The 1,153,433-nt window shown below is 35.5% G+C and overlaps 1 protein-coding gene and 1 non-coding gene across 8 annotated transcripts; both read right to left on the bottom strand.

The window, feature by feature from the left end:
* Positions 1–164,422: 164,422 nt before the first annotated feature.
* Positions 164,423–914,071, bottom strand: DGKB (diacylglycerol kinase beta). 7 transcript variants are annotated; one of them, XM_036894560.2, is made up of 26 exons: positions 913,947–914,069; positions 843,220–843,480; positions 760,793–760,869; positions 757,091–757,111; positions 747,249–747,402; positions 733,443–733,583; positions 712,927–712,976; positions 709,473–709,547; positions 705,901–706,020; positions 698,112–698,229; positions 695,674–695,762; positions 695,475–695,591; positions 679,962–680,060; positions 646,869–646,904; positions 638,125–638,241; positions 623,101–623,174; positions 620,857–620,931; positions 605,171–605,256; positions 603,048–603,137; positions 593,709–593,869; positions 507,842–507,906; positions 346,841–346,931; positions 337,247–337,442; positions 198,173–198,293; positions 197,199–197,259; positions 167,918–168,126 (listed from the first exon to the last, which is right to left on the bottom strand). In XM_036894560.2, exons 2-26 carry the CDS (start codon positions 843,287–843,289, stop codon positions 168,019–168,021), a joined length of 2,412 nt encoding a protein of 803 aa, XP_036750455.1. In that variant the 5' UTR covers positions 843,290–843,480; positions 913,947–914,069; the 3' UTR covers positions 167,918–168,018. The 7 variants fall into 7 exon arrangements, with proteins under 7 accessions (XP_057360540.1, XP_036750455.1, XP_036750459.1 ...); XM_036894564.2 differs by having other exon boundaries at positions 646,869–646,901; positions 913,947–914,068; XM_036894565.2 differs by lacking the exon at positions 757,091–757,111.
* LOC118917114 (U6 spliceosomal RNA) lies at positions 736,066–736,172 on the bottom strand. The gene has a single exon (XR_005026682.2). It is a non-coding gene; the product is annotated as a U6 spliceosomal RNA (small nuclear RNA).
* Positions 914,072–1,153,433: the final 239,362 nt, after the last annotated feature.

The raw sequence follows: 1,153,433 nt of genomic DNA on the forward strand, positions 1-1,153,433 counted from the left end.
CATGTATTTTAACGGTCATCCTCAAAGCAAGATCCTATCGTCCATGGGACTGTAAAATAGTCTATGTGGAAGGCACCTGGGAGAGGCAGAGGAATTGCTAGTTAGGAGGGGGTGCGTTGGGAGAAAGAACAGGAGGACTACGGAGCAATCTAGGTGAGGAAAAGTATAAAAAACAAATTTGTCCCACGTGTGCGCTGAGAAGAGGTGCTTACAATCCATTGTGGAGATGAGGAGAAGCAGGGAGGGGATGGGGTGGCTCGGATATCCTAGGAACCCGCACGTTTCCTGAGCTTTTGTTATGTATACACGGAGGCGGAGAGTGTCACTTACTGTACTTGTCGCTTTCACTTCCTCTCCAGCTTTTAAACAGCCAGAGACTGGAATTGGGGGCGAGCGGTGAGGCGGCTCGGGTTTCAAAGACAATGACCAGGACGTTAAAAAGTGGGGGCTGCGACTCTGAAACCACTTGCCCTGATACTCCTGTGGGGCTTGGAGCTAAAGAGTCAATCACTAAGAAGTCTCTGCCCAACGGGTTGGGAAGCCGCGGGATGGGACTAGGCACGGTATTGAAATTCACTTGAGAGCCTGGTGGCTATCAGAGCTACAGACCAAAGGACGTTTCCGGCAGCTGTTCCGCCCCTTGGGGAACGTGCTGCAGTTCTCAATTTCTATTTGAAAGTTTCGTTCCTTAAATGGAATGTTATGGAGACACATTAAAAGGTAGGGTGAGCGCGTACCCACGGAGGGACCAGGAGGGAGAAAAATCTATTTTTAAAGAAAAATTTAATAAATTAAAAAAAAACCTTATTACTGGGACGATAACCAATAACTATGAACAGCAAGGATAAACACCGTGTATTCCTTGAAACTAGTAAATCAGAGCAGTCGGTGCAAATGCGCGCACCGAAAGCTTTTTGAGCTAGTACTGCACTGTAATCCCGGCCAGGGAGGGTTTCGGGGCGCAGCCTGGGTTTCGTGGCTGGAACAGAGACTCTTGGGTACTATAAGAGTGCAATCAGGAGGCGAGCCAATAGCAAGTGTGTTCCGCCGCCCAGTACTCCTGGGACAACCCAGACCCAGTAACGTGAGCAACAGTTTCCAAAGACCAGAGCCCGGCGGGTATCCAGGGTAACCGGGAGGGGGCGGAGCTTCGGGTTGGGCACCCGGTTCTCCCCACAGCCAATAACGAACCGTTTGCTGCCAGCCCTTTGTTGTTTACTGCTGACCCTGCAGCGCTCCGCTAGGAGATTGGTCGCTTTAGGAAAGGGCGGAGCGTCTTCCCGCCCCCGCAGACCCTTTTAGGCTCCATTCACAAAATTCCGGCCTTTCTGGGTCACGTGTTTGGGGGCGTGGAAGGGCAAGGGAAATGACACCACAAAGGCCCAAGTTCCCAAACCACAAAACTTTCTTGTGCCTCTCTCCCTCTTGTATGTCCCATCCTGAATACATACATACTAGATGCGGAAAAGGAGCCTTTAAGGGTCTGGGAGCAGTAAAGGGAGGAGGAGTTCGAAATTAAAGGAAGGCTCACAGGGGGATAATTCCAGGTTGCACTGCATAGGAGAAAAGCTGCCAAAGAGAAAGAGTGAGGGGAAAGCCTCAAGGACATACTAGCAGCTTTTGCTTGCACTTCTGAAAGAAAACTGTTCGCTTGTAGATAGATTCAGTTTTCTCACTTACATTCTGTAATTTTCATTTCTCCCTTTAATTTATCCCACCGTTTTTCGTTAACTTTTTAAAGCTTCTTTGAGGGATATTGCAGGTTTTCGCTGGCTGACAGTTTTACTTTCCATTTCTCAAGTCCTCACTCTCACAAGCTCCCAAAAGCATCCCCTTTCACCCCACCAAATTTGAACTGGCAAACAAGCAACCCGCTTATCGTCTGATTTTCCTGCATAGGGCAGGGACCCCCTATTTCCCTTTTGGATTCCTTAAAAGAACTCAGCTTCTAACTATTTGATCCTAACAGTAATTGAAAATGATGTTATGTGAATAAGCAGACAGTCTCACTACATCGCAGTTTTGTTGAGATAAATGTGCCACCTAGCAAGGGAACTACTGGGCCATGCTCCTTTTCTCCCTCCCATTTTCTTTTCTTTCTCTTTCTGTGCTTTTGTGCCATGATACTTAGTGAAATACTAAGTTTATCTGCTGTTTTTCTTCTATGCTTGGTACTGGGTAAAGCCAGTAGACTAGTGGCTAGACAATAGAAAGGCTAAAAATCCTTTTTTAAGAAATGTTACCACTGTGGAAATTGTCCACAGAGGCAGCTCTTCTATCCACAGAAAGGAACATCAAAAGTTGCACAAAGTTTCCACTATTTTTGAAAGTTAAGTCTTAAAAAAAAAATCAACTTAGTAAATGCCAGTCCTTCTTGAATGGAAAATTTCATTTTGGCAGGATTTCAGGCATAGACTGGCAGAGCAGAGGCCAAGAGGCTTGGACATTTGTTCACTTGAATTTTGAAATCCCATTTGGGTTTTGAAATAAGAGCTCTTGAGGGAAAGTTAGCCCCTCCTCCCCCCATAATCCATTTCTGAGTTTGGAAAGTTTTTAACTTGTAATAAAGTTATTTAAATCTTTATAGTTACTTTGCAGTTATTTAATAAAGTAAAATAATAGTCATTAGTGGTTTTTCAGCAATTAAGGTATAACATACTGAAAATGCGTTATGTTTCTAAATGCAAATTTCTAAAAGCAGCAAAAAAATGGGAACTAAGTAAAATGATCCTGCTTGTTTTAAGTAATTCATATGATTACAATTAAGTGAAATTTGTTCAAGTTGGGCTGATTATTAAGTAAAATAGTAACTTGTGATTTGCTTTTTAAAAATACTATTTAAAGCAAATTGTTGCAGGTCTAGTTTACATAAAACTATATCAAACAGATAAGGAAATGACAGACTACTAAATAGTCAAATGAGCAAAGGAAATGAACAGGTGAATATAATTCCAAAGGTATCCTTAGAAGCTTGCCAGAATGGTGAGAGATAATTAGTGGCTTCAGTGGACTCTGTGGGGAGGTAAGCAGGAATTTGAGAGGAGGGTGGAGCCTAGGGAGAAGGGTCTCAGGGAAACTGACACTGTAGAAGATGTTGGCTCCCACTCTCCACCCTACCTTTGTCAGCTGGGGGAATATCTGCAAACTCCCGAAGTAGAGGAGATGCAAACGTGATAAAGTAAATAAATAAATAAATTCTTAGCTGCACTACAAGTCAGTACATTATACATTATACATTTTTAAAGTAAAGAATATTTTTACCCCATCAAAATGTAAAATTTTTTTCTAGTATCCAGGGATGTCAGTGTTGTGATAAAGGCATGCACATATATTGCTGGTTGTAATGTGACTTTCTACAACCTTTCTAAAGTAAGTTGATAACACCTACTAGACACTAAAATGTACAATCTATTAGACCCTGCAATTAGACCCAATAATCATTTGGGAAATTCATCCTATTAATACAAAAGCAATGTTCATAAGGACATTAATTTAAGTATTATTTGTAGAGGGAAAACCTTAGAAGCAACTTCTAAGGCAATGGTTTTAACAAAGTATGATAGTTTCATACTTTGGAATTCAATTATGGCGATATAGTTGTTAAAAAATACTCTGTGTCCTAGATTCTCAAACTGTAGATGACAAAAAAAAAAAAAAAAAAAAAAAAAAAAAACTCCTTGTTAAAAATTCAGTTTCCTGGGTGGATCCATAGAATCCCTGATTCAATAGGCCTGACTGGGGCCCAGAAAGCACATCACATGGAAATTCTGTTGCAGGAGATATTGTTGTAGTTGGTTTCTTAATATTCCTTGAGAAACCCTGGGTTGGACTTCTATCATAAATTCAAAGGAAGGTCTGCTGTGTTTACTACTGGGAATAGGTTTTGCTTGACTCACACAATGTTTACCCTCTTGGGGAACTCACTGTCAACATTTAAAATTTAGATGTCCGATACTGCTTGAGAATCAGAGAACATGATAACACTAAGCCAAATTCCCACATGGCAACCATCGTTTAGATCTGAATACTACTATTGCTTGTAAAGTTACACAGCATCACAATTTTTCAATAGTGCACACTCTTCCCCAATCCGTTTTCTTGTATATGTTATCCACCTGGCCCCTGTAAGCATTTGCATGTGTCAACCCTGATGTACATGTGACATAGCATGTTAAGTGAAAAAAGCAAGAGACATAATACAGATTATCGTATATATCTTGTTTTTGTTCAAAAGAAAAAGTAGTGTAAATGAAGGTGTGTGTATATACACGTATACAGATATAAGTATATATACATACATATGCACCAATGCTTCTCAAATTTTTTCATTATTGCTCCCTAAGGAGCCCTTTTGGAGATTTTTTTATTTCTAATTATCCTCTTCCCATTAAATTTTAATGCCATAGATATACCATATATCTGTTTATATCCTGTAATTCTTTGGAGGGTCACAAACCACTATAATGCCCATCATCCATCCCACCAAGAAACAATTTTCAGCACTTGGGGGCAATATCACCCCCACTGCAAATGTATAATGTATACCTACACTTTTCTTCTTTTTATAGATACCATATTTACCTATAAATATTGATTTATCATCAAAAACTATAAACATCCATCTTTTATTATTAGTTACATGTAACTCTCCATTAGAGATGTGAAATACAAGACACATTACTCTTCTAGTACTTAGAATAGTTTGTCCACATGCATGCACCATAGTAATATTTGTTAATCCATTAAAGGGGTGAACAAATTAATAGTTAAATTAGAGTTAGTTTTGTAAGAACCACACAAAAAAATGCAAGAATATATCTTGTAGTCATGCATCCTAATTCTTAATTGATACATGAAGTTTGAAATAACTAATAAGCAAGACATAAAATACATATCTTTACCTTCCTTTAGAAAGAGAGCCACTTGCATTTCTTTTAGAAGTGGAGGCATGGCCTTGAACTTTGAAATAAACTGCAGAACCTCAGCAGAGTTCACCACTCTCTGCTCTTGTAGTTGTCTTCTGGATCATAATGAGGGATGCAGGTATGGTCACTGTGTTTTTCCTCAGTTGTGAAAGTCAGGCTAATAAAGAAGGCAAAAGGGATTCAAAAAGTCTGTTTTAGGAATGGAATTTTATTCTCCTGGAACACAACTTTATTTATAACAATGTAAATCACTAGCAGTAAAATTAACCTTTTATGTGTATTAGACATTGGAAGGAGTAAATTTCCAGGCCAGTTTCCCAAAGCACTTCCTCTAGGAGGTCTTCCTAGAGATACAGTGGACCCTTAAACAACAGGGGTTTGAACTGCACAGGTCCCCTTATACATGGGTGTTGTTCAATAAGTATATCGAAAATTGAAAAAACATCTCCTTTTCTCTAGCTTACTTTAAGAATACATTATATACTACGTGTAACATACAAAATATGTGTTAATCAACTGTTTATATTATCAGTAAGGCTTCTGGTCAAGATAGGCTATGATTACTTAAGTTTTGGGGGGAGTCAAAAGTTTACACAGATTTTCAACTGTGTGGGGCTTGGTGGCCCTAACCCCCATGTTGTTCAAGGGTCATCTATAGCTTGTTTTCCCTAGTTTCAAATGCCAAAGTAGCATTAGGGGGACTCCTCATGGGCTTTCAAAGCTGACATTTTTTCATAGCTCTTAATTCTGCATAAATGTTTATTACTGTCCTTTATTCAATAAATTCCTTAGGAACTTGATTACGGTTGTGTTCTTAGCTACTGGCATATAGGTGTTTAATGCTTATTATAGGATGAACAAACCAGTGAATGGATACATACTCCTGAACTGCCTTGCCTGACAAATATAAACAAATTTTAAATATTAACTAAGCAATGCTGTAGCCATGACTGTTCTAAAAACAAAAATTCACTAGACAAATGAAAAGGGCTGGCTAATTACCTGAGTACAAAGGACTTTTAGATAGAAGTTTACTCTTAAAATCATTGTGGAAAAGAAAATTAAAATCTGCACTGATCAAAATATGTTTCTTGCATATATAGGTTTATTTCCTTTTTTTGACACAGAAAAACTTTCTGTGTGATTTATAAGGATGTCATATTTATGTTACGAGAGCAAAGTAACTGAAGTATATAATTCAGAATCATAGCTAGTACTAATATGACCTTTGTAAAAAAAATTTATTAAGTGAAAGTTTTGTACTAGATGCCCTCGATATCCCTTTTGAAAGAAATCCCCTAATTTTCTTATTTTTAATCAATGGCTTAATCAGTATTTGAAATAACTTGTAGAAAAGAAAACAGTGTATGGGAAGAGGATTTGACATCAGACAGTCATGGATTTGAGTGCTGACTCTAACAAAGACCAAATTATTTCTTTTCTCTTGAGTCTCAGTTTTCCCCAGTTTCAAATGCCAAAGTTTCAAATCCACATATAATGGATATAAAACCTATTTTTTAAACTTGCTTGAAGAAGAAACAAGCTAATATATTTAAACTTCCTAGCAGGGTTGGTTCCCCATAAAAGTCACCTTTCTTTTCTGCTAGAACTTTTCTCTACCATAACAACAAGTGATCTCTCCTCTCTGGGTCTCATTGGCTTGAAACTATACATCTATCCCAAGACCTTCTAGATGACTTTTAGAACTGTCCTTGACACCTGGGAATAGTCAGCCTGACTTCCAGCCCATATGTAAAACAATTTTCTAGTTTCCCATCTTTTGGGGCCAGGGTGTGGGGGAGTGGGCAGGAGGGGAAAACTGCTGGTTTCCAATTCTTATCCTGCTCAGGCAGGGGACTGACACATCCTATCCCTGGCTTCCAGTGGTCAGCTGACTTGATGCCTGCCACAGCATACCAATTTTCTCTACAGTTAAGATCTCCTTACTGAGTTAAAAAAAAAAAAAGTTGTCCAGCATAGTAGTTGAAGAAGAGAGAAAATGTTGCCTGACAAGAATGCACAACAGAGGATTAGTGTCAAGAAACTAAAACAGAATTAGTGGTCCAAAACAGAGCAGTTTCTAAAAGGTGGGGGCAAAAGAATGGCCACCTGTCCATCACTTCTTTAAAATCCAGAACGTCTTCCTTGAATAAGGGTTACCAATAAAACTTAAGTCAGCTTCTTGGTATTTGAAGAACAATGTGTCTTTGAACTTTGTAATAGTGATTTCACTTCTCTGTGATCTTCCCGAATTCCCTTTTATATTTAAAATGTTCCTTTTGTCCTGAACTTCTCTCAAGTTTAAAAATAACCATTTGACTACAGCATTTCATGTGAGCCCATCAAAGAAGGCTACAAATCTTCTTTGGATCTGTATAACACTCTCTAAATAAAACTCAGGTTTTTATTCTTGGTTCACTTTTACACTCTAAATTGAAATGACTCCTTGTTTCTATTGCATGAAATCATATCAATGCTTATTGGCTTATCAAATATATTTGAGGCAACATAGTTTACCCAGAAAATAAGTTATTTATGAATAATAGTATAACCTTTATTAGCAAAGATTTGTATCTGACACTCTTGACATCATTTGAATCAATAAAGAAGGCATTATCAGAGAGGCATTTAGGAAGCAGAACCCCACTGCATCGGGTATGTGTATGGGTAAGAACTAAAAATAATCCTTGAATTTAGAGTTAAAACATAGATATTCTTTCCTATACATACACACATTCTCACACACTCCTACTGAAATCTACTCAGAATTCTTAAAATAATAAGTGTTATCAGTTAAAACAGGAAAAGGCCATGACATTCATTATAAATAGCTCTTGTTATTTGACTCACTTGTGATGTAACAAGTGATATCAGTGCTTGGATTCTGGATAATTCAATTTTATAGCAGGAGGAGGCATCAAAAGCTCACAAAACTTTGTTTTTAATGCCAAAAATACTCTTACTTTCCACCACAGAGTCATGGTTAATAAGAGCTTGTCAAATCTTACTTTAGCCTTCAATATCTAATAGATATTGATATAGATAATAGACATCAAGAAAGTTCTAGGTCATTGATTCTCAAACTATCTGCACTGAAAGATGCATATTAGTTATCTATCACTGAGTAACAAATTACCCACAAATTTAGGAGCTTACATTTATTATCTTACAGTTTTTGTGAATCAAGAATCTAGGAACAACTTGCATGTCTCTGGCTCAAGGTCCCTCTTGAGGTCGTCATCAAACTGTAGGCTAGAGCTAGTCGTCTGGAGGGAAATCTGCTTCGAAACTCACTCACATGGTTGTTGACAGTCTCATTTCCTTGTGACTATTGGCCAGATGGCATATTTTTCCAGTATGTGGGTTTCTGTAGAGCTGCTGATGACATTGCTTCCCGTGCAAATAATTCAAAAGAAAGAAAGCTCAAGATGGAGGCCACAGTCTTTCACAACCTAATCTTGAAAATGGGTAACCATCAGTTCTGCCATAAGCTATTTAGTCACAGAGACCAATAAAATGTGAGAGAGGGATGGCACAAAGGTGTGCTTAGCAGGAGGCTGTGATTGCTGGGGGCCATCTTAGGGGCTGACGATAAGAACTTTTTCTTTTTAAAATGTCCAGTCTATCACAGATGGAATGGATTTATTTGCCATTCTAATAAATGCAAGGTGGCTTCCACAACTAGACCTAAATCTCCAGGAGAACATGGACTTTTATCTTATTCATGTTTTTATTTCTGTCACCTAGCTGAGTGATTTGAAAGAACTAGGAAACACACCCTATTTTTAAAACTGCTGAAACAAAGTATTATGGACTGAATGCGTCTCCCCAAAAATCCATATGAAGCCTAACCCCAGTGTAGTCACACTGGGAGACAAGGCCTTTGGGGGGTAATTAAGGTCAGATAGGTTGTCATCAGGGCGGGGCGTCTGTGATGGGCTCAGTGACCTTACAAGAAAGGGAAGAAAGGGGCATCTCTGGCTTTCTCTCTCTAGCTCCTCCTCTTTCTCTCTCTATGGGTGTGCCTTTTGGGCCAAACTAGGAAGAGAGATCTCATCAGAACAGGACCATGTTGGCACCTTGGTCTTAGATTTCCTTTCTTTGGAACAGTGAGAAAATAAATTTTGGTTGTTCAAACTATCCAGTCTGTATTGTTATGGCAGCCTGAGCTGATTAAGACACAGAGGGAATCCAGTATTTCAATTTACAATAACATTTGCAGATTTAACACTTCAGGATTGGGGTATGTGTAGTTATAACTAAACTAAATCCCTTATGCTGAAGTTCACACTTATTTCCTCATATCAAATTCTCTATTCAGCATTCATCTCAGTGTCCCAGGCATTGTGTTTTATTAGGAATACACAGATAATACAGCACCTCCACCACATGAAAAGCATAAACTAGAAGAAGAAATATACCGACTGCAGAACACTGCTCTAGAGGGGCTTCTGTGACCTCACCTATTTCCCCCAACTTGCTTACTCACTAGCGTATTAATCTATTTTATTTTCATCGTAGGATTTAGCTTGCTTAAAATTTTTATGTTTGTTTAGCTATATGTCCCCAGTTTTTGTTTCCTGACCCGTCCTCACTCCTCCTTCCCCACTACAAAATGTAAACTCCGCAAAGTAGGGTGGATCCTAGTGGTCTTAGTTATTATTTTATTTGTAAGCCTGCCTAGAAGGGGACTTGGCCCAGCCTAAGCATTCACCAAGTAAACTTTGAAAGAAAACGTAACTAGAGGTATGCACAAGGCAAAATGGAATATATTACTCCTTTCTTTAAATCCTGTCGCAGACTGCCCATGCTAAGGACTTAAATATTACTTTTTTCATTTATGTTTTCTTGCCTTTCAATATTTTGATCATTGTCTTGTTTCCTCCACTGAGTCCTCTTCTCCCAGCTTTTTAAGTTGTGGAGCCACAACACAAACACAATGTTCTTGTGTCTCTTCAGGGATTCTGCTTTTATCATTTACATTACCAAACTTAGTTTGGAACTAAGTGATGTCAATGGGAGTTTTGCATGAATAAAGACTGCAAATGAATCTGTTCAAATTAAATGGAAATTAAGGAGACATTTTCAAGGACATTTGCTCTAAAACTGATCTGCTTTGCAATTAGTCTCATGTAAAATTATTTTTCAGTAGTCATGGAAATAGCAGGTAGCCCGCTAACCCAAGATGAGTAAAGTACACCATATCCTTAGAATTTATAAAATCTTGGATGGTAAAAGTTTTGTTTTAATTAGATTCTTAGAAATTTTTTTAACTATTCATTTATGAAATGTAGGAGGTGAAGGGTAACTGGGGGAAGACAGTGAGTTCTGCTCTGTGCTAAGCTGTGCCCTGGGCCCTCCCTTTACACATTGCATGAATTCTCTCACTGGATCTTTATAGCAATACTGCAACAGCAGTTTTAGTGCCCCATTTTATAGTAGAGGAAACCAACATTCAAAAAAATGAAAGGATTCACACAAGTTATAGAGCTAGTAAGTGGAGGAACTGAGATGCAGAACTCAGCTCAGTTTACTGCCTTGTATTTCAAGACTATGAATAATTGGTTACAGATTAATTGCTCAAGTCTGATTTTAAGCACTTTCTAGGGGTAGCCTGGACAACTGTGGTTACACAATAAAAAGAATAGAGTTTCCCAAAGTTTGTTTTGCAGGAAGGACATTATCTTAGAATACTAATAGATGTTATCTGGAAAAGAAAAGTCCGCCAGGGTAGTTGTAAAAGTTTGAGAAATACTGAGTGCACATGATTACATCAGTTTAAAAGGAAACAAATAACCCTTTGACACTTATCAGAGTCCTTAATATGCTAATATTCCCAGGAATTAAATCTCCATTGCAGTGATTTAGTTCCTCCTAGGGATGGTGGGAGAATGGTGTTAAGACAGAGTACACTAAACTTCCAAGTATGTGATCATCTTACATTTTCCCCTAATACAATTTGTAGGAAGGAAGATTGATAGGTATAGCTTATGAAAGCTTATTTCATATTTGTGTAAATTATGAGAACAAAAACAAAGCAGCAATTTTGAAAGAGTTTGCCACTAGGGCTGCTTATTATACTGATTCAATATCACCATGTGGACATAAAAGATGCTCTTTTCTAAGAAAAGTTAATAATAAGGATAGTAGAAAATTGGTATCAATATTGATGAAACGATATTTAGAGGTCTTTCTCTCTCTCTCTCTGCCTTTGTTCCCTCCATTTTTGTTTTGTTTTCCGGGGTGCCCTAAATCTACCAGTCTAATCGCTTCTTACTTATAATACCAGAGAGTGTCCTTTGTAGAAATTTGAGTGTTCTTGAGTTAGCGCATCAATTTGCTCAGATTCTGGACTGAAAAAACTTCCCAAAAAACCTATTTAAGGTTCAACTAAAGCTACAGCTCTTTATTTCTGCCAGACAAAAACACAGAAACAACAAACGCAAGGTTGGGGGGGGCGGTGGATATTAAAGGGGTGGGGAACTAATCTTTGTCAAATTATTTTATTAAAAAAAAAGAATACATTTTAACAAAAAAATTAAGAAGGTGCCAAGATCATGTATTTAGAGTAAGCCCCATAAAGTAAACGTTATAACCTCACACACCTATGGTTATGTATGTATAAATGGGTGTATATAAGGCATTTCATTTTGACCTTCACTTATTTGTGCCTTATTTTGCTCAGGCTACTATAACAAACTACCAAAGTCTAGGTAGTTGATAAACAACAGAAAATTATTTCTCACAGTTGTGGTGGCTAGGAGCCCAGATCAAGGCACCAACAAGATCATGTTCTGGTGAGAGCCCTCTTCCAAATGACAGGTTTCCTATGCTTTTTTGTGTCCTCATGCAGCTCAGAGGAGAGAATGGAAGCAAGCATTCTTGTGACCTTATATAAAGGCATTAATCCTATTTGTAGGGGCCTCACCCTCAGGACCTCATCTAATCCTGATCACCTCCCAAAGGCTCTACCTTCCAATATCATCGCATTGCAACGTATAAATTTGGGATGTGGGGGTGGGGCATAAATATTTAGTCCATAATAACTTGCAAAAAGATTTTTCTCTATAAGCACTTGACTGTGGTCCAGGAATGAGAAATTGAGATTCTAACCTGAATTCCCAAATTAAAGTATGGGCTCACAATCCCTTATTTGGAACCCTTGTTATGTTTCAGCATATACAAAAGAAATACATCATACCTCAATACATGGCATATTGTGTAATATTCAAAGGGTATGAAACTCTGGAATCTAATATAGTAATATTTTTGCAGCAAACATGGATATTTGCACACAGGAAAATCAAGTAAATGTAGACTATAACAAGGCCTGATGTCGTGGTAGATCAAGATGAAATATCTAAACTACCTTTTAGTTTTCAGAAAATTTCAGACCTATATGTTCCATTTCACCCCCACACCCCACAAAATCTGGCTCTTCACTAAAATTAATGAGGTCTAGTGAAATAATTAGTGTGACTTCAGCCCTTTGCTTTGTGAAAATTGACCTCAACTACATGGTATTGTGTCTGTAAATACTTTCCCTTTTGCTTCTGAATATGGGGTCTAGCAGTAATGACTGATAATTACACATGATTCCTATTTCTTAATTCCTTTAGACTGGTAAGAGATAATGGAATGCTATTACTCAGAGAATAGGAAGGTTACCAAATAATAGGCAAGTAGCTATTGGGGAAAATTATTTCCACAACTAAAGAACGTTTAACTGTGAACTTCATTTATTAATGAGAGGAAGCATAGAACAATGGTTAAGAACAGGGCTGTAGTTTGACCTCTCTGGGCCCTGATTACATCACTTTCAAGGACTCCTTCTTCCAGTGACAGATTAAAAGTAATAAAGAAATATACTTATATTTTAAGAATGTGGCAACATGAGTAATCATTGTTCTGTATTCACTATTATTACAGTAATCACATTGATTATTTATTCAATATTGTACTGTTATATATTCAATACTATTATATTCATTTTTTGCTTCTGATTTAAAAAGAAACTCTGACACATTTTTGTGTTCCCCTAAAATATGGTACCTTTGGCACGTGTCTGTGAAGTCAGCCCTGGTTAAGAAAGAACACAGACTTCAGGAGCCAGACTGGCTTGGTGCAAATCCTAGCTTCTCTACCGAATGGCTGTGTGACCTTGGGTAAGTCATTCCACATTTCTGTGCATATCATTTGTTGTTCTAGATAATGGGGATAATAAAATACCTACATCATAGTGTTGATAAAAAGGTAAAAGGGATTATTTTTTGTCAAGCATTTAGATCAAAACCTGGCACATCACTTTCTCCCAGATTGTACAAATTAATATCATCATTTGAAAAATATGTATTTGGAATTGCAGCTGAAGTTTTTACAACAGAAATAAGCTTCTCCTCCTAGGAAGACAAATAATAATAAATAAAATAGGTTACCTTCAGCTAAGAGAAGGTGAGAGGTTGGGGGGGGACATTGAGTAGGATGAATTCCAAAGGCTAGACTGTTTCTTCCGCTACTTCATAGCTTGTGTAGGTTGTTTAAGCTCTCTAAGCTCTGTTTCCACATTTTTGAAATGTAGATAATAATAGTATATAGTTTACAAGGTTACTGTTGATTTAATGGTCACTTAATAATAAACAATATTAGAGGCCACATATTATCAATTAATATTTTTATTTCTTCTTAACTTCCTAAAAGCTGTTTTGCACATTTTCTCCCTTATTTCTACCACCTTTTTCTGGAATCCAACTCACAGTTCCAGCTCTATGAATTAACAGCTGTTGCTGAGATGGCAGTGGTCTCCTGTTGCCTGTATCCAAATTGTATAAGGCAATATGAAACCAGAACACAAAGGATATCCTACAATATAAACACAAACTTTTTATCATTTGTGGGTAAAATTGCAATATTTCCAGAATCTCTTGCCAGGCCTTAGTACATCTCCATATCAATAGGTGTTTCCAAGGGGGTGGAGAGAAGTAGCCATTTCCACATCTGTAGGTGATTACAAAGGGGAAGGAGGGCACATCTGGATCAGAAAGGCGGGTGGGGCCCTTTCTGTGCAGCCTGGTTGCAAGAGACACAGGTCAACAGAAGTGGATGACTGCTTGTACACAGTAAGTGGGTTTCACCCACTTTATTTCTCCCTTTGACTGATTTCAGGTTTCAAAGGTATTTTGCCACGGGCTGGGAAAATATTTCCCCCACTGGAGTTACATCATTAAAAAACTATCTTTCCGTTTTCTCATTAATCTTCACAAACACAATTGTATTAATGAATTATCCATTACAAAAAAAGAGAAAAAAAAAAGTAGTGAGAAAAATGAGTATGTGGGAGAGAAATGTTAAGGTAACTTCCAATGGCATTTGTTGAATAGATGATTGTTTCTAAAGAAGAATCTCAGATAAATGACCGTTACCAAGCATGGCTGAAATGACACTTACATGCAAGTCAATCTTTAATATTTTCAAGACAAAATAATATTTTGTTGGGATAAGAATGCAAGTGAAGGCCCATTTAAGTGTGGGGCCCTGTAAATTGATGAGCCCCCTCTTGTGTGAGTCTCAGGCCAGGACTGTTAAGAGGCTTCATAATTCTCCCCATTCCCTTCCATTCTCCCACACTTTAATGAAAGGACATAGGATACATATATATATATACACACACTTGGTATTCATAATCTCATTCTAATGGTTGGCTTGGGTTCAACAAAAGTCTCTAATTCAATGAAGTGACATCTTTAATGGAAGAATAAGAAGGGAAATTTGCATTTCCTGTTTGGGAAAGTGAATACAATATATAGAATTTAGGAAGTGGCTGCTAATACTGTCAGGACATGGTTTATATACATTACAAGAGATTTATTTTCCAACTGAAGTCATATAAATGGCATAATTTTTAGGGTTATAAAGGAAGGAGTTCAGATTTTGTATCAGGGATTGAAAACATGGGCACTTTAGGGGAAGTCTTTGTGTGTATATATAAATATAGAAAACATTTTTTTAAATATGGAGGATAGAAAAATATTTTTGACATATTTGTCCATTCATATAAGGTTTTCTTTCCTACAATCTGACTGCTTAGCTTATTTTCTGTGGGTTGAGGAAATCAAAGATGTGATTTCTTTGGTATTTGGAAATAGAAATTTCGCAGACACTTCATAAGAGGCTATTTTTGCCCTTGGTATTATCTATTTCGTGTTATTTGTATTTAGTTATTTGTATTATCGTTTCTTTAGGGATTGGGCAAAATTTGCTTTATTGGGAGTAATGTTTTTTGCCACTATTCTTGCACTTCAGTAAGTACAAAATTTAGCCAGGAAGTTTTACTGAGAGAATTAATCAATCTGACTTTATCTATTTTCACTGAATGAAAGATAAATGGCATAAAATTCTTTATGTTCTACACTTAACATTGCCTACTTTGTGGAGCTCCCTTAATGAAGTCTCTGCTTTCATTTTCCTAACAGCAAAAGCAATTATTACCTTTCTCTGCTTTCTTTCCTGCTCTCAAATTCTGTGGGCAAATCTGAGTATTCAGAGTTCAGATGACTGCCTTTGTTTTAGTCTCATTAACGTATTACAAACAATTTCAATTGATAAAGGCCAAATATATGCATGCATATTGTAATTGTACAATTATTGAACTGATTTCCAGCAAACATTCCAGATCCATAAATTCAAATGAATTCTGACACTTTGATATTCTGTGCCTTTGGTTAGAACGTGTCTAACAGATGCTTCTAGAAAAGGGCATTTCTTTAAGAAAATCATAAAAAAAGGCAAACATATATTCGTTATATTTAGTGAATTAAATTCAATATATAGACTAAAGGATAATGCTTATTTCAAAGATACTAACGTTGCCTAAAATACTTACAGACCTCATCCTTTGTAGCTAGCATTGATGCTGGCAGCATATTCCTACTGAAGAATTTTAATGTAAGAGAATCTTCAAGTGTTTTAATATAAGAGAATCTTTGGGGACTTAAACCCATGGGAGGGCATATTGTGAATAAAATGAAGTAGGTAATGCTGTCTTTTTTCAAATATTGGTGTGAGTTTAATGTCACAGTATTGAGATTTACCTTGCTGCATAACCCAGAATAATAAGAAAAGGGATTCTTAAATTGTTGCTGATGAGAGAATCTCTAGAGCGTCTCCTTTAACTCCAAGTTCAAGGACACGTGACTTGCAATGAAGATCACAGTTCTTAGGACATTTGGCTAAAGCCCAGGGAAACAAAGCATCTGAAAAAACTATCATTGTCAGAGAAAATTCAAGTTGGCTGACTCTTTGGAGTCTCTCATTATAACCTTACTAATTTATAAATGCCGCCACTGAGAATCAGAGAAGTTAAGCAGTTTAACCAAGTCCACAGACAGAGTTAAGGTCAGAAACTGAGAGGAGAGTCAGGACCCTTGACACACAGTAGAACTGTCCCCAACACTGAATCATGAATGGCAACAAGTTCACCAGGCCATCTCTCAAAATAACTAGGCTCTGTAGAAGCAAATCACTTGACTATGTAGAGATATACAAGGGCAAGTGCTAAAGAATGCTATTTTAATTTTTTATTATTCATGTTTTTTATTTTAGGATCATTTGGGTTTGTAGAAACAAATTTGAGAACTTTAAATTTTTCTGTGCATTGAAAAATTCTAGAGAATTTTAACCTACAATAATCCACTCTAACACACTGTGACACTATTTTCACTCTACTGGAACATATATGTATATTTGATATGTGTTGCTTGAACTTGGCCTTTTGATGTTTATAGCAGAGGAAAATAATTCTAATTTAATTATTCAGAGTTAAGTTTATTGTTCAGCTTCAAAGCAATTTTTATTGCTTAATACTTGCTGCCACTATAAGTTTCAGTTCCTAAACTCATGAGCAAGAAATGTCACATTACCTTTCTTTTCATTAAATCAGATTGACTCTGACTCCAAGCGTCTTTTTTGCTTGGCTGGTAAGAAATACAGCTTGAGTCATTTTAGGAATATCCATCTGCTTCTAGGACCACACAGGAACCCAGTTTTACAGGATAACAGGAAAATGGGCAAAGGCCTCAGTTCTTCAGTCAAGCATGACATGTTCAATACCTAGCCTGCTGCTTCTTGAAAGTAGGTAATAACCAGGCAAAGGAGTCTTTGTCAAGTCCTTCAAGATCAGCCTCCCTCAAAGGTCCATGCACTCAGTCACCCTCCCCCAGGCATCCACACTCCTGGGGTCTCAGCGAGGACTGAGGCTTGGATCCCTGCTGATCATGGGTCTGGTAGCCGCCCAGCCACTTCCTAGTCAGGAAAATATTCTCTCTATCCTTTGGCACTTCTGCTTCCTGCATTTGCCCCCATTTCTTGGCCTCTATGTCCAGCCTCCAGCATCAACCCTCCATAAACTCAAGCTTTTGAAAACAAAAGCTGGGAAGGAAGTTGAACTTCAGGTAACAAAAGGAACATCAATTCTGGCTACTTTTTGGAGCAAGGGGGTGGAAAGGAGATATCAAAGTAAAAACAGCTCTTATTCTTTCTGATCCTTTCATAGCAATGTAAACAAAACACAGATTAATATCTCAGCAAATTACCCTGCCTCATCCTCTATCCTTAGGATCATCAGGGTTACACTCTGCATTTCAATCGCTATGAATATTGATATATAAAAATAATGGCTAACCACAATTCTTTATTGCTATGACATCTGATTATCAGAGGGGACCCTGGAATGATGCAATGCCAGTTCCTCATTTCACAGGAAATGAAATTAAGAACCAGAGTAGGACAACTTCATTCTTGCCATCACATACTTTGGTAAAATTAGTATTGATTACCAGTCCAGCATTCTTTGTATTCGAAAAATTCAAGCACTTTTCATTATGAATAGGAACAAATGATTCTAACAAAACCAAAGAGCTTTTTAAAGCACCAACATTGCCAAAGTTGACAATAGTTTCAGAGTAATTTGCACATAGCTCTTGCCTGATGTAGACCTGAACCCAAGTAAAAAATCAATAAAATATTGAGTAGTTATATAGAAATAAGCTTTTCATTACAGATTACCTCAGATTAAAACATTCTTCCTGCTTCTCCACCCCACTGTATAAAGATAGCAGAAAGTAAAAATTTTTAGATAATAAGAAATATATTTATGTTTTCATCTTTAATGATGCAATGATAGTTTGGGGACTCATTTTCCTGTGAGATATCCCTTACCTATTCTCTACCCCTGGCAACTGGGGGCAAAAAACACATCTGATGTGTCAATCTCTTCAGAACTCCTGCAAAAAAATAAATAAATAAAGAGAAAGCAAGAACCAGCAATTATTAAGTGGTATGTGGCAAAAGAAAGACAAAGTCAGAATTGTTAGGTCCATTTTGACATGAAATTTATAACAAAACTAGTCTAAGGATTTGTTATAGGGAATCCAAACAGATATAAATAACTAAGAAATAATTCAGTATTGAATCTGCAAATATGCTTCAATAATACACTTTAAACAAATCTTTATCTTGTATTTTCAGATCAAGATCTAAAGTATAAACACTGTACAGCAATTTCCAATATTAATTTCCAAAAAGAAAAAAATGAAACAAGTCTTTCATCTTTCTTATTATTTTGAGCTTTCTAAAACTGCACATAGGGGGCTTGAAAGGAATTCAAGATTTTAGCCATCTCAGTGTTTTGAACAAAAAGTATAACTAAATGTGTAGTTATAGATCTTATTAAGTATCATGGTAAAGTAGTAAACTTTTTGAAATAAGATTGCATAATATAGCCCAAAGTGTTCTTATATAATATTTTGCTTAGCTTATAGATATTCACTGGCAATCCCTCAGGGAGGCAAAGATTTGGTAAAATTAATATACATTGAACATTTTATTTAATGATACCATTTTTATATGGAAGTCAATTTAAATGTGTGAAATATTCTGCAGTGTATTTATATAAACCTAGTCCATGAAGTTTCCTTTAAAAAAGGGTTTACTGAAACTGACTTTGAGCAACATACATTAGAGTCAACAAAGGTAATTTTTAAAAATTCAGATCTTAAGCAAATTTCTCATAAATTTTATCGCTATAGATTAAGAATTGTACCTTTCCATTCTTCCATTTGGGGCTACAAACAGAAAATAAAATCCAGATCTCTTAATATTTTCAAACAGTTTTACTCATTTAAATTGCTAGCTTGAGTAGAAGTCATTGTAATTTATCATACTAGTAGAACTATGAGTAATAAAGAAAAATTAGTATAGGCTAGTCATATAAACATTTTGTCAAGTATGAAGACAAAATTGAATCTATATTTTTGAATCTATATTTTCAGTTTCATAATGGACATATAGAAACTAAATTTCTATATTGGTTAATTTTCACTTATTTTTTTACAAGGTGCATTTGTTACCAAAAATATAATTTTATCTTTAGAAATGGACTATTTGAATCTATTCATATTTTGGGTATCATATACATGTAGACATTATAAAGAGACATGTAGTAAGTAGATCATTATTTTATATTTTTCACATGCACACACATACATCCTCCTATCTATGCATTTTGCCACCCATGACTTTGGAGATGCTGTCAATAGATGCATTGCTATTGGGCTTGGCCAAGTTAGTTTGGCCAACAAAATGTGAGTAGAAATAGTGTGGCTGTTTAGTCTATTTCTTGAGGTCCAGTGACATACCATTACAAAAAGCAAGCCCCAGTAGCTGCTGGCTGTTACCTTGGCCGACAGAAAGAAGACAAATGAGGAAAACCTGAGGCCAGCTCTCAGTGAGGCTGAGCCCAGCGGGGCCACAGTCTAAAGCAGAATTCAGCGTCATTTAGGTGAAGCCCGGCTGATGACAGTCTCTAAGGCACGAGAATCAGTGCCTCATGTTGTATGCCAGTGGAGCTCTGTGATTATTGATTATACAGCATTGTTGAAGCAATGGAATCAGCTTACAAATATGCTTATACAAAAGTGAAAAATATATAGATTCATTATAAAATAAATGCATAAATCATTGAGACAGAATTAATCCAACATACTTTGGACTCAGTGTCATTTTTTTTTTATTAAGGTATCATTGATATATAATTTTATGAAGGTTTCACATGAGCAACACTGTGGTTACTACATTCACACTTAACAAGTCCCCCCACATACGCCATTACAGTCACTATGAGCATATAACATGCTATAGAGTCAGTACTTTTCTCCTCTGTGCTATACTGCCTTCCCTGTGCCCCCTCATTATGTGAGATAATCATAATGCCCCTTAATCACCTTCTCCCTCCCTCCCTGCCCAACCCTCCCCTTTGGTAATTGCTAGTAACTTCTTGGAATCTGTGAGTCTTGGAATCTGCTGTTTTGTTCCTTCAGTTTTTGCTTTGTTCTTATACTCCACAAATGAGTGAAATCGTTTGGTACTTGTCTTTCTCCACCAGGCTTATTTCACCGAGCATAATACCCTCTAGCTCCATCCATGTTGTTGCAAATGGTAGGATTTGTTTTCTTTTTATGGCTGAATGATACTCCATTGTGTTCAGTGTCATTCTTAACAGTGTGATTTGGGCAAGTCATTGTGGTTCCCGGATTTCACAGCTGTAGTGCTAGTGTTGGATAGGATGATTCCTAAGGCCCGTATATATGCAATAAAGCAAGGATGTCTTGGCATTCTAAGAGTAATTAAAAATTGCCAAAAGACAAATATTTTATAAGTTGAGGGTAACTAGAAAACTATTATTTTTAATTACATATTCCTATCATTTAGTCATTCAGTGGTTACTTTAGAATAACCATCTTGAGTCCAGAATTTATGCTAAGCACTGTGAGGAATGAAGAGGAAGAGAAGATGTGCTTTTGTCTGTAAGAAATGAAAAGCCTAACAGGGGACATAATACAAAAAAGAAAAATCTAAGTGTTTTAAGAGTGTTATAAACCAAGGGCTTTAAGAAAGTAATTTCTTCCAGCTGGAGAGCTTTGGTAAAACTCTTGGGAGGAAGTGGCGTTCAAACTGGATCTTGGTGGACATGATTTCAACAGAAAGAAATTTAAAGTCATTTGTTGACTGAAGAAAGGGCAGGCATTGAAGCAGGGCAGAACTACTTATTTGAAATGTGAGTTTTTCTCTTCTAGTGTAGGATGCTGTGCCAAGGAAAGGATGGAGATATGGCTAAAACGAGAGGTAGGGAACATATTTTTGAGGAATTATATTTCTATGTTCAGGAGCTTAGAATTTATCATGTAGAGAATGACTAACGACTAAAAGATTTTGAAAGAAAGAGTGCCTTATGAGCACTTTAGAAAGATCCAGCTGGTAATGTACAGGGAGAAAAGAGATGAGAAAGATTCAAGGGAAGTTGGAAGAAGTTTTGAATGGGTCAGAGCTTGGCTGGGTGGAGCAGGAGTGGCCATTTTAGATGCAAATACCAGCAATGTGCAGTTATTTTCTTCCAAGAAGAGCATATTGAGAAGGTAAAATGATGGACTTACCAAAGAGGACTTTAAACTACTGCTAGATGATAAGAAAACAGCATTTTAAAAAGGCAATTCAAGTATTTAAGTAATGCTTTTCAAATTTTAATGGGCATAAGAATCACCTGAGTTTCTTGTGAAAAATACAGATTTCTGGGCCTCAACCCTTGATATAGTTGGTGTTGAGTGAGACTCAGACTAAGTACTTCAAGCAATAATGATGCAAGTGCTCTGCAATCATTCTTTGACTCTGGTTGGAAAATACAATAATAACAATAAAAGCAAACATTTATTGCCCACTTCCCTTGTGCTGACACTTGGCTACATGCATGGATGCAGTATCTAATTTTACACTCATGGTAAGCATAAAATGCACCTTTTAATGTGAATCCCCAGTTTGTAGAAAACTGAGAGTTAGAGGAGTTTGACAGCATTTTGAAACTCATAGAGCCAGTAAGTGATAAATTCAGGATATGAATCCAACTTCAGAACTCACATTGGAGATGTTCATGATATTCAAGACTGTAGCTTTTGTCTTTCTTCTTGTACTTTCTCTTTTCAACACTTTCAACTGATTGGGACCAGTGCCACATTTAACAAGATTGTCTGATTAAATTTACTCCAGTAAAAAAATTTTATTCCTAAGTAGAGAAAGACCAGCTGGAACATAATCAGTCATCATAGTGGGATGCCCTAGATATGAAGATGCCCATCCTACCAAGAATAATACATATGCACATAGCAGTAATTCTAAAATAAATATAGAAAATTTCTACAGCATGTGCTATTATAACCATTTAAACAGAAACACAAGGACTTTAAAGTGGGACATTATCATTGCCTTGAACAGTTTCCCCTCACTGTCTTAAAATTGACATCTCAAAATAAATCCATGATTGCAAAGCCTAAGCATTAGTGATCTAACTGAATGGTCCACAATAAAACATGCTAAAAGTCAGATTTAATTTTATTCTTAATTATCTCTTGGCTCAAACTACCTTTTTTTTAGGCTGAAGGGCCAGTCATTTAGATACATTTCCTATGATAATGGAAGTAGTCATAGCTTATGTTGCTTCAAGAAAAGAAAATGAATTAAATATGTTATGGACCATATTCAAAATCCAATGAGTCCAGTACAACGTTAATTCTTCCCACTTTGAGAAACAAGTCTGAAGAGGAAACTGTTAATAGATTTTTTTTCCTCCTAAAACTTAAGGAGAGATGAACACAACAATTGTTCAGTGTTGGAGCAACAACTGATATCTGTCATCGGTTGAACTTTTCCAATTTTAAATCCAACAACTGTTCATTGTTACATTATTTATCCTTGAAGATGGTGACTGAGCAAAAGGTGGTGATAGCATGTTATCACTTTAAACTGCTAATGGAGTTTTTTGCTTTTCTTAATAGTGATATTTTTTCAGGCAGTATTTTTCTCCCTTGCTCCAGGAAGTGAAGATGATGGTGTTGAAAGAGTTTCTTTTAATTTCAGATTTAGTAATCAAAGTCAACTTATGAAGTTTTTATTGTTTTTTCTAGGCCTTTTAGCGATGGCTTTTATCTGAAGTGTATTCAGAACCAACTGTGTCCCAGACATTATGCTAACCTATATGCAGGGTGCTGGTGGGTATCCAGCTTGCTGCGATTCTTACATCCTCAAGGAATTTATTAACCCTTAAAAAGTAAGGGAAAAAATTAAAAGCTTTCTCAATGCCATGAGCAGAAAGTTTGATTTGAAAAATATGTTAAATGAGAGTCACAGAATTCCTTTCATTCTTTTAAAAGAATCATTTGTCACAGGAGCTGGATGCTTGGCCCTGAAAGATGCGCTGGATAACCCTTCCAGGTCCCACCTACATATTTCCTCCAATCTGCACTTCAGTATAAACTTTTTGATTGCTTGATAGTGTGGAGAGAGCCTGGCAGCTGCTTATAGAAGTGAGAAACTGAGACCAGGGTGCCAATGTTATTTATTTAGGATATGATTGTTCATTGTGAAACAAAAGAGAATCACCTGAAACTGTTTAAAATGAAAGTATAAGTCTAAAATGTGGCTGTTCAATAAATACATTTAAATCAATAATATTCTTATATTTCATCAAAAAATACTTTAAGAAAAGAATATCCTAATTAAAACAAAACAAAATACCCAGGAATAAGCCTAAAAAATGGAGAAAACTTACATGAAAATCTATAGAAAATTACTACCTTTTTATATAAGTTTGCATAAATGGAGAGATGACAGATGTGAATACTCAGTATTGCAAAGGTGTAGATACATTTCAAGTAAATCAGTAAGTTGAGCACAGTTCTACTCAACATCCAGTGGTATTTTTCTTACAATAATAAAAAAGTGTTTAGACATATTCTTATTTAAGAAGAGTATTTGAGGTAAAATTTAAAATACATTATATACTATTATTACTTAAGACAATGTGGTATGAGCACAAGAATTAACAAAAAGATACCTAGAATGTAGAAGAGAAAAACTAGAAATACAACTTAACATACATAATAACTCAGAATATAATGCAATTAGTGCTTGAATTGGGAGAAAACAGAATTAAATACTTGGTTTGAGATAATCATTTAGAAAAACACACATCAATAGTTCCCAATCTAAAAACTAACATCCAAAGAAATTTAAAATGGATTTTAAAAAATCAATGTGATACCATTTTTCTATTAACCAGATTTGACAAAAAGTAAAAATGATGACGGCAAATATGAATTGGTTGAGAAATTTGAACAAGGAAGTTGGCAACATGTACCAAAAGGTTTAAAACATACATATAAACAAATAATTCAAATGTTTAAGAAGTTATTTAAAAAAAAAAAACAAGTATAAAAATATTTATGTCTAGGAATTTATTATCTTTTTAATAGGAGAAAATTCAGACTAAACAATCAATGGTTGAGGACTTACTTGATTAATGATGACACAACCATGTCATGGAATATTATGCAATGACTTAGAGTGATGATTACAGTGTTTATTCAGTTCTGTTTATTCAATGTACCAACATTTTCATGTGAGTGTAAATATAAATTTAAAAATATCTACAAACGCAAATATCTTGAAGAAATACATAGAAAATTCAACAGTGGTTACCCCTTGGTTTTAAGAGCACTACTCATTTTCTTACTTTTTTATTCTGCTTCTCTGAATTTTCTTATTTTCAGAATAAATATACTCTATTTTTTAAATTAAAAGGGAACAAACATATTCATTATTTCCTCTGTCTTGGAAAATTAAATGGATGAAATTTTTTAAAAATAAGTAAACTTTCATAGAAGCTAAAATTTCATTGCCTGACAGCCTTGTCACCCATACCAGTCTTACAGGAATGAGTTCCCAAATTACGGGTACCAAGAATAGTCTTGAGTTGTAAAAACCATTTGGTATCTCAGGGTAACACAGAGAAAGTGGAGGCCATTTGGCTTGAAGAATCTTAGGGAAATGTATTAACTGTATTATATCCATTGGCCATGGAAATTGGGAAATACCTCTGTACAAGATAAATTTAGAAGGAACATTCAAAAAGATCTTTAAAGTCTCAGGGTGCAATATCCTCTCAAGGATCTTCTAAATATAACTTTCTATAAGCAAAGCCCATAGAGCAAAAGGGCAAGTAGAAATTTTTCTGATGTTTTTACACTACAGGCACTAACTTCCCTTTGATATGCCATGGCCAGTCACTTGGACCTCTTATGCCTTGCTTTAAAAATCCTAAATATCTTGATCATAAGATGAAATCATCATACACAAAATCTCCATAGCCAGTATACCTGGATTAAAATTCTGGCTTTGCCTTTTGACCAGCTGTACAAGCTTGGATACACAAGTGCAGCAATTTTTTCATTGGCAGTATGAGGAACTGGACTCAACATGAATTTTTCTGATTTTTAATACTAACTGAAGTTTCTTTTGTAAACACTGCATTATTTAAACCTAGTATATATGCTAGTGGGTCCAGTCCATAGGTTTCACTTTATTTACCTACTGGGATTTTCAGAATAAACTTTAAACTCTTTGATTTGGCAAAAGAGTCCCATCTTTGATCTGACTCTGTCTTTCTTCGTCTGCTTCAACTTCCTAGGCTGTTTTTAGTTCTTCGTACACAGTACATACCTCAATGCCTATGCACGTTATGTTCTTCCTTATATAATTCCATTCTAACTCTGCTTCCTTCCTGAACAACTCATACAGAAACCAGGAAACATTTTCAACCCTTATGTTGTAAGTTAGATGTTCCTGGATTTTCCCAGAGAACCATGTGTATTACTCAATCATAACACTTACCAAATTATGTAGTAGTTGCAAATTTGCCTTTCTACACTAAACTGCAAACTCTTTGAAGATAGGCACTGTGTCTAATATTTAATGTTTCTAGCACAGTTCCTTGCCCCATATGTCAGGGAATTCCTTGTCTTTCTGTCCCTTCACACCTGCAGCAATGAACAAATTCACCCAAGTGTTAATTTCTCATGATTCTTGAGTGTTGCTCATTTTCTGGTATTTCTATTTGTTGTAGGTCCCCTGTTTTTTTTATCACTAGTGGCCAAATTCCTGTCATTTTGTTGCATTATTTCTTCAAGGCCAACTATTCCCTACTCTATGTATTTTATTACCTTAAAGACACACAAAAGGCATTTTGTTTTCATGTTTGCCTTTTTCCTCTTTCTGCTCTCTGCTAGGCTGTTAAAATGTATGGAACTTAAGTAACTGCACTAGTGGGGGTGAGGATTTAATAATGCAACCGTTGAACCTCTGTGCTGTGTACTTGAAACCAATATAATACTGTATATCAACTATGCTTCAATTTAAAAAACATATAAAATAATAAATATTGAATGTTTTAATCTAAGAAAAAGTACAAAACCTAAGTGAAAAGGATAGAAGGGGAACCACTTGTAAAAAATATGGGTAATTTATAAATTGTATAAATTGCTTTGACTATTTGAGAATTGACTACTTAACACTACTAAATGAAGAGCAAGTACTTGTGTGTTAAGAACGGATGTAAGCTTCTATTGGTAAAGACAATGCCCAGCCATTTAGGCATAAACTCCAAAAGGAAGACCTATAAACAATCCTGTAATCTCAGTTAAGACTAAATTAATTGTTCTTTTGCTGTTGTTCACAGGAGATACATACTGGATCAAATGAACAAATAACTAAAATGTTAAATAGGCTAATACTTTAATACAGGAGCAGCCTGTGTCTGGAGAGCCTGGACACCTTCTGTTTCACTGTACTCTGCTTCCTCGATGTCTGCAGCAGCAGCAAGCCTTTCCCACCATCTCATCATCATCACAAAGACATGTGAGTAGATTTCCTCAGTATATGGTCCAGACTATATAATCAGAACCACCTAGATTTGTATATTAAAATTGCAGATTGTAGGGGAGGAGCCAAGGTGGCGGCGTGAATAGAGCAGCAGAAATCTCCTCCCAAAAATATATATGTTTTTGAAAATACAACAAATACAACTATTCCAAAAAGAGAGACCAGAAGATACAGGAGAACAGCCAGACTACATCTACACCTGCAAGAACCCAGCACCTCACGAAGGGGTAAGATACAAGCCGCAGCCTGGCGGGACCCGAGTGCCCCTCACCCCAGTTCCCAGTGGGAGGAGAGGAGTTGGAGTGGGGGAGGGAGAGGGAGCCCAGGACTGCTAAACACCCAGCCCCAGCCATCTGCACCGGGAGCACAGACACAAAGTGCATGGTGTGCTGGGTACTAGGGGATTGGGACAGTAAAACATAGAAGTGGGTCCCTGCAGCCAGCACCCTTGGGACAAAGAAAAGGGAGTGCTTTTTGAAAGTGTTAAAGGGACAGGGACCCCACAGCTGGACGGAGGCATCCCGGCACAATCAGCTCAGCAGCTGGGAACCCAGGGAACTCTGGGTGCCCTAACCCCCAGGGCAGCAGCACAGCTCCAAGGCCCCTCATGGCAATGAACAGCCTCCTCCCCATTCCTGATCCGGCAGGGCTCCGGCATAATAACTGCGCGTGGAGCTTCCTTCGCAGAAGCTGGACAAGAATCAGAGACCCTGTCTGTGAGCAACTGCCCAGCACAAGCCGCTAGAGGTCGCCATTCTGCCAGGAGAGGAAGGCCACAAAGTAGCAAGAAGGGACATTCTCCCAGCTGACACATGCCAACTACCCGAGTCTATCTCTATCACCATGAAAAGGCAGAAGAATTTGATACAGACCAGATTAACCCAGACAGTCTCCCCTGAAAAGGAAACTGGGGAGATAGACCTAACCAATCTTCCTGAAAAAGAATTTAAAACTAAGGTCATAACCATGCTGATGGACTTGAAGAGAAATATGCAAGAACTAAGGAGGGAGAATACAGAAATAAAATAATCTCAGGAAGGATTTAAAAGCAGAATGGATGAGATGCAAGAGGCCATTGATGGATTAGAAACCAGAGAACAGGAACACATAGAAGCTGATGCAGAGAGAGAGATAAAAGGATCTCCAGGATTGAAACAATACTAAGAGAACTGTGTGACCAATCCAAAAGGAACAGTATCCACATTATAGGGGTACCAGAAGAAGAAGAGAGAGAAAAAGGGATATAAAGTGTATTTGAAGAAATAATTGCTGAAAACTTCCTCAAACTGGGGGAGGAAATAGTCGCTTAGACTACAGAAGTACACAGAACCCCAACAGAAGGGACCCAAAGAGGACAACACCAAGACACATAATAATTCAAATGGCAAAGATCAAGGACAAGGACAGAATTTTAAAGGCAGCTAGAGAGAGGAAAAAGGTCACCTACAAAGAAAAACCCATCAGGCTATCATCAGACTTCTCAACAGAAACCTTACAGGCCAGAAGAGAATGGCATGATATATTTAAAGCAATGAAACAGAAGGGCCATGAACCAAGGATACTGTATCCAGCACGATTATCATTTAAATAAGAAGGAGGGATTAAACAATTCCCAGACAAGCAATAGTTGAGGGAATTTGCCTCGCACAAACCACCTCTACAGGGTATTTTAGAGGGACTGCTCTAGATGGGAGCATTCCTAAGGCTAAATAGATGTCACTAGAGAAAATAAAATCACAGCAAAGAAAGCAGACCAACCAAATACTAACTAAAGGCAAAAAATAAAATCAACTACCCACAAAAGCAGTCAAAGGAAACACAAAAGAGCACAGAATAAAACACGCAACATATAAAGAATGGAGGAGGAGGAATAAGAAGGGAGAGAAATAAAGAATCATCAGACAGTGTTTATAATAGCTCAATAAGCAGGTTAAGTTAGACAGAAAGATACTAAAGAAGCTGACCTTGAACCTTTGGTAAACATGAATCAAAAGCCCGCAATGGCAATAAGTACATATCTTTCAATAATCACCCTAAATGTAAAGGGACTGAATGCACCAATCAAAAGACACAGAGTAATAGAATGGATAAAAAAGCAAGACCCATCTAAATGCTGCTTACAAGAGACTCACTTCAAACCCAAAGACATGCACAGACTAAAAGTCAAGGGATGGAAAAAGATATTTCATGCAAACAACAAGGTGAAAAAAGCAGGTGTTGCAGTACTAGTATGAGACAAAATAGACTTCAAAACAAAGAAAGTAACAAGAGATAAAGAAGGACATTACATAATGATAAAGGGGTCAGTCCAACAAGAAGATATAACCACTATAAACATCTATGCTCCCAACACAGGAGCACCCACATATGTGAAACAAATACAAACAGAATTAAAAGGGGAAATAGAATGCAATGAATTCATTCTAGGAGACTTCAACACTCCACTCACCTCTGAAGGACAGATCAACCAGACATAAGATAAGTAAGGACACAGAGGCACTGAACAACACAATGGAACAGATGGACCTAATAGACATCTATAGAACTCTACATTCAAAAGCAACAGGATACACATTCTTCTCAAGTGCACATGGAACATTCTCCACAATAGACCACATACTTGGCCACAAAAAGAGCCCCAGGAAATTTAAAAAGATTGAAATTCTACCAACCAACTTTTCAGACCACAAAGGTATAAAACTAGAAATAAATTGTAAAAAGAAAGTAAAAAGGCCCACAAACCCATGGAGGCTTAAAAACATGCTCCTAAATTATCAATGGATCAATGACCAAATCAAAACAGAGATCAAGCAATATATGGAAACAAATGACAAGAACAACATAAAACCCCAACTTACGTGGGATTCAGTGAAAGGAGTCTTAAGAGGAAAGTATATAGCAATTCAGGCATATTTAAAGAAGGAAGAACAATTCCAAATGAATAGTCTAACGTCACAATTACTGAAATTGGAAAAAGAAGAACAAATGAGGCCTAAAGTCAGCAGAAGGAGGGACATAATAAAGATCAGAGAAGAAATAAACAAAATTGAGAAGAATAAAACAATAGAAAAAAATCAATGAAATCAAGAGCTGGTTCTTTGAGAAAATAAAATAGATAAGCCTCTAGCCAGACTTATTGAGAGAAAAAGAGAATCAACACATATCAACAGAATCAGAAATGAGAAAGGAAAAATCACGACGGACCCCACAGAAATACAAAGGATTATTAGAGAATACTAGAAAACCTGTATGCTAACAAACTGGAAAACCTAAAAAATGGACAATTTCTTAGAAAAATACAACCTTCCAAGACTGACCAAGGAAGAAACACAAAACCTAAACAAACCAATTACCAACAAAGAAATTGAATCGATAATCAAAAAACTACACAAGAAAGAAAGCCCTGGGCCAGATGGATTTACCTCGGAATTTTATCAGACATACAGAGAAGATATAATACCCATTCTCCTCAAAGTTTTCCAAAAAACTGAAGAGGAGGGAATACTCCCAAACTCATTCAATGAAGCCAACATCACCCTAATACCAAAACCAGGCAAAGACCCCACCAAAAAAGAATATTACAGACCAATATCCCTGATGAACGTAGATGCAAAAATACTCAACAAAATATTAGCAAACCGAATTCAAAAATACATCAAAAGGATCATACACCATGACAAAAGTGGGATTCATCCCAGAGATGCAAGGATGGTACAACATTTGAAAATCCATCAACATCATCCACCACATAAATAAAAAGAAGGATAAAAAACCACACGATCATCTCCATAGATGCTGAAAAAGCATTTGACAAAATTCAACATCCATTCATGATAAAAACTCTCTACAAAATGGGTATAGAGGGCAAGTACCTCAACATAATAATGGCCATATATGATAAACCCACAGTCAACTTCATACTGAACAGTGAGAAGCTGAAAGCTTTTCCTCTGAAATCGGGTACAAGACAGGGACATAAACATGAGTGACTTCTTCATGAACATATCTCCCTGGCAAGGGAAACAAAAGCAAAAATGAACAAGTGGGACTATATCAAGCTGAAAAGCTTCTGTACAGCAAAGGACACCATCAATAGAACAAAAACATACCCTATAGTATGGGAGAATATGTTCATAAATAACAGATCTTATAAAGGGTTGACATCCAAAATATATAAAGAGCTCACACCTCAACAAACAAAAAGCAAATAATCCAATTTAAAGATGGGCAGAGGAGCTGAATAGACAGTTCTCCAAAGAAGAAATTCAAATGGCCAACAGACAAGTGTAAAGATGCTCCACATCTCTGGTCATCAGAGAAATGCAAATTAAAGCCACAATGAGATATCACCTCACACCAGTAAGGATCGCCAGCATCCAAAAGAGAAACGACAAATGTTGGCGACGTTGTGGAGAAAGGGGAACCCTTCTACACTGTTGGTGGGAATGTAAATTAGTTCAATCATTGTGGAAAGCAGTATGGAGGTTCCTCAAAAAGCTCAAAATAGAAATACCATTTGACCCAGGAATTCCACTTCTAGGAATTTACCCTAAGAATGCAGCACTCCAGTTTGAAAAAGACAGATGCACCCCTCTGTTTATTGCAGCACTATTTACAATAGCCAAGAAATGGAAGCAACCTAAATGTCCACCAGCAGATGAATGGATAAAGAAGATGTGGTACATATAAACAATGGAATATTATTCAGCTATAAGAATAAAACAAATCCTACCATTTGCAACAACATGGATGGAGCCAGAGGGTATTATGCTCAGTGAAATATGCCAGGTGGAGAAAGGCAAGTACCAAATGATTTCACTCATACGTGGAGTATAAGAACAAAGAAAAACTGAAGAAACAAAACGGCAGCAGAATCCCATTTAAACCAGCTACCCAGGGGATTCTCGCTTATAGGAGAGTCTGAGAATGACTGTTAGAGATGAGGAAAGAAAAATGCTATGCGGAGCTACATAACTGTTGCAAAGATGATAGAAAATAAAACATAACTTGAGTTTCACAAACTGATCATTCTCAGACTCTCCTATAAGTGAGAATCCCCTGGGTAGCTGGTATAATATTATTTGTTCCTCAACAGCAAAATAATCACAAATATTTCATTAAAAGATTTAAAAATATGTGCAGAAAGTTTTTTAATAAAGAGCTTTATCATTTCACCAGATTGTGATCCTTTTTTATTTCATTTTCACCCAATACTCAGGTTAGAATTTTAAAAATCTGTTCTTTTAGCTTAAATAATAATTATGACAAACTAGTTACTTCCTTGAAATTACATGCTTTTTTTTATGGAATGACTTTGTCTCCAATTTTAGCTTCATTTTCTGGCCACTATTTATGTTCTTTAAATGAATTATCAGCATGTAATAAATTTTGCCTGGTTTAAAAGTCTCTCTTGACCTCATTTATTCTTCAAGCTACCACTGGTTGCCATCCTCCTTATAGCAATACTCTGTCAAAGATTTGTTCATATTTAAAAGGAATCCCTCTACCTATTCTTTTTTCAGTTCACCCTAACTTTCCACCAGAATGTTCTTATCAAGGTTGCCAAGCAACATAACTCCCTCAACCTGCTAAAATGAATGGTCCATTCCCAGTCCTTATTGTCAGCACCTTTTGACAGACGGAGTTAAACACAATGTGCTGAAACACTTTTTTATCTTGACTTCCAGGATAGCACACTCTCCCGGTCCTCCCATTCCCTTACAGTCTCCTTACACTCAACTTCCTTTGTATGGATCCTCCTCAGTTCCCTAATCTCTATTTTGGGGTGATTCCCAGTTTGGTCCTTAGATCTTTTTTCCTTTCTGCTCATACTCTAGATGGTCTTAACCAATCTCAAGGCTTTAAATACCATGTGTAGGTATACTGAATACTCCCAAATTCATATTTGCAACTGATCCCTTTCTCTTGATCAACTAACTCATTCATTCATTGATGACTGGATATCTATTAGGCATATTCAATGAACAGTCCTCAGACTGAGCTTCTTAATCTGTCACCTCCAAACATACTTCTTTTATAGCTTTTCCCCATCTCTGTAGGTAGCAGATCCACCTTGACAGACAGTTTGGAGACATTCTTGACTTTTTTTTTCTTCTTTCTCACACCTTATTTCTTTTCCATCAGAAAATCCTCTTGGTTCTTTCATCAAATGTGTGAGATTCTGACCGTTTATCACTTCCACTGTTTCTTCCCTAGTTCAGGCCTCCATACTCTCACTTGAAGCACAGCAAGAGCCTCTTAATTCTTTGCTATGGACTGAATGCTTGTGTTCCCCTAAAATCATATGTTGAAGCCTAGTGCTCAGCACAATGGTATTAGAAAGTGGGGTCTTTGGGAGGTACTTAGGTCATGAGAGTGGGGCCCTCATGAATGGGATCATATAAAAGAGATCTTATTAAAGAGACCCTGCAAAGCTCCCTAGCTCCTTCCACCACGTGAGCAATTTGATAAGGTGGAGTCTGCAACCCAAAAGAGGACTCTCACCATTACCTGACTATGCTGGCACCCTGATCTTAGATTTCCAGCCTCCAGCACTCTGAGCAATACATTTCTGCTGTTTATAAGCTACTCAGTCTATGATATTTTGCTTTAGCAGCCTGAAAGTACTAAGACACTCTTCTTCCTGCTTATGAGCTTATTCCTCTAAAACCATTCCCAATGCAGCAGAAAGAGTAATTTTTTAAAAATATAAGTCATCACTCCTTTGCTCAAACTTTTTCAAGAGCTTTCCATCTTACCCAGAAAGATGAAAAGTCATCCGAATGGCCTATTAAGATCTTAATGATATATTAGTCATCCATGGCTATATAATAATTTACCCCCAGATTTAGCAGTTTAACACAACAATCATTTACATATATCACAGTTTTTGTAGGTCAGGAATTTGGGTGTAACTTAGTTGGTTACTCTGGCTCAGGGTCCCTTAGGAAGCAGTAATCAAGGTGTTGGCTGCACCTGCTATCTCATAGGAAGGGCCCACTGTGGAAGATCCACTCATAATCTCACTCACATGGATGTTGGCAGGTTTCAGTTTCTTGCTAACTGTTGGATGGAGGCCTCCCTCTGTTCCTGCCATGGGCTCCTCCTAGGTCAGTTCACAACATGGCAGCTGGCTTCCATCAGATAGAACTAGTGAGAAAGTAAGCAAATTTGGAACCAGAGTCTTTTGTAATCTAATCTTGGAAGTGATATCCCATGATTTTTGCTGTATTGTCTTTAACAGGTGCAAATTCCTATATCCAGCTCATGCTAAAGTGTTGGTGTTCGACGAGAGCATTAACACCAGGAGATGAGCAACACTGGAGTCAACTTGGCAGCTGTCTACCACAAGCAAGCCACAACTCTTCCATTACACAGTTTACTTTCTGTCTTGCCATTTTCCCTTTGGTCACTCTGCTTCAATTACATTAGCTCTTTTGCTAGTCCTTATATAAACTATACCCTCTTAAGCCATTTGGGCTAGATATGTGACAAGATTTTTTATTTTTAAAGGGTGCATCCAAGTTCTAAGAAGTTTCTGGAACAACAAGGATGGTCATAAACTCATGTCAACATCACAGGAATCCATTGTTGTCATGTAATCATTAGCATGTTCAGAGTCTTGCTGCTGAGAGTGAGTGAACTAGTATTACTGTGTATTTGTATGGTAAATATCTCAAGATACTTGAGATACAAGATTCATGATGGAAAGTATCTCAAGAGTCATAGGGAGCTGGCTTTGTGAACTACAGGATTCTCATGGCCAGTTACAGTTTTATCAGCAGATAGGAAGTGAGTCTCAAATTATCCCAGAGCTTTTTCATTAGCTAAGATAAGAATGTTATGGTGGCTGAAATGCTCAGAATGATCAGAAGGGAAATACATATAAATCAAAGTACAAATTTGGATGGAAAATGAAAAACATAGTCTGGACATTAAAAAATAAAATTAAATCAAAAACAAGAGGAGAACAAAACTACTATAAAAGTAACCAGATTGAGCTTCATAGGAACTTGAAGTGAAGACTGTAGCCGACCTAGGAAGTCTTTATAAATGAAGTGAAAAGTTAGTTATAAATGAAGTGAAAAGTAAAATACACCATTATTGTAGAAACAGGCCAGAGAGGAGGATGTAAAAGTGCAACTGCAAAGCAATATATATCATTAATCTGTTTTGATGGGACAGTGATAAAAGTGAGAAAATTGAGAGGATAAAACTATTATCAGGAGAACTCCATTTTGATAAAAGATTTGCCTTAATTCTACAAGATCTTTCATTAGTAACTTGTTATAAAGATTGGCTATGTTAGTATATACTCCTTCAGACAAAGATCCGGCTTTGCGGGTTTCCAGTGAACTTTGTAGATACTCCATAAATATTAAATAATTTCAACTCAGTAGACAATGACAGGATCTTTAACAGCAACATTACATTTTCCTGACCATTTCATTATCCACAGATAGACAGATGTTTATTTAATGACTGGATAGTATGTTTATTTAGAGTATTTCTTTTTCATTAGTTTACTATCTCTCACAGAACATTTATAGCTCATTTAATATTAGATCATATTTTCCATGTAAATATCAAGATAATGTTTGAGTATTATAATTAGCAATGTAAGTATCAAACACAAGAAAGAATATTTAAAGAGAAGTAAGTTTACAATATCACTAAAAGGTCTAAACCTTTAAAATTCTTACTCTGTAAAAAGTTTATTAAAAGTTGGATTACTAAAGCAAATATTCCCATTTGCTATATAGTGAATAAACAGTTAGGCTTTTAATGTATTATATTTATAGTAAGGGGTCATGGTTTTGGTTAAATGTATCTAATACTAACTAATCATATTTGGAGTTCTCTTTACCTGACATTGTTTACCTGACATTTCAAAATTAAATAGGAAGGAATGCATCTAAATCTATGCTACACATTTGAAATTGATAGCTTGTATTTAGTATAAAAGGGATAACATTTATAGTCCTGAGTGACAATTTTATGTAACAAGGCATGAGAATGTAAAATTCCATTCAAATTCCTTTCTTATCACTATTCATGAAAACAGCATTTCTCAGATGGGAAAGCTAACAGTGATATTACATGGTGACATTATTTCAGAAGAGTTGTCTATGATACAGAATATCTAATTTTTTCACACATGAATAAGGACTATGTAAAATTTAGCATTTAATTTGCATTCTATATGCAGTATTTTAAAGGGCAAGGTTAAGTATTTTTTGAAATATTGTAATAACCTAAAATTAATTTAAAAACAAGAATTTAATATTTATGCACCTTTTTGCTTCCAAGTCTTTTCAGATAGCTTTTCCAAAAGCATAGTGTATCTTGATATACTGAAGATACAAACACTATTATTGCTGCTTTAGTAAAAGGGAAACTGGAGCATGGAATTGCATAAATGATTTTTCTAAGGCAACCCAAATAAAGTATAGGAGTAGAGGAATCATAATATAGCCTCAGCTTCAGTATTCCTCATTTTATTGCTTGATACTTTTCTTTTGAATATTAAAACTGGTGAAACAGCCCAATAACATCATGTGCAAAGGACAAAGCTGTTAACTGCACCATTTTCACAAACTTAACAGAATAACAGTCGATGCAAAACTATACAACTTAATTCCCAATCTTTACGGACAAGGAAATGGAAATCCAGAGGGACCGTGACTTGCCCCAAACCATGGAGTATATTAATAGCACAGAGGACTTAACTCCAGTGTCATTTATTCCCTGTTTAGTGTTGTGCCCACCATGATTAAAGTGAAATAATTTGATCAGATTCCCAGATACTTTGATCCTTTATGGAATGAATGAATGAATGATATAAAGACTTTCATTACAATATATTTGATATTAATGTGATTCAAATATAATCTGTAGATGACATATTGTTTTCATGTGCCTTTTACACTTAAAAGGCAATATTATTTAATACTCCTTTTTTTACTTATTTCGGGAATAAAGATAAATTGTTTGTTACTTTTCACTTCCGGGTCTCCACTTGCTCATTTATTTTTTAACAAAATAGCCACTAGCTCTTTGTAGTCCTGCTGCTTAGCCATCTAAAGCAGGTATCAGCATACTTTTTCTATAAAGGGCCAGGTGGTGAATATTTTTGTAACTATGCTATTCTGGTGTTAACTACCAGTGTTTGTAGCATCACAGCAGCCACAGACAACATGTGCCTAAATAGTGGCTGTGTTCCAATAAAACTTTATTTACAAACACAGTCAATTGGCCCATGGGCTGCAGTTTGTCCACTCCAATCTAAAGCATGGTTATTCCAGAAGGAAGGACCAAGATGATATGCTGCAGCCCTGTAGTTCAGGGTTATTTCAGTTCTGTCATAAAATCACCATCAAAGTCTGAGAGTTCTAGTTTTTCTAAGTGATATCTATAGACCAACTGAGTTGCATATTTAAAAAATAAATAAAACTTATTTTAACCTTTCTCAGATTTCTCTTTTTTAAAGTTACTTTGTGTTATATGTTTTTAGGAAAGAACTGAAGATTTAGACAACCTATAGGACTAATACAGTACATTATATGCTTTCTTTTTTTAAAATTTTTAAATTTTGGTATCATTAATCTACAATTACATGAAGAACATTATGTTTACTAGGCTCCCCCCTTCACCAAGTCCCCCCCACATACCCCTTCACAGTCACTGTCCACCAGCATAGTAAGATGCTGTAAAATCACTACTTGTCTGCTCTGTGTTGCACAGCCCTCCTCGTACCCCTCCACACTATACATGCTAATTGTAATGCCCCCCTTCTTCTTCCCCACCCTTGTCCCTCCCTTCCCACCCATCCTCCCCAGTCCCTTTCCCTTTGGCAACTATTAGTCCATTCGTGGGTTCTGTGATTCTGCTGCTATTTTGTTCCTCCAGTTTTCTTAATTTAAACATAAATACTTCCAAAACTTTGACCCTTCCACCCAATTGTCTCATTGCTCATCTCTGCTTCTTGAGAACCCCAGTGAAATGCAAATAAAATAATATAGACAGGTATAAAATCACTAGGTTGCAGAGAACTGAAGAGGAGAAAATTATGGACCAGATTTTGGAATGTGGGAAGCAGAAAGAGTGCTGGTGACTCACTTCAATTAGTGAAAAGGGCTAAGCATAAAGTGCCTATAGAGGAGGGCATAGATGCAAAATGGGTCAATCCAAACTTCAGATTGCAAACTTTGCACTTGAAGGTGCCAGTTATCAAGGAAGCTGAGAAGTGAGGCATGGGAGTGAAGGTAGGAATATTGGTTTAAAGTTTGCACATCTGTGTAGTTGCGACCTTCTTACTTCTGGGTCCCCAGCTCTCTCACAGCCCCATGTCCTTGCAACTCTTCTATAATCGTAGGGACTGGAAGTTTACTCTAAAGGAACTGAGCCACAGAAGCTCAGGACTCCAGGACACCAAGTCCAATGGGGAGCTGGAGAGAGGAATGAAGCAGAAAGCAAAGAGATCAAGTGATTCTGCACAATGAACTCAAGATCCTCTAGGCTTCTATTCTTACCTTGCTCCTCCCATAAGACCAGCCATAAAGCCCAAGGAGGTGCCTTTGAGAAACTAATACTCTTGGAGAAAAAATAAAAATAATATATATTGACTTATGAGAGTCCCTATTACCCAATTTAGGTACTCAAACCTAATTCCCCATCTCTCCTCTCCAATCTGTGGTCTCATATCCCACGGCTCCTATCAGCTTTCAGCATCTCATTATTGGATGTGATTTGTCAGCTAAGGATCACCAATTATTGTACATCTCTGGCAGAAAAGAAAAATATATAAAAAAAAAATTAAAAACAAAATCCCCAAAACAGAATCCTTGAGGAAACAGACCCCGTGGAAGAAATAGAAGGAAACTTATATTTAATATTATCAGAGATAAGAATATTTATTATACCTTCTAAAATGGGAATGGAATGCCATTATTAAAGAACAATGGTGAGGAATTTTTAAATATTAAAATTTGACAGTGAGAATAAATAGAGAGTAGGAAGATAGAAAGAGAAAAATCTCATAAATTAGAGGAAACAAAGAAGTAAAAAGTAAAGAAAAAATAAACTTAGAGGAATCTGTGACCAAGGTCCAACCAAAAGAGTTTCCAAAAAGAGACCCAAGAAAAGAGAAGGGAGTAAATTATCAAAGAAGCAATAAAATAACACTTTTGGAGAAATTGTTGATATTTTTAAAGATACTTCCATCAAGTGTCTAAGGATATTTTAGCATCTTCTAGTCTATAGCATAGACATAAAGAACGGTTATAATAGAGACCAGATGTGTGATATTATAAAATTCAGAGCAACTCTAAAACTTTGAAAATAGAAGTGAATTTTTCATAATGTGAGAGAGGCAGATTTTGATCTATGCTGCTTAAGTCAGATTGTAAATGGGAATACTGTATTCTGCAGTGGGTGTCATATTTGTGAAGGGTAGATACTCCAAGGGATGGAGTAATGACATGAGTAATGGACAATTTCCTACATCAGTTATTTTTTGCTGGGTAATAAACTGTATCAAAACTATGGTTTCAACGACAGTCATTTTACGTGCTCTTGATTCTAGAGGTCAGCAATTTGAGCTGGGTTCAGCTGGGCAGTTTTTCTGCTGGTCTTATCTGGGGTCATTGATGTGCCTACAGTGATCTGGTAGCTAAACTGAAACTGAATACCTGCATTACATTCTGAAGATTGGTGGCGGCTGGCAGGTGAGCCAGTCTCATCCTCAGGGAGACTAGCTCAGGCTTCGTCACATGGATGTCGCAGATTCTGAGAAAGTGACATTGGAAGCAACAAGGCCTCTTGAGGGTCATACTCAAAACTTTCCTAACACCACTGCTGTCATGTTCTGTTGGTCAAAGCAGGCTGCAAGACCAACCCAGATCCCAAGTAGTGAAGAAACTATACCCGTCTCTTTTGACAAGCTGCCAAAGCATGTGCAGAGCGAGATGGGAAGAATCTGTAACCATTATTTTACAGTCTACTGTATTTACCCTAAACCATGTCACAATGATGAATAGTTAAGAAAATCCAACATGATTAGCCCGCAGTATAGTAGGATGCTATGGTGATTATTTTTGGACATTTGAAGTGCTGTAATGTTGGGGGGATGTTACATTCCTCTTATATGGGCCCTCTGGGTCAAATAAAATTTGTGTACAGAGTATCAGAGAGTTCGTTTCTGTCCAATACAAGAACTTTTTAAATATTGTGAAAGGTGCTGTCATAGGAGGGTGTTAGGTGTAGGTCGAACCACTGTCTATTTAGGATGTGGCAGCAGGGATTTGTACAGAATGACACAGGCCACATGGCTCTTGAGGTCTTTCTTCCAATACTGGACCCTTATCAGTCTTTGCAATCTGTGGGGAGTATACCAGAGCAGTTAGAACCAGATGATTTGAGAGGTGCCTGTGATTAAATGCTTCACCTCAGTAACGTACATTTACAAGCAGAAGGAAAAACTAAAGAGCAGGAACAGAACCTTGGGTGCTACTGAAACCCTCAGGGAGGAGAAGGCAGTAGTGCCAAAGGAGTAGCAGAGGAAAACAAAAAATAAACACCCGAATCCCTGATGTACACAGTATGTCACCTCTGCATTTATCTCCGCATGTAAAGTTCTGTACTGTAGATTCAGAATATCTATTTCACCTTATTCCTCTCAGGTACATAAATCTTTTCCACCTGAAATTCCTATTTCTGAAGTTATTAGTTGGTTTCAGAGTTACTCAGACACAAATGGCTCCCTGCCCTCAGAGTTTTCCATTTATAATAGCATCCTAACTAGTATATCTCTCCTAAGAGGATAAATTACCACAGCTGTGGGTTTAAAATCTATGGTTACCTTTCAGCCTCCTGCATTTTTAACTGAGTTTATATTCAGTCTCTTCAGAGAGAAATATGACTGAATAACCAGGAGAAGTTTGCATTACCTAATCCAATTGTACATTAGTGGCAGGATAAAGACACATTCTAGGCCCAATAAGCAAGGTAGGCAATTTCCTGGAGACTCTTAGGTCTCCTACTTCTCTTTTTAGATTTTCCTTGGGACTGACCCTAGTATGATAATGGTGAATGTGATTGGTAGAGAGAGATCCACATTTCTATGAATCCCTCCCTACTCATACTGTAATAAGACCTTTGTATTATAAATTTAGTAGATGGAAGACCACAGAAAGAATAAAACTAAAACTGTCAATAAAAGATGAATTATAAGAAAGCATTTTTAAATGAAATCATGAAGACTGAAAGTAAATCAGGTCAATCTAAAAGATGAACTTGGTATAAGCAGGAAGCACTATGAGCAAGCAAGGTCTGAATGGGGTTCCTTCCACAGTCAGATTTGGCACTGGATGTAATTTGATATGGGTGTGTAACATTTGAGAAGGGAATTCCTGGGGCTTGAGAAGAATCCTTGGCTTCGTCCCATGCATTCTTCCAGCTTTGCTGAAGACTAGATCATGACCTAGGAATGTGCATGTGTGCCTGCCAACCTGGGTTTCCTACCTGAAAATCCCCTGGCTGTACACTTAGTACTTATTTCCTTGAGGATTTCTAGTAATGAAGATGCATGGCCTTATACACCCATAACTAATATTTTTCTATATTCTCCAAATTGGACGATCTGTCAAAGGAATTCACATTCTTACTACCAAATTCTTCTGGATTTTTATTATGGCAATCTTTTGACTCAAGGTAACCCATGCAGTGCTCTTTTCCTCTAGCTTTCTAAGTGAATCTCTAATTTTGGCGGGGGGGAATATATATATGTGTGTGTGTATGTGTAAAATAAGTGTTATCTGTATGTATTATATAACTATGTATAATGCACTTACATATGAATATATTCTATGCATAAAAATTAATACAGAGACATAAATATTTGCCTATGTATTTCCAAATATATATATATACATTCATTTGTAATTTTTTTTTCCTGCATTTTATGAGGTTTTGAAAAAATCAAAACAGGGTTTTTTGGGATTCTTTAAATGGAGCTTCCTTCCTGGCTACTGTTAGCTATGGTATTTGTTCCCAGTTACTAATATTCAAAACGCCTAGCATTTTATTTATATTCACAGCACAAAAAAAAATACTGGAAATAAAGATAACATTTCAGTAATTCCAGTCCTTAACGTGTTTATATTTTTCAAACACTTAAGCAATCCATGCTTCAAATACTTATTGCATATTCCTCAGAATCAGTGAGTACTTATCTGAGACATCACTAGGCAATTTTTTTGTTGGTCCATGTTTTTACATATTATTACTAGTGAACAGCTGCCCGTATTCACAACAAATCTGGGGGGAATATATCAGGTAAAAAGTGAAAATTCCCTACACTCTTCTTTTAACCTCAAGCCTTACAATCACTATTAAGTATTTCATGTCTACCAGAATCTCCAACTCCCACTACTATGTTCTTTTATTCACCACATTAACTGGCATCATGCCATATATTTTGATATTGATAACACTATGTCATGACATTGTTCCAGATCAACATAAACAGTTGTATCTCATTATTTTTAATAGCTTGCAGAATATGCCTCTATTTTATTTAATGATTTCTTTATTGATAGACATGTAGGATGCTTTCCTTTTTTTCTGTTACAATCAATAGTGTAATGAACATTCATACATACATAGAGGCACAAATTTATACTATTTTTGCTATGGAACATAATTCTCTAAGTGGAATTGTTGAGTGATAAGATAAAAATTTGCCTGCCAAAAATGACTGTATTAATATGTACTTTCCCCAACAGTTCTTCAGAGTATTTTTTCTCCAATAATTCATCAGATAAAAATATTTTTAAATTTTATAACTCTGATGGGCAAAAATGTTTAATTGGTGTTTATTTAATTTTTAGTGGGAATAACCATTGCTAAAGGAACTTTGCCTATTTTTGAGTTGGGTTCTTTGTTTTTTGTGTGTGTTGATTTTGTATCTATTGCTTTGTCAGATTTTATATCTATATTTATATTTATGTCTCAACAGTACATCTGTTATATTTCTGGCAAATAGTTTCTACCTGACTATTATTTTTCTTACGAAGGGGCTCTGTGTGATACTCCCTGACCATACCCTACTCCCACTCTACAGAGATAATCATTATCTTGAAATTTCTTTTCTTGCTACTTGTTTTTTGTAAATTATAGTTTCACCACATATGTATATATTCCCAGACAATAGAGTGCTGAATTCTGCTTGTTTTTGAACTCTATAAAGATGGAATTATACTGTTTGTATTCTTCTATATTTTGTTTTTTCACTCAGATACATATTTCTAAAATTCATGTTGAAATTTGTAACTGCAGTTCATTTTTTTCAGTAATTACTCATGTTCAAAAACATGGTAAACCCTATTTTAAATTATAATAGATGGTCCATGTATTTTATTGTGTTTTCTATGTTGGCAATAGCAACGTTAATAAGCAATGATTCTTTATTTCTTATATCCCAACTGCTGTCTTATTTCTTTTTTCCTTAATTGTTCTAATTTGACCCTCTACTCTGACTAACCAGCTCCCTCCTGGTCAGCCCCTCTTTTATGCCCCATCACCAAATTGTTGATTTGTAGTATTTGACAACATCCATAAGGTAAATAATCCTACCATGGCCAATTTCAAGTTAGCAATAGTATCCAGGAGTTGGGAGGGTGTGATGATGGACTCCGAGCCTGTAGGAGCAGGCTCCACCAGGTTTAGGCATTCCTGTTCAGTTCCTAACTTCTTAATGAATCAGATGACTGCTGTAAGTTTTTTTCAGAGGCATCTTTGATAGATTAGAGAGTGCTCTTCTATTTCAAGTTTGCTACAAGTTCTCACCAAGGTGTTTGAATGTTCCAGCAGCTTTTCTGCACTTAATGAGATTATTATTTTTTTCCTTCTCTTTACTCCTTCATCTGTTAACGTGTAAATGAAATTTAGAAGTTTTCTAGTGCTCATACTCTTTTATCCTAGGGGTAACCTAACTTGGTAATTATCTATTATCTTCTTCACATAATGTGAGACTTAGTTTGCTAATATTTTGTTTGGGATATTGTACCGGTACCTGCGTAGCAGTTTTTCTTTCTACATTTGTCATTTAGCAATGTAATAACCGTAGTCAGTCTTAACATAATTTGGGGAATTTTTAAAAAATCTGGGTGAGTCTGTATATATGTTCTCAATGATCTATTTCAGGAATATTTGGTAAAATTTGCCTAAAAATTGGTCGAGCCTAGTATCCTCTTTGAGAATATTTTAATTAACAGATAAAGGAAAATTCAGTGTTTTTTCATGCTTTTTGAATCAGTTTTGTTAAGATATCTTTTACTAGGAATTTCCATATTTTGTATATTTAATTATTAATTATTTCCTTGTATTTGTTTACTATTATCTTTTATTATAGCCATAATTATGTTCTGTTCTGAAATTGTTTTTTCTTTTTTTCTTCATCAGTTTGATGGAAGATTGTCTATTTCATCAGTTTTTTCAAAGAGCAAATTTTTGTTATTCTAGGTTGAGCCTCTTTTGTACCTGTTTTTATTTTGTTAAGTTCTACTAGTATCTTTATTATTTCTTCCACATTCTTTAGTTTTCATCTGTGTTTTTAATAAATTTACCTATGGTATATTTTATCATACAGATTGTTTAATTTTTATTATTATTTCTGTCAGTCTTTCACTTTAGGATTTCTGAGGTTTAGGTCATTCACAGGAAACTGTTTCATACACCAAATAAACACCATAATTAGAGTGGTAACATAGTTCCTTTAGTACTTTTATTGTTATTGATACTATTGGATTCAATCCACTTGGAATTTATTTTAGTTGTGGTATCTGTTATTTCCTTTCAAACCGATAGTTAAATTTCCTCAACAAAGTTTAGTTAATGCTTTCAAAATTTGATACCCTATTTTGAAAATCATATATTAAATTCCCATCTCCATTTATTTCTGAATCCTTCATCTCATTCTACCTTGCTAGCTGTATACTTATTTTATGATAATATGCTGTTTTAATCAGAGTAACTTTATAGATTAACAGTTAGTAGTATAATTCCCCTCTCATTGTTCTTGTCATTTTTCTACAATTTTGTTAGGCATTTTACAGTTTCCTTGGAGTTTTTTATTTCCTTTAAAATTTGTTAGTATGCATTTGGAGCATGTATAATAAAATTTACAAGAGGAAATTTTTTTAAAAAGTCTCTTTTTACACCTCTCTCCCAGCTCCTCAAATCTCTCATGGCATACAACTCCACTTGTTGATAGTCTATGCAATAACAAAACATGTTATTTTCTGTTTATATTTTTTGTGTGTATATTTTGAATATATATTTCCTTTTATTCTCATTAAATAATAGCATTTATGATGTCCTTTGCCTTTTTTTCATCCATTAACTTGTCCATTTTGTCAATATCAGACGTAAGGGGCTATGCGTGATGAACTTCAGAACAACACGGCAAATTTTCAACAAAGTCTAAACCACTGAAAACTCAAATATATGATACCAAATGTCATTTTCAAATGCTATTTCTAGTAATCAAATCAAGGCAGTAATGTTTCATCATGTCATATGAGGTCAACTTTTCAATTCAAGCAAGCAAATTAAGTCAATTGTGGCTAATAATCTTTAAAAGATTAAGTATACCAGCTTTTATGTCCACACTGAGGGAATGCTTACTTAAAATATATATTTCATAAACTTGTGGAAAGTACTAATTCTCTCAGTTTCCTTGTTTTAAAGGCAAATTTGAATGAAATAACTGATATTACTTTCATCTCTAAAAGTCCACTATTTTACTAGATTCTCAAAGCAATTACTTCTTGTTAACTCAAACACTGAAGACAATATATTGAAGAATAATATAATATATCTTTGACTTCCTAGAAGGAATAAACAATTGACATTTAAAAAGCTTTGTGATCATGGCAGCTTCAGTGGTTTCAGAAGCAGCCAGCATGGGCTGCTTAACAGTGTTACCATTGATATGATTCAATCCTCTATACTTCTTTTTTCAAGCCTCTGGGTTCAAACTTGCATGTTTTTAGGGTAGAGTGTCTGGATTGGCTTGACTTAAATCTCCAGCCACTTCTCAAACAAGAGGCAGAAGTAGCAACATGTGTAGAATAGATCTCATTGCTGGAGCACTTGCACTGTGAATTGAACCTTTTCTGGAAAGAAGACACTATTATTCTGAGCACAGCGGCTAAACTAAGAGGTATTGATTCATCCAATAGGAAGGGTACTCTGAGTATAATGTTTATATTAGACATACTCTAGTTTTTGTATTACAGTAGGGGAGAAAGTCCTGGACACTATTACTAAGTAAATATTCCAAACTCACAAAGGCAATTCAATTGTAAACACTAAATTTGCAGCACTTATTTCTACATACACTGGATTCTTAATTTTCTTTTGAGTTTACATCCTTCTTGTTTTGGTGTGGGATTACTGCCAAATATAAGTTTGATTCCTTAAAAAGATATTGCAATCTAACAGAAAATAGAATAAGCAGTATTGATTTCACTAGGAAGTCAAAAATATAATTTTTAAGATAATGCATTCATCTTTGTCATTATATAGTTATTTGTTTAATGGATATGGCAGTAGATTGACAATTAAGGCATGTTACTTTACATATCTGTGAATGGGGACTAATAATTTTGAGCTATGAAAAGAGACTATGAGGATTAAGTAATGTATTCAGAGGAATTTAGAAATTAAAAAAGTTGAAAATGCAATTTTGTGAAGGTTTATTCACAGTCTAGTTTTTCCTTAATAGTTTTACCAGATGATTGCAAGGTTGTGAGTTCTCTAAGACAAGAATCAAATTCTTACCACTTATTATCCCTAGAAATTATGACAACTGATCAATGCAAGAGTATGTGACAGAAGGAAATTCATCTTGGGGGAAAAGAGAAATGGACTTGCAATACAAAAAATACTTAAAAGGAGAATAATAAAACCATAATTGTAAAGATGAACTAGCATAGAACTTGAGCAAGAATGTACACATAGAGGAAACAGAATTGGAAAAAATGGGGGTCATAGCCAGGCTGGGCCAGGAAATAGGCACACACAGGGGGTCTTGACCAGCCCTCAAACTCTGCCACTCGAAGCAACTGACTAGCTTCCTCTTATACTTTTGCCAGCCTGTCACTCTCTGATTCTTTGAAATCGTGTAGATTCTACAACAGTCCAAGGAATATTTCCTTTTTATGGCTTCGAATTCTTAAATCATATTCAGTTGATATTTGACATACTTGTTGACAGCCTAAATGGATTTTTTAATAGTGGATCTTAGATAAATCTTTCTTCTATTGTACAGGAGCCAAAAATGTTTTTATGGCTAACTCTAGCTTAATAAGCAGCCAGAGTTTTTAAAAAAATGCAACCATTTAATTTTTTAATATGGATTGGTTCCTTTTGGTAATTAAAAACAAACATTTGTAAAACTGCCAACATATTAATCAAAATAATATAGGGTTATGCATGTCAGGCATTTAAATATGTTTTAAACTTTTCTAAGATGGAATTGTGAAATAAAATTAAAAGAGATTGAAACAAGGACCTTTATTGCCTATGCTTGGTGTAGACCAAAGATCATATGTAAAGCTCAGCTAGGGCCATATTAAATTTCAGTGGATTCTAAGTTTTACCTGGGGTAATATATATCTAAATGTATATGAAACTATACTTGCATGGAGCCCCAGAAAATAAAAGAAGCATATATTACCTTGATTATATAGACCTCAAACTTTTTGCCACTGGTCAAATTTGACTGATAATGATCTAAAATCTCTCCTACTTTTCTTGCTGTAGCAATGCTAATATGCTGCTCTTAAGTCAGGATAAGAATGTTACTGGAACTTTCTTGGCAACTTAAAACTAGACACTCTCTGTTTTAAACAGAGACCAAATAAAAGAAACAAAAAGAAGAGTTTTTTTTTCTTGTCTTTTTTTGTGCCTAGAAGGCTAGGCCATTATAAGCTCCCAGACAAGGATTATCAACTACCATCCTTTCAAGACCCTTGAAATGGTTATGCAATGTGCAGTTCCAGGCAGTGTGCTGGCATTGCACTCACTTCTGTATTTCTGTACTGCCAGGTGTATTTCAGAATTTTGTTTGCCATTTTAGCCATTATATCAGTAAAATAGAAATCAAATACTAGTTATCTTATGTTGGTTTGTAATAAAAATCAACATACCAACATTTTAGTCCTACTATTAAGTATCATGTGTCTTACTCTTTACTAATACCATACTAGTTTCCTAAAATTAAGTCCTGATATATATTTATATCTGTCTATATCTCCTGTCATGCTGCCCTGATAGTTCTTGTGGTTTAATGAAACTTAGATCATTAGGATAATGAGCATGTCAGACATTGTATGGAATGACCAAAGATCCCAAATTGCCAAAATGATCTTGAGAAAAAAAGAACAAAGCTGGAGGCATCACACTTCCTGATTTCAAAATATATTCAAAGATACAGTGATCAAAATAGGATGGTCTTATCATAAAAAGAGACACACAGTGGGAGAGAACAGAGAGCCCAGAAGTAAATCCATGCATACATGATCAATTAGTTTTCAACAAATGAGCCAAGAACATAGGGGAAAGGACAGTTTCTTCATTATATGGCACTGTGAAAATGGGATAGCCATATTCAAAAGAATGAAATTGGACTCCTAGTTACACTATACACAAAAAGTAATTAAAATAGTTAAAGATTTGAACATAAGTCCTAAAACCATAAAACTCCTAGAGGAAAACTGTGGGTAAGCTCTTTGCATTGGACTTGGCAATGATTTTTTGGACTTGATACCAAAACTGAAGCAAAAATAAACAAGTAAAAACTACCTCAAATTAAAAAGCTTCCACACAGCAAGGAAAACCATCAGAAAAATGGAAATACAACCTATGGAAAGGAAAATATTTGCAAAACATATACCTGATGGGTTAGACATGGTTAATCTCTAAAAAATACAAGGAATTCATACAGTTCAGTAGCAAAAAAATCCTATTGATACAATTTAAAAATGGGCAAAGGACCTGAATAGATTATTTTCCAAAGAAGACATACAAATGGCCAATAGATACAAATCTCATTATCACTAATTATCAGGAAAATGCAAATCAAAATCACAATGAAATATCATCTCACACCAGTCAGAATGGCTACTATCCAAAAGACAAGAAATAACAAATGCTGGTGAAAATATAGAGAGAAGGGAACCCTGGCATATGTTGATGGGAATATAAACTGGTACAGCTATTATGGAAAAGAGTATGGAGGTTTCTCAAGAAATTAAAAAAGAACCACCATCTAATCCAGTAATCCCACTTCTGGGTATATATGCAAGGAAACAAAATCACTATCTTGAAGAGACATCTGTGTTCTCATGTTCATTGCAACATTATTCACAATAGCCAAGATATGGAAACAATCTAACCATCCAACAATGAATGAATGGATGAGGATAATGTCACACACACACACACACACACACACACACACACACACACACACACACACAGAGGAATATTAGCCTCAAAAAAAGGAAATCTTGCCATTTGACACAACATGGATGAAATTGGAAGGCATTATGCTAAGTGAAATAAACCAGGCAGATAAATAATACTGCATGGTATTACTTATATGTGGAATGGAAAACAAACAAACAAAAATAAGTCAAACTCACAGAAACAGAGAGTAGAATGATGGTTGTCAGTGACTGAGGTGGGGGGAATAGGGAGATGTTAGGAAATGGGTAAAAACTTTCAGGTATAAAATGAATAAGGTCTGAGTATCTAATGTACAGCACAGTGACTATAGTTGATAACACTATATTGTGTAATTGAAATTTGCTAAGAAAGTAAAACTTAAGGGTTCTTCCAAGGAGAAAAAGAGGTAAAAATGTGAAGTAATGGATGTGTTAATTTACTTAATGGTGGGGATCCCATCACAATGTACATGTCTACAAATCATCACACTGTACACTTTAAGTACAGAATCATTTTGTGAATTATACCTTAAAGCTGAAAAACTAGAATGACCAGACATATATGACTGTCAATCCCATTCTTTCAAAAGGTTGAGCTGAGAATGTGATAAAGTTCTTAATTCTGAATATAATTTTCCTCAATAAATAAAGCTTGTTTAATAATATTAAATAATTATCACTTAAATAATGAACTCAGTGACCTTAATTTAACAATTTGAATTCAGTGACCTTAATTTAGCAATTTGAATTCAAAAGAACATTCCTCTGCTCAAAGACAATGCAGCATCATTCAGTTTTAGAGAACTAACAGGTTCCAAGGGCTAATACTTTGGCTAAGGCAACATTTAGAACTTTTAAGCACTTAGAAATAATGTGAAAGCATATGTGGAGATGCAGTTTGGACCGAAACTTGAATTGCCATATAGATCTGTCCATTTCCTCCTGATTGTCAGTTTTTCCACATATTTTTGCAGTGTATGAAGGTGAAGACCACTAGACTCTAATTTTCTTTATGTTGATGGAGCCACTGAAAGCCCCAAACCACCACAAAGTCAGGAAATGCAAAATGTGGTCACTTTCCACAACCTATTATGAAATAAAATTGCTTAGTATTCTTGTGTTATGTGAGGTTTCAGTTATCGATCTGGAGCATACATCATCAAGAAGCAGATAAGTGAACCAGTCCCTCTTTCTCCCCTGCAGTCTCCATAAAGAATAAGCCTGATATTGCAACCAGCCACCAACTTCTCTCTGTCCCTGAATAGATTAGTGTAGGTGCATGATAAAAACCAACAATGTTCTTTTTATTACTGTATATTATTAATGTGTAGTTTATCTTTATGATGAGTTTCTAAAATAACATTTTTTAAAGGGTTTCCTCTAGTTCTGTTTGGGAAATACAAGTATCAACATCAAGAAATATGTCAATTGAAATATGAACTTCTAAATTTTGACCTTTGGTGTATCAAGACATTTTACAGATGCCATTGACTTGAAATGATTTTTAGTTATTCACTAGCCAAAATAGATTTGCATTTTATCAACACCAACTAATGCAGCTCTACAAGTAAAATTGGATAGGCTAAGACAAGCTTACGTTTTAAAAAAATTTCCCCACATCATCAACTGAATATTGTCTTTAAACTTTTGATGTTTTCTTAAGAAATAACTATCAATTTTATTAAATGAGTTGTCTCATTTGCAGCTATGAGCCAAGCTCATTAAGAGACAATTTGAAAATTATTAACAGTTTCTCTATGGCCTTCAAAAATCTGTAATGCAAAAGACTACAGAGTTTAATTTGTTCTTTGTTATAGCATCACTCCCCACATTTCCAAACAAATCCTGTAATTACTATTTATTGTTGAGCATGCAGACTTTGTAACTAGATAAACTTGGGTTTGAATTGCAGCTTTCCTGTATCATCTTGGACAAAATATTATCTTTTATAAACTTTAATTTCACATGTAACATTTCAGGCAAATATTATGTCAACTTCATAAGAATCTTGAGAAGATTACATGATAAAGTCCTCTTAGCAGAGCACCTGCCACACAAGAGACAGTGGTTATCAGACAAAAGTTTGTTGACTCTTAGCAGACTTAATCTACTGTTATGGGCTGAATTATGTTCCCCCACTAGTCATTTGTTGGAGTCCTAACCACCTGTACCTCAGAATGTGACTGTATTTGGAGATAGGACCTTTAGAGAAGTGATTAAAAATGAGGTCACATGGGTAGACCCTAATCCAATATGACTGATGTCCTCATAAGAGAAGATTTGGACAGATATGTGGACACACAAAGGAAAGAACAAGAATGGAGCCATCCCCAAGCAAAGAGAGAGGCCTCAGAAGAAATCAACCTGATAGCATCTGATCTTGACTTTTAGCTTGCAGATCTCTGGGAAAATAAGTGTCTGTTGTTTAAGCCTATGGTATTTTGTCATGGCAATCTTAGAAAACTAATTTATCAAGAGTGGATTAAAGATGGCGGCATGAGAGGTGAGACAGGGACTTCCTCCTAAAACTGCATATAATACGAAAATATAATTAATACAACTAATCCTGAGAGAGCAACAAGAAAGAGTACTGTGCCAGACTTCATAAACCTGGAGAAAAGAGCAGACCTCACAGAACAGGGTAATGTACCAAATCTGTGGCCCGGTGCAACCCAAGCCCTTCCCCACCCAGTCACCAGTGGGAAGAAGAGAAATGGAGTGGGGAGGGAGTAGAGGACTGGGACTGCTAAATACCTAACTCCAGAGACCTGCTCTAGGAGCACAAACCTACATTTCATAGTGCATGCATGGTACTCTCATGATTAGAGGGTTGGAAAGCTAAGACAGGCAGAATTCCTGGAGAGACGGATTCCAGCCACTTGTGGAAAGCAGGGATCCATCTCTGGCTGCTCTGGGACGGAAGAAAGGTGGGCAGTCTAAAAGACGTCCTAACAAGGAAGCTCTTAGCAAGAGGGCTGCTAAAGGGGCATGGATTGCACAGAGCTTACTGCTCAGGAGAAAGGACAGGTAGACAAAATTGTCTGGGTGCACTCTGCCCAGCAGGATGGGAGCTTTCATGATCTTCAGGTGCTCCAGCTCCCTGGCTGGCAACACAGCTCCAAGGACCCCCTCCATGATACACAGCCTACTGCACCTTTCTCATGGCCAGCCCCATGAGGCTCACAAACTGGCAAACCCTACCTTGGCATTAGGCCAGCCAGAGGGAAGATCTGTTTATAGCAACTACAAATGCAAAGCATAGAGGCTTATACCTGTGTGCTTGGACCAGGTAGACAAAATTGTCTGGGTGCACTCTGCCCAGCAGGATGGGAGCTTTCATGATCTTCAGGTGCTCCAGCTCCCTGGCTGGCAACACAGCTCCAAGGACCCCCTCCATGATACACAGCCTACTGCACCTTTCTCATGGCCAGCCCCATGAGGCTCACAAACTGGCAAACCCTACCTTGGCATTAGGCCAGCCAGAGGGAAGATCTGTTTATAGCAACTACAAATGCAAAGCATAGAGGCTTATACCTGTGTGCTCGGACCACTGGTTCAGGCAATGGAGACAGGAATAGTGGTGGGGAAGCGGGAAACAGCTCTTTCCTACCCCCAGACACCAATACCACTCCCCTGTGACCCATGATATTGCTTCAGGGGCTGAACAGTTCCAGAGAGTAGAGCTTCTGGACACTAGAGGGTGCCATATACAAATATGAAATGCCATAGGAACCTGGTCCAGAGTAAAATTAATATAACTCCTGAGAAAGATGACATGGACCTCATGACTCTCCCTGAAAGGAAGTTCAAAATAAAAATCATTAACATGCTCATGGAGGTATGGAAAGATATTCAATAACTCAGGAATGAATTCTGATCAGAGATCCAATCATTGAAGAGCACAATGGACAGTATTAAAAGGAGATTAGCTACAGTGGAGGAGATGGTAAATGAAATAGAACTAGAGAAGAGGAATACAAAGAAGCTGAGGCACAGAGAGAAAAAAGGATCTCTAAGAATAAAAAAATATTGAGAGAACTGTGTGACCAATTCAAACAGAACAATATTTGCATTATAGGGGTAACATAAGAAGAAGAGAGAGAAAAAGGGATAGAAAGTGTCCTTGAGGACATAATTGCTGGAAACGTCCCCAATCTGGGGAAGGAGATAGTCTCTCAGGCCATGGAGATCCGCAGATCTTCCAATACAAGGGACTCAAGGAAGAAAACACCAAGACATATAGTAGTTGAAATGGCAAAGATCAAGGATAAGGACAAACTATTAAAAGCAGCCAGAGACAGAAATAAGATCACATACAAAGGAAAGCCCATCAGGCAATCATCAGACTTCTCAGCAGAAACCTTACAGGCCAGAAGGGAGTGGCATGATGTATTTAATGCCATGAAGCAGAAGGGCCTGGAACCAAGATTACTTTATCCAGCAAGATTATCATTTAAATTTAAAGGAGGGATTAAACAATTTCCAGATAAGCAAAAGCTGAGAGAATTTACTTCCCACAAACCATCTCTACAGAGTATTTTGGAGGGACTGCTATAGATGATAGTATTCCTAAGGTTTAATAGCTGTCACAAGAGGTAATAAAATCACAATAAAGAAAGTAGAACTGATAATTACTAAGCAAATGCAAAATTAAATTAACTGTCCCCAAAGTCAATCAAAGGATAGACAGAGTATAGAATATGATACCTAATATATAAAGAATGGAGGCAGAAGAAAAGGGAGGAGAAAAAAAAGAACCTTTAGATTGTGTTTGTAATAGCATATTAAGTGAGTTAAGTTAGACTCTTAGGCAGTAAGGAAGTTAACCTTGAACCTTTGGTAACCATGAATCTAAAGCCTGCAATGGCAATAAGTATATACCTATCGATAATCACCCTAAGTATAAATGGACTGAATGTACCAATCAAAAGACATAGAGTCACTGAATGGATAAAAAACAAGACCCACCTATATGTCGCCTACAAGAGACTCACTTCAAACATAAAGACATACAAAGATTAAAAGTGAAGGGATGGAAAGAGATACTTCATGCAACTAACAGGGAGAAAAAAGCAGGAGTTGCAATACTTGTATCAGAGAAAATAGACTTTAAAACAAAGAAAGTCACAAGAGACAAAGAAGGACATTACATTATGAATAAAGGGTCCATCCAAGAAGAAGATATAACCATTATAAATATCTATGCACCCAACACAGGAGCACCTACATATGTGAAACAAATACTAACAGAACTAAAAAGAAAAACAGAATGCAATGCATTCATTCTAGGAGATATCAACACTCCACTCACTCTGAAGGACAGATCCACCAAACAGAAAATAAGTAAGGACACAGAGGCCCTGAACAACACACTAGAACAGATGGACCTAACAAACATCTACAGAACTCTACACCCCAAAGCCGCAGAATACACATTCTTCTAAAGTGCACATGGAACATTTTCAAGAATAGATCATATACTAGGCCACAAAAAGAGCCTCAGTAAATTCAAAAAGATTGAAATTGTATCAACCAGTTACTTAGACCACAAAGGTATGAAACTAGAAATAAATTACACAAAGAAAATGAAAAATCTCACAAACACATGGGGGCATCACAACATGCTCCTAAATAACCAACAGATAAATGACCAAATAAAAACAGAGATCAAGCAATATATGGAGACAAATGACAACAATAATTCAACAATGCAAAATCTGTGAGATGTAGTGAAGGCTGTGCTAAGAGGAAAGTATATTGCAATACAGGCCTACTTCAGGAAAGAAGAACAATCCCATATGAACACTCTAAACTCACAATTAACGAAACTAGAAAAGAAGAACAAATGAGGCCCAAAGTCAGTAGAAGAATTGACATAATAAAGATTCGAGCATAAATTTAAAAATCGAGAAGAACAAAACAATGAAAAGAATCAATGAAAGCAAGAGCTGGTTCTTTGACAAAATAAACAAAACAGATAAACCCCTAGCCAGACTTATCAAGAAAAAAAGAGTATCTACTCACATAAACAGAATCAGGAATGAGAAAGGAAAAATCACTGCAGAAACCACAGAAATACAAATAATTATTAGAGAACACTATGAAAAATTGTATGCTAACAAACTGGATAACCTAAAAGAAATGGACAACTTTCTAGAAAAATACAACCTTCCAATGCTGACCCAGAAAGAAACAGAAATCTGAACAGACCAATTACCAGCAACAAAATTGAACTGGTAATCAAAAACCAACCAAAGGACAAAATGCCTATACCAGAAGGCTTCACTGCTGAATTTTATCAAACATTTAGTGAAGACCTAATACCCATCCTTCTTAAAGTTTTCCAAAGAGTAGAAGAAGAGGGAATACTTCCAAACTCATTCTATGAGGCCTGCATCACTCTAATATCAAAACCAGGCAAAGACACCACAAAAAAGAAAATTACAGAACAATATCCCTGATGAATATAGATGCAAAAATACTCAACAAAATATTAGCAAACCGAATTCAAAAATACATCAAAAAGATCATCCATCATGATCAAGTAGGATTTATTACACGGATGCAAGGATGTTACAACATTCGAAAATCCATCAACACCATCCACCACATCAACAAAAAGTACAAAAACCACATGATCATATCCATAGATGCTGAAAAAACATTCGACAAAATTCAACACCCATTCATGATAAAAACTCACAACCAAATGGGTATAGAGGGCAAACACATAATAAAGACCATATATGACAAACCCATAGCCAATATCATACTTAACAGTGAGAAGCTGAAAGCTTTTCCTTTAAGATCGGGAACAAGACAAGGATGCCATCTCTCCTCACTTCTATTCAACATAGTACTGTAGGTCCTAGCCACGGCAATCAGACAACACAAAGAAATAAAAGGCATCTAGACTGGCAACAATGAAGTTAAACAGTCCCTGTTTGCAGATGACATGATACTGTACATAAAAAATCCTAAAGAATCCACTCCAAAACTACTAGATCTAATATCTGAATTCAGCAAAGTTGCAGGATACAAAATTAATACTGTGGCATTCCTATACACTAACAATGAACTAGCAGAGAGAGAAATCAGGAAAACAATTCCATTCACAGTTGCATCAAAAATAATAAAATACCTAGGAATAAACCTAACCAAGGAAGTGAAAGACCTATACTCTGAAAACTACAAGACACTCATGAGAGAAATTAAAGAAGATACCAGTAAATGGAAACACATCCAGTGCTCATGGATAGGAAGAATTAAAATTGTAAAAATGGCCATCCTGCCTAAATCAATGTACAGATTCAATGCAATTCCTGTCAGAATACCAAAAACATTCTTCAACGAACTAGAGAAAATCGTTCTAAAATTCATTTGGAACCACAAAAGACCCTGAATAGCTGAAGCAATTATGAGAAGGAAGAATAAAGTCGGGGTGGGGGGGATATGCTTCCCAACTTCAAGCTCTACTACAAAGTCACAGTAATCAAGACAATTTGGTACTGGCACAAGAACAGACCATTAGACCAATGGAACAGAGTAGAGATCCCAGATATAAACCCCAGCAAATATGGTCAATTAATAAATGATAAAGGAGCCATGGACATCCAATGGGAAAATGACAGCCTCTTCAACAGCTGGTGTTGGCAAAACTGGACAGTTACATGCAGGAGAATGATACTGGATTATTGTTTAACTCCATACACAAAAGTAAACTCAAAATCGATCAAAGACCTGAATGTAAGTCATGAAATCATAAACCTCATAGAAGACAATATAGGCAAAAATCTCCTGGATTTAAGCATGAGCAAGTTCTTCCTGAACACATCTCCTTGAGCAAGGGAAACAAAAGCAAAAATGAACTCAAGGGACTACATTAAACTAAATCTTTCTCCATGGCAAAGGATACCATCAGCAGAACAAAAAGGCATCCTACAGTATGGGAGAATATATTTGTAAATGACATATCCAACAAGGGGTTAACATTCAAAATATATGAAGAACTTCACACCTCAACACCCAAAAACAAGTAACCTGATTAACAAATGGGCAGAGGATATGAAGAGACAGTTCTCCAAAGAAGAAATTCAGATGGCCAACAGACACATGGAAAGATGCTCCACATTACTAATCATCAGGGAAATGCAAATTAAAACCATAATGAGAAATCACCTCACACCAGTAAGGATGGCCAACATCGAAAAGATTAAGAACAACAAATGATGGTGAGGATGTGGAAAAAGGGGAACCCTCCTACACTGCTGGTGGGAATGTAAGGTAGTTCAACCATTGTGGAAAGCAATATGGAGGTTCCTCAAAACACTGAAAATAGAAATACCATTTGACCCAGGAATCCCAATCCTTGGAATTTACCCAAAGAACACAACTTATCAGATTCAAAAATACATATGCACCCCTATGTTTATCACAGCACTTTTTACAACAGCCAAGATATGGAAGCAACCTAAGTGTCCATCAGTAGATGAATGGATAAAGACGAGTGGTACATATGCACAATGGAATACTATTCAGCCATAAGAAAGAAACAAATCCTGACATTTGCAACAACATGGGTGGAGCTGGAGGACATTATGCTCAGTGAAATAAGCCAGGTGGAGAAAGACAAGTGCCAAATGATTTCCCTCATTTGTGGAGTATAACAATGAAGCAAAACTGAAGGAACAAAACTGCAGCAGACTCAGAGAATCCAAGAATGAACTAGTGGTTACCAAAGGGGAGGGGTGTGTGGGAGGGCAGGTGGAGATGGAGGGAGAAGGGGATTGAGGGGTATTATGTTTAGTAAACATGGTGTGGGGGATCACGGGGAAAGCAGTGTAGCACAGAGAAGGCAAATAGTGAATCTGTGGCATCTTACTACACTGATGGACAGTGACTGCCTTGGGGTATTGGTGGAGACTTGATAATATGGGTAAATGTAGTAACCACATTGTTTTTTCATGTGAAACCTTCATATGAGTGTATATCAATAATAACTTAATAAAAAGATTTTTAGAAAAGAGAAAACTAATATATCTACTCAGGACAAATGGCACCTCTTATTTTGGAAACAGACCTACTGCTCTGGACAAAAGGGTTATGCTTATGACCAGGATAAGTCATGATCAGAGCACTTTATAATAGCAATCATCATCCATCCAGGTCCCAAGCAGGGTCACTCAGAGTCCTCCTATAGGCTCTTTCTGCTGAAGGAGATGGGCTGGTTCTCTTAATTCTTCACTTAAGATGGTGCTCCTCAAGCTGCTGGTAACCATTCCGGGTGATACAAGGATAAATCTGAGAGGACATAGGCACCCAGAGAGAAGCATAGAGGGAGGGGTCCAGGGCTGCCCTGTGATTCAGCAACTCTCTTTAATTTTATGAACTTCCCTCCAAAAATGTTTCTTTGTAAGTTGGGTTTAAGTTATTTCGAGCTAAAAGAATCCTGGTTATACTTTTAATTTTTGTTTTAATGTTGAACATAAGGTTCCAAGGAGGAAAAAGACTCAAATCAACAGAGTTGATATATCCTGGGTTGACATGCGTCCACTGCCCAACCCAAAAAGATATGTTGAGATACTAATTCCCAGTATCTCAGAATGTGACCATATTTGCAAATAGGGATTTTACAAATAGTTAAGATCATTTGTGTATATGACATAAGGTCACACTGTGGTAGGGTAGCATCTAATCCAAAATGACTTGCGTTCTTACAAGCAAATAGCCAAATGAAGATACAGAAACATACAAGGAGAATGCCTGTGAAGATGGAGGCAGAAAGAGATTGGAGTAATGCATTTATAACTGAAGGAACGCTAAAGATCCCTGACTAACTATCAGGGAGAGGCAAGAAAGGAGTCCTGTACATCTTTCAGAGGCACAGTCCAGTTGATCACTCACTGGGTTTCAGATTTCTGGCCTCCAGAACTGTGAGCCACCTAGTATGTGATCATTGGTTACAGAAATCCTAGGAAACTAATACAGCCTGTGAGAAAGCAGATGATGATACTCTGAATCTTTCCTACAGATCCCATGTTTAGAGCAAAAAGGCCCTAATCTCATCTCCTTTTGTCCTAATTTGCACTGTTTATTTTTTAAAATCATGATGCAGTGTTATTGCTATTTTAACACATATCCTGTATCACCTAGATGATAAGCCTTCTGGGGTCAGGACATGTATTTTAGATCCTCACAGCCCAGCACAGTGGCTGGAGTCATCTACAATTTGTTGTCACTGTCCTTATCATCACTATCATCATTGTTAATCAACATCATTAAGGCAGCTACCATTTATTGATCAACTACTATATTGTCAGGAACTAAGCAAGGTGTATTCCATACATTATCTCATTTACTCTTCATGAGACCTGTGGCAAAGAAACACTAACCTATTTAAAGAAGGTGAAGCTGCTGATGAAAGAGATGAGTACAGTCCCAAAGTTCCCGTGGTAGGCCACAGAGGAGAATTAAGCACATTCTCACATGTCTCCAAAGGTACAGCCTTGATAATGTGGTCATTCTTTTATAAAGCTTTTCTAATTTTCTATCCTTTTAATAACATCTTTTCACACCTGTGTGTGAGGTTCAGTCTTTTCTTTTCTTTTCTTTTTTTTTTTTTGAGAGGGCATCTCTCATATTTATTGATCAAATGGTTGTTAACAACAATAAAATTCTGTATAGGGGACTCAATGCTCAAAGCACAATCATTAATCCACCCCAGGCCTAATTCTGGTAAGTCTCCAATCTTCTGAGGCATAATAAACAAGTTCTAACATGGTGAACAAATTCTTACATAGTGAATAAGTTCTTACACGGTGAACAGTGCAAGGGCAGTCATCACAGAAACTTTTGGTTTTGATCACACATTATGAACTATAAACAACAAGGTCAAATATGAATATTCGTTTGATTTTTATACTTGATTTATATTTGAACCTCAAATTTCTCCCTTACTATTATATTATTATTTTTAACAAAATGCTGAAGTGGTAGGTAGATGCAAGATAAAGGTAGAAAACATAGTTTAGTGCTGTAAGAGAGCAAATGTAGATGATCAGGTGTGTGCCTGTAGATTATGTGTTAATCCAAGCTAGACAAGGGCAATAAAACATCCACGGATGCAGAAGATTTCTCTCAAAACAGGGGGGGTGAGGTTGTAAGCCTCAGCTCTGTTGATCCCCAATTTCTCACCTGATGGCCCCCCTGCGACTGTGCCTGTCTTAGGTTGTTCCTCCCTTGAGGAATCTTACCCGTCTCTGGCTAACCAGTCATCTTCCGGGGCCATACAGGGAAATGTAAAGTTGGTAAGTGAGAGAGAGGCAATATTGTTTGAAAAGGTTAGGTTTTTACTTCTTTGCAGATTTATGCCCTGTGGCTTTTATGCCCAGTATTTGTCTTGAGGTATCTTTACCACTTGGAAGAATTATGATACTCGGTAAATTCGATTTGAGCATTAGTTCTATTTAAGGGCTGTAAATAGGAAGGAAGAAGAAAAGCTATAGAAGTAGCAGATGGAAGAAAACATGGGGAGATTGATTATTTCTTTGACATATCTTCTTGTAGAGTAACTTAAGCATGTATAGGTTTTAAACTACTAATTAAATTGCGTACACACATTAACATAATAGGAATACAGTTACATAACCAAAGCAGACCTATAATTACCAGCCATCTCCAGTGAAACCAAGAAAACCAGTTAGGCACCCTAGGCATTTGTGAAAACTTATCTATGATATGGTGGATATTGTCCAACTGTACTTGAAGAGTCTGAGAGAAATCAGACAAATTAAAACAACCCATTCCTGGGGACTGTTCACATTCCATATGTTCTTTTAACAGTAGATACTCTGTAGTCGTAAGATTTTGGAGCGCTACAACTTGCACTTCTCCTAATTCTTGGTTGAGTTCCAACAGTATAGATACAGTCAAATTTGTTGTTTTACTGTATGCACAGGCCAGCTTAGATATCTCCTTCTTCATTCCAATGGCAAGTCCAGGAAGCGGTGGGATGAATGCAGCTACAACTGCAGCATCATCTGGATCTTTGCTGAGGTTTTTGATGATCATCTTCTGGTATGAATCTTCCAGAGAGTGCTGATGTTGGAAGTTCTTCTTCATATCGTATCTTAGTTCATTTTCTGGGAAGCCAAATTAGGCTTTGATCCTCTGTATAAACACAAACAGACCCTTTGCCCACACTTTGATATGCCCTTTATACCATTGTGTAGAACTCATTGGAGGTCACCACACAGGAACTGTTTTGTTTTTTTTTTTAAGAGAAAGGAATATTATCAGAAAAATGTACCTCCATAGCCGATCATCTGACACCCTTTAAGTGATCAAAATTAAGGATATTTAAAGCATGCATTAATCATTGATTTACAGTTAGTTTTATCCTATCAGGGGGCAATCCCCCTTTTCTTTCTTTCTTTTCTTTTTTTTTGTTATCATTAATCTATACTTACGTGAAGAATATTATGTTTATTAGGCTCTCCCCTATACTAGGTCCCCACTATAAACCCCATTACAGTCACTGTCCATCAGCATAGCAAAATGTTGTAGAATCACTACTTGTCTTCTCTGTGTTGTACAGCCCTCCCCTTTTTCCCACCCCCCATGCATGCTAATCTTAATACACCCTTCTTCTTCACCCCCTTATCCCTCCCTACCCACCCATCCTCCCCAGTCCCTTTCCCTTTGGTACCTGTTAGTCCATTCTTGGGTTCTGTGATTCCATTGCTGTTTTGTTCCTTCAGTTTTTCCTTTGTTCTTATACTCCATAGATGAGTGAAATCATTTGGTATTTCTCTTTCTCCGCTTGGCTTATTTCACTGAGCATAATACCATCCAGCTCCATCCATGTTCCTGCAAATGGTAGGATTTGCCCACTTCTTATGGCTGAGTAGTATTCCACTATGTATATGTACCACATCTTCTTTATCCATTCATCTATCGATGGACATTTAGGTTGCTTTCAATTCTTGGCTATTGTAAATAGTGCTGCAATAAACATAGGGGTGCATCTGTCTTTCTCAAACTTGATTTCTGCATTCTTAGGGTAAATTCCTAGGAGTGGAATTACTGGGTCAAATGGTCAGTCTGTTTTGAGCATTTTGGTGAACCTCCATACTGCTTTCCACAATGGTTGAACTAATTTACATTCCCACCAGCAGTGTAGGAGGGTTCCCCATTCTCCACAGCCTCGCCAACATTTGTTGTTGTTTGTCTTTTGGATGGCAGCCATCCTTACTGGTGTGAGGTGATACCTCATTGTAGTTTTAATTTGCACTTCTCTGATAATTAGCGATGTGGAGCATCTTTTCATGTGTCTGTTGGCCATCTGTATTTCTTTTTTGGAGAACTGTCTCTTCAGCTCCTCTGCCCATTTTTTAATTGGATTATTTGTTTTTTGTTTGTTGAGGCAGGTGAGCTCTTTATATATTTGGGACGTCAAGCCTTTATCAGATCTGTCATTTACAAATATATTCTCCCATACTGTAGGGTTCCTTTTTGTTCTATTGATGGTGTCTTTTGCTGTACAGAAGCTTTTCAGCTTAATATAGTCCCACTTGTTCATTTTTGCTGTTGTTTTCCTTGCCCGGGGAGATGTGTTCAAGAAGAGGTCACTCATATTTATGTCTAAGAGGTTTTTGCCTATGTTTTTTTCCAAGAGTTTAATGGTTTCATGACTTAAATTCAGGTCTTTTATGCATTTTGAATTTACTTTTGTATATGGGGTTAGACAATGGTCCAGTTTCATTCTCCTACATGTAGCTGTCCAGTTTTGCCAGCACCATCTGTTGAAGAGACTTTCATTTCACCATTGTATGTCCATAGCTCCTTTATCAAATATTAGTTGACCATATATGTTTGGGTTAATGTCTGGAGTCTCTAGTCTTTTCCACTGGTCTGTGGCTCTGTTCTTGGGCCAGTACCAAATTGTCTTGATTACTGTGGCTTCATAGTAGAGCTTGAAGATGGGGAGTGAGATCCCCCCTACTTTATTCTTCTTTCTCAGGATTGCTTTGGCTATTCGGGGTCTTTGGTGTTTCCATATGAATTTTTGAATTATTTGTTCCAGTTCATTGAAGAATGTTGCTGGTAATTTGATAGGGATTGCATCAAATCTGTATTTGATGCAGATGGCCATTTTGACGAAATTAATTCTTCCTAGCCACGAGCATGTGATTAGTTTCCATCTGTTAGTGTCCCCTTTAATTTCTCTTAAGAGTGACTTGTAGTTTTCAGAGTGTAGGTCTTTCACTTCTTTGGTTAGATTTATTCCTAGGTATTTTATTCTTTTTGAAGCAATTGTGAATGGAATTGTTTTCCTGATTTCTCTTTCTATTGGTTCATTGTTAGTGTATAGGAAAGCTACAGATTTCTGTGTGTTAATTTTGTATCCTGCGACTTAGCTGTATAACGATATCAGTTCTAGTAGTTTTGGAGCGGTGTCTTTAGGGTTTTTTATGTACAATATCATGTCATCTGCAAATAGTGACAGTTTAACTTCTATACCAATCTGGATTCCTTGTATTTCTTTTTTTTGTCTGATTGCTGTGGCTAGGACCTCCAGTACTATGTTAAATATCAGTGGGGAGAGTGGGCATTCCTGTCTAGTTCCTGATCTCAGAGGAAAAGCTTTCAGCTTCTCACTGTTCAGTATAATGTTGGCTGTGGGTTTATGATATATGGCCTTTATTATATTGAGGTACTTGCCCTGTATTCCCATTTTGCTGAGAGTTTTTTATCATGAATGGATGATGAATTTTCAGCATCTATGGAGATGATCATGTGGTTTTTGTTTTTCTTTTTGTTGATGTGGTGGATGATGTTGATGGATTTTCGAATGTTGTACCATCCTTGCTTTCCTGGGATGAATCCCACTTGATCATGGTGTATGATCCTTTCGATATACTTATGAATTCGGTTTGCTAATGTTTTATTAAGTATTTTTGCATCTACATTCATCAGGGATATTGGTCTGTAATGTTCTTTTTTCGTGGGGTCTTTGCCTGGTTTTGGTATTAGGGTGATGTTGGCTTCATAGAATGAGTTTGGGAGTATTTCCTCCTCTTCTATTTTTTGGAAAACTTTAAGGAGAATGGGTATTATGTCTTCTCTGTGTGTCTGATAAAATTCTGAGGTAAATTCGTCCGGCCCGGGGGTTTTGTTCTTGGGTAGTTTTTTGATTACCGTTTCAATTTCTTTGCTCGTAATTGGTTTGTTTCACTTTTGTGTTTCTTCCTTGGTCGGTCTTGGAAGGTTGTATTTTTCTAGGAAGTTGTCCATTTCTTCTAGGTTTTCCAGCTTGTTGGCATATAGATTTTCATAGTAGTCTTTAATAATTCTTTGTATTTCTGCGGGGTCCGTCGTGATTTTTCCTTTCTCGTTTCTGATACTGTTGATTTGTGTTGACTCTCTTTTCCTCTTAATAAGTCTGGCTAGAGGCTTGTCTATTTTGTTTATTTTCTCAAAGAACCAGCTCTTGGTTTCATTGATTTTTGCTGTTGTTTTATTCTTCTCAATTTTGTTTGTTTCTTCTCTGATCTTCATTATGTCCCTCCTTCTGCTGATTTTAGGCCTCATTTGTTCTTCTTTTTCCAATTTCGATAATTGTGATGTTAGACTATTCATTTGGGATTGTTCTTCCTTCTTCATGTGTGCCTGGATCGCTATAGACTTTCCTGTTAAGACTGCTTTCGCTGCGTCCCACAGAAGTTGGGGCTTTGTGTTATTGTTGTCATTTGTTTCCATATATTCCTTGATCTCTATTTTAATTTGTTCATTGATCCATTGATTATTTAGGAGCATGTTGTTAAGCCTCCATGTGTTTGTGAGCCTTTTTGTTTTCTTTGTAGAATTTATTTCTAGTTTTATTCCTTTGTGGTCTGAAAAATTGGTTGGTAGAATTTCAATATTTTGGATTTTGCTGAGGCTCTTTTTGTGGGCTAGTATGTGGTCTATTCTGGAGAATGTTCAATGTGCTCTTGAGAAGAATGTATATCCTGTTGGTTTTGGATGTAGAGTTCTATAGATGTCTATTAGGTCCAGCTGTTCTACTGTGTTGTTCAGTGCTTCCGTGTCCTTACTTATTTTCTGCCCAGTGGATCTATCCTTTGGGGTGAGTGGTGTGTTGAAGTCTCCTAAAATGAATGCATTGCAGTCTCTTTCCCCCTTTAGTTCTGTTAGTATTTGTTTCACATATGCTGGTGCTCCTGTGTTGGGTGCATATATATTCAGAATGGTTATATCCTCTTATTGGACTGAGCCCTTTATCATTATGTTGTGTCCTTCTTTATCTCTTGTTACTTTCTTTGTTTTGAAGTCTATTTTGTCTGATATTAGTACTGCAACCCCTGCTTTCTTCTCGCTGTTGTTTGCCTGAAATATGTTTTTCCATCCCTTGACTTTTAGTCTGTACATGTCTTTGGGTTTGAGGTGAGTTTCTTGTAAGCAGCATATAGATGGGTCTTGCTTTTTTATCCATTCTGTTACTCTGTGTCTTTTGATTGGTGCATTCAGTCCATTTACATTTAGGGTGACTATTGAAAGATATATACTTATTGCCATTGCAGGCTTTAAATTCGTGGTTACCAAAGGTTCAAGGTTAGCCTCTTTAGTATCTTACTGCCTAACTTAGCTCGCTTTTTGAGCTGTTATATACACTGTCTGGAGATTCTTTTCTTTTCTCCCTTCTTATTCCTCCTCCTCCATTCTTCGTATGTTGAGTGTTTTTTTCTGTGCTCTTTTTAGGAGTGCTCCCATCTAGAGCATTCCCTGTAATATGCCCTGTAGAGGTAGTTTGTGGGAAGCAAATTCCCTCAGCTTTTGCTTGTCTGGGAATTGTTTAATCCTGCCATCATATTTAAATGGTAGTCGTGTTGGATACAGTATCCTTGGTTCAAGGCCTTTCTGTTTCATTGCATTAAATATATCATGCCATTCTCTTCTGGCCTGTAGTGTTTCTGTCGAGAAGTCTGATGTTAGCCTGATGGTTTTTCCTTTATAGGTGACCTTTTCTCTCTAGCTGCCCTTAAAACTCTTTCCTTTTCCTTGATCCTTGCCATTTTAATTATTATGTGTCTTGGTGTTGTCCTCCTTCTATCCTTTCTGTTGGGGGTTCTGTGTATTTGTGTGATCTGTTCGATTATTTCCTCCCCCAGTTTGGTTAAGTTTTCAGCGATTATTTCTTCCAAGAAACTTTCCATCCCTTTTCCTTTCTCTTCTTCTGGTACCCCTATAATACAGATATTGTTCCTTGTGGATTGGTCACACAGTTCTCTTAATTTTGTTTCATTCCTGGAGATCCTTTTATTTCTCTCTATGTCAGCTTCTATGTGTTCCTGTTCTCTTGTTTCTATTCCATCAATGGCCTCTTGCATCTTATCCATTCTGCTTATAAATCATTCCAGAGTTTGTTTCATTTCTGTAATCTCCTTCCTGGCATCTGTGATCTCCCTCCAGACTTCACCCCATTTCTCTTGCATATTTCTCTGCATCTCTGTCAGCATGTTTATAATTTTTATTTTGAATTCTTTTTTAGGAAGACTGGTTAGGTCTGTCTCCTTCTCTGGTGTTGCCTCTGTGATCTTGGTTTGCCTGTAATTTTGTCTTTTCATGGTGATAGGAATAGTTTGCAGAGCTGGGATGAGTGACGGCTGGAAGAACTTCCCTTCTTGTTCGTTTGTGGCCCTCCTCTCCTGGGAGAACAGCGACCTCTAGTGGCTTGTGCTGGGCAGCTGCTCGCAGACAGGGCTTCTGCTTCCTGCCCAGCTGCTATGGAGTTTATCTCTGCTGTTGTTGTGGGCATGGCCTGGCTCGGGCTTCTGCTCCAAAATGGTGGAGTTGCATTGGAGGGGGAGTGGCCAGGAGGCTATTTATCTCCGTAAGGGGCCTCCATGCTCCCTGCTGCCCAGGGGGTTAGAGTACCCAGAGATCCCCAGATTCCCTGCCTCTGGACTAAGTGTCCCATCCTGCCCCTTTAAGACTTCCAAAAAGCACTCACCAAAACAAAACAACAACAACAACAACTACAAAAAAAAGGCTGCTCGCTTTACTTTTGTTCTCTGGCGCCGGCCTCTGATACCCACTGTCCGGTGTTGCTGCCCTGTTTCCCTAGTGTTGGGGTCCCTGTCCTTTTAAGAGTTCCAAAAAGCACCCGCCAAAACAAAACAAAGACAAAAAAAAAGTGGCTGCTCATTTTTCTTTATTCTCCAGCGCCAGCCTCAGGCACCCGTTCACCAGTCTTGCTGCCCTGTTTCCCTAGTATTGGGGTCCCTGTCCCTTTAAGACTTCCAAAAAGCACTTGCCAAAATAAAACAACAACAACAACAACAAAAAATGGTCGCTCGCTTTTCTTTTGTCCTCTGGCGCCGGCCTCTGGTACCCGCTCACTGGTCCTGCTGCCCTGTTTCCCTAGTATCCAGGGCCCCGTGCATGCACTGTGTCTGCGCTCTGGTCCGGATGGCTGGGGCTGGGTGTTCAGCAGTCCTGGGCTCCGTCTCCCTCTCGGCTCCGACTCCTCTCCTCCCGCCAGGAGCTGGGGGGAGGGGCGCTCGGGTCCTGCCGGGCTGGGGCTTGTATCTTTCCCCCTTTGCGAGGCGCTGGGTTCTCGCAGGTGTGGATGTGGTCTGGATGTTGTCCTGTGTCCTCTGGTATTTATTCTAGGAAGAGTTGTCTTTGTCATATTTTCATAGATATATGTGGTTTTGGGAGGAGATTTCCACTGCTCTACTCATGCCGCCATCTTGGCTCCCCACCGCGGTTCAGCCTTTTCTTAAGCAAAAATTCATGGCAGAAGTAGTCCAGGGAAGTTGTAGTATTTTCTAAAACAAAAAGTTCACTAAAAATGCAAATGGCATGTGGTAGGAAATCCAAGCTACATTTTCCTTACCTAAGCAAGGTATTATGGTCATGCTATGTAAATTGAAAAAATGGGACATTTTTGCTTCCATTCCAACTGGCCAGTCAACTAGCATTCAGAAAGCTTTCTGTTTGAGCCAAACTCATTAATTACTAGCTAAAGGGATGAGAAGAGAGAAAAGAAAATAATCAAAACTGCATCCACTATAAGAGGAACTTAATGATGTAGTGTAAGGTACTCTAAACTGTAGCTATTACATGGAAGGAACTTTTTAATAAAATCCTGCATCAGGGGCTTATAACCTCCCATTCACCAACCCCAGGGCCCAAAAATAGTTTTATCAAGATCTGGGTGAACTTGGATGGGGAAAAAATTACATCTTTATTTTCATTAGCCTCTAGCTGAAATTTAGTATTTCCTTCAATTATGCATGTAGGAAACACTAGTAATAGGACTACATATAATTTAATCATCAATAGAAATCAGAAGTATTTTTAAATCACCTTTCAGTTGTTGATATTCACAAATTATTATCATCACAGCTTTCATAATTATTTTATATATTGCTAGGTCTTATTATTTGATATCTTAATGGAGACACACAATTTTGGATAATATTTAAAGAACCACATTTCAATATAATTGCTTTTTTTATAATCCTATGTGCTTTCTACTACGTATTTCAAGACATCGTTCTGAGCATGTTGGCTTTAATCAACTTACAAAAAGGTCCATAGCACACACACAAAAAAAGGTTAAGATTCTCCAATTGGTTCATAGTTCGTATTAAATTTGTATAATCTGATAAGATTTGTTTTTATACCAATTTAGAAGGCAAATTAAAAATAAGAATTGGGTGAAAATTTTCCTTAAAAAATCATAAAAGTGGTCTAAATGAGGTCCATACAAAAAAGCATATTGAAAAGAATATAAATTTACTTATAAATTTATATCTTATGAAATGTGGGAGGGTAAGTACCTTCCAGTAAGATATACCAATATAATCTTCAACACTGACTCTATGCCACCAAAGGAAAATTTTTGACTTCTCACAATACAGTTTCTGTAGTATGGATATGCCTGCAGGAGGATAGATGGGAAAACTTCCCAATGACTTGACATTGCCTTTAATTTGAAGGTGTAAAACTTCTCTCATGGATGATTAAGTATTTTATGTTTAACATCAACTCCTGTATTATTTGCACATTTTTGTTATGAAATTTCCTAGGTGATATTGCCCTTGTGGTGGAAACATAATGAAAAAAAAAAAATGGTTTTCTTTTATAAGCCTACACAAAGCTTTAAACATAACATTGGATTTGGAGCACTGCAAATATGATTTCCACCAATCTTTACTTTTAAGGGCATCTCTACTTCTAGAAAGAGATAACCCCAAATTTTTTGTGTTCTTTTTTAATTTCTGAGGAATTATTGAGGTTTCTTTCCTTGAGTTTTGTTTTTTTTAAGTAGAGCTAAAATGCATTTTATGTTACTGTTGTATTAAAAAAACTCTACAATGAGAAATTACCATTGTATGTGCATATATAGGCATATATATTTATTCAACTTTTTTACCCATTCGTAAGTTGATGGAAACTTAGTTTGTTTCCATGTCTTAGCTACTGTAAATAATGCTGCTATGAACATAGGGATGCCCATGACTTTTTGAGTTAGTGTTTTCATTACCTTTGGATATATTCTTAGAAGTGGAATTACTGGATTATATGACAATTCCATTTTTATTTTTTTAGGATTCTTCTTACTGTTTTCCATAGTAGTACACAAATTTATAATTCCACCCACAGTTACAAGGTTTCCCCTTTCTCTGTATCCACACCAGCATTGCTATCTCTTACATTTTTGATGGTGGCCATGCTAACATGCATTAAGTGATATTTCACTTTGGTTTTAATTTGCATTTCCCTAATGATTAGGGTTGTTTCACATCTTTTCATGTATCTTGTTAGGGCTTTCATACATCTTCTTTGAAAAAATATCTATTCTGGTCTTTTGTCCATTTGTTAATAGGGTTATTTTTTTGCTATTGAGTTGTATGAGTTCTTTATATATATTTTAGATATTAAGCCCTTATCAAATACATGGCTTGCAAATATTTTGTACCATTCCATAGGTTATCTTTTCGCTTTTGATGGTTTCATTGTTGTGTAGAAGCTTTATAGTTTGATGTAGTGCCACTTGCATATTTTTTATTTTGTTGCTTGTACTTTAGGCATCAAGGCCAAAAAATCTATACCTAGACCAATGTCAAAGAGTTTTATTCTTATGTTTTCTTCTAGAACTTTTATGGTTTCCAGGCTTACCTTTAAGTCTTTAATCCATTTTGAGTTAATTTTGAGTGATTTAAGATAGGGGTTCAGTTTCATTTTTCTATATGTGAATATCCAATTATACTAGCACCCTTAATTATTCCACTGACTATTCTTGACTCCTTTGTCACTATTAGTTGCTGTGTGGGTTTATTTCTAGGCTCACTTAATTTTGTTTCATTGGTCTATTTGTCAGTTTTTATGACAGTGTCATACTGTTTTGGTGACTATAGCTTGAAATTAGGAAGTATGATACCTTATACTTTGTTCTTTGTTCTCAGTATTGCTATGGCCATTTGGGGTCTTTTGTGGTTCCATGTAAACTTTAGAAGTGCTTTTACTACTTCTATAAAAAATGCCATTGTAATCTTGATAGGGATTATACTGAATCTATAGATGGCTTTTGGTAGTATTGACATTTTAATATTAATTCTTCTAATTCAAATATATGGGACATGGGACACCTTTCTATTTATTTGTATCTTTTTCAATATCTTTCATCAATATCTTATAGTTTTCAGCATAGGATCCCCCACCTCTTTATTTGAGTTCATTACTAAATAACTTATTATTTTTGTTGCTAGTGTAAGTAGATCAATTTATTTCTTTTTTAAACAACTCATCGTTAGTGTGTAGGAATGCTGTTGATTTTGGCATGTGAATTTGGTATCCTACAACTTTACTGGATTCATTGATTAGATCTGTCAGGTTTTTGGTTGAGTCTTTAGGATTTTTAATATATAAAATCATGTCATCTTGCAAATAGGGACAGTTTTGCTTCTTCCTTCCCAATCCTGGTATTATTATTTTTTTCTTGTCTGATTGCTCTAACTAGGATTTCCAGTACTGCATTAAGTAGGAGGGGTGAGAGTGGGCATCTTTGTCTTGGTTTTGATCTTAGAGGATAAGCTTTCATCCTTTCACCACTGAGTATGATGTTAGGTGTGGATTTGTCATATGTGGCCTTTATTATGTGGAGATATGCTCCTTAAGTGCCTAATTTGCTAAGAATCTTTTTTAGTCATGAATGGATTTTAAACATTGTCGAATGCTTTTCTGCATCTATCGAGATCATCATATGATTCTTTTCTTCCATTCTATTGATGTGATGTATCACACTGATTGATTTACATATGTTCAACCATCCTTCCATCTCAGGGATAAATCCCACTTGATCATGGTGATTGATCCCTTTAACATGTTTTGTTAATATTTTAATTTGTTTTGCTAATATTTTATTGAGAATTTTTGTATCTATATTCATCTGGGATATTGGCCTATAGTTTTTTTGTTAGTAGTATCATTTTCCAGCTTTGCTATCAGGATAATGCTAGCCTTGTAGAATGAGTTTGGGAGTGTTCCCTCTTCTTCAATTATTTGAAAGAATTTGACAAAGTTTGGTATTAATTCTTTAAATGTTTGGTAAAATACACCAGTTAAACCATCTGGTTCTGTGCTTTTCTTTGTTGGGAGAGTTTTGATTATTAATTCAATCTTACTAGTAATTGGTATATTCATATTATCTATTTGTTCCTGATTCTGTATTGGTAAGTTATGTTTCTAAGAAATTTTCTGTATCTTCTAGGTTGTCCTGTTTGTTTGTGTATAGTCATTCATAGTATTGAGCAGTTCTTACCTCCATACAATGTCTAGGCACCATGCCATGGTGGTAAACAAATAGATAAGGCCCTTGCTTGTATGGTACTTAATGCTGGAGGACAGGAGGACAATAAATAATAAAAAGCAATAATATCTGAATTCATTAAGTGTTAGGTAGAGAATTAAAATAAGTATCAGTTGCTATTTTAGGCTGGGAAGGGTAATCTGAGATAAGTATTAACCTGAGATGTGAATGACAAAATGATACCAGCTATGTGAATATTGGAGGATAACAATTCAGTTCACTGCAATAAACTTGGAAAATTAATGATAGTGTGATTGGAGCATAATGGTCGAGGTGCAAAGACCAGAGAGAAACCTTTTACTCTAGGTGGGATAAAAAATCCTCAGAAAAATCTTAAGAAAGGCAGTAGCATGATCTTACTTCCATTCTTAAAGATCACTTTGGCTCAGTTGTTGTAGGTACACAAGAGTGAAGGATTACAAATTAGTAGACTACTGCAATCAACAATCATCTTGGTGAGAATAATGATGGTCTAGACAAGGAAGCTATCAGTGGAGATGGCAAAAATAGCAAGACAGGATAGTTTTAGAGATTGAGTTGATAGACTTGTTGATGAATTGAGTGTTGAGTTATATATGAAAGAAAGAAATTCAATGCTAAACCCTAGAGTTTGGTTTGTGCAAGTGGATATATTATAAAGTTATTTACCAAATTAGAAAGATGGGAATAAGAACTTTGGTTGCATCCAAATATGGTTTATTGTGTCACAACCATCCACCCTTTTAAACTATCCTCTGTATTGCACTGACTAAAAACATTTACGTTTATCCAACTAACTTGTCAACAGTTACTGGTTTCACTTTTGCCAGTGAGGGAATCTTGTGTGAGATTTGAAAGGTGAATAAAGAAAAGGTTTTATTCTTTAGTGAGAGCTGCAGGCAGCTACATGGGTATCAGAAATGGCAGATATAGGATTTTCCCCAGTGGCTTCTAGATATCCTCCTTCAGTGTTGCACTTCACAGTTTCTGCATATCCTGATTTGTTCCTAGATGGGGCTTCCCCAGACCTGCTTATGGGTATAATTCTTTGGTTCCCCAAATTAAGTAATTTCCTATGTGAAATGCTTAGAGTAGTTAATATTTTTCTAAACAAACTGACTATTATAGGGAGAATAATTAATAGTTCTGCTTTCTGTATTTCAAGAGAGAGAGGTCATTTCTAGAGATTTAAATTTTGGAGTCACTGGTGTTTAGATAATAAACATGGAACAGGGTGAAGTTTTTTATAGATAAAAGAAATGGGGCAGGAAAAATCCTGTGTGTTAAAACCTTTTGAAGTTAAATAAAAGTGAAGGCAGAAAAGAATACCAAGCAGGAAAGATCAACGAATTAGAAGGAACTCCATGTGGGTATGGCCAAGGGAAGAAAGTGTTTCAAAAGAGGGTGGTTATTGAAGTCTAGAATGGTCAGGGAAGTTAATTGGCAATGAAGAGCCTGGAAAGGTGGATATATTTTAAATTAGAAAGGAATGAATGTTTAGTGACTTTCTGAATATAGCAAGAAGAATTTGAGCACAGGAACAGAAATGGTCATCCACATGCAGGTCTTTTGGAGAGAACAGGGTGTAAAAGAGACATGAGAGCCATTAGAGATTTTGGATTTGTGAAAATTTTAAGTGGGTCAGGACATTGGAAAAATTAGGTGATATAAACACAGAGACTTTTCAAGGGAAAACATTTACTAGTCTTGATGACATTGAATATTGACAAAAATTAGACTGTTTTTGGCAGCTTTAAACTGAACTGATTAGGAGGATAACATTATTGATAAAAAGGGAAGTTAGAAGAGGGAACTATTCTGCATTTTCTGTAGAGGGAGTTTTTTTTTAAACCACAAAATAATGGTCACTCAACAGAATCAAACAGTAAAGAGTCATTTAATAAAAATTTTACTTGGAAAGACATTTTTCTTTCTCTTGGTATCTTTTTATTATGTAAAATTGCCAAGCATATACCAAATTAGAGAGAATAATAGGATAAATCTGTGTTTCTAATATTCACTTCAACAATGACCATATGAGCCCAGCCTTGTTTCACCATAGTACCACCTAGATTATATTGAACCAAATCCCAGTCATTTAATCTGTATTTTAGTATGTATCTCTAAAAGGGAACTCTAAAAAGTTAACATAACCATAATACAATGTATATCTAAAAAATTAATAATAATCCCTTAACATAATTCACTATAAAGTTAGAATCAAATTTCCCCAGTCATCTCACAATATTTCTTTCTTGGTTTGTGAAATTTTTTTTTTTTTTGTAGATAATTATTTTTTATTGAAGGGTAGTTGACGCACAGTATTACATTACATTAGTTTCAGGTGTAAAACACAGTGATAAAACATTTATATACATGACAATTCTAGGTTCCAGCTATCACCCTACCACGCTGTTAATATATCTTGACTATATTCCTTATGCTATACATTACATCCCGGTTACTTATTTATTTTACCATTGGAAGTCTGTCCTTTTTTTTTTTTTTTTTTGTGAGGGCATCTCTCATATTTATTGATCAAATGGTTGTTAACAACAATAAAATTCTGTATAGGGGAGTCAATGCTCAATGCACAATCATTAATCCACCCCAAGCCTAATTTTCGTCAGTCTCCAATCTTCTGAGGCATAACAAACAAGTTCTTACATGGAGAACAAATTCTTACATAGTGAATAAGTTCTTACATGGTGAACAGTACAAGGGCAGCTATCACAGAAACCTTCGGTTTTGCTCATGCATTATGAACTATAAACAGTCAGTTCAAATATGAATACTCATTTGGTTTTTATACTTGATTTATATGTGGATACCACATTTCTCTCTTTATTATTATTATTTTTAATAAAATGCTGAAGTGGTAGGTAGACACAAGATAAAGGTAGAAAACATAGTTTAGTGTTGTAAGAGAGCACATGTAGATGATCAGGTGTGTGCCTGTAGACTATGTGTCAATCCAAGCTAGACAAGGGCAATAAAACATCCACGTATGCAGAAGATTTCTCTCAGAACGGGGGGGTGAGGTTCTAAGCCTCACATCTGTTGATCCCCAATTTCTCACCTGATGACCCCCCTGCGACTGTGCCTGTCTTAGGTTGTTCCTCCCTTGAGGAATCTTACCCGTCTCTGGCTAACCAGTCATCTTCTGGGGCCATACAGGGATATGTAAAGTTGGTAAGTGAGAGAGAAGCCTTATTGTTTGAAATGGTTAGCTTTTTATTTCTTTGCATATTTATGCCCTGTAGCTTCTATGCCCAGCATTTGTCTTGAGGTATCTTTACCACTTGGAAGAATTATGATACTCGGTAAATTTGATATGAGGCACGAATTCTATTTAAGGGTTGTAATTAGGAAGGAAGAAGAAAAGCTATAGAAGTAGCTGGCAGAAGAAAACATGGGAAGATTGATTATTTCTTTGACATATCTTCTTGTAGAGTAACTTAAGCATGTATAGGTTTTAAGCTACTACTTAAATTGCGCACACACATTAACATAATAGGAGTATAGTTACATAACCAAACATACCTGTAATTACCAGCCATCTCCAGTGAAACCAAGAAAACCAGTTAGGCACCTTAGGCATTTGTGAAAACTTATCTATGATATGGTGGATATTGTCCAACTGAACTTGAACAGTCTGAGAGAAATCAGACAAATTAAAACAACCCATTCCTGGGGAATGTTCACATCCTTTATGTTCTTTTAACAGTAAATAGTCTGTAGTTGTAAGTTTTTGGAGCGCTACAATTTGCACTTCTCCTAATTCTTGGTTGAGTTCCAACAGTATAGATCCAGTCAAATTTGTTGTTTTACTGTATGCACAGGCCAGCTTAGATATCTCCTTCATTCCCATGGCAAGTCCAGGAGCTGGTGGGATGAGTGCATCTACAGCTGTAGCAGTGCGTGGATCTTTGTTAGGGTTCTTTGATGATCATCTTCTGGCATGAGTCTACCAGAGAGTGCTGATGTTGGAAGTTCTTTTTCATATCGTATCTTAGTTCATTTTCGGGGTAGCCCAATTAGGCTTTGATCCTCTGTATAAACACCAACAGACCCTTTGCGTACACTTTTATATGCCCTTTATGCCCTTGTGTAGAACTCATTGGAGGTTACCGCACAGGAACTGCCCTTTTTTTTTTTGTTTGTTTTGTTTTGTTTTGTTTTTGGTATCACTAATCTACACTTACATGACGAATATTATGTTTACTAGGCTCTCCCCTATACCAGGTCTCCCCTATAAACCCCTTTACAGTCACTGTCCATCAGCATAGCAAAATGTTGTAGAATCACTACTTGCCTTCTCTGTGTTGTACAGCCCTCCCTTTTCTCCTACCCCCCCATGCATGCTAATCTTAATACCCCCCTACTTCTCCCCCCCCTTATCCCTCCCTACCCACCCATCCTCCCCAGTCCCTTTCCCTTTGGTACCTGTTAGTCCATTCTTGAGTTCTGTGATTCTGCTGCTGTTTTGTTCCTTCAGTTTTTCCTTTGTTCTTATATTCCACAGATAAGTGAAAACATTTGGTATTTCTCTTTCTCCACTTGGCTTGTTTCACTGAGCATAATACCCTCCAGCTCCATCCGTGTTGCTGCAAATGGTTGGATTTGCCCTTTTCTTATGGCTGAGTAGTATTCCATTGTGTATATGTACCACATCTTCTTTATCCATTCATCTATCGATGGACATTTAGCTTGCTTCCAATTCTTGGCTATTGTAAATAGTGCTGCGATAAACACAGGGGTGCACTGATCTTTCTCATACTTGATTGCTGCATTCTTAGGGTAAATTCCTAGGAGTGCAATTCCTGGGTCAAATGGTAAGTCTGTTTTGAGCATTTTGATGTACCTCCATACTGCTTTCCACAATGGTTGAACTAACTTACATTCCCACCAGCAGTGTAGGAGGGTTCCCCTTTCTCCACAGCCTTGCGAACATTTGTTGTTGTTTGTCTTTTGGATGGCAGCCATCCTTACTGGTGTGAGGTGATACCTCATTGTAGTTTTAATTTGCATTTCTCTGATAATTAACGATGTGGAGCATCTTTTCATGTGTCTGTTGGCCATCTGTATTTCTTTTTTGGAGAACTGTCTGTTCAGTTCCTCTGCCCATTTTTTAACTGGGTTATTTGTTTTTCGTTTGTTGGTTTGTGAAATTAATATGCAAATTATGTGGGCAATATTCTTTTAAAAAACATTACATACTTTGTTTCCTTTCTTACTAACTTTGGCCTGAAATAATAAAGATCAGAGTGGAAATAAATTAAATAGAGACTAAATAAATGAGAACTAAAAAGGATCAATGAAACTAAGAGCTATCTCTTTAAAAATAAAAACAAAATTGATAAACATTTTGAAAGATTCATTAAGAATAAGGGAGGACTCAAATAAATAAAATTAGATATGAGAGAGGACACCACAGAAATATAAAAGGTTATAAGAGATTGCTATGAAAAATTATACACCAACAAATTGGGCAACCTAGAAGAGATAGATAATTTCCTAGGAACATGCAATCTGCTAAGGTTGAACCAGAACAAAATAGAAAATCACTGATTATGAGTAAAAAAATTGAACTGATAATCAAAAAAATTCCCAACATATATAAATTCAGGACCAGATGGCTTCATAGGTGAATTCTACTGAACATTTGAAGAAGAGTTAGTACCTATCCTCCTCAACCTATTCCAAAAAATTGGGGGAAAAAAGCTACCAAATTCTTTCTATGAGGCCAGCATCACCTTGCAACCAGAACCAGACAAAGACACTACAAAAAATTATAGACCAATAACCCGAGTGAATGTAAATGTAAAAACTCTCAGCAAAATACTAGCAAACTGAATTCACAAATACATTAAAAGATCACTCACCATAATCAAGTGGGATTTATTCCAGGGTTGCAAGGCTAGTACAATATCTGCAAACTAATCAATGTGATATACCACTTAACAAAAAGAAAGATAAAAACTGTATGGTATCATTCCATTTTATTTTACATATATAGACAAAGTATTTGACAAAATTCAATATCTAGTCATGATGAAACAAAAAACACTCAACAGTGTGGGTATAGAGGGACTATACCTTAACATAATAAAGGTCATACAGGATAAACCCATAGCTAACATTATACTCAGTGTTGAAAAGCTAAAAGATTTTCCTCTAAGATTAGGAACAAAACAAGAATACCCACTTTCACCACTTCTATTCAATATAGTACTGGATGTTCTAACTACAGTGATCAGAGAGGAAAAAAATAAAGGTACTCAAATTGGAAAGGAAGAGTAAAATTGTCACTATTCACACATGACATGGTTCTCTATATAGAAAATCCTAAAGACTCCACCAAGAAACTATTATAACTAATGAATGAATTCAGTAAAATTGCAGGATACAACATCAATGTATAGAAGTCTGTTGCTTTTCTATATACTGATAATGAACTAGCAGAAGGAGAAATCAATAATCCCATTTATAATTTCATCAAAAGGAATAAAATATCTAGAAATAAATTTAATCAAGGAGGTAAAAGTACTCTAGTCTCAAAATTATAAGAAACTGATGAAAGAAATTGAAGATGACACAAATAAATGGAAAGATATGCTATGCTTATAGGTTGGAAGAATTAATATTTTTAAAATGGTCATTCTACCCAAGCAATCCACAGATTCAGTACAGTTCCTATCAAAACACCAATTTCATTTTTCACAAAACTAAAGTTCTGTGTCATTCTAACGTTCCAAATCATCCTAAAATGTGATTTGAAACCACAAAAGACTCTGCATGGGCAGAGCAATCTTGAGAAAGAAGAACAAAGCTGAAGGTATTATGTTCCCTGATTTCAAAGTATACTACAAAACTATATTAATCAAAACAGTTTGTACTGCCACAAAAATAGACAAATAGATCAGTGGAACAGAATAGAAAGCCTAGAAACAAATCCACACTAAGATAGTTAATTATTCTATGACAAAGGAGGCAAGAATGTACTATGGGGAGGAGAAAGTATTTCCTACATATGGTGTTGGAAAAACTAGACAGCTACATGCAAAGCAGTGAAACTGGACCGCTGTCTTATACTATACAAAAATAAACTTAATAATTTTAGCATAATTCAACATACTTTCTTCTAGGCTGTAACTTCTATTTTTACTTTTTTAGTGGCATTGCTTAATGAACAAACATTCTTACTTTAAGGTGAACAAAAGAACAAATCAATTTAGTGCTAGTGATTTTGGAATCTTGTAAGAAATCATTCTTACTTCAAGTCCATAAAAATCATCTTATATTTCCTAATAAAAATTATATAGTTTTAACTGTCATGTTTACATTTTAATTTCATCCAACTTTTGTTTAGGTAAGTAAAAATTTGTTTTAATTAAAAGTATTTTCTATAAAACTTATAATAATTATAAATGGAGTCCTGTGGGCTAGACTCCCACAGTGAGTCACTATGGCAATTGCTTGAGGGGCTATAATTTGAACTGCCTCCTTAAACCAAAGGCAATCTTAGAGCCACTTATGCCTAGGCCTCCAGTGCCTAAAAGCCCTGGCAGTTTAGGGAATGATCACCAACTATAATGAATTTACAAAGGAAGGTTAGAGTATTATGTTCACTACTGTATCTCCTGTAACAACATGGTGTTAGAAACATAGTAGGCATCCAATACATATTTTTGAGAGAATGAATACCACATGAAGTAGCCACAATGAGAAAATGATTTTATTTCCCTTAAGTTGCTTTTAGCTTGTATTAAGTATCCAAATGCATTACACTGAATAGACTGTCGAAGTCAGATTTTGATCATCTTAGTTGGTGATTGTATTCAGTAGGATTCTGGTTGCACACAATTGAAGTTCAACTGAAATTAGCTCAAGCAACAGAGCGGAATTTATTTCTATATATAATAATTAAAATAAAAGTCAGCAGACACTTCAGGTATGGTTAGTTTTTAGGGCTCAGTGAGATTAAAATTTCTCTCTTTACCTTTGGTTCTCTCCTTTGTATTGGCTTCTTTATTATTTAGGCTCTCCTCCCATAGTAAAAAGCCATGGTTATCAGCAGCTCATATTAGGACCCTACTATTACAGCAAATGCATAAGAATTTCTCTCCCTGATTACATTAAAGAAGGGCTAAGGAAGATTTGAAGTGATTTTGCTTACATCACATATCAAGCCTTTCATCATTTCCTGTAACTGGTTGAACAGAAAATTCTGACTAGGCCTGACTCATGTGTTTCTCCAGGGAGCCCAGAGAGCAGATATCCACCTCATTGCGATTACATAGAAGAGTACTGTGTCCCCCTTGTATTTCAAATATATGCACTAAACAGCATGGTATCCATCTCCTCCCAACCACTTGGATTGAACACCCCTGTTTCTATCTCACTCTACCCTCTACACACTGAACAGAATTCTTTTATCATGGGGAAGAGATGGTTCCTTAAATTGATGGTAGGAAGATATATATATATAAATATTTAGTACCTATATGTTAACTCAATTTGTAAAAACTTAATTTACCTTGTGTAATAAACATCTTTTCTGTAAAAATAAAAGAATATTATTACTCCCTTGAAGTGTTTTAAAATTGTTGCACATGCTCAAAATAATATATTGTACTTGTTTCAAACTGGGGAATTAATGTTCATACCTGCTCCAAAATAATTCAGTTACATATGTATTTTCCTGTGATAGTTTATCATTTAGTTCATTTTCTATTTTAAACTATGACTCGATTTCTGTTTATTTGAACATATTTAAAAACAAATCTAATAAACATGTCTTCAAATATAAATGAAGGCCCTCTCTGGCAGCATTATTCTATCAAGAAATCTGGCTGGACAAAGCTTTATCAATTTTGAAAGATTTGATCCTTTAGACCAGCCTAGAAATAAGGATCCTTTAGACAATAAGTGTCTCATTCCTAGTTTCTAAATCAAATTTGACAAGTTACCAAGAACTTATATAGGTGATTGCTCACTGTCCCCTGCCAACTTGTTCATTCACCCAAGTCTACTTTATACCATAGGCCCTCTCCTGAACTGACCTGTTACTTTATATTAAACAGTTACTTTATATTAAATTAAGATTTAGGTTTGAGGCTTTTTTCCTTTCTAATGAAATGATAATGATTACCATTAAGATAATTATCATCAAGATAATGATTGAACTTGAAATATTTCACCTTCAATAGTTCCATCAGGTTTAATAGATGCTTATGTCAATTAATGTATATAAAACACAATACTTATCTTAGATGTTATGAGTTCTTTACATGTGAAATTGATACAGTTAGGGCAATTTTTGCATATCATTTTTGATTTTCTCATGTATCAGCCAAGCTTATATCACCCTATATTTTATATTGGGAAGAAGGTTCTTCTATAGTTGCTAATGAAGTTCTGTTTCAGAATTTGTGATAAGTTGGACAAATACAGCCAAACAGAACTTTATTTTTATTCTCCAAAGGGAAAAAGGCTTGATTTGCCAAACAAGTGAGCATTGTGCATTATGTTACAGAGGAAAATACTTAAGAGAACTAGCTGCTTTAAACTCCTCATATATTTCCCAGTAATCTGAATTATACCTTCATTATAAGCCATATAAATTTAGTCATAGATGGGTATTGTTCAGTTTAGGTTGGTGTTTTGCTATATTCATTTCAAATTATTTTATATCCACTAGAGCAAAATATCTGAATTATTTGGTTAAGCTTGTAGTGTGTTAAGAATGATTAAGTGTATTTTTAAAAAGGTCAAATATTCAGGTTTAATAGTAGTTCAAAGAGACTTTCTTCAATTAATGTGAATTTATAGAACTTTTTTACACTACTTAATTCTTTTGGGTGTAGGAGGAGATGGTAGATAAAAGGTAATACACTGAGGAGAGTAATTACCAGAGCTCTGCAGGAAGTATTTTTAACCATAACCATCAGGTAGTTTTTTTCATCAAGTGATATATGGGATCAGGAAACATGTGTGTCATTTATCCAGATGTTTGACTTCCCTCTGCATAACTCTAATGGGCATCTATGAGACTGATGGCCAATACTCCATTCTTTTGAAAATTACCTTGTCCTCTCATACTTATGGTTATAGGGGTGGAGCTGAGCAGTTTTGGGTACCATCTTTCTACCTCTCTTATAGTTTATCAGTCCAAAGATGGGCATCTGATGTAAGTTTATTCAGATTCCTGGTTCAGGATTTCAGAAATGGCCCCCAGAACACCAAGTTCTCCCTTTCTAATGACAACTATGAGATATAAATTGTGACCTGTTTTTGGCTGATCTGACGTGAAGGTGAAGAATAAGGCTGACATGGAGATAGAAGCAGAGCTGAGAGGTGTAGAGGATGTCCTGTGCGGATCTACATCTCTGTATCTAGTAGTTCCTCTTACCCAAGATATTCCTGTTCTTGACTTCCATGAGACACAGTATCTTATGTTAATGACTGATGATATTATAGTTATGAGATATGAAAATACATCTATGTCATTTGTAACTAAAGGAGTCCAGTCTAATATAAGTAAGTACTCTTTCCTCAACCAGCTCTAGATAGCCAATATGTTTCGTTTAAAAAGCCAACTCTAGTCCTCACTGGTACTGGCTGTCTGAAACATTGGGTTGACAATCTAAGGAGCACATAGTCCAGAGAGAGAGGGAAAGGGGGCATGATTATGTAGAACAATGTATCTCAACCTCAGCTCACTTGAAATTTTGAGCTAGAAATTCTGTGCTGTGGGCTTCCGTTCTGGGCATTGTGGGGTGTTTAGAAGAAGTTTTAGCTTGTATTACTAGATATCATTAGCACTCCCCACTCAGTTATGACTACTGAAAATGTCTTCAGCCATTGCTAAATATCCACTGGGTGGCAAAATTACCTTTGGCTGAGAACCACTGGTACAGAGATATCTGCAATGGATGGCAAAGTGGAAGTACATAACTAGACATTTTCCAATCCAATTTAGGTCATATAAATTGTGCATCCAACTTATTGAAAGGTTATACTTAATGGATATTTATTTATTTGTAAATTTGCTGCCCTTTTAGTAAAAAAGATGGTCACTTATCTACATATAAGCTGAAGAGAACCGACGTGAGCAAAAAATGTTTTTATGCTTCTGTCACTTAACACAGGCAACTTGACACTTGTCGCCCTAGGCTTCGGCTCCTCCCTGCCACTCCTGTAGGCAGCAACTGTTGCCTGCAACTGCTCTGACACTAGTCTCAGTCTGGAGCAGTGAGGGCCATCATGTAGAGAGAAACTACAGAGAATGAAGACATCACAGAGGAAAACAGATGAGAAATGGATTAATGCCGTTTGAGTGTGGGAATCCAGCAGTAATTGAAGTCAGTATATTTCAGATACATGAGGTGATGAATTTCCTTTTCTTATCTAAACTGATCTGAGTTGGGCTTCCTTCTGGTATAAAATGTAAAGATCTTGAGCAATGCAGAAAGGTATAACAAAAAAGAATCAGGATATAATCCTCCCATTATAAATTGTATCTCTTAGATCCATTTTGGTGTTGACATAGTGAAAAGAGAATTTATGAAAAAGCTGAAGGTAATTCAGTGCAAATTGAAACTATTTTTGAAACTATTTTAGGAGGTAGACAAATGGGTCTTATGAATATAGTTTAAAACATATCTAGAAGGGACACAACATATAACATTTTAGACACAGTTAATTACTTTCTATGAAAAATTTTGCCTCATACATCTCTCCCAAGTTCAACAGAGACATCTTCAATCTCTGTGCCTCTCAGTCTGTGGTCCCAGCCCTGGCAATGGAGGACTGTGTGTCTATGGCTTCTGCTGAAGAGCCTTTCTGGAAGCCAGGTTTTTAAATCACGTGACCCTACCCTAAGGGACAGAGCCAATTAGACTTAGAAGTGTTCTCACGGACAGTTAGTCTATACATTTAATGATGTTTGGTGCAAAATAATGAACTTTACTTCATTAAAAATAAATGGATTCCCTTTTTCAAGAATTTGGAATATTAAGTCCTAAAAGAATGCACTTGTTAGAATGGAAGTTGAAGCTGAAATATCTAACACAGAGTGCAGTTAGACTATGATGGCCATATGTAAGTTAAAATGAAGAAGGAACCCAAGAATGAGGAGAGAAGGGTAGACTTATTATGAGATAACTTACAGTCAAGAGAGAAACAGGAAAAGAAAAACTGGTCCTTAAATGTAGACCAGATTCCTTATAATTTTCTAGTGTCACTTTCAAGTTCATTATATTCTCATTTGTTACAGCTGTTACTCTATTACCTCTCAGCTTCAAATTCACCCTTCCATACCTGTTCTGCAATAGTGGATTGGACTTTAAATGTCTCCCCATTCTGGTGCATGCTAAATTTATCAGCAGAGGATGCAGGAAAGGCATTAAGGGAGGAAGAAGGCTTTGCATTCAGGATGCTACATTCTATTTTGTGTTTTATTTTTACTCCTGCTGTGTGTTCTGTCAGTGGTGAGTGTGTAGGGACATCCCCTGGTACTCTGTCCCAGTTGTGCCCCACAGAGCATTCAGTCCCTCAGCCACCTTGTGGCTTTGGCTCCTTGGTGACCATCTCACATGGCCCTCCCTCCAGGAAAACCATGCCCCAGGCTCTGTGCCCTTGCCACAGCTTCAGCTCATCTGTGCACATGGAAGGATTGCATCCCAGGGTTCTTTCCAACAGACACCATGGCTCCAGTTCTCCAGTAGAAGCTCTGTCCCTCTGCCTCTGCATACACTGGCTTGCCATCCTTGGCTAGCTACCACCTTAATTTCTGCTTGACCAGCCACACAAACTAGCAAATTTTGCAGGAGTTTACAACCACACCTTGTCTAACAAAATCTGAAGCTCACCTTGGAGTCCTGTCTTCCTACCTTGTCCTTCACTGCATACTCTCCCTCGGTGCTAGGGTAAGCTGTATAGTGCTCTTTATATCCCTATAGGCCCCATCATAACTTATTAATTCTTTATACTGCTGTTCGAGTTGCTGTGACTTCTTCCTCCTTAATGGAATTTGATGGCTACAACCTTTTTAAAATAAATTCTATTTCTCTTGGATTAACATGGATGAATTTCTGTTTCTGTGATCACAATGGCTGGACTCAAATAGCCAGGACAAAAGAGCTGAAGCTTTCTCTTCATTTGAGGTTCAGATCCTGTGGTCTTTGTCCTTTGACTTTCACAGAATTTCATGAAACTGACCTCAAGGCCTAGGTCTGGCCGCACACGCCAAAGTGCAGAACAATCAGATCAATTTGGATGAATACAAAGTTTGATGTATTTGTCAATAGTACCAGGAATAGTTTTGCTTACTATCATATTTAATAGCCAAAGGAGAAGGGCAAACCAATATAATTAAAGTTAAGGATAGTGGAGTAACTGACTCAGAGAAGCTTAATGTGTCCCTATTTCTATTTTAACTCTGTTCAGTTTCCCAAATCAATGAGCCAGAGCAAAGACATGTAAAAAGAGTAAATATCCAAATAGGATTTGCTTGAATTTCCCCAGATGGATTGTTAGTCATGCAGGTTAATTTATCCTTTGAGAAAGCATGTAATTTTTCTGATATACCCATATGTTCTGGGGCTGCAAGTCAATTATTTCATTTAAGGAAAAAATGCACAAAGTATCTTCAGTAGTTTTTAATGATTGATTTCATTAAGATGTGTGCCTAGCAAATTTTTACCAATTAGATTCATAGATGTTGGTCCACTTTGGCATAGAAAACTTAAAAAAAATGGAAGGTCTTAAAAAATCTCAACCCATTCTACATTTGAATGTGTTTTATCATTAATCATGTCACTAACAGGATACAAATTTTCTATGAAATTTACTTGTTTTGATAAGTACCGATATAACAACATTAAAGGGTATTAAGAAAAAAGACAATGGATATAAAGCAATACTTCTTGGGATTTTTAGTAATATAAGTATGTTTCAATGATGTAGTCTATACTAACAAGAGAGAATTAAAAGTAGTCAGACAATCAATAATTATGCAATAATACTGGAAAGAGCAAAGTACAGTGATTTTCAGTATAGCTGACTCTTTAATTACAGATAAAACATCTGACAGAATATGAAGAGATAAAGAGCTTTTCTGGTTAGAAAAGCTGATTAAACATTCTAGTGTGCAATCAATATGGTATTTGCAGAATATCAAAAATTAGTACCTCAACATTAACCTCTATGAGGAAAATTATGGCTAGGTCATGCCACATTAAAGAGTGACATTGAAAGGAGACATTTAAAAAAATGTCTTCCTGAATAATTTACTTTTAAATAGTTGAAAATTATAAGGTCAGATTGTAAATAAAAATATATGACTTAAAGAAAAAAGCTTTTAAAATACTTTAAGATATATAATTAAAACAGCAGTCAATAATTCCAACTCGAGATGAAAAGAATAAAGACATAAGATTTTGATGAGAAGAGGAAAACCAGTTCAGACTACCACAGAAATGATTTCTCCAGAATTAAGTATGCAAATATTACTTACCTATGTACTTTATGAATGCATGGAGTAATGAATTTCTAAAGCAAATATTCTTACTCTAGAACGTGCTTTTAAGCAGTATTTTCTGGGCAATTTCCTTAACTTAAAAACATTATTTATAAGTAGAATTATATGCTTAAATCAACTATGTCTGGAAATTTTAAGAAAGAGCTCAATCAAGTTGAAATAAACAGGAAAGATTGTAAGAAAACTCCTCAAAGAAAGAGGCACATTACTGTTTGTAAGTGAAAAATACCTGGAAGCAGAAAGAAAGAATTATTCAGGGAAGATATTAAATATCTGATTCAGGTTCTAGATGAAAAGAAATTTGTAGAAAAAAACACAATGAAAATATACACAGAAAAGTGAAGTTCTTATACCTAGTTTTTTATAACTGAATTCCTGGAGAATATAGTTCAAGAAGTAAGAGATGACACTTGGGAAAAAAGAGCTCAATTATTCCTTAGAGATGCTGAGCCAAGTTTTGAAATACAAGTGCAAATGCTATCCATACCCACTCTTTTGTAAACTCTAAAACCTTTTTTATTTCCACAGGACTATGGAAGGGTTGCAACGAATTTTGGTTAAGAGCACAGTTCCACTCAACTCCACATCTTATTATTTGGGTAAACTGGGGCAATCTCTTAGCTCTCTGTATCTTAGTTACTGCCTGTAAAATGGGAAAATAATAGCTATCTCATAAGGTTATATGTGCATTACATAAGTACATATGCAGTGCTTAGAAGAGTGTTTAACTTATAATAATCAGACCACTAATACTAGAACACAATCTGGTTTATTTGGTATAGTTTAGACAGCAGTAACTTTTTATACAAATATGACACAGTGATGATTAAAGATTTTATTAATTGAATCAGCCTACTTCTTCTAGAATAGTCTTAAATTCTTTTTCATCATTTTAATTCATTATTGAAGAACTATTAATGCTTCCCTACTGCCTTGGCCATTAGAGGTAAATTCTATCTGGATTTTAAAACTTCGTAATTGAAACCAATTTTACTTACTTAAGCTCCTTTCCTTTTTGCCCCTCTCTTTCCCTTGAGATTGGTCATGTTTCCCTACAAGCTCAGTGCCTTTGTACATCTGTCCTATGGGCGCAAACAACTTTCCTCTCTTCCATTTATTCAGACATTTTAAAAGTATGTTACTGAGGAGTTTTTGTGCTCAGAATTCCCTTTCCTTTCATTCTTCAATCTAAAGTACTTGAGTAAACTTTGCAAGGCCTTGCCAGGTACAGTAGGGAGTTAGCCAGCACAGTCCCCAAGCTTGTATTCTTTGCAGATTTGTATAGGAGATGGACACTGAAATAAGCAACCAGACCATAAGTGGTCTGCAGATTGTTCTTCCCCAAACTCTTACAAGACCAGCCCCTTCTCATCATTAAGGCCTCAGCTCCAATATTACCTTCTCTAAGACACCTTTTCTGATCATCTTGTCTAAGACAGTACCTGAACTACCCACAGTCAGTATTTATTATGTTACCTGTTGAACATTGTTTATAGCATTTACTATTATCTGAAAGTATCTTTTCCACAGATGGTTACTTGTAAAGAGAAGAATTGCATTGTCCTTCCTTCCCTTTCATTATCCAGTGACAATAGCAATATGGCTATGTGGCCCTGATCAGCGCAAATCATCAGAATCATTTCTGAACTCTCGCCAAAGTAAAAGGTTCAGGGAAGGGCAGTAACCCAGGCCTAAACCATTCAGTGCAAGACATCCTCCTGGCCACAACTGTACAACTCAAGTCAAATGGTGGAAGAGCAGGAAAGATTCTTTTCTTCTGTGGAGTACAGCTTACACATGAAGTCAGGAATTGCTGCAGCCATTTTGCTGCAAATGGGATAGTTTTCTTTCTTTCTTTCCAAACTGTAGGCCTTCTATTTCCTCTTCTGGTCCTATTGCAGGAACTAAAACTTCCAGTAATGTTGAATACAAGTGATGAGAGTAGATATTCTTGCCTTCTTCCTGATTTTAAGAGAAAAGGGTCCAATTCTCCACCATTAAGTATGATGATAGCTATAGGTTATTTTATAGATCCTTTTGGGCAAACTGAGGTAATTATCCTCTATTCCAAATTTGCTGAAAGGCTTTATTCTTAAATGGTGTTGGACTTCTGTTAAATTCTTCTTCTGGGCTAATTGATAGGATCATATGATTTCTTTTTTAACCTATTGTTATGATGGATTACACTGATTGATATTTAAATATTTAACTAGCCTTACATACCTGGAATAAATATCACTTATTCATGGCAGATAGTTATTTCAATACATTGTTGGATTGGGTTTATAATAATTTGTTGAGGAGTTTTTATGTGTAAATTCTTAAAAGATATGGTTTGTAATTTTGTTTTGTACTGTCTGACTTTGGGATCAGACCAATTCTGGCATCATAAAATGAGTTGTGAAGTGTCCTTTCCACTTCTATTTCTGAAATAGTGTAAAATTTGTAAAAATTGGTGTTAATTTTTCTTTAAATGTTTGGTACAATTCTCCAATGAAACCAGCTGGAGCTGAATATTTCCATTTTGAGAGCTTTTAGACTATGGATTCAATTTCTTTAACAGTCATAAAGACTATTAAATAGTCATAAGACTATTTAGATAATCTATTTTATGTTGGTTTAGTTTAAGTGGTTTGCAGTTTTCAAGGAATTGGTCCTTTTTTTCTAACTTGTCAAATTTATGAACATAAATTTATTTGTCATATTCCCTTATTATTTTTTGACTACAGAATCTGTTATACCAGTGGTTTGTATCCTCTCTTTTTTTATTGTTCCCAGTATTGCTAGAGACTTGTCAGTTTTATTGATTTCTTCTGAAGAACCAAATTTTGTTTAATTGATTCTTTCTGTTCTATTTTTAATTTCATTGATCTCTGCTCTTATCTTTAGTTTTTCCTTCCTTCTGTCTTTTGGGTTTATTTTGCTCTCTTCTTTTCTCTAGGTTCTTTATGGAGGAACCTAGATGATTGATTTGAGGACTTCCCTCAATCCTAATGTAAATAACATTTAATGCTATATATATTTTTCTCACATGGTTGTAGTTGCATCTCACATATTTTGCTATAATTTAATTTTCACTTAGTTTTATGTAATTTTTAAAAAATTCCCTTGAGTCTTCCTCTTTCATTCATGGATTATTTTTTTAGGCGTTACTTGTTTAATTACCACATGGCTAGAGATTTTTGGGTCATCTGTTATTGATTTACAGCTAACCTCCATTACAGTCAGAGAACACACTCTATGATTACAATTATTTTAAATTTGTTAAGGTTTGTTTTATGGCCCAGGATATGGCCTATCTTGATGAATTTTCCATGGGTGATTGAAAAAAAATGTGTATTATGCTGTTATTGAGTGGGATGTTTTGCATAGGTAAATTTCAACCTCTTGGTTGATTGGGTCATTCAATTCTTTTATATTCCTGTTGATTTTCTGTCTAGTAGTTCTATCAGTTGTTAAGAGGAGATGTTGAAGGAGATGTTGATGTTTATTTCTCCGGTTGGCTTTATTAGTTTTTGCTTCATGCATTTTTGAGGCTTGGTTGCTTGGTGCATATACAGTTAGGATCATATGTCTTCCTGGTTAATTGATTAAAAAAATAATCAACAATATCTTGTCCCTCTTTGTCTTCAGTAATTTTCTTTGTTCTGACCTCTATATTATTGAACACTAATATATCAATTCCTCCATTTTTTAATAAATATTTGTATAGTATATCTTCTTTCATGCTTTTAGTTTCAACCTACCTATGTTACTGAATTTGAAATAAGTTTCTTGTAAATAACATACAGTCAGGCCTTTTTAAAAAATCTTCTGTGGCTAAACTCTTTGATTGACATTTAAGGTAATTATTCACATTTAAGGCAACTATGCATATGTTAGGGCTTACGTGTACAATTCTATTATTTGTTTCCTGGTTCTAATTCCTCTGTTTCTCTTTCCTTCCTTCCTATGGATTACTTGAACATTTTTAGTATTGCATCTTGCTTCAGTTATATGTATGCATGTGTGTATGTGTGTATATATATAATTTTGAGTGTTACCTTTGCATAGTTTTCATGGTAGTTGTTCTGAGTATTATAATACACAAATGGTACTTATAACAGTCTACTGTTATAAAAATTTTACCACATATAGTGAAGTGTGGAATCTACACTTTTTATGTCCCTTTGCTTTCCTTAATTTAAATATCACTATCTATACTATCAGACAGTATTACAAATTTTGTTTTAATAATTACATACAATTTAAAAATTAATGAGGAAAGGATTGTCTATTATATATACCCACATTTCTGCTCTATTGTTTTTTCTTCAGTCTTAATGCCTTAAGATTTTATCTCATCATTTCATTTCTGTTTGAAGGATTTTTTTTAGACAGTCTTTAAGGGTAGGTCTGCTAGTAAAAAGTCCCTTTAAAAAATTTCATCTGAGAATATCCTTTTTTACCTTTATGTATTTATTCCTCAAAGATACTTTTGCTGGATATAGCAATCATAGTTGACAGTTCTTTTCTTTCAGTACTCAAAAAATATTGTTCCACTTAATTCTGGCCTTCAGAGTTACAGATGAGGAATCATTTGAATTTTTGTTCCCCTGAGGCATCATGCTGCTTCTCTCTCTGGTTGTTTACAGAAATTGGTTATGATGTGCCATGGTGTGAATTTGTTTGGGTTTTTCCTGTTGAGATTCATTTGATCTCTTAAATCCGTAGGTTTGTGTCTTTTGCCAAGTTTGGAAATTTTTCAGCCATTACTGCTTTGAATACTCTTTCAGTCTCACTCTTTCCTGTCTGCTGGGTCTACAATAATATTAATGTTGGATATTTGTTATTGTCACACAGGTCCCTGAGGCTCTGTTCATTTTTTTTTTCAGTCTGTTTTTGGTCTGTTACTCATATTAGGCATATTGTGTTGACTGCCCATAAACTCACTGATTCTGTCCTCTGTTGTTTCCAGTCTAGCATTGAACCAATACAGTAAGTGGTGTTTTATTTCTGTTACTGAATCTTTCAGTTATATCTTTCCTATTTGCTTGTATTGGCTCTTTGATTTTGATGTAATGTCAATTGCCTGAGTTTTCTTTTTTTTTAGATAATTATTTTTTATTGAAGGGTAGTTGACACACATTATTACATTACATTAGTTTCAAGTGTACAACACAGTGATAAAACATTTATATACATAATTCTAGGTTCCAGCTATCACCCTACCAAGCTGTTACAATATCTTGACTATATTCCTTATGCTATACATTACATCCCGGTTACTTATTTATTTTACCATTGGAAGTCTGTCCACTTTTTTTTTTTTTTTGTGAGGGCATCTCTCATATTTATTGATCAAATGGTTGTTAATGACAATAAAATTCTGTATAGGGGAGTCAATGCTCAATGCACAATCATTAATCCACCCCAAGCCTAATTTTCGTCAGTCTCCAATCTTCTGAGGCATAACAAACAAGTTCTTACATGGAGAACAAATTCTTACATAATGAATAAGTTACATAGTGAACAGCACAAGGGCAGTCATCACAGAAACTTTCGGTTTTGCTCATGCATTATGAACTATAAACAGTCAGTTCCAATATGAACACTCGTTTGGTTTTTATACTTGATTTATATGTGGATACCACATTTCTCTCTTTATTATTATTATTTTTAATAAAATGCTGAAGTGGTAGGTAGATACGAGATAAAGGTAGAAAACATAGTTTAGTGTTGTAAGAGAGCAAATGTAGATGATCAGGTGTGTGCCTGTAGACTATGTGTTAATCCAAGCTAGACAAGGGCAATAAAACATCCACGTATGCAGAAGATTTCTCTCAGAATGGGGGGGTGAGGTTCTAAGCCTCACATCTGTTGATCCCCAATTTCTCACCTGATGACCCCCCTGCGACTGTGCCTGTCTTAGGTTGTTCCTCCCTTGAGGAATCTTACCCGTCTCTGACTAACCAGTCATCTTCCGGGGCCATACACAGAAATGTAAAGTTGGTAAGTGAGAGAGAAGCCTTATTGTTTGAAATGGTTAGCTTTTTACTTCTTTGCATATTTATGCCCTGTAGCTTCTATGACCAGCATTTGTCTTGAGGTATCTTTACCACTTGGAAGAATTATGATACTCGGTAAATTTGATATGAGGCACGAATTCTATTTAAGGGTTGTAATTAGGAAGGAAGAAGAAAAGCTATAGAAGTAGCAGGCGGAAGAAAACATGGGAAGATTGATTATTTATTTGACATATCTTCTTGTAGAGTAACTTCAGCATGTATAGGTTTTAAGCTACTACTTAAATTGCGCACACACATTAACATAGTAGGAGTATAGTTACATAACCAAACATACCTGTAATTACCAGCCATCTCCAGTGAAACCAAGAAAACCAGTTAGGCACCTTAGGCATTTGTGAAAACTTATCTATGATATGGTGGATATTGTCCAACTGAACTTGAACAGTCTGAGAGAAATCAGACAAATTAAAACAACCCATTCCTGGGGAATGTTCACATCCCTTATGTTCTTTTAACAGTAAATAGTCTGTAGTTGTAAGTTTTTGGAGCGCTACAATTTGCACTTCTCCTAATTCTTGGTTGAGTTCCAACAGTATAGATCCAGTCAAATTTGTTGTTTTACTGTATGCACAGGCCTGCTTAGATATCTCCTTCATTCCCATGGCAAGTCCAGGAGCTGGTGGGATGAGTGCATCTACAGATGTAGCAGTGCGTGGATCTTTGTGGGGTTTTTTGATGATCATCTTCTGGCATGAGTCTTCCAGAGAGTGCTGATGTTGGAAGTTCTCTTTCATATCGTATCTTAGTTCATTTTCGGGGTAGCCCAATTAGGCTTTGATCTTCTGTGTAAACGCAAACAGACCCTTTGCCTACACTTTTATATGCCCTTTATACCCTTGTGTAGAACACATTGGAGGTTACCACACAGGGACTGCCCTTTTGTTTTGTTTTGTTTTGTTTTGGTATCACTAATCTACACTTACATGACGAATATTATATTTACTAGGCTCTCCACTATACCAGGTCTCCCCTATAAACCCCTTTACAGTCACTGTCCATCAGCATAGCAAAATGTTGTAGAATCACTACTTGCCTTCTCTGTGTTGTACAGCCCTCCCTTTTCTCCTACCCCCCCATGCATGTTAATATTAATACCCCCCTACTTCTCCCCCCCTTATCCCTCCCTACCCACCCATCCTCCCCAGTCCCTTTCCCTTTGGTACCTGTTAGTCCACTCTTGAGTTCTGTGATTCTGCTGCTGTTTTGTTCCTTTAGTTTTTCCTTTGTTCTTATATTCCACAGATAAGAGAAATCATTTGGTATTTCTCTTTCTCCGCTTGGCTTGTTTCACTGAGCATAATGCCCTCCAGCTCCATCCATGTTGCTGCAAATGGTTGGATTTGCCCTTTTCTTATGGCTGAGTAGTATTCCATTGTGTATATGTACCACATCTTCTTTATCCATTCATCTATCGATGGACATTTAGCTTGCTTCCAATTCTTGGCTATTGTAAATAGTGCTGCGATAAACACAGGGGTGCACTGATCTTTCTCATACTTGATTGCTGCATTCTTAGGGTAAATTCCTAAGAGTGCAATTCCTGGGTCAAATGGTAAGTCTGTTTTGAGCATTTTGATGTACCTCCATACTGCTTTCCACAATGGTTGAACTAATTTACATTCCCACCAGCAGTGTAGGAGGGTTCCCCTTTCTCCACAGCCTTGCGAACATTTGTTGTTGTTTGTCTTTTGGATGGCAGCCATCGTTACTGGTGTGAGGTGATACCTCATTGTAGTTTTAATTTGCACTTCTCTGATAATTAGCGATGTGGAGCATCTTTTCATGTGTCTGTTGGCCATCTGTATTTCTTTTTTGGAAAACCATCTGTTCTATTCCTCTGCACATTTTTTAATTGGGTTATTTGTTTTTTGTTTGTTGAGGCGTGTGAGCTCTTTATATATTCTGGACGTCAAGCCTTTATCGGATGTGTCATTTTCAAATATATTCTCCCATACTGTAGGGATCCTTTTTGTTCTATTGATGGTGCCTTTTGCTGTACACAAGCTTTTCAGCTTAATATAGTCCCACTTACTCATTTTTGTTGTTGTTTTCCTTGCCTGGGGAGATATGTTCAAGAAGTGGTCGCTCATGTTTATATCTGGGAGGTTTTTGCTTATGTTTTTTTCCAAGAGTTTAATGGTTTTGTGACTTACATTCAGGTCTTTGATCCATTTTGAGTTTACTTTTGTATATGGGGTTAGACAATGGTCCAGTTTCATTCTCCTACATGTAGCTGTCCAGTTTTGCCAGCACCATCTGTTGAAGAGACTGTCATTTCGCCATTGTATGTCCATGGCTCCTTTATCAAATATTAATTGACCATATATGTCTGGGTTAATGTCTGGATTCTCTAGTCTGTTCCATTGGTCTGTGGCTCTGCTCTTGTGCCAGTATCAAATTGTCTTGATTACTATGGCTTTATAGTAGAGTTTGAAGTTGGGAGTGAGATCCCCCCTACTTTATTCTTCTTTCTCAGGATTGCTTTGGCTATTCGGGGTCTTTGGTGTTTCCATATGAATTTTTGAACTATTTGTTCCAGTTCATTGAATAATGTTGCTGGTAGTTTCATAGGGATTGCAACAAATCTGTATATTGCTTTGGGCAGGATGGCCATTTTGACGATATTAATTCTTCCTAGCCACGAGCATGGGATGAGTTTCCATCTGTTAGTGTCCCCTTTAATTTCTCTTAAGAGTGACTTGTAGTTTTCAGAGTATAAGTCTTTCACTTCTTTGGTTAGGTTTATTCCTAGGTATTTTATTTTTTTGGATGCAATTGTGAATGGAGTTGTTTTCCTGATTTCTCTTTCTGTTGGTTCATTGTTAGTATATAGGAAAGCCACAGATTTCTGTGTGTTGATTTTGTATCCTGCAACTTTGCTGTATTCCGATATCAGTTCTAGTAGTTTTGGGGTAGAGGCTTTAGGGTTTTTTATGTACAGTATCATGTCATCTGCAAATAGTGACAGTTTAACTTCTTCTTTACCAATCTGGATTCCTTGTATTTCTTTGTTTTGTCTGATTGCCGTGGCTAGGACCTCCAGTACTATGTTAAATAACAGTGGATAGAGTGGGCATCCCTGTCTAGTTCCCGATCTCAGAGGAAATGCTTTCAGCTTCTCGCTGTTCAATATAATGTTGGCTGTGGGTTTATCATAGATGGCCTTTATTATGTTGAGGTACTTGCCCTCTATTCCCATTTTGCTGAGAGTTTTTAACATGAATGGATGTTGAACTTTGTCAAATGCTTTTTCAGCATCTATGGAGATGATCATGTGGTTTTTGTCTTTCTTTTTATTGATGTGGTGGATGCTGTTGATGGACTTTCGAATGTTGTACCATCCTTGCATCCCTGGGATGAATCCCACTTGGTCATGGTGTATGATCCTTCTGATGTATTTTTGAATTCGGTTTGCTAATATTTTGTTGAGTATTTTTGCATCTACGTTCATCAGGGATATTGGTCTGTAGTTTTCTTTTTTGGTGGGGTCTTTGCCTGGTTTTGTTATTAGGGTGATGTTAGCTTCATAGAATGAGTTTGGGAGTATCCCCTCCTCCTCTATTTTTTTGGAAAACTTTAAGGAGAATGGGTATTATGTCTTTCCTGTATGTCTGATAAAATTCCGAGGTAAATCCATCTGGCCCGGGGGTTTTGTTCTTTGGTAGCTTTTTATTACCGCTTCAATTTCATTGCTGGTAATTGGTCTGTTTAGATTTTCTCTTTCTTTCTGGGTCAATCTTGGAAGGTTGTATTTTTCTAGGAAGTTGTCCATTTCTCCTATGTTTCCCTGCTTGTTATCATATAGGTTTTCATAGTATTCTCTAATAATTCTTTATATTTCTGTGGGGTCCGTCGTGATTTTTCCTTTCTCGTTTCTGATACTGTTGATTTGTGTTGACTCTCTTTTCTTCTTAATAAGTCTGGCTAGAGGCTTATCTATTTTGTTTATTTTCTCGAAGAACCAGCATTGGTTTCATTGATTTTTGCTATTGTTTTATTCTTCTCAATTTTATTTATTTCTTCTCTGATCTTTATTATGTCCCTCCTTCTGCTGACCTTAGGCCTCATCTGTTCTTCTTTTTCCAATTTCGATAATTGTGACAATTGACCATTCATTTGGGATTGCTCTTCCTTTTCTAAATATGCTTGGATTGCTATATACTTTCCTCTTAAGACTGCTTTTGCTGTGTCCCACAGAAGTTGGGGCTTAGTGTTGTTGTTGTCATTTGTTTCCATATATTGCTGGATCTCCATTTTGATTTGGTCATTGATCCATTGATTATTTAGGAGCGTGTTGTTAAGCCTCCATGTGTTTGTGAGCCTCTTTGCTTTCTTTGTACAGTTTATTTCTAGTTTTATGCCTTTGTGGTCTGAAAAGTTGGTTGGTAGGATTTCAATGTTTTGGAATTTTCTGAGGCTCTTTTTGTGGCCTAGTATGTGGTCTATTCTGGAGAATGTTCCATGTGCACTTGAAAAGAATGTATATCCTGTTGCTTTTGGATGCAGAGTTCTATAGATATCTATTAGGTCCATCTGCTCTACCGTGTTGTTCAGTGCTTCCATGTCCTTACTTATTTTCTGCCCAGTGGATCTATCCTTTGGGGTGAGTGGTGCATTGAAGTCTCCTAGAATGAATCCATTGCAGTCTATATCCTCCTTTAGTTCTGTTAGTATTTGTTTCACATATGCTGGTGCTCCTGTGTTGGGTGCATATATATTTAGAATGGTTATATCCTCTTGTTGGACTGAGCCCTTTATCATTATGTAGTGTCCTTCTTTATCTCTTGTTACTTTCTTTGTTTTGAAGTCTATTTTGTCTGATATTAGTACTGCAACCCCTGCTTTCTTCTCACTGTTGTTTGCTTGAAATATATTTTTCCATCCCTTGAATTTTAGTCTGTACATGTCTTTGGGTTTGAGGTGAGTTTCTTGTAAGCAGCATGTAGATGGGTCTTGCTTTTTTATCCATTCTGTTACTCTGTGTCTTTTCATTGGTGCATTCAACCCATTAACATTTAGGGTGACTATTGAAAGATATGTATTTATTGCCATTGCAGGCTTTAAATTCGTGGTTACCAAAGGTTCAAAGTTAGCCTCTTTAGTATCTTACTGCCTAACTTAGCTCGCTTATTGAGCTGTTATATACACTGTCTGGAGATTCTTTTCTTCTTTCCCTTCTTGTTCCTCCTCCTCGATTCTTCATATGTTGGGTGTTTTGTGCTGTGCTCTTTCTAGGAGTGCTCCCATCTAGAGCAGTCCCTGTAAGATGTCCTGTAGAGGTGGTTTGTGGGATGCAAATTCCCTCAACTTTTGCTTGTCTGGGAATTGTTTAATCCCACCGTCATATTTGAATGATAGTCGTGCTGGATACAGTATCCTTGGTTCAAGGCCCTTCTGTTTCATTGTATTAAATATATCATGCCATTCTCTTCTGGCCTGTAGGGTTTCTGTTGAGAAATCTGATGTTAGCCTGATGGGTTTCCCTTTATAGGTGACCTTTTTCTCTCTAGCTGCCTTTAAAACTCTTTCCTTGTCCTTGATCTTTGCCATTTTAATTATTATGTGTCTTGGTGTTGTCCTTCTTGGATCCTTTCTGTTGGTGGTTCTGTGTATTTCCGTGGTCTGTTCAATTATTTCCTCCCCCAGTTTGGGGAAGTTTTCAGCAATTATTTCTTCTAAGATACTTTCCATCTCTTTTCCTCTCTCTTCTTCTTCTGGGACCCCCATAATACAGATATTGTTCCTTTTGGATTGGTCACACAGTTCTCTTAATATTGTTTCATTCCTGGAGATCCTTTTGTCTCTCTCTATGTCAGCTTCTATGCATTCCTGTTCTCTGATTTCAATTCCATCAATGGCCTCTTGCATTCTATCCATTCTGCTTATAAACCCTTCCAGAGTTTGTTTCATTTCTGTGATCTCCTTTCTGGCATCTGTGATCTCCCTCCGGACTTCATCCCATTTCTCTTGCGTATTTCTCTGCATCTCTGTCAGCATGTTTATGATTCTTATTTTGAATTCTTTTTCAGGAAGACTGGTTAGGTCTGTCTCCTCTGGTGTTGTCTCTGTGATCTTTGTCTGCCTGTAGCTTTGCCTTTTCATGGTGATAGGAATAGTTTGCAGAGCTGGGACGAGTGACGGCTGGAAGAACTTCCTTTCTTGTTCGTTTGTGGCCCTCCTCTCCTGGGAGAACAGCGACGTCTAGTGACTTGTGCTGAGCAGCTGCGCGCAGACAGGGTTTCTGCTTCCTGTCCGGCTGCTATGGAGTTAATCTCCGCAGTTGCTGTGGGCGTGGCCTGGCTCAGGCAGCTACTCCAAAGTGGTGGAGTCGCGTTGGAGCAGGAGCTGCTGGGAGGCTATTTATCTCCGTAAGGGGCCTCCCTGCTCCCTGCAGCCCAGGGGTTAGGGTGCCCAGAGGTCCCGGATTCCCTACCTCTGGATTAAGTGTCCCGCCCTGCCCCTTTAAGACTTCCAAAAAGCACCCACCAAAACAAAACAACGACCACCAAAAAAAAAAAAAATAGATTTTTTAAATTAAAAAAAAAGGTGGTCGCTCGTTTTTCTTTATTCTCCGGTGGTAGCCTCAGGCCTCTGCTCACCGGTCTTGCTGCCCTGTTTCCCTAGTATTGGGGTCCCTATCCCTTTAAGACTACCAAAAAGCGCTTGCCAAAACAGCAAAGAAAAAAAACAAAAAAATGTTCGCTTGCTTTTCTGGTGTCCTCCTGCGCCAGGTCACTGGTGCCCGCTCACTGTTCTTGCTGCCCTGTTTCCCTAGTATTGGGGTCCCTATCCCTTTAAGACTTCCAAAAAGCGCTCGCCAAACAAAACAGCAAGAAAGCAAAAAGAAAAAAAAATGGTCGCGCGCTTTTCTTATGTCCTCCGGCACCCGGCCTCCAGTGCCTGCTCACTGTTCTTTCTGCCCTGTTTCCCTAGCATCCAGGGCCCCCTGGGCACGTACTGTGACTGCACTCTGGTCCGGATTGCTGGGGCTGGGTGCTCAGCAGTCCTGGGCTCCGTCTCCCTCCCGCTCTGCCTACTCTTCTCCCGCCGGGAGCTGGGGGGAGGGGCGCTCGGCTCCCGCTGGGCCGGGGCTTGTATCTTACCCCCTTCGCGAGGCGCTGGGTTCTCTCAGGTGCGGATGTGGTCTGGACATTGTCCTGTGTCCTCTGGTCTTTATTCTAGGAAGGGTTGTCTTTGTTATATTTTCATAGATATATGTGGTTTTGGGAGGAGAATTCCGCTGCTCTACTCATGCCGCCATCTTCTGCCCCTCTCTCTGAGTTTTCTATTTTTGATTCAAGAAAATTGATGTTGAAGTGTTTTTATGACAACTGCTTTAAAATTGGATGTCCAACAATTCCAACATATTATTTATCTCAATGTTGGCATCAGTTGATTGTCTTTTTTCAATACAGGTTTTTGTTTTCCTAGTTCATAATATGATGGATGATTTTTTTTTACTGTACTCTGCAAATTTAATCTACTATGTTAGGCAACTCTGGTTTCAACTTAAATCTCTTTTTTTTTTAGCAGTCACCCTGTTTAGCTTTAGCACACAGGTTCTAGCCTAGTTTTATGGGCTATTGCTCCAATGACAGTTTGATTTTGTAGTTTTTTGAGGTTTTATTTTGGTCTGCTTGTTTTATTTTGTGCTACTGGGGCTCTCCTTGCTCCTTGTTGTTACTGTCTGGGGAGATGGGAGGTGTAGGGATATAACCAGGCCAGGGTAACTGGTGTAGTTAAGCAGGGAAGGAAAGTTTTAGGCCTAGAGGTCCATGATTGTGACCCTCGAACCGAAATAAGTTTCCTAAAAGGATGCCTGCCCCCATCCAACTTATGATTATACTGTAATAAAAAGTCCTATTAGTAAGTCATTGCAAGTGATTTTGTATCTCAGGAGGATTTAAAAGTGGTCATAGCTCTTCTATCCCAGCTTACTTAAAGTTGATAAGGGCAACTATTCAGAACCTAATCACATGGAAGTTTGAGACCGTTAATTATAAGTGGTATGCAAAAGGAGAAAATTGACAGTGTGCTTACCAAAAGCTTGCTGGAATTTTATAGAAAATAAAGGAACTTACAACTCTCTCTTCAAACTTTCTAGAATATAAAAGTCACAAGGCAAAATTCAACATCCATTCATGATAAAAACTGTCAACAAAATGGGTATAGAGGGCAAGTACGTCAATTTAATAAAGGCCATATATGACAAACCCACAGCCAACATCATACTAAACAGCAAGAAGCTGAAAGCTTCTACTCTAAGATTGGGAACAAGATAAGGATGCCCACTCTCCCCACTGTTATTCATCATAGTACTGGAGGTCCTAGCCATGGCAATCAGACAAAACAAAGAAATACAAGGAATCCAGATTGGTAAAGAAGAAGTCAAACTGTTACTATTTGCAGATGACATAATATTGTACATAAAAATCCCTAAAGAACCCACTCCAGAACTACTAGAACTAATATCTGAATTCAGCAAAGTTGCAGGATAAAAAATACAAAGAAATCTATTGCTTTCCTATGCACTAATGATGAACTAGCAGGAAATCAGGAAAACAACTCCATTCACAATTGCATCAAAAGAATAAAATACCTAGGAATAAACCTAACCAAGGAAGTGAAAGACCTATACCCTGAAAACTACAAGACACTCTTAAGAGAAATTAAAGAGGACACTAACAAATGGAAACTCATCCCATGATCTTGGCTAGGAAGAATGAACATTGTTAAAATGGCCATCCTGCCTAAAGCAAGCTACAGATTCAATGCAATCCCTATCAAAATACCAACAGCATTCTTTAACAAACTGGAACAAATAGTTCTAAAATTCATATGGAACCACCAAAGACCCCAAATAGCCAAAGCTATCCTGAGAAGGAAGAATAAAGTGGGAGGGATCTCGTTCCCCAACTTTAAGCTCTACTGCAAAGCCACAGTAATCAAGACAATTTGGTACTGGCACAAGAACAGAGCCACAGACCAGTGGAACAAATAGAGAGTCCCGATATTACCCAAACATATATGGTCAATTAATATATGATAAAGGAGGCATGGACATACAATGGGGAAATGACAGCCTCTACAACAGCGGGTGTTGGCAAAACTGGACAACTACATATAAGAGAATGAAACTGGATCACTGTCTAACCCCATACACAAAAGTAAATTCGAAATGGATCAAATACCTGAATGTAAGTCATGAAACCATAAAACTCTTAGAAAAAAATATTGGTAAAAATCTCTTGGACATAAACATGAGTGACCTTTCCATGAACATATCTCCCCAGGCAAGGGAAACAAAAGCAAAAATGAACAAGTGGGACTATATCAAGCTGAAAAGCTTCTGCACAGCAAAGGACACCACCAATAGAACAAAAAGTCATCCTACAGTATGGGAGAATATGTTCATAAATGACAGATCTGATAAAGGGTTGACATCCAAAATATATAAAGAGCTCATGCACCTCAACAAACAAAAAGCAAATAATCCAATTAAAAAATGGGCAGAGGAGCTGAACAGACAGCTCTCCAAAGAAGAAATTCACATGGCCAACAGACACATGAAAAGATGCTCCACATCACTAGTCATCATAGGAATGCAAATTAAAGCCACAATGAGATATCACCTCACACCAGTAAGGATTGCCACCATCCAAAAGACAAACAACAACAAATGTTGGTGAGTTTGTGAAGAAAGGGGAACCCTCATATGCTGCTGGTGGGAATGTAAATTAGTTCAACCATTGTGGAAAGTAGTATGGAGGTTCCTCAAAAAGCTCAAAATAGAAATACCATTTGACCCAGGAATTCCACTTCTAGGAATTTACCCTAAGAATGCAGCAGCCCAGTTTGAAAAAGACAGATGCAGCCCTATGTTTATCACAGTACTATTTATAACAGCCAAGAAATGGAAGCAACCTAAGTGTCCATCAGTAGATGAATGGATAAAGAAGATGTGGTACATATACACAATGGAATATTATTCAGCTATAAGAAGAAAACAAAATCCTACCATTTGCAACAACATGGATGGAGCTTGAGAGTATTATGCTCAGTGAAATAAGCCAGGCAATGAATGACAAGTACCACATGATTTCACTCATATGTGGAGTATAAGAACAAAGAAAAAAAGGAAGGAACAAAACAGCAGCAGAATCACAGAACCCAAGAATGGACTAACGGTTACCAAAGGGAAAAGGACTGGGGAGGATGGGTGGGAAGGGAGGGATAAGGGGGGGGAAAGAAATGGGGCATTACGATTAGCATGTATAATGTGTGGGGGCGTGGGAGGGTTGTGCGACACAGAGAAGACAAGTAGTGAGTCTATAGCATCTTACTATGCTGATGGACAGTGACTGCAATGGGGTTGGTGGGGGGGCCTTAGTGATGGGGGTGGTCTAGTAAACATAATGTTCCTATTGTAATTGTAGATTAATGATACCAAAAAAAAAGTCTCAATGCAAATAGCCTCAATTTATCTGGGCTTAGACGAATTACAAAGAAAAGTTCTAATAACCGTTCAGTTTTAGATGCTAAAATGCTCTGTTTAAACATTATGTTTCTAATATAAGAGGAATATTGATATGGAGGTTAAGGTCTTTTGACCTAAGTTTTCAGTAAGATACCCCAAAATTGGGTGAAATGGCTTGGGAATTGAATAAAAATTCTTTTAGATCTATTGGGTAAAGGGCCACAGCACATAGTAATGCTTAGACCTGCTAATAAGCCTCAAAGAGGTGATAAAATTAATTTACAAGGATATGGAGACAATACTTTAGTAAAAATTACTATCTGGTTAAATTTTGGAATGTATGATTAAAAAATGTATGTCCTGGTGACATCTCTGTTACTTGAACATATAATTGGTATGGATATAATATTTGAATGGAAATTCATGAAAACAAGGTGAATGGTTTCCAGTGGCTGGGCAGGGAGAGGGAAATTGGGACTTGTTTAATAGGTGCAGAGTTTCAGTTTTACAAGATGAAAAAGTTCCAGAGATTTGTTACAAAACAGTTGAATATAGTTAACACTACTGAACAGCACATTTAAAAATGGTTGAGGGTGAATTTTATATTATGTGTTTTTTTTCTACAATTAAAAAGAAAAGAAAAAATTGATATTGATGTCAAATGCACTGGTAAATTAAAACCTCCTCAGTTAATTGTACCTATGGAGGAAAACTGGCCTGAAGATTCACACATGATTACTGATTGATTTGTTTTGCTTATTATAATTCTTAATCACTCAATAGATCTACACCATAAAGTACAGGTAGCTGAAGATCAGAGATGCAAAAGAATTATAAAGTTAGTACAAAAATACAAGAAAGTTTGTGATGTTATTGGATGATCCAGCTGTCAGTTTAAAACCATGCCAACCTGAAGGGGCTATTACAAAGTACAAAATGTAATCTAGTGGGCATCTTAATTGTCTATTTGATTATGCAGTGTTGTAAGACAAGTGAATGGTTAATGACTAATGTAATCATCATCACTTTTGAATTTATCATTTTACCATGATAAATGCACATTTGAGCCCAAGTTGCATACCTTCTTTCTTAATACTGGTAAGTTTTGTGAGATGACATATACACAGAAATAAGTCATTTGTGGCCCATCTTCCTATGCCAAAGAAATTTCTATTTTGTGGTTTATTCTTTTTTTCAAGAACAGTGATTGCTCATGTATTTCCTAAAAATATATCAGATTGTAAGGAATACATGGTAAAGGTCCATTCCTTTATTCACACTAAATGATTAAAACTGGCATGAGAATTATTTTAAAATCTCATACTTCTTTCCATTTATTATGTAATTCTTATGACATCAGAGATAAAATTACAGTAATCAATTATTATTGTCTTTTATGCAGTTTCACTGAAGGACTTGTCTGTTCATATGATTTTGAGACCTTTATCCCAAGTTAGAATAGCTAGAACTATAATGGATAATGAACATTGACATATATCTTTTTAAAGTTTATTTTGGTGAGATACTTATTGAGCACACTGAGAATTTTCAGAATAGTTTTAAGAAAAGATGAATTACAATAAGTTCTGTAAACATTTCTACCAGCTATTCTGCCACGTAATAATTATCTAACCAGTTCTAAGAAAAACACACACATTTCTACAACTAAAGCTATAGTTGTCTATAGTCAACCAATATTTTCTTCAAAAGTGACACATTTTATAAATGCCTCTGCAAATTTTTTATTAATTTAAAAGATATTATATATTTGGTGCTCTCCTTTATTTATTTATATATTTTAATGCTTTTTTTCAGTTCTTTAGTTAACCATTTGAAGGACTATAAAACTTAAAGCTAGGAGAAAATGTCCTAATTCTCTCATAAGTTAGCTATGAATTAGCCTCTGGGAAAGACCCATCATCTCTAGGTCTCCATTTATTTATTTTTAATCTCCAGAGTTAATTACCTAATTTTTTAAATGTCATGAAAAGGTTTATTTAAACCAAGTCTTAAAAAGGAGATTAACATGTAAAAGAAATGAAAGTTTTTCTGATCATGATGGGAAGGCCTACAAGAAGCCTACTGACTTAATATGCATATTCCCCACACCCTTGTTTCTGTCATATTCCCACCCAAAGGGACTCTGAAATTACCAGTGATCTACTTAGCTCAGTTTGAAAACCTGTGGATTCAACTATATCCAATTTCATTTGTTGGACTAAAATTCAAGTACACAAACCCAGTTTGTGTTTAAACGATTCACCTAAAGATCAGTCTTATAATTTAACAAATTTCTAATCATTTAAAGGAATTAAATTAAATGTCATTTATATTCTGTCCCTGCAGGTTTCAGGACAAATTAACATAAAAATATGGCAATGTGTTGTTTTATATTCCTGCACTAAGGGAATCAGAGTTTGAGATACCATAGCCTAGAGTCTCACATACTAAAGTAGATCCTTTTTTTGTATGACATTCAAGAGAAATGCAAGATTCCTAAATTATTGTACTTAGTTCAAGTCAAAATAAGACTATATATACAAAAGAAATGTGTTTTATTAAATTTCAGAACTCATGTTAAGAACCTTGGCTGCATCAAAGCATTTAAATTTTAAGTAACTGTTGGAAGGACATTGGTACTCATGTTGGGTCAGTGGCAATTGGAGAATATGGAGTAAAAAAAGCACTCAGTCCGAGGAAGGCAAAACAAATGCATAGGTGACATAAGGTACAAGGAGGCTTTGGGCAACCCTGCCATGAGTATTCTGATGCTCCGTTTGCATTTCAGTTTCATTAGACCCAGATGGTACAGTTTCTCGTAGAAACATACCTAGTAGAAAGGCAAGAACAAGATGTTCACAGACTTCCATGAGGAAAATGTGACTGTGAATTGCAAAGTTTTATTTCCAGATGTTCACATAGCAGAGTGCTTTACAGAGAGCACACACACACAAAAAAAGTTTGACAGAATAGATTTAACAAAGTAAAGTAAGATAAGAGACCAAAATCCACTAAAGTCTGAGAAATATGAAGCCACCATAAAGGAGTGGATATTCAAAAAATATGAAGCCACCATAAAGGAGTGGATATTCAAAAAATCTTGGTGATGTGAACATCTGGAAGATATGTAGAAAGTGTACTAGGCAACAGAACCACAACTTGAGGCTCATTTTATGGAAGATAAAACTCATGATAATTTATTTAACTTAAATAGTAAAATATACCCTTCACTTACTAGGTAAGCTGTTAGTTGCAAACATCAAGAATTCAACAAGAAGAAAAAATGTTGGTACTTCTTTAATTCAGTGAAATGATTCTCAGGAAAAGGACAACAACTCTTACATTTTTAAGTGCTCCTATAACTTTCAGAAAAGTTTCCTCTAAAGCAGAATATTGCTATGTCTTTATTTAAGGACTACTGCAAATTTCTGTAGATATATATACAAATAGTATTCTATCTATGTGTAAATATTTCTCAGCAAGGGCTATTGAACAGTTTGATTTCATGTTGAGATTTGTGAACATGCTAAGAAATTAAATATGGGTGGCTTTTGGAGCAGTGAAGAAGATAATTTTCATTAACTGTGATTTCCAAACACTGTTGGTCATATAACAATATCTGTGAAACATTTTCAGGTACATAAACCCAGTATATAATAATTCTAGTAATAGAGAATAAACCTGTACTTCTATTCTAACATATAAACTACATTATAAAGTATTTTGAAATATTTTAAAAGTGAAGGAAGCATGGCTTCTATCCTGGATGTAATGGTAGCCCAAAATTCCTGTCATAATAACTAAAAATAAAAAAAAATACAAGTAATATCAAAATACTCTGGACTCGTGAAGGCTAGGTGGAATAAAATTCCAGAAACTAAAGGGTCCTCCTGGAGAGCTTCGGACCTCTAGCTATTCTCTATCCTGGGAGTATTTGCACGAAAGGGTATAAACTGAGGCTATGTAGAGGATGCTTGCTGAGTGAAAAGGAAAGGAGCAGAGTTTTAACAGTTGTACAGTCTTACTGATTTTTGAGGAGACCCAAATGCATGACCAGCTTTCATCTTGAGATATGTGCCGACTTTTGGGATGGTGTGGAAATCTTGAAACTGAGTTGGAAACATTTTAAAGGAAGAGTGAAATATTCTGTAGCTTTGTGGCACTTAAGAAAGTTCTAGAGGGACTGTTTCAAACTCATGTTCATCTCTATCTCATCATCTTAGAACCTCCAGGAGTGAAAAGTTGAAAGCTAAGCTCAAAACCTAATTATGGTGGATTATCAGACCCCCCCTCCCCCAACTGTTTCAGGGACAAGGAAGCAGAGATCTGCCAGGCTCTCAATCAAAACCCAGATGAAGATCTGGGTAAAACTCAAACTCACCCAGACCCACCCTTTCCTTTTCTTTCAACACTTTAAATAATTCAATACACTCTCTTCTTGTTTGTATGGTTTCTGAAGGAATTCTTATCCTGTACCTAAAGAGGTAAGCCATATTTTTCACCTCTGGCTTCTTTTAAGATTTTCTGTTTGCCTTCAGTTTCTGAAGTCTGAATATGATATGCCTGGCTGTAGAGTTTTTGTTTTTTTATCTTGCTTCATATTCTTTAAGTATCCTGGATCTGTGGTTCAGTGTCTGTGGTTAAGTTTTAAAATTTTTCAGCTGTTAGTACTTTAAATACTTCTGCAGCTTCTTCTTTTTTTTTCTTTTCCTTCTGATATTCCCATTATGTGTATGTTACACCTTTTGTAATTGTCCCACAGTTTTTGGATCTTCTATTTTTTTTGTTTTGTTCTTTTTTCTCTTTGCTCTTTAATTTGGGAAATTTCTATTGACATCTTCAAGCTCAGTGATTCATTCTTCTGTTGTGTTCAATCTGCTAATCACACTATCAAAGGCCTTCCTTTCTGTTATGGTAATTTTGATTTCTAACATTACATTTTGATTATTCCTTAGTGTTTCTGTCTCTCTGCTTACATTACCCATCTGTTCTTGCATACTGTCCTTTTTTTTCTGTTAGAGCTTTTAGTGTATTTATCATTAACTTTTAAATTCCTAGTCTGATAATTCCAAAATCTGTCATATCTGCATCTGGTTCTAATGCTTTCTATGTCTCTTCAGACTGTGTTTTCTATAGCTTTTTAGCATTCCTTATAATTTTTTGGTATTGTTTAAAGCCAGACATGATGCAGCAGATAATAGGAAATAAAATAAAATCTCATAGTAAAGGCCTATTTATGTTTATAGGAGTTCGGTTGTATTTAATGCTTGCTGTAGCAGTCAGAAGTTTCTTCTAGTGTTCTTGTATTTGTCTGTGGGTTTCCATAGAAACTCCTTCTTAAATAGAAACTTTGCCTTTTATTTCTCTTAGTTATAACACATTATTATTATATTAGGTTCTGCTGATGTTCTGGTAGGTATTAGAGTGGTAAAAAATTCTATAATATTTTGTTTAAATATCAGGATTTTTTTGGTAGGGCTTTAATTCCTGGGCTCTGACTTTTAGAAGAGTTTTTAGCAGTTTTTTCTCCCCTTGTGTGAGATAGGAAGACTAACATGGCTGAAGCTGTTTAATAGTTCTTTAACTAGGTTAGAAAAGGTTCTGGTAAAGTAGTCTTCTTTAAGGGTAGGCCTTTGATATGGAGACCTGAATTGTCTGGGTATGCTTTGAAATGGTTACCTTCCCCCAGCTATATTTTAAGATCATTATTCTCCCATTCTGGAGCACAAGGTCACTTTTCTTAGGTGTTCATTACCAGGAGAATCTGGTAGGGCTCCTGAAAACTCATGAAAATGAGGGCAACCCCCTGTGTCCTTTTAAAAATTTATTAAATTTTTTCATATTTAGTGATGATTGTATAGTGAAATCATTCATTGTAGAAAATAAACACACCGGTTTGGAATAAAGTATAAAAATCCTCTTTCAGTCTCTACCAATTGCTATATTCTTAGAAGTAACCACATATCAGTGTCTGATGTGCTTTAAATTTCTAAGTATGCAATCAAACATTCTCCAGACAGTGTTAGTTTTACCTGTACCTTCCTAATATTTAGTATCACTTGTATTACACATATCTTACATGCCATTTTAGACCATCTTTTGCTCACCCATCTCCAGGCTTATCTAATGCACTCACTGCTCACCTCTGGTCTCAGACTTCAGTGCTTCCTTATTAATATTAAGGTTTGAAACACCCAAGCATGTGAAGACACAAAGTTTGAGTGTGTTAACTCAAAGTGAGAGACTAATGGAACTTAGGAATCACTGGATAAATCCTTACTCCATTTTCCTCTCAGACCTGTCTTTTTGAAGATAGTTCTTTGAGACAGAACAACCAGTTGTGCTTGACACCAAGTGGTGGACAGCTCAGTAATTCAGCCTTCTATTGGTTGGTTTTTCTTCCCTGCCTCATTCCTGCTTCTCTATGATCATACTCATAAAAATAAATGTTGTAGCACAAGAACTTTTGCGTCAAGATCTGCTTAGGGAACCTAGGTTAACACATCATTTTTTCATTTTATTAAAACATTTATTTACCATATTACATTGACTAGGACCTCCAAACACATACTGAAGAAAAATGGTAATGATATGGATTTTATGTATATCTGAAAATATATTTCTTTCACCTATCCATTCAACTATTTTTTATGTATAGACTTATAAATTCAAAGTATTTTCTATTCCAAAATGTGAAGATTTATTTTTTCATTTTCATCTGATTTCTTGGTTGTGATGAGAAGTTTGATGTCGATTTTCTTTGTCTTGTTATTTGAAGGGATAATATGCTTTTTGTTTTTAAGAAGATTTTAGTAGCAGTAGACTCACAGACACTTAGAAGCGACTGGTGGTTACCATGGGGGAGGGGTCTTTTGGGTGGAGTAAGAAGGGTGAGGGGGATAAAGGGGCACAAAAATTCTCAATCATAAGTTGGTCATGGGATGGTAGTACAATATGGAGAATATAGTCAATGATTCTACAACATCTTCCTATGTTGACAGATAGTAACTACACCAGCGGAAGGTGAGGATTTAATAATGTGGATAACTGTTGAAACACTGTGTTGTATATTTGAAACCAAAATAAGATCTAGAATTCCCTTCTTGTCCTTATGCATTATTTTCCTGAACTTCAATTTTAGGTATCTATATATAATTTTTTCCTTTTACAATTTTGTCCTTGACATTTCCTTTCCATTTTAAGACTTAAGCTTGTGAAAATGTTCTTGTCTTTCTTTTTCTCTTCTTTCTAAATTTCTTTCTTTTTATTCTGTCCCTTTTAATACTTGGGGATGAGATTCTGAAATCTCTGAACACATTCTTTGTCTTTCAACTTGATAGCTCTTTGCGTGTTTTCGCTTTCCATTTTGGAAATTTCTTTGATTTTTTTACTTTCCATAGTACTGATTTATTCTTCATCTATTTATTCTATGCTTTCACTCTAGTAAATCCTTCCTTTGGTAATGATATTTAACTGTACATTAATTCCTATAATACCATCTTCTCTATTTTTATAGTTACAGTAACTTCTCAAATCACTCGGAAAATATTATAATTCTTAAATGATTTTTTATTTCTTGTATTATATCCCTTTCTTTGGGCTCAACTCTTCTATTTATTCATCTTGGCCCTTCTCTTTTCTGCTGTTGATCATTCATACTGACAGATAAATCTTAATCATCTATTTTTGCTTAAGCAATTAATGGAATATCTTGATTTTCATAAATGTAATGTTAAGGAGTGCTGAAACAAGATCTTTCTTTTCCATTTCTAATCTGTATTTTTTTTTTTGTAGATAATTATTTTTTATTGAAGGGTAGTTGACACACAGTATTACATTAGTTTCAGGTGTATAACACAGTGATTCAACATTTATATACATGATAATTCTAGCTACCAGCTATCACCATACAAAGTTGTTACAATATTTTGACTATATTCCTTATGCTATACATTACATCTCGGTTACTTATTTATTTTACCATTGGAAGTCTGTACTTTTTTTTTTTTTTTTGTGAGGGCATCTCTCATATTTATTGATCAAATGGTTGTTAACAACAATAAAATTCTGTATAGGGGAGTCAATGCTCAATGCACAATCATTAATCCACCCCAAGCCTAATTTTCGTCAGTCTCCAATCTTCTGAAGCATAATGAACAAGTTCTTACATGGAGAACAAATTCTTACATAGTGAATAAGTTACATGGTGAACAGTACAAGGGCAGCCATCACAGAAACTTTCGGTTTTGCTCATGCATTATGAGCTATAAACAATCAGTTAAAATATGAATATTCGTTTGATTTTTATACTTGATTTATATGTGGATACCACATTTCTCTGTTATTATTATTTTTAATAAAATGCTGAAGTGATAGGTAGATACAAGATAAAGGTAGAAAACATAGTTTAGTGTTGTAAGAGAGCAAATGTAGATGATCAGTTGTGTGCCTGTAGACTATGTGTTAATCCAAGCTAGACAAGGGCAATAAAACATCCACGGATGAAGAAGATTTCTCTCAAAACAGGGGGGGGGGGGTGAGGTTCTAAGCCTCACCTCTGTTGATCCCCAGTTTCTCACCTGATGGCCCTCTTGTGACTGTGCCTGTCTTAGGTTGTTCCTCCCTTGAGGAATCTTACCCGTCTCTGGCTAACCAGTCATCTTCTGGGGCCATACAGGGAAATGTAAAGTTGGTAAGTGAGAGAGAAGCCTTATTGTTTGAAAAGTTAGCTTTTTACTTCTTTGCATATTTATGTCCTGTGGCTTCTATGCCCAGCATTTGTCTTGAGGTATCTTTACCACTTGGAAGAATTATGATACTCGGTAAATTTGATATGAGACACGAATTCTATTTACAGGTTGTAATTACGAAGGAAGAAGAAAAGCTATAGAAGTAGCAGGCGGAAGAAAACTTGGGAAGATTGATTATTTCTTTGACATATCTTCTTGTAGAGTAACTTAAGCATGTATAGGTTTTAAACTACTAATTAAATTGCGCACACACATTAACATAATAGGAGTACAGTTACATAACCAAAGCAGACCTATAGTTACCAGCCATCTCCAGTGAAACCAAGAAAACCAGTTAGGCACCTTAGGCATTTGTGAAAACTTATCTATGATATGGTGAATATTGTCCAATTGAACTTGAACAGTCTGAGAGAATTCAGACAAATTAAAACAACCCATTCCTGGGGACTGTTCACATCCCATATGTTCTTTTAACAGTAGATAGTCTGTAGTTGTAAGATTTTGGAGCGCTACAATTTGCACTTCTCCTAATTCTTGGTTGAGTTCCAACAGTATAGATACAGTCAAATTTGTTGTTTTACTGTATGCACAGGCCAGCTTAGATATCTCCTTCTTCATTCCCATGGCAAGTCCAGGAGCTGGTGGGATGAATGCATCTACAGCTGTAGCAGCGCATGGATCTTTGTTGGGGTTTTTTGATGATCATCTTCTGGTATGAATCTTCCAGGGAGTGCTGATGTTGGAAGTTCTTTTTCATATCGTATCTTAGTTGATTTTCGGGGTAGCCAAATTAGGCTTTGATCCTCTGTATAAACACAAACAGACCCTTTGCCTACACTTTGATATGCCCTTTATACTCTTGTGTAGAACTCTTTGGAGGTCACCACACAGGAACTGCTTTTTTTGTTGTTGATTTTTTGTTATCATTAATCTACACTTACATGACGAATATTATGTTTACTAGGCTCTCCCCTATACCAGGTCCCCCCTACAAACCCCTTTACAGTCACTGTCCATCAGCATAGCAAAATGTTGTAGAATCACTACTTGTCTTGTCTGTGTTGTACAGACCCTCCCCTTTCTCCCCCCCCCCATGCTTGCTAATCTAATCTGTATATTTTAATAAATTCTTTTTATACTTAGGTAATGACGTTTAAGTAGAGAGATAGTCATAACAATTCTAGGCTAATATATGACCAACTGCAACCCCAAACACTAGATTTGCTTTTGAAAACTTTAACAAATGCTCCAGAAAATGACCTGTTTAGCCTAATTTGGATCATATATCATAAATCCCTTTTTGAAAAATTACCAAGGAAATACATGTTAACTATAACACATTTCTATTTTAAACATAATGTTCTTTTTAAAAATAGACCTCCCACTTTTATTTCCAACTATAAGGTTTTTTCTTACCCCAAAGTTTTGGGTTATATGAAGTCAATTATGTTTTTAGTGAGATTCAAAAAGAGAATTATTTCTCAAATTGCTGTCATTCTTTCCCATGTAACAAAAAGGTTTAAAATTCTGCCTTTTTATATATATGGGATCATAAGGAAGTTTTTCATTCTATTAGAATAAGTACCAAGAGACTAGACAGCTGTCTTGGTAGAACACAAATAAAAGGGTGAGACCTTGTGAAAATACAAAATGGTGCTGTTTACTTACATCTTCTAAATTTGGAAGTTCACTTCTGAATGTATATGGAATATTAGAGCAAATATAGAATGCAAACTGTAAGAAGCAATTATTTTTTGCTATGATTTGTTTATAAGCTAAAATTTACTATAGGCTTTACTTTGAATCCTGTATATTTAAAAGGAATGTATGTAACTTATGGCCTCAAAGAAAGGCTATTCTTCATGATCTAATCCATGTACTACCAAATCTATAAACTATCTAAAGATCAAAACACTAGAACAGTTATAGATTAAATAGTATTGATACAGGATAGTAGGTCTGGCTTATTGGAAAGAGGAATATTTTCAGTACAAAGAGATCAGTACCAACAAGTGAAAAAGTAGAATAAAGAACTTGAAGATCAGCATGAACCTGGGACAATTGCATTGAAGACCGGTAACCTAGAGATAAAAAAGCATTTTCAGAAAAGGATCAAAGCCCTAACAACAGAGAGAAAAACTGCAAAAGGAAAATTGTTGCAGGTGATCATAGAAATAAGCTTTCTCCTCTCGGAATGAACTTGCTGAAATTTTGTTGCATCATTCAAAAAATACTTTGAATACATCATTGAAGGGTTTCTTCAGAGACTCAGTCTCTCTAACAGCTAAAAATTCTTTAGTTGAAAGAGGGAGAAGAAAGGGTTTTGCTATGTAATGTGCTATGCTTGATTTGGAAACCTTTGCAGGTCTTGAAATGCCCGTTGTGTATACATACAGGTTAAGAAAGGTACGCAGGGACACGCTCTATGTACTTAGACTTAATGCCTAATTCACTTTATACCTGTAAAATGGGTCAAACACTGTACTCTCTGAGGTGCGGGCTAGAAGATATGGTATGGTAAGGATTAGTATACTATTATCATGATAGATTTAACACATTGCTTTAGATTATTGTTGAGAGGGTTTGTACATCTATATTACATAGTAATATGCAATTCTGCTAACTGTGAGCATAAGCAACTCACAGCACAAGGCTAATGGCTATGAATAAGCTTTAGCTAGTGAGGCAGATGAGCACTCACATTGCATTGTAACTTGTGTTCTCATCTCACATTTAAAGTATATGAAACTCTAGTGCAGTGCTACAAAACTCTTTCTTTATGAAAAATGACTCTGGAAAGAAATCCAGCTGCTAGTGGTAGAGACTCATTAAATGTATTAATGTTTTTATCCAGAAATTAACATTTTGGACAAATTAAAAATGCATTGTCAAAGTATATGGCAGTTGGAAATCTGAAGTTGCCAAGCCACCCTAAGTTCTAGTTAAAGACAAGAAAAGCTGATTTGTGAATCTGATTCAGCAAATGTTCTAAATAGTCCAACATTTGTTCTTACTGGGAAAGATAAAACTTCAGTAAAATCTGAAAAGGCAATTAACTTATAGTATGAAATATGTAACATAAGAAGGAAATATGCTTTTAGAGACACTTGTTTTAATAGCTGTAGAAACAAACTATAGTCCCATATTATAGATGCATTAGAAGTCTGAAGTTATCATTGGCATTTCTGTTATCCACTATTGCGCTTGATAGACCAAAATATGTGCTTAGAGTTGTACTCTTGAACTGAGGAGGTCTCAGAAAGTATCAAGGGCTACTATATTACACTTACAGTTAACAAAAAGAATTTATGACATAGTGGAAATAAAACATGATTGGAAGCCCAAGAAATCTGGATCATAGCCTTGATTTTGGTACCAGACAGATGTGTGCATTTGCTCAGGGCTTTTGATCTTTCCAGGGTTTGGATCCTTCCTCTGTTAACTGAGGCAATGAGGGGTGGGATTGTAAATCCATGTGTGTTCCTTCTAGTTCTAAACTGTCATGCTTCCTCTGATGTCCTTTGTCCACAAAAGCAATATTAGCATCCCGAAGTATCTGCGGATAATTGTCTAAGTACTGCAGCAGCTCCTCACTTCACACGTTGGCAGCGCTACAACTAAAAAGAGCCTTTCTGCCACGAGATGAGTAAGAGCTTGGGACCCACCTACTCTGTGAGCAGACTGGCTTCTCTTCTCTCTGCCACACACCCACAGAATGCGTGGGATGGGACTGCCAAGCCAAACATGATGGAACTGTGGATTTGAACACTAGCCCAAAACGCAGGAAAAGTGAAATGCTATTACAACTGTCTGTGTTCCATCCATTCTTTAACTACATATTTATTCATTGATAGGATTCTGTCATTTAAATACATTTTGGTATTGAGATATTTTTGTAGTTTTTCCCCTCATTTTTTGCCCTCAAGAATAATGCTTATGCCATGTTATCTGTGAAGAAATGAAGGAAGGAGGAAATAATGGGTTTGATCATACAAACCACTTATGCCCTGCATTCATCAGTGACTTTTTTTACAATTAAAGAGGAGCAAGGTGCACCCCATGCCTCCACGTAAAATCGCAAGAAAGACGGCAAGTTGAAGCTCCATTGTAAATCTTATTTTAAGGGCAGAGATTTTCATAGTGCTCCTTGATAGTTAAGATGTGTAATCATTGAAATGGACTGAAGTTTTCCGTCAGGTTTCAGGTTTGATTCAGATCTCACCCCATCTGTGAACTTGGCCTGCCTGCTGGACTCCATTGTTCTCTGCCCTCTGCTCTCTAGTCTGCAGTTCATGTGGCATACACATCCTGGCACCCATCACGTGTTAATGCTATCTACCTATCATCTGTGTCTGTTGCAAATACGATGAAACAGTCTTTGAGGACAGACTTGCTCATTTTGTCAGTTTTAGAAACTAGGAACCACTTGGGGTATAGTGGGCACTTAATGTTTGTTAAATAAATGTGTGAGGCTTGTTCCCCAGGTTCTGCTTAATCCTCTGGAATTTTGTTTTGCGATAACAATGGTAGAGCTTTGCCCAACCACCTAATTGACAAAATTTAGGAGGAAGTTTGCTGTTTTGAAAATAAGAAAAATTTTATTCTAATACTTACTATAACTAATATTCATGCCAAGTTCTGTCTTAAATTCTTTACATACATTAACTAATTTAGTCCTCACTCAACCATATGTGAAAGATACATTATTCTCATTTTACAGATGAAGAAACCAAGGCACAGAGAGGCTAAGAAATTGCATCAATGTCAGAAGACATTGGCAGAACCAGGATTCAAAGCCATGCAGTCTTGTTGAAATGTCCATGTTCTTAATCATTGTGTTACGGTTTCCTGGAACTATACCCCAGTCAGATGGAACCATATTTTTACAATTAATAAAGCTGATTTAGTTAAATAGACTTGGAATACCTCAGTCAGAGAAATCCTTAATTGGCTATATGGGTTAAAAACATTTCCTTTCATCAAAATGAGATGCCACTTCACAACCGTCAGAGTGACTTGTATCAAAAAGACAAGAAATAACAAGTGTTGGTGAGGATGTGGAAAAAAAGGGAACATTTGCAGACTGTTGGTGGGAATGTAAATTGGTATAACTACTGTGGAAAGCAGTATGGAGATTTCTCAAAAAATTAAACATAGAAATATTGTACAATCCATATGTAATTCCACTTCTGGATATTTAACCAAGGCAGACTAAAACACTAGTTCAAAAAGATATAGGCATCACTTACTACACTAAGTGAAATAAGCTAGGCAGGGAGAGACAAATACCCCATATGATTTCACTTATTTATGGAATATAAAAACAAAAAGACAAAATAAAACAGCAGTAGACTAATAGACAGTGAGAAGTGACTGGTGGTCACCATGGGGGAAGGGTTGGTGGGAGTGGGGTGGGTGAGGGGTATAAACGGGCACAAAAATTCTCAATCGTAATATAAGTTGGTCACGGGAATGGTAGCACAGCATGGAGAATATAGCCAATGATTCTATAACATCTTCCTATGTGAACAGATAGCAAATGCACTAGTGGGGGTGAGGATTTACTAGTGTGGGTAACTGTTGAACCTCTATGTTATTTACTTGAAACTAATATAAGATTGTATATACTTCAATTATAAAAAAGATATATCCGTCCCTATGCTTATTGCAGTATCATCTACAATAGCTAAGATAAGGAAGCCACCTAAGTTTTTGTCAATAGATGAGTGGCTCAAGAAGATGTGGCACAAATAACACAATGGAATATTGCTCAGTCATAAAAATGAATTGAAATCTTGTCATTTGTGACAATATGGATGGATCTAAAGGGTATTATGTTAAGCGAATAAGTCAGACAGAGATGACAACTAACATATGATTTCACTTATATGGGTAGTCTAAGAAAATAAAACAAATGAACAAACAAAATAAAAGCAGACTGCTAAATACAGAGGAAAAAGTGCTGATTGCTCTAGGGGTGGGGAGTTGGGTGAAATAGGTGAAAGGGATAAAAGGGTACAAACTTCCATTCATAAAATAAATAACTCACAGGGATGGAAAGAATGGCATAGAAGGAAATATAGTCAGTAAACTGTAATAGCTTTGTATGGTGAGAGATGGTAACTAGGGTTACTGTGTTAAGCATTTCGTAATATATAAAACTGACAAATTACTATGTCGTACACATGAAACTAATAACATGTTTATATCAACAACACTTCAATAAAAATGATATTAGGGAAAAATAAAAAAAATAATTAGCTCTATAGCATAAATGTTTAGGATTACCCTATTTAGAAAGATGACTGATTTCTCAAAAAATATTTTGCTGCTGACTTCTGTGTATATTTGAGAACGTGTACTATTTAGCTCTCCCACATAGTTCTATTGTAGCTAAGTTTGTTGAACCAGCGAGTAAATTCAAGGAAGCTTTACAAATTCCCCCTGGCTGGCCACTTGTGATTTTTACTTTTTGCATTGCTTCCCTGATCTCCCAATACTGTACTGGCTGCATGATCTTCCTTATCGAACAAGAATAGTAAAAGTAAGATAATGTACATTTCTGTGGTCCAAAAATTGAAAATAATCTGGACAATCTTGAAGAGCTAGTATCTGGGACTTCCCGTAATCCACACAGGCAGATTACTGCATTGCATTTCCAAAGTAGGATAAGTATACGATGAATCTAAGGCTGCCTGAAGAAATGGATAAAACGGGAAAAAAAGACTAAAAGTAGGCACATACTTGGCATCAGGCACTTTATTGTAAAACAGATTTTGAATTTGCTGGGTCCAAGAATCATGACAATACTGAGCAAATAACGAATATGCATCTGTGGTGTAATTTTGTCAGAACAAAAAGGTAGTGTTAATAAATCTGTCAGATTTGAGAGAGGCATTTCCTAAATTGTCATAGGATTCCCTGTTGTTTCAACTTCAGCTTCTCTTTGGTAAACTCTGATTATGGTAAACTAGTATGAAGACCTGACAGGATTGATAGAGTGAATGAATTACATTTTCATTACTTTGAGTGCTGTGCTTGAGCTTTTGAAAAAATATGGTCACTTAAGATATATTTAGTGTATGTTTAATGACTTTTTATTAGAAAATGGAAATGTATATTACTAACAAGAAACTTTTGCACTAAATTCAGATAGATACTGTATTCCATATAGAAGCTGTGCTGCATGAGAACCATCTATCACGGATTATTTCATTTTACAAATATTACTCCACTACTGGTAAGTATTTAGGGTATACTCTAAAAATTTGAACTAATATCTGTACTGAAAACGGCATTTGCAGAGGCTGATGTATTAGTTTTTAAACTACTATCCTCAAATATATCATGTGATAGCAGTGTTATTTAGTATATGTGACACCAATATTTTAAAAATAGATTATGCATACAGTGTGGAATTAAGATATATTTGAATATAATAGAGTGATTTCCAGAAAATCTGAAATCTTGTAGGGTCTTATTGCAGAAAATTCCAGGCAGCTAGAAAAGTAGGAACTATGTGTGTCCCATGCTATACAAATCATTTGACACTTTTGAATCTTTTTGCTTATTTACTTGTGGGCATTTTCTCACTCTATAATTTTATCTCTCCTTGAAATATTTGTATGGCTTTTGAAATACAAGACCTTGGTGGTTTTCTTCTTATCTCTCTGGCTGCTTTTTATAAGTCTTCTTTGCCTTCTCCTTCTACCTAACACATAAATGTTAATATTTGTATCTACAGCCCAGGAATCTCTCCTGAGCCTTCTTTTGCAGATATTTAACTCAACACCTGCATCTCCATTTGAATGACTGATTTATCCTTTTCCTAATAAATAAATGACTATTTATTCCTATGAAATAAAGCCAGATCATAGCGTCTATGCTCTTTAGGTAATGTTTCCTGTAGTTGATGGTTAAACCAATAGCCATTCTATTGCCTAAAAAGAAATGAGGAAGTCATTCTTTTTTATTTCTTGTCTCTTTTAATCAATCACCAGTAACTATTCCATTCTTCAAATAATCTCATACCTGCTCAGTTCTTTTATTTCTTCTGTGTTCTACCTTCATTTTAGGAGCTGCTTCCTTAGAGAAGAATTTAGAATACTACTAAGAACTGCTTCCATACATTCCTATACTTGCATTGTATTTTCAGTGATCACCCCAGTCACCACCAGATGCTGGAGATGATGAGTTGTCCCTTACCATTCTAGTCACATCTCCATACTCCTCTTGATACCCACTCATCTGACCTAAGACCCCACACCATTCCTTAAAACAACTACTGGATCACCAATTCTGTGGTCAGAGAGCCTCCCAGTATCTTTAACCCACCTTCTTTAATACTCTTCTTTCTTGCCCCTTGTAAACCTTGAACATCTCCTGGAGTAACTTCTTCCCCTTAACTTGAGGTTGTTTCATTTCTCATTCCACAGGGTGCAGGTATACTAAGAATTTCTTACTTTTCATTTTACTTAAAATTTATTATGTCAGCCTCAGTTTTTTATTCCTTTGAATGAATTAACTTTTCCTTCTCATTCATACCGTCATCTAACAACCTTCTTTCACCCAGCTCATTCCGTGAAGGCTAGAACTCACAGTTAATAATTTTCCTCCCTACTCATGTCATTTTTCTTTAAAACTTCAGTATGTACAAATCCTATCCCCTGGACTTTGTTTTCTTCTGCTCTCTTTTCCAGTGACCTTTTACTCCATTCTATTGTTGTCATTCACTCTTAAGATAATATGCATAAACTCTGTTATTACCAGAAGCTTTTAAAATACAGATTTAAAGCAATCTACTCTGTGATAAGTAACTTAATTTTTACAGTTTTTGTCAAATATTTGTATTGCCACAAATTTCTGACCCCACTGAGATCCCCCATGTGTTAATACTATTAATTTCTCAATATCCACCTGATTCCTAGACCAGTCTTGCTTCTATGATCCATAAATAACACTTTTCTCTTCTGCAGATATTCTCAACTGATTGTTGAACTCTCCCTCTATTTTATTTACCTAGGAAAACAGTAGGCCTGGATGAGCCATGCCATCCCCCTTTTCTGTATCTAAACTAAACTGTAGATTGATTAACTAGAGAGGACGTCTCCCAACTGAGCCAGAGTTTTTGGTATACATTTTTAATTAAAAATTCAATATTATCAACTTGACATTTTCTTTTTCTTAAACTCAGTGTGGTCCAACAATCATATTACATCTCAAATAGGCTCATTTCCCCACTACCTGACATTATCTCGTACCCCTGTCTTGAGGCAGAAATTGGTTAGCTTCTCTCAAATCATCTCTTCTTTCTCCTAGACTCATGAGCTGACTATATTCCTCAGCCTCCTTTGCAGCTAGAGATAGTCATGTTCCCGAGCCAGCCAACAGAATGTAGACAGAAGATATGTCCGCTATCACTTTCAGATCTGGCCTATGAAAAATATCCTACACACAGTTCTTCTCTTTCCTGATCTGCTGACTGAATGAAAGAGCACTATGAGGAACTCCAAGATGGTGAAGTCACAAGCTGGAAGGAATCTGGATCACAAGTGACTGTGAGGAAGATAACTTTCCTATTAAGAAACCATACAGTGGTTTTGTGTAAACAAATAAATACATGTTTATTGTTTCCAGCTGCTGAGAGTTATAGTTTTATTTTGTTATGACTTGTATTACTTAACTAATACAATATCTTTGCCTCCTATGGTAGTCTTAGGTAATGACTTTGTGACATAATTCACTAAAAATACTGAAACCACCAGGATCAAGGTTCCTCCATTTTCCATCCCTAAATGGGATAACCTGCTTACATTTCTATGCATTTTTTCCCATTTTCTTCTGTTAACAATAGAATGGCTAGCCCTCTTTGTGTCTGAGGTCAGTCACTCTGTGAGTGCTCTGGGTTCCAGCCATTATAACCTCTTCAAGAAACTGTGGTCCTTCACTTAATCATCTCCAGTCTCACCCATAGCATCAGTTTTCCAGATACATAGGATCTTTCATACTGCATAGAGACATGCTCTAGTTTCCTCTATTTTAATATAAACTCTGCTGTAAGTTCACATTTCCTTCCAGTTTTAGTCTTGTGTCTGTCTCACTGGTAACCAAATATTTTCAAATAGTTTTCTACCTTTACTCCTTCTATTTCAATGTACATTTTATAATTTTCTGACAGTAGAGTGGGGTGAGGGAATCAGAACACAGCAGAAAAAGAAAATATAAAGAGGAAAATAATCTTTCACATGTCCAGCACCCTTAATTAATGCTAGTTACTATTATGAAACTTTTGCTTTTGGATTTTACTATTTTGTGTTATTTTTCCTTTTAAAACTCACTTTAGTTTTTGCAAAGGAATAAATATGAATTATGAGTTTTTCTAATTTTTCAGAGGAACTATAAAGATGAAAGTTTTGAAAAAATCACCAAATACCACTTCCATGAAATTATCTTCATTTACACAAAGCACATGCACATATCATTTTATAGATATAAACAAATGATAAAAATACCTTATAAAAATGGAATATTGTATATATTTGAAATAAAATGTTTTGTTATTTGAATTTTACTATTAACCTTTTAATTATAAACTTATAACTTCTATAAAAATAACTTAATATTGTTTACAATTGGTTTTGTTTCATTTGTTTAATGTTTACACTAATCATTTTGTGCTTCTTTTGTGCTCTTTATTTTCATCTTTCTTTTAATTCACTGAATTTCTTTGTCAAATTTTCTTTCTCCCAAGAAGGGTGTGTAGGTTGTGTATTCCTTGATATTTTTCACTTTTGAGAATATATCCCTGGTGCCTTTATACTTGACTGATCATTTGGCTGGGCATAATGTTATTGGGGCAGACTTTTCCAGAACATTGTAGAAGCTACTTCATTTTATTCTGGCTTTGAAAGTTTTGAGAACTTTGATGTGAGTCTGATTGTCCCCTGTTGAACGTGATTTGATTTTTAATTCTAGATGCCCAGAAAAAGATTTCTTTAAAATAATATTTAAATATCTAATTTAAAATAGTTTGGTCTTGAGGTTTCTATATCAAATTATCCTGGAATATGGTTTTCTTTTAGTTTGCAGCTTTATTTATTTCAGATAACTTGCATTAAATTTTAAAATAATCTATTCTATGGTTTGGTTTTTCTACTTTGAGAACAAAAAGTATATGTATGTTGGCTTATCTTGCTGTACAATCTATGTCCATTTGTTTTATTCTGTTTCTTTAAGCTCTTTATCTGCTTTGATTTTTTTTCAGACTTTTTCTCTGTGTCATCAGTTTTATTTTTAATTGGGCTATTTTTGTTCTTGCTTCTAACTAATTTATTAATTCAATTATGGTGATTTAATCCTCATTTCCCCTTACATTTGCAATTATTTTTAAACAATTTGTTATTTTACCATTTTATATTGGTGGTCTTGTTTTACAGAAATAACATTTCATAATTTGTCCTACAATGTGAAACAATTGTAAAGTATTTCCTTTTGTTCCTCAAGTTATGATTTCCTAATGGATGAGTTCCTTTCCTTTCTTTTTCATGCTTACGTTCTTGCCTTAAATTGTGTTGCCATAATTTGTTTGCTAAATTGCCCTACTATATAAGTTTGGAGATCTTCTGTATGTAGTTATTAAAGCCAAGGAATGAATGAATGGAGAAGTCCTTGTTTTCTTTCTCATTCCTGGTTGTCATCCTCTAGGCACCCCATTTGCTTGGATAATCATGAGGGCAAGGGCACTCAGCCATCTCCGTGCAGTATCAAAGCCAGACTTGCTGTATTTTCTCCCTGAGATACAGTGTGGAAGCTGGATAAATTGTGTCTATTCAATTTTTTGTGGTATAGGGAACAGTGATGAGAATGGAGGGGTGATGTATTTCCATCAGGATCTCTGCTTTTTCCTTTATGAATGTTTTATGACTGCCACCAAGGTTTACTCTTCCCAGTTACAGGCAAGGGTAAATTAAGGGTTAGTGAGTTTACATAAATTTTAGGGCCCTTATTAAGGGAAAGAATACAAAGTTAGGGTCAGTGCCTTAGAGAGGACTCAGGTAAGAGAGGAAAGCCTAAGGCTTAAGCTTTCGTACGCATGTGACTCAAGACAATTTGTCTCATGCAATGTACAGTCCTGATACCTTCCTTTCTCTCAGAATCATCATTTTTGTTTCTTTTCCTACTTTCCAGCACTTTTTCCAGATGTTTCCTTTGCTTCATGGTCAAAAGAAGAAAAAGAGAACATGCCACCTTCTGTTGTTTAACTCAAGGTTTTACAATATTGCTCAGGATTGTTTGCGCAAATACCAAGGTGTATTTGTCCAGGATCTTCAGAAAAACAAACAATTAAATATATATTGATATATATGAAAGATATTTATTATAGGAATTGGGCCATGACATTCCGAAGGACGAAAGGGCATAAGGTCTGCCATCTGTAAACTGGAGAATGAGGAAACCCAGTAGTATGATTTAGTCTGAGTACAAAGGCCTGAGAACTGGGGAGGTTGCTGGTGTAAGACCCAGAGTCTGAAAACTTAGAACCAGGATCTCCAGTGTCTACAGGGCAGGAGACCATGGATGCCCCAGCTCAGGGAGACAGACAGTGAGAATTCACCCCTCCTCTGTCCTTTTGTTCTATTCCTGCCTTCAAAGGATTGCACCACATCTGCCCACATTGATGAGGGCATCTTCTTTACACAATCTGAGTCAAATGCTAATTTCTTCCAGAAACAGCCTCACAGACACACTTTGAAACAATGTTTTACTGGTTTCCTGAGCATCCCTTATCCTTTAGCCCAGTCAAGGTGACAGGTAAAATTAACCACCACAGGGAAAGCTAGGAACCTTGTCATACTCCATTTTTATCTGTATAGAGGTCTATACTGTCTCCTTTTCCCAGTCTGATTACTGTGATTATTGCTGGGTTGGCTACTATTCCTAAATTTTATCTTGGGTTTTACTATAGTCAGGGAGACAAGAGATAGGCTTTGTGAGAAATTTCTTAGGGTAAAATTCTCCACTCACTCCTCAGACCTTCCAAACTGCTCCCATCACTTCTCTGCTCCTATCAAGGGTACAGTGACCTCCTTGTGGAAAAAACAAAATACTTCTCTGAACTTGTCTTCCTTGATCTCTCAAAATAATCTCCTCAGATTTTCCATTGGCTTTTTCTTGAAAGATGATTCCTCTGGGCTTCCCTGAAACAATCTTCTCCTAATTCATTGGCAGCAGTTTCGCTGTCTCTTGGCTGGATTTGTCTCCCCTGCTTTTGAAGGAAAGTTTTCCTCAGAGTACAGTTTTGAGCCATCTTTTTCATTTCTCAACACTCATTCCTTCCCTGATTTAAATACCAATTATATGCTGAAGATTTCCAAACTTAACATTTACAAGATGGACTTCTCCTTTGAGCTCTGGCAATGAATATCTATCTGCACTTAAATATTTCACAGCTATCTGCAACTTAAGTGAACAGAACAGAACTTTACTTTTCCCTTCTCAAATCTCTACTTTGCATTATACCATAATTTTGTACTTTTGTATATATGAAGAATTCATATATTTGCTCATCTAGACTAAATTTTAGAAAGTTCAAAGATTAAGAACTTAAGAAGAATAAAACAATACGTAAGGTAAAAAAAATAGTAAACGGAAGGGAGATTTTTGTTTTTAATGTGGAAAGGTTGAGATAAATCTGATACCCAAAGACAAAAGTTGAACATTTTAAAGAATGAGTGTTGGAGTAAAAAGAAGAGTAAGGAAAAAGTTAATAAAAAGCATTTCAAGGAGACAGGAATGCGTGTGATGGAAAGATTTTTGAGGGCTGTTCAGCTCCCACAGGCATATTGTATTCTTCTATATTTTATTGTCTCCACATTGTTTTCAGAGATCTGAGGAACGGAGAATCATTGCCATTCCTTTGGTTGACTTTATATTTTATTCCATAGTAGATCACAGAAATCTTCTTCATTTCTGGCCTTTCCCCATTCTTACATTGCCATTTTACACTTGTTTGTTTTCTTAGAAGAGAAATTTCTTTAGTTTGTCCACTTCAAGTCTCCAATGATTAAAGATTGTGTTTATGTACGAATAAAACCTATGCCATACTACAGCAGGAAATTATTTACAGTGTACTAAGCGTAATTTATGTATTTAAAGGGTAAATATTTGCTCTTCAACTCTCAGGAGCAAGAAATAGCACATCATTATTATTTATACCAAATGAAGGTTGGCTCAGATGCCCAGTTATAAGAGCTCTGGATCCCTGTTGCTCTAAAGCAGAATCTTTGAGGTTTACAAGGTACTTGGGACCAAGGAGAGTTTGATTCTTCGGCCATGGTAAAGCCCATCATTGCTGTTTCTTCTTCCAATGCACAGCCAGTGAATACCTCTTCCTATTTCTGTCAAGCAAGGATGCTTTTGAGAGGCTCAGAGATAAATCTCACTCATAGTAGACTTAGCCACAAAAAACTTGCTGCTGCTCTCAAAGACTCCTGTTTAGCCAGGCTTCACAAGCATCCTGCCTCTACCCCACTCTGCTTCACTGAAAACAAACAGGGGCCTTATATTATCACTGAAGGAACTATAGTAATCTTGCCAAACCTCTTCCCTTCCTAGTCACAGGGAAAATTGGAAGTAATGCCATTCAGTCCACCACCTATGCTTAATAGTATCTATACACTTCTTAAAAAATTAAAGTATCATTGATATATAATATTATGCTGGTTTCAAATATGCAACACAGTGGTTCAACAGTTACCCATATTATTAAATCCTCACTCCATTTAGTGCGGTTACACCTCTACTGCGGTTATCAACGTAGTAAGATGTTACAGAATTATGAACTGTATTCTCCATGCTGTACTACTATCTCTGTGACCAACTTATATTGTGATTGCAAATTATTGTACCCCTTTATCACCTTTACCGCCCACCCCCTTCCCAACCCCTATCCCTTGGTAACCGCTAGTCACTTCTAGGTGTCTGTGAATCTATTGCTATTTTGTTCCTTCTATTTTGCTTTGTTTTTATACTCCACAAATAAGTGAAATCATATGGTATTTACCTTTCTCAACTTGGCTTATTTCAGTATGTATACACTTCTATCCCCTTCTCTCTCTCTCTCTCTCTCTGTCTCTCTCACACACACACACACACACACACACACATAAATATGTATATTTAAATCTATATGTTGGAGAATTGCTGTCTCATAGGTTAAAGATTCCTGTGGATCCCTGAAACACAAAATATTGACTCCTAAGGAAAGAAGATTTAAAAAACCACCACCACACCTCTCATACTTTCAGTCTCTTACTGCAGTGAAACCCAACAGCATAAGGAAGAACTTCTGTGTAAACACAACCAGTTGACTTAACTTAAATTCTTCTTGCATTTGTCCCCTGGTTTTACACTATTGGTCAATCCACTTCTGTGGCTCTCAGTGCCAACATTTCTATGGTTCTTTCTGCTCAGGACACCATTTGAATGAGTGACCCCATCTGCTCCTTATTCATGTATTCTGCTTGAAATTCTCCTGTCTTTTGCTCTTGGAATGTGAAAGTTCCTCTCTCTTTGCCTGCTTGTATCTTTACTTTGAATATTTTCTTTGCTTTTTTCATAGTCTTCACCTTGTAAGAAAGATGATATGGTCTGAACTGTATTTTAGATAAAAGAAAGTTTTCAGGCTGACTTTGACCCCAAGCCTTCTTGTATACTAGATTTGCGATATCAAACAGCATCTTCATTCTCCACTCCCACCTAAAATGCACAAAACTTCACAGCCTAACTACTTTTTGCCCACTTCCCTTTGGGCTACTAGTGTGGATGCTAGTCAGCCAAATCATAAAAAGATGTTAATTAGAAGCTTATATTCATCAAGGAAAGCTTTCATTTTATTACCTGTTGAAAAAAATTGCATTTCTCTTTACAGAAAAAACAAACAAACAAATCATGGCAGTGTATGACTGACCAACAGACTCAGCTCTTAGCAAGTCTGATGAAGCTCAGGTAGGGCTTCTATTGTCAATTGTTTGGCTTATATCACCTAGCCTTAGATTTTTTTTTCATTTTTTCATTAATCCATGTTAGAAAAAAAGATTGAGAAGGAAAAAAAAGCAAGGCACTTTGGCTCCTGGGGTTTTAGGAATTCTCTGAAACTTTGAAATTTTTGTTTCTGTGCCATAATAACTTTCTGGATGACTGAATTATCATTTAATTTAATTCAGGTGTATTTTCTTCCACAGAATTTTACACCGTCTAAAATCTGTCTTCTGGCAAATGCTTAAATTTAGGCTCAGTGATGCATTCCTATCAATAGTCTGCTGCCGCCCTCTGCTCAAAAAGGTTATTATTATTTTATTCTTTAGAAACTTTTAAATGAACCTTTTCAATTTCTCCATAATCCTTTAAAATCTAGAGCCCAAAAGGGAGGATGGGTCTAAAAATCAAATATCAGTGGGTAATTTCCATAAATCACAAAAAACTGTCTATTACATTAACTACCTTATATTGGAATGTACTGCCCTATAATACAAAGTTAGCCATGCTTTCATGATTACAGGCCATTCCTGTTTTTGTAAATTGCATAGAACAAATACTGAGACTCATATTGCTCTTCAGCAATTGGGATTGAATTTATTTTTTGTAAGAAACCACTTAGAAATTCTTTCAATGCCAGTTGGAATGAGAATATATAATTTATAGTTAACTTTTGAGAAAATAACTCAGTTGTCTAGATGTACACTGCACACAGACATTCTTGGATAGCACCTTTCTGTTATTCCTTATTTTATTAGCACTATTTTTGAAGTTTCTGACCTTCAATGTCAGAGAAATTTCTCTTGATGGCTTGTTTGATCCATGCACACTGAAATTCAGAAAGTGCAGCATAAAAGTAGCTTGAAAGTAGCAAAGATTTTGTAAGTCTAAAGAATTTTGTTGGTCTTGGTTAACATTTTAGCTTTCAAAATCTAATTTACTAGAAATTAAATATGAAATATGCAATAGTACGTATAATAATAATTATAAAAAGATGACTATATTTTATACTTCTTTAATATAACAAAGTATGATATTGTATGAAACTTTGAAGTGGTATATTTCTTCACTTTGTTTTCGGACATTCAGAGAATGACTCCCTCAATCTCTGCCTCTACCCACTGTATAACTTTACCCCCTTATCTCAAACAAGACATGACATGACACCATCTCTTTGCATAAGATAACAATGTATCCTTTTGTTGTAGAGAGGTTCAAAAATTAGCCACATATAATAAATATGATTTGGTTTTCATTATATAACAGATGCTACAACCTGTATTGACAGCAGAGTCACCTCTGTACTGTAGACAGAAAATGAGAGAATTGGAACTTGCTGTGCTAAACTGCTGAGATCACCATCATGCATTATTAATTAAAATAAATAAGAAATAAAAGAAAAAAATGACTTTTGCTCCTGCTATTTGAAAGGTCTGTAGTGCACTATCTAGTCATCAATTCAATTTCTTTTAGCACATCATGCATCCCGACTTACACTATGTGGGTAACAAAATTCTCCCTATGACCTTGTCACTTTAAGTTTTCATAAATTCCCCCACCCCAGTATTTGTCTATATGCACTAGAAAATCACTTTCCTGAATCTTATATTCACAATCACAAAGCCTTGGAATAAAAGTAAAGCTGCTGTCATTGATGGGTTATTTCAAGGTAACTCAAAATAATATGAGTGAATCTGTCACTTGGAAAGCTTAGACTGAGTTCCACATTGTGCTGGGTGACCTTGGAAGAGACACTTAAGCTGTATCTACTAGATTCCAAGGCAGAGATTGGAGATGGTCAGTTGAGCAAAACAGAAGACTTGAGGAGGAGAGGGAAGAGAAATAAAGAGAGAAAAGAAGAAAAAAATTCGGTTTACTGGAAAAGTCAATTGTATTTTAGTTTAAGTAAGAAAAATGGGCAAATGTTAACCTCCCATGTAGTCTTTGGTGATTTAAAAATATTTCTCCAAATTCACTGACATTCCTCTCTTCCAAAGGAGGAACTTGCTTTCCCTAGCCTTGAATGTGGGCTGGACTTGAGACCCATTTTTAATGAACAGAATGTAGTGAAAGTCAAGGTTCGGCAATAAAAAAAGTAGCTTCAGCCTGGCCCTCGCCCTTTTATTTCAGTCCTAGGGGAAGCTAATCATTGTACCGTGGGGACACTCAAGCAACCCTGAGAAAGGATGTTGAAGAGATCAGAGGCCTCTCAACAAAAGTCAGCATGAACTTTCCAGTTATCAGCTACCTAGGACTTGGATAATTTTGCCCCAGTCAAGAACTCAGATGAATTGGCTTGACCAACATCTGACTACAACACTGTGAGAAATCTCAGGCCAGAACTGCCCAACCAAGCTGCTCCTGAATTCACAATCGACAGAAACTGTGAGAGAGGAAAAAAAATATGTATTGCTCTTTTGAGAGGATAAAGTTTTGGAGAACCAGATCAGGACACTATGAGAAAGAAACTGTAGGCCAGTATCCCTGATGAACACAGAATGCAAAGATGCTCAACAAAATATTAATGAATGGAATTCAATAGCACACTAAAAGCATCATACATCAAGATCAAATGGGATTTATTCCAAGGATGCAAGGATGGCTCGACAGTCCAAATCAATTAATATGGTCCATCACATTAACAAAAGGAAGGATACAAACCATCTGATCATTGCAAAATATATAAGAAAAAAAAAGTTTGCAAAAAAATCCACATCCTGATAAAAACTCTTAAAAAACTGGATATAGAGGGAATGTACTTCAACCTAATAAAGACCATATGACAAACTCACACCTAATATTATACTCAAAGGTGAAAAGCTAGCTTTTCTTCAAAGATCAGGAACAAAACAAGGATGCCCACTTTCCTTACATTATTCAAGACAGTACTGGAAGCAAGAGCAACAGATAATTAATACTTAGTCATGATACTAATATTTTAATTCCTTAGCATCTACTCTGAGAAAAATATGGAGATAAATGTCTGTTATTTATATATATATCCTACATTATATATATATCCTACTATAAACTTGGTCCTTCTTTTATGTCATCACTTAAATCACAAAAAATGCAATGGAAACAAACATAAATTAAGATTTAAAAATGGTTTTGAGATATGAGTAATCTCAAGAATAGTGCTTGTTTATTTTATACTTGATTTATATTGTTTACATATTAGGAAATGAGTTACAATGCTGATTATTAAATATCTTGAGAATGGCTGGGGGAGCAAAACATCCAGGAAAATGTTGAGATTAGAGAAACATAATAAATGTTTCATCATTTTTGTTTGGCATAGGCATTTATTTTATTCATTCATTTGCTGTCTGAAATAAAAACAATATATATTTAATATTATTTATTGATCATTCTAGTTTTCAACTACATAAAGAAACTTAATTTTCAAACACCTTAATGCAGAGTAAGTATAAAGGAAACTTTTTATATAAAAAGTAGTTTGATTATTTGCTTTGTCAGTAGATTAAGATATTAGAATTTGAGAGCATGGACTTTAAGATTTATCTGGTCTGACCCTGTAAGTTTATATACAGGAAAAACAAAGCCCAACACGGTTGGGCAAATAGTAAAGGAAATAACATTAGACCCCAAGTCTAGTAGAACTTTCTTTTCACTTTATTATCTTTCTGCTGGTTTTGGGTGTATTTTTAATAACTTGTTATATTTACATTTGAAACCAGAGTTACTATCTTGTCAAAATCTTATGCCATTGTTTTACTTCCCATATGACTAGGCTAACGGAGAACACGTTTTCTCTGGCATTAAAACACCCTGGAGTTGTGGAAGTAAAAGCACATTATAAAGTATAGAGACTCTTCTGACTCTGTGCCCTTGTATCCATCACCTAGGTAGCTAGTATACAACAGGTGAGTCAATACCACGAATTGTGCTCTGGTTCAGTATTACCTGCTGCATATGAACAGGTTATTTCTGCTCTATACCAATTATCTGGGATATATAATGAAGTTACTAAAGAATGGAATACAAAAAAGTATTTGATTGTTCTATTCAGAGTTGATTATCAAAACATAAAAACACTCACATTCTTCACTTTCTTGCTGTAAGTTGAAATTTGTCTCTGCCCTGGGGATTCTGCTTCCTCTACAGTCATTTCAAGTGGCACAGGTTAGATTCATCACACACTACATATTCCCCTCCGAGAGGAGCAATAGGCTTCCTTCTTGCTCTTCATAACGTGTGGCACACAGTTCCTGTTCCCTACATTTTCTCTGGTTCACAGTCACACTCCACTGCTTTGCCATCATTCTAAACAATTTCAATTTTTACTTACATGATTCTTTCAAAAATCTTTCCCTAAAGTTCTCAGACCTCATTCCCTCTAGTGCTCATGTTCCCACCTACTCAAAGTCACACCCTAGAATTTGTCATTACCAATAACTGCAGTCCCTCCAAATTTCATTCACAAGCATCTCTTTTTTCCCCCAACAACATCATATCTTTCCAGTTCACTTGGTCTAAAATCCCAACTACAAAAATCTCTTTAACTCCTGGGGTCTATAATTCATCGACTCCACCATCCTCATATTTCTGCTTCCCTCCTCATGCTGCTTGTTTCCATGTTCAGTCATTATAAGCACTCCCTTTCTCCACTCCTATCCCCCTGCCTTTCACTCCCTCTGCTCTTCAATTTTAGCAAAGCTTGTGCGAGTCCTTTTTAGATCCAATTTGTCTCCTTTTTCACTCCTACCTGGACACTGCTGGAGAAAAATGTACCACATCACTTTAAATATGACCACAAACATCAAGTGAGCTTTTAACGATGCCTGGAATTCACGTTGTATTTGCCCAATCCAGTCTCTTCCTGTTTTTCTTGAGGACTATTTCCGATTGCCTTCTCTTCCCTGAAAGCTCGGATACCTACTCCTTTATGCCCACACTTGGTCCAGAACCTAGCATGCTATTTTCCTAAGATGATTGTAGCAATTAGAAGATAAGTTCAAAAAGCCCTGACAAATATATTGATCCACCTATTTGTCCTGATGCCTGTGAGCTGTGACTGTTGCTATAGATAAACTGTTTGCATTCTGAGCAATGGCCAACTCCTCCGCTTGTATGTGTTTCTACTTAACCACTCAAACACATTCCTCCTGCCAAACTTCCCCTAGGGCTCCATCATTTTCCCCCTCACTATTGATACTTTTGCATAAACATAAAAAACATTGTAGTGTATAACACAATTCTCCTTGGGTCTCTCTCCTCTCCCCAGTTATTACATCAGATTTTTTTGTTCCTTTAAAAAGAAACTTCCCCAAACAGATGCCCATGCTAGCATTCGCTAATTTCTCTCCCTTTGCTCCACCTCAGACTCACCACAGTCAGGTTTTGACGCTTCCACCTCCACTGCAGTTACTCGTCCATGTCACCGAGGACCTGTGCAGTCCTCCTCGGAGGGCCCACCTACAGAACTATCAACAGCATTTGACAGTTAATGGCTCTGTCATCCTTAAAACACTGTCTTCACTTGGCTTCTAGGCTGCCTCACTGGCCTGGTTTACCCCCAAAGTAACAGGTTGCTCATTCTCAAGGTTTTTTGCTCATGTCTCCTCTGCTCACGTGTCTCTGAAATTGGAGTGTTCCAAGGCTCAATCTGGGGAGATCTTCTCTCTTTAATCTACACTTTTTTCATAAAATGGCAACTTTAAAGAGCATCAAAATCTTTACAAATTGTAAATGAACATCCTCAACCCAGATCTTATCCCTGAACTCCCAATGTGAGTAGCTTAACTGCCTACTTGATGTTTTCACTGGATCTAATGGGCATCTTAAGCTGACATACTACGAAAAGAACTCCTTATGCTCTAGAAAACACAAATCAGATCAGATCAGCTCTCTGCTCATGATCCCAATTCCTTCCCAAAGCAGATTTCCCTGCCATCTACTTATCACTCAAAGGCAAACCCACCCTTCCAGTTGCTTGTGCCAAAAATCTTTGAATCATCCTCTTCCTCTTCCACTCTGATTCGATCTATCAGTAAATCCTTTTGTCTCTGTCTTTAAAATGTCTCCAGAATCTGTGCATTTCTCACTACCTCCTAATTTTACCACCCTGGCGTAAGCTTCCATCGTTGTTTATTCAAATGATGTTCAAACCTGTCCACGCATCACCCAGCATCTGCAGTGGGCCCCTTCACTCTGGTTTTATCAGAGGGAAGTTTCTTAGAAAACACAGATCATATCATATCAACTCTCTGCTCATGATTCTGATTCCTCAGTGACTTCCCATCTCATTCCGTGTACAGACCAAGTTACTGAAAAGATCTGGACTTCTGTTAAAACTTCTGGCCTCGTCTCTTACAATCCCTCCTTTCTCACTTTGTTTCAGCCATATTAACCTCCTTTCTCTTCCCTAAACAGATCAGACTTGCCCCACAGAGGGCCTTTGTATCGGCAGTTTCCTCTGAGCACAATGCTCTTCCTCTGAAGACACATATCCCACTTTTTATCTACTCCAGATCTTTACTCAAATGTCACCTTCACCATGAAGACTTGGCAACTCTTTTTAAAACTGCACCTTCTATGTGCTCCCTATGAACCTTCCCTCCTTTGTTTTTTTTAAAAATAGCTCCATCTAATATACTATGTAGTTTAAATAGTTTATTTGTGATCCACATTTACTTACTAATAGACTAAAAGCCCTGGGACAGTAGGGAATTTGCTTTGTTTGCAGTTCTCATCCCAGTAGCTAGAACAGAGCCTGATGCAGAGTATAATTATTAGTGGTATTTATACTATTTATTATATTACACAAAGTAAAAAATTAGTTGAATTAATGTTGCAAAGTGTTGTATTTCTTTTACATTTATGATTAAATGAACAATATATGCAAAAAAGCCTATACCTTTTATTTCTTCAGGGGTGTTTAAAATAGCGTGATCATGGCACAGGGCACAGAGATGAATAAGAAGGGGAGATACAGGATCTTCCCAGGCCAGATAGGTATGGCAGGCCAGCACGAAAGCAGTTAAGAGAGGAGACATGAGGATACTTATTATAGGAAAAAGGCATGTCCTTTTTGCAGCCTCAGAGTTAAAACAGATTGAAAAAATTCAGGTACCCACATAGTGGGAAGCATCAAGGTATGGAAGATAATTTTATGAGCTATATGTATGTCCAGTAATTCAGACCAAAAAAAAAAAAAGAAAGAAAAAAGAAAATGGACAGAGTCATCAATATTTATAAACATTTATAAACAAACAAGCAGAAGTTTTCACCTAAAATAGGTGCTCAGGCTAACAACCATTAACATCAGCATAGCCTTTCATGATTTTCAAACATATTGTCACACATGTTCCCTTATTTGACCCTCACAACATTTGGAAAAAGACAATGATTCATTTCAATTTTATAGAAATGTTTGGAAGTTATGTGCCATGTCCAGGGTCTCATGGCTTCACAACAGCAGAGCTAGTGCCTTTGCCAGCCTCTCTGTTCAAAACATTTCCCTTTGCATCATTCTAGGCATTAAGCCAGGCACCCTGATCAGGCTGAATCCACCTCCATCTATGTTGCATGATGTTACTGTAAGGCCTCTGGTATAGGACCTTCTTTTCCAAGGTGTTAACTAGCAAGGATAGATACGTTCAGTAAGGCAGGGCTCCAAAACTGTTCAAAATGGGTATTACTGCTATACTAGTCAGCTACTGTGCATAACATATCACCAAACTTAGTGACTTAAAACAATAATAATCATTTATCTTTTTGTTTCTGTTTTTCATGGTTTTAGGAGCAATATAACTGGGTGGTTCTGACTTGGAGTCTCTTCAGGACATTATAGTCAAGACACCTGCAATCATCTGAAGGCTTGATTGGGGCTGCAGTGCCTCCTCCTAAGGTTGCTCTCTGTGTAGATATAGCTGGCAAGTTTCTGCTGGCTCTCAGCAAGGCACAGAATTTCCTTGCCACATTACTTCTCATAGAGCTGTCTGAATATCTTTCCACAGTAGCAGCTGGCTTGTTCCCAAGTGGCATCCTCCAAGAGAGCAATGTCCTTTATCACCTACCCTTAGACACCACATTCCATCATTTCGGCAGTATCCTGTTAATTACACAAGTCAACCCTACTTAATGCAGAGCGTGTAACACAAGGGTGTGCACACCTGGAGATGTAGATCTTCAGGGCACAGTTTGGAGGTCCGCTCCTGCAGCTGCCCACAGAAGACACAGGTCACACATTTCCAGCAAGAGGATCACTATTTTTCAGGTTCTCATCTTTTATTGAAGAATAGTTGATATACAGTATTATATTCATTTTCAGGTGTACAGCATAGTGATTTAACAATTACACATATTATGAAATGCTCACCAGGACAAGCGTAATTGCCATTGTCACCAAAGTTATTACAATATTATTGATTATATTCCCTATGCTGTACTTTTCATCCCTGTAACTTATTTATTTGCCTTTTTTTATTAAGATATCATTGATATACAATCTTATGAAGGTTTCACATGAGCAACATAGTAGTTACAACATTCACCCATATTATCAAGTCTCCCCCACACCATTTCGTTCACTGTCCATCAGTGTAGTAAGATGGTATAGAGTCACTACTTGTCTTCTCTCCTCTACACTGCCTTCCCCATGACCCCCCTACATTATGCATGCTAATCATAATGTCCCTTAATCCTCTTCTCCCTCCCTTCCCACACACCCTCCCCACTTGCTTCCCTTTGGTATCTGCTAGTCTTTTCCTGAAGTCTGTGAGTCTGCTGCTGTTTTGTTCCTTCAGTTTTGCTTTGTTGTTATACTCCACAAATGAGGGAAATCATTTGGTACTTGTCTTTCTCTGCCTGCCTTATTTCACTGGGCATAATACCCTCTAGCTCCATTCATGTTGTTGAAAATGGTAGGATTTATTTTCTTCTTATGGCTGAATAATATTCCATTGTGTATATGTGTACTATATCTTCTTTATCCATTCATCTATTGATGGACACTTAGGTTGCTTCCATATCTTGACTATTGTAAATAATAGTGCTGTGATAAACATAGGGGTGCATATGTCTTTTTGAATCAGAGATCTTGTTTTCTTTGGGTAAATTCTTAGGAGTGGAATTCCTGGGTCAAATGATATTTCTATTTTTAGTTTTTTGTGGAACTTCCATATTGTTTTCTGCAATGGTTGAACTAATTTACATTCCCACCAGCAGTGGTAGGAGGGTTCCCCTTTCTCCACATCCTCACCAGCATTTGCTGTTCCTTGTCTTTTGGATGTTGACCATTCTAACTGGTATGAGGTTCGGTTTAATTTGCATTTCCCTGATAATTAGTGATGTGGAGCATCTTTTCATGTGCCCGTTGGCCATCTGAATTTCTTCTATGGAGAAGTGTCTGTTCATATCCTCTGCCTCCTTTTTTTCTTTTTATAAGATATCATTGATATACACTCTTATGAAGGTTTCACAAAAAAACAATGTGATAGTTATATTCACCCTTACTATCAAGTCCCCCCCCATACCCCATTGCAGTCACTGTCCATCAGTGTAGTAAGATGCCACATAGTTCCTATTTGACTTCTCTGAGCTTCACTGCCTTCCCCGTTACCCCACACACACCATGTGCACCAATCATGATACCCCACAATCCCCTTTTCCCTCCCTCCCCACCCACCCTCCTTACTCTGCCCATTTTTTAATTGGGTTATTTTCTTTTTGGGTGTTGAGGCATGTGAGTTCTTTATATATTTTGGATGTTAACCCCTTTTTAGATATGTCATTTATGAATATATTCTCCCATACTGTAGAATGCCTTTTTGTTCTACTGATGGTACCCTTTGCTGTAGAGAAGCTTTTTAGCTTGATGCAGTCACACTTGTTCATTTTTGCTTTTGTTTCCCTTACCCAAGGAGATGTGTTCAGGAAAAAGGTGCTCATGTTTATACTGCTGATATTTTTGCCTATGTTTTCTTCTAAGAGTTTTATGGTTTCATGACTTACATTCAGGTTTTTGATCCATTTTGAGTTTACTTTTGTGTATGGGGTTAGACAGTGATCCAGTTTCATTCTCTTACATGTAGCAGTTCACTTTTGCCAACACCATTTGTTGAAGAGGCTGCCATTTCCGTATTGTATGTCCATGACTCTTTATTTTATGTTAATTGACCATGTATATGTGGGTTTATATCTGGGCTCTTTATTCTGTTCCATTGGTCTATGGGTCTGTTCTTGTGCTGGTACCAAATTGTTTTGATTATTGTGGCTTTATAGTAGATCTTGAAGTTGGGGAGCATAATCCCCCCAGCTATATTCTTCCTTCTCAAGATTGCTTTGACTATTCAGGATCTTTTGTGGTTCCATATGAATCTTGGAACTATTTGTTCTAGTTTGTTGAAGAATGTTGTTGCTATTTTGATAGGGATTGCATTGACACTGTAGACTGATTTAGGCAGGATGGCCATTTTGACAATATTAATGCTTCCTGTCCATGAGCACAGGGTGTATTTCCATTTATTTGATCCTTCTTTAATTTATCTCATGAGTGTCTTGCAGTTTTCAGGGTATAGTTCTTTCACCTCCTTGGTTAGATTTATTACTAGGTATTTTACTCTTTTTGATGCAATTTTAAGTGGAATTTGTGACTTATTTATTTTATAACCTCTTTATCCCTATTATCCCCTCACCCTCCTCCCTTATGGCAAACACCACTATTTTCTCTGTGTTTATGTGTCTATTTCTATTTTGTACAGAGAAAGACAAATACCATATGATTTCACTTATATTTGGAATCTAAAAAAAACAATAAACAACATTATACTTTTGAGAAGATATGTATGAATGCTGAGGCATTAATAAAATCCATAAATGGACTTTTCTAATGTTATAAAAATAGATATTTTAACTCAGCTGTTATATTAAAAAAATAGTTTCCAATTCATACTTTCCTCTCTGCATTCAACTCTTCAGGGAGCTTGGCCAGATCAATCAGTATAAGAGCAAAACAGTGAGAAGATGGACTCTCTCTAGTCACATAATAATAAAAGATCTATTCCTGGCACTCCAAGAGTAATGGTTGCACAATTCTCATTAATTTATCATTAAATATCCAGCAAGCATTACATCACCACATAGATCTTGTTGCTATCGTACCATCAGTTCAGTTGTTTTCTCATCTACTTAAATGTATTTTTGAGTGGAAATAGTGGTGGAAGTCAGGTAATACATCAATTTACATTGTAATTTTTAGGTTGAAGAAAAAAGCATCTAAGATTCTATTGAATTGAATTGATTAGAGTGAGAATTTCATCACTCTCAGGAATTGGTAATATGAGAATATAATTATCTACATTAGTAAAGCTATTTGCTCAAGATCAAATAAAAATGCACAATAAGCATCAAATAATCTAGTCCAACATTTCACTCAAGAATCCCCCCTTTTGCATGAGTCACAGGTGGTCCTCTAGACCATTACTCAGCCATTTTTTCCCATAAAGAGACTAATAGCAAATATTTGAGATCCGTGGGCCAGTTTGCCACTACCAAAATTTGTTCTTGTAGTGTAAAAACAACAGGCAATATGTAAATTCCCAAGTATGGCTGTGTTCCAATACAACTTTATTTACAAAAACAGATGGCTAGCTAGATTTGACCCATGGGCCATCATTTTCCAACCTTTGATTTAGACTATGAATCATATTCTGGCAACCTAGGCCTAATATAAACAAGACAGTAGTTTTATTTGATTACTATTGAGTCCATGATTTTTTAGAATGAAATGAATTAAGCAAACATTCTCAGAAATACAACCATTTTGGACTCTCTTGTTTCACAGTCAGCCTTTAAATAGTGTTTATTACACATGTCCAGATGCATTGAGTCCAACTCCTGCTTTGCTCAACTGCCTTCAGTGATTGGGATCTTGGTATACCTCTCAAGATAACTCAGTAACTGACTGAATGTATTTCAATGAATTAATCATCACATCCTCTGTACACCTTATTATATTGTATTACTTTATCATACTTTATTAACTTTATTGTTGCAGACATATATTAGTTACTTCTACCTTATTGAAACTCTTTGAGGACTGATATTATATCTCACATAATTTTGTACCCCAGCATCTAACATACTGTGCAGCACATAATAATGCTTAAGAAAAAAAAAATTCTTTGATTGTTGTTGAATTAAATTTGAACTTTCCTTATCTGCCCCTTTCTAACTTCCTTTCATGGGCCTCTCCTGCCATTGGGAGACTGATCCTAATATCACTTCTATGTCAGTGTCACGTAGCTACAGTATATTATTATGCCACTGTCTTCCTCTTTTCTCTCAGGCTTAATAAATTCAGTTCTTCCAGCAATTCCACATGGCACAGTCTTTAGACTCTTCATTACCTTCCTCATCCCTCACTGGTTGTGTTCCCGGTTGTTGGCATACCTTTAGGAAGCAGCTCCCATGTAGCCACCATATTGTTTAGTACATCTTTATTAAGTACTTACTGCATAGCACTGCACCAGACAAGGCACCTAGGAAGTCCTGTGCTTAACCAGGTACAAGTACTTTTGTTTTCTTCTTTCCTTTATAAGGATACATAGATTATTAAGTATTCTGAAATTTAGGTAGGGATGGATGGATGTTAGGCTCCTTTGTTTTTCTGCATGATTCTCACCTTTTTTCCTCTCTATTGATCTTCATAGTGCCTTAAATATGATGATAGGAATTCTAGGAAACTTATTTTAGAACCTTGGATATTACATTTCTGGACTAGAGATAAAACATTTTTTTCCAGCTTCACTGAGCTATAACTGACATATAACATTGTGTAAGTTTACAGTGTACAACATGTTGACTTTATACATTTGCATATTTCAATATGATACCCCCATATTGTTAGCTAACACCTCTGTCATGTCACATAATTACATCTTTTTTTGTGGTGAGGACATTTAAGATTTACTTGCTTAGCATCTTTCAAGTATATGATACAATAACATTGTTAACCATAATCACCATGCTGTGTATATCTTGAACTTATTCATCTTCTAACTCGAACTTTTTCCCTTTGGCCAACAAGAGATAAAATTTCTTAAAGCAGTCAGTGCCCACTTTTAGGGTCCTTATCTATTTTTGACTTAAATTCTGCCTGGCAAATGAAGAGTTTGTCAGATGTACTGGGACTCTTTTGGAATACTAATGAAGTAAGATTCCTTCATCTGTGACACATATAACTGACAGAAGATTACTTTTTAGAATATGTAAAAATAAATTCTCCAGATCCATGGAAAAGAACTAACTATAAGACTATCACAATAAGACTATAAAATGTATGGCAAGTAAGCTGCCTTAGTAATCAGAGGATACCCATGTGGACATACATGGTTACTTATGATAATATTTCACATTATCATAATGGTAGGGACAGTCAGAGTTTGGCTCCCAGAGGGCAAGTCTTTAAATGTCATTATTTATTTTTAACTTTTTGGCCTCTATTGTTATTATAGTCTTTCCAACTACAGAGTCCCTCTAGATTTCCAGGGAGGGAAAGTCATAGGATTCTAGAGAATGGAATCTGTTGCATTCATTTATGTGTATTTACTGAGGTGGCGCCACAAACATTCAGCTTCTGTTTGATACCAGTGTCACAACACCCCTGTGTGTTCCCACAATTGTGCGCAGCTAATCATCTGAAGTATCTGTTCAGAGCCCATGCCACTGGGAATTAGTTTCCTATGGGACTGCCTTACTTAGGATGCAATTTTCAGAGGGGAAAGATATTTTTACCAATTTTGTTGTTACATTTACTTCACTCTCCTGATGAACTTGCTCTTCCAAATTTTCTCTAAGGACAAGAGAAATTAATAGTAATGAGCTCATTTGGAAAGAAATGGGCTCATGATCATTTTGGCTTTGTACACTCAGCAGTAATGGCTCCTGCTCATTTTATTTTAAGGAATTTTGCTTAGGAAGATGCTGAGTGCAGTAAGGTGGTTTTCACTAAAATAAACGTATTGAATTTTGGTGAGCCTCTGGGACAAAAAAAGAAAGACAATTGCCTATAAAATGTGGAATTGCTATCTTTTGGAGAAGAAGAACAGTAGGTGTATGCAGCTTCTAAGTGATAAACATTACGTTTCCTATCTTCATTTGTACACCTGCCAAATCTCTTCAGCAGCTTGTCTTCATTACAGCCATCTGAGTGCTAATAGAACAATTCCAAAATTTCCCAAACAACATGCATCATAACTCAACCTTAGAAAGGTTTTTATATCATCAGTTGCAAAGTTTCTGACTGCAAGTACAGTAAATTTTAGAGTGTAAAGTTTGGGGAGATTTTCAAGCCTTTTGTTTTACATAAACACTATGGCTTCAAAAGATAGCACATTAAATAAATGAGAATGAAAATGGCAATAGTTTCTTTCATGAAATGAAGTATCTGTTACTGTTCAAAGAGATTTTGGATAGTAAGATTGTCTTGATCTAACAATTTTCAGGAAATAATCATGCCATAAAGATTCCTGTTTTCGATCTATAATATTGTGAGCACCTGATCCTCTGTTTTCTTATTGGGAAAATGTGGAGAACCTGGAAGGGAGAAAAAATTCCCTATATTTCTTATAGAGATTCTCCAAGGGGCTGATCCTAGTAACATGTCTGACCTGCTCAGCAGTTTTCGTATGCAGTGTAAGCACTGTCAGGTAGAATGTGGAAGCATCCTAACTAGTTCTGGTTGTTACCCTGGATCCTGTCCTGCTTACTGTTGCTTTACTTACTCCGAGCTTCTCATTTGAAAAATAGGGATAATGAATAGCTACATATGGTTATTACTGCTAGATAATAAAATGTGTGCAAAGTGTTTAGCATATTACCTGGCACATATTGCTAGAAGAAGGCAATTAATCATCTCATTCATGTGAATACTAAAGAAATTTCTCCATGAATTGATTCTGAACATTTGGAAATTAGGACTTATTTGAGCAGGGTTTATGAAATGCCTGAGAAAGTGTCCTGAAGGATATATGCATTCTGCAGTCATCCTTAAAAGAGGCTTAGTAGGGGGTCAGGCCATGTGCATAGTGAGGCATGATTTGTATCATAGAAGGTTCTAGTCTCTCAAAAAGGGAATGAGGAAGATGGCTGTGTGTGTGTGTGCATTTGGCATCTGATTGGTAGAAAGGGGATACAAAAGCATGTGAAGTAATAGCAGATAAAACCCTGAAGTCCTAATCCTACCTCATAATTTAAGTCCAGTGGAGTTGAGAACAACATTTAGAAATTGGTCCCCACTCTGTTCACTGATGTTGGATGACAGATAGGAATAGAACAGTATGTGATTTAAACAAAATTTGTTTTCACCCAAAGAATAAGTAGTCCCTTTAAAAATTTTTTTTAAGTTGCATGACCTGTTGGGTTTGGGGTTGCCTGAGACTAGAAAATTGATGGACTTCAAAAGCAGACACAGCTAAGTTTGAACTCAGCTTCTCTCATACTGATACTGAGAGTTTTGACTGAGTTTTAGTCAAGTCAGTTTCTTTGAACTGAGTATCCATGCTTAGACAATGGGGGGTCTTAGACAATGTAGGTTTGAATACCTACTTTATGGGCTTCTTGGCAGAATCGAAGTGAATAATACATGAAACACCTATGACAGTGCTTGGCTTATTGTAGGTATTTGAGAGATGTTATGTTAGTCTCTTTCCCTTTTGTAATGGAGTTACTATTGTTAAACTAGGGAGATGGGGTAGCTGAAAAGTTTATGGAATTGAATGGGGAGAGATGTTTCTTGAAAAGAGAGTAAGTGAATCAGGTAATATTAGAAGAAGATGATGTGATTCAGTAAAGCCAATCACTAATAACACTAATTAAAAATTGGTACATCGAGCTCTTATGTGCCAGGCACTGCGGTAACTTCTTACATGTATCACTACAGCGAGCCCACAAAAAAGCCCTACCACCTTAGTCATTAACTCACACTTCATAAATGGGCAAACACGCACAGAGAGATTTTGTACTGGTATTTCTCTCCTTTTATATAGAGGAATTAGAAAAAGCAGATACAACCCCATGTACAGAAATAAGTAAACAAGTATTAGCTCATTTAAAAAAATACTTGATTATTTTCTACTCTGATCAAAGACAAAAGAAAATGTAAGGCTTACTGGTAGTCTGGTTTCAAATACTTAAGAACTTAAATTACTGATGGGAAGTTAGATATTCATTTTAAATATTGTTATTTTGACACCTTACTAATGATATCTTAAACTTATCTGTGATACACATTTTTCAAAGAGTTTTAGAATTTCACAAACCCTTTTGCATAAGAGGCAGAAAAATAAATTGGCCAGAATGCACCACGAGAATTCTGGGATTTTAATCTGAACCTCCTGCAATCTACCTTTGTAACTTTGGGAAAGTGCACATTTATTAAAGCAGTCTTTTCTCAATAATTAAAATGAAAATTTGGTTTAAAATTTCTGTTAGATTTCTTTTCATTCTAAAAATTGTTTCAAGTTCATATAAGTAAATGTAACAAAAAATAATTTGAAATGACTTTTTTGGCATTAGGAAATCGCTCCAATAAAGTAGCAAAGGGTTTCCCATTACTGTGAAGTATCTGCTGTGACATTTTCGGAACTTGGTGAAGTGAATATTCAGAATTATTTCCTAGACATCATTATAAGAGATATTCAATTCATATTGTAACTTACTCTTTCAAGGTTGTAGGCTGGTTATGCTTATGTTGACTCAGAATACATGTAAGTTTAAATTCTCTTGCATTTTAGATGCCACGGTTGAATAACAGATATCAATAAAATGCTTTCCAAATCAATTCATATTGTTTTCATATTCTGATTAGTTTTGGTCATGTTAAATGGAGATTTTCCTATATGAATTGCATTCAGAAGGCAAATTATATTGTCACTAGTAATAATACATGTAAAGTGTTCTATAATCAAGTCATATTGGATATATAGTTTTTACCTCCCTGTGAGCAGAAAGCTTACAGTAGCATATTAAGAAGACTTATGTTTATTAGAGGACAGTGGAATGTTTTTGGAGTTTGATTATATAAGGGAAACACTAACAAATTAAATAAATGTGATTTGGAGCTTTCTAGCACTTAGTGGCATAGTTCTCTGTGAACTCTCAATTATTTGTGGCACAGGAGACACTTGGTAAATAATAGGAAAAGCACAGAAATCAAGTGTGGTATTTGCTAACTTTAACACTTGGGTTTCCAAAACCTGAGACGTGATTATTTATCTGATTTACTTCCCAAAGAATAGGTACATTAAGTGAAGGGGTAGGGGAGGAGGGATAAATTAAACTATTAACAAATAGCTAAAAAAAAACTTCACAAGGAAAAACAGTCTTTCTCTTAAAAATTGTATAACACTGCCAGGAATCTGAAAATATGTTTTGTTCTTAGAACTGAGGAATGCTTGATAAATAGCCAATCTTATTTCAGTATAAATTAATGATGACATGTGTCTATGAAATGCAATATATCATCACCAGGGCACTAAATAAACAAATACTCACAGAAAAGTTGGAAATCTAGGTGTGTATGTGTACATGTGTGTGTAAATGTGCAAATGTACCTATATGTCTGTGTGTGGATATGTTCAAACTTTGAGAAAGCTACTGATTTACCCAAAAAACAAAACAAAAAAATCCCCAACACTGTTGTATGAACTACCATGAATTAGAGTCTACCTATTCCAGACCAAATTAGAGTTACAGAAAAATGGAACTCTTAAATTATCTTTCATTTAATACACTTCAATCTCCTTCATGATATGCAAATAATCATCCTTATTTTTTAACATTTTTCATACTTCTCAAGAGTTTCCTTTCTTATTCAGACCCCATGGGGTTGAAGCCCAAGGATCTGGTTGGCCTCCTTTTTCACAGAAGGAAATGATCATATATAATGTTTCCTTCTGCTGAGCTCAGTAGTGAAATCTTTCACTGGCATCTGCCCCTAATGACATCTGGTTTATTTGTTATGTAACAGATTTTTACTTTTTAAAAAGGTTCAGGTTGTGATGCCTTTTTCCTGGATTTTCCCTTAAAGTTTCACTACGCATACCTTTTAAAAAATTCAGTATTATTTATACTACTCAAGTTCATGGTATACACCCTTTAAATATAAAACCACATCATTCATTTTGGTTTCCAAGTGGTGGAGTCCAAATACAGTGATAACTAGGAACCCAAGGGCAGCTTTTCTTTATTTCATTCATCACTACACACTTATTCTCTTCCTTCTTTTCCTTATCTCATTCTTTTCTTTTCCTCAGGATTTTGGAACTGAGTCAGACTGACTGTAAACTCAGTGTTCTGCTACACAAGCCTGTTTCTCAAAAGAAGCACTCTGTAAATACAAACTAAACCTCTAAATGTAGAAGACCTGGTTATAACGATTCCCTGCAATCATGGATTATATTTCAAATTGCGTGATCCCTAAGATCTGTTTCAGAGGGAAACATTAAGCATTTTTGATAGAATGCAACCATTTATAGTTGGAATTGGCAAGGGGACCCTGAAAGGTGGCTGGATCAGTGTGTATGCATGTATGTGTGGATGTATGTAGCCTCCAAGAGAAGCTGCAGGTGAGTACACACATAAATTATGGAATATGAAGGGAAGGAGCTGAAGAGGGCAAGAAACCTGCAAAAGGGTTGTGATGGGACCTCTTGTGACGTCATGGCTGATTTCCTGGGGTTCTTGCTCATCCTCACTGGTCACAGGAAACTAGAAGGAAGCAACTAGCATAACTGTGGGAGATCCAATAGAAATCTTGATTCTTTGCTCCCTGAGATTTAAAGGCAAAGAGACCAGAATAGAACACAACGTTTTCAGAGAGATTTAATGGCAGGTAAAGGAAACCTGACTCCTAAAATAAAAGAAACTGTGAAGAAAGGTAGAATCTAAGCTAGTCTTTAGGCTTAAGACAAGGACGCAATAATGAAGAAGAATTGGTGTGAGCCTGTTACCTGAAGGAGGAAGCCTATCTCAGCAGAGCAAGCACAGCATAGTGTTATATTTTGGGGGGAAGACAGCCAAACATCATAAGTAAAGAAAAAGAAATGTAACTTTAGAACCTCTGCTTGGGGTGTAGGCATTCCTACAGCACACTCATGAATCTGCGTTTGCATAGACATCATCACCAGAAGTAGTTTGCTGACACCCTTCGGTGGGGTTACTTAGAGGCCACAACAAACAATGGGACAATCATATGTGTCAAGACTCATCTGGCCTCTCTCTGTAGCATCCCCACCCCCCATCCTCATACTACAGAGGCCTGGTGATTTCTGCACCAGGAGTTATGAATTGGTTTCTGTGCTAACAGGAAATGTGAAATTATGAGCAATCAATTGTAAAAGTAAATGGTTTGTGACTGCATTTGAATCCATAATTGATGGAGGTCAAAGATTAAACACATACCCATTTTCCCCCATCTGCCAGAACAGGACACTGATAACCCCCTGATAGCAAGCAGCCCAGACCCCATCGGCAGAAGAGAAGGATGGACTGTGAGAGCATAGGCAATGATGTCAGCAAGAACACACTTCCTATCATTCCCAAACAAAACGAAGGCTGAAAACAATCCTTGTAGATGATGTCTGACCTTAATTTAAAATCCATGTTAAGTTGGTAGAGAAAAACTATAAGTGAGTATATTAAAAAATATATATGACTTATTTACTCTGTTAACTACTGAACTGAGAAACTATTTTATTGGTTAAAATTTCTTCAAAGCAATGTTTAAATAAACTTGGCTCTTAAAATTAAAAGAAGAGAAGTATGCTCTTCTCTGTCTAAAATCGAATGGTGTTACAACTTTAGTCTCACCTTTTCAGACCACTGAGGCTAGATGACGTTATCTGGCTATAGGTATATTAGCCAAGGGTTCTGAACAAGAAAAACCTGAAGGATCTGGGAGCCTACACTTGCAAAATAACAGTATTTCAATAGTTAATGTAAGTATATGCATGATTAGGTTTTCATATTGTTACCTTTTAGTTATTCAGTTATAATTTTCAATTACCTACATGATTTGGAGTTTTGTATTTGCCAAGACATGTATTAAAATTCTGAAAAATCTTGCCAACTCCTGTCAACCCCACTCTTCAATTACCTCTCTTATCAGGCATTTTTTATTCAGGAGAAGCAAAGTGATGTTAATATTTACCTAATAAACCATAATTAAGCAAATTACCTCTAAAAGTAATCAAACAATATTCTCTAAAGCCAAATATTTTGGAAATAACTGTTCTATCTTTTATGTACTTACTTTATTGGATAATTCTGATTTGACTATAATTCTTTTATTGTAAAAGAATTCGAACTATTTGCAGAGATAGAAGTAGTTCTGGAGTACATGGGTGTCCTCTTCATGGTTAACACTGAGAATGTAGCCAAAGAGCTTCAGCTATGCAGACACAATTTAAAAAAATTTTTTTAATTTCATATATATATATATTAGCCCTAAATAATATTTTATTCTAAAATCTACAAACTGTTACTGGGACTAATTTAGAGAAATTTAAAAATGATAGAAAATAAATTAATATACTATTGTCCAGATAATGATAGGGATCATACTCAGATATATGAAATATATATCCACCAGACATAAAAAAAGGAATGCATAATTTAAGGATTAGAATAATGCTGATTTATTTTCCCAAATTTGGAACTGTCAGATTTCAAAATAACTCTAAAGTTAAACTGAAATTCTGATAATTTAAAAATAATTGCAGTATTGAGGCTACTATGCTTTCTAAAAAAATAAATGGACTAGAAACCAATGGAAAATTGATTCCTACAAAAGAGTATTGATTTGATGCCATTGTTTTATATTTTCAGATCCCTCTTCTTCCTTCTCTAAAGTTGACAGGGGTTTTCAGTTTAGAGCCACTTAAACTAGGAGAATAACTAAAATTAATAGAAGATCAAGTCTTAAAGTTATTCTTAAATTTACAAATTTCGTTGCTCTTAAGTGTAAATGCTATGTGTTTGGCAGCAAACATAAAAGCTGTCTGAAACCAAAGGATCATTTAGAAACCTTAACATATGCATTTATTAAGCAACAAAACACTTAGGTCACCACTGTTGCTTGAACAAAAGGGACCCTCTATTTTGCCTATACGTTTTCTTCACGAAAATAAGAAATATAAAGTAACAACTAACTGAGCATTTTCCAACAACAATATTTTAAATTCCTTTTCATAATGTCAATATTAATACCTTGAAATTAGTATAGCCTATACATGATTCTTCTATTCTTCAACTACATTTACTTTGCTTAATTGTATGAGTTGGCGTATGTGTGCGAGAATAAATGTGAGTTAGACAAAACCTGTTTTTCCTTTAAAAAAGTGTCTGAAGGGTAGAATGCACATATTGAGAACAAGAAAAAACATATCTATGATATAACAACTTTAAAAGAAATGCCAGATATTTAGAACTACATATGTTAAGGTAATCTAAAATATTACAAGCCAAAATCCAACTAATTCTTCATGTATGTGAAAATAGAGCTCACGATATGTGGTTACTAGAGAGCAAAGTTAGAAATATGTATAAATATTGTGAAAATATTATTTAGCACATGTGCAAATCTTTATAGATACAAAGTGCTTGAAACTCCTATGTTATCTATTCTTTCTTGTACCAATTCCATTATGAAGTCATGTTTAGTGATTAAATGCAGGGAAATAAACTTTGAATCCATCAACAAGTTCTCTACTATACAATCAGACATTAAAGGCCATGTATTTCCTAAAATTGCAAGGATATTAGACAATAAAAAAACACGAGAGCAGAGGCCATCGAGTTCCTTGGAGAGCTGTGAATTGTGAAGTCTTCTAGGTCAGCTATTATTCAACATATTTCTCTACTGATGTGGTGGTTAGGTGACCAGATAGCTAGGCAGGAAAAGGGCTAATGGGGAATTTTGAGGGACACATTATCATTCTCTGCTGAGTTGTTTGACAGAACAGATGTTCTGAGAAAGGCTGGACTCAGAACGGCACAAGAGTTGCTGTTTGCAACTGTTACCTGCCAGAGCCCCTCTGACTCCCACCTGGAGGCCCATCCTGTAGGGGCCGGCCTACGGCCGAGGCTGAGTCCCACTATGGCTGAACACCGCCCTTCCACTGTAGCTGACCAACGCCCTAAGATGGCGCCCGCTTCCTGGGCGCCACCCTTCCTGGTTTGGTGGCATTAGCATAAGGAAGTTGCTCCTATAGGCTTGCCCCATGCTTCTGCGCTCGTGCTCAACTCATGCAGAAGGCATGCTAACAATCAGCTTAAAGGTCACGCATGATCTTGATCACCATAGGCCAGCTTCCTTTATATAAGGCATAAGCAGGAAAGAGAAGGACTCTCTCTCTCCTCTCATTCTTCCTCTCACTCGCTCCCTCCGGCTGTTGCTTCTTCTCACTCACCTTCTCCCGACCTTCCAAGCAACAATAAAGAACTGAAGTGAACCAGGTCTGTGTACATATCGCTGTCATCACCGCCACAAGGAGCGAACACGATATCTGGTGCCGAAACCCGGGAATTTTTCTCCAGCCACCCAGAGGAGAAACTGGCGGATGCGGACGCCATAGAGCTTCTTACCCTGAAGCAGTACCAGTGGACTCCATTCGGAAGGATCGTTCGGGAGGGCACCTCGAAAGAGGAGGGTGAGTGGATCAAAAAGCAAAACGAAAGTAAGCAGCCGAGGTGGGGATTTCTATTCTGTCTGTTCGTCTTGTTCATCCTTGTGCTTATTATTGTGTTTGTTGTTGCTAAGTATGTTAGATGAAGTAAGGGCACCAGTGAAAGTTCGCGGGATAGTGACAAAGCAAGGAAAGTTCGCGGTATAGCGACGAATGTAAATTAGTGATAAGAGTGCCCCCTACCTATAGACATCAGGAGTATATATTAATCTCTTCACTATTAACATGGGGTCTGAAGGATCTAGACTGAGAGCAGAAGAGCCTTTGAGAGCACTCCTGAGGGCCAACGGAACACCATTAAAAACAAAAACCGCAAGGGCTTTCCTCCACACAGTAGAGAAGCATGCTCCGTGGTTCCTAGATGAAGGAAGAATCACTACGCCCGTGTGGAAAAAGTTAGGTGAGGATCTGCGCAACACAGATCGCAGGGAGCCGCTCCCGGCTGGGACGCTCCCCATATGGGGGCTGGTTAGGAGCTGCCTAAAGGAGAATAAACCTAGTTGTAGAGAGGCCATAAGGGAAGGAGAGGAGGTTCTTGAGGAAGTGAAAGAAGAAAGAGCCTCTGCGAGAGCATCTGAAAGAAGATCTACACAGGGGGCTCCTCTGATGAGGAAGAGGACCAAGAATTATCAGGAGAAGAGTTAGAGGCTAGGGCTGCTCAGAGAGGACATCGGCCCACATTGTACCCCTCACTGAGCCAACTGAGAATAAGCAGAGAGGAAGGAGAGACTAGTTCGGCCCCTCTCCCCAATAAGAGCAGTAAGGTAGAAGAGATTGTGCCAACCACCCCAAATCATCCATTTTGCTCTCCAACATATAGAGCAGAGCCACCCCCTTACCAGAGTTACTCATGTTGTGGTGGCCAGGGGTGCCAAGAACAATTGGGCAAGAATAGATGGAGGAAATGGCTAACCATGGAGGGGAATGCAGCCTTCCCAGTAATAGAAGATCCAAACACCCAGCAAAGATACCATCAAGCCCTAGATTTTAAGCTTGTAAAAAGCCTAAAGGAAGCTGCCACCACCTATGGAGTGCAAGCAGCGTTCACTGTGGCCATAGTGGAGTCATTAGCCACTCAGAATCTAACACCAGATGATTGGGCTAATGTAGCCAGAGCATGCCTTACTGGAGGTCAGTACCTGCTATTCAAAACTGCGTGGGCAGAGCTTTCACAAGACACTGCCCGGCGCAACGCTGCCGCAGGGAACAATCAGTGGAACCTAGAGATGCTAATGGGCACAGGACCTTACTTAGGACAGCATAATCAGATAAATTACCCACCTGCAGTGTATATGCAAATAGCTACAGCAGCTGTCGAGGCCTGGAAAGCACTCCAGGGCTCTGGTGATTTACAGGGTCAACTATCCAGAGTACTCCAAGGATCAAATGAGCCTTACGCAGATTTCTTGGCGAGACTGATGCAAACCGCAGGCCGTATATTTGGAGATGCTGACACAGCCATGCTCCTAGTAAAACAGTTGGCCTATGAGCAAGCAAACAAATGGTGTAAAGAAGCTATCAGGCCTTGGAAAAATAAAGATTTAAATGTGTACCTCAAAGTTTGCCGAGACATCAATGATAGTGTAGTGCAAGGACAAGTGATAGCCACAGCCATAACTCAGGGACTGCAACAGGCATGTAGCAGGGGTACCCCTCCCGGGGTATGCTTCCATTGCAAGCAGATGGGTCATTTAAAACGAGATTGCCCGAAATTAGGCGGAGGAGGAGCCAGTGTGACCAACATCAAACAACAACCGAGATTATGTCCCAGATGTAGAAAAGGAAACCATTGGGCAAGAGAGTGCAGATCAGTAGTAGATGTGGAGGGATGCCCACTACCCCCACAACAGGCAAAAAATGGGAGGCAGGGCCCCCCACCTCAGGGCCCTCAAATGTATGGGGTGATACAGCAAGTCCCCAGGACACATTTTCATCTGACAGATCAGGGAACCAGCCCAGAATTGAGGAACCAAGGAGAGCCACCTCAGGGAGCGCAGGAGTGGACATCCGTGCCACCACCAGACTCGTACTGACTCCCGAGATGGGAGTCCAAGTAGTAGAGTCAGACTTTAAAGGAACATTACAAAAGGAGACAGTGGGACTCCTATTGGGCCAGAGTTCCACAACCAAAGCAGGATTAATAGTACACCCAGGAGTTATTGACCCAGATTATGAGGGAGTAGTAAAGATTATGGTCTCTTCCCCAAGAGGCATCATAGCCATCAACCCTGGAGACCGCATTGCCCAAATACTCATGCTTCCTAGTAAGCATGGCCAATATGGACACAAAAACATTAAGAGAGGTCAATCAGGATTTGGATCATCTGGAGCCCCTCTGACCTGCCTCACATTAGAGCTGGGAGACAGGCCTATGTGCATCCTAAGGATTAGAGATAGGAGCTTTTTAGGACTATTAGACACAGGAGCAGACCGCAGCATTCTAAGAGAAGATGAGTGGCCGAAAGATTGGCCCTTAAACCGAGCAGCACAGACTTTAAGAGGGCTAGGCATAGCCCAAGCCCCATTATGTAGTGCTGCCACACTCCCCTGGAAGGACTCGGAGGGACATGAGCGAGTGGTTCAACCTTACGTGCTGAAAATACCAGTGTCCCTCTGGGGAAGAGACATACTGACCCAAATGAACCTCAAGCTAACAACAGAAACCTTCTATAGTAATCAGGCAAAGTCCATTATGAGGAAGCAGGGCCATACAGGGACCGGAGGCATAGGAAAAAACTTGACTGGCAGAGAGACACCCATCCCGCTCTCAGGAGTGGTACCCAGTAGGATTGGAGGCCCAGGACTGGGTTTTTCCTCGGGGCCATTGAGGACAGACAAGAACTAAAAATACAATGGCGATCAGAGGAGCCCATGTGGGTTCCTCAGTGGCCCCTTACTAAAGAGAAAAGGGAAGCAGCCCACACATTAGTGAAAGAGCAAATTGCCGCAGGGCATCTTCAGAGTTCTACTTCCCCATAGAATACACCCATATTTGTCATAAGAAAGAAATCAGGAAAATGGAGATTGCTGCATGATCTAAGAGCTGTAAATAAACAGATGATTCTCATGGGATCAGTACAATTAGGTTTACCATTGCCTATGGCCCTGCCAAAAGATTGGAAGACCATTTAATAGATATCAAAGATTGTTTCTTTTCCATCCCTCTTCATCCTGAGGATTGTAAAAGGTTCGCCTTCACGGTACCAGCCGTCAATCATGGTCACCCAGACGAGTGGTATGAATGGAAGGTGTTGCCACAAGGCATGGCGAATAGCCCTACTATGTGCCAATTGTTTGTACATAAGGCCCTGGCAGAAGTTAGAAAAAGGTTCCCTGAAGTGATTATCTATCATTATATGGATGATATTCTCTTATGTCATGAAAGGAACAGTGTAGTAGAAGAAGGCCTCTGCTTCTTGCAAGAACATTTTAAACAATGGGGCTTAGAACTAGCACCAGAAAAGGTACAGGTAACTTGTACCAAACAGTATTTAGGAATAAAATTGGAAGATACTATTGTTAGACCATTAAAAGTGATCATAAGAACAGATCATCTAAGCACCCTCAATGATTTTCAAAAACTCCTTGGAGATATAAATTGGGTAAGGCCATTCCTAAAGCTTACAGATGAAGAGCTCAGTCCATTATATGAGACACTGAAGGGCGATTCTGATTTATCATATCCGCGCTCTCTCAGTAAGCAAGCCAAGGAAGCCTTGAGCCTAGTCCAATCCCGCTTGCAGCTTGCCCAGGTAGATAGAATAGACTATGGCAAATTGCTATTCCTTATAGTGATACCCAGTAATAATAGCCCAACAGGGGTACTTTGGCAGGAAGGGCCAATTCTCTGGGTATATCTGGCCCACTCTCCAGGAAAAACATTAAGATGGTATCCTCAGAGTATAGCTGATTTGATCATCAAGGGAATCAGGACAGCTATAAAAACATTTGGGATTCCCCCAAACATAATAACAACACCTTATACTGCTGAGCAGATTGAATGTCTTACTGCATGCTGTGATGCATGGGCTGTTGCTTACACCATCACCAATGCTTCCTTTGACAACCACTACCCAAAACATCCTTGGCTACAGTTCTGCCTCTCTAATCCCGTCATCTTTTCTAAAAACACAAGATGTAATCCCATACCCAAGGCTAAGGTGGTGTTCACTGATGGGTCAAAGAATGGCATCGGGACTGTGGTCACTGGTGACCAATCTTGGACATTCAGTTTTCCAACCACTTCAGCCCAACAAACAGAGCTGTTGGCTGTAGCACAAGCCTTTACACTTTTCTCACAGGAACCTTTTAACCTTTTAGCAGATAGTCAGTATGTAGTGAATGCTGTGTCCATCTTAGAGAATGTAAGTTATATTAGCCAGTCTTCCTCCATTTCCAGTATTTTTAGAAAGCTACAACAACTGATCTGGGATCGATCAACACCTTTCTTTATTGGACATGTAAGAGCCCACACTTCCCTCCCAGGACCCATTGCTGAGGGAAACAGACGTGCCGATGCCCTGACCCATGAATCTAACATCTCAGTGATATTTGACCATGTAGAACAAGCCACACAATTTCACAAACAATTTCATGTGAATTCAAACACCCTTCGCTTAAAATATAATATTACTAGAGACCAAGCGAGAGCCATAGTAGTAAGTTGTAAATGGTGTGTTACACTCTTACCCACCGTTTCAGAGGGAGTCAATCCAAAGGGACTACTACCCAATCACATTTGGCAAATGGATGTCACTCATATTCCAGAGTTTGGCAAGATGAAATATATTCATGTGTCTGTTGACACCTGCTCAGGCATCATTTTTGCCTCTTGCCATACAGGGGAAAAAACTAGAGATGTCATAACTCACTGCCTTCAGGCGTTTTCGGCCTGGGGAAAGCCCAAGCATGTAAAAACTGATAATGGACCAGCATATACATCCCAATCCTTTCTTGGATTTTTAAGAAATTAAATTAATTAAATTTCTTAGATTATCACCCATACCACAGGTATTCCCTACAACCCTCAAGGGCAAGGCGTGGTAGAGCGCACCAACCTGACCCTTAAAAATGCTCTCTATAAACAAAAAGGGGGAATAGGGGCAGACTTCAGATCCCCCAGAGACAAACTTAACATCATATTATTCATTTTAAATTTTTTGACATTGGACAAATATGGCCACAGTGCAGCAGAGCGGCATAATCACCATTCCAGGCCTAAAGACATGCCCGCAGTTATGTGGAAGGATGTATTGGAAGGATCATGGAAAGGCCCGGATCCAGTGTTAATCTGGAACCGAGGCTCTGTTTGTGTTTTCCCACAGGACCGAAACAATCCCATCTGGGTGCCTGAACGCCTGACATGGAGAGTGGCAAGACCAGAACCGGAAGTGCGAGATGCCGACCCCACTGATGCTGATCCTGCTACTGATCCTTCAGCAGGCGATAGCAGAACCCAGAGAACTATGGGGTCTGGTGAAGGCTTGGCCTCTACCACTCCCGGTGACTGAAACTGCACATACCTTTCCCGCCTTTTTCTCTACCAATAGTACACTTAATCTGCCAATCTGTCCAGAGAATTAGGCAAGATGTTATCCACCAATTGGTCCAGTGAGTTTGACGTGCTCACCACTCAGTTACGGCTAGAAATATTGAACATTAGTTCCCAAAAGGTAGAGGCGCTGTCTGTAGCTCAGTTTGCTGAAGCCGTGCTAAATGCCACCAAAGCCTGGTCAGGCATGGGTGTTATGGGCATATTACTCCTTGTAGGTCTTCTCCTACTTGGGAGAAAAGTCTGTTCCATGCAACGGCAACATCGGGAAGTGCGGATGGCTCTGGTGCAGGCCATGGCAGCTATAGAGGAAGGCATCTCCCCTAGGGTGTGGCTCAATATGTTGGACCAGTAGTCAAAGACGGGTAAGATCAGGAGGTACGCATACCAACCTAAGACAGGGTGCAGACCTTAGCTGTCTGTTGCCCTATGACGGGTAAGGATGCTGTGCCTCCCTGACAACTTAAGACAGGCATGGTCCCCGAGCCTCATTGTGTTAAAAAACAAAAAAGGGGGAGATGTAGGGGCCGGCCTACAGCCGAGGCTGAGTCCCACTATGGCTGAACACTGCCCTTCCACTGTAGCTGACCAATGCCCTAAGATGGCGCCCGCTTCCTGGGCGCCACCCTGCCTGGTTTGGTGGCATTAGCATAAGGAAGTTGCTCCTATAGGCTTGCCCCATGCTTCCACGCTCGTGCTCAACTCATGCAGAAGGCATGCTACCAATCAGCTTAAAGGTCACGCATGATCTTGATCACCATAGGCCAGCTTCCTTTATATAAGGCATAAGCAGGAAAGAGAAGGACTCTCTCTCTCCTCTCATTCTTCCTCTCACTCGCTCCCTCCGGCTGTTGCTTCTTCTCACTCACCTTCTCCCAACCTTCCGAGCAACAATAAAGAACTGAAGGGAACCAGGTCTGTGTACATATCGCTGTCATCACCGCCACAAGGAGCGAACGCGATACCATCCCTGTTGCCAAGGACTGAGAGTTTTGGACAACTGCTGCTCTTTTTCTAAACACCAATCAGAATTGTATTGAGTTTTTGCCTCATTTGCATAACTTATGTGCCATTCAGAATTATACTTACTGGTCACACAGCTAAAAACTAGGAATTGAGTACAGGCTTGACTCTCTACGATGAACTTCACTCCTTACTGCCCACATGCCCCTTAAGGTAGCATAGATTGTAATCTGTCAGAGAGTCTCTTCTTGGATTCACACATTTACCCAATACGTGGGGAAAAAATAAATTATGCAAAAACTAATACAAATCTATGTGAATGTTTAAGGCAGAACAATTATTAAAGTGAGACTTCAGGTTTGCAGTAGGTCACCTAAATATTCCAAGCTCCTTGGGTTTGTGCAATCATGGCTTTGGGAGATGCTGTGGGGAAAGCACTGCCTCACATTCAGTTTATTTTTTTAACACCGTCTTGGCCTCTTTAGGTGTTTGATTTCCAATCTTCCTTCAACCTTTGATATAAGGTCTCTTTGAAAGAGCAATAGGCTTAGGTGGAACATTAATACTATCTTTCAGCTCAAACAAAACTCCCTCAAAAGAAGGCTACCTCGAAAGCAGAGCCTGAAACAGGACTTGGGTGTCTGTAGTTTATTTGAGAGATGATGCCAGGAAGTGAAAGTGAGAAATGGGGAAAAGTGAGACAGAGACACAAGACAAGCTAATAAAGGGTAAATTAATGAGTGGGCTACTTCTATGGGCAAGTGGGTCTCAGTTGCGCTGGGAATCCTCCAAGAAACAAAGCTGAGCATACATTTGAATTGTCAGACCTCAAAGAACAAGGGAGGCCGAGATACTTATGAGCAGAATCCTACCCTCACTTGGTTGATTCCTACCCTCACTTGGTTGATGGTTGAGCTGGAGGATATCACTCTGTTGCACTTCAGAGTTGAGCCTAGCTGTGCCCCAGCATGTTTACTCATTTGCAGAAGAGTTTTCTCAAGCAGAGAAATGGCCAGAGTGCAGGGACCTTTCCATAGTTGTGGGGAAACTCAGGTGGGATCTGGGGATGTGGCCCTCTTACAACTGTCTATGTTATGGAATTGCAAGTCAGTTTTTAAAAGCTTTCTGTGGACAATAACACTTCCTTCTATATTCTGATTTTTAAAGATTATTTTGTTTTTAAGCTATATCAACTGCAATATCAGGTGAATTCCCTTAAGGAGATGTTATTTTTAGGACTAGAATTTTGAAACTCTCCTTCAACATTGAAAATATATTATCATTATATCAATTCTCAAATATACTAATGACTAATGTTAAAGAAAAAATTATTCAATGACACTTATTAAAACAGGGTGTCAATTGAGAAAAGGAGGCAAAACTGAAAAAGAGCAAAGGTCTTTTATTTGGGTCTCAGAATTACAATTCGGGAACACAGATTCTGGAATAACCAAAAAAGTGTCCTGCTCATGTGAGGAAAGCAAGAGACTTTTATGAGAAAGAAAAAGGGTTACATGATTTACATAAAGAGAGAAAATAACTTAATTTGGTGCCAACCAGTTGAGCCACTTCTGATTACCCTCTGATCAGTTATATTGGTTGCTATTAAAAATATTCTTGGTATATACTCATGAACTATTCTGTCATCATAAAGTTTATATCAACAGTTTTATGGGAAAAATCCCAGTTCTGTTGGATTTTATGAGCAACTGCTTGTAAAAACAATTACTGATTCTAGCCGTGTTCAAGAGTTCATTAGTTCAAAAGGAAAATGGAATTTCCAAATGGAGTCTCTCACATCCAGAAGTTTTATACAATTCCACAAATGTAAGGAAGGCCTCATTCAAAGGGGAACTATCAGGATAGGGATATAGCCCACTAAAATGGAATTCTGCAGTAGGGGAGAGAGATTGGGCTCAACACCAAACACAGCATGGGCAAGTGGGAATTTATAGCTAAGAAGTGGGATAGGGGTTAGTGGATGGAAAATTAGTAAGAGGAACTATACCAGGTGAGGGAAGATTCTTGCTACAGGCAGGCCAAGGTAAACAGATATCACCTGGGAGATGGTGGAGGATGAGAAGCCTTATTAGATCCTGAGGGTAATCAGATACAGAGGATAGGAGATTCTGGCTAAATTGATTTAGCAGGATTCTTGTTAAAATGATGCCTACAAAGAAGTTCAAAAGTTGGACTGCTAATTGAAAAAGAGTTCAGGGGAACCCTAGTAAAGTCCAAAGAGAGTATTTGTCACTAAACCAGGACCAAAAAGACCACTTAATTGATTGATTTTCTCCCACATGTGTGGATGGCAATAGTGTCTCTAGCAGTTAGAAAAAACTCCCAATACTGAAAGCTCTGGAATAGGAAAAAGATTCATCTAAAGACATGCTAAATTTTCATCTGGCAACCTTCCTTTGACTCGGGAAATTCTGATCTATGAACAAGACAAGAGACCCAGAAAGTCTTTTACATTGTAAAACATTTGCAAAGTACTCTCATTTTCCCCTCCAAACACCTAGTAATTTACACATAAGCCAGTTTAAATTCATTAGCATTTGCCAAGCACACTCCTCTTCAAAAGCTTCAAACTGGGATAACAACCCAAATGCAAAAGTAGGTCTCTGACCCACCACACAGGGAAGGTTCATTAGCAGACTACTGCTCCAGGTGACACTGAACCTATGAAATGGATGTGCAGGAATATGTGGGACAGACAGAACATAAATAATTTAACTTGAGAGGAGTACTCTAAACCTTTCATTTACAGTCACCTTTTATTATTTTCTTATTCCTACAGACAAAAGTAGAAAGTGTCTTATGTGCCCCAAGAAGGGAAAACAAGCATCATTATACTGCAAACTTCCAAATAACTAAAACTAGGATTAAGTATATCATTTAAGAATTTGAGATCATTGTCTTCAGTGAATTAAGCTCATCACAACAGATGATTTTGTTTTTTCCCTTTTTTCTTGTTAGAGTGATACCAATCAAAACCGAATGAAATAGGAAATAAAATCTCTCTCTCTCTTCCCACCCACATCAATTTATCTATATAGGGTCCAAGGTGAAACATGTATAATATATTCTAACAAACCAAATGCTTTTAAGTGAGGATTAAGCAATTCAATTGTATTAAGGATTAAGCAAGAGAACTTTTATTCTATTTTTAAAAGCATCAATGTGTAGCAACAGGTCTGAACATGGATAATCTACTTTCCTACTTCCTTTGATTAGTTTCCTCTTACTGCTATAACAAATTACTGTTAATTTCATGGCTTAAAACAACACAAATTTATCTTACAGTGCTGCAGGTCAGAATGGGTCTCCCTCGGTTAAAATCACAGGGTTTTGTTCCTTCTAGAAGCTCGAGAGGAAAACCCATTTCCTTACCTTTTGTAGCTTAGAGGTCTGTGCATTCCTTGGCTTGTGATCTCCCTTCTGCCAACTTGGAGGGCAGTGGGGTAGCGCCTTTACATCTCTCTGACTCTGACTTCCTCCAATGCTTCCCTCTGCACTTTAAAAGACGCTTGAGATTACATTGGCACCACCTGGTAAGCCAGGACACTCCCTTTATTTTAGCTGATTAACAGTCTTAGTTCTATCTGTAACTTTAATTCCCTGTTGCCATGTAACATATTCACAAATTCCAAAGACCAGGGTGTGGGCATCTTTTCAGGGCTATTATTCTGCCTACCATCTCCTCAGCATTTCTTGGGGAACAGAAGACAGCTGTGCACTATTGCCAGCTCTGTGAGGCACACAGACCCCTGCAGTGGCTCGGCGGACACTGCCTTCCGAATCAGCTGAACACTATATTGCTATTGTCACGGTAATACCGGAAAGGCTGGCAAGGTCCAATCATGAAAGACTTTGTCCGCCTGAGGATTCCGGACTTCTATTATGGAAAAAATGTTGATCCCAGAAGGGTATCCGCTGTTCCTGGGAAAACAGAGTGGGATTGTAGGGAGATGAGTGGGAACACCAGGGCTTTCCTGTTGCTGTCACTGTCACCACTACATTTCCATCATGGCGAACAATTATGGTTTCAATGTTTGCTAATGGAAAATAATTCTGAAAATTATCTCTACTTAATCTTCATAACAACCCTGAAATAGGTCTTATGTTTCTGTTTCGCAGATGAGAAACCTGAGGTTGAGAGAGATTATGTAGCTTATCCCCAAAACATACTCTGTAACAAGCACAGTTAGGTTTAAAGTTTACACCTTTGTCCCCAGAATCTTCTTACAGCTTCTTGAAGGCAGACTTACTGGACATTTTCAAGCTGAATCGTCCACGTATCTTACCTGCATGGTCCCATTCCAGCACTGGATGAATACTAGGAGGTGGCAGCCACCTGCCCAGTCTCAGAGCACTGCCGCTCTCAGGGGGCCACACCACCAGGACTCCAGACAACACCCTGGGGAGCCTGCTGGAGCATCTGCACCCATCTTGACCTCAAGTAGAAGTAACCCAAGGAGATGCAGCTCCGTTCCATGCTTGGTGACCATTTTTCCTGGGGCCTCCTGGCCTTGTAGCGTCCTCCCGAATGAGCTAGACCATGACACGTGAGGATAAAGGGCTAGAATACTCAGAAACACCACCTGGAAAAGGGAATTTGGAGGAATTACTGTTGGCACATTACCAACAAGAGTTGGGAAGCCAAAATAAATCGCTAAAGTACTTTTTAAAAAACTCATTAAACCATCCTAGAGAAAAGACTAAGTTATCTACCTATTCATTCTGTAGAAAAATATTCCAAAACTATTGCCTCCAAAGAAAGAACCAAAGAGGTTGTAGCCAACAAATGTACAGAAAAAATATGGAAGTGGGACAAGAAATTCTTTCTAAATTGTTTTATAACATCATCTTAGTTTTCTGATGCGATATCACTGAACTGTATGAGCTGCAGAACCCAGAAAACCTGGATCCACCCCCAACTACAACTATAATTTAGGTAGGAATTTATGAAGATGTGAACAAAGATAATAGGGATGATGAGTAGAGAATGGATTGATAAATACTAAAATGGTGGAGTGGATGGGACTGATAGGGGTGTTAATTGAGAAGGGATGGTTGAGCCTTTTCCTAGGATTCTGACTTGAGAGACCAGATGGGTACTGGTGCAATTCACTGAAAACATTTTATAGGAGGTGGAGCAGGTTGGTATTGAGAGGCAAGGTGAGTTTTGTTTTGTAGACTTTTATTTTGGAGAATGTGCGGCATTCAAGTAAGGATGTAGAAACAGGCAGCAAAAACACAGGCTGAGTTCAAAAAGGCTTGATTTAGGGATATAGACCTGGAAGTGTGAGGTGTACAGGTATATTTCAAACCATGGATATGGGTGATGTTTATCCAGCAAATGTAGGAAAGGTGTTCAAAGAATCAAATAGGCATGGGGAAAACAAGGAAAAAAGCACTATTTAACTGAAAGGTAGAGAAAGAAAAGCTAATGAGCCAGGGCTAAAATTCAAAATATTCAATACCTATATAAAAGTATAAATGGATCCATTAATCAAAAGTATTTAAAAACACTTTTTAACTTTCCAAAGAAAGTATCTAGTATCTGTTTTCCAAAGAAAATATCCATATATCTATCATCTACCTGTGTCTATCTATCCATCTATCATCATCTATCATCTGTCTATTCTTCAAATGATATACAATTTACTGCAAATAATCTACCAAATTATTCTGATGGTTTTCAGATCCCTTGTGGAGTTTTAAAAGTTGCTGGTGTGACCTTTCACTTGATGTAGTTATTGCTGGCTGAATGACACTTGTCTCTGAGCTGTGTGTTGACATAGGAACACTAAACTCCAAAAACCTCCCCACAAATCTGTAGTCATGAGGTGACCTTGAATTTCACTCATCTGCTCTTGGTATCAGTGGCACTGTTCATGGGCTTGAATCATCTTGGGGCTTCTGCTGTAATAACAACAACTGCATGAATTTTTTTCTATTTATACTATGATATTTTCATTTATTTAATGTTTCTGTTATTAATTAAGTCACGAATAGTTTATCATCATGTCATATTGAACAAGTGTGAACCTAGTCCTTCAAGCCAGGTGAAAAGCAGTATAGCATGGTGATTATGAGATAGGGATCTGTTGTGTACCTGAATTCCATTCTTGACTATCACTAATGTTTTAAGTAACATCTCTGTGCTGCAATTTTGTAATGGGTAAAAAGGGATGTTGATAATTATAGAACTCAAATGAGTTCATTTGTGTAGAATCATGCACAGAACATAGCAAACACTATATAAGCATTAATTCCTGCTTTTATTAATAAAACTAACACTGTTAGTGCCTGTGATGGCTAAGGTTTTTGAGAGTTTTAAACTTGTCCACTTAAATGGAGTAGTAATTCATAGGGAGAGTGAAAGGTAGGGAGTATAGACACCATTATTTTCATACTGCCCATCATCCATTCTATCCTCTGCAGCCACCTTCCCATTGCTTGTTGTCTATGTGGTATAAATACAGGCAAGAAGCTATGAATGTCTCCCATTAATGACCACACACCTATATTTTCCAGCCTCTCTCCTTCTTTCTCACAGCCAAAGCTCCATGTCCATGGATTCTTCATTTTCCACCATAACCTTTGGACTCTAGGGAAGTGCTAGCTGGCAGGTGAGGTCTACTGATCCCTCTGCTGGTATCTGGCCAGACGCAACGAGGGTAGGTGCAGTATGAGAGCCACAGAGGTAGAGGACAGGCAGGTGGATGCTAGCTTTACTTGCAGTGCGTCCCCCCTAGGGCTGGCCAAGCCTGGGTGGATGGTATAGGAGAAACAAGGGGAGTTCACTGGAGTCCCTGTGACTGGGTGACTGGGGGAAGGGGAGGAATGTTAAAGGCAGTGCTTCCTACAGGAGACTTTTAGAATTTGACAGGCATGAGCACCAATCAACCTTTAGAGGCCCTGAGGGTCTCTGAAAAGAGTCCTTCCACTTAAACATCGCAACATACTGGAAAAATGTTCATAGCAGCAACCTGGGGCCAAAGCACCACACAGTAGAATGGTTCAATTCTTAATGACACAGAATTCAGTCCCCAAATACCCAGATGCTTTCCTCCCTGGAAAGACAGACTGGCTAGCTTGGTAGCCCCAGTGAATACTCATCAGGGTAGACTGACCATCAACTGCTTCAAGAGTTTATTTATAGACATAATATGGCCAAAATGGCAGTAAGGAATCACACAATGAGTGGTTAACATTTTTATTTCAAAAAGCAGGATATTGTATATAACACTTTCTGAGAAAATAATTAAGATACTGTAATTAAGTGATTTCTATGCTTTTCAACACAAAAAGGAAGTACAGAATCCTTGAAATGTTAGTTTATTTGAACTTCATAGAATGAAATTTAATTGGGTGATTTAAGGGGTGATTTCTGCCTTTCATAAAATAAAAGCTCTTTTGCAGGTTTTTGTTTATTTAAATTTTATATCCTCAACATCTTTTACATGGGTTTAGTTTTTTAATTTAGAAAACATGTATTGTATTTAAATAATGCTTTGGGGACTACGTGTGCCATGAAAGGTACAGATTCCTTTTTATAACCAATAAACAACTTTGACACAAAAAGTGGTGGAGCCATTTAAAAGTTCCATCTTATTCAAGTAGAATAAAGTTTGATATTCAAAACAGATTCTTTCTTGAAAATTAAAATAGCTTCCCATCCTCCTAAAAATAAAGGAAAAAAAGAACAAAATGCAGAAACATATATGTTATTCATTAATTCCCACTGAATTAAAATTTTTGCCTGCCATGGACTAAACATCAGAGCCTTTTGATTTATTCTGGCTATAATCATATAACCTATTTAAAAATGAAAAGTTTTTAAAAATTTTCTTATCTTCACAAGGTATCTCCTTTGTCCACAATTTATAGACCAGTGATTTTTGCATCAAGTACATATAGTATGCAGATGTAAGTGATAAGATACATATATGTCCTTTAAAGTTTCTGGTCCTACACAGACACTTCGAGTCCTATTAGAAACATGGATATCCAGATTTATTCTGGAATCTCTCTCTGTTCATCAAGCAGTGCATTGCAATGTTTAGCAAATTGCTTATCTCTTTTCCCCTTTTCCTTGGACCCCTGCAAACCCAGTACTGATTTTTACTTATGAGCTTCATCCACTTGTAACTTTATAATACTGTGTCTACTATATTTAAAAGATGTTGACTCAACTCACTCAACCACACACATATAAAAAACTTTCCATTTTGTAAAGCTAACATTCATTATTAAGTATTTTAATATACCATAGAACTTTCAGTTTAGAATTTTACTTATAATATGTATTTTTCACTTAAAGCTATCATAAAAATGGGGACAATATCTTCTCTGATTCCAAAACCATCAAAGGAGGTTTTTAAAAGTACCTCTCTAAACCCCAGGGGTTTAGCGAATGAGTTGGGGAAAATAATATTTGATTCCAATCTTAATATACCAATATATCCCTCTGACTGAAAAAATGTGAGTGACGATATTAGCACTCATATAGTTATATAGCACACTGAAGTAAAGCTGCATTCTATCATGTCAATTATTAAAGTCTTATAGGCAAGTTGCTTGATTTATCTCATCTCACTGTCTATTCAACAGCTTTCCACCGTACCAGTTGTTAAGAAAGATTCACAAAATGTTGCTGCCTTCAGACTATATACTATAAAAGGTAGATGAGAAATAATTATATGTTGTACCGAACATAAAAAATGTGTGGCTTCAGAATATGTTTTTGACATAGAGTCTGCCTGCCCATTGTAGAAAATTTTGTCAATTTATGTGAAAATATTTATTACCTGTAACCATAGATACACAAAATCAATGTGTGTGTTATGTAACATTATGTCAGTAATGCATTTGTTACTGTTTTGAGAATTCTTTCGGTCTAGATTACTCTCTGCCAAATAACTTTTTAAAATTATACTAGGGCAAGTGATTGCTATGCTGCATTTGCAATTGTAATGATAATTTTCCTGGGAATACTAAATTATGCCTTAATTTTATTCAAAAGCTTTTATTTTCAAAGCAATTAAACTTATTGTTGATTGATATTTACCATCCAATGTTCCTAGAACACTACAAGAATATGCTTTATACATAATCTTCCATTATAGCGCATTGCTTGAGAGTAGCTATTTGATATAACAGCATTCAGTTGAGTTTTCAAACCAAAGAACAAAAATTACAGCAATTTCACTTGAAATCCATAAATCCATGCACAGGATTGTATTCAACAGAATCACTAAATGCTATTTGTTATTCAAAGATGAATGAATCAACAGAAAAAAAGACTGATAAATCATTAGTACTTTAATGCAGAATGGAGAGAGAAACTAATAAATCATGCACTTCAAGCACTTGTTCTCCTTATGGCATGTTTGAAAACATAAAACATGCAAGGATGAAATGCAGGTCAATATGAATGAACAATACCAAAACTGCTCAGAATAGCATTTCATTTTGTATCATAAGCTTAATGAAACACTAAGAAAAGTACTATTCCATAATTTCTTTAAACAATCAGAGAATCTAACCATGCCATGAGCACCTTAAATAATGATCTTGGCCATTATTTCCAAATAAATACTTAAAGTGTTATATAGATGGGAGAGGAGCACATGGGGTGGGCGGTCACCGCATGCATGATTTGTTTCGATGAGCTCAACATTATTATAGGTATCAATTTATACTAGAAAGAAACTGACAAAATAATTTACTTTCTCAAGAGTACTTAACTGATTCATTAAAAAATTACAGACACCTATATTTATAAATGACCAAAAAAAGCAAGACATGAGGCTATTGAGCTTTGATTGTGTTGTATGGTTGATCTGTGAAAGGTGAGAATTTTAATTGTAATTAATGGGCAATTCACTCTCTTCTAGAGTTTTAGTCATCACAAATTATTCATAAGAATGATAAATTTTCTCTACAATACTAGTTATATATCAACCCATTTCCCTCAAGCATCTTTTTGTGAATCTTTGGTGGGAAACGTGTCTATTAGGCACATAGTTTAAAATGGCTATTTGGTTACTGGTGTGGTTATAAATTTTCTCTTAGATTCACATGCACAAAGGAATAAGCCTTGTCACATTACTGCACTTCACTGCCAAGTAACACGTTTTCACTAATTTCTGTAATTAAAAAAGACTCAAAACAAAACCACTTTCTATTTTTCAGCACTAGAAAACTTTATACCTGGTATTTTAAATTCCACTCAGAAGCATTAAGATATCAAAGAAAAACTATGTAGATACAGCAAGATATCATAGACAACTATTTAATGAAATCTTCAATTAAAAGTTTCTCTTCAGGTCATAGGTCAAAGATCATTGACACATTGTTGAATTCTAAAAGGGAAAGTATAGTGTTCTGTGAATGTGATCACTGTAGCATTAGTGCTTATTCATAACTGGAACCACCCTGAGACTCACAATTCTCATGGCATTTCCTTCTTCATGTTTCACAGGTTTTTCTCACAGGTTAGTAAATGAAAACTGGGGAGGTATGTGTGGGAGACATAAAAATCTATGGGAATGCATGCAACAAAAATATGCAGTATCACTTCATGTACACTGCCTTCTTCATGCAAAGATGCCTATAAAAACTGAGACAATAAATATCCTAATAGCTGAATTTTACATTAGCCGAGTAACAAAAATTGTTAAACCAATTCCATTTCGCACGAGCAGCAGACTTGACATGGTTCAAAGATGTCCACCATAAGTGTTCCATGGCCCAATTATGCTAATTAGATCTCTAAGGATGAAATGGTAAAGGATTATTCCTTGCTTCGGTTTCTTGTTCTTTTGACGAGGGAGCAGAACAACCCGGTTTTTGGAGGAGGGCCCATCAGTATTGGGGCTTGGTTCTTGTGTGTTATTTTTATCTAGGGGGAAAAAAAAGAGAAAGCGAGTAGAGTAATCTCTAGATATAATACCGACTTCTGAGAATTTCTGTTAAGGTTAATATTCCATGAGTTACTGAAACCCTAAGTATAAAATGTGGTTTCAGGGTCTCTATTATTTCAAAGATGTTTTAAAATGAGATAAAGAATTGCTTTTAAATCATATATCAATGACCAGAGTATTAATAAAAAATAAAAAATAAAATCATATTTTAAATATCATGTTACCTCTAAGGTCACTTGTAATAACACTCCAAGGTGCCTTGTTAGGCTACACGACTTTCTAGTATAACTGACTGACCACTTGAGACAGGAGAGGATGTACCATTACAGTATTCAAAATTCCATTTATAGCCCAACATCAAGATGTACTTGGTGTCAAGGCAAGCCTTATTTATCTTGCTAATCAGATTGTTTCTCTCATTCATCATACAGAACTGCAAGTTTCAATTTCAAAACAATCAAAAGGAATGAAAGTCAAAAGTTAACGCGCACAAAAGGTTAGAAATGATGAACTAGCTTTCTAATTTGTTAATTAATTGGTAATCGAATAGGATCAAATATTGAAAAGCCTGCTTAAAACACTTTGAGAGACTTCTAAAGCTACTCGTTTTGATTTCTTTGATATAAAACTACGAATCACCTTAAATGAGACAACCTTAAAGTAGATTATATCTGCAATTTTCTCTAATTCAAGTCTAAATTAGAGAAGACATTTTATGAATATATGCTATGCTCAAAGCTAATTGAAAGCAATTATCAAAGTGGCATTTGTCTGTGACTTTAAGATACATTGTAAGATAATAAATGATTCTCATTATGTAATAAAAAGGTCACATCTTGCCTTTGGGCTAGTGATACTAAGAGTTTTTCTAAAGCAATCTGAGACATTTTTAGAGAACTGCAACTAAGACAAGAGCCATCGCCTCTTAAATATCAGTTGTCAGCTGCACAGCACCCACGTCGGAGATGAGTATTTCTTTCAAAAAGAAACACTACCTCATTAAAAGCTGCAAAAATATATCTCTTAAAGTGCATACCTGACATTTTCAAGTTAAAATGAATATCCTTCACTTGTCATTCACTAATAGCAATAAAACAAAACAAAAAAATGTGTATCACATGGACAAGATCATTAAAACTGGTACCAGGGCTTTTGGGAAATGGAGATTTACTTCACAGTCTAGAAATATAGAAGTATGTCAAAAACCTGGAAAAGGTTTTTATTTAACTCTGTAGGAATCAGGTTATTCTGAGAAAATTCAGTGTCTTCTCTGTTGCAAAGATAAATTGCACCTGTAAAGGCCACTCGGCTAAACCAGCCCAAAACTCTCTGGATATATGATTTCATTTTATTTTAGTTATCTTATGAACTGAGGAATTGATAGCCAGATAGTAAGATGCCATGATGCACCTATCTATACAGGCTGAAAAAGATCTCTATTACATATTCTCTCTTAATAATTCATCTTTAGATTACACTGTGCTTTATGCCATGGATTTTTAAACTCCTCAGAGTCCTACCTTTGTACAGTATCTAATACAGCATCATTCATTCATGTTTTCATTTCACAAAATTTACTGAGTCCCTAGTGTGCTTCAGACACTGTACCAGGAACTTTTAATAGGCAATGCATGATCTCTGCTCCTAAGAAATTGTAGTTAAGTAAGAGTAATTTAATAAGCCTATTTGATAGTTATAGAGGCGAAATAGGAGATTAAGCAGGAAGGCATTATTATTTTAATGCTGAAAATGAGAGTGAGTGTTTTTATACACAAAATAATTTTAAAATAAGTACCTGGGGTAGCAGTTATCACACTTTACTTAAATGATAACCTTAGATTCAAAGAACATTAGCAGGAGCTAAAGTAAGAAGGTACACATTTCTGATTCATAGTCACTAAACTATATCCTTTAGAGGGTACAACAGTATTAGGACATTTTGGAAAATAAGATCATTACCATCAAATTTTTGTTGGTAAGACTTTGGAACAGAAGTATCATTCTAGTCGCTTAAATCAGGTTAGCATTAATTTATGACAAAGCATAGCCCGAATACCACAAATTATTGTGTATGAGATTTTGTGTGTTCTATGTGCCTTTTAGGTTTTGAAATTTGTTGTTTCATGGCTATCTTTCTATTGGCAATCCTTTTTTGAAAGAAATGTGTTGTTATTTCTTCAAAAAACAGCACAGTTTTTCATTCAGTGCTCTTGAAACAAGGGGATCCGTACTCTACACTATGGACTAACAGGGAATTCTAGTTTTCAGTTTCAAAGAAGGATAATGGCCAATCTTATTTAAAAAATGATCTATAACCTGGCCTTTTGGTTGTTTAATCACTCCTATGGTCTAAGTACAAAACTCTTTAACATCCTTTCCATAAAAAATTAAATCTACATCTTTTAAATCTGTTGTTTGTAGAAATGAGAAACAACTGGCTGTGTTTTCCTCTTATTCAGGGGAGACAGCATGGAGGAAACTAGCATTCATGGAATGTCTATTATGAATCCAGGCTCTGCATACGTTACCTTATTGGATAATTACATGTCTTTGTATATTTATAAAGAAGCAAAAAATTACTCCATTAAGGATGAGAATAATTCCAGTGCATGTGAATTGTTAGTATGGTAGTCAGAGAGAGCCCAGGTGTAGGCTTCAGAAAGCTGTAGAGACTTAATTTCAGGTTCTGATTGCCTGTGTTGGGGAAATGTTAAGGGGCCTCACCAAGACTGGAATTATGACTCAGATGATGATTTTGTCCCACACTTGTGTATTTTTATTTTGTATTTTTTGAGAACCTGTGATCTACTAGAAAAACAATAATGAGCAAGGAACAAATTTTTCCCTCTTAAGACTTAATGTATTAAATATTAGCAATCTGAAGACACAGACCATATCTTAGGCTCTGTTAGAGCACTTCCATCTTTCAAGAGCCAGGTAGTTACTTCTTAGTTGTTCCTCAATACATCAAATATTTATTGAGCACCAGCTATGAGCAGGGCATTCTGTAACTTGATTTTGATTGTTTAGTTTGGAAGAGAATCTGAGATTGTAATTGAGAGAGAATTGAGGGCAATCATAAGCAATGGTAATGGGGTGCCTAGAGGCTGGAATGGCTGCACGAATTTTAAGCACTTAAAGGGCATTGCTTTAAAATGTAAGGTATATATAATGGTTGTCAGCTATATAATGGTGTCTTCCTATAAAAACTCTTCATTTCTACATATCACCTACTCCTTTGGAAAGTAACAGCAGTAGAAAGACAGGCACTTATACTGCCCCATCACTCTTTCTACTTCTATCTTTCTATTTCAAATTAAGATTGGGCACATATAAAAATAGAAACATGAAAAAAGAGACTTCAGTTTCAGTTTTATAATACTGAGCATTATAGTGAAATAAAGATGCATAAGTAGAAACCAAATCAAGGATTACAGGAATAGTTTTCTCATTTCTATCACATTGTTAGGGTTGCATAGTGTGCTCCACAGTATAACGGTAATATTAAGAGTAATAATAAGAAAAATAACAAGAGTTGGACCTTATCGTGTGCTGAGCATTATGCTAAGTGTCTTATAGATGTTATTCAGATACTTCCTGTTTCACCCATGTCCTTTGAGTTGCTCTCCACAAAAGTCTACTCCCATGGAAGTATTATTGAAGAATGCAGTTTTGAAGTATGATTTCATAAAAGGGATATAAGTGCTCCCTGGCTGGGGTAGGTGAGTGTGAACAGTTGCAGAATTCTCCTATGCCCTAATTAAAGTCAGTGAGCACCAGTGGTTGTGACACTCCCCCCAAGTCCCCTCACTCCCTCACTTGGGCTGCCAAGCATGAGTGGTTGTAGCATTCTCTCACTCCCAACCTAAAGCTGGTGTACTTGCACAGACAAGGCCCTCTCCCATTGCATTGCTGAAGCCAGCAAGTGCACACAATCCACACAGGGGATACCCTTTGATTGTCTGGCCCTGGTAGTTAAGATGGCTGCTGTTCCAAAGCTCCAAGTGACTGTAACAATTGTAAAGACAGTACTTGGCAGGACACCACCCCCAGGCCACTGCACATACAGCAGACTGAAACACAACCCTAGTCTTCTTGTGAAAAAAAGCCCATATACTTAGACTGGAGCTTCAGACTATGGGACAGGCTTTAGGTTTCCCACACATCTAGAGAGTAAGGAGGCACTCCCAGGGAACCTAAACAGGAGACACAATTCTGTGTACCCCATTAGTCTCACTACAGTTGAAAAAGACTTCCCAAAAAGGAGTTTCAACGCTTGTCTGGAACCCCAATTATGACAACTGCCACCCAGGAGACACCGCAAGATCTCCTGGCCTGAAAGCCAGCAGGGATTATGATTGTGGCCACACAGGACTGTATTTATGTGCTTACTTTAAAAGCTGCTGCCTGAGGCTCTGCCTTGCAATCAGGCTGAAAATAGATGCTAAAGGAGATTTCTCCCCTTGTATCACTGAGAGATCTTGGCATACTCTTAACAATGGCGGCATGTCAATAATAAATCAGATGGTTTACACAAATAGTTTTGAAACACAATCAAGAGCTAGGGCAAGGGTGAATAAGAAGGTATTATGGCCTAAACAAGGCCACTGCTTCAAGATGGAGAGAGGTATCTCTTTTGCCTAATACAAAGAAACACACAGGGAGCCAAACAACATGAAGGATCAGAAAAAAATATGTTCCAAATGAAAGAAGAGACAAAATCTCAATGAAAGACCTTAAGGATATGAAGATAAGTAACCTACCTGATAAAGAATTCAAAGTAATGGTCATAAAGATGATGACTGAACTTGGGAGAAGAATGGATGAACAAAATATGAACTTCTACAAAGATACAGAAAACAAAAGAGAGTATCAAATAGAAGTCACTAAGCTGAAAAATACAATAACTGAATTGAAAAATATACTAGAGGGGTTCAATAGCTGACTGGATGAGTTAGGAAAATGGATCAGCAAGCTAGAAGATAAGGCAAAGAAATTTACCCAGAAAGAACAACCAAAAGAAAAAAAGAATTGAAAATGAAGGTAACTTAAGGGACCTCTAGGACAACATCAAGTGGAATAACATTTGTATTTAGGGGTTCTGGAAGCTGAAGAGAGAGAGAAAGGGGAAGAAAACATATTTGAAGAAATAATGGCTGAAAGTTCACAAACCTAGGGAAGGAAACAGACATCCAAGAGCCAAGAAGCCCAGAGAGCTCCAAACAAGGTGAACTCAAAGAGAGCCAGACCAAGACATATTACAATGAAAATATTAACAGTTAAACATAAAGAGAGATCTTAAAAGCAAGAGAAAAACAAATTGACACATACAAGGGAAACCACATTAGGCTATCAGCAGATTTCTCAGCAGAGACACTGCAAGCCTGAAGGGCGTGGCATGAATACTCTAAGTGCTGAAAGGAAAAAGTCTTCTGACTAAGAATACTTCAGATTTGAAGGAGAGATAAAATGTTTTCCAGACAAGCAAGCACAAAATGAGTTGATTACTACTTAATCAGCCTTACAAGAAATATTAAAGGGACTTCTTTAAGCTAAAAGGAAATGATAATAGTTAATAACAGGAAAATATACAAAAGTAAAAATCTCACTGGAAAGGTAAATATACAGTAAAGACAGCATATTAATCACTTATAAAGTTACTAAGAAGATTAAAGGACAAAAGTAGTAAAATTAACTAAAAAAACTATAATAGTTAAGGGATACATAAAATGAAAAGATGTAAAAAGTGATATCAAAAACATAAAACATGGAGGTGGGAGTAAAAATGTAGAGATTTGGAACGTGTTAAAATTTAAGTCGCTATCAAAATAGACTGTTATATACAGATATGTGATGATATATGTGAACCTCATGGCGACTATAAGTCAAAAAGTCATAGTAAGTACACACAAAAAATGAGAAAGTAATCTAACATAACACTAAAGAAATTTATCAAATCACAGGAAAGAGAAAAAGAAGAAGGGAATAAAGAACTATAAAAACATCTGGAAAATAATTAACAAAATGGCAATAAGTATATGCCTATGAATAATTACTTTCATTGCAAATCAATTAATGTGATACAGTATATTACAAAATGAAAGATAAAAATTACATGACCATCTCAATAGAAGCATGAAAATTATCTGACAAAATTCAATATCCATTTATGATAAAAATTTTCATCAAAGTGTGCATTAAGGGAATGTACCTCAACATAATAAAGGCCATATATGACAAGCCCACACTCGATGGTGAAGAGCTGAGAGTTTTTTCTTTAAGATTAGGAACAAGACAAGGATACCCACTCTTACCGCTTTCATTAAACATAGCAGTGGAAATCCTAGCCATAGCAATTAAGCAAGAAAACAAAAGCAAGGCATCCAAACTGGAAAGGAGGAAAGTCATTATTTGCAGATGACATGATAATATATATAGAAAACCCAAAGACCCCACCAAAAAACTGTTAGAGCTGAAAAACAAATTCTATTAAGTTGCAGGATATGAAATGAATACACAGAAATCTGTTGTGTTTCTATACACTGATAATGAATTATCAGAGAAAAATATAAAGAAAACAATCTCATTTATAAATCACTTCAAAAAGAATAAAAAAGAATAAATGCCTAGTAGCAGATTTACTCAGGAGGTGAAAGAACTGTACACTGAAAACTGTAAGACACTGATGAAAGAAACTGAAGAAGATACACATAAATGGAAAGATAATCTGTGTTCATGGATTAAAAGAATCAATATTGTTAAAATGTTCATACTATCCCAAAAAACTACAGTTTCAATGCAATCCCAATCAAAATTCCAATGGCATTTTTCACAGAACTATAATAAATAATTCTGAAATTTTTATGGAACCACAGAAGACCCAGAATTGCCAAAACAATCCTGTGAAAGAACTAACCTATACTACACTACAAAGTTATAGTAATCAAAAGAGTATGGTATCAGCACAAAAATAGACAAATGGATCAATGGAACAGAATAGAGAGCCCAGATATAAATTCATACATGTATGGTCAATTAACATATTAAAAAAGTGGCAAGCATACATAATGGAGAAAGGACAGTTTCTTTAATGAATGGTGTTTGGAAAACTGGACATCTACATACAAAAGAATGAAACTGTATCACTACCTTACACCATACACAAAAATCAACTCAAAATGGTTTAAAGACTTGAATTGTAAGACCTAGAAGAAAACATAAGTGGTAACCTTGACATCAGTCTTAGTGATTATTTTTTGAATCTGACACCAAAAGCAAAAACAACAGAAGCAAAAATAAACAAGTGGGACTACATCAAACTATAAAGCTTCTGCACATCAAAGGAAACCATCAATAAAATGAAAAGGCAACCTACTGAATGAGAGAAGTTATTGCAAATGACATATCTAACAAGGGGTTAATGTATAAAATGTATAAAGAACTAATACAACTTAACACCAGAAAAACAAACAATCTGACTAAAATACGAGCAGAGGACCTGAACATTTTTCCAGAAAAGACATACAGATGGCCACCTGGCAAATGAAAAGATGCTCAACATCAAAAGGGAAATGCAAATAAAAACTACAATGAGGTATCTTCTCACACCTGTCAGAATGGCTAGTATCAAAAAGAGAAGAAATAACAAGGCTTGGCAATAATGTGGAGAAATGGGAACCTTTGTGCACTGTGGCGGGAACGTTAACTGGTATAGCCACTATGGAAAACAGCGTGAAGGTTGTTCAGAAAATTAAAAGTAGAGCTACTATATGACCCAGCAATTCTACCTCTGGATATCCATCTAAAGACAAGGAAAGCAGTAATTTGTAGAGATGTAAGCACCCCTATGTTCATCGCAGCATTATTTACAATAGCCAAGGTATGGAAATGACCGAAGTGCCCCTCTATGGATAAATGGACAAAGAAGATTTGGTATATACATATATACAATGCAATTATTCCTTAGCCACAGGAAGGAAATTCTGCCATTTATAACAACATGTGTGAAACCTGGAAGTATTATACTAAGTAAAATAACTCAGAGGGAGTCAGATAAATACCATATGATTTCACTCTATATTGGAATCTAAAAAACAAAACAAATAAACAAGAGGAAACAAAACCCAGACTTACACAGAGAACACACTGGGTTTGCCAGAAGGGAAGATGATTGTGGGGCAAAATAGGTGAAGTGGACTAAGAAATATAAACTTATAGTTGTAAAATAAATAAGTCATAGGGATGTAATGTACAGCCTGAGGGCTACAGTCAATAAAATTGTATTAACTTTGTAAGGCAAAAGATGATAACTAGACATATTGTGGTGACCATTTCACAAGCTTGAATCATTATGTTGTACACCTGAAATTAACATAATATTGTAGATCAATTATACCTCATTTTTTTTAAAAAAAGCATTCTGATGCAATTAAAACAAAAGTGAATCTATTCTCTCTTCAAGGAGTTATTATTCCTGCCACCAGAGGAATATTTCTTTCATAATTTTATTTTTATATTATCTACTTTTATCCCTCCAACAACTCTGGAATTCACAATGTATGACAACATACTTAATTTACAATATGTGACACAAACTTAGGTTTCGTGACCTGTATTACAGAACTCAAGTTGTTAAGTGCAAGAGCTGGGATTGAGAGCTGACTCAGGTTTTCCAAAGTGGTCCTTGTTAGTTCCCACTTCTGCACCTTTGTGCCAGTTATTGCCCTGGAGAACTTTCCTTCTTTCGTCTGCCAATCAAACTGTGATTCCTGTCCTGCTCAAGCTAAATTATTCATTATTGTGAAATTTCAAGGCACAGGGATTTAAAGAAGATTCTGAATTCCCTCTGAGAGGGAAAAAACAGGTTATTTACAAAAAGAATAAAAATCAGCATTGCATCAGGGTTCTCAAAAACATTAATGTTAGACGGGAATGGAAAAACACCTTCAAACCCTAGAGGAAGAGTTAATTTTATCCTAAATTTTATACTTAGGGTATGTATAATACATTGATTATATGCAAGGGTACAGTGAAATATTTTCATCCATAAAAGGATCTAGAGAGTTTAACTTCTATATGATCTTTGAAACATATTTGAGTGTGTTCCCCAGCAAAACAAATGAGTCAGTACAGAATGAGATTCAGAAAAGAGGCTCACACACTGACAACACCAAACTGTGCCGAGGATGTGGAGCAACAGGAACTCTCATACATTGCTGGTGGGAATACAAAATAGTACAGCCACTTTGGAAGGCAGTTCTTCCAAAACTAAACATACTCTTATCATATGACCCAGTGATCACACTCCTTAGTATTCATCCAAAGGAGCTGAAATCTTATGTCTGCATAAAACCCTGTACATAGATGTTTATTCACAATTTCCAAAACTTGGAGGCAATCAAGAGATTCTTCAGTACCTGAATGGATAAATCAATATGGTAGATAGTTCCAGATAGTGGAACATTATTCAGTGCTAAAAAGAAGTAAGATATCAAGCCATGAAAATACATGGAGAGCTCTTAAATACATATTAGTAAATGAAAGAAATTAATCTGGACAGGCAGCAGACTATAATTCCAATATGTTACATGCTGGAAAAGGCCAAACTACGGAGACAGTGAAAAGATCAGTGGTTACCAGGAGTTATAAGAGGAGGAAGGAATGGATAGGCAGAGCACAGAGAGAATTTTTAGAGCAGTGGAAATATTATTCTGTGCAATACTATCATAATGCACATGTGTCACTGTACATTTGTCCAAACCAATAGAATGTACAACATCAAGAGTGAACCCTAAAGTAAACTGGACTTTGGGTGATTATGTTGTGTCAATGCAGATTCATTGACTGCAACAAATGTACCATTCTGGTGGAGGATATTGATATATTGATGGGGGGAGGCTGTGCCAGTGTTGGGGCAGGGGTGTATGGGAAATATATGTACCTTCCCTTCAATTATACTGTGAACTTAAAACTGCCCTAAAAATTAAGTCTATTAAAAAGAACAACAAACTGAGGATCCAACTGAGACCCAGGATGATAGATTTGCTAGGAACTAGAAAGAATTTTGTAGGGAAGACAGTGGGCCATATAAAGGAGGGGAGAGGGGATAATAGATAGTAGACAATGATGTAGCTTTAAAAGAGAGATAATTATAAAGATAATTTTACAGAGAGAAAAAGATTCTAAAACTTTCTAGGAAACAAAATGTAGTTGTGTGTCAGTACTTGGCTCTGCAGTTGCCAACATTTTCATAATCTCAATGATGATACATTTTATATTGATTTAAATAAAATTATTATGTAATTTTTTCAGAAGCAGAACAGCATAATGGTTAAAAGTCAGACTGCCTGGGTTCACCACTTCCTATCTGGAAACTTTAGGCATTTCCCTCATCCCTATGATTAATTTCCCTCATCAATACTATGGAGATTTTAGTACAGTGTCTATTTCATTAGTTTCTTGTTAGGAGTTAATGAATCCATGTACACAAAATGCTTAGAATGTAACCTGGCACATAAAAATCACTCAGAACATATTCACTATATGTGAGATACAGTAAGATGTGTTAGATACAGTATTATGTGTCAAAATCCATTTTTCTATAGCATGAAGTAAATAGAATATTTCCAAAATGAATAGGTCAAAAAAATTATAGCAAAGCACATTGCATACAGATGTGGAGTAAACAGTCAGAAGAGCGAGCCAAAAGATTTAGAAAGCAGACCTGGTAATGCAGAAATGATGGGAGAGAGCAGAGCCTGGCTATTTTTCTTCTAAGTCTATACATTATGCTTTTTCAATGTGCATGTATTATTTTGTTACAAATATTTAAAAAATCAAGAATTAAAAAAAAAGTCCCTCAGAAGGTGATTGTCTTGCACTCTAGTGTTTTGGTTCTCCAAATGCGGTCCACAAATATGGAGCATTGATATCATTGCTAGAAATACAGACTCTCAGGTTCCACTCCTGTATCAGATTGGCTCTGTAACGAGATCCTTAGGTGATTCATATGCAAATTTAAATTTGAGAAGCCCTGGTCTATTAGTCATTTCAATCTGTTGACTGAATAAATGTCCAGCACCTTCTTATACTCATCCCCAAAACATATGGCTGGAGCTAATATTAATGGAACCTAATAACCTAATTTACTCAACTTCAATTAACTTTGTGCTAATCAGCTTACTTCAGTTTAGTGTTGGGGATGCCAAGCTGAATAGACATTTAAAAAATATATAATTAAGGTACTTACAGTCATATGATTTATAGCATATGCAGAAGACAAAGTGATACCTGTTGTTCAACAGAGATATTCTCAGGGTGCAATGAGAGCACAAAACAATGCCATGGAAATCATGGTGGAAAGACAGGACATAATTTAACCCGGGTCTTAGCAATACCACTCTGGAAGCCTGGATTAGGGACTGGGTGCTATACCAGAGGCAGGGATATCAGGTGGGAGATTAATAAAATAATATAGAAAAGAAGTAAAATAGGTTTTAATTACAGCAGTGGCAATGGAAATGGTGTACAAGGCAGATCTGAGCGATATCAAGGAGGCACAGTCTGCAGGACGTGACTGAATATATGGAACGTTGGGAAAGGAAAAGATTCTAGTATGGCTCCCATGCTCTTAGTTTTGTTTGCTATGTGTGTAGTGATTTTTTTTAAGAAAGAGATGCATTCAAAAATCTCAATCATAATATAAGTTGGTCAAGGGGATGGAAGGGCAGCACGGAGAATACAGCCAATGGTTCTGTAACATCTTTCTATGTTGACAGATAGTAACTGCACTAGTTGGGGGGAGGATTTAATAATGTGGGTAACTGGTGAACCACTGTGCTGTATACTTGAAACCAACATACGATTGTGCATCAACTGTACTTCAATAAAAATAATAAAGAAAGATGTATTTTTGTCATGGGTGGGAATCAGGAAGTTGGTGAACTCAGTGTTGAGTGTGACATTCTGAAGGAGGGGCTCAGCGTCTTTTGGTTATGCAGTTCTGGTGTTCCAAAGAAAGAACAGGTCTTGAGACAAACTTGGGTGTGATGAACCTAAAATATCATCCACTGAGAGATTACTGAAGGACCATGTGGCAAATGTGATGATCAGATATTGGACTGTACAACTGGGGAAATTTAAGGGTGGAACAGGAAAATGATATTGTATGTAGGGATATTAGTACAGGTAGCCAGAGACTGTAGGAGAAAAACTGGAAAGAAGCACCATTCTATAAACATTTCCAGTCAGTCTTCAGTGGGGTCTGTTCCTCTATTATGAGGGTGACCCCTCAAACTGCACGTGTCTAGGCTAGGCTGACTCAATCGGTCACCACGGTTTGCATGTAAGAGATGTAAGCTATAAAATTGCTTATCCCAATCCTAAATATGGAAATCATTATATTTGAAAGTTACATATTGTAGGATGTTTAAGTAGCTGTCAGTTAATTTAGGGGTTGATAAGCAGTTTCTGTGAAGGGCTATGTAGCAAATATTTTAGGCTTTGTCAGCTATGGAGTCTGTATAACTACTTAACTCGGCTACTGTAACATGAAAGTATCCATAGACTATGTGCCAATAAATGGGTGTAAAAACTTTATGTATGGAAACTAAAATTTGAATTTCATATAATTTTGACATTATGAAATACTATTCTTCTTTTAATTTTTTTCAACCATTTTAAAATGTAAAAAATCATTCTTAACTCTTCGGCTATACAAAAACAGGCACCTGTCCAGATCTGGCCCAATTCCCATAACTTGCTGACCCCTGATGTAATTACAGTCAAATACTGAAAATTGTACCTATAATAATGAGGAATAAAGTGGAAGAAAGGAATTTTAATTTAAAGTTATGATTTAATGGGTCAATAGCTAAAAGACAGATAAATGTGGAAGTAATTTCATATGGCCTATCGTTGCTATACTAAGTGCCACCGTTTAGAATTCATTCTCTGATAATTCTGAATTAGAATATATACTGACTTTCCCATTTTTGGTAATGTATTAATTAACTGAATTTGTCTTAAATGCACAATCTCTTTATTGCTTTGCACCCGAGTGGGCTTAATAACATTGTGGTTCTTAGAAAGTGCTTCAGCAGGTAGCCTTTGTCTTTTTCAATATTCTGTCTTTATCCAGTCAAAATTTTTCTTTCCCTGCTTCTTTAACAGATTATAATCACTGGATTTATTCAGTGACCTTAAAAATGAATGGGGTTTGCAGAGAAAAATAAATGCCATAAAATATCTGTGGGAAAGCTTAACTTGGCAATTATCTGGAACATTAAAAGTTACCTAGCTTGATTCTGGAGTAAGATTGTCTCCTTCCAATAATGGAAACCATTTTGAATTCATGCATGTAGCTCAGACACATGACAGCAGGAATAAAGAGCATGCTAAATTTTTCAGGTCCATAACTGCCAAAGAAGCAAAGCAATGAAACATAACAATTTTCTAAAATCTCTGTGCCAGCTTCTTTATGATTCGAGCCATTATTTTCTGGAATGATAGTAATTTCCAAGTTTAATGTTAAAGTCTTTGATCTAACATCAAATTCAGAGAAATCACTGTGAAGGTTTACAGTAAAATCTTTAAAAAATGGGTTTAAGAGGTTTACTTGCTGTAAAAATCCATAGGAATTTTAGATACGTATCATAATGAGGAAAGAGATACTTTTTCCTGAAAGTGAAGGGTTCTTTGGCCACACTGCAGGGGAAATACTCATACCTGGATTTGAAATATCTTTTAAGATATAAATTTGGTTCTCCCTTCCAAAATATTTTATGCTTGTAAGTTGGTTGCCAGAGTAGATCAATGACATTTTTTTAAAAACTTTCCATAATTTCCATTGTCTCTGCAGAGAAATTATACCCACAAATTTAACCCAGTAATTGCTTTTCTTTTCCAAGGGCCCCTCTAAATCTTTAGTAATATGGAAAAAATAAATGAATAAAAAAAGAATAACCAATACAAAAAAATTCCCCTCCTTGACTATAACCAGAGAAAAGTCACAATATTCGCTTTTGACCCTACTTTTTTTTAATGAATAATACATCATATACCCTTTTCTATGTGTTTCCTGCACAGAGCATGGGGTTAGCACCATGGACCCGGGCATGAGGCACAGGTTTGAGTACTAGCTTGGCCACTGGCCAAAGGACACCATGTTTTTGAGTCTCAGTCTCTATTTACTAAAGGAGGATAATAATACATCTACTTTATGGGACTATTGCAGGTACCATGTCATGAGGCTATGCATATCATATATGTGCTTAATAAATGTTACCTAGTATTTTTAGTGTAATTATGTGCAGTCCAGTGGAAAACAGATTTTGCTAACCCCTCTCCTATCTCAGACAACAAGGCTTTCAGGATTTCTTGGGTGACATTGGGAGATGGCCTATTATGGCCATCTGCCTTCTCTCTGAGGCCAGAAGCACTTGGTAGGACCCCAGCCACATGCCAGGCTCTACTTCTAATCAAGACAAGACTAGGAAAAAAAAATCCATGTGGGACCTTTACTAACCCATAGAAAGTACAGGTATTTTAAATCAAGGGAGACCAATAAACTTATACTGACATTTTATGAAAAGAAACTTATTTAATGAACCAATTCTTAGACTTAGCTCTATCCTTGGCTATTTGGAGCATCATAGCATTGATCTGAAAGACTTTCTCATCAATGTTAAACTACTTCATAGTAACCCAGCAAAGGTTTAGACATGGTACACATAAAAAATTGGGGAAATAGAGAGGAAATAACCTGGTTATTTTCCAGATTCTCCTATTTCAAGGAGTTATTCTACCATGTAGTCTGTTGTTCAAGCCAGAAATTTAGATTATCCTTGGCACCTTCTCCTTACCTCTCATAACCAATCTATTACTAAGCCTGATCATTCTTACTCCTCAAATATTTTCTGTAACTTTGGGATTTTTTTTTCTTTCTATTTCTACAACCACCACTCCAAGGCCTGAACAACTGGAGAAGTCTCCTAACCGATTATTGCCTTCCCTTCCAATCCATTCCTCACCCGGAATGACCTTACCGCCATGCAAATCTGATCACCTCACTTTCCGGTTTACACTCTCTTTAGCTCCACATGACTCCTAAACTAAAGCTAAAAATCCTTCCTGTGGGATTCCAGGTCCTACAGCTCTAATTCACCTGCCTTAGCCCATACCTCTCTTTCCTCTCTTCCACATCTGTCTTGCTGTTTTTCAGATACTTGTGCACAACATGCTCCCTCCACCCCATGCTCTGCATAGGACACACTTCCCTACTTTTATGCCTAGTTACATGCTCCTCATCCTTTAGTTGCCAGGTCTATTGTGACTATCTTTGGAAGTCTTCTTAGACCCCCTAGGACAAGATCAAGGCCCTCTACTATGGCTTCTCCTATTACCACTGCATCACAGTTCATAGTACCATGAACCTTTTATTCACAGACCTTATATCATTTACTGAAATTTTACATTTGTGTGATTCTTTGAGTAATGTGTATCTGTGCTGAGTTCAGAGATCATGTCCTCTTTGTATTGTTTCATTTGCTTTCCACTACATACTCTAGGAAAAACTGTCAGCACCTTTATAGGGAAGGAATTCAATAAGTCTTTGTTGAAGGAATGAAGAAATGAATCACTGATATTCTTGGCTTGGATGAAATTACTGTATTATTTTCTTAATTTTTACTGATTGATTTGAAAACCATGTTTAACAATATCTGTTTTGTTCATCCTATGGAGGTGTCATGCAGATCAAACAATGTAATTTGTTAGAATTCTTTAAATTTTTTGTCTTTTCAAATGAAACATATGTAACTATGTTCTGAATATTCAAGGAAATAAAAACAGTAACCTTTTAAATTCTATGTAGTGCATTTTTATTATGAGTATTTTTAATTCAATTTTTCCTTTGAAACTGGTAACCCATCCCAAGAATATCTCTATTAAACAGTGGACCCTATTCTTTAGTAGTGAATAGGGAGGCTTACTCTTAAAAGCTTTCAACAATACAATAGGTTGCCTTTTGAGAAAAAGCTTAGAATATGTTAGCCATATTTTCTAATTTTAATACACAAAATCAAAAGAAATCAAGAACTTGATAAGGTATGATCACAAGGCAAATGTCGGAGAAAAAGCAGGCTCAGGCTTTGTGATACTAAAGTTTGTATCCACTGAAAGAGAGACTTCTAACTGCTCTGGGAGGAAAGAAATCAAATCTACATATTAGTCTGGAGATACCCATCAACTAGAAGACTACTAACTTTACCCATTCTAGAAGACTCTATTTAGTTTTGAACTAGATGTAAACATAAATAAAATAACTATTTGTCCTCTTAAGAACTAATGACATAATTCTGCTGAGTGCATACAATTTTATCACTTTTGGCATGTTTAACAGCCCTGAATCACATCAATATAAATGTGTAAGGTATTACATACTTAGTATATTTCTCATTTCAATTTTGCCCTTTTGTGTTTTGGACATTGTGTCTTATTTGGGTTAGGAGTTCCTATCAAAGAATATGACTATGAGAGACACCATCAGCTTTTAGGTGAAATGAAATGAACTTTTCTAAATGGAAACTAATGACTAGATTAATTCAAAATACGGTTTCAAAATGAAGAATAAAAGAACAATTTAGGTTTATTTCACAATATTTAAATAGAGTACATTAAAGAGAACTATACAAGGGTAAGTCTAACTAAAAACATAATATGTTTGAGATAACTTTTAAAAATATGTTATCGTAAGAAAAAATTCTTTAAAATATTTTTGTGCAAAATGCAATCAAATCTAATCAGTTTGGCATTAATTAAGCTCTAATAATGTACTTCAGTATCTTTCCTAAGTAGTGTGATCCGTTTCCCCTTCATTTAGGCCGATTTGTGCACATTATGGTGTCATCATAATTTTAAAACATACTGAGAAAATGACAGAGCTGCAAAATTAAAATAAATGATTAATGGTATTTTTTTTCATGTTTTGTACTAATAGGTATTACTGAGCCTTTAAATTAATAGAGCTGTCAAGCTCACGAGTGTTACAGAACCAGCAATGAACCAAAATGGAAATTATATATTCTACAGACACCTAAAGATGACACTTTGGAATATTTTAAATTTTAATTAGTAGGTGCAATTGTTTTGTTCCCTGTAACCTCTGCAAATTAATTGGAAATTAGTCACAACCAATCCTTTTTTTTTAACAATCTGCAATGAAGAGATTGGTGCTTTACACGTTAACATTCTTGTTTGGGAGCCAGAAAGCACACATGCAGTAAATTGCATTGTCAATTACAAAAACAACAACTGTTGTGGAATTAGGAAAAATTATGCACAGGTAAACAAAACTAATTAATGCATAAGTAACAGGGGAACACAAAACAATGCCCAACTGAACACTAACGTGCCAGTCTTCGAAAAAAATGTAAAGGTTATAAATGCAAATTTATGCAAAAGAATTTACCAATGAAGTCTTAAGTAAAAGGATGCTTTTAGTTTATGTTTTACTTTTCTGCTCTGGTGTCTCATTACCACTCACACCTTAAAAAATAGACCCACCAGAACAGTAGTCTGCTTATTCAAATTGTGTCAAGATGGCAGAAGACTGTTAATTTTCTAGTCCTCAAATTATCAATATTTAGAGTCATTAAATAACAAATGGTGTTATTTCCTTCTTTAAGATTTATCCCTATTCTTTAAAATATTTTTATTTTAGGCAAAATGCAATTTCCAGACACATCAAGAAAATATTCATTATGTAAACCTACCTGTTAAGCATTTTCCTACTGATAAATTATGTGATACTCTGTTTCACCACTAAAAATACGTATGTTCCCTTGTCTGCTTTTTTCTCCCTTCTAAAGTAAGCCATTAGAGAAGCTTAAGATTCCTTAAAAATAGTGTCTACAAAGTCAGACAGTGTCAAGTTACAATAGCTGTGTAACTTTTAATGAGAAAATAAAACAAGACTAATTTTCAGGAAATCAACCTGGTACATTAAATGTTATTTAATATTATTTAAAATTAATCCATTTAATGCAAGGATCTTGGGAAATTCAAGAGTTAGATAAATTGGCAGATAAGTTTCATAGTACTATTATATTCTGGGTGAGTTTTAATAAAATATTTCTTTTAGATAAGTATTAAAGACTTTACATATTATGGTGAAATGCTGTCCTTTTCCAATGAGTTTATCTGTAAAGGAGCATGGGAAAATAAAAGTCACTGTTACATTTTCTGTAACAAATCACAAAAGTTCATGTTTTGACATACCATAAAATAACATGGGTTTAACTTTTTTTTCTGTATGATTCAGGATCACAGAGAAGTTAGTTTAAACAATGAAAAGGAAGAAAATTCATTATTAAATATAATGATACTTAATATATGCCATAGAATAACTAATACTTTCTTAGGGTTGCTAAATATGATGCATAGTAATATTTAACAACCTTTCAATACTCCCTTATGATTTGTAGGTAGAAGGTTTTAGGAATAAGGAAATAGTTTCAAGAAGATTGAGTAGTTCTCTGCAGTCCAGAGGTCACAGATATAACAAATATGAGACCCTGGACTCTATTCTTGTTTTCTATATATTTGGGGATTTTTTTTTGTACAGTAATCTTCCTAAGCACTTCTTCCCCTCCCTCCTTGTGGAAATTCCATAAAACACTGCTTTCAAGAAGTGAAAACTACTTTTAACCTTAGACTATATTGGATTTCTGCTGAAGTGCTAGAAAAGTTGACTACTTCCATTGTAGATGCCAACTTGCTCCAAATAACTTTTAAAATATTAAAACCTAGAATAGGTTTCAATAAAAAGCTGATTCACAGAAATTTCAATAAAATGGTTGAGCTTCTATAATAAGAGTGGTAAGGCTGTATATATTCCAATCTGTTTTCAGTTCCCAGGGCTCTGATCAGTTAAATTAGGTGGCAGGTATAAGGAGATTCACCTACCATAAAGATAAGTAAATTCCAGCTATTTTCCTACTTCTCAAATTCATTCCATTCTCCCTATAAATCTTCCCATGTACTGTTTATATTTAGGTTTTAGAAGCTCCTTGCAAGGGAACATAGCTCTACCTGCAATTTGTCTTTAAAAATATTTATTGTATCTTTAGTAATCAAGAGAAATACAAGCACATAAACTATGGAAAAAGACAACAATCCATCTGAAACCATTATATTTTCTAATATAATATTATGTGTAACACTCATTTAAATGGTATTCCATAACAGAAGGGGTTTTTATGGTATCCTACTTTACAGTTGGGTTGAAAGGGCCATTAGAGCAATCTCTCCTTAGAACTGCTTATTTGCTTCTCAACTCTAAGTGTCCTATGCTGGGTTTGCTGTGGTTAGAGACGCTTGAGAAAGTCAAAGGGCAGGGCGTCTCAGTGTAAAACAGAAGGCTTCACAGACATTGTATATCCTCCTCTTTGAACACTTTATCCTTAGGCAAATAAGCTTAAAGAATTGATGACGGGTTCAGGAGTAGTAGAACAAGTTCAGTAAAGCTTTTCCTTTCCCTGGACATTCACCTAACCTCTCGTCCACACCTTAAGAGCCTCCAGTATAGTCACATAACTTATTTGCAATAGTCTTAAAATATGTTTGCCTACAGACAAAGTAATCTAAAAACATATCTCATGTGATCATCCACATCATTACTGGCTGAAGAAATACCTAAAACTTAACTTTGTCCTTATAAGTAAGTAGACAAAGCTATGCCTTTTTGGTCAATTATTTTCACTCACAGAACAAAGTGCAAATGTCTCAACTGCTTAAGTGCAGGACACAAGAATGGGGAAAAAAAATAATGAGGTTTCTCAAAATGGGTCAGATTTAAGATTCAGGGTTTAAGGCATTTCTTAGACTTATTTACAAATTTTTATAAGGGATACAGAATGGAGATTATACGGTGAAATCTCCAAGTTGGCATATAAGCACTTCTGGCTAATAATATGCCAATCTGATGGGGGACAATTCAGGCAGATCTCAAAGTAGTCACACACAATAAAATCTAAGGAGAATGGTTATGTTTTCAGTTCTAGTCAAGAAGGAGTAAGCACACTCTGTCCTGTCTCTCCCACTGAAGGCCCCTGAGAAGACTCGGAGCAGCTATCTGAGGATGCTGGGAAGCAATGATAGCAGGTGGACTGGGGAAGGAAGCCAGCGCACAGAGTGCTACTGAACTGGTGATGAGCTTCCTGCCTTTTTTCCTAACCTGGACTTGAAGGCAGCCCCAAGCCTGGCACTATACCCCAAGTACAGATGGAGAGCTCCAAGAAAAGCCCTGTATTTCTGGCTCAGGGGGTAGGAAATCAGGGCCTTACAAGTCAGAGGGAGTGGGAGAAAGATCTTGTTTTGCCTTCTTTACCTTTTCTCATCCCAGCCCTGTGGAAATTCCATAGCAGTATCAGGTGCTTACGACTCAAATGCAGGAAAGCCCTTCTCTCTGAAACTGTGGTTCCCAATAAATGAAGAAATACTTGGCTGATTTTTTTCTCTCTTTCTATCCCCTTATCACAGGGCCTTGGAAACAGATGCTACTTTATGAAGTTCATGGCAGAGAGGGAAATTAAAGCCTTGGATTTCTAGTCAGAGGAGCAATATGAGAGCTCTGGGAGTCAAAAAACATCAGGAAGATCCTGGAGTGGAAAGGGCCACAAAAAAGCTACCCCTAAAAGTTATAGATGATCTCTGAGCTGTGTGTGCACAGATTTGTCCTTAAGAAACATACTGACAGCTTAGAGAACTGAATTATGGAGTAGACCACCATCCAGGTTCTAGACAGGTCTATGGATCATATGCACGTAGAGCAAATCTCAATAACATCACAAAGACTCTAAGAATGGAAGTGACATTGGAATCACAGTTCATAGGAAGCAGAGTGGGACTTGTGAATGTTCAGGACACAACAAAAAAGTCTTTCAATATATGACAATCCAGGAATATCTCAAAAACTCTTAAGGGGAAACATAGCTAATGATGCCAACTCTGAAATGATATAAGTGCTAGAATCATCAGCCAAGGACTTTTCAGCAGCTACTATAACCATGCTCCATGAAGTAATGGCAGACACTCTTGAACTAAAAAGAAAGATGAGATCATAGGCTGAGAAATACAGGATATTAAAAAGAAGAACCAACTGGAAATTTTACAACTGAGAAATACAATGACCAAAATAAAAAATTAAGTGGCAGTGCTCAAGAACAGAACGGAGAAAAGAGAAGAAAAAGTCAGTCAACTTGCAATAGATGAATAAATATTATCCAATATGAATATAAGAATGAACAAAGAAGAAAAGAAAAAAAAAGTAACAGGACTCAGAGATCTATGATATAATACATAAAGTATCTAAAACATGCCATCAAAACTTTAGTAGGAAAGAAGAAAGTTTGTGGTGCTTAAATCAATACTTGAAGAAATAATGGCTAAAAATGTCCCCATCTGGCAAAAGACATAGAACCCACAGATTCAAGAAGCTCAGAAAAACCAAAACAGAGCAAACTCGACGAAATCCATATCCAGACACTTGTCAAAATCAAATTGCTGAAAGACCAAGAAAAAAATATTGAAAGCAGCCTGAGAAAAATAATGTATTACATATTGTGGAGCAATGATTCAAAAGACTGTAGATTCCCCACCAGAAACCATATTATGTAAAAAACAGTATGCAAGGTATGAAAGGGAATTAACAGTGAATTTTAAAACAGTTATAATTAAATCAGAAAAGCCAGGTGCATAAATGTATAGCCAAAATACAAGGCTATGCATTGGGATGACACTAAGAAGATATCAGCAGAGAGCCACAGGAGTACAAAGGATCAGGCAAACATTTCAGACAAATGGGTAGTTAAACAGGCTTCATAAGGAAATTGTTGCTAAGCTTGGCATTGAAGGAAGGAATTTTATTTTATTTTTAGTATATATGCATTTATATCTCATTGCCATCCAGGAAGATTTTGTACTGACATAAAAAAACCTATATCCCAACAAGACAGGATAGTTAGTTCAGGCAATTTAAGTAAAAGGGGAGAAAAGTAAATCTATCAAAATAATAAACCAGAAGTAAGATTAGATGAAAGAAATGCAAACCATGGGCCCTAGAGCCCTGCTGGGGGAAGCCATGGATTTGCTGGGAGCCTCCTTGCAGGCCAGAAGAACAAGTCTATTTCTAGACCACGAAGTAGAGAATGAGGATTTTAGGCACAAAATTAAATAGTGTGAGGAGAAAGCCTCTTGCAAGTGGTTCCTATGAAGCACAGCAGGCTGATGGAAGCCTTGGGAGGATAATTTAATGCCATGACAAGGATTCTGAACTTTATTCTGCATGAAATTAGGAGGCATTTCACTTTGGGATCAGGCAGGAAGATGATCTCAGTTGTGTTGTCCAGTAGTAATTCTGGCAGCTTCGGCTATACCGGGAAGAAAAACATAAGGTAGTGAAAAAAAACAATGTAAAGAAGCTGAAAAAGAACTGAATATTGTTGCAAGTGAGAGAGTTGTAACTAATTAGTAATATTAGAGATACATTAAGGCCCTGAGGAGTGACGGGGTGAGGAAGCAAGATGTCATAACCGGAGAAAAGGCACTGGACCCTGCTGGCCTTCTCTGCCTCTTACTGTGTGGCCTTGGGCAAGTTTCTTGATTCATTTCACTTCAGTATTTTGTTTTTTGACTTATGATATGGGGGTTATAGTAACTTTACTGATTTCTTAGGGTTGTTTTGAATAAGTAATAAATATGAACATACAGAACAGAAACCGGTACACAGTAAGCACTTAATAAATGTTAGGCATTGTTACCATGGTTTCCTCCAAACATCTTTAGGACAACCAATGTCTTGAAAATTCAGTCAGCTTTCATCTAGATGATACTAATTTTGGGGGCTGGAAAATTCTGCATTTATATAATTTTGCATTTTCTTTCTTAATGGCCTGAGATTAATTTAGCAAATGATTAAAGATTTTAAAACACTTTAAAGTTATGACTATGTTTAATAATTACATGACAAACACTTAAGTAAAAATTTAATAGGTCCCAGAACAGCATTCCTCTTTCTTTTTAAAAAGTTTGCATTTTAAAGTTGTGCTGGGTATATTCCCTTTGCAAAAACAAATGTCAAAATGAAGATAAACTCTAGGAAACTGCAACATCTAGGGCAATGAGAAAAAGATACAGTCTTCCTAAGAGAGGGTGCAAGGGAAGGTTAGGCAAGTAGCCAATGTCTAAGTCAAGCACATGCTAGTGTGAGAGAAGGAAACTGGCACTGAAGCCAGAAAAATAGCATCTCATAGAATGGCCCACACAGTAGAAATGGGGCAAGAGGAGGCAGTTGTCTTAGGACACTAAAAGACCAAGCATCTGCCCAGACATACTAGGGAACAAGCCTAAGGCAGCAAGACCACCAGGCTTGGCAGGGATTGGCTGAGTACCACGTCAGGGCTGAATTGCATGTTGAAGGAATTTGACACTGGACAAGTGGACTTAGGGTCTTGAGATGTATTATACCAAGAAAAGTATATAAAAAAGGCAAAGGGAGACTTAAACACATACAAATGCTTTCCAAAAGTTGCCTTGACTTCAGTTATCACTTTGACAAGTCTTCATATTTGACCTGTCATCATTTTAACATTTATCTTATGGTCTATTCATGGCTTCCTTTTGCTACCACATAAAAGAAAGTTTAGCAATTCTTTCTGTTTCAATCATAGCTGAAGTACCCAGAGTGATACTCTATTACAAGTTCTTTGGCATTACTTTTCATAGAAGTATCACAAGTAATAACTAATACACAACTATTAATATTTCAAAGTATTAACAGAATGCAACCTACATAATGTGTAAAATGAATACATAATTGATAATGCTGAGTGAAGTAACCCAAGGCAGTTTAATTGTACTGTATCAGGAAACAGAAAGATTAAATCTTTTAAGATTGAGAAAGTATTTCCTCTTTGAAACATTCCAGTTCTTTGCTTTGAGGATGTAATGAATAAAGACAACTCAAAATAACTTTTACATGTATTTATATATAAAAAAATATGTGAATGAATTGCTAGCCAACCTACATTATGTTCAGTGAAAGGAGATTTAGTAGAAAGCATTTTTTAAAATTGTCATACTACCCCAAGAAGTATTTAAATTCAAATATGCACTTGTAATTGGCAGCCTAATTAGGTATGAGTCACAGCGTTATGCTCTGGGGGTACAAAATGACCAAAATCATGGCCCATGACCTCAATAACCTTGTGTCTATCAAAAGAAGCTAGACAGAGAAGATCATAATTTCAATGTATTGTAGCCAGTGCTTCGATGGAGCTATAAAGCACTGAGAATCATCGGCTTTTAGATTAATTGGAGTCAGTGGTAGGGCAGAGTAGTGGAAGAAAAGGTGATGCTCAGGGAAGGTCTCATGGAGAAGCAGCATGAAATGAGTCTCATTTTGGAGAAGAGGCAAGTGCATGAAAAGATGAAAAATATATAAGAGATGATAAAAAAACAGGAAACCCGATTCAAATTATACTTTATCATACAGAAAATGATTAAATTGTTTTATGTAAGACTGTCACGGTGAGATTAGTGTTTTATAGTAATTATGCTGGTAGAAAAGAGAAGGATAGATTTAAATGGAAAAAAAATGGAGGTGGGGAAAGACTGATGTAGCTGTTGCTGGGAGTGAGAGAAATGATGGGGGTCAACTCTAGGACAGTGGTAATAGGGATGGAAAGAAAGGAAAAAATTCCACAACAAAAATCTCATTAGATGGGCATGGTAACTGAATTTGAGGGTATGGAGAGAAGTCTAAGATGACTCTCAGATTTTTAGTTTAGGAAGAACTGGGTACATATGGTTCCTCTGACTCAATATGGTAGAGGGAAGAGCAGGAGTTTGGGAATTTAAGAAGTCGCTATTTGAGGGCAAGGAAGAGATGGAGGGAAACAGATGATGAGTCAACTTTGGTTATACTGAATTTGAGGTTTAGTATAGTCACTCCTCACTTTAACCAAATTTTACTGGGCACCATCAACTTGTAATAAATTGTGTGTGGGGGGAACTTGTAAGACATTGTGAGAGGGAGCTGGGTATGCAGATACCAAATGAAATCTGACCTACTTCATAACCTCCCATTTCTTACTGTTCACTTCCCTTCTTTCCTCCCCAAGCTGTTCTTTTTTATTTCTCCCCATAATAGGAGCAGATTGAGAGTCAGTACATTCGATGGGGGAAGACTGGGAAGAAAGAAGAAAAGGAAAAACAGCTAGGCTCTAGAGTCTAACCTAAAGAAAGATTCTTCTTGAACTATTTCAATAGTTCTTAAATTTAACTGTCTTCTTAAAATTAATTGTCTCTTTAGTTCAATATGCTTATTAATATGGTTAATAGTTATATGGCTAAAATCCATTCTATGTTAATTCAGTGACTATTATAAAACTGTTAACTCAGTAGCACTTAACAAATTTCTGTTGATTGCCATATGGTGATATAATTTAAAATGACATAAAAATAATCACAAAGTACATATTTGAAGGATAAATTTTAAGATTTTTGGTTTTTCCTTTCCCTGATATTTGAAATCAGGATCGGTGAAATCTGTCAGTAATTACCTCAACTTTTTTCAATTACTTTTCTTATTGTGGTAAAACATACGTAATATGAAAGTGATCATTTTAACATTTTTAAGTATATAGTTCAGTGGCCTTGAGTATATTCATACTGTTGTGCGACCACCACTGCCATCCATCTACAGAATTTGTATTACTTTGATCTCTTAAGAAAGCATTAATTGATGTAAGACTTAAGCCTTTCCATTTTATATATTCTACTTAAAGAAAAACAGAACTTCTGCTGTGCTCTAAAATTACATCTAGAGCAATTCCTTCATAAACTGAATATCAGCTTACGGATATTTAAATTCAGCAAAGAATTTTAACATTCTACCAATTCTCATGTTCTGTAAGAAAAACACTATGTTATTCAATTGAAGCAAAGAACTTCAGTTAAAACGTATCAATGCTATGAATACTAAATATTCTCTTCAGTTAAAGTGGAATTTAAAGTTCAGAACTCCATGTGGTTTTAGGAAAAAGTAGAATATGCCAGAGTGAAAATAACAATTATAAGTCTAGTACAGTTCTTGGCTCGCTGTACACTGCAATGAATGTTTTAAGTGAATAAGAGAGTTTACAAGGAAAGCAAATTAGATACTTTTTAGTCAGTTGTATAAAATTATTATTAACTTAACAATTGTGTATAGATCATGATAGTTAATAGGTAAAATGAATGACCAATTACAAATCGAAAGAGAAGTTAACAAATGTATGGTTAGGAGTGCTTGTGTAAAGTAAGGTAAAATTATTCTAAAACACTAACTAGGTTTTCATAGGCAGAGGCTTTTGAAAGCTGGAGAAAGGCAGTAAGTGACTTACCAAAGGTCACACTCCAGAGGTGGTGTGTCCCAAGAATGGCCTGGGGCCTTTTTGGGCTGAGGTCCACAGTGGCAAGGAGCCATTCAGAGTGCAAAGTGGAGCCAGACTACCTGTATCTCAGCTTCTACTCTGCCACTATTATCTTTGTGAAATCAAACTATTTAAACTTTGCTTGTGTCAGTGGCTTTAAACATAAAATGAAGCTAATCAAAGGTTTTTTTGTGAGAATTAAATGTGTCAAATGAGACAGGTCAAATGTCTCAAACTGTACATGGCACAAACTCAAAGCTCAATACATGTTAGCTATTATTAATGCCATTAATTCTTCTTGATTTAAAACATGGCAGAGGGACTAAACTCCCCTTTTCTATGAGAAGAGATACTCTCAGAGAATACAGAATGCTCATGGAATATGTTTGGTTTCATTGTCTTTCATGTATTTTCTTGTGACCCAGGCTGAGGAAAAGTGACCTTTGATTAAAAACAGGAATACTGCTACAAACACCACCACCACCACCGAAGACTCCTCCCCCCAGTTCACCAGAACCACCACCAGCCACCACCACTGTCGTCATCAGCAGGATGACTATCATTCGCGCCAATATAATCTTGTTAGCAACCGCCATCCACTACCATCAGCGTCAGTACATCCCACCACCACCACCTCTCTCAGCCACACCTTTAACATTCATGTGAGTATAAATGTGAACTTGAAGTGTCATCTGGAAAGTGAAGAATAATGGTCAAGATGTAAGTACATACATGCTGGTAAAGAGAAATTTCTTAAAGAATATTCAGAAACAGATAAATAGATAGCAGAAGGCATGGGAAGTAGACAGTCTAGAGGGATTTTTAGAAAAAACTGTTTTTTGTGTTATTAGAGAATTAATAGATTTCACAAACCTGGGGTTTGAGTAGCTAAAAGGAATATATCAGGAATAAACAGAAGGTCACATTTATGTGTTAGACACAAACATTGAGCCAATAGTTTGAGTAAAACTATTAGATAAAATTAAATGCTCCAATATGCTAAGTTGTATTTGAAATCTGTAGGTAAATTTGCTTAAACTAATGGTTAAGAGAATGAGTTTCAGTGAAAGAGTCCAAGGTTTGATTCTGTATCTTTTATAAATATGATGTTGAGTAAATTATTTAACCTTCCAAAGCCTCAGTTTTCTCCATCTGAAAATGGTGATATCCATTATTTAGAGTTTGTGTGACTATTTAATAAATACTAATACAATGTTTTAGGGCAATTATACCTCAATTAAAAAAAACTCACGTGTAAATCCAGCACTTTGCACAATGCTTGTACTAATCTAAGATTAAGACCTCCCCTGTCACTCCCTAATCAGTTTTCCTCTATCTTAATGACTCAGGAAATGGCACCATCATTCACAGGTAAGAACTAACCTAATTCATCTTTTTCCCTCTTCCCCTATTTTCCCTGCCAAGGTACCTCATTAGCAAGTTCTCCCTGTTCGGATTCCAGAATGTAGTTCAAATCCATCCAGCTCCCTGCCACTCTCCCTGCCCAAGCCCAGACTACCCTGACAGACCCTGTCTCCCGGCTACTACTCAGTGCAATCCACTCCCTCCATGGCAGCCAAGGTGAACTTTAAACAGGTAAATCAAATCGTTCAATAGCTTCCTATTGTACTTAGAATCAGATGTTAACTCTTAACCATCATTTTTTCTACATGATCCATCTTCTGCCTATCTTTTCTACTTTATCTATTACTGATCTCCCCCCAACCCCAAGAAGCTTTGGTCATACCATCCTCCTTATTTCTCTAACACATTGAGCTTTTGACTCCTTGAATAGAGACCCCAAGATCCTCTTATCGAAAGTAGTATCCTTTACACTTCACCCAGTTCCTCCTCATCATTTCGCTTTATTTTTTTAACTCTTGTAATCTGGGGTTATATTTGTAAAGTAACGGTTTGTTTATATTTACTGATTCATTTAATCTCCTATTGACAGAATGTAAGTTCCTTGATGACAATTATACTATTGATCATGTTCTATTCCCTGTTCTATTTCTGATCATCGTCTATTCTTTGTGCCAAGAGCAGTGCCTAGCATAGTTTTGAAATGTAATAAAATATTCACTGTACAAATGGAAACTGAAATTTTTTGGATTTAAATGTTGGACTTAAATGATATCTCATTATGGAGAAAATAACTATGGGGAAAGTTTTTCTATATAGAAGAAATCCCCACAAATCCCTAAATGGAGGCAAAAGAACAGATGGGTAATGAATTTGGGTGACTTATAACTGTAGGTCCCATAAATAAATTCACCATAAAGTGCTCTCAAGTAAGAGAACTGTATCAATCTTGTTTGGCTCCAGAGTTTATAACTGACCTATTGTATCCAAAGGTTAGATACTTAGGCTACAACAAACATTCAAAAGCTAAATCATTGTCAAGGGCACATAATGCCTAAAACTTGAATGCAACATCTCTGTCAAAAAAAAAAAAAGTTCTTGGAGATAGGTCCAAAGCTTAGGTATTGTGATTATTTAGTTACAGGGATATATAATTATTTAGTTACAAGAGTATATGATATGAAAGTGACTGAACATTTCAATTACTCTGGACTCACTGTGCATGGGGTCTGCATCCATGGTTCTCCATCGATCTGCATTGGCAGAGACTTGCTAGTCCTGGCAGGAAATATTTCATTGTTAGTATAATACTGCAATACTTTATATAACCGACTATATGTAAGATATAAGATGATGAGACCAGGGAATGCAAATATGGTAATACCTGGGCTCTAAATTTCCCTCTTCTGAAAGACACCTCAACTCTTGACTATTGACAAATAGCCTTACATGTACCTAGGTCACAGGAATGTCAAGAGCCTCTTGGTAAATGTGGTGACATATAAAAAAAAAAATTCTGGATGCCAAAAGAAAAACCTAGGTTTATGTTTAATGACACAGTCAGAATTCTGACAGCCTCCTGTTTTTCATGCAAAACCACATCGCAAATCTGGGGAAAAGGTGTTTGATGTCTCAGATTTTCCAGTATGAACACTTTCATATAAATAACACCAATTATATCTGTGTTACAGCCCACGGTTTCACCTTAGGGTCAAAATAGACCTTTTTCTCTACAGATAGAATTTTGGAAAATGTTTCTTGAAAAGGTTTCAATTTAATACACATACAAAATCTTATTTTATGATAATTCATTATTTAAATTCATAGAAACAATGGCACACTTTAGACCATGAAAGTATTCAAGTTAATGGTGCTTCCACAGTGCTTTCAGTGAATACTCTGATACCTCATTAAACTAATCTGAGTGTAAATCAGATTAGAAGGCTGAAGTTTGTATGTTGTAAGTGTATCCATATTCTCAACAAGACAGAAAAAATTTCAAATGAACCCAGTAAGTAATGCTTAACCAAAATTCTGTAAAATCTGCCAGTATCTATTCTTTTGAAATATGTCACTATTAATCATTGATAATTTGTGGCACAAATAAGAAGATGTCATTATCAGAGTCTTGCCTACTTTCAATTAGTTATGCCATGTCACCCCTCTTTCTCAATTACAGGGATAGAAGTACCTGATGACCACAGAGGCACACTGAGCCAGCCGCCGCCCAGCACTCTTCAGTCCTGTGTATATTTGCCCCATCTCCATGGCTCCTTCCAAGCCAACCACCTCTAGCAGCTGGTCACTTAGATCTGAAAGAAAACAGCAGCCTTGTAAGTTGCAGTACTTATACATATGTGCACAATTTAATGCCAGTAGGTATTACTGTGGAGATGAAAAATGATGACTTCTTCACAAAGAAAGTTTCTTTGTCTGGATACTGAAAGTAATGAAAAGATGGCCTACTTCTGAAACTCTCAGTTTAACTAAACCTTGAGGTGCTGTGGGAAAAGATTTTCTGACAGCTTATTCTAAAACAAAATGGGAAGAATGGATTCTGGGCCAAATAATGCCAAAAAATATACCAGTAGTTTTTAACATCAACAAACTTAATGTTATTCCACATGTATATATGGAACACTTATACATCCCACATTAGACATTTGGCAGCAAATACACATTTCAACACTATAAATAAAGTATGAGGATATGCTGTCAAACATGATTTTGTTAAATTACTTGAACAAAAGACAGAGATCATGGAATTCAAATTTCTCATTTTAGAGGTAAAAAGACTGAGTCTCTAAATCATTGAGTAACTGGTCCACAGTCATAGGTAACTGTATAGAAGTTTAAGACACAATATTAGTTTCTTGAACTGTTTTTCTAATGATAAGGAATATGCTACCAAAATACTATTTAGAAGCAGACTAACAATGAACGTAGTGTGATCATTTCTTTTAACAGAACATAGTAGAAAGAGGCTGATAGTAATAGTGGCTAATTGTTGAGTGTTTACTAAGTGCCTGTTGCTGGGCTAATCAATTTTTGTATATCATCTCATTTGCTCCCCCCTCAAGACAGATAGTTATTCCCATATACAGACAGGGAAGCTGAAAATTAGAGAAGTTAACTCATTAAATTCACATACCCAGAAAGTAACAGAGCCGAAATTTGAACCCAGCCACTTTGATGCACAATCACTATGCTATATTTGATAAATCAACCATATCAAAAAGAGAGACTTAAAAAGAATATAGAAATATTCTGTATGTAGGGAGTTTGGATTGTAGGAGTTTCAAAGTCCCTTTCCCTCCTGAAGATTTTCATTCTACCAGAAAGCAGAGGAGGCACTGACACCAAGAGACCCTCGTGGGGCCCAGCCCCAGCACACACAGCCCATCTGCTTACCGACTGAGCTCAGACAGCATGACCCTTAGAGGCAAAATTCTAGGTGCACATATATGGTCCTTTTCTATTTTAATATTCTCATGTGTTTCACATGTAAACAAAGAGTTTAATATTGTTTTTATAGCAGAAAAAGCAGGCTTAAAGTGAGAGGGCATGAAGGCTTAAAAAGATGGTCACATAACAGCTGATCATAGCTGAGACTGGATTTGAAGAAAAGCAAATGTATTTGATTGGACTCCATTTTGTACAGAAAACCCTCATTCCCCATTAATGAATTCATTTTAGCATGGAGTTCACAGATGTAGATGATACACATTCAGTGTAGTTCTACCGTGTGTGGCAAACAGCCCTTTGAAAACTCAAACTTTGTTAACACTCGTGATGACTGGCAAATTTAGTATAAGCCCCTTAAGACAGAAAGTCTGACCAAGCCACTGTACTTTTATAAGTGAACTGATAAAAAAAAAAGTAGTTTTTAAACTTTAAGCTATATCTGTAGCATGAGATTTCTCCAAGTGAACACAACTTTCTAGCTACAAAATCAAATGTTAACAAGTCATAATAACTTAGAACATTCACCTTGCTGTTCTAAACCCTATTTATACTTATTTCTCATGAAACTTATTCTGTGTTTCTAGTTTAAATTTATGTTGCCAAGAACAGATGGACAAGGAATGGAAACATATTCTTTCAGCTGTAGCCTGCACTAAAATGTGCTTGGCTCTATAGCCTGGGTGTTAATATACGCATTTCTTAGATATATGTCAACCAGAAAACTACACTGTGGCAAGCACTAAAACCCCAGATGTGTGTCTGGTGATATTTATAAAACAACAACAACAGGACTGAAGTTCGTATTTAGTATTATATATTTCATACTGCCTGATTTGGAAAAAGGTGAAATTTTATGCTAATTTTGTAATGTTCTGGTTGATGGGAACTATTCTACAAGAAACGAAACACTTTCTCACGACAGAGTTAATCTGTGAGCCCGAACTTTTCCATGAATCACAGGGATTGTCTACACCCACACCATATTGCTACTGTCTACCACCCTCCTTCTGATTTTTTTCTTTCATTTTTTTCTCTTTGTTTTTTTCTCCCTGCAAAAATGCCCTGAAAATCAGTTCTGCCATTAAAAATCAGTAATGAAGATATTTATTTTGGATTTAGGAGACCTAGGTTTTTCAACTTTCATGTTCTTGTTAAAAAAAGAACTGTAGAGTAATAGTAGAATATTTACTAACTCTGATAAAGGTAAGTAAATACCATATTCCTTTTAATTAGGTGTTCAGGAAAAAAAAACACAAAGAAACTCTAAATTTGTGCCGTACAAATTGGCTCCCATAATTTTTGATACAATAGTCTGTAATGTCTGTGTACAACTGATGCTTGTTGCATATTGTCTTTGAGATGAGGGTCCTGATTGATTTCCAAGAGATTCTATCGACACAGTTTTGAATGGTATTTCTATATGTGTTGTACCCTAAAAACTTCAAAGATCTCCTGTCTTCACATTCTAGCTGAAATTTATTTTAAGTGCAGAGCCCCTTGGGATGTCATAACCAACCAGATTAACCTATTTAATGGGCTTGCTACCTGGCTATTGATTTCATACTTAAAAGTAGGAGTAGCACACTGCAGTCCACAGACCTGCCCTGCTGCCTCTTTCTGCATGGCTTGCAAATTAAGAAAGGTTTTTACACATTTACAAAATAGAAAAAAAACTTTTTTAAAGAGTAATATATTGTGACATCTGAAGATTTTATAATTCGAATTTCAGTCCATACATTAGTTTTATGGGATCACAGACATACTCATTCATTCGGGTTTTGTCTATGGCTGTTCTCACTACAGTGGTAGAGTAGTTGCGAGTATGGTAGAGACCACATGGCCCACAAAGCCTACTATCTGGACCTTTAGAGAAAAAGTGCCAACCTGAGGCTTGAGAGAAACAAGAACACTTTCAGGTCGTTGAGATTTTCATGTTAGTACGACCACTGTAAATGCTAAATGGCCTCACAGTGGCTTGAATGACATAATTTCCGAGCACCTGAGTGTATGGTGCCCTGCTTAAAACAGCTGTTCTCAACCATGGAGTCTTACCACACTTAGTATGTGAGGTTTCTCATAATAAGTTTGTTATTAATCATGAAATCCCAGTTTCCAAATAACTTTATTATGAAAGAAACTAGAGCAGCTTAATGTGCCACATTACGCTCAGTCTTTGTAGCCTGGTTGGCTTTCCTGAGTGTGCAAAGAAAGCAAGAGTCATAGATAGGAATGTAGAAGTTGCAGCCAGACCTGGAGATTTACGTGAGCATCAGTTCCACCTGTGAGAGTCACCAACAAGGAATGAGAAATGCTGACATGACTTCGGAAGTGTGTGTCTATCCTGGGTGAGAGCCTGCTTTTGTTGAGGGGAAGAATAGTCTATTTCTAAAAGAATTAACATGTCTTCCCAAATGGCTCCATGGGGGTAATAGAGGCAAGAGAATCTGCTAAATTTGGTATTTTCAGATTTAAAATAGAAAGTTCAGGAGAGGTGTATCAGAGGGCAGAAACTTAATGAAATAACCAAGATTGGGTCATACAGCGCAAGATTCTTAACACAGGGTCTGTGACTCTGAGTGCAGAAAAACACAAATTTATTTTCACTAACATGTAATTGAAGTTAAGCATTTTTTTCAATTTTCAATTTAGGCAAGAAGGCACATTTGTAGAAGTACTTGGGACTCTGTCACTGATAGATATCACAGATTTCCCTATCACATGATTGTCACAATATTCCAAAATGCTATTTACACTAATACTTTGAAATCCTAATTATTGACTCTGTGCCAGATTTTAGAAGTTAATTTAATAATAAAGAAGCACATACAATACTAAATCAAAATTTTCTATAGTATTTTAATATAATTGGTTTCTTTTGTTAGCCAAAGAGAAGTATCTTATTTTTATGAATTTTTGACACATTGCTCTGAGAAGAGCCAGTAGATTTCACCAGACTAGCAGAGAGGACTATAGCACTACAATGGTAAGAAAGTTTCAAGTTTCATTTGCCTTGCATTGCCAGGTAAATCTTTTCCTGAACATTGTTAGTGCTGCATTATTTTCTTACACAGGTAATCAAGGGTATGGAGGTAAAATCAGAAAGTCAGGGGTAAAGTATAAATTTGAGAACACAGGAGCAGCACAGCTAATAAGTGGGTAATATTTATTCATAGCTTATTCTCTTCATGTTTGACAGTTATGCACTGATAATATGTCTCATTATGTAATTGTTTCAGACTGCCGTATGTGAGGGAACAGAAGAGGATGCATTACAAACACAGACTGAATGTGGGTTGTAGCATTTTAGCATTTCGTGGAATATCTTGTGTACTGAAGTGAGAGGAAGGGGGCAGGGCAGTGTGTCCTTTATGCACAGTGTCCAGCCCCTTGCCATAGCACGGGGGGAGGCCCAGTCCTGGGGCACACTCATGGACTCATGTGCCACATTTTGTAATCACCGTAAATTGCTAATTATATCACCATCTATTAAGTGCTTATTTGGCCAGGGTGAGACCAGACCATTTGTGGAGTTGAACCTTCTATATGTGGGTAGATCATAAGCTTTCCAGTGATGCGTCATTTATCTAACAAACTATTCAAAACATACAATCCAAAATAAACATTTAAAAAGCCAAGGTATGTACGAAATTCACCTACCAAAGTGGATGCTTCAAGGATTCTTCCCTAACATGTCCATCTACTGCCCACTGATTCTTAATTTAGATGACTTCTCACAAGCATAAAAAGTAGTTTTCTCTGACCTCAATAAATTGGAAAAGGGGATGAGTGGACAGTGCTAAAGCAAAAATTTATTAATATGGACTTTGTTTCACAGTGCAAGTATGTCACTATTAAAGCAGACTTCTAGTGCCTTCGGGAACATAGTAAGCAATTATAAGTCTATCAGAGAAATGGGGAGGGATAGTACATATATGCCTACTGTGGGCAGGCTCTCTGCTCAGGGATTTACAGGGATTACAATTTAAAAACTCCCAACATTCCTTTGAAGCTGGTATCATTCTTCTCATTTTATTGCTGAGAAAACTATGCTATACTTGTCTGTCTTCACATACAGCTGAAAATTTGATTTTCCAACTATGTATGCCTGACTTCAAATACCACATTATTGTACATACTGAGGACAGTAAGAACTAACCAATTAAATGTTATCAGTGGTGGAAGAGAAATAAGCACTGCAAATAAGTCATATAACACCTTGAAATCATACCTCTAATAATACTACTATTAAATCACTTCAGATGTTGTTGCCAAATTAAAATATAGTACATAACTCTCATTGACAATGACTATTCCAGGTCATATGTGGATTATACTCTAAAGAAATCTACAAGAAGGCTAAAAAATGCAAAATACTTTTTGGAATGATTTCCATCCAAAATGATTAAAATGTAGACACTAAAAAGATTAGAGTCTGGTATATAAATGGATTAACTGGAGTTATTTGGAAAGTCTAGCTTCATGAAATATCCTATTCCCTGTTGAAACCTGAAAAGTAATGGGTTAAGGCACATATACAGAAATTATTTATACATTAGAATTACATGCCTGCTTTTAAAAATCACTTTTAAAGAATGGATTTGATCATCTCTTTTAAAGCCATCTGGTTTTGAAAACAACTAGCCAGAGCTGACTATAACTATGTATTTTCATTCTAAAATTCTGAATCTCCCTAAATGGATCCAAGAAATGTAAAGACCAGAATCAAAAAGTGGTGTATAGTCAACAATCTCCCTTACTGGGACCAAAGTGGTTCAGGGCCTACAAATCACTTTGTTATGGAGCGCTTGAGAAGTGATCTTCACCCCTGGAAGCACAATCAAGAAATCAGAAGCATTTCATTCATAAGACCCATAGAGAACCAGCTTAAAGACTTCCCACAGCAGTCTACTGGTACAACTGGCAATGTGTATTATTAGTAAATGTAAGTGGAGCATTTATGAGCACAAGCCAGCAGAGAATCTAAATGCTGCTGCTCCTGGGTTCTTGAGTCAGTGTGTTCTTGTTAAGCTTTGTGGAGGGACTGAAGGCTGTCGCTTTTTTTCCTGTGTGAATGAGCCATTAATGTATGTGGGCATGTTTTCACAGCACCAGGCCTCCCCTGTCTTCTCCCATAAACCAGGCTACCTCATGTGTCTCCTCTTATTAGCACTGTCACTAATCAAAGCAAATGCTCCTGAATGACGGCTGATGTCAGCAAATTGTGAACAGCTTCTGGAGGGGCATCCTGCATTCTACCACTGATGCCTGTGGAGGCGGTGAAGTCACCAGGCAGATCATCAACCCTTATTCTTCTCACAACCGAGAAGTCCCAACAACTAAAAAAGAAGCCTCCCAGATGAAAATCCAGCTTATCAGTGTCACTGTTACTTTACATTCAGTTTCCAGAAGCACTATGAAAACTGGTTGTTTTCTTCAATTATATGATAGACTATAACGGCATATTTTACTGTCCCCTTATTGTAGTTCCAATGAAATATGGAAAAACACCTGTGAAAAACAATAAAAATTTTAAAACATGGTAATGCATTTGAACACACTTATCAACCTAATGCTGAAAATTAAAATAAAAAGCCATAATGATGAAGAATAGTAATTGACACTAAAATTGCTCCATTTAACAGAGCTGGCTTTTATATCCAATTTATCCTGATTACATATAAATGTCATACTCCCACAGGAAAATTGAGAGATCCTGTTGTATTGGGGTTAGTGTGCCTTCTTACGACACGTAACAGGAGCACAGCTGGTCAGAAGTCAGTCTTACTCTCCTGGCAGTGTGTCTTCAGAAAACAGGTTACATGACTAAACAAAATTAAATCCTAATAACCTTCATTTAGAACTTTTGTATATTGGTAAAATATAGGATTAAACCCTGAAATCTGGTGTCCTGCCAGAGAATCCTTGAAAACCTCCTGAGTTCAAGGCTCTTCACAACAAGAATGCTAGTTTCTAGTTAGAATACTATGTGTGTTTAAGGGGCTTTGCTGTTATGCAGGACAGAGAAGATTCCTGTCCCACCCTGCAAGTGAGAACAGGACAGGAGAACAGAAACTGAGACAGGAACTGTATTGTCTTAAGCACTAATAACACACTTGATAGCATTATTGCCTCACCATTTAAAGATGAACGGTTCTTCACTCATCAGTAAAGAATCATTCAAGTCAAAGAAGACTGCTTAATTTGGTTTTTCATTTTTTTAAGCTTGCAAGAGATTGTAGACAGATGGGCCATCACATTTAATAGACTACCGGTTAACAGGTTAGTACAGCTTATTGTACACCTGAATTCCTCTATTTTGTATATATCCTTCCTTTTTTTCTTTCTTCTGCAGTAAGATAATTTTATGTTATGATTTTCTGACTACAGGAAAATAATTCTATTATGACTTGGATTACTAAATTGAATTAATGTTGACATAAGTACTTTTATTTGGAAGGGATTTTTAAATTCATCCCATTTGTAAATACTTATAAGAAATACAATATCCTTTATCATGGCAGTTATGAAGTTACTAGCAGAAAATCCTTTCAACACGTGAAATCACATAGAAGAGAGCACTTTCAACCTACTTTCAAACTCAAGGGAGATTTTCAGTATCTATTCACCTCATGAAGTTTATTAATCATGCACTGCCAAGCTTCCAAAGAGCTTGCACTTAAAAAAAAAAAAAGAATGAGCCCTTGTATATAGACATGTTGAGGGATTCAGATAAGTACAAAAGGTCTCTGTGAAAAAGTTTTCCTTTACATTTTAAAAAGGATGTCATTTTATCTCTTTAGAGAACTGTACTGATATTAATCCAGCTTTTAGAAATTTGCTGTAGAAAATACAGCCACATTCATGACTAACAGTAATGTGAAAAGTAGAAATGGAACATTGTAAGTACTTTCGTCCCCAACAACACTTGAGGACATAAGAGAAGTTCAAATGCAAACTTTCAGGTTTCCAACACTGAAAACTAAGGACTTGATCCCCCTTTTCAAGGAGTTGCTTTGCGGGTGGGGGAAGCCAAAACCTCTTTTATAGTACAAACTTCACTATTAATATAATAACTCATTCTTCTTCTACCTCTTCTTTTAAGAGATATATCCTTTTTTTTTTCAACAGTTTAAAATACTTCTGAATTCATATTCTTGGTAAAAAGAAAAATTATTCTGTTTAGTCTTATTCTTTATAAAGTTATTTGTTTAAAAGGGCTTCACTGTATTGGTCTTGTAGCCCTTCATACAAGAGAACAAAAGCAGTTCTATGAAAGAAGTCTAAACTTGGACAAACCGTGAAAAAAAAGCAAAGTTCCTCTCTGTTTTTATCAAATTTGATTGCTGCAGCTGTTCCCAGTTTCTGTATTTTAAAAATAGCCTTATTCAGTGCCTTGTTGGCTAAAGGCCAGAGTGCCATTAGAACATGCTGTACGGAAAACCTCTATTCAGTTACAGATACAGAAATATATTTAAGATCAGTGGGGGTCATCTGCAGCAAACACTTGTAAAGGAAAATAGAATTTTAATGTGTTTGGACTGGTCGCCACTTTTACCAGATAGTTTAAAGCTTGTGTGCAGAATCTTCCTGTATTTCATTTTTTTTCTCATAGGTAAAAATGCAGAATGAGTATGAATTTTATTTGGAAAAGTATTATTAGAAAGATCTGTTTCTCCAGTAGTAGTTATATGGTTGAGATACATATTTCAAAGAATACCTATTAGTGTTTTCTATTTGACAAATTCACAGGATGCATCCAACTAGAGGAAAGGTAGGTAATATTGAGCAAAGGCTAGAAAGGGAATTGCAACTTCTCTCTGATGTAGGTCATCTAACTAAGGTCACCAGGTGTGAAATAGACCAATATGCCTGGGAAAAAAATGACTCTACAGACTCATTTTGGACTGAGAAATTTATACCTCTGGCCTAGAAGTATGAGGGGATAGGGTCAAATAACTGAATTATTCAGTAGAGTCTGAGAGCTGTATTCTCTCTCTTTTCAGATATTTCCTTTTTTCCTCAACAAAGGAAAGAAACTAGCATTTGCAACTAAACAGAATGATAAAAGAATGTTGATTTGAGTTGCAGGTACAAAGAATTTGTTCTGCATGGGTCACCAATAAAAAGAGGAATTTCTAAAGCCAGGGAATAAGAATAGTAAGACTTAGAAAACTGGAGTCTAGGAAGAACATGGGTGAGAAGAACAGCTTTCATTAGGACGATGTACATCATTGTCAAAAAGTGAAGCATCTGAGATTTTTACCTTTTTTGAAAGCTAATATATTAGCTCTCCACAGTTTTGGGAAAGCTAGTAGAAGACACTCGTAGAAGACATGAATTTCTGGAATCAGAGACCCAAGGCTTTATTACTCACAATATTTGTCAGTCCCCTGAACCCCCATTTCTGTAGGGTGAAGCAGAGAGCATTTCCACCATGGAATCAAAGGGGATAGGGAAACTTTAGCACTCTGCAGGCTTCTTGGGACAGGACAGGGCTCAATGTGAACTCAGGGGCAGAAACAAGGCCCAGACTGGTCTTATTTCCACATGAAATGGGGGTGAAGACATGATGCCCAGGTGTTGTGGGTACAAGGCATAGTGGAACTCAAAGCTCAGAGGGATCAAGCTGGTAAGTAGAATAAAGCTGCACTGTAACTGGGCTGGGGGCAGCCCACTGCAATGGAGCTATTTATAAGGCTATTAGATTAATACAGTTAATTTACTAGGTTTTTGCTTTATGATTTCTGAAGTAAAAGTACTAGTCATGACAACGTACATGGTGGCTTAGATCTCTAGATAGAAATATCATAAAACAAGACATTTGCAATTTACCGAGGGCACTTAAATCCTTAAGAGAACTGATATGGAAAGAAACATGGGATATAGCACAACTAGTGCTACAGCAGACACATATCCACTGTATACATTGCCAAAAATGGAGAGTATTTAACGCTGTGGATGGTGGCTGGGGAGTGGGGAGAGTTGGAGTGGGAGGGGTTTGGGGAAAGTCGTTCTGGAACTGATGATATTGAAGGTAAATTTAAGTTTCCTCTTGTTAGTTTGGGTGATGCTCTGAAAAAAGTGCATGGAAATAAAACGCCATTTAAAAAGCACATGATATATTCAGTGGATTGTAAAGACATCCATTTTCTTGGATTATAAATAGCAATGGGAAGAGTGAGGAAGAGGTGATGAGGATTTAGACAAGAAGGACTTTCTGAACCCTGCTTGGGGCCTTGGATTTCCTTGTAGTTGACTGGGGCCAGCTAAGATTTGTAAGCAAAGTAAATAGGCGATTAGATTATATTTTAAAAACAACATTCAGGGAGTCATGAGGAAGATGGATTTGTAAGGAAATGAACTGGGAAACAGGGTAACCATTTAGAGAGAAGCACTGAAATAATGCTGGTGAGATGACAAGGAGCTAAAGTAAGGCTGTGACCATGTGCATGAGCGGGGAAGCTGTTTAGGAGGCAGAAAGGGCAGGACTGTGACCTGGGAGGGGGGAGGGATAGAAGGCACAGTGACAGTGGACCAGCCTCGTGAGACACACCGATGGCAATGCAATCAACCAAGATGGGAAAACTGGGGAAAAAGCAAGTGGGGAAGCCAAAAACATGGTGAGTGTGGTTTAGGGAATGCTGACATCACAGAGCTCTCTGAAACTCAAGAGAGACTGCCTAGAGAAGAATATGTCCGTAGTGTTGGAAACTCTGTTGTCATTATTAAATCTCAATCCTCATTATGACTGAACAATATTGATAATTCCATTACTTTTACTAACTGCTCTAAAGATGACAACGAATTTTCCACATTCTTTGATATCTTTTAAATAGCATAAATAAGTTAGGATTAAATCTGTAACAATGTAATAAAGTGTTATAACTGCCTACTAAATGTTTTGTTTTCAAATATTTCCAAATAGGATTACAATTTGATAGCATTTCTAACGATTAAAATCAGAAACAGATTTTAAAATCTTTCTTCTATCAGAAATAGCCAGGTACTTATTTGTCATTATAACATGTCCATCATTCCATTACATTTTTAGTTGTTAGAGCATTTTGAGTTTTGAACTCTATTAAATGATGATTTATTTTTTCCAGTTAAGTCACTATTCAAGAGGCACTTACTTATTACACATGTTTTTCAGCATATGTTGCAAGTTTATTTTAATGCTGAAGAGGCATATTATGATCAAAGCAGAATTCTGCCCAATTTAAACTGTTCCAAGCTATTTTCATACATTCACTCATGTAATACTGTAAGATTTACATTAAAATGAATGCTCCTCTACAATTAAGTGATTCAGTCAACATTAAAAAAAAAAAAGGTGCAAATGTGTGCAATGTGAAAAAAAATCAACAGATGTGCGAATAATCTCTGCTTGGGGGCCAGTATCAAAAAGAACAGTAGCCCTCCCTCCCCCGACAAAAAAGTTCCAACTTTTACTCTTGTACATTTTAAAGTTTTTCTGAACCATCTTAAAGGACATAAACACAATCACAAGATTTTTCTCTTATGATGACAAGTGGATTAGCCAATAATAAATTGGAGCATTAGCACATTATAAACCTCAGAATCAACAATAGCACTTACAAATTGATCTATACTTTGATTTCACCTCATTCTCATACTCTTCTATTCTGATAATGAATACTCTCCAAGGGCAGCAATGAATCAGCATGTCCAGCAAAAGTTCATATGTATAAACTAGAATATTTGGCATTAAAGCATTTTAAAAGGAATTAGCCAGGTTTTACACAAGAACAAAAAGAAAAGCTTCTGACCCTAGAGGTCACCAGACCTGCAGGCCAGGGCATGCAGTGGTCCAGCCTGAACACCACATTGGGTCTCATCTCCTTTACCATCCTAGTCAGGTGAGTGGCATTTCCTCCAATTTTACAAAGCTCATCCTGGACAATCATACACACTGGGGCCCTGGTAAAGATTATGGAGCTGTAGGAAACGTGAAGGTTTGGTTAGACGGGATAGATGAGACCAAAGTGCTTCATAAAGCTTCACTGCTGTTTCCATCAGGTATATCGTGGTCACCACTGGAAGAATGCCCAATCTTCGTATACTTCAGCAGGTGTGGAAGAAGGAAAAACTGATAGGTCGTTGGTAATCTGAAATATTTAGGGAATCTGAAGCGTCTCATCAGAGATCAACCATCAGAGCTACGTAAGTGCCATCCTTATTCTCTCCTACTCCAGGGACATGCAGGATATTTACCCCTCTTGCCATTTTAAGTGAGTTTCCCAGTACCATCCACTTGAGAAAATATAAAATGGGGAATGGCACTCACTGATGAGCATATTCCTAAGTGGAAGGAAAATGAGTTGATGTTATTGTACTTAAAAATACTGTCCATTAATGTTTTTTCAACTAACATTTATAGAAATCACTGCTACACATTACATACTCTAAAATGAGGGCAGTACTTTTGTTCAGAAATTTCAACATAATGCTCTGCTACAGTAGATAAAAGTTTAACACATGGCAGCTTGTACAGTGAGGCCTAGTATGTGCATCCATGTCAACTCTGATGTTGAAAAAGCTTCAACTGTTCTGATTTATTGCAGCTCTTCTACACAGTTCAACAAGAAGTCTTGGTGAAGTGAACCATCTAAATGTGTCCGTATGTGTGTCTACATATGTGTCTATTAGACAACTGTAAGTGAGGAAATGATTAGCCTGAGGTCCCTGATTAAGTTCAATCCATTACATGAGACTGCCTCTCCACCCACATTTTAAATTGGAAAATATAAAACTGCTGAGAAAACACAGAATTTATGATTTAGTGAGGAGTTAACATGACTTAAATTGTCTCATAAAAATCTTCATTGGCTTTTTGCCCATGAAAACTAAAAGGTTCAAGTTCTTAGTCAACTGGCTAAGAGGAAGTCTAGAGTGTTTTTGGAACATTATGAAATCGCCAAGACCCATGTTGTAACAATAGGACAGCAACTATTTTCCACACAAAAAAGAATGTTAAAAGCAGGGTCATGGGTGTGGGAGGAGAACTTATGCTCAGGTGGATCAATTCAAGGAGAAAAAGAAAGGTATTACTATGAGTTGTTTCTGTTCTTTATCTCTAGTAGTTACACTCATGCAGTTCTTTGAAGTTAGGGAATGTGTCTTTATTCAGAAAAACTTCCAAGCACTGGAATCAGCTTTCAGTGTGTGCATGTGGGTGCATGTGTGTGTATCATCCCACATTAGTTGTTCAAGAAAAATATTGTAATTTTTATTTCTGGTTAATCAACTTAATTCTGCCTCCATGTTCCCATTACTCTGTCTTATAAGTGAATTCCATCTCAGCTATTTTAAAGGCCAATTTCCTCTCTAAAGATTGTATAGTAGCCAGGAAAATTTGAGAAAAGCCTCTCATTTTAAATGTGTCATATGACCACTGTTATTTATGTTATATAAATTCACATTCTTATGCCATACACATGTGGAACAGAGAAAACTTGCTATGATTTGGCCTGGGGCTACTTTACAGTTCCTCCACCTCAGACGGAAGATGTCTCCACAGTTCTTTCATTAGATGACATTTTACCTTCTCAGGGCTCTCCTAGAGAACCGCTGGTGGTTCTACACAGGCCTTGGGACTCACCCGCAGTAACCCTTTTCCCTGCCTTTCCCTGTCTTTACTCCTGAAAGCATCTCTTTCTTTGGAGTATCTCATAACATCTCTTAAGGGAGCAAAAGTCACAAATTTTTGGCCATGCTGCTGAATCTGGCCCTCAGAATTATTGTTTGACTAATACAGGCTATATCATAAAATTTTAAATTGTCATTAACATTATTTCACTGTCAAACTTTTCCTCTAGAAACCACTTTACTGAGGTACGATTGACACATAAAAAGTTGTATATATTTAATGTACAGAAATTGATGAGTTTGAAGATAAATATACGCCCTTGAAACTATCACCACAATTTATGCTCTAAACATATCCATGATCTCCAAAAGTTTCCTCCCTTCTTTTTTTGGTCATAAAAACATTTAGCATAAACTTTATTCTCCTAGCAAATTTTTAAGTTTAAATACAGTGCTTTTAACTATAGGCTGTTTGCTATACACTAGATCTCTAGGAATTACTCTTCTTAGATAACTGAAACTTTGTACCTTTTGAGTAATACTTCCCTGTTTCCCCTTTCCCACCATTTCCTGGTAACCACCATTCTGTTCTCTGTTTCTAGGAGTTTGACTATTTTAGATTCCTCATATAAGGGGGATCATGCAGTATTTATTCTTCTGTGTCTGGCTTATTTAACCTAGCACAATGTCCTCCATGTTGTCACAAATGGCAGGGCTTCCTTTCTTTTAAAGGTTGAATGATATTCCATTATATATTTATACCACATGTTTTTTATCAATTCATGTGTTGGACATTTAAGTTACTTACTTATCTTGGGTATTGTGAATAATGCTGCACTGAACATGGAAATAAAGATATATCTTCAAAATCCTAATTTCACTTCATTTGGATATATGAGGAAGTGGAATTGCTGGATCACATAGTAAGTAGTTTTATTTTTGATTTTCTGAGGAACCTCCATACTGTTTTCCATAATGGCTGTACCAATTTACAGTCCAACCAATAGTTCCCAAAGGTTCCCTTTTCTCCACATTCCTCATGAGCATTTGTTATCTTTGTCTTTTTGATAATGGACATCCTAACAGGTGTGAGGTGATATCTCATTATGGTTTTGACTTGCATTTTTCTGATGATTAGTGATTTTGAGCACCTTTTCACATACCTATTGGTTATTGTATGTTTTCTTTGTAGAAAAATCAAGTTTTGGGCCATTTTAAAATCAAGTTATTTGTTTTTGCTAATGAGTTGTATATATGATTCTTTATATATGTGGATAAAGTAAAGATTCCTGTGGCCAGGATTCTCACCTGGCCCTGGTTGGCTAGCTCACTACACGTGTGTGGGCAATACGTTGTTATTAACTCTATATAAAGAGCCCTGCCCAGTGCTCTGGGAGACACAGTGGCACAGCTGCATGGCTGCAGGAGAGCAGAGGATGGAGTGGTGGCAGAGCCGAGGACAGAGACTGGGACGGCTGTGCAGGCAGAGAGGCACAGAGGACAGCTGTGCGGGCAGAGAATCCCAGAGGCAGAGACTGGCTTGCTGTATGCAGACTTGCTCTAAGGGAACAGGATGCTAGTGATTCACCTGCCACCATGGGAATAAAGTTGGGTATAACCCTTCCACTCCAAGAACATTCCATTGAGCCAACCTGCCCTCCTTGAAAATCTCCTCATCTTTAGACAGGGCATGTCCATTCCAACTCGACCACATCCCTGCCCAGAATGCTTCACCTCTGGCCCACCAGCAATTTATGGTTTTGTTTTCTGAGCTTAGAATACTAACTGCAAAATGTCCCAGGGCCAGAATGTGAAAAGCCTATTATACCCATTAAACTGGAATGGCAGAATACAGGCAGACAAGCCAAATAATAATATAATGTATGTCTACACATTAGATACATGCAAAGAGATGGATAGACAGATAAACATATACAAGACAAACTACAGATGAAATAAGATCATTCTGATACATAACACTAACCAGGTGATAATTTAATAATGCACATATTCAAGAGAAAAACTTGTGTGCCAACTACAAGCTGTCAATTCCTTAAAGAGTTGGCATTACTGAAATTAATTAGAAAGACATGGTATGAGTCCTCATAGGGATTCCAGTCTAATCAAGGCTGTGAAATCTACCCAAACAGCTCATTAAAGCACCAATTTAAAAAGTGAGAGGGGTTATCATAGGGCTAAATTCAAGGTGCTAGGTCATTTGTAGGAAGAGAAATTAACCAACCTTATGGGAAAATTTCTCAGAGAAAGTCATGTGTCAGCAACAGCTTGAGGAATCTGAGCCTCAGACTGGTGAAAAGGTAGGCAATGGTGGTTTTAGGTAGAGGAAACATACATGCAAAGTACAACAGGTGAGATAAATCCTGATGCTTAAAATGATTTAGAAACTGTTCAATATGTCTGTAGCACAGAATTTCAGGGGATAAGAGGGAAAAGACAATCAGGCTCAAAAGTAAGCAAGCGCGTGGGTACATGATTTTACAAACCATGTTCAAAGGTTTGGACTTTTGTGAGGGGCTACTGGTTCCCCCATTGAAACATTTTATGCAGTAGAAAACATAATCATATTTTTAGTGTTAAAAAATTGTATGACCCCTCTGAAATCCAGCTTCTTCCTCATTTCCATATAAGTGGAAATGATGTCACATATTCTGCTTGCTTCCCTGGATTATTGCAAAGATCAAATAATAGATGCTAAAGTTCAGCAAACTCTAAGATACTTCAGCAAACTCTAAGACACAAGTAATCCTTACATTGGATGAAATTCACTGAATGTTTCAACTAATTTTGTAGGAGGTGAGTGAGCAGGATCGCTGATAGGTAAATAAATTTTATTATGTAAGACAATAGTAGTAAAGGATATTGTATTAATTACTAGCAATTATTTAATTAAGAGAAAGACATATACAGAAAACATAATAAGAGGGTAAAAACATATGAGATGGAGGCTATAGTTGTTAAAAATAACTTGTAAATCTTTTCTCTTATTATATTGTTTCTCTCATTGGGTTTTGAAGACATTTGTCATGTTTTCTTGCTGCCCAAAACTTTTTCAGCAACCTTCCTATGTTTCAGAAATATGAATTCTGCCTGGAGCAAGAAGGCAGCAGCTCATTGCCCTGCCTCCTTTGCGCTCAGCATATGATCCATCAGAACGTGACCCATTAATCTGTGATCCATCAGTGTGTGACCCACCAGCATGTGACCTATGCTTTGCCAATCAGGTGCACCAAGGTTATCATAGGGCTTAAGTTTGGAAGGCTGTGATCTGAAGAAGGAGGTGTCAGGCAGAAGTGATCCTGGTCAGGGTGGCATGGAGACATTGTTCTCTGAAGGAGTAGGATCAGAGGTCCAAGTGGCAACATCCTGTTTCCAGCATTTCTGTGGTAAGGTATTGTATTTGTGTCCGGAAGCAATGAGGATAAAGTTCCCTGTAGAAAATACAGGTTGGTGTACTTTGCTTGTAGTTCCTGACTGAGTCGCTTTTGAGCCTTATTCTCTGTCCTTTGAAGAGATTTGGGGGCTACTAATACCACGAAACAAGTTCCTTTTCTCTTGCACAGGTGAGAATGGATGCTGTTGTTTGCAACTAAAAATCCTTACTGATAACATGTGTCAAAGTATAACTATGACTTTTTTATCCTGAGGTGACAACTTTCCAGTTTTACACCTTTATCATACTCATGAACTAGGGCATGAAAAAGTGAGGGCGAGAGCTCAATATGGAACAGAATAGGAGAAAGCAATGGATCTCAATGCTACATCCTCAAAGGAAAAGCACAATCAATTTTTTAAAATTAACCTAAAAACTTAAATATGACTTAACACTATTTCTCATTTGATCCTTGAATACTTCTACAGAATTCTGTAAATTGTGTAAAGCTCTACTCCATGATCTTTTCAGTAAAGTTTTATAATCGTTAACCATGTAAGCTTTATAATAGAAATCTGGGTCCAGATTGTTGCTTCTTAAATTATTGTGTGATCTTGGAAAAATATTTAATTCTGAAAGCACCTGTCTCTTCATCTGTAAAATGAAATAAAAATACCTAGAGAATATATTCAACACAGCACCGTGCTTAGCACAGGACAGGCATTCACGAGTTGCTGTTAACATCATAAACAATAAAAATACTTCTTTGAAATAGAAAAGTATTCCAAGGATGGAACAGAAAGAGTGAAGAGCAAATAGTACTCTGGATTCTTGAACTGTGGTGGGAGTTAGTAGAAGTCCTTAAAAACTCAAAGAGAACAAAGATTAGTCTGGAATAAGAAGTATATTCTATTTAGTCCTCACATTTAGAGGAGGAGGCAGAGAGGATTAATGGGGATTCAAGTTCTACTTCAAACAGCTCCTAGCCACGTTACTGGATGCCAGGGCTTGCCAGACAGTTACAATTTCTTCTTTATAAACCTCTTCTCTTTCTTCTAAGTTACAGACTGATGTTTCTTTGTTTCTGTGTGTACCCATTTATTAGTATTTGTATATTGAAAAAAATTAAAATGAAAACGGTTGCATCAATCTTAGACTATTTAAGGGAACTACAGTTTACTGGGTCCTTTCTTCATTTTCCTGCACTCTAGCTTTATGTATTTAACTTGAGAATATGAGAATATTAGGTGGCCTCTGCAGTTAGCTCCATTCTCTAACTATTCACTAAATGCAATGCTCCTGTTTGTTCAGTAACATCTTCGTGCTCTAATAGTTGTCAGAAAAGGACACAAGGACATTCAGAGCCTCCTGGATAAGGCTGGTTTTAATTTTTTTCATTTATTCTTTTGGCTGCTCCATTCTTCTTATCGGATTCTCCTTTTCTTCCCACTCCATCTCTTTAATTAGTTGGCTTCTTAATAGTTTATAAATTCTACACAATGAATCCCTAAATTACTGGAGTAATAGTGATGTAATGACATATATTGGTTCTCTTTTCTCTGTGGGGCACATGCATAATTTTCCAACAGAATACAACTGTGGCTATATGCAGAGTGGGAAATAAGCAGGACATGAGTATAAACCTGGGAAACTATTACTACTATGAAAAAAAAAGTTAAAAACCATCCCCACTCATCAATTTTTAAAATGTAGCTCATGTTTAAACATTTATTTGTTTCCGATGAATAATGAAAGATAGTTCCATCTCCCCAAAACCAAAATTAAGTAGCAGTGAAATCCCTTTTCATAGAGAGTTATGTTTAAAAATTAGGTATTTGGAAAGATACAGACACTGCTTGCGACTATAAAAACAAGATCAAAATATTTTGATGCCCTTTCCCCACTTCAGTAGGGCAGCATCTACACAAGTCTATTATCTGGAGTAATGATCTCCTTCTTCCAATGTTTTTTTTTTTTATCTCATAGTCAGGAGGTCAGATCCAGTCTTCAGCTGCACAGAGCTCTACTCCTAGTAATTTAAAATGGGAGCTTCAGAGATTCATGTACAGGAAAATCTGCTCGTAAGAGGTAAGCTCTACCAGAATCCCATTTGAAGAAAAAAAGGAGAATGTAATTTTCAGAAAAATAATCAATTTATATAACGTATCTTCTTCAATAATAAGAAATGATGCAAAGCTTAAAACAGAGTAAATTATCTTTTGCTTAAGCATAGTTCAGCCTATCTCCGTGTTTTAGTAACATTGTTTTGGTTTTCTTTTTTGGATCTGGTATTACTTATATCATTGTCACCATCATTTTGTTAGGCTATCTGGCACATACAAAAGGTTATTCACCCTATGGCTGTGTTGTTTTTTAAACAAAGTTGAGCATTCATGGAAAAGAATGAAAGAAATCTGGCTAAAGATGCAGGTGCACTAATAAACAGGAGGTCTTTGGGTTATAGTGTTTATGTGTACCATGGCAAAGCTGAACAGAAACTTAAATGTTATACACACAAAGTGGCACAACAAGAACATCTGTGTTGGGGGGATTGAACTGGCATGGCTAACACCTCCAGTGCCAGGTGCAAAGGAAATTTCAATAGAGCTTGAGTAATCTTGACTGCTAGCATCTGCCTGCATCTGATTATCTCCTATGTTCCTAGTCTACCACTATCCATTAGAGTATTTATATGATACATCTGGTGACGCAATGGCCAAGCAAGAAGTAATGATGCCTCCATTACTGGGGGCAAATGCCTGACTCTGACTCAACACAAAGGCAAACAGGAATTCTGTTCAAGCACACAGGCAGCCAGCCAGTTCTACGAGACTGATTAGCAGCTAGCACTCCAGAAAGACTGTTGCTTTGTCCTTTCAGCTCGGTGAGATACACACCCCTGTGCAAATCTGGAGAAGGTTAACTCTTCAGTTTAAAATTCTATCTATAAATATAGTTGCCAGGAAAAAAACAACACTTCATGTGTTGCAAGAATCATAACAGAGTTTAAATGTGACTTGGCTTGATCCAAAGTCTCAACATTCACCTGACTATCAGGACTAAGCCGGGTGATAAGGTGAGGAGGGTGGGAATCTCCATTCACTAGTGAAAAGCTTCACATAATCAACAACCTGTTCTACATAAAGATTATGTCCATCTCTCCCAATCTTAAAATCTCCCTTACCCTCGATTATTCACCAGGTCACCTACTTCAGAGAAACTAAAAGTCACCAGGTGGGCATGGCTTCAACATTCTACCCTCTTAGAGCCTATACAAACCAGCACTCGCCCTTTGCCCTTTGCCCCTACTTTCTGTTACAATAGATTTGTGGTCTCTTTTTCCTCATAAACAAGCCCATCTCCTCCTGCTTTATGTACTCACCTTCACTACTGTTCACCCAATTGATAAAGCCAGATAATGTAAGTCTTTGACATCTATCTTTCTCCTTTTCAAAATCTATCAGTTGCCAAGATTTGCCAGTTAGCTTTTAGAAATTAAGCAAAAAAAAGATTAGAGTGGGAGGAGCCAAGTACACATACTGTACAAAAAATGGCAAAATGTCGTTTTACCATTATTGCCAATCCTTGTTCATATTTCTCTATCCAGAGGTAAAATTGTGAAATTGGTGTATGTTCATCTAAACCTTTTGCCTATTCTTATATGTACTCATATTTGTACCAATCCAATATAAAATAGATGGATTATTTTACATGTTTACAAAAAATGTTAACATACTAATTTTTGTTTATTGAGACAAAAACATGTCTTTCAGAGCTATTTTTGTATATATATATATTTGTCTCATTTTAATTAATGCACAAATTACCAGAGTACAAATATCCCATTACTAGACTTTCTTCTACTTAAAGACACACATTCTCTTTTTTTCTGTTACAATGCTTCAATGAGTATCTTTATACATGGCCCCTTACATGAGTGTTTCTCAAGGTCAAAGAGTATAGTTTTAAAAGATACCACCAGATTATTCTCCAAGTAGTATCAGGGGACAATTCTCCACAGATTTGTCACATTTTTATATGTCTGGCAAGTAAAGCTTTTTCTGTCTTTGTTATGCACTATTTTTTCAAGAATGACTAGTGAAGCATCCTGGAAGGTAACAAGTCTCCTCCCAGAAAAAGGAAAGCATATTACCTCCAAAGTGTAAAAGCTTCCCCTAAGCTCAGACTTCTTTTCCTATAATACAGCCCATTGTATTAGGCCGGAAGCCACAGATAAGCAGGAGGAGAGGTAGAGGTGACCACAGAGAAGTTGAGACTAGAGAGTTGAGACTACAGATAGCTTTCAACAATGAGAAGAGAAGTAAAACCACCCTAGCAAGAGGAGTCAAACCACAGAGACATTCCACAAGCTAGAGCCAACTGGGCTTGCTCTTGGGGTGTCCTGAGGTGACCTTTTCTCATTATAAAGTCATTAAAATAAATCTGCATTGCAGTTTTGCCCTCTTTGGCAGGCAGAGAGAATTCTGGGAAAGAGCATGCATAGTATTAATTAGCTTATATCATTGCCAGTCTGTCAAACAACATCTGTTTGCAAAATAATACACCTCCAAAAATCCCTTGCAAACCTTATAAAAAAGAACTTTTCCCAAATATTCAGGGCCTTCTGAGACTAGATTGAGGCCTTCTCTATTACAGAGAATAATTAACTGCTGTCTGCTTTCTTGACTTTGGTTTCACTCTGACTTCCCTGCATCACTGAAGCAAACTCCTTTCTAACAACTGCATGTGCAGATGCTATCTTGTCCTGTCTGTGCCGTCCTGTGGGAATTAGAGCTTGAGGAACCGGTGCAAAAAAGGCTGATAGTTTGCTTACTGCTATTGTTATGAGTAATAAACTATACTCCATCCCTAACTCAGCATTCTTGTGTCTTCTGCCAGCATTCATGAAGTGTGTGGCATTTGGCAATTAGGTTTGTGGTTTCACCATAAGAGAACAGAGAATATTATCTTACCCATGTTATAGCCAATAATTGGTAAGATCAAACTTTTCATTTTGTTTCCAATGAAATAGGCAATAAAAGGGTATCTCATTGTTTTCACTTGCATTTTCCTGGTTATTAGTATAGTAGGTTGTGTGTGTTCTTCTCCCTCTCTCTCCATTTGCTCTTTCCCAAGTACTCATTTTCATTATCCTTTTTCCCTTTTGTTCATCTCTGATACCACCATCCTAGTCCAACCTACCTGTAATAGCTTCCTAACTGGTTGCCCCACATCTATGAAGTCTCAAATGCAGATCTGATCAATCACTACCCAGCTTGAAAACTTGTAGTCTTTCTAATTATACTCAGGATAAAACTCTAAACCCTTGGCAGGGTCTATGTGGCCCCTTTTCCTCTTATCCTTGCAAGCCTCTCTAGCTCTATCTGTTGCCCTTCTTGTCTTCATTACTACAGCTTTCTACTTTTTTGAGTATGTCATACTTTTTTTTGGAGATGTTCACCCCTTAATGAAACTGAATTCCATACACTATTCCAAATTCATGTTTTCAAATAAATTTACCATGATTTCATACTTTGGAAATAAATTTTTAAAAACCCATGTATTTTGGTTTCACACTGCAACATAAATAAAAGCACAGGGAGAAAATATATGGACATGTTATATGGCAGTTATTTCTGGGTAGTAGGATAAACACGTATTTCTCATTTCATTTGTTTTAACTTTCCATATTCTTCCCTTTTCTGCAACTAACATATTTTACTATGTAGAAATTTTTTTTGTAAAACAGTTTATTTCTGTTTCTATTCTGCTCTCTTCCATCCCATAATTACAAAACAAATAATGAAGTTTCAAATGCAGTGACTGATACTACCTGCAAGTTATAATGATATAATAATAATGCTGCAAGAAGGTAGCATAATTTTGAAAATACCAAGAGAACATTAAGTGTATGAAGTGCTATTGAGACCTAAGGAAACATGGCACTGACTTGGGAAGAAATTCCGTGAACGGCTTCATGTGTTTTAGAGTCACATGATCTGTCCTGGCTCCCGTGTATGTCTCCTTCCCTCTCACACTCCTTTGCTTCTTCCCCCACTCAGTGTTTAATGAGCATTATCTGAGTGCCAGAATGCTGCTAAGCATGGTGAAATGGTGGAGTTAGTGTATAAAGACGGACCTCATTATGATGGCAAATGATAAGACAAAAACATGAAGGCAGTGATGATGATTGGAGGTAGCATTTGAATGGAGTCTGGAGGAAAATGTGGACACTAGCGTGGTGGCTGGTGGACGCAGTGAGATTTTTCATACAGGTAAAACAAGAAGAGTATTGCAAGCTGGGGCAAATATAAACTATTCCATTAGATAGGAACTTGTCATATAGATATGCACATGTGACAAACGTGGGAGAAAACTAAAGTTTTTGAAACTTTAAGCTTTTCAAAATTAAAATTCAAAAAATTATATTTTTCTTAAGGACAACATAGTGATAATATATTGAAAACACCTCACAAAATGCAGGGCTCCATAGTAAACAGAAACTTTAGTCATTCTTTCTCCTCCATCTTTTCTATGGACATTCTCTTTTTCTCAAATTTTTAAACAGTCTGAGATGTAGATGAGCCTAGAAAAATAATGATAGTAATAACAATAATAGTAACTGCTAATATTTTAAGCACTTAATAAGTATAGTTACTGCACAACTGTGTTACATGTTTAACCTCATTTAATCTTCAAATAGTGCCATAAGTTGTGTACTAGTATTATCTCCATTTTACAGATGAAGAAAGTGAAACACAAAGTTAACTAACTGGCCTAACTAATTAATGGTGGGGCAAGGATTTTCAAGTTGGCACTCTGATTTTGGATCTGAGCTCTTATCTGAAAAGATTACTACTACTGTTACTTCTCTGTACACTGAAATCATATGTGTATGGAAAAAAAAAGGTTTGAAAAGCATCCATTTATTCACAAAAGTCAAACATTTTCAAACATATTTGTTTACATACTGTTAAGCTTACTTCCCTCTATATGTGTGCTACTGTGTACATATGGCCTGGATATTATTTCTTTAAACAGATTGATTTGTAGATTCACTCACAGATACTTACTGAGCTCTTACTGTGTGTCAAGCCTTGTGCTAGGACTTTAAAGGGTTCATAGTAAACAGATACCATTCTTGCCTTCCTGGATTTAACTGTCTAATGAGGATGAAAGATTTTAGAACAAAAACTAAGATGGATAATTGCAAATTATAATGAATACTATGAAGGAAATGAAAAATATGCCATGATGAGTAAGAATAATAAAAGGAGATTATTTTGATTATTTTTTATTTAACTTTTTAAACTGGTTAGAAGCTGGAGGTAAGAAAGGTGTTTAGGAGGAAATAAAATGACACCGTTAACATACAGGTGAATATTATTCAAATCTCAGCAATGCCCAAGTCTTTTTGGACTCCTCAAGGCCACACACGTCTATTGTTATGTCATGAGTAATAAATTTGGTTTTAAATATTATTATAAACTCAAGTTACAGAACGAAAGAGGCAGTTTTGAAAAAATATATAATAAGTTACCAGCTTTGTCAGTAAGAATGTGGAGGAGGGCATCAGGTAGGGCAGTGTGTTCAGAAAAATAACTTGAAGTATTTGTAACATTCTGCTGGTCACTGTTATCTTTGAAAGATGGAATTACAAATGAATATTTCTCCCTTTTTGACAATGCATATTTTCTGTATATTTCACCAGTTTTTATGTATTATATTTAGGAAAATCACATAAGTGTATTGCTTTCAAAAAATTCTTCTGAACCTCTAAACTAACTACTTATTTCATTTTGCCCATTGAATGAAAACGACTGGATTGAGAAAGTCACTTTTCTCTTTACAGTCCAATCTCTACATCAAATGACAAGAGAGAGCTAGGTGTTCTCTATGGTCCTTTACAGATCCAAAGTGCTATTTGGATATTAAATTTTAAAAGGTGGGAATAAATAAAAGTTTTATTTATAAATAATGTTTTCCAGTAATAATTTTAAGAACTGAGCAACCGTCAACCACTTTTCTTTACCTTTAACTGAATTAATGCTTAGATTTTTGTTTGCTTCCCTGACACATGGATATTTTCTAGATGCCACATCTCTGAAGCTAGTACTCCAGTTGCAATCTCCACAATTTCACTTCCTCCATTATCATTAACCTTTAAGAGAATCTATCATCACCAGTATTCTTTTTTGTTAATCTGGACCAGCATTCTAAATTATTACAAAGACTTTGTGAACACCGTCAACTTCTGGAATGATTAATCATACCAGGTTTTGTATAAAAGTCTATGGTAAACAGTCATGTTAGAAATTCTGAAAGACCTATTTGGAACATATATGGAAAACAGCAGAACAGATCTCAAAACAAGCTAAAAGCAAGAGAGATGCAAGTAGAAAAAAAAGTGGCATCATTCCTCCATGTACAGACTTGTATACAACTGCTCCACACAGAGCTCAAGCTCTCTCTTACCTTTTTCACCCTGTGAAGTCCCCACAGTCTTGCAGGGAACTGACCCTTGACAGAAAGTTATGCTCCTCTCAAGGAAGCTGTTTCTCCACCACTCTCTTTTCTTCCCCCCTTTCCTTTCTTCATCTATTGAGGTCTAGACACCTCCACTGCATATTATCCCATGGTCCTGTTCATACCTTTGTAATAAGTCCCTTTGTAAATAAACCTTCCTCAAGTTACCCTAATTTGAGTGTTTAATTTGTTTCCTATTAGGCTTACTAATAAGTAAATGTTAGACTTCACTTGGCTTTGAAATAAACTAAGTTTTATTTGTTTGAATAGATTCATATAAACACAAATATACCTACCAGACACAGCTTTATGTTCACCTAAGACTGCAGTCTTCAAAAAGAATTTGAGCAAAAAGAATAATCATTTTCAACACAAGGTATTCTAATATTAATGTATTTAAAATAGAGAACAGGAAGTGAAATGTACTGGTTTATTCAGAGTAAATGGAGGAAGAATTTGAAATCTTTTCCAAGTAGATAATAAATTTGAGCTCTAGTCTAGCTTAGCCATGACACTTGAAGTTATATTTACAAGGTCACAGTTTTTAAAAAGTTATAAATCTTGATCAAGATTACTTTGTGTGGCTCAAAGCTAAAACCATCTTGCAAAAGCATTCAATAGTTAAATAAAAATATCACTCAATAAAAAAATAGTAAAAACCACAATGTTACTTGCTCAACTTCATAGGTGAATTTGTTGGTGGTCTAAGTTGTCTGCCAACAAAAGATCTTTTTGTGCTGTGAATTGACCAAAGGCCAAGTGCTAATGGGAATGAAGACCTGATCTGCTTTGGAAGTGGCTCTTGCCTGCAATGAATAAGAAATAGCTTGAAGGAAGATAAGGGGAAGCTGATCATACTTTTGTCCATTTACGGACTTTCTAGACTAAAACATTACATTATATCCTTTGAAGAAGAGTCTAAACCACCTTTCCTGGGAAAGAGTTTAAGAGCTTTTCTGAAATATAATTCACATACCATATAACTCCCCCATTTTAATGTGTACAATTTAATGTTTTTCACTATATTCACAGATATGTGCACCATCATCACAGATTTTAGAACATTTTCATTTCCTGAAAAAGATACCCCATACACATACACTTTATATATTGTCCCTTTATTACTGTCTAATTCCCCAATCCCACTATATTTTCAGCAAATACTACTTTCCATATCTATAGATTAGCCTTTTCTGGATTTCCATATAAATGAAATCACGTAATATGCAGTCTTTTGTGAACTGATCCTTTCACTTGGCATAATGGTTTGAAATTCATCTATGTTGTAGTATATATCAATATTTCATTTCTTTTTAAGACTAAATAAAATTTTATTGCATGAATATACTATATTTTGTTTATTCATCTATTAATGGACATTCGGTTGTTTCCAGCTTTGGCAATTATAAATAATATTGCTATAAACATTAATGTACCAGTCTTTGTGTAGAAATATGCTTTCATCTCTCTTGGGTATTTATCTGGGAGTAGGATTGCTGAGTCTTATGCTAAGTCTGTGTGTAACCATTTTAGGGACTGCCAGATTGTTTTCCAAAGTGGCAGCACCATTTTACAACCCAACCAACAAGGTATAAGAGTTAATGGTTATGATTTCTCCACATCTAGACAAACACTTCCTTATCTAACTTTTTGATTCTAGCTAACCTAGTGGGTGTGAAGTGGTATTTTACTATGGTTTCAATTTGCATTTCCCTAATGAGTAATGATGTTGAACACCTCTGCATGTGCTTATTGGCCATTTGTATATTTTCTTTGGAGAAATATCTATTCATATCTTGGCCCATTTTTGATTTGGGCAATTTATCTTTTTATTATTGAAATGTTAGAGTTCTTTATATATTGTAGATACAAATCCTTTATCAGATATATGATTCACAATTATTTTATCTCATCCATGTTCTCTTTTCACTTTCTTGATAGTGTCCTTTGGAGCACAAGTATTTATTTTTGATAAAGTTCAATTTACACATTTTCTTTTGTTGCTCATGCTATTGGTGCCATATATAAGAACCCATCGATGAGTCAAGAAGTCAAGATTTACCCCTATGTTTTCTTCTAAAATTTTATAGTTTTTAATCTTATGTTTAGGTCTTTGACTCAAGTTAATTTTGACATATAGTATGAAGTAAGGGTCGAACTTCATGCTTTGTACACAGATGTCCAGTTGTCTCAGAACTGCTTGTTGAAAAATCTATTATTTTCACATTAAATGGTTGTGGTACCTTTGTCAAAATCAGTTGACCACAGATACATGGGTTTATTTCTTGACTCTCAATTCTATTCCATTTATCTTTAGGTCTATCCTTATCTGAGAGCCACATTGTCTTGATTACTAGTGCTTTATACTGTTTTGAAATTGGGAAGTGTGAATATTCCTGCTATGTTCATCTTTTTCATGATAGCTTTGGCAATCCTGGATTCCATACAATTTCATATGAATTTTAGAATCAGCTTGTCAATTTCTACAAAGGAGTCAGCTGGGATTCTGACAGTGATTACTTTGAGTCAGTAGATCAATTTGGGGAATAGTACTATCTTAACAATTTAAGCTTTCCAATCAATAAACATGAGATGTTTATTTATTTAGAAGTTATTTAATTTCAACAATGTTTTGTAGTTTTCATAGTATGAGTTCTGAATTTTGTCTAATTTATTCCTAGCATTTTATTATTTTTGATGCTATTTATGCATTATTTTCTTAATTTTATTTTTTGAATTAATTGCAAATATGTAGAAATAAAATTGATATCTATATATTGATCTTGTATCTTATAAGCATGCTAAATTCATTGTTAGCTTTAATAATATATTATCATGCCTTAAGATTCCTTTATACAAGATTATGTTATATGAGAATAGAGATAGTTTTACTTCTTCCTTTCCAATCTGGATGCATTTTATTTATTTATTTTTCCTAATTGCTGTATGTGGAGCCTCCAGTAAAATGTTGAACAGAAATGATGAGGAAGGATATTCTTATCATACTTCTGACCTTAAGGGGAAAACACCCAGTTTTTCACCATTACATATGATATTAACTGTGGGTTTTCATAGATGTCCATTCTTATCAATTTGATTTTGGATCCTAGTTTGTTGGGGGTTTTTATGATGAAAAGATATTGTATTTTGTTGAGTGCTTTTTATATGTCTACTGAGATTATGTGATTTTTAAAATTATATCGATATGATTGTATTACTTTGATTTTCAGATGTTAAACCAACTCACATTCTTGTGATAAATACTACTTAGTCATGGTGTATAATTTATTTTTTATGTTGCTGGATTTGGTTTGCTAGTATTTCATTGAGAATTTTTGCATCTCTGTTCATAAAAGATATTGGTCTGTAGTTCTCTTTTCTTGTTGATTTTTTTGTGTCTTTGTGTGATTTCGGTGTCACAGTAATATTGCCCTCACAGAATAAGTTAGAAAGTATTCCCTTTTCTTTTATATTTTGGAAGAGTTTATGAATAACTGATATTAATTTTTCATTAACTTTTGGATAGAATTTACCATTAGAGTCATCTGGGCCTACACTCTTTTTGTGAGTAGATTTTGATTACTACTTCAATTTCTTACCAATTCAGATTGACTATATTCTCCATGCTGTACTATACTATTATCCCTGTGACCAACTTATATTATGACTGAGAACTTTTGTGCCCATTTACCCCCTCCCCTCTCCACCTCCACCCACAATACACCCATCCCATGGTAACAACCATTTACTTTTCAGTGGGTTGTTTAATCTATTCAAATTTAATGTTATTTTCTATACAGTTGGATTTATGTCTGCCATTTTTACTTTTAAAACAATATATGTCTATCTTTTTGTACCTCTTTGCTGCTTTGTTTGCAAGTAAAATGTTTCCTTAAGTAGGAATTTAATTACTTTAATGATTTTTGCTGTAAGGCATACCATATACATCTTAATTTATCAGAACCAGCTTCAAATTTATACTAACTTAATTTTAATAAGATGAAAAATATATACTTCTATAATTTTCTTTTCTACCCTTTTATGATGTTATATATATGTTTGTATCTATAAATGTTAAGAAACTTTGGCATTATATTTATAATTATTATATTATATAATTATGTCTTTAAAAGAAGCTGAGAGAAGAAAGCAGAGTATACAAGTATAGTTTTGTTAATTCACTTTCTTTAGTATTTCTGTATCTTTTCATTTGTTTCTATTCATCAAGTTATTATTTGGAATCTATTTCTTAGCCCGAACAGCTTAGATTTCACTCACCTTCTTTGTGCTATTATCATCAAATGTATTAGATAGCTATATGTTGTAGGCCAAACAATACATTATGTGCATAATTTTTTATATAACAGCTTTTTAAATCAGTTAAGAAAGGAATGTGCATTTATATTATATTGTATATTATTATTTTTACCAATTGCTTTTCATATTTTTGTGTTAATTCAAGTTACTGTCTGGGTTCAACTGCTTTCAGCCTGAAGACTCTCCTTTAGTATTTCATGTAAAGTGGATATGTTAGTAACAAATTCTCATGGTTTTACTTATTTGTATGTTCATTTTGCCTTCATTTATGAAACAAGTTTTGATCAATATAGATTTCTTTGTTGACATTTTTGTTCTCTGAGCATTTTTAACATGTCATCCCACTTTTTTCTAGCCTCCATTTTCTCTTGTGGGAAGTCATCTGTTAATCTTATTGGCCTTCCCTTGTAAATTAGAGTGGTTTTCCTTTTTGCTGCTTGCAAGATTTTCTCCCTGTCTTTGGCTTTCAACATTCTCACTGTGCTGTGCCTGACTGTGTATGTCTTTGTGTTTATCCTACCTGGAATTTATTGAGCTTCCTTGATGTGTAAATTAATGTTTTCAATAAATTTGGCAAGCTTTTAGCTCTCATTTTTAATAGGTTTTCTGTTCATGTTGTTCTCCTTTCTTCTGGTACTCTACCCATACATTGGTGCTCTTGATACTGTCTCAAATTTCTCTGTTTTATAATTTTCTTCATTTTATTTTATTTTTAATTTTCAGACTGTATACTTCTTTGAGGACTGTTGAATCCAACATCTGGTTTCAATTACAGGCACTTACTGTTGTCTGTTTTCCTCTTGTGTATGGACCACACTTTCCTGTTTCTTTGCAGTTCTCATATTTTTCTATTGGTAATTTGACACTTTAGATAATATGTTATAGCAACTCTGGGCATTTCTCCCCACTCTTGGGGATGGTTATTGTTATTTGCTTATTTATTTGTTTGATGGTTATTTCAGTGAAATCTATTTCACTGCTATTACTAACCCTCTACTCCCACTCCATGCAGCATGAAGCCTCTGATGTTGCTCCCCAGAAAACGGCCTTGGATATGCCCATAGACACTCCTTAGCTGACAATGATTGTTGCAGGGCTGTCTGACTGTCTCCTTTTCTTACCATACATAGGCCCACTACCTGTAGGCCTATTGTTCTTATGTTCAACAATGTCCTAGGGTATAAAGTGCTTGATAGACTTACCTAATCAAATCTGGGATCATTTGAAGGGTTTGAAGGGATAATTTCTAAGAACTATGTTTGAGATCTGTTTTGACCCCAGGAGGGTACTTCCCAGTTGTATCTATGCCTGGTTCTCTCCAGCAAGACAGCTGACTTACAGTTTAGCTTATATCTCCAATGGATCTACTAATCTCCTCCTACTTGCCTTTCATCATAATCACCACTGTTTTTGAGAGCATCCTTCACTTTGAACTTCACATTCTATTGGCAATGAAGTCAGTTCCTGTGGGAAGAGATATAGAGCTATTTTATAGCCTACTTTTCCCCACTGCAAAATTTTTTCTGTAGTACAGCTCTGGAGCTAAGAGTGGGGACAACAGCACAATTCTCTTTGAGTAACATCTCCATTTTAGGTGCCGAATGTTTAATTGATGGAAGATGGCACAGTAGTTTTAGCAGATTTTATTGAATGTTAATATATTCACTATATAACTACCTTAAGACCATTTCAGAGACTTTGAATGTTCCCCTAGGGCTATTTCCAGATACTTAAAAATTTTTTAAGCAATTTTTATCAGCTTCCTTAGGTAATGGGTCCACAGAGCTCCTTATCTATCATGCTGAAAATGAAACTTCGACTTTGTTTTTGGCTGAGAGTTGGGGGTTGCTGGATTTACATAATCCAGTCACATGTATTACTTGAAATGTCTCTCCCCTTTTTTAATAGTTTGGATGCAGTCAAGGCCACATGAGCAAATAATTATATTATAGGCATTAAAAAGAGTGATCCATAGAATATTGTGATGAATTTTTTGACCAGGTGAGCTAACCACATAGACCATCACATGCTCTATTAAGAGAAAGCAATAGAAATCAAGACAATAATAAAAATAAATAGATTAATTAAGAGTACAAATTTCTGTTTTCCTTGAAACACAAAGGTCAAAATATATTCTCTAAAGTCAGCCATGTTTATACTTATGAAAAGTGTGTTATACAAACAGAATTTACTTATTTTTAACATAAGAATTCAGACCATTTAATCTTATAATTTCTCTAAAATGAATTAGAAAAATGTTATTCTCCTCTATACTTAATAGACTTTCAATCCCCATAAGTCATTGATTTTCTAGTTTCTAGATTAGTTACTAGATTTCAGTCTGAAAAATCTGAAGATCAAATTATTACTTGGCTACACAGATCCAAGGATTGAAAAAATGTCTAATCATATCATAAATAACCTTTTAGAATCCCAACAAGGTATAATAGAAGTGAAATAAGTAAAAATAAATCCACACTCACAGACAGAAGCATATCAAAAATTATTACAAATGGTTGAATTTCAGGGAAAAATGCTACTACAAATATGTTATCCCTCGTTACTCATTTTTCCCCAGATTCTTAGATTTAAAGTGAGATTCTTTCATTATTTCTGACCTGATATGAAATATCATCTGGCATGTGTATGTTAAGAGGATAATATGTAAGCAAAATAGAGATTTTTTTCACTTTCTGACTCTAAGACTTTTTAAAGGCATGTGAATTATTTAGGTTTGAAATATGAATTAAAATGAAATTGATAAAGAGAAAAGATGGCCTTTAGTACCTATTTTTTACATTAAAGCAATTATACATTTAACTATTTTAAATAGCATTCTGTAATTTATTTTAAATTTAGCCTGAAAGATTTTAAATAGAGATTCCATAGAGCAAATGATAAATATTTTTTGTCATTTTCTTATGATGTATACACATGTCAAACTGAACCACACAGTTTACAAAAACTGCATTGGCCATTTTTTTTAGATAATTAGCAAATACATATTAATATCCAATGTTTTACTTATAATAAATGAAATGAATCACAGGTGAACATTTAATATGGCATTGGAATCAATGTCTATGATTTGTTTTTTAGAAAAGAGGAGGAATTTCCACTATTTTTCACACTTTCTTAGAATCATAAACTTTTGAACCTATGAGCAAATAGATCATGTGGTTAAAAACTTTAATTTTACATATAAAAAAGCTGATGTTCAGAAAGCTTATATACCTCATTATAGGGCCTACAACTCTTTAGTGAGAAGTCCAGAGTAAGAGTACAAATTGCCAGTCTTTGTCCATTTTACTTTGGGACCTACTGGTGCTTCTTTCAAACTCTGATGAACCTCTGTCCACTAAGTCTCACTTTGGAGGGTCTGAGATATATAAATAGGTACCCTGCCCTCATGCACACCACACTGGTAATTAAAACTAGATTTGTACTTTGGAACATTCCCTTTTCTTAAATTTTGATTCAAAGAATGATAGTGGCTAAGTGTTTGAGTTTCAAAATATTTCCCAAATGTGCAAGGTACTAGAGAAATCTATGAGCAAATAACCAAACAAAACTAGCCTATGCAAATAAAAAGAATAGACCCTAATAAAAGTAATCAAAAAGAATTTCCTAAGGTCAGTTCACAAGGAAGTAAGAGTCAACTAAATATCCATTTCAAATATGGAATAACTAAGGTTCAGTGTGTTCTACCTAGATAACATTACACACAAAGGAAGATAGAGAAGGAAGAAGAAGAGAAAGAGAGAGAGATGTCTCATTTATTGGCCTAATCTTTATGCTGAATTATATGAAATAAATATGCATGGAGCAAGGGTATGTAATTATACACACATTTCACATATATCTATGTAACATTTATTCATTATTTCATTACAACAGAAAACAAGGAAAAACCATGGGGCACTTAAAATTTGAAGTTCTGTTACAGTTTGATCTACTTTTTTACCCCTTGCATACAAGATCATGTCTGTCTTCAAAATGCTGGACTTATGTGTGCCACTGGAAAATATGAAATAAAATTGTTTATCAAAGTTCATTTGTTGTTGTTAGGTTGTGTCTGCCAAGAAAATGATCAATTAAGATAGCATCTACTAAGCCACTGTCTATGCTGAACCAGCTACTTGACAGAGTGGTTTAAGCATTCTTATTCTTCAGGCTCAGAGAATTCAATTTCGGCATGATAAAGAATTTCTGGCTTTGAAGACAAAGGTGATGATGTCATCAGCTTCTGTGGCTCACTAATTCCAGTGACAACAGGGTTCTTTATAATTTATTTTTATTTTATTTTACAGCTGATGCCTGTTTGCCTTGTAAACCACAAGATAGAAACAGCTGCAGTGCAGACTATTGATCATTTCCTCAATTTGAAGGGAATAAAGACAGAGGCTGATGATACTGAAAGATGAAGACTAAGCTGTTGCTGGACATACTCTGGCACACAGGCCACCTGCCATTGCAGCACGCTCTGAATTAATGCAGAAAATGTACTCTTTATTATTTTAACACATCACCTTCTGAAGTTGCCTGTCTGTTGTGACTGGGAGTTTCACCTAATTACTGTTTTTGTAAAATCAAAGACTAATTTGAAAAAAAACACTAAATTTAGTATACGTCCTAAAATATCTTTCGGGCTATGTTGATAGCACAAACCTACATGCACAGCATACACACACAGTGCACTACTACACTGGATACACTATGATGATGGCCATCCAGACAGTGCTAACCACACGGGAAAGTTACTGCCCTTAACAGCACCCGTAACAGTGGATGGGATCAAGAGTGAAACAGGTGATTTTGCTCTTTGGGGCAATCGGAGAAATCATAAGAGAAAAACAAGCAGAAAGATTTTCAGAGACACTCAACCTCTGCCATTGCATGGAACACATTAAACATTAAAAAAAAACCCTCTTCAATAGCAAAATTCATTACTTCTGTCACAAAGAGGGTAAAGCCTAAAACTTCCAGGCATTAGGGTTTTTTTGTTTGTTGGTGTGTGTGTGTGTGAGTGTGCATGTGTGTTTTAAAATATTTTCCTGTGAATGATGACAATGAGTTAAGAGAAAAGCATGTGGGATTATTTGTAGTAAACTTGACAATACAAATTTCATTGAGAAAATGATCAGGTGATATTCGAATAACGTACACACACACACATATATTTTCTTTTGTATAATAATGAAGATTTTAAAGAAAACTTAGAGATCATCTAGTCTGATACTTCTATTTTATAAAGGAGAAAATCAAGATATGTGTGTGTAAAAGTATAACTTTATAGTGTATATTATAAAAAACAGGGGCAGAACACATTTTACATTATCATAAACACATTCAATTATCTTCTTTATAAAAATATGATTTGATTATGTACTTATTAAAGCCATTCTCCAATTATCATCTTTCTACATTATTCTACTTGTTTATAAATTTTTTCATCATTAAAGATATATATACATACAAGGATATCTGCATATGTATACACATATTCATGTATATCACATTCTTTTCTTTTATCTTATAAAATTTACACTTTAATAGAAATGTAAGAAAACTAAACCATCTAAGAAGGAGATTCTTTTGGGTTAATTTTTAGGGACTACTGTTTTATCAATAACTACAAAACATATCTATCTTTTGTTCAATGACTGTCACTCATTCCTAAAATGCCTGTCTCTAAATGAGTTGTTAAATACTTTTAAACAATTAATTGTAGTGGGATAAATTATGATGTATTCTATCCCCAGCCCAAGATAACCAAATAATTTTCACTATTAGAAAATAATATATGTGAATAATAGAAAAAGAAGTTTATATATGTGATAATTCAAAATACAGTTTGCACATAAAATGCAATAAAATAAAATTTTATTTTAATTTTTGCCAAGTAAACATAACAACTTTAGAGTGACAGAAAGCTGGTAGAGGAAGTATGAAAGATAGCTGGTTCTTGGAAAGTTGAGTCTTGCTGCACCATTTCTTTTCCACTATATTTTTAACTCCTATGGGCTCATGCTGCTCCTGTACTAAAACTGAACCTACAGTCTTAGAGGTTAGGGATTTGGGGCTCCATATGTAAAGATCTTGGCAGTTGCCACTCTATCCTAACAACAAGCAAAAAACAGAGAAGACTGAAAATCAACAATTCTTCTTGGACCCATAAGAGAAAAGACAACATAGGGCAAACAGTGGTCCCTAAGACTAGCGACAGACAAGCAAATACACGAACCCAGGCTTACCAGGGCAGATACTCAACTCACAACCAAAAACTGTGCAAAGGGAAGGAAAATCTGAGCTGTAAATGATGAACTGCTGCTTTCTCAGTGGGGATAACTCTCGAGAGTTAAAAACTTCAGAGGGATCCAGTCATACGGGATCCCTGAAATATTGTGTGATTCACCTCCAGAAGCTTGACCACATTTCCACAGGAAGTATTAGAGAAAAATCCCCTTAAGTTTCCTGCATGGGAAGGAAGAAGTGAACTGTTTTTAAATATACCTTAGTAATCTGCTCTTTTTAACAAGGCCTGCTTTTAGTGGAAATTAATTAACCACAGCCTATCCTGCTGCAATGTTATCAGAACCTAACTGACCTGGGGATGGGAAATATCCAATTCCAGTCCATTATGGCCATCCTGACCCACCTATAGTGGGAGAAAAAACTGAGAAATACTTGTGAGGCTCACAGTCAAGAGGCAAAGGCTCACTAAAAGACTGAGAACTAATCATAGGACTATAGAATGCTCCTTCCCCTGACACATCACCCTCATATTGCTGATGGCCTATTTCCACCAGTTCCTTTTACATCATGTCTCCATTATAGAGAAAAATTTACAAGGCATCGAAAGAGGCAAAAAAAAAAAAATTGAAAATGACAGAACAAGTGACAGAACCAGATAGGCTGGGATGTTGGAATTAGCAAACCAGGAATTTATGGAATCATATGAAATCTTCAATTAAATCCACAAAAGGAAGAAAAAAAGTAGAAGACAAAGACAGGAAGAAAGAATAAGGGCAACAAATTGAAAACACTAATAAATATGGTAGATGTTAATCCAACTATATTAATAATCACTTTGAATGTCAAGGGTTTAAATGCACTAATTAAAACACAGAGATTGTCAGAGAGGACAAAAATCACAGCCCAACTGTATGTTGTACAAGAAACCCATCTATTAACAGTAAGTGGATGGAGAAACATACCATGCTACCACTAAAGCAAAAGAAAGAAAGAATAGACATTAATATCACACACAGTAGATTTCAAAGCAAGGAACATTTTCAGAGATAAAGAAGTGCATTACACAATGATAAAAGGATCGGTTCTCCATGAAGACATAATTTGTTAATGTGAATGCATCTAACAACGCATGAGGCAAAAACTCATAGAACTGCAAGGAGAAACAGATGAATCTACTATAATAATTGGAGATTTCAGCAACTTTCTCTCATCAATCACTTGATATATTGATATCTATAGACTACTTCATTGAACAACAGCAGAATGTACATTCTTCTCAAGTGTGCATGGAACATTCACCAGGATAGACCACATTCTGTGCAATAAAACATATTTTAAAATTTGTGAGAAATCTTAATCACACAATATCTACTCTCAGATCACAATGGAATTAAACTAGAAATCAATAACAGAAAGATAACTGGAAAAATTCCAAAATATGCGGATATTAAACAATATACTTTTAAATAACACATGGATCAAAGAACTGACTGAAAATTAAAACAACTTATAATTAGTGGGATTCAGTGAAAGTAGTGCTTAAAGGGAAACTTACAGCACCAAATGCATATATTACAAAAGAAAAATGACCTAAAATTAGTAATACAGCTTTCCATGTTAGGAGTCTAGAAAAAGAAAAGCAAATTATATCCAAAGTAAGCAGAAGAAAAGAAGTAAGAATTGGAGCAGAAATCAGTGAAATTGAATACAGGAAATCAACAAAAGAAAAATCAGTGAAACTGAAAGCTGATTCATTGAAAAAGATCAATAAAATAGAAAAGCTTCTAGCCAGGCTGAGTAAGGAAAAAAAGAGGACACAATGTACTAATAGCAAAAATGAAAGAGTGGACATCAGTACAGAGCCACCGAAATTAAAGGATAATAAAGGAATACTATGAACAACTCTGTCATCACAAATTTGATAAGAGATGAAATGGACCAATTCCTTGAGACACAATTTGCCAAAAGTCACACAAGAATAAATAAATAATCTGACAAAGAACATATCTATTAAATACATTAAAATCAACAATTTAATACTGTTTTCAAAACAGAAAAGTACCATCCCAGTTGAACCAAACAGTGAATTCTACCAAACATTTAAGAGAGAAATTATACCAGTTCTGTACAATTTCTTCCAGAGAACAGAAGCAGAGGGAATACTTCCTTACTCACTCCATGTAGCACACATTATTGTAAAATCAAACCTAGACAAGGACAGCATAAGAAAAGAAAACTACAGACCACTATTTCTCATAAACTTAGATGAAAAAAAAATCCTCAACAAAAAATTAGCAAATTGAATCCAAAAATGTATGAAAATAATTATTCACCATGACCAACTGAAATTTTTCTCAGATATGCAAGGCTGGCTTAATATCTGAAAATCAATTAATTAATGTATTTTATCACATCAACAGACAAAAAAAGGAAAATCACATAGTCCCATAAATACAGAAAAAGCATTTGACAAACTCCAACCCCTATTCTTGACAAAAATTCTCAGTATACTAGGAATAGAGGGAAAATGTTCTCAGTGAGTAAGACCATCTACAAAAACATACGGCTAACATCATACTTAATAATAAGACACTCAAAACAGGTACAAGGCAAGAATGTCCCCTTTCATTACTCCTTGTTAACATTATACTAGAAGTTCTTACTAATCCAATAAAACAGAAAAGGAAAAACAAACAGTATACAGGTAAGGAAGGAGACATAACACTGTCTTTGTTTCTTGATGACATGATCATCTGTAGGGAAAATCTGAAAGAACTGACAAAAAGAAAAACTCCTAGAGCTAATAAATAATTACATCAGAGTTGCAAGACACATGTTAATATTCAAAAGTCAGTTGTTTTCCTAGATTCAAACAATGAACCAGTTGAATTTGTAATTTTAAAAAACCCAGTACCATTTACATTAGCACCCCCAAAGTGAAACACTTAGGTATAAATATAACAACATATGTCTGTGATCTACATGAGGAAAGCTACAAACTTCTGATATACAAAATCAAAAAGCAATAAATAAATGGCTATATATTCCATGTTCATGGATAGGAACACTCAGTATTGTCAAGTTGTCAGTACTTTCCAACTTGATCTATAGATTCTGTGTAATTCCAATCAAAATCGCAACAAGTTATTTTATGGATATCAACATATTGACTCCTTTATTTATGGAAAGTTTCAAATATATTTAAAAGTAAAGAGTAAGAGTAAATGTTCCTATAGCCCCCCATGTACTTATCACTGGTTTCCATCATGATTATCTTGGCCAATTATCAACATATGGCCAGTTTTGATTTAGCTATTACCTACCCTCCTCCACTTGTCTTTCCCCACTGGATTATTTTAAAGCAAATTCCTGACATTATATCATTTCCTCCTTAAATGGAATGTCTCTCTAAGAAATAAGGACTCTTTTTATAAGGCAGAATTATAATATTATTATACCAAAAAAATTAACAGCAATTTCTGAATATAATACAGTAACTAGGCAGTATTCAAATATTCTCAGTTGTCCCATAGATGTCTTTGCACTGTTGGTTTATTTCAAATGAGGATCCAAACAAGATCCACACATTATTTTTTTATTGATAGGTCTCAAGACATTTTTCAGCTTGTAAAATTCCTGTCTCTTTTTTCCCTTGCCATTTATTTGTTGAAGAAATGTGGTCATTTGTCTTCTACATTAACATACTGACTCTTACCATTTATATGGAAAGGCAAAAGACTCAGGATACTCCAACACAACACTGAAGGAGAAAAACAAAGTTAGAAGACTGATGTTACTTGAGTTCAGGACTTAGTATAAATCTACAGTAACCAAGACAGTATGATATTAGGGAAAGAACAGACAAATAATCAGTGGAACAGAAGAGAGAACCCAGAAAGAGACCATCATAAATATAGTCAACTGATGTTTGACCAAGGAGCAAAGGCAATACAACAGAGAAAAGAAGGACTTTTTAACAAATGGTGCTGGAATAACAGAACATCTACATGCAAAAAAAAAAAGATGAATCTAGACAAAGGTCTTATACTCTTTGCAAAAATTAATTCAAAATGGATCTTAGGCCTAAATGTAAAACACAAAACTGTAAAATGCTTTGGAGATAATACAGAAGAAATCCTAGATGACCTTGGGAATGGTGATGTCTTTTTTAGACAACACCAACAGCATGACACATGAAAGAAATAACTGATATGGAAGACTTTGTTAAAATTCAAAACTTTTTCTCTGCAAAAGACAATGTCAAGAGAATGAGAAGACAACCACAGACTGGGAGAAAATACTTGCAAAAGACACACCTGATAAAGGACTGATACCCAAAATGTACAAAGAACTCATCAAGGAAAAAAGAACCCCATTAAAAAATGGGCCAAAGACCTTAACAGAACCCCTGGCAAAAAAGACATACAAATGACTTAGAAGCATATGAAAAGATGCTTCACTTCATATGTCATCAGGCAAATGCAAATTAAAACAGCAATGAGATACCAACACCCAACTATTATAAGAGCCCAAATCCTGAACACTGGCAACACCAAATGCTGGGAAGGATGTGGAGCAACAGGAACTCTCAGACAGTGCTGGTAGGAATGCAAAGTTGTATATCCACTTTGGAAGACAGTTTGGCAGTTGCTTACAAAACTAAACATACTCCTGCCATATGATCTAGCAATCTTGTTTCTTGGTATCTATCCAAAAGAGTTGAAAACTTATGTCTGTACAAACACTTGCACATGGATGTTTATAGCTGTTTTATTCATAATTGCCAAAACCTGGAAGCAACCAAGATGTCCTTCAGTAGGTGATGGGATAAACTGTCCTACATTCAGACAATGGAATATTATTCAGCACTAAAAGGAAATGAGCTATCAAGACAGAAAATGATATGGGGAAACCTTAAATGCATATTACTTAGTGAAAGAAGCCAATCTGAAAAGGCTACATACTAGATGTTTCCAACTATATGACATCATGGAAACGGCAAAACTATGAAGGTAATAAAAAGAATAGTGTTTGCTAGAGGCTAGAGGGGGAGGGATGTAAGAATATTAGAACACAAAAGATTTTTAGGGCCATAAAATACCCTGCATGATAATATAATGGTGGATTAGTGCCCTTATACATTTGTTCAAACCCACAGAATGTATAATACCAAGATGAACCCTAATGTAAATTATGGACTCTGGGCAGTCATGGTGTGTCAATGGAGTGTAATCAGTTTATCAAATGGACCACTCTGGTGCAGGATATTTATAATAGGAGAGGCTTGTGTGTGTGTGTGTGTGTGTGTGTGTGTGTGTGTGTGTGTGTGTGATATCTCTGTATCTTCCTCTCAATTTTGTTGTAAACTTAAAACTGCACTTAAAATATGTTTAAAAAATAAAGTTAGAGACCAGGAAGCAGAAAATGTTATTAGGACAAAAATGCTTAATTACCAGATTGCCTCAAACAGGAGGATCAGACTGAAGTGTTGTAAAAGGTGCTTTGTCTTCAATCCTTCACTTTGCAAATTCAAACAATTCAAATTTATTCCATATGATTTATTATATTAGAAATTGTGAGTTCCCAAAAATTGAGTACATTTTTGCCTTAAACACTAATGTCAATATAATACTTCCTATGGTCTACTTATTTAATGTATTTCTGGGGAAAATTACACAGGAAAGAAAGGAAATCTTGTCTGGAAATTGGTATATATTTTCAAAAGCTTTTATGGTGAAAAGTCATCAACTGAAGAATGATTATGTGAGGTAATCTGTAAAGCAAAAATTCCTCTGCCAAGAAAAAGGAGTAGAAATGAATGACATCAGAATAAGACAGAGCAATAACTGAACTATTTCAAGTGAAAAACTAGTATAACCAGCGAATTATTGTAACATTAACAACTTTGCCACATTTTATTATAGTGACACAGATTCACATGTATTTTAAAATGTTCTTTAACTTCAGAACAAACTTGTTAGATCAGTAGATCACCCTCACTAGTTTTATCTCTTCAGTCTCTTTGATGTTTACTTATTTTAGTTCCTATAAAGAACCAACCTCCTCTATGCAGTGCAGCTCTCACACATGCTATTATATCTACCTGCAAAATGACTCAGTATTTCCTGCTAAGTCCAAATACCTCAGGAGAAGTCTTCCTTCCTCTCCTACCAGATGAGCTATATCTCTAACATGCACATCTTCTATAAATATCTCTGCAGCAATTAAATAATTACTATGTATTTATTTGTAACTTCACTATGATTTTGTAATCCTCCTGAAAGACAACTGTCCAGTCATTGTTGTTCATTTTTGCCTGAAAAATTGGATTAGTTTTAATGACTATTCAGGTCATGTTATATTTTATGACAGTTTTCTATAAAAGAAATTTATTTTTTCTTTTGTGAGCCATGGTCTTCACTAGACAAATGACTGCTCAATAAAAAGGTAATTTATTAGCATATTGGAGAACTTACTGTATCAGAAATTCATGAAAGGCCTGAAGATGGTTCGACATATTTGTACAAATAATTAAATTTTGTTCTGTGTGTTTATGTATGTGCATTATTATGTCTACATGTTTTTACACATATATGTGCATATGTGTGCATGTATGTGTTATGTGTATATACACATATGTACATAAATACAGATATATATATATATTCTTGGTATGGAATGGAAGGTATCCAGGAAAGACATTGCTTAAAACGAATTACTATGTTGTATTTTTTGACAATGCCTTAAATTTCACTATATTGGGCTTCTGATTAGAGACAATAATGTTTACTGGTTTAAAGAGGAAAAAGTGTAGTTGATCTGAAAATGTGACATTTCTAAGGCAAAGAACACACAGTTGTTGGAAGTATCTGAACAACATTATTCAATATTATTCAAATAATCCAAGTTTTCAAGTATGTTTTATAATGTTCAATTTAGTCTAGGCTCCCTCCTATGAGTTTGAAAAAGGTTGATGAGTTTTACTGAATTTTTCATTAACACTTCTAAGAATTCCTAGGAATGCTTTCATGCCACACAAATCTGCCAGGTGCCTATCTCCTGTGGATCACCATCCAGATTCCTCTGTTGGATCATGCCAGTTAGCTATGGACACTTTTTCAGATCACTGTTACTCCTTCTGCATCCTTTTGCCTTTCCTTTGATTGCCCTCCCATATACAACAAATTTAAATAAAGGATTAAGAGAAAAGAATTAAATGAAGAAAAGTAAAAGATTGTTAATGGATATTAGGTATCCCCTTCTCTAGAATGCATCAGTCTTGCCTTCCAAGACCCCTACCTACTGACCCTCTTTATCCTCAATCTTTTGGTGCTTTGGAGTTTCAGAAACCATGGTCTTCACTAGACAAATGACTGCTCAAAATCCCTTCCTTCCAAAGTCAAGAGCAAATCTAGGAGACCAAAAGGGAATTCTGCCCCTCAGGAGTCCAGGGTTAACTTCTTGTTTGTGAATTTGAGATGACTGACAGTAAGACCCAGGCATTTGCCATAGAAGAAAATACCCATCCCACCATATTGGGTGATCCAGACCCTGGAGACAAAGTCAAGGTACCTGTAATGTAGACCAAATGCTTCTCAAAATCTCTGCAATTCAGTCATATCCTACACAGCATATAGCATGCAGTAAGACAGGACCAGCTCAAATTCCTAATTCAGAAATAAAAAACTAACTTCTTTAAGGCCATAGTCCTGCTAAGGAGTCACCTAAAATGCATTAAAAAAAACTTAATATTTACTGTAAATTGTCAATTGTCTGATTGTTTTACTAGTTTAAGGTTTATCCCAAAGCCGTGAAGAGGTAAGATTAAAAAGTACTTATTAAAGTGCCAACTCTCAGACTGAGGGGTATGATCACTTTAAAGACCAAGCAAAAAATCTTTACAAGCCTAATGTCAGTTTATAACAATTTTGAGGTCAAGACTAAACCCAGGGCAACAGGAAGAATCTACTGGCCACTTTAAAATAGCATTTTGTCTTTACTACATAAAAACAACTCAGGCTTATTATCCATGCTTGATATTTTGCCTTAACAGTTGCAAAAAGAAGAGTGATTTCTTGAGGTGTCTTGGCTAGAGTTGGATGACAGGGAAATACATGAGGGGACTCGAGACAGTGCAAGCCTATGTATAAAAAAAGGCTGGCCTTAAGCTATGTGCAGGCAAAGAAAGAAGAAACAGGAAGCAGAAAGGAAGTAGTGGGGGAATTATTTTTTCAGACAAGTCTCCACCCTATTCTGGCTAGCCAATGACAAGTGAGACTATCTGAAGTGATTCTGAGTGAAGAGTAATGTAAAAAAAAGTCTGTCTTTCTTTTTCTTTCTACTTTATATCTTAGCCAAGGGAGGATATTCATATTTGCCATTTTGTAAGGCGAGACTTCATGCCAACGTCTTCACTTCTTTCCCATAAATTGAGTCCCAGAATTTCCTTTTTGACTTCCCTCTGACCCTCAGGCGTCTTTTTTCACTACTCTGAGTTGCAAATTTAGTGAGGTAAATGCTGTCACTTGCTCATTTTGTTTTCTTAGTAAGTGCAAGAGGTGTAATTAGGGAACCCCCTTCCACATCAATGTAATGCTGCTCAGTAATAACCATTCTCTTAGTCGAGGTCCTGTGACTGAATCCCTGGGGGAAGGTAATAAAGTAGGAAGGCATTTGTATCCATTGAAATGAAATCTATGCTTCTCAATAAATCAACCAAAGATGATGACCTGTATCTAAGAATACAATGTGCAAGCTATACGGAGGTAGGAGGAGGTGCAGGTAGTCCCAGAGGGAAATTATCTATATAATTAAGAACCATGTAACGAGAAACAGGAACCAAAGTATAAGGAGAGTGAGTGAGGCGCCTCCACAAGCAGTTGGAGAGAAGAGTGCCTCCATTCCTCTTGCTGCCATCCCACTCTGTCCTCAGAAATGGAAAGAAAGCTGTAAATAAAGCTTCTGTTTGTCACTTCCCACATCATAAGTACGCCGAATGAAGCAAAGGCTTGGCAAGGGCAGTCTTAATTGTGAACCTCAGGGTGGAAAGTGCACCTTTTTGGGTTGAAAAAAAAGAAACCCAAAATGTGTAGAATGTATGGCATCTTCACAATACCCCTTGCCAGGGAGGTAACAGCCCTTGTGAGCCACAAACCTTTGCTTATTTACTTTACCTTCTACCTCTCCTTGGGATAAAACTGTCCCATGTGGAGAAAGGGTAGGAAACCTTGGAGTAGACTTTGTAAGGGAGACATGTAACACAGAACCTCAATAGTAAAGAAGAAAAAGTCCTCTACTGCACGCACCTCACAAACACAGTTATATACACTCTATCATGGCTAATTGACTTAAGATTGAAGGATAAGTTAATAAGGTTTAAATGGAAAAGAAATTTCACACAGTATTCTCCAAAAGTAAGTGTGATTTCTGAAACTTGCAAATATGCACATATATTTTTATGGTTCTTAAACTATTTGGCCCTATCCTAGTAGTAGCTACCCAGTATTTCTCTTCTTGAAAACATGAATCACATAATGTTAAGTAGAATACTTACTACAATTTTTTGGTTTAAATGCCCCAAGTGCCAAATAAATTGCTAAGAATAATGATATTATTTTTAAAAATAGTTTTATGTGGATGAATTGTTTATGCAAACATAGATTTAATAATCTGAATCCAAACAATAAAAATGAGTCCAAGGTATCCTCATCACATAATGCCACCTTACCTTGTTTTTAACAACACTTTTGCCTTTGCAAAGTTAATTCTTATTAATACTTTTCTTCTGGCAACAGTAAAATCCCAAGGGACTTAGTAAAGGTGATGGAGGAGATGTATTCTGAATTTTATATCATTGCAGTATTCACTTTAAAGCAATGTAATCCTTTTTTGGTTCTGCCCCAACATTTCATAATTATGTCATTTTACAAGAATTGTGTAATTTACATAACCACCTAAATTGTCATAATTGCTAGAAAGTGCTGAAAAAGCATACGTTAGGCATTTCAGATTTATTTCTCTTCTCTGTTTTAAAGTCATTTGAAATGCCTTTTGCATAAAAATTCTTTTGGTCAACAAAAAAGTAACTTGGGTTTGATTTGGAAGGAAACATCTCTTTTCCCACTCACGCCAACTCCTCCTCTTCCTCCAGAAAGTCTTTGCCAGATAGATGCTGAGGTTCTGCTACCTGAGAACTCAAGGGCTGCTAGGGTAAACAAGCCCCTCCTCTTGACTTTACAGAAGAGTAAACTAACACCCACAGAGGTCAGCTGACCTCATCTGAGTCACACAGATCGAAGTTATAATTTGATTAAGAGTTACAGCAGAGTCAAGGTTATAACTCACTTTTTTTTTTGACTTGGATATCTTGTTTACTGTCCCACACCATTATTCACTACATTTAGGAAGAGGAAAAAAGGAAAGATTACAGAATGGAATGGTCTCTCCACAGTTTTCTCAGCATGCCATTTCCATTATAATTATCTTAACCATCTGTTTTGCTTGGAACAGGCAAAAGAATTTGATATTAACAAGCTACTGTCATTCTGCACAACAGAGAAGGGCTTCAGTAACGGGACCCTATTTCAGGAAGCACGAGTGAATATCAATTTTGTTAGAGGTTTTGTCAGCTTCAGTGAAGTAAAATGCCAATAGCTGATCATTACTCCCTGGAAAACTTGTGGCTCATAATTTTATAAGTAAAATGATTGTATAATTAAAAATCATTACTGCATATCGTATAGGATAGTTGCTAGAAGTGTAATCAGGAAACGTGAAGTAAAGAACCACTAAACAGTTAAGCGTATTTGAAAATGCCAACTAATTTTCTTAAACTCTGCCTCCACTTCTCCTTTATAAAGCTAATCTAATACATCCTTACATACTTAAAAGACATTGTATTAATGTTTAGCTTCCTGAAGCTAATTGGGCTGTTATGTGCAGCCATAAAATTTTGTGGCAATGTAAGTGACATGCATAAATAGCAAACCACATCTCTGGAGTGTTTATCTCATGCATGTGACAACAAATGTGGACACACACTGCACACAACATACAACACACATACAATTTACGATACTACTAATTCAGACTAAGTTTTTAAATGAAGTAAATAAAAAGTGAGCCCATTTACTTGATACTTTTTTTTGTCAAAAGTTACTGCAAAATACACATTTTAATACTGATTTTAAAATAGAATTTAAAGAGTGATGTACCTACTCTGCAGTTATAGGCTTTTCAAATTACAGATATTACTTGAAAGAACCAATAATACTTCATATTTATCACATAAAGTGAGTTAAATTTGTTAAGTTTACTCAATCATCAGAATAAGTAACTATCAACAGAAAGGGCAGCTATCAATTCCTAAATAAGCAGGGAGGGCACTGCAATTTTCTTAGGAGAATGAAGTGAATATTCAATTCAGTTAATGAAAAAAATAAGTAATAAATTAATTTTTCTGCAAAAAAAATTTGAAAAATATTAGCAAAGCTAACAGGAATCAGAGGCCCTTTGAATAATAATATTTTCCAGAATATGTAATTTACCATAATAACGCTGCAGATGAAAAGGGTAAAAAAAAAATTGAAACATGTATTTTAATAAATGGACAGGTGTGGGTGTTCAATAAAAAATCAAACTGAGAATCAAATTTTATATAGCCAATGGACATAACATAGACCTGTACTTTTAGTCAAATAATTTTAGAAATGGTAGAGAATATTCATATGAAAGAAACAAAATGAAGTTCATATAATTTTCCAAAAGTCAAAGCAATTAAACTTTTCTCAACTATGAATTGTATATAAGAAAAAGTAATTTAATTCCAGATTTCTCTTTTCTGACATAGTTACCAAAAACATAAACCAACAACAGCTCCACATACATAAGCAATTCAATCCTTATACCAGTAATACTGACAACTTGATCAAATCTCAGAAACATTGAAATCAAATGGAAAAGACTTTTAAGAAAAATAGGCATGTAAACACTAAACTTTCAGATTTTAATATTAAGGTTTTTTTTACCTCCTGGCCTTTTTCACATTTTTTTCTGAGTTTTAATATAATATTTACCTTCCACTGTCTTAACTTCTGGCACCATGGTAGAAGACCAATAAATCAATTTGGTGTACTAATCCTAATAGTCAGTTTGGAGTATAGAGAAACATCCTCCTGAGATTTCTTACATTTATTCTCTCATAAATAAAGTTCATTTTTAAAGCCACAGGTAACATCCTTCAGTCCAGCATATTTTTACATTAATCACTCATAATAACCTGTTACTCTGTTTAAAAATATATGCAGACATATATATTTATTTAGGTATGCATACATAAATATACATATATATTACTTACTTATAAATGTAAATGAAGTTGAAATCGAATCCACTGGAAAAAGGAATGCGTATATAAATGGTATGCTCTATCTGCTCATGTCTCTCCATCTTCCCTTCCTTCCTTCTCCTTTGCTTCCTACCTTCCTTCTTATTCTCTTTAATTACTTTCTAGTTTGTGTACTGTTTTGTTTCCTAACTTTTTATTGAAATATATCTTATATACAATATTTTATTGGTTTCAGGGGTACAACAGAGTGATTCAACAATTATATACATTACTAAATGTTCACCATGATTAAGTATAGCTACCATCTGCCATCAATTTTATTGAGTATATTCCTTATGCTGTACTTTCATTCTCATGACTAATTTATTTTATAATTGGAAGTTTTTACCTCTTTATTCCCTTCATCTCTTTCTCCTGTCACCTCACCCCACCTATGGCAACCACCTGCTTGTTCCTTCTATTTGTGAGTCTATTCATTGTATTACTGTTTTTAGATTCCTCATACAAATCAAATCATAATGGTATTTGTCTTTCTCTGTATGCCATTTTAATTAACTTAATACCCGCTAAGTCCATCCATGTCATCACAAATGGCAAGATTTCATTCTTTTTTGTGGTTGTAATATTCTATTGTATACACTTACCACATCTTCTTTATCAAGTTGTCTATCAATAGACACAGGTTACTTCCTATCTTAGCTATTATAAATAATGTGATAAACATAGGAGTGCATACAACTTTGGAAATTAGTAATTTTCACTTTTTTTCCTGGTAAATTCCTAGAAGTGAAATTAATGGATCTTATGGTGTTTCTATTTTTGGTTTTTGAGAAACTTCTATACTGTTTCCATAGTGGCTGTACAAAGTTACATTCCAACCAACTGTGTACAAGGGTTCCCTTTTTTCCAATACTTGTTTTCTTTTTTTTCTTTATTCATGCTAGCCATTGTGACTCATGTGATGTTTCATTGTAGTTTTGATTTACATTTCCTTGATGATTAGTGATGTTGAGCATCTTTTCATGAGTCTGTTGGCAATCTGTATGTCTTTGGAAAAATATCTACTCAGGTCCTCCAGCAATTTTTTAAATCAGATTATTTGTTTTTTTCATGTTGAGTTGTATAGTTCTTCATTAATTTTGAATATTAAACCCTTATTGGATACATCATTTGCAAATATCTTCTCCCATTCAGTAGGTTGCCTTTTCATTTTGTTCGTAGTTTCCTTTGATGTGCATATTAGTTTGATGTAGTCCCAATTGTTTATTTTTGCTTTTGTTTCCCCTGACTGGGGAGACATATCCAGAAAAAAAAATTACTAATGCTGATATCCCAGAGTTTACTGCCTATGTTTTCTCCTAGGAATTTTATGGCTTTAGGTTTTGAGATTATTTTTAGGTGTGGTATGAGCAAATGATCCAGTTCCATTCTTTTGCATGTAGCTGCCTACCACCATCTATTGAACAGACTGTCATTTCCCCATTGTATATTCTTGCCTCCTTTGTTGCGTATTAGTTGACCATATAGACATGGGTTTATTTCTGGGAACTCTATTCTGTTCCATTGGTCTATGTGTCTATTTTTGTGCCAGTAACATCCTGTTTTGATTACTGTAGCTTTGTAAAATAATTTGAGACTAGGGAGCATTATACCTCCAGCATTGTTCTTCTTTCTCAAGATTGCTTTGGTTATTTGGGGTCTTCTGTGGTTCCATACAAGTTTTAGGATTATATGTTCTAGTTCAGTGAAAAATGCCATTGGGATTTGATAGGGATTGCACTGAATCTGTGGATTGCTTTCAGTAGTGTGCACATTTTAATAAAATTATTACTTCCTATCCATGGAATGTTTCCATTTATTTGTATCTTCAATTTTTTTCATCAGTAACAGTTTTCAGAGTATAGGTCTTTCATCCCCTTATATTTTATTCTTTCTGATGCAGTTGTAAGTGGGATTATTTTCTTAATTTCTCTGGTATTTCATTATTTGTATATAGAAATGCAACAGATTTCTCTGTATTGTTTTTGTGTCCCATGACTTTACTAAATTTATTCATTAACTTAACAGTTTTTAGTGGTGTCTTTAGTGTTTCATATATAATATCATGTTTTCTGCAAATAGGAAGAATTTTTCTATTTCCTTACTATTTTGGATACCTTTTATTTATTTTTCATGTCTGACTGGTGTGGCTTGGACTTCAAATACAATGTTGAAAAAAGGAGTCAGGATGGGCATCCTTGACTTGTTCCTGATTTTGGGGGAAAAGCTTTCAGCTTTTTACCATTGAAATGATATTATCTTTGGGTTTGTCATATATGGCCCTTTTTTGTTGAGATATATTCTCACTATATCCACTTTGTTGAAAATTTTTATCACGAATGGATGCTGAATTGTGTGAAATGCTTTTTCAGCATCTATTGAGATGTTCATATGATTTTTATCTTTCCTTTTGTTAATGTGATATGTAATATTGATTGATTGTGGATATGGGGCCATCTTTGCATCCATGGAATAAATCCCACTTGGTCATGGTGAATGATCCTTCTAATGTATTTTTAAATTTGTTTTGCTAATAACTTCTTGAGAATTTTTGCATCTATGTTCATCAGGGATATTTCTCTTTAAATTTTTTTTGTAGTGTCTTTGTCTGGTTTTGGTATCAGTTTGATGCTGGTCTCATGGAGTGCATTCAGAAGATTTCCTTTCTCTTAAATATTCTGGAAGAATTTTAGAACTCTTCTTTAAATGTTTGATAGAATGCTCCTGTGAAGCCATCTGGTGCTGGAATTTTGTTTTTTTGGAGTTTTTGGATTACCAGTTCAATTTTGTTACTTGTAATCAGTCTGTTCAGATTTTATCTTTCTTCCTGGTTCAGGCTTGGAAAGTTGTATGTTTCTAGGAATTAATCTTTTTCTGCTAAGTTGTCCAATTTGTTGGCATACAGTTTTTCATATTAATCTTTTATAATGATTTGTATTTCTGTGGTGTCATTGGTAACTTCTTCTCTTTCATTTCTGATTTATTTATTGAGTCCCTTTTTTTTCTTGATGAGTCTAGCAAAAGGTTTATCAATTTTGTTTATCTTTTCAAAGAACCAGCTCGAGGTTCTAGTTTCATAGATTGTTTTACTGTTTCTGTTTTCATTTTTTTTTAGTCTCTATTTATTTCTGATCTGATCTTCATTATTTTCTTCCTTCTACTAATTTTGGACTTTGTGCATCTTTTTTCTAGTTACTTTAGGTGTAGGTTATGTTGTTTATTTGAGGTATTTTTTGTTTACTGAGGTAGGCCTGCATTGCTTTAACCTTCCTCTTAGAACTACTTTTGCTCTGCCCTTTCAAAGACTTTGAACTATTTTGTTTCCATTTTTATTATTCTCCAAGTATTTTTTTATTTCCCCTTTCATTTCTTTATTAACTAATTGGTTGTTTAGTAGCATGTTGTTTAGACTTCATGTGTGTGTGTATTTTTCCAGCCATTTTCTTTTAATTGATTTCCAGTTTCATACTGTTGTGACTGGAAAAGATGCTTGGTATAATTCCAATCTTCTAAATGCACTGAGATTTATTTTGTGGCCTAACATGTGATTTATCCTGGAGGATGTTCCATGTGCACTTGATCTGCTCTCTTCCTTTGTGCATGATAACTTTCTTTAGTGTTATGGCTAAATCCTTTTCTCTTTATTATGCATCTATTATAGGTTTTTGGTTTGCAATTATCACAGCATTCATATATGACATCCTACATATATAGCATCTATGTTAATGGATTTCTTAAGTTTGGATGCATTATAAAGGCACTACCCTTTCAATTCCCCTTCTCCACACTTTTTGTATATGATGTCTTTTTGCACACTACTAGAAACAGTTTTGTTAGGAACCAAATAATGTATATGGAGAAATCAACAGTGTGATCACTAGGCAATAAAGATCAGCAGTTATCATTTTATGCTCATCTTCTTAAGATGATATAAAGAACACACTGTTTTACATGTATATATTTTTCTTGATAATATTTGTAGTGTTCAGTGTTAATTACTCATTCAATATTAAACACAAAATATAAGCAAGAAATATATGATCCCTAGTAGAGCTTTTAATTATTAAAGTCTCTTTTTATTACTATATGTCACTGAATGCTAATAGAATTTTTGAATTAAGATATTTTGAATATATTTATTAAATTGGTTGTTATCCTCTGTACATGCAACTGTATGACAAACTTCTCTTAGAGGCTGGTAAAAGAAAAAAGTTTCTCTTAAATTGATGAACTTCCTTTTATAAGAAATTAGAATTAGGAGATTAAAGATGGCGGCGTGAGAGGAGAGACAGAGGCTTCCTCTTAAAACTGGATACAATTAGAAAATTTAATTGGCGCAACTAATCCTGAGAGAGCAACAGGAAAGAGGACGCATCAGACTGCACACACCTGGAGAAAAGAGCAGACCTCAGTGAACGGGGTAACGTACCGGAGCTGTGGCTCCTTGGGACCTGAGCCCCTCCCCCACCCGAGCTCACCGGCGGGAGGAAGAGAAATGGAGCAAGGAGGGAGTGGAAGGCTTGGGACTGCTGAATACCTCGCTCAGGAGATCTGCTCTGGGAGCATAAACATACATTTCATGGTGTTTTCATGAGACTCGCATGACTACCGGGTTGGAAAGTTAATACAGGCAGAGTTCCTGGGGAGACTGGGATTCCGGCTGCTTGTGGAAAGCAGGGATCCATATCTGGCTGCTCTGTGACAAAAACTTATACCTGTGTGCCCAGCCCACTGGCTCAGGCAATGGAGACAGACACAGGAGCCAGGAGAAGGGGAACAGCTCTTTCCTACCCCCAGTACCGCTCCCCTGTGACTCCTGATATTGCTTCAGGGGCTCAGCAGCTCCAGAGACTAAAGCTTCTGGACACTAGAGGGCGCCATATACAAATATGAGACACCAAGGAACCTTGTCCAGAGTAAAATTGTTAATACAACTACCAAGAAAGATTTAAATGATATGGACCTCATGACTCTTCCAGAAAGGGAGTTCAAAATAAAAATAATCAACATCCTAATGGAGGTAAGGAAAGATATCCAAGAACTCAGGAATGAATTCAGGTCAGAAATCCAGTCGTTAAAGAACATGGTGGAGTGTATTAAAAGCAGGTTGGATACGGTGGAGGAGACAATAAATGAAATAGAAACTAGGGAAGAGGAATACAAAGAAGTTGAGGCACAGTGAGAAAAAAGGATCTCTAAAAATGAAAGAATATTGAGAGAACTGTGTGACCAATCCAAGCGGAACAATATTTGCATTATAGGGATACCAGAAGAAGAGAGAGAGAGAAAGGGATAGAAAGTGTCTTTGAGGAGGTAGTTGCTGAAAACTTCCCCAGTCTGGGGAAGGACATAGTCTGTCAGGCCATGGAGATCCACAGATCCCCGTACACAAGGGACCCAAGGAAGACAACAGCAAGACACATAGTAATTAAAATGGGAAAGATCAAGAATAAGGACAGACTGTTAAAAGCAGCCAGAGGCAGAAATAAGATCACAAACAAAGGAAAGCCCATCAGACTAACATCAGACTTCTCAGCAGAAACCTTACAAGCCAGAAGGGAGTGGCATGATGTATTTAATGCCATGAAGCAGAAGGGCCTGGAATCAAGATTACTTTATCCGGTGAGATTATCATTCAAATTTGAAGGAGGGATTAAACAATTTCCAGATAAGCAAAAGCTGAGAGAGTTTATCTCCCACAAACCATGTCTGCAGTCTATTTTGGAGGGACTTCTATAGATGGAAGTGTTCCTAGGGTTGGATAGCTGTCACCAGAGGTAGTAAAATCATGGTAGGAAGGGTGGAGCAGCTGATTGTGAGGCAAATGCAAAATAAAATTGACTATACCTAAAGCCAATCAAGGGATAGAAAAAAAGTATAGAATCTGATACCTAATATATAAAGAATGAAAGAGGAAGAAAATGGAGGAGAAATAGAAAAGAACCTTTAGATTGTGTTTGTAACAGCATACTAAGTGAGTTAAGTTCGACTCTTAGATAATAAGGAAAGTAACCTGGAACCTTTGGTAAACCCGAATCTAAAGCCTCAAAAGGCAATAAGTACATACCCACCGATAATCACCCTAAATGTAAATGGACTGAATGCACCAATCAAAAGACATAGAGTCACTGAATGGATAAAAAGACAAGACCCATCTATATGCTGCTTACAAGAGACTCACCTCAAACCCAAAGACATGCACAGACTAAAAGTCAAGGGATGGAAAAACATATTTCAGGCAAACAATAGGGAGAAAAAAGCAGGTGTTGCAGTACTAATATCAGACAAAATAGACTTCAAAACAAAGAAAGTAACAAGAGATAAAGAAGGACATTACATAATGATAAAGGGCTCACTCCAACAAGAGGAAATAACCATTATAAATATATATACACCCAACACAGGAGCACCAGCATATGTGAAACAAATACTAACAGAACTAAAGGAGGAAATAGATTAGACTGCAATGCATTCATTTTAGGAGACTTCAACACACCATTCACTCCAAAGGACAGATCCACCAGACAGAAATTAAGTAAGGACACAGAGGCACTGAACAACACACTAGAACAGATAGACCTAATAGACATCTATAGAACTCTACACCCAAAAGCAACAGGATACTCATTCTTCTCAAGTGCACATGGAACATTCTCCAGAATAGACCACATACTAGGCCACAAAAAGAGCCTCAGTAAATTCCAAAAGATTGAAATCCTACCAACCAACTTTTCAGACCACAAAGGTATAAAACTAGAAATGAATTGTTCAAAGAAAGCAAAAAGGCTCACAAACACATTGAGGCTTAACAACATACTTCTAAATAGTCAATGGATCAACGACCAAATTAAAATGGAGATCCAGCAATATATGGAAATAAATGACAACAACAACACAAAGCTCCAACTTCTGTGGGACGCAGCGAAAGCAGTCTTAAGAGGAAATTATATAGCAATCCAGGCATATTTAAAGAAGGAAGAACAAACCCAAATGAATAGTCTAACATCACAGTCATCAAAATTGGAAAAAGAAGAACAAATGAGGCCTAAAGTCAGCAGAAGGAGGGACATAATAAAGATCAGAGAAGATAAACAAAATTGAGAAGAATAAAACAATAGCAAAAATCAGTGAAACCAAGAGCTGGTTCTTTGAGAAAATAAACAAAATAGATAAGCCTCTAGCCAGACTTATTAAGAGAAAAAGAGAATCAACACACATCAACAGAATCAGAAATGAGAAAGGAAACATCATGACAGACCCAACAGTAACACAAAGAATTATTAGAGGCTGCTATGAAAACCTATATGCTAAGAAGCTGGAAAACCTGAAAGAAATGGACAACTTCCCAGAAAAATATAAGAAATTAGAATTAATGAAAGCTATGTCATTTTGTCTTAGTTTACAGGCATCCCAGGGATAAATTTTAGGCTCAACTACAATAACCTTTCTTGGAGTATATTTTATGACTGAAAAAGAATGAAACAGCAATTTTTATAGCAAGTAAGCATTCTCAAAATAGTACAAGACAAAGGAATAAAGTTTTATCTCTGGGGGTAGCAGAGAAGTGGAGGTGAACCTGAACCCAGGCAGGGAAGTCACAAGCAATATTCTCTACTTCGGGTGTCTGAGCAGTGGTGGATTAGTCCTCTTCTCTTCCAGAGCCTCCTGGTCCAATCTCCGCAGATGAGGCTGGTGGGCAGGAACATCCTAGGCATCCCTGCTACTGGCCCGGCATCCCAGTGAACCATAAGACCAGTATCATCCTGCTGATATTTATCAGGAGGAGCCAGTTGTCTCCTCATGCCAAACCCAAGAAGACACAAGAAAATGAAGATGGTGTCCCCACCCCTGAGGTTCTCCCAGATGGGTAGATCAGAAGAACCCAACTTCACAGTGGTGCAATGCTACACTACATGGAATTGGATTCATCACATTGTGGTGGGAGTTCACAGAACTTTTCCTACTTCTCAATTCTCTACACTTCTAACCTTTCACTTTGATTCCTACATTTAAGATTTTAAATTGTACTACATCTGTATTTTTTTACTATAGAACTTGAAAAGCTTACGGAAATAGGTATAGTCTAAATTGATGTATGAAAATAAGCTTAAGAACCCTTTAACTATTATATTAGTCACAGACCTTGTAGGAAATAATTAGGAGAAAATTTGTGTGAAGTGCACATAGTGGACATTCAGCAAATGATAATTATTATAGCTCTTACCACCCTGAATAAAATCAGAGTTACACAGATTTGTGGAACATTAAACACAGAACAGGTGAATTCAGTTAACCAATACAAGTAATTCCTAGTAAGAATATACATCAAAGCAGCAGTTAGGTTCTATTCAAAGAAAATACTAGTTGATATACTATATATAAATATACACAGTAATTCATTTTCAGATGCTTGTTGAAGTATTACAGAAACACAGCCTAAGGAAGCTAACATGCTTTGTCTTAGGTCTTAAATTTGTTTTTATCTTTTTTTTTAAACTTGTCAAAAGAAGCTAGAGATCTATAAAGCAATGATTATATTACAGTGAAGAGGGATTTTGTTTTGTCAGCAATAGAGCATTTTCCAAGGGAGATAGATGAATGCCCACTCCCAATCCTTAACTTTGTAACTGCTTTTGCTGTTTGTTTCCTCTCATTTATTTTGCATCCGTGTTAGGCTTGCATCTGTTTATGTACTTGTCTATTATTCATCTACAGGATAACTGCTCAGCAGTCGTTACTTCCTTTCATATCTTTTCTGCATCTTTTGTTTCCATGGGTTGTTTTGGCAATAAAACCAAGAATAGGGTACAAACCTTATAAAAAGTACAGTGGAACATCTTGTTTTTACAGCTCTAGGAACATTATTGCTGATTTCAAAAAGTTAAATGTCAAAATGTATGCAGCAAAGTTTAAAGCTCATAGGTATGATAAATTTGAAAATTTGAGAGAATGGAATTTAAAAAGGGTTATCTAAAACAGCTCACTACTGCTTGAGCTTTACATGGCAGACTGCCTCGTGCAATTTTCCATAGACAGTACACTTTAACACTAAAATCTCATGCATTGCAGTCACAGTAATTTCTTACATTTATATAGCACTTCATAATTTTATTGTGTGTTTATTCATTCATTATGTCCTATGATCTTCCTAGGTAGATAAGATGCATCTTCATTTTAAGAATAAAACAAAGGAGAGTTACTATGTTAAATGATGGGCTAAGGTCAAAAGGTCAATGAATCTCTGAGCCTAGACTGGAATCTACATTACCTGACATGCATTCAGCCTGACGTGGGCCCGAAGAAACTCCACAACATAGAGTCCGACCAGACTTCCTGCAGGCTGAAATGTACGGGGCTGAAATGTAATTTGGGAATCTCAGATTATGTAAGCATAGCTCTGTGTGTGATTTTAAACTATTATTTTGTTTCCAAAACCAGTAAGATTCTTTTGGAACTTAAGCACCATTACCCCAGAACACAAAAATTTTGTCTTTTATATCATAGGGCTCACGGATTCTCTGAAGCTCTTCTATTCACCCTAAAATAAAAACTTCCTGTCTGTATGATTAATTTGTCTCCTCAAACTGTGTCATTTCTTAAGTTTCTAATTCAACATGCTAGGTTAGGCTCAAAGTATAATTCTTAGATTATTTTTAGCAAAAACATTTTATGCACATAGAGCTAATTCAAAGAATCAAAAGCAAGACATGTGTAATCTCACGTATTTGTGATATGCTTATATCTGTTTCTTTGTGAAATCTTCACATATTTACAGGAAAGGATTTGTAGATTACTAGGGATAATTAGTATTTTCCTTATTCAGACCCTTGTTAATTTGTTCAATAAATTTTCATAACTATAAAAAACATGAAGAACCATTGAAAGGCAACCAAAATATCATTCCTTCAAATGCATTGCTCATTAATCATGAAAATATGAAATTCTTTAAATTTTGATAAACAATAAAAGAAACAATAAAATAATGGTAAAATTCTTGTGCATTATTTAGGTTTGTTTGAGTTCAAAGTGTTGATATATAGCATTGGTTTTGACAAGGACAGGTATTTTATCTGAATGATGCAAAATATCTCATGGTTTGGGAAGCCTAATGGACTTCTCAGATTTAAAGCAAACCAATATTCTCACAGGTGCTAAACACTTCCACTGATACCTTAATATTGGTTATGATTTCTAAAACAGTGCTGACTTAGGGTTATTGTTGATGAGCTCATCTCTCCAGATAGCCTGATTATTATGGGATTGCAGTTCAGTTGGTATAGGGGATTAAAATGGGATTGGGATTTAAAGATGTAACTGTAGAGATATGTATTCATTTTGCCATATTACTATTTATAGACTGTACAGGAACACATGTTAGTTCCAATATTGATTTTTAGGTATAATTTAAAAATAATTTGATCCAGTTACCTTTCCAGCCACTGTATATTAAGTATTGTTTAAAACACTAATGGAAAGGAAATAGTGAGGAAGTGAAGATGACAGCATGGTAGAGGAATACCTGTGTCCTACATATTGCCTCACCAAATATATTACCCACTACATATTGCCATTGACTGGAAAACATTTTTCTGCTGAAGGTTTCATGATTAACTCTCCTTGTTAAATTATTTCAACATCCTACATCCATCTCATAGCTGTAAAAGAGTAACAAAACAATCTTCCAAAGCCTAGGTTCTATTTAAAATACATTTTCTTTGGTGTCTGTGTAGTTACTGTGCAAAATCATAAAATTTTAACAAGCCATTTGTATTGCATCCAAAATAACTAAGAAGTGTCAATGTTTAGAAGTTTGTTTTATTATTTTAAAAGTTATTATCTTTGGAGTACCTAATCTTTCATTAAGTGATAAATGGCAAAACCATTTTATTTTGGCCCACGACACCCAGGGTTCTCCTAGGAATCTACAGTCCTGCTTCGTTATCATTATCAGAGCTCTCACTGTGGCATAAGATGACTCATAAGGAAAAACAAACTACCTCCCTCTTTCAATTCCTTCCATCAGAAATGTCAGGAGGTGCCCCCTTATCTTTTGTTCCCTCCCCAAAAGAAAGCTCTTGGTGAAAGGGCTTAGCTTCTGCCATTTGGGTCGGTTATTTACTTATAGCAATAAAGGGAGGAAAAGCAAGCAGCCAGGAGAAGCTGCCACTCTGCTCTGACATCCTGCTCTTCATTGTTGTCTTTTAGTCACTGAGTAATTAACTCTTAATAAGCTAAGTGACATCTTTAGCAAATGGTAACAGTTCAGAAAGATTAACAAAAGATGCTATTAAAAAGAACAAAAATTAATAAGCCACAGAGTTCTCTGAAAAATTTTATATGTGCCCCTTATTGAATTTGCAGAATCTCTGAGTTCATTATTTCAAAAACCTTTTTGAGAGAGTCTTACCAAGTCTTTTTCAAGGTCATAGACATAGCGTTAATGTCTATGTGACCCTTGTCCTTTTTTGACTGTCACTAATTAATACCTACTAGCAGTTAGAAACTCTAGTGCCATCAAGAAATGGTCTGGAAGTGACTTAGTTTTGTTCTAACTTAGACTTAGTCTTTCCAAGCATTAATTAAATTTATGGAGTTTTCTTCATAAACTTCATGGGCATCTAGTTAAAGTAAATACTCATTATTATAGTTATAAATTATGATATTAATAATTCCTATGCATACTGTATATTAGATAAAAGCTCACAATACAAAAATAGTCAGTAGCCTGATTTTCACTTGCAAAGTTCAAACATGCAATTTCTCCCAAGACTTTTACTTTAACATTTTCTTCTGTGGAGACTCATAATTCTAAAAAGGTTACCACATTTCTCAGTACTTTAACCATGTGAAGAGGTTTTCTAAATAAATCCTAACATATTAAAATTAAATATGTGAGCATTATGTTTATAAATCTAACTCATTTATGTTTCTAAATCCAATTCATCCAACTCAGCTTATAAGTGACATATCAGTATTTTCTTATATCATTTAAGCAACTTAATTCTTAAGATTGTTCTTAAGAAATAAGTTGTCTTTTAAGCAGCTTATACACACTGCCAAGAAATAGTGCATATTCAAGTCTTTTTAAAATTTCATTGAATTTGACAATGTTTTGTTTTAACTGGTTGACTTTTCAGTAAAATGAATGAGTAAAATTGATTTGTCTGAACTCCGGAACTTACAAATACATCATGAGAACTTTCATGTAGGTATAAGAACAGGAAGGAGGACAGCATTAGAGATACTAGTCCAGGGAAAAATTACAACTTGGAACAATTTTACAAATATTATAAAATGACTGCAAATTATTGATTAAGTAATAAAGTATTTAAAAATCCCTGACAAGATAATATTTTTAGAAGCAAAAAATATAATTGGTTGGGATAATAGGACAAATTTCATTAGGTTACTGACCTGAAATAATTTATATATTTTGACACACCTAAATAAAGGCGAATATGAAGCAAACTGACAGACTTTGGTCCTATTTATTAGACAGATGATGTCGGTGAATGAGAAAATCTAAACCGATTTCATCTGATTCTGTTGGTCCTTAGTTGCCTGCAGGCTGACATAATTTTCCTTCACAGACACCTGTCTCCAGTGGTTACCAGTCTTGATCTCATCCAGTATGGGATGAGTTCTCTTTGAATTACTGGAGCAGGGTGGATGATAGAATGGATAAATCCGTCAAACAGGTCACAAGCAGTAGGATAACTGTCCTTGCACTGTCCTGAAAGTACCTCATGAGTGACTTTCCTTGAGGTCAGAGGTAATTCTGTCTCTGCTGTGGCTTAGTTTCAATCACACACAGTAAAGGTCACAAATTGTGACAACTTTCTGTGCTTGAGAATCAGATGACTGTTTGTCTGAGAAGAAGTGGAGAGCTGTGAAGCTGGCTTCTCTTAGGAATCTAGGTCAGAATTCATTCAGTAATACCACCCAGGCCCTTCAAGGCAGTATCTTACATTGTGGAAATACTTTGAGCAAATCCTAAAGGTTGTTCATAAATTACAACCTGAAGGGAGAAAAACTTATTCTGTCCCTTTTTTGACTCCAGCTTTTCATAAGGTAAGTCATAAAATTTAATTGGTGACCACAGAAAAAGGTCAGAGTTCTTAAATTCAACTATACCCTTCATAACTTCCAAGTCAATAATAATAACTGAAGATGATGTTAGTGCTTCTAAATTCAATAGAAGTGTCAGCAGTGGTAAACAGAAAAGAATCACCTCCAAATATATGACAGCTTCCTTTAAAAAAAAAATATTTGAAGCTTTCTGGGTGTTCCTGAATACAACAAATTTTTAGAATTTAGACTTCATGCAAATAGGAAGCATATGTGTATTTCTTGATAGAGATGACAGTATGAAGAATGGAGATGGGAAGAGGATATGATAGAAGGAGAGAATTACAATAATAGAACAATCTTTTTTCTTTTGCAAAAAAGCAGTTTCAGACATAAAAATAATGTCAATAAACAAGAAAGCCTCTAAGCAAATGAATTAAGCTATTTCTTGGTGATTGATATTTTCCTAGACAAAATGAGAGATGGAAAAGTAAAAAGAAATAAAAAAGAAAAGGAGAGACTTTAGGGGAAATTTGCTTATTGCTCTGAAGTTGTATAAATGTTGCCAACAGTATGCCCAATACCCAGTGAGGTGTGGGAAACAGAACTGGCACTCAACAAACTGTTGTGAAAAGTGACTCCAAATTCTGGAAGCCTATTGCCAGTGTAGGTGGAATTGAACATCTATTTCCCTTAAGGGGCAGGAAAATCAAAGAAATTAGTAAGTTATAGAAATTGGTGGTGAGAAACAACAACACAGAGACATTTAAAAATTTCTAGACCCATGTGAATGCCAATATATTAACTTTCAGTATCAAATAACTAACCCAAATACCCCAATCTGTATCTTTAAAAATCAAGGTCATATGCTGAAATCACCAACAAATGTCTGCCTAAGACACTATTCAAAATTGGGGATTTGCACATTCTGGTATGGAATTTCAGGTTCCAAAACAAATATATTCAGGAATGTCTTTTTGAAACAGTAGTATATCAAGGTGTACCACTATTCAAATACTTCATTCAGAGATAAGATATTCAAATAGGATGATATCTTTAGCAGACTTCATTTGATAAATAAAAAGTTCCTCTCTTCATATTACCACTATTCTCCCAATAAAGCTGAACTATAGTCACTTTGTAGCTTCTTTCTCAAATTAATCCACAATATTGTCAGTTCTTCCTTCAAAATGACCCTCATTTTATCCTTTTTATTTCTATAGCCATTGCCATAATTTGAAACTAAACTGAGATTCATAACAACTGATTTTTAATCCAGTCTTTGCTATTTGCTATTGCTTCTATCTTCTAACTTTATTTTTTATTTATTGAATGATGGAGTTAAAGCCTGCTAACTCTAAATTTCTATTGTTAGTATTTTCCTTCTATATGCAGAAGGTATTATGAGAAATCCTCTGTGTATGTGTGTGTGTGTGTGTGTGTGTGTGTGTGTAATGTGGGGGGATGTCAATTTATTTTCCAGGTGCTTATTATCATATAAAGAGAACAAGGTGACTTCTGGCAAAATGAGAAAATCTGGGGGGAAGACATAAAGAGGAGACAGAACGTGGCCCATGCCTTGCAAAATGTGAAGAATGTGAAAAAGCTAGAGAGTAAGAATGAATTTTCCCACCACCATTGTTCTTGTTAATGGTTTTCCCAAGATTAATTCTGCATAAAATCTTCTAGCACAATGTCACTAATTACCAGCCACTCTTATTACCTTTATTTCTCATATATCATCTATGGAGAAAGAGATATGTATGGCACAATTTTTGAATGGAAGGAAGAATGAGGTTCGTGGACATGTCATAGAAGAATCTTCCCAAAATTTGAAACTAATTTAAAACTAATTTAAGCTTCAGATTTACTTGTTTTAGGGAAATACACATTCTCTCTCTCTCTCTCTCTCTCTCTCTCTCTCTCTCTCTCTCTCTCTCTCTCTCTCTCTCTCTCTTCTCTCTCTCTCTCTCTCTCTCTTTCTCCCACATGCCTTGATAACCTTTGGGAACAATAAAATAAAAGGCTATCTGCTACAGTAAATATCTTACTGAAAAGTTTGCTTAAGAGTAATGTCAGATCTCTAAACATCCCGACCTTCCCCCAAAGCAACAGGCCCAGCGGATCCATCACAATAAAAGGTACCATGCTGCTGCCCTCTCTCTCTTTGTCTCTGTGTGTCTGTCTGTCTAGCTGCTCTCTTTGTCTTTGTCTCTCTGTGTGTCTCTCTGTCGCTCTCTCTCACTCTCTCTCTGCTGCCCTCTCTTTGTCTCTCTCTCTCCCTCCCTCTTCCCCCACTCCCTCTGGAGCAGCCACTGTCTTCTTCAGATAATAAAGTCTCTTAGGTGGGAAAAAAAAATAGTAATGTCAGATAAAGAAGATTAGAATTTGACTGGAATTGATTAAGCAGAAACAAAAAACATGACATGTTTAATTTTATGATACCATGTTGGGAAGAAGACCCTAGGAACTAAATGGAGAGATTTGAATAAGCCAGATAAGCATAGGAAAGGGGAATCCTAGAAGAAGGTGCTGCCTAAGAGGTGAGGAGTCTTTGTAAGTGACCTTGAACTTCCAAACACTGTGGTTCCCTTGATAAGACTAATAGTATGAGTAAGAGTACCTCAAGCTATTTTAACTAAGGGACAAGTTAACCAACAAAATTTATAATAATTTCACCCTTCATTTAACATGTCCTCATGAAGAAAAAGTGCTGGCTAGATCAAAGTGAACACATATTTATTTGACAATGGTATCTCACTGTAAGTAAGAACCAGCATTCTGTTTATAAAGTGGATTTCATACAAAAAGAATGAAGATTTCTTAAGGGACACTTCTTACCTAGTTGGTCTGCAATGTTCTCAAAGGCTTCAATCAGCTCAGTGATCTAAATGCAACACTGCGTTAATGGATATTTGTAATATCAGTATATTATAAAAAATTAAATCTAAGTGTAATGGCTAATGTTTATTGGGTAGTGATGATTTGCCAGATGCTGCTTTAAGTGCTTCACATCTAATCTTGACAATGACTTTATGCAAAGCATTTAAAAATCAATCCCATTTTACAGAAGAGGGGACTGAGGGACAGAAGCATTAAGGACCTTGTCCAACATCATGGTTGATAATGGAAGAGCCAGAATTCAAAAGCAGATATTCAAGCTTCTATAGTCACAATCTTAACCACCAAACTTCCTGTCAGACTGTACTGAAAAGACCTAAATCCATCTTCTGTGCTAAGAGTAGCATATACTTTACTATAAAACATGCAATAAACTATAATTCTAAAGAATACATCCAGTGACTTTCAAAATCAAGCTCTATCTTTTTCTTTTTTGGCTATGGAACTGGGAGCAACTTCAGGAAGGGCGGCCCAGAGGCTGGGGTCTGTGTCCTCCCACGCTTCTGCAGCATCTGCCCCTGGGGCTCAGCACTGGACTGTCTAGCATTGCTGAGAGGGTTCATATTACTTAGTTTTAATAACTGATTATTAAATTAACCATTGCAATAGCTACAGCTCCCTATTTCTCTATCCTTCATGCTCTTATGTCTGATGTCACTCTGGCAACCTTTTTTTTTCCCCTCTCCCTGTGGGATTATAGTTTTGAATACTGCAATGAGGATGCAGCTTTTAAACACTTTCAATGAGATCTTTTTCCTGCATGGAGGTGGAAATTAAAATGACTTCTTCCTCTGTTTTCTGCTCGTAAGTATGCACCCATTTTTTGGATGCAATCTCACTTTATCACACTCATGATTCAATTTCTCTGACCTTCTCCTGATGGCCTTTCCTCTTTCTCTCTTTCAAACCCCCCAAGAGAAAAGATCCACTTGGGTCAATTAGTCACCTAAGAAGCAGAAACCTGTTATGCATATTCTTACGTTAGGCTGCTTCCACAGCTCATTATTCTCCCAAATACACTGTGTACAGATATGTGACTTTGGCTTAAGTACTAATGTTTGTTTAGTAAACAGCTATGACCAATTTAACGGGGTCAGATGAAAGAAAATTATCTTATGCTCAGACAATAAAGTGTATCTGAAAAATTCATGAGAGTGTGGATAAAAAGTTCTTGAGTTATTTATGGTTTTCCAATATAACTATTAAACATTTCCCTAACAACAAGCTATTTAGACTCAACAACATGTAGGTTTTACTTTCATTTGTGAAGAAGAGGAAGAAAAGGATAAAGAGAACAGCACTACATTTTATAGATGCAAATTCCAAAATACAGAGGGAATAAGCAAATTTTCTCAGGATACAGGAAGAACCAACATTTGAATTGAAAACATGATACCTGCCCTATGCTATCCTGCTGAATCCTAGAGTGGATTTCAGACTCTTTATCAGAGGTCTTCTCCACACTCTTGTGCTTTTGTATGTTTTATCAACATCCCTACCTTCCCCCTTTCCTCTCTCAATTTCACACACACACACACTCACAGTACTCTATATATTTCAATTATCATTATTTTTAAGCTACTTCTAGATATTTAAAAACCTTTTGTAAATATCCAAAATTGTGCTTGTTTCCCGGCTTTTCCTCCGGGGCAAACATAAGTGCGTTATAAAGTTTATGCTAAAAGTAAGATAATAAATCAAAATTAGAACTCAACAGGGCTTTCCCCCCTTTTTATCCCATCTCAAATCTTTTCTTAATACCTCATAAAGAATTCTTTCTATCGTGGGTATTCGGAAATACTGATGATTTCCATAGAGTGAGCAATGTTCCTTAGCACTGAGAAGTGTAAACAACAGAACTTTTCTCCTCAGCAGGGCAGCCAGCAGAAGCTGAAGGAAGATTCACAATGGATTCATTATATTAACACAAGAAATTCACAAATTATTCAGGTAAAGAATGAGTTATGGCAGTAAAGTGATCACAAAGGAAAAGACAGATGTGGAGGACAATATGATGAAGTCTAAGTGTGGGGTCAACCAATTAAATTAGCTTTCTCTTAAAACTATACGCCATTTCTTGGCCAAGAATTATTTGCTGTCAACAAACTTGAAAAGTATTATTGAAAGACCAATGTAAATGGTGCAATGAAAATGAAAACATCCCCATATTAAGCCTTGGAAAAATAATTTAATTAGAGGTGTTTCAATGATTAAAATATTTTAATATTAATCACCCTCCTATTGCTACTACACATAATGCAATCAGCAGCATCAGTACAGGTATATTCTCATGATGACAAAGACCAAGACATACAATTTAATAAAAGATATTTCACTGAACTCGAAGCATCTCCCATGGCCCCTAATTATGCACAAAGAAAGAAAAAACTATAAAGACTTCTTGAAATATTTTCAAATAAATCTAAAACAGGAAGCACATCCAGAGGTTATCTGGAGACTATGCCATTGCAAGAATAAGAGTGAAAAACAAGGCTAAAATAATGCTCTTGGTTGACTTGCTATCACAAGATAGGTAGGTCACAGGCATAGTAGTATAGCACAGAGAATACAATTAATGACTTCGTAACATCTTACTACGTTGACAGACAGTCACCGCAATGGAGGGGGTGAGGACTTCATAATATGGATGAATGTTGAACCACTGTGTTGTGTATATGAAACCATCATAGACTGTGTGTGTGTATCAATGATAATTTAATAAAAAAATAAAAATGCTTTTGTCAAAGACTTTCATACACACAAAAATAACACTACAGGTACTTACTCCTAGCTCCCTACCTTCTCTCTCTCTACTGATTCCTTCACTGCAGTTCATGAAAAACTCTTCATCTTTAGTATACTCTCCTTCCAGCTATTTTTTCTCCTCTTACGTTCAGTTAAGCTTTTAGTGCAGTTACTTGCACTTTACTTATTACACTGATTCACCTACCATTTACTCTTCTGTAAACTGCATTTGAACTTTGACCTGATGCTCCAATCCCATTGAACCTCTGCCATCAAAGATCACTGAGGTTCTAAGTCTGAGATATAAGACATACATAGTCCCATCTCTCTTCTTTTGACCTTCCAGAGGCTTGTGGAACAACTCTATATTCCAGAAATTCTTTTACTTATCTTTTTCATAATGTTCTCTTATGATTTCCTCATTCTTTATTGGTCATTCCTTTTAAATCTTATTAGTTTGTCCATTTTGTGAGATTTTCCAAGAACCGGTTTATTTGTTTTATTTACTAATCTATTGAATCTTTGTTTTCTATCAATCTTTTTACTCTTATCTTTTACATCATTTCCCCCTTCATATTTTTTTCATTTGCTGTACTATTTCTCTAACTTTCTGAGTTGATTCCTCAGCTCATTAATTTTCAGTTTTTCTTTTTTTCCTGTTATTTATAGCTACATTATTTTCCCTCTAAGTACCACCTGAGCTCACTCTCTTAATCTATAGCATCTTATGTTAAAGTCCATTCTACTGTTTTCTTAATTTCATTTTGATGGTATAACTTTTTCAAATATGTGGATATCTGGAATACAACTACTCTGTATTTCATAAAAATATGCTAAGTGGAAGAATGGAATTATCTGCTTTATGTGTTTTAAAAGATTACCATGGCTTTGTGGTGACCGTAGATGGAATAAGGCCAGGGAAGAAGTTGGGAGGAAAACTGGGGTGATTGCAGTAGTTTGTCTGAGAGAGAACTCTGGTTTTATTAGGTTGTTAATAGTGAAGCGGGAGGAGTGGACAGATACAAAATGTACACTGAAGGTAGAGTGAACACAAGGGTAAGCAGGTAACAACATCAAGAAAAACACTGAGAAAAAGTGAGTGAAAGGTGAGCAAGAGCTAGAAGAAAGTACCTTTTCCCTGTTTTCTCTATATGTGTCCCTTCTAATTAAATAATGAACTTGTATTGGGTTCAGGCTTAAAGCTCTCTGAGCTCTGACTGCATTGATGATTTCCACCTTTAACAACTTAGTGAACAGACTTCAAGTGACATTAATATAAAATAGTGGAATTTTTTATTTGGAAGAGTCTCTGAGTGGGATAACCAAATAATGCAAACTCAATTAAAAGGACTATGATAACTAGAAGTTGACATACATATTAATAAGAAAACTTTCTTTTAACTGTTAAAAGGCTTAATGTAAATCCTGTTAACATTCAGCTTTTTTGTAAACCAATAGAATTTTGTGATACCATTTACTTGATATATTTAGTTGCACTTAATTTTTAATAAGCACCCAGAATAAGTAGACTTTGTGTTAGGGAGAATTGTGGTTGGGGAAGGTACTTTGGAGAAGAAGAGGAACAGATTCTTTTTTGATGGTGCATTAAGTTTTTTTTTGTCACAGTCAAGAATCAATAAATAGTCTGAGTTAAATATATTTTGCATTTGTTGCTTAGAGGATTGATTAAAGGTACATTTTTAAAGAGCACAAATAAAATTTACACACAGCTGAAATTAGGATGAAATGCAATAAGATATTCTCTGCCACTTTGTCCTATAGCTTCCTTGCATAATTCAGGAACATTTAATCAGTTCAAATTTGCCTGAATGGAAGAGAACAAACGTTGCTGGAGGTTGAAAGGAATGGGAGGGAACAACCCAGAGATGGCAACTGCAGCTGTAGTTCTCCAATGGTAACAAGTGTTACGGAAATACACGTAAGCACAATCAGGTCTGTACGGCAGGAACTTGGGCTTTGGTGCAAAGGGGAACAGACTTTTCACAGCTGATTTAATTTGCCAACGTTTCAAAATGGAATAATGACCATATAAAGGAATAAGAAAAGACTCTCTAGCACTAGGGTAAGTGGTATTGCTCCAACTAGGACCCATTATTGTAGAAAGTATGTGATTATCCTTGGTAAAACTGCTGCTTTACAATTATTATTGGAGGCATTTATTTTAAACCAAGAAAATTTTGAATCATAAAGCCTTGTTTAATCCTGCTCTAATCTGTAGTGTAGGTCTCTGATGTTATTATTTGTCATGAAGTTTGTTCAATAGGTTTGAAAGAACTGTCCTATAGCACAACTTTTTTTGTAAAACTCTACATCATTCCCTGTTGGGCATAGTTCAAACAATCCCTTGGACACCCACTTCCTTCTTACCTGGAGTGGAGGACAGATTTACCACTGTGCATTGACTGTCTGTTCTACCTAATGAAATTTTCGTTGAATGACAAAAGTCAAACACAAACTCAAAAGAGGAAAGAACAACTATTTGCAGTAATCACTGGCATATAAGGACCATCTTATATATTTATTAACAAGAATTATTTTTTAGAATGTAATACTAGCAACATAACAACATCTATTAAGTTAACCCCGATAAGATTTTTTGCATTTGTTCAGAATATGAATATATTTGAAATGTTCATTGTCATTGCAGTTACCTTATAACAATGGAACATGTGAGATCATCAACGGATAGGAGTGGATTTCCTTTTTTTGGTAAGTAATAGGAATTGTTATTGCCACTGAGACATTAAATTAAAGAAATTTATCATTATGTTTCCTCCCATTACTCTTTTCACCTTTGATCCACTGTTAAATGATTTTCTTAAATTTGTGAGCATCTTATTATGTAAAATAAACATGATTCAAATTGTTGACCAGTTTTATCTTCTAGGTTTGCAATTATGCATGTCCTGACTTTGAAACTTTATTGCAGATTAAAAACAGATTCACACACACACTCATATACATTCACACATACACACACAACCTTGAATTTGCTTAGGAAAGAAATCCATCAAAATAAATAATTCATGTTGAGATGGACTGAAATCTAGTCTTTTAGGAGGTGCCAACAGATGGTTTACATTTATAGAATGCACACTTGCTGACTTCCAAACAGAAATTAAAATTCATAAAGTATATCATTAGTACTCCTTATAAGCAGCATTATGTTTATGATATGAATTTGGATTTTCCCAGGTGAACAGTTTTCCATCATAATTTTACTAAGAAAAAATTGAAACAAATTGCTTTCCAGTTACTATTTTGTGTTAGCAAGTTTAAAATTAAACCCTGCTGGTCATCATCCAGCAATACAAGCCAATGGGCTCACAGCTAGATGAGGCTGCTGTTTTCATGATAGTCAATATCTTATAAGAACTCTTAGACATTTCTCATCATTAAAGCAATAGACATTATTACAACTAATAAAATAAGGCAGCTTCTCGAGCTTTCATTTCTTACTACATAAGTTAGGTTAGGAACTTTCAACCAATATAATTAAGAGTGAGATTTCAGTTTATTGAAAGGTCAGGTAATTAGGTACTTTAAGTTAATTTTAGCAACACTTTAGCCTAAGTGTGGCCACTTAATACCATGGAATTAGAGTAACATTTCATTTTTAGTGAACCTTGATAATAACCAAAATGTTAACATGTCAGTCGGGTAAGGCTGTGATTAAAACTCGTGTTAAGCCCACCAAAAGAGATGACTTATTGCTCATTAAGATTTTGTCTACGCAGTAGAAAGGGGAATATTGTCAATTATATATTTAATGCAACCCAAAGTCAAGAAAACCATTTAAAAAATAAGCCTGGGACTTCAGTAAATGTAGCTAGTGACTAACTTGATCAAATTAACTAAATAAATGATAGAGTCTCTTCAGAGTGGCTGTATTTACACATGCAGAATATAAGAAAATTAAGTAAATATTCTGGGAAATTGCTGGATATTCTTAACCATGGTTTAACTACTTTAAATTATGCAGGCAATTGTTTTCATTCTTTTCAACATGTTGGGATGCCCAATGACAGAACAATCCAAATAGCACAGTGGCAAAAATCTGTCACTTCAGTACAGCCAAATATAAATGTTTTGGTATCACAGTAATGAAACAACTATGTTTAGGCTGGATTTGTTGCTTCTCAAGCAATACTTATAATAATGTATAGATAGTGCCCTCATATTTTTGTGGAGACATACCTAAGTGCTGACATGGCTCATTCCAAGCAAATGTAATATGCTTTCTTTGTCAACTTTTGATATCACGTGCCCTACAGTGAAGGATGAATGACACGTTTTGAATGCATCTACTCCAAAAGACCCAGAGTTGAGTTGATATTTTTACCTTTTCAGTGATTGACTTGGTGTATTTAATTAGGGATAAAGATAGACATTATATTTAGACTGAAGTAACCCAATATCAATTTAATATGTGTTACACAAATGACCAAATATAAAATAATATTGAGCAAGATCTTTTTCCTTAAAGCAAGTTCAGGAAAGAAACAAAAAATATTTTATACAGCTATATTTTATTCTTAAAATTAATTTTTGATGTTTTAATAGGGATACAGTGATCTGGTGGCATTTTAAAATTATATGTATTGGAATTTAATATTCTTATCTGTCATTATGATTATTTTTCCACTAGACACATAGTATTCCAAAGGCTGACATTCTATACTCTCTTTTGGAAAGCAATGGTCATTAAATGTCCTTTAGAACACAAAACAGAAATACATTCTTCCATGCAAAGTTTCCTAATTAAACAACTTGAGAACAAACTGTGAGAACAAGGTATGCTTATTGAAATGTACTTTATACATTACCCAAGACTGTGAATAAATTGTGAGTTGTGCAGTGAGTAAATGATAGCATGGATTTCTGCTCTCTGTCCTTAGGTTGGGAGACAATGTAGTGAGGGCAAAGGGGGCCCTCTAGAAGTAAGAGCTCCCCAGATGGTAGCACAACAGTTGGATATTCAGCCTGGCAAGGGAAATCTAACAATCCAATGGTACTGAGTAACAAAAGTTTGCATTTTTGAACCCTATCTTTTACCTTGTAGCATGGATACAACCCAGATATACTCTGAGGAATGGCTTGGAAGACTTCTGGGTTCAGAGTCAGAGATCTGATTCAGGTCTGTTACCAAGGACAGTTAGATGGGATGGAAGGTGAAACCCAGATAGGGAGTGGATGTGAGATGCCAGGATCAGAATTCTGGCCAAACCAACTCCTTTTAGATCACATTAAATTGAACAGACTACAGCTTAGAACACAAACTGGGCAAGCAGCAATGAACTAGACAAGGGTTATGACCCTGGGAACCACGGGAGTCAGATGACACCTTATCCATCAAGTCAAATTAACCCTTCCTATCATGAGGTGACTTAGGTCATACTCTCGCCCCAGACATGAAGGTAACATCCTGGAAGAAATCTGAGGAGGAGGACAGGTGGCTGAAAACTCAAAGGGACTGCATGTTTTAACTTAGAATAACTGACCATTACATACAGAGATTCATTAAGTGTCAGAACAAGTGCATTTAAAATAGATAGGACTATACTTTTTTTCCTTTTCTGTGATTCAACATAGTGATAAATTAGACTCAGTTTATTATTGATAAAATAAACTAAATGTTTTCTACATTCCTGAGTAAACTGTGAGTTGCAACCTTACAAAAGCAGTTAGTATTGTTATGATTATTATATTCTTTATTGTACGATGACATTTTCCACATCCAGGTGAAGGAGGAAACCATGAAAAGACCAATTTTTTAGTATTCATTCACTTTATCAGAAATCTCTCTGCAGTAGCCATATCACCGGCTCTCAGGTTGGTGTTGTTTCTACTTAATGGATAAGCCCAAAGATGAATAAAAATATCTTCCCCTAGGGACCTCATGATCAGACATGTAGGAACACTCTGCTTCATTTTCCAAGCAGAGCTCCTAGAAGGATGTTTTTAAGTCCTGACCTTAAATAAGGGTATCACTCACCATAACAGTCTCAACTCTTGTGAGTGGTAGAGATCACCAATGAGCAGGGGCTGAATCTTACAAAAGCCAAGCAGCTACTGTTTTTACACTTTTTGGAACACTGAATCAGCATATAAGGAAACTGGCTATTCTTCTGGAGTGATCTCTAGACAGGTCACCTGGACGGTGAGAATCTCTGAGACTGCAGGGGAAGTGAGGCCAGACAGCCCAAGTGCCCAAGCACAGGTGGAGCCATATGCGTGAGCCACAGTGGATATCAGCTCATTTGTACACCAAGATAATTTAGCCCCAATCAACAACACTAAGAGCAGAAAAACTGCCAAGCTGAGCTCAGTAAATACATAGAATAGTGAGGAAAAAATGGCCATTGCTGTTTTAAGCCATTGAAATTTGAGATGGTAGATCATACAGCAATAAGTTACTAAACCTGAAACCCAGGAGGTGGGTTTTTCTTTAACACACCAAAATATATGGCATTGGCTTTGTGATGCCTGGCAGAATCTGCAAGGACTTTGAGGAGACAGTGAAAGCTGGAAAGACTCCTCCGTTCAGATTTCTACCTCCCCCCTTGAATTTATGCAAAAGCCTCTTGATCTTCAAGCTTCCAATCCATTTTTTTTCCAAGTCAGAGTTGATTCTGAAACCAAATGTGATGATGTCAGGTTTTAAAACCTTCAAAGGTACACTACAAAGCCCTGGATAAGCACCGTCATTTTCATGCTGGATGCTTCATGTTCTGGTTAGTGCTCACCTCTCTGGTCCTAAAGGTTAGCATATGCTTTTTGACTTCACGAATGTTTCTCTACGTTTGGAATGCTTCCCTTTCTCTTGCACTCTCTTTCTAATAATTTCTTGCTTAGTTGTCAGTTTCAATGTTATTCTTCTTACTACTGAAATCTCCATATGCCTCTGCTACCTTCCTGATACTGTGCTAATGGCTCCAGCTAATAACATTTTTTTCTAATGTCCTGACATTTTCATATTCCTTTCTTTGTATTGTGCCTTCCATCTCTCTTCTTGGGCAAACTCATTTCCAAATATCCTTCTGGTACTTCTTTTGGGAAAACTCTCTCCATTTTCCCAAGATTAATAGACATCCCACCCAAGGATCCTGTTGTATCGATCCCACCCTTGCTCCAGGAATTGCATTTTTCAAACTAGTAAAACTTTCTGCTTATGTCTGTCTGTCCCCTTAAACACTCAGGATATTGATGGCAAGAGATATGTCTCTTTCTCTCTATACCCAGGGTTGAGAATAGTATCTGGCACACAGTATGCTCTTTATTAAATACATTATGAATAAATGAATAAAAAATGAATAAATGACTGGACCAAGTACTTTTGTATTTTCTTCCCAAATATCATTTTCATTCTGGCAAAGCAAACATATGTAAATGTCTTCCAATCTGGAACATTTCTGTGAGTTTTAGTTTGCCTTTTGCTTTTACTGAGAGGGTATTATACAGTGGGGGGAATGGTGGCAAAATAGGGGAGCTTGGGTTGCTAGTAAATAAAGTGCCCTCTTGTCCTTGGCACAGACTAAGTAGGTAAATGCTATTGAGTGTATGTTAGCGCTACATAAAAGGCAACCTTTTCTATGGTGTGCTAGGCTCTGTCCTCATTCAATTGTTATTTTTACAAGGCAAATAGCTATCAGTGTATAGAGAAGCCATCAAGCTCTTATAGATGGTTTTAAAATACTGTTCTTAGTTTGTATGCCTTCAAATTGCGCCTAAATAACACAGTTATTTTTGACTGATTGATTCTAAGAATTTTGCTATTACAGCCAAACTATGACATTTTGCATCATATATTTTTAGCATTTTTAAAGAATGAAATGCTTGTCTATTTTTTAAAATGATGTTTTCATGTTGAGTTTCAGCCAAATATCTCAAAAATCCATAGCTCCTAGAACTCAGAGAAAATTAGCAAGACCAAATAAAATACATGTGGCTTGCTGCAGCAGCTGTATATTTTAAAGAAAGCTAATATATTGACTAATTTTTAGAAGAGCATCCATAAATTGCTGTCTTTGAAAAACGTTTATAGCTATAAAGGTTAGAGACTATGTCATTTTGTTGTTAACAGGTAAAGAGGCTCCATGTGTTTGAACTTTTAAGTATTTCTATTGAGATGCTAAATACCAATACAACAAAATATATCTACCATTATTTATTGAACAAAGCTCAAAATAAAATGACAACATTCCACTATGTATCAATTTATATCCTTATATATATTTTATCCTCTGATTACGGTTCAGCTGTCTTTTAATATGTAAGGAAATATATATTGGCTTAATTAAATGGACAATACTCTTCATTTGAGTACAGCCTCATAATTTAAAATGATCAGGTCTTATCAATATCCTTGATATTAATGATCACCACTGGCATTAAAATATATTAATACTTAAGCAAACTGATATTCTTCAGTGTAACTGAAGTTTGCAGTTTCAATTTCCTTGTCATATGAACAGTATCTTATATTTTAAAGCCATTTTCATTTGAAATATAGATGATGAACAAGTTAGTTGCCCTCTGGAGTTTTCTGTGATATATGAGGCATATTTATAAATAAGTGTGAATCTTTCAGAGTGTGTCAGCTTAAAAATGCCACAAATTCTTTGATAGTTTTCTATCTAGTTTTAGAAAGTTCTGTGAATGTTTTAACTGAAAGACAATGGCAAAAGTGATACTGTGTCATTTCTGGGCCAGCCCTTAGGAGAGCCTGGCAGCTCCTACCTCCTGTCTCATTAAACTACATGGAGAAATAGATGGGTTCAGGTTTCCCAGTCTGTCAGCCCTCCATGCTACGGTAACAATCAGAATGCCCCAGATGCCATGGAGCAGAACTATCCACCAAATTACAGACTCACAGAACCATGAGTTGTAATAAATTGCTGTTGTTTTAAACCACTAGGTTTTTATTGGTTTGTTATACAATAACAGATAACAAGAACATAGGGTAAATGGTGTGATTCTCTGAGCTGACACTCTATTTTGTGATTCACTTTCATCAAACTATTTCAGAAACATTTTACTAAATAAGGCACAATAGGACAAACATATAAGTATCAGAAAATGACTCACATGGGTATATAGAAGTATTGAAACTATTAAGTCTGCAATTCCAGAGCTAAAGGAAAAATCATGATTGCCAGTCACATATTACCCAATTTTTATATTTGTTCTGGAGATGTCAGGGCTCTTAGCTTCTAGACAACTGATCTAATACCTGAGTAGAACTATCTGACTTTTAGATTTTAAACATTTGTCTTGAACGTTAAAATAACACATACACAGTCCAAATACTTTCTTCACATCACTAGATTATAAAGTGCTTTATAAGTCATTTTATAGAGATTCTGTGTGATAAGCAGTGAATTTACCCACCACCCACAGGCAGCTGCTTTTGGGGAGGAATTAATCTACAACAGCAATAAATAAATAAATAAAACAAAAATGGAATGAAAAACAACATATGCATTTTAGCATTCATATATATAGACATAAATACAGAGATACTTCAAACATATGCAAGGTTATTGATTTAGAATTCAGCATGAAGAGATGCCCAAAGACTTCTCAGAATAACAATGTAAAACATGTAAGAGATTTTTCTTCCATTTGGTTTCTTTTAAAACTTAAGAAAGAAACTAGTACAATTTAAGAAGTGAAAAAATGAAATATATTAGAGGATGTACAATCTTTGGGGATTCCTAACATTGCTAATCAGTTTTGGAGAAAGTTACTTTTCCTTTTCCTTTAAGAAAAGCATGTAAATCTTCTGTTGAACCATTTAATGTTTAAGCCCTACAGAGCAAAAAATACTTAGAACAAACACTGAAAATTTTGAGAATAATTTACTTTATGTTTCACTTTTGAAAGGAAATTTATTGAAAAATAATTTGAATATTAGAACATTAAGTAATTTTCACTTTGTTGACAGTAGAATATATGGGCAGTGGATTAGTTTTGTACTATGGGAAACAAATTACCTTCAAATTTAGCAGTTTAAAATAGCATACATGCATCACCTCACAGTTTTTGTAGGCTAGGAATTTGGGAGTGGGTTAACAGGATGATTCTGGTTTAGAGTCTCTCATGAGGTTGTGGCTAGTCTTCACAATCACCTGAAAGTTTGCCTGGGGCTGATCTGCTTTTGCTTTTAAGATGGAGCATTCATATGGCTACTGGCTGGAGGCCTCAGTCCCTCACAGACCTTTGGCAGTGGCCTTAGTTCCTTGTCTGTGGCTCTCTCCATAGGGCTACTTGAGTACCCTCACGACATGGCAGAGAGAGGGAGCAGTGATAAAAAAGGCAGCTGCAATCGTTTATTTAGGACCTATTTTCTGCAATCACAAACAACCACTTGCACTTTATTCAATTCCTTAGAAGTGAGCCACTGAATCCACCCCGTGCTTGAGGGGAGGCAAATTAGGGTCCCGCTCTTAATGGGAGCAGTATCAAATAATTGCTGGATGTATTTTAAGACCAACACCGGCAGCCTTGAAGACTAAGAATCAACCTCATTGTTCAGTTTGGTCCTGAATTAAAGATGACAGTCTAACCTATGTACATTTCAGAGCTGTGGGCCATCATTAGTGTATATTTCTGAAGACTAAATTATTTTAGGGACTTTCTCTGAATTTACCATTTCTCCAACTCCACCTCTGAGTCACAGAAAAATCAAATATATCCTCTCAAAATGTAACTTCATGTTCTGGCAGTGTGGAAGCAATCTAGGTCAAGGTGTTAGCTAGATCAGAGTCAAAAGTGTAAGGCTAAAAACAACCAACATTGAACTGTAGTCCACAGATTTAGAAACTTCCTATTCAGATGCAATCAGTTTGTCTTCTTTATTTTATTAGCTAGGGAAACTTTGTTTTCTCTACTGAGAAATATTATAACATGATTTGAATCCAAATTAAATCATAAATAAGATTTTATAACACTTTTTTAAGTAAGTGGCAAATATTTAATTATCTGCACTAAAATCCTACCACACTCCATAAAATAGAGAATAATCAGTAGATAGGCATTGTGGAAACGTGGGAATATACTGACCTTTCTGAATTGGAGATCATGGATTCTTACGCTTTTTTCAGTAAATTTATGCTAAGACTTTTACTGATGTTACAAGAGGAGGGTATTCCTCAATATGCCTCATGGGAAAGGGATTCATTTTCAACATGAATGTGGATAGTAGCAGAAAGAGAAAAAATAAAACTGTCAAAAATGATGCAGCTCAAGTTTCAGGATACTCTCTGTTTCTCTCTCACCTGCTGCACACTCCGTCTATCATAGCATTCCACTTCTCACTGATGGTGCATGCTGCAGCCTCCTTTCTTTTTCACTCCTAACCACTCCTCTGTTTACTCGTAGATTCTACTCCCTCACAACTTGAGCTAGCATTCAGCCTACTGTAGCTTCCCCCACCCCTCCGTATACCATGACTTTTAGCTTCTAAGTAACTAGTCAGTCTATGTTCTTTCCCACATAATTGGAGTACAGCCCCTGGCCATCCTATCAACTAGTTCACATCCGTCTGCAAAACATTACCCCCTCAGGAAGGGATGTGGTAAATTTATTAGAACTAGGTAACTCAGAGATAATGTCTTCCTTAACTACACTTACAGAACTGGTAATATGTTAACTGATTCAATATGGGTAAGAGATTTGAAGGGAAAAACTTGTAGGGACAAGTTTTGAAAAGAATAGAGTCCTATAGGAACCTAGGCTCTCTTAGGAGTAAGCGGTAATTTAGAAATTGATGATGGACCAAAATTTTTAAAAAACTGCCTCAAAGTATTTAAAGTATTTTCATAGAACTCTCATGCTTTTTTTCAAAAAAGTCGGTGGCCAAATTTATTTTCTTTAGTATTTTAATAGATATCAGAAATTCTATTCAAAGAGATATAACATAAGAAACAGTATGCCATGGTCCAAGCTATGCTGCTTGCTGTTTTTGTGTTCTTGTGCTAGTCTTTTAATCTCCAAGGATGAAGAACAAAGAATTTGAAGTTCCTTGCAGCTCTGCGATTCTACTGAGTCTGGTCCAATTAGGCAAACAGTTACCTGTCATTATGAAGGCTGTGGTGTGTATATTTTAGCACCAAACCACAATTTAATAACAGGGCACAGGAGCCACAAAGCCTCCTATTCTGTTCCATTACTAATTTATCAGGGGCTAAAAGCAACTGAACTGAGGAAACCAAGCAGACAGTGGTGCCTTTGAGAGGCAAGGGAAGAACCATTTAAAGGGAAAGCATTACCATTCTAGAATAATGGCACTGCCCATGGCCTGAGTGCTTTGAAAGAGAGCACTACAAAAAAGGTATTCTCAGTTTAAATGGCCCAAACACAAAAGCTTTCAGTTAGGACTTCTAAGAGAAAAAGAAAATAGCTCCCTATAAACTGGTGTCACCCTTTAGTGGGTGTGCTGGTATTGAGGAGACAGGGTAAAACCAAACTACGATTCTCCAAAATTTAACAGTATTATGTTTCTTAATTAGAAAAAAATCCCAACATTTTGCTAATGAGGATAAAGAAAGCAAAAGAGATAGTCTTGTGCTGTGTCTATTTCGGTTATGGAAAGATCACGCATACACCAGACTTTAGTGTGTTAGTTAAACGATGACATATCTTGTTCTTCTGCTCTCCCTGAAACTTTGATTTAAAACAAGTAAATAGGCATATAGTCCTGTATGTGTATATGTGATTTAATTTCATCTGATTTACAGGGCAGCAATGAGACCAAAAACCATCTAACTCTTGCTAGTTAATTATGTCATTTATATATTCTCTCTCATAAGTGATATATGACAGTATGTCTATTTGGAATATTAAATGAATTAATAGTCTACCAATTTAAATTAATATAAAATAGATATATGAAAGTAAACTTTTCATATCCCAATTAGATTGTCAAAGCATTTGTTCACAGATACTCAGTATGTAAGTTCTCTAATTATGAAAAATTCCATACAGATGCCAGGCACTGTTATTACCAGATACATATACATAAAATTATAAGTTGGAAGAAAAATCTCATATGATAAAAAAGAAATGTTTTCTAAATCTGTACAGGTGATCATAAATTATAAGGAAATAAATATTTGGATCAGAGAAACATTTTCCAATCATTTCTGTTGAGACTTATGTCTTTGGAGAAGCTATGCACACAATTACTTGATGATTGCATTGTGAGAAAGTTACCTTTAACTGCCATATCATTAGAATATCCTTAACTATGTCCATTATCACTCTACTTTTGTTGTTTGAACCAGATGCCATCCATAACTGAAAACATATTCTTTCTGACCGATTAATGTCTCCATGTAACAAAATAAATCGTGTAAGATCCAGGAGATGTTCATAGTGTACACTGCTTGATTTTTAACTACTTAACAGTTTTCTTTATCTTATTGAAATAGCTGTTGCTGTACCATCCTTAAATGAAACATAGATTCTAATTGCATATCCCTTCTGGATAAACAAAGATTTTAAAAGGGAAAGAAGAATGTAAAGTTTGTACATTATAATATTGAGTACAGGAAACCTACTTTGGGGGGGTGTAAATGGAATAGCTGAATGAAAGATGTTTCTGATAATACTCAGGATATCTGGTATAGCAGAACAAGGAAATGAAGATAATGTAACCCAATATGTTTGTCCCATTATTAGTTCTAAATTCATAAGAAAGATTTTCAGCAATCTCATTTCAGATATAACAATAAAGACAAGGAAGTGATGTGCATGTGTAGTTTATAGATTCAGGTTGACTGCTTTACACCATAGAAATATATTTATGTCAAGCACCGTGGGCTCTCTGCTTATCACAATGTTATAACAACAGCAAGGTTGGAGTGATGGGTTTAGGGATGGTTTAAAATCTTACTGTTTTGGTTAGGAGAGTTTAATGGTGGGTTTTCATGTGATATAGTTTAGAGAATAGATTTAATGGAACAGCAACTCTATATTCAAATACTATGGATATCTCCACTGGCTAAGGTCACTTTTTTTCTTTTAAAAAGGCATGTTTTAAAACCATACAGATATCATATCACTTAATAAGTGGCTCTAACTTAATCTGTTTCCTGTTATCTCTTTCTCATCCATTCATTCATATTGAAGTGAGTATGTGTGTACTATATATCTGAATATTAGTAATTTACTATTGTACCTATAGATAATATGATAATATATGGAATTATTTAAAAATTTTACTTTCAGAATGAATTTCAGAGGAATTTCAATTATTGAAAGCATATTTATATTTTATTGCTTTGTGAAAGATTGTCCTAGATTTGAGCAGCTACATACTTTTTTGATGGACTTGAGCAATACACTTGGAAGGGCTTTGGATAGTAAGAGTATAGCGGCTTGCATGCTCAGTTGCAAGAACAATCTAGGATTTGTTTTGAGGTACAATGTGATTGCCTGTATGGCCACTGATTGCCTACTTGCTACAGGATAGCTCCTCAAAACAATGTAACAGTCCCATGTTTCACATTCTTCCTTTGGACTTTGGCACTATATCCAGGAGGTTCCCTGCAGGTGATACACAATGATTAGTTCTGTGTTGGCAATAGCCTCCAATGTTTATCTTATTTTTCCTTTTGACAACTAATCCTACCTTCATATACCTAGCCAGAGTTTTCCTACTAAAATACAAACCTTTACAATTCACTTCCTACCAAAATTCTTCAAAGATGCCTACTTATCTAAATTTCACATTTGTTGCATGGCATAAAACACCCTTTATGAACTGACTCCTCTTTATCTGCCATTATATTGTTTTCACCACTGGTACCTTCGTTCATTAACATCAGACTAACACTTTCTCCCTCTATATTGTTTCTATTTATGTGTGTGTATGTGTGTTACACAAATGCAGTTTCTTCTACTTTAAATGGCCTCCATTTGCCCAGACAAATTTCTCTTCATTGTTTAAAATTCAGATTAAACATCACTGCCTCTGAAGCATCCCTCCATCATCTTGAGGCAGAAGTAATCAATCTTTTTTTCTTACCATTACTTTGAATATACTTAATATCTATGTTCATCTATATTGTATTGTAATTTTGCTTGGTTTATTCTGTTTTTAAATGTGTGTATTTTAAATCTTGAGGCAGGGGCTGTACCTCACACATCTTTATAGTCTCAATTCCTACATCTGGCCCTCATACAATATTGCCACTCAATAAAAGGTCTTTGTGTGAAAACCTGTTGAACTAATATTTAATTATGAGCATCTTCCCCCAGCTAGAACACAAGATCCTTGGTTATAATTCAACATGAGCCCATTTCTTCATCTAAACCAGACTTATACTTAAATCTTTCTACCTTTTTTTCCCTCTAATCACTTTTCATTCAGAGAAAGACAAGCAACATTTAGCAAGCATTTAATAATTGCAACATGTGTAGAATGAGTCAAATGGTGTTCATGTGTGGAAATTTGAATAGTTCCAATTCACAGAAGTCTCTGCCTGATGGAACAGCTATGTTTCCTTGGCCTCAGACATTTGACAGGAGACAAGAAACAGCTAAAACAAACAGGGTCTTAACAAAATCAACTAGCAGTTCTTCATAGCCCTTAACAAATCCACAATATCAATGATGTCCTGCCAGTAGCAGATTAGAAGAATTTCAGAAGTTTGGACACACATCTCCAAAGTTAGTTCATAATGTTGATGAGGCTATTCAAATATTAGGATAATGCAAACTGTAAATAACAATTAAATTGTCATTTAGCCATGTCTTTTACAGTATGTGAATATGTATCTTAATTCATAAAAAGGAATTTATTTTTTTATGAATATAAATGCAAGAAGTTCTGAAATATCATTTACAATTTTAGTTGCTAGCCTTATATGCTACAGTGTAGAACTTTCAATATACAGAAATTTTTTTAATATTCAGAAATTATATGGTATTAAGTTTATATTACTGTGATGTTAATAGTTGAAGCTTTATTGTTTCTCAGCATAGCACAGTTGTATGTAATTTACCCCTACTAAGGACTCCAACCTCACTATTTACTGACAGGACATTTTTCATTCAGCAATACCAGGCAGCTCCCTATTTCCTATAACAAAGGCAAATAATCCTATTCAACATTCCTGCTGAATTGTAGAACCAAATATTTTATTATATCCTCTCCATTCCCCTCAAATGAACATCTTTTAGTAGATAAACATTTCTTGACATTCTACTTCTTTATAAAAAGATTTTAAATTAATAAAGATGTGATAAAATATGAGTTATATCAATTACAGTAGATCTGCATGATAGAATATTAAACACCATTCAGATACTATTTTTACACATACATTTGTGGTATGAAGTAAATACCCAGGGCACAATTTAAGTGATAATTTTAGTTTTGCAATATTACATATACAGTACTATTCCAAATTTGTGCTGTATACATATCATATACATATTGGAAACACTACTGGAAAATACACACTAACTTATTAGATATATTATGCCAAAATCATCTACTATCAATTATTTGTATTTTTCCTTTGGTGCTTTTTGGCATAATAAAAATAATAATCATTAACATTTAGAGAATATTATATGCTAGCTAATTTGTTAAGAGCTTTCCTATGGATTATCTCAGTTAATACAACAATCAAAAGATATAGGCACAATTATAAACTCCATTTTACACTTGAAGGAAGAGAATATTTAACATTTCTTAAGTTTTTTTGAAAAAAAAAAATTGGAGAGGTCTACTCATAAACATTACTTAGGCCACACTTTCTCACTCTGAACCTGTAGAGACCATTATTGCTTTACACTGAATCAAAAATAACTTGATTAAATCCTAGCTCCTAACGTATTTGTTTAATTGATTTGACCATATGTATGTACACCCCACCTTAACTGAGCTCCTAAAATGTATTGCTATTGTATGGGTACTACAAAGTTGAACAAAACATGAAACTTACTAGAGCTTGTCTAAAGGAAAGTCATTGATTTATAGTACCACAATTATATAACAGAGGGCTGCAAAGAGCTAATGGAGCAAAGTGGTGGGAGGGATATAGTAAGTAAATGGGTCATAGAGAAGATGCCCTTTCTACTGGGTGTTTAAGCTGCTTATTATTCATCTATTATTTCTTTCTTGAAGGCATCCCATGAAGACTCAATAAGGACAAAGAACTAAAACTAAATATACAGTGGTTTAGTAGAAGCCAGGGAAATGTTATTTTCAGATGAAAGTCTCACAGATCACTTAGTGGATGATGTATCAGCGGTGTGCTGTGATCACTTATGGTTGTACTAAACTGCACTTGATAATTCACATTGTATATTAATTAGATACCAATATGTGCCAAAGGTCAGCTATTAAATACATTTTATTTTTGAAATCAATAATAACAAGTATTCTGGAAGGCACATTTATATGTATGGGATGATGCTGTATAAAAAATTTAGAAAAACAAAAAATACATTTATGTGACAAAGTCACATTTAGCATGTTGTGTTTGAGAAATCCTTGATCTAAACAGTCGCATGGCAGCCAGCATTTCTGGACTACCTTTGAGTACTTAAATACTGCATCTTCTTTGTAAGGAGACCTATTTTGGGAACTGCTTTTTCTGTATTACTAGAAATTCTGTGCATCAATAGTCTAGTACAGGCTTTTATTATTGTTATTGTTAAATTATTTTTTGAAGGTGACAGCAATTATATGCTGGAAACCTCCCTGCCTACTGATCCACAGAAGTTACAACATCAGAAATCATTATTTGTAATTAGTGCCAATGCACAGATGAACATCCTCTAAACCCACGGTGGGAAGCCCTTTGTGAAATCGATCTTACATAACACACAACACCTGTGAGCCAGCTTTCCCCAGATTTGTGCAGTATCACCTCCTATCTACACAAAAAGTGTGCTTCACTGAGCATCTAAGTGGATACTTCAGAAGGGCAGAGTACATGCAAATAGGCAAACTTAAGTTACAATATAGCTTCACATGCTAGCATGGTGTCAATATGAACTTTATGTCATCTAGTATTTGAAAAGTGAAAGAATAACAGCAAAGTATTACTTGAGCACTAATGCTTTACACTAAAGGGCACAGGAATAAATACAATTTAGAATTGGATTTCAGAATCTCTTTTGGTAACTATTGATCTTCAAAAAGGGGGAAGACATCTGAACTGGCAATTGGGTAAATGTACATGTAATGTAAAAGTTTGATGAAACTGACTTAATCACCTATGCATTTCATTGACCTAAATTCTCATCATTTTTTTCAGTCCTTTGAGTATGTTTTAAAACTTTTTTTGCCAGATCTTTCTGGATAAGAAATGTTCATAACTTCATTGAACATTAAATGTCTGAATAATTTTTGAGATTCCATACTGTGTTTCAGTAACTGCAGTTATAAATACATAAGCATATTATAGCTTAACATATTTTAGTTATTATTAGAATTATAAAATATGTGCCAAAAACCTAAAACAATGTTAGAAAAATCTTTCAATGGACAAAAGCACCAATGACATAAAATTTACTTCACCTGCAACCAACATATTAGTCACTGATGGACATGAATTACTTTTCCTATAGTTCACATCTTCATGTACTCAATGATATACACATATGTACATTTAAAACTGTTTGGCAGAAAGATAAGACATGAGCAGCTGGGAGAAGGGGAAGATAAAGTTCAAGGAAAAAATTGCCCAGGTAGGGAGTTCTATGTGAAGACAATAAAGGCCTTGCAGGGAAATAACTTTGGTCTGTCACAACCAGACCAAACTGGTCCCAACCTGATCTCAATGTGGGCATAAATGAAAAAAACTAAGATATGCCCACAACACACTTCATCATAGGAAAGGCCATGTGCACTGAGAGGGATGACGATACCGGTGGACCCATCAATCAAATAACCCCACCTTGTCAATCAAAGAGACACCTCCTAGCCAGAATACCACATATAGGCCTCCTGCCTAACATATCAAGGCCTTTGTCTACATTGACTCTGGCCAGCTCCTCACTTGGAATATATTCAAATAAAACTTTTGCTCTGCTTTGCTATTGTGTCTCTGCCTTTCAATTCTTTGTTGTGGTGGGACAAGAACCAAGGAGATGAACTCAATCTGTAACAGAACCATGTTTACTCTTGGTGTGTGACGGTGGCGGAAAAAGTAGGACCATGTGATCTCTACTACCTCTTTTAGCATTCAATTTCTGTAATCATGATTTAAAAAATATATGTTTTGTTCATTAGAAAAAGAGATTTATGACATTATTATTATTATTCAGAAACTATAGATTCTGAAACTTAAATATGGGGTTGAATAAATGTTAGGTTTTGAGTATGTTGAATGTATCTGACAAAATAAAAGAGTTAGATATAGGTTTTAAGTCTATATTGGTTCCCTACCTGTCCTTGTAAGATGTTTTGTTTCTTGAGTCCACATTTCAGTATTTCTCTTCTGTTAAGGTTAGGTTTAACTCAATAAAGTAGGACTTGTGACAACACTTTTACTTATATTTAATTTTTAATGGAAAAATTATGGAGCCCATAAATTGTTCTAAATGCCTGTCATCATGATTGCATCCAAAAGATGCACAATAAAGATTTGTTGAATTGATACTCATTCATTTACCGACTTTATTTATTTGTTAACCTACCTCTGTTGCATGGCTTAATGACTGATAAAGAAATTGGATCACTGTAGAGGAGATTCTCAAGATGGCGGCATGAGTAGGGTAGAAGAAATATCCTCCCAAAACCATATATACTTTGAAAACACAGTGAATACAAATATTCCTAAAAGAGTGACCAGAAGATACAGTACACCAGGTAGGCTACATCTACATCTGTGAGAACTCAGCATCTCACGAAAAGGGTAAGATAAAAAGACATGACCCTGCAGGACCTGAGCACTCCCACCACCCCAGATCACCGGTGGGAGAAAAAGAATCAGAGTGGTAAATAAGCAGAACTTTAGGTGCCCTAACCCCCTGGGGGCAAGGCAGCACCAAAGCCCCTCATGGTGATAAGCAGCCTGCCATTCATCCCCCCCCACCAGCACTGCAAGCAAACTGGATGATTTGCCATTGCTGTGGCACAACCGGGGAGCAGCCCTGCCCACAGGAACCACACAGAGGCTTCACCCAGTGCGCAGCTAACCAGGCCCGAACCAGAGGCTGCCCCATACCCACAGTCGACTGAAACAGATAGGGGAGACTGGTGCAGAGTCTGGAAAGCACAAAGGGGCTTTATTCTTGTGGCAAACACAGGCTGCTAGCCTGCAACTCCTGCCAATGCCCTAGGCCATCCTGAGGGACACCCTGCCCATGGCAGCTCAGGGGATTAACCCAGAGGCTTCCCCCTGAGTGCCACCAACTGGCACAGGCAGAGAGAGCCAGCATGGAGTCTGGAAAGCATGTAGGAGCTCTGTTTTTGTGGCGAACACATGCAGATCGCCTGTAACCACCGCCAGTGCCCTGGGCCATCCCGAGGGCCGCCCTGCCCACAGCAGCTCAGGGAGTCAACCCAGAGGCAGCCCCTGTGCACAGCTGACTGGCACAGGCAGAGGAAGCCAGTGTGGAGTCCAGAAAGCACATAACAGTTCTGTTCTTGCGCCGAACATGCGCTGATCACCTGCAAACACCACCAGTGCCCTAGGTCATCCCAAGGGCTGCCCCGCCCATGGCAGCTCAGGGGATTAACCCAGAGGCTGCTCCCTCTGTGAGGTTGAATGGCATAAGCAGCAGAGAAGGCCAAGATCACCAGCAATTAGGAAGGGAGCTTGTTATCCCAGCTGACACATGCGTCACTCACTAGTGATCACTTCCATCACCATGAAATGGCAAAAGAATATTCTTCAGTCCAAAATACCTCAAACCCCTGAGAGAGGGTCTGGGGAGACCAAAATAACCAATCTTCCTGAAAAAGAATTCAAAATAAAAGTCATAAGCATGCTGATGGACTTACAGAGAAATATTCAAGAGCTAAGGGATGAATTTCGGAGGGAGATAACAGAAATGAAACAAACAGTAGAAGGATTTAAGAGCAGACTGGATGAGGTGGAAGGGACTGTTAATGGGATAGAAATCAGAGAACAGGAATACAGAGAAGCAGAGGCAGAGAGAGATAAAAGGATCTCTAGGAATGAAAGAATATTAAGAGAACTGTGTAACCAATCCAAACAGAACAATATTCACATTATAGTAGTACCAGAAGAAGAAGAGAGAGAAAAAGGGATGGAAACTGTCTTTGAAGAAATAATTGCTGAAAACTCCAAGCTGGGGAAGGTAATATTCTCTGAGACCATGGAAGCCTACATATCTCCCTACAAAAGGCACCCAAGGAGGACAACACCAAAACATATAATAATTAAAATGGCAAAGATCAAAGACAAGGACAGAGTATTAAAAGTAGCAAGAGAGAGAAAAAAAGATGACCTACAAAGGAAAACCCATTAGGGTATCATCAGACTTCTCAGTAGAAACTTTACAGGCCAGAAAGAATGGCCTGATATATCCCATGCAATGAAACAGAAGGGCCTAGAACCAAGAACACGGTATTCAGTGAGATTATCATTTAAATTTGAAGGAGGGATTAAACAATTCCTAGATCAGTAAAAGTTGAGGGAAGTTACCTCCCACAAACCATCTCTACAGTGTATTTTTAAGGGACTGCTCTAGATGGAAGTGCTCCTAAGGCTAAACAAATGTCACCAGAGACAATAAAATCACAGCAAAGAAAGTAGACCAACCAAATACTGACTAAATGCAAAATAAAATTAGCTTTCCACAAAATCAGTCAAAGGAAACAGAAAAGAGTACAAAGTAAAACACCTAACATATAGAGTGGAGGAGGAAGAAAAAGAAGGGAGAGAAATAAAGAATCATCGAACTGTGTTTATAATAGCATAATAAATGAGTCAAAGTTAGATGGTTAGATAGTAAAGAAGCTACCCTTGAAACTTTGGTGACCATGAATCCAAAGCCTGCAATGGCAGTAAGTATATTTTCTATTGATAATCACCCTAAATATAAATGGAATGAAGGCACCAATCAAAAGACACAGAGTAACAGAATGGATAAAAAAGAAAGATCCATCTATTTGCTGCTTAAAAGAGATTCACCTCAAACCCAAAGATATACACAGGCTAAAAGGGATGGAAAAAGATATTTCATGCAAACAAAAGGGAGAAAAAAAGCAGGTGTGGCAGTACTTGTATCAGACAAAATAGACTTCAAACAATGAAAGTAACAAGAGATAAAGAAGAAAGAAGGACATTATATAATGATAAAGGGGTCAGTCCAACAAGAGGATATAACCATTATAAATATCTATGCACCCACCACAGGAGCACCAACATATATGAAACAAATACTAACAGAATTAAAGGAGGAAATATAATGCAATGCACTCATTTTAGGAGACTTCAACACACCACTCCCTCCAAAGGACAGATCAACCAAACAGAAAACAAGTAAATACATGGAGGTGCTGAACAACACACTAGAAGAGATGGATCTAACAGACATCTACAGAACTCTACACCCAAAAGCGGGCAGGATACACATTCTTCCCAAGTGCACATGGAACATTTTCCAGAATAGACCACATACAAGGCCACAAAAAAGGCCTCAGTAAATTCAAAAAGATTGAAATTCTACCAAACAACTTCTCAGATCACAAAGGTATAAAACTAGAAATAAATTGTACAAGGAAAACAGAAAGGCTCACAAACACATGGAGGCTTAACAACATGCTCCTAAATAATCAGTGGATCAATGACCAAATTAAAACACAGATCAAGCAATATATGGAGACAAATGACAACAACAGCACAATACCCCGACTTCTGTGGGATGCTGCAAAGGCATTTCTAAGAGGAAATTATATAGTAATCCAGGACTATTTAAAGAAGGAAGAAAAATCCCAAATGAATAGTCTAAATTCACAATTATTGAAACTGGAAAAAGAAGAACAAATGAGGACAAAAGTCAGCAGAAGGAGGGTCATAATAAAGACCAGAGAAGAAATAAATAAAATTGAGAAGAAAAAAACAATAGAAAAAAATTAATGAAACCAAGAGCTGGTTCTTTGAGAAAATAAACAAAATAGATAAACCTCAAGCCAGACTTATTAATGGATAAAGAGAATCTATACCATAAACAGAATCAGAAATCAGAAAGGAAAAATCACAATGGACACCACAGAAATACAAGAAATTATTAGAGAATACCATGAAAATCTATATGCTAACAAATTGGATAACCTAGAAGAAATGGACAACTTCCTAGAAAAATACAACCATCCAAGACTGACAAAGGAAGAAACAGAAAATCTGAACAGACCAATTACCAGCAATGAAATTGAATCAGTAATCAAAAAATTACCCAAGAACAAAACCCTGGACCAGATGGATTCACTGCTGAATTTTAACAGACATTGAAAGAAGATATAATGCCCATTCTCACAGGAGGGAATACTCCCAAACTCATTCTATGAAGCCCGCATCATTCTAGACCAAAACCAGGCAAAGACACCACACAAAAAACACTGTAGACCAATATCCCCGATAGACATACATGCAAAAGTACTCAAAAAATATTAGCAAACCTAATTAAAAAATACATCAAGAGGATCATACACCATGATCAAGAGGGATTCATCTCAGGGATGCAAGGATGGCACAACACTCAAAAATCCATCAACATCATCCACCACATCAACAAAAAGGAGGACAAAAACCATATGATCATCTCCATAGATGCTGAAAAAGCATTCAACAAAATTCAACATCCATTCATGAAAAAAACTCCCAGCAAAATGGGTAGAGAGGGCAAATAACTCAACATAATAAAAGCCATATATGACAAACCCACAGCCAACATTATACTTAACAGTGAAAAGCTGAAAACTTTTCCCCTAAGCCTGGGAACAAGACAAGGATGTCCACTCTCCCCGCTTTTATTCAACATAGTAGTGGAGGTCCTAGCCATGGCAATCAGACAACACAAATAAATAAAAGGCATCCATATTGGTAAGGAGGAAGTCAAACTGTCACTGTTTGCAGATGACATAATATGTACAGAACAATCCCTAAAGAATTCACTCCAAAACTATTAGAACTAATATCTGAATTCAGCGACGTTGAAGGATACAAAATTAATACACAGAAATCTGTTGCATTCCTACACATTAATGATGAACTAGCAGAAAGGAAAATCAGGAAAACAATTCCATTCACAATTGCATCAAAAAGAAGAAAACACCTAGGAATAAACCTAACAAAGGAAGTGAAAGACCTATACCCTGAAAACTACAAGACACTCTGAAGAGAAATTAACGAGGACACTAACAAATGGAAATTCATCCCATGCTCTTGGGTAGGAAGAATTAATATTGTCAAAATGGCCACCCTGCCTAAAGCAATCTACAGATTCAATGCAATCCCTACCAAAACACCAACAGCATTCTTCAATGAACTGGAACAAATAGTTCTAAAATTCATATGGAACCATAGAAGACCTGAATACCCAAAGCAATCCTGAGAAGGAAGAATAAAGCAGGGTGGATTTCACTTCCCAAATTTAAGCTCTACTACAAAGCTACAGTAACCAAGAAAATTTGGTACTGGCACAAGAACAGACCCACTGACCAGTGGAAAAGAATAGAGGATCCAGATATTAACCCAAACATATATGGTCAATTAATACTCGATAAAGGAGCCATGGATATACAATGGGGAAATGACAGCTGTTGTTGGCAAAACTGGACAGCTACATGTAAGAGAATGAAACTGGATCACTGTCTAACCCCGTACACAAAAGTAAACTCAAAATGGATCAAATACCTTAATGTAAGTCATGAAACCATAAAACTCTTAGAAAGAAACATAGGCAAAAATCTCTTGGACATAAATATGAGCGACTTCTTCATGAACATATCTCCCCGGGCAAGGGAAACAAAAGCAAAAATGAACAAGTGGGACTATATCAAACTAAAAAGCTTCTGTACAGCAAAGGACTCCATCAGTAGAACAAAAGACATCCTACAGTATGGGAGAATATATTTATAAATGACATATCTGATAAGGGGTTGATATCCAAAATATATGAAGAGCTCATGCACCTCAACAAATAAAAAGGAAATAATCCAATTAAAAAATAGGCTGAGGAGCTGAACAGACACTTCTCCAAAGAAGAAATTCAGATAGCTAACAGGCATACGAAAAGATGCTCCAATCTCTAATCATCAGAGAAATGCCAATTAAAACCACAATGAGATATCACCTCACACCAGTTAGGATGGCCAAAATCCAAAAGACAAACAACAACAAATGTTGGCAAGGATGTGGAGAAAGGGGAACCCTCCTACACTGCTGGTGGGAATGTAAACTAGTTCAACCATTGTGGAAAGCAGTATGGAGGTTCCTCAAAAAACTAAAAATAGAAATACCATTTGATCCAGGAGTTCCACTCTTAGGAATTTACCCTAAGTATGCAGGAGTCCTGTTTGAAAAAGACATATGCACCCCTATGTTTATCGCAGCACTATTTGCAATAGCCAAGAAATGGAATCAACCTAAGTGTTCATCAGTAGATGAATGGATAAGAAGAAGTGGTACATATACACAACAGAATATTATTCAGCTGTAAGAAGAAAACAAATCCTAGCATTTGCAACAACATGGATGAAGCTAGAGGGTATTATGCTCAGTGAAATAAGCCAGGCAGAGAAAGACAAGTACCAAATGATTTCACTCATCTGTGGAGTATAAGAACAAAGCAAAAACTGAAGAAACAAAACAGCAGCAGACTCACAGAACCCAAGAAAGGACTAACAGTTACCAAAGGGAAAGGGCCTGGGGAGGATGGGTGGGAACAGAGGGATAAGGGGGACAAAAAGACATTACAATTAGCACACATAATGTAGTGGGGGGGGTGACATGGGGAAGGCAGTATAACACAGAGAAGACAAGCAGTGACTCTATAGCATCTTACTACACTGATGGACAGTGACAGTAATGGGGTATGTGGTGGGTACTTGATAATAGGGGGAGTCTAGTAACCATAATGTTGCTCATGTAATTGTACATTAATGATACCAAAATAAAAAAAATAAAAGAAATTGGGTCACTGTAAACAATGTTTACTGTCCATGGTTAATGAGGTATTAGATATTCCATGGGAATATGTTAGCAACTGTTAGGCTTCAAAGCTTTTAAGTGAATCACCTTTTAAATTAGAGGTGAAGTCGTGAGAGTAGAACAGGAAAAATTCAGTATAGAGATCTTTTAACACATGGCAGTAGGACCTTCTAGAACTTGGTATCAAATTTCTAATTAATAACTCATTAACATGTTTAAGCCTGAGTCATCTTAACAATTTTAATTGAAGGAAATCCAGACCTCATAGAAGCTACTGTAAAGTATATCTGAAAGGTGAGAATTTTAGACATAATTTTATCCCACAGCAGTGTTTGAAATATCCATGGTTATTTTCTCATTGGTCCAATTGGGGTACCCCAGAGCATATAACAGAAAGGAAATGTCAGAGGCAGACAAAACTATTGATGCTGGCATGCTGCTTCCAGGACCTTAACTGTGCCAAGCTGGCTTTTAAGATTGGTTTCCAATGTCTTCACCATTATTTGTTCTTTTTTAGTTAATAAAGAAAAGAAGTGCAGGATGACAGCAAGGAGGTGCTGAGAAGACAAAACTGGAGACAAGAAAACCCCTGTAAGACATCTGGACCAAATCGGTTCTCCAGCATGTACTGTACCAGGGAACTATGTCCTTAAGATGAACTTGCTCATTAACTCACTGAATTTCTTTCTCAGAGGAGATTTAGCCTCCACTTTCTGTACATGGGTCATATATGTACATAGGTGACTTATATGTAACACTTTGAGCATGCCCTATTCAGCAAGAGCTATGTAATCTAATGCATAATTATATCCTTGTTAAATATTCATAGCTTCCTCATTATACGTTTCTGTAATACAACTTCCCGTAGTCAGAGAGCCAGTTTGAAAGCATCAGCCTCCTGGTTTCCAGTGATCAATCTACTGAAATAATCTTACCGTTTTTTCAAAACTCAGTGTGTATTACTGACTGGCACACATCAAGTGGGAAACCCTCTAGAGGTCCAGTAACAGTATGACACTTGAAAAACAAGGTTTCTTTCCATTTTCTTAAGATTCTCATGTTATTATGATCAGAAATAGAGGACATAGCAAGTACTATGCTTGAGCCAAGAAAATCATGTTTGCAGTCATATAAGAAATCATTACCTTGAAGTTCCTGAACTGGTTGGGAAGAATTTCAGTGTGTTAGAATCCTTGATATTCTATAAGTAAGGCCTAACTCTGAGTTTTTACTATAAAAGCTCTAGACTGCTATGGCCCAGGAAAGAAAGATTGTATTTATTTTGTAGTAAATTTTACTGTCATACTTATGGTATGTTTCATACACTGAGTTCATATACTAAATTCAAATTCCTAATTTGAAAAGAACTCACCTATATACTGGTTGCATGACTATATTTTAGTAGCCAGGCTTAAGTGATAATTGCTGTCACTTACTTCTGACTAAGTACATATTCCCAGGAATAAAGTATCCCTTGTATTTTAACCACTATCCTTTTTTCTTCCTTGTAACTTTTTCCCCTGCCTCTCTGTTTCCCTTTTAGATATCTAAATGGCATAAAAAAAAAAAACCCTTGTTTTACTCTCTTTAGCTTCATCATTGTGTCATTGTAGAGTAGTCAAAGTCAGTCTTTGGTTGTTAGTCAGACTCCATGGGCAATTTCCTCAATGTTTTCATTGTTTACATGAGAGTATCAAAACGTATAGAAAATAGACCAGCTGGAAACCTCCCTACCGACAGAAGCATCCAAACAGGAGGTTCCTGGATGTGTTGTGGTAGGTCAGTCTGGTTCTGCTACTAGAAAGAACAGCCCACACCCATATGCACTGTTGCTCTTGAATGCAAGCCTTGCGATAGCATCCACATGAGCTGGGCCTCAGCCAAAACCTAGCCCCTTGCACATACAGTGATACAGAAAGATGTGACAATGACAGAGTTTTGGAATACTGTTTGTAGCATGCTGTTCTTTGGCATAGTTCTTCAGAACCTAAGAACAGATTTCTCTTAATATTCACAAAACACAGTGTTTGTAATAGAATCAGGCTTTTAAAATGACTATAGATTTGAAGGCATTTGATCAATTTAATATTAAACTCAGTATGTATTATAGGTGTTTTGGAAACTGCTTTGAAATGTTGCAACAGAAACCCATGCTTGAGAAAATAACCTAAATGTTAGTATTTTTTCTCAGAGTTGGGGAAGATGAAGATTAATAATGGCACAAATGCAATGATCCTTGACTCTAATTGGAGAAATGCAGTGGGTATTAATAAATAAAATTAAATGCTCAAAACCTGAAGCAAATACATTTGAGTATGTTTCACAACATAGACAGTTTCTGAAAAAAGTAAAATATTCACATAAGAACACATTTATAATACACACAAAACTAAAATTCTATTTAAAAATTAAACACTTCATGTCATTTATACATTCTGTTTTGAAGATGATAGATATTGGCTAATAACAAATCAGTAAATATTTTTGTTACAAGTGATTTGAAAGGATAATTATTTACAAATTTTCTAAGTTGCAGTAATATGCTATAACAAAGAAGGATAATATCATTAAGGCATCACTGTCCAACTTCTGGTCATTAAAAAAAAATCCCTTCCCTTCTTCTATCACTATGCTTTAAAAATAAAATAAAGCAAAAATAAATAAGAAGATGGCCAACCCCCTCCCCAAGTAATGAAAACAATTTTATAAGGGTAATGTGGTTAGAGAAACATATCTTTAGTCTCTTCTAAGCAAATGCATTGATGAAAGGCAAATGGGATTTGGCAAATCTGTTATGATTACCATCAAGGAAAACACAGCTGTATTTTGCTGTTCTTTCTGTTTGTTACTCTAAGGTGGTCAGTTTGAACTATAAACTCATTAATTAACACTCAAGAGATGCAAAAAATCAAATGTATATTCCAATCCAAACTGTATGCAACGTTTTTATACATTTGGCACACATCACAGCCAACATGGTGTCACCATTGCAGAAAGTTTAAAGTGACCTCCTCGCTCATGCTGCAGGGAAGGGAGGCCCTGGCCCAACACAGGCTCTGAGTGGAAAGTTATGTGCCTTATTCCTACCGGCCCCAGATTTTCAATGCACTGCATTCTGAGAAAGAGTTCTAGAAAATAGAAAAGTGAAAGATTACTTATCCTTCTTTGAGGAAGATGTAAAACTGAATTCCAGAGATTGACTGAATTCAGAGGATGAGTTCTTAGATTTTACTTTGGGCCTCAGAAAACCTATAAACAGTGAGAGATGTATAGTATATTTGTCAAAAAAGGCTAGGTGATCCTGTTGCACAAGGAACCCAATGTCTTGGTGGACTTTTTTGCATTCATGCTACATATCTAAGATGAGTTGCAAGTTGAATGTGTACTTCCTTCAATCTAACTGGATATCTGCTAGTTGTTTGTGATGGGAAAGAAAAGGGAAACACCAACTACACACTGGCTTTTAGAGGTTCCACCCAGAGAAGATGCCAGCAACTTCTGCTCACATACTATTAGGCAAAGAGAGTCTCATGCCACAATGGAGGTCAACAGGTTAAAAGAACAAATGTTAACTTTTCTCCTTTGTGAACAATAGTACAGTTCACCACAGATAGCAGAAGGCAGCATAATTTCAGGAGTAAGGTAGTGAAATTGTCTGCTACTGTGAATTAGAGTGGGAAATGTTAGACTAAAAAGCACTTGGGTGGACAGTGACTTACGGTCAAGCAAAATTACCACAAAAGACAGACTCACTGCGCTACCCCCAAAATATTAGGGGAAAGTGTCAAAATACCATGTTATCTAAAAGTGGACAAATGCTGTTCACTGTTAAGTGGAGGGAGATGAAACAGTAAGCAATTCCCTAACTTGTAAATTCACGGGATTTCTATATTACTGGCCCAGATATAGAAAAGAATATCATTTATGTCTCAAGTAGCTTGAAGTAAAATGGGTCCTAAAATGTGTTGTATTTTGTTCCTTTCCTTGGTAATCCCAAATATTGTTTGGTTCAAGAATCTTAAATCCTCATCAATATGAATTCTCCAATCAGTCTTTTAAGGAATTTATAGTTTGGGGGACCTGAAGACCTAGGCCTATGGAAGCTTTCCCTCTCTGTCATTTTTTTTTTTTGAAAAGGAAATATTTCAGTGTAGCCACTTCCCTGGGATCTGGATAAATGTCCTGACTTTAAAATCTATTCTCAGAAATTTTTTATATTTTTAAATAATAAATACCAGGGGTACATCCAGGTGAATTGTTCAATGTAAGCAGAAAATTCTCCAATTACTAGTGAAAACACAAATCCTCTAAGTAGGCAACAACGATCTTATTGCTGTAAATATTTTGCTTCTCTAAGCAGCAGACCATAATGTCATTTTAGAAAACACTGGCATAGAGAACCAAGAACTAACCTCGGGAGTTTCAGAGAGAGTAACTTCTGGAAATTGTTAGCATCTACTACTATTTCCCTCCTTTTCAATTTACTCACAAAGGAGGCACAATTTATGAGGGACAAATGCTTGCTTTTGAAGTTGGTATGTCACATTTATCAAACCTATGGAAAGTAGTATATGCTATGATAACTTATTTGGCTTGTGAAAAGTCACTTTGATCTAATATTTTTGGTTTTTAAGAAATAGTTGTGAGTACCTTTGTAAAGACGTAAACTATAATATTTGAATTCATGAGTTCCTCTCCATAAGTTCTCTCATTTACTACATTTTCATCTACAGTGGAAAATATGCTGTCTCTTCTCCCTCCTGCTGGGTCTTCCTTTGCAAAATGGCACAGCAGTCAGCACAGACTCAGAGTACGGAGCGTAGGAAGGCTGCCTTTCTCACAGTATTGTAAGTGTATTTACGCTGTGAAAAGTGTTGCAGCAATACTCCCATTCTATGTCAGCTGAACTCTATTTGCTCATTGTCACATTCTGGATTGACTACAATTAAAACCCGTTTTATTTTTTTTATAAATTGTCACAAAATAAAAGGCATACTTCGGCAGTGTTTTGGAACCCCTAAGTAGTCTCTCATTCTACCACCTCTCTGGCTGTCCCTCTTCTTACCTCTTCTAATTATAAGGACTCTTCACATTACAACAGACCCATCTAGATAATCCAATTTTTTAGACAGATTTGTACTATTCTCTCTTTGAGAGTGTCAATCCTTAAACCACAGGTAAAAGTACATTTTATTAAATGACTTATTCTAATTCAGATCCTAGATGTTCTTACCTATGAATGAATTGTGCTGACATCCCAAGAAAACCATTTGACCTACCTACACTTAGTGCCTCTGCGTACCTGTTGATTGCAAACTGTGAAATGAGAGACTTCTGGTTTTAAAATCAGGTTTCTCAGAGGTGCTGACTTTGACAGAGGCTACTACATCATTCAAGAAAGAACAAGATACATATGCAGAGCTTTGACCACTACTGGCTTCAAGTGAGGCCATCTCTACATGATGCAAAATGCCAGATCAAAAATTAATCATCTAGCATCTGAGCTTTCTGGATGGCCAAGTCAGAGCTGAGAAAACTCACATGGATGGCCAAGTCAGAGCTGAGAAAACTCATATGGATGTGTGCAAATCATTCCTAGGATAAGAGAGAGGAAAAGAAGAGAAGGGGAGGGGACGGGAGGGAAAGAAGAAAAAAAAGGAATGGAAAAGGAAAAACTTTCTAGACACCTATTAATATGTCCCTTGAGTATATGTTAAAAAAATAATTTTCTTTATATTTTGATTAGAAATATTTCTATTTGTTGGATAAACATATTATAGTTTAATACATACATACATTATGCTTAGTAAAATAGCAATTATTGAATATTTTGGAAATAGATTCTTTTATTAATTTGCTCACATAAAAAATAGGGAAACTCCTTAGAAATTATGTCAAGAAGACAGTTTACCTGAGCTTACAGGTGTATGATAAAAATACCTCAGTGCCCAGATGCTATTTGTACCTGCCAAGATAAAGGCAAAGAGGTAAAACAGAAATCTTCTCATGGTTTCTGTGTTTCATTTCACTTTGGGTCACCAAAGTCTTCTTTCTTTATAGGACAGGAACTAATATCCTTTACCTGTGTCTTGTTTATTCTTCTATGTGGTAAGCCATTTATTGTTATTTTAAAAAATACCATGTAAAATGTGCTCAATAAATAAACTTGTAAAACTAAGGGAAAAAAATGAAAGTAAACACATAAATCATCTGTCATGTTACCACCCAAAATAGCTAATGGTAACATATGGTTTGGTCTTCTGGTATTTTTCTATGTCTATTCCTGAACTCTTCCTGGGCTCCCCCTTCTCTTTCCTAGCTGCATAATTTTTCTAGGTGGTATCTCCAGGTATGTCTCTAATCTATCCTCCACAGAGCAGACTGATTTACATTTTCAAACTCTTCAGTTTAAAACACTCCATAGCTTCCTACTGCACTCTTCCTAAATTTCAAAGTCCTTATGCTGTTTTTGCTGAATCTTCACAACTTGCTTCTAAACTTTGAATAGTCTGGTTTTTCTTCTCTCCTCTTCATTAGTTTTCTATTGCTGAAACAAATTAGCACAAACTCAGTGACTTAAAACAACACAAACTTTTTATCCTTCAGTTCTAGGGGGCAAAAGTCCAAAACAGATCTCATTGAGCTAAACTCAAATTGTTGGCAGGCTGTGTTCCTTTCTGGAGGCTCTAGGGGAGAATCCATTCCCTTGCCTTTTCCAGTTTCTAGACACCATCTGCATTGCTTGGCTCATGGTCCCCTTCAAAGCCAGCAACACTGGACTGATTCTTTCTCATGCTGTCATCTCTCTGGTTGACCCTCTTCTTTCTCCCTTGTCTACTCATACAGACCCTTGGCATTACACTGGGCCCATCCAGATAACCCAGGATAATCTCTCTAAATGCAGTCTTCATTCCATCTGCAACCTTAAGTCTCCCTTAAGAGATTTAAGAGATGCTATATAACAACATCCTCAGAGATTCCAAAGACAAGGATGTGAACATCTTCAGTATAAGGGGAATAATTCTGTTTATCACACTCCCAAGCACTCCTTGGAGAGCTGAAGATAGCTATCCACTACCTCCAAAAACACCAAGCATGCAGACCCTGTAAGCAGCTCATTTATAGTCACTGTGATGCAAAGAGTCATCCTGCACCTAGTGAATCAATCGAAAAGTTGGAAATGCTGGAATATTGCAAGTGGGGGAGTGTAAGATGTATAAAGGACACAAGGATGGAGTGTGAGTTTATTCAGCCAAAGTTTATAAGGGATAATAAAAATACTTTTTCATTGTACTGACATCCATTTATTGTGATTTACCAAATAGAGGCTGCTTTTTTTAAAAAAATATAATCTCTTTGGAAACAGGCAAATACCTTTTATTGCAACTTGTGAATTGTTCTGGTAGCTGTTATTCAATCGCAAAAGATTATTTAAAATCTGTTATGGGGTGGCCCTGAGGACATAAAATCAAATAGGACCCAGAAATGGCTTTCAAGTGACTCACCAGATTCATGAGAGAATCAGCTGGTGATCACAGAGTAAGAACAACCTTAGCATGGGTTCCAGGGGATCTTATGGGAGGGAGTTCAGAAGAGCCTGATCAGGAGAGTCACCTAACTGTAGACCCGAAATATTTCCCATGAAGATGACCAACTGATAAGGAAGGGAATCTGTCAATGGGTTATCAAATTCCTTTCTTCCTTGTCTTATTCCTCCCCATAGCTTCATCAATCTTCTTTCTCTTGATCATCACTGTTTCCTCAGTGTGCAGACTAGTTCCTAGCAGACAGTAGGTTCTGCATAGATACTATTGAATATAAGAATATTCATATGCATACAAAATATACAGTTTTTCTTTATAAAAGGGCATCATACTGAGAATGAAGTATTTGGTAACATGTTTTGCTTTCAGTTAGCATGTCACCATCATTTCTGATGCCATTTTAACTGAAATTCAATCCCAAATAAATGTCTCTTCAACCAGGCCTCTCTATATTTGTTTCTTTATTTTAATTATGGAATGAAAGATGTGGTTTTCTTTTACTTCTGAAAGATGCTTCAGGGATCACAAGTATGACTGGATTATAATTTTTCAAAGCCTAAAATCTGCATTTCTCTAACATAAGTTAGTTAATAGGCCTTTATACTTTAGATCTTTATTTATCTCTATTTTCTGCCATTTCTATCCCCATTTATGGAACTTCATTTTTCTCCTAGACAAGGTTTTCTGGGATAGTTTATTTTTAATACATTCTCTTAAAACTTAGAGGCTACTCTACATTCTCAGTAAATAAGTTTTTCAGTCTTCAAACCTTCCTCTACCTTGTTTCAAGATCTTTATGTTATTTTCTACAATACTAACCAATCCTTATAACTACTTCATAGCTACCCAACAATAGAGGAGGGATGCTATGAAAGTGGGAGTGTTGGAGGAAAGGCAAGTAGTAGTAGACAGAAAAAGGAAAGGTACACTTCATAGTAGTTTCAGGCTGATGACAATGTATAGTTTCCAGGGAGAAAAGTAAATGAAAAATTGCCTGTGTAGCAAAGCTTGCATAATATGTAGAATTACATTTTTATAACAAGTCATTTCCACCAATGTGTAACAATAACTTTTGATACATTTTAAGAACTTGGTAGTAAATGGGTGAATGAATAAATTATAGAATACATTAAGAGTTTTTGGGGAAAAGCTAGATTTATTACAGTATAGAAAGCTAAATAAAATTAGTAGTACTACTAAGGTGCTTCATTTAGAGCACAACTACAATGTTACCTGCATTTTAGCCTCATAGTTCTCTCTCTCCCCACACAAACACACACCATATATATACCCACCATGGTAACATTTTATGAATCAAAATTGAGTCAAATTGGATAGGAAAATGTATGAGAGGGAGGGTTTTTGGAATGGAGGGCCAGAGGTCACGGGGTACCAAGTTGCGGATGCTTTTAATACCTGCCACTTCCCTTAAATTTTGATACAGGTTTCAGTGGGGCATGCTTTCCATTCCTTGTCACTGAGAAATACTGTGGTCTTTTACAACACAAGGCATGTGGTCACTATAATACTATACCAACTACTTCTCAACATACAAAGAATGGGTAATTGCACTTTTACAATTACTGAAATAAATATAACAAGAATTATAGATCAAGTATAATTTCCAAAGTCCACCACTATTTTAAAATCCTATGTGATATACTTATTTCCTAATAAAAGTAACTCAACAAGTGTTTGCTCTTATTTTAGATGTCCTTATTCTTTTAAATGTTGCCATTAAATAGTAAAGTGAACCTCATTCTTCCTATTTCACTTCTTTCTCCACTAATTATCATTATGGCATTTCTTAAATGGCCATGATATGATTTGTGGATTAAGACATACAATGACATTGTTATAATTACCCAGTATATCATTTACTTTACATTTAAAAGCCCTGTGTGAAAATGATCACTTATCTTTACTAATTAATAATTACAGAGGCGGAGCCAATATGGCGGCGTGAGTAGGACAGTGGGAATCTCCTCCCAAAAACATAGATATTTTTGAAAATACAACAAACACAACTAATCCTAAAAGAGAGACCAGAAGACACAGGACAACAACCTGACTACACCCACACGTGCAAGAGCCCAGAGCCTGGTGAAAGGAGTAATATACAACCCCCGGCCCGGCGGGACCCAAGCACACCTCCCCCCAGCTCCCGGCGGGAGGGAGAGGGAGCCCAGGACTGCTAAACACCCAGCCCCAGCGACCCGCACCAGAGCACAGACACAGTGCATGCATGGAGGGCTGGAAACTAGGGAAATAGGGCAGCAAGACCTCTGAGCAGGTGCCGAAGCTGATGCCCCTGTGACAAAGCAAAGCGAGGGCTTTTTGAAAGTCTTAAAGGGACAGGATTTAACAGCTAGACGGAAACAATACAGGTCACAGCCCAGTGGCTGGAAATTACAGGGAAAACCAGGCGCACTAACCCCCTGGGTAACATCTCTGAGACCCCTCACGGAGGTAAACAGCCAAACAGCGTCCCCCCCCGTCCATTACCCCTCCAGGCGCGGCGAAAGCAGAGAAACAGCCTAAGGCAAAACGCGTACAGAAAGGAAAATTCCTACACTTCGGCCGGTCAAGACAAAAAGACCCAGCCTACACGCAATTACCCAACACAAGCCACTAGGGGTCGCAGTTGTCCCAGTAAAGAAAGGCCAGTAGCAAGTGAAAAGTGTGGCCCTCCCAGCTGACAGTCAATAGCACCTGTCAACATGAAAAGGTAAAAAAATATGATCCAGACAAGACTAACCCAGACAGCTTTGGCATCTGCTACATCTTTCCCTGAGAAGGAACGTGGGGAGATAGATTTAGCCAGTCTTCCTGAAAAAGAATTCAAAACAAAAGTCATAACCATGCTGATGGACTTGCAGAGAAATATGCAAGAACTAAGGAAGGAGAATACAGAGATAAAACAAGCTCTGGAAGGACTTCAAAACAGAATGGACGAGATGCAAGAGACAATTAATGGACTAGAAAACAGAGAACAGGAATGCAGAGAAGCTGATACAGAGAGAGATAAAAGGATCTCCAGGAATGAAAGAATTTTAAGAGAGCTGAGTGACCAACTGAAAAGGAACAATATAGGCATTATAGGGGTACCAGAAGAAGAAGAGAGAGAAAAAGGGATAGAAAGTGTCTTTGAAGAAATAATTGCCGAAAACTTCCCCAAACTAGGGGAAGAAATGGCCTTTCAGACCACAGAGGCACACAGAACTCCCATGACAAGGGATCCAAGGAGGGCAACACCAAGACACATAATAATTAAAATGGCAAAGATCAAAGACAAGGACAAAGTATTACAGGCAGCCAGAGAGGAAAAAAAGGTTACCTACAAAGGAAAACCCATCAGGCTATCATCAGACTTCTCAACAGAAACCCTACAGGCCAGAAGAGAATGGCATGATATACTTAATGCAATGAAACAGAAGGGCTCGAACCAAGACTACTGTATCCAGCACGAATATCATTTAAATACGAAGGAGGGATTAAACAATTCCCAGACAAGCAAAAATTGAGGGAATTTGCCTCCCACAAACCACCTCTTCAGGGCATCCTACAGGGACTGCTCTAAATGGGAGCACTCCTAAAAAGAACACAGAACAAAACACCCAACATACGAAGAAGGGAGGAGAAGAATAAGAAGGGAGAGAAATAAAGAATCATCAGACCGCATTTATAATAGCTCAACAAGCAAGTTAAGTTAGACAGAAAGATAGTAAAGAAGCTAACCCTGAACCTTTGGTAACCACAAACTTAAAGCCTGCAATGGCAATAAGTTCATACCTTTCAATAATCACCCTAAATGTAAATGGACTGAATGCACCAATCAAAAGACACAGAGTAATAGAATGGATAAAAAAGCAAGACCCATCTATATGCTGCTTACAAGAGACTCACCTCAAACCCAAAGACATGCACAGACTTAAAGTCAAGGGATGGAAAAAGGTATTTCATGCAAACAACAAAGAGAAGAAAGCAGGTGTTGCAATTCTGGTATCAGACAAAACAGACTTCAAAATAAAGAAAGTAACAAAAGACAAAGAAGGACATTATATAATGATAAAGGGCTCAGTCCAACAAGAGTATATAACCATTCTAAATATATATGCACCCAATACAGCAGCACCAACATACCTGAAACAAATACTAACAGAACTAAAGGAGGAAATAGAATACAATGCATTCATTCTAGGAGACTTCAACACACCATTCACTCCAAAGGACAGATCCACCACACAGAAAAAAAGTAAGGACACAGAGGCACTGAACAACACACTAGAACAGATGGACCTAATACACATCTATAGAACTCTGCACCCAAAAGCAACTGGATACACATTCTTCTCAAGTGCACATGGAACATTCGCCAGAATAGACCACATACTAGGCCACAAAAAGAGTCTCAGTAAATTCCAAAAGATTGAAATCCTACCAACCAACTTTTCAGACCACAAAGGCATAAAACTAGAAATAAACTGTACAAAGAAAGCAAAAAGGCTCACAAAAACATGGAGGCTTAACAACATGCTCCTAAATAATCAATGGATCAATGACCAAATCAAAATGGAGATCCAGCAATATATGGAAACAAATGATAACAACAACACTAAGCCCCAACTTCTGTGGGACACAGCAAAAGCAGTCTTAAGAGGAAAGTATATAGCAATCCAAGCATATTTAAAAAAGGAAGAACAATCCCAAATGAATGGTCTAATGTCACAATTATCGAAATTGGAAAAAGAAGAACAAATGAGGCCTAAGGTCAGCAGAAGGAGGGACATAATAAAGATTAGAGAAGAAATAAATAAAATTGAGAAGAATAAAACAATAGCAAAAATCAATGAAACCAAGAGCTGGTTCTTCGAGAAAATAAACAAAATAGATAAGCCTCTAGCCAGACTTATTAAGAGGAAAAGAGAGTCAACACAAATCAACAGTATCAGAAACAAGAAAGGAAAAATCACGACGGACCCCACAGAAATACAAAGAATTATTAGAGAATACTATGAAAACTTGTATGCTAACCAGCTTGGAAACCTGGCAGAAATGGACAACTTCCTAGAAAAATAAAACCTTCCAAGACTGACCCAGAGAGAAACAGAAAATTTAAACAGACCAATTACCAGCAATGAAATTGAAGTGGTAATCAAAAAACTACCAAAGAACAAAACCCCCAGGCCAGATGGATTTACCTCGGAATTTTATCAGACATACAGGGAAGACATAATACCTATTCTCCTAAAAGTTTTCCAAAAAATAGAAGAGGAGGGGATACTCCCAAACTCATTCTATGAAGCTAATATCACCCTAATACCAAAACCAGGGAAAGACCCCACCAAAAAAGAAAACTACAGACCAATATCCCTGATGAACGTAGATGCAAAAACACTCAACAAAATATTAGCAAACCGAATTCAAAAATACATCAAAAGGATCGTACACCATGAACAAGTGGGATTCATCCCAGGGATGCAAGGATGGTACAACATTCGAAAGTCCATCAACATCACCCACCACATCAACATAAAGAAAGACAAAAACCACATGATCATCTCCATAGATGTTGAAAAAGCATTTGACAAAGTCCAACATCCATTCATGATAAAAACTCTCAGCAGAATGGGAATAGAGGGCAAATACCTCAAAATAATAAAGGCCATCTATGAAAAACCCACAGCCAACATTATATTGAACAGCGAGAAGCTGAAAGCTTTTCCTCTGAGATCGGTAACTAGACAGGGATGCCCAGTCTCCCCACTGTTATTTAACATAGTACTGGAGGTCCTGGCCATGGCAATCAGACAAAACAAAGAAATACAAGGAATCCAGATTGGTAAAGAAGAAGTTAAACTGTCACTATTTGCAGATGACATGATACTGTACATAAGAAACCCTAAAGACTCCAACCCAAAACTTCTAGAACTGATATCGGAATACAGCAAAGTTGCAGGATACAAAATCAACACACAGAAATCTGTGGCTTTCCTATACACTAACAATGAACCAACAGAAAGAGAAATCAGGAAAACAACTCCATTCATAATTGCATGAAAAAAAAAAAAAACCTAGGAATAAACCTAACCAAAGAAGTGAAAGACTTATACTCTGAAAACTACAAGTCACTCTTAAGAGAAATTAAAGGGGACACTAACAGATGGAAACGCATCCCATGCTCGTGGCTAGGAAGAATTAATATCGTCAAAATGGCCATCCTGCCCAAAGCAATATACAGATTTGATGCAATCCCTATGAAACTACCAGCAACATTCTTCAGTGAACTGGAACAAATAATTCAAAAATTCATATGGAACCACCAAAGAACCCGAACAGCCAAAGCAATCCTGAGAAAGAAGAATAAAGTAGAGGGGATCTCACTCCCCAACTTCAAGCTCTATTATAAAGCCATAGTAATCAAGACAATTTGGTACTGGCACAAGAACAGAGCCACAGACCAATGGAACAGACTAGAGAATCCGGACATTAACTCAGACATATATGGTCAATTAATATTTGATAAAGGAGCCATGGACATACAATGGCGAAATGACAGTCTCTTCAACAGATGGTGCTGGCAAAACTGGACAGTTACATGTAGGAGAATGAAAGTGGACCATTGTCTAACCCCATATACAAAAGTAAACTCAAAATGGATCAAAGACCTGAATGTAAGTCACGAAACCATTAAACTCTTGGAAGAAAACATAGGCAAAAACCTCTTAGACATAAACATGAGTGACCTCTTCTTGAACATATCTCCCCGGGCAAGGAAAACAACAGCAAAAATGAACAAGTGGGACTATATTAAGCTGAAAAGCTTCTGTACAGCAAAAGACACCATCAATAGAACAAAAAAGGAACCCTACAGTATGGGAGAATATATTTGAAAATGACAGATCTGATAAAGGCTTGACGTCCAGAATATATAAAGAGCTCACATGCCTCAACAAACAAAAAACAAATAACCCAATTAAAAAGTGGGCAGAGGAACTGAACAGACGGTTTTCCAAAAAAGAAATACAGATGGCCAACAGACACATGAAAAGATGCTCCACATCGCTAATTATCAGAGAAATGCAAATTAAAACTACAATGAGGTATCACCTCCCACCAGTAAGGATGGCTGCCATCCAAAAGTCAAACAACATCAAATGTTGGCGAGGCTGTGGAGAAAGGGGAACCCTCCTACACTGCTGGTGGGAATGTAAATTAGTTCAACCACTGTGGAAAGCAGTATGGAGGTACATCAAAATGCTCAAAACACACTTACCATTTGACCCAGGAATTGCACTCCTAGAAATTTACCCTAAGAATGCATCAATCAAGTATGAGAAAGACCAATGCACCCCTATGTTTATTGCAGCACTATTTACAGTAGTCACGAATTGGAAACAACCTAAATGTCCATCAATAGATGAATGGATAAAGAAGATGTGGTACATATACACAATGGAATACTACTCAGCCATAAGAAAAGGGCAAATCCTACCATTTGCAGCAACATGGATGGAGCTGGAGGGTATTTTGCTCAGTGAAACAAGCCAAGCGGAGAAAGAGAAATACCAAATGATTTCACTCATCTGTGGAGTATAAGAACAAAGGAAAAACTAAAGGAACAAAACAGCAGCAGAATCACAGAACTCAAGAATGGACTAACAGAGGATCAAAGCCTAATTTGGCTACCCCGAAAATGAACTAAGATATGATATGAAAAAGAACTTCCAATATCAGCCCTCTCGGGAAGACTCATGCCAGAAGATGATCATCAAAAAACCCCAACAAAGATCCACGCACTGCTACAGGTGTAGATGCACTCTTCCCACCAGCTCCTGGACTTGCCATGGGAATGAAGAAAGAGATATCTAAGCTGGCCTTTGCATACAGTAAAACAACAAATTTGATTGGATCTATACTGTTGGAACTCAACCAAGAATTAGGAGAACTGCAAATTGTAGCTCTCCAAAATCTTACAACTACAGACTATTTACTGTTAAAAGAACATATGGGATGTGAACAGTCCCCAGGAATGGACTGTTTTAATTTGTCTGATTTCTCTCAGACTGTTCAAGTTCAGTTGGACAATATCCACCATATCATAGATAAGTTTTCACAAATGCCTAAGGTGCCTAACTGGTTTTCTTGGTTTCACTAGAGATGACTGGTAATTACAGGTATGCTTTGGTTATGTAACTGTACTCCTATTATGTTAATGTGTGTGCGCAATTTAATTAGTAGTTTAAAACCTATACATGCTGAAGTTACTCTATAAGAAGATATGTCAAAGAAATAATCAATCTTCCCATGTTTTCTTCCGCCTGCTACTTCTATAGCTTTTCTTCTTCCGCCAATGTAGGTGGCTTGGTAAACACCCCTGGGTTTGGACCGCAAATGCCAGTGGCCTAGCAATAATAGCCAAACCAAACCAGGCAGACTCCCACAGGGGCTGCAATTCTGTTTCGATCCTCTCCATCTCTGTGATACTACATCACAACAAATATGAACAAACTAAAGACAAAGACAAAAAAATGAGCAAATTTCACAAACATAATAGTGAGTAAGGAAGGCAGATACAAAAGAATGAATACTAACTGATTGTATTAATTTTAACACTAATTATAGTGTTTAGGGATGTATCTTAGGTGTTAAAATCAGATGTAAAATCAAGAGAGCATTTATAATCAAAGTCAGGATAATGGTTCCTACCACAATGGATACAAGCTTCCAACTGAAGAGAGGACATAAGGAATGATAAATCACTTTTTTTTCAGTTTGGATATTTGTGTACATGTGTGCTATATTTTATTCTAAAACTATTAAAGTACTTATTTGATCATGTTGCTCCCTACTGAAAACCTTCAATAACCTGCCATTGTCTGTCTCCTGTCCTTATCTGGAAATAGCCTGCTTTGCACCTGCTCATTTCAATGAGGCACACAGTTCCGTGCTCTTGCTCAGAAAGACAAAAAAATCTTGCCCACTTCATTTTTGCACTTGAACTACCTTCCCTTCCTGCAAGACACTTTTACTGGCTTGTCACAAAACTGTTTCCTCATTCTTCAGCCTCAAATTAATTGTAGCTTTATCAGAGATGCATTCCTTGAACACTTGTTCTAAATTGAGAGCCATTCACCAATTACTCCATATCCCCTTGTTTATTTCTGTCATACTGGAATGTTCCAATGGATGAAAGAGAATTTGTCAGCTTTTGTATGTCCTTTGTCATTTATTTAATTTAAAATCTTTGCTAGAATGTAAACTCTATGAATGTAAACAGGTACACTTTTGCACTGAATGAATCCTTAGCCAAGAAGAATTATTTTCAGAAGGAACTAAAAGACTAATTCTAAAGATTAGTGCATTATACAATGGATGGTAGGAGAAACCTAAGATTCTAATTATATTATTTGGTTAGGATAGCTATGCTTCTGGGCAATAAGGACATTTATTTACCTCAGCTATCTAAAATACCTTAGATAAGTTTTCATATTTATCCAGTGACAATTTTCAAAATGACTTTTTTTCAGTTAAATACGAGTGAAGTATTTCTTTCAGAGACATTGTGAAACAATGAAAGGAAATGCCTTACTTCAGGTAGTAATGACAGGTTTTTTTAATGACAGTTAATTTCTAATAAAATATAATGAAAAACATAATTGCATTTCTTTTTTATTAGAGGAATTGTATATGTCCTTTAAGGAAATTTGCCTTGGTAGTTACAACCATTTTTATCTCCATGTTTAGTTTTTTTTATTTTAGGAAGAATTATTTCAAATAAAAGCATATTCACCTTTCCACAATAACAAACATATTTAGCCTTGAATCGAGAAACTAAGTTTTTCTTATTGATGCTTTTCGAACTGTGCCTCTCTCCTCTTCATTAGATAAATTCACTTACTTGCCATGTTTACCATTTGAACACTGGTTTACTTTCCCATTTAATATTTTTCTTTGCTGTTTGATGTTTCTTTGTTCAGACCAAACCTGGCTTTGATTCAGCTGCACTATGTTTGTGTTCAAGTTCAAGTACATCCACTGAGTCACAGTGGCACTTTCTACTAACTTACAAGCATCAAAGAAAGTCAGCCAGAACAGGGATAGAAATTCCAAAGGTCAACTGCCACTTACAACTGGAACATTGGTTCCAGGTAAACACTTAGTCACTTCTTTAGTTGTGAAGAATGATGCTGCCCAAGAGCTTTCATAGTGCAGGTGGCCTCATGCTTGTTGCAGTTTCCATGCACTTTTCCTGCAAATACTTATTTTGCCACCATGAAAGCTTCCTGAGGACTGAAATATCTTTCAAGTGTTAGAAGGGGAAGCTATCATGAACACAGATAATTTAATGTTCAATGAAACCCTGGATTGGAAAATGGGCTTCCTCACTTACTTTGTTTTATTTTTATATTATTTGACTACTAGTCTACACAAGTTCCTCTTCAAGAACTAACATCTCACACTCTCTCTCTCTCTCTTTCTCTCTTTCTCTCTTTCTCACACACACACACACACACACACACACACACACACACACACACACACACCTGCACACCCTCATATACACATACACCTTAAACAAAGAATGGGACTGTGAATTTTTTTCCAAAATAAATCAACCTGTAATTCATCATGTTGAAGATAAAGTTTATGTATTTGCTTCAAGTTAAAATGACTAGTTTTCAGATGATTTATCTTTTCATTTTCAGTTTCTACTTTTTTTGAGACCTGCCTAGGCTGTCAGGGTTCTACATTGGGCATTATTACACCTACTTAATGTATGACAGCTTATTTTTATAGTGCAATATTTCATAGATTTTTTTTGTCACTCCACTAAGAGCATTTTGATTTCTGCAATATTCCCAGATTTTGTCATAATACACAACATTCCACAGTCTTACTCTATGCGAAGCTTCATAGAATTCACTTATTTCCAGTTTTCCACCTCAGAAGACCAGATAATGAGATGAGCTTTAGAAAAAAAAATTGCTGGTTGGGTTTTTTACATTAGAGCCCAAGCAGATTGTTTTCTCTTCAAGTGCCAGCCAAAGCTCAGGTCACAGGTATTTCCCTGGTAAGTAATCACTGTCAGTTACGTCCAGTAGTGAGCTTACAGTTCATAAATGTCATTTGATTTTCAATGTTTGAACTAATAAAATGTCTATTTCACTATTCTAATTTAATGGGAATTTTGTGGACATTTTCACCTTTTTAAGTGAAAATTTGCCCATTTATGACAGAGTAGGTCTATTTTAAGCTTAATGAACACTATTAAGGGATTTATGTTATTGACATTGATTAGTTTTGGCAATAATACAGAACTATTTCAATGACAGAGGTAGTCTCCAGTTTTGATGTTTACACAGCTTATTACTGTATTATCTGTGACTTTTCACTCACTCAAACTATATACATGCCTCATAAAAATACCATTTGGGAATTCTTAACCTCATTTTTTTGGTTACCCATTTTTATTTATTAGTTAATCTACTTAAGTAGTATGTTTGTTTTATTTTCTTCTTACTTCATTTCTGATGATTTAAAATAGAGGTCTAATATCTGGTAGTCAGGTTTGAAGTAGGTATGTGGTGAATATATCAGTCATGATTAGAATGAACTGATTTTAAAGACAGTGGCCTCACTCATGTACTTGGATATATGTTTGGAATTACTGTTCAAAGGTGTAAATTCAAAGCTTTCTGAATGTGATTAGCACCAGCATTTATTCACAGGCTTAGTGGTTTGTGATAAATTAGATGGTACAACTGGCAGCAGCTCCAGGGACTACAAGGTCTTCTTAGCAGTAATCCAACATATTGCATCCATGATTTCAAGGTCCTGATTTGCCAATGACCTTATAGTAAGAGTAGTAATCACTATAGTCTTTGCAGGTTCTTCATTTTATAAGACAGACATTAGAAGAAGTTTCTATAGTAATTCCCATAGCTTGACCAGTTCTTAACAGACAAGATAACTAGACTGTCAACTGGTTTAACTTTACTTTTCCAGAGGTTTATATTTAAATTTTTACCCAAGTGATTAATGTCAATTTGCAGAGAATGGCAGAGAGCAAAAACAGATGAACTTTCAAAGGGTTAAAAAGGATGGATCAGACCTAATTTAGGACTGAATTTTGAAGATGACATTTACTTATCATCTAGCTGGCCTGAAATCTAAGTGGTATTTCTTTTTTTTTTAATTTTTTCCCTTAGAGCTGATAACCCCAAGTAGGATTTTTAAATTCATTGCAAACAGTTAAATTGTTGAGAAGCTATTTACTTGTAATTGTTCAGTTTTATCCAGTGTCACTGACTCGCTTTCTCTCTAAGTATACCCATATGAATGATGTCAGTAAAGCAAATTAAATAAGTTAAGTAGACTAGAATCAACAAAAGGCTTAGTAATGTAGAGAACTAAAATAAAGTGAGCAAGAAAAGAATAAAATAAAAGATATTAAGAAAGAGCAGAGGAGTTAGTGGAGGGATTAATGATTCTATATTTGATTTCTATGAAGGATCTGTTAGTGCTGCAATAATATGGATGGGTTTTGAACACTGATAATTTTTTGGGGCCAACATTAGTAACAGTAAAATAGACATTGGTAGAATATGAGACATTAAATGGTTTTTCTTACTATAAGGTCATTGGCAAATGAAGTGATACCAGTCTTCCTTCATAATTTTTGGATAGTTCAGTTGATTGATTAGACAACTGAAGTGCGATGTTCCCTGGATCCTCTGTCTCTGTGCTTCAGTACTAGGCCTATGGCTTCTCCTTTCAGAGTCATCATGTATATTGGAAACCACATTGACTCTGGGTAGAAGTGAGTTTTTATCCTCACCTTATATATCCACTTGATGAGTTTGGGTTCTGTTGTAAAACATGAGTCTGTTTCTTCACCTGTAATAGGTTGGTTTTTATAAAGATGAACATTAATGTATTATTGATGTACACAAAGTTTGTCCTCAGCCCATGGTTGGCTTTCCAGTCACCCTCCTTTTTTTTTTTTTTTTTTTTTTTTTACAGATAATCATTAGTTACTATTGTGTGCCAGAAACTGAGCTCAGTCCTGGGAATAGAAGAGGAAATCCAAAACACTTATGTTCCCTGCCATCATGATATTTACAGTTCAGTAGGGGAGAAAGTAATACAGTCCAAGCAATCAGGCCAATGATTAGCTGATTCCATTGTGATTTCACACTGGGATGTCTTTGATTCTTCAAATGTGTCCTCTTATATTACCAAAAACTTGGAATAATATGAACATTGTTCTCCCGTTTGGTGTACCTAATTCATTCTCATTCTTCAAGTCTCAGCTTAATACCATCTATTTTCTAACTTTCCTAATCTCTTCAACAAGATTTGGTGTCCATCTTATTTGTGTATCATCAGTACTTCCCCATTTTAGCACTGACTATGCTTTATTACAATTATTGGTTTAATTTTGTTTTCCAACTTCTTTCTATTTGAATCTACCACATTGCTTGGCACATAATATTAGTACAATAATACTAGGAGGAAAGAATGGATAAACAATTGAGTAATATGTTTAATTCTGTTTCAAGTATAGTAGGAATGCAGTACCTAAAAATTATTATCACTATCTCAAACTATATCTCTCTCTAACTTCTTAAACAGGAGAATTTTAATAATATAAAAAATGCTTGTAGTCATTTAATATTTTCTGACTTCAATTAATTAAAGGCTTCTATGGAAAATGATGTGATATTACAAGCTTTCATCCAAGACATTTAATCCTAGTTTTAACATATTTCTAATGTATGACTGGGCATATTAATTGAATAGTCAAATAACAGTAAAGGTTAAAGACTAGAGGATGTTTGAAATGAAAGATGAGCATTTGGCTGCTATATATGCATACAGAGAACTGCTGGAACTTTCTCAGGATTAAAGAAATGTGGCCATGTGTGTACAAAAAAATGGATGTCTTTACCATTTACAGCACTGAATGTTAACTTATAAATTGAACTAATATCTGGAGAAAAACTCAGTATCAGTAGTCAGTATGAATAGCAGTTAAGTTAGCAGATTTAAAGCGGGGGATTTATTTCACTTACACATTGCTAATTATATCCACTGCTTTTCCCTCAAGATCATATTGCATCATGGACTTAGTTTTTCTTTGCCTTTTAAAATCTTATCTTACTCAAAACTTTATAAAAGATCTTTAGCACTATTCTAAGCCATTCAAATATTCCCATGGTGACATCTTTAAATTATGTTGAAGTTTCCTTCACTTCAGTTCAAATGTATCAAGAAATTTCTATGACCCTACTTGCTTAGGACTTTAGGGACAAATATCAGTAAGATATTTTCTTAATAAATATTTTCTTAATAAAAAGTTTTGAAATAATACATTTTCGTTATTTAAAAAGTATTACAAACTAATTTTGGACAAAAATTATGTAAAAATGATCTGTAATCTCATTTTTTGAGAATCACTTTTTATACAACTCATGTACATGTATATACTAAAATAATAATAATAATATTTATGTAGTTTTATACCAGGCTTTCTTGATGCAATTATACATCATAAACATCCTTAAACATAATTAAAATTCTTCAATCATATTGCAGTAGGTAAATGTATCAAATCAACACATTGTACACCTTAAACTTACACAATATTGTATGTTAATTATATCTCAGTAAATAAAGTGAAACCATAAATGTAAAAACAAAAAACAATATTTCAAACTATGATTTTTTTAATGGCTATGCCATGATTAATTGAATAAATTCCCCTCTATTTGGACACTTACAAAATTTCTCTTTAGGTAATACATCTGTTTAGACATAAATAATTTCTGCATTTACCAACTTTTATTTTTAAAATAATGATTACTAAAGGACTTAAATTTCTTTCTTATAGGGTACTGCTCATAATTTCTTTCTTATAGGGTACTGCTCATATTAATGTACTTTTCAATAGTTAAAAATGTATGTTCAAATGATAGTCAAATTAAAAATGCAATTTTTATCTTAACTACAATTACCTTTGCCAAATCTTACCACCAGAGAAAGTAGTACTGAGGCATAAGCATCTTCTTTAACATGCTGTATGATTATGTACATAGAATTAATTATAAGACCACTAACATTAAACTATAGTTTAAAAGGCCTTAGGTAAACCTAGAAACAAATATGAAATTGCAAGTATTCAGGCAGATAATGGTGAAATGTATGGGCTACCCTAGGGACATGAGAGAGGGAAGGGGACTATGAATCCTGATGGGAAACTAAAGGGTAAGGGAGATTGAGGTATTCAGAATAAGTTCAAAATGTGGATCATATTTTTCTCAGTTCCATGAGTAGGCCTATTAATAGCTTCAGTGCTCTTTGTTCTACTATTTGAGATAAATGGTCGGAGTTTCTTCAGCTTAAAAATTGGTAAAATATTGCTTCTTTTGCAGGACTGTTGTTAGGATTAAATGGGATAATCTGCTAGAGACAGAGCATTCTCCCTCTTGTTCACCACCTATTTTCAGGTGCTAGCACACACAGTAGGTCTTCAACACAATTTGAGGTTTGTTTGTTTTAATAGCTCTTTGTGAAAGTAAATACCTCCTCATTTAATCATCAATTCCAGCCAAAAAATGAAAGCTAGAGGGCTTTTTAAAAAATTTAAGGTGATCTACTCTATTCCATGACTAGAACTTGAGAGATGCAGTAGTGGCACATGGATATCTGGATAGATGCAATTCAGACATTTGATCTAGAGTCTGTCTGAGCCTGTAGAGGGAATCCATTTCCTCCTTCTACAAGATAGAACCCTTCACACCCTCACCTGAAGATCATGAAGAAACCTGAAAAGAGGCAGGTTTCTTATAGCTAATCGTTGCCTACCCTCAGGACTTAGCGCCATCACTCCCGTTTACAGACAGACTTCACAGAAGCTGCAGGTCAGCTTCACAGATAACCAGGAGCCCCTGAATCTTCGACTCTAATAATATCTTTACTGGTGAAACTAGAATCTAATTCCCATGATTAACAACAAACAAAAAAATAAAAATAGATAAAAAAAATTTTTAAAAACCCAAAATAAAAAAAAAGGTCAAATACCAATACAACCAGAGCAGGGATGGTATGGGACTGCTAAGAGAGGAGAGGGGTTATCACTGACTTTGCTGAAGGACCTGCAGGAGCTGGGAGATTTTTCACAGCATGGATCCTCTGGGTCCTTGACAACAGGTAACAGAATACATATTTGGATAAACTAGTTAATTGATATGGGAGCACTCTCCTGTGATGCAGAATTTAAATGCTGGCACATACCCTGGGAGATGGTGGTTACAGATGCTCGGATGGTTCGTGGAAACTTGTAAAAATTTATGACCATGCTAAGTGAGGTAGAAACTTCAGAATGGCTATGGAAGATGAAGGAGAAAGGGATTGAAAGACTCAGTGTACTGGGCATGCCTGAGAAAAAATATATATGTAAGGCTAGAAACCCCTCTGTAACTATATAGGCTAGGCCATCGGACTATTTACCAGCAATAAGGAATGTGCTATGAAGACACATAGCAGTATCAGTGAGAAGCTCAGTAGCAGCTGTCTTCTGCAGGCACTGCAGGAGATACTACAAAACTGGGATTCCTGATAAAAATGGGAATGACAGAATCTCTGAATAATAAGTACCAAGAGATGGCACCTAATAGCCAGCAGAAAGATAAGTGAAGTTATTGCAATGATAAGATAGGAGCAGCAAGCATGGGATTTAACCCTTAGAAGAAAGATAGAGTAATTAAGTAGAGTATGTAGTTTCTACAGGCAAGACAGATGTGCAGCCAACATGTGTTAATTTATACAATAAAAATAAATCAACAATGGGTGATCAGGAAACTAAAAGCAAGTTTCCCTCCTCTCATCTTTTCCCCTGCCCATCTCTTACAACTTCCTAAACAAAAGTCTGACCTGAATCCTGGAGTAGTTGTCCTTTGCTGGGTCAAACTATAGGATGTGATTGGAATAAGTCATTCAATGGGTAGGTTAGATACTCTGTTGCTTCATCTAAATCCACATTTCATAGCTAAAGCACCCAGATCAGCTTCTAGTAATACTGGCTTCTGGTCAATTAATAGCTGCTCCCCTTCCCCCAGCCCTGCCAAATTAGGATTTGTCATTTATACCAGGGAACTGTTTCATCCAGATCTTCATCCAGCAGGCACATATTCAATAAAATAACAGGCTGATGAAAATATTCGAAAGCCCAACCTTGCCATCCAGCTAGAGACTACATTTCTCAGCCTTCTTTGCTATTAGGCAGTCATCAAACTGGATGTGAGTAGAAGACAGAAATGCAACCTCTGCTCCTTTTTGCTCTTCAGTCTTTCTCAGTGGTAGACTATGGGCCCAGTGGATGTGGTCGGGAGCTATATTCAACCAAGCTGAAGAGGGCCACCTTGAAGGGGAGGAGGCATAATGAGAGAGAGGAAACCTGGGTTCCTAACACTATGGAGCCCAGGATCAGCCTTGGACTGTTTGTCATCAGACTGTTGAGAAAGAGAGAAATAAACTTCTATCCTGTTTCACCCACTGTTAATTTGGTATCTATTAAAGCTGCCAAATTAATATTCTATTGTTATTTTACATTGTGTAGCTTTTCTTTCAAGAATTCTAACACTTATGTTTTAAAACTTTATTTAAAAATTCACTTTATGTTTAATATCTTTCAATGTTCACCAATAATCCTGAAATGCCTCAATATCCCTCCTTCAACAAATACTTTATTTTAATCATGCTCAGTGGCCCTGATGATATCTTTTCCTTCCAGAAGTAATATATGAGTGATATATTTCTAGAGTTCTTCATATTTGAATGGCAACTTGATTGTTTATAAAAATTCTTGAGTCAAGCCCTTTCTCCCTATGTCTCTAGGAATGCTTCACATTTTTGTTTTTTTGGTATTTAGGCTGAAGGAAGATTTGAGATCACCCTGATTATTTTATCTCTTCTTTTAAAGTAAGCTGATTATTCCTGTAGGGCACTTGTAGACTATAAACTTTAGGATAACAACTTCACAAAGAGTATAGGGCAGCACTGGTAAATATTTAATCATTTTAAAACAACAATGTAGACTCTTCAATGTATAGATTTCTGGCTTCCATCACTTCATTTTCTTATTATATAACTTTTCTCTTATTCTGTTATTATCTTCAGAAACACCAAATATCTATCTTAACTCACTCATCTATTCAACAAAAAATAAATAAATGTTGGTTACCATTAGATATTACAATGTTCTGGATAGGAATATAACGCACTCCTACCCCTTAAAGATGTCACTCCTGAAACTCTTCTCCAGTAAACGTTCTGCATGAAACTATCTGTCTCACAGCCAGTTTCCAAGGAATCCAATCTAAGACATTAGTACACCTGAATTAAAGGAAATACATTGATAAATGTATAGGGATATTAATAATAATGTTTTATGGAATTGAAAAATATGTATAAATTACATATGAAAAAAATACCACACAAGTCAGTTGGGTGGTAAAAAAAATGCTAATATATTTTAGACTTTTATAAGTCAAGGATACATGTTACCAAATAATATGTAATTAAAAATACAAAAGAGGGAAATGGAATACTTAAGAATACTTTCTTAATCCAAAAATACAAAATAGAAGAGGGAAAGTAATGTAAAACAAATAAGGAAAATAGAAAATAAATACTAAAATATAGCAGGTATATCATTAATGCATTAACTATGAATAGACTAAATAATAATAGTAAAGAAACTCAGTCTTGTTGGAAAAACAAAAAACTGTATGCTGCTTATAAAAGACATAACTTAAAATGATTTAAAAACATTTGAGAATAAATGACAGAAAAGGATTTACTATTCAAGGATAACCAAACAAAGCAAACAAAGCTGGTCTAGTGATACTAATATAGGACTAGTCCTAAGGTAAGAAACATTACTATAGATAAAGAGGTATATACCATAGTAATAAAAGGATGAAACCAAAAACAAATATATATATTCTAGATATGCATGTCCAAAACATATATGCACCTAAAACATGGCATTGTCATGAGTAAAACAAACAAAAATTAACAGAACAGAACTATAAGAAAAATATATCAAGACATCATCATAGTGAAAAAACACTTCAATCCATAACTGATAAGAATAGCAGATCAAATATTAATATGGCTAAAAAAGCTTTGATAAAAACATATACATGAAATATGTGCCAAAGTCAATCATGTGTGGGGTGATAAAACAAGCCTTATCATATTTTGAAAGACTGAAAGCATTCACAGTGCATTCTGACCACAGTGATATTAAGCTAGAAATCAGTAACAAATTGCAAAAAACTCTAAACTACTGGAAATAAAGCAATGTGGTACTTGGTAATCCATGGATCCAAAAAAGAAATCAAATTAGAATTACATACTGCAATGATAATAAAACATTATGTCAAAATCTGTAGGGTATCACTAAAGCCTTGCTTTGAAGGCAATGCAGTGTCCATCAATGCATATATTTGAAAAGGAGAAAAGCTAAAATTAGGGAGCTAAGTGTCCAACTCAAGAGTTAGAAAAAGAACAAATTAAAAACAAAGAAAGTAGTAGGAAGAAATACATATTACAGAAATACATATTACAAATATGAGAAATGAAAATTTGTATCCATAAAGATAATACAGGTATTAGTAAGAAAATAAGAGGAAAACTGAAACAATTTCATGGCAGTAGATCTGAAAATGAGGATGGCATAGACAAATTCCTGGAAAAAAAAAACTTCCTAAAAGTGATATAAGAGGAAATATAGAATAGGTATATAGTGTTAAATATATTTTTAAGATAATTGACTTTTTAAACCTTCCATAAAGAAAAATGTGGGTTCAAATGGCTTCAGAGAATAGAGTAGGATAGTACCGTCCCTGATTTGTAATTTCAGGTCGGCACAATAACCTTACTTAAACTTAGTTAATTTAACCATCTTAGCTAATCCTAATGATAATACCATTAATAAAAATAATTACTGATGATTCTCATGAACACATATGCAAATATTCTGAATCTGTTATTTGTAAATTCAATTCAGTGATGTATAAAGAAAGTAATATATCATCCCAAGTTAGATTTATTTAAATACATGGTTGCCTTAAAATTTGAAAATTAAGCATGATAATTTACCACATTCACAAAATCAAAAAGAATATTTGTATGTTTCTTTCAACAGACATAGAACATGAATTTGATGAAATTAAATGCTCCTTTAAAGAACCCTCCTACACTGTTGGTGGGAATGTAAAGTAATTCAACCATTGTGGAAAGCAATATGGAGGTTCCTCAAGAAACTAAAAATAGAAATACCATTGGACCCAGGAACTCCATCACTAGGAATTTACCTGAAGAAAACAAGATCCCAGATTCAAAAAGACATATGCACCCCTATGTTTATCACAGCACTATTTACAGTAGCCAAGAAATAGAAGCAACCTAAGTGTCCAATAGTAGATAAATGGATAAAGAAGATGTGGTACATATACGTAAGGGAATATTATTCAGCCATAAGAAGAAAACAAATCCTACCATTTGCAACATGGATGGAGCTAGAGGGTATTATGGAATAAGCCAGGAAGATAAAGACAAGTACCAAATGATTTCATTCTTTTGTAGATTATAACAACAAAGCAAAACTGAAGGAACAAAACAGCAGCAGACTCACAGACTCCAAGAAGGGACTAGCAGTTACCAAAAGGAAGGGGTTGGGAAAGACAGATGGGAGGGAGGGAGAAGGGGATTAAGGGGCATTATGATTAGAACACATAATGTAGGTGGTTCATGGGGAAGGCAGTATAGCATGGAGAAGACAAGCAGTGACTCTTTAGCATCTTACTATGCTGGACAGTGACTGCAAAGGGGTGTTTGGGGTGACTTGATAACATGGGTGAATGTTGTAACCACAATGTTGTTCATGTAAAACATTCATAAGATTGTATATCAATGATACCTTAATAAATAAATAAACAAACACCCCTTTATAAAAGAAACAGTAAACTTCAAATAAGGGGGAAATCATTAGTCTTATAAGTGTACCTATAAAGTATATAGCAAACATCAGATAAATGATGAAATACTGATATCTATCTCTCCACACTCCAATATTAATGTTCACTATTACCACTTGCATTCACCATTGTACTGGAAAACTTAACCAGGGAAATAAAAAAGGAAATGATGAAAAGGTATAAAGGTAGAAAAAGAAGAAATAAAACCACCATCACTCATATATGATAATGATTACATATATATAAAATCCAACAGAATCTATAGAAACACTATTAGAACTTAGAGCCTTTAGAAAGTTTTATCTGAATAACAGCAACAAGTAGAAAGCAAATGCTAAAAAAGATGCCACTTTGAATAGCATATGAAAATATAAAAAAATCTAGGCATATTACTACTACCTAAAAAATTATACACTATTACTATAAGAATTAAGAAAGTGCTAAACAAATGCAAAGATACACCATGCTCATGAATTGGAAACACAGATGGTAAACATGTCAATTTTCCCTGAATTCATCAGTGTAATTCCAATAAAAATCCCTGCAGTTATTTATTATTTATTTTGGGGGTGGGGGATTAACAAGATGATTCAAAAATGTGTAAGGAAGATGTAAAGGATATGTTCTTCTTGAAGAATAAACAATTAATTAGCATGGTATAGATCAGTATAAGTATTGACAAATGGACCAATGATAAAGAACGAGGGCCGGCAAACTGTGGCCTCGGGCCAGATCTGTCCTGCTGCCTGTTTTGGTGAGTACACTTTTATTTGCACACAGCCATGCTCATTCATTTAGGTATTGCCTCTGACTGCTTTTCTGTTACTGTGACAGAACTGAGTAGGTGCAATAGAGAGCATATGATCTACAAAGCTTAAAAAATTTATTATCTGATGCTACAGTTTGCCTATCTTTAGTGTGGAATATAGAATCCAGAAATAAATAAAAAATAAACAAATACTTGAACTAAGGTTATGTTACCACTGAGTAGTGGGATAGGAAACTTTCAATAAATAGTGCTGTGTAAATTGAATAATAAGAAAAAAGAAACTACTCATGGCCTCATCTTAAACCATGTACAAAAATAATTTCATCTAAATGTTAAACAAATAAAAGCTTTTCAAAAATAACATATAGGATGCCAAAAAGATTTTTTTTAAACTATGGATTATAAAGCAGTAATCAAAAAGGAATAAATTGATACACTAGACTTGAATAAAATGAATATGTTCTGATTTTCAAGACATCTTGAATAAAGTAAATAGACAGCCACACAGTGAGAAAATATATTTGCAATCCATAGAGCCAAAAAAAGGAGAGCAGTTTTTTCAAATACAAATAAATAAGTAAACACAGAGAGAGGTAAGAAAATAAATAAAACCAACTAAAAATAGGCAAGAGACTTTCAGGCATTTCACAAGATGTTTAAGTAGCCTGTTCACATTAAATAGTGCTCCACTCATTTGTCATCAGTTACATGTATATATAAAACAATAAGCTAGAATGGCTAAATTAAAGACTCATTATACAAAGTGCTGGTGAGGATATGGAGCAACTGGAAGCCTCATATACCACTGGTTGGAGTATAAAATTGTACAACCACTTTTAGCAATATCTACCAAAGCCAAACATACACATGCCCTATGACCTGGCAATTTTCATTCCTCAGTCTATACCAAGAAGAAATACACATATACATCAAGAGATCTATAATGTTCATAGCAGTAGAATATATTATATTCTCATACTGGAAAAATATTGTATACTCATATAATGAATACTACTGGGTAATAATAATATAATATTAAAGAAGTCACACTTAAATGAATATGTGCTATCTGATTCTGTTTTTATAAAATTTAAAAACCATCAAAATGTATTCATAGTAATAGAAGTCAGGATATTGAGTAGGGCATGTTCTGCGATGTTGGTAATATTTTATTTCTTGATCTTGGAGAGTGGTTACATATGCTCATTTTGTCAAAATTCATCAACTGTACATCTATGATAATGCACATTTTACTGTATAAATGTTGGATTATTAAAGTGTTTAGGTCTTTAGTGGGACAGAGACTAGAAGATGGGAGAAGATGAATGATATTTTAGATGCATGGTAAGGGAAAGCCTTTCCTAGAAGAGCATATTTTAAAAGTAACCTGAAAGAAGTGAGGGAGAAGTGATGTGATACTATGTGGATATTTGAGGTAAGAATATTCCAAGAAGAGGAAATATCAGTAAGAAGGCTCTGAGATGATACCATGCTTTGTGTATATGATGAGCATCAAAAATGAAAATTGGGCTTGAGTGGAGTGAATGAGAAGGAGAGAAGTCACAGATCAGATTGGCTGGGCACATCTTAAACTACTGAATGAATGACTTATGTCCATGTCAACATTTCTGGTCTTAACATTCGATTTCTTTGTTACATAGCACATTGTAAAATTGTTTAAAAAACCCTATCTACTAGCCTTAGAAAAAAACAGATTTAAAACTAGGATACCTTGCTTAATTTAATAGCCGAGTCTTGTTTCATTCAATCTTTAAAGTTTGACCATCCTACACAATTTCTAATGAAGACAGAAACCATCAGTTAATCAAGAAAATGGTTAGGTTGAGAAAAAAAAGTGTTAGTAAAAGCATAATCTGTTCATTCACTGAACAGTTATAGAAAAAGAGTTTTATGAACATTCTAAATATACATATGAAAAGTTTATGTAGAAATAATGCTGGATTTAGGACGTGACACCAGTAACAACAGAAACAGAACAATGGAAAGTTATTCTTGAAAGGGACATATTACTCAGTGATAGCATGTACCTTAGGGTTGCCCATGACGAGTGGGCAATGACATCCGAGGCAACTTAAATTTATTTTCAGACAGCAAAAGAATATGAATGATAATTACACTTCCTACATTTTATGAGAACCTAGACCTCCCACACTCTTATTCTGTGAGAATTTTTCATTTTCAATTTAAAAATAGTAGCATAATATCACAATCAACAATAAAAACAACACATACAAGAACAATAAAGATTCAAAGTCTGGAGACCATGCGAAGAGCTTGCCTGAGAATTCTGCAGGGCCGGAATGAGGCGGCATCCTGCTGCCTAGAAGGAGTTTTTCCAAAGCAGGTGGCACTGAACTTTGAACTGATCACAGAACTCCTTCAACTTTCCCAGTCATCCTAAATCTATGTAGAGGGCCATGAATTCTGTGGGCAGTTATTGCCACACCTACTGGCACAGAGTTGTTGCCAGTGTGAAGGGTCCTGCTGTCTGGCAGGGCCCATTACCCATCCCCTGTCCTCACAAGGTGTCTTCACCTCAGCAGCCAGCACCTCACAAGGCCATTTATTTGCAGGCAACTTGTACTTCCCAGCGCAGCCTGCTTTAGGGAGGGCTCTTACGGACATCTCTGAAACACAAGTGCACCCAAGAGGGAAGCAAACATTTAAAAGCAGCGGGTACAAACTGAGCTGGTTGCTGAGGTGACTTGGTCTCCGCTGCAAAATCAGTGGGGGATGGTCATGGGCAATTTGCTTATGTGGCACCCAGTGAATCGGTACTGTGGCCGCTGCAATCTTACACAATCTTTATATGAAAGTGAGAGATGTAAGGTGTGCAACCAAAGGGACCACAGAGAGTAACAACGTAGTCCAGGATTCACCATGAGGAAGAAAGCACCAACTGAGTAGATGAGACACCAAGAAACTGAACGGCATAAGCAAAATATTTCAATCATTCTGACACCTAGAAAGAGTCAACTATATTGACTATATATTTTATTGGTACAAATATCTAATATGAATTATATCTTTGTTGGGAAAAGATGATAAAAACAACTTAATTTAAGGGTGGATCTGAATGTAGTCAGTACCTTATTTCTCTTCAGAATATAAAGATTTCAAGTCTTGAGAAATTCACTACTTAATCATAATACAGTGTTTCAGAAAAGGAAAAATTTGTCATACTCTGAAATAAGAATCTTCTCTATTTTTATAATTCTGTGGTGTCAGGGTTAATTCCTAGAAGGGCTATTGGTTCTATAGCTGGAGGATTATCCCTTAATCTTTGCCTCCTCACTCACAAATGTGGACTAAATGTTAGAAGTGATTCATATATTCTAGAATGATAGTCTTAGGCATACCATTAAGTTGACAGAATAATAATAAGACTATCTTACATTTATATACTACCTTTTTGGAATGTACTGAGATGTACAAATCACCCTCAGGAGATGTACAAATCACCCTCAGCAGAAGAAAACAAGAGATATTATCTCCATTTATATAGATTAGGAAAGAGATTTGGCCAAGTTAATAATTGGTTTGAGGTCACATATTTCTTTCTCTTTTTACCACAAAACATATAGCCCATGCTCTTATAGTCTAAAAAACTAAAAACTGAAGACTGTCTGTAAGAAATTCACTGGCCTTCAATGTCCATGTCAAAAGTCCTTTCCTCTCAGGGGCTGCTAACTTGAAAAAAAAGTAGGAAGACAATAGCCTGGTTTGAGATGAGAATTCTATGTAGGATACTGTGTGATATTAATTTGCTCAATTTTGTTCTTGTCCCTGAATATGATCATTTCTTTTTGCAATATACCTAATAGGAAAACAAAAACCAAACAAGAAACAAAAGTCAATATTATTATATACAGTATTATAATACCATATTATAAACTCAGAGTTGCTGAGACTAGCTCTTCATTGTTCTCACAGTTAAGTAATGATAATTATTTGATGTGATAGAGGTGTTAGCTAACTCTATGGTAGTAATTGAATTGCAATATGTAATAAATGTATCAAATGAATACATTGCACCACTTAAACATGAACAATGTTAGTCTATCCATTATATTGAACCAAAATTGACCTAAAAACTTTCAGAAGCTGCTGTCTTCTGTTCCATAAGTAGGTGTAAATGTCCTACATGGGTCCGTCAAGGGAAAGAGTCCTTCAGCTACTATGACAGAGTCACTCTAGGATGGGCCATCTCATCTGGAGGAGCAAGAGTGTTGAATCTGAATAATGCGTTATTGTCAAAGGATGATGTGTACTGGAGGAAAAGAAAAAGAAGACAAAAAAGAAGGAATTCCCTTCTACCTATTTTCTTCTTTTTTATCCCTGGTATAATGGATAAGATTTGCAGTTTAGAGAGCACTGTGTTCTACCACACTTTCTTCTTCTGCTATTACAACAAAAATAAAATTCTCCTTCCTTCCTCCTAAAGCAATATTTCAGGTTCCATGGTTTTCTGACTGAGATTTCCAAAGTAATTTGTGTTTAAAAGATGTTTTTCTTCTATGCATCATTTTGTAATCTGCATGGCCATTAGTCTTTCCCATAAATGAAGTTGGGTGTATGTACACACACACATGTACTTGCACTCACATACACAAATTCTGTTACAACATATATATGATCAAGGCATTTTATCTGAGTACTCACTAGTAAATACTGTGACTTTAATTGAAGTCTAATAAGTGATTCAAAATGTCAGATTTTTTTAAGTTTAATTCAACTTTCATGCCTAAACAATGCACTTATTTCATTTTTGTTTGCAATGGTTTGAATGACTGATTAATTTCTTATTTTAAATTAAATTTAATTTCATTATCATTATGTTTTTAATTTTATTTTTGTATTCAGGTATCATTTATATATACTCTTGACTGATTAATTTCTTGACCTACTAAAGAAGTTAAATTTCAGTACTTACCATGAACAAAATATTCATCCTCTTTCTCAAGAATGCAAATACTGGTTACAGTTCCTTGTTAATTGCTGACTTTTCTATGAACATTTGGATGAAAACTTACAAAGGTAACATGTATAAAATATTCAGAAACCAGAAGAAATGAAAAACAAAACAAACAGAAAAGTAAGTAGTTGACCTTGACAAAACAAATATGATAGAGACCTTATAGAATTCCCTAGAAGAAAGAGGTTACATTAACAAAAAGGACAGAAATCCAAAAAGATATATGTACCCCTATGTTTATCACTGCATTATTTATAATAGCCAATATATGGAAGCAACTATAGTGCCCATCAACAGATGAGTAGATAAAGATGTGTTACACATACACACACACACACACACACACAATGGGATATTATTCAGCCATAAAAAAGAAAGAAATCCTGCCATTTGCAACAACATGGATGGACCTAGAGGGTATTATGTTAAGTGATATAAGCCAGGCAGAGAAAGACAAGTACCATATGGTTCCACTTATTTGTGGAATATAAAAACATAACAACAGAAAAAAACAACAAAACAGCAGAAGACTGTCATAGACACTGAGAAGAGAATGGTAGTTACTTTGGGGAAGGGGATGGAGTGGGTGGTGATGGAGTATGAGGGGGATACAAGGGCATAAAAGTTCTCAATCATAACCTAAGTTGGTCACAGGGATAGTAGTACAGCCTGGAGAATATAGCCATTGATTCTGTAATGTCTTCCTATGTTGACAAATAGAAACCATACTAGTGGGGGTGAGGATTTAATAATATGTGTAACTGTTTGTAACTTGAAATCAATATAAGATATCAACAATACTTCAGTAAAATAAATAAACAGGACAGGAAATACATCAATGAAAAAATTTTAAATAATATTTAACTACAAAAAAGTACAAAAACCTTATACTCAGCCTCTGCCTTAAAACAGCATTGTTAATATGTCAGTGTATTTTAGTTACATAGTTTAAAAATGGGATATACAGATTACCCCATTTCATATCTCTGAGAGTTCTTCAAATTCTAGACATATTTACAATTGCTATTTAAATTTGATACTACTGTCTTTTAAAAAATCAGATTGTACGTTTCATGCTTTTACACTGAGTAAAAGATATACTGACTCCTTGCTTCCCACGAGGCTCACCAAATATCCTGGTGCTTCAGTCTCAGTGAGCGGGCTAGGGTGATGTTCAAAGACTGAATATATGAACTCCTATGAAAGAAAGTGCTTTCCTCAAGCAGAGAAAGCTTGGCAAAACCATCGGTGATTAATATATTATTTAATTATTGCTCAATTACCTCCAAAGAGAGAGATTTAAGGTAAGAGTTAAGGTACTCACTTGCATGTGAGGGTGCATACCTTATTTCATAGCACCTGTTCAAATGTGAAGCTATGTCTCAGACTTATTTTATGTTCAAGTAACATTTTTATGCATGTGACTATCCTTTTAATTTTGGACATTTAGTCATAAATCCCATGAGCTTTTCTTGCAGTAAATTTAAAAACAGAATGTTCTTTGATATTGGTTGATTCTCTCTTACCCTCTTCTTCTTACAATATACTCTGAAAATTTCAATGCCACATACTTGGTAAGAAAATGTCTTATGTAGTTTTTTGGATGGAGAAGCACATATTCTGAAGCATCAGTAGGGAAAAAGTCAGTATGTTAAGGGCTTTAACAAAAAGAAGAGACATGAATTTAAATCATTGTACAGAAAAAAGATTTTTAAATGATTTTTGTTCAATATTTTATAAAATATTGTTTGTTTCATTCACAGAATTTGAGTTCTTAACTAGCAGCTGATTCTTTCATTAAATAAGAAACAAATTACTAATTTCAGTATTAATGGTTAGCTTTGACATGTTTAAAAAGGGTAAAATGTACTTAATAGACTTGTCTTCAACCCTGAAATGAACAACTGTTCAGGGAAATGGAATTATTCAAAGATACATTTCTTACAGCCAATCTTTGAAATACAATATAATTATTCTCTTTTAATGAATCTCTCCATGAGGAGCAATCTTTCAGAGTTTAAACAGGTAAAATATAATGAGAGTGCTTTGTAAATAAAAGAATGAAATGAGATTGTTATTTTATGCCATATTATGGGATAATTAGAGTAACAGTGCAACGTTCACCAGGCAATTGAACTTCCTTAAGAAAACTCCTTAGGGTTCACTTAAATTAGTCATGTTAATCCCTGGAGGTTTTTAGTCTTATTTCAAGTAACTTGTCATTCAGGCCTCAATCTTTAACTTACTCTGATTCATAGGTGCAGTGTATGCCTAACAGAGACACCAGAAAACCCCCCAGTTTACAAATCCACAGTTTATTGTAGGAAGAGCAATAGAACTATTTTTATTAAAACTGGAGAATAATTATCAGAGTGGGAGGAACAATGACCTATATGAATCTCTATCTATTTCCACAAAAGTAAGTTGGCTGGATACTGTCCAAGGAGCTACCATTTATATGTTAACTAGTTTTATATTAAAAAAAGACTATACTCATGAAAACTAAATTCATGGCAATGGATCACCAGTGGTTAGTAACTTCTGTTAACTCAAATTCTTAGAGTTTAAAGATAATTAAGTAAATGGTGGGATTTGACTCTTAGAAGAGACAGGTCCCTTTGCTCTACTGGACTCCCTGTGGCACCCTTTGGTAGACAGACAAATGTGTGCAAGCAGAACCAGATACTGGGATTGTGGTGGTTTAAAGAAACCAGAACAAAAAATACCTACAAATAAGTAGAGGTAAAATAAAAGTTCAATATCTCTCCTGGTATGCCTTGAAATCTCTAAATAAAGATGTCACTCCACAAGATTGTGCAATTGAAGTTTCATTCTCAATGAGATAATAACTTCTCTTGTATATTATTTTTTATCTTGGTGGAAAAGAAAACATAGTTTTTAATCCCAATAAAGGGGGAGTAAAGAACCATGACTCACGTTTAGTAATTTATGCAGTTGATTTTGTGTCTTTTTGATAGTTCTTTCATGTTTATTACTTTAAAAAAAATCATCCCTAAGTTATTGTCATAATTCCTGATTATAAGAAAAATCATTTTAAGTTTCCAGGATATATCTACTACATGAGATTTAAGTCATCACATTCACATGGCAAGATTACTATAGGGCTTTATATTTTGGAAACATATATGAATGGCCTCCTATTTGGAAATTTCATGTGAATATTATTTGAAAGCATCTCTATAAGTGTTATTTAATTAGTTAAGGTTTACAGAAAGTGTTATTTAACTAGTTGAGGCTTATATAATCAGCCAATACTCATCTGACCTGGAAACATGTTCTTTATTTCCACCACTGCATAAGTTAAATTTACTTAAAATTATAGTGAAGACTTAGCTTGGGTACATGACCTGCCATTATTTTCAACAGACTCATTATTGGACACTATGTCACAGAAACAAGTAAGATGGCCATTTTGTCACTGATACCAGACATCAACATCAAAGAGAAAATGATCCTTTAAAGCATTTATATTTTCCATCTTTCTCTGAAGTTAGAATTAAAATCAATAGAAATGTACAAGGATCTCAGAATAGCATAAGCATTTTGAAAATGAAGATATTCTGCCTCAGAAGTCAGAGAAGGCAATAGCTGAGCCTTAATTTAAGACCTCAAGTAAACAAAATCCTTCCATTCTTGCCTTGTATCTCATTTATTGCCAAACTCATTTATTTTTTAAAATGCAACTGCTACTGAAAACTAATTTTTCTCAAGTTTTCCCAGATTCACTGAGTGAAAGCAAGTTGTTCCTTGTTCTACATACCTACCTTTTCTTTGGATTTGCTTCATTTTCCTAATATCAATTTGTTTTCAAGAATAAACCCTTAATAGTAATACTCTCATTTATGCATTAGAAAACACCACCTTCCTGGCCTAATGAGTACTTAACTGTTATATTACATGCAAAACATGTTGCAGAACTACCAAATTTACTATAAGAAGATGCAGAATTATAACACATGTCTGAATTTGTTTTGCGAAGTATACTGCATATCAGATTTTGTTTCTGGAATACTGCTTGTCAGGTTTAAAAATTTTGTTGAACATGGGGAAAAGGGCAATAATGCTACCCAAAAGAAGTATTTTATAGAGCTCCAGAAAGGATATAATAATATTCTAAAGATTGCCTTCTAATGTTTCAATTGTTCTTAAGTGTATTCGTATTTGTGGTTTCTGTTTTCTAAATTTCTAGGAGGTTAGCAGTTTCCAGGAATTTTTATAAAGTGCCATGACAAATAGAAACTTCAGAAATGCTTCTTCATAATATATTTGTTTTTACAGTACAGTTAGGCCAAAGGTAAGAGTATATATATGGTTGTATATTTTCAAAATATATTTCTATTTTTACACAGAGGAAATATGTCTTATATTCTTTGTTTTTAATACTGTTCTGTAAACTTTATAAGCATGCCTTTTATAAAAAAATAGAGAACCATCACATTAAGCTAGCCAGGTATATGATGCAATCATAACTTGCAAACAAAAAATATTGATACTTAGATCAAAACTTATATTAAGTATGTGCCATTATTTGCATGGTCCATTGCTGAAAGATTTCAAAGGAGGAAGTTTAAAAACACATAATTAAGAACTCATTTTGAGACATCTCCTTAAAGGTTACTAGACAGCAAATGTTTGGATTTATCTATTTTCAATCAATGAAATTATCATGGTATTAGTATATGCATGTATTTTTGTGAAATAGAACATCGGAAATGGCATGATCTTTTTCAACATTTTTTAACATCCAGGTATAATAATGCAGCATGAAATCTTTTCCTTGTTTCTAAATTTAATTGATTTAATCACTGAATTTAAATGCTTGGAAATAGTTCTGCTTGCCAGTGTTTGAATGCCAAATACATCATCTACAGCTCTAAAATGAATGTTGCTGTTATATTTAGACAACTTAAACACTGCCTTCTAAATTACCCTAAGTTATCCAAAGAAATGTTGAGAAAAAATTGATAATGAATGACAAATGTCCATTACCATAAATTTTCAGCTAAGTAAACTTTTACAAGATATAGAAAATGTTTAGAATCTTACTATTTAAATGCTCTTTGTTTAATTAGCCAGGCAATACAATGCACAGCACACATAGGTTATTTCAGCTCTTCCAGAACCTCACCACCACCATTTTAAAGAGAGACAACAAAGCCAGTAATCTTCAGAGGCAGAAGAAATTCAAGTTTTGCCAAGCCTTTACAGACATCAATTCATTTATTCTCTTTGATCAATTTGGTTTGGATTGACTTTTTTTCTTCCTACTTCCTGAGAGTTTTTAAAAAATTTAAATAGAAATAATAAAGTCATTTGATGTAGAGACAGTCCTTAACAGCCAGTGAGATACACAGTCTTTCCCTCTGGCTCCTAAGAAGAATCATGGTTTTAGTCTTCCCTGGCACAGTGCACAGACATCAGATAGGGTGTGGCAGGGAGGGGCATGTGCTGTGTAAAGTACATGCAAAAGCTTTTTCTACAGCAGCTGATGCACAGAAATTCTTTGCAAGATGATAAATAATGTTTATACCAAGTATTCAAAACGTGCTATAGAAATGACAGGAAGTGGCAGAAGCTGCAATATTAGCCTCGAGCACTTTTCTAAATTTTAGTCTTTCTGTCTCACCTTGACAATTTTTGCCATATCCATGTACTTCCTGTATTATTATTTGGTTTTGGTTTTTATTCTACTTAAATAGGTTTATTTCAAAAATAACATTTAGATTACATCATAAATTTTTTTAAAAATGTATATATATATAAAACTTCCCTTACCATAAAGAGACAATAGTAATAGTTAAAAATATTAAATGCTAAAGTATTCATCTGTGTAGTGCTTAAACCATCTCAATTTTCCATCAAGAGGAGTGCATGTTTCACTTTGGGAACTTCTGCCCAAATGAAAAAGTACCATTGCTAAACAGGAATGAAATCATTGAACACTTCACAGACATGCAAATTAATCGGTTTTTAAAATAAACTTTTGTATGACAGGTACCAGGCCAGCTGTATCCCTGTGTAGGGTAGACAGTCATCTAGTTTATCAAGTTTCAAGTGGGAAGTTCAGCAGCTCCCAACAGTACCTCCTATAGATTCTGGCAAATGTATGAAACTATGATTTAAATGTCATTACTTTTGCTCAGTAGTACTCAGTTTTAAAAGTAGTCAACTTTTTTTTTTTTGGCAAATGAAGCAATATTTTAAAAACCAGTTAATAAAAGAAAATTAGAATCATATTTGTCCAATATACAGGTTCAAACTGCTAATACTTTCAGTATAGTTTATCTGTGAGAATAAAGGAGCTATTTTGATGAAGACAATTGCAGTATCAGAGGTATCTTATTTTCATTGATTTCTGCGTTTCGTTTGGTTGTGTGGTATCAGGGATGTCCTGACCTAGATAAATATGCAATTGTAAATGTTATGAAGTTTTACATTTCACATGGCTGTTTTGCACCATTTTGATTTCATTATTGGAAATTGGAATAGTCAGACTTGTATCTTCAAAGCTCAAATCATTAGAATAACTAAAAACTGCTCACATTACTTGCAATGTACCCACTGGTCAAAAGTTACTTTTCAAAGGTGTCTTTTTAATAGAGCTTTTCGACTGTGTCAATACAAATCTATGAATTTACTTGCTACCTGGTTCAAATGTTCACTAGAAGTTTTAATTAGTCAAATTTATCTTATTGGCTTATCTTAGCTAAAACTGTAGGCTTTCTTAGCAGCAGCCATAAGCATGTTTATATCACAAATCATGTATAAAAGTACAGTAGATAAATAAGGTAGTGCAAGCCTATTATTTTGGGAAGCTAGGTAACTAATGCAATTTATGAGTAAAATTTTTTCTAAAAAGTGATTTCCATTTCACTTAAAATATTAGCACTGTTATTTTGTTTTTACTTCCATTGACTGTTATACACTGTCTGTTGTTTGTGCCAAACAAAAGTACCTGAGGTTACCTTTACCTTTTTTTTTTTTTAATTAAGGTATCATTGATACATAATCTTATGAAGGTTTCACATGAGCAACATTGTGGTTACTACATTCACCCATACTATCAAGACCCCCACACCTCATTGTAGTCACTGTCCATCAGCATAGTAAGATACTATAGAGTCACTACTTGACTTCTCCGGGCTATACTGCCTTCCCCACGCTTCCCCTATATTATATGTGCTTATATACATTAAAAGGAATAAAGCCCCTTAATTCCCTTCACCCTCCCCACCCCACACTTTCCAATTAATGTCAATTAATGCCATAGTAATTTGTTTGTTTATACATGCATATGTATATAAATGTGTATGTGTGAGTATGTGTACCTATCATTTTATCTACCTATCATCTATCCCTACCTGTGTATCTAGAAGGAAGAAAAGGAGGAAGGGGAGCCAAAGAAGAGAAAGTTATTTTTGTTTGGTGATACAACTTAATGAATTCAGAATCATTAATATGACGAAAGTTCTTACAGAACACACTCTAGTGTGTTTTTATTATACACGTTTCACTATCCTAAAATATGGCAATAATGAATTTGAACCAAGTTTTTCAGAAACTCTGAAGAATAGCAGTTATAACTCAATGGAACACAGTTTGAAAAATAATGGTTTAGCTGAAGGCCTTTCTTTCTTTTAAAATGCAAATACCTCTAACTTTCATCTGCAATCAGTCATTTACACATTAATGTGAATGGCTTTATCAGATATCTTTTGGAGGCTTGGATTTAATTCAGAAGAACAGAAAGCAAAGATGAACTCAGCAACTGAAAGAAATGGGAAAGAATGAATATTAAGGTTAAGGGCACTAAAGACCACTTGGCCTAGTTTGCTTAAAGACCATGATGTCTACAAATAATCCACTCATTTGTAGTTCAAAAAGCCAAAAAACAAAAATAAAAACAAAAGACAAACCCACAAAGAAAATGTCTAATGAATTAAATGAATGTGAGAGTGAATATGTTTCAGAATTGCATCCAACTGCTTTAGAATATTTTGCTGGAACAATAATGTAACTAATGAATTACTTATAATTTTGAACAACTTAAATCAACCACAAAATTTCCAAACAGTGAGTTTATTAATTGAAGATACTCTGATCTTACACTATAAGTGTCCTCAAAGACTGCAAACTAATTGTGCAAGAGTCCCAGATCATGTATGGCACAATACAAAGGATTTAGTGCTCCACACCTGATCCTGTACTTTTGGTCTATCACATATTTTTAAATTAAAAAAGAAATCTTTAAAACTTTTTTGTTAATTTAAATCCTTCTACTAAATAAAATAATTTACCTTTATTACAAGAATCTAGTTATGTATTCTTTCCACATTGCCTGACCCCACACACACCAAAATCTTTCTCAAAGTTTATGGAAATAAGTCTAGTTTAAACTTCAGATTTTTTGCAGAGGCATATCATAAAAGTTATTAATTAATATTTCAAGAAAGTGTTTTCTGAAAAAGAATAAATTTACATTATTAAATTTTTCATTTCTTTACTTACATATATTTTCTAAAAGTGAGAGATATTAATTTGAATCTGGGTGAAGGAAACATGTTGGAGTAGAATTGTATTTCTCATATTTCATATTTTCTTGTAACTATCTTGTGTAAATTTGAAAGTACATTGAGTTTTAAAATACTGATTGAACTTCATGCTTAATACTATTGTTTTTGTGTCAAGAAACTGAAAACAAAATCAAATGATAGAAATATTTACCATTTAGGAAAGGGGTACATGCAGATATTTTAAGTAGTAAATTTCACTGCTGACTATTAAGTGCAATACTTAAAATTAACAGACAAATTTAAAATAAAAATTTAGAAGCATCCTGAGATACTTCTGACTATTCTGTTGTGAAATATATCAAAATGAAAATACTTTCTTGATTAAAAATAAAAAAGACTGATTTATATACAGTAGTTTATCTTTTTCTATTCATCTGATAAGGTCATTTTTAGCAGTGAAATTATACTTAATTTGAAATAAAACTAAACACAAATAACCATAGTCAGTTAAGAGAGGGAACAAAAAGTTGAGCCATTATTGCTCATACAATGACCTTCAAAAACTGATTTCTACTCTCTTTCCCATCTTTTTACTAAGAAAATGTGTTCATAAGTCACACATCCTATAGGTTTCCACTTTCTTCTTGCCCAGGTTCACAGAAACTTGGTTCCAATAGTTCCACAGTACAAAGCAAGAGACAGAATGGGAAAAGAGAACTTTTCCTACAGTCAAGGGCACTATCTATGATCATACTTCCGGCTGACTTGTCTGTGTATTCCTGAAGAATGCATGCAAAGAGGGATGAATGAGGACAGCAAAAGGCGCGACTACAGTTGCTTTGTGTGGGGTGTACACACGCCTGGCGTGGCGGAGCACACCATGAGAAGTTGGCAGCTGAGTACTGAGAATCAGTTCAGGTATGTATCTGGAATATCTACACGCAAAGGATGTGCCAAGTATTGAAATGTAGACACCAAATAAAACATAAACCTGGAAATTATTGTAGATATAATATATATAAAACTCTTTTTTAATGTTATGGACTATATTACTATGTAGTATATGCACTCATTTCTTCGCTAGGGAGAGAAGCAGATATTTTCAAGTCTGGTCTTAGTATGGTCCTTGAACTAATTTCAGTACTTAGAACTTTTTCACTAATGCTCTTAGAAATCTACTCATTCACATTTAAATAAAAATACTTCAATGTCAATAATTCTAAGAAATTAATATTGATATTTAGTTTCTACTATCTTTAAATCCTATGTATTTTCTCTGTATTTCTCCTTTAAAAATCCATTTTCCTCCATTTCTATATACTTACACTCATTCTGAGTATAAAGCATTTAATTATTTTGGTGTAAACATGCTTATACTAAATTACACTCCTCTTTAGGATTAACTACACATTTAAGAGGCACAAAACTTTCTGCCATTGGCAGGTTGTAATGAGCACTTTCTTAAAGAGGATACCTACCACTTTCTCCATCAATCTTTGTCACTCTTATGGGTCACCAAAATCCACATAACAGATGTTACTGTCCAATACTGAAACCTGAATCAGGTGGCTGAAGATACTGAAGCATAAAGCTATGTCCTATTGCCATCAAGCCTACCAACCATCCTCACATTTTATTTTATTCATTTAAAAGTTATATTTATATATTTTTATTGGGTGCATATGGTTTTAACCTCTTTTTATTTTCTCTTTGCCACACTGAGCTGAGCAAATATGTTTCTTGGCTGTCTAAATACTCTCAACAGTATTAAGTAGATTCTGTAAAGTAAAATAAACACTATGGCTGATATACAAAAATTATTTCTGTACAACCAATTATTTGAATACAAACAGCTTGATACCTTTGTTTTTAAAATCTGTTAACAATAGATAGTTGTCATGTCCCAGTGTGAACTGTAGTACAATGGAGCTGAAAATTCTGATCCACAGCTATTCTATCCTATTTTGTTAGTATTTTGCCCTCTGTTCCCCATGTATCCTACTTGTTTTAAATTTCTGGAAAAATAGCAGCAGATAACCAACATTTCCTGTGGAATATTTAAATTTGCCATTCTATGTGGTACTTAGAACAATAGCTTAATGTGAGATAGTTTTCATATCATAGCCTGACTAAAGAAACCAAACAATAAAAAAATCTTATGACACAATATTAGAAAAACCTTAACTAGGCCCTTGTTACAGCAACTCAAACATCCTGACCAAGCTGACCACATTCCAGGACTGAATGTACAATATATTCTATATTATTATCCACTAAATGCCCACGTGTATTTCATTTTCTGCGGGAAGAGCTATCTCTAAAAAAAAGAATAAAGGAGGCAAAAAATCCATTAAATATATAGCAAGTTTATACATGCTTTTAGAATCTGTGATACAATCACACATGCATATTTGATATTATGAAAAATACTACTGCATATATATTACATAAAACTACAGCACAATGGAAAACTCTTTAAGTTACAGAAGCCTTCAAAAACAGATTAAAATACAGCTTAACAATTAAATACTAGAAAACTTACCTTGACTTGCAAACTTCAACTCTTTGGCATCTGTAAGCGTAGTCCTTTTGTCAGACCCTTTTTTCTCTATTCTGCGATGGCTTCGTCTTTTCTTAGACTCGCCCCAAAGATTGGATCCTCCATGCATACTTGGTATATTCAAAATAGCAATTCCTTCCAGAGAGATGTTGATTAAATCTATCTGTACTCCATCACACTGATGTAAAAAGAACAGAAACAGTAAGATATTTTATCTTTCTTTCCTTGATTTCTTTCTTTGCATCTCATTATTTTAATAAGAGCTTTTAAACCCATAATCTTGTCGTTCGTAAATAAACTTTTCAAGAACACTTAAAAACCAAATGATTATCCTAAAAGTCAATATAAAAGATAAAGCAGCCACTAACATTAATCAGTTTTCATTAAAAGTCTTTAAGAATGATCTCATTAAATCATCAGTGTATCTTTGTTTACAGAAAAACTTCGGGTGGGACACATGGTAGCATCTGCCCATAACCATGTCGCCAGTTGCAAATTTCTAATGTGTCACAAGAGTTTGATTGCAGGAAGTTTGGTCAAATATCTGACAGAAATTTTAATGATTACCTTCTATTCAGAACACACTGCAAGGCACTACTGGGGGCAAATAAACAATCATTCATGGTCTCACTTTTCTGGGCAAAGAAAGAAGTGGCTTAATAGACTTTTGAAAAAAGAAAAATAAAGTACAAAACAGCAATTCAAATAGATCTGAATTACATTAGAGTGGCCAAGCATGGTTTCCTGGACTAGATAAAGTTCTAAGTACAGCATCAAAGGCAGTAAGAGGCACAGTTGTCTGAAGGAATTTGGAGGACCAGGAAGGGTGAGCAAGAGAAAGACCAAGAGTAGCATTAGAAGCCATCTCCAACCCACCATTACTTTATAGCTGCTGTAACAATGATTGAAAAATAAAAATGGTCAGCCAGACCTTTTTGTTTGCCTGAGGAGAAAACACCCTTTTGATTTTTAAAAATAATATGGAACTTGCTAACAGACAATGCTTTGCAATATTCACAGTGGTCAACTTTTGGATTTTTTAAATTTTCTGGCCATTTCCATTGACAGAACCATGTGGAGAGTAACAAGGCCATACTGTATTTTTGGAATTACTAATTATTTTTTCTTGCTTTGCATTTTCTAGAATGGTAGTTATTTACACACATATACCCCAGATATTCTGTCATTTCTAGCTATAAGTTAATGTGAGAAGAGATGTAAATATGTAGTACTTTGTTTTTACAAAGAACTTTGTTGGGGGTATATGCATTTCATAAACTGGAGTATATATGCAGTGGGATTGTTTAGTTGCCATATCTTTTTACAGAAAAAGCACTGAGACTGACTTCATCATTCTCTTTCTCTTGGCAATCATGATTTTTGAACCTCGATGAGACAATGCTCCACCAAAATGATAAGAACAAAAAACAAACAAGAAAGAGCCCTTTCTTTTTCCACATTTGCCTCATCATGCCATCATGCTGAATCTAATACCTCATCTTGCTCACCAAAATATAAAATCTGTGAAATAAAACAACACATCTTGAGCCTACTTGGCAGGGCTGGAATCAGATTCTAGAGAAGGTGCCAAGTTTTCATTCAATTTGTTTCAAGGAAGGTGAAACCGAGGTCTGGAGGATGCCTTATTTCCCCCCCTAGAAACAAATGATTTTTCCCCTCCTTTTCATGTATTAAATTAAGATGATTTCTTTTTACTAAAGAATTCTGCTCATGTGTATACTCACTTATCGCTATATAGTCTAGATAAACAGATATTAATTTCATAATTAAAAGTAATCTTGTGTAAATACCCTGCAGGCCTCAATGAATCAAACACATACTGTGTGTCAGGCCTCCCACTGTCTTCAAGTGGAATGTACTGGCTGGATAATTAGATAGTACATATTTTTTAACCTTATTTGCATGCATATTATATCTTTTGCACACTGACAAGCAGCAGTAACAACAAAAGTCAGATTACCACAGGGAATTCCCACAAAGAAGTCTTCATTCCTTATAATTTGCAGCCTAAATTAAAATAATTTGATCTTTGACAAGGATGAAATGTCAAGCAGAAGGGGGTCCTCTACAAGCCACGGCCTGTGGCTTCTGAAATCTGCCTAATTTATGTCAGTCACTTCTTAATACATATTTAAGTATTACACGAAAAAGATGATAAATATGCAATCTGACACCTTTGGTATTTCCCTGCTGTTAATTTATAAAGGTCTGGCTTTCCCCAAACTGACTAAAATAATTTAAATAACAGAAGAATGGTGCAATAAGCTGGAGTTGGGGGCTGGCTTCCATTTTCACTCAATATCGAACACAGCAGGTAGTACACTAAGACAATTATTTGACTAGGCCTTAGAACCCCACTGTGTCAAGTTACTTTCAGAATTAGTGAAGGAGTATTCCTTTGTTCATCTGCAGAAAAGGAAATCTGTGGCAAATAGGCTTTCTTTTTAATTGAACTAGGGGAGTTACATGTGACAACTGAAAAACATCAGTGTTACTATTATTCATGTTTCACTCTTCAGAGTCTTGTCACGTTCAGTTCTAAGGAAACAGAGTAAGTAGCGCTCTGAAAAGTGAAAAGAAAAAAAAAAAATCCTCAAGGAGTCCTAAAGAAGGACTGATAAAGAACAGTGAGGATCCTATGAGAGCTGGACAATGTACTTACACAAATTGCTATTTATTAATGATCTGTCTCCACCAGTTCTTGACCCCAGGTTACCTTCCTCTGTTTGCTTTAATATTATGTCCATGAGTTTGAAAAACTTCAGTGCTAGTTCTGATGGAGAACAGGAATTGTAGCACACCAGTTGAGTGCAGGCAAATAAAAGCTGAGTGAAGGCTATGAAATATAAACAAGTTTTAATACTGTGTCAGATAATATTTTCATCTGCTTTGAAAATTTATGATTTTTAAAAGGCAGTTGCAGAGCAAAAGAATATAAAAGCTTAAAAGCTAACAGTCTAGGTTAGTCAATAAATCCTGAATATTTTTATTATGTGGGAGAAAGACTGTTAACGTATATGGGAGCCATATGTAAAGTGCAATTCAGTGACACCACTGTCTACTCTGCTCAGTTTTAAAACAGAGGATCTTATTCCAGAGACAAATGTACCTACCAGAAGAGAGGATGGTTTAAAAATTTCTGAGAAAGTATTTTAATCTTCACATATGAATATACACTACATCACATTATAGAGGTGTTAAAGACAAACAAACTTTTCTATGTGAATTTAGTGTTTCAGATTCAGTTAACATATCATTAGATATGAAAATTCAAAACATGAAGAACTTTGGACACATGTCAGTATGGATAATAAATTTGATGGGATACAATTAATGATAAACTGTAAATATTTTTTTCTATAGACAGCCTAATTCTATACCTGGATCAGGTAAAAATTATTCATAATTTTATTCCGTAAAACACAAAAACATTGTTTTGTTCATTAAAGAAAACAGCATGGAGTAAAATGACTCATCTAAGCCTGCTTTGAGAAGAGTTTCTGTAAATTCATGTGTAATTCATCAGACAAATTTATGCTTTTGCAGAAAGCTACAAATTAAAATAGAGACACATTAAGGGCTTATCAGTATCTCTTCTGATATTTAAAGGCTGCAAGACTCTATTTTACCAGTGATTAACCTCCATATTTTCTGAAATGCATTTTACAAGTTTTAGCTACAAAACACCATGTGATATAGAACATGCCTTTTAGGTTATCTCAGTAGTGGCTGGCAGTTCAGTGATGGTGATGCAAGTGTGGATGGCAGATAATCACAGAATACCTTTTAGAGTGGAATGGGAGATAATGGATAAGCAAGAGAAGGATGGAAGTGTACTCAGAAAACGGGAAAATTTGAGACTGCTACAATGTGCATGTACACACACACACAGATGCTGAACACGATCATAATAATAATATTGCTGGTTCAAGATACTAAGCATTAGCCATAAGCATTAGCAAAAACCACTTCAGCTTTACATGCTTTTCTTTTTCTAGCAGATTCTGTGAAAGCTAGAAATTATTGCTGGAATACTAATGAGAATTCTTATCAAAAGTTATCTTATTAAAAATAGCTTCTGGACACACAGAAAAGAATTTTCACCTTTTGGTGGTTCAGTCCTCTTTTGCCTATCTCATTTCCCCTTCATCCTCCTCACTAAGAAATATGGTGATGTATTTATCTTAATGAAGTGATAACATTATGTCACATACTTATCACATTTGTTGTTCTTTTCTGAAATAAGAAGTTATTTTTTGTTTTGAACTTAATGAGTCGAATTTTTGTTTTCTATGACCATCTTTGTTGAGGTCCACCCTGTCTCCCTTCACCATTGCTTCTGGAATTTCAATGCACACACACAAAAATCTCTTGGGGAGCTTTAGAAGAGAGGGCAGATTGTTTAAGTGTTCTTACACATACACATACAAATGTGCACATGCACAGACGAGAGAAGGAAGGAACTTGGAGGTGATGGGTATGTTGATGACACTGATTATGGTGATGGTTTCATAGGTATATTCTCATCTCCACACTGAGTTGTATACATGCATGAAATATGTACAGCTTTTTGTATGTCAACCAAAATGGTTAAATAAAAAATGTCAGTTGTCAAGTTGGATTTCCTCCAACCCAATACAGTGTGTTGGTAGGGCTAAGGCAAGGCTAAGGTCCTGTAAATGCATGTTGAAGGAATATCCAAGATGATTTTGATATCAGAAAAGAAGGACAAAGACTAACCTATGAAACTCTGTCCAATTGCTTTTAAGAGCTCTGTGCTTTCCAGGTTACTGGGCAATAAGAATTTATCTTTTGATTCCTGCTAATTTATTTTGTGTCCCCAACATTCTTCCTGCCTTTTTTAATCCTTGAGATCACTTTGGTTTTCTAGAATTACTTAATCATTAAGACAAAGCTTAGTACCTTGGGATGGAAATTCTTTGCCCTGAAACTTAGACCATCCTTCCCATTCTCACTGACACCCAGAAGATGAAAATACTCTGGAGAATTGGCTACTTTATTCCCTCATGAACTTTGCCTGATACATGGAGCAAATTATAAACCAATGAACCTTTGTAGCTTCAATCCCAGATGTTGACCTTAGATTCTTAGGTGCACATCCATGCCTCAAAGAGTTTAATATAAACTTTGCCTCCAATATATTATCTAGTAATTTTAAAGCTTTTCATTTTATTTATCTTTTGTAAGAAAGACACAGGAAAACTGAAATTTTTAAATTAAAATCTTCAACTTTGTTAAACTCTAACCATATATATTATATATCATGTATGTGTTATATGTACACATATATACTATATACATATATGTATATATAATCTCCAATTGATTTGTTTCCTTAGCCTTAAACGTTTTGGCAGCAATACGATTCTTGTTTCCCTTAAATTACTAAAGAAAATGCTCATCTGTTCATCTCTGAAGTGGAGATATAATAGAATCTCTCTAATTCATAGGATTTTTATGAAGATGTATCAGGAAACATGTACATTGCTTAGCACCAATTATAAAGTACAGTTAATAAGATAAATCTTAGCTATTTTTATTATCAACTTTACCCCATAATATTCATATTATTCCAAACATCAACCGCTTTTGGAAAAAGTGTCCTATATGAAAAAGAAATGGGAAATACAGGGTCACAGAGCAAATTCTTTCTTTTAAAGAAGCTGCTGATAAAATATATGTCCATTACTTGAGGTTCTGTTGTACTGAAGTGGTTTTATTCTGTTATACATTTTCAAACCATAGTTGGTATAATTTTAAGCCAAATAGGAAGCAACAGCAAACAGAATCAAATTTCCAAATTGATGTTTTTGTTAAATTTAATTCTGAAGTAACCTTGAGGGTAGAAAGGCATATTCTGCTAATATGATAGACTGGATTCATTAAAAGTAGGTAGAGAAACAGATTTTGTATTACCATTCATACACATACACATGCACAAACATATCAAGTTTTAGAATTGAGATAAATATATAAAATTATGGCAGTATTTCCAAGATATGAACAACAGAATGGGGAGTATACAGCACTGGTTCTGACTTATTAATGCTCCTACAGTGGTTCCCACAATAAGCCAGTAAATGCAGAGCTGGGAAGGCAGACTTGGAGGGCAAGTAGAAACACGACTCTAAGAAGAATAACTTAAAGTTACCCAGATTTCTTGGGAGAACACTATAAACAGTTTTTCTATAACATGTAAAGTTCTGTGGATCAACTTTTTTACTCAATTTTATCATTTGATTACAATCAATGTTTTCCACATATATTTGCATTCAAATATTTTCACTGTATTTCCTTGAACATTTTTTACTTTGTGACACATATAACAACATACTATAGAGCAATGTGGCTTTTTTAAAATTAAGACTTCATTTTATTTAGAGCAGTTTAAGGTTTATGGTAAAATTAAAGGGAAAGTACAGAGATTTCCCATATACTCCCATCCTCACACATGCACAGCCTCCCCCATTATTCATATTCCCCACCAAACTAGTACATTTGTTCCAACTGGTGAACCTACATTGACACATCATAATCATCTAAAGTTCATAGTTTTTAATTACTGTTCATTCTTGGTGTATATTCCATGGTTTTGAACAAATGTCTACTGACATTTATTCATCATCATTGTGTTGCACAGAGTATTTTCACTGCCCTAAAGAAATCCTCTGTGCACCTGTCCCTCCCTCTCCTCACAACCCTTAGTGACCACTGATCTTTTTACTGTCTTTGTAATTTTGCCTTTTCCAGAATGTAATATGTTAGAAACATACAGTATGTTGATTTTTCAGTATGGCTTCTTTCATTTAGTAACATATATTCAAGGGTTCTCCATGTGTTTTCATGGCTTGATAGCTCACTTCTTTTTAGCACAAATAATAATTCATAGTCTGGATGTGCCACAGTTTATTCATTCACCTACTGCAGGTCCTCTTATTTGCTTCCAAGTTATAAACATCATGTGCAGCTTTTTGAGTTGACATAAGTTTTCAACTTCTTTGGGAAAAAAACAAGGAGTATGATTGCTGGATTATATAGTAAGAGCATGTTTAGTTTTATTAGAAACCATCCAGCTGTCTACAAAAGTGGTCATACCATTTTGCATTACTACCAACAATGAACAAGAATTGCTATTATTCCACAGCCTCACCAGCATTTGGTGTTTTCACTAATCTAATAGGTGTACAGTGGTATATCATTGTTATTTTAATTTGCATTTGGCTGGTGATGTTTGATGTGAAACATCATTTCACATGCTTATTTCCCATCTGTGTATCTTTTTTTGGTGAGATACCCTTTCAAGCCTTTGGGCCATTTTTCAATGGGGTTGTTTATTTTCTTAATTAAGTTCTAAGAATTCTTGGTATATTTTGGATAATAATCCATTATCAGATACGTCTTTTGCAAATATTTTCTGCCAATCTGTGGCTTATTTTCTCACTCTCTTGACATTTTATTTCACAGAGCATTTTTTTAATTTCAATGAAATCCAGCTTATCAATTACTTCTTTCATGGATCCTACCTTTTATATTGTATCTAAACAGGCATTGGCATCCCCAAGACCACCTAGGTTTTCTCTTGTGTTACCTTCTAGAGTTTTGCAGTTTTCCATTTTACATTTAGGTGTACGGTCCATTTTGTTAAAGGTGAAGGTCTGTGTCAAGATCCATTATTTTGCTGTGAATGTCCAGTTATTCCAGCACCATTTCTTAAAACAGACCTTCTTAGCTCCACTTTATTGCCTTTACCTTTTGTCAAAGATCAGTTCACTATGTTTACGTGGGTCCATTTCTGGGATCTCTATTCTGTCCCATTGATTTGTCTGTCTATTCTTTCACCAATATTATACTGTTTTGAGTTTTGTACCTTTATAGTAAATCTTGAAATCAGACAGTGTCATTCCTCCAACATCATTCTTTTCCTTCAATATCGTGTTTTCTACTCTGGGTCTGTTGACTCTCTATATAAACTTTGGATTCAAGGTGTTGATATTCACAAAATAATTTGCTGGGATTCTGACTGAAGTTGTGTTTAATCTGTAGATCAGGTTGGGAAGAACTGTCATCTTGACACTACTGTGTTTTCCTCTCTATGGAATATCTCTTCTAGATGACCTTTTTTTTCACTTTGTGTTCAGTGGTAGGGAAAGGTAAGGAGAGGAGCAAGAGGATCCAGAATATCTACCCTATGTTCAACCTGAAGCTATGCTATTTTTTTGTTATTTGCCTTGTTCTACAGATTTTTTTTAAGTATAGGTGTCTGAAGGTAAAAAATGTTCAAAATATGCATCAGTTTTTAAAAATAATTTTTGAAGGTAAAGGGGAGTTTTAAATGTTTTTTACAAATACATATGTACATATATAACACTATCTAGGTATAAAAAACATATAAACATATATGTCTCCAGGAATTATAATAACAGAAAGTCTTTGTTGAGCCAAATCCTTTACGTTTTGTGATTATATTCCTTTTCAGAGTTATGATCTGATTCAGTCATGAAGGGCTTTTCCTATTCCATGATTACCAATTCTACTTCTAATACTTCAATTTACCCACAAATCATGATGAAAAAAAATCCAAAAAGGTTACATTCTGAAATAGTACCACTTAATGTTGTTATTATCATCATCAATAGTGAATTAGAAAGCTAGGATAATGAAGAACCTAGCCAGGCCATTATGATCCTATTTGGTCCATAACTACAAGTTATGCATTTATTTTTTTAAATTAAACATATTAAAGCTAGCCAGTATTTCTCAATTCATATTAGATAGTGAGTAGGTGTTCTTTTTTCATAATTATGTTCCTTTGGTTTGTCTTTATCATTCATCAAAATGTAAGTTTACCTTTTTCTTTATCCCCTAAAATCTCTGAATAAAACTAAGTCATTTTCTATTATAACCTATTCCTAAAATTTTTAGTTCTACAGTGTCTATATTGTTTGGCAGACCTATTTGCTCCAAATCTTTTCAAAGTGTATCTTTTTTTTGCTATCTTTGCCCTCTTTCTTGGCTTTTCCACTTCCTATAAATATAAGAGAGAAATGGCTACCTCAGGAACTAAGAAAATCTAGTTAATGAATGGGAATGGAATGGAAAAGTGTATTTTTTAAACTTTATTCATGATAGTACAATTTTAGTGAACTGTGTTTTAAAGGTTATAAGATACTAAGACCTGAAAATAATAAGATTCTTTTTAGGTACCTTGCAACTTTTTTCTTTCTCTTCAAGTACTTTATCTTACAATTTTCTATCCATGCTATGTCCAGTACTTCTCCATTGATTTCTAAAGTCATGTTCCCCCTCTCATTCTTTTATACTGTATTAAAACAACTCATAACTAGAGCTAACTTTATAGTATGAGTTTTAGACAGTGCTAGAATCCCAGTGAGTGACAGAAATGGAATTTAGAATCATGGATAAAGTCATGTGGACTGCTCAAAGTATAATTCCTTCCATGGACTACCACAAACATATTAATAATCAAACTCAAGCCATGTCATTGTATTAAAAAGAGAATTCATGTTTTCTTACTTCTATTTCTACAGATTCATGTAGCTTCTTGCAGGTGGCTGAGAAAGTTTCAGATGTGCCAAATTCAAAATACCAAAATTTGTTCTTCATTCTGAAAAAGGAAAGGAAGAAGCAACTTAAGTGATTATCAATAACAGAAGGGAATTTTTTAAATGGAGTAGCCCTGTCTTATAAGTGACAGAAAAGGTTTGAGGACATGCACCATCTATAATGTAACAGAGGGTCACATAATTTTCAAAGCTAAATGTTGGTGTCAAATTGTATGAATGCCCCTGAGGGAATTATAGGAATGTGTTGATCTGACAGATTCAATTATAAGTTTCTATATATTAGTTGCTCAAATTTTAAAATATGATTTTAGTGCTTATGATCATTAGCTCATTCTTAAGACAATTTGATTTAGACCAGCCACTCTGTAATCATAAAGAGAAAAAAATCTGGGCTTTTCATGAGAAAAAAAGAGACTAAACTAAATATGCTAAATTTTTCTAGAAAGCTATGTACTCTTCAGAAACTTGGTATCATTGAATAACACATTAAAAAGAAAAAAAGTAGTGGTTATACATAAAGATAAAATTTAGTAACTTTGGAATAACTATTATTTTATAAAGATAGTGTCCTCTTTTATATGCACAATGGTAGAAATTATGATACAGTATGGAAGAACTGAATAAGTAATAACAAAATTTTATCAATTTACCAAAAGTTAAAGAAAAATATAGTTTAAAATATTTCAGTATTTAATTTGGAAGTAAGATGGTCAAAAAAAATTTTTCTCCCATAACCCAATTAATCATATCTTTGTTTCTTGTGCCAGTTAATTAAATTTATGATCATTTAATGTATTTTTACAAAGGTTGACTAGATTTTTATATTATCCAGTATTTAATTTAGAAATTCATTCTCATGAAAAAATAGTGTTTAATTATATATATTCTAATTAGGTATCATGCCCTCAATTAGAAGAAAATACAGGTAAAATGAGATACATGTTTTCACATATAGGCATAAAGGCAAAACAGGAAAATTTGTTTTATGACATTCAAATATTATTTCTGACATCAAATTATTTGTTTTGAAGTATAAAAATTGACATGTGCTCTTCACATTAAAGTGTCAAACACTTCTACAATTAAAAAGACATTTAGAAAGGATCTTACTATTTGATTCAACCCTATTAGTTATGGAAAATTACATGGAATTCTTATTATTTATTACAGTGTTTATTACTATGTTGTGCTGATTAGTTCTGATATGAAATTACAAATTTTAAAAGTAATCTCATCTGCCTAGACATATTCAATAATATTAGGCTCACTTATGATTTTTACAAAATTTTCTCTAGCCCTTCTTGTATCAATGTCCATAATTAGATCAGATATTTGAAGAACAATATAGGTTACAAATGATTCTAGAACCATGAATCTTTATTCTATTCCAGAGAATATTTTCCTTGGGTTATGGTCTGATTTTATATATCTAAGAAGATAAAAATAGATAATAGCTAGTTGGATAGAACAAGGGCGCAACACTTAACACCAAGATCTGTTGGCCTGAGCCTATATGCAAGTTTATATTTATTAATGTTACAGAATAGATGTACTTTTACACATTTATACACTGGCTGAAGTTAAATAAAATAAAAAATATCTTCCTATTGATTCATCATTCTGATGAAAAATATGTTAATAAATTGGGAGCAAAATATTGGTCTGTATGAGGTGGTCTCAAGACAGCCTCAGAATGATACTTAGTAGATGTTTTATGACTGTTTGGAATTTTTTTCTACATTCAGCAAGTTTTCTGTCCTTTTATCCAGACAGTCCTGGATTCATTAATTCTATCTAGTCATTCATTCAATAAATATTTCCAAAGAATATTTACTTCTATATGTTACTGTATTAAGTTCTAAAGATACAAATAAAAACACAATAATTTTTGTCTCCAAAAAGCTCAGAATATTGTAAGATTATGGGCATATACAATAATTAAAAAGTTAATTCTCCAAATGAAATATGAGCAAAGTATTGTGGGAAACCACTTCAGTGAATTAACTACTTTTACCTCAGGGAGTCCAGAGAGTTTTAGAAGACAAGATGATATTTTAAATAGAGAAGTAGAAGAAGGCAAAGGGAGAAGAAGAGACAAGTTTTGGGCATTTTTTGGAGAGCAGGATGACTTAAAAGAATGCTGAGTGTGGGCTAATAAGGATCTGTTTCAGAATGTGTATTTAAATTAAGGGGTTTGGACTTAAATTATAGATTAATAGGATGATGACAGAAGTTTATTAGCAGTGAAGCAATGTGGCCAGCTTTGTTGTATGGACAAATAAATCTAGCAGGAATAAATAAGAGGGCTGGAATGTTGAAATGCTGGCATTGTGGACAGAAATGTGGCTACTGATATAGGACAAATGCAATGTAATTCAATGCCTAAACAAGTCGCAAGCAAAATGGAGCAGAGTGGATCAATTCAAAAGATACAAATGAGGTAGGTGATAATTAGATTATACTCATTTTAGCCATGCCAAAGTCATCTCTGAATGCATATGTGAGAGTATCAGAGCATTTAGTCCAGCAAAAGAAAGGCTGTGGGTTTATATTTTGACAGATTCTGTAATCTAATAAAAATTATATTATAGTATTATGTGTGTGTATATATATATATATATATATATATATATATATATATATATATATGGCTTCTGATTTCATATAAATGATTATTCCCTATTTTTTCCATTTTGTCCATCAAATCTCTTCAGATAGTTTAATCAGGATGATGAAGAGCTTGAATCAGCTAACCAAGATATACTCACTTTAGCAAACATATCACACACAAAAAGGAAGTTCTGAGAATTTACATTCAGCCTTTATTCACCATATTAGTTAGCATTACTGCTCATGTGCAAAAGCTGCTTTAAATTCTCCATTATTACAACCATTTTATGTTTCACTTAGATAAATATATAGAGGTAATAAAAAGCACATAGAATCAGATTCTACATGACAAATTAAAAGCTGTTAAATTTTATTTTTTCAACCAAACTGGTCTTTAGGTTGTAGAAATGCAAAAAAATACATTTAAACACGTATGCTATTTATTTTTATGGCTCACATTACAATATGATCCAAATAATTCAAACTCAAATTTGTCACAGAAAACATGTAGCTTTGGACTTTTAAGAATATGGTAACTGAACATTTAACCCATTGTAAAATATCTACACCAAAGTCAAATTTATTGTATTTTGAGACAGATTCTGTGATTCCAGATATGATGACAATGTCCACAAAACGTTATTCATACTATTATAATTGTAAGTCATTAATACAGTAAACCCTATTTCAATGAATTTAATTGCAAGTCTACAGGTTTTAGTTTAATATTTAAAGTTCTTAGTTACCAGATGTTCAGGTAAAAATGAACAAATTAGTGTCTGTTTACCAGGTATTTTTTTTCACTAACAGTAATTTTGCTTCTACATATCTTCAGGGAAATGTGCACTATTAGAGATTTTATTCAAGCAAAAAAATCATTCTTGTCATTATAAAATTTAGTTAATATTTAGTTCTCCAAGTTCTGAATTTTCAAATAGGCAATTTAATTTCTAAAGTGTATTTTTCTTCCTGGAATACATAACTTTTGTATTGGCTTTTGTCTGCTAAGTTATGTTAATGAAGCAAACATAAAACCAAACAAACAAAACATGAACTTGCTACTGCCTTTCAAAAAAGATACCAAAGAGCCTAATTAGACATAAACTCATTTCTAACAAAGATGCAACATAAAGAGAGAAGGTGAAATTGCCTTACTAATCTTACTGGAGAAAGTTCAAAAGTCATAAACACAGAAAATTTTATTTCAGTGAAATTACTCTTAAAGGTCAACTTTTTCTCTCATAGATGTGTTTCCTTTATTACTTTCATGTATTTAGTGGTGATATAGAAGATGCAGGAAGACCATTTAATATGTGTAAAACTGAAAAGTCTTCTTTTAGACACTTGAATTACTCCCCAAACATACTTAACAAAGAGATTCTATCTATACTATATGGATAATATGGTCATCAGATAAGAAAATAAAACCCTTTCAATCTTTGCCTTTCAAATGAAAGTAAAAACATAAGGTCCTAAAGTAGTGTAGTTAAAATGAATATAAAAGTAATATTTTTTTTTACTAAGAATGTTTCAAAAACTCACCTTTTTCATTAGCTTTCTTTTACTTTTGTCCTGTTATTAAGGTATTTCAATAGTTATTTCAAATCTGGCGTTAAAATTATTTTCTCATGGAAAACAGTGTTTCTAACAATTGAGTAACTTAATGATAAGACCTGGTTCACAAGTCTGTGGAACACCCTGGGAACCAGCAGGGACTGTGAACGTGGCTAACAGCACTGGTGATGAGAGATGAAGCACTGCTGACTTACATCCACAAAGTAATTACTTACGTGGTACATTTATGTCATAAAATCAATTCAATTTTCTTTGTTTTTCATTGCCGAGACATCACACTGAACACTGGTTATGGAGTTACTCATTTATTCCAAAAAATAGTTAGGTATTACTTTAAAAAATATACCACAAGTCAAATGGCAATGCCCTAGTGGGAACTGATTCCACCAGTGGACAAGCAGGATCTGGAATCTGCAGCTCAAGAAAGGAAAAGCATCCACAGGGAAGCTGCAGCAAGCAGGCCATTGGCAGGGCAGCAATCCTAGGTTAACAAAGAGGTAAAGGCAGGGGACATTTATACTTTATATTGTTTGCTCTGAAATGTCCTGTCAGCTAAATGCCATCTGTATGGACAACAGAAATAGATACGCATTTGACAAGAACTAAGGCCATACCCAACTGACTCAAATTGCCAATTTGATTTTTTGTTTTGATTGGCAACTATAAATTCACCATAAAATGGTTATGAAAAGGTAGTTCAAAGTTTGAGAATGAATGAATGGATTGGAATGAACAGAAAGTTTTACTCTAAATTATAAAATTCATACTATCAGGAGGAGACAAGATGGTGGTGTGAGTAGGACAGTGGGAATCTCCTCCCAAAAACATATATATTTTTGAAAATACAACAAATACAACTATCCCTCAAAGAGACACTATAAGATACAGGACAACAGCCAGACTACATCCACACCTGCGAGAACCCAGCGCCTGGCGAAGGGGGTAAGATACAAGCGGCTCCTGACGGGACCCAAGCACCGCTCACCCCAGCTCCCAGCAGGAGGAGACGAGTCGGAGTGGGGAGGGAGAGGGAGCCCAGGACTACTAATCACCCACCCCTAGCCATCCACACCCAGACAGCAGACACACAGTGTGAGGAGCGCAGGAAACTAGCGAAACAGGACAGTAAAAACCTGTGAGCAGGTCCCTGCAGCTGGCGCCCCTGGGAAAAAGAAAAGCGAGTGCTTTTTGAAAGTCCTAAAGGGACAGGGACCCCACAGCTGGTCAGAAGCATCCCCAGACACTTAACCCAGCAGGTGGGATCCTGGGGAAATCCAGGGGCCCTAATTCTCTGGGCAGCAGCTCTCAGACCCCACATGGCGATAAACAGCCCCCCGCCCATTCCTGCTCCGGCGAGGCCCCATAGCAGAGAAGCAACCTGAGGCTGGCCACACCCACAGCGAGGGAGCTTCCTCCATAGCGGCCCGGCAAGAAACAGAGACCCAGTCCACGCGCCACTGCCCGACACAAGCCGCTAGGGGTCACCATTGTCCCAGTAAAGAAAAGCCAGGAGCAAGTGGAAAGGGTTTGGTTCTTCCAGCTGACAGATGAGTCAACAGCATACCACTGCATCTATCAACATGAAAAGGCAAAAAAATTTGATCCAGACAAGACTAACCCAGACATCTTCCACATCCTCCCCTGAGAAGGAATCTGGGGAGATAGATTTAACCAATCTTCCTGAAAAAGAATTCAAAACAAAAGTCATAACCATGCTGATGGGCTTGCAGAGAAATATGCAAGAACTAAGGAGGGAGAATACAGAAATGAAACAATCTCTGGAAGGACTTCAAAGCAGAATGGACGAGACGCAAGAGACCATTAATGGACTAGAAATCAAAGAACAGGAAAGCAGAGAAGTGGACTCAGAGAGAGATAAAAGGATCTCCAGGAATGAAAGAATATTAAGAGAACTGTGTGACAAATCGAAATGGAACAATATTCGCATCATAAGAGTACCAGAAGAAGAAGAAGAAGAGAGAAAAAGGGATAGAAAGTGTCTTTGAAGAAATAATTGCTGAAAACTTCCCCAAACTGGGGGAAGAAATGGCCTCTCAGACCACAGAAGCAGACAGAACTCCCATGACAAGGGACCCAAGTAGGGCAACACCAAGACACATAATAATTAAAATGGCAAAGATCAAAGACAAGGACAGAGTACTAAAGGCAGCCAGAGAAAAAAAAAGGTCACCTACAAAGGAAAACCCATCAGGCTATCATCAGACTTCTCAACAGAAACCTTACAGGCCAGAAGAGAATGGCATGATATATTTAATGCCATGAAACAGAAGGGCCTTGAACCAACAATACTGTATGTAACAGGATTATCATTTAAATATGAAGGAGGGATTAAACGATTCCCAGACAAGCAAAAGTTGAGGGAATTTGCCTCCCACAAACCACCTCTACAGGGTATTTTAGAGGCACTGCTCTAGATGGGAGCACTCCTAAAAAGAGCACAGAACGAAACACACAACATATGAAGAATGGAGGAGGAGGAATAAGAAGGGAGAGTAATAATCATCAGACTGTGTTTATAATAGCTCAATAATCGAGTTAAGTTAGACAGTAAGGTAGTAAAGAAGCTAACCTTGAACCTTTGGTAATCACAAACTTAAAGCCTGCAGTGGCAATAACTACATATCTTTCAATAATCACCCTAAATGTAAATGAACTGAATAAAAACAATCAAAAGACACAGAATAATAGAATGGATAAGAAAACAAGACCCATCTATATGCTGCTTACAAGAGATTCACCTCAAACCCAAAGACATGCACAGATTAAAAGTGCATTCATCAAGGGATAGAAAAAAATATTTCATGCAAACAATAGGGAGAAAAAAGCAGGTGTTGCAATACTAGTATTAGACAAAATAGACTTCAAAACAAAGAAAGTAACAAGAGATAAAGAAGGACATTACATAATGATAAAAGGCTAAGTCCAACAAGAGGATATAACCATTATAAATATATATGCACCTAATAGAGGAGCACCAACATACATGAAACAAATACTAACATAATTAAAGGAGGAAATAGAAGGCAATGCATTCATTTTGGGAGACTTCAACACACCACTCACTCCAAAGGACAGATGCACCAGACAGAAAATAAGTAAGGACACAGAGGCACTGAACAACACACTAGAAAAGATGGACCTAATAGACATCTATAGAACTCTACATCCAAAAGCAACAGCATACACATTCTTCTCAAGTGCACATGGAACATTCTCCAGAATAGACTACATACTAGGCCACAAAAAGAGCCTTGGTAAATTCCAAAAGATTGAAATCCTACCAACTAACTTTTCAGACCACAAAGGTATAAAACTAGAAACAAATTATACAAAGAAAGCAAGAAGGCTCACAAACACATGGAGGCTTAACAACATGCTCCTAAATAATCAATGGATCAGTGACCAAATCAAAATGGAGATCCAGCAAAATATGGAAACAAATGACAACAACAAAACAAAGCCCCAATTTCTGTGGGACACAGCAAAAGCAGTCTTAAGAGGAAAGTATGTAGCAATCCAGGCATATTTAAAGAAGAAAGAACAATCCCAAACAAATAGTCTAATGTCACAATTATCGAAATTGGAAAAAGAAGAACAAATGAGGCCTAAGGTCAGCAGAAGGGGGTACATAATAAAGATCAGAAAAGAAATAAATAAAATTCAGAAGAATAAAACAATAGAAAAAAATCAATGAAACCAAGAGCTGGTTCTTTGAGAAAATAAACAAAATAGATAAGCCTCTAGCCAGACTTATTAAGAGAAAAAGAGAATCAACACACATCAACAGAATTAGAAACGAAAAAGGAAAAATCACGACAGACCCCACAGAAATACAAAGAATTATTAGAGAATACTATGAAAACCTATATGCTAACAAGCTGGGAAACCTAGGAGAAATGAACAACTTCCTAGAAAAATACAACCTTCCAAGACTGACCCAGAAAGAAACAGAAAATCTAAACAGACCAATTACCAGTAACGAAATTGAAGCAGTAATCAAAAAACTACCCAAGAAGAAAACACCCAGGCCAGATGGATTTACCTTGGAATTTTATCAGACATACAGAGAAGATATAATACCCATTCTCCTTGAAGTTTTCCAAAAAATAGAAGAGGAGGGAATACTCCCAAACTCATTCTTTGAAGCCAAAATCACCCTAATACCAAAACCAGGCAAAGACCCCACCAGAAAAGAAAACTACAGATCAATATCCCTGATGAATGTAGATGCAAAAATACCCAACAAAATATTAGCAAACCGAATTCAAAAATACATCAAAAGGATCAAAGACCATGACCAAGTGGGATTCATCCCAGGGATGTAAGGATGGTACAACATTCGAAAGTCCATCAACATCATCCACCACATCAACAAAAAGAAAGACAAAAACCACACGATCATCTCCACAGATGCTGAAAAAGCATTTGACAAAGTTCAACATCCATTCATGATAAAAACTCTCAGCAAAATGGGAATAGAGGGCAAGTACCTCAACATAATAAAGGCCATCTATGAAAAACCCACAGCCAACATTATATTGAACAGCGAGAAGCTGAAAGCATTTCCTCTGAGATCGGGAACAAGACAGGGATGCCCACTGTCCCCACTGTTGTTCAACATAGTACTGGAGGTCCTAACCACGGCAATTAGATAAAACAAAGAAATACAAGGAATCTAGATTGGTAAAGAAGAAGTTAAACTGTCACTATTTGCAGATGACATGATATTGTACATAAAAAACCCTAAGGACTCCACTCCAAAACTACTAGAACTAATATCAGAATTCAGCAAATTTGCAGGATACAAAACTAACACACAGAAATCTGTGGCTTTCCTATGCACTAACAATGAACTAATAGAAAGAGAAATCAGGAAAACAATTCCATTCACAATAGCATCAAAAAGAATAAAATACCTAGGAGTAAACCTAACCAAGGAAGTGAAAGACCTAGACCCTGAAAACTATAGGACACTCTTAAGAGAAATTAAAGAGGTCACTAATAAATGGAAACTCATCCCATGCTCCTGGTTAGGAAGAATTAATATTGTCAAAATGGCCATCCTGCCCAAAACACTATACAGAGTCGATGAAATCCCTATCAAATTATCAACGCCATTCTTCAATGAACTGGAACAAATAGTTCAAAAATTCATATGGAAACACCAAAGACCCCGAATAGCCAAAGCAATCCTGAGAAGGAAGAATAAAGTGGGGGGGATCTTGTTCCCCAACTTCAAGCTCTACTACAAAGCCATAGTAATCAAGACAATTTGGTACTGGCACAAGAACAGAGCCACAGACCAGTGGAACAGAATAGAGACTCCAGACACTAACCCAAACATATATGGTCAATTAATATATGATAAAGGAGCCATGGACATACAATGGGGAAACGACAGTCTCTTCAACAGATGGTGCTGGTAAAACTGGGCAGCTACATGTAAGAGAATGAAACTGGATCACTGTCTAACCCCATACACAAAAGTAAATTCGAAATGGATCAAAGACTTGAACACAAGTCATGAAACCATAAATCTCTTAGAAAAAAACATAGGCAAAAATCTCTTAGACATAAACATGTGTGACCTCTTCTTGAACATATCTCCCTGGGCAAGGGAAACAAAAGCAAAAATGAACAAGTGGGACTATATCAAGCTGAAAATCTTCTGTACAGCAAAGGACACCATCAATAGAACCAAAAGGTATCCTACAGTATGGGAGAATATGTTCATAAATGACAGATCCAATAATGGGCTGACATCCAAAATATATAAAGAGCTCACACACCTCAACAAACAAAAAGCAAATAATCCAATTAAAAAATGGGCAGAGGAGCTGAATAGACAGTTCTCTAAAGAAGAAATTCAGATGGCCAACAGACACATGAAAAGATGCTCCACATCGCTTGTCATCAGAGAAATGCAAATTAAAACCACAATGAGATATCACTTCATACCAGTAAGGATGGTTACCATCCAAAAGACAAACAATAACAAATGTTGGCGAGGTTGTGGAGAAAGGGGAACCCTCCTACACTGCTGGTGGGAACGTTCAACCATTGTGGAAAGCAGTACGGAGGTTCCTCGAAATGCTCAAAATAGAAATACCATTTGACCCAGTAATTCCACTTCTAGGAATTTACCCTAAGAATGCAGCACTCCAGTTTGAAAAAGACAGATGCACCCCTATGTTTATCACTGCACAATTTACAATAGCCAAGATATGGAAGCAACCTAAACGTCCATCAGTAGATGAATGGATAAAGAAGAAGTGGTACATATACACAATGGAATATTACTCAGCCATAAGAAAAAAATAGATCCTACTATTCGCAACAACATGGATGGAGCTAGAGGGTATTATGCTCAGTGAAATAAGCCAGGCAGAGAAAGACAAGTACCAAACGATTTCACTCATATGTGGAGTATAAGAACAAAGGAAAACTGAAGGAACAAAACAGCAGCAGAATCACAGAACCCAAGAATGGACTAACACGTACCAAAGAGCCTGGTGAAGATGGGTGGGAAGGGAGGGATAAGGGCAGGGAAAAAGAAAGGGGGCATTACAATTAGCATGTATAGTGTGGGGGGGCACAGGGAGGACTGTGCAACACAGAGAAGACAAGTAGTGATTTTACAGCATCTTACTACACTGATGGACAGTGACTGTGAAGGTGTATGTGGGGGGTCTTGGTGAAGGGGGGAGCCTAGTAAACATAATGTCCTTCATGTAATTGTAGATTAATGATACCAAAATAAAAAAAAATTCATACTATCAAACATTTAAGCATAGAGTTATGTATTTGGCTCATAGAAATTTTAAACTATAATTTTATGACAATTGCTATCAATATAAATATACTAGTGGAGAAGTGACCCTATATCCTATGTCATTGTATTTTATAAAAAGAGCATTTTATTGAACCCCTCAAATCCATTTTTTTAAATAGAAATTTATAATTCCTTCATAGCAAGAAAATAATGCTTATAATATTATTTCACCAGGAAGAAGCACAACTTTAATGACTACAGTAGGGATGTTTTATATTCACACCAAAGAGAGCAAATATTTTTCATGTCTCCAAACAACAGGTAGAGATATAATTTTTTTTTAATGACATATAAAAATGATTGTATCTAATACTCATTCATAAGATATGCTTGTTAAGTCCCCAGGAGACAATGAAACAAGCTATAGAAATTTCAGATAGAACCACACAATAGTCTATCCTAGGTGTAAAAGAAAGATGGATATTCTAAAAATACAATTTTTAACCTGAATTACTTTTTACAGAGTAAAGAAAGTCTATTACACATAAGTGTATGAAAACGATGCACCCAAAGACCAAATATTTTTACTATGTTTTTTCAATATTTAAAAAATTCTCTTTAAAAAGAGTGTTGTTATATAACAGTGTGCTTTTGTGTATAAGAACCTTTTATCAAAATACTAATTCATTATTTATTTCCTAAATGTTCTTTTTCTCTGCTTTTTATTGCACATTAGAAATAGATGAGTTAGAATGAAAAAGTATAAAAGCAGTAGTGGTGACACTTTACAGCATCCATGTAATGTACATATTCAAGAAGTACATGTATATTTGCACAGTAAACTCCAAAGGAGCAATGATATAATAATTACATGAAATGTAAAACAAAACTTCTATTTCAACAATGTCCAAGTATATTTAAAATTGAATATATTTCAATAATTCGACATTTATTATTAAAACTTTCATAATCATAAAAATTTCCCTAAGAAAACTGTTAGAAAGAATAAACAAAATCTGTGAGAGCAATAATTGCTATCGTTATTGACCATGGCACTACCACAGGTGAATGCAATGAGGCTGAGAAGTCACTGCACAGCATCCCATGGGAAGGAGCAAAACCTAATTCAAGAAATCCTAGGTTTCCTCTATATTGTTTCTCATTAAATAGAATAATGAATGCAGCAGCACCTGCAACTTTTTTCCTAAGCCATAAGGAAAATATTATAGATCAGATAGGTCATCATTAGATGACTCTTTGGTTCCTATTTCTACTTTAAAAGTGCTTTTATTCCCCTTCCCTGAAATAAACCAACTGAAGATGAGAGCCAATGGGAGCAGAGGGAGGCATACTCTGGGAAAGAGACCCAGACAAGGTGGAAACTCTGCCCCTCCTTTCCTGTTTTCGCCTGTTGTCAAGGAGGGATATTATAACTGGAGAGAGAACACCATGAAGGGAAAGGCAAGGACAGCCGAGGATGCTGACCCGGATCCCTGACGGAGCTGAACTGCCTGACCAGCCAACTCTGGACCACCGTCTCTGGCTTTCTACCTATGCGAAATTTGTAAAGAAACTCAGGATTTATTTCGTGTTCTCTTACTTGCAGCCAAAAGCGCACCAACAACACACCCCTTTATAATTTATAAGACAGTGTTCATATTTTATTATCAAAAAGAAATTTGGAAAATATAAATGAAGTATATATTTGTCATACAAAACTATTTTTCTAGATGTGAAATCCAGTGGTAACTGAAATACAGGAGTTAAGTGGAGAGTTTTGGTTCAGTCAGTGTAATTCCCTGTGCTTATGACTAGATGTGCAAATATCACTGAATATGCTTTCCTCATATGACTTGTCATCCCCCTGAATTTTCTAAACAGCTAGTAAGTTCATACTTCTCACCTTCCCTGTCTCACATCCAATGTCAATGAAAAAGTCAACTGGTGATATCTGAATTAATAAAACATACCATGATATGTGAGATTATGTGCAGAAGTATCTAAGGTATAGTATTTCTTACTAATATAAAAAAGAACATGTAGAACCTAGCCAAAATTGATAAGGAAAAGGTAGTTAATGTATGTATGCCTCAATATAAAAGAAAGCCCAAATTTACTTAAATGGGTTATTGTATTCATAAATAGAAAATGCCCAACACATAAAAACTGTCATCAGTATGTTTAAAAACAGAAAGAGGAAGTCCCTACAAATATAAGAATCAGCATCCCTCCATGCCTACCTCTGGGCATCAGGGGAAGCTAGATTGCACTCCTCTCTGGTGGATAGGAATTCGTCTATTCAGCATTCTGAGCACCTACTCTAGGCATGGGACTGTGACAGGCACTTAAATTATATCTGTACTTAGGATAGAAGTTATCTCTGCTTGCACAACAATTTCTATTCAGAAAAAATATACTACAGTATTTAATATTAACTGTGGTAGTGCTAAAAATGAGGTTTACAGTATGCTGTAAAAGTGTACACAATAAAAGGGACAAGCAAGACTGCCTTAAGGAAAGAAATTGGCCAGGCTTTCCAAACACTCTAGGTTACAAGAGCTCTGCAACCCATCCCCTTTCCTTTGCTCTAATCAGATTTACCAAGCAATCTGGGAGTTAATTTGGCTTTCTATGGATTTTGATACCATAGATATCTTAAATTATGGAATTGGGTATTCCAATCCCAGGAAAGGAATTATCACTACATCCCCTCTATTTTAAATGGTATGTAAATTTTATTTACTTGGTAAACTTGAGCAAGTGAGTAAGTGCCTAATCACTTCAGGGTGCCATGATACAATTATGTTTTTGCATTTATTGAAATGAGGACAAGGCTGGACTATGATCACACACTCAAGATACTGTCTACCGGGAAGACTGCTGGGAAGCCCAAATAGCTTTCACAGGCAGAGGGATGACTAGCTGCAAAATATGAATTGAATATGTTGAGCTAGATAGTGAAAGCATTTCTTGCTGCATGCCACTCCCCACTTTCTACCATTCACCAACTGACATTTTTCCCTCCCTCTCTCCCTCTCTTCTTCTCTCTTTCTCTGCCTTGTGGGTACTCTCCCTCTTTCTTTCTCTACCCTATTTATTCGCATTTACTGAATGTACTAATCCATTCATTTATGTAAACACAAGTTATAAGAATATAAAGATTCTTTAGTGTTAATACAGTTCAACAGATATTTAAGGAGAACCTACTTAGTTTCAGGGAAGTTAATTATATGTAATAGCTTCAGTAGGCTTACACTAAAGACAGCTCTGGTTTTCTGTCCAGACTCATGGACAATTCTACAACTAGAACATAAATTGATTGGTAACTTTGTACATCTAGCAACTATGAGAAGGAGCTAACATTATTCAATTAAGTAATTCTGTTCAATGACATTTGCTTTACGTATTAAAACATGAATGCCATCTGAAATTACTAGACAAAATAGTTTCAAAATAAAACATAAGGAATTCAATATGTGAAAAAAAAGAGTATACATTCTTGAAAAACAGTTACTTTCCATCGTTGAAAGGCCAATTAATACTTTTGCATTACTATCCTCAGAGTCATAGAGCAATTTTAAGTCAATAATTATGTTCATTAGAACATAAACCTTGCTACCTTTTAATATTTAGATGTTGCATTCTGTAAAACTGGCAAAAAGAAAAGAAAAAATTACACTTCTCTAGCTCCTTCACACATTATTCCCCTTACCTATATTTTGTGAAGACTACCACAGCTTCACAACTTTAAAAAAGATACTTCTAATAAAGTTTTTTTCTCTTATCTGAAAATTAGTTAAGTGTTTTACCTTTTGTTTTTCCTCACACATCAGCAGTCCTTTTCCAATTCTGTAACAAGAAGCACAACTTTGCATTTTGAAAATGCTGTTCACCTTTAAACTACTTTCACACTTGAGCTAAAAAATGGGATAATTCTCCTTTTTTCCAATGTTACAGGAGTGGTTTTACAAACACATTAATTATCTTGAATAAAAATGATACATATAGGAATCAGACTATATGAGTTACATTGAAAATATTGATATTTTTAATCAAATTGAAGAATTACATAGTCTAACACATAAATCAGTAAATCTATTATTATTTAGATTGCAGTTTTGTCACTGAATTATATCTTGAGGGACCCAGATGACTCCCTGAAATATCATGATCTGTTTTTGTTTATAGTCAAGATGCTATAATTTATATAAAATATTCAGGCTGACTTGTATATAAACTAATTGACAGATGTATGCATTATCATTTGGGGATTAATCATTGTGCTGGTACGTTTGAGTACATGTTGGATAATTCTAAGGTGGATGTAAGAGAAATATTTCTTCTCTGTTTCTCTCTAGCATTATCTACTGTTTTATTTTAAAAATATGCCTAGCCCATACATGATTTTTTTTCTGTTTGAAATTATGCCCATATAGATAATAAATGGAGATGAATTCTAGTTGGAAATATTTTTTAAGATAAAGCTATTTTCAATGCACATTACCACCGATAAATCAACAAACCACCATTTTTTGCTGTATTCAAATATTTAACATGTTGTATTGGTTTCCACAATTTAAATAAAAAGTGATCTGTATTTTCAGTTGAGGCTGAACAAAATGATACCCTTGTCCATAGAAGTAATACTAGGATCTGAACAGGGATGCAGTACTGAAGTCATCGCAGCTGGAATATTATTGTGTATTTGTGGTCACTCATTTAGTTTAATGACTCATTGAGAGATGTTTCCTATTCTGAAGATTGTAGAGATTGGACAGAATAGTTCATTGTCATTCTGTATCCACCAAAATGAAAAGAAAATCTCTTTGAGATTCTTTTTCCTGAGTGATCAGATACTCACAAAATCATTATGAGATTATTCATAGCTATACAGAAGGTTTCAGTGTTGCTGCATTTTGGAGTTCATTTATTATAGATTCATGGAATCAAATATGTGAGCAGGACCTCTATTTCCCATCCAGCTAACTTTACCTAAAAATTTAGAACCTAATAATTCGAGACAGATTATTGAACAAAAGGCAACTCTGTCAGGAACATGAAAGGGAAGACCCAAGGAAAGAATTATTTTTGCTCACTCATTCATTCAACAAATTTTTATTGAAAACCTCTTTTGTACCAGGCACTGTTGTATATGGTTAGAAATTCATCAACAACTAAAACATGATAAAGTTCCTGCTCTCAACTTGTTCACAGTCATTATTTGTTGAAATGTGATTATTAGACTGACCGTTGTCACTTAGAATTCAAGAGCCACCTTCTCCACCTCTTCTTATTCTTAGAGCACAGTGCATATAAAATAAAAACCCCAAACACAAAATATTTAAATTAGCCAATTCCTGGACTATACTTCAAAATTAAATTGTATTCTTCATTAAGTCAAGCATTAGTGAATACAATGGTAGGTTGCTTAATGGCGCCAAATGTTTCCCTATCCGGTCTGCATGCCCCGTTCAGTGGAACTGTGCCACTTCTCCCTTCCAGAGGTAAATCTTTCGCCACTCCCTTGAGTCTGGGCTAGCCCTAGTGACTTACCTTGACCAATAGAATGTAGCAGAGTGATACTATAAAAGTTCCTAGACTTCAAGGGGCTGCTAAATGCCACTTTCCCTCCTTTTGGAGCACTGTCTTAAGAACTTCATGCTGTGAAGAAGCCCAGAATGGAAAATGACATGAAGAGAAAGATCCAATATCGTGACTGAGGTCAGTCAGGCCCAGCTCATCCACCAGCTTACTGCAGTTGAAGAGCTTCACAGCCAACCCACAGAAATACAAGAAATAATAAACTGCTGTTGAATAAAAGACACAATTGTGTATCACATACCTTAGACTGTGCTAAGTACACCATATACAAAAGTAAGCAAAAGCTTTCATAAATTCTGCCTCTAATCTCTGCCGTCCAGTTTGGTGGGAAAGATACTAATACCTCAAATACACAAATATTGCAAAGTTGCTGTGGTAATGTATGAAAGAAGGAAAAATAAAAATATTTCATGAGGGGTTATAATAAATGGGAGGGAAGCACATTTCTGGCACAGGTGACTGTGCACAAAGCCCCCGTGGCAGAAAGCAGATTCCCCTCAACAACTGAAAGACCAAAGAGCCTAGAACAGAGAGAGGATTAGCTCACAATAACACTGTGCTGGTAGGTTCAGGCCAGATATTTAGCTGTATAGCATTATTTGTCTCATGATGAATACTGTTGGTAGCAGTGCTTATAAGGAATTTATATTTGTGTATGCATTTTATTGTTGCAATTATTGGCTGCATGCAATTACTGGCTGTATGTGCACTCAGGAAATGGCAGCAAAACATGTTCCGAAAAGATAGGCAAAGCGGTGCTTGAATTTCATTGTTAAAACTTCTTACACATCCAAACCCTCTACAGTTGAAACTAAGTAACCTAAATAAATTTAATAATGGAAATGAATTAGAGAGAAAAGAGCTCTGGTAATTGTGGTTGTATTTATCTTTCAATTGGACAATTAGACTTACGCGTAGAAGAAAAGGAATATGATAGGAAAATTAAGTTTAGTAATAACCAGGCACTTCAACCAGCTTCTGTTGTAATGGTTGGCTCTGTACTATGTGGTCACCAACTCTGTTAATTCAGTGTAACAAAGAGCATGTACGCACAATTCTGAAAAGATGATGAAACTTCCCAAACTCTTTCAACGTTCACAAAGAAGTGTCAAATGAAAGAGCACAGTCAATTGTTTCCAACCAGACAAAGCTAGTGAAGTATTTCTGTTGGAAACAAAGTCTTGCTTTCCTCTAAGCTTAAAAAAAATATAGACAGAGCAATTAACAATTCCAGAGGTCCCTTCCTTTGCTATAGCCTTACAATATTGTTATTGCCAGACTACTGGAAAGTGACCAGGATGAGGAGGCTTTTGGGGGAGTATTGACTTAAACAATAACCCTTTAAAGCAAGGAAAGCAAAAAGACAAAGAAAAGAAAACTTCTGAATTCTTTTTGTTACATTTAATCATCACAATAGAGTAATTTTCTTTCATCATCCATAAATCTATCATCTTGCTAATACTCAGGTAAAATCATTTCATTGTAGCACATAATATATATTAATAAGCTACTAGACTTTTTCTAATAATCTACTTTCCTTTCCACTTTAGATTTAACAATCATAGAATAATCACTGTTCTGCTTGCGAATGAATCATACGCAATAGTAAGGAAATAGCTAAAAGGGAGATGCAGCCCATGAGAGATTTAATCATAGGAAATGGCTGACTTTTTATTTCCAATAACCATCTGCACTCATGGTAAATCAGGTGCTAATGAAGCTCAGGCCCAGACTGCACAGAAGCATAAATCTCAAGAACCAAAAGTCATGGAGCAACAGACTTCAGAAAAACAGAATTTTCTAAAGAAAGGCACCAAGATTATCATATAGAAGGTCACCATCTGCAAATGTGTCACATAAATGAATATGTTGGTCGTCCTAATATCACTTTATGACACTGGCTACAAACACCACATATGTATCTTTCTTTTGAAACTTGCCACTTTAAAATATTATGATCATTTGTGGTTACCTCGTAGACAGCAGGCATCCTGAGGGTAGGGGCTCTCTATGCCAGTTTGATTTTAATCTCCTTCACACTGCCTTAGTATTGTGAGTACTCAAAATGTGAAGAATAAGTGATGGGAATAAAATTATTGACTGTGGAATCCTACTTTAAGAGCAGAAAAATACTAAAGATTTTTTTTTCCAGTGGGTAAGGAATCCAAGTCTAAATTGGCCAGAATTTGTGCCAGACATGAGATTAGACTCAAGTCTTCTGAGAATCAGTCTATATGACTATGTCTTTTAAGACTTTTTGTCTCTGTCATCTTAATCCTCAACTTCACACCTTAGGCCATCACTGCTGGAGTGGTATTCACACTATGAATCAGGATACAAAAGAGGGACAAGGGACAGCCCAGAACCTACATTATATTTCAAATTATGTGTCACAAATAAAGGATGCAAGTCTGAGGACTTGACAGAATATTGACTTTTTCCTATATGTTAATAAAACATGGACCATATCCATCCCCATGACTATTAGTGATAGTGTACTTAACCATTTGCAAATAATACAAAAGCAAGGACCTGGAATTACAGGTAGAGATGAGACGTAGGATTTCTGTTAATGCTAGAGTTAACCTGAAATCTCCAGCATCCCCAGTTCAGTGTAGCTTTATTGTTCTCCCCTTGTTACCCTGTATGCAGAAATCCCAGTGAAGTGCTAAAAAGTCTTTTCTCTCACTTTTGTAAAAATAAAATTAGAAAACACTAAAAGCAAATCTAGAAGCTAGAACTAATTAGTTGGTAAATAACTATGAATTACATGAGGTGAGTACTTAGAGTGGTTGTTCTTAATTCTCTGTTGGTCATGGGTACCTCGATTTGATGAGAGTTATGAATCTTCCTACCTGACACAGACACATGACACATACATGCAGGATTATGCCTAAAATTTTAAAGAGTTTTACAACATCCTTGAAATTTATTCATAGTTGCTTTCATTTATTCAACTAGTACCCAGAACTATGTAAATCAAGGTTAAAAGTTCTGACTCTGGACATACTTGCAAACTTGAGGATTAACAAAAATCTTAGGTAGTATCATAATGACAGACCTTGAATGAAAATTACTTTTGATTTTTTATTGTTTTTTTTTATATCAACATTTATCATGCTAGATCACAAATACAAGTTTCAAACTGTCTTCATATATTTACATGAAACCCATGTGATATATAATGATAATTATTTCCATTTAAAATTGAGAAGACAGGCACATCTTACCATTTAATAGATATTTGAGGACATGATATATAGAGCTATGGTCATATACTCTTCTGCTATTCTAACAAGAATTCATAATATTAGAGTTGATTACATTTTATGAGTGGACTATAACCCTCAGACCGTACTCTTGCCTCTGGCAAAATGACACTGTTATATCCTAAATACACTGGCATTCATTGTGTTAGAATCTAATTTACTGTTAGGGAGCAAAGCATTTGTACATATATTGTACAGTGTATTATTCTTACATTAACTGCTTTTTTCTCATTCATCTTCCTATATGGCAGAGAATTGACTAATCTTTGTTTCATAATACCAATTATTATACCTGAAGCCAAATCATAGTCTATCCTCAATTCCATAAGTAATATGAACTGAAAGGGGATTTTTATAGCATCTAATATTGTAATTAGGCATATTTAAAAAAAATGAATTATTAAGATAGATGCTAGTAAAAGCTAAATACTTGATTTGACCTTAAAGTTTCCTTCAAAGATATCCTTTGAGAAGGAATATTCTTTCATAATTATATCCCTTATTGTGTTAAAGATAATAGAAATTCTTTAAAAGTAAACTCTGAAGGAGCATACAGCGGGTGACAGCCTGTGCTGCCAGGGCATCTAACTGGGTAACAAGGAGCAGAAGAGTGGGAGAAACACCCCAGGGCACGGCACCCCTGGTGAGTATCTGAATCCTTGTGATGTGGCTGCTGCTTGTTTTGTGGTCTCTTTGCCATTATGAGAGATGTGGATAATAGGAAGATTTATGATAAAGACAATCTAATATAACCAGCAGGTACAAAATGTGTTATGTTTATATTTACTTATTACTTTCTTAGAAAACACATAACTGGTGTTTTTTAAAATTATGGCTCTAGAATAATTTATTCAAATATATTCTTTGAATCTGCCCATTTAGTTTGTCCATATCTATTTCTACTACTTCAGTCTGAGTTGTTATCATCACTTGCCTTGATTATTGCATTAAGACAATTTAACAAATACTTTCACTTTCTCCCTTTTGGGAACAAGGTGGGATTATCTCTCTTGGGCCCCTAATAGTGCAATGAGGACGTGTAGCTTCTGATGAATGAGATGTTAATGGAACACGATGTGAGTCATTTCAGGACTGGAACATTTAACTGTTAAAGAGCCTCTCTGGAATTCTCACCCATTTTGCACACTGAATGGTTAGATTTAAGTACATGGCTGGTCTATCAACCTGGATCCTTGACTGAATAGAGTAAACAAAGCTCCTGGGCCACCACAAAGTACCTGGAATATGATGGAGAAGAATCTTCTGAAGTCTTCAGTCACCCTTATTTTAGGGTTATTACCATGGAAAAATATTTATCATGTTTAAAACATGCTCTAACATATGTTTTTGAACATTGTTGTTCCACTCCCAAACCATTCTCCAAAAGGGAACTGTATTTTTGTTCATTTGTCTTAATATGTGGCACAGTAACTGCTATATTGAATTAAATTGACTGAATGTAATGTTATCACAAACTAATTTTTTAAATTTGTCTTTAAATATATTCCATAAAGCTAATTAGTTCTTTACTCAAAATAAAGTTTCAGTTCGTTAATTAAAATGCTAGTTCATCGAAACTCCTAACCCAATTTAAAGTTGAAGTTTCTTCCCTGCTTTAGTTATGCACAAAGTCTGTAAGGAAAGGGGGCAAATTCTTCAATCATTTCTCTTCTAGGACTTTTTCCCTCCTGCTGCATCTTACTATCATGTTCTCTGGACCTTCTGATTTGTAGCAAAGTGGGAGAAGAGGTAAACAGGGTAAGAGAGTTCTCAATGATTTGTATTCCAGTGGAAAACTTCCACTAGTGGTTTCTAGTGGTGTCACTAAAAACACTAACACACACCCTGATTTAAACCCTTCACTGACTTCATGTAAATTTAGGATACAGTCTAATTAAGCCTATAAAGTTCTATGTGATCTGGACCCTGCCTGTCTGAACAGTCCTGTGGTAAGAGCTAATCACAGGGGTCTATAACCTTACAAGGAAGTACTCTCTTGCTTGAGACTCAGTCCCTGCACTGGGGCTCAGTGCTATTTCAGAGTCCGATAGCCCTGGCTTGGAGGGACTGTCCTGTGAACTGCAGGATGTTTGGCAGCATTTCTGGCCTCTACCTCCTATAAGCCAGGAGCACTTCCCACTGTTGACAATCAAAAATGTCTCCAGGTATTGTCAAATGTCTCCTCAGGAGAGGACAAACTGTCCACCTAATGCCTTAGAAACTTGACATATGGCACTCCCCATGCCTAGAAGTTTCTCATTCTTCACCTAGAAAATTCTTATTCATCTTTAACCCAGGGTGATCAAAACTAAATCAGCTCTTTTTGTTTTAAAGCATCCATATTTCACTTTTGCTTTGGGAACTGACAGGTCTTTATACCCTCCTCCCCGTCCTCTCCTAAGAGACTTTTTGAGCCCTGGTATGTGGCACATGCCAAACACCAAGGCCAGAACAACAAAATGAGCCCACTGATGATGCAACTGAAGGCTAAAGAAAAGACCTGGCTGAGCCAAGACACTGTTAGGAGAGCCTTCCAGGCAGTGTGAAAGTTTTCGTTTTCTTTGAGATATGCAATTTGCTGCATCCAAAGCGTTCAACGATACTTCCTTTGGAGTGGGAGAGATGAAACCGAATGAGTAATAACAACAACAGACACTTCACACGTTACATAAAATGACACATTCAGTCCTCACAATGAATTTGCTACTGCTATCACTCTCAATGTACAGAAGTCAAAACTGATAAAGAGACAATAAATTATTGGTTCAAGGTCAGGTATTAGCTTCATTGCTGAGCCAGGCACAGACCTGCCTTCAAACCTTATACTTGCTGTTCCCTCTTGCCTAGAATTTTCTTTCCCTGAATAACGACATACCTTTCAGGCTTCTATTTTATAAATACCACTTCTTCAGAGAGGCCTTCTTGACTGCTCTGCCTAAAATTACAACCCTAATTCAGGTGTACATTGTAGTGACTCAATATTCTTATACACTATGAAATTATTCCCATAAGTCTAGTTATACCTGAAACTATAAACTCCAATTTTAGGCATATCTTTTTGACCTATCTGGAGTTCATTTACTATATACTATAAGGAACAAGTTCTATTTTAGATATGTTGACAATATTCCTGACATTACACAATAAAGATTGACTTGTTTCTTTCTGAAAAAGATTAATCAACTAAATTAATTAATTTATTTACTTACCATCCCTGCCCCATCCTGGCATTCCCTACCATACCTTCTTCCACAGAATTTCTGACCTTCTGAAATGCTGATATTTTACTTGTCTATTGTCTCTCTCCCCAAAAGACTAGAGGATATTCCTCAAGGACAATGATTTTGTTTCAGAGCTAAATTCTCAGTGCCTACAACATGTGTAAGAATTGGTAAGCTCTCCATAAATATCTGTTGAATAAATGAATGAATGGATACATTACCAGGTCTTAGTATTTGAACCAGACCAGACAACACAGAGATCTGGCTCAAACTTGTTTCAAGAATGATCTCATATTAGTTTTCTACAAATAAGGTTACCAGCTATGCAAATGTTATACAATGATTCAAAGCAAGGAGACATCTATCTTGCACTTGTGGACGGCTGCCAGCCTGAGGTGGGTCCAGGCTGGCATGGGATGTCCAATACAGCTGTGGCTGCAACCAGAGGTAGACTGAGCAGATTCTACATGACATGAGCACCAAAGTCACCTGGCATGATAATTCACCATAGTAACTTTTTATATTTCTCAAAACTCTCTTTAATTTCATAAGTAACCTAATCATCATAAAATATTTTAAATATTTTTTTATCCTTCTTGTCACAAAGATTATGAAAACTGATGCATACTCTCATCACAAAAATAACCTTACATCAGATGAGGATTTTACTACCCCACCCCTACAAAAAAAAAATTAACAAAGTTACTAACCATGTAATTTTTCATTTTAAATTAAAGCATAGGAATAATTTTCCTCACTCCCTAAACCCATTAAAAGTCCAGGACTTTATAGCAGAGATGACATTGAATGATTCTCAAATTAATGAAACCATTGTTACAGGGCTCAAAACTTTAGGGAATAGAATTATAAAAGCCTTATAAAACCATGACTACTCCCACCCCCCACCCATTCAGCAGCACGTGTGTCACTTATTTAAGAACTAAGCCTATGGAAAGGTATTTTATGAACACATTTGTGCTAAATAATTTTCTAAGGTGATTCAGGATGACTGAGGTATTTTCATGCAGAAAGACTGGTGAGAGGTTGATTACACATTCAATTGGTAATCTTAGTCCTTGAAGCCGAAGTGGGCTTTCTATAGCTGACCACATCTGCAAGAGAAGTTTTGCTTAAGGTATGAGTTTGAGACCCTTTCCTGGCCCCCATGTGCTGCATGTGACTTTTGTAACTTAGGCTAAAATTTAGGAAGCTTAAGTATGATTGTCTCTGCATTTTGCAGTTTCAAGTAATGTTGTTACAGCAGCCAGGTTATGGAACAGGGGGTTCTGGATCATGAGAACCCCTAAATTTGAAACAATTTTGTGGCATGATATTCTGAGCTCTGTCTCAAGGGATTTTATTCTTTGACCCATTGTACAGAATTGTTTCCTGATTAGGCTGCTTTAAAGCCAAAAGGGAAAAACTAGGACTGAGCAGCCAGCCACCTAAATGTACTTTTATAAATCTCTCTCTAAACTTGTAGAGAACTCTAATAATGGTTTCATTAATTTAGCAATAACTCAATGTCATATCTATTATAATGTACTAAGTCCTTAAGAGAGAAAGTAAAAAGAAAATTGTTTTATCTCCATGATTTAATTTAAAATGAAAAATTGTATTGATAGTAGTCTTGTTAAACTTTTTTGATTTGCTTTGTGACTTAAAGTATGGACTTTCTTTTCTTAAGGCCCATGCTTTGGTCATTTCTTTTAAAACTTCTCAGTCAACATTCTTATCTTTCTAGGACAGGTATGAAAACATTTAAGTGATTTTAAAAAAAACTGATAATGTGTACTTAAAACTTGGTAACAAACACAGCCCGAAAGAGATGTGTATTGTAACAGTGTACTACAAAACAATATACCTAGGCGGACCCCAAGTCGTCTGTGTAACAATGAGGCACCCTGCCCCCCATCAGTAATCATGTACCCTATATTGGCTACACCCCTGTCCTGGATCTCTGAGATATGAGGATTCTTACCAAAGCCAGTTCTCAGCTCCCAGTGTGCATTGGCTCTACTTGGCTATGTGACAAGTTGTCCACAGCCTGGGCCTGGGATAGTCCCTCTGAGGGGTCTCTTCAGACAGTACAATACTGTCCCTTGCTCAGGGTGCCCCGTTGATGACAACCTAAAATTTCTGTCTTTCTAATCCATAAAGGGTTTTCCTAGAATGGGAATTTCTTAAATCTGTCAGCCTACTATGCGTTGCCTGTGATTCTGCAGTACAGCTGAAGTATCTGAGTTACTCAGTCAGAGTAGTAACTTTAGACTTGAGATAGTTTAGACTATTTACAAGATGGCCCAGACAAAATTTGCAAATTGTCTGGTGGCACAGGAGAAAGGGCTTCTACTGAAAGCATAAAATAATGGAAGTCAAATGAGTTTAATTCTAGGCTCAGGAGGCCCCTTTTTTTCCCTTCTAATTTCGAAGCTGTCCTTTTGGTGAACACTGATTATCTTTGGAGATTAAGTCATTTATAGCAAAAGAAAATATGACATTCTAATCCATTTGCCCACATGAACAGAGTCAAAAATATAATGATGTTTCTTAATTTTGATTCTTCATTTCTTAGTTTAAAAGCTAGTATTTTTGTTGACCAAAGTATTATTCAACAGGGTGCATGCAATACAGAAGATGTCTCTTTACTCACATACATATACCTTGCTTTTGCATTTCTCATTGTCTATTCCCAATGATTTAGTACTTGCATTCATGTGCACATATGTACTCATGCACATATGCACACACATATACACACATCCCTTTATATTTGTAAAATACAAAGTATAGGTAGCCACATAGAAGGAAAAGGCTTGATTCTGCTTATAAGAGTAATTTCTAAACATCTTACCGATGGGCATGACCTAGGTCAGTGAGGAAAACTTAAGGGATTATTAAAGGCCATAATAGCATTTCAGAGGACCCAACAAAGTGTGTACAGTATGAAAGACCATAAAGTTTACTACCATGGGCTTTCCCCTGTACCTATAGACTGAGAAGAAATAACAGAAGGTACCTGGGGGTTAAAATGAAGACCTGGCTGGGACAATATCTGAGTCTTTGAATGTACAATGGTGGTGAGGCTTAGCCAGGTGGGCTGTGAGGCAGCCACAAGGCCCAGTGGGCACTGACAGAGGAACGCAGGGTGAGCAGGAGCCAAAGGAGTGTCCTTCAGGGAACTGGAAATACGCAAAGTAGGGTAACAATGTGCTGGTCAGGCAAGAAACTGAATAATCTCTTCCTGTTCTGATGGCCAATTTGTATATTTTGATATTTTTGAGCAAGAACTTCCTTCTTCTTTTCTTTTAAGTAGACTGATGAGAAAGATCTGTGGTAAAAACAATATTCAGCAGGAACATTTTTTTTTCCAGTAACAGTTCCTATTTATAATGGCTTGTCTTGCTCTCAAGGAAAAACATCTGAGGAGAACACAGGGTTCCTAAATATAATTTCCTGTCTCCTCACCTCTTTTCTCTTGGGACTGATCCTTGGTAGTTTGAGGTATACCAGTTCCTGAAGCAATATTTAGGAAGTCAGGGTTTTATATATCATCAACTGAGAATTATTTTCAAACTTGAAACTAGTTCAATCAGTTCGAACATATTTTCAGCACAGAACTTAAAACCCAAAGCCATATTAGCTTAAAGAAGAGAGGAGTTTATTAATTTTTCATTTAATATATGTCAGGAGGTATGCAATCATCTATGTTGGCTTCTTAGTGTCATCAGGGACAGAGATTCCTATCTGTCTGCTCTGCAATCCTCAATGAGTAGTTTCTGCATTCATGGTCCAAAAAAGCTTCTCTTGCTCCAGCCCTCATATCAATGTACCAGGCCATAGGAATGAAGAAGCAAAGAACAAAAGGAGGCACCTTCCTGAGATAACTTTTTTCAAGCATCCTTCCTGGATGTCATATAATGTATTTGCATTATGTGTCATAGGCCGTAGTCACACAGCCACATGAAATTGCAGAAGAGGGTGGGAACTGTAGTCTCTTAGCTGAATGCATTATCACCCTGAATTAAACCCAGGGTTCTAACTCTAAGGAAAAAGTGGAGCATGGCTGTGGAGTGGTGTCATTGTACAGCCTGTCTATATAGGATACATTAATTAGCATTCCTACTAATGTCTCAATAAAGAATGTAGTTTGTTTATAAGCACCAAAATTGATTATACTTTGTGGCTGTCTTCGGTCATCATCAATCACGGACTGAGAGGCTTTTAAAGATGAGGTATGCATATGCATGGATGTTTTGTTGCCCTTGTCTAGCTTGGATTAATACTTAGTCTATAGGCACACACCTGATCATCTACATTTGCTCTCTTACAGCACTAAACTATGTTTTCCACCTTTATCTTGCATCTACCTACCACTTCAGCATTTTATTAAAAAAAAAAAATAATAATAATAATAAGGGAGAAATGTGGGATCCACATATAAATCAAGTATAAAAATCAAACGAATATTCATATTTGACCTGATAGTTTATAGTTCATAATGTGTGATCAAAACCAAAAGTTTCTGTGATGACTGCCCTTGCACTGTTCACCATGTAAGAACTTATTCACTATGTAAGAATTTGTTCACCATGTAAGAACTTGTTCATTATGCTTCAGAAGATTGGAGTCTGATGAGAATTAGGCTTGGGGTGGATTAATGATTGTGCACTGAGTCCCCTATACAGAATTTTATTGTTGTTAACAACCATTTGTTCAATAAATATGAGAGATGCCCTCTCAAAAAAAAAAGAAAAAAAAGATGAGGTATGCATAGACTAGTATTTCTGTAACAACCCACTCAGTCATTTCTACCTTAATTTCATGCACAAGATACCAAAATGTTAACAAATCTGTGAGAAACAGGCCAAGCTGATTCATTACTTTATGTAAGCAAACTCTTAGATACGAGGCAATGCCAATTTTGAAAATTAATATGGTTTAATAATTAGTTAAATGTATATCACCTACATAAAATAACATTTTCTTAGAAAGTGTTTTTCCTTATTTCAGACATATAATTAATAAACAGTATTTAAGTCAACAGTTGGCAAATATAGGTTGCTGGCCAAATTTGGATTTCTATATTTTTGTATAAAGAAAGTTTTATTGAAACACAGCCACTCACAAATGTTTACACATTGCCAGCAGCTGCTTGCACCGTATAACAGCAGATTTGAGTAGCTGTGTTAGACAGTCTAGCCTACAAAGCCTAAAATATTTACCAGCTGGATTCATATGAAGAGTTTGCTGATCCTTGATGTAAGGCATAAACAATAATTACAGGACATTAAATTTCCCTCACACTTAGAAGTAACAGCCCATAGAACGCTTGAAAAATTGTTTATATAGCTATATTCTTTAATTATATAGATTAATCGGTTTTTACCTTGACTCTCATTTGTTCCTACAGAATAGCAAATTCTTTCTTCTTATAAACACATAACTCCAGTGGTTCTCAAATGCAGGCAAGTTTTCCTGCCAGGGGACATTTGTCAACATCTGGAGATGTTTTCGCCTGTCGTAACTGGGGCAGGGAGGGGGTAAGTTATTGTTGTTGCCCCTGGCATCTGGTGGGCAGAGGTGGATAGAGGCCAGGGGTGCTGCTGAACATCCTACAATGTACAGGACACCCCCACAGGCCCACCACAAAGTACCACCTGGCCCAAAATCTCAGTGACACTACTGCTGAAAAACCCCGTGGCAAGGTGAGAACTCACTAGGACTGAAGAGGTGGTTGCCAATAACTTCCACTTTTCTTGAAAGGAAAGCATCTTGTGGCATTCTACATCAGTGGTGTAAGTTTTACCACATTCCCTCATCTTCTCTTCTTTTCTCCAAACAATACCACCATTTTAACTGCACTTAGCAACTCAAAGTTTTCCATCAATCACTTAAATTACACTGATACAATGTTTCACATACAGATGTCATGCTAAGTGCTACCCCTGAGTTCTGTTCTGAAAGAGAAAAGGACTCAGGGGCCAAAGAACTAGGGCAAGGACACAGCATATCAACTCCCTGATGTTACTGTACATAAGGATAGTAAAGGCTCTGGTGGTGAAGAAACCATGAAACTTGGGGCATGTTGGTTGATCTTGATGAAGAAGCCAGTTATTGACAGAGTTCTAGGGTAAAAGCAGTGGCTCAGTGGAGCAATGTCAGAATCTTCTAAAACAGTGTTGCCTAGATGACCTTCAAACATGATCATCAGTGGGAAAAATAAAAGAACTAAATAAATAGGTTTGGAGATTAGTAGAGTTTAATTAGTTTATTTATACTAAGGGGTTTTAATCATTTTTTGTGTAACAGACCATTTTGACAGTCACGGATCTCCTCTCAGAATAATGTTATTTAAATACATAAAACAAAATGTTTAGGTTTTCTAAGGAAATTAACTGCATTAAAGTACAATCATAAAAATATAAATTTGTGGCATATTAATGTATGCATTAACAGACTCAAATAGTAAGATCTAGTAGTAGGTCTAATAACGACCATAATTTTTAAATTGTGATGAATATAAATAATGTTTCACATCAGTTGCAACAACTGCAATATGATAGGAAAATATCTGTGATTTTTACTATGGACAAAGTCTCAGGTACTGCTGTTACTAGTGGAGCTTGCCTCCATTCACATAGAAGGAAATACTTACTTTAGTGAGAGGTTAGTTAAAACTAAGGTATAAAACATCACAGAACCCTCAAAATGTTTTATTGATTGTGAATTTCCAAGAGTGAGGGTTATGGGACTTACTTGAACTTGTCTGAATATGGGAACAATTAATTTATTTCAAAACTACAGTTCCACATGACATTGGGGAAATTCTGTGCTGAACTAGTTCTTTAGGCCTGGAAGCTTCTAATGTCATGATTCAGTGCTGCATGTATAATCACTGAGTTTTCTAGCATTTATAATTACTCGAGTTTTCAAATACAGTTGAGCTTCATAATAACAGCTGTTTACTGATGTATTTCACTTTCAGAAACTATTTTTTTAAATTTATTTGCATTTCATATTTGTTCCTCACAAGTATCTACATTTATAGTCCCAGAATGAAAGGAAAAATGGGCTGTCTCACATCTCTACACTTAGGGAGTTTAGGCTGACTGTGACCTTTTGCCCTAACACGTGACTCTGTATTATGATTCTCTTCTAATCAACTAACCTCATTCATCAAGGAAAATCTGTGGTGATAAGGTATTTTTTTTGCCACAGGAATCATGGAACAACTATATGCCAGTTTCTGAAATAGTTGCACAGATTTTAGTGAAAAGAAAGAGGTAAGTGAGAAAGTGTAAATTGTCAGCCCATAAATTACTGCTGCCCTCGGTCTACAGTAATTACAGGAAAGCTGTAGCTAACTGTCCCTCTGGTGAACTCTAGCAAACATGGTTGTTCAAGTTTATCAGCAGATACATGTACAGCTCCTCTCCCAGGAGGCTTGGCCTCTTCTAAATGAGGAAATATTTTGATGGAGGAAATAAAGGACAAAAGGGTGGGGGAGAAACAAAAAGATTAACATTACATTAATTTTTGCATTTATGATATTTAAACGTCTGTCTAATAGGTGCCTTCTATTTATTTTATAGATTCCCTAAGTGGTAGTTGCCATTTCAACGACAATTAATAGATGTGACAGAAAACAGGCAGGGAGCTAAATTTATATTGTGAAAACAAAACATGAGAGACTCATGTAAAACAGTTTTTGAGCTACAAAATCAAATGACTGATCACCATTCTTTTTTTTTTTACATTTTCATCCTCTCAAAAATTTACAGGATAGTATTGTCAACTGGAGAAATGTCCTCGTAAAGCTCCCACTTCTAGGAAATGGTGGCACCATGATTTGAAGATCAACTTTTGCTGATTATATAAAATGCTCCTGAAGTAATTAATATTAAATATAACAATATGCAGTTGTTCTATTTTTTTAAATATTAAGCAAATATATGTAAATACCTAAGCAAAAATACAAGAAGACTCAAAGGAAAAATACTAAGATGACAACAGCACTGTTGCAGGCTGAGGGACTATGGGTAATCTTTTTAATATTTAAATATTAATGTATTATCTAAATTTTCTATGATAGGCAACTATGGTTTTCTTGTCAGGAAAAGAAAATATAAAATAAAAGATGATTGTATATCTTTAAGAAGAAGACTGTAAGAAGTAGACTAAAGATCAAAGTTCCAAATTAATTTTTATCAGTAATAGGATTTCTAAAATTCTTTCTTAAGGTGCAGGAAAAGAAGAACATTGACAAGTTCCCCATTTCAAAAAATTTCCAAGATTGTGGATGTGGTGATGACAACTGAGTAAAGAACACAGAGATGAAATCAGAAGCTTGTTGAACTCCTTCTCTTTCTTCTGCCAACACAGAATAGAGAGCTTTTACACAGAATTTCAAGTGCTGTCCTTCGGCCCCTTTGTTAACTCATTCTGAACACGAAGGCAGGCGCCCTTGGAAAGATCATTGAAAGCAGTAAGTGTCCTTTCGTTATACCTCGTCACACCTTGCCAGCATGAAGAGTAAATCACAAATCATTTTTTGTTGTTACTGTTGAAGCGTATCTTCCAATATTATCACTGATTTAAGAGTTGATATCTTTTTAAAAGTCGCACTAACACTGTAGCATTTGGGATGAGCCTTCCTTTGTGTGTCTGCTTCATTCCTTTGTTGGAGTTCCACATTTTCTGTGTGTGGGATTGAGGAATCATGGAAAATTGCCACTTGTGTGATAAATTACTGTTTTCACCCATCAAACATCAAAAATGCTCCATACGAGCCTTGCACACCATTATGTTGTCCCATCTAGGACCCTTTGAAAGTCAGCAGGGTGCATCTGGCTGAAATTCAGTCAGGCGATTAAATTTATTCAAGCTTGGTGAACTTGAGAGCTTTCAAAAGGAGAGTAGCTGAAGGGATGAGATTATAGTCCTGACAGGGCTCTGGAAAGGTGTCTGACATCTGACTGCTCATAGTGAGGCAGGAGATACCTGTTCCCATTGATTTGCAACAAAGTCTTTCTCAATAAGTATTTCCACTTAACGTTTCCTCTCAGGGAACCTGTACAGTTGAAGATATTTACGAGTTGCTTTCAGCTTAAAAATAAATCACCTCTAATTCCTCTAAGCGAAATCAATCAAAAACCTGTAAAAAATGGACTGGTTGTTTGGTCGATCCTGGCAGAAAAGTAAACAGCACTTCAGCTTTTCTCCACCATTAAGGTCTAAATGGCCTAGAAAGTAAATCAATATTTCTAGTCAGCCTTCTGGCTATTGTTTAGCCAGTAGATATGGATTTGCTCTGGCTTACTGCACTCCTTTGGGACTAACCTATAATCCTCTGAGAGGAATAATAAGTTCGTTATCTAGTCCAGCTCTCTGTTGTACATTTAAATGGACCACATCCATCAGCGGCCCTTGTTAAAGTTAAAAGACGAAGGCATCCCATTCAGCAGCCCCCTTTCACTTCCAACACAGTGAGGGGGACTTTGTACCTCAGAGTTGGACTGGTTGGCAAATGACCTAAAAGCCCTAAGTGGGGGTGCAGACAGTAATATGAATGTGAGGAGGCATATATCATTGCTGTTTCAAGATAGGGAATACTACTTACCCATATCAGAGTAAACCATGATACATTTATAAAGCCACATGCTACAGAATCTTTCCATATGCCCACTAGTCTTTCTCAATATTTCTATTTAAATACTGATGTGGTTTCAAACAGTGAAAGCTAGTCAAGACTTCCTTCTCTTCTGACGCTGCAAACCCTGTTCCATGTCAGAAAATGAAAACCTCTCATATTCTTATTTATTTAATGTTATAATACCTTGAAAATAAAGTTCTTGAGTATTTGGGGAAGAGAATCTTGGAGAAAAGATAATTCCTTGAAGGAACTAGTTTTTGTTTGCCTCTCAACATGATAAACTGAAATTCTCCTTTAAGTGCTGTTCATGTTTCCTGGCTTAATACGAACAAGTTATAATGAAGGAATAATTTATCCTTGAACTATTTGATAACACTTAATCCTTGTGTCATTTTATTGATTTCTTGATAAGAATACCACAAATAAAAAGATAAATTACTATCATTTTAACCTGTCAAATATTGGTATTCATAGTGCACAAGACATTTCTTCAACAAAGTGACAACCACAAGAACAAAAAAAGAAATTTGGGGTCATTTTTCATGCTTCTGAGAACCATAGGTATCTCTCATTAGATATTGGTCTATTTATTTATTAAGTAAAACTTAAATAAAATTTAAGTGGGGAGGAAATATAGAGTAAAACACCATAACAGCATTTAGAAGATGGAATATGTATGCAAAATATACTCATTTAGAAAAGAAGGTGTGTTAATGAACTAATAATGATGTAGAGTAGATAAAATGACTTGTTCCATGGAGAGATTTTTGCTTTTCCTTCTTTAAGGACTCCCCTCTTCAATTTAGGGAATGTTTGTTTCAATTTCAAATAAATTAGATCTTAAATTAGAGAATGTATTTCATTCTTTGGAAGTTCTTTTTGGGAGAAATTAATTAAATTTAAGAATAGTCAACATAAAACCAGGATATATTCAGGTTGATATATTTATTATCTCTAACTGCTAGTTAGAGGTAATGTGTAATGAAAATAATTAACTTAATAACAATATCACATTAATTCACTTTTTAGAATTCAGATAAATATTAATTTTTGTATGGAAACACACACTTTTATCTATTTTGCTTTTTAACGCATTTTGAGTAAGTCCCTGGTCAGAGTCTGACTGCATCAGATCTTGCCAACTGCAGGCCAAGCAGACCTTTCATATTCTCCTTCCTACATGAGAGGTAGGTTCTAAGGACAGACAGGATACTTTGAAAGATAATGAAAAGGGCTAGTTTGTGTCTTTCAGATTTGATACACAGTCACTTGAAATTTGTGTTTCTAGTTCTTTAGTAATGTACATATGCTAAAGATAAAAAAATTACAAAATGCTTATCATATTCTTATTGTAACATTGGATTGGAAATAAATAACACTGAGAGACTTATTACTCATATAATGAGAATAAGACTAATGGATTTATTTAGAAAATTTGTTAATTTATTTTTTATTATATGTGAACATCCCTGTTAGGATTTTACTGAGATATGAAAATTTACCTAACAGCAATAACTCCTGGTACATTTGTAATATAAATTTATGTGTTTCCTGAAAAAATATGGTATGAATAGCCTAATAGTACCACCAAATACCTGATCACATTTTGGTTGTCAAGAAAGTTTTATCTATACTTCTGATATTGACTGATTTGGACATTTTAATGCATATAAATTTCTACTTTATTTGTTTAATTTTATTCTGATGTTTGCAAGAGAGTAATTTATATATAAAACACTGTAAGAGCAATAGGGTTGAATTTGCCAGTCAAAGCTTTTTAAGATTAGAGCCTTTACCTGAGTGAGAATTGTCACTACTAAATGACATCACTAAAAAAAAAGTAGCTAGAGTCTAGTTTAGTTTGTTATCCAGTTAACACCATGATATAATCACCTAAGAAAAATATTCATAACAATAATTCTGTACCCTTATAAATAAATTAGTAAGTAAATGAATGTATATGAATATGAATTAACACTATTATTTTGTTTCTGCAACAGAAGTTTAAGACCATGTATCAGTAGATCCCTCAGCTCTCATAAGGGCATCGAGAAGCACTGTCAGTAACTTCACTGAGTGAAGCAGAACTGGTGCTGTTGCCTGCACTCAGGGAGTGGAGAGTGGTTGGAAATAAATGATTTGGTCAAATCCTGTTGAAAATTCTAACTCCCACTGGCAAAACTGGTTCTCAATCACAACTGTAACTAAAAAAATAATAATTCAAGGATATTTGATCAGTTACATTTAATTGCCTAGAAAATCTTTATTCTATACTTTGGAGGTATAGATCTAGATATTCTAGGTAACTTGGGGTGAGAATATGCCTACTATTTTTAGTTTGATGTAGTCTCACTTGTTTATTCTCCCATATAGGAGATGAATCTTCTATGGACATAGCTCTATCCTAGGTCAAAAGCATTTTAAGAAAGGTTGCAGCAAACTATGGCCTGCAGGCCAAAGCAGGTCTGTTTCTCCACGACCTTTACATATACAATTGATTTGATGACAAGAAACAACATTAAGCAAAGTGTTATTAAGCAAAATGTTATTCCCCCCAAACAGAAACCCATTCTTCTTGTTAATGGGCATGTATTACAAAAAAAAAACCACACTTGATTAATAATATATTTTAATGTTAACAATAAAAATTTGTTTTCTTATTATGTAATAATCCATATATCTTTTATTTTGCATCTTGGACTACAAATCCTAGGTATTTACTATTTGCCTTACAGAAAATGTTTGCCAACCCCTATTCCAGGGTATTGCACTGCTCTCTAAAGATCATAAAATATTTATATTACTAAATTAGCTGATATAATATCTTTGGGCCTTTTATCATTTTTCCCTTCCCCTCACCATAACCAGTCTACAAGTTGCTTATGGAGCAGCCAAGTATAATGTTTTTACAGTTTCCAGTGATTTATTTCTAAATCAGGAAAAGAAACTCTGTGTCTATTATTCTGTTTTAGAAAAACTGTAAGCAAGCTTTCTGAATTGATTTATATAACATGAAGATTTTGCATACTACCTCACAGCCAGGTGTCCCCTGAGGCCAGGGACACAGGCAGAAAGAGGAGACAGGCTAGACACAGCCTTATGATAATTTTTTTTTAATGTAAGCACTTGTAAGTTCAGTTCATGTCTTTTTTACCTTAAGTAGCAAAAAAATTAACCTTTTTTTCCCTTTAATTCATAGTAGCATCCAAAATCAGGGATGGAAAAGAAGATCAATTAGGTCATTTAGTTCCCTTCCAAGGTTCCAATTTTCTCATTCAGCATAATAACTTTGGCCTGTCCAAATTTAAGTGACTGAAGAGATGAGTTTCCACAACTTAACTTGGGAGATATTTCTAAATCAAATTCATCTGTACCAAAGCATCATTAAAGATTTTGCTATTAGAATTATACTAAATTGTTCTCTGCTTAATTGCATCTCATTTGTCCTTTATTCCCCTTGGCTACCCAAAGCAAACTTTTTTTTTCTTTGACTAGATTTATTTTAGATCAGCTAGTCCACATATATTATTGATAAAGAATATATCACTAATGGTTTCTGTTTATTGGATGTGTTGTTGCTTTAATTTTTCAGTTCCTTTGCTCAAGCTACTGTGGAAGGGAGATCACTTTGTATTAAAAATTACTACATTCCATAAGAAAGTTTATTAAATTCAGCAAGGATTCCAGCGGCTATGTACACTTTTTTTTTTTGTATCATTAATCTACAATTACATGAAGAACATTATGTTTACTAGACTTCCCCCCTTCACCAAGTCCCCCCACAAACCCCATTACAGTCGCTGTCCATCAGCATAGAAAGATGCTGTAGAATCACTACTTGTCTTCTCTGTGTTGCACAGCCCTTCCCATGCCCCCCCCAACATTATACATGCTAATCGTAATGCCCCCTTTCTTTTTCCCTGCCCTTATCCTCCCTTCCCACCCATCCACCCCAGTCCCTTTCCCTTTGGTAATTGTTAGTCTATTCTTAGGTTCTGTGATTCTGCTGCTGTTTTGTTCCTTCAGTTTTTCTTTGTTTTTATACTCCACATATGAGTGAGATCATTTGTACATACAGACTTTTTAACTTCACTTTTCAACATAAACACTTGTGGAACTTGCTATTATACATGTACTTTCTTACTGTTATTCAATTCCCCGTCAATGCTCATGTTTTGATTTTCTGAAACTTCAATCACATTAAGGTTTTAGTTTTCTGTAGTAGAACATGGCTCACCTGCCCCTCATTGATTAAGTCTAACTCAAGAAATTCTGAGGATGCTAGGTTCAATTGCATATTTTCTCTTCTTCCTGACCAATTGACAGATTTCCTGTAACATAATCTTGAGTCCAAATATGAGCTGATTAAAGAAGTATTAAGAAAATCTATATATATGACTAAGTCAATCCATCAGTGTTTTGCTCAGCAAGGTCAACTTTTTCTGTATGTAGAAAATCCCACTGCCAGGAGATAGTAATGAACTATGACCTCTGGGAGTGTTCCAACAGGAACTAAGAATAAGGAAACATTTGCTATTACAGCAAATAGACTCCTAATCAACATATTATCGATCTTTCTTTTTTGTCAAGGTCATTTTGGGCTTTAAAAAATGATCCTACAGTAAGGCTTTAATAGGAATAGTGGACTAATTTGATTTAAAGAGTAAATGCTATTAATTATGAAAGACAGTCAATAAAAAGCTTGTTCTTCCAAACATAAACGCAAACCTTACAGTGCCTTTGATTTATGGTAATGAAACAATGATGAAATATTTTCCTTCATCTCTTACTCACTCTCATCCCACCTTTTGCTCTTTTTCTTGCTCACACATTAGAAAAGTCCTTAAAATAATCTTTGTAATTCAAAGCAAGTTTTGGTTAAAAATATTTTCTTCATAATTTTGTTACTATGCTTTTTATTTTCAATAGATAAATCTATTAAGTATTGCAATTATTGCTGGAATAAATGTAAGAAAAATAAAAAATCTGACTTTATAGTTAAAAGATCTAGGTAAAATTTCTAAGGTAGCTTATTATACATTGTTGATGTTCAAACTTTATATTGATGAGGTTTGAACAAGAATTCTAGCATTGTAAAATTCAGATAAGTACAAACATTTTAGAGAACCAACAGACCTAGATAACATCCTACTACATGTACAAATATGTACCTTACCATATGCATATGGACTAATTCCAAATATGTGATATTTTGGATTCTTGGATTTATTAAGATCATTTTAATTTCAATAATATATTATTCACATTACTTTATGTGAAAGAAACCAAAATACAATTTAACTGGTAACAAAATAAACTCAGTGAATTTGATGTAAGTAAGCTTCTTGAACATAAAGGCCTAACCTATTGAATTACTGCAAAAAAGAGAAAATAATTTCCAACAAAGGGTAAATATTTTTCCCCTAAAAATGACTACACTATAAGCAATGAAAGTGCCTCTATATATTACTTCAATAACATGGAATTTCTGGGTTATAAAATATGTATTTGAAAAACTGCCCTCAATATAAGTTTTCCCATTGTAAGTCATCAATATGTGAATTGAAGTTTGCTCTCCTAAACTGTAATCATGTGACTTCATCACCAGAATGGTAGAGCAGTTCAACCTTATTATCTCTAAGAATGCCATTTTTCTTTTTATGAAAGAGTAAGTTTATTGGTTAGGAAATAACACATTTTAAATATGATGACTAAATATAAGTAAATGCAAATTACAAGAGGCTACTTTGCTTGCAAATTTCTTACCTGACAAATCCCAAATGTTATTCTAAATTTTACTGAAGATTTATTTATCTGAAAAAAAATTACTGTGAAGTTGAAAATGCCATAGTATATCTTGTAGGAAGCAAGGGGCACAGAGGTCTAGCTTTGCATTAAATGATCAAAACTTTGTATAGAACAAATATTTTAAGCCATTTATCTGAATTATTAAAATATTATATTTTCTAGAAGAAGAAAGTATGGTGGCTTACCATTAAGAATCACGTGAATTATGGATTCATAGGCATTACTAACCCTTACATATTGGGATTTAATACAAAGACAATACTCAAGTCACCCCAGAACAAGAGGAATTCAATGTGGCCATGGAACAAAAGACTTTCTTGGTTGATGGAGCTTCTTCAAATAGCATAGTTAACAACACTGATGACATGCAGGTCAGAAAAGATAGCATATTTAAACAGAATCAGTAATTTATTTTAAAAATGCTTTAAGCACTGTTTTATAGTGCTTTGGTTGTATTTTATACTAGGGTGACGTACAGTTCAACCCACAGCCAGTTCTCTCATCGCTGAAGCGGCAATGCTGTGCAAACATCTACTGAGTTGATAGAGTAAGAAAACACTGAAGACCAGGGCCAGAATGAAAATGGACATGATTTCATTGAATCAAAGAGGCAGAACATATTGCTCTATTCTCTACATCTGACTGATTCAGAAAAGGAAGAATTCCCAATTCTGAACTGGGTTGAGAAGTCCACTAATTAATTCTCATTTTTTTTATTATATAAATCATGTTATATAGAAATATTGTAGGGGTAAAATATTCTGAATAAGAAAGTTTTCTGAGAGAGTTTTTTTTTTTTAATTTACTTACACAAACTGGGGCATGGAAATCTCCAAAAGGGTTATGTTTTCCTGCAATTTTACATAGACAGGATACGATTTAAACTTTCTTAAGGACAGAAGATCATATTATCAGCATTAACACTTGTATTGTACTACATAAAGAGCAGACATTACAAGTGTCTGTTTATTGGTACAGGACTAAATAGAAATAAGAACAGCCAGTGCTCTGAACTGTGGATGTCTGCTACCCTCAGACTGTTTAACTGTAGCAATTGGCCTTCTAATAACATGCAGACTGTTTGGGGGGTATGGAAGTAGTGCATATTTATAGTTTTCCCCCTTTTCACTAGGCAATCATTAGAAGTATTCTATGAGTGCAATCTTCAGGCCCTATTGTGGTTAGTTAGCTATTTGCTTTTTCTGTCCTTTTAAGGCAATAATGATCATCCCTAATTTATGCTTTCCATGAGTTTTCAGGTCCAGAGCCACTGTGTTCTTCTACCAATAAAGCTGCTTTTCCTATTGTGCTTCTTGTCCATTTCTTCAGCATGACTGTCACCTTCACCACTTTCATCACTGCTGTTGCCCTGTGTCATTACCACCAAGGCACAAAGGACCCTTTCTTGCTCTGTGTTCTCTCTTCACATTATACATTTTCACATTTGTTTGGTTATGTTTTGTTTAATGTTGCTTCTGTTATGTTCTTTAGTTTCATTTGAAAAAGAAGTGACTTGTTCTTTCAGCTAATCAGAGTATCTATTATTTGGCTACCTTCTTATATCAGGTGTAGTTTTGGGGTCTTCTACTTCTTTTAAATAAATTAATTGTTCCTGGGTGCCCAACAATTACACTTTATTTTCAAGGAATTGGGAGCCTTCTTTTCTGTTATGTTCTTTCAAGATGAATGTGGGTAAAAGAAGTCTGATTTCAGATAGCCAACATTTTAGTGCAATCTCTGAACATTTAGCATTGATACAAACATTGGATTCACTTCAAAGAATTCTTTACACATTGAAGAAAATGTGACATAGGCACCATAATTGCTCACCACTGAAACTACCTAAATATCTACTTTGATCTCATCCTCTTGAATGATTTTGATCAATGATAATAACCATTTGAAAAGATTAAAGATGGTAAAAATGAAGAAATGCCAAATCTTATAATACCCATTGTGAAACGCTTTGCTAAATCACATTTACCAATAAATTAATAGTCTCCTATGTTTCCTACGAGCTGAGGCCTTAAAAATGTCCTTGTGAAGAGAGAACGAGTAATTAGGAAAATAGGAAGGCATCTTACAATGGATATCAGTATGATCAGTATATGGTACTAAAGGCACATAATTCACTCAAAGGACTGAGCAACTTAAAATCAGTTCTTTGAGCACAAATTCACATTATGATTTGGACAAATTTACAATATCATTTTGAAGATGAATAGTAAGACAAATCTACAGCTACTTTTATAAAAAGGAAAACTAGGTAGCATGTGTGAAGGCAAAATCTTGAACTCTATTTTTATTATCATTTTTGTTCTTTTTAAAAAGCAAATCATCTACAATAGTAAAGAACTTAGCAGTTATTTATCTCTGATGAGCTAGAATAAGGGTGTTGCCAGGATAGTGGTTAGAAACACATCATAGGAATGGAATTAGAGTAAACAGTGGTTGGTGTTTATTATCTGTAGTCATCGATGAAGTAATGCGTGCTCAGATTTACCCCACAGTCTGACTGAAAAATGCAGGAGCAAAGTAAAGCAAGGTATTGGTCTAAGGAAGCCCATGATTTTGACAGTTATTAAGATTTTCACATTGATTGTCAGGGATGGGCACAGTGTGAGGTTACAGAAGAAGATTTAGGGACTACTTGAGTGCAATTTCAGCAGGTCATCTTAAGATGTGATATACCTGCAAATCCCGCAGAAACCTCCTCACGTTTTCACTTGGTAGACATAGAGGAAAGGTAGGATGAATTATTAAGAAATTCGGAATCAACAGATATGAGTTTATGAGTCTGCCATGTAACTTATAAAACACATGAATCTGAATTTATCTTTTAACTTCCATAGGCCTCATTTCTCACTGGCAAATGGGAGTACCATATTATCATCACCACCATTACTACTCCTAAAATAAGTGGTTTCAAGCTCTTAAGAATATACGGAGAACTTGAAAGCACTTTAATACATAAAATATATTAGCATCTATTGTTATAGATAAAGAAGAAGAATTATACATCCACAGTATTTTGGGATATGGATCCACTTATGGCAGAAATAAAGAATGTACCACTCTACCTGAATGTTCAGTTCTTCAGTAATCATCCATAGCTCTACTTATTGTCAAAAACCAAACACCAATTAGACAAAAGTATTTATCTGATATTAATCCCTTTTAATACAGAGGAAATGCACACATTTTCTAACCTTGCACAAGTTCCAAAATGGAAAGGAAGAAACCTCAGTCTTGAGATTTGGGGTTTTAAAAATCATGACACTGTTTTTCCATGAAATTGAGCAGCTAACTTTTGGTAACACCTTTTATGTATGTGTAGTTCGTAATAATGGACATTTTAAAACACAGGAATGGTTTGGTTTGCACAGACTTTGAAATGTGTGTTAAGAAAAATTCATATTGATTCAAATACAAGAAAAATTCAGAATTGTATTTATTTAAATTTAATTGTAGTTAAATTCAGAAATAACTATTTTATCATCAATAAGATTACTCTTAGTATTATCAATTCTGAAAAAAAAATTTTATAATAAAAACAAAGATGAATATTTAGAATCCATACTGAATCACATTTTAACGTTTAATTAAGTTTTCAGCCAAACACTAGAGTTTCAAAATAAAAAGTGAATTTATTAGCATGTACAGTGAATACCCAATATATTTACTTCTATGAAAAAGTGAGCTTTGATTTTGGGCCAAGAAAAAAGAAAACTTAGAATTAATAGAGACTATGGATGACATCCAAATTATGTGCTTCTAGAATGGCAAAGAGAAAATCTACTTCAACAGGGTGTTCTTTGAAAAAGTCATTTCTCTTGAAGTTCTCAAAAGAAACAGAACAGGGAACAGACTATTCTAAAGCCTTTGAATCTAATAAAATGAACTTTTTTAAAACAATACTCAGACTGCCAGATTTTTTCCTTTTGACACAGATACATGAAGACAATATTAACATTTTAGATTATTACGAAAAACACCATTAATTTTAGCAAAAACAATAATTTCTTTTCAAAGTTTTTTAAAGGTATTTTAAGGAATGTTCTGAAGAAGATTTAATAGACTTTAAAAATGCATTTGCACACTGAAGTGTGTACAAAAATAGTTTTTAAAAATCTGTTTTGAAGTACTATGTAAATCTCTTCACATATATTGTGAGTTTAAGATGAAAACACCCTTTATGATCTGCCTTAGAGTCAGGACCATTTTACTTCCTTCCTATTCTCAGTATTGCTAAATGTAATTCATATTCAGTAAATAGAATAACCCACAGGTTTTCTTGCATTATGCTTAATAATTTGTGACTTTCAGAGAAGTTAAGCAGCAATGCCTTAGAGAAATCACCCAGCTAATCCAATGAGAATTCAAGTGTTTCAGGCCTCTTCTGCTGTTTCTACACTGGCAAAGCACAAGTATATACTCTGGCATTTGGACAAATACTTGTGCCTGTACAGAAAGCACCATATTCTCCAGAGATCTGGCAAGTAATAGACTTCATCTTGCCAGTGTAGAAATAGCATTAGAGCAAGACTAATTGCTGGAAAGCCTGTTGAGAAAGATTTGTCATTCAGAATGGTAAAAATAATCCTACTTTTCAGAGTACATTCAAACTTTTTTTTATTTCCAGTATTTAATAGAGATCAAAACACTTCCACTTCTACAACTGAATGTATTTTATGTAATACAGCTATTTCCTTTGATTTGAGTTCAAGGAGGGAAGCTAAAATGAAAAAAAAATTCTGTCTAGACGTACCATGTTTGTTCCTTGTGAAAGATGAAATTTATTAAGCCTGAAATGTGACTTAAGGAACTATTCACGTGCCCCATAAAAATCTTATTGAAAAGTAGCAGTGCCAAGAGGGAAATACCTCTTAGATATACACTTAAAGTTACAGTAGAGTATAAGAAAGTTGGACTGCAAGATAGGTCTAAAGATTTACTGCGAAGAGAGTTTCGCGGATCCTGTGTGCCAAGCTATCCTTGACTGCTTCTCAGGCCAATTTGCTGCCCTGTATTAGATGTGATGTCTTCTCACTTACAAAAATTACTACCAAATATGCCTGGTAATAGCAGCAGCCAGTAGCTCTCATGTCCTTCATAACCTGATGCTGCCAGTTACAACATCTGCAATAAAATTTATCGCCTCTGATTATTTTAACTTCTGGTTCAAATTGTGATCTTTAATATTTTCTTCTAAAGTTGTAATCTTAATCCAAAATGTCTTCCATTGTGCAGGACCAATCTGACACAGTCTTATCTAAGCAAACTTCAGATTAAGCCAATTTTTCCCCCTCAACTTTTAATGATGATGTGAACATAGTTGCTGGATTTTCGGCATCTAGTTTCCTTATCTAGCAACCCATGAGCCCAAGAAAGCATATCTGTGATTTGTGACATGAGAGAGCCAACATAACCATAGTAAATAGAAGAGAAACATGTTATGATGTTAAGCCATGTGCACTGCTTGGCATTCATTCAGTTCACTGTAGCTGAAAAAATAACTGTGAGGCTCCATACCCCATTAACACAGCGTTAATTATTGTCATTGTCTCATCAGCGGTTTGTTTATGACAGCTCTGGCTGACAGGAATAGTGGGATGTTCTGTCAAGGCCATCACCTGATGAGATTTTTATTGGCAAAGATCTTTCTTTCCTTTACTCAACTACATTAGGAGAATCGGTGCTTCATTAACTCCAAACATCACTGCTTGCATCAGGCCAGTTTTTAAACGTTCCAAATAACTGATGTGATAGTCTTTTTCTAGCATTATAGTTAACCAATTCATTCTCTAGAACGAGACTTTTCAATCTTTCTCAGATCAAAAGAATTCCATTCAATGACAGTGAAAGGGAAATACTGCCTCACGTGGGAAGAATGGCTTAAATACCGATAGGATTTTTAATTCCCTTAGGTATCACATGTGTGCATGAAAGTGATTCCACAGAGGAAAAATCTATGTCAAGAAAAAACTATTTGTATACACACACACACACACACACACACACACACACACACACACACACACACTATTCAACTAATATAAATCAATGCCCTTTTTCTTCTGAGGTGCAGGAAAAGATTTTTAAATCTTCCTCAATGGAAAGAGTACTGCAACTTATTTGGCAGGGACTAATAATTACTGCTTTCTCTTTAATTCTCTCTCTAGATACATATTATCTGAGAGCAGATCTATTTTATTTCTTGAATGATTTTGCTATTTATTTTTAAAAAGGATAAAGGAAGACAGCATCATTCTTACCATGAAAATTGTTTATCAGCTTATTTATTTCTATAAATGAAAATATTTCAAGGTAAAATAAAAGTTGCTATTTCAAATTCACAGATCATAATTTAATGATAAAAAGGACACTCCTAACCACAGAGAATAATGCCTAATTTTAATTCCAAAAATACACTTTCTTACATTGTTTTATTTTCTCATTGGCTGCTAATAAAATTCTTTATGATGCTGGATACGGACTTCAATCTGCAATTCAAGAATCATACATTTTAATGATTTTGTTTCCTCATTTATGTCATTGGAGCCAAATTTGCTGCCCTGCTTAACCCACAGTACTGTGGGAATATGAAATTAATTCATAACTCTGACAGTGTGTAAAAAAGTACTATCAAAATGTTAGAGATTATTATCCATAACACAAACTTGGGCCATAAGAAGGAAAAGTATGGTGGTACATTTTATGGGTCAGTTTGGCTAGTCTATGATGTCCAGTTGTTTGATTAAACACCAGTCTACATGCTGCTGTGAGGGTAGTTTTTAGATGTGCTTAAAATTTTGATCAATAGACTCTGAATAAAGCAGATAACATGCCAAGATGTAGGTGGGCTTCATCTAATCAGTTAAAGACTTTTAAAAAAGAGAAATAAGTCCCTGTAGAAGGATTCTGTTCTACAGATTCCAACAAAGAAATTATGCCTAGTTTCCAGCCTCTTGATTCATGACTACACCACCAACTTTAGCCAAATTTTCCAGTCTACTACTTGTCCTGTGGATTTCAGATATGCCAACCCCACAATCTAATCATATTAGCATAATTCCTTAAAATAAATCTCTCTCTTTATATGTATTTGTGTGTGTGTATGGGTATGTGAATATATATATATATATACACACATATATATTTACACATACATACTTTAATAATATATTATATATATTATATATATCTCCATCCTATTGGTTCTGTTTCTCTGAAGAACCCTAATACTGTGCTTTTTAGAAGAAATTATATACATTCACAGAACCCCACTCATAAACTAAATTCAGACTCTCTCCCTTAACCAAATGCCTGACATTTGCTGTAAGGATACTCATTGTGTCATAACCATTTTCTGCTCCTAGAGAGCAATATATCTCTGCCAGTAGATACCACGTCCTCCTTCCTCTAGCCTTATGCAAGCATGAAAGTAATTAATTCTCATGCTTACTTGAGTTTGGTTTGGCTTTGGCACAGCATGCTTTCCCTAGCAAACCATAATTGATTCTGAATAATTGATCAGCGATGAACATTCAATTTTCTTTATCTTCTCTTCCTCTCATTCTCCTATGATATATGTTTTCATTGGGGAACCATTTTCCACTTAAAAGAAAGCCCCAAATGCAAGGCCTTTTAGTGATCAAATCAATTTATGCTGCTTTCTGCCAGTTCACATCAACTCCAATGTGACTCCTTGGAGAACTCCTAGGAAACACTAATCATCATCCCACAGTGTCCATTAGTTTTCAGTAAGGAAGTAAACTTCTCATGTAAAGACCTCAAACTATTTACATATGACTGCTTTGCATCTATCTAACCACCATACTGACTTGCTCTTTTTAAATATCCTTTGATAAGGATTGTTACTGAAACCACTAAGCCCTAAGTGAATCATGGAATTTCACAGGGTAAAGACACCTAAAATCAGAACCTATGATAATCATAAAAGCTTGGTTAATTTGCTTTTCTCTTATGTAAAAGTAAGACTACATTATAATAGCATCCTACTTATCTAATTTTTACTAAAATTCTTACAATTTCTTAGGACCAGAAAGAATCTTTCCAAAACAGAAGTAAAAGATTCCTTTGAGGAAGGTAGTTTTCACAAAGTCTATACATTTTTCAGAATCCATGCATTTTTCACAAAGTCCATAGTTTTGCAGGAAGTGCATACAGAGAGTAGACAGCTTTTCTGCCAAAGGCATGCTTAGTGTAATATGCAAAGTTGATTTAGAAAGGTTGACTATCTACTTGCCTCTTCCAGCCAGACAGATAGATCAAGAGTGGATTAAGTTAGGAACTGTTGGATGCTAATATTATGAAATGCATCACACATACTCTCAGACATCTCCATTTAATCTATTGTTTTTTACATGCAAATCCTTCCTTCCTTCTCAAACTTCTGAAAACAAAAATGTCATCATTACCCACTGATTACTGAATATTATACGATGTCATCCACACCTTTCCAATCTGTTGAAACCAAATGTTTAAAAGGACAAATCCACAAATGGACTTTTTATCACTGTTTATTCTCCCTGAGAACAAAGAAGGATGTACACTCAACTGTTCACTCTGCTACAAATTATTCTTCAAGTCAAATTATAACTCAATATTCAATTCAATTCTGGTATGTGAACTTAACATTTACTTTGTACCAGAAAGTAAGCACAGTGACTGAAATAGAGCTGTAGTATTCATTTTGTAACAAAACGTTTCAATGCAGTGGTCTTTTTTCACTTTTTCTATCTGATCCCACATTCTTATTCAACTCCATCCCTTCAGTCTTCTCCAATACACCAAAAGTGCTCTCTCTTATCCTGTTATCTTACTCTGCTTTCACCTGAAATTATTTTTCTTGAGTCACTCTATCCTGTTCATTTCTGAGTCTGTACTTCCCTGTTTTTCCTTTTCCTTTGCTGGTTATTTCTTCCTGGTCTTCTTTGCCCACTCGCCCCTTCCCGTCTCAGTCATTAAATTCTGATGTGACTGAAGCTTCAGTTGAGTGCTCTGTGCCTGCATTCTCTGCCTGGAGAACTGCTGGACAATCTCATATAGCCCTGAGGCTGAAAACACCAGCCAGGACTTCTTGTGTCCACACTGACAGCTAAAGCCCCAAACTCTGACAGATTGCTTGTTAGGATACTTGTTAGATCACCATAGATCTCGTATATAATCTAAGCCCAAATTCCTGTCTTCCACATTCTAAATCAAGTCCACCTCCAGTTTCTCAAACTGGTGGTCTTATTCATTACTGCACATCTGGATATCTAAGGCATTATATACACAAGAAAATAAGGGAGAAAAATTCTCCTACATGGCCTTGTATTTTATTTTAGATGGTATTTTTTAAAAATTCTGGTAAAGAGTATGAATTGGAGAATCACAAATTTTATTCCATTTATTAGCTTTTTATTTTTTTATTAATTTCTTTAAATTTTTATTTTTCGTGTGTGCAAACATAACTTATTTTATTTTTTAATTAAAGTATAATTGATATACAAGCTTATGAAGGTTTCACAGGAACAAGATTGTGGTTCCAACATTCACCCATATTATCAAGTCCTCACCTACCCCCAGCCTCGCCCTCCCGCCCTGCCCCATTGAGATCACTGTCTATCAGCATAGTAAGATGCTGTGGAGTCATTACTTGTCTTCTCCGAGCTGTACTGCCTTGCCTGTGACCTAGCTATATTGTGATTGTGAATTACAGTGCCCCTTAATTCCCTTCTCCCTTCCCATCCACGCTTCCCAGCCCCTCCCCTTTGATAATCACTAGTCCCTTTTCAGAGTCTGTGGGTCTGCTGCTGTTTTGTTCCTTCAGTTTTGTTTTGTTTTTATACTCCACAAATGAGTGAAATCATTTGGTACTTGACTTACTCCATCTGGCTTATTTCACAGAGTATAACACCCTTAGCTCCATCCATGTTGTTGCAAATCGTAGGATTTCTTTTCTTTTTATGGCTGAATAATATTTCATTGTGTATATGTACCACCTCTTCTTTATCCATTCATCTACTGATAAACACTTAGTGTGCTTCCATATCTTAGCTATTGTAAATAGTGCTGCAATAAACATATGGGTGCATATGTCTTTTTGAATATGAGAACTGGTTTATTTTGGGTAAATTCATAGGAGTGGAATCCCTGGGTCAAACGGTATTTCAAATTTTAGTTTTTTGAGGAACCTCCATATTGCTTTACCCAATGGTTGAACTTGTTTACATTCCCATCAGCAGTGTTGGAGGGTTCCTCTTTCTCTACATCCTTGCCAGCATTTGTTGTTTCTTGTTTTTTGGCTGTCCTAACTGGTGGGAGATGATGTCTCATTGTGGTTTCAATTTGCATTTCCCTAATGATTAAGGATGTGGAACATCATTTCATGTGTCTGTTGGCCATCTGAATTTCTTTGTTGGAGAACTGTCTGTTTAGATCCTCTGCCCATTTTTTAGTTAGGTTATTTATTTTTGGGTGTTAAGGCATGTGAGTTCTTTGTATATTTTGAATGTTAACCCCTTATCAAATATGCTGTTTCCAAATGTATTCTCCCATACTGTAGGATGCCTTTTTGTTCTTATGATGGTGGCCTTTGCTGTACAGAAGCTTTATAGTTTGATGCAGTCCCAGTTGTTCATTTCTTATTTTTTTCCCATGCCCAAAGGAGATGTGTTCAGGAAAAGTCATTCATGTTTATATTCAAGAGATTTTTGGCTATGTTTTCTTCTATGAGTTTTATGTTCTCATGACTTATATTCAGGTGTTTGATCCATTATGAATTTACTTTTGTGTATTGAGTTAGACAATAATCCAGTTTCATTCTCTTACATATAGCTGTCCAGTTTTGCCAACACCAGCTGTTGAAGAGGCTGTCATTTCCCCATTGTATATCCATGGCTCCTTTATCATATATTAATTGACCATATATGGGAGGGTTTATATCTGGGCTCTCTATTCTGTTCCATTGATCTATGTGTCTGTTTTCGTGCCAGTACCAAATTGTTTTGATTATTGCGGCTTTGTAGTAGAGCTTGAAGTTAGGAAGTGTAATCCCTCCTCATTTTGTTTTTCTTTGTCAGGGTTGCTTGGTTATTTGGGGTCTTTTGTAGTTCCATATGAATTTTAGAACTATTTTCTAGTTCATTGAAGAATGCTACTGGTATTTTGATAGGGACTGCATTGAATCTGTAGATTGCTTTAAGCAGGATGGCCATTTTGACCATCTTAATTCTTCCTATCCATGAGCACAGGATGTATTTCCATTAATTAGTGTCTTTTTAAAATTTCTCTCATGAGTGTCTTGTAGTTTTCAGAATATAGGTCTTCTACTTCCTTGGTTAAGTTTATTCCTAGATATTTTATTCTTTTTTGATGTTAATTGTAAATGGACTTGGTTTCCTGATTTCACTTTCTGTTAATTTGTTGGTAGTACATAGGAATCCAACAGATTTCTGTGTATTAATTTTGTATCCTGCAACTTTGATGAATTCAGTTATTAGTTCTAATAGTTTTTTTGTTGGAGTGTTTAGGGTTTTCTGTGTATAATATCATGTCATCTGCAAACAGTGACAGTTTAACTTCTCCCTTATCTATCTGGATGCCTTCTATTTCTTTGTGTTGTCTGATTGCTGTGGCTAGGACCTCCAGAACTATGTTGAATAAAAGTGGAGAGAGTGGGCATCCTTGTCTTATTCCCAATCTTAAGAGGAAAAGCTTTCAGGTTTTCACTAGTAAGTCTGATGTTGTCCATGGATTTGTCATATATATCCTTTATTATGGAGAGGTACTTGCCCTCTATATCCATTTTGTTGAGAGTTTTTATCATTAATGGATGTTGAATTTTGTTGAATGCTTTTTCAGCATCTATGGAGATGATCATGTGGTTTTTGTCCTTCTTTTTGTTGATGTGGTGGATGATGTTGATGGATTTTCGAATATTGTACCATCCTTGCATCCCTGGAATAAATCTGACTGTGTCATGATGGACTATATTTTTGAATTCTGTTTGTTAACATTTTGTTGAGTATTTTTGCATCTATGTTCATCAAGGATATTGGTCAACAGCTTGGTGTTTTTTTGTATGTGGTTTGTTTGGTTTTGGTATTAGAGTGATGCTGGCCTCATAGAATGAATTTGGAAGTATTCCTTCTTCTTCTACTTTCAGAAAACTTGAAGGAGGATGGGTATTAGCTCTTCTTTAAATGTTTCATAAAATTCAGCAGTGAAGCCATCTGGTCCAGGGGTTTTGTTATTAATTATATCATTAATATACAATCACATGAGCAACATTGTGGTTACTAGATTCCCCCCATTATCAAGTCCCCACCACATACCCCATTACTGGGGTGTCACTGTCTGTCCATCACCATAGTAAGATGCTGTAGAGACACTAATTGTCTTCTCTGTGCTATACAGCATTTATTAGCTTCTTAATAATTTACTTAATCTTAAGACTTCTGAAGTAACTCATGATAAACTATTTGATCTCTATAAATGTCAGGGACCTCACCTGTTAAATCTGGATAATAATGGTAATGAGGACATTGGCTTTTAATAATAATTAAATAAGATAGGCTTTTTAAAGACCATAACCAGATTTTATTCATTAATTTGTTCTTTGACTCATTCAAGAAATACGTATGCTTAAGTATAATATGCCCCCTTCTAAGTGTTGAGGGTAGAGAGATAATCAAGACAGACAAGATTTCATCTATCACTGAGCTATAGAGAAGAAAGTCAACATGCATGTAAAACAGTAATCATGTAAGCTATACAGACTATGACACACAGAATGAAAGGATTCTATGTGACAGAAAATAACAGAAGTCAGGTACAGCTTTGCAAGGAGATGATACTTGGGATAAGACCTAAAGGAGAAGAAAAGAAAAGTGAGAAAAAGCTATTCTACATCAGAGACATTAGAAGGACAAAGGAACTCTTCCAGGAAAGAACTCAGGAATAGATGTGACTCCAAACTGGAGCTGACAAGGCAACACAAGATTCGTGAGAGTGGGAAGCCACAACTACCTCCAACCTGCAGGGACAAAAAGGGGAGGTGGCATGACCAGAGTGCAGGGAAAGGGTCATGCCACCTAAGATAGAGTCTTAGGTGATCTGCCCAAGGGAAGTTGGAGGCAAATTTTAAAACAAAAACAAACCTCTTAGAGTGAATAAATACAGCCATTACAGTCTCTTACAGTGAAGAAAAATACATCTCACACAGCTAGAGATGCTGGCCCAGAAGAGAGACAGCTTTAAAATTCCCCTTCATCCTTTCCTTCACTATCCCATTATCAATAAAAGTCTCCATTATCAATGACTTTCATTGGTTTAACCATATCAGATGCCAGATGACACAACAGCCTGGCAAAGACAGCCTAAGAACTCTACCATTAGAAAAAGGAAAGGACAAAAATTGATCTGAGAGCAAGTTGGCTCAGAACTATAAAATCCTTCATCTTATTAAGGGTTACCTCCTTTAATACTTTGGACAAGGAACCATACTGAAGGGAATGTATTTGAAAATGTTACACTTTTAGGCATATAAAGAAAATATTGCCTGGCCCTGAAACAAATAAATGGTAATTCAGACATAAGATTTGGGTCTATGAGTTGGTATACTCCTGATCAAGACCTCACCTAACAAGCCCTATTGAGGTGACTTCCAGAAAGATGGCTGTGTATGTAAACCAGCAAATTTTGATGGTGATTCATATTTCTTTAGAAAAACAAGCTCTTAGGGTGAAGAGGACTAGCCAACTTTGGTACTGCTTAAACCTAGGGGTCTTGGAAAGTGCAGAGTGAGAGAAACCTCTAGAATACCCCAAACTTCCTGGATTTGACCTAAGTGGCATCTTGAATAATTAATGTGTATATGATCATATTTCATCTCATTTTGTGGAGTTATTTAAGTTACATACAATTTTTCCAAATTCTATATCTAGTCTGGATGAAGAAGTGAAGATAAATTGTGGGCTTCATCAATGTGTGGAGTTTTCAAGGAAGATATAGAGAATGATGGAGGAACAGATTGGTTGCAAATATAATCAAGTGAGAAACTCCTGTTTCTGTATTGAACAGAAAATTTCAAGAAGATGCTGATAGTTATGGGAGGAAATGCAGGAATCAAGTACATGAGGTCTCTATGAAGTTAAAGAATAGTTTAGAAGGACTCAAGGAGTGAGAGAACTAAAAGGATATAAAACAGAAGTCAGAGAATTAGGGCAATGATAAATTCTAGTGTATGAATATAACAAGGAGTTGATTAAAAGGATGGAAATGATAACTTCTAGTTTATGAGTGCCAGAAAGTATAATCTTAGGGAGCTCAACAGTTATCCAAAGGGATTAGAATATATCCTGAATTTACTCATCAAATGTATTAAGTACTTATAATATCTAATAATCAGCTTTACAGATTAACAAATAATCTCAAAAATCTCACTGGTTTGCAATAACAAATATTTTGTCTTATGCCCATGGGTTTTGAGTTTGACTGTATTCAGTTGATCTAGGCTGGTTCACTTGGGCCATTCTGCTCCAAGTTTGCCAGTCTTGGAGGCTTTGCTCCAATATTTAGGTCTCTTCCATGTTTGCTCATTCTAGAGGCCAAGATGAAGAAAAAGAAACTACCTGGACCTGCTTTTCTCATTCTGCATGACAAAAGCACAAGAGGCAAGCCTAACCATACAACTGACAGCCTCAACTCAATTCATACATGCTAACATTCCATGGGCCAAAATAAATGGCATGATTCAAACTGAAATTAATGAGGAAGAGAAAAGCACTCCACCTTTTCTAATGCGTTGTATTACACAAATCTGTTGTTAAAGACTGAGAAAGAAGAATTGGAGTGATGATGCAGTAACAATGAAGACAAATGCTATAAATCAAATGCCTTGATGGTCCTTTGGGACTATTAGGAAATTAATGGGAGGTCAACAGACATTGGTAACAAGGAAAGAGAGAATAAATGTTATTAGGAATTAAACTTCACAGATTTCTGCCCCCCACAACATCCCCCCACTCCCACCTTAGAGAACAGACTAAGAATTTGGATAGGATGGTAAAACAGTTTAAGAATAGAAGCTCCCATCTCTTTAGGGGTATGGGAAGCACAGCTAACTTTGTCCTCTGTATTTTCCTGAGTGGTATATAAACAATAGAAGATCAGTAACATATACTTATTGAAAGTGTGGTATTGACACAGACCCACATTAGAAGCAAGATAATCAACAACTTTAAACTACTTTTGTATGAACACAAAATCCAGCAACTCTGGAATATATTCTTTTTCAATTCTTGGGAGTCCATAATGATAATTATTAATTATCAGGAGCTAACACTTCATAACACATACTCTATTTAAGGAGACAGAATGTATTTTAGCAAATACAATTGTAAAGAAAAAATATGGTGGTTCTTGAAAAAGTTAAGCATATCCCTTTCCCAAAGTAAGTTGAGTGATCAGTCACTTAGTTGAAGTTTTGGTCTCTGAAAGTGTAACAGAGTAGTTGTGATTGAGACTTCATAGAGTCTGGCCTTAATGAGCATCCAGGAATAGGACAATTACCAAAGAAGTACTCAGGATTTTTATCTTGGACAGAGTAGATAAAGAAGTAAAAAACTTTTCAAATCAATAAGCAAACAACTATTTATTTATTATTTATTACTATGTGGTCAGTACAGGGTAGTATGGGGAATTTGGAAGGACTATAAGACAATGCATTCATATTCACAGGGTCTATCAGAGTGAAACCGACCACATGATTAATGTTATCAAGCTTCTGGGTAGACAGGAAATGTCTGAATAATTTATTACATTGAGGTGAGGGCAAAATACCTTTGGGAGGTATATCTAGTAACTTTCCAAATTCATGCAACAATTGCCATTCCTTACTTATTTTATAATCCTATTTTTCTAGTTCACTATTTTTTTTAATTCTTAGTGATTGCATATCTTTATTGTTCATTATTGCAACAGTCATTGGATTTCAACACTTTGATAACACAATTAACAAAAGCCCTATCCATATTCAAATCTTTTAGATATTTTTCCATTACTTTTCCTGACCTTATAACCACACCAAATCTATTTACACTAATAATACGATATTATTTTTAAAAATAATATTCTTCAGCATAAGTTTTTAATATAGTTTATAATTTATAATATAGCTATATATTTGTATAAAGTCTGGTTCTGGGGAACTTCCTCTTCATTTTGCTCCAAATTAATCTCATGTGTACATTCATTCTATTTCCAAAACCTTTTGCTATTCCTATCTCTAAGACATTTTTCTTCAGAAAGACATATCTAAAATAGATTTCATCTACATTCACTTACATAACCAACCATATTTATAATCTATATTTCCAAGCACATTTCTTTAAGAATTATTTAACCTTTATCCATCACTAAAATGTTTTCAAAAGTCAAATCTTGAATATGGTAAAAGCTTATGGCTTTGAATTATTTGGCTATACAAAAGAGCTTAAATGACTGCAACATTAAAAAAAACCACACACAACTGCACATACATAAACCATGAACAAAATTAGAAAGAAATTGACAAGATGGGAAAATATTTGCAATATATGAGTAACAAAGTTAATGTCCTTTATAGAGAAAGAGCTCTAATGAATCAATTTAAAAAGTATACCAACCAAAAATGATAAAAGACAACTCACAGGTAAAAACAAAAGTATTGAAACATTTGCATTCAAACATATTATAATGTATTAAAAATAAGTTCTATGAAGTCTATGTCTTTAAATGGCAAAAATATTTTTCCTTAGTAACAATAAAGTAATAATAATAATCAAAGATACCGAAGTATAGATTAATAAAAAAATCTCTAGAGGACATTTGACAATAAACATCAAGAAATTTAAAATGAGTACAGTTTATTATTAACCAATCTATGTGGATATAATCTATTAACCAATCTTATTGTAATCAGATAGCCCAGGGTTTAACTGTTGGTCTGCCACATGTGTTATATAATCACAGTAACTTTGTGCTATGAGTCTTGGCTTAGCTTTCTGTATAGTGGGGATCATAACAATTATCTTACAGAGTGCTTGTAAAATAAACAATGTAATATACATGAAGCTCTCAGCACATTTTCTGGCAAATGCTAATTGCTCTTCAGATGGAAATTGCTAGTACCTTATCATCCTCCTCTACTTCTTTATTTTCCTCTGGAACTAATTATAGATATAAACAAAACTTAAAATACAAAGATGTTAACCAAGGTATCATCTCTAAAAGTAAATTAAAAGGGCAGTTTTAATACATCTTGTCACATACATATAGTGGAATATTATGGCTACTTAAGCACTATTATAGAAAAAATAATGAAATTATTTAGGAAAAAATATCAGTCCATATTTATATAACAAAATAACCAGATTGTATAAAAAATACATGTTATTATCACAACTTTGTTTATGTATGTGTGTGGGGGGCATGTGTAAGGGCAGGCATTTAAGTGTATAGGCCATGGATGAGCATTATATGATGTGTATGTATGTGTTTGTACGTGTAAACGTAGACAAAGATCAGAAGTGTATAAACATTCATTTATTCAAAAATATGTGATGAATTACTGCTATAAACAGATACCATACTAATTTCTGGTGATAAAATTCTCAGGAAAGACAAATAACACAACACAAATTTGTGGAGTAAACAATAATGCAGGGAGACAGATATTACTAGAATAATCTTAAAATAGATAACAAATTCCAACGGGAATAATGCTACAAAGGGAGGATGTATAGGAAAAGCATGTGATGGGGCACTGACTTCAAAAGGAAGACAGATATGGCTTCCTTACTAAAGACATAATTGAACTAAAATTTGAAGGAAGAGCAAGAGGTACATAGTACAAATTGGAGGAAAGTATCTCAGAAAATGCCCTGAGGTGGACAGGAGCAAAGGAATTCAGTGTGGTTTTAATAGATGATCATGGCACCCAGTGAGGGCTGGTAAGTCAGGCAGGTGACAGGGTTCATAGGGCATTATTAAGGAGATTTAAGGAGATGGTCATATAGGTGAAATGATTAGAGATTTGTTTAAAAAACATCACTCTGGCTACCAATTGAAGGTGAGAAAAAGATAGTGAAGAGAACTGTGAAGTTATTTGAATAAACCAAGTAACAGATTGCAGGATCCTGGATTAGGAAGTTATACAAATGGAATTAAGTGTAATAGATCTGGGAGCTACTTATGAGGCAAAACTAAATTCATACAGTAATAGATTAGATATGGAGACAATAATAATATCTACCTCATGTAGTTATGAGGACTAAAAACACTAGAAGTCATTTAAGCACTCAGTATAGGGCCAGGCACTGAAGGGACTGATACTGACTGAGAAGGAGATAATGGAGGTGGTTTATAGAACTCTAACTTGCATAACGAGATGGATAGTGTTGCCATTCATGAGATGGAAACTCTTGAAACAGCATCAAGTTTGAGGAGGAAAATAATAAATTCAGTTTTATATGTCCTGACCTTCAATTACCTTTAAACTATGCAAGAGGAGATGCCAATGAGGTACCTGGATAAATTAGCCTGGATCTGAGGAGAACTCTGAATTGCATATCAAATTTAAGAGTTACATATGGGATCCATAAAGCTAAAGGTAAAAGGGCCTAGTATTGAGTTTTGAGCTATTCCAGATAAAGGAGAATAAAGGGGAGAAACAGCAGAGTGGCCAGAGATACAGTGTCATAGAATCCAAGTGAGAAAAGTGTCCCAAGGAGTATTTGTAGTGAATCCTGCAGAGCTCAGATAAGATGTAGTTAAGGGAAGTCTCACTGAGGAAAATGAGGTTGAGGTCATTGGTGCCCACACCAAGCAAGACTGATGTGTAGATCAGATTGGATGAGACCTGAGTAGTGAAAATATAGAAAATACCTTCAATATGTTGGCTTCAAAGAGGGGTGCCAATGAAGGTATTAACTAGAAGGGCATGAGCTAGGAAAATGAAAATAGAATCTGTTTTCTTAATGGGAAAGACGAGCACATTAAGAGTAGTGAGTTGCTCTTAGAAGTTGAAGGTTAAATATACATTAAGCCTTTTTATTCAATATTCAGAAAAACCCTCTGTTGTATATTTTCAACCATATTCATAAATTGAATATACTTTAAGTGTACAGGGTTACACTTTGTAACAGGTCATTCAAGAAAAGGAAATAAATAGAGTCTAGTAAAAGATGCGAAGTTTCAGTATACTGCAATAAAAACATGAAGAAGATGCAATAGGTGCAAAAGCCTAAGACTTGGAAAGTGAAAAATCATTATAACAGACTTGGGTGGGACAGGTCAGAGATAAGTGAATTTTAATTATAAGGAAGTTTACTCTCTGAAAACAGAACAGAGGCGGCTTTGGGAAAATTTTAAAACTTACGTGAACAATTCAAAATAAAAGAGAGATGAAAATAATCCCATGATATTAAGAAAGCCATTTCACAATTAGGTGACATGCAAAATGGTCTGGAGATGGTATAGTTGAAAAAGCCCTTCCCTAGAAGTCAGGTACAAGGGGTTTGCTCTTGTCTCTTCCAATAATAAAGAGGTATTTCTTGGATAAGTCATTTAATTAATCCATGCTTTAGTTTCTTAACATGTGCAATTAAAGAATTTCCCTGTATTATCTGTGTTTCTTATAACATGAAAATTCTTTACTTTTGTTACAAGTGGTAAGGTATGCTGGAGAAAATAATATATTGATATAACCTTAAGTACAGGTATAGCATGATATTATCAGAACTCTTTATCATATGTCCTTGTGTAAATGGGGATAAAAGCTCCACACATTCCTTGACTTAATTCTAACTAGGCTGGGAGGCCATGAGATGGCATTCTCCAGCCTTAGGCATGTGGGGAAGGTCACTTCACATTTCTAACAAGCTGAGTCATTTGACATTATTCCCCGTGTAACTGATTCATTAAAATCCCATTTCTTGTGCACATGATTTTCAACTACATAAAATGTAAATACTCTGAATAAGGCAGCTAATCATTTTGAGACTTTTTATGTGATCTATGTTTAAACAGCAACAAAAGCACTATAGTAGAGTATCCGTAGGGAATAAATTCAAAAGTCAACAATGTATGTCTAGAAGTAAACATGTTAAAATAAGCATATAGAATAAGGAATGTATAATATATAAAGTGATTACATGTAAGATAGCTATTCCTTTCTAGAATTTGAACTTCTAGTGAATATTAAAATTGGTTTGGCTTTATGCATCAAATCAATGAATAACTGTGAAATAAATGATATACATATTTATAATTAGGGCTTTGTTTTGGTTGCATTATATGGAAGTGAATACAATTTTATGGTGCTTCAAATCAGAAATAGATTCATGTGCACAGAGAACAGACTGGTGGTTGCCATAGGGGAGAGGGGTGGAGGGATGGGTGAAATAGGTGAAGAGGAAAAAAAAATTAGAATGCTTGCTATCTTGATCTGGATTATAGTTACTTGAGTGTATATACATGCCAAAATTCATCAAGCTGTACAGTAAAATCTGCACACTTTATAGTATGGGCCTCAATAATAAAGGATAAAAAAATTAACAAAATAATACATTATTTGATTGATTTTTTTAAAAATGCTATGGTGTTTCTTATCAGTTGTTTTATAGAATCTGAATAACTCCTGAAATTTTGGAATATAAGAGGCACCCACTTCTGTTCTTAACCACTGCCACTGAATTTCATAAATATATACTATTTTAAAATATATACCTTAAAATTTCTTTATATTTCGGATGAGGGCAAAAATCTCTCTTGACCTCAAAACCCTTCTTGAAGAGTATAAATTAGTTCATTTCTTTAGCTCCAAGCAAATTTATTCAGCATTTCCTTTGTCTGGTGACCCATGCAAAACTTGCTGAAGCTGCAATCCATGCCTTTGATGGAGCACAGTGCACTCTGCTCATTGGACATCGCTCACTGGATCACTGTCTTCCTTTGTGTTAAGTATTCTGACACTACTACATTCTAAGAGTTACAATGGGCATCACTGATTTTAAGGATTCATATATCTAATGGAAAGAACTAGGATCACAGGAACAGGTATTATATTTCAGTTTTTCCAAGACATCACTCTATGATCTTGGGGAAGATATATAAGTTCTCTACTCCCCTGTTGGTGTTAATAAAGACGAAGTCTTTTCAGAAATCCCTTTCATTCTAAAGTTCTAGGGTTCTACATTTTTTACTTTTATTATAATTATGATGATTAGTTCCATGATATAAAAAATTTCAGTGCTTACACTTATTTTAATATTGCTATATGCAGAGACTATTTTAGAATAAAACAAAACCTGTGAACTTAGCAGCAACCTCAACATTCACACAAAACACTGCAAGAAACATAACAAAAGGTAGTTATCTTGTTTCATGAGTTACACTATAAAACTTTTGAATGGCAAGATCTGTTGAAAATATGAGGCTTCCATTAATTCAGAATATAAAATTTGCAATATACTCAGAGCACTTTTTTTACTTTCCTTGGAAACATTATTCTTGAGTATCAATAGAAAGATTTGTAAATAACATTTAAAATGATTAAAAATTGTTCATTCAATTTAAGGAACTTATAAATAATGACATATAGTTCAATTTTAGTTAAGTTTTTCTACTGACATGTGTAAACTGGTAAGTATAATAAACTGTTTCTGGTAATTACTTTATTTTGTTATTTACAAAATATGTATTTATCCTGCTAAGAATTACAGGGACAAATTGAAAAAAAAATAGTAAAGCTACTGTCTCGGGAATTTTGAATGAATAAGATGGCTTGAATATCTATGTCTTCTGGGTATTTGGAGGTTCATAATATTCAACAAAAAAGGAGAAGAAAATTTAAAAACTTTTTACCTAGTTTGGATGGAAATCTGCTTGAATAAATTATGTACTCATTTGGTATTTTTAGAAAAATCAGTGAGTTAGAAACATTAGTAAACTTAGCCTTGCTTATGCCAAGTCATCATTTGCTGCTGAATGAATGCTGCTTCTGCAGCACAGTGGTGTTTGTAGAACTCAGTGCACATCTCTATGTTTCTCCACTAAGTAGCCTCAGATTACAATGATTCCCTGAAATACATCTATATCTGTATAATATATTTATATTACAACAATAGATCTGTATACATATACAGCTTTCCTTTAGGGCATGTTGTATAATATCAGTTCTAACTAATTAAAATAAAAAGCATACAATGCAAATAAAACAAAAGCTGGTACACCCTAAAAAATCCACTCCAAAACTACTACATCTAATATCTGAATACAGCAAAGTCACAGGATATAAAATTAATACACAGAAATCTGTTGAATTCCTATACACTAACAATGAACTAGCAGAAAGAGAAATCAGGAAAATAATTTCATTCACAATTGCATTTAAAAGAATAAAATACTTAGGAATAAATCTAACCAAGGAAGTGAAGGACCTATAACTCTGAAAACTGCAAGACACTCATGAAAGAAATTACAGAAAATACCAATAAATGGAAACACATCCCATGCTCATGGACAGGAAGAATTAATATTGTCAAAATGGACATACTGCCTCAAGCAATCTACAGATTCAATGCAATCCCTATCAAAATAACAACAGCACTCTTCAATGAACTAGAGCAAATAGTTCTAAAATTCATGTGGAATCACAAAAGACCCTGAAGAGACAAAGCAATCCTGAGAAGGAAGAATAAAGTGTGGGGGGGATTACACTCCCCAACTTCAAGCTCTACTACAAAGCCACAGTAATCAAAACAATTTGGTACTGGCACAAGAACAGACCCATAGACCAATGGAACAGACTAGAGAGACCAGATATAAAAACAAGCATATATGGTCAATTAATATATGATAAAGGAGCCATGGATATACATCGGGGAAATGACAGCCTCTTCAACAGCTGGTGTTGGCAAAACTGGACAGCCACGTGCAGGAGAATGAAATTGAATTACTGTCCAACCACATACACATAAACTCAAAATGGATCAAAGGCCTGAAAGTAAGTCATGAAATCATTAAACTCTTAGAAGAAAACATAGGCAAACATCTCCTGAATATAAACACGAGCAACTTTTTCCTGAATGCATCTCCTCGGGCAAGGGAAAAAAAATAAAAAATGAATAAATGGGATTACATCATATGCTAAAAAGCTTCTGCACAGCAAAGGATACCATAGGCAAAACAAAAAGGCATCCTACAGTATGGGAGAATATATTTGTAAATGATATATCCAACAAGGGGTTAACATCCAAAATATATAAAGAATCACATGCCTCAACACCCAAAAAAGCAAATAACCCTATTAAAAAGTGGGTGGATGACATAAACAGACACTTCTCCAAAGAACAAATTCAGATGGCCAACAGGCCATGAAAAGATGCTCCACATCACTAATTATCAGGGAAAATGCAAATTAAAACCACAAAGAGATATCACCTTACACCATAGAAAAGACTAGAAACAACAAATGCTGGTGAGGATGCAGAGAAAGGGAAACTCTCCCACACTGCTGGTGGGAATGTAAGCTAGTTTAACCACTGTGGAAAGCAATATGAAGGTTCCTCAAAAGACTAAATATAGCAATACCATTTGACCCAGGAACTCCACTCATAGCAATTTACCCAAAGAAAACAACTACTCAGATTAAAAAAGACATATGCACCCCTATATTTATCATAGCACTATTTATAATAGCCAAGATATGGAAACAACCTAAATGTCCATCAGTAGATGGATGGATAAAGAAGATGTGGTAAATATATACAATGGAATACTATTCAGCCATAAGAAACAAATCCTACTATTTGCAATGACATGGATGGAGCTAAAGGGTACTACGCTTTGTGAAATAAGTCAAGCAGAGAAAGACAAATACCAAATGATTCCTCTCATTTGTGGAGTATAACAACAAAGCAAAACTGAAGGAACAAAATTGCAGCAGGCTCACAGACTCCAAGACTCCAAGAAGGGACTAGTGGTTACCAAAGGGAAGGGGTGGGGAAGGTGGGTGGGGAGGGAGAGAGAAGGGGATTGTGGGGTATCATGTTTGGTGCAGATCGTGTGTGGGGGGTCACAAGGAAGACAGTGTAGCTCAGAGAAGACAAATAGGGACTGTGTGGCATCTTACTACACTGATGGACAGTGACTGCAATGGGGCACGGGGGGTGACTCGATAATAAGGGTGAATGTAATAACCACATTGTTTTTCTTATGAAACCTTCATAGGAGTGTATATCAATGATACCTTAATAAAAAACATGTAAAAAAAAAAGTAGCTGGTACATAGCAACTACTCTGTAAATGTTAGTTGGCATCACTTCTATTAAATAACTATATAAAGCCTAGCAGTTTATATCCATTGTTCCACTGTAAAAACAAATTAATAATTTTGAAGTATGTTAAAATGATTAGGTTTAGAGTAAAACAAAAATTCTGGTTTTCAATCCTGAATATGTTACTTATTTGCTGTGTTAGTTTTTCAATAGCTGTGTTATCCTTCTGAGCTTGTCTTAACTATCAAGTAGGAACTACAGCACTTACGTAACAGACATGTTACGAAAAATAAATCAGAAATCAATGTGTTAAAAATATGTGACCTGGCATTCATTTAAGAGCTACTTGAACATGAAATCAGAAAATAATGTTGCTTCTTTAAATATAAGCATTTGTAAACATTCATGATATTCCAGGCTATTTTGTTGTGTAAAGCTCATCAGAGATAGGACCCACTTCCATTAAGAAGCCCATCTCTGAATATGACTATTGTAATTGAGAGAGCAGAGGAGTGAGTATATTAGAATCTTTCCTTTGGGGCAGCAGAGTGTCTGTGATGGTAAAGAAAATCCTTTACATAACTATAATAAATTATTTTATTTAAAAATATATATTCACTATATTTAATAAAGTAAACATAAAATAAACTGCAAAACTATCTCTCTTATGGGAAAAGGAAAACAGTGAGAAAGTAGTCTGAGTAAAAATTACAGTTAATATTATATAAACCTATCTCTTAGTTCAGAATCTACTGAAAATAGAAATGTTACATTGCAATCAAACTTTATTAGGAATACACATAAAAAGACACTCCAAAGTACTTTTTTTATCCAATTCTCTCATCAACTATAACCTTTTTGGAGATACAAACTTTGTTTTTGCTAAAAAGGAATCATCATTCCTTTTTAACTTTTAGTTACAATGGAGGAAACTGTAATCATCTATTTGTTGATATTTGTTATATGGCTAAAAACAGTATGAAAAAGGTTACTTCATCAAGTCTTGGTGATCACCACTAAACTTCATGTCTCTTTGAAACTGTGTTGAAATTATTTGAAGTAAAGGAACTTAATTTGAAAAGAAATATACTGCAGTGACACTGATGGTGCTCCAGTGAAGTTTAATGAAACTCGGAGCAGAAAACTTGTTTCACAAAGAGTCATTAGATGTAGCTACTTCTAATTATCTCTAAAAGAGGCCCCCTCCCTGCAGGATATAAAGTATGTGATAAATGAGTGATTAATACCCAATAACAATCCCAAAGGCCCTGTATTTCATACTGTAGCCCATGTGTTGCCAAAGAGAAATATGTCTGGCCAGATCAGAGAGCAAAACAGGCATGTATCTGGTATTTGGGACATGCAGAGAGGGAGAGGAAGGTAGCAAGGAAACCATCCAAATTCTTATATCATGTCAACTGGTACTTTTGTTTGGCAGGTATATTTGACACTTCAAATATATTCCACCTGAAACTGCATCAGTATTTTTGCTTATTTTATGTATTTTAAATATTCAAACTAAAATGCAGCCTGATACATAGAAAACTTGCATTTAAAAATGGTTCATTTGGTAACTGTTAGTCCATTCTTGGGTTCTGTGATTCTGCTGCTGTTTTGTTCCTTCAGTTTTTCCTTGTTCTTATACTTCACAGATGAATGAAATCACTTGGTATTTGCCTTTCTCCACTTGGCTTATTTCACTGAGCAAGCAACCTAAGTGTCCATCAGTAGATGAATGGATAAAGAAGATATGGTACATATACAAAATGGAATATTATTCAGCCATAAGAAGAAAACAAATTCTACTATTTGCAACAACATGGATGTAGGTAGAGGGTATTATGCTTAGTGAAATAAGCCAGGCAGAGAAAGACAAGTACCAAATGATTTCACTCATATGTGGAGTATAAGAACAAAGCAAAAACTGAAGGAACAAAGCAGCAGCAGACTCACAGAACCCAAGAATGGACTAACAGTTGCCAAAGGGAAAGGGACTGGGGAGGGTAGGTGGGAAGGGAGGGAGAAGGGGAATAAGGGGCATTACGATTAGCACACATAGTTGGGGGGGACTTTGGGAAGGCAGTATAGCACAGAGAAGACAAGTAGTGACTCTATAGCATCTTACTATGCTGATGGACAGTGACTGTAATGGGGTATGTGGTGGGGACTTGGTAATGGGGGGAATCTAGTAACCATGATGTTGCTCATGTGATTATATTAATGATACAAAAAAAGTATACAAAATCATATACAATAGGACAATAATTGGGCTGAAATAAAATGACACTTACTAGTAAAAAAAAAGGTTCATATTCTAGACTTGCTGAATGAGAATAAAGTCCCTAAAAATGATTTCACGGGAGAAAAAAAAATTAAATATTACCTAACTTATATTAAAGGAGATTACAGCTAGGGATACTTTCACTATGATATTGCAGAAAAACACATTTTGAGTCTGAGAGATCTTTGGTTCACAGATGTTTGGTCTTTTAAAGATAATCTGCAGGAGGATTTTCAGATTTCAGTATCAATTCATTTGCCAATATAATGTCTAAAAAATCACTGTAGGGAAAATCTACATAAAATATCTCTCCACTTACTGTAAAGTCAGTGGGGACACACTTTTTGGGACTTTCTCTGTCCCATTTATATCAATATAGCTTTCAGAAAATCTGTTTTATTCTCTGTACTTCTGAAGTGTAAAATGAATAATCACAGTAGATTTTAATGTGCAAGCTACAGCACTGTTCTGTAACTTCTACCCCATCTATGATATAAACTCAGAAGCTTTATTTCACTTGGAAGTTCTTAAAGACATCAACTACTGCACTCAGTTATATTTACCTTAAACTTGGAATTTTTAGTTTCAACTACATATGGCTGAATTATTGATTTACTGCAATTCAAGTATTAGGTAACTAAATACTTATCTAGCTGATGAGAAGAAACAAACTGCTCAAGCATCACAAATGCATGTGCTCAATTTTACTTTTAAAATAATTTCTTGGAATTCACTTGTTCAGTCATTGAAAAGTCTAACAGTGTTTTGAAAATTTAATGTTACCTTAAAGAACAGGGACTATGATGCTCCAACAGTTTCAACATATTTCAACATAATAGAAGCGATATACGACAAATCCACAGCTAACATCATACTCACTGGAGAAAAGCTAAAAACTTTTTCTCCAAGAGCAGGATATACAGGATGCCCACTGTCACCACTCTTACTTAACTTAGTCCTGGCCAAAGCAATCAGATAAATAAATACATAAATAAAGGGCACCCAAATTGGTGAAGAAGAACCCAAACTGTCACTATTTGCAGATGGCTTACCACTATATGGAGAAGCCCCAAAAGACTCCATGAAAAAACTATTATAGCTAATAAATGAATTCAGTAAAGTTGCAGGATACAAAATCAATACACAGAACTCTGTTGCTCTTCTATACCGTAAAAATAAACTAGCAGAAAGAGAAACAAGAAAACAATACCACTAACAATTACACTAAAAAGAATAAAATACCTAGGAAAGAACTTAACCAAGGAGGTAAAAGACCTGTATACTGAAAAGCATGAGACACTAATAAAAGAAACTGAAGATGACACAAATAAATGAAAAGATTTATTGTGCTCACGGATTGAAAATATTAGTATTGTTAAAATGTCCATATGACCCAAAGCAATCTAAAGATTCAATGCATTTGCTGCCAAAATATCAAGACATATTTTACAGAACTAGAACAAATATTCAAAAATTTGTGTGGAACCAAGAAAAAACCTGGAATAGCCAAAGCAATATTGAGAAAGAACAAAGTTGGAGGTATCATGCCCCTGATTTCAAATCATATACTACAAAACTACAATAATCAAAATAGTATGGTACTGGCACAAAAATAGACACATAGATCAATGTAACAGAATAGAGAGACTAGAAATAAATACACACGTATATTATCAATTAATCTATGACAAACAAGGCCAGAATACATAATAGGGAAAGAGTCTCTTTAACAAATGGTGGTGGAAAGACTGGACAGCTCCATGCACAAGAATGAGACTGTACCACTGTATTACACCATACACAAAAATAACCTCAAAATGGACCAAAGACCTAAATTTAAGACATGAAATCATAAAACTACAAAAGAAAACATACTAATGAATTCTGGGATATTGACCTTTAACAATTTTTTTCTGGCTACAGGAAACAAAAGCAAAAATAAACAAAAGGGACTACATCAAACTAAAAATCTTCTGTACAGCAGAGCAATCAACAAAATGAAAAAACAAACTACTGAGTAGGAAATATATTTGCAAATGATATTTCCAAAAAACTCATAAAATTCAACACTAAAAAACAAATAATCCAATTAAAAACTGGGCAGAGGACCTGAATACTATTTTTCCAAAGAAGACATACAGATGGCCAACAGACACATGAAAAACGTTCACCATCACTAATCATCAGGGAAATGCACATCAAAACCACAATGAGGTATCAACTCACACCAGTCAGAATAGCTAGTATTAAAATGATAAGAAATAAATGTTGGCAAGGATGTGGAGAAAATGGAACACTCGTGCAGTTGTTGGGAATGTAAACTGATGCAGCCATTATGGAAAAGAGGATGGAGGTTCTTCAAAAAATTAAAAATAGAAGCATATGCAATTTAGTAACTCCACTTTTGGGTATTACCCAAAGAAAACAAAAACACTAATTTGAAAATATATATACACCCCTGTGTTTATTGCAGCATTATTTACAATAGCGAAAATATGGAAGCAATCTAAGGGTCTATCAATAGATGAATGGATAAATACGTGGGATGTGTGTGTGTATATACATACTCCTCAGCCATAAAAAAAGGAAGGAAATCTTGCCACTATATATTTATGACTACATAGATGGATATAGAGGGTATTATGTTATGATAAATAAGTCAGAGAAAGACAATACCATATGATTTCACGTATCTCTGGAGAAAATGAAACAAATAAACAAACCACTCAGACACATAAATATAGAGAACAAGTTGATGATGCCATTAATGGAAGGGAGTGTAGGATAACCAAAATACATAAAGGGAATTAAGAGGTATAAACTTCCAGTTATAAAATAAATTAGTCACTGGGATGAAAGGTACAGCATGGAAAATTCAACACTAAAAAACAAATGGTAACTACATTTATCATGGTGAGCATTTTGTAATGTATATACATGTCAAATCACTATTGTACATTTGAAACTACTGTAATAGTTTCATACCAACTATACTTCAATAAAAATATTTTATGAAAAATTACATATATATCAAAAAACAAATATAAGATACATTTGTTTTAAAATTGAATTGTAGAAGTGTAGTTTATTTGCACGTTAGCCTATGTTAATGACAAACTTTAAAATTGCAATTAAAGCAGAGTATATTTTGAATGCTTCTGATAGTCTAGTTATTTTATTTTAAAAAAAGTCAAACCTTTGATCTGCCATTTACTAGCTATTTGACCATCAACAAGTAACTTTCATCAAATGATCAATCAATGGATAGATAAATAGTGATAATAATAAAAATAACATCTCACAGGATTTTGCTCAGGATTACGAATATAATTTATTTTAAAACTATTTAGTAAACTGTAAACTATTACATAATATATCAACTGTTACTATTAATTTTTTTTTTCCATGATAAAATGGAAAGTTGGTATTTGTTCCAAAGCATTTTTCAAATGGTCTGGGTCAATTGCCTCTAACATTTTTTATTTAAAAAAGTAGAAAACATTTTTCCTTTCAACCTTTATCAATGGAAAACATTTCACTCAATCTCAAAATATAATTTCCACAGATATTTTATTGGATAGAGTACATTTTAAAAGCTCTAAAATAAGCATATGGTGGTAATGGAAAACGATGTTTAATATCAACACTGAAAAGGCAAAAAGAGCACTCCTGTAATTAGGCATACTTAGACATGTAGCTAAAGAAAGTATACCTCTGGGGGAAACTCCAACTGCTGTTACTATTTTCAAATAAATATGGGACTCAAAAGTACCTATTTCAGTCCTGATATTAAATGTCTCACCATGTTTCCATTATAAACCCCTCTTTTAGGAGTTTATAACTAGGCCATAAAAATTCACTTCAGGCACTCCTTAGCATCCAAAAAAGCTATTATAGCCTCCTGGGAAAATAATAAGCATATTTATAGAAAGTATATATAAAAATATTGATATATTGTGTTTACCTATTTTTAACAATGCACTTGCGACAACTAATCTCCTTTATCAATTTGCTGAATCATATTACCTTCTTCAGTTCCATTAACCTAAATGGAAAATTACAATTATATTCCGTGTCATTTCTAAATATGATTAACCTAGTGTCAACAAAGTATCACTATACTTCAGAATTTGCTTGCTGGTTCTAAAAAAGTCAAGAGAAGGGCTAATCCCCTTCAACGGGAGTACATTCATTTACTGTAGCTTATTTTTATGTTATTATGGTTAAAATGGCTGTTGCAAAAATTGTGTGCAACCTGAATCTCAGCTATTATATTAAATAAATGAAGAGACTTAATAAGAAATACATATGCTGTCTTTGGATCATTTCTTTGGAATCAAGAAAGCTGAAATCCATGAACAGTTTATTCAGGCAAAAGACCATCCAATTTTTCCAGTTATTCACATACAGCACAATGGGAACACAATGATCTCCTAGGCATTATTTATTTAAATATCAAAGACCCTTTTGGGAAAAAAAGTCTTCATTTTATTTGGTCATGTCATATTAACATTCTATTACTTTCACAGGATATTTTTAACCTTAACTGCTGAAAAGTCCTCCCTATTAAGACATCTTTAGTGTTTAATCCTGATATTCCTACATGAGCTTGAGTTATTAAAATGCTACAGATAGAATAGATTCTTCAAAACCTAACACCAGGATGATTAAAGAATAACAATACAAAGAATACTAACAGCAACCACCCTTTACTGAGTACTTTCTATACTCTCTGGTATGGTGTTAAGTTCTTTTTATGCATTATCTCATCTCACTAAATTACCAAATACTATGAGGTCAATGTATGTTTTGATGGGAAAATTATGTCCTAAGGATCAAACTGACTGATACAGTATTAAATAATCAATCGGCAATGCTGGGACTCCAATTTTATTCTGAGGATAAAGCCTATGTTTAATGATCATGTTCTACCTATTTCTTTACTCTAGAATGACACCATTAAGATTTGGTAAATTAAGTTTTGCTAAAACAGGGACAGCATAATTGACCCAAGTAATAGACAGATAACAAATGACAAGATAGCCAGAAGGCTATACAGTAAATAAAGTAGAATATCTCTATGATTATCTTTCAAACTCAGATTGACCATGTGAGAACCACTCTTTAAGTTTACTACACAACTTGGTATTCAAGTCTGAAACATAAGATGAAAAAAAGAATGGTCTATATTTAAAATAACTTTCAAAAAGAATAATGCTATTTACCTTTTGAAAGTAGCAATGGAATATTAATTACATGAAAAGTAATAAAATTATCTGACATTTAAGAAGTTTAAATGGCTTTGTAACTCTTACAGTTTCAGTCTTTACCAAATAGGTGCTCAAATATCATCTGGTTCATAATTAGTATATAAAAGCCAATGAATCTAGTTATGCACACATATTTATTTAACTGTGTAATACCTCCTTAGTAGTTCCTGAAATTGGTTTGGGAATATTTTGAAAGGCTTAGCAATAGCTTTGCATCTTTTAACTCATAAAACTGATTCCACCTAAAATGGGACTAAAAGTCAGAATGGAGAATTTCTGAAAAGAGTTAACATTGACTTTTCACACAATATTTATATTAAAACCACTGACATACATTTCACATTTATAACTGCTCCATTCCTTAAATTTAGTACATGGAAATATATTGAAAATAAAACTCTTGATCTCCTCAGCATCAATCTCTTATAATATTCTCCTCTTAACAAGTGGTACCTCTACTCTTCTAGCTGCAGGTCCCAATTTTTTAAATTTACCATTTACTTCTCTTTTATATTCCAAATAAAACCAATCAGTGGATCCCACTAGCATTACCTTCAACATGTATCCAGAATCCAGCTACATCTTATGCCCTTCACTCACCACTATCACCTTAGTCCCCCGAATACCAGCTCCTGTCTGGACTTGGGCAACAGTATCCCAAGGTAAGTCTTGCCACCTACCATGGTCCTTACTACCATTTGGTCAGTCTTCCATGCAAAAATCAGACTTGCCCTGTACAACCTGACAACCCACTTTCAGTAAAACCTAATTGTCTATGAGGTCATGTGCAGTTGGACCCCCTCTTCTGTCCTCATTCTCCCTGCCACATTTTTCCTTTTGCTCTCTGCTCTTCCCACATTGTCCCCCTCTCCTTGAGTACACCAAGCATGGATTTATTCCTGGGCCTTCATGCTAGTTTTCCTCCCTGTTAATATTCTCTTCCTCCAGATTTCTGTATGTCACATCCCCTTCCTTTTTCTATGTTGCACTTCAAAGGTCACTTAGCAAAAAGCCTTCTCTGACCTCCCTTCTGTAAGAGTTAGCTCTACCCTCTTTAGCTGGAACTTTATTTTATTAATATTCAGGCACTCTGCTAAATATATTACATAATCTCATAATCTTTAAAACTTACTTAGGGTTGAGATTTATGATTCCCACAGATTTTTTATTTGCTAATATTCTATTCCTTAACAACATAACTGCTAAATATCCCGTTTTTCAATGTTCATATTGGACCACAGACTTAAAATCTGTCTAAAATAATAACTGGGACATCCTTTAAATATATTTTTAACCACATACTAAAGAATGTATTTTTAGAGTCTTTGTAATGTACCACTGCACTAAGGCCATAATAAAAATTTCCTTTTATTGTTTGTATATTTTGTTAAATAAAGATCAATTGCACCATATGTTTGCTTTATATGTAAATCAGTCTTTACATACTTAATAATTGTCAAAGGTGAAAAATGCCATTTTTCAAAACTAAGCGATTCCAAGCCATGCACACTGCATGTAAGATATATGAAATCAAAACCTGATGTTTTACTGTAATGTAAAATTGGTGAGGAAGTAACATTCATATGTGCCAAGGATACAGTGGGAGATCAATAAATGTTTGTTGAATGAATGCATGAATGGATAGGATGTCTTCATTGCACAAGAAAGGCATACATTACAATAGCTAAGGGTCATGGAAGGAAGTAACAAGCCTTTGCAAAGTGAATGGACTAAAAGATCTTTAACCTCACCCTACTACCTCTCTGCCCTGCCTCAAGGACAGTAATACAGATGGATGACAACTGTGCTGTTTCTAATGATAAAGCTGTCCTTGTAAATAATGTTTGTGCATATTATTATGACCCTTGAACTGCTTCTTGAAAAAAGATTGGTTAAATGAAGCTGGATAAGATACACAAGGGGCTTAGTTCCCCCTTAACTTCTTTATTAGTGGTTTCTCAGAAACACTTATTTGAAACAACCTTCTTGAAGCCACTGTATAGACTTTTCTGACTTGGTTATGATTCCAACTAAAATTTTAACTGAGATAAACTACAACAGTAAACTTATTATAGATGCATTTTATGTACTGAAATTAATAACACATTTTATATATTAAGTATATTTATACCTTTATTATTTTATATGAAATCTATTAACCTTTCAGTTTCTATTTTTTTGTTTTCATTTTGTTCTGTAAACAATGTTTACAGAATTTCATTATTATTTTTTATTCTTAGTCTATAATTATTTGTAAGCAGCATATGGCTCTATTATTGTACCATCTCCAGTAATGTTTTTGGCATGTTTAAAAATATTTGTTTAATACTGCTGTATCTGTGTCCAAATGACATCTTGGCTGGTTATAAATTTGGGAGTTCACCTTTTTGCATATTTAAGAATTTCTTAAGCAATTTTTCCAAGTATCTTCCAGAATTGAATGATGTTTGTAAGAAGTCTGAGAATAAGCAGAAATGTTCTCCTTTAGAGTCAAGGTGAAATTATTTGGACAGACACACTAGAGATAATTTTTAGTATAACTCAAACACATTTAATATAATATGATATATTTAGTATTGGTCATTTTATTTTAATCTGTCTTTCAAAACATTTGGCCCTATAAAACTGTCAATTCACATGTATATTTATTTCTGGAAACTTTTTTTAAACTAAATCTTTGTGTATTTTTTCCATTTGTGTAGTTGTTTTCTTCAAAAACATCAGTTTTGTATAGGTGTATTCATTTGTTCAACCGGCAATAAGCAATGACAGGTCATTACTGAACACTATGAAGGACCTGGCACTGTTCTAAGCTCTATGTTATATAAAATCGCTTTTCTCTATATCATTATTCAGTTCCACTTTTCTTTCAATTTGCTTTCCTTTATGAATTCTGTTCTCTGCATCCTTTGCTCCTTCCTCAGTGTCTTTCTGTGCTGCTCCCATTCTAGCTTCCATTTATGCAACTGTTTTATATTAACCTTCCACTTCCTTCTGAATTTGTTTCTCCAGTTCAGGTTTTAATTTTGTCTCACCATACATCCTGAGGTATTAAAATTTGCCTTGATCTGTTGCACTGAGGCCTTTAGGAGGCCTAGAGAAGTGGTTCGTTCAAGATAAGAGAGTTATGATTACCTTCTGCCCATGGCAATATTTTCCTGGTGAGTTTTCTCTGCCTGCCATTTTTCTCCCTGTTTCTTTTCCCCCCTTTGTTTCTCCATATCATTGTAAAGAGTTTGTGCTGGCTCATTTTTTTTTCATTATTGCTCCTAAATAAGGTAGGTACTTCTTGGACCATGGGAATGAGCTGGGAATGCCAGCTTAGATTTTTCTTGATTTACAGAATGTTAGGATAGAAATAAATGTTTGTGCAAATGTGTGCATGTGTGTGTCTGTGTATTACACGGCCAACCCCTTTCTCCTTTAACCTTGACAGTTACTGGTTCAGCTTAAAGAAAACTCACACTGAATTTTTTAATAGAATTATTATATTTCTGCAAATGCTCAATAAATATTTATTGAAAGAAGTTACATGTTCTAAGGATTTATTGTGAGTCCAGTGTTGACAGGGTGAAGGATGGATAAAACTGAGCTGAATCCAGAAGGGGTGGCAGAAAATTATTATAAAACGAGCTCAAGAAATGGAGCCCAGATTAAGGATAAGGCAGCTGAACAAGAGTTGACTTCAGAAATGAATTTCCTAGCCACTTACCTGGCACCGGCCCCCATTATCTGTTCTATAACATCACCTTTATCACCTTTTCATTAAACCACACAAATTTTATCTACCTCAAGTGTAATGCCACTTTAAACATTATTATTATGGCCTGTAATATTCATTTGAAACAGAAATTTTCTGCTTTTGTAGGTAAAAAAGTAGCTGAATAACAGCAATTTAATTGGATCAATTTAATCTTGAGGGTAGGCATAAATTGTGCTGCTGAAAATGTTTGGACAATGCAAACTCTCTACTTCAAAGATCTTGACACCATTTCATGAACCAAACGAAAATTTGGTAGTTCTCATATAATAGACTTTTAAATAATCATCAAAGAACATTAAGTACTTACTTTCTGTAAGACAATGTTCTAGAGGCTTTAACACTAAGCTTTATCTATAACTAAGTATTAAACAAGTTGTTTGACAGATTTTAAATAGTTTTGCACTTAATTCAATAATTAATTCATTAAATCATATCTATATTACTAAAGGATTGATAAATTCTTGAGATAAAGATGTACATATTGACTTACATGAGATTTCTCATAAAAATTATACTAAGGGAAAAAAATGTTCTTATGTAATCACAGGAAAGCTTCATGAATACATAGTGTAACTAAGGTATAAATGATCATGTCCTTATTATGATATTATGATATTCACTTGCACATTTAATGATTATTTATAAATTTACATTTTGCAATGTCTTGACATTTGTTAGCTGTGAATGGCTATGCCAATATGCTTCAGTGGAAAATGAAAGTGCATGCCCAGAAATATAAAAATGACATCTCTTCTTTAATATTTACATATTTTGTTTCTATTGATAAAAATAGATCTCATGAAAAATAAAAAAATAAAAATAAATTTAAAAAGATCTCAATGTGTTTTCATCTATGCACGCAAAATTCCTGACCTGCAGAATCTTTTACAATTACTGGTTTCCCATTGGTTAGTACATAAATTGGTACCATCAAATCAGAAATATTTCCCTTTGTGACTTCTTGTTCAGGGTGTGGCCCTGTCACCTTATAAATGCTCCTTTGTGTCACTCTAAGAATTGATCCAATCTGTGAAGCAGAATGTAATGAAAAGAAATAGACATCATAACTCTCCCAGAGCTGTGCACTTATGTACCACCACCACCTCTTTCAGTGGAAAAAATGGGCTGCAAACATTACCAATGTCTGCAGCAGTCATTCTGAGGCAGGGCAGGGACATGGGACAAGCATCATGCTTAACTTTTCCTGCCTATGATGAAAAATGCTGAGATATAAACAGTAGAGTAAAAACAGGAGGGACTCCACCTTAAGGTTAAGATTCCAATTCCTAACATACTCTATGGTAATCAGACAATAACCCACCCAGTCTTAAGGCAGGGCAAGTAGTCTTAACCAGTATGTCCCCACTACTTGAGGGTAAAGACTATCTTGGAGAACAGGATCAATAAATCCCTTGTGTTAAGTTTCTTACAGAATTATACAGACTGACTGTGGATGAGGACATAGTGTCCTTCACTAGAGAGACATCATGAGACCACAAGTCAAGCCTACACCCAACAAGCCCCCTCAACCTTAGCCCCTCCTTGAAAGCCTTAAAAAGACAGAATCCCCAGCCTTTCAATGCGCCTCCTCTCTGAGGATGCCCGCGCTTTCTCTGCCTTGTGCGTGTACTTTTAAATAAAGATTTCTCACTGCTCAAATTATTGTGTTTTTCTATTTCAATTTCGTTTTATTTACAAGTCTTCACTCTTGTCTCTGATTTTACTCCTGATAAGTAGGTAGGGGCTGCTAAGAGCGCAGATTTGGGCCTGCAAGTTCCTGTCGCCTGAGTGACCCAGACAGAACTGCAGCAGTGCAGTCTGCTCTTTAGTAGCCTGCCTGAAAATCTCCTTTGGGAAGTTCTCAGAACATAACCTCACTCCATCCCATGTTCCATGGACCCCCTAAGTCCCAGGTAGTATCGGTTAGTCCCCACCTCCTGAAGATCCAAGTGGACACAGGAAGCCAAGTGACATTAAGAGTGAGCAAGGAGATCTGCCCTATGCCAAGAAGGAGTTCAGCGAGCTTCCCCTCCCCGCCTCTGCTTTTTCTTGCTCTCAGCTGCCTGCAAGGCAGCTGCCATTTTCTGCTGCTCTCACATTAATGAATCCCTTCCTTACCTACACTCTTCCGACCTGTTCAAGAATTCGTTCTCGTTCAGAGTCAAGAAACTTCCACTGTCCACACTGACGTTTCACCTGGTGTGCAGGGAGAGACCTCCCCAGACACAGCTGCCTGGCAATAAGATAAGTCAATTTACATTTCGAAATTTTTTTTTTTTCTTATCAGCAATAAACTTTTATTTCTTTTAAGGACAAACAAACCACATCCAAGGTCTTAACTTACAGACACAAACTGAAGGAACTGTTTAAAGCATTAGATATTGAGGTACAAGACATACAATGGGGGAAAATGCTCCACTGTCTAAAGCTTACACCCAACTCTGCTTGATGGACAGCTGAGCTCTGCTAGCGCTTGGGTGTGGGTGAGGGTGAGAGCAGATCAGCAGAACCAAAGGAGAACAACTGAGCTCTGCAAGTACTGAAGCTGTTTACACTCCACAGGACATATTTCACGCTGAAGGGAGGAGGGGAGCAGGCTGTATTTCCCACAGAGCATTAAGCTGCCTTGCAGACGGCCACAGCAGAAAAGCGGACTTCCCCTTGCTCACGCTCCGTGAACTCTCTGCAGACCTAGGTGGCGTCCTACAGCAGCGAGGTCTCTGGGGTAGGGTGGCCTATGCCCCTATAATTACCAGCTCAGACAGGTGCCCATCATCTCTCTCCTCACACCCCTGTGAACTTGTGGAGTCCTCCAGCAAAGGCCCATAAGCTCAGCTCTCGGTAACAGTTTTGGATGCTCTGGTTCCTCCCGTTTTAAAGAAACTCCTTCCTTGAGGAAAGGCCCCAGGTTCCATCCCATTTCCCTGCTCTCTTTCACTCTTCACTTTACTGCAGTAAGGCTTCAGTCCCTCCTCCATGGACACCACTCTTGTCAAGGTCACCGATAGGCTCAATGCTGCCAAATTGAGGGGTCACTTGTCCATGGTCATCTGACCAAGTTTCTCAGCAGGAATCCACAGTTGGGATTACACACTCCTCTCCACACTTCATTCTTTAGCCTCTGTGACTGCTCAAGCTGCACATGTTAATCCTACCTCACTAGCTTCTCCTTTGAGGCATCCTTGGCTGGCTCTTTTTTTTTGCTAGGCTCTAACTCCAAATGTTGGCATGCCTGGGGACTCTCTGCCTACTCCTCTTAGCAGCCTGCCTAAAAATCTCCTTTCATTGGAAAGTTCTCAGAACATAATCTCACTCCATCCCACGATCTGTAGCTCCCCCAAATCCTGAGGCTATAGGGGCTAGCCTCCATGCCATGCAGATCCAAGTGGACACAGGATGCCAGATGACCCTGGCTTTAAGAGTTGGCAAGGGAATCTGCCCTACGCCAAGAACTTTCCCTCTTTCCCTCTGCACTTTCCTGTTCTCTGCTGTCTACAAGGCAGCTGCCATTTCCTGCTGCTCTTGCTTTAATGAATTCCTTCCTCACGTACATGCGTCTGACCCACTCGAAAATTCTTTCTCATTCAGAGTCAAGAAACCTCCCCTGTCCAGGTTAAGGTTTCACCTGGAGCACAGGGAGAGACCTCCCCAGTTGCAGCTACCTGGAAGCATTTTCCAAACATCCTTGCTCTTCCAGGATAGCGTCTTAAACTGACCTGGCCCCATGCTGTTTTTCCAGCTCTTCTGTTTCTTATTCATAATTCTAGTAGAGATTCTACAGATTCACAGTCCCTGGCTCTTACCTTTCTGAATAGTAAGATAAGATAGGTAAATCAAAAAAGATAAACTCTACATAGATAAACTATTTTTCCCTTCATGGCCTCTGGCTTGAATTCTACCCACTAGATTTCAGAACTTAACACTAATTTTTAAAATTTATACACAGAAATTGACCCCTAAGAGTTAATCCATTAACCATAATCACAAGAAAGACATTTGAGGATCGGTCCCCATGAATGTCCACGCCCTCTGCCAGGATTTGGATTTCTTTAGCCTCGCCCAAGTGTTGATTTCATTTCTCCATCTCCCTCACTTCCTGCTTCCTGCTCTCTATCCCTCCTCTTTATTCCTTTACTCAAGCTACTGCAGAGCCATTTCTCTTTCTCAAGTGACACATTCCAGATTGTGTCACCTGGGAAGAATAAAGAAACAAGAAACCCAGAAATCACATCCTGGGGAAGAAAATTAAGTTCAGTGAATAGAAGCAACTCTAATAACCACACATGGAAAGAGTTTAGGTGTAGTGGATGCTTTGGTGATCTTCCCAGATCTCCCTTTATAAACAAAAGTACTCATTCCTTCAGTTGCTGGAAAACAGCTGACAACAGCTGGACAGGGGGCAGCCTCTGTGCCCAAGATCACAGCTTCTCCCAGGGAGCAGCTCATAGCTACTAACTAGTCAATCAAAGGTAAAAGAGTTGGCCCTTTAAGGGCTATTTGAATTCTAGAGCTGGTAATGGGATTAACTGAAGCCTGAGAATTGAGATTTTAATGAAAATTCAATTATCAATCCAATCTCCATTTGTACTTCACTGATGCTGATATCAATAAACTTCCTACAGGCAAATCTCCTCTCAGAATCTTTATTCCAGGGAACTTGAACTTAAACAATAGGCTTTGGGGTCAGACAGATCTGGGTTTAAATCCAAGCACTTTAACTTGCTGTGTGATTTAGGTTCTTTATCCTCAGCATCTGTCAGCAAAAAATGGTAATAAAAGGAAACAGTTTTGTATTTTATGAAAATGACATCACTGAAGTTGTGCAATATGATTCCATGAAAAAAGTTACTTAGGTGAAAGATTAAGATAATGCATTTAAAACACATAATTTTGATATGAGGAAAAGATGGTGGCATGAGTAGGGTGGCAGAAATCTCCCAAAGCATATATGTTTTGAAAATACAGTGAATGCAGCTATTCCTAAAAGAGTAAGCAGAAGATAAAGTACACTAGCTTGGCTACATCTGCGAGAACCCAACATCTCATGAAAAAGGGTAAGATACAAAGCCGTGACCCGGCAGAACCCAAGCATTCCCTCCACCCCAGCTAACAGGCAGGAAGAAAAGAATCAGAGTGGGAAGGGAGTGGAAGTACAGATCTGCTAAATAACCAGCCCTAGTAATCTGCTCCAGGAGCACAGACACACATTGCATGGTAGTCTGGATTTTATACGAGAAGAAAAGCAAAATCCGAGACTAAGACTGTGAAAAGGTTCCCACAGCCGGCTGCCCTGGGACAAAAGAAAAGCAGGCACTTTAAAAGTCTTAAAGGGACAAGGGTTTAACAGGTGGACAAAACTGTCCTGGCACACTCAGCCCAGCAGGCTGGGAATGTTAAGGAACTTCAGATGCCTTATCCCCCTTATTGGCAATGCAACTCCAAGGCCCCTCACAGCAATAAGCACCCTTCCATTCCTTCCTCCCTGCTGGCACCTGCAAGCAAACTGGCTGTCCCCACCATTGCTGCAGACCAGCTCGAGAGCAGCCCCACCTACAGCAACCATACAGCTTAGCACAGAGGCTTCTCCCTGCACATGGCTAACTGTTGCAGATGCAGAGGCTGCTCCCTGCGCATGATTGACTGACACAGACAGAGGAGACGATCACGGAGATGAGGAGGCCTGAAGGGGATTTGTTCTCGTGCCAGAACACACACCGCTCACCTCAAATGTTTTACTAGGGTACCTGACTCCTGCCAGTGCCCTAGGCCATCCCAAGGGTTGTTCTGCCCACAGTAGCATAGTGGATTATCCCAGAGGCTGCTCCCTGCATGCAGTAAACCCACACAGACAGAGGAGATGGGTGCAAACAGCAGGAGGCACAAAGGGGCTTTGCTCTTGTGGCAGAACACGTGCCGCTTGTGTGTGACCCCTGCCAGTGTCCTAGGTCATCCTGAAGGCCTCATCAACCATGGCAGCTTAGAGGATTATCCCAGAGGCTGCTCCCTGTGAGTGGTTGACCAGCACAGACAGAGAAGACAGGTGAGGAGACCGGGAGGCACAAGGTGCCTTGTCCTTGCAGCAGAACAACTGCCGCTGGCCTGTGATCCCTGACAGTGTCCTAGGCCATCCCAAGGGCTGCCTCACCTACGACAGCTTAGGGGATTAATCCAGAGGCTGCTCCCTGCATGCCGTTACCTGGCAAAGACAGCCTAGACAGGCAAGGCAGCTGGAAAGCAGGAACAAACTTTGTTCTCCAGCGGACACACATGCCACTTGCCAGCAACCACTCCCATTCCATCAGAAGAACCTAGTTCAATCCAAAATCCCTCAAACACCAGAAAGAAGGCTTCGTGAAACTGAAATCACTAATCTTTCTGAAAAAGAAAGAATTCAAAAGAAAAGTCATAAGCACGCTGATGGAGCTACAGAGAAATATTCAAGAGATAAGGACTGAATTCAGGAAGGAGATAACAAAAATGAAACAAACAATGGAAGGATATAAGAGCAAAATGGATGAGGTGAAGAGACTGTAAATGGAATAGAAATCAGAGAACAGGAATACAGAGAAGCTGAGGGGGAGAGAGAAAAGGATCTCTAGGAATGCAAGAATATTAAGAGAATTGTGTGACCAATCCAAATATAAAAATATTCACATTATAGGGATACCAGAAAAAGAAGAGAGAGAAAAGGGGTGCAAAGTGTCTTTGAAGAAATAATTGCAGAAAACTTCCCCAATCTGAGGATGGAAATATTCTTTCAGGCCATGGAAGTTGACAAAACTCCCAACACAAGAGGCCCATGGAAGACAGCACCAAGACATATAATAATTAAAATGGCAAAGATCAAAGACAAGGACAGAGTATTAAAGAAGCCAGAGAGAGAAAAAAGATCGCTGACAAAGGAAAACCCATCAGGCTATCATCAGACTTCTCAGCAGAAACCTTACAGGCATGATACATTCAATGCAATGTAACAGAGGACCTCAAACCAAGAATACTCTACCTGGAAAGATTATCATTTAAATTTTAAGGAGAGATTAAACAATTCCCAGATAAGCAAAAGTTGACACAAACCATCTCTATATTGTATTTTAAAGGGACTGCTCTAGATGGAAGTAAGGCTAAATAGCTGTCACCAGAGAAAATAAAACTACAGCAAAGGAAGTGGACTAACTAAATACTAACTAAATGCAAAATAAAATCAGCTATCCACAAAGTCAGTGAAGGGAAACACAGAGAGTACAGAATAAAACACCAAGCATATAAAGAGTGGAGGAAGAAGAAAAAGAAGGGAGATAAATAAAGAATCATCAGAATGTGTTTATAATAGCATAGTAAGTGAATTAAATTAGATGCTTATATAGTAAAGAAATGGCTCTTGAATCCTTGGTAAAAAAGAATCCAAACCCTGCAATGGCAATAAGTACATATCTATTCATAATCACCCTAAATGTAAATGGACTGAATGCACCAATCAAAAGACACAAGTTACAGAATGGATAAAAAACAAGACCCATCTAAATGCTGCCTACAAGATACTCACTCAAAACCAAAGACATACACAGACTAAAAGTGAAGAAATGGAAAAATATATTTCATGCAAACTAAAGGGAGAAAAAAGCAAGAGTTGCAGTACTTGTATTAGACAAAATAGACTTCAAAACAAAGAAAGTCACATGAGACAAAGAAGGACATTACATAATGATAAAGGAGTCAGTCCAACAAGAGGATATAATCATATAAATATTTATGTACCCAAGAAAGGAGCACTTACATATGTGAAACAAATACTAACAAAATTAAAGGAGGAAATAGAAATGCAATGCATTTATTTTAGGAGAATTCAGCACACCACTCACTCCAAAGGAGAGATCAAACAGACAGAAAATAAGGAAGGACACAGAGGCACTGACCAACATACTAGAACAAACAGACCTAACAGACATCTAGAACATTCCACCAAAAAGCAGCCAGATATACATTATTCTCAAATGCCCATGGAGCATTTTCCAGAACAGAACACATACTAGACCACAAAAAGAGCCTCAGTAAATTCAAAATGATTGAAATTCTACCAACCAACTTCTCAGATCACAAAAGTATAAAACTGGAAATAAATTGTACAAAGAAAACAAAAAGGCTGACAAACAAACAAAGGCTTAACATGCTCCTGAATAATCAGAAGATCAATGACCAAATTAAAACAGAGATCAAGCAATATATGCAGATAAATGGAAACAATAGCACAATGCCCCAACTTCTGTGGGATGAGCGAACGCAGTTCTAAGAGGAAAGTATATAGCAATAAAGGAGTATTTAAAGAAGGAAGAACAATCCCAAATGAATAGTCTAAATTTGAAATCATTGAAACTGGAAAAAGAACAACAAATGAGGCCCAAAGTCAGTAGAAGAAGGAACATAATGAAGATCAGAGAAGAAATAAATAAAATTGAGAAGAATAAAACAATAGAAAAAAATAATGAAACCAATAACTGGTTCTTTGAGAAAATACACAAAATAAATAATCCCCAAGCCATCCTTATTATGACAAAAAGAGAGTCTACATAAATAAACAGAACCAGAAATGAGAAAGGAAAAATCACTATGCACACCACAGAAATACAAATAATTATGAGAAAATACTATGAAAAACTATATGTTAACAAACTGGATAACCGAGAAGAAATGGTCTACTTTCTAGAAAAAACAACCTTATAAGACTGACCCAGGAAGAAACAGAAAATCTGAACAGACCAATTATCAGCAATGAAATTGAATCGGTAATCAAAAAAAAAACTACCCAAGAACAAAACCCCCAGAACAGATAGACCCACCGTGGAATCTTATCAGATATTTAGAGAAGATATAAAACACATTATCCTTAAAATTTTCCAAAATATAGAATACTTTCAAACTCTATGAAGCCAGCATCACTCTAATAAGAAAATAAGGCAAAGGTACCACAAAAAAAGAAAACTACAGACCAACATCTCTGCTGAACACAGATGAAAAAATACACAACAAAATATTAGCAAACTGAATTCAAAAATACATCAAGAGGATCATACACCATGATAAAGTGGGATTCATCCCAGGGATGCAGATGGTACAACATTAAAAAACCCATCAAAGTAACCCACCACATAAACAAAAAGAAGGACAAAAACCACATGATCATCTCCATAGATACTGAAAAAGCATTCGACAAAATTTAACACCATTCATGATAAAAACTCTCAGCAAAATGGGTATAGAGGGCAAGTACCTCAACATAATAAAGGCCATATATGATAAACCCACAGCCAACATTATATTGAACAGCGAGAAGCTGAAAACTTTTCCTCTCGGATCGGGAACACGACAGGGATGCCCACTCTCCCCACTGTTATTTAACATAGTACTGGAGGTCTTGGCCACGGCAATTAGAAAAAACAAAGAAATACAAGGAATCCAGATTGGTAAAGAAGTTAAACTGTCACTATTTGCAGATGACATGATATTGTACGTAAAAAACCCTAAAGACTCCACTCCAAAACTATTAGATCTAATATCTGAATTCAGCAATGTTGCAGGATACAAAATTAATACACAGAAATCTGTTACATTCTTATACACTAATGATGAACTAGCAGAAAGAGAAATCAGGAAAACAATTCCATTCAAAATTGCATCAAAAAGAATAAAATACCTAGGAATAAAACTAACCAAGGAAGTGAAAGAGCTATACCCTGAAATCTACAAGACACTCTTAAGAAAAATTAAAGAGGACATTAATAAATGGAAATTCATACCATGCTTTTGGGTAGGAAGAATTAATATTGTCAAAATGGCGATCTGCCTAAAGCAATCTACAGATTCAATGCAATCCCTATCAAAATATCAACAGCAGGGGCAGAGCCAAGACGGCAGCATGAGTAGGACAGTGGGAATCTCCTCCCAAAAACATATATATGTTTTAAAATACAACAAATACAACTAATCCTAAAAGAGCGACCAGAAGACACAGGACAACAATCAGACTACATCCACACCTGCAAGAACCCAGTGCCTGGTTAAAAGGTTAAGATACAAGCCGCAGCCCAGCAGGACCTGAGGCCCCTCACCCCAGCTCCCAGCAGAAGGAGAGGAGTCAGAGCAGGGAGGGAGAGGTAGCCCAGGACAACTAAACACCCAGCCACAGCCATCCGGACCAGAGCGCAGACACACAGTGCATGCGTGGGGTGCTGGAAACTAGGGAAGCAGGACAGTAAGACCTGAGAGCGGGTCCCGCAGCCAGTGCCCCTGGGAAAAAGAAAAGTGAGTGCTTTTTGAAAGTCTTAAAGGGACAGGGACCCCACTGCTGGACGGAAGCATCCTGGGTAACAGTCCAGCAGCTGGGAATTCCAGGGAATTCCAGGCGCACTAACTCCCTGGGCAGCAGGTCTGAGACCCCTCATAGAGGTAAACAGCCAAACAGCCCCCCGTCCATTACCCATCCAGGGCCACGCCATAGCAGAGCGGCAGCCTGAGGCTGGCCACGCCCACAGCAAGGGAGCTTCCTCCATACCGGCCGGGCAAGACTCAGAGACCAAGTCTACACGCAATTGCCCAACACTAGCCACTAGGGGACGCAGTTGTCCCAGTAAAGAAAGGCCAGGAGCAAGTGGAAAGAGTCTTGACTCTCCCAGCTGACAGACGAGTCAATAGCACACCACTGCACCTATCAACAAGAAAAGGCAAAAAAAAATTGATCCAGACAAGACTAACCCAGACAGCTTCGACATCTTCTACATCTTCCCCTGAGAAGGAACCTGGGGAGATAGATTTAACCAATCTTCCTGAAAAAGAATTCAAAACAAAAGTCATAACCATGTTGATGGACTTGCAGAGAAATATGCAAGAATTAAGGAGGGAGAATACAGAAATAAAACAAGTTCTGGAAGGACTTTAAATGGATGACATGCAAGGACTTTAAATGGATGACATGCAAGAGACCATTAATGGAATAGAAAACAGAGAACAGGAACTCAGAGAAGTTGATGCAGAGAGGGAAAAAAGGATCTCTAGGAAAGAAAGAATTTTAAGAGAACTGTGTGACCAAACTACGAAATGGAACAATATCCGCATTATAGGGGTACCAGAAAAAGAAGAGAGAGAAAAAGGGATAGAAAGTGTCTTTGAAGAAATAATCGCTGAAAACTTTCCCAAACAAGGGGAGGAAATGGCCTCTCAGACCACAGAGGTACACAGAACTTCCATGACAAGGGATCCAAGGAGGGCAACACCAAGACACATAATAATTAAAATGGAAAGATCAAAGAAAAACAAAGTATTAAAGGCAGTCAGAGAGAAAAAAAAGATCACCTACAAAGGAAAATCCATCAGGCTATCATCAGACTTCTCAACAGAAACCCTACAGGCCAGAAGATAATGGCATGATATACTTAACGCAATGAAACAGAAGGGCCTCCAACCAAGAATACTGTATCCAGCACGATTATCATTTAAATATGTAGGAGGGATTAAACAATTCCCAGACAAGCAAAAGTTGAGGGAATTTGCCTCCCACAAATCACCTCTACAGGGTATTTTAGAGGGACTGCTCTAGATGGGAGCACTCCTAAGAAGAGCACAGAACAAAACACCCAACATATGAAGAAGGGAGGAGAAGGAATAAGAAGGGAGAGAAATAAAGAATCATCAGACCGTGTTTATAATAGCTCAATAAGCGAGTTAAGTTAGACAGCAAGATAGTAAAGAAGCTAACCTTGAACCTTTGGTACTACAAACTTAAAGCCTGCAATGGCAATAAGTACATACCTTTCAATAATCACCCTAAATGTAAATGGACAGAATGCACCAATCAAAAGACACAGAGTAATAGAATGGATAAAAAAGCAAGACCCATCTATATGCTGCTTACAAGAGACTCACCTCAAACCCCAAAGACATGCATAGACTTAAAGTCAAGGGATGGAAAAAGATATTTCATGCAAACAACAGAGAGAAAAAAGCAGGTGTTGCAATACATCTATCAGACAAAATAGACATCAAAATAAAAAAAGTAACAAATGATAAAGAAGGATATTACATAATGATAAAGGGCTCAGTCCAACAAGAGGATATAACTATTATAAAAATACATGCATCCAATACAGGAGCACCAACATATGTGAAACAAATACTAACAGAATTAAAGGAGGAAATAGAATGCAATGCATTCACTTTGGGAGACTTCAACACACCAATAACTCCAAAGGACAGATCCACCAGACAGAAAATAAGTAAGGACACAGAGGCACTGAACAACACACTAGAACAGATGGACCTAAAACACATCTACAGAACTCTACATCCAAAAGCAACAGGATACACATTCTTCTCAAGTGCACACGGAACATTCTCCAGAATAGACCACATACTAGGCCACAAAAAGAGCCTCAGTAAATTCCAAAAGATTGGAATCCTACCAACCAACTTTTCAGACCACAAAGGCATAAAACCAGAAATAAATTGTAAAAAGAAAGCAAAAAGGCTCACAAACACATGGAGGCTTAACAACATGCTCCTAAATAATCAATGGATCAATGACCAAATTAAAATGGAGATCCAGCAATATACGGAAACAAATGACAACAACAACACTAAGCCTCAACTACTGTGGGATACAGCAAAAGCAGTCTTAAGAGGAAAGTAGATAGCAATTCAGGCATATTTAAAGAAGGAAGAACAGTCCCAAATGAATGGTCTAATGTCACAATTATTGAAATTGGAAAAAGAAGAACAAATGAGGCCTAAGGTCAGCAGAAGGAGGGACATAATAAAGATCAGAGAAGAAATAAATAAAATTGAGAAGAATAAAACACTAGCAAAAATCAATGAAACCAAGAGCTGGTTTTTCGAGAAAATAAACAAAATAGATAAGCTACTAGCCAGACTAAATAAGAGGAAAAGAGAGTCAACACACATCAACAAAATCAGAAATGAGAAAGGAAAAATCACGACGGACCCCACAGAAATACAAAGAATAATTAGAGAGAACTATGAAAACCTATATGCTAACAAGCTGGGAAAACTAGGAGAAATGGACAACTTCCTAGAAAAATACAACCTTCCAAGACTGACCCAGAAAGAAACAAAAAACCTAAACAGACCAATTACCAGCAATGAAATTGAAGCAGTAATCAAAAAACTACCAAAGAACAAAACCCCAGGCCAGATGGATTTACCTCGGAATTTTATCAGACATACAGGGAAGACATAATACCCATTCTCCTTAAAGTTTTCCAAAAAATAGAAGAGGAGGGAATACTCCCAAACTCATTCTATGAATCCAACATCACCCTAAAACCAAAACCAGGCAAAGACCCCACCAAAAAAGAAAACTACAGACCAATATCCTTGATGAACGTAGATGCAAAAATACTCAACAAAATATTAGCAAACCGAATTCAAAAATACATCGAAAGGATCATACACCATGACCAAGTGGGATTCATCCCAGGGATGCAAGGATGGTACAACATTCGAAAATCCATCAACATCATCCACCACATCAACAAAAAGAAAACAAAAACCACACGATCATCTCCATAGATGCTGAAAAAGCATTCGACAAAACTCAACATCCATTCATGATAAAAAGTCTCAACAAGATGGGCATAGTGGGCAAGTACCTCAACATAATAAAGGCCATATATGATAAACCCACAGCCAACATCATACTGAACAGCGAGAAGCTGAAAGCTTTTCCTCTGCGATCGGGAACAAGACAGGGTGCCCACTCTCCCCACTGTTATTCAACATAGTACTGGAGGTCCTAGCCACGGCACTTAGACAAAACAAAGAAATACAAGGAATCCAGATTGGTAAAGAAGAAGTTAAACTGTCACTATTTGCAGATGACATGATATTGTACATAAAAAACCCTAAAGACTCCACTCTGAAACTACTAGAGCTAATATCGGAATTCAGCAAAGTTGCAGGATCTAAAATTAACACACAGAAATCCGTGGCTTTCCTATACACTAACAATAAACTAATAGAAAGAGAAATCAGGAAGATAATTCCATTCGCAATAGTATCAAAAAGAATAAAATACCTAGGAATAAACCTAACCAAGGAAGTGAAAGACCTTTTCCCCATAAAACTATAAGACACTCTTAAGAGAAATTAAAGAGGTCACTAACAAATGGAAAGTCATCCCATGCTCCTGGCTAGGAAGAATTAATATTGTCAAAATGGCCATCCTGCCCAAAGCAATATACAGATTCGATGCAATCCCTATCAAACTACCAACAGCATTCTTCAATGAACTGGAACAAATAGTTCAAAAATTCATACGGAAACACCAAAGACCCCGAATAGCTAAAGCAATCCTGAGAAGGAAGAATAAAGTGGGGGGCAGATCTCACTCCCCAACTTCAAGCTCTACTACAAAGCCACAGTAATCAAGACAATTTGGTACTGGCACAAGAACAGAGCCACAGACCAATGGAACAGAATAGAGACTCCAGACATTAACCAAACATATATGGTCAACTAATATTCAATAAAGGGGCCATGGACATACAATGGGGAAATGACAGTCTCTTCAACAGATGGTGCTGGCAGAACTGGTCAGCTACATGTAAGAGAATGAAACTGGATCACTGTCTAACCCCATACACAAAAGTAAATTCAAAATGGATCAAAGACATGAATGTAAGTCATGAAACCATAAAACTCTTAGAAAAAATCATAGGCAAAAATCTCTTAGACATAACATGAATGACCTCTTCTTGAACATATCTCCCCGGGCAAGGGAAACAAAAGCAAAAATGAACAAGTGGGACTATATCAAGCTCAAAAGCTACTGTACAGCAAAGGACACCATCAATAGAACAAAAAGGTACCCTACAGTATGGGACAATATATTCATAAATGACAGATCTGATAAAGGCTTGACACCCAAAATATATAAAGAGCTCACACACCTCAACAAACAAAAAGCAAATAATCCAATTAAAAAATGGGCAGAGGAGCTGAATAGACAGTTCTCTAAAGAAGAAATTCAGATGGCCAACAGACACATGAAAAGATGCTCCACATCGCTTGTCATTAGAGAAATGCAAATTAAAACCACAATGAGATATGATCTCACACCAGTAAGGATGGCTACCATCCAAAAGACAAACAACAACAAATGTTGGCGAGGCTGTGGAGAAAGGGGAACCCTCCTACACTGCTGGTGGTAATGTAAATTAGTTCAACCATTGTGGAAAGCAGTATGGAGGTTCCTCAAAATGCTAGAAATAGAAATACCATTTGACCCAGGAATTCCACTTCTAGGAATTTACCCCAAGAATGCAGTACTCCAGTTTAAAAAAGACAGATGCACCCCTATGTTTATCGCTGCACTATTTACAATAGCCAAGATACGGAAGCAACCTAAATGTCCATCAGTAGATGAATGAATAAAGAAGATGTGGTACATATACACAATGGAATATTTCTCAGCTATAAGAAAAAAACAGATCCTACCATTTGCAACAACATGGATGGAGCTAGAGGGTATTATGCTCAGTGAAATAAGCCAAGCGGAGAAAGACAAGTACCAAATGATTTCACTCATATGTGGAGAATAAGAACAAAAGAAAACTGAAGGAACAAAACAGCAGCAGAAGCACAGAACCCAAGAATGGACTAACACTTACCAAAGGGAAAGGGACTGGGGAGGACGGGTGGGAAGGGAGGGATAAGGGCGGGAAAAAAGAAAGGGGGCATTACGATTAACATGTATATTGTGGGGGGGGGCATGGGGAGGACTGTGCAGCACAGAGAAGACAAGTAGTGATTTTACAGCATCTTTCTATGTTGATGGACAGTGACTATGAACTGGTATGTTGGGGGGACGTGGTGAAGGGAGGAGCCTAGTAAACAATGTCCTTCATGTAATTGTAGATTAATGATACCAAAATAAAATTAATAAAAAAAAATATCAACAGCATTCTTCAATGAACTGGAACAAATAGTTCTAAATTTCATATGGAACCACAAAAGACCCCTAATAATCAAAGCAATCCTGAGAAGGAAGGATAAAGCAGTGGGCAATCTCAGGTCCCAACTTCAAGCTCTACAGTAAATCAGAACAATTTGGTTTTGAGACTGCAAAGCCACAGTAATCAAAACAATTTGGTACTGGCACAAGAACAGATCCATAGACCAGTGGAACTGACTATAGAGTCCAGATATAAACACAAACAAAGACGGTCAATTAATATATGATAAAGGAGACATAGACATACAATGGGGAAATGACAGCCTCTTCAACAGCTGGTGTTGGCATAACTGGACAGCCACATGTAAGAGAATGACATTGGATTATTGTCTAACCACATACACAAAAGTAAACTCGAAATGGATCAAACACCTGAATGTAAGTCATGAAAGCATAAAACTCTTAGAAGAAAACACAAGCAAAACTCTCTTGAATATGAATATGAGCAACTTCTTCATGAACATATCTCCCTGGGCAAGGGAAACAAAAGCAAAATGAACAAGTGGGACTATATCAAACTAAAAAGACTTTGTACAGCAAAGGACACCATCAGTAGAACAAAAAGGTATCCTACAGTGTGGGAGAATATATTCATAAATGACATATCCAATAAGGGGTTGACATCCAAAGTTTATGAAGAACTCACATGCCTCAACAAAAAAAAGCAAATAACCTGATTAAAAAATGGTCAGAGGAGCTGAACAGCCACTTCTCCAAGGAAGAAATTCAGATGGCCAACAGGCACATGAAAAGATGCTCCACATCTCTAATCATCAGAGAAATGCAAATCAAAACCACAACGACATATCACCTCACACCAGTTAGAATGCCCAACATCCAAAAGACAAACAACAAATGTTGGTGAGGATGTGGAGAAAGGGGAACCCTCCTACACTGCTTGTGGTAATTTAAATTAGTTCAAACATTGTGGAAAGCAGTATGGAGGTTCTGCAAAACACTAAAAATAGAAATATCATTTGACCCAGGAATTCCACTCCTAGGAATTTACCCTAAGAATGCAGCAGTCCAGTTTGAAAAAGACATATGCACTCCTATGTTTATTGCAGCACTATTTACAATAGCCAAGATATGGAAGCAATCTATGTGTCCATTAGTAGATGAATGGATAAATAAGAGGTGGTACATATACACAGTGAAATATTATTCAGCCATAAGAAGAAAACAAATCCTACCATTTGCAACAACATCGATGTAGCTAGAGGGTATTATGCTCAGTGAAATAAGCCAGGTGGAGAAAGACAAGTATCAAATGATTTCACTCATCTATGGAGTATAAGAACAAAGCAATAACTGAAGGAACAAACCAGCAGCAGACTCACAGAACTCAAGAATGGACTAACAGTTATCAAAGGGAAAGGGACTGGGGAGTGTGGGTGGGAAAGGGAGGGATAAGAGAAATAAGGGGCATTACAATTAGCACATATAATGTAGTGGGGGGCATGGGAAAGGCAGTATAGCACAGAGAAGACAAGTAGGGACTGTACAGCATCTTATTACATTGATGGACAGTGACTGTAATGGGTCATGTGGTGAGGACTTGTTAATGGGGGGAATCTAGTAACCACAATGTTGCTCATGTAATTGTATATCAATGATAACAAAATTTTTTAAAAAGACATAATTTTGAAAAGTAGATGCTCAATAATTTTTTTTTATTTTCCTTTTTTTAACTTTGGAGAGATTGAGGAAAATAAGAAGGTAATCAAGAACAGATAATAAAAAAATCCCACATAATTACCATATTTGGAATATAAGATAATCATCTCAGAATGAGATCTTCAGTTACTTTAATTGGACCAAAAAATGAAGGCTGGATGAGCAAACCATTTGACACTGACTAATTATCATTACTATGACCTAGAAATCTTAAACTCTATGTGTTAAGTAGAACAATACCTACCATCCCCAAAGACGTGTCATCTTTTTTGTCCTATCCCCCCAGAACCTGGGAATATGCTACTCTTCACAGCAAAAGGGGCTTTGCAGATGTTATTAAATTTAGATTTTGAGATGGGGAGATTATTCTGGATATCTAGGTGAGTCCAGTGTTGTCATGAGCAGTTTTTTTTAAGTGGGAGGCAGAATAGGATCTGAGGGAAATTTAACTACAAAAAAGGTTTGGGTGATGCGATGTGAGAGGACCTCAGCATCTGCCATTTCTGGCTTTGAAGATGGAGAAAAGAGGCTATGCTGGAAAAGACGTGGAAACTGATTCACTAGCCAGGGAAAAGATCAAAACCCAAAAATAGGGTATCTACTGAATACATATCACTTTCCCACCATTGAAAAGTAAAAAAAAAAAAGAAAGTTGAACCATTGTATATCAGGGATTTTCCATATGTCAATGGTTGGTTGTATGACATCTATGCCATACTTCTCAAATTATCACATGGAGAAACATCAGAAAAGTTTATTTCCCTAATTTTGTATGATTATTGCTCTCTTTTTTTTGCCTAATATTAACACCCAGTTAATTCAAATTAGCTCTTCAGGTTTTTTTTTTTAACTCTTTTGATCTTTACCTAACTTTCCTCTTCCTACTTCTCTAGAAATAAACATTGTTTTCAACTTGCTTTTTGTTGTGTATTTGTATTACAAAGAAAAACTATAATCATGACTGTTGACTCATCAAATAGAGTAAAGGAGATCTCTTTGAGTTTTTATGTGATTTGAACCTCAGACAAAGTTTGAGATAAGGATGCAATATGTATAGGGTTAAATGAAGTCAGACAGATCTCAGTTAAGTTTCTTCTCTCCTATTTTGTCAGTGTCTGATTTCAGGAACAGTATTTAAATGTCTAAATCACTGTTTTCTCCACTGAAAAATGGGATGCACATTCCCAAATGGGTTGGCTGTGAGTATAATAAATGCACATGAAGTACTATGGCAAGTAAAATAAAAATAAACTTTCAGTAAATTTTATTTATTATTTTTATTACAAGAATCAATGATATAAATAAATAATGCCCTGACAAAGCTCTCAGCATCATTCAGTGTCATATTATCTTCAATGGTCTATTTGCTCATGTCAACATACTCTTCTAATTCATGTTCTTTCCATCATGCAAGAAAAAAGTGAAATTAGTTGCCTATACCAATTTGAAATTTTAATTCTTTACAAATATTTAATTTTTTATTGCAAGCCATGATAAAAGCAGTTTTGTGAGTTTATGAATGAATTCTATCTCTAGAAACCTGTTCCCAATGACCATGTATAGTTGTTGAATTATGGCATATATTATACTAATATTTATTTTCTAGAAATATAGGACAAATGGGTACTCTAATAGATTATAATTAAGAAAAATATCAAAGGGTAGATCAACAGAAATCTTCACTGTTCTATAGGGACAAAGTATTTCAAATGGAATTTATTGCCTATTGTTTCTCATTATTTAGCATATTAATTTAGAAATTGCAGAATTTTAAAAATTAATTCCCAATGCCAATGACTATTTCCTACTTATTTTGAAGACTGAGTATTTAGCTCCCTGAACAAAGAGCATTATAAAACAAATGGAAAGCTAAATATTAAATTCTAATTAATTTAACAAACTGATACTACAAGAGTTGGATTCATTTACCAACACTATGGATTGCTCCTCCTGTGGGGCATGACTGAGGACAGAAATCTTGCTTTCTCTCATCAGGAGTGTCTCTGACTCCCTGGACAGTTGTCTTGGCATGCTGCCCACTTGGGGACAGGTTGCTATAGTCCTGGCCATTTACTGGGCTCCTCCCTAAGGGGCCATTCTCCTTCTAAAATGCAGTGTTTTGTTTTTAACTAAATTTAGTAATTAGATACTTGAGTGCTAATAAATATTCTTTTGAATTTTCATTTCATTCTCAGTGACTTTCCAGTAATTAATTTGCAAGTTGCACACCTATTGTTTTCATAAAATTCAGTTGATAGTCTAGCCTTAGCTCAAATTCTAAGAGCCTGACCTTTGTTTTAATTAGAGAGTTTAAAGTATTACACTATTAAAAGCACTGGAACTCCCCAAAACAGTCATTGTCCTTGAAAGTATTTTAATGAGCCTCAGAATAAAATTACTAATATAAACTTTATCATGCTTTCATAGTATTTACTAACACAACTATTTTCACCTTTCTTAATGAACTTAATTCAGTTGGCATTTGGCTTTTTTTTTTTGGTTAATTGTATGTTTTGCAGTAAAGAATTGCAACCTCAGCAAGCAACAGATTTTGTTTTTTTATATACAAAATATTTTTCTGGGAACCAAGACTTAATGACTTATCGAGATGCATTTCATTTTTAAATATATCAAGGAACTGGAACAATGATGACAACAATAGAAAAAAAATCAGACTCAGAAAAAAGTGATTATAATTAAAAATTAAGCTGGACTTGGTTAATTCAGTAACCAAATTCACGAGAGTAGAGATTCATTTTTTAAATTTCCTATTAATGCAGAATTAACATAAAACGACTTTGATAATTCTAAAACTATTCATACTTTTATATTTTGTACTTCCTACACATTTACTTATTACTTTATTTCTGGATTAGAAAAGTAAACTTTGTCTAAACTGAGGAACAGTCCTGACTCTACAGAATATATCCTCTACTCTTAAAGGGACACTAACCATATTCCTTAAAGTTTCTCATTAGAAATTACTTACTTGCCAAATGTGCTTGTACATGCCAGCTTTATTTAACTGATATATTATTTTGATTGCATACCTCCTAAATATGTTTTCAACTAAGATAATTGTGTTAATTTGCATCTTTAAGGGAAACCTTTCAAGACAGAGAATTTTCTTCAACGTTACCTCTGAAGAGTTTAAAAAAACAAAGGTATTTTCAATAATTTATCATGATTTTTTAGAAGTTAATTCCCCACTTATACCATAACCCCCAAATTTTCCCCTAGGGTTTTCTTTTAAGTCCTTCTTAGGATGTAACTGTAATATTGGGCCTTAGAGAATTCTAGGGAAAGCATTTCAAAGACAGATTTACTGGTCATTAAGTAGCTGAAAAATAAGACGAACACAGAACTTAGAGTTTAATATTTCCCCCTTTAGCATAGGAAAGATGAAATTACAGAAACTTAAATATTTTACTGCAAGATTACATAATGACAAAAACCATTAGTATGTCATGAGACCTAGAGGACAGACTTATTATCAAGCCTAAAGTTTGGGAAGTTTCAAAGTTTCCAAACAGGATTTTTTTCCCCATAGGAAAATATTTATAATCAAACAAAAACTCAGGAATAATAGAACAAATTAATTCGATCTTGACATTGAGTGCTGATCCAACTGGTCAGTCTAATGATAGAATAGCCAGGATTACAACAGGGCTCAAGCTCCCTGCCTCGTTAGCAGGCTGCATGTTGTCTCTCCTCCTTAGTGAGGCTGACTGAGTTGCATGAGTAGGTCAAGAGTGCAAAGCTAGTCATTTTCTTAAAACAACCCAACCAAAAGCAACATTTGGAGGAGGACTTAGTAAAGAGACCATCACAGGCATTTTGGTATTTTTGTACTTATGTTCTATAAAGGAAAAAAAAAAGAAGTAAGTGCAGGCTCTCTTATTAAAGGAATTTTGTCAAACTAAAATTTTATTATGTGTTTGAGAACAATTTACTGTCAAGTCCTGTATACAGTTAGCACAGTAATTTACATACAAACATAAGGAACAGTGCAATGAATCTTGCTTCCTGAAATGACAGAGGTTGGAGCATGGGTGAGTTTTCAATGAACTACACTTAGGAGTGGCCATGAATTATAGATGGCAGCATAGTTAGTTGTATTATTTTATCTCAGATTAGAGCAGACATTATGAAGCAAGAATGTCCTTCTGGCAATCTTAGGAAGTGTTGGCATGAAGAATAGATTTTCATCCAGCAATATAATCCTTAAAGAAATAGACAATTAAGTATCTACCTAATTATCTCCTTTGTACCTTTTGAAAGAGTAACACTTCCATGTTTTAAAATCTAATAAAATATATATATATAGTGACCTGACTATACTCTTACCTTTAACAATTTCTAATATATTTTTAACATTTCAAATCCCATAACAATGAAGAAGTAATGGGGAAAGCATTATTATTTATGTATGTATTTATTTTAGTCCAGGTTCTTTCCAAGGCAAGAGTGCACTTGATTTGCTTTGTATTTCATTGGAAACAGAGGAGACATGTCCCACTGAAATGCATGTAAGGAAAACAACAAATATGTAAGGGGTGTGGGTTTCTTAAGGAGGGTTTGCTTTGCTATGTACTTATATACAAACTGCATCTTTACATTTTAATTCTTCACACTCATTCCTCATACAAACTGATGTATTGTCAATATTTTATTTTACTGGAAAAGAAAATGAGGCTTCTTATGTCATTTGTAAATGTTTGCTTAAGCAGAAATTCAATATAAAGGCAATAAAACTTTTATTCCTATTGAAATATTATTACAAAAGATTTTAGATAAACACTGGTGAATAAAAATAGTACAAAAATACCTGTTTTCCCTTCACATATTGAAGAAAAATAAGGTAGCAAATATAAGTGAACCTTTCCATGACCACCTCTTCACTTATTCTCCTCTACTCTCTCCACATTAGATAATCATTTTCTTCAATTTGGCACTTATCATTTCCATGACTTTATAGTTTCCTACTTATGTATGTCTCTCTAAAGCATATAAAAAATTTCCCAAGTTTTAAAGCTTTTTGAAAATGCTCTTGGTAATATGTATTTTTATGAATTTTGCCCTTTTAAAATCCAACATTTAGGTTTGTGACAGATGTAATTCAAATGCCTTCATTATCAGTGCTGAATGATATTCCATTGTTTGAATTTGCTACCAGTTTACTTATTGATCCACTGTTGATGGCACAGTAGGTTGACTCGAATTTATTTTGCAAGTATAAATAATATGAAGTATTTAACATTCTTAAACAAGTCTTATGGTACACATATGTGAGAACTTCTCTAGAATACAGGCCTAGGAATAGAACTGTGGGGTCTTAGCATATGCACACCTTTAATATATCTACTGCTATGTTTTTTTTAAAAGTGCTTCTAACACACACACACACACACACACACACACACACACACACACAGCAGGCACTTTGTTTACAATTTGCCTTTGCTCTTCATGTATGTCAACACTTGGTATTGTCAGACTTAAATATTCTGATAGCAGTGAAATGGCAGCTTTTCATTTGCTTTCCCCTAATTGAAACCAATTCAATAGCTTTTCCTGTGTTTGTTGAAGTTTCATTTTTCCTCTTTCAGAATTCCTTTTTCCACATTTTGTCAGTTTTAATACAAAATGGCTTACTTTCCTCTTTATAATCACCAATGTCCTTTCATAATCTAAATTATAATCTATTGTCAGTTAGACATTACATTTACCTTCTTCCTAGATGCAATTTATTTTATTTGTTTTGCTGTTTTTTGATATACAGAAGTTTCCAAATTTTTAGAAGTCAAATTTTTTAACGTAAAAACATTTTTAAAGTTTTCATATATTACATTTACATCTTCAGCACAGTAAAAATTATGGTGTTTCTGTGTGTGCATGTGTGTGTGTGTGTGTATGATATGAAATCAAGTTCCAATTCCTAATTTTTTTTCTAAGTGGATAACTAATCTCTCAGTACAATTTAAATAATCTCCTCTTTGGTTTGCCATGCTGCCTCTGTTGATACCACAGAAGCATCATTCTTTATATCCTGTTATATATCATGGTTCCTGCTTTTGTGGGCATGTTTAAAGGTAGGCACTCCTTTCTACTGGTATTTTTCTGTATTTGCATTGGTGTCACATTGTCTTAATTACCATAGCTTCATAGTAAATACTGCCATTTGGCAAGGCAAACTCTTCTACTTTGTCTTGTTATTAAACATTTGCCTTCCTTACACATTTTAACATAAGCTTGTCTAATTCCTTAAAAAATACTCTTTGAAGGTTATGAATGGAATGAGAAATTGAGGGGAACTGACATGTTTATGATACTTAGGATTCTTACTAATGTAAAAGGTTTTGCTCTTCATTTTATATATATATATATATATATATTTTTTTTTTTTTTTAATTTTATTATCATTAATCTACAATTACATGAAGAACATTATGTTTACTAGGCTCTCCCCTACCCCAAGTCCCCCCCACAAACCCCATTACGGTCACTGTCCATTAGCATAGTAACATGTTGTAGAATCACTACTTGTCTTCTCTGTGTTGCACAGCCCTCCCCGTGCCCCCCACACACTATTCATGCTAATCGTAATGCCCGCTTTCTTTTTCCCCGCCCTTATCCCTCCCTACCCTACCATTCTCACCAGTCTCTTTCCCTTTGGTAACTGTTAGTCCATTCTTGCATTCTGTGATTCTGCTGGTGTTTTGTTCCTTCAGTTTTTCTTTTGTTCTTATACTCCACAGATGAGTGAAATCATTTGGTATTTGTCTTTATCCGCTTGGCTTATTTCACTGAGCATAATACCCTCTAGCTCCACCCATGTTGTTGCAAATGGTAGGATTTGTTTTCTTCTTATGGCTGAATAATATTCCAATATGAATATGTACCACATTTTCTTAATCCATTCATCTACTGATGGACACTTAGGTTGCTTCCATTTCTTGGCTATTGTAAATAGTGCTGCGATAAACATAGGGGTGCATCTGTCTTTTTCAAACTGGAGTGCTGCATCCTTAGGGTAAATTCCTACAAGTGGAATTCCTGGGTCAAATGGTAAGTCTATTTTGAACATTTTGAGGGACCTCCATATTGCTTTACACAAAGGTTGAACTAATCTACATTCCCACCAGCTGTGTAGGAGGGTTCCCCTTTATCCGCAACCTCACCAACATTTGTTGTTGTTTGTCTTTTGGATGGTGGCCATCCTTACTGGTGTGAGGTGATATCTCATTGTGGTTTTAATTTGCATTTCTCTGATAACTAGCAATGTGGAGCATCTTTTCATGTGTCTGTTGGCCATCTGAATTTCTTCTTTGGAGAACTGTCTGTTCAGCATCTCTGCCCATTTTTTAATTGGATTATTTGCTTTTTGTTTGTTGAGGTGTGTGAGCTCTTTATATATTTTGGGTGTCAAGCCTTTATCAGATCTGTCATTTATGAATATATTGTCCCATACTGTAGGGTACCTTTTTGTTCTATTGATGGTGTCCTTTGCTGTACAGAAGCTTTTCAGCTTGATATAGTCCCACTTGTTCATTTTTGTTTTTGTTTTCCTTGCCCAGGGAGATATATTCATGAAGAAGTCACTCATGTTTATGTCCAAGAGATTTTTGTCTGTTTTTTTCTAAGACTTTTATGGTTTCATGACTTACATTCAAGTCTTTGATCCACTTCAAATTTACTTTTGTGTATGGGGTTAGACAGTGATCCAGTTTCATTCTCTTACATGCAGCTGTCCAGTTCTGCCAGCACCATCTGTTGAAGAGACTGTCATTTCCTCATTGTATGTCCATGGCTCCTTTATCGAATATTAATTGACCATATACATTTGGGTTAATGTCTGGAGTCTCTATTCTGTTCCACTGGTCTGTGGCTCTGATCTTGTGCCAGTAGCAAATTGTCTTGATTACTGTGGCTTTGTAGTAGAGCTTGAAGTTGGGGAGTGTGATCCCCGCCACTTTATTCTTCTTTCTCTGGATTGCTTTGGCTATTCGGGGTCTTTGGTGTGTCCATATGAATTTTTGAACTATTTGTTCCAGTTCGTTGAAGAATGTTGTTGGTAATTTGACAGGGATTGCATCAAATCTGTATATTGCTTTGGGCAGGATGGCCATTTTGACGATATTAATTCTTCCTAACCAAGAGCATGGGATAAGTTTCCATTTGTTAGTATCCTCTTTAATTTTTCTTAAGAGTATCTTATAGTTTTCAGGGTATAGGTCTTTCACTTCTTCGGTTAGGTTTATTCCTAGGTATTTTATTCTTTTTGATGCAATTGTGAATGGAATTGTTTTCCCTTTCTATTGGCTCATTGTTAGTGTATAGGAAAGCCACAGATTTCTGTGTGTTAATTTTGTATCCTGCAACTTTGCTGAATTCCAATATCAGCTCTAGTAGTTTTGGAGTGGATGTTTTTTATGTACAATATCATGTCATCTGCAAATAGTGACAGTTTAACTTCTTCTTTACCAATCTAGATTCCATGTATTTCTTTGTTTTGTCTAAGTGCTGTGGCTAGGACCTCCAGTACTATGTTGAATAACAGTGGGGAGAGTGGGCACCCTGTCTTGTTCCCGATCTCAGAGGAAAAGCTTTCAGCTTCTCACTGTTCATTATGATGTTGGCTGTGGGTTTGTCATATATGGCATTTATTATATTGAGGTACTTGCCCTCTATACCCATTTTGCTGAGAGTTTTTATCATGAATGGATGTTGAATTTTGTCGAATGCTTTTTCAGCATCTATGGAGATGATCATGTGGTTTTGTCTTTCTTTTTGTTGATGTGGTGGATGATGTTGATGGATTTTCGAATGTTGTACCATCCTTGCATCCCTAGGATGAATCCCACTTGGTCATGGTATATGATTCTTTTGATATATTTTTGAATTTGGTTTGCTAATATTTTATTGAGTATTTTTGCATCTATGGTCATCAGGGATATTGGTCTGTAATTTTCTTTTTGTGGTGTCTTTGCCTGGTTTTGTTATTAGGGTGATGTTGGCTTCATAGAATAGAGTTTGGGAGTATTCCCTCCTCTTCTATTTTTTGGACAACTTTAAGGAGAATGGGTATTATAGCTTCTCTGTATGTCTGATAAAATTCTGAGGTAAATCCATCTGGCCCAGGTTTTTTTTTCTTGGGTAGTTTTTTGATTACCACTTCAATTTCTTTGCTGGTAATTGGTTTGTTTAGTTTTTGTGTTTCTTCCTTGGTCAGTTTTGGAAGATTGTATTTTTCTAGCAAGTTGTCCATTTCTTCTAGGTTTCCCAGCTTCTTAGCATATAGATTTTCATAGTATCCTCTAATAATTCTTTGTATTACTGTTGGGTCCGTCATGATGTTTCCTTTCTCATTTCTGATTCTGTTAATGTGTGTTGATTCTCTTTTCCTCTTATTAAGTCTTGCTAGAGGCTTATCTATTTTGTTTATTTTCTCAATGAACCAGCTCTTGGTTTCATTGATTTTTTCAATTGTTTTATTCTTCTCAATTTTATTTATTTCTTCTCTGATCTTTATTATGTCCCTCCTTCTGCTGACCTTAGGCCTCATTTGTTCTTCTTTTTCCAATTTTGATAATTGTGAGATTAGACTATTCATTTGGGTTTGTTCTTCCTTCTTTAAATATGCCTGGATTGCTTTATACTTTCCTCTTAAGACTGCCTTCACTGTGTCCCACAGAAGTTGGGGCTTTGTGTTGATGTTGTCATTTATTTCCATATATTGCTGGATCTCCATTTTAATTTGGTCATTGATCCACTGACTATTTAGAAGAGTGTTGTTAAGCCTCCATGTGTTTGTGAGCCTTTTTGCTTTCTTTGTACAGTTTATTTCTAGTTTTGTACCTTTGTGGTCTGAAAAGTTGGTTGGTATGTTTTCAATCTTTTGGAATTTACTGAGGCTCTTTTTGTGTCCTGTTATGTGGTCTATTCTGGAGAATGTTCCATGTGCACTTGAGAAGAATGTGTATCCTGTTGCTTTTGGGTGTAGAGTTATGTAGATGTCTATTAGGTCCATCTGTTCTAGTGTGTTGTTCAGTGCCTCTGTGTCCTTACTTATTTTCTGTCTGGTGGATCTGTCCTTTGGAGTGAATGGTGTGTTGAAGTCTCCTAAAATGAATGCATTGCAGTCTATTTCCTCCTTTAGTTCTGTTAGTATTTGTTTCATATATGCTGGTGCTCCTGTGTTGGGTGCATATATATTTAGAATGGTTATATTCTCTTGTTGGACTGAGCCCTTTATCATTATGTAATGTCCTTCTTTATCTCTTGTTACTTTCTTTGTTTTGAAGTCTATTTTGTCTGATACTAGTACTGCAACACCTGCTTTTTTCTCCCTGTTGTTTGCATGAAATATCTTTTTCCATCCCTTGACTTTTAGTCTGTGCATGTCTTTGGGTTTGAGGTGAGTCTCTTGTAAGCAGCATATAGATGGGTCTTGTTTTTTTATCCATTCAGTGACTCTATGTCTTTTGATTGGTACATTCAGTCCATTTACATTTAGGGTGATTATCGATAGGTATGTACTTATTGCCATTTCAGGCTTTATATTTGGGGTTACCAAAGGTTTCAGGTTACTTTCCTTACTATCTAAGAGTCGAACTTAACTTACTTAGTATGCTGTTAGAAACACATCTAAGGGTTCTTTTCTATTTCTCCTCCTTTTTCTTCCTCCTTCATTCTTTATATATTAGGTATCAAATTCTATACTTTTTGTCTATCCCTTGATTGACTTTGGGGATAGTCAATTTAATTTTGCATTTGCCTCACAATCAGCTGTTCCACCCTCCCTACCGTGATTTTACTACCTCTGGTGACAGCTATCCAACCCTAGGAACACTTCCATCTATAGCTGTCCCTCCAAAATAGACTGCAGAGATGGTTTGTGGGAGGTAAACTCTCTCAGCTTTTGCTTATCTGGAAATTGTTTAATCCCTCCTTCAATTTTAAATGATAATCTTGCCGGATAAAGTAATCTTGGTTCCAGGCCCTTCTGCTTCATGGCATTAAATACATCATGCCACTCCCTTCTGACCTGTAAGGTTTCTGCTGAGAAGTCTGATGTTAGCCTGATGGGCTTTCCTTTGTATGTTATCTTATTTCTGCCTCTGGCTGCTTTAAACTGTCTGTCCTTATCCTTGATCTTTCCCATTTTAATTACTATGTGTCTTGGTGTTGTCTTCCTTGGATCCCTTGTGTTGGGGGATCTGTGGATCTCCATGGCCTGACAGACTATCTCCTTCTCCAGATTGGGGAAGTTTTCAGCAACTACCTCCTCAAAGACACTTTCTATCCCTTTCTCTCTCTTCTTCTTCTTCTGGTATCCCTATAATGCGAATATTGTTCTGCTTTAATTGGTCACACAGTTCTCTCAATATTCTTTTATTTTTAGAGATCCTTTTTTCTCTTGTGCCTCAGCTTCTTTGTATTCATCTTCTCTAGTTGCTATTTCATTTATTGTCTCCTCCACCGTATCCAACCTGCTTTTAATACCCTCCATTGTGTTCTTTGATGATTGGATCTCTGACCTGAATTCATTCCTGAGTTCTTGGATGTCTTTGCGTACCTCCATTAGGATGTTGATGATTTTCATTTTGAAATCCCTTTCAGGAAGAGTCACGAGGTCCATATCATTGAAATTTTTCTCAGGAGTTGTATTAACAATTTTACTCTGGACAAGGTTCCTTTGGCGTTTCATGTTTGTATATGCCGCCCCCTAGTGTCCAGAAGCTCTATTCTGGAGCTGCTGGGCCCCTGAAGCGATGTTGGGGGTCGCAGGGGAGCGGTACTGGTGCCTGGGTGTAGGAAAGAGCTGTTCCCCACCTCCTGGCTGCTGTGCCTGTCTCGACTGCCTGAGCCAGTGGGCCGGGCACACAGGTATAAGTTTTTGTCCCAGAGCAGCCAGATATGGATTCCTGCTTTCCACAAGCAGCCAGAATCCCAGTCTCCCCAGCAACTCTGCCTGTATTACCTTTTCAACCCCGTAGTCATGTGAGTCTCATGAAAGCAGCATGAAATGTAGGTTTGTGCTCCCAGCGCAGATCTCCGGAGCTAGGTATTCAGCAGTCCCAAGCCTTCCACTCCCTCCCTGCTCCATTTGTCTTCCTCCCGCCTTTGGGGTGGGGGAGGGGTTCGGGTCCCATGGAGCCACAGCCCTGGTACGTTACCCTGTTCGCTGTGGTCTGCTCTTCTCTCCATGTGTGTGCAGTTTGATGCTTCCTCTTTCCTGTTGCTCTCTCATGATTAGTAGCGCCAATTAAATTTTCTAATTGTATCCAGTTTTAGGAGGAAGCGTCTGTCTCTCCTCTCCTGCCACCATCTTTAATCCCTGGTTTTGCTCTTCATTTATTTAATTCTATTTCACTGTCTTTCCATAAACGTATTGTTTTTGGTCCTTGCAGGTCTTGTGCAACTTTGTAAGATTTAATCCAATATAATTTCTATTTTCTGGCATATTTGTAAGTAGTATCTATTCTCTCTTTCTTTTCACTTGCATTTTATAACCACCGTTAAATATCAGATTCATTCATAAGAGATTATTTACTGTTTTCTGTATAATCATGTATATGACAAATAAGGACAATCTAGTTTCTTCTTTCCCAACCACTATTTCTTTATTTCTTATCATGTCTGACTTACTGATCTGGTGATAACTCATTTAAGCACAGTGTTCTGCAGAAATAATGATTATTAACATCTTTGTATCATTCCTGAATCAAAAGGGAATACTTCCAATTTTTTGATACATACGGCATCATATGTACCAGGCTTGTTAAAATTTTTATTACTCATTCTTCGTCTTTTATTTCCAGTACTTAAAAAATTTAATTAGGAGTTGATATTTAATTTTATTTATTACCTATTTTGATTTTAATGAGACATTTAATAAATTAATTTAAACTTGTTCTCTTTTGAAATATTTATTTTATAATAAGTATCTTAATTTTCAGTCATCCTTGTATTCTTAGGATAATCCAACTTGGTCATGCTGTAGTAGGTATTTTTAAATAAGTGTCTCAGGATTTTGTTTCCTAGTACTTGCTTATAATTTTGCATCTATGTTAATATTTGAAATAAGATTTTAGTTTTCCTTTGTCATTCTCTGTTGTACTACCTTCATAAATATGTTCAAACTTCATGAAATGTGTGGGGAAAGATTTCTCTTTTGTACCCTCTACTTGGGAAGTATGATATTTAAATTAACTTCTGCTTAAGCATTTGTTCAAAGTTGTCCTTAAAAATATCAGTGAATGAAGGAGTGCAATAATTTTGAACTTCAGGGTCAATTTCTTTAATAGTTTTAGGTCTAACTTCTTTCTTTTGTTATCAGTTTTATTTAAATTCTTCTTGAAAAGTGTTCTAGTTTTCAAATGTATTAAGTGGAGTTCTTTATAGTACTTATTATTTTGATTTCTACATTTAATTCCCTTATAATATTTCTATTTTTTAATAATTTGTTTTATTGAACTATCTTGCTGGCATTTTGTCTCTTCAATAACCAAATATTTAGCTTTGGTTATCCTCTCAAATTTAGCTTTTCATTGTATTTCTTAATTATCATCTCTATCAAGTATTTTTAAATATCTTTAGATTTCTTTGATATTATTATTTAGTTAAATGATTGGCTCATTAATTTTTTGGCCTTTTTCCCCTAAAATAAATGTTTACAGCCACAAATTTCAGTTCATTATAAACTCTATAATAAAAGTTTTATATATGATGCTTTCATTATACTTCATTTCTAAGTATTTTCTACAATCCATGGCTTTTTTCTTTGATAATTTTTGTTTGAATTTAATATGGATTTTACATGTTTTCTCTCTATTGTTGATAGTGATAATTGATATTGCCACTGATTATTATGCTTATATGAAAGTATCATCTATATGGTATAATTCTTGAAAATATGACTTGACTTACATATTGATCATATATAAAGCTAAGCTGCCATCTATTTTGTATCTGCCAAATTTAATTCAAAATGCTATGTAGGACATGCTTTTATTTTGTGTTTTCTATATTTACTATCTTTTCTATAGGTCTTTACAAATCCTTTCTTTCCTTTCTTTGTTTTACTTGAGATTTGTTTATTTTTTCTTTTACCGGTATGGAAATAGAGTCCTACTATCAAATCATATAAAAGACTTAGAACCTTTAAGTCCTATCATTTCTCAATCAATGAACATGCTTGAATTCCACTTTGCTGTTGATTTATTCAGCAACGATTTTTTTATTAGAAAGGTATGATTAATATACACTCTTATGAAGGGCTCAAATGAAAAAACAATGTGGTTACTACATTTACCCACATTATCAATTCCTCACCCATACCCCAAAGCAGTCACTGTCCATAAGTGCAGCAAGATGCCACAGATCCACTATATGCCTTCTCTGTGCTACACTGTTCTCCCCGTGATCCCTCATATCATGTGATCCCTCACATCTTCCTTCTCAGAATTGCTTTGGCTATTCGAGGTGTTTTGTGGTTCCAAATGAATACCCCTCAATCCCCTTCTCCTTCCTTCCCCAACTGCCCTCCCACACCCCTCCCTTTTGGTAACCACTAGTTCATTCTTGGAGTCTCTGAGTAGAGCTTGAGGTTGGGAAGCATAAAGCCCCAAGCTTTATTCTTCCTTCTCAGAATTGCTTTGGCTATTGGAGGTCTTTTGTGGTTCCAAACGAATACACCTCAATCCCCTTCTCCTTCCTTCCCCAACTGCCCTACCACAGCCCTCCCTTTTGGTAACCACTAGTTCATTCTTGGAGTCTCTGAGTCTGCTGCTATTTTGTTCCTTCAGTTTTGCTTCATTGTTATACTCCACAAATGAGGGAAATCATTTGGCATTTGTCTTTCCCCGCCTGGCTTATTTCACTGAGCATAATGTCCTCCAGCTCCATCTATGTTGTTGCAAATGGTAGGATTTGTTTCTTTCTTATGGCTGAATAGTATTCCATTGTGTATATGTACCACTTCTTCTTTATCCATTCATATACTGATGGACACTTAGGTTGCTTCCATGTCTTGGCTATTGTAAATAGTGCTGCGATAAACATAGGGGTGCATATGTCTTTTTGAATCTGAACAGTTATATTCTTTGGGTAAATTCCAAGGAGTGGGATTCCTTGGGTCAAACGGTATTTCTATTTTTAGTTTCTTGAGGAACCTCCATATTGCTTTCCACAATGGGTGAACTAGCTTACATTTCCACCATCAGTGTAGGAGGGTTCCCCTTTCTCCGCATCCTTGCCAGCATTTGTTATTCTTAGTCTTTTCGATGTTGGTCATCCTTACTGGTGTGAGGTGATATCTCATTGTGGTTTTAATTTGCATTTCCCTGATGATTAGTGATGTGGAGCATCTTCTCATGTGTCTCTTGGCCATCTCAATTTCTTCTTTGGAGAACTGTTTCTTCATATCCTCTGCCCATTTGTTAATCAGGTTATTTGCTTTTGGGCATTGAGGCGTGTAAGTTCTTTATATATTTTGGATGTTAACCCTTTGTCGGATATGTCATTAACAAATATATTCTCCTATACTGTAGGATGCCTTTTTGTTCTGTTGATGGTGTCCTTTGCCATACAGAAACTTTTTAGTTTGATGTAGTCCCTTGAGTTCATTTTAACTTTGGTTTCCCTTGCTCTAGGAGATGCATTCAGGAAGAAGTTGCTCATGCTTATATTCAGGAGATGTTTGCCTGTTGTCTCTAAGAGTTTAATGGTTTCATGACTTACATTCAAGTCTTTAATCCATTTCAAGTTTACTTTTGTGGATGGGGTTAAACAATAATCTAGTTTCATTCTCTTGCATGTAGCTGTTCAGTTTTGCCAACACCAGCTGTTGAAGAGGCTGTCATTTCCCCATCGTATATCCATGGCTCCTTTATCATATATTAATTGACCATATATGTGTGGGTTTATATCAGGGATCTCTAATCTTTTACATTGATCTATGAATCTGTTCTTGTGCCAGTACCAAATTGTCTTGATTACTGTGGCTTTGTAGTAGAGTTTGAGGTTGGGAAGCATAAAGCCCCAAGCTTTATTTTTCCTTCTCAGAATTGCTTTGGCTATTCAAGGTCTTTTGTGGTTCCAAATGAATTTTAGAACAATTTTCTCTAGTTCATTGAAGAATGCTGTTGGTATTTTGATAGGAATTGCATTGAATCTGTAGATTGCTTTAGGCAGGATGGCCATTTTGACAATATTAATTATTCCTATCCATGAGTATGGGATGAGTTTCCATTTATTGGAATCTTCTTTAATTTCTCTTAAGAGTGTCTTGTAGTTTCAGGGTATAGGACTTTCACTTCCTTGGATAAGTTTATTCCTAGGTATTTTATTATTTTTGATGCAACTGTGAATGGAATTGTTTTCCAGCTTTCTGTCTCTGCTAGTTCATTTTAGTGTAGAGGAATGCCTCAGATTTCTGTATATTAATTTTGTATCCCACAACTTTGCTGAATGCAGATATTAGATCTAGTAGTTTTGGAATGGATTGTTTAGGGTTTTTTATGTACAATATCATGTCATGTGCAAACAGTGACAGTTTAACTTCTTCCTTGCCAATCTGGATGCCTTTTATTTCTTTGTGTTGTCTGATTGCTGTGGCTAGGACCTCCAGTACTATGTTGAATACAAGTGGGGAAAGTGGGCATCCTTGTCTTGTTTCCGATCTTAAAGGAAAAGCTTTCAACTTCTTGCTGTTAAGTATGATGTTGGCTGTGGGTTTGTCACATATGGCCTATATTATGTTGAGGTACTTGCCCTGTATACCCATTTTTTTGAGAGTTTTTATCATGAATGGATGTTGAATTTTGTCCAATGCTTTTTTAGCATCTATGGAGATGATCATGTGGTTTTTGTCCTTCTTTTTGTTGATGTGGTAGATGATGTTGATGGATTTTCGAATGTTGTACCATCCTTGCATCCCTGGAATAAATCCTACCTGATCATGATGGATGATCGTTCTGATGTATTTTTGAATTTGGTTTGCTAATATTCTGTTGAGTATTTTTGCATCTATGTTCATCAGGGATATTGATCTGTAATTTTCTTTTTTGTGATGGCTTTTCCTGGTTTTGGTATTAGACTGATGCTGGCCTCATTGAATGAGTTTGGAAGTATTCTCTCTTCTTCTACTCTTTGGAAAACTTGAAGGAGGATGAGTATTAGCTCTTCTTTAAATGTTTCATAAAATTCAGCAGTGAAGCTATCTGGTACAGGCATTTCATCCTTAGGTAGGTTTTTGATTACCAGTTTGATTTCATTGCTGGTAATTGGTCTGTTCAGATTTTCTGTTTCTTCCTTGGTCAACCCTGGAAGGTTGTATTTTTCTAGAAAGCTGTCCATTTTTACTAGGTTAACCAGTTTGTTAGCATATAATTTTTCACAGTATTTTCTAATAATTCTTTGTATTTCTGTAGTGTTTGTAGTGATTTTTCCTTTCTCATTTCTGATTCTCTTTATGTGTGTAGACTCTTTTTCTTGATAAGGCTGGCTAGGTGTTTATCTATTTTGTTTATTTTCTTGAAGATCCAGTTCTTGCTTTCATTGATTCTTTCTATTGTTTTTATTCTTCTTGATTTTATTTATTTCTGCTCTGTTAATTATGTCCCTCCCTCTACTGACTTTGGGCCTAATTTGTTTTTCTTTTTCTAGTTTCATTAATTGTGAGTTTTGACTGCTTATATGAGACAGTTCCTCTTTCCTGAGGTAGGCCTGTATTGCAATATACTTTCCTCTTAGCACGGCCTTGGCTGCATCCCACAGATTTTGTGATGTTGAATTATTGTTGTCATTTGTCTCCATATATTGCTTGATCTCTGTTTTTATTCAGTTTTGATCCATTGGTTATTTAGGAGCATGTTGTGAAGCCTCCATGTGCTTGTGGGATTTTTCATTTTCTTTGCTTAATTTATTTCTAGTTACATACCTTTGTTGTCTGAGAAACTGGTTGGTACAATTTCAATCGTTCTGAATGTACCGAGGCTCTTTTTGTGGCCTAGTATATGATCTATTCTTGAAAATGTTCCATGTGCGCTTGAGAAGAATGTGTATTCTGCTACTTTTGGGTGTAGGGTTCTGTAGATGTCTGTTAGGTCCATCTGTTCTAAAGTGTTGTTCAGTGATTCTGTGTCATTACATATTTTCTGTCTTGTTGATCTGTCCTTCAGAGTGACTGGAGTGTTGAAGTCTCTTAGAATGAATGCATTGCATTCTATTTCTTCTTTCAATTAAGTTAGTATTTGTTTCACATATGTGGGTGCTCCTGTGTTAGGAGCATAGATATTTGGTTATATCTTCCTGTTGGATTGACCCCTTTATCATTATGTAATGTCCTCCTTTGTCTCTTGTGACTTTCTTTGTTTTGAAGTCTATTTTGTCTGATACTAGTACTGCAGGTCCTTTTTTCTCCCTATTAGTTGCATGAAATATCTTTTTCCATCCCTTTACTTTTAGTCTGTGTATCTTTGGGTTTAAAGTGAGTCTCTTGTAGGCAGAATATAGATGGTTATTGTTTTTTTATCCATTCAGTGACTCTATGTCTTTTGATTGGTGCATTCAGTCCATTTACATTTAGGGTGATTATCAATAGGTATGTACTTATTGCCATTGCAGGCTTTACATTCGTGGTTACCAAAGGTTCAAGGGTAACTTCCTTACTATCTAAGAGTCTGACTTAACTCACTTAATGTGCTATTACAAACACAATCTAAGGGTTCTTTTATTTTTCTCCTCCTTTTTCTTCCTCCTCCATTCTTATTATATTAGGTATCATATTCTGTACTCTTTGTCTATCCCTCGATTGACCTTGGGGACAGTTAATTTAATTTTGCATTTGCTTAGTAATTAGCTCTTCTACTTTCTTTACTGCAGTTTTATTACCTCTGGCGACAGCTATTAAACCTTAGAAACACTTCCATCTATAGCAGTCACTCCAAAATAGACTGTAGAGATTGTTTGTGGGAGGTAAATTCTCTCAGCTTTTGCTTATCTGGAAATTGTTTAACCCCTTCTTCAAATTGAAATGATAATCTTGCTGGATAAAGTAACCTTGGTTTCAGGCCCTTCTGCTTCATTGAATTAAATACATCTGCCACTCCCTTCTGGCTGTAAGGTTTCTGTTGAGAAGTCTGATGACAGCCTGATGGGTTTTCCTTTGTATGTGATCTTTTTTCTCTCTCTGGCTGCTTTTAATACTCTGTCCTTATCCTTGATCTTTGCCATTTTAATTACCATATGTCTTGGTGTTGTCTTTCTTGGGTCCCTTGTGTTGGGAGATCTGTGGATCGCCATGGCCTGAGAGACTATCTTCTTCCCCAGATTAGGGAAGCTTTAAGCAATTACCTCCTCAGAGACACTTTCTATCCCTTTTTCTCTCTCTTCTTTTTCTGTTACCACTATAATGCAAATATTGTTCCATTTGGATTGGTCACACAGTTCTCTCAATATTCTTTCATTCTTAGAGATACATTTTTCTCTCTGTGCCTCAGCTTCTTTGAATTCCTCTTCTCTAGTTTCTATTTCATTTATCATCTCCTCCACCATATTCAATCACCTTTTAACACCCTACATTGTACTTTTCAATGATTGGATCTCTGACCAGCATTCCTGAGTTCTTGAATATCTTTCTGTACCTCCATTAGCATGTTAATGGTATTTATTTTGATCTCCCTCTCAGGAAGATTCATGAGGTCCATGTCATCTTTCTCAGGGGTTATATTAATTTTACTTTGTACCAGGTTCCTTTGGTGTTTCATATTTGTGTATGGCGCCCTCTAGTGTTCAGAAGCTCTACTGTCCAGAGCTGCTCAGCCCCTGAAGCAATGTCAGGGGTTGCAGGGGAATGGGACTGGTGCCTGTGGGGAGGAAAAAGCTATTTCCTGCTTCCTAGCTGCTATGCCTGTCTCCACTGCCTGAATCAGTGGGCCGAGCACACAGGTATAAGCTTTTGTTCCAGAGCAGCCAGATATGGATCCCTGCTTTGCATAAGTGGCTGGAATCTCAGTCTCTCCAGGAATTATACTTGTCTTAGCTTTCCAACCCCATAATCATGAGAGTATCATGAAAGCACCCTGAAATGTAGGTTTGTGCTCCCAGAGCAGATCTCTGGCATTAGGTATTCAGCAGTACCAGGCTTCTACTCCCTCCCTGCTCAGTTTCTTTTCCTCCCACTGATGAGCTGGGGTGGGGGAAGGGCTTGGATCCTGCCAGACCACAGCTTTGGTATGCTTCCCTGTTCCATGAGGTCTGCTTTTTTCTCCAGGTGTATGCAGTCTGGCACAGTCCTCTTTCCTGTTGCTGTCTCTGAGGATTAGTTGTATTAATTATATTTTCATATTATATGTGGTTTTAGGATAAAGCCTCTGTCTCACCTCTCACACCACCACCCTTAATCTTATCCCTCTACTTCTTTTTCACCAGTGTTTATTTAGATGTGTCTACTTCTATACAAATTTGTTTCTTCTCCTATGCTAAATCTTTCCTTCTGGGGAGAAATAAATTTTACAACTCCCTGAAGTTAAATTTTATTGCAGCTAAACTCTCTCTTACATTTTGTAGGAATGTGTTTTCTTTTGCCAGTTAGCAGAATTTCAAATTATGATTGACAATTATTTTCTGAGAACTTTCAAAATATTGTAGTACTCTGGCTTCTCCTTTCATATCAAATGATTGGTTCGACCTTTTGATGTGTTCTTTTGAAGATAGTACATCCTTCCTCTCTGACATACTCAAGGTTCTTTGTTCTCTCTCCCTCTCTTCTCCCTTCTCTCTGGCTCTTCCTCCCCAGTACTCTGTAGATTTACTAAGATGAATCTGAAAGTTGTGTTTGTTTCTTTGTTTCTGCACTGTTATTCTGCATAGGATTTATTATGATCCCTATACTTCAGAATTTATGTTCTTCCTTTATTCTCCAAAACTTTTATGCCATATCATTTGCAATATTAGCTCTCTCACCTTCTCTTTATCATCCATTTTGGAATCCAATCACTCATTTCTTAGCATTACTTTTCCTCTCACTTTTTAAATCTCTTTTCCTCATGTGTTGCTTTATCTTCCATCTTACTAATACTCTCTTTAGCTGTGTTCTAATACGTTTATTAATCCACCACTGAGGATTTGTTTTTTCAAATTTTAATAATATTTTGCATTTTTAGACACTGGATTTGGTTTGTTTTCCATATTGAGTAGTATTTTTTAAACTAATTATGTTCCTTTCTTAAGTTTTAAACTCTTTTGTTACCCTTTTAAAAATGCTCATTTTATATCTCTGCTAATTTTAATGTTATAGGCTTTTTTGGTTTAAATCTGCTTTACTCTGTTTTTGCTGCCTCTGGTTCATGGTAACTTACATGCTCATTAATTTTTAAATTTTCCACTGTGACTTCTTATGCCCCAAGCCTTTCTTGATTATATGGATGGGAGTTACACAAGTCCTGGGTTGAGAGTGAATGTCCCCAGGTAGAATTTACTTTTGGTTCTGCCAGGTAAGTGCTGACATCAACTCAAAATTACTTTAAATTCACACCTTGGGTTTTTTCATACCTCCAATATAGTAGAAATTCCAGTCTCATATTTGCATGAGGTTTATAATACCAACTTTGTAACAAGGCTGAAACAGATATCTTTGTCATTTCTTCTTGTTAAGAACAGATTTTTTTTCCCCCACACTGCTTTTCCATTTAGTAAAAAGCATTTCAAACATCTAGCTTTGTGTGATGGCAACCTTCTAACACCAAGCTAAAAGGGTTGAAAATCTTGTCTTATGAACACAGTGGAACAGATATAATGAGCTTAGTAAATCCTGTAGATATGCCCAAGGCAGCTTTGCTTTCAGTTAAACTTAGGTCTTCAGTTTTTCCTCTTCTAGTTTTCTGGACACTGGAAAATTCCGTCTAATTTGCTACATAGGTGTACATTTATATTCTAATTTTAATCATAGCCATGCATTTATATTTTATCTAGCATTCTTAAGTGTTTGGTTTGAGGATTTTCAGTATATCTATCTAGTATGATGGCAAAAAATAAAAGACCACATTTAATTGTTTCCATTTTTGACTTTGAGAAGGTAATTTATAAATATTGATGTTGTATGAAAATAATTATACTTTATACTACTCTTAAAAATTGTCACTTTCATTGTAAATAATCCTGTGCATACAATAATACATGTTGGATATTGTCAACAGTTTTGATATTATATTGCCTGAATTTTACAAATCTCTTTATGTTGACAAATGTAGCCATTTGATAATGTTCTCAACAATAGTGATATTATTAGTTACTTGTAAAATGCAATAAATTCATGAGGATTTTTTATCTTTTCCCCCAAAATTGTAAAATTTTTCTGTCAAATGATATTGTACAAGAATTATTACTTTTAGTATTTATTTGGCATATATTAGCACTATTTTAACTTAATAACTGTATATTATTTTTCTTAGTAAAATTTTAATTTAACATTATAGCAATATATGTGTGACGAAAAGCTATGTGGCTTTAACAAGAGTACACCATGGTTGCCTAATGCATGACTTCGCAGATAAATGGATAAGATTTCAAATGTACTGCCCAACAATTCCAAATTTTACAAGTTATTTGGTCTCTCTTATCTTCAGTTTCCTAATCTGCAAAATTTGGTTACTAAATACTGTAGCACTAAGTGGTAAAACAAAAAATAAGAACAAAATAGATAACATCAGACATTTATTGAACATTGTACTAAGCACTTGATACTAATCAGATATTTTTTTCTTCACGGATTATGAAGGAAGTCCTATTATTATCTCCACTTTACAAATACATGGGATACATACAATGCTCCTAGCATAGTACCCATTACATTGTAAATGCCCCAATAACAGCTGGTGTTTTTTATATTTTTTATTGAAATACAGTTGATATACAATATTATATTGGTTTCAAGCATACAGCATAGTGATTTAATAATTATATACATTATTAAACCCCTCACCCCAACTAGACTGGTTACTATTTGTCAACACATAAAGATGTTAAAGAACTACTGATTATATTCTCAATGCTGTACTTTCATGTCCATGACTAATTTATACTATGATTGAGATTTTGCACCTCTTTATCCCCCCTTCACTTATTTCCCCTATCCACTCCAGCCCCTCCCCCCAGTAACCACCAGTCACTTCTCAGTGGCAATGAATCTATTGCTATTTTGTTTATTTTGTTCAGGTTTATTTTTAGATTCCACAAGTAAGTGAAATCATATGGTATTTGTCTTTCTCTGGTTGGCTTATTTCACTGAGCATTACACCCTCCAATTCCATCCATGTTGTCACAAATGGTGGGATTTCTTTTGTATGGCTAAATACCATTCCAATGGGTATATGTACCACCTCTTCTTTAACCATTGATCTATTGACAGACACTTATGTTGCTTCTGTATCTTGGCTATTGTAAATAATACAGCAGTAAACATAGGGGTGCATATATCTTTTCCAATCAAATTTTGTTTTCTTCAGGTAAATTCCTAGAAGTGGAATTACTGGGTTATATGGTATTTATTTTTAGTTTTTTGAGGAACCACTATACTGCTTTCCATAGTCGTGGCTGTACCAGTTTACAATTGGAGGAGGGTTCCCTCTTGTTCACATCCTTTCCAACATTTCTTATTTCTTCTATTTTGGATAGTGGCTGTTTGACTGGTGTGAGCTGATATCTCATTGTAGTTTTGATTTGCATTTCCCTGATGATTAGAGATGGGGAATATCTTTTCATGGGTCTGTTGTTCAACTGTATGGCTTTTTTGTAAAAATGTCTATTTAGGTCCTGAGCCCAGTTTTTAATTGTTATTTGCTTTTATGGTGTTGATTCATATGAGTTTTTTATATATTTTAGATGTTAACCCCTTATCAGAGATGTCATTTCCAAATACAGTCTCCCATTCTGTAGGTTGCCTTTTTGTTTTGTTGAAGATTTCCTTTTCTGTGCAAAAGTTTTTCAGTTTTATTTAGTCACACTTGTTTATTTTTGTTTTTGTTCCTTTGGCCCAGGGAAACATGTCCAGAAAAAAATTAACTCATGTTTATGTTCAACAGCTAGTAGTAAAATGTTCAAAACCTTACAATTTCAAGATGAACTCATGAGTACTGTTTTCTTAAGCATGGAATAAAAAAGGCATAAGATAAAAAATAATATCATGTCTGAAATGCCCTAGACTACTAAAGTACACATCTGTTTATTTCCTGTAGCAAATTCATTTGAGAAATATCATAAGTATTTGGTTACTAAACTCAAAATGTATTTTTTATAATTTTTGAGCAATAGGAGGATTGGCATTAATTGTAAACATGTTTCAGATTGTCTGTCAGTACTGCTGGCATGTTCGTAACTCTTCTTTCAGTAGCCATCATGAAGGTAAACTAATTTTGCCTATAACATCTAAGACTTAATTTTTTCCTGTTCATTATAGCCATTTTATGCTAAATCCTAACTTTCACTACTCTATTAATAAAAAAAGATTTTTTTAAGGTCAAAATAAAAATCAAGGAGAGAAGTTAGTTCCCTTTTTCTAAATTATAGGTTCTATAAATTATGATGATTTTTATAAAAGATCTTGTCCCATATTTTCTGTGTTATAATGGAAAAGGATTGTATATATCTTTTTTCCTCCACTGAATGACTTTAAAATACTATAAAATATATCAAAATACATACAAATTGGTTGCAAAATGGAGGCACAGAAATTATAAAACATGAAGACAAAGTAATATACAATTTTAATTTGAAAGACTGACTAATATATAGGATCACACATCTGAAGAATTTAAATATTAAAAACTTAATATCATAGAAAACAAAAAATAGCAACTACAATCAATTATTCATAATATCAATTCCTCACTGATTCCTTACTTAAGTTCATACAATCATATAAACTACACTAGATCTTCTTCAAGAAGATTATGTTCAAGGAATTGTTCAAAGATAAATGAGCATTTAAAGGTTATTATGGCCGAGTTAACAACAAAAACTGATTAAATATTCATATGAAAATTTGTAAGGGCAAATTTCAGCAACATCTTTTGGTTAATGACTATTCTGTAAAGACATTTAATGGAAAAAAAAACTTGGGGAAAAGAGCTAATGTCTCAGTTGTACACAAAACTATTTAAGGTCATATCAACTCATTAAATATTTTTTTAATATTTTAGAGAAACAAGTTGCACAAAATTTGAACTATTATTTTCCTTAGCTTGTAACTTTATTCTTGCTGTTTCTTTTCTTTGTGACTCCTTGTAATGATGTACACTTTAAAATATGCATATCTTCTACGGTGACAATACTAAAGGAACCGAAAGACTAAAGACTGATTTGCTGATTTCCTATATTTCCAGTATGTATTTCAGATACATCATCTCAAACACTGCCCACATTCCACTGAGTTATTCTGTGCAAGGTGGAACAGTAATCATTACCAAGATAAAGTTGATCAGCACTGAGAAAATAATTCCAACAGAAATATCCAATAGGCTTTATTCTTAATTTGTCAACTAAATTTCCTCTCATTTTCCCTAATTATTTAAAAATGTTCTAATAGGACATGTAAAATTCAAAAATGTTCTTAAATGAGAAAAACCAGCAAAAAAGAAGATAATGGAGAGGCTGTGACAATGGAGACCAAAATGAAGCTAAATTCATAATGGGAAATTTGGTTTTAACTAACCATCATTGTAAGATTAGTTAAACCATTTTTTGTCTCAACAGGTAGAAACTGTTCCCAAGGACCATAAAGAGAACCCTTCATCTTAAAAGGTAAAGTGTCCCTTATGACATACATACTTCAAACACAGATACAAATTTCATATTTCATATAAACCAGGGCATTTATCAAAATGTTATATTTTTTCTAAAATCATGATTTTCCAAAAGCAAGTCCTAAAGTATAATCTTTTGTGAAGCTCCACTATTTTTTGCTTCAGAAATGGCCCAGAATTCAAAGTCCTATCAGAAGAGGATGTCTATACTGAATTGTTCAGGAGCATCTTTTTGCTTAAAAGTTAAATTTTAATCACTGTAATTTGTAACATGAGGAAAAGGCATGTTTCATTTACTTCCTTGTCCATTTAGTCTCATTTATGTACATTACAACCAAATTTTTCTCTAAACACTTCTTGCAATCACCTGTTTAGTCAATGTATGTATAGGGTCTCCCGTACTTCATGGAAGGAATTCTCTTTCAAGTGAATTTGTTATCTTGAAGGCATGGAGAAAATCCTATCAATAGTGGACTTAAGAGCTATATAAACTTTTTTGCTTTAAAAAGCAGCTATTTAACTTATGTTTCATTCAAACAAAATGTGTTTTCTAGGATCATTATTTGTACATCCTTAAAATCTCTTCTAAGATTCTTATCAAACCTTCCTAAGAACTTAGGTAAATTAATTGGTTTACCTAATTTCTTATCAAATGATTGTTCTATTAACTCCTTAAGAGTGTTATAATAGAGTAGAGAGGTATAGTTTTCTTTAATAGAAACTTGCTTTGTTAGCTTTTACATACTCAGCACATCATTCTAACACAATGGCATGCAGCCAGAAACTGAGGGTTATCATAAAAGGCAAATAATTTTAAAAAACAGTTCAATTAAACACTTGATAAATGACCAAATCTTTGAACAGTAATATTTCCAACAAAATATGATTCATTACCAACTTGTATACCATGTATTCTGAAAGCTCTCTGAATTTCTCTCTTACCCAGTTCAACATTTGCTCAATTTGTACCTAAAGGCATGTTTAAAATAGCTGGTCCAGGATACTGGGTAAGAGTTTTGTCTAAGGACAAAAAAAGGGCTTGTATAAAAACAAGCCCATAAATTTGGCTTTCTTAATGCCATGTGCAATTCTGACAACTTCTAGAATGTGGGTCATTGGTAGAGTACCTCAATATATTACAATGGATCTACAAATTCATATATGTAGAAAGACAACTGTAGAAATACAATTTTGGATTTATATACACTGATAATTTTCAAATATTTGTTTTTGATTAGATTATAAAATGCACTTGAAATCATTGGTATATTTATATTTTTGTATCATTTTATATTTTCTTATTCATTGGGTACTGAAAGTACAACTACCAACATGGCCAGATTTCAGACTTGAACAATGGAAACCCTTCTTCTAGATCCCAACAGACCTGTGCCAAGTCTCACACTGTGGCTTCCACCTCACCTTTGTCACAGTTTACCCACTGGCTACCCAACAGTTATGACCCATCACCTGTTTCTTAGCTTTTAAGTGTATTACATTTCCCTGACTTTGCTGATCTCAGGAAGCACGAATTCTGTACTTTTACTGGTAATTTTACACTATTTTTTTGATTTTTAGAGGGTTCTTGACTAAAGAGATATTACCTAAAATTTGACAAAGTAACATTGAAATTCCAAGAAACTTAGACCTTTCAATCATTTTAAACAATAAACCCCTTTATGGCATACTCCAGCACACATACATTTACTTATCAGCTCACTCATATTTTTCATTCACCATATACTTATTAAGCACCTTTTGTGTGCAAGGCCATATGCTGAGTGCCAGGTGTTATGCTAAGAATTTAGCAACTCAGTTGGAGAGATATTATCAATTACAGAAATAATAACAACACAATGTTACTATATACTAGTTCTGCAGGAATTCGGAAAAGGGTGAAAAAGGAAAACATTATACAGGAGGCAGGATGAGAGGACACTGAAAGTTGAACGTGATCATTAGATACCATATCTATCTATATATTATATCTATATTATATATAGATATATACATTATATATATATATATATTAGATAGATATATTGCTTAAGGGAGGAGAAGGGCTTAGCATTAGAATGATGATCAGCATCTTAGTTTGAGGAAAGCTGGAAACTAAAAGATACAAGCAAGAAAGCACAAAACAAATGTATTACTGACTGAGTAGATTGCTTGCTTCCGGAAACAACATTGGCTAAAACTGGAATAATGGAAGGCAGATGGCAGAAAAGACCTTGAATGCCTAAGAATTCTTAGCTTTCTGAATGCAACATGGAGTCCTGAAGTTTTCTGAACATGATCATGACCTTTAAACACTTACAGTGCATTTGCAATGTACCTGGCATTTGAAAAAATGTTTTGCAAATAATAACTGATTTATTCTTCACAAAATGTTCCAAGGTATGCAATTCAATTATTGAAGTATTTTAAACTCGGAGAGCTAAGAAACTGAGATATTAAGTAGGTTGCCCAAGGTCACGACTAAGAAGTGTCAGGGCTGGTATTCAACCATAGGGAATCTGTTTCCAGATTCTGTGTTCTTACCCATGACACTATCATGTGAATGAGCAAAATCAATTTTCAAGAATCAATTTAAGAACAACATATAGGAGGAGGGAGCAAAGATGGCGGCATGAGTAGAGCAGTGGAAATCTCCTCCCAAAACCACATATATCTATGAAAATATAACAAAGACAACACTTCCTAGAATAAAGACCAGAGGACACAGGACAACATCCAGACCACATCCACACCGGCTAGAACCCAGTGCCTCGCAAAGGGGGTAAGATACAAGCCACGGGGGACCTGAGCGCCCCTCCCCCCAGCTCCCAGCAGGAAAAGAGTAGGCAGAGTAGGAGGGACACGGAACCCAGGACTGCTGAACACCCAGGCCCAGCCATCCAGAAAAGAGCACAGACACAGTGCGTGTGCGGGGCCCTGGATACTAGGGAAACAGGGCAGCAAGAACAGTGAGCGGGTACCAGAGGTCTGGCGCCGGAGGACATAAGAAAAGCGAGTGGCCATTTTTTTTTTTTTCTGTTTTGTTTTGGCGAACGCTTTTTGGAAGTCTTAAAGGGATAGGGAACCAGTACTAGGGAAACAGGGCAGCAAGACCAGTGATCAGATGTCTGAGGCTGGAGCCGGAGAATAAAGAAAAACGAGCAGCTATTATTTATTTATTTATTTATTTTTTAAAATTAAAAAAGAATTTTTTTTTTTGTTTTGGGTCATTGTTTTGTTTTGGCATGTGCTTTTTGGAAGTCTTAAAGGAGCAGGGCAGGACACTTAATCCAGAGGTAGGGTATCTGGGGATCTCTGGGCACCCTAATCCCCTGGGATGCACGGAGCAGGGAGGTCCCTTACAGAGATAAAGAGCCTCCAGGCCGTTCCCCCTCCAACGCGACTCCACCACATTGGAGCAGAGGCCCGAGCCAGGCCACGCCCACAGCAACAGCGGAGATAAACTCCATAGCAGCCGGGCAGGAAGCAGAAGCCCTGTCTGCACGCAGCTGCCCAGCACAAGCCACTAGAGGTCGCTGTTATCCCAGGAGAGGAAGGCCACAAACCAACAAGAAGGGAAGTTCTTCCAGCCGTCACTCGTCCCAGCTCTGCAAACTATTCCTATAACCATGAAAAGGCAAAACTACAGGCAGACAAAGATCACAGAGACAACACCAGAGAAGGAGACAGACCTAACCAGTCTTCCTGAAAAAGAATTCAAAATAAAAATCATAAACATGCTGACAGAGATGCAGAGAAATATGCAAGAGATATGGGATGAAGTCTGGTGGGAGATCACAGATGCCAGAAAGGAGATCACAGAAATGAAACAAACTCTGGAAGGGTTTATAAGCAGAATGGATAGGACGAAAGAGGCCATTGATGGAACTGAAACCAGAGAACAGGAACGCATAGAAGCTGACATAGAGAGAGATAAAAGGATCTACAGGAATGAAACAATATTAAGAGAACTGTGTGACCAATCCAGAAGGAACAATATCCGTATTATAGGGGTTCCAGAAGAAGAAGAGAGAGGAAAAGGGATGGAAAGTATTTTGGAAGAAATAATTGCTGAAAACTTCCCCAAACTGGGGGAGGAAATAATCAAACAGACCACGGAAATACACAGAACCCCCAACAGGAAGGATCCAAGGAGGACAACACCAAGACACATAATAATTAAAATGGCAAAGATCAAGGACAAGGAAAGAGTTTTAAAGGCAGCTAGAGAGAAAAAGGTCACCTATAAAGGAAAACCCATCAAGCTAACATCAGACTTCTCGACAGAAACCCTACAGGCCAGAAGAGAATGGCATGATATATTTAATGCAATGAAACAGAAGGGCTTGCACCAAGGATACTGTATCCAGCACGACTATCATTCAAATATGATGGCGGGATTAAACAATTCCCAGACAAACAAAAGCTGAGGGAATTTGCTTCCCACAAACCACCTCACAGGACATCTTACAGGGACTGCTCTAGATGGGAGCACTCCTAGAAAGAACACAGAACAAAACACCCAACATATGAAGAATGGAGGAGGAGGAATAAGAAGGGAGAGAAGAAAAGAATCTCCAGACAGTGTATATAACAGCTCAATAAGCGAGCTAAGTTAGGCAGTAAGATACTTAAGAGGCTAACATTGAACCTTTGGTAACCACGAATTTAAAGCCTGCAATGGCAATAAGTACATATCTTTCAATAGTCATCCTAAATGTTAATGGACTGAATGCACCAATCAAAAGACACAGAGTAATAGAATGGATAAAAAAGCAAGACCCATCTATATGCTGCTTTCAAGAAATTCACCTCAAATCCAAAGACATGTACAGACTAAAAGTCAAGGGATGGAAAAACATATTTCAGGCAAACAACAGAGAAGAAAGCAGGGGTCGCAGTACTAATATCAGACAAAATAGACTTCAAAACAAAGAAAGTAACAAGAGATAAAGAAGGACAGAACATAATGATAAAGGGCTCAGTACAACAAGAGGATATAACCATTCGAAATATACATATGCACCCAACACAGGAGCACCAGCATATGTGAAACAAATACTAACAGAACTAAAGGGGGAGATAGACTGCAATGCATTCATTCTAGGAGACTTCAACACACCACTCACCCCAAAGGATAGATCCACCAGGCAGAAAATAAGTAAGGACACGGAATCACTGAACAACACAGTAGAGCAGATGGACCTAATAGACATCTACAGAACTCTACATCCAAAAGCAACAAGATACACATTTTTCTCAAGTGCACATGGAACATTCTCCAGAATAGACCACATACCGGGCCACAAAAAGAGCCTCAGTAAATTCCAAAAGATTGAAATGCTACCAACCAACTTTTCAGACTACAAAGGCATAAAACTAGAAATAAACTGTACAAAGAATGCAAAGAGGCTCACAAACACATGGAGGCTTAACAACTGGCTCCTAAATAATCAATGGATGAATGACCAAATCAAAATGGAGATCCAGCAATATACGGAAACAAATGACAACAACAACACTAAGCCCCAACTTCTGTGGGACACAGCAAAAGCAGTCTTAAAAGGAAAGTATATAGCAATCCAAGCATATTTAAAAAAGGAAGAACAATCCCAAATGAATGGTCTAATGTCACAATTATCGAAATTGGAAAAAGAAGAACAAATGAGGCCTAAGGTCAGCAGAAGGAGGGACATAATAAAGATCAGAGAAGAAATAAATAAAATTGAGAAGAATAAAACAATAGCAAAAATCAATGAAACCAAGAGCTGGTTCTTCGAGAAAATGAACAAAATAGATAAGCCTCTAGCCAGACTTATTAAGAGGAAAAGAGAGTCAACACAAATCAACAGTATCAGAAATGAGAAAGGAAAAATCACGACGGACCCCACAGAAATACAAAGAATTATTAGAGACTACTATGAAAACCTATATGCTAACAAGCTGGGAAACCTAGGAGAAATGGACAACTTCCTAGAAAAATACAACCTTCCAAGACTGACCAAGAAAGAAACAGAAAATCTAAACAGACCAATTACCAGCAACAACATTGAAGCGGTAATCAAAAAACTACCAAAGAACAAAACCCCCGGGCCAGATGGATTTACCTCGGAATTTTATCAGACATACAGGGAAGACATAATACCCATTCTCCTTAGAGTTTTCCAAAAAATAGAGGAGGAGGGGATACTCCCAAACTCATTCTATGAAGCTAACATCACCCTAATACCAAAACCAGGCAAAGACCCCACTAAAAAAGAAAACTACAGACCAATATCCCTGATGAACGTAGATGCAAAAATACTCAACAAAATGTTAGCAAACTGAATTCAAAAATACATCAAAAGGATCATACACCATGATCAAGTGGGATTCATCCCAGGGATGCAAGGATGGTAAAACATTCGAAAATCCATCAACATCATCCACCACATCAACAAAAAGAAAGACAAAAACCACACAATCATCTCCATAGATGCTGAAAAAGCATTCGACAAAACTCAACATCCATTCATGATAAAAACTCTCAGCAAAATGGGAATAGAGGGCAAGTACCTCAACATAATAAAGGCCATCTATGAAAAACCCACAGCCAACGTTATATTGAACAGCGAGAAGCTGAAAGCTTTTCTGCTGAGATCGGGAACTAGACAGGGATGCCCACTCTCCCCACTGTTATTTAACATAGTACTGGAGGGCCTAGCCACGGCAATAAGACAAAACAAAAAAATACAAGGAATCCAGATTGGTAAAGAAGAAGTTAAACTGTCACTATGTGCAGATGACATGATAATTTACATAAAAAACCCTAAAGACTCCTCTCCAAAACTACTAGAACTGATATCGGAATACAGCTAAGTTGCAGGATACAAAATCAACACACAGAAATCTTTAGCTTTCCTATACACTAACAATGAACCAACAGAAATAGAAATCCGGAAAACAACTCCATTCACAATTGCATCAAAAAAACTGCAATACCTAGGAATAAACCTAACCAAAGAAGTGAAAGACTTATACTCTGAAAACTACAAGTCACTCTTAAGAGAAATTAAAGAGGACACTAACAGATGGAAACTCATCCCAAGCTCGTGGCCAGGAAGAATTAATATCGTCAAAATGGCCATCCTGCCCAAAGCAATATACAGATTTGATGCAATCCCTATGAAACTACCAGCAACATTCTTCAACGAACTGGAACAAATAATTCAAAAATTCATATGGAAACACCAAAGACCCTGAATACCAAAGCAATCCTGAGAAAGAAGAATAAAGTAGGAAGGATCTCACTCCCCAACTTTAAGCTCTACTATAAAGCCATAGTAATCAAGACAATTTGGTACTGGCCCAAGAACAGAGCCACAGACCAATGGAACAGACTAGAGAATCCAGACATTAATCCAGACATATATGGTCAATTATTATTTGATAAAGGAGCCATGGACATAAAATGGTAAAGTGACAGTCTCTTCAACAGATGGAGCTGGCAAAACTGGACAGGTACATGTAGGAGAATGAAACTGGACCATTGTCTAACCCCATATATAAAAGTAAACTCAAAATGGATCAAAGACCTGAATGTAAGTCATGAAACCATTAAACTCTTGAAAGAAAACATAGGCAAAAACCTCTTAGACATAAACATGAGTGACCTCTTCTTGAACACATCTCCCCGGGCAAGGAAAACAACAACAAAAATGAACAAGTGGGACTATATTAAGCTGGAAAGCTTCTGTATAGCAAAAGACACCATCAATAGAACAAAAAGGATCCCTACAGTATGGAAGAATATATTTGAAAATGACACATCCGATAAAGGCTTGACATTCAGAATATATAAAGAGCTCACACACCTCAACAAACAAAAAACAAATAACCCAATTAAAAAATGGGCAGAGGAACTGAACAGACGGTTCTCCAAAAAAGAAATACAGATGGCCAACAGACACATGAAAAGATGCTCCACATCGCTAATTATCAGAGAAATGCAAATTAAAACTACAATGAGGTATCACCTCACACCAGTAAGGATGGCTGCCATCCAAAAGACAAACAACAACAAATGTTGGCGAGGCTGTGGAGAAAGGGGAACCCTCCTACACTGCTGGTGGGAATGTAAACTTGTTCAACCATTGTGGAAAGCAGTATGGAGGTACATCAAAATGCTCAAAACAGACTTACCATTTGACCCAGGAATTGCACTCCTAGGAATTTACCCTAAGAATGCAGCAATCAATTTTGAGAAAGATCAATGCACCCCTATGTTTATCGCAGCACTATTTACAATAGGCAAGGATTGGAAGCAAACTAAATGTCCATCGATAGATGAATGGATAAAGAAGATGTGGTACATATACACAATGGAATATTACTCAGCCATAAGAAAAGGGCAAATCCTACCATTTGCAGCAACATGGATGGAGCTGGAGGGTATTATGCTCAGTGAAACAAGCCAAGCGGAGAAAGAGAAATACCAATTGATTTCACTCATCTGTGGAATATAAGTACAAAGGAAAAACTGAAGGAACAAAACCGCAGCAGAATCACAGAACTCAAGAATGGACTAACAGGTACCAAAGGGAAAGGGACTGGGGAGGATGGGTGGGTAGGGAGGCATAAGGGGGGGGAGAAGAAGGGGCCTATTAAGATTAGCATACATGGGGGGGTGGGAGAAAGGGGAGGGCTGTACAACACAGAGAAGGCAAGTAGTGATTCTACAACATTTTGCTATACTGATGGACAGTGACTGTAAAGGGGCTTATAGGGGGGCCCTGGAATAGGGGAGAGCCTAGTAAACATAATATTCGTCACGTAAGTATAGATTAATGATACCAAAAAAAGGAAAAAAAAAAGGCAGTTCCTGTTTGGTGACCTCCAATAAGTTCTACATAAGGGTATAAAGGGCATATAAAAGTGTAGCCAAAGGGCCTGTTTGTGTTTATATAGAGGATCAAAGCCTAATTTGGCTACCCCGAAAATCAACTAAGATACGATATGAAAAAGAACTTCAAACATCAGCACTCTCGGGAAGACTCATGCCAGAAGATGATCATCGAAAAACCCCAACAAGGATCCACGCACCGCTACAGGTGTAGATGCACTCATCCCACCAGTTCCTGGACTTGCCATGGGAATGAAGAAGGAGATATTTAAGCTGGCCTGTGCATACAGTAAAACAACAAATTTGACTGGATCTATACTGTTGGAACTCAACCAAGAATTAGGAGAAGTGCAAATTGTAGCGCTCCAAAATCTTACAACTACAGACTATTTACTGTTAAAAGAACATATGGGATGTGAACAGTCCCCAGGAATGGGTTGTTTTAATTTGTCTGATTTCTCTCAGACTGTTCAAGTTCAGTTGGACAATATCCACCATATCATAGATAAGTTTTCACAAATGCCTAAGGTGCCTAACTGGTTTTCTTGGTTTCACTGGAGATGGCTGGTAATTACAGGTATGTTTGTTTATGTAACTATACTCCTATTATGTTAATGTGTGTGCACAATTTAATTAGTAGTTTAAAACCTATACATGCTGAAGTTACTCTACAAGAAGATATGTCAAAGAAATAATCAATCTTCCCATGCTTTCCACCTGCTACTTCTATAGCTTTTCTTCTTCCTTCCTAATTACAACCCTTAAATAGAATTCGTGCCTCATTTCAAATTCACCGAGTATCATAATTCTTCCAAGTGGTAAAGATACCTCAAGACAAATGCTGGGCATAGAAGCCACAGGGCATTAATATGCAAAGAAGTAAAAAGCTAACCTTTTCAAACAATAAGGCTTCTCTCTCACTTACCAAGTTTACATTTCCTGTATGGCCCCGGAAGATGACTGGTTAGCCAGAGACAGGTAAGATTCCTCAAGGTAGGAACAACCTAAGACAGGCACAGTCGCAGGGGGGCCATCAGGTGAGAAATTGGGGATCAACAGAGGTGAGGCTTAGAACCTCACCCCCCCTGTTCTGAGAGAAATCTTCTGCATACGTGGATGTTTTATTGCCCTTGTCTAGCTTGGATTAACACATAGTCTACAGGCACACACCTGATCATCTACATTTGCTCTTACAACACTAAACTATGTTTTCTACCTTAATCTTGTATCTACCTACCACTTCAGCATTTTATTAAAAATAATAATAATAAAGAGAGAAATGAGGTATCCACATATAAATCAAGTATAAAAATCAAATGAGTATTCATATTTGAACTGACTGTTTATAGTTCATAATGCATGAGCAAAACCATAAGTTTCTGTGATGACTGCCCTTGTACTGTTCACCATGTAACTTATTCACTATGTAAGAATTTGTTCTCCATGTAATAACTTGTTCGTTATGCTTCAGAAGATTGCAGACTGATGGAAATTAGGCTTGGGGTGGATTAATGATTGTGCATTGAGCATTGACTCCCGTATACAGAATTTTATTGTTGTTAGCAACCATTTGATCAATAAATATGAGAGATGCCCTCACAAAAAAAAAAAGAAAAAAGAAAAGTACACGCTTCCAATTGTAAAATAAATAAGTAACCGGGATGTAATGTATAGCATAAGGAATATCGTCAAAATATTCTAACAACTTGGTATGGTGATAGCTGGTACCTAGAATTATCATGTATATAAATGTTGAATCACTGTGTTGTACACCTGAAACTAATGTAATGTAATACTGTGTGTCAACTACCCTTCAATAAAAATAATTATCTACAAAAAAAAAATTATAATACAGGAAAAATAAAAAAAAAAAGAACAACATATAGATGTGTTTAAGAACTAGAAAAGACAGCGAGTGAAATTCAATTAGAAGAATTTTCAGCAGTATAAGAATGAGGCAATGTTTAAACTAGAATGGTGGCTGTAAGACATGGATTGCCTAGAATACAGTCAAGAGCCCATTATGAATTCAAAATGAAAAAAATGACTACACAATAAGTTAAAGCATGCTATTTCTCAAAAAATTTATGCCTAACAAATATACATACAAAAGATTAGAGGTTAACAATCGTATCTTAAATGCTTGATAAAATGTGTTCTTTTAAAACACAAAGTCATAAGTAGTTTTAGTATGGTTTTTCCTAATTAGGAAATTATTACTTTTTGTTGATGAGCAATAACCAAGTGTTAAATGTGAAAATACTGACTGTGGTTGGCTAAGTTCTGTTCTACATGGTGTTTACCTTCTGTTTAAAACTGCATTTTATTGATTTGTTACAGACAAAACTATGTCTTTGTGAATTGTCTGTAAGCTTTCTGAGATATAAATTCCAGGTTATTTTGAAGTTATGCCTGTTTATATCATTCGCCCACTCAAGACATCACACATTCTTCCAACCACCCCCTACACTTGGAACAGGCATTTAGTTAATATACGCCAGGCAGGCCACCTTGCTCTTCTCCTTCAAAAACTCCTGAAAAACCATCTGCTGTGGGAGGCATTCCAACTACAATAACCACCTACTACTTTCAATTGCCTATAATATCTACATCCACTTTCTTGAACATTGCTGACCTATATTACCGTTATAAAATCTGTAAGACAAGATATTTTCTAAATACCTTACAGTGGTATTTAACCTCTCCTCAAAATCTATATTCCCATAATGTAGTAGCATATTAATGTAAGCTTTTCTTTCATAACAGATTAAGGAAATATTGGCTTCAAAGGAAAAAGAGAATTAACATTTAATTTTTGTGTGACTTAGATCAGAATGTTTAGCAAAACCAGTTAGTTATTCTGATTTGGGTTTTGTGCCAAAATTCTCAGGGAGAATATTCAGTGAAACTATCTAATTGGATATTTTATGAATATACTATGGTAGAAAGTAAACAATGTAGTGAATTGTTTTTAAATTACTGAACTTTGATCTTCAAAGTTAATTATAGATTACTCTCTAGGCAAAAACAACTAATTATGATCTTGTGGTATTTTTGATAAAAGATTCCATGGGATAAAAAATAAATAAAATGTGACAAGAACATATTTTGTCATTATGCAAAACAAATATAACAAAAAATTTCTTTTTATTTTTGAGATACTAAATCCATGAACTGTCATCTAGTTAATACCAAAATCTTGAAAGCCTGTGAATCCCTTACTAACTATGTCAACAATATGTATATCTTTGTCAGGATGGCATTATCCAGGTAATAATCTGAAGACAGGCGTTTTTGACTTTTGCAAAAGTCAGGCCCTGCTGAAAGGTAAAGGGTCTGTCTTTGTACTTCCATGGAAGAGATTTAGAGATGAAGAAACAGGTGCCAGAAAACTGAGGACAGAAGAATTAATACACTAAAGCTAGAGAATAAGGAGGCACATTGGGGATTTCTGGCAAGCTAGAAGGGCGAAACCCTGCTGTTGCTGGGTGGAGGTGGTAGGTGGCAAGATAGGAGTCAATTGTTGGGGAAGATAAATTAGATGTAAGTGTTGGCTCCCTCTCATTGTTCAGGTCAATCCCTCAGAATGGAAAAGAAAACGTTCCTCATAGGACAAGGTGATCAAAAATCCTAGGAGTAGCCTTAGGAGACCCTATCTGTGACTGAGAAGAACAATGCTATTTTGATAATCCTTTGCCTTATATGGCATGGGGGCAGTGAAGCAGTTCCAGTCAAGCAGATCTGAAGAAAGTCCTGATGGGGTCACAAAAACCTTACTATGGTGAAAAAATTGCCTTAGAATTATAAGTGCACAACATGTTTCCAAAAGGGCTAAGAGAGTGAAATAAAAGCATAGACTCAGGACAAATAAGTAGTGAGTATAGGGCAGCTGGAATGAAGGCAGTTTTACACAGTCCACAGTCAATGGCACCAGGTAGGAGCTAGATGCCTGAACCATCAGGTGGGTCTCCAGTGGACCACCTGACTCCTACTACATTTCAGCAGAGAGAGAGTCTTCGCCTACGTTAGGAGGAAATGTAATACACCCTTGGTACCCATGCATGGTTCTGGAAAGAAGGGAAGGAAGGACAAGGCCAGTGAGTAGAGATAGAGATCTAGAAAAACTAGCTAAGTGAAAGAGTTTTAAATCAAAAAAGAATGAAGCATTTTAACTGACAAATCAATTGTTTATGACATCAGTGACAGTGATGTGACTCAAGAACAAGATGAGATCAATTATAGAAATTAAAGAAAGGCAATCTGTTTTGCACAATTTAACTTATTGTTTTATGTTTTACTGCTTGTATTAATGTCATTGCCAAGGCTAGTAATTTTTATATAATAATTTTAAATTAATTTAACTACTCTTACTATTAACTCCATTTCCCATTTAGATACATAGATCATTAAAATTTCCATGAAAAGGTAATAAGTTTAAAATTACCATCTAATGCAGACTGAATGTGTACTGTGTGAGACACTTGAAAAACAGAGAAGATACAAAAAGAATAAAGGATGATTCTTATCTTTAAAAATTCAATAATAGTTACTTCTAACAATATTTCTAATCTGAAGCTTTTTGAGACAATTTCTATTTTTTTTTGAGCCCTTTTTAAAGTCATTCAACAAGTTTGTTTTGAAATTTATTTAGATTTATTTGGAAAGGTACACCTGTTTTTGGACTGTTAAGAAAATATTATCACCATCAATATGCTTGCAATATTTCCTGCCAAATAGAAAAGAGCATGCATGGCATATATCTCTGTGCTTAAACATCTCAAGATCACATAAAATAATGCATATAAAAATAAATTTAAACCTAAGTCAATATACTTCTGTTTTTTATTATTTAAACAACAACGATTAGGGTCAAAAATCTTCTTAGAATACAAAAGCAATCAGGTAATTACTTAGGATCTATTAACATTTTTATTCTCGTAAGAATTACAAACTATCAGATTATGTATTTTAAAATATTTATTTTGAAATTAAGGAAAAAACTTATAAGTTTTATCCTTTAATGCAAAAGTATTTATGCTTCATTTAATCTATTAAGGTCCCAAAGAAATATTTGTATAGCAATGAGCATTTGATAGCTATTGTTTATGAATCATTCTATAATGTAATTTCTTGACTGAAATTTTCATAAAATATTCCATTTGTCAGCACAGATATATCTAATAAAAAATAAATTTAAACCAGAACCCTATAATGAAAAAAAAAAAAGGATCATATGAGACGGGCTGAATTCACAGTATGCAATAAAAATCAGATAGCATATATAAATATAACAGCCAACATAAGCTAACATATGCACGTGCATGTAAAGGGAAGTAGCCATAGCTTACATATATAGTGATTACTACATGCTTAGGCACTGTCCTTTGAGTTTTTCACGTATTAACTAATGCTTCTTTCTCCTCAGCAGAGTAGAAATACTGCCATGTCTTTTCACAGAGGAAACTGAGGCATAGACAGGATCAAGCTACCAGGACTACCCAGCTGGTAAGCAAATGAGCCTAGATTTGGATTTAGGCTGTCAGGTTCCACAGTATGTGTACACATATCACTACAGCCATTTCAAAGATCAAGTTATATGGTTCTGGTATGTACTGCCTTTCCTGACAAACAACAAGCAAAGCTGACACACATACAGGATGGTCTACACAAGAGTCTGTATTTCACATACTGTCCTAGCTCACTATTTAGCATAGCCCATATAGATCTGAATTAGAATGTATTAGATTTTGCAGAGACACTCACTTTCTCCACAACTGCTCAAAATTCACACACCACTTAAGATTAGGATTCTACTTCAATGCCTCATCCACGGCACTTCTCAATTGTATCTACGGTATAGGACCCTATGTTATAGAACTTGATGTTTTCATTCCTTTCATATGCTGTGAAATGTGGACACTTCCTCTCATAGTTACAGGTTTTCGATCTGTTGTAGAAAACTTTTTCTGTAAAAGATTACACAGTAAATATTTTAGGCTGTGTGGATCATATGGTCTCTGTCACAGCTCAACTACACCATTGTGGTTCGAACACAGCCATAGACCAGGAAAACCAATGAGCTGGGCTGTGTACCAGCAGATTTTTACAAAGCAACCAGAGGGCTGGAATTGGTGTCTATGCCATAGTTTTCCAACCCCGATCTATCTTGTTATGCAATGCTAGGAAACTCTTATACCTTGCTCTGCCTTTGGAAGGGAAGGGTAATTTGAAAATGTTCTCCCATTTAGAAAAGCCACTTAATTCTATGGCAACCTCAGAGGGGTGTCTCTATCAAACTTGCACTCTCTTGTTGACCATGCTTTGACTAGAAAACGATCGTGAGCCAATTCCTGTGTAGCTTGTGATTTCACAAACATTATCACATTTGATAGTCAGAAAAAACCCTATGAGTTATCTTACCAAAACCATTCCAATTTACAGAGGAGTAACTTCCAGAATCAGAAATTATAATATGGTTTCTTAATCCAAAATCTGTGCTCTTTTTACTATATAATGCAATTTATGCATTATGTAGAAAAATCATGTATGATTATGAGATGCATGTTAACTCTTAAATAGTAATTTTTTAAATTAAAAGTGTCATTGATATACAATCTTATGTTGTTTCAAATATACAACACAATGGTTCAACAGTTACCTATATTATTAAATCTTCACCCCCTCTAGTGCAGTTACTATCTATCAATATAGTAAGATGTTACAGATCATTAACTGTATTCTACGTATTAATTGTATTCTCATGCTGTACTGCCTTCCCCGTGGCTATATTGCAATTGCAAATTATTGTGCCCCTTAATCCCCTTCCTCCTCTCCCCTACCCTCCTCAACCCTTCCTCCGTGGTGACCACTAGTCTCTTCTTGGTGTCTATGAGTCTACTGCTATTTTGTTCCTTCTGTTTTGCTTTGTTTTTATATGCCACAAATAAACAAAATCATATGGTATTTGTTTTTCTCCTCCTGGGTTATTAAATAGTAAATTTTTCAAAAACTTTCAGCTCCATTTTCCACTTTCCACAAATCACTTACTATTTCTAACCCATCTTCCTAAACTCCAGAGAATTCCTAAATTCTAGAGAATTACTTAACCTGTGTATTACAACATCAATATTCCACATGCACTTGCGTCAGATGATAGTTTTGATAGTAAATTCTGATGGGGATGCAGGGAAAGGAAATGGTATCACACTGGCTACATTATGTGCATTATTCAATTTAATCTTTTAACAACCCTGAGAACTAGGAATCCCACGGTTTCAGAGCTGTTAAAGCAGCAGAATCAGAATTCAGACATAGAACCGAGGGTTCATACACTTTGTATGACATCATGTCATGTTTCATGGTTGAACAATACCTAAGGAACCCAATGTCAGGTCCAAACTTCCAAGTCATTAACCAACATAGTTTTTCTTATGCAAATTCTGCTTAGAATTCTCTGTATTTTTTAATGCAGATCATGACAACTTGCTTGTATCATTTGAACAGTGAAGTTAAAAATCACAGAAATAACTTCAATATGACTTTTATTACTGTTTATGTGCTGGAGAGTTTGGAACATTCTGAATGAAATTAAAATGCATTTTACTGGTGTGGAATCATGAACATTTGTCAAAACTGTTTTGTATAAAACTCCCTAGGTTTTCACAGCTGTATAAAAGCTCCCTCAAATAAGTGAAGAATGAATAAAAACAGATGTGGCATTTTTGCATATTGTCAACAAAAATCTTTTTATCTTGCCAGTGTATCACTGTAACATCATTTATGTCATAATTCTGTATATAAGATGTGCAAAGAAAGTACCTGACATCTGCAGTACATATAATGATCTTAAATAAGGTTTTCTAGTTACTTACATTTCTCTAGAGATTACCTTTGCATGGGAATGAATTTTGTATGTTTTCTAACTAAAACCCAAACTTTCATGCCGTGCACTCAAATCTACAGCAAACATTCTCCAGTATATTAAAAGTAATTGAGTCAGAATGTTTAAAGGTATTTTAAATGAATGTGCAATGAGTATTCTCCAGCTTGATTCAGGAAATAGATTTAGAGGAGTTTTTAATACTCTACAAATTTTAAGAAGAGGAAATTACCTTTGGTTATTTAAAGCTAGAAAAGATTGGGTTTTAGAACTTTAAAACAATGTGCCATCATCAACCCCAAGGCAGTGGGAGAGATTTTTCTTTTTAAAAAGTCACTTTGTGTTTTGTTTTTATATTTTCACTGTTGGAAATTCAAACACCATATATTACTTTTTTAGGCATGTAGATGTGGGATCTGGTTGATTTTGTGTAATATAGGCTAAAATTTATAATAATTTAAAATATCTAACAATTATTTAAGCTCTTAACAATATTAGAATTGAGGATTGAGGATGTGAATATACATGCACAAAATGATTCTATGTGAATTTTTAGGATTAAATTGTACACTCTGTGTGGGCAAAGGAAGAAATTAAATCAGGATATGAATGAGTTCTGTTTTATTAGGTAGAAGTTCCAGCAAAGCCTAAATCACTGCTTTACCTGAAAAGTTAATAAGTTCTTATAATATTTTTCTGATTGTTAACCTTCTGAAGAGTCATACTAGCTTAAATTAACTTGGTATATTAGCTGTGAACCTAAAAGTTCACATAGAAAAATATTTTAAAGCTTTTGTTTCCAGTTTATATAAAGGATTAAATATATTTTAACAAGCATCTACATAAGTGACATGAGTATTTTATTCTAATCTGGAAACCTAATTATCACCTTCTTATGGAGACAAGGAACAGCTTTAGAGGCAAATTAATGTATCCTATCAGTGGGACAGTTTGTCACTTTATTAAATAGTCATCTTGACAAAATTGTTATAAGCTTCATCAAATGAAGAAAAGAGATGGAACTCCTCACACTATTACACATTAAAATTAACTTCCCACAGATTTTTATATGGTTTACTATACTTTTACTGTGTTGGATCATAAAGTAAAAATAACAGCATTAACTTTTCCTTAAAACATAAAAAGCAAATACATTCATATCAACTTTTAAAAGTAAAAGACTTCAGACACTGCAGATATATATATATATAAATAATATATATATGACATATATAATATATATATATAATTGTACACAACTTTAAAAGTATGTTGCATGTTACAATAACAAGAAATCATGGTGCACGAGTAAAAATGGTATGTAAAAGGGCCTGCATCATTTAAAAATAATTGATAGTAAAAATTACCTAAATCCAGTTTGCCAATAATTTCTGTACATTAAAATTATTCTATGTGCTTAAAAGATTAATGTTTTCTTTACTTATCTAATGGAAAATATAAGAAAAAATATAATGACAAATACATGCAAAATGAGAGAATAGTTAAAATGCTTTTAAAAGAAACATCGTACTACTTGCATTTCTGAGTATTTATAAAGTAGTATTTGTCAAGATCATGGACTACTTCTAAACCAAATAGGTATGTGGAAAAAAATCTTATACATACAGTAATCTATGTATTATACCATAGTAATTCTATTATTTCTAAATTTATCTAAGAACATTTTAAAATAAGAAATTTTCTTAGAATGCCCTGAGTTCCAATTAGGAAATGTTTTAGAAATTTTGGCATTTTTTTAATGAGTAATGCTACAATTAAGAAGGAGCATCAACACTTTGACTTTTAGTTTGAGGTAAAATCCCTTTGACACCAGATTAAAACTGGTCTTGTTCATCAAGTGATCAAAAACTCCTTAATTTGTCAGCAGGATTAAGGTATACAGGTGGCCTTTGACCTCCCACCACGGACTGCTCAAATTTTGGTACTTCAAAATGGACTCTCAAGTGTGCTGGCTAGTATTCAAATACAACTCGAATTGTATCTTTTGCTAAAAGGATGCATACTTCCACAAGAAAAGTACTACCGGAATAAATATCTAAATTCTGGCATTAACACAACACTCAGCAAAAACAATTACTTTGCCCAGTGTGCTTATTAAGAAAGGACTCTTCCTGTGTTTTATTGATCACAGATTGCTGCAGTGACTGCGTGCATGTGAGCCAGCGCCCTCTGCTGGCTGGATTATTCAATTTATTTAAAATACCTAGAGAATCATTCCATCTTGCTTGTAAAAAGGACACCCTAAAGTTTCTTTCTTTCTGGAATTAAGAATCTGTGGAAACTTTTTAATTTTAAACTGAATTGCAGGTATTCTAACAACATGAAATTTTCTGTGAAGGTCACAATAAAGCTAGATTCTTAAATTGCTTAACCTAAAATTTAGAGGAAAAATTAATGTTGTAAGCATAATATGCATAATATGCATTATATTGCATAACATGTCAAAATATAGTTCACCAATGATTTTAAGTCAGCACCTTCAAAAATCATAAACACTATTTATAATAACAGGTATAGTTCAAAACAGCCAAATCCTGTCAAATAACCCAGTTATCACTACTCTGGATTTTATCAATATTCCCATTTACAGATGATGGAACAAGAATGGCTCCTTTACTGGAATAGCTCTTCATTTCCACCCAGATATCTCATTTAATTCCAGGCCAGTAAAATTATCTATTGTGTCTGAAACTGACCTGGATATCCCACAGATACCTGTCATTCAATAGGCACAGAATAAAATTCAAACTCTTCTTCCCACACATCATGTCTTCTTTCTACATTCACCTCTTGTTGGTATTGCCAACAAGAGGTGAAATAGTGTTTATGACCATTCTGTCTTCATTCTCATTGCCTTCACATCCACATTCATACTCATAATCAGTTACTAAGCTTGAGAATAGTAATCACTTATCTCTTCTAAAAATACTTTTCATTAGTCTTACATCCTTGTGTAAAGCTCTACAATTGCTTCATATTAGCTCAAGGATAAAGTCTAGGTTTCTAGTAGGACCACCCAAGTTCTTTGTGATCTGAGTATGTTCAACAAGTCCCTTTCAGATTCCACTTCTCACATTTCAAACACTGTTTGTTTATTGGAACTACTTATAGTTCCATCACACATTGATATGTTTTATGCCACTTTACCTCAATGCATGAAATTCCTTCTATTGACTGCACAGTCACCTGTCAATCACCTACTCATATCTTAAAACCATGTTTGGGTATTACGTGCTCCAATAAGCCTTCCTAGCACCACCACTCCACTACTACATGAGAGTTATTTTCTCCTTTGTGTCCTTTGGTTTGGTACTTTGATTACTGTATTCATCTCACAGTAAGAATTGCATTTGTTTGCATGTCACTTTCCCTTACTGACCCATAAACTCCAAGAAGGTGGAAGGGTATCAAACTCATCTTCTGTGTTGAACAAGAAACATCTTTTCTAGTTAGTAGATATGCATTAAAGGTTTATCTGGATAAAACGGTATCTCATTAAATATGTAAACTAGGACAAGTTACTTATATTTCTAAGTGTTTTATAACACATAAAGTGGGAATAATAGTAATAGTAACTATCTTCTAGGGGCGTGCGGGAATATATAACCCAGGAAAGCATTTGGTAGAATATTTGGTACACAGCCCAGCCTTTAAGAAATACTAGAGATAAGCTTTACTATAGCACATTAGTACAATAAAAGATGACCATTAGATGTATAACTCTGTCTACTATGCTATAAGAAGTCACAAGGAAAATAAGATAGGCACTAACTATTGTGGCATTTTTAAAAATAGAAACCTAAGTCTTTTTTTCTTTCTGAAATAGTTTTCTTAAAATAGTATTAATATAGGGAAAAATAATGAGAAGTTTTTATTAGACTTTGCATTCTTTCCTTTATGGCATGTAATAATTTCAGTTAGTTAAGATATATTTGAATATGGTTTAGACCATTAGGTGAATACAGGAGAGGCTAAAATACCTAGTTTGAAATGTAAAAAAAGACACTGAAATTAAAGTAATTGAGTATGAATATAAATGGATTTCATAAATTCACAGATTATGTGAATCATAGCGCATGAATGTCTCTGTACCTTAGAAGCTATTGTCAAAATTCCAAGTGTAATTTGAATATGCCTTAAAGACAAAACAGAATGAATTATACGAGAAAAAATGTAAAAGATAAAATTTGTAAAAAATAGAATATGTCTATGTGTAAAAATAAAATTATGCCATCACAGTGAATAAAAAACTTATCAGAAAGTTAGATGGGCAGCACAAGCGGCATGTGCTCTGCTTAGAGATAACTGGACATGGAAAGATCTAGACTATAAAGCATGTAACTGTGGGGCTGACGGCTTATACTACAGATGTGTTTTATTTTGTAAGGCATTTTTCACAGCATCTGTATTTTTATTACATCATTAAACAAACCCAGTGAAAGATGAGAATAATAGAAATTGAGATATGAGTGACTTCCTTAAAGCCAAGAAAATGAATTAAGAAATCTAAAGTCTATTAAAAACCCAACTCATTTTTATGATATGTGAAGATTTGGCAGAGACTGTCAAATGACCCCTATTGTCCATTTTATCTGCACCTACTAGAGCCTCACAGGCTTTAGTGAAGCACACATCCCCTCTACAGGAGACTAACTTTTCTTGAACTCCTACCTTTCAGTGTGGCTAAATCGTTATGTGAACAGAAGTGACATGTGTCAATTTTGGTGGAAGAACTTGGTAACGATGTGATGCTGTGAACAATGGATGTCAGTTTACGAAGAGTTACTTTTGGTGGTAGGTCTTCTCTTCTTCTTACCTCAGACAGAAATAGACGACTTCCTCTTAACAGTACATTGCACTCAATTTTGCACTTAACCTTGGTGACAGTCTTTACCATATTTTATTATGATTACATAGTTCATTTGTCTTCCCCACTGGCCTGCAGGTTTTTGAAGGGCAGGGAGGATATTTAAGTATTAACCTTTCTTATTTTCCAAGCACTTTCATATTGTAGACCTACAATAAATATTTCTCGGGTTATACATTTAAAATAATGTAAAGAAAATATGAAATTGCATCAAGGGTGTTTATGTTAAAGTTGTGGGTTTTGGTTTGGTTTTTCAAAATTTAGTAGTAATCATTGTTTTCTAATGGAAAGAATATGTGTAAATATTTAATTATTTACTGAATGATATGAAAATGAGTTTTCTTAGAATATTAGACCATAAAATAAGAAGTAATTAATTTCCTGTGAGTCAATATTTGCCTAAGAATATTATGTATCTTTCATGTACAGATATAACACATTTATATTTCAGTTACAGGGTAAATCTATTTGGTGAATAATTAAACAGTTTCCTAAATATTATACTCAGTTTTCTCTCAGCATTTATAAAGATTTTCAGAGAAAAGCACTGACCTAGTTTTAAAATATGTTACACGGCAAGTCAAAAAAAACACTTAAAATAAAGTAAGGAAGCTATAAAGAAAAATCAGTGTTGAACAAATATTTCTCTGCTCCACTCCAAAGATAGTGGAGAGGAGAGGAGAAGGGGGAGAAAGAAAAGAGAGAGAGAGAATATTAATTTACCAGCGGAAAAAATGAAACCCAGAAAACATCCACTTACCTAATTATTTGATGATCCACATATTCCCTCGTAATAGAATAAAATAATGTCTAATGTAGATTTGAACTTCTTTTAAAGCTGATTTTCATAAAGTTTAGTGCCTTTAAAAATTAGCTTAGGACTTGGCCATATCGATATTTGTACACCAATATTCACAGCATCTTTATTCACAATAGCCAAAAGGAAGAAACTAAAATATCCATCAACAGATGAATGGATAAGCAAAAATGCAATACATACACCACACAATGGAACATTATTCAGCCTTAAAAAGAAGAAAATTCTGACACACGCTACATAATATAGACTAAACTTGAAAGACACTATGCCAAGTGAAAGAACTCAGTCACAAAAGAACAAATATTGTATGTTTACACTTACATGGGGTAGCTAGAGTAATAAAATTCTTAAATACAAAAAGTACAATGGTAGTTGCCAGGGGCTGAGAGGAGTGGGAGGATAAGAAATTATTGTATAATGGGTACACAGCTTTAATTTGGGAAGATAAAAAAAGTTCTGCAAATGGAGAAGGTGATGGTTGTTCAACAGTGTGAATATACCTACTGCCAGTGAATTGTGCTTATAAAAACAAAGTAGCATATTTTGATAAATATATTTTCCCATAATAAAACAGAAAAAAAATAGTTTAAAAATACAAAACATCAATCAAATTTTGAAAAAGATCTCCAAAACAAAGGAAACATCTGGCTTCATTTCTATGACTTAAAAGACGCATAAATGTTGTCTATATAAACAAAAATAAACTTTTTTCTGCATAAAGAATTCTATAAATTTGTAAGGTTTGGTATTAGAATGGAGCCTATATTTAAAAAACTGAAGTTGAGAATTTCAAATATTTGGAAGTCTGAAAAAACAATCAGATTTAAAAAAATAAAAATGCCACAAACTCTCAAGATTGGTACTACTACTATCAATCCTCATTACATTGATTAGAAACCTGAGGCAAATGAGCAATTTTTCAAAGATCACTGTGCATGATGTGAAGTCAGGATATCAGGCTTCGGTCCTAACTAGTATAGTATACATGTCTCAAGGAGAGAAAAGGTGAACTGAGGGGATTCAGGAATGATCTTCCACTAAGATTCCCTATTTATTAGAATCATCTTTAACAAAGTATTCATGGTAAAATATGGCCCATTGTCATGTACAATATATAGCTAGTGTCCCTCCTAGCTGTTGGCATACACTACAAATATTAAGAATTTCCCTGAGGCAATGCAATACACATGGCATTTGCATGAGCTGAAGTAGACATTTGGATGTTCACCCAAGCTGGCCATCAACTGGGAGAAGACTGTGAATAAATGTACAAAGTAGAACCAAGAACTCTGAGGTAGATCTTTTCCATATATCTCTCGTTTAGATCTTAAGGGTTTAAAGAGCTTAAATACAATTAAGTACCAAGCAAAGGAAATAAGGTATTGTTTGAATGAATAAATAAGGTATTGTTATTTGAATCCCAATTATTTCTGCTCCATGGCTTCTCCAGGGAGCATGAACCTAAAGAACGTTAAGGTAGAAACAAAATAGAAATGAGAAAATCAAACTAGTCTTATCTGTTAGTAAGTCAGTCAAAAAATATTACCAAACTCTTGATTCAGTGCCTACCCTGGATTCAGCAGTTATCAACATAGCTTAACTATATACTTTCAAATAGTAAATGTTACATAAAATGTGTTTATATACAGAAGCTGGGTGAATTTTGCTTGGTGCCTTACTGTTGTGGTCACTGTGGCTTACTTTGACCTCTTAAGCTACAGAAGTTACTGTCTGGAGAGTGACCTAAAATGTTTCATAAAGACTCATTCTTAGACCACATCCACCCACCAGGAGTTCTGGAGGTATCTGACAAAAATGTAGATATGAGACAGTACTATATAAACCTACTGAATCAAAATGTAAAGGGATGGAAACTTGTATATAAGTATGCTATATATTTTACAAATGTATACCTTCTAATCCTTATATATGGATCTACATAAAATAATTATTATATATTTTAGATATATATTTTATTTTTATTATTTATTTTTAAATTTATATATCAAATTATGTAAGTATTTATATAATTAATTATATTACTTATATAAAATATACAAACATATGATATATTTATATTTATATAAAATAGAATACATGTTTTTACCCTAATGATATAATTATTATTTTGACCGAAGTTTGGGGACTCTGACTTTAAATGTCCCAAGCAGCTTCTGAAAATTAAGATATCAGGTAGGAAAGAGCTTCTCAATCTCTGGAGAGGTCAGTCAGGGTCAGTCAGGATCCACGCTGCTCTCCAGGATACTTGTCATGTATCTCAGGCTCTGAGCATGTCTTTGTCATTCGTTATACATATCAACTCAACCATTTCACGTTTTTAGAAAAAGCATGAAAGGTACCTAGCTTTTGGAGGCCTCTTAAGACAAAATGTCATCAATGGCCAAAATTTACAAAATCATTAAAGAATCATGCTGGTGGAACATTAGACACAATAGGATCAGCATTAATGTGGAGGACAGCTGTTCAGATTCTGGAAAGACTCTCAATACCTAGGACTATTGAAGTAGTTATTCCTTCTTCAGAAGATCTGAGATGGAGATCATTAACCCAATAGAGTTTAGAATAAAGCACCAGTAATTTCCCAGATATAAATTATGCTTGAAATTTAAGTAGGCCTTAAAATTCCAATAGCCTGTTTTCCAACAGGTCATTTCAGTCCCATCTATAGAGATGAAGCTGTATTCCATGTTATTTATGTCTATCTAAAGATGGCTATATATAAAATACAGCTTCCTATTTATCACCTTCACCAATTCTCAGCAAGTTATTGGCACCCTTACCCTCAGATCTAGCATGGTGAATATATGGGAGTCTAGTATATGTCTCAAGGTCGTGAATATATGGGAGTCCAGTATAGGTCTCAAGGTCAGTGCCAGGGATTAGCAGTAGCTGATACTACTGAAATTCAACCAGTATGAAGATTACTTAAATATTACCAGAATGCAGAGGACCCAGAAAATGAGGTAGAGAGAAGGCAATTGAAAATTCCAATAGAAGTTATGATTCAAGAACCAAAAGAGAGTAATTGCCATGGGATGAAGGAGATATTTTAGAGGAACACTTTGCTCCTGGGTATGTATATATCTTAAAAGTATGAACTTTGATTCTGCTACTATGAACTGCCATGTGGACAGCATCCAACTCTATAAAATGAAAATAGCAATAGTTACAGAATAGACTTATTTTGAGGATTAAAGAAAACATGATAAAAAAAACTGAATGACTTGACTTATTCCTAAATAGTAGCTTAGATTATCATTTTGTTTATTTATTTTAATTGAAGTATCATTGATATATAATCTTATATTAGTTTCAAGTATGCCACACAGTGACTCAACAGTTACCAATATTATTAAATCCTCACCCCCACTAGTACAGCTACTATCAATCAGCATAGGAAGATGTTATAGATTCACTAACTATATTCTCCATGACCAACCTACATTATGATTGAGAATTTTTTTGCCACATTATCCCTCTCAACCTCTTCACCCACCAACACCAACCATTCCCCCATGGTAACCACCAATCCCTTCTCAGTGTCTATGAGTCTACTATAATTTTGTTCATTCTGTTGTTTTTAGATTCCACAAATGAGTGAAATCATATGGTACTTGTCATTCTCCACCTCACTTATTTCACTTAGCATAATACTCTCTAGGTCCATCCATGTTGTTGCACATGGAACAATCTCTTTATCTTTTCATGGCTGAATAATATTCCATTGTGTATATGTACCACATTTTTTATCCATTTATCTGTTAATGGACACTTAGGGTGTATCCATATCTTGGCTATTGTAAATAATGTGATGATAAACACAGGGGTGTGTATATCTTTTCGAATCAGGGATTATGTTTTCTTTGGGTAAATTCCCAGAAGTGGAATTACTGTGTCAAATAATATTTCTATTTTTAGTTTTTTGAGGATCCTCCATAGTGTTTTCCACAGTGGCTGTACCAATTGACATTCCCACCAACAGTGTAGGAGGGGAGGGTTCTCACTTCTCCACATCATCACCAACACTTGTTATTTCTTGTCTTTTGGATAGTAGCCATTCTGACTGGTGTGAGGTGATATATCATTGTGGTTTTGATTTGCATTTCCCTAATGATTAGTAATGTAGAGCATCTTCTCATGTGCCTGTTTGCCCTTTGTATTTCTTCTTTGGAAAACTGTTCAGTTCCTCCACTTATTTTTTAATGTTTTTATTGTTGTTGTTGTTGTTGTTGTTGAGATATATGAGCTCTTTATGTATTTTGAATATTAACCCCTTATTGGGTAAATCATTTACAAATATATTCTCCCACACTGTAGGATGCCTTTTTTTGTTGTGCTGATGGTGTCCTGTGCTGTGTAGAAACTTTTACTTTTATGTAGCCCCACTTGTTCTTTTTTAATTTTGTTTCTCTTGCCTGAGGAGATGTGTCCAGTAAAAAATTCTTCATACTTATATTTCAAGAGATTTGTGCCTATGCTTTCTTCTGAGAGTTTTATGACTTCATGATGTATATTCAGGTCTTTGATCCATTTCAAGTTTACTTTTGTATATGGAGTTAGGCAGCAATCCAGTTTCATTCTCTTTCATGTAGCTGTCCAGGTTTCCCAGCACCAGTTATTGAAGAGGCTGTCTTTTCCCCATTGTATATTCATGGCTCCTTTATCATATATTAATTGACCATATATGTATGGGTTTATGTCTGGGCTTTCTGTTCTGTTTCATTGATTTATGTGTCTGTTCTTGTGCCAGTATCATACTGTTTTGATTACTGTAGCTTTGTAGTACAGCTTGAAGTCAGAGAGCATAATCTACTCAGCTTTGTTCTTCTTTCTCAGGATTGCTCTGGCTATTCAGAGTCTTTTGTAGTTCCATATGAATTTTAGAACTATTTGTTCTAGTTCATTGAAAATGCTGTTGGAATTTTGATAGGGATTGCATTGAATCTGTAGATTGTTTTGGGCAGGATGGTCATTTTGACAATATTAATTCTTCCTAACAATAAGCATGGGATAGATTTCCTTTTTTGTGGTTTCTTTAATTTCTCACATGAGTGTCCTACAGTTTTCATAGTATAGGTCTTTCACTTCCTTGGTTAGATTAATTCCTAGGTATTTTATTCTTTTTAATGTAATTGTAAATGGAGTTATTTTCCTGATTTCTCTTTCTGCTAGTTCATTGTATACAGGAATGCAATAGATTTCTGTGTATTAATTTTGTTTGTATCCTGCAACTTTGCTGAATCCAGTTATTAGTTTTTTGGTTGAATCTTTAGGGTTTTCTAAGTATAATATCATGTCATCTACAAATAGTGACAGTTTAACTTCTTCCTTTCCAATTTGGATGACTTTTATCTCTGTGGTGTTGCCTTTATTGTAATTTTATGTTGTGACACTATTCCCATTAAAGTCTAAGGTCCTAGTATTATTCATCATTGATACTCCTGTAAGGAGGTTTTAGAACATATTTTGATACTCCTCTGATTGAAAGGTGATATCTATGTCCCCTGCCTTTGAATTTCAGTGAGCTTTTCACCACTTCAATCAATAAAAATATAATGAACATGACTGTGCTACTTCAAAGCTTAGTGAAGAAAAGATCATATAGCTTCTCCCTGTTCTCTTGAGACACTGACTTTTGGAGGCCTTGTCAGAAGTCTGGCTACCCTTGACTATCACAACGTGAGAAAGCCAGTGTCACACGGAGAAGCTACTGGGTGTAGGCACTTATGATGGTTGATTTTATGTGACAATTCAACTTGCCTCAAGGTACCCAGATTAAACATTATTTCTGGGTCTGTCTGCAAGAGTGTATCTGGATGAGATCTGCATTTGAATGGTAGACTGAGTGAAGTAGATTACCCGCCTTAATATGGATAAGCATTTTCCAAACTGTTAAGGGCTTGAATAAACATAAGGCTGGGGAAGTAGAGAATCCTGTAATACAGTGTTCAAGGTAAGGTCTCAACCAACAACTGGCATCAGCCACCAGACATATAGTAACCATGCCTCCAGCTGTCCCTCATCCATCAAATCACTTCCAACCACCGGATCCTCCCAGCTGAATGTCCACACGTGATGAAGCAGGAATAAGCCATCCTTGTTTTGCCTTATTTGAATTGCCAACCCACAGAAATTATGCACTTAAGAAAATGGTTGTTTTATACTGCTAAAATTTCAAGCAGTTTGTTATGTAGCAGGAGCAAATAAAACAGATTTTGGTATGTGGAAGTAGAGTGTTGCCATAATAAAACAGAAAATATTTGACATTGGAACTGCAGGATAACAGAACCTAGAAGGGACAGGAGGACACTGACAAGCTTTAGGAAACTCTTAGTGAAGGCTTGAACTGTATAGGAACGTTACTGGAAAGGGGAGGAAACTGAACCCTTATATCGTGGCAGAAAGTTTATTATGAAGCAATAGTGACAGGAATGAATACCTTGGCAATTTTTTGCATACTTTTGGCCCATTAATAAGTCTTTGCCAAATGAAATCTTTACAAATATAATAAAGTTGTAGCATTTCTGGTATTTTCCTTGCTATAACCTGAAGTGGGAAGGGAAAGACTTCTGAAAAATAAAAAATAAAAAAACATAAGGCCAGAATTTTGTACTTCTACTTTTGAACTATTCTCAGAAATGTTACCCATTAAGGACATATTTTCTTCATATTTTAGAGCTAGTACATATCTACTATAGGATTATGAGGGATGCTTATGTAAGATTCTCTACTTTGCAAAAACATTGGTCATACAGGAATGCAAAGCAGAAAATACAAACTTTAAAATGTTGCATATGTGAGAATATTAATTTCTCTTCAAAGAAAAATTTATGCCAGGCAACTCTGTTTTAAGAAATATAAATCAACCATTCAGGTTAATATTTTAGAATTATATTCAGCCACAAAATGATGCTGAATATATCATATAAGAACATGGATTCCAAAAGAAAAGGCATTAGTAACTAATGTTTAGGTGGAGCAAGAAGCAATGAAGAGCATCTAATTAGTTCAAATTAGCCATGCCAGGGGATTACTTTCTAGGTAGAATTACCTTATAATGAGGTGATTAACCTCAGGAAAGAGTGCAAGATAGACTTACTTTACACTTCATATATTCTATAAAGAAGTTGTATAACAAGGTTCTCGAAATTGTTTCCTGGGATAATTTCTACCAAGAATCACTCAATTTTATTCTAGAAGAAGTAAAAAAAAAAACAAAAAACAAAAAAAAACTTGTATTATATTATTGATAGAGTTAATCCTAAATAATATAAATATTATAAATTGGGTATTTAAACTTCATATCAAATTAGCCAGCTTATATGGCAATATGACAGACTATGACAATTGAACTCACTGTATTTATTCTGAAGAATATAACAACTGAATTCTAATCAATTCCAAAGACTAACCTATAGGATTGTCTATGAATATCAAGGAAAAAAAAAGTCTGTCACTGACATTGGTCAAAGTCACAAGCTCATTCCCCAAAGTCAGCTGTCCATTGTCTAATTAGTTTAGTGCATCCCATCAGTCCTCAGAGCACAAATGGTTCTTGTTACAGTTAGGAAGACGAATGTTGAACAAGGGAGTAAGCCTGGACACAAAGGAAATGTGAGCTTCAATGTTTTTAAGACAAAAACACTTGGCAAATTGGCAATAGGGTTCTTAGAAATAGCAGCTTTAACAGCTGGCTAAGCTTACCTTTGGTTTTTCCTTTAAAGCTGATAACTTATTACGGACTAATTGAAATCTTGTATGTAAATTATTTTTTCTTACAGTTTAGAAAGAACAGGAAATAATTTACTTTAGTGTTTTAATTTGACAAATACTTCCTGACAGTTTCCATGTAGGCACAGAATCTGTAATAATCAGTAGAAATTTTTTTCTTAAACTGCTTTCTTTCTGCTTAGTGTTCCTCTCTATACGAAAATACTCTTATCTTGCATTATTCAGTTGTGATTTTGTGGACATCTCTGAATTAACTACTATTATCTCTCAAATGGTGTTTCTTAATTTGGTATCCTAGGAAGTGAGTGTGTGGTTGTGTGTGCATTTGTGTGTTGTGTAGGTATAAAATTTTTGCATAAAACACATGCAAATTCATGTAAAGCAAAAATACAAATAGAAAGGAAAATCAAAGAGGAAAATATTTAGACTATTTGCATGGAAATGATATTAATAAAATGTAAGTATCTTACAAACAGAAACTAGAAATGAGTGTTTCTTCTCCAGCTAAATCAAATAATGTATAAGCAACCCCTATCTCAACATACATCTTTAGATCTCAGTGGTCATCTTAATGTGGAAGCCCAGAAAATATCCTTCCCTCTGTACTGTTACTTTTCCGCATTATATTTTTCTACAGCATCTACCACTATCCAAAGTTTTCTATGTAACCCCAAACTCAATTCTCTCATCTGCCTTATAAATTCAAAAGATTAAGTGTCCAGTTGTACACCCATCTTATAAAAGGGACTTCTTATTAAATGTCTGCAGAATAATCAACAAAATCAACAGCAGATAAGTAATATTTTATCCAAACTTTAGGACGTTCACTGATGCTTCTGTTACTTCACTGAAGATGCCAAAGAAAAGAGAAAAAAGAGAAGGAACAAGAATTATGGAGAGAACAAAGAGGGAGTGAAAGGCAAAGAAAGTGGAATAAAAGTTATTGAATCTTTCTTATTTATCCTCCAGTTCTCACTGACATTATTCCAAAGAGCTATATTAATAAATGTCATTTTGAACAGCCAGAGTCCAAGTGTGAGTAATCTGGTGTAATAATACCAGGAATCAATACCAGAAGATTCAGATGACCCAAATCCCTTATCGGTGTACACACAACTCTGGCTCATTTAATCACTCATATTTCTATCAAGTATGCATACATACTTCTGTATACATACATAAATCTATATATTATCTATCTACCTCTTCATGTATATGCTGTATGGTTTATACACAGATAATAGCTTAGTTATCTGGAAAAACTGACTTAATAACAATGATTACCCAAAAAATTTCAAGAAATGTTGTTAAAGAATATAACTGAGTGGTCATTCTAAGGGAGAATGAAAAATGAGTATATCTCTCTTTTAAAAAGACACCAAAAAGCTCTTATGGAGGCGGAGCCAACATGGCGGCATGAGTAGGACAGTGGGAATCTCCTCCCAAAAACATATATACTTTTGAAAATACAACAAACACAACTAGCCCTAAAAGAGAGACCAGAAGACGCAGGACAGTGGCCAGACTGCAGCTACACCAGCGAGAACCCTGCGCCTGGTGAAAGGGGTAAGATACAAGCCCCGGCACGGCGGGACCCGAGCGCCCCTCCCCCCAGCTCCCGGCGGGAGAAGAATAGGCAGAGCGGGAGGGAGACGGAGCACAGGACTGCCGAACACCCAGCCCCAGCCATCCGGGCCAGAGCGCAGACACAGTACGTGCCCAGGGGGCCCTGGATACTGGGAAAACAGGGAGTAAGACCTCTGAACGGGTGCCGAAGCTGATGCCCCTGTGACAAAGAAAAGCGGGGGCTTTTTGAAAGTCTTAAAGGGACAGGGACTTAACAGCTTGACGGAAACAACCCAGGTCACAGTACAGCAACTGGAAATTACAGGTAAAACCGGGTGCACTAACTCCCTGGGCAACAGCTCTGAGACCCCTCACGGAGGCAAACAGTCAAGCAGCCCCCCCATCCATTACCCCACCGGGCACTGTGAAAGCAGAGAAGCAGCCTGAGACAAATTCCGCCCACAGAAAGGGAAATTTCTCCCTTCCGGCCAGGCAAGACACAAAGACTCACTCTACAAGCAATTACCCAAAACAAGCCACTAGGGGTCGCAGTTGTCCCAGTAAAGAAAGGCCAGTAGCAAGTGAAAATTTTGGCCCTCCCAGCTGACAGTCAATAGCACCTGTCTACATGAAAAGGCAAAAAAATATGATCCAGACAAGACTAACCCAGACAGCTTCGGCATCTGCTACATCTTCCCCTGAGAAGGAATCTGGGGAGATAGATTTAGCCAGTCCTCCTGAAAAAGAATTCAAAACAAGTCATAAACATGCTGATGGACTTGCAGAGAAATATGCAAGAACTAAGGAAGGAGAATTCAGAAATAAAACAAGCTCTGGAAGGACTTCAAAACAGAATGGACGAGATGCAAGAGACCATTAATGGACTAGAAAACAGAGAACAGGAACGCAGAGAAGCTGATGCAGAGAGAGATAAAAGGATCTCCAGGATTGAAAGAATTTTAAGAGACCTGAGTGATCAATCGAAAAGGAATAATATAAGAATCATAGGTATCCCAGAAGAAGTAGAGAGAGAAAAGGGGATAGAAAATGTCTTTGAAGAAATAATTGCTGAAAATTTCCCCAAACTAGGGGAAGAAATGGCCTCTCAGACCACAGAGGTACACAGAACTCCCATGACAAGGGATCCAAGGAGGGCAACACCAAGACACATAATAATTAAAATGGCAAAGATCAAAGACAAGGACAAAGTATTACAGGCAGCCAGAGAGAAAAAAAAGGTTACCTACAAAGGAAAACCCATCAGGCTATCATCAGACTTCTCAACAGAAACCCTACAGGCCAGAAGAGAATGGCATGATATACTTAATGCAATGAAACAGAAGGGCCTCGAACCAAGACTACTGTACCCAGCATGAATATCATTTAAATATGAAGGAGGGATTAAACAATTCCCAGACAAGCAAAAGTTGAGGGAATTTACCTCCCACAAACCACCTCTACAGGGCATCCTACAGAGACAGCTCTAGATGGGAGCACTCCTAAAAAGAGCACACAACAAAACACCCAACATATGAAGAAGGGAGGAGGAGGAATAAGAAGGGAGAGAAATAAAGAATCATCAGACTGTGTTTATAATAGCTCAACAAGCGAGTTAAGTTAGACAGTAAGATAGTAAAGAAGCTAACCCTAAACCTTTGGTAACCACAAACTTAAAGCCTGCAATGGCAATAAATTCATACCTTTCAATAATCACCCTAAATGTAAATGGACTGAATGTACCAATCAAAAGACACAGAGTAATAGAATGGATAAAAAAGCAAGATCCATCCATATGCTGCTTACAAGAGACTCACCTCAAACCCAAAGATGCACACAGACTTAAAGTCAAGGGATGGAAAAAGATATTTCAAGCAAACAACAGAGAGAAGAAAGCAGGTGTTGCAATTCTGGTATCAGACAAAACAGACTTCAAAATAAAGAAAGTAACAAAAGACAAAGAAGGACATTACATAATGATAAAGGGCTCAGTCCATCAAGAGGATATAACCATTATAAATATATATGCACCCAATACAGGAGCACCAACATACCTGAAACAAATATTAATAGAACTAAAGGAGGAAATAGAATGCAATGCATTCATTCTAGGAGACTTCAACACACCACTCACTCCAAAGGACAGATCCACCAGACAGAAAATAAGTAAGGACACAGAGGCACTGAACAACACACTAGAACAGATGGACCTAATAGACATCTACAGAACTCTACATCCAAAAGCAACAGGATACACATTCTTCTCAAGTGCACATGGAACATTCTCCAGAATAGACCACATACTAGGACACAAAAAAAGCCTCAGTAAATTCCAAAAGATTGAAACCCTACCAACCAACTTTTCAGACCACAAAGGCATTAAACTAGAAATAAACTGTTCAAAGAAAGCAAAAAGGCTCACAAACACATGGAGGCTAAACAACACGCTCCTAAATAATCAATGGATCAATGACCAAATCAAAATGGAGATCCAGCAATATATGGAAACAAATGACAACAACAACACTAAGCCCCAACTTCTGTGGGACACAGCAAAAGCAGTCTTAAGAGGAAAGTATATAGCAATCCAAGCATATTTAAAAAAGGAAGAGCAATCCCAAATGAACGGTCTAATGTCACAACTATCGAAATTGGAAAAAGAAGAACAAATGAGGCCTAAGGTCAGCAGAAGGAGGGACATAATAAAGATCAGAGAAGAAATAAATAAAATTGAGAAGAATAAAACAATAGCAAAAATCAATGAAACCAAGAGCTGGTTCTTCGAGAAAATAAACAAAATAGATAAGCCTCTAGCCAGACTTATTAAGAGGAAAAGAGAGTCAACACAAATCAACAGTATCAGAAATGAGAAAGGAAAAATCACGACGGACCCCGCAGAAATACAAAGAATTATTAGAGACTACTATGAAAACCTATATGCTAACAAGCTGGGAAACCTAGGAGAAATGGACAACTTCCTAGAAAAATACAACCTTCCAAGACTGACCCAAAAAGAAACAGAAAATCTAAACAGACCAATTACCAGCAACGAAATTGAAGCAGTAATCAAAAAACTACCAAAGAACAAAACCCCCGGGCCAGATGGATTTACCTCGGAATTTTATCAGACATACAGGGAAGACATAATACCCATTCTCCTTACAGCTTTCCAAGAAATAGAAGAGGAGGGGATACTCCCAAACTCATTCTATGAAGCTAACATCACCCTAATACCAAAACCAGGCAAAGACACCACCAAAAAAGAAAACTACAGACCAATATCCCTGATGAACGTAGACGCAAAAATACTCAACAAAATTTTAGAAAACCGAATTCAAAAATACATCAAAACCATCGTACACCATGACCAAGTGAGATTCATCCCAGGGATGCATGGATGGCACAACATTCGAAAGTCCATAAATATCATCCACCACATCAACAAAAAGAAAGACAAAAACCACATGATCATCTCCATAAATGCTGAAAAATCATTTGACAAAGTTCAACATCCATTCATGATAAAAACTCTCAGCAAAATGGGAATAGAGGGCAAGTACCTCAACATAATAAAGGCCATCTATGAAAAACCCACAGCCAACATTATATTGAATAGCGAGAAGCTGAAAGCATTTCCTCTAAGATCGGGAACTAGACAGGGATGCCCACTCTCCCCACTGTTATTTAACATATTACTGGAGGTCCTAGCCACGGCAATCAGACAAAACAAAAAAATACAAGGAATCCAGATTGGCAAAGAAGAAGTCAAACTGTCACTATTTGCAGATGACATGATACTGTACATAAAAAACCCTAAAGACTCCACCCCAGAACTACTAGAACTGATATCAGAATACAGTAAAGTTGCAGGATACAAAATCAACACACAGAAATCTGTGGCTTTCCTATATACCAACAATGTACCAACAGAAAGAGAAATCAGGAAAACAACTCCTTTCACAATTGCATCAAAAAAAAATAAAATACATAGGAATAAACCTAACCAAAGAAGTGAAAGACTTATACTCTGAAAACTACAAGTCACTCTTAAGAGAAATTAAAGGGGACACTAACAGATGGAAACGCATCCCATGCTCATGGCTAGGAAGAATTAATATCGTCAAAATGGCCATCCTGCCCAAAGCAATATGCAGATTTGATGCAATCCCTATGAAACTACCAGCAACATTCTTCAATGAACTGGAACAAATAATTCAAAAATTCATATGGAACCAGCAAAGACCCTGAATAGCCAAAGCAATCCTGAGAAAGAAGAATAAAGTAGGGGGGATCTCACTCCCCAACTTCAAGCTCTATTATAAAGCCATAGTAATCAAGACAATTTGGTACTGGCACAAGAACAGAGCCACAGACCAATGGAACAGACTAGACAATCCAGACATTAACCCAAACATATATGGTCAATTAATATTTGATAAAGGAGCCATGGACATACAATGGCGAAATGACAGTCTCTTCAACAGATGGTGCTGGCAAAACTGGACAGCTACATGTAGGAGAATGAAACTGGACCATTGTCTAACCCCATATACAAAAGTAAACTCAAAATGGATCAAAGACCTGAATGTAAGTCACAAAACCATTAAACTCTTGGAAGAAAACATAGGCAAAAACCTCTTAGACATAAACATGAGTGACCTCTTCTTGAACATATCTCCCCGGGCAAGGAAAACAACAGCAAAAATGAACAAGTGGGACTATATTAAGCTGAAAAGCTTCTGTACAGCAAAAGACACCATCAATAGAACAAAAAGGAACCCTACAGTATGGGAGAATATCTTTGAAAATGACACATCCGATAAAGGCTGGACGTCCAGAATATATAAAGAGCTCACACACCTCAACAAACAAAAAACAAATAACCCAATTAAAAAATGGGCAAAGGAACTGAACAGACGGTTCTCCAAAAAAGAAATACAGATGGCCAACAGACACATGAAAAGATGCTCCACATCGCTAATTATCAGAGAAATGCAAATTAAAACTACAATGAGGTATCACCTCACACCAGTAAGGATGGCTGCCATCCAAAAGACAAACAACAACAAATGTTGGCGAGGCTGTGGAGAAAGGGGAACCCTCCTACACTGCTGGTGGGAATGTAAACTTGTTCAACCATTGTGGAAAGCAGTATGGAGGTACATCAAAATGCTCAAAACAGACATACCATTTGACCCAGGAATTGCACTCCTAGGAATTTACCCTAAGAACGCAGCAATCAAGTATGAGAAAGACCAATGTACCCCTATGTTTATCGCAGCACTATTTACAATAGCCAAGAATTGGAAGCAACCTAAATGTCCATCGATAGATGAATGGATAAAGAAGATGTGGTACATATACACAATGGAATACTACTCAGCCATAAGAAAAGGGCAAATCCAACCATTTGCAGCAACTTGGATGGAGCTGGAGGATATTATGCTCAGTGAAACAAGCCAAGCAGAGAAAGAGAAATACCAAATGATTTCACTCATCTGTGGAATATAAGAACAAAGGAAAAACTGAAGGAACAAAACAGCAACAGAATCACAGAACTCAAGAATAGACTAACAGGTACCAAAGGGAAAGGGACTGGGGAGGATGGGTGGGCAGGGAGGGATAAGGGGGGGCAGAAAAAGAGGGGTATTAAGATTAGCATCCATAGCGGGGTGGGAGAAAGGGGAGGGCTGTACAACACAGAGAAGACAAGTAGTGATTCTACAACAGTTTGCTACGCTGATGGACAGTGACTGTAAAGGAGTATATAGGGGGGACCTGGTATAGGGGAGAGCCTAGTAAACAAAGTATTCGTCATGTAAGTGTAGATTAATGATTAAAAAAAAAAAAAAAAAAAGCAGTTCCTATGTGGTGACCTCTAATGAGTTCTACACAATGATATAAAGGGCATATAAAAGTGTAGGCAAAGGGTCTGTTTGTGTTTATACAGAGGATCAAAGCCTAATTTGGCTACCCCGAAAATGAACTAAGATACGATATGAAAAAGAACTTCCAACATCAGCACTCTCAGGAAGACTCATGACAGAAGATGATCAGCAAAAAAAAAAAAACAAAACTCCAACAAAGATCCACGCACTGTCACAGGTGTAGATGCACTCATCCCACCAGTTCCTAGACTTGCCATGGGAATGATGAAGGAGATATCTAAGCTGGCCTGTGCATACAGTAAAACAAAAATTGGACTGGATCTATACTGTTGGAACTCAACCAAGAATTAGGAGAAGTGCAAATTGTAGCACTCCAAAATCTTACAACCACAGACTATTTATCGTTAAAAGAACATACGGGATATGAACAGTCCCCAGGAATGGGTTGTTCTAGTTTATCTGAATTCTCTCAGACTGTTTAAGTTCAGTTGGACAATATCCACCATATCATAGATAAGTTTTCACAAATGCCTAAGGTGCCTAACTGGTTTTCTTGGTTTCACTGGAGATGGCTGGTAATTACAGGTATGCTTTGGTTAGGTAACTATATTCCTATTATGTTAATGTGTGTGCACAATTTAATTAGTAGTTTAAAACCTATCCATGCTGAAGTTACTCTACAAGAAGATATGTCAAAGAAATAATCAATCTTCCCAGGTTTTCTTCCGCCTGCTACTTCTATAGCCTTTCTTCTTCCTACCTAATTACAACCCTTAAATTGAATTCGTGCTACATGTCGAATTTACCGAGTATCATAATTCTTCCAAATGGTAAAGACACCTCAAGACAAATGCTGGGCATAGAAGCCACAGGGCATAAATATGCAAAGAAGTAAAAAAAGCTAACCTTTTCAAACAATAAGGCTTCTCTCTCACTTACCAACTTAACATTTCCCTGTATGGCCCCGGAAGATGACTGGTTAGCCAGAGACGGGTAAGATTCCTCAAGGGAGGAACAACCTAAGACAGGCACAATCGCAGGGGGCCATCTGGTGAGAAAATGGGGAGCAGCAGAGGTGAGGCTTAGAACCTCCCCCCTCATGTTCTGAGAGAAATCTTCTGCATACATGGATGTTTATTGCCCTTGTCTAGCTCGGATTAACACATAGTCTACAGGCACACACCTGATCATCTACATTTGCTCTCTTACAACACTAAACTCTGTTTTCTACCTTTATCTCGTATCTACCTACCACTTCAACATTTTATTAAAAATAATAATAATAGAGAAATGTGGTATCCACATATAAATCAAGTATAAAAATCAAATGAATATTCATATTTGAACTGACTGTGTATAGTTCATAATGCATGAACAAAACTGAAAGCTTCTGTGATGACTGCCCTTGCACTGTTCACCATGTAACTTATTCACTATGTAAGAATTTGTACTCCATGTAAGAATTTGTTCGTTATGCATCAGAAGATTGGAGACTGACGAAAATTAGGCTTGGGGTGGATTAATGATTGTGCATTGAGTATTGACCCCCCTATACAGAAATTTATTGTGGTTAACAACTATTTGATCAATAAATATGAGAGATGCCCTCACAATATATATATATTTAAACACACTTCCAATTGTAAAATAAATAAGTAACCGGGATGTAATGTATAGCATAAGGAATATAGTCAAAATATTGTAACAACTTGGTATGGTGATACCTGGTACCTGGAATTATCATGTATATAAATGTTGAATCAATGTGTTGTACACCTGAAACTAATGTAATGCAATACTGTTGTCAACTACCCTTCAGTAAAAAAATAAAATAAAATAAATAAAAAAAAAAAGACACCAAAGTTGGTTAGGTACACAGAAAATGAAGACATTAAAAATGCTTTAGAATAAAGGATTCTCATGAGTATAAAATTTTGCCCAACAATGACAAGCACTTACAAGTAAACAGTTTTGCTTTTATCCAAAATTATTATAAGGCTTCATATTTATCACTTTAATGGATTTATATTTTGGTGTGTTGATATATAATTATTTTAAAAGAACTTAAAATCCTCTACCTAAATAGAACCAGCAGAGAAGTAATATATGTAAAGTACAAGGGCATAAATATAATTGAAAGCCATAGTAGTCAACTTACATAAACATTTAAAAATACCAATATTATATAATAAATGATTTTAAATAACAGCATAAATATTTTAAGGATTATTTTGAGCCTAAATGGTGAAAATATTTATTTAAGTTCAGTTGGAGAGTATCTTAAAGTTTAGAAAGTTTAACAGCATTCACCATACTTTAACAGTTAATTTTGATTTACACAGAAATTTGGAAAAGTACACCATATAAACCTTTCAGCCAGCACTTTATTTATTTATTTTTTTTTAGATAATTATTTTTTATTGAAGGGTAGTTGACACACAGTATTACATTACATTAGTTTCAGGTGTACAACACAGTGATTCAACATTTATATACATGATAATTCTAAGTACCAGCTATCACCATACCAAGTTGTTACAATATTTTGACTATATTCCTTATGCTATACATTACATTCCGGTTGCTTATTTATTTTACAATTGGAAGTGTGTACTTTTTCTTGGTTGTTGTTGTTAGGGCATCTCTCATATTTATTGATCAAATGGTTGTTAACAACAATAAAATTCTGTATAGGGGAGTCAATGCTCAATGCACAATCATTAATCCACCCCAAGCCTAATTTTCGTCAGTCTCCAATCTTCTGAAGCATAACGAACAAGTTCTTACATGGAGAACAAATTCTTACATAGTGAATAAGTTACATGGTGAACAGTACAAGGGCAGTCATCACAGAAACTTTTGGTTTTGCTCATGCATTATGAACTATAAACAGTCAGTTCAAATATGAATACACATTTGATTTTTATACTTGATTTATATGTGGATACCACATTTCTCTCTTTATTATTTTTAATAAGATGCTGAAGTGGTAGGTAGATACAACATAAAGGTAGAAAACATAGTTTAGTGTTGTTCAACCAGCACTTTCTTAAGCATGAGAAAAATCATTATCTTTCTTAGGTTCTTCAATTTCTGTCATAAGAAGCATAGAGAGAACTATATATTTTGGTAATTAATTTCCTTAAGATAATGTTAGAAACATCATGTTCTTTAAAATATAAATGAATTTCAAGGTGAGCATGCTAGGGGATAATATTAATGGCATATAATTTATTGTGACAAGAGATCTGATCTGAAACACATTAAGAGCACTTTAAAAAATCCATTTGCAAATTCCTGAAAATATGAAAGAATGCTATGCTGAACCCGTCTCAATGTTGAAATCTGAAAATCTATACCTGTAAATGCTTGTGCACAATATCTGGCATGTCTTCCTCATAGAAATTCATTAGGAAATTTTCATATTCTGAATATGTTGCATTACAGCTTAGGGTATTACCTAAATGCTTGCCATTCTGAGTGAAGACTTAATTCAAAAAAGTATGGATTGAAATGTATATGCTAATTGATTTGGTAATATATGTAATTTTAGGGTCCATTGTTATCTTAAAAAGTAGTTGGCTGATAACACATTGAGCATCTACTCTATACCTGGCATTCTTTGAACTCATAAGAGAAAGGTGTGACCTCTGTCAATCTAGAAGACATTTCTTACATTATTACTGCTCCAAATGAAATATTCCCTTAAAACTATCTGTATAAGCAAGGTTTACTTGGGCCTCAAAATTACTAATAGTTTTCGGTAAGATGTAGTTTTGACAACTTATAAACAAGCTCAAATACATTTTTGTAATTTATTTACAAATATATTGTTATAAATGGTATCTAACCATCTAGCAGGCAGTGAGGAATGTCATAAATCAGCACTACAGTTGACAATAAAAAATTAAGTATACATATGTGAATAATAGAAGTGTTTATTATTAAAAAGAACTAAAATTATTCTGGAGAACCGAATTCATTAGCATCTGACACTGAGGGTGGTGGGTGATAAGTGTTATCATTTTTATACATAGGCTGTCAAATTTGAGTGTCACATAAATATATGGATGCATTTCTATATATTTTTAATTCTTCTTTCTCTCTTCCCCCTCCCTTGTCTATCTCTGTTTTTCTCTGTTTCTCTCTCTCTCTCTCTCTTTGCTGAATAAGTTTAGGACAAAAATTCCATAAACACCATTAAACTATTTATTTTTCCTTTGTGTATTTCTTAAAGCCTTTAATGGGCTTTTAAACTGTAAAACTCCTGAAGGGGTACAATGCATGCTGATTTTCCAAACAGCATTTATTTCTTTCTTTTGCTTGAGACTATTTTAATGTATACATATCAGCACATGAATGCTTTATGGAATGGCATTTGGGTAAGCAAAGGCTAGTCAATTCTATAATATGGTTTGATGTACATTAATAAATATGATCATTTCCAGGATATTCAAGGTATATTATCAAACGCTGAAATCTATGATAAAGTGAATATAATTTAATTGTTACATCAATTTATCTTCACATATTTCATGAAATTAAATCAAATCTTTTGCAATTAAAATGTCTCTTTATTTTAGATAGTAAAGAAAATTTGGAGGTACATATTTTTAATGAGATTACCTGCAGCTTAATTTTGTAATACATGTGGCACAAAATTCAAAGAGTACAAAATGAATACAATGAAAGTTCAGTCTCTACCCCAATCACTTGGTTCTCTTTTTCAGAGGAGCCAGCTAAAAGATTTTTGTGAATACTTATAAAGATATGTGACATATTCATATATACACTTTTTCCACTTTCTTTAAAACAAAAATTATAGGTGACTGAACTATGAAAGCAAAAGCAAGACCTCAAGGCAACATTTAAGGCAGGTATTGGAAATAAGTTTTCAAATATTTTGTTAAAACATTTAAATAGGTAAATTTAAGAAGAAATCAGTTAGGAAGTCACTAATTATGAAACTTTACTATGATGAGTCTTGTATAAGTAGTACACTGAAGTCTAGTTCAGAAAAATCTAAGACAATTTTAAATATACATTTTAACATCATTTATTTAATATGAACCTACATGGGAGAAAATTATGTCAATGTATTAACATGTGACAAAATTAAAATAAACATAAGAATTATAGGAATTTCCAGGTGCAGTTTTCTTAATAAGTGATCTGTAACATTCATGGTGTGACGTCAACCTAGCAAAGACACCATAGAGCCATTGGCTTTCAATATTAATATATAAGTCGCTTAAATATCTATATAAAAATGCTGATTTTGCTTTAGTAACTCTGTGAAATGAACAGAGTAGAATTGGTTATAATTGAAGCAAAACATGATTGACTTCTTCTGCCCCATGTTTCTGGGAGAATGGATTAGAGAGCTCTATTTCCTTCTAGAAATGGGGAAGATTCAAAGCAAAAGCTTTCCCTATTTCCCTGAATATCAGAAAAAATATCTACATTTGGGACATTTACACTTTTGTCATAATGCACACACACCAAGCCTTAATCAGCCATTATATGTAAAGTATACCACAGTGATCCATTTTATGAAATAATTAATCAACAGCAACCATAATTATAATTTCAAAATGTGTTATCTTACCTACTGTTGAATTTCTCTGGGTGTTTTTCTCTCATGATGTGGAATCTGTGAGCAATGGAGGCATCCTAAGTAGAAAAACAGAAAAGAAAAACAGGACAACTTATGATCCTATTATTTTGTGGGAATAAAGGTTGAAAGAAAAAAAATATTAATGAATAGTATTTATAAGTGAACTTTTTCTTAACAATATCATTGACAAGAAAATGTTCTGAAATTAGGCAAAAATGTGTAATCCAGATAAATTCTGTGCAAACGATTTATATTACCATTTCACCATTGGCTACTTGTCATATCTACTTCTAAGAAACTATTTCTATTTAATTTACAGAGCTCCTTTAATAACTGGTTTTGCCTCTGGCTCAAAGCATGTTTAAGATAGTATATATGAATATAAATGTCAAAAAGTAGTTGAAAATACTGTTAGACAAGAGCTGGAAGATTGGCCTAAGTGGAGAAAAATCAGGTGGAGAAGCTCCTAGTCCTTAGAGATTAATTATGGGTAAAAAGAGAGTGTGAGGGTGCCTTTCTAGTAAAGGTAAGTATAATAAATGACTTTAAAGTTTGCTAAGAGTGTCTTGGATGAGCAATTATTAACTGTTCAATAAGCAACTTTCTGACATATCATATCTCGCTTAATGGAGAAAAGCAAAGAAGAAAAAACTATTTTTTGAGGACTGGGGACAAGTGTAATTAGGTTCTAAGACCACCAAATGCACTGAAACCTAGTGAATGTTCCTTCCTTTAGGAAATTTCCCTTTAGGAAATTCATTCAGAGTTTCTATGAGAGAGGATCACACTGAATGTATGAAATTGGGAAATAGTGTGATTCGAGCTTTTCAAGCACAGACTGTTCTTAATGACTTTAAACAGTTTACCTTGTATTCTAAGCAAGGAGATATTTTCCCAGTCTTCATCTACACATGATTAATCACCCCAATGAGAAACTAATATATTTACCAGTCATCTCAATAGAAATAGGTCTATTGTTGCAATTAACTGTTAATTTTGTTTCATAGTGGAGATTAAAGAAAAAGAAAAACCAAACACAAAGGAAATAAAGAAATAGTGTATTTGGGAGAATCTCAAAACACTAATCAAGAATTAAAAGTCTAATGAATTAAATGAAAAGGCTAATGTGCTTACTCATGCATAACAAAGCACAAGGCACAACAAGAGAGGGACCAATGCCCACTGCAGATGGCAGAGAGTTGCTTTTCCTGCAAGACAGAACTCTAATAGAACTGTAAATTTTTCTGTACATTTTATCCTCTAAACTGAGTGATTATGTTAATCCACAAGTAAAAGGGACACAGAGGTATAGATTGGTGTGCAGAGAAACAATGCTTATAAAAGTTATAAAAAACTCTATGGTTTGCTATTCTAAGATATAACTTTGTTATACATACACAGTCAGCTCCCTGGTTTGCTAAGAAGTAGGAATATCAAGATCTCACTTTTAATGGTCCAATACCTCTCAAATCCAGTCACAGTTTCCTCTTTTTAAGAAAATTATCACTGATAAGTCATAAATATATTCTATTTTAGAATGTGATGTTGTCTTACATATGAAATTAAGGAAAAAAATCTGAGTGTGGCTATTTAGGATATATTATACAGCATGATCATTAATTAATGTTTAAAAATGATTTACTTTGCTTTATCCCAAACCTGGTTAAAAATCAATTTGAAACACCTTATAATTAAATGCATACATACAGCAGAACAGTTAAACAAAAGCAAAGGAATATGAATCAAGTCCTAAAAATGAATTCTCAATACTGGTTATCCATAGGGAGACTATCATTGAACATACTTCTGCTTGAATTATCTGTCTTTGCTAAATTGAATAACTGAGACTTTTAAAAATAGACTGGGTATATAATTTACTTTTTTAAGCAAACATACATATATATATTTGTAATGACAAATCTCTTCCTTTTCAAAGCAACATAAACAGGACAAAGAGAAGGAGAGAGGAAAGGAAAGGAGAAAAGGGGAGAGAAGAGAAGAGTATCAAAAGAAGACTATTTTAAGTAGACTGGACTTAACTGAGTCAAGTCTTAGAAATATAGAACAGGAACAGCCAAAGATAAATTTAATGTTAGCTCTATCTCCAAGATACTTGGTCAAAGAATCATGTAGTAAGAGAGGGGGGAAAATAAAAACTACTGACAAACACTGGCATGCCTTTTCCTTGTATTGAATGGGTTTCACCACAAAGAGAGGCATTGCTGACTACAGGATTGATAAGGAACAATGACAGCAGGTGTTCATTTGGATGATAATTCACACCAAATTCCCATGGGACCCTGTCCTTTTGGCATAACCCCAAGAGGCTTGAAAGAGATCTGCCAAACTTATCCAGCAGCCATATTTAAGGGATACTTAGGATTCTCTAAAAGAGACCAACATTAAAATAGTGTTGGTTTTATATAAATTTTGCCCTTTCTTTCTCTGTGTATTGTGGTTTTCAGGAAACAAATTAAATCAGTATAACTTCTACACTCTAGAATGGACACACTGAACAAACTGAATTCAGACACTCTCACTTCCAAGACTTGAGACTTTGAGCAAATTACTTATTTACTAGCTTCTTTATCTTTAAAAAAGGACGTTGATACCCCTTTATATTGATATCCCTTTATACAATGTTGTGGTAGAGATTTTTTGAGATTATTTTATATAGAAATTGGAATAGTACTGCTGAGAGTTCATGTATTTTACGTCCACATCAGAATTTTATTTAAAGTAAAAAGGTGTGTTAAAACATAATTCAATTGCATATTTTGAAATATGTATTTACTCACTACCAAATTGGTTTTATTATTTCCTGAACATATGAAATACTTTCACTTTAAATTAATTTAAAAAATAAAATTAGATATAAGAAATAAAAATAAAAAACATCCATCTTCATGAAAGCAAAACAAATTTAAATTTCATTACTTTGATTTTCTAAGCAGTAAGAAATAATTTGTCTTGAGGAAAAAAAATATGTATCAGAGAATCAGCTTCTTAGCCATATTTGTCTTTAATATTATGTTACTGATACTTTTCTGAAGAGTGAGTTTTGTTTTTCCTGGAGGCGCTTATTATTCAATTTAAAAAAAAACTTACCCTAAATCTCCAAAATCACATTTTAGGTTGTTAACCTGATGATTTTTCTGTTGATCATAACATTTTAAATTGAAAAAGTACTCTGTGAATGCTGAGATACATAAGCCTATACAAAGTCTATGAAAAGAAAGACATCAGTAACTCATTGTTACTGTAAAATGTAAATGTAAATGTACTGTAAAATGAAATGTAAAATGTATTTGCCCCAATACTGTCATAGTTACTATTTTTTTAAATTCCTTTTAAAGAAACTTTCTCTGACAAATATTTTTACAAAACTCATCAAGTAAATTGTTTTTATTTTTATTATTATGTTAGTATGACACCAAATCAAGTAACTTCTCAATTTCATTCTATTTCAGCATAGAATAAAAACTCAACCAGTTAGAAATGAGTATCATCAAAATAGTTATTCCAAAATTGCATTTTGGAATTTAAAATTAAACCTTGCATAATAAATGAGTTTTCATTTTGAAATAGTTTAGATCCTCCTTAGTTTTGGGTGGACAAACTGCAATAATTCTCTGGGTATCTTTGTTTTAACAACCACAACTTGCTAAAAATCTTCAAAAGTTTTTGGTGCTTTCTTTGTTGAATCTTACTGAAGATTTCCACATGACACTTTTTCCTTTTGGAAATAAATTTATTTCCTTTTGGAAATAAACATACAATAAAATTCACCAATTCAATGAGTTTCAACAACAGCATGCAAAATAACTGTTTTCATGATCATGATATAGAAAACTTCCATCACCCCCAAAAGTTCCCTAAGGTCCCTTGCATTTATATACTCTTATATATACCCCCTTCTTTACTTTTAAAAACCATTGATATGCTTTCTGTCACTGTAATTGGTGTTTTCTAAAATTTCCTATAATGGAATTTAAAAGTATTATTTTATGTGTGGCTTCTTTTGCTTTTGCAACTCAGCCATCTGTTCCAGTATCACTGGTTTGTCCCTTTTTATTGCTAAGTAGTACTCCATTGAATAGATATACCATCATGTGTTTATGTACCAGTTGCTGACATTTGGCTTTTTATAAATAAAGCTGCTATGAACTTTTGATCACAATTCCTCTTATAGACATGTGTGATTTTATCTTTTGGGTAAATACCTAGGAGTGAGATTGCTGAGTTGTAAGTGTACACTTTTAACTTTGTATGAGAAACTGTCACATTACTTCATGACTTTTCAATGTAATTTGTACCATTTTGTATTTCTATCAGTAATGTAGTAGAGTTCCAATTACTCTACATCTTTAACAGCACTTCACATCCACACCAACTCTTGGCAGTCTTTTTATTTTTACCATTCTAATAAACACACAATGGTATCCTTGGAGCCTTGTCCCTTATGAGCCAACACCAGCTACTTCATTAGAGAGGTCTGCCAATTCTGATGAAACTAGAGGACATGAGAGTTCTGGTACAGACTTACTGGATGCTCCCAGCTCTATCATAATTGATTCATCCTTTTCTTACTTGTGCCACTGAACAATTTCAAAATATCAATGCCCACTCACTGTAATTCCATTTTTGTTTTCTAGCCCATACTCACCCCATGCACAGCCTTACTGGTTTCAAAGCATTCTTTTTTTCTATTAAGTTCCTCCAACAAATATTCAGACAACACATGCTTAAGAGTCTCTCCTGAAGCACTCTGAGCTATGAAACTAATTATGATCTCTTTCTTGACTAAACTATACTTTAAGAGTAATAAACTTAAAACTTCAATGTATACAGAAGTACATAAAATGGAAATGTCCTGTATTTCCACAATTCTAATTTCTAGAGATAAGAACGAAGATCCTTTCCTCATGTATAATTTTGAAGATTGTCTTTATTTATAAGGTATATATGTATGAATGTATATGTGCACATTTTCATTATTTACCATAATAGGTTTGTATTATACAAAATGTGTTGAAACTAGCATTTTTTCACTTATCAATGTAGCTTAGACATCTTGTTATAACAGTAAATAGGGGTTTTCCTGAAGTTTTTAATGTCAGCAATCTATTCCTTTCCATGGTTATATGATTCCCCTGCTGGTAGGGGTTTGGGTTGATTTTAATATTTTGCTACCTAAATAAATGTTGTAGTAAGCATTTCTCTACACCCTATAAATACTTCTGTAAATATAGCTGTACAGAAAATACTTCTAAGTGGCTAAAAGTGCATGTGAACATTACATTTTGCTATATAGTAAAATATTCTTCAAGAATTATTTAAAAAGCAAACACATTCCCACTAATAACTGTCTAATATTTTATCACTAACTTTATTAGTATCCAATGGGACAAAAAGGTATGCCATAATCATTGAAATAAATTGTCCTTATTGTTGGTTGAAGTTACATGTTCTTATCTATATTTATTCCTGTGTAGACTACTTATTCAAGTCTTTTATCCATTTTATCTATGTTCATGAATACGTATTTATATTAATAACAATAAAGATGATAATTAATAGTGACTGAACATTTACTTCTGCTAATGCACTATTTAAGAGGTTTACATTTAAAATTTCCTTTAACCCTCACAAAAATTTTGAGGTAGTATTATTATCTACACTTTATGAATGAGAAAACTGAGAATTATGGCACTTAGACTCATTCCAGACCATAGAAGAAGCTGTGAAATTAACAGCCGAATACATGTAATTGCCTCTAGAACCCAGGTGTTTTATGCTCTTTACTAGTATAAAATCACACATTGCAATTATTTTCCAAGTTTTCTTTTTTCATTCTTTTTTACCTTGCAGAGTATTAAATTCTTATATTTCAAATATATCAACCTTTTGTTTTTGAGTTTTGAGTCACACTTAGAAAATTTTTTTCTTTTCTCCAGAATTAAGTATAAAACTATTTTTTGAATGATTTGGCCTTTTGACTTCATATTTTACATTAATATTCAAATTATTTCATATTTATTTTGGTAAAGTAGAAATCTTGCCTATTTTTGTTCCAAAATACTATCTATATTAATAGGACTTGTTCTATAATTTAACTTTTCTAAGACATAATTTATTATATGATAAATTTCCATAGCTATAGTTGTTTCTGTGCAGTAGAAAACTATTTTAATTTAATCTAGCTTTGTAACATGTTTTCATGTCTGGTTGGGCTACAGTCACCTTCCCCATTTATTTCACTCTTTAAAAAAATTAAATTGATGGTTATTTAGAAGCGTTATATTTTCAGATAAAATTTGATATTGTTTTTGTTCAAATGACCCTTGCTTTGAGTACCCAGCCAAAATTTTTTGCTATCGCAACTGGATGTAACTTGATAGATACGTTTTGGGAAGACTGAAATACTTTAAAATAACACATCCTATCTTTTAAAAAGACTTGTTTTTCTACTTATGCTTTCTCATATGATTCTTAAAGGGCCCAAAGTTTCCTTCACGTTAAGTCCAATATATTTTTCACTAATTTCATAGATATTTATCTCACTTTTGTATTTACTGTAGTAGAGCCCTTTCTTACATTTTCTTCTTAACTGGCTGTATTTTACACAGAAAACATTAAGATCATTGACTTAGGGACAGTCGCAATGGTATTGAAAACTTTGTGGATTTTAGAAAGGTTAAACAGTGCATATATGACAAATTAAGTAACAATCCCAAAGGGTCAGGAACAGCACACTGTAGTCAAAATTCACATAAAATATTTCTGCACTAGTACATATGAATATTGGCTCAAAGATAGGTAAATTAACACTACAAAGAGCATGTCAGGTCAAACCATCTATCTCACCACATAAACAATGAAAATAAGTGGTTTTCAGAGCTTTGTAAGATTTTGAAACTTTAGGTAAGAGGTTATAGTCTTATAATGTATTTCTCATCTACAATAAATAGTCTTTGCTCTCCTGGCAATCTCTGCCAGCATATACTAATTATATAATGTACTAACTGTTAATACCTTATAAGAAAATCGCACTAATGGCTAAAAGTGAGATTGTTACATAGGTAGATTTATTAGATGTTGGTATCTGTTGTTCTGGCTTAACAAGAGAATTGGAAGGTTTCCATTTTTATGTTCCAAAATAGTTAATGATGTACAGGAATTATTTAATTTTTTAAGATTGTTGCTGAAAACAATCAGTTGTTGTTGACTTGTTTTCTTTGGAGCAAGCAGCATTATGGCAATTTTCTTAACTCCTGTGATCTTTTTAGGTTTTCTCTTTTTATATAAGTTAATATTTTTCATGGAGTCATCTGTAGTAAGTAGGATGAATGGTGGCCCCCAAAGATATCAAAAACTAATCACTAGAACCTGATTACATTTTTGCAGATGTGATCTGCAAACTAAGGATTAATATTGCTTGGGACCTGCGACTCCTTTTTGCCTTGCACTCCCTTTCTTATATAATAGAAATGTCTGTCAGACTACAGTTGTTCCATCACTGTATATTGATAGCAGGTAACTTGTTTTCTAGTTTCACGTGTCCACAATGGAGAATTGACCCAGGATGGATCATATTGAGTCTCACCCTAACTTTCAATGATTTAGTGATGATATTGGGGACTGAGCTAATGATATTTAGATAAGAATTGTGACCTGAGCTGATGATGTAACAGATTGAGACATTTGGAGATAGTGAGACGAAGTCAAAGTATCTTGCATGTGGGACAGATTTAAATCTTAGGGGGCCAGAAGGCAAACAGTAGTGGGATGGATGGTGACCCCTAAATATATCTGAAGCTTATCCTTGGAAATGTTATCTTATATAGTAAAGTTTTCAGAAATGTGATTAAGGATCTTGAAATGAGATTATCCTGAATTATTCAGGAGTGACCTAAATGCCCTCACAGGAAGTCATTAAAAAAGAGATTTGACAGACAGGAGAGGAGGAGGTAAAGTGATCACACAATCTGAGACTGGAATGATGCAACTACAAGTCAAGGAATGAGGGCAGATACCAGAAACTGAAGTGGAAAGGAATGAATTTCCACTTACAAGCTTTAGTGGGAGCAGGAATCTGCTGATACCTTGATTTCTGCCCAGGAATACTAAATTTGGATTTCTAGCCTTTTGAACAGTAGAGAACAAATTTCTGTTGTTTTAAGCCACCTAGTGTGTGGTAATTTGCCACCGAAGGCATAGAAAATTTATACATTATCTATTCCTGTAGGTTTTTCTGAGAAAAGAATTATCTTATAATATTTTAATTTTGCCTGAATCCACAGTTATTTCTATTTTCTCAATTCCAATCACAGTACTTGTTGTATATAACATGATGTTCAGAATCTAACTTATCAAAAAGGTATATGAGAGAAAATAAGAACAGGCATCACAAATTCTGTATGACAACTATATAAAGTAGGCATGAAACAATCAGAATCTTAGAAAGGTAGAATTTCTTACTTTGACAATAAAGAATTAATTGGACCCTAGATGCTATTGCTGAGTATCTATTTAACATTGCATTAGAGGTCTTAAGAAATACAACAGATCAAGAAAAAATATGAGGTGTATGTATTATAAAGCAAAAGAAAAACTATCATTATTTATAGTTAACATAATGTTCTGTATAGGAAATCCAGAGGAATCAACTGAAAACCACATGATTTAAGAAAACAGTTTAATGAGCTGTCTAGATATATGATAGCATATAAAATTAATTGAATTGACCACATTAAAACAAAGTAATACAAAATTACCCCATTCACAGTGAAAACAACTATTACAATTACAAGTATCTGCTGTGGGGAGGATTGCCAATTTGAGTGCTATGGAAAAAAAGATAATTACTGAAGGACACAGAATAATGAACCAATGGAGATGCACACTATCCTGATTTGCAGTGACTTGAGTAGATGGGGTTAGATGTGAGGAGTGGGACAGTTTCTTCTGAACTTGAGCATTAATGGAAAGACCTGGACTTTTCTGAGTTACTTTAAATTTACTCTTTGAATTGGTTTTTGGTGTGTGTGTATGGGTGGGTGTATGGGTGTGTATGTGAGTGTGTGTGTGTGTGTGTGTGTGTGTGACTCCACAGGAACTCAGAAGCATAAAGGTGCATATCTGCAACTTATCCTGCTGTGAATACTTTACATGGAACCCACTGTGGGCCTCAATAAGCTATGGATAACACTTATACTCCCGGGACAACCAGGGCAATTTTTCTAGATTTAGGAATTCAGACTTAAGAGAAATACATGATTGAGAACAAGATGACAGGTCTCAGAATAAAGCCCGTCTCTGGGAAAGGATATGGGATTTGCTGAATGGTAGATACAGATTCAAAAACTTCCAAGAGTTTTCTTTAGGGAGACTTTTGCAAACAGGTGGCTTCATTGTGAACAGGCTTCTCATGAATTAATTTTTTTTATGAATTAAGAAATTAAGAAATTTCTTGAAATTACTTTCCTTTGGATGATGACAAAAGTTATAATTAGCTTTCACTTTAAATTATTGCTGTCAAATTTTATAATTCTCTTTAGTTTTTAAAAATTTTTTTCCAATTAGTAGAGTTGGAAAGAACCATGCCACTATGTGACCACGTGGCAGAGGGAAGTGAGATGAGGCCTGTCCTCACCTCAGCATCTTCCCTCTCTTCTTCCCATTCATGAAGAGACCCCTCCAGAAAGTGTGGCTTTACACTGCAAGGTGAATCATTAGTGTACCACGAAAAAAATAGATGATGTACTCTAATTTTAGGAGGTGCATGATCCTAAATGGAGGAACCTTTATTCTTGTTAAATGACTAACAAAAAGTCTTTGAGAAACCTATAAGATCATGCAGGATACCAGGATAAGTAAATGAAAGCTATCATTACACTACACCTAAGTTCTTCGGGAAAATATGAGGGAGCAGTTATCAGACCCAGAGGACAGCGTTACATGGGGAAGATAGCCTTGAGAGAAAAGGATAACTAATTACAAGTGATTTTTCCTGAGGTAGCCAGGGATGTAAGTACCCTAACCTTACTTTCCTCCCTCCCTGCTTGGGCATACAATCTCTCAATTCAATCAGAAGCACAAGGGCAAGAGGAATCTGGTATCTTTATAGGACACTGCGAGGCAGACAGCAATACAGACAATGGTAGAGAGATCTAGAGAGGCAAACAGAAGTTACCCAAAATAAAGAAATAAAGATTCAATACTTACAGAAGAATGGAAACTGTGTAAGAACATAGAAATCAAAGAACCACAACCACCGAATATTTGGGAAAGAATGAACAAGGTGACCATTGGGATATCAATATAAGTATGAATCAAAGGTATAACATACATACATATATGTATATATAAAATGTACATACATAATTTTGAATTAATTAAATAAAAGTTATTATATTGTCCAGAAATACTGATCTGTTTCATTTTATAAAGCAAACCACCTGAAATAAATTGAGTTACGATGCCAGAAAATGCAAACAAAGTTGCCATTGTTATCTTAAAGCACCTCGTATAAGCTTAGATGTATATACTGGGAGTGCAGTATATAAACAGAAAAGTTTCCAGCTTTATCAAAGAATGATACATCCCACATAAATATATTTCCACTACATGTATTCACAAAACATTTAAATTTTGCTAATTGTGAAAAGAAGTATTTTTTTAAATTGATAGATTTTAACTTAATTAAAAACAATGAATAGATTAATCCATTGCCTCATTAAAACTGATAATCAGCATCACCTCTAAGCTACTCTTAATGGCTAGGGTCATCCCATTAAGTATCTTGTACAGCAACATGCTGCGGCCTTCAATGTGTGTAGAGCAGTTTGCTCTACAGTGACTCACTCCAGACAGTGTTGTGATGTTTTCTAGTTTTCTTAGGATTTGTATTCCTTTCCTCCTCCATCACATCAAACTCTTACATTTGACTTCTTGCTAGAGCAAAATACGTCTGTTTCTATCAGTTCCCCTCTGTTTCACTTTTTTCAATTTTTGTATTTTGAAAAGAAATGGAATCTTAGAATTTTAAATCTAGAATTGACCTTAAATACTGCTCATAGCTTAGACTAGCACAGTGGATTTAACAAAGCCAAGGCATGTCTGGCATATGGCCAATAAGTATAAAAGGAGCTAGACTAGTGTATGGGGTTTTCTTACAAGTGAATTCTAGGAATTTGTGTATGAACTTTGAGTTAATCATTATAACTGTTCTTTGATTTTTTTTCCATACTTATTTCCTACATCACCATTTCCTCTTGAAAAACCAGCAATTAGGAAAATTATCTTTGATGAACACTATTGGGATTTAAATATTTTGTTTTTCAACTCCTATAAATAAAAATATGTTAAAATTGTAAGAGAGTATGGCATGAGTTAAAGGAAATGTAGAAAGGATTAGGTTGAGTTTCAAGTATAAAAGAGAAAACCCATACCTAATATTATATAATAAAATAAGGAGATTTTACTTATATTTCAATGTTTTTATTCAGTTGTTTATATATCTTTCATAAAGAAGAGCTCATGAGACCAGGCAGACTAGTTAAGGTTTTTGGAAAAAATATTTGACTAAAAGAACCTAGAGATATATATACCAAGAAGAGAATCTAAAGCATAAATCCTTCTCTTAATATTTTTGTCACATACAACACATGGGATTAGCACTGCTAAAAAATGTCTTGATCAGTTTCTTCACATTAACCTTAACCTTCTAAACAAATTTATGGAAAGAATAATCAACTTACTGCACACTTACTATTATTACAACTATATGATTTCTATGATCAAAATGTTCCCTTAAATACAAATTTTGTTCTAAGCAAATTCATGACTTGTATTGAATGAAAAAACCAAATTTTGCTCTAAGTGTTTCTTCTGATTAAAAATTACCAGACTGGAGGTGTAGCATTCTCAAATGATACAAACAGTATAGACTACACAATTGGTGACTGCAGTATAATCCGATTTATTTATTTTTTAATTTTGCCTTGATTCCTAATGAGAAATAAACAAAAGAGATCTAAGTTACATAAAAATCTATGAAAGCCCAATTCATAACATGATCATTATTCATTAGATCAGGAGCTCCCTTTCTAAAGAGGCTGAGGTCAGAACTAGATAAAGAAGTGTGCCATTTATATACTATAGACACAGCAGCTGATGCCCACGTAGCAAAAAATATTTAAATCAAAATTGTTACTAAAAAAAAGAAAAATACACTTCAGAATAAAATTAATTTTTTTTACACTTCAGTTTTGGCGTTGCACCGATTAGTCTGGTAATGAAGCTCATCGTACCCAAACCTTGATGTAAACACTGTACAATTACAAAGCAGCCCTGAAAAGGGAAATTCTGGACATTCCTCTTCAGTGGGTACAAATGAAGTCAGACCCCTCTCAGAATGTCCTGCTTTGGGTCTATAGAAGGGGACATCGGTAAATATGTGAAGACACTCTCCCCATGACTGACAAAAGAGAAGTCAACCCCATTCTCACATTAAGCATGGATAGGACTACAGTCAATGAGAGGTGCCAGGACTCCAGAGCACAAGGAGTTATACACACTGGAATAATACACATGATGTTAAAGTATAAGGACACAGGACGATGTCCAATTTACTGAAACAAGGAAGGCAGAGGCTTGTTCATAGCTGGGCAGGGTAGTAATTAAGAGCACATTTGTTGCGGTCTGACAAACAGCTCTTATCCTGCTATACTCATACCATCTCTGTGCTGCTGCTTTCTCACCTGAAACATGGAAACAGTCCATATCTGACTCATCAGGTTAATACTAATTAAGTAAAATTATTCTTGTAAGGATCTTTATTCCTCAGCATAAAGCCTAACTATAAACAAAACATGAAAGCTATCATTGCATTGTTCCTGTACTAGGCAAATGAAAACTGCTAGTCTGAAAATATCATGGAAGAAACAAATTGATGGTATCTTAACACAGAACTAGTCTACTTCCTTATCACCTGACTAGAAAACACTTACAAAAAAACTTTGCTAAAATGATCAAAGGCCTAGAATATTTCCTAAATTCTGCCAGTATCCATTGAATATTGTAGGATTCCAATGCATTTTTCTAAATTTTTGACCTCTGTAGAATTCTTATCTCATAGTGTATTCTTCTTTCCTAATTTGAAAAAAATTACTAGTATATGAACTGAGATATTAATATTTTATTATAATTACTAAGCTTGCCTGAGATTATGAATTCAGAAAAAGCAAGTCACTATCACATTTTTAAGCCATATTATTAACATATTTAACTGTTCTTTTCACAGAAAACTAGATATTTAACTCAGTTTTGGTTTCTGGAAACCCTAAGTGTTTTGTTGATATCTATTATCTTCAATAATCAAGATATCGTTTTCAGTTAAAAAGAAAGGTTGGATCCAACAATTATATTTAATGTCTGATGTTGATTTGCTCATTATAGCATTGATTCAATCTGATAAAAGCTACAAATGTATTCAGAGCTTTGATGTAAGTTCAGCAAATATGCAAAGAAAGTCTTGTCATCTTAGAATATCCAGGGAGTTGAAATGTGATAGCATTTTCTTATAATTCACAATCACAACATAGGTAGGTCACTGGGATGGTAGAACAGTGTGGAGAATACAATTAGTGACTCTGTAACATATTATTATGTTGACAGTGCAGTGGAGGTCTTTATAATATGGGTGAATGCTGAACCACTGTTCTGGGTATGTGAAAGCATCATAAGATGGTATATCAATGATACTTTAATAAGAAAAAAGAAATGTGATAGCATTTTCTATAAAATCTCAACCTAGACATAATTCTTATATTAGCAAAATCAATCTAAGTTGACACCAGATGTATGATTACGGGAGTGACTAGAGTTAGGGGTTGGGAATGACAGGGTGGTATAAGGGCAATGAGCAAACAGGACTAAGATGGGGGGAGGTAGAGGTAGTGAAACAAGAAGGAATGGAAAGGAGGAAGGGAATTAAGATTGAAGAAAACAAAAGAATTTCTACTTACTGTCTCTAAGCAGGAATGGGAATAAATCTCAAAGGTGAGGATGGAAATAAGCCTGCTTGTGAGACTGGGGTATCCCCTTGGAGGACAACACTAGGGCAGGGAGATGGATAGTTTAACAGAACTAAGATAATTTTCATAGAAAAGTATGAAAGTAAGGCACTGTATAAAATATTCATAAAGTCAACGAATGCCAATAGTGATGATACATCAAGCACTATGTAGGAAATAAAAACGTATAGTCTTTATCCCATTAAAATCTGTAAGCTGAGTACTATCACAGATCATAAGTAATCAGGTTGGAGTAGTCAAAACATAAATCAGAATATATGTGTCTATATGTAAATAGTCATGTTTATGGTCATGTAGGTCACTGTCTCTTAAAGGTCACAGCACAAGAATTGCTTCAAAAGTGATTCTAGTTTTATTAGATGAATGATTTTTCAAATTTGATTATATTATTTATATATGAAAAACAATGGATACTGACAGTTTGGTTGATTTCAATAAGCTATCTCAAAATGAAAGCATATGCTCTATTTATTTGCTCCATCTTAGGGGAGAAGTTCCCACCAGAGTGTTGCAGTGCACTTCATTCTCCTTCATCATTCCGTTTCCACTCCTCCGCCTTCTCCTTCCTATTGATCTGTCTTCAGTCTCTGTCCTCAATGTACACACAGGAAAGACTCTCTGTAAGAGTTCATCTTTTTTTTTACAAAATTTTCCTCTCCTAGAACTGTATACCGGCCAAAGGCATTTTGGTTCTAACAGGATAAAACTGGACTGGCAGAAGCTGCTTGTTGCCTTTTCCCAATATCTGTTTCCCGCCTCTTTTCAACCAAAAGAGCTCTAATTTAATCAGGGCAGTCATGTACCCAGCTAATAAAACAAATAAATGCTAAATCCCCTGGGTTCCTCCATAGCTAGAAATGGTAATCTAAATAAGTTACTTTCCACCTTCCACCACCACCACCTTACTCATAAGTATGCAGATGTAAATCCTCAGAGATAGAGCAGGTAACTTTAAAACATAGGATAAAAACTGTGGCTGAGACCTGCAGGGGCAAAAGGAGATTGGTCCTTTGAAACATCTTAACGGCAGGATTACCTCTGAACTCCAGGGGTCCTATTAACTGAAGAAAGAAGCCGCTGACTCCTAACTTTGTTATTGCTTCATACAGCCAATCTTAATTAACACATAGGTGATCACTTCCCCAGCATCTCATTTCTCTAAAAACATACAGAGAGGGAGACTGCAAATTCTACAATTGTGATTTCTGAAAAAATATTTCACTCAATTTTCTTTATGGTTAAAATTACAAAATTTTATATTTGTGCAGAGCTGTGTGATTTCTAAAGGGTTTTTTTGCAAATTATATATTTGGACCTCATTACTTTTGCTAAATTAGAAATTTGAGCTTTTTTTTTGACAGAAACAGGGCAGATATTAATATCTTCATTTTAGAAAGAAAATATTTATCTGGGTTTAAGGGACTTTCCTGAGGTTCTGCAGCTAACCAGGAGGGCAGAACAGTTTATTCTTTTGTTTCCCAATCTATTAGTGATCTTCAGCAAGAATCCCAGCAATGCGGGTAGTTCTCTTGATGTTCATTTTAATGATGTTCTTGCCTCTAAAGTATTCCAACATTAACTACTGTTAATGCAATTAGCATCCCATATTTCCTAAAACAATTAATATTATTCAGAAAATCACAAGTTGCTTATGTCCATGATTCTATTCATAATTAATCTAAGGGTAGATTTCATTTAATTAATGATGTGTTTCCTAGGTGATGTTAGAAAACAAAATGATGTTGACTGGTTCTCATTAAGTAATAAATGGCATTTGGGCATATTCTTTGACTCCAGCATGAATACAACTTTCCATGTCCTTTTCTGTAATCATAGTCTTTACAGAGAATAAAATCAGTAAGTCAGTAGCTTGAGACCATTATCCTAATAAATGATTCTAACAAGTTAAAAGTTGAGTTTAAATCCCTCAAGAAAAATACCTCATGCCTTATGCTACAAAGAATATCATAAGAAGTGACCACAGAACTCACACACCAGTATACTAGTGCTTTACAGAGGATAAAGGGTTATGCTATCATCTTCAAATGAATAATATTGGTTAAGTAAATTTGCAAAATACTCCAGAGATAAAGTTACTCTGCTTCAAATATAATATAAAAGTTAAAATCTATTCAATAGAAAAAAATTAAGCTTATAAGGGAAAGATGCTCGTATTAGCCTTCATTTACTACGACAAAACAGGGCTTTAACTAGTTTATTAAGGGTTTTCCTATGGGCTGCAGAGAAAGCAACAATCCTTTCAACAGGTTTTATTTACTGGAGGAAGGAGCTGTTCTGTTGGGGAGTGAGGAGGAAGCTACAGTCCCGGGCAGAGGTGAGTGTGCTCTCCTTGAAAGCCCAGAGGGGAAAGTCCATAACTAACAGTGAAAGAACATATATCGAACATTGCTTCTGCAACATTTAAAATATTTGGTCATGTTTTCGCAAACTAAAAGTAAAGGCCTAATCCTTACGCAAAGAAAAGTAGCTTACATTTTGGCTTGTTTGAAGATAAGTAAATCCAGTTGTCACATTTATTAGTGTAATACAGATCATACAGATGCGCAGAAGTAATGAATATTAGAAACTACTTTAATCTTGGCCTCACATAAATCATGAACCCCTATAAAGTGTTCCTGGGAAGTCCATACAGGAAATAACATCTTAAACTTCTAAACTATGCCTTTCTTGGGCAGTTATTGCACATGATTCAGTTGTGTGTGTTCTAAAAAAAGACTTAGCATAGTGGCAAATTAGACATATAACCCTAACGTTGTGTATAGGACTACACAACTTCCTTCTTCTTCTGTTTGTCCATTTAATTTCTTTATCTTCCTTTGTATGCTATTAAAAGAAAGTTCAGATGCCTTTTGGACTGATTTTCTGGAGAAAAGAACCATAAGAAAAAACATTGTACAGGGTATAGCCAATAATATACTGTATACTTAAAATTTTGTTAAAGAGGGTAAATCTCATAGTAAGCATTCTCTCCACTATAAAAAAAATTAATGTAATAAAATAAAAGGAATTACACTCCCCAGCGGACTACTTACTAAAAGGGAATATAATTTATCTAGGGCACACATGCAGAACTGTCATAAAAAACCAGAGAAAATATCAAGATGGTAACATAAAGAAAGGGAAACCAGTGAATTCTGTTGAAGTTGGAGAGCTGAAGGTCTACAGATTGGGAATGGACTCACAATGTTAAAGGAGCTGCTATGTTTAAGGGAAATATGAATACAAATGAAAGATTCTATTTGGGTTATCCTTTAAATTCCACTTTGTTCTAAAATAGGACTTCAGAGACCATTTCTTACAAGCAGTTCAGGCATTTTATATTTATTTTTCAATAGCCTTGAAATATTTAGAATTATAGTTATGTGAAATCTTCCTTCTGTGAACATTTATTTCTCATGATGAAAGTTCCTAGAAGAAAAAGAATGTAACAAATTTCTCCTTAAAATAGAATTGGATATTTATAACTTTATGGCTTTGGAAGTGCTAAACAAACAAATGTGTGGACCAACTGAGCTGAAAGTACAGTTTTGCACAGTTCTAGACCTGATGTCTTTCCAGGTCTCATCTTTGATTGATGGCATCTTACTGAATTCTGGTGTGGGTATGGAATCTGCTGGACACCAGTTGGCCAACTGTGTTCCACACATAGACTTTGACTTTTTGGACATATTAGACATTTTCACTCTTCTCACACCTGTTGATGTGGCCTCATCTACACACACAAACACACCAAAGATCTACACACACAAAGATAACCAAAGGAACATAACCAAAATCTTATCAAAAGGTTAACACTTACCTGTTTCCTAACCCTTTTCTCCCTTCTTGTTACAACAGAGGTTCTCTTCTTCATTCTAATGCTAGTCCTCTGGACCTATATTGGATCCTAACCCCTCTCACAATACATCAGGAATTTATATCGTTCCTCTCCTGTACTTCATCCTCTCCCTCTCAGTAGGCTCTTTTTCCTTAACTTTAAAATTTCTTGGGTATCAATATGCACACAAAAATCCCTTAACCTCCTGTGTTAGCAAAATACTGGCTCTTTCCTTTCTGCCTTTCACCCAAACTTCTTGAAAATACTGACTAGAATTTTTAACTTCACTTCCTAATTCCCTCTGACTCTCTAACCCACTTAAGTCTAGCTTCCTCCTTTACTATTTAAAATTATTAGCTATGATGTCTCTCTTTGCTTCCTCTATTAACCAAGACTTCCTAGCCTACTGCAGTCTGAGGTGTAATCTATCACTCCATTCTAAATTACATCCTTGACCTCTTAGCAATTTTGACTCTACTTCTTTTCCTTCTTTCCTAACGTCCTTTCAAAATCCTCTTGCCTTGACGTGAATCAGACTAATCCCTGGTTTTCCTATCTTCCAAGCCACTCTATCTCAATTAACTTGGCAGGCTAACTTTCCTCTTCCTGTCTCTTCAAATACTGACTTTCCTTGGGATTCGGTTCTCCTACTCTTTTTTAACTATATACAAATGGGTCTAAAAAGGAAAGGTCTATAATCATGTTAGAAAGATGAAACTTGATTCTAAAAACCAGAAACTGCAGAAATGTTCAAACAGGATATCATATCTGTATTTTAAAGCAATCACTTGGATATTGTATGGGTGATTTATTTGATGGGCTCAATATTGGAAGGGAGATAACAGCTGAATTAGAACAGTAGTAACAGTGAGAATGGAAAGGAAGGTACTTGTCTATAAAATATTTAAAAGGTAAATATTGGTCTTGATTGATTGGGCATTGATTGATTGAGTGCTAGGAGGCAGAAAAGGATCTGAAATGACTAGCTGGTTTGTGGCTTGGCTAATTGGATTGATATCAGCCTCCAACTGAAACTGAAAAAGAATAGGAAGTTCAACAGAGATGACAGGGTCTTAACTTGGTGCCATTGAAGTTTTTTGCTTGTTTAACTTTTCACTGAAATTCAACATCTAGTTTAAAAAATGTACACAATGAATAAGTGGACACAATTGTGTTTACCCACATCCAGATTAAAAAAAAAAAAATAGCACACTTGTATGGTCTCCAACAGTCTAGTCCCCATTAGAAGAAATTGAGTTTCAGTTCTTTAATATTCCCTAGTGAGCCTTGACTTGACTCAAGTGCAGACTATATATAAAAATTATACACACCCACAGAGGATTATAGCCTTCAACCTAGATACTATAGTAAAATCATGTCATTTTACTGCAGTCACTGCCTGTGTTTTTGAAAACTGAATGGCTAAAGCCTATTTAAAGTTATTTCTGGCACTCATGAACTTCTTTGTACCTAGAATTATGTGATGGTGTGTGTTAATAACTATCAAATAATTAAATAGTGGAAAAGAGTGATGGCTAATGAGAATATTAAGACACTATTTACTAGAAAATATTGAGAAATATTCCAATCTCAAATTAAAACAAGATATATTGCTGTAATTTAAGTTATCTCTTTCTAGATTTTATCTTCCCTTTGAATATGCCAATAATTACCAATATTTAGATAAAAATGTAAAATAAAATATGTAAACAAATTTATGGAATGTTTACATATGATGATAACCATCCAATTTTGCTACTTCATTATTCCAACAATGTTGATTCTTATTTTATTTGACATAGGTTAAATAAACAACCATTCAGTCTTTCACTGGGAAAAAAAAAATCAAGCTAGTAATTTGGAATCAAATAGTCCTTACTTTGAATTCTTTCTCGGTCACTCACTAGCAGTGGGATCCTGGGCAAATTACTTTCTCTCTTTAAGGTTTTGGTAAGGAATAAGCAAGAAAACAGTTGAGTGAAAGAGTCAAACTAATACCTGCAATATAGAAAACCTTCAATAATGATAATTGTTCTCTTTTTCCATTGCTTTTGGATTTGCTAATGTGAAACTTGTCACTGGAAATTTATAAGAAAAGTATCATATTTCTGACTTCATAAGTTATGATATTTTTAAATAAGTACACATATTATCTTTTAAAATATCAACTAAAACCACTGTCTTTGCCTCTCACTTGTACACAATAAATTGACCCAATTTAAGGGGAAAAAGGAAATAAAATATTTTCTTTAGTAAGTAACCTTAGACATGAAGATTTGACATAATTATTGGTTATGTCCCTGGTTTTTCCTTATCTTTCCAGCAATTCTTAAAATGTAAGCATTTAAAAATATGCCATGTATTTGTTTTCAGATTTTATCTGAGTTATTCTGAAACATATTTCACTGACAGTTTTGATAAGAGATCAAAGTAATTAGAAAGTTCACAGCATGAGAAAATGACCCATAATCACTGAATTCTAAAGCCTTTTTCAGGATTGTTCTCTGGATCCTTGCAACATGCAGCACTGCTCTCCTTTTCTTCCAAACTCATAGTCTTAAAACCTCCCCCCTTCAGTTACATGCTCTTCTATTTGAGCTTTCAGTTATTCTGATAAAGCCTACTTCAGTATCTGCAGCCTTGACTGTTCTCTTCATACTCGCTTGTTTCCAAATCCACGCTCTCTTTACCTTGCCATGGAGGCATCATATTGAAAATTCAAATTCAACATTATCTTTTCCCCAAAAGTGGTTCTTTAAAATTATTTTTTCCATCAGTGATGCCATCATCCTACACCTGGCCACTCAGGTTCATGGAGTTACTTCTGATGCCTCCGTTTACTCCCACATTGAGTCAATAACCAGTCCTGTCAATCTACTTGTAGCTTTTCATTTCCATTGTCCTTGCCTTAGTCCAGGTTTCACCACATTTCACCTAAACTACAAGGGCGTTCCAAATGCTTTTTCCTGTTAATAATCAGCACACAAATACAATCCATCCTAACTACTCATTTACACATGATAATTACTCTGTGCCATCAAAGTTCCAAATTGGAGGCTTAACTTTCAAGGCCTTCCCACCCACTGGCCACTCTGCCATTCAAAACTCATCTGCCTCTAGGTCTCTATTCAACTATTAACAAATATATAATCTGTATATTTCTACTTCTACAATTTCTCTGTTTCCAATTAACAAATACTTAAATTATGCCATTATAAAGTAATTTCACAACACAAAATTGTTTTGTGTACTCCATGTCATTACAGAACCTGTAAAATTAAGATACATAGGTCACCTCAAAAAGTAATAGATGCCAAAATTTAAATAATTTTGAAATTTCACATTCAATAGTTATAAAAATCATAACTAAATTACATATCTATAGTTCATGGAAATAAAATAGTTAAACTTGAAAGGAGTTGAAAAAAGTTTAAACTTTTAAAATTATTTGTATGTTGTAATGCATAATAACTGAAGTCAAATTTTGCAGAAGATAAAACTACCCACGTATACTTATACAGACATAACCATTTTTCAATACATCTACTTTGAATGCTTAAAGTAACCTATGCAAACTCTTTTAAAGAGGTCTATTTGTCTAGTGCTGCTATTTCTGATAAAATACATTTATATCAATGTTTTTTGCAAAATAGTTCTAAGATTAGGCATAGAATAAGTGTTCAATTATGTTTACCTGAATAAATTATGGCTTAAAATGGGGTTTCACATTTCACACTGCTATTTGAAGACTAGAAAGAAGAGAAAGTAATGCTCGATATATCAATGGCTGCTAATACTATAAAGTCTTCTATGAGACTGGACTTGGTCATCATGAAATCTTCTTACATATAGAACTATTAGTTTTAACTCAGTGAAGAAAAAAATCATCACAGAATTACACATCACGACTATGTACACATCAGAGCAATTAAACAGATATATGATCTTAATCAAATGCCATAATCCAATATAAGATATATAAATACATGGACAAAAAACTCAATATTTTGACACCAACAGTTTAGTTTCAATCTTTTAAGAGCTTTGAAGGTTTTAAAAGGTATGAAAAAGCTCTTCAACAAAAATTATAAAGTCCCCCTGCAGATGTATAACTAAGAGGTATTGTCTTATGGAAGTTTTCCTTTAAAAAGTACATTTTCTACTACATTACATTAATGTAATATTTACCTAAGTTAGTATTTATCATTTTATCTTCTGTTAATGTATTTTACTTTACTTAGTGTTTTATTAATTGACCAGATTTTAGATGCTTCCCTCAAAATGTATGAATGGCTTGAGACAATCTATACTTAATAGTTCAAATGTGATCATTTATTTCTGTTTTGTGTTGATCTTAATTCAGGACCCCACTACCCAAAGGAGGTACAAAATTACTCAGTTTCTGCAAATATAAGAATATAAATTTAAGCTTCGGTTCATCTCTTTTCCAATAAGCAACATTTATACAAAGGTTTTCATTTGCTAAAAATAACAACCACTTTAAATTATTCTAAGAAACAAAATGTTATGGGGCACCTTGGACTGAAATGTTTTGCTAGGCAAAACATCTTTGACATCAAATATGCAAAGTGACTAGAAGGATGAAATCTCTCATGGCTTTTTAAAGATATTCAAAAACATACATTTGTAAACACTACTTTGCTTTCTTGATTTAGTTAAATCATTTTATATATGTCAAATTATATGCCACTCATTTGCTCTAATGTGAAATGAAAAAGAAAAAGAAAGCCAACACTAAATCAGTAACTAGCACTATTAGACTTTGCAGGCCTAGTGGATATATGTGATACGGCTTCGTAAAAAAGCTATCGTCCTGTGACTAGCAAGATTAGCAAAACTGGGAAAAAAGAGGTTCTTGAGAAACACAAAGGTATTAAGAGGTAATATAAGTCAAATTTGACAGTGTTACTGATATTTATCACAAATTGTTTATTTTTGTTGTTTAAATGAAAAGCCCAAATATATTTCTGTTCTATTTCAAGTTGACCTGTGAGCTTCTAAATGTAGTCTCTACCAATTAGTGGAAACATGAAATCCAGAGACAAACCTTTCTGATACACACAATGGAAAAAACTTTAATAAGTTAACACCTAACCGTCTATAATACCATCACACAAAGAGAACTATAATAATGGCCAACAAATGGCTTTTTAAAAATGCACTATTTGTCACTAAATACACTGCCATTATAACAAGAACCCTTTTGTGTTTCAAAAGGGTATGTTTCTCTCAGTAAAATATTTATGCTTTTAGAAATTACCAGACTATATAGCTCATCCACAACAATTTCACTGTTATTGCAAAAAATTGTAAATTATTTATTTTAAATTATTAATGCAATGGAAAAAAGAATTTTTCAGGCTTATAGTCTTTTGAAAGGACAGTGAAATAGATGAAATAAAACCAAAATGACAATTTCGCATTTAAAATCTACACATGATAATTCAAACAAATGTTATGACATTTAAGATAATGAAACCCTTCATTTATTCTAGTATCTGGTATGAGTTTTCTTTCACATATAAGGAGTCAGAACAGATGTCCAAATATTGTAATGCCAAAAGGAAGTTAGGGCATATCTTGATTAATACCCTTAGAGCAGCCTGTATTGTCTCTTTAAAACTGGCATGCATTACCTCAAAACAACTATTCAAAATCCATTCTAGGAAATACAGCTAGACAAAGCACTTCCAAAACAGAAAGCAAACAATAAAGCTCAGTAGAACCCTTTTAGCTATGTTAGTTGCTTGTTATTGACAGACCATTCATTGCAATCAGCAAATGATTAATTGCAAATTTGGGGCTAAATTGACCACAAAAAAAAAAAGGGGGTAAGAAAAAAACAAAACAAGACAAGCTTCAGGCTACTGTTAAACAGGAAAAACTTACATTAAAAATGATTGGAGACTTTTTGTAGTGAATTAATTCTAATCAATGTGCTTGTTGACTACACAGTGGAATAACGACTTCTTTAAATAGCAGAGGTACCCATTATTGTAGACATTCAAATTTACATTTAACCTATTGACTTGCATTTTTAAAATTTACTGAAGTAAGATTTTCTTGCCTTACCTTTAATAAATAAAGAGTCCATGTTTTATCAAACCTGTGCATAAGATTTGTTTTTCAATTTCAAAGGTAGATTGCAGAAGTAATGCCCATATGGTCAAACTTAGAGTAATTGTCTGAAGCAATTTTTCTTTAATTTTTGAAGTTAAACCTCAGTGGCATATTAAAAATATGAAAGGTGATGATAGTAAGAAGGATGAGTATTTGTTTCTTGGTTACAAAAGAATTAGCTGTTAATTTCCTTACAATTATAGTACCTTTCAGATTCTTTACTCAGATCAGAGTGATTCAAGCAACACAAGAGTGGTGCAGTGGTATTTTATAATAAAACTTTGTTCAAAATGACCATTTTCATCCAACTAACTTTCAAAGTTATTTGCTAAATGTTTACTGATCACCCATTATGTGTCAAACACTGTTAGTTTCTAAGTCGACAAAATTAAGTAAAACATAGCTCTGCACTTAGGAAAATCAAATCTGTAAATCTCTTCTTCCCTGTCTTCTCTTTTAATGTTACTGGGGGATGCATTAGTGATAAAGAAGCAGGAACAGTATTGTGAAGTTCTTGAAAACAGTAGAAACAATATGTTTTTGCAATAAAGCTGAAAATAGAAGGTAAGAGTAAAGTTGCTTCAGATATTTATAGTAATTTAATTATTACTAAAATGTTGGTGTTTATGTAGTCCCATTTTCAGGTAGGGTATTAAAAATCAATATACATAATGGAAATGCATTTCTAAAAATATGTGACTGTGCTTCAAGTTGTAGATTGTATACAGTGGGACAGTGGTAAGAAAGGGGAGTATCTTTAGTTCTCAACACATAGCCCTCCATTTTGACACTACATTATACTTCTGGGAAAACTACACCAAACTCTGAACTCCATTCCTCACATTACAGAAAACATCTTCCTTGGTTAATTCTATATTCCTAGGTTCTTCAAGCAGGGCATTTAAGAGAATGTCACTATATGCTCAGTACACATCCAGTTAAGCTCAAGTGAATGAACAGAATCTCTGCTACATAACCTAGGAACACCAAATGACTGGAGCTAGTAGGCAAGAATAGGAACTTGGCTGGATCATCTGGAATCATAACAACTTACTGAAGTTATTGAAAGTTGATTACTGTACATATAGTTGAACAAACTGAGGTTCAACATATTAGATAAATCATGCATTACTGAAAAACCAGTACCTGGTTTCAATTGATACTCAAACCCAGTTCAATTGCCTCTTTCTGTTCTATAAGATGGTTATCTTATGTCACTGAATGCTGAAAGAGTTACTGGACATAACCAAGTGCCACTCAAGGAAGAACAACTCATGTTCCAGCACTACTAAATTCAGGACAAAAGTATTGTTGTATATTTAACTTTATTAATAAGAACACACATTTACTTTGTATTTTCTTATTTTAGATTTAAATTCTTATTCTTTTAAGATACATTGGGGAATAACCATGCCTTATGCTATCTAAAGGTTTAAGTCTAGTATGAGAATATTTTCCACTTCAAAAGATATGTAATTTATATCTATTCCATATAAATATTTGAAAAATATCTGTTAAAGCAAACAACACTGTCTTAATGAAGCAAATTTGCCACCTTATACATCCTTCTTTAGCATTTGTTAAAGGTGCTTACCTTGCTTAAATGACTGAAATCTCATTAAAATATATTCACAAACTTAAGTGCTCCATTTTTAAAAATTGCTCTAAGTATACATTAATATGGCCAACTTAATTAACACACAGTATTAAATCATAGCAATACAAATTTAAAAGACAAATAGCACAAGTAACAAGCCATGGAATTTTTGAAATTTAAGTGTTTTTTAGAGATTCAAACTCAGAGAGATTCAGAGAATAAAATAATATGTCTAAAACGTTAGTGCTGAACCAGGAGTGAAACAAAAATCTTCCAAATTAAAATGCAGGCATCCTTTTCATTTTATGATAAATCATTGGAATTAAGGTCTATTGAAAGTAATTTCAGGAATCAATTCTGGGAAATTTTTTGCCTCAAAATGTATACTACTCTGTCAATGAGTACTAGAATTTACCATTTTCAGCTTTTTACTAGCAAGGAAAAATAGGACTGAACTCATCTGGATTTTACAATGAGAAAACATTCATTCTAACGGACTAAAGATGTCAAAATTAATTATTTTATACAGTGATATAATTTGCTTTCTTGCCTTAAATTTACTAATTGCCTGCATGTGGAAAATAGATTATAATTGCTAGGAAAGGGGAGGAATGACTTGGAGCTAAGAGAAAACTGGAGTTTTAAGATGAAAAAACGACATTGTATGTAAACATGAAGGCTTTTGAGAATGTGAAGGTAATGAGTTTTAATTTGATTTGATTGACAACTGACTCCTCATGATAAGTTCTTGAACAGGGGAAGGGAAAAGGTACTTCTTAAAGGCCATGTTCTAAAAAGAGAGCTGGAATTTTGAAGAGCTTACATTGTTACTATATAAATGAAAGGTTTTTAACATAGGTTTCTGAAGGGATAAAAAAGAACCCCAAACAATTTTATGCTCAAACTTATTTTCCATTCTTTTTTCTGGTTTTTACCCAGAAATATAATTCAGTTTGTTCTGGGTTGGATCTGAGATTTATTTGAGACAAAATTACCAGCTTTGGTAGGAAGCAACGCTTAATTTATTTTTTAAAAGTTGCCATTTTTTTTCAGTATATTCTGCTTAGTTAGAATTCTTCAAAAGAAAGATGGGTGAGTTTTTTACTACCAAAATAGGGGTACCATTTTGAATGATAATGGCTATCAATATCATTCCTAAAAGATTTACTTTGGTTTGGCCCCCTCTCTTCTGTCCAAGACTTCTTGAATACTAAAAACAAAAATGAAGATATCCCAGATTAGGGATAGACTAACATAATCATAAAGCCATAAATGTGGAATCTCACAGGTCATCTTGCTTGAAAATTCCTTTACAAGCGAGGAAATTGAGGCAAACTGTATGTGTGGAATTTTCACAAATAGTTAATGAGCTGATGGCAAAGCTGTCTCTCAGGATTCCTACTGTACATATATTACATTATCTAAACAGAATGCCAATAATAAAGAAATCAAATATCTCTGGAAAGTGAATGGTAGAAGTGAGATAAAGGATAGCATAACTGCATGTTTTTCCACACACTGAAAACACAAAGCATAAGAACTGTCATAGTGGATCAGGGACATGGCCAATCTCAGTATTTTCTGGTTAATGGTAATGAGAAGAGGGCACATTTCTTCTACCATAGGTCAAACTCAAGAATTCGGTAAAAAAAAAAAAAGGATCAAAATTCAACAGCTTATTTACCCTGTGGAGTTATTATTCATAAGTCTGTTGTGGTTTTTTTGAACACTTTTATGTCTTTTTTGATCCAGTTTTATGTGCCATAAAAATATTATTGATATATTAAAAATAAAAAATAATGATATATACCACTCTAAATATACATGATCTAGTGGTATTGTAAGCAGGGTGTCTGGGAGCAGGGTGTCAGTATGGGGACTGGCAGATGGGCAGAAGCTTAAAGGATTTCAGGGAGGCTATTGGGGAGGATTTGAATTTCAGTAAGGAAAATGTTAAAATGGAGGAAAGTGAACCCTCTGTATGCTTGCAAAAGGTCTAGCAACATTCTTTGTTCTTGTTATATGAAGACAGGAATGATATATAATAAAATAATGAATATGGCTATAAAAATTTCTAGGCAAAATATAGAAACGTAGCCCCTCACATCTTCTGACTACCTGTAATAAAATACAAAAGGGAAATTAAATAAAGGAACTTAACAAGTTTTAAAGCAAAATTTAGAGAAAAAATTATGAACTAGGATTAGTGGGTTTGAAAAATAAAAGTTTCTCATCCTCAGTCCCTCCCACCAAAAGATTACCAAGAACTGGCTTTCAGGAGAAGATCAAATCCAGGCATTACCAATACCACATGGATTCCGAATTAAGATCACAAGGTTGTGACTAAGTTTCCTTACTGAGACCTCAAAAATGTTTAAGATCCTGCCTAGCAGGGCATCTTAGGTTCTTAAGAGTATGCTTTATAAACTCTTTCAATTATTAGAGTTGTTAAGAATCTTAACAGCATTGTTCCACAGCAACCTTTTATGCAACCCAAGTTAGAGAAAACTCTATCAGGAAGAGGTATTATTATGGGTATTGCAGTTGTTCAATGGATTGATTTTATAATTTGATACATAGGAAGTACACAAAGTTTATAAAGGAACTCTTCCAGTTGGGCTAAAAGGGACAGGGATTGAACGAAATGAAAAGAGGTTGCTGATGCCCCAAAATTCTATGGGAAAGTAGCATGCTGAGAAAATTGTTTAACAGAAAACAAGGGCTATCTTTTCCGGGAGAAAAAAAAAAGTGATTCGGACAACAGAACCAGAAGCTCAGAGAATCATCTCCAGAAGTCTAAACTGGATAATAAACAAGACACTGGCAATAGGTGCTCTGCTAGATTAGAATTGATATGAGCCAGTGAATGCTATGTATTTTGCATTGAGAGTGTCCATTGCTGTTATCCTATGCCATTTTATGTTGGGTGTGTATACACGGTATAGATAATTTGTCTCTTTAGTTAATAGATCTTATTTCAAAATGACTCATACTCAAGAAGCTGTACCTGGGAAGGGCACTCAGGAACCTCATCTGTAACTGGACCTGATTTTAAAAAGGAGGTTCTGGTCTTTGAGCTGATGCCATAATGCAGTAAAACTTTTGGGGGTCTTGGGACATGGTGAATATATTTTGAATATGGGATGACCATAAACTGGGGGACAGGAGGGTGGATGTTCTAGCTTGTCTCCATTAATGTGTCATTAATTCTTCCCTATCTGTTCATGTTTGTCACATCCCAGGGAAAGGTGCCATCTGAGCTGGACTTGACGGAATGAACTGGAAGTGACAGTCTAGGCTTTGCAGCTTCCAGCTGTGTCTCCTGGGAAGCTTGCCTTTGAAATGCTGCTTTGGGGGGAGCCACACTCCAAGCCAGAAGCTCACGTAGCCTGAGGCCTCCATGCTGTGAGGGGAAAGAGGAAAGCCAGGCAGAGCCAAGGTGCCACACCTGGGGGTGAAGAAACTACTGTAAAATCGGATCTTTCAGCCTTAGCTGCCAGAGCTGAAGTCCATGAATCAGAGATAAATCACCCATTGGTCCCTTTCCAAATTCCTGCCCTATAATATTGGAAGGAAAATAAAATGGTTATTTTAAGCCATTACATTTTGAAGTAGTTTGTTACATAGCAACAGATAACTCTTAAGTCAGAGACACCTATGCTGTCATCTCAGGATTCATTTATGATTCTGAAATGCTTTTTTTTTTGGTAATGGTTATTTTTCTAGTACTAAAATATAATTTATAGAAGTCTTAAATATAGTTAACAAAATACAAAGATCGCAGATTTTGACATTAGAGTAACAACTTAATTTGAAGTTTGACTTAGATTGTCTTGGATTTTATAATTTTCCAGTTAAATTGCCAACTTACAGCCTTGAAAATACAATATACTCTATACCACTGTTGCCATCATAGTGTGTCCCTACTGCAAAACCCCTTTTGCCTCTCGACTAATCATTCAAAACCTTCATGGCAAGAATCAGATTATCATCTGTGGTATCCTTATTACAAAGGAGGTTTTCAAGATTAGTATAAATAAAATTAACTCCTAGCTTACAATTCCTACCATCTTTGAAAAATCTTACCCAGTTCTCTGACTGTCAGACTTCCTTACTCCTTCATCTAAGTGCTTTCTACTACCTTCAGGTTGAAGTCTTTCTGATCATCCCTTCAAGGACCAGTTAATTTGAGCTTGTCCTGGATCTAAATTATGTAAGTAACTATATGTTGTTGTGAGTCATTGTTTCAGAAACAGCTGCATGCTTGCACTTCTGCCATTTTTTACTGCGCAATTTCTTAAAAAAAAAAAAAAAGGGAACTTATGTACGTCAGCATCTGTGTAAGATCTACTCTTGAACCTACTTAATATTAACTGTTCTTATAAAGAAACATGTTTGGTTAAGACATACTTCTTAAAATCCTTTCCAAGAACTAACTCCGTATCTGTATAACTATCTTTCCATGAATTAATCAATCATTGTCTATTGTGTTGTCCTCTAGAAGGGTCTGTGGTTTTAACAAACTGCTTTCTCTATCCCATAACACTGAATGGATTACTTACATAACCTGGTTTTTCCACATATTTTGAATTTATGTCATGATCTGTATTTTGACTCATTTTATTTAAGTAAAAGTGTTAATCACTGTATTAAATTGAGAGTATCCTCAAGGCAAAAGTTAGGTTATTATCTGTGGTATACTAATTATAGAAGAGGTTTTCGGGCATTAGTATAAATAAGATTAACTCACAGACTTATTCAGTGGGTCTGGAATGGGACTACAAATCTGCATTCCAGTTACTTTTGGATGCCAGCTGATCCCGGTACAGACAACTAGAGACTATACTACAAAACCCTGTTATATACAATGGGGATGTGATTCAAGATGATTTTCTGATAGTTATAGAGGATGGTGAGAGACTAAAGGTACAAGTCCAGGTAGAAAACCATTGCAAAGGTGAGCTAGCAGAGGCCAATCTACATGTGGTTTGGGGATAGAAAGTAGGGGACAGATGCAAGCTAAACTAGCTATTAACAAGTTCCTGAAATTGTTTTCTGTTAAAGCCGCCTTAGAAAATGAAAATGCACTGTTGTAAGCACTAAAACAAACACAACCAAAAAGATGTTTTCTTAACTGGGAAATTATGATGTGCAGTTATGTTTGGTGTCTAAATGCAAATTTTGCATGTAGGCTGCATTTATGGAAGAACTGAAAACAACCACAACATACTATATCATAGTAGAAACAAAACAAACTAGCTGTACTTGGCATAGTAATGATAAACCCTTTAAATTAAATCTTTATGCAGATTCTATTTTATACTCTAAACTTTTCATGGAGCCTTGGGTAATTCTGATGTGTAAACCAACAAACAGATATGCTCTGTGTATTGAGTAGCCGGTTTGGGTACCAGCTGGCTTGGCTGTATGCCTTTCTAATGGTAATGAAGTCACACAGCTGCTAGGACAATCAGCTGGAGTTCAGATTATCACTAGCTAAATGGAGATCCATTGACTAGCTTCTTATCCGGACTCATTAAAGTTCAGTATTGACAAATGAAGAGTGGTTAGAGGTTTATAGCTAAGAGCATCTAGAAATGAACTTGTTGAATTTTTTTTACTATAGCTTTCTTCTTGTGAGTCACAGAGTATCATTCATCTATTTGAGATGTGTGATTACTAATGTACTGTAAAATTTTAAGTACTCTTCCATTTACAGTTTTTAAAATAAACAAGTGTTCTGAAGTAGTCACATGCATCAACAAGAAGTTGTCAGTATATGAAATTAAGAATTACCAAAAAGTACTGTTTTTCTTTAAAACAAATAGAAAAAAAAAGATTCCCACAAATACTTTATAGTTGCCTTGAAATTGATTTTTAATTTAGTGACTCTTATTTGTAGGTATTTTAGTGGATAATTTCCAAGATGTGACTCCATCTACACTAGCAAATATGTTGCTAAAAACTAAGTGATTTCTTTCAATTTAAAAAATTAGGTGAAGTATGGTCAGTGGTAACTATAGTCACCCCTTGAAAACAAGCTAAAACTTTTCCAAACTCACAAGTAACAAGAACTAGAATTCAAAACCTGTTTGTCTCCAAAGGTCAGAAGGGAAGAGCAAGACTTCACAATTCACATTACAGTAAAGCTCTTCAGTGTCCTTCCTTTCCTCATGCTGCAGCGAAGGGACAGAGCTCATACGTGATGTTCCATTCCTTGCATTCAAATTTTATTCATTTCATGTATTTAAATATTATTTTTGCTTCATTTTGTTTTAAGATTGCCTAATAATAATCCTCATTCTCCTCTCATCTACTCATTACAAGTTTACTGCCCTTTGAAGATTTTGAAAATGCTTAGTCCGTGTTATCTAACTTTCGCCTCCAGGAATCAATTTAAAATTGCCCCCTAACCGTCTATGTGTATAATTTTTGGCCTCGGACTTTGGTCAAATATCCTTTAGACTCTTCTATTTCTTGAGACAGAAAACAAATTTTAGCAGACTTTCCTCAGGAAAATATGTAAAGGAAAAGGGCTAGGGCTGTAGCAACGTGAATGCCACTCAAACACTCAGTTTATTTGCTTCTTTGCAGTGTCCTTGCAGATATTCTCTAGTCCCACTCTTCACCCGCAGGATAGTGCTGATTCTAAAAACAGAGCAACATTCTTCCCTTCCAATAGTGCGATTTTTAAAACTTTCACTTTTAGATATGCCCAGATATTTCTGTAGGTCTGCCTAATATTTCCAAGTGTAAGTGCTATGAAGCAGGACTTAAGCAGTTACTAAATGTATACTCTGTAGCTCAGAGTGTGCACGGCACCATGACTAACCCCACTTCCTCGTAACTCAGAATAAAGATTTTGGCAGAATCTTCTTGTTGGAGAAGAACAACATTCCAGACCTCCCACAAACCAATAAATGTAAACTCACCCACATGAAGGATGTTGTTATGACTCCACAGAGCATGCTCAGAGCAAGACCAGACCTTCATATCAAGTCCATTTTGGGGGAGGTAAAATGGCAAACTCCTACAGTCAAAAACTGTTTCTTAATCATTTTTTAAACTTCTTAAAGGGAACAATTAGGTTGTCTAGCTTCAGAGCATTTGTGCAAAAAAGGCAGACAATATGCAAATAAAGTTTCCCTAGACTGGCATGGAAGATTTAGCTAACCAGGCATCAGAAGATTTAGCTAACTGGGAATTTATGGAGTCATTTAATTTCTTTTGATCTGATAAGTAAAACAGGAGTTTAGATTTCTTTCTTTCATTCATTCATTCACAAAATGGAGTTGTGCTACATACTGTAAGGCACTGGGAACAGAGAATCAGAAAGCCATACAGAGACCTCTAAGGAGGTTATTTCTAGGGTTCCTGACAATCCAAACTCTCAGCAGGTGAATGGGTAGGGATATCATCACTCCACAGTATTTTCCACATTAAAAAAAGAGGATTCACTGCTGACATCCTCTACTAGATCAGAGGCTAAAGATACCCCTTGATACTCTGTGTTCTGCCATATTTCCCAGCAGGTTGGAGATTAACTAGCCAACAGATTTTTAAGCAACGTAACAGAAGGAATAGGTATCATTTCTAGCCAGGAGTAGTTACATGTCCAGAATTCCTCTTTTCTGACCTCTTTGTCATTCCTACTGCAGGCTGGAAGATGCAGGGTGACACAACTTACCCACTATGGCAGAGGCACTAGCTGCCAGGGTGTGGTGGCTGGGTTACTGGAAGGATGGCTGCCTGATGCATGGGCAAGATACAACTTCTGTTATGTTAAATCCTACAGATATAGAGCCTTGTTTGTTCCTGCAGCCTAACTGAGCACAGTATGCCTCATTCAAAAAACTGTATATTAAGCCTCACACACTGACATAAAAAATAATATGTTTTTCAATGCCTTTCATGACAATTCCAACACCAAGCATCTCATTCTTTGGCCCTCAAAACATAAGGGAAGGATTTAAGTTCCAATTATTTCTCCAAGTAATATTACCAATTTCAACAAAATACTTATGTCCCCTGAGCAACCTGTCAAGGATGATCTTAATTTATTAAATGTGTCGTGTAAAAATTTTAATGGTGTCTACCTAATCAACATTTTCATGGAAAAAAACACATATACTTAATGTTAAATATGTCAAGCCATAAGTAAGGTGTGTGAGGATGTTTATTTTGTACTTTGCATAGAGATTTTCATAGTATTCTTATTTTTGTTGCCATTTGGGTGTATCTGTGAATTCCATGTCTTTGTCTCCTCAGGTATCCACAGAAGGCCATATGTTGAACCAAGGTGGTGCCCCTGAAGCAAGTTTTCCTCTTTAAACTGCTACATTTTGCAGCATTCCACATACCATCTATTGACAGTCCATTATGTTGGCATAGGTCTGACCAACTTGCAAGTAGGCACAATGCCAAACATGCAGATGGCATGAGGGGAAAGAGCCAAAAAAAACATGTGAATCAACTGTGGGTATTGATGGCATAATTCCCAGACATAGAGGTCCAAACACTTGTCCATCCTAAGCTTATAGTACATACTTAGATATACACAAATTTGTCAACACAAATCTACTACTGACAGATTAATTTTTAAAAATATTTTTAAAGCTACCTTTGGCTGCTAAAGAAGCTAGAAGACAGTAACATTACAAAGGTTTAGTGTTTAGTCTTTTGTTTTTACCCCGGTGACTCTTCAAAAGACAATTAAACAGTGCATCTTAAACAAATGTTTCTAACTAAGTCAGTTATAAATAAAGGGAAGAAAAGTATGTTGGTTTGATTCATATAATCTGTACAATAAAGACAGAAGACAAATTTCAATAAACTATATGGTAGGACCAAAGACTGAACAGTATGCTTCATATTATGGTTCTATTAAATATTCATCTTGATCCTTTGCCTGTATGATCAATAAATATATTGTTTTATAAGCAAGTAAACTTTATTATTAGGATTGGACATGTGAGCACATAACATGAACAGAGTATGTTCTGAGGATATTGAAATGCATCATCCACTTAAAGAATCCCTCCCCTACAATTTTGGTAGTTTGTCTGAAATTTCTTAAATTATTTCTACTTAGTTAGGTTAAACAATTGTTTATCCCCTGAAGGTATCTAATAGAAGAAAAATATTTCAATAGGAAAAGAAGAACAAGTAGATTTTGGATTCTTGGGAAGAATGAAGTGGAATTACTGCAGCAAAGGCCCTTGGACCTATTGTGAAAGACCCTCAGAATATCTTTACCTTACTCATAAGCATCATGAAGGACAATTCCTATTAAAATTGGTTTTAAAGACAGTATGTATTATAAAAGTTGATACTAACTTTCTCAAGGTTGAAAATACTTATAAAATTAATTTGGAACCCAGACAACCTATTTAATATATTCAAAGTGACAGTGAGTCATATATTTAACCCAGGTCTCTTCACCCCAAATCCAGTGTTTTTTTGTTTTGTTTTGTTTTTTAAGGGCTTACACAGTGACCGGCAAATACTAAGCATTCAGTAGATGCCATCTGCTATTTGTAATATTATTATAAGACCAGCAGACAATTTACTTAATAACTAGTATCTCGACCAAAGGAAGAATTTACAGCATCTTCCCAGCCTAATAGGTCCCCAGAGGGTAGTATCCAGGGAAGAAGACAGAGCTGTGGTCTTCCTTATCCAGCTGTGTATAAGGGAAGGGGGCAGGAGGAAAAAGGTCCCTTTCCCCAACATCCTGAAAGCCACCATTGCACTAGGGCTATCCTATCATTCTGCTTTTTTATAGAGTTGATCTAGGCCATTTATATAACTGCTACAGTTTAAGATGTGAGTAGAAATATTATATTAAGTTTTCAAGTGAGCATCTATTGTATGACCACTGGCATATAAATTTGGGATTTCATTCTAGCATGGGGAAAATAATTTGCCCTTTCTAAGTGGGTGGTTAAATCCTGTAATCTACTTAAATTCCTTTGAATTTAGTACACACAGACATTACTCTCTTCCATGATCAGACAGCATACACCACTTTAGATTTGATTCCTGGTCAATTTATGTCCTATGCTTATAGGTGTATCTTCTTTGCCAAATGCAGAATACATGCTCCCAAAGCAACATATTCATGTTTGCAAAACATCAAACATAGTAGTCACTGAAACTGGTGTTTGAGAAGTTCACTTTATCCTTATTTTCTTAGAGCTAGAATTATCTGACTTCATTTGATTATGTAGGAGGATTTTAATAAGTGAGTAAAATTTTCTTCATCATAACTCTGTTTTACTTAAAATATACTAAAAGGTTAAGAAATGGGATTAGGAAGCCCTTAGCTTGCTTGAAACTCCTTTCTAAAATTTCATCCTGAAAATTTAGTCTTTTACTTTTGTCTTAAAATATTACTATAGATAGCTCAGGTTTTAGAAAGGGGCTTACAGCTATTCCCAAAACAAAGAGCCAATATAGTACTATATGAAGGAATCATAGAGTATTCTAATTAAGATACACAAGTTGTAAAAACTTACTGCTTGTATGTACTAAATTTTTCCCTGCTAAATGTAATTAAGAGATTCCCTGTCTATGAATATACTACAGAACTCAAGTATGACACAGCTCATTATTATACAGGTCTTGAAACACCACAGATGTCCCTGACAAACTCAAAAGTTTACACATCTAAACCCGAAACAGCTTATCTGAAGGAAACAAAGAGATTTTGCTTTACAACAATTCACTTCTTCTCTTCTTTGTTCTTTTGTTCATTCAATCATGTGGTCATTTATTCATTAAGTTGAGCATTTACTACACGTCAAAAACTGGGGCGGATACAAAGATGTGCCATGTAGTCAAAAGGAAATTCCTATGGTATAAGATTTGGAACTGAAAAGATTATATAACTTCTGCAATGAATACATGAAAGGAGATGAGTTTTCATTCAAGGCAGAAATGACATCCATTATAAAAGTGCTATTAATAACAGACTGTTAATATTTAATAGAGCAGAGTGATTAAGACAGAATCCATACTTTATTATTCTATCTTCTACATGTATTAAATAGCTTTGACCACATTTGGGGGTATTACACATAATTAAGAGTAAAGCTAAGCAGTTTATTTTTAATCCATATGGGACACTGTAGATGGTTGTGTCCATTTAAAGCAATCATGTTTATGTCAACTGCTTATTCTGCTTTCATTGAATGGAAATTTGCCATGTAATTTCCACTTTGTCAGAAAAAAAATAATAAAATGAATTAGCTATGTGAGCACGATGAGGGGAAAATCTTTGAGGGTTTATTCACCTGACTTTAAGACAGAGTCAAACTTAGTCTAATTCTGGGTGCAATTAAAACTCAGGTAATTATTACCTATATATTCATATTATACCAATACAATGATTTTATTAAAACAAGATGTTTTCAATACTCTGCTATATTTTAAGTACTACAGCTGAAGGTCATTTTTAAATAATAAATGCTGTCAACATTTCATAAGGAAATACAATGTATTACTAGATTGTATATATTTTTATAGGTAGAACTATATGTCATTCATTTTTGTACACTCCCAGGACCTAGCATCATGTTTCATTTAACAAGAGTTTTAAAATGAAATTAAATGATGAACATATGGATGGTTTTCTAAATATAAAAATGTTCTATGTCGTCACTATGTTCTACTGGTTACTAATGGTTAAAATGTTGTATCTGCTGTTTTGTACCTAATTTGCTGGTTTTGCTTTTGATCTACAGATATTTGTAGGCAGCTACTTATCAAAAAAAGTAGTATGATTCTCTTTTGAGAGTTTCATTTATTTTCAGTGCAAACTAAAATCTTTAAATCCACGACATAAATGATAAATGCTTCACTTATATAAAATACCAATGAAAATACTAATTAACTGAGAACTGATTACCTTTTCAGTAATATGAAATCACAAGGTTTTATAGTCCTAGCCAATGAAATTCTTTCTATACTATCTTTGTAAATTATGATGTAAATAATAAAATCAACTTTGATCTTCATATTAAATCATGCAGGTACTTCCCCCTCCATATACAAGAAAATATAATGTAAGATTTTTTTCTAAAATTTAAAAACTTTAGTTTGGAAATGACAAGTGAACATATGTATATGAGGATCATATTCCCACACAAAAAAAAACTTATAAAAAGTAGGATATTAAATTGACTTTCTTAAAAGATACACACAAGTAGAACTCTAGAATTATCAACTGCATTATTTGGACACTGTATGGATATTTCCAATTATTACTTACATTCCACAGAATTTGATTATAACTGCAAATAATCTTTTACTTGAATAATTGAACATAAAATTTAGGGTGGATGGGTTGGTAATTATAAAACAAGAGACTAAATGTTTCTGTTTTAGCAAAACAGATGCTTATCAGAATCGCAAAGATATTACTTAACATATGTTGAGATATTTTTTTGCCATAACTTTTCAAGAAAGGAACTATTAATTTCCCATTTAAAAGGTAAGTAGACTAAGGGTTGGTAGCCTCAAGATTCATGTCAGAGCTGGGAGATTCTCTCAACAACAGAAATTTCTTAAGTAACAATTCTCATGTTTAAAACGCTAGAAAGTCAGTTAACAAACATCAAAATCAAATAACAAAAATAAAAAGGCAAACAGTTATCATGTCATAAATACATTGTTTCATTGTTTCTATTCCATTAGCAATTGCAGGAAAATTATTCAACCTCTTTGAGGAAACTGATTATAATTCTGTGATGATTTATCAAGAAAATAATGAAATCAGTGATGGTGGTGTTCAAGGTTCCTAAAAAGGGAAGAAGTTGTTTGCTCTGAGAAGGATCATCTCTTAGGTGTTCCTGACAGGCAGACCAAACACTTTTTTCCCCCTATTATTATGAGTAAATCAGAAACTAATTCAAACAATCTAACATGTTTAATAATTAAAATTTATTAAACTACCTTTTCATTCATCTATTATAATTGATTTCAAAAGGATTTAGGCACCTCATTCCAAAAATATATGAATCAGGAAGAGAGAAAAATCAATAAATTTCACATTTCAAGCATCCAGTACCAAAATCTTCACACAGCATTGCTATAATCTGGCCAACATACCTAACCTTTCATCTAGAAATAAGAACTTTCTCGCTAAATTATTTGAATAATCACCTTGGCTATTTTTCTTAAAGCCACTTGGATTACAAGAAAATGACATGGTTATCAGAGAATGTAAGTCCAAATTACTAGCACAGAAGTTAGATTTTTTTTTAAGAAGAAAATAATTGTTTCATAACACATGTAAACAAAACAACCTATTATTCTAGAAGTTACTATTGTTAGAATTCCCTATACATAAAACAGAAAAGTAAACCAAAAAGTACTACATAATTTGAATAAAGTCTTTGAGCAAATTTAAAATATGGCTATAAAAAATTAAATGCTACATATTCTCTCCCAGTACCATTATAGTAATACTATATTAAAGTACTTTCTTGCATACTTGCAAAGTTCAATGTGCTGCCCAAAATCTGTAATTTGCACTTTAGTAGTCTGGACTAAATATCAGGAATAAACAAATCAGATTCAGAAGAGCCACACAGATAGTGAACATGAATGAAGAAAGCTGTGTGGGACAGAGGTGCACTGAAGAGCTGAGCTCTCTCAAGGAATATCCAGAACCTATTTCATCTCAATAGTATCACGCAGGGAAGATGAGAGAAGTACTTCATCATCTTGTGATTTTTCAAGAGGAACATGAAATTATGAATTTTATACTTAATACTTTTATTTAAAAATATCTGCCTATTCAACTTTAAAAAAAAAAAAGCATCTGGCTTGTGAGAACTTAAGAAATATATATTTTTTTGCAAGAAGAGATTGTATTGTATACTATCTCAGGAATTCGAAGGTATGTGGCTCTCAATTTTAGCATGTACCAGACTCACCCAGAAGGCTCTTTAAAATATGAATTTGGGGGCCCCTTGCCCAGAGTTTCAAAAGGTCGGGGGTCAGATGGAGAATGTGGTCACCAGCAAGGTTCCAGGCGATGGGGCTGCTGCCCCACTAACTTACATGCTGCATATTATCTTAACAAGGACAAATCAGCAGCCTCCATGAACTTTTTAAGCATTTCTTAAGTAGAGTATGTTTGCAAGTATTTGCATGGACATAAATTTTCTTTCCTCCTAAGTATATTTCTAGGTGTGGAATTAACTTTTTAAGAAATTGCTGAACTGTTAAACAAAGTGACTTTTGCACTTTACCTACAAGACATTAATGAATATTCCAGATTTTGCACCTCCTCTCCATCACTTAGTATTTATCATCTGGGTTTGGATTATAGACTTCCTGTTAGGTATGTAGTAGTATCTCATAATTTTAGTTTGCGTGGCTCCAATAATTAATAATATTGTGTTCCTCAAGTGCTTACTAGCATTTAAAAAAATCTTCTCTGGCACAATGTCTATTCAAATCATTTGTCCATTTTTAATTGGTTTGTCTTGTAATTCTTAGATAATAAGTTATTTATATAATTTGGATGCAAGTAGTTTATCAAATACATGATTTGCAAATACATTTCCCACTGTAGCTTGTCTTTTCATTCCTATGGCTTTTGAAAGAAAAAATTTTTAATTTTAATAGAGACTAATTTATCAATTTTTTATTTATGGGTCATGATTTCACTACTTTGGTGGAGTGTTCTATATATGCCAATTAAAACAAGTTGCTTGACAGTGTATTCAAGAATCCTCTACACTTGCTATTTTTGGTTGTTTTCCTATAAATTGCTAAGAGTGGGATACTGAAAACTCTGGGCAATATTAAATGCTTCATTTTGCCTTTTAATCTGTCAGTTCTTGCTTCATATATGCAGGTACTCCATACAATTATAAGTGCATATATACTTATAACCTATACTCCATCGGTGCATATACGTCTATAACTGTTGTATCTTCCTGATGTATTGACTTATGTCATTCTGAAATATTCTTGGCAATATTTCTCATCTTTTTTAAGCCTTCTAGTGCTCTTACAGTTACCATTTGCAAATATTTCTTTCAGCATTAGCCTATGCATTTGAACTTAATATGAGTCTCTTATATACAACATAAAGATGGATTTTTTAAAAATCCAGTCTTACTTCTTCTTTAGTTGGGCACTTAGTCAATTTCAGTTTAATGTAATTATTAATATGATTGGATTTATGCCTGCTATTTTGTTATTGTCTCCTATTACTGAATGACTTTTGCTCTTTTCTTCCTTAAATAGTGATTAACATGTCCCAAAATGATTATAATACTAACATTAAAGATTACTGATCACAGATCACATAACAAATATAATAATAATGATAAATATTTGAAATATTGTAAGGTTACCAAAATGTGACATAAGGACAAGAAGTAAGCAAATACAGCAGGAAAACTGGTGCACACAGACTTGCTCACCACAGCATTGCCACAAACCTTCAATCTATAAAGAACACAGTATTAGTGAAGTGCAATAAAACAAGCTATGCCTGTATTTTTCATAAGGCTCTTGGACATTTCTGCCACACAGACACTGGCTCTATAGTTCAGGGATGTGTGCCTGCTCTGTTCTCTGTTTTGCATGCACACAGTTCTTATCAGTGTGGGATATATGGAAACTTTATCAAGCTGTTTGTGTCCATGACCTCCACAATTACCTGTCAAATTCTTGGCTAGTCCAGTGACCCACTGCATGTGCCATATAGGCCTACACACTAAGTCTAAGGGAAACACTAATCATCCCTGTTTCCTTGCCACTAAGGTAACCACTTAAACCAACAACACCCCAAAACAAGCGAGTCCCCTTTTGGCAAGGGCAGCAAGGTAGGTGCCTCCGTGGTTGAGCTACCAAACTGTCACAGCAAAGGAAGGGAGTCAAGGAGGCATCTCCAGGCAAAAACCACAGAACAGCACTATTCTTACATGAAGTTCAAAATCTTACCCAAATCAACACTACTCGCTTCATGTTTTTTTGCTTTATGTTGAATTCTAGAGTAAAAAATTGTTCACTGTGACCCGTTTGTTTAGATTTATACTGTTTTTGGTGGGCAGACGATTAGTTGACTTTTCACTTGGTCATGCCATCCACTGACTTTTAATCAATTTATACAAGATTACTTAAACATAATAGAAGTTGACTCTTTGTGCAGATGAAGATAATGAGGCAAAAAAGTGTATGAAAATGACCAGATATGAACCAAAAATTAATGACCAATTTGAACTGAAACCCAACTTTGATTAACATCCCTATTCCATCTATGACTTTACAATTTTTGAAGCCAAAGAATTCAGAAGTATACTTAATAGCGAATAGCTGTTAACTCTAAAATAAGATAAACTTTAATAATTGGAAGCTGTGAATCGCAATCAAAAGGATAATATCCCATTCTTTCTTAAATAATGAATTCATGTAGTGAAAAGATATTTGAAGGGAAAAACTTTTCTTATCAGTCATAACTTTTCTAAAAATCAATTTTGACAACATCTCATTTGACAGATGATATCATGGAAACTATCTGAAAAGAAAGGATTCCATTTCCTTTGTTCATGAAAGATGTTCAAACTGAAGACAATGCATTCTTTCAAACAGCTAAAACAAAACATTCCACAAGCAAGCTCTCTAGCCTTAATTGGCTAAAAATAGGTCAGTGTTCTATATTAACAACTGATTCCCTCATACAGTTCAGTCAACAATCAGGAGATAATTTTCCTTATAGTAAGCTCAGTATACCTAAGAATATTTATGTTAAAATTGTACTCCATAGACACATCTCCTCAGGCAAGGAAACAATATCAAAAATGAACAAGTGGGACATAAAATTAAAAAGCTTCTGTACAGCAAATGACACCATCTGCAGAACAAAAAGGCAACGTATAGTATGGGAGAATATATTTGTAAATGACTTATCCAATAAGGGGTTAACACTCAAAATATATAAAGAGCTGATATGCTTCAACACCAAAAAACAAATAACCTGATTGAAAAATGGGCAGAGGACCTGCATGGACATTTCTTCAGAGAAGAAATACAGATGGCCAACAGGCACGTGAAAAGATGCTCCAGTTTGCTAATCATTAGGGAGATGCAAATCAAAACCACAGTGAGATATCACCTCACACCAGTCAGAATGTCCACTATCCAGAAGACAATAAATAATAAGGGTTGGTGAGGATGTGGAGAAATGGGGACTCTCCCACACTACTGGTGGGAATGTCAATTGGTACAAGCACTGTGGAAAGCAAGTATGGAGGTTCCTCAAAAAACTAAAATAGAAATACTATTCTACCCAGTAATTCCACTTCTAGGAATTTACCCTAAGAAAGCATGATCCCTGATTTGAAAAGACATATTCACCCCTATGTTTACTGCCACATTATTTATAATAGCCAAGATATGGAAACAACCTAAATGTCCATCAACAGATAAATGGATAAAGAAGATGTAGTACATACACACAATGGAATATTATTCAGCCATAACAAGAAAAAGAAATCCTGCCATTTGCAACAACATGGATGGATCTAGAGGGTATTATGCTAAGTGAAATAAGCCAGGTGGAGAAAGGCAAATACCATATGATTTTACTTATTTGAATATAAAAACAAAGCAAATCAAAATGAACAAAACAGCAGTAGACTCCTAAACACCAGTAAGTGACTGGAGGCTACTATCGGGGAGGGGTTGGGGTGGCTATGTGGAGAGGTTGAGGGGGATAAAGGTGGACAAAAATCCTCAATCATAATGTAAGTTGGTCATGGGGAGGGTAGTACCACATTGGGAATATAGTCAATGATTCTGTAACATCTTATGCTGACAAGTAGTAACTGCACTAGTAGGAGTGAAGATTTAATAATATGGGTAACTGTTGAGCCACTACCTTGTATATTTAAAACTAATATATGATTATATATCAATGATACTTCAATTAAAAAAATACATTTCATATCAAGACTACATATTAACATAAATGTTTACATATTACAATATACTGTAACGTGAATAAATCAATAATATAGTCATAGGCTATCTTATTTGGATATAATTATTATATACAAATAGTCTGAGTCATAAGATATCAAACTATTGGTGGATGTTTCATTTGAAACATATAATGTAGAAGGAGCTTGGGTTTTGGGGTATGACACATCGGCCCACTGTACAGCCCTGATTTGGGTAACACAGTCTCACTCCAGTTCAAAACTTCTTTGTACATGATCCCAAACTTCATCTTCACTTTTTCCAGGCCAGCATTAAGGTGCTTATGTATCCCAGATTAAAAATAAGACATACTGAGTGGTTCGAATTAGACTTTTCTGCAAACAAGAATGACTGTTCTGGAAATTACACTTTTTTGCTAGATTTTACCATGTCTTGAAAAGAGTGTTATCAAGTTGTCTCCATTAAGCAGCAGAGGAAAAATCATTCTGCCCAACAGGGAATTCTCTCTCATTTGGATAATGATTGGGTACATGCCCTCGACAGGTCACTTAAGTGACTTGGTCTAATGACCTTTAAATTAGAGTGATAACATTGTTGATAGTGGGCAAGACATGATGATCCAATTGCTGTAATGGATGTAGAGATGTTGGCAATAATCAGCAAAAGAAATAATCAGCAGGAGGAGTAAAACAGTTTTATTTGCACAATAGGAAAAATGTTTTAGAATTTTTTATTATTTATTAATCTACCTATCTCAATATACTTTCCACGTCTTATTGATCTGTATTAATAGCATCTTAACAATTAGGTTTATATAAAGCTATAAAGGAACAGTATTTGATGGAAAATAGCATTAAAAGGATAATTTTTAGAATATCTGTCATTAAGAATAATGATTTAATATAGTTTATATATGCTTAAAAGTATATGCCCACTTTCAAACATCTAGACAGACTTTTGGGTTTTATATAATATTTTTTCAAACTCACTTGCATGGAAATATTTTCTTCACTTGTTGATGTTTAAATAACTTGCAGGAAAAACAAACATTCTGCTAAAATTCTATATGATTAATTATAAATGATCAAGGTCAATGTATGTCATTAAAGCAGTGCTTTCCAACCTCAGCACTATGGAATTTGGGCTGGGTAATTCTTTGCTGTAGAGGGCTGTACTGTATATAGAATATTTATCAACATCTCTGATCTCTACTTAACAGAAGACAGTAATATTCCCCCTACCAAGCAGTAACAACCAAAACTGTCTCCAGACATTACCTAATATCCCTAGGGAGGTAAAATCACCCTCTATTGAGAACCAATTCTTTAAAGTGATTTTTCCTTTGCATCTGCCTAAATTCCAATTACTCCCAAAGGATTTCAACTCATATAAGAGGAAGAGTCAAACAGGAAAAAGAAATGATGGATTTTGAGAAAGGCATTGTGATAAGGGATGGCTTTTCAATTAAAAGCATTTTTTAAACCAATTAATTTCAAGTCATCTGTACTGAATGTGAGGATCTGCAAGAGAGTGCCATGATGAGATGCTGTTTAAAACCTCAAGTTGCTTGTTAAGCCTCGGAAAATGGCAGGATGTTTAGCAACGCCTATTTCATCAAACTGCTTTGTTCTTTCTTCATCTAGAGCAATTCATCTTAAAAAAAGAAAGGAAAATTTTTAACCGCTACACATACAAACCAAAACTGGTTAGAGAAAAATACACACGATTGGTAAATGTGTGTGTGTGTGCACGCGCGTGCGAACACACACACACACACACACACACACACACACACACACACATACGACATAACAACACTTTTTCTTAGCGGTTCACCTATTTCCCCCACTTTTTAAAATTCAAATGATGTTAAACATGGTTACTGGAAGAGCTAGTTGACCTTACTCTTATGTATTTATGAAGCCAGTAACCAATAATATATTCACTGATTTAGTTTTCAAGGGCCTTACCTTTTCTAAAAGACCTTGGCATTTATATTCAAAGATTGTGTAATGCTACCTTGAATTTACTTGCATATCAGCACTGATTTCTGATTGATTTATTTCATCCCCACAAGGATGTAGAAAGCTCATTTGGTTATCACTGCCTACTGTATACAGAAAAACATTGAGAATTGAAAAAAATCTGAATAAATATTTGAAGACTTAAATTGAGGGATATTTTTGTTTTGTTTTGTTTTGTGGTCATCTTAGTTTTAGCATCTCCATCAGTCAAGCCAATATTTTTAAAAAATAGTAAAAGGTAAGTATCCAAATTTCTGGTGAACTGGCAACTTTGCAAAGTTTAGCATTAGAAAATACACTAAGGGAATTAAAGTTAGAATAGATTTTAACTCAAATTTTCCTGGGGTTCTTATATATGCTTGACTCTGAATCACTTCTGGAAGTTTCAAATAAAGTGCAGGACAACATTTACCATAAAGTGTTGTTGTAAGTTTGGTTGGGTTTTTTCCATGATAACATAAGTAATTCTAGATTTTGATGAAATATCATTGTAACAAAGATAAACATGTAGAAAACAAAACATTACAGAATCAAATGAATTACACAGTTCAGTAGGACAATACAACCATATAAAACTACTTCCAAAGCAGCAACTTATATGAAACTCTCATAGTGGAAAATACTCAATTTTGCCATGCAACAACTCACTAAAAAGAAAATGTGCTACCATCTTTTGCTCAGGTGCCTGGTGCTGGCACCTAAAACTTCTTGCTATGTAGAAGTGAGATGGAAAGTTTTAGTATGTGAACCTTGTACCTGTAATTTTAAGTAGTCTGTTAGTAGTCAAAAAATAAAAATAAAAATATTTGGATGATGTGAAAGGGATATCTTAGAGAAAAATGACTTGCTGAAAAGAACAGGTTAATTGGGCTTCAATAAAATTCCAACAATTAGTGTAAACTGGATATTCTTTTCTTGTATATTTTTTGTTCTTCTTCCTGTATATCTTATTGCCCACATGAAGAAATCTTAAAAACGAGTCACAACCACTTTTCTTTAATCGGCCTTTCTACTGCATTGTCACCTTACCTTTACAAAATGGCCCACTCTCACAGGCAATTTTTTCCCAACACAGCTTGCAGTGACCTTTCTATGACTGAGTCATAAATCCCTAAACATAGAGGATGAAATCACTGACAGTGCCTTACGTATGGTAGTGTGAATGCACTACAATAATTGCTCTGTAATTACATAGTAATTATTGACCATTTAAGTACATTTAAGAACAGGGTGAGTACTATGTAATCAAAGACTAATTATCTGATTATTTCTGTCTTTTAAACTGCAGGCTTACAAGATATAAAAATTGCAAGTAACATGGTGATTAGTCATTGAACTACATAGTAACTTGAAGTATAATTATGAAGTAATCTGTAGAAATTGTATTTGTATTGTGGTTTCCCTGAACAGTAATTGCAGAGTAGCTATATTGTAATACACATTCTATAAAGTGATAACAAGGAAAAAAAAATCATCCATACATTATACTAATAGAGCATAAATTTATTAACCAAAACCATCACATAAGTTATTAAAGAAACATGTGAATGGTGATACATATTTTACAAGACAGGTAATTGGGATCTAAAGTAAGCATTGCTATTATTTACTAATAAAATACAGAAGTGCTATTGTATCTTTTAATAGTATATAATTTCCTTGCATATTCCTACCAAAAAATTGTGATAGGACAAATATCTGAAAAAAGGATGGCGAGCCAAATTAATACTGCCACGGTCAAAAGAGATGGAGTTCTGCAACTGGTCAGCTGCACTGGAGTTCAGTGGCTGAACCTAAACCAGGTGACTGATGGGGCCCAAGCTGGAGTCATTTACACACCCTCATTAGCTTTTCTGAAATTACTGAGTGACATGAGAACTGTCTGGAAAACTATTTACAATGATGCTTAAACCCAACTACAGATATTTACTTAAAATTATTTTCAAAACTACTACTTTTAGTTTGAAAAAAATTAATAAAGGATCCTCCCTTGAGATTTTATCTGATTAGGATGTAGAAACCTTCCAAACACAGAAATTGTAGAGTAGCATGGATGCATTCCAGGAGAAGGATTTGGGGAACTATGGTTTACACATGTGTTTGTTATAAAAGGTGAAAAACAACTATTTTGTTGGGAAATGGTGCTAAACATTAATAATCTGTAATGTCTTTTAAAGTAACTAAAAATTTCTTCTTTGGTAACATGATCAAAAACACTGATAACATGAGTTTTCAAATAAAGATCATGTTGATTCCATCACAAAATAATGATATTTTGTATCTAATATTGGCATGGAGATTTGAAATGTGTTAATATATCACTGTCTATGAAAAACGTCTTTAAGCAATAGGTAAAAATTTCTTATCTAAGGGACAAGGGTGATTGTGACAGCAACCAAAAATGATAATGCTATCAAAACAGAACCTGGTTACTTCTTAACTTCTTGTTATTTTTTTCAACATAGCCTTAGTCTAGTTATTTTTAGTGTTTGTCTATTTTCTCTTACAGTTCCATGTAATACAATATGCCTTCAAGTATTTTTGTATGTTTTATTTTAGTTTAAGCCATGATTTATATTTTTTTGCCTGCTGTTCTTTCTCCATTGAATTCTACATTACAATAAATTGCAATCTGAAGTACTTTCAAATATTGTCTTGTACAATTAGCTAGACACAAATGCATAGTCAAGTGAAATGCTATTAGTAGTCACTTATGAACTTGTTAATCTTTTGACCCCAGCAGCTACTCATAAAGTGAAATCCAAAATGGACTGGAGTAGATTTATTTGATCAACATCGATTAATTCATGTATCATTACTGAAGTAGTTCCTTTGATTGAGATCTCATTAAAGGTCTCTGCCTTATATCAAAGTGTCACTAATCCTTCTAAGACGGGAATGCCATTTTATTAAGGCTATGTTTTCTAATCTAATAACTAAAAAATTATTTGTAATTACTTTCCCAAAACTAAATCTTTACACTCTTAAGTTTTAAAATAGGTTACTATACACTACTTTATGAAGCATAAACAAATGAAGATAGGTAATAAGTAAGGATCATATGTTGAATAATGCCTTTGGTCAGTCCAAGGAAAGGACTTAGAAATTAACATGGCTTGCCATTCTGTATACACAATAGCTCATCGCAAGTTCCTTCCTCGTTTGATCACTTATTAACACATAGAGCCTACATCTTAAAATTCTTGTCTGAGAGTTAAAAAGTAAAATGACTTACATATAACATGAAGAGATACTTTAAGTAATTTACCATATAATATTGGGTGTCCCATGAAAATATACATGAGATCAAGCTACCCATTTTATTAAGTTCCTGAGGAGAAATGTGCTATCATACAAGATACAGAGGGTGGTTCAAACTGACCTCTTAACAATCTCACCATGAATCATTTATATAATTTACCATTAGACTAAACCTCTCCTCTGTCTTTCTTTCTCCCTAATTCATTGCTCTTGAATAGGATGACATTTCTCATAAAATAGAGAAGCTAGCAGAAAATGTCATGCATGAATACAAACTAAATTTCCCAGTTAATTTTATGCAGGCCATTTCCTTTATATGGTAACTTAGGAAAATATATAGTATACTAAATAACCTAAATCTATACTAAAACACATAAAAGCCTATTATATAATGTGAAGTAAAAAGAGCAATTTTAACCTGTTTAATAACATTACCAAATATTTTGTAATTATTTTACATTTCTATATTGGTAAACATATATAAAAGGAAGCTTGTGTCCCCAAATATACCTCATCTATCCCTGCACAAAAGGGAATATTCACTTTGACCATTTAACATTCAATATCTTGCTGGTGGTTATATCCAGAGCAATAAAAGGGGGAAAAAAGGAATTAAAACATCCAAATTGGAAAAGAGAAAAGAAAACTATGCTTTCATTTGTAGACAATTTGATCCTCTGTGTAGAAAATCCCAAATCAACAAGCCTGACCAAAAAGTCACTAGAGTATATGAGTTTAGCATCTCACAGGATATTTTTAAAAATTTAGGAAAATCAACTATATTTCTATATAGTAGCAATGAACAATCTTGAAGTAAAATCAAGAAAACTATTTCATTTAGAATAGATCCTAAAACTAAGATATTTAGTAACACATTTATCAAAAATAGCAGAAGACTTGTACAGTGAAAACTATGAAACATTGCTGAGTGTAATGAAGGCTTAAGTAAAGCAAAGATATTTTATGGTCATAGATTGGAAAAATGAGTATTATCAAGATAACAATTCTTCAGAAATGCCCTAAGATTTAATAAAATACTTATAAAGTGCCAGTAGGATATTTTGGAGAAATTGACAAGATGATTCTGTAATATATATGGAAATAGAAAAGACTCAAGGTAGTCAAAACAGTTTTGAAAAGAACAAAATTGGACGACTTACACTATCTTATTTCAAAACTTATTATGAAGCTATGGCAATCCCAAGTGTGGTATTAGTATAAGAACAGGAAGGTAGAACAATAGAACAAATTTAAGAGTCCCAAAATAAACCCTTACATTATTGTCAACTGATTTTTGACAAAGACATCAAATTACTTCAGTGGGAAGGAAGACAGAATTCTTCTGGATATCTGGATAACTGGATATCAATATGCAAAAAACAATTAAGTTAGACCCTTCCTTCAAACATTCTGCAAAAATTCAAAATGGATCCCACATCTAAATAAATGGGTTAACACTATAGAATTTCTAGAAGAAAATACAGGAGAATATCTTCATGACCTTCAGGTTTGGCAAAGAGTTCTAAAATATGATACCATAAGAATGATCCACAATGGACTTCATTAAAATTAATACTATTGAACAACACAAGACACCATTAGGAAATGGAAAAGACAAGTCACTGACTAGAGAGAAGTATTTGTAAATATATTTCTGATAATAGAATTGAAACTAGAATATAAAAAGAATATAAATATATTTATAGAAGAGAATATAAATATATAAATAATTATATATATATTTATCAATAATCAATATATTTATATGAATCAACATGTTTGTAGAATAGAATATAAATATACTATAATCAACAAGAAGACAGTAGACCTAATTTTTAAAAAGTGGGCCAAAGGTTTGAATAGACATTTCATCAAAAATATATATAAATTCACATGTTAATATGCATGTGAATAAATGATCACTATCATTATTCACTACAAAAATACAAATTAAAATTATATTGAATTATCACTGCCCACCTAATATAATGGCTATAGTAAAAATAGACAATATCAAGAGTTGGGGATAATATGGAGAAACTGGAGTGTTCATTTATATAATGCTGGTGGGAACGTAAAATGTTACAGCCCCTTTGAAAAAACTGTTTTCCAATTTCTTAAATTGTTAAACTGACATTTTCCAAACAGTCTATTCTTAGGAATCTATCCAGGAGAAATAAAGATACATGTCCACACACACAAAAATGTATGTGAATGCATTATCTATAATACCCCAAACTAGAAATAATTCAAAACTCATTAATTAATGAAAGTATATACAATAGTTGATATAGCCCTACAGTGGAAGACTGTTTAACATTTTTTTAAAAGTGAATTACTGATGTATGCTATAATACTAATGAACTTAAAACATTATGCTAAGAGAAAGAAACCAGATGCAAAGGATTGTATATTGTATGATTCCATTTATAAAAACTGTCTAGAAAAGACACATTTATAGAGACAGAAAACTTATCAGTAATTGTGACTGAAGATGGAAGTTGGTATTAACTGCAAATGAACACTAAGAAATTATTGAATTGTATACTTAAAATGATTGAATTTTAGACGATGTAAATTATATACCTCAATTGCTATCAGAAAATCAGAGGAAAAAAATGACACAACAAAAATTTGTCAAGCACAAAAAAAAGCAGTAAATGATGAGCAAAGGAACTAAATTTCATGAGACCTATAGAAAACAAAGACACTGGTAGATGGGAAAATATCCATATCACTAATTATAGAAATATTAAAGTACTATCACATCAAATAGCAGAGATTATTAGCCTAATACAAAACAAAATACAACTATATTCTGTCCATAAGAAATATGGTTTAGATTCAAGCACAAAAATAGGTTGAAAGCAATGGGACAGAAAGCCATAACAGTAATTAGAAACTGTAAGAGAGTTGGAGTAGACAGACTAACATATGAGAAAATAACCTTAAAACATGAAATATCGTTAGAGACAAAGAATGAGGTTTCATATTGACAAATGGTCAAATATAAGGAGGATACATAATAATCATAAGTGTATATACCATATAACAGTAGACCTCAAGATACATGAAATAAAGTCACAAACTTGAAAGAACATACAATTTAATAATTATATTTGGAGAGTTAAATAATCCACTGTCAATATTTGAAAACACAAATAGAAAATCACTAAAGACATAGACGACTAAAACACTATCAACCAAAATGAACTAACCTGACATTTCTTGAACACTCCATCCAACAACAGAAGCTAAACATTCTTTTCAAGTACACATGGAGTATTACCCAGGATAGATCTTGTATTAGATCATTAAAAATATCAATAATTTTACTTTCCTATAATTATCCAAAGAATGCACTTCAACCACAACAAAATTGGAAATCAACCCCAGGTAGAAAGAAACTGAGAAATCCCGAAATATTTGTTAAATACCACAAGTCTAAATACCCCCAGATAAAAGAAAAAAATCACAAAGGAAACTAGAAAATTTCTGACCTGAATGCATATCAAAATATAACGTAACAGATGAATGGACTGCATACAAAGCAGTGCATAGAGGGAAACTTGTATCTTTGAAACACTATCATTTCAGGAGGCTTCAAAAAATCCTTTGATAAAGTCCAATAAAACTCATTATAATAAAAAATTATTCACCATCTAGCATTAAGAAGGAACATCCTTGACTTTACAGCAATAATTTTTAAAATTTTCATTTTTTATTTCAAAAATTCATGTAATGCACATTCTTCTTGAAAGTCATGGTAATTCAGTAACAAAAAGCGCAATTCTACAGTTGCTAACCAATTGCTCAAATAGTCACACTAAAAAGGTTTATTCCTAGTGCATGCCCTTTCTTCACTTTCACACAATTGATTTGCTGCAATAGTTAATCAAGATTTAGAGGTGTATATGTGACCACTAACTAAATAGGCACAGTATGTGGACTGTCTTTCAGGAGTGAATACTTCAGGGTGTAATACTCAGGGTTTTTCATTAGTGATCTCATACTGTTTTAATTCTCCATAGTGATTTGCAAAATCATTTTGACTAATCTGTAGCAAGAATTTTCATGCGATAAGGAGACAAAATATCATTATGCTTATTTCCTTTATTTATGTACTACCCATTCGTGAACTTACCACATCAGTGATTTTACTTAAGTGAAATATTTGATAGCATGCACAGACCCTGTATTTGCTCTTCTAAGGTGTAGACAAATAATATTATGCCAGAATCAACAATATCATTTGATAAAGGAATTTTCCCATACATCATTTCTGGGGTATAATAACCTCAGCAACAATGTGACATATTTATGAAAATGTGACTTTAATGATGCCTTTGAAGTGCTAGTCTCTTCCTTGCCTTTGGCAAAAATAATAGTGATCAGTTTTGTAAACATTATATTATGATTGTTCTGAAATAAATCAATTGGTTTACCAGACAGGTTATTGTGCTTTGTTTGAAAATTAAGCAAAAGTTCATGCCCCACATTGGCAGATATACCCAAACTAAAAAGCTCTAGGGGAAGGTAAAATAAATCATCAATCCAATAAAATCAAATTTTAAAAGATTTTTATGTTCATAATTCCTATCATATTATTTTCTGTTTTGGCTGCTTGTACAAAGTCATCACACTTGCTAATTCTCTTCTCTGAGAATATAGAGTCATATGTTTTAGACTTGTAATATGCTCTGGTTCACTATTTGAATTACAACTTCATAACTAGTCTTTATCATTACATTTATATTTCAATGGTTTATTTTGAGGCTTTGGCTCATTTTCAAAGAATTGTGGATAAATCTCAACATTACAATAGTAATGGCAAATGCACATTTAAAATACATAAGCAATGAATCAAATAATAGAAAAATATAAGGTGAGAGTTAATATAGCCTGTTATCTCATCTGAACATGTTCTCAGAAAAATAATGATCAACAGTGTCTTTTTAGCATGGATATAACCTTTCAAATGCAATGATTATTAATAATAAACAGAGTATGAAAATAATAATAAACTTTTTCTAATCTGTGCAATATATGTGAACAAAACTACTTCACTGTGGTTTATTTGAAGCCACTGGACAACTTGTTGATATTTGATAGACTATAAAGATACACTAGGGTCTCATGGTCTACCATTTGTGAAACACTCTTAAAAATGTCTTTTTTTTCCCTCCCAGACACACTCTTATGACAAATGCTGCCCTGTCCAAGTGATGCAGTTGTAGTATTATGATAACTATGACTCTCTGCTAATAAATATTAAAATGAAAATCATTCACAAAAACAGGTCAACTATAGTATTTCACTTGTGAGGCAAACTGAAGTGCTTCTAAACTGGAAGAAAATATTTGGCAATGCCTTAGAGCCCAAATGGAAAAGCGAATTTATAGACAATATATCCTGCTAGTTAAACACAACAAATGGAACAGGAGTGAACTAAGCTCAATGAGGATAAACAAATAATAAAAGAGAAAATATCACTGCATGCCCCCACAATTACAGGCCTAGAATAATACTTTTTAAAGTACTTATTTGTGTTTTAGAGGTCTCATTAAGAAATGATAGGCTCATAGATATTTGTAGAGAACTATACAGAAGCAACCTAATCTTAAGATTTTTAAATTTCCCAAAGCACACAAATGACTTATTCTCTTAGTCATGGACCACTTTCTTTTACATTCTATCAAATTTCCAGAAATCATATCCACATCAATCAGTTCTTGAGTTTTTAATACCACATCCTCTTTTCTGTTACAGACCTGAATTTCCAGCTCAACATCAGTATGACAGAGAATGTTTCTGAAGTCATAACATGTCAACTTAAATTTAAATCTATTAAGAAATTCTCTGTTGTTTCATTTGTCATTAGCATATTTTGACTTCTAATATTTCTATCCTAATAATACCTTCTATTTTATTACATCATCATTTCATACCCTGGAAACTGTGCTACCCTCTGAATTCATTATTGGCTTCCCTACCTCTACTTTTACACACATTTTGTTGGCTGCAGCCAGACTATTCTTCCTAAAACATCATTCCTTTCAAATGATCAATTATTTTTCCAAAATCTTCCAACTGTTCTTTATAGACTACATCTTAACCACCAGACTCCTTATTGATTTTTCCAGGTGCACCATACTAATGATTTCCAGCTATCTATGATCACCTGCTTCTCCCCTCCAAGAACCTCTGCCAAGCCACAGTAGTCACTCTCCACTAAACATGGCTTATGCTACCTGGATTCTCCATTTCATAACTTTGCTCACACTATTCTTCTTGTCCAGAAAGCTTTGATGTATTTTGCTTTCCTATTAATTCCTATACTCCTTTAAATGATCCTGGAGAAGATTTTCTGTGTAATTTTAGCAGTTTTGCATTTCACTACTTTTCCTGGTTACCTGGTTACCTGTAGCTGTCTCTCCCTTGCAGAGGCAAAATATTCAAAACTCAAATATGAATATAATGCTTCTGTTTGCCAGTGGTCCAAACATACACTGCAAGGGTTCTTTCTTCCTGGGAATATTTTCCTGAGACTTCAACCATGCTTCCTGTGAACACTGGCAGCTCAAACTATCAGAGGACTTCAGGGGATTTTGTTGCACAGTGAAAACGCCCTCCACTATAGCCATGTTGCTCCCAAATCTATGTTTACAGAGACCCTACAGAGTTCTATTTTAGCTGACTGTGGTTATGGCTTTGAAAAAAGAGTGGATAGGTCCATTGGAACCATTTAAAGATTCTGAGATAAATACTGTATGCTCAGTTTCACACTTCAAGCTGTAACATATTACTGGTCTATGTCATGTTTTATTCTGTCTTAAAAATCTCAGAAATTAAAATAATTCCTAAATACACAATAATGAGCAAATTTCCATCTTATCAATACTGCATAATGTAAAATTGATATGTTTATAAAGAACTAATTATAACACAGTGAGGAGACCTACATGATAGAATGAAAAAAAAAAGTTTTGAGTTTTTATATCACGTTTGCCCTTGCCAGATGCATGAACTTGGGAAAACTAACCTCCCCGAATTTCAGTTTTTTCGTTAATGGAATGAGGCAAGAATAGTAGTGACAAGTTCACAGTGATGTGAAGATAATTAAATGAAATAACATTTGTAAAGCATCCAGTACAAAGTAACTCTCCCATATAATAGCTCAACAAATATAAATTGTTATGTCCATGAATTTAGGAGTCAAGATGTTTCTAGTCCAGAAGGTACTGACTGATAACAAATCCTAGAGATGAAAAAACTCTGTGAATCCTTTCTGGACATCTGCATACACCTCAGAGATTTCAAAAGAACAGAAAATAAAATTTTAAAGTGTATAATATCATGTGCTTTTTTTTTTGGTATCATTAATATATAATCACATGAACATTGTGGGTACTAGATTCCCCCCATTATCAAGTCCCCACAACATATCCCATTACAGTCACTGTCCATCAGTGTAGTAAGATGCTATAGAAACACTACTTGCCTTCTCTGTGCTATACTATCTTCCCCATATCTCCCCTCCCGCTACATTATATGTGCTAATAGTAATACCCCTTTTCCCCCCTTATCCCACCTTTCCCACCCATATTCCCCAGTCTCTTTCCCTTTGGTAACTGTTAGTCCATTCTTGGGTTCTGTGATTCTGCTGCTGTTTTGTTCCTTCAGTTTTTGCTTTGTTGTTATACTCCACAAATGAGTGAAATCACTTGATACTTGTCTTTCTCCACCTCGCTTATTTCACTGAGCATAATACACTCTGGCTCCATCCATGTTGTTGCAAATGGTAGGATTTGTTTTCTTCTTATGGATGAATAATATTCCATTGTGTATAAGTACCACATCTTCTTTATCCATTCATCTACTGATGGACACTTAGGTTGCTTCCATTTCTTGGGTGTTTATGTGTGTGAGTTCTTTATATATTTTGGATGTTAACCCATTGTTGGATATGTCATTTACAAATATATTCTCATTTTCATTTTAAAAACAATTTAATTTGCATAAAAATAAAATGCTAACTAAATTTCTTTTTTCATGTTTATTCTTAAGCACATTATTTTAATTTTTAGGGTATAATTTTTACTTCTTTATAAAGCAGTCATCCATTCTGAAATTTCAAATGATCTTGAAATAATTAAAAGCATTGAGTTCCAGTAATAGAACAATCATCATATATATAAAAAGCACATTTCTTTAGGAAATTTCAGCAGAACATCAGAAGAAAGCCTTTTAGATGGTTCAAGTTATAACAATGAAAGAAAAAATTATCTCTATGTAAGTTCCTTATGATGGAACTATGTGCAGTCACTGAGATTGACTAAATTCATCTAATGAAAATTACACAATATATATTTTTATGGTTTTGTGTTTGTAAATGTTTAATTACTGGGAATGTAAATTGATACAGTCACTATGGGAAGCAATATGCAGGTTTCTGAGGAAATTAAAAATAGAACTACCATAAGATCCAGCAATCCCATTTGTGGGTAGAGACCCAAGGAAATGAAAACAGTATCTCTAAGAGATTATCTATACTCCCTTGTTCATTGTAGCATTCTTTACAATAACCAAGAAATGGAAACATTCGAAATGCCCATCTATGTATGAATGGATAAGGAAGATACGGTGTGTGTGTGTGTGTGTGTATACAGAACATTATTTCCCATGAGAAAGAAGGACTTCCTACCATTTGTGACAACATGGATGGAATCTGAGGGCCTTATACTAAGTGAAATGAGTCAGAGAAAGACAAATACTACATGATACCACTTACAGTGGAATCTAAAACTCATAGAAACAGAGATTAGAAAACCAGGGTCTGGGAAGGAGGAATGGGGAGTCATATATCAAAGAGAACACACTTCCAACTAAAAGATGAGTAAGTTCTGGGGACCTAATGCATAGCATAGTGATTATAGTTAATAATACTGTATTACACACTTGCAAGTTGCTAAGCATAGATCTTAAATGTTATCATCACAAAAAATAAATTATGTGACATGGTGCAGGTATTAGCAAACACTATGACGGTAATCATTTTGCAATATATAAATGTATCAAATCAACATGCTACAAATCTTAAAACTTACAGAATACTGTATGCTAATTATCTTTCAATAAAGCTGGAAAAAATTTTCTGTGAATTTGTATTTGTAAATTTTTGGAACAGAAGTGGTTTCCAACAGCTTTGAAGATATTTATCAACAGATATAAGCATATATGGAACAAAGTGTATAAACCTAAAATACAGGATCATTTAAAAAATAGAAAAATTTTGTTGTAGGAATTTAAAAATCACTAACACATATTTGGAGATTCACTCATTTTCTGTATAAAAATGTCAATAACATTTTTTATTCTCATGGATCTCTAACACTGCTGATGTACAAGTCAAATTTTTGTTTCTACTGAAAAAAATTTCAGGTTATTTTTCAAAGAAAGAATAAGTTAAACCTGGCACATTTATTCTATGTATACATGGGTAGTCAAAAATACTGGGGCATGAATAATAATAATGATAAAAACTTCACATGCTGTTTTTGACAGGAAAATTCTTCTAGGGTAGTGTGTTAAATTCCTTAGTAGGGTTTTCTTTTTTATAAAAATCCATGTTTGATTTTCAAGCCCATCACACTGTTTTCCCCCCTACATCAATTCTTTCTCTCTGCTTTCTAGGCTTGCTCCCAAATGTCAATTTTCCCTCTCATTCACTCCCACTTGTATTTCTACTGTCAGATGTTTCATGCTAATGCCAAAATATGTAATTTTTTTAAATTCAACTTTTGAAAGTCTCCCATTTCCTTTATACCTGCTACTATTTCATATTTCTATCAGCATCCCTTCTAACTTCCCTTTACTGCTAAATGTTTTATATCTTTGTTAGGTTTTTCTAAAACTTCTTTACTTATTCTACTCCTCTCTATGCATTCATGTGAGGATAATCATTAGGGCTGTTTGCCCTTATTTCATTTCATATTTCAGTTCTCCTGTTTCTGGACACTGTCAGAAATTAGGAGTGGCCATGTGACTTGCTTTAGAAAAACAAAAATTGAACCAAAGTGATACATGTCACTGTCAGCAGATGCCTTGAAGAGCTAGTGTGTGTAGCTCTTTCACTGTATCTCCCTCCTATTGCCAAAGCAATGATCAGCCATCAATTGTGGGTCCATACATGAGGATGATATGGAGCCGAGTATTCTGACAACACACACTGGGCACATAGCTTGAATGAAAAATAAACTGTTTTTAATCTGCTGAGTTTTGGGGTGCTTTTTGTTACCATATCACAGCAGAAGTCAATACTTTATGGAAGATATTGCCATTATTTTCAAGAAAAAGAAGAAAACATATGACATTGGCTTAGTAGTTAGGCCTACAATGGTGTGGAATGAGGAAACTATTCATAGAGACAGTATGAAAGAAGGCAATGATTCATGTCATGCCTTAGTAAAACCAAAAAGGATCATGTGCTTTACTATCTTGAGCACGAGGAGAAAAAGTTAAACAAAAATGGAAGTACTGTGTATTTGTTGCCATTGGAGGTATTTGGCAAAGGATTCCAAGAGATGAGCCCAGAAAAGGACTGGAGAGTTTATGATCAGGAATAACACAGAAAGAGGAAACTTCTCAACAGCCCCATACAAAACAAGATAAAACTGAAACAGCTTTAGAAAACCAAAAGTGGATTAAAACAACTTTTGTAAAGAAAAAAAATGGATTCATGGCTATGACTGAAAACTTCCAATTTATTAAATTCTCTTAGGACAAGGACATGGTTAAAGTTATGCCCTTCATTACCATTGTTAGAACCTCTGAAAGATTAAGATGCATTGGACAAAAGTTAGGCTAATACTTATATCATAAAGTAACTACAAATGAAGTTTATGTGATTAAAGTAGGAATTGTGGGTGTAGGTATTGGACCGTTGAAGACAAAACAACCTGTGTGCAGAAAATATGCTGCAAAGATTCTCTCTCAAAAAAGACATACTCCTAAATGCCTACATTAGATGGGGACAAAGAAGATAATGAAAAAGACAACAGAACTATGAAGAATGGATGATGGGGCCTCTGGAAAGCAGGAAAAAAACTTAACTTCTATCACACATTGCCAAACTGAAACCCTTCAATATGCACACAGCAGCCTTTAAGAACTGCTACAAGTTGGGGTCAGCTGGGTGAGTCTCATTTTCTCCCTTTCTGGGAGCATATATTAAGCTTATCCTGTTCCTGATCCATCATCCAACATCAGGCAAGAAAGAGAGCAGAAAATTGTGATTTTTAATTCCTAGTCTCTAGTTCAAGAGAGGCCACAGAAAGAACTGAAGTAGACTGCTTTTTATCACCTCCTGAAAAAGAGACAGGTATGATTAAGGCAGAGTCTGCTCTAACCAGAGATTACACTGAACATTTTCTAACCAAAAGAGCTCATTCTGATAATCACTGGACATGTTCCTCAATATCCTGGTGCTTCTAATGGGTAGACAGTCGAAATAAACCTTATTGCGCCCTTGAAGTTATCTGTGCCTGAACACTTGATACTAATAAAATGTAAGCAGAGTGATTTGTTTCAACTTTGGGTAAAAACCTTTAATATCCAGTGTTGAAGTCACCACTTCCCCGTGTCTCTTCCACAGTGAAGGAAGTCCCAAATGGAGAAGGCTCTATCAGCCTGAGTTCCTAAATCAGCATACCTGGAATACAGTTCCTCGGGGACTTTGATGGATATACAACATGAGCAATAAACAAACCTTGGATTTTTTCTAAACTTTTGAAGGTTTGCTTTCTCAGCATAACCTCACCTATCCTGGCAAAGACATACATTACTTATGTTTAACTTGTTACCCTGCTTTCTTTTTGATATTATTAATGTACAATTATATGAGCAACATTATGGTTACTAGACTCCCCCCATTATCAAGTCTCCCCACCATATACACCATTACAGTCACTGTCCATCAGTGTAGTAAGATATTATAGAATCACTACTTGTCTTCTCTGTGCTATACTGTCTTCCCTGTATTCCCCCTCCCACTACATTATGTGTGCTAATCGTAACATACCTTTTTCTCCCTTATCCCTCCTTTCCCACCCATCTTTCCCAGTCCTGTTCCCTTTGGTAACTGTTAGTTCATTCTTGGGTTCTGTGAGTCTGCTGCTGCTTTGTTCCTTCAGTTTTTTCTTTGTTCTTATACTCTACAGATGAGTGAAATCATTTGGTACTTGTCTTTCTCCGCCTGGCTTATTTCACTGAGCATAATACCCTCTAGCTCCACCCATGTTGTTGCAAATGGTAGGATTTGTTTTCTTCTTATGGCTGAATAATATTCCAATGTGAATATGTACCACATCTTCTTAATCCATTCATCTACTGATGGACACTTAGGTTGCTTCCATTTCTTGGCTATTGTAAATAGTGCCGCGATAAACATAGGGGTGCATCTGTCTTTTTCAAACTGGAGTGCTGCATCCTTAGGGTAAATTCCTACAAGTGGAATTCCTGGGTCAAATGGTAAGTCTATTTTGAACATTTTGAGGGACCTCCATATTGCTTTCCACAAAGGTTGAACTAATCTACATTCCCACCAGCTGTGTAGGAGGGTTCCCCTTTATCCGCAACCTCGCCAACATTTGTTGTTGTTTGTCTTTTGGATGGTAGCCATCCTTACTGGTGTGAGATGATATCTCATTGTGGTTTTAATTTGCATTTCTCTGATGACAAGCGATGTGGAGCATCTTTTCATGTGTCTCTTGGCCATCTGAATTTCTTCTTTGGAGAAGTGTCTATTCAGCTCCTCTGCCCATTTTTTAATTCGCTTATTTGCTTTTTGTTTGTTGAGGTGCATGAGCTCTTTGTATATTTTGGATGTCAACCCCTTATCGGATATGTCATTTATGAATATATTCTCCCATATCGTAGGATAACTTTTTGTTCTACTGATGGTGTCCTTTGCTATACAGAAGCATTTTTTAGTTTTATATAGTCCCACTTGTTCATTTTTGCTTTTGTTTCCCTTACCTGAGGAAATATGTTCATGAAGAAGTTTGGTCATGTTTATGTGCAAGAAATTTTGCCTGTTTTTTCCTTAGAGTTTTATGGTTTCATGACTTACATTCAGGTCTTTGATCCATTTTGAGTTTACTTTTGTGCATGGGGTTAGACAATGATTCAGTTTCATTCTCTTACATGTAGCTGTCCAGTTTTGCCAACACCAGCTATTGAAGAGGCTGCCATTTCCCCATTGTATATCCATGGTTCCTTTGTTGTATATTAATTGACCACATATGCTTGGGTTTATATCTGGGCTCTCTAATCTGTTCCATTGGTCTATGGGTCTGTCCTTGCACCAGTACCAAATTGTCTTGATTACTGTGGCTTTGTAGTAGAGTTTGAAGTCGTAATTCCCCCAGCTTTATTCTTCCTTCTCAGGATTGCTTAGGATATTCAGGGTCTTTTGTGGTTCCATATGAATTTTAGAACAATTTGCTCTAGTTCATTGAAGAATGCTGTTGGTATTTCAATAGGGATTGCATTGAATCTGTAGATTGTTTTAGGCAGAATGGCCATTTTGACAATATTAATTCTTCCTACCCATGAGCACAGGATGTGTTTCCATTTATTGGTTTCTTCTTTAATGTCTCTCATGAGTGTCTTGTAGTTTTCAGAGTATGTCTTTCACTTCCTTGGTTAGGCTTATTCCTAGGTATTTTATTCTTTTTGATGCAGTTGTGAATGGAATTGTTTTCCTGTACCCTGCTTTTTATCTAGCAACTGCATCTACAAAATTATTGACAAGTCAAAAACTGTTTTACATAGTTTCTCAAATCTTCTCAGCTACATTGTAAGCTTCTTTATAGGAAATCCTTTATTAGTAGTACTTAAGTAATATTCACACCAAGAAGGGCAATTACTTGTATGTATACAGAACCCAACCCTTTGAACTAATCTTTCAGTTTCTTCAGTGACCTCCCAAATTCTTAAATTACTTCCATTGGTCATCTTTTGGCTTTGCTTCTTCTGCTCTCATAGTAAAAATTCTCTTTGTAATGGGGATCATATTCCTTGTGACTCAACTAGAGATAAACTCATCACCTTCAGCACCACCCTTCTTTGATGTGACAGTAGCTCAGGACATGAATCCTTGCAGTGCTGGCCTCAGGGACCTAGGACTAATATAGTCAAAAAAGCCCTACCCTCCAGGAGGGCCTTTCATCGGGTTAATGTTCTCCTGCTACATTCTTGAAATTCTTAATAACTTTTAGACAAACAAACATTTGTACTTTGCAGTAGGCCCTGCAAATTACGCAGCCCATCCTGAGTGCATGCACGCCCAAAACTTTTTCAACCAACTATCTACCTAGGTTTTGCAAGCAAGAACTATGAGGTAAGGCTGCATCTTTCCACTATGGACCTAGAATTTCAGGCAGCAAGTTTTGTCCACTGGATTGGGTGTGCTGAGGTAAATAGACCTAAAAATGAAGAAAGAAATCAAATCCAGACAACAGTTTGGCCCCAGCTAGAAAACAAGTCAAAGATCAACTGTACCAGGAAATAGAATAAGTAATATGGCATTGACGATGTTGTCAAGCTTCTAAAGCCAGCCTGAAGCCTGAAACACTCCTGAATCAGTTATGTGAGTCATTATACTTCCATTTTAGTTGAACTAGCATGAATGGGGTTTTGGCCATGTGAATCGCAAGCAGTTCTTACCATAATGTGTTTTATTTCTGAACTAAGTCTCATTTGTTTTCCTATTTCCCTAAGAGGTTCTTGCATACACCTAGAAAAGCACCAACTTTGCATAAAATAAGCTCTTTCCTGGTTAACTAATACCCACAGCAATCATTGAATGGCTGAACTTGTTATAGATTTAGAGCTCAATACAGAATGATCAAAATGGAATAAAAATCTGTTTATGGGTTTGAAGGGTCAAAAATTCCTTACTCTATTTCACTGAATTTTTATTACTAACAGGTATTCAGTGCATGCTGAATGTTATACCTCTGCTTTGAATTGATGTTTATTATACACACCTCCACATTCTGAAAGAATCCAAAATAAATCCTGTTACGTTGAGAACTACTCCAGTGAGAACTAATCTAATCATATGAAATCAGGCTTTATTTTCCAATTATTCGTTTCTGTACATACATACAATATAAAGAATACACATTTACTTCCGCCTTTCTAATAGAAATGGTAAATGGAATAAAATGAGAATATATGACAATTATATTATGACAATATCGCTAAAGTATTAAGATGAATTGTTAATCATTACTTAGCAAATTACAACTTTCATATGAAGAAAATAATACCTTACATATATAATGAATAATATTACACTTGGACTAATATGGTTGTAAGTTAATTATAGACTACACAGCTGATTTAGTTTCATTTACCTAAGGAGCTGTTCTGACCCTGTTGCAGATTAATTACATCTTCAGGAATACATTCTCATTTATCATTGTCACTTGCAGCATTATAGCTCTTAGCAAGAGTGTAGAGCTTTTTCTATTAAAAAATTCCTTAGCTGTGATACATTTTGCAAGTTTAGTCATTAAAAGCACATGACAGCTAAACCAGGTAAGATTAAATTAGCTATGGAACATTAGGAAAGTTCATGTACCAGAAATTAAATGACTGTAAGAAAATCAAAATTCTATTAAAATCATTCTGTTAGACTCAACCATTTAAAGACCTCTCCTATATACTTTATAGCATTTTTTAGAAGATCTCATACTTTGAAATATATGTATAGAAAATGTATGGAACATTATTGAATTCCTTTATGCACATCAGGTAACTTTTTAATATTGTCATTTTCTAAAATCGTCAGAAATATTCAAGAGAATAATTTGCTTGTCATTATACGTATAAAAAGTTCTGTTTAAATTATGATGGGAATTTTACACATTTGATTTTCTTTGATTTAATTAAATACAATGAGAATGTACTTAAACATGAGCCAGAGAAAGAACCAAAGAGATCTGCTTGTTGCTTAGTGTAGAGTAGAACATTTATTCATTCATAGTAAATGATCATTTAATATCAACTGAGAACTATATGCTAATATATGTATAGAGTAGGCATGCTTGAATAACGTACATTCCTGACCTCAAGGAGTTCAGATTCTAGGAGATAAACAGATGACTATAAAAGCAATGTGGAAACATGATTAGTGTTAAATAAAAATATGTAAGGAGTAATATGAGGTACCAAAAGGAATGGAAAATCCAGTCCAGTAGCTCAGGAAAGAATTTTTGAGGGAACAGTAGCCCAAGTTGATTATTCAAAAATGTATAGCAGCTAACCTACCTTATAACTTGTGAATAAGTAAAGGCTAAGCTTATTTGGGGGAAACTGGGGGGATGAGGGTGGTCAGTTTCATCCATAAAAAGTTGATGACATGAGCAAAGCAATAGAATCAAGAAGCAACCACAGGCAGTCTCCAAAATAGAGATGAGGCTGGGCCAGAAGATGATAAGGACATTGGAATTCATCTGTATGAAATAGTGGACCACTGGAGGTGTGGCTGTCTAGGTGGAGTATGGATTGGAGGAATCAAGACTGGAAGCAGAGAAGAGCAATGAGGAGGCACTGCAGTAAAAAATAAGAGGTGATCAGAGTCTGAACTACTTAGGAGCTAGAAAAAAAAAGAAAAGAAAATACTTTAAAAAAATACTTAGACTGGTTAGCCAGAGACGGGTAAGATTCCTCAAGGGAGGAACAACCTAAGACAGGCACAGTCGCAGGGGGCCATCAGGTGAGAAAATGGGGATCAGCAGAGGTGAGGCTTAGAGCCTCCCCCCTCATGTTCTGAGAGAAATCTTCTGCATACATGGATGTTTATTGCCCTTGTCTAGCTCGGATTAACACATAGTCTACAGGCACACACCTGATCATCTACATTTGCTCTCTTACAACACTCAACTCTGTTTTCTACCTTTATCTCGTATCTACCTACCACTTCAGCATTTTATTAAAAATAATAATAATAAAGAGAGAAATGTGGTATCCACATATAAATCAAGTTTAAAAATCAAATGAATATTCATATTTGAACTGACTGTGTATAGTTCATAATGCATGAACAAAACCGAAAGCTTCTGTGATGACTGCCCTTGCACTGTTCACCATGTAACTTATTCACTATGTAAGAATTTGTACTCCATGTAAGAACTTGTTCGTTATGCAACAGAAGATTGGAGACTGACAAAAATTAGGCTTGGGGTGGATTAATGATTGTGCATTGAGCATTGACTCCCCTATACAGAATTTTATTGTTGTTAACAACTATTTGATCAATAAATATGAGAGATGCCCTCACAAAAATATATATATATATATATATATATATATATATATATATATATAAACACACTTCCAATTGTAAAATAAATAAGTAACCGGGATGTAATGTATAGCATAAGGAATATAGTCAAAATATTGTAACAACTTGGTATGGTGATAGCTGGTACCTAGAATTATCATGTATATAAATGTTGAATCACTGTGTTGTACACCTGAAACTAATGTAATACTGTGTGTCAACTACCCTTCAATAAAAATTAAAAAATAAAAAAAAATACTTAGAGAATATTCAGATATAGACTCTGAATATAGAAACTCCAAGAAGAGACCTAGATGGGTGATAAAAGAGAATGCTGTCATCTGTACAGATGATGGTTGAAAACATGACCAACAAAATAACCCAGGAGACATGGAGGGGAAAAAGCAGAAAACAATCTGGTGGTCATCAGCAATAAAAGGGCAGACGAATTCAGTAAAGCACAGGAACGTGACACATATCTAGCAAGGTGGTCAGACAAGAATTCTAAGACCTCAAGAGGTTATGGGGTTGAGGAAGTAAGAAAAGAAATTCAAGAAATAGAAAATGACTCAAGATTAAGTGCAGTAGAATATTAAGAAAATAATGTTACTGGATTGGTAAATTTGAAAGTCAAGGATGATAATAGCCAGAGAAATTTAGGAAAGTGGTTTGGGAGACAGTATTACAGAAGCGAGACAGCAGAGCCAGATGCACTGGTTTAGCAAAGGGTGAAGAAGTGGCGACAACTAAAAATAACTCTTAGACTCAGAAATTATCTCAGAATAAAGACTTCCTTTTCTTAAATTGATACACATTTTCTATATCCTTCTTTCCCAAAACAGTTTATACATGTAAAAATATTGTTTAAATTTTGTATTGTATTTAAATATTTTCAATTAAACACTATTCTGTATTGTCTTTAGAGATCAGGATTTTTTTTTTAATTAATCAAAATTCACCGTAAACTTTCTTGGTGATAAAGAAAATGCTGGAAAAATAACTAAAAAATATTTAAGACTAAACATTTTAAATATAGAATATTTATCAGGTGAGAGAAAAAGACAAAAATAAAAAATACCGCAACCAGTTGCTTAAAGAATGAGCAATTTTTGAAAATGTATTAATACAATATTAACAACAATTTTGTTTCAGCCTCTGATTCAATATTCTAGTTTGAGGGGTAAAACCAAATTATAGTATCCATTACTGATTTTTAAATGACAGAGCTACTTTGAAAAAAAAATCCCAATATTTTCTATTTGATGCTTAATAAATAAACTGTCATTCAGTTAAAAATAAATTATTTACTCATTTCTCTAAAAATAATTTACTGAAGAGTTTAATGTAGCCTAGCCAATAAAAAAGATACACCATGTAATTATAAGAAAATGCTTGGAATTAAATTTGCATTAAACTTCCGTAAGTAAAACTGCTGTGAGGTAAAATTACCAAGTTTTTGAGCAATGTAAATCATTCTTAAAATAAATAACCTTTTTCAGAAGCAAATGTCCTATGAGATAAACACCTTCCAACAAACATATGAAGTTAAATTTCCAGGGAGAACATTTTATACAAGTATAGCACTTATGTTATTAAACATTTCTTGTCATACATGTGAAAAAAATATATTTCAAAACAATGTATTTCTATAATGAGAATAAGAGTCTCATTTTATATAACAATTATTGTTGTCAGCATAACAACAGAATTTAGCCAAAACAAATTTAAAGTTATGTCCTAAGAAGGTGGTAGCTTAGAAATTATATAATGTTTGTAATAAAAAGGTAGATGAAGTGGACAAAGATAATGAGATTTTAAAAAACAGATTTTGATCACATTCAGAGCCCACTTTAGGACCAAAAAAACCTTTTATGTTTTTTAACCAGTCTGTGACCATACTAAATTTGCACAGTTAAGGTATTTACTGTGTATTTTCAGTAAAGGTATAGGAAAACATGTAATGTAAGAAAGGGCTGATGACTGAAGGAATTCTGATTGGTAACTATTGCACTAACTTAAAATTTATGGTTATGAGAATTAAGTAGTCATATTTTTCCTACACTAGCAGAATAAGAGGCTCTTAGTGACTGACTATGGCTGAAGGATATTAAATCATATCCATGCAAATATCTATTTGATAGGACATTGGGGTGGTAATATATATGGTGCACTAAAAGTCTACTTGTCTTTGTCAGATTTCTTTCAGACTCAGAGAATAATTCCACAGTGAGCACAGACCTATTTCCAGTTTCAGAAGTACTGATGTGGATAAGGTTTTCATTTTCATGTTGGCTTTCACTTTACATACAGTGTGTGATCCTAATTTGTTTCTGGATATGTTCTACAAAAACTGGAGGACCTTTCCAGAAGGCTTTGAAATTCTTATTGCCTTGCTTGTTTCTGCTCACAGTGCTGACTTCTGTGTTGAAGAGTGTCCAAATTGGAACTTACTGGGATGATTAACAGCTGCTACAAAATCAATACTCTATGTAGAGAAAACAGAATTGGGCTAAGATGGTCTTACATGAGCACTATTCTGTGGCTGAATATCTATCAATGTCAGCAAGCCAAATATAATTCATTATGGTAGAAGCATTTCCATGGATATAATCCATGGGTTTTTCAGACTCGACCTCAGAGACTTAGGGGGTGGGAAAGATAATTCATAGGTTTTAATTATGCATAATTATGCATATTCTCAGTTGCAAAAAATGATCACTGTTAGACTTAGTGCTTAAATCTTTTATTATTTTAACATTTATTATGGCTGAAATACTAAGTCATACTATTATTGCTACAGCAATCTGCCTCAAACTGAGTCTTAAAAAATTTTTCTCCACAAATCAAACTGAAGGGTAATACTGATGTTTGTATTTTGGTTCATTACACATTAACAACAACTACAAAACAGGTGTTGCTGACAATGCAACAGAAATCCTTTATATCTATTTTTGTGGGGCTAAATATTCTTTATAATAAGTTATTATAACTTTAATACAAGATAAAGATGCTCAGTTTAAAGAGAAAAAATGAATTTCCTGAACCATTATTTCTATTTCTTCTAGCTACATTCAGGGGAAGATGTATGTGTGTAATGCTTTACCTCCAGTAAAATTAATTTACTGGAATTAATACTTTTTGGCACAATGTTCATATTTGCATCCATTATAATGCTTATCCTAGGAATTTGAGCAGGCACTGTGGAATGAACTAATAAATGAACTCCTTTGGAACAAATACTACTCAGCACTATGGTACTAAATGACCATAATATTTCAGATTTTTTTATACTAATATAAATATGCATACAACATCAGAAGAAATGGTTATTCAACAATGCTGCTTAAAAGTCCTAGTAATTAACACATAAGGGGAATATTTTGCTGATCTGTTTAACTGGACCCTTCAGTAGGAACACCTTTTCATACCAATGCTCCTTCCTCCCTGACAACACACGGAATACTCTTATTGAAATATGGCATATGTTGCTTGGGTGAATGCTACATGACAGGGCAGGAAAAAATTAATGTTTAAAAGGACTTCAGATGATTTTGTGTGTGAGAGTTTCCATTAATTTGAATTACATCCTTTGCATATTAAATATGTAATCTCCCCTCTTTTCTGTGCTGTTGGGAAAACTATCAGAAAATATGGATTCTATGGTTCCCAGATGTGTGGACTTCCCATCAGCATTTTATCCATAAATTAACTCTCCATCTCAAAACAACAAGACAAAAATATGAGAAGGTAGGGTCAGTGTTGTTATGAACTAAGAGAAGTCACAGCTATCAACAAAACCAGAAAACTGGAAAATAAAACTAATGAGCCACTGGTCTTAAGGCTAATAGTGAGGGATTTGAGACCCTTGGGATGTATAAAGTCTAATCCCCAAAGGGGAGACAACCAAAGGGAAAGTGGAGCCTTAAGAAGCAAATGAAGAAAACACTAATTCAAAAACATATATGCATTCTATGTTCATTGCAGCATTATTTACAATAGCCTAGATATAGAAACAACCTAAGTGTCCATCAAAGGATGAATCAATAAAGATGTTGTGTATACCCCCCCACACAATGAAACACTGTTCAGTCATTAAAAAAGAATGATGCCTTGCCATTTCTGACACCATGAGCATACCTTGAGGGTATAATTCTAAGTAAAATTAGTCAAAGACAGCTACCATATGATCTCACTTAAATATAGAATATAAAAAACAAAATAAAACAAAAATCTAGCTCATAGATACAGAGAATAGATTGGTGGTTTCCTGGAGCAGATGGAGGGATGACAAAATAGATGAAGACAGTCAAAAGGTATAAACTTCTCGCTATAAAATACTTAAGTCATGGGGATGCAGAATATGGCATGGTGATTACAGTTAATAATACTGTATTGCTTATTCAAAAGTTGCTAGAGAGTAGATCTTTAAAGTCTTCATCATAAGAACAAAAAGAAAACATTTTTGTAACTATATATGGTGACTGATATTAACTAGACTTATCTCGGTGATCATCTCATAATTTATACAAATAATGAACCATTAGTTTGTACATCTGAAACTAATATAATGTTGCATCTCAACTGCACCTGAATTAAAAAATTTAAAAAAGAACAACACATGAAATACAATTTGCCATGGTCTGGTACAGGCAACTCATGCATAATTGTAGTATTAATTGTCCAAAGTGCTTCAAATAATGTAGTATCAAAAAAAAACTATATTTCCTATCTAGCAATGAAATAAAGACCTATGTAACATCCACATTCTTGTGTGTCTTTTCCTTCATAACACTTATTACTATTTGAAATTCACTTCTTTATTTTGTCTCATCATGCCTTAAGAAAATGTCGACTAAGAACTACAGTTTTGCCCCTCTCTATTCTCCAACACTGATTTCTGTTGTACTATCCAATGTTTAGAAGAGTGTTCAGCATATAGTGACTACTCATAAAAACAAAAGTGTTTTATAATGAAAAGACACAAGAATACATGAAACAAAAAAAAAGAATCTAAAGAACAGCAAGTATAGTAAAGTCCATCCACTTAAAATGTGATCTTAGCAAATAAAACCACATGAAATCTCAAATAATTATTAAAACAATTCCGTAAGAGGCAGGGATATAGTGCAGGTTAAAAGTAAATATTTGATTGAGAATTTAAGCATCATGGCAGTAGGTTTAAAAACATTTAAATACATTTGAATAATTCCATGAAATTTTAGAGATTACCCATGGTCCCATGACATTTTTGAATTACACTCAGAAGAAAAAGTTTCATTTCTCTTTCCATATCCCCACACACCATAGGTTAGTAACATGAACATCTTGGTATATATATTTGCTGACTCTTTTATATGTTCTTAGACACAGAGCTATCTAAAACCATTCACATTTTATCATCACAATCATCATCTCTAGTACTTATTAAGCAACGGTGGTAGGTTTTGTTGTAAGACCTTCAGGAGTCCTAATTCAACCCCACAACCTCCTTAAGACAGCTTCAGTATTATCTCATCAACAAAAGGAGACTAGATAAAACAATAGTTACATATGGACCATTTGCTTTTGTGATTTAACATAATTTGGGAATCTCTTTTCCTGCTCTGTATCACTTTTAAATTGATAAACTTACAGGTTATTCCCAAGTATATGTTATAAAATATCAATAGGCATTCCTATTTTGTATTTCTATGGAAGGGATTGTTACAAACGGTATTGATGGCTCAAAGAGTATTCACATTTTAGATTTTAAGATTCAATCAAATTATTCTCCAAAAGAATACACTTACAGAACCATCACACAATTATTAATGTGCCAATTTCTGTACACATACTGACATTTGATGTTATTATTAATCTTTACATTTTTTAATAATCTTAAAAGCAAAATATGATACCCAGTTGCATAACTGTGCATCCTCAGATAAATTAACAGTATTAGGAATCACTAATCTGGCTCATTATAGTTCTTTTCCATAGTCTTATCTTTCTACTAGAAGCTTATTTTTATTAACAATTCCATATTTTAGTTTATTAACCCCATGCTTATTATTTGCATTGGAAATATTCTTTGACTTTTAACTGTTAATGAGTTTTACCATACTTCTTTAAAATTAAGGATTATGAAAGTAATTGTAATTTCCTTTTCCTTTTTCCTGTTCTAGGTTTCCTGCTTGCCTCAGGTTTTTCCTTCCCTAAGCAATATATGTCTATATTTTCTTCCAATATTTTATAATTGTACTACTTCAAGTTGCATTTTTAACCTATTGAATGTGTATTTCATATGGATATGAATGGAAATGTATTTTCACCCTCCCTCAAGGGACATATTTTTCACTCAAATGAGTAACCAATTCTGTCACCTAATTTATTATGTACTTCATTCTTACTCAATAATGCAAAATTTCAATATTGAGCAAATATTAAATTCCCTGCATTTCTGTATATTTTTGGCCTAATTTTATATTCTGTTCTATTTATCTATTCTTGTGCCACCATATTTTCGTTAGATAACTTGGTAGTATTTTGTACACGGCAAGGAAATTGACCATTATAGGACATTATTTCAAAAAATTATGAAGACATTTTTGTCTAATTGTAAATTATCATTTACCAAAACAATTACCAGTATTCCTATTAGAATTCTCAGTAGCAATGGACTAAACATATAAATTAATGTGAAAAAACTTGACTTCCTAAAATATTAAATATTTCCATATGGGAAACATGAGATGACTCATTCAGCCCTTACATCTTTTGCATAAAATTATTTACTTTTCTCCATATAGCTGGGTGTTTTTCTGATTAAATGTAAACCTTGATATTTTTTAATTTTCTGATATTGTTAATTAAATTATATTTATGCTAACATGTTAACTGGTAATTTTTTTAAAGGGAAACTACAGGCCTTTTTTTGGTTTAGTATTCGGCACCTTCAATTAATAATAATATTGTCTCTTATTTTTAATATTCATATGATGCATTTAAATTTATTATTATTAAATTAACTCACTTTTCTAAAAGTGTTAACTGAAGTGATAAAAAAATCTTTATTCTTCCCTATTTTATTTCGAATGCCTCTAGTATGTTATTCTTACCTACTGATTTGTAGAAAAAGGTTAACATATTTTTTCAATATTTTATAAAAAACAGCAAACCTAGTTTTTATTTAAATTAGGGCATTATGATAATATTGACCCATTTTTGGCTTTGCTGAGATAAATCTTATTTGGTCAAAAGGCTTTAGTCTTTAAATACACTACTTGAATTTGTTTGCCAATTTTGTTGTTTGCAATTGTTGAATTTATATTCACAGGTGTATTTTATCTTTTGGGTTATGTTTAAAAGATATTCATGTTGAGGCTTGCTAGCTATGTAAACTCAGTGTGAAACATTCTATTTTAATATTTTCTTGAGTAGTTTTTCAAAATATAACAATTATTTGTGCTGTGAAAGATCATTTGAAATGACATTGGTTTTAGAAGTTCTTTCAGTACATTTTTACTCTTTCCTCTTTGGGTATATGTTTCGAGCAGTGGTTTTCAAAGTATGATCCTAGAAAACAATACTTGGATCACCTGGGAGCTTGTTAGAACTATAAATTCTTGAACCTTTGTCAGACTTACTGAAATTAAAAGCCTGGGTTTGACGGTCAACCACCTGCAGTTTAAAAACCCCTTCAGGTGATTCTTAACACATTAAGTTGGAGAACTACTGGCATAGATTCCCTACTCCTTCCTCTTCAGGGAATTTCAGCTGTTTATATTTGGATGGAAAATAATCAACTTCTTCCATACGATAAAGTTTTTACCGTAAAGATGCAAGTGATGTAATTATTTAAGTATTTGCCATAGCTGTGGTTGTATCTTCAAATTTATTACTCTATGTAATTATTTCTATTAAAAAAATATTCTTGGAGAATGATTTCAGCAAGTTACCAGAAAAGTTTTCGGCCATCATTCCCCTATAGAAATCAACTGTGACAACCCCTCACAAATGAGAGTACCTTTGTGGGAGTCCAGGAGTCCAGCGAAGAAGTTCCAACACACTAAGGAGGCAAAAACACTCAGGAACAGATACACTTAAGAGTGTAAGCACGCTTTCACTTTAACTGCAACGGCACAGCTCAGTGCCAGAGGGACCCAGTCAGTGTGAGATTTCTCCCCCTGGGGAAAGTGAGGGTCTAGAGCGCTGTTTCTCCAGCCTTGCAGGATGCTTCACCTGAGGCGTATTGCCTCCCCCAGACACTGAGGGCATCAGCACAGCCGAGTGTTTAGGAAAGGCCGGAAGCAGGTAGGCGACGCAACCACTCACAACCACAAACTTGGAACTCACCAAAGGGCAGTGGACCCAACTAACCACTTCGCAGATTCCATCCGGAGGCCCGCCCACAAGCGTCCTGGAACAGCCTGACTGAGGACCCCACGAACAGCCCCAGGGCACCCCAGCACTTTGCGTGCCTCACTCTTCTGCCTCGCTGGGGCCGGCTGCCCGTTCGTCCCATGCGCCCTCTGCTTTCTCTGGTGTGCTGGGGATGAAACGGCAACCCTTTGCTGACCTCTCCTGAGCATGTGCAGAGTCGGCTCGTGTTGGATTAAGGCACACAAATTTGAGCATTTCAGGGCACTGCCCAAGGAAAACACACTGGAGGATCTTAAGGCGCACCTAGGCTTTGAAGTATCCAGAAAGGGTGTAAGATCTTAACAATTACACCCCCACTCCCTCAAAGAGGGAACAATAGGTAGAGAGCAGGTACATCTACAGAAAAGTTTTGAGAGCCTCAGAATCTGTAGCTGCGCCGACCAGTGCGGTGTTTTTCTCAGAAATCTGTCAGCAAGGTCTGGAGGACATGACTGCTTCTTCCAGTAAAGTCTGACTGTGGATCTTGAAGCAGCCCTGCAACCTGGCTCCAGTCCCTCGTAAGCAATGACCTCGGAGCAGTTCCGCCTGCTCAGAAACCCAGAGGGAGACATGCCCATTCGTGCTTCTAGAAGCAGGCCTGCAGGCATGCAGGACATCTTCCCTGTCTGCAAACGCTGAAGCTGTGCTGCTCAGCTGCAGCCCCTCTCAGTTACTATTGACTAGTAAATCTGTGTATTTGTACTTACACATTTTGAAGTTTACACTTACCAAGAGTCACTTGTGCTGTTTCCAACACTGTTTATGCCAATTTTATAAAATTACATAAATGGAAAAAATGATTACAAAAAGAAAGTCTTTGTTTTATATGGAAACAGAAGATTTGGAAATATTTGATATAAAAGCAATGCTGAAACTGCTATAGACATATATTCTTTGCTATAAAATTATATGTTAGCATCATAAAAGATTTTTTTTACCTATTGTAAAAATCCAGAAACATTTTATATTCAGATTGCTTCACAAGTGCCTTTTGAGTTTTTCTTATTCCTCTTAAAAGAAGCTAAAAATGGAAATCAGATGGTTTATTATGAAGTGTAATTTGCACAAGACAGTTTTTGCAGAAACCCAGTCAATGACCCTCATTCAAAGTTGTGACATTAGCTGGGCCTTATAAGGGAAGATTCAATTTTATTTGTAAGTGTTTGGTTAAAAAGAAATACTCGAAGTGGTATGTATCATTTTTATGTCACTTGTTTTATTTTTCAATTTATGTCCAACTATTACCTCTGGGAGAAGAGTTCCTGTTCTGCATAAACAGGACTACATCACTTCCTGATTATAATCATCAGGTCATTCAACAGCTTCTCTGAAAAGACAAGCACCACACCTTGGCTTCCAAAGTCTTCAAGACATGGCAACAGCCACCTATGCAGCTGCCTGTTGTGTCCTTCACTCCCATCTTCTCTCTATGCTCCAGGCACACTGAACTTGAAGGTCTCTGAACATCAAAATTTTTTTTTTCACCTCATTCTCTTCCCATTCAGTCATCCCTGCCGATATGCTCTTTCCATCTCTTTGGTGTCCAGCTCCTTTAAGTGTATTCATCAGATATTTTCTTGAGCACATCTTTACATAAGCCTTCCCTGAATATGAGATCTTAAGTTGTTGTCCCTTACTGTAGCTCATGGCAATTTTTGTTTTTTTTTTTACAATATTTATCCTAATTTTCAAAAACTTTGTGCATTAAACTCCAAGTTCTAATAAACAGCTGTTCTGTCTCTTTAATTCAAAACTTTAGGGCCTGAACAAAAAAACAAATAAACAAACAAAAGGCACTTAGCTTTTTTATGAAGGAAATGAATGAAGAATCAACTACGAGGATAGAATTAATGGCATATGTGTGAACTGTGTGAATTTGGTGGCAATGTCCTGGGTGGACAGCTTTCTTTCTGGGATTTTTTTTTACATTATAGTTATCTTAAAGTGCAAAATCAAAATGAAATATTTTTGGCAAGTAAATTTGGCAACAAATTTGACTAATTATTTTTAATAATCCAGCTTTTGTTTCACTAATATTCCCTACTTTCTTGTTATTTTTTGCTGTATTTCCTGTTTTATTTTTCTGTAGTTTTCCTTCCCATTTCTTAGGGGTTTAGTTTTTTCTCCTTTTTTAACATCTGTGTTTTGTGCTTAATATTTCTGCTTTTTGGTATTAGGGTTTTCCAACCTCAGCATTATTGACATTTTGAGCTGTGTAATTATTTCTTATATGTATGGGGGGTTGTTCCAACACTGGGAATATTTATCAACATCCCAGCCTCTCCTCTATTCACTAGCTGCCAGTAGCAATCCCTTTCAGTCATGACAACTAAGCATGTGTCCAAATATTGCCAAAAGTTTCCTGTGCTGGGGAGGAATTATCTTCTATTGAGGAGCACTGGAATTGGACAAAGACATATAACAAAATGAAAAGTGTTTATTCAAGAAAAACTACTGAAAGTCAGGTAGAAGAGTGGTAATCTGTGATGTTTCAGCCTTGGACTGTTCCCTTACTCTCCAGCTCCATTAGCTATCATTCTATCAGGGTGTGATGAGCTATGAAAGCAAGCAACTTTACTGTCAGAGGAGATGACTTGATTTGGAGTGGAAGCTAGAAAAATTCCATGGCCCAGCATTGTTCAAAACAGTGTAATCTCAGCAATAAGGAAGGGCAGTTTCACAGCTCACCTGAGTTTGCAAAACGGATTAATGCAATCAACCGGCCAACTAGTCAGAAATTCATCAGGTCTTTAGGAATGAGAAAAGCACAATGGGCCTCGATAAACTGCCACATCTCCCTGGCTGAAAGGCTATATTCCTAAGTGAGGCTGTACACATGTTCAAAAGAGACCAAAGAGGACCCTAGTTATCTACACATCCTTGGCTAAATGAGAGGCCTTGTACAAGAGCAGAAGAGAAAAGAGAAGAGGCAGTTCATATTAAAAGCTAAAGCAAGATTAATAATTGCCTGAAGTTTGTACATGTTCACAGTGAACACACAGACCCATTAGCAATGGGATGAAGTTACTGGCTAAAGGTATTTGAAGATGGACTCTGCTCCATCACACTGACACAGGGGTGATCCCCAGGAAGCCAGGATTAAAATAAAAATAAGAAGAAAAAGAAGAAACCTGAGGCATCAGCATCTGTACATCACAGGGGAGAAAGGCTCCATATAATTAGTGCAGGCAACTTACTAACCAAACACAGGAATGACCATTGGCCCCATGGAAGGCCCCAAATCCTGAGTTGTTCCAATACATTATATAAAATCTCCAGTTCACAACAAAAAATTAGCAGACATGCAAAGGAATAGGTGAGTGTAACTCATACTTTGGAAAAAATAAATCATGTTTCTAATGGAGCCCAGATGTTATCAAACTCTCCGAAGGGGATCAGACGTTGGGCTTCGCAAACAAACTGTCAAAACACCTACTATAACATGCCGAAACAAATAAGTAAATCATGTTTAAAGAATAAAGGAAAGGAGGGGGCGGAGCCAGGATGGCGGCGTGAGTAGGACAGTGGGAATCTCCTCCGAAAAACACATATATTTTTGAAAATACAACAAATACAACTAATCCTAAAAGAGAGATCAGAAGACACAGGACAATAGCCAGACTACATCCACACCTGCGAGAACACAGCGCCTGGTGAAAGGGGTAAGATACAAGCCGCAGCCTGGCGGGACCCGAGCGCCCCTCACCCCAGCTCCCAGCAGGAGGAGAGGAGTCAGAGCGGGGAGGGAGAGGGAGCCCAGGACTGCTAAACACCCAGCCCCAGCCATCCGGACCAGAGCACAGACACAGTGCATGCGTGGGGTCCTGGATACTAGGGAAAACAGGACAGTAAGACCTGTGAGCGGGTCCCGAAGCAGGCGCCCCTGTGACAAAGAAAAGTGAGTGCTTTTTGAAAGTCTTAAAGGGACAGAGACTCCACAGCTGGACGGAAGCATCCCGGGTCACAGTCCAGCAGCTGGAAATTCCAGGGAACTCCGAGCGCACTAACCCCCTGGGCAACAGCTCTGAGACCCCTCACAGAGGTAAACAGCCAAACAGTCCCAGTACATTACCCCTCCAGGGCCCTACCACAGCAGAGTATCGGCCTGAGGCTGGCCATGCCCACAGCAAGGGAGTTTCTTTCATACCGGCCGGGCAAGATACAGAGACCCAGTCTACACGCAATTGCCCAACAAAAGACACTAGGGGTCGCAGTTGTCCCAGTAAAGAAAGGCCAGGACCAAGTGGAAAGTCTTGACTTTCCCAGCTGATAGACTAGTCAATAGCTCACCATTGCACCTGTCAACATGAAAAGGCAAAAACATTTGATCCAGAAAAGACTAACCCAGACAGCTTAGACATCTTCTACATCTTCCCCTGAGAAGGAACCTGGGGAGATAGATTTAACCAGTCTTCCTGAAAAAGAATTCAAAATAAAAGTCATAACCATGCTGATGGACTTGCAGAGAAATATGCAAGAACTAAGGAGGGAGAATGCAGAAATAAAACAATCTCTGGAAGGACTTCAAAACAGAATGGACGAGATGCAAGAGACCATTAATGGACTAGAAACAAGAGAACAGGAACGCAGAGAAGCTGATGCAGAGAGAGATAAAAGGATCTCTAGGAATGAAAGAATTTTAAGAGAACTGTGTGACTAATCGAAACGGAAAAATAACTGCATTATAGGAGTACCATAAAAAGAAGACACAGAAAAAGGGATAGAAAGTGTCTTTGAAGAAATAATTGCTGAAAACTTCCCCAAACTAGGAGAGGAAATGGCCTCTCAGACTACAGAGGTACACAGAATTCCCATGACAAGGGATCCAAGGAGGGCAACACCAAGACACATAAAAATTAAAATGGCAAAGATCAAAGACAAGGACAAAGTATTAAAGGCAGCCAGAGAGAAAAAAAGGTCACCTACAAAGGAAAACCCATCAGGCTATCAGCAGACTTCTCAACAGAAACCTTACAGGCCAGAGGAGAATGGCATGATATACTTAATGCAATGAAACAGAAGGGCCTCGAACCAAGAATACTGTATCCAGCATGATTATTATTTAAATATGAAGGAGGGATTAAACAATTCTCAGACAAGCAAAAGTTGAGGGAATTTGCCTCCCACAAACCACCTCTACGGAGCCTCTTACAGGGACTGCTCTAGATGGCAGCACTTCTAAAAGGAGCACAGAACAAAACACCCAACATATGAAGAATGGAGGAGGAAGAATAAGAAGGGAGAGAAATTAAGAATCATCAGACCATGTTTATAATAGCTCAATAAGCGAGTTAAGTTAAACAGTTAGATAGTAAAGAAGCTAACCTTGAACCTGTGGTAAACACAAACTTAAAGCCTGCAATGGCAGTAAGCACATACCTTTCAATAATCACCCTAAATGTAAATGGACTGAATGCACCAATCAAAAGAAACAGAGAAATAGAATGGATAAAAAATCAGGACCCATCCACATGCTGCTTACAAGAGACTCACCTCAAACCCAAAGACATGCACAGACTTAAAGTCAAGGGATGGAAAAATATATTTCAAGCAAACAACAGAGAGAAAAAAGCAGGTGTTGCAATACTAGTATCAGACAAAATAGACTTTTAAATAAAGAAAGTAACAAAAGATAAAGAAGTACATTACATAATGATAAAGGGCTCAGTCCAACAAGAGGAAATAACCATTATAAATATATATGGACCCAATACAGGAGCACCAACATATGTGAAACAAACACTAAAAGAATTAAAGGAGGAAACAGAATGCAATGCATTTATTTTGGGAGACTTCAACACACCACTCACTCCAAAGGACAAATCCACCAGACAGAAAATAAGTAAGGACACAGAGGCACTGAACAACACAGTAGAGCAGATGGACCTAATAGACATCTACAGAACTCTACATCCAAAAGCAACAGGATACACATTCTTCTCAAGTGCACATGGAACATTCTCCAGAATAGACCACATACTAGGACACAAAAAGAGCCTCAGTAAATTCCAAAAGATTGAAATCCTACCAACCAACTTTTCAGATCACAAAGGAATAAAACTAGAAATAAATTGTAAAAAGAAAGCAAAAAGGCACACAAACACATGGAGGCTTAACAACCCGCTCCTAAATAATCAATGGATCAATGACCAAATTAAAATGGAGATCCAGCAATATATGGAAACAAACGACAACATTACCACAAAGCCCCAACTACTGTGGGATACAGCAAAAGCAGTCTTAAGAGGAAAGTATATAGCAATCCAGGCATATTTAAAGAAGGAAGAACAGTCCCAAATGAATGGTCTAATGTCTCAATTACCAAATTGGAAAAAGAAGAACAAATGAGGCCTAAGGTCAGCAGAAGGAGGGACATATTAAAGATCAGAGAAGAAATAAATAAAATTGAGAAGAATAAAACAATAGCAAAAATCAATGAAACCAAGAGCTGGTTCTTTGGGAAAATAAACAAAATAGATAAGCCTTTAGCCAGACTTATTAAGAGTAAAAGAGAGTCAACACACATCAACAGAATTAGAAATGAGAAAGGAAAAATCATGACGGACCCCACAGAAATACAAAGAATTACTAGAGAGAACTATGAAAACCTATATGCTAACAAGCTGGGAAACCTAGGAGAAATGGACAACCTCCTAGAAAAATACAACCTTCCAAGACTGACCCAGAAAGAAACAGAAAATCTAAACAGACCAATTACCAGCAACGAAATTGAAGCGGTAATCAAAAAACTACCAAAGAACAAAACCTCTGGGCGAGATGGATTTACCTCGGAATTTTATCAGACCTACAGAGAAGACATAATACCCATTCTCCTGAAAATTTTCCAAAAAATAGAAGAGGAGGGAATACTCCCAAACTCATTCTATGAAGCCAACATCACCCTAATACCAAAACCAGGCAAAGACCCCACCAAAAAAGAAAACTACAGACCAATATCTCTGATGAACGTAGATGCAAAAATACTCAACAAAATATTAGCAAACAGAGTTGAAAAATACATCAAAAGGATCATACACCATGACCAAGTGGGATTCATCCCAGGGATGCAAGGATGGTACAACATTCGAAAATCCATCAACATCATCCGCCACATCAACAAAAAGAAAGGTAAACACCACATGATCATCTCCATAGATGCTGAAAAAGCATTTGATAAAATTCAACATCCATTCAAGATAAAAACTCTCAACAAAATAGGTATAGAGAGCAAGTACCTCAACATAATAAAGGCCATATATGATAAACCCACAGCCAACATCATACTGAACAGCGAGAAGCTGAAAGCTTTTCCTCTGCAATCGGGAACAAGACAGGTATGCCCACTATCCCCACTGTTATTTACCATAGTACTGGAGGTCCTAGCCATGGCAATTAGAGAAAACAAAGAAATACAAGGAATCCAGATTGGTAAAGAAGTTAAACTGTCACTATTTGCAGATGACATGATATTGTACATAAAAAACCCTAAAGACTCCACTCTGAAACTACTAGAGCTAATAACCTAATTCAGCAAAGTTGCAGGATACTAAATTAACACACAGAAATCTGTGGCTTTCCTGTACACTAACAATAAACTAATAGAAAGAGAAATAAGGAAGACAATTCCATTCACAATAGCATCAAAAAGAATAAAATACCTAGGAATAAACTTAACCAAGGAAGTGAAAGACCTACACTCTGAAAACTATAAGACACTCTTAAGAGAAATTAAAGAGATCACTAACAAATGGAAACTCATCCCATGCTCGTGGCTAGGAAGAATTAATATCGTCAAAATGGCCATCCTGCCCAAAGCAATATACAGATTTGATGCAATCCCTATCAAATTACCAGCATCATTCTTCAATGAACTAGAACAAATAATTCAAAAATTCATATGGAAACACCAAAGACCCCAAATAGCTAAAGCAATCCTGAGAAGGAAGAATAAAGTGGGGTGGATCTCACTCCCCAACTTTAAGCTCTACTACAAAGCCACAGTAATCAAGACAATTTGGTACTGGCACAAGAACAGAGCCACAGACCAATGGAACAGAATAGAGACTCCAAACATTAACCCAAACATATATGGTCAACTAATATTCGATAAAGGGGCCATGGACATACAATGGGGAAATGACAGTCTCTTCAACAGATGGTGCTGGCAAAACTGGACAGCTACATGTAAGAGAATGAAACTGGATCACTGTCTAACCCCATACACAAAAGTAAATTCGAAATGGATCAAAGACTTGAATGTAAGTCATGAAACCATAAAACTCTTAGAAAAAAACATAGGCAAAAATCTCTTAGACATAAACATGAGTGACTTCTTCTTGAACATATCTCCCCGGGCAAGGGAAACAAACACAAAAATGAACAAATGGGACTATATCAAGCTGAAAAGCTTCTGTACAGCAAAGGACCCCATCAATAGAACAAAAAGGTATCCTACAGTATGGGAGAATATTTTCATAAATGACAGATCCAATAAAGGGTTGACATCCAAAATATATAAAGAGCTCACACACCTCAACAAACAAAAAGCAAATAATCCAATTAAAAAATGGGCAGAGGAGCTGAATAGACAGTTCTCCAAAGAAGAAATTCACATGGCCAACAGACACATGAAAAGATGCTCCACATCACTTGTCATCAGAGAAATGCAAATTAAAACCACAATGAGATATAACCTCACACCAGTAAGGATGGCTACCATCCAAAAGACAAACGACAACAAATGTTGGCAAGGTTGTGCAGAAAGGGGAACCCTCCTACACTGCTGGTGGGAATGTAAATTAGTTCAACCATTGTGGAAAGCAGTATGGAGGTTACTCAAAATGCTCAAAATAGAAATACCATTTGACCCAGGAATTCCACTTCTAGGAATTTACCCCAAGAATGCAGCACTCCAGTTTGAAAAAGACAGGTGCACCCCTATGTTTATCGCTGCACTATTTACAGTAGCCAAGATATGGAAGCAACCTAAATGTCCATCAGTAGATGAATGAATAAAGAAGATGTGGTACATATACACAATGGAATATTACTCAGCCATAAGAAAAAAACAAATCCTACCATTCGCAACAAAATGGATGGAGCTAGAGGGTATTATGCTCAGTGAAATAAGCCAGGTGGAGAAAGACAAGTACCAAATGATTTCACTCATATGTGGAGTATAAGAACAAAGGAAAACTGAAGGAACAAAACAGCAGCAGAATCACAGAACCCAAGAATGGACTAACAGTTACCAAAGTGAAAGGGACTGGGGAGGATGGGTGGGAAGGGAAGGATAAGGGCAGGAAAAAAGAAAGGGGGCATTACGATTAGCATGTGTAGTGGGGGGGCACGGGGAGGGCTGTGCAACACAGAGAAGATAAGTAGTGATTTTACAGCATCTTACTATGTTGATGGACAGTGACTGTGAACGGGGATGTGGGAGGGACTTAGTGAAGGGGGGTGCCTAGTAAACATAATGTCCTTCATGTAATTGTAGATTAATGATACCAAAATAAAATTTTTTAAAAAAAGGAATAAAGGAAAGCATGACAATAATGAGTCTTCAAATAGAAAATACCATTTAAAAATATAGAAATTTTAAAAAGAGAACCAAATTAAAAAATATAGTTACCAAAACAAACCATCAACTAAATGGATTCAAGAAAGTGGCATTATTCATAATATCCACAGGCTGGGAACAATCTAAATGTTCAGCAACTGTTGAATGGATAGACAAAATGTGACATATCCATACAAAGGGATATTATTCATCAATAAAAAGGAACACAGTATTCATTCAGTTCTTACGGGTGTACCACAAAAACACTGTGTGAAGTGAAAGAATCCAGAGGCAAAACGCTATATATGGTATGATTTCTTTTATATGAAATATTCATAGAAGGCAAATCTTAGAGACAGATTGGTTGTTGCTTAGAGCTAGGGAAGGAGCCAGAACTGACTACAAATGGGCATAGGATTCTTGTTTTGGTAATGAATATACTCGAAAATTGGAAAGATTTATTAAATTCATTAAAAGGTTCACTTGAAATTAATTAGGTTGTACATAAGTTATGTGCTAAAAAGGTACTTAAATATTTTTATTCATACTCATATCAAATATAAATAGGACTTGTATAGATCAAATGCATTGCATTTTTCTTGCTAATAATAATAATGTCATAGTATTAGTAACAATTGAATATTTAGTCTAAATTGTATATTGTATACTTAGCATTATGAACCATTATTCAAGGGTCTTTAAATCTATAAGTATATTGTTTATAACTATGTTGAGAGAATGTAATAGCCATAATGATATAGATAAATGAATGGTACTCAGATGAAAAAAAAATTGCTAAAAGATTCTCACCTAGGTAGTTTAACGTCTTAAGTTCATGGACTCAACCAATGCTTTTTAGAGCCTACTAGTATGATTGTGTTTGTGTGTGTGCATGAGAAAAAAATGTGACATCACATAAAATTGAGTGACATATGTTAAATGGAATATTGTACTATAGAATAATATATTTTAAGACTTAATTACCAGGTAATATATATATGCATATATATCAAATCACTGTTAAAATTATTAATTCCTTAGGGGTTAAAATTACAATAACTCCTTAATGGCCAAATAATATTTTACTTTCAAAGTTTTTTCAAGAAATTAAGTGACAATTAGCCTTTTGACTTAGTAACCACTTGAGAACAGCAACAGTATTTTCTCTCAGACTTCAGACCTAATCATAAATTTTAAAATTATGTCTATATGTAAAAACATAATAGGGTATGTTATTATAATAGAGATTTCAAAATAAGATAAAAGTTAATGCATTATTTTCACATTTCACTAATGTGGATTTTTAGCTTATACCCTGAAAATTATAAGTATCTTATAAACCATTCTAAGCTTCATATTAGTAACACAAATGGTCAAACCAATTACAAAAAAATACTTTCTTTCCTTTATTTAATACATGAAAATTTTATCTATTGCTTATTCTCTGGCTTTAAATCAATTCATAAGCTTTATTAGTGCCCATAAGAGGAGGTGTTTTGCTGATATAAAGATAAAATAAATTATTTACAACCAGTAAATCTTCATAGTGTAAGAGTTTACATAGAGTGATTAGCCAAGACCAGTTTTTTTTTAAAAAAAGAAAATTTAGTGTAAGATCTTACCACGCCAATGGAAAAGTAATTATTGATGATACTGTAAGGCACTGGGTCTCCTTTCTCATCTTTGTCATTAGGTATGACTTCAAACTTCCACCTGTCCAACATGATTTCTGTGCTGTTTTCGATGTCTTTTAGGATTTTCATCAGATTCTCACCTTCATAACCTAATGGAAAAAAATTATCTTGAGAAAAAATGTAGCCAAAGAACAAAAACTGTACTTATACATGTTTGATTTTATTTATGTGTCTATATCATTCTAAAGCTAAGTGGTGAAATTTTAAAGCAAATACTAATACAAGATGAAAAATTAACTACAATCATATATTCATACTGTTCAGAAAAGAGACAGATATGAGCAGCCAGGAAAGGGTAAGATAAAGTTCAAGGAAAAAACTGCCCAGACCACCCAGGTAGAGGGTCCCCTGTGAAGACAACAACTGCTTTGCAGTGAGATGACTTATTTGCCTATTGGGACCAGGCCGAACTGGTTCCAACCTGATCCCAAGGTGTGTGCAACTGAACAAAACTAAGAACTGCCCAAAACACACTTCATCATAGGAAAGGACATGTGCATTGAGAGGGATGGCTATACAGGTGGCCCTGTCAATCAAATAACCCCACCCTGTCAATCAAAGAGGCACCTCCCAGCCAGAATGCAATATATTGACTTCACACCTAATTGATGGAAGCCTTTGTCTACCTTGACTCTGGGCTGCTCCTCCCTTGGAGTGTATTCATATAAAACTTTCCACTGTGCTATGCTACCGTGTCTCTGCCTTTCAAATCTTTGTTATGGTGGAGACAAGAACGGAGGGAAAAAACACAACCCCTCAACAATACCAGTATTTTTTAATTTTAAGCTTTAATTTGCAACCTCTTATGGTGCAAATTAGTATAGCCAACTGACAACTGAATATCTCCACTGCATATCCCCCACCAAACCTTCTATCCATGTATTAAAAATCAAACTCATGATGTGCTTCTGCATCTTCTCCTGTGAACTTTAAGAAAAGCAACACCCTCCACCTAGTTGCTAAAGTAAAAAACCAGGATGCCATAAGACTTGTCCCTTTCCATTCCTCCCTTATTGTCATGCTTTCCCCTCTAGTGATCGGAACAACTTTTGATTTAAGTTGGTCCTTCTCTGTTTACCTTTCTGCCACATCATCTCTTTCTCTATATACTCAGAGTACCCCTTTGGTTTTGGCTGGCTTACTTCTACTCCCTCTACAGATTTTGTATTTGATAGCACTGCTTTCTGGACCCATCCTCCCAAAATAATGTATTCTGTATAGTCTCACAGCACATAGTTCTCAAAATTAGCCGTATCTTAGAATTAGTACACTGCATCTTAGTTACTTTCATGTTTCTCACTATAAGTTCCTTTTACCAGGCCTGCCCTAGAGCAAATGCCCAACAAATCCATTTTGTTTTTTTTTAATGAATCTATTAAGACAGATTTTAATTTTTAAATATATTAAAAACATGGCCTGAAAAGAAAGTTACTGCTTAATATTATATTTTCTCATATATATAAAATGTATAATGTATATAACATTATAGTTAAGACTGTAGCCTAATCTAGGCCATGTTACTTAAGAGTTTGATTTTAACATCCCTAAGTAGTTTCCCCCTTTGTAAAACTTAGGTTTTTTGTGAGAATTAAATGATTGAATAAAATGCAAAAATGCATCAAGGTTCTTAGTACATGAAATATAAGAATAGAAAGTTCTCAAGAATAATACTGATAACAGAATTTGAAATATTGTACTAAGTTAAATAGTATACCTCTCTCTAACTTTACACACACACACACATGTTCTTGAAATGATATTTTGAGTTATAACAGTATTTTCATAGATTTTTTTTTTGTGTCCAACTTTTGTTTGTATTTTAATAATTTATTCATTGCACAAGTAAATGTCAGAGGCTATGACTCCTCATTAGGTGTTAGCACACATAACACTGGAAAACTAATTGGATGAGAAGAAAGAAAGAATAAGCAATATACTATACTAATATTCTCTAAAAATGAGTAAGTTGCACTTATGTTATATTTTTGATTTACCTATTAGAAGGACTAGGCAACCAGAAACTTATTTTGAAGCCCAACATCACTTCCTACCTTACACTGGTTTAAAAAATAATTAAGCACTATTTAATACATACAACAAAGAGTACAACAAACAATGATCACACAATATTAAAATTAAAAATATCAAATATTATTTCAGTAGAAGTCATATATTTTTATAACTTAATTCAAAACCTATGTACATATATAATATGCATGTAATTGTACTCAGTGACATTGAATTGTTTAAACTGCAAGACTATAGTTAAACTATTTCTTAATAGTTCTACCCTCATTCTCAATCTTTTATTTTATAATTTTTAATTTCTTTAAAAGTAATAAGCAGCACAAGTAAATTATACATACATATATGTGTGCATATATATGTGTGTGTACATGTATGTATAAATCTTCAAACTCACACTATTCACCATCTGTCCATCACCCGATACCTACCCACCACCCCAGCACAGCTTTGAAATTCACATAAGCCTTCCTTCATTCTTTTTGAGGTAAGGCAGGGACATGGGATGAGGATCATGATCAGCTTTTTCTGACTTGATGAAAAATGCCAAGACATAAACAGTATAATAACAGGAGGGACTCCATCTTTTTTTTCCTTTTTAATTAAAGTATCATTCATATACAATCTTATGATGGTTGCATATACACAAAACAATGGTACAACTTTCACCCATAAAATCAAGACCTCACCCTCTCCATTGTGGTCACTATCTATCAGAGTAGTAAGATGTTAGAGAGTTATTAATTGTATTCTCCGTGCTGTACTACCAAGGAGGGACTCCATCTTAAGGCTAAAATTCCATTTTAAAACCCAGGGAGTTGGGAAGTAAGCTTCCTAACATATTCTTTGGTAATCAGCCAACATCCAACCCTATGTTAGGGTAGGGCAAGTAGTCCTAAATGATATGTCCCCACTGCTTGAGGGTAACGACTGTCTTAGAGAAGAACAGGATCAATAATTTCCTTGTGTTAAGTCTACCTTACAGAATATCTAGAGGATTGACTGTGGATGATGACATAATGTCTCATAGGAGAAAGACATCATGAGACCACATGTCAAGCCTACATCACCCACCCCTGTCACCACCATTTGCTCCATTCTTGAAAGCTTTAAAAGGATTTAATGGCACCTCACCTCTGAGGTTGCCCACACCCCACTTTCTTCAAGTGTGTACTTTTGGCCTTAAATAAGACTTCTCACTGCTCAACCTACTGTGTTTTGTTTCTGCACCCTTCCAGTGGTAAGCATCTTTGTTACTTTGCTATTTCATTCTATTTTCTGGACTTAAGCACAAGTCTTCACTCTCTCTGTCCTACTTCAGACAAGGACTCTGAGATTTCTGATTTGGGCTTACAAGTTCCCATCCCCTTGGTGACCTGGACAGGACTGCAGCTTAGTAGCCTGCTTGAAAATCTCTTTTCTTTCTTTTCAGAAGTTGTCAGAATATAATCTCACTCCATCCAGTGCTCTGTGGCTCCCCCAAATCCTGGAGTGGTAGGGGCATAGTTGCCATGCTGTGCAGATTCAAATGGACACTGGACATAAGGTGACTCTCTCTTCAGGAGTTGGCAGGGGATCTGCCCTCTGCCACCAAGCAGGAGTTCAATGAGCTTCCCTTTCCTTCCTCTGTTCTTCCTTGCACTCAGCTGTCTGCAATGCAGCTGCCATTTGCTGCTATTCTCACTTTAATGAACTCCTTCCTTACTCACACTTATGAGATCTGCTCAAGAATTTTTTCATGTTCAGAGTCAAGAATCAACCCAGGCGTGAGTTTGGGTTTCACCTGTGTGCAGGGAGAAACCTCCCCAGACACAGTTGGCTGACAACACTTTCAATACAGGAAGCTAGTCCTCCCTCCTCATATTTTAAATCAAATTTGAATGTTAAGTTCCCTCAAAGAGACCTTCTTGGTCATCTAGCTAATTAGCTTCCCTGTATTCTTCTCTAAAAATACACTGTTTGATTCTTTCATTACTGAGATCTTATTTTGTATTTACATATCATTATGCATTGATTGATTGTCTCTTTACTCCATTAAAATGTAATCTCCAAAAGGGGAGGCACACTTTACTTATTTTCTCATTCTATAGCACCAAGAACAGTACCAACACATGCTAGACACTCACAGAGAGTTCATTAATATATACTTTAAAATATATGTGTGCATGTGTCTTTGCCCATTGATGATAATATACTTAAACTGTTTAATAAGAAAATTGAGGATGCCTAAAATAGAACTTCTATATCAATTTTCAGATTTAAACCATTTGGAAATTTGTAAACAAAATAAACAATCTTCAAATATCAAAAATATTTTCCTGAGGAATACACAAAAAGCCACATATATGAGTTCATTCCTTTTAATCAATACAGAAATATAAGCACTGGTAAATATAAGCAATGGTGCTATCTAATTATCTATCTTTAGACTCTATGAGATTTAACTCAATGTTTTCTAATATTTACTAAATTATATCCACAATGAAAACTGAAAATATATCATATACCAAGGTTTTAACTTAGTGCACAATTCTGTCTGTCATGTACACATAGTATACTTACACACAACTTAAGAGTTCAACAGTTGACCAGAAATTCATGGAACAGTTGTTCTCAAATTTTATTGTAAATCAGAATTACTTACAGAGTTGGTTTAAAAAGAATATCATCAATCCAGGTCTCACCCCAAGAGACTTCCATTGAGCATATTTATGGAAAGGTCAGGCCACTAAATTTAAACAAGCACCCCAATGGCTTCAGATTCACATTGTCTGAGTAGATACTTTGCAAACTTCTCTAAGTGAGGTCATATGCTAAAAATATTTAGGATTCAATGCCTGCTTCTTTAGCAAAATCTTGTTTTATTTTCTTTGGTATCTACAGGTAATTATAGCCTATTAGTAACATTTCAAATTATTTTAAAACCTCCTGTTGAAATAGTCTTCCTTTACTTATTCTGTCCCATCCACACTACTCCATTTTGAGTTCCTTGAGTACGTCAAGTCCCTTCCTGCCTCTGGACCATTGAACTTGAGGTCCCCTCTGCCAATAACATACACCCCCAGTTCCATATGGCTTGGCCACTGCCCATCCATTAGCATTTTCCCTTTACTCTTTTCCTTCCTGAGACCTTTACATTATGATGGTTATCAGTTTACTTGCTAGTAGGAAGACTAACATTTACATATGATTTGACATTCCTCTAGAATTTAAGTCCCCTCTGAAGGCAGGCCTTGTTTTCTGTTCTTAACCCCATATCCCAAGTGTCGAACATACTGCCTGGTGTATAGTAGATGTCAAAAGATATGATTACTTATACACATTCTTCTTAAGTGCACATGAAACATTTTCAAGAATAGATCACATACTAGGCCACAAAAAGAGCCTCAGTGAATTCAGAAGAATTGAAATTATACCAACCAGCTTCTCAGACTACAAAGTTATAAAACTAGAAATAAATTATGCAAAAACACCAAAAAATCCCACAAACACATGGAGGCTTAACAACATCCTCCTAAATAATCAAAGGATCAGTGACCAAACAAAAACAGAGATCAAGCAATATATGGAGACAAATGACAACAATAACTCAATACTGCAAAATCTGTGGGAGGTGGCAAAGGCCATGCTTAGAGGGAAGTATATTGCAATACAGGCTTACCTCAGGAAAGAACAATTCCATATGAACAGTCAAAACTCACAATTAATGAAACTATGAAAAAAAGAACAAATGAGGCCCAAAGTCAGTACAAGGGACATAATAAAGATCAGAGAAGGAATAAATAAAATTAAGAAGAATAAAACAATAGAAATAATCAATGAAAGCAGGAGCTGGTTCTTTAAGAAAATAAACAAAATAGATAAACTCCTACCCAGAAAAAAAGAGTCTACGCAAAACAAACAAAATCAGAAATGAGAAAGGAAAAATCACTACAGACACCACAGACATACAAAGAATTATTAGAGAATACTATGAAAAATTATATGCTAACAAACTGGATAACCTAGAAGAAATGGACAACTTTCTCGAAAAATACAACCTTCCAAGGCTGAGCCATGAAGAAACAGAAAATCTGAACTGACTAATTACCAGAATGAAATTTAATTGGAAATCAAAAAAATACCTAAGAATAAAATCTCGGGACCAGACAGCTTCACCACTGAATTTTATCAAACATTTAGTGAAGACCTAATACCCATCCTCCTTTAAGTTTCTCAAAAAGTAGAAGAGGAGGGGATACTTCCAAACTCATTCTCTGAGGCCAGCATCACTCTAATACCAAAAACAGGCAAAGATATCACAAAAAAAGAAAATTACAGACCAATATTCCTGATGAACAAAGACGCAAAAATGCTCAACAAAATATTAGCAAACTGAATTCAAAAATACATCAAAAAGATCATCATGATCAAATGGGATTCATCTCAGGAATGTAAGGATGGTACAACATTTGAAAATACACCAACATCATCCACTACATAAACAAAAAGTAGAACAAAAACCACATGATCATCTCCATAGATGAAAAAGCATTCGACAAAATTCAACATCCATTCATGATAAAAACTCTCAACAAAATGGGTAAAGAGGGCAAGTACCTCAACATAATAAAGGCCATATATGACAAACCCACAGCCAACATCATACTTAACAGTGAAAAGCTAAAAGCTTTTCCTTTAAGATTGGAAAGAAGACAAGGATGCCCACTCTCCCCACTTTTATTCAACATAGTACTGGAGGTCCTCACCACAGCAATCAGACAACACAAAAAAATGAAAGGCATCTATATTCGTAAGGAAGAATTTAAACGGTCACTGCTTGCAGATGACATAATATTGTACATATAAACAGTAATGAGTTCACTCCCAAACTACTAGAACTAACAGCTGAATTCAGCAAAGTTACAGGATACAAAATCAATACACAGAAATCTGTTGAATTAGCAGAAAGAGAACTCAGGAAAACAATTCCATTCACAACCGCATTAAAAAGAATAAAATACCTAGGAATAAACCTAACCAAGGAGGTAAAAGGCCTTTACCCTGGAAGTTACAAGCCACTCATGAAAGAAATTAAAGAAGACATCAATAAATAGAAATACATCCCATGCTTATGGATGGGAAGAATTAATATTGTCAAAATGGCCATCCTGACTAAGGCAATCTACAAATTCAATGCAATCTCTATCAAAGTACCAATGACATTTGTCAAGGAACTAGAACTATACTCTAACATTCATATGGAAGCATAAAAGATTGAAAAGCCAAAGCAGTCCTGAGAAGGAAGAATAAAGCCAGGGGGATTATGCTCCCTGACTTCAAGCCCTACTACAAAGCTACAGAAATCAAGACAATTTGGTACTGGCACAAGAACAGAGCCATAGATCAACGGAACAGAATAGAGAGCCCTGATACAAACTCACATATATATGGACAATTAATACACAATAAAGGAGCCATGGACATACAATGGGGATATGACAGCCTGTTCAATAAAGTGTTGGCAAAATTGGACAGCTACATGTAAGAGAATGAAACTGAATTATTGTCTAACTCTGTACACAAAAGTAAAATCAAAATGGATCAAATACCTGAATGTAAGTCATGAAACCATAAAACTCTTAGAAGAAAACAAAGGGCAAAGTCTCTTGAATAACATGGCAACTTTTTCTGAACACATCTTCTTGGGCAAATGAAAAAGAAAGCAAAAGGAACAAGTGGGACTATATCAAAGTAAATAGCTTCTGTACAGCAAAGGGCACGATCAGCAGAACAAAAAGGCATCCTATAGTATGGGAGAATATTCATAAATGACATATCTTATAAGGGGTTGACATCCAAACTATATAAAGAGCTCACACACCTCAACAAAAAAAGCAAATAACCTGATTGAGAAATGGGCAGAGGAGGTGAACAGACACTTCTCCAAAGAAGAAATTCAGATGGCCAACAGGCATATGAAAAGATGCTCCACATCATTAATCATCAGGGAAATGCAAATTAAAACCACAATGAGATATCACCTCACACCAGTTAGGATGGCCAACATAGAAAAGAAAAGGAACAACAAATGCTGGGGAGGATATGGAGAAAGGGGACATTGCTGGTGGTAATTTAAATTAGTTCAACCATTGTGGAAAGCAGTATGGAGGTTCCTCAAAAACCTCAAAATAGAAATGCCATTTGACTCAGTCATTCCACTCCTAGAAATTTACTCTAAGAATGTAGGAGCCCAGTTTCAGAAAGACATGTGCACTCTTATGTTTACCACAGCACCATTTTCAGTAGCCAAGATATGGAAACAACCTAAGTTTCCATCAGTAGATGAATGGATAAAGAAGATGTGGAACATATACACAATGGAATATTATTCAGCCATAAGAAGAATACAGATTCCACAATTTGCAACAGCATGGATGGAGCCAGAGGGTATTATGCTCAATTAAATAAACAAGGCAGAGAATTAAAAGCATCGAATTATTTCACTCATTTGTGGAATGCAACGACAAAGCAAAACTGAAGGTACAAAACAGCAGCAGATCCAAAACTCCAAGAAGGTACTAGTTTTACCAAAGGGGAGGAGTGGGGGAGGGAGGGAGGGAGAAGGGAATTGAGAGGTATTATGATTGGCACACATGGTGTAGGGGGGGGGCATGGGGAAGACAATGTAGCACAGAGAAGACAAGTAGTGACTCTGTGGCATCTTACTATGCTGACGGACAGTGACTAAAATGGGGATGAAAGGGCTTGATAACATGGGTGAATGTAGTAAACACAAGGATTTTCAAGTGAAACCTTCATAAGAGTGTGTATCGATACCTTAATTTAAGAAAAAAGATATGATTACTTAGTGGATTCATTGCTGGACAAATCTTTCAGTAACCTTTCAGTTCTTTCTTATTTTACCACACAACTTAGGGTATTAAAAATCTGAACATTAGAGTTAACACATGCTTAACTTACTTCTTGTTAGAAACCCTAAGACCAGAGCTTGCCTGCCTCATCAACTCTGTAATTAGAATGAGATTAAAGCCCAGCACTGAGTATAAATATATTCACTATTTGCTTCTGTATTCCAGACTATTGTTCAAAATTATATACTCTATATCTGACAGCAACCATTTGCTAAAATCAAATGGCAATTGCCATCAATTAAGAAATGCTAGGTTTCTTTGGGGTTGGGGATGATCTCACTGTATATCTGGTTTTTAAAGATTTTCGTTGTTGTTTTAAATGTTTTACCTCCTCCCCATCGCAGGCATCTTGCTAGATCATTGCCGGTCCCAAGAGGCAGAATAGCAACTGGAGGATGCTTGACTACGTTAGCCTTTTCTGTGGAATGGAAAGATTAAAATAAAATAAAATTTTGACCACAGATAGGACAACAGTAAAAAACACAGCTTGGTGTGAAATGAAGGCATTCCACTAGGTACTTATAAACAGAAAAGGTTACATTTTATAGATAAATATGCTTATAAATTATAACTAATTTGTATGCATTTGTTGCAATTTAAAAAACACTAATAAATACCACAATTCACAAAGTGACAGGAATTTTCAAGACTTATGCTTGAGGAAAGCATCTTAAAAATCTTGACCCAGTTGGAAATTGTGGTGAATTTGATTTAACTCCATTGAAATTCTCAAGGATGCCAGTATATGCAGCATAGGAATATTCATACAGGGATGTCACCAGAGTGAACGGGTTGAGATTCTTTGTAAGTCCTTTTGCAACATCAACTCTAGGTACATTTTACTTTAAGGTATAAAATATTTTGAAAACAGTGGAATTCTAAAAGCTAGGAAAATGCTAACAATGTCATTTTTTTTTTCCCACCCATGGTGCTACTTTGTATCAGACGAAACAATGTAAAAGCTGGGTAATTCATATATCAGCAGGTTTTTTTGATATTCAACTTTCATAACATAGTACTTTAGGTTCAGAGCAGTAGAGATCTCTGGCCCTGAAATTCCATATGCTTTTGTTTGAACCATCATATGGCCTGAATGACTCTCACAGACATAATTACTTTTCTTTATATTTTTCTCCCCTCTCAATTGTTCAAAGTCAGTAGGTGTCTGTGTGTAAGAATGGGGAGGGAATAGATTATTTAAGGATGGGCCACAGTGCAATAGCTAAGACTTAGATTCAGGAGGTAAAACAAACCAACAATAGTCCACTGTTTTCCCTAAAACTCACAAATTCTCAGACACTGTTCAAGAAACTCATCAAATTTTACAATTCCTGAATTCTGATTTTCTCCTAAACAAAGCATATTAATACTATTTACATCTTCTACTGGAAGACCGAAGAGCACAATCTTCACTATTTCTTTTTTTACAAATGTTTGTAGATTAAAGTTGTTAGATGCTTATGAAAAGTATACTGACATATATTCATTTTTAATTTAAATATTTCTGCATTTATGATGAGAATATTCTCACCTGCATTCTGACTAAATAAAAGTTTACTTCAATTTATAAAGGTAGCAAAACTTCTTTAAATCAATTCTTTCTTTTTGTGAAAGGGTCTGTTTTTAACAAATAATTGTTCAGTACAATAAAATGGAATGAGAACTAAATACATGAATATTTGTTTTGCATTTATTTAATAAAGGGCAATTCATGATCTATTTTGTGAATTAGTAGTAAGTTCTGACAGTTTACTGCCTCTAAAACACCAGATTATTTTTCTAAATTTATCAAGCTTTTCTTGTGATACATATTTACCTTTTATCTTCAATCAAGCAGTCAATTAACAGCTATAAGATTTTGTTCTAATTATTTAACTTCTTCATGCCTTAGGTTCTCTATCTCTGAAATGGGATTATCAATACTATGTCACAGAGTTGTGATAATTAAGAGGAATGGAGTAAAAACCTTTACACAAGGCCTATTAGTCCATGAAAAATAAAAATTGCTATGATGATGATAATGATAGATGATGACATACATGTGCAAAGAAGGTAAGGTTTTGAGGCTCCATGCTTAAACAAAGTAAGAACTATGAGACACAGACTTCATCACAAATGCTAAAAACTTCTTTGGCTCCCTCTCCAGGGCAAGGAACCAAATGGATTTTGTAGAGCACAATTTGAAAATAACTTTGAGAGTTTAGTAAATTCCATGAGAAATGGATTAGAAAAGAAGGATTTCTAGATACTTGTAAACTATTTTGTCAATTAAAATTTGGAATATAGAAGAATAAATTAAACCAGTAAATAGTGTGCAACATGCCAAATAACCAATTAAGTCACGGTAGCATCCAAAGATATCAATGCATTAAGTATATAAATAAACAAAATTTACACAATTTAAGGTTACCACTGTTAACCCCAGCCACATTAAATATGTGTCTTCGTTACCTATGCAGTCCAAAATCCACCCCACGGTTCCATCTCCACCACAGGCTAACACTCTGAAATCAGGAACATCACGGAAAAAGTTTAACCTGAAAAATAAGCATGTTATGGCATATGACTGATTATTATAAAGTTAGGGCTTTGTTTAGTTTTTCATTCTCAGGATTTCATTTAATGAAATACATTTTAATTTTATGAAAGGTGTCAAATAATTCCAATGATTTCATTGAAAAATATTAAATTCTTACCTAGGATACTGTTCTAAAATAAAATAATTGTTTCAATTTAAAGATGTTTTAATTAAATATTTGAGATTCTATAATAAATACATTTTATCAATCTATAGTTTAAAAAATAAATTATAATAATTTTCATTATGATATTCCCCAGATATAATGTGCATAATCCAGAGTGACATATACTACATTGTTTCATTTAATGTTTTGATTAACCAAAAGTTATCTTTTGAATAATTATTTAAATGTGACTCTTAGGGAGCTAAGTATGTCTCTGAGAGTTTTCTGCTGTTCTCCATTACCGGGAGGAATTGATCAGGCTGCATTTGGGGTTCTAGAAATCCTTTCAATGTTTCCTTCTGACTTCCAATCCTCAAATAGGTGCCAGGTTTCCCCTAATCTTTTGACAGGGTCTGCAGTGTTTGCTGCCCAGATCACTCAAGTCTAATTGCTGGGTGGGCTGCAATAAATGCCTGCAGTCTCTACTGCTATGCTACTGCATGAAGCTTGCTGATTAATGCAACTATCTGAGGAAAATTACAAAGGCAGGTAATGCAGTCAGTAACACAGTCATTTCTGCTTATTTCCTTGCAATAAAAGAATTGAAACAGGACAAAAATACTTGTAATATGTCTCCACCTCCCTTGCCCCAGAGATAATCACTAGTAATAATATATTAGGCAATCATCCAAGAAAAGTTTCTGTTTATTTACATATATGAATGTACACATAAAACAATTATTGCACACATATTTTTAACATGAATAGGATTATGAAATATTCTGTTAATATATTTGTAGGCATTTTTTTAATTTAAAAATGTCAGAGATCTTTGTGTCAGCAGATAGTGTTGCATCATGATTTAGAATAAGTGAATGTATTGTATAAGGGGCACATTCCATGATTAAATAAATAATTTCTTTTCATGTACTTTTTAACTAATTGTAGTGTTTCTCTGTTATAAAAAAAAGTAAGTATTGTAACTATTACTTGAAGTACATTTATGTAAATGCGTGCATATGCTCTGAAGGTTAATCTTCTGAAAGGGAAAGGTCCCACTACACCATTATATTACTGGTTGAATGGCTCCCACTGTAGAAGACATCAATGTTCATTTCTTAGTGACTCCAAAACACTGTATAAAAACAAGTTTATGATAGTTCTCCAACAATAGTGAAAAACACTCATGCTGCTAATTGTATCTTTCTGTAGGCTTACAAGAGATGTGTGACCTCTTCTGTGAACTGCATCTTCAAAGCTTTGCCCCTTTTCCCACTGAGTTTTCTTTTATTATTATCTTATAAACTCTATATATGAATGATATTGTTCATTTCACTTAGCATTATTAAAAAAATGTTTTGTTAAAGTAATACAAACTGTATAATAGAAATGTATAAAAACTAAAACCTCACCATCTGATAATAAGAACAATGAATATTTATAAAATGAATGTTCATGAATTTCCTTACATATTATACTGTGGTTATTTACATTTTGTTAGATGTTGCAGTATTTTCAAGTCTAGTACTTATTGGTTTGCTTAAATTACGTATAATATAAATGCCTATATACCAATTGCCCACTCCAAGGGTGGAGCCTTTCCAATTACATAAACCCCTGTGCTCTTTTCCTACAGCACCCCTCCTCCTCATGCACAAAGGTGACCACTATTCTGAATACTGGATTATCGTGTGCATGCCAGCAAGGTGTTGCTTGTTTTTTGCTTTTTCCACTTAGCACTGATACTAAGATTCATACACATGGCAGGTGCAGTTCTCTCCACGACTATCTGAAGTTATTTTATTTCTACTGTTAAAACCCATATATGTGAATAAGCCATTTTTCAATTCACGCTGACATTTGGAAAGGTTAGTTTAAGTATTTACAAAATTGCATTATCAGATACATTTCCTAGTACTCATGAGCAGTGGCTACTTTCAGAGCTGAGTATACTTAATATGGAACTTTTGTTTCCCAAGGAAATTATACCACTGCATACACTCATTAGCAATGCAGGTAAAAATGTGGTTGAGCTCATCCTCTAACACTTCTTAATTTCTTAACACTTCTTAGTTTCAAGTGTTTCCTCTTCCATGCAATGCCTGTTCATGCCATTTACCTCTTTACTCATTTTATTTTCTTATCGATTTGTAAAACTTCCTTATGTGTTAATTTTCATCATTTTGTTTTATTTTTCCAAATATCTTCTACAAGTTGATTTTTCTTTTATTTAATCAATGTGTATTTTAATGAACAAGATCTAGTTTCAATGTACTCAAATTTATCAATCTCTTTATAAGTGTCTAGCACTTTAGCCTTCCCTCCTTCTTTCCTTTTGGCTGTTATGCAACAATTTTTCACTTTATTTTTTAATCCATCATTTTATTTATTGGATAATTCAACTTTCTACACTGCAAACTCCATCATAAATCAGACTTCTTTTTGGACCATTTCTATTTGATTCATGAATTTGTCCATCTCTACACCAGTACCACACTCTTATAATTGCTATAGCTTTATAGTAAGTCTATATCTCATAGAGCACGATGAATCTAGGCTATTATTCCTTCTTGCTTTTCTATACACATTTTAAAGTTAAACTTGCATATTCCATAAAAATGAAAAATAAAGCAAATAAAAACCAACCATGATTTTGATTGGAATTCCATTAAGCTTTTAGATCAATTTTAGGGAAAAAAACATCTGTAAAATATTAAGTTTCTTCATCCATGAATATAGGATTATTCAATTTATTTAGATATTCTTTACTGTTCTGCAACAGAAGTTTAAATTTTCTGGTTACAGGTCCTGAATCTATTTTATAGATTTACTCTTGGCTCTTTTACAGTTTGTGTTGGTATTTCTAATATTTTTAAATTGTTTTTAGTATTAATGTTTTGTTGCTGGTGTATATAAAATATATTGGATTTTTATATATTGACTTTATAAGTAGCCACATTAATCTTTTTTTCCTGTTGCCTATATTTTGTTTGTAGATTCATTCGGTTTCTCTGTAAACAATTTTATCATATTCTAATAACAATGCTGCTATTAGTGATTGCCAGTCCTCATAACTTTTTATTTCCCTGTCTTATTATGCTGACCAGAGGTACAATACATTACTAAATGGGAGTATTCACAGAGAAGATCCATATTTCCTTCCTGAATCTAAATGGAATATTTCCAAAATTTCCCTATTTAGGATGATGTTTGTTACATGTATTTTCTTTTCCTGAGTGACACCAGTTATAAGGTTAATAAAGTTTCCTTACATTTCTACTACAGCAAACATTTTTACTATGAATCAATGTTAAATTTTTTCTACAGATTTTGAGAAATTGATATGCTTGATCTTAATTAGTAATGTAGAAATACATATTTATATATTTCTGTACTATTAAAACATTCTTATGATCCTTCCATATACCCAAATTGGACAATATTTTTATAGAGAATTGTATTTGGCTTGCTAATATTTTGACATTTTGCATTTATATTCATGAATACAATAGACTTACTATTTTTCTTTCTGATACCACCTCAAATTTTTATCAAAATCATTCTGTCTCATGAAAGAAGTTGCAGAATGTGCCCTCCTTTTCTACTTTTTTGGAAGCACTTATTTAATTTTGGAAGTTCCTTAAAATTGGTGGCCCTTGCATATAAACTATCCAATTTTTGGTGAGTCGTTTTTTTTTTTAAATAGTTTTAAAGGAAATAGTTTCAATTCCTTTAGAATTATTGGAAAAAAATTCTTCCTGAATCAGAATTTGCTAGTTATGTTTCAATATTAACTTGGCTGTCTTCTAAGTTTTCAAACATTGTGTCACTGAAGCCTTCAAAAGCTTTTCAAACTACACCAGTAGCTGACACGTTTACTGTAGGGCTGGTTGTTCTGGTGAAAGCCTAACCATCCATTTCACTCACCATTGTTCTTCTACTCCATGATGATGTTTCATCTGTTATTCATCCTTGTTTTCTTTTAAAATTGTCATCATTGCTTCTTCAGCAGCATCCTACCCCCAAACATAAACCCCATCTGACTGTCAGACCAGCTTACTCTCTGTAAATGAATTGCTAAATGGATTGAAAATTGACCTATCTGAACCTCTTAAAACCACTCAATCCACTCTTCCCTAGAGATTCATTCATTACTTACTCCATTCCTTCACTTAATAGTAGCCTTGGAAAATTATTTCATCATTCTTAGCCCCAGTTTCCTTATCTTTAAAATGGAATTAAAACCACCTATTTGGTTGAGCTTTTTTTCAGAAATATTTTTATGCAAATTACATTGCCCTAGCCACAGGTTATTGCTAATTATTTTCTCCTTCACTAAAAGTATTATATATTTATAGTTTAGCATGTCACTCCTCTATCTTCTCATCCTCTTCCACCCCAGTGTTGTGGCAAAATAGTCACAAAGAAGATGTCCCACCAGCAAAGCTGGAGGGACAGTGGAGAGTTCTCCCATCTCCAGTCTGAAACTGTAGACAGTGAACTACAGGGGGACCTGCTTAGGGCACTGTGGACAGAAAGCGCAGAGGTAAATAGCAAGTTTACCTCTTGAGAACAAGCAAATCCAAGACACTTGGCAAGAGCCAAAATGCAGGGCTCTCAGTAAGAATTGACTTTTTACCCATTATGCTATAAAGGTCAGCAGAAGTGAGGCTCCCACTTCAGAGGTCATCCTAACAATGGGGAGAATGAGAGCACCAGGTTAAGAGTCCTGTTTGTAGAAACTTCAGTACTGTGTACTATACTTTTCACCTACTGATTTCAGAGGTAGGTGAATTAGTAAATATATTTTATTTATACTTTACTTTATTTACACTTGCAGAATTAGTAAATATAGACACTTTTCCAATGAGATAATCATGCATGGCTCCAATTTATGCTATTTTAATGAAAAATTATTGAAATTAAAACTTAAAATGATTTATAAAGCAGATAAATAAATTCTGAATCTTCAATGTAGCTCATTAATTATCTCCTAAAACATTTGCTATTTATCTACAATACCTAAATTTGAAAGGGATCCTATGTTAATGTACAGGTCAAATGCTTTTTTATGACATTTGCTCAAGAGCCACCACCATAGAATACCCTAAAAGAAAAGTGGGTGATGAGATTATAAAAAGAAAATCTAGATATTTCATCTAGAATCAGAAATCTACTTTGCATTTTTAATAAGGGTTAAGATAAAACTGATAGAGAAAATTCAGGAAGTTTTGATTTGTACCTGACAGTAATATTTAAAAAGCACACCTGGAAAACTTTTTAAGAAAGAAAAAAGAAAAACTGCAGTAGTGATTCTATAATCTTGGAGAGTGTTTTATAATCAGATTTTTTAAATGACAATGTGCAGGAATTTCTTTATTCCAATGTCACATTTTATTACTCAGCAAAAATAAATGATACTGCCTTTTATATATAATTTTCATGTATCAGAAATCAGATTAGACATACAAAAATAAATATATAGTTATTAAACAGTGTACATATTACACATTAAATTATAAAATTATATTAATTGATAATTAGAGGAAACCAGTGTGAGATTCATACTGTTAGCATAATGCAGAGTAATATTCATATATATATTTCTTTGCATTAAACACAAGGTGAAAGGATTAAGTAGGACTTTATCATGTCATCAACTCCTCTCCTTTCTTTTCTCTTCTTTGTTTAGAAAAAATAATTTACTTCCATAGCTTGCCAAAAGAAAGGTCTATATTCTGATTAAAGCATTTTGAGTCAGAAACAAGTATACTTATCTATTATTATTCAGCTCAATTAATAGTCACACCTGCATGTACACAGTTGCATATTATTACAGTTACAAAAGTAGCTGGCTTCACAATTGCTTCACTAAAATCAGGCTGAATGGAGTGTGATGTTGCTATTTTTTTGAAATTATATTTCTATCTAGAAAACCAATTCCTAATACTCTCCACCTTGTTCCTAATACCTGGACTGCATCTCTACATACTTTGGTATTACTGATATTATTATTGATGCTACAGCCACTTTGAAAAATCTACACATGAAGCAACTATGTCCTCCTGTTTCCTCTATATTATTTATTAGAAAGTAGGTAGGGTTATGTTTCATCTTTTTCTGTGAATCTTCATAAATATCAGCTTCAAAGTGATGACTCATCAATTGTAATGTGTATCCCCCATCATTTCAACTTAAGATAAAACTAATTCTAACCATATCCTTCTATCTCATATATGTACTCTATTTTACCAATAGATTATTAAGATTGGGTAATCTAGAAAATGTACCTGTTTCAACAAATAGAGGTAGTCTTTTGAAAACATTGCATGGAAGATTAATTTATACTGTTTTGTATGAGATGACATTTCATTTACATAAGTGCAATAGTTATAAAAAAAAGTAATTTGGACTCATTATTATAAGTCCATTCTACTCTACTGTTGTTACATCATAGGCAGAAGTAACTTTTAGAGTATTTAAGAAAATATATATCCCAGAGAGCCATTAATAATTGAAACTTTAATTTCACTCTGGAAATCTCAGAGAAGAGAAGGAGGGACAGAGAAAGGTAGAAAAGCAGAGAGAAATGTCAAGGAGAGAAAGAGAAGCAGAAAATGAGAGAATATTTACTCCTGGGAAACCTCTGATGTTATCTCATTAAATAACTTTAATAGCCCCTGAAGAATGAAATGTTTTAAAAAGGAGAAGTAAGCAATAGGCTCTGTAATGTGGTCTAAATAGTTGTCCCTTTTTGACCAGAGCACATCATTCCTAGAAAATGTATGTGTTAAAAGGAATATCAAATTATTTCAAGTCATATTTACTTCATTATTATAGTAAAATATTTTTATAAAGATTTTACTTTAAAATATAAATTTATTCTGGTATGTGGAAAATAGCAACATTTTTAGATTGTTTTAAATATATATAAACATAAATTAGTAGTTAAAAGCCAAGTCAATGAAGAACTTACAACAACCTTTTTATAGTCATTTTTCTTTCAACTGTAAATCTAAGAGTTTTCTGCAACTCAGTATTTACCTATTACTTTTAGTGCTACAAATATGCAGTCAAGTTTATGGTCATGTACATATGTCTCCATCCCTCAAAGTCCTAATGTGTGTATATATATATATCTGTTATGTGTACTAATGTATGTACATAGCTGGAAATGCTATTAGGAGTATTTCTATTAAGTTTGTAAGTTATGTGACTACCATATAAGTAGAAAGGACTGAAACATTTTAAGTGAAGCATGAAGTGAAAAATAGTTTTAATTTAACCAGAAATTACACATATTTCTTGATCTTTCAAAGAAGTTAACTTGGAACAAACAACTCATGCTTTTTCTTAATATTTCAAATTGGAAAATAGTCTGTGGCCCAAAGGATACAGTCTAAAATTAACCCCTGAAATTCAGCAGCAGAAGCAATTAGGTTGCTTGGGTCTGTCTGGTAAATCTACTCATCCATTCTTCATCATAATGCTTGTATTATTAGTAATTAGGGTGAGTTTTTACTTTATATGCATCAGATCATTCCACCAAGTTAACTTTAAATGTGAAGTAATAAGGTATTTTGCATTAGGAAATAAAGCTAGACCTCTACATACAGAGGGAAAAAAAAATACTTTGACTAGGATCAAATGCTATAAATGCTAAGTGCCTAAGAAAGAGAGGTATGTTTAATGAAAAATACATATATCTAGAAACATAACTTTATAGATGACATGGCAGTTCACTTATTTAATATGCATTTATTAACTACCACTCTGTACAGGCACTGGGTTGGAGTCCAGATATTCAAAGTAAAACTAAGTCCTTACCTTCAAGTATCTCACTGGCTCAATTGAGAAGGCAGACAAAAAAATACACAGTCTAGGTCGCTTATAGGATATTCTTTGGGAGCAGATCATGCAAATTAAGTAGAGAGATATCAGGGTTGGCTTAATGAAAGTGAAGACACTTGAATTTTGAAGCTGTGGTAAAGTTAATTCTCTGATGAATTGGGAGACAGGCAAGAAGAGGAACTGACTGAAGGGTCAATATATATAAGGAGGGTGGATATAGGGCACGTGGAAAGTGCTTAGATGAGAAATTCTGGACAGAGTGAAATAATGCATTGTCAGAGAGAAAGGGAAAGTGAATGGCCTTTCCATTCATCAAGTTAGGGATTCATCAGTGAGCAAGTTTGAAAAGGGTGAAAAAACTAGTATTAGATTTGCAAAATTTGAGATACCTATGAAACACTAGCATGGAAATGGTGCCTAAGTAGTTAAATAAGTCTCTGTGGGATTTGAGACAGATGGCAATATTCAGAAGCAATCCTTGATACAAAATATACTGGATAGCAAAATATACAATTGATCAAAATCATGAAAGGGAGTAAGAAAAGGAAACATAAAAGGCAGGCTAGAAGGATCATGTTGGAGCAAAACAGAAATGGATTTGTTCTTTTAGAGATTAAAACCTTAACCAAGTTATTTTTTTAAGTACTTAAATCACAGGTTTTTCTCATCTGCATATAGAGAGAATGGCCCACTCAAAAGGTTGTATTCTGCAAAATCTCTGGCCCATACCTGACAATTCACTGTTATTTTATTATTATAAAACTAAGGAAGAATATGCACATGAAATGAATGGAATTCTGATTCTAAGAAAACATGACATTCAAGGGATGGGCTATGGAGGATGTATGCATATATGTAACCAGAAGTAAATCCAGAGATAGGAGACAATGATTTCCTAATATTCAAGGGAGAAGTGACTTTTAAGAAAGGTGAAATTAGCCAAGACTTTATTTCACGCCTATAAATTTATTAATAACAATAGTAGTCTCAATGGAGAGTAGAGTAAAAACCCCAACTACACTGAAGAGGAGATGGAGAAGTGGAAAAACAGTTCATTTTATTAAGAATTTAGTTATGAAGAGAACCAAAGGGATCAGAAGGCAAGTAGTTTTATATTTGCTCACAGATTTTTCAAATTAAAAAAAGGAACTTCACCAATTTTACATGTTACTCATTTTTTGCAACTCTGCAATGATCTAGGAATTATTTGTTTACATTTCCTTCGGTTTTAAACCTCTCCTCTATCCATTCCTATTGTAGTTTGTGCTTATCGTAACACTTTAGTCATTGCAGTTGCTTTCATAAACTAATAAAATCATTCTAATGCAGTGTGCTTATATATTAAGAGAGCTCACACACTTGAGATAGTCAGTGGAATAGGAATAGCTCAAGATGTAATAATGAGGGGGTAGATATAACGCATGAAGTGTCAAAGAAACAAGAGGAGCTGAGACCCAGAGCAGAAGGTGAACATTTAGGAGGAGAGAGAGCACACATCAACTGAGAGAACAGCAAAGGAAGTCAAGGAGGATATGAACAATTCCATTAAGTAGCTACCTGATATTCTTTAAATTTTTAAAAAGATTTTATTAGATTTTCATATGAAAATTTTGAATAATATTTTTATGAAGAGATGAAAAAAAAGATCAAATTGAAGATTTCTGTAGGTTGATTATTTCAATATTAAATTACCTTAAACTTGTTTGGCTCTTGAATGGCAGAGTTTTTTTGTTTTTTTGTGTGTGAGGGCATCTCTCATATTTATTGATCAAATGGTTGTTAACGACAATAAAATTCTGTATAGGGGAGTCAATGCTCAATGCACAATCATTAATCCACCCCAAGCCTAATTTTCGTCAGTCTCCAATCTTCTGAGGCATAACAAACAAGTTCTTACATGGAGAACAAATTCTTACATAGTGAATGGTAGAGTTTTAAATGTCAGAGAGAGAAATAACCTGGAAAAAGGTTATTAGAGTAGTATTACCCAGAGACACTTGAAGGAATTTCATTATTTTAGTGACATAAGATTTGAGCTTTATTTGTTTTCCAGTAGTTTCTTGTTGACTCTAGAATCATCCAAATAACTGAATAATTCATGCCTGTGTATGTGGAAGAATTATCTGTTTTGTTCAAAGTCAATTGGCAATGCTATGACTGGTTTCTGTTATCTGAGGCACCGGATAAATGTATGCTGGATCAATTTATATTATTATTGCTTTTGTTGTTGTTATTGTTAAGCTATCATTTCTCTCTTTACTTAGTTGTTGCACTGTTATTCAACAATGTGGATTACACTGTCCACAGCTAGAGATGTGCATGTTAATTTTAATGTGTGAAGCCATAAAAACCTGATTGTTCTATGAAGACCAGAGAAAAATATATATATTTCCTCTTTTCCAAATATTTTATACCTCCAAATAATTTATTCAATTATATCACAATAAGCATCAATAGGAATGATCAACTTCTATGACACAGACTCTAGTGTCAGACATCATTAAATAGAACAGTCAGATTCAGAGAAAATTTATATTACAAGATATAATGGAAACAAACCATTTCTGCCTTCCTTGAAAACAAAGATTAAAAGGGAAATGACCACAGTTTTTTGGTATTTACTAGATAATTCACACTAGGGATTAGCATAGTTTCAATACAGGAAGAAAAGCTTCTACTCTATAAACAAGTGTTAGAAAAGAAAGAGAGATAGAATGAGTAAAGAGATGCATACAAAAGGATGTTTAAAAATTCTGTGTACTACAGAAAAATGGGGAAAAAAAAGAATGAACATGTACAGGCTCAAGTTGACAGATAAATATATATATATATATATATATATATATATATATATATATATATACACACATATATACACATATACACATATGTATTAAATACATCTATAGTGCAGTGGAAAAGTAATACACCAGAAATGGTGATGAAACTAAATCAGGAGTACTAGATTAGTAGGGAGACATTACAGGATAAAACAATTTACAAAGCAAAACACTAGTAAGGGAACCATGGCGAAAGTAAATCTCCCAACAGACCCAGGATTAGGGAGAGCAGAGCTAAAACCAGGGATGGCAGGAGTCATGCCAGGTGAGCAGGTTAGCCATGGGATGAAGTGAAGGATTACAGCAGAACCTGGTCAGTGTCTCCATTCAGAGCAGCTACCTGTGGCAGCTGCCTCCAGGATAATAACAGGATCAAGAGCTTTCTAATAGAAGTGTAGGTCTGTTACTGGGGACACAGTGTGGGTATTGGTACAGGATAGAAAGAGAGCATTCTCATAGTAATTAAAATGAAACTAGAAATTCAAAGGAAATCTATGCAAACTCATTTTTTTAAAACTTGAGAGACTAACATATTGGGGAGAGTCACTGACATTGAATTTTGAGAGAATAATTAAGGAGTTAAAGTATATAAACTGGTCTATTATAAGAATCAACAAACAGATCAATAAAGCAAAGGGCAACAATACTCTAACTTTTATATCATTTCATCATTTATGAAATATGTCAAATCAGAGGTGGAATAGTATATGAATGAATAGCTTTTTGGGGACAACTAAGTTTCAATGTGATGGGAGAAATATGTTCTATCCCTACTTAGTCCATATCTGTCTAAGAAAAAAATGCAATCCTTAAAGATTACAGGTCAGAAATTTAAAATAAAATGCAAAAGTAATAAAAGAAGATATACAGGAACATTTAATAATCTTGACTTGAAGAAAGGCTTTTCCACAGCATATAAAATAGAGAAATCATTCCATACATAGAAGTGGCAGATGAAAATTTTTAAATATTTATATGGACAAAAAAAAAAGAAAATATATGAACTGAAAGCACACAGAACAAACTAGAAGAAAACATTTGCAACATATACAAAATGATGATGTTAATGTTTAGGCAATGGGGTCTTAAAATGAACATAAACAGGACAAATAAATCAAAAGGAAAATGAGCAAATAAAAGAGCGTATGCTTTGCATAGTTTAGTATATATAAGAAAAAAATGCTTCTTTGGAGCACCTGTTGGTTTGGCCTTATTTGATCATGGGTAAGTGGGGTTCTCTCTCTCCCTGTCTTCACTCTGTGATCCAAGCTAACAAAACAGCCAATATTCAGATTACTGCTGGTTAGTGTGGCAAAGGAAAAGAAAGGGGAAAGTCCACTTTCTGCCCATAGTTTATTGTGAAAGAAAGAAGAAGCCCTATGACCACTCTTAATATCTAGAGTTAAAGGAAGTAAAATAAAATCAAGTGCCTGGGAGGAGACATGGAAATATTTGAAAGAAGCACAAATACTGTTGTATAGCACTGTGCCTAACCAGAAAAGATAAATAAAAAACTAATACAGTCCTATACAAACAATACTACAAAAGTCACTACAAAATAGGTCATTGTACTGGGTAAAAATCTCTGACACAAAGGCAGAAGAAATGTTTTAGGTTTCAGCTACACATTGAACCAGTCGCAAAACCAGGACTATAGACTTTACAAGTGTTTCATTCTTCATATCATTGAAATCATTTAACCAGTTCATATTTGTAGTTACGTTTTCTCATTACATTTTTGCACATTGAGACTAAATGGTAGGATAGAGAAGAGAAAGTAGTCATTTCCAGAGAACCAGGACTTGAAGCTGGATATAGTAACTATATGAGACTGAGTTTTCTACATTTTAGGAGGAAGCGACTGTTTTCAGTTATTTATTCAGCAGTAGCCATATCCTAACTGACATAATTTTTCAATTTATGTGTTCAGAAAAGAATGGATATTGACAAGTGGTTGGACTGTGATAAGTAACTACTGTTTAGTCCACCCACATCTTTCAGCCTCAGGTGACAGCATCCTCATTGGTCTTTGAGGAAACAAACCATTTAGATACAGTCAACAGAACTGTCAACCAAAATGTCCCATCCCAAACTAATCAAGGCTATGGTATGAGAAACCAGATAGACCAATGCTTCTCCTGGAATATAAATCTTGAGCAGAGAAATAAGAATACCTAATGCAACTAGAATCAATTCCTCCCAGCAGTACATTTACCCTGATATTACTGCTATTCTGTTTCTTCAGACTGTTCTAATCCCTATCTTTACTGAAACAAGTTCTTCTTTTTTCTATTAATTCTATGAGCAACTTCATAATTTCCCAGTAAACTTTATTTTGGATAAAAAGCCAGGGTATATTTCTGCTGCTTATAAAAATGTAAATCTAATTAAGACCATATTCAACTTTACAACATGACAGACATGCAAATAAAAATGGCAAGGATAAGTATACCTATCACATTAGAAAAAAGTAGAAATTACTGAAGATAGCCAATATAAAGGAGGTTGTGGGAAAAAAGCATTATATACTTCTGGGTTTATAATTCAATACAACATTTTTGTATAGCACTTTGGCAGAACCTGCCATAATTAAATTAAAAAATATCCCCAATCAAGCAATTTTACTTATATAAATCTATGCTATGAAAATATTAGAATATGCTTTCAAAAAACAGATAAATTGATGTTAACTTACTAAATTTGGTAATAATTCAAATGCACCGACCATCTAAATGTTTATCAGTAAAGGAATAGTTAATAAAACTAAGGAACATTAGGTACCTTTTAAAAATAATCAAACAGATCAGTATCTACTGAACTCAAATAATACTCACCATATGCTTTTGATTAAAAAAGAGAAGTTTCAGAGTAATAAAATAACTATACTCCAAGTTATATAAAAAAAAATCTATCTATACCATGTGTGTTTCTATATATGTATACCTAATATACCTAATACATATATACAAACATTAGGTTTCATGTTTATAGAAGAAGTTCTGAGAGGATATATACAAACAATTTGCGATTTTAATCCCTCAGGAATATTAGTGCTCGAACTGGTGACTTTAACTTGTTTTTCTAATAACATTCATTGTAGTGTGAATTTTTACAAGTACTTTTATTTTTTCAATATATTAAAATAGATTAGAGGATAATAGAATGTCTAAAATTGAAAGAGTGAAAGGGAACATGTAATATATATTTAAAGTGGAGTAGAAAAAAATAAAACGAGAAAACAAAGCTAAAATAAATATTATTGCAATGTATTTACAAAGAGCTACAAAGTGGTCATGTTATTATTTGTTAATATTACAAATAATATTTGTACAAATATGTACAAATAATACACATAAAAATTAATTGAAGACATATTATGGAGTGAGCACATTTTTATATGCTTCATAAGCATCATCCCATTTAATTTCACAGCTGTTCTATGAGGCAGGTACTGGTTTTCCCATTTTACAGAACAGTCAATGAAGACACATAGGCTTATAATTAGCTGGGTCAGTAAGCATTGTATGTAAGTATAAAATACAGGCAAATCCTGGATTCACTTGGGTGGAACTGAAGGGGTCTTGGAATGGCTTAGCTTTTAAACATACAATTCCTTCACCCTGTAGAGCTGTAGAGTAAGAGTTACTTCTTTGAAGTTCAGAGAATATTAAAGAACAGGAAAAAGAGCCACCCACATTGAGCTTCTGTGTTAATAACAAGACTTCACTTTTGCTCGGTTTTATCTAGATTCCTGCATGTGGCTCACCTAGCCAATAATCTAATTATTATCCTTTAGATTCTGGAATCTGGAGTTTGACAAAGGCAGTGTCTGAACTAGATTCCCGTGGTGAGCCTGACTCCTATAGAAAGGCGGTTCCATACATCACTGCTAAGCACTTAAAAATTGGCCCTGGATAGGAGGCAGCAGGGAAGGGAAGAAAGAGATGAATATAACTGTGGGAACCTATGCTAATTAGTTACATTTACCTACAGTTATTTAACATAAGACATGATGGTATAAATTTGAATCAGAGCATTTAAGAGAGTACAGACAATTTCAATATTTAGTTTCTAGTTTCTGAGACTGACCTAGAAGACTTATTTTAATCATACTGTTTTTTTTTTTAAGAAGCTTATATAATAAGGTTTATAGAGCTTCTCTCTACCTCATCTGGTCTAATGTTTACTCTCAGGTTGATAGAGAGAAAACAGGTCAGTGGAAGATGACATTAATTGTTTAACTAGGCCAAATTAATGACAATTTATTTCAGTGCATGCTGGTGACATCAAAAGTATATAGTTTCTGTTGAAAAAATAATTTGATTTTACTGCATTTTACCTATTAATAAAGTACCTTATAAGAGAGTGATATTCATTAGATTTTGTAAGCAGTAAATGAAAAAATCATATTATAATTTCTATTCTTTGTTAAGCAGCTTTGCTTTACTCTATAGATCTATATTCTACATATAGCAAGGCAAGCGAGGAGAGCAGTTCTTTCTTTAATCAGCTGGTTAGACGGTTAAGCATCAGCTAGTGTGTGTGTGTGTGTGTGTGTGTGTGTGTGTGTGTGTGTGTATAGAAACAGGCTATTTTGAAAAACACCTGCATTTGTTTCTCTTATGTAGTGAATAGCCATTGTTTTTTGTATACTAATCTGGCTGCTGTATTCAAATAATATTATTTCTCTGTATGTCAGGCTTCTTATTTAATTACCTAATAGTAAATGAGTTAATGGTAATGATATTATCATTGGACTTACCCTGGCATCGGCCCATTTCCAGCAAGACTGTAAACTTGACGAGGATTTAGTAGATACTGGAATTTTCTGTAAATTCTATAAAGATGAAAATATTGAAGGAAAAAAATTAGTGATACCCCAAAATTTTAAATAAATATCATCCATGTTATAATTTTGCATATATATATATAGTTATAATTAAATGTATTTGATAAATTTTGCATTAATAATGTTAGAAGCATAATGGCTTAATAGAAACTTAATAGCTCTTTAAAAAAGAGGTTTAGTAGCCATTATAAAGACAATATAGCTTATAAATCATTCCAAGTATGCATATGTGTTTAAAACATTCTTTATCCTGTTTTTGTACATTATTTAGCTAATTAGATTTCAAGGTGTTTTTTTTTTAATATCAGCATAAAATTACTTAAATATATCCTAATTGATCCTTGTGAAATGTATAGGTAATTGGGCCAACCTAATAGAGATGTAAACTATCTAACCCACATATAAAATGGGATTGTGCACATTGTATGTATATATGTAAGCAAAGAATGGGACTTCAGCTGCCTAATTATTTCATATAATCACCTTGATCAGTCAGCTCATAAAATTGCTAAACTGTTTCAACAGACATCTATTAAATAATTCCTTTTCTTCTGGAAGTAACTTTTGTAAAACTAATGCAACTGAAATGTTTCTAAGTACATACATAGCCCTAACAGAATTCTTAGACAAATTACTAAAAGTAAAATATATTTAGTTTTTTTAAATTAGTTTTTATACACATGTGAAGATATTCCTTTTTATTTTACAAACACATTCATGTTAGCTGACAGTATTCTACTACGTATCAATAGATAAAAGTAAAAACAAAAAACAAAAAACATGTAGTTTGAAAGGAAAACCCTGATGGGATCCCATAGCTTATGAAAGATGCCTCTTATGCATTTGGGAAAATTTGTATTTGCATTTATAATAGCTACCCTTTAAAACATATTTCCATTTCCTTTGACTTTGAATGGTCCCTGTTAGTGAATGAAGGACAAAACATAAGTAAGTGGTATGCATATAGGAGCACACATCCTCCTCTCTACCTTAGCTTAACATGCTTACGATTTTAGTGTATCTATACATGTTTTCTGTTTAATTTAAAATATTTATATGTATTGGAAGAAGAGGAAGGCAGATAGCCAGTTAGGCGCCATTCTACATGATTAATGTTATCTTAAATTGAGGGGAATATTCTTCCCTTAAAAATGTATTTTTCATTTTTCTTCTCTTGATCCTTCATTTTTCTCTAATTACCAACATGAATTGAATTCTTACCTAATTCTTTGTGAAGAGCTGACTTTTATCAATGTCTATTATATATATTATATACAACTGACAGACTTGTAGCAAAGGAGAAAATAATTTTAGCATTATTATTTCATTACTATTTTACATCTCTAAAACTGAGGCAACTATTCTCTTTAATAAAGCATTGTACATATTTTTAATTATTGTTACTGGTTATTTAAAAGAATTCCTATCATGTGTAACAAAAAGCACTCTTCATTTCATTGACATAAATCTGGAAAGCTAAATGGTAGGAAAGGAAATCACAAAATTCCACTATTTATGGAAATACCTGAACTGCATTATTTGGTAAACCACAACAGAAATTTCTGTTTTATTATCATAGTCTCATGTGAGTGCTTTTATCTGATTGCTCATTTTTTTATTGGGATTAGTAAAGACTTCTAGGAATTATTAAGGCAAGTACACCTGCATTTTGTTTTTGACAGTACTTTTTCAGAGGATGTAGATTTACTCTTCAATGTGGCGACTTTCAGATTTTTATTAAATATTATTAATCATTAACTCATTACAAAAATGAGAATTTTGTGTCTGCCAGAATATCAAGATACCTCACAGATCAGCTCATTTTTACACAGATTAAATAGACTGTGCTTCTCCAGGATATATGGCATCATGTTCTCCAAAATGCACATGCAGAAAATTATTATATATATTTTTTTCTACAAGCTGGATATAAATTCAGGTAAAGAGAACTCAGATATCTGAGATAAATAAATAAAAATATTTATAAAAAGCCATTCTTAAATTTAAACCTATAAACAATATATTACATATAGATATTAACCATTTATTTCATATTAAAGTTAGTAAAACATGAGAAATAATGTTTTTAAATATCTTTATACCATAATTTTAGTTTATATATGATATAGAAAATAAATCTGATTTTTAAAAACATACCGTTCTCCTTGTTTCCCACCACTTTTGGGGTTCACAAAAACTAAAAGTGGATGAGTACCAGGAACAGGAGTAATCTAGAAGAAAAGTTAGATGTAAGGACAAATCATTCATACTTTATATAAAGTAAGAGGACCCACTGTTATTTTTGTCATGAAATATCAATTAGCAAATTCAAGAATATGGCTGTTCCACACTATAATTAGATAGACAGAGGATAGATAGATCTATTTAGTAATTCAGTTAAACCCTGTGCTTTGACTCTCTCTCTGTAGCTGTGTGTGTGTGTGTGTGTGTGTGTGTGTGTGTGTTAAGAGGAATACCCACTCCACAGAGAGTGGTGGGGACTAGCTATTTATAGGACAGAGTGGAAGGCAGCTATGAAGAATGAGTAACATTTGAATAGCTATGAGATGAAAACAAAAGACACAAATTATTCGGACAGTAAGTAAAACAATCAGAATAAAGCAGAATATAGAAGGGGTAAAAATATTACAGGAAAAGGAGGGGATCAAATTATAGAGAGCCCCACTTTTATGGACAACCCCTACTTTAGAGCTTTGTAGCATGTGTGGAATCCATCTTCCCAACCACTTGTGAACTAGAATCTCAAAAAGATGGTTTGAGGCTCCCTTTTGCCTGGGAGTGCCCCTCTACACAGTGTTTCCTCAATGCTTTCTTTCCCTGCTGAGAGTAGGGTGCCAGTTAATTAAGTCCATTTGCTAAACAGGGATCCAGGAAATTGCATCCCTACTATCATTTCTCAGTTGAACAAGAAAAACTGCCTGTCCTCTTGGAGCTTATATTCCAGTGGAGAAACAGACAAGAAACAAATACAGTTAGGAGTGAAACCTGCCATAAAGAGAAATAAAGCTGGTAAAATGATATATAGCACTCACTGGTGGGAGATAGTTTTTGATAGGGTGATAAAGGAGAACCCTTGGCATTTTTACTTGACTCCATATACTACAACATAACTTCCATCTAAATACAATGTGACAAAAAATACTTAGTAACAAAAATATGCAATTAATGGAGTCCCCTAAGTACTAAGTTGAAAAGTTTTAGATCAATTTACTTTTTTAAAGTAGATTCAAGTATCCTTTATTGTGTTATTTTTCCCCTAGAAAGTATCTTTAAACATTTAATGAGACAATTAAAAACAACCCTTCACCATATGACTTCCTTTCTTCCTTTTTGTTTAAACAGCATAAATTTAAATATTCTATCAATATATTTTCCTCCAGTATTAAGTGAAATGACATTTTCTCATGAGTATAGTTACTAGGAAAATGTTAAAATCTTCACATTAGTTACATAAGAAGGTTGAGTGAAATATTCTTAACTTTTCTACTCTTACCCAACTTGTTCTCATTATGATATATTGTGTCTGTCTCTGCCTTATTTCCCTTTGTAAAGAGACACAAATTTTTTGTTCCTCACTTGTTTCTAATTCAGTTAGGAGGTGAGACAGATGATCGGGATCAGTAGTCATCTCCTGAACCAAAGGTGCTCAGTCAATTAATGTATAGAAAATGTAGGTTAAGCCATTGTTACCAGCTTGCAATGTGTGCCCTTCTCTCCACACTAAAGTTAAAATGAAAAACACATCAAAGCACACCTTTATCTGAACACTATTATTCAATTTCCTTTATTACTCATTCTATTATAAAATCAGATAGAACTCCTAAAGTTTTTACGTGTGAAACATAATGCTACCAGATGTGGGTGTTAGTTAATTTCTGCACTTAATTCGAATTGTTACTCCTTACTTTTAAATGGAGGTAAGAATCTCAAGGTAAAGATTTTTTAGCAAAACATTCATTAAATCTGAATCCAGGAGGCGGAGCCAACATGGCGGCGTGAGTAGGACAGTGGGAATCCCCTCCCAAAAACATATATACTTTTGAAAATACAACAAACACAACTAGCCCTAAAAGAGAGACCAGAAGACGCAGGACAGTGGCCAGACTGCAGCTACACCAGCGAGAAACCAGCGACTGGTGAAAGGGGTAAGATACAAGCCCCGGCCCCGCGGGAGCCGAGCACCCCTCCCCCCAGCTCCCGGCGGGAGAAGAGGAGGCAGAGCGGGAGGGAGACGGAGCCCAGGACTGCCGAACACCCAGCCCCAGCCATCCGGGCCAGAGCGCAGACACAGTACGTGCCCAGGGGGCCCTGGATACTGGGGAAACAGGGAGTAAGACCTCTGAGCGGGTGCCGAAGCTGATGCCCCTGTGACAAAGAAAAGCGGGGGCTTTTTGAAAGTCTTAAAGGGACAGGGACTTAACAGCTTGACGGAAACAACCCAGGTCACAGTACAGCAGCTGGAAATTACAGGGAAAACCGGGTGCACTAACCCCCTGGGCAACATCTCTGAGACCCCTCACGGAGGCAAACAGTCAAGCAGCCCCCCCATCCATTACCCCACAGGGCGCTGCGAAAGCAGAGAAGCAGCCTGAGACAAATTCCGCCCACAGAAAGGGAAATTTCTCCCTTCCGGCCAGGCAAGACACAAAGACCCAGTCTACACGCAATTACCCAACAGAAGCCACTAGGGGTCGCAGTTGTCCCAGTAAAGAAAGGCCAGGAGCAAGTGAAAATTTTGGCCCTCCCAGCTGACAGTCAATAGCACCTGTCAACATGAAAAGGCAAAAAAATATGATCCAGACAAGACTAACCCAGACAGCTTTGGCATCTGTTACATCTTCCCCTGAGAAGGAATCTGGGGAGATAGATTTAGCCAGTCTTCCTGAAAAAGAATTCAAAACAAAAGTCATAACCATGCTGATGGACTTGCAGAGAAATATGCAAGAACTAAGGAAGGAGAATTCAGAAATAAAACAAGCTCTGGAAGGACTTCAAAACAGAATGGACGAGATGCAAGAGACCATTAATGGACTAGAAAACAGAGAACAGGAACGCAGAGAAGCTGATGCAGAGAGAGATAAAAGGATCTCCAGGAATGAAAGAATTTTAAGAGAGCTGAGTGATCAAACGAAAAGGAACAATATCAGAATCATAGGTATTCCAGAAGAAGTAGAGAGAGAAGAGGGGATAGAAAATGTCTTTGAAGAAATAATTGCTGAAAATTTCCCCAAACTAGGGGAAGAAATGGCCTCTCAGACCACAGAGGTACACAGAACTCCCATGACAAGGGATCCAAGGAGGGCAACACCAAGACACATAATAATTAAAATGGCAAAGATCAAAGACAAGGACAAAGTATTACAGGCAGCCAGAGAGAAAAAAAAGGTTACCTACAAAGGAAAACCCATCAGGCTATCATCAGACTTCTCAAGAGAAACCCTACAGGCCAGAAGAGAATGGCATGATATACTTAATGCAATGAAACAGAAGGGCCTCGAACCAAGACTACTGTATCCAGCACGAATATCATTTAAATATGAAGGAGGGATTAAACAATTCCCAGACAAGCAAAAGTTGAGGGAATTTGCCTCCCACAAACCACCTCTACAGGGCATCCTACAGGGACTGCTCTAGATGGGAGCACTCCTAAAAAGAGCACACAACAAAACACCCAACATATGAAGAAGGGAGGAGGAGGAATAAGAAGGGAGAGAAATAAAGAATCATCAGACTGTGTTTATAATAGCTCAACAAGCGAGTTAAGTTAGACAGTAAGATAGTAAAGAAGCTAACCCTAAACCTTTGGTAACCACAAACTTAAAGCCTGCAATGGCAATAAATTCATACCTTTCAATAATCACCCTAAATGTAAATGGACTGAATGCACCAATCAAAAGACACAGAGTAATAGAATGGATAAAAAAGCAAGATCCATCCATATGCTGCTTACAAGAGACTCACCTCAAACCCAAAGACGCGCACAGACTTAAAGTCAAGGGACGGAAAAAGATATTTCAAGCAAACAACAGAGAGAAGAAAGCAGGTGTTGCAATTCTGGTATCAGACAAAACAGACTTCAAAATAAAGAAAGTAACAAAAGACAAAGAAGGACATTACATAATGATAAAGGGCTCAGTCCATCAAGAGGATATAACCATTATAAATATATATGCACCCAATACAGGAGCACCAACATACCTGAAACAAATATTAATAGAACTAAAGGAGGAAATAGAATGCAATGCATTCATTCTAGGAGACTTCAACACACCACTCACTCCAAAGGACAGATCCACCAGACAGAAAATAAGTAAGGACACAGAGGCACTGAACAACACACTAGAACAGATGGAACTAATAGACATCTACAGACCTCTACATCCAAAAGCAACAGGATACACATTCTTCTCAAGTGCACATGGAACATTCTCCAGAATAGACCACATACTAGGACACAAAAAGAGCCTCAGTAAATTCCAAAAGATTGAAACCCTACTAACCAACTTTTCAGACCACAAAGGCATTAAACTAGAAATAAACTGTTCAAAGAAAGCAAAAAGGCTCACAAACACATGGAGGCTAAACAACACGCTCCTAAATAATCAATGGATCAATGACCAAATCAAAATGGAGATCCAGCAATATATGGAAACAAATGACAACAACAACACTAAGCCCCAACTTCTGTGGGACACAGCAAAAGCAGTCTTAAGAGGAAAGTATATAGCAATCCAAGCATATTTAAAAAAGGAAGAGCAATCCCAAATGAACGGTCTAATGTCACAACTATCGAAATTGGAAAAAGAAGAACAAATGAGGCCTAAGGTCAGCAGAAGGAGGGACATAATAAAGATCAGAGAAGAAATAAATAAAATTGAGAAGAATAAAACAATAGCAAAAATCAATGAAACCAAGAGCTGGTTCTTCGAGAAAATAAACAAAATAGATAAGCCTCTAGCCAGACTTATTAAGAAGAAAAGAGAGTCAACACAAATCAACAGTATCAGAAATGAGAAAGGAAAAATCACGACGGACCCCGCAGAAATACAAAGAATTATTAGAGACTACTATGAAAACCTATATGCTAACAAGCTGGGAAACCTAGGAGAAATGGACAACTTCCTAGAAAAATACAACCTTCCAAGACTGACCCAAAAAGAAACAGAAAATCTAAACAGACCAATTACCAGCAACGAAATTGAAGCGGTAATCAAAAAACTACCAAAGAACAAAACCCCCGGGCCAGATGGATTTACCTCGGAAATTTATCAGACATACAGAGAAGACATAATACCCATTCTCCTTAAAGTTTTCCAAGAAATAGAAGAGGAGGGGATACTCCCAAACTCATTCTATGAAGCTAACATCACCCTAATACCAAAACCAGGCAAAGACACCACCAAAAAAGAAAACTACAGACCAATATCCCTGATGAACGTAGACGCAAAAATACTCAACAAAATTTTAGCAAACCGAATTCAAAAATACATCAAAACCATCATACACCATGACCAAGTGGGATTCATCCCAGGGATGCAAGGATGGCACAACATTCGAAAGTCCATCAATATCATCCACCACATCAACAAAAAGAAAGACAAAACCACATGATCATCTCCATAGATGCTGAAAAATTATTTGACAAAGTTCAACATCCATTCATGATAAAAACTCTCAGCAAAATGGGAATAGAGGGCAAGTACCTCAACATAATAAAGGCCATCTATGAAAAACCCACAGCCAACATTATATTGAATAGCGAGAAGCTGAAAGCATTTCCGCTGAGATCGGGAACTAGACAGGGATGCCCACTCTCCCCACTGTTATTTAACATAGTACTGGAGGTCCTAGCCACAGCAATCAGACAAAACAAAAAAATACAAGGAATCCAGATTGGCAAAGAAGAAGTCAAACTGTCACTATTTGCAGATGACATGATACTGTACATAAAAAACCCTAAAGACTCCACCCCAGAACTACTAGAACTGATATCGGAATACAGCAAAGTTGTAGGATACAAAATCAACACACAGAAATCTGTGGCTTTCCTATATACTAACAATGAACCAACAGAAAGAGAAATCAGGAAAACAACTCCATTCACAATTGCATCAAAAAAGATAAAATACCTAGGAATAAACCTAACCAAAGAAGTGAAAGACTTATATTCTGAAAACTACAAGTCACTCTTAAGAGAAATTAAAGGGGACACTAACAGATGGAAACGCATCCCATGCTCATGGCTAGGAAGAATTAATATCGTCAAAATGGCCATCCTGCCCAAAGCAATATACAGATTTGATGCAATCCCTATGAAACTACCAGCAACATTCTTCAATGAACTGGAACAAATAATTCAAAAATTCATATGGAACCAGCAAAGACCCTGAATAGCCAAAGCAATCCTGAGAAAGAAGAATAAAGTAGGGGGGATCTCACTCCCCAACTTCAAGCTCTATTATAAAGCCATAGTAATCAAGACAATTTGGTACTGGCACAAGAAAAGAGCCACAGACCAATGGAACAGACTAGACAATCCAGACATTAACCCAGACATATATGGTCAATTAATATTTGATAAAGGAGCCATGGACATACAATGGCGAAATGACAGTCTCTTAATCAGATGGTGCTGGCAAAACTGGACAGCTACATGTAGGAGAATGAAACTGGACCATTGTCTAACCCCATATACAAAAGTAAACTCAAAATGGATCAAAGACCTGAATGTAAGTCACGAAAACATTAAACTCTTGGAAGAAAACATAGACACGAACCTCTTAGACATAAACATGAGTGACCTCTTCTTGAACATATCTCCCCGGGCAAGGAAAACAACAGCAAAAATGAACAAGTGGGACTATATTAAGCTGAAAAGCTTCTGTACAGCAAAAGACACCATCAATAGAACAAAAAGGAACCCTACAGTATGGGAGAATATATTTGAAAATGACACATCCGATAAAGGCTTGACGTCCAGAATATATAAAGAGCTCACACACCTCAACAAACAAAAAACAAATAACCCAATTAAAAAATGGGCAAAGGAACTGAACAGACGGTTCTCCAAAAAAGAAATACAGATGGCCAACAGACACATGAAAAGATGCTCCACATCGCTAATTATCAGAGAAATGCAAATTAAAACTACAATGAGGTATCACCTCACACCAGTAAGGATGACTGCCATCCAAAAGACAGACAACAACAAATGTTGGCGAGGCTGTGAAGAAAGGGGAACCCTCCTACACTGCTGGTGGGAATGTAAACTTGTTCAACCATTGTGGAAAGCAGTATGGAGGTACATCAAAATGCTCAAAACAGACATACCATTTGACCCAGGAATTGCACTCCTAGGAATTTACCCTAAGAATGCAGCAATCAAGTATGAGAAAGACCAGTGTACCCCTCTGTTTATCGCAGCACTATTTACAATAGCCAAGAATTGGAAGCAACCTAAATGTCCATCGATAGATGAATGGATAAAGAAGATGTGGTACATATACACAATGGAATACTACTCAGCCATAAGAAAAGGGCAAATCCAACCATTTGCAGCAACATGGATGGAGCTGGAGGGTATTATGCTCAGTGAAATAAGCCAAGCAGAGAAAGAGAAATACCAAATGATTTCACTCATCTGTGGAATATAAGAACAAAGGAAAAACTGAAAGAACAAAACAGCAGCAGAATCACAGAACTCAAGAATGGACTAACAGGTACCAAAGGGAAAGGGACTGGGGAGGATTGGTGGGTAGGGAGGGATAAGGGGGGGCAGTAAAAGAGGGGTATTAAGATTAGCATCCATAGCGGGGTGGGAGAAAGGGGAGGGCTGTACAACACAGAGAAGACAAGTAGTGATTCTACAACAGTTTGCTACGCTGATGGACAGTGACTGTAAAGGAGTATATAGGGGGGACCTGGTATAGGGGAGAGTCTAGTAAACAAAGTATTCGTCATGTAAGTGTAGATTAATGATTAAAAAAAAAAAAAAAAAAAAAAAGCAGTTCCTATGTGGTGACCTCTAATGAGTTCTACACAATGATATAAAGGGCATATAAAAGTGTAGGCAAAGGGTCTGTTTGTGTTTATACAGAGGATCAAAGCCTAATTTGGCTACCCCAAAAATGAACTAAGATACGATATGAAAAAGAACTTCCAACATCAGCACTCTCGGGAAGACTCATGACAGAAGATGATCAGCAAAAAAAAAAAAAAACTCCAACAAAGATCCACGCACTGTCACAGGTGTAGATGCACTCATCCCACCAGTTCCTGGACTTGCCATGGGAATGATGAAGGAGATATCTAAGCTGGCCTGTGCATACAGTAAAACAAAAATTGGACTGGATCTATACTGTTGGAACTCAACCAAGAATTAGGAGAAGTGCAAATTGTAGCACTCCAAAATCTTACAACCACAGACTATTTATCGTTAAAAGAACATATGGGATATGAACAGTCCCCAGGAATGGGTTGTTCTAGTTTATCTGAATTCTCTCAGACTGTTTAAGTTCAGTCGGACAATATCCACCATATCATAGATAAGTTTTCACAAATGCCTAAGGTGCCTAACTGGTTTTCTTGGTTTCACTGGAGATGGCTGGTAATTACAGGTATGCTTTGGTTAGGTAACTATATTCCTATTATGTTAATGTGTGTGCACAATTTAATTAGTAGTTTAAAACCTATCCATGCTGAAGTTACTCTACAAGAAGATATGTCAAAGAAATAATCAATCTTCCCAGGTTTTCTTCCGCCTGCTACTTCTATAGCTTTTCTTCTTCCTACCTAATCACAACCTTTAAATAGAACTCGTGCCACATGTCGAATTTACCGAATATCATAATTCTTCCAAGTGGTTAGAATACCTCAAGACAAATGCTGGGCATAGATGCCACAGGGCATAAATATGCAAAGAAGTAAAAAGCTAACCTTTTCAAACAATAAGGCTTCTCTCTCACCTACCAACTTAACATTTCCCTGTATGGCCCCGGAAGATGACTGGTTAGCCAGAGACAGGTAAGATTCCTCAAGGGAGGAACAACCTAAGACAGGCACAGTCGCAGGGGGCCATGTGGTGAGAAAATGGGGAGCAGCAGAGGTGAGGCTTAGAACCTCCCCCCTCATGTTCTGAGAGAAATCTTCTGCATACATGGATGTTTATTGCCCTCGTCTAGCTCGGATAAACACATAGCCTACAGGCACACACCTGATCATCTACATTTGCTCTCTTACAACACTAAACTCTGTTTTCTACCTTTATCTCGTATCTACCTACTTCAGCATTTTATTAAAAATAATAATAATAGAGAAATGTGGTATCCACATATAAATCAAGTTTAAAAATCAAATGAATATTCATATTTGAACTGACTGTGTATAGTTCATAATGCATGAACAAAACCGAAAGCTTCTGTGATGACTGCCCTTGCACTGTTCACCATGTAACTTATTCACTATGTAAGAATTTGTGCTCCATGTAAGAATTTGTTATTTATGCATCAGAAGATTGGAGACTGACGAAAATTAGGCTTGGGGTGGATTAATGATTGTGCATTGAGTATTGACCCCCCTATACAGAAATTTATTGTGGTTAACAACTATTTGATCAATAAATATTAGAGATGCCCTCACAAAATATATATATAAACACACTTCCAATTGTAAAATAAATAAGTAACCGGGATGTAATGTATAGCATAAGGAATATAGTCAAAATATTGTAACAACCTGGTATGGTGATACCTGGTACCTAGAATTATCATGTATATAAATGTTGAATCACTGTGTTGTACACCTGAAACTAATGTAATGCAATACTGTTGTCAACTACCCTTCAATAAAAAAAAAAAAAAAAAAATCTGAATCCAAACACTTATAAGAATGAGCTTCCACAAACTCAGCATTCAATTTACCATTATATGAGATTATGTTAAACTCAATATTTGGTGTTTATTTGAAAATGTGTTTTGGAATGCCTTTCAGAAATATTTATTTATTAGAATATTTAAAGGCATCATAATCATCTATCAAAGGTCAGTACCATGCTAGAACACTTGTGTTCTAAGCTGTACATTATTGTGAATAAATAAATATCCCACTAGAATATATGTAGTTTACAGAGGATCTCAAAATATAAAAATCTGGATCTCATTTTTTAGCAGTGGGTGAATGGATAAATAGGCCAAATGGATTAGAAAAATAGAAGAGAATTTAGATTAAGGGAGAATTTAAAAGAATGATGAAGTTTATATTTTTATGAGTCTAGACTAGCTGTTTCTGTTATAAAAGACATTATTGGGAGAACTGGTAAAGGTCAAATAGTCTCCGGGGTTAGATAGCACTAATGTATCAATGTTATACTCAAGTTCACTGATTCTCTTTGAACCCTATCTAAAATAGTCTATAACATATGAATTTTGAATTTTTATTTTATACAAAATTTGGAGTAAGATGCATAACCCAGTTATTTTGAAAACTGATTTATTGCCATCCTAACATATTGTACCATTTTTATTATAATTTTGATGAGGTGATGGGGAGAAAACCTAAAACATAAATATATACACTTCTGTCATCTTAAACCTATTTGTTTTTGTCAGCAAACATTTATACAGCATTTGAAACAATCTTAAGAGGAACAATATATAAAACAGATGAAAGGGAAGGTGCTCTGTTTGAACCATGAAAGAACCTTGAACTTGGTCTCAGCCTTTAATCACCTCACCATTCTGCTTGACACATCTCCACAGAACCCAGGTCTTCTCAGACCAATTGTTAAGATATATTGGGACAGGGAAATACAATATAACAAGGAAGATACTGAAGATAGAAAATGTTCAAGGAAGAGTTTATAGCACCTGTGGTACTTGAAAAATCTTGAAGAACGGTAATAAATTAGGTATATTACTTAGTAAATTGTATAAATTGCATAATTATATAAATTGTATAAATTTATACTGGATTCTCCTCTGTAAAGAATAGAGCTAATTCTGTAAAATCTTATTTATTTACACAAAGGGGTAGTTCTATACAGTAGATATTAATGGGCATGACTTCAGAGTCAGACTGGTTTTGGATCTCAGATCAATGACTCCTCTCTATAAATGCTCTCTCCCTCAGTGATACTGTTTTATCTGATGGTGTCAAGTGCCATCAATACGACTTTCACTTCCAAATTCTTATCTGTTCTCTCCCTTGGATTCTAGATTCCCATATCTGTCTGCTTATTTGGTATCTCCATTTAGCTGTCTAACAACATCATAAATTTTTCTCTAAACCATATTCACCCATACCTTTCTCCATCTCAGTCAATAGCAACTCCATCATTTTAGTTGCATGGGCCAAACACCTTAGATATATCCCTTATTCCTCACTTTCTAATAAACCGTATATCTGATTTATAAGCATATCCTGCTGACTCTGTCCTCCAAATATATGCAGAACCCATCCCTTCACCTCCACTGCTCTACCCTAGACAAGCCCCCATCCTATGTATCCTGGATAACTGGCAGGAGCCTTCAAACTTGCTCCCTAACCATCTAATCTCAGCAAGAGTGAACAAGCCTTTTAAAATTCAGATCACACTGTATCTCCTTATCTAAGAGAAAAGGCCAGTCCTTATGCAGACCTTGAAGGCTTTACAGCACCAGCTACTGTTACCCCTTTAAAGCACTCTGCCATTTTTCATCTTGCTCAGAGCTCTGCAGCAATACACTCATCCTGGCCGACCTCAGAACTTGCTGGGCATGCACCCGTCTCAGGGAAGCCCATGCCCTAGATAGCCAGACCAACTGCCTTCCTAAATCTTTATTCAAATATCACCTTTATTAAAATTCCAAATATCAATGAGGCCAAATACAGTCATCTTAAAATTATAGACAACTCCAACTCTAAGTCCTAATGCCTTTTATTCAGTTCCATTTTTCCATATCATTTATAATTTAGTACATTATATGTACAGAAACAGGAACTCCATTGAAAGGCTGTTGTATTACTCAATGTGTAGAATAATAATTTTGAACTTAGGGAGTTAAAATGACAATGAAGAACTAATTATGAAAGAGTCAACAGGCTTGAGGATCCCAAAGTGGGCAAGGGACACACACACACACACACACTCTCTCTCTCTCTCTCTCATACATGTGCTTAAACACCAATCAAAGATAATTGATTTTATACACACACTATACAATTGTGTAGAGTGTGTATGTGTATGCACAGTTTACAGTGTTGGTGATTATACAGAAGAGATAATGCAAATAAGAAAGACAATAATGATGGGGAGAAGCAGTTGTGGTGGAGACAACACTGGTTCAGGTTTAGGTATTTAAGTATAAAAATATCCCTTTTTTCTGTTGTTTAGAATATTAAAAGCCAGACATTCAATTCTCAACTGACCCTCTTTTTTTGAAATTTGTCTCAAAGAATCACTGGAGACAAGGTAACTTTAGCATAATAAAGTTGAAATAGTTCTCTTGTTACACTTATGCATTTACACGTGGATAACCATCTGTATTTTTATACCTCTTGCATGTTAAGAAATTGTAGTTTCAGTTACATTTGATCATATGTATTAAGTGTAAACCTATGGTGTGAGCAATGACAAAGACAGAGTGCCTAACCACCTCTATTTGAAGTCCCCTAGGACTTGGGTTAATTAATGAGACTCATCCTAAGGTTATACATGATCTATTACTTCCTCTAATTAGAAATAATAATCCTGATCATTATGCTGGTTAGCTGGAAAGAAGTAAGATGAATGTGCTTAACTATGATTAATAGTCTTCTTTAAGCAGTGTAGATCTCTTCTGTCACTGAGTTATCTGCAAACCGGGCTGCAACTCAATGCTTTTTCATGATATGTATTTTTTTAAACAGAAAATAATAATTTTTTGGTAGACCTTTCTACCTTTTCTGATAAAGAACAACCATTTTATTACTTTAAAATTGATTACTACAACAAAAAAACTATTTTTCCTTTTGCATTAAATAGTTACTCAAGAATCTATTCTTTTCCCTACCTTTACATTTTCAACAAAATTATGGGAATACCTATGTATATCATATGTTAGTCCATTCCACTGAAGTGAAACAGACTATTGTACAAGATTATATATCACTTTTTTTTTAATTAAAAAAATGATGATGCTGATGATGAATACAGTATTTATTTCCTCCTGTTCTTTAAGGGGTGATGTCTACTCTTTGCTTACTGGCAAATTTACTTGACAGTTTTCTATGTCAAAGAAAGTTTTGGGAAGCTATTTTCTGGTAAGAGAGGTGAAACATGTCCGCAGAGAAAGTTAGTCATCTATTGCTTTTAACGTGACCAATTTAGTTGCAATAAGGTTGAATATTTCAGTTACTTTTTGAATAAAAAAGAAAATGCAACTTATATTACTATGTGAGTTTAATGCCTTTAAAACACTCTGCATGCACCATTTAATTCTGGTTTTGAGGTTTGGGGAAAGTCAAGCATGATTACTCAATCTTAGGAAAGTGTGACTACAGAAGTTATTATTCTAGTACATAAACTATTTTTATTACAGAGTCTGCAGCAATACGAAAGCATATTAAAGAACAAGATAGTCGGAAATATAGCATTCATACACCCATTGAAATACGATAACTGATGAGACAGGGTTTCACAGGAGTAAAATATGTAAACTCTGAGTCAGAGGTCCTCATTCAAACCTTGGCTTTACCACTAACTGTGAGGCTCGGAAATAACTTTACTTCTGAACATCAGTATAATCATTTTCGAAGTACTGGTAATAATAATGACTATTATTATTTAACAAATGTTTATTGAGAGAATTAAGTAATATTTATCTCATCTATTGAGAGAATTCACTTAACTAATATGCATAAAAATGTCTACCATATACTGTTTAACGAATGATTTATGTTTCCCTTTCATGTAGATCTGTGTGAAATATGCTTGACTTTTTAAAGTTTTTTTATTTTAAATTTAAATTTAAATTTTCAAATTTACTATTTTCATTGCAGAAACAGAGTGTCTAAAGATTTAAACTAAACAACATTTGCAATTTATGTATTAAATTTACAAATGTTGATTTCTTTTTTTTTCACTAGAAACTTTACAGGATCACTATATTAAGAATTTTGCTATTAAAATTGTGGATAGATTTATATTTGGGATTTTCAATGAGCTTGCCAAACACATAGATGTGACTTCCAGAAAGTATAAATCCTGATTTAGTCTTTTGATAATCAACTTCTATACTCTCTAATTAATGTAATAATTTTATCATTTAGAATTTCCCATTCTTACATTTGAGTTTAATAACTTACAAAAGATTTTCTATTCACAATGTATTTTATTAAATCAAAACAAATCAGTAACCTCATTATCAATATTTATGTAATTATTATTAACTTTTTCAATGAGATATTCAAAACAATGAGGAAGCAAGCTTTTAGGCAACCCCTGCATGCTCTGAACTGTGCTTGTAAATGAAGGAATATAAATCACATAATCTGTAGTATCACAGATAAAATAATAAATGAAAAAGAAAGATATAAAATCATGTATATTGAATGCAAGTGTGTGACATACTATATCTTTATTTTGTAAGTTTTCTGGGAGAACACAAGCTTGAAACATATTTTGTTTTAAGGAAAATAATTAGAAATTGGAAGAGAGAAACACAGGTAGAAAAAAAACTCAATTTCATAGACTACACCAACTTCATTGCTTGTCTTCATGTTGGAGTGAGAAACAAATACAACACATTCACTCTATCAGATCTCTTAAAATGCACACAGAAAGAAATCTTTTCTTGATGTCAGAGACTATAGGGATATTTTAGGCATTTTAAAGTACTAAAAACATGTAAATAAATAACATATCTAACAAATGTGTATATTTACTAATAATTTGTAAAAACTTCAGATTGACAAAAGAGCTCTTACCAATTTGAGTTTAAATGATAACATCATAAATGATTAATCTAATTAGAGTGTCAATCAATGATAAAAATGACATCTTGATAAATTAATAAAGATCCTTCTGAATTCATCTACTGAACTAATAGGCAAATCAAATATGTTGATACCTGCACATATGTGCCTCTAAGACTACAGAGGTGACACATAAGACAGCTACTGAAATCTGGACTTAAAAAATCATACCTGCAGGCCTTGCCCATCCACGGTAACAGAGTTGGCTCTTTGCATTTTGTTCTTGTCCATCACTTTATTTGGCTGCTGGGAACCACTCTTTTCCTTTTTCACTGTTGCTTGTCTTTCCTGTACGGAAAAAATCTTATAAAAATGTTGTTCTACTAAATGGGGCAACACATTGAAGAGTTTCATGGTTACAAACTTGGGCCCAAGTTCCTATTTTGGAGTTCTTAGTTAAATAATATGAAAGCTATTGCTTTCACCTGGCTCAGTACATATTATGGATGCATGATTAAAATCCCAGTTAAAGAAACTATGTGAAAGGAAACCACATTGTTTTACCCCATGTGCCCAATTATGTCTCTTTATCTAAAGTTATTTAGGACCACCAAAGCTAATTAGTTTCACAAACAACAGTAGAGATACATAATATAGGATTACAATGGAAAGGATTTGGTACTGAGCACTGAAAATAATGCTGATAAATACATGCAATATTGAAAATGAATACACAGTGAACTTTTTAGCTACCACTTGTATTAAGAATGGCATAAAACTTAAAACTCACATTCCATTCTAGCTAATTCCTCTTCTCACCATAATGGAGATGGTTCTTGTAATTGTAGGCTCCTTATTTCTAATTTCTCTCCTCTCACTCTCTCTTCAACTCAAACCAATAAAATTTGATCACCATTAATCCACCATATTAGCTTTTATTAAAATCAACAATGACCTTCCATTGCTGCACCTACTGATTGGTCTTTATATTCTCAACTTTTAAGCAGGATTTGATAGAAATGACTTCTTCCCCTTGAATACTTGCTCGCTGAGCTTCCAGGACACCTCTCTAAGCTCTCCTCTTCACTAACTGTGCCCTCACTGCCTCTTTTGTGGGTTCCTCCTCCTGCTTTGCAACCCATAACACTTAACCTCTTCCTTGAACCTCTCATCTTCACTATCTGCACTTAGTCTCTAGGTAACTTCATTTAATACCAAGGCTTTCAATTTCAATTTTACAATGTAGATTTCTAAATGTGCATTTTCTGTTTAGATTTTCCCCTTGAATTTGATCTCCCTTGAACTTTATCTGTATCTACATGAGTGTCTGAAATGCACATCAATCCTAAAATATCCAAAACCAGTCACAAAAAAAATCCTGCCTATCCTCCCTGGAAATAAATCCCTAACTGGATGATCACTCATCATCTTCATCATTTATGGTTTCAACCACCATTATCTTCTTTAACTGGAGTCTTATAACTATCCCCTGATGGATCAATCTGCTTCCATTTTTGTCTTCCTTTAACTGATTCTCTCTACAACTGTCACACTCACATCCCTTTCCACTCCAATCCAGCTACCCCCACCTCCTCATTGCTCCTTGATCACACAATCATGCTCTTAATTCACAGCTTTTGCAATCCCTCTGTACTCTGCTGGAAAGATCTCTTCTGTATTCCCTGCATCCACCTTCTATTACAACTTGAACTGTTCTCTATTTCATTAATTTAATGCTGCTCTTCTCCCATTTAAACATAGCTCTATTAAGAGAAAGTACTTTGTTTGCACACTTCTACATCAAATCCTAGATCAGTGCCTGAGAAAAGTCAGGATAAATAATGGAGAAATAAATGAATTTTAACATTAAAAAAAGAATTTTTAAGTACCTGAAGCATTTTGATGAGGAGGATTCTTGGGTCATGTCTATCTATGCTGAGTGTGAAAATTGTCCTGATCAGTTAGCAATGTCTGCCATATGGATTTTAAGTGTTGAGTGCCACATATTTTCTATCATTTATTCAGACATGTATCTTCTAGTCCCTATATTTACTTCCTAGAATATCATTTCAATTTCTGCAACTTAGGAAAATGTTTACAAGTGGATCTTTTCAAATACTATAGGGCCAGATGGATCAAAAAGCTTCTTGGACTGAAATAGATGCTAATCAGTATACTCCATTTACCTTGCAATTTCATGGTGCAAAAACACTGAATTTATTTTTTGCATGGCTGAAAATGGGTGGTGTAATAGATTTTCCAAAATTCAGATTATTTGGGAAATGATATAATTTCATATAGCTTAATTTCTGGCAAAAACATTGATATTTTTAAAGATAGATAGGTTTTTCTAAGTTTGCAATTACAATTTTGTCCACAGATAGTTAATATGGCTATATAATGCATAGTAGGAGTGGATTATAAAATGAGATTTTAAGGCAGAAACCTTTTGTTGAATCCCATCTCTTCTACTAAAATAATATAACCTTAAAGAACTTAACTCTTATTCAAAATGGAGATAGTAATACCTATTTCTCAGAGTTGTACAAGATTTAATAGAAAATGTATAGTCTTAACATTTTTGCCTATATTAGAACATGTTCTCAATAAATTAAAGTTATTACAAATAATGGAAAACAGGTATGGCTCTTCCATTAGGATACTCATCAATATTGCCATTATGCAAAATATTTGTTATATTTCTAAGTTTATATATATATATATATATATATATATATATATACATATATATATATGAAAAAAATCCCACTAGTTACATATATTTAAATAAGTTAAGCTCAATGTTATATTAGAAAACTCAGAGCTTGTGTTAAGAGTTCAAAAGCATAATAATGGTAGTGAATAGGAGAATAATTTCTTTCTGGGTTCTGTCATGCAGGGATATAAAACACATTAAAATATTCTATAAAAATATACAATATGAGTAACTTATTCACTATGTAAGAATTTGTTCTCCATGTAAGAACTTGTTCGTTATGCTTCAGAAGATTGGAGACTGACGAAAATTAGGCTTGGGGTGGATTAATGATTGTGCATTGAGCATTGACTCCCCTATACAGAATTTTATTGTTGTTAACAACCATTTGATCAATAAATATGAGAGATACCCTAACAACAACAACCAAAAAAAAGTACACACTTCCAATTGTAAAATAAATAAGTAACCGGGATGTAATGTATAGCATAAGGAATATAGTCAAAATATTGTAACAACTTGGTATGGTGATAGCTGGTACCTAGAATTATCATGTATATAAATGTTGAATCACTGTGTTGTACACCTGAAACTAATGTAATGTACTAAAATAAACTAATGTCAACTACCCTTCAATAAAAAATAATTATCTAAAAATAAATAAATAAATAAATATACAATATGAAAGATATGCCTTATCTTACATAACTTATATTCTGCCATATAATCCAAAAATTGCTGTTTAGCATTAATTCATAAAATGCTGAGTTTACAAAACCTTTAAAAAATTCAAATTGATTAGTCATACTGGACTGGGTATTCTTGACCAGACTATCTATATATATGTGTATGTGTGTGTGTGTGTGTGTGTGTGTGTGTGTGTGTGTGTGTGTGTGTGTATATATCCCTCTGCATGGGGTTATATGTATCCCTTTTTATTATACACATTTTTTTGCATTAACTTCCAACTATACACACACACATTTATATTTATATTTATATATGAAATACTGGAAATTTAAGACATGTATATACATGTCTATAAAGAACTACCACAACAGTCGGTTAACATTATTTTATTCTTGATATGCATATAAGTTTGGAAAATGCCTTTGTGGTAAAATCTCCAACTACCAGATAACAGTTGATTAAGTGGCCTCAGGTCTCTCCCAGAAGTCATCCCTCTGAGTAAGTTGTGGAGTAGACAAATGTTTTATAGTAACAACTGGAAAATATTAAAAAAATTAAAAACCCCGAATTGAGTTTTATTTTTGAAATCTAGAATGATAAATATGTACATAACAAGTTAACAAAAAATTCTCAATATGTCATCTGTATGTGAACTTACTATATAATATAGATAATACTAAAATGATAAACATTTGTTTAAACACACGCACACACACACACACACACACACACACACACAAAGAGACCAAATGGTTTCTTTAGGGAAATATGCCTACCTAGTGGGTGGAATTTGTGGAATAAATCAAGGCTGAAAATTTTAAAACAGGAGAAACTCACAGCCATTTAACTTTTCCCATGGTTTTCTTTTTATTATACACATTTTTTTGCATTAACTTCCAAACTGTATAGAGGTCTCTCTGAGATATTCAACGCATTTTATGTAAGCAGCGTAAGCTAACAGGAGGATAGCTGGATACTTTTTCCTATTTCCACTGTGAAAATCTTTACTCCTTTCATATTTTCTCTGACGAACAGGAAGGAGCAAGCACTTACATCTTTGAAAAATCTGCTGTCCACGGAAATTTCACTAGCCTGTTTGGGGGTTAATGAACTCTGAGTGATAGAGCTCTATGTTATTTCAGGCAGTTATTCCCAATGTTGAAGTTTTTGAAAAGTTGCAGAAGAGCTCAGCAGCCTTATTTTGCATTATTCAGGATAAAATTGCTCTCAGATAATAGCAGGCAATGTTCATCACTTCACCTTCACTTCTTTTTTTTAAGTTTTTGGGCTGTAAACCACAAAATAAATCGCTTTGTCATAATTAAGGAAAATTTTGTTCTGCCAGATAAATTATTCTAGCTATAAAAAGAGTTGAAAAACTATTGCTTTAATCAATAGAAATTATTCAAACACCGAAAAGAGCTACCCTAACCAACAAAACAAAACAAAACATGAAAGAATACAGAACACTTAACTACAAAATATAAAATATGGCTATTGATATTTTAACATTTTCAAATATCAACCATTTGTGTTTGCTGTGCAGACATCTTAAAGACAGAATTCACATAAAATTCAATGTTTTGTGATCCTTAGACTCTACAAGGAACACACCAAATCTTAACTGAAGAATATATTGTATTAGAATTCCAAAGAATGATCATCATAATAAAGACAGAAGAAAAGCTGAAAAGACCATTCACAGAAAACAGAAAGATGAAATAAATGAAATAAAACGACACCACTTTAAATAGGTGCTCTGCAAAATTCTTTTTCTCTATCATGCTGACTCTCAGAGGTGGAGTATTTGTACATCACTTGAAAACGGCTTTCACAAAAGGGATGTTTACCACAATACTTAAACCTGCCGTTATCGATCACTCACAAACTACAAGCAGTAAGTGATGATTACCCCAAGCACAGGGTTTTCTTCCTTTTGTCCAGTCTCAGCATGTAGACAGGCAACAGCAAAGCACCTCAACTGGTGCAAACCCTCCAAAGGGGCTGCATTGCTGCCAACAGCATCTTCACTGCAGTCCTGAAACTTGATTTCTCAGCTCTACACCCCTTGCCTGCGTGGAGACTCAACCCTTTCTGCCCCTGGAGCTAGGCCATACGCACTGTCCATAAACTCTGTAATTTTACTCCAAGGTAACACTTGAATATCACAATATAAAACATCTCCCTGAAGCAGAAGTGCCACCGTATCTATCAGGGCTTATAAAGGCTCCAAGGTCCAAGAAACCACTTAGCGACAGCTACAAAGCTGTCGCTTTCATTACTGGGATCTTATTGTGGGGCTTGAATGTTTTCTGGCCCAGAGAAACTAACTCGTTTCAAAGTGGCAAAGGATATACATCTACTAGGAATCCTTGGGAGGTGCAGCAAAATTTGTTGCTGAGTAGCAAAGTCCTCTTGATTTAAATATATATATATATATATGAAATTTTAAACATAAATATAATAAATGATACAAAGATTTCCATTTTTAAAAAATTTAGTTAAATAAATATTTACTAAAAAACAAAGATTACTTTTGGCAGAGGCAAAAGTATGGGCTTGGAGTCTGAATACCAGTTTTTTATCTTATTTGGTGTGTAAAAGGGCAAATTATTTACTATCTCTAAGCCACCATTAATTCTATCTAAAATGAGAAGATTAATGTGATGATTAATTGAGAAAATACAGATAAAGGTTTTGACATAAAATAGGCACTCACTAAATGGCAGTCATTTTTAAAATATTTTTTTAAATATTGTTATACTTTATCACTGAGATAATACTGCTGAGATCATAGTAGTACAAGATGGGTATGGTGAAGAAATACTTTGTTTACTTTATAGTGCTTTATTTTTATTTTTCCACTAAATTACCATAACTGGGGATAATTTTTACAGCATTATGGACAGAGACTCTGGGGAGATGTGAGGCAAAAAATTAGACAGACTGAAACCTAGTCTTAAAATACATGGAGGTGCTACTCAACCAACTAACTCTGCAGGTACAATTTGCAACTTGATCCATAAGTCCTGGTTTTCACACATGACAAATTATGTGCCTGTCTTCTCCTAAGATAAAGTCATACTGGGTATAAACCAGTTACAAGATTTCTGTTTAAGAAATTCTGACTAGAAAAAATGAAATTTAGGAATGAGAAGGCCAATGCCAAAATCATTTTATGTGGGCTGCTTACTAGCAGATGGTATGCCATTAATAAAATCACACCTGTGTGTATATACCTCAACTTCACTCCCTCTCCATTGCCTATGTACACCATAAGCATAGAAGGCCACAGTAAGGGGAAGGTTGGAAGTGAGAAGGCAGCTCTCTTGTATGTTCATACTCAGCATCTCTTACTAACAGATAAGTTAAATGCTCAACCCAATGACTTCTGTGTAGTCCCTGATCTGTTTATGCCAGTTTCACGTAGTATTTATCTTGTCATTGTAACTGTGTAATTTATTACTTAAATCACTGAATTTGAGTGTAAAATGACTTGTTCTCATGAAAAATAATGTGCAAGCCTTGGAAAGACATAATAAAGCAAGACGTGTGTGTGTGTGTGTGTGTGTGTGTGTGTGTGTGTGTAGGAATGATCAAGTTGGGTTCAGACACAATGATTATAAAAGCTTTGAAAATTAATAATAAAAGTTTAGTTTCTTAAATACTCAAATTGTGGCAGAGATGCCCTTGAGGTTTTTTGTTAATTTTTAGAACAATCAAAAGTAATTGAAAACAATTAATAAATGAATATCTTTTTACAAGCTAAGGAATGCTTTTATTACACTTGAAAACAATTAGTAATTTAAACTTATCATGGATGATAAGACCATGATAAAAGGTAGAAAGGCTATATGCTTACCAAATAGTAGATATATCCTCATAGCAAAGCTCTTGATACTATGTCAAGAGTATAGCCAATGAATATATAGTTACATATTTTAAGTTAAATGTTTAAGGTATGTTCTTTCTATAATTTACCCCACATGCATTTTAATTACATTTTCAATTAGCCAACAAACTCCAACAAATAATTTTTATTGATGGTGCAACATAAAGCTCTTGATTGTGTGTGTGGGTGTGTGTTTATGTTTATTTACACACTCAATTATTTATATATACATACATGGACTTAGGAACATTTTGGAACAAAATTGCTGAAAAAACATATATTGATTTTGGAGGATGGTGGAAAGTTTGTTAATGTAAACCAGTATATCACACCAGGAGGGAAAAAAAAAGCAGTGTAGTGTAGGGAGATTTGAAAAACTTTATACTAGAAAAAAAATTAACAAGTGAAAAGAGCATATTATGAAAACATCAATATTGGTCTATTTATTCAATTTATATTATAAAAATTACATAGTTGAATATGGAAGATCTTTGGAGACTGAGAAGTCTAAGGAAAAAAGCTTTCAATATCAAAAACTGCCTAATTCACTTGGTAAGCGATGATAGAGCAAAACTAAACTCAAGGACCCAAACATAAAAATTAATTCTCTTACACTTAAATAATTAGACTAACTGATAAACTTCCTTAGTACCTTTTTCACTTGAGTGTGCCGTTTAACATCTCTATTTTATAATAATTATGATAATAATGGTATCAACTGACTTATAGAATATGCAGTTTAATATTTCTCCTAGATGAGAAACAGTCTATTACAAGCATATCTCCAAGTATATTTTCAAATACATCTCTAGTTAAAAAGTGAAATTTAAAATGTTTCAGTGAGACAGTCTATACTAATTAGAAAATGTTTAGGGGGGATAGGAGAGAGGTTATTACATTTGTGTACAATTATGTTATCCTCTAAATAAATTCATATTCATATAGTATTCATATATTATAAATAATATTTTTCATAGGCAAATAGATTCATGTTATAATATTAAGGGAAGAAAATACCATTTGAGCATATCCTTTAGAAATAATAACAACTGAATAGGATATTGTCATAGAACAATGTGGAGGATTTGCTTCAGCAATGCAGAGGTAAAGCTAACACTTCACTGAAAATAAACATGGCACTGTGTACATTTATTTTCAAAACAAAGTCATTTATTCTGTGACTATATTTTATTCCAAAGACTTTCCATACAATATGCTAATTGATTAAGGCAGATGTACTCACTTTTATTAAAGAGATAGGCACTTCAAAGTGAGTAGGTGTTTCTCAACCTATTATCACTGAAAGCTGCAGTTTAATGGCTCAGAGAATTGAATAGTTCTTGGTTTTCTGCAAGATACTTACATTTTAGGAATGATGCTATTCTTATACACTGGTGAAAACTCTTTGCAAAGTAACCTTTATTTTTCTCTGTATACTTTGTTTCAATAACTTGTTTTCCTAATCCTCATCCCAAATGTAGATTAGAAATGTATCAAGAGTAACCCATTACGAAAATACAAGGATTCCTCATATCCAAATATCAGAATACAAGAAAAAATGAAATGTACAAATTTATATTATTAGGTCACTGAGACAGTCCCAAATGTTATTCATAACAATATAGGATGTATAATGGCCTATAATTTCAAGTGTGAAAACCTTTTTTGCTTACGCACCTCAGGGACTGAAACTCCTGAAGTGGGCAGAGTCTGCTGAAAAAAGAGAAGTTCATATTAAAGCTGAAAAAAAAGTCAAACTGAAAACAAATATTAATGAAGTTTCTTACATCACTATTTTCCTATGAAGTAAGTGAGTAAACACAAAAAACATTCCCTTGTCATAATTTTTTGGCTTACTTTCATTACATAAATGAGTATCTTTTCGCAAAACAAGGAATGTGCTAATGCAGTGTGGGTTAGGTTGTGGAAATTCTTATCCAAAATACAATTTATCCACCCAAAGCAGACTGATCAACATCCTGAGCCAGCTTCACAGATCTCTCTATAACAACGCTGATGTATTATATTAATATTTTTGAATAAGAATTCATTTCTAAGTTCCATTATCCTTCATAAACCATTCCTACTAATTTTTTTAAGTTGCCCATTTACCCAGACCACTTTTCCATTTTCCAGTCCAATTCTCATTCCTTACTAAAAATACTTAGTGTCTTTTTGATGTAGGTAGACATAGCTTATGGTGCTCATTTTATTTTGTGATACTCTGAAAATAAAAAAAAATTCCATTAATATCAATAAAAAATAAAAATATTAAATAAGTAGCAAGACTGTACTTGAGAATAATTTTTAAATGATGAGCTTAAGTAGCACAATGCTGGTCTTCATGACAGTGTATCTTCGATTGTCCACACCCCTCCTTTTCTGAGTCACAATGGGAAGGGTTTGTTTGTTTGTTTGTTTGTTTGTCTATTTTTATGGCAAGAAACAGAGAAAAGGTTATCAAATTCCAAAAGTCTGTGTCCTGTGGGACTTAGAACAGATTTGAAAGAGTTGTTGACAAGTCACACATATAATATTAGATAAAGGTTTCCGTGGTGGTGGATGAGGGGAGTAGGAAAGTTGGATGGAAAGCTAGCAGTTCTCTTTTATGACATTTGTCTGTCTCTAAGAAGGAGGGAATAGTCAGGATATTCTAGTCTCCTTCCCAGGGCCAAGCTATATGAGGGGGATGGATGGATCCCCACCATGGGTCTGAAAAATATGAGGGCACAGATGTCAGTTTACTCCCTTACCCAGGAGGACTCTGGGAAGGCAGCAAGAACTAGAAGAATAACTATGTATCAGGTAAATGAGGACCCAGAGAGCTTCAGAGCTGCTCAATATAGAGATGGACCAGAAGCAGCCAGTGTACCCAAAAGTGGAACAGATGGAGAAGAAGTCAGGGGAGCCCTAGATAAAATGAAAGTGTCTGTGAATGCAACTCTGTTTAGAAGATATTCCCATAATTTAGGTAAAGAAATACTGCAGCTGAAGATTTTTAGTCAAAAGAAGTTATGATGTCTGGGAGGGTGAACTCAGGTTAACTATTCCCCTAACAGGAGGGCCCTATGGAAATAACTGCTGTTGTTTCCCAGATGAATGGACAAAGGTTTGGGTAGAACATCCATTGAAAACTTCGTGATTTTAGTAATTTTCTTGACTTCTGAGGCCAACTCGGTCTGCATAAGGCCTGGGGTAATAGGTGGCAGGGAAAATGTTCATGCTCGCTTCACTATAGGCCAGCCCAAAGCTGTTTGTCAGCCTCCTTATTTTTCCTTCTCAGCTCTTGGTTGAAGCTTGGATCTGAATAGACATTTTAAGGCATGAATGTAGTCCTTCTATTTGCATTATAATTGTGTGCTCTCCATCACATCCAGATTAACTGCCTTATCCTGTCCTAGTCAGGAAACCCAGGGAAGTCCCAGAGACTCTCAAGCAAATGAAAATGCCCATTAAACAGCCTCCAGGGCATAAGTCACAGATGCTGGACACCTTGAGCAGAGCCTCTGCTCACAGTACCTGTGACTGTACAGAGCAAAGTGATAGACAGAAAGCCAAGTGTAAGACTAGTTGTCAAATAGTTCAGAATAAAAACCAATGTAGCATTAAGACTCTCAAGTAGATTCTATGGCCCCGACCTCTATCACCAAAAAAACTTTTTAAAAAGCTTTAAGACATTTTTGAGATAACTGTGGGTGTCTGAATAGAGACAGGATAATGACTGACATTATGGAATTATTGTTAATATTCTTAGGTGTGATAATTGTAAGGTAATTGTATAGAAAATTGTCCTTAATCTTAGAAGATGCCTGCTGAAGCATTTAGAGCTAGTGTCATACTACCTGTACTTTGCTTTCAAAATTGTTCAACTTAATAAAATACACATTATGTGTGCATATTGTTATAAATATATACATGCATACATACATACAGCTATATATCTATATGGAGTATGATGGTAAAATAGTAACAATTACTAAACATAGGTTGGAGGCAGGGGACATACTGGATTTATGTGATCCAATGCCCCAAAAAGGAAAAACTATGCCAAGTTGGATAATAAAATCCAACACTAAGGCATTCCCCCCAAAAAAGACACTGTAGAATGCAACTGAACACTGGCTGGCACTTTACTATTACTTGTGTAGAGAACTGGTAATTTAAGATACTCATGTTTGCAGGCTTCTTTCTCATGGCAGTTGGGGATATGGGTTACCTACCTAGAGAGTTGTTGGCAGAGAAGTTGGCATAGAAGTAGTGAGATGAAGAAAGTATGGAAATAATAGAGATTTTGTCACTACTTCTCTAAAAATTGGAAAAGAGTTGACTAAGAATGAGTAACAGAATCAAACAAAACTGAGGGCTCAGCAGAGCTGGAATCATAAACATGTAAGAGATAAAGCCACCAGCTCTGAGAATTTTTCCAGCAACACCCAGATGCTTGAGAGCAATACTAGAATTGTATTCCAAGAGCAAGGGTGATGAACCAACATATATATGAACTCACTTACAATCAAAATGTGTAGGCAAAGAGTGTTATTAAATCAACATGTCCATCACTAGCTTATCCCTGAGATAACAATAAGAAAACTATGGTATCTAGGCAAAAGAAAAAGCAGCAGCTTGTTAGAAAACAAATTCAGATATTACATTGCTTCATTTTTATTCTTCTATATATTAGTTTTAAATATCAAGAATGAGCAGAGTAAATGTTTTAGTTTTATCATGACTATATATTTCTAAACATAATATATTTTTAATCAGAATTAATACAGGGTCTGTATATTTGTATTTAATCAAATATGAGGGGTGACTACAGGGGAATGTGATTTATTTTATTTAATCAGTATCATTTTAATATTAAATAGAATACATAGTGAAGATAATTAGTTTAAAAGATGCATTTGCCTTCAGGGCACTTATTAGTTCAACCTAATATTAAAGAATTTTAAAAAATGCTATTAAAGTATTGAGATATCTCTTATCTTCATATTTTCTAACATGTAATCATTTTAAATTGACAATTTAATCCAAATTGTCATAGGACAAAGAAAAATCTTTGGTGGAGAGCTTATTGGAGGTTTGACTTAGTTAAAAATATAATAAGAACATAGTGCTCACATTAAAAGGGCCATCAGTTATTTCAAGACTAAAGTAAAATTAATAATTATACTTTATACCTATATAATAATGTTCATATTTTTGAGAAATTGCTTTCGTATTTATTGTCTCATTTAGATCTCCCACTAAACCAAGATACTCCATTTCTCAGCTAACAGAACTGAACATTAGCAAGATGAGAAGACTAGCCTACAGTATAGGGACAAAACATAAGTACAGTGATTCCCGTTCCCAGGCTCCATAATTCAAACAACAACAAATTCAACGAGAATTTTTTTTAAGTTTTTTTTTTTTAGCTAGGCCTCTATTTTTTAAGTAATTTGGAAATCAAATTATCTTAAAATGTTGATGAATACTGCAGAGTATTTAGAAACCACATGTATATCTTTCCTGCTTTAGAGAACTGGCCTTCGAGAATTGAATGTAAATATGGGTTAATTTAACATAATAACCTCCAGAGCAGTGAGTAGTAGTAAATTATAATGGCCAAATAAAACTATTTCAAATAGCTGTTTTCCTTCCACACAATTGGATATCTCTGGTACCAAAGAAGAAGTGACAGAGAGCAAGGTTGGACAAAGACCAATCCTTTTGCTGACATGGTACCCTGCGCCCACCTAAGAGAAGCTGCTCTCCCCTCACACATGGCAATAAAATGTATCAGGTCGTCTCTAGGCTGGAAAGTAAATACTGTGTGGTTTCCATAAATTTTATTTTTACATTCCAGCTTCATAATTAACCTTTTATGATTTTTGCAGGTCCTTAAGTGTATATACTCAATCATATGAACACAACGCATAGTTTAAAAAATGAGATGGAAATAATTTTTATACTACCATTGTTTTTATTAACACCTTTAATCAGACTATTTCAACATACAGCAAGTATGCCAATTAAGAGAATCATAAATCCTTTTTCTTTTCCGGTGGCACTTTAACATATCTCATTAAAATGTTAACTATCAAAAATAAAATATTTTAAAAGATACACATATCATAATCTTATCCAAAGTCCCTTCCATAATCACTGCCCACTTGAGCCCTATTTTTAGACTTTACCAACAAAAATTTAAAGGCAAAAATACTTATAACTGAGATTATTTCACTACCTTTATCATTATAATCACTCACAAAAGTATTCCATTCTTACTCTTGTAAAATGATTGTTTATGGATTTTTGCAGATTTCATTCAGGGGATATTGAAGAGAAGGGAGTGTGAGGCTCCCTCTTTAACTCCTCTCTCATCATGTTTGTGTCTAAAAGGAAACCTACTGAAACTTCCAGGGAAAGTACACCTTATACAATGCATATTTGAAAATTTAAGGGGCACTGAATGTTTTCAATGAAAATGTCAAAAATGTATCTTTATAGAACTATCCAAATCATTTCATACATAGATTTCTATATATAAAACCAATCAGTAAAAATAAAACACTTTCTATGTTACTGTTATTGTCTTGCCCACATGATGAGCTAGTGAAATAAAGCCATTAGAAATGTTATTTTACTTGACTAGATCTTATAAGTCTTCTAAAATCATCAGAAGTCAATATGGTTGAAGTTCTTCAATTTTTTTTTTAACTCTGATTCACAATAGCAAGATTTGTGTATTTATAGTTGTAAAATAATTTCACAAAGACCGCTTACCTTGTGGGCCTCACTACCTTATATATTCTCATCTATTTTCCTCTACTTTATTCCATTGATTTTCTTTCCATTCCATTTTTGAAATGCTAGTCTAGATCCCCTAAATGAATTCATGCCTCACCAATTGTTGGGGACTGCAACGTAAAAATGAAAAATAGGTTTAGGACATCAGGCTTGGGGTGAAGCAGGTATTATTTCTGCCAGTTGGATATTGTATGACTTTAGGTAAATTTCTTAATCCCCCTAACATTTACTTTCCTCACATGTGCATCATAACAATAGCTCCCTTTAGGATTAAAAGATGTCTGGCAAATTTAAGTTCTCAATAAATGCTAACTTGTATTAAACTTAGAATCCAAATGATTCCCTTTGTTTCCAGTGCCTACTTAGAGCTCAGTAAAAGGGACCTTACTGCACTTTCTTCATCTGAAACTTTTTGTTGCTAATAACTAGATAGGAACCAATAGGTTTATTTATTTTTTTTAATGAAACATCGAGGTTCAGAAGAGAGAGAAAGAGAGGAAGATGCAGGAAAGGAGAGAAGAGACCAAAGAGAGAAAGCATTGGGGAAAAAGAGGGAGGGAGAAAGGATAGGCTTAGATGAAGAGAAGAATAAAATCCTCTCTGCTATTCTCCTGGATCCCAGAGACTGTCTTTTCTAAAATTTGAGCAAAGAAAAGAATGAAATTGAACAAAGGCAAGTATGGGAACTGATATTTAGAGAATGGCTTTGGTTTTGGTTTGAAGTACTGTAAAGTTCTTAAACATCGGATTCAACCCTCTCCAAAACACATATGAGAATGAAACATTCCTGTCTTAAATTGAGTATTAATTTGTTTCAGAATATTCCTTAGAACTCTGATTTTACATATAGATAATTAGTACATACCTATTTATGAGGATGTGTATGTATGTATGATTAGGCCTGTGAATGTTGGGGACAACGCTCTGAGTTTAGCTGGTGGTTTGATAAAATGGCCCCTTCAAAAAAGAACCTATTATAACAGATTAATACCTATTGAATTTTATGCTAATAAAATTAATCAATAATACCTCCTGGTATGCCTATTCTTTCCTTCAACAAATACAAGACTGCATTCTAGAAATGGATCATGGTATCACTAATGTACTGCTGCTTTCCAAAATACAGAAAATCACTGTAGGTAATGAAAGAATATTGATAATAATATTTAGAATTAAAGCATTAGGCTGCTAAGTTTTCCTTTTCATCAATCTTGGAAAAGGCCTTGAATTAAGAAACAAGTCAGTAATAATGAAATTTGTTCTCATCCTTTGCCCCTCTAATATCATCTCACACCAAAGCATTTCCTAACCAGGTTAAAGTCCAATTCTGTACTCATCTTAGGCTAAGATTCAATTGAGTTAAAATTTTTACACTGACTGCCAGTCAACCTTATCATGAACTTTCATTATGTGCATGTAATTAATTGGGTCCAATGAACAATATCAGCACTGAGTTATAGACTCTTTTCCCCCGACCATATAATTAGAATATAATTACCCACAGGATATCAGAATGATGCAAAACCTTTCCTTTCTAAATGCGCCCTCATTAGGAAACAAGTCTCAATGTACATTTATTCAATCAGTGTGAATTAATTAAAATGTTACTGAAATAAAAGAGGGCAGTAGTAAAGAGTATCTGACATATATTAGGAGACTATCACTTGAGATCTGCATGCACAGTTTATATTTAAACCCATTTAGCTCAAGTAGGAGCTTTGCCATGTAATGTTATGTACATCCAGTATACTTGGAAATCTGAGTAAATGAAACAGTGTGTGTCATTGTTTTTGAAAAGAGCGTAGTGCCCAATGCATATAAAATCTTACAGATTCTGGGTAGGATTCTAGAGGCCCCATTATTTTCTGATGAATCTATAAAGATGTTGTCTTCATACAGTGGTGGACAGCAATCATTTTTAACTTGAAATATCTTGGAAATTAGTTGTTCACCCCACACTTTTCTATTACAAATCTGATAAATTTGTTTTCATATGGTTAGGAGATAGTGGTCAGAAAAGCCTATATTTACCAAAGTACTAATGATTTTTAAAATAAAAAGAATAGCCTCCATTACTTAAGCTAGCTCAAATTATTTCAATAACATATTTTCTTTAAGCAGAATATTCCTATGCAACCATGACTATATTCTTCCTACGAGACATGTAAAAGATTCATCATAACACAAGCTCAGATTATATAAAACATGGAAAGATAGTAAATGCTTAAAGAAGCCAGGAAACAAATGATGCACATCGCGTAAGAGCTGCTGACTCACACAAAAGCATTCTAATAAGAACATAATAAGCTATTTATGTTAGTTTCTCTAGTACCTGGCAAAGTGTCATATGCCATAAAAGTTTATTGAACCAATTAATATATAAATAAACATAATGCAAAGCAATACCTGGCATTATTCAAAAACAATATCATAAATGGTAACAAAATTTTTAAAAATTATCTGCAATATTTAAAGTAAGATATACAGAGATTTTTAAGCTTTCTATGTTATCACATAATTATTCAGACATTTTTAGCTTTAGAAATAGGTTAGGAGAAGAATAATAAAGAAGATGTGGTACATATACACAATGGAATACTATTCAGCCATAAGAAAGAAACAAATCCTATTTGCAACAACATGGATGGAGCTAAAGGGTATTATGCTCAGTGAAATAAGTCAGGCAGAGAAATACAAATACCAAATGATTTCCCTCATTTGTGGAGTATAACAACAAAGCCAAACTGAAGTAACAAAATAGCAGCAGACTCACAGACTTCAAGAGGGGACTAGTGGTTACCAAAGGGGAGAGGTGGGGGAGGGTGGGTCGGAAGGGAGGTAGAAGGGCATTGTGAGGTATCATGATTGGTACATATGGTGTGTGTGGGGTCACAGGGAAGACAGTGTAGCTCAGAGAAGACAAATAGGGACTCTGGCATCTTACTACACTGATGGACAGTGACTGCTGGGTTATGTGGTATGTGGTATGTGGGGGGACTCAATAATAAGGATGAATGTAATAACCACATTATTTTTCTTGTGAAACCTTCATGAGAGTGTATATCAATGATACCTTAATAAGAAAACAAAAACAAAAACAAAAAACTTAGTTCTGATCATCAACATTTGGCATTCATTCTTGGGAACAGACAATCACTACTTTGTAAGGGAAATTCCGAATGAACACTAAGATAAATAAGGCTATGTACAAATCAGCACTTTTCGTTTTTTAGAAGCAAACACCAACCCATTTCTAAACTGTTGCTTGTATTTTTTTTAAACCAATTTTAACTCTATTAATAGAATATGAGTTGTTTAAATGTCTGAAAGCACATAATATTTACCAAATGGTAAAATGTTACATTCAGGTATTTGACTGGTTCTGGTAGAGTCCAAAATAGTGTACCCATTCTTGCTAAGCAAGAAGGGAGATTGTCTCTCAAAGATTTGCTCTATTTTTAACATAAGTTTGTCTGTAATATTTCAGTAACAAAAATATGCAGCTATAGTTGCCTCCTGAAAATGCTGTGATCTGAGTAACATTAGCTAAAACACCACATTAACTAAGGGTAATCACCACCAAAAATAAAAAAAACCTACTAATAGAATATGAATAATTTTTAAGTTCCATTCAGTAAATATTAATTTTCATTTTCTGAGCTACACTGAATGAACAGTCATGATATTTTTGCATGAACTACTATGTTGTTTAATGTATATTTTTTAAAAATCAGATTTTAAATATAATTTAACACCCAGAAGAAAATACCTGATTCTCTTCAGATTTCTGATATGTTCCCTTTAAGTTCTCTACCTGCAATGCAACTTTACTTTGAATATTAGGCATTTCACAGTACCATCTATTGGATATTTTATATAACTACAACATAACAATCACAAGATTTTCAAAATTTAAATAAGTAAAACTATTTCAAGTGCCATTTCAGAAACTAAACAAAATGCTGATTTGACATTCACTTAAATTATCTTATCATCACATACTTTAAATTCGATTTTATTAGCTTGTAACAATAAAATTCAACTCTCATGTTATCAGTGACTAAAAAGTAAGCTTCCTAGTCATATATTCATTTTAATGTCTTTTTGATATTTATGTCACTGTCTAATGTCTTTTCTTCTTGATGCAGGAAAAAGTGATAACTGATGGAGTTAAAAGAGCTGACTGAATTTTGTTCATTAACTCAATAAATATATATTGAGCATCTACCAATTTTCATATTGAATTGGATGCTAGAGATAAAGAGATTAACCCTTTTATTGAATGATAGGAATGACTATGGTGTTATTCAATGAGCACAGGAAATAATTTCACAAAAAAACATTTTAGGTTCAGTTTCTTGTATGTTTGAGGCTCCTGGGGGACATCTAAGAGGAAATTTAGAACATAAAGTGGAGTTCTGGATCTTGCGGGTAAGGGAGAACAAGCTTACACAGACATATTCAAAAGTGGTTGTTGTAGTCATGAAACTGAATGAGACAACTTACATAGCATAACAACATGAGATGCAGTTTTGCTCTTTGTTTTTTAAGGAAATTTTTAATTAGTGGAGTCTGTCAACAATATTCTTTTATCTTTCCCTTTTTAGAAAAAAGAGGTATAAAGTCCTCCTATATATAAAAAATAAAATATTTAATCCATGTTCAGTTCATTTGGGAATAAATATAAAGTAGAATTTACCCTTAGTTTCCTATATGATTATACACTATTCTCAATACCACTGATCCTCACCATCCTCCTTCAGATCTGATAGGTGACCTTCACCATACACTGCATTATTACATAAAGTTCAACATGATTTAGACTTTCTTCCTGTTCTTTATACCTTCTAGAGCCACTGTTACATTATTTTGATCACTGTAACTGTAATAGACAAATTCTTAAGATTTGTTAAAACAGGTCTTTCCTTATTCCTCCTCTTTCTCAAATTTATAATGTGTTTGTGCACACTTATTCTTCCAGGCAAACATTGGAATCATTTTGTCAAGCAAAATATACTGCATGGAAATTACATTAAGTAGGTAAGTAAATTTGAAGAAATGCAGGTTCTTTTTTAGTTCAATTTAATTTTCTTCAGTATACTTAGATGTAAGAGAACACTTTAGGATTTTTTGTTTGGAGATAGAGCGATCTCTTTCCACCCTGTTGCTATCCTCCTTTGTACCATAGATTTTGTTAATCCTCTTCTCCAAATTACTGACTCAGTTGTCCTCAATATTGATTCTTCCTATATGCATACAGTTATATTTTAGTTTCTGCTAAGGAGTATTTTTTTTCTCTACATCTTTTCTGAAGACTCTAGTTTTCCCTTTCAAATCAGAATGTTTTAAGGTAGATGTTTTCTTCAGTGTTTTTGATCATGTTAAAACAACTGCTATTAAAAGTTTCTTCTGCTAAATGCAATAAATCTTCATGCATGACATCCATCTTTTAACTGCTATGCTTATTTCTTTGCTTTCTTGTGGCAGGATTATTACTATTTTATTTTCATAACAGGTAGACTTATTTATACGTAAATGCTCATTGGTCACGAGCCATCAGTCCTTTGCTGTACAGAAGCTTTTTCAGCTTGATACAGTCCCACTTGTTCATTTTTGCTTTTGTTTCCCTTGCTGGGGAGATATGTTCATGAAGAAGTCACTCATGTTTATGTCCAAGAGATTTTTGCCTATGTTTTTTTATAAGAGTTTTATGGTTTCATGACTTACATTCAGGTCTGATCCATTTCAAATTTACCTTTGTGTATGGGGTTAGACAATGATCCAGTTTCATTCTCTTAGTCATGCAGCTGTCCAGTTTTGCCAGCACCATCTGTTGAAGAGACTGTCATTTCCCCATTGTATATCCATGGCTCCTTTATCATATATTAATTGACCAAATATGCTTGGGTTTATATCTGGCCTTTCTAGTCTGTTCCATTGGTCTATGTGTCTGTTCTTGTGCCCGTACCAAACTGTCTTGATTACTGTGGCTTTATAGTAGAGCATGAAGTCACAGAGCTTAATCCCCCCAGCTTTATTCTTCCTTCTCAGGATTGCTTTGGCTATTCACCTTCTTTTGTGATTCCTTATGAATTTGAGAACTATTTGTACTAATTCATTGAAGAATGTTGTTGTTATTTTGATAGGGATTGCACTGAATCTGTATATTGCTTTAGGCAGGATGGCCATTTTGACACTATAATTCTTCCTATCCATGGGCACGGGATGTGTTTCCATTCATTGATATCTTCTTTAATTTCTCTCATGACTATCCTGTCATTTTCAGGGTGTAGGCGTTTCACCTCCTTGGTTAGGTTTATTCCCAGGCATTTTCTTCTTTTTGATGCAATTGTGAATGGAATTGTTTTCCAGATTTCTTTTTCTGCTATTTCATCGTTAGTAGATAGGAATGCAACAGATTTATGTGTATTAATTTTGTATCCTGCAACTTTGCTGAATTCAGATGTTAGATCTAGTAGTTTTGGAGTGGATTCTTTAGGGATTTTTATGTACAATATTATGTCATCTGCAAACAGGGACAATTTAACTTCTTCCTTGAAAATCTGTATGCATTTTATTTCTTTGTGTTGTCTGATTGCCTTGGCAAGGACTTCCAGAACTATGTTGAAGAAAAGTGGGGAGAGCAGCCATCCTTGCCTCGTTCCCAATCTTAAAGGAAAAGCTTTCAGCTTCTCGCTGTTAAGTATAATGTTGTCTGTGGGTTTGTCATATATGGTCTTTATTATTTTGAGGTACTTGCTCTCTATACCTATTCTGTTGAGAGGTTTTATCGTGAATGGATGCTGAATTTTGTCAAATGCTTTTTGTTTGTTGAGGTGTGTGAGATGAATCCCACTTGATCATGGTGTATGATCCTCTTGATGTATTTTTTAATTCATTTTGCTAATATTTTGTTGAGTATTTTTGCATCTATTTCATCAGGGATATTGGTCTGTAATTTTCTTTTTTTGTGGTGTCTTTGCCTGGTTTTGGTACAAAAGTGATGTTGGCCTTGTGGAATGAGTTTGGGAGTATTCCCTCCTCTTCTACTTTAGGGAAAACTTTAAGGAGGATGGCTATTAGGTCTTCACTGAATGTTTGATAAAATTCAGCAGTGAAACCATCTGGTCCAGGAGTTTTATTCTCCAGTGATTTTTGATTACCATTTCAATTTCTTTGCTGGTAATTGGTCTATTCAGATTTTCTGTTTCTTCCTGGGTCAGCCTTGGAAGGTTGTATTTTTCTAGAAAGTTGTCAATTTCTTCTAGGTTATCCATTTTGTTACCATATAATTTTTCATAGTGTTCTCTCATAATTCTTTTTATTTTTGTGGTCTCCGTACTATTTTTTCCTTTCTCATTTCTGATTTTGTTTATGTGTGTAGACTCTCTTTTTTTCCTGATAAGTCTAGCCAGGGGTTTTTCTATTTTGTTAATTTTCTCAAAGAACCAGGTCCTGCTTTCATTGATTCTTTCTATTGGTTTATTCTTCTCAATTTTATTTATTTATGCACTAATCTTTACTATGTACCTCCTTCTACTGACTTTGGGCCTCATTTGTTCTTCCTTATCTAGTGTCATTAATTTTGAGTTTGGAATGTTCATTTGGGATCATTCCGCTTTCCTGAGGTAGGCCTGTATTGCAATATACTTCCCTCATAGCACAGCTTTTGCTGCATCCCACACATTTTATGGTGTTGAATTATTGTTGTCATTTGTCTCCATATATTGCTTGATCTCTGTTTTTATTTGGTCATTGATCCATCAATTACATAGGAGCATGTTATTAAGACTCCATGTATTTGTCAGCTTTTTCATTTTCTTTGTGTAATTTATTTCTAGTTTCATACCTTTGTGATGAGAAGCTGGTTGCTACAATTTCAATCTTTTTGAATTTACTGAGGCTCTTTTTGTGGCCTAGTATATGATCGATTCTTGAAAATGTTCTATGTGCTCTTGAGAGGAATGTGTATCCTGTTGCTTTTGGATGAAGTATTCTGTAGATGTCTGGCAGGTCCATCTGTTCTAATATATTGTTCAGTGCCTCTGTCTCCTTACTTATTTTCTGTCTGGTTGATCTGTCGTTTGGAGTGAGTGGTGTGTTAAAGTCTCCTAAAATGTTTGCACTGCATTCTATTTCCCCCTGTATTTCTTCCAGTATTTGTTTCACTTATGTAGGTGATTCTCTGTTGGGTATGTAGTTATTTATAATAGTTATATCCTCTTGTTGGACTGACCCCTTTAACATTATGTAATGTCCTTCTTGGTCTTTTGTTACTTTCTTTGTTTTAAAGTCTATTTTGTCTGATACAAGTACTGCAACTCCTCCTTTTTTCTCTCTATTATTTGCATGAAATATCTTTTTCCATCCCTTTAGTTTCAGTCTGTGTATGTCTTAGGGTTTGAAGTGAATCTCTTATAGGCAGCATATAGACGGTTCTTGTTTTTTTATCCAGTGACTCTGTGACTTTTGATTGGTGCATTTAGACCATTTACATTTAGTGTAATTATCAATAGGTATGTACCTATTGCCATTGCATTCTTTAGATTCGTGGTTACCAAAGGTTCAAGGGTAATTCCCTTACTGTCTAACAATCTATTTTAACTCACTACTATAATATGCTATTATAAACACAACCTAAAGGTTCTTTTTTCCCCTCCTTTTTCTTCCTTCTCCATTCTTTTATATTTGTATCATATTCTGTACTCTTTGTCTATCCTTTGATTGACTTTGGGCGTAGTTGGTTTGATTTTGCATCTGCTTAGTAAATAATTGTTTTACTTTGCTCTGGTTTTTTCTCCCCTGATGACAGGTGTTTAGCCCTAGGAATACTTCCATCTATAGCAGTCCCTTCAAAGTGCATTGTAGAGGTGGTTTTTGTGAGGTAAATTCTCTCAGCTTCTGCTTATCTGAAAATTGTTTAATCCCTCCTGCAATTTTAAATGATAATCTTGCTGGTAGAGTATTCTTGGTTCAAGGCCCTTCTGCTTCATTGCATTAAATATATCATGCCACTCCCTTCTGGCCTGTAAGGTTCCTGTTGAGAAATCTGATGATAGCCTGATGGGTTTTCCTTTGTAGGTGGTCTTTTTTCTCTCTCTAGCTGCTTTTAAAAGTCTGCCTTTATCCTTGATCTTTGCCATTTTCATGGCTATATGTCTTGGTGTTGTCTTCCGTGGGTCCCTTGTGTTGGGAGATCTGTGGATCTCCATGGCCTGAGAGACTATCTCCTTCCCCAGACTGAGGAAGTTTTAAGCAATTACCTCCTCAAAGATACTTTCTTTCCCTTTCTCTCTCTTTTTCTTCTTCTTGTAGCCCTATAATGTGAATATTCTTCCATTGGATTGGTCACACAGTTCTCTCAATATTCTTTTATTCCTAGAGATCCTTTTTTCTCTCTGTGCCTCAGCTTCTTTGTATTCCTCTTTTCTAATTTCTATTATATTTACCATCTCTTCTACTACATCTAATTTGCTTTTAAATCCCTCCATTGTATGGCTCATTTTTTATGAATTTCTTAATGATTGAATCTCCATCTTAAATTCATTCCTGAGTTCTTGATTATTTTTCTGTACCTCCATGAGCATGTTTATGATTTTTATTTTGAAATCTCTTTCAGGAAGATTGGTTAGTTCTATTTCATTTGGCCCTTTTTCTTGGGTTTGTGAGATTTTGGTCTCAACCAGGTTCCTTTGACGTTTCATATTTCTATGTGGCGCCCTCTAGTTCCCAGAAGCTTTAGTCTCTGTACCTGCTCAGCCCCTAAAGTGAGGTTGGGGTTGGTAGGGGAGCAGTTCTGGTGCCTGTCTCCAGTATCAGTCCAATGGGCTGAGCACACAGGTGTAAACCTCTATGCTTTGCCTCTCTAGCTGCTGTAGGCAGGTCCTCCCTCTGGCTGGCCTGATGCCAGTGCAGTGACTGCCAGTTTGCGATCCTGTGCCAGCAGGCCATAAGGGAGGCACAGCAGGCTTCATATCACAGGGGGTCCTCAGAGCTGAGTGGCCAACCAGGGGGATGGAGTGTCTGAATCTCCTGAAAGTTCTCAACTTGCTGGGCACAGCATGCCCAGACAACCTTGTCCACCTATCCCTTCTCCCATGAAGCATGCTCAATGCAAACCCCACCCCTTCAGCAGCCCTCTAGCTGCTAGGAAACCTCTCAGATCGCCTGCCTTTCCTTTGTCCCAGAGCAGCCGGACGTGGATCCCATCCTCCACAAACGGCCAGAATCTCAGTCTCTCAAGCACTCCACCTGTCCCAGCTCCCCAACCTCACCAACCTCCAGAGCACCACACAGTGTAGGTTTATGTTCCAAAGCAGGCCTCCAGGGCTCGGTGTTCAGCTGTTGTAGACTTCCACCCACTCCCTGCTCCATTTTTCTTCCTCCCGCAAGTGAGCTGGGGTCAGGGAAGGGCTTGGGTCCCACCATATCAAAGGTTTGGTTCGTTACCCTGTTTCGTGAGGTCTGCTCTGTTCATGAGGTCTGTATGCAGTCTGGTGCAGCCTTCTTTCCTTTTGCTGTTTTAGGGTTAGTTGTATTAACTATGTTCTCATCCTGCATGTGGTTTTGGGAGGAGTTCTCTGTCTTACCTTTCACCCCACCACCTTAAATCCTCCCTCACTCAATGGTTTGTTTTTATGTTGTGAATACTGTCAAGCCTATATTTACCTAGAAACTCAGGAATAAATTGGCTTCTAAGAAACTCAGGAATAAATTTGCAAACCACTTCTGTTAACTTTTTAGGGTATTGTGACATGAATGTCTAAATTTAACTTGATTTGGGCACAAATTTATTATGTTTTATATTGCTGCTTAGTGTCTATGTCAGCTACTTTGAATATTAATGGTAACCAGTTGTAGAATAATTTAATTAATACATAATCTCCCATCCGCACTTTTGAATCAGATGCATGTCTGATATTCTTCGTTTTGTTTGAGTCCATTTCATAGATTTTACATTTTGAATAATTTTTAATCCTTTAGATAATGTTCATTTTTGGTTACATGTTTCAGATTTCCATCAAATTTTTAGTTTACTAAACTTCCAGTTTATGTCATATCAGTCTTTCATTTTTTCTACAAATCATGACAAAACTGACAGGTACCAGTCTGTTTCCTTAAAAAGTTATCATAACTTGCTCTGGGTACAGCTATGTGTTAAACATAAAATATCCTAGAAACTTATAAGAATATTTTTACAGTCCTATTAAAACATAAACTAACAATATTATTTAGGATCCTAAAAATAGAACTCTACCAAGTGCATTTAGATAGAAAAAAGTATAAATAACTATAATATGCAAACTTTTTTCTAGATTAGACCATTTATAAATTTACATGTTCTACATAATATAGCCTAGGTTAGTTAGCATAATGATGGGTTCTTCAGAAATCAGCAAAACCAATCTAACCAGGACAGTGTAACACATAAGTGGTCCATCTCACAAGAGTAGGTAGTGGAATTATCACTTAGTGATGCTGGCTCCTTTTCCCATTCTTCTACTATGTCCCTCTGAAGTATATGTACAAGAGGACTAAGCCCAACCAAAGTGGACGTACACATATCTTATAAATATAGCTCTTCAGTGCTTATTTTGCTCCTCATTGGTATTTGAAACAGAAAACCACTGGCAAAAAAATATATATAGGAACATTCAGAATTTAATTCTATACATTTAAAAAATAAATAAATAAAAAGCAGCTATCCTTTAGAAATAATACCATGAACTTGAGTCTGGGTTAGATATTCAAAATATGGGAAAAAATGAGATTCTTTTTGCCTATCATTACTATGATGACAATTATGAATTGATCTATAATGAATATTAATTAAATGAATATTAAGTAATGACAGTGATGAAACATTTATTGAGCACTGACATTGTGCTTTGTCCCCAACTCTTTAGACAGAAAAGGAAAATTGCACAGGCAAAAAACCATGGTATATTACTTAAAGAATTTCAAGAAAATAAATGACTTTTAGTAACTGTGGTTAAAGGTTAAAGAGATATATAGAAAAGAAAGGTGAAGCAGCCGAAATGGTGTTAAAAGCTGCTGCTCAGTGCAGCAAGTCATATCTTTAGCGAACTGTTCACACCTCTCCACCAGACTCTACATTTCTGGAAGCTCTATGACTAGCATAGGAAGTAAGGTTACAGAGAATACAAAAATCCAAATTTCAGAATTGCAGAGAATTAAAATATATCCCTCCTTGAATTTATTACTGAAGCTGTCTTTATTAACAGTTGCTGGTTAGACTTAAGTGACAGACCAGAAAGAGCCAGTAATACTTGGACTGTGAGGAGAAACCACACACCACCCTCCGACACCCTAACACACATTCTGACATTGCTGAGGAGTAATGACTTGATTAAACACATGCTAGAAGCAGAGATTTAACATACTCTACTGTTATTTAAGATTTAATCACCATATCTACAATGCATAATTTAGTAGAATTTTTGTAATTGTGGAAAACAAGATTGGAAGATTAGAAGTTAATATAGACATAAGGTACTCTGAGGGTGTTATACATAGAGATATGTAGATCGCTGCCTCTGCAATATGGCAACCTGGCCAAAATTTTGGTCACAATGAAGAAGAAAGAGGTAAAACTGGAACCATTTGAATCAAATCTAAATAATTTGTTTAGAATATATAATTTCCAAATTGTTTCATTTTCCTTTCTCTCACCTAATAAGATTCATTATTTATCCTGTAGGCATTCTTAAAAGTTAATTTAAGGTATCACAGGATATTGTAATAATAGAAAATATTCCAGAAAGAATATACTGGACTTGGTCCAAAAGGAGCACAATGCTGAACATATTCTTTGTTTTATGTCATATCACTATCTGTCAATGAGTACTACTTTTAACTGAATATTCTAATAATATTATGTATATTTAAAAAGATGAGATAATCACCTAAAATTAATTTTTGAAATGTTTGAATATTTAGTAGTTTATTCTAGTTTTTGGTTTTAGGAAACATTCCAACCATTATGTTCCTAATTTGGAAATGCATTTGTAGCATAGAAAGAACTAAACAACTGTGGAATCTTATTTATCTGTAGAACAAAATAATAAGATATGAGAAAAAAATAATATTTTGCAATGTTGATTACAGAATAACCAGGAAAAGCCACTCTTCATAAACATGTTTACCAAATAGTTATTGATAACAAAATAAGGAATTGGAAACTGTTTTGACTAAGTAAGGTATCTTCACTTAATGAGATAGCATTCAGAGGAGGGGCGGAAGATGGCGGCGTGAGTAGAGCAGCGGAAATCTCCTCCCAAAACCACATATATCTATGAAAATATAACAAAGACAACCCTTCCTAGAATAAAGACCAGAGGACACAGGACAATATCCAGACCACATCCGCACCTGAGAGAACCCAGCGCCTCGCGAAGGGGGTAAGATACAAGCCCCGGCCCCGCGGGAGCCGAGCACCCCTCCCCCCAGCTCCCGGCGGGAGAAGAGCAGGCAGAGCGGGAGGGAGACGGAGCCCAGGACTGCCGAACACCCAGCCCCAGCCATCCGGGCCAGAGTGCAGGGCGCTCGATACTAGGAAAACAGGGCAGCAAGAACACTGAGCGGGCACTGGAGGCTGGGCGACAGAGGACATAAGAAAAGCGCGCGACCATTTTTTTTTTGCTTTTTTGCTGTTTTGTTTTGGCGAGCGCTTTTTTGGAAGTCTTAAAGGGATAGGGACCCCAATACTAGGGAAACAGGGCAGAAAGACCGGTGAGCAGAGGCCTGAGGCTGGCACCGGAGAATAAAGAAAAACGAACAACCACCTTTTTTTTTTTTTTTAATTAAAAACTTTTTTTCTTTTTTAATTAAAAAAAATTTTTTTTTCTTATTTTTTTTTTTTTTTTTTGGTGGTCGTTGTTTTGTTTTGGCGGGTGCTTTTTGGAAGTCTTAAAGGGGCAGGGCGGGTCACTTAATCCAGAGGTAGGGAATCATCTGGGATCTCTGGGCACCCTAACCCCTGGGCTGCAGGGAGCAGGGAGGCCCCTTACGGAGATAAATAGCCTCCCAGCAGCTCCTGCTCCAACGTGACTCCACCATTTTGGAGTAGCTGCCGGAGCCAGGCCACGCCCACAGCAACAGCGGAGATTAACTCCATAGCAGCAGGGCAGGAAGCAGGAACCCTGTCTGCACGCAGCTGCGCAGCAAAAGCCACTAGAGGTCACTGTTCTCCCAGGAGAGGAGTGCCACAAACCAACAAGAAAGGAAGTCCTTCCAGCCATCACTCGTCCCAGTTCTGCAGACTATTCCTATCACCATGAAAAGGCAAAGCTACAGGCAGACAAAGATCACAGAGACAACACCACAGAAGGAGACAGACCTAACCAGTCTTCCTGAAAAAGAATTCAAAATAAGAATCATAAACATGCTGACAGAGATGCAGAGAAATACACAAGAGAAATGGGATGAAGTCCGGAAGGAGATCACAGATGCCAGAAAAGAGATCGCAGAAATGAAACAAACTCTGGAAGGGTTTATAAGCAGAATGGATAGAATGCAAGAGGCCATTGATGGAATTGAAATCAGAGAACAGGAACGCATAGAAGCTGACATAGAGAGAGACAAAAGGCTCTCCAGGAATGAAACAATATTAAGAGAACTGTGTGACCAATCCAAAAGGAACAATATCCATATTATAGGGGTCCAAGAAGAAGAAGAGAGAGGAAAAGAGATGGAAAGTATCTTAGAAGAAATAATTGCTGAAAACTTCCCCACACTGGGGGAGGAAGTAATTGAACAGACCACGGAAATACACAGAACCCCCAACAGAAAGGATCCAAGAAGGGCAACACTAAGACACATAATAATTAAAATGGCAAAGATCAAGGACAAGGAAAGAGTTTTAAAGGCAGCTAGAGAGAAAAAGGTCACCTATAAAGAGAAACCCATCAGGCTAATGTCAGATTTCTCAACAGAAACCCTACAGGCCAGAAGAGAATGGCATGATATATTTAATACAATGAAACAGAAGGGCCTTGAACCAAGGATACTGTATCCAGCACGACTATCATTCAAATATGACGGTGGGATTAAAGAATTCCCAGACAAACAAAAGCTGAGGGAATTTGCTTTCCACAAACCACCTCTACAGAACATCTTACAGGGACTACTCTAGATGGGAGCACTCCTAGAAAGAGCACAGCACAAAACACCCAACATATGAAGAATCGAGGAGGATGAACAAGAAGGGAGAGAAGGAAAGAATCTCCAGACACTGTATATAACAGCTCAATAAGCGAGCTAAGTTAGGCAGTAAGATACTAAAGAGGCTAACCTTGAACCGTTGGTAACCATGAATTTAAAGCCTGCAATGGCAATAAGTACATATCTTTCAATAGTCACCCTAAATGTTAATGGGTTGAATGCACCAATCAAAAGACACAGAGTAACAGAATGGATAAAAAAGCAAGACCCATCTATATGCTGCTTACAAGAAACTCACCTCAAACCCAAAGACATGTACAGAGTAAAAGTCAAGGGATGGAAAAACATATTTCAAGCAAACAACAGTGAGAAGAAAGCAGGGGTTGCAGTACTAATATCAGACAAAATAGACTTCAAAACAAAGAAAGTAACAAGAGATAGAGAAGGACACTACATAATGATAAAGGGCTCAGTCAAACAAGAGGATATAACCATTCTAAATATATATGCACCCAACACAGGAGCACCAGCATATGTGAAACAAATACTAACAGAACTAAAGGGGGATATAGACTGCAATGCATTCATTCTAGGAGACTTCAACACACCACTCACCCCAAAGGATAGATCCACTGGGCAGAAAATAAGTAAGGACACGGAAGCACTGAACAACACAGTAGAGCAGATGGACCTAATAGACATCTATAGAACTCTACATCCAAAAGCAGCGGGATATACATTCTTCTCAAGTGCACATGGAACATTCTCCAGAATAGACCACATACTTGGCCACAAAAAGAGCCTCAGAAAATTACAAAAGATTGAAATCCTACCAACCAACTTTTCAGACCACAAAGGCATAAAACTAGAAATAAACTGTACAAAGAAAGCAAAGAGGCTCACAAACACATGGAGGCTTAACAACACGGTCCTAAATAATCAATGGATCAATGACCAAATCAAAATGGAGATCCAGCAATATATGGAAACAAATGACAACAACAACACTAAGCCCCAACTTCTGTGGGACACAGCAAAAGCAGTCTTAAGAGGAAAGTACATAGCAATCCAAGCATATTTAAAAAAGGAAGAGCAATCCCAAATGAATGGTCTAATGTCACAATTATCGAAATTGGAAAAAGAAGAACAAATGAGGCCTAAGGTCAGCAGAAGGAGGGACATAATAAAGATCAGAGAACACATAAATAAAATTGAGAAGAATAAAACAATAGCAAAAATCAATGAAACCAAGAGCTGGTTCTTCGAGAAAATAAACAAAATAGATAAGCCTCTAGCCAGACTTATTAAGAAGAAAAGAGAGTCAACACAAATCAACAGTATCAGAAACGAGAAAGGAAAAATCACGACAGACCCCACGGAAATGCAAAGAATTATTGGAGAATACTATGAAAACCTATATGCTAACAAGCTGGGAAACCTAGAAGAAATGGACAACTTCCTAGAAAAATACAACCTTCCAAGACTGACCCAAAAAGAAACAGAAAATCTAAACAGACCAATTACCAGCAACGAAATTGAAGCGGTAATCAAAAAACTACCAAAGAACAAAACCCCCGGGAAAGATGGATTTACCACGGAATTTTGTCAGACATACAGGGAAGACATAATACCCATTCTCCTTAAAGTTTTCCAAGAAATAGAAGAGGAGGGGATACTCCCAAACTCATTCTATGAAGCTAACATCACCCTAATACCAAAACCAGGCAAAGACACCACCAAAAAAGAAAACTACAGACCAATATCCCTGATGAACGTAGACGCAAAAATACTCAACAAAATTTTAGCAAACCGAATTCAAAAATACATCAAAACCATCGTACACCATGACCAAGTGGGATTCATCCCAGGGATGCAAGGATGGCACAACATTCGAAAGTCCATCAATATCATCCACCACATCAACAAAAAGAAAGACAAAAACCACATGGTCATCTCCATAGATGCTGAAAAAGCATTTGACAAAGTTCAACATCCATTCATGATAAAAACTCTCAGCAAAATGGGAATAGAGGGCAAGTACCTCAACATAATAAAGGCCATCTATGAAAAACCCACAGCCAACATTATATTGAATAGCGAGAAGCTGAAAGCATTTCCGCTGAGATCGGGAACTAGACAGGGATGGCCACTCTCCCCACTGTTATTTAACATTGTACTGGAGGTCCTAGCCACGGCAATCAGACAAAACAAAAAAATACAAGGAATCCAGATTGGCAAAGAAGAAGTCAAACTGTCACTATTTGCAGATGACATGATACTGTACATAAAAAACCCTAAAGACTCCACCCCAGAACTACTAGAACTGATATCGGAATACAGCAAAGTTGCAGGATACAAAATCAACACACAGAAATCTGTGGCTTTCCTATATACTAACAATGAACCAACAGAAAGAGAAATCAGGAAAACAACTCCATTCACAATTGCATCAAAAAAAATAAAATACCTAGGAATAAACCTAACCAAAGAAGTGAAAGACTTATACTCTGAAAACTACAAGTCACTCTTAAGAGAAATTAAAGGGGACACTAACAGATGGAAAATCATCCCATGCTCGTGGCTAGGAAGAATTAATATCGTCAAAATGGCCATCCTGCCCAAAGCAATATACAGATTTGATGCAATCCCTATGAAACTACCAGCAACATTCTTCAATGAACTGGAACAAATAATTCAAAAATTCATATGGAAACACCAAAGACCCCGAATAGCCAAAGCAATCCTGAGAAAGAAGAATAAAGTAGGGTGGATCTCACTCCCCAACTTCAAGCTCTACTATAAAGCCATAGTAATCAAGACAATTTGGTACTGGCACAAGAGCAGAGCCACAGACCAATGGAACAGACTAGACAATCCAGACATTAACCCAGACATATATGGTCAATTAATATTTGATAAAGGAGCCATGGACATACAATGGCGAAATGACAGTCTCTTCAACAGGTGTTGCTGGCAAAACTGGACAGCTACATGTAGGAGAATGAAACTGGACCATTGTCTAACCCCATATACAAAAGTAAACTCAAAATGGATCAAAGACCTGAATGTAAGCCATGAAACCATTAAACTCTTGGAAGAAAACATAGGCAAAAACCTCTTAGACATAAACATGAGTGACCTCTTCTTGAACATATCTCCCCAGGCAAGGAAAACAACAGCAAAAATGAGTAAGTGGGACTATATTAAGCTGAAAAGCTTCTGTACAGCAAAAGACACCATCAATAGAACAAGAAGGATCCCTACAGTATGGGAGAATATATTTGAAAATGACACATCCGATAAAGGCTTGACGTCCAGAATATATAAAGAGCTCACACGCCTCAACAAACAAAAAACAAATAACCCAATTAAAAAATGGGCAGAGGAACTGAACAGACAGTTCTCCAAAAAAGAAATACAGATGGCCAACAGACACATGAAAAGATGTTCCACATCGCTAATTATCAGAGAAATGCAAATTAAACCTACAATGAGGTATCACCTCACACCAGTAAGGATGGCTGCCATCCAAAAGACAAACAACAACAAATGTTGGTGAGGCTGTGGAGAAAGGGGAACCCTCCTACACTGCTGGTGGGAATGTAAGTTAGTTCAACCATTGTGGAAAGCAGTATGGAGGTACATCAAAATGCTCAAAACAGACTTACCATTTGACCCAGGAATTCCACTCCTAGGAATTTACCCTAAGAACGCAGCAATCAAGTTTGAGACAGATGCACCCCTATATTTATTGCAGCACTATTTACAATAGCCAAGAATTGGAAGCAACCTAAATGTCCATCAAAAGATGAATGGATAAAGAAGATGTGGTACATATACACAATGGAATACTACTCAGCCATAAGAAAAGGGCAAATCCAACCATTTGCAGCAACATGGATGGAGCTGGAGGGTATTATGCTCAGTGAAACAAGCCAAGCGGAGAAAGAGAAATACCAAATGATTTCACTTATCTGTGGAATATAAGAACAAAGGAAAAACTGAAGGAACAAAACAGCAGCAGAATCACAGAACTCAAGAATGGACTAACAGGTACCAAAGGGAAAGGGACTGGGGAGGATGGGTGGGTAGGGAGGGATAAGGGGGGGAGAAGTAGGGGGGTATTAAGATTAACATGCATGGTGGGTAGGAGAAAAGGGAGGGCTGCACAACACAGAGAAGGCAAGCAGTGATTCTACAACATTTTGCTATGCTGATGGACAGTGACTGTAAAGGGGTTTATAGGGGAGACCTGGTATAGGGGAGAGCCTAGTAAACATAATATTCGTCATGTAAGTGTAGATTAGTGATACTAAAAACAAAGCAAAAAAAAAAAAAAAAAAAAGGGCAGTTCCTGTGTGGTAACCTCCAACGAGTTCTACACAAGGGTATAAAGGGCATATAAAAGTGTAGGCAAAGGGTCTGTTTGTGTTTATACAGAGGATCAAAGCCTAATTGGGCTACCCCGAAAATGAACTAAGATACGATATGAAAAAGAACTTCCAACATCAGCACTCTCGGGAAGACTCATGCCAGAAGATGGTCATCAAAATACCCCAACAAAGATCCACGCACTGCTACAGCTGTAAATGCACTCATCCCACCAGTTCCTGGACTTGCCATGGGAATGAGGAAGGAGATATCTAAGCTGACCTGTGCATACAGTAAAACAACAAATTTGACTGGATCTATACTGTTGGAACTCAACCAAGAATTTGGAGAAGTGCAAATTGTAGCGCTCCAAAGTCTTACAACTACAGACTATTTACTGTTAAAAGAACATATGGCATGTGAACAGTCCTCAGGAATGGGTTGTTTTAATTTGTCTGATTTCTCTCAGACTGTTCAAGTTCAGTTGGACAATATCCACCATATCATAGATAAGTTTTCACAAATGCCTAAGGTGCCTAACTGGTTTTCTTGGTTTCACTGGAGATGGCTGGTAATTACAGATATGCTTTGGTTATGTAACTATACTCCTGTTATGTTAATGTGTGTGCGTAGTAGCTTTAAACCTATCCATGCTGAAGTTACTCTACAAGAAAATATGTCAAAGAAATAATCAATCTTCCCATGTTTTCTTCCGCCTGCTACTTCTATAGCTTTTCTTCTTCCTTCCTAATTACAACCCTTAAATAGAATTCGTGCCTCATATCAAATTTACCGAGTATCATAATTCTTCCAAGTGGTAAAGATACCTCAAGACAAATGCTGGGCATAGAAGCCACAGGGCATAAATATGCAAAGAAGTAAAAAGCTAACCTTTTCAAACAATAAGGCTTCTCTCTCACTTACCAACTTCACATTTCCCTGTATGGCCCCGGAAGATGACTGGTTAGCCAGAGACGGGTAAGATTCCTCAAGGGAGGAACAACCTAAGACAGGCACAGTCGCAGGGGGGCCATCAGGTGAGAAATTGGGGATCAACAGAGGTGAGGCTTAGAACCTCACCCACCCTGTTCTGAGAGAAATCTTCTGCATACGTGGATGTTTTATTGCCCTGGTCTAGCTTGGATTAACACATAGTCTACAGGCACTCACCTGATCATCTACATTTGCTGTCTTACAACACTAAACTATGTTTTCTACCTTTATCTTGTATCTACCTACCACTTCAGCATTTTATTAAAAATAATAATAATAATAAAGAGAGAAATGTGGTATCCACATATAAATCAAGTATAAAAACCAAATGAGTATTCATATTTGAACTGACTGTTTATAGTTCATAATGCATGAGCAAAACCGAAAATTTCTGTGATGACTGCCCTTGTACTGTTCACTATGTAACTTATTCATTATGTAAGAATTTGTTCTCCATGTAAGAACTTGTTTGTTATGCCTCAGAAGATTGGAGACTGACGAAAATTAGGCTTGGGGTGGATTAATGATTGTGCATTGAGCATTGACTCCCCTATACAGAATTTTATTGTAGTCAACAACCATTTGATCAATAAATATGAGAGATGCCCTCACAAAAAAAAAAAAAAAAAAAAAAAAAAGGACAGACTTCCAATGGTAAAATAAATAAGTAACCGGGATGTAATGTATAGCATAAGGAATATAGTCAATTTATTGTAACAGCTTAGTAGGGTGATAGCTGGAACCTAGAATTATGTATATAAATGTTTTACCACTGTGTTGTACACTTGAAACTAATGTAATGTAATACTGTGCATCAACTACCCTTCAATAAAAAATAATTATTAAAAAAAAAAAAAAAAAAAGAGATAGCATTCAGCCATTAGTGACATTCCATAGTATATGGAAATATGTTAATATTTAATGACATTAGCTTAAGTGTGAAAATAGGATGTCACATGATATATTAAGATTAATTACAAAAATGTCAAAAATATCTAAAAATCAAGAGGAAAATATTTCTGTGGTCTTTATCAATAATGTTTCTTATAAAGCTGGACTACAAATTTTTAACTTTTTCTCATTTTTGTTTTTACAGATTTCATTTAATAAATGAATGGTGGTTTTAGAATAAAAGGATAAAACTTAAGATTTCTAATTTCAATGCAATATTTATAACATTAATATTGGATAGTAACTGAGCACTTACTAAATACATTGGCTTACTTGTAAGCAATTTTCATGAATTAATTACTTTAATTCCATTTTACAAATGCAAAACAGAGACACAAAATGTTAATAACTTGCTTTGTCACAAAACTAGTGAAAAAGCCAGCATTCTAACACAGAGAGTATATTGCCTAACAGTGTGTCTGTGTGTATGTGTGTGTGTGTGTGTGTGTGTGTGTGTGTGTGTGTGTATAAAACATATACATATTTTTCCCCAAAAAATGCCTTTTTAGGTATTTTGTCCCTCTGGACATGAGTCACGCGTCACCATTCTGTAACCATTTGAAGAAAACAACTTGCCCACAGATCCAGAGTTCATTGGAAATTTAAGTTTCTGGCCTCTATCCTCTCTGCTTATTACTATTCCATGCTAATTTCTCCTTTCTTTCTCCTCAATTAATCTCCCATACCTCACCTCATTTCCAAAACTTTTCACTGGGCTCTCTGAAACTTTTCTTTAAAATAAACAAATGATCATTTCCTTTATAAGTCTCTCCCACTTTCTCTTTTGTTTTGTTTTTTATTTTCACATCTTTATGTTCATTGAGCATGTAACAGTGTCAAAGCAGAAAGGTCAACTGAAGGAAGGCTTCTTATTTAGGCAATGTAGTTCTTTTTTTAAAAATTTTTTATTAAGGTATTATTGATATACACTCTTATGAGGGTTTCACATGAAAAAACAGTATGTCTGCCACTTTCTCTATAACACTGCTGAAAAGAGGGTGCCCGTTCTGTAAACCATTAAATAGTTCTGTAGGTTTTATGGAAATCTCTTGGCTTTCCAATAAAATCATTATTCCCAAAATAGACCCAGAGTAGAATCTCTTAACATCTGAAGCTCATGGAATATAGGAATTCTCCCCTCTACCCTTTTTTATTACTATCACATAGCAACCATTTCATCAAGACCCCGCAATTATCCTGGGTGGCTTTAAGGACCACATACAATTAAGCATCCCCAGAGTTCCTTGACCTCCTAACATGTAGTGAACTTCCTCTACATTCCAGCTGAGACATCTTGACTGTGGCCGCATACCGGACTTTACCATCCTCTAGAACCAATCTTTTCCGAAATCAAATCAAACCTCATATCCTCCTCTCTGCTACAACCTTCTCCCCGAGTTTCCCCAATTTCTTATTCTGTTTTTTTGATAATTCATATAAGAATCCCATAATTATACTCTATCTCCTGTGTCCCTGCTTTAAATTTACTTTAAATCACATTGCTAGCAGAATTCTCCTTCTCAAACCAAATCTGATCATGTAGTCTCCTATTTATACTGCCTAAGCCCAACTCCTTGACAAGATTGGCCAGACTTCACTGTCTCAGACCTTGCCTTATCATCTCCGCAAGTCTTATCTTTATTCATAACCTGTAATAAACATTTTGCAGTTTCAAGTTCTCACTTTGTACTCTCTTGCTGCTGAAACTATCATATGGAGCTCACTTAGCCAAATCCCTATTTATTCTTCAAGATTCCACTCAAGCATCATTTCTTCCAGAAAGTTTTCATCTACTCTTCAAATTAGTCTCAGGATGGACTTCAAAGATCTTCCATCTAGAGCCCCTATAAATTAATATTTATTATATCACAATATGTAATCTTCTTGCCTGTCTTGACCTATAGACTCTAATTTCCAGGAAATAACAGAATTGTTTTTATCTGAATTTTTAGCTCCAATGACTTTAATAAAAGCCAGTGGAAAGAAGAAAGGCAAGACAGAGAAAAGGATAGAAAAAGAGAAGGAATCTAGCACTGTAGATGTTGTATATAAAAATAATGTACATTGATTATCAGTAATCTTAAAAATATTTCACAAATATAGTCATAACAGTATATAAAAAGTGGGTAGTTATCTATACTATAAACTCAAATTTAAAGTAATCAACATTATATCACCCCTATGTTTTAGCAGCTTTACTAATATATATATAATATATATTGAAAAGAAAATGACAAAATAATTAACCTCTTATTTAGGGAATAAGAATCTTGTTTTTAAATAATAATGTATCATAATCACATTATGCATAAAGAAAACTAAATTAAACCTGGAGCTAAATATAATAAAAATTATTTTTATGATGATCTGCTTTGTTTTACTGTTCAAACATAAAGTTGAAAATCTAGTTCTTCATGAGACATATCAAATGTTCTTTTGTTGACAGTGGTAGAATTAATTGAATAAAAGCCTGCCTCCCACCCCTGAACTGGAGAATCATAAAAATATGTGCACTCCTATAGACTCAGTTTACCTGATCATAAAAAATAATATAAAACTCGTAAAGAATGTAAGATTATATCATAGTTCTAGAGAAGTTGATCAAATTTATAGCTTCTTCTCTGAAATCACTCCAAGAATCCAAGGGGTTCTATCTAGCCTATTCCATTGATTTCTGTGATCTAATAAATTTATGTACTATCAAAAATAGTTTTCAGATACTAAATGAGGCCACTATATTGAAGGGAAATTTATGAATAGGATAGCAACTTACAGATTAGCACATAGAAAGTAAATAATGTATATACATGTATCATAGTCAAATGTGGACATAAATTAAAGTCTGCTTCCTAAGAAGATAAAACATGACAGTAATAAGACTAATATTGTCTAAAAGGTAACAAACCATGATAAACAAGGCTGAGAGGGATCTGTTAGATAATGAAAGCCTTTCCAACAGCATACTTTTCTCTGTTACAATGGGATTTCATATAATTTTTTTTAATGCCTTTCAGTGAAGGTTAAAGACATAATGGTGGTTCCAAACTTAATTAAAGCAAATCTGTGAAGGACTAAAACAACATGGCCCATGTCTATCATTGGTTAGGGTTAAAATTTAGAACATAAGAATAGGTGGATTGCATGTTCATCAGCCATGTACCACATGAAAGGATTACAATTTTTTTGCAGTATCCCTTTGATTGGGATTAGGCAGCAGAGATTTCTGAGTGTGATCTATAACAAGAGCCAGGAATGTACTTTTTAATAGAGTCCATTAAAGGCAGAACATCTACTTTAACATTCAGTTGGGAAGTGTTAATGGCCTTTCATGAATATTAAGTTGCTTATCAAGAGTCCCCTGTTGAACAGATTGGATTCACCTTACATTTGTTTGGAGGTGGGACAAGGGCAAGCCTTCAAGAAATCTACTTTGTTAACAGCTCTAAATCTCTTCAGAGGGTCAGTAAATGGACTGTAATTGTAATTATTTTTGCTAAAAAAAATTTTCTAAGAAAGTATACATACCTAAACACAATCACAGAACATCTTGATAAAATTCTTGCATTACATAAATTTTAAGCAATGTGATTTTTTGATAATATTCTTAAAATAACCTAGATACAATTGCAACCCTCAAAACAGTGAATATATCTGATGTATAAAATCATTGGTTACATCTCAATTTATACTTCAGAGTAGTTGGTTTTAGTCTGCTTTATGGCAAATGACTGTTCATTACTCCCTGCCAATCACATGGTATTTCCTTGATCCATTAAGCTCCCGCTTTCCTAGGTGACTGTTACATAACTTCTTCCCAATTCCCAAACTTCTTATATATCTCACACAATCTTTGCTCTCATCAATGACCCAACTTCCTATTTCTCTGTCAAAATAGAATTGTCATATATTTTTTACATTGTTGCCCCCTTAACACAGGAATTAACTTTTTAAAAATCAAATTCAGATCATTCCCTCTCTGGTCAAAATCCTCTACTGGCTTCCAACTTCACTCAGAGTAAAAGCGAAGACTCTTACAATGGTCAAAATTGTCTTACACAGAATGAAAACTTTATGCCATCATTGATCTTCTCTTCAACTATTCTTCCCCGTGCTCACTCTGGCCCAGACACTAATCTCCTAGATGCCCTTCACAAATGTCAGGCTTAATAGCCACATGGGTGACTCCCTCACATTCCTCAACTATTAAATCAACCATCTCCTTGGTGAACTCTTTACTGACCAACTCTTTTGTAATTGAAGTCCCAGATTTCTCCTCTTCTTTTTATGCCTTAATTTTGTCCTTTACATTTAAAATACAACCAGTATTTTAATATAATCAGGTATTAAATAATTTACTTATTACATTGTTGGAAGGAAAACTCTATGAAGGCAAGGATTTCATTTAACCTTTTAGTTTTTTTTTCCTATCTATTATACTATTTGGCTTAAGCTAGACATTCAATAAATACTTGCTGATTGAATGAATTAATCTCTCTAGCATAGTAGCTGGTATAGTATACATGTTTAGTAAATACAAACTGTTATTACATTAAACGATAATAATAATATAACAGGCACGTGAAACAACATGGGCCTTCCATGTTAGAGCTTTATGGGCTTGAGATTCAGAAGAGGAGGATGAATTGAATATAAATTAACATGGTAATAAAATCAACTAAATAAACAAGATCCCACTAGGAAGAATATTAAGAGTGGGAAGCTGTGATATGTGAGAGTGGCGCACAGGAAGCACCAATATGGGGAAGGATAAAGTTGTGAAAACCAAGGAAGATATTTAAAGGAAGTATTCAGAGAAACAGAAGAACCAGTAAAGTATGGTATAATTAAAGTCAACAAAAGGCAGACATTTGTGAAGGATGTGGTGGTGAACAGTGCCAAATACTTCAGAGTAGATAGTACCAAAGAAATGATAAACTAGCAAATACTAAGACAAAAATCATGGCTAAAGCTGGAGGAAGTTTAATAACTGAAAATAACTCTTTGAAATAAAAAAATGTCCTCTCCCCCAAAAGATGAAAGAGTTTACAAGATTGTTAGAAGACATGACTCTTCATGTAACACTTGTTTTTTGTATCTTTGATTCTTCCCAAGAAAGGAGAGATAAAATAATAAACAAAAAAAAACAATCCATGTCATGTCTGATTCTGTGACCTGAGGTTGACACTGTGGGCCAAGGAAGTAGTCACCAGACTCACTGAACTGAGTAGCATGTTACATAGGCAGCTGGATAGTAGAATGACATAATCAGATTTCTTCTCAGAGTTAAAATTTGAGATTGTGGATGTATCAAAACCAATGAAACTACTACCTTTTTAAAAAGAATGAAAATATGTAACAATTCTACAAATTCTTTCTAAAATATCTATAAAAGAATAAACATAACACCAAAATTCATCTAAAGTGTAGAGTATATTTTATAGCTTTTGTTATTTTTAATTTATCCTATTTACCACAGGATGTCTAACATATCTCACATCAGGAGAGGAAATTTAAAATTTGTTATTGCAATCCTCAGCAATGTGGAGGTATTTTCTTTTGCTCTTTATTAGTAGTTGAGAAAATGAACAGTTTTAAATATTTTTAAAAATAAAGGCATTTAAAATACAGCCAGTATTCTACAGATAATTACAAAATGAATCATAAGTGGGTGCAAATTGAGTAATTTGATTAATTTCTATGTTGACCTTTAGAAAAGTATTTGTCTAACATTTCTTAGTTGTTGTATTTTTATTATATCAAGCTGAAGTTCCAGCCACTTAATTTCCATGCTGTTTTTAAAAATGAGACCTGAGTTATGGATATAAAATAGTTCATTTTATAAAATAACTGTTTTATCTTAGAAATAACTTGGACTTAGAAATATAGTACCTTTGAATATTTGCTTCTATATGTATCAAGATTTATTCTTTTTCAGGATTACCTTACATGTTTTTCACTTGCATTATCAATTAAGTAATTATTTCACTTAGGTAGTTAAAGTTATTGTTCACTAATAAAAAATAAAATACACGAATGGCAGCACATAGCTTTCAAGGCATGTATCCTCTTGCTAGGTAGCCTCTGACCTAAATGAGAGACCTCAACTTTGCAGATATATAATGTGCATCCCCAGCAAAACTGCCCATAAGAATAACTTCATTTTTCTGGGAAGCTAGATCTATAAAACATGTAAAATGTAGAAGCGTCCTGCCATACAATTTCTGGTAAGTACAGCATGACTAAGTGTTAAAACCTGAGTCAGCTTCAGTTAGAGCATACCTTAGTAGAACATTTATTTTGCCATGAAGGAAAAAGGAAATATAGTGGACAAAGATGTCCCCTCTGAAGTAATGATTTTAGATCTAAAGAGTTCTGCCTTTATCAATGGAAAATTAGCTCAGGAAGCTTTTAGTGGCACAGTGTACTAGTTAGTCATAGAAACCCCAAGTTACAGCAAAATGATGAGAAGGAAAAACTCACCAGGACCACTGGACAGATTGTTGTGGGTGGTAAAATATGGTCCTTCAAAGGTCCACAGTCACATTCAGGTTTTAGATGAGAAGCACACTTATTATGCAACTAGGAAAGGAGAAAAAAAGACTCTGTCAAACTTTGCAAACATGACAGAGCAAACATGGGGCAGATATTTAAATTGAGATACAGTAGATAGCATACCAAAAGAATTACAAGAACAAATAAACAGGATCATAAAGGGATTCAAATTACATGTGATCGTTTTGTATATACCTGAAATAAACCATTTAGCAACTTTTGAAACCTGGCCTATATATTTTCCAATTCTCATAAATGTTAGTATTAAAAATTTACTTCAGGTTTTAGACCAATAAAAGCCTGATTTCTTTGACAAACACAAATTATTGTCCATTACAGTTCTTCCTTTGCTTATCTGTTCGTATCATCTTGCAAGCACTGTACACTGTGAATGCTCCTTTTTTTTTTTTGACCCTCTGTTTTCTCAAAGTCATTCCAAAGTGCACAGCTCAGTATGGGGCATAATTGATCCCATCATTAGTTTTAACTTTGTAATTCAATATGTAAATGTAACCAGAGATTCATCTCAGTAGGAGCAGGATATAAATGTAAGAAAATGATTATGATTATAGAAATTTATATTATATTTATCAGCCCTACATTAAGTTAGTGTATAATCCTATAATGTGTTATTTACTTCTCAACATATATGAACCTAAACCAATATTTTTATCCAAATTTAAATTAAGGTATTATAACATAATGCATTAAACAGTGATTTTTAAAATTGAGGTGGTAATTTTTATTGGAATCACACAGATTTGCTAAAGTAATACTTGTTTAAGGGCATCTACATATTTCTCCCTCCTTCACTCTGTATTAACTTAATACAAAATATTCATACTTTAGAAAAATTATATATTAATGATATCTTATTCAAAACAACAAAAAAATTGCATCCTTTTCCCATTTTGAACCAAAAGCCATCCCATTTAAGTCATAGCTACATTAATTTCCACAACAAACTTACCTTTGGAAATGGTTAATAACCAATTAGTTAATAGGAGACTAGTGAGTGTTGATTTACTGGTGATGATAGAACTCTATTGAAGGGGTATTTTTATTGTCCTTGAATTTAAAACATCTGTCTTATTAACTCCCTGCCTTGGAGTTAAGGTTACTTGTACTGTAATTAATGCACAATAAGCCACATTACATGAAATGAAAGTACCTTTACACATTCATCCATAATTAGCAACTCTGCTTCTCAATGGCATATAAACTCCTTCTAAAGATGTGGTTTAGGGGATTTTCTCAGGATGGCAGCATGAGTAGGGTGGCAGAAACTCCTCCAAAAACTATATATATTTTGAAAATAAAGCAAATACAGCTACTCCTAAAAGAGAGACCAGAGGATACAGTACAACAGCGAGGCTACATCTACATCTGTGAGAACTCTGCATCTCACCAAAAGGGTAAGATACAAAGCCATGACCCAGCGGAACCCGAGCATTTCCCCTGCCCCAGCTCACTGGTGGGAGGAAAAGAATCGGAGTGGGGAGGGAGTGGAAGCAGAGGACTGCCAAATAACCATCCCTAGTTATATGCACTGGGAGCACAGACACACATTGCATGTTGTACCGGATATTAGAGAAAACAAAAAGTAAAATCCAAGACTGAGACTGCAAAGAGGTCCAAACAGCCAGCTGCCCTGGGACAAAAGGAAAGCAGGTGCTTTAAAAGTCTTAAAGGGACAAGGGTTTAACAGGTGGACAAATTGTCCTGGCGCACTCAGCTCAGCAGGCGGGGAATTTTAAGGAACTTCAGGTGCCCTAACAATGGAAGGATTTAAGAGCAGACTGGATGAGGTGTAAGAGACTGTTAATGGAATAGAAATCAGAGAACAGGAATACAGAGAAGCTAAGGCAGAGAGAGAGATAAAATGATCTCTAGGAACTTCAGGTGCCCTAACACCCTGGGTGACAATGCAGCTCCAAAGCCCCTCATGGTGATAAGCAGCCTGCCATTCATTTCCCCCCACTGTCACTGCAAGCAAATCAGCTGACCCGTCATTGCTGAAGACCAGCTGAGGAGTAGCCCCACCCACAGCAACCACACAGGGTCCTCTGCCAGTGTGCAGCTACCTGGGGCAGACCCAGAGGATGCCCCTTGTGCTCAGCTGCCCAGCACAGGCAAAGGAAGATGGCACAAAGTCCAGAAGGCATGAAGGGGCACCGTTCTTGCAGGAGAACATACACCACAAGTCTGCAACCCCTGGTAGTGCCCTAGGCTATCCCAAGGGCCGCCCTGCCCATAGCAACTCAGGAGATTAACCCAGAGACTGCTTCCTGTGTGTGCTTAACCAGCACAAGCAATGGAGAAGGGCAAGGTGACCAGCAAGCAGGAAGGGACTTTGTTCTCCCAGCTGACACACGCATCACTTGCTGAAGATTACTCCTATCACCATGAAAAGGCAAAAGAACCTGGTCCAGTCCAAAATCACTCAAATGCCAGAGAGAGAGCCTGGTGAGACGGATATAACCAATCTTCCTGAAAAGAATTCAAAATAAAAGTCGTAACCATGCTGATGGAGCTGCAGAGAAATATGCAAGAGCTAAGGGATGAATTCTGGAGGGAGATAACAGAAATAAAACAAACAATGGAAGGATTTAAGAGCAGACTAGATGAGGTACAAAAGACTGTTAATGGAATAGAAATTAGAGAACAGGAATACAGAGAAGCTGAGGCAGAGAGAGAAAAAAGGATCTCTAGAAATGAAAGAATATTAAGAGAACTGTGTGACCAATTTAAATGGAACAATAATGACATTATAGGGGTACCAGAAGAAGAATAAAGAGAAAAAGGGATAGAAAGTGTCTTTGAAGAAATAACTGATGAAAACATCCCCAAGCTAGGGAAGGAAATCATCTCTCAGACCATGGAAGCCCACAGATCTCCCAACACAAGGGACGCAAGGAGGGTCCAAGATATATAATAATGAAAATGGCAAAGATCAAAGACAAGGACAGAGATTAAAGGCAGCCAGAGAGAGAAAAAAGATCACCTACAGAGGAAAACACATCAGGCTATCATCAGACTTCTCACCAGAAACCTTACAGGCCAGAGGAGAATGGCATGATATATTTAATGCAATGAAACAGAAGGGCCTTGAGTAAAGAATATTGTATCCAGCAAGATTTTCAATTAAATTTGAAGGAGGGATTAACCACTCCCAGATAAGCAAAAGTTGGGGGAATTTACCTCCCACAAACCACCTCTAAAGTGTATTTTAAAGGGAATGCTATACATGGAAGTACTCCTAAGGCTAAATAGTTGTCAATGGAGAAAATAAAATCACAGCAAAGAAAGATCAACCAAAAACTAACTAAAGGCAAAAGATAAAATCAGCTATCCACAAAAGCAGTCAAGAGAAACACAAAAGAGTACAGAATAAAATATCTAACATATAAAGAGTGGAGGAGGAAGAATAAGAAGGGTGAGAAATAAAGAACCATCAGACTGTGTTTATAATAGCATAACAAGTGAGTTAAACTTAGATGCTTAGATAGTAAAGAAGCTACCCTTGAATCTTTGGTAACCACAAATTCAAAGCCTGCAATGGCAGTAAGTACATATCTATCTATAATCACCCTAAATGTAAATGGACTGAATGAACCAATCAAAAGACACAGAGTAATAGAATGGATAATAAGCAAGACCTGTCTATATGCTGCTTACAAGAGACTCACCTCAAACCCAAAGACATACAGACTAAAAGTGAAGGGATGGAAAAAGATACTTCATACAAACAAAAGGGAGAAAAAAGCAGGTGTTGCAGTACTTGTATCAGACAAAATAGACTTCAAAACAAAGAAAGTAACAAGAGATAAAGGACATTACATAATGATAAAGGGGTCAGTCCAACAAGAGAATATAACCATTATAAATATATATGCACCCAACACAGGAGCACCAACATATGTGAAATGAATACCAAAAGAATTAAAGGAGGAAACAGAATGCAATGCATTCATTTTAGGAGACTTTAACACACCACTCACTCCAAAGGACAGGTCAGCCAGACAGAAAATAAGTAAGGAGACAGAGCCACTGAACTCCACACTAGAACAGATGGACCTAACAGACATCTACAGAACTCTATACCCAATAGTAGCAAGACACACATTCTTCTCAAGTGCACATGGAAGATTTTCCAGAATACACCACATACTAGGCCACAAAAAGACCCTCAGTAAGTTCAAAATGATTGAAATTCTACCAACCACCCTCGCAGATCACAAAGGTGTAAAACTAGAAATAAATTGTACAAAGAAAACAAAAAGCCTCACAAACACATGGAGGTTCAACAACATGCTCCTAAATAATCAGTGGATCAATGACCAACTTAAAACAGAGATCTAGCAATATATGGAGACAAATGAAAACAACAGCACAACACCCCAACTTCTGTGGGACATGGGGAAGGCACTTCTAAGAAGAAAGTATATAGCAATACAGGCCTATTTAAAGAAGGAAGAATAATCCCAAATGAATAGTCTAAAGTCACAATTACTGAAAGTGGAAAAAGAAGAACAAATGAAGCCCAAAATCAGCAGAAGGAGGGACATAATAAAGATAAGAGAAGAAATAAATAAAATTGAGAAGAATAAAACAATAGAAAAAAATCAGTGAAACCAAGAGCTGGTTATTTGAGAAAATAAACAAAATAGATAAACCCCTAGCCACACTTATTAAGAGAAAAAGAGAATCTACACACATCATCAGAATCAGAAATGAGAAAGGAAAAATCATGATGGACAACACAGAAATGCAAAGAATTTAAAGAATACTATGAAAATCTACATGCTAACAATATGGATAGCCTAGAAGAAATGGACAACTTTCTAGAAAAATATAACTTTCCAACGCTGACCCAGGAAGAAACAGAAAATCTAAACAGACCAATTACCAGCAACAAAATAGAAGCGGTAATCAAAAAACTACCCAAGAACAAGATTCCCAAACCAGATGGATTCACTGCTGAATTTTATCAGACATTTAGAGAAGATACAATACCCATTCTCCTTAAAGTTTTCCAAAAAATAGAAGAAGAGGGAATACTCCCAAACCCATTCTATGAAGCCAGCACCACTCTAGTACCAAAACCAGGCAAAGACACCACAAAAAATAAAATTACAGACCAATATCCTTGATGAACATAGATGCAAAAATACTCAACAAAATATTAGCAAAATGAATTAAAAAATACATCAAGAGGATCATACACTATGATCAAGTGGAATTCATCTCAGGGATGCAACATTTGAAAATCCATCAACATCATCCACCACATTAATAAAAAGAAAGACAAACACCACATGATCATCTCCATAGATGCTGAAAAAGCATTCAACAAAATTTAACATCCATTTATGGTAAAAGCTCTCAACAAAATGGGTATACAGGGCAAGTACCTCAACATAATCTCAACATAATAAAGGCCATATATGACAAACCCACAGCCAACATCATACTTAACAGCAAGAAGCTGAAAGCTTTTCACCTAAAATCGTGAACAAGACAGGGATGCCCACTCCCCCCACTTTTATTCAACATAGTACTGGAGGTAATAGCCACTGCAATCAAACAAAGAAATAAAAACCATCCAGATTGGTAAGGAAGAAGTCAAACTGTCACTATTAAAGATGACATGATATTGTACATAGAAAACCCTAAAGAATCCACTCCAAAACTACTAGAACTAATACCTGAATTCAGCAAAGTTGCAGGATACAAAATTAAAACATAGAAATCTGTTGCATTCCTATACACTATTGATGAACTAGCAGAAAGAGAAATCAGGAAAACAATTCCTTTTAAAATTACATCAAAAAGAATAAAATACTTAGTAATAAACCTAACCAAGGAAGTGAAAGACCTGTACACTGAAAACTACAATACATTCTTAAGAGAAATTAAAGAGGACACTAACAAATGGAAACTCATCCCATGCTCTTGGCTACGAAGAATTAACATAGCCAAAATGGCAATCTTGCCTAAAGCAATCCACAGATTCAATGCAATCCCTATCAAAATACCAACAGCATTCTTCAACGAACTGGAAAAAATAGTTCTAAAATTCATATGGAATCACAAAAGGCCCTGAATAGCCAAAGCAATCCTGAGAAGGAAGAATAAAGCTGGGGGGATCTCGCTACCCAAGTTCAAGCTCTACTACACAGCCACAATAATCAAGACAATTTGGTACAGGCACAAGAACAGAGCCACAGATCAGTGGAACAGAAGAGAGAGTCCAGATATTAACCCAAACATATATGGTCAATTAAAATATGATAAAGGAACCATGGATACACAGTGGGGAAATGACAGCCTCTTCAGCAGCTGGTGTTGTCAAAACTGGATAGCTACATGTAAGAGAATGAAACTGGATCATTGTCTAACCCCATACATAAAAGTAAACTTGAAATGGATCAAAGACCTGAATGTAACTCATGAAACCATAAAACTCTTAGAAAAACACATTGGCAAAAATCTCCTGGACATAAACATGAGCAACTTCTTCATGAACATATCTCTGCGGGGAAGAGAAACAAAAGCAAAAATGAACAAGTGGGACTATATCAAGCTGAAAAGCTTCTGTACACCAAAGGCACCATGAGTAGAATAAAAAGGTATCCTATAGTATGGGAGAATATATTCATAAATGACATCTCCGATAAAGGGTTAACATCCAAAATATATAAAGAGCTCACGCACCTCAACAAACAAAAGCAAATAATCCAATTAAAATATAGGCCGAGGAGCTGAACAGACACTTCTCCAAAGAAGATATTCAGATGGGCAACAGGCACATGAAAAGATGATCCACATCACTAATCATCAGAGAAATGCAAATTAAAACCACAGTGAGATATCACCTCACACCAGTTAGGAGCCAACATCCAAAAGACAAACAAGAAATGTTGGTGAGACTGTGGAGAAAGGGGAACCCTCCTACACTGCTGGTGGGAATGTAAATTAGTTCATTTCAACCAGTGTGGAAAGCAGTATGGAGGTTCCTCAAAAAACTCAAAATAGAAATAACATTTGACCCAGGAATTCCACACCTAGGAATTTACCCTAAGAATGCAGGATCCCAGTTTCAAAATGACATGCACCCCTATGTTTATCGTAGCACTATTTACAGTAGGCAAGAAATGGAAGCAACCTAAGTGTCCATCAGTAGATGAATGGATAAAGAAGAGGTGGTACATATACACAATGGAATTTTATTCAGCCATAAGAAGAAAACAAATCCTATCATTTGCAACAACATGGATGGAGCTAGAGGGTATTATGCTCAGTGACATAAGCCAGGATGAGAAAGACAAGTATCAGATGATTTTCCTCATCTGTGGAGTGTAATAACAAAGGAAAAACTGAAGGAACAAAACAGCAGCAGACTCACAGAACCCAAGAATGGACTAAGAGTTACCAAAGGGAAACGGACAGGGGAGGATGGGTGGGAAGAGAGGGATAAGGGGGAAAAAGGGGTATTACGATTAGCACACATAATGTGGGGGGGGGCACAGGGAAGGCAGTACAACACAGAGGAGACAAGTAGTGATTCTATAGCATCTTACTACGCTGATGGACAGTGACTGCAATTGGGTATGTCATGGGTACTTGATAATAGGGAGAGTCTAGTAACCATAATGTTGCTCATGTAATTGTACATTAATGATTCCAAAAAAAAAAAAAAAAAGAAAGTTACAGGACACTGCTGATCTTTGTAAAAAGTCAAGGGGTGTTGAAGATAAAGAAGCAATTGAAGCCACATGCAAATTATAACTAAATAAATGAACACTCTGATTTGGCAAATGAAAAAAGCATAGACTCCTCAAAATAAAAATACTAGTTTAAATTTATTATTAATTTATTAGATTTAATTAATTTTCTTAAAATAAATCATGGCCCTGGAATTTTAGATTTAGAGATAATAGATTTCCAATAGTTGTGGATTGAATTGGGTTCCTCAAAGGTATATGTTGAAGTCCAAACTCCTTGTACCTTTGAATACGAACTTACTTAGAAATAAGATCCTTGTAGATATATTCAAGTTCAGATAAATTTACACTGAGTTATCTTGGACCCTAATCCAATGACTGGGTACTTAGAAGAAGAGAGAAATCTGGACATACACAGCCATGGAGGGAAGAAGGCCATGTGACAACAGAGGCAGAGATTTCGTGATGCAGCGGCAAGCCAGGAAACACCAAGTATTGTTGTCAACCCCCAGAAGCTAAGAGGAAGGCAAGATTTTCTCCTATGGACTCCAGAGGGGGAATGGCCCTGCTGACACCTCAATTTTGTATGTTTAGTCTCCAGAACTATGAGAGAATAAATTTCTGTTGTTCTAAGCTACTCATTTTGTGATTTTGGTATGGCAGTGCTAGGAAACAAGAGCACCAATCATTATGAAAACTGAACCAATACCAAAGAGAAAAGGATTTTATGTTTTGATCCTGTATAACCTCTTTAAAAACAAAAACATAGACTCTATGAAGTCTCAACAAATACCAAGATACACAATAAAAATCATTTTGTTTACAGAGTGAGACAGTACAGAAGTCTTACTCTTGACTGCAGTTTGTAAAGCCTCCCATGTGACTGTGAAGGACAGCGGGGCAGGACACCCCGGGCCAGCACTGACCACAGATGCAGGTCTCAGGTCTCAGCCTTTTCTCTGTCTCCATTCCAAGTGTTTCTCACAATTTGTAACTGACATGATAAGGGAGGACTAACCCCTCTAGCTACTGAGCATTACCAGGTGTAAAATAAGATGGAAAAAAAAAAAAAGAAAAGAACTTAGTGACTGTTTTTTTTGGCATTTAGGCTAATTTCCAGTCTAGAAGAGAGAACCAAGGGCTCAGGTGGAATCACACCACTGATGAGCAGAACAGATCATGTGTGCAGGAAGGGGTGGCTCTTCATATTGTGGTTTAAGGATTTCAGAGCATAGGTACTTGCAGTTGGTCCCATGGAATACTGACCTCTGCGGAACTAAATAAAACTAGTAGGGAATTTTCCAGTTTCATTGCTCTATGTGACCCATATCCCTGGGTTTTGTCTAGGCAGCGGTGAGGCAGAGTCCTGTAGGAATGTAAGCATGTAGTGGAGTCAGTAAGAAGGTGGGTAACCGCACTATCAGGGACACACACTGCAAGAAAATTCTCCTACCCTTGGAATCTGTATTAACTGATGTGCAAGGATACCTTATATTTTTATTAAGACTACAATCTGGTATTCACTAAATGTATTTGGGTGGCCAATATCATGACATTCTACAAGCTGTGAGTCAAATTTATATAGCTGGTCTAGTTATGGACCATGTTGCTCAGAGACATACTTGGGGATAAAATATAAAAATGTGAAAGCCAATGAGAAAAGATTTGCAGTTCTCGGGACTATCTGAACATCATTTTTATTGTGAACCTGAAACTGCTCTAAAAAATATGCTGCTCAGAACAAATATCAACCAAGAACAGAAACCATACAATAGAATTAAAGAGTTCCTTTCCCTATATAAAATTTAGGTTACTGGTAATGTTTTGTTTCTTCATCATGTGCTGGTTATGCAAGGTGTTCATTTGCGCAAAATTAATTGAGCTCTACCCTTAGGATATTTATACTTTTCTTCATGTGTGTTGTTATTTTTCAATAAAAATTTAAAAAGGTTAAAAAGGAAACATAATCAGTAATGAAAATAAGTTGCTTAAACTTGTCACTGTGACATTTTATTGACAAGCATACAAGAAAAAGACACAGGTGAAGCTTTACAGTATCAGTAAGATGCTGAAGACCGATGACTGCCTTAAAGATAACCCAGATGCCAAATTAGTAAAAGCATAAACACAAAGATCCTCATCAACAATGGAAGTAAATTTGACTGTTGACAAATCCTGCCTCTTCTACAAAATGGCAGTGGAGCCTTGGAGAAAAGAAAATGTTACCTCTTTAAAAATGCTTTCATTTTTGTTCATTTGCTCATTTGTTCATTTGCTCATTTTGTTCATTTGTTATATTTGCATTTTTTTAAGACTAAGGCATAAAAGTCCTCAGTTCACTATTTTATTACATGTACAAAACTTTCCACTCATGTTAAGGGAATCAGTTCCACACCTAGGAAATTCATAAAATATGAACTAGCTTTTCCTGGAAGTAAATAAAGCCCTTGGAAATAATTTCAAAGTTTACGGCAATTTCCAATAGCATCTAAGTTAGAGGCACATCTATGTTTATTGGGAAAAGCTGTCTCAAGTTAGAAAAAGAAAACATGTGACTGTGTATATGTGTACATGTATTTATGGGATGGAGTTGAGAAAAGAGTGGAGGTATTATACTTGAGAAGAAAGCAGTGAAATCTAGGAAGCCATGGGGGGGGGAAATAGAAAATAAATTTTCATAAGAATTTGGAAGAAAAAAGAGAAGTCATTCTTCCAAAGAAAAGCTAAGTGCCTTGACTTAGAGGAACATTTGTTGGTTTACACATTCTTCTGTCTCTAACACTTTCCCATTTCAGAATATTGCCCTAGTGCTGGCATTTGCTATGGCATAAACCTTCCTTTTGGAAAAGCATTGGAAATGTTTAAACATTACCATTAGGAGCTTAATATTTTATTAAAAGTAGTAGCCCTACATGACACCAAAAGTAAATAATTCACAGCCATAACACAGGCTTTCTTTTGTCAGGCTCAAATGAAATGTATCACCCTCCTACTCTGGTGAGTCCTGTCTGACCAGGGACATTTTACTACAACCAGGAGCAAATTACAAGATGTTTTAAATAGAATGTCAAGGAAATTAACTCACAGCAGAAGTGAACTGGTATAAATGGTGGGATCTTTAGGATGAGAGAATGTAAGCAAGAGAAGGCAAAGAGTACCAGTGAGGATATTTAGCCTGGCTGATTGAACTACAAAGCAGAGGAAAATGGTTGCCTTAATATTCAGGCAAGTTTACACCGTTCTTAGGATTTTTCTGTTTTTATTTTTAAATGGTTGGCCTTGCAAAAGGAGATAAAACTTAGTTCTAAGGGTTTATAGCTTAAACTCTTAAATATATCTTAAAGTGTAAGATACATGTGCTTTATATCTATAAGATGGTAGACTAGTATAATATCAGAAAGCCACAAGTACTAACTAAAAATCGGGTCCTAAAATGTGTTTTTATCTTTAAGTATTTATCTAAAGATTTATATCTGATGCAGACTTGAATATTACAGGATGACTTTTTTTAAAACAGAATTTAAATCATACATTTAAATTCAATATTTGACAGTAAGGAGAGTAGTATATTAGTCATTAATGTGAACTTATTGAGGACCACCTGTAAACTCAAGAACTTAAGGTAATTAGGAAAATATGCATATACTGGACCCAAGGCTGGATCAGATGGTAGTCTAGCAGTGTAGAAAACGTTAGCATACAGATGTGAAACCACTGGAAACCGTTGCAGTCTTTCCTTCTGGTGTGGAATAAAAGTATAGAAAGTATTCAGAGAAAGAAAATATTGGTATGAAGAAAAATTTCAGGGAAGTAATGGGACAGAATTTGGTTCTTGAGGTATAGTTGGAATTTATGGGGGATGCATTCAAGGGAACAAAGAGAGAGAAATAACAGGTAGGGGAGAAGCATGGCCTTTCCAAAAGATATGAACAGCTACTGGAAGGGCTGTGCATAGAAAGGCATATTATATATGCCCTTCGGGTTTGGTATTTGGGGAACTAAAAACCAGGTTGGGTAGGAGGTGATGGCTGCATTTATTATCACATTACTATTATCAGTTGCTGAAGGGGGCATGTGATAACAACTAGTATTTTCAGAAGATGATTGTGGAGGTGGTTTACAGCCTGCATTATAGGAAAAGTACCTTCTGTTAGGGAGATAAGCCAAGAGATTCTGACTCTAATCTAGTTAAAAGGTGCTAAGAGCTTGCACTTAGGCTGTGAATGGTGAAGATAAAAACTCAAATTTGGGAGAGATATTTTAAGAGTAAATTTCAAGGCTCAGTGATAGGTTGAATATATGAGCTAAAGGTGAAAGACAAGACTAAAAGAAACTGACTTCTAACTCTATTTCCAATGACTGCAAGCACAATGATACCATGTCTGACAGAAAAGAGAGAGTTGGAACAGTTGTTCTTCGTGAATATAAGTAAGTCAGCTTAGTCTGGGATTTAAAACATGTTACTGGATGCTTTTAAAACAGGTAGGGACTGTTCTGACTTGGACTGGGCACCTACAGGTCCTTCCACAGGAAAGAGAAATGGCATGAGTAGTGTTCATGGCAAACCCTCTGCAAGTCTAGAGTTGGGCTTTGTGCCCCCATTCGAATATTCCCTAGTTTTCACTATGATAATAATGGCCAATTACTGAGCACTTGTGTATAAGGTTCTGCCCTATACATATCTACACAGATTTCTCTTTTCTATTTAATTCTCATAACAATCCTACAAATAGGTACCATGGACTACATTTTCCAAATTAGGTCACTGGCCAAAATTTTTTGCATACCTGGATCAAGATAGCACAACTACTGTGTCAGTTATTGGACAAAGTCCATCTTCAGAATCTGGTTAGTCTGACTCGTAAGACTCAACCCATTTCTCAAATTAGTATGTCAAATGAAGTAATGACATTTGGGAAACTCTGGAAATGAAACTAAGTTTTATTCTCTTTGTTTCTGTCTGACCTATGACTCGAGGACTCCATTCAGATAGGCCTTCCTAGAGCTCAACACTCCTTCTAGCTCATGGCTGTATTAATGGCACCTTTGGAGAAGCTCATGGACATAAAATAGATTCTGTTTGTTTACAGGCTATCAGTAGTAGTACTTAGTCATCAGTTGAGGGCAGACCTCCTTTATATTGGCATTTTCATACAATGGTTCGAGAAGAAACTCTAGTTTATACTAAATAGGTAATGTTCTGAAGTAAACATATCCTGTTTAACCTAGCACAAACTCATCACTTTAATAAATATGCCGTTATAACTGCTTAAAATGAAAACTCCAAAAATGCACTGAGGCTAAAGTTACTTCAGAGAAGGTGACAGATTCTTCTGGATATATGAGAACTTTCTTTTAAAGTGTGTAAGTCTCGTTTCATGAACAAAATATCCACAGAACTCCTGAAGAGATCACAGTTTACAGTAAATAAGGTTGAAGTGGCCAGGAGCCTCAGGACGTAGGAAAACTTATAGGAAGGCACACATTTTTTCTGACTGCCTTAAATTCCTCCCTGTTTAGCATTGTTTCCTAAATGAGACTATGGGATTTAAAGACTTTTACAGTTCATGTTGTGTTCTACAGTAGTAAAAAATATAATCATCTTCATGTGTATATTTGATGTTTAGTTAAGAATAAGATGTTAGAGTCATGCTGTCTGAAATGTTGTGGACATGAAATCCTTATTTTTAGAAGTATAGTTAATTCAGCAGTAGTACCCTCTTTCCTGTAAAAGGGAGGGGCTAATTTCTCACAAGCCTGGGGCCAGGATCAAATCCAAACATAAATTTATAATGGTGAGTAGTTGAACTACAAATGTAGATTTTGGAGTCCCAGATGATTGGAACCATTGAAACAAAAGAAAGGAAACAAGAAAAACAAAATGGAATACCCAGCATGAAAATAAAGATACCTTGAGTACCAATAAGAGACCATGAGCAATGGTTACTGAGCACTGATTCCCATAGAATGGAGAGGGTAGGCAAACTTCATGTAGGTCAAATAAGGAAAGGAGGAGAGGAGTCAGAGAAAATTCTCTAAAAGTTTTGTGTTAGATAAAATAGTAATGCATATTTTGAGGGTGTTCAAGCTAAGTGCAGACTTAAATCATACTGTTTTTCAAGAAATAAAATGAACAAAAATCATCCACTTAAAATATTACATTTGTAATTTACAGAGAATGGGAAAATAATTTGAAATACAAAGAAGAAATGAATTCTGGTATTCTCTAAGTTCACCTTATGTTGAAGATATGAAGGATGCACTTTATGGAGAAAATAAGAGGACTAGGTTCCTACAAGATCTGAAAGGAAAACTACACATTTTTATAGATTTTTAGCAAAAAAAGTAATTTTTTAAATGTACACAGTTTTTTTTTTAAAACCAAAATAGTTGTGGGCTTTTAAAAACTGAGAACCTGATATGTTTAAATGATTCATATGTGTAATTTAAATCATTGTTAGACATTTTATGATAATAACCAAATCCTTCAAAAAAAAATAAAACCGTCTTTTGTAATAGAGGAAATTTCAAACATAAATACAATTTAACCGAGTAATAGCTGAAAATGATTGAAGAAAATGTGTTCATTTAAAAAAGTACTTAATTGTATTTTTGAAATGCAAGTCACAGTTTGTTTTTCCCATTATCCTGTGTGCATGTACATGTGTTTGAGAACAAAATTTAAATGATGTGGTTGGAACGGGTGGCTGAGGAGCACTAGAGAGCAATTTATTTCCTTAACTGAAACAGTGTTTCCTTCTGTTTTATTCCCAAATGCAAAAATAATTCATCTTATAACAGGAGGAATCATATACTATTTGGAAAACCAAACCAAACCAATGGGGTTGGGAGGAACCCAGGCTTATGAATATTTTTGTACTATATTGTCAAAAATGGTTATTCTTGAAAATATGCATCCTAATTAATTTCCAGAAATTAAACATGAAACACTAGGGAGACCATGTAACAACTGCATTTATTCCAGAACTTATTTAAAGCATGCTTTGACAGTCATGCAAACCAGGTAGAGTCCTAACATTTCCCAGGAAAGACCAATTTACCTCTTCTTTCTCAACTGTCAATGACTAGTGTTTACATTTAAATCTCTTATCACTCATATTGAAGCATGGCAACAATATGTTGTGAAGATAGGTGAAAACGAGTTTCTAGAGGCAATAAGAACTAAAATATGGACCCACTTGCCATGTGGTCAACAACAATTTGCTTAGATTTTCTCAGTCTTAGTGTTTTCACTATATAATTAAGTCTTTGGACTATGTTGTTCATTTTTATACCTTTATAGGCCCCAAAATTCCATGATTAAAATAAGTTTACTTGTAAAACAGAAAATTATCAAAATATTGTTGTCAGGTAGAGGGAATGGCTGAGCTTCACCCACTCAGTATTCCATGCCCCTTGCCCACCTCTAGCTGTGGGTTCTGATTACAATATGGGTAACAACTCCCAGAGCGCCTGTACAGTGGCACCATCTCTAAAGTTGTCAGGAACCCTAATATTCTGGATTCGGTGAGGACAAATCTGACTCAGACCCTTATCCCATTGGGAGCCACGTGAGATAAGAAACATCCACGGTTTTATGCTGACTAAGCCTAACATTCAGCATGATCTTCCAGGGCAGGACTCTCAGAGAGCATGGGATACACAGTCTTCACTGTGAGGGAATGCCGGGGATTCGTTTTCTGATGTTACTCACTGTGATCTGACACCAAACACAATGCAGTCCTGTCAGGCCCTGGTAACATTTAACTGTTTTGTGGCACTTATCACACTTGGTTGGGCAGTTGCCTTCAACCCAGTAATGGTGCATGACCTAGAACAGAACCAGAGCAGCGTGGTAAGAGGAGACATTCCTCAATGTCACCCTCAGAGAGTGAGCATGGCCCCACACTTACATCCGTGTTCTTCTTGGACTTCACGTAAGTTTTGATGCAAGAGGGAGGTGCTCTAGCCACGCAGCGCTCATGAACTGTGTACTTGCAAACTGAAAAGAAACATGCACACAAATTCAGAGCTCAGCCTGGTCTTGATTGCAATTTTATAGGGAAAGAATGACATTAACAGAACCTCATTTCATATCCACTGCTCCCTAATCAATCCAATCAGCCACATCAAGGAAAAGTCTAAGTCGACTGTTTTTACCATTGAATACAAAAGGCCAATTAGTACAGGAAATATTATGCATGTGAAAGACCAAGACTCCTCTATCATGGCATAGCAGGAAATGCTTAATTAAATCAGGCCTCACTCAAACTTTACACAATAATTCCCAGATGACAAAAATCTTAAAGACAAATTGAGGACTGCCAAATGGCTTGGTGTCATTTGCTAGAAGGAAAAGGTCTATGTTTTACAAAGTATAGGCATGAGAGCAGCTGGAGGGCATGGGAATAAAAGCCCATGAGTTTATATTATTTTGTCTATTGATTTATCTAAACCTTAAATGGCTGATTAGTCTATTTCCAGAGAATAGATTTCATCATAAATGCCAGGCCTTCAATAATAGTTCATTGCTCATTTGCCATCGTGGGACTGTTTGTCCTAAAGGAGCAACCTTTGCTTAGCAGCATTATGATATACAGTATATATATAATATGTAAAATTGTATATGTATATATAAACATACATATATACATCTACAAACATGTGTCTGAGTGTGTGTTATAATATGTGATGTCAATTCAAGATATATTTTATTGGCACCTTCAAATTATTTCATGGATTGACACTGAGGGTCATATACAGATGAGCTTTTAATAAACACTGCTTCCAAAGTAAGAGTTCTAAATGCATAAATAAAGACAATAAATATTAGATAAAAGCAATCATATAGCCCTCTCAATAAAATAAAAACTAAGTACTACATGAAATTAGAATGAAAAATTCTAGACCCATATAATACTTATATAGTAAAGCTCTTCCAAAATGTCCACCCCTGTGATTTCCTTTGGCAACCCTGAGAAAGAAAACTTTCTCTTCTTTTTCATATTGGTAATAATGTAGAATATTGCATTTGCCATATTAATCAGTTAAAGTTTGAGAGCAAAATTCTCACTCCCTATATGGCATCCCTTACATTATCTGAGAGTGATCATTTCTTTTCATATATTTAACAGAATCTATGGAAAATTCCTTCCCTCAAAAATAATAAAACTTTAAAAACAAACTTCCTTCATTCATGGAGAATATTCTAATGTAACTAGCCTTTCAAATGTGGCCACTAGAAACTGCCCTCTAAAGTGCATATGGCAATTTCATGTAACTTCATTAAAATCCTTAAACACTTTAGAAATTGCTTAAATGTGGCACTAAAACACGGTTTTTAATATCAATGCATCTGAGAGAAAGTCAATTTCCAAATATCCTACCACAGAAGCAGCTAGCTGAAAACAATATTGAAAACAATGTATTGTATGGAAGCCAGGTAAGAAATTATATTTAATATAAATGTACAAAAAGGGATGTGCCTAATAAACTTGACAGTTTCATTAACTCCGTACATAGCAGAAAGGGCACGGATGAACATGTTGCTGAACCAAGGGAAAGTGACACTTTAGTGAGGACACAATATTCCCTCTGTGTTAATAGGGGCATCAGAGAATGTAAGTTTCTCAGGCATACATGTTTATTTATAAATACGTAGGTGATTTTTCTAAATTAACTGTTACATACAATATTAGAAAATTCATGGGCCAGACTCACTTAATAGAATGAAATGAAAATTGCAAAGATAAGTGTACTGAAATGAAAATGACCATGATTCATAACTGGAAATACTTTGGATTCCAATATCCATTAACCATCTATGAAGATTTTCTTCATGATAGCATTAAAAATCTTATGCCTAAGGTGTAAGATGAGTTTGTATACTTTGTGATTTCTTAACGTGAATGCAAATTGACAATCAGTTAATTTAATGGTTTCTTTAAAAAGATCTAAAGTAATTGGCGCATTATATGAAGAAAATGCGAATAAAATGGCTAACTTATAAAAATGAAATGACAAATATAAATAAGATATGAGAAATCAGTGGATATTTTCACAATTATAGCAGAAGAAATTGGGAATCATGAATGAATTAAACAGTGGAAAGAAAATAGCTAATGAATTGGAAAATGTCCTTCACTCTTTTCCAAGGGGGAGGGTTTCCCAAAATTGAAGGAAGTTAAAACTAGAGTGACTTAACATTCAAATTATACTGCAAGGAAACATAAATCATAGGTACAGGAAGGGTCAGGTTTATTTCTTAGGTCTTTATCTACAGACAGGACTGCTCCTTGATGTCAGGCTTTCCTCACTGGAGCTGACACCTGGGCAAAGCAAACAGACTCACAGGAGCAGCAGAGGCCTTGCTTCCCCACACCGATTAGCATGTTCAGGCAAAGATTGCAGTAGGCAGGTTTGTTAAAGTGCTTGAGTCGCCACACATGCTGCCCATCATCCTTCACATTCTGCAGGGGATGGAAGAGAAACAGATTTCACTTAATGAAATAAACAGAGGAATATGTAAGTGCCAATACAATTCTGAGCTGCGCTGAGGCACTGGAAGACAATCTGTTATTTCATCCCTCACTTTCTCCAAGATCGCCACAGAGTCTAGAAAAACACATGTGCTCTAGTGGAATGAGATCCTGCTAACAAATCTGGGATGCTATAGCAACCCACAAATTCTTGTCTAATGTCAACAGTTCAACAGCATGTTCCCAAACCATCATAATGACCTGCCAAAGTGAGTACTCCCTAAGGACAAGGACATGTCTGCCTCGCCTTTGAATACTTTACGCTCAGCACAATTCCATAAACAATAAATGAATAAAGAAAAACTCACGAGTGGAAGAGCCTGAGAAATGAAAATTTGGAAAAAAGTTGTTAACCCTTGCTTAGTAGGAGGAATATTCCAGTTCCATGGTGGTAGTGAGGTCCTGTAAGGGGGCAGAGGAATGGATGAGATGGGAAAGAACAGGACTTAAAGGTAAGTTACTAGTGACCATGGCTTCCGTAGGGGATTCTTTATGTTTTACAATTTACAGTAATATATTTTTGCATGTTTCAAATGATAAATTTCAAAGGTAACCATTTTAAGGACCTAATTACATTATCATTTTGCTTACTTCTCTTTTAAAAGATGAATGATTTTAAATCTCATAGAAAGGTGGTAAAAATATTAAAAATGCATTACTCTTATTTTTAACAAAGACTGTTGTTATTTGCTTCAACAAAATCTTGAGTTTAGTTCTCATGTTAGCACAACTGTAATTATGATTTACTCTTCTAAGTAAAACTCTATATAATATTATAACTACTTCTCTAATACGTATTTAACTACATCTGCATTATTCAAGAATTAAGTACAATGAAATATTATGCTTATAAGCCTCTTGAATTCCTTACAAAAAGATCGAAATATTAAATGAAATTATTATATATCATTACTTTTCTTACCATCATTTTCTTAACATGTAGTCCTTGAATATCATTCACCAAATTGTATCAAACTCAGAATTTTTTAGACATCATTTATTGGTATCCTATAGAAACCATTATACAGCATAATTTTTCAGGTTAGCTAAGTTGTCATTTTAGAGTACAGAATAATTTTTTGAGCACTTACTATGTGCTGGGGAGCTAATACAGTTTCTGTAGCAGTGTGATGACATAAACATGTCCTGATCATCTTGCTTCTTTTGATAATAAAATATTAATAATAATGTTTCCTCACCATTTTTTTTATATTCCAAGACAAGAGTTAAAGCACCAGATATGAAGCACCCAATTAAATCCACAGTAACTAATTCTTATATTAGAACCAGAAATGTCAAATCTGCACTGTAACATGAAACATTAATGAAAATGCTTCCTGGGAGACAATTCTCTATGGGTCTCTTGAATTTCTGCACATTTTGTAAGGAGAAGAACTCTCTTTTCTTCCAGGCTATCTTTTCAAGATATTTGAATAACAAACAGCCTTGGACAATACAGATGTGTCTCCCTCCAGAGCAGAGGGTAGATTTACTTACTGTCCAGTATAATAAAAATAAGCCCTCCCTTCTAAGCAAAGGATAAAGCAGATTTGTTTAGTGTACATTATAAAAGATTTAGTTTCCCCAAGCCAAAGGTTCCAAGCCCCCATGAGACTTTGCGGGCAAGGAAACATGAAGATCCTATCGCTAATTTTGCTGTGAATAAATAAGTCCTTTGTTTCTGAACCCTGGTGTCTCATGCCCCCTCATCCACGAAACTCTGGCAAGCTAACTTGATAATTTGCAAGTAGGGTAACTCTCAGACTCTTCACAGTTCTTGACAAAGCTCAGATTCATTTTTCTGACAAAGGATAAACAAGCTCTCAACAAAAGCAGTTGTGCAGAAGGTGTCATGGAGATGATATCAGAAGACATGAGTGTTTCAATTTTCTTCCTAACTTAAGAAATAAGTTCTGTAGTAATTTCTGAATCCCATTCTGGTTTGCCAGAGTCATAAGATTTCTAGTATCTTTATTATATGAATGGAATGCTCTATATGCTTGTTTAAATTTGCTGTATTTTCCAAACTGCCTATATTTTAAAATGTCTATTCTTTCAAATAAGAATAAAGCATAGTGATGTGAAAAGCTTAAGTAATGGGGTTGTTGATTTCTTTTAAATTATATTGATAAAGTTAGCAGTTTAATGTTTAAAAAACATCTTTCAGTGATAAGGAAAAAGGAAAAATCTAATTTTCATATGTATTACTGTTCTTATAATCCTTGTCATTTTATTTTTAAATGAGTGTCCATTACATGTGAATAAGCCTCATCCTGTTGAAGAGCACATATGGACTAAGTTAGCTGGCATTTTCCTTATCAAAAATAAACAAGTCTGAACGTGGGTGTTCTGTCAATCAGAACACTTAGCCATGTTACAGGCTGCAACTGATTTACAAATCCATCACCCAGACACAAAATACTTTACCAAAAAACAAATTAAATAGCTTTATAGCTCTTACCCTGACATATTGCCAAAATATGCAAAGGACAAAATATGTATGTGACTTCAAGAGAAGAAATTGAAACCAGGAGCCAACTACTTCTCAGTAGTGCAATTTATACTACAACTCTGTATTGTCATGTCTTATCTTGTCTGTCTTATTTAGATGATAACCTTAGTCAGGGAGGGAGAGAATCTGTCCCTTACTGTATTCTATCAGCCCATAGACCATATTCTTATTAGTACTTCTATTGCAAATAAATATTTATTGCCATAGAAAGGAACTCATCTTTATAAGAAAGAAATGAAGAGGGAATCTGGAAGACTTGATTCCTGACCTTCTCTGAAAAGGTAGATAAACCATTTCTCCTTTCTTCTTATTTTTCTCTGTAATCAAATGAAAGTACCCACTTTCCTCTCTTGGGCCATGGTGTGAGGTTTCGCTATGCAATGCCGGTGAAGTCCATTTAGCTTCTCAGAAGACTGGTGTTATATAAACAGCAAATAGTATTACTCTCATGAGTTGAGTTGTGTACCATCCCAATGTTTCAGCCAAAAGATTGAGAAGGATGTTTGCAGGTTTACTATACTTCATTTCATTAAAATTTTGTTCCCTGATATTTTCATGATCAGACACTATTCTTAATAGACATTTTTCCTGATATTTAGAAAACACCATATTTTATAATGAAGCAGTTCAGTTCTGTGAACTGATTCTAACAGAGAGGTGCTTAATAAACCTGGGCAAGTTCACACAGAGAAGGAGCTCCAGGTTCTTCCTCTCCTTTTAATCCACAAGAAGTCAAAAGGAAGTTTCAAAGGGAAGAATGCCCTTTGGAATTTTTTGAAACCTATTTCATTATCCTAGCAGTTTCTAAAGTTTTAGCTTTCCCCTAAACACTTCTAGTATCACATATAGTATTCAAGTGAACTTGTGCTATTTATAAATAATATCATTTTTTCCAAAGACCTCAAGGAGAAATTTCACTGATGTCACAGTCGAAAGACTCCTATCCACACACCCAGGTATATTCCTGTTTCAACCCACTTCATTATAACACACAGAAGATACAATGTTGCAAGTTTTTTCCAACTCATTAAATAATAAGCACCATTAAATTACCTTACTTTTCTATTCAAGGTCTCCCAAAAATCATAGTATGAAATAAACTGCTCTTTTTGACCAAAAGCTATATCAGGCTGAGGCAAAGAGAATACATAGAAATCCTAAAATTCTGAGCATAGTTTCAATCAACTGTTTATCTCCAGATTGCACTTTCTGAAGTCAGGCCAAGACTGCCATTTTTAAGGTTTAAATGCAAATTCAACAGCAGTAACACGCAACATAATTATTTTCTTTGAATGACCCAATCTGGAATCTGGGTTTGTTGCATTCATCCAGCTTCATAACTCCTTTCTAGATTGATTAATGTGTAAACAGCAGAACTCAACCAAATTACATTTTTAAAAATAGTGAGTGAAACATTAGTTGACCAGATATAGCTTAGTCTATTAAGAATACATCATCTTCTGCTTTCCATTATACTAAGAAATTTCATCAGGGGACACGTTTCATCAGAAATCAGGAGGCAAACCAAACAATTACTTTTACTTTATTGAATTGAGCAAAAAAATGTGTCCCAGAACATTTCAATAAAGGGCAAAGTTTAAACTACAAATAGGGATTAAAGCCCAGGATTCTGTGAGCACATTTAGTGAAATCGAACTATATATCTATTATAAAACCATACAGGCAGATGTGAGCACAACACAAGACTAAACATCTAAGTTATTATTATTTCAAGCTAGGCTCCTCCTTAAATGTATATTCATTTTTTGGGGGGGAGTTATTTTTTTAATGATAATATGAATTCAGGAATTTTCCTTGAAAAAGTGATCCAAGATTACAGAATTCAGGAATTGAATATTATTAATTATTTTGTTCATCTAGGAAAAGGAATGTTTAAACTGAAAGAATACTAGAAATGGAAAAGGATATTATTGACTAACATTTTTTATGTCTGGAGAGGATGACAGGCTGGCATGAAATAACGTTATTAGTTCATAAAAGAGCCAGAGTGGATCCCACTCTGATGAAGTTCAATGTGACTGCGCTCTCTCTCCATCAGTCCTTGTGTCTTGCTGGGGTTGTTTAATTGAGCTAAATAGGAGGCATTTGAGTCCTTCGTTCTAAGTGACCAAAAATAACTTAAAACTCTTTCTGTTTGTAAAGTGACAGATTGGTGATAGAATAAATCAGGGGTCAGAAAACTATAGTCCTTGGTCAAATCTGGCCAGCAATCTGTTTTTGTAAATGAAGTTTTAGTGGAACACGGCCCTGCTCTTTTCATTTATTTATGTGGTGTCTGTGAGTGTTTTTGTGCTAGCTGTGATGACAAAGTTGAGCAGTTGCTACGAGAGACCTCATGATCCACAAAGCCTAAATTATTTACTACCTGTCCTTTACAGACAAATCTGCCAATCCCTGGAGCAGAATTTATTGCTAAATAAAATTGTTTTGGAAAGGAAAACATTTAAATTCAAAATTGAGATTAAAATAATTTCTTCAATGAGAGGAATGCTGAAAGAAGAATAAGTTAGTCTCAGGTATGCATTTTTATTGTAATCAAAACTACGTATGTTGCCAAATTCTCAATCTTCCTTCAGATGTAACAGACTCTACCATTTCATATTGTGTATCATGAAGTTTGAAGTACTTCTTTTAAGAGAAAGGAAATGGCTCTTATTCTAGAATTTTTGATGTACAATCGGGTTCTGATAAACTACTTTGGAGTTTGGAACTGAAACAAACCTTATTTACAGTAGAGTAGCTTTTAAAGTTCTGTTGATGGAGAAAAATAAACTACAATGAAATCACAACTGCTCTGCCTTACATCAGAAGTGAGGATTACTCTCTCAGGACAATATTCTTGTCTATGTAATTTGGCTAGTACAGCACAGTCACTTTCAAATACACTGTGGAGTTATCATACACTGTCAATTAGAAGCTACTCCCTGTGCTCATAATTGACAGTACACAAGAATATACGGGACAACTTAACAAGAGAGGTCCCACAATAAATGGCTAAACTCAGCCAAGAGCTTCAAGATGTCCAATTTGATTAGCAAAAGTGGGGCAGGGGGAGGAAGGGGGGAAAAACACCATGAATCAAATTCTCTACAGGTAATAACATAACGCATTAACTACCCACAGATAAGGACATAAATCTCAATTACTAAAAAAGGCCCTCATCACTCAGTTGTCATTGTATCATGCCTGCTTTATGAAACACTTACCATGCCTTGGAATTAAAAAGTTGTTTCTAACAAATAGATGTTCTGTTTTGTGATCATAATTACAGGGCTTATACATTTTATTAAAAGACAATTTTAGAGGCTTTTTTTTTTTTTTTAAAGTGAAGAATCTCAGAATTCTTGGCCTGGGAAAAAGATCGCATCTCATAGTTAAGAGGACCTATAAATGTTATACAATGTAGTCCTGCCATCTAGTGGCCATCACTGGGAACACAGCTTTGGAAACGCTACTACTTTGAAACCCTAATTTCTCATATTAAATTTCAAAACCATCTTTGATAACTAAATACACAAAATGAAAATCGAAGAATGATTATAATGTAAATTATGTATTATTAACCTGATGGATATTAATGACAAAGAATTGTCATTCCGTTGAAATAAAGTGACTGCTAAACTAGAAACTGATGAGGTATATTTGTTTAAAATATTTTAGTTAAATCCATATGTATTTGTGGACAATATTTACCCACTCTGTTTTTATGACTTTATAAATATCTATATTTATGAATCAAATCATAGAGACTTCTAAGCAATAATTTTCAAGGAAAAATATAATTTTCAAAATCCTATGATAGTTAAAATATATCTGACTAAACCTCCATTTCTGCATTTTCCCATCCAACCACCCAACCACCACATGGTTTACTTACTCATTCCTGCATCTTTTCTCATTCTTTCACATACTAGAATTTCCATCAATATTGAGACTAAGCAAAATTTTAGCTTTAAAAGTGTAAAATTCCCTACAAGGAAATCAATATCATTAGAGCTTCTTGACTAACAACTGACAACTATTTTTTTTTATTAAGATATCATTGATCTACAATCTTATGTAGGTTTCACATGAGCAACATTATGGTTACTACAATTCTCCCTAATTACCAAGTCCCTACCACATACCCCATTATAGTCACTGAACTGACAACTATTTTTCAGTACTAAGTATATACTAAACCTTAAAATGTTAACATTTTGTCAATGTTGTTTTCATTTTCTCCCAACAGTCTGATTTATATATGCTTTTGTCAGAAGATATATTAAGCAATTAAACAAATATTTATGACAGAGGTATATACAAATTATTACAGAAAGATACTGTTACATATATAAGAACATCAGATACAATGAAATATTGTTTCATTAACACTCAAAATGTAGAGATATAGTTCTATATTTATTATTTTTATTTCAAGAAATTATTTACTTCAAGGGTAATTTCCTATATATCACCTATTAGTAATTTGTCTTTTCTTTCCCCTCACCATATCTAAAATCCCACAGGCCTCGCAAAGGGTAAAATTTACCTGAATTTAAAGATCCAGGTGAAAAGACACAAAGGTTATAATCCTGAAGCCTGTCTGTATATCCCCCAAACCACATGTACATATGTACTAGCACAGTCTTATGTATTCTCATGTTTTACAAACACAGAGTGTAAGATTTCTTGAGACCTGAGTTAAAAATGTGGTATCTTGAATAGTTTTGAATCTGCAAAATTGTTCAGTGGTAACAAGAAATCTGAAAAATTTGGGGGTTGGCAGCAAAGTGGGACAAGAACCACAAAAGGTCAATATTTTTAAAAACTAGGTTGCACTTGAAATAGAAGAAAAAGAGGGAGCAACAATAAGATAATAACCTAAAATGAATCAATATGTGTGTGGTGAGTCTTACTACACAAGAATTTACTCTCGAATTGCACTGTGGCATACTTGTTAAAAAAAAATCCAGGCACTCACTACATGCTTAATGATAGAAAAAAGCTAAATCAACTCATTGTTAAAATGTGTAATAGAGAACCCCACTGACTTGCCACCAGGCCATCCCCTTTGTGTAAATGCTTACATTTTCCAAGCCCAAGAGCACAAGAAGTGGAATCGTCGTCATTCCTCCTTGGATCCATTCCTCCAGAGAGACTGTTCCATCGTGATCGTAGTCAATCTCTTCCATCATTTCATGAAGGATCTGGAGTAAAGGAGATAAAAGAAAACTTACAATGAATCAATAAGATACACTTCATAATGATACAAGAGGGCCTTGCACTGAATTGGTTATAACAAACTGTGATGAACAGCTAAGTGGAGAGTTGAGATAATATCTAGGTTAATGTTAATCCTATTACTGAGGGTATAGTGGCTTTCTTATGTTTCTAGAACCTGATTACGTGATCAACTTTTAGAAAAAAATTGCTTAACTTTTTAATATTTTATCACTGAATGATACAGCTAAAAGCAGAATGTATCTTCAAGGGTGAAGGTGGTTTCTAATTGCTTTCTCTAGATTATTTTTTTAAATTCAAATATATGCCAGATAATGCCTGAACAAATTAACTTCATGGCAAAGTACTGAAATAATTCTTTGCTAAGTGGTAAGGGGCAGGGGAATTAAGTTGCTTTTCATTGCCTATCAGTAATTAATAGAGCCAAGAAGTTAAACAATCAAGTCATTTTTGATGGCTTGCACAAAGTGACCCAAAATGTTCTCTGCAGTGTTTCCTTGTAATACATTTCTCTCTCAGGTATATAGTGCTAATATCAGTATTTAATTCAAAGGGTTGTTGTGAAGGTTAAATGTGTTAATATAGTATAAGAATCTTCAAAGATCATCCTTCATATAGTGTTGTTAGTATTGTATTAGCGGAAATTATATGGGATTTCCAAACTTATCACCCTTGGCTTCTGGGAAGGCAAAGTACTTCCCATCTATAGCACAAAAGTGGCGAACATGGTTAGGACACCAATGAAGAGAGCAATTCATCACCTTTATCTAAGTGGAGATTTTATTGAACTTTAATCAAAGTTTAATCAGTCAAATATAGAGTGCATAAGAAGAAAAATTTCAAAATGTGCAATAAATATAATACATGACCCCTGAACAACATGGGTTTGAAATCCATGGGCCCACTTATACATAGATGTTTTCCAATAAATATATTGCAATTTTTTCAGAGATTTAAGACAATCTAGAAAATCATTTTCTTTACTTTAGCTGACTTTATTGTATGAATATAGTATATAATATATATGCCATACAAAATATGTGTTAATCAACTATTGATGTTACCAGTAAGGCTTCTGGTTAACAGTAGGTTATTAATAGTTAAATTTGGGGCAAGTCAAAAGTTGTGTGTCAATTTTTGATTGTGTGGGGGTTTGGCACCCCTAACTCCCATGTTGTTCAAGGATCGGCTGTACATGAAATGTTGATAGAAGTGTTGTTTGCCTAAAAATTCTTGAACTTAGTTGATTGGTATTTTTCCTCAGGAAGTATTTGTAAATCAGGTTATTTTCCTTCATAGAAACTAGCTTATCTATAGGCATTGGAGATTTTTTGGAACAAAATGATGCCAAATAATTATTTAATTATTCTCAAAATAAAAAGACAAGGGAAATTATTTAGAATTTGCAAAATGGCATAAGATCTCATTAAGATATCCTGCCCCTTAAAGGCATGCTAATGAACTAGTGGAAATGAATAAATGAGAAAAGACCTAAAACACAGAGCATTTGTTTTGATGGCTGATGCCTTCATTTTGTACCTAATACATCTAATGCTAGAGCCCAGGTTTGTTTTTAAAAATTCTTCCCAAGGACATCTCAGTCTTCTCTACTGACTGTCGTCAACCTTGAACGTTTGGTTCTCTTATTCATACATACAGACTTATCGGGGGCCTGATACTGTTGAAAACGAGCAGAGCTGTTGGGTCATTAAGTAGGATGAGGCAGTGTTTATGACAGCAGACACAGTGTGCAAGGTGTTTTATACCTTGACTTTCTACTGTTTTACCACACATAGAAATGACAAGCTTATCAGTGTGCCAAAAGACAAATAACACCACATAGGTTACTATTTGTATTTTCCAGTATTTGCCATAATTAGACTGTCGAGATAACAATTGTTCCCTCTCTCAGAGCATCCAGATCCTCCTTTTCTCAAGTCTGTGCTCCACACGCATGGGAACTGGTTGGGAAGTGGTGGTGCCCTCTTCTGCTCTTAAAGCTGCTCAAAAAAAGATCCCCTTGCCTCCGATTACTCCAGTGAGGACAGAGACTTCATTGGCATTCACAGGTTTTAAGATGAATAGGATGAAGAAAGCCATTTTAGATTTAACGTAACAAAAACAGGCCCCAGAATTTGTAAGAAATCACTTGATGTTAAGTGAAAATAGTGCTAAGATGAATCAAGCGGTATTTTTAGAATTAAATACATGTTACCATCTACTTTATTATTCCATATCTAAACTGCAACTTTGTTAATGCTATCTGCCACTTGTTATGTGCATAGCATGTGCATTTCCAAATCCAAAAAAATAGAAAAAGAACAAAGAAAACCGAGTTAACACTTGGAAAACCCCAATCCCTGTACAAATTCGTGCCTTCTTTTGTATGTGACATTGCATGTGACTGTTGTAGTTCACTGGCATTAGTTTGCAAAGCAGGAGAAATGCAATCAGAGAGCTCTCATATCACAAAATCATGCCATTATCATGCTGTTAACTGCATAAATGTGAACAGTGCTTAAAGAATAGCTTTTTAGAACTCATGTAAGATGTAAACCATTTAAATAAAATTGATTTGTACTTGCTTAATTCATGTACAATTTGTTAAACGCAGTTGGTTTCAAAAATAAACTAAAATCAGTAACACTTACCAACTCTCCCCAAAATATTACCTGTGGCCAAAGTCAAAAGTTTTAATCAAGTATATTTTAATATACATTTGAATAATGTTGTACATTCAATATAAATCTACAGAAAGTAAATTTTTTTGTTTTTAAACACATCGTTAGATACTATTTCTTTAAGCAATTTGATTAAAATTTCCCAGCTCTGTCTTAACTAACTAAAGAAAACTTTGGGCAAGTAACTTTAATGTTTTGGGGTCTCAATTCCCTCATCTGTAAAGTGAATAAAATAGCAGTACCTACATCAGAGAGCTGCCAGCATTAACACATACACATGAGATAACATAGTGTGCTGTGCGCAGTGAACTATCATAATCCTCTTGACCACCATCATCTTCTCTTAGAATAATTATTCTAGCTATCTCCACATAATAAAAATTCATAGAGATCATTAAAAACATATACATATTAATTATATTTTGAATGACATGTCATGATGTCACGTGTCCATCAGCAGTGCCTGTGTACCTTATGTGTATATATGACCACAATTCCAGTTAATTTCCATAAAGAAGAAAAGCAAAAGTTGCTGCTAAGAGTTTCAGAACACCACAAATACCTTTTGTTGTTCAGAATCCACTTTGGCTACTGATTAGAAATAGTAACTTAGAGTTATAAAAAAAAAACAAAAAACAAATGAGAGTGAATATATGTATATTCAGGTCCCAAAAAAGACAAAAGAGAAAGGGGACTTCTAGAATTCCACCAGCAGTTAATTTCATTCATATACCTACTGGATTGAGTTCAGTGACATCCCACTCAAGGTACTCCGCAACGTGCATCATCTGACTGATGATATTTTCTAGCTCCTAGAGGAGAGGGAAAGGGAGAGGGAGAGAAAGAATTAATACAAGGTCTTAATTCTTCAGTTTTGACTTACACAAACTGTTTGTTCAACATGTAGCTCAAAAACTAAAGGAGTTATATGATTAATTTATATATATACACACACACAATAAATATAATACACAAATATAAATACAATGAAAATATATATCCCTTTTAAAGGTCTGATTATACATAAAAGAAAAACCTAAACATAAATTCATTTTGGAGTTTACTTAGAGATCTTCACCAAGAGAGGGCACAAGTATACAAAAAAAGATTTTCTTCCAGAAGATTTTTAAGGAAGAACATTTTTCTTTGGAAAGGAGCATCTGATGAAAGTAGGAAGATGAATATTTTCACAAGATGTGATTTTTCAGCCGCTGAGTATACTGACCTTTTGGCTTGAAAACAGGTGTGGGAGGATGGAAGGAAGTGTTTGGGGTTTATTTTTATTCTGATACGTACATTAACTGTTACAGCCATTTACTGGGATAATCTTCTCTACTAGAGGAATATTCAGGGTCAAGGTTTAGACGCTAAGTAGATGTAGAGTTTATTTTGTGAAGGGATAGAATATAGTTTGAATTTTCACATTACTCTGCTCAAATGTCAACTCTTTAAAGAACAGTTATTTAATACATATGGCTTGGCTAAATAAATTTAAACACTGCAATTTTGTGCCTATTTATTTAATATTTTAATGTTTCCTTATCTCTAGAAAAGATGAAACATACTTTGTAATTTAAAATGTAGTCAGTGCCATAATTAAAAGTGGTGTTTTATAGTATGATAATTTAAAATATAAGTATAAAAAATATGTCTTGAAAGTATATTAATCAGAGATTATTTTACTCAGGTATCTGACCTAATACATGTAGTTAATATTCACGGCATGAAGAGGAAATATGGTAAAAGAGGTTTTCTTTTGGGGCTCATGGATCCCTCTGAGAAACTGACAAATACTACACTCCTCTCTCCAGAAAATATGTAATCATGAAAATTACTTATGTAACACAGATTGCCCCAGAAACAATACAAATATAAATGTGTTTTTTATTACAGATTTTTTATACAAATCCCTTGAAATTATAGGCTAGAGTGTGTGTGTGTGTGTGTGTGTGTGTGTGTGTGTGTGTGTGTGTCTATTCTACTCTTTCACCTACTCTGTCTTTGGTTATATGTGCCTTAATGGTTTGGAATGGTTGAAGTCCCTGGGTATGTTTTTAAGAATAAAACTTATTTTTGGTGGACTATGATGCAGGCATGTGACATTCGATAAGTCATTTAACTTCTCTTAGATTCAGTTTCCTCATCAGTAAAATTGATATTTTAATCTTACCTAGTGCATAGAATTACAGCAAAGATTAAACATGCTATTACATGAAACATATTTATCTTTCCTGGTATATTGAAAGTAACTGATAAACATTAAGTAGTATTATTACATATAATGGTATTTCTTCTAAGTATCAATTTTCCTCTTTTACTTCCAAGATGTGAACTCCTTCACCTTTACCTTTCCAAGATAAATGACCTCAGAAGGTACAATTTCAACCATTTCAACCTGATACTGGAAGAAATATACTGGGGGAGAAAACTGTGTAGAAAAAGCCATAGAAATTAAATCCAGACTTTAATTACAAAAAAAACCTATTTTAATCACAAACTAATTTATTTATTCTACACTCATTATTTAATATTGAGAGTATAGTTATAAATATTGCTAGGAATCTACTATATGTTAGCAAAAAAAAAAAAAAAATTGACCGAAGATCAAAAAAACCCACATTTGACTGAGTTTTCAAATCAGCTGTCAACCCATGGCTAGAAGTCTAGTAAAGAAACACCTTTTTAATTTAATGAGAAAGAAACATTAAGTAAAACAGATCTGCATTGAAAATATAACTTACATTAGTATAATCAGAAGGGTCACTCCAATTGTACATTAAATACCTAAAGAAACCTGAATTCCTAGCTGTTAAATGCCACCAGAAAATGAGTAAATGTATTGTGTGGCTTAGTCTTCCTAAACGGAAAACTGGATGATACCACCTACTTGAAAATAATACATTTGAAAAATTTAGAAAGACAAACATAAGAAACTGCAGAACCACAGCATTGATTCAGATGGGTGGTCATTTCTGAGAGTGGGAATTATATATCTGGATCTTTCTCTGGAGCGGCACATGTACCTTTACCCCACTCAGTGTTACATGAGTATGTCTTCAACTTCCTTGCTTTGTTTTTAAAATTCTGTCTGAGTTCTGCCATGCGGAAGTACACCAGATGATAAGAGAAAGTCATGATCACAAATAATGTTTATTTTAATCAGTATTAACTGTATCAAAGGATTTGTTTTCTAAGGTTTCTGTGTTCTTAAAAATTTCCATAATCTGACATTTATTATTTTATTAACATTCTTATATTTTCTTTATAGAACAGGTAATAATGTAAGATGCTAAATATTACTAGCAAGTATTAATTACATTATTGGAGGGAACCTGAGATAGATTTACATATGAGGCACTAATCTGGGAAGTAGGAATGCAAGAATCTAACTACCTCTCTGCAAACTGTCAATGATTTGCATACATAACAAATAAAATAAGCATTTAATTATTCTTTTCAGTTAAATTATACAGCAATGTTACTTTTCTACTGTTGCTTTTTATTACTGAAACTATAAATATGAAGTGCAAATTCCCTTTAACATTGGATGAGACATTTTTAAAAGGGAAGTTTGTTAAGCAATATTCAAATATATTTACCTATTCTGAAAGCATATATGACTAAGCATACTTTTAAAAAATGAGAAAATAATAAAATGATTAAATTTACTTTTAATTCCTTTAAATTCTACTTGTATTCTCAGTATTTTCCTTAGTATCGAATCTCATTTATATATGTGATAAACATATACTTTTTTTCAAATGGCACAGTGCACTGCAGCCCAGAAGCCCTGGGATCTGGCCATCCACCTGCCTTGGCCTCCGGAGTAGCTGGGCCTACAGGCATGGCCCCCACGCCCGGCTCTGAGACATATTTTTTTGCTTTCTTGATCAATGGCCTCAACTTTCTCTGATGTTTCTATTCAGACATCATTGGAGTCATTTTTTACCTTTCAGTTCACACAAAGTCACTTCTTTTGTAGTAGAAATATTCAGTAGAACAACTGTAAACCTAACAGTTTCTTTGGATCCCTCTTTCAAAAAAGACAATAAAAATGCTGGAAGAGTGCATGGAAATTACATTAAGTAGGTCTTCTGTGGTAATAACAATAAATTTATACATTGATTTTTTTTTTTTTCAGAAAAACCACCAGTTTGAAATTTTCACAGAAAATTTGAAGAAAAAAATTACCGAGCTGTCCAGGAAGCCATTCCCATCTGTGTCATAGAGGCGAAACATAACTGGAAATAAAAGGTGTTGAATAAAGATGATAAGTGAGTAAGATCAATGTCAGTATAAGACATATTCTTTAAAATTTATTTTCTGTTGAAAGCAAATACTAAATCCTCCAAATACTAAATTTTAAATAAATTTAAATACTAAATTAATTAAAGCAATTAATTTGTTGTATCATCTCTCAAGCTAAACTGAAAAGGATTTAATCAGTTAGCAAAAATACTGGATATCAGATACAAAGTCTGTATTGCCACATTTCTGGGAAACACAGCACTATTGTTCGTTCAAATTTTTTATCACAAGATCATTAAATGCTAAATCAAAAATAACAGAAGAGACAGAGTTTGGACACTCAGAGTGTGGGTATCAAAGGGCAGAGTGGACAAGAAGAAACAACTGGTTCAAAGGTCTGAAAAACATTTATAATTTGGAATCCACCATCCACTATTATGCGAGCTTAGTCAAACACTGTCTTATCTGTAAAATGAGAATAACCACCCTGTCATAAGACAAGTTGTATGAGATGAGGTGATATACACAAAAGCAATATAAAAGACATAGATCACTGCACAAATGTAAGCTTTTGTTATAACTGATCCCCAAGCAGTGTGAGAAAGAAAGGGTTATGCAAAATAAGGGGCTTTTTCTGATGAGGAGGACAAGACATAAAATGCATTTGAACTATGACTATAATGATACGTTTGTTTAAATCTGGGATGTACTTTCATAGGGTAACCACTCTTTAGTCAAGTAAGGAAAAGGAGTGTTGGCTTGGTGGCAGTGAGCTCGGGAAAGCAGGTCCATCACTGGCCTGAGGATTCCCTTGTATAATTCACACACCACCAGCAGGCTACAGAAAAGGTTGCAGGTGCCGTTGTGAGATAAACAGAGGAGAATGACACAGCTGTAAAAACAGAGGACTGGGAGAGGGTTTCATCTGGGTTTGTGCAACATCCTGGAGAATCTTGACTTTTGGGGTCTATAATATTAAATAGAAATATTCATAACTAGGGGGCATAATTATATGTCCTTGACCACATATCTGTAACTTTTATTTTTGTATTTAAAAATAAGTATTATATTTTATCAATTCTAATACATGCTTATTTATAAGATGCAAAACTAGGCTACATATCACTAAAATGAAAAAATGCTGACAATCTATTATGTTCTATTTATTGCAAAATGCAAACAGATATTAAAGATGTTAAAATGTAAGGGGAGAATGTATACCTATTTAGTTAAGTGAAATAATGTTCGTCTGGCTTAAAGAAGTAAATACCTTCATTTGTAAACCAGGATGGTTATTTTCCCTCAAATATTCAGTAAATGGGAATAAAAAATTCAGAAAGAAAAAGAAACCTGCCATGACATAGATAGTAAACATTCCAAAATTTTCTAGTACAACAGAAAATAGTAAAAGTATTTTTGTAAGTGATAAGAATTCACATACCACTCAGAGGATAAATTAAGTACCATGAATAAGGCAAGGATTTGCAAAAGGCTAACTAACTGCTAATAGAAAAGGACCTCTGTCTTGTTCCCACATCATTACTCCTCTCCCCTTCCCAAAGATACCCTGTATTTTGACTTCTATATTCATTCTTTTGAATTTAGCATATTTACTGAATACTATGTTTCTAATCTTCAGCTATATGGTATTGTAGTGAGTAGCATTAACTCTTACATCTTCTTGTCTGCATATTATTCCAGTGTATAAAAAATCACAATTTATTTATCCTAAACTTGAGAGATATTTAGGTTGCCTTCAATTTGCTATTTCCACTAATGCTCCTGCTGTCTCAAATAATTCTGCTATAAAACTCCTTGTAAAATGGTCTTCATGTTTAGATGAACATTTGCTAGCTGGTTAATAAACCAGTGAAAGTAATGTCTGGGCCTTAGGATTTACAAATATTAGCCTTATCAATATTGCCAAATGGATTTCAAAAGTGGTTTTATGAAACTAGATTCTCAACAGCACTGTGTGAGAATGTGAGTTGCTCCTCACCAACAATGGTTTTCTAATTTAAACCATTCTGGTGGAGGCCAAGTGATATGCTGCTGAAATTTTAATGTCCATTTTCCCGATTACCAGTGAGATTGAGATAATTTTAGTATGTTTAATGTGCAGACAGGATTGAACATTCCCAGGATATTTCAGATCTCCACTGTTCCAGTTCTAGCCTGACTATAATTACATGAGAGACCTACAGTTGGGAATACCCAATTAAGCTTATTCTAAAATTTTTACCCAGCTGCAAAAATAAGAGATAAGTAAATGAATGCTGTTGTCTTAAGACACTAAGTTTTAGGGGTGATTTGTTACAACAAAAAAGAACAGTATGAAATTATCCATTATCCAATTATTCAAGTACTATTACTGGAAAGATGATCTTACTTTCTCTGTAGTGCCAACTTTGTCAAGGTTAGATATTCACATAGGTTTAGGTTCAGTTTTTGGATTCCCTATTCTAGTTTCACTGGTTTGTCTGTTACAGCATTAATACCACATTCTCTTAGTATCTGCAGCTTTTAAAAGTATCTTGATATGCAAACAAACACATATATAACATTGTTACACTTCAAGACAGTCTTGGCTATATTGGACCTTTGCATTTACACATGACACTTAGAAAAATATTTTCCAACTACCCCCTTGGGGATAAAACAAAATGAAACACATGGTAGATTTCTACTGAGATTGCACTGTATGTATAGATCTATTTGGGGAGAATCTTTACAACATTGATTCTTAAGAAAATATAACCATGTTATATTCCTCTTTATTTAGATTTTTGTTAGTTTCTCTCAATAATGTTTCATTGTGTTCTGGCAGAGGTCTTGTAAATATGTGTTCAAGATTTATTTCTAGGTATTTAATAATTCTGATGTATTATGAATGTTTAGTTTTTTTAGATTTTCATTCTTTGTTATATGTTGGTATAATATAGAATTATAAGTGATTTTTACTTTTATCTTGTATCTAGAGTCTTTGTAAAACTTATCTGTTAATTCAAATACTTTACAGATTACTTTGGATTTTTATATGTAAATTATAATGCAGTCCAAAATGATGACTTTTCATTTCTTCTCCTCCTATCTTCATAATTTCTATGTATTTCTCATGCCTTTTTGCTAAGAGTAATGATCATCAACCCAAAGCTGAGTTAAACTTAAAATACTGGTCATTCTTGTCTTGTTCCTAATATCAGTGGGAGTACTTTCAATATTTCACTCTTAAATATGAAATTCGCTGGGAGTTTGTTGTTGGTACACTTAGCTAAGAGTTTTTGCTGCTTTGGTTGTTATATTTTTAATTGTGAATAGACGTGGAATATGATAATATAGTATAACTATTTTAATGAGATGAACAGAAAGTTTTCTCCTTTATTTCCTTAATTTCTTCACATTAAGAGAAGCCAACATGAACCATCAATGAGTCAAAAAAATAATAGATAAATTAAACTTTATCAAATTTAGACCTTCTCCTCATCAAAATAAAATCAAAAAAAGAAAATAAACAAGCCAGCCATTGACTAGAACAATTTTCAGAAAACATATATCTGACAAATAACTTCTTTCCAGAACATAGGAACAAACTCTGTAGCTCAGTAATAAAATGAAAAATCACTTAAGAAAGGGGCAAAAAATTGAGCAGAGACTTAAAAAGTCAAGATCTATGAATGATCACGATCATTCATAATAAAATGATCAATATCATCAATCATAAAGAAAATGAAATTTTAAATCACAATTAAAGACCACCATATGCTTACTAGAAAGATTGGAATTCAAGATTCCCCCTCCAAGATCAGTTTACTAATAATACTTAGCTTGTCAGCCTCTCAATTGTTCAAGAATTTATAATTTAAAAACTGTCCAGTGCTAGCTCGGCTCCCCTCTTTCAGAAATTTGTCCCACCAATCCAACTTGCCATGTCAATTCCCTGAAACTTCCAAACACAGTTTTAAATAAACATTATGTCCAAATTATTGAGTTGTTTCCAATAAGAAAGCTGGTCTGAAAACACTTACTTTACTATTGTCTGAAGTAGAAGCTTCCTTTAAATATTGGTTTCTATACACATGAATAGGAAGTTAATGACTGTCTGTGAATTCTGTCTAATTCATCAAGAAAGTTGGAGAACTGTTAAGTTCTAGTGAGAAATAAGAGCACGAATAAAAATAGTATACATATATTGAGCACTAAGTACCATAAATTCTAATATTCACCATGTAGAAATCAAGATAAAGTTTCCATTGGTCCTGGATAAGAGAGAGAAATTTTGATATTTCACAGATAAGATTTCTTTCTCAGATAAGAGGGATTATGATTTTCAGAAATAAGTCTACTTTCCTAATTTAAAATTGTAGTGGTATCAGGCAAATTATGAAGCACTGAACACATATATTTACCTTGGTTTTCTACCGAAGTATCATGATAACAACAGTAAAGAAAGAGGAATTCACAAGCTCAAAGAAAATGTGAGAGGAGAAAAGACTAACCAAATTTTAGAAGCTGGAAAACACCTGGTGATTGACTTAGAAACCTGAGAAACATGAACTTGAGCTCGTAGTGAAGAGGCAGCAAAATTTACACAGAAAGGATGATGAGTTAGAAAATTGATAATCTTCATGGAAAGAAGTTAGATCCTCAATTGCTATCCCTCACACTTAACTCCTGAGGGTATTCCCAATCCAGAAGAAGGCTGAACTTTAGAGCTTTGTAAAAGTCAACCCACAGGGAATCTGAGCCTAGCATACTCAGGAATTCTAATGGTAGGGGTATGATACCATAGTGAGGGGAATTGTGTGAAAGTCTGTATACTGAATATTGAGAGTATATGTCCCCTTCCTTATCTCCAGTGAGCCAGACTTAAACCTCACCTCTCTACCCACCTACCCATGACATTCAAACGGTCCTTCCTAAACAAAGTAACTTGGAAAAAAAAAAACAAGCAGTAGGGTGGGAGACCTTTTAAGTAAGAGAAAAGTTTCAAACCATGAAGTAAGAACAGGAGCATAGAAGGATCATGCTGAGAATAAAATGAACTCTGGGAAGTTCAAAGTATGTTAGAAAAAGTAAAAAAACTAACTCATCATAGACACAGAACATGTTCCAGATGTTAAAAACAAGACATAAGAGAAAAAGTAGTTCCAAATTCTGTCTTGGAATTTTAACAACCAGAAATAATGCTACCTGAAAGACCAAACAAATAAAATAAAGGAGATGGGCTTGGGAGCCAAGATGGCAGCATGAGTAGAGCAGCGGAACTCTCATCCCAAAACCACATATATCTATGAAAATATAACAAAGACAACTCTTCCTAGAATAAAGACCAGAGGACATAGGACAACATCCAGACCACATCCACACCTGCGAGAACCCAGTGCCTCATAAAGGCGGTAAGATACAAGCTTCAGCCGGCGGGACCCAAGTGCCCCTCGCCCCAGCTCCCAGTGGGAGAAGAAAAGGCAGAGCAGGAGGGAGAGGAAGCCCAGGACTGTTGAACACCCAGCCCCACCATCCAGACCAGAGCGCAGACACAGTGCATGCACAAGGCCCTGGATACTAGGGAAACAGGGCAGTAAGAATGGTGAGCGGGTACCGGAGGCCTGGCACTGAAGGACATAAGAAAAGCGAGCGGCCATTTTTTTTTTTTTTTTTTTTTGCTGTTTTGTTTTGGCGAGAGCTTTTTGTAAGTCTCAAAGGGATAGAGACCCCAATACTAAGGAAACAGGGCAGCAAGACCGGTGAGCAGATGCCTGAGGCTGGGGCCAGAGAATAAAGAAAAACAAGCAGCCATTTTTTATTTATTTATTTATTTTTTCAATTTAAAGACTTTTTTCTTTTTTTTTTTTTTGTGGTCATTGTTTTGTTTTGGTGGGTGCTTTTTGGAAGTCTTAAAGGGGCAGGGCAGGACACAATCCAGAGGTAGGGAATCCAGGGATCTCTGGGCACCCTAATCCCATGGGCTGCAGGGAGCAGGGAGGCCCCTTATGGAGATAAATAGCCTCCTGGCTGCTCCCCCTCCAACGCGACTCCACCACTCTGGAGCAGAGGCCCGAGCCAGGCCACGCCCACAGCAACAGCGGAGATTAACTCCATAGCGGCCGGACAGAAAGCAGAAGCCCTGTCTGTGCGCAGCTACCCAGCACAAGCCACTAGAGGTCGCTGTTCTCCCAGGAGAGGAGGGCCACAAACCAACAAGAAGGGAAGTTCTTCCAGCCGTCACTCGTCCTAGCTCGGCAAACTATACGTATCACCATGAAAAAGCAAAACTACAGGCAGACAAAGATCACAGAGAAAACAACAGAGAAGGAGACAGATCTAACCAGTCTTCCAGACAAAGAATTCAAAATAAAAATCATAAACATGCTGACAGAGATGCAGAGAAATACGCAAGAGATATGGGATGAAGTCTGGAGGGAGATCACAGATGCCAGAAAGGAGATTACAGAAATGAAACAAACTCTGGAAGGGTTTATAAGCAGAATGGATAAGATGCAAGAGGCCATTGATGGAATTGAAACGAGAGAACAGGAACGCATAGAAGCTGACATAGAGAGAGATAGAAGGATCTCCAGGAATGAAACAATATTAAGAGAACTGTGTGACCAATCCAAAAGGAACAATATCCGTATAATAAGGGTACCAGAAGAAGAAGAGAGAGGAAAAGAGATGGAAAGTATCTTGGAAGAAATAATTGCTGAAAACTTCCCCAAACTGGGGGAGGAAATACTCGAAAACACCACGGAAATACACAGAACCCCCAACAGAAAGGATCCAAGGAGGACAACACCAAGACACATAATAATTAAAATGGCAAAGATCAAGGACAAGGAAAGAGTTTTAAAGGCAGCTAGAGAAGAAAGGTCACCTATAAAGGAAAACCCATCAGGCTCACATCAGACTTCTCAACAGAAACCCTACAGGCCAGAAGAGAATGACATGATATATTTAATGCAATGAAACAGAAGGGCCTTGAACCAAGGATACTGTATCCAGCACGACTATCATTCAAATATGATGGTGGGATTAAACAATTCCCAGACAAATAAAAGCTGAGGGAATTTGCTTCCCACAAACCACCTCTACAGGACATCTTACAGGGACTGCTCTGGATGGGAGCACTCCTAGAAAGAGCACAGAACAAAACACCCAACATATGAAGAATGGAGGAGGAGGAACAAGAAGGGAGAGAAGAAAAGAATCTTCAGACAGTGTACATAACAGCTCAATAAGCAAACTAAGTTAGGCAGTAAGATACTAAAGAGGCTAACCTTGAAACTTTGATAACCACAAATGTAAAGCCTGCAATGGCAATAAGTACATATCTTTCAATAGTCACCCTAAATGTTAATGGACTGAATGCAACAATCAAAAGACACAGAGTAATAGAATGGATAAAAAAGCAAGACCCATCTATATGCTGCTTACAAGAAACTCACCTCAAACCCAAAGACATGTACAGACTAAAAGTCAAGGGATGGAAAAACATATTTCAGGCAAACAACAGCGAGAAGAAAGCAGGGGTCGCAGTACTAATATCAGACAAAATAGACTTCAAAACAAAGAAAGTAACAAGAGATAAAGAAGGACAGAACATAATGATAAAGGGCTCAGTCCAACAAGAGGATATAACCATTTTAAATATATATGCACCCAACACAGGAGCACCAGCATATGAGAAACAAATACTAACAGAACTAAAGGGGGAAATAGACTGCAATGCATTCATTCTAGGAGACTTCAACACACCACTCACCCCAAAGGATAGATCCACTGGGCAGAAAATAAGTAAGGACATGGAAGCACTGAACAACACAGTAGAGCAGATGGACCTAATAGACATCTATAGAACTCTACATCCAAAAGCAGGGGGATATACATTCTTCTCAAGTGCACATGGAACATTCTCCAGAATAGACCACATACTTGGCCACAAAAAGAGCCTCAGAAAATTACAAAAGATTGAAATCCTACCAACCAACTTTTCAGACCACAAAGGCATAAAACTAGAAATAAACTGTACAAAGAAAGCAAACAGGCTCACAAAAACATGCAGGCTTAACAACCCGCTCCTAAATAATCAATAGATCAATGACCAAATCAAAATGGAGATCCAGCAATATATGGAAACAAATGACAACAACAATAGTAAGCCCCAACTTCTGTGGGACACAGCAAAAGCAGTCTTAAGAGGAAAGTATATAGCAATCCAAGCATATTTAAAAAAGGAAGAACAATCCCAAATGAATGATCTAATGTCACAATTATCGAAATTGGAAAAAGAAGAACAAATGAGGCCTAAGGTCAGCAGAAGGAGGGACATAATAAAGATCAGAGAAGAAATAAATAAAATTGAGAAGAATAAAACAATAGCAAAAATCAATGAAACCAAGAGCTGGTTCTTCGAGAAAATAAACAAAATAGACAAGCCTCTAGCCAGACTTATTAAGAGGAAAAGAGAGTCAACACAAATCAACAGTATCAGAAACAAGAAAGGAAAAATCACGACAGACCCCACAGAAATACAAAGAATTATTAGAGAATACTATGAAAACCTATATGCTAACAAGCTGGGAAACATAGAAGAAATGGACAACTTCCTAGAAAAATACAACCTTCCAAGACTGACCAAGAAAGAAACAGAAAATCTAAACAGACCAATTACCAGCAACGAAATTGAAGCGGTAATCAAAAAACTACCAAAGAACAAAACCCCCGGGCCAGATGGATTTACCTCAGAATTTTATCAGACATACAGGGAAGACATAATACCCATTCTCCTTAGAGTTTTCCAAAAAATAGAGGAGGAGGGAATACTCCCAAACTCATTCTATGAAGCCAACATCACCCTAATACCAAAACCAGGCAAAGACCCAACCAAAAAAGAAAACTACAGACCAATATCCCTGATGAACGTAGATGCAAAAATACTCAACAAAATATTAGCAAACCGAATTCAAAAATACATCAAAAGGATCATACACCATGACCAAGTGGGATTCATCCCAGGGATGCAAGGATGGTACAACATTCGAAAGTCCATCAACATCATCCACCACATCAACAAAAAGAAAGACAAAAACCACATGATCATCTCCATAGATGCTGAAAAAGCATTTGACAAAGTTCAACATCCATTCATGATAAAAACACTCAGCAAAATGGGAATAGAGGGCAAGTACCTCAACATAATAAAGGCCATCTATGATAAACCGACAGCCAACATTATATTGAACAGCGAGAACCTGAAAGCATTTCCTCTGAGATCGGGAACTAGACAGGGATGCCCACTCTCCCCACTGTTATTTAACATAGTATTGAAAGTCCTAGCCATGGCAATCAGACAAAACAAAAAAATACAAGGAGTCCAGATTGGTAAAGAAGAAGTTAAACTGTCACTGTTTGCAGATGACATGATACTGTACATAAAAAACCCTAAAGTCTCCACCCCAAAACTACTAGAACTGATATAGGAATACAGCAAAGTGGCAGGATACAAAATCAACACACAGAAATCTGTAGCTTTCCTATACACTAACAATGAACCAACAGAAAGAGAAATCAGAAAAACAACTCCATTCACAATTGCATCAAAAAAAATAAAATACCTAGTAATAAATCTAACCAAAAAAGTGAAAGACTTATACTCTGAAAACTACAACTCACTCTTAAGAAGAATTAAAGGGGACACTAACAGATGGAAACTCACCCCATGCTCGTGGCTAGGAAGAATTAATATCATCAAAATGGCCATCCTGCCCAGAGCAATGTACAGATTTGATGCAATCCCTATGAAACTATCAGCAACATTCTTCAATGAACTGGAACAAATAATTCAAAAATTCATATGGAAACACCAAAGACCCTGAATAGCCAAAGCAATCCTGAGAAAGAAGAATAAAGTAGGGGGGATCTCACTCCCCAACTTCAAGCTCTACTATAAAGCCATAGTAATCAAGACAATTTGGTACTGGCACAAGAGCAGAGCCACAGACCAATGGAACAGACTAGAGAATCCAGACATTAACCCAGACATATATGGCCAATTAATATTTGATAAAGGAGCCATGGACATACAATGGCGAAATGACAGTCTCTTCAACAGATGGTGCTGGCAAAACTGGACAGCTACATGTAGGAGAATGAAACTGGACCATTGTCTAACCCCATATACAAAAGTAAACTTAAAATGGATCAAAGACCGAAATGTAAGTCATGAAACCACTAAACTCTTGGAAGAAAACATAGGCAAAAACCTCTTAGACATAAACACGAGTGACCCCTTCTTTAACATATCTCCCCAGGCAAGGAAAACAACAGCAAAAATGAACAAGTGGGAGTATATTAAGCTGAAAAGCTTCTGTACAGCAAAAGACACCATCAATAGAAAAAAAAAGAACCCTACAGTATGGGAGAATATATTTGAAAATGACACATCCGATAAAGGCTTGACGTCCAGAACATATAAAGAGCTCACACGCCTCAACAAACAAAAAACAAGTAACCCAATTAAAAAATAGGCAGAGGAACTGAACAGACGGTTCTCCAAAAAAGAAATACAGATGGCCAACAGACACATGAAAAGATGCTCCACATCGCTAATTATCAGAGAAATGCAAATTAAAACTACAATGAGGTATCACCTCACACCAGTAAGGATGGCTGCCATCCATCCAAAAGACAAACAACAACAAATGTTGGTGAGGCTGTGGAGAAAGGGGAACCCTCCTACACTGCTGGTGGAAATGTAAGTTAGTTCAACCACTGTGGAAAGCAGTATGGAGCTACATCAAAATGCTCAAAACAGACTTACCATTTGACCCAGGAATTGCACTCCTAGGAATTTACCCTAAGAATGCAGCAATCAAGTTTTAGAAAGACCAATGCACCCCTATGTTTATTGCAGCACTATTTAAAATAGGCAAGAATTGGAAGCAACCTAAGTGTCCATCGGTAGATGAATGGATAAAGAAGATGTGGAACATATACACAATGGAATACTACTCAGCCATAAGAAAGGGGCAAATCCTACCATTTGCAGCAACATGGATGGAGCTGGAGGGTATTATGCTCAGTGAAACAAGCCAAGCAGAGAAAGAGAAATACCAAATGATTTCACTTATCTGTGGAATATAAGAACAAAGGAAAAACTGAAGGAACAAAACAGCAGCAGAATCACAGAACTCAAGATGGAGTTCTAATGGACTAACAGGTACCAAAGGGAAAGGGACTGGGGAGGATGGGTGGTTAGGGAGGGATAAGGGGGGGGAAAGAAGAAGGGGGGTATTAAGATTAGCGTACATGGGGGGTGGGAGAAAGGGGAGGGCTGTACAACACAGAGAAGGCAAGTAGTGATTCTATAACATTTTGCTATGCTGATGGACAGTTACTGTAAAATGGTATATAGGGTGGACCTGGTATAGCAGAGAGCATAGTAAACATAATATTCATCATATTTGTAAGTGTAGATTAATGATACCAAAAAAAAAAAAAAAAGGCAGTTCCTGTGTGGTGACCTCCAATGAGTTCTACACAAGGGTATAAAGGGCATATAAAAGTGTAGGCAAAGGGTCTGTTTGTGTTTATACAGAGGATCAAAGCCTAATTTGGCTACCCCGAAAATGAACTAAGATACGATATGAAAAAGAACTTCCAACATCAGCACTCTCTGGAAGACTCATGCCAGAAGATGATCATCAAAAAACCCCAACAAAGATCCACGCACTGCTACAGGTATAGATGCACTCATCCCACCAGCTCCTGGACTTGCCATGGGAATGAAGAAGAAGATATCTAAGCTGGCCTGTGCATACAGTAAAACAACAAATTTGACTGGATCTATACTGTTGGAACTCAACCAAGAATTAGGAGAAGTGCAAATTGTAGTGCTCCAAAATCTTACAACTACAGACTATTTACTATTAAAAGAACATATGGGGGGCTCTCTTGTCCCCTCCTGGCATGAGCCAGGAGCTCTTTCATCTCACTTTATTTCTAAATAAAAGCCTGTACCTTGCTTTCCTAAAAAAAAAAAAAAAAAGAAAAAAGAACATATGGGATGTGAACAGTCCCCAGGAATGGGTTGTTTTAATTTGTCTGATTTCTCTCAGACTGTTCAAGTTCAGTTGGACAATATCCACCATATCATAGATAAGTTTTCACAAATGCCTAAGGTGCCTAACTGGTTTACTTGGTTTCACTGGAGATGGCTGGTAATTACAGATATGCTTTGGTTATGTAACTATACTCCTATTATGTTAATGTGTGTGCGCAATTTAAGTAGTAGTTTAAAACCTATACATGCTGAAGTTACTGTACAAGAAGATATGTCAAAGAAATAATCAATCTTCCCATGTTTTCTTCCGCCTGCTACTTCTATAGCTTTTATTCTTCCTTCCTAATTACAACCCTTAAATAGAATTCATGCCTCATATCAAATTTACCGAGTTTCATAATTCTTCCAAGTGGTAAAGATACCTCAAGAAAAATGCTGGGCATAGAAGCCAGGGCATAAATATGCAAAGAAGTAAAAAGCTAACCTTTTCAAACAATAAGGCTTCTCTCTCACTTACCAACTTAACATTTCCCTGTATGGCCCCGGAAGATGACTGGTTAGCCAAAGACGGGTAAGATTCCTCAAGGGAGGAACAACCTAAGACAGGCACAGTCGCAGGGGGGCCATTAGGTGAGAAATTGGGGATCAACAGAGGTGAGGCTTAGAACCTCACCCCCCCTGTTCTGAGAGAAATCTTCTGCATACTTGGATGTTTTATTGCCCTTGTCTGGCTTGGATTAACACATAGTCTACAGGCACTCACCTGATCATCTACATTTGCTCTCTTACAACACTAAACTATGTTTTCTACCTTTGTTTTGTATCTACCTACCACTTCAGCATTTTATTAAAAATAATAATAATAAAGAGAGAAATGTGGTATCCACATGTAAATCAGGTATAAAAATCAAATGAGTATTAATATTTGAACTGACTGTTTATAGTTCATAGTGCGTGAGCAAAGCCGAAGGTTTCTGTGATGACTGCCCTTGTACTGTTCACCATGTAAGAACTTATTCACTATGTAAGTATTTGTTCATGTAAGAACTTGTTCGTTATGCTTCAGAAGATTGGAGACTGACAAAAATTAGGCTTGGGGTGGATTAATGATTGTGCATTGAGCATTGACTCCCCTATACAGAATTTTATTGTTGTTAACAACCATTTGATCAATAAATATGAGAGATGCCCTCACAAAAAAAAAAAAGTACACACTTCCAATTGTAAAATAAATAAGTAACCGGGATTTAATGTATAGCATAAGGAATATAGTCAAAATATTGTAACAACGTGGTATGGTGATAGCTGGTACCTAGAATTATCATGTATATAAATGTTGAATCATTGTGTTGTACACCTGAAACTAATGTAATACTGTGTGTCAACTACCCTTCAATAAAAAATAATTATCTACAAAAAAAAAGGAATTTCTTTTTGCTGGACCAACATATAAGTCCATTAACCCTTAACCTATGTAACCCATGAACCAGACTGGGGGATGCTGTAACTGTAACTACTAATAACAACTTAAGTAAAAGAAATTTACTCTGTGCAAGGCAGTGTCCTAAAATCTTAATCTGGGTTAACAAATTTAATCCTTAAATGAGCCCTAAAAGGCAAATACTGTTATCAACTACATTTTCAGAAAAGGTAACTGAGGCACAGAAAGGTGGAATAATTTGTCCAAAATCAAGTATCTAAGAACAACAGAACTAGGATTTGAACCCAGGTCATCTGACTTCAGTCTCTTAACCACTGCACTATGCTAATGACCACTATAAATTTTGTTATTAGAAAATGTGAAGAAAAATTCTATAGCAACCAAATTAAATTTGGAAATAGTAGTTTTAATTTTCTTCTTTTGTAATAGATTTGTGCATACAACTTTTCAAAAATGAATGGCCATTTTTTGTTTAGCAACTTTTAAAGAAGTATTATTCGATTCTAAAAAATGGGAGTTTAATAATTTCTAAATTCAATGAACTGTATTTGTGCAAACCTATCTTGCTTGCCTAAATGAACCAAAGTTCTTTCCTTACTTGTGATTAGCTTGACTTTAGGGATAACACACAAGGAGAGAGAGAGAATTTGACTTATTCCTAAATGAGCAAGCTTCAAAGAAAATAAAATTGCAAACATTACAACTATTGGCAGAAACATTTGAAGATTAATACTTTACTTTCCTAAGAAAGGAAGTGCTCAACCCAGAAAGTTTCTGGCTCCATTTCTCCTCAAACATTGGGGTGAGTTTTCTCTACCCCAATTCTATTTCCCCTCGGAAATAGAGAAATCTGGGCAAGTGATTGTGAAATTCCATTTCATTTTTCTTGAAATAAAATGTGTCTTCTTTGCTCTTGAAGGTAAAAAATAAATAAATAAATAAAAATAAAAAAAATAAAGGAGATGGTAACAATGAAAAGATAAAAGAACAAATGAAGAGCAAACCAGAATTTTCAGTAGAGAAGTTGAGAATTAATTATACAGGAATAGCGAAAATAATCAAATAAGACAAAAGGCAGTTATTACCACCTTGGAAAATAAAAATGGTTTGCCTTGGTAATCTCTTTTAACATATTTGAATAATATTAATAAAATTAATACCTATCTTTAAATATTTTAATAAGACTATTTCTTACTAGAATTCAAAAGTAAAGTTAAACCCCAAGATCAATTGAAACATTGAACAAATAGGTCTTATTTTTAAAACCAAAATAATAAGGATGTCGATTATTAGGTGCAAAAGTAATTTAAGTCCAGTAATAAATTACTTTTTCAACCTGATAGCTTCCAAAGGTGGGTACCTGTTCCAAAGTTTCAAGGTAGTTTAGCCCACCTTCTTCTATTTTTATGCTCATGCAATTTTCCCTTTATATAGAAACAATTATGTGCCCACACATGACTTTGGTTAAAAGATCAAATCAGAGGCATATTATGCAATATAAAGGCAATTCTTTATATCTAGAATTTTTCTCTCTTCCAAAAGATTTGCAAGGTGTTATCAATCTATTTTCTCCCTATCTGGTGTTTTTATACTTCGTATTGTATGTCATTGATATTAAGTATTAATACGGAATTTGTTAGTAAACATTAGAAAGTATATATTTCAAAAGAGATTTAAGCTAGAATTTCTTTAATTCATAATTTTTTACTATTTTATGTATTTTAATACCTACTCAATTAGCCTTGACGGCAGAGGCAAAAACCAATTAGCTGTGTGGAGTTTGTGACATTTATAATAATGGAGTAATATATATTATGCTCCTTTTTTATTCCCAATAGAGAAACAAAAATAAAAACAATGAAAGGAAGCTTTTCAAAATAAAAAGAACACTTACATAGTTGCTTAAAAATCACCTTTTAGTCACAGCTAATAAACTAGTGGCATAATTAATAACTAGTCTCTCTGGGCTTTAGTGCTTTCATTGTCACTATAGGGAGGTTTACTACGTGATTTTTAGGGTCTCTTCAATATTAAGTTCAGTAGCTTTAAGTTTAATACCATACATAGCCATAACTTTAACACACAAGTGAGTCTTCATTATCTGCATGCCAATTATTTGTTTTCTGGTTATTTTCCTACTGATTCCTCTTCAGTGATACATTTTCAGTAAATGTAAACTAACTTAACGATTACTCTACTTAAGTCCTTAATAATTTATAAACCCTAAACCAAATGTATTTTAAAGTCATATATTAATGAATTTATCATTTCATGCCTTAAATAATTCATGCTATTTTTCTCTTCTCAAGCACCCACTTACTCCAATACAATTTCATTTAACTATAACTTACTGAGCAGTATCTGTTTAGACACACACAAACATACACACACACAAACAGCGGTAGGTGTTAGGGTGGGAAGTTATATGCTGCCAGACTAAAAGGAAGTTCAATCTATGCTTACTGAGTCAACCTAGATTGCTGGTTTCCAAACTAAAGAGTATTATGATTTGCAACTTGCAAAAATTTTAGAAATGAATACTCGTAGGACCTATGCCACATAAATCTGCTGTGATTAAGATCCTAATGTAATCTGAATGTCTAAAACATGAAAGCACTGTAATATAATGGTTAAGAGTACACACTTTGAGTTCACACACTCCAGGAACAAATTCCACTTCAAAAGTGTGACACAGGCCAAAAGACAGAGAGAGAGAGAGAGAGAAAGGAGAGCAAGTAAATCCGATTAGGAGACGGCAAGAGGATTCATGATATGAGCTAGGCCTCAAGTGTAGACTGACTGGATCTGATATGCACTGAGAAAGAACATCCCCAGCAAATGCACATTATGAGCAAAGGCATGAAGACTGTCTGATGATTGAAAAGGAAATCCATATGAATGGAACATCATCTATGCATGTGCATGAAGGTCAAGCCAAACAGAACATCAGAAGCGTAGGTTGGCATCAAATTTTGGAGCCAGATCATTTATAGATGCTAAGTTAAGGGCTAAATTTCATGTTTTATTCAATAGTAAACTATCAAAAAGACACATTCATCCTGAGTAAGAAGAGAAAGAAGAAAGGATAGGACTAGAAGTTGTCAAGACAAGTTTTAAGTAATGTGAAAAGAAGTTACAAGAATTCACACCTAATGAGCAAGATGATGCTGAAATAGGTAGGTGGTTGAAGAATTAATTTTTAATTTTTTATTATTTTTAATTTTTATTATTTATAATTTATAATTTTTTATTATTTATAATTTTTATTATTATTAATTTTAATTAGGATTAATTTTTAACTATAAGTTGATGAACAGAGAACTATTAAAAGTACTGAAGGCCATCCAAGGTTTTGGGTAAATCTATAATCCTTAGAATTATGTCATTATTTCACTAAATCTCTGCCACTTCAGTATATGAGCAAATAAATTGGGTTTCTGCAACTAAGTGTGAAAAAATGACTGACATGATGAATTATAGGGTCAGTCTTTATTTTGAATGGATGGGAGGTCCATTGAATGGATGGATAGGTAGGTGGTTGAAGAATTAATTTTTAATTTTTTATTATTTTTAATTTTTATTATTTATAATTTATAATTTTTTATTATTTATAATTTTTATTATTATTAATTTTAATTTGGATTAATTTTTAACTATAAGTTGATGAACAGAGAACTATTAAAAGTACCGAAGGCCATCCAAGGTTTTGGGTAAATCTATAATCCTTAGAATTATGTCATTATTTCACTAAATCTCTGCCACTTCAGTATATGAGCAAATAAATTGGGTTTCTGCAACTAAGTGTGAAAAAATGATTGACATGATGAATTATAGGGTCAGTCTTTATTTTGAATGGATGGGAGGTCAAAAAGCAGCAGATAAACTAATAAGGAAGTGAAGTGGCTAAGAGATAAGAACTCTTAGCTTACTGTTATTTCACTTAACAAACATTTATGTGAAATAATTTATGTAAGCAAATATTTATTCTTTTAATCCTCAGAGCAAACATGAGATAGGCATTATTATGATCCCAATTTTACAGTTGGGGAAAATGAGGCCTGAAGAAGTTTTTAATATGTGCCCAGGTCATTCGCATAGTAAGGTGTAAAAGCTAGGACACATTTAATTAGTGAAATCATGAGTCCAGGTTCTTAAGTACTGTGCTATGCTATATATAAATTAAAAGTAGAAATGTGAGAGATTAAGTGGTCAAAGCAAAATACAGGGGTTTAAAATTTTAGAATAAGAGCAGTCTTTGGAAACTACAAGTCTTGAGTATTGAAACAGAAGTTGCTGGCTGAAATAAAAGGGAGGTGAGGTTGCAGAATTTGAGGAATGCAAACATGTATTAAGTGGCTCTCCGCAAAGTATTGCAGTGGGTTACGGATTAAGATGTCAACTTAGCTCTGGTACCATGTTCTCATCCATGCACAGGGATAGTTAGTAACTGACGCCAAGAAGAGAGACAAATAGAATCCCCCCACAGGAGGAATTAGGATTGAGTTAAGAAAATCAAATTGAAGAAACAGCTAATAATCAGTGGAAAGTTCAGGAACTTCTGTTTGTTAGTTTCCTTTTCATGAAAAAAGTATTATTTTAAACATTGTGTAAATTCCTGGAAAAAAAAGACAAGTGGGAAGAGGGGAAGTCTTTGTTAAGCGCTGAATAGATTTATAAAATATTATTTTGGTGAAAAAAGCATTCCTGTCATAAGCATTTACAACGTCATTATTTTATCTAATATCCAGGTAAGAAAGAATAACATCATTTCAGATGGTGTGTGTGTGTGTGTGTGTGTGTGTGTGTGTGTGTGCGTGTGTTGGGAGGCTCTCTTTGAAATTCAAATTTTATATTCCTCAGATCTCACTGTTAATAAGTCATGACCCTTTTGGACAAAAGAATATATAAATTCACCAACACTATATATTTTTAAAGCCTTACTGAAAAAATGTTAAAGACCTATTCACTGTAAAAGAATATATGAATGTTAGGAATTTGTAAATGTGCACATAGAGATAGGGGAAAATGTATATAGTACATGGCAAGGAAAGTAGATGAGAGGAACAGATTTTGATTTAATGGTGCAGGGAAGGGCCAGGCATTGGCACCTAAAAAAAAGACAAAACAAAAACAAGTTCCAGATTATTAAGGACCAGGCTAGAATCCTCCAAATGAGAGCAAAGAGGAGAAGAAAACTAGAGCATAGCTGGAGAATTGGTGTACCTTAATGTCTTCTGAAATTAAAATTCATTTTCTTTGAAGAATCTTGTGAAAATTACAGTAATAATGCCAGACCATTAACAATTCTACCTATGAGAAGAGTCTGATGAAATAGTTAAGAATAAAGAGTCTGAAGAGGTTAAGAATTGGTTAAGAGTAAAGAAGCAACTGAATCTGACGTAAACTCGAAAATTCAAAGAAAGTAAGGGGGTTGATAAAACACTGAACAAAGGTAAATGGTAGTTTGGGTTTGACTTGATTAATCAACTGTTTCTGAATGACGTGTAGGTTAACATTCTGTCTGCAATTGTGGACAAAGACTGTTGATTCATGGACTCAAATTGAGAGCTTACAAAGCATGCCTCTTAGGAATTCTACCTTAAAAACAAAATACTTCCAGTTGACCTAAAAACACTTTAACTGCAACACAAATAACATGTTGGGGAGGAAAGATGGTCCCTTTATTCAGTTTCAAACCAAGGAAAAAAATACTTATTTTTGTATTTCTAAAATCACCCCAAACATGATCCTGATAACACCTGAGCAAACTTTCTCTCCAGCTGTTACTTCAATAGAAATTCACTGAATCTCAATGTTTATTTTGGAACAAGAAAGATTTCTGTAGGTTCTTAGGAATACAAATAAATCTCAAAATGCAAATATTCAGTATTTAGAAATAAGAAATATGTATTTAAAGAATGATGTTACTATGGTTTATTCAAAATTTAAGCAGGTGTGACAAAAAATCCCATCCATAAATTTTTTATTAGTAAAAGAAATATTGTCAATAAGTTACTATTCAACTTAATTAAACATCTTCCCTAAACATAAATCTGAGATGTCACAATGTTCTATTTTTGCTTCATAATATCACATTTAGGATTCATCATCTTCACTGTCATTTCAGCAGCAATAATTTTTAATTCATCTGAATGATATCCAATATAGTAAGGTTAATCAGATTATGAACAAGTCACCAGCTCTATATTTAGTAAGGGCATTAGAGACAGAAGAGATTATTAAATGATCAGCTGTAGTTAAATATCTAAAAAATATTTTCTTGCATTGCAATGAGTATAGTTTGCCACCAGAGAGTGCCCAATCACTATATTTTATTAAAGAGTAATTATTCCCTTTCAGCTAACTAGAAATTTTCTATTTGAAATACCTGCCACATTGTGGAAGAAACACACTGATTTATTGTGTATTTATAATATCCAGAGTCAACTCCTACAAATGAAACTCTCATGTTTTGTATTTGAGAAATCATTTGACCATGACAAAGAAAGTATTCATGTGGACATTTTCATGGAACAATTTCCAAGAGAGAAAGACTCAGGTCTGTGTGTGTTTCAGAAATGAACCCTCTTGCTGACTAATGGGAAGATCTCACACACCAGAAATATATGCTTTTTATTTTCTTAAACCAACTTAAAGGATATTTCCAATATCACTGTGCTACCAAACTGAGGGACATACAAGAAAAAGAAGTCTTTGACAAACATTCTCAAGAAATACTTGCTTTAACAAATGGAACTTGATAGATAATAACCTGAAATGACTAGATTCTTAATTCTATAATTGTCTGATTCTCCATAGAAGACTTTTCTTATTACACAAGGTCACTTCATTTAATTAAAATTTAGACAACCATAACAGATACAATTTAAAGTTCATCAATATCCAGTCTCTTCCCCAAACCCAAACTGTGATAAGAAAAGTAAATGTAGAAACACGTACATTCAAGTTTATCCTCAGGCCTTCCTCTTTCAAGGAGAGACAGGTAACAGACAATGTCCTTCAGATGGATTACTTCTGGAGAGCATGTATTTGCAGGAGAAGTACGGGGAGGGGTGATAGCGCCTTTATTCATTCTTAGACCTGGAAAAAAAAATATTTGTTTTTATATTCTTAAAATTCACAGTTCTCTCAAACAAACAAACAAACAAACAAAAACCACAAAGAAAATAAATAACACAAAGCCCATGTAGAGTGCTATATATTTCTTAAGCATAGAAGAACCAAATTCCCTGGAACTCCAGCATAGCAAGGTGAGACATATTCTATGACTGCTTTAAATAATGCAGCGTTCTTTGGGATTCAGGGACATGGAGACAGTCTGACTGTCCACTGGAGAGTGTTAGGGTCAGAATTCTCTTGCTCAAGGTGAATTGTAGAGATTTGAACGAATGAGCAACCACTTTTCTCTTCTACCTTTCTCTGCTTTAGGCAGTGACAGCTATAAATCCCTTGGGAAGTTACTAAAAATGGGCCTTTCACAAAAAACTGGAGAAGAAATGGAGTCTGTTACAATAAGATTTATATGCTGAAAATCAAGAGTCTTTCATTCATAAAAACATGTTTTTATGTCAAATATTTGCCAGCACCATGAATAAGACATTCTTTTGTCATCAAGGAATTTCAAGGAATTTGCCCATGAGTAAGATAGGAAGGGAACAAGACAATCTGGATAAACACGACAGCTGTCTAATTAGAGGTAGGAACGTATGACGGGGGTGTGGTTTTAACATGGTCCACACTTTATTTCTGAACCTCATTCACTGTGACTATTCCCAAAATAGGAATGAGAACTTGAATACCTGTTTACAACAGCTGACAAGGCAGTTATCTGGCCGGTGATCAAATGAAACCCATTCACAATAAATGGTCAGTTTCATCTCACAGAGAAACCTCTGAAACCAGATCATTAGTATCTGACAAGACCTGAAACTCCAATTATCCTTTGAGATACACTTGGCCACATAAGACCTATTTGGGTGAGATGGCTAATGTGCTGTATGGCCACTAGATTCCTTATCAGATAGGATTTACTGGATTGGAAGGGATAATCCCAGCCAAATACAGTTCTAGAAGCCTGTCATTCCTTAGTATCCCACTACCTGACCACATCTCTTGGTCTAGTCTATTTCCTTTGATGTGCAACTCTGATTGAATACCTCTGATCTCCTCCGGCCATCTCAAGATAGCCAGCATATAATATAATGAATTATGAAATGTCATAAATTAGTTTTATCATTCACTATGTTACTACTAATAAAATGTACCATTTACTGAGTGTCTAACATGGGGCAGGAACCATGCTGGCAGTTTTAACATGTATCATCTCACTTACTTCTAACATTAACCCTGGGAGGTAGACTGTATTATTCCCATTTTACAGATAACAGGCTAGAGGGAGTAATCTCCCAGTTTCATTACTAGCAAATCTATTCTCTTTATTCTACACAAATGGATTACAGAAAAACAATTTATATCTTAATTCAGCACAAACCTTTTTACACACACACACACTCTCTTGCCATTAGCAGGTTTTACAACTGCCCCCAAATTTTCTTTTCTATGTAACCAATTCTCTCTCCTTCTATTTTATTTCATTCTTATCTGTCAAAGACCCTCCAAATTGAATTCACTACTCATTAATGAGTCACAACTCAGTTTGAAAATACTGCCTTACCTCTTCCGTTCATTTTCTTTACCAAAGTCTTATTTCAAATACAACAATGTTTCACATAAATTCTACTCTTTATAGTTATTTTAAAAGATATATATATATACATATATATGTATATATAATTTATATTCTTTCTTAAGGGAAGTGTCACTGTGTATCTAATACAAACTAATATAGCTATTTTTATAAACCAAAGAAGGCAGAGAATGGAAGACAATCCTGAGCTTTAAAAAAAAAAACAACTAAAGCTTAGCCAGCTGCAATAAGCAATACCAACTTATGATAAAAGACACTTGGCACTGACCCTTAACATGACCGTAACTTCTAGACTCAGAGAATGCAGCACTTGAATTATGGTTGGGTAAACTATGGCCTAACTCATCCTGCCTGATGAGCGAATCCTCTCTTCTATGCTTTGTCCTTATGATCCTGGAATGATTTAATCAATTTGACTTAACTCTTTTACATGAAAACACAGAACAAAACAAGAATGAAAAGAACATGTTGTGACATTTGTTTGAAAGAATGCCAAGCGCATTATACATTTTCACTTATTTAGAACACTTTAGGATCACTTGTGTTCATAAGGTGCATGGTATTTCATTATCAGCTTTCATAATTCTGAATATAAACAATTGAATAATATAAGGACCAGGAATGTTGTTTGCCTTTCCTGTATGCAATGTATATACTGAACAGCAGCATATGCGTGTAATTAATATTTAGCTGTACCTTGTAGAAAAAACACATTGCTGTATAAAATTCTTTTTGTTTGACAAAATGAGTAAATAATTCCCACTTTCTGTTCATGACATGTTGTAAACTAAAAGCTCTATCATGTACTTAATTGTGTCATACGTTTTCATTTAAAGAATTTAAGTTTTTTTTCCCTTAAATAAGGAACACTTCATGAATTTGCATGTCATCCTTGTGCAGGGGCCATGCTAATCTTCTCTGTATCTTTCCAATTTTAGTATATGTGCTGCCAAAGCGAGCACAAGAACTTAAAGTTTATTTAAAGAAGGATTTATCAATGTATATGACAACACACAATAAAGCACTAATCAGCTCTTTCTCAAGTCCAATTACAGCCAAATTTGAGTGGTATACTATTCACTTTTTGCAATGATGGTAATGGCACATCAAGGAAAAATGATTAAATGTGAAAGACCTTTTTCACAATTACTTCATAACCAAAAAATATATATAGCTGGGCTTGACTATATCTCAAGGTGCTGAGTTGATGAAAAGGCTTGCAGGGTTTTTCTTCCTCTTATCCCCCTCCCCATGATCAGCCTACTTTCTCTTCTGTGGTAAAAATGTTTTTTCATATTTTCATTTCATTGTTTGAAAGCAGGCCCCTGGGGCCTCCATCTGTCTCCATAGAAACTGTTTTTCCACCCTACTCTACCATTTGTAATTGTTTTTCTTTTCCAAAATCTGGCTGGAGGTCTCTCCCATTACTTTCCTACCTCTACGACAGTTCACTGTCCTGAAGAAAAGTACTTTTCCTTTTAAGCATATTGTGTTAATAGTTATGCAGAACACATAGGAAGCAATGCAAATGGCAAACAAGAAATTATAAGCCTAGTTGCTTGACCATAGCTCTTCAGTGAGATGGTGAATGGAATCCTACATTCCTCTTTAACAGTGAAAGCCTGTGATGAAGAGACTCAAAAATCTGTGTCCCATTAACAAAGACCATTTTAACCCTTCTGACAATTAGTGAAAGTCTCTCATTAGAACTGGAACTAAACATGAAGCTGGGCAAAACAAAATGTCTTTCTTTTGCTTCAAGGAATCAATATTTAGTTTTGATGACCATGCGATTGATTGACACCAAATCTTCAGGTTCTCTGATTTGCCCAAGGTTGTGTTTATTTAAATATTTCCTTACAAACGTGGTACAACCATTTATATCTACACACCCGCATATACCGGTACATGTATACATATTACAATGTATAAAAAAAGTACAGAATAAAGAGAAAATAAGCACTATAATTACAGTATATTTGCTTTATTAGGAAAAGTTATCTTGAACTTTCAGAGTACTTTCTATGATGATTTTAGTATCTATATAAATGTATATATATATATATATGTGTGTATATATATATATATACACACACACTGAAATATATGTGTATTTATATACACACACACATTCTTCTCTTCAAAGTTTTAACTACAAAAATAATATTAGTCAAATTGAAAATTGCTTATTCATACCATATTCTTCAAGCATGTGATTTTTATTGTACTCCCACCTAAACACTCCATTTCTTGAAACAATAACCTACAGTTTTCTTTTAATAGATACTTTTAATTCCTGTCTCAAGGTTCAATTATTAGCAAATAGGTTTTTGGTATACATTCATTTATTGCCTCTGCTCCAGTTTGTTTGCTTTCAAACACTCCCGTTTCAGATAATGAACACAGTAGTGCTATCGCCATTGTTTCCCTTCATCTATTAAAGTGAAATATTCAAAACTAATAACATGAATTACATTTCTAAACTTATAAGGGAATAAAGCACTCTGGCAATGCAGCTTCTCCATTTTTTTTTTTTTTTTTTGGTACTGGTTCAATTTGCAGGAATTTATCAGGCTTATGAAGCAATTGGTCACATAATCATACTTCCAGTATCCATACTAATAGTCATGATGAGGAGTAAGACAGTCAAGAAGAAAAAGTTGTTTAGTATTATCACACAGTTAATGATTTTTAGAGTTCACCTTCCAATTGTGCTTATCTTAGAATAGTATTATAATTATTTTTTATGCTTATGCAAACTGGCAGCTGAATGAGATACACTAGGTTATAAATCAATAAAGCCTATAAAATAGACTGGGATTTCTCATGAAAGGAGGACAGGTAGTGGTATACAATCCCTGACAAGAGGCTGGAGTCGGAAAAGTCCCTCTAAGAACATACTCTGGGTTTCATCTGTTTGGACATTGGCAAAACCCCCAAACAAGCAACTACAAGGAACAGCACTTGAAGTGCAGGCCTTTGGGTGATGTTCCAGGAGCAGAGCAACCTCTTGAAGGAGCAATAATAACGACACCCCTGGCTGTGTGCCAACACTACTTACACACTGTGCTCTTATTTGACCTACAATTCTATTTTAGAGACACTGTTTGGACATTGATGGATGGAAAGAAGATGGAAAGTCAGAGTAAAGTAAACTGCGGATGAATGTGAATTATAATACACACTTTTAATATATCTAATACTGCACGTAGCAATCTGGGAGTCAGGACTTGAAGACCAGTCATCTAATTCCCAACTTTAGGCTCTTCACAAAAGCAGTAAAAACAAGATATGCCTACATCAGTCTGTCCAATAGGAGATTTTGCAATAATACAAATGTTCTACATGTGTACTGTCCAATACAGTAGTATTAACCACATATGGCTTTTGAGCACATGAGGTGTGGCTGGTATGAATGAGGAACTAAATTTTTGTTTTATTTCATTGTTAACTAGTTTATATTTAAATTAAATAGCTGTGTTGCGCTAGTGGCTACCATATTGGACAGTGCAGGCAACACAGTGTCTGCAGGTAGAGAACTGAAAGTTGGTTGAATTACTTCAGCTCCTTGAATATACCTATGTACGGGGTTAAACCACCAAATATTAAAATAGGTTATGGTTCTAAATTTTCTATCTTTGTCACTTTAAAGCAAATCTTAATAATAATCTTTAAATTTTATTGTACTTCTTCAGAATGTATGACATCTCGGGAAAAAAACAACATCATATTTGACCTTCATCCATGTATGCAAACTAAAACGTTGAGAAATAATGTTTAATGAATAATGGCATTAGCTTGCATTTATTGAACACTTATGGTATACCTAATACATTAAGTTTTTGAGTTCCATAATACCCATCAAGATAGACATACTTACCATTTCATTTTACATAGGACAAAACAGAGATGAAGACAGTTAGTGGAGCCACAACTCAAAAGGCACTCTGAATAGGGTTTTTATGCTTTAAGTATAATTCCGTGGGGCTAGAGGGAGAAACATAAATCAGAGGAATCTGTCTCAAGCTTCTCAATAAATGACGTTTTAAGAGTCTGGTTTTCAAGACTCTTAAGAGTGTATACATTGATTATTTCATAAACCTTTGGAAGGAAATTATAAATCCTCGCCATGGCTGAGAGCTCTAACTGCTTATCTTCAATTCAGAACATTTCTTGAGCCATCCAAAACCATACATGTTTGTGAGCAGTGTGGGTATGTATTTGCACGTGCAAACACATATATACATATATACATATTTACCAAATCTTCACTAGCATTTTCTTAAGGCAAATAGATTGTGAATGATTCTTTTTTGCTTATTTGTATTTTCTAACCAGTATAAAACTAGCATGCCCTTTCTAAACATAAACCAAATAAAGGACTTTTCCTATTCGTCATGTAAAGCCAGGTTCTAAGCACTGGGGATAAAGCACTGAACAAAGCAGATGAAAGTCCCATTTTCAAAGGGCTTTCATTCTAGCAGATCAAAGCAAATGCTCAATACTATTATATATTTTCTAGCTATTACTAGGTATTTTTAGTGTATATCACAAATTAATGTTACTCTGATTGATTTGGGACTCTGCAAAGTCCTATCATATATGCCTTTATTAGAATCTCAAAAGTTATAAATAAATACTTGTGATCATGACAGTACAGTAATTGTAAGATAATACTATCATTTAACATGCAATTATTAAGATAGAACTGAAAGTACAATAAAATCTTTAACCTGGATGAATAAATCTAATAGTAAAGATGGAAAATTTGAAGACCAAAATTTGACTTAGAATATTCAGATAGAAGAATAAAGAAACCTATATAATCAAGTCCAATATACCCAAACCCATTTTTTAATTAAAGGGGTGATTTAGTGAAAACTTTTCCTTTTCTAACAGCAATTATATAGTAAATGGATCCTTGAAGTTGTGGGGTTTTCTCTGGTTTCAGTAAAGGTTTTTCAGGGTTTCAGGATAAAAGACTTATTGGAGTGAAATAATTTGTGGACTACTACTACTAATACTAATTGGAAGTACAAATTTGGTATTACAGAGGCATAAAAAAATGTAATATTGGTATACATAAATGCTAATTGATCAACGGATAGAAATTCTTTTATCTTTATTTCTAGAGCATTTGCATGTAGGTGTACAAACTACACAAACTATGATCATTATTATAAAGAGTAAAATCATATCAACATAAATAAATGTACAAATATATTTTAAATGTCCACTATGTGCCAAGAATCCCCATTATCTCCTAGTCACATAAGCCTTGTACTCTTTCAGTTTGTGTTCTTATCAGGACCTTGTCTGCCCTTTATTGCATTATGGAAACAGAAGTAGCTCATTAGACACAAAAGACTTATAAAGTTTCCTACAATAAACACACACACACACATTTTTAATATCCTCGAGACAGTCCTGATAAGGGTAATAGTTTCTTCTCAGCACAATTAATGAAGTGTGCCTTTTGGCAAGAACAATCAGTCATTTTTGCCAAATGAACAAATGTCATTTGGCAAAAAAACATTTTCCCAAAGGTTCAAGTACCTCATTTTCACTGTAGACTTTTCTGTTCTTAATTTGATTAACTTCCTTATGGACAAAAATAATTAGTTTCTAACTCCTCTGCTTAAAAACAGTACATGTGGTGTGACCTAGCTGTACAGAAAACATAAAAAGAGCTAAATTCCACTAATGATGCTATAGTTTAAAAGCACAAATCAGTTAACCATTGCCACATCAGATGCTCAATGAGGAGGATCAAAGATAAAAAACCTTAAATTTTTCAAAGACAGTTATTATTCTCAATCTTAAATATCTTCTGGACCCTTTTATACCTTCAGCCTCATCCTACTTCATGATAGCTTCCACAACACACCAGCTGTGTGATTATTTCCTGGATTAAAACTTTATAATGGCTCCCCATTTCTTCTGGACAAAATTCAAAATTTAGCATGGCAGACAAAACTCTTCACTCTGGGACCTTGGCTGCCTCTCTTGGACTCTTCTCCAGACATTTCTTCCAGTCATCTCATCGGTCCCAGCCCAGTGAGTCAAGGCAGAGACCCCAGAAGTCTAACTTTTCCGACATCCTAAGGCCATCAGGACTCTGAGCCTGCCACGACCGCTACCCACCTCCAGGCTGCACCCAGTGACTGCCTTCTGTTCTGGGACCCCTGAAAATGATCTCCTTATAAGCCTCGCCCCAGTTTCAGTCATAAGAAGCCCAGCTGTCCTCGGCCCATACTTATACTTTTGATCTAACTCATTTTTGCCAATAGCACTCATTACCAACTGGTGTGCTATATGTTTTTACTTACTTATTAGTTTTTCTCTCCCCCAAGAATGTTAATGACTATGGGGGATGAGGAAGTTCTATTTTGCTCACTGATACTTCTGCAGCAATTTGAATAGCATAAGGCACATTGTAAGTGATCAATAAATATTTTTAATGAATAAATACTGAACATCTTACAATCTGTGTACTGCCCTTTGATGAGACATATTTTTTACATTTTAATAGAAATGTACATGTTGCTCTTCTTGGAACTCCCTTCCCATCTTCTCCTACCTATGCATGCCCCTACTTCTACTCAACCTGGATAATTTCAGTTTATGGTTAAAACTTCAGCCAGATGATCCTGATAAATAGATCAGAGCATTTATTTTATTGTATTATAACTAATCACCTAATTGTCTGTCTTTGCTAGGCTCTAACGGATCCTCAGCTTTCCTGTAGAACTCCTAGCACATCATTTGTTTGAAAATGGATAGTTGCATGCCTGAATTAATAAAATGAATAATTAAATGACACAACAGGTCAATTCATTACATGATCTTATTTATGAAGAAAATCTCTTTCTCTCCCATAAAACAATTAAAAAATAATAGCAGATTGCTTACACTGACATATAGCTAATAATGGACATTTACTATTACAGAGTCTATGTCTTAGACATTGTGGAACTCAACAGGAATATACAATATGAGTGCCTGAACCAGCTAATAAACAATATTACATTCTCTGTCAGTTACTACTTTTTTAGAGAAAGTAACAGTAACTAAGTAGTGCTGTTCATTGCTATCCTCTGCAAAAAAAAAAAGGTAATTTAGCTGAAGGCAGTTAATTCCTGGAGTTTCTGTGCAGAATTGGCATAGGCAGGAGGGGCAGGGATACACCAGCTATTCTACACGAGTCAGATGGTGCAACTTTGACAAGGGTTCCCAGGTTCCTTCCCACTTGAACACTCTAGGTATCCCATCTTATTGATCATTACATTCCTAGCATGGGACATGGCATGTACTATTGAATAAGAATGAAGCATTAGCTGAGGACAGAAGTTGTTGGGTTTTGCTGTGAGATAAGGGCAGAGAGAACATCATTCAGGAAAGCACAGAGTCCTGAGTAAGCAGAGGAGGTTTAATCACATCAAAGAGCTGGATATGAAAAGGATTCAGAGTGCAGGAAGCAAGGAGAGAGAACTAGGCCTGCAGGCAGACTCTAAACTGCATGGCTTTGGGCTTAATGCTATGGAATTCAGATTGTATCATCTTCTTGACTGCATTGTCCAGGCCCTGGAGTCTCATGCAGAGCACTTTAAGAGGGGGTGTCTAAAAAGGTGGGGTTAAGGCAGGGTGCCCAGAACTCCCTATACTCATATCTCTCCTGCACTCCCTCCCCACATCAAACCAACTCGGCTTTAATCAGCTTTACATAACAAGAATTTAAGTTTACTTGGAAAATGAAAGTTCAGAAAACCTTCCATGAGGTGATTTGTGAATGTATGAAGCTTGGAAACTCAGGAGAAATATAATCAGGTTTCTGTGTTAGGAAGAACATTTTGGAGATGGGATGTCAGGGCCCAGCTGGGAACCATGCTAGTTGATAATTTGTGACACAAACATGAATAAAACTGATGATGGCAGAATGTTTGAGAAGTCAAAATGAGCAATAGTGTTTGTTGACAAACTAAGCAGAAGGAATGAGGCACTAGAGGGTAGGAAGAGTCCAAGATTTTAGGGTTGGGTAATTGATAGGTACTTGGGTTCCATTCACCAAAAGAAAGCTAGGAACAGAATTACATTTGGGCAGAATATAATTATTTGACTTTCACTCATATTTAGTTTGATTCCTTATGGGACATCTAGATGAAGATACATCTGGAATACAATATGCATTTTCTGTGAGCCAAAGAAACAGTTCTGGGTTGTGTGGGAATAGCAGAGGCATTTTATGTTACATGTGCCTCCTTTTTTGAATGATGTGAAAAAACTCATCTATTTAGAAGGAGGGAAAGACTTGAGTAAGCTAAAGGAGGTTTGGAAAATTTAACCTAATTGGCCTAGGTGACAGTATCAAGAATAAATACTTTTTACAATAGATTTTTTTAAAAACTGAAGTGTTAAGGCCATGTTAATACTGGGTGTTATGAATTTGTAGTGGCAACAATCTACATATTTATAAAATTTCTCTGCTTATGCTCAGCATACATGTTACAGAGACTGAAATATGAGATCATAACATTGATTCGTGGTTAAGGGTTTGTAAGCCTCTTTCAGAAAACAGTTTTCAAATGATTAAATGACTCTGTAAAGAGAGTAGCTTAAATGGTAGATTCTAGGGATAAACATAAGACCAGAAGTTGGTCATCAGACTAGCAAAGAGGGAAGGAATTAGGGACCTAGCATTTACAATGAAACAGAAGAGGTTATGAAAAAGCTGAAAAGTGTACTGAGGATATCCTCAAATATTAAAAGTGAACATGGGAACAGTAGAAGTAATCATCCTATATTTAAATAGGTGATAAGAGACACTTATACTCAAAAATATGTTCCACAAATAAATAAATAAATAAATTGCCCACTACACAAAATGCCAGATGGATCAAGTACTCCAAGTTCAACGAAACCAAGTCCAAACAAACCACACACACACATACAAACTTTATACCTATTTATAATTATTTTTAAAGTTTTTATTCTACAAAAACTAAATGTTTTACTTTTACCATATCCCCTATATGATTTTCATTCATAAACAAGAACATTCTTTCCATTTTAGTTTTGCTTTTTACTGAGAAGCCCTTATTGTTCAGGTGATACACAGAGTCAAGAAGAGCTATCTTACTCCTGATGACAGCAATGTGGTAATGCAATCTGGTGAACTCCGGGAGAGGATAAACTAAGAAGAGTATAGCACCTCTCTGTTTAAAAAAAAAATGTGATTTTTTTTCAACCACGAATACTTCTTGTGTAGATAACTTAGATTATTGCAAAGCAAGGTTCTAGGAATAAAAATACATTTATTTTTCATTTTCAGACAAGGCTTACCCCAGGCCTTGAAAATGTTATTATTGTCTAGTGTTCCTTATTCCCCAGAGAAAAACAACAAAAACTATCAGAGGTACAGCTGAAAAGTACATAAAATTAGGAACAGTCCTACAAAGAACACTATGCACTTGTTGTAAAATGAGGCTAAACCTTGAAAAGGAATCACAGTTTCATTTATTATTGCTGCACAAAACTTACACAGCCCATCTTGCAATTCCTTTCAAGTATGTCTGTGCAGAGTTTGTGATTGTCCCAAATGAAGTACAAGCTGTTATTTCTTAATGCTTTTTTCAATTTTGAAAACTAATTTGATTTCTACTCCTTGAGAATTTGGCATCTTCTGTGTAGTATTTCCAATATGCTAAATGAAGAAAAGAGGGTTTGAGATCTGAATTTCTTGAACAACTATCTAAGTAATTAGAATTCTCTTTCCTCCAAGTCTGACACAATTACTCAGACAGATAGCGTATCAAAAAATGCTTCCCTTTCTTCTTTCTCAAAACCCAAGACACTAGTATAAAATTAGATAAGGGACAGCTTTGTAATTTGATTCAGTCTATGGTATGTGCATTTCCATTTAGCGCGAAATGGAGAACAGGGAAGTTTTAATTTCTAGATCGAAGTAAGGAATTGTCCCCTTTTAAAATATTCAGCCCAGAACTCTGGTATCACAACTTAAGGACAAACCAAATGGAATTCATTCAGAGAAAACAGCAAGGGTAGAGAGTTTTCTCAACTCCTGATATGTAGGGAATTATGTAAGGAACTAAAAGTATTTTATGGGTAATTAAAGATCATGATACATATATTAATTGTTATATATTTTGAAGGGTCCATATATATCATGTGGAAGGTGCACACTTTTTTTAAAAAGCTTAGACCAGCATGTGACTACTCTGAGAAAAATACCTTGCTTCATTAATAGAAAGGGAAACAACACAGCCCAAGGCCTTACAGCGTGGATTCTTCAGATCGCCTACGTCTTGCTTATGGCTCAACCACCTATTTCTTAATTGCATGTTTTAAAATTTTCTTTCTTAGAGTGCCAATTATTAAATGTTTCCTCATCTCTTGACCCATACTTCAGTCTTCTGCTTTGTGATGCTAGGGCTGGAAGTCTCTAGACCAGTGGCTCCCTGGGATTTCCGGGGCCCCCGCCACAGAGCTTGTAAGGTGACAATGTTTCAGTGATGATTCTGAAACATCATTCATTTCTTCACTCTCATTCTCTCATGAGTGTACAGAATTTTCAAGAGGACACCTGGCATATGACATGGCAACCACAGAAGCAGATATGATTCTCCAACTGTCTTCTATGAAGCCAGACATTAAAGAAATTTGCAACAATGCAAAGCAGTGCTACTCTTTTCCCTATTTTGTTTTGTTTTTCAAGTTACTTTTCATAAAAACATGTTATTCTTGTTAACATGTCATAGGCTGGTTAGTGTTTTTGGAATGTCTCATATTTAATATGGTAAATAGCAATAGATATAACCTCACCAACCAAAGCTCTCTGAGGTCCTCAGTAATTTTTAAGATCCCAAAAGAGTCCTGAGTTTGAGAAACCCTACTGCAGACTACCAGTCTCCACTGCCAGCGGGGTCCTCATTGACTCCACAGGGGACACCAGAGCCTGAGAAGGAAGGAAGCAGAGGGGGCTGGCTGCGGCCAGTCGGCTGCACTTTTTATTAGCTCTTTGCAGCATTTTACCCTCACAGCACATGGTTCCAGAGCAAACAGGCTCTGGTCTCCAGCTTAATCCACACCAAGAAAGGCACAGTGAGCTCCCCCTACATTATCCTGAAAAGACCGTGGTGACGTTCCTCTGGAGTCTTACTCCCAGGACTGTGGTCCCCTTGTGAGCTCCTGAGCTATCAGAGTCAGCAGGATCCTGCAAGATCCCCTGCCAGAAGTCCAGGGTGGGACCCTCCAGGGAACACCCTCTCACCTAGGTTCAAAGAGGTCTTTTATCCAAGCTTCTGGGTGCTGATTATTCCAGCGTAGGGACAGCAGCTGCTCTCTGTGGTTCTACCTCTGCACTACCTTACTGTTCCTCTTTGCTTTTTCAACCCTCCAACATGGTTTAACCAATTTCCTATTTTACATTCTCTAGGGTAATACAGTGAGAGGTTTCTGTTTTCCTTACTGGATGGAGATAAATACAATTAGCAACAGGTATTAATGCATTGGACATCTCTAAAAAGCTATCCATTATGTTGGGACTGATCATTCTCTATGGTGACAAAAATTTAACTAAGTATCTAGGAGAAAAATCTAAACTCCTTCCTGTGCAAATATGTTGGTAGTTTGCACAATTGACATTAAATATTATGTTTTCTTTATATAACTGTTCTGTCATTACATTTCCATACATCAAACTTCCATATTTATCCAGTCATTTAAAAGAGCACTTTTCCATATTTGATGGAAGTATCTCATAAAATTATTACCTAAACATAGACTTATAAGACACTGAATGACAAATGGTGGATAATGATAAAGTACATTTTCTCTAATATTTAACTATTATTATGTAGGAGAGATTTTAAGTACTTCAAACAGTCTTAGTAAGAAAGTATACATTCTGCAAAAGGTATTTTTTAAGCAAAACATTTCTTTTCTTACAGACAACTAGATATTGATTTTCCCCTTGAGGTTTTTATTTTATACAAAATTTTAAAGCAAACAATTACACTTACCACCTGAAAGGAGAGCAGGCTTACTTTTTACCATTGGACTAGAATGAGGAAACTTGTTGCTAAACGACATGAAAAGGTGTGCCGTGAAATCATCGGGAAGCTCGGCTTCCAGGAACGTCTTCATAAATAGCTTGAAACCTTCAAAATCTATTGTCTGAAAAAAATTTTAAACATACACTTTAAGACTCAGTTACATTAACATTTTGTCAACAATTTTGTGCTATGTTAACATTGCATGCTTTGCTCAAAACCGTTAGTAGTAGAAATGACCTCAAAAACATTTTTAGGTGCAAGCTGTATAAAAAAGGAAGGTAACTTTCTCAGAAATAGATCCTAGGCCGACACTGGTGATTAGATACATTTTTCTTACCTGTGGCAGTACAGCAAGAAAAGCACGGATTTTCCAGACAGTTCTATTTCCACAGTATCTGTATCACCTTAAAAACATGTACTCTTTGAAACTTAGTTTCCTCACCTGTAAATTGGGAATAATATCCCTGCTTCCACAGTTGTAATGATTAAATCAGATAATTGAACAAGCTAATGCAGAGTCATGAATGAACAGAGCATGATGACTCTGAAAAAATGAGTTTTCTTTATTTCCTTTCCTTGTTTCTAATGGTGAATGGTTTTGACGATTGGAAAGAGTGGTTAACATTAAAATTTTACCTTAAGATCAATTGAAATAAAATTCCAAAGTGAAATTCTATGACTAAACTTCCTATGCAGACTTTCAAAGAAACCTTTTTCAAGATCCTTGCCTATCCTGACTCACTGCACATCTGTAAGAGAGTGGACATGTGTGCATGGGGAAGTGGTGGTGGAGGCCACCCTTTCTCCTCAAGTTAATGAGAAGGCTTCAAAGGAGCCCCCCAGACAGCTTGCTTTCTCCAAGCAAAGGAGGACAGTGGAAAGAATCTGAGTTCTACTTGGAAAACAGAGGACAAGGGTGCAGGAGCTTTGGAACAAAGGCAAGTGAATGATACTGTACTGGACTCGGCCCACACTCCATGGCTGCAGGGATGGGGATGCATGAATGTTTCCTGGGAACTAGATGTAGACCACATGTAAAAGAAGGTCAGTGGAGTTGTGTTAGATCCTAGCCAGCAGACCACTGGAAGGGACTAGGTGGAAACCTACAGAGAAGCTGGAAAAAAGCCACATCTGTTGAGATCAAGGAAGTACAAGGACAATGGGCCACATAAGAACCATTGAAGGATATTTTTTTCTTGTCCAGTTTAATGTAACTGAGGTGAAACTAAAAATAGGACAAAAATGAATTTTGGCAGAGTGATGCTCTTAATTTTGTTCAAACTCCTGGCAGAATAAAATTAATTCCTTAAACAGCTATTTTGGATAGAAAAATTCCACTTTTCCTATGCAATAATATTGGAGTAAGGTGGCAAAAAATGACCAATTTTATTATTTACTATTTTGAATAAACCTAAAATGGAGTATGACATACAGGGATATCATTAGAGAAAGTAAATTTCTGTGTATTAGATCATATGCCAATAAATATATGTATTCTGTATGCTTTTGCATCTAACATATCTCAAACCAATAAAAAACAAAACCAAACATTTCACTTTGTTTAATAATAGTTCCAAGACTCTGCCTACATCTTAATCTGATATTTTTAGTTTAATTTAGCCTTGCTTTGGTTATTCATTCTCAGAAGAGCACTTCAGAAGTTTATACTGGTGTACAGGAAAACCTCTGAACCTACTCAAGTATTGCAGCTCTCCCTTGCTCAGCAAGCAGAAAAACAGCTTACTCTGATGGCTCTAAAGCTTAATTTCTTCCATAAGAGCAATGTGTAAGATCAACCATTCAGGAATGTCATCCAAATGTAATAATAAATCGATGTAAAGCACTTAACATACCCTTGGGCATGCAGTATATAAAATAAGTGAAATAATAAAACAAGAGGAATAAGTGAAAGGAAGTACTGGTTTGAAGCGAGATGGATTTTTTACTATCTTAATTTGCCCTTCTCTTTGTTAGTCCAGAAAACTGGAAAGTTCATTGCATCTTCTCAAATCAAACCTGCACTTTGTGTGTTTTTTAGCTACTTTGCTATAATTGTACTGTAATGGGTAACAATGACAAATTACTGCTTTCAGAAAGTAAGGATTTATGAACAGATATATTTAAAAAACAAAAGCCTTTTATAAACATAAAAATAGAATCAAAATTTCCTCAGTTCATAAATGCTCTCTGAGATGTCATCCTATTTGTTACTGAAGGTTTACTGATGACATAAACTTCTTTTTCCAACTTCTTTGCTACCTTGGTGGAAGCAAATTTCCTGTTACATTTCTGGTAATGACACACAGCTTACCATGTTGCAAAAGCCAAACTTATTTAAATCCGAAAATTAGCTGCTTCAGTTATCTCCAGTTCATGGAGGAATTACTCTTCAGTGCCTTCCCTGGTTAGCTCATCTCCCTTTCTTATTAGTGAAAGATTTTCAAATCTCTTCTAACATATTATGTTGCCCAAAACATCAAGCATTTCTGTAAGTGGGTACTGTCCTCAATCTATACATTTCCTTTGTCTCATGACTCAGCAAAACATTTCCAAACTTAGGTATCTTATTTTCTCCTGCTGTCATGTAGGAGCATTAGAATTGTTTTTTCGAAGATTGTGACCTTTAAATAGAATGAGATCATTTATATGCATATCAATGGAAACACTAATGAAAAAAATTGGCTTGGATTTAATTGAATGAAAGCTCAAAAATCAAATTGGCTGTAAGCTCAGAGACACATATACCAAACGTTTAAAAATTTGAAAACTGCTTTTTCATTTCTTTTTCCTTAAGAAGCAGTCACAGACTATTTATGGAGATAAGAGAGAATCTGTAAAGAATACTGACTTGAGGAAGCTGCTCAGATGTTCTGCCAAATTGGCACAAATTCAAAACACATTTCTATACGCCTTTCATTATTATATCCTACCATCTGGATCCTTTGTTTTTAAATCCCTGTTAATACTAAAGAAATAACACTAGTATTCATCCAAGTATATTCAAAGTGAATGAAAATAAATGTCATCATTCTATCATTACTTTATTTTGGCAGTTCCAGGATGGAGATTTTCTCATGTTCAGCAAATGTTCATTGTGCACCCACTTTGAACTGAGATCTGTTCTAGGTGTTGGGGTAAAAATGTTACTGGAAAATGCAAAAAATCCTTCCATCAGGGGGCTTGTCTTCTAAGGAAGGGAATGAGAAAATAGCAGAATAAATAAGCTAAATGTACAATACCTGATGATATTAAGTGTTATAGAAAAAATAAAGAAGGAAAAGTTGCTTACATATTTTGAGTGCTTGCAGTTAACTCTGATGCTTAGGAAATGTGAATATGTTCTTTGAATATAGATTTCAGGGAGATGAAGTCAAGAGCTTTGCACTTATTTGGAGAAAGAACATTCCAGATAGATAAAACAGGCAGTGCAAATATCCTGAGATGTAAAAACACTCCTATATTAGAGCGATTTCTATAGGAACCAGTAAAGATGAACAGGAGACTGAAGCAGGAGTGAGGGAGGACAAGAGTAGTAGGAAGTAAAGTTAAAGATATGATCTTGGCTGGTGTGTGAACAGGCAGATCATGGAGGATATTAGACCATAAGTAAGGGGTTAGGGCTTTAAGGTGGAGTGGAATCAGCAGTCACTGAAGATTTGCAGCAGGAAACTACATGATCTGACATATTTTACCAAGATCATATGACCATAATAAAACTATATCAGACAAAAGATATTCCAAGTTCAACTTTCACATTTTCAACAAAACAAACTTTACACAGCTAATAAATGACCTTTAGAAGACAAAAGTGAATCACTGAGCTATTATAGATTAAGTAACTAACTAAAACATTGAACAAGGAAAGGACTTCAATTCATTTATCAAGTGTTGATTGACTGCTCTGTGTATGATACTGTGCTAGCTACTGGGAAAAAGAGCCCAGAGGCAGACAATAACTTAAAAGTTTTCTTTCTCTATTTCCATTCCAATATTTATTTCTAGTTTAGACCATTAGCTAATTATGTTAAATTGAAAATTGACATAAAGTCCATTGAGCCAAAGCATATAAATTCATGTGTAGTATCACTAACTTCCTGAAATTCCAAATACACATTTTTGATATTAAAATACTTTCAGAAAAATCGGCATTTTTTAAATGTCTCACTTCTTATGCTATTCTTGTACTGCAACTGATTGCTCATTACTTCAAACTGAGGAGAGCTCCCTGACAGTCACTTATTAACTTCCATGTAGAAACCTTTTAAAAAGAAAGAGAGAAAACCTGGCATGTATTTAATATCAGCTTTGACAAATGAAAAATTTATACCACCTCAGAGGCACATAATCCATTAAATTGTAGCCTTAACTAAGACTAATATTTATTAAGACTCAACAGAGAGAAAATTAGAAATGTGTTTTTTAGTGAAGGATGGCTATGGCAAGAATAAAACAATGCTACTCCAAGTTGCTTTAGTAATTACAAAATGCGAACAAGGGATTGGAAGAATTCTAAGAATGTTTTTATCATGATTTTCAGTGTATCTTGTAATCAGTAGTCTGTATCCAACTAGCTTTCCTACTTCAGTTGGAATCCATTTAATCTACTATGTCTATTTTTCAGAGTTGTCAGTAGGACAGATGTGAGCTGTCACTGAAACACATACATAAAGGCACTAAAGCTATTTTCTTCTCAAAAAATAAAACCTAATAAAGATGTCTTGAAAAACTATGCCTATGCAATTTTCACTAACAATGCCAGTTTTTAAATTATTGCTTCCTTGTGTGTTCACTTTAAAAGGCAATATCCAAAGGGAGTTCTCTTAATGCAGGTATGTGTACAGGCATATTATATGTGTATCTTCTTCCCTGCTAGACTGTAAGATCCAACACAACTTGGCATTGCATAGTGCTTATCATTGTCTTTTACACGGTACATCCTTGTTATATATTTTAGGTATATACACTGGGATAGCTAAAGAGCAAAATTTCACTGAATTACTTTTTTGTAAGCAATATGACAAGAAATAAAAATCAATTCAGGTGGGATGATAAGAATTTATAAAATAGAGTAAACAAAATGCTCTTGGCAGGAATATATTCTTTCACTTGATAAATCTCAAATGAGTATAAGTATGAGAATATATGGCATATATTTAATATTATAGCACATTAAAGCAAAAGAAAATCAACAAAACTAGTGATAACAAAATAACCAAGAACTTGGAAGGATTCAAATAGATAGCATTCCATAAATACCATTCTTTTTAATCCATCAAAACTCAAATCTACCATGGTCAATACTGAGAGGAATCATCAAGCTGGGAAAGTATAGAAGAGCAGAAAATAGTTAGCGTATTAAAGGAATGGACTGAAATTTTACCACTGGGTCAGGGAATCCACTAATTATCTTCAGGGTGTAAGAATTCCCTGAGTTGAAGCAATCTGTAAAACAGATTAATCAGTTTGACAGTTTTGATAGCAAAGACCATCTTGGACATTTTTGTTTCTTCCACAGGGCCAGACACAATATCTAGTCTACATTATAAGTGTAATAATTGCATTTGGGAAGCAGTCCAATAGCTTCTTCCTTTCCTAAAGGCTTTTCTCATTTTCTGTATGTTTATCTCTCATTGGGGGTGTTTTTATGCCAAACTTCTCCATTTAATCTTTATAGTCAGCAATATGCTATATTATCCATAAGTGGAAAGATGATATTAGAAACCTGATTAAATGAAAATATGATCTAAATGTTACTGCGTCCTAGAAATTGCGCTAAGGATTTTATGTATATGCTCTACTTTAATCTTCACAATAACCCAGTGAATAGAAGCTATTACTACTTCTATTTCATAAATGATAAAACTGAGGCTCAAAAAAGTAAATTGCCCAAAGTCAATAGCTCCTAGTTAGTCCCAAGGACCTAAATATTCTAAGCCCATAATGTTATAATTAAAGTATAATTTATAGACAGATTTTCCAATATTCACACATGATGCAAGATACATGATTGACTGCTCTGTGTATGATACTGTGCTAGCTACTGGGAAAAAGAGCCCAGAGGCAGACAATAACTTAAAAACTTTTTTTTGTCTATTTCCATTCCAATATTTATTTCTATATCTATTACTAGAAAGCTGATTCATCACTTTGAATAAATTGACTAGTCTATCAGTAAGCATGCCAATTCTGAAAAAAAGGATATAAAATAAAGTATAAAAATGAAAAGTACTAGTATATCTATTCAGTTCCTGAATCTTGACAACTCTTGAGTTGACTGTAACTCTTTTCATACCCTGAGACATTCTAAGTGCAACCTATTACTTTTGGTTGTGTCTTTGAAATGTGTTCTAATTCTGTACCCAGCTTTCATTATAATCCCAATTGCCATGCCATTTTTCATCACTTGATTGGACTGCTTCAATAACTCAAGCCTGGTCTTCTTTTCCACCTAAGTCTATTGTCCACATTGCTTTTGGTAGTATTTTGATAAATAGAAAATTTTTAGTGTGTTGATCTTATAAATGTTATTGATGATTTACTTTACCTACTAAAAAAACTTAAAATCCTTAGATGGTCTAAGCTTCTCTACCCAAACTTGTACAGTTACTTTTCCCTAGTGTCCTTCAGTGCTCTTCTGCTCAAAAAAGTTCTCCTGTTGATAAGACACACAAACGACAGACAAGCTGTAAAAATAAGCTTTAGCTGCAGCAAACACCTAAAATGTTTGTTCTAGTTGTCCTTGGAAAAGTGCAAAAAAGTCACCTGAAGATCCCAGCCTCACTTCTCTCTCACATGGTTTTTAACTCTTACATAAATTGTTTAATAAATACGGTGAAAGGAATGAAAGAATAATCTACATAGAGTATTTAAATAACACAGTCCAAAGCTGGCTGTTATTATTAAACTAAAGAGAGTTACTAGTTTATTTTCCAAATTATTTAAGCTTGTTTTAAAAACTCATTTGTAGAAAAAGCAATTGGAAGCAATTAGTATAATTGATAAATATTTACCTGTTTTTAAATTTCTGTATATTTATCATAGAAAGCTGGGGAGAAGTAGATCAACTGTGACAGATATCACCTAGCCACTTGAAGCAGTAAAATCATGAATCTAAGCTTTTTAGGATAAGATACAGCAGGTGGTCCTTCTCAAATTCTAAATCTTTCATAGGTATAAGATAGTGTATATTTTATAAAGGTTGAGAATCGATCCTCGGTGCAATTACTAGAAATCTTCAAGAAGCCATTCAAATTGATTTAATTATATGATGCAATTAATCTCATAAGCATCCGTGTATCTTCTCAAATTGTTGGACATAGTTTTATTCTGTTATAACAATTCTATGAGTATCAAGGCAAAAAAACTGAGGCTACATATTGAAATGGAAGTTACTATATATTGCAACAATAATTAATGCATAGTCAATATCAGGTTAATAACAGAATTATAGGCACTGTATTATGCCATTTGATGGTGTGTTTTCAAAATTGTGTTCTGGTTGTGGGTTTGATAAGAGGAAGATGACTGAAACTGTGCTGATAATAATAAGGAAGAGAAGCAGAAATACTGGTTAACATGTAACTTCCATTCCTTGCTAACTAATTATCCTGGCATTTATGTAGTTGTAGAGGATGCAGCAAATACAACAGACAAATAAAGCTACTCCCAGGATAGCATTCTTCATTGCAGTCAGGCTTTGCGGGGGAAGCAAGTCACATATTATGTCCTCTACTCATACCTTGTGGTAGAAGAAAATTAGAGTTGGAAAAGACATTAGTTATCTTTGCTTTATAGATGAGAAAAGTTAGGCTCTGAGAAAATTAAAGTTACAGGATTGGCTAGGGGTATTTCTCAGATATTCTCACTTTCACCTTCCATATATATTTCAGAACTTTGGTAGGAAATAATATTGATCATAAACTCTGACCAATAGCCACTGCCTTTAAACATCAATAGAACACCTATATGTCTGACACAGAAATGATTATTTTATGTCTACTTTAGAATTAAACCCTTTTAACCACTCAAAAAGCCAATACTCTCTTCTCTTTATAGGTGAGCAAACTGAGGCTAGGAGAGATGGACTAACTTGTCAAAGACCTTCTAATATGAGCACATGGGGGATCTGAACTCAGTTCAGCTGAACTCCTAAGACCAGGTTTCTCTGTTATACTTCCTAGATACTTTCTTTAGTGGGCAAGGTTGAATTTGTTTGTAGAAGGACAATCATAGCTTACAATAAAAGGGTGTTTCTATCATTGCTAATAATTATATCAGTGTCAATATCCTTGTTAAAGACACTTAAAATACTACATAAGGTAGCAGCACTACAAAATGTAGGTTCTAAATTCCCAGGTTTCCTATTAAGGGTTTGAAGCAAATCACTTGTCCGAAAGGGTACACAAATTAACAGAAACTACAGTAGGAAGTACCAAGTGAAAGATAAGGGAAGCCCAGGGAGCTAGGCAAAAGTAACTCAGCAGTGGGTCAAGGATCATCTAATGACAGGAAATGTAAAGAAAATATCCTACATTCACAGAACACTGACAGGCAGAGAACATGCACAGTGCAATAAATATGCATGCCCTCATTCTGTTTTTTACATTTGGCTACCCTCAGCTTTCCCTGTTCTATCCTGCAACAGAAATTGCAAACCTACTACATAACTGCATATGCAACAAAGACTAAGCAAGGGAAAGGACGGAAGAAACTCATTCTGCTGACCTCAGGGAAAGGCAGGGCTAACCTGGACACCAGTTTTCAGACTGCCTCTAATCAGGATGGAGATTGTGCACAAAGGTGTATTTGTTGACCAGCACGCTCAACAAATGCCCTTTAATGGCTAAAGCCAGCCTCATAAAAGCAGCTCTTTACTCTGAGGAGCTGCCTTCTCATACGGGGAAACCCATGCCATGCGTCTTTGGGTGAGCTAGTAGGTTTCCACAAAGGTCGGGGATGAGATTAGGGAAAGGTCATCCTCTGAAAGAGGCTAGTGAAAGTTACCAGAGTCCGTGGGTTGCCATTTCAGCTGTGTGCCATCCTAGGAGACTGAAATATGTTAAGTTCTGTACCTAAGTCAGTTAAAATAATTTTGATGTGATCAACTGCACTGTAACATGTTGGAGATGAAATTACAGTTGTCACTGAAACCACAAGGAAACTTGTAAGAAGCTGCTATTACATGTCCAGTATTGTCCAAGGGAGATGACATTATGGTTTTAGACCAGTCATGTGTTTTAGTGTGACTGAAACATCCAGTTAAAGAACACAAAAATGTGCTGTAATTCTAAACACCCAATTGAACTATGGACCTTAAACTTGCTTTAGAAAATGGACTTTCCCAGGGGAAAGTGGCTGAACTAACAGATGAGTTCTTCTTTCTCCAAGGAGAGCAAAAGTCAGTAGCTTTTCAATTACATTTCCCTCATCCAGTTCTAACAGCATTTAGACCAATAAATAGTCCTTATCACTTACATTTAAATGGAATTTTTAAACCTCTCACTGTAATAAATTAAGACTTTCATTTAATAAATTATTTATCAGACCCTGGTTATGTTTTGGTGAAAACAGAAAATTAAATTCAAGAGTTCTACAAAACTGAAGCCCACACTCTGGATCTAGCTCCTCCATTGGAGACTTAGGCTTGAACAAGTATCAGTCAATTATAACTTTAAGTATTACAGATAATTTTACATATTACATGAAGCTTACTGGTACAACACAGTTCAGTGTTATGGATGAGAAATGCATAGCTCACATCAGAATAAAGAAAGAAAAGACAGATTTTAATAGAAAAGAAAAAGTCTTACTTGGTTAAGAATGTCTTGTTTCTGTGCATGCAGGGAAAGAAAGAATACATGTGTTAATGTAAGATAATTTATACTCATTATCTCATTTTGCTGATAATTTAGCTGAAAGGTCAAGTTACATAGATAGATTGTAAAACACACCCTAAATCCATGAGTCTCAAAATTTGGTTCCTAAACAGCAGCAGAAGCATCAACTAGTAAACGGACAGAAATACAAATGTTTGAGCCCAGTTATGGACACACAGAAATTACAGAGAGGGCGGGAAGCAGGCAGAAATCCGTGTTTTCAGAAGACACCAAGGTGATTCTGAAGCAAGCTAAAACTTGAGAATTACTGACTAGATCAATCTTTTAAAGCAAACAGTTCTAATTGATATGAGGTAAATACAATTAGTAACACACACAGTATGATTAAAGCCTTGCGGTTAAGATTATAAAAATATAACAGTATGTATAAATATGTTAGATTATGCATACTTATTCCCCACTCCTATTGTTTCCTTCTATTAACACCATGTCTAGCTCTCTCTCCATGCCTTTAAATATAAATGTTTTTCCATACATATGCCACTACTTAATTTCTCCCCACGTCTTTTGAGATCAATGGAACAATTAAAATTGAATCAGAAATCCGTGTGTGTATGTGTGTTTGTGTACACCCTCAATACCAAACTGTTTCCCTCATATTATCAAATTCCACTATACCCATGAATGATTTGTAACTGAGATATCCTTACTGTGTTTTACTGTGAACCCTCACATTAAGACTGGATGGCTACTACAAACTAGCTGTCACCATACTCTTAACATTAAAGTATTCACAAAAGATTAAGTGGAGACTAGTAGGAATACCTTACTTTGTTAGTCATGAGTCATTAGTGATCATGGACACTGGCATATGCTGTACTCATTACTTAAGCAAAATCATTCAATGTATGTGAAAATACCTTGCTCTTCCCCTTATTCTTCTCATTGCCCAAGGCCTTCCTTCTCTTCTGCATTCTAGTCAATCAAGGAAGAGGACAGCATCAGTCTTCAACTGGGATTCCAGGCAACTAGGCTTTAGTTACGGTTACTGTCATGAACCTAGCTGGTTAATCTTGGGAAAGTCATTTTACTTTTCTTAAAATCAGTTTCTGTATTTAAAAACTTCATAATCTTATTTGTTTGGGAATCTCAAGACCTTTATAAATTTTTGTTCTTAGAGGATCTTTAAAGCCATTGTTTAGATTTATTTATTTGTTGATTCTATTATTTATTTCTTCAAATAATAATTATCAAAAATATATAAAATAAATGAAAAATAAATGATTCATCCATACACTGCACTTAACATTTCTTCTCTATTAAAATAGATATAAACAGGTCATATTTTCTTTGGATTAAGGCTTATACATAGTACTTTTTAAAATTCAGTATTTCAAGTGAATAAGAAAAATAATGCATCTATCATTTAAGCAGTTTTACTTTGTAATGGAAAAAGTGATTTCAGAGACTTAGGTTGTTCTCCCTGACAATATATTTTTTTATGTGGATGATACAAGCCATGTTCATTTTGGAAAACAAAAGATTAGTTATTTATCTGAAGGCTGACTAGATGAATCACTTTTCTAGTTTTTCTTGTATAAGAGCGTCAGTTAAGTAGTCATCTATGCCAAACAAGTTTGGGCTCAATGTGACTGGTCAGTAGAGAGTAATAACTTCATGTGTAGATTCACGGTATGAATTCTGTCATATTGTTAGAGTAACCTTTTATAAATTGGATGAAGTTGTGGACTGAAGAGAACCTCAAAGATTTCTTTCTCAATATTGAATATTCTTAATTATTTCCTGGTTGCTTTGTAAAATACGTACTGATGTTTACAAGAGTCATATAAACTTACAGTTTTTCTCCTGAAGGGAAAATACCTGTCAACCTGAAGATGAGTTGTTTTGCTTTTAAAGTAGAATGACTTTGGGGCCATAAGGAGATCTAAGGTTTTTGCTTTTCAGCTATTCATTATTTTATAAGGCACTGTAAGAGCAGATCTGTGCATTTATGGAGAGGTATTATATTATTTAAAAGGCTGACATCATCTGTCTAATAATGAATCTAGTAACTACCTCAATAAATCCAGTATATACAGTGACTGATAATCCTCATGACATGTATAACATCAGTAAGACTAAGTCTTGAGAGTCTTTTAAATAAGAAATCATTGAAGCAAAAAGGCTATGTTGCATACAAGCTCACATTCTAACTGAATTTATAGCCAGCAGCATTCTTTAAGGAGGAAAAAACTGGCTTTATCTCTGTATATAGATTAAATAACCTGCATGTTTTCAAGTATGGCTGGGAATGTAAACACTAATGACATTTTTGGGTCTTAGAGCAATTCAGCAATGTTGTCATCTTTACCTTTCCCACTTGGCTGTCTTAATCTTTGAGATTTACAGTTCTATAAATTTATCTGCCAACATTTTTTTCTCAGTCTATAGCATCTAGGAAAATAAAATGTGAGGGAAATGTAGGCCAAAATACATTCCTTTTTTCCCTGACACAGGAAAATGGGAATGGCTTTAAGTTGCCTTATTTTCCTCATTTTTCTAGGCATTAAATAATAAACCTTATTTTTCAAAAAGCAATCTTAAGTTAAAGAGTTTTAAAAGGTACAGTGTAAGAATGTAGACAGAATAGAAAATATGGCATGGAAAACAGCTAACTGTTAAAATTACTGAAAGCAAATTATAAAACAAAGTTTTGAGGTTGGAACTTAGTTAGGTTTTGACTAAAATGTAAATATTCTATAAATTCCAGAGAAGTATAATATTGAAGGATAACCAAGATCTGTGCTCTTCTAAACATTCAGAACCACAGTGACAATGATAACCAAAAATAAATCACATTTAAATCAGCAAATAAATCTAGATGGCTAGATAGCACAGCCAGGCAAAAGGGTCTTTTGCCAAAGGTAGTTTGCTTTTACTCCCATACAACGCTATTACCACTCCATGAAGCCGCAAAAGGACTCACAGCCAAGATGGTCAACCATTCAAAATGTAACATTTCTCAGCTAACATTAAACAGAAAGTTACTTAACAAGTAACTGGGAAGGCACAGGCATTCATTAAAGAATGTGTTCAAGCAATTGACAATGCATAATGTTTTTATAAGGAAACAATTTCAGGGCTCTAAGTTTACCAGTAGTAGGTTAAAACAAGGTAGGGGGAAGAAATTCCTCTTTTTGTTCAAGCCGGCTCTTTAAAGTAATAGACCAGTTATATCCAGCACAGAATCTTTTTTCAGTCAAGGGAATAATTCCCCTAAAAGTTGTAACCCTTCTGCCCCACACCAATCTTCAGACGGAGTTAGAATTTGTAGGTCATAGAGTGAGCGTCAGGTACACTTTCTCTCCCTTTCTATCCAATCCTGTTTGACTTCCAGGAAAAGACCTACCACTATATTGTAGATGATCGATACTCTTTCAAGCCCACAATACAGAAATGCTATTTTCATTAGCAAAATTATTTTGAATGAAAAATGTAGTATGTGACTTTGAATGTATCTTCCAGAGGAGCATTAGCATTTCCTTATGAATTTCATTTTGTTTATGTTATGGTATATGGAATATATATATATATATTTTTTTTTCCCCAAAACTCTTCATTAAGAAATCCCTCCTCCAAGCATATATGAAACTGATATAAAGAAAAAAGTTTTACCCCTTCAGGATTATACTTTGCAAGCACTCCATTGCCATGGAATTCTTCAAGGACATCCTTCAGTTTCTTTGTAGAGTCTATAAGAAATAGAGAACACAAAAATCGTTTATACATACCTACTCTAGTTATGTAATAATCCAGTCCAGAAACAAAGGCCTTTTAAAATATAAATAATCACAAGCAGATATTAAATTTTAAAATGAACATGTAAAATGTTCTTTACCATTTTTGAAAGGCCATTTAATTGGAAAATGCAATCACAAAAGAAATGAACAGAAAAAAAAATGTTTTGTCCATGCATATTGCCCAAGATTAGGACAACTGCCAACATATTATATGAGTTGTTAATGAGCAAATAGATGAATATGTAGTATTTTTTCATTTGCTTTGATAATATAACATCTTAATGAATGAAATAAATTTAGTTAAAAAGAAAGCATAGGCATTCCTTGTATTATGCAATTTTTCATACATCACTCCATTCACTAACAATAACACTGCTGGACAAATAAGAAAAAAGTGTACAGCTAAGACTCAATGTAAATCCATTCAGAAGCAAGCTATAGATTTTAATTTTGCACATATTTTTTTCAGAGAGAATTTTCTAAATATAGAATAAAGCTCAACACGAAAGCTTATTATAATTCAACTAAGAAACAAAGTTTAGATATATTACCAAAAGTATTAAAAATTTTTTTTCAAATTTTTAATAATATTTAGAACTTTCATCATTATTAAGATAGTGACAAGAGAATCCTGAGTTAGCATGGGAAAAATGTCATGAATATATTATCAGACTTAAAGTTATATATAAATATAAATATATGTATTCCACATACTAAGGTAATGCTCTTGAAGTTATCAAAATACAGTTTTTGACCAAACCATCTCAGAATTACAGTGTATTTAAGTTAGAGGTAACAACAGCTAATAAATACTGATAAGTCATCTAAATATACAGTGAAGTTTGAATAATAGTGATAAGACAAGCTTGAAATTAAAATGTGAAGAATAAGCTAAAGATTCTAAGTTTTCCTCTAGGGAACAGGACATGGATATTATTTCCTATCATTTAAATATAATCCTTCCTGCCTTTACCCAAGCCTTTACCCAGGGATATTTGAATCACCATTAAATATTTCACAGTTTGAAAAAGCTGATTTACTAATGAGTCTTTGAAACACCCTGCTGGAAAATTCACTGTTAGATGCCTGTCAAGTGTATGATGCCTGTGTTTTGTGAATTATGCATTCATTTGGAATGTACAATTTTGTTTCCTTATGTTGTAAATTCTGTTTGGTTTTATAAGCATGCAACCTGTATTTTTTTAACTGCATTAAAATTCACATAACATAAATTCATCACTTTAACCATTTTAAGTATACATTTCAGTGCTTTTTTTTTAGTATGTGCACAATTATGTGCAACCATTACCACTATCTAATTCTTGAACATTCCATTACCCCAAAGAGACACACAATGTTCTGAACATTTCACAGAAATAGGATCATATAATATGATACCTTTGTGTTTGGCTTCTTTCACTTAGCATAGCATCTTCAAAGTTGTTGTGTTATAGCATGTATCATTTCTTTTTATAGATAAATATATTGTATTTTATGGATATACCACAATTTATCTGTTCATCAGCTGTTGCATATTTGAGTTGTTTCCATGTTTTGTATTATGAATAATGCTGCTATGAACGTTCAAATATGCATATTTTTGTGCAAATATGTATTTCAATTCTCTTGGGTATATACCTAAGAGGGGAATTGCTGGGTCATATGGTAACTATTCAACATTTTGAGAAATTGTCACAAAGGTTTTCACAGGGCTATACTATTTTACGTTCCTACCAAAAATGTAGGAGGGTTCCAATTTCTCTACATCTTTGTCAACCCTTGATTACTTTCATATTTTTTTATTATAGCCATCCTTGTGGATATGAAATGGTTTTGATTTATATTTGATTAGGTATTTGCTAATTACTAATGATGTTGAACATTTTTTCATGTGCTTATTGGCTATTTGTGTATCTTCTTTGGAGAAATATCTATTCAAGCCTTTTAACCATTTTGAAATTGGATTGTTTTGTCTTTTTTTTGTTGAGATTCTCTGGTGTGTGTGAGTGTGCATGTGCATGTGTGTGTACTATAGCATACTTGAAGCCTGTACAGCTTCCTATATTTTTTTTTTGCAGTATATATTTTGCTAGTACTTTCTGTACTGTGATCAAAGTTAATTTCTTATGCTGTGTTCCTTGCTAGATTGCCTAGGGAAGAAAATATACATTTAATTTTTACTTACCATTCAAATTCCTTACAGAACCAAAATGAGAGAATTGCAATACTGTGATTGAAATTGATCAAAGCTATTCCTAAATTATAACAAATTACAGTAATCGCTTTGACATGTACCTTGGCAGAAACATACACCACCTCAGAGACCAGGTTTTCCACATTAAAAAGAAACATGATGCAGATTCCTTATTCCCAAGTCCTCTTTGTGAAAGATAATGCACTATTCTAAGGTAGCAGAACAGCTTTTACCTCCCCTTTACAGATGTAGATGTCAACCTTCTCTGCATAGCTGCAGAGATATATGTGGATACACAAATGGAAAAACATATCCCACAACTATGTGTATTTTAACCATATTTTGTTCCGTGGTAAAATGGAAGAGGGAAAATTTTAAAAAATGGCTTCTTATGCATAGGCCCTTCTCAGAACTTCAGAGATACTGCCTGAAGATGGGCTCTTCATTTCCAGTTTCCATAGAAGTAAAAACCACATTTGGCATTTTTATAAATGTTCCAGAGAAGGCAACAGCCCTTAAAATTATTCGTGTCAGTTTTTAGCATTTTTACTTGTCATAGTTTTCACACTGGAATATTCTTGGTGGGGAGACCTCTAGGAATGAGTTCATAAATTAAGAACCAAAAATCTCTGTATTTGTCACTGCATTTTCCATGAAATAAGGCTCAATGATGGCCTTGGTCTGGAACAATTAATAAGCTCTAATTCAATTTCAAATGAATCACCATCGAATCAACTTGATCCTTTTCCAATTCTCAAGTTTCATTTTTAATATCTTGATATTTGAAGTTAATGCACAATCCAACCCCTATTTCACAGTCTAGTTTAGAAACTGGAGCCTTATCTTGTTCTTGTACTCCTGTCCCAATAACCTTTCTCAGGCCCAGACCCTCTTAAGAGTGAGGCCTAGACTTACCCAGACAATCTTCTATAGATGGATATTTTGTTTGGGACACCATAGGGTCCCAGATATCCTGCCTGGGATCCATAACCTTTAAACAGGATTCCCTTACCTGTCCTGCTTGGATTCCCAAATTGTACTTCATTGTAAAATTCCTAGTGCTGTGTTCCACCTATATTCAGAGAAAAACACACATTTCTTAACTTTTAACTCAGAGGTTTTTCTGGATTTGTTCCGATTATCTATCACCATAACTAGTCTTACCTTTTTTCATGTGAACTATGAATTATGTTTGTCTATAACAACCTTGGGGCAGTGGAGAGAACAAAGGATGCATGACTGTGTCAGACCTACCCTGTGCTACAAGGAGGACACCAAGGAAGTGATGCCTGGGTGAGTAGATAGTAGGTGAGTGAAAAGACATAGTCTCAGTCATATTTCAACTAATATTGGAGATTCAAATACAAGAGGACAGTGACACATTCTGGGCTGAGCAATGCTGATAAATCCAGGCAGGAAAACAGCTGTGAGCTGGGTGATCAATTCACAGTTAGTACATATCTATAATGGGACAAATGCCTATAGAATCCAAGAATATTGGTAACAGAAGTGCTGGGCAGCCAGGTTCAAACAGCTGGTTTAATCCTTGGGATGAAGGATCAGAATAGATAATTAGGACAAAATACTGAGTCTCCTAGAAAGCAAAGGAAGGTTGTGACTGAAGCAATTCTGAAATACAGGGCTCCTTCCAGAGGCACTGATGCATGACTTGACTTGTCATACAGGGCAGGAGACTTGGAGAAAAACACTGGACATCATTACTGTTCTTTGAAAGGCAGATCCGTTTTACAAGGAAGTAATTTAATATTAATAACCACACAAAGAGAATGGAGTCATTTTAGGTCACCTTTTTCATCACCACCAGAGTCATCTAAGAACTAAGGTGGTATGAGCCTAAAAGTGGGAGTCATTTGGTTCAACACCTTTATTCTATATGCTGGGACAAAGGATATGTATATGGGGACTGACAAAGTAGATTTTCCATGGCTTATCTTTCTAGCACCTGCTCTAGTTTATACCTCATTCCAGAAGTCCCCTAAAGTGCCTATTCCCTGTGAATCCTCTCATTTTTGGCTGAGTCACATCACATATAATGCCATGAGAGTAAAACTAGCTACATTTTTAGGAATGGACAATTATGAGTACTCTGAATTTTTACATGATTTTCATGGAAAAACTAATTCCTTTCACATAATTCTGAAATAAAAATGAAGCAGTAAGTACATTTGGCAATGTTTAGAAAATAGAAGAATCAAGCTAATGGGTCCAAAAAAACGCTACATAAAAAAATGAAACACTTCTAATTTGCCTCATATCTTTTTAGGTGTCTGTTATATCTTGCATGAGCTTCCTTTGTGATTTTACTGCCTCTTTATCCCCAAAAAACTCCACACACAGTTGTCAGATTAATTACAAAGGCCCAAGAAGCAATGGGAAGATTTAAAGCCAGATAAATTTGGATTTGAGTTCTGATTCCAGAACTCTTGGCTCAATGTCCCTGGGCATATTTTTAACCTCTCTGTACCTCAGTTTTCTAATAACAATATGGACCATGTAATACTGTATGTAGCAGAGTGTCTGGTGCCCAGTAAATTCCTGTTCCTTTGTTCCATCCTAAACATGACTTGAAACATATCATGATTACCCAACAGTTTCCTGTTGGGATTGAAGCACAAACTCTTCCTCTTGGTATCGTTAAGTGTGTAAAAATATGATTCAAACCTACCTACCAGTAATTACTTTCTATGCCTTCTTTATTTACAACTGAGTGTCCAGTCATCTAATTCCCAAGGTACCACCTGATTTTAGAGCCCTTCCTTTGCTCATGATATTCACTTTGTCCAGAAGTCCCCTCAATGTCAAATGAAGTTCAAGCATAATGCCAGTTTACCTGCCATCTGTCCACAAAACCCCTCAGAGCCTCCTGCAACCATAGGTGATAGCAACTTGCTCTCCAAGGAGCTCCCATAATAACTCTCTTAGCATCTACACCTGATTTATGTATTGAGTCTTATGAATACTAGTAATTAAAGTTCACATGTGCAGAGTGTTCAAAAGTTTGCAAAGTGCTTTATCCTATTATGTCATTTAAAACTCACACTTACCTTATGACTTTATAAACCTTCTTCCCTATTTAGCAGATGAAGAAAATCAAGGTTAAAGAGAGTATTACTTACTCAAAACCACATAGCTAAACAGTACTGAAGTAGTGATCCAAACTCTTGTATATGACCCAAATCTGTTCTCTTTACTTTGGGAAAAGAATCAATAGAAATTTTTATTACCAACAAGGCATCTACTATGGAGTCCATGACTTTTGTTAATTTGCTTCAAGTAATGTTATTACATATTTTTCTAATACATGAAAATATTCTATTTCTCTTTTACCAACCTAAATTAACAAATGAAAATATACTTTTTATATATACAAGAAATACAACAAAAGAAAATATGACAAAAGAACACAAAAAGTCATATGGATATTTTAAAAATATTTTTAAATATAATTTAGTTAGAATGTGTGATACATATTATATATATGTTCTTTTTGAAAACTTTAAAATACATGTAAATTGTATATTTATATTTCATACTTATTAAGAAGGCATCTTAAAGAATAAACAATAAAATTATTTTTCTTCATTATAAGGGGAAAGTACACAGAACAGACACAGAACTATTGAACTGAAGTAAAAGAAAAAAATCTGCAAATCACACACTCTCATTATGTCTCTTAAAAAAACCTGATTTTTGTTGCTTCTAAAGTAAACACATTCTAAAAGTTAAGGCCAATAGTTTTACCATCAAAGTATAACACGTTTTCAAGGAACTGACTCGAGGTTGATATCTAGTCCTTCATTGGCCAGAGCAGACAGGGCCATGCGGCCCCTGTTTCAGGGAGGACGTTGGATTTCCAGGGAAATGTGGAAGTCTGACAGCCAACACCTTTATCCTAATGTTACAGGGAACCTTGGAAAAGTCAGCTTTTGGGTCTCAGCTCAGTGCTTTCAAAAATTTCCTTTGTAATCTAAGCTTCCCCATGCTGTTTTTCCCCCTTACCACAAAGGGTATCAGTGGCCTAGAAACCTCTTCCTGCACCAAACCAAAGGCACCTTTGCAGTGGCTGTTCTAACCCTGTAGTAACTAGGGTTGCGTAGCTTCACTTGTTTAAAGAGAATTCTCTAATTTGAATCCTGAGCTAGGATTAATGTGCATATAACATATTTGTATTTGGTTCAAAATTAAATTTGATAATTAAAGTTTCTCTTAGCTATATAGTATTTAAAATGAGCAAAAGACCTTTATATTTGTCTAAGGAGAACCGTTTTATATCTAACTCAGTGGTACCCAAGCCTGGATTCATTTTAGGATTACTAAGGTAGTTTTTAAAGTACACTGATGTCTGAACCCAAACAAAACAGAGTGATCACAGCTGAATCCACTAGAGTAGATCCCACTAGATAGGAGAACTTTTGAATGATTCTTGTTTACGTGATTCTTACACGCAACTCAGGTTGAATTAATGAGTGCTCTGATCCTTAAAGAGATGCATAAAGAATTGGAGAATTAATTAGCATTTTTCTCCTGTATTTTCTTTCATATGAATATATATTTAATCTGGCTGTTGCCCAGGGGGTTTCTATTAGGGAGAAAAGAAAATACTTCACTGAACTCTTACTTAAACATTTATTTACCTTCACCTTAGGTCACAATATCATAAAACAGTATTTTGGAAATGCAGAAACCCAAAAATTGATATTGCCATTAATGAAATTCCCCAGGTAATACAAAAGATGTTCTACCTAAATTGTATTCACCAGCAGAAAATAAACACCTACAACATATAGAATAAAGTATTTGGAGAACTAGTCACCCAGAGACAGAAGTTCTTATCTCCCTGTGTGAGAATTATGGTCATAGGACAAAGAGACTGAAAAAAAAAAAAACATGGGCCTGTTGTTAAAAATAATAAGAGCCATGTTGCAGCATTTATATGCTACTTGAAAATCTATATACCTGGATTTTTAAAATCCTTCTAAGAAGAATATTCTAAGAATACAGCTATGCTAGGAAGACCTTTAAAAAAAACTTCTTAAGCTATTCTAAGTGTAAGTTCCCTCTCTACCTGTTCCTACTAAGCTCTTGAGATCATTGTTAACTTGAAAAGATGATAGCCATAATATATTCTGGAAAACTGCTATGCACACGGCAGTAACCATTTGTATATAAGGACAACTATTAAACCAAGAATAACTGTTGATTTGACACTATGAAGAAAATTTCCTTTCTCCTTTTGATATTGCTGGTAATCCTCTTAAACAGCCAATCCTTACAACACTTCCCTGCATTTGCTTTTTTTTTTTCCTTCTTAATCTGTCTACATTTAACTTTTATACGTGTGCATCTAGTCAGACACATTGGACAAAATTTTTGTAAGAACAATTCTTTGAAGAGACAAAGTTTTGGATAATTTTGTTATTAAAGCCTATGCCACTTAGATACTGTTTTGGGAGCTCATGAAAATATTCACATTTCTTAGTTAATAAAATTATAGTGATTATAGTATGTAGAAAATTCATTAAGAAAACATACACTTGAATTTGAGCCACTCATCTATATAACTAAAATTTTACACTAAAAATTTAATTTTAATTACAAATTATAAATTGATTGATGGTGATTCAGTGGTGTGCTGGTCAATGTTAAACAAATGTTGAGGGTACAAAATGTTCACTTGTAGAGTTTGCTGGCTTACCTATTAGTATTCCTACCACGGGATTTCAAGCCTCCAGAATGACATCATGAATGTGGAGTTGGGAAGAAATGCTAACAGTCCACACACATAAGCAGTAGTTAATGAATTAGTCAACGTAGAATTTCATATACTTTAGGGAAAATGAACTGGTCTTTCGAAACAAAGAGTGAAACTATAAACACAAGCCCTCCCTTGTGACTGCTCAAATGTTCTTTCAAATATTTGAGAGTATACATGTATTGTGTTTGGAACAAGTATTATTCTAAATGCTCAGTCATTGCACAGAACAGAGAATATCATTGCTTATGTAGTTAGTAGTCCTGTACATGAAGATAGAAAATAAACATAATAAATAAATGTAGTATAATAAAAAGTTTTAGGCATTTCATATTTGAGCCATCTATGGGACATCCAAATGTAGCCATTTAGAAAGCAGTTATATATGAGTATAGGAATCAGGAGATGGTTTGGGCTAAATAACTATATTGAGTGTCAGTTGTATAAATGATATGTAAAGCCATAGAACTGGCCAATCAACACAGAGTGAACACAGAAGACACCAAGAACTGAGACCTGGCGCACTCCAAAGTTCAGATGTCAGGAAAAGAGGAGGAATCTGCAAGAGCACTGAGTATCTAAGTGAAATAGCAAGAAAGCCAGAAAAAGAAATGTGTCATAAAAGCAAAATGTCCTATAATATCAAGTAAGATGAGAAGCAGAAGCTGACCATTGGAATTAGCAAAGCCATTCACATCCCTATCAAGAACTGTTCTAGTTTAGTGGTTAGGACCAAAGTCCAATGAGAATAAGTAAAAGAAAGTAAGATGGGAGGAATGGCAGGCAGCAGATACACGAAACCCATTCAACATTTGCTGCAATGGAAGCAAAGAATTTGAGCAGGAGCTGGACTGTAGGAAGTGGACTCAAGATGACTTTTTTTAAGAGGAGAGAAAAGAAAATAGGACATAGAAATGATCCAGTAGAGAAGGGAAAATTGAAAATGAAGGAAAAACCACTAAAATAGTGTCCTTAAGTGGGTAAAAAAATTATGCAATCTTGTTCTCAGCAGTAGGTCTGCTTTATCATGGGGGCACCGACAATTCACCTAAGTGAATATCTGGGTTCTTATGCAGGGGAGGTAGATGTCCAGCTGGGAAAAGAGATGCAGGGAAGTGATGGAGATGTGAGGAGAGAACCAAGGTGTTGCAAAGTCGTCCAGGAGAGAGCAAAAGGTAGTGGTCAGGGAAATGGGGTGTGACTGTCAGGCAGGCAGCTATAAAGCCGAAGGTATAAAGATCAAATTAACCAAAGTTGTGGCTCGTCCACCAAGTGCCATGGAGTGAGGGGCCGGGAAGTTAAGGAAGAAAGCAAGGAGATGGTTTTGGTGACATTTCGTGGAGGCCTGCACTTGGGTTTGGGATTATTATTTCATTTCACAGAGAGTCCACTGTGTGACTCTGCTGGTCTTTTCATTTGAGTGAGAACAGTTCTGAGCAGTTATTGTGCTTTTCAGAGCTTTCTGCCATCTGCTCTGATGCCAGCTCCTCTGCACATACAGCTGTATGGGGACATGGGAAACAGAAATTTTTAATTCAACTTGCTGTCAATGCTTCTTTCCCATGGGTTTTCACATCACAACAGTCATTCTTGTCTTTCTTTTCTTTCCTCTTCCTTCATTTTTCTCTTCATTTTTTAAAATGACTACTTATGCTTGGACACATTTAGTTCTGGTTGTCTTTTCAGCCATATTCCTTGTCCAGGAAATGATAAAATAGGGAGCTCAGTAGTTCAGCTCTATGTGGACCCATCATTATTACTAGTGAAAAATGGTTATTTCTCTAGAGGGACATCCTAAGCTCAGGTCCCAGCTCTGCTGCCCTCATCCTACCTTCCTGCTGCTGATGCTCTACCATGCCCAATATACACTTACTTGTTTCATTTTGGAAAGACTGAAAAATAACAGTGAGAAGATACTGAAGACTTTCTTCTCCTTGATGACACTTTCTAACTTGTATGGTTGAAGTTACATGTTTTTCCTGCTTCTCTGGCTTAAAGTCTGTTCACTTATTATCTATTATTCCTTCTTTTATTTTTTTAGAAGTGATTTTTGGTCATTTGTTAGGTTTGGTGGGGGCATGTTTTGCAAACTGCATTCATTATATTTCCTCAAAAGATAGACTAGACTCCAAAAAATTTATTGTTACAAGAAATGATCATTTCATGCAGTATTGTTCAAGCAGTTTTTACACAAATGTCATGTGGAATCTCCAAACTAAAGAAGTCATTTTCAAATTAATATCCAGATTTTTAGATTGATAAGTGCTGCTTACCTACCATTCACGAACATCTACATTCTTACTTTGGAATATTTGCTGTAACAACTTCCAACAGACTTTGCTGTAATTTGCTATCAAACAAAAAAAACCCTGCTGATTTATTAGCTAAAAGTGCTGGCTCTTCTGAGTAAGAGGATTTCTGATGCATCTTAGCTGTATTTTGGCCATTCACCTGATAAGATAAAGGCTAGTCCCACACTGTTTAAATATTTCTGAATATCTCAGTGAGAAGAAAATAGTTTAAGGATGATGATTTTGCAAACGAGTTTGGTTACAAAGCAAATCTGAGACAGTGTGATAGATTTAAGGACTGGGCAACATTGCACAAATTAAAAATCATGAATGAGAAGACTTAACTGAGTGAGGCTGTAGCAGCCTCCCCAGTGAATGGCAGGAATCTACTGATCTGTACTTCTACTCCAAAGTTAATCTAAAACTATTTATTAGTTTCTTAGGGCTCCTGTAAAAAAATTACCACAAACCTGTGACTTAAAACTATTGAAATTTACTTTCCCATAATTCTGGAGGTCAGAGATCTGAAATCAAGGTATCTTCAGGGTCACTTCCTTCTGTAGGCTATGAGGAATAATCCATTTCCACCTCTTCCTTAGCTTCTGGGGGTGGTTGGAGGTCCTAGGCAATCCACACCTTGGCCCATTATACTAGTCTCTGCCTCTGTGGTCACATGGGCTTCTTCCATCTCTCTCTGTGTTCCGCCCTTCTGTCTTTCAAGGACACTAGTTGCTAGGTTAGAGCCCACCCTAAATCCAGGATAAGCTCATGTTGAGACCCTTAATTACATTTGCAAAAAGGCTTTACCCAAACAAGCTCACCTCACAGGTCTCAGGGGTTAGGACTGAGACATCTTTCAGGGGGGGCATCATTAGACCCTCTATATACTGGTTTTGGGTAGAAACTTTAAAGGTAGCAATCAGCCCAAACTTTTATTGATGCATTATTCTGAAAAACCCAGGAAATTGCACGGAATTTTGTTAAGTTTATTTTTTGTTAAATGGCATGTTAGTTCATGTCTTCTGAGAAGTACATGCACAGAAGCTGTAGAGACATTTGTGAAAGATGAAGGCGGGCAGAGTAGGCAAGGAGAACTTTCAGATCATGAAGCAAGTCTAACACTTGGGAAAGGGGAAGAGGATTGGGTAGCAAGGCCTTAGATGTGGTGGGACTCTGAAAAATTCTCCTCCAAGCCAATGAAGAGCTCCTGAGAAAACAGTGCCCATTGAAAGGTGTGTGGGAACCTGGATCTACCACCACCATTGTGCTTGGTCAGTGTCTGAAAGCAACCCCAAGGAGAACATGCTCTAAGAATCAATACTGTAGAAGTCCAAAGTGTAATGCCTAAATGATGAGGAGGCAGGAAAGCTCAGGTGAAAAGTTGGTCACCATTCACCAAAGTTCCAAAAGAAACCAAGAAAATGGAAAATTTTGCAAATATAGCTCTTTTGACAGATCTAGGGCATGTTCTGTTCTAGGACATCCTTCTAGGATTGTTGATTGTGAGATAATGTGCAAATGATCTTTATATCTTCCAGTACTCCTGTTACTTTTATAGCCAAGGTACTGACAACCTTGAAGGCACATTACATAACACTGGTGATGAATTATCTGGAAGACATGCTGACACAGATGACTTGGCTCTGATAAAGGATTAATTAAATGTTCCCGGTAGCAAAAGTTAACTCAAATTGATCAATTGGGCTACAAAACAGATCTCATGGCTAAAAATAAATGAAGCATGGAAAAAAAATACTCTTCTATATTTTTTTTGCTGAAAAGAGACCTAACCAGAGAGACATCTTAGATCTAATCTAGAAGCCAGATACACTACTGTGGACAGTGAAAATGTTGAAGAATAGTTTGTATGCAATAGTAAGGATTATAGCGAGGAATTTTCCAATTTAATTATTGTGAACTGGAAAAGAAATCATAGACACTTGATGCAAATCTTCAAATAATTTTAGACCATGCAGATAAAAATAATTTGACAAGTGGATGTGATGACAGGTATGTTAGTATCACATATTTTCATATTATCACCAGTTATACTGACACAAGCCAAGTGAATGGAAACATGTGGAATGTGAATTTTAAGCCTTCTCTTGCTATCTGTGACCTTGGCTGATAGGTCACAGCCCTCATTTCCTGAGCCAAAAGAACCAAAAGGAGAAAACTGTCCTCTGGTTCCCGGTACATGAACTCAGGCAATTACCTGCTGCCTCTCACATCTTCACCAGCTGCCTGTGCTCATCCTTCCCCTACGGCAAGCAGCAGCTTTGACTCCATCTTCCTTTCCTCTTTTTAACACTAAACTTCAATCAGGAAGTTTGCGCAAGTTTAATTTTGAAAACTACCTTGCCTCTTTGTTGTTTTTGTTTTGTTAAGCGCTTTTTTTTTCAATGTGTTTTTAACATATTATCCTGTGCTTAGGAGGAAAAGGTAATTGGTGTCTAATACTTTCCACAGCAGCATCATTGTATACTGCATACATATGCACGAATAAGCTCTTAAAGTGCTAAATAATTAGGTGGTAAGTGATTATATAATTGGTGCTTTAGTGCTTTACAGTACGCAAACATCTTTGTTGAGTTTTATACAGGTGTTTCAGCATTCATTATTAGTTGGGAAAATTGGGTTGGGTGTTTTCATAGGCTGCAAATGCATTTTTTTTTCCCTATTAAAAAATAATGGTATAAAGACACCTACTATTTAAAAAAAATGAGTAGTCAACACATTTTCAATAATAGATTAGGGTCATATAATGAGGGATGCATGCCTTAAGCTTATTAAGTAGAAACAGAATGTAGATTGGTCAGTGAATTCAAAGTAACTGAAGTATAATAAAGAAGGTCATGAAAAGCCTACACGAGTGAGAAAAGCCAAGAACAGCATTTGGATTTAACCAAGCATATAAAAGGATCCAAATAAACCCAACAGCACAATTCCAATATCAGCTGCTCTTGACACGGGGTTCTATGCTCAGGTTTATAATGGAAACAGTAAACTAACCTGTAGTAAGGAGCAGAGAAACACATGATCAAACTACATCTGTTGTAGAAAAAGTTCTAGAAAGGAGAAGAAGGCATTTGCAGTGGACCAAAAATAATATTACCAGGAGATGTAAATGGGCCATAAATAAAAATGTATATACTGGCCTATCTGTGTGTGTTGCTGGGGAGGGAGGGGTTCTTTAATATTGCAACCTCTCAAACATCATGATAAAAGCATGTTAATATTAGATGCTTCCATATTCATGAACCCATATTGTGTCACAAGCTGTTTATAGTGTCCACTGCAAAGGGGAGGGTGGACAAACTAGACAATAAGGTGATTCTCCTGCATATGTAACTTTTGTAAATTGGTTTGAGTTACTTGAACATGTGACAGCCAGCTGCCTAGTTTGTTCTTTGGCCCTTACTTGCATTAGCGTTATTTCCTCTCACTTACAATTTTGAGAGGAAGATAAGGACATGTTTAGAGCCTGTCTGAGTGGGCAGAAAAGATTTATAAATTGAGGAGAAATCATCATGAGGTTGTTTTGTGGTAGGAAGAGCCAGACAAAGACTAGGAAAGTAAATTCACCACAGTTTAAGTTGGTCTGATGAAAAATCATTTAAATAAGCAGAATTCCAAGAAATTAAAACACATTCTAATTATTACCTAGTAAGAGCTTTAACTAAGGCACATTGTCAAGCACATACAAAATTACAAAGATCCTAAATCGATTGGATATTTATTTCACTTAAAAGCTGAAATTAAAAAAAATAAAAAAGAGGCAGTGTAGAATGGAAATTGTCAAAGATCTTAGGTTTCCTCTTATTCAAATATTATCATTGGTGTTGTGTCCTAGCCCCTAGCATACTGGTTTTGAATGAAAGTTGCTCTGAATTAGGCTGCCTAATGACTTTTTAACAATGCCCTTGGCAAATTTTATTTAAATCCTACTGGATATCAATCATACTTTTTTTCAACCGAAGACTCTGTGTAGTCACATACAACAGTCTTATCTAAATTATTCAATTTTCTAAGAAAGTCCGAATTAATAAAGACAGATGGCCAACCAAGTGAAATTGGCAGCAAATTTATCTAAAAATATAAAATTGAGATTTAAAAATATAAAAATAATTTGTTACTGTCTTAGAATTTTCTCCCTTTCCTACTTACTTCCATCATGGATTGCTTTACATGTCTGACTCTCATGTCCAGAATGACAGCATATGAAGTGGCATGTGACTCTTTGCTCTTAAATGGAAGTGATTTTCATGTTTAAAGGCAAAATCACTGTATTTTTGGTGGTCATATAATAATGCCTTAAATTAGAATTCGAATTATAAAAACAGAAGTCACTTAAATATAAAAAAATCTATAATTTAACTAATAGAAAATGATAATGATCACTGTACTGATATCCTTCTAAAATATGGCAATATGTGTAAATAAACACATATTTATAAACTGGAATTAGAAAGTGTGAAAAACAGGAATAGAGATTGTATAGTATTTTCAAAGTGCCTTTACACTTCATGTATTTTAAATATTTTTTAATGTTAATAAACATATCTATACTATCATCAGTATTGGTTCAACAGTGTGTCCTTGTGTGGCTGCACCACAATTTCACTTATTAGTCTTTTATATTTGAGCATTTTAATTATCATTAAATGTTTATTAATATTAAAAGTTTAATAAATGTGATATATGAATATCATTTTTTATTTTATTCATAGGATAAATTCCTAAAAGCAACATGTATGGGTGAAAGGTTTCATACATTTCATGATTCAAGATGGCAGCATGAGAGGTGAGATGGAGAACTCCTCCCAAAACCACATATAACACGAAAATATAGTTAATACAACTAATCCTAAAAGAGCAACAGGAAAGAAGGCTGCACCAGACTGCACACATCTGGAGAACAGAGGAGACATCAAGAAACAGGGTAACGTAACAAAGCCTTAATCTGGTGGGATCCAAACCCTTCTCCCACCTCAGCTCACCAGCGGGAGGAAGAGAAACGGAGAGGAGAGGGAGTGGACCTAGGACTGCTGAACACCCAGCCCTGGAAATCTGCTTTGCAAGCACAAACCTACATTGCATGGGGCTCTGAAGATTAGTGGCATTGGAAAGCTGAGACAGGTGGAATACTTGGAGAGACTGAGATTCAAGCCATTTGTGGAGGACAGGGATCCACATCCAGCTCCTCTGGGACAATAGAAAGGTGGGGAGTGTGAGAGGCTTCCTAGCAGGGAGAGGGACGCTGAAGGGGTGGGGTTTGCATAGAGCTTGCTGCATGGGAGAAGGGATAGGTGGATAAGGTTGTCTGGGTGTGCTCTTCCCAGCAGGTTGGGAACATTCAGGAGCTTCAGGTGCTCCATCCCCCTGGCTGACTACTCAGCTGCCAGGCCCCCCACTGTGATATACAGCCTGCTGCACCTTCCTCTTGGCCTGCTGGCACCAGCTCACAAACCAGCAGTCCCTGCCCTGGTGTCAGGCTAGTCAGAGGAAGACCTCACCTATGGTAGCTACAGACGCAAAGCACAGAGGCTTACCCCTGTGTGCTGGCACACTGGATCTGGAAGTGGAGACTGTCACTGCAGCCAGGAAGCAGGAAAGAGATCTTTCCTCCCCTCAGATACCAGCACCACTCCCCTGCAACCCATGACATCAGTCCAGGGGAAGAGCAGCTCCAGAGACTAGAGCTTATCAGCACTAGAGGGCACCACCTACAAATATGAAACATCAAAAGAACTTGGTTCAAACAAAAACCACAGAAACACCAAAAGGGGCCAAATGAAACTGAACTCACCAATATTTTGAAAGAGAGTTCAAAATAAAAATCATAAACATTCTGATGAAGGTACAGAAAAATATTCAAGAACTCAGGGATGAATTTAAGATGGAGATTCGAATCATTAAGAAATTCCATATCTGAAATGAAACATACAATGGAGGGATTTAAAAGCAGATTAGGTGTAGTAGAAAAGATGGGAAACGGAGTAGAAATTAGAGAAGAGTAATACAAAGAAGCTGAGGCATAGACAGAAAAAAGGAACTCTAAGAATATTGAGAGAACTGTGTGATCAATCCAAACAGAACAGTATTTGCATTATAGGGGTACCACAAGAAGAAGAGAGAGGAAAAGGGATAGAAAGTGTCATTGAGGAGGTAATTGCTGAGAACTTCCCCAGTCTGAGTCAGGAGATATTCTCTCAGGACATGGATGTGCACAGATCTCCCAACACAAGGGATCCAAGGAAGACAACACCAAGACATATAATTTAAAAAATGGTGAAGATCAAGGATAAAGACAGACTTTTAAAAGCAGCTAGAGAGAGATAAACGATCACATACAAAGGAAAACCCATCAGGCTATCATCAGATTTGTCAACAGAAACTTACATGCCAGAAGAGAGGGGCATGATATATTTAATGCGAAGAAGCAGAAGGGCCTCAAACCAAAAATACTCTAGCTGGCAAGATAATCATTTAAAATGAAGGAGGGAATAAACAATTTTCAGAGAAGCAAAAGCTGAGAGAATTTACCTAACACAAACCACTTCTACAGTGCATTTTGGAGGGACTGCTATAGATGAAAGTATTCCTAAGGCTAAATAGCTGTCACCAGAGGAAATAAAACCACAGCAAAGTAAAGCAATTAATTGCTAAGCATATACAAAATCAAATCAACTACCCACAAAGTCAATCAAGGGATAGACAAAGAGTACAGAATATGATGCGTAATATATAAAGAATGCAGGAGGAAGAAAAAGGAGAAAAAAAAAGAACTTTAACATTGCGTTTGTAATAGCACACTAACTGCATAAAATTAGACTGTTAGAGAGTATAGGAATTACTCTTGAACCTTTGGTAACCACAAATCTAAAGCCTGCAATGGCAAAAAGTACATACCTATTAATAATCACCCTAAATGTAAATGGTCTGGATGTACCAATCAAAAGACATAGAGTCACTGAATGGATAAACAAACAAGACCCACCTATATGCTGCCTACAAGAGACTCACTTCAAACCCAAAGACATATACAGAATGAAAGTAAAGGGATGGAAAAACGTATTTCATGCAACTAATAGAGAAAAAAAGCATGAGTTAAAGTATTTGTATCAGACAAAACAAACTTTCAAACAAAGAAAGTCACAAGAGACAAAGAAGGACATTGCATAATGATAAAGGGGTCAGTCCAACAAGAGAATATAACTATTATAAACAACTACATATTCAACAGAGGATCACCTACATAAGTGAAACAAATACTGAAAGAAATAAAGGGGGAAATAGAATGCAATGAATTCACTTTAGGAGACTTCAACACACCACTCACTCCAAAGGACAGATCAACCAGACAGAAAATAAGTAAGGAGACAGAGTTACTGAGCAATGTTTTAGAACAGATGGACATAATGGACATCTACAGAACACTTCATTCAAAAGAAACAGTATACACATTCTTGTGGAACATTTTCAAGAATACATCATATACTAGGTCACAAAAAAAAGCCTCAGTAAATTCAAAAAGATTGAAATTGTAGCAACCAGCTTCTCAGATCACAAAGGTATGAAACTAGAAATAAATTACACAAAGGAAATGAAAAAAGTCCACAAACACATGAAGGCTTAATAACATGCTCCTAAATAATCACTGGATCAATTACCAAATAAAAACAGAGATCAAGCAATATATGGAGACAAATGACAACAATAAGTCAACACTGCACAACCTGTGGGATGCAGCAAAGGCTGTGCTAAGAGGGAAGTATATTGCAATACAGGCCTACCTCAGGAAAGAAGAACAATCCCAAATGAACAGTCTAAACTAACAATTAATGAAACTAGGAAAAGAGGAACAAATAAGGCCCAACATCAGTAGAAGGAGGGGCATAATAAAGATTAGGGCAGAAATAAATAATATCAAAAAAAATAAAACAACAGAATCAATGAAAGCAGAAGCTGGTTCTTCAAGAAAATAAACAAAATACATAAACCCCTAGTGAGACTTATCAAGAAAAAAAGAGTCCACACACATAAACAGAATCAGAAATGAGAACGAAAAAATCACTACAGACACCACAAAAATACAAAGAATTATTAGAGAATACTATGAAAAATTACATGCTAACAAACTGAATAACCTAGAAGAAATGGACAACTTTCTAGAAAAACACAACCTTCCCAGGAAGAAACAGAAAATCTGAACAGACCATTACCAGCAATGAAATTGAATTGGTAATCAAAAAACTACCTAAGAACAAAACCCATGGACAAGATGAGTTCACTGCTGAATTTTATCAAACATTTAGTGAAGACATATTACCCATCCTCCTTAAAGTTTTCCCAAAAGTAGAAGAGTAGGGAATACTCCCAAACTCATTCTATGAGGCCAACATCACCCTAATACCAAAACTAAGCAAAGATACCACAGAAAAAGAAAATTATACACTAATATCCCTGATGAACATAGATGCAAAAACACTCAACAAAATATTAGCAAACCAAATTCAAAAATACATCAAAAAGATCATCCATCATGATCAAGTGGGATTTATCCCAGCGATGCAAGGATGGTACAACTTTAAAAAATCCATCAACATCATCCACCACATCAACAAAAAGAAGGAAAAAAACCCACATGATCATCTCCATAGATGCTGAAAAAACATTCAACAAAATTCAACATCTATTCATGATAAAAACTATCAACAAAATGGGTGTGGAGGACAAGTACCTCAACATAATAAAGGCCATCTATGATAAACCCACAGCCAACCTGACACTTAACAATGAGAAGATGAAAGCTTTTCCTTTAAGATCGGGAACAAGACAAACAAGCCCACTCTGCCCACTTTTATTCAACATAGTTCTGGAGGTCCTAGCCATGGCAATCAGACAAAACAAAGAAACAAAAGGCATCCAGATTGGCAAGGAAGAATTAAACTATCACTCTTTGCAGATGACATGATATTGTACATTTTAAAAAACCCTATAGAGTCCACTCCAAAACTACTAGATCTAATATCTGAATTCAGCAAAGTTGCAGGATACAGCATTAATACACAGAAATCTGTTGCATTCCTGTACACTAACAATGAACCAGCAGAAAGAGAAATCTGGAAAACAATTCCATTCACAATTGTATCAAAGAAAATAAAATACCCAGGAATAAACCTAACCAAAGAAGTGAAAGACCTATACTATGAAAACTACAAGACATTGACGAGAGAAAGTAAAGAAGATATCAGTAAATGGAAACACATCCCGTGCTCATGGATAGGAAGAATTAATATTGTCACAATGGCCATCCTGCCTAAAGCAATCTACATATTCAGTAAAATTTCTATAAAAATACCAATAGCTTTCTTCAGTGAACTAGAGCAAATAGTTCTAAAATTCATATGGAAACACAAAAGATCCCAAATAGCCAAAGCAGTCCTGAGAAGGAAGAATAAAGTGGGGAGGAATTAAGCTCCCTGACTTCAAGCTCTACTACAAAGCCACAGTAATCAAGACAATTTGGTACTGGCACAAGAACAGACTGATAAACCAATGGAAAAGACTACAGAGCCCAGATATAAAGCTAAGCATGTATGGTCAATTAATATATGATAAAGGAGCTATGGATATACAATGGGGAAATGACAACCCCTTTAACAACTGGTGTTGGCAAAACTGGACAGCTACATGCAAGATAATGAAACTGGATTACTGTCTAACTCCATACACAAAAGTAAACTCAAAATGGATTAAAGACCTCAATGTAAGTCATGAAACCATAAAACTCTTAGAAGACTATACAGGCAAAATCTCCTGAATATAAACATGAGCAACTTTTTTCTGAATGCATCTCCTCGAGCAAGGGAAACAAAAGCAAAAATGAACACATGGGACTTCATCGAAGTAAAAAGCTTCTTTACAGCAAAGGACACCATCAGTAGAACAAAAAGGCATCCAACAGTATGGGAGAATGTTTTTGAAAATGACATATTCCACAAGGGGTTAACATCCAAAATATATAAAGAACTCACATATCTCAACACCCAAACAGCAAATAGGCCTATTCAAAAATGGGCACAGTATATGAACAGACACTTCTCCAAAGAATTTCAGATGGCCACACCAGGCACATGAAAAGATGCTCCACATCTCTAATTATCAGGGAAATGCAAATTAAAACCACAATGACATATTACATCCCACCCGTTAGGATGGCCAAAATAGAAAAGACTAGGAACAACAAAGGCTGGCAAGGATGTGGAGAAAGGGGAACCCTCCTACACTGCTGGTGGGAATGTAAATTAGTTCAACCATTGTGGAAAGCAGTATGGAGGTTCCTCAAAAAAAACTAAATATAGAAATACCATTTGACCCAGGAATTCCACTCCTAGGAATTGACCCTAAGAATGCAGGATCCCAGTTTCAAAAAAACATATGCACCCCCTATGTTTATCGCAGCGCTATTTACAATAGTCAAGAAATGGAAGCAAGCTAAGTCTCCATCAGTAGATGAATGGGTAAAGAAGGTGGTATATATACACAATGGAATATTCATCAGCCATAAGAAGAAAACAAATCCTACCATTTGCAACAACATGGATGGAGCTAGAGGGTATTATACTCAGTGAAATAAATCAGGCAGAAAAAGACAAGTACCAAATGGTCTCATTCATCTGTGGAGCATAAGAACAAAGCAAAAACTGGAGGAACAAAACAGCAGCAGACTCACAGAACCCAAGAATGGACTAACAGTTGCCAAAGGGACAGGGACTGGGGAGGATGGGTGTGAAGGCAGGGAGAAGGGGAATAAGAGGCATTAGTATTAGCACACATAATGTGGGGATTGGGGGGCACGGGGAAGGCAGTATAGCACAGGGAAGACAAGCAGTGACTCTGTAGCATCTTACTACATGGATGGACAGTGATTGTAATGGGGTATTTGGTGGGGACTTGAATGGGAGAATCTAGTAACCACAGTGTTGCTTATGTGATTGTACATCAATGATACCGAAAAAAAAAGTTTCATACATTTTAAGGTTTTTTTACGTCATGCCAATTTGTTGTTCACCAAGTTTGAACCAATTTAATTTGTCATAACAGTGTATAAGAGGGAAGTGTTTGTTATTATGTAAAGAATCTGGACGTAATTCAAATATGATTCAAACCTACTTGCATGTTAGCTACAACAAGTCATATATTCAAAAATCCACATTATTTCAGATTTCATAGTGCTGTGAATAAATTAAATAGGCACAGGCATTAGTAGCAAATTCTTCATTTATCTTGCATTGTGGTAGAATGATTACTAAGCATCATGCTCTTAAAGATCATCAGGATAAAGAAATTGGAGAAATGCTCTAAAATGGAAAGAGGATAGGATTAAAAGTTTGGAGACCAGTCCTAGTAGGGTGAATGTACTCCTTGGACCTAATACTTTTTATCTGTAAATAGAGAGGATAGAATGAGCAATTTCTAAGCCTTTTCCATTTGTAATTTGCTCTCTCTATGCTATATTGCAAACTCCATTAAGCTAATGACCATAATGTATTTTCTTCATTTTTTTCCATAGCACCTAGCACATAAGGTACTTTGGGTAAAAGATATTTTTATGTACTAAAAGAAACACATTAAAATCTATTTTTAGATGAGTCTGCTAGACTGCTTATTAATCAAGCCTCATTTTATAGGTTTGTATGAAAATAAGAATTATTTTTCAGTATCACTCTCTAACCTTTGTAGATGGAACCATTCTTCTAGTTGCTTGATTTTATTTTTTTATAAAGAGAAAAAGGTTAAATGAGGTCTCATGCAAAGTTTACTAGTATGAAATATTCAGTCAACTAAGAAAGCATTGGTGTTATATCTCTTATCTTCAGCTAAAAGAGAGTTGAAGGAGTTGACTTTTAAATTCCATTCCGATACAGAGAGCTCTGCATTTTAAATGTTGTATTACTTCCTTTTTGTAGCTTTTAACTATATTATAAAATACTTAGTAGAGGGAAGAGAACATTCATTCTTATTTTGTATACCAATTGCTTAAATTGACACAGGGGATTTTTGAGAGATTTGTTATATTTAAGAGGCATAGATGTCCTGTTTTAACATTGTTCTATTTTTTAATTATAAAAGTACTATGATCATAATCATCATTTAAATGTAATATGTCTAAAGCCAAATCAGTACCAAAAGGTATAAGATGAAAAGTAAAATCTCCTACAAACTCCAGAATTAACTATTTCAGCCTTTCCTGTTCTAGTTAGTTACCTGTTTTTTGTCACAATACCTATTTACCACCTGATTTAAAAGAAATGTATTGTATACACAACTCCTCCCAATCCATTCAGAAATATTCAAAATTTTAATGGTTATGTTCCTAGTTTTATTTCTCCTGATAGGCAATTTATAAGTGTAAATATTTCACTAAAAATTCTGTTTCTTGAGCCTTTAACTTCAGGGTACCTATTGTTTATTCTCTATGGAGTCTGGGAAAATTGAGCTAAGCTCTCATTATTTCATTTCCCCTTTTCTTCCAAATTCTCTTAATTACATCTTTATTTTTTCATTTTTACTATGTGTTAGAGATTCATCTTCTACAGTTAATGTTGTGGCTAGTCATATGGTCAGTTTAGATGTAAAAATGGAGCATGGAATACAAGAAATGAAATGGTTAATTCTAAGCTGGGACTTAAATGGTGATATGTCTTCTTCTGCTTTCTCTTCCCCGTTTTTGTCAGTTGGAAAAAGAACAGGATGTACATTCAGCCTAGAGTGTGTAGGAAACAGCAGGGTCACAAGATAAACATTCATTACCTGAATCTATAAATGACCCTGTAATGTATAGCCACCCATAGAGGGGGTATATTCCCCAGCTGACTATTTTGTGTAGGAAGGATATAAATTTCCTTGTTCATTAAATCTCAGAAATTTTGGTCTGTCTGTTTTACCATCTTAGCCTGCCTTAGCAAACACACTTCAGTGTTTTGCCTATTTGTTGGTCTAAATTTTCAAAACCACTCAGCAGCATTTATAAAAATAAGCACATAATAGTATAATTTATTTCACTGAATAGCATGACTGGTCCCTTTGGGAAGGAACTGTAAAGCTAGTGCCATTTGAAATCCTGTGTCATTTGAAAAAGGGTGTTCCACACATCAAGGAGATTCAATTTTCTTATATTTAATCAACAGTTCAAACCATGCCCTAATTTACTTTGCATAGTACTTAAGTATATGGTATTCTTATGTAGATTTTGTCTTAAAAATACATAAGCACCTTTCTTAAATCTTTCTCAGATGTTTATTAAAAGAATATTAGGCATTTATATCTCTGCTATTCTGCCCTAATTTCAGAATGGATCCATTTTTCATAGGTCATTAAGGTTTTCTTCAAATACTTATGGTATTACTTAACTTTTTTTTATGTTAGCATCAGAATTTAATTTCAGAGACAATCTTGCTAATCTTTCCTTTTTCATCATAGGATGAAATGATTTTTTATGATTCAACATTCTCTTAAATCTTATAACAATAATACTTAAAATGCTTTTTTATTATAATATAATTCAACCTATGGCTTACTTTGTGGAGAATTGATAATCATTTTCAGTACTGGATCTCCCTAGTCATGACATCAAATATTGTTCCGTTTATTTATGTTGGCATTAGTAAATTTGCATAAACTCTCTCCATTAAGTGATAAATATTTTGTTAGATTTATTTTTAGGTATAACATATTTTGGTGTTATTTTGAATAACATAGATTTTCTTATTAATTACATTTTCTGGTTGTTATTTTTGGAATATAGAACTTTTTTTTCTGGATTGATCTTACATCCAGCAACTGGTTACTTCAATTATTAATTCTTAAAATGCATCCGTAAAGTCTTTGAAATTAAAATACATAACCATACTATCCATGGACTATGTTAATTTGCTCTTTTTATTCAAATCCTTATATATTTTGCTTCTTTTCTTACTTTAATGACAAGAATCTTTATTACAATGTTCATTAAAGTAGTGACAATGGGCATCCTTGTTGAGTTGCTAATATTAGAGGAAATGCTTGTATTGTTTTGTCATCGGAGATGATATATATTTGTATTTTAAGTATAGCTAACATACAACATTATGATAGCTTCATGTATATAAAACAGTAATTTGACATTTATATACATTATGAAATGATCACCATGATAAACCTAGCTATCATCTGTCACCATACAAAGTTATTACAATATTATTGACTATATTAAATATTCTGTACTTTATATCTCTATGACTTATTTATTTTATAACTGGAAGTTTGTACCTCTTAATCCCCTATACCTATTTCTCCTGCCCCCTCAACTCACCAAAATGATATTTGTTTTACTCTTCTGATAAATACTTTCAATCTAGTTGAGGACATTATCTTGTTTTCCTAACTGATAAGTAGATTTTCATCATGAATATAGGTTGTTTCACTGAATGCTTTTAATGTTTCCTTTTCAACATGAATCTGTTAATACGAATTATATTACTTGTGTTTTAAGTGTTAAAAACTCTTTCATTCCTGGAGTAAAGGTAATGAGATAGGAATATACTGTTTTTTTCCCAATTATCACTATCTATTGATTTGTCGCTCTGCCCATGTTGTTTTCTGTACTCTACTGTTTCATATGTTGTATCCTATAATCTGGTTTTTGAGCGAGTACACTAGAGATGGGACTATACAAATTTACAACAGAGGAGTCTAATTCTAATGAAATCTGAACAATAAAAGGGGCATTGAAAACTTTAACCATATTTACCTCCCTTCCCAATGATGTGCTATCTTGATTCAGAGTTTAGATAATAATTTTCTTTAGTCATTGCAAGAGATTATTACACTTATTTATACACTCAGATTGGTTTCATTTTCTGTGTTATCCTTTTCCTCTGGCTTATTTGTTATCTTATTTGTCCTTGTATCATTTTTTTTTTTTCTTTTTCAGCTTTTGGGAATTTTCCATATTTCTTGTAAGTTCAACAACAATATATTTTAATGTATGTTTGTTGTTGAAACTTTTCTACACAGCTAGTCTGCCACACTGCTGAAAGTAAAGTCCCTCATTCTTTTCCTAGAGCACAGCTTTCATAAACTAAGGTTCTAGTTGCATCACACTAACATGTTTCAGATCCCTATGAACTGTAAGGTGGAGGTAAAAATGTACTTTCCATGAAATACAGTAAGAGTCAGCTAAATATTATTACTGATTTTACCTATGTTGTCCATTTTCCCTTGGCATTTAACACTTATTTTATCATAGCCAAGATATGGAAGCAACCTAAGTGTCCATCAAAAGATGAATGGATAAAAAAAGAGGTGGTACATATACTCAATTCTACTTAGTGTTCAATAAAATGTTTTGGCTTTAAATGACTCCTTCCATCTAGTTCATTAAAACCGTGTGGTGTGTATCTGCATATGTGCACCTGATTATGAATATATGGCATAAACTCTACTGTAATTCACAAATCACATTAAGACTATTCACTGCTATACTTTCATCAGCAGAATGAAGAGGACAAAGGTCTCCTTAGAACTGGTCCAAGGCCACCTGCCTCAAAAACCTGTGGGGGAGAGCACATAACAGGAAGACTGTGACACAAAGAAACTTAACCCTGCTCTTCCAAACTGAAATTCTGAAACAGAAAATCAAGTCTTGAATCATAACCTCATAATATAAAGCTGTTGTACATCCAAAAATCATGAACAAGATTATTTCTGAAACATCAGATTAAGTTAAACATTCATTTCACATTCCAAAATTTAGGATAACTCAAATTTATCTGAACATTGTTGGAAAGTACAACATTTTTCTTTCTTACAACAGCTGAAACATCCATGAGTAAAAGGAAACTATATTACAACTGTTTGTCCTGTAAATTCAAAGAATCATTTGCAAAACAGATTTTGAACTCTCTGGCAGGAAACTACTTGTGAGAGTCCTTTTCTGGCTCTTCAGATATTTCTAAGAAATTGTACAGAGATCTCTTATGTTACAAACTTCATAGGAAGCAAAGATCAGAAAAAATTCCAGGAACGTGATCACACACACACACACACACACACACACACACACACACCTATAATATCACAGATTCAGGAAAAACTTGATGGCTAAGACTGAAGCTAGAACAGAAACATGCCCTGGATCCTTAAGAGCATTATGCTGAATAACAAGCCAGCCACATCAGGACACTGCTGGGAAAAGGACAGACAGCCCTCTGGTGCTCTGATTCCAGGCAAAAACTTGCTGCTCTTAGAGAAGCAGGACCAAACTGTTATCCAGAGCATTGCTCTGATGCAAAGCAGAAGTCTGTTGCCTCTGGAGGAAGTTCAGGCACACTGAGAATAAACTCACCCCTAAGGGTCAGATATAGTGAACTTTCTAAGTCTTAGGTCACAGCAGGTGACATGAAACACTGCAATCTACATCCCAAAAAAAGCCATGTATCCTAACCATGCCTTTATTTTCTGTAATCTGATGCTTTGATGTATTGAGTCCTTGCTGAACCTGGAGGGATTGCCTCATTCACAGGTTAGCTAATTTCTAGAAATAGCAAAAATTTTGCCTGTGATTATGCCCTTCATATACACACTAATCGAGCCAACCATATGTCCCAACCACCTCCTTCTTCAGGCTCACACACTGTACTTACTCTCTGTCTGTATTTTCTCTTCAGGGAACTGTCTGTTCATGTCTTTTGCCTATATTCTAACTGGAATGTTGGTTTTGTTTTATATTTGTAGAGTTTTGAGAGTTCATTATATATTTTAGATACTAGTCCTTTGTTGGATGTGTTTTGCAAACATGTTTTCCCAATGTATAGCATATTCTTTTTTCCCCCTTAACAGGGTATATTGCACACAGCAAATTTTTTATTTTGATGATGTCCATTTTATCTACTTTTCTTTTTATGTATCATGCTTGGCATCAAGTCTAAGAAATCTTTGCCTAGCATGAGATCCCAAAGATTTTCTTCTATGGAGCTTTTTTCCCTGAAAGTTTTATATTTATAATATAAGACTGTGATGCATTTTGAGTAAATTTTTTTAATAAAGTTTAAGATTTAGGTCATTCTTTGGTTGATTATATAATGGATATCCACTTGCTCAAGCTCCATTTTTGTTTGAATGGCTGTCCTTCCTCCATCAAGCATTTGTACCTTTGTCAAAAAGTAGATGCACATATTTTTGAGGGTTTATTTTGGGTTTCTCTAGGTCTCCATTGATATATGTCTCCTAAAAATAACAGAGTTTTGGTTACTATGTCTACAGAATAAAATTTTGAAATTGAGTAGATTAATTCCTTCCCCTTTACTCTTATTTTTCTAAATTGTTTTGGCTATTCTAATTCTTTTGCTTTTTTTCAGATTTATTTTATTATACTATTGTATCTAATAAATAGATCTTGCTGGGGTTTTGACAGTAATTGCATTAAATCTGTATATGATTTTAAGGAGAATTTCCATCTTTGTTATGTTGTGACTTCCAAACTATGTACATATTTGTCCATTTTTTTTATCAGAATTTTTTAGTTTTCAGTACACATGTCTTTTATACATTTTGTTAGATTTATATCTGAGTTTGTTTTTGAATAATTATAAATAATATTGGTTCAAATTTCAGTATCCATGTGTTCGCTGCTAATTTATAGAAATACAATTGGCATTCGATGTTTATGTTATATACTGAAAACTTCATTAATAAATACATAATTATAAACTCCCTTAAAAATTAAAGGTTTTGTTTTTGTAGGTGCCTGGGGATTTTCAACATAGATAAATATGTCATCTACAAATAGTGATAGCTTTATTTCTTCCTTTCAGATGGATAGGCTTTTTATTTCCTTTTCTTCCCTTATGCACTGGTTAGAAATTCAAACATAATGTTGAATTAGAATGGGGAGAGTGGACAGCCTGTCCTTGTTCCCAATCTTGGGAGAAAACCACCTGTTTTCATCACTAAGTAGAATATTAGTTGTAGAGATTTTTTATAGATACCCTTTATCAAGTTAAGGATGTTCCCCTCTATTCCTGTTTTTCTGAAATTTTTTCTTTAAGACACATATTTAATTCTGTCAAATGGCTTTTCTGTATTACTTGAGAGAATTGTGAAATCTTTATTCTTTAGCCTGTTAATATCGCAGATTGCATTGTTTCATTTTCTAACACTGAACCGATCATATATCTAGAATAAACCAAACTTGATTATGGTATATATCATTATTTCATATAGTCTATTTGTTGATATTTTGTTAAGAATTTTTATGTCATATTTATGAGTAGTGTTGTCCTGCAGTTTTGTTTTTTGTACTGTCCTTATGTGGTTATCAGTATAATACTTACTTTATAAAATACACTGGTGAGTATTCCCTTCTATTTACTGGAAAAGAATGTGTAGAATTGGCATTACATCTTTAAATGTTTGATAGAATTCTACAGTGCAACAATGACTAGAGATTTCTATGGGGAAGTTTTTAAATTGTGAATTTAATTTTCTTAATAGTTACAGGGCTATTCCAAGTAATCAGTTTCATATTGCTTAAGTTATGATAGTTCCTATTTTTTTTTGAAGAATTGGTCTGTTATAAAACTTGTGAGTGTAGAGATGTTTATGGCATCACTTTGATATGTATAGGATCCTTAGTGGTATCCCGTTTCATACCTGATACTGGTAATTTGTGTTCTTTTTTTTCTTTGTCACTCTTCCCAGAGGCTTATGACTTTCACTGATATTTTTTCAAAGAACCAGCTCTTTGTTTCATTTATTCTATCTATTATTTTCTGTTTTCAATTTCATTGATTTTTTGCTATCTTTATTATTTCACCATCACTTCTTGCTTTGGATTTAGGTTTCTCTTGTTTTTCTAGGTTCTTGGGGTAGGAGATTAGAGAACTGATTCAGATTTTTCTGTCTTTCTAAATGTGTATTTGGTGTTATAAATTTCCCTCCTGGCCTTCATTCGTTGTATCCCACAAATATTGACATGTTATATTTGCATTTTCATTAAGTTCAATCCAATTTTTTATTTCCCATGAGAGTTCCTCATTGACCCATTGTTTACTTAGAAGTGTGTGGTTTAATTTCCAAGTGTTTTGAGATTTCATCTTATCTTCTTATTAAAGATCTCTAGTTACATTCCATTGTTAAGTTGTCTGATATCCTTGTTTTTTTAAATATATAGTTGTCCTATCAATCATTGAGAAAGAGGTATTGAATTTCCAATTCTAATCATGTTTTTGAGTATTTCTACATTCAGTCCTTTCAGTTTTTGCTTTACATATTTTGAAACTCTATTGTTTGGTGTGAATACTTTAGGATTGCTCTGTCTTTTTAGTAGACTAATGCTTTTATTGTTATACGATGTCCTCTATTTTTAGAAATAGTCTTTGCTCTGCAATTGACATAATCTGATATTAGTTTTTCCACTCCTATCTTATTTTGATTAATATTTGCATGATAAAATGTTTCCATTGTATTACTTTCAGTCTACATACCCTTCTATGGAGTTGAGTTTATTGCGGACAGCATATACTTGTTTATGACTTTTAATCTACTCTGACACCATGCATCTTTTAATTGGGTTACTTAGGCTATTTATATTTAATGCAACTACTTATAGACAACTATAGGACATTCATGAGAGAAATTGAAGATGACAAGTAAATGGAAACAGGGCTTTAATGTGCCATTTTGTTTTATTTCTGTTTTTTTCTTTCTGATTTTGTTTTTCTCTCTTCATTGCCTTCTCATAGGTTACTTGAATATTTTTTAGAATTCCATTTTGATTTATCATTAGTGCTTTTTTGAGTATATCACTTTAATGAGTATCTAGTTATTAGATAACATACATACAAATTACCATAATCTACAGGTGTCAACATTTTAACAGCTAAATGAAATACAGCAAACTTCCTTTCTTCTACAGTCCTTTTACCATCCCGTTAATAATATAATTGTTTTAAATATTTTTCTACATATATTTAGTTATATGCTGAGAAAAAGGAAAATATTTATGGAAAGAGACTTAAACTTTCAAAGTAGCAACATTCATAATTGCTGACAATTCAACAGGTGAATTGAACAGATAAACAAATTGTGGTACATTGATGAAGTGAGACTGAGGATCAGTGAGAACCCATATATTTCCAAAGTCATATGGGAAAGAGTCAGTAATAACAATTGGTCTGACTAATCTACAGGTTTTATACTTATCATTTACTAAACTCTTTACGTGAGTATGCTGTAATATGTTAGTAGTTAATTTTTAAAACTTTATCTCTCAAGTAGAGTAGTGATTGCATCTAAGTCAAAAAAGCTAACAGTGTGTTTTAAGGATGACCTTCACAGGGATGGTTATGGGAGCAAATAAATGAGAATAACACCAAGAGGGCCCAAGGTACAAACCATTTAAAAGAGAGAAAAAAGAAGCACAGTCAAGGTAGAATGATGAGCTTTGTTTTGCTAATATCCATAGATATATTTTAAATAAACCAGAAAACTATTTGTTGTAGCTTAAAAATTATCTTTAATCTGCCTTTCTGAAAGGTTAACACAGATTTTTGTCAGCTTTAACATAAAGCATTTAAGAGTTTCCATTACAAATTAAAGATGAGCACATCTGCTTTCTTACTGGATATTACTTTCCAAATACTCCAAATTGATAAAAAATGGGCAATAAGATAAATCATAGATCAAAGGGCATCTTGCCAGTTAAAACTGTTTAAAGAATATACTGACAGTTTTCAGTATTATATTATTTAAAATAGCCAACTAGATGGATGGGATTGTTATTACTGTTTTAGAAATAGATTTGCTCACAAATAGCAGAAAGCTCTGATAGAATTCTCATTGATAGTTCAACAGCCATTTACCTTGATTCAGACCTTCCTAAAGCAAAATGATCTACCTGCCTAAAGCAAAATGATATAACAGTGACCAAATATGAGAATGAAGAAGTGCCACAATTTATTCATGCCACTCTACTCCCCAAACCCAATTTGCAGTTAGCCTTATCTTGTTGCTACTCATCTAATGCTTTTCAGCTACATGCAGTTCTGTGACTCTGATTAAAACAGTGGGTCACCTTGATCTCAATATGCATCTTATAAAATCATCAGAAGCCTAGCAGAAAAAGAGAATTAGACCCAAAGAAGGAAGGAGGCTACACAATAGTCCAATAGAAAACCATGTTGATATATGCCAAGAAAGACATTTTCATCCTTACCATCTGCTGACAAGATTAGATGACGATGATGGAAAACCAGATAATATATCATTTTGCAATATTAAGTTGAACACAACACTACATAGAAGAAAGAATACATAATTATTGTGGCTACTATAGGTCACACACTCTTCAGATTTATATTAGTTATCTCACTCATCCTCATAATGATATTTTGAGGTACATAATATTTTCACTATTTTACCCAGGGGGTAAATGAAGATCAGAGATACTAAACAACTTATCCATGTTCATGGATCCAGTAAGTAGCAGACTAGATGTCCCACTGGTCCTAATGGCTGACCTATATTTTGGGTTTTCTGGCATGTGTGTGTCTCTCAAGCCTACATTATATAATTCTACTTTTTAATTTAGCAATAAATTCCTAGCTTCTAAATACCTACACTTTTAATCATCCTGCTACATGAGATAAGTATTTTAAATGACCTTATCTCTATAATTATGTATAAATATGAAATAAATTGGTTAACAACCAGGAGTGAAAGAAAAATATTGTCCCAATTAATAAAACAAATATATATTGCTTTCAGGATTGTGGACAGAACTTTGTTAGAGAAACTGCAGTAGGTAATAACGGATATAATATGCCTACAAAGGAATAATGAGAAAGGTCTCCGAATACGGTCATGGAAATAGTTCCAGGGTTTAAGTAAAAAAGAAGAGTACAAGAAAATCTATATACCTTAGGGAAGTTTTGTGTAAGAAAGAGAATAAAATATATTATACTTTATGTACATTAGCGAAAAGAAACACTGGAAAAATGAATAAGAAACAAAAAAATACACTAACAACAAACTACTAGAAAGAGAAATCAGGAAAACAGTCCAATTTATAATTGTATCAAAAGGAATAAAATAGCTAGGAATAAACCTAACCAAGGAAGTGAAAGACCTGTACTCAGAAAACTATAGGACATTCATGAGAGAAATTGAAGATGACACAAGTAAATGGAAACTATCCCATGTTCATGAATAAGAAGAATCAATGTTATCAAAATGTTGATCCTGCCCAAAGCAATCTGCAGATTCAATACAATTCCTATCAAAATACCAACAGCATTCTTCAATGAACTGGAACAAATAGATCTAAAATTCATATGGAACCACAAAAGACACTGAATGGCCAAAGCAATCCTGAGGAAGAAGAACAAAGCTGAAGGGATTGCACTCCCAGACTTCAAGCTATACTACCAAGCTATGGTAATCAAAACAGTATGGTATTAGGACAAGAAAAGACCCATAGATCAATGGAACAAAATAGACAGCCCAGATATAAACTTACACATATTTTATCAATTAATATATGATAAAGGGGTCAATTAATATATGATAAAGGGATGATTATATAGTGGGGAGAAGACAGTCTCTTCAGTAACTGGTATTGGGAAAACTGGTCAGCTACATGCAAGAGAATGAAACTGGATTTTCATCTAACTTCATACACAAAATTAAACTTGACATGGATTAAAGATCTAAATGTAAGACATGAAACCATAGAACTCTTAGAAGAAAACAAAGGCAAAAATCTCTTGAACATAAGCACGAGCAATTTTTTCCTGGACACATCTCCTTGGGCAAGGGAAACAAAATAAAAAATGAACAAGTGGGACTATATCAAATTGAAAAACTTCTGTACAGCAAAGAACACCATCAGGAGAACAAAAAGCCATGCTACAGTATGGGAGAATATATTTGTAAATGATTTATTCAATAAAAGGTTAACATCCAAGGTATATAAAGAACTCATATACCTCAACACCAAAAAAACAAATAAACCCAATTGAAAGAAGAGGACCTGAACAGACATTTTTCCGAAGAGGAAATATAGATGGCCAACAGGCACATAAAAAAGATGCTCCATGTTGCTAATCATCAGGGAAATGCAAAGCAAAATCACAATTAGGTATCACCTCACACTGTAGTTAGAATGGCCACTATTCCAAAACACAAGAAATAACAAGTGTTGGTGAAGATACAGAGAAAAGGGAATCCTCCTACACTGTTGGTGGGAATGTAAATTGGTGAAGCCACTGTGGAAAGCACTTTGAAGGTTCCTCAAAAAGCTAAAAATAGAAATGATCCAGTAATACTTCTAAGGATTTACCTGAAGAAAACAAAATCCCTGATTTGAAAAGATGTATGTACCCCTGTATCTATTGTTGCATTATTTACAATAGCCAAGATACAGAAGCAACCTAAGTGTCCATCAGTAGATGAATGGATAAAGAAGATGTGGTACATATACACAATGGAAAATTATTCAGCCATAAGAACAAATCCTACTATTTGTAGCAACATGAATGGAGCTAGAGGGTATAGTGCTCAGTTAAATAAGCCAGGCAGAGAAAGACAAGTACCAAATGATTTCACTCAGCTGTGGAGTATAGCAACAAAGCAAAAACTGAAGGAACAAAACAGCAGCAGACTCACAGAACCCAAGTATGGATTAGTGGTTACCAAAGGGAAAGGGGTTGGGTAGGGTTGGGGGGAAGGGAGGGATAAGGGGATTAAGGGGTATTATGATTAGTGCACATAATATGGGGGGGGCACGAGGAAGGCAGTATAACACAGAGAAGACAAGTAGTGACTCTATAACATTTTACTATGCTGATGGACAGTGACTGCAATGGTATACACACACACACACAAACACACACACACAAACAGCCAAAAAAATGTCATATGAGACAAAATCAGCAATTGAAATTCTTGAAGAAACAATGTACGTAACAACCATTCTTGCCCATAATACACATTTGATAGCAAAAAGGAAGGTGAAAATTAGAAGATGACAGCTCTAGAAGCTTCTGAAATTCTTAGAGGAAAGAGGTTCACTGGCTATTCTCCATAATATTATTGTGAATTTTAAGGAAAATAATGGCAGTCATTCTGGCAAAAGCTATTAGAAATGCATTCTATAGGAAATGTTGCATGAAATTTCTTAGATACAGAAAAGAATTATTGGAATAGGATTCCTCTTCTCATCTTGCCTTATCAGAACACGGCATTGCACTACTACTGTCCAAGGAAAACGTTCCTACCTTTCCTCCCTACACGACTCACTTATGATACCCAAACGGCACTTCCTCTTTCCATTTCCTCAATGTATTAAAACTGTTTTGCCTTCAAGGTCTGTGTTTCTGAACCTCAGGATATTCAGCTTTCAGAAATCAGGGAAGATTATATGCTTTTTAAAGTATCACTCAAATATTTTGTGTAATTAGTGCTTAAGAGTTTTATGAAGGTGATTAATATTGCTTGCCAAAGGCAGAGGGATGTATAGTAAACTCAGTTTTTACAATAAGTAAGTTGACTTTAAATGAAAAAATTATAAGATTAACTACCTCCATGAGAAATTCCTGTATTACATCTAATTTACAGTTACTGTCAAAGTCTGTGATTTTGCCCCTAATTTATGGTCATTTTACATCAAGTTTGCTATTTTATTACAAATTAAGGACTATTATGATGATTTTAATCATTTCAATTCTTGATTTAACTTCCAAATTACAAATTACTTCTGCCACTATATCTACAATCTAATTTTAAAGGAGCAATCATTTATAAAATTCTTTCACCTTTCTCATTTTTGTCTTTGTTATCAATTTTACAAATGCAATTATTTTTCTGCAAATGTCTATTGCAATTAGTAGGAACTAGAGGCTATAACATTTAAGCTGGTAGACCCATTAAAAATCTAGTCAGATTAGTTTTAATAAAGTCAATATTATTATTTGGCTTCTCTTAGCCTATTTTGTGAGATTTTCCAAAATATTATTTTTAATTCCTGAGAATTTCTGTGAATATTTAAAAACTCTTTACATGCTAACATTCTTAATATATTCAATTATAAAACAATGTTGAAGTTTTTACCAGATTAAGATGGATGAAATTATCCTTCTAGCAGAACTGTTTCAAATAAAATAATGAAACATTTGTGTACCCACCACCTAGATTTAACCAATGTTGTAATGTCCCATTTTTCTTTTCATTTATAAATACACAAAAATTATCCACTAAAATCTTCATACACATTCCTCTCAATCCAACCTGGATGTAAACACAATCTTAAAACTGAAGCAGATCACCATCCTGATTTTTTTTTACTCTTATTATATATTTATTTACCCAGAAACTATTAGAGAGGATATTTTTCTAATATCCACTTAAAAGTTTTCATTTTCATAAGAGTTTTGAGCAATTTTTCTTCATTCATAAAATTAAAAAAACTGTCAGCATAATGAAAAAAGATCTTAGAAGCGATAGTGTTAAAAAATTGTAAAATAGATCCCCTTATCTGCCTGACTTGGAATGTGTGAGGCTGAGGGTAGTTTGCAATTTAAATACAAGGACGAGAACATAGGCCTCTTGGAGAAGGTGTCATTCTGGCAAGTATTTTAAGAAAAAGAGTGATTTATTTTCATTTATTATCACATTGGTTTGGATCTCTCAGTACAAGGATAAAGCCCTATTTATCCTCATGAATGCTTTGACTTTTAATCCTTCTATCTAACATTGCTATGCTAGCTAACTGTAAGTGTGTGTATGTATGTGCAAGGAGTAATTATAATTGACTTAAATATCTGCTGTCATTATTTTATTTTCACCTTGTTTGTTTCTCATTTCTTTGTTTTGGTCAATTTTAAAGTATCAAATGTCTTTCTTCTTCTATAAATTTGTTGGACACCATCCCTGCATGACTGAGTTAATCTGTTTGAATTTATTATGATTGTTGTTTTTTAATTGAATTTATTTCTATCACCTGCTCTATGTATGTGTGTGTGTGTGTGTGTGTGTGTGTGTGTGTGTGTGTGTGTGTTTCTGGCTTCTAAAAATATAGTTGTCTTTGTTTCTTGTTTTTTGTTTTTCTTTTTGTATCATTTACTGTGAGCTTTGAAAATAATATATTCCATTTTTTAATTGAGTACTCTTAGATGTTTAACATAAATTTTTTTCCTAATAATGTTTAAAATATTTCCATGTCTGTCATTTTCCCAAAGGAATCTTAATACTATTTTAGTCATAAGTGAACATCTCCCCCATTTTCCTTATAACAATTATCAGAATTGTAGTACTTTATTCTGAAACAAAAAAAAGTTATTATCAGAATTGTAGTACTTTCTTCTGAAACAAAAAAAAAAGGTATTTATTCCATTCCATAACACATTACATTTACCATGTTTTTGTATTGTTTCTTTCCATTGAGTACACTTTTTAACTTTTGTGTGTTTTTATTGGTAGTTCTTTCATTCACGCCCTTTTTGTGCTAAACTTTGAGACTGCATAATATTTTTGCCTCTACTCTTGGATCAATTATTATCAACTTACGGAATTATACTTTTATGGTATAATGGGCATTTTGGATAATATTTTCTTTGCCTTCTGTGATCTCTTATTGTATCAGATGTCTGCCCCTAATCTTTTTAAAAATAAGTTTAGGTAATTTGACTTTCTTCTCCAATTGTGTGTATGATTTTTCTCCTTATATATTCTGCAATTTCAATTTTTGAGTCTAAACATACATCTTCTATATTTATATTTTTTATCTCTTTTCATGCATATATATGTATGTGTACATGTAGGTATTTCACCTCGCTATTTCTATCTATACATCCTTCGTTCCATTCATTCATCCATCCATCCATCCATTTATCTCTCTGTATGTCTTTCTTTAGCACTAGCTGTTTTATTTCAATTAAGAGACCTGTGTCTTCCTTCAATTCTAGATAACCTATGCAAATTATTTTTCACATTATCACCTCTCAGCCTCCATTCTCTTTTCTAGTACTCCTAATGGTCATATGTTACACATTCTCAATCTAACTTTGGTGTCTCTGAAATTTTCCTTTATTTCAACTTCATTTGTGCTACAAGTAGGGAATAATCCTCTATTATCTTTCAGATTGCTAATCTTTTTGACTCCAATATAGCTGTGTTTCCATCTACTGAGTTCATACTATCTCAGTGACTGTACTTTTTTCTCAGAGATGTCTTCGGCTCTTTTCAGGTACATAGATTATTGTTTCATTTATATTTATTTAAATTTATTATGTCTTATTGCTGTGTGTATTTATAAATTCTTTTTCCTTCTTTACCTCACTGAGAAAATATTCAGTTATTATAAAATTATTATAATTTTTCTCTTAGAGATGATCTCTATTGGCTCATTTCCTCTTGATTGTTTTTCCTAATTGGTTATCACCGATTTTTTTTTTGAGGGCATCTCTCATATTTATTGATCAAATGGTTGTTAACAACAATAAAATTCTGTATAGGGGACTCAATGCACAATCATTAATCAACCCCAAACCTAATTCTCAACAATCTCCAATCTTCTGAAGCATAACGAACAAGTTCTTACATGGTGAACAATTTCTTCCATAGTGAATAAGTTCTTACATGGTGAACAGCGCAAGGGCAGTCATCACAGAAACTTTCGGTTTTGATCACGCATTATGAACTATAAGCAATCAGGTCAAATATGAATATTCATTTGATTTTTATACTTGATTTATACGTGAATCCCACATTTCTCCCTTATTATTATTATTATTATTATGCTTCATAAAATGCTGAAGTGGTAGGTAGATGCAAGATAAAGGTAGAAAACACAGTTTAGTGCTGTAAGAGGACAAATGTAGATGATCAGGTGTGTGCCTGTAGATTATGTGTTAATCCAAGGTAGACAAGGGCAACAAAACATCCACGGATGCAGAAGATTTCTCTCAAAACAGGGGGGGTGAGGTTCTAAGCCTCACCTCTGTTGATCCCCAATTTCTCACCTGATGGCCCCCCTGCGACTGTGCCTGTCTTAGGTTGTTCCTCCCTTGAGGAATCTTACCCGTCTCTGGCTAACCAGTCATCTTCTGGGGCCATACAGGGAAATGTAAAGTTGGTAAGTGAGAGAGAAGCAATATTGTTTGAAAAGGTTAGCTTTTTACTTCTTTGCAGATTTATGCCCTGTGGCTTTTATGCCCAGCATTTGTCTTGAGGTATCTCCACCACTTGGAAGAATAATGATACTCGGTAATTTCTATATGAGGCACGAATTCTACTTAAGAATTATAATTAGGAAGGAAGAAGAAAAGCTATAGAAGTAGCAGACGAAAGAAAACATGGGAAGATTGATTATTTCTTTGACATATATTCTTGTCGAGTAACATAAGCGTGTATAGGTTTTAAACTACTAATTAAATTGCGCACACACATTAACACAATAGGAATACAGCTACATAACCAAAGCAGACCTACAATTACCAGCCATCTCCAGTGAAACCAAGAAAATCAGTTAGGCACCCTAGGCGTTTGTGAAAACTTATCAATGATATGATGGATATTGTCTAACTGAATTTGAATAGTTTGAGAAAAATCAGACAAATTAAAACAACACATTCCTGGGAACTGTTCACATCCCATATGTTCTCTTAACAGTAGATAGTCTGTAGTCACAAGATTTTGGAGCTCTGCAACTTGCACTTCTAATTCTTGGTTGAGTTCCAAGAGTATAGATCCAGTCAAATTTGTTGTTTTACTGTATGCAGAGGCCAGCTTAGATATCTCCTTCTTCATTCCAATGGCAAGTCTAGGAACCGGTGGGATGACTGCAGCTACAACAGCAGGAGCGCCAGGATCTTTGTTGAAGTTTTTTGAAGTTCATCTTCTGGAATGACTCTTCCAGAGGATGTTCATGTTGGAAGTTCTTCTTCATATCGTATCTTAATTCGTTTTCTGTGTAGCCAAATTAGGCTTTGATCCTCTGTATAAATATGAACAAACCCTTTGCCCTCCCTTTGATATGCCCTTTATAACATCATGAAAAACTTACTGGAGATCACCACACAGGAACTGCTTTTGTTTCTTTTTTTTTTAAGAGAAAGGAATATTATCAGAAAAATGTACTTCCATAGCTGATCATCTGACACCCTTAAAATGATCAAAATTAAGGATATTCAAATCATGCATTAATCGTTGATTTACAGTTAGTTTTATCCTATCAGGGAGTAATCCCCCTTTTTTTCTTTCTTTCTTTCTTTTTTTTGTTATCCTTAATCTACAATTACATGAAGAATATTATGTTTACTAGGCTCTCCCCTATACCAGGTCCCCCCCACAAACACCTTTACAGTCACTGTCCATAAGCATAGCAAAATGTTGTAGAATCACTACTTGTCTTCTCTGTGTTGTACAGCCCTCCCCTTTCTCCCACACCCCCCATTATGCATGCTAATCATAATACCCCCTTTCTTCTTCCCCCCCTTATCCCTCCCTACCCACCCATCCTCCCCAGTCCCGTTCCCTTTGATACCTCTTAGTCCATTCTTGGGTTTTGTGATTCTGCTGCTGTTTTGTTCCTTCAGTTTTTCCTTTGTTCTTATACTCCACAGATGAGTGAAATCATTTGGTATTTCTCTTTCTCCGCTTGACTTATTTCACTGAGCATAATACCTGCTAGCTACGTCCATGTTGTTGCAAATGGTAGGAGTTGTTTTTTTTCTTATGGCTGAGTAATATTCCATTGTGTATATGTACCACCTCGTCTTTATCCATTCATCTAATGATGGACACTTAGGTTGCTTCCAGTTCTTGGCTATTGTAAATAGTGCTGTGATAAACATAGGGGTGCATCTGTCTTTTTCAAACTGGAGTGCTGCATTCTTAGGGTGAATTCCTAGGAGTGGAATTCCTGGGTCAAATGGTAAGTCTTATTTTGAGCATTTTGAGGAACCTCCATACTGCTTTCCACAATGGTTGAACTAATTTACATCCACACCAGCAGTGTAGGAGGGTTCCCCTTTCTCCACAACCTCGCCAACAATTGTTGTTGTTTGTCTTTTGGATGGTAGCCATCCTTACTGGTGTGAGGTGATACCTCATTGTGGTTTTAATTTGCATTTCTCTGATAATTAGCGATGTGGAGCATCTTTTCATGTGTCTGTTGGCCATCTGTATTTCTTTTTTGGAGAACTGTCTGTTCAGTTCCTCTGCCCATTTTTTAATTGGATTTGTTTTCTGTTTGTCGAGGTGGGTGAGCTCTTTATATATTTTGGATGTCAACCCTTTATGAGATCTGTCATTTAAAAATATGTTCTCCCATACTGTAGGGTTACTTTTTGTTCTATTGATGGTGTCTTTTGCTGTACAGAAGATTTTCAGCTTAATATAGTCCCACTTGTTCATTTTTGCTGTTGTTTACCTTGCCCGGGAGATATGTTCAAGAAGAGGTCACTCATGTTTATGTCTAAGAGGTTCTTGCCTATGTTTTTTTCTAAGAGTTTTATGGTTTCATGACTTACATTCAGGTCTTTGATCCATTTTGAATTTTTTTTGTGTATGGGGTTAGACAATGACCAGTTTCATTCTCCTACATGTAGCTGTCCAGTTTTCCCAGCACCATCTGTTGAAGAGACTGTCATTTCGTCATTGTATGTCCATGGCTCCTTTATCAAATATTAATTGACCATATATGCCTGGGTTAATGTCTGGATTCTCTAGTCTGTTCCACTGGTCTGCGGCTCTGCTCTTGTGCCAGTACCAAATTGTCTTGATTACTATGGCTTTATAGTAGAGCTTGAAGTTGGGGAGTGAGATCCCCCCTACTTTATTCTTCTTTCTCAGGATTGCTTTGGCTATTCGGGGTCTTTGGTGCTTCCATATGAATTTTTGAATTATTTGTTCCAGTTCATTGAAGAATGTTGCTGGTAGTTTCATAGGGATTGCATCAAATCTGTATATTGCTTTGGGCAGGATGGCCATTTTGACGATATTAATTCTTCCTATCCAAGAGCATGGGTTGAGTTTCCATCTGTTAGTGTCCCCTTTAATTTCTCTTAAGAGTGTCTTGTAGTTTTCAGAGTATAAGTCTTTCACTTCTTTGGTTAGGTTTATTCCTAGGTATTTTATTCTTTTTGATGCAATTGTGAATGGAATTGTTTTCCTGATTTCTCTTTCTATTGGCTCATTGTTAGTGTATAGGAAAGCCACAGATTTCTGTGTATTAATTTTGTATCCTGCAACTTAGCTGTATTCCGATATCAGTTCTAGTAGTTTTGGAGTGGAGTCTTTAGGGTTTTTTATGTACAATATCATGTCATCTGCAAATAGTGGCAGTTTAACTTCTTCTTTACCAATCTGGATTCCTTGTATTTCTTTGTTTTTTCTGATTGCTGTGGCTAGGACCTCCAGTACAATGTTAAATAACAGTGGGGAGAGTGGGCACCCCTGTCTAGTTCCCGATCTCAGAGGAAAAGCTTTCAGCTTCTCGCTGTTCAATATAATGTTGGCTGTGGTTTTATCATATATGGCCTTTATTATGTTGAGGTACTTTCCCTCTGTACCCATTTTGCTAAGGGTTTTTATCATGAATGGATGTTGAATTTTCTCAAATGCTTTTTCAGCATCTAGGGAGATGATCATGTGGTTTTTGTCTTTCTTTTTGTTGATGTGGTGGATGATGTTGATGGATTTTCGAATGTTGTACCATCCTTGCATCCCTGGGATGAATCCCACTTGGTCATGGTGTATGATCCTTTTGATATATTTTTGAATTCGTTTTGCTAATATTTTATTGAGTATTTTTACATCTACATTCGTCAGGGATATTGGTGTGTAATTTTCTTTTTTGGTGGGTTCTTTGCCTGGTTTGGGTATTAGGGTGATATTGACTTCATAGAATGAGTTTGGGAGTATTCCCTCCTCTTCTATTTTTTGGAAAACTTTAAGGAGAATGGGTATTATGTCTTCTCTGTGTGTCTGATAAAATTCTGAGGTAAATCCGTCCAGCCCGGGGGTTTTGTTCTTGGGTAGTTTTTTGATTACCGTTTAAATTTCTTTGCTTGTAATTGGTTTGTTTAACTTTTGTGTTTCTTCCTTGGTCAGACCTGGAAGGTTGTATTTTTCTAGGCAGTTGTCCATTTCTTCTAGGTTTTCCAGCTTGCTGGCATATAGGTTTTTAATAGTAGTCTTTAATAATTCTTTGTATTTCTGTGGAGTCTGTCGTGATTTTTCCGTTCTCATTTCTGATTCTGTTGATTTGTGTTGATTCTCTTTTTCTATTAATAAGTTTGGCTAGAGGTTTTTCTATTTTGTTGATTTTCTCAAAGAACCAGCTCTTGGTTTCATTGATTTTTTTCTATTGTTTTATTCTTCTCAATTTTGTTTATTTCTTCTCTGATCTTTATTATGTCCCTCCTTCTGCTGACCTTAGGCCTCATTTGTTCTTCTTTTCCCAATTTTGATAACTGTGACGTTAGACTATTCATTTGGGTCTGTTCTTCCTTCTTCAAATATGCCTGGATTGCTATATACTTTTTTCTTTATACTGCTTTCGCTGCATCCCACAGAAGTTGGGGCTTTGTGTTGTTGTTGTCATTTATTTCCATATATTGCTGAATCTCCATTTTGATTTGGTCGTTGATCCACTGACTATTTAGAAGTGTGCTGTTAAGCCTCCATGTGTTTGTGAGCGTTTTTGCTTTCTTGGTACAATTTATTTCTAGTTTTATACCTTTGTGGTCTGAAAAGTTGGTTGGTATGATTTCAATCTTTTTGAATTTACTGAGGCTCTTTTTGCGGCCTAGGATGTGGTCTATTCTGGAGAATGTTCCGTGTGCACTTGAGAAGAATGTGTATGCTGTTGCTTTTGAGTGTAGACTTCTATAGATGCCTATTAGGTCCATCTGTTCTAGTGTGTTGTTCAGTGCCTCTGTGTCCTTACTTATTTTCTGTCTGGTGGATCTGTCCTTTGAATTGAATGGTTTGTTGAAGTCTCCTAAAATGAATGCATTGCATTCTATTTCCTCCTTTAATTCTGTTAGTATTTGTTTTACATATGTTGGTACTCCTGTATTGGGTACATATATATTTATAATGGTTATGTCCTCTTGTTGGACTGAGCCCTTTATCATTATGCAATGCCCTTCTTTATCTTTTGTTACTTTCTTTATTTTGAATTCTATTTTGTCTGATACTAGTACTGCAAGTCCTGCTTTTTTCTCCCTATTGTTTGCATGAAATATCTTTTTCCATCCCTTGACTTTTAGTCTGTGCATGTCTTTGGGTTTGAGGTGAGTTTCTTGTAAGCAGCATATAGATGGGTCTTGCTTTTTTATCCATTCTATTACTCCGTGTCTTTTGATTGGTGCAATAAGTCCATTAACATTTAGGGTGACTATTGAAAGATACGTACTTATTGCCATTACAGGCTTTAAATTCGTGGTTACCAAAGGTTCAAGTTTAGCCTCTTTAGTATCTTACTGCCTAACATAGCTCGCTTACTGAGCTGTTATATACACTGTCTGAAGATTCTTTTCTTCTCTCCCTTCTTATTCCTCCTCCTCCATTCTTCATATATTGGGTGTTTTGTTCTGTGCTCTTTCTAGGAGTGCTCCCATCTAGAGCAGTCCCTGTAAGATGCCCTGTAGAGGTGGTTTGTGGGAGGCAAATTCCCTCAGCTTTTGCTTGCCTGGGAATTGTTTAATCCCTCCATCATATTTAAATGATAATCGTGCTGGATACAGTATCCTTGGTTCAAGGCCATTCTGTTTCATTGCATTAAATATATCATGCCATTCTCTTCTGGCCTGTAGGGTTTCTGTCGAGAAGTCTGGTGATAGCCTGATAGATTTTCCTTTATAGGTGACCTTTTTCTCTCTAGCTGCCTTTAAAATTCTTTCCTTGTCCTTGATCTTTGCCATTTTAATTATTATGTGTCTTGGTGTTGTCCTCCTTGGGTCCTTTCTGTTGGGGATTCTGTGTATTTCCGTGGTCTGTTCGATTATTTCCTCTCCCAGTTTGGGGAAGTTTTCAGCAATTATTTCTTCAAAGACACTTTCTATCCCTTTTTCTCTCTCTTCTTCTTCTTCTGGTACCCCTATAATACAGACATTGTTCCTTTTGGATTGGTCACACAGTTCTCTTAATATTGTTTCATTCCTGGAGATCCTTTTATCTCTCTCTATGTCAGCTTCTATGCATTCCTGTTCTCTGGTTTCTATTCCCTCAATGGCCTCTTGCATCTTATCCATTCTGCTTATATATCCTTCCAGAGTTTGTTTCACTTCTATAATCTCCTTTCTGGCATCTGTGATCTCCCTCCAGACATCATCCCTTAGGTTTTGCATATTTCTCTGCATCTCCGTCAGCATGTTTATGATTTTTATTTTGAATTCTTTTTCAGGAAGACTGGTTAGGTCTGTCTCCTTCTCTGGTGTTGTCTCTGTGATCTTGGTTTGCCTGTAATTTTGCCTTTTCATGGTGATAGAAATATTTTGCAGAGCTGGGATGAGTGATGGCTGGAAGAACTTCCCTTCTTGTTGGTTTGTGGCCTTCCTCTCCTGGGAGAACAGCGGCCTCTAGTGGCTTCTGCTGGGCAGCTGCGCCAGACAGGGCTTCTGATTCCTGCCCAGCTGCTATGGAGTTTATCTCCGCTGTTGCTGCGGGCGTGGCCTGGCTCGGGCTGCTCCTCCAAAATGGTGGAGCCGTGTTGGAAGGGGAGCAGCCGGGAGGCTATTTATCTACGTGAGGGGCTTCCATGCTCCCTGCTGCCCCGGGGGTTAGAGTGCCCAGAGATCCCCAGATTACCTGCCTCTGGACTAAGTGTCCTGCCCTGTCCCTTTAAGACTTCGAAAAATCACTCGCCAAAACAATACAGAACAAAACAAAAAAGGAAAAAAAATTAAATAAATAATTTAAAAAAATTTAAAAGCCACTCGCTTTTCTTTGTCCTCAGGCGCCGGCCTCAGGGACCCACTCACCGGTCTTGCTACCCTTTTTCCGTAGTATTGGCTTCCCTGTCCCTTTTAAGGCTTCCAAAAAAAAAAAAAAAAAGCCGCTCACTTTTCTTTGTTCTCCGGCACTGGCTTCAGGGACCCACTCACCGGTCTTGCTGCCCTGTTTTCCTAGTATCCAGGACCCCACGCATGCACTGTGTCTGCGCTCTGGTCCGGATGGCTGAGGCTGGGTCTTCAGCAGTCCTGGCCTCCTTTCTCCCTCCCAGCTCCGACTCCTCTCCTCCCACCGGGAGTTGGGGTGAGGGGCGCTCGGGTCCCGCCAGGCTGGGGCTTGTATCTTACCCCCTTCCCTCGCTAGGCGCTGGGTTCTCGCAGGTGTGGATGTGGTCTGGATGTTGTCCTGTGTCCTCTGGTCTCTATTCTAGGAAGAGTTGTCTTTGTTATATTTTCATAAATATATGTGGTTTTGGGAGGAGATTTCTGCTGCTCTACTCACGCCCCCATCTTGGCTCCACCCCCCTGGTTATCATTGATTTTTTAGGCAGATTTTGAGTGGAACACTTTCTTCCTTATTTTATTCTCACCTCTTCCTTTATAGAAGTTTTATAGTTGCCTCTATTCAGTCCTAAAGCCTACTGCCTAAAAACAATATTTAAGTTGGTGAATTGTTATTCCCAGGACTGTAGCAGAGAGCTATCACTGCACACTTTCAATAGACCCACTTATTTGGACTACATTGTGAATGATACCTCTGAGAATTGTGTACTACACCATCTACACAGAAGGCTGCTGCCTTGTGGAACACCATCCAAAATGAAAACGGGAATATCAGAGAATAAGTCATAAGCTAGTGGGGGGAATCATTGTAAAATTCTAGCTACTTTGTTCTCCTTCCCTGTGTATGTTGATCCTGGCCAGAAATACATCATTTTCAAGCTTCTTTAAAATAACTGGTTACATTCACAATAGCACTTAGTTTCTAACCTTGAACACACTTTCTGAAGCTTATCTTTTGTAGGATTCTTTTAGTTCCCATTGATACACAAGAACTGAAGCCTCAGCCCCTTATATTTGGGTCTAGTAGCAAAGTCCAGCATTCCTGCACGTTTAGTTACATGTACTATTTATTTATTTATTCATTCATTCATTCATTTATTTATATTTTGGTATGGGTAACATTGTGGTTACTAGATTCCCCCCATTATCAAGTCCCCACCACATAGCCCATTACAGTCCTGTCCATCAGCATAGGAAGAGGCTATAGAGACACTACTTGTCTTCTCTGTGCTATAGTGCCTTCCCCGTGCCCCCGCCTACATTATGTGTGCTAGTCATAATGCCCTTTATTCCCTTTCTCCCTCCCTTCACACCCACCCTTCCCAGTCCCTGTCCCATTGGCAATGTTAGTCCATTCTTGGGTTCTTTGAGTCTGCTGCTGTTTTGTTTCTTCAGTTTTTGCTTTGTTCTTATACTCCAGAGATGAGTGAAATCATTTGGTACTTGTCTTTCTCTGCCTGGCTTATTTCACTGAGCAAAATACCTTCTACCTCGATCCATGTTGTTGCAAATGGTAGGATTTGTTTTCTTCCTATGACTCAATACAACATTCCATTGTGTATATGTACCACCTCTTCTTTATCCATTCATCTACTGATGGACACTTAGCTTGCTTCTATTTCTTGGCCCTTTGTAAATAGTGCTGCAATAAACATAGGGGTGCATATGTCTTTTTCAAACTGCGCTCCTGTGTTCTTAGGGTAAATTCCTAGGAGTGGAATTCCCAGGTCAAATGGTATTTCTATTTTTAGTTTTTATAGGAACCTCCATACAGCCTTCCACAATGGTTGAGCTAGTTTACATTCCCACCAGCAGTGTAGGAGGGTTCCCCTTTCTTCACATCCTTGCCAGCATTTGTCATTCCTAGTCTTTTCTATGTTGGCCATCCTAACTGGTGCGAGGTGATATATCATTGTGGTTTTAATTTGCATTTCCCTGATAATTAGCTATGTGGATCATCTTTTCATGTGCCTGTTGGCCATCCGAATTTCTTTGGAGAACTGTCTGTTCATATCCTCTGCCCATTTTTTAATAGGGTTATTTGCTTTTTGGGTGTTGAGGTATATGAGTTCTTAATGTATTTTGGATGTTAACCCCTCTATTTTATGTGTTGCTCCAGTTTTTAGTTCATGTAGATGTAAATCATATTTCTTGCATAAATTATTATTTGATTTTCAATTTTCAAAGTACCTAATTTATCAACAATAGGTGTTTGTAACAAGATCTGAATTTACAATTCTGTCTCAGTAAGAATTCCAAGGAAACAATCAATGGCTCTTTTTGGTTCTCAAATTTTTTAACCTATAACTTTTCCTTCTAAAGTAATTGTATCAACAATTCCTTGAATTTGAACCTAAAATATATTTATATACTTTTAATTAAAATAGATTCTATATTTGAATTTTTCAGAAAATATACCAATTCAAATCATTTCAGCCTATTCAAGATTCATCTTTTAAAATGTTTTGTATAATCATTTCAATATTATTTTTATATACAGTAGGATATTAAGATTAATAGTTCCTTATATCTTACCCACAAAATAGTTGAAATGATGTTTGTTTACAAATTTATATTACAAAATGGTATGGTATTCTATCTGACCCATCCTATGTTTGCATAGCAACTTTTAGGTTCCATTCTTTTCATTACTCTAGCTTAATTTCCAGTCTTCCTGGAAGAACTAACTCTAACTCAAAGTATTATATTGTTAGATTCAAAAAGCCAAATATTAAAAACTATTCTTCATCCAATTTATATTCCATTTATCATAACTGATGTTCTTTCATATACAAGCAAAGAACTGATACATATGAATACATATGTATATATCATTTACATGAAAGAATATCAGTTAAAATTATCCAATCATACATATATATTTAAACTTAAAAATACATATTTACATACATTATATATAATACTATATATATATACATATATATGAGGTTATTGCATAGCACTGCAATATATACACTGATTGTAAGACTATAGATCCTACACTAAAGTCCCTGAAGACAATCTGGGTCTTGTACATGTGTAAATCAAAATGTAGTTATGATCATGACCAATACATAGTTCTTCATTACCAGCTATTTACAATTATAATTTCACATAAATATAAGCATAAATGGGCAATTGATCACTATTCTCTGCTTTATATACAAACATGTGAATGACATCTACATTGCTCTAGCTTGTAAACTGAAGACTTTCAAGCATGATACTGTACTCAAGTTCTTAGTTCACACATCACCTCTGTTGGTGTATACCGTCCCTCCCATGCTTCCCCACAGTACCTTGTAATTGTTGCATCTTCTGACTATTGTGAATAATGCTGCTGTGAACATGGGTGGACAAATATCTCTTTGAGTCATGGGCTTTCATTTTTATTATCTATCCTGAGTTGTGGACCATCATATTTTTTATTCTTCTTTCATTAAAATGGACCCAGATTTTTCTTTCACTTTGGAATAAAATAAAATAAAATCTTTCTTTTGTGCTGGTAAGTCTTTCTTCCTGATAGATACATTTACTCCCCCGAACACTAACTTTTTCTGCCCTGTATTTCCTAGTTTGTATTCCACCATGTTCTTCTAAGGTCATCATTCTTTCACATTAAATCATCTTACATGTAGAGGTATTAGCATGCTGAATTCTGAAAATTAAAACTACCTGTAGAATATTCTAAGCCACAGCTCCCTGGGTTCCAGATAAATTATTCAAGTTTCACATTTTTGTTGGAATTCATCTTGTCACGTACTCCAGGCTTCAATCTTTCAACCCTCTTCACTCTATTAGTTCTTCACTCAGCTCCCACTTGTGAACTATTCTTGATATCAAAACATCATTTCTAAAGCAATACAATTTCGACAACTAAAATGCCATGTGTGCTTGCTTAGGTTAAATTTAGCCTTCTGAAACTGCATCTCAGCAATTCTGCGCATCAGTAAGTTCTTCTATCTCCAGGTCCTTTTTTATCCCTGATCCACAACTGACATTCAATTGTAATTTCTTGCTCTCTAGTAAATATGGCTTTGAGGTCACATGATCCAAATCAAGGAGACAAATAAACACAGTGATGCATCAGTATGAACTAAAAATAAGAAAACAAAGCTCACGAAATCTTGAGAACTGATGGTTACAGCAAAAGAAGACTTTCTAACTTCTTCAATGCCCCATTTAGAGCGTTCAGAGACTTGAGAGAAGTACATGATAAATTTATGAATAACCAGAACTATTCCAAGGAACATCACTATCTGAATTTCTAACACATTCACTGTTCCGTACTTCCAGCTAATTCCTTTAGCCAGTCTTAGTAGATAAGGAAGAGAAATGTAGATGAGCAGTTGTAAATAATGTAACATTTAACTTTTCGCTTCAACTGCAGCAGAATAACTACTCTCATACTTAATATACTTATCAGGCATATTTCTCCAACTCTTCCCAGCCAGGACTGCTCTCGGAAACATCAACTAACACATAAATGAATAGCAATGGGAGAGAGAGGAATGGAAAAAAAGAAAAGAGACATACATACATTGTAGCCACTTTGAGTCAGGATTTCTATTAGTGTGGCCGAAAATACTAGAATTTCTTCAGGTAATACTTTTTTGATTAATAAAGGCCTAATTGATTTTCAAAATCATAAAATCTTTTGTAAATGATTGGGTATTGCCTCTGATATATTCATTTATAAATGGAAATGTGACTGGGTTTGGAATTTTGGTGTCATTTTTCCACACAGCATTTAACTAACATAATTTCATTTTCCTCTGAAAATTGGTGCTAAAGAGGTAAATTCTGAAAGCAGACCAAATTTTCTTTCTTTAGAGATTGCCTACTTAAGTGTTTGTAAATGTTTTGCCTTTCTAATTTAGAAATATTAGAATATTCTAGGTCTTTTTTATAATTAACCCTTTTTGATCACCTGGACGGTGGCTGCCTGTGTGACTAGGAGAGCCGGTTGTCATTAGTCACCTGGGACAGGCCTCCATTGCCAGCAGTCTCACGTGCAGCTATGAAATCTGCATTCACAGCCTCCCACTGCACATTCCTCTGACACTTGAAATGTGCCTCCCACTCCTCCTCTCTTCCACACCCTAAGCTCATGGAGATCTTTCTCCAAGGTCCCCTTCCCCTCAGGCATCCCTCTGGGAGAAAAGCTCAAGCTGGGCCGGCTTTCACTGAACCCATTCAACCCATGGAAAAATCACTCATCCAGCCATGCCAAAAGATGAGCGGTCGTTTGCCCTATGACTGCCTCTCTTTTTCCAGCCATTCATTTCACAAGATTGTTTTTCTCTTGCTTAGGTAGATATGTCACACGTTACCAAGCCTACTGCCTAGGCAAGACCCTAACAGAGAGGGACACGTCTTGTTCTCCCCTTGCAGCTGTCCTGATCTGTAAGAGGAGACTTAATCTGCTGGCATTAGTGTTGGGAAGCGGAGGGCTTCAAATCACAGAACTACTCACCAGGAAGGTTCGGCATTCCTTCTTCCCCTGCTTAGTTACTTCCTTACATCAACAACAGCACAAAGAGGGGTCACAAAGTCACAGACTATGTACAATCATGAAAGGAGAGGAAGCTGTTGGGAGTCTGTTGTGAGGGACAATTCCCTGGACCAGACTTGTTGGGCCCCAGGGGATGAATAAAATATAACTTCAGGGTAAACTGAAAGAGGAAGATCCAGGTTGTAAATATAAAAGGCTCACATTGCAGGGTGTTAAAATATACTTACATATCTGTAGAATATAGCTACAAAGTCCCTCTGCTTATTAGCAATTATCCTTCTGTTGCTTTTCATTCACCATCAGATTGCCAATTTATCCCAAGTTTTTCTGAGGTCTTTCCATGTTGAAGGTTGGAAGTTATTAAGCCAATCATTGATCATTGTTTTCAGTCTCCAGTTGTTAGGAAAAAGGAACTGTGGCCATTGGTCAGAATAGCAAGTGACTAAAAAGCATGGACTATGGAGTCACACAGGCCCAAGTTCCATTTCTGACTGCATGTTACAGCTGGGCCACCTTGCCAAACCTTAATTTTCTTGGTCTTAAATACAGTATGAATAATACTATCAAGGCTGGTGTAAAGTTTAAGTGAGATAATGAAAGCAAAGAAAATAGCACAATGCTTTACATAGAGATAACATATCTCTATTATCATCATAGGATTATGCCTACATTCTCAGTCAATTCTCTTATTGTAATAACAAAAACAACCCAAAACCTCTGAACCAAAGTATGCTGATAATTACAGTAACTTCCTCTGGGTAACCAACGTATTTGTGCAAATGTCGTTCAGGGATAAGCTCCTGGTGAAAAGTGTGACTTTATGTTCCATGCTGTGAATGGGACACACTTACCTTATAAAAGCTCACAAACTACTGACATAGTTTTCTGTCTATAACATGCTCCTTTTCATAATATTCATCAATACTTGTTGTTTTGTTGTCCTCATTTCAAATCCCTGCTAAAGTTCAGACCCAGTTCCAGTTTCTGAGATTTCAGGAAATAACTAAGGGCTAAGAGTATCATGAAGTTCATTTCCAACTTATATTAATTTGATAATAATTTATCTTAAGGATCTTGGCCTTCATTTCTGATAATATTGATTTATGGCTACATGTACCTGCCACATGAACACATGTAACGAAATGTTACTGGGATATTTTAAGTCATTTGTTCCACACTGAGAGTGAATCTCATTGTCTGGTAAATGTTGCAGATTTTAATTTGTCAACCATAATACATGTCTAGTCACACCAGAAAGAGGATTAAATTACAAAAAGCCCAAATACAAAATTTGGCTTTCATTTGAAAAGGATGAAATTAGTCAGACATTATTATGTTTATTAAAAGTCAAACAACCAAATAGAAATAAAAACACAAAAGCTTCAAGGGATTAGCTTTGATGAAAATGATAAATGAGAGACTAAAGAAGAGTAAGTAAAATAAAACTGAGTAAACACTGGATTTTGATTTGCAAAGTTTTAAGAAAGTTTTCTTTTTTGAGGTTTCTAATAACTATGCTTCTGCAGCAACTTACTCATTTTTAGAATTTGAATCAGAGCTGAGTATTTTAATTAACATCAATTTTTCTTACCAGGGAAGTACATGTTTTCATCTAAAATAAGCACAAATTACACAATGTTTAGGTTGTACTGTCAACCAACTGTCACTTAGTATCTATTCTCATATCTCTGCTACAGATACTGACAATAATGACATAGTACAAAGTCAAGTCTATTTGAATCATTTCCCAGTGAAATATAATAATACAAATGTACATGTGCACACAGAGGCATACAAATTATGGTATGATGCTGATAGCAAGAATCAATTCTGGTAACAACAAAAAAAATCAGTAGGCGTCTCATGTATCTGCCAAGTGTAATTCTGAATTTCTCTACTCTGTGCTAATATAAGAGAGAGCAACCCAGATACCAACTGGGAAAGACTCCAGATTTTCTCTTGGGTATACAAATCGTGACTTCTGCTGGAAACTGTGATAATACCAATGTTCCAGAAGATCAGAACAAGAATTCTTAAGAGCCTTAAATCACCACAGGCTCATTGAAGAGGGGGTGGAGGGAGTCCTTAACAACTAAGCACATTTGTTTCAAAAATATCAAGGGAAATTGGGCCATTGCCACAATCCTCCTACAAGGGACTAATGAAAATAGTTTAAAGGTATTTTCCAGAAATATAAGTAAAAGGGCCCAATCAGGGGGTGGTCTAATTTTTGTTCTTTATTAATTCAATCTCTTAACTCTGCCCCCTGTAATGCATTCATTTCTTGAATCTTGAACCAGCAGGCTATGCTGGGAATGCCAAACTGCATACATAAAAGGAAATCAATAAATAGCCAGGCAAGGAAGTCTGCTATGCTCCCCAGCAGCATGGAGAAACTTAGCCCATTAGACACCCACAGGTACCCCTTTCCTTCTGCCACCTGCCATCTTGTCAGTGTCAGAAAACTTTGGGGAAGACTCTGAGTAGAGAACATGGGGAAAGGACCTATAAAATACCTGCAACATAAGGAAAATAGAAGCTGAGGCAATGGCTGTTTAAAGCAAAAATAACTAAAGAGTACAATTGCCTTCAGCCAACTATTTCATCAGTCAGGAATCTTAATCCAACTTTGAACTGTCATGTGGAAGTTTCCACTTTGCAAGTGAACAGACGGGAATGATGATAAAGAGAGTAAGACATTACTTATGTTGAACATTTTATATTTGGACTACTACCGTATGCTCAAAATCTGTATCTTAGGGACAATAATATTAGAGGGAAAGATAAAACAACTAGAGATGATGGTATTTTAAGGAAATACAGAGATAAAAAGTCAGACTAAGTGTTACTACAAAAATAGGCATCATTCTTATACAATGCAAACATGAATATAAAGTAAAAATATTAATTACTTATTCATTAAAAGAACTGATTGCATCTAATCTTTAGGCTATTGGCTTTTTCCTTTATGCTACTCCTCTGCCCACTTTTCTCTCTCTCTTGGTTTCCCTTAGTCTAAGCACCATCTGTTCCAGTGCCAAGGATTCATTCTCTTTCCAAGGTTGATTTCTTTTTCCCAGTATATTTCACTTTTCTAATATACAGAGTACCTAGCGTATGTAATACTGAGGGATAAATGGACACAGTGACTCTGCCTTCAAGCCATATGTATTCTATTTAGGTAAGTCAATTCTTTCACTGACCAGTAATAATAACAACTTCTAGCACTATGGCATATTTACTATAATTATCCAAATTTTACTGAAGAGGAAATGAGGCACAGAGATGAATTTGCCCAAAGTTGCATTTTGTAGAGTCAAAATTCAAATACAAAGCAGTTTAATTCTAAGCTCTTATTGTTAACCACTATACCATATGTCTTAAGAGTTTAAAAAGTTTATGAAACAAACAGATTAAGTCATAAAACTAAATGAAAAGTCAAATGAATGGTATAACCAATAAATATAATAAATCCTGAAAAGAAATAAATTAGGATAGGTTGAAATATTCAGAGAAATCTTTGAATTTCACCATCCCCCTCACCCCATATATTATTTTAGGATCTTGTGAAAAAGAAAGAGAAGTGAGAAAGAAAAAAGGTAAAAGTCACCAAAAATGTTTCACCCTTTCAATAGATTGCCTGATGCTAACTCATTGTAGGAATTACCTAGTAATATTCAATCGTCAATCAGCTATTGATCCTCTAGGCTTTAAAGCATGCTTGGTACCTTTAATATCAACAATATAAATTCTAGATCAACAAAATACCTTCTAAACCCAATTCAAATTTGTGTGTGTGTGTTTTTTTTCCTAAACACCATATAGAAAACCCTATTCCTTGTTACAGTAATATGTAGGCAATCTTGTATTATATAACACTGGGGGAAAGTAGTGTTTCATTATTTTCCAAGTTGCTTATACCATACTTTATTTCAACAGAGAGTTGACTATCTCTATAATCTAGTTCAGTAAGTGCTAAAATTCTAAAAAAAAAATTGGCATCCATGTTCTGCAATGCCTGATACTATAACACTTGCAAAAATTCCCTTGGTTGGGAATTTTAAGGCACTTAATGTTTATTTAATTTAATGGGATAATGTTTAATGTGAGTGGGTTGTGAATAAATGCTATGAAGGACATTTTTCCTTTCTTGACATGGCTTTTCTATTGGGTTTAAGGCAAGAAACTCTAACCAAGTTAACTCAAAACGATCACAGAGATTTATCTCACAGCTAGAACTTGAAAAGTCTGGAGCAAAGGGTGGCTCTGTAATTAAATCAAGCAAGACCTGGAAAAGTGCAGTGGGTCCAGTGAATAATTCTTGACCCAATTTCCACAGTTACAATCTCAGATGCAGTGGGTCCAGTGAATATTTCTTGACCCAAATTCCACAGTTATAATCTCAGACCAGGCTTTTTAGAAACATCTCAGGTATTTACAATAATACGCTAAGCTGACTGTCCTCTCTGTGAACATGTTCAACCAAATTCCAGAAAGTTCTATGCCTCTGCCCTAGCATCACTTAATTACTTAGAGATTAAATATAAAAGAAAAGAAAAGAAAAAAGGCCTATTCATATCTAAATGAATAACATACTCATGATTAGGAAAAGCAGAATCTTGAAGTCAGAGAAGTTTATTTTTGTATCCAAGTCTCTTTGAACACCCACCATGTCCCTTCTATATTCACACACAAGAGCCATTTTCTCTGTTAAGTTTCATTGATTCATTAGATTCATATTTTTTGAATGTCCATTGTGTGTAAATGCTATGTTTATGAATTGGATATATATTTGTGAAAAGTAAACTACCTACAGGGACTACAGATAATAAAAATAAATAATTAAAATAACAAATACATAAATCCAAATCTCCTTAAGAGGAGATGAAAAGCATATAGAGGTAGGTACTACCAGGGAGGAAGAACTTCAAGTGACCAGATGATGTCTCATAGAGGGGTTGGCATTTAGACTTACAACTTAAAGATGAAAGAAACAGACTGAGAAAAATGAAAATGCAGGTATACCCAGAAAAAGGAAACTGAATATGATAATACTAGTGTGGACAATAGAGTGGTGTCCAATGATTTAATATAGTGGATCAGAGACTGCCCATACAGCTCTTAGAGAGAATGGTAAGGAATAAATTATAGTTGGATTTATAATTTCCAAGGATTTCCTGGCTTCTCCATGGAGAATATTTTAGAGAAGGGCATGGTGGTATGCAAGAAGACCAGGAAGAAGGGTACTGTGATAATGAAGGAGAGAAAAATTAGTGACTAGGTTTACAGTGGGAGCAGCATAAATTAAGAGAAATGGAGAAATCATTTTAGAAGGTTAACTTGTTGACAGTTTATATGTTGAGAGTTAGGAAAGGATGAGCATCAAATCTGAGTCTTAACTTTTCTTCCAAAGTTATAGCACAAATTCAATATGCAATAACCTAAAGGAGGAACAAAATTGTGTTTTATTTTCTGTTTTATTTTGATAGAGCAGAGGGATGCAATAATTCAATTTTTGGATCTGTTTAACAAGAAATGTCAATGAGGCACCCAATTGAAGATGTCAGCCAGACATCTTCATATTTAGAGCTGAACTGGAGAGGAGAGGATTGAGTTAGAAATATACATTTGGAAGTCATTGTCACATACATGGTATTTAAAGCCTCAGAACAGATGATCACAAAGGAAATGAAAATTGAGTTTTACAAGGGAACATAATCCAGGAACCAGCCAACATTTAGAAGTCAGATTTAGAAAAAGAATCTACAAAGGTGATTGAGAAGAATAGTCCAGAGATGAGCTAAGAAAGAGAAATTTATGGATCTGGAACAAGAAATAAGAGTGTTTTAGGAAGGAATGATTGGTTATCCAAGTCAGTTAATTTGAAGAGTTCAGGTAAAATAAACAATGAATACTGACTAAGAAACCTTAGCTTTAAGGTTTCCTTAATTATTGAGAGCAGAAGCCAGGCAGATAAATGGAACAGTATGTAGAGAGATGTTTAATCAAGTTGTTACAGAATAGGCAATTCTATAGTACATTTGAAAATTGATAGAAGATTGCTTTTTTATTCAATTATCCCCAAACAACTCTATTACCATAATAACTAGAATAACAAAGACAATTGTTAAAAAGGAGACAGCAAGCCTAAATGGAGTCCCTTGAGCTAAACCCAACATTAGCAAACCAAGGCTTAACACCTAACCTAACTGCAGTTCTAACTCCGCAGGAAAGGAACATTTAACCAGTCAACCTGGAATTACCTGGTAACACTAGTGACACCTGTCCAAAAGGCCCTTCCATTCCCCTTAGGAGGGTGACTTTGCTTGAAACAATTTATCCCTTGCTAATAATTTTCTTTATCCACCCACTTCCTGCCTTTAAAAACCTTTATTTTCTTCAGCTCAGAAGAGCTTCTTTCTTGTTGCTAAATGGGATGTTACCTAATTCATAAATCATTGAATAAAACCAATTTTATCTTTAAAATTTACTCAGTTGAATTTCTGTAATTTAATAGATTTGGTGTTAATGACAGTTGCTAAGAGAAATTCTGAGAGTATTTGCAGACAATGAGAAACACAGGTTTGATACCCACTAGCCCTCTGTGAGTTCACAGTCTTTCTCACCTTTTCCAAGGGCCATGGGTAAGTTTCTCATAGCTTTGAGCTCCACTGTCTTTGCACTGAACTCCTGATCTAACTGCTTTTCCACAGTTCCTCATTTGATTGTAATCCCTCCCCAAGTCTCTCCCTACTCCCCCCAGATTTCATGTTGGTAACTGCTGGTGGTTACTGGACTGGGCCTAGAGTTGAATTAGTCCAGCTGAAAAACCACACTGGTTTTGGAATGAGACTGGGTCCGATTTAAGCTGAACTGGGCCTAGCATGAGGACTTGGGTGAATAAAATTTTGTTTTAAGGCTAGTTGTGAACAAGAATCTTGGAAGTCAAAAAAAAAAGAAGCCACAAATATTGGTGGGCACAGGTTGACCATTTAAAGGCTGTTAGAGCACTCACCATCCCCAAAATACTCCTGTGATAGGATAAATAAGCCACAGAATGAGTTAGACTGATACTAAGTCACCAACCAACCTCAAGAATACATCTGTGCAACAAGGTACACTGCAACACACCACACAATCTCCAAATCAGTGGCACATCCCTTTTGGTATTTAGTTCAGCTCCTTGAAACCCAAAAGCTTATAATGTGTCCCTTAAACTCTAAGAGTCAATCATACCACTCTCCAGCATACTGTCTTACTTTATGTCTATGAACTATGGTCTTGGAAGCTATAAATACCTACAAAAATGACAAAAATCTTACCAAGGTTATTTTTGTCCCGAGAATTTGGCTTGCTAGCCATCAGGTTGGGGACCCCAAAATATGGCTGGACAGAAATGTGGATTGCACCACACTTGCAGCTAGATATGGCTGACCCGAAATGTGGGTTGAATTCCATTTGTGGTTAGGGTACTACCAAACTGTTGCTCCCTCGAGAGGAATGACAGTGGCTATTATGAGGAAATCTTATCCAATTAGATAAGAACATTTAATAAGTACACTTAAAAGAATTATCAAATTAAACAAACAGAATGGGATACTTATTTTAACTGGCCTCCAGAAGGCTTCAAAATTCCTAAATGCCTCCATTAAAGGATTTGTTGCAAAAAGCTAGTGAAATATCGAAGATACCAAAGTACTTAAAATCAAAGACTATCAGACTGACATACCTTCTACTGCTCCCTTCCTTCCTCCTTTACTTAAGTACTTATTCTATTAATTCTCTGAATTGTATTTCTGCTCGACACATACTACACATGCATAAACAAAACTCCACCAACTTAATGGCCTTACAGGCACCCCGATAGCTACTTTCAAAGGAGGACCCCCAAATAGGCCCCTCCCAGATTTAACAGGACTCTGAGGATTTTTCTGGTAAACTGCTATGTTATTCTCCTAAACAGCCAAGGGAAAACTAAAATTAAAAATAATGAAAAATGGTCAAATTGTGGTAAATACCAGAGCTACAGATGGGATCCTGGAAAAACTGGCAAAAATTACCAGATTCAGCTCTCCCAAACCTCTGTAATATCCAGTAGAAAGAGAAAAACAAAATATCTTTTGCATCCTTTCTTAGGACACCTCTTGAGTCCAAGGGGTTATTCAATGCCACCAGAAATATTTACTGTTTGTCCTGGTAATTTCTACAAAGTAAATTTTTTGGTTAGAACTTGGTCAAATTGCATAGTCTGATAGAAAAAAAAATAGAAATAATATAAAAATAGAAATGTAAGCCTTGTTCCCAAGTTAAAATGAAGCTATGTATTCAGAGGGGAAAAAAAAAATCTGAAGCCTTTGTGAAAGTATTTACTAAACAACAGAATATAGTTAGGTGGGTAGATCAACTTCGGAGGTCATTTAAATTGCAACCCAATTCTTCAAGGAATTGAGAACAACTGTCCTTATCTTACAAATCTTTGAAAAACTAGAGATGTTCCTCTAGAGGCAAAAATACAACTGTTCCTTTTTACCAATCCCCAAACCCCCATTACTTATCCTAAAATGATTATAATTAGCATTCTTCCATGTGCCTTTGCTATGTAAATATTAAAGTACCAACTTCAGGGAGGTAATTCTCAGGGAATGAAAAGACGAGGAAAGATCATCTGAAACTTGGGCTAGTGGAAAATCCTGTTTATAGAAGCTAGAAGGTCTCTGCATCTGTAAGTTTATATGTGTCTATATATGTGCTGAAGATATGTGATATTTTCTACCTTCAGATGGTATTGCCAAAATTAATTTGTAGAAGAGCTCTATTTAATTGGCTTAAATAAAATCAAGCACATAATAAAATTCTTATGAATTAGGTATTTATAAAAATTCTCAAAAATATAACAGAAATGAAACTAAGTGTTTTTCAGGTTTACATGATCTATGATAATTTTTGGCAAATAAAAGCTAGCGTAAGTTTGGATTAAAGAAAATAGGCATGTCTGCAAAGTTACCAAAATTAAATATAGTACAGACATACAACTTCTATTCTACCTGAGTTTACTAGTCCAATAAGTTCATATTATCATTCACAAAATTTGTCAGAAAGAAAAATAGCGTGGGATAATGGCTAACTTTTTTGTTTTACTATGTGTTTGTGGAAGGTATAAACATAATTATGAAATAAAAGTTTTTAAGTGAACTTTTTAAATAATTTCCCAAATCTTTCAATAACTTGAAACCTGAAATTTTTGCTAGGTTTAATGAAATGATGGGTTGTTACTAAATATCTAGATAACTTCCAAAATAAAATATTAAGTACCAATTACTAAACATGAGCTTCCTTTCATAGAGAAACTAAAGACATGTGTGTCTATTAGTAAATATGAATTGTGCCACACTGAAAAAAATTATTATGATAAAATATGTTTCTAGAAATTAATCTGCCAAGACACAGAATGCTAATATAAGAGACAGTTCATAATTGTTTACTTCTTCATTTTCACTAAAAACTAAGCTTTTAAGAGTTAAAAATTCCAATAAATGTAATTAAAGTCATTAGAAATAATAAGGAAAACATCTCTGAGTGCAAGGAAAGTAGAATGTGTGTTTTCAGTAACAGAGGATGTGTGTTTTAAGTATAACAAATGGAAATTCATTTTTGTTGAGGGAAAAAACTACTCTTGTCATAAGAGAGGCTAATTATTTCAAAATCAAAAAGGGGAAAAAAAGCACAAAATCTGAGTTTAAAAAAGAAAGTTGTAGGTTTGTGTAAATAGAACCTTAAGAAAGGAATTCTAATGTGTGGTCAAGCTGCTTAAGATTAGAATGAATTTAATTAAGTTAAATGAATATAAATATCAAAATTTTGCTATATACACTGATAGAAAATTAGAATTTGGTTTTTCTCACTACTAAAAAGACAAAATTTTCTTGGACAATTGGTCTGCTCTTGATAAGAAATTATAAAAGGTTTCCTTTACTTTTTAAATTAGTTTACTTAGAAAAGAAGGATTTTGTGTCTTGTCAAAATAATTTCATGTTTTCTTGTCTAGTCTTTGATTACTTTAAGCTCAGTTTTCTCTATTAAAAGTTAAGGTTTTATTTTTTATGGCTATTTAACTTTCTGTATGTGTCTTCACATTTAATTGTCATTATGACTAAATGAATAAGCATTGTTTCACAGTGACCAACAGTTCTATTTGACCAAGTATTTTAAAACCTCTGATATTTTTGACAAACTTCCTAAAAATAAAATTCTAAATAAAGTCTTTTGAAAAGGGAGATATTGAATGAATTAGGTTTGTTTGATACCATAAATTACATGGGAAGCCTTGTCAAATTAAAAGTAATACTAACTATTCTTCATATTGTACTGTGTAAGTATATAAGTGTTCTACAAATTGCATGAAATTTCTAGAAATTTTGTATGTTCTGGTCTAATGTTAGCAGTTACAATTCTAGTTATTTTCCTAAAATGTTATATGACACAGAAATAAGCAAATTTCCTTGTAAACTGCCTTGTAATGAACTCTCATCAGATCTTCAATCATGGCCATTTTTAATTTTTTTGTCATTTACAGATATTGTTTAATGAATTTGCAAAAGTGTCCAAGTATAATATAATGTAATAAATTTTTTTTATCAAAATGATTCATGGAAAGTGCTCTAGAATACAGGTTTCTGATAATTTTAAGATCATAAAACTGAACTGGATAAGAATTTCCAGAACTAATGGAAAAACTGGATTCAAGGAGAACAATTATTAATTACATGGCACTCCATAAACTGAGAAGGATTATTATAAGTTTTTATGATGTCGCTGCTTCTTTAATGTTTTGTTTTTACAGATTTAAGGAAACTTTTTTCTCTTTTTTCTTACTATAGCCTATAACAAATTGGTAAACTATACCTTTGTAAACAAACATGAAACATTTACTTCTTCTCACTGCCTGATTCCTAGAGAATTTGGAAATTCATGACCGTTCTTTTTATGGCAATATAGTTAGTTATTTGCATGAATTCAATGAGAATCTGTTCTCTCTGTAACAGGACACAATTGGAAATATTGGTTAGATCACCAAGACTGACTAGAATGTCATATTTGAAAGAGATATGCATAGACTCAGATATGACCAGACCATTTTAAGGAACTATGGTTGCCTTTACAGGCCTTGTAATGCCCTTAGAAGAACCAGCCTGGTACTTTGCTTTCAAAGTTCCAGCAAAGGAATCTCATAAAGCGCTTCTGTGGTCCATCATTAGTCTTACTACCCTTATGTAAACAATCAGGCCACATTTAATGCAAACAAATTAGTATTACTATGATAAAAATTGGGGGTAATTTTAGAGAGAAAAATCGTATTTGCACCTATACTTATTTAAGATTCTAATCCTGTTCATTTTGTTTGAGGTTTTGCTATATACCTATGACCTGGACTGGATCCTGATTTCTTAGTTTCTTTTAAAAACCTGGCTACAAATTTCCAAAGTAATGTTTTCAATTTTCCCCCCACCCGTCTGATTTGGAATCACTAGGAACAAAGACATCCCTGGAATCTCATTGGAAGGGATTATACCAGATCCTCCTCACTACCCAGATGGCAGCCAAACTTCAGAGACCCGGATACACATCTCAGAGCTGAAGGAGGCTCCACCTGACATCTGGTCCTCTGCAAACACTGGAGACTTCCAAATCAAATTGACTAAGGAGAAATATAGCTGGCAGTGAGGTAGACTGCTTCCTCCTGCAATGCTGGATCAAGACTTCACACTTCATACTTCCTCCCACAGCACTGAAGTAGTTTTGATCCAAACATGAAACCATTTAATCTTCTCTTTCTTTTAGTGTGGCACTGGCCTGAAAAGATAACACCATCAACCATATCATCCAGACTATTGCTAAGGGGGGATAACCTCAGGAATTTAGAACAATTTTTTTTAATCCAAGCTATTTGAAAACCTAACTGACCCCTGGCTTGAATGGGCAAATGTAGCAATCCCTGCAAATTAATCCATTCACACTCAGTGGAAGTGTTTTGTGCCCCAACAGGATTTGTCTTTGCCTGTAGTGGTTATCATTCTCCTTGGGCCTAAGAATGCCTAGATGGCTGACATACAGTTAGGCAATGTCTCTTGGGTTATCTAAGTTCGCCCCTAACTTCCCACAAGTGAACTGAGAAACTTCATTGATCAGATCCTCTGAATTTACATGGCCAAGTTAGAAAGGACCTACCAGGAGGCTTTCATGACTCGGGATTTACTTTGGGATTTTGACAGGGCCCTACTAACCTGGTCAGAAGTAAATGTAAACAAGAATATGATCAGAAACCTCTCCTTAACTCTTGAGGATACTGCAGAATCTGTTGCTAAAGCAACAGTAGCCCAACAAAAATCCTTGGACTCTCTGGCCAATGTTATTTTTGATAATAATGAGACAGGGACCTGTGAATGTAGTCAGAGTAGGGTGAGGGCCTCCGGGAAAAGCAGGGCAGAATATTTACAGTCACAGCAATGTAACAATGGGCAAAGAAGTCCCTATTGAAACTGTGTTAAGCATTATGCAAAGTCAAGGTCACACTAATTCTCTAAGGAAAAGATACCAGACTAAGAACATAGACATCTTCAGTGAAATCAGTTAAAGGTCAAAAGGACAGGAGCAACTTGGCCTGAAACATTTAAGGGTTTTGCAGGGTATCTCAGCATAACCTGTGACTTCACCATAAACAGCCCTAGCAAACAGACAACAACTCAGCCCGCCTTGAGGACAGGGCAGGTAGCACAAATCCATACCTTAAGCCCTCAGTTCCCAAAAGTCCTCAACTGCTTATAAATACCCTAGACGATGCACCACCCTGGGGCTTTCTTGTCCCCTCCTGGCATGAGCCAGGAGCTCTATTCTCTCACTGTATCTCTAAATAAAAGCCTTGCCCTGGCTCTCCTACCTTGACTGTTTGCTAAGTTCATTCTTTGACTCCACAAACAAGAACTCCAGCATCAATAGGATAGCCCCTGATTATCTTTTAGCTGAGCAAGGATGTGTCTATGCTGTGGCCAACACCACCTGGATTAACATTTCTGGGAAGATGAAACTCAGTTACATAAGATCACTGAGCAAGCCACTTTGCTTAAAAAGTTGACTCCTTCAGTGGGGTCTTTCTTTGACTTACTTGATCTTGATTGGTTTAGGCCTTGGGGATCATCGCTCCTAAGTGCCCTGCAGATATTGGGGAATTATCCTGTTTATAATAGTCAAAGTATTTACTCTGACATGTTATGTTCTCTCAAAAGATTGAAAATGCATGTTTTCAGCCTCTACCACCAAGCAAACGATCTCCTTAAGACTGAAATGTCAGAAAAGGGATGAAGATGACGATGTAAAGATTGTGAGCCTGAAGATGGGACCTGTGAATATTACAGAGATGAAGAAAAAACACGACCACCTGTGACTATCACACAGAAAATTGACGAAGACTGTAAGAGCTAGTGTGGTGGCTGAGGATGATGCTGATGCCTTAAATTGTCATCACATCTCTCAGTTCAGAGAGTCTGATCAAAAGGGGGAAATTGTCAGAAAGGAGAAAACAGGCTGCAAATGGAGTCACTTGTGCTAAACCCCATATTAGCAAACCAAGACTTAATGCCTAACATCTAACTGCAGTTTCAACTCCCCAAGAATGTAACATTTAACCAGTCAATATGGAGTTACCTGAGAGATAATGTGAGGTAATCTGCTCCATAGGCCCCTCCATTTTCCTTAAGAGGGTGACCTTTCCTGAAACAATGCATCCTCTACTAATAATTTCCTTTCTCAACCTCCTTTCCACCTTTAAAAACCTTTCTTGCCTGCAGTTCAGCAGAACGACTTCCTATTTACTAGACGTGATGCTGTCCAACAAATGAATATTGAATAAAGTCTTCTTGGTCTTTAAATTTACTCAGTTGAACTTTTTTAAGTAACACAATAAAACTATGATTAAGAAGGAAGAAGAAAGTGAAACTAAGACTATTACATTTTTCCTACTTCTCCATATTTTACAAATTACCTAAATGAATATATATGACTTTTAAAATTTAACTTAATTTCTTGCATTGCCCTTACTCATCAGTCTATATTAGCATAACCTGTATCACCACTGACTTTTATATGCAGAATCTTTTTCTCATTTTTTTTTCTACCACATAAAGAGTAAGTGATATATTTCCATGTTAGAGAATATAATAATTTTGTTTTTGCCAATTACGATAATGATTTTTTTCTCCCAGGATTATGATTAAAAAAATGAAGTAGAGGGTTTGAGGTATGAAAATAGGAGAAATAAAATGAAGAGAAAACACAAATTAAGAAAAAAGTAGGAGACAGATCACATTTATTTATTTTGGAGAAGGAAATTAGTAGCAAAATATCTTTATTACTGATCAGAATTTGGAAAGCCTAATTATATTACATAGCCAGTAAATTAAGATCCTTAAAATTTATTCATTAACCTGGATTTTGAGAAATTTTTATGTGGTTTGCTATGTCACACAAGGTGAATTGCAGCAGAGATTATGAAAGATACCAAGTTTATTTACACTTACCCTTTTAAAAAATTACTAAATTGACCTACTCTTGTCATTCAAGAACATATTATGAAGTTACATAAAACACTGTTTAGGGTGCTGTTTTTATTGATTATAAAATCATGTAACTTTAGACTTGATTTTCAGAATATCTGTTCCATAATGACTAGTCCCAACAGAAACAGCTTGTTTAATAGACCTATAAATTGGACAAACTAAGAAAATATATTCCAGGTAAGTAAAGATATTACAGGGCATTCATTTGGCTGTTGTTCTGCATGTTCTTTCTGAGCCATGCGAAATGAATGGCACCAAGAATCCTGCACCCAGGGATGTCTCCCTGGAACAGCACCATGTTGTGGGTGAAATCAGATTGTTGGTCCGGCTACTGGCTGACGAGGCAATGCCACCAAACTCCAAAAATACATTTTAAAAGGCTCACAATTTAAAGAAATGATCCAGGCAATTTTTCCCATTTCCTTAAAATTAATTCTTTATTCAAAACAAAGTACAACTGAATTCTTATCCGTTGAAAATAAAACAACTGCAGTTGTACCTCTACATTACAATGACAAAGGGTATACTATGAGGTGGGAGACAGAGGAATACAAATATAGAGGTACCCTGGGCTTTCTGACTAACTCACTTCATTTTTGTCAGTTGCATTAACTCTCCAGTTGTGACCCTCCGTTGGCCCACTTACTGGACTTACACCTTCAGCATTTCTTTTCCCTGCTGCTGCTGCTGCCTGAGGCAGCCTATTTGCTTTGGCCTACATTGCTCAGGGGCTTACACAGAGCAGCAGTGTTAAACCAACAGTAAAAATGAGACAAGCCTTTAAATGCTTACTCAAACTTCTTGGCTGACCTCACATACTTCTTCTTACTAAAGCCTGGAAATGGATTCTGCCTGGGAGAAACATACCTTTTCATCGAAGCTTCTGCCCATAATCCTGAGTTTTTCATGAGTCTTTCACTGCTTTCAAAGTGACTCCAAATTCCCTGCCCATCAGAGCTATCTCAAGGCTGTCTTGAAGGATGTACTGAAAACACCTGGAATATTTCCATTTCTCAGCCCAGAAACTTCAAGGAAATATCAGACTTTGTGTTTTGTCTTCTTAGTCATAACAGACATTTGTATCCTTTATGAATAATTTGAAATTATGTTAGAATTGAGTTTTCTGGTCTCAGTATTCATTTTCTTCCTTCTAATTCTCATTCCTGTTGGGGAGCAGTCTTGCTTGTTTGTGCTTTGTTTTTAAGCTCATGATCACCAAGAGATACCACATAAAGAGTCCCAATAGCAGAGTGATTAAGTGTATGGATTCTAGACAGAGTCCACCTGTTGTGAACCACAACTCTGTAATTTAATATCTCTATGACCCTTAAGCAAGTTATTTAAATTCTCTGAGCTTCAATTTTATCATCTGTAAAATGGAAATAATAATAATAATTGCTGGCCTCACACAGTTGCTATGAGGATTAAGTATGTCAACATAGTTAAACATAGGCACTTAGAAAAATGTTACCTATACTTAACTCATGATAAGCTCTTTAAAAGTATTAGATATATTTTCCATCCAAGATGTATTATGGGTGATAATAAATAAAAGCATGCAAACATTTGGTATTCTTTACAGGTAAGTATACTCTGAATACTCTAAAATAGACCCAAGGTCTGCAATGAGCCATTTTTGGTTCTCAAGGGATAAAGCTTTAAATACTACATATTTTGCTCCTAGACAGGACACCAAAATAATGGTCATGTGAGCTTGACCCTGTGGGACTCAGGCAGGGTAGGGCCAAGACACCAAAAAGGGCTACAAAAAGAAAGAGTAAGAGAAACAGGAGAACAAAGGGATAAGACAAAAAAAAAAAAAAAGTGGTTTGCCCCATCCTGTGTACTGTAGGATATTTTTTATTAGTTACTCACAGTATTACATTTTTACTTGTACTTGGACACCCTTTAAAACACTGTATGGAGTAATAGCACAGGAACCATTGGAGAATGTCCTGCCCAGATTTTGGACCTGTGGATTGGCTACACCTAAATCCAAGCATACCACAGTAAGTTCTAGAAGCTTCCACTGTGCCATTTAAAGTGATAGTAGAGAGGTGTACAGCGTTCTGAGAGAGACATTGACAACATGGAGATATTTTGCACTTCGTAGTGGACCTGCTGAAGGATGAGAAGCTTTGAGGATGCTGTTTCTACTCCATAATCAAGACCAAGCTTATTACATGTGTTTATCGAGATGATCCCTCAAAGAAATTTCCTGTAGAAAATATTGAGTGAGGGAGCCTGCCACAGAATGACCTGTCCCCTATTTATTATACAATATTTACAAAGAAAATTGGGGATTCTCTATGGAGAATAGAGTTCCAAGAGCTACAGTGTAGCTGACAGAGTCTATGTGACACCTGAGCCATTCACGTGGGGCCCTGTGTAGACAGTAACAGATGAGTTATACAGTTTCTTCTAGTTATCACTAGATGCCACTAGACACTAAACCTCAAAAATTTGAAAGACTGTTAAGAAAGTTCCAGGGAAGGAGAATTTGAATTATTTATTAAAGAAGCCATAGTTATAAAACAGAAACATGAACCCTATTATACGAGTGAAATGTGAGGAGATTATAATGACATCTTTGTGGTGATTTATGGAGGAGGATATTCAGAAACCTGGAGAAAGTGGCCAAATCTCTGTGTGCTGAGCTCTGTGCTATTAGTAGTTTAGAAAGCAAAGCTTCATTAGGTAAGGGAATGCAAGATATATATATACACACTAAGTTCTTAACTATCTGAAGATTAAATACATGCAATCTGTGATACAATGCAAAGATTTGACACAGGATGCTAGAGAAGAGGGCTTAGGAAAAGACAGCCAGTAGTGACTCATATAAAACCTGGTAGGAGTAATATATGGCCCAGTGCCAAGCTCTGCTAACCATAATTCTCCCCAAGATGTCTGAGTATAACTGTGGTTTTGAATAACTCAAGGGGGATCTAGAGAAATCAGAGGTTATGGAGAAGCAGGAAGAAAACAGAAATCATTGAAGAGACTGGGATCACATATCAACGCAGGAGATTTGTCTACTTGAAAGTTGAGGGATTGGACACTTTGGATGGTTGGAATGAGAGCTTCCAATCTCAATCTCACTTTTGGGAGTAGAGGTGGTGTCATGGGTAAGCTCTGGGATCCCTCCCCATTTGCTGCTGGTGCAGCCTGGGAGAAAGTGCAGCCCAAGCTGGTAAATTATGTTTCCAACTGCCTATTTCCTAGAGTTGGGGAAGACGCCATGCTATTGGGGAAGCTACCTACAATGAATTCCAACTGGAGCTCCTGTCTTGCAATACCTTGAGAAAAGTGTACACAGACCCATGTGTCTAAACTAACAGAAAGCAGAATTTTGGACAGAGTCTCAGGAAGAATCATTATTGAGTCTGTCTCTGGGCATCACCATGCACATTTCCCTAGAGTGATTATTGGCATAACTCCCCATGATCTGAAAGTACCAAGTTACCCAGGCTGGCTATGCTGGCTACACTGAGGGGTCCCCTCACCTTCACTGTCAGAGGATAATGAGGATTTCAGAGAAACGGTGCATGTGGATGCAGTGCTTACAACCAAACTAATGTCATGAATGGCAGTCTACTCCAACTTATTTTATGTATTGAGCTATTCTTTACCTTTTAGAGGATAAATGGATTGGCATCTCGTCATGCTCTCCTTACGGACTGTGCCAACACATATGGTCAGACAGAGTCAGAGGTGTCATGGGAACATTTCATATGTCTTGGTCTGTAGGCCACAGCAAAAAGGAGTCACACAAAGTGTAAACTTCCTTCACACTGGAAGTTTTCAGATACCCAAGGACCTGAAAGGGTGCATGAAAGGGAAACTACTAGGGAGGAGAAAGAGTTCTCTCAGTGTACGTGGAATGTGGACTTGGGAACAGTAAGAGACATGCAATAACAGGACCCCCCTGGAATTTTACCAGTGATCAGCTTAAGAACATCTGTTCCTCCAAGATGGATTCTCTGATGGATTATATTAAGGAACTCTTAAATTAATGGTACTTTTTTTTTACTTCTTTGTGGTCTTTTGATCATACTGAGAGATTAAGCAACAAAAAGAAAGTTGGCACAGAACTCAATATAATGATTTTGGCAGCCAATATTAGAAGAAGAAGTGTTCTGCACAATGCCTTCACCAGAATGCAACTTTGGAAATGGCAGAAGTTATCATTCAGTGCCTTTTAAATGCCTGTGGAAGCAGTTATTCCTGCTTCAGAAATACCTCCCAGAGATGCTGAGAGCAATGCCTGATGATTTTGACAACTCAGACAAGAGAAGAGACTGGAGATTATGGTGCAGCTTTTCTGACCCAAAAGAGCTTAAAATGTTTAAGATGTTATTTCTTTGTTGTTGTTCTGATACCTGGGAAATGCACATGAGAGAGGTGGAAGGGAAAATGTACCCTTCCAAAAAGGTTTATTTGCAGTGATTCCAGCTCAAAAGTTTTTAAAAAATTGTATGCATTGACTTGTTTTTTCCCCACCAGAATCAGCTGACCTGATAATGGGAATAGACTACTTCAGCAGTCACATCACTGACATTCCATCAATAATCAGAATACATCCTCTGTTCTTCCATGAATGCTATGGGATACCTTTCATTACAAACTATACCCTTGAATAACTTCTCACCAAGGCAGAACTTTTAAGAGTCAATTTCTAGAGAAACATTTTCATTTGGCAGAAATAAAGAAGTACCATGACTAATTACTGATAGGCAGAGGGAACCTATAAACCATAAACATTTGGCAGGATTTTGTAAATATATGGGTGCCCACTTATCCAAGTCAAAGCTACAGCTACCAGCATTTACTCTTTTCTTGATTTTTTCATGTGAGACCTTTTTTCCCCACTGACTTCAGTTTGGGAGTAGGTTCCAAGAGACAGTGGATTACCATAATCTAGTAAGAAGCTAAACTGAAGAATGGTCTAAAAGTCACATCATTTGGCAGCTGTAGCAGCTCAAAGAGTAATACATTCTGCTCCAAAGGCACTTATGATATTGAGCAAGAAGTCAACAGCATCCTCAAAATTCATTCAATTGCAAGAAGTTCTCAAAGCATTCTGCCAAAGAGGAAACTAATTGGGGCCATTAATCCCCATCTTCCAAATTCTTCCTTTCTGTGTTCATTCTATAATAAAACACTGAAAAATAAGTTAATGGTGATTGATACATGCAAGGAAAAGGCATGTGTGTGTGTATATGTGAATGTCAGTGTTGTGAGAGACTTAATGCCTTAGGAAAAAAAAATGGAAGAATTAAGACTATTTTTCATGGGTGGGCTCTAAAATACCAGCAACTAAATGGATCCCCTTCATTTTTCCTTGGGTGAAAGTCTTTATACCTTAAAAATGTAGGACACAATAGGATGGATCTGAAAACCTAGTGGTAAAGTAAAAAGAAAGTAAAGGGGCCAGAGACCAAGACAAAGAGACTTGGACACAAATCTGAAGTTACCTTTATATGGATTGAAGGGCAACCTGTTGGGAAAATACGTTCTCCTCAACCTCTGAACTATTGGTTATAGTGATAATAATTATAATGAGCTTGTGCATATTGAGAGACAATTCTCAATGTTTCATTCATGTTTCTTCAAATCTTACAAGCAGAGGCACACACTACTGTTATTTCAGATGATTGTTTTTCTAGTGAAAAACCTTGGAAGACACAGATTGCTAACCTCCCCTTGAGCAAAAGGCAGGTTTGTTTATTCTCCATTATTAAAGATTCAGGCTCCCTAAACTTGGGGTTTCCTTTCCTAAAACTCAACTCACTGCTTTGTAGAGGCCACTTGGCTCTGTCCATGTTTCCGTATGGGAGCTGAAGTAGGGGAGCCAATGAAAACATGAGGTACATGCTGTATACTGTTACATGCTTAATATGGTCCTTTTCCCTGAACCAGGACTCTGGTGTCTTTCTATCATGATGAATCTGTAAGCAAGCTAACTTATTGCATTGTAAATAGGGTAAAATCTCAGATCTGCCACAGCTTTGTCAATGTTCTTCTTCCTTATAAAATACATTTTTGGGTATAGGAAAATAATCCTTGCACCTGAAGATGCCTAGAGAAGGCTTGAAAGAGGCCATAGGAGCTGAAGATAAACTGTGACCTAGGAGGTAAAAGTGGAAAATTGGTCCACAAGGAGCAGAAGGGTATTACTCACAGAGTCTCATACAAGCAAACCATAAAATTCAATAAACAATGAAATGATAAATGTGTATTTGGGAAAATAGGAGATATTGGACTAAAGAAAAAGAATAGAATAGTAAAATGATAACTCAGAACACTCTAATGATAGTAACAATGGAAGTGATAATTAAGTTACATATGGTGGTTTGCAGTTTACAAAGCATTTCCACACATTCTATTTGAGTCTCAACAACAATCTTGGAAGATAGACTTTATTATTTTCTTAATTATACAGTTGAGAAAATTAAGGTTTAGGAAGATTATGTAACTTGCTAAAGGCCAAAACTAATACATTAAGAAAATAAACAGTAGAGATGGACTTAAGAAATTTTAATAGAACAAAAACAAACACTGAGATTTGGCCATAGGCTCAGAATCTTTCACCATAAGTTATTACCTTTACATGAAGTCCCGTTTACCCCCCTGTAAACTTGTCTTTCTCTCCCATGAGGGAACAAATTCCCTCTTTCTACCCTATTCACTGTAGCTATGATCTTTCCTCTTTCTTTTCATGGTAAGATTCTATAATAATAGCTTATATGTACTCTCTGCCTCTCTTCTTTTTACTCATCCCACTGTACATGCTATTGTAAGAAAAAAACCTTATTAAAATCACCAGTAAAATTCCAAATAATGAAATCTCTGGATACATTTTGGTTATTATCTTAAGTTAGATCTCACCTCCTGAGAACACTCTGTTATACTGTGGAATATTAGTCATTCACTTATTTCCTCCTTCCTTTCTGGGTACTATTTTCCAGTTGTTTCCATAGCTATCTCATCTTCTAACTACCTTATATATACAATGTTCTCTAGTGTTCCAGAGCCATCCTTCTCTCCTTGCTCAATCTGCTTCCAGTGGATTATCTACTCTATGCCCATTAGTTGATTACTACCCATCGTGCAAAAGCACACCCATTCTAAATCTCCAGTCCTGATTTCTAAATCTCCATTTCCGATTTCTTTTTTTGAGCTCTGAACTTGTATGCAAAGAATTTGATTTATATCTCAATCTTCTACCCTATAGGAACCTATGGCTTAATATGTCCAAAATCAAACCACTTCAGTTTCTCTCTAAACCTGTTCTTTTTTGTATTCATTTCCTGGGTTGGGGTGAAAAATACTGACTTAGTTTCCCAAGGTGAAGAAACCCATCCCTTGCTTAGTCCTCATAACCTACTGGTCATTGTATCTGGTTTATTCTGCCTATAGATACTCTTTCTATAATGTGTGCTTGCCTCTCTGCTAACAATGCCTTAACCTTCATTTAACTCTGCATATTCAACAAGCTGTACTAGTAGAATATCCTTCTAATTATTTTTTAGTCTTCTTTCATCAAAGTTATTTGATATTTGCTTCTTTCTAGAATTCAAATCTTATAATTTCACTATTCCTCCAACTAATGCCTTTAATGGTTCACCATGGCTTTGTGTTGATAGTAAATATTTTACTAATGGCATTCATGGACCCATTATTTATGACTGTTGCTGAATTCTTCAGTCTTGTGCTCAATGATTATACACATGCCCATGTGCACACATACATGCTTGTGCACAAATATGTACATATACCAACACACACTTACAGTTCTTCCCTAATGTGCCACATTCTTTCATGCCTCCTCATGTGCTCTGATAACTGCTGGAGTTTCCCTGCTTCTCTTATTCCTAATCAATGCTTCTAATTAAAAAATGAAAACCCCACTCCCCTCTCACCTCCTATCCACAAAGAAGCTGAGGTAAGAGCTCTCCAAGAGTCTTTCATTGGTTCTGGTTCAAGATGGTGAGGTTTTAAGAGGCTCCTGAACTTACCTCCCTCTATAGACAGTTTGAATCTATACCTACATATGAAACAATTCCCCATGGAAAAAAAATCCATAACCTAGAATTAGTCTTAGATGTCAGACAGATGAGAAAAAATCCATATAAAAGCAGGTAGGAGAGGATGAACACAATCACCACCCCCACCACAGTGACACACAAACAAATGTAAAGTCACAACGCCCAGTTTTCCCTGAGGAGCAAAGGGATTAGACCCCTTATCTGGAGCCCCAACTTTTAAGAGTTCCACATTAGAGATAGACCCCCCAAAATATGTAGCTTTGAAATCCAACAGGGCTTGTGTCCAGAAGAGCCACAAGGCTGGGGAACTGAAAAACTGTTCTTAACAGGCTTGCAGGGATGCACTCTGTATAAGCCCCCATGGTCCAGCACAGAGGTAGCAGACAAAAGTCTTTCCATGAAAAAGGCATTTTGCTTATCTTACAAGCTATGGCCTACTAACAATGAATTTTCTGAAAAGAAAAAGAAATTGATTTCATTTACAAGAGCGTCAAAAACAATAAAATACTTAGGAATAATTTTAACTAAGGAAAGCACTCTATCAGAAAACTACAAGACATTGATGAAAGAAATAGAAGATGAAAATAAATGCAAAGGTATTCTGTCTTCCTGGATTGGAAGAATTAATGTTAAAATGTTAATACTACCAAAAGCTATCTATAGATTCAACATAATTCCTATTGAGATTCCAGTGGTATATTTTATAAAAATTAAAAAAGAATACTCCTATAATTTATGTGGCCCACAAAAGACAACAGAGAGCCAAAGAAATCCTGAGGCAGAACAATGCAGGAGGCATCCTACTTCTTGCTTTCAAGCTATAATATAAAGCTAAAGTAATCAAAACAGTATGATACTGGCATAAAAATAGACCAATGGAACAGAATCAAAAGCCTCAACATAAACCCAAGCATATACAATCAATGATATTTGACAAGGAGGCCAAGAATACTCAGTGTAGAAAAGACAGTTTTTTAAATAAATGATGCTGGGATAATTGGATATTCATATGTAAAAAAATGAAACTGGATCCATATCTTACACCACTCACAAAAATTGACTCAAAATGGATTAAAGACTAAAATGTAAGACTTGAAACAATGAAACTTCTAGAAGAAACAGGAATAAAGCCTCTTGACATGGGTCTTCATCATTTTCTAGATATAACACCTAAAACACAAGCAACAAAATCAAAAATAAATGGGACTGTATCAAATTATAAAACTTCTACAAAGCAAAAGAAACCAAACATCAAAAAAGTGAAAAGAGAATCTACAGAATGGGAAAAAAGTATTTGCAAACAATATATCTGCTAAGGGGCTAGTATCCAAAATAGAGAGAGAATTCATATAACTCAAAAGCAAAAAAAACCCAAATAACCCCATTAAAAATTGGCAAAGGTCCTGAACAGACATTTCTCTAAAGAAAATATCTGAAAGGCCAGCAGATACATAAAAAGTTCTCAGCATAACTAGTCATTAGAGGAATGCAAAATAAAACCACAAGGAGAATTGTTAGAATGTTAGAATGGCACAGTCAAAAAGATAGGAGATAACAAATGCTGGCATGGATGTGCAGAAAGGTGAACCTTTGTGTATGGTGGTGGGATTGTAAGTTGGTTCAGCATGTATGGAAAATAGCATGGAGGTTCCTCAAAAAATAAAAAATAGAAATACTGTATCACCCAGGAATCCCACTTTTAGGTATTTTTCTGAAGGGAACAAAATCACTATCTGGAAAAGATATATGCACTTTCATGTTCACTGCAGCATTACTTACAATAGCCAAGACATGGTAACAAGTGTCCTTAGATGAATTAATTGGATAAACATTACATGGAAAGCAATGCTAAGAGAGGACATTCTGTCATTTGTGATAACATACAGGGACCATGGGGGCATTACAGTAAGTGAAATAAAACAGAGAAAATGACTACTATATGATCTCCCTTATATGTGAAATCTAAAAAAAAAAAAAAATACTTAAAGATACATAGAACTGACTGGTGGTTACCTGAGGCAGGTGGGGGTGGGCACTAAGGGGTGGTAGGTGAACTGGATGAAGGTGGTCAAAAGGTACAGAGTTCCAGTTACAAGGTAAATAAGTTCTGGGGATATAATGCACAAAATGGTGACTAGTGTTAAAGATACTATATTGTATATTTGAAAGTTGCAAAGAGAGTAAATTTTACAAATTCTCACTACCAAAAAAATATATAATTTGTAACTGTGTGGTGATGAATTTTAACTAAACTTCCTGTAATGATCATTTCACAATACATATCAAATCATGACATTGTACACCTAAAAGTAATACAATGTTACATGTCATTTATCTTTTTAAAATAAAGTCTTGCAATATGTAACATTCAGAGAATGTATTTCATCACTTTATCATCTAACAACATTTTTGTCTCTATAAACAAACTAAGCTCTTCGACTGAAAGCACCACGATAATTCATTTCTGTATGACCCAGAGCCAAACATAATGCCTACGAGTAAAAGGTAGTATGTATTTTGATGGCTGAATAATGACCAGTGAGTAAAATTAAGTTCATCTGGCCCGCATACTCAAATATGTGTGTGTCACTTCCTGCTATAATGAGGATGGCGGCAATTAAAGGAACTTCTAGTGAATAATAATAACCTTTAATCTATAGCCGACTTAAGGATGAACTGTATGACCAATATATATGAATATCAGTGATAGCTTTTGTTACAAATTTGTCATACTAACATTAGTGATTAAAACAAGAGTTGCTACTTATAGGGAGGGAACATTATCTTCATTTTATAGGCAAAGAAACAAAAGTTTAAAGACATTGTGATGATTTGACTAACATTCTAAAGCAAATGGTAGTTTATATTTTATATGTGTGATACTAGCCACAGTATTAGTTGTCACCAAATATTTCAGGTCTGCACTGACACTGGGCAGAGGAAAGGAATACATTTCTCTACTCCCTTGAAGTTAGATGTGGACCTACGGATAGCTTAGGACAAAGGACATGCAAGCTGATCGTTACCAGGGAGAAGCCTTAAGAGCCAGCATCCAATTTTCAAGCTCACTATCTCTCTGCACACCACATTCCAATGCTTAAAACTGATGACTCCTCCAGCTGACAAGGGCTTAATCGAGGACAATGTGAAATTAAACCACTTACTGACTCAGATTTGTAAACGTAATATGAACAAGAAATAAACTTCTAGTTTGTTAAGCTGCTAATACTCTGTATTTTTCAGTTCTCACATAATTTGTCCCACCCTGACCAATACTTTATGGAAATCCTAACTTTAATATTAAAGTTTGTTTGACCATATAGCTTAATAACACTAGTTTTTGGCAAGTTTGAGAAGTTAAAAAAATTAGATATTTAAAAATCACTAAATATTATTTATCTTTAGGATACCAAAATAATGAAAATGCAGACATTCATAGTCATTACTTTTGTTCACTATTGTAAAATTTAGGTATTGAAAGATTTAAGACATATACACCCAGAGAAGTTACCAACAGGAAATCTGGTCTACATCAGTACAACAAATAGGAACCAGAGCCAGAGATGAGGCAAAAGAGATTATGCAGTCAACATACATTCCAGAAATAAAATCTGGGGCAGAGCCAGGGATTGTGAGTTAATCAATGCAAATCAGAAGAAACATGGTCGGAAATGAGAGACATGTATTATCTTAAAATAGAGTTGCAGATTCCAATTTCAGACCAAGTGTCAAGGCAAAGTCAAGATATTTCACAAAAATAGCCTAAGTCAGTAGGCCTGAACCAAAGAAAAAGTTCTCATTTGATATTTACCTACCCAAGTCACTACCATCATGATCCTCATCATAATAATATATTGAGTCCTGAGCACTTTGCATGAATTTTTCACATTCAATCACCATTGTAGTTCTGAAAAATAGGTAAGGAAACTGAGATGTACATCACAGCACTACAACTTACCCCATTTTATATGAAATCAAATAATGTGCTGTCAGCCACTAGCTAAATAACCCTATGTCATTTAGTCTTCTGTCTTGTATAAAGAGAGTAATTATCAATAAGTGGCTTGGCCTCCAAAAATAGAGCCAATCTAAAAAAGGGTATAGTTAGTCCAAAAGTAAAAGCTAATCCCAGGATGACAAATTAGAAAGCAAGCTAGCAGGTGATCTAAACTTGCTGAACAATAAATTGAGTACACACATGGGAAGTCAGCTATCTCTCCCTCCATTCTCCTTGTCCCACACCTTGCATGGATGGAGCACAAAGTATTTCTCAAAGACACAAGTAGATCATCATGCTAGAGAATGGAGTTTCTCAGGAGAGTAAAGCTACTTAAAATGGAAACAGACTTTAGCATATTTTTATTACAATTACTCCATGATTATCTTCCATTTCTCTTCCCCTCCCAAGTTTTTTGTAAAGCAAGAGAGAGGGAGTTTCCTGGGACAGAAAGAATGAGTTGGGTAGAGTGCTGAAATCTACCTCTACTTTTAGGCAAAGCATCTCTGAGATTCACACACAACGCAGTCCAATCTACCAAGATAAAAGACTAGAAATAATGTTTGTGGCCAAAACCTTATTAGCAGTTTTACCTCTCTGCTTTGTTCTGTTTGCAAAAACCCTTTGAGAGGAAGTGTGGCTGAAGATACAAAGACTACAATCCCAGATTCCAAATTTCCCCATTTCGGAAACATGACTAACAACCATTTATTAATATACTGATGTTCATAAGAAACATAAATGAATGATTACTGTTTTGATCTTTGTTATCACTTACTGTGCCAGGGCTGTGTGCTAGGTAACCTGTCTGAAAGAGATCATTTGCCTCTCTCTGAGGCTTGTTGTATTAAATGAGTTTAACACTTGCACACTGTTAAGAGCAGGGCACTAAAATCTAGTTTATTATGATGGTGATTTTTGTCTCATTAAAATCTGCAACAACACTTTGAAGTGGGATTCTAATTTTCCAGGTGAGGAAGGTGAGGCACAGGTAGTTTGTGCTAACATTCTAAAGGTCACCCTGCTCATAACTAGATGGGGCTGGGGTTCAACACCATCAAATATTAGTTTGTGTGCAAAGCCTGTACTCTTCCCACTAAGTCATGCCGCATGCCTCTCTCCAATGGAAGAAATTGTACACTAGATCCAAATGTCAAGCACACTGGTCCTTATTGAAAAGAATAAGTTCATCATAATTTTGCCACTCTCTATAATGCAAGCTTTTATAAACACTATGAGATTTATGAAAGTATGGAAGTGTTCCCACCATAATAACACAGTGTTTTTCAAAAATAATTTATGTGCTATATAATACACTTTATATATAGCAAATAAAAAGCTAATCCTAAGTGACAATATGTGGGCAGATAATGAATCACTTAGAAATATCATGCAGATTTTACACAGAAACTAATGTTATCCATGAAAACACTTGGAGTCTCTTAACCCTTTGGTGTGCCCTGAAACCACAGCAGGAAGCAGTGACAAACTAACAGTGTGATAAGCTCCATTCTCTACACAGCAGGAGTGAGAGCTCTCTATCTTGTAACAACAGTTCGGATGACTTTATATAAAGAGTGGAAAATAAAATTATACCCCTCTTCCACAAATCAATAGAAATGTTTCCCGTGGAGTGACTCAGCTTCAAACCCTAAACAGGAGAACAGCCTCAGCATGCTGCAGGCAGCCACGGCCGGCTTCACAGAGCTGCCTTCATCATTTGTGGGGACAACACAGAACCGAGGCTGCCAATAGCACCACAAGCTTCTACCTTGTGGAAAGAATCTATCTTGTAGCAGGAAAAAGACACTGCCTCTTAATGCTCCAAAATGTGGCACTTTTCTGCTTATCATCAACAATATGTTCAAACCGTCAACATAACACACTTCCTCCCTCTCTATTAAAATAATAATTGTAAACATATCAATTACAACTTGATCAATTACAACACAAAGATACATTCTAATCATAATATTCTTCCTTTCCTGATTTTACAGGAAACCTCTCACAGAATTAAGTCTAGCACTTTTTTGTTGTTTTGGTTATGTAAAAAAGAGTGGCAAGTCTAATGATCATAGAATCAGCACTATTTTTTTCATTCACAGTTAATTGGTTAATTTATATTCTCTCAAAAATCCATTTTAATAATGTTCTTATATAAACAATGTCACTTCTTACTACCAATATATTGAATGGTTATTAATCTGTGTCTCAATATGTTACAGCTTTAACATTTACAACAATAATTATTACCATCTGTTTGAGGCATTCCACAAACTGATCATTAAATCAAGCATTCTTATGATATAATTAAATGTACCCCCATATTCCTTAGCCATAAGACAAATGTAGCAGCCTTTAATGTATTTAATACTTTAGCATTAAAATCTCTTTAACAATTCAAATGGAGTTTAACTATCTGAGCAGAAGTCTTTATAAATGATAATTTAGCTATCATGACAATAATTTGCCTATTTTATGTTATGGCTTTCAAAGGAATTTTTCCTGTGCATACCCAAACACTGGAAAATATATTTTAATAATCTAGCTAAGTTCGACATAACCTAAACAAAATTTAATATTTTCTTTACTTAGGAGATTATGTTAGCAAATTTGTCCCTCATCCAAGACAAATCTTCGGTGTTAAGGTTCTGATCTCTCTCTGTGTCTCTTTCTCTCAATTCTCATATTTTATGATTTTCTCAAGCTCTCCTCTGTTAGTTTTAATGCTACAACATCTGAATCTCTGCTTTTCTGGTCATCTTTCATCACACACAGTATTTAGTCTAGTCCAGCAGCCTGTTGGCCTGATGCTAGTCTCTTTCCACTACTATATACCATTTTCATTTTTGCCAAATTATACTTCTTGAGCTGGAGCACTGTTTGTGGCAGCACTCTACCCTTAAAGCCCTACAGTTAGTCCTCATTGTCTAATTCAGGTTCAGCTTGTATATTTTAATACCATCTCATTTTTATAACCTTAACTCCACTTCTCCCTTCATCTGCCATCTGGCTAAATATGGCTCACCTCCCTTCCTCAAACATATGCTGAATTTTTCTTTTTATCTGTATCATGTTCTTCTTCATTTACCTTAAACTTTTGTAAAGATTCACTTCAAATTCAACTTCTTCCATGAAGACTTCCCTTTCCCCATCTCCAACCACATATTAAAGTCCAACAGGTCCCTAAACTTTGCTTGTAGGACTTAAAAATATTCTGCCTAGATATAAGCAATTTAGCCATTACTTTCTAGCCTTCATTAAACTATATATTTCTTGAAGGGAGGGTCTATATCTCTTTATATTTGCATTTCCTGCAGTGCCAAGCAGAATAGTCTCCACCAGAGAATATTCTCAGAAATACGTACTTAATTATTGGGTATAACACAATAGCAAAGAGCATACAGAAATTGGAAAATATAGATAAGTTATTTTTAGTCAACTTAGAAATTATTGAGAACAAAAACCCAGACAAAGAATTCAGCCACCCTGGGCTAAATTTTCTTCACATGGGAAGTGGATTAATTGTGCTTTAAGCAACTCAAAATAAATTTTGAGTTTGAGGACCACACTTCGATGTAAAAAAGTTTGTACCCCTCCATGTGATAGTTGTTATATTATTATTATTGACAGAGAAATGCATGTGCTCTTATGGATTCACGTCTTCCTTGTAAATATCCAACAGCACCCTCACAATCTTACCCAGAACACTTCAGCCCTCGAGTTAGGAAGACTCTAGAAAACTTATGAAATTGGCCATTTCAGATAATACATATTAAGTGCTTACTAATGTTCCTGACTTATAATATGTATCCGGTAAATGTGAATGTTACTCACTGTTTGTATCTTTTTATTTCAAATCCCCTTCCATATTTAATCCCTTTCTCTGTCTTCCTTCATAATATTATTCAACTTATTTCTGAGGCTTATCTTCTACTACCACACCTCCTTGCTGCAGAAACATCATCACCTGTTTCAGTTTTTACCTCTTTCATTATTATGTGGTCCTGGTTCTTCTCTTACCCCTTCTCACAATTCATGCTCCCAGTTACCACATTATCCCCTCACTCACCATTCTCACTACATTCTCTGTGTGCTATTTTTTCTATACTCATCATCTTGCCAACTTTTTGTGCCTTCTGTTTATTAGTTGCTTCCTTTTATCTTTTCAATACATTGACCTGGCTGCTATTTATATTTATAATAGAAATTCATCTCATGAAATAGACATGTTCCTGAGAATCTATGGTAAAAACATTTTTTTTTTTTGCAAAAATAACTTCCTATAAAGCAAATTACCATGGCCTATCTTTTGTATGAATACACACACTAGAGAAGTTGGCTTAAGGTCCTAACACCTTCTCTTTCTTTTACAACCTCTAATTGCAACTCCATAATGTATCTATGCCTCCCACTTCCAATCCTTTTTGAAATGTAATGCTAACAGGAAAAAAAAAAAACCTCAATTTCCCCCAAGTTTGTCTTTCTTCTTGGCTACAGTATCTCCAGTCTCCATTCTTCCAAACTATCTCATCCTTTGTTTCACTCCTATTACAGATGAAGTGTTTCCAGGTTGTTTTGCATCTAACATCCTAGATCCTTTTCTTTAAGATTTTGATATTTAAGTTTACCTTTTCCTTTCTCTCATGCCAAAAAGGTAGTCTCGAGTTGATCTACTTGCAAACACCAAAGACACGCCTACATCTGTTTCAATGCTAAACAGAATCTGTAATGTTCTTTAAGTTAAATGATGCCTTGTTTAGCGCAAATGCCAAATAAAATCATATTAATGATTAGAATACTTACATTCTGCATATTTCTGAAGTTGGGAAAATTCTGAGGGGCTGAGGTGGGCCCACTTTTCCTGGTTTGTCATGGTGGTGGTGGGGAGTTCTCTTACATACCCGATGAGGAATTCTTTATTCAGCTGTTTGGCAGAATTTTAAGCTTCAGTGTTTTCACATGGCATGTTTCATTATAAAATACCTCAAGCTTTCAAAATATTCAATCTGTCAACATGAAACCACTGTGGATGTGAGTTTGTAGTTTCAATAATGTGTTAAAGCACTGCAGAAAAAAAAGCACATAAAGATCAAAAGATTAGCATTATTGTGCAAAAAGGACAATTATGGAATGTTAAAAACTTTAATTCCTAAATAATGTATTTCACAGTTACTCTATTTGCATAATAATCTTTAATTGTTCATTCCTCTTCAATGGCAGTTTTATATAGATTTCCTAATGCCAAATCATAGAAATAAATATGATGAAAATATAAACCATGAAGAAAGTTGTATAAAGTCTAGTTTCATACAAGTAGATTTCTTTTCTGTTGTTTGGTTTTATAAACTGCCCGTTCCAACAACAAGCAAGGGTGTCAGTTTTATCAATCTGAATTTATCAACTCTCTAAAATCTAAACAAAGGCAATGTGAAAAATCTAGACCCAAAGTATTAAAAGAAGCTAAATAACCTCTATAGTTCCCCACAAATACAATCAGCTAGCGTGCCGGGTTTCCAATAATGGTTTGGGATGGTCCTCAGTAGTAGCACATATGTTAGCAATCATGCAAATCAGTTTTGGGGATCATAAAGGTTGCTTTTTTCTCCAGCAATAAAATAAAGAGAATAATTTTAACTTTACAAATTTTAGAAATCCCAATATAATTTACCAAATTAAAGCAATTCCAAACTTGCATAATGACAGTAGATAAAACTACTATGAATCATGCCAAAAAATAAATCCCTAGGTTGTCACAGACCTACATTTGTGCTACATCTATAAAGGCAAACAAAATGAAAACAACCTGGTTTAAGTTTCTTATCAGAGATGGTAATCAACTGCTCATCAGACTGGAACTGTAATCATTATAGAGAATTAACTATCTAGACAAAAGTATTTAGTATATGAAATTGTACAATTGGAAGGCTTATTTATGTAGATTTCATTTCCTAAAACCATGGTTCCTGTATTTGGCATTAGTGCCTAACCTTTCTTCAGCATCTCTTTATTGTTCTCTAATATCAATTCCAGGACCTCACTGTCACATCCTGTCATGTCCGCCTTAAAAAAATATTCTTGCTGGTCTCATCTATGCAGGGATCCTGCACTTAGTTTTACAAGGTGACAGTTTGGTATTTAATTGGAAAAAATGAAGATACTGGTGTATTCAGAGATGCCAAATTACTAGGTCTCTTTTTGCCCTCAGGGGATGCCGTTAAATCACAATCATGACTTTTTGGCCGCAACTCAAACTGAAAGGAATGGAACATGTGATAGACATTTCTTGGGTATCCTACCTAGTTTCTTTATACTGATTAGGTCCTTCATATTGATTTCATCCTCACTCCTTGCTTCTCTCCAGTTACATGAAGTTTTGGGGGGACTATAAAACAAAGTGCTCTGTTCTTTCCTTCCCAAAGGGAAACTGCTTTGGCACATTAGGCTTTGCCTCGTGGGGTTCAAATGTTGAGTGGAGTTACTCAGGGACAGGGTGAAAATAGTTGCACCTAGATAATTAGCACAATATTTGTATACCTGTCCCTATCCAAGTTTGACTCTCCAGCTATCTTGTCACTTCTGGAAGCAAGCAACATTCTTTTAATAAAGGATTGAATGGGCAGAACTAATTTCTTTTGCCTACAACCCCAATATCTTAACTAATGATAATGGTAATTCATTTATTCATTAAAAAATGTTTATTAATTCCCTCTGCATGCACAAAGTATTCTGGCACTGGACATACAGCAGAGATCAAAACATACAAAAAATGAAAATAATACTATTCCAACAATGTGCCACCTTTACTGAAAGGTCACAGTACTCATGGCACTTTTCTAATAGCATTTAAGTGTTAGATTAGTCAATCTACACAACAGCTGTGTGGTACTAATAGTCTCCAATTTTAACAAGTGAGGAAACTAGGTAATTGCAGATCTACTAGATATGACAGAGATTGCTAGAAAGTTAACTAATGTCCAGTCTCCCTTGCTTCCTGGTTGTATTAAATGAAACAGAACCCTAAACTTATTAAATGAAAATATATCCATAAACTGCATTCTTCAGGTTCTTTGAATCAAGAAATGGCCAATGAGATGCAAATAGATGTTGAGTGAGGTATACAGAAAGGTTCTCTTTGAAGAAACAGGTGGCAAGTGCTCTTTTAATCTTTTTTTCTCTTCAGCTTCCTTTCTGGAACATTGACTTATAATACTAGCAGTTATACTACTGAGAAAACTTTTAGATTGGAAGATATTTGCTAAGAATGGGAGAGTCCCATAAAGTAGACCAGGGGTAGACAAACAGCTGACTGCAGAAAAATTTTTATAAATTGAGAGTTTTTAAGAGGTATGGTATTTGTGTTCCAATAAAACACAAACACTGTACCTTTTTAAAAACCAGCAAGAAACCAATATTAAAAGGAATTTTAATGTTAAATAGTAAGTTTGGGCATTATTCTGAAGGTAGTATGAAACAATGAAAGAACTATAAAAATTTTTTAGAAACATGATCACTTTATGAAAAGGTCATTTTGGAAGAATGTCAATGTCTTCAATTGGTTTTCAGTAGTCTCTTAACTGGTCCCCTGATCTCCCTCCTTTTCTTTATATGCCCTGTTCTTTGTTGTCCATGGATAGTCATGAATTAAGGTGATTACAAAGGTCTATCTGATAAATTACCAACAAGTTAATAAATTAGACTAGTAATTAATTAGTTAATTCATTATAGATTTCCACCTTGATGCCTGCTCTGAAATTTATAAAATTCCCAGTTAACTAAGATTAAAAAACAACTGGTTAACTGACATTCTTCAGATCTTTTCATTAATTTTGTCTTCTCAATAAACTGTCACCTGGTCAATCAATTTAAAATTGCACATTCATACACACCATCCCTCCATCACACATTTACTTGTTTTGAATATAATGTATTTGTATATATTAAATTGTATGCATTATTTAATATTGATCTCTTCACACTAGAGTTAGGGACAAAGTTAGTGGTTTTAAGCTTTGATGGAATTCCACAAAAATGGACAAAGTAAGTAAAAATATTTACTGGATTTGCCCTTGATTTTCATTTAGATGTAAATTAGATGACACATTAGATTCTGTGTCACCATCTTCTAAGAGATAAGGCCCATGAGGGCAGGGATTTTTGTCTGTTCACTGATGTTTTTCCCAATGCTTAGATTAATGCTTGGAATAAATAACTAGCCAATAAATATTTATAGAATAAATTTATTTCTATGCTTTTGTCATAAAGAAAATCTTGGATAGGAGAGTTAGAGGGAGCCCCTGAAGTTGAGGAAGATAAACTAGAACATAAAGGAGTCAAGAACATAAGTCTCTACTGAATTCACTTTTCCTAGTGGCCACACCCCTTTCCTTCTACTGAATGGGCATAAACAAGACAAGCTGTACTTACAAATACAAAGTTTCCACAGCTACAAAAATGTGCATGGGGGATGGGGGATGGTTATTTCACATAGCTTATATATTCTTTTTTTTGTTACTAAGTATAAATAACTCCATATAAATGAGCATCATTCTCAATGGATGCTTTAACTGAGCTATCAGTTAATCAATTTACAATAACAATACTTAAACATGAGCATCAGAACTATCTTTAAAATATTTTTTGATATCTAACAAACATTACTCAGCTTTCCTTTATTTAGCAGGATCTTGTCAACTCGGTCTTCATTTTTTATATCAAGAACAATTTCTCTGAATTGGTCTAATCCAATCTGTATTTGAACGAGAGGTATTTAGAGAAAATGGTATCCTTGAAGGACACAAAGTAAATGATCTTTGGTTCTTGGACTTGGTTGATTCCAACACCATGATGCCTTGACTCTGCATGGGCTAATCCTCTGCCTAGTGGAAGCCTTCAGTTTCTAATAATTCTGCAGTTCCAACTCTGATCATGAGTGAAACATAGCCAAACAATCACAAAAAATTAGGGTGAGGTACAAATGGAAACTCTTTTCCTCACCAAATCTTTTAAACTAGTTGAACTAATGCCACAAATCTGTATAAAGAGAAATGTTGCAGGTATAATATTAAATCAAGAGGCACAGCTATTCTTCATGCCTCAGGAGATGGCAATGATGACAGCACTTTCTTAGAGTCTTTGTCTCTTTATAAGTGTGTAGCAAGCGAATGAAGGACAATATTTGGTTGTGATTCCCTATGGTGCCTTCACTGACTACCAGCTCCCCTGCAAGGGTTTCGTTAAGCACATAAAATGAAAGCCGGGAAGGATGGCTTTGCTGGCTGTTGGAAAGCAGCCTAATTCTGGCATTCTCGTTTAGTCAATGGATGTGCCATTTTGCTTAGCTGGTGAAAGGAAATAATTATGTTAAAGGACTTGGAAAAGACTCTTTGACCTATTTTATCTGGGATAAAGCACATTCTCCATAACTAGTGAATGAAATCAATCTCCTCATGAAGGAGCCACAGGCAATGTCTAGATAAATGTGCCTAATGGGTTGGGTGCATTATTTGTTAGTTACTTTAAGTATATATTTCTATGTAATTATTAAAAGGATGTCATGATTCCAATCATTAAATAAAGTTAATACACATTTAGGCACACTGAAGAACATATGTATTTAAGGTATTACTATGGCTGAAAATATTTACTGGGTCTCAAAGGTCATAAATCTCAAATTATAAGGTAACCAATAGATACAGCATAGGAGTAAAAAAGGATGAGAGCCAAAATATCCACCATGGAATTTCTGAAAGAAAAGTAAGTTGACATTATATGGAATATTAATGCTATCATTTGATTTATAATTATCATTCATTTGTCCATGAACAGAGTTCTAAATTGCAATCCAACAACATGCTTAGGCCCTATGCCAGATGCTGGGGAGTTAAAAGCAAAGCAGATATGGTATCTGAGTTCCTGGATCGTGTTTGGGGGAAAGGCCTACATTAAAGAAGCCAACTACACAAATAAATCATTACAAACTGTGATAAGTTATATGAAAAAAGAAGGAGGTGGGGGCAATGAAATTCTATGAGAGAGACAACAGGAGCCCTGATTTAGAGTAAAAGATTCAAAGAGCAATCAATAGAGGAAGTTTTATTTAAATTAAATTATACGACTTGAGTAACAGTTGTAAACTTGTGTGAGAAGAAAAATATTCTGGGCAGAAACCTGGATGTGAAGAAAAATGAAACTAGAAATATTAGATATCCAAAGAAGACATGTATGATGGGAGCCTGGTGAGCAGAGGGAAAGGGGCACAAATTATACTGGAAAATGGATAAGGGGAACATCACGGAGATTCTTAGAGGCCATACTGAGAATGCGTCATACGTAAATTATGAAGACATTGACATATTCTGGGCAGAAGATAATCATGATCCACTTATATTTTAAGAAGTCCATTCTGATTGATGGATTGGAAGGTGACAAAAACAGAAGTGAGAAGGACAATTAGGAGGTTGTTCCAGTACTGGAAGGGAACTGGCAGAAAAACTAGCTTTAACTAGGGAGGTGGTAATAAAGATGAAGGTAAAAGGCCAAACTCAAAGATAAATTTCTGAAGCAGGATTTCATAATGACTAGGATATGTTGTGTGCAGAATTTCATAATGACTAGGATATGTTGTGTGCAGGATGAGGGGATCAAGAATGACTTCTGTAGTTTTGACTTGAGCACAGGGTACAGAAAGGTAGAGTTTAAAGAACTCCTAAATACTAAAATAGTAATAAGCGTGGGGAGAAGAGAAAAATCAATATTTTACTGTGTTAAATTAGAGAAGGTACATCTAAATTGAGAGGATGAGTAGCAAGTGAGATAAGCCTAGGGCTAATAAAAGAAAAATAGAGTTATGATAACATGAGTTATCTGGTACAGATGATACTTAAATTTATGGGAGTGTAAAAGTTTGCCTGATGTAGCAGTCATGAAGCTGTGCTGCTAAACTCTGCCTTCAAGAAAGAACTTAAATGCAGCTGCAAATGTTACAGTTGGTTGACAGCTTCTAGCTCTTACTGCCTTCAGAATCCAATCAGTTTTTGAACCAAGGTCACACTCTTCACAGGCTGGGGTCAAAATCTAAAGATGATGAATGTACCATGGCCCTGCCATTTTTGTCCAATGAAGGACTCCTTTAATGATCCATATTTGCTCCAGATCTCTCTGCTGGACTGTCTTGAGACTTTGCCATATCTGCATTGTGATCTGAAGCTATTCATGACCAACCCTGCATCCCTTACCTCCTTCCTGTTCTCAGGTGTCAGATCTGCATGATGGTTTGAAGGGTATCTGCCCAATCTTGCTTTTTCTCCTTTTTTATCTTTCACTGGAATAATTTCCTGATAAGCCTGTGTATCTCAGTGTCTGTTTTCTGGTGCAGGACCCCATGTGTCAGGATTCCAATAGGAAACAGGCAGTACAACTAAATGGGTAGGTAGGAATGTAATAAAAGGAGTATAAAGGAAGTGTGGACAGGGGTTAGGGAAGCTAACAAAGGCTGACACAGTGTCCCAGTTCAGCAAAAAATTGGGAACCTACTGCCTCGAAGCCTGAAGGGCCTAAGGATGCTGAAGCTAAGAAGGCTCAGAGTAGCTGTGCATCTGAAAGGAGCCGCAGTCCTCGGTAGCAGGGCAGCAGGACCCATCTCTCTCCAAAGGACTATGCCAGGCAGGAAGGGGGGAATAACCTCCCTGCCCTTGTCCTCCTCTAACTCTTCAATCTCCTCCAGTGCGTCACATTAAATAAACTCAATCATAAGGCGGTGATTGTAGTCTATATAAAATAGCCTCAGGGGGCCCAGAGCAAAATTGGAAGAGGATAAAGGGGGAACCCAACAGGTTAAATATGAAATACCAAGCACACAAAGCACATCTGGGTAAAGAGTGTGATGTGAGAAGAGGGCCCAGGACAAAACTCTAAGAACTTGACATATTAGAGATTAGAAGTGGAAAAACATCGGGAAACAAACACACCACAAAACCTAGAATATGATGTCAGATAGGCAATAGAATAGGAAGAAAAGAAGCATTCAAGAAGAGGGTAAAAGTACTTTTCTCAAAAGTTGCTGAGCAGTTAAATATGATGAGAACTGCATGCAATGGCAACATGCTGGATACTGGTGACCTCAGCAAAACCATTTCTCTGAGGCTGAACAAGTCCAGTTGGAGTGGATTGCAGAACAGAACAGAGTTTGGGAAGACTGTGGATGTCATCAACTCTGAGAAGTGTGGTTGTGAGGAGTGGAGAGCCAAAAATAGCTATCAAGAGAAGAATGTGGAATCAAGGAATTTTGTTTGTAGGAATCACTGGAACACATTTTTTAATTGAAGAGAAGTGTTTACAGTGAGACTAGTTCAAGCTTCAGGACACAGTGGAACTGATCAGTATTTCAATGCACTTAAAAAAGGACTTTAAAAAGTACTTAAGAGGGGATGGAGCCAAGATGGCGGCGTGAGTAGAGCAGCAGAAATCTCCTCCCAAAACCACATGTATCTATGAACATATAACAAAGACAACTCTTCCTAGAATAAAGATCAGAGGACACAGGACAACATCCAGACCACATCTACACCTGCGAGATCCCAGCTCCTCGCGAAGGGGGTAAGATACAAGCCCCGGCCCGGCGGGACCCGACCGCCCCTCCCGCCAGCTCACGGCGGGAGAAGAATAGGCAGAGCGGGAGGGAGACGGAGCCCAGGACTGCTGAACCCCCAGCCCCAGCCATCCGGACCAGAGCGCAGACACAGTGCCTGCGCAGGGCCCTGGATACTAGGGAAACAGGGCAGCAAGAACGGTGAGCGGGTACCGGAGGCCTGGCGCCGGAGGACAAAAGAAAAGCGAGTGGCTATTTTTTTTTTTTCTGTATCGTTTTGGCAAGGGCTTTTTGGAAGTCTTAAAGGGCTAGGGACCCCAATAGTAGGGAAACAGGGCAGCAAGACTGGTGAGCAGATGCCTGAGGCTGGCACCAGAGAATAAAGAATAATGAGCGGTCATTTTTTATTTATTTGTTTTTATTTTTATTTTTTTTAATTTTTATTTATTTATTTATTTATTTTTTGTGGTCGTTTTGTTTTGGCGGGTGCTTTTTGGAAGTCTTAAAGGGGCAGGGCAGGACACTTAATCCAGGGGTAGGGAATCCGGGAATCTCTGGGCACCCTAATTCCCTGGGCTGCAGGGAGCACGGAGGCCCCTTAAGGAGATAAATAGCCTCCAGGCCGCTCCCCCTCCAACGCGACTCCACCACTTTGGAGCAGCTGCCCGAGCCAGGCCACACCCACAGCAACAGCGGAGATAAACTCCATAGCAGCAGGGCAGGAAGCAGAAGCCCTGTCTGTGCACAGCTACCCAGCACAAGCCACCAGAGGTCCCTGTTCTCCCAGGAGAGGAGGGCTACAAACCAACAAGTAGGGAAGTTCTTCCAGCCATCACTCGTCTCAGCTCTGCAAACTATTCCTATCACCATGAAAAGGCAAAACTACAGGCAGACAAAGATCACAGAGACAACAACAGAGAAGGAGACAGACCTAACCAGTCTTCCTGAAAAAGAATTCAAAATAAAAATGATAAACATGCTGACAGAGAGGCAGAGAAATACACAAGAGATATGGGATGAAGTCTGGAGGGAGATCACAGATGCCAGAAAGGAGATCAGAGAAATGAAACAAACTCTGGAAGGATTTATAAGCAGAATGGATAAGATGCAAGAGGCCATTGATGGAATTAAAACCAGAGAACAGGAATGCATAGAAGCTGACATAGAGAGAGATAAAAGGATCTACAGGAATGAAACAATATTAAGAGAACTGTGTGACCAATCCAAAAGGAACAATATCCGTATAATAAGGGTACCAGAAGAAGAAGAGAGAGGAAAAGGGATGGAAAGTATCTTGGAAGAAATAATTGCTGAAAACTTCCCCAAACTGGGGGAAGAAATTAATTGAACAGACCATGGAAATACACAGAACCCCCAACAGAAAGGATCCAAGGAGGACAACCAAGACACATAATAATTAAAATGGCAAAGATCAAGGACAAGGAAAGAGTTTTAAAGGCAGCTAGAGAGAAAAAAGTCACCTATAAAGGAAAACCCATCAGGCTAACATCAGACTTCTCGACAGAAACCCTACTGGCCAGAAGAGAATGGCATGATATATTTAATACAATGAAACAGAAGGGCCTTGAACCAAGGATACTGTATCCAACACGACTATCATTTAAATATGATGGTGGGATTAAACAATTTCCAGACAAACAAAAGCTGAAGGAATTTGCTTCCCACAAACCACCTCTACAGAACATCTTACATGGACTGCTCTAGAAGGGAGCACTCCTAGAAAGAGCACAGAACAAAACACCCAACATATGAAGAATGGAGGAGGAGAAACAAGAAGGGAGAGAAGAAAAGAATCTTCAGACAGTGTACATAACAGCTCAATAAGCAAGCTAAGTTAGGCAGTAAGATAATAATGAGGCTAAGCTTGAACCTTTGGAAACCACGAATTTAAAGCCTGCAATGGCAATAAGTACATATCTTTCAATAGTCACCCTAAATGTTAATGGACTGAATCCAACAATCAAAAGACACAGAGTAATAGAATGGATAAAAAAGCAAGACCCATCTATATGCTGCTTACAAGAAACTCACCTCAAACCCAAAGACATGTACAGACTAAAAGTCAAGGGATGGAAAAACATATTTCAGGCAAACAACAGCGAGAAGAAAGCAGGGGTTGCAGTACTAATATCAGATAAAATAGACTTCAAAACAAAGAAAGTAACAAGAGATAAAGAGGGACACTACATAATGATAAAGGGCTCAGTCCAACAAGAGGATATAACCATTCTAAATATATATGCACCCAACACAGGAGCACCAGCATATGTGAAACAAATACTAACAGAACTAAAGGGGGAAATAGAATGCAATGCATTCATTCTAGGAGACTTCAACACACCACTCACCCCAAAGGATAGATCCACCGGGCAGAAAATAAGTAAGGACACGGAAGCACTGAACAACACAGTAGAGCAGATGGACCTAATAGACATCTATAGAACTCTACATCCAAAAGCAACAGGATATACATTCTTCTCAAGTGCACATAGAACATTCTCCAGAATAGACCACATACTAGGCCACAAAAAGAGCCCCAGCAAAATCCAAAATATTGAAATTCTACCAACCAACTTTTCAGACCCCAAAGGTATAAAACAAGAAATAAATTATACTAAGAAAACAAAAAGGCTCAAGAACACATGGAGGCTTAACAACATGCTCCTAAATAATCAATGGATCAATGAACAAATTAAAATAGAGATCAAGGAATATATAGAAACAAATGACCACAATAACACAAAGCCCCAACTTCTGTGGGACGCAGCGAAAACAGTCTTAAGAGAAAAGTATATAGCGATCCAGGCACACTTGAAGAAACAAGAACAATCCCAAATGAATAGTCTAACATCACAATTATCGAAATTGGAAAAAGAAGAACAAATGAGGCCTAAAGTCAGCAGAAGGAGGGACATAATAAAGATCAGAGAAGAAATAAAGAAAATTGAGAAGAATGAACCAACAGCAAAAATCAATGAAACCAAGAGCTGGTTCTTTGAGAAAATAAACAAAATAGATAAGCCTCTAGCCAAACTTATTAAGAGAAAAAGAGAATCAACACAAATCAACAGAATCACAAATGAGAATGGAAAAATCACAACAGACTCCACAGAAATACAAAGAATTATTAAAGACTACTATGAAAACCTATACGCCAACAAGCTGGTAAACCTAGAAGAAATGGATAACTTCCTAGAAAAATACAATCTTCCAAGACTGACCAAGGAAGAAACACAAAAGTTAAACAAATTACGAGCAAAGAAACTGAAACGGTAATCAAAAAACTACCCAAGAATAAAACCCCCGGGCCAGACGGATTTACCTCGGAATTTTATCAGACACACAGACAACACATAATACCCATTCTCCTTAAAGTTTTCCAAAAAATAGAAGAGGAGGGAATACTCCCAAACTCATTCTATGAAGCCAACATCACCCTAATAACAAAACCAGGCAAAGAACCCACCAAAAAAGAAATTACAGACCAATATCCCTGATGAATGTAGATGGAAAAATACTTAACAAAATATTAGCAAACCGAATACAAAAATATATCAAAGGGATCATATACCATGACCAAGTGGGATTCATCCCAGGGATGCAAGGATGGTACATTTGAAAATCCATCAACATCATCCACCACATCAACAAAAAGAAAGACAAAAACCACATGATCATCTCCATAGATTTGATCAGCAAAATGGGAATAGAGGGCAAGTACCTCAACATAATAAAGGCCATAAATGATAAACCCACAGCCAACATTATACTGAACAGCGAGAAGCTGAAAGCTTTTCCTCTGAGATCGGGAACTAGACAGGGATGCCCACTCTCCCCACTGCTATTTAACATAGTACTGGAGGTCCTAGCCACAGCAATCAGACAAAACAAAGAAATACAAGGAATCCAGATTGCTAAAGAAGAAGTTAAACTGTCACTATTTGCAGATGACATGATACTGTACATAAAAAACCCCTAAGACTCCACCCTAAAACTACTAGAATTGATATCGGAATACAGCAAAGTTGCAGGATACAAAATTAACACACAGAAATCTGTAGCTTTCCTATACACTAACAATGAACCAATAGAAAGAGAAATCAGGAAAACAATTCCATTCACAATTGCATCAAAAAGAATAAAATACCTAGGAATAAATCTAACCAAAGAAGTGAATGACCTATACTCTGAAAACTACAAGTCACTCTTTAGAGAAATTAAAGGGGACACTAACAAATGGAAACTCATCCCATGCTCGTGGCTAGGAAGAATCAATATTGTCAAAATGGCCATCCTGCCCAAAGCAATATACAGATTTGATGCAATCCCTATCAAATTACCAGCAACATTCTTCAATGAACTGGAACAAATAATTCAAAAATTCATATGGAAACACCAAAGACCCCGAATAGCCAAAGCAATCCTGAGAAAGAAGAATAAAGTTCAATTTCAAGCTCTAGTATAAAGCCATAGTAATCAAGACAATTTGGTACTGGCACAAGAACAGAGCCACAGACCAGTGGAGCAGACTAGAGACACAAGACATTAACACAAACATATATGGTCAATTAATATTTGACAAAGGAGCCATGGACATACAATGGCGAAATGACAGTCTCTTCTACAGATGGTGCCGGCAAAACTGGACAGCTACATGTAGGAGAATGAAACTGGACCATTGTCTAACCCCATATACAAAAGTAAACTCAAAATGGATCAAAGACCTGAATGTAAGCCATGAAACTATTAAACTCGTGGAAAAAAACATAGGCAAAAACCTCATAGACATAAACATGTGCGACCTCTTCTTGAACATATCTCCCCGGGCAAGGAAAACAACAGCAAAAATGAACAAGTGGGACTATATTAAGCTGAATAGCTTCTGTACAGCAAAAGACACCATCAATAGAACAAAAAGGAACCCTACAGTATGGGAGAATATATTTGTAAATGACAGATCCGACAAAGGCTTGACGTCCAAAATATATAAAGAGCTCACACGCCTCAACAAACAAAAATCAAATAATCCAATTAAAAAATGGGCAGAGGAACTGAACAGACAGTTCTCCAAAAAAGAAATGCAGATAGCCAACAGACACATGAAAAGATGCTCCACATCACTAATTATCAAAGAAATGCAAATTAAAACTACAATGAGGTATCACCTCACACCAGTAAGGATGGCTGCCATTCATCCAAAAGACAAACAACAACAAATGTTGGCGAGGTTGTGGAGAAAGGGGAACCCTCCTACGCTGCTGGTGGGAATGTAAACTAGTTCAACCATTGTGGAAAGCAGTATGGAGGTACATCAAAATGCTCAAAACAGGCTAACCATTTGACCCAGGAATTCCACTCCTAGGAATTTACCCTAAGAATGCAGCAATCAAGTTTGAGAAAGACCAATGCACCCCTATGTTTATGGCAGCACTATTTACAATAGCCAAGAATTGGAAACAACCTAAATGTCCATCAGTAGATGAATGGATAACGAAGATGTGGTACATATACACAATGGAATACTACTCAGCCATAAGAAGAGGGCAAATCCTACCATTTGCAGTAACATGGCTGGAGTTGGAGGGTATTATGCTCAGTGAAATAAGCCAAGTGGAGAAAGAGAAATACCAAATGATTTCACTCATGTGTGGAGTATAAGAACAAAGGAAAAACTGAAGGAACAAAACAGCAGCGGAATCACAGAACCCAAGAATGGACTAACAGTAGTTCCTGTGTGGTGACCTCCAATGAGTTCCACACAATGGTATAAAGGGCAGATCAAAGTGTGGGCAAAGTGTCTGTTTGTATTTATACAGAGGATCAAACCCTAATTTGGCTACCCAGAAAATGAACTAAGATATGATATGAAGAAGAACTTCCAACATCAGCACTGTCTGGAAGAGTTATACCAGAAGATGATCATCAAAAAACCTCAACAAAGATCCAGGCGATGTTGCAGTTGTAGCTGCATTAATCCCACCGGTTCCTGGACTTGCCATGGGAATGAGGAAGGAGATATCTAAGCTGGCCTGTGCATACAATAAAACAACAAAATTGACTGGATCTACTCTGTTGGAATTCAACCAAGAATTAGGAGAAGTGCAAGTTGTAGCGCTCCAAAATCTTACAACTACAGACTATCTACTGTTAAAAGAACATATGGGATATGAACAGTTCCCAGGAATGGGCTGTTTTAATTTGTCTGATTTCTCTCAGACTGTTCAAGTTCAGTTGGACAATATCCATCATATCATAGACAAATTTTCACAAATGCCTAGGGTGCCTAACTGGTTTTCTCGGCCTCACTGGAGATGGCTGGTAATTATAGATCTGCTTTAGTTATGTAACTGTATTCCTATTATGTTAATGTGTGTGTGTGCAATTTAGTTAGTAGTTTAAAACCTATACATGCTTAAATTACTCTACATGAAGATATGTCAAAGAAATAATCAATCTTCCCATGTTTTCTTCCATCTGCTACCTCTATAGCTTTTCTTCTTCCTTCCTAATTACAACCCTTAAATAGAATTCGTGCCTCATATCGAATTTACCGAGTATCATAATTCCTCCAAGTGCTAAAGATACTTCAAGACAAATACTGGGCATAGAAGCCACAGGGCATAAATATGCAAAGAAGTAAAAAGCTAACCTTTTCAAACAATATGGCTTCTCTCTCACTTACCAACTTTACATCTCCTTGTATGGCCCTGGAAGATGACTGGTTAGCCAGAGATGGGTAAGATTCCTCAAGGGAGGAACAACCTAAGACAGGCACAGTCACAGGGGGGCCATCAGGTGAGAAATTGGGGATCAACAGAGGTGAGGCTTAGAACCTCTCCCCCCCTGTTTTGATAGAAATCTTCTGCATCCGTGGATGTTTTATTGCCTTTGTCTAGCTTGGATTAACACATAGTCTACAGGCACACACCTGATCATCTACATTTGCTCTCTTACAATACTAAACTAAGTTTTCTACCTTTACCTTACATCTACCTACCACTTCAGCATTTTATTGAAAATAATAATAATAATAATAATAAAGGGAGAAATGTGGGATCCACATATAAATCAAGTATAAAAATCAAATGAATATTCATATTTGAGTTGATTGTTTCTGGTCCATAATGCATGATCAAAACCGAAAGTTTCTGTGATGACTGACCTTGTACTGTTCACCATGTAAGAACTTATTCACTATGTAAGAATTTGTTCACCATGTAAGAACTTGTTCATTATACTTTAGAAGATTGGAGAACGTTGAGAATTAGGCTTGGGGTTGATTAATGATTGTGCATTGAGTCCCCTATACAGAATTTTATTGTTGTTAACAACCATTTTATCAATAAATATAAGATATGCTCTGTCAAAAAAAAAAAGTCCTTAAGAACAGAAGGAGGTAAGTTCCAGAAAATATGTGAGGGTCAAAATTAATCTTAACAGGAAGTACAGATGCAAGTAATTTTGTAGATTTGGAGCTAAGAAAATGGACAATCTCTGGTTAATGACTTCTGTTTTTTCAGTTATATATAAATCTCAGTTATTAACTGACAGTTTAGTCAGGCAATGATGGGAGAAGCAGGAAATGACAGTGGGAAGATTATGAACAAGTTATATATACAAATAAGGTAAAGTGAGCTCACTAAAAGCATGTAGTAAGAATGGCAGAGTTCAAAACCAACGGGACATTGCTATTTAGTAATTTAGTACTATAACAGTCTGATTTTAAATCATTAATCTATAGACTAAGGCATCTAAAGGACAATTAATCATATTCTTAACCTCCTGCATTTGAATCAATCTGTATTCTCATTTAAGTTCTGAGCTGTCTTCCCTATGTAAAGTGAATCACTTAACCTATCTTTGTTTCGATTCCTGTCTCATGAAAAGTGGATGATACCACCCACCTCCCAGAAGAATTAGCATTTAATGAAATAACATGAGCATAATATATATCAAATAAAGGATTCTCAGTAAAGGTCATTTTCTCCTTTCTTTTGTAAGTCAAGATTTAAGATATATTTGTAGTATTGAACATATATACTGCATGCATCCAGGGAAAATAGACCAGAAGTGTACAAACATTTCAGAGGATTATGTGGGTGGCTTAATATAACATTCATAATTGTGTTATTTTCGGTCTTTGACACACACACAAAAAAAAAAAATTTCAAGAGAAATAATTGGTAATGCAAAACAGGGAAATATATCAAGCTTTTATTGTCTGTATTTTGTAGTCATGGTTTTGAACTTGGATTATTATTTTATTATTTTTAAGAAAATTAAGCCAATTTTCAGTCTCTTTCTCACACATAGTTTAAAGAGAATAACTTTTAGAATAGAGATTGGAGGGCTAGGTGAAAATGGTGACTCTATACAGGAGTAGAACCTTTCTCAACAGGAAATACTGAATGTGAAGAACTCTGGTAGATCCTACTGTCCAAGGACGACCACAACAATATATTTCACCCCATATGCACTTCTAGAACCCTGCCTTAACTGGTGATGTCTATGTTTCTTCTTCTTAAACCAGTGAGTACCAGTTAGCCAATAGGTTACATAGCAAAAGTGATTCTGCATGACTTCTCTGGTTAGATCACAAAAGTAATACACACTTCAATCTTTCTTTCTTGGAATAATTGCTCTAGGAAGCTAACCAACATCTTTTAAGAAAACCTAAATTAGCCCATGTGAAAAGACCACTTGGAGACAGCATGCACAGGTGTACCAGTCAACAGCCCAGCTTAAGGTTCAGTCAACAATCAGCATCAACCCCAAATATGTGAGTGAAGATGCTTTCAGATAATTACAGCCTGAGCTGTTAGGTAACTGTGCTCTCTAAGCTGGAAGTCTTCCCAGATGAGGCACCAAATAGTCACCCACTCTAAAGCCTGACTCACTGAATCCATGAGCACAAGGGTTGTTGCACACCACAAAGTATTTTGTGGTTCATTAAGAAATAGTAAAAAAACCACAAAAAACAAACACAAGTAATCTAGGCAATATTTGACACATATAAAAAGTACCAAAAACATTATTTTATTACTACATTTCCACATATACTGAATGAATAGTGTATGTGTGTGTGTGCATTTAACTCTTAATTTACTATTCTAATGTTATATTGTCAAGGTCATATTGCTATGAATTTCCTGTCTTCCTCTGAAGTGAGGAATAAAGTCTTTGGGAGTTGAGTATACATATTTAACCTAGGATTTCTTCTAACTTTGGACTTTACATGCATGGATTGCTGAAAGGTTGAGAGCCATGGAATAAAACCTAAGAACCTAGTAGAATACATTAGAAAAAGGCAAATATTCTTAAGCCAGACCAAGAAAGGACCCATTTTGTAGGCCATTTTTGTTGTTATGTTTTGTCAGGGGACAAGGCCTGTCTGTGTCTTTTATAAAGATCTTTCAAATACAAATATAAGACTAAATAGAAATGAGGAAATGGAAAAGCATACAGGGTGACCCCCTTCCTTTCAGCCTCAGGACGGAATACTGATGAGAATGCCATTGAATGGAGATTTTTCAGTTCAACTGACCTGGGACTTTTTCAACAGAAACAGGTTAACCTAGAATGTTGATTATTTCAAGTTAATAAATGTATCTTTCCTGTTTTCCATGCCCAGTTTAAGAAAGTGAAAGTCACTAAAATAATTTTTCTATGAACTCCCAAATAGCCTTTGATATAATACATTTAGACTTTGTACTGAATTAAGAGTGCATGTGTTTATAATTTTTTCTATTAATTAAAAGATAATCAATTCAGTCTCAGATACTTCCTGGACATTATGACTATTGGTAAGGAGCTATTGGTAATATCTTTGAAACCTTTAATCCCTAGAAAATAATCAACACTAATAGTGTCATTCAAGTTAGAGTACACAACTGCCTAAGGAAAATTACTGCAGAACTCTGCAGACCTCTTTACCAACTGAAATTAGATGTCTGCTCTGAGAAACAAGTAATGCTTCTAGTAAATCCACAGTATAAAAATAGAGAACTGTATTCAATTTACAGGTGCAGAGATAGACATCAGTCATAGAGAAATACACATTTTGGCCATATATAGTTTTGTTTTCTTCTAAGCAGAGTACTTTAAATTTTCCATGTATGTCATAGCTCACCAAAAACACCACAGAAAAACATGTGATTTCCTATTTGATTCATTTTTTGTTGCTAGTATTGAAATATAAAATGTTGCTTTTTCCTGCTTGATATAATATTAAACATTTTTTTAATTAGCAAGGCTTTGGGATTAGTGATGTTTTAACCTTGAACTGCAGGAACTTTTAGAAGTAAGCTTGAGAAATGTTTGGGATATAATCATTTCCCTCTAAAACTTATCTAAAAATGGTGATTAGTTTAAATTTCACATGACAGTCTGTAAGCAAAATATACATTGTCTCCATCCCCCAGATCATTGTATTACTAGACACCTTTACCACATCTGCTCTCTACTCACTGAGAGTAAGGCACTTTGTATTCCATTATTGTAAAGTACTATTTATTCCATTATTGGCACTGCAAGTAAGGCACTCTTTCTAAAAGTCCATCTGCAAATGTGACTCCTACATCTGAAATCCTTTAATGACCTTCTTTACCTATGGGATAATACCAATTTGCAGAGTTAAACATACGAAATTCAACCCTACCATCTAAATAGTTAAGAGTACACCATTTAGTTAAGATAATATTGTTACTTTGAACAATATTTAACTTGTTTCCTATTCACATCTTGGGCAAAATGACAGTACAAATGATCTCAGAAGGACTACATCTGTTATGTAAAGCACCACGTTTATTTTAGTGGATGGCCAAACTGAAAGCAGGATGTATGTTTTTATCAGTTAGGTTTTTATATGTAACTGGTACACATTTTTCTTCAAAACTATAAAAGAACAAATTGACTAATGTAATTAGTTTAGTGTGTATGGTACTAGATCTATAGGGGGAAAACAAACAAAAAAACATTTAAAAGGTTTTATAACCAAAGAAGGATTTGAAAAACGAATCTGGAAATTCTGAACTGGAATAATTGCTGGGTGGCAGCATGATGGGGTGTAGTGCATTCAAGAGAGCCTACAGGACATCCTTACCAAACCAGAAACGCTGACAAACTGAACCATATTACAAAGGTTTTAATGTAGGTTTTCTAAAAAAAGATACGGAAATTAAATTACTTTTTTGAGAAGAATTCAAGATATGAAACAAGGTAATATTTTAAATCAGGTTTATGCCAAAAGAGATTGGAGAGCAGTGGCAGTTGTTGGGAGATAAGCAGAAAAACAGTATGCCTCAGCCTCTCCTGGCTAGAAATGGCCTAAATTTAGCAGCACTTGGATATCCAGGGAGAGCCTAAATCACCCTGTGACATCTACTCTGAAGTAACAGATTCCTTCTTCAAGGGTCTTTCAGAGAGAGGATATATATCCATTCCACTTAGGTATATAGTTCTAATCTTAAGATACTTGTTTCAAATATGTTGTCTATGACATACTGGAAAAGGATAGTAAAATGAAAACATGATCATGTAAATCTATATTTCTGTTGATCAACAGACATAGCTGACTCCCAACACAAATAAACATAAACATATGCACACACGCATACACACACATGTCCACACAAAAAAATACATGTACACATTTTGTCATAGATTGAGCATTTTCCCTCCTAGGTTATAAGTGATTAAGCTATTTAAGTCTCAGATACTTACCAAAAAATTTTTATTTATTTTTTGTACAATGTTTTGGGAAAGCTCAGATTCTTGCCATACTTAAGTTGTCCTCATTTTCATTTCTAAATATTAACACCCTATTTGACGATTAAATGTAACTTGATGTAACTTTCTATTCTTTTGAAGAATGTACTTTAAAACCGATGTGTACCTTAAAAGATATTTTTAATATTGAGAATAAGGGATAAATAATAAAAATATAAATTTAATGTGAAACACAAGAAAATAATATATAAAAATATATTTCATAGAATACTTATTATATTTAGTGTCAATATATATGAATACTAGTTATTAACATTTCCCTAAACCTATAGTGCATTTGAATCTCTGAGGCATATTTCTTTCAATTTTAACAATAGAAATAATGTCTTAATCAAATATAAAATCTAATAGCATTCAAGATACTTTTTATAAGGAAACTCAAAAGTGAACAACTTTAAATTTATTAATTTATCCTTATTAACCTCTTGAGGCTTACTTTTAAGAGCTAAAATATTCCAGATTAAAACGCGAAAACTTGTCTCAGTGGAACATGACACAAAGATCCCAAGCTATCCTTCAAAAAATATTTTCACTGATAGGCAAACATAAAGGTACATACTGTTACAATTGATTTTCTCCAATTGGTAAGAATACCTTTTCTTTTCACTAACATAAACTCGCTCACACTTTCAAAATCCAGATGTTAACACAGCTATTTTTTAATTCTATGCTTCCTTTATATACATATTTATATAATAGGAACAATGTATAGCAGCATTTTATGTGTTTTGAAATTTTACGTAATTTGTAATACACTGCTTATCTTTTTCTGCAACTTGCATTTTTCATTAGACTTTTTCAGATGTTCACCTTAATAGTTTCTGATTCATTCATTGCCACTGCTGTGAAGTAAAATAATTCATTGTATGAATATACAACAGTTACTCATCTTGTCTTCTATTCACGGCATTTAGGTTTTGTGTCTAATTTTTCATTATTAAAAATAATAATACAATTGACATTGCTGACTACATCTGTTAGGCACATAGCTATACCTGGAATTGCTGGATTTTAGAGTATTGTTTACTATTTGCTACCAAATTCCTCTTCATAATGGTCTTATTTTAGTCAATTTCTTAGTTTTTTTCCCATAAGACGAATGTGGGAGAAATACTTCTAGGGTGTACCCCAGTGAGTCACACCTTTAAGTTATCTTGAATGTGGGTGGGACCTGTGACTTGCCTTTAACCAATAGGATATGGCAATCCTTACTTCCTTAACTAGATCACATTATAGGGCAAGGTAAAGGGATCTTGCAGATAATGAAAGTCACTACTCAGTTGACTTTAAGTTCATCAAAGGAAGATCCTCCTGGTTGGACTGGATCTAGTCAGGTGAGAAAGCCCTTTAAAAGAGCATCTAGAAGTCAGACACTTGAAGCATCAGAGACTCTCTCTCTCTCTCCTTGTCTCTCGCTCACTCTCTAACTCTCTGTTCCTGGATTTGAAGAAGCAAACTTCCATAAATTCTACAGCCTCAATGAAATAAATTCTGTCAAGAACCTGAGGGAGGTCAATAGTAGATCCTTCCCTAGTCAAACCTCCAGATGAGAATGCATCCCATCCCTCTAGACACCTTGACTTCAGCCTTGTAAGACCAAGCACATTGCATATTTCAGGTTCTAGGACACTGAACACCTTTTCATATTTGAATAGTCCCTTGGCTACACAAATATCCTTTCAATACATTGCCTATGTATACCCTTTTCCCATATTTCTAGTGAATCCTTTTTATTTTTCATATATAGGAGTTTTCATATATAAATTTATTGCTTTAAGCATCTTTCAGTTGATGATAACTTTGTTGTCAGGCTTTTAAATTTAACTTTGTTTAAAAATACCAATGTTTATTTTATAATTTATTACACATTTTTCAATACTACATGAAATTCTAACTAGTTTAGGAGAAGAAAGTCTAGAAAATGTAAATGTCCAAAGTGAATGAATCTTCTGCTATATGGATAATTTCTCTTTGTTTTTAATGAATTATCATTTACATACAATCTTTTATTACTTTTATTAGTTTCAAATACACCACACAGTAGCTCAACAGTTACCCATATTATTAAATCCTCAACCCCACTAGGGCAGTTACTATCTATCAACATAGGAAGATGTTACAGAATAATTGGCTATATTCTCCATGCTATACAACTTCATGGATAATTTCTTACTTGAAACTGTGAAGACCTTTTTGAATTAATACTCAAAGGAAACTAGTTCTCAGCTGTAATTAAGGTTCATACTCCAGTCACCTATAACATTTTTCAATGTAATGCAAACAAATATTCAAGATTGTAGTGAAGAATGAGTAGGCAAAGGTAAAACTGTTTTCCAATACTGGCCTACAACACTTTAAAATCATACCAGGAACCAAGCTGTAAGTTTTATCTTTTGTTTCAGCTGTCTTCAGTAAGATGCTGCTTCACTAGAAATAGCCAGTATTTCAGTATGTATATGTTCTTGGGTCTAAGTGCCATCACCAGATTATCCACATCAGATATCTATATTCAGAAATGACTGGAGTTAAAAGGACTTTGAAAATGAACAGTAATGTACATTAAAGAATGAGCATGACTATACTCTTCTCATATTCATTTTAGGATATTAGTACATTTCTTCTGAGAACAATACAAATAGAAAATATGTAAAAAGATATGAATATATGTGAAAGCAATGGAAGACAAAAAAGGGGATAATAAACTCTACATTAGTTTATGGTCCTGTAGAACACAAATGAACAACATTTGTTTAGTAGGGAGGCAGCTTCAAAGGGAAGATAATTACTTGGCCTGCAAAATGTGTATTATCTTTAGATAGCTGAGCACCATGTGGGATATTAAGTTGTCATGGTGTCAGATAGCAACAGATCAAGGAGTAAGGGGAAAGAGAAAGCACCACTAGAATAGCAGAAAGCCCAGAGATAGGAATAGGAATCTTTGTCATTGAAGAAAAGAAAGAGGCAAAGTAGATCAGCAAGGCAGTTGATAAAAACTAGACAAATAGATAAGATACAGTAATTCAAACAGTCATCAGATAACAAGTGTATGTCACTATCATAGTTTCCAGGGGAAATAAACATGATTCGGTAGTTGTCTAGATCTCAATGATATCACAGTCTATTTGGAAAGGGAGATTTAAACATTTGCATCTTTATATGAGGCAGCCTGGTGAATAACAAAGTGCCTGGAAGCACAGAGGTGCAAGTGTGATTCTGACTGGGAAGACCAGGGAAAGCTACAAAGTGGAGGCATACAATTCAAGTTTGACCTTGAACTATATGTTCACCAGGAGAGAGAGAAAACTTGAGACAGGGCATTCCAGGCAGCAGAAACATTGAGATCAGCAATCAAGGAATGATCCAGGCAGCAAATTTGGGTACAGGATAGATGTCAGGAACAGAAACCAAAGTTTGGGCAAAAAGAGGTTGGTCCCTGAACAAGTGATCTGAATATCAAGGGAAGAGGAAGGTAAGCAGAGTCAAAGTCAAGTCTGTTTGTTAGTGTTCATAATGAGTTTTGCTTTCTTGGTCATATATGAAAATATAATATATTGTTATTCCTTCATTAAATATATATTTATTCAGAGTCAGAAACAAACTATATAAATGAACTGGAAAAAAAAGATAAGAAAACCTGACTTAAGGAAAACAATTTCATTCACAATTGCATCAAAAAGAAGGTAATACCTAGGAATAAACATAACAAAGGAAGTGAAAGACCAATACTCTGAAAACTACAAGACACTCATGAGAGAAATTTAAGAAGATACCAATAAATGGGAACACATCCCATGCCCAAGGATAGGAAGAATTAATATTGCCAAAATGGTCATTCTGCCTAAAGCAATCTACAGATTCAATCCAATTCCTATCAAAATACCAACAACATTCTCCAATGAACTAGAGCAAACATTTCTAAAATTCCTATGGAACCACAAAAGACCCCAAATAGCAAAATCAATCCTGGGAAGGAAGAATAAAGCTGGGGGGATTATGCTCCCCGACTTCAAGATTTACTACAAAGCCAAAGTAATCAAGACGATGTGGTACTGGTACATGAACAGACCCACAGACCAGTGGAACATAATAGAGACTCCAGACATTAACCCAAACATATATGGTCAATTAATATACGATAAAGGAGCCATGGATATACAATGGGGAAATAACAGCCTCTTCAACAACTGGTGTTGGCAAAACTGGACAGCTACATGCAAGTAAACTCAAAATGGATCAAAGACCTGAATATAAGTCATGAGACCATAAACTCTTAGAAGACAACATATGCAAAAAATCTCTTTAATATAAACATGAGCAACTTTTTCCTGAACACATCTCCTTGAGCAAGGGAAACAAAATAAAAAATGAACACATGGGATTACATCAAACTAAAAAGCTTCTGTACAGCAAAGGACACCATCAACAGAACAAAAAGGCATCCTACATTATGAGAGAATATATTTGTAAATGACATATCCGACAAGGGGTTAACATCCAAAATATATAAAGAACTGACATGCCTCAACACCCAAAATGCAAATAACCCAATTAAAAATGGGTGGAGGATATGAACAGACACTTCCCAAAGAAGAAACTCAGATATCCAATAGGCACATGAAAAGAGGCTCCACATCACTAATCAGCTGAGAAATGCAAATTAAAACCACAGTGACATATCATCTCACACCAGTTAGGATGGCCAATATTGAAAAGACTAAGAACAACAAATGCTGGTGAGTATGTGGAGAAAGGGAACCCTCTTACACTGCTGGTGGGAATGTAAGCTAGTTGAACTATTGCAGAAAGCAATCTAGAAGTTCCTCAACAGACTAAAAATAGAATTACCATTTGACCCAGGAATTCCTCTCTTAGGCATTTACCCAAAGAATACAACTTCTCAGACTCAAAAAGACATATGCACCCCTATGTTTATCGCAGCACTATTTACAATAGCCAAGATATGGAAGCAACCTAGGTGTCCATCAGTAGATAAATGGATAAAGAAGATGTGATACCTATACACAATGGAATACTATTTAGCCATAAGAAAGAAACAAATCCTACCATGTGCAACAACATGGATGGAGCTGGACGATATTATGCTCAGTGAAATAAGCCAGGTGGAGAAAGACAAGTACCAAATGATATCCATCATTTGTGGAGTATAACAATGAAGCAAAACTGAAGGAACAAAACAGCAACATACAACTGACTCCAAGAAGGGACTAGCGGTCGCCAAATGGGAGTGGTGGGGGTGGGTGGGTGGGGAGAGAGGGAGAAGGGGATGAGGGGTATTATGATTAGTACACATGGTGTTGCGGAGTGGGGGGATCATGGGGAAGACAGTGTAGCACAGAGAAGGCAAACAGTGACTCCATGGCATCTTACTACACTGATGGGCAGTGACTGCAATGGGGTATGGGGGGGACACAATAATTTGAGTGAATGTAGTAACCACATTGTTTTTTCATGTGAAACCCTCATAAGAATGTGTATCAATGATACCTTGAAGGGAGGAAGGGAGGAAGGGAGGGAGGGAGGGAGGAAGGAAGGAAGGAAGGAAGGAAGGAAGGAAGGAAGGAAGGAAGGAAGGAAGGAAGGAAGGAAGGAAGGAAGGGAGGGAGGGAGGGAGGGAGGGAGGGAGGGAGGGAGGGAGGGAGGGAGGAAGGAAACTTGACTTCAAAATTGACCTGGGAGTTAACGTACAGGAGCCCACTTCTTTTCATTTTCAGAATGTGTCAGAGTGGAGAAAGAGGTAACAAGTAAGGTAGAATTGTAGGGAAAATACATTTATTTAAATTGTTTTAACAGCTTACAAATTCCTTCTCCATTCTTCTCCTACCAAACCACTGCTGTATTCTCTTGAAGCAACATTTGCTGTGGAACTTTAATTATGTTATTTATCAAATATGTTCCTTTCGCCCCTCACTTCCATTCCTAACTATAAACACCTGGAATGCATAAATGCACACTTCACAATAGCTGTGTTAGATCCACGGATCCCATCTGTGTGTTACAATGTCACTTAAAATATATGCAGATTAGACACAGCAGATTGCCACAACTGTAAAATGTTCCAAGTAGCGAAAATTTAGGTGATAAACAGCCATATGACCAGAAAATTGTACCAAGAAATAAGAAACATTTGGATGACACTTACTTATTTTCACTGTCACAAACAAGATGACAGCAAGAAACAATTTTGTTAACTATAGAAATAATGGAAAAACAATTAGATATTTTCATACTTAACTGATACATCCTGACAACAATGTGTCAATTATTCACTTTGTTAAATACCTTCTTTGATTAAAAAGGACAGCATAATACATATTTCCAATATGATCTGTCATTTCTGTCATTTTTAAAATTGTGAAATTTCATAACAGAAAGCACATATTTAAAAGTGCTTTACACTTCCAACCTATAAAGGAATAAACATTTTCTGATAAAAGACAAGTGTCATTCATTCTTGATAAATTATTGCCTTTCTTGTAACATTAAGTGCTTCTTGGACAAAATTTGAACTCTGATTACAATCACATGCATCTATATTTGTCTTCCGTTATTTCTTTTATATGTGTACATGATGTGTAGTAAGGTGGTTCTCAGGAAATTACTTTGTGGAGGGCATACAAAAACTAAGATAAGTGAGGAAGAAAGAGGAAATGATTTTAAAATAGTATTTTGGTGTCATTTTCCAAATATAGATATTCCATTCTCTTTTTATCACATTGTAAAACTGGATGATAGGTAAATCCTAAGTGATGAGGATTTCAATGACAGAATATTAATGTAGACAAATTTTTAATTAGATGTTTTTACAGTTAGTTATCAGTTTTATAGTTTCAAATGGCACAGTTATAGGTTATTTATATTTAGAGGGCTGTGTAAATCTCCTCCCTTGAGTTTTTGCTGAGCACATTAAATTGTACCATTGTCAGAAGATATTTGAACACCCTGTTAATTGCAAAATTGTGTGAATATGTGTGTACACATAGGAGAAAAATTTCATGGATTTTGTGACTTTTTTAAAGGTTCTCTGATTCTAAATATTGAGACCACATATTTTTCTGGGAATTTAAAATGATGCCATGTACTTCATTTGCAAATAGCAAATTACACATTATATTCCTAAATTACCTATCTCCTGGTAAGATAATGATTTTTAGTGATGATGTAAGACATCACTATAGGGGTGAGTCAAACTCAGGATGATTTTCACACAAATTCAGCTCTTTCAAGGTAGCATATGTGTACAGTAAATCTAGACCATTGAAATTCTTTAACCATATTTAATATATGAATTACACAAGTGTATTGGGTTTTTCACTATGCGTATTTTTTATATTTTACATTTCTCATATTCTGAAGCAGCCAATTAAATATACAAAGTTACTTCTGTTCAGTGATACTTTCAAAAGGGAAATACATATATTGAGTACATTTTATAAAAATGTTTTAAATTGTTTGATGTTCAGCATAATCTATATTTAAGAACTTTGTGATACAGTTTAAAAAATAAAAACAATGAATTGTTATCAATAAATATAAAAACAAAGATAACTAACAATTATTAAATGTTCTCTATAACTTAGGTTCATTTTTAACTCCTTATATTTAGTAAGTGGCTATGACAACTGTCTGGGTGAGCTTATAATATTCTTTCCATATAACAGATAAGAAAACAGGTAAAGAGTGTGAATTATTTGCCTCAAATGACACAGTTAATAAATGATGGAGCCAGAATTCAAATTAATGGGGTTCAATGGAGGAAATTCTACTCTTAACCAATTTTAACCACTATATTCTGTTGCTATCCTTAGGTGGATAAAATATTTTATGTTTATAGTAAAAAAATCTGAGATTCAATGGGAAAAGGGGCAAAAGCATAGACAGATGGGATTTCTTACTTCTCTTTACAAATTCTTTATCTTCCTCATTTTCTCTTACCATACAATGCAAGTGTACTCCTTTATTCACCTTTTTTTGTATATTCTATATTTTGTGTATTTTGTATGTTGTATATTTTATTTATTTCAACTACTTTGGGTCTGTTGCAGTAAGTGCATTATACAGTGATAACAATCATTAAATTTGCTTTTGGTTTTTTTCTAAGCTTTCCCTCAGGAAAGATTTTTCAAAATCATATTCAATAGAACTCATTTTACATTAGATACTGAAAAAGGTAATGATAAGAACACTAGGTCAGAGAGTCAGGAAATGTAGACTTGGTCATGGCAGTGAGCCTTAAGGAAATGTTTGAATCATTTTTCATAATGTTATTTTTAAATGTATTTTTATTTGATGGTCTAAAGTGGCAAAACATTTTAACTTGCAATTCTTTCAATTTTAGTTAAGTTGTGAAACATTTATTAAATATATGTAATTTTTATGTGTGCATGAATTGCTTGTTCAAATCACATTATACATTTTGAGACAGTTTTTAAACATTTTTTAATAAGATAATATTTTGTACTATGTATTAATCATTCAGGTCTTACATATCATAAATATTTTCTCTCATTTAAACTTCAAAAGACACGGCATAGTTTGTAATTATGATTTTAAAAACGAATAATATATGTGTTAATATTACTTATTTTACAATTAAATATAAAACTACAATTTCATAACATGTTACTTTATACAAGAAATCGGAAAGTCACTTCAAACCCAAGCGGAATGTGCATTTACTAGACATTTATAGTTGTATAAATAAATAAGAATGTTATAATATGAATTAAAATACAATTTTAAAATTTGGGGCATTTATGTAAAAATTAAATAGGTACTAAATTAGAAGTGGGACACTGCAAATTTCAAGTTATCTAAGGATTTTGTCCCAACTTAATTTGCCTCTACAGTTATTTTATAATTATAATCATTTTTATTTTATACAATAATTTTGTGTGGATACCTTTCTGCAGCTTTCCCATTTGTTCTTAAATCATTTGAATGGCAGGTCTATATGTCAAATATTACCAAAAAGAAAAAAACAAACACACACACATATGCACAAATGTACAAATACAGAATAAAACTGTTTTAATGGACCATAAGAGCACTAGAAATATACCATCCTCCAATCAACAAGCACTTAATACAGCATCCGCAGCGGGCCTAGCATGTTTCCATATTCCAGTGACACAAAGGTAAATAGAACACAATATTTGCCCTTAAGAAGTAGAAAAACTGGTTGAAAATTGGCTATATACACACAATTGTGTTTATCGTTTTAAACTGCAAGGATACAAAAACACACACACAAACACATACATACATACATAAATTCTTAAACTGCAAGGAGATAAATCAAACAGTTATATAATGGGAAATAACTGAGTCTGGGTCAAAGGTTTCAAAGAAAAGTTTTCACAGAAAATTGGATATTTAAGCAGAATCCTACAGAAACCCAATAGATTCATGTTAGGGTTAAGGAAAATTACCTTAATCAAATGATGTTGCATTTCTGATGCCCATGAATTTCAGTCCTTGCTTATTTACACTCAAATCCATTCCCTGTTATCCTCATACATTATTACCTTGGCTCCCTTGCTAACTGGCTTTAGCAAGCCGTAAAATAAGAATGGAGAGTGTAAGAGGGGAGAAGCCAAGGTATTCGTTTTTTTTCCTTTGCTATAATTAATCTACAATTACATGAAGAACATTATGTTTACTAGGCTCTCCCCTATCCCAAGTACCCCCCACAAACCCCATTACAACCACATTACAGTCACTGTCCATCAGCATAGTAAGATGTTGTAGAATCACTACTTGTCTTCTCTGTGTTGCACAGCCCTCCCCTTTCCCCCACACCCTACATTATACATGCCAATCATAATACTCCCTTTATTATTCCCCACCCTTATCCCTCCCTACCCTCCCATTCTCCCCAGTCTCTTTCCCTTTGGTAACTGTTAGTCCATTCTTGGGTTCTGTGATTCTGCTGCTGTTTTGTTCCTTTAGTTTTTCTTTTGTTCTTATAGTCCACAGATGAGTGAAATCATTTGGTATTTGTCTTTCTCTGCTTGGCTTATTTCACTGAGCATAATACCCTCTAGCTCCATCCATGTTGTTGCAAATGGTAGGATTTGTTTTCTTCTTATGGCTGAATAATATTTCATTGTGTATATGTACCACATCTTCTTTATCCATTCATCTACTCATGGACACTTATGTTGCTTCCATTTCTTGGCTATTGTAAATAGTGCAGTAATAAACATAGGGGTGCATCTGTCTTTTTCAAACTGGAGTGCTGCATCCTTAGGGTAAATTCCTAGGAGTGGAATTCCTGGGTCAAATGGTATGTCTATTTTGAGCATTTTGAGGAACTTCAATACTGCTTTCCACAATGGTTGAACTAATTTACATTCCCACCAGCAGTGTAGGAGGGTTCCCCTTTCTCCACAACCTCGCCAACATTTGTTGTTGTTTGTCTTTTGGATGGTAGCGATCCTTACTGGTATGAGGTGATATCTCATTGTGGTTTTAATTTGCATTTCTCTGAAGACTAGCGATGTGGAGCATCTTTTCATGTGTCTCTTGGCCATCTGAATTTCTTCTTTAGAGAACTGTCTATTCAGCTCCTCTGCCCATTTTTTAATTGGATTATTTGCTTTTTGTTTGTTGAGGTGCATGAGCTCTATATATATTTCGGATGTCAAGCCTTTATCAGATCTGTCATTTACAAATATATTCTCCCATACTGTAGGGTACCTTTTTGTTCTATTGATGGTGTCCTTTGCTGTACAGAAGCTTTTCAGCTTAATATAGTCCCACTTGTTCATTTTTGCTTTTGTTTTCCTTGCCTGGGGAGATATGTTCATGAATAAGTCGCTAATGTTTATGTCCAAGAGATTTTTGCCTATGTTTTTTTCTAAGAGTTTTATGGTTTCATGACTAACATTAAGGTCTGTGATCCATTTCAAATTTACTCTTGTGTATGGGGTTAGACAGTAATCCAGTTTCATTCTCTTACATGTAGATGTCCAGTTTTGCCAGCACCATCTGTTGAACAGACTGTCATTTCCCCATTGTATGTCCATGGCTCCTTTATCAAATATTAATTGACCATATGTGTTTGGATTAATGTCTGGAGTCTCTAATCTGTTCCACTGGTCTGTGGCTCTGTTCTTGTGCTAGTACCAAATTGTCTTGACTACTGTGGCTTTCTAGTAGAGCTTGAAGTTGGGAAGTGAGATCCCCCCAAACTTTATTCTTCTTTCTCAGTATTGCTTTGGCTATTCGGGATCTTTGGTGTTTTCATATGAATTTTTGAACTATTTGTTCCAGTTCATTGAAGAATGCTGTTGGTAGTTTGATAGGGATTGCATCGAATTGTATATTGCTTTGGGCAGGATGGCCATTTTGGCGATATTAATTCTTCCTAGCCAAGAACATGGGATGAGTTTCCATTTGTTAGTGACCCCTTTAATTTCTCTTAAGAGTGTCTTATAGTTTTCAGGGTATAGGTCTTTCACTTCTTTGGTTAGGTTTATTCCTAGGCATTTTATTCTTTTTGATGCAATTGTGAATGGAATTGTTGTCCTGATTTCTCTTTCTATTGGTTCATTCTTAGTGTATAGAAAATCCACAGATTTCTGTGTATTAACTTTGTATCCTGCAACTTTGTTATATCTCCAGATATCAGTTCTAGTAGTTTTGGAGTGGAGTCTTTAGGGCTTTTTATGTACAGTATCATGTCATCTGCAAATAGTGGCAGTTTAACTTCTTCTTTACCAATCTGGATTCCTTGTATTTCTTTGTTTTGTCTAATTGCCATGGCTAGGACCTCCAGTACTATGTTAAATAACAGTGGGGAGGGTGGGAATCCCTGTCTTGTTCCCAATCTCAGAGGAAAAGCTTTCAGCTTCTCGCTGTTAAGTATGATGTTGGCTGTGGATTTATCATATATGGCCTTTATTATGTTGAGGTACTTGCCCTCTATACCCATTTTGCTGAGAGTTTTTATCATGAATGGATGTTGAATTTTGTTGAATGCTTTTTCAGCATCTATGGAGATGATCATGTGGTTTTTGTCTTTCTTTTTGTTGATGTGGTGGATGATGTTGATGGATTTTCGAATGTTGTACCATCCTTGCATCCCTGGGATGAATCCCACTTGGTCGTGGTGTATGATCCTTTTGATATATTTTTGAATTTGGTTTGCTAATATATTTTTGAGTATTTTTGCATCTACATTCATCAGGGATATTGGTCTGTAGTTTTCTTTTTTGCTGGGGTCTTTGCCTGGTTTTGTTATTAGGGTGATGTTGGCTTCATAGAATGAGTTTGGAAGTATTCCCTCCTCTTCTATTTTTTGGAAAACTTTAAGGAGAATGGGAATTATATCTTCTCTGTATGTCTGATGAAATTCTGAGGTAAATCCATCTGGCCCGTGGGTTTTTTTCTTGGGTAGTTTTTTTATTACCACTTCAATTTCTTTGCTGGTAATTGGTTTGTTCAGATTTTGTGTTTCTTCCTTGGTCAGTCTTGGAAGACTCTATTTTTCTAGGAAGTTGTCCATTTCTTCTAGGTTTTCCAGCTTCTTACATTTAGGTTTTCATAGTAGTCTCTAGTAATTCTTTGTATTTCTGTTGGGTCCATCATGGTGTTTCCTTTCTCATTTCTGATTCTGTTGATGTGTGTTGATTCTCTTTTTTTCTTAATAAGTCTGGCTACAGGCTTATCTATTTTATTTTCTCAAAGAACCAGCTCTTGGTTTCATTGATTTTTTTCTATTGTTTTATTCTTCTCAATTTTGTTTATTTCTTCTCTGATCTTTATTATGTCCCTCCTTCTGCTGACTTTAGGTCTCATTTGTTCTTCTTTTCCCAATTTTTATAATTATGACATTATTCATTTGGGTTTTTTCTTCCTTCTTTAAATATGCCTGGATTGCTGTATACTTTTCTCTTAAGACTGCTTTTGCTGCATCCCACAGAAGTTGGGGCTTTGTGTTGTTGTTGTCATTTATTTCCATATATTGCTGGATCTCCATTTTAATTTGGTTGTTGATCCATTGACTATTTAGAAGCGTGTTGTTAAGCCTACATTTGTTTGTGAGCCTTTCTGTTTTCTTTGTACAATTTATTTCTAGTTTTATACCTTTGTGGTCTGAAAAGTTGGTTGGTAGAATTTCAATCTTTTTGAATTTACTGAGGCTCTTTTTGTGGCCTAGGATGTGGCCTATTCTGGAGAATGTTCCATGTGCACTTGAGAAGAATGTGTATCCTGTTGCTTTTGGGTGTAGAGTTCTATAGATGTCTATTAGGGCCATCTGTTCTATACTGTTGTTCAGTGCCTCTGTGTCCTTACTTCTTTTCTGTCTGGTGGATCTGTCCTTTGGAGTGAATGGTTTGTTGAAGTCTCCTAAAATGACTGCATTGCATTCTATTTCCTCCTTTAGTTCTGTTAGTATTTGTTTCACATATGCTGGTGCTCCTGTGTTGGGTGCATATATATTTAGAATGGTTATATCCTCTTCTTGGACTGAGCCCTCTATCATTATGTAATGTCCTTCTTTATCTTTTGTTACTTTCTTTATTTTGAAGTCTATTTTGTCTGATACTAGTACTACAACACCTGCTTTTTTCTCCCTATTGTTTGCATGAAATATCTTTTTCCATCCCTTGACTTTTAGTCTGTGCATGTCTTTGGGTTTGAGGTGAGTCTCTTGTAAGCAGCATATAGATGGGTCTTGTTTTTTTATCCATTTAGTGACTCTATGTCTTTTGATTGGTGCATTAAGTCCATTTACATTTAGGGTGATTATCGATAGGTATGTACTTATTGCCATTTCAGGCTTAAATTCATGGATACCAAAGGTTCCAAGTTACTTTCCTTACTATCTAAGAGTCTAACTTATCTCACTTAGTATGCTGTTACAAACACAATCTAAAGGATCTTTTCTATTTCTCCTCCTTTTTCTTCCTCCTTCATTCTTTATATATTAGGTATCAAATTCTGTACTTTTTGTCTATCCCTTGATTGACTTTAGGGATAGTCAATTTAATTTTGCATTTGCCTTGCAATCAGCTGCTCCACCCTCCCTACCGTGATTTTACTACCTCTGGTGACAGCTATCCAACCCTAGGAACACTTCCATCTATAGCAGTCCCTCAAAAATAGACTGCAGAGATGGTTTGTGGGAGGTAAACTCTCTCAGCTTTTGCTTATCTGGAAATTGTTTAATCCCTCCTTCAAATTTAAATGATAATCTCGCCGGATAAAGTATTCTTGGTTCCAGGCCCTTCTGCATCATGGCATTAAATACATCATGCCACTCCCTTCTGGCCTGTAAAGTTTCTGCTGAGAAGTCTGATGTTAGCCTGATGGGCTTTCCTTTGTATGTGATCTTATTTCTACCTCTGGGTACTTTTAACAGTCTGTCCTTATCCTTGATCTTTCCCATTTTAATTACTATGTGTCTTGGTGTTGTCTTCCTTGGGTCCCTTGGATCTCTAGGGGGATCTGTGGATCTCCATGGCCTGAGAGACTATCTCCTTCCCCAGATTGGGGAAGTTTTCAGCAACTACCTCCTCAAAGACACTTCCTATCCCTTTCTCTCTCTCTTCTTCTTCTGGTATCCCTATAATGCGAATATTATTCCGCTTGGATTGGTCACACAGTTCTCTCAATATATTTTCATTTTTAGAGATCCTTTTTTCTCTCTGTGCCTCAGCTTCTTTGTATTCCTCTTCTCTAGTTTCTATTTCATTTATTGTCTCCTCCACCATGTCCAACCTGCTTTTAATACCCTCCATCATCTTCTTCAACGATTGGATCTCTGAGTGGGATTCATTCCTGAGTTCTTGGATGTCTTTCTATACCTCCATTAGAATGTTGATTATTTTTATTTTGAACTCCCTTTGAGGAAGAGTCACTAGGTCCATATTACTTAAATCTTTCTCGGTAGTTGTATTAACAATTTTACTCTGGAAAAGTTTCCTTTGGCGTTTCATGTTTGTATATGGTGCTCTCTAGTGTCCAGAAGCTCTATTCTGGAGCTTCTCAGCCCCTGAAGCAATGTCGGGGGTTGCAGGGGAGTGGTACTGGTGCTTGCAGGGAGGAAAGAGCTGTTCCCCACCTCCTGGCTGCTGTGCCTGTCTCCACTGCCTGAGCCAGTGGGCCAGTCACACAGGTATGTTTTTGTCCGAGAGCAGCCAGTTATGGATCCCTGCTTTTTACAAGCAGCCGGAATCCCAGTCTCCCCAGGAACTCTGCCTGTATTAACTCTCCAACCCGGTAGTCATGCGAGTCTCATGAAAGCACAATGAAATGTAGGTTTGTGCTCCCAGCACAGATCTCCAGAGCTAGGTATTCAGCAGTCCCAAGCCTTCCACTCCCTCCCTGCTCCATTTCTCTTCCTCCCGACCATAAGCTGGGGTGGGGGAGGGGCTCGGGTCCCGCGGAGCCACAGCTCTGATAAGTTACCCCGTTCAATGAGGTCTTCTCTTTTCTCCAGGTGTGTGCAGTCTGAAGCCATCCTCTTTCCTGTTGCTCTCTCAGGATTAGTTGCACCAATTAAATTTTCTAATTGTATCCAGTTTTAGGAGGAAGCCTCTGTCTCTCCTTTCACGCCGCCATCTTTAATGCCAAGGTATTCTTCTCTTGGTCTGCCTGGATGTGGAAGACTCATTTTCCAGCTGTGGCTTCCACCTCTGATTTCAGCTTCTCACCTTCCTGCCCATTCTGCTATGGCCAGAGGTCTCCAGGACAACCTGGATTTGGGATATCCTTGTTAAACGTTCCCTTTACTGAGTTACTTCAACCCCAAGATAGCAGTGGCTTCCTGTGGTTGCTAGTCTCTGCTCAGCTTCTCTTTCTTCCATGTCTTTGTTACCAAATGCCTGAAATAGTTGCTGTCTCTTGGCTGAACTCTGGTCAATACTCCATGGAATATTCAAGATACTGAGTACAGTTTGAAGGAATAAACATACAATGAAATCTGGAACAGAGTTCTAGGTTGAATTTAAAGATTTTGGAGTCATCATGTATGTGTAAATAATAACTGCTTGAAGAGAGTGTGTTAAATGAAAAGAGGGTCAAGGACTGAGTTAAACGGGAATGAGTGATAAAAGGTGGGGAGAAGGCGCTGTATAACTCAGAATACCTTGAAATGAAAGTGAAATTTAAAGACAGCACTGAAAATAACTATGGCTTTCATGAGATAAGGTAGAAAAGTAAGACATTCCTAGTGACATAAATTGTATAAGCAAAAGCACAGAGATGAATATAAAAATACAGACAATGAGGGAAGGGACTGGGAGGTGGTGATGGAGAAAGGTGATTTCTCAGACAGAGAAGTCCTGATTCAGAGAGGCATTGACTTAAAAAAAAAAATAAGTGTTTTATTTGGATCAATATTTAGCATATTAGCTTTTTATATTCTGTTATCAAGATCTTAATTTCCATACAGAAACTAGCCCCCACAAGAGTCAGATGACTTAATCTGGTTTTATATTCTTGAAATAGTTTCTAAGTTTGGAATACAGATGGCACCTAATTTTCCAGTATGTTTTTTTACTGGGCTCTCTCTTGGCTATAATAACTCCAATTATAATATAGTAAGTAAAATGAGAGTAGTTGTCAGTGAATTTGACAGTCATCAACAAAATAAATCCATCCACAGGCAGAATGTTCTACAAATACAACCAGCAAAGCTCCACACTGAACATACTCAGATTTTAATTAATCTCAAAGATGACTTTATTCTCTTTCCGCTACCCTTTAAAGTGTGGTCCCTGTATAGAATCTACGAAAGGGATGGTAATTAGTGGCAAATTATGTGTTTTCAGCCAAAGATGTCTCAACTTCTCATTATTTTAAATCTTCTGAAGAATTTCCTTAAATAAAACAACTTTTACTCATTCATTCACTTAGTAGTAGTAAATAATCCTTTTTGGCTGACAGAAATGGAGAGTGTCATGTACTACCACAATTTTTTAAGCTACATTGTTATACAAAGCTTCTAGAAAGTAAGCAGAAATAGAATGTCTAAATTATTTGTAATAATTATGAATAACATTAAGTAAATATCAAATCTCAAAACAATGTATAAAGGCAGCTCAAATGGAGTTCAATGATGATTTGTATAGAGCAGTGCTTCTTAATTTGAGACAATTTTGCCCCTCAGAAGACATGTGGCGATGTCTAGAGTTTTAACTGTCACAACTGGTGGGGGAAGATATTGGTCTCTGGGGTTAGGTGCCAGGGGTGTTGCTATAAACCCAGCAATTCCTATGACAAGCCCCAAAGCATTACCATATGACAAGCCTCAATGACTCACAACCTAGAACTCTGCACAGGATTCCACCCTGCATTTATTTCTTCTGAACTGTATACACAGTAGCTTGGCTAGTCCAAGATTGAGAAATCCTGTTACAGAGCATTGCAATGTAACCTGCACTTTTCAGATGCTGATATGCATAAACTTAGGTGGATTATACTTTTACGATGCTGGTGACTACTTCATAGGTCATTTAATTATCTGAAAATATTAGTTCTGTTTCTTACTACAGTCACATATACTTAGTAAGTAGTGTTTCAGAAAATGCTAATTTTCTAATTAAACTGCTTTCCTGAAATGTCATCCACTTTTTTGTTTCAAATGATTTAAGAACTTGTTTCTTCATGAAACATGTAAAATATATTAAGACCAACATTTTCTTTTATTAAGTTATCATTGATATACAATCTTATGAAGGTTTCACATGAGGAACATCGTGGTTACTACATTCATCTGTATTATCAAGTTCCCCCACACTCCATTACAGTCACTGTCCATCAGCATAGTAAGATGCTATAGAGTCACTACTTGTGCTATACTGTATTAATGCCAACAATTTTATTTGTTTACATGTTTTTATAATATTAAATTCTTGAAATGTTTTCTTTTTAGTGATGCCACTTGTTAAATTACCCTTTAAATTTAAAAACTGACTGTGTTTTCTGAAATTGGAGCACTAATTTTTCAACTCACTTCCTTAACAGTGTTTGTGAAAAACAATTATAAAGCTCTAAATATTTATAAATTATTAAAAGCAAATGTAATTAACCTATATAAATACCACAAATGAATCATATTTTCTCCTTTATTTTAATAGAATGTAAAACTAATTTAGACTGCTGTTTACTCCTTTGAGAATCATCTTTACAAATAATACTAACCAAGCAGAGAATAAGCAGTTCCTTAGGATATGCAAGAACAACTAGCATTGATTCTTTGACTGATGTCTTAACTAACAGGTATCTGCGGAAACAATCAAACCAGCTGTCCAGTGAGACATTGTTTATAGAATACTAACTAAGGTATGGTCAGCAAGGGATACTCCAGTGTTCTAAGGAGTTCCCCCTTGGACTTATAGCTGATTTCTAATTGTATGCAAAGTGATACAGTAACAGAATAAGATCTATAGTCAGACAGATCTGGATTGAATTCCATTCTTAGTCCAAATTAACATCTCTGTCTCTCCATTTCATTACCAATGTGTAATCTCCACATAGCTGGACCTCGTTCCAGCTCTGATCTGATGGAAGAACCCCACTGGAGTCAGATGTTTATTGACAATAATGTGGAGTATTTGAAAGGTTTTGCGGTAACATTCAGAAGAAGGAGCTATTGCACATATTTTCCAAAGCTAAACATCCCCTTGGTCTCTGTTCTCTTCTGCAGCTGCCCCACATGCCTGCCTCTTTTCCCTATTCCACAGATTCTCACTGCAGAGATCTTCCATGCTTTCCTCCCCATCTCAGGCCTTCTCTCATTCTTCCCTTCAACTCTCCCTCATTTTACCATTAATGAAAATTACTCTTTTCTCCATTTTTCCTTTAACTTCCCATTTTCCAGTCTCCCTGAGAAGTAGAAAAGGGGTGAATTTTCTCCCTGAAATATGAGCAAATAGCACCTACCCTCAAAGGGCTGTTGTGAAATTAAAGGCCTAGGAATCCAGCTGTCTCTGTCGCATATTTAAGCAGTCGATCAATGTTAGCAAATTGTTAGTCCCTTGCTTCCTTGTATAAATGCAAATCCCAAATTCCTCAGGGAAGATGTAGACATAAAACAGCTCCAAGAAGACATCTGAAAAAAGAAATCCTCACCATTGTTTGTTTTAGAGGTAAAGACAGAACCTTTGTTTCAAACTTCAAGAACAGTCCTTCTAGATATTATAATCAAAACAGTGTCAGGATTCTTCATAACTAGATGTTATAAATTCTACCTTGGGATGGCAATCACTAAAATAGCCAAGCCCACAGAAATGAGCAATGGCAGCGTGCTGAAGGGAATATGATATACAAAGAAAAAAAGGTTCCTTATCAAAATGAGGAATGAAAAACTAAAATCAACCTATACAATTCTTGGAAAAGGAAATTTAATTAAGGATTGGCACTGGATTTTACTTCACATTGGGGTCCACCTCAGACACCTTGAGACTCTATCATGTTTGAAAAGGACTAAACACTTAAGGTTTAATTGGGTCCACAATTGCCTGTGCATTTTAAAGTTTAAAGGTTTATTTGGTTTTTCTTGTTGCTTTTTTACTAACACATTTTATACAACTTTGTAATTGAGCACACATTCCTCCAAAAATGGAATAGTCTTTCCATTTTTAGGAAAATGTTTAAGCTGCCATACTGTATCATAGTATTGTTACTAAGGCCCACTCTTTGATTAATTAGTTAATTCATTCATAACAATTAAGCCCTTTACTTCTGAAAAGAAATGTGATCAATCTTATCTCAACAAAAGATTTTCTGAATGTTTATTATCTATATTGAATTACATAAAAGTAGTTCATTACTAGGGAAGAATGTATTACAAGCATTTACTGTGTATGGACATTTCTCTGTTCTATACCTAACTTATCTTTTAAAACATTTTCTATACAATATGTATTCATATTTTTAAATTAATTCTGCTTTTCACTTAATAATTTACACATACCTAGTCAGTATCAATGGATCATGACACAGTAATAAGCAAATAAAAGATTACCCACTAATGTTCATGCTATACCTAAACATCTCGTTTATGCTTTATTATATAATAATATTAAATAATATTTTATAATCCAACACTTTCTTTTTAATTATACTTCCTTGACTATCTTTCTTCTCCATTTTCTAATTTCCTTTATCCAATGCTTTGACCCAGAATTTTATCTTGGAAGTCTTGGCTCTACATGCTTTTCCCCAAGTGATCTCCCTAACAACTTTGGATTCCACTGTTCCCCATAGGAAAAGGCCTCTAAATTTACTTCAGCCCATAATTCTCACTTGACATCCAGGCCCAGAAAGTCCTATACTAACTAGGGATCTTCATCTATGCTACAGATACCTTCAACAAAGCTCTCCCTTTACTCTCCTGATCAGCCTAACTCAAAGCTGCCTCTACCCTGCATTGAGGATGCACAGCAATTACTTGGCATTGAAAAAATGGATAAAATGAAATGAATAAGTGCATGAATTAATGAGTTATTTCTTTAGGAAATAAGTTGATCTTCTACTCAGGACATTTTCCCTACTGTCTTTACAAAAATCTTTTCCCACTGTCTTTATTATGGAAATCTTGACAAGACTAACTTAAGTCTTACCTTCTTGAGAAAATTCATTTCTAGCTACCATGATTCACCCTTCCCTGATTTACTATCCTGAAGGTAAGTCTCACATAGTTTACCACTTACTTGTAAAATGCATATTGTTCTCTGCTTTCGGTAATGTTAAAATGCCTAGATGTTTGGTATGCTAATATTACCTAGAATTTGGACTGAGAAGGACTAGCCCTCTTGCTTATAAAACATGCACATGTACTTCTTATAAGTACAGTGATGGAAAAAAAAAATTCTTGGAAAACACAGATCATTCATCTACCAAATCATAAGAAAACATTTAGAGAGCCTTTACTAAGTGCTCATTCAGCAGTTTGGATTTTGTAAAAATATTACATATTTTTTATGTTAACGGCGATGTAGGGAGAGATATAAAGATGGATGACATGGTGTAGACATTAGCTGATAATTATCAAAAAAAAATTTTAATGTTTGCCCATTTAGTTTTTGCTCTTTTATCTTCAACCTTTAGAAGTCTGAAATGCTAAGCATTCTATAAGGCTTTTTGCTGAAATGTGTCATCGATTTGGAGCTTTGTCCAAATAAACTATGATGGAGGCAAGACTGGGATTCTCAAGAACATTAACCTCCCTAAGTCCTTTGTGAAGCAAAGGAGAAAATGGTGATTCATTAAATCTAAAAATAAATTTGAGTTTGTAAAAGGTGAAAAATCATGTCATTTCTGCAGTTTAATGCAAGAACCTATCATATATTAATCTGCTGATATTGTTCATTTATAAGTACACTACCTATAAAGTGTACCTATTTTTCCAATGAAATGCAGATTCTCAATAAGAAAAGGGTAGAACAAGGATAACAAATATATGATATTATATAACAAATTTATACCTGCTACCACCAAGCACTCCCCTCCCAACATTCAAATAGCCACAGTCATAAGTAATAAATCAATGATTTAAATAATTTACTATTCAGCCCAGAGGCAGGGTTAGAATCCCTCTCTACACAGCACCAGAGACAAATACTACCCGTTGGTTAATGTAGTCATATGTAATGAAACCTATTTCTCATCTGCCCTAAAATCATTTATAGAAGGTAGCTCAACAAAATGTATATTATGTATTATACTCCAAATGCCTGGGAAAGCTTCTGATTTAGGGTACATACTACATAAATTGTCCCAATTAGCTTGTTTATATTCATTAAACATACATATACATGCACATGCTTTTCAATGACACGTAAATATGCAAAACAACTCATAACTAATTTTGAGCTCCACTATTTGAGCTCTATTTTTTCAAGGCAAAGTTACCCTTACAGTCCAAAATTATAGATTCATTATTACCAAAGATCTCTGAAGTGAGTGAAAATTATTTAAAAGTCATTCAGTTTCTTTAAAGAAATATAACTGACAGAATTCAGGAATGGTACTATTTATGAATTCTGTAACTTATTTGTAAAATATTACATAGGTAGGTAGTACAAAAATACGGAATAATTTTATTAATTGATCAGAATATGGAATAAATAGAATGCTGAGTTGCCAAGAATGAAACAAAAATATGTACCAGTGATTTTCAAACATTTTTAGTAACAGCATTCTTTCTTTGAATAAAATTCCACTAGTATAGCAATATATCAGAGGTTACTATCATCAAGAAACCTGTTTGGAAAATGCTCAGTCAGGACCAGGGTTTCTCTGCTTTATCTCAGACTCTCCAGTTGCCTCACTGGCTTCTCTTTAATCATGCTTTATTAATCACAGTTGAATTCATGGATCACTTCAGCAGGCATGTGTTCACTATAATGCAATTTTTTGAGGAGGCAAGTTAGTTGATATAGCTTAGCACTGGAAGCATATTTTCCACATTTCAAAATAAATCCATTGAGGCAAATAATATAAACATATTTTTTTCATTCATCTATATCATCAGATGTGCTTAATGTCTAAAAAAAACCCTATTTTAATATACAATATCTCACCATGAGATCATAAGAAAAAAATATACTATTTTACAGCACACGAAATCATACACTATTATATGTATGAGTACATATGTTAGTATATAATATAAACATCAATATATACTACTATATACATATATGATTAAAAAGTGGAGGAATGTTGCTACAAAAGACTGAAGTCATTATTTCAGCTGTTACTGAGAAATGTAATTGCAAGAAAATGTATTATACCCAGAGTTTCAAGGCATTATTCAAAATCAATCCCACCACATAGATTTATTATTAGATACAATAAAAAGTCTTAGATTGCACAGTCCCTTGCATGCAAATTTTCAAGTTGTTTCTCCAAAATAAGTAGGAGGTAAAAATAGCTTTGCAATGTCTTCTCTTTCCAAACTCTTTCCTCCTCTTGCCAGCTTAAGGAAAAACAGATTCTTCCTCTGTGTTAGAAAATAATGTCCAATTTTTAGACAGGAGTTTGGTGTAATTAAGAAGTTAAGTAGATGGGATGGAGTTAAGATGAATCTCCAGGAAAGTGATGGACAGTGTACAAATAATAAAATAGTTTAACAGTTTGATCAATATTATATTAGATAAGTGATTATGAAGAAATGAAGCTGTCTCTACAAGCCATGGACAAAATAAATCTCATTTATCTAAAGCTATCTGCCATCTAGGACCTTTTATTCCTTTCAGACATCCTCATTGAATGTCATATGTTCTTTATTTTGGTTAGGAAGGGAAATTCTGCTTTCTGTATCTACTTACTGCTTAAAATCAAGGAATATTTCCTAGGACCATTCACGTTTTAGAAGTCATCATGTTTTTTCTTATTAAGCCACACAAATAACACTATATATTTGAAATATATTTGAAATTTGCACCCTCTGTAAAATAAAACGTTTTTGCTATGAGTTGTACAATGTCTTGTATTTTCACACTTATTTATTCATAAAAATAAATAATGCAGAATTATCAAGACCACTGTCAATCCTGATCAATAACTGTCAATAAATATCATTCTGTAATTTATGTGAATACATGCATACATGCTGTTAAATGTGTTGGTGTGCACGTGTGTGTGTGCATAATATTCTTATCTCAGAATGACCAACATTAGGATCAAAATAAATTATCTTTCTTAAGATGCGAAGCATCATTCAAGGAAGTAATCTTTATAGCTATTATGTCTACATCTTTGACTACTAAGAGTCAAGCTAGAACTTAGCCGACTTTCCTAACTTGTCTCTCATATTTCTTAGGTTTCCATGTTTATTTAGAATCAGTGCTACCATATACCGTTCTTTTTATCATACATTGCAACAGATTCAACTCAATGTAACTTAGGTGCCTTTCTTGACTTGGTTTTTTCTGTGCAACTAATACATGAACTGAATCATATGATGCTCTGTATTGGCATCCAATGAAGTAGACATGTCTCCTCAACTACTTAGGCTACATATTTTGTACTTTAAGTTCACTGTGCCTAGCACTATTGTAATACATTCAGTGTAAATATTTGTAATCAGTTGAATGAAGTCATAAATAAAAATTTGACGTACATTTAAAACTACTTTTCTTATATACTATATGTTGTTTAAGCTTGATAACATCCATTGAATCTATTAGAGAAGAAAAGTTAGTCAATGTCTGTGATTTCACCATCCCCCTGCATTTTGTGTGCTAAGAACTGTGCTTAGGGCTTGGAAAATAATTATAAAGACATTAATATTTTTAGACTTGCATGGGGAAAAAAAGAAAAGGATTTACATGACCACAAGTTAATTAAGACTTTTTTCCACAGGTAACAAAGCTAGGATGCTAAGGGAAGTTTTATTATCACATATCACATATTGTCACTGCTGTCTCTGAGAATTCACATGTGTGATTTACCTTCTACAATATTATTGCTGAAACTTGGTCAAATTTTTGGTCTCACTCCTACTCAAATATTCCTTTAAGGAACCCTGTTTTGGGCATTCACTCTGGTACAGATTGCACAGCTTGTGCTGGTTTGCATATGTCACTGCTTTATAACTAATATTTAACTTTTTTTTGTTTTGGAACATTCATGAAAAAGTCAAGCTTGTGATAGATGCTTAATGAATGTTTATTTACCATGGTAATTTCAAATTTTAAACATTTCCCAGGTGATAATTAAATCTCTCTCTCATAGTGGGGCGTTCTACAAAAATAAGCCCTTAAAGCTTTTGATAATATGATTTGCTATGGGGGAAAATTATATACAGGAGAATTGAATCAAACCCTTAGCTTTGAGAGACTGGTTATAGTTTTATGACTTTTTGTACCTCGAGTACCACGTTCATACAGGTATGTATTCAAAAGGGAATTCATATTTGTGACAAATCTTACAAAAGGGAAAATACAGATTTTTCATTCCATTTAATTCATGGTAACTTTGGGATTGCCCAATAAGAGGGAATAAAGCCAATATTTTATCAGCAATATATGCACACTTACAAATAAAACAGAATTCTTTATGTCTGACGTAATACACATATGAATATATCAGTCAAGATACCCAGAAAAAAATTTATGTCAATTAACATTGCCACCTATCTCTTTTCATCTGCATTCATAAGTGGTAATGGACAATAAAGCTTTTACCAATTGCTTTTTCTTTCTCTTTTGTAACTGCCCTAATGTTCCTGCATTAAAGCTTTAAAAGATTGTCAGCAACTAGAATAATTATAGGACTACACAATTTAGTACATAATTTGTAAGTTGGAGAGAAGTCCTTATAAACTACAGTTTTATTGGGTATAACAATTTCAGAGATAGGTATTTATTATTTATATACCTTGTGACCTATTAAAATATCTTACAACTAATTTTTCTTTCTTCCTATTGAATTCATTATGTGTCTTTCATATGTTTTAGCTTATGGGTTATAGGTCCTAATATCCCCCAGGCCTTTCAATTTTGTATCAAGAGTCAACAACATCTATTTAAACACCACCACTGAAATAAAAGCTACAGCTCTATAAACCATTATATCTTAGTGCTCAAAATTCCATGCTTTTTGATAATAATAGATTATATACTCAACAACTTCATGCTACCAGACAGAAAAAAATGTAATGCAGATTCCTGATATATTTGTTTTATTAAAGAAGTAATGAATATCAACCAGGAGTCACAGCTCAAGGTAATTTTACTCTTCCCAAATAATGACAAATAAAAATGATCTATATTGCTATATTTCACAATATTCATGACCTGGAATAAAGGATATCCTGTTCAGATGCCTGATTTTTGTGTTAGCTAATTAGCCTGTTGTCTGTTTCAGAATAAGCCAAGTCTCATTATGAAAATGTGTAATATGGTAAATTTCCACTCTTTGCATTTAGTAAATGAAGGTGGTTGATATGTCAATGAAAAGAGATAGACTGTTGCTATCAATTCAGATGGGAGTTTGTTCCCTCAATATAAAACACTTAACTCTTCTTCGAAGTTATTTGGATATTGCATACTTTATCTTGTCAGAACCTCTTAAATTAATACTTGCATAGATAAGTTTTCACAAATGCCTAAGGTGCCTAACTGGTTTTCTTGATTTCACTGGAGATGGCTGGTAATTACAGATATGCTTTGGTTATGTAACTGTACTCCTATTATGTTAATGTGTGTGCGCAATTTAAGTAGTAGCTTAAAACCTATACATGCTGAAGTTACTCTACAAGAAGATATGTCAAAGAAATAATCAATCTTCCCAGGTTTTCTGCCGCCTGCTACTTCTATTGCTTTTCTTCTTCCTTCCTAATTACAACCCTTAAATAGAATTCGTGCCTCATATCAAATTTACCGAGTATCATAATTCTTCCAAGTGGTAAAGATACCTCAAGACAAATGCTGGGCATAGAAGCTACAGGGCATAAATATGCAAAGAAATAAAAAGCTAACCATTTCAAACAATAAGGCTTCTCTCTCACTTACCAACTTTACATTTCCCTGTATGGCCCCGGAAGATGACTGGTTAGCCAGAGACGGGTAAGATTCCTCAAGGGAGGAACAACCTAAGACAGGCACAGTCGCAGGGGGGTCATCAGGTGAGAAATTGGGGATCAACAGAGGTGAGGCTTAGAACCTCACCCCCCCGTTCTGAGAGAAATCTTCTGCATACGTGGATGTTTTATTGCCCTTGTCAAGCTTGGATTAACACATAGTCTACAGGTACACACCTGATCATCTACATTTGCTCTCTTACAACACTAAACTATGTTTTCTACCTTTATCTTGTATCTACCTACCACTTCAGCATTTTATTAAAAATAATAATAATAAAGAGAGAAATGTGGTATCCACATATAAATCAAGTATAAAAACCAAATGAGTATTCATATTTGAACTGACTTTATAGTTCATAATGCACAAGCAAAACCGAAAGTTTCTGTGATGACTGCCCTTGTACTGTTCACTATGTAACTTATTCATTATGTAAGAATTTGTTCTCCATGTAAGAACTTGTTTGTTATACCTCAGAAGATTGGAGACTGACGAAAATTAGGCTTGGGGTGGATTAATGATTGTGCATTGAGCATTGACTCCCCTATACAGAATTTTATTGTCATTAACAACCATTGATCAATAAATATGAGAGATGCCCTCACAAAAAAAAAAAAAAAAAAAAAAGGATAGACCTCCAATGGTAAAATAAATAAGTAACCGGGATGTAATGTATAGCATAAGGAATATAGTCAAGATATTGTAACAGCTTGGTAGGGTGATAGCTGGAACCTAGAATTATGTATATAAATGTTTTATCACTGTGTTGTACACTTGAAACTAATGTAATGTAATACTGTGCGTCAACTACCCTTCAATAAAAAATCATTATTAAAAAAAAAAAATTAATACTTGCGTTCTATCTAAATATTTATGTCTTCAGAAGGTTCTAAGCCAAGGAGCCAGAACATTTTTTTACTACCTGGAGTGACCTAGGACTATAAAGTCCAAAGGATATGCCTATGATCTTAAATATTTATGTTAGTAAACAGACATAAAAGTTCTTTCCTTTTATGCAGTAAAAATGCTTGTTAACAGCCCCTATAACTGGGAAGAAAAATCAAGCAAAGCATTCATTCTTCTCCATGGTAAACTAACCCTCTGTTGAAACAATCCTGCCACATAAGACTTTTGCATGACAACTTGAAATGCTTATTAAGTGAAATAATCCAGAAGCTGTCCATGTAATAAATGACATTGTATGTCTGATCCTTGTTTTCTCATAATAGGATTCTGGTTTTAAAAAATTATATTTAATGAATGTTCATCTAGTTCACCTTGCACATCATATTCAAAATCTTCATATTATCAATTCTGAGATTCATACGATGTCCATTTGTTTTTTATTAAAAAACTGTATCCCTCAGAATCCTTATGAGAGTTAATAAGTAGGGGACATAATCTCTACTTAGAGTATAAATTTTAGGGAAGTGAAATTTAAACTTAATCAGCCTGTTTTTTATTTAAAAACTGTATCCCTCAGAATCCTTATGAGAGTTAATAAGTAGGGGACATAATCTCTACTTAGAGTATAAATTTTAGGGAAGTGAAGTTTAAACTTAATCAGCCTGAGTATGGGAAAGGTAGATCTAGCCAGAGGGTATGCTAGTGAGTGGAAAGGCATTAAGGTAAGAAAGAATTGCCCTTTTCAAAACAAAGTAAAGGCTATATGGTGCTTCTAGATCAAACTAAGGAGTGCTAGAGTTGCTCAAAGCTGGAGCAAAAAGCAGACCTGAATCACAAGGGATTTACAGATGGTGGTAACAGGTTTGTACTGTATTCTAATGCCATAAGAAACTCCTTAAGAGACTTTGAGCATGGGATAGGATAATAATTAGATATAATAATTTAAAGTTATATGTATAATAATAATAATGTTAGAGTAGGTAGACAACCAGACATAAGCAGGGACAGTGAGGGAGAGCTTGGTCGGATGCCTGCTTACATTCTCCACATTCTGTGCAAGCTGTTCCCGAGAAATGTGGGGAGAGAATATAGATAGCAGACTGGCCAAAACAGGCTAGTTCCAACATGGAGGAGAAATTGAACCAAACTTACCCCCAAAACTCAACATGGTAAAAATCTTGCCCCTCTGTCATTAACATAGTAAAAATCATACCTCCCCATACCATGATAGTTCTGATGGGGACCAAATATAGTCAAAAACCCCTCCACTAGGCAAGAAGGTGGAGCAGCCTGAATTCCAAAGAGACTCCACCTGTTCCCTTTGATATTCATCTCCCTTCTCCATTCACTTAGTGAATATTCATCTCCCTTCATATAAAAAGGGCTCCCTATTGTTTCATTTGGTGTGACCCCCTCTGGGTCTGCTGAGCCCCAACTCTCCTACTCTTGCCTTTTCCTTTTTTTCCAAATAAACTCTTAATGCCCAGTGACTTTTCAAATGCAGAAAAGTCCAAGAACAGCAATAAGACCAAGGACCCATCTCCAGTAACAATAACACTAATGTTCTTTTTAACAAAATGTTGAAATATCAAAATTAAGGATGTCTTTAGGAGCCTCACACCAACCTCATAACCTTAATCTAACCACAGGCAAAGCTTCGTGTGTAACTTTTCCTTTTAAACTTAAATCATATATAATAAATATTGCTTCATTGATAGTTGTTTTATTTTTAAAGATAAGATTGTATGCTATACAATAGGTAACTTAACCATTTTTACTTTAAAAATAGAATGGACTCTGAGTTGTACATTTGAAACCAATGTAGATTGTGTATCAATGATACTTCAACAAAAGATGATACAAAACAAACAAAAACAAATAGAATGAACATACATGCAATTATAACTCATTCTTTATGATAGCCACAGAGCATTACACAGTATAAAAATACAATTTACTCAACCATGTCTCTACTGATGCTTATTCTTTTATATTCTGTCTTATGCTATAATGAATAATGCAATAAAAAATCTTTGCCATTTACCTTTATATTCTAGTATCAAAATTGAAAAAATTAATAATAATGCTGTTAGGTCAAAAAGGATGGGGAATTTGAATTTTAATAAGTTATGACAAAATACTTTCCAAATATTCCACAACATTTATGTAACTGTTGACAGTTTGTAAGAGCAATTTCTTAACACCCTTGTTAGTACTGGATGCTACTTAATGTTTTTAAATTTTGCCAATCTGATAGGTGAACATGGGATAATATTGCTATTGGTGGTGGTGGCGGTGGGCTCATTATTTCATTTCTATTACAGCAATTGAGATTGGTCATTTTTCCAGAGGCTTCGTCATTAGAATCACTTCTATAAATTGACTGTTCTTATCCTGTTGAATTATTTCTATAGCTGTGTCATCTTTTATAAATTGGTTTTTGTACATCCTTGAACATTATAGAAATTAACCTTTTGCCTGTTACATGAATAAAAGGTATTTTCTCCCAACAAATGACTCACTTTTGATTTTAATTAAGATATTTTTCCATAAAGGTGTTTTAAATATCCATATAATGAAACTACCCAAAAGAACATTTTTTTCAGTTTTCTAGAGGCCATATTAGGAATTAAAAGAGTGTACGCAGAAGAGTTAAGTCATAAGCATTTGGGAATAGACAAAAGGATTATGAGGTAACAATTTCAGTATAATGGCTGAGTGTGGAATACCAAATATACCCTAACTAGAGCTTTCTGATTATCTAGGGTTGTGCACCTTTGTTCAACTTCCCAGCTTTTCTTGATGAGGATATGGTGCACCTATCTAAGAGTACAGTTAACTTGTAGAACTGATTGAAATGCCCAGGATCCTCTGAGGAAATTTTAAATGATTTCTATCCAATTGCAATCTAAATGACTTCCACACCACAACCCAAATATCATTTATTGCCTTGTCTGACTTTAACCACATTTACATATTTTGGTAGATTCATTTTTTCATTCTTTTAACTGACCAACTCCAATCTCACATCTTTTGAATCTTCCTTGACATTTTACTAGCTCCTTCATTAATTAACAAGTTGAATAAAATCTTTGAAATGTGTTCCTTCTATATTTCTATGAAAGTCATATTTTTAACTTTAACATATATTTCCTATGCAAGAGATTTTGGTGGTCTCAGAGAGAGATGAAAATAGAGAGGAGTGAATTTTTTGGGTAAAAGACATGAACTAAATATGAATATATTTGGAAGTATGAGGGAAAAAGAAGAATCAAAGATGAGAGAGGATGAGAAAGAATAACTGATGGAGGTAGTCCTCAAGGATAGAGTGTTTGACAGTCAGAGTATACATTAAGCTCTTAAATTCCAGTGAGGATGAAATCTTCCTCTCCAACAAAAGCAGAAAGAAGGAGGAGGTTAGTTTTATAGATTCATAGGCATTGTTGAGTTTCTTAGTTTTATGTTTTAATTCCTGTTTATAATGAAATATGGGCTATAGCAGTTGAGATTGGATGAAATGTAAAGGCTGAAGTTTTAAGAAGAATCGAAAAGTTAAGTGTCATTGTTGAGTGTATAAAGACAAGATTTTCAGAAAAAAAGTTGGTAAGATAGTTAGAGCGAAGTACTTAGTGCAATCATGAATGTAGAAGTATACTTTCCTGGGATATATTTTCCCCTCTCCTCTTGTCTTTGTTAACTTCTAAGTTTTTTCTTAGGTAAATAATTATTAGGGAAAGCTTCTGTGACTTTTCTTATCCAAATCATAGCCCCTGCTAATAAGCTCTGTATATTACCTGCAGTATATGACACATATTAAAGTTGTAATTATTTATATGTTTATACATATATATATATTTTTCTCTTTGATGTACTTATTTGTTTGCCTAATACTACCTTGTTGTACAAAAGGCTCTGGGTGGTCAAAAGTACAAACACACTGAAATTGGGATCAAGAGATGGAAAAAGGCAAGTGCTATAAGCTCTTATACCAGCAGGCCAGGCAGGTGACAAAACAGGTGAGCTAGCTGTTCCTAAGGGACAGGTGCTTCTGCTTTAAATGGATGCTGCCTCTAGGGAGTGCACACATCCAGGATTGCCAGACCTGATTTCTCAAAGGATGGAGGAAATGCAGACTTCCTGAATTATAAATATTAGAAACTCAATGTTTTAGAAACTTCAGGTTGGATTCTCTGAAGTTAGAAGTCAGGCCATGGCTTTCCTTGGTGGGTGGGGATGACCAGGAGGGGACCTAAGAGGGATTGCTGGGAACATTCTGTGTCTGATCAGGGCGGGTTGGTTACATATAGGTGTGTGTAGTTTGTGAACATTTCATCGAACCATACACTTATGATTTGTGTTTGTCCTCTCAGATTAAAAAGATAAACAGATAAATACATATATAAACTGTCTGCAGTGAATAAAATATCTATTTTGGGTAAAATTGCGAAATTTCCAGAATCTCTCACCTGGCCTTAGTGCATCTCCGTAACAATAGGTGTTTCCAAGGGGTGGAAAGGAGGAGTAGTCCGATCTCCATAGGTAATTACAAGGGCGAGCAAGGGCATATCTGGACCAGAGAGGTGGGCTTCTTCTGCAGCCAGGTTGCAAGAGACATGGGATAGCGGAAGTGGACTCCTTGTAAGAAATAAACGTTTTTTTCCCCACTTTATCTCTCCTTTTGATTGATTTCAGTTTCAAAGGTATTTTGCCCCAGGCTTTTATCCTCCCGGAGTTACACTCTCCTCCCCAACTATAAAAAGGCTTGATGAAATTAGGCACCATGCCTTTTTTCTCCCTGTTAGCACCTAGCACAGTGCTAATATTTGATTAGATGAATATTAACGAGTGCTAGTGAACAACAAAGGCATAACTAGAACACAAAATAAGTAGATACATGAAACGTTAATAAACTTAAATTTTCTAGTTTCTTTAAATAATTACTGACATGGAAAACACACACACACACACATGTAGAGATAGAGTTGACAGAAACAGAGATAATCTGCAAGGTTTTTGGTAGAAGTCTACACTCAAAGCCATGTGGTCTTAATTAACCAGTGTTGAACACATTGGATAGTCACTTTTTAGAAACCTCTTTTTCATTTTTGCTCACATAAGTAGACTCACTAGCTCTGCAAACATTCCTTAACTCTGATGTGTAATTACACCCCTAATAAATGCTTCAGTTGGATGAAGCAGATATAAGCTTATTGTCTTTTCACTTTTAGCCTTATCCTAAACCAAGATAGATCCCAATAATAAATGGATTAGTAGAATTAAGGCTTCCGGTTGATAAGTAGATGCTCCCATCCCACTGCTGTCATCTATCACAATTAGAGTACATTTCTTATTAATGTCATTACAGAAGAGAATAAACTTCCTTTTCAGAAAAAATTTCTCTCTAGGCCAGGGGACAACAAACTTCTTGAAGGATCAGATAGTAACTATTTTAGGCTTTGTGGGCCAAAGGTCTCTGCAGCAACTACATGAATCTGCTGTTGTAGTGCAGAAGCAGCCATAAACAATGTGTAAACAAATGCATCCTACCATGTTCCAACATTTACAAAAACAGGCTGACCTCCACTTTAGGCAAACCTAGGAGAATATTCTGTTTTAAGTACACTTTTTTAATCTTAACATCATGACACCTATTCTTAAAACAGAATGAAACAGAACCATTCAACTCAAGTTTTATTCAGTACTACATCACTACAGGAAAAGAAAGAAAACTAAATATTCATCTTTGAATGATAATGGCTTTCAGATTAGTCTTCATGCCTAGGCAGCCCATGAATTATAAATAAAATGGATATAAAGCCAGGTCAGATTGACCTTCTCTTTTACCTTAGAAAGTTTTCACACAGGTTTTTGAAAGGTCTGTACTGATCCTACTCTGCTTCCCAAACGTGGAGATAAATATGTTCCCTGACAGCCTGACTCTTTCTGAGGGAGCACTCAATCCATCACTGCTCCTAGAGCACATTTTCCTAAACCAGACAAAAAGATCCCTGAAAACCTTCAGAGGGGAAAAATAAGCTCTCATCCCAGGCTGTGTAAATTACTACCAAGTATAGCCATGAATAAAATAAGTATCAATCCCAAGTCATGCCTTTGGAACATCCTACAAAACAGCAGCTCATGCTCCAAAGGCCACTGTTCAACAGAACTCAGATCACAGGAAATTAGACAGGAAACATAAAAGATATTAAATATTCTTTTTTATGCCACAGTTTTTCCTTTAAAAAAAAGAAACCAAGTTTGGATATCTCTGAGTGGAACATTATTAAGCTGGTGTCTGGCTACCTCTCCTGACACTGCTTCCTTCAAATCATGTATAAGTGGAGGAAAAAAAAGACCCAATGAGCTGGAACATAAAGGCAGGTTCATTGTTGCCAGAAGGGCTTAGTTAAATGCACTTAGAGTTCCTGAGAACACAGGAAAACATTAGCCCTGAATGGTTTAGCAGATTGCTGACTTAAAAGCTCCTGTCCTTAAGCAAAAACATCTGGGACAGGTAACTTGGTGTTTCTTGACAGGGAGTAGAGCCAAACCAGTCAGTGTGGAAAGGAAAAGAGAGAATATCTACGGGTGGCTCAAGGAATTGCCCTCTTTGCAAACACTTGTTCACCAAGAACTATGTATGCCACACAAATTCCCTATACTCAAGGACAAACATTTAGTAGACGTAAAACAGCTACCTACAAAATTGTATATAAAAGTTGCTGATAAAATGTATGTCAAAATACATAAAAATATGGGGTAACAGATTGAGGAGGCAGTGGCGGAGGGAATGGGCTTGGGAAGAAAGGAATGTTTACTAAAGAGAGTGAAAATGGAGCTGGTCCTTGAGGAGATGAGAGCTTAGCCAGGAAGAAATCGTGTTGTGGGGAGAATTTGCCAAGAAAGGGAGGAGCTATTTAGGCAGAATTGAAGAAGCATAAAAATGGCACAGAAGAGAAATAAAAGGAGTGCTAATGAAATGGTTAAATGTGCCTGTGTCCACTGAGAGGGCACAGTGGAAGGTGAACAGAATAGTAATAGAAGCTGCATTGTGCCAGGGGCTGTGCTAAGAGAACTGCTCAGATTTAGATTTTAAAACAAACAACCACGTAAATAAGTTGCTATTATTAATCCTATTTGAAAAATAGTAAATTGTGATTAAATAACCCAAATCACACAAGTAGTAAATGCTAAAGTCAGTATTTAAACCAGGCAGGTCTTAATCACTGTGTTGTACAGAATGACAGGTTAAGGAAAATCTACAGTTTTTTTTTTTTTTTAGCCTGAATGCCAGACCAAGGTGAATCTATAGCTTATGTGGAAGGAAAATGGGAGACATAATAATTTTTTATTATTTATATCAAGGACATGAAAAAATCAGAATCTTATATTTGAAAATTGACACTGATGGTTAAAAAAAAAGCATCAAGCAAGGAATAGATTGAAAATGAAGAAAACACACAGCAAGTTAAGAGTACAGGTGAATGAAATTTCAGCGTTTGAAATTGCCTGATATGGGTAAAATGGAAAAAAGACAAATGTGAGAGAGAACAAAGATAGCAAAGATCAAGAGACAGAATCTGAGTCAGCTAATATGGAAGCTGAGGGGGTACTGGGAAGAGGGGATTGGGTCTGGGATTATGGGAAAGAGAAAGTTCAGAAGGATGAAGATAAGCTCAGTTTTAATAATATTCTTGAGGAATCAGTGAGATATATAGACAGAAAACTCTAGTAGGCAGATGACAATGACTCGAAAGTCTCTCAAATTCAAAATGTTTAAACTGAATTCATAAAGGCCCATAAAAATAACAGCAAGCCAATGGAATCCTACTCTAATTCTCTCAGTTGGTGCCAAGGCACTGCCTATTGCAAATGCCAAAAGCTTAGAGGTCATGCTTGACTTCTCTACCTAATTTCCTCATATACTCATAGCCAGACTGTCATAAGAGCTATCAACTTCACTTCATACATGTGACTCAGAGTTATCTTTCTCTCCTTTTACATCTTTATTGCTGCAATTCAGGCTAAAATAATCACTCACTTCTATTACTTTAGTGGCTTGATAATCTACGCAACTACTGTCTGGCTGACCTACAATTCATCCTATACACACTACAGCATGTACATCAAAACATAGACAATGTTGTCCACATATTCCTGCCTCCATTAAAACAACCATGTCCAATGTTCTAAGGTTAAACACAAAGCAGCCTTGTACCATCTGACTCCTCTTTAAACTCAACATACTCCAACATGTATGAACTTCTTTTAGTCCCCAAGTTTGCCTTGTAAAGTATTTCTACTTATGCTTTATTACTGAGTGAATACCAACTTATCCTTCAGACCTTGGTTTATAACTTCTCCATAAAGCCTTTCAAACCCTCTTTACTAGGTCAAATAATACTGTTACATTTGGACCACTCATTTCAGGTTTGATTTCCAACTTATTTATAGTCACTTGCTTTCTTTCCACTACAATACCAACATTCAGACTGTAATCTGCTTCAGTGTGATCTTTATCCCACCAATTCAATGAAAATGCTCTCTTCAAGGTCAATAAAGACCTATCCTTCCCAATCCTGTTATCAATCTGAAGTCACCGTGGTCACGGTCTCAGCAGTAATTATTTCAACAGCCCTTTTTAACTGAACCACTTTGTCCTTGGCATTCAGAGAACAACACTCTCCTGGCTTTCTCCTGGGGCTCCTTGCAGACTCCTCCACCTACCCCATGAAACACTGGTTTACCCCTAGACTCAGCATTAGACTTTGGTTTCCGTCTACACTCAATACCTTAGGTGTTCTCTCCTCATTCCAGATCTACACACAACTCTCACAGTTTTGTCTCCAACAACTTCCCTTAATTGCAGCCTCATGTATCTGATTGCCTGTTAATATTTTAGATATTCCTCTTATATATTAAGCCTCATAGATATCTTAAAGACATTTCAAATGTAGTATGTCCACAGAGGAATGGGACATATTTAAAAAATAAATCTAAAATGGTATATTATTTAAAAGAATACCCAATCTCTATCACTTTCTTTTCTTGTGCCCTGACTTTCTTCATGGCACTCATATATAAATTTTAATATATATTTAATTGTTGCTTTCTACCTCTTCAAACAAAAATGTAAGCTTTTGAGTAGACTATTTTCACACTGCATTTCTGATGCCTAGAACACAACCTGGCACCAAGTAGGTGCTCCAAACATATTATGAAATTAAATAATATCATTAATATTGATCACTCTCACTGAATTGCAAAGTCAGGGGGGACAGAAACTATGTGTTTGATTATAATTATTTTCTGAACACTTGGCAAATGGTAGTCATTAAATGCTTTTTGACTGCATGAAGAAATAGAAATAATGTTATAGTAGTGCAGTCTTACCAATGACAAAGAAGGATAGAGTTGCAACAATAAGTGAAGCAACTAAAAATGCAAATGCTGCAAAGAGGCTGAAAACTGCAAGAAATAATAAAAGGTAAATACATTTGATAATTAGGAAACTACTAATAAATTTTAAGGCCAATTTACACAGAGGTACAAATTGATGGCAAATTGTAATTGGCTTAAGGATCTAATGGGAGGCACATGGGCAGAGGCTCCAATGGTAAACATGATCAGGTAGATATTACTCCTAACACCTGGGTTCCCTTCACTCCATATGCCCGTGTTGAAATTCCCTGCACCATTATATCAACTATGACTCCAAAATCTCTCTGCCCTGCACTTAAAGAATCCTTTTCCCCTCTTAAATTTCATCTTTTTGTGAATAAAAAGCCGTACATCTGATTATGAGGATAGGTCATTCTTGGAATGCAGAATATTGCTATGAAATTAGGTATCAAAGTTGGCTACATAAGGTAGTGTTTGAGCCCTCCTACTTAAATATTGAAGTTGGTAAGTATAAGTAAATAAGGGCGGGTAACTCTAATGCTTATGGCCTGTCAGAATTTCTCTAAGCTTAATGATTTTTAAAACATTTAACAAGTCTATACAGCTCGCACCCTGGTGGGTATGATATGGCCAAAGAGGAACATTGCAGAATTGCAGGAGCCAGGAAGTATAGATTCTATTCAGGAAGTGGTAATAAATCTATGAACCAGTCCAGTAAAGATCTTTTTTATCATCATTGACTCTAAGCTGGTCAGAACACAAAAGCTGGTTCAGAGTCTAGAACTGGCAAGAACTAGGACCATGACTCAGCTACATTTGGCTTTCACTTTGATGTACAATTACACTAGCAAATAATCCTTGCAAAGAATAAATACAGGATTAAGAATGCAGGTGAGTAGATGCTCCTTGAGGCTTTGCTGTATTCCACACAAAGCTCAGCCAAAATTCAATCCTATCAGAAACCATGCAGAAGGAGGAATCCTCCCAGTTAGTCCAGTGCAGGATATGGGATTTTGCTATAACCTCGGGGTGGGGACCACGTCAGCACTAAAGGTCCAGCCCTCTTTGTTTTAGTGACATCCTTGCTGCACCCCAGATGTTTACATACTTCTGTGCCTCATCAGCACAATCAAACAGCCAGTGTAGCTCGTCTGGATATGATCTACCACAAATCCCACCTGGAAAATGGCTCCCACCCCCAGACAGATGGCAGAGGAAGCCCGTCTTACCAATCAGTACTCACTCTAAGAAACAGAATTTTCCGTAAACTAACAGAGAGTGATCATTCCTAAGCCAGTGTCAGCCTGCTCATTGTGTAAGAAAAACAAGTCTTCTTAAGAATCAACTAATAGTTTGTATTTATGTCTTGGCAATCTAAAGTAGAAAGTGAAAGGAAAAGAGTTATAAAATAAGAACATAAAATCCCACACCCAACCTGCAAAAGAAAAACTGTGGAATCAGTGGAATCTGGACAAAGTATAGGTGAGAGGGGAAACTTGACCTCCTTTAACTCAGACCTATCAAGGAAGTTATTTCTTTAAACTGAAAATTAATTTTTCTATTTTTTCTTCCTGGTTGGTCTTGAATAAATACACAAAAAATACATTAACCTATTTTAGGGATGTCTGAAACAAAAAAAAAAAAGGAAAAATGACACTAAAATGCATTAAAAATATATCAGTTTATCAAAATTTACCCAGTCATAATATTTAAGACTTTTCCAGCCCAGAATTCTTCTCCTTCCACAGTTCTCATTTCCTCATTATAAAAAAAGTTATACTTTAAAAAAATAACAACAAAAATTAATGAGAGCACATTCTATATTGTGTTCTAAGTAAAACATATTTTTAGGCCACAGCTAACCTTACTTATATTGCTTAGGTAAAATGGCATTGAAAAGAAAGATTAGAAATTCAAATGTTATTCCAGGGACAACCTCATTCTGTTATTTCTGAAGCTGTACATAAGCAAAACATACACCCTTGCAAAGTAGACTGGCACACTGCTATAGATGTACCACTTGAAGCTAAAGTTTGAGGTAATTCATATTTTCTCCCTAAACATATTTTCATTTATCTCATTAGCTGATATCCACTTCTATGGAAAGAATGGATGAAGGATAGGGCTAGGGAAAAGCAAGAACCTGTGACCACTCACTCAGGATTCACACCTGGAAATCATGATAAACTTCTATGTGCCTTTTTTCACATTTCTTATAAAAAGTATTTGATGTGGCTGAGAAAACTATTTCTTGCTGTTGTCATTGGCACATCATTTAAATAAGTCTCTGAGAAAGTGACATAGCACCAGGGAAAATAGACAAGGTTATTTTCTATTTTCTCCACATGTGTGACCTCCTGGTCTTCTGTTTACTTCCCAACATCCCTCAAAGTTTCCATGTTTGTTCTTGTCAAATACTGAAAATAACCCTGATGCTTCTACTTTTTATATCCAGGTCCACAATTGATACCAACAATCAATTCACAGAATGTGTCACAAATAAAACAAATGCTTAAATCAAACTTAAGCTGCTAATATTAGAGAACAAAGCACCAATTACTATACTTGGTCAAAATGAGAATAATCTCATTCTCTCAAAACAGAATAACATGATTTAATATTCTCTCCAGGAGGAGCAAATATATTTATTATTATTAGGTGCCACCGGGAAAATAAATGCTGAAAGACAGGCATTTGATTGGATTCAGCCCAAACCATACTGAAAAGTGGACAGAAAAAAGGCAAGAATATTTCAGTATATTTCAGAGACTGTTATAGACTAATAGACTGAAGGATAAAGACATTGACACAGGGAGATGCTTTATGAGACAATTCATTACCCCCAATCAAAAAAGAACCCTTTTCAAAGTTCAGTTTTTATTCAGAAGTTTTTTTTTTTAGGAACCTTTTTTGTACCAGGTACTGTTCTAAGAACTGAGAAAATACAGAACCAGAGACACAATGGGAAAGCAAGTAAGGTGAGGAAGGAGTTGTGACAGAAAGGGTATTTTAAGCAGCTTAATGTCAAAGGAACATTGAATTAGAAGAGTAGAGAGTGGCAACATTCTTGAAGAGATAAAGAGGGGCCATATTACGAAACTTTGGAAGCAATGATTCAGACAAGGTGGGGGGCAGTAGGAAGTAGGGTTAATATCATTGTCACTATTAATATTTTTAAATCCAATTCCAAATTTAATTAGAAGGTTTACATACCAACACCAAAAATAAAAATAAAAAACACAAAGAGGAAGAGGTTAAAAATACTCCAGTCTTTCTTTTCTTAAGAAAATATGAAGCACAAACATGTATGGCAGAGCTTTATGTGAAGCTGCTGTGGAGAATGGAAAAGAAAATACAACATGGACACTTACTTCTAAGTATTACTGGGTCAGAATGAGAGGAGAGATCGCAAATTTATTATGACACCAGTTTTCATGGTTTTCAAAAGCATTCAACCCCAAGTGAAAAATTAAAACCAGATTGCTCAGTTGAGAAAGGATAAGGACTTTGCCAGGTATAAAATGAAAGAAGAAAGTACAAAAAACTAAGGATTTTGGCAAGAGTCCTTTTTTTGTATATGAGGTCTTGCTACACAGTGATGTGAATGACAAAAGGGTCACTGGAAGAAAACAAGGCATGTCAGTACTGAAGACTGCTGGGAAGTAGTGGAAACAAGGTGATTATTGTTTTATAATTAATAATTTCAAAGATGAGAAGTTCTAGGTAATACCAAGATCCAGAATGGAGTCATTGGCCAATGGTTAATATGGAATGAGTGGAATGTCAATGAAGGCAAGGTACTTAGGAAATTTCTGTAGGGTATTAATTAACTTGTCCACATTTACACCTGAATCAATCATAATGATGACATAGGAGATATAATGGAAACTTGTTATCCAAATTTTTAAATCTGAAGGAGCAATAAAGAAGATGACAGATGATACTGAGGGATTAAGTGATAATAATATAAAAGTTGAAGCAAAATAAAACAATACATCTTGGATGAACTCTGTTTTTTATGCCATATCCTGAACAGCTGAAAGGAGTCATACATTGAGATAAATTGTTATCACTGTAAATTCATGACCATCTACTCAAATGACCACTACCCCACCTACTAGATGTTTCTGGTCAAGTAAATTCTCCAACCTTGTCCAAAAACTTCAAATTTTCCTTCCCCACTTTGTTCAAATTCTACAAAGAAAATTTAAATACCAGAAATATCTTCAATTTAGCATTACAATACCTATAGACAGATTCAGATTGTTCCTTTCTTTCCTCCCCTCTTTCTTTATAGAGGATGTTACTCATGGTCAAAGTCAACACACACTCCATATGTCTTTGAATCTATTTCAGTTCCATATTCTGAGATATCCATCAAACATCCCTTTTCTCTTCTATATTTTTTATCACTTCAACTTCTTATAGATATTTAAACATGCTCAAAAAACTCCCATCTTAGAAAAGTAAAATCTCCTTCAAACTTCTATTATTGTCCAGAAATAGCTTTAACTTCTTTCAAGCCTCCAGACAAATTTTTTGAATGAGTCACTCTACCTCGATTTTCTGAGCTCCTACCCACTCCTTAACACATTTTCATAAAGGTTTCTCCCCAGGCAGTACAGTAATGCATCTTTAGCTAAAATCACCAATGATCTCCTTGTATTCAAATCCAATGGATATTTTTCATTCTCATCTCGATTATCTTCTCAGCAACACCTGGCAGTGATGATTTTGTCTTTCTTACAGTGTTTTTCCCTGGTCTTTGCAAAACCACAGAATTCTGTTCTCGTTTTCTTCCCCTGAGACAAGTCATTTCAATCTTTACAGTCCCATCTACTCCAATATACTCAAAAATATTAGAATGCATCAAGATTTGTTCCTAAAATTATCTCCCTTCTCACTCTACATACTTTTTCCAGGGATCCTTCCCTTCTCCAGAGGAATCAATTTCTATCTGTACCACCAAATTTACAGATCTCTTTCCCAATTTGCTGCTCCTATCCTTTTGCTTATGAAGCCAACTATTCATTCAAGAGTTATGCCTGCATGAATGAAAGGAGTACTGGTTTTCATATGAGACTAAAGAATGATGATCTCTAGCTACATTGTTGTGTTTTTATAGTCCTTTTTGGTAAATTCCTACTTTCCCTCAAGATCCAACTCAAATTCTAAATTCAGTTAAATTAAAACCTGTAACTAATTTCTTAGTCTCTCACTCTTCTAATCTCCTATTAGCAACCTACTATGTACCTAAAATTACCACTGCACACAAACCATCGTCTAATAATTTCTACATCTATGTGTCTTTCTCCAGCTCTCAATCAGGAGCTATTTAATGTCAGGGCCAGGTTCTCTTCATAATTTTCCTCCCAGTACTTACTATTCTGATGCATAGTAGAGTCCCCAAAACTGCAAATGAGTAATTGCCTACGGACCAGTAAATTGTGCTATGGTGTTTTCAAAGAAATAGTAATAGATGCCCTCAGAAGGAGCGATTCATGATTAAATAAGATTAGTTTCTACTAAATCCCACTCTCAGAGCTTCCAACACATACCTTAAGAACTGTAAGGAGTCCTTAAAATAGAAAACTATGTAACTGTTTAATGTTTAGATAAGGAAAGCTTTCTTTCCTTCTCCTTCCTTTAATATGCATATTGGCATTCCTCAGTTTTTCCTTACATTTTAACATAGTTTGGATTGTAACCCATTAGGATCAGCAGCAAAACAGATGTTAAAGAAACAGAGGGTATGCACATTCTCTTTACCTGGATGCTTCCCAATGGTACAGGTGCTAATTTCTTCAATATAGCTATACCACTTCTTAGTGGAGAAAACATTTTGATCAATGTAGTACTGCCATCCTATTGATAGACACACCAAATCTAAGGCATTCTTGTTGTTTCATTTTTTTTACAAATTTATTAATTTCAAGAATTAAAGAATATTGCTTAACCATAAAGCACAGCAGTACTATTATAGCCACATTGAAACCATTGTTTTGTTTTGTTTTTTTGAAAGTTCTCTTGTAAAGATAATACAGTTACCTACGCACCAAATGTGCCACCAAGCAGTTTTGCAGGTTGCTTGAATAACAGAAGCATTAATAGCTCCAAAACAAAGTTTCCACTTGAAGCTCAAAAACCTTACCACTCCACCTTCACAGTATGTTGTCTAGTAGAATTTAGAGTATATTCAAAACCAGGGACCCAAAACAAAGGTGTTCCCCAAATGGCTTTTATGCTATGCTTTGTTCAGTGTGTAACAAGGAAAGAACCTGACATATGGTGTAGCAAATAGCATTATGTAACAATAAAGCACCCATCCTGGTAACCAGCACTCTTATTAAGAACAACAGGATAGCAAAGTGACTCATCAGCTTGTGCGCTCTTTTTCAATTCTAGTAATTTGGGACAAGTGTGGGGAAGTTACAAGTTGTTTATGTGCAGCCCAAAATGACAGGCAAGAGAAGTTACTAAGCAACATGAAGTACTTGCATTTTTCTAATCTTTAAAAAGCTGCCACAAGCTGAATAATCCTGTAATAAGAAGGGAAAGGGAAAAGCAATATGGGAATCATGGTTTTGACTGAATGAAATTTTCCTGTTCAATAATTCTAAAATTCTGATTCGCCATGAGTTCATCCATCTTGGTTTTAAGGAATCCTTCAGGTATATAATCATTTTCTACTCACTGTCAATGCCAGAAACCTCTTCTAGGATGAAAAAAGCCTGATGGCAGGGAGAGGAGTCTTAGGAGATTGAAACCAGTTTGCTCCCCTGTAAACAGGATCTCTGTCCTCTATTTCAGCTCTCTGTTTCTTTCATAAACTTATTATAACAACTACACCAATATATCGCATGTTTCCTTCCTTGTTGAGCTGTGTTTGCTTCTTTCTCTCACTAAGGTATCTTCAGTACTTTGGGAACTAGTCTGTTATTTCACTCTTCCCTTCCTGAGCCTGGAACAGTGCCTGACACAAAGCAGGGTGTCAATGTTGAATGACCGAAGGATGGAATAAAAGACAGCATCATGGCGTCAGTAGTTCTGTTTCTTAAGGTGATAGTTTAAATAACTATGTCTATTTATTTGAGCTTTAAATTTCCCATGGGTAGCTGAGTGTTACCTACAAACTCTAAAATACACACTAGGAAAAGCAGGCAAGTGAGAATTTCCCAGCCTTTATTTCTTTTCATTAAAGAACTAGCAAAAGGATTCCTTGGTCAAAATCCCAGGAAGAAACATTCCCTTCATTCTCTGTCTCAGCAAAACAAGTTGCTGAATAAACTACAAACTCATCTTTTGTGCTTAAAGTTCTGTTTTCAGGTCAAGGATCCTGGAATGCTTTTCCACAGCACCTCTATTTTTCTCCTTTCCAGTTCATATAATTCAAAATAGTTGATCTAGATAGTAATAGATTTCCTCACAGAAGAGGTCACAGTTCCTCAGTCTGCTTAGATATAAAGAGCAGAGCAGTCAATAGATGAAAACAAAATCTTATTTTGTACATTAAATGGATGATAGCTGTGACATGTTTTACAAATGTCAGGAGTGAAAAATTAAAGATGTATCATTACTGTTTTAGGTAAGGGGAAGGGAATTAACATTTCCGAGTGTTGACTGTGTGTCAACCACTATCCTAGGGGTGTTAACACGTGTTATCTAATATAACTCTGTTCAGTTACCTTTTGTTTTGGTAATTCAATAAAAACGTTTTGGGAAAAATAGTAAGTAAATAAGTCCCTATAAAAGGATGTTTATCATAACATTTAATATATTTATGAGTCTCATAAATATTTTTAATATAAGACTAAAACAAAAACTGTCTTTAGATTTAATTTTCTTTGCTATTAATACTTTATTCTTTATCTGAGATAAAATCTCAATAGGAAATAATAAATAGCTAATATTTCAGTATTTATTACATGCCTTCTGTTCTCAGCTTACACACATGATTAAATCACACAATGCTATAAAGTGGATATCATTTTCATTGACTGTGTTTGTTACAAAGAGAAATCTAAAGTAGAGAATTTAAGTTACTTGTTCATGGTCATTCAAGTAGTAATTTGAGGCCAGGCAACTTGAATGCAAAGAATAAGTTTTAACCCCTATATCACAATACCTAAGAGGGGAATGATGAAATGAAATGAGTACCTTTGCAAATTGAGAAATTATACATGGAGTCAATTCCTCCACACCTTTACTCACAATTCCATCATCATTAATAATCAAAACATGATAAGCTGAGATTCTTTAAAAGAAAATAAAAGGAAGGCCCAGCTCCTTCACTGTGGTAAACTCATCCTGAGATTACTCTGCTGACAGAACTCCACAGACTGTTTAAATAGCAACCACACTTCTCATCCCATCTGTCCATCCCCTGGTTATAACAGTATATTTGATAACTGATTCACGTGGATTAGAAAGAGAATAAAATAGAATTATTTGACCTAAGATAATACTTTGAATAAAAATATTGCACTTGGAAACCCGTATGTCATGTCCACCCAATTCACACTGTTATGACATTTAAATACTTAATGAAAGAAATTTACAAAATCATTAGAAAGTAAAATCCAAATTATCCCTTAAACTGAAAATGCTTCTTTGGGTGAAGGGGAGAGGGGAGTGGTTTACTCATCATTACCCATTTCTTCATTTTCTCTGGCAGCAGTCAAGTTTCTAATGTCTGCAGATATAACTCAGTATTTGCAAGCTATGACTGAATTAAAATCTCCTCAAATTTGTCCTCAAAGGAAATAAGAGTTCAAGAAACAAATTTTTAAAACCACCATTTCACAACTTCACTCTATTGTTCCACAAGAACAAAACACCTTTGATTTCATTGTTCCCCCCCCCTCTAAAAATACTTTAGCACCAGGTATTATTAAAAATGTTAATTATTGTTATCTGGAAATAAATATGCCATTTGCCTTATTCTAAAATATCATCCTCATATTCTAAATATGCAATACCACAGAGGGTGGTAAATGTCTTTTGAGTAATTTTATACTAATTATGGGTTCAACTTATTAAAATATACTCTCTGGCTCAGACCTTGTAACTTGCATTTGAAAGAGCATTCTCTAGTCTTTTTTCGGCATAAAGACTGTGGAAGTAGAACTATCTTTCCTTCTAAGAATTGAATTAGAGCTTTGAATTCAGTTTATAAAAGAAGTGTGTATTGAGCTCCAATATTGTATTAGATACTACCCTCAGCACTAATGTTCCTAAGATAAATAAGGCTTAGTTTCCTTCCTCAATGTAGAAAACAGATTATTTCAACCCTCTGTGGCATATTCAATATAAAGGCAAGCACAAGTTACAGTGGAACCATGGAAAAGGACTAATAGTAGAATCCAAATGGAATCCTGGGAAGTCTAGACTCTAGACTAGCTTAAGGAATAAAGATGCAGCATCAGATGAAATACTAACAGAGTGAGGGCAGAGGAATTTGAAGAAAGAAATTACAGGAAGAGACAGTTATAAGCAGAGACAAAAGAGGTGAACAAATTGCATAAACTGTAGAGGGTTCTAATAAACCAGCGATTGTTAAAAGCAAATGGGAGCCTTTTGGTTAAAAGCATGGGCTCTAGAGCCACACTGTCTGGTTTGTATCCCAGCTCTACTCCTACCAATTTCTAAATTTAACCCTGTTGTGCCTCAGTTTGCTCTTACAAAATGGGAATGAGGATAAGAATGGGATTATCCCATAAGGGTATTGTCAAGATTAAATGTTCATGATGCTTATACAAGCAAATGGCATGTAGTAAGCACTCAACAAGAGCGTCTGTCATTATTTTTAAACTACAAGGGAAGAGAGCCAAAGAACCACATTAAAAAATATACTCTTGAAAATCGCTCTATTCCTAACCCCCACCCACAGGGTCTCAAATGACAAGAGACAAAAGAATCAGGGCTGACAACGTGAATGTGTTCGCCAAGTTTCATCACTGTGTACATGACATATCTCAGTAGCATCAACTGTCCTTATGAAACATATACATTTATTCTCTGAATTTGAGACTAACAGTTTTTGTGCTCCTTGATTTGTAGCGATTGGCATATTGTCAATAAGCAATAACTGTGTCAAGGATATTGTATTTCAAACTTACAGTGCAATACAGAATCTCTGTTAAAAAGCAAATCCTTCATTTCAAATTGTTGACTCAGATAAATACTTAAAAAAGAATTTCAGCTGTTTAAATTTAGCATGCTGAGAAAGACCAATCTTAAAATATTGTTTGGCTTTGTGCCTATAACATTTTCATTTTATTCCTTGTTAGTGTTTGTCTTCTGTGATAAGAAGACAAGTGACAGGAATCATGTTATTCTCCTAACACTTCGAATTTTACCTAACTGAACCATTTTGTTTTTATCCTTACCAGTTAAAGATGGCCTTTCATTCCCTGGCAAATTTTCAGAGAGAGATTATGCAAGAACCAGTGATATTTCCAGCACTGTTTTAGCTCTTCAGTCATCATCTGGCCTTTCTCCCCCACTTTCCTTTGAATCATCATTTTTTTACTCTTCAAATATATATAGAGAGAGAGATTCTGAAGACAAGCCTAATCTAATTTTTATAATCAGAACTTACAACTTAAAGAGATGCTTTAAGTCTGTGCCCTATCTGTGACTTTAAGGATCTCCACCCACAAGCAATCCAAAGAGTTTGCTTTTTAGAGTCCCTAAGGACACAGAATCTGGACAAGTTCTCACTATCAGCCTCCCACTATGTGATTCCCTTATTTTCCTTTCATCCCTTTTGACTACTGAATCTTCCAACTTGTCTCCTCTCATATTAACTCCATCACCTTCCTTCCTGGCAAAGAAGTCCCCAGCTCCATTTCCATGGCTCATGAAGCCAGAGTAGAATAGTTGAACGGTTGGAAATTAGAATGGCTGACTATGCCAAGTTTGGATTTGCGGTCAATTCAGGTTCCAATTTAGACAGATTCAATCTTGGGTATCAGTATAGCAGGGAGCTTTCTCCTGAGTGGTATGATCTCTCAAGCATTCTCAACCCACTCCATGCACAAAACAATAAGCTCACTCCGCCTGATCCATAACAGAGTAGCATTTTAATAAAACAAAGTGTCAAAGTGATTAAGAGTTAGAGCTAGTAGTACATGGGGGCTTATCCTAGCTTATTGTTTACTACATATTGCTCTAGGCAACTTTTTTTCCCTCTATTCCTTCTGGGATTGAGTTTCTTATAAATGGGAGAGAATGTTACCATCTATCTCCTTTCTGTAGTTGTTATCCCATAAATGAGAAGAAACATTCAAAGTGCTTAACCTAGTACTTGCCCCCAGTGTACTAGCTATAACCAGGAAAAACTCATGCCTTATATGGTGAGTAGATCATACTTGCATATAACCCAAAGAGCTACCAAAGAGTTGAATCTACTTTATAATCAATACCTAAGGGTGAGCAAGTGCATATGATTCTTACTTGAGATCAGATTTTGTGTTGGTGTTTTACAAGAGAGAGAAAATGCCGTAGATGGATGAGAAGCAATAGGAAGACACTTAAAATTTTTGCCTAGAGTTTCCTCCAGGCAGGTGTTCTATGCTTAGAGGTATTACTCTCAAGAGAATATTATAACAGTATCATGCATGCAATAAGTACAGTTTTGTTCCTGAGGCCAGCCAGGAGAAGCATCCAGGAAAGGATATTCTTAAAAAGTCATTTTAAGCCTGTATGTCAGCATCAGAGTCATGATTAGTTGGCAGAAATTAGACTGAACGACCAGCAGCTATCTTTGGCTGGCTTGTCTAGATACAACTCTTACTTCTTTCAATAGTGTGCAAGGAAAAACATGAGCCATAAGATACTTATCTAGTCTAGACCCTGTCCCAGCAAAACTCATCAATGGTTTAAACCTTAATTGTTTTGAAATGGTTTTGAAAATCTTCTCAGGCATAACATGAGATTTGTTTACTATTAGGACAACCAAAATATGAAGCAAAAGTGTTCCCCAAACTCAACTTACTTAAGTCTCTATCTTTTAAAGAAATTCTGACAAATGCCTATCCAAACCAAATGCCTATCAATTCCATTCAGGCTCTCAGCTAAATATGAAGTGCTTGAGGTTCAGGTAATAATCTATTCTAGAGTATCAGAAAAGTGCTTGCAAACTCGCTCCAACCGTATTCTTTTAGTCTTTGTATAGATGTTTCCTTTTCTTACTGCTCTACAAAAAATTGAACCACTCTCAGGCACACACTATCATAACAAATAAATTCTCTGGATTATATTTTATTCAGTGACTTCCAAAGTCAGATGTAAAGTTTTTGCACTGAGAAATTATGTGTTTGCAGGATGGGTTACCTCTAACAAACTGGGTATTTCAATAATGACAAAAACACTGTATCTGGAGATCACAGAGATGAGTAGGCAAGGTAATTCGGATCAAAAACAGGATATATTTTACTTTTTTAATAAAATAATGAAAATTAGAGGAAGAGCAATACAATTGAAAACTGAAATAAATGGATAAAAGTGATCCTTAGTTCCCTCTTCTAATGATGAGAATTTCAGAATTGCTTTGCATTTCATATTACTTAGCACGTAAGTAATTTATGGCAGGACATGGAAGTGTCCAACTTAAAATCCTGGATTCTGTGTTAGGTAAACTGTTTTTTCATTAATCTTTCTTGGAGAAAAACTATGGTATTGCAATAATTTCTCCATTGATCTTGCAACTAAGTCCAATATTTTGTACAACATACCCTTTCTGCTTGAGAGATTCATTCACATTTTTCTTCATTACAAAAGTCTGGTCAGTGTAAAAGAGGACCTGGTTAGAAACACACCAAAATTTTTAGGTTATATCTGGTTTCCCTTCTAAAGAGACCTTTGGTATTCTGCCTGCATCACATTCACTTCGTAATTTGCTTTACAATGGGCTGGCCTTGCTGACCTCCTTTTACCTCCTTTAAAAAGACTTGGTTGTCTGAAATTTGAGCAACCAGTTGAAGTCGTTTTTTAAAAACTTTTTTTAAGCCTTCATTTTTTGCTAGTGAACACAGTGCTGCATGGTTCTAAATATAAAGCCACCTATGCAAAAACCATCACTTTGACATCACAACGAAGGAACGGATTAGCAAGTGGAGATTGTTGCAGTAGTAAGAAACTGGGGGAATCCTGTATGTTCCACCCACGAAAGAGCATTTGACTGTTTATCATATCATCAGTGTCTTCTAGGCTGTTGCCTAGCAATTACCAAGAGACCTACTTCACGTTTTACTGTAATTTAATAAAGTAAACCAAAGACTTTTGTTTCATTTTGTTTGTTTGCTTCTTTGTTTTACAGATTAGGAATAAATCTGGAATGAGACTTGTAACAATTTATTGGAAAGTCTAAATGAGCCTCTCCATGAATTTTCTTTTGAAAAGGTAAGCTGCCATCCATTAGTAACTTTCAGGACACCACTCTTATATTTAAATCTAGAATGCATTTACCAGTTTTGTTGCCTGAAGTCACAATGCACAGGGGTTTTTGCATACCTAACCAACAAGCGGTATCCCTCTGCACATAACTGAGAGTAACCCGGCTACCGCGCGTAACTAGGACAGGAGTCAGGGAGACAAACCAAATTAACATCTCATAGAGAATTCAAAGCTATGCTTTTCTAACTTTCCTCGCCATTTCTTCTCAGCTTCCCTTCCCCCGCACCACATAACCAGAAGCCAGTAAAACTGCCAACCGTGTCGAGTTTAACTTACTGCAGTGTGATGCAGGAGAAGGCTGGGCGCATCTCTGAGGCAAGAGCAACTGCTTTTCCGGAGAGGAACTGGGACCAGCCAGCTAGCAGGCTCCTTTCCAATTCACACGCTCTCCGCCCAGCCAGAAGGCTCCCTCTCAGCTCGGCTTCCCCAGAGCAGTGCAGCTTCAAGAACTCCGCTCCCAGCATCTCCTCCTCTCTACTTCCACCCCCTTCCAGAACACACGGCCCATTCTAACTAGTGCCTAAAGAATGAAAATTGACTTCCAGTCAACAACACAGGCTGCCTGCAGTCCAGCAGAGCCTGACAATTTGCAACTCAAAAACAGCGGAGGCTTAAAGATGTAGGTTTCCGGAGCCTGAAAGTCATCTTTGGCAACCCTCTTCCCCACCTCTCATTCCTCCTCCTTCCCGTCCCCTACACGGCCACCTCCAGGATCCCACTCAAGCTAGGTCTCACAAATGATTATTTTATTATCCACACCAATAAGCATCAGAAAGAAACTGAATTTGTCAGAGATGAAATACCTGTTGTCCATGACTAATGTTCTTCTCTCATCTCTTTGAGTCCGTGTTTTACATCAAGATGCGTTGATATTGGAAATCTGTGCCGTGTGTGTGTGTGTGTGTGTGTGTGTGTGTGTGTGTGTGGCGAGGAGGAGGCAATCTGAGCGGCTGAGAGCGACAGCCCTGCCTGTGTCTCTGGCTGCCGCTTCTACAGCTGCAGTTGCTACTATTGCTGTTGGAGCTCAGGAAAAAATGAGACCGGGAGACAGTATTTTACAGCTATTTAACTGCTGGACAAGTTGTAAGACAAGGGAGGAGACTGTGCAGGTATGAGTGGCTGTGTTAAGACAGTAAGCTTGATTCACTGCAATTACTACCATTCAGGACAGTTCCCCTTCAACTGTCTCCTCTCCCCTTTAGTGACTAGAGTCCTTGATGGGTCACTGTTCATTAACCACCTGCCTAGCCCACTTCTTGAAACTGTAACAGCCGCATACTCTATTTCTACAATCGAAGTTGGTACCCCGGGAGCAGGGGACTGGAGGATGAATGAGGAAGAAGTAGGAAGGGAAGGGGGAAAGCAGGTGAATATTAAAAAGGAAATTGTATGCATGTGTAACCAATCACCACACAAATAAAAATGATAATCTCGGGCCATGTGCATAAAATAATGCAGTGAGGTACTGGAAATGTAAGCCAGTAAACAGGCATGTGTATTTTCTAGAATGTGCAAAACTAGACAGTTATTAAGGGTGTTTGCCAGCTTAAGTGCAGGGTGTCTTGATATACATTCCCTTGGTAGCTCTCAGCTTCCCCACATAATACCCCCTGTGATTTCAATGCATTAGTATCTCTATCAGCTACAAATTCTGGTGGAACCTACTGGTTACTGCTGCCAATGGACTCTCCCTTTCTCTCCTTATTGGTTGTTCATTCTGTCCTGATTTTTCTCCAGCATAGTCTCAGCTGAACATAGAAGTTGAGCTGAAAGAAGTTCTCAAAAACCCCCCAAATTAGAATACTAATGATGGGTCACTGTTCATTAACCACCTGCCTAACCCAGGTTAACTTAATTTGCTCTAGCAAGTTTGTCTTTATGGTCTTGTTCTGTAATAAATCAACCCATCCTAAATACACACACACACACACACATATGCCACTTAATTGAATAGTACTATTAATCCACTCTCAGAATTCAGTTGTCTGAGCTAAAATAAGCTTAATTCCTTTTGATATTATTTGTAATACACACCTTTAATTATTTCTGCCCACTCTGAGCAATTTTCATATTTGCCATATACTTTCCCAGTTGTTAGGGCTTGTGTAATCAGCGATAAATTGGATAGATGTTAATGCAGGAAGAATGAAGCCTGTAGAACTATAACAGAAAACCCAGAAGGAGGAAAGGAACTCAGAAGGATTAAATAATATCTTCTCCTGTTTATATTTTAAAAATCGCTGCCTTTAGCTAAACAAAGGCCAGTTAACATGAAAAGCATGTGTCAATTATCCAATAAATATCAATTTACCAAAACCAACCTAACTATGACTCTAACAGTAGATTAATATTTTGTCTTAAAAAATCACAATATATTACATTCAAAGAATATCCAGAATTTTCTAAATGTCAAAATCTTAATAAGGTATGATGAAAAATAACCACATATTTTTGCCTCTTCATTTTTCATGTTAAATAACTACTGTATAATACACTATTAATATTAAAAATCTGAAAAGTAACTTCATATTTTCATACTTTATACAATGCAATGTAAAGAAGTAGGCAAAATTAATCTACACCACTTGGAAATACATCTAATACAGAAGTCAACTTTATCCAAAGATGATGTGATTTGAAGCTTATATTGTCCCTAAAACTCACCCCTTACTAAAACTACCAGAATTTGAAATCACATAGTTTAGCATTTTTGGCTTGGGGGGAGTTTTTTGGATTTACCTTTACTCTTATTTTGAAACTTGAATATATTTAGGAAGAATTTGTAATTTAAATATTCTTGAGAGATAATATACTTGTTATCTTTATTACAGACAAGCAGGAGGCTAAACATCCAATATCTCAGTAGTGATGGATGAACAAGCTAGTGTGGAAATAATTGGTAAAAAGTATTTAATGCCAGTTGGGTTGGGTTTCTAAAAATTGCTCACAGAATTATTGAGATTTAAAGAAGAGACAGCTTTCTTAACAAAACTACCACACAATCCCCAAAAGTCGAGTAATGTAGAAAGAAAATCTTCAGTTGGGAGTTGATGGCTGACACTTAATCCCTGATTCTTTAAACTCAAGATTTTCCACTTTGTGAGAAAACCTACAAATCACTGCTTTATAACCCTGTATGCAATTCTCTAAGACAGTCTCTCTGCCCCCATCACTGGACTTCATGGGGGATTTTGTATAATGTGTCAATCCAAAAAACTAGTGGTAGGAAAAAAAGAAACTTGCTCTATAAATTCCCATTAATCAACAAAATCAACAATTTATGGGGATATAGAAATAAATAATATCTTAATTTCAAACTAAATCTCTTTTATCATCAAATCATATATCCCCAAACTAAATTCTGTTATTTAATTGAAACTTGTTCACTGGAAAAAAGCCAAAACATTGTAAACTCTGCAATGACAGAAACCGTATTTGTTTAGTTCACTCATGTGTCTCTAGCATCCATCAAAGTACTCAGAATGAGGTATGTGCATTTTTAATAAATGAGTGAATTAATAAATAAATTAGTCTCTGAATGCAGGGAATTGGGAATATAAATGAACTGGGAATAAGAACATTTAAATTCTCCCTGTCTTTGCTCTGCCGCTACATAACTGTGGCACTTTAGAAAAGTGATTCACTTCTGTGGTCACAAAGTATCCTTTCAGGTCTGTCCCTCACAGGTGCCACAAAACTGTGTAATAAATATCTGATCTCAATACTCCTCCAAAAAGGTTTTTCTACTGATGTGAATTCTATCATTATGCTTCCCTAGAATGTCATTTCCTGAGCATTTTACAATCTAGTAACATCACAGAGATTATTAATCCCTAAGAAATGCATGGTTTCCCCTACTTTTGACTTCCAAATCTGCACCTAGTTTAATGAGTACTATACTAGATGCTTAAAGAAAATAGGTTGCTACACATTCGTGTGTGTGTGTTCCTAAAATGGTGTTCCTGTATCAATTATTACAAACAAGAAATCTCCAGTATCTAAGTAAGCCAATTCTTAAACAATAACAAAATTATGAGAAGTAAAGCTCAAATAGTGAAATATCATAGATTGCTTAAACATAAGTCTACATTTAGTCACAGCCTTTTATGTCAACTGGTGGTTAAAAATAGCTTGTCATGATTATAATGTAAGTTGGCCACAGGGATAGTAGTACTATACTTAATAAGGTATGGTTCTGTAACATCTTCCTGTGTTGACTGACACAGGAAATGGTTCTGTAACACCAATGGTTCTGTAACATCTTCCTGTGTTGACTGACAGTAACGGCACTAGTGGGGGTGAGGATTTGATAATATGGGTAACTGTTGAACCACTGTGTTGTATACTTAAAAGCAACATAAGACTGTATATCAATGATATTTCAATAAAATAAATTAAATACTTTGTCATGCTAATTGTTTTCAACAAAATTTCATTGAGCATCTATTATGTGCACAGCATTGGGAAGGGAAACAGTCATATCATCTGCTTTTAAAGGAGATGTGGTCCCATAAATATAGTCTTACTTTATGATTTCAATTTTTTTAAGTATGTTATGTTTTAGAAAAATCAAATAGCTCAAATTTATATCAGCCATGATTAAAATCTTCATCAACTCTGATTTAAGAGGTTAGAGGAGAGCTTCTTCTAAATGAAGCTGACTGTCGCAGAGGAACTTTTCCACTTGTTTCTAACCCAAAAACCAGTAGAGGCAGGCTGGAAAGTTAGGACAGATTCAGAAAAGGTCTTACCTTAAAAACAATAATAATCACAAAATATTTTATTTGGATATACTGTTAGACCTCATCTAGTCAAATTCTCACTTTTACAGGATTGGAAATACACAGTAGGTTACCGTGGCTTATGATGGTAGGAGACTCTATGGCTAAGTGTATCACTATGTTAAACATGCAAGCTTTGGCACAAAAAAAACGTGTGCTTTGATTCCTGGATATGTCAATGACTAGCTCTATGACACTGGAAAAACTGTCTTTCTACACCTCAGCTTTCTCATCCGTAAAGTGAGGATACTTTTTTCCAGCTTTACTGAGGTATATCTGACAAAACTGGAATATATATAAAATGTATAACACGATTTATGTATACCATGTGGAAAGTTTCCCACATCAAGCTAATTAGCATATCTATCACCTCACATATTTGATTATTTTTTTTTTGCTAGAATACTTAAATTTTACTCTCTTCAAATATCAATTATACAATACAGTATTATCAACTAGCACAATGTTACTCATTAGTTCCTGAATACTTATTCATCTTATAGGGGAAAGTTTGTATCCTTTCGCCAGCCTCTCCCTATTTCTTCACCTCCATGCCATGCAATAACCATTCTACTCTCCATTAGGAGAGTTCAACTTTTTGTTGTTGTTGTTCAATTTCATGTATAAGTGAAACCATGCAGTATTTGTTTTTCTCTGTCTGGCTTATTTCACTTAGCATAATGCCTCCAGTTTCATCTGTATTATTGAAAATGGCAGAATTACCTTCTTCCTTAGGCTGAATAATATTCCACTATGTGTGTATGTGTGTGTGTGTGTGTGTGTGTATATGTATGTGTGTGTGTGTATATATATATACACACACAGTGATAAATACACACAATACACATGGAATTCATACTATTCAAAACAAAAACAAAAACAAAAACAAATAACCCAATTAAAATATGGGCAAAGGGTGGGAACAGACATTTTTACAAATAAGACATACAGATGGCCAACAGGTACAGTAAAAGGTGTTCAAAATCACTTATCATCATGGAAATACAAGTCAAAATCAGAGATATTGCCTCATACCTGTTAGGATGTTCATTATCAAAAAAAAGACAAGAGACAAATGCTGGTAAGGATGTGGAGAAAAGGTAACCCTTATATATTATTGGTCTGAATGTAAACTGGTACAGCCATTACGGAAAATGATATGGAAGCTTCTCATTAAATTAAAAATAGAACTACCACATGTTCCAACATTCCCACTTCTATATATATATCCAAAGGAAGTGGCATTAGGATCATGAAGAGATATCTGCACCCTCGTGTTCTTTGCAACATTATGCACAATAGTCAAGATGTGGAAATAACCTGACAGTATGAGGTGCAATATCTGTATTTATGTCTACATATACAGAAATAGAAAGATAGAATGGACTATTCAGGCATGAGAGAGAAGGAAATCCTGTCATTTGCAACAACATAGATGAAGCTGGAGGGCATTACACTAAGTGAAACAAGCCAGACAGAGAACGCCCATGACTGCACTGCCTCACTCATATAAACAGAGTAGAATAATGGTTCTCTTGGCTATGGGTGAAGTATGTAGAGAGAGGTTAGTAAGAGAGTCCTGGCTAGAGCTCCCATGCCCAGTGAGAACTGCTCCTTTGCTTTCTATAGTCCTGTGGGTCTGTGGGTGCCTGTCCGTTCGGCTATCAGAGCCAGGCTTTCAGAGCTAGATGTCTGGGGAACACATACCTTGAGTGGGGCTTAAAGGTTGGGTCATTAGATGCATGAATGGTATGTCTCAAACCCTTCACTCCACAGAGAGAAGTTGGGAGTTAGGCCTTTCCTCCCAATTGTATGGTGCAGTACCCAGGGTGTGGTCTAAGGGGAAAGTATATTTAAATTCAGCCTTTCCTACCTGTGTACATATGGTATTTTTCCATTCAGCTGATGAGCATCTCTCAGCTAGTTTCTGGATTTCTTCCACCTCTGTATGCAGCTGTACATTGAGTGCATCCATGGGAGGAGGGAAGCTCAAGAGACTCTTATGCTACTATCTTGGTTCCTCTCAAATTGAGTCTATAATAGCACCTACTCCAAAGGGCAGTTTAGAGATCAAAGAATCTGGTGCGTGGGAAGTGCACAGCACACAGTCTGGCAGACTTCCATGTGTAGATGTGCGTGGCATGCCTATGCATATGCATATTCACACTTACACACAAGGACTATCAGTTTTCATGACTGTTTCCTCTCCTCTTCATTGGAGTCATAATTTCTGAGCTTAATGTTTAAGTACATGACTTTCCAGTTATTTAATTTTTTAATCTGAATGACAATGGCAGAATCTGCATGATTCACTTAGGGGCAGCAAACATATTGCTGACCTAAAAGACAATTTAAAAATCAGGGAGACCTTCCCCTCTTCTACAAAGAAGGTAATTGGTGTTCTAAAGAGGTTTGACTGAAGTGATAAATAACATGAGTTACCTATGAAGCCATTCAATCAAAATCTTTAGCACTCATGATACGTGAAGTCCTAAGCAACACACATACTTTAAGAACCAAAGAAAATGCAGGAAACATGGTTTAAAGCACAAAATAGAAAGCATATGACAGAGAAATTGCAGTTTTGAAATGAAGTTTTATGTGGGAAATTAGCAGACTCTAATACAGCCTAGCCATTTATTTGGCTGTCTCCATGATGGATGTGGATTAGAGTGTAATTGATTTAGCAGTGGTCATCTACATAGTGAATTATAGGGCAAACTCCTGATAATGGCCATATTTTATTTTTGCATGACCTCACTTTATTATTTGGACCAATGGTTTCTAAAAAAAGATAAACCATACATATTCTGTTGTGACTGACTTTTCCTTGTTTTTTCTCTTGTCTTTAATACTAGAATGACATAGCATCATTCTCCCTTACACTCTGTAGACCATTTATTTGTTTGTCTCTTTACTGGACATAAAGGTCAAATTATATTTATATTTACATAGAGCCCTACAAACAGAAGTCACTCAATTATTTCCAATTTCTATGATATGGAGGTACAACAACTAATCATTTTAAATGCTGTTTTTTAAAAGGGAACAGATAGCTTTCATTTAATAGCTAAATATTTAAAACACTGTGCTATAAAATCCAAGCAAACAGATACTTTAACTTTAAGCTATTTAACTTAAATACAGTTTATATTGTCCACAGTTTAGAAAAGACTACCTTAAGATGAAATGCATGGTGTTTTTTGGGGGTGGGGGGTGGGGGATAGATGGCTTGGATAGTTTTCTATTGTATGCTATATGCAATTTAAACTTACAGTAAATTTTTAATAAATTGAAACTTTCTATAACTTCAGAATCATAGGTAACATGAAAGGAAAAATGTCTGTATTAAAATTTGTAATAGTAATTATACCCAGCTGCACTATGCAACAAAAATGCATATGCATATAGATTGACTCTGGATGAATTTAACAAGTATTTTGTTGAAAAGGCAGATGTTATATGATTACGGCAATTTTATAACAAGATTCATTATCTTTATCTTCACCATTGTGAGATCAGCCATCTATGTAGTATTTGTCCTTGAAGTTAGTTTGAGAACTAAAGATGCATTTCTTCAATTAAACTTCTCATTCTACATCGCTGAGAAATAAATATACCTATTAAAATAATAAAGCACATTTGCAAAATAGAGAAGCTAATTCTAAGTCTCAATCAAATGTTTCTTAAAAACTAAACTCTTGTGTTTGTTGTGAAGGCTTTCTATTGTATGATTTCCCTGCATACAGCTTGAAAAGGTTGAAACAGGAAAAGTTTGATCATGTATATGATTTATACAGAGCCCAAACAGCTATGTTTATTAAAGCCAGTTCATTTTATCCTACAGTAAATAATTTCTTGTCTTCATATTGTAATGATATTTTAAAATGTCACATTCTCAAAGAGTTCAGCATAAAGAAAGATCTCCTGAAAGAGGATTGTTTTGTGCAATGTGTCTTTTTTAAATCATTCTTATTTGCTTTTTATAGCCTCATCATTTTTCTTCTCTATACCAATATCATGTATACATTATGTTATTGGAATTCAGGTTTGTAACTCTTAGAGTGTTTATGGAGAGGAACTTCAGCAATTTGTAGAAATAGAAAGAAAAATACCTTTCATTAGAGATTTTCTAAATAATTATAAATATATTGAGCTCAATGTTAAAAATCAAGATTTCTTGGCCAGAATGAGAAATTAAATTTGCAAGTGGGTTTCATTATACATCAGCTTGCAAATTAAAAATAAATTACATAATTAAAACAGAAAATAGCTAAATATCTTTTGAAAAAATCAGTCACTTTTTTCTCAGTTGGCATGACCTGAATTCAGAGATCATATCTGCCCTGGATGATTTATCTAAAAATGGCTTCTGAGATTGAACAGTTCCATGAAACACTGGCACATAAGCATATTTAAAACAATAGGAATTTATGTCAAAACTATTTGGTAAAAATTATCATCCATTATGAGAATCCTTGGAAGCTGTTATATCATGATAACTTACAAACAACATATATGTTATTATTTTAAAAGCAGAAAAACTAACACAATAATTAACAATATTTTTCTTAGATTCATTCAGAGGAAATTTTTTTTTAAGCTTGGAAGGGAATACAACTTGATGTTAACGTCTGTTTCCTTTTTTGTCCACTAAAATATGTTCATTTTTGGTAAGATGAATACTTTTACACTAGGCACTCAGGAGAGATGTGATATACAATAGCACCTCATTTAACTATCACAAGTAACTTAGGAGGCAGATACAGATGTTACTTCCAGTTTTCAGATAAAGAAACAAAAGTACAGAGAATTTAAATAATTTATCTGAGGACAAAAACCTCTGATGAGAGGCAAAAGCATTGGATCATAATCTGGCACCAGACCTCATATTCTTAACAGTTCTGCTATATTGCCTCTCTACTTCTAACAGATAAATATCACTGAATATCTGAAATTAGAAATGCTGATGGTAATACAACATGTAGAAGATGATAAAACATAGAATGTACAGTTCACCCCTGAACAACACAGGCTGGAGCACAGACACCCTGGAAGTAGAGAATCCATTTGTAATCTATGTTTAATCAGTACAGGGTGTAACTAACACTTGAAATATCAATAACTCTCATGTAGGTAGAATAATTAATATCCTCATTAAACTACAAATTAAAAATTCCCTACATTTTTCATGTTATAATCTTTTTCAGGAATATGCATATTTACTGCAACTTACAGTTTGTACCAATTAATAGTCATTTAAATATTTAACAATGTTATCTTTACAATGTATACATATCATGAAACACATTATATTATTAGTTTTTTTTCTGTGATGCTCCCTTATTATATCATAAATTCAATGAGGGAAAAACTATACTTTATATTATTTTGTAGTTTTAGTTCTTTGAAAAATGTTTGGAACAAGAAACATTGCCAAAATTAACAGTATCAATAAATATGCATATGTGGGATCTGTCCAAATGCTGAAAATACTTAAAGTTGATCCTGCATTACATAAACCTCATAGTCTGGTGTTAAAGAATAAACATATTTTCCTTTTATAGGGTTTGGGGTAATTATTAATTATACAACATATCTGCTGTTTATTTGCTTAACTTGGAAGATCTACAAGGGGCACAATTCTAAAAGTGTTTTCATCACTATAGCTCCAACACTTAGCCTGATGTCTGATACACAGTCGCTCAAGTCACTCACTTAATCAATATCTAAGTAAAATTAATAAATCTAGGAAGATTTGGTAAATTTTTTCCTTTTCTTTGTTTCCCTTCAAAAAATATACCAGCTTTTCTAAGTCTAAATCATCTGGGAAGGGTAAGTGTGCTCACTTGAGACTCTCATGAGTGCCTTAAGATACAGGGTAAGCCTCTGGGTACCATGAGAGGTCAAATTGCAACAACTGTGTTTCACTTGACCTGAGGAAGGAGACCAACAATGTCAAAATAAAAATGAGGGCAATTAATGAATTAATGGGCATTCTCCATTATGCATTTTCTGACTTGTTTATACAATAATATATTAGAATATTGTATGATACTAAAAACAGCAGATAGAAGCAGGAAAAAATAGGTTAACAATGAGGCTAAGATGCTGTGAACTGTATTCAAAACATACCCAAAGTTTGATTGCTTTGGATACGTTAGTTTCTGTTTACTCCTCCTCAACATCAGTTCCCCATCTTCTGGTAACAAACTGATTTTTTCTTGAGATGAATTTTATTGGAATGTAATACAGTCACCCTGTTCCCAAAGGCCAAGGGGACTTAAGCCAGGCCAACTAGACTCTCTCCCTAGAAATTTGAGGTTCCTAAGCAGTGTGAAGTTTTGGAGTTGTCAAATTCCAGTAGAAACACCCTCAATTTTTTCTATCTAGATCATGAAATTGGCCTGTTACCTAACTTTTCAAAGTTTAGTCCTCTTATGGTTTACTTTGAACTATGAATTAGTTTATATTAGTTGAATGATAGTAACTTGTATCAAGTAGCCAGTATCTACTAAATTTGCCTGCACAAGAACCTCAGCAGCTGGATCAAGCAATGAAACACTCAGAGATTGCACCAGAGAAATGAATTTGTTAGGGAAGTAGTTAAGTGATTCATCTGGTGGTAATGACTACAATGTACAGTTCACCCCTTAACAAGGTAGCCTGGAGCACAGGTCCCCTGGCAGTAGAGAATCCATGTGTAACCTTTGATTCCCCAAAAGCTTTACTAATAGCCACTGTTGACCAGAAGCCTTAATGATAACATAACTGTATGTTATATTGTTTGTTTATATTTCTCTCAACTGCAAAGGGCACCATGTATGGTCTGTTAGTGTATAAGTTGGGATAAATGCTAACTTTTTACAATATATATGCACACATTTTATGATGGTAAATGACAAAATATACTAGTGCCTCTATATTTTATGCATTTATGATATACCTAACTTTTCTTCATTTTTTGGTATTTCTATGCTACACTATTCAACAATAAGTTTTTTTTAATTGCCACAAACGTCCCCAATATTTTCCAATACATTTACTGAAAAAAAGCCACATCTAAGTGGACCCTTGCAGTTCAAAACCATGTTATTCAAGGGTCAACTGTATTAGAATTAAAAATACAAACATCAGGAGGATCATACAGGAGGCTGTTGAAAAGTATACCTGAGAACCCGGAACTGTTTTAATAATGTTAAAATAAAAGTATATAGTGTTTTATATAATCAACCACAAAATTCATCATTGTTTCTTTCCTTAGCTACAACTGGGTTGGAATAAGAAGATGCCAAAGCCACAGGTAAGTTTATAATGTAAATCTATGAGATGTCTATTACAGCATTGTAGTCATTTTCATGATTTCAATGGTGGCTCCAGGCTCTACTTCTCTTGTAGGGTGCTGAGTATCCCACATATATGATTGCCCCATACATAGCTACCTTTTCCCTACCACACATAATCTCTTATATCACCATATACAAGAAATTCTTCTCTATTCTATTCATGTAACCCCCCCTTGTTTTAAACCAATAACCCTTACTTAACCCTAATTTATCTAATACACTATTTCACCCTTCGTAATTCTCTTTCAGAGTCCCACTTTGTTCAACATTATTTTTTTTGTTACCTTTAATATAAAATCACATGAGCAACACTGTGGTTACTAGATTCCCCCCATTATCAACTCCCTACCACATACCCCATTACAGTCACAGTCCATCAGCACAGTAAGAGGCTATAGAGTCACTACTTGTCTTCTCTGTGCAATACTGCCTTCCCTGTGCACCCCCTATTATGTGTGATAATCATAAGGCCCCTTATTCCCCTTCTCCCTCCCTTCCCACTCACTCTCCCCTGTCCCTTTACCTTTGGTAACTGTTAGTCCGTTCTTGGGTTCTGTGAGTTTGCTGTTCTGTTCCTTCAGTTTTTGCTTTGTTCTTAAGATCCACAGATGAGTGAAATCATTTGGTACTTGTCTTTCTCCACCTGGCTTATTTCACTGAGCATAATATCCTCTAGCTCCATCCATGCTGTTGCAAATGGTAGGATTTGTTTTCTTCTCATGGCTGAATAATATTCCATTGTGTATATGTACCACATCTTCTTTATCCATTCATCTACTGATGGACACTTAGGTTGCTTCCATTTCTTGCCTACTGGAAATACTGCTGCAATAAACATAGGAGTGCAAATGTCTTTTTGAAATTGGGCTCCTGCATTCTTAGGGTAAATTCCTAGGAGTGGAATTCCTGGGTCAAATGGTATTTCTATTTTTAATTTTTTGAGGAACCTCCGTACTACTTTCCACAATGGTTGAACTAATTTACATTCCCATCAGCAGGGTAGGAGGGTTCCCCTTTCTCCACACCCAAGATAACATTTGTTGTTGTTTGCTTTTGGATGTTGGCCGTCATAACTGGTGTGAGGTGATATCTCACTGTGGTTTTTTTTTTTTTTTTTTTTGTGAGGGCATCTCTCATATTTATTGATCAAAGGGTTGTTAACAACAATAAATTTCTGTATAGGGGGGTCAATACTCAATGCACAATCATTAATCCACCCCAAGCCTAATTTTCGTCAGTCTCCAATCTTCTGATGCATAACGAACAAATTCTTACATGGAGCACAAATTCTTACATAGTGAATAAGTTACATGGTGAACAGTGCAAGGGCAGTCATCACAGAAGCTTTCGGTTTTGTTCATGCATTATGAACTATACACAGTCAGTTCAAATATGAATATTCATTTGATTTTTAAACTTGATTTATATGTGGATACCACATTTCTCTATTATTATTATTTTTAATAAAATGCTGAAGTAGGTAGATACGAGATAAAGGTAGAAAACAGAGTTTAGTGTTGTAAGAGAGCAAATGTAGATGATCAGGTGTGTGCCTGTAGACTATGTGTTAATCCGAGCTAGACGAGGGCAATAAACATCCATGTATGCAGAAGATTTCTCTCAGAACATGAGGGGGGAGGTTCTAAGCCTCACCTCGGCTGCTCCCCATTTTCTCACCACATGGCCCCCTGCGACTGTGCCTGTCTTAGGTTGTTCCTCCCTTGAGGAATCTTACCCGTCTCTGGCTAACCAGTCATCTTCCGGGGCCATATAGGGAAATGTAAAGTTGGTAAGTGAGAGAGAAGCCTTATTGTTTGAAAAGGTTAGCTTTTTACTTCTTTGCATATTTATGCCCTGTGGCTTCTATGCCCAGCATTTGTCTTGAGGTGTCTTTACCACTTGGAAGAATTATGATACTCAGTAAATTCGACATGTGGCACGAGTTCTATTTAAAGGTTGTGGTTAGGTAGGAAGAAGAAAAGCTATAGAAGTAGCAGGCAGAAGAAAACCTGGGAAGATTGATTATTTCTTTGACATATCTTCTTGTAGAGTAACTTCAGCATGGATAGGTTTTAAACTACTAATTAAATTGTGCACACACATTAACATAATAGGAATATAGTTACCTAACCAAAGCATACCTGTAATTACCAGCCATCTCCAGTGAAACCAAGAAAACCAGTTAGGCACCTTAGGCATTTGTGAAAACTTATCTATGATATGGTGGATATTGTCCGACTGAACTTAAACAGTCTGAGAGAATTCAGATAAACTAGAACAACCCATTCCTGGGGACTGTTCATATTCCATATGTTCTTTTAACGATAAATAGTCTGTGGTTGTAAGATTTTGGAGTACTACAATTTGCACTTCTCCTAATTCTTGGTTGAGTTCCAACAGTATAGATCCAGTCCAATTTTTGTTTTACTGTATGCACAGGCCAGCTTAGAAATCTCCTTCATCATTCCCATGGCAAGTCCAGGAACTGGTGGGATGAGTGCATCTACACCTGTAGCAGTGCGTGGATCTTTGTTGGAGTTTTTTTTTTTTTTTGCTGATCATCTTCTGTCATGAGTCTTCCCGAGAGTGCTGATGTTGGAAGTTCTTTTTCATATCGTATCTTAGTTCATTTCTGGGGTAGCCAAATTAGGCTTTGATCCTCTGTATAAACACAAACAGACCCTTTGCCTACACTTTTATATGCCCTTTATATCATTGTGTAGAACTCATTAGAGGTCACCACATAGGAACTGCTATTTTTTTTTTTTTAATCATTAATCTACACTTACATGACGAATACTTTGTTTACTAGGCTCTCCCCTATACGAGGTCCCCCCTATATACTCCTTTACCGTCACTGTCCATCAGAGTAGCAAACTGTTGTAGAATCACTACTTGTCTTCTCTGTGTTGTACAGACCTCCCTTTCTCCCACCCCGCTATGGATGCTAATCTTAATACCCCTCTTTTTCTGCCCCCCCTTATCCCTCCCTACCCACCCATCCTCCCCAGTCCCTTTCCCTTTGGTACCTGTTAGTCCATTCTTGAGTTCTGTGATTCTGTTGCTGTTTTGTTCCTTCAGTTTTTCCTTTGTTCTTATATTCCACAGATGAGTGAAATCATTTGGTATTTCTCTTTCTCTGCTTGGCTTGTTTCACTGAGCATAATACCCTCCAGCTCCATCCATGTTGCTGCAAATGGTTGGATTTGCCCTTTTCTTATGGCTGAGTAGTATTCCATTGTGTATATGTACCACATCTTCTTTATCCATTCATCTATCGATGGACATTTAGGTTGCTTCCAATTCTTGGCTATTGTAAATAGTGCTGCGATAAACATAGGGGTACACTGGTCTTTCTCATACTTGATTGCTGCATTCTTAGGGTAAATTCCTAGGAGTGCAATTCCTGGGTCAAATGGTATGTCCGTTTTGAGCATTTTGATGTACCTCCATACTGCTTTCCACAATGGTTGAACAAGTTTACATTCCCACCAGCAGTGTAGGAGGGTTCCCCTTTCTCCACAGCCTCGCCAACATTTGTTGTTGTTTGTCTTTTGGATGGCAGCCATCCTTACTGGTGTGAGGTGATACCTCATTATAGTTTTAATTTGCATTTCTCTGATAATTAGCGATGTGGAGCATCTTTTCATGTGTCTGTTGGCCATCTGTATTTCTTTTTTGGAGAACCGTCTGTTCAGTTCCTTTGCCCATTTTTTAATTGGGTTATTTTTTGTTTGTTTGTTGAGGCGTGTGAGCTCTTTATATATTCTGGACGTCAAGCCTTTATCGGATGTGTCATTTTCAAATATATTCTCCCATACTGTAGGGTTCCTTTTTGTTCTATTGATGGTGTCTTTTGCTGTACAGAAGCTTTTCAGCTTAATATAGTCCCACTTGTTCATCTTTGCTGTTGTTTTCCTTGCCCGGGGAGATATGTTCAAGAAGAGGTCACTCATGTTTATGTCTAAGAGGTTCGTGCCTATGTTTTCTTCTAAGAGTTTAATGGTTTCGTGACTTACATTCAGGTCATTGATCCATTTTGAGTTTACTTTAGTATATGGGGTTAGACAATGGTCCAGTTTCATTCTCCTACATGTAGCTGTCCAGTTTTGCCAGCACCATCTGTTGAAGAGACTGTCATTTCGCCATTGTATGTCCATGGCTCCTTTATCAAATATTAATTGGCCATATATGTCTGGGTTAATGTTTGGATTGTCTACTCTGTTCCATTGGTCTGTGGCTCTGTTCTTGTGCCAGTACCAAATTGTCTTGATAACTATGGCTTTATAATAGAGCTTGAAGTTGGGGAGTGAGATCCCCCCTACTTTATTCTTCTTTCTCAGGATTGCTTTGGCTATTCGGGGTCTTTGGTGGTTCCATATGAATTTTTGAATTATTTGTTCCAGTTCATTGAAGAATGTTGCTGGTAGTTTCATAGGGATTGCATCAAATCTGTATATTGCCTTGGGCAGGATGGCCATTTTGACGATATTAATTCTTCCTAGCCATGAGCATGGGATGCGTTTCCATCTGTTAGTGTCCCCTTTAATTTCTTTTAAGAGTGACTTGTAGTTGTCAGAATATAAGTCTTTCACTTCTTTGGTTAGGTTTATTCCTAGGTATTTTATTTTTTTTGATGCAATTGTGAATGGAGTTGTTTTCCTGATTTCTCTTTCTGTTGGTTCATTGTTGTTATATAGGAAAGCCACAGATTTCTGTGTGTTGATTTTGTATCCTGCAACTTTGCTGTATTCCGATATCAGTTCTAGTAGTTCTGGGGTGGAGTCTTTAGGGTTTTTTATGTACAGTATCATGTCATCTGCAAATAGTGACAGTTTGACTTCTTCTTTGCCAATCTGGATTCCTTGTATTTTTTTGTTTTGTCTGATTGCCGTGGCTAGAACCTCCAGTACTATGTTAAATAACAGTGGGGAGAGTGGTCATCCCTGTCTAGTTCCCGATCTCAGAGGAAATGCTTTCAGCTTCTCGCTATTCAATATAATGTTGGCTGTGGGTTTTACATAGATTGCCTTTATTATGTTGAGGTACTTGCTCTCTATTCCCATTTTGCTGAGAGTTTTTATCATGAATGGATGTTGAACTTTGTCAAATGCTTTTTCAGCATCTATGGAGATGATCATGTGGTTTTTGTCTTTCTTTTTGTTGATGTGCTGGATGATATTGATGGACTTTCTAATGTTGTGCCATCCTTGCATCCCTGGGATGAATCCCACTTGGTCATGGTGTACGATGGTTTTGATGTATTTTTGAATTCGGTTTGCTAAAATTTTGTAGAGTATTTTTGCGTCTACGTTCATCAGGGATATTGGTCTGTAGTTTTCTTTTTTGGTGGTGTCTTTGCCTGGTTTTGGTATTAGGGTGATGTTAGCTTCATAGAATGAGTTTGGGAGTATCCCCTCCTCTTCTATTTCTTGGAAAACTTTAAGGAGAATGGGTATTATGTCTTCTCTGTATGTCTGATAAAATTCCGAGGTAAATCCATCTGGCCCGGGGGTTTTGTTCTTTGGTAGTTTTTTGATTACCGCTTCAATTTCGTTGCTGGTAATTGGTCTGTTTAGATTTTCTGTTTCTTTTTGGGTCAGTCTTGGAAGGTTGTATTTTTCTAGGAAGTTGTCCATTTCTCCTAGGTTTCCCAGCTTGTTAGCATATAGGTTTTCATAATAGTCTCTAATAATTCTTTGTATTTCTGCGGGGTCCGTCGTGATTTTTCCTTTCTCATTTCTGATACTGTTGATTTGTGTTGACTCTCTTTTCCTCTTAATAAGTCTGGCTAGAGGCTTATCTATTTTGTTTATTTTCTTGAAGAACCAGCTCTTGGTTTCATTGATTTTTGCTATTGTTTTATTCTTCTCAATTTTATTTATTTCTTCTCTGATCTTTATTATGTCCCTCCTTCTGCTGACCTTAAGCCTCATTTGTTCTTCTTTTTCCAATTTCGATAGTTGTGACATTAGACCGTTCATTTGGGATTGCTCTTCCTTTTTTAAATATGCTTGGATTGCTATATACTTTCCTCTTAAGACTGCTTTTGCTGTGTCCCACAGAAGTTGGGGCTTAGTGTTGTTGTTGTCATTTGTTTCCATATATTGCTGGATCTCCATTTTGATTTGGTCATTGATCCATTGATTATTTAGGAGCGTGTTGTTTAGCCTCCATGTGTTTGTGAGTCTTTTTGCTTTCTTTGAACAGTTTATTTCTAGTTTAATGCCTTTGTGGTCTGAAAAGTTGGTTGGTAGGGTTTCAATCTTTTGGAATTTACTGAGGCTCTTTTTGTGTCCTAGTATGTGGTCTATTCTGGAGAATGTTCCATGTGCACTTGAGAAGAATGTGTATCCTGTTGCTTTTGGATGTAGAGTTCTGTAGATGTCTATTAGGTCCATCTGTTCTAATGTGTTGTTCAGTGCCTCTGTGTCCTTACTTATTTTCTGTCTGGTGGATCTGTCCTTTGGAGTGAGTGGTGTGTTGAAGTCTCCTAGAATGAATGCATTGCATTCTATTTCCTCCTTTAGTTCTATTAATATTTGTTTCAGGTATGTTGGTGCTCCTGTATTGGGTGCATATATATTTATAATGGTTATATCCTCTTGATGGACTGAGCCCTTTATCATTATGTAATGTCCTTCTTTGTCTTTTGTTACTTTCTTTATTTTGAAGTCTGTTTTGTCTGATACCAGAATTGCAACACCTGCTTTCTTCTCTCTGTTGTTTGCTTGAAATATCTTTTTCCATCCCTTGACTTTAAGTCTTTGCACGTCTTTGGGTTTGAGGTGAGTCTCTTGTAAGCAGCATATGGATGGATCTTGCTTTTTTATCCATTCTATTACTCTGTGTCTTTTGATTGGTGCATTCAGTCCATTTACATTTAGGGTGATTATTGAAAGGTATGAATTTATTGCCATTGCAGGCTTTAAGTTTGTGGTTACCAAAGGTTTAGGGTTAGCTTCTTTACTGTCTTACTGTCTAACTTAACTCGCTTGTTGAGCTATTATAAACACAGTCTGATGATTCTTTATTTCTCTCCCTTCTTATTCCTCCTCCTCCCTTCTTCATATGTTGGGTGTTTTGTTGTGTGCTCTTTTTAGGAGTGCTCCCATCTAGAGCAGTCCCTGTAGGATGCCCTGTAGAGGTGGTTTGTGGGAGGCAAATTCCCTCAACTTTTGCTTGTCTGGGAATTGTTTAATCCCTCCTTCATATTTAAATGATATTCGTGCTGGATACAGTAGTCTTGGTTCGAGGCCCTTCTGTTTCATTGCATTAAGTATATCATGCCATTCTCTTCTGGCCTGTAGGGTTTCTGTTGAGAAGTCTGATGATAGCCTGATGGGTTTTCCTTTGTAGGTAACCTTTTTTTTCTCTCTGGCTGCCTGTAATACTTTGTCCTTGTCTTTGATCTTTGCCATTTTAATTATTATGTGTCTTGGTGTTGCCCTCCTTGGATCCCTTGTCATGGGAGTTCTGTGTACCTCTGTGGTCTGAGAGGCCATTTCTTCCCCTAGTTTGGGGAAATTTTCAGCAATTATTTCTTCAAAGACATTTTCTATCCCCTCTTCTCTCTCTACTTCTTCTGGAATACCTATGATTCTTATATTGTTCCTTTTCGTTTGATCACTCAGCTCTCTTAAAATTCTTTCATTCCTGGAGATCCTTTTATCTCTCTCTGCATCAGCTTCTCTGCATTCCTGTTCTCTGTTTTCTAGTCCATTAATGGTCTCTTGCATCTCATCCATTCTGTTTTGAAGTCCTTCCAGAGCTTGTTTTATTTCTGAATTCTCCTTCCTTAGTTCTTGCATATTTCTCTGCAAGTCCATCAGCATGGTTATGACTTTTGTTTTGAATTCTTTTTCAGGAAGACTGGCTAAATCTATCTCCCCAGATTCCTTCTCAGGGGAAGATGTAGCAGATGCCGAAGCTGTCTGGGTTAGTCTTGTCTGGATCATATTTTTTTGCCGTTTCATGTTGACAGGTGCTATTGACTGTCAGCTGGGAGGGCCAAAATTTTCACTTGCTACTGGCCTTTCTTTACTGGGAGAACTGCGACCCCTAGTGGCTTCTGTTGGGTAATTGCGTGTAGACTGGGTCTTTGTGTCTTGCCTGGCCGGAAGGGAGAAATTTCCCTTTCTGTGGGCGGAATTTGTCTCAGGCTGCTTCTCTGCTTTCGCAGCGCCCTGTGGGGTAATGGATGGGGGGGCTGCTTGACTGTTTGCCTCCGTGAGGGGTCTCAGAGATGTTGCCCAGGGGGTTAGTGCACCCGGTTTTCCCTGTAATTTCCAGCTGCTGTACTGTGACCTGGGTTGTTTCCGTCAAGCTGTTAAGTCCCTGTCCCTTTAAGACTTTCAAAAAGCCCCCGCTTTTCTTTGTCACAGGGGCATCAGCTTCGGCACCTGCTCAGAGGTCTTACTCCCTGTTTTCCCAGTATCCAGGGCCCCCTGGGCGCGTACTGTGTCTGTGCTCTGGCCCGGATGGCGGGGGCTGGGTGTTTGGCAGTCCTGGGCTCCGTCTCCCTCCCGCTCTGCCTATTCTTCTCCCGCCGGGAACTGGGGGGATGGGCGCTCGGGTCCCGCAGGGCCGGGGCTTGTATCTTACCCCTTTCACCAGTCGCTGGGTTCTCGCTGGTGTAGCTGCAGTCTGGCCACTGTCCTGCGTCTTCTGGTCTCTCTTTTAGGGCTAGTTGTGTTTGTTGTATTTTCAAAAGTATATATGTTTTTGGGAGGAGATTTCCACTGTCCTACTCACGCCGCCATGTTGGCTCCGCCTCCCTCACTGTGGTTTTAATTTGCATTTCTCTGATGATTAGCGATGTGGAGCATCTTTTCATGTGCCTGTTGGCCATCTGAATTTCTTCCTTGGAGAAGTGTCCAGATCCTCTGCTCATTTTTTAATTGGATTATTTCTTTTTTCTTTGTTGAGGTGCATGAGCTCTTTTGGATATATATATATAAAGATCTAAGAATATACATAAATACCCTTATTGGATATGTCATTTATGAATATATTCTCCCATACTGTAGGATGCCTTTTTGTTTTACTAATGGTGTCCTTTGCTGTACAGAAGCTTTTCAGCTTGATATAGTCCCACTTGTTCATATTTGCTTTTGTTTCCCTTGCCCAAGGAGAAATGTTCATGAAGAAGTCACTCATGTTTATGTCCAAGAGATTTTTGCCTATGTTTTTTTCTAAGAGTTTTATGGTTTCATGACTTACATTCAGGTCTTTGATCCATTTCAAATTTACTTTTGTGTATGGGGTTAGACAGTGATCCAGTTTCATTCTCTTACATGTAGGTGTCCAGTTTTGCCAGCACCATCTGTTGAAGAGACTGTCATTTCCCCATTGTATGTCCATGGCTCTTTTATCATAGATTAATTGACCATATATGTTTGGGTTAATGTCTGGAGTCTCTATTCTGTTCCACTGGTCTGTGGCTCTGTTCTTGTGCCAGTACCAAATTATTTGGATTACTGTGGCTTTGTCGTAGAGCTTGAAGTTGGGGAGTGAGATTTCCCCACTTTATTCTTCCTTCTTAGGATTGCTTTGGCTATTCAGGGTCTTTGGCATTTCCATATGAATTTTTGAACTATTTGTTTCCGTTCATTGAAGAATGCTGTTGGTAATTTGATAGGGATTGCCTCAAATTTGTATATTGCTTAGGGCAGGATGGCCATTTTGATGATATTAATTCTTCCTAGCCAAGAGCATGGGATGAGTTTCCATTTGTTAGTGTTCTCTTTAATTTCTCTTAAGAGTGTCTTATAGTTTTCAGGGTATAGTTCTTTTACTTCCTTGGTTAGGTTTATTCCTAGGTATTTTATTCTTTTTGATGCAATTGTGAATGGAATTGTTTTCCTGGTTTCTCTTTCTGCTAGTTCCTCTTTAGTATATAGGAATGCCACAGATTTCTGTGTATTAATTTTGTATCCTTCAACTTTGCTGAATTCAGATACTAGATCTAGCAGTTTTGGAGTGGATTCTTTAGGGTTTTTTATTCACAAAATCATGTCATCTGCAAACAGGGACAATTTGACTTCTTCCTTACCAATCTAGATGCCTTTTATTTATTTGTATTTTCTGATTGACATAGCTAGGACCTCCAGATCTATGCTGAATTGAAGTGGGGAGAATGGGTATCCTTGTCTTGTTCCCGATCTTAAAGGAAAAGCTTTCAGCTTCTTGCTGTTAAGTATGATATTGGTTGTGGGTTTGTCATATATGGCCTTTATTTTGTTGAGATACTTGCCCTCTAAGACCCATTTTGTTGAGAATTTTTATCATGAGTGGATGTTGAATTTTGTCAAATGGTTTTTCAGCACCTATGCAGATGGTCATGTGGTTTTTGTCCTTCTTTTTGTTGTTGTGGTGGATGATGTTGATGGATTTTTGAATGTTGTGCCATTCTTGCATCTCTGAGATGAATCCTTCTTGTTCATGGTGTATGAACCTCTTGACATATTTTTGAATTCCGTTTGCTAATATTTTGTTGAGTATTTTTGCATTTGTGTTCATCAGGGATATTGGTCTGTAATTTTCTTTTTTTGTGATGTCTTTGCCTGGTTTTGGTATTAGAGTGATGCCACTTCATAGAATGAGTTTGGAAGTATTCCCTCCTCTTCTATTTTTTGGAAAATTTAAGGAGAATAGGTATTATGTCTTCTCTAAATGTTGATAAAATTCAATGGTGAACCCATCTGGTCCAGGGATTTTGTTCTTGGGTAGTTTTTTGATTACTGATTCAATATCATTGCTGGTAATTGGTCTGTTTATATTTTCTCTTTCTTCTTGGGTCAGTCTCATAAGGTGGTATCTTTCTAGAAAGTTGTCCATTTCTTCTAGGTTATCAAGTTTGTTAGCATATAGTTTTTCATAATATTCTCTAATAATTCTTTCTATTTCTGTGGTGTTCATCGTAATTTTTCCTTTCTCATTTCTGATTCTGTTTATGTGTGTAGATTCTTTTTTCTTAATAAGTCTGGCTAGGGATTTATCTATTTTGTTTATTTTTTCAAAAAACCAGCTCTTGGTTTCATTGATTTTTTCTATTGTTTTATTCTTCTCAATTTTATTTATTTCTTCTCTGATCTTTATGATGTCCCTCCTTCTACTGACTTTGGGCCTCATTTGTTCTTCTTTTTCAGGTTTCAATAATTGTAAATTTACACTATTCATTTGGGATTGTTCTTCCTTCTTTAAATAGGCCTGGATTGCTATATACTTTCCTCCTAGAACTGCCTTTGCTGCATTCCACAGTAGTTGGGTCATTGTGCTGTTGTTTTCATTTGTCTCCATACATTGCCTGATCTCTGTTTTAATTTGGTCATTGATCCATTGATTATATAGGAGCATGTTGTTAAGCCTCCATGTGTTTGTGGGTGTTCAACATTCTTACTCATAGCAAATTACTTTATTTTCCACTTCATTGAGAAATGTGTTGTTGTCAAGCATTCTGCTCAGCCTCAGCCAATCTTACATACTGTGTTCCAACACAGGAATCAGTGAGTCATCATCCCACCACACCATCATTCACTTTCACATTCTTACTCAAGATGTCTTCTGTATCCTATAAGACTGAAACCCTTATGTACCTTTCCTTGCTTTGCTTGGCTCAAAATGACCCTTTCTTTCACATTCAGTTCAGGCTCCTCTCCTCAGGAAAATATGCAGTTTCTCTTCCTTTTGACTCTCATAGCACCAGTGCACTCTGCATCTGCTTTTTTTTCAGATTGAATTAAAATTCCTATTACTTTTCCTGTTCCTCTCACTAAAATATGTAATGTGTTCAGGATGGCCATTACATTCACCATAACATCAATTATTCTTGCACAAGAAAACTATGTCTTACATGTTGGATATGGTGCTGGGCTGTAAAAATACAATGATGAATGACACATATTTCCCCAACATCTAGGACTTTAAACTAAGTGGAGCCCTCTAAGCAATTCAAAGACTACAGGTAAATGTGACAGCATTAACAAAAGTAGGGCTAGGAAGCTTTTTTTTAAAGTGTGAACTAAATAAAATTAAAATGGGAAGAAAAGTGAAGTTCTTCATGATATAGCTGACATTTGAGGAGAATTTTCAAGGATGACTTGCTGGTTGGAGAAATAGTAAAGTATCTTGACTTATATTTGAAAAAATGGCAAAGGCTTTTGACTTGCACTCTTAGCTATGACATGTAAAGAACTTGGAAGTCACCACTCCGAGTCTTCCATCAACAAAAAACTGAAGAAACTGCAAATCAATGACTTTTCTTGGATCCATCAGAGATTGGAGGTCATAGCCAACTTATATACTAATTTGTGAGAATTTGTGTATTTAGTACATTTACTAAATTGAACTGTCATATTCATAAACATGGTACAGATCTGTATTTATTTAGGGCTTCTTTGATTTATTTCATCAACATTTTTTAAATTTCAGCATTAGTAGTCTCACATGTTTTGTTAGACTTATATCTATGTATTTCAATTTTCTTTGAATTGTAAATGATATGCTTTTAGTTTCATATGTTCTTTGTTAGTATATATAGAAGTGCAATTTATTTTGTGTTTTGATCTTGTAAACTATAACCCTGGAAAACTCAGTTATTTTTCTAGAACACTGGTTGTTTTTGTTTTTGTTTTTGTTTTTTTCTTATAGATACTTTGGAATTTTCTAAGTAGACAGTCATGTCAACTGTAAACAGGGAAATTTTAGTTTTCTTTTACAGTACATGTTCTTTTATTTCTTTTTCTTGTGTTATCACAGTGGCTAGAAGTTCTGGTATTTTGTTGACTAGAGGGGAGAGAGTAAACATCATTGACTATTCCTGAACATTCGGTCTTTGACCATTAAATATGATATTAAGTGTAGGTTTTTGGAGATGTTTTTGATCACATTGAGGAAGTTCCCCTCTATTCTTATTTTCTTTTCCAAGAGTTTATGTTATGAATTGGTAATGAATTTTGTCAAATTCATTTTCTGCATCAGCTGTTACATACTTTTTCTTTAGCTTGTTAAAAAGGTAGAATATGTTTACTGATGTTCAAACATTGAATGAATTTTATATACCACTTGATTGTTGTATATAATTTTTCTAATACATTGTTGGATTTGTTTACTAATATTTTGTTAAGTATTTTTTTATCTGTGCTTATGACAGCTATCAATTTGTAGTTTTCATTTCTTGTAATGCCTTTATCTAGCTTTGGTAATGAAATATTGCTGACTTAATGAAAAAGAATGGGACATGTTCCCTCTTCTATTTTCTGGAATAAATTATATAAAGTTCGTATTAAGTCTTCTTTAACTGTTTAGTTTCATTCTGCGGGGAAATTATCTTGGCCTGGAGACTTCTTATTTGGCATATTTAAATTATTTTTTAAATTATATATTCAACATCTTTAATAGACTATTTAGATTATTTATTTCATCTTGAGTTGCAGTAATTTGTAGTGTTTAAGGAAATGGTCTTTCTTTATGTAGTCAAATATGCATGCATAAATTTGTTCATATGTTTCTCCTAGTACTTTTTAATGGTTGTGATTGCTGAAATAATATCTCATTTTATTCCTGATATCGGTGATTTGTTTATTCTTTTGTATCTTTCTTTTGAGAGTCCTGCTAGAGGTTTAATTAATACACTGCCAGTTTTTACAAACCAAACCAGCTTTTGGTGGCATCGATTCTTGTTTGCTTATTTTAATTTCATTGATATCTGATATTATTTTTTGTCACTCTTTTTGTTTGCTTTGGCATATTTGCTCTTTTTTTGTTACTGATTTTTAATCTGATTCTATTGTGATCTGAGAATATACTCTGTATTTAAATTATTTTAGATGTGATGAGTTCTCTTTCATGGGATAAGATAGTGGTCTATACTTGAAAAAATTGTGTATTAGGTGTAGGTGGTGTTGAATGGAGTGCTGTATACATATCAATTAGATTCTCTACACCTAAAATCTTTTCACATCTATCAGTTTTTGCTTTATGTATTTTGAGGATAAAGGTCATACAACTGTATATATAGTTATATTATACAATTCCATATATAGTTATGATCTCTAAGCTTTTTTGGTATGTGGATCCTTTTTTAAATACATAATGGCCCTTTTTGTCTCTAGTATTGTTTTTTGTTTCAAAGTCTACTTTATTTGACATTAATAGTCTTTCCTGCTTACTGATTTATTACTAACATTCACATGGTCTATTCTTTTCCATTCTTTTTATTTTCACCCTTTGTATATTGTTTTTAAAATGAATTTCTTATAGATACAAATTGTTAGATTCTGGGTTTTTTTCTAATTCACTCTGCCAATCTCTGTCTTCTAAATGGTGTATTTTCCTATTTACATTTTAGTAACTGCTGATACATTAAAGCTTAAGTATAGCATTTTGTGTAATTTATTTGTTTCCTCCTTTTTCCTTATTTTTTTGTATGTGACTTGAATTATTTTTAGGATTCTACATTGATTTATTCACAGTATTTTGACTATATTGCTTTATTTCTTAGTAGATTTTCTAGATATAATATATACATGTAACTTATTACAGTTTACTGATATTGATATTTTACAGCTTCAAGTGAAATTAGAAATCTTATTTCTCTTTTGAACACTTTATCTTCCTCACTTTTAAAGTAGAATCTTAAGTGTAGGTCTACTGGCAACAAATTTTCTTAGTTTTCCTTTGTCTGAGGATATATTTATTTTCTCTTCATTCCTGATGAATGCTCACTAATAAAGAATTTGTGGTTACATTCTTCTTTTAATACTTGAAAAATGCCATGTACTTCCTTCTGGTCCCTATACATTTCAGGTAAGAAATATGGGTTGCTTCTCTATGATCACTTTTGAGTTATTTTTCTATGTCTTTAATTTCTTAAGTTCAATTATAATATGTTGTGGCATGGATTCCTTTGGGTTTATCCTCCGTAGAGTTCATTCAACTTCTTTACTCTTTTGGTTTATGTCTTTAAGCAAATTTGGGAAGAGTTCAGCTATTATTTCTTTAAATACTTTTCTAGTCCCACCTCTCTCTTCTCTGCTTCTGGGATTCAGTTAATAGGACTACTATCTCACAAATTTTAAAATTTCATATTTTCTGGCTGCCTTAATATCCCCATCCAAGCAACAAGCACCGTGGGATAAAGCTTGCCTCTGCTAAATATCCCTTCATTCTCTCCCCTATGATCTAGTGAAATTCAAATGTCTGATAAATTCTTCTTATGCCTTTGCTTGTGTTCTCCACCTTGGTCCCAGTAAAGGCACTTGCCCACATGGCCCTGCTCTCTCTCAGTGTGCCACTGCTTAGTTGAGCCTACGGCCTTGGTTGACCTCCTCATGGCTATAGTGAAACTCTCCCTAAGACTTGTGAACTAATAAACTTTGTTTCTTGTGTTCCCTGATGTGGCCACAACTGTCTAACCATCTCATGAAAGGGTGCAAAGTATAACTCTTTTGTTATTGGCCCAGAGACTCTGGAGGCTGTGCTAATTTGTTTTTGTTGTTGTTATTCAAACTATTTTCTCTCTGTTTTTCACACTGGGTAAATTCCATTCTAATTTCATGGATTCCATCTTCTGTCATGTCCAGTCTACTACTAAGCCCATGTAGAATGCTGTTCTGTTTTTGTAGATTTTGTCAGTTCTAAAATTAACACTGGATTTTTGTTTTAATTTGTTTCTTTGCTGAGATTAAATGTTCTTCTCTGTTTCTTCAGGATAATTTATTAATTGTTTTCTGAAGCATTTTTATTATGGCTGTTCTGAAATTTTGTCAGATAACTAAAAAGTCTGATTAATTTTGTTATTGGAATATTTGACTTTCTTTTCTCATTGAATTGGTGATTTTCTTTCTTTTTAGTAGGATAAATTATTTTGATTTGACAAATTTAGTTGATCATTTTGATGTTTTGTTATTCTATGTTAGATTTGAATCCTTAATTTTATTTCTTTAAACGTATTTAGTGTAGCTATTTTGTATTTTATGTCTGGTATAGCAACTATATAATGTCTCTGCATCTGAATGTGGTATCTATGATTTCTTCTGGTTCTTGCTGGTCATGTCTGCTTTTTGCATTTATGTTTTAGAAACCTGCTCATTGTCCCTTAAAATCTGCCATGGGAATTCTTTAACACCTTGCTGAATGTGGTTCTCCACAGAATACTTGCATTTGTTTCCATCTGTTTGATACTGCCAATCCTTCCAACCTAGGACCGCTTGAATATACATTCTAAACTTCAGGCTTTAGACCACCCAGTTAGTGAAAATTTGGGCTGCAGACTCGTGAAAGAGCCTGTTTATCATTGCAGTCACTGGAATGATTCTTTTTTTCTTTCTACACCAAATAGCAAGTTACAAGAGAGGCATTTTTTCTTAGAGTTCTCTCTTGTTGGATCGGGAGGTGAATATTTTTTTTACCTGTTTCAATGATTTAGACTTTTGTGAGTTCTGCAGAGATTGGGAGGACAGTAGTCTCCTAATAAAATGTTTTTCTCCAAATTTAGTGTCCCCTGGGCCTTTTCCTTTTCTCCCCTGCATCCCTGTGGAAATGAAAATCATGTTCATCTGTTTTGGCAAATGCTGATTAGACAAAGAAAACTGGTTTCAGTGTTCTTCTGCTTGTTTATTTGGTTCCCATTTTTTCATAGTTTGGGCCTCTAACCATTCATTTTATTGCCAGTTCACAGATGTCTTTAAACAAAATTTTATACATTTTTCTAACGTTTTTGTTGTTGTTTTCAGGTGATTTTGACAGGAGATCTGTTTCACCATACACAGTTCCAACCTTTTTAAAAATATCTGTGTTGACCTAGGAGGATGCTTTTTTCTATACAACCTCTGTAAATGAGAAGTTTTAAGAGCATAAAAATATTCAAAGCAAATTCCTGCAGTTATATATAGAAATCTTAAAGTATTAAACACAGAAGTCATGGTCAAGAAATATTAATATAAAGGTTCATATAGCAATAGATTCATATTTATTTTGAAAAAAATATATCACTTCTTGCTTTTTACAAAGAAAAACACATCTCTTTCAGTAATAATTTAGAATGTCATTGAAACTGCTCTTAACAATATCTCTAGTGACCTGTCTTTAGTCAAAACCAAGTCATACTTTTTTCTCTTTACCTGAATTCCTGTCTTCCCCAACAAATACAATGCTTCTAGATTAGCATATGTTCTATTAATCTTGCAAACTATAAAATTATACTTTTCAAAGCATATGACTGATAATGCTACCACCATGGGCATAATCTCTTAATGCTTTCCATATCAGTTAAGTAAGGTACATTAAAAAAATAGAAACCAACTTAAGCATTGCAAACACAGATCATTAACACAGGTAATTGTTTACTCAGATAGTAAAAGGCTAAAGCAAAAATGGAATCTACAAGAAGCAGTTATGGCCAGAGACACTTGAGAAAGAAACAAAGGATCAGAAGTGTCTTCAGAAACTACAAGTTCAACAAAGCTACTGTGATGACTACCAAGGGACTGCCACATGGCATGTCGGCATATGGCTAGAAGTTTAGGGGAAGGAGAAAGAGGTGGAGGAATGTTGTAGGAACTTTACCAGTAAATCTCGGGCCACCTTAGAAATGGTCAAATGGCACTGGAGCTTCTATGTCTGCTGATGCTGAGAGAATGCTTATAGAACCTGGAATCAAATAGAGAGTCTGCTCTTCTGTCCTTTGACCTTTCAATCACACACCATTGCTTCCCAGATAGGAAAGGAATCACAGAAATGGAGTTTACACTCTCTCATCCCCAATATTACAGAGTCTATTGTAAAATTGGTAGCCTGCTACTGACAGACAAAACCACCACAATGTGTTTCAGTTGTGATAAACCTTTGCTTTTAGATTAATCTATGACTAAAATATCACTGCTTCTGCCAACAGACACATGAAAAGATGCTCCACATCACTAATCATCAGGGAAATGCAAATTAAAACCACAATGAGATATCACCTCACACCAGTAAGGATGGCCAGCATTGAAAAGACTAGGAACAACAAATGCTGGCAAGAATGAGGAGAAAGGGGAACCCTCCTACACTGCTGGTGGGAATGAAAACTAGTTCAATCATTGTGGAAAGCAATATGGAGGTTCCTCAAAAAAGTAAAAATAGGAGGGGAGCCAAGATGGTGGCATGAGTAGTTCAGTGGAAATCTCCTCCCAAAAACATATATATTTTTGAAAATACAACAAATACAACTATTCCTAAAAGAGACACCAGTAGATACAGTAAAACAGCCAGGCTACATCTACATCTGCGAGAACTCAGCATCACATGAAGGTTGTAAGATACAAGCCATGGCCCAGCAGGACCCAAATGCCCCCCTACCCCAGACCCTGGTGGGAAGAAAGGAGTCAGAGTGGGGAGGGAGTGAAAGCCCAGGACTGCTAAAGAACGAGCTCTAGAAATCCGCACCTGGAATGCAGACACAAGGTGCACGGGGTGCTGGATATTAGAGAAACAGAAAAGCAAAACCTGTGAGCAGGTGCCCGCAACCAGTGCCCCTGAAACAAAGGAAAAGTGAGTGCTTTTTGCCAGTCTTAAAGGGACAAGGACCCCACAGCTGGACGAAGTCGTCCTGCCACATTGAGCCCAGCAGGTTGGGAATCTGGGGAAACTCTAGGCGACCTAACCCCCTGGGCAGCAGCGCAGCTCTGAAGCCCCTCACGGTGATAAGCAGCCTGCCAGTGGTTCCCCTAACTGGCGCAGACCCTGAAACAACAGCCCAGTAGTGGGAGAGGGGCAGCGCATGCTGGGGGCAGTGGTGAAAGAGCAGTCCATGAGAGCCAGCAGCAATGGCACCACAGGGGACCGGGAGTGGCCCACACGAGCTGGCGGCAGCGGTGACCAAGCATCCCTGGAGCAACCCACGCACACCTGTGGTGGCGCCAGACGGGTCTGAGTGTGGCCCGTGCGCACCAGTGGCGGCGGCATCAGAGGGGCCCAGGAGCGGCCTGCAAGAGCCAGTGGCAGCAGTGGAGGAGCAGCCTAGGAGCAGCCATGCCCCCAACAGTTGCCCAGAATCTCAGCCTGGTGCACAGCTGCCCATGCCAGACCCAAAGGCCGCTGCTGGCACACAGCTGCCCCTCAGGGTTGCTGCTTTCACAGAAGAGCACACCCGGCATGCCTGCAATTCCCCACAGGGCTATGGGCTACTCTGATGGAGACTCCGCCCACAGCAGCTTAGGGGATTAACATGAAAGCTGCTCCAGGAGTGCAGGTAACAGACACAGGCAGCAGAGAAGGCCAACGCAACCAGCAAGCAGGAAAGGACTGTGTTCTCCCAGCTGACACATGCACTACCTGCCTACTGCTACCTCTATCACCATGGAAAGGCAGAAGAATTTAGTCCAGTCCAAAATAGTCCAAACAACCCCTGAGAGAGGGCTAGGGAAGACAGAACTAACCAATCTCCCAAAAAAGAATTTAAAATAAAGGTCATAACCATGCTAATGGATCTGCAGAGAAATACGCAAGAGCCAAAGGAGCAAGTACAGAGGGAGAAAACAAATATAAAACAATCTCTGGAAGGACTTAATAGGAGACTGGACAAGGTGCAGGAGGCCGTTAATGGAATAGAAATCAGAGAAAAGGAATGCAGAGAAGCTGACGTAGAGAGAGATAAAAGGATATCTAGTAATGAAAGAATAATAAGAGAACTGTGTGACCAATCCAAACAGAACAATATCCACCAGAACAATATCCGCATTATAGGGGTACCAGAAGAAGAAGAAGAGAGAAAAAGGTATAGAAATTGTCGTTGAGAAATAATTGCTGAAAACTTCCCCAAACTGGGAGTGGAAATAGTCACTCAGACCACAGAAGCACACAGAACCCCCAACACAAGGGACCCAAAGAGGACAACACCAAGGCACATAATAATTAAAATGGCAAAGATCACGGACAAGGACAGAGTATTAAAGGCAGCCAGGGAGAGAAAAAAGGTCACCTACAAAGGAAAACCCATCAGCCTATCATCAGACTCCTCAACAGAAACCTTACAGGCCAGAAGAGAATTGCATAATATATTTAATGCAATGAAACAGAAGGGTCTTGAACCAAGAATACTGTATCCAGCACGATTATCATTTAAATATGATGGAGGGATTAAACAGTTCCCAGACAAGCAAAAGTTGAGGGAATTTGCCTCCCACAAAACACCTATACAGGGTCTTTTAGAGGGACTTCTCTAGATAGGAGCACTCCAAGGGCTAAATAGATGTCACCAGGGAAAATAAAATCACAGCAAAGAAAGCAGACGAACCAAATACTAACTAAAGGGAAAAAATAAAATCAACTACCCACAAAATCAGTCAAAGGAAACACAAAAGAGCAGAGAACAAAACACCCAACATATGAAGAATGGAGAAGGAGGAATAAGAAGGGAGAGAAATAGCGGATCATCAGACAGTGTCTATAATAGCTCAACAAGCAAGTTAAATTAGACACTAAGATAGTAAAGAAGCTAACCTTAAAACTTTGGTAACCACAAACCTAAAGTCTGCAATGGCAATAAGTACATATCTTTCAATAATCACCCTAAATGTAAATGGACTGAATGCACCAATCAAAAGACACGGAGTAATAGAAAGGATTAAAAAGAAAGACCCATCTCTATGCTGCTTACAAGAGACTCACCTCAAACCCAAAGACATGCACAGACTAAAAGTCAAGGGATGGAAAAAGATATTTCATGCAAACAACAGGGAGAAAGAAGCAGGTGTTGCAGTACTAGTATAAGACAAAATAGACTTCAAAACAAAGAAAGTAACAAGAGATGAAGAAGGACATTACATAATGATAAAGGGGTCAGTCCAACAAGAGGATAGACCATTATAAATCTATATGCGCCCAATACAGGAGCACCAGCATATGTAAAACAAACATTAACAGAACTAAAGGAGGAAATAGAACGCAATGCATTCATTTTGGGAGACTTCAACACACCACTCACTCCAAAGGACAGATCCACCAGACAGAAAATAAGTAAGGACACAGAGGTATGAATAACACACTAGAACAGATGGACCTAATAGACATCGGTAAAACTTTACATCCAAAAGCAAGAGGATACACATTCTTCTCAAGTGCACATGGAACATTCTCCAGAATAGACCACATACTAGGCAACAAAAAGAGCCTCAGTAAATTCCAAAAGACTGAAATGCTATCAACCAACTTTTCAGACCACAAAGGTATAAAACTAGAAATAAATTGTACAAAGAAAGCAAAAAGGTTCACAGACACATAGAGGCATAACAACATGCTCCTAAATAATCAATGGATCAATGACCAAATTAAAATAGAGATCAAGCAATATATGGAAACAAATGACAACAACACAAAGCCCCAACTTCTATGGGACACAGCAAAAGCAGTCTTAAGAGGAAAGTATATAGCAATCCAGGCATATTTAAAGAAGGAAGAACAATCCAAAATGAATAGTTTAATGTCAAAATTATCGAAATTGGAAAAAGAAGAACAAATGGGGCCAAAAGTCAGCAGAAGGAGGGACAAAATAAAGATCAGAGAAGAAATAAATAAAATTGAGAAGAATAAAACAATAGCAAAAATCAATGAAACCAAGAGCTGGTTCTTTGAGAAAATAAACAAAATAGATAAGCCTCTAGCCAGACATATTAAGAGAAAAAGAGAATCAACACATAAATAGAAAAAATTATTAGAGACTACTATGAAAACCTATATGCTAAGAAGCTGAAAAACCTAGAAGAAATGGACAACTTCCTAGAAAAATACAACCTTCCAAGACTGACCAAGGAAGAAACAGAAAATCTAAACAGACCAATTACCAGCAACGAAATTGAAGTGGTAATCAAAAAACAACCCAAGAACAAAACCTCCGGGCCAGATGGATTTACCTTGGAATTTTATCAGACATACAGAGAAGACATAGTACCCAATCTCCTTAAAGTTTTCCAAAAAAATAGAAGAGGAGAGAATACTCCCAAATTCATTCTATGAAGCCAACATCACCCTAATATCAAAACTAGGCAAAGACCCTACCAAAAAAGAAAACTAAAGACCAATATCCCTGATGAACTTAGATGCAAAAATACCCAACAAAATATTAGCAAACCGAATTCAAAAATACATTAAAAGGATCATACACCATGACCAAGTGGGATTCATCCCAGGGATGCAAGGATGGTGCAACATTCAAAAGTCCATCAACATCATCCACCACATAAACAAAAAGAAGAACAAAAACCACATGATCATCTCCGTAGATGCTGAAAAGGCATTTGACAAAATTCAACATCCATTCATGATAAAAACTCTCAACAAAATAGGTATAGAGGGCAAGTACTTCAACATAAGAAAGGCCATATATGATAAACCCACAGCCAACATCATACTGAACAGCGAGAGGCTGAAAGCTTTTCCTCTGAGATCGGGTACAAGACAGGGATGCCCACTCTCCCCACTGTTATTCAACATAGTACTGGAGGTCCTAGCCATGGCAATTAGACAAAACAAAGAAATACAAGGAATCCAGATTGGTAAAGAAGAAGTTAAACTGTCACTGTTTGCAGATGACATGATATTGTACATAAAAAACTCTAAAGAATCCACTCCAAAACTCCTAGAACTAATATTGGAATTCAACGAAGTTGCAGGATACAAAATTAACACACAGAAATCTGTGGCTTTCCTATACACTAACAATGAACTAATAGAAAGAGAAATCAGGAAAACAATTCCATTCACAATAGCATCAAAAAGAATAAAATACCTAGGAATAAGCCTAACCAAGGAAGTGAAAGACCTATACCCTGAAAACTACAAGACACTCTAAAGAGAAATTAAAGAGGACACTAGCAAATGGAAACTCATCCCATGCTCCTGGCTAGGAAGAATTAATATCGTCAAAATGACCATCCTGCCCAAAGCAATATACAGATTCGATGCAATCCCTATCAAATTACCAACAGCATTCTTCAATGAATTGGAACAAATAGTTCAAAAATTCATATGGAAACACCAAAGACCCTGAATAGCCAAAGCAATCCTGAGAAGGAAGAATAGTGGGGGGTATCTTGCTCCCCAACTTCAAGCTCTACTACAAAGCCATAGTAATCAAGACAATTTGGTACTGGCACAAGAACAGAGCCACAGACCAGTGGAACAGATTAGAGACTCCAAACATTAATCCAAACATATATGGTCAATTAATCTACGATAAAGGAGCCATGGACATACAATGGGGAAATGACAGTCTCTTCAACAGATGGTGCTGGGAAAACTGGACACCTACATGTAAGAGAATGAAACTGGATCACTGTCTAACCCCATACACAAAAGTAAATTTGAAATGGATCAAAGATCTGAATGTAAGTTATGAAACCATAAAACTCTTAGAAAAAAACATAGGCAAAAATCTCTTGGACATAAACATGAGTGACTTCTTCATGAACATTTCTCCTTGGGCAAGAGAAACAAAAGCAAATATGAACAAGTGGGACTATATCAAGCTGAAAAGCTTCTGTACAGCAAAGGACACCATCAGTAAAACAAAAAGGTATCCTAGAGTATGGGAGAATATATTCATAAATGACAGATCTCATAAAGGGTTGACATCCAAAATATATAAAGAGCTCATGCACCTCAACAAAAAGCAAATAATCCAATTAAAAAATGGGCAAACGAGCTGAATAGACAGTTCAGTAAAGAAGAAATTCAGATGGCCAACAGACACATGAAAAGATGCTCCACATCGCTTGTCATCAGAGAAATGCAAATTAAAACCACAATGAGATATCACCTCACACCAGTAAGGATCGCCACCATCCAAAAGACAAACAACAACAAATGTTGGTGAGGTTGCAGAGAAAAGGGAACCCTCCTACACTGTTGGTGGGAATGTAAATTAGTTCAACCATCGTGGAAAGCAGTATGGAAGTTCTTCAAAATGCTCAAAATAGACATACCATTTGACCCAGGAATTCCACTCCTAGGAATTTACCATAAGAATGCATCAGCCCAGTTTGAAAAAGATAGATGCACCCTTATGTTTATCACAGCACTATTTAAAATAGCCAAGAAATGGAAGCAACCTAAGTGTCCATCAGTAGATGAATGCATAAAGAAGATGTGGTACATATACACAATGGGATATTATTCAGCCACAAGAAGAAAACAAATCCTACCATTTGCAACAACATGGATGGGGCTAGAGGGTATTATGCTCAGTGAAATAAGCCAGGCATAGAAAGACAAGTACAAAATGATTTCACTCATACAAGGAGTATAAGAAAAACTTAAAGAACAAAACAGCAGCAGAATCACAGAACCCAAGAATGGACTAACAGTTACCAAAGGGAAAGTTGCTGGGAAGGATGAGTGGGAAGGGAGGCATAAGGGCGGGGAAGAAGAAAGGGGGTATTATGATTAACATGTATAATGTGGGGGGTGGGGGAAAGGGGAGGGCTTTGCAACACAGAGAAGACAAGTAGTGATTCTACAACATCTTACTATGCTGACCGACAGTGACTGTAAAGGGGTTTGTAGGGGAGACTTGGTGAAGGACGGAGCCTATTAAACATAATGTTCTTCATGTAATTGTAGATTAATGACACCAAAATAAAAAATAAAACGAATTAAAGTAAAAATAGAAATACAATTTGACCCCAGAATCCCACTCCTTGGAATTTACCCAAAGAATACAACTTCTCAGACTCAAAAAGACATATGCACCCCTATGTTTATTGCAGCATTTTTTACAATAGTCAAGATATGGAAGCAATCTAAGTGTCCATCAGTAGATGAATCTATAAAGAAGAAGTGTTACATATACACAATGGAATACTATTCAGCCATAAGAAAGAAACAAACAAATCCTACCATTTGCAACAACATGGATGGAGCTGGAGGACATTATGCTCAGTGAAATAAGCCAGGCGGAGAAAGACAGGTGCCAAATGATTTCCCTCATTTGTGGAGTATAACAATGAAGCAAAAGTGAAGGAACAAAATAGCAGCAGACTCACAGACTCCAAGAAGTGACTAGTGGTTACTGAAGTGTAGGGGTGTGGGAGGGTGGGTGGGGAGGGAGGGAGAAGGGGATTGAGGGGTATTATGGTTAGTACACATGGTTTGGGGGATCACGGGGAGAACAGTATAGCACAGAGAAGGCACATAGTGAATCTGTGGCATCTTGCTGCACTGATGGACAGTGACTGCATTGGAGTATGGGTGGGGACTTGATAATATGGGTAAATGTAGTAACCACATTGTTTTTTCATGTGAAACCTTCATAAGAGTGTATATCAATCATACCTTAATAAAAAATTTAAAAAATATATCACTGCTGCTTCTCTGATTCTCTATCACCTGAACACACGTGAACTTGCTATTATGCACATTGTATCATGACAATATTGTATCCCTGGGGTACACTTTCTCTCTCTTCCTTGTCCATCACTGGAAATTATACCTACCAATCCTTCAGTTCCTCTTTTAAACTTGATTTTCCTATAAAGACTTTCCTCTTTCCCCAGAGTTAAATTTTTATTCTTAGCATAGTATTTGGCATATAGACTATGGGAACATTGTGCATTGCATGAATAAAGTGCATTTTTCATCTACATTGGTATCTCTTCAAGGTTACTAAATTCTATCTTTTTCTTTAAATATTGTTGTGATAATTGTATTACTTCACAAGTTCCTTCAGTACAGAAATGTTGTCTTACTCAAATCTGCAGTCCACAGATGTTAAAGGCTCATCAAATGACAAAATTTCCAAACTGATGTATACAAAGATAGAAAAGCAATTGAGATCTTATGAATATTTTATGAACTTTAATTTTAAGAGGGCAAAAGTTTAACTAGCTTCCTCAGAACAAAAATTTCTTTAGTTTTTTTCTTTCTGCTTTGCTGCTTTTTAATTATGTTTAATATTTAAGAGATAAAACAACTAATTTTTAGCAGCCCCAGAAGTTGGTTGATGTTTGAAAATTACAAGGCATTATTTTATTATTTTTTCCTTTATTAATTTTGGCACATAAGTCAAGAACTGTAAAAGGCTGTCTACCTATGTGACATCTCAGTATGTTCCTCTCTGGAATTCAACCCTTGACTATGCAGAAAAAGGAAGTACTGTCAGTAGTGAATTTTCTTCATGGAATAGCAAAAAATGATACTCTTTCTGAATACCCTTTCATTATTTTATATCTACAGATGATTGATGTCCTCAGGAAAATGTGAGCATTTGAATGACCTGTCAGCTCTAAATTCAATAAATAAGGCCTACCATTAGATCAGCAGGAAAATAATTTCAATTGTTTTTCTGTCTTGACATCACTAACATCTAGAATTACTACTTTAATAGATCATTCACAGGAGACAATAAATGACTTGCTAATTTCAATGACAAGCCTTATTTATATGTATGCTAATATTGTAAATAAGCATTTGTAATAATAAAAATTATGCTATATATAAAATAAAGCAAATATCTGATAATCTGCTGGATTATCAATTATTTGAATGTAGGAGTACTTGGCATGTTATAAATCATCTATCTACAATCTTGTTGAATTAAAAAATTCATTTTCATTTATTCATTTTCCAGCAACTGTTATGAGTTCAAGCCACTGCTTTTTAAATGTGGTGATTGAGGACCCCAAAGCAGAGAATAGTACACAAGAAATCACTAAATGCTAATTTTACGAATAATCAAGAATGAATCTTTTCATATATGGTGCAACATAATTTGTTCCTGCTTATATCTCTAAAATATATTCTGCCTAACAATACATTTTATTATGTAAAAATAATATGCAAAAATGGGTAATTTCAGAATAAATACTCACTTAAGCAGATGAAAAACAAAGTCAAATAGTTACAATAAGGAATGTCTGTTTCAATCAGTCCCCATAATTTAATTTAAAACCCCATGTAGCTTACTGATCTGTACTTGACATCTGCCCAACTTTTTTAATTCAATGATGTTTGTCAGTGGCTGCAGCAAACAAAACACACATAACTGAATTTCTTTGCAGTCATAATTTTACCTACAACCTGTTACATTTGGAGTCTAGTGGTACTAAAAGCCCATTATGCCGAGACAAGCCTTAGAGCCAGTTTGAGTATTATTAGACAAGAAAGGATTCAAGTGCCTACTTATTTCTGAGCATATCAGCTGACATATCAGCAGTGTCCAGGGTCTGTCTCTTTGTGGGTTTAATGAGCCTGCAAATGGGATCCCAATTGGCTAACATATTGATCTGAGAATTCATGTTTTTATAGGAAATCTTCAAAAAGGAAGACAGTGTTTGTTGTGAAAATGTTTGAAAGGTGGGTGTGTCACACTGATTTTTTTTTTATCAAGGAGGAAAAGAAAATTCCTCTAACAGCAAAAGCAGGATGAACACTATGTTTTCAATGGATAACAAAAGTCTGACCAAGACTCCATAAAACCTCAATCACCAGAATGTCTGTTAAGGTTATGTTTATTATGAATAACAGCAGTAATTCCATATAAAAATAGAAAGTGAGGAAATCTGTGAATGTAGAACAGCTGCTCTGTATAATGCTCTTTATAAGACTTCTAATGCATATTACATATAGAATACTATTTCTTTAATGCAAGGCTTTAAAAAGGCTAATTGTACTGTGACTATCCAAGAGGAGAAAGAATGTTCTCTCTCTTTGCCCTCCTGTCTTTTCTTTTCTTTATTCCTCTCTACCTTCCTTCCTCTTTACCTCCTTCTCCATTTCTATCTGTCTCTCTCTCCCCCCAAAAATCTCATGGAACTAACATTCAACAGAAAAGTGCTTCTCATAACAAGTCATTTCAAAACAAAAGATCTGGTTAAGATGCAAATTCTTCATTTATTTGCATGAATGTCGAATTTTAGTGTCGAAAGATTCTTCCATTCTAAAACATTCCCTCGTGATGCCTACACTGCTGGTCTGTCAACCAATTGAGAGACAAGACTACAGAACTCATTTTGAGAAATTCTAACCTAGGAAAAAGATAATGGGCAGCTAATAGGGAATGATGACCCTAAGAATGAGAAGGCGACTTTTCAGAGCCCTTAGTTTGAATGATAAAGAGCATTTCCAGGTATTTAACATGGTTGACAAGAAGAAAAGGTGATTTATTAGCATAAATAGAGGTGTCAGTATTTTCAGCAGATTTGACCAGAAAACAAGTTCCATTTTGGCATGATTGATACACTAGCATGACAATAGTTGAAGATCCCTAACCAGTAGTTAGAACTGAAGTTTACAGTGGAAAAGAGAAGTCAGACTTACATCTATGCATATAGTGTCTAAAGAGTGGCATGAAATGGAAATGGCTGAAGATCAGAGCTTAGATAACACACATATTTTGAAGGTAGGTAATGAAAGAGATACCATAGAAGATACAGATAAGGAGCTATCAGATGTTGGAGGATAACCAGATATTAAGTGCCTGAAAAGTGAGAGTGAAGGAAATTTCAAGTTAGGTGGTGTAAGGAAATGTAAAGAACTCAAAAGTACAAGGAACAAAGAAATACATACAATGACTTCATTTGTTAGTTAATACATCTTTTTTTTAAAGCAATTTATAATATTTTCAGGAAGAGACATGGAAGTGTAGGTAAGAAATACGAGAGAGTAAATGAACATAGCAGGTATAGAGTAATTTTTTTAAAATAAAAGCAAAGAGAAGAAAAAGAAAGTCTGATTAGAGGGTAACAAGGTTGAAGGAAAGATTTGTTTGCTTTATCTCCAATAGGTAAGCTTGAATGTGTTATCAGAGGCAGGTGAGGTCACTGTACAGGGAAAGACAGCACAAACAAGAATGAAGAAAGTTGATATACAGCAGTCCCTGTGATAAGTGGCTAAATTAAATTAAAATCACGAGTGGAAGTATTGCACTCGAATGAAGAGGAGCCCTTATTTCAAAAGGAAAATGGAAAGGAATATGGGGGCAAAGACAGTCTTTGGAGGTTTCTAAAGGCTAAAATAGGAGGGATGGAATGCTGCCATTTTTTCCCCTCACATAGTGTGTAAATGTTCAACTTTGACTTGATTCTGATTTTCTTCTATTTTTTAACATTATTTGGACAAAATTGGTTTTCCAATAACAAACTTCAATTAATGTAGTATAAAATACCAGAGGTAACAATTCTACTTACCGTTTGACAGTTTTTTTGCAAGCAACAGTTAAAGAGGCTTTTAATATAGAGATATTTACTTTTACTCATTCTTTCTGGGAAGATAAATTCAAGCCTGAAGACACAGTTAAATGTTCCTCTTGTACGCTCTTCTAGCATTTTGTGTGCATATCTCATATCATCTTAAGTTTATATGTTCACTTCCCCAACTAAATTTTAAACTCTGCAAAGCTGGACTATGTCTTAATTATATGTCTATTCTATACACTTAATGCTATACTAATCACCAACTTATAGCTCAATAAACATATATTTTTCCACAGTGTGAAAGAGATAGTAATAGATCAGACTTTTTTTCTGTGCATTGTAAAGAATCTGTCTCAATATTAAAACCATAACTTTCACTTATTTTTGATAACATTTAAATATTTAATGGTTTGTGAAATATCCAAAGATACCATAGTGGGTTTTATTCTTAATGTGATAATAAGAATTTTTTCTTTTATTCAAAATCTTCTGCATGCAATGCTCAAAATCTTCTGCATGCAATGCTCAAATGCACAAATCTCACACAACAGAGATCTCTGAAATAGTGGCAAAGCTGTTACATTCAGAATTTTCAAGAAAATAGACACAATTAATATTCCTGATATCTCAGAAATACTACTAGCCAGAAGCATATTGTTACTGAAGAAAGATAATATACATGGTTTATTATTTTCTAAAATTGGGGACAATGTTTACTAATGAAAGCAAGTAGAATAATGGGCGTAGATTAGTTTGTAGAAGTGAATGAGCCTATGCTCAATTTTATCTTTCAGTTAGTTTTATGAGATTATTTGATAAAATAAAATTTTACTTTTCTATAAATTCACCCTAGAGATGGTCAAATATCCCTTTATAATGACTTTCTGCATGTGTTACAAGAACAACTTTTCATCTGATTCATTGTTTTTCATCCCAAACCACCTTGACCTGACTTTTTCCTTGTATTACTGAGTGTCACGGCAATAACATGATTATAGCTATAGATCTGATTTGTAATTATTCTAAAGGTTTTAACATATTTATAATATCATACTGCAAATTTCCACAGCTTTTACAGTGTACATATCATTAGTGCTGGATGTTTGAACTCTGTTTATAATAAAACTAAGTTATATCAACATCTTAAACAGGAAAATGGAATGAAGAGAACAGAAAATGGAAAAGCCAGTTGGCAATGAAAAATGAACTAAACAACTAAGTTTAGTATATTGTATAAATATTTGGGGCAGAATTTGATATACTTACTTTTAAGCAAGATTATATATTTATGTTGTCTGGATTGGGTTTTATATTTTAAAAATATTTCAACTATCTTGTTTATAATTGTAAAATTATCATATATGTCAAATATATATTTGAGATTTGTCTTCTCAAATCACACAAATCTATTTTATGGTGAAGGAGATTCACTCTGGATACGTTCTTAAAAAACTCCTAGGTTTCTCAATGTCAAATAAAACTATTACTATACAGGAGATGCAAAAAAAATTATTTATTACTAACAGAATTAAGATGAAAAAAGCAAAGTCATCTTCATGTTTGCAAATGTAACTTACTTTTGTAAGTACACCCAAATTCCAAATGAACATAAACTTTGTAAGGCTCTCCCTTTGGAAAGACGCTCACCTTGTTGCACTGTTGCAAATTTTAAGTGAAATAATGTATATAAGATGACTGGATAGAACCTGACACCTACTGAGTAATACAGAAGATATTTATTTCTTATCTTTTCTTTCTTTTATGGTTTTTGTGGCCCTTTTTGCCCAGCTCTAATATATAAACACACACATTCAAATACAGAAGTATTCAAGCAGGCATATATGTTTGTGTACACATATGCAAAGAGTAATCTAGAAAACTATTGACATTCTGGCTCTTGTTTCTAACTGTTCAGAAGACACAAAATTGCAAATTGCTCAGAAAATATGCATATATTACCCATTTCCAAAAGGCTATTTCAAAATGTAATTTTAAAGATGATATTTAAGAGATAAAACAAAATATAGAGCAAGTAACAAGACACCCTAGAGAGGATATTATCATGCATTTGATTTGGGTTGATTATAATAGGTGAGCACATAATTAGACTGAAGTTTTCCCCATAGCTAAAAGGAATAAATGAAAATTTAAGTTACATTGTTTTTATTGTTATAAAATAAAATATATACACAAATCTGTAGAGACAAAGATAAATATTTTTCTGGAACTAATAGATATTTCTATGCAAGGCACACTTGTCAAGGACCACATTTTGCCAAGAACAAAAATCACTATTTAAAATCTAACATTTCCTTTGTTATTACTCTTAAACATTTTTTGTCTATAAGGACATTACTAAATATTATTTCAGTTTAGGTACTTACCTTTGGACAGTAAGATGAGATTCAACCTATTTTATTTTCTGGTGGCATGATACTAATTGATTTTGAATAATTCTTTAGACTTTATTTCACTAATATATGTTTGAAGTAAGATTTTGATAGGGGAGAATATAAACTTATTGAATTCTCAAATTCTAAAGATTATAGTTCTTGTTATCGTAAGGACTATGATTTAAATATAAATGTGAGGAAGACAGTTATATTTCTTCATGAAAATTTATGAGATGAATTACTTTTTCATTCTCAAAGCAAAGGTCAACAAACTTCTGTAAGGCATGGACAGTAGGCATGAAAGCAAATACAACTGATATGTCATAAAAATTGCATCTTTTCAAGCTTTTGCAAAAAAATAACATTATTATTGAAATACTAGTAGTCTATACAATGTGAAAAGAATTTGAGACTATATAGGACAGGTCCTAGGAAGAAACTGCTTTACCCATAAAATTATTCAGTTTGTGTTTTTAATTACAATTATATCATTAAGAGCTCTAGCTACTTAAAATGAATTCAATAAAAAATAGATAACTTCAGGGGATTCTGGGAAGATGGCAGAGTACAAAGAGCCTGAATTCACTTTGTCCCACATACACATTGAACATTGAATCTATACCTACACACAGAGTATTTTACCCTGAAGAAGGATGGAGCCTGAACTGAAACATTCTATACAATGACGGAAATATTAAAAAAAAAAAAAAAGAAAAGAAAGGAATGGTAGGAGAGACAGACAAGGTAACTGCAGGAACCCCACATCCTACACAGCCACAGGCAGAGAACAGGGGAAGGGATACCACAGAGAAAGCCAGGTATGGACTCCCTGCCTACAGGTGCAGAATAAAAGCTCTGTGGTTTAAAATCCAACTAGACCAGAAGTGAAAGAACCTAAGTTTCAGAACTAAACATCCACTGCTTGGCAAAGAAACCATTGAAGGCAATCCAGATTTCCAGGAGACACCCAGCACAACTTTTTGCCTCTTTTTGCACATCTTAGTGCAGCTGAGAGCAGGATCTGGGCATGATCCCACAGTCCCACCTTACTGCCTGCTGTTATCCACTGGCCCAACCCCCTTTAGCAGGACTGGAAAGTTCACAGGGAGGGTGAATGAATCTGCAGACTTGGTGCCACTAAGCCAACTCCCTAGAACACGTTGGGGAACACCTTTGCCAGGCCTGACCCCCAGGTCACAAGTGGGACCTGGTGTATAATAACACAGGGATTCCCAAGAGCAGGTCAGAGCATACAGGGGCCACAGGGGAATGTTAGCACACAGGGTGATTGATCCCAGTCAGCAGCTACTTATGAGGAAATTAACCAGTGGACCCCAGAAGGTACAGGGGCCAAGGAGGAACAGGCATAGAGCCTGACTCTTTGCCACCAGTGGGACCCAGCAGGCACATCACATGGGAATTCACCAGACTGATCACAAGCAGCCCAGTGAATTCTCAGGCAAATAGGTTAGAAGGCACAGGGGACTTAGCTATTGTCAATTCAGGAGTTTAAACTAGAGTGCTCCCTTGACCCACTGCTGGCCTACCACCCTTCCCCTGACAGCACAGAACCCATTGGTGTCCACCCAGGAGACCCTTCAAAGGACCTGTGAGACTGTGCCCCAGAAACACATCCTGGGAGCCCCAGCACCAGGAAAACCCCATCTCACACTTACTTGGCTACCAGCTTGCCAAAACCATGAGGCACACACAGTCTACGAAAGCGCTCTCCTATAGAAGGCCAGTCCTCCAAAACCAGGAAAGCAAGCCTTTTAACTAATTCATGGAATCAAGAACAGAAAGTCATACAAAATGAGGAGACAGAGGAATATGCTCCAAATGACAGAGAAAGAACCCTACCCCCCACCAAAAAAAAACACAAAACAAAACAAATAAATGAAACAGAATTAAACAATCTACCTGAAAAACAGTTTAAAGCAATGGTATAAAGATACGAACTGGAATTCAGAAAACAATGATAGACCTCAAGGTGGACCTCAACAGAGATAGAAAGCTAAATAAGAACCAATTAGAGATGAAGAATTCAATAGAGTAAATAAAAAACATTACAAGAATTAACAGCAGATTAGAGGATACAGAAGAATGGGTAAGTGACTTGGAAGACCCAGTAATGGAAAGCACTCAAACTGAACATCAGAAGGAATAAAGAATTAAAAGAAATGAGAATAGGGTACGAAATATCTGGGCAATGTCAAATATCCTTAACACCTGCACTTTAGTAGTCCCAGAAGGAAAAGAGAAAGAGAAAGAGGTAGAAAGTTTATTTGAAGAGATAATATCTGAAAACTTTCCTAACCTGGGGAAGGGAATAGTCTACCAGGTCGAGGAAACACAGAAAGCGCCAAACAACATGAATGCAAGGATATCCACACCAAAACACACTGTAATTAAAAGGTCAAAGATCAAAGACAAAGAGAGAATCTTAAAAGCATCAAGAGAGAAGCAATGAATTAAGTACAAGGGAAACCCCATAATGTTATAAGCGGATTTTTCTGCTGAAACTCTACAGGCCAGAAGGAAATAGCACATGTGAAAAGTGAGGTACAAAAAAGCCCCTCCAGCCAAGAATAGTCTATCTAGCAAGGTTATCATTCAGAATTAAGAGAGAGATCAAGAGCTTCACAGATAAAAGTAAGTTAAAAAAGCTCAACACTATCAAATCATGAAATGTTAAAGGGTCTTCTTTCAGAAGGAAAGAAAAGACCCTAAGAAGAAGCAAGAAATTTAAGGAAAGGAAAATTTACCACTGGCAAAGCAAACAGAGCCGAGGTAGTGAATCAATTACTTAAAAGCTAGTGTGAAGGTCAAAAACACAAATGTAGCAAAAGCAATTACATGTAAAAATTAGTTAAGGGAATCACTTAATTAAAAAATGTAAAAGAAGGCAATCAGACAACACAAAGAAATAAAAGGCATCCAGATTGGTAAGGAACAAGTTAAAGTGTCACTGATTGCAGAAGACATGATATTGTACATAAAAAAAAATCCTAAAGAATCCACTCCAAAACTACTAGATCTAATATCTGAATTCACTAAAGTTGTAGGACACAAAATTAATACACAGAAATCTGTTGCATTCCTATACACTAATGATGAACTAGCATAAAAAGAAATCAGGAAAACAAATCCATTCACAACTGAATAAAAAAAAATACCTAGGAATAAACCTAACCAAGGAGGTAAAAGATCTATACCCTGAAAACTACAAGGCACTTTTAAGAGAAATGAAACAAGACACTAATAAATGGAAATACATCCCATGCTCACGGATAGGAAGCATTAATATTGTCAAACTGGCCAACCTGCCTAAACAATCTACAGATTCAATGATTCAATGCAATCCCTATCAAAATACCAAGAGCATTTTTCAATAAATTAGAACAAATAGTTCTAAAATTTATATGGAACCAAAAAGACTCCAAATAGCCAAAACATTCTTTAGAAGGAAGAAAAAAGCAGGGGGTGGCAGGGGGTTATACTCCCCAAGTTCAAGCTCTACTACAAAACAACACTAATCAAGATAATTTGGCACTTGCAAAAGAACAGAGCCATAGATCAATGGAATAGAACAGAGATCCCAGATATAAACCCATGCATAGATGGCCAATTAATACATGATAAAGGAGCCATGGACATACAATGGGGAAATGACAGCCTTTTCAACAACTGGTGTTGGCAAAACTGGATGGCTACATGTAAGAGAATGAAACTGGATTACTCTCTAACTCCATACATAAAGTAAACTTGAAATGGATCAAAGACCTGAATATAAGTCATGAAACCATAAAACTCTTAGAAGACAACATAGGCAAAACTCTCTTGAATATAGACATGAGCAACTTTTCATGAACATATCTCCTTGGGTAAGGGAAACAAAAGCAAAAATGAACAAGTGGGACTACATCAAGCTAAAAAGATTCTGTACAGCAAAGGACACTATCAGTAGAACAAAAAGGCATCCTACAGGATGGGGAAACATATTCATAAATATATGAAATATATTCACAAATACCTTGTAGTTTCAGGGTATAGATCTTTTACTTCCTTGGTTAGGTTTATTCCTAGGTATTTAGGCATTAACATCCAAAATATATAAAGAGCTCACACGCCCAACACCCAAAGCAAGTAACCCTATTAAAAAATGGGCATAGGATCTGAATAGACAATTCTCAAAAAATAAATTCAGATGGCCAACAGGCACATGAAAAGATGCTCCACATCACTAATTATCAGTGAAATGCAAATTAAAACTACAATGAGATGTCACCTCACACCAGTTAGGATGGCCAACATCAAAAAGACTAGGAACAACAAATGCTGGTGAGCATGTGGAGAAAGGGGACTAATTAACTGCTGGTGGGAATGTTAATTAGTTCCACAATTGTGGAAAGCAATATGGAGGTTCCTCAAAAAGCTAAAAATAGAAATACCATTTGACCCATGATTTCCACTTCTGGAATTTATCCAGAGAAAACATGACCACAGATTCAAAAAGACATATGCACCCCTATGTTTATTGTGGCACTATTTACAATAGCTTAGAAATGGAATCAACCTAAATGTCCATCAATAAATGAATGGATAAAGATTTGGTACATGTACACAGTGGGATATTATGCAGTCATAAGAAGAAAACAAATCCTACCATTTGCAACTACATGGATGGAGCTAGAGGGTATTATGCTCAGTGAAATAAGCCTGGCGGAGAAAGACAAATACAAAATGATTTCATTCATCTGTTGAGTATAACAACAAAGCAAAAACTGAAGAAACAAAACAGCAGCAGACTTACAGAACCCGAGTGGACTAGCAGTCACCAAAGGGACAGGGGTTTGGGGGGATGGGTGGGAAGGGAGAGATAAGGGGATAAGGGATATTATGATTAGTGCACATAATATGGGGGGGTACAAGGAAGGAAGTAGAGAACAGAGAAGAAAAGTAGTGACTCTATAGCATCTTATATACTGATGGACAGTGACTGTAATGGGGTTTGTGGTGGGGACTTGAAAATAGGGGGGAATGTAGTAACTACAATGTTGCTCATGCGAAACCTGAGCATAAGATTGTATATCAATGGATACCTTAATAAGAAAAGTGTAAAAGAAGGTAGTATATACATAAAATGGGGAGGACAGGGAGTAAGAAATTTAGTACTGTTAGAATGCATTTGAACTTAAGTGACCATTGTCTTATTATAGTTTGCCATTATCACAGGAGGTCATATAAGAACCCCATGGGAACCACAAACCAAAATATAAGATACACAAAAAGAAAGACATGGCAACCTAACCACAATATTAAAGAAAGCCATAAAAAAACAGAAGGATCAGTAAACGACAAAAACAACCAGGAAACATTAAACAAAATGGTAGTAAGTACATAATACCAATAATTACCTAAAATCTAAATGGATTAAATGTTCCAATCAAGACATAGGGTGACTGAATGGATGAAAAAGTAAGACTCATCTATTTGCTGCCTACAAAAGACTCACTTCAGACCTAAAGACACATGGACAGAAACTGAAGGAATGGAAAAACATACACCATGCAAATAGGGATGAAAAAAAAGCTGGAGTTGCAATACTTATGTCAGACAAAATAGAAGTCAAAACAAAGAAAATAACAAGAGACAAAGAAGGACATTACAGAATGACAAAGGGATCAGTCCAACAAGAAGATATAATAATCATAAATATCTATGAACCCAACACAGGAGCACCTACATATATAAGCCAAACACTGAGATCTAAAGGGTGACATTACCAGCAACATGGTAACACTGGGGACCTTTAATACAACTCGTTACATCAATGGATAGATCATCCAGAAAGAAAACAAAAAAGGAAACAGAAACATTGAACGACACATTACACCAGATATAATTAAGAGATATTTACAGAATATTTTACCCAAAAGTAACAGAATACACATTTTTCTAAAGTGCACATGGAAGGCAAGAATATGTCACATATTAGGACACAAAACAATTCTCAACAAATTTAAGGAGAGTGAAATTGTATCAAGCATCTTTTCAGACCACAATGATATGAGACTGGATATCAATGACAGAAAATATCTAGGAAAAAACCGCCACAAACATGGAGGGTAAATAACATGCTTCTAATAATCAATAGATCAAGGAATAGATCAAAAAGGAAATCAAACAATATATGGAGACAAATGAAAATAGAAAGTAATGGTTCAAAATGTGCGGGATGGACCAAAAGCAGTTCTAAGAGGGAAGTTAACAGTAATAGAGGCTTATTCCAAGAAACAAGAACAATCTCAAATAAACAACCTAACTCTACAACTAAAGGAATTAATAAAGTAGAACAAAGAAAGCCTGAAGCTAGTAGAAAGAGGGACATAATAAATATCAGAGTAGAAATAAAATAAAGACTAAGAAAACAATAGAAAAAATATCAATAAAACCAAGAGTTGGTTCTTTGAGAAGATAAATAGACAAACCTCTAGCCAAACTTATCAAGAAAAAAAGAGAGAGGGTAGAAATCTTTTCTAAAAAATCAAAAAGGAAAAAGGAGAAGTTACAACTGACACCATAGAAATTCAAAAAATTATGAGAATTCTATGAAAAATTATATACCAATAAACTGGACAACCTCAAAGAAATGGATAAATTCCTTGAACATACAATCTTCCAAGACTGACCCAAAGAGAAACAGAAACTCTGAACAGGCCAATTACTAGTAAAAAATTTGAACTGGTAACCAAAAAGCTCTCAAGAAACAAAAGTCCAGGACCAGATGGTTTTACAGGTGAATTATACCAAACATTTAAACATAAGTTACTATCTATCCATCATAAAGTATTCCAAAAAAACAGAAGAGGAGGGAATACTTCCAAACGCTACAAGGTATTAGAATAATACCATAAATAAACAAACAGTAACAGGTAAAGAAAATCACACACCAATAACCCTGATGAACATGGATGCAAAAATCCTTAGCAAAACATTAGCAAACCAAATTTAACAATACTTCAAAAGGATCATGCATCATGACCAAGTGGGATTTATTCCAGGGATGCAAGGATGGTGCAATATTTGTAAATCAATCAATGTGATACACTATATTAACACAAAGAATAGAAATTATATTAATAGATGGTGAAAAGCATTTCATAAAATCCAACATCCATTCATGATAAAAACTCTCAACAAAGTGTGTATAGAAAAAACATACCTCAACATAATAAAGGACATATAATAGAAACCCACAGCCAATGTCATACTCAAGGGCAAAAAGCTGAAGGTCTTTCCTCTAAGATCAGGAAGAGGACAAGGATGGCCACTCTCACCATTCTTATTCAGTATAGTAATGGAAGCCCTAGCCACAGCAATCAGATAAAAGAAAAAAGAGATAAAAGGCATCCAAATGAGTAAGGAAGAAGTCAAACTGTCAGTAATTGCAGATGACATGATATTATATATGGAAAACTCTAAGGGTAACATCATAAAAGTATTATAACTAATAACTGGGTCAGCAAAGTTGCAGGATACAAAACCAATATACAGAAATCTGTTGCATTCCTGTATGCCAACAATAAACTATCAGAAAGAGAAATGAAGGAAACAATTCCATTTACAATTACATCAAAAAGAAAAATATATCTAGGAATAAACCAAGGCGGTAAAATTTCTTGACTCTAAAAACTACAAGACACTGATGAAATTAATTAAGAAGATACCAATAAATGGAAATCTATCCCATGTCATGGATAGGAAGAATTAATATTGTAAAAATGGTCATCCTGCCTAAAGCAATTTAGAGATTCTATACAATCCCTATAAAAATACAAATGGCATTTTTCAATGAGCTAAACAAATAATCCTAAAATATGTGTGGAATCATAAAAGACTCAAGTAGTTAAAGCAATCCTGAGAAAGAAGAACAACATTTGGAGTATCATGGTCCCTCATTTCAAGCTATACCACAAAGTTAAAGTGACTAAAACAGTATGTTACTGGCACAAGAACAGACCCATAGATCAATGGAAAAGAATAGAGAGCCCAGAAATAAACCCACACATATATGGTCAATTAATCTATAATAAAGGAGCAATGAATATACAATGAGGGAAAGACAGTCTCTTCAATAAATGGTGTTGGGAAAACTGGACCCCTACATGTGAGAGAATGAACCTATATCACTGTCTTACACGACACACAAAAATAAACTCAAAATGGATTAAAGACCTAAATGTAAGACATGAAACCATAGAACTCTTAGACTAAAACATAGGCAAGAACCTCATGAACATCAGCATGAAAAATTTCTTTCTAGATATGTCTCCCCAGGCAAGGGAAGTAAAATTAAAAAATGAACAATAAGACTACATCAAACTAAAAAGTTTCTCCCCAGTAAAGGAAACTGTAAATAAAACAAAAAGGCAAGGGTGGGGAAAAAGAAAGGGGGCATTACGATTAGCATGTATAGTGTGTGTGGGGGGCACGGGGAGGGCTGTGCAACACAGAGCAGACAAGTAGTGATTTTACAGCATCTTACTACGCTGATGGATAGTGACTGTGAAGGGGTATGTGGGGGGGGGACTTGGTGAAGGGGGGAGCCTAGTAAACATAATGTTCTTCATGTAATTGTAGATTAATGATACCAAAACGAAAAATAATAAATAAATAAAAAGGCAACTTACTGTATGGGAGAATGTATTTGTAAATGATGTATCTGATCATGTGCTAATACCCAAAATGTATAAAGGACTCATACAACTGAACACCAAAATGAACCCCACTAATAATCCAATTAAAAAATGGACAGAGGACCTGATCAGACATTTTTACGAAGACAAACAGGTAGTCAACAGGCACATGAAAAGATGTTCCACATCACTAATCATCAGGGAAATGCAAATCAAAACCACAGTGAGGTATCACCTCACACCAATCAGAATGGCCACTATCCAAAAGACAAGAAATAACAAGTGTTGACAAGGATGTGCAAAAAAGAATCCTCCTACACTGTTGGTGGAAATGTAAATTAGCATAGCCACTGTGGAAAGCAGTATGGAGGTTCCTCAAAAAACTATAAATAGAAAAGCCATACAATCCATAATTTTTATTTCTGGGAATTCACCCAAAGAAAACAAAATCACTAATTCAAAAACATATATACACACCTATGTTTATTGCAGCATTATTTACAATAGCCAAAATATGGAAGCAACTCAGGTGCCCATAAATAGATGAATGGATAATGAAGAGTAGAATATTACTGTGTTATAAAAATGAAGGCAATCTTGCCAATATGACATGGATGGACCTAGAGAGTGTCATGCTAAGGGAAATAAGCCAGGCAGGGAAAGGCAAATGCCATATGATTTCACTTATATGTGGATTCTAAACAACAGAGCAAAGAAACAAACAAAAAAGAAACAGACCCATAAATACAGATAACAGCCTCTTGATTACCATGCTGGGAAAGGGATGGAGGATGGTTGAAATAGGTAAAGGGAATAAAGAGGTACAAACTGCAGTTGTAAAATAAGTTAGACATAGGTATGGAACCTATGTGGTTCCATATACGTGGTTCCATATATGTTCTATATGGAACCACACATATAGAACATAACCAATAATGTTGTAATATACTGGTGTGATGATGGGGTAACTACGCTTACTGTGGTAAACATGTAATAATGTATATAATTATCAAGTCACTATTTTATATGTCTGAAACCAATATAATATTGTATATCAATTTTATTCCAATTAAAAAATGCAAGAAAAAGGAACATGTTAAAAAATATTATAATGCCATTCTATGAAACAAACAAAAAAAGAAATAGATAGCATATTTAATTTAAATATTAACCAAATGTCCACAGACTTACGGATCACTTAAATGGATTTCATGGCAAGTGTTCACTCTAGGAATTTCACACATAATTTTTAAATATGTATATTTATCTTTGAAGATGGTTCACAATTTTTGTAAGATTCTTGAAGTTGTACTCAAACAATAATAATGACTTAATAATGGTGAATAACATAAAGTACAAACTTAGGTTCTGAGAAACCTACTGTAAGTGACTAGCAAGAAGGGTCATTTCCTAATCATTTATCAAAAAGATAACATAAAAATTTTTAAATTACATTATATTTCAGGTTGGGTAAAGTGGAAAGATATTGAAAGATTATACTATATAGCTTAGGTCCAGATTAATAAAAGATGCTTTGAAGCAGTATAGACATAATAAGATATAAGTTTCCTAGTTATTAAATTATTACTTCTAACTCAAGTTTATAAATAGTTTTAGAATCTAATTTTGTAATGGTTTCTTTGGAGCTGTACTCATTTGTGCAAATTTAGTTCAAGAGACATATTTGCAACTGAATGAAAGACTTACCAGTTCAGATGAATTGAGGAAGATAAAGTGATAGTTATTACAGTTTGTCCACTTTACAGTTATTTTGTCCAACCTCTACTTCCTTGTTAACAGAACCACAGATTTATTTTATTTTCCTTTATTTTATTTTATTTTATTTTATTTTATTTTATTAGATTACACAGAACAATTTGTTTAGGTTAGGTGGGATTCTTTCCCCAAACCAGATCTTGAAACAGGGAAGCCTAGAATGGGTATTTCTGTCCTTCTTTGCCAGTGACTAATTTCTCTTGGGACCTAAATAGAAGTCTTTATCCTGATTCAAAAAAGGAAGAGGGCTAGGAAGTGAGGCATGCATTGAAAATTACTTCTCTTAGGACTGGTCAAAGACATGATACCTACAGTAGCTACAGTAGCAAAAAGATCCGTGGGCCATTAGAAGGAAGAATTGAAAAATGTGTAATAACAGTGCTGTACTGATGCTAAACCTTTAAACTCATCCTATAACCACCTAATTCCAGGCTTCTGTTCTGAAAACAAACAAACAAATAATAATCCTATTATTTAAAATACTTTATGGAGAGGTTCCCATTCGTACAGCTAAAAGCATCTCAGATGAGTTCCATGGCATATAATCTTCAGGCTATCTTATGTGGAAACACAAAACCAGCTCCAAGTTTTATTAGCCATAATAATATTTCAAACACCGATAAGCAATATTTAAATCATCTATTATTATTATGTCAACCATAGATGTTGAAGCATCTATTAAAAGCACACAAGTTCTAAAAATTAAGATACAGTACTGAAAAAGAATTGCATATTAGATAATGAATTTTAAAATGTGTTAGAGGGTCAAAACATCAAGTGAATATAAAAATGTCTATAATAATTTGAAATATAAAATTGAAAGTATAATGTTACAAAAACATTGAAACAGAAAATACTCTTATTTATATACATTTTATTTCTTACTGCTACAAAAGAGCCTGGCACAAAAGTAGTGCATATAAATACAAAGTAAATAAATGAGTTAATGGAGTAAACTTCCCCAAAGAAAGTTTGTTGTAATAAAAATGAATAGAATGTTGAGTGAGATATAATTGAATAGGAATAACATTATTTCCATTTCTGTTCATTTGTATCATTATACCATATTTATATTACTAACAATAATGATGTATTCTTATTTTAAAGTTGTTTCATGTTTCCATTTTTTATGAAGGGCTGGTAGTTTCCATTTTTCATTTAATATTGGGATATATCTTAACAGGGCTTAGACAGGTACAGCTTCAGTCTATGAATCTGTCCTTGGCTCTCTCTTCCATTTACCACTCTTAAAGGTCTTGCTCCAGCTTTACCTCCTTCTGTTCTTTGAACTGTCCAAACATGATTCTGCCTCTCAGCCATTTTCTCTGCCTGGAATTCTCTTTCCCTAGATATTTGCTTGCCTTGGCTCCTTATTTTAGACTTCAGTTCAAATATCACTTGCAAAAGTCCTTCTCTAATCACTTTATCTAAAATACCTTCTCAATTTCATTTGTGATTCTCTTACCATGAAAAATTTTATTTTTACAGAAATTGATTAATTCGTTTCAAAGCCTTATCTAGCATTACATGTAATTTGTTGTCATCTGTTCAATGTCTTTTCATTGAACAAATGTTAATGAAGAGAAATCAAAGAAAATTCCTAGAGTGAAAACTTTATGAGTATAGGGAAATGGGCTATTTCACTCATACCTGGAATAAACAATTTAAGGAGCACATTGTAATTGTTCACTAAATATTGACTGATGACTGGCTACAGGTAAATGTACACATTTAAAAAAATTTTTATATCTAATAAAGAAAAGTGTATTTCAAATACTATGATCACATTCCTTCACTTGATATATGATGAAAGGTCTTTTTCTGTTATAACATAATATTGTTCTTAGAAGCAAGAAAATGTTAGATATTATTAAAGTTAATGAAGCTTCAATTTTATAATAGAAAAAAATCATGTTTCATGTATATCAATCAGTTTCCTTCCTGAATTCTAATACTATAAAATTGTGTCAGAAGGAAAAAAAGAAGGAAACCCTCCAACAATCAAACTCAGACAAACACAATAAATCACATCAAGTATAGCCTACACTAGATAAAAATAATTACTTCTAGATGGTTATTTTATACAGACATTTTATGTTCATTGAATGCTTGAGCACATAATCTAGAAGAAATGATCCACATTGTTTTTATTGTTATGAAGTGATGAAAATCAGTCACAGACTCAGGTTTGTAGGTATTCAGATGATATAGAGACATGTTTGGTCAGACATTTGTTGAGTAGAACTTTGATTTGTAATGCCTGATTTTGAGATAAAAAAGCACATTTATAAGTATTATGCAGTTTTTGTTACTGATTTGCTGAAGGCAGTTTGTGCCAACCTAGGAAAGCCAATTGTTGACTTTTCAAGAATCGTGTGATCTAGTTGTTAACCACAGCTTTCATTAAAATTAAGTTAATTTATAATTAACTAAGTTACATTAAAAATGAAGAGGGTAATACTTGAAATTCGTAACCTCTTGTTGTACTACATCTTATTATTAAGTCAAATTTGCTGTTTTCTGGCCCTCACAATTCTCTTTTTCTTTGACAGTGTCATTTGATTTCTCTTTAGCAGTGGGTGGCTCTTAACTCATGACCCTACAAGCCTGTCCCTCTTTTCCCCCAAACAAATATATCAGTCAAAATCACCTTATTATTGCCACAGGGTTTTGCTGAGGGTTGATAAATAAATTCAAGCTCATTGTCAATAGTATACTAATTATATCTCCTTGTATTATCTAATTAATTCATTAGTTCTGTGTTTTATTATATCAGTGTTTTACATACTTCACGCACAGAATTACATGTAGACTTCATAATAATTCTACCTGCTAATGGCAACAACATTCTGCAGATAGCAGGACTGAGAAATATGGAAATTAACTAGTTCATCAACTGTCATAAAATTAGTGAATGGTAGATCCAGGAGCCCAGGTTTATTTGGTTCCACGTAACTATAATAGAATGCATTGGAATTTTGGGGTGCTGCAATTAGCTAATAAAAAATGGAACTTGTGATATCTGCAAAAAGATACAGGCAATAGGGGCTCTCTTGTCCCCTCCTGGCATGAGCCAGGAGCTCTATTCTCTCACTTTATTTCTAAATAAAAGCCTGTACCTTGCTCTCCTAAAAAAAAAAAAAAAAAGATATAGGCAATAACTGCTGATGATAAGATTTTAGATTCTAGGATACAGAGTCTAACATTCTTTTCAGATTATTTTTGAAAGTAGGAGATGCGTATTCAAATTTATCATCAGAATGAAATTTTAAAAGGTTTTGTTTATGAAATTCTTTTGTTGAGGAGCAAATTGCAGAGTATCTTTTCTGTAGCACACATAACCAACATTATTAATTTTTCTGGAAATTCCATCCCAGTAATTCTTCCCTTTCCCTTCCCTGGGATGTCTGGAGACAGTTTTCATCAGGACTTTGGGGGTTACTACTGGCATCTCACATGTAGAGGCAAAGGATACTGCTAAATATCCTAATGCATAGGAAAGACCCCAAAAACCTACAAACTTCCCAACCATAAATGTCAATAATGCTAAAATTGTAAAAATATGAATTAATTCTGTCTCTTTTTTTTTTTTTTGTAGAGACAATGAATTTATTAGAAGGTAACCCTGGATATATAAACTTCAGGAAGAATAAGAATAATCTGTTTTTAAGAGTGATATGGCAATTATTTAGAAAAAATGTCAGAATACTTCAGTATTGGGGTACATACATAATGGAAAAAGCTCTCTATATAAATATGCTATTGCCCATATACTATATATATTAATATAAAAATGAAGTGTAAGTATATGAAACAACAGGGATAAATCCCAGAAATATAATGTTGAAAATGATACAATAATGTCTGTATCACATAATTCCATTTATATAAAATTTAAAAACAGGTGAAATTCTTCTGTAGTGTTGGAAGTCAGGAGTGTGCTTATCTTTGGAGAGGGATAATAAGTGAATGGGAACATATGAATAATTTCTGAAATATTGGTAAAATCCTAGCTCTTGAACTCAGTTCTGATAACATATATGTTCAATTTGCAACAATATTTTTATCTATGTACTTATGATTTGCCTGTTTTCTTTGCATGTTATCAATTAAGCAGTCACAAAAGTAAAAAAGGTGATCTGGTTACAAATAAACATACCTATGATTGCTACTAATTATACTGGTTGCCCTCTTTTATGCATTCACAGAAACACTAGCAAGTACGTTTGCGGGGGAGGTCATCAAGAGGGCATGACCGCTGGCTGACCGACAGTAGACTACAGCATTCGGCAGTCAACTGGAGGCCCCTCACCTCTTGCCTTACCCTTGGAATGTTCATTCTGCTTGGCTTCCCTTTTCCCAGAAGCCGCCCCAAGGACACAGCCTTAAGTCAGTGATGTGGTGCCGAAAACACTCTGCAGGATCCAGATGTGTGGCAGAACCCATTCAAGGCCTCAATATAAACTTTTAAGATTTGGGAGGTAGGTGTGATCTACTTGTCTTGGGCTGCCCAAGAAGGCCACATATGTAGTTTCCTTGCTTATTTAACCTACAACCTACCAGTCTGGAGTGGCCTGCCTCTTTCTTGGGTCTTCCCCTGCCTTTTGCATACTGGGATAGTTTCAGATTACACCTAGGAAGCTCCCAAAGAGATTGTGAACTGACAACATCCCTAAAGAAATTAAATCTGAATACTTTGTACTAATCCTCAATTGAAAATAACATCATTAAGAATTAACAAAATTCTTAATTCATGACTTGTCAATATAATGCATCATATAGCTATATCAGCTAAATGAGCAAATTATAGTAGCCTAATTATAACTTTTTCTTGCAGTTTTCCATATCTGTAACTATTAAAGGAAAAATCTTGAATTTCAAGAGGAAAATAGTATTAGTATTACTGTGATACTGTGGAATTAGATTAATTAAGCAGCTATGTGGTATTAATAGGTAAAATATCATTAATATATGGTATTCTTATTCTTCTAATTTTGATTTCTTGAGAATGTATCCATTATCTAGTACTACTAGTTTTCTTGCTAAATCTTCCATGCTTTTACCCAATTTTGATTTTGTAGCTTAATTCCACATAGGTTCTACAGCATTTGTGCTTTTGGGTTTTCATGATCTGCTCAACACCTCTGGTAGGAGTTAAGCTTGATTTTTGACAGAGTTTTAAGGAAAAGAAAATTCATGGACCAATTTTTGCAGAGAAAATTGACAAAACCTCCATTTCCTTAACCACCACTTTATTTAGGCCAAACTCCCACTTGCTTTGACACTGATGTCTTAACAATTTTCTCTCCATCCTGATCATGGTAATCTTTGATTCAAACTGATCTCACTCCTCTTTCTACACACATATATACTGCATATAAATGAAATCTACATTCCATAGGTTAGTATTAAATCCTGAATATTTTTTACATGATATAGCAAATAACAGCATTCCTATCTCCACTTCAGAACTATACACATACACACAAAAATCAAGCCCTCATGTTTCTGAACATCTTGCACCCAAAGGAATCCTCATAATTAGGTAAGTTGAAAAACTGCGCATTCTCAGAAGGAATCATGACTCACCCACAATACGTAGCCATTGGGTAATCAAAAAAAGAGTATCATTCAGTCTTCTGAAAGTACACTGCCAAGCTCCTTTCTCAATATTGTTTACCACTGTAGCTATATTGCATGGCAAGTTTCTTCTAACAATTGAATCAAATCTCTTAGAGTTAGTCTATTTTTATTATACATGATTGTACATTCATCAAAACCATCCATTTCATATTTATTATCAGAGAGAAATAATTGAAAATATTTTGAAATAAAATAGCTTGTTTGTAATAGTCAGAAATAACAAGTTATGATCTAAAAAAATATTTAAGGGGTACTGTATTTTTAAAAAGATTAATTCAATAGCCAGGCTATTGTTAAGATATGAGTTAACAAGAAAGGGAGACAATCTAAAAAAGAAAGTATTATCTGTATTACACAATGTTAAGGACTTTAGGAGGAAACACAAATTCTAATTTTTGTAATGAGTCACCTTCTTATTTTACCAAGCATCTTTATAATATTTCAGTTTGTTATGTTTAAACCTAAAAAGTATAAGGTCTGTTTAGGTACCTAAGAGCCTAGCAACAAGAAGATTGTTTTAAGCCATTTGTTACTTTGCTTGTAAAACAAACTCCTTTATATAGAAATGGAAAAACAAAACTGTTCTGTTATGAATCTTTTAATTTATGTTTCTGGCATTCCACTTCTTTCTGGATGAATTATTGCTCAAATGTAATTTTTTACTTAGTAAGATTTATTCTTGCCTCATTAACTCTTTGAAATATATACAGAAATTATTATTTAGCTGAAATTCTTGTTAAATTAATGAGATTATACCGAGCACACCAATGTCAAGTTAATATAACTATATGATCATGCAACAGTCTGCACTGAATAATACCCAAGGAAGAAAAACACTCTTCTAGGTTTATATGTGTGAGGAGCTTTGAAAATAAACAAACTGAAAATGTGTGTTATCCTAATTTATATCATACATATATTGTCATACATGTTCAAAGATAAATTGAGGAAAAAGTAAATGTTGAAAAGATATACTGAATATGACAGTCTATATTCAGTTCCCCAGAATCATTTTTGCCCAAGAATCTGTTATTTTTTTCCCCATATAAATGGGTTCAGTAATCCCACTCAACCCATTGTCATTAATCTGATTTCTTTGCAGGATTTCTTCTCATATTAATTCTTACTCTTCTCCATTCATTGGATTCCACACAGAACCCATATATTGTGAGAATTCAGAGGGAAAAATAAAACACCCTTCCAACTCAGGTCAAGAGAATAAAGATGAAAAGCCATCTGCTTAACTAACATACCTGAAGCAATACTCTTCAAACAGGAGACTCACAACTCTAAGTATAATATACTGGCAACTGTATTTTCCTTACCTAAAGAGGAACTTGTGAACAGAAAGAAGAAAATTTTTATGGGACTTAGAAAATGAGATTCAGGAGCAAGAAAGTACCAGATCATCTGAAATAGAATACCAGGACTGATATTACAAAAACTCTAATCTTAACCCCTTCTGTCTTCACTCTTTCCTTATTCTAATCTGGATTAAAGGACTATTAACTTTTAATTTATTTATTATGAAAATTCTGAACTATTTCCCCTTATGTTATTATTGAAATTTTCTTGTAAAATTTCAAACTTGGCGGTATGGCATTTAAAGTACTGGTTTATAAGAACAAAGCTCTAGTGTTGTCCTCCCCCTGCTAAAATATACTAAGTATTAATTACAATTTCAGAAAAGTTTAATGCACTACTTGTTTCAGCAGAATGTAAAAGAAATTTCCAAACTGTAAAACAACAACAACAATATGGAGTTTAAATTTTAGCAGAAATAAGAGATAAGGAAAGTCTAAAATAAAATGTTTTATCCTAAGATATCAGCAATAAGAGATCAGTATACTAACTACAGGTCCCTGAGGAATCTGAAGAAGCTGAAGTGAGGACTTGCACATTAAAGAACTGGTAGAGAGGTCACAGAAATTTTGATTTAATTAGTTAAGGATGTGGTGTGGGCCCTAGACCTGCAGCATCACAAAACTTAGGAACTTGTTAGAAATATAAATTCCAGGCCTCCACACCAGCACTAGTTAAACAGACTCTCTATGGGTGGGGCCCAGAAACTTATGAATTACTAAGCTGTTCAGATGATTTTGATGCTGTTCTAATTTGTTACGGGATCACAGAAGGCTTTCTGAAGAAGTTTTATCTATTTTAGGACCCAAATTTTAAATAGGTGTAGACAGCTAAAGGTCAGCTTGCTCAAGTCAGAAAACTGGGAGTCATCTCTGTCGCCTACACCTCCAAGCTGAATTGTTCGTATGTGCTGATATTCTGCATTTCTAACTAGCTGGCAAGCAATATCCATGGTGCTGACCATGACAACAATCTGTTAGAGTGGGTGGAGAGCCCTTCAGGCAGATGAGCACAGAGGATAAAGCATTTGGAGAAATATGTTAAATGTCAGGTAGACAGTTATGAGATGAAGCTAAGAAAACATGTAAAGACTTGTAAAAGATATCAAGGTTTTTAATTTCATCTGAAGTTAAAGGAAGTCATTAATAGATTGAAGCAGTATAGAGTTATGATTAGGTTTTCATTTTAAAGAATCACTACAAACATTGCACCCAAAAGCAGCAAGATACATATTTTCTCAGGTGTATATGGAACATTCTCCAGAACAGAAGACACTAGGCCACAAAAAGAGCCTCAATAAATTCAAAAAGATTGAAACTGTATCAAGCAACTTCTAAAATCAAAATGGTATGAAATCATAAATAAATTACACAAAGAAGGCAAAATGCCCACAAACACGTGAAGGCTAAACAACATGCTTCTAAGTAACCAATGGATCAATGAACAAATTAAAACAGAAATCAAGCAAAAATGGAGACAAATGAAAACAAATACACAACAGTCGAAAATTTGTGGGACGACACAAAAGTGGTTCTAATGGGAAAGTACACAGCAACACAGGTCTACCTCAAGAAATAAGAACAATTCCAAATAAACAGTCTCACATACAAATTAAAGAACCTAGAGAAAAGAAGAACAAATGAAACCCAAAGTTAGTACAATGAAGGACATATTAAAGATCAGAGCAGAAATAAAGTAGAGAAGAACAATGGAAAAAAAATCAAGAAAAACAAGAGCTGATTCTTTGAGAAGTTAAACAAAGTAGACAAACTCCCAGCCAGATTTACCAAGAAAAAAAGAGGAAAAAAGCATGAAAAGGAATAGTTATAACTGGTACCAAAGAAATACAAATTATTACAAAATTGTATGAAAAATTATATGCCAATAAATTGAACAATTTAGAATAAATGGAAAATTTCCTAGATATGTACAACCTTCCAAGACTGACCCAGGAAGAAGCACAAAATCTGAACAGACCACTTATCAGTAACAAAATTGATCTGATAATCAAAAAACTCCCAACAAACAAAAGTCCAGGAAAAGATTTACAAATAAATCTGTTGCATTACTATATACTAAGGATGAACTAGTAGAAAGAGAAATCAGGAAAACAATTACATTTACAATTGCATCAAAAAGAATAAAATACCTAAGAATAACCCTAACCAAGGAGGCAAAAGATCTGTACTCTGAAAACTATTAAGACACTCTTGAGAGAAATTAAAGAAGACACAAATAAGTGGATAGGAAGAATTAATATTTTCAAAGGGGCATCCTGCCCAAAGCAATTTAGAGTGTCAATGCAATCCCTATCAAAATACTAACAGTATTTTCCAGTGACTATAACAAATAGTTCTAAAATTCATATGGAACCACAAAAGACCTTGAATAGCCAAAGCAATTCTGAGAAGGAAGAATAAAGATGAGAGGATTACACTGCCCAAATCTAGCTCTACTACTAGATTTGTACAACCTTCCAAGGAAGCTGTCTTTACAAGTCTTTACAACCTACCATTCCACAGTAATCAAAATAATTTGGTACCCTCCTACACTGTTGGAGGGAGTGTAAATTAGTTCAACCATTGTGGGAAGCAATACAGAGGTTCCTTAAAAAATTAAAAATAGAAATAACACTTGACCTGGTAATTCCACTTCTAGGAATTCACCGAAATAAAGCAATATTCCTGATTAGAAAAGTAATATGCACCCCTTTGTTTATAGCCGCATTACTTACAATAGCCAAGACATGGAAGCAACCTAAATGTCTATCAATAGACGAGTGTATAAAGGAGCAGTGGTATATACATATTTTCAGCCATAAAAAGAAAGGAAATCCTGCCATTCATAACAACATGGATGGATCTAGAAGGTATTATTCTAAGTGAAATAAGCCAGATGGAGAAATATAAATATGATATGATTTCACTTATTTGTAGAAAATAAAAACAAAGGAAAACAGAATGAAAAACAGCAGTAGATTCACTGACACTGAGAAGTGACTAGTGGTTACCACGGGGATGGGTTTGGGTGCATGGAAGGGGAGGGTCAGGGGGTAAAGGGGCACAAAGTTTCTCAATCATTATGTGGGTTGGTCACAGGAATGGTAGTAGAGCATGGAGAATATAGCCAATGATTGTGTAACACTCATGTGTAGGACACTTGACAAAGAATTCAAATTTCAAATATAGTGCTTTATGGAGCAAAATCTTCCCCAAACCAGAATAAGCCCTGCCTCCCACAACAACTATGATGTCCACATAGTAAAGGACTCCCTGAATTTACTGAAAAACTAAGTACTCTGAGTCAGCAAAGTTGATTAACAGCACACCTATGTACAATGATATAGTCAGTTAACGTTTTGTTCAGTATTTGGTAAAGATTTTCAGAAGCCTTTATTAAAATTCAAAATCTGATTCAAAGTAAGAATACATTGCAGGGGCCCACATTTTTAGGGGATGTGAGTGTGATCTGCTTATTGATTCCATTAATCCAAAACTCAATACACATGCTATATATACCAAAGAGGCTACATGAATAAGACAGCATCTCAATCTTTTTAAGAAGCTTTCAGCTTCTGACAACATTCCAGTGTCTATACAAGAAATAGTATCGTAACATGACAGACAAATGTAGTTGCATAAAAATATAAAGGTCTAAGAGAAAAGAAGATAAATCTACTCATGAGTGCAGTATAGCCGATGTAGAAACTGAAGATGTATCAGCATTAAGGAGAAGTTTTGGGTTCAGTCTGAAATGTAAGACCTCTTAGGTAAAAACAAAGCAAGAAAAGATATTTCATGAAAAAATGTACAAAAAGGTATATGAGCAGCTAATTTGAAGCTGAATATTCTTTTTTAATTGAATTCTACTTATTTATTTATTCATTTATTTTATTGAAGTATCATTTATATACAATCTTATGTTGGTTTCAAATGGACAAAACAGTGGTTCAACAGTTACCCACGTTATTAAATCCTCACTCCCTCTAGTGCACTTAGTATCTATTAACGTAGAAAGACGTTACAGAATCACTGACTATATTCTCCATAAAGCTAAATATTCTTATAGCTTTCCTTCTTGTCTCCCTCGTCCTGACTACCAGCCTCTAATCCAGCCTTCACAATTCTATTATAAAGTAAGGAAATCTCTAACCAAAAACCTGTCAGTCACATACTATATTTTTCAGTGGCTATCAAAGGCAAAAATTCTGAATTGTGAGCCTTTTTAGTTTTCCAGTTCTGTCACTGAAATTTTATATTTCTAACTTTACCATCTTATTAAACATTTTTTCTCATTTATTTTAAACAAATAGGCACAAACATTTAAAAATTCTTAGTCTGCTTCAATGTCTTCAAAAATTAGTCATCAGGCAGAATTTGAAAATTCCTAACACTTCTGTGTTTTTTCCTTTCTTAGTATATTATTTCTGGAGCTTTTGAGAAATTTTCCAAGTCATAAAGTTTGGAATATTGTTTTGGTCCACTTAGATAATTATTGATTTTGTTCTACAATGAATGGGATAAGATAATGTTTTCTAGTATGAGAAATGGTTTCTTTTTTATTTTATTAAGGTATTATTGATATACAATATTATGCTCAGGTTTCACATGAGCAACACTGTGGTTACTACATTCACTCCTAATTATCAGGTTCCCAACACATACCTCATTTCAGTCACTGTTCATCAGCATAGTAAGATGCTACAGAGTCACTACTAGCCTTCTCTGTGCTATACTGCCTTCCCTGTGCCCCTCCCTATATTATGTGCACTAATCATAATACCCTTTAATCCCTTTCTCCTTCCCTTCCCACGTACCCTCAGTCCCTTTCCATTTGGCAACTGTTAGTGCATTCTAGGTTTCTGTGAGTCTGCTGCAGTTTTATTCCTTCAGTTTTTGCTTTATCATTATACTCCACAGATGAGGGAAATCATTTAGTACTTGTCTTTCTCCTCCTGGCTTATTTCACATAGCATAATACCTTCTAGCTCCATCCATGTTGTTGCAAATGGTAGGATTTGTTTTCCTCTTGTGGCTGAATAATATTCCATTGTGTGTATGTACCAACTCTTCTTTACCCATTCATCTACTGATGTACACTTAGGTTGCTTCCATGTCTTGGCTATTGTAAATAGTGCTGTGATAAACACAGGAGTCCACATGTATTTTTGAATCTGTGATCCTGTTTTCTTGGGGTAAATTCCTAGGAGTGGTAATTCCTGGGTCAAATGGTATTTCTATTTTTAGTTTTTGAGGAACCTCTATACTGCTTTACACAATGTTTGAATTTACAGCCCTACCAGCAGTGTAGGGGGGGGTCCCCTTTTTCTGCATCCTTGCCAGCATTTGTTTTTCCTAGTCTTTTCAATGCTGGCCATCCTAACTGGTATGAGGTGATATCTCATTGTGGTTTTAATTTGCATTTCTCTGATGATTAGCAATGTGGTGCATCTTTTCATGTGCCTGTTGGCCATCTGAATTTCTTCTTTGGAGAAGTGTCTGTTCAGATCCTCTGCCCAGTTTTTGATTGTGTTATTTGCTTTTTGGGTGTTGAAGCATGTGAGCTCTTTATATATTTTGGGTGTCAACCCCTTACCACACATGTCATTTATAAATATATTGTCCCATCCTGTAGGATGTGTTTTGCTTTTGCTGATCGTGTCGTTTGCTGTGAAGAAGCTTTTTAGTTTGATGTAGTCCCATTTGTTCACTTTTGCTTTTGTTTCCCTTGCCTGAGGAGATATGTTCATGAAAAAGTTGCTCATGTTTCTACTCAAGAAAGTTTTGCCTATCTTTTCTTCTGAGTTTTCTGGTTTCATGACTTATATTCAGGTCTTTGATCCATTTCAAGTCTCTGTATGGAGTTATACAATAATCCAGTTTCATTCTTTTACATGTAGCTGTTCAGTTTTGCCTTGAAGAGGCTGTCATTTCCCCAATGTATGTCCATGGCTTCTTTATCATATATTAATTGGTCATATATATGTGGGCTTATATCTAGGCTCTCTACTCTATTCCATTGATCTATGGCTCTGTTCTTGGGCCAGTACCAAATTGTCTTGATCACTGCGGCTTTGTAATACAGCTTGAAGTCAGGGAGCATAACTCCCCTGCTTTATACTTCCTTCTCAGGATTGCTTTGGCTATTCAGGGTCTTTTGTGTTTCCATATGAATTTTAGAACTATATGTTTTAGTTCATTGAAGAATGCTGTTGGTATTTTGATAGGGATTGCATTGAATCTGTAGATTGCTTTAGGCAGGATGGCCATTATGACAATAATAATTCTTCCAACCCAAGAGCATGGGATGAATTTCCATTTATTAGTGTCTTCTTTAATTTCTCTAGTGTCTTGTAGTTTTTAGGGTATAGGTCTTTTACTTCCATGGTTAGGTTTATTCCTAGGTATTTGATTCTTTTTGATGTAGTTGTGATTGGAATTGTTTTCCAATTTCTCTTTCTGCTAGTTCATCATTAGTATATAGGAATGAAACAGATTTGTGTGTATGAATTTGTATCCTGCAACTTTGTTGAATTCAGATTTTAGTTCTAGTAGTTTTGGAGTGGATTCTTTAGGGTTTTTTATGTACAATATCATGTCACCTGCAAACAGTGACAGTTTAACTTCTTCAACTAATCTGGATGCCTTTTATTTATTTGTGTTGTCTGATTGCTGTGGCTAGGACCTCCAGTACTATGTTGAATGAAAGTGGGGAGAGTGGGCATCCTTGTCTTGTTCCTGATCTTAGAGGAGAAGCTTTCAGCTTTTCACTGTTAAGTATGATGTTGACTCTGGGTTTGTCATGTGTGGACTTTATTATATAGAGATACTTGCCCTCTGTATCCATTTTGTTGAGAGTTTTTATCATGAATGGGTGTTGAATTTTGTCAAATGCTCTTTCAGCTTCTATGGAGATGATCATGTGATTTTTGTCTTTTTATTGATGTGGTGGATGATGATGATGGATTTTCCAATGTAGTACCATCTTCACATTCCTAGAATGAATCCCACTTGATCATCATGTATGATCTTTTTGATGATTTTTTGAATTTTGTTTGCTAATATTTAGTTGAATGTTTTGGCATTTATGCTCATCAGGGATATTGGTCCGTAATTTTTATTTTTTGTGGTGTCTTTGCCTGGTTTTAGTATTAGAGTGATGCTGGCCACATAGAACGAGTTTGGAAATGTTCTCTCCTCTTCTACATTTTTGAGAAACTTCAAGGAGGATAGGGATTAGGTCTTCTCTAAATGTCTGATAAAACTCAGCAGTGAAGCCATCTGGTGTGGGAATTTTGTTCTTGTGTAGTTTTTGATAACCAATTCAATTTCATTGCTGGTAATCCGTCTGTTCAGATTTTCTGTTTCTTCCTGGGTCAGTCTTGGAAGATTGTATTTTTCTAGAAAGTTGTCCATTTCTTCTAGGTTATCCAATTTGTTAGTATATAATTTTCATAGTAATATTCTCTAATAATTATTTGTATTTTGGTGGTGTCTGTATGGATTTTTCCTTTCTCATTTCTGATTCTGTTTATGTGTCTAGACTCTCTTTTTTTTCTTGATAAGTCTGGCTAGGGGTTTATCTATTTTGTTTATTTTCTTGAAGAACCAGCTCCTGCTTTCATTTATTGTATTGTTTTATTCTTCTCAATTTTATTTATTTATTTCTTCTATGATCTTTATTATGTCCCTCCTTCTACTGACTTTGGGCCTCATTTGGTTTTCTTTTTCCAGTTTATTAATTGTGAATTTAGAGTGTTCATTTGGAATTGTTCTTCTTTCTTTAAATAGGCCTGAACTACTATATACTTTCCTCTTAGAACTGCCTTTGCTGCATCCCACAGAAGTTGGGGTGTTGAGCTGTTGTTTTCAATTGTCTCCATATATTGCTTGATCTCTGTTTTAATTTGGTCATTGATCCATTGATTATTTGGAGCATGTAGTTAAGCCTCCATGTGTTTGTGAGCCTTTTGGTTTCTTTTTACAATTTATATCTAGTTTCATACCTTTGTGATCTGAGAAGTTGGTTGGTACAATTTCAATCTTTTTGAATTTGCCAAGGCTCTTTTTGTGGCCTTGTATGTAATCTATTCTGTAAAATGTTCCATGTGTACTTTAGAAGAATGTGTATCCTGTTGCTTTTGGGGGCAATGTTCTGTAGATGTCTGTTAGGTCTGTCTGTTCTAATGTGTTATTCTGTGCCTCTGTGCCCTCACTTATTTTCTGTCTGATTGATCTGTCCTTTGGAGTGAGTGATATGTTGAAGTCTCCTAGAATGAATGCATTGCATTCTTTTTCCCCCTTTAATTCTGTTAGTATTTGATGTGCATATTTGGGTGCTCAGGAAATAGTTTCTTTTACAACCACCATAATGCAAAATAGAATATGCTTCAAAGTGATCACTGGGAAGCAAAACAGCATAAGCGTAAATAAATGGAGAGATTAATTCCGACTAAAGAAGACTAAGGACTCTCTAGTAAAGTGTCTAAAAGGATCTGAAGGGATTATGAATATTTCATAAGACCAGCTTTTGTCCATTTACCAATGGTCTTGAAACTTTTTCCTTATATTTTGTGCTGACATATATTGTACATTGTAAGCTTTTCTTTAAACATAAGAATGTCACAATTTGTTACCATGCCTATTTCTATATATTATAGGTTTTAATATCTGTTCCAAAATATTACATATAAAATGCCTGAAATATATAACTAGACAGTAAAGCAAATAGTCTCACTTTTAGAGTTATAAATCAATGATATGAGTGGACACTAATATGTAGTAAAATCAAAATTTAGTTCATATCTCTAGAACTCTAGAAGCAAAAACTTTATAAGTATCACTTTAAATATTTTTATCAGAAATATATCTTTGATAGTAAATAATTATTTGATAAATATTTGTGTTTGTGTAGAATCTGATATATGGTAACATCTGTTACAATGTCCATGTATAATTTAAATGCATTAATTTGACAACCTTATATAAAATCTAAACTCTGCTTATATTATTCAAATAATTTTGGCAGCAGTTCATGGGAGTTAGTTCATCATCCAGTGCACCCTAGCACCTACATAACCATGTAAATCAGCATCCCCACATGTGGTGACAGGCATTAGTTTCCCTTCCACCTGCAAAGTTCTCAGAAGGCCTCAAGGTGCTTGTGGTCTCATGAGAATGGGCTCTTCACTTGAGAAAAGCATATTTGAGACACAGTAGTATAGTTTTAAACAAATTGAGTAGATGGCAGATGGTGAACAAGTAAAACTGAATTAGGTGGTTTCATAAAATTTAAGGACCCTCTCCCCATGCAAAGATAAGATGAGGCACATTAAAATTTTCAAGAATCTATTTGAGCATACATTGATTTGAATTGGGTAGTACCAAACCAAAGATGGGTAGGAATGTTCCATCTCCAGGAGCTATAAAAGGTTTTTATAAAGAAGATACAGAAGCAAAGCCAGGAAATCATTTGACTGGTTGTAGCTTAAGTAATTGCCTTACTTGGGAAAGCCTACTTGGATGTTTGTGCTTGGGTGTTTTTATTTTCTCAGATTCAAATGCACTGACCCTGGCTTAGGTTTTGGTTTGCTTAGGCTACCAAGGCATGAGAGTCACCTCAGTCTAATGGTCTTCCTTGCTTAGTTTAACACCCCTCTCCACCAAAATTTCTACACACACAACACACACACTCTCTCCATCCCTTTATGACCAAATGTCCCAAAGTCATCATTTCCCTTTTCATAAAGTAACCTATATTTCTATTACTTACCAAGGTTTTCAACTCCAGCCTCTCTCTATAACATCCCCAAGAGCACTATACATATCCTTGGCCATATTTTTATTTTATTTTTTATGTGAGAATCTTTATTTTGACAAATTAGTGCAATAAAAATTTCAATCTGAAAAGTAAAAAAAAAAAAAGGCAGCTAAAAATAAATGTTTACAAATTATTATAGAAAGAACACAAAAGAGGGTTAAAATTATCAATGAGGAAAACCCAAGTTGTGTCTTATTGTATAAAGGTTACTCCCTTGCAAGAAATGGGATGAGGCTGGAGACCTAATGGTTTTGCTGCTGAAAAATGTACAAAATAATTTAGAAAAAACCAGTCAAGGTCACTTTGTGAGCCCACTACTTGCACCTGCCTATTCTTGATATGAGAAAAGATGCTAATCACAGTGCAAGGGGGAGTTTTCATAAGGATTCCTGCCACCTGCTGGGCACACAGCTTGATGTGGCCACAAGCCATGTTGTGGTCTTTCCTTCCTCCACAGGAGCTTTTCTTGAGATTGATCTTTTAGGGTGAGTTAAAATTCTAGGCATAAGGAAATATCCCAGTTTATCCGTAAATAAATAAATCTAGATTCTTTTGTCAGAAGCTAAAATATTCAACTGCATCTCTCTGAACTTTCATGCTAGATGCTGTTTCTGGAGTTCATCTCTGTCATTTGGTTGAAAAATTCACAATGCTGATTTGGTATTTCATTTAGGATTGCATTAAGTTATACAGATCAATAGGAAGGGGAGTTGGATGAAACCTGACATCTTTACACATGTGTCTTCACATTTAGGAATATTGAGTATGTTTCTACTTGCTCAGATATTTTATATTCTTCAGTAATATATTATAAAGGTCTTCATTGAATCACATTTATTGATGGGTTTATTTCTATGTATTTATGGCTTTTTTTGAAGTTACATTTTTCTGATTGGTTATAGCTGGTTTATACAAAAGTTCCTGGTTTTGACAAAATAATTTCATACCTGGCTCAGGACTGTCTCATCTGCCTTTTAGGGTATTTTAGGTGGGAGAGAAGTTATATGCTTTTATTTATTCAATCTGCCATTATGATCCAGTTTCTTGAATTTAGTATTTTTAAATTTGGGGGAGGAAAGTAATTTGGATATCCACAGCTCTGCAGTTCACTAAGGACAGCAGAACTCATTTGTAACCTAGTAACCATGTTTGTCACTAAATTGCATATTGTCATGTTAGCTGACTAAGTAATTGTTCCAATGTGTCATACTGAAACAGGTCACTGGAAATCTCCGTAATTTAAACATTTTAGGTCTGCAGTGAATATAACTCCTCTGCAATCACTGCTGTAAGGAAAAATGGAAAGGTCTGCAACATTAGATCTTATCACTGACAGCAAAAAAGAAAACAGTAGTTTTCTCTAGTAGTTTTCCTTTACTTAAAATCAATTCACCCAAAAGATTTTATCTCACTTCAGCCAAAATAACTTTATTTACAGTTATATTTTTTGGCCATCTGTATTTCTTTTTGGAGAACTGTCTGTTCAGTTCCTCTGCCCATTTTTTAATTGGGTTATTTGTTTTTTGTTTGTTGAGGCACGTGAGCTCTTTATATATTCTGGACGTCAAGCCTTTATTGGATGTGTCATTTTCAAATATATTCTCCCATACTGTAGGGTTCCTTTTTGTTCTATTGATGGTGTCTTTTGCTGCACAGAAGCTTTTCAGCTTAATATAGTCCCACTTATTCATTTTTGCTGTTGTTTTCCTTGCCCGGGGAGATATGTTCAAGAAGAGGTCACTCATGTTTATGTCTAAGAGGTTTTTGCCTATGTTTTCTTCCAAGAGTTAAATGGTTTTATGACTTACATTCAGGTCTTAGATCCATTTTAAGTTTACTTTTGTATATGGGGTTAGACAATGGTTCAATTTCATTCTCCTACATGTAGCTGTCCAGTTTTGCCAGCACCATCTGTTGAACAGACTGTCATTTCGCCATTGTATGTCCATGACTCCTTTATCAAATATTAATTGATCATATATGTCTGGGTTAATGTCTGGATTGTCTAGTCTGTTCCATTGGTCTGTGGCTCTGCTCTTGTGCCAGTACCAAATTGTCTTGATTACTATGGCTTTATAGTAGAGCTTGAAGTTGGGGAGTGAGATCCCCCCTACTTTATTCTTCTTTCTCAGGATTGCTTTGGCTATTCGGGGTCTTTGGTGATTCCATATGAATTTTTGAATTATTTGTTCCAGTTCATTGAAGAATGTTGCTGGTAGTTTCATAGGGATTGCATCAAATCTGTATATTGCTTAGGGCAGGATGGCCATTTTGACGATATTAATTCTTCCTAGCCACGAGCATGTGATGAGTTTCCATCTGTTAGTGTCCCCTTTAATTTCTCTTAAGAGTGACTTGTAGTTTTCAGAGTATAAGTCTTTCACTTCTTTGGTTAGGTTTATTCCTAGGTATTTTATTTTTTTTTTATGCAATTGTGAATGGAGTTGTTTTCCTGATTTCTCTTTCTGTTGGTTCATTGTTAGTGTATAGAAAAGCCACAGATTTCTGTGTGTTGATTTTGTATCCTGCAACTTTGCTGTATTCCAATATCAGTTCTAGCAGTTTTGGGGTGGAGTCTTTAGGGTTTTTTATGTACAGTATCATGTCATCTGCAAATAGTGACAGTTTAACTTCTTCTTTACCAGTCTGGATTCCTTGTATGTTTTTGTTTTGTCTGATTGCCGTGGCTAGGACCTCCAGTACTATGTTAAATAACAGTGGAGAGAGTGGGCATCCCTGTCTAGTTCCCGATCTCAGAGGAAATGCTTTCAGCTTCTCGCTGTTCAATATAATGTTGGCTGTGGGTTTGTCATAGATGGCCTTTATTATGTTGAGGTACTTGCCCTCTATTCCTATTTTGCTGAGAGTTTTTATCATGAATGGATGTTGAACTTTGTCAAATGCTTTTTCAGCATCTATGGAGATGATCATGTGGTTTTTGTCTTTCTTTTTCTTGATGTGGTGGAAGATGTTGATGGACTTTCGAATGTTGTATCATCCTTGCATCCCTGGGATGAATTCCACTTGGACATGGTGTATGATCCTTTTGATGTATTTTTGTATTCAGTTTGCTAATATTTTGTAGAGTATTTTTGCATCTACATTCATCAGGGATATTGGTCTGTAGTTTTCTTTTTTGGTGGGGTCTTTGCCTGGTTTTGGTATTAGGGTGATGTTAGCTTCATAGAATGAGTTTGGGAGTATCCCCTCCTCCTCTATTTTTTGGAAAACTCTAAGGAGAATGGGTATTATGTCTTCCCGTATGTCTGATAAAATTCCGAGGTAAATCCATCTGGCCCGGGGGTTTTGTTCTTTGATAGTTTTTTGATTACCGCTTCAATTTCGTTGCTGGTAATTGGTCTGTTTAGATTTTCTGTTTCTTTCTGGGTCAGTCTTGGAAGGTTGTATTTTTCTAGGAAGTTATCCATTTCTTCTAGGTTTCCCAGCTTGTTAGCATATAGGTTTTCATAGTATTCTCTAATAATTCTTTGTATTTCTGCGGGGTCCGTCGTGATTTTTCCTTTCTCGTTTCTGATACTGTTGATTTGTGTTGACTCTCTTTTCTTCTTAATAAGTCTGGCTAGAGGCTTGTCTATTTTGTTTATTTTCTCGAAGAACCAGCTCTTGGTTTCATTGATTTTTGCTATTGTTTTATTCTTCTCAATTTTATTTATTTCTTCTCTGATCTTTATTATGTCCCTCCTTCTGCTGATCTTAGGCCTCATTTGTTCTTCTTTTTCCAATTTCGATAATTGTGACATTAGACCATTCGTTTGGGATTGTTCTTCCTTTTTTAAATATGCTTGGATTGCTATATACTTTCCTCTTAAGACTGCTTTTGCTGGGTCCCACAGAAGTTGGGGCTTAGTGTTGTTGTTGTCATTTGTTTCCATATATTGCTGGATCTCCATTTGGTTTGGTCATTGATCCATTGATTATTTAGGAGCGGGTTGTTAAGCCTCCATGTGTTTGTGAGCCTCTTTGCTTTCTTTGTACAGTTTATTTCTAGTTTTATGCCTTTGTGGTCTGAAAAGTTGGTTAGTAGGATTTCAATCTATTGGAATTTTCTGAGGCTCTTTTTGTGGCCAAGTATGTGGTCTATTCTGGAGAATGTTCCATGTGCACTTGAGAAGAATGTATATCCCCCTGCTTTTGGATGTAGAGTTCTATAGATGTCTATTAGGTCCATCTGCTCTACTGTGTTGTTCAGTGCTTCCGTCTCTTTACTTATTTTCTGCCTGGTGAATCTATCCTTTGGGGTGAGAGGTGTGTTGAAGTCTCCTAGAATGAATGCATTGCAGTCTATTTCCCCCTTTAGTTCTGTTAGTATTTGTTTCACATATGCTGATGCTCCTGTGTTGGGTGCATATATATTTAGAATGATTATATCCTTTTGTTGGACTGAGCCCTTTATCATTATGTAGTGTCCTTCTTTATCTCTTGTTACTTTCTTTGTTTTGAAGTCTATTTTGTCTGATATTAGTACTGCAACCCCTGTTTTCTTCTCGCTGTTGTTTGCCTGAAATATGTTTTTCCATCCCTTGACTTTTAGTCTGTACATGTCTTTGGGTTTGAGGTAAGTTTCTTGTCAGCAGCATATAGATGGGTCTTGCTTTTTTATCCATTCTATTACTCTGTGTCTTTTGATTGGTGCATTCATTCAATTTCATTTAGGGTGACTATTGAAAGATATGTACTTATTGCCATTGAAGGCTTTAAATTCGTGGTTACCAAAGGTTCAAGGTTAGCCTCTTTAGTATCTTACTGCCTAACTTAGATCGCTTATTGAGCTGTTATATACACTGTCAGGAGATTCTTTTCTTCTCTCCCTTCTTATTCCTCCTCCTCGATTCTTCATATGTTGGGTGTTTTGTGCTGTGCTCTTTCTAGGAGTGCTCCCATCTAGAGCAGTCCCTGTAAGATGTTCTGTAGAGGTGGTTTGTGGGAAGCAAATTCCCTCAGCTTTTGTTTGTCTGGGAATTGTTTAATCCCACCGTCATATTTGAATGATAGTCATGCTGGATACAGTATCCTTGGTTCAAGGCCCTTCTGTTTCATTGTATTAAATATATCATGCCATTCTCTTCTGGCCTGTAGGGTTTCTGTCTAGAAGTCTGATGTTAGCCTGATGGGTTTTCCTTTATAGGTGACCTTTTTCTCTCTAGCTGCCTTTAAAACTCTTTTCTTGTCCTTGATCTTTGCCATTTTAATTATTATGTGTCTTGGTGTTGTCCTCCTTGGATCCTTTCTGTTGGGGGTTCTGTGTATTTCCGTGGTCTGTTCGATTATTTCCTCCCTCATTTTGGGGAAGTTTTCAGCAATTATTTCTTCTAAGATACTTTCCATCTCTTTTCTTCTCTCTTCTTCTTCTGGAACCCCTGTAATACGGATATTGTTCCTTTTGTATTGGTCACACAGTTCTCTTAATATTGTTTCATTCCTGGAGATCCTTTTATCTCTCTCTATGTCAGCTTCTATGCGTTCCTGTTCTCTGGTTTCAATTCCATCAATGGCCTCTTGCATCCCATCCATTCTGCTTATAAACCCTTCCAGAGTTTGTTTCATTTCTGTGATCTCCTTTCTGGCATCTGTGATCTCCCTCCGGACTTCATCCCATATCTCTTGCGTATTTCTCTGCATCTCTGTCAGCATGTTTATGATTCTTATTTTGAATTCTTTGTCAGGAAGACTGGTTAGGTCTGTCTCCCTCTCTGGTGTTGTCTCTGTGATCTTCGTCTGCCTGTAGTTTTGCCTTTTCATGGTGATAGGAATAGTTTGCAGAGCTGGGACGAGTGACGGCTGGAAGAACTTCCCTTCTTGTTGGTTTGTGTCCCTCCTCTCCTGGGTGAACAACGACCTCTAGTGGCTTGTGCTGGGTAGCTGCACACTGACAGGGCTTCTGCTTCCTGCCCAGCTGCTATGGAGTTAATCTCCGCTGTTGCTGTGGGCGTGGCCTGGCTCGGGCAGCTGCTCCAAAGTGGTGGAGTCGCGTTGGAGGGGCAGCGGCTGGGAGGCTATTTATCTCCGTAAGGGGCCTCCCTGCTCCCTGCAGCCCAGGGGTTAGGGTGCCCAGAGATCCCCGGATTCCCTACCTCTGGATTAAGTGTCCCACCCTGCCCCTTTAAGACTTCCAAAAAGCACCCGCCAAAACAAAACAACGACCACAAAAAAAAAAAAAAAATTTTAATTAAAAAAAAAGAATATTTTTTTTAATAAAAAAAAAAGAAAAGAAAAAAAAAAACGTGGCCGCTCGTTTTTCTTTATTCTCCAGCGCCAGCCTCAGGCATCTGCTCACCTGTCTTGCTGCCCTGTTTCCCTAGCATCCAGGGCCCCCTGTGCACGCACTGTGTCTGCGCTCTGGCCCGGATGGCTGGGGCTGGGTGTTCGGCAGTCCTGGGCTCTGTCTCCCTCCCGCTCTGCCTATTCTTCTCCCGCTGGGAGTTGGGGGGATGGGCGCTTGGCTCCCGCCCGGCCGGGGCTTGTATCTTACCCCCTTCACGAGGTGCTGGGTTTTCTCAGGTGCGGAAGTGGTCTGGATATTGTCCTGTGTCCTCTGGTCTTTATTCTAGGAAGAGTTGTCTTTGTTATATTTTCATAGATATATGTGGTTTGGGAGGAGATTTCCGCTGCTCTACTCACACCGCCATTTTCTGATCCCTACAGTTATATTTAATCTATATATACATATACTTACTATATGCCTAAGAAATATCCTTTTTCTTTAAGCAAATTATTTTGATATCTAACCTTGAGTGAAAGCCTAACATTTTCTTTACAGGCTTCTTCACAAAGTGGTTGTGTTTTCCTGTATTTTCAAAATGAAGACAAACTTCATCAGTGATTTATGACTTCAGACATAAATTGCAAGTTAGAAATCAACCACAGTGTGTCTTTAGAGACTAATTTACTGTGCAAATTTTAAATATGTCATAAAAAAGATCAGCTTCTTCACTTTGATCTGTTATTATTACAGACTCTGAAGATCAATTTGTGAAAATTTAGACTCACACACTGAGGTCTGGTGAGTGGTTTCCTGGATGGAATATTATGTTGCCACCACTCAAAATAGAGCTTAAAGGAATATATAACAGCTTGAAACATTGGGGAAAAAAAACAGTAAAAGAAAAAAAGTACCCAAATTTTTATGTATTCCTTGATTACCAAAATGAATATTTGTCTTCAAAAAATTTTAAATGAAACAAAAATATTAGCAGTTCTTACATCTAGATACTAAAACTATAAGCAATCCCTGATTCATTAATGTATTCTTGTGTTCTACAAGACTGACCTAAGAACTGTATTATTTTTAATTAAAACATATTTCAAAAGTATTATCAGTAAAGAAACATTGTGGTACAGGTAAACAAAAGTTGAAAGAATGTAAAAATAAACTTGTTTATATTATAATTTGAGAAAATGTACTCTACAAATATTTTGTATACGGAGGTCAGAGCAAACCCAAGCAAGGGGTGACAATGATAATGACAATTGTGACTTCCCCCCAAAACCTAAATTAATACTGACCAGTACAATATTACTGTCAATGTCTCATAACAGATCATCATGTTACCCCTCCTAAAACTGATGTGAATGCTCTATACTTAGTACTGTGAATCCGTTTATCTTCCCCACCCAGATTTTACAAATTGTATCAACAGCTACTGGTCTTGCTGTCAAATCAAGTCAAATTTAAGCCATTACCAAATTTTTCATTACCCAGGATCTTAGGCAAAAGGTCTGAGGACAAACACCAGAGAAGATGGCATCCCAATTTAAGGATCTGTTACATTTTATAATTCCACAAACTCACTTGCACTTTCTGGCAATCTCATTCTTGGAGGGGACGGTTATTGTAAAGTCTTGACTTGGCATAGCCACGTTCCAGGAACAATGCAGAATGGAGGTCTCCAAGATTGTACAGCTTCTCTTAATGGGCCATAGCTTAGAAATTATTTTTTCCTGGGGCCTTTCTTTATTCCACTCTTTGACATGTGTCCAGTTGCATTCCTTTTCTTTTTCCTTTTATTCCTTAAGTTTCACTGTATTTTTAAAATGGCCTTGTGCTCGATTTGCTTTCTTCTGGAGATTTGTTTCCATGCTGGTTAACTTTTTTTCTTTTTTAAGTTTTACTGAACAGACATTAACTTAATTTTCTTGTCTCTCCCTCCATTTTCCATTCAAACACACTGTGGTAGTTACCCCAGGATTCTTTAATAAGAAAACCTTTTCTAATTTAAAAACACACCATTCAGAATGTAGTCAATGGTCCTGTCTCTCAAAGAATTGTATTTACTAAGTTGATCAAAGTACATTTTTTTATTAGCTTTCTGTATTGCCAATGTGGCAGCCATAGACATGCATGCAGAGGCTGCAAGATGCAGCGCCCTGCCCCACTCTGAAGAGTACAGCTGGGATGACAGCTTCCAGGTGTTAGCTCTTTCTTGTTCATCATAGCGTTTGAGGCAAGGTCACTCTATGGATGCAGAGGCTAAATGACTAACTGTAGGGCCATTTCTGCTTCACGGAGACTCCTCTGAGAGGAAGTCTTTCTTTCAGACCTCACTGTTGGGCTGGCACATTTTATCAAATCCAAAACATGGTCTGAAAGATCTTCCTGCACAATCCCACTTCTGCCCTTCTGCTTCCCTTTTTTGGTTTTATTTTTTTACAGATATTACTCCACAATAAACCTTTGTAGCCCTCTAGAACCTCAATCTCAGCATCTGCTTCTCCAAGGATCCAAATTTCATATAATACAAGAAATTATAATACACTAGACCAATTATTACAGACTAATTATGGTATCTATCCACTGGGTAAAATCACTTATCCTCTTAGCTTTGATATCATGTGAGGTGATATATTTATGAGTCCTTTGTAATCACAGTCTCACCAACTATATAACCATTTGTCTAGAACTGTGAAAATATATTTATCAGTATGAATGGTATACACTACAAATCTATAATCTTCAATAATCATAATTCACATATTTTTATGAGGCACTTCCAGACCCCCAAACTTAAGAAAGAAATTATACATCCATACTCTAAGTTCTCTTATTTCACCAATTTCAGAATTGAAAAAAGCACTTTTCAATTTAATAATAGCTGTCTTCACTGATATTCTTTGTTTCAGACACAGAATTTTAGAGGACGTCATACTTTTAGCACTTCTTACATTTAGATACTAAAACTATAAGCAATCCCTGATTGATAATGTATTCTTAAATAACAGCATCGACAACAAAAGCTCTGTGTTGTCTTTTTCAAGGATCAAAATCACAGTAACATTTCACGTTTTGAGTAAGATGGCTTATTTTGGGGTGCAGAGCACACATTTACTTTTAAAAACACAAGCCTTTCATCATGATTCTGCCAACTCAAGATTTTTTTTTTCACTCCTTCAAAATATAATGAAACATCTTCCTGTGCTTCTTCAGAACACATTAATGTTTATGCAACTCTGTAAATTTATGTGGTGTGCATGTGTGTGTGTGTGTGTGTGTGCATGTGTACACATGCAAAACAAGATAGCATTAGCAAGGCTAATAAATGTTTCTACAATTACTTCAAGTGATATTAATTTTTAATCTGCCATTTTATTATTTCCATTTAACATATAACATCTCATAGCTAATAAGTTTTATAAGCTATTATATTATTAGGATTCTATTGGTTGCAAGTGATAGAAATGCAAGTGAAATGGGCCTGGGCAAGATGTGGACCTTATGGAATATGTGGCTCATTAATCAGACTGTAGGTCTTAGAGCAACTGGAATCAAGAACTTGTGAACCACTTGTGCACACTCATGCCCTCAATCTCTCTCATATCAGCATTCCATGGCCTGTTTGCTTGTTTCCTGAATTCACGTTTGAGTGGATCTGGTGGTGGTAAAATGTCTGCCTCTTAAGAATCAATCACCTTGCTAAAATTCAAAGATAATTGTTTGATAACTGTTTGATATACTAAGGAGTGATGGTGCAGAATTTGGTTGCCAGATATGCTTGCTCTAAGGGTTCCTGGTTTTAAAAATACAGTATATTCCCATTCTACAACTAACATTTACTGGGTTTCTTTCTTTCTTTTTTTTTTTTTTTTTTGGTCTTCTTTCCAGTAGATGGGAGATTTATTCTAATATGACCAATATTGATAAAAATCTACTATGTTGCTAGCACTATTATAAGCAATAGTAATAGGTGGATAAATATAGTATAAACCTTACCTTGTAGTAGCACACAGTCCAAAAAGGAAGACAAAAAAATAAAAATAAATCTCATGAATGTGTACACATATATGACTTTACTATTAATAAAGTTATACATAAAACTTTACATTAATAAAAATTATCTTTGCAGAAAAGGGTAGAAATTTGGGAGAAGGAAAAGATTTTACATTGGAGATGATGCCTGATAAACCTTTGAAAGAATTCATGTGTTTAACAGCTGAATTGTGAATACAAATACAAAGTTTACAGCATAGAGTGACAGAGTGACATGGTACTTTGAAGAATTGCAAATATTTCAACTAAGTGGAGAACTAAGCATATTAATAAGTTTCATAGAATTAGATATATAGTCAAAGCCAGAAAAGGAAAGATATTGCAGGTTAGGCAAAGGGTATTGGAATTTATTCTAAGATAATTGAAAGTTTTGAACAGAATTTGGGTGAATTAGTGACCGGTGACAAGGTCAAATTTTTAGTTTAGACACATTACACTGGCACTTACATGGTGTGGAGGAAGAATGGATGAGGAACTGACTGTTGAATACCGAATGAGATGAGAGGCAAGAGGTTTAATTTTTTGAACCAAATCAGTGACACTCAAGATTGAAGACTGATGATAGGAAACTGAACATCATTTGCAGCATGATTTCTAAGAAAAAAATGTTCCAAATTTTAGAACTGACATTAAATAAAGCAAATAAAACAAAAACACTTGTATCTTAATTGGGGATTAGTCGTGGTTTGTTTTCATCATAAATACATCCAGTTACTAATTCAAGATTACTAAACTTACATAGGCATTCATTAATTAATTTAGAATTTGGTTTAACACATAGAACAATGAAATAGAACTGAGTGATAATAATGTATTAACACCACTATCCATGTCCTGTTAAAGTTACATTTATCTACCATAAAAAGAGTATAAAACATTATGAGAAAACATCCTTATCGGTTCTAAAATCAGGTATTTGACTTACATTTGACTTTTCAGTGCTCTCCATTATTGGGCAGTACCCCTACATACTGAAAACCATTCCCATTTACAAGTAACAGGCACACTCCAAAATGGCCATTCCCTTCTCTCTCTTTAACGATCTATTTTCTTCCTGACTCCATACTCTGAATTATATTTTCTTCCATCATGATATTTATTTCATTCCTTTCAAAAAAACTACATTCTCCCAAATTCTTAGGGTCTGACTGAAGTATTTTTCCTGTGTGCTGAATTACTGTAGCAGCCCGTGTTGATCATTTTCTTCTCTTATATCCTGTGAATGAATAAGATACAACTTAGCTTTTAAATTTGTCTCCCTAATTAGACAAATAGTGTCTGGATGGAAGAACTAAGTTTTAAAAGGCTTTTTTATATCTCAAATACAGCACTAAAGACATAGTGAAAGTATGCTAAATAATGTTTTATTGATTCATGCTGGTAATACCAAAATGTATGAAAATCATTTTCCTTATTCAAAGAAAACCCTAATTAGATAAGAATGGCAGAGGTTTTTAAGGGGCTATTCAATGAGTGTTGTTTACTCCCTGAACTTGTGTGGCTTCTGTTTGAACAGACTGACCAGATGAGAGGTCTAGCTGGATTTTTTTCCCTTGGCTCCATTCCACAGTAACCTCTTGTAGTCTAATTAATTGTTAACTTTCATTTTTTGGTCAGCTCAGATACAGACATAGTGTAAAGATGAGTAACTGAGAATTAGAGAAGAGGGTACTTCCACTTGATTACTAAAAATTTCTGTTAAAATACATCATATGAAATCTACATTAAAGAAAGTTAGATAAAAATAAAATGACAGATGTCTTAATATCCAAAACATTTTAAATTTCACCTTAAGGGGATAATATGCATAAATGTACATTTTACAATAGAGTCTGACATGTTTTGTTCATTCTACGTATAATTCAACCCTTTGCAATAAGCCAGTTATTTAAAATGAACCAACTTGGCGATATGACTGATGGCATTTACTGGTTCAGTTAAACTACTGAAATAATACTAATTTTTAGACTGAAACTTCAGCTGGTTAGCTAAGAAATTTTTTAATGAAAGATGGAAACAATTTTCAATGAAAAAATCAATCCACATGTGCTTGGGAAAACCTAAAAGGATTGTTAAAACTACATAATGTAAAAAAAACTGTGTTTCATCTATAGTGGATATACCCTAAACAAGTGTTTTCTAACTTTAGATGCATGTGGTTGACTCTTAAGGAGAATGTCTTTCATAATTAGCAAATTTTTAAAAATTTGTGTTAACATAATTTCAGACTTGGTTTTGGGTCTAAATGTAATTGTAGAGAATAAAAGTCTTGAATTTTCCTTGTTAGTGAACCATCTTGTTTAAAATGTTAAAAGACAGTACAGTATATAAGACTAATGAATTCTATTGGAGAATTTTAGCCAGGAAAATTATTAGAGTAAAAAGTATTAGGGAAACTGAGACAAAGGGAGAGAAAGAGATTTAAGTTTAGCCCAAAGCAATAATCTAGCCTAGTAACTGCTGGGGGTCAGTGAGAGTATTACTTTCTAACAAAGGCACGGAGCGAAGAGTGTAGTAGCTCATTTAGGCAAATTTCATATATTAGAGAAACTCACACCTGAAATACCTTTGGCAACTTTCTTCTTAATGTTACTGGTAGCAGAGAAGCCATAAATATTTATATTATCCTCCTTATATTTTTTTTATCTTATACAAGTTTGATCTTTTATTCTCCCCCACCTTTTTTTCCTACTAAACATCAAAGTATTCAGGTAACAAAAGTGATTTTCCATTGACTTACTCTCATATTAGTCAAGAAACACTACACTAAATAAGCCTGCTCTTAGTTTGTAAATAACCACTAGAGTGTAAACAATTTTAAAAAATGAGTTAACTTGAGCCTTTAGAATAATTTTAAAGATCTTTGATTTCTTGTATTTGCATGTGTGGTTAACTGAGTCAAGCTAAATGTAATATTGCTGTTTTTATAGTGAAAAGTAAAATATGATAATAAAACAGCCATTTTATAGCTCTTTTTTAATATAGTGTGTGAATTTAAAGTCATACATTCCCAAGAGAGCTCTTTTGGAAAAAATTAGTATGCTCTACTTTTGATAGGTGGCAATTTAATACCTGTGTGTGTCATTTTTTCCCATTTACTGTCCTGGGTTTCTTTATTTTTCCTTTTTTTTTTTTCTTTATGTAATTTACCCAACAGTCAAATCTCAGATTTGGAAGGGGCTTGAGTATTATCTACCCTTTTCTACCATCCATTTCATGGATTCTCCCTACAACCTGACTAAAAGATAATTACTGATTTTTTACCCCCACATTTCCTGTGGCAAAGTTCAGTCCCCATTGCGCTGGAAAAGCATGGAAAAGTTAAATTGATCCTGCTAAAATGGAAGTAAAATTTTAGTATCCATCTTAAAATGTAGTACATGGTATCCTTTACCTGAGCGTATGTTTATCAAAGCACATAAACATATGCTATTTTAGTATATTCAACACATCATTCAAAAAATATGATGTGTTTTATTTTTATACTAAAACTCCTATCCTGGGCATTTTCTTACTATGATTTATCAACTACTTTTTAAACCTAAACATAGGAGGTTCATTAATATTTATAAAATTACAGCTCTGTTTTCCATCTATCAAAATTATTTTGATTATTCATTGTTCACCTAAACTTTTCACTGTCCTGTGCAGTGTTATGCTGTTTGTACAGAAGAGTTAACAGAACACCAGTAACAACTGCGCCAGCAGCAATGATGTCAGAGACAAAACCAGGGTAGAAAAATAGTGTTACTTGTTAGTTCTCCTTAGGGATTCTTATAATATAAGCAAATGTAAGAACAATGAGAGGCCCAGGTCTCAAGCAAATATCCATTTAATACTTTACTATCTCACAAAAAAGGTAATTCTCTCCTGTCAACACAAATGTGCCTAGGGATAATAAAGAGTGATTGCAGATAACCTCTGACTCTAGGCCACTTTGGGGATTTGGAAGTGAAAATTTATGAGGCCAATAGATCATCAAGGGCAGTGACATAACAAAGTCTGAACTAATCTCAGTGAATCCTATAGCATGACTTCAATCTTCCATTTCTTGAACATTTAAAAATTTTAGCAAAAGTTAGTTTTTATTAATTATTATTATTATTTATTCTAAACAGCACTATTACTAATAGTAATACCAGGTAATACCCTAGATCTGGGGAATTCAACATTGAACAATGCATAGAATTTCTTTTTCTCACCAAGTTTACACTTCCTGAAAGGGAAACTGACAATGTAGACAAACAAATAAGATGGTTTCAAGTAGTGACAAATGCTGTGAAGAAATAAAACAAGGTGACAGAAAAACGTAGTCTTGAGATAGAAACAAGTTTGGCAAAAAAGTAAAAATGAAGTGGCTCATATTGCAAAGTGCTCAATAAATGTTAGCTGAATGAATGAATGAAAGAAAAAATGAACAAAACAGATAAAAGGGAAATGAATGAATGAATGATTTGGAGGAGAAATAGACAAGTAGGATAGAAATCATCCTCAGAAATGCCCACTATTTCATCGATCACAAAAGAAAGCAGATAAAATTGCCTTTCAGAATTTTCTGCCCACTCTCCAAAGCTGTGCGATTACCTTTTTAAAATTTCCCCCATCCCTGGAAGGCTCTCCTTAGATTTTACCTTGTTTTAATAGGGATACAAATCTTGTTGACAACAGACCATGTAGTACTCTTTAGACTCTCTCTCCCAAAAGGTAGCCCTGAACTCTCCCTGCCATGGAAACCTTTACAGATCTCAGCCTGGAGTACAGATCAATGGTGTATGTATTAGGGTGGCACAGGATACAGGACAGAGGGTGCAGATGACACAGGGATCTTGAATCGTTTTTGCATAAAGCCTTAAAGTTAAGTTTCAATGTAAATATGAATGAAAAATTATTAGCACTTTCTTTCCTTATCCCAAGATGTCACATAAGGTAATCGACTGTATCGCATTGAAAAGAAAAATAAACCCACTCTCCCTAGATGATTTCAATTGTTGGGATTACTTCTCAGTCGAATAGCATCTGCAGGTGGGATCATTGAGAGTGAGCAAATAAGGCCTGTGTACTTCAGAGGCCAGAGAATGCCTGAGCTCATGGAAAAGAAATCACAAATAAATATATTTCAAGGTGACCCTATGGTAGTACTGAGCTCTGAGGTAATAGAGGGAAAAAAACTCATTTATATTGCAGAAAATAATTACCTACCTCCCTACCTGTTTTCTCACTTCTGCATGATAAGAACAAAAGGCTTGTGGTGTATTCTTGGCAGAAAACTGGCTGCAAGGTCTCTATGGACACTAAATATAATACTTTTTAAATGGTCATTTGGTTTAAGATTTGTAGGTAAGTAAAAATATCTAGCCTATTTTTCATATCCTCACTGCAAGACAGAACAAACTGAATTTAAAACAAACATTTGAGAAACCAATTAGGCTTATTGGAAAAAGAAAGGAAAAATAATAGGTGCATTAGCATTAACCTTATCAAATGTAATACTGTTTGAGGAAAAATTCCTGGATTGATGAAAGCCTTTATTTTTCTTAAAGTCACAACCATACGTAAACTTGCTTAAAAAATATGCTGGATGCAATCTTAAGGCAAATCAAGATGATACTGCTTTAATCAAATAATGACAGGCTACTTTGCCTCAGGATCTGGGTGTGACAAAAGTCAGTGTCTGGAAATCCCTATTATTCATTCTATTCACAAATGCCACTTTTACCAGGCACTAAAAATAAACTAAGGCTTGATATATGCTCTTACTTTAACATATGTACTAGAAAAAAATTTCCATTTTAGATTTAATATCTTCCAAAATGTTAGGATTCCTTATGTACCATCAAAGCTATTTGATGTGACTTAAGCTAGCAAACTGGAATAAATCACACCCGTGTATAACAGAGATTTTGCTGTTCTTTTGTCCTAAATTTATAAGCAGCAATTTTTATTTATTTCCAGAGCAATTCACTAAAACATTTGCTTTTTAAATCCAAAAGAAAGAAAAAGAAAAGATTGCCTCACTGCCTTCTATTGCTCACTTGCTACAGAATCACTGAACTGAGATAAATTTAAAACATTGGATGAGTGAGTAATCATCACATTAAAATGATTAATTTAACACATGACTAATATTCTATTAGATCTGAACTATATTTCTTATGATTTGAACTCCACTGGCAAGAATATGATTTTGATGTTCTAGTTCTCTCAAATATTACAAAAAAAACTTCTGTTGCCTAAATCTTCAAATAAAATATTGTTCTTAGGGAAATGTCTTTTAAATTTACATCTATAAGAATTTTAAAGGAGGGACCTAAAAATTAAATTATGGTAAAACATCATTTAGGTGATTACAAAGAATAAATACGAAAGCATATGAGTGCATGTTTGTGTTTGTGTGTGTTTAAGGTAGTAGGTTCTAGAAAGTAGGTTAACTTTATATAGGATATTGGAAATCTAATGCACTGTATGATAAAAATACACTATATGGATGGTGTTGAGCAGGTTTTTTTTAGTAATATGCAATATGCTCTACTAAAGGCTTATTTTAACATAGAAACTACAATTTTCAAGGGAATTAAGCCTCATGAAAACAAATATCTTAAGCAATCAATTTTGAAGCTTTTCATTAAAAATATAAGTCTGAAAGCCTCTCCCCTTGAAGTTTCTACATATTCAAAAAAACTTTTGATACTTATTCTTTTATGTGTATGTGTATGTTTATTTTTGTTTAAAATTCTTTGAGGCAATTTCAAAATGTCTTCTATTGAAATGAAATCTATTTTCTTCTATGTTTAGATGGTACATAATACAGCTATAGTCAGTATAATTTAGAAAACAAAAGTTATTTAGTTAGAAATAGTATAATCAGAATATGTATGTCTGAACTCTAGTACAGAAATTGATACAACAAAATGTGGATTAAACAGCAACTTAATCATACCATTTCTCACAGAAACCTCAGGCTGCTTACAGATAAATATTATCCATGTTCAATTTTTAGGCTTGTTTATTTTTCTCAATTTTTCTAAATACATACTTGATTAACACAAAAATACATACCTGACTTTTTGCATCAGAAAATATACTTGGAATACCATTCACCAAGAATCATTTTGCTTTTCTTTCGGTGTCTCTACCACCAAATGAAGCATTACAAGAAAAGAAATAGCCTTTCAATCATATTCATTAAGAGCCTTGTAGTTAAGAGGTTATAAGACAACACAGTGTCCATCTCAATGATTGCAGTCCATATTCATATATGATGTCTAACAGTCATATTCAGAAATGAAAAGCAGACTTTTAAAATCAGGACAGGTTATACCATTTTTTTTCTTTTTTATAAATCTACCAAGTCTTGTAAGGAAAGAATTCCTGTAAAGAGTTTCAGATTTGGCTCAGATCAAATAAAAAGGCAAACATTCCTGGGAAAATTGCCGTTTGTCAACTGTTACATGTCACATCATGTGGTGATACAGTTCTCTAAACAGCAAATGTCAGAATGCTGACACTCTACTGTACAAACTAAAACAAGCACAAAATTGAGAATAAATGATCCAAAAATATTGGCAGCAGTGCATTTCTAGATGAATGGCATTTGTGATGACTAACATTTTCTTCCTAAGTTTCTAGCATGCCTTCATTTATTTTCTACAGGACAATCCTGGGGGGACAGGGCATGAGAACACACCAGAGTCAGTTATTTCTTAAACAAGTTATTTTCTTAACAAAGAAAAAACAATTTTGAATCCTTGCTTAATTAAAAATGGAATAGTACAAGAGGGTGACTCACTTCTATCATAAGGAGCTGAAAATTAATAATTATGCAATATTCTAAAAGTATAAAGACTGATTCAGTATTGCTTCACATAAAAGACTTCAAATAGATCCCAAAGCTCACCTATTGAGTTAGAAAATTTGTTTATATCACTGCTTTGTGCTCTCTAAAATGCAAAAATATAAAGAAGCAGGTAAAGAGAAAACCACCTGTTGCATCAAACAGTTCCTTATATTATAATGATAAAACGGTTGCCTCCTTTCTAATTGACTGAAAAGTTAAAGTATACATTCTTCAAATATTCAAATCTTACCTTTTAGAGATACATTAACATGAATTCTTTCTTCATCCATTATGATTCAACATTCCCTAACTATGAGGGTACTAATGTATGTAAGAAAGCAGAAGTCCTAATATGTTACATCTTTTTCAGAAATATAGATGACAATTTTTTACTAGATAGCTTAGAGTGACTAGTTCTTGTCATAATGTTGTCATAGTGACAGTGACATCAATGTACTTCGTGGTAATCAGTACAGCAATTTATCTGAGAAAAATATCAGTGAATTCCTCATGCACTATACATTTCAAAATACTATAAAATATACAACTTAATATATTACAACTAAATGGACTTTATTTAAGTTAAGTACCTCAAATTAATTGTAGACTAATTGATGGATGTATGTATTTGCAAAATGTAGATAAAAACACAAGCCTCTGAATGGGTGATGGGGATATCAGTGAACATTGCCAAGAGATCACAATTAACTGGTTGCTAAGGAAGATTCTGCTCTCAAGTGCTTTTGCCAAATACAAAAGCTCCTCAAGTCCTGAGCTCAGTTTAATTATTTTGTTAAATCCTTTTTAATTTTTTGGACTCCAAGAGTGATATGGTGGTGACAGTCCTGAATTCTGGATTCTATCCCTCACAGTCCTGGCAAAACACTTCCAGTAATCACCTTTCATGCCAAAGCGTTGTTATTGAAACTTCAGATGTCATATCTACTTGTTCAATTACCTCGTACTCCAATGCTCTGCAGATTGACATTGCAATAAGCAATGAGAACAACATTGGCAGAGCCTCTCAGAGATGGAGAAAGAACCCCCTTTTAGGTTACCAGTACATTAAAAATGAATATATAATATATTTGTATATTTAAAATGTCTTATCTTAATAAATGAATTAACATTAAATTATGACATAATTGAGGCTTTCATGTAAAATTACAGAATTTATTTTAAAAATAATAATTCATAATGAACAATGGATGTTGACTAATTAGAGATCCCATGCTAAAATTTGGGAGAAAAGCTCTTCTCTAATTCAGGAAACATGGCTCTGTGACTGACTGTGTAGCATCATTTTGAGAAGACCTCAATGCTCTTATGAGTGTGTGAATTTGCCCAGTCATCAGTTACTTATCTAAGAGTAACTAGTTCTAATTAAAGTAAAGGAATATCAGAGGCTCTTTGGGCAAAGTGGAACTTACCATACAATTTACAGACTCCTAAAAGTTCTTTTGTTATATTACATTTTCTGATGTGTGTAAAATCTATCTGTGGTGGTTAAACTATGAAAACAACTAAATAACTGAAATAACTGAATTATTTCAGTTAGCTAATTTCTTCATTTCATTCTCACTGTTTGGATTCTGGAAAGTAGTAAACGTTTGTCACCTTGTAATAATACCTCAAAACAGTGACTGATTGTGGTCAAACATAATTGTCTGCACTGAATGGATTATCTTTGAGTTGATTTAAAAAGGATATGTTTATTCAGGGCTATACTAATAAAGATACTGAAGGGGTTCAGAACAAGTCTCCCTAAAATGTGCCACTGCTTCAAGCTAGACAGTCAAGATTAAACATACCCTTTCCCTCTCCTTTAAATTATCTTTTAAAAATTTAGATAGGGGGTCTGGCCCAGAAAGAGAGCTATTACCAAGAGTTAACTTTTTCATCCAAATGGCCTATCTGTATGGCAGGACAAACATCTAATTACCAAACATTTGCTCTTTTTATCATCCTGTGAATCACCTTCCTCCCCTTTGAGGCCCGAGGCCCCTCTCAAACTTCTTAGCTTGAGTTGGCACATAAGTCTCAACTGTCAGGCTTCTCCTCAGGTCTTATATTCTAATGGAGCAACCCTATGTACAGAATCAAATCTGTTTTTCTCCTGTTAATTTGTCTTATGTTAATTTATTAGACCAGTCAAAGAACCTAGAAGGGTAGAAAGAAAATTGTTTCCTTTCCAACAATAGCTTTCAGAGTTGATAAAAGGATTTTAGTTCCATTTAGGTAATTTTTACAAGTAACATATTTGACATTTGAAGTTTTGAATATTTATTTTATGTCATAGTATCTCAGACTGGTTTGATGTGGAGAGATTGGAGGCCAAAAGCAGTACTGAATGTACGCTGTTAGTCGATGTTTACATATTTACATCTGCAGAAACATATACATGATATATTCATACTTTTAATAAAACACATGGGTTTTTTTGCATCTTTCAGGTTTATTTATTACCAGTCCCTTCGCAATTCCAATTGAGAAATTATCATAGACCAGCACTTCCCAAATGCAGGCTATTCTGACCCTGGGAGAACATTTGCCAATATCTGGAGACATTTTTGTTTTTTGTAACTGGATATGAGGGGGTGCTACTGGCATCAAGTGGGTAGAGGCCATGTATGCTGCTGAACATTCTGCCATGCACAGGAGAGCCCCGCATAATGAAGACTCATGTGGTCTCAAATGCCTCATACGTCAATAATGCCAAGGTTTAGAAACACCGCTACACACACACACACGCACACGCACGCACGCACGCACATGCACACACACACACACACAGGACATAGAAAACCCACTGATAATCATGGCCACATTCTGTGGCTCAAATAATAGAAGAGCAGATCAAATGATACACAACTTATAAAGACATTAATTTATCAAGGCTCAATCTTAAGCATGGTATGTGGTACGCTACCCCAATTTTCAGACACATGCTTAGGCTACCTCAAAACCAGCAATGGTATTGAACACTTTCTTTTAGGTTGTAAATAAGCATGTGATTTGCTGAATTGAAATGAGTATGTCTCACTGCAATACACATATATATTGGTAAAGTCACTATACTCCCACTCAGCAAGACCTTGCTAGAAAGTACAGTTCTAAAAGATGTCTAATAGCCTATTTGCATTGTGCATGGTCTCTGTTTTCTGTCTATCATTGTGCTCTGTTCTCTGGAGAGCTAACTATATTGTCAGAAGTATATTTTCAGGCCCATCCAGGAAAGTTTTCTTGATGTTGTGGAAGAACATATGTTTGCATTGTTTTTGTTTTGTATTACTAAACATGTGTTAAGGAAAACATTTACCACTGAGAAGAGTAGAGATCAAGTTCAAGATAACATAATTTCGCTGGTTAAAAAAAAAAAAAGACTAATTCAAAAGAAATGGAAGTATTAAGACTGCATGGAATATTTTATTATAACTTGTATGTATTTGTTTTCTTTAACCTAAAAAAAAATTTCCTGCTTGTTTTGTTTCTTACTTCTCATCATTTTTTCTCCCAGAATGCCCTATCTTATTCTTGAGTTTATAAATATTTACCTAAAATATCTGATGTACTCCATAAAACTACTACTACCTCTGCCATGAAGGAAATGCTCTCCTGCATTGACCAACACAGTCATACTTAGTTACATGAGCCTCTTGAGACCTTGAAATGTGACTAGTGTGACTTAGGAAATGAATTTTCCAATTTTATTTAATTAAAAAATTATTTTTAAGTTAATTCAATATGTTAAATATCTCACTTATTTGACTTTGACTAGCACTACTAAATTGAAGAGTTTACTTCTAGAATGCCAATGACTCAAAGAAATTGAGATTTAAACAGATAAGACTTGAACAGAAGGTCATAAGAAATACTAAGAAAAAAGAAAAAAGTTTATGATGAATCAATGCCGTAAGAATTTAATCTTCTTTTGACATTTAGGTTACAAGGCCTTTGTAATTCCAAGTGGAATGAGGTTTCCTGCCCGGGGCAAGTTCTCTATAAATCCAGTGAAAATGAAGGAGGACAAGGGGATGGGCAGGCTGAAAGAAAGGGATTTTATTGCTCACAGCTCGCCCAGGTTCGCTAGCCAGCCCCCAATCTGTCCCCTGCAACCACGCATATGCTCTCCCTTCCTGCCTGCCCCTTCTAGCAGGAACTCCATAGGCAGGACCATTTAGGTACCAGGAATGGCAGGGAGAGAAAATCGCTGTTTTCTTTCCACCCTTTGCCCTAGATCACCTGGAGACTTTGCCGTGGTAAAAATCCATTGGTATGTAATTGGACCCTTACCTGCACACCACTATGGAAGCCAGGTGGAAATTCTGGGTGGAAACTTTCATTTACCCCACAGCCTTATTGAAGGTGAAAACTGACTATCTAAAACTTTCTTTTTAACTTGATGTGATTTTGTTTTTTGCTTTGGGGCTAAGAATTTAGAAAACTTCAGACTTGAGTGGAATATTCCTGTAATTACTTTATAGTTAAAGAAAATAAACTACATGTTTTATAAAACTTAAAGATATTTTTTGATAGTGAGACATAACACACTGACACTTGGATAGATGAAAGGCAGAACTGTGTTATTTAGAGCTCCCCCACACCAGGGGGTAACAGCAAGCTGTAGCTACAGGGGATCGGAGGGGTGGGGTTAGCTAATCGAAGATGGGCCACTATGAGGCAGTTACTTACTGAAGGAAGCAATATTTCCCATTAAATTTTATAATTCTCCACATATAGTAGTAACCTCTACAAGATTTCAGCATGATAGTATATAGAGAAAACAATGTTTGTCAATAATATATAGAGAAAACAAGGAACATACATGGACTAAACAAACAAGCTTGAGAAACATAATAGAATCTCTAATATCAAAAGGAAAAAGAGTAACAGATGTTTCTTATGCAATCTGTCAATGTCTTATGAGAGGCAGCCCTTGGATGGTGCTGGTGTGGCATTCTCAGGGTCCAGGGAGAAGTTGTAAAGGCATTTCTGATGGCAAGGTCTTGGGCCCAGGCAATGTCATCCAAGGTGATGTCTTCTCACCTTCTCACCTTATAAACGCAAGTTCCTGGGCCAGTAAGTAACTGCCTCATATTGGTCCATCTTTTGACTGGACCTTGCATTCCCCAGAGCCTTTTCCTACTTCTTCCTTCCCTCCAGCTTGTTGCCACAATCTCCCACCCTGTGTCTGGGATGTGGGGTGTATATGTGACATGTGGTGGGGGATGGGGAGGTGGGTATCCTTTTTAAGCCAATACCCACCTGAGTTGATGTGAGTCTTGTTTTTGTAGCTCTATGGTGTTATAGCAAGAGAGCCTCTTTTAAAATCTGGAGGTTATCTGGGCCTAAGAGCTTGACATACAAATGTATTTTAAGTCAAGGCTTTTTGGGGTCACAGCTAACAAACGTGATACTAGCATCAATGATAATGTCATAATTGGTCCAAAATGCCAGAACCCAACTGGCGCAGTTTAATCCCTAATTAAGGATGGTCAAACGTAAAAGCTCCCAACAGTCCAAGGTTCTGTCTATATCCATGATGAGGAGGATTCTACTACAGATAGGTTTTAAATAACATGGCCATATTTGGGTTCATACTGTTAATAGAATGTCATATTTGTCAATTAGAATTTCTGTGTCTAAGCTTGGAGCTCAACATTAGCCTGTAGGTATGTCCTCCAATTAAGCCAATTACAACTGGTCCTTTGTCTCAGTTATTAGTTGGGTTGGTGATAGACAAGCCAGCAAAGATTTCAGATTTTAAGGAAGTAGGTTTTAGCAACTACCAAATTTGATTGAAACAATCATTTGCTTAGAGGGTTTGAGCCTCTGGATTATGAACCTATGAAAGCACCCAGACTAATAGCAACTAACCAACAGTCAACAGAATGGTGTGTAGCTACACTTTGCTGTCATGTTGACTTTCCTCAGGAACATATTATTACCAATGAAGGGTTGTATGATATTGATTTTATTATCTGCAAATATTATTTTTCTTTTATTTACTAAATTCAGTTTTCTATCTCCCTTTTGGTAGTCCACAGTGTATGGGAATGGCCCTCGAAATGTAATTTTAATTTTCTGGAGGGACTCAGAGGGAAATCTGGGATTAATTATCCACCTCTTATAACCTGAATATTGATGAAGATTTTTTGAGTGGTGGAAGTTTAGGGTAAAATGGGTATCATATCAGATGGGCAGGGTCCTGGCCCATGGGACAAACTATGGTTAATGAGTCCCAGGAGAGTATGTACCCTAGATCTTTCCTCAAGTTCTACAGAATGGGAACAGAATTGAAAATCCAGAAAGATAGAATGCCCTTCCAAGAGCCTGGTATTATGCATTCTGAGAAGTAAAGTGCATATCTTGGATACTATAACTAATGTCTGGAATTCCAAAGAAGGTAAGGAGTATTCTGATGAGGCCTCATATTACTGTCTTAGTATGTGTAGAGACATGTATGACCTTGATTTATATTTCAGATATCTATGAGATAAGGAGTTCACAGTTCTTTACCCTGAACAAAAGGGACAACTCTTGGGCAATGCCTCTTGAATTTGTGAAGACACTATAAATAAGGTAATTTGCTAAGATGACTGTCTGAAGTTTGGCTAATGTGGTGAATCTTGGGCCCTGTCACTTATCAGAGACATACTTGTTAGAGGACAGAAAGCAGCACCATTCCACTAAGCTCCACCACTTATGATGTTAGTTAGCCATCATTATAAGCTATGAACTCCCAGTGCTTTTAACTCAGTTGATCTAAGGGGCTCCCCAGAAGCTAAGGCATCTGAGAGAAAGGGGACTTTATCCAGCATCCTGGCATCTGGCAAGGGCCTGAGGACAGGAGAAACAACCCCTCCTCCAGGTGGGATATGCTAGATGGCCTCACTTTGGCCCCATCCTATATCAAGAAGGGCTCAGTGGAGGTGCTAACCTTGAAGAATGCTGACTTATGACCCAAGGTATAATAGGCAGCTGGGTATAGAGGGTCACAGGCTCAAGGATCTGTGGAGTGGCTGTTTCTAGGAAAGGCCAGTATGTGGCCAGTAATTTTTCTCTAATGGTATATAGCAGAACTAAGGTCAGTTTCTAACATCAGAAGTCCAAGGGCAACTTATGTCTATCATAGATGTCCAGAAACTCCTAGAGGTATGAGAAGAGGCTGTTTAAGCCTCTGTTATGAAAGAGTCTCTGAGGGCACTAATGGGAGTTTCTGTCACTTTTCTGCCCTAAATCAGTGATTTTAATAAAAAGAAATGTGTTTCTGAGAGAAAATAACTGAATTTGTCATTCTGTAGTACTTAAAACAGTATATGAGAAAAATGGCAGAATTTCCAGAATTCCCCACCTGACCTTAGTCCATTTACATATCAATAGGTATTTACTGCTGCAGCCTCCCAGGTGGAGAGAAAATGGCCATTCTCTCCTTCCCTCTGGTCCAGATATGTAATTGGCCTGGTGTCTGCCAGTCACCAAGGAACCACCCATTGAATTCCTCCCAGAAGGGGCAGGCGGGGAAGTAGAGGGTGCTCTGAGGCTTCAGAGTGTGAGCTGCAGCCAGAGGAAACAGGTGGTGCTGAGCCTGGCCAGTGACTGTAAAGAATAACAGCCTTTCTCCCAACCTACCCTTTCCCTTGACTCATTTAGGTTTCACCAGTTTCAGTGGGGACTCACCCAGGGCTGGGAACACCCTTCCCCTCAGAGCTACACAGTACAATCTAATGTTTAGCTGAGAGGAAGTATTGCCACTGTTGAGACCAATACCATTCAGTGACTTACTGCTTCTTTGCAAAAATAAGCCTTGTTGGTATTTCATTTTAAAAGGGATATACCACTGAGATAAGAGAGCAAAATTGATTTTTCTTGAGATGTTTTTACTCTGATCTTCATTTTCTCTCCATCAGGATCATGCCCAAGAGCATGCCTTGTAAGACTGTGTTTCACTGCAAACCTTTTTGCAACAACCAGCACGTTCATACATAAACAGGTGCTTTCCCCCACAAAAGGAGCTATCAAGACTATGCATGCTTGTTGCAACTTCTACAAAAGTTTAATCTTGGACTGATACACATCCTTTTCTGGGGCATGAGTTTCTGTATGTTACTTACCTTTAACTTTCATTTCAGTGTTTTCTGGTATACTTCATGTGTTATTTCCTTTTCTATGAATTTCTATGATGTTTTTGCTGCAATGGAACATCTTCTTGACAAATATAGCCTTCATGGATCTCCCTGTGTCCTTACAGTTGGGGTGCAAAGCAACGTGTTTTCCACATCTTTCATGGCTTCACTTGAAAAGTGATTCATTTTTCTGATGGCACTGATGGATTTTCAACTGCTGATGTTTCTTAAAGGTCTTCTTACAACCTTCAAAATTGCATACATATTGTTTTCTATGATTTTCATGTTTGTATTCAAACTGTTTCTTCAAGTTTGGTTTGGTGTTGAATTTATACCACAGCCACTGGCTGTACAAACAAACAGCTTTTCTCCAGTGTGGATCAGGATATGGTGACTCATATAGTAGTTCCTGCTAAGGCTTTTCCAGATTCTTCACTGTCACAAAGACTCTCTCCCCATATGTGCCTCAGTGGCAGAATCAACCACAGCATTAAAGTTGCAGTAATCCACTATGAGGCTCAATTGTTTTTTGTTTTTTCTTTAAATTTTGAAAGTTTAAGAACAGGCAAAATCTGACTACTAAGTGGAGAAAATCACCCCTTCATTAACTAGGTCTTATATAATAAATTTGAACTCTTGAAGGCCCTGCGTTAACTTGCATTGGGCCGTCTTAATTATTTTAACTGGGAGGTCAGCAGAGTTCCCTTTTGTCAAGCCAGTTTGTAAAAGCCAAGGACTTTATTTAATTTCAGTCTGTTATTCATCATTTCATAGTGTCTACCTCTAATATGGAATATCTCAGGGCATTGGATATTATGACTATGGAAAATTTAGGGAGGGTAATAAAATAAGTTATACCTATTTTTTGACTCTATTTGTCTTTAGTTAATCTCCTAAGGGCATAGGGGGTACTATGTTTAAACTTAGTGAGATCTTCTTGTAAAACTATACATTTAGACCCACTAAGATTGAGTCCTTGAAGGTTGTCAGTTGGTACATTTTGGGAGTTTAAAGTTCAGTTAGAGTCTGTGCTGCAGAGGCACAAAATGCAATCAGTGTCCTTTTTATCTTTTTGCTATAAAAATTCTTTTAGTAAATGTTGGATTTACAACTGGATGAAATTATGGGCCTTTCATATTTTACCCCTGTCCTGGGCTTCCAGCCACCTAAGGCTGTGGTTTTAGTTTGTTTCTGTCTGATAAGTCATAGTGTGAATCTTCCAGGTGGTTACAGGAAAGGAAGGGGAAGGGGCCCAGTGGTCTATCTCGTAGGCAGCCAGCTCATTGCAAACCTTCCCAGTCCCCCTCTAAAGGACTGGAGTTTGCACTGAAAGCTATAGCAGCCTCTTCTTGGGACAGTGCAGCAAACCCTGTTGTTAGAAGTATCAGTCCCTTTGCATGTTCTGTTGGGAACTTACTAAGGCTCAAGCACACTGGGTAGGGGTCTTGTATTATTCAAATAATTGAAACTATAAGATGTTCTAAAGGGTTATGGTATGAGATATTGGTTTCCTTGCCTCCAGTCCACCTTTGCATTACACTTGGGGTTGCTGGTCTCCAAGGGTGCAGCCCATGATGCTCCTGAGGCTCTAGGGAGCATACAGTTCCCTGGTGACAGCAACATGGTATGCAAAGAAGATAGGCTGCTGATATTCCCACCCAGACAACACTGACAATGAGACCCAGGTGCCATTTCTCCACCATGGGGGAGCACAGCCAACATCTTCCTGCACAGTAGATGCCTGAAACACATGGACAAAGAAGAGTTCTATCCCCAAATAATGACAAAACACCAACATCAAAGAAGTGACAGGCCTCTGAATATATCTCTGCCAAACACAAAGTGTGGCTGGAAGCACACCAGACTCCTGACACTGGGCAGAGCGGCTCAAGGGGCCTACCACTCCTATCTGCATAAGGTGGGTCTCCACCTGGGCTAGTAGCTTGCCCCCAAAGGTAAGTCAATTAGCACTGCTCATTTTGAATATTCTGAGGGACATGGCAACCACTGGCAGACACAGCAAAAGGCTACAAGACCAAAGCACAAACTCAAATTCCATCTCAATCAGCTCTCTCTGTGGTCTGGAACCAATTAGGAAGCCAAGAGCAGTCTCCGGAGAAGCGATCCAAGAGACAGTGGTTATGGCCACAGAGCCAATTGTTTTATAAGATTTTAAGAATTGTTCTGATGGTCGTATATCACACCCTGATGCTCAAAGAGATGACAGGTTGAATTTTTTGTTGCTTGCAGCTACTAGGGAGAGATGGCTGCTAGGCAGGGTCAAACGGGGAATTGCACACAGGGAAGAATGATAGCAAACTAGAGCTGTAGGGGACAGTTATGTTATGTAGGGTGGCTCTGGCAAGCAGGGTGGAGTTAATTGGGTTTTGTAGGCCCCCTGAGGATTGGCTAATTTTTAATAATTAGCAGTTAATAATTAGGAGTTATCCCTAGTTGTCTGGTACTTGGGGGCTTAGGGTGATGCAAAATGGCCCAGAGAGCGAGGGCCTGGATAAGGGATATTAACTTCAGAGCAACAGGGTAGACCTTAGCAATGTGCATGCTACCCTCAGAAGCCTAAAGCAGCCAGACTACTAGGGTAAAGCCTTGCTTTGGATAAATATCCAGGTCACTTCACAATTTATAGACATCTAGAGATTTTATTTAAAAAGTATATTTAATGACTGAGAAATGCCTCTTTTTTTTTTTTCATTCCTTGGCACATAAACTGAATGCTAAATTAGGCACTCAACATTCTAATTATTTTTTATAAACATGCAGCACTGGTTCATTTGACAAGTTACTTTTCAGAATTTTCCAAAATTCCAATAAAATACAGAGGAATGATGTCAACTTTTTAAAACCTCCCATATGAGGGTTCATTTTGAAGCCTTAAGAGAGTTATTGAATTTCACACAGTGCTATATTTGTAATAAATCTACTGACTAGGGAATTCCTAAAACAGACTAATTAAGCAAGGTTAGGCAAAAATAAAATATCTTATTTTTCTTACTCTTGGCCAGTTTTTAGAAAGAAAAAAAAATAACAGCAAACCTCTAATAAATGTAATTTAGGGCTTATTAGCACCCAAAGTAATATAGCAACCCAAATGAACATTAACTTGCTATTACAATGATTCTATGTAGATGTGTGCAAAGTGACATCAAATAGTTCTCTAATACTCAGAACTTTAATACAGTTCAGCAATCCGTGTTCCCCTAAAAACTTCCTCTCTCAATTTCCCCAATGACTACTTCAATTTGCCCCTCTTTCTCTGTAAGTCTCTTTTCCTGTTACATTAGATGCAGTTTCTTTTCCTACCTAAGGTCACTCCTCCCATCTGTGTGTTTGAACCCCAATGTACTTTCTCAGGAATATTATTTAATTTCCCTTTCCTGAATATTCAACCACACTTTATCAACTGGATCTTTTCCATTAATATGAAATCATTCCTAAGCCTCTATTTCATATCATCCTTAACTTACAGCCTTGTTTATCTGGATACTTCATAGTAAAAAAAAAAAATTTATATTTTGTTGTCATCATTTTCTCACCTCATATGCATTTACTAATATACTCCATGCCAAGAGAGATTATGTAGCATTATTTTCTGGAAAAATCCTTCCTAAGGTCATTAGTGGTCTCCACTTTGACAAATCTCAGGGTTATTTTTGGTGCTCATCTCACTGGTTTCTCAGCAATATCTGACATATCTGTTTAGAATTACCTTCTTACTTTAGCTCTACGATTTAAGACTCATGTAAAATGCCAGAATGAAAGTAGGTGATTGAAAGCAACAGCAATAGGAATGTAAGATGAAGGACATAAAAAAACATCACCAGTAAACCACATTGTCCAAAGATAATTATGTAGTTGTTGCTATCTATTGAAATCCCTTCCCCTCCTTTTGTAATAACTGGGAATACTATGATACAGCAATATTACATTTTTCAGCTTCCCTTTCAGTTGGCCACAAACATGTGCTGAAATTCCCTTGAAGACTCATAAGAAGCACTATAATTGCCCTATGAAACTTGCCAAATCCTGCTCTGTGCTCTTATCCATTTCATGTAGGCATGTTGAGGATGGCAGAGATATAATTAACTTAGGACCCTGAATGACCAAGTGGAGCAGAGGCACCTGCTGCCCACCAGCATACATGTACATCTCCCTGGGTTGGAACAGTGCCCTACAGACTTCAAATTTTAGTGTGCATCTGAAACACATGCAAGGTTTGTTTAACACAGATTTCTAGACTTACGTACTAGAGTTTTTGATTCAGTGGATCTAGAGTGGGGCACCAGAATCTTCTTTTCTAACAGCTCTCATACTTTGGGAAGTGATACACTAAACTATTGTGTAGAAAGAAAGAAACAATTTTTTTTCCAGCCATACATTTTTTAATTATTAAAGCACTTTAGAAACAATTATGGAAACTTGATTAGAATCATTTCATTTTCATTCTAATATGAGGACCTAATTTGACCCAGAATACACGAAACTTGGTAAACACATTGAGTGATTAGGAAATGGTTCAAACTGTCTAAGTTATCTGATCTTCTTCCTACATGTTGTTCTATTTCTCCCCAAAATGACCAGCAGCTCCTAGGCCACAGTATTCTGTCCAAAAATGCTCAAATGCATGAAAAATTAAGGAATTAAGGCTTAGAGCAGAAGAAATAAGGAAACCAAAAATGGAAGGGAAAAGGCACTTCAACAAATCAGCATGATTTTAGATTTTGAAAACAAGAAATATAAAGATAAAATTCATTCCAAAACTTACCTTGTAGTTTTTTGTTTGGTGGGGTGGGTAGGAAAGAAGGAATGTGTGCGCTATCTGGAGCCACAATAAAAATGCTGTTCAGAGAGAATGGGGGCACTAGATAAGGGCCACCAGAAATGATTACTGATTCAAATTCTGGAACTGATTAGATGACCAACCTTGGGCAACTGAGTTCAACCATGAGCCCAACCAAAAGTGACTATCTGTGACCATTACTGAGCTGCTCATTTTACAAGGCAAAGAGCAGACCTTTACTGTCCTATAATGACCCAAGTATAGTAGACCCAACATTTTTGCTGAACATATATATATTGTATGATGTTTAACTAGAATAGAGAGATAATCCCAGCCTTAATCTTGACATATTTCAGTTTAAATACCTTGAATTTTTAGGGGGAGAGAGGGGGAGGTGGTGGCATGGTAGGTAAGATTTAAGGCAGGAAATGGAAAAGTGAGAAAAACTGTTTCTTAGCAATTCCCAAGTAGTACAGGACCAAGAAGAGAGCTTTTACTCTCAAAGACAATTTTGTATAACAGCTTTACTAATATGTAGTGTTTCAATTTATTTCGAGTTAAGGAGATGCTTTTATTTAATTATCTTCTAAATGTTCTTAGGCCATTTAATGACTGAACATAGTTTTTACCTTTCCCATTATTATTCTTCATCTATTTCCTATCAGCAGATTTGAGTTATTTAAATTGACAGTCTTTATTGCTTAACAGTCATGACACCTTGGATTTTTCAAGAAACCATTTAGACAAAGGAATGGTCTCCAGCTTTCCTCCTCTCCTTTGATTTGAATCATAAACCCTAAAGTCCACACAAGTATTGTTCCTAGGTTATCAAAGATACCCTAAATTTGCTCCTGAAAGTGTACCTTATAACTTCCTATCATCTCATGTTTCTCTCCCACTTGCCATTACATGAAAAAATGGAAAATTTTTCAAGAACAAAGTGTGACAAGTTAGGCAAATCTGAAATGAAAAGAATAAATTGAGAAACACCCACCAAGAAAGTCTAAAGTTAACTTGATTTTGTAAGGAAGGCATATTTTGTAGAGAATTTGTCTTAATTCTCTGATAGATGGCCCACTAAAATCAGTGAATTGTACAATGTATTATAAAAGCACATTTACTGGAAATAAATTATAAATGTATAATAAAAGCATATTTACGAGAAACTAAATTCTAATGTTAGTGTAGTTTCTAAGGATATCAGGGACCCAATATACTGTAATATGTAGAGAATCTGACACTAATGTGGGAGGTTTGGTCTCTGGCCCCAGCTGCTCCAAGCTACATTATGAGGTTAACTGGTTCACTGAGTGAACTAAATTTAATGGAACTGTGTTCCAGAAGCCCCTTATTTTTCATCAGCTATTCCTCTTAAACACTCCTTTTAGAGCAACCTTCTCGGCCCCAACTGCACATTATGCAAATCTCGTAACTTCCAATGTGACTTTTATTTCCTTTTCAATCATTATGACTCACTCTCAGTTATTCAAAGGTTCAATCTAGTCCAAATCAGAGCTTGAATCTCTATTTCCATTCAAAGCTTCTTTCTTCTCCACAACTCAAGACTGACCCATGGCTCAGAGGCTTCCTGTGCGAAAGGACATTTTGACTCTTCTGTCACTTTCCCTCATCCTTCTCCTCCTCCTTTTCCTGCTTCCTTTCGGACTGAGGAGAGAAAGGGAGAATTGTGGAAGAGGTGCCAAGGCTTTTATCCCCTCTTATTTTTGTCATCTGGCCTCTGTTTTCTTTGCATGATATCATTCATAGATGGTTGCTCTCTTAGGGCATATATGTGAAATTTTTCAGAGGGCTGGAGGAGATTTCCACAATGCATAGTACTGTAATGTGGATGTTAGGCTCTGGGAACTTCTTGGCAGGCTTCCGCCTTTCATGGGCACTTCAGGAAGACTTAAGCTGGGCATCTCTATTCTGTATCTACTGGCCCATGACTCCTTGCCATTAGCAATGGTGGGCGTGCAGCTACATCACTCTCTTAGTCCTCTCAGCAGTAATGGACTGTTCTAGCCATACTCCCGTCCATAAAAGACTCCCGGCAATAGACAAACCTAAGCCTTCAAGTGCATGACTGCCTCTACACTGCAGGCATGCAGTTGAGCAGTGTTTTGTGTTCTGCTCCAAGGGAAGCCACAGGATGAGACTGAGGTTTTGTGGCTCATAAGCACTGAACCAATGTTGTGAGATGCAGTCTACTTCTCTTAAAGACACTGCCAATCTCTGTATGCTTTTCTCAGTTCACCTTGCCAGGAGATAGGAAGAGCCTCCATGTCCCAGTACTCTCTTCTGAGCTCACCACTCAACAGCCCAGATGAATTCCTTATTTCCATAAACTCCTCTAGATGCTATATAGGCTGAAGGGGGTATGAGTATGAGAGTCAAAAGACTTGTGACTACAAGGAAACATATGGTACAGCTCCTCCAATTGTATCAAAGCAACAAAGGTGGCTGAGAGGAGAGGCAAGTCCACCTTAAATAAGGGGTTTGATTTGAGGATGACACACCAAATATAAGCAGCCCGGACCATGGTCACTGGCATCACTTACCTGTGGAAGGGAAGACTGGGTGTGTGTCCTCTTGATGGCTTCTTCATATTGGGAGGGTTTTTCTTATTGCGGACTGGGCTTCCAACAGAGACTGCTGGGCAACAGAGTGTTGGGATGGAGATGGAGAACCAGTCAGCTCTGGGCAGTAAGCTTGTCATGCCCTAGAGAGGCTCAGCGTGGCTACTCCTTGCACAGCAGCCAAATCATGGTATTGCTAAGCAGGTGAGGCTCATGACCTATGACCTGGGAGGCTGATGGCACTGGTGGGTCATCCTGTGTGGGAAGGGACATCTTCACTGTGAGAACAGTAAGCCTCCCCCTAGTGGTTATTGTCATGGTCTTTTCAGATATTTCACCCCATTAATGTTGACACTCGGTCATGCCAGACCTAAAGCACTAGGCTCTGGGTCGATTGTATGTCCCAATAAGTGTTAATGTTGCACAATCATGGCAGGATTACCTGTTGGAAGTGTTAGATCTGTCTGCCACAGAGGGAAACACAACATTTCTGAATTGAAGAATGCTGTTGGATGTCTTATTAGTAAAGGGTGCTGGGACACTGGACCAGGTGGTCTCTGACATGGAAGAACTATATTCGATTCTGACTTTGTAAAAACCTGTAATGAGTAAATATTCTTCATCAAAAAAGAAACAACAAAAACTTGCCATGCCATCTTTTATTATCACAAGAGATACTTGTACCTACCTGACACTCTATTTAAAATATGGGAGCATTTTCTGCCTATCATTATAAGCTTTGGAGCACTGGCTGAGAGTATAGGGAAAGAACATTCAGCTTTCTGTTACAGAAGTGCTGTGATCTTGAACAAGTTACCTAACCTTTACCTATATTCCCCAGCTGGGCAGCTGTATTAATTTCTTATAGATGTTATAACAAATTAGCACAAACTCGGCTTAAAACAACAAAAATTTATCCTTACTGTTCTGGCAGCCCTCAATGTAAAACCAGTTTCACTGGGCTAAAGTCAAAGTGCTGACAGGGCTGGCTCCTTCTGGAGGCTCCAGGGGATTATCCATTTCTGTGCCTTTTCTAGCTTCTAGAGGCCACCTGCATTATAAGTTCCAGGGATAAAGATATGGATATTTTGAGGGCTAACATTCAGCCATTACAGTTGTGTTAAGGATTAAATTAGGTAACATATGTAAAGAACCTACCAAAATCTCTGGCACGTATTAACACTCAGCACATGGTCATTTTTCCTTTCTACCTCCTTATCCTATTTAGTAGGTTGGATGATTTTGGTTCAGACAGCTGATCACTAGCTGTGGGACACTGCCGCCTCATCTGTAAAACTAGATATATTTATAACATTCCCTCTGTATGCACATGGAGGGGGGCAAATCATGCATGGTCCACTCTGTTAATTTGGCACCTGTTAGATATCACCTATAGAGCAAGAACTTGCTTGACGACATGATCTAAAAGTGTCCCTGCCAACTCTAACCATCATGCTCTCTTTTCCCTGACTTAAATGTTTACAGCACTAGTTACTATCTATTATATTTATTTGTTTTATATGCTATTTTATTGTTTTCTCCCTCTAATACAATGTAAGCTTCAGGACAATGGAAGGTGGGTCAGTCTTGTTCGTTATTTTAGGCTTGTGAAAGTCTGACGAGTAGGAGTTCAACTAATGTTCACATAGTGAACTAAGGGACTCCATAAATCTCATCAAGCACTAATACTAAAATTCTATAGATTTCTTTTAAGAAACAGTGGTAAATACACAGCTGTTATCATATCTAACTGGTAAGAGGTACATACAGAGAAGCTTTTGAGGACATTATCATTCTACTCAAATATTGTAGTAAAACTCAGAAGTGAACTTGTATGACTATCAAAAACTTATACTTTTTTTATAACATCTATGCCAGAGGACAAATTGAATTACTCTAACCCATAAACAAAATGTGAGAAATAATCTGCATATGTAATTTTTTTGTGAAAATTGAGTAACTATACAATGTGCATATAGAGTATTTTACAAGATATGGTAGGAAGCATACATACATATAGACCCAGAACAATTATGAAAAATGAAAGCATTTCTAGTTAGCCTGAATATTTTAGTCCATGGCATTTTTATGTCCAGTTAATATAGATAATTTATTTTTTAAAATAGGTTTATTAAAATGAAAGCTAATGACAGCCTTTTAATAAAAAAGTATTCTAGGTGCAATTCACCTTTAATTACACAGGTTATAATTGACAATTTAACTTGGTGACATGTTTACAAGCCAGTAACTCAATTTACAGCTTCCAAAATGTTCATTTAAATTGATGTCCTTGTTAATAAATTGATTGAAAATAAGAACACATGGTGTTTACCTGCTAGCTTAATCAGTTACATTATATATACATTATTTTGTTTAAATTTGCATACCTGTCAATAATGGGATTCTGGATTTAGAAATATCTTTGAGTAAATATCTTTTAAAAATATTAAATAAATATTATATTTAAGTAAATAATATTCAGCATAAAAAATACTGCTTCTTTTTAAAATCTCATTCACTTTCAAAATTGAAATTGGTATAAGTTACCTAAATAAAATTCAAATAGTTTTCCTAAATGTATATTGGTTATCTTATCTACAAAAATTAAAAGCAGAGTTTAGTTACTATTTAAATATGTCACCCTATCCCAGACATTTCCACTACTTCCAACTGTCTACATTACAGATCAATTTTTTTGAGAATTGTGAACATGAGCACCCCAAATTGTTATAAGCTACATTCTTCCATAAGGTGAAAATATATATATATATATATATATTCAGCTAAAGATGCTAGAGGGCATCAAGATGGGTGATGCTCAAGGGGTATAGTGTTTCAAGAGTCACTAGTTCCTTTGGGGCTGCTGTGCTCAGAAGGTGGTGAGCGGATTCTGCTGGTACAGAGTGAGGTCCTGCTAGAATGTGAGAAGCAGTGGTTGGAGGCTGTAGCTAAGTTCTCACTTCTAGGGCAAATTAAATATGACCACAGATGCTTTGGCACTTTCCCCATCAAGAACTGGAGGGTCTCTGGGCTCTCCCCTTTAATTTATGCAAGCTTATGACAACATTGACCAACAGAGTTCAGCACAAGGGAAACTATTCTAGCTTTGGGCTGGGGTTTTAAGAGTATGGGCAGCTTCCACTGAGGTCTCTAGGAGTCCTGACCTTCCACCTGAGTAGTCCAACTACCTTGCAAGAGAGATCATAAGGTGATCTGAAACTACATGAAAAAAAGAACAGAAGAGAAAGCCAGCTAATCCCAGCCTTCCAGCTATCCCCACCAAGGCACACCATATGTGAGGGAAGCAGTCTTGGACCCTCCAGCACAGCTCCGCCCCCAGCTGAATATGACCTAATGATCCAAATCGTTTCCACTAGAGGAAGATGATTGCTCAGCTAAGATCTACCTGAATTTCTGTCCTCCCAGTCACAAGACATATTAAAGTAGCTATTGTTTTAAGCCACTGATTTGTAGGGGAGTTCATTAGGCAGCAATTGGCAACCAGGAAACTCCTAAATAAATCACCCTGAGACTTTGGCATAATTATTTTGTTTGAAAACAGTACTTGTTAAGCTATGTCAATAGATTCAACTCCAGAACTGGATGGAGTGTCTTTACATTACCTTTGCCATCTTTCTGCAGTGGCCATAGTTATGAATTATGGAGATTAATGTAAATCAAATCTATGTAATGTTATAATGAGCATACAAAATCATTCACATTCTGCTTTACAAGGTCTAGAAAAAACTGAGAGGGGCAGGTCTGTCAGTGTGCACACACTTCAAAATCAGGTGGTCTGAAACAGATCAACTTGATTTCCCTCTTTAGGAAAGAACTAACTGCTCAGTCAGTTAGATTCAAGACATTAGAACAATTTTCAATGATTGCTCAAATAAAATTATATTTTATTAAAATCTCTGTAACATCTAAAATTTTTAAAAATCTATTGCAATATTTTTACCTTACTTCTATTTATTGATTTGAGGCCTTCATTGCTTCTTGCATAGTTTCCCAAATTCATTCCATTAATATTTTCATGATAGCATTTTCCATCTTAAAAAATTTGAATGATTCCAAATCATATATGATATGAAACATCAACCCCTCACCCTTGTTTTTAAGTCTTTCTGTAATACTATAGCATTTCCTGTTGTCTACCCCCAAATACACTTAAAAAAAAAATACTGGTCAGTACATCTCATTATGTTCAATAATTTCCAATCATGAAAGGGGAAAAGAAATGGGGGAAAAAGTACATTCTCATCCGGTTAAAGAAAAAGCTGATAGTGAGGCTCATACCAGCAGACATTATAAATTATTCTAAATGAAGTTTTAAATGTAAAAGAAAACATTTCAACCCATCCATGTTCTATAATTTTTGACTAGGTTGAAAGTAACATGATAGAGTTGAAAAGGTAAAATGGTTGAATAGGTAAAAAAGCCTCCCTATACTTGGAGGCTTTCAGATTATGACAATGATGTTTAATCAACTGAGAAACTGGTGCGACCTCTTAAGGATATTAACTGATTAATCACAATAATAGACTTACAGACCAAGGAAAATGACAAGAAACATTTCCCCTTGCTTAAAATATCTCTACTAAGAGCCCATGCCCAATCAGTATATATTCCCTGCTTCTCTCAACCTACCAATCTAAACTAGTGCTCTGTTTTGCATGACCCATCTTAAAACCACTCAAACTAAGCCCCGATACCCTATACAAGCCTGTTATAACGTCCTCAAATTGAGGAACTCCTAAGGCTTGCCTGTGGAGGATTTTCCCTTACTACACCAAGCTAAATAAACTTGGCACTTTATGACTACAGGCATGTCCCTGGCAGTCTTCGACAAATGGGCTTCAAAACTACCACTACGACCTAAAAATATGGTCTTGGCTTAGTTACTGCATAGTCATGAACCTCATTTTCTTTCCTTGTGTAATACTGATAGTACTTGCCTTGCAATATATTGTGAAGTTTAGGAACAATGTATGAAAAGTACCTAGTGTGATACGTAGAAGACAGTAAGCATCAGTAAATAGTGGGTAATTATTTTATTAGTATACTTAAGTTGTTTTTTTCAAAAATGTACATTGCACCCAATATAAACTTGGTTGTGATCCTGATACAACTCCTGTTTTATTCCATTTCAGTTTAATTTTCATAGAAGCCCATCTCTGGGAATATAAATCTGAATGAACTGTCAGACAAGAATGTGTCAAATAGGGATGACTAATGTTAATTTGGAAGACTGAATAGAATGTTCATAGTCTATTAGCTTTTGAAACTACAACTAAAACTGGATTCAGTGACCTTTCAAATTTTTCTTTCCTTATTAAATCATGCATCTAGAAAAGAAAAAGTCAATATTCTGTATTCTTAATGTGATCAGAATTTGATCGAAAATGTGGGAGGGGAATAAGAGAGAGGCATTAGAAGAATTTTTGAGACAAATAAGCAAATCATTTTAATAAAATGATGTCAAAGTAATGATTAAATGAAAAGTGTTTCTAATTTTCTGTTACATTGTGTGCCATTTCAAAAGATACTTAATTAGGGAGGAGGCCAATGTCATGTCAAGGACAGGTTCCCTGGAAGGCAGACTCTAAGGCTCCAACATCTGCATGCATAGAAACATTTGATTTATTGCTTAGAGCTTTTCAGAACACCTGAAGAGAGCTGCAGAAGCAGGGCTGGGCAGAGGGAGAAGGCAAGGGCAACAGAGAGTCTACACAGGGCACTCAGCTGGTCCTCGGGAGCTCTGCAGCTGGCATTCCCCTTCAGAGTTCCCCAAACTGACGCAATGTGGCTCTGCCTTTGTGCCCATTTACTCCTGGACCAGTCCATGGGGAGACAGCTCCCTTGGCGGAAAAGCAGTTCCTGGAGGGGGGCGTGGGGTGGAGGGTCTCGGCTGTGAGCCAGACAACACTCCCAGCCTCCTAAGGGACCAGTGAGTTGCTCTTGAAGGGGGATCCTTGCAGTGTGGTTCAGCTGCAATGTATTTACAGTTCTCCTACTTCTCTGTTAGGGCATATGATCTTATTATCCTCTATTTGACCTTTGAGGAAATAAATAAAATAAATATTATTTTAAGATTATTTAGGAAAGAAGCTTTAATGACTATTATGAAATCCAATAGTAAGACTCTCTTAAACTCATTACCTCACTGCCTTTGTGCATGTAGAGGGCTGAGCTTCAGTTTGACAACTATTTTCACCTCACTTCTCTTGTCCGTATTTACGCTTTGAAATATTACACTAGGGTTAGGTGTGGTAGAGATGAATGTCTTCAGTGCTGGGTTGCTCGTGCTGTTGTTCTTTCTCCATATATTTTTTTTTGAGTTCCTACTTATTATTTTGTCAATGGCATAACAGATCAGTTCTAGTTTTGTTCTTTTTCTTACTCAAAATTGGTGGGAAGCTGCATGAGACAAGTGTACAAGTGCAGCACAGCTATTAAATTATTTCTATTGAATATTCAATTGCTATTGCAGGAAAGAAAGGAACAGCTTTAGAGGTATTTATATGAAACATATATCACATACCAATTGATGAGCTGAAACTTCCCCCACATGCATCTGGTTTATATGTGAGACTGCTACCGCTTGATTAATGTATTTAAATAATGCTATAATATAATGTAAAGCAACCACTTATGATATATGTATCTGTTTTTGTTTTTCCTTCACTCAGTATCTGAATATAACCTAAATGTGAGTTAATAATGTGCTCCATCATGTTTATATATATTTTTTCTTCTTTCAGGCATCAGTTTCTGTGATAGCTTCAAGTCTTGCACCATTTATAAAGAATGCTAAATGGGTAAAGATAAAGTGCTTCCCTGAAAATACTTAAACTGTATATTTTCAAATAAAAACACTGTCCTTAAAAAGGCACTAGAACTAGGACATTCTTGGAGACATGGAGAGTAAAATATGAGGCTACCATTCAGTTAAAAATTATGGCTTGTTCTACTTGAAATGAGTGATATGCACTTAACATCTAACCTATGCTTCATCCCACATTGGGGCATGGTCATTATTAACATCCTGCCCACTGGAGTCTTTAAATTGATTGTGGAGGGTTAAAAGACCACTTTAACTTATTTGTGCAGACAGACTTTTGCTTAGTGCTGTTCATTTTCCATATTCTACTGAGAGTCTAAAATCTCTCTGTAGGTAACTTATTTTATCATCTCACTGAGCCTAACAATTATTAATGAGCTAATCAATATACCTGGAGAACACCTTTGTCACCTTTATTAAACCCCTGAGGAGTGATACAATGCTAGAAATGGCTCATAAGTCATTTGTGCTATTTGGGATGCATAAAACTCTCATTTTGAAAGGAATTATCCTTGCTTATCCTTTTTGAGATAAACAGAGGTAAACACATTTTCTTCTCTGTCATGGTCTGTTTTGAATGTACTATTCAGATTTGCTGGTACCAAGTGAAAGAAATAGAAATGAGTTGATACATTTTTAGGATTTCTCTCACCTAATATATTTGGTGAATGAAATGAAATAATGATTAAAATTTTCAAGTTACTTTAAAGCTATTTATCCTGTTATTCTCTTAAATGTGTATGAATTGTGGCATAGGTTTAAAACAAATTTGGTTGCTATTTTAAATATTAAGAATTAGAGTTTGAGATGTTAGCATGATAAGATACCCCTCTTAGAGTTCAAACTAATAGGATACAACCATTTTACTAGAGGCTTGAGAAACCCTTGAGAGGTATCCGTTCACAGGCTCCATGTTACATATAAAGCCTCAGCTTGGACAAGTTAAAGCAACTTGCTTGAGTCCATGGTACATGATAGGCCACAACTTAAGTTTTTGATTTCCAATTCAATTTATTTACTCCAAACCATGGTACCTCTGTTTATTGAAATGTACAAATAAAGTCCTTTAGATGAGCTGAAAAATCCTTTGTCTGTGAAAAACTAAAATTCCTGCCTACTTAGCAATGCTAGGCAAGGCTACTCACAGTTAATGAAAAATGACAAGTAATACTTAGTAATTGTATTTAAACATGAGGCAGCAAGATTTGTTTCAGTATTACATTTCTAAATACCCTTAGACAGTACCATACCCTAGTTTCTCCTAAGGTAGTCTACTTGACACCTAGATGGGGACATGAAATAGACAATAAACAAAGTTCCATAGGCCTAGGGATCTACCTGTTTGTAGTTCTATTTCCAACAGGTAAAATAATGCCCGGCACCTAGTAGGCCCATTAGATGCATATTGAGTGAATGAAAGAATTAATAGTATTTAAACAGCCAACTTGTAAGAAAAATGTATAAAAAACAGTTCCTTGGGAAATACGTAATTAGATTTTTTAAAAAAGTCTACTTAGAAATACACATTTAGAACTGATTTTGACCACAGAATACATCACTTGTGCTCAAAAAAATTTAAATATTTTATTGATTGAAAAAAATGAATATTACAAAACAAAGTTAATAGATGATACAAACTGGGGACTCTGCCAATGATCTACTTATTTGGTGTGATGTTTTACTTAACTCTTACTGAGATATACTGAGAAAAAAACTAATGCCTTTGATTTTAACTGGTATTTCTTCTTGATGGTTTATAATTTGGGTAAAAAGATCAGCAGAAAAATCTTTTCTTGTGGAAAGCAAAGATAGCAATTTATTCAATCTTAAAAAAAATGTTATGATATTATCTTACTTGGAAACACATATTTCTGTGGCTCAATATTTAGATCTTTAGAAATGTCTACAATTTATGGAGTTATAATGCTTTAAATTAACACTGCTTTTGTTTCTGAACTAGAATGGTTTCCAAACGAATTTTGACAGAAAGTCATTTGACAATGTTTTATATGACATTTTTACAATTACTCTCAATTACATAAAAAGAGTGAGCTATTTCCCTCATCAGAGAGTAGACACAGAGAATTGTAGAATGTTGAGTCTGAAATGGACGTCAGTCAGATGATCTGGTAAAGCCACTTTATATTTACATTACACTTTACACATTACATGTGACTTGCTCAAGGTAACAAATTTAGATACTAACAGAGCCAGGATTAGAAGGCATAACCCCACCCTGTTTAGCAGGAGAGGACTCAATTATTATAGAAATACAACCCTTAAAAAGATCATGGAATACCTTTTCACTATATTTAACCCATTTTTGACACTTTATGGGCATGACACTATGCTGCTAAGTGCCATTCGATCATAATCAAGAAAGCATGAAACCTTGTTTTCTCTCTTAAAGGAATACTTTATACTCTGCAGTGATCTCTCACTCCCCTTTCCTTCAGGTACCACTTCACTGTGTCACTGGCTCATTTGTGGCTATATACATATGCGAATCCCGAATCCATTCTCAATCACCCTCTTTTCTTACCACCTTGATTCAAACTGCATCATCTCCCTGGTCATTGCAGTAGTCCTCCTCCAGCTGGTCTCCCTGCTTCTAATCCTGCCTCCCTATGTCTGTTCTCTAAAACAACATAAGTCAAAAAAGGTTTCTACTATGCTGAACACTTCCCTTGATTCCTTGTTTCTCTCTGAGTCTAAACCTCTGCATTCCAAGTCCCCACCACCACCCCATTCTCTCTGACTCTTTCCCTTGCCTGCTCGCTGACTGCACCCTGGCCTCGCCGATGTCCTTCCTGTCACCCGAATGCAGCTTCATCACACCGCAGGCTCCTTCTCTTGCAATTGTCTTCCCACAAATACATTTGCATGAATCACTCTTTCATCTCTTAAACCTTTTCTCAGATGTTATTTCTCAGTGAGGATTTTCCTGACCACCCTGGTTAAGGTGAGGTTAACTTCCTAGCTATCCCCCAACTCCACTGCCTCCAACTTTCTCCCTTGCTTTATTTTTCCATGGAGTTATGACCTTTTATGTGTCAAATGATTTACTTTTTTATTGTAATTTTTAGTGTTTCTTTCCCCAGCAACTCAACTACAGTGTAAACACCATGGGCATGAATTTTTTATCTTGTTTGTTCACTGATGAACCCTCAGTACCTAGAGCATTGCCTGACCACACGCTCGAGGCTCTTATAAAACTTGGTGAGGGAACAAATGATCCCTCCTAGGAGAATATTAGAGCAGACACATCACTTGCGGAAAGGAAGATGTATCTCACAGCCCCAACTCCAGGTTCTTCTTTCCCTTGTGGATCTTATAAGTATGGCTGCCAGGACACTGCTAGCTCCAGGTAATGCTTTTCTTCCCCCAACCACCCTGGCTCAGAGGTGACCACTGACCTTGCCTATAAGGCTCAAAGCAAAATGAAACCAGGTTGTCAAGACATCATTCAAGGTCCAGAGGTAACAGATGGGAGATATAGGGAAGAAGATAATTTATAATTAGCTTCCTAGGTTGTCCTTGAATTTGCTCACTGGGCCCTGTCCAGACATCAGCTGTCACTCCCCTTCTTCCCTGCGAATGGCATCCTTTTGATGACTGTTGTCTCACAACAAACAGGCGGGGGAGAGGTCTATTTTAATCAAGATACTGGTGTTCTCGTCAGCGGTTGATTCAGAAACAGGAATATGATACTGGTTGACAAAAGGTGAGACACGAGTTAACTGAGGCAGGCTTCAGGAAGATTGCCCTGGCCAAAAAGCATACAAAGAGGTTGCATGCCCTTCCCAACACACCAATCCTTGCCCCTGCTTTGGGACACTGGGTGTTGTCATTTGAAGATGTGTTTCTTGGAAGTAAAGGACCATATTGCATTCATAAAGGGAAAAGACAACACTCTGAGAATGGCAGAAGGGACTGACAGTGATGACAGTGAGAAATTGTCTTTGATTACATTGCTCATTCTTTGATTCAGCCCACCCTGGGATTGGCTTATCCCCAGGATCCTCAAAGGTGAAATAATAAATTTTGTTAATTGTTTGAGATATTTTAAGTCAAGCATTTCTTTTAGGCTAAGCCAAAATCATTCCCATTGACAGGGGAGCCTTTAGGGTGCACTAATCTCCCTCCTTTTGCTGCTGTTTCCTAATAGCAGAGATATTTGTCCCTTAGGCATGAAAATTCAAGCCCAAGAGAAACAAAGTGTGTGTGTGTGTGTGTGTGTGTGTGTGTGTGTGTGTGTGTGTGTGTATGTTGGGAGGCTCTCTTCCAAGTTCAAATTGTATAATGTTCAGATCTTACTGTTCTCAGGGAGTCGTCAAGCCCTATGGCCCCAATCGAGCAGCTGACACATATAACCAAGTTTTCTCTGTACACAGGAAACACAACCTAGTATATTTTCTTTCTAGAGTTTAACAAGTTATAGCCTGAATATAGATCAAGGAAAGTTTCATATCCTTGCAGGCTGGCAGCAGACATGACGTGAGCCAGTGAACAGATATGGGTCTGTCTTGAACTAGTATATGTTTATCTCTCAAGTCCAGAGTCTGCAATGAGGGCTACGTGTTTTCTGTGAGATAAACCATTTAAACGTTGCATTTAAGGATGTTACCCAAAATTAAATGGATAAAAGGCAACCTATGAAATGGGAGAAAATATTTACAAATCAAATATCTGACAAAGGGTTAATACCCAAGATATATAAAGAATTCATACAACTCAATAGCAAACAAACAAAAAACAAAAAAACTAAATTTGCTTAAAACTGGGCAGAAGAACTGAGTAGACATTTTTCCAAAGAAAACACACAGATGGCCAACTACATGAAAAAATACTCCATATCACTAATTATCAGGGAAATACAAATCAAAACCACATTGAGATATCACCTCACACCTGTTAGAATGGCTAATATTGAAAAGACAAGAAATAACAAGTGTTGGAGAGGATGTGGAGAAAAGGAACCCCCCCATGCACTGTGAGTGGGAGTGAAAATTGGTGCAGTCACTATGGAGGTTCCTCAAAACTTATAGACAAAATTATCATATGATCCAGCAGCTGTCTTCTGGGTATATATGTGAAGGAAATATAAACACATTGAAGATATATCTGCACTTTCATATTCATTGTAGCATGCTCACAATATTCAAATACAGAAACAACCTAACTGCCTCTCAACAGATGGATGGTACAGAAGATGTCCTATTTACATATAGACACAATGGAATACTATTCAGCCTTGAGAAATGACATCCTGCCATTAGTGTCAACATGAATGGACATTATGCTAAGTAAAATAAGTTACAGAAGGACAAATACTTTATGATATCAGTTATATGTACACTCTATAAATGCTGAACTCATAGAAACAGAGACTCAAATGGTATTTACCTGTGATAGAAGGCAAGGGGGGAAAAGGGGAGATCTTAGTCAAAGGGTACACACTGCTGGTTATAAGATGGATAAGTTCTGGGAAGCTAATATACTACATGTTGGTTAAAACTAATAATACTCTATTATATATTTGAAAGTTGCTGAAAGAATAGATCTTAAAAGTTCTCATCGTGAAAATGAAATGGTAATTAGGTATGTGATGCGAGTTTTAGCTAACGCTATGACGGTAACCATTTTGCAATGTATCAATGCATCAAATCAACAGGTAATATACCTTAAATGTATACAGTGTAATTATAACAATTATATCTCAACAAAGTTTATAAAGAATTAAATGGGGAGTCTCTATTTTTTCCCATAAAACAGACTCTGGAGGGAAAACCAGTTGAAAATTTTGAGAGGCCTGATTTGGGGCTGTATAATCCCTGTTAGCCAATACTTAGCATACTTATGGGGAGGTCATGCAGGTATGTGAAGTATGCTACAAACTCTCTCACCATTTATCCACCCAGTATGTACTGTATCTATGAATAATGTACAGAAAACTAGAAGTAAGGCTTAGGTAGAAAATGCAAATGACAAAAACAGCACAAATCAGGCTGTCGTTGCCGTAAGGATCCATTCCCACAGTATTTCATAATTAAATCGTGCCTATTATTTACCTAAATATTTAGGTAGGCCTAAATATTAACATCACACTGCTTGGCACCATGACAGCTCTGTGGATGACCATATCAGGACAAAAAGAGGACATGGCCCCGTTTCCCTGAAATTCCCTCCCTATTCCAAGAAACCACCACCTATCCTGGGGAATATTAATCCCGACAAATTAATATTACCTAAATACTAAGTATTCAGGCAAAACTACATTGTAGTAGAATTTAGTATCTCAATACTAAACTAGTATTTCATAACTAAACTTGGTGTATGTATTCGCATTTCTAATTGGGTCCTTCTATAAAGTGTCAACGCACCTAGAACAGGCATTGTGCAACTAAAATGTTTTCTTAATGAATTTATCAAGTCCTTTCTTCTCTATCAAGAAGGCAGAAAGTATCCAAAATCTAGAGGTGGAGTGCTGGGTGGGTGGGCTGAGAACCTAAAGGGAAGTGGGCAATTTGTAAGAGAAGTAGCTAGTATTAGATCCACATGTGGATACTGAGGCTGAGATGCCAGCCTGCCAGGCTGCTGAAAGGTGAAGTGTGGACAGGCACTTGTAACTGACTCCAAAAATTTATAAGATTATTTCCTAAGCCAGAGTCAAATTGTCAGAGGATTAATTATGTTTAACATCAAGCTGTCTCCACTCTTTCTCTCTTTAAGGAATAATCAACAAATACATCGCAAACAAATAATATATAATTCTGAAAATGAAAGCAGTACAGCATGGGTAGCTTGTAGTGTTAGGTAATCTTGAACAAACTGTCTCTGTTCCTCAGTTACCCCATATGAAAAAAAAGAGATAAAAATACTTCTATTGTAGGGTTGTCGTGAATAGTTAGAATAATGCCTGGCATGCAGTAAGTGTTCAATACAGATATGCTATTACTGGAGTTACTTGCTTCATTTAGATTCTATATCTTAATCTTTTCTCAACCTATCAGAATGCCTGTATTTTAAAATGAATCTTATTTTAAATTTAGTTAGTTTTGCATTTCTTTAAATATTACATATTTGCTTAATATAAAAACAAGGAAAACTGTTTAAATAAGAAATTAAAGTGTCCATCTTACTCCTTCAATACTAGTTCTCAGATGTTACTGCCTTTTATTTAAACTGATTTTTTTGTCATCTCTATTTCTTTTCCTGAAATGGTACTTCACTCTTCATAATTTTGGGGACCATGAAAATGAATTTGAAATATTGCTCATCTTGAAATAAACTAGCTCCACTGACAGATTTAAATGTGTAAAAGGCACACTTAGAGAGCAGGGTGAAGCGCCTGGGTGAACATCTCTCCACCTGCGGACGCCCGTGTGGAGGTGAAAAGAAAGGAGTTTTTCCTGCCGGCGGAAGGTCACAGCAGGAATAAAATATTCCCCGAACTGGCACAGGCTGTACCTGTAAAGGGGGTGAGCCAACACCAAAAAAATCACTGCAAAGCCTCGGTCCTCATTCTCCCCACTCATTTTTCCCTTCTCCACCCCCAGACACATGTTAATCCAGGTGCAACTTGTTTAAAATCAACTCCAAGGGCAGAGACAGTGAGAAAGGGAGGGAGCCGAAGCGTTGTCAGAATGGAGGAGGTGTAAAGGAGGAGGCTGCTGGGTTGCCTTGGCAATGCAGTGGAGAAAGTCAAGGGGAGGGATTTATATGCTGATGATAATTGCATTTGCTAATTGCATCTATTGTGCTGACCTGCCTGCTTTCCCAGTTCATCATTCTGAGTCATTAAGCTGTTCCCAGAATCTTTCTAAGCAGTGCGTCCTCTCCCATTGAATTTTATCCCCTCTCCCACAACCCCGGCTCAGTTACCAGAGTGCTACCTTTGGCAAGGCACTGGGGAAGGTGCTGTTGTAAGTGACTATGCAAGGTTTTAGATGTCCTGCAGGAAAATATTCCCTTGCTGGAGTTTGCTGGATAAAAATTAAATATTGCTTTGCTGCTCAACCATAGCATGGATTTACAATTAAAAAAAGCAACTGAAAAACCCAAGAAAATAAATCTGAAAGGAACTTGCCACAGTGAAATGAAGGCTGCAAATGATTCACCAGGAGGAAAAAATACTGAGCGGCTCCCTGTGGAATCTAAATGTACCTTCTGCTGGAAAAGTGCCTGGGCTTAGGGCTTTGAGAGTTGTTCCCTTGCTCCCCCTGGTGGGAGGCTGATTTAATTACAACAAGAATCAGTGGCTGCTCCCTGGAGCACGTGGACATCTACTGTGAGCGATGGTCTCTTCTAGTCCCTCATCACTGACAGGAGGTATCAGCTTCCATCAGTCTTCCATTTGGTGGGAATCAACAAAGACATTACAAAGCATGCAGTTTCAATTGCTGCGTGGACACATTCATAAGTCATGCGGTACTAAATAGTTCAAAATTCACATAAATGAGATCCATGTTAAAGCTGCTCACAGTCATGCTATTAAGTCTAGTCATATTCACCTTTTTGATTTCTCTTTACAAGCAGGACCTAAGAAATGGCAAAGTCTTTCTTCAGTCTATTTTTGTTTCCCTTATTTATTTTTATTCTCCTTGATTTAAAGATTTGTTCTCTCAGGTTGTTGTGTCACTACTAATTTTCTAAGAGCAAGATTTCTCTTTTGTTTCAGCTCTTGTATTTTAACTACAGACCTCTTCTGAATTTTCACCTGGAATTTCTCTATTTCTCAAGCACTGACAAATTTCACTGCTTAGAGCTCAGACTGGCTCCTGCAAGGCAGCAAAAGGCAGGTCAAGACATCTTAGGCTGCTCAGTGTCTATCATCCTGTTTTGCATTTGGTCATAAAGCATGGCAGAGTTATCTGAGTGGAAAATTTTTTCTACGGAAAAGTTTAGTCACTGTACACATTGAAAAAATATTTCCTGGAAAAGAGCAGACTCCACACCATTCCTACTTTTTGATCTCCCACCAGTGTTTTTCTCTTTTATAAGCACGTGAAATTCCTTGCAATTATCAGTGATGGTATTGGGAACGAGAGGAAAAAGGAGGCTTTGGAAAGGATCCCTGACGATTATGGTGGATCTGCAATAAATATATATGAAATCTAGGCCCAGTCTAGGCTTTGTGATCCTGAAACCATATTAATTATTTTGCCTTTGTATAGTGTCACAATACAGGGCAGTTCATCAGGCTGGAATTGTGAATTTGTCACCCCCAAATATTCCTTTTTGATGAAAGAATTACTTTAGGCTGATTACTTTTAAGATTCAACAGACAGGAAATCCATGTCACCCTTTCATTAGAGAGATTCACATTTATCAGGGAAATCTCCATTTGTGAGGGTTTCCTTCTCTGTACCAGGAAGAGAGGATGACTCTAAATCTCTTAGCAATGGAGAAGGCAATGACTTAAAACTCTGCATGACAAATATTCCTTCTAAACTGTGCTTTTCCTGTCAGCCCCCCACAACTGCCCCAACCCCCTTCATTGTTTGTCTTTAGTTGGAGGTATTATTTAAAGTGGTGGCTCATGCCTTTTTGGGGAGTTAGTCAGTTTTCCTGAGTTTCTCCTATGAATACAGGAAGTAGACATGTTATAAACATCTGCTTTTGTCCTGCTATCCATTTATTATAAGAGGGTCCAGCCAATAACCTACAAGGGTAGAGGGAAAATTATTTCCCCTCCCCTTAACACAGGTCCCAATCTGCCTAGCTGCCATGTTTGTTTGTTTTACTGGAACAAAATTTGGAGGGGTGTGTGTGAGGATCCTCAGTTGTATTCCAAGTCTAGTGTGGGGTAAATTGCAGCATTTATAGACTCTCTCTCCTGGCCTTAGCCCACTTACATACATCGCTACAGCTTCTCGCAATCTCTGGAGCAAGGTGGGGTGGACAGGCTGTTTTCTCCTCCCCTCCATTTTGTGGTTGGTCTTGCACCTGTCAGGCGCTGGGGATTCATCTGTGGAGTTTCTCCCAGGAGGTGGTCAGGTAGGGTAGAGAGGCTAGTGGTGCAGTGACTGCAGACACAGACAATGAGAGCAGCCAGAGAGCACGAATGGAGCCAGGCCTCACTGTGAGTAATAAAAGGACTTCTCCCAATCTAGCCTTTCCTTAGACTGATTTTGGTCACACAGGTTTATTTCACCCTGGGCCAAGAACACTTCCCCCTCCACCCTCCTCCTAAAGCCCCCAGAACTACATCTAGGAAATAGATGAAACATATTCTCCAGGGATTTGTGTGTTAAAGACCCTCCTGGGAAAGAGATGTTGAAACCACATCGAAGTCTCAATTATCATAAGGGTGAAGTGTTTCTGATGTAAGTGTTACAGTAGGTAGTGAGTCAGACATGAGCAGAGAAGGGAGAGCAGGACTTTGGCCAGTTTTTACATTTGGCCAGATGCTTGCTTATATCCTACACATCCTGTGTAAGCTTCTCACATTATGTGGAGTGAGAGTATAGATAACAGACTGGCTGAAACTGGCTAGATCCTACGTGGAGGATCAATAGACCCAAACTTCATTCCCAAATCCATTACCTTAGAAAAATCACACTTCTCTGTCATTAGTATGGTAAAAGTTGCACCTCCCAACATCCAAGACAGTTCTGATGGGGACCAAATACAGTCAAAAATTCGTCCACCCCACGTGAGGGTGGAGCTAACCTGAACTCCTAAAAATCTCCACCTGTTCCCTTTGAAACCTAAACCCACTTTGTGAATATTCATCTCCCTTCACATAAAAAGGGTTCCCTATTTTTCCCTCGGGGAAACCCATTCTGGGTCTGCCTGCATCCCAACTCTTGGGTGTATACTCTTATCTTTTTCTGAACTCTGTATCGCCAAATAAACTCTGAATGCTCAACAGTGTTTTTTTGTGTTTGTTCTTGAACTCTTTGTCAAAACAAGACCAAGAACCTGTCTCTGGTAACAAAACATAGAATAGTCACTGAATTTGTATTTCATCAGGGCTTCACAGATCAGTGCCTGAATCCTAAGAGAGGTGGTCATGCATTTAAAAAGTAAAAGGAGGTAAATAAATCAAATATACCTTTCAAAATCTGCAGAGCACTCGAATACAAGATGTCATCATCATTTCAAGGTATAATTCAGGAGAAAGTAAGGAGCCTCTTCTCTTTCTATATATAACTCAACATGTTGGATCCACACAGAGTTTATCAAAACACTCAACACCTCTGGAGCAGCATTGTCACATATGGTGCAGAGATTGGCAGTGGTTCCAAAACAAATGGAAGTCGACCTTGTTGAGAGCTTGCTGGACGGCAGCAGCGTGTCTCTGCACAGCTCCTCTTGTGGTCGTAATGACAGAGTAGTGGGTCAGAAAAGAGAAGAAATAGCAGACTTCATAATGGCTGATGGAAGTGACACATAAGCACACATGTGGATCCCTCAAGATTTTCCAAAAATAATGGAGGAGGACTTTTTTAGGGAATGAAAGTGCTTTACTAGTAATTGAGGGTGATATGTTAATTAATTTCTGCCAATGTTAATTAATTTGCACTCTGGGGGAACAGGATGGCTGGAAGTGAATTCTGTATTTTGAATTTCCACTCATCTACAAATGTTTGTCAATGAATATTTATTTTGTCTCAGCTCTGCTCCAGGAAGTTTGTAAGAAGCTGGTGATATTGCAGTAAATGAGATGAACTTGGTCCTTATAGATGGTAAATAAATAACAAGAAAACTGGTTAATTACAATTGGGATAAGAGATATAAATAAAAAGGGTACAAAAGCACCTTTTGGGGGGAACCCATGTAAGTCTCAGGTGGTGGGGTAGGAGGCAGGCAGGGCAATTGTCACTGAGAGACATTCATTCAAGATCTGAAGGAAGAAAGAACCAGAGTTAGTTAGCTGAAGGAGGTGCTAATTTAAAGAATGTTCGGGGAAGATGACATCTGTGACTGTGCTAAGTGTGGGAATTCTGTGACTGTGTCTCAGAGAGTGAGGAAAGTTGATCCTGATGGCAGTATCAATGTAGGCAGGTCTAGATAACACAAGACATCTTAAGAATGGGAGGCTTTCTGTAAAATGATAATGTTTTCATGCTAAATGTATCTATAGGTATTCAATCCATTTATTCCGTCAAATAAATGGAAAGTTCCATGTACCAGACTAGATACTATGGCTATAACAACAAGCAAGACAGATGAGATCTCTGCCTTCATAGAGTTTACATTCCACTGGGAAACTTGCAGCTAGTAAAGGTATACATCAAACTAAAAGTAACAGTAGTGTTTTAATGAAGAAAATTAATCAGGTGATGTGACAGAAATTGAGTGGAGGGGGCTACTTTAGATAGGATGGTCAGGAAACGACCCTTGAGGCATATGAGCTAAGACATGAAATCAAGAAGGAGTCACCTATTCAAAGCACAAGGAGAAAAGTAAACAGCATGACCCTAAGTTGAACAACAGATTGTCCTCTTCAATGAGAAAGGAAGATTAATGTGGCCTGAATAGTCACTGAGGGGATGGTAGGCCATGGAAAAGATTGTGGTTTTTATCCCAATTGCATTGAGAAGCCCTTGAAAGATTCTAGTGGAAGAATAATGAAAAGGTTGTGGTTTTTATTCCAATTGCAATGGGAAGCCCTTGAAAGACTCTAGTGGAAGAAAAATGCTGTTTTCGTTTTTGTTGCCATCTAATATTTGCCCAGTTCTGACAGAGGATCGATTAAAAAGGGGACAGAATAGAAGCAGAGAGACCAATCTAAAGGTCATTGCACTGGTCCAGCAGAGCAAAGCAGCCAGATTAGGAGTGGTAGTGAACATGGGGAGAAGTAGATGCATTCTAGTTATATTTTAGAGATTAGAAATGATATAACCTGTTACTTAATTGGGTTATGGAGAAGAAGAGAAAGATTATCAAGGTAGATGGCTAAGCTGATAATGGCACCATTTCCTGAAACAGGAAAATTTAAGGGAAAATAATAAGAGCTTTGATTTGGGCATGTTAAGCATGAAGAATTTTAGATGTTTGATACAGGTGTCATAGGAGCAGCTGGGTTTGAATCTAGAGCTCAGGAGGAAGATAAGAGTCAAGAATCAAGGACAGATTTATAAATCAGTGATCCATGGGCAAAATTTGGCCCATAGATATGTTTCATTGATCTATATAGAATTTTATCTTGTTTTTAAGTAGTCATCATCATTTAAAAATCAGAAGCCTATAAAATGGGATCTGATAACAGCAGCTCTACATTCTCACCTGAGTCCAGTGACCTGGAGCTGAGTAATGCCTGTGCCTTTTCTATCGGGCTTTTGTCCTCCCATTTGCCATACTCTGTACCACTCCCTATTGTATCTTCCAAAATGAGTCTGGGTGTCAGTTGCCATTGATGAAATTTTTTCTTACAGTGGAAAGATATTTCTAATTTCTCATGTGTCAACTAAATGGGGCAGGGGGAGAACAGATAACCCTGAAGGCCTTGTTTTATGTGTATCCAGCAGCATTGCTCATTTTATTCATCTATGTTTCCTGTGAGGCAACCACTGGGATTTGAAGTTGTGACCCCCTCACATAAATCAGATTTCCAAGCACAGAAGAGATTGGGAAGTAGAAAGAGGAAAAAAAATCCCACCCCATAACAGAGCTCAAGATCTTGATGCCTTCACATGATGTGAATCTTCCTGGAGTATATTTTATTGTGCTGAATGGTCAGATCCTATCAGGAAGGGAGCGAGCAGAGGATGAGAATAGGAAGCTAGAGAAACAGACATCAAGAAAGCAAAACAAAGGACAGCAGAGGAAAATGGATATTGGCATTTCCCCAGAATGGCTGGAAACGATGAGGTAAAACATACACACAAAGCAAATAGTTCATAAATGTCTACTTAAGAAAACTGAAGGATGGCCACAGTGTGATTTTGTCATGGTTGCTAAGCTCACTGTGGAGCTCATGCCATTGTAGCTGTGAACATTAAGAAAAATTATGACAATTTTAGAAAAATAAATCCTCTCTTTTCTGACATAATGAAGGAATGTGATGTTCTGGTTAGTCAATTATTCTAAAGAGGAAAGTGGCCATATCATATTGATACATCATATATACCATACTTCAAACTTATGGAAAGAATGACTAGTCTTACGCAGAGGAGGTAGCTAGCTTCCTCCATAGTACCCATGTCTTAAAATATTGTCATCACCAGGCTGCCTTAGGCATCAAACTTCTGTTATTCCTTAGACTTAGAGTTAACCTAGCCAAAATAAAGTGTAGATGTTCTACTTTGGCATTCCACACACTTTCAGACATGAGGGTCAATATGCAACTCTCAGTTGTCAATGAAACAAAAGTCACTTCAAATGTCAAGTAAATGGGTATTTCTAGACATTAAAATAGCAGGTAATAGCTGCCTCATGTAATGCTTTGTGTGTATATATGTATTGGCGTATGATGTAAGAAGCTCTAATAGTTCATTTATTAAATATAAATACAAGTAGTAGAAAATAATGGGTCAGAAATGATTCAAAAATCTGCTAACCTGGCCATTATCCCATCAACAGATACGCTCTGTTTCTCCTCCCCTGCACACCTGTGCTGTCCTTACGATGGCTCTGACCAGTGGAATGCCGCTGAGTGATGCTCCGCCAGTTCTGGGCACAGCCCTCAACTAGCCTTCACGGTTCCTCTCTTTGGAAACCAGCCACCACACGAGAAGAGGGACATCCCTGAGATCACCAACAGGGAGCAGTCACAGCCATATGGAGAGGCCTTAGAGGGTGTGACGTGAGGTGGGCAGAGAGAGAAGCTAACGGGCACCAAGACCCCAGACCTGTGAGTAGAAGCAGCTCAGATCTCTGGTCCAAGCTGCTCCAGCCAATATCACAGTGGATCAGAGATACACTGCCCCCAGCCAAAACCTGCCAAATCTATGATCGACAACATTTTGGGTAAATATTTTAGCCACTGATTTGGGATGGTTTGCTAGGTAGTAATTGATAAGGAGGATGCTATCCAGTAGGACTGTTTGGAAAAGAAAGCAAAGTTAAGATATGTGAAGGGCTACCTATATGATACCTCAAACACCCTTGATAAAATGTAATAAAAATAGTAGCAAATGATTAACTGTGTAGTCCATTACAGCTCACAAAGAACTTAAAAATATAACCTTTAAATTTTCTCCATAAGGCAAAATTATCACCTTTACTTGATAAATGAGTGTTTAGGAGTCAGAGAAGATAAATGATGGGCCCAAGATACCACACAGTGGTGTCAGAAATAACACCTGGTCTTCTGATTCTAAACCAGATGCTCAGTCACAGCTGTCCTCTAGAAATAAATAATTTTCTCCTCTGGCATTGATTAGGCCATGGGATTTTCCACACTAGGAGAAAAACAGCTAATCATGTCTCTTTCCTTTTGCACAGTATCTGATTTTACATTGTAAGGAAAAGATTTCTAAGGAATGTCCCTGTGATTAATCTGTAAAGCTCCTGAACTGGCATCTATTTCCATAATAAATAGAGGGCAAATCAAAGACAATTTCTTCTTTGGAGTAAAGCACTTTGTGGCATGAGAAATATTATTTAAACCAAGTCAAGTTTCCACTTAGGACTAATGAAGCCTAAATTATACACATAGCCTATTCATTGAAGTTTTAGAAGAACAAATTATACTTTTTCTCATAGTGTATTTATTAAAGACAGAATTCAGTTGGCTTCTAAATCTTCTTGAGAAATATGTTTACCAGTCATTGAAATTCAAATAATATGGGAGTAGGCAAAGGCAGTCCCCCACTAGGCCCTTCACCCCAAAATACTCAAATCTACACTCATCAGTGACATTGGCTAGATTTACTGTAGTCATGACTTGTGTGATACTGCCATTACTGAATACAGGAAACCACTTTAGAACTCCCCTCTGGTTTCACTCTGTTCCCCCCAGATGCAACGTGACAGCATCAAACTGGTATAAACCATACTTTTTATCAGTGAACTTGCTCTTGTTCCTGGGGTGGGGGTAGTGGGGTGGGGGTGGGGGGAGGTCTGGTAAGAGAGAATCATGCAGAAATGTACATACATATTTATGAAATATATATGAAACTTTCTAGTTCATGCGTAAAACTGTACATTGGTAGCCAAACTTTCCTAAAATTAAATTTAAAGAACGGACAGATACTACAAATCATCCCAGGTGTTTTGTCTTTTCTTAAAGCATGTTTATGTGACTGAAAGCAGTAGATATTCCTTTTGAGCACCAAAAGGAAACTTCACCTTTGCAGGGCATGAAGTACCCTGCGATTAGGAAAAGGAGATGCGGGGAGAAGAGGCATAGCATTAGTATACCCTCTAAAAACAATCTCAGTTTGAAAAGACTGTAATGCTTTGTTCTAAGGATACACAAGTTATAGTAACTTGATCATTGTATTTAACTATATAAAATTATGTATTTTACAACATCACTGCATTAAATTGGACTGATGCAACTCATATGCTGCCCTCTAAATTATTATATTTCACACAATACTTGAAAAAATATATTACCTTTTTATAAAATATTTCCCTCTCTGGGAAAGCTTTCTTTATCTACCCCTCCCTTCCTTCTAACCCACACACATGCATATTTCAAATGGGAACTGAGATACCTGGCCACACCATGGCTTTCCAACTGGTTTCCTATCCTCTCTCTGGCTTCTTTTCCATTCTCTCAGTTGCTAATGTTCTTTAAATCTCAAATCCCCAGATTTATTTGCTCAATTTGTGAGCCCATTCCCTAGAACTCATTCCCTAGAACTCCAACTTGAAAGTACATATGCTTTTTTTCTAACAACCTATGTGGAAGGCATGTTTTTTGTTCTCATGCATAGATACACACACACACACACACACACACACACAAACACACTATATATTTATATTAAAGGCAGAATTCAGTTGGCTTCTAAAACTTCTTGAGAAATTTGCTTACCAGTCATTTGAAATTCAAATAATATGGGAGTAGGCAAACTAAGTTTCTTACGGCCAAAGTGCCCAAGCTCACAGTGCTTGGTAGCAATGCTATCCTTAAAACAAATGAGGACAGGAAGAGTTGAAATTATTGCATTTGTACTCTTGTTCCTGTCTTTGGTATAGTGGAGTCCTAGAGACCAAAGCCCATTAAATCAATTTTTTATCTATAGGAAAACAAGCTAAATCCTGGTTGTAAATGGAGTGAATACACATTCTTTCAGAGGTTAAGTAAAACAGAAGTGAAGTAATTATAAGTCAAATAAGTGCCAATTATTTTCTCTACCATTTGTAGATATAATGGTTTGAAGATTTATCTTAACCTGTGTGAGCTTTATTCTGGTCTTGTTTGAAAGAGAAAGCAAGTGGATTCTGACTTAGAGCATCACATGGCATCCTGTCCCCTACTCAGCTGATGAGCATCTATGATCACTGAGACTCTATCACTGGGCATTAACCTTGGCTGGAAAGGAGAGTCCATCTGCAATTATAATAGTCCACATAAAGATTAATTAACATTCACCAGTACCCTCAAACAGTTAAATCCAGAAACTCTATGGTGAGAGCTGAGCTTCAGTAGAGTGAAAAAGCTTCGTAGATGACCAGGGATAGATCTCCTGAAGCATTCCTATTCCATCATTAAAAGACCAATAGTTGCCAAGGCCACACATTTCGACATCCCAGGTCCCTCTAGATTCAGTATGTAAAACCCAGTGATTTGTCCCTCAGCTGCTATAGTTGAATGGTCTATAGGTTTCTAAGGATTATAAAGCTGAAACAAAACTGTGGTGTAAAGAAAATCCTTTTGAGCCAATTAAGCCATAAAACCTAAGTCTAGATTTTAGCTGGCAGTCTGTTTCAAGCCAGGTAGGGAGGTGTCAAAGGTTAAGCAGCCACGAGGAACAACCCTGACCTCATATTTTGGTTCCACACAGCAATCACAATGAATAGAACTCAAGAGGAAAGTGAATTCTGTCTATCAATAGATCCCATTTTCAGACAAATCATCATAACATTGGAGGATAATAACTTGGCCTTAATGGATTTTGAAGGATAGCCAGGCCACAAATGTAGAGGTCTTGGAATATATAAAGAGTTGTGCAAGGGAACCAAGAAAAGGAAGACTGGGTTTCCATTAAAATGATTTCCCTTCATTAATAATTTTTCTAAACCTATTTTTATGTCCCTTAATGACAAAATCATTAATGACTGGGAGTTAGGACTAAGGATCTATGATTTGCCAGGTTATGGATTCTTAAAGAGTTCAGCTTTTGACCTAATAAGTCTCCAAAATTAATATCTTAGCTCCAGAAAAAAAATTACCTTATATAAAAAAGTAGTCAATCAAACTAAAGATACTTAATTAACCTATCTAATATTGTTTTACTAGCAGGCATAATAATATTTGGTTCCATTAAGAATTAACTGTGTAAAAAATTTTTTGCACCTAGTTACAAATGTTCTAAATGGCATGGAACAACTTAGTCTTCTATTTTTGGTTCAGTTAATGAGATTTCTCAAAGGAAATGAATGTAACTAATGAAAAGAGATCAAGTAAAATGTCTTTCCTGAATCAAATTAACCATAATCTGTTGGAGTTTAACAAAAATTTGAGAGAATGAATAGTTCACATACACTAAAAGGTAATAAGCAATATTCTCCTATCACTTGGGACTAGTGATCAAAGTGTGTGTCTTGATACTTTGTGAAGAATGTCCTGCCTTAGAAACCAGAACACCTAGCTCCTAGTTCTTGTGGGATAATCCACTACTGGTAAATCCTTAAACTGCCACCCTTTACATTTCTCCCTCTTTTAAAAGGGAGTGATACACCTTATCTCCTGTTTCAGACTTTTGTAAGACCAGTAAACTCTGATGAAATAAAGAACAAAAAGCACTTTAAAAATTTACAAAACTGTATTATGTTCAGCAACTGCCTCTGTTTGGTATAGTGTGGACATACAGTTTGTGACACTAACTTATATAGACATACAGATACATTAATTCCTTCATGTGTGAATTATTACTGTCTGGACAGATGCACAGTCTTAACCACAAGGTAATTATGGCTGTGAATGGGAAAGGAAGTTAAGGGCAGTGATAGACACTTGTCAAGTGATAGCATCTGGCCTCACAGAGAGAAAATAGATTGAAGAATGGTAATAATGCCTCTCTTATCCAGGGGTAAACACAGTAATAGACAGAATGAGAAAAATCCACCACCATGGGCAGGCTAACAGCAAGGGTGGTTCTGTGGAGAGCATGAAGGTAGTAACTGAAATGAAAAGTTGTTTCTAAGGACAAGATTTTCTTTCTCCCAACTATTGCAGGTCAATCCTATGCTAACATTTTCTTGTTTAGTGTTACTGGCTGGCTTATAAACAACATCTAATACTGTCAAATAATTGCAACAAATTTTCTTCACTAAATAGGGAAATTAAACATATTTTTAGACTCTGAACTAAATTTTCTCTTTTTGAATTAGCTTTTCACTGAGAGGAAAAGTACATTTCTTATTTTAAAAACTATTTCTATATACTTTGCACTAAATGGCATGTATAATCCAATTTTTATTAAAATTTTTCCATCTATATACCCTCTAGCTAGCTATCCATGTAGTTTTCAATTAATACATATGTTAGGGATGCCTGGAATGCTGCTGACCTGCTTTTTATCAGCATTTACTTGTGTTTAAATATTGGGTTATCTTTTACTTTTTGGGTGGATTTGATGTATTTTTTAAAATAAACATGTATTGTTTTTAAAAAATTATACATTCATTTTGAAAGCACTTCAAATATTTAAATATAGATAGTGGAAATTCTTAAGGACCTTCAACTGGGTGATAGTTTTGTTTGCTGTATCGCAGTGAGAAATTGAGATTTTATCATTGACAAAAATATATGGTCTCGGTCATGATAGCCTACATATTTGTAAGTAAGTTTGTTACCTGTGACAATGCTAGAAACTGAAATACATTCAGAAATGGCATGTTTGGGTAACAAATTCTGAAACTTCTGCTTTGAAGCTATACTTATTTTTTAATTACATTTTAACTATTTAAAAAAAATGTTCCAGTTGGCATGAACAACTAGTATTATTATCATTACCTTATTCAATTGTTAAAGCAATGTTTCTCCAGTTTTTGCAAATCACTCTGCCTGAAGATGTTTAAATTGCAGAAATATTAAGCCATAAAGGACTTGAGAGTAGGTATCATGTCTCATTCAACTTTATGTTTTCTCCTGATAAAGAACTGAGGCTTCTCTAAAGCATAGTAGGGGATCCATAAGTGTTGGAAGAATAAATAAATGAATGAATGAAGAGAAACATGGCTCCCACTCCTTGAGATTCTGGTAGGATGAGAAAATCTGAAGGCCTCCTTTGTGATAGAACATGGCATTGTGCATCAGAGAAAGCTAAACTTGAATCTTGATTTTTCAGCATTCTGTTACGGCAAAAAAATAAAAGTTATCATTTGATAATATCTAGTTTCTTTATGCTGGTGTTTTCCAGCTTTCTTTTTTGTAAGACTGTTGTAAAGATGAAATAAAATTGAGATACAAATTCCAATAGCTCCTGGCACAAAAACTGCCAGATGGAATGTTTTTTTCTTTTTTTAACAGCCAGAGGAATAAAAATGACTACATGATTTGGTTTGCAAAACTAGATGAATATGGACAATATGACTAAATCTAAGGGATGCAGGAAGACTCAGGTCTGAGGATAGAGATGAGGAAGAGGAGGAGGGAGTCCAGACTGGAATTAGTTGAATCAAACAAGCCTGTGACACATCTGGATGGTCTACTTCAGGGCACCAGTCTTTACTGAAGATACAGACTCAAGAATTATTTGCATCTTGATGATTACTGACATTTTAGAAGTGATGCACTCACCCAAGGAAAGACTTCACTTTTTTAACTTTTCTGTGTTATTCATCCCTCTGATAGACTGGTAAAGTCTATGAAAGCCTTCTTGGTAAATCACTTAAGTGTAGAATCAAATATATGTGGTCACAAAGAAAACCATTTATTAAAATTCAATTATCAAAATATTTAAAAAACACATGTGCGTGAGGGTCACGCATTTGCTTCTTTACTAACAAATCAATAACAAGCCCTATCTATAGTGGAAAATCTAGTAGCTACTGTAATTTATTTTTTAGACTTAATTTTTTTTAATGAAAGTATAGTTGACATATAACATATTAGTTTCAGGTATACAGCACAATGATTTCATATTTGTGCATCTCACAAAATGATTACCACAATAATTCTAGTTAACATCTGTTACCACATACGCTTACATTTTTTTTCCTGTAATGAGGACTTTAAAGACCTACTCTCTTAGCAAGTTTCAAATATGAAATAACTGCTAGCTACTGTAATTTCAAGCCTGTATTTCAAAAATGATATATTGAGTTATCTACAATAATGATCATGTCATGTAAAAATATTCAATTTCTTTTGGTCACAGAGATACAGGTACTGTCATTACTATTGTGGCTTCTTGCCTACGTTCAAAACTTATGTTAATGGTAAATTAAAATATAATTATAATTCCTTTTCTTATCCAAGTTCATAGATCTTCCTGAATCCTAAGAACAACTTTGAAGTCTGGGAACCTCAAGTTAAGATGCACTGATCTGAAGTTGAAAAACCCCAGGGGAGAACTAATCATTAAGGAAATTCATTCTTTAAGGAGAACTGATCCACAGGAGAAGAGGCTGCCAGCTGAAGAGATTAAGAAAAAATGTCAGGAAGGAAAGATTCAAAAGTAGGCATCTTGAAGTCAAGGGAGAATACAGTACCTTATATAAGTGGTAGCCAATGCAATGCTTAAAGGAGATCAAATACAATAAAGTTTGGAAAGCAAACATTAAGTTCAGCAATTGGCGGGGAGGGGAGGTGGTGGTCACTGGTGTTCCAAGGCTCCAGCCTTCATGAAATACACAAGAAGACACAATGCTCATTTTGAGCACAAAATAGAACTTGCTATATTTAATGCAATAAGTACCTAGGTAATTTTGACTACATGCAAGAGACATTAAAATAAAATAATTAATTAAAGTTAAAAGAATTCAAAAGTCAACAGATAGATATATAGGATTACTGTGGTCATGTCATTAACTGGTCTATACTAGGTCATTTCACTTCTCTGTGATGGTCAAATTTTAACTAAATTAACTAAATTTGTGATACATGAACATAAAAAAAAGATTTCAGCACCGGTCAAACATAAAATCTCTTCTGAGGTGACAGATTCCCACAAAGACTCTGTTAACCATCTGTGTACTCTTCAGGAAATTTTCTAAGTATATAAAAGCATACATACACAGATATCATATATTAATACATACATACACATATAATCTGTTTTACACTAAAATACTATATTATAAACACTTTTTTACCTTTCACTTTTTTCTTAGGAATATATATTAGAGATAAATGATATACTTTTTAAAAGTCATTGCATAGTAATGTATTAAATGGGTGTAAATAGACTGGATGAATGGTTTATTAAACTAATGACTGATAAGCAGTTAAGTAACTATCAGTGTTCTGTTACTGCAAAAAAAAACGTTACAATATATATATCCATGGGACATATCTGAAAGTCCACTTGTGAGCTAAAATGTGGAAAGTATAATTTCTAGTTAAAAGCTAGACATTAATTTCTAATGTTCATGGACACTGCCCTATCACCTCCTTCATGGTCCTACCGAGTTTCTCTCTCACATTCATACAATGTACAAAAATTCCTGCCTTCCTGCCTCCAGATCACTCTGTGTACTTCATGCTTTTGCCAGAGTAATAGGAGAAAAAAGTTATTTGTTGCTTTAATTGCATTTAACTATGAGTGAAATTAAGCATCCTTTCACTATTTTAGGACACTAGCTGCCCCATATTTAGTTGGCTGAATGCAGTTGATCTAATTCTTTAGGATATTTCCACAACAGTTTCAGACAAACAAATCTTATTAAAGCTGCTTCAACAGAGTGTTCAAGGCATGTGGAATGACAATACTAGTGTCAATCTTGATTTCCCTCTTTCTGTCATACTTCACATTCCTTTCCACCAACTGATCCTTCCTTTACCCAGCATCCAAACTCTTCTCACCACCTCCAAAGCTACACTTAAAGCCAATAATCAACCCTTGGCTGGATTATTACAACAAATCCTACTAATAGATTGCACTTACTCCACCCTTTCTACTCTGCATTCTAACCCAATACCATGCAGAGAGAGCCTGTCAAAAGGCAAGCCATATGAAACCCACCCAAATAAAAGCAAGAATCTTTATAATGACCTAAAAATCCTACATGAGCAGGGCCTCTGCAAGCTGTCATGTGCAGCTATGTATGCTGTTCTACTAAGATAAGGCCCAGCCACATTTTCCTCCTTGCTGGAAAATAAACTCAGCAAGGAGGTTACTCTGCCCATCAGGCTAGAAATTTAACATTCCTTGAAGTTTCTTTTCAGGAATAACAATAAAAAAATAGACTATACATAGAAAAGACTGAGAGAACAGACAAGGTGATTTCATTTAGTTTGGTTTTGTACTTAGGTGTCTGAAATACCTTTTTCTTCACAGTTACACCACACCTGTGTACTGAAAGAAGTGGTAAGCTCATCCTGATCTTATAAAATATAGCCAAAGAATGAATAAATGAGGGTTTAAATGATTTCTAAAGGTGTTACAGTTTTTTGTTAGGGAGTTTGAGCCACATCATCATATTCTCATCCCAAGCTTTAGCTTGGGAAATTGTGGTAAGAGAAGCATATGCACGCCTGGCAGTGTTAACAAAGGACTCTGAAGGATATTATACAGAGACATCCTGTTAGATGTGCACTAAAGATTGTGATGAGAGTCCATAAACAATTAAAACTGACATCAGGCTGTCAAGGGCAGAACACCCTGACTGGCCTGTTAGTTAGCTAATCTAAAAAAAAAATTACTACTTTCACCAAAACCATCTGTATTTTTCTTCTCTCATCTCTTACATAAATCATGCTCATTTTTTTCTTTGTTGAATGAAAACAACATATAGATTTGTATATCTTATGTACAAGTGAAAGCGCTTCCTAAAAATTAACTATATGTCTTTGACTTATTCTTTGGAAGTGTTTATACTAACAAAAAATCTAATTTCCAGATGGAAAACTTGGGCTTACTTTTCAAAAAGATATGTTTGTCTTTGTTCAAAGTGCAAAATATAAAAGGTTGTCTATGTACTTGTTCATTTAATTTTTTTGTTAACACCAAAAACCATTTTGCAAGGCTAACATGGGCCAGACCTCTGTTCACTGTGGTGCATCATATTCCCTAGTTTGCTTTATTGTAAGAGTTGTAAGTCCAGTGGGAAAAGCACTAAACTGAAATCTATGTCTAGTTTAACTGTCGCTCAATTTCTGCTAGCATTGAGAGGAAACCCTCTGTGTCCCTATTGCTCTACTACCCAGTTTGTACAGGTTGTTGGGTAGGGAGGGTAGATGAACATGGTAATGATGTATGCCCCACTTAGGCTCTGCTTCTCTCAGACAGAAGACCAGAAATTACTAGAACTATTTCTTCATGACAGACTCAGTGAGGTTCTCTTGCTGATGGATCGATGCATTGAGGGCACACATGAGGCACCATTTGGAAGATGTTCGGCTACATCTGCAGGGTAATGTGAGCCGGCACAGTGGTGAACTGGAAAATGTTAACAAGTGGCCCTGGGAGGCATTCCTAATGTGAAGCTATTCATATGCATAGGATCATGAGTTTCCTTCCCTATTCCACCCAAAACTTTCAGTGTGCTTGAGATCCCACATTGAAGAGTACAAAGGTTAAAATGTCAGGAAAACGTTCATCGCTATAGAAGACTCTAAGTAAAAATAAGGCACTGTGATAGGTTAACTAGCAGAATGTGATTGCCAGTCTAAAAATCTAGATCATTTTTCTAATGGGCAGGGAATCTAAGCTTCAGTAGAGGATGGGAGTGTGTGTAGAACAATAAGAGGAAATAAGGGAGAAGAAGAGGGACTTGGAAGAGCATGGGCGAGACACTGCGGTAGCTGTTAACAAAAGTGACTGGCTGGGTGAAATGATACAGAACAACATGGAAGAGAAAAATGTCATACTCATTACATTATTATTAAATTTGCTTTTAGTACCAACATATTTGGAAGAAATGAATAATGCTGCCATAACTATATATTGTGTATTAAACTACATGAAAGCTTGAAAAAGATAATTGTAATTCTCAAAACTAAATGCTTGGGAAATTGATTCAGTCTCTTCATACATCCAAATTCAAATCTTTGTTTTCTTTTTTTTAACTTTTAAATGAAGTACCCATATAACCATCTACTTAAGAAAAGTATCATAAATGATATGAATAGTCACAATTTCCTTAAAGCTTAACTATTAACTTGAAAAATATTTCCTTACTTTTATTTTCAATGTTTACATGGAGATAGTTATATTTTCTTTTGTTTCTTTCATGAATAATGGCCTTAGAATGTTTATAAATATATTTTTTAAATTATTGAATAAATTTGACATGTAACATTCAGTAAGTTTAAGATGTACAGTGTCTCACTTTGATGCATTTACACATTGGAATATGTTTGCCAATATAGCAATATTTATCACAGTTTTGAGGTCTAGATTAAATCTCCCTTTGTCAAATGGCTCTAGGAAAATAAAGAAAAAAGAGATGGAATTTCAAGATACTTTCAAACATCTCTCTAACCCTGTTTTTTAAAACACATATTCTACATTTTTAGTTTCTATCAAAAGTCTTTTCAATAGGTATCATACTCCTAAAGCAATGTATTTTGAAATAAATTATTCAACAATGTGTTTGGAAATGTTTTGTTTATTGTCCATTCTCATTTCATTTATTGGACATTCTAAAATAAGGTTGGAATATAATTATCATTGAAAGACACAGTTATAATATGTATATGCCATCCAGAAAAACATCCTCACAATAAAAAATTATAGTAGGTTACAGAAACTTATTTTCTATGTAACAGGAAGGAGTGAATCCTGTGAATATTCTCGCCTAGACTGACAAAGGAAAGGAAATGTGACAACAAACACATGCATTACGGCCAAAGAATTTAGATCTTACAGAATATTATGTGGTATTCAACAATATATGCTAAAGAAAAGTAGTATATCCACAGTTGAGAGTTAAGATTTACATGTCCACATATTTCAGTAATTCTTTGCTTATTTAGTAGATTGTTTTACAGGTGGTAGTGAGGGAACGAAATGAAGTTTTGGAGGGAAACTAGTAGCAATTTTTATAAATGGAAATGGGAGTGTCAAATATGCAACCAAAACACAAAATGTGGGAGGAATGTTGGGACAAATAGAGAACAAGAGAAAATTAAAAAAGAAACTGAGCTTGATACAAGGATGTAGGGATAGTTTGAAAATATAAAATGGAAGGATATTGGAATATTTTAAAACTGGCAGGTAAAATCAGTAGATAAATATCTGCAGGGATCACAACAGACCTCATTTTCCCTTCTCAATTTTGACTTCATGTAAGAGAATTAAGACCAAATAATGTACATTTTTAAACTTCCCCCCCTTATATCATCCCTTTTTGATCTGCATATTTTACACATTTTATTTATCTATTTCTATATCTTCTATATCTAAATTTAAACAAAATTTCTAATCTTCAAATTTCATCAGTATCTGAAACTCTACCAGCTGAGGTACTGAGGTTTCTCTTTCTTCCAACCAATATAACCAATAAATAATAACACTGTTGTCTTACTTGCTATCCACTCAAAAGACTGATCCATCACTTTTCTTCCTATGTATGATTGAATTTGAAATTTAGCTATTATATTCTAAACTATATATAAATTCCTTAGAGAAAATTCAACAAGCTAAGGAAAAATCAACTAAAAATAAGTGCAAAAATATCAGTACATTATAAGACAGTTAAATAGATGAAATTTTAAAAACATTCACAAGTTTGTCTACAGTTAGCAACTCAGTAAATGATTCTGACTGCCTTTTAGAAAATATCACTGATTTCAAATTAATTTAAAAGTTTTTCTTTTAACCTATCTCAGCCTTTACTGATGAGTCATTGTTCAAAAGATAGACATACTTCTGGTATTTCCGCAAGCAGTTTTAGAAATAGAGCACTAGGTACCATCTAAAATTGATTGGAAAAATAAACCAACTACAATTCATAGGAGGGAATAGAGAGCTAAGCATATGGTAAAGGAAATCACAAGTTAATTCTATTATGAGAAAGATAAATGTTAGTAAATGTAATAACTTAAGTGTTATTAAAGCACTAATAAAAGTACACTGCAAAAAGAAGTAATATACATAGAACATATAGAAAAGTTTCTGCAGTGTCTTCCTACACAGGGAGATCACAAGTACTTAATAGGGAGGACTGGACCACCTTTGTAGGCTCTGAGTGTTCAGAGAAATCGGGGAATTTGAAATCTTGGGGTTTGTTCACCAAGATGCCGTGTATCAGAGCCCCAAGTTCTCCCAACCAACCAGTGTAATGACCCTGCCACAATAGACCTGTTTCAGCGGAATATTAAAATATTATTGAAATTTGGCAACTCTATTATATGCCGAGTTTATCTTTTTTATCTCTCTTTTTATAGGAGATGAAGCTTTCTGGCTTTCGCCCTGAGTTCTCAATTAAATGTTGAGAGATTTTAGGCTTTTAGTATATTTCAGTTATCAAGAAATTTAATTTCAGTCAAAAGAGTCTATTGATCTTGTAGCCATTGTTTTCTCAGTTTTTGCACCAGTGACATGGTGAAGTTTTAGTAACTGCGCTTGGGAGAGTATTCATATCCACTGGATGTGTAATTATTGTTTCTAGCAGGGCTGTAAGTGATTCAGCTCTGAAACTACATTCTGGTATCACTGAGTCCCCTGAGAAGCATATATTGATATGGAGTTAGGAATACAGAAGTTATATTGAGGAGACACATTTCAGAAAGGAACTGGAAAGAAACAGGATTGGGGAGGGACCATCATCAAACCACGGTCTAGCTTTGACAGTGCACAAAACCTGAAAAGAATATGTCTATTGGAGAAGTCCCACACTAAGCAGAAATAACTATGTTGTAGCACTACAGTTTTGCTCAGTTACTGGCTGGGGCCATTCTGGAGAAAGTCTGTCCTCAGCTCATAAGCTTAGATGGACTTGACAGAGTTAAAGCTGTAAAGCTCTCCACAGTCTTTGCAGCTAAGTAGTGTAATCCTTGCTTGAAGGAAGATCTTACTGTTGCATTTCTATGTCTGCCATAAGTCGCTAAACAACTAACTGAATGAACAAATGAAAAATAAATAAATAAAACTAAAGTTCTAATAGGAAAAATGATTTCACTATAAAGGATCTTATCCTGGGTAGGTCCATGGCATACCTATAACCAAAGGTCAATTCACATTTGTCTTCCAGGTCATGCGATCAAGTGTTTGGGCTGTAATGAGTAATGGATCTCCTAACATTAATTTGAGAAGCTTAAGTTGTATTGTGAATCAGAGGCTATTTTCAGAGTTACCCATTAAGTACAAACACACCATTGATTTTGTTGTACATGAATTATCCGTATATAATTCAGGAGGACAAATACTTTTCCCAATGTTGCAGTTTATTGAAAGCACCATGTTTTCCACAAATGCCATTGTCTTTTGTGGGGAGCATTTATTATATTATAAATGTGTATAAACTAGATTCACTTCAATTCCTCACAGGCACAGGACAGAGTAACTGGGAAGCTTAGTAAAGAAGATAATAAACTCATCTACAGAGGATGCATCAAAAACATGTAAGAACAGTTTTAGAGTTGATAGTGAGCAGACTGTTGAGAGTTTTGTGAAATAATAAACTTGAGGTAGATGGAAAAGAGTGAGGATTCTCATTAATACTGTACAAAATCCACTTTCAGAAAGTGAACCCAGAGATACAGAAAGTGTCACATATTGGGAGCTTACCATTTAGAACAAAACATCAATTAGATATTAGAGGATATTAATTGGATAGTTAGAGAAATAAGAGGGAGATCCAGATTGAAATCCTGTGTTAAATATCTGCTAAGGCAGTTCAACTGGAAAGTAATGAAGATCATACAAATACCTAAAGAGGAGACAGGCACAGTTTCTACACCCTTCTCCTTTCCTTTTCCCAGGCAAGTGGATCTGAGGGAGGGGTGATGGGAAGACTGACATACACTGTTCCTAATTAGACAATGAGAAAACTCTTTTTAGAATCAGACATGGAGAAGGAGGTTTGTGTATATGTTTTAAGATGATAATAGAGAAGGCAAAATAATTTGCACAAAAATATGGAGCTAGGCACTTCATAGAAGGCTGATAATAGCAGATATTTAAAATTTGACACTGCAAATATTTGAAACCTCTTTAACTCCCATACTGTAATTTTAAGCTCTACAAGTGATCTTCTGATTAGTTTGGTTTTCCTAGATTTTGTCCACAGAGAAAGAATGCATATAGGAGCTTAGTCCCTGTAGAGCAGCAGACCCTGTAGTTTTTAATGTAAAAGAGTAAATCGGTATTTTTGCTATAGACACTGGTGTCTGTGAACTCCACCTGTGAGAGATGTATCACCACTTGGAGAGTCAATGTCAAGTTTCTGTTACTATGTGGTTGAAGGCTAGCCAATGAAATGAAATGATTTCTCTAAGATATGGGCCAGTTTGTAGGAGTCTGTCTGATGGGAACACCATCCCAGGTCCTTTATTCATTGTGAAACATCTTTTGAAAATTTTCACATAACTATGAATATAAATATTAGCATCTTACACAGTTTAGACTCTCTGAGGGGACAAGCAGCTTTGTTTTATTCACTGAGATGAAGTCCCTAGAACAGTGCCAAGCATAGACTAAGCCCTCAATAAATGTGTTATTAATAACTCATTCTTATTTAATAATTGTTGTTGCTATACATACTTTTAGTATAAATTTTAGATAGACATATTACCACAGATAACTTGGAATTATGGATTTTCTTTGCCCCCTTGAATTCTTCCTAGGAATCAGAAGCATAAAGCAAAAACACCACTCTCTATACTCTAGAATTTATTATGATAAGCAACATAGATTGGCAGCTCTTAAAGTAACACAGTGAATATGACAACTTGTCTAAAATTACCTAGTTTACTATAAACTGTTCATTTTCTTCGTTTGTATTTTCATCCATATTAGATTTTGTTGCAAATGGTGAAGTATTTCCAATATTTGATATAGTATTTTCTCTAGGGAGGAATTTACTAGGTGTCGGGAGACTTCATGGGTGAAATTATAATTTTCAATATAAGTGAAAAAGTTAGTATAATCAATTCTTGTCTTACAAGTGAGTGCAGAAAAATGTTTGACTCTTATAAAGGCATGAAAAGCTGGCTTAAAATTTTCTGTTTTTCTTGCAGTTACAAAATGCTTTCAAATTCTAACATGCAATATGATTTCAGGTATTCACTGTACTATACTTGAAATTAAGTAAAAAATGTTTACGCTAGTCACACTGTAAATGTGTTCTTAAAGAGTTTAAGTGTGATGTTTTCCTTTAAGTGTGATGTTCCTTTAAGTGTGATATTTAAACACTGAGCCATCTTTCAAAGTGAAGTACTCTCAGAGAAGTGAGTAAAGACAAGTAGAATATCATTCAGCCATAAAAAAAGCAATTGCGCCATTTGCAACAACATGGATGGAACTAGAGGGTATTATGCTCAGTGAAATAAGCCAGACGGAGAAAGACAAGTACCATATGATTTCACTTATTTGTGGAGAATAACAACGAAGCAAAACAGAAGGAACAAAGCAGTAGGAGACTTATAGACACTAAGGGACTAGTGGTTACCATGCGGGAGGTGTTAAGAGTGGGGAGGGGGAGGACGATAAAGAGGCACAAAAATTCTTGGTCATGATGTAAGTTGGTCACAGGGATGGAAGTGCCACAGGGAGAATGTAGCCAATGCATCTGTAACATTTTATGTGGATGGATTGTAACAGCACTGGAGGGGGTGAGGACTTAGTCACACGGGTAACTGTTGAACCACTGTGTTGTATATTAGAAACCAATATAAAATTGTATATCAATGATTAAAACAATAAGAAGAATCTGTCAAATATTGCTGTTGCTGTAGACAGGGACAGGGTGTGTGTTGGGGGGTTGGGGGGACATAAACTGACAGAACAAAATTAACAAAAAGGAGTAAAGAATAGAGTTGAAAAGTGGTGGAGGGATGTTAACACTGGAGCATGGCACTGGACAGTCATGGTGATTGCATCCGACTGCCCAGCACGGTTTTCTCCTGCGCTGTTCTCCTAAGGGGCCCTGACCCTGGGACAGTGGGAGCCCTGTACCCAGCATACTCCAGATAATGCCCAACAGGGCTGATCAACACCCTTCTCTGGAATTGAATATGAGTGTTGAGGGAGGAAGAGAGAGTTTATTCTTGCTCTGGGTATTCATTTGCACAGAGTAAATGTGGAGCAGCCATTTCCCCAAGCCACAGGGTAACGTTTGTCAGTGGAAGGAAACAACACAAAAAGGAAAACTGAACTGAGAAATAAAGAAGTTCAAGAGAAGGGCAGGTTTCAGTGAAACTAGTTTATAGGGACACATTATCTACTCTGAGTGTCAAGGAGACCTTTCATCAGTTGATTAGTCTGGGCTGCCATAACAACATATTATAGACAGGGTGGCCTAAAAAAAAGAAATTTATTTCTCACACTTCTGGAAGGTGGGAAGCACCAAGAACAAGGTATGGGCAGATGTGGCTTTTGAGTACAGCCTGCTTCCTGGCTTGCAGACGGCCACCTTCTTGCTGTGTCCTCTACTGGCCTTCCTCTCTTCTTACAAAGCTACCAATCCTATCAAATTGGAATCCCACTCTTACGACCTCATTCTATCTTAATTACCTCCTAAAAGAAGCCCTATCTCCAAATATAATCATACTGGGGGTTTACAGCTTCAACACATATGCACTGAGGGAGCTATATATTCCATAACAATCAGGAAGCAAAATTTCACTCTTGCTTGATCTCTGCCCCGTTAGGATCTTTATGCAGCTCCACTTCACCCAGTTAACTGTTACTTATTCACAGCTCCATTAATCATTATTTCTTCACAGAAACTTCCTCTGACCTCCAAGAGTAGATGAAAATTCTTTGTTGTACTCATTATATGTTCTCATAATGCTGCATGATTTTCTTTCAGAGCACTTTCTTAATTGCCAGGTTATTTGTGCAAGTATTTGTCTATTTTCCTATTCCTACTATCCTTGGGGTCAATGACTGTGCCTGATGTTGCACACCAGTATATCTGCAATATTATCATAGTATATTGTAGGTAGTAAATACAAGTTTCTTGAGGCATAAAAGGATAAAAATATAAGTATGAGCCTAAGCTGGCTATAAAACAAGAGTTTTGTTTTATATATAAAAAAAAGTATTTTCCAAGCAGATGTAACAACTTATGGAAAGACTCTGAATACATTAGACTCTTGTCAATGAAAGAGCTATTTAAAAGAAAAGTACAATGAGTGGAGCAGGGAAAGTGAAAGAGATCTGATTCCACAAGTTTTTATCTTCCACATTAAGGCATTTTGACTTATCTCATGAGAGAAATGAACAAATATTGAACTTTGCCTTTTCCCTAAAGAAATGAGCAAATATTGAAGAATTTTAAGCAGGAAAATGACACTATTTATTTTGCACTTTAGACACTCTCTAGCTCCTATGTGGAAAATGATTAGACAAGAACCAGGTAAAACAGTTAGAACAGATGGGAGGCCTTATGAGAATCTAGCAAGGAGATAATTGAGCTGAACTAAGGTAGCGCCAGTAGAGACAGAGGACCAAGAATATTAAAACGCATTTAAATTAGGACATATAACGATTTATATTTAACCTTTGGTAAGATAGTCCAAAATTTTTATTATAACTGGCTAATACTCCCTTTTTGCAAACAATATGCCAGTTTTTCATTTATGTCAAAGCTACCCAATATACGCTGTTATGGCTAAGATTATTTAATGCCAAGAAAACAGAATTGAGGAGGAATGGTAATCAAAAGTGCCAAGAAAATAGAAATGAGGAGTAGTAAATGAATGGAAGTCAATGATTTGCTATGAAAATCCTTCAGGCATTCAATTTTATGGAGGTTTTGCAAACCACAAAGAAAGAAACTAATTCAGAAAAATGCATAAATGCATTTCATAATGTTCAAGATATGCTCTTTTATATTTGGCTGTATTAATAATCAATTTCAGACATTAAATCTGTAGGTACACAAAGTTTAGATACTTTATTGAGGGCTTTGTTTTATATAATCTTTTTTGTAAGTGTGAGATGCTTAATTTCATCAAACATGAAAAAGGTTTTCAGTGTGAAGCTCATAAAAGCCCTCAGTAATCAGAAAACATTAGTAAAGTTTTCAAAACACATACATTACTTTTCTGTGTCTTTTGTACTTCACTGACTTTTGGTCAACAGTTGGGTGTCAGGAATTATTCTAACATTAATTTCAGCAGTAGTTCAAACACTGGTAGAAAACACCTGCACACAGACTCAGATACATAGTGAAGTGACGGTTGGTTACCATGGGGAAGGGGTTAGGGTGGGTGGTAGGGAGTATGAGGGGGATAAAGGTGCACAAAAATTCTCAGTCATATTATAAGTTGGTCATGGTAATGGTAGTACAGTAATATAGCCTGTGATTCTGTAACATCTTCCTATGGTGACAGATGATAACTGCACTAGTGGGGGTGGGAATTTAATAATATAGATAACTGCTGAACCACTGTGTTATAAACTTGAAACCAATTTAAAATTGTATATCAATAATAATTCAATTAAAAAGAAATAATTATTAAAAATAAAACACCTACACAGTAATGAAAGTATCTAGGTCAAAATGAGTGAATAAAATATTCAGCTTTTTCTCTCCTCCTTTTGAAAAACCTGTTGAAATGACAAAAATAAATAACTAATAAAATAATAACTGGGCTAATGAACTCACAAGACTGTAAAGCCTTAACAAACAAGAGGACTGAGGTGTTACTATAACTGACTATGAACTAAATGGCTCCAGTATAAGTGTGAAATTTAAGACAAACTGAAGATCTGGTAATTGCAGCTACTCAAAAATAGGAAACCGCTTCAAAGGGGAGTCTCTGTAACAATCCGGGAATCAACATCAGAAAGGGACTGAGGACAAGTGCCTTAGCGGTCTGCCAAAGGGTCTCAAAACAATTACTTTTACTTTCTATTTCTAGGCATGGTTGGTGCCGGTGTCTGTCATGGCTTCTGGAGTGCAGTATAGCTCTCGAGAAGAAATGTGGATGTTCTGATGTGACACACTCTAAAAAAGGGCAGTGGGGTTGTGGAAGTAGGGTAGCGCCATGAGAGAACGGGGAACCAAACGTGAGAACAGACTATGAAAAGAAAATTCACATGGTAATGATCCTAATAGTCTGGCATTACAATTCCACATTCATTAAAAAAGATTATGTTGATTCCCACAAACATAACCTGCTAGGATTTTTATATGCATTGTATTAAATATAGGGACAAGTGAGTGCAGAAATCACATTACAAGCCTTCCAACTATGAATATGGTATGCTCTACCATCTATTTAGGTTTTCTTTGGTTTTCCTCTGTAATGTGTGTTGAGTGGCACTATAAAACTGTTGCACGTATTTTTGATTTTTTAAATTTATTACCAACTACTGCCCATTTTTATGTAAATTTAAATACTATTCTCTAAAAAATATTTTCTATTACTTGCTGCTGTTTGGAAATGCTATCAGATTTTACATGCTAATCATTTGTCTAGCAATTTTGGTAATTTAACAGAATTAATTATATCATCTGTACATAGTTTTAGATTTTCTAAATACATGCATTTTCAAAATACATAATTTTCCCCCTTTTATTTCCTATCTGTACATATTTTATTTTCTGGCTTTGTTGAACAAATTAAGACCTCTACAAAAATGTTTGACAGAAAGGATGAGAGTGAGCATCTTTGTATCCTTCTAGATCTAAAGGGAAAAGTTTTCAAAATTTCACTAGTATGTATAATATAGGTTGTAGGAATGTATGGATATGTTGTATTAGACTGAGAAAGGTTTTTTTTTTCCTGTTTTGCTTAAGGAGACTTTTTGTTTTAAATCATGTTTCACTGTTGAATTTTTTCAAGCACTTTTACCGTTTCTATTAATAGAAACACAATGAATTTTTCTATCCAATTAACATGTAAACTACATTAATTTTCAAGTGCTAAACATACCTTATATTCCTGAAATAAATCCAAATCGGTTTTGATGTATTATGCCTTTTATATATTATTGAATTTGTTTGTTTGTTTATTTGGATTTTAGCATTTATGTAAATTTCCTTTCTCTTAAGATTTTTGTCAGGTTTTGAAATCAGGATCACGTTTTCCACATAAAATAAATGGGGAAGTACTACTTTTTTTTCTATGTTGTGTAAATTTGGCAGGAATTATTTCTTGAATTCACCAATGAAGTCCTCCAGTTTCCTGTTTTCCTTGTATTAAAACTTTTGGGGGAAAAACAGCTTTATTGGAGCATTACTCATATGTCACAATTAACCCATTTAAAGTATACAATTCAACATTTTAAATATATTCACACAGTGATACAATCACCACTATAATCAATTTTACAACATAGGTATCACCTTAAAAAGAAACCCCATATCCATTAGCAGTCACTACCCATTTTTATTTCCAACACTGAGTAACTACTAATCTACTTTACAACTGTATAAATTTTCTACTCTATAGAGAAAAGTCTATAGACTTTTCATACAAATGAAATAATAAAATATGTGGTTTTTTATGACTGGCTTCTTGTACTTAGGGTAATGTTTTCAAGGTTCATGAATATTGTAGCATGCATCAGTATGTAATTTCTTTTTATTGACAGATAACATTACATTGTATGGATATACCACATTTTATTTAGCCAATTTTTTTCAGTTCATAGACATTTGAGTTGTCTCCATTTTTTGCTTAATACAAATAATGCTGCTACTAACAATCATGTACAGGTTTTTGTTTGGACATATGTTTCTAATTACCTTGACTACATATCTGGGAGTGGACTTACTGAGTCATATGGTGTGATACTTAATCTTTTGAATAACTGAAAAACTGTTTCCTAAGCTGCTGCACCATTTTAAATCCTCACAAACAATGTGTGAGGCTTCTAACTTCTCCACATCTACACTTTTCTTTTAACGTCTTTTGATTATAGTCATCTTGGAGTATGAATTGATATCTAATTGTGGTTTTGATTTGCATTTGCCTAATGAACAATGATGTTAAACATCGTTTTGTGTGCTTACTGGCCACTTTTTGGACTAATGTCTATTCAAACCCTTTGTTCATTTTTAAATTTGGTTATCTGTCTTTCTTCTTGAGTTGTAAGGAAGGGTTCTTTATATATTCTGGATACAAGACCCCCTATCAAACACATGATTTACAAATGTTATGGAGGGATTCATGCCCAAAAAAGAGGCAATAGAACTAAATGTTAATACACCTAACAACATTATTGAAAACATATATATGGTGTAAAGCCTAAAAATAAAGCCCAATATTATGTGCATTTTAATCAACTGGAATTTAAAGGGCCCAATTACAAGTTCCCCTACTGACTCTGCCCCATATATAAGTCCCTATCCAAGGAGGCCAAGGCACATTTCCTGCTTATCTTTGAATAATATATCATAAAATATGTGATCTTTTATCACTGGCTTCTTACACTTAGTGTAATCGTTTCAAAGTTCATGAATACTGTACCATGCGTCAGTACATCATTTCTTTGTACTGAGAGAGAACATTAAATTGTATGGATAGACCACATTTCATTAATCCATTCTTCAGTTGTTAGCAACTGAAGTTCCCCGCCAGGTCATTCCAACAATTAATCACATGATCCATCAGAACAAGAGGTCATGATCCTACGAAGCCTGCCTCTCACAGGCTCCTACTTGTTCCTTCAGTTCCCAAGTGTAAACCCTGTAAGGTCCTGCATGACATGCAGGGTCCTCCTTCCTACAGGCTGTGGGTATATGTGACTAATAAACTTCTGTCTATCTCATCCACCAGTGTCAGGTGTCTGGCCATCCCCTTAACCCTAGGGTAGAACCTCTCCCTCACCATTGGGGGCAACAGGAGGCAAAGAAAATAGTTGGCAGAATAAACAGCATGGCCCAACCACAACCAAGGACAACTGGTCAGCTTTAACTAAGTGCTCCTGGCTCACTAATTTGTTCTGTAAGGCAGTGAAGGCTGCCTGGGAAACTGTTGATTGAGCAGACTGTTTTCTAGATGAAAACAGAACACAGAAGCCAGAAGGGGCACACTTTACTGCGATGGCATAAAATTTAGAAATGTTTACACAGTGAATGATATAAGCAACATAACAAAGTCACAAAGAATAAATAAGAAATAAAGGGCTGCCAAATGTTAACCTCCCCAAATTAATCTATGGAATTATGCCTAAATGAACAAAAATTCTAATAATTTAGCTGGGGATGTGGTTTGTTTGTTTCCTTGTAAGGTCCTTATAAGACCAAACAACCCTTAATAAGTTAAACATTAGGTTATTTTTACAGATTTGTTGTCATAATAACACATCAAAAAGATTTTTAATGTTTCAAACGTCCACCTGGTCAAGTCCAACTTCAGTTATAGTTTAACTATTAGTGCACCAACTCAGCGGACTAAAATACAATAATCACATGCTCTAATTCTCGAGGGTTCCAATGAAATAATATCATATATTCTTAAACCTTTTAGTAAAACCATCTACACTCTGGAAACAATACCTTAGAGTTGCATAAAACTTTAAAAGAGCAAAGGCAGCATCAGTAACAAGTTAAACCAAAAAGGTATCCATTGTAACTAATTTAATGTGAGAAAACAATCAGGTACCCTGCTTAGCATGTAGATATTTGGGATTTGACTGCTATCAGTCTCAGCTGAAGGAAATAGAATATCCAATTGTTTCTCTGGGACTTTGGCCATCTTTCTGTAGAAGTCAAGGGTTTGATGCATAAGGCTAATGTTTTCATATGATTTGTGAAGTTTCTCCTTCATTTCTAAGCAGTAAATTCCATCCTCCACTGACTTTCTGCAGAATTGTATTTCATGTTCTTGATTTAGCTCAGGCAGTGTCTAGAGACTCAGGGAAAGCTTTTGAATCTGACTTCTAAACTGCATTTTCTCACTGCACAGAAAAATGCCCACTCTGTTTGGAGACATTTTAAATACTCTTTGTTTTTCTTTTTTAAGGAAACATTTAAGTTAACAGCATCAATGACCTTCTTCAAATTGACCTCTGAATAATAACCTTGTTTTCCATTTTCTGACATCCCTCTTGTTTAATGCCAACTCATCATCCTCTGTGTAAATCTTCTCTGAATAGAGCAGGTAAATGTATCGTTTTCAGCACAGATTCAGTCAGAGGTTTTAACTTGTTCTCTTTATAAATGGTCTCCTGTTCCCTTTGTGTGTTGACATTTTCTGTCATTTTTTCTTTCTATTCCTCCAACTCCTGCACCCTTTCCCTTCCAGCATATGCTTGGACAAAAGGCTATTCACTTTGCTGAAGCTGAATATTTTCATCAAAGCTATTAACTCTTTCCCTACACCTTTGTTCCACAGTACTCAGAAATCATTCAAACATATTTTTGGCCCTCTGTAACTTAGGACTGTTTTTGCCTCTTTTGAGTAACTGTGTCTGTCCTTCAAGAATAGCCATCATCAGAGGGGGAGCCAACATGGAGGCATGAGTAGAGCAGTGGAAATCTCCTCCCAAAACCACATATATCTATGAAAATATAACAAAGACAACTCTTCCTAGAATAAAGACCAGAGGACACAGGACAATATCCAGACCACATCCACACCTGAGAGAACCCAGCGCCTCACGAAGGGGTTAAGATACAAGCCCCGGCCAGGCGGGAGCTGAGCGCCCATCCCCCCAGCTCCTGGCGGGAGAAGAATAGGCAGAGCTGGAGGGAGACGGAGCCCAGGACTGTCGAGCACCCAGCCCCAGCCATCCGGGCCAGAGTGCAGACACAGTGCGTGCGCGGGGGGCCCTGGATACTAGGTAAACAGGGCAGCAACAACAGTGAGCGGGCACCGGAGGCCTGGCGCCGGAGGACACCAGAAAAGTGAGCGACCATTTTTTTATTTTGTTTTGCTGTTTTGTTTTGGCGAGCACTTTTTTGAAGTCTTAAAGGGATAAGGACCCCAATACTAGGGAAACAGGGCAGCAAGACCAGTGAGCAGATGCCTGAGGCTGGCGCTGGAGAATAAAGAAAAACGAGCGCCCACCTTTTTTTTTTTTTTTAAATTAAAAATTTTTTTTTTTTTTTTTGTGGTTGTTGTTTTGTTTTGGCGGGTGCTTTTTGGAAGTCTTAAAGGGACAGGGTGGGACACTTAATCCAGAGGTAGGGAATCCAGGGATCTCTGGGCACCCTAACCCCTGGGCTGCACGGAGCAGGGAGGCCCCTTACAAAGATGAATAGCCTCCCAGCCGCTCCCCCTCCAACGCGGCAGTAGTCTGAACCAGGCCACGCCCAGGAGATAAACTCCATAGCAGCCGGGCAGGAAGCAGAAGCACTGTCTGCGCGCAGCTGCCCAGCACAAGCCACTAGAGGTCGCTGTTCTCCCAGGAGAGGAGGGCCACAAACCAACAAGAAGGGAAGTTCTTCCAGCCGTCACTAGTTCCAGCTCTGCAAACTATTCCTATCACCATGATAAGGCAAAGCTACAGGCAGACAAAGATCACAGAGACAACAACAGAGGAGACAGACCTAACCAGTCTTCCTGCCAAGAATTCAAAATAAGAATCATAAACATGCTGACAGAGATGCAGACAAATACGCAAGAGATATGGGATGAAGTCTGGAGGGAGATCACAGATGCCAGAAAGGAGATCACAGAAATGAAACAAACTCTGGAAGGGTTTATAAGCAGAATGGATAGGATGCAAGAGGCCATTGATGGAATTGAAACCAGAGAACAGGAATGCATAGAAGCTGACATAGACAGAGATAAAAAGATCTCCAGGAATGAAACAATATTAAGAGAACTGCGTGACCAATCCAAAAGGAACAATATCTGCATTAAGGGGTACCAGAAGAAGAAGAGAGTGGAAAAGGGATGGAAAGTATCTTGGAAGAAATAATTGCTGAAAACTTCCCCAAACTGGGGGAGGAAATGATCAACCAGGCCACGGAAATACACAGAACCCCCAACAGAAAGGATCCAAGGAGGACAACACCAAGACACATAATAATTAAAATGGCAAAGATCAAGGACAAGGAAAGAGTTTTAAAGGCAGCTAGAGAGAAAAAGGTCACCTATAAAGGAAAACCCATCAGGCTAACATCAGACTTCTCAACAGAAACCCTACAGGCCAGAAGAGAATGGCATGATATATTTAATACAATGAAACAGAAGGGCCTTGAACCAAGGATACTGTATCCAGCATGACTATCATTCAAATATGACGGTGGGATTAAACAATTCCCAGACAAACAAAAGCTGAGGGAATTTGCTTCCCACAAACCACCTCTACAGAATATCTTACAGGGACTGCTCTAGATGGGAGCACTCCTAGAAAGAGCACAGCACAAAACACCCAACATATGAAGAATCGAGGAGGAAGAATAAGAAGGGAGAGAAGAAAAGAATCTCCTGACAGTGTATATAACAGCTCAATAAGTGATCTAAGTTAGGCAGTAAGATACTAAAGAGGCTAACCTTGAACCTTTGGTAACCACGAATTTAAAGCCTGCAATGGCAATAAGTACATATCTTTCAATAGTCACCCTAAATGAAATTGAATGAATGCAGCAATCAAAAGACACAGAGTAATAGAATGGATAAAAAAGCAAGACCCATCTATATGCTGCTTACAAGAAACTCACCTCAAACCCAAAGACATGTACAGACTAAAAGTCAAGGGATGGAAAAACATATTTCAGGCAAACAACAGCGAGAAGAAAACAGGGGTTGCAGTACTAATATCAGACAAAATAGACTTCAAAACAAAGAAAGTAACAAGAGATAAAGAAGGACACTACATAATGATAAAGGGCTCAGTCCAACAAAAGGATATAACCATTCTAAATATATATGCACCCAACACAGGAGCACCAGCATATGTGAAACAAATACTAACAGAACTAAAGGGGGAAATAGACTGCAATGCATTCATTCTAGGAGACTTCAACACACCTCTCACCCCAAAGGATAGATCCACCGGGCAGAAAATAAGTAAAGACATGGAAGCACTGAACAACACAGTAGAGCAGATGGACCTAATAGACATCTATAGAACTCTACATCCAAAAGCAACAGGATATACATTCTTCTCAAGTGCACATGGAACATTCTCCAGAATAGACCACATACTAGGCCACAAAAAGAGCCTCAGAAAATTCCAATAGATTGAAATCCTACTAACCAACTTTTCAGACCACAAAGGCATAAAACTAGAAATAAACTGTACAAAGAAAGCAAAGAGGCTCACAAACACATGGAGGCTTAACAACACGCTCCTAAATAATCAATGGATCAATGACCAAATTAAAATGGAGATCCAGCAATATATGGAAACAAATAACAACAACAACACTAAGGCCCAACTTCTGTGGGACACAGCAAAAGCAGTCTTAAGAGGAAAGTATATAGCAATCCAAGCATATTTTAAAAAGGAAGACCAATCCCAACTGAATGGTCTAATGTCACAATTATTGAAATTGGGAGAAGAAAAACAAATGAGGCCTAAGGTCAGCAGAAGGAGGGACATAATAAAGATCAGAGAAGAAATAAATAAAATTGAGAAGAATAAAACAATAGCAAAAATCAATGAAACCAAGAACTGGTTCTTCGAGAAAATAAACAAAATAGAGAAGCCTCTAGCCAGACTTATTAAGAGGAAAAGAGAGTCAACACAAATCAACAGTATCAGAAACAAGAAAGGAAAAATCACGACGGACCCCACAGAAATACAAAGAATTATTAGAGAATACTATGAAAACCTATATGCTATCAAGCTGGGAAACCTAGGAGAAATGGACAACTTCCTAGAAAAATACAACCTTCCAAGACTGACCCAGAAAGAAACAGAAAATCTAAGCAGACCAATTACCAGCAATGAAATTGAAGCAGTAATAAAAAAACTACCAAAGAACAAAACCCCCGGGCCAGATGGGTTTACCTCAGAATTTTATCAGACATACAGAGAACACATAATACCCATTCTCCTTAAAGATTTCCATAAAATAGAAGAGGAGGGAATACTCCCAAACTCATTCTATGAAGCCAACATCACCCTAATAACAAAACCAGGCAACAACCCCACCAAAAAAGAAAACTACAGACCAATATCCCTGATGAATGTAGATGCAAAAATACTCAACAAAATACTAGCAAACCGAATTCAAAAATACATCAAAAGGATCATACACCATGACGAAGTGGGATTCATCCCAGGGATGCAAGGATGGTACAACATTCGAAAGTCCATCAACATCATCCACCACATCAACAAAAAGAAAGACAAAAACCACACGATCATCTCCACAGATGCTGAAAAAGCATTTGACAAAGTTCAACATCCATTCATGATAAAAACTCTCAGCAAAATGGGAATAGAGGGTAACTACCTCAACATAATAAAGGCCATCTATGATAAACCCACAGCCAACATTATATTGAACAGCGAGAAGCTGAAAGCATTTCCTCTGAGATCGGGAACTAGACAGGGATGCCCACTCTCTCCACTGTTATTTAACATAGTACTGGAGGTCCTAGCCACGGCAATCAGACAAAACAAAAACATACAAGGAATCCAGACTGGTAAAGAAGAAGTTTAACTGTCACTATTTGCAGATGACATCATACTGTACATAAAAAACCCTAAAGACTCCACCCCAAAACTACTAGAACTGATATTGGAATACAGCAAAGTTGCAGGATACAAAATCAACACACAGAAATCTGTGGCCTTCCTATACACTAACAATGAACCAACAGAAAGAGAAATCAGGAAAACAACTCCATCCACAATTGCATCAAAAAAAATAAAATACCTAGGAATAAACCTAACCAAAGAAGTGAAAGTCTTATACTCTGAAAACTACAAGTCACTCTTAAGAGAAATTAAAGGGGACACTAACAGATGGAAACTCATCCCATGCTCATGGCTAGGAAGAATTAATATCGTCAAAATGGCAATCCTGCCCAAAGCAATATACAGATTTGATGCAATCCCTATGAAACTACCAGCAACATTCTTCAATGAACTGGAACAAATAATTCAAAAATTCATATGGAAACACCAAAGACCCCGAATAGCCAAAGCAATCCTGAGAAAGAAGAATAAAGTAGGGGGGATCTCACTCCCCAACTTCAAGCTCTACTATAAAGCCATAGTAATCAAGACAATTTGGTACTGGCACAAGAGCAGAGCCACAGACCAATGGAACAGACTAGAGAATCCAGACATTAACCCAGACATATATGGTCAATTAATATTTGATAAAGGAGCCATGGACATACAATGGTGAAATGACAGTCTGTTCAACAGATGGTGCTGGCAAAACTGGACAGCTACATGTAGGAGAATGAAACTGGACCATTGTCTAACCCCATATAAAAAATTGAACTCAAAATGGATCAAAGACCTGAATGTAAGTCATAAAACCATTAAACTCTTGGAAGAAAACATAGGCAAAAACCTCTTAGACATAAACATGAGTGATCTCTTCTTGAACATATCTCCCCGGGCAAGGAAAACAACAGCAAAAATGAATAAGTGGGACTATATTAAGCTGAAAAGCTTCTGTGCAGCAAAAGTCACCATCAATAGAACAAAAAGGAACCCTACAGTATGGGAGAATATATTTGAAAATGACACATCCGATAAAGGCTTGACATCCAGAATATATAAAGAGCTCACATGCCTCAACAAACAAAAAACAAATAACCCAATTAAAAAATGGGCAGAGGGACTGAACAGACAGTTCTCCAAAAAAGAAATACAGATGGCCAACAGACACATGCAAAGATGCTCCACATCGCTAATTATCAGAGAAATGCAAATTAAAACTACAATGAGGTATCACCTCACAACAGTAAGGATGGCTGCCATCCAAAAGACAAACAACAACAAATGTTGGCGAGGCTGTGGAGAAAGGGGAACCCTCCTACACTGCTGGTGTGAATGTAAGTTAGTTCAACCATTGTGGAAAGCAGTATGGAGGTACATCAAAATGCTCAAAACAGACTTACCATTTGACCAAGGAATTGCACTCCTAGGAATTTAGCCTAAGAATGCAGCAATCAAGTATGAGAAAGATCAGTGCACCCCTACGTTTATCGCAGCACTATTTACAATAGCCAAGAATTGGAAGCAACCTAAATTGTCCATCGATAGATGAATGGATAAAGAAGATGTGGTACATATACACAATGGAATACTACTCAGCCATAAGAAGAGGGGAAATCCTACCATTTGCAGCAACATGGATGGAGGTGGAGGGTATTATGCTCAGTGAAACAAGCCAAGTGGAGAAAGAGAAATAAAAAATGATTTCACTCATCTGTGGAATATAAGAACAAAGGAAAAACTGAAGGGACAAAACAGCAGCAGAATCACAGAACTCAAGAATGGACTAACAGGTACCAAAGGGAAAGGGACTGGGGAGGATGGGTGGGTAGGGAGGGATAAGGGAGGGGAGAAGTAGGGGGGTATTAAGATTAGCATGCATGGGGGGGTGGGAGAAAGGAGAGGGCTGTACAACACAGAGAAGGCAAGTAGTGATTCTACAACATTTTGCTATGCTGATGGACAGTGACTGTAAAGGGGTTTATAGGGGGGACCTGGTATAGGGGAGAGCCTAGTAAACATAATATTCATCATGTAAGTGTAGATTAATGATACCAAAAAAAAAGGCAGTTCCTGTGTGGTAACCTCCAATGAGTTCTACAGAAGGGTATAAAGGGCATATAAAAGTGTAGGCAAAGGGTCTGTTTGTGTTTATACAGAGGATCAAAGCCTAATTTGGCTACCCCAAAAATGAACTAAGATACGATATGAAAAAGAACTTCCAACATCAGCACTCTCTGGAAGACTCATGCCAGAAGATTATCATCAAAAAACCCCAACAAAGATCCATGCACTGCTATAGCTGTAGATCCACTCATCCCACCAGTTCCTGGACTTGCCATGGGAATGAAGAAGAAGATATCTAAGCTGGCCTGTGCATACAGTAAAACAACAAATGTACTGGATCTATACTGTTGGAACTCAAACAAGTATTAGGAGAAGTGCAAATTGTAGTGCTCCAAAATCTTACAACTACAGACTATTTACTGTTAAAAGAACATAAGGGATGTGAACATTCCCCAGGAATGGGTTGTTTTAATTTGTCTGATTTCTCTCAGACTGTTCAAGTTCAGTTGGACAATATCCACCATATCATAGATAAGTTTTCACAAATGCCTAAGGTGCCTAACTGGTTTTCTTGGTTTCACTGGAGATGGCTGGTAATTACAGGTATGCTTTGGTTATGTAACTATACTCCTATTATGTTAATGTGTGTGCGCAATTTAAGTAGTAGCTTAAAATCTATACATGCTGAAGTTACTCTACAAGAAGATATGTCAAAGAAATAATCAATCTTCCCATGTTTTCTTCCGCCTGCTACTTCTATAGCTTTTATTCTTCCTTCCTAATTACAACCCTTAAATAGAATTCGTGCCTCATATCAGATTTACCGAGTATCATAATTCTTCCAAGTGGTAAAGATACCTCAAGACAAATGCTGGGCATAGAAGACACAGGGCATTAATATGCAAAGAAGTAAAAAGGTAACCTTTTCAAACCATAAGGCTTCTCTCTCACTTACCAACTTAACATTTCCCTGTATGGCCCCGTAAGATGACTGGTTAGCCAGAGACGGGTAAGATTCCTCAAGGGAGGAACAACCTAAGACAGGCACAGTCGCATGGGTGTCATCAGGTGAGAAATTGGGGATCAACAGAGGTGAGGCTTAGAACCTCACCCCCCCTGTTCTGAGAGAAATCTTCTGCATCCGTGGATGTTTTATTGCCCTTGTCTAGCTTGGATTAACACATAGTCTACAGGTACACACCTGATCATCTACATTTGCTCTCTTACAACACTAAACTATGTTTTCTACCTTTATCTTGTATCTTCCTACCACTTCAGCTTTTATTAAAAATAATAATAATAAAGGGAGAAATGTGGTATCCACATATAAATCAAGTATAAAAATCAAATGAGTATTCATATTTGAACTAACTGTTTATAGTTCATAATGCATGAGCAAAACCGAAAGTTTCTGTGATGACTGCCCTTGTACTGTTCACTATGTAACTTATTCACTATGTAAGAATTTGTTCTCCATGTAAGAACTTGTTTGTTATGCTTCAGAAGATTGGAGACTGACGAAAATTAGGCTTAGGGTGGAGTAATGATTGTGCATTGAGCACTGACTCCCCTATACAGAATTTTATTGTTGTTAACTACCATTTGATCAATAAATATGAGAGATGCCCTCACAAAAAAAAAAAAAAAAAAGTACACACTTCCAATTGTAAAATAAATAAGTAATCGGGATGTAATGTATAGCATAAGGAATATAGTCAAAATATTGTAACAACTTGGTATGGTGATACCTGGTACCTAGAATTATCATGTATATAAATGTTGAATCACTGTGTTGTACACCTGAAACTAATGTAATGTAATACTGTGTGTCAACTACCCTTCAATAAAAAATAATTATCTACAAAAAAAATAAATAAATAAAAAATAAAAAAAATAAACAAACAAACAAAAAAAGAATAGCCATCATCATGTCATAGAACGATATTTTAAGGGACTCATTTTTCTGTTTTAGGTTGAAAAATCTACTATATTCCTCATTGGAGAGGTAGACCTGTTTGCATCCTTATTAAGTGCTGCCAAACACAGAGTTTGTGACTTCAGAATACTGGCCTCCACTACAGCTGTCTGGAAGGCTTCAAAAGCTTCTTTAATAAATCCAGTCTTCTCACTGACCTTACATGACTCTTCAATTTAGGCAGCAAGACTCTTGGTTAGATCATTTTCCCTCAAAGTACCCTGTCTCTTTATAATAAAATAAATCAAAGCAGTACAAGTAGAAAGATGGATCAAAGCTCAGTACCATGGAGAATTGCAATGAACTGAATTTTTTAAATATGAAATATATATATATAGATAGATAGATAGATAGATATCATTAATGTACAATTACTTGAATATTATGGTTACTAGACTCCCCCTATTATCAAGTCCCCCCCACATACCCCATTACAATCATTGTCCATCAGCATAGTAAGATGCTATAGAATCATTACTTGTCTTCTCTGTATATACTGCCTAATGAAGTGAATTTTGAAAGAAAAGTTGAAGATAGTTATTCCAGCGCTATGGTCAGAGGACAGAGCTTTCAAGGTAAAGGAAAGGACAGACAGACACACACACAAAAAACTGTGGTTTTCAAAACTACAAGTAGTTTGACAACTGAAGCATTGAGACCAACAACTGAAGTGATGGGATATCATCTGAGCACATTGTAATAGGGGAATGTATTGAAAATTTAGCAAGGACTTCTAGTTTACAGTCCAACACAGAAGGAGCTTGGAAGTTGTCATGCTCATCCTCATAGTAGAAAAGAAGCTGAAAAATGGAAAGTGTATGTTTTAAAATCTGTCCAGAGCTTTTTGTGTTCTTTAACAAGGCCTGACTTCAAGGAAATTTATTCTACCAGGGCCTGACTTCAAGGGAATTCATTATACTAGAGCCTGACTGGGGTTTTATCAAAGGCCAAACTACCTAGAATGGAAATTGTAAATTCTGTCTTCTTTAGCCTTTGATATAGGGAAAGAGAAATACCCAAATCAGGTTCACTAAAACACTGAGACCTAATCATAACATTATAGAATGCTTCCCCCTTTCCCATATATCACTACCACATCACAGGGCTCCTGCTTAACAAGGGATTAAAACTAAAAAAACTATAAGCCTCAGACCCTATTTATAGATATTTTAGCAATATCCAGAGACAATATGGGAGATAAGAATAAGGACATTAGAGGAAACTGCAGCCTCTCATACCACAGCTACAGCAAAGAGTAAACACAGTCTAACTCCTAACCAGCTAAACGTAAAGCCATGCACTAACTACCTATCTGACAAGTTTGTTTTACCTGATATAATCAAAAGCATTTCTGGCTTTTGATTAAAAATTGCAAAACATGCTAAAAGTAAAAAAAAAATACAGTCTGAAGAGACAAAGCCATCATCAGAGCCAGACCTAATTATGGCAGAGATGTTTGAATTATCAGACTAGGAATTTAAAATATCTATGATTAATATGCTAAGAGGTCTAATGAAAAAAGTAGACAATGTACAAGAAAAGACAAATGAGAAGTCTAATAAAGAATTAAAAGTAAATTCTAGATATAAAAAACATTTCAATAGAAATGAAGAATTTGATGGGTTCATCAGTAGACTGGACACACATGAGGAAAGATTGAGCTTGAAAAATATGTCAACAGAAGCTGCTAATATTGAAATACAAAGAGAAAATGAATGAGAAACACAGAAGAGTCTATGTAAGAACTACAGGACAATTACAAAAAGGGTAACATTCACCTTGTGATGGTTAACTTTATGTATCATTTTGACTGCGTCATGGGATGCCCAGGTGTTTGGTCAAATATTATTCTGGGTGTTTCTCTGAGGGTGTTTTGGATGAGTTTAACATTTAAATTGGTGGAATGAAAAAAATATTGATGGGCTGAGTAAAGCAGACTGCGCTCCCTAATGTGGGCGGGCTTCATCTAATCAGTTGAAGGCCTGAATAAACAAAAAAGCTGACCCTCCCCTAGTAAGGGTGAATTCCTCTCTGCGTTTAAGCTGAAAGGTTAGGTTTTTTTCCTGCCTTTGGACTCAAACTGAAACATTACCTCTTCCTGGATCTTGAGTATGCTCATCTTTAGAAGTGTTAAGAGAAATTTAAAAATTATTTCAACTTAAATAAAAATATGACTTATCAAAATATGAGTTATGCAGCAAAAGCAGTTCAAGATGGAAATTTATAGTATCAACTATTTATTTATATATATTAGGCAAGAAGAAAGATCTAAAATCAATAATCTAAGTTTCCACCTTAAGAAACAAGAAAAAGAAAAGCAAATTAAACTTAAAATAAGCAGAAAACAAGACATAATAAAAATTAGAAGATAAATCAATGACATTGAAAATAGGAAAATTATGGAGAAAATGAACCAAAACCTAGTTCTTTGGAAAGATTAATACAATTGGTTAAACAGTAGCTAAGCACACAAAAAAAGAAAAGAAAACACAGAAGACACAAATTACTAATACGAAAATGAAAAAGTAGCCATCATTACTGATCCCATGTACATTAAAAAAAGATAATGAAGGAATACTATGAACAGCACTGTGCTCATATTTGGTAACTTAGAAGAACATGACCTATTTGTTGAAAGATATAATTTACCAAAATTCACACAAGAAATAGATAATTTCAATAGGCTTATATGGATTAAATTAATTTAATCAATAATTAATAACTCTTGAAAACATGAAGTTCCATGCCAAGATGAGATTACTGATGATTTCTATCAAATATTCAAATAAGAAATGATACCAGTTCTCTATAATATGTTAAAGAAAATAGAAGCAGCCAGACTCCTAACTTATTCTATGAAGCCAACATTATCCTCATACCCAGACCAGAAAAATACATTATAAGAAAGAAAAACTACAGATCAAAACATCTCATGAGCATAGGTACAAAAATCCTCAACAAAGCATTAGTAAATAAAACCTAACAATGTACAAAAGAAATTATACACAGTGATCAAGTGGGATTTATTCCAAGTATTAAAGTCTGACTCAATATTTGAAAATATATACTTTGAGGCTATTTTTCTACGTGTATATATATCTAAAATTGTTTTGAATTTCATTTTATTTTTATGAAGTGTTCCTCTTGTGATCTTCATAAAAATGCTTCAAGCAGAAAATATGGTGTGACTTTAAATAAGGAGAACATATGTATTTTTCCATGTGTGCATTAGAAATATAATTGAGTCGTTTGAAATGAAGTACTCAATTTTTCCTATTACTATTCCAGAAGCTTTAATTGTACATGTTTATTGACATATTTGAAATCTTCAAATCATAATTAATGTTTTATCTTTAAATTTCAAAAAGAGAGGCATGTGCATCTCTATGGGGGGCAAGCTAATATCAGACCAATTTTATTGTCAAGAACAATTAGCAAAGCTGAAAAAAAGAGAAATAAAACCTATCTTTGAAGAGAGTCTCCAAGATTATAGAACTTGAGGAGGCAACATTCTGTAGAGGAAATAGTGAAGTGGTAAGAAGAACTTTCTACTTCCTCCCTTATATTAATTTTAAAAAATTAAATATATTAACAAGACTACTTATTTGATTTTTCTATAACATATCTCCCAGAGTCCAAGTACATTTTTATTTTATTTTATTTATTAAGGTATCATTGATATACACTCTTATGAAGGTTTCACAAGAAAAACAATGTGGTTATTACATTCACCCTTATTACTGAGTCCCTCTCCACAGCCAATTGCAGTCACTGTCCATAAGTGTAGTAAGATGCCACAGAGTCCCTGTTTGTCTTCCCTGAGCTACACTGCCTTCCCCATGACCCCACGTACACCATGTGCACCAATCATGATAACCAACAATTCCCTTCACCCTCCCTCCCCACCCGCCCTCCCACACCCCTCCCCTTTGGTAACCACTAGTCCCTTCTTGGAGTCTGTGAGTCTGTTCTTGTGCCAGTACCAAATTGTCTTGCCTACTGTGTGTCCAAACATATTTTAATTTTTCTTCTTTTAATTTCTAGAAACATTTGTCAAAATTTCCACATTTAACATTCTTAACTGTAAGTACCAATAAGAATCTCCAGACCTAAGACCTGGCCATATCAAATCCATTGCAAATACACATCCAAACAACAGCAATTTTAAACCCAAAGAATGGGGATATATTTTTTTCTACATACTGGCCTCACTTAAAAAACAAAACAAAACATAGAAATCTAATCTGGGATAAAGTTTTTTACTGACAGAAATTAGCAATCTGAGCAAATAAATAGTAATAATACTAAATCCTTTGTGAATGCAAGTTGGTACATTTCTTCATTGGCTTCATATGGCCCTGCTCTGCACTGAAGAGTCAGATAGGATTAACTTGCTGCCAAATGGAAATGAGGACTAATCCTTGTTGACAACATATACTTGTTGTAAATGAAGCTGATTATGTTTTCTTCTAAACACTCAATTTTCCAAATGTTTCTTATCCAAATCTTGTATTTTCCAAGAAAAATATTTTATACAGATTTCACAGTATGTTTAAAAGTCTGATAAAAATATGCTAATATGTTTTAAGCTACTACTTAAATTGCGCACACACATTAACATAATAGGAGTATAGTTACATAACCAAAGCATACCTGTAATTACCAGCCATCTCCAGTGAAACCAAGAAAACCATTAAGGCACCTTAGGCATTTGTGAAAACTTATCTATGATATGGTGGATATTGTCCAACTGAACTTGAACAGTCTGAGAGAAATCAGACAAATTAAAACAACCCATTCCTGGGGACTGTTCACATGCCATATGTTCTTTTAACAGTAAATAGTCTGTAGTTGTAAGAGTTTGGAGTGCTACAATTTGCACTTCTCCAAATTCTTGGTTGAGTTCCAACAGTATAGATCCAGTCCAATTTGTTGTTTTACTGTATGCACAGGCCAGCTTAGATATCTCCTTCCTCATTCCCATGGCAAGTGCAGGAACTGGTGGGATGAGTGCATCTACAGCTGTAGCAGTGCGTGGATCTTTGTTGGGGTTTTTTGATGATCATCTTCTGGCATGAGTCTTCCAGAGAGTGCAGATGTTGGAAGTTCTTTTTCATATCGTATCTTAGTTCATTTTCGGGGTAGCCCAATTAGGCTTTGATCCTCTGTATAAACACAAACAGACCCTTTGCCTACACTTTTATATGCCCTTTATACCCTTGTGTAGAACTCGTTGGAGGTTACCACACAGGAACTGCCCTTTTTTTTTTTTTTTTTTTGCTTTGTTTTTGGTATCACTAATCTACACTTACATGATGAATATTATGTTTACTAGGCTCTCCCCTATACCAGGTCTCCCCTATAAACCCCTTTACAGTCACTGTCCATCAGCATAGCAAAATGTTGTAGAATCACTACTTACCTTCTCTGTGTTGTACAGCCCTCCCTTTTCTCCTACCCCCCCATGTATGTTAATCTTAATACCCCCCTACTTCTCCCCCCCTTATCCCTCCCTACCCACCCATCCTCCCCAGTCCCTTTCCCTTTGGTACCTGTTAGTCCATTCTTGAGTTCTGTGATTCTGCTGCTGTTTTGTTCCTTCAGTTTTTCCTTTGTTCTTATATTCCACAGATAAGTGAAATCATTTGGTATTTCTCTTTCTCCGCTTGGCTTGTTTCACTGAGCATAATACCCTCCAGCTCCATCCATGTTGCTGCAAATGATTGGATTTGCCCTTTTCTTATGGCTGAGTAGTATTCCATTGTGTATATGTACCACATCTTCTTTATCCATTCATCTATTGATGGACATTTAGGTTGCTTCCAATTCTTGGCTATTGTAAATAGTGCTGCAATAAACATAGGGGTGCATCTGTCTTTCTCAAACTTGATTGCTGCGTTCTTAGGGTAAATTCCTAGGAGTGCAATTCCTGGGTCAAATGGTAAGTCTGTTTTGAGCATTTTGATATACCTCCATACTGCTTTCCACAATGGTTGAACTAGTTTACATTCCCACCAGCAGTGTAGGAGGGTTCCCCTTTCTCCACAGCCTCACCAACATTTGTTGTTGTTTCTCTTTTGGATGGCAGCCATCCTTACTGGTGTGAGGTGATACCTCATTGTAGTTTTAATTTGCATTTCTCTGATAATTAGCGATGTGGAGCATCTTTTCATGTGTCTGTTGGCCATCTGTATTTCTTTTTTGGAGAACCGTCTGTTCAGTTCCTCTGCCCATTTTTTAATTGGGTTGTTTGTTTTTTGTTTGTTGAGGCGTGTGAGCTCCTTATATATTCTGGACGTCAAGCCTTTATCGGATGTGTCATTTTCAAATATATTCTCCCATACTGTAGGGATCCTTCTTGTTCTATTGATGGTGTCTTTTGCTTTACAGAAGCTTTTCAGCTTAATATATGCTGAAGTTACTCTACAAGAAGATATGTCAAAGAAATAATCAATCTTCCCATGTTTTCTTCCGTCTGCTACTTCTATAGCTTTTCTTCTTCCTTCCTAATTACAACCCTTAAATAGAATTCATGCCTCATATCAAATTTACCGAGTATCATAACTCCTCCAAGTGGTAAAGATACCTCAAGACAAATGCTGGGCATAGAAGCCACAGGGCATAAATATGCAAAGAAGTAAAAAGCTAACCTTTTCAAACAATAAGGCTTCCCTCTCACTTACCAACTTCACATTTCCCTGTATGGCCCCGGAAGATGACTGGTTAGCCAGAGACGGGTAAGATTCCTCAAGGGAGGAACAACCTAAGACAGGCACAGTCGCAGGGGGGCCATCAGGTGAGAAATTGGGGATCAACAGAGGTGAGGCTTAGAACCTCACCCCCCCGTTCTGAGAGAAATCTTCTGCATACGTGGATGTTTTATTGCCCTGGTCTAGCTTGGATTAACACATAGTCTACAGGCACACACCTGATCATCTACATTTGCTCTCTTACAACACTAAACTATGTTTTCTACCTTTATCTTGTATCTACCTACCACTTCAGCATTTTATTAAAAATAATAATAATAAAGAGAGAAATGTGGTATCCACATATAAATCAAGTATAAAAACCAAATGAGTATTCATATTTGAACTGACTGTTTAGAGTTCATAATGCATGAGCAAAACCGAAAGTTTCTGTGATGACTGCCCTTGTACTGTTCACTATGTAACTTATTCATTATGTAAAAATTTGTTCTACATGTAAGAACTTGTTTGTTATGCCTCAGAAGATTGGAGACTGACGAAAATTAGGCTTGGGGTGGATTAATGATTGTGCATTGAGCATTGACTCCCCTATACAGAATTTTATTGTCGTTAACAACCATTTGATCAATAAATATGAGAGATGCCCTCACAAAAAAAAAAAAAAAAAAAGGACAGACTTCCAATGGTAAAATAAATAAGTAACCGGGATGTAATGTATAGCATAAGGAATATAGTCAAGATATTGTAACAGCTTGGTAGGGTGATAGCTGGAACCTAGAATTATGTATATAAATGTTCTACCACTGTGTTGTACACTTGAAACTAATGTAATGTAATACTGTGCGTCAACTACCCTTCAATAAAAAATAATTATTAAAAAAAATATGCTAATATGATGCCTCAATTTAAATATGAGAAATTTTCTTATATAATTATGACATAGAGATTTTTCTCTCTTTAGTGAAAAAAATGAAGGTGGAGAAATTTAAGATATGTCTATATATTTTATAAGACATGCTTTTTTCTAAGGTTTGGCAGAGTGCTACCTTAAAATGGTGTACTTTTCTAAATATGTTTTATTACACGATGTAACTCAATTTGACATGTCAGAGTAACAGTGTGTTTGCCTGAGAATTTGAAAAGAAACATTCTAGTTCAAAAGCCTGGCAATTCAAATCCTGCTACACTGATGGACAGTGACTGCAATTGGGTATGGAGGGGGCAACTCAATAATATGGGTAAATATAGCAACCACAATGTTTTTCTTGGGAAACCTTCATAGGAATATATATCAATGATACCTTAATTTTAAAAAAGCCTATCAATTCAAGATATTAAAAATATAAACCTTGCAGGATTTGGGGGACTTTTTATCTCTAATTTGAAACATAATTGATAAAAGTCAATAATTTTGGTATATTATTCATAAGTGAATATTTTAACCTACTTATTGTTGAAAGATAATATTTTTAGAGAGGGTCAATACTGATTTTTATACTAGTTACATGTGTTTCAAGATATTTTCCAGTATATTTTAGTGCTATGATTATACAAATGTATTTTCTCCCATTGAGGTCTCCCATCTAAACTGAGGATTCATCATTTAATAAGTACACCATAGATAGTTATGTGTTTAGTGAAACATAACAGAAATAGCTGTAATGGACCATACCTAGGAAACTCCTTGTTGACAAATGGGATCCATCATTTTGCGGTCAAGTTCAACTTTTTTGTAATAGAGTAATAACCAGTTTGTAGAACACAATAATCTAGCTGGAATGGGCTTGAAACAACACTGAGTTGAACAATTCTTCATTCCACAGCACACTGGGACCAAAAAATTGACACTTGTCTAATTTCTCAGTATTAATGTGAGAAAATATCAAATCTGAAATTTGGACTCCCATGTACACTGTACCCCATGAAGGGTCCTTCAAGTAGGCCAACCTCCTTTCTAATGAGGAACAAAGATGCCAGTGATGGTAAAGATAACTGGCCTCAGGCATCCACCAACAGTTTCATTTTCAGCATTGACAACATATTGCTGAAAAAGGAACTAAAGTTATGAGAAGAGACCTGAACTTGCAGCCAAAAGTCAAAAGTATGTTCATATGCACTTATTACTTCATTTCCTGTCCAAAACAGGTCACTTTCCAACCCTGAATCTGTTTTATTTCTGTCTACCTCCCTTCATAAGTTAAGAGTAAAATAAGATACTGTATTTCAAAGCTCCTTTAAATACATGGAATGCTAAAAAGTTATATCATTGTTAAGGATATCAAGCATTCCTGAAGTTGGATATGACTGACTTGGCAGATGTAGACCTAGGAATCAGGTCTAGAAATTTACCTGAATTTCCAATGTTTAAAATATGTATAAATTTAGATCATATTGATTATATTCATTTAATATGTAACATATTTTGAAGAGGGTTTTATTTTCTTTCTTAATCTCCCTGAAAGCCTCTTACAGTAACTTGGATAGCAGGCTCACAAAAATATTTTGGCTATATTGTATAGCATATATTAATAATATACTCATAGATAAAGTTGACCATTATTTTAGATTTGTTTTATAGAATTCCCCTTGAGTGACAAAATGAAACAAATCATGTAGCATGAAGAAGGAAAGTAAAATTTGGAAAGCTCATTTTAGACTCCCAAAAGAAATAATTATATGAATGATTATTAGTTATGCATTTGTATTAAAAGTTGTCTATTTGTATTTATCTGTGCATATAATACCATCCAAAACCTAAAGTATCTATATTTTAACAGTTATGTTTTTGCCTTTTAAAAATAAGGTTATCTTCAGTACATATATACAATGAAATATTATTCAGCCATAAAAAGAAAATAAATCCTCCATTTACATGGATGGATCTAGAGGGTATTATGCTCAGTGAAATAAGCCAGGTGGAGAAAGACAAATACCAAACGATTTCACATATTTGTGGAATATAAAAAGAAAGCAAAACAGAAGGGACAAAGTAACAGAAGACTCATAGATACTGAGAAGTGCCTAGTAGTTACCATGAGACAGGGGTTGGGGTTTAGGGGGGAAGGGAGAAGGGGATAAAGGGGCACTATAATTCACAATCACAATATAAGTTGGTTACATGGACAGTAGTATAGCACAGAGAATACAGTTAATGATTCTGTAACATCTTACTATGTTGATAGATAGTGACTGCACTAGAAGGTGTGAGGATTTAATAATATGGGTAATTGTTGAATCACTGTTACATATTTGAAACAACATAAGATTATATATCAACAATACTTTAAGGGTTATCTTTAAAACTTAAATACATAAAAACAAAATAACTATATACATATAGATTATAATAGTGAACATAGGAATAGGAAGTAGTGTTAGTAGAGTTTGGAAAAGTAATATGAAGTTGTAGTTCAAAATGTATTGCTCAAATTAAGAAATTAAGTTTTTTATTTTAGTGTATTTATCAGTGTTAAATTATTCAGTTAATTTGTTTCTGGAGTTAATGAGTATATTGACATTCATCAAATATTTAGTAATTTCTTCTAAGCTCCCAGATACCAACGATTTGGGTCTCTTATCATGAAATGTGTCACATGGTAAATATGTTACCCTCTATGCAATACTTGGTGAGGAGGTTGGCTTTTTATTTCAATAAAAAAATATGGAAGCTTTCATTCTTTTCTACTTTTGATAACAAAATACTAAGTAATAACATTCCAGAATATATCATGCAAAGTTAATAGTACAAAATAAAAAAAAAACCTGAATTATATACTATGTGTTATAGTTGCATACAGCAATGTGCCCATTTCAGGTGAAAACGGACAGGAAATACACTAGAGATGAACTTACAAATACTGAGTAGTGCATACTGATCTATATGGAGACCTCTGGGGAGCACCTTGAGGAAAATTATTTTTAATCAAATCCACAATTGACATTAGGACATATACAGATATATTTGATATATTTGCAGGAACAAATGGAAACCACATTGTAGGAAACCAGTGAGGTGTATGAGGGAAAATGGAAAATGTCTGGCATAGAAAGTCCAACTTAGAATCAGGATATAAGTTTTAGACAGGAATGGTGCCATTAAGAACCAGCATCAGTGCAATCCAGCAACTAAGTGGGTATAAAAATGTCTGGAAAAAAGTATTATTCATTTGAGTTGAAGGAACTGTCATATTAAACTCCATAACATGAAAGGTTATAAAACAGAAGAGGTTTTTCTCCATAACAGGAGAGGTTATAAAAATCAGTGATTCAGTAGCTCACAAATTTTAAGAACACTAGGTGATAAACTAAAGTGTAAATTTAAAGTAATAGTGGCAATTTAAAACTTTGAACAATATTTGAAAATATGATTTTACTTGTAAAAAATGTTTTCTTTTGTAGATTGAAGGGACAAAAGATTATTATTTTCAATATAAATTTTTCCTATGTATTAAAATTATTTGTAGAGATCACTAAACAATACTGTAATAAACCTATAATGAATTTATTGGGGTAAGAATTATAAAATATATAGTTACTTCTTCCTGAGGTTTTACAGTATGAAGTTTGTTTTTCCCCTTTCCATTCTCCTTCCAATTCTCTATCCCACATCCTTTCCTAACATTCAAAATATTCTTTCCTTTTTGTCTCAAGAATTTCTAGCTAAATTTTAATATTACTGCTAGCCTTCAGGATTTCTCTAAGGAAAACTAGCTAGAGTGCACAGAATCTTTGTAGAGAATAACATAAACTCACTAGACATAGCTTCTCTTGCTTGGTTGAGGAAGCAATATAAAGAAAAAGTAAGGCAATATACAAAACTACTGAGAAACAAGTTGAACATAAATATTTTTCATTTTCAAACAAAATAGTAAACAGAATGAACATGGTTCAAAGGCTCATGTGTTAACAAATTATTTACTCATTGACCACTGAGGTACATGTCTAAACTAAAAATATCACAAAATGCATTGAGAAAAATACTTCCCACTTCACTAATAAAAATTTAGAAATATTCATGTTCTAAAATTCTCTTTAAGATTAAAAGTATTAAGAATTTAAATGTTTACTGTGTACGTTTGATATTATAATTTAATATAATGCATGGAGAGATGTATTAGGATAAAATAGAAAGTATGTAAAGTCCTTTGGCCATTTTAATGAATTACACCTAAAGTGAAAGAGGCAGTGTGTACCCCACCATGAAAAAATGTAAAGCTAGTAAGCTGCATATTATAAGACCCATGTAAGGTTCCAAGTATAACATACATAGGAAAAAAATTTACACATCAGACAGTTATCTCTGGCAATTGAAACTATAAGATATTAAGGAATAGTATATAAACTTGCAAATGAAAAAAAATAAGTCAAACAGAATACAGCATGCTCTTTAATGTCATCATGTACCTTTTCTCATACGGATCACTTCATTTTTCTGCATCCTAAGAGAATGCATCTGTTTTCACTTTGCATCTGTTTTCACTTTCCTATTAATTATTTAATTGTAGTCCTCACTATTTGTGAGCTTAACTCAATGGAGAAAATAGTCCCACCCACTGAAAAGGAGAACAGCCTTTTGTGATTTGTAGCAGTGATTTTTTTTTTTTTTTGGTGCTGTTGTTCTATGTTCATTTGTAACTCGTGTAATGTTACATATTAACTTGTAGATTACCATCTCATAGACAAGACTAGCCCAAAGATTTATTGACATGTAGGACATTAACCAGGATTGTACCTAATTAATAATCTTTCCCTATAACATTCTTTTCCTACTGCTCCTTCTGCCTCTCCTTCTCTTTCCTCTATACTTAACAAATGCCCAGTATCTCAGTTGCTCTTTGAATCAGATTTACCATTTTAGCAATTTCCTTATGAATAGCCAACGATCTTATTGGGGAGCAGAGTAGACTCTTATGGTTACTTCCAAGTTCCAATGGTACTTCAACCTTTCTGTCTACCTGTCTCTCTCTCTCCCTCTCATACCCTTCCCTCCCCATTCTGCTTTGGTTTGGTTTCACGTTCTTGGTCAAGTTTGGTCCCGGCTTTGGTGTGTGTATGGCCAACGGCCTTTACCTCACAGGGTGGCAACTGAACATTTGATGATCTCTATTCATGACAGGGATCAATTTTTCAGTCAGATGAGAGATGACAGAAATGTGCTAAGTGGTTCTTCATTTTGTTTGTGTGCTTTTCTATTTGTGAGCTTCACTCGACGGAAAAAAGTCCCACCCACGGAAAAGGAGAATAGCCTTTTGTGATTTGTAGCAGTGATTTTTTTGGTGCTGTTGTACTGTGTTCATTTTTTAACTCATGACGGAGGAGGCAAACCTCAACCTGCAAGTTCGGTATGTATCTGTGTGCTTATACCTGGTAAACACCTGTGCCTCTCCTTCTGCATTTGAAATCCTTCCTTCATAGCATACCAATACACTGGATGATAAAATCTCACTCAACTTGAAGGAGCTTTGTTTAATTAGTTTATAGAGACTAATAAGATAAATGAATCAAATATTGGAGAACCCAAGAATTTAGGAACCTAGAGGAACAAAGAAAACATCTAAAATTTTAAATATGCTAAAATTTTAAGGAGTATTAATTACTAAAAATTAGTAAGTTGTCTGTACCATTTGGGTATGTGAGCTTAAATAATTTCCAAAATCTTTACTTAAAGACTGGAATCAAAATAATTAATAAATAATATTTAAATACCTGAATATTAAGATTTTAAGTATTAAGTAAGGTTGAATAATAAACTTATGTATATATTCCTTTACTTGTTATTTATTTATTTATTTATTTTTACATTTAAAAAAAATTTATTTTGGTATCATTAATCTACAATTACATGAAGGACATTATGTTTACTAGGCTCCCCCCTTCACCAAGTCCCCCCCACATCCCCGTTCACAGTCACTGTCCATCAACATAGTAAGATGCTGTAAAATCACTACTTGTATTCTCTGTGTTGCACAGCCCTCCCCATGACCCCCCCACTATACATGCTAATCGTAATGCCCCCTTTCTTTTTTTTCCCCACCCTTATCCCTCCCTTCCCACCCATCCTCCCCAGTCCCTTTCCCTTTGGTAACTATTAGTCCATTCTTGGGTTCTGTGCTTCTGCTGCTGTTTTGTTCCTTCAGTTTTCTTTTGTTCTTATACTCCACATATGAGTGAAATCATTTGGTACTTGTCTTTCTCCGCCTGGCTTATTTCACTGAGCATAATACCCTCTAGCTCCATCCATGTTGTTGCTAATGGTAGGATTTGTTTTTTTTCTTATGGCTGAGTAATATTCCATTGTGTATATGTACCACATCTTCTTTATCCATTCATCTACTGATGGACATTTAGGTTGCTTCCATATCTTGGCTATTGTAAATAGTGCAGCGATAAACATAAGGGTGCATCTGTCTTTTTCAAACTGGAGTGCTGCATTCTTGGGGTAAATTCCTAGAAGTGGAATTCCTGGGTCAAATGGTATTTCTATTTTGAGCATTTTGAGGAACCTCCATACTGCTTTCCACAATGGTTGAACTAATTTACATTCCCACCAGCAGTGTAGGAGGGTTCCCCTTTCTCCACAACCTCGCCAACATTTGTGGTTGTTTCTCTTTTGGATGGTAGCCATCCTTACTGATGTAAGATGACATCTCATTGTGGTTTTAATTTGCATTTCTCTGATGACAAGTGATGTGGAGCATCTTTTCATGTGTCTGTTGGCCATCTGAATTTCTTCTTTAAAGAACTGTCTATTCAGCTCCTCTACCCATTTTTTAATTGGATTATTTGCTTTTTGTTTGTTGAGGTGTGTGAGCTCTTAATATATTTTGGATGTCAACCCTTTATCAGATCTGTCATTTATGAATATATTCTCCCATACTGTAGGATACCTTTTTGTTCTATTGATGGTGTCCTTTGATGTACAGAAGATTTTCAGCTTGATAAAGTCGCACTTGTTCATTTTTGCATTTGTTTCCCTTGCCCAGGGAGATATGTTCAAGAAGAGGTCACTCATGTTTATGTCTAAGAGATTTTTGCCTATGTTTTTTTCTAAGAGTTTTATGGTTTCATGACTTACATTCAGGTCTTTGATCCATTTCAAATTTACTTTTGTGTATGGGGTTAGACAGTGATCCAGTTTCATTCTCTTACATGTAGCTGTCCAGTTTTGCCAGCACCATCTGTTGAAGAGACTGTCATTTCCCCATTGTATGTCCATGGCTCCTATATCGAATATTAGCTGACCATATATGTTTGGGTTAATGTCTGAAGTCTCTAATCTGTTCCACTGGTCTGTGGCTCTGTTCTTGTGCCAGTACTAAATTGTCTTGATTACTGTGGCTTTGCAGTAGAGCTTGAAGTTGGGGAGTGTGATCCCCCCCACTTTATTCTTCCTTCTCAGGATTGCTTTAGCTATTCGGGGTCTTTGGTGTTTCCATATGAATTTTTGAACTATTTGTTCCAGTTTATTGAAGAATGCTGTTGGTATTTTGATAGGGATTGCATCGAATCTGTATATTGCTTTGGGCAGGATGGCCATTTTGACGATATTAATTCTTCCTAGTCAGGAGCATGGGATGATTTTCCATTTGTTAGTGACCCCTTTAATTTCTCTTGTGTGTCTTATAGTTTTCAGGGTATAGGTCTTTCACTTCCTTGGTTAGGTTTGTTCCTAGGTATTTTATTCTTTTTGATGCTATTGTGAATAGAATTGTCTTCCTGATTTCTCTTTCTATTAGTTTATTGTTAGTGTATAGGAAAGCCACAGATTTCTGTGTGTTAATTTTGTATCCTGCAACTTTGCTGAATTCCGATATTAGCTCTAGTAATTTCGGAGTGGAATCTTTAGGGTTTTTTACTTACAATATCATGTCATCTGCAAATAGTGACAGTTTAACTTCTTCTTTACCAATCTGGATTCCTTGTATTTCTTTGTTTTGTCTGATTGCCATGGCTAGGACCTACAGTACTATGTTGAATAACAGTGGGGATAGTGGGCATCCCTGCCTTGTTCCTGATCACAGAGGTAAAGCTTCAGCTTCTCGCTGTTCAGTATGATGTTGGCTGTGGGTTTATCATATACGGCCTCTATTATGTTGAGGTACTTGCCCTCTACACCCATTTTGTTGCAAGTTTTTATCATGAATGGATGTTGAATTTTATCGAATGCTTTTTCAGCATCTATGGAAATGATCATGCGGTTTTTGTCTTTCTTTTTGTTGATGTGGTTGGTGGAAGATGTTGATGGATTTTCGAATGTTGTACCATCCTTGCATCCCTGGGATGAATCCCACTTGGTCATGGTGTATGATCCTTTTGATGTATTTTTGAATTCAGTTTGCTAATATTTTGTTGAGTATTTTTACATCTACGTTCATCAGGGATATTAGTCTGTAGTTTTCTTTTTTGGTGGGGTTGTTGCCTGGTTTTGTTATTAGGGTGATGTTGGCTTCATAGAATGAGTTTGGGAGTATTCCCTCCTCTTCTGTTTTTTGGAAAACTTTAAGGAGAATGGGTATTATGTGTTCTCTGTATGTCTGATAAAATTCCGAGGTAAACCCATCTGGCCCGGGGGTTTTGTTCTTTGGTAGTTTTTTTATTACTGCTTCAATTTCATTACTGGTAATTGGTCTGCTTAGATTTTCTGTTTCTTTCTGGGTCAGTCTTGGAAGGTTGTATTTTTCTAGGAAGTTGTCCATTTCTCCTAGGTTTCCCAGCTTGATAGCATATAGCTTTTCATCGTGCTCTCTAATAATTCTTTGTATTTCTGTGGGGTCCGTCGTGATTTTTCCTTTCTTGTTTCTGATACTGTTGATTTGTGTTGACTCTCTTTTCCTCTTAATAAGTCTGGCTAGAGGCTTCTCTATTTTGTTTATTTTCTCGAAGAACCAGTTCTTGGTTTCATTGATTTTTGCTATTGTTTTATTCTTCTCAATTTTATTTATTTCTTCTCTGATCTTTATTATGTCCCTCCTTCTGCTGACCTTAGGCCTCATTTGTTTTTCTTCTCCCAATTTCAATAATTGTGACATTAGACCATTCATTTGGGATTGTTCTTCCTTCTTTAAATATGCCTGGATTGCTATATACTTTCCTCTTAAGACTGCTTTTGCTTTATCCCACAGTAGTTGGGGCTTTGTGTTGTTGTTGTCATTTGTTTCCATATATTGCTGGATCTCCATTTTAATTTGGTCATTGATCCATTGATTATTTAGGAGCATGTTGTTAAGCCTCCATGTGTTTGTGAGCCTTTTTGCTTTCTTTGTACAATTTATTTCTAGTTTTATGCCTTTGTGGTCTGAAAAGTTGGTTGGTAGGATTTCAATCTTTTGGAATTTACTGAGGCTCTTTTGTGGCCTAGTATGTGGTCTATTCTGGAGAATGTTTCATGTGCACTTGAGAAGAATGTGTATCTTGTTGCTTTTGGATGTAGAGCTCTGTGGATGTCTATTAGGTCCATCTGTTCTAGTGTGTTGTTCAGTGCCTCTGTGTCCTTACTTATTTTCTGTCTGGTGGATCTGTCCTTTGGAGTGAGTGGTGTGTTGAAGTCTCCCAGAATGAATGCATTGCATTCTATTTCGTCCTTTAATTCTGTTAGTATTTGTTTCACATATGTTGGTGCTCCTGTATTGGGTGCATATATATTTATAATGGTTATATCCTCTTGTTGGACTGAGCCCTTTATCATTATGCAATGTCCTTCTTTATCTTTTGTTACTTTCTTTATTTTAAAGTCTATTTTGTCTGATACTAGTATTGCAACACCTGCTTTTTTCTCTCTGTTGTTTGCATGAAATATCTTTTTCCATCCCCTGACTTTAAGTCTGTGCATGTCTTTGGGTTTGAGGTGAGTCTCTTGGTAAGCAGCATATGGATGGGTCTTGCTTTTTTATCCATTCTATTACTCTGTGTCTTTTGATTGGTGCATTCAGTTCATTTACATTTAGGGTGATTATTGAAAGCTATGTACTTATTGCCATTGCAGGCTTTATGTTTGTGGTTACCAAAGGTTCAAGGTTAGCTTCTTTACTATCATACTGTCTTAACTTAACTCGCTTATTGAGCTATTATAAACATGGTCTGATGATTCTTTATTTCTCTCCCTTCTTATTTCTTCTCCTCCCTTCTTCATATGTTTGGTGTTTTGTTCTGTGCTCTTTTTAGGAGTGCTCCCATCTAGAGCAGTCCCTGTAGGATGCCCTGTAGAGGTGGTTTGTGGGAGGCAAATTCCCTCAACTTTTGCTTGTCTGGGAATTGTTTAATCCCTCCTTCATATTTAAATGATATTCGTGCTGGATACAGTAGTCTTGGTTCGAGGCCCTTCTGTTTCATTGCATTAAGTATATCATGCCATTCTCTTCTGGCCTGTAGGGTTTCTGTTGAGAAGTCTGATGATAGCCTGATGGGTTTTCCTTTGTAGGTAACCTTTTTTTTCTCTCTGGCTGCCTGTAATACTTTGTCCTTGTCTTTGATCTTTGCCATTTTAATTATTATGTGTCTTGGTGTTGCCCTCCTTGGATCCCTTGTCATGGGAGTTCTGTGTACCTCTGTGGTCTGAGAGGCCATTTCTTCCCCTAGTTTGGGGAAATTTTCAGCAATTATTTCTTCAAAGACATTTTCTACCCCCTCTTCTCTCTCTACTTCTTCTGGAATACCTATGATTCTTATATTATTCCTTTTCGTTTGATCACTCAGCTCTCTTAAAATTCTTTCATTCCTGGAGATCCTTTTATCTCTCTCTGCATCAGCTTCTCTGCGTTCCTGTTCTCTGTTTTCTAGTCCATTAATGGTCTCTTGCATCTCATCCATTCTGTTTTGAAGTCCTTCCAGAGCTTGTTTTATTTCTGAATTCTCCTTCCTTACTTCTTGCATATTTCTCTGCAAGTCCATTAGCATGGTTATGACTTTTGTTTTGAATTCTTTTTCAGGAAGATTGGTTAAATCTATCTCCGCAGGTTCCTTCTTAGCGGAAGATGTAGAAGATGTTGAAGCTGTCTGGGTTAGTCTTGTCTGGATCAAATTTTTTTGCCTTTTCATGTTGATAGGTGTAGTGGAGTCCTATTGACATATCTATCAGCTGGGAGAGTCAAGACTCTTTCCACTTGGCTCCTGGCCTTTCTTTACTGGGACAACTGCGACCCCTAGTGGCTTGTGATGGGCAATTGCGTGTAGACTGGGTCTCTGTATCTTGCCCGGCTGGTATGGAGAAAGCTCCCTTGCTGTGGGTGTGGCCAGCCTCAGGCTCCTGCTCTGCTATGGCAGGGCCCCGGAGGGGTAATGGACGGGGGCGTTGTTTGGCTGTTTACCTACGTGAGGGGTCTCAGATCTGTTGCCCAGGGGGTTAGTGCACCCAGAGTTCCCTGGAATTTCCAGCTGCTGGACTGTGACCCGGGATGCTTCCGTCCAGCTGTGGGGTCCCTGTCCCTTAAAGATTTTCAAAAAGCACTCGCTTTTCTTTGTCACAGGGGCGCTGGCTTTGGGACCTGCTCAAAGGTCTTACTGTCCTGTTTCCCTAGTTTTCAGCACCCCACACACGCACTGTATGTGCGCTCTGGTGCGGATGGCTAGTGCTGGGTGTTTAGCAGTCCTGGGCTCCCTCTCCCTCCCCGCTCCGACTCCTCTCCTCCTGCCGGGAGCTCGGGTGAGGGGCCTTGGGTCCTGCCAGGCTGCAGCTTGTATCTTACCCCTTTCACCAGGCGCTGGGTTCTCGCAGGTGTGGATGTAGTCTGGCTGTTGTCCTGTGTCTTCTGGTCTCTCTTTTAGGGATAGTTGTATCTGTTGTATTTTCAAAAATAAATTATGTTTTTGGGAGGAGATTCCCACTGTCCTATTCACGCCGCCATCTTCTGTATGGAGCACCCCTTTACTTGTTGTTTAAGTATGTTACAGAGTGGCCATACTTTGGTCAAGTTAATGTACATGTCCATTTAGTCAATTTGAAAATGAATAAAAGGGATGTGGGTATAAGTAGGTGGTGGTCATTGTTCTTTGAGACTTTGCTGTATGTCAATATGCTTGGTACTGACAGTTATCAATCACACTACCTTCCAGATTTCTCTTTGCTATAGAACTTAGACTGTCTAAAAAATATAATTAATATTAATATTTGAGATCATACTATAAATGATAATGACATGGAAAAACAACTCTGTGTGTGTAAATTCTTGATTTTAAGAGAAATAAAAGGAGAGTAGTTTTGTCCTAAAAGTGTATTTGTCAGGTCATTTCAGAATACACAAAAGCCAAGTAAAGGGAAACACTTGACTGTGTACAGTAAGTTTTAGAAGGTTTAATAGAAATGGACTTTATTTACCTTGGAAATAATCTGCTTGCAAGTAATAAATCTGAAAAGATGCAAATAAACATGTTAAAATTTGGCATAATGTAAGTATTGACAGCCTTATCAATAATATATTTTTAAATGAGCTTATGAATTTTTCATTGACATATTAATGCAAAACTGAATTTCATTATCTATCAAGATGTCAGCTGAAGTATTTAGTCATTTCTTAACAAGAGGTATTAAAATTGCCCAAACAGCTGAGTTTTCATGCCTCATCAGAATAACTGAATGATTTTCTGTGCTTTGATTTTACCATTTCCTTTATTTTTAAACAGTGAAAGGATATTGCTCATATCTGAAGAAGCTGAGTTTATTTACTTCTCATATTTATTTAAAATATTATATTGCCACATTGACTAATTTTTCCTAGGCACCCAGGATCCTACTTTAATCAAGCAATCAAATCTTCCTTGCTAATCTGTTTAATTTTTCCTTCCTCTAAGTCACACCCAAAATTTAGTGGGGGCAAACTAGCATGTCTTTTACATGTAAAACTGAAGTTTGAAGATCTCAGGGTTTTTGTAAATCAAAGGTTGTTCTTTCACCTTTTCAAAAGAGAAATATGAGAAAATACTAGATTCATTTGCTATGCTCCACATTTCTTTACTAGCTTAACAGTATTATAAAAGATTCATGGAAAGAGATTTCAAGCCACAAGATGATTTTGTATGAGTAAATTGTGAATAAGATAAATATTTCAGAGATTCTACAATTTGCAAAGTAGATATAAAGGCCCTGAGGATTTGTCAATGCCCTCACTGTCCTTAATACGTTCTCAAGGCAATACTGATAAAATTCTTGTCAAAGAGTTACTCATTGTACCCCAGTAAAGAACCTTAGTTTTCTCCGTAGTGATAACATTGGTTCTGTAAATTAAGCACAGCCATTCAGTTCTCATTAACAGATTATTTTCTGTTTTTATCTCATGCTTGCCTAAAGGCTTTGTAGTAGACTACAGAGTAAATTTTTTTCTTCAGCAAGAAAAGGTAGGCTCAGTGTCATGGAAAGCAATACACAGGTACTTTTAAATATTGATACTTCAAGGGACAGACAGAGGCTTAGGAGCTTATAGTTGATATCATTTTGACAACTGTCAGACTATCAGGAGACTCAGAACATCTAGGTGTTGGTGTTTGTTTTGAATCCAGAAGTAGAAAACTTCATAAGGACAAACAGCTGACCTAAGACTCGGTAAAAGGATTAATCTTATTGAACTGAATGAATGAGGGAAATTAAATTGCAGTTGTTTGCAGTTCTGTTGATTTAATTTCACTCTTCTTTGTTTTCTGATAGGTAAATATGTAAACTCTTTTTCCTTTTAATCTATGCCTAACCTCAATTTACTAGTCTCTTTTGCCCCACATATATCATAAACAAATAGTTCCACTGCTTCTGCACTTTTCATGAAGATACAGATATCTGCAGAGGTTAATTAAAAATGTTTCCCTTTTACTAAGCTATAATTGGAGATATCAATGGTGAATCCAAGATCAGATACCAAGAGTGCTTTATTGAGAAGGCAGCTCATCTAATCAGAATATGCCAAACCCACACTTAAGGAACACATTTCTATGTGGCACCTGTGCTAACAGAGGCCTCTCAGATGAACTGGCACACCTACCTGATACATATTTCTAGCCTCATAAGTCAGGAAGGTGCTTCCTGAAAGACCAGGACCTTAACAGATTTCACACACCTCAGAGAAAGCAGAATTCCCCTAAATTTATAGGAGAGACTTGGTCTTGATTTCCTGGCCTTGCTATAAAAGAAAAACAAAAGCTTATAAAAATTCAAACTGACTGTCTTTATGAAAATTTCTAGACAGAGTTGATTCTCTGGCAGATGCTCAGTAGTTGTTCAAGAACGCATATTGTTATTCAGCACCTCCTACTGTAACTATATAAATAATCCAATCATAATGTGGTCAACCTTTGTGATCAAGAATATTCTTTGGAGGTAATTTATCAAAATGGGGGGACTGTTAAGAGAAAGTATCCAAATTTGGCAAAAGGGCAAAATAAAGTACATGATATCCTTTCGTTGTCATACTGTGAACACTGTTTTCATAGGTTCAGTCAATAGTTATTTAATTCTCTAGAAGAATATACCTGTGATTGGCATTGAGATTTACTATTTGATTAAAGTTCAAGAAACTATGGAGTAACAAAGTAACTTGCAGATACCTGTCTGGGAGAAAAGATAAGCTCAATTTGATTTTATTGCCCTGTAAGACATCAACAAGTTTTAATTCTAAACTATAAATGTTACCCTAACATTCCCTTTGAAAAAATGCTTATTATTACCCAGTTGCACTGTCAACCATCCTTCAGGAGCCTTCATTAATGAATGAAATGTTCATTCTATGTATGTATGAATCAAGGTTTTGTATTTTTGAAAAACAAAATTTTGAGATGAATTTGACATTCCAATTTCTGTACTTTGTTTAAATGTTTACATTGATTTTATATTACTTTGTTATCAGAAAAAAGTTACAGAGAATTGAAATTGATATTTTCTGTCTGATAGAGCAAAGATATTTTGGGGTAATACATTAAATTATCTATTGTAATATTTTAGGACAAGGAAATTCAATTTTCTTTTATATCCAAAAATAGCCACAGTATTTGGTAATAAGTACCAATTTCACCCAAAATGTATCTGAAATATATGCGATATAGAACCAAGATACAGTAGTATCCAGAGATCTGTGAGATACATGCTCAAGAGTACTACAGCTCTCTTGCACTGATCAGAAGTATTTTTACCCTCTGCCCCCACTGACACTGTTGGTCATATTCTCTGATTAAGGTATGTGGACTGGGTCTGGCAGATAGTGGCAGTCTGCAGGCGAGTGATGGAGAAAAACGGACAGAGAAATACTATATCCTAAACCATATCAAAAAGGAAACTCAGTACAATTTTTCCACCTTTTTCTACTCACAGCCTGAAAAATTCCTTTGAAGGAAAACACTGCCTACTATTGTCCTAGTAAATATCATAACAGTACAATGTAAGCCCAGTTGAATAAAAGCAATCAAAATTTGCCTCAAAAAAATGTTGAAGTTTACTTTGACTTATTTTGGGTGAAGCAGAAAATAAAATTAAACTCTGAATAAAAATAGATTCATCAGGATTTTACTTCAAGTAATGGGATTTACTAAACTAGAAAAGAAACCTCATCTTTTTGGTACATTCATGTTAAGTTTGTGAGTGTAAGGCTGAAAAAAGCTTTTCCAAATGAATTCTCTATGGCACCAAAGTTGTTTTTCATTTAAAATAAAGATAATAATTCAATACTTAGACTGTAACTGTACATCAGGTTATTTGTTTTTGAGGTGTTTCTAGCTCTTTCCAGTGATTCTTTTCTCCTTGCTAATATTTGCAATTTGTACAAATTGAATCAAACATCAGAAAAATGTTAAGGATTTATTTTTAAAAAGTTGTTTTAGGTCTGGTAGTCTTTTATGAAAGGGTCTTTTTGTGGCATTTAAAGGTTTGAGGGAAAACACAAGATAATTGTACATTCTATCTTCAAAGGATAGCCTCGGAGGGAAAAGTAGGCTGTGTTGAAAAATGAGATCAAAATATGTTGATGCTGTTTTTGAACTGTCAATTTATTCTGTATTTCAAAGATGTTGGCATCACTGAGATGCTTAGCCTGCTTCTAAAGCACTACAAGTTTCTGAAATGTATCCTTAGATGTAAAAATTCTTGTTTGGAACTTTTGAGAAGGAAGCTATAAAACTAAAAGATTTCTTTAAATATGCTGCTCCATTAACTGAACAATTAAAACTGCCTGTACTCATCCTAAAAGAATACCAGGATAAAATATCCAAAAAATATTTTATGTGTGAAAATATCAAAATTGGCATAGTCATTTGTACATTTATACCTTTGCTCTTGGCAGGACACTATTATAGACATTTTTATATTGCAGAAATCAGTAAAGTCCCACCATCAAAATAATCAAGCTCAAATGAGTTGATTGGGAGCCCAGTTGCGTTGTCCTATAAAACAGTGGAATAACAGGTGCCCTACCCCACCTCCAGAGGGAGCCCTGTTCAGGGTTCTTTCACTTCTTCCCAGTCACATTTCCCATTGGTTACATAATAAGCTTTAGATACTTCTGTTCCTTCACTGCCCTCCCTTCCTGTTGATGACAGTTGGCCCCATTTACCCATTTGACTTAAATAAATTTCACAATAAGTAATTTATATTCTGCAATCCACTTGCCTCCAGCCAGATTTTCTATTTTCTGAAATAAAACTCCAAGAAAAATATGTGTCTCATATGACTTATTTTGGTGATTTTTATTCAGGGTTATGTGTATGTGTGTATATGTAAAAAGTTTTATTTGGAAGGACTATATCATCAATTTAGAGAAGGAACTGCATGTTAGCAAATGCTAGAAAATATCCTGTCTCCATTCTTCTATGATTTTATCTTATCCAGCTAGGTAAATTCAAGAACACAAGGGAAAATTATGTTTCTAAGGCATCAGAGAACATATTTGGTTTAGATTAAAAACAATTCAAGCAGTAGAGGAGAAGATCTCTTGTGTTTTGGATTGAAACTGAAAATTAATTCAAAGAAACATTTATTTTTGTTCTTAAATAACTAAGTCATAAAAGGAAGAAGAAAATCATGTACAATTACTTCACCTCAATCTGCAGGAAATCTTAGGTTATTGTGAAAGAATTTTAAAATTGCAAAATCATAATATTGGTATTACTATTTATTTCCCTATTCTGTTTTATTATCACTCCTATTTACAGGAAAATGATTTATTTTAATAATAATTATTCTTAAGGCATACTTTAAAAATTTAGGGCATTAAAATACTAACAAATAACTTCACTTGGTCCTTCCCACATTTTTCCAACCTGCCTTGTCAAAGGGAAAATAGTTACACGTGTATGTGTAGAAGTTAAAAATCTTAAGATGAATACTTTTGCTTAGTGGAAATTTAACATCCTCATATGTTAATCATACATTACTTTCACAAATCACAACACTGCAATCACAGTAATAAATGCTGTCAAACTCATACCTGCAACTAAATACTCTTCAGGTCAGAAATACTGTGTCTATTTCTGTAGTAAATCACTATTTTAAATTAGTATTCATATGTGTTATATTCATGATACACACACAGATGCATGCAGTTATCCATAAACAGAATTGTCAACTTATCTACTGAAAAATGGGTGAGAGAAAAATTATATAAACTTGCTTATCCCTTTGGGAAACCAAATGTAATATAGGAAATAATTTGCTTAAAAGTGTTGACATTTAAAAATTTGTTGATACCATTACTAATTGCAATATCAACAGTAAGCTAGTTTACCAAAAGTGGATACATCTGAACTTGTAACCATTTGGTAAAAAACAGTATACCAATGGCCGTCTTTGTGAAAAGCAGTCTGATAATCAGACAATGGAAAGTCAATGTTGAAAAGCTTTTTTTTTTAAGAAACTGGAAAAGAATATGTGCATTCTTGAATACATCAAGGGGTAAAATCAAATCTTTAAGAAATTAAATAGGGGAGGATGGAATACATATAAATACAAATTTTTAGGGCTTTTTAATCAAATGTTTATTACCATGGTAATAACTGCCAAAAGATTATACTAATAACAGAGTACAAATGCAACCTGCAGAGTGGAGATACTACTGACAATATACACATCTAACAAAGAAATGATATCCAAAATAAGTTTATTGTAAGAAGAAGAGAGAAAATCCAACAGAATGTGCTAAAGACGTGAACAGACATTTCACAAAACGTCCTAGCTATTTAAAAAGCCAATAAATATTTGAAACGGTATTCAATTCTATTATTGTCACTTATAAATTTCAAAAGTGACTAAAATGGCATATTCTCACAATGGGATACTAGAGTGTAATAGGAATGAATAATCTGCAACTATATGTGGCAGCATGGGTAAATTTCAGAAGTAATTTGTTGAGACAAAGAGGCAGATATAAAAGTGTACATAATGTATGATTCAATTTATATTAATAACAAAAGAGGGCAAAACAAAAGAGGGCAAAACTAATCTGCGATCTTAGAAGTCAGGTTAGAAGTTACCTTTATGGAGGTAGTTCTAGGTATAATAGGGTATCCAAGGGATGTTTCTGATATTCTGATAATACCCTGTCTCTTGACCTGGCTCTCAGTCACATTATTATGTTAAACTTGGTGAATATTCATTGAGTTTGACACTGAAGATATGTTCTTTGCTAATAATAGATTATCCTTGGCAAAGGTTTAAAAAATGAAAGTTTTTCTTCTGAATATTTCCAAGAGAGTGAAGAAAGATGAAATACTTCTGGAAGAATTATATATATAGAAAAAACATAAAATAATTTGTTTATACTTATTTCAGAGATATCTGTATGACAAACATCTTCAAACCATAGGGTTCTTTCCAAATAACTGTCACTCATAATTAAAATAAAAATCAGTTTTACTGTGCCTGGATTTTATTTTAGTTATAAAATATATCAATATATAATATGATAATTATAATGTACCCACAAAAATTTTGACAGTTTGAGGTGGCAGGCCCCATTAAATTCCCTTCAGTTCATTTATATGGCCTCTGCTTAAGACCTTACAGATCATGATAGATGATGAATGTCTACTGTAAATGTATCAGAATGGCAACCTCAGTTGAAACTGCTGGCCTGACATGAAATAGCTCAAATAAACATAGTCTCTCACACTTAGCATGCAGGAGTTGAACTGGCAAAAATGTTCTTTTGAGCTCCATGATGGGAAGGCCAAAAGCAGTTTGTCTTTATATATTAAGGCCAGCAGTACAAATTCAATGTAGAACTCAGTTAATTCTCTTCTCCTGTCATAATATATCCATGCAGACTTTGATTTTCCTTACATGATGTACTATACATGCTCTACTGATTATCACAGATAATCTACTATCAATAACACCATATTGATCTGATGAGCAGAAGGTTGCAAGTATTCTGAATATCCTGGAAACTTATGGTCAGTATATAAAAGATATTTGTGGAGCTGGCTTGCAACAGCTTTTGAGAATCAACTATGCACATCTCTCCCCAAGTACACATTTAGAGATGCCCCTTTGATAGTCTGACATCACCCATGATGGTAATATTTCCAAGAAGGAAACTGACAAATATAAAACCAGTACTTTTTCCCTCGAGAGTTGTTAACATTTATCAGCACACCACTTGAGAAACTCTATAGATATTGGGGGGTTTACTGCATTGGGAAAATTTGGGGGTCTGAATGACAAAAGTTTGGGATGTTCTGGAATATCTTAAGATAAAGAGCAAGTTTTGTACTTCGTGCTTCCTGCCACCCAAAATAAGCACAACAGGAAAAAAAGAAAATTATAGACCAGTATTCCTCATAAACACAGATGTAAAAATCCTCAACAAAATACTAGCAAATTTAATTTAAAAATATATCAAAATGATCATCTATCATAATCAAGTGGGAGTTATTCCAGGGATGCAAAAATGGTATAATAATCATTAATCAATCAATGTCATATACTATATTAACAAAAAAGGATAAAAACCACATGATCATCTCCATAGATGCTGAAAAAGCATTTTTAAAATTCAACATCCATTCATGATAAAAACTCCTAACAAAATGTATAGAGGGTAAATATCTCAACATAATAAAGACCATATATGACAAACCCACAGCCAGTATCATACTTAAGAGTGAAAATCTGAAAGCTTTTCCTGTAAGAACAGGATGTTCACACTTATCACTTTTATTTAACATAGTTCTTGAGGTCCTAGCCAGAGCAATCAGGCAAGATAAAGAGATAAAATGCATTCAAATTGGTAAGGAGAAAGTTAAATTGTCACTATTTGTGGAAGACATGATATTATACACAGAAAACCCTAAAGATGCCACCAAAAAACTATTAGAACTAATAAATGGATTGAGCATGTTACAGTATACAAAAATAATGCACAGAAATCTGTTGTGTTCGTCTATACTAACAATGAACTAACAGAAAGAGGAATCAGGAAAACAACTCCCTTGATAGCTGCATCCAAAAAATTAAAATACCTAGGAATAATCCTAATCAAGGAGATGAAAGACTTGTACTTTGAAAACTGTAAAACACTCATGAAATAAATTAAAGAGACACCAATAAATGGAAATCTAACTTGTGGTCATGGACAGGAAGAATTAATATTGTCAAAATGGCCATCCTGTCCAAAGCAATTTACAGATTCAATGCAATCCTTATTAAAATATCAATGGTATTTTTCAATGAACTATAGCAAATAATCTTGAAATTCATATGGAATCACAAAGATCCAAATAGCCAAAGAAATCCTGAGAAAGAAGAAAAACACTGGGGGGATTACTATTCTTGACTTCAAGCTATACTACAAAGCTAAAATAATCAAAATGGTATAGTAGAGAGCCCAGAAATAAACCCAAACATATATGGTCAAGTTAATTTATGATAAAGGAGTCATGAATATACAATGAGAAAAGACAGTCTCTTCAATAACCGATGTTGGTAAAACTGGACAGTTACATGCAAGAAAATGAAACTGGATTAATGTTTAACTCCATAAGCAAAAGCATACTGAAAATGGATTAAAGACCTAACTGTAAGATATGAGATCATACAACTCTTAGAAGAAAACTAGGGGAAAAAAATCTCTGGGACATAAACATGAGTATTTTTTTTCTGGACTCATCTCTGCAGACAAGGGAAACAAAATAAAAATGAACAAGTGGGATTACACCAAAGAAAAAAGCTTCTGAACATCAAAGGACAACATCAACAGAACAAAAAGGCAACCTAAAATATGGGAGAATATATTCAGAAACAATTAACATCCAAAATATATAAAGAGCCCATATGCCTCAACACCAAAAGACAAATAATTTGATTAAAAAATGGGCCAAGAACCTGAAAAGACATTTCTCCAAAGAAGAAATACAGATGGCCAAGAGGCACATGAAAAGATGCTTCGCATTGCTAATCATCAGATAAACGCATATCAAAACCACAATGATTTATCACCTAACACCAGTTAGAATGGCCACCATCTGAAAGACAAGAAATAACAAGTGTTGGCAAGGATGTGGAGAAAAGAAATTGGTGCAGTCACTGTGGAAAGCAGGATGAAGGTTCCTCAAAAAACTAAAAAATGGAAATATCATACAACCCAGTAATTCCACCTTCTAGAAATTCACCTGAAGAAAACCAAATCCCTGATTTGAGGAGATATGTGCACCCCTATGTTTATCACCACATTATTTACAATAGCCAAGATATGGAAGAAAACTAAGTGTCCATCAATAGATGAATGGATAAAGAATTGGTGGTACATATACACACTGTAATATTATTCAGACACAAAACAAGAGAAATCCTGTCATTTTCAACAACCTAGATGGATCTAGAGGGTATTATGCTCAGTGGAATAAGCCAGGTGGAGAAAGACAAATACCATATGATTTCACTTATTTGTGGAATTAAAAAAAAATGAGCAAAATATCAGTAGACACTGAAAAGTTACTCTTGGTTATCATATGTGAGGGGTTGGGTTGGGTAGGCGGGAGGTGATGGAGATAAGAGGGCACAAAAATTCTCAGTTGTAATAAAAGTTGATCACAGGAATGTTAGTAAAGCATGGAGAATATAGTCAATGATTCTGTAATAACTTTCTAAGTTGACAGATAGTAACCACACTAGTGTGGGATGAGTATTTAATAATATAGGTAGCTGTTGAACCACTATGTTATATATTTGAAACCAATATAAGATTGTATATTAATGATTGCTTCAATTAAAAAAATTTTTTTAAAGTACCTACCTACACACACAAAATAAGCTCATCAGTTTGAATCGTTTAGAGATTTTTGAAGTAGCATATGATATGCTTGAGACATCTGCCTGGCTGTGCCCAGCTGACTTCGAGAGTCTAAAGGGATCCAGCTAAGGTCGTGAGCTCCTAACAGGAAGGCAGGGGTGCTGCTTCTCTCATTTCATGTGTTAATTAACCACCTTAATGTGTACATTTCAGTGGCATTTCGTACACTTGCAGTGTCATGCAAGCATCACCTGGGTCTACTTCCAAAGCATTTTCTTCTTCCCGAAGGAAGCCCCTTGCGTGCTCGGCATTCACCCCCTCTTCGCCCCTATCCCCAACCCCTTTGAAAACACTAATCTGACATTTCCTTGTATGTCCCTATTCTTGATGTTTTGTTCACATGGAATCATGCAAAATGTGAAGTTCTCTATTCAGCCAAAAAAATAATAATAATATGCTTGAGAACCATGTTTTGCCTCAGTTAGCACAAATTGTGGAAGGTTGCTAGTTGTGAGCAGATCACAGTGGAAAACAGGTCTCTGAAGAAAGTCCAAACTGTGTTATGTTCCCCTGCCAACTGCATTGTATTATCCAGCACTTTTGACAGGGCTGGAGTTTCCCCTAGTAAACAGGGATGCTGAATGGAGTCTCTGATAAGCTTCAGCAGGTGAGCTGCAATGTAGATCTTAAGGAATCTGAAGCAAAACTGCTATGATAGAAAAAAGATTCTACTCTGAAAATACATTACTCAGTATGTTACTGGGCTTTTCTGGAAGGAAACAATCAGACTACAGGACTACTAGTAAGAATGAGTCTACACTGCCATCTAAGAGCTGCATGTTACTGAGTTACTACATCATGAGGTCATGGGTGTTTCAGAAATTCATCCTGCAATGGAAATCATACAATAAGGACAGAATGCAAGAAGGTTCAAAAAGCATGAGTAAATTACATGAACAGCTACTGTGCATAGAGATATTTCTCTATTAATTCAGCCAAAAAGGACAGTTCTAAGCAAGCTGTGCAAATGCTCCTTCAGAAAAGTATATTGAGAGTTGGGAAGTGTGGGATGGGTAGCTTATTTCTGTGTCCTCCCCATACGTAACCCCACCTGCCACTTGTCAAATTTCACAACATGGGATGTTAACTGTCCCTCATTTTCAGACTGTATTATCTGATCCTTTGAGAGTCACTGGGGAAGTCAATTTTTTGCCATGAAATGTGTATTTTATTTGGAAGTGGTGGGAGGACCATGAGACTTGAAATCAGCCTCATATGGGCAGAATAGAATGACTACATGGAATTAGTTGCCATGACAGCACCTGGTGAAGCAAGCAGCTAAAAGACCAGGAGGTAAGTATGGTTGAAGGAATCTAGCATTCACCAAGCAAGAGCTATGTCCAGTTATATTTATAGCAAAAATCAGCAATTTCACATGAGACTTTAAAAATCTTATTATATTTTGTAAACTGGAAACAAAATAGTAACATCAAGCACTTATTAAATGTCAGTTACTTTTAATGTGATCAACACATATTAAACCATTTCACCCCCACCCAACTTTATGAGATAGGTACTATGATCTAGAAAATTTTAAAGTAAAAGGAGAATAGTCACATTTATTATGGTAAACATCTAAGTAATACATATGTGTGAGGTAAATGGCAGAATTTCCAGAATCTTTCATCTAGCCTTAGTCCATTTACATACAAGAAAGTGATTCTGCTGCAGCCTCCTGGGGCAAGGGGTAGAGAGAAAATGGCCATTCTCTCCTCCCCTCTGTTCCTGGTACATGATTGGTCTGGAGCCTGCCAGTCACCAAGGACCTGCCACGGGTTCCTCCCAGAAGGGGCAGGCAGGGGAAACAGCACCAAGCCCGCAGCACATGAGCTGCATCTGGAGGAGTCTGACCAAGCCAGGCCTGGGTAGAGACTGTAAGGAATAAAAGCCTTTCTCACAACCTAACATTCCCATGACTTATTTCGGTTTCACCACTTTCATAGGGGGAAATTCACCCTAGGCCGGGAATACCCTTCCCCTGGGAGCTATAATATGTAACTGAATTACTGTGCTTTATACTTGGAACCAATATAATATAATACATCAACTATAGTTCAATTTAAAAGATAAATTTAAGAAAAAGGAGAAAAACTGTATAAGAAAATCATGGAAAATGAAGATAAATTATATATATCAGACTAAGTAGCATTCAAAGCAAAAAGCAGAAAATGGGAAAAGAACACTCACTATAATGTAAGCATGTATGCATATTACAAAGACATAAAGGCTAAAAATGTGTCAACAATGGAGCAAAAACATGGACATATCTAATGAAAATGAGCCCAATTCAGTTTATGCAATTATATCTGACAATCATCAACTAGCAACAAAATGAGAATGGAAAATTACATTCTACATTAATTATACCCTTATTAAAATTTGATGACAGAGAATTCTGAGATGTTAAAGTAACTTTGAGTAAAGAAGAAAAATAATCCACCAAATAACAGCATGTGATCTCTCATACTATCAAGTCACTACCACCCCATCAACAGGCTTATGGCAACAAAGGTAAATGAAAAACCGTGGGAAGACAAAAAGAATCTAAGATATTGGTGTACTATTTGTTTTCTAAAAGGAATTTGAGTGTCTCCTCATTTTCATTGCTTTGGAATGATTTATAGAGCAATGAGACTGCCTGGTTTTTGAGAGTTTGGTAGAAATCATCTTTGAATCCTTTTGAGCCTGGTGTTTCCAGGGCAGTTCCTTAATTATCTATATTGGGAAATTGGTCTGTTGAAGCTATGTAACTCTGTTTGGTTAATTTTGGCAATCATATTTCCCTAGAAAATTATCCACTTCATCTACATTTTCAAATCTATCTGCATAGAGGTCTACAAAGTAATCTCTACAAATATCTTATGTTTCAATGTTTTTTCCCCTTTTTATTTCTTATTTTGAACATTTATGCTTTCTCCTATTTTTTATTGATCAATTTAGCTAGTGGTTGATTTGATTTATACTATGAATGTTATAAAAAATATATAAAAAAATATATAAAATAAATAAAATAAAATAAAAAATATATAAAAGTTATGAAAACTAATCCTTTGCATATACCATATATCTATTAAGGATGAAAAAAATGTTTGTGGTTGCCTTATGATTATATTTGTATTTACTCATCTTACAAATTCAAGAACATCTACTGGGAAATCTATGAATGTGATTCACTCTTTAAATAGTTCAAAGGAGAAAAAAATCATGAATTAAAGAAATGTCAGCTTTTATAACAGAAATCATCATCCATTACTGATTACAAAACTTTTATTAAAATATCACTAGAATATTACAAAATATAATTTAAATTAGATGATAAAATCATGCTAAATGGTGAAAAACAGACACACTTCTATTAATTGAAATAACAAGGCAATGACCACTGGTAGAATTTTTATTTACCTGACAGTGTTAGCTAATATATGTTAGCGAACAAAATAAGAGCTAAAATATTAAAGCAATGTGGATATTATCAAAGTCTCACAGAGTTAATCAGTAACTCTAAAGCTTTCGATGTGTCACTCTCCTTTGGAAATGGGATAATTAGTGCTCTTCTCTGGCCACATAATCCTCAAAGTCACAAAATTTTTCATTCCAATACATTTTATTCCCCAGAAATTGAGTTATTGTTTATGTATAAAATACAAAGAAAAAGGAGTTTCAACATGACAGTGCAAGAGGTGAGACAGAGAACTCCTCCCAAAACCACATATAACACAAAAATATAGTTAATACAACTAATCCTAAAAGAGCAACAGAAAAGAAGGCTGCATCAGACTGCATAGACCTGGAGAACAGAGAAGACCTCATGAAACAGGGTAATGTACCAAAGCCTTGATCTAGTGGGACCCAAGCCCTTCCCCCACCCCAGCTCACAGGTGGGAGGAGGAGAAATGGATTGGGGAGGGGGTGGAAGCCTAGGACTGCTGAACACCCAGACCTGGAGATTGGCTTTGGGAGTGTAAACCTACATTGCATGTTGCTCTGGAGATTAGTGGGGTTGGAAAGCTAAGACAGGAAGAATACTTGGAGAGACTAAGATTCCAGCTGTCTGTGGAGGACAGGGATCCACATCTGGATGCCCTGGGACAAAGGAAAGGTGAAAGGTCTGAGAGATTTCCTAGCAGCAAGAGGGCTGCTGAAGGGGTGGGGTTTGCACAGAGCTTGCTGCATGGGGGAAGGGATAGGTGGACAGGGTTGTCTGGGCATGCTCTGCCCAGAAGTTTGGGATCTTTCAGGAGCTTTGGGTGCTGCATCCCACCAGCTGGCTACTAAGCTCCAAGGCCCCTGCTGCACCTTCGTCTTGGCCTGCCGGCACCGGTTCACAAACCAGAAGTCCCAGCTCTGGCATCAGGCCAGCCAGAGGGAGCCTTCAAATACAACAGCTACAGACCAAAGAACAGAGGCTTACACCTGTGTGCTTGGCACATTGGTTCTGACAGTGGAGATAGGCACTGCAGCTGAGAAGCAGGGAACAGCACTTTCCTTCCCCAGGCACCAGTGCTACTCCCCTGCAACCCCTGACATCAATCCAGTGGCTAAGTAGCTCCAGAGACTAGACCTTCTGCGCACTAGAGGGCACTCCATACAAATATGAAATGTCAAAGTCAACTGGTTCAAACAAAAATCTCACAAACACCAGAAAAAAGGCCAACTGAAACTGAACTCACCTCTTCCTACAAAAAAGTTCAAAATAAAAATCATAAACATGTGCATGGAGGTACAGAAAAATATTCAAGAACTCAGCAATGAATTTAGGATGGAGATTCAATCATTAAGAAATTCCATATCTGAAATGAAATGCACAATGGAGGAATTTAAAAGCAGATTCAAGGTAGAAGAAGAGATGGTAAATGGAATAGAAATTAGAGAAGAGGAATACAAAGAAGCTGAGGCACAGAGAGAGAAAAGGATCTCTAGGAATGAAAGAATACTGAGAGAACTGTTACCAATCCAAACAGAACAATATTCATATTATACAGGTACCAGAAGAAGAAGAGAGAGAAGAAGGAATAGAAAGTGTCATTGAGGAAGTAATTGCTGAAAACTTCCCTGATCTGGGGAAGGAGATAGTCTCTCAATCCATGGAGGTACACAGATCTCCAAACACAAGGGACTCAAGGAGGAAAACACAAGACACATATTAACTAAAATGGCAAAGATTAAGGATAAGGACAGATTATTAAAAGAAGCCAGAAAGAGAAAAAAGATCACATACAAAAGAAAGCCCATCAAGCTATCATCAGACTTCTCAGCAGAAACCTTACAGGCCAGAAGGGAGTGGCATGATATATTTAATGCAACGAAGCAGAAGGGTCTTGAACCAAGAATATTTTATTTGCCAACATTATCGTTTAAAATTGAAGGATGGATTAAACAATTTTCAGATAAGCAAAAGCTGAGAGAATTTATCTCCCAGAAATGACTTCCACAGTGCATTTTGGAGGGCTAAGCAGCTATTCCTAAGGCTAAATAGCTGTTGCATGAGAAATAAAACCACAGCAAAGAAAGTAGAACAATTAATTACTAAGCAGATGCAAAATCAAATCAACTACCCCAAAAGTCAATCAAGGTATAGACAAAGAGTACAGAATATGATACATAATATATAAAGAACGGAGGAGGAAGAAAAAGGAGGAAAAAAAAAAGAACCTTTAGGTTGAGTTTGCAATAGCATACTAGGTGAGTTAAGTGAGTTAAATTAGACTGTTAGATAGTGAGGGAATTGCCCTTGAACCTTTGGTAACCATGAATCTAAAGCCTGCAATGGCAATAAGTACATATCTATCAATAATAACACTAAATGTAAATGGTCTGAATGCACCAGTCAAAAGACATAGAGTTCACTAAATGGATAAAAAACAAGATCTGTCTATATGCTGCCTACAAGAAACTAACTTCAAACTCAAAGACATACACACACTGAAAGTAAAGGGATGGAAAAAGATATTTCATGCAACTAATAGGTAGAGAAAAGCAGGAGTTGCAGTACTGGTATCAGAAAAAATAGACTTCAAAACAAAGAAAGTAACAACAGACAAAAAAGGACATGATAATGATAAAGGGGTTAATCCAACTAGAAGATATAACCATTATAAATATCTATGCACCCAACACAGGAGCACCTACATATATGAAACAAATACTAACAGAATTAAATGGGGAAATAGAATGTAATGCAATCATTCTAAGAGACTTCAACACACAACTCACTCCAAAGGAGAGATCAACCAGACAGAAAATAAGTAAGGAGACAGGGGCACTGAGCAACATATAAGAACAGATGTACCTAACAGACATCTACAGAAACAGTCCATTCAAAAGCAACCGGAAGCACATTCTTCTCAAGTGCATATGGAACATTTTCAAGAAGATCATATACTAGGCCACAAAAAGAGCCTCAGTAAATTAAAAAAGATTGTAATTGTACCAATCAGTTTCTCAGACCACAAAGGTATGAAACTAGAAATAAATTATGCAAACAAAATCAAAAATTCTACAAACACATGGATGCTTAATAACATATTCCTAAATAATCAATGGATCAATGAGCAAATAAAAACAGAGATCAAGTAATATATGGAGACAAAATGACAACAATGATTAAACACCACAAAATCTGTGGGATGCAGCAAAGGCCATACAAAGAGGGAAGTATATTGCAATACAGGCCTTCCTCAGGAAAGAAGAAAAATCCCATATGAACAGTCTAAACTCATAATTAACAAAACTAGAAAAAGAAGAACAAAGGAGGCCCAAAGTTAGTAGCAGGAGGGACATAATTCAGATTAGAGAAGAAACAAGTTAAATTGAGAAGAATAAAACAATAGAAAGAATCAATAAAAGCAGAAGCTGGTTCTTCGAGAAAATAATCAAAATAGATAAACCCCTACCAGACTTATTGAGAAAAAAAGAGAGTCTACATACTTAATCAGAAATAAGAAAGAAAAAAATCACAACAGACACCACAAAAATACAAAGAATTATGAGAGAATACTATGAAAAATTATAGGCTAACAAATTGGAGAACCTAGAAGAAATGGACAACTTTCTAGAAAAATACAAGCTTCCAAGGCTGACCCAGGAAGGAGCAGAAAATCTAAACAGACCTATTACCAGCAACAAAATTGAATTGGTAATCAAAAACTACCTAAGAGCAAATACCTGGAACAGATGGTTTCACTGCTGAATTTTATCAAGCACTTAGTGAAGACCTAATACCCATCCTCCTTAAAGTTTTCCAACAAGTAGAAGAGGAGGGAATACTTCCAAACTCATTCTATGAGGCCAGCATCACTCTAATACCAAAATCAGGCAGACACCACAAAAAAAGAAAGTTACAGACCAATATCCTTGATGAACATAGATGGAAAAATACTCAACAAAGTATTATCAAACTGAATTCAAAAATACATCAAAATATCATGCATCATAATCAAGTGGGATTTATTCTAGGATGCAAGGATGGTACAACATTTGAAAATCCATCAACATCATCCACCACATCAACAAAAAAGAAAGACAAAAAACACATGATCATCTCCACAGATGCTGAAAAAGCATTTGACAAAATTCAACATCCATTCATGATAAAAACTCTCACCAAAATGGGTATAGAGGGCAAGTACCTCAACATAATAAAGGCCATGTATGTTAAACCCACAGCCAACATAATACTGAACAGCGAGAAGCTGAAATCTTTCCTTTAAGATTGGGAACAAGACAAGGATGCCCATTCTCCCCACTTTTATTCAACATAGTACTGGAGGTCCTAGCCATGGCAATCAGACAACACAAAGAAATTAAAGGTATACAGATTGGCAAGGAAGAAGTAAAGCTGTCCCTGTTTGCAGATGACATGATATTGTACATAAGAAACCCTAAAGAATGCACTCCAAAACTACTAGAACTAATATCTGAATTCAGCAAAGTTGCAGGATACAAAATTAATACACACAAATCTGTTGCATTCCTATACACTAATGATGAGCTAGCAGAGAGAGAAATCAGGAAAACAATTCTATTCACAACTGCATCAAAAAGAATAAAATACCTAGGAATAAACCTAACCAAGGAAGTGAAAGACATATCCTCTGAAAAGTACAAGACAGTAATGAGAAAAATCTAAGAAGATACCAATAAATGGAAACACATCCCATGCTCTTGGGTAGAAAGAATTAATATTGTCAAAATGGTCATCCTGTCTAAAGCAATCTACAGACTCAATGAATCCCTATCAAAATACCAACAGCATTCTTCAATGAACTAGAGAAAATAGTTCTAAAATCCATATGGAACCACAAAATACCCCGAATAGCCAAAGCAATACTGAGAAGGAAGAATAAAGCAGGGGGGATTACGCTACCTGACTTCAACCTCTACTACAAAGCCACAATACTCAAGAAAATTTGGTACTGGCACAAGAACAAACCCATAGACCAATGGAACAGACCAGAGAGCCCAGATATAAATCCAAGCATATATAGTCAATTAATATATGATAAAGGAGCTGTGGATACACAATGGGGAAATGACAGCCTCTTCAACTACTGGTGTTGGCAAAACTGGATGGCTACATGCAAGAGAATGAAACTGAATTATTATTACAAAAAAGTAAACTCAAAAGGGATCAAAGACCTGAATGTAAGTCATGAAACCATAAAAGTCTTAGAAGAAAGCACAGGCAAAAATCTCTTCAATATAAACATGAGGAACTTTTTCCTGAACGCATCTCCTTGGGCAAGGAAACAAAATAAAAAATGAACAAATGGGACTACATCATGCTAAAACACTTCTGTACAGCAAAGGACACCAACAGCAGAAGAAAAAGGCATTAAACATTATGGGAGAATATGTTTGTAAATGACATATCTGAAAAGTGTTATCATGCAAGATGTATAAAGAATTCACACACCTCAACACCTAAAAAAGCAAATAACCCTATTAAAAAATGGGTGGAGGATATGAACAGACACTTCTTCAAAGAAGAAATTCAGATGGCCACAACAGGCACATGAAAAGATGCTCCACATCCCTAATTATCAGGGAAATGCAAATTAAAACCGCAATGAGATGTCACCTCTCGCCAGTAAGGATGGCCAACATCCAAAAGTCTAGGAACAACAAATGCTGGTAAGGATGCAGAGAAAGGGGATCCCTCCTACATTGCTGCTGGGAATGTAAACTAGTTCAACCATTGTGGAAAGTAGTACGGAGATTCCTCAAAAAACTAAAAATAGAAATACCATTTGACCCAGGAATTCTACTTCTAGGAATTTACCCAAAGAAAACAACTTCACAGATTCAAAAAGACATATGCACCCCTATGTTTATCGCAGCACTATTTACAATAACCAAGATATGGAAGGAAGCTAAGTGGCCATTAGTGGAAGAATGGATAAAGAAGAGGTTGTACATATACACAGTGGAATATTACTCAGCCATAAGAAAGAAACAAATCCTACCATTTGCAACTACATGGATGGAGCTAGAGGTTATTATGCTCAGTGAAATAAGTCAGGCAGAGAAAGACAAATACCAAATGATTTCCCTCATTTGTGGAGTATAACAACAAAGCACAGCTGAAGGAACAAAATAGCAGCAGACTCACAGACTCCAAGAAGGGACTAGTGGTTACCAGAGGGGAGGGGTGGGGGAGAGTGGGTGGGGAGGGAAGGAGAAGGGGATTGAGGGGTACACATGGTGTGTGTGGGGTCACAAGGCAGACAGTGTAGCTGAGAGAAGACAAATACGGACTCTGTGGCATCTTACTACTCTTATGGACAGTGACTGCTATGGGGTATGGGGGGGAGCTCGATAATAAGGGTGAATGTAATAGCCACATTTTTCTTGTGAAACTTTCATAAGCGTGTATATCAATGACACCTTAATTAAAACAAACAAATAAATAAAAAATTACAAAGAGTTCAAGTTAATATTTCTCCTATACTTCCTTTTTAATCAAAAATTTATTTCCATTTCAGTCAAAAGGGAAATAAATACAAACTATACAGCAAAGCAAAATAAATTATAATTATGTTCAAAAGTGATTTTCAAAATGAATATGCTAAAATGAAGTTTAAATAAGTACTTGTAAATGTGGAAGAGTTTCTTAAATGACAATGTACATGTAATTGTTTGTATTTAACCAGTTTGATTTTTATTCGTAAGGCCATATGTGTTGAAAATTCACTCACCAATATATGTGGGAACAACAAAAAAATCAAGGGTTGTCTTTGATGTTGCCAAACATGTCTAAACTGTGTGGAGGAACATAAAAATTCTCTAATAATCTTCTAGATGAATTTATGTTACAATTGCTTTTATAGTTGTGCCAATTAAATAACATCTATCTAGGTTTGTGTCAAAAGTGCTGTTTACATCTTCAAAGAAACAAATGAGCAAACACCTTCAAGTCTGAGGTAATCTGAGCATGTAACCTTCAAAAGGGTTTTTCAGTGTTTCAAGGTAACGGAACATTTTAACTTTCAGAGAAAATATAAACCTTCATCATTCTTGATCTCACCTTTATGACAATTCTTTACCTTTGAAGAGTTTACAAGGTTAAATATTTCCAACTTATGTAAAGGAGATTCAGAATATTTCAAGGAAATAAAACTATGCCCAATATTGGCTAATTAATGGGAAATCTCAAAAAGTTAATGATATTTCTAAACGTACATAAAGACAAAATTGATTTAAGAGAAAACATGAATAAATCAGTAACTGCAGAAAATATTGAAAAAATTTAAACATTACATCCAAAGAAAGCTCTGGGATAATTTAACTTACGAGTGAGTCCTTTCAAGCTTTCGAAGACAGTTCATTGCACATTGTGTAATCTGTGCATGCATTTTAAAGTACTTTTGGGGTAGTTAGAACATCTAAAACCTAATTCAGGTGATGGGAATTTATTTACATATATGTAAAAAAAAAATCAAAACAGTTGAACAATCAAAACTCACAAAACAATAAGAATTGGTAGAGTACTCAGCAAAAAACTCGGCTCTGTTGGCCAATTTGCCTGATCCTATCCATGGAAAATGTTTATTGTTACCTAACCTTGCACCTGTTATTTATGTAACCACTTCTGATTTTTAATCTACTTTTGTGCTATTGACTTCTTGTCCTTTGTAACCTTTAATTCAAATGCCTCATGGGGAGAAGTAACAAAACCCAAAAAATGTATCTATAATTAATTTGGTTAAGATCCATTGTTGGTTACCTAGTTGAATAGAAGTAATACTTTTTCATACAGGCCTCATAGGTACAGAGCATAGATTCAACCAATCAATAATAAAAATAAAGTTATATATGTATATATATAACCATATATACATATATATATATATATCAAAAGTTTTATATACATATATTTATATACATACCAAAATTTTAAGATAATTGTATAGGAACAATAAGATATAGATGTTAAAATCCTAAATAAATTCTAGGTAATTGAAATCAAACACCTTGATGAGCTAGATTTAGCTTATCAATTAAATAATAATTTAATATTATAGAACCACTACATTACATCCAAAACAACTGGGAAAAAACATTTACACTTACCTTAAGAGATGTCTCTAGGGAATTTGATGACCTATTCGTAAGTAAAATTACTTGGAAAATAAAAAGGAAGTTTACCTTAAGAACTAATATGATACTAGAAACATTCACATTAAAACGGGAAGGTTACTGTCAATGATATTATTTATAAAGTTCTTCATTTGGAACATCGATCAAACAATAAATTAGAAAGTGTTGCACCAATTAAAAGGAATGATCTAGGTTTTTATTTTGTTTTTGCAAATGATACATCTGATTTATTTTGCCTAAAGAATACTAAGCAATGATTTGGAATATTTTAAGAATTAATGACTGATGTTGGTAAAGTGGATGTGGATCAAGATTAGGGTTGGCAAACTACTGCTTGCAGACCAAATCAGTCCACTGACTATATTTGTAAATAAAGTTTTACTGGAACACAGGCATGCCAATTCCTTTAGGTATTACCTATGACTGCTGTTGTGGACAGAGTTGAGAAGTTATGCCGGGGGCTCTATGGCCTGCCAAAGCCTAAAATATTTAGTAACTGGTCCTTTACACAAATATTTGCTGACCCTTAATAAAGATAAGTATTTAATAATCCAAAAATTTTAGACAACAATTAAGAGTTCCAGAAAAATGGTAACAAAGAAAAATTTGGGGAGGAAAATTTCTCAGACTGAAAAATACAGGTTTTTCAGATTATAAGGGTTTACTGAGCACTTTGCATAATGCAAGAAGAAAAACACCGCAGCAAGCCAGACATAGTCATAGTGATTTCAGACCTAATCCAGATCCTAAAAATTTCCAGAAAAGGAAAAAGTTACACACAGAATTTTAGTCATATTTCTCTAAAAGCTGAAGAAATCATTCCAGACTACAATTCTACATATTCAATGTAATTCAAATCATGTTTTAGATACAAAAGGTCTTTAAATGCTTTATTCTTTATCTCTTAGAGAACATGGCCCATCAAAATTAGAGAATAAATACCAAAAAGGAAGAAATGAGATCAAGATAAAGAAGATCCAACAGAGAAGAGAGGAGAAGAAAATTCCCAAGATGATGAAAAAATGGTAATCTTCCAAAGCCAATTTGTACAGTAGGCTTTGTGGATAAACAGGTCGATAGGAGCAGGGGGACAGAAAGATCTGGAAGGATATGCCAAGGGAATATAATTAAACTTATAGGTGTGTATAAAGTATTTACCATATTGAGAATTATATTTCCATTAGAACATTTCTGTGCTGAGTTGGTGATAAATATATAGAAAAAAGCGATTAAAGAGAATGAGGTAACTTCAGGATAAAGAAAAACTCATACAAGAAATGAAGTGTTTGTGTTTTTAGTATGGAAATGAAGCCTGAGATTTCTGACAATGGCTCAACTGGGAGTAATATTTGAAAAACCATAAAAATGTAAACATTTGACTTACCTAGGAAGTTGGATATTAGTATTTTAGAAGAATGGCTATAGAAGTGGAGTGCCAAAGGGAAGAAGAACTCTATGAGCTAAATCCTCCTCTTCTTTAATGTAAGTCAGTAAGTAATGTCTAACAGTGAAAAATAACAACATAGCTCTATACACTGTATATACAGTTAGAAGTATGGGGAAAATTTCTTTAAAAAAGAGGAAGATGAAGGTTATATGGGAAGTGATGGCAAAAAGCAGTATTTTTATTATCAGCTTTGTAGTACTATTAGACATTTGAAAACAAAAAGGAATTGGTCAATTATACCTCAATAAAGCTAGAGTAAAAAAAGTCAAAATAAAGTAAAATAAGAGCAAAATATTATATTACTTAAAAACGGAAGCTCTATATTTAAAAGTTCAATGTGTAACCTGAACTTGGCTACTTCCTATCTGTAACCCTAAGTAACTAAATACACCTCTATGTGTTTCCAATTTTTTTTCCTTCTTAAAATAGGTGCAATAGAATTAACTACTTAGAAGAGGCATAAAAGAGGGCTAGTAAACTAATAATATAGGTAAGGCATTTATTTTAAATACATATATTACTTGATAAATAGCAATTATTATTTTTTAAAATAATATGAAATACAAATGACAAAAGGGTCTCTTCACAACAATAAATTTACAAAGGAACAATCTGTCTTAATAATGTATAAGACTTATACAAAGTGTTAGCAAGTTGACAAATTTTGAAAAAGTCCTGGATGCAAAATCAGTGCATTTAAAATTGCTATTCATTCTAATAATGAAAGATGTTTTCATGCTGATGAATCAGACTATTTTATTTTGAAATAAATGCATACAAAGTATCTATAAAGAGAAATAAAATTATTTTCATTAAATTTTATTGACATTTAGAAAGCCACTGGCTCTTTGATTCTCCCTTAGGAAGAAAATGTTAAACATATATAAAAGAAAGACTGCTGCAACCATCAGAATTTTGAGTAATTTTAGAAATGTTTCTAAGAACCTATTTTTTTCTTATTTATCCTCTTAAAAAACTTCAAAATTTCTTTCTCTGCTGTATCATGATACTTACCATTGTCTATTTATAGCCCTTAGGAAGCTATCAGATATGATTCCCATGGTACTATTAATTCTTATGAACAATTATTGGTTATTCGAATGCTAATACCCTTTTGAGGAAAATGGTAGGGGATCTATGGAGAAGTGATTTAAATATATATATATATTTAAATATATATATACCTGAAATTTAAATATATATATATATATATATACCTGAAAGTTTGGTCCAGAGATGAACACTTAAAAGAGTATGAAATAGTCCTACACTCTAAGGAAAACAAAATAGTTCATAGACATTTCCCTCATCCCCTAAATGGAATAATCTTTATGAATAGAGATTGACTTCATAGCAACCATTAACTTTCCTTATAAATTGAGGAATTTAACCACCCAATGTGTGTGACATCACTGGAATTTACCATCACATAATAATTTGCCTGAACAACCCCGCCCACCAAAAACTATTTGCCCTTATGAAAATGTCCTGGCACAGTGAAATAAAGCTTGGAAGAACATGCGGTCTGTGTTCTTGGTTCAATCTCACCCTCCTTATTCCTGTGTGCACACTGGTTAGTTATGAACTACTGGCTTCACTGCAAAAGTTACCCACTTTTCCACGGGACGTGATACACTTTTTAATACTCTGGGGAAAACAGTGATATAAAATTTCAACACATTTTTCTGCACAGGTGGTCCTTGAAAAGGGACCGAGTATGTCTCTACTTACACAATATTTTTATTTCCAGAGGTTTCTCTCACAGAGCACTTCAGTGATCAAACAGAGGTACACTGTAGGGATAATTTAGTCGTTCCTTACCAGAGGAAAAAAAGATCCTCAGTGGGCATGAAAAAACTCAGGGGACACTTGGTTAAAATGTATATTGTAGGTAATTGCTGTGGGGGATAAACTAAGGTGAGAGGATCATACTCAGTAGAACAAAAATGTGACTGAGGTACCACAGGTTGGTAGAGGCAGAGTATCACTGGTCACAAGTCCAGCTGGAGTCCTGCCGAATGCAAGGGAACCCCAGCTCTGTCACTTGCCAGCTGCGTGCTGGCCAACTGATTTACTCGCTGTGTGTCTTCACCAGAGGCAATGACAGTACCCACTGCTTAGGATTACAGTGCAGATTAAATGAACACCTACATGTGTTTAGAATAGTTACGATATATGTGAGCAACAGCTGTTTTTCTTAGAAGGAGCATTCATAAAGAGCATCCAGGTGAGCAACCAAAGAGAGAAATTAGTTGCCCCTCAGTTTTTCCCAGTGCTGTATTTTTAAATTCTTTTAAATTTTGGATTTACTGCACTGTGGCCCTTTAGAGATTAGTTCACATCTGTGTGACATACTTCATGTTAAAATTCACACAGAGGGCTGACCTTCCCCAAAGAAGGATTAACTGGTAAATGATTGCCAAGCACTAGGGACACTTGAAGAGTTCCAAAAATGTTGCTTGCTAATTCTCCTCATCCTGAGAAGGGCCAGCTGATGACAATTCTAGGCTGAAGTGTCTCACATCATATAAATACTCAATCCAAAATTGTGAAATCTCCAGTTTGCAAGCAGCCAGAGGGCACACTAAGACACTCACTGAGGAGCAGCACATTCTGCACCTGGCATAAGATCTGGGCCTGCTTCAGGAAAATGTTACTCAGCCTTCGGTTTTCAGTTTGGTTTATTGTTTCACATTTTCACATCTGATTGGTTAAGTGAGCTTCACATAACAATCCTCCTGTCATATATAAGACCTTATAGTGAAAGACAATATTATCTGGGAAAAATCTGCTAGATCGAGACTATGGAAATAAATTAGATTTTTTCTGTGTTTAGTAAGGTCTGCAGATGATGTTACACTCAAAATTTTTATTAGATTATTATACGCTCGGAAAGATACTTAATAGTCCCAAAGGCATTTCAGCAAAGGTGCACAAAATCTAAAAGGAAAGTTTTCATGGAATTGTGAATTGCACAGGAGTTCCATCTAGAGATACATATTCATAAGTCATTAACAAATTCCAGATCAGTTCATGATTATTCATCATTACAGCACATGTACTCAATTTCATATAAATAATTTATCAGCTTTTTTATGAACATCTTTAACTGATTAATGGCAGATTTTGACGAATATTCCTGAATTGTTCAAACTGAAGCATAGATCATAATGAATGAAGTCATGCATTGCTTTTCAGGAGTGTGAGATGAATGGCTGATACAGGAAGAAATATAAAAGACTGCAATGGTTTTTGCAAATATGTCTGGTTTAGAAATCTGAGGGCTTAACTTTTTATTAGTAACACATTGAGAATCAATATCCCACTCTTTAAACTGAGTCTTGGCTGAATTCAGAGTCAGAAAAGGTGATGCAAGACAGTGCCAGGACACATGCCTCAAGCATTTCAGAGAGTTATCTGGCCCAACTTTCAGAAACCAAGCCTTGCACAGGTAGATCATGCATTTAAATAGCTTCCTCAAATGTCTTTTTTTAATTATAATTTTTCCTATAATATTCTTTTCAATTTTTATTTTATTGTATAAGATTTAATGCAAGATCTTTTTAAGTGTATAATACAGCAGGCACAATATTGTATAGCAGATCTCTGGAACTTAATCATCTTGCATTCCTGGAACTTTTTAAACCATGAATTGGTAGCTCCCCATTTTCCCTTCCTTCCTGCCCTTGGCAAGTACCTTTCTATTATCTATTTCTCAGAGTTTGACTACTTTAGATATCTCGTAAGTGGAATCATGCAGTATTTATCCTTCTGTGAATGGCTTATTTCACTCAGCATATTGTCCTTAAAGTTCATCAATGTTTTCACATATTGCAGAATATCCTTCTTTTTTAAGGCTAATATTCCATTGTATGTATGTGCCACATTTTCTCTATCCATTTGTCTAATGGTGGATATTTAGATTGTTTCCACATCTGGCTATTGCAAATGGTGCTGCAATATATACAGGAGTGCTAATGTCTCTTTAGATCCTAATTTCAATTATTTTGGATAAATACACAGTAGTAGGATTGCTGGATCATATGGTAGTTTTATTTCTAATTTTTAAGGACCCGTCATGCTATTTTCCATAGTGGCTTCACCATTTTTTCCATTCCCACCAACAATACAAAAGGGTTCCAATTTTTCTACATACTCAACAACACTAGCCTTTTTGTAAAAAAAAAAAATAATACCCATCTGTATTTTCACCTTATTGTACTTATAGTTTTTATTTCCTGGATTATTAGTGATGTTACATGCCTTTTCATAAATCTGTTGGCCATATGCATATCTTCTTTGAAGAAATGTCTATTCAAGTCCTTAGCCCATTTTTTAATGAGGCTGTTAGGTTTTTTTATTGAGTTATAGGAGTTTCTTATATAATCTGGAAATTAGTATTTCTGATATACATTGTGCTAATATTTTCTGATACACATTGCAAATGCTTTCTCCCATTCTGTAGGTTGCCTTGCCACTGTCCTGATGTTTCCTTTGCAGTGGAGAAGCTCTTTGGTTTGGAAGACTTGACATTGTTTAAACGTCTGTGCCCAAATACCCTAAGTGACCTACAGGTTCAGTATAATCCCTGTCAAAGTCCCAATGCATTTTTTTCACAGAAGTAGGAAAAACAATTTTAAAATTCATATGAAACCACAAAGGACTGCAAATAGCCAAAAGTCTTTTTTTATTTTTTATTGTGGTATCATTAATATACAATCACATGAGCAATTTTGTGGTTATTAGATTCCCCCCATTATCAAGTCCCCACCACATACCCCATTACAGTCACTGTCCATCAGCATAATAAGATGCTACAGAGTTACTACTTGTCTTCTCTGTGCTATATTGCCTTCCCCATGCCCCCCACTACACTATGTGTGCTACATGTAATGCCCCTTATTCCCGTTCTCCCTCTCTTCCCACCCACCCTCCCCAGTCCCTTTCCCTTTGGCAATTGTTAGTCCATTCTTGGGTTAACATTTGTTGTGAGTCTGCTGCTGTTTTGTTCCTTCAGTTTTGCTTTGTTCTTAGGTTCCATAAATAAGTGAAATCATTTGGTACTTGTCTTTCTCTGCCTGGCTTTTTTCACTGAAAATACCCTCTAGCTTCATCCATGTTGTTGTAAATGGTAGGATTTGTTTTCTTCTTGTGGCTAATGATATTCCATTGTGTATATGTACCACATCTTCTTTATCCATTCATCTACTGATGGACACTAAGGTTGCTTCCATTTCTTGGCTATTGTAAATAGTGCTGCAATAAACATAGGGGTGCATATGTCTTTTTGAAACTTCATTCTTAGGGTAAATTCCTAGGAGTGGAACTCCCAGGTCAAATGGTATTTCTATTTTCAGTTTTTTAAGGAACCTCTATACTGCTTTCCACAATGGTTCAACTAGTTTACATTCCTACCAGCAGTGTAGGAAGGTTCCCCTTTCTCTGCATCCTTGCCAGCATTTGTTGTTCCTAGTCTTTTCTATGTTGGCCATCCTAACTGGTGTGAGGTGATATCTCATTGTGGTTTTAATTTGCATTTTCCTGATAATTAGGAATGTGGAGTATCTCTTCATGTGCCTGTTGGCCATCTGAATTTCTTCTTTGAAGAAGTGTCTGTTCATATCCTCCACCCATTTTTGTGTGTTGAGACATGTGAGTTCTTTATATATTTTGGATGTTAACCCCTTGTCGGATATGTAATTTACAAATATATTCTCCCATACTGTAGGATGCCTTTTTGTTTTGATGATAGTGTCTTTTGCTGTACAGAAGGTTTTTAGCATGATATAGTCCCATTTGTTCATTTTTGCTTTTGTTTCTCTTGCCTGAGGAGATGCATTCAGGAAAAAGTTGCTCATGTTTATGTTCAAGAGATTTTTGCCTATGTTTTCTTCTAAGAGTTTTATGGTATCATGCCTTACATTCAGGTCTTTGATCCATTTTGAGTTTACTTTTGTGTATGGGGTTAGACAATTATCCAGTTTCATTCTCTTGCATGTAGCTGCCCAGTTATCCCAACACCAGCTGGTGAAGAGGCTGTCATTTCCCCATTGTATATCCATGGCTCCTTTATCATATATTAATTGACCATATGTGCTTGGGTTTATATCTGGGCTCTCTATAGTCTGTTCCTTTGGTCTATGAGTCTGTTCTTATACCCAAAATTGTCTTGATTACTATGGCTTTGTAGTAGACCTTGAAGTAAGGGAGTGTAATTCCTCCTGCTTTATTCTTCCTTCTCAGGATTGCAAAATAGCCAAAACCATCTTAAAATGGAAGGACAAAGCTCAAAGCATCACACTTCCTGATTTCAAAATATGTTTCAAAGCCACACGATTAAAACAGTGTCATACTGGCATAAATACAGACATTTAGACCAATAGAACAGAATACTGAGAACCCAGAAATACAACCATAAATTATGTAGTGATCCTCAACAAGGGTGCTAAGAACACTAAATGGACACAGGACAGTCTCTTCAAGAAATGGTGAAGGGGAAATGCATATCTCCATGCCTACAAATAAAATTGGACCCTTATCTCACACCATACACAAAAATCAACTCAAAATTGATTAAAAACTTAAACCCCCAAATCTGTAAAGCTTCTGAGTGAAAACATAGGGGAAAATGATTCATGATATTGGTCTTAGCAATGATTTCATAGATATAATACCAAAAGCAGTCAAGAAAAGCAATAACAGACAAATAGGACTATGCCAATAATATCCTTGGTCACCAAAAATAACATTACTTTTTCACAAGACTCAAACTATCTTGAAGATAAATTATTTAAAGTTAGCATATAAAGTACATTTAAAAAATGGATAAAAAGAAATAAAAAGGTAGATTTTTTTTTTTTTGCCTACATTAAAACTTAGTAGGATCTTGGTATGTATTTGTGTCACTTCATGAGTCAGTCAATTTACATATGTATTTTTCTTATTTCTATATTTTAACCTGATTTGTGGTATACCAAGATATTTACATTTTGTGATGGAACTGAAAAATATCATTCTCATTTTATTCATTAATATGACACTAAAAAAAGAAAGGCAAAATGATTTTGTGGCACAATTCACAATTAAATTATTATTAGAAGAGCCCACTAAGTCAGAGCAAGCACAAATGAAGACAGATCCTATGGGAAGTCTGGATAAAGGGGAAATAATGAATTATATAATGAAGTAGGTAGTAAAATTAAGTGCAAACATGAAACAAGAAATCTATGAGGAATATTTTTTGAAGTTAGCTATATCACTGTCCTTAATTTTTATACTGTAGAAAGTAAGTGCAAGGGGATAAATCACAAGATCTAAGGAAGAAAGTTGCCTTTGCATTCATGGCTTGCTTCTAAAATTTTTATGGATGACTTGAACCTAGTAAACTAAGTTGACAATTCCTAAAATATAAGCATGTTCTACTTACGACAATCGAATTGCCATGCCGTATCTTTTGGCATAAATTTTATTAGGCTAGTGATTCTCATTAAGTTATATTTCAAACACCTGTATGGATATTTCAACACATTTACAACTTGAATGAAATTTTTAAGGGAGAGAGGCTATGTATGTGGAGGTTAGTATCCTTCACAGATGATTACGGCCCCTCAGAGTAGCATTTAATGTGTCCATACCAATGTGGCAGATCAATTTCACCATGGATCCTTTTTCTACTGTCCACCCAGTGCCGACGATCTATGATCTAAAACCAAACAGTACTCTCCCAAAATAGTACTCTCCCTCTCTTACTCTGTTTGGCATGTGACTTGCTTTGGTCAGTGGAATGTTAGCAAGTGTTTTATAGAGGCTTGAAAAGTTACTATAAGCTTTAATTTGTGCTCTTGCATTTCTGCCATCACTATGAGAATATGTCTGTCTAGACAATTAAAGATACATAGAGCAGAGACATCTCCCCTATTGTCCCTCAGTTAGCCTACACCAGCTGGTCAGTTCCCAGGCCCTTGATAAAGCCCAGCCAAAATGAGCAGAACTGTCTTCTAGACAAGCCCAGCCTAAATCACTAAACTTCAGGCTTGTGGACTTATAAATGCTTATTGTTTTAAGCCATAAGCCATTGAGTTTTCAGGTGTTTTTTTTTTACATAGCATTACAATGTCAAAAGAAAGTTGATATACTGTTTTAAGCAATAAATGATTTAGGTTTGATTCCAATAAATGGTTCCAATTACAATTCTTTAGAAAAGTCCAAAGTAGTAAAGGACAGTTATATGGAAAATACAGCTAGATAGACAAATGAGCATATTTACTGAGAGATAAAAAATACAATTAAGTTAGTAATTTTGGTCACTGGAACTATGAAATATGATTAATGCATGATACATAATGGTAAAAGTTTTAATCTCTTACTATCCCAAGTACCATAGTTATAGCCAATGAGTTTACTAAAATCTGTATCTAAAAACAGGTTAAATAAATGTTAGTGGAATAAATGATGTGTAAAATTTTTAAGAATTATTTAATGCATTGATCTGTTACATTTTTAAGAAAAATGCTGGTTATTCTACTGTATATATGTGAATTATGGTATATACATATATACTATGTATTATATGCACATATAGGAAATGAAATAAATAGTACAATATATTAAAAAATACTTATCCCACCTCTCAAATGTAAAAAAACTTAATATTACAGACCATATTCTCCATTTTATAACATGCTAATTGATCAGAACTATTTTCCAAGTTTTTAAAAATTAATATCATGAATGTTTAGATACAATTAAATATTCATTTTTAAGAGTATTTTAATGACCGATACATTATCATATAGAGAAAATATATTATGCATGTAGAAAATATATATAGAAAAGACAATTATATAGAGGGAGAAAATATAATATCATATACACATTATTATGTATACAGAGAAGAGAAAGATCCAAAACATAGCCAAATAGATCTCATATTTAGATTAGAAGGTAAAATGAGGAATTGGAACCAGCAAAAGAAACTCAGAGGGAGAGTCAGAGAAGTAAGAATCAAAACAGGAAAGTGTGATGTCCTATAAATTGGAGAAGTCAGTGTTCCACAAAGAGGGAGTGCTCAAGTGTGTCAGCTGTTGCTGAAAGTCACTAAGCTTTATGGGAGTCATGCCCAGGAGGAAGTGATACTCATTTCTTCATTTTGGGAAATACAGAACATAGAGGTGGTACTCATTTCTCTACTTTGGGGAACAGAACACAGAAGCCCAGTGTGAGGAAATGAGGGGAGAGTGAAACTCGAAACAGAGTGGAACACATAGAAACCTGCCAGAGATAACTGCCTATCTATAACATATCATTCAAGTATTTCTAATGTCTTGCCCAACAGCAAGAGGGGTTGTCAAAGAAGGGGTCTGAATGGTTGGCGGTCACATGTGGATTTAGATTTTTTGAGAGTCCAGAAATCTGGGCTGACCGGAGAGAGCAGAATGTATAGACAAGATCAAAGAAGAAGAAGAAGAAAAATAAGACCTTAAAGGTAAACATAAAAAACCTTTTTCTATCTTCCAGTTTAAAGATTCTAGGTGTCCATTACATAATGGGTCATATTACATTGATGGAAAGCAAGGGAGAGAGTGGGAGTGGCTGAGTAAGATTTTGAAAACTTGCTCAGAAGCTTTTTTTTTAAATAAAACTTGAAATGGAATCTAGCCTACATCGATAGTTTCTTGCTCTTGGAGATTCTAGGAACACCATTCAGTTTTAGTAGATAAGAAGTAACTGAATCATCAAGTTGAGGCACATGCTTTCTTAGATCAGAGAAGGTCATTTGCCATCAGTGCAAACAGACCATGTCCTGGGCAACATTTTCTGTCCAGTATCTTACCAGAATAATTAACCTGCTTTCCTTTTTTGGCCAGTTTAATGCAGGTTTTAAATTTAAAAAAAAAAAAAAAAGAGCTGCTACCTTCATTACATCTAGACTGAGGCAGTTCACATATTAGGAGTCTGTTGTACTTGATAGCATCATGCTCCTTACACTTGATTTCATTTCAGGTCTTCTGTTTTAAAATGTTCATTTCAGCATTCTGCCCTCAGGACTGGACATTTTAGATATCAACCACTGTTGCAAATTAACTCAGGAAGGTTCAGAGGCAGCAGAAAAAGGAAAGTGTAGAATGACATGTAAAAACAAATTGTGGCAGAGCAACTACACCCAAGCCATTAGGTTCACAGTCAGAAAACTATTTATTTGGTACATAACCACTTATTCAAAAGGCAATGTAAAAAGTAGGTAGGTATGTGGAAAACTGCTGTTAACTGTCTCCCAGAGAAAATGATGATAGAATTTAGGAAAATGACACTTGTTTTATCTATGCTTATGCTCCTCAGTAATTCTTTCCTATTGAAATCCTCACCAATTCCCCTTTTATTCTCCTGCTTGCCTCAGTATCATGATAACAGATAGTCTCTAAGATTGTTTAATAGTTGCCTTTCATGTACTCTTCCTTATTTTCATTTTTTAAATGTTCATTTCAAGATTAGTAAATAACAATGCTTCAAATAACTGTGTATTTGTGAGCAAATAGAGTACTTAGCCATGGATTAATGTAAGTTATTTTAACTAAAAAGCTGAATTATCACAGCATAAACCTGTCACAGTTTAATGAAGTCAGTTAATTCCATATATTTGAAGTTTCTAAGTTGGCTGAGCTGATACCACTTTGTTTATGATATACAGAGATGCTCTGTAATGTCTGTGGCACTCAATAATTCTAGTTTAAATGCTACAGCTTTTTGTAGATTTGTATTACATAAAACTCTACATTTTTATGGAAAGTTATGATTTATTAAATTTTGCATATGACTAGACATTGATTACTCTGCCTTGAAAATAATTTAAAGGAAAAAAAGAAAATATTTTGAAGTAAAATAATGCAACTTTTAACCTGTCTTTGAAAAGCTATAGGAAGTTCTTACTGGGAAAAAACAGTATAAAATATGTTGAAGAGAAGGGGAAAGTTCAATTATTACTTGTTAGAAGTATTATAAATGAATATTATGCTTTTTAGATATTTGAAAAATATATAAAAGTATTATTTAAAACCATAGATCCTTCTAGTTTTATCAGTCACAAGTACCTTTGGAAAATTACGTCTTTTTCGTTGTCTCTAGAGTGGGGAAAAGGTTAGTATTTATATCAAGTTGTATAAATGAAAAACTGTATGTAAAGTTCTTAGCACAGTGCATGAGCTAAATTAATAACTACAAAGAAAACTGACTGGTGCTATTAGGGTCAAATAGGCTTATGGTGCATCTCTTTTTTTTTTAATTTATATTTTTATTGAAGGGTAGTTGACACACAGTATTACATTAGTTTCAGGTGTACAACACAGTGATTCAACATTTATATACATGATAATTCTAGGTATATGGTGCATCTCTTATCCATGATATGAAAACATTTGGGGAGGTTTATAAATATGGTTGATAGGGTCTCTTATCCTATGACTTACTATAATGTTGTCAACATTTTTAACCAATTTCATTTGTCTGGGTTTTTCTGCCTTTCATTCAGAAAAAGTGATATTTTAACCAATAGTGTATGGAGGTGACTGAGTCCTTGCATATCTGGGGGAACAGTCAGAACTAAGACTCTAAGTTGGAGTGTGCTGGGAATATAAGACAAACAGCAAGAAGGTAATCATTACTAGAAAAAGTAAAAGAGGAGGAGCTTAAAAGAACATGAAAGAGGTTGGGGTCGCCAAACTGTGTGGTGCCTCTTAGGCCTTGGTAAGGACGCTGTTGGTAAGGAAAGTGTCTCTCTTCATTATAACGTAATCTGGATAATGGTGAGTTATGGCACTATAAAGTGCCAATATATATATGAAAAATACTAAAGAAAACATTAAGCCATGAGCTTTAAACCAGTCTGGGAACTTAAAAACAAATTATGCAATTACTACATTATCCTGTTACATTTTCAAACTATTCTATTACAGTCCACACAGAGTCTAATGTATTAAGAAGATACTCATTTAAACAATTATCAGAATAATAATGAAATAAGGAAAATTTCAGAATCCTCATCTCAAGTCAAATACAGTGAATAAGTTATGTTTTAAGGGGGAAATAATTAACATATAAATTTAGTTAAATGATACCATGATACTATGCCTGTCTACTATCAAAAAGTAAGGGTCAAATGATAATTAGAAATATATTTTCTTCTTTCCAATGCTATAGCACCATGGACAGTGGCTCACCAACACCAATGATTAAGCCCAGTCTTTTGGTTAACCTGGAAAATTAATAAATACCACAGATTTTATAAAGAAGGGTCAACTACATAACAAGGCATTGAGGTAATAATAAAATAGATATTTGATTTACTTTTTATGCTTCTAGGAAAAGTATAATGGAAAGAAAACTGGACTCTGTATCAAGACAAATGCCTTAAATAAAGCTATAAGTAAAGTTCTTCTAAATATACATAGTTAGGCTACCTTTGGTAAGCCAATGAATATTTCTGAAGTTCACTGTATTATTTGTAAAATGGTGAGGTGAAAAGTAAATGTGGGAAAAGTTATCAAAGGCCCTCTTCGGCACTGAATTTAAATAATATTACTTAAACATGGTCCAACAAATTTATATAAATGCAATATCAATTTATATATACATGCCATTGGTATAGACTTTCTATACTCTCAAATCCACTCAGATATAAAAAAAATCTCTTATACACATTAGATTCTTCAATGAATTGAATACCAAGCATCAACTATGACGTAAAAAGTACCAAACAAAAATAACTTAGCAATAAATTAAATTTTTCATATAAAAAGAAGTTCAGCAGCAGAATGGTTAAGTTAGTGGCTAAATTATATCATACTGACTCATTCTTTCTATGACTGTTTTTCTGCCTACATGTTTGTTGACTTGTTCTTGTATGCTGGCTCTATTAATGAACCCAAAATAACTGCCAAATTTTCAGGTGTCACAAAGGAATTCAACAAATAAAAGACTTTTATTTTGCCTGTACTTTTCCTTCTTATCAGTGATAATTTTTCAGAATCCCTCTTGCAGATTTTCCTTCACGTCTGCTGGACCAGAATTCAATTACATGTTTATATGTATACTAGCTATTGGCATGAAAACTGAATTGCGATTATAGGTTTAGCTAAGCAAAATTTTCCACAGGTAAGTACATTTTAAAATATATGATCTTCTCAAAAGTAGTGATTTTATAGCATCTAACTACGCTGATGGACAGTGACTGTGAAGGGGTATGTGGGGGGGGACTTGGTGAAGGGGGAAGCCTAGTAAACATAATGTCCTTCATGTAATTGTAGATTAATGATACCAAAATGAAAATAAATAAAAATAAATAAATAAATAAATAAATAAATAAATAAATATATATATATGATCTTCTCTTCAGTGTATGGTTATCCAATGCCTGAGCAGAAACTGGGGTCCTGCTAACAAGAAAAATGAGAAAATGAGAATTAGCCTTCAGGTCTACCTTATCTAACTTAAAAAGAAAAGTAGTTTCTGCCCTAGTCTGAATTCTTCTCTCTATGCAGGTTGACACTGACAGGGATGGGCAACTGCTCTGCAGTAGAGATATCATTTAGGAAACTAACTTTATCTTAACAGGAAGACTTTTCACCCATGTTTTTTCAAACTCTGTGTTGTCTTATTCGTTATAAGAATCACTATTATATCATTTTTTAATGAACAAATGTGAATTAATATCTTATTAGTACAGTGCTTATAAACCAAGTTCAACTGACAGTTTCTTGACAAAGAATTTTCCCCACCCACCCTGTTATACACATTTATCCCATAAAATTTATCCCAAAGGCTTATAATAAACCCTGCCATATCCAGACACTATTGTTTCCAATTAGATGCTAGATTATATCCAAAAATATTTACAAAATTGTCTTTTACCAGGCATGTTACCTAAAATCAGATCCTCTCTTTAAAATTCCACGTTATCATGTCCTTTCAATACTAACACCCCTAATATATACATTTTAATTTTTACTTAATGCTAATAACCCTAAATTCTATGACATAAAGATCATACACAATTTATGTAAAATATTAATGTAATTAATCATGTAAAATCCTCTTCAAATCATTATAGGAAAGTATGCCTTAGTTTCCTTTGCCAGGGACAGCCATTAGCACCTGAGTATTAAAAAATTTTCAAGTAACACTCAAAATGGGAAATCACTTTCCAGAGCCCTGAGCCAATGAAGAAGTATTGTGCATTATTATCCTTCCTTTACTAATGACACAGTGTGCAGACAGGTCAACAGATTTGCCACACCAAAACTGGACACGGAGAATGAGGTCATCAGGAGTTTAAATAACCAACTCTATTCTTAATTCTCTTAGTCATAAAAATATGATTAATGCAGCAAATGCCAGCTTGTTACCTGATTATTATCCCCCCTGGGTATGACATAATTCTGTCTGTCTCTTTACAAATATATTCCATGTGTGATGTTGATCCAGTGCTCTGCAAAACACACCAGGAAGGCATTAAAGTCTCTGCTCAAGAGAAAAATATCATCAGATTTATGCAAGCACTGAAAATAGAGATTTATATTTTTTACTGCCCTATGCTATTTTAGAGAGGGCTCTGGTTTTTCCATGTGCAACATCATGATTGTCCTGTGAGGGAGATGAGGAGTAGGAAAATTAGGTATCAGTTGATCCTTCAAAGGGCAATTGCTTTTGGATCTGAAAATGGATTACTCAAATATTAATTTTCTGATGATACATTTGGCTATATTTAGTGGAACATAAATGATATGAAATGTCAGATTTAGTCCCACAAGCATTGGGCTGAGTTTCATCCTTAATGTCGGAGTCTTAAGTCAATGAATAATGGCTGTGAGAACACTGCTTACAATGTCCCCATCACAGAGTGCATTTAGTATATTATAGATACTGAAAGTGGAGGAAAAGACAAAGATTGAGGTAATGAGAAGAGTCTTAAGACCCTCTGGATCAGCAGGTATGCATTACTTTTTCATTTATACTACTAGATTTATATGGTTGCATTAAAGCTGTATGTACAGAAGCTCATCTTTTCTATATACAATTTGCAACAGAAAACAGCATCCTTAGTAGAACTTAGTGCTTGAAGACAAGTGATATACATTGGTGGAATATTATCAACATGGAGCCATTTCTCGGAGATTCAGAGACTCAGAGATTCACAGGGTATCCTGCTTTGTGAAATCTGTGCTTATGGAAGAACTGCCCATCAAACTTTCCTGTATGTGAACAGCGATTTGTTAGAATCCTGAAAATAAGTTCCTTAGTACAATGATGGAATAAAATAACACTTATAATGAATAAAGACTTTATTATTGTATAATTAAGTAGAAATTATTTACAGAAACATTTATAGGAAAATACTTACAGAAAAATGTAAATGTGGCTATAAAGCAACATTTATGTTTCCACAATGGATTAAAGGTCAAAGGTCCACAGTCATACTAAAAAGGTAATTCAAGTTCAACAAAATCTACCAAAAATTTCACAGCAGTTGTCCTTCTGAATTTTATTTAGTAGATGACTGGGTGGATACTGTAAAAATATAAAATGTATTTGTTGATGTATACAATGGGATGAGAATAACTAAAAATAAAGTAACGATTCAAAATGGAGAAATAAATGAATAACGGATAAATATAATTCCTGTGAACACTGAAATAATATTCATTTCTGGAATTTTTTCTGCAAGATCCTTAAAATTTTGTACAGAAATTTTGCAGGGTTTGTGAATCAAATGTTCTGATTTTTAAGTGTACTTTTTTGGTTGAAACACTTTTTAATTTGGCTTTCCATTTAAAAATAGTCATTTTCTGAAAAGTATAAGTTACAAATAAATGTAAGGTAGAAAATACGAACCACCTGCAAACGTCCTTTTGTCTGATTGTCCTGACAGAAAACTAATAAATCCATTAAGAAAAATGTAATGACAAGCATTACTATTTTTGTTTAGGCACAGACTGGCCTGTCAAAATGTTTGTTTTCAACATTTTCTTCAGTAGATGTTAAAGGCTATAGAAGAGCTCAGTAGTCAACAGACTCTGTTACTTTAATTTACATTAATCAATTCATGTACTTCAACTATTCATCTATTAAAACTGTGACCCAACTTTCTCTTACCAAAAGAGCTATAAAAGAATTAATCACCAAAGAAGAAAAACTGGAACACATATGACTGCGACAGACCTATTTTGTAAAGCATTTTGGTTCCTAAATTAAAATTATTATAAACTTATTGTAAGATTTTTAATTGAAAAATTAAATGGAAAAGAAACACAAACCATTTCAAATGGGAAAAAAATGCAATAAATATGTATCAATGGGCAATGAATTTTAACTAAAAATTAAAGAACTGTTGACCCTCTAATATAAAATGAGATACATTTCAACTGTTTCAGATTTATCCAACTGAAAAAGCAAACACACTTGCTTTGTTTTCAGATCTTTGGAACTTTTAAAAGTTATTTTTCATATCACACTTGTAAGATTTGGCTGCAATATTTATACCGATCTATGTGATTTTACATTTATGACAAAGCCACAGCACAGTCATCACTTTACACTGTTATAAAATTTGGAAAACACTAAAATATTAACTAGTAATAATAGCTACTATTTCTTGAGAATATTCTATCTCAGACTATGCCAGGACTTCACATACAGCTGAGGTCACATACCCAAAGTCACTCAATTAATCAGCAATAGAACCAGAATTGAACCAAGGTCTATTTGACTCAGTGTTGCACTTGTAATAATAATTATAGATTATCTTGCCAGCTAACAGCCTTGCCGGTTGATATCAAGCCATGAGACTGATTACAAAAGAAAAATAAATGTGAGAAATCTGTTTGAACACTTCGTTTAAATTTCATTCAAAGGTTTTGTTTGGCATATCTGAAGCCACACTCTCAAATTATTGATAAAGATTTTATATGGGAGAACCAGCTATATAAAGCTTATACTTCTATCATTTATTATTTATGTTACTTCCTTTCAAAACGATCTGAACCATTTCCAGAACTGACAGTGCTAAAACATTTACAATATTTCCAGTTTCTAATATCCTAAACAAAGCGGCAAAGTGGCAAAATAAAGACTGGCTGACCATGGAACTCCCTATCTTAAAAACTAACAAATTCAACTGAGAATATCTTAGTTGTGTTTTTCAGAAGCAAACTGATCCAAAGGCTCTGAGGAAAAATTCAAAGCTCAAGAATATCTCAAAAAAGGATAGAATATATCGCAAACAGGTTGTGTATGCTCTCAACAGAGCTACTGACAAATTGCCAGTTCTCAAACTGAAAGAAACATCATCCTAATTGAGCACTTTCAGCTCCAACTCACTCCTATAGCCTCTCCCTCCCCCACCTATAGAAATCCAAGCACACGCCCAGGTTCTCAGAAAAAGAGCATAAAAGAACATACAATTCATATCTTATCAAATAAAAACTTAGTTGTGGAGACAAACAAGCCTTAAATAATATAATAAAAGAATTAAGGCAAATTTAGCCACCCTATATCAGAAAAACAAAATTATTAATAAAGTTGAGTTAGAAAGATGAATGAAATGGAAGAGAATGGCATATATTTATGACACACATATATTATATCTACAACTCTCTAAGAAGGTAAACTAAAGATGCAAAAATCACAAAGTGATGACATAATCCATTCTGAGATTAAATAAAACCCAAGACACAGAAAAATAACCCATTAATGCTTCAGTTACTTCCACAGAACAATTTAAAGAAAGCATACCTTTAATGATGTGAGATACTAAACATGAGTTGATAAAAGTTCAAAATAACATGAACAGGAAGATCGCAGATTTAGAAGAACAACATCATGAAGCAAACAACAGTGTGACAAAAGCATTGAGATTGAAACAAGAGAATAAAAGTGACTGAAATAAATTAATGAGGTAGAGAAAGGGCTTAAAAAGTTACTGTGAATACCAAATACTGGGAAAGAACTGATAGAAACAACTAAAAAGAATATAGCAGATAATGAGAATGAAGACGATCAAACATCAGAACAGTTTGTGTCTCTTATGTAAACCATCTAATACATGGGATAGAAAAAGTATTACAGGGCATATTTTCTTCCAAAGAAGGAAGAATTAAATCTGTTTATTAAAAAGGTATACTGTGTTACTAAAAACAGCTGAATGGATTAATCTGGAGAAAATCCACACTACGACAGATGCTGGCTAATACAGTATATTTTTAAGACAGGAAAATAATTTTTCAGGGGATGTACAAAAGCAAGAGGGAGAGGTTAGGGAGCGGATGAGGGAATCAGACTGGTCTCAGATTTCTTCACATCAATATCCAATACAATAAAAAATTAGCATTTTTTATTTATATTGTGAATACCAAATACTGAGGAAAACTGATTAAGACAACTGAAAAAAAAATTTTTTATTTATACTGTGAATACCAAATACTGGGGAAAACTGATTAAGACAACTGAAAAGAGAATATAGCAGATAAAAGTAACATGCTCCCCTTCTCTAGAAACACCCTCACAGACACCCAGATACAATGTCTGGGCACCCTGTGTTGCATTCAAGTTGACACACAAAGTTAACCATCACAATTCTTGTGTTGAAAATTTCTGAAGGATAAAAATATTTTTAAAATCACCTTTTTAAAATTCGAATACATTAATACAACTAATAAAATACATTAGTACAACTAATGAAATACATTAGTACAACTAATGTAGAAAACTGGGCTCTTACAATTACTAAAAGAATGACAGGGCACACTTTCAGTTCTCATACTCTCAGACCAACCACGTTAGTCTCATGGCACTTTTATGGTCTCTGTGTTCTATAATCGCATGAGACTAGCATGATTTGGGGGCATCCCTGTCATGCTGTTAACAATGGCAGGTGACCCAGTGTTCTTCGTCAGTCTATGCTGATTGAATCTGCATTAGAGTTTATAGCTTGTAAATAACTCTAAATTTTTGTTATTCTTCTCCATAATTTCCATCTATAAACTGCTAATCACTACAATTTTTAACCACCAAACCTAGGGTGTAGCACTGTGATAAATTACAAGGCAGTGAGTTGAAGAGGCTTGGAAATCATTGGAATTTTCATCTATTCTGACATTAATAAATTCCCATTACATTGGAATATATATGGTGAATATAGTGGATGTCATCTTTTACTAACTAGTTAGGGAGCACTGTTGTGTATTTAAATATGTTTGTAAATGTAATAGCTTTCCTACTGATTTCTGTATTTTTTTTATTTTAGAGTTGTTTTTACAAGCTCAGTTTTTTAATTCAGTTTTTTCCCCAGTGTTTTTGTATGATGCTGATAAATCATCCTAGTACTCATGTGAATAACTATATTGAAAATATCAGTTTAAATGTTAATTTTTCTCAATAGATTATAAACTTCTCTAGGACTAGGGAGTGTCACTTTCATATTTATACCATTCAGTTTTTCTCACAGTCCCCATTTAAAAGATACGTGTGTGTTGACTGTACCAATACCCCTTATGAGTGTTGATATCATTGCCTACTCTACTCTATCTTAACCAGCTTCCTGTTTAAACACAGGATTACATGTTATTGTATAAATACATGCTTCAGTTTTAATCTGCATTTTTACTTACAGTAAATGGAAGTAGAGAATCAAGGCTATTATTGAGAAAAGTTGAAAAAATATTGTGACCTAGTCTAATGGAAAATAAATTCCTTCCTTATTTGCTTAATTCTTCATTTACTTTCTTTGTTTAAACACAACTAAAGTACATATACAAGAGATGGACAGTCGTGGCAACATTAAGGACATGTGGTTTTACTTGTTTCTTCAGGGAAAATTACTGATATTCAGAATTGGTTCCAATGTAAACAACATTAGAGAAGCAATTACTATTCAATTAATTGTTATTTTATTTTTTTTGGTAAATCAAGCGGGAGACCTCAAATATTATTGATGGTGCTTGCTAATTCTGATAGTCCCTCTGGGAACTCTCACCAAATAAGATGTGTTCAATATGTCTCCAATCTATACACAATAATAGCAGTGAAAGATATATGAACTAAGACAACTCCATAAATAACTGGAGGCCTCAAACAAATTTGTATAGACCTTGTTCCAGGAATACATTTCACTAGCTGTGTTTTTAAGTATCGCATTAGCTTTCCATTTAGAGAAAGACTCTTTTTACCCCGCAGCGGGTTCACCCTGTGTGCTCTCTGGTGACAGAATGTCATTATCAAACTTGCAGAGATGCAAAGTTGTTTATTCACACTGCCAAAAAATGATTCCTCACAATGCAAGAAGCCATTCAAGTAAAACTTCAGAATTTTTCCAAAAAACTGTGGAAGTTTTTAATCTTCATTATCTCTGTAAATTTTTGACATGGTAGAAAGATTACCCAATAAAGCACTGACTTTTTTCTTTTACAGATTATCACCACAAATTTGTAGAAAAATTATCATAATTCATGCATTGTTACAAGGAAAGTCATTACACTATGTATTTTTCAAGGGATATTTTCAGTGTGTCTTTTTTTTTTTAACATGAAAAGTAATATCCATGAAAGCAATAGAATAGTAATTACCAGATGCTCTCACATGAAAGTTAGTAAAAATGCAAAAATTAGAGATGACATAATTACTACAGTGTGTCAGTAAAAAGCAAGGATGAGCATTCAAATTAGATGAAAAGCGACAGGGCCTTTTTATTTCAGGTAGAATCTTGAAATGGGTAGCCATTACTGTCTTTATACTGGCAACATTTTTTTTCAGAACATGTGTTTCTTTGAAGACATATATGGCTCTGTGATTCAGGTAACATTCTGTTTGTAACTCTCCAGCTACTTGTAAAGAAATGCTAATTTCTCTTCAGATTATTTTTAAAATAAATGAAGTTACCAATAGAATAAGGAAAATCATGAGGCATTGGTGAAAAGGAAGAGTGGAAAAACTCAAAGATACATCAAACCAATATATCATTACAGTTTATTCCTTGTCCTGTTATGCACACCTGCAAAATACTTTTCTTTACCCTATACTCTCTCTTTAGAAAATTTGTAGCCTGGTTCTCTTTAGGCAGATAAATCCAAATATATTTTCAGGTTAGATGTCACTAGAGTGTTCTTTTTCCCCAAAACTAATACTATTCTAGTAAATCTGTATCTTTACCAGCATTTTCAGTCTCAATAAATGGGACAACCATTATCTTATCTATCCAAGTAAAAATATTGGGAGAAATCCTAGATTTTCCCTAATTCAATTAACCATCTACCATCCAATTGCTCATTTTGCTCCTAAATATCTGCTGAGATGTAAAATAATAAAGTGGCCCTAAAGCAGGGGGTTTTGATTGCCTGGTTAAAAATCTATCTCCAATATTTAGTATGTCTATGATCTTCAACAAGTTGCTTAAACTTAAACCTTTTAAGGATTACGTTCCTCTTTTTTCAAATGAAGCTAAAAATAGGTCTAATGTTATAGGATTGTCATAAGGCTCATGTGATATAATTAATGTATTAAACATTCCACAGTACACATCCAATAGTAAGTGCTCAAAAAATGTAATCATCATCAATAACAGAAGTAACAGCATCTCCATTCTCATCAACACTGGCATCACTATCATTAGCAACAGTATCATTATCATAATCATCATTTTCAATCTATTCCTACCTCTCCATTCACACTTCTTGTGCCTTAATCAGATCTCCAGCTCATGACTTTTGTCTGACATGATACACTCCTAAAGGGTCTTCATATTTTCAAACTTACCACTTTATGAAACTAGTTTGGTTTTTTTTTGAATGAACATTAATCATGTCTCCTACTTAAAATGTTTCTATAGCAAAACTCATCTCTGTAGTTGAATATGCAAGTTTTGATGATTTAATCATTATTTGCCTTAGCTGACTCATCTCACAGAATCTATCAAGAAAGCTGTGTTCCAGGTGTTTCAAAGTGCAAGCACTGCCGAACGTGACATTCTATCTTTCCCTAGAAAATACCTGCTGTCTTTTCCTCTGAGAAGTTCCCTATGACCCTTCAGTCTAGATGTGGGCTTTTGTGCTTCCAAAGCACCTTGTTCATGCCTCTCTCATTCACCTCATTGTTTTGCAGTTACCTGTCCACCTTCCTAAATAGACATTATGCTTCCTAAATGCAGACTATACATTATACACATCTCTATCTCATCCCTGCAAAATGCCTCATGCATAGCTGAAACATACATATGGGAAATGAATGCTATTTTTTTCAGCCTCCCTTTTGTAAAGATTTCTTGTCCACAAATTATTTTGTAAAGATTTTTTGTCCTTTATTTTATCATTTGCAAATTATTACAACAAATTATTACAAGAACCTACAGATGCAACTTTCTCAGTGACTTGCACATCCAGTAATAATTTTTTATGACTACCACTGACCAATATGTGTTAGCCTTCAATTCACTTATCCTCTTGTTTTTCCTTCATCTAGTGAACCTCTACATTACTTTGGAATTGATCTTCCAAAGGCTGAGGGGGAAATACATGTACTCACTCAAACTCAGACTCACCTTTCAGTGTTCTTCCTCCGCTTCCCTTCACATTTGCTTCAATATACATTTCTCTTTGAATTTCCATTGTACACACACACACACACACACACACATACACTTCCAGCCAAACTTCCTCTGTTTTCTGAACACTCCTCTCTCTCTCCGACCCTCCTTCTTATCTATGTCATTCTTTACTGTTGCTTTAGGTTGCATTGCTCACATCCCACCATCTTGACTGGTCAAAGTATTAAGAATAAGAGACACAACTCATAAACTCATATGCTGCCTCCTAAGAACAACAAAAGCTTTTCTATTCCTATATCAACTGTACACTGTATCTCTTCTTAGGATTCTCATTGGACTTTTGATATTTTCTTAAGACATATAATATTTTCTACCTTTCACAACAACTCACAAATTATTAGCATGTATTAGAAAGGTTGGAAATTAGAGACCATTTGTAAACATGGGCACATCAAAAATGAAACTTCGATTCTAGATTGCTGTACAGAGGAGTCAGACATATTACTTGAATCAATTCAAATATATTGGACATACAAGTAAAAAATCATATTATTTGGTACTAACTTTGCCTTATGTAGGATTTCTAATCTGTTGATGGTATTGAAATACAATTTTGTTTTAAAAAGACTACCTCCATTCTTTTAAGTTCATGACCTAAAGAGAACCAAACTACAATTTTCTAAAGAGAGAGTATAGGGTAAAGAAAAGTATTTTGCAGATGTGCATAATTGGACCAAGAATAATTGAACATATAATGTGTAAGTTCAATTGTACAGGATATTTCTTGAATATCAACATGAATTTAAGCACTTTGCTTTGAAAAATTTTTTTGGAGAAGAATACAATTTTATCTTAAAACAAGGGTTAGGTGTCAATATTCTCTAGGCATAAAAAACATATTTTCAGAGATGTAATCTTACTAAAAATGATTATTGTGCTTTTAAAAATAACTACTTTCTTTCCCAAAAGGACTTTGAGGTTACTTTATCATATTGAAGCCATACCTGCAAACATACCTGAGCTTTTGGTATGCTTTTAATAAAACTAATTTAAATCTTTCCCTTAAGAAATAAATGCAATTTTTCACACCCACTGTAGATAACATTCATTCATTCATTCATTCATTCAAACAATGCGTACCATATCCCTTCCACATGCCAGGTGTATATTAAATGCTATCTAAATAAATGGCTAGTCAGGACTGGGGAGTGAGACACTGATTAAAGGAAAGACTCTTCTATGATACTTTTATCTAAATAAATTTGTTACATGGATCTTTCATAAAGTAAATTTTCCAACATAAACTTAGGAAACCACTTCTAGAGTCAGTTAAACACGTATGTGAAACAGTCCTTTATTTGTATGGTTCAGGGATATTGGTACAGCTCTTCTAAAATCCCAAACTAAGAACCAAACAAAATAGGCCACCCAATTCCATTGGATTATGTTTGAATTCCCAGTAATAAAGAATCTTTAATTTTGCTTAATGAAGGATTAGATCTTATTTAAAATGCATTTCATGAGAGATCCTCTGAAATGTCACACTGGCTTCTGTTACTTCTTATATATGTGTATATCATTAGCCAGGCTTTATACATGATTCTATCTCCGTATAGGACAAACATGTCTCAGAAGTTTCCTCAAGACAGAATTCTGAGAGAGGCAATGTTTGGTGAACACACTCTCTGGCCCACTGAGGGATGATCACCAGGGAAGAGCAGGGAGGACCTAAGGACATTTCTCACGCCTCCCAATTTGATCTCAAACTGTTCTTAGTTTAAAAACCTATTTCTGTAGACATCTCAGAAATTTCCTTATAGAGATGCATTCTCTAAATTAAACCAATTAACTTTTCTGTTACGGCCATTGTAAAAAAGTCCTCTATCTTTAAGTCTAAGGATGATGTGCAAATGTGCACTGACATTCAAATACATTCACCAAGTCATGTGCAAGTACAATTAACAAAAATACCACATGCTTGCAAAGCTATGTTAAACAGGTATAGCCATCTTCATATATGAACTTCTATTTAAGCCAGAAGTAAAAACAATCTGTTTCATATCCATAAAAAATGCCATGGAGATGAATGTGAAACATTTCAAGAGTCCCCTTTTATTTAGATTCTCCCTCTTTATTCCTTTTATACAAATCAGTTTAAAATTTTTCCCATGTGTTTTTGTGTTTACTATGAACTTCTTTGTATCCTTTTTCTCTTTCTATGATTTCCTGTTTTTAATGTATCCAATAGGTTTCCTATCATTATTTAGCTTGGTTTATGTCCTCTATTTTTGTAGTTCATTTTTAAGTGTAAAGATGGCAACTGATCTGGAAAGTACTGAATCTTATAAAATTGTCTATGTTAGGGTAATGTGAAACTATGGATTTAGTAATTTGGTTTGTTAAAGTGAAATTCAGTATTTTAAAATACAACTTTGGTGTTTTAAAATTCTAGCTATAAAAATCAAGATAAATTTAAATATAACTTCAAAGTCCAAACAACCAACTTTACAGTGTTCTATATATACAGAACTTTACAGTGTTCTGTATATCTCCTGCCTACTGTTTTTTAAAGATAATCTGTCCAATATAATTCTTTGTCAAAGAACTTTACAGTTTTCTGTATATATAACAGAGAAACATTGTTATGTTTTAAATAATCATCTTACAGTGTTTAAGTTGCTTAGAATTTTTCTATTGCTTACCCTAGTTGATGTACAAGAATTTACTTCAGGTTTTGATTGCTTACTAATTAAATACTACAGAATTCTGAAATTTTATTATCCATTATGCTAAGTAATTGTGAATAAAACAATACTTTGACATACATCTTAAATTTATCCCTCATTGCTACCCCACTGCCAGTAACTCAGAAGACCTAATAATATTTCAATAGACTTTAACAGATCATCAAGAGCTTCACTTGCAAATTATTTATCAGGTCTTCAATAACCTTGCAAAGTCTATGTATGAACTTCTATTTAATCCAAAAGTAAAAATAGTCTGTTTCATATCCATAAAAAATGCCACATCTTTGTCTATATTCATTCTACTTTTCTGATTGAACATATAATGTATAAGTCCAATTGTACAGAATCTTAAGAATGTTTTCTCTGAATTGGTCCTGGGTTTTCTAGCTTCGGTCCTCTGATTTGATTAAATTTAAAGTCAGTAATAACCTTGCTTCCCATTGAAAAGGTGGTAACAGTAATCCATGGATGTAGCTGCAAAACAATTGGACAGAATTTCAATTACATCTGTAAAACTGCTCCACAGGATTTGCTAGTACTGGAGAGGAAAAATAATTTTTCCTCTGCTCTTCTAGGTTCTTGACTGAGACACCCCTGTAATAAAAGATGCATTAACAGGAGAAAAACAAATAGAAGTTGAATAACATGCATACCTCCTATACACATGGGAGAGACCCAAGAAAACTGAATAACTCTGAAATGGCCCAAGCCACCACCTTAAATACCATCTCTAGCTAAAGACAAAAGACTTCAGGGATTCAGGTAGGGAAGGAGCCAGTTATTGGGAGGTTTTCAGATAATAGCACAGTAAACAAGATGATGTGGTTGTTATGCAGATTTAAGTCCCTGTCTTCTCTACTGACATTTATTGAGATTTAGAGTCATCCTTCAATACCTGGGACAGAAAAGGTGATACCTTTACAAATGGAGATTTCCCTTATAAATGTAAATATGCCTTTTAAAATAATAACTTCTACCAGGTTATCACAACTTCTTTCCCTGCCTACTGTTTTTTAAAGATAATCTGTCCAATATAATTCTTGTGTCAAAGAAGCATATATTGGGGTGGCAATTCTGGTCTCCTTCACTAGATTAGTGTTTCTTGACTGATATGGGTGAGTCTTGGAGGTCAAAAGTTCTTCCCCTTTTATTAGGATTACCCAAGAATCTTCAATGTTTTTTGATAGAAATTTTATCATTTCAACTTTCATATTTTATATTCATCTTCTATTATATTCTATTATATATGTATGTATATATAGTCTCCAATATCAATTTATGTCTATATATATTCATTCATTCTACTTTTTTGATTGAACATATAATGTGTGAATCCGATTGCACAGAATCTTAAGAATGGTTTCTCTGAATTGGTCCTGGTTTTCTAGCTTTGATTTTCTGATGTGATTAAATTTAGAGTCAGTAATAACCTTGCTTCCCATGGAAAAGTTGATAACAGTAATCCATGGATGCAGCTGCAAAACAATTGGACAAATTTCACCTATAAAAACTTTAATCAAATGTCTACAGAAAACAAAATTCTGGGTCACCAAGTTTTGCTGCTGTAGAACATTAGTGAAAATTAGGAACAATGGGGTTGTTTGCCTGCTTCTCCTTGTGCTAGAGAAGGTGGGAAAGGAAAATAATGAGCTCAGGCATTTGTCTTGCCAGCAGAAGGACCGTTTAATAGACGTCAAAGTTTCTGTGACTTAGACGTCAATGTTTCTGTGACTCTTATTTTTTGTTAGTGATCAAGATTTCTGAAAAAACAAACTGTAAGTCTCCTTTACAGATGGCTGAGTTAAACACAAATTCGATTCTCAACCTCTCAGCTTTTCTCTTGTTAATGTTACCATAATTATTTGAGAAGAGGACCCTGAAAACAGGGATGGAGGCATAGAGACAAATTCCACTGAAGCTGAAGCCATAAAATCTGCCATGACTACTCAGCCAGTAGAAGCAGCCCTTCTAACCCTGCAGAAGAGGACAGTTTCCCGTACCTGAAGAGCCTCTGATGGCCACCTCTGAGGTAGGGGCCTTGAAAGGGGCTACCAATCCTCCTTAGGAGCTGCCACTAACCCTTGCCTTTCTTCCAGACTTTATAATCAAACTCTAGCCCCAGCATGCTAAAAGATAACACACAACATTTAATCAATGGGACAGGGCAATACACACCAAAAGGATTGCATAATTTTATATTAATAGAAACCTGGGGATATGTGTGGGACCAGTGTATAAGAAATATAATATTTGATCAGGTTGAATGTATTGATATGCCAAGATTCCAGATCCAAAGTGTTAGTTTGAAGAGTTGAGAACGATCTGTGTGAATGTTGAGAATGATCTGATTCGTTGCCTAACATATTGACCAAGACAACCTCTATCAAATGAGATTGAAATGACCTGTCTTCCTCAGCATACTGTAAAAGAAGTTAACCAAAGGCTTAGTGCAATTGGATTGGTGAACTGGATTTGCCAAATAAAACCTTCTCACCCACCTCAACCCTAAACTATGATCCCAAGGGTCTACCGGACACTCCCTCCACCGAGGCAGTGAGAAAAACGGAGCTCCCCATCCCCATCCTTAAAAAAGCTTTACTGTTCCTCTTTGTAAGGCAATTATAGGAAAAAGTACCACAATCAATCCTACCATTAGGATCCTGGGTTGCAAAGGCCAAATGGTGGTATTTAATTGTCAAGGACAAGGTGAGCATGGTTATTTTGTTAGACAGTCAAATCATTAACCAAAAGAGTCTGATCCACTAGATCTCTGTATTGGCTAGTTATCATGGTATCCCTAGAACTGAAACAGATGGGCAGGCTATTAAAATCTTATTTGATTGTGCAAAGCTTTCGCCCCCTCTACCCTTCTCACTCTCTAGAAATTTTGATTTAGTGGTCTGAAACAGAGCCCAGGTGTCAGTATTTTTTAAAAGTTGGCCAAGTGATTCTCTCACATATCCAACACTGGAAAACACTGAGTTAAGCTACTGGTTATTTTCCTTTGATCTCTATAAGAACTGGATATGAGCAGAAAGTTGATTGATGTGAATATCACTATCAGTGATTCCTCCCAAATGCTCTTAGAGAATTAATAAAAAAGAGTCTTAGGCATCCAAGCATGGAGAGGATAAGATAGAGATAGAGATAGATGTTGATGATATAAATATACAGATATATACATAGATTTATGTTTAGGTATATTATAGCTTGCAGATTGAGACATCCCCTTGGGTGAGGCAGTATGTAACCCTGATTTGCATGGACATTTCTAAATATAGAGATATTTTGATTACATACAAATAACAAGCGATATATGTGTATAATTTTAGAGTTGGAAAAATTCAGTTTATATGCTGCATACATAATAGTATAAATGTTGGTATGTTTGAAACCTTAGAAATGTTGGCCCATGAAATAAAAACTGCAAAACATAACTGCAAGCAATTAAAATATAAGAATAAAATTGATTAATTGATTTGTGATTTATAACTGAACTGAAGTTAGGAATTGTGTTTCCTACCTACTTAGATATATATGTTTATAAGTAAACTTTAAATTTATTTATGATAAATTATGCCTGGCATTGAGATGTGCTCACTCTGTCATACATAATTTGATGAAGTGGGTCAATATAAATGATTACATCAGGAATTGATATTCTCACTGATATAGGCAAAAATAACTTGTTCTAATTTAATACTTCTAGTTTGCATTTTCTAATTATATACATCTATATAATTAAAATTGATCCTATCAACTTTTCACTGCTCTTCACTGACTCCTCTCTCCCTTTTTTAACCAGCTTAAATTCTAACGTTGGTTTTTATAAACTCATCTTTTTATATACCCTCAGCTTCCTTGCACCCCTCTGACTTTATCAAACTTGCTTGGGTGAATATATCCAATGTATTAACTTTGGCAGCCTTGCAGATGAATGTGGCTAGAGGAAGACACACAATCTATTGATTGGTTTCACTGTTAATGTAAGACCATAAATATCAAATGGGCCCTTCATGCTTCCATGCAGTCACATTATACTTCCAAAGACAAATATTCTATAACTTCTTTTCCTAATTCCCACCACTTTTTCCCTGAGCTTCAAACTGAGATAATTAGTTTGTACCCTACAGAGAAAACTGAAACAATCAGAAAGGAACTTCCCACACATTCCATTACCACATCTGCCAACCTCAGAGATTTTACTCCCACATTTTCTGCCTCATTGTCTGTTACAATAGATGAATAATAATGGGACAAGGTTGAGCATGGACATTATGCTTTAAAAAAAAAAAGATGCTATTTTAGTCCTGTTGAACTGGAGAAATAAGGTAATTGACCCAGATTTTAAATATATCTTTGATGAGTTCATTCAGATCACATAAAAACTGTGACATGAGCAGCAGTGTAGTAATTTATCATAATAAAATGTATGTACCCTTTGTAAGACACTTTTCCTATTCAGATAACTTTCTGTAGCTTTTCTATTACATCTGCATCCAAGCCAATCTCAAAGATTCTTAGAAAATGCTTCATATCAATAACTTACAGCATAACCTAAATGCTTTAAAAAGCTCAGAGTTTTCACTCTATTTGTGATGAAGACCTTCAGTAGAGATGGCATCATTGATGAACGGGCAGCAACTGCACGACTGTACAACACATAGTTATGGGCAATGACAGGCAGGCAGAGCAAAGTAAAAACAACCAGTGACCAACCCCAAGACAGCTCACAGCATCGTCCCTCGTTTGCTGCTGGCTGACCAGCTTTTTCCCACCCTGTCTTTTTCCTGAGCCACTTATCTCTGTGGCTGCCATGGTGTCTCCTTGGTAACGCTTTTGTGTAATCCATTATGCACAGCCCAGATCTTTCCCACAGCCTGCTTGGACTGTCAATTAACACCGACAACTGAATTTTCCAGGAGTCCATACTGTTTTGTTTTTGGCCTAACATGATCCAGGATATAGGAAGATCCGATAAAAACTGAAGCAATTTACATTTTTCAGTCCAGAGTCACTTAACCTGTATCAGATAAAGCCTTTTCCCACTAATAAAATGTGAATTCAGTGATATGTTCTTATGATCTTTGGAAGGAAGCCAGAGATGTTATTGTCCTCCTCTCCCACTTGTCAGCAGTCATGTGATATCTTACATGTAACAGAAGACAAACAGTTTTCGACAGTGCTAGAGTATTTATCAGATTTTTACATTGGATTAGGGTAAGAATCAATTAACCATTTCTTAGGATGTTAGGAAAATGCTTGACTTGTTTGTAACTGGATTCAGACATTCAAGGAACATTCCTAAGTGCAGTGCCTCCTACAAAGCCCAAAGTCATGGCTGCACTTCGGTCATGAAAGTGAGTAAAGAAGATATTGTGGCACTGCTACCCGGGAGCATGTTAATGTAATGGCTGAGGATGAACAGAGAAGTGCACAGAAATCAATCATGAGGGTAGAGTTTGATAAATTTTACAATAAAGTTTGAAATACTTTGGAATTTAAAGAGTGGGAAAAAAATTATTCTGGAATGGGATGGCTCCAGGGAACACATGACACAGAGCTGGGAACCACCTGTGAGGAGTAATTTCATTAGACCTAAGGCCAAAATACTTCCACATACAAGCTCAGACCTGTTTTCCAATCTGTAAGACCAGTATTCTGCAGTGGGTTTATCTTTGAAAACATATTTCACAGCTCCTTCCCTAGTTGGGAGCTTGGGGATGCAAGCAGAATGCGTGAGTTTGTCTTCAGGGCGCAGGGGCCGGACTACCCTCCTGTGCCTTACTCACAGAGGGACTAATGAGGGAGGGGGCACTGAGTCTGGTCTGTAAGTTGGGTGAGAAACACACTAGGGGTGGGTTTCTATTACCAGACTACTGGTAAGAGGCCCATAACTTACTGTGTAGAATCTAGCATTAGGTGAGAACCGAAATATGGCATAAATATAGCCATCTTAAAGGCCTAGAAGCCATTTTTCTGAATATGTGACTTAGAGGGAAAAACTGGAATTGGGTAAGGCCTTGAAAAACAAGTTAATCAATCAAGGACACTGGAGGCGGTGACCTTTAGTCAGCTAACCTCAGTTAGTTAATCATACATACCAAGCCTATCTCACTAAGCTACCCTAACCCTTAGAAAATGATGTTATCTTGCTAAACCCCCAGGATATGGCGCCAGCTGAAAATTTATGTGTTTATGGAGAAACCCTGTTACGTGCTTGTGGAAAAATACTGTCCTTTTGAAAATGCTATAAAAACCTCTGTCTTTGAGTGCTCGGGGTCCTTGTTGAAACCCGCTGCGTCAGGCCGACCCTTGGACCCCAGCTAGCTGGTTCCTGAATAAAGCCCTCTTGCTTGTTGCATCAAGAGACGCCTGCGTGAGTGAATTGGGGTGGCGTCCTCCTTTGAGTAGATCCAACAACTGCTAGGAAGTGACTGACTTTGACATAAAGAACCATATACAAAGGTGGGCCCCAAGATACACTGTTAATAGATCTCTCCCTGCCACTTTTTCTTTTGATTCAGCCTCAACTACAGAATGCTTGAGCTGCTAGTAAGTTCTTCCTTTGTCAATGCTTCTCTCTCTCTCTTTTTTTTTTTTAACACTCTTCCAATGTTTACATTTACCAGGTGTCTTGTGTTTCTCTTTTAGACAATGGGTACATACAACCAATAGAATGGAGAAATAGGCAGGTTAAATAGGTTAACCAGCTGGTAGTCCCTGGGGGGCCAGTTAAGAAGACAACAAGAGTCACATAAAAATAAAGAGGTATGCTGTACTGAAGGGAGCAGGAGATCCTAGAAGCATGCAATTAGATGGACACAGGTGTGAATTCTTTCAGCTATGTGACTCAGACATATCACTTAATCTCTCTGATTCTCAGTTTTCTTATCTAAAAAAAAGGAGATACTATCAACTACCTTCAAAATTATTGTCAGCATGAAAGAAAATATCTGTAAACCATCACTATAGTGCTGCGTATTTAAAAGGTATTCTATAATACATTAATTATATTAATGAGCGCTCCGAAAATGCTAGAATTGCTTGTAACTAGGTTTAGGCTTCAGTGAAGTTGTATATTCTGTGCTAAGAGAAGGAAACCAGGCACACATAATCCCCCTTCCAGAGAGACACAAATAGTATAATGGAAATTACACTCAGTTTGAAATGAGAAGACCTGAGTCCTGACTTAGACATAACCACTTACTAATTGTATATTTCTATAAAAATAATTACACTCTTTGAGACTAAGTGTTCCCCGTATGAAGCCAATAGTAATACACCTCAGTAACTTTGTATATATACAAGAGATGTTCTGTCAAACAGCGTACACTGTGAACTGCAAGAAATGTAATAACATCTACATTTATATTAATCACAGAGTGTGCCTATCAGCTAACTAGAAGTGTAAGATCTGTTAAATTCTTGTAATAATCTCACTGTGATCTATATCTGTTTGTAATAGTGGGAAAAAAAGATGTGTACTCCTGGTAGGTACCATATAAAAATAAAATTCGAGTAATCAAATCCAAAACTGAAAGACAAGCACATAAATATATGATTACTCATTCCTTTCCAAGATATCCTTTTTATAATGTGGTACTGTGTGGCCTTCTCTGCTGAAATGACAAACATTTTCCCAACTTTGGAAATTATTATGAATAATATGTAAATAAATCCCTAACAAACCTATTCTCCAGGATATGACCAGGGATCCCAGTATCTTTTCATAATGAGAAAAAGTTTATTAAATCAGTTCCAATTGGAGATAGAGAGGAACTGTGTTGTAAATTATTGACTGCAAACTATATCTCCCTTCAAATGTGATAATAATCCTCTTGTTCTTGTCTAGAGATAAAAATCCAAAATAAAACCACTAAAGTAAAATTGAATGCTTAACCTAGAATTATTCCTAAAAATAGTTTAATATTCATAATTTGATATTTCTGTTTAAATATTTTGTTTTAAAGTCAGTATTTTAATGAAATCACATTTCTCTTTTCCTCCAGAATCTTTTAAAGTTGATATTCCATAGTTGCGAATTTGTCTACGAATTATCTTAATTTTTTATTCTTGGAAATGCAGTGAAGGTGGTCAGTGATAATTCATCTAGTTTCTCTTCCTTCTAACTGTATCTTCAGTAAATTGTAGTGTTTTCCTCTTCCCTCCCTTCTCCCTCAGTGACACTCCTATCCCCAGCCTTCAATTCTTGCCATCCACATTTTTATTTAACTCTTCCTGTTCCAAACCTTCACTTGTAGTTTGGAGATACATCCATAAGGGTTTCAAAGTGAATTTCTTAATTTTTTTCCTTCTGTTCCGCAACACTACTTCGGTCTGCTCGTCCTGAATCCCAACAAAGCCACCCAACAAGTCGCCTTTGGTCAGCTGCGCTTCCTTCCCTTTGCAGGCCTCCTTAAAGGAAAGGTGACTGGCGGCACCTCAAACACGTGTGACAACAGATGCGCCCTGTGCTCTGAACAGACAAAACAGCAGCAGCTGCGGCCATATGCTACAAGGGAGGTGAGGGGGATATTTATAAGACAAAAGGAAAGAAAAAATAGGAGGAATAAACTAAGTTGAAGAAGTTACTCAGTTTTCAAATTGTAGAAGATCCTCTAAGTAAACTCCTTTTTCTTTTTTTAACAAATTTTATTTAATTTTGTTATTAGTAGTCACCCAACAGTGACTGTAAAACTACTGTTTTCTATATGCCCACTTGAAACTTTATAATTCCTTTGAACATATGATTTGTCTAAGCCCTTTAAATGACATAAAATTTTATTCTCTAATAGAAACAAAACTTATTTCTTATTATTTAAAATAGCTTTGGAATGGGTTTGAAATGATACTCAAGTACATAAAGTAAAGATGTGTGTGTGTGTATGTGTATATATACATGTGTGTACTAAAAAATGAGTCACCTATAACATTTAATCTGTTCCTTAGAAATAACTACTTGAAATAGTTGAAAGAGTATCTCAAAACCAGTTTTACTCCAAAATCTTAAAATTCATCAAGTGTTTTAAGAACATAATTTACTATGGAAATAGATGGACACCACCTGAGCAAGAACAGAGGCTATTTATTCAGAGCTTGCTTCTAGCTAGGAAGTCAGCCTCTGTCTCTGACTTTTGGCAGATACTCAGAGGCAGTGGGGGAGTGAACCACCTGGTGGAAAGGGAAAAAGCTTCTGACTGGACATTGTTCTAATGGGGAAGCAGGAGTTGGGCTAAGGGGAAGTGGGGCATGTTAGTGATTAGACTGGGGAGCACCCTCGAGTCGGAGGCAGGCAGTGAGGGGCGGGGGGATCGGGGGCAGGTAGGGAAGCTGACAGTGTTTGGCCAAGTCAGTCACTTCATGACTGTACATGGTTGACTGACCCCTAGACTGACTGCTGCAGAGGTTGTTTGGCTTCCCAAGCTGCTACAGAGCTGTGAATTTGAGTTGTGCTGCTTTGTTTTGTTTTTAATATTTTCTGGTGATTGATCAGTTGTATATCCAGCAATTTACACAAATATTTGATTTATTTCTACTACATAGTTTATCAAATTGTTTTACATATGATATAAAGAAATGAACTAAATACAGGAAGATGATATGTTTCATATCATTTAAATAAAATAATCCCTTTTGTGTGAAAGATAGAAAAAGCAGTCCTTTCTGACCATTTTAAGATTTCCCATTGTGGTGACTTATTGTCACTGATATTAGTGGTTCAAAGGTAAAGTCTGTACTACCAAAAACACCCTTTAAAAAATGCATATTTGAAGAGACTAGTCCTCACAGGAATATGAGCAGAGTGTGAGGGCTCACCAGCTGGGGCTGGTGTTTTTCAAGGGGTACAGAACTGCATACCTATTCAGTTGCATTATGGGTGGTTTTGCCCTTCTTTGGAAGCATCTGGCAGAGGTTGTTTGCCAGACAGGATACTGAACAAGAGTTCAGTTCTGGTAAGATAATAACCACAGGCAAGTCCTGTAAATATTCATTTAGTGATAGTGTCTGTGCTTAACTAAATACAGTCAAATATCAGGTAAATCAAAGGCACATAGCATGTACTGAATGCCTGATAGTATCTAAGTGTATCAGTCATGCTTAGGTAATCCAAAAGGTTTACTTTAAAGAGAGAATTAGAAACCTTCATCGTATAAAAGTTGGGAGTCTAGGACACATGTTCTAGAAATAACAAATTGTAAAATGCCACATGAAATCCCTTCCCTTTTTCCAATTTTAATATGTTATTTTATTTGGTATATGAATTATACTAGAAATGAAGTTTATTTTAAATAGCTATTATATTTTCAATGTCCTTTCTCCTTTCATAATTTCATAAGAAAATGCTCTAATATGATAGTATGAGGTGTGATCATGGATACTATAGCACAAGTTGTGAACAAGGAAAGAAACCTTAAAAACATTGGGACAGACCAGATTATTAATATGCCAATTTTATAACCTATGTAATTGTTAGAATTAATACACTAGGTCACTGGTTTTATAGTGAAGGAAATCTTGTTTGTTTGAAATATTGTTTACAATATTTGATGATGACATTACTTTAACCTCAATGATACGACATCTGGCCTACGTTATGCATATATTTACATATATTTCTTAGGAATGGGCAATGAGTATCACATCTGTGTTATTGTTTAAATAATGAACCTCCTTGAACACAGAACCTTGGTTTATGCAAGATAATTTTAAAGCATCATTATAATTTACTAGGCTTCAAAAACTCTAACTTCTCAATGCCAAAAGTTTTATCATTCTCTTTCAAATCTTTGCTTGTAATTTTTTTGTGGATGAATAAAATTATTTTGTAAAAGAGACGGGAACTTCAGAGACATATCAGAAGTCTCCTTCCACAGCCTACTGAGAGTCTGGGCTTAAACACTGGCTCCATCAACAAATGCAGACTTGTTTACCTGTAGAAGTTTTAACCATTGGTGAATAAAACAGTGTTTTAGGAAGGGCAGAATATTGCTTAATTACTTGCAAAATGGAGCTAGAGCTCTGCAGCTTGCTGGATAACAGGGTAAGATGCTTGTCATTCTCTGGGCTCTAGAACTAGATTGGGCTCTATTAACTCATGACTGAGAAGGATTTATTTATTTACTTTCCCCAGTTGGTGGGTACTTTTCTGGGTACTGAATTCTCAGTTGAAAATTATTTTCTCTTAGAATTTGAAGGCTTTTTTTTCCCCATAGCCTTCAAGTATGCAGGGTTTCTGATCAGTTTTGCTCATTTGTCAGTGACTTGTATCTGTAAAACATTTTAGAATATGCTCTTCACTCATGCTCTTCATGAATTTCAAAATGATGTATACTGTAGCAATTATTTTTTATACACTTTACTTGAAAAGCAGTAGATACTTTTGATCTAACAACTTAAGTTCTTCAGTACTGAAGATTTCTTCTTCCTTATTTTTATTTGTGATTTTTTCCCTTTCCATATTCTCTGTTTTTTTGTTGATAGTTCAGTATTGTTTGTACAATAGAGAATTTTGAAGAAAATATAATTGCTCAGGGATTTGGAGAATGTTTTAGAGGAAGTAGGACTTGACAGATGTCTTAAAACAGGTGGCAAAAGGTGTGATGTGATGGTGGGTGTAGGTATGTAGAATCTTGTTGAAATTTAGTCTTGGTAGACAGGTAAAATCACATGCAGACCAGTATGCAAGCCCAAGAAGACAAAGAGAGTGGATGGATTCATTTCTGATGAGATACTTTTAGTAGGAAATTAATAGGAATGATGTTTCCATTGAACTATTATGATCATATTGAGGAAGTCCTTGAGTTCAAGCTCCAGAAAATTATTTACTACATGAAAGAAGAGGTCATGAATATTTTTACTGGGGAGTGACATGATTGAAAGTATTTTTAAAACAGCAATCTGACTGTGTAGAAGAGGAAAGATAGCAAAGTGATAAGGTAAGAGGCAGTGAAATTTTACAGAGGGCTTTGATTTGAAAAATCACTTCCCTTGGTTCAGTGTTTTCTGAGAACTACAGTCTCCTCATCACTTCTGAGTCTCCAGCACTCCCTGCTCTTTGCTCAAGTGGTAGCCTGGCCCTCTCGGGCTCTTTACTCTTTATCCACCAAGTATTTTCCACCTGCTTCAAGTATAGCTCATCTCTCAAGTTCCTCCATTGATACCTCACCAGCCCCCTGGCCTTATTAGAATAACTCTCTCCCCTTTGATCACATTTTTCTTTTTTAGTACACCTATTATGGGTAACTTTATCTTGCGTAAGTATTACTTATTTCTGAACCAGTGCCTCTAGATAGTCTTGGAGACAGGACACATTCTGCTCCCACATATGCTCAGAAAATCGGTTTGTGAAATTGGAGTTAGATAGTAATAGCAAAGTACATGTATGTCTGATTACTTTACTTACTCCTGGATGAGTTAAACAAAGAGTAAAAGACACAGAATGTAATTAGATTCCCCTACACCACCTGGACAAGATAAATCATAGTCATGACATCCTAAATAATATACACACTCTAAGGCAATGAGCTGCTGAATCAGAATTTATCAAACTTAGCCATACAAAAAAAAATTCCAATTATGTATATGAGAAATATAGTCTATGGAAAAATGCAAAGAAATAAGTTAACCTGAAAGAATTTAAAACAATTTGGTTGTCTGGATGAAACATTACAGCATCCACAACCAAGTGCTAGTTAAGCAGGGAGTAGCAGATGCAACTGTTATCCAAATACAGTGCTTACCTTTTCACAAATAACATGAAGCCCAAGATGTAAATATCAATTAACTATAAGGAAGCCGAACAACAGAAAATGAAGCCCTTTTAATAGAGATAAAAACATGCAAAAAGCCATAATTAATAAATTAAATGTAGTACAAAAGCTGATTCTATAAATAAAATGCTCTAAATTTGTAAATATGGTAATACTTGACATATATGGACACATATATATTATATATATTATATACATACATATGCACACATATAATCACATATGTAAATAATGGTACTTAATAAACAAATAAATAAGCATCCCTCCCCAAACTCACCAACAAAATTAAGATCTAGAGTATTCCTAACAGCCCTTTTTCTTTCTGTCTCCCTATCCCCTCCCTCTGCATACCACCAACCAATGAGCCACTATCCAGAACTTCGTATTTATCATTCCCTTGCCATATCTTTATCTTTGTCACATAAATTTCAACTTTACTTAATCTTGCAATATGTACTTTTAATTTTGTTTCTCAGTTCTCTAAAATGGTATTGTATATGCTGTCATGTTTGACTTGCTCTATCCACTCACAATTGTTTATAAATTTCATACAAATTGTTATCTGTAGCCATTGTCCATTCATTTTCACTGCTATAATATTCAGTCTCCTGAAAATGGGCATTTTAATTGCTTCCATCTTTTTATTCTTGATAGCACTGTCATGGATATTATTTTCTAGCTGTGATGATGTATAAGAATATTTTGCAGGTGGGGAATGGTGCAGATTAGAAGCAGAACTGCTGGCTTCATTTGGTAC

Source organism: Manis pentadactyla, chromosome 7 (genome assembly GCF_030020395.1).
Source record: "Manis pentadactyla isolate mManPen7 chromosome 7, mManPen7.hap1, whole genome shotgun sequence".
Classification (NCBI taxonomy): domain Eukaryota; kingdom Metazoa; phylum Chordata; class Mammalia; order Pholidota; family Manidae; genus Manis; species Manis pentadactyla.

Excerpts from the sequence above, each read along its gene's own strand:
- DGKB (XM_036894560.2), bottom strand. The coding sequence starts at position 843,289 with ATGACAAACCAGGAAAAGTGGGCCCACCTCAGCCCCTCAGAATTTTCC. Across the intron at positions 698,230-705,900 it reads TGCTCTTGGGCTTGGAAAAT|AATGTGAAGGATGATGGGCA; the intron begins GTAAGCATTTAC and ends CATCCCCTGCAG. Across the intron at positions 620,932-623,100 it reads GGTGGGAAACAAGGAGAACG|AATTTACAGAAAATTCCAGT; the intron begins GTATGTTTTTAA and ends TCATCTTTATAG.